Source organism: Meriones unguiculatus, chromosome 9, assembly GCF_030254825.1.
Source record: "Meriones unguiculatus strain TT.TT164.6M chromosome 9, Bangor_MerUng_6.1, whole genome shotgun sequence".
In the NCBI taxonomy this organism is placed as follows: Eukaryota; Metazoa; Chordata; class Mammalia; order Rodentia; family Muridae; genus Meriones; species Meriones unguiculatus.
In genome coordinates this window covers 6616893-7770325 of record NC_083357.1, presented here as the reverse complement: position 1 = coordinate 7770325, position 1153433 = coordinate 6616893, and the positions used below count along the sequence as shown (strand labels likewise).

Sequence of the window (1153433 nt, the reverse complement as noted above, 5' to 3'; positions counted from 1 at the left end):
AGCTAGTTCAGGCCTTAATTAATAGCTGATTTTTAATCTTTTGGTCTCTCCGTACTATGTAAATGTGCTGTAGAGGGTCATGGGCCTTGTTTTCTATTTCTAAATAAACTGTCTATTCCCGTTTCCTGTGTCCCCAGTACAAGCCTTTGCCTTGGGACACAACAGCCTTGATAATTCAGCAATAAACCGGCATCTCAGATTTGTGCCTGTTAATCCAGAATCTCAGAATGTGGCCATATATGGAGATAGAGTGTTTACTGAGTTAAAAATCATTAAGGTAAAATCATTAGGATGATATTTAGCCTTGTTATTACTGTTCTGATGAAAGAGGAGATTTGGACACAGACATGCATAGAGGAAGACAGTGCAAAGCAACACAATGATAAAACACTCAGGTACATGCCAAGGAGAGAGCCTGGATGGATTCTTCCCTTGCGGAGCCAATGCTGCCTCTACCGTGACCCTTAGAATCTAGCCTTGGCACTGCCAAACAATGAATTTCTGTTGATTAAAATCATCTGTGACATCTGTTACACCCCATCTGTCACAACAGCCCTCAGCAGACCATCATGAAACTCCTATAATTTTGAAAATAAGCCTGCTGACTCTTTTAACTAAGTTTTAGAAATGGGAAGTATGGTGGTTTAAATAAGAATGGCCCCACAGGCTCACATATTTGAATGCTCAGTCGTCAGGGGGCGGAACTACCTAGAAGGATTATGAGATGTGGCTGTCGTCAGAGTAGGTGTGGCCTTGTGGGAGGTTGAGGTTTCAGGGGACCAAGCCAGTTCCAGGGTATCTTGCTTCCTGCTGCTTGCTGATCCGGATGTAGAGCTCTCAGCCCCTTCTCCAGCACCATGCCTGTCTGCGCATTGACATGCTGCTCTCCATGATGACAGCGGACTGAACCTCTGAAACTGTGAGCCAGACTCAATTAAATGCTTTTCTTTGTTAGAGCTGTTGTGGTCATGGTGTCTCTTCCTAGCAACAGAACACTGACTGAGCCAGGAGGATTTTGTGGATATTTTTATTTTGCCACTTTTGAAGTTCACAGGTTATTTCTCTGTCACACATCTAAATGGAATTCTGATTCCAGGGATGGAGGAAACAAACATTACACTTGCCTCATTTCTTCCCATTATCCAAAATGATGCAATGCTCTCAGTGAGGTTTCCCCTTTCATATGCCTCGCTGAAAGGAGGCTTCTGATGCCGGTCTGGGTAGGGCTTATGAAAAGTTTCAAGGCATTTGTGCTTCTGGCCTCTCAGCAGAACCACCTGCGGTGGGGATGCCTTGCCAGCTCATTGGCTGGCTGCTGAGCACTGCCAGATTGAAAAATGCCTGATTTGAAAGGAAGTGGGTATTATCAGTCTTTTGCAGAGTACAGAGTACAGTGCTCACCAGCTCCAGTGACTGCCCAGGAAAGCACCATGGAATGCAGCACCGGAAGCCTGCTGACTTCGGATCATCTTTACAAATTTGTTATGGAATCATTTGATTTCTAAAAATCTTTTCTTGCATTTCAAGGCCTGTGGGATCATTTGCACAGACCAAGTGCAACCTTCCAGCTTCCAGTCTGTGGACCTCACTATTTTGCGGTTGTTAAATCATGTGTGTTTGTGTGTGTGTGTGTGTGTGTGTGTGTGTGTTACCATAATCCTTAGAGCGAACTGACACTCACACTTGGAAATCCACTGATTACCATTTGTGATGAAAACTGAACATGATCTAGAATGACCTGGGAAATGGCCCTTGAGCACATCTGTGAGGCTTGATTGTCAAATCCTCACAAATGAATGAAGACTTATCAACGCCGCAGAGGGAACTTTACTTGAAAATGTCAGAGCTTGGAATTTTCCTGTGGTGGCTAGAACTAAACCTCACCTCTGGTGAATCCTTCAGGTAATCTGCAGCAGAGGAGATGTGTGCTGAGACTGCCTCACAGGTAGGTGAGGGGCTGGATGGACAAAGCCAAGTTGGTATTTCTTGGGAGGCTACAAGCAGACGTGGGCAAGGAGCTTCATGCTTAAGCCTACGCACTCCATTTTGGTTTGATTTTTTTTTTTTCCTATGACAGAGTCTGTCTATGTAGTCCTCGCTGGCCTCCACCTCACAGAGAGCTTCCTGTCTCTGCTTCCGGAGAGCTGAGATTAAATGTGCATGCCACCACACCTGGTAGAAGTACAATTTAAACACTGACCTTTTTGGAACATCATTTGGAGATACTGTCATTTCACTAGGTTATTAAATGGCGAATTGTTCAATCAGAAATAGGCGTAACTGTCCTCTTCTCTGAATTACCCTGTTACCACAAGGAAATGAGTGTCCAGTGGTCACATCATAGTGTCCCTCAGTACACGTGTGCAGGTAGCTACAGCTTGGGATTTGGGTTTCAAGGTTAGAAGAGAAGAGTCAAGATGTATCAAGAGGAGAATTTAAGACTTGTGGAGGCAGGGGGATCAGGAGTTAAAGTTCAGACTATGTTACATATCAAAGTTGAGGCTAACTTGAAATCCTTGAGAACTTCTATTGAAACACACTAAACAAAAAGCTCAAAGGATAAAAAAATAAGAGAATTATGTAACAGAGAATATTTGACTGAGTTATTGCCTGCATAGTAAATTCTTCAGGTACTTGATGCTTAAGCATCAAAACTTGTAAATATTTAATCTTTTCTATTGGGAACATTTACAAATTGCATATTATACCTTAGCGGTATGGGGCATGTGAACAGTCTACTCTCTGCAACTTAACCTTGTTAACATGTTCATCATTCTAAACTTGCATTGTTGTTCTGTGCTAGAATATGAGATCCCTAGCTGAGAAGGCCTTGCAATGATTACGTTCTACTGTGTATGGTTCTGTTCAAGACAGTTCTCTCATGTGGATTTAGACTGTTTTAACAATGAGTGTGCGTGTGTGCACGTGTGTGTGTGTATGTGTGTGTGAGTAACTTTATAACATATTTGAATCTTCCTTAGCAGTTTGCTGTTTATTGTGCTGTACCAACCCATGCCCCTGGGCCGTGAAGCCTTCTTTCATTCACGCTGCAGATGCTTTCTGCCCTTTCTGCCCATTAGTCACTTAGCAGTCAACTCTGCTTCTCAGATTGACTGGCACAGTGCTAGATGCTCATGTTCAAGTGACTCTTCCAAGCACAAGAGTAGCAATGGAATCCTGCGACTTAGACATGCCAAAGAAAAACGGTGAAGTGCTTCCTATGGGTGAAAGATGAAAGCCCTCAACTTTCTTATTCAGAGTCTGCTACAGTCTACGGTGAGAACAAAAATCTATCTATGAAGCTGTGACGAAGGAAAGAGAAATCATCCCAGTTCTGCAGTTACACTTCAGACTGCAGGGTTTATGGCAACAGTGTAAGGGTCTAGTCATTCACCTCCCTTCATGTCATCTTGTGGGACTCTGTCACCTCCCCTCACAAAAACGCACATGCCCGACACCAAGAGAGTCTGAGAGAGATGTTGACATAGCTCTTGTTATAGTCTTGCTGGAGCTGTTCTATTTTATTATTAGTCCTCAATCTCTTTCTTACTGTACCTGTTTGCTTCGGTTTTGTTTCTATAACAGGCTGGAGTGTAGCTGACTATTTAGCCCAGGCTGCCTTCAAATTGGTGATGTTTTGTCTCAGCCTCCTGAGTGCTAAGACTAGAGGCATTAGTTATCACACCTGGCTAGAGTGCCCCACTTACTTACACTTTATCATATGTATGTGAGAGACCAAAAGATTAAAAAATCAGCTATTAATTAAGGCCTGAACTAGCTGGGTACTAGCTTCGTTGTTCACACTGAGTTAATACTGTACTACTTCATGTAAATACAGTTCCATATGTTTGTCATAAACATCATTGTAAAATGTTATGATTTTTTTGCTGTAAATCACCACTTTTAAGAAGGGAAACTAGTCTTCTGGTATTTCTGGTTTTTATTTGCTATTATTTATTCTTTCCTAGTCTCAGTTTTTATACGAAATCATCTTCTCACAGCCTAGAGCATGTCCCTTAGCAGCAGGTCTCTTCCTAATGACTTGTCTTATTTTATTTCCCAGAGTGCATTTCTTCTTGGAGGATGTCTTTACTGGGCTGAAAAGTAATTCACAGCTGTTCTATCTATTGTCATCTGACCCTCATTGTTTATGAGGAGAAATCAGTGTTTTTCTGCTTGAAGATTTTTTTGCTATCTTTGATTTTTAGCAATTTGTATGTATAGTTTTTAAAAATAAATACTTGCCTGCCTGGAGTTTGTAGAATCTTAAACCTATAAACTTATTTCACTTACAATATTTGAGGAGACTTTGAACATCATTTCTTCAAATATTTCTCTGCACCATTTTCCCCCTTCATTTTGAAACACCAACTGCACATAGCTTAGATATTTTGATATCATATAATTCCTTCTAACTCTGATTTAAGAAAAAGAATCTTTGTCTTTGTGTTCAACTTGACTATTCCTTCTGCTCACTTGTCTTCACTTACACCATCCAATGCTTTTTATTTTAGTTTCAGATGTAAAAGATGTAATACTTTCATTTCTAGAATTGGTCCTCTTCTTTCTCTTCCTTTCTGCCTCTCTTCCTCCTACCCTTTCCCTCTGTGGTACTGGGGATTGGAGTGAGTGCAAGCATGTGTGTGTACACACATGCATACAGACAGGCACACTCACAGACACCCCCCACACGCCACTTTAAAATCTTTGCCAGCTGACTCAATATCTGGGTTACATCAAATTCTGGGTCCACCAGGGCTTCTTTCCCCACTCCAGAGCAGCCTCACATCTGTTCTCATGGATTTATTCAAAAGGTTCAAGAGGGAAGTTAGTACTCATGGGATGTTGTTCTCATGGCCATGGCAGAGACAAGAGAGGAAAGCTCACATCTGTGATATATTCCAAGCCAGACTTGTTTGAGGTCTGCCAGCATTTTATTCAATAAAACAAGTTCCAGAGTAAAGCTGAGATGAGTAGGCAAGGATGTGTGTTCTCTCCATAAAGACTGGGAACAAGGAGATAAGATGTGTATGCTTTTAAAATGAAAATCTGATTTTTTTGAACAAGAAGTATGCCTTTGGCTAATGAAACAAATAGACAAAGATTAGTTACTGGCCCTAAACTTTTTGGGGTGGTGGGGGTTTGAGACACAGTTTCTCTGTTTCTTGATTGTCCTGAACTCACTTGTAGACCAGGCTGGCTTTGAACTCAGTTATCTGCCTGCCTCTGCTTCCCTGACTGTTGGCATCAAAGGCATGTGCTACCACACCCAGAGCTGCTGGGCACAGGGCTGTTGCTATCTTTGGGGCATAATGAAAAGCGACTTAACTGAGTAGAACGCCTGCTTGGAAACACTTGACTTTTAAGTTTAAAGCTCTTTCTCCTTGATAAAATAGCATTCTCTTTATGAAGTCTATTTGTCTCTGAAGTGTCTGATTGGCTGAAAGGAAGAAACTGTAAGTGAGACATTCAAGCTTGTCTGACCATGCCTAAGCGTATGTCTACCTTCAGCTCACTGTTGTGTGATAGGTTCATGATGAGGGAAGAATATAAGCCTAAATTATCTTGTCCTGAAGGATAGGACCTCAGTTCAGAGTTCAAGAAGTGTTCAGAAACAATGTAGTTATTCTGTTCCATAGGGGATTTAATTGTACATCTTCCTACCCTCAGTTTGTTTCTCTGAATTATTTGTTTTAACTACAAGTTTCCCGCCCCCACTTCTATCCCAGGTGAGCTACATTCCCGTCTCCAGGGTGCTCCTTTGCTTTATGAACCTCTTTAATTGGCTGTTCATTTGCATACCTACCAATATCCTTTATGATAATCCAGCTATGGTAGAACACTTTCCTGGATTGTCCAAAGTGTTCTAGAAAATTCTCAAACTAAAGAGACGGCTGTGGGAACCATCTAGCTGTAGCACCAGGTGAAAGTAACTGTGATGACCCGGGACAGGGGATGCTTATGAGAACCTTATGAGCATCTTACACAGTGGGGCCCTTACCTGTGGTCCCACTGCTAATTCATCAGTCCTGTCAGGAGTGAGTTGAGTTTTAGGGTGCGCAGCTGCTGTTGAGAAGTTGGGGTGGCACTGGAAAAGCACTGCACATATGTCATCAGAATGAAAGCAATCCAGGAGTGGCAAAAGCGTCTCATATTCTTCTAACTTCTGCCCATCTCTCTCCTCCAAGACTCCATCTCCTCACAACTGCCTTTGCTCCTTCCTTGTTAAGATTCCTTCATTGTCATTGTGCAAGGAGCTCCAAATCCATCTAGCTGGGTCTAAAATAGAATTTTTCTTTTAGATTCTTTAACAGTCAGCCTCTCTCACCTTTAACTCACCTTTCGTCCTGCAACCGTTGGCAAGGCTTAAAGCGTCACCCAGGTACAGTGGTGCAGGTGATTTCCAATGTCCAAAGGAGTGAGTAGCGTCTTGACAATTGAAGCAGGGAACATTCATGGGGCAGCCAAGGCTTTCCTGAGTCCCAGGAGTCTGACCTGGCCACTCCATTGTTACACCACCCTGGCTAGTCCTACTGCCTTTCCCTTTATGAGATAGTCATCCGTGACCTGACTGGCCCTCGAGTTTCTGATAGGCCTGAAATTGCCATTTCCGCAAGGGCAAGTGTTGTAGATGAAACAGGGTGATTAACCTCTCACCTGTCTGCTCTGTTAAGGCCACAAATCTACATCTGGCATCAGACAGAGGAGATGGGAGAACACTTTGAAACTGGAACTGGATGCCCTGTGAAGCAGTTTTCATTTGTTTGTTTGTTTAATCTTTTTTACAGCCTGATCCCAACCCCCTTCCTCCTTTCCTCAGAGCCCCACCTCCACACCTCTCCCCTCATCCCTCTCTCTCCTCAGAAAAGGGGAGGTCCCCTCCCCAAGGGGTACTAACCCAAGTCAAAGCAGGACCAGGAGTATCCCCTCCCATTGAGGCCAGACCAGGCAGCCCAACAAGGGGAACGAGACCCAAAGGCAGGCAACAGAGTCAGAGACAGACTCTGCTTCTATTATTAGGGAACCCACATGATGACCAAGCTGCACATCTGCTTCATGTGTGTAGGGGTCTAGGTCCAGCCTATACATGCTGTTTGGTTGGTGGTTCAGTCTCTGCTAGCTCCCATGGCCCAGGTTAGTTTACTCTGTAGGTCTTCTTGTGGTGTCCTTGACCCCTCCCGATCCCTCTGTCCTTCTTCCCACTCTTTCACAGGACCTGAACTTGGCCTATTGACTGGCTGTGTGGGTCTCTGCATCTGTTTCCATTAGCTCCTGGATGAAGCCTCTCAGAAGACAGTTATGCTAGGCTCCTGTCTGCAAGCATAGCAGAGTTTCGTTAATATTGTCAGGGGATGGCTTTCTCTCATGGGGTAGGCTTCAAGTTGGGCCAGTCACCGGTTTGCCATTGTCTCAATTTCTGCTCCATCTCTGTACTCTCTTTTAAGTCACTTTTAGCCATTAAGTACAGGATTACCATCCACAAACCCAAAGAAGCCAAGGAGGGTTCAAGAAGGGATGCTTGCATCTTAGAACAGGAAATAAAGTAGACATTCTGAAGCAGATGGAGGGAGGAAACTTGGTGGTAGGGGGGTGGGGAGGGTAATGGGAGTGAGGAGAAGGAGGATCAGGAGAGAAAACAGAAATCAGTGTGGTAGAGGATCCAGGGAGTCTATGGGAGTGACCCCAGCTGAGACTCTTAGCAGCAGGGAATATGCAGCCTGAAGTTGCCACTTCATGTAGCCGGGTGGGACTTCAGGAGGGAGGGGACACCAATCCACTTATAAAACTGAAGAGCATTTTTCTGTAACTTCCATGACCCCTTTTTTGGTGGGTTCTTGTGTGGGCGCTATCTCTATTTTACCCACTAGGTGGCACCACAGTACATAATAATGAGAGAAAAAAAATGATTGACACAGTGATTGCAAGAGAAACAACTGTCTTTAGATTAGCTGTAAATTGGGTGTAATTAACTTATTGAACAAAGCGTACCCTTCAGATATGAGAGTCTTGGGGATGGAGAGGTGGCTCAGTGGTTAAGAGCACTTGCTACTCTTGCAGGGGACCTGGGTTTGGTTCCCAGCACTCAGATGGGGCCTTTGAAAAACTTCCAAAACTCCAGTCCCAGGGGATCCAACACCCTCTTTTGGTCTCCATGTACACCTGAACATACAGACAAGTAGACACACACATATAAATAAATAAATCTTTCGAAGAAGATATGACAATCTTGTATCATCACATTAGACACTTTCATTCCTGTAAATTCGAACAAAGAGAAGCTTAAAGTCGCTGACTCTATCAGTCACATTCACGCTGGACTAAATCAGTTGAGCACATGCACGGCCCATGGATTTCACCCTTCAGTTTGTTAAATCTCTTTGTTGAGAGGTTGGATTACCGCCAGATCCTTTTATCACTAGGGCTGAGCTCTTGGAGCTGTTGGGGATTAGACATGAGCCTTCTCTACCCTCAGTGCCTTCACATCATTTTTCCTCTGCTGAGGCCCCTTTTCAATCATTCTTCTGTGAGGCCCAGATAAGATGCCAGAGATAAAGGGGGAGGGGCAAATGCGGCCACCTCAGCAGCCTCTTCCTCCAGTAGCTAGCTGCCAGGCTGCCCTGGCTGCACTATTTAAGATCTTCTTGTTTTCCCCCATCCTCAGCAGGACAGGCTCACATGCGTTTGTTTATCTGCTCCACGCTAAGTCCGATTCAGGGTGGGGCCTGCTCGGTGGAAAGCTCATCAGGTTGAACATGCCTGCCAGGGTGAGAGGCTTTCTGCGTGGTGTGGAAATCTAACACCTCTCAACCGCACTGGGCCACAGGCCTCCAACGATCAGCAAGCTGGTGGCTCAGAATTCACGTCTTGTGTTTTGGACTTTTGTAGAGACTAAATGCCATGCATGTAAACCTTCCTTTCGGTGCGGAGTTGACAGTTCCATTTCTGCTGTGTGAGAGTTGGCTGTGGAAATGTCTGGGGAGCGTGTAAGCTCTCAGAGAGAGAGCTGGGAATTAGCTAAGGGAATACACCTCTGGGGGACATTTACGTCATTGCCTTAGCCATCATGGTGCCTGGCAGAGTTTCATTAAAGTAAAAGTGACACTTCTTAGTTTTATTTTCATTTACTGTTATTAAATAGTCCATCACTGGGAAATTTCTCCATTTTTAGTGAATATAAAACTTTGAAATCATGAGTTATACTTGACCCTGCAGTTAAGCAGCTGGAGTCTTAGAAACACTGGGATCAAGTGAATGAGAGCGACTGGATGATACACAATCTGAACCATCTGTGAAAGGGGACAAAGTACCTTCTATCAAAAGCACAGTTCTAACCAGCAAGTCCATGTCTGTGCTGGTGTCAGATCCACTTTCACTTAAGGAAACCGTTCGCTGCATCATTTGTAACAGCCAAAGCCCAGACACAACCCGAGTGTTCAGCTGAGAACTCTCACAGGGAACAAGGAGTCTCAAGGTAGGGAAGAGTCTCGAGATATTGGTCCCAGGGCCAGAGCAAGGTGTAGAAATGTATGACTAGAAGTAACAGATGTTCCTTCCCTCCCTCCTGCTCTCCGTATCTCAGTATGCATGTATGTGTGTGTGTGTATATGTGTGTATGTATGCATGAATGTACATATTCTGAATGTATGAATTATGTACTGTGTACGTATTATGTGTGGATTATGATGCAAGTATGTATGTGTGTATGTATGTATATATGCATGTGGATATTTCTCTGTTCTCGTTCTCATTTGCAATAAGAAAGCTCTATAAAGCTACCCTAGAAACTAACAGCTTTGCCTGACTGCAGGGAGAGATACTGACTAGTATGGACAAGAGTAGAACACTTGTTGGGTCCCTTTTGGATTTGTGTTTGTAGATATGTGTGCTCATGTGTGTGAGAAGGTCAGAAGACCATGTCAGCTGCCTTCGGCCATCACTTTCCCTTTGTTTATCGACTTGCTTAGAGACAGGGTTTCTCACTGAGCCTGGAGGTTGCTGGTTTGGTTAGATTGGCTGGCAGTGAGCCTTGGGGGTCCTCCCCTCCATGTCTGCTGTTACAGGCAGGTATGACCACCCCTGTTTGATGCTCTGTTTGCTTGCTTTTCAATCAGGGTTAAATTCAGATTCTCTGCTTACCAAAGTGTTTACCAACTGAGCCCTTGCCCCAGCTTCTCCTCCTGAATTCTTAACTGCATAAACATTTACCCACTCAAGAAACAACAGTAAAAACCATTACTAACACCAGACCCCCTTCCCCAACAAATAAAAACCCACAAAAAGCCAAACAATTCCAGTATGAACATCACTGTAACGGTCTAAACTATGATGAGCCCATGGTGTTGCCAGGTCAGGGTCATCTCTTTAGCACTTTTGTAGCTTTATACTAAGACCATTTCATGACTGTCAAGACCATGCAAGGTTGGAATAAGCCTTGTGTGAAATTCCAGTCTCGTCTTTAACACTTTTTTGTGTCCCACCTCCCACTTCCAAAACTGAGAAATCCTGCTTGAGAGGGTTGTTAAGTGGACTTGTGGGCTCATATTGATAAAACATCGAATGAAGTGCTCAAAAAGAGCACCACGGGGTAGACAGCCCATCAGGCCAGTGGCCATCGGGACACACCGTCATGTAACAGTCAGTAAGGGGACAGAAGTACAAATGTTGACACACAGTTGACACTAAATGCCTCTCTCTTCCCTGCTTATTGGGTTTCCAGGGTCTTCCTAGGCCCTGTCTCTTGGAGAGACTCTGAAGTAGCTTTCCACTGACATCCTGTGAGCTCTCCATTCTAGTCTGCAGGTGGACCCATTGAGCTGCTCTAGCCTGGTCCAGGCACCTTACATGAAGAATCTGTTTGGCTCTATTATTTCCATGTCAGTTTCTTAGGTTTATCTAAATAAACATTTCCATATCCCTTTTGTCGGCGTTTATGTGGATTAAGTTATGGCAGGGGAAGTGCAATGTGCTGTGAAATGCAGCGTCTACGCTAAGCCTCTGGTGTCATGGAAGGAGAGGTGTGAGGTGGTTCTCGGAATAACTTAGAAAAGCAGAAACAACTCTCCGTAGGAAGAGCCAGCATGTTCAGAATGCCGAGGGGCACGAGGGCACACCTCACAGGGGTTATCTTTAACTTCTTTGTGAGAATTAACATAGCCTCTTCCAGTTAGGATTGATGCCTGAACCCAGGTAATTTCAGGCCCAGCCTTTGCATCTGTGACATCTCCCTTCAGGCGAGTCACCATGAAACAAAAACACATAGCCGCAAGCAGAAATTGATTTTAGGAAATGTTTTCTAAGTGAGAGGGGACTGCTCCTCCTTTTGCTTATTTGTTTGGGTTTGTTTGGTTTGGCTTTGTCTCTATGTGTTCCTCAAGTGCTGGGGTTGCAGTTGCTACCACCCTCAGCTCACACTTCCGCTTTAAAAAAATAATTTATTTAATTTTTATTATGTGCATGAGTATAAAGGTGTCAGATCTCTTGAAACTAGGGTTACAGACAGTTGTGAGCTGCCATGTAGCTGCTGGGAATTGAACCTGGGTCCTTTGGAAGAGCAGACAGTGCTCTTAACCACTGAACCATCTCTCCAGCCCTCATACTTCAGTTTTGATGCACATATGAGCAGTTCCTGTATCAGCCCCATGAGCTGATGGTCATACTCATCTTTCAGATAAGGGAAACAATCAGAGAAGTTGTCCAGTGATACAGACCAAGTGGAGAGGAAGGAAGGTGTTTCAACAGTCTGCTTCTCTGTAGCACCCAGACAGTAAGGAGAAAACTTCTGTCTTTTATTCTGTGTCCCTCAGTCTCTGACAGAGTTCAAGGTCCTTGAAACTTCTCAGAGATCTCTTCCTATCGGTCAAGTATCCCTGTGACTGAAGACTGACTTTTCTTTCTTTCTTTCTTTCTTTCTTTCTTTCTTTCTTTCTTTCTTTCTTTCTTTCTTTCTTTCTTTCTTTCTCTCTCTCTCTCTCTCTCTCTCTCTCTCTCTCTCTCTCTTTCTTTCCTTTCTTGCTTGCTTGCTTTCTGAGAGAGGGTTTCTCTCAGCCTTGGCTGTCCTAGACTCACTTTGTAGACCAGGCTGACCTTGAACTCACAGTAATCCTCCTGCCTCTGCCTCCCAGAGTGTTGGGATAAGACTTTCTTATTGAGGTTGCTTATGCCCTTTTAAATTTTATTTATTTATTTTTAATTTATTTACATACAGGGTTTCTCTGACAGCCCTGGCTGTCCTGAAACTTGCTCTGTAGATCAGGCTGGCCTTGAACTCAGAGATCCACCTGCCTCTGCCTCCTGAGTGCTGGGACTAAAGGATTGTGTCACTACATTTACAGCCTGGGATGCCAGTACTCAAGGGCTGGGGAGAGACTGCATGATGGTTGACCTCTGGGTTCTAATTGGAGCTGGCCATTCCTGATCTTTGGGAAGGAGGACACCTGGGCAAGCAGCCTAAAAGCCAGGAGAGTGGAGTTCAACTGTACATAGGATCACTGAGTGTTGGCTGTGGACCAAGCTTGGTGCTGAGCATACCCAGGGGTCATTCAACTTAGCTGTCATGACAGCCCTGCATGGGGAAGCCACTACTATGCTTACTTTACATAGGAGAAATATAGGCTCAGATCAGTCAGTCACTCCATCCAGGGTTCCGTGGCCAGGAAGACAGATCCAGGATTCAAATGCCAGCCACTCCAGTTAGGGAGCTTACACCTCGTCACTTGGTCCAGATGCCAATTGAATTACCCAACCTTACACTGCTCAGGCAGGTTGCTCTCTGTGCAAAGACACTGACATGCATATTGTAGGCAAAAATGGGTTCTGCCTCTCGGGTGGTTTGGACACTGTTCTCTCTTGACTATCTGCTCTGAAGCTCCTCTCCATTTTCCAGGTGATCTCCCCCTTCTTCTCTGAAGCATTCTTCCTGTGAAGCTGGGCAGACTGAGGGATGAACTGCTTTAAGGGCACCGGGGCTGCTTGACATCACTATTCAAGACACTCACGTACGAGAGCCTTTAAATGACCCCCAGACAGGCAGATCCTGATCAGCAAAGGGAGAAAAACAAAGCATTTTCTTGGCTGTGTTTTGTAGCTTCCATTAGCTTAACTGTCATCAAGAACAATGCTGACTCAGGACCTGAATTATCTCTTTCTCTGCTTGGGTTCTTGCCTTTGGCATGCTGCCAGCCTCTGCATGCCACAAAGCATGAAGACAGGTCTCCACCTCATCTGTCTCTAAGCAAGGAGACAGATAGCAGATATTCTGTAGCAGGGAGCAATACTGCTTATTGCTTGAGAGAGGACATTCAAGTCCTGGCTCTGGCACTGCTGAGCTGTGTCCTTGAGCACACCACTTAATCAAAGGCCCATCTCTCTTCTTCTACCGGTACAGATTCCGAGGCTGCCTCCCTGTGATGACCATGGTTAGGGTGCCCTAAGACAGGCAGGGGCAGCACTCAATGTCCTGCACAGCCCTGGCACTAAGCTGGGCTGCCCGAGATTTCTTTGACTTCATGGTGTCATGGTGGTGTTCTGCTACATGGTAAGGCACCCTTGAGTTCTCTGCCTAGACATATGTACCTTACCACACAGGACCTGGAGAACCTGGAATGTGTGAGCTCTTAAGCTTGTTGGGGTCAGAGGATAGCTTTCCCTTTCTCAAATCCCCAGAGCTTTCTGTAGGAGAATGATCCTCCTTTTCATCTTGAATTTGGTCCAGGGAACCTCTCAGAATCTGTCAGCATTCTGCTTTGCTGTCCTGACTTCCCTTCCGTCCCATGTGCCCCTTGGTACCAAGTCCATATGGTTTCATCCGTGCAGGGGAGGACAGCTTTTGGCTGGCTAAACCATCTCCCACCACACATCTTTCTTCTTGAAAAGAACTGTTAGGGTTTGTGTATGCACATGAGTAACACACATGTAGAGGTCAGAGGACTACTTGCAGGACTCTCTTCTCTCCTTCCATCTTGGGGGCTTCTGGATCCAACACAGGTCATCAGATTAATGCAGAAAGTGCTTTCAACAGCTGAGCCTGATTTTTATTCCCCCCACCTTCTTTTCTTTTAACATTATCACTATTGTTGGTTAATATGCAAAACAATGGGTTTAATTATGATTCTCTTGTACGTATACATCTTGGGACTCCTGTTTAATGTGCTTGTAGGTTACAGGAGAGGCTTCTGCTCCTCCAAAACTGTATCCTGCTTACAGTTCAGATGTTTAGTATATAATTGTCATGGTGGGAAGCATGGCGGCACACAGGCAGACATGGTGGTGCTGGAGAGGTAGCTGAGAGTTCTACATCTGGATCAGTAGGCAGCAGGGAGGGAGAGAGAGTGATGCTGGGCCTGGCTTGAGCATCTAAAACCTCAGAGCCCACCCCTAGTGACATACTTCCTCCAATAAGACCACACCTCTTATAGTGCCCTTCCCATGGGCCTGTGGGACGCATTTTCATTCAAACCACCACAGTTGCCTTTCTGGTCTCTACATGCATGCCTGCTGTAGATCCCTGAGGGGGTACTGCAAGGGAACTGTGAGCACGTCAGTGCTCATGTCTACCTGACGTGCTTGCTGAGTGACTATGCGTCTTCCCCAGAGATGGTCTGCCCTAACTGCCACGTATGGTGTTTAAGGTCCTTGATACAGTTTAATACACAAAAGAGATTATTCAGAAGTAACATATATTTTAGGATTAGTCTTTGACTTATTATTAGGGTTAGGGTTAAACTTGAATATCCTGAAGCTTTTAAATGAAGTTATAAATATTTTTTTTTCTAAGTCCAGCAAATTACAAGTACCATTTTCAAGGGGAATTTGGTTAATGTTTGGTCCCATTTACAAATTTGGCCAACTAAAAAGAAAAATAAAATAAAAAAAAATTTGGTCAAATTCCTTTTAAACTGTTTTTTATGAATTTAATAGATTCAATCTCTTTTAAGTATTATAATTGTCTGACTTAATACTTAAGTAACTTATATAAATCCATTATACTAAATTTATAAATATGATAAACCTTTAGTTATTAAAAATACTAAGTTCTTTATTGGGCCTATTAAGATTTAAACTAAACACACACACACACACACACACACACACACACAAGCTTAAATCAATTATACATGTAAAATTGGGATGACAAGCTTCTATCTTATTGCTTTAGGTTAAATTCTCATAAATATAATACACAAAATGCCAAGGTTTCACAGACCTAGCAGCTGTTGGCATGCACGTCTGAGTAAGCCATCACTCAGGAAGCTGATCTTGACTTTGAGACCAGTGTGGACTGTGAAATAAAACCAAAACCTCAAAAGCCGAATGAAACTGAAATGGAAGACTCCAAAGCCCTCCCCCAGCAAACAAACTTCATCCTTGAAAATAATAATATTACACATTTGGGGTTCTTAAATAGTTCTTTTTTTTTTTTAAGTTAAAAGATGCTGATATACCAGGAAAACCACTGTGGATCCCAAATAACCTTCCTTCCTTTTCTTTTTCTCCTTTCTTCATTTGTTCTCCCAACCTACCTGACTACAGCTTGGTAAAAGTTTTGCCACCAGCAGCTTTTATGGTCACTGACATGAGTCTCTTGTTAGGATTTCTGTTTAGATGATCACTAAGATCTTAGCCATAAATTCTCAATTATTATTTGAAATATATTTACAGATACTTTTTTTTAGGCCAATGCAAATAAGCAAAACTATTAAAAAGAGAACATCTATCTGTGGCTTCCATCAGCGAGTTCTCAGGATTGCGCATGCCCTCTCATCTTTGAAACAGACTGAAAGAACATAGTTGTAAAACATAGCCAATGAACGATGAAAAAAAGTTTACATAGGACAAGTACAATCTAAGCTTAAGAAGATAAAGACTCAACTGTATGAAAGACAGAGACATAGTTTTGTCAACAAGAAATAGTGTGTGTGTGGCTAATAAACCAATGAAAGAAGAGGTCCAACATTATCACTTATTAGGAAAATGCAATTTAAAACCATAACGAGATAACATTTCATAGTCTTCGAATGGCTCTAATAAATAAGGCAGACAGTGAGACCTGTTAAAGAAGTGGACAAACAGAAGCTCCATATATTGCCTGGAGTAATGTAACATAGTGTAGCCACTTTGGAATACTTTGCAAAGTATTATAAAAAAAATTAAACATAAAATTTTTGTATCTCGTTGCCATTTCACTCCTAGAATGAGAAAGAAAAGCATAATTGTAAGAAAGACTTGGTCTGAAATATTCATAACGGTGTTATTCATAATATCTCAAGACTGGAACAGTCCAAATGTCCATGAGCTGATGAGTACATAAGGCAAAACATTGGCACACATCACTCAGTGAAGAAGGATGAACTAATGATATACCGTGTCATGGATGAATCTCAAAATACATGCTAAGTTAACAAAGGCAGCTTTACAAGATGGTTTTATTTTATGAAGTGCCTAGGAAAGACAAACTTACAGACATGGAAAGTGGATGAATAATTCCCTGGAATAAAAATATGAGACTAAATTAACTATGAATGAGCATGAAGAATGTAATTAAAGGGAGAGAAATGCCTGGATCTGGTTTATGATTATAGTTGCATTGTTAGACAGTGTTACTAAAAGTTTTTGAATTATACACATGACTTAATGGATCCAAAATATACATCAGTAAAGTTGTTAAAGAAAAAGCCTGTGGCCCTGGGAAGATATTTTAATTTCTCTATTGACTTGTGAAATGAAAATGTTTCTCTTACAGGGTCACTGATAAGATAGTAGGTATCTAGAGTTGAAATTTTGAATGCCCAGTGTTTTTTTGCTTTTGTTTTTAATGATACCAGTAGCCCCTATAGGCTCATTTGTTTGAATACATGGTTCCCAGTCGGAGGAACTGTTTGAGAAGGATTAGGAGGTGTGTCCCTGGGGGTAGGCTTTGAGGTTTCGAAAGCCTGCAAATCTTGTCCTTTGGTTCCCATGTGAATGTCAAATTACTTAATACCTACAACCAAACTGACCTTCATCAATGAATATTGTTAGAACTTAAAAACAAAACAAACAAACAAAACAAAAACAAAAACAGTTACCTCCTTCTTGCTTAGCTTCTTTAGGTGTACAGATTTTAGTATGTTTATCTTATATGTCTAATATCCATTTATAAGTGAGTATATACTATGTGTGTCTTTCTGCTTCTGGGATACCTCACTCAGGATGATCTTTCCTAGTTCCCACCATTTGCATGCAAATTTGATAATTTCCTTGTTTTTAATTGCTAAGTAGTATTCCATTGTGTAGATGTACCACAATTTCTGTATCCATTCCTCAACTGAGGAACATCTGGGTTGTTTCCAGCTTCTGGCTATTACAAATAAAGCTGCTACAAACATGGTTGAGCAAATGTCCTTGTTGTATACTTGAGCATCTTTTGGATATATACCTAGGAGTGGCATAGCTGGATCTTGAGAAAGCGCTATTCCTAGTTGTTTGAAAATGCACAAGATTGATTTTCAGAGCGGTTGTACAAGTTTACATTGCCACCAGCAAAGGAGGAGCATTCCCCTTTCTCCGCATCCTCTCCAGCATGTGTTGTCACTTGAGTTTTTGAGCTTAGCCATTCTGATGGGTGTAAGGTGATCAATCCTCATTCAGAAGGGCAAATGGGATGGACATTGGAAGAGGGAGAAAATAGGGAACAGGATAGGAGCCTACCACAGAGGACTCTGAATGACCCTACCCTGCAGGGTATCAAAGTAGAGGCTGAGACTCAGCCAAACTTTGGGCAGAGTGCAGGGAATCTTATGAAAGAAGAGGGGATAGAAAGACCTGGAGGGGACTGGAGCTCCACAAGGAGAGAAAAAATAATCTGGGCACAGGGGTCTTTTCTGAGACTGATACTCCAACCATAGACCACTCATAGTGATAACCTAGAACTCCTGCACAGATGTAGTCCATGGCAGCTCAGTGTGCAAGTAGGTTCCCTAGTAAGGGGAGCAGGGGCTGTCTCTGACATGAACTCAGTGGCTGGCTCTTTGATAACCTCCCCTTAAGGGAGGTGCAGCCTTACCAGGCCACAAAGGAAGACAATTCAGCCACTCCTGATGAGATCTGATAGATGGAAGGGGAGGAGGAGGACCACCCATATCACTGGACTGGGGGAGGGGCATGGGTAGAGAAGAGGGAGGGAGGGTGGAATTGGAAGGGGACGAGAGAGGGGGCTACAGTTGGCATACAAAGTGAATAAACTGTAATTAATAAAAATTTAATTAATTAAAAATCAGTTACCAACTCTGTAAACAATCTTTCATTTGATAAAATATGAAAATTTGGAATCAACAAAACTCATGTCAAATGCCATGTATTCAAAATTTAGTGAAGCTCTAGATATATTTTTGTAAAGACTTGAGAATATTTTGACTTTTAACAAAGTTTTTATAATTTTAAGTATTTAGTGTTTTTTTTTTTCTTTCTTTCTTTCTTTTTGAGACAGTCTCAGTGTATAGCCTGACCATAAGCTCGGGTGTCTCCTAGCTCAGCCTCCCAGTGCTGGGATGGCAGGCTTGGGTCTTCTCACTGGGCCCCCACTGGGTATTGTTTTATGCATGTTATCTTTATCCACTGGAGGACTGGGGGGTTCAGCTAGCGGGACAAAAAAAGCAGTCCCCATCCTAATCCCCAGAGATCAGCAGTATCATCATTTTGGTGCATATCCTAGACTTTTCAAGCAGATCTCCCAATTATCATTATGTCTTCCTCTTCCCTAACATATATGCATGCATACATACATACATACATACATGCATATATACATACATGGTCTCGTTACCTCTTCCCCCTCCATGTAGTTCAAGGGAAATTCTGTCTACTTAATAGGTTTCATTTTTTAACTTAACTCTATGCATATTACATGGATTTCTTCCCTATCAAAATGAATGCTTTATATTTCCAGTAGTGTTTACCTGAGAAGCAGAAAAATAAAAGTTTTTTGTTTGTTTGTTAGTTTTTGGTACAGTATGGTGTTAATTGAGGTCTAAAATGGTTTTGGTGTTCCTTGAACTGCTTTCCCGTGTTTGCCTGGGAACAATCTGTGGGTCCCTCTAGGAGAACATGCAGGTGAGCAGGTGGAGATCTGCCCTTACCGAGACTGACTGGGCAACAATGGAAGTTAAGTGGCTTCTCCATGTTCATTGTCTTGTTATTTAAAAGGTTGGCAGAAAAAGTAGTGGAAAAAGTTTGAATGTCTTGACAACCAAGCGTTGTGTACCCCAGACCAAAAACCACAGAAACAGCATACAAACTGCAGATAGTAGATTAAATTTTAATTTTCTTTGTTGGAAGATTTTGATACTTGGTATACTAGTTTTATGTACTTGGGATGGAGAGGGGTTTTGTTGTTGTTGTTTGTTTTTTCTGCCATAGATCATTAGCATCAAGAGCCACACAAAAGTGACTCCATTACTATTTTTAACACACACACACACACACACACACACACACACAGAGCTCACCCAAAGAAAATAAGAGACAGTTTACTCTGGATCCAAATATGAGTGACTATAGCTTGGGAACATAGATTCAAGTTACCACAAATACTACTTCAAACTGGTAACATTTGTGATGGTTTTTCTAAAAACAGAAGAAAAAAGCAGTAAGTGGAGACACTTCACACACTCTGGAGGAAGCATGAGCTAAGCAGCTACGGCAAATGCACAACCCCTGCTCCAAGTCTCAGGTGCTGCCTGATGACATTTTCAGTCTCTGGACTGGTGGAATCGAGACGACTGTTTGCCCATCCTAAAATGACTTAGCTGATAACCACGAAAACATTAGAGCACACACAGAATGGGAAATAAATGCTTATTTAGTGGGCTAAAATAGCCCAAGATAATTTGGTTTTATATCTGCAACATTCTACCTCTCCATAATTATTGAAGTTTTAGTCAGTGAATCAGTGTTGTAAAAAGATGCATTATGTTAGTTAAATGAGGTAGTAAAAAGATGGTCAGATGTAAGGAGACAGAAGTGGGGAGTAGAACAGGAAAGACAGAAGAAACAGAGCAGGAAAGAGGAAGAGGGAGTGTAGAAGAGAGGCAGGAAGGGCAAGAGGTAGGCTGGAGAGTCAAAAGGCTGTCCTCCAAGGCAGAGGAGCATGTGCGGAAGGAGTACTTGGTTTGAGAAGCCCGTCGGAGAGCACTTTGACACACCTTCCGGCATCTGAAGTCCCCTAACCCAGCAAGTTCCTGGTGTGTAGACCCAGAAACACATCAGCATGCAAAGACAGTTATTGTAGCGTGTCTATAATGACAGAGACTGGGGGCTGGGATGGTAGAGGGTGTACTTTGTGTGAGTAAGGCCCTAGGTTTGTTTTCCAGCCCCATAAAAAACAAAAACAATGCAGCAGAAAATTATAACTAGCTTAAATATCCTGCAGTGTGCAAATGGTTATATAAAATATATTCATTCAGTAGAAATCTAGGAGGATTATCAAAAAGAATGAGGTAGAATCATGTATATGAATGTAGAAAAATAGGTATATGCTTGTTAAAAACACACATTGAGAAACATTATTAGTGATATGAGTTTGATCTATAGAAACAAAAAATACGATATAGCCAGTATACATCAGAAGGTCTTTATGCTGGTCCTGATAACCCCAGCATTTGAGAGCATAAGGCAGGAAAATCAATGTGAGTTTGAAGCCAGCCAGAGCTATAAAGTGAATATTTTAAATTTCCAATTAAAAAAGAAAAGAATTAAAATTAAAAAGAAAAAAAGCTAACAAAACCAGACAAACCTGTGTTTGCTTGAATACATAGTAAACTCTTGAAGGTTTGGGATGGGACATTGTAACCTGTTTTCATGACATTTTCTGGCCTCTGAGAAGAGAGTGCATAACCTGTTTTCATGACATTTTCTGGCCTCTGAGAAGAGAGCGCCGATTCACTGATGTGTTCCAACATGCTGATAAGAGATTTCACAAAGGGCTCAGCTGCTCTGAGTTCCAGGAGGAACTCAGACAAGATGCACTTCAGATGGAGTGCAGCCTTCAGCTTCCTGTTTGCTAACAGAGTCCAGCCCTAGGTAACTTCACTCTTGCTAGCAGTGGGCAACTTTCAGGGCAACTGCTGGATTTAGGGGCAAGCCTGAGAAAGAAGACGATTTCCTCAGCTATAGTTTTAAGATAATAACAATCCTTACCTACAAGGATTATTTTGAATATTAAGTGCAGAGGGATGCACATAGAAATTGCTTAGCCCCATGCCTGGCCTGTGGTTAGGATTCTCAAGCTGTAGTTACTACTGTTATTAATATTTTGGAGAAGTTCAGAATCAAATTTCCATCTTTTTAGGCCTTCATTTTCTTTATTTATGGCCCCCACCCTTTCAGAGAGGAAAGCAATTTGATATGTGGAATTGAAAGCCGACAGATTTACCTACGATTTCACGCTTGGCCATCACAGCTTATGTTTGAGTCTATAGGAAAAAAGAATCTTTTGTTCATTTTGATTCCTCTCAACACAGCTTAATTTCTTATCTGACAATTTGTATTGGTCATTAAGGAAGCCCCAGAAAATTATCTGTCTGTTTTCTGAATAGAGACTTTAATGTTAAAAAGTCTTCCATAATTTTTGGACATTTTTAGTATTTTTAAATGAAGCAACTTTTAGTGCATTAAATTTATTCTGTGGGCTGACATCTGGCCACATTCTTGCATCTCTTCTCTTGTGCTGATTTAATGGACTTTCAGATTCTTAAAATGTTTTTATAATAGCTTCATAATTGTAAGTGATGCTTTTTAAATATGTTGACCCTTCCAAAAAAAAAAAAAAGGAGGAGGAGGAGAAAGAGTGCCTTTGACTTGCAGTTTTTAAGACTTTCACTAGTTCTTTAATGCTTCAGCACTGCCAGCTTGCAGTAAGAAAATATTTGAGTTACACAAGCAACCAGTCCAGCTGCGGGAATAATGGAGCCAGGCGCGCAGTCACAACGCTGTGGAAGGAACTTGTGCTCCTTCTTGTATTTATTTAATAATTTAACTCCATCATGGAGAAAGCCGTGTTCTGAGAAAAAGTGCTCTTGAGTGGAGGGGTCCACTCTTCCTGATGTGGGAGGACCGCGGACTTCTCCTGACCGGAAACAGTGCTCTCTACAGCACGCCGTGGAGCTCAGCTTTGCCACCACGGCCCCCATACCCACAGCCCCCAGTGAACGGTGCAGCTGCTCCTTTCCACATCCACACCCTTTGTATTCATACAACTTAGCGAGGTTTGTTCAGTGTCTGAACATGACGTCAGGGTTCTTTTGAAAGATTTGTTTTCAAAGTCATGTGTTGTAAAGGAGGAGGCCTACCGAACTTTCATTAGTGGTTTAACAGTAACACCTACCCAGCATAGAAAATTCCCCTCTCAAGTTTGCTGGCTTAGTTTTTTTTTTTTTTTTTTTTTTTTAAAGTTGGCCCAATTACTGATTACTGATCAGATATAATGTAAATAAGAATAATGTTTGCTTGTTTGCTTGGGTACTGGGGACTGAATGCAGGACCTTACAGATGCTAGGCAGGTGCCCCACCACTCGGCCCTCTGTTAGTTTAGGGTTTCTATTGCTGTGAAGAGACACCATGACTATGGCAACTCTTATAACGAAAAACATTTTATTGGGTCTGGCTTACAGTTTCAGAGGTTTAGCGCATTATCGTCATGGTTGGAAGCATGGTGGCACAGGGAGACGTGGCAAACAGACAAACATGGTGCTGGAGAAGGAGCTGAGACCTTTGCAGCTGGATCAGCAGGCAGCAGGAAGACAGTGCCTTACTGGGCGGGCTTGAGCATCTGAGACCTCAAAGCCTGCCCCCAGCGACACACCTACTCCAACAAGGCCACACCTCCTAATGCTGTCACTCCCTAATGACCAAGCATTCAAACACATGAGTCTGTGGGGGCCTTTTCTATTCAAACCACCACACCCTACATATACTTGTTCATGTTTGCGACAGGATCTCACTAAATTTCCTGGGCTTTGGACTTACTCTATGGCCCGGGAAGGCCTCTTTCTCAGTTTCTTAAGAAGCTGGGATTATAGGCTCCACAAATACAAAATAATGTATTTTTGACAAAGCTTTTACTTCTCAGACACTGTGATTGTGTGATGCGGGCTAAATTTGAGCAACTAGATGTGGTGTATCTGGTAAAGATGCATCATCTCATGAACCACATTCATGAAATGGCCAGCACTTAGACAGAAACAGATGAGCAAGTGTGAGCATGTCTAAAACTTCTCTTTGAAATAGATTTCTCACTGACCTTTGTCATGTGCTGTCTATATAGAGTTGTTTTCTGCCCCATCAAAATTCATTACCATCTCCTAGTGTTATGGCAGATGGAGAGATCCGTGGTCCAGCATCGTTTGGAGGCCTGTTCACTGCAGCTGAGTTGTTTTACAGCTTGGGTTCATTTAGTAAGGAAGGGGAAGTAACGCTGATGTGATGCCAAATAGCCCCAACATAAAACCACCTCAGATCTAGTTCTAGCAACGCAGTCAAGGCAGGTGTTTGGGAGTGGTGGGAGGGAGTTCTCCTTTCCTCCAACACCCTGCTGGTATTATTCCACAACTGGCAATGCCCTCAACCAGACACCAGGACCTCCTCTGAGTCTCCCTTTCTATGCTCTTCTTGGTTTCTTTGGATGGGCACAGAAACAGCTGCGAGGAGGAGGGAGAGACACTCCTTTATCTCAAGCTGATTGCCTGAGACTCTTTCTGTTGACAGTTTTTACTGTAACGACATTGATGTAATGTTACTTAGCCTATGAGAGAGAAAAAAACATGAAAAGAATTAGGATAAGCCCATCTGGTGGCAGATGCCTTTAATTGCAGCATACAGGAGGTTGAGGCTGGAGGATAATTATTTCCAGGTTAGCCTGAGCTACATGCTAAATCCCTTTCTCAAAACAGAGAAAAACGAAACAAAATAAAAAACCACTGTAAATCAGCAATGAAATGCAAAGAGAAAATAGCTCTCTAAAGAAGGGGTGTATCACTTTTAAATGCTCGCTTCCTTAGCAGCCATCATGAGGCCATCCCTGGCCTTGGCACGTCACTTCAGTGCTAGCTCCAGCCCATACTCTGATTTGTCCCTGTGTGAATTCATGCACCACCTATTCCTGAACTTAAGACATTAGGAATAGCTGCGGCCCAGCTCATAAGTGTATGAGTACACTCAGTATTCTGTCTTTGTCCTTTTTTAAGATCTGCCCTGCCAGCATCTTCTCCAGTTTGTGGTCCCCTAACGTGCCCTGGCAGCCCAAGGCTGAAACCAACACCCCAATTTGCAGTTTCCAGGAAGCTCAGTTCCTTAGGCAGTGAAGGTCATGTAATGACTGACTAATTTATTCTCTTTTATTCCAAAAAATTAGGGAAGTTTTTATTAAATTCTTTGCAACAGGACTTTTGATCCAAACTGTCTCTTAATCTTGTGTTTGATAAATAATAAATGGCTTACTGCTCACCAAAATGTGCAGTAGCCAATGGTTACTAATGCCTCATTTGCATATGAAATTAATTCCCTATGGTTGGCCCAATCATTTATGCCTAGCCCAACAGGGGAAGGCAAATTAATTTGAGAAGCTGAGTTGCAAACTATTGAGTACTATTGAGTCATTATCAGGAAAGACCTAGCCATTTAGGTTCAGGGTAAGATGACAGAATATAAGCTGCTTCTCTGTGAAGGAGAAAAACATCATAAGAAAAACTAGGCTTGGTCTCAACAAGAGAAATAGAAGGGCTTCAGAAATCCGCAGAGGAAGTCAATAGCGGTATTCTTTCATGGGGAATCCTGGAGACTTGGCAACAAGAGGAAAATTTTTGGTTTGGATGCTCACTTCAAACTAGGAAATATGTTCTGAACATTACTGCTATGGAGATCTCTCCACCATACAATGACAATCATCCCATCTTCGTTCATGAATATTCATTAGATTCCTACAGTATACACACCACTGTTCCCAGGACACCTGTGTTACACACTTCTAATCATTGTTAGAATACAGTCAAGTACATGTTTAACTCTTTCTTAATATGCAATTGGATGTTAGATGCCATGCACAGACTTTTGGTGGTTTGACATTTGTCAGCATGAGCCAAGTAACCAAAAGGTTTTTCTTCTGAATCTCTGGTTCATCCTCCATCATGATCAATATTTTGTCAATAGGCAAAGACTATGTCATATAAAAAGTTAACCATACTCTCTGTCTGGTGCTGAGGATTTCACCTACGTCTTTGTCTTAGTTAGGGTTTCCATTGCTATGAAGAGACACCATGACCATGGCGACTCTTATGAAGGAAAACATTTACTTAGGGCTGGCTTACAGTTAAGATGTTTAGTCCATTACCATCATGGTGAGATGCATGGCATCGGGCAGGCAGACATGGTGCAGGAGGAGGAGCTAAGAGTTCTACATCTTGATCCACAGGCAGCAGGGGAAAAGCTGTATACCACACTTGCAATAGCTTGAGTCTAGGAGATCTCAAAGCCTGCTCTCACAGTGACACACTTCCTCTTGCAAGGCCACACCCCCTAAATAGTGCCACTCCCTATGTGCCAAACATTCAAACACATGAGTCTATTGGAGCCATACCTATCCAGACCACCACAGTCTTGCTATGTGTAGACCAGGATAGCTTTGAATGAACTCACAGGGGTCTGTCTTTCTGTCTCTTGCATGCTAGGATTAAAGGCCTATACCATCATGCTCAGCTCAAAGTTTGCTTTTATCAGTGTAACAATAATACAAAGATTAACATTCCAAATATCCCTCCAATTATTTCCTTATTATCCGGTAGTAGGCCTTTATACATAATGTAAGAGTTGAGTATGATAGCTTACAAGTGTCAGAAACACTCCAGCTTGGGTGTTATGCCAGTAATGTCCTTAAATGATGTGGTTATTATTTCTCTTCTTTTGGTGGTGGCGCTGAAGAGAGTACTTCTAATTCATAGAAGGGCTTTATATCGATTAAGTTAGACAGTTTATGTTGTGGTAAAAATAGCCCAATTGGCTTAGCATAACAATGGTTCAGACATCACTCATGCTGAGCCTGCTGAGACAGAGCAGGTCTCCAAAGCAACTGCCCTGTTATGTTGACTGGACACTCCAGGAGCTGCTGCTCTTAATACCATATTCCTGCTAACATACTCATCTGTGACCAGTGTGGCACGTGGGCTGGAAATTGGATTCCCATTAGATGCTTGTTAATTAAACGGAGAGGATGTTACACACTTCCAGCCTCCTAGCAGCATTGCACATCACTTGGCCAGAGTTGAGGAGTCAGGCCACAGAGGAAGACAATGCGGTTCTGATGAGACCTGATAGGCTAGGGTCAGAGGGAAGGGGAGGAGGACCTCCCCTACCAGTGAACTTGGGGAGGGGCATAGGAGGAGATGAGGAATGGAGGGTGGGATTGGGATGAGGGAGGGTGCTGCAGCTGGGATACAAAGTAAATAAACTGTAATTAATTAAAAATAAATAAATTTAAAAAAAGAAAAAGAAAAAAAAAAAAAAGAAGTGGAGACTATCTGAAAGTCCATGACAAGGATGCTTATTCATCATCAGGCCATTAGAATATCTAGGGCATGTTTTGGCTCTCTTTTAATCTTGAATTGGAAAAAAAAAAGTAATAAATGTGATAGTGTGACAGTAATGAAATAAACATGGGAGATGCCTCCATGCTATTGAAATGATATTGCCAAAAGATTGACAGCAACTATTAATAGATTATGAATGCTGTAGTTGCATGTGTTGCTGGGAATACTGGTGCATAACTGTAATCATATCACTATGGAGACTGAGGCAGGAAGACTGAATTTAAAGCCAGACTAGTCTATATAGTATGCCCTGTCTTAAAAACAACAAACACAAACAGGAGTGTTGCAAGTTTTAATGGAGACTCTATCAGCGTTTCTCTTCAAGGACTCATTTCTTTGGCTGGGAAAATCATCATCCCCAAAAGATATAGTCCTTATCCATAAAATCAGTGACTTTATTGTACTTTGTAACAAGGAGGCTGTAAGTTGCAGGTAGAACCTCATCAATGGACCTTAGCATAAGTAAAAAGATTTTTCTGGAATATCCAGGGGGGTTCAGCATCATGCTAAGGGCCTTTTAATGTGGAAGAAAGAGGGAAGAAAGAGGCCCTTATCATCATGTTAAGGGACCTTTAATGTAGAAAAGAAGAGGTGGAAGAGAGAACAGACCCAAAAGATAGCAGTGTGGGAAGGCCGTGGCATGAATTTGTTGGCTTTGAAGCTGGAGGAAGGTGCCACAGGCTAAGGAACTGTGGATGGTACCTAGAAGCTTGAGAAGGCAAAGGAACGCTATCCTCCTGAAAACCTTTGATGGAACACTGAGTCACAGGCAAGTACAGGAGTCTGTGCCCACAGGAGGTTGAGTTCACATGATTTTCTAGAAGAGAGATTAATGTGGAAATTTGACATTTCCTGGGAGGCTATGTAAGAAAACTACAGAATTGCATTCTTTTGTCATCAGTATCCCCATAACAATCTTAGATGGCTCTGCAGGAAGAAGAAAGTGGGAAGGGCACCACTTTTAGAAAATCCTAAGGCTGCATCTTTTTCATTCTTTTAAGTTGGCTTGTTGATCTGCTGAAAACATTAGAGTAACAGGAGAGGAAAACAGAAAGCAGCAGTTTTTATCAGAAACTCAAAGTGTCATTAGAAATATTAGATTTTGCTAATATTTGTTGAATTTCTTGAATTTCTAATAATAAATTCAACAAATATTCAGGAAAGTCACTGATGAGTTACTTTGGAGCAAGTGAGGCCTAGGGCTGAAAAGTTAGACAATAGTTTTGGGTATGATCATTTCTCTGACTAGGGAAAAAATAAGGATTATGGAAAATGAGTACAGCCTATCTACTCAAATCTAGGAGGTAGCCAAGATGGTGGCAAAGTCCCAGTCTCTAATGCGTACTTAAAGGGCACCATCATTGCATTAATGCGTGACTGTCTAGGTAAGTAGACAGGTAAAAGGGTAGGTAGAGGTTAGCTACAACAGGAAAGTTAGTATTTGGAATAACCAGCATTATGACACATACAGACATAACAGAGAGGCAAGCATTTGCTTCAGTAGAGGATGGTTGAAGGCTTGCTTCAATGAGAGTTCCTAAGGCCATCGATGGTAGACACCTAGCCAGACTGCTTCCAATAATCATATCTATCTTTAAAACTCTGGGTGGCTGAGGATTCTTTTTAAGTCTTTTTGATAAATTCTGCGTTGAATGGAATTAGAAAATATCCTGAAGATATGTCTGTGCTAAGATCGGCCACTTGTAATTATTCTCTTATTTCCTGCCCCAGTTGATCATGAGGAGTCATGCTCTACTTGAGTGTCATGATGTTTAGCATTAGTAGCTGCCTTGCACTGATGACAGCAAAAGATAGCTAAGAGTTTTGTGTTGTTTTGTTTTCTCAGAGACAGCCTCATGCAGTCTCATGTCCACCAGCTCACTATATAACTAGAGTTGCTGGTTTCCCCGCCTCTGTGATATTGGGATTGCAGGCATGTGCCATTCACCTGATTCCATGCAGGGCGGGATATCAAACCGAGGGCTCTGTGTATGCTAGGCAAGCATCCTGTCACCAGCGGTGAATCCCCAAGCCCATATAGCTGTACTTAAAACAAAACAAAACAAAACAAAACAAAACAAAAAACTATTTTCATTTCCACTTTGCTCCAACAAAGAGTTAAGGTAGGCCTCAAAAAGCCATGTGTTACAAGAAAATATAGTAAAGACTTGCAAATGAGGAAATGAGGGCCAAAGGAAACTGCAGAGGAGAATTATCAGTCCCATGACAAGTGAGATGGTCAGAACCAGAACAGTAATTCCTGGGATCTAGACCAGAGAGAAAATTCTTCCAGTGGTCTTCATACAGAGGACCCTTTAGTGGACTGTGTTCTCAGTAACACCCTTCCTGAAGATGACAAATTTCTCAGCTACATTTTGTCACATCCTTAGGTATAAACTTTTGGATCATAACCTACTAGAATTTAGTCGAATTACCTCAGAGAGGTGTCCAAAGCATGTGTTTCTGTTTCTCTGTGTGTCAGTGGTTTAACCAAGAAATAGATGAAGAGTATCTAGAGCCGGGTCTTGTGACCCTCTCCAGGAAAGGGTTGCCCCTGGTAATCCCAGCACTCAGGATGTGGAGGCAAGGAGGATGGAGAGTCTGGGGCCACCCAGGCTAAGCAGAAGGACTGGTTTCAGAATTTCTGTGGTCTCAGAAACTCTACAGCCAAACTAAAACTTACAAAGCATCTAAAGGATCCGGCAGGGTAGACAAGCACCCATCCACACACATCCTTGCTCTGCTAGGGCCCTGCAGGAGTTTAGTGTGTGTGTGTGTGTGTGTGTGTGTTCTGCCCTTCGATTTAATAAAAGGATACAAGGAAAATGGAGGGTACTGCTAGAGAGCTTCTGAGTCTAGGAAAGAGCTTTGTTCTTCCTTAGGGAGCTCTAGAAAGAAGGTACATAGGTCTCTGTGAACATGGTTAGTGGAGTGTGTATGTATGTGTGTTCCATGCATGCGAGTGTGGGAGTATATGTGTGTGTGTGGTATGGGGTGTGTGTGAGTGTGTGTATGTGTGTCTGCATGCATGTGTTGTAGGTGGTGTGTGTAGGTGTATGTATGTGCGTATGTGTGTAAGAGTGTGTGTGTGTGTGTGTATGTGTGTAAGAGTGTGTGTGTGTGTGTGTGTGTGTGTGTGTGTGTGTGTGTGTGTGAAGGCTTCTTTCCCAGCAGCTCAGGTCTATAAGTGTGCTCTGGCCAGGAAAGTCAGCTGGCAGAGAGCTTCCCTCTGTGTGTTGACTTTGATAGGGTCCTGTGAATAGGGCTGGTTGGGGCGCCTCAGCCATCAGTGAAGGTCGGAGGTACTAGTTGCCTGCTCCTGCCCACGGTCAGGCCTCCTGTAAGGCCCTACATGTTCATCTGTGACTTGACAAGTTAACAAAAATCACTCATGCCACCCTCCAGCAGTCAAGTACTGTCCCCTCCACAAATCCGGAGGCCAGTGGAGTTCGGGAAGCCCTCCAATACCCAGCAGCAGCTACCCACATCGTTGGGGTACCGCTCTCCTGGCACACTATGGCAGGAAAAGGAAATAGCACGCACGTGTTCTTCTTCCTTGTGCACTCCAGCTGATTTTCTACGCTACAGCCACTGGGATCTTTGCAAAGCATAAACCTTCTCATGGCAGTTCCCTGAGGAGAACCCTTTTTGTCATTTCCCAAGCTGTCGGTTTCCCAAGCTGTCGGTTTCCCAAGCTGTAGGTTTGAGGGACGGTGACAAGAACCTTAGCTGTTTGTTATTATTGTTGTTGTTATTTGTATTATTACTACTGTTATCAGTAGGCTGGCCTTCAACGTGCTGTGTAGCCAAAGGTTATCTTGAGCAGACTCTCCCGCCTCTCTTTCCCAATTGCAGGTTTGCTTCACTGGAGTTGTCTTCATGCGGCGGCGGTGACTGCACTCAGGCTCGCATGCATTAAGGCTTAATTAACTGAGCCATGCGTCCTCAGGCCTTACTACCATGTTAGGATTGAGACAGGGCCTCCCTAAACTGCCCGGGTTGGCCTTAACTCATGATCCCTTTGCTGCAGTCTCCTGACTTGCTGGGATTACAGGCTTGAACCGTCAGCTTTTTCTACCATCCCCTCCCTTCTATTTCTCCTGCTCCTCTCCCTTCTTTTCTGCTGCACTCTTTGTCTATGCTGCTCAGTCCCTGAAGCATCCATTTTCTCTCTTTCTTCTTGAATGTCCAGACATAGGCCATTCCTTCTTCGTAGGAAGCTATTTTTTTTAGTCTTTCTTCTGTTAGACCAGCCTGCATGGCCTTTTGCTTCAAGTTAGAGCCTAAAAATCAAGGAGTTGCCCCTCAGGTGACATGAAGCTGGCTGTCTCGTGGCATCTTCACTGTTTTCAACTGTGGTATGATGCTAGGAAAATGACAGCTGCAGCAATAACCCTGACCTGCTAGTGGTTAAAGGCAATAGATTTTCTTTCTCACCTAGCTAAGACTCCAATACAGGGTGTCACAGCAGATAGGGAGACATCTCTACAGTGTGACGCAAGGCCTCATACACTTTCACAGGGTAGTTTTTCCAGCCTCTAAGGCAGTGGTTCTCAACCTGTGGGCCGCACCCCTTCAGGGTGTTGAATGACCCTTTCACAGGGGTCACCTAGGATCATCGGAAAACACTACTATTCCTAACAGTAGCAAGATTACAGGTATGAAGTAGCAATGAAAATAATTTTACAGTTGGGGGTCACCTCAACGTGAGGAACTGCATTAAAGGGTCTCAGCACTAGGAAGGTTGAGGACCACGGGCCTAAAGCCTCTAAGGTCTCAGCATCAATCCAGGGCAGAAGAAGAGAGATGCTGGGAGGCACACCCACTCCTCAGTGCCTTGACGCCACTGTCATAACAGAGGGGGAGCACAGATTTCAGTGGACACACTGCTCTTATAATTGCCTATGACTCAGACCCTGATCTGGGGGAAAGGAAGTCGACTAAAGCGTTGCTCACCGCTATATCCACTTTGCCAGATCCACACTTGGCATCTTAGCTCAGGGGTCACCCATGAGTTTGGCAGTAATTGGGTGGAGGAAGTGAGGTGGCCAACGTGGAGGAGGGTGATTCGTCCTCCTGACACCCCTTCCTCATTTGTGCAGTGGTGGAGAGAGGGGCACAGCAGATGAGCTAGCTTTCCTTCTCCTGCTGCCAGCCAACCCCCTGTAAAAGGTGTCAGTCTCTTGCACTGATTGAAGCATTCATTGTGGGTGGACGGGCTCTATAGTCAGAGATGCCCTTCAAGGCATGAGCCTCTTCTTGAAGGATGAGGCCTTCTAATTGCACTTGTTCCTGCTATTTTATGGGGCAGGGAGAAAAGTGCTGCTGCTCTGACTGGCATTATAGCTCTGCCACACATCTGGCACCTGCCTCTGAGTCCGAGGAAGTGGGCAGCGAGCATGTCTTTCGAAACCCCTTTTTACAAGGCGTCTATGAATTTGAAGTGTGTCTTCAGCAGTCTTTTGTGTGTGTTCGTGTGGGGGAATACAACAGTGGGAACTCGATCACCCATCAGTCAGGGCGGAAAAAGAAGGACATGAATAGACATGGTGTGTAATTGGCTGATGAACCTGGAGGAACAGAACTCACTGTCTTAAGCAGCCTGGTTTCAGTTCTGAAAATCCCCAGATAGAGGAGTCTGGCTTGTTTTGTTAACATTTGGGGCCAAACCTTGTTTCTCCCTTCCCAGCGTTCCCTGCAGCCCTGGCTCCTGCAGGCCAAGTAGATGATCGCTTAGCAGTGTTCTAGCTCTCACAGACAGTCATGTCCCACAGAAGCTTCTGCCTGTCAGGAGAGAAGTGGTCTTGCAGGGAGGAGTGGTCTTGCTCCAGGCTAGACACATTGGGGCAGAAATGAGGATATTCTGAAGAGACGCTTTGCTACCTCTAGCTAGCCGAGCACCGGAACGATGGTCCCCGGAGAACTGGAATTTCCCCAGAAATCTCACGCTAGATGAGGAAAAAGGCTGGAGCCTGGTGACAGTCAGAGGAGGAGCTTTTCTTCCAGAAAGAGATTTCACACAGTTCTGACAACTTGTCAGAACACCCTGCAGGAGGGACGGGAGCCAGGGGGACAAGGATGGGTGGAACGCTACCTTCACCAGTGCCAGTCACACACCTCGCTACCTCCTGTTTAAACCCGAGCCTCGTGTCAGGGCCCCAGAGATGACCCTGTGTGTATGTGTGTGTGTGTTGAGGACCCTGGGGCTCTTTGTTATCCTTCCCAATGTGACCACATTATATGATTTCCTTCTCCACTTTTCACTGCTGTTTTTTTTTTTTTTTTTTTTTTTTTTTTTTTTTTTTTTTTTTTGTCCTATTGAGGAGTTGTGGCTGAGCCTTGCTTGTGACTGACTGCTAGGGCCCAGGTAACAGGTCACCCGGAGTACATGTGGAACTCTGCTGGATGAGGCTGAGTCTAACATTTCTGGAGAGCTGGTGGGACTCCCTTTTCTCAATGGGGCTCTCTCTCCACAGATCTGGGTATACCCCAGATCTTGTAAGGAGCATCATAAAGCCCTCAGAGAAAGATCACAGGCCGGACTCTTTCCTGATAAGCAAGCACCTGGGGATTCCTAGAAATATCCCACCCTTGGCTAAGGAGATCCTAGTTTTCAGCAATGACCTTCAACTGTACTTGGGGAGTCTCCCACCCATAGTACAATTAAGTACTATCTTCTCCTTCTTGTGATAGGACCATGCTACTGCATGTAAAATGAGGCACTGTACCACTACATGTAAATCAAGCCTCCCTGGCACCCCTGACCCTGGTGAGTCAAACACATTCACCCTCAAAGCTCCTCTCACTGTCCAAGGTTTATAAGTCCCTAATTTAAAATAAAGGTGCTGGGTGCTGTGTACTGTGTGAAACCATCAGCTGTCCCCCACAGCTGCCTGAGATTTGTCATTTATTCTGGGGGGGGAAGGGCTGCCCTCCTCTCTGGAGAGTTGCTGCTGAACCCCAGGGGTTTGGCTTTCAGCTAGGCTGGCTGGAGCCAGCCTGACCACTGAGAGCTCCTGGACCACTGGGGCTTGACTGCCAGTAGGCCAGTCACGCTGCCGACTTCAGTGAGCTTCCTGCCATCACCTGCGTGTGGCATTGCCTCGGCAGCCATTGACCGGCGTCTCACCAAACCGCCTTCTGGCTGGTTTTGGGCCTCTGCCATGCTTAGCAGAGCAGCTTAACCAAGGAGCTGTAGCACTTTGCTATTACCATAGGCTAAGGAATTCCACAAAGTCATACCACACAACAAACCTCACATAAGAGATTTATTGGAAAAACACAGGAGGGTGGTTGCCCCTGTTCTGGAGAGAAGCAGCAAAGAACGGAGCAGGAGGCAGGGTTTATGTAGGTTTTTTTTTGGGGGGGAGGCTGGGATGGAGGGTGAGAAGGGCTTTTCAGTGTGGCCTGGGATTGAAGCGATTTTGTGGCCTGATCTTGAGCTTTTTTTTTTTTTTTTCTCTGTAGGGCAGGGCCTGTCCACTTTCCTGTCTTGGGGGGCTAGAAACAGCTCTCATGGTCATTAGAGAGGTCTGGGGTGAGGGTGGGATACAGCATGTCTGGAGGGGTTTACAGGATGTTCTTACAGAGGTCACATCAAGGTGTGGTCCTTCCAAACCTTTTTCAGGTCTTTATGAAAATAGAACAGTTTCTACAAAATGAAAACCAAGATGTGTGTGTGTGTGTGTGTGTTTCCCAGCCAAATCCAGTTAGCTGATTCATGTCCTACAACCACAGACAGCTCTCCCAAATGTGGTCACTTAAGATCATATCACATAATAATGCAGCAGCCATTTTAGACCATAAATATGCTCTATGATGTTTGCTCGGTGACGTTGCTAATTTATTTTCAGATTGTATCCCCTTTGCTAGGTGACTATATTTTTCATGAAAGCTCCCTCTGTGAACCTAGAATCCGGTGATGTCTTCCCCAGTCACCTTAGGTGAAGTAGCATGCCCACTCTCTGTGTCCCCTTCTCTCCAGCCCCTTTGAATTCTTCAGTTAGGTTGAATTGGTGGTTCTCAGTCTTGAAATGGATGCATTAATTCTATTCCACACCCTGGGTGGCAAATTAGCATATGAAGAGTCCTAATCTGAAATCCCTTGGCCTGTTTAATAAGCATAAGGAAGATTAGAAGTAATTTTTGACTGGAGCCATTAGCGTGGTTGCAGAATGCAGAGCAGATTTTGCTGGATTCTGTGCTAAGTGGAATTCAAAGTCCCTTGTCAACAAAGCGGGAGAAAGGGCTGCTTAAAGATCCCACAGTGTTGGGCTGGAGAGGTGGCTCAGTGGTTATGGGCATTGTCTGCCCCTCCGGAGGTCCTGATTTCACAACCACCTACACTGGGATCTGATGCCCTCTTCTGGCATGCAGTTGTACGTGCAGAGCACTCATACATGTCAAATAAATCTTAACAAAACAAAACCCTACAGTGTAGCATGTTTCCCTTTCTCTCACTGTCTCTTGACCAGCTGCTCTGGTTTGGATGTAGTTTGTCCCCCAAAAGTTCCTGTGCAGGAGACTTGGGCCCCAGTGTGGCAGGGTAGAGGGGGTGGGGCCTTAAGAGCTGGGGTCCAGGGAAGGTCACTAGGTCACAGGGGCCTCACCCTCATGAGTGGATTAATTCTGGTCTCTTAGGAATAGGTCAGGTTTGGGGGTGGCGAGCTGTTATAAACATGGCAGCCCTGGGCTTTCCCCTGGTGGTTTCCCTGTCTGCTCTCACCACGTGATCCTTCTCTAACACGTGCATCTACTTTTCCACGGTACCATCTGCCATGTCTTGACACAGATGGAAAGCCTTCACCAGATGCCAAACAGATGAAGCCACCTTGACTCATCCTCCCAAACTGTAAGCCAAGTGAGTCTCTTTTCTTTATAAAGTGTCTGGCACCAGATACTTTATAACAGCAACAAAAATTTGGACAACAGAGATGGGAACATAAGTTTGGACAGCAACATAGATTTGGACACGTCACGGTGTTTTGCAGTTTTCTGGTCAATGTCACTTTCTTTCTAACCACAGTGGAAGAAGGTCAGGGGAACTTGGGCTGACATGGAAAACAGCACCTTTAAGAAGGGCTGCCTCTGGGTTGATTCCCCCCCCAGTTACCCCCAACCCCCGTACCCCCTGTGGATTTGTGTGTCTGTTCTAACAAAGTCTGTAGTTTTGCTCTTTCTCCTCTCTGTACCTGGTGCTTCTCTGTAACTGGTGCTTTGGTCTGTCAGTTGCCCCAGGATCCGTTAACTGTTAACTTCTCTCAGGGACCCTTCCCATCTCTGCTTTTGCTCTCAGGAAGCTGCTGCTTTAGCATCCTTGCCCCAGATCTCTAGCTCTCACTCTCTGTCAGTGGCCTGACTCTCTTCACTTGACATTTCACTTTCTTGTCTGCTTGGGTCTTCTCTCCAGTACATACAATTCTTTGTCTATTCTGCAGGACAAATGTGACAGTACCTCTGGACAGCCACCCCTCACCAGGAACAGTGTGGTAAAGGCGGAGGCCCTCAGGCTCTCAAATGGAAGTTCAGAGGTCCTGCTTTGTGACTCAATTGATGCACAGAGCCCACCAGCTTCTGGGTCCCTCTCCTGCCGCTTATTGGCCCAATATCTCATGCTGAGCAGGGGGGCAAATTGAACCAAGCCAGGTATCTCTCCTTTCCAGCCCATGGGGGTAGGTAACCCCAAGAATACTGTTAACCTCTGAACTGAACAATGCAGATACCTGACTGAGTACAAGAGCCTTGCTCTTGCCATATTAGCAACTGTGGCAGTAGGATCTTAGAGTAGAGATAGTCATCACCTGTCCCATTGAAAACCACCACAGGGCACCTGAACCAAGCCCATAGAATCCACGCTTATTCTTTGGTTCCTGATGAGGGCAAAGAACATCAGTGATCATTAACAGGACCAGGTAATGGAAGTGGCCAGGTGGGGTCAGGAAGGCTGAGAACCCACCTAGAAGGTAGCAGGAGCCAGACTGTAGCTCCTGCCCCCCAGCACACATCTCACTGTCCTTTGTCTCATTGGCAGTTCATGGGTGAAAGCATTAGGACTGTCAGTGTGATGACCGCAGCAAGCAAAGCCAAATGTGAGCCCTCTGTGAGTGGTGTAGCTGTTGCAGGAAGTTCCTGAAACCAGTTCCAGGAGCAGGAGTGCTGTGGCCAGATTTCAAGGGAATGAAAGCTAGGTATTGGCAGTCCAGCAGCTTCTGATACTTATGTTATAAAGCCAGGCCTCTTGCCTGAAACACATCAGAGTTCTGTCTCTGACGGTCCGTGCTGCCCTGCTTGCCAAGGGCTGGGTAGGATCCCTTCTTGCTGGTAGACAGGCCAGGCATTTTCCTGCTTGAGAATAAAGTATTTTTCACAGTTGGAATATGATACAGATTGTTTCCTTAGTGACCTTGCAGCAAGGTTGTGTCCGGGCTGGCATCCACCATTCTCATCTGCTTTTAACCACTCAAAGCCACTGACTGATACTCCCAAAGGAACCTGAAAAAGAATCAGCGAGGGTGGTTGCTCCATCCCTTCTCTTGATTTGTAATTATAGTCATCCCTCTACATCCACAGAGGATTGAGTTCAGGACTCCTGTGGACACAAAAATGAGATGATGTTCAGGTCTCATATAAAAAGATATATATAGCCTTTGCATGTAACCTATGCATATCTCTCATGTGTTTTATCCATTTTTAACATTTCCTTTTAGAAAAAGCTTGTGAGTTCTATGTGTGGAGGCCAGAGGTTATTGTCGAGTCTCTCTGTCACTCCATATTTTACTCATTTTGAAACAAGGTCTCTCACGGAACCTAGAGGCCCTCTCTTCAGCTAGCCCGACTAGCCAATAAACTCTGAGGAGCTTCCTGTCTCCTCTTCCCCACTGCTGAGATTACAGAGACCTGACACAGTGCGCTGCAAATGTGTGGGGTTCCGAGGTCAGAGGTCAGAAGTCAACATCATTAGTTTTTTTTGTTGTTGTAATTTTTTTTTTCATAAGATGCAGTCTCTCACTCAACCTGGAGCTCACCCATTTGGCAAGACTACCTGCCAGCAAGTCCCAGGGATCCTTCTGTCTCTGCCTTCCCAGCATGCAGCACCATGCCTCGCTTTAGCAAGCACTCTCTGTGTCTCTGTCTCTCTTTGTGTGTGTGTGTGTCTCTCTCTCTTTCTGTTTCTCTCTCTTGGTCTCTCTGTCACACTGTCTCTGTCTCTCTCTCTGTACCATAGCACATAGGTGGAGGTCAGAGAACAGCCTGCAGAAGTCAGTTCTCTCCTTCTATCAGGTGGATCCCTGGAATTAAACTCAGACGGTCAGGCTTGGAGGCAAACATCTTTACTTGCTGAGCCACCTTGCCAACTCATACCTGGATATTTTAAAATTTTCTTTTTCTTTTCTTTCTTTTTTTTTTAAATTTACTTTATATCCCAAGGCCCCCCCCCCTTTCCACCCAGTACCCCCCTTTCCCTCCTTTACCTTTCTCACCTCCCTTTTGCGCCACATCAACCTTCTCCAGCACATCAAGTCACATCGGGACTGAGCATATATTCCTCCCCTGAGGCTAGGCAAAGCAGCCCTGCCAGGGGAAAGTGATCCGAAAGGAGGCAACAGGGTCCATGTTAGAAACAGCAACCCCCTCCCCCGCACTCACCAGGCAACCCATATAAAGACCAAGGAGCCCATCAGCAACATGTGTGCAGGGGGCCTAAGTCCAGACCATGCAATCTTCTTAGTTGATGTCTCAGTCTCTGAAGGCCCCATTGGTCTGGGTTAGTTGTCTCTGTTGGTCTTCTTGGAAGGTTTCTGTCCCCTCCAGGTCCTTCCATATTTCCTGTACCACTTCCACAGGACCCCCAGAGCTCTGCCCCATACTTGGCTGCAAATCCCAACATCTGTCTCGATCCACTGCTGGTTGAAGCCTCACAAACAACAGTCAAGTTAGGCTCTTGTCTGAAAGCATAGTAGAGTATCAATAGTGTCAGGGGATGGCTCTCTACCATGGTGTGGGTCTCAGGTTGGGCCAGTTATTGGTTGGACTTTCCCTCAATCTTTGTTCCCTTATTATCCCCGCACTTCTTGTAGGCAGGGTAATTTTTGGATCGAAGGTTTTGTTGGGGGGGGGTGTTGTTGTTCTCCTCCTTCCTCTAGTCCTGCCTGGCTAGGAGGTGGTCACTTCAGTTGTCATGTCCCCTCTCTCACATTAGGAGTCTCAGCTAGAGTCACACCCATGTCCTCCCAGGAGCCTACCCTGTTGAAAGTCTCCAGCTTGACAAACAGATGCCTTCCCCCTCACTTTCCCGTCTTGTTCCCAGCCCTCTCACCCTCCCCCATTCTCCCCACATCTGATCCCCACTGTCGTTTCCTTCCCCATTCCACCTCGTGCCCAGTATCCTCTCTCCTGCTGTCTATTCTAGTTCCCCTTCTGAGTGACATTGTAGCACCCTCCCTTGGGCCCTCCTTGTCACTTAGCTTCTTTGGGTCTGCGGACTATAGTTTGGTTATCCTGTGCTATAACAAGTGAGTACATACCATGTGCACTTTTTTCCCCTTCTGCATCTGAGTTACCTCACTTAGGATGATCATTTCTGGTTCCATCCATTTGCCTACAAGAGAATCTCAGGTGTGGAAGATACGATTAAAGAAATCAATACATCAGTCAAAGAAAATGTTAAATCTAAAATTCGTGGATTTTTATTTGAGTGCTCAGAATCTGAACTCAAGTCCGCATGCTTGTGGGGCAGGCAATCTGCCAGTGGAATCATCTCTGTCCCCCTCATACACTTTAAGTAATTTTTGGGACAGGAGAGCCTTGGCTGTCCTGAACCCAATTTGGAGACCAGGCTGGCCCTGAACTCGCAGAGGTCCTCCTGCCACTGCTTCCAGCTAATTTATAGATTATTTATACAACCCAAAACAACTCAAATGCTATATAGTTATAATATCGTATTGTTTAAGGAAAATGACAAGAATGTCTGTGTGTGTTCACAGGGATGTAATTTTATTTGGGAGCATATCAATATAGACTTGTGATGCATTCAGATGCTGCCCCATGAGCTATATTTTATTTGTTTATTACCCAAACCAGAACAATTTGTTCACCAATAATACAATTTAGAATTACAGCATACAGTGAAACAAAGGAGCTTCTCAATATTTCAACTTCCTGTTGTATTACACTAATCAGTGTTTAAGGAAATTTCAGGGTTTTCAAAATTATGATATTTTAAATATTCTTCTAAAAAAACTTCACATTATAATTTGCATATCTAAAATTCTTGTTTAAGGAATAAAATACTCTAAGTTTAGTGGCATTTACAAAGAACTATATTCTACAAGAATATGCAGTGAAAACCATAATTTAAGGGGGCTGGAGAGGTGGCTCGGCAGTTAAGAGCACTGGCTGCTCTTCCACAAGACCTGGGCTCAGTTCCTGGCAGCCACATGGCAGGTCACAACTGTGTGTAACTCCTGCTCCACGGGATCTGATACTCTTATAGAGACAAAGCATCAGTGCACATAAAATAAAAATAACTTAATTAAAAAAAGAAAACCATACTTTAAAATTTGGGTATTCCAGAAAAACAACCCCTCATGGACTCACACACCAGCCCTGCCCACTTAAGGGCTTACTTTGCACTGACAATGTGTTGTGTCTTCAGAGAGTGTTCAAAGGACATCTTTTAAAAGTACCCTTTCTTCAAGCTGGGTGTGGTGGCACATGCCTTTAATCACAGCAGTTGGGAGGCAGAGAGGCAGGTGAATCTCTGTGAGTTTGAGGCCAGCCTGGTCTACAAAGTGAGGTCCAGGATAGCCAGTGCAGTAATACAGAGAAACTCTGTTTTGTTTTGTTTTGTTTTGTTTTGTTTTGTTTTGTGTGTGTGTGTGTGTGTGTGTGTGTGTGGCCAAAAACCCAAACAAACAAACAAAAACCCCACTACCCTTTCTTTTTCTTCTTTCTAAATGTTAAACTATAACCACAAGTACATTTGTTTGGTTATATACAGTATATATTATAGGCTAGGATTTGCATTTGAAGAAGAACATGCCTTTTATTTATTTTTTTCTTTCTGAGATTGGGTGACCTTGCTTAGCATTATATACTATAAGACCATCCATTTTCCTGAAAATTTTGTAATTTCATTTTTCTTTAGACTAATACCTTGATATATATATATATATATATATATATATATATCAGATTCTCATTTTCTATTCATCTGTGTTGGACACCTAGGTTGGTTCCATTTCCTTGCTAGAGTGAATAAAACAGCAATGAACATGGGAGTACAATTATCTCTACGGCAGGGGCTAGAGTTCTCTGGGTACATGCCCAGGAGTGAAATATCTGGGTCATATGGTAGTTCTATTTTTAATTTTTTGAGAAACTTCCAAACTGAGTCCCATAATGGCTGTGTTAATTTGTACTCTAGCAGTAAATAAAGATTTATCCTTCTCTAGATAGCCTCTCCAACATTTGTTTTCATATTTCTTCATGATAGCCATTTTGACTGGAGTGAGGTGGAATCTCAAAGTAGTTTTAATTTGTGTTTTCCTGATGATTAGGGAAGTTGTATTTCTTTGAATATTCAGCTCATTGGTCTGTTTGCTGATTGGCAGTTTTATTTTGTTGATATTTAATTTCTACAGTTCTCTTTAATCCTGGTTATTAGCCCCTTGTCTGTGTTCCTTTTTTTATTTTTTAATTTTATTTTTTTCTTATCAGTTACATTTTATTAACTCTGTATCCCAGCTGTATCCTGCTCCCTCATTCCCTCCCAATCCCACCCTCCCTCCCTCATCTCCACCGTGCCCCTTTCCAAGTCCACTGATGGGGGGGACCTCCTCCCCATTCATCTGATCCTGTTTTATCAGGTATCTTCTGGACTGGCTGCAAAGTCCTCCTCTGCGGCCTAACAGGACTGCTCCTCCCTTGGGGGGTGGGGAGGCCAGCCATTGAGTTCCTGTTAGAAATAGTCCGTGTTCCCCTTACTATGGGAAACCAATTGGTTACTGAGTTACCACGGGCTACATCCAAGCAGAGGTTCTAGGTTCTAGGTTATATCCATACATGGTCCTTGGTTGAATGTCAGTCTCAGAAAAGACCCTGTGCCCAGATATATTTGGTCCTCGTGGAGCTCCTATCCTTTCCCCATCATACTAGCTCCCCTTCTTTCATATGATTCCCTGTACTCTGCGAAGGTTTGGTTATGAGTCTTTGTATCCGCTTCAAAAACACTGCTAGTTAGAGTCTTTCAGATGCCTTCAGTGGACTCCTATCATACGTTCAATGCACATCCCATCTGTCTTTCTAAACGAGAATTGATCATCTTACCCCATGTCCGCTCTCTTGTCTGGGGTGTTCCTAAAAACGTTTCCCCATTCTGTCTGCCTATATGTCTGTCTGTCTATAAGTCTGTCTATATGCTCCTACTAACAGTTTCTTTTGCTGTGCAGAAACTTTTACATTTTATGCAGTCCCATTTGTTGACACGTGGGCTAGATCTGGTGCTACCACTGATGTTGTTCAGAAGTTCCTGCCTACCCCAATGTCTTGAAGAGATTCCCTGCATTTTCTTCTAGAACTTTCAGTGTTCCTGGTTTCATTTTTAATTTATTATTATTATATTGTTGTTGTTGTTGCTTTGGTGGGGGTGGAGTCTGAATGTTTCAGGTTTTAAATTAAGGTCTTTGGTGCAGAGTGGTGGGTGCAGGATGCCAGGATGCCGGGGTTGAGGGAATGGGAGGATTTCCATATACTTTCTTCCTTTCAACATACTCTGTTCTGTACATGTGGTGTTTTAACCACGATATGACTGTTCTTACTCCACTGGTGAGACAGATTAAAAATACACACCTAACTTAAATCTGTGTATCTTTAACCATCTCAGCCTGAGTGAAGATAATCCTAAAGAGACATTTTTGCTCCATCTTTTAGCTATCAGACTATGGAGACAAAGACCTCAAGAAATTGGAATTCTCCTAAGAGTCTAATACTGGAAGTACAAAAGGCCAAAGCTTGATGTAAAACAGAGGGAGAGCTTGTCGTCCATGAAGAAATGCACAGAGTTACGACCACTGACAACTTGTCAGGCTGTCTTGTAGAAGAGACTAGAGCTAAGACAGGGATGTCCAGTGAGGAGCAGGACCACACTCTGGTCAGGACTACCTAGCTACTTAGCATACTTCTTGTCTTCTGTTTAAACCTAACCTTCATGTCAGGATCCTGAAGAAGGGTTTGGGGTGGGGTTGGGACCACTGCTCCTATTCCCAATGTGGCCTCACTGAATAAATCTCCTTTTTTCCATCTTAAACTATTGCTTGTGTCTTTAATTGGCCTATTTAGGGCAGGTGGTAGAGCCTAGTCTTTTCAGCAAACCCAGAAGGAAGAAGCAACCTGGATTCTGATGAATTGAGAGTCCCCATCAATAATTCTCTACCCCCCAACCCAAGTCCTGTGGCCAGAGTGGCTATTCCAATGCATGAATGTCTGCTCAAATGCATGAATTGGCTCATGTCATTTCCAGTCTACAGCTTCCTGGTAGCTTGGTTTCTTCTCTGTAGCCTACATGGTCCTACATGGTCTCCTACCTCTTGCCACATAGCTAACCCCAATCCCTATTGTGCCCTGGGTCCTTTCCCGTAGCTGCTTTGGGCTTTATCAGTTCTTACTATGTTCAGGGCCTTCCTGGCCTGGACTTCCTCCTGCTGGGACATCTCATCCTAGTTCCTGTCAAGGCTCACTCTTCCTTCTTCAGGAGCCCTAGTGCTTGTCTTCCCAGGACATTCATGTGACAATGGTCTTGTTACTCTTTGTAATAAGGCTCAAGTGTTTAACTGCTCACCTGCTTTCCATATTGGCTTTAGAATGTAAAGCCTGGGATAGAAGGCTTCTGGTTGCTCCATTCTGTCCACGGCACCTGCTGTATTGTGTCTCACACCCAGTAGGAACTAAAAGCAGTATTTGATGAATGGTTGGGGAGTTGCTCATACCAGTCTTTAGACAATTAAAATCACCTTTCCATTTTTGATGCTACATAGCATTGAAAAGCTTGCCAGGTCTGCTGTGAAACATCCACTTTAAGGATGTTAAGGGAGTGAGTAGGATAGATTAGAGGACACTCAGCTTCTCCATTGACAACTGGCTTGTTGTTCAGTATAGAGAGGCTGAGCTTGGCTTCATTTCGTGGCTATGAGCTGATGGAATGCACACTGAGCCCCCAGCAGTGGAAAGCCGAATGCACAATGTATAAGGCATAGCATCAAGTCAAGGCTCAGATCTGTTTCCTTCACCTCGCTTGTCTGTATTGCTTTTATTTAGATTGGCTTCTGCCTGATGACCATTTTTTAGGCCTGAAAGAAGTTGTCAGAGACCCAGTGAGATCCCTTAAGCTTTGGCCTAGTCAACACTCTCCTCCTGTGTGGTTGTTTGTAGTATGAGCTTCCTGAATTTCTCTCACTGCTGACATTGAGAAGGTGACATGAGCTTCAGACACAGTCCTCCACACACACACTCTTCCATGACTCCTAATGACCTTTTCTAACCTAATGCTGTTTTGGTTCACATAAGATCAAATACCCCACAAGATTATAATGAGTTGGAATTTAGTGACTTCTTAGCTGTGGAAACATCCGTGGCACAATACTTTACTCATGTCTGTCGTGAAGTGCTGCCAGTCCTGTAGAAGAATAAGCCACACACGAGTGTGCCGTGTGGACCACTTGGAAAGAACAAGCATCTGTTAATGGCGTACTTATTTACTTCACTTGGCATTGTTGTTTGAGTGTGTGCCTTCTCATTTTAAAGAAAGGCTATACATAAATATGTTTCCAAGGGATGCTGGCAGCAGCTTCGCAGGTCTGCTCTCTCCCATGCCTGTGGGTCATCAGTGAGGCCTTGTGGAGGATCTGACCTCTCGTGTTTAGATTGTAGACGTCTTTGTACAGTAACGAAGTCACCTGAGATGTGTCTGCTGTTAAGTGTCATGTCTACATTTAAATTAACTTTAAAAAATACTGTTTGTGTATTTGCACGTGTGCACACATGTCATAGCATGTGTGTGGATGACCACTTTCAGGAGTTGGTTCTCTTATACCGAAGAATTCAGGGATTGAACTCAGGTCTTCAGGGTTTATGGAACAAGATGTCTTACTCACTGAAGCATGTCCCTGGCCCTGACTGTATTCCAAAGAAATTCAGCCAGGAGATGTCTCTTCCTGTTACAGTGTCCTGTGTTCACCTAGCATGGCTACTTGACTCTTCAGAATGTAATGCAATTGTTATCTGCTTTTTGAAAAAAAAAAAAAAAAAAAAAAAAAAAAAAGGACTGGTCTACTTAAGTGTCAAATTTACAAAAGAACTAAATTAGGGGTTGATTTTTGAAACTGTCATCACAAGAATTCTTTCAATAGAGACGGACCAGTAGGCATGCCAAATGATGTGATTCCCCCGTACTTCATTTGCCCACAGCCTTTCAGGAAACTATGTTAAAGAGGAGCACACCCTTGTGTGACGTGTGTGGGCACGCTGTGTGCCTGCTGCACTTCTGGGGTATTTCTGCATCCCAGCCACCACACTCTCTACGTTTCTTTTTCTTCATGCCTGGTGTTATTACAGTGTGAGTCTCTCGCTGTCAGGAAACATATCCTAATCATCTTATCACTGACACTCAAGGGGACCAGTGACAGCTGGACAATCGTTAGCTTCTTTCTGCTCTGAGCACTTCATTTGGGACTGGCATCCTGTACATGCAGAAAGTGCTGGATGAATTGGAATAGCTAAGGTATAACATTCTTGGCTAGGGAGATGGCTCTGTGTTAAAATATGACCCTCTGTCAAACAATGATAAGGTGGAAAGCAATAGAGGAGGACGCCCATCTTCGAGTGCAGGTGCACATACATGCACACACATATACATGCATGCACACACATATACATACATGCACACACATATACATGCATACACACACAGATAATGATAAATAAAATATAACATCCCTTCTTTGGTCGGGGGATCAGATTTTGCACTTGTAAAGATCCTTACATTATCAGGAAAGGTCATTAAAACAATGAACAGTCTTGGACACAGAACCCTGGCTTCTCACTGATGGGCTTTTCTTGTGCCTGGCGCAGAGCTAGTAGCTGGGATACAGGGAGCAAAGCAAAGGGGCTTGCTTTCCTTCTGAATGCTGTGGTCAAGGAAGCAAGGCAAAAACAAGGAGAGTGAACAGTCACATGCTAAGTTCTGGTGGGCGGAGGACAGGCAGGCAGGAGTGGAAGTCACGTTTACGAAGGGCCAAGAGGAGCTGGCAGACAGTGGGGGTGGCAGGAGCTTCTGAGGACACGGAACTGGAAGAATTTTCTCCTAGCCTGAGCATGGAGAAGGTGGCCAGGCAAGTTGGGAAGAATGCGTGAGAAAGAGTTGGAGAGACCAATGCTTGTGTCAGTTTAGATCTTCAATGTCTGAGAGAGCATTTTAGTATGGCAATAAATGAAGACTAGGAACAATGAAGATGAGGAAAAATTATCTACTCAAAGCCAACTCCCCTTGCATTTGGTAGAGGCTGAAGGCAAGCAGGAGAGCAAGAGGGCTATACAGTATTTCCAAAAGATGCTTGTCAGGCGTTCTGTGTGGAGGCCAAGGCAGGGCAACCTGATATGGCTGGTTGCAGCAGCATAGCTAGCTGTTTCTGACCAGTCCAAAGCTGGAAGCAGGGACAAACCTGGGAAAGTTATCAGCTATTCCTCATGCCTTGCTGGTTTGTGTCAACTGTCAACACAAGTTCATTTCTCTGCATTGTCCAGGTGTGGGCCTGGCTGGGCTCTACCACCTGTCTTCACCAGGCCAATTACAGACACAAATAATAGTGAAAAGCAGGCAGAGAAAGGGGATTCGCTCAATGAGGCAACACTGGGAAGAGGAATAAACACAGAGGTCCAGCAGCCCATCTTTGGGGTTCTGCCATGAAGTTCAGGTTTAAATAGAGGCCAAGAGGTATGCATAGCTAAACCGCCCTGGTAATGGAGTGGTACCTCCCATCACCAATCCACTATTGGGGTTCAAGATGGTCTGAGATGCCAGAACTTCATGGGTCTCTCCATACCCCTCCTCTTGCCTCAAGCCTCACCTTTCCTTTTTTCCAGCAGGAGATTACCAGGAAAATTCCAATTCAGGGGTGTAAGGAGTGGAGATGGAGTGGGTGGGGTCCATTGTCTCAGTCTTATCCCATAGCCAAAAAGGAGGGGCCAGAGCATCTCCCTTTAGAATCCCTTTGCTGCTCGGAGGATGCCTGGTTCCCCTGTCAGTCTGATGTACCACATGCTGGCTTCATAGACTGATTATTTCCTAGGTAGGTTAGCGCTACAGGCTTGGTCAGCAGCTTGGAAGGTCTGGCATCCATTTGTTTGCATATTCTGTCTGTCCTGTTGCTGAGAGAACTGTGCACAGTTGCAGTTATTAGAGTTGCTGGTAAAAGCGAACTTTTTTTTTTTTTAAGTGTGGACCAGATAGGCCTCCTGAAAACTGTCCCTAATTATAACATTAATTAATTAAACGGTCTTAAACATTATACTACATTTACAAAATCCTTCAGTATATTTGACTTTTTCCAAGCACTTCCGAATGCCTCTCTGCGAAGACTTGCAACTGAAAGTTCATGGCGGAAGCAGGAGATCTGCTAGAGAGAGACATCTGTGCCTCTCCCCTTGGCTACCAGACTATTGAAGAGTAGTCCTCAAAGACTAGGCGTTTGCTCTGAAATCCGTGGCTGGGGAAGGAAAAGCCTGGTCTCTGGAGGGGGACGTTTTCTTCCAGGAAAACGTGCCATGGTTCGGACAACTTGTCAGTTGGCCTTGCGGAAACCACGGCAGCCAAGGCAGGGAGGGTTGGCGACCACACCGTGGCCAGGAGTGCTTGACCATACATACCTCCCACCCTCCATGTAAAGCTAAGTAGCATGTCAGAACCCTGAAGATGGACTTAGTATTGGCTGTTCACGCTGACTCACGTGGCAGGGGAAGCTTTCCCTGCCAGACTCCCTTTTCTAACTTGGTATACTTTGCAGGAAAGTGTCCAGGCCCCTGAAGCGTCAGCATCCAAGCTGGCTGCTTCAAGTTTTGCCTCTGGGATCCCTCTACATCTTTCCCTGGGTGCCAGCCCCTGTGGTCTGTGAAAGGGGTGCTTGGATCTTCAGGCTGTGCTGCTGGTCCCTGTATACTTCTGGACAGCAACACCTCAGGACTCCAGAGCGGCTGGGGCGAAATCTCGACAGCCCTGAGACCCGGATCAGACACCTGGAGAAACTGAGGAGCTGAAGCCACAGAGAAAGCAGCAGCTCCTGAGGCCTAAGTTATGGCTGCTGCTGACAGGGAACTCAGGGGGTGGAGGGAAGTGTGTCATCTTTGTGGCAACAATGTATAAACTAGCCATTCCTCCCAGGCAAGGAGCTAATTTACATGGTCTGGGACTGCCATCCAGGGACCAGGACTAGGAATCTGATCCCTTAGCATAAGTTTATAGTTTAGTTAAGAAAAGTTGTTTTGCTTAGCTTAGAGTTCAAGTCTGTATAAACACCTTAAGGCATGGGTTAATATGCCCCTCCCACACGCCTCTCTAACTGGCAAACTGGCAGTTCCATCCAGCCTTTAACTTGTCACAATGGCAAGCTCCTCCCAGATTTATGCTAATTTTAGGTGAAAAGTCTGAACAAAACCCTACCAATCTCTAAGCTCTCCCAAGCTCAGGGCTTGAAATCCCAACAATCCTCACTCTGGAAATCTTTGCCCTAGAAAGCTCCACCCCCTAAAAAAATCCTGTATTAAAGGCTGTGTTTGCTCAGTCTTCTCCTGGGAGCAGAGGCAGCGACTCCTGGATTTGTCCCTCCAATAAATCTCTTTTAAGAGATTTGCTGCTTGGGGTGCCTCTCATGGAAAGAAGCCAAGAAGCCCAGAAGAGATGAAGCAAAGAAGGGGCTTAGGCTCCTAAGCCTCTCAGCTCAGCTAGAGTTGGGGAAACCCTCCTTTGGGAGCTTCAATGGCTGGAGAAGTGGGGCTGAGGCTCCTGAGCTCCTGAGCTCAGCTGGGGATACCCTTCCCTGGGTACCCCTTCTCCTCTGCTGAGGAGGTCTCCTCTCAGAGCTGTGTGGTTCCTGGGCTCCTTTACTTCAGGATACCCTGCCATAGGGTCATGGTCCCACCTCAGGGCTGTATGGCTCCTGAGCTCCCATGTCTCAGATGCCCTTCCACTGGGACACAGTCCCATTCCTAGACAGCTTCCCATCCAAGCAGGAAGGCCAACACTTAGGAGGATGTCATTTGTTCCTCTTCTCAGTGTGCCACATTGCATGTATTTCCTTTCTCTGCCTTTCATTATTACCCATGTAATTGGTTATTGAGGACAGGTATCTGAGTGTAGCTTGCCATGGCTGTCAGAGTTTCGACTTTGACCCAAACGATTCCATTATAAGAACTTCCTAAATATTTAAGTATTCTTTTTTTAAAAAAATATTTTTTTATTTTATGTGCATTGGCCCTTTGCCTGCATGTATAACTGTGTGAAGGTGTCAGAACTCCTGGATCTGGAGTTACACACAGTTCTGAACTGCCACGTGGGTTCTTGGAATGGAACCTGGGTTCTCTGGAAGAGCAGCCAGTGCTCTTAACCACTAAGCCATCTCTCCAGAACCCAGTATTTCTTATAAATATAATAAAGCAGGATTTAAATAACACAAATGTGTGTATGGTGTAATTTTTCTTTACTTATGTATTTATTTTGAGACAGGTTCTTTCTATGTAGCTTAGACCGGCTTCACTCTCATGATCTTCCTTCCATATCCTTCCTAGTTCTGGGTTACACATGTATGATCCTGACAACCACATTCTTTTTAAGCATTCCCACAATCCTTTATCAACTTAAAATTTTGTTCTTTAACTGAGATATAAAGTCACAGAATTGTGTATATTAGTTGGGAACTATATAATGTTTTGATGCACGTGCACATTACATAATGCTTAATTAGGTTAGTCTTGTCTTCAGTTAGAGGGTTCTGGTTAAGTGTCAATGTGGAAAGACCAGCCCCAGCACCCTATTACACATGGTCAGCAAGGGACTAAAAAGTCCATACAGCTACGTGTTATTGCTATGGTGGACTCATTGCCAAAGATTAGCCTCAAGAGATTCTTGCTGGCCTAGAAGGCTCTTTCCCTTGTGTTCTCCAGAACTTGGAGCTGTTTCCAAGGACAGGCTCTCTCCTTAGTTGGGGACCATTAGGATCTTTGGTGTGGCTTCTCCAGGACAGCCATAAGTTTCCGAGCAAAGTCACATACTTGCTATCCTGCCCTACCTACCAAATGGGGTCTCGTACACTGCTGTGTTGCCTGAGCTTGGGGTAGTGTGCATGAAGCTAGACCTTTGGCTACTTGGACCAATGCTACCATGGGTTTTGCTTTAGTAAGGTAATGGGACCGTATAGTCTTAGATGCATATTGAGACCCAAGTCACAGCTAATAACGACACAGGCCAAAACCAGGAGTTCTTACCTACATACAGGTGCCTCTGCCTGTCGCAGGGAAGTTTTAGAGCCCTGTGTGTGAGCACTAGCCTGAGGATAGCTGTGCTGCCTGGGTCAGGAGGTAGTGGGTAGAGACAATCACTCAGCCAGGGCTGTGCCTAAGCTGGTTCATGCCTGAGTCTTACAGCCACAGAGGCCTGCACAGTCTCAGGAAGAGGTCAGGGGTGAACTAGACCCACTCTGTGGCTAGAACTTACATATCCAGGAGACAGGATAGCCAGTTGGGAACTAGAGGGGACATGAGAACAGAAAGGGCGCCTGCACTCTCTGGGTTCTGATGTAAGCTTCTCACTGTCTAATACCGCAGGCTTTCTCCTAACTGATCGGATTGCCTGTAGAATTCTACTCCCCATTCTAATCAGTGTCACAAGCAAGATTTTAAAATGGCCAAAAGAACCATGCCCCAAATCTCTCTCTCCTGTGACCTGTGTATAAATAAGGACTCCTGTGAGCAATATCATAGCCCTAATCCTTCCCCCCCTGAAAGACTATGTGATGTACTGGAAAGCTTTCTCTTCAAGAATAAAAAGTTTTAATTAAGAAAAAAAAATAGCACAGCAGCACATCCATTACATAGGTCCAAAATCCCCTTATGACATTAACAGCTACTGCTGACACACCTAGCTACAACCCTCTCCTTGCCTGCCTTCCCTCTCTTTGAATGCGACAGCCCTCCTGCTTGATCAACAAACTCACTCTCTTTGTTTCATTCTACTTGTCCTGAAATTCTCTCCTGTCAGGCACTCAAAGGCCCTGGATGCCCCCGACCAGGTGCCCCTGAGGGACTCAAGCTGCCCAGCTGCAGTGTGGAGTTGCATTCCCCGCTTCCGGGGCGGTGAGAAGCTCAAGCTGCCCATGCTCAGGCCCATGCCTAGCGGGGTGGGATGAAGAAGGGCTGATCTGGAGGCTCTTACCCAAGCACCAGGGGCCATAAATGCTGCTTAAGCTTTCAGCTTGGATCATTGGGGGAGGTATATGTTGTGTGTAAAACCCACTGACCTGTTTTAGAGCATTCACTTCTTATGTATATGACCAAGATCAGCTGCATGTGTTAGGCACAAACAGATGGCATATTAGAGGTACCAGGAAGTAGATGGAAAACCCCACGCTAGGAGATGAGAATTATTTCCCAGCTCTGCCACTGCCCTACTTGCCTCTGGGACAGATGTGGGCTCCTCCCAGGAGCCTCCCTCCCTCCTTACAAATAGAAAAGTAAAGTATGCCAGAAGTCTGAGTTCTATTAGCCCTATAATGTGAAAATGGTTCAGCTGGGAGAGATCATATAATCAACTCCTTGAGAATTTAATGAACACCCAGGACGATCTTAGGAAAATTCAGGAAAAATTTACAGACACATTCATGTAGTATGTCCTTCTTTTTTCCACCCAGAGCAGCTCACGGAATTAGGTGCCTTCCAAAGCTCTTTCATGTTCTTTAACTCTCTGATTCTATGATTCTCCAAACAAAGACATGCCCTCTTCAGCATTTTAAATCACCTTTTCTCTTCCAGAGAAACATGGATAAAATGCTGCTGCCTTTCTTAGCTGTTCTGTTCTTTCTTTTCCCTTTGAATTACTCCACCATCTATTTAAAGTGAAGTCCCTTCAGGCAAAGCTATCTGTCTTTGTAAGTATTTGTTCCAGCAGCTAGAATGCAGTGGCTTAACAATGCCTAATTATGATAATAGGGATCATGGTATAATGGCATCTGTAAACCTCGATAAGCTTAGGAGAGTATCATAATATTTTGAAACCTGTACAAAATAGTAGGTTGATAGCATTTAAGGGGATGATGAGGGTCTTTGTGCTTATGTGTTGTAATACAGGGTTAATTAAACATCTCCAGGAGTTCATCTTTAAGACTCCATGGCTTTCAGTACATAGACGAAGATAGATGCATGTTCAAAGATTATTTGATGTCAGAATTAATCACTAGAACTACTGTTCACTGAGAACTATAACCAGAGAGTCAAGGTTAGCTTTCTGTATATCACCTGCAGCCTAATGGATTTGGCTGAGAAAGTGATGTTTTCTAGCTAGTTGAAACATGCCAATCACCTAACTGCTTTCTTAAGCAGATTATCTGGAACACAGCCTCCCCTTATGGGTATTGATTATTATATTTGTAACTGTGATCCCATGCTGAGAGAAAATGGGCTGGAGCCCTGTCAGGGTAGACAAGATGGTCTGAATGCTAAAGAGAGACACTTGTGCCCTGTTGGAGCAGAGGAGATGCTCTGAATTCTAAGGAGAGACATTTGTGCCCCTCTGTGCTGAGAACAGAGGCAGCATGGTGAGCACACAGACAGTGAGGGCAGCTTGCTGAGAATGGAGGCAATGGCTGCGGCCTGAGGCCCAGTCTCCTTTCCTGCAGGAAAAGCTACTAAACCGTCAGACAAACCTACCTGCCATCTGGCCTTTGTTTCATAGTTTCTATAGTTATAAGACTGCCATAGACATGGTAATAAAGAAATAGATTCCTTTTATTTTTCTCTTCTGTTCTGGCCAAATTGTAAATAAAGCCATTTTCCTTCACCAGTTTCTATTTCCAGGTTTCTTTTAGAATACAGGAAACAAAGGTGATAGTGTAGTCCTGGATGACCGGTGACATGTTGAGCTATATGATGGACTTTAATATTCTGTAGGTCTAGGCAATTGTGTGTGTGTGTACGAGAGAGAGAGAGAGAGAGAGAGAGAGAGAGAGAGAGAGAGAGACAGAGACAGAGACAGAGACAGAGAGACAGAGAGACAGACTGTCTCGTGAAGCTAGGGTAGCAGTCAGCAAGTCTTAGAAGGCCTCTTGTCTCCACTTTTCATAGGTTACTGTCATGTGTGGCCATGTCTAGCCTTTCATGTGTATGCTGGGGATTTGAACTCAGGCTTCATGCTTGCAGAGCGAGTGCTTTTATCTGCTGAGCATCTACAGAGTCTAGCCTATTTAATCTCATTATCTGTTTACGTATATGCAGAATTGTTTGTATCAACACTAACTGGCTTCTGATTTTGATTTTTTTAGAAAAATCTAAGTGTATTGGTCAAAATGATAACTAATTCTCTGTTTGTTTGTTAGACAGAGTCTCACATAGCTAGACTGGCTTCAAAGTTGATATGTAGCTAAAGCCAATCTTGAATTTCTGATCCTCCTGCCTCCACCTCCCTAGCACTAAGTTTACAGGCCTGCAGAGATAAATAATCTTTTAGGATTGTTGTCCACATCTGCATTGCTCCTGTCTTTCTCTTCCCTACAGGAAACCACGTTTATATGGCTGATTATAAATTGTCCTTCCATATCTATAAATAACATGGTAGAGCTCTTATTTCTTGATTCTTCTCTGTTTGGCTACATCTATTGGCTTCTCACCAGGGAAGATAGGATTTGATTCCTGCCTTTTCCCTCTCTACCTCACATGCTCACTTCCCAGCCTTCAAAGATAATTTATCATAATTTTAGCTAAATCAACAGTCAATGTTTACATTATTATGACTTAATATGCTATTCAAAATTCAGTCATGTAGAAAACTGTAATTACTTTCCTTTTCCTGGACAAAAATTTCCCCTAAGTTAATAATTATTTTTTGTTTTAAAATTTGCTTTACTTTTCTGTGTATTATTTCTGAGTCAACCCGTTGTCTAAATCAATGCTTCTAAAACTATCTATGATGAATGATTAGTTCTCTTTAAAAATTCTAGTCTGTTACAGAGAGAGGCTTTGCTGTAACGCATTTCTAGAATGAACCGTTCATGGACAGCACTTGTTGGCCAGCCACATTTGGTAGAAGCCAGTTCAAGTTGTCTTAATGCATCTAGGGAGCCTTCTGACCCAGTGTGGACTGGTAGCCTCCTCTTCCTCTTTCCTTTTCACTGGCCAGACACAAGTTGAGTGTCTTTGCTCTCTGCCTAGTGTTCCTGCCATGATGATCTTACATGGGTCCAAAGAACAGGATCAACTGACCATGGATTGAAGCCTCCCAAACTGTCGGCCATTCCTCTTTATAGTGACAAGATGATCATCTCAGGTATTTGTTACAGTTATGGAAAACAGACAGATGCATTCTCTCTCCTTCATTCTCTCTTTCTAGAAGCAGGGATGTTTGAACATCTACCTCCTAGACTTGTCTCTCACAGGAGCGTTTTCCACATTCCCTACTACTGACTCAGGCACCAGCATTCTCTAGGCTGCTCATCACCTGCCTTCTACCTACCAGAATTTTATGTTTTCTACCGTAAAGGATTTGTATCCTTTTTTTAAAAAAAATTAAATCATTTTTTTGGTATTGTTTTCGAGACAGGGTTTCTCTGTGTAGCCTTGGCTATCCTGGACTTGCTTTGTAGAACAGGCTGGCCTCAAACTCACAGAGCTCTGCCTGCCTTTGCCTGTCTGAGTGCTGGGGTCACAGGTGTGCGCCACCACACCCGGTGGATTTGTATCCTTTTATAGTAAACTTTTGTGGAATTTTGCAAGTGATTGAAACCAAGCTTGTGTTCATTTTGTGATCTTTGCGATACCTGGATCTGCTTTCTTTTCTGAGGTTGTCAACTGTCCCATTGTTTCAACCAAGTAACACAGTAATTGAGGATATAACTGTTGGATTCTGGAAGCTTTGATTCCAGTCTCACACATGCCTCTTAAGTTGTGTGACCTTGGATCAATCACCTTACCTTCCAAAAGTACAGCTATTTTAAATCTGTCTGATGGGGGCAATAATCTTGCCATTCTGTGTGATTGTGGTGAGCACTGTAGGATGTGCAGGCATTCATAAATGGACGCTATTACAGCCACCGCTACTAAAGGTTTCACTTCCTCTTTTTCTTCTCTATTGTCAAAGTCTATGAACCATAAAATTGCATTGCCATGCAAGATAAGCTAAAGCAAATGCTCTGGGGGAGTGGGGAGGAGAATTCCTAAGGTGTAATAGATAAATTATTTCAACATGCTGTGGCATCTCTTTTGACTATCCAGTTGAAATACCAAGTTTACACAGTCTTTCTGGAGCAGCCAGAAGGCTATCTTACAATGGAATCTCCAGGATATTTGCAGCGATGGCCAAGTCCAAGAGAGATGTTGACATCCTCTGCCTCCTGCCCCTTGTTCCTCTTGCTGAGGCTTCCAGGTTCAAGCTCTTTACTTTGTCCTCTTTCTAAGTTCTCGCTGCCAGTGCTGCAGAATCTAGAGCCGAGAATGATCCTCCTACAAGAGTCAGGACAGAAAAGCTTTTCTTGACCTTTCTTGACCCCTGTCCCCTCTCTCATTCTCCATGCTAGCTTAGTGTGTCTGTTATGCTCCACCAGATGTAGCTGTTAACTGTAACTGCTGTATGGACAGATTCTTGTCTTAATCTTAGATCACAAACTGGTACCTGGTATATCTTCAGTAGATATAACTTAAAATGAACTTTGTTAGTAAATGTATGAATAAAAATATTCCAGGTGATATCCTTATATGCACACAAAGAATAAAATTATTGAATAGAGGAACTTAAATAAGTCATTTCCTCCTACCAGCTATTTTTTCCTTTCTACCTTGCTTTCTTCCTTATTTCTTTCTTCCCTTTCCGCCATCCATCCTTTGTCCCCCTCTTTTTTTTTATATATGTTTATGAACTGACTTTTCCCTTTGTTGTTGCTCATGAAACAATATACCTATTTATATGGCACTTACATTGTATGAGGCATTTTCGGTGGCCTAGAGATGATTTAAATGGGAATATATATAGAAATTAAACACAAGTAAGTGGCACATCATTTGTAATAAGGCACTTGAGCATCCAGGATTTTGGTACTTGCCATGAAGTACCATGAAGCCATGAAGCCAAGCTGTCCTCTCCTGAGGCTCTCTGACCCTCACACATGGTGCTAGGCCTCATCTGCTCTCCACGACCCCCTCAATCTTCTGTCTCAGTACTGTGTGGGAGACTGTTCTACATTGTTGCTGAGTTAGGTTGGCAGCTGGAGATGCAGCCAGGGCTCCCCTGGACCACAGCATCTGTGTGCTGAGCCTAAAGAAATAGTTTCCAGAAGATTTTGCCTCAGTGATACGTGGACTTTTAAACTTTCCTTAAGATATCAGAACTCCATTGTCTGTGCTTTCTCTCAGTATTCTCATCCTCTAAGAGTCCACGAGAAAGCCCTTTAAACCCTGAGCGCTCAGTGACTTTTCTAGCTCAAAGTTCCAAATACTTCCTTCCGCAAGCCTCCCTCTAAAACAACATGGTCAGGTACATTCCAGCAACAGCCCTACTCTTAGTACTGATTTCTGTCTAAGGTACTTTTGGTTGTGCTGTTTGTCATAGCAAGAGAAAGCAAAGTAAGACAAGGTATGTATACATACATACATACATATATATATATACACATACATATATACATACATATGTGCATATGTACATATGTACAAACATATATGTGATATATGCATATATATGATCACACAAAAATCTACCCAGGCAGGCCTTGAACTTGCGTTCTTCCTGCCTCTACTTTCCATGTAACCAGGGTAACAAGCCTGTGCCTGCTTCTAGGCTCACCTAAAAACATAATATTTTCCCTCTAAACATTATTTACTTAGCCATTATTCTTGAAAGTCTGTTTGAGCAGGGAACTTTGAGCAAGGTTCTACAAATGGCCCACTCCCTTTCTGCGTGTTCACCAACTGGCCAATGCCCCTAGCATGGAAGTGATCTCCCTTTAACAACTCCCAACCAGACAGTTTTGTCTCTTCCCCCAGTCAGATTTGCACTAACATCACAATCACATTTCCAGGTGCTCACTGACCTTCCTAAAGTATGAACTCTGTGCATGCAGTTTCTAGTCAAATTAAGGCAGGGCAAGCTTTACGCATTTAACGAGGAAGCAGCTCAAAGGCTTCGGTGCAAAGTGTTGCAGGCACTGCAGCATGCACTCCAGGCATGCAGGACAGGGCCCATCCACCAACAGATCCTGCCAGTTCCGGCTCTCATCTCAGTTGCTCCCGAAGGGATCTGGATTAACATAATGCCGGTGCTCAGGAACCACCTCATTATCATTTTAGAAAACTTTCAGGGCTGAATCAAACACCAGACTTGATGTTCAAGATGTACTACCAACAGACATTTATTTAATGAACTATTTTCTGCTTACAGATGGAGGCTGAAGTTGTATTCACATGCTTTAAATGTCAAGTGTGCATCTTTAGACTTGGTGGAAAGACAAAAAGACAAAACATGTCGAACTGAACCTTGTTATGGGATCCCAAACACAGGGATCCAGGCTCTAGCAGAAGCCATCATCCCTGTCATCCTCTCCTGGGCCTCATTTTTGGGGGAGATGGAGACTCTGAGTGTGTCCCAGTATCTGAGGAGTGCCACTGTTTCCAATGTAAGTAGTGGCCAACCCTTGAGATTTCAGGTGCCAACTGGGTACTTTGAAAGTGTTTGCTCTCCACTGGGAGGTGGTGGCACACACCTTTAATCCCAGCACTCAGGAGGCTGAGGCAGGTGGATCTCTGAGTTTGAGGCCAGTCTGGTCTATAGAGTAAGTTCCAGGAGAACCAAGGATGTACAGAGAAACTGTCTTGAAAAAAGAAAAATAAAAAGTGTTTGTTCTCTCTGGCTGTGGTAATTCATGCATCTCAGTAGGTCAAAAAAAAAAAAAAAAAGGACCATCTATGATAACTTTTTGGGAAGGTGGAAGAAAACTGACAAACAGGATGAAACTCTAGAAACTGACCTTGACAGAGCAAGTGATGGTGTTGGGCACATGATGGTCATTGACTGGAATAAAAGGCTGTTCTATGCAGATGAGCCCAGAGCAAAATTGTTGAGCGGAGTCAGCCATTTTATCAAGCCATGTTTTTTGAAGTGTCCTCCGGGTGCACATTATCATAGCTATTGGACACCAGCTGACCATCTCTTCAAGGGCAGCAGACCCTGAGTAGAGAGCAGCACTGGTTTTTATCCGGGGCTGAGAGCAATGAGGAATGAGAAAAGAATCATTGATCACATGAGCCTGCAAGTGTCCCTCCAGAATATAGTAGTTTTAGAAACGCCACAGATTTAGAAGTGGACTCACAGATAATATTTGTAAAAATCTCCACAGTAAAAGCTGTTCTTTCTCATCTAGGGGGATGTAGCAGGTCTCTGTCACCCAGGTAAATTGGATTTAGCTGTTCAGTGCTCTAAGCCACATGCAGTCAAGCAGCTTTATTGGAGACGTGGCTTGATTGATTCATGGCCCTGTGGCCACAGCAAAAGCTAACCATGGCAGGTACGCATACTCATTCTTAACACCCTGGGCAGAAACCAGGAAGCTATGCATCTTGCTGTCCCCGAGGTAGCCCAAATCCCCAGACTTTTCCTGATGTGGCTTCTGTTTTGCTTGTCACCTGAGCTGGACTTGAACAGGCAGTCTGTCTTATGTGTCAAAACCCAAGTTTCTCCTTTCTGTGTGTTGTGAAAATGCAGAAAGCTCCCAATTCGTCCATGGCCTATTCTAGTCATGTGGGCATTTGAACTCAAATCTTCAGATACTTAAGTTAGATTTTGTTGTTGCCATTTTACTAAGAAGCCAACTCAGAGAAAGGATTTGCCCATCATTTGAATTGTGATGGAGCCTGAGTCTAAACCTAGCTCAGTCTGCATGGTTTCATTTCTTCCTACTTGGAATGAAAACTAACTAACTAATGAACTAACTAACTCTCTCTCTCTTTCTTTCTCTCTCTCTTTCTCTCTCTTTCTCTCTCTCGTGTGTGTGTGTGTGTGTGTGTGTGTGTGTGTGTGTGTGTGTGTATGTAATAGGCACATTTGGGATCATGATCAGGTATGATAATCATCAACTTGATGGAGCTTAGGAACAACATGAAACAGATCTCAAGGTAAGCCTGTAAGGTTGGATTTTGATGGAGATACCCACCTAAATGTGTGTAGTGAAATTCCAAGAGCTGGGGTCTTGGGACTTTATTTAGTCCAAGGAGTTGATCACCAGCATTAATCTCTCTCTGCTTCCTGACTGCAGACACACTGTGACCAGCTACCTCATGTTCTTTATGCTAGGCTTTCTCTGCCATGACAGACTCTATACCCTCAATCCATGAGTCCCAGTAAACCCCTTTTCCCAAAGATGCTTTGTCAAGTATCCCATCACAGCAGAGAACAAAGGGACTGTACCTCGGGCATGAGGCACATAGTTGTCATGATGCTTTGGAGGTGGAAGCAGGGGGATAGTGAGTTTGTGGCCAGCCTCCGACATAGTAAGGTCTTCTCACAACCACACAAAAATCAATTCAGATGTAGCTGATAGGCAGCTCAGTTTCCATGTGGATTCCCTAGTAAGAGGGCCAGGCACTGTCTCTGACATGGACTCTGATGTCTGCTCTTCGATCACTTCCTCCTGGCAAGCAGCCTTGCCAGGCCACAAAGGAAGAGAACGATGGCAGTACTGATGAGACTTGATATGATGGGGGGCTCTCTATTTCTGAGGACTAGAAGAAGGGGATGGGGGGAAGAGGGAGGAAGGGTGGGACTGGAAGGAGATGAGGGAGGGGCTATTAACGGGGATATAAAGTGAATAAATAAAAAAAAAAAAATCAATCAATTCATAGTGGAGTAAATCTGGGGTCCTGAAGGATTCAATGCAGAATAATCATATGACATTTCATTTCTAGACATATACCCTAAAGGATTCAAAACAAGGACTCAAGTAGTTATTCATATACCAGGCTTCACTGCATCATTATTCATGGCGCTCAGAAGTGAAAATAATCCAAGTAGCTGTCAACTGAATGGATAAACTAAGAGCGGTGTACACATGTGATAGGCAATTATTCAGCATAAAAAGAATGATATTTAGTACATGCTACTTCATGAATGAACATGAAGACCGTGTGCTAAGTGGCTCACACACAAAGACCAGCATGGATGGGTAATATTGAACGGGCGCCTAGAATAGGTGCAGTTATAGAAAGACAGCAGGACATCAGGGCTGGGGGAGAGGGAGCAAGGAGCCATGGCCCACCACAGAGCTCGCTCTGCCTGACAACATGCTTTAGAGCCAGGGATATTCATGCCTGCAATTCCAGCACTCAGGAGGCTGAGGCAGGAGAACTGCCATGAGCGTCAGGTCAGCCCGGGATATAGAGTGAGGCCCTGTCTTAGAAATAACGAAAACAGCTTTGGGGTAGGAGGTAGGGATGTTACATAGCACCGCATGGACTCAGTGCCACTGACATGTACACGTTAAAGTGGCTGGGCATGTGGTCTACACCTGTATGCCCAGCACTTGAGTCCAAGGCAGGAGGACCATGAGTTCAAGTCCAGTCTGGGCTACATAGTTTGAGGCAAATCTAGGGTACATGGCAAGACCCCACAAAGAAACAAAGAAACAAAAAGTAGTTAAAGTGAATATATGTATATAATATAAACATATATATACATACATATGTACATACATATATACAGATATATATCTGCATGTATATATCCACAATAAAGAAATTATAAAATAGGAGAACAAGGTGTGACAGATGGAGACAGGTGGAGCAAGACAGGATTCTTAGCTATGATGCCTCTCACCCGTAAGAACTGGGCCAGTGACTTAACATCTCTGAACTTTTCCGTTCTGAAGGTGGGCATTAGGGTACTTGACTCACTGAGTTGCTGTGGAATGTAAATTAGCCAGGTAGTACCTACCCAGAGTGCTCTGCAGTGGGTGGTGGCAGTGGTTGTGGTGTTGTCATTAATTACTTAATGTCTGTACCAGTAGAGTTTGGACACACAGACACTGAGGACCTCTCACCACGTGTACTGCTGAGCGGTTAAACAGTAACTGGGATTTTATTCTTGTTTTGCAAGAACTGTCTTTTTTTTTTTTCTTTAACAGAATGCCAATGAAGAACCAGGTGTTTGAAAAATGTGGCTGTGTTAAGTTAAATGAGCCTTTTTTGGACTCCAGATGGGAGCATAAAGCTGTTTGAAACCCCAACCATTTTTTTCTTGTTGATTTCCATGTGACTGGAAGAAAAAAAAAAAGATCCCACCATGGTACAGAGAGGCCACTGACGTATTCTTGCTGCCAGCTCACTGCTGCTATTTGGGAAAAAAAAGAGATGTTAAAGCAAGACTCATAACCTTTGGAAACAGGAGGCTTGTGCTAGAAGCTTCTGCAATGCTGTTAAGGATGGCAAAATCCAGGTGGCATGCTTTTCAGATGGCTCTCCCTGTCAAGGAGACAGCCATCCATTGCCTCATCTCAGGAAACTGGAAGATGCCTAGCAAGTTTCAAAAGGCCCACAGAGGGCCATTGAGGTAGCTCAGTATGTAAAGACACTTGCTGTCAAGCTTAGTAATCTGAGTTAAACCCTAGGAACTATATGGTAGAAGGAGGGAATGATGCCTGTAAGCTGTCCTCTGACCTCCACAGATGGCGTGCAACTCTCCCTTCCTCCCTCCCTTTCTTCCCCACCCCCTGAAAAGAGAGAGAGAGAGCGAGAGCTAAATAACAAGTAAACAAAAAACCCACAAAAATCTCTGGAACACTTCTATTAGACTGTTTGGTATCTGTGTTTCAAAGAGCGAATATAATAAATCTGCTCTTGTTGAACTTTAGCATTTTCTCAAGTAAGTTCTGCCAAATTCTTCTGGGTACTGACTACAGCCCCCTAATAAAGCACAGCTGCAGACCTGGAAACTTGTCCTTTGAACATTTGGAAGCGTCTCTGCAGGCTTCCCCCTTACTTGAGACGCATATGGTCACTGAAAAATAATGTGCCTTTGTATTTAACTCTTCCGGCCTCTCCCACCAGATCTGGGGTTCAGTTAGTGGCTCCTCTGTGGTATGTGAAAGGAAATAGTCCCCTAAGGCTAGGCTTACCCCCTGCACGTGCTCTGCTGCATCACTGGACAGTGGTACCTTCAATAATGGCCTCTGAAGTTCTTCTGATCAACTGGAAGTCAATAGGTTTTTGGGAGAGATTCAGTGTCTCCCACAGGTAATGTGCCCAATCAATACCTGTTGAAGTTAAAGTAAGATACTTCATAAAGTATAAAGAGCAGGCAAGGCAGTCCAACCATTCATAGATAACTGCTAGTACATGTTGCTATATGCCTCACTTTAGGCTTTTTATCACTTTTCAGTTTTTGAAAAATGGGAACCATACTGAACTTAGTTTAAGCATATCATTATCAAGTACTAGTGAGTTGTGAATTTATTTCACCAAAATTTATTATACGTTTGAGCCAGAATCTTGTTACATAGCCCAGTCTGGTCTTGAACTTAAGATCTTCCTGTCTCAGTATCCTGAGGGTTGGGATTATAGGTATGCACCATCATACCCAGCTTCATGAAACATTTTAATATATTATAATATTATTAATTATAAATTTATACAGTATATGACTCTGTATATTTATGTGTATATGTATATGCTTATGGGCACACACCTGCCATGGATGGAACCCAGAGGACACAGGGCAATGTTTGGAGATTAGTTTTCTCCTTCTATCACGTGGGTCCTGGGCATGGGACTTGGATCATCAAGTGTGACAGCCAAGTGCCCTTATCCACTGAGCTATCTCACAGACCATCTAAGTTCCATGAACGGCTGCTTAGGGTTTTTGTGTTTTTCATTTTGTGACTGTGCACCATAGATGCACTTGTGTGTGTGTGTGTGTGTGTGTGTGTGTTTGGGGGGTGCACAGGCTCACTAATGGAGGTCAGAGGTTGACATTAGGTACCATTGTCTTTCATTCTCCACCTTATTTTTTTTGAGGCAGGGTTTCTCACTGAACGTGAAGCTTATCAATGGCCCAGACTGTCTGGCCAGTGAGCACTTTGAGGTTCTTCTGTGTCCACCTCTCAGTGCAGGGATTACAGGCACACAGCACTATGCCTCACTTTGTAGGTATGGGAGACCTGAACTCAGGCCTTTATGCTTGTGTAAGAAGTACTTTACTTATGTGGTCATCTCCTCAGCCTCTGGTCTGCTTAGGTTTTTGCATGTAGATTTCACATAGGTAGCTAATTGTCTACTACTAGTTTTGGTAATCAAAAAAGCTACTACCAGCTAGAATTAGATTTAACTTTATTTAGAGGAAATACCAAAGAATAAGTCTTGAACAAGATAGATATTTATTTTAGTGTCCAAAGGGTGGGTAGTGCAGAGTTGATACAGTAGGTTCTGGGAACTGGAACCTACTATCATCTATCTTCTCCATCATTTTTCTCGAGTGCTTCAATCTACAAGTAGCCGTAGGAACTCTGGGTATCATATCCAAGTTCAAGATTGTACAGAGTATGAAAGGGTCCTAAGAACCCCTCCCAGGCAAGTCAGCTGTCTTTAATGACTCTCTCCAGAAGCCCTGCATAGCAGTCTGCTTTCTGGACTTGCATTAAGCATGACTGTCTACAAGGATGGCCGTGAAGAGCCAGGGAGACAGCTTAGCAGGGGTCTGGTCCCTGAAAAAGTGAATGGAAAGAACTGATACCATAAAGTTGTCCTCCACTGAAAATAGAAACAGACTGTGTTGGGTCTGACATTAGCCTTGGCAGGCAGAGCCTGCCTTAGTGAAGTCCTCCCCGTCCTCTTGTGTGGGGCTGTATGAACATGAGAGTATCCTAGGGTCCAGGCCAGCATGGTGAGCCTGCTTTCAGGGTATCAAGGATATGTTTCTAAGGACTGGCATGCAAAGGATGCATCTATCTTACTGGAACCCTATTCCCTTTCAATTACAATATGCCTAATTTTAAGGAGATTTTTTTTTTTTCTCCTCCAAATAAGAGTCCTAAATATTCATGACTCCAGACCTGTCCCAGTGGAGCAATGGGAGATCCTGGGAAGAGCAAGAGCCCAGAGGCCAGGCAACCTGGTTGAAACCCTACTTACATTTATTGCTTTGGTGACTGTAGGTGGATCATGTGACTTGGGCAGGCCTCTATTTATGGGACAATTAAAAGGGGCTGAAGAGATAATGAACTGAAAGTGCCTACCTCCATAATTATCTCCCGGAGTCGCCTGCCATCAACAGATGTTTCCACAATCTGCCCAGAATCAAGAGTTTAGGTGTGTGGTGCTGAGTCTTGTCCCTATCGAGAATCCTTTTAACCCTGTAAATTACTGCCCCTACTCCATCTATTGGCCTTCCTGGTTTCAAACGTTAGAGGCTCCTGATACAGCAGGACATTTCTACGCACACTGCTCCCAGCCCATGGCCTCAGTATCAGTCTTCCAGTGCTTTCCTCGAACACTATCTCTACAACCCAGCTTCTGCCCACCCAGTAATTCCAAAAGGCCTGGCAGATGTTTGCTACCGAGGATTTGAAATTTCAGGTAAGGGGCAGCAAGGATTTGGGAAGAAGTGGTTAAAAAGATGTTCCTGAAAGCCAGGCAGGTACCCAGTCACTGGCCCCGGCTAACAGCTCTGCATCTGTCTGCTTTCTGCTCTTACCTTTTAAGAGTGTGAAATTTGTTCATGTCTCTTAGACCTTGGGGAGAAGGTGAGTTTTCCTTTGTGCCTTGCCAGGGCCTGGAGACATTGAGGCCTAGGAGGAGGATGGGCTTATAAAATAGCACACCAGTGATAATGTGACACAGGGCCACAGCTCCAGCTTCCAGCATGCCTGTGTTGCCTGCTCCAAACTCCTTCAGAGCTGATGACCTGACATGGTTAATTGATCATAAGTCTGAGCATCAGAGGTCAAGACGATCATTAGCTGCAGCCTGGAGAATAGTCGTAACATGTCCAAGGGGAATAATATGCCAGATGAATGAGCGCATTAGTGATTTTCATTTGTTCCGTGCTTGCTTCTCTCGCGAAAGAAAGGTGAGCTGCCGTCTTGAAGCTGCAAGCTGGCAGATTTCACTCTGCTATTTCCGAGGCCTTGGAACAGAGCCGCCTCTCCACTCTAGATCTCTGAGAACTCCAAAGAATCTGGTGCAGGGTGTTCCTGTGAAGGAAGCAAGATACTTGACAAGTATCCACAGAATCTGGGTGATCGGGAACACAACAGGAACACGCGGAGAGTGGCTCAGTCCACATCCGGTTCCAGGCAAAAGGGCTGTCCAGCTGGTGAGGACCCAGGAAGCCATCGGTGGTGTTCATGCTGCTGAGAGGATGTGCAGGGAGCCCGGAAGTGAGGCCTGACGGGCCCAGTGACTCATGCTGTGCCAGCCAGGTTCCCCCAGCTGTGGAGAGGATTGCTTACAAGTACAGGTTACCAGCCAACCATCTGGATCCCTCGGGTTCCTGGAGTTTACAAGCAAGAAAGCGTTGATGATTTCAGCTCCGCGAGTCGCTGAGGCAGAGCTTGTTTACTCTCCAGGAAGCTGACATGCAGCGTGTCAGGATGCTGAGTGGGCGGCTCATGGTGCGCGCCTGGGAAAGGTGATTTGACCTAAAAATCCATTAGTAAATTTAGAATGAACAGAAATGACTGTGGCACCAGAAAATTTTGTTGTGGCTCTGTCATGCTTTGGCATGCCTGAGTTTAGTTGTTCAGCGCATCTCTGAACCCCTTCCTGTCTTCCTAATGTTGGCGACTGCTCCAGATTGATAAATTGAGGTATCACCTTCAAAGGGACGAGTAGCAGGCAAGACCTTTGGCAAATGTGTTACTTGCTTATGTACTGAGCGCAGAGCCTTCATAACTAGGATTAGTACAGGAGGCCTCAAGCATCTGGTGGCTCTTTCTGTCTGGACACGGCCGGCGGGCCTCAGCAGATAGCCACTCTTCTAGTGCTTTGATATCGGACTTTTAGCTTGGATATGAGAATACTCTTCTCCTATTTATAAACCACTAAGTCTGTAGTAGTTCACTATGGCAGCAGGATGGCTAAAGGGCTATCCTGTCTCCGGCTGTCTGTGAGGTGATTCTGACCGGAAGATGACAAGCTCACACTTGCTCTGCAGTACAGCTCAGAAGCCCACACTCCTGTGCCCAGCATATATGGATAGTGGTTGACTGAGGATCAGAAGGCCCTGGCTTGGCTCCTGGATAGTGTCTGACCATTTAGGTTGTGTCTGAAGAGTCACAGGGTCACCCCTGTCTCATACTATGTGTTGCCCTTGAGCTCCCGTGGACCACTGGAGAGGACACACTGAGCAGTTGCCCATCAGGACTGTGCCTTGGGGGAGCGCAGGAAAGGGCAGAGGAGAGAGAAGGTGCGGAGTGGATGTGCAGGCTTGGTTGCAAATTTCAGAGATGCTGGTCCTACCTTATCACCTAGAGATGTGTCTTCCTGGGGATGCAGGTAGCCAGTACCCACCCATGGCCATCAGCTTTCCTGTGGTGTGTGTTCAGAATTAGGAGAGTCTAGGGCCACCAAGTAGAGACCCCAGTAAAATACCAAACAAGCTGCTCCAGGATGCTCAACACCAACTGCAAGACTGAGTGGGATGGGAGTAGTGCATTTTGGGCACCATTAATATGGCGTATACAGTGCTTGTGAGAGCCCAGGCTATTTAGAGCTCTTTTTTTTTTTTCTTCTCGTCTCAGAGAAGAGGAACCAAGAAATGTGGGTGGCTGTGGCAGTGGTGACAGTGTCTGGCTTTGAGTATCTACTTACTGTCTTCCATCTTTGGAATCCATGTTAGGTTCTGCTTCCTTCCCTCCTTACTCCCCCCAGCTCCTTGCTCATCCCCCTTCTTAGTCCCCTCCCACCCTCCTTGCTCCTGTCCTTCCTTCCTTACTCCCCTCCCCTTCCCAGGGCCCTGGAATCCTTTTCCAGGCCATTGGAATTTTTTTGCTGGCCCCTTCGGAGCTGCCATCTGACTTTCTCATTGTTGTCTCCCCCTGTGCAGGCTGTCAGAGGTGGCTGCTGCGCTCTCACTCCATCCTTGCCCATTGTGCCAACTCTAATTTCTCACATCCATTGGTGCTTTTTTCACCATTGCAGACCTTGGTAACCATGTACCTTGCCAAAGCGGGGCACCCCCTTTTCATCGGTCAAAATTTTTAGACTCTTCAAAGTACAATCTTTTGCTCTCTATCCATATAGCCTCTTCCTTCAAAGAACTAAAGAAGTCACTGCCATCTGTAATACCAAAGCTCCTGCATGAGATGAGAAGTGGGCACAGGAGAGTCCCTGGAAACTTATGCCCAGCTCGCCTAATGTATGCAGCTTCAAACAACGGGAGACTCTGTCTCTAACCACGTGGAAGAGATAGGCTGACACAGAGATTGTCCTCTGACCTCCACATATTCATATGACACGCTTGTAACACACACACACACACACACACACACATGCACATATAAATAAAAAACACAAGAGAGTTGGGGACATTGTTTAGTGGCAGAACATTTGCTTAAAATCAATGAGGGTCTCTATGGTGCTGAAAAAATAAAGCTGCTTTTCTTGCTGATTCTAGAAAGTTCTCCCCAGTTGCTCCAGCTCTGTGAGAACTCTCCACTCTGTACCCTTCTTCTCGGTGCTTATTTTTTTTAGATTCATTTAAAAATTTCTCCTCCTCCCTCTAGCATTTTTTTTTTCTTTCAGGGAGGGACTTCACAAAACATTTTCTTCCAGAAGGTTTTCCTTATGAAATATCTGGCAGTTACTTCTGTTTGTTTAAACTTGAAAAAAAAAATCAATGATTTCAAATTGCAAATTCAGTTAAAATTTACTCTGTGATAATGTAAGGCAACACACTGCCAGGGTGTGGAAGTGGAAAGTCAATGAGGCAGGGACACAAGGTAATCCGGAGGATGCTGGAACAGGGTCTCTGATTAGTGAAGCACAATTACACGCAATAAATACCACATCGATTTTTGTGTAGAAATCACATGCAGAGGAGGCAGAGAGCAGGAAGCCTGGAAGCCTGTCACCTTGTCTTTTCATTTTGACTCGTCATGACGTTTTCAGGTTCTTGGGACTGCATTAGTTTTGTTTTGGTTTTTTTAAATGCAGTTTTGATTTGGATGATTGGTACTGCGTTAAGTGCCTCTAATTGCCCTCTTTGGAAACTTCTAGTGTCTCTCTGGAGCCGCACATTACTGGGTTGGGTCTGTTCTTTGTCCCTCACTTATGACATGCTGTTGAGAGTATTTGCATCCTGCTCTCCACTCCTCAGCTTGTGAGTTTGTTGAGAGCGAGCAGAATCATGCTTATATATGCTTCACCAACAGTAAATTCCCCAGTGGCATGAGTAGGTGGAATTGTTATTTTAAGAATATGGTTTTGAAAACTGAGTTACAGAATAATTTTATAATGAGCATTTTCTCTTGGAATGTGTGTTTTGGTGACTCGGAGACGAAGAATATATACTTCATCTTACCATTCATTTATAGCTGTAATCATCAGGAGGAGGAGAAGATGAATGTGTCAGCTGGGAAACATTCTTTCAGTTAATTATATTTGTTTATGGTTTCCAGGGTCTATAGAAAGAGCCAGTTAAGCATACATGCACACTTACGCACACATGCAGCCCTCATGTGTGTACACACACTGTACACCCGTATCCTCTCTTGTATCACACACACACACTCTCTCTCTGTCTGTCTGTCTGGAAATGAGCAAGGATCACTCCCCTGTGCCCTTGTGGGGAGACAGCAGATGTCCCCTAACTGTGCGGTGCTGAAGGGTTCGCTGAGGTGAGAATCACAGCCTTCAGTGATGAGTTTGGTACAGGGCTGGTGATGCTCAGAGGTGGGAATCACTTGGAAAGGATGACTGGCTGGGGCCCCCAGGTGACTGACAGGCCCTGTCTGTTCCCAGGCCAGTACAGAAACAAAACAGTTGCTTTTTGTTGTTGTTTGGTGGTTTTTTATTTTTATTTTTCTTCACTTGGTGTTTAGTTTAGCCCTTTGGGCTCAAGGCTTCCCTGAAGACTTTATTTTATGTGGCTTTCCAGAACCAATCTTGAATATTCCTTGGCCAACTAATGGAGGCCTTGTGCTACAGGAAAGAGGCCTGCTCCTCTTGAAGAAATGCACTGTTTTGTCTAGTTCTCTTCCTCTCTTTTTGCAGCACTGAAGGCAGATTCAGGGCCTCCTGTATGCTAGTGCTCTGCCACAGAGCTGAACTAGAGCCCTATGAATTACCTTTATTTTGTTTGCATCAGGCCCTCGATAAATCTATCAGGCTGGACTTGAACTTGTGATCCTCCTGTCTTAGCCCTGTGGGTGGACGGTATGATGGGCCTGTGAAACTGCCAAGCCCAGCAGTTTATTCAGTTTCTTAGCTAGGAGGATCCAGAGCCAGACCAATGTGGCAATAGCATCACCACTCACTGTGCTAAGGTACCTAATGTTAAAGGATGGTAATGAAATTCCAAGTTCCTTTCCCAACAGCCTCTTTCAAAGCCCAGGGAGGAGTAGAGCCTTGCTGTCTCTGTTCTGATTTCCTCTCTGTGTCTCTGTCAGTGGTGCTGTAGCACTTAATAGCCCAGGGCACGTAGAGGGTCTGGCTAAGGGGAATTAATTAAGAAGGCTGTGTAACAAGGAGGGCTCGAGGGAGGGGCACATGGCTCTCCCTGGGAAGCAGAAATAGAGTAGATTTCCTTCGTGGACGGGGGTGGGTGGGTGGCTGAGTGGGGATGGGGACAAAAGGGAACGGGTTTACTGGGAGTGGGTGTTTGTGGAGGAAGAGTATGGGAGAGATGACTGAAATGGGCATGGGGTGGGGGGAACCTCGGGGAGATGTAGGAACCTAGTGCAATGGAAACTCCCTGGAATCTATGAGGTTGACCCTAGCAAAGACTCCTAGTCATGGGAGATGCTGAGTCTGAACTGGCCATTTTTCTGTAACCAGGCAAGGCTTCCAGTAGAGGGACTGGAACACCAACCCAGCCACAGAACCTCCGACCTACAATTTGTCCTGCCTATAAGATGTAATGGGGTAAAGGTGGTGCAGAAATTGTGGTAGTGGCTAACCAGTGGCTGACCAACTTGAGACCCACCCCATGAGTGAGAGCCCACCCCTGACACTGCCTGGGGGCCAGCAACCAACAGCTGGATATTCTAGAGACCTAGGATAGAACCAAACAGGACTGGAAAAAAAAAAGCCAATGAAATGATGCCTAGTGATAACCCTGATACACTCATAGACCGAGCTTAACATAATCATCATCAGAGAGGCTTCCTCCAGCAACAGATGGGAGCATATGTAGAGACCCCCCAAACATTAGGCAGGGAGCCCTGCAGAAGAGAAGGAGGAAGGGTTGCAGGAGCCAGAGGGTCAAAGATACCACAAAAACACTGCCCACAAAATCAACTAACCAGGTCTCCTAGGGGTTCACAGAGACCGCTGAAGTGAATCTATATGGGTTTGAGCATGTATGTTATGGTTATGTAGCTTTCTGTTTTCCTGGGACAATTGACATTGGGATCGGGATCTGTCTCTGGCTTTTATGCTCGCTTTTGAGACCTGTCCAGCCTGACTACGAGGATATGTGCCTAGTTCATTGCATCTTGTTATGTCATGTTTGGTCGATATCCCGGGAGGCCCGCTCTTTTCTGAAAGGAAATGAGTGGGGGAGGGGACCGCAGGAGGGGAGGGAGGAAAGACTGTGGTAGGGATATAATGTGTGAGATAATATAATAATAGTAGAAGAAGATACTGTCTCAACCAGAACGTGAAAAGTCTTTTGGGATGTGTCAATAAAACAGGTGAAAACTGGTAGATGCTGATTCAAACTTAGGTGAATGGTTCTTTGGTTGTAATCATCTCTGAACATTTTTAGCAAACAAAGGAAAGTCCATTTCCATCAGTTCATTTTCATCTATCGCTGGAAACATGAAATCGAAGTGAGAGAGACAAAGCAGAAACACTGGGAGAGGTCTGGCAAGATGACTCAGCAGGCAAGGGTAATTTGCCATAGCCGAGGACCTGCACTTAATCCCCGAGAACCTATGTGGTGGGAGAACTGATGAATTGCTCTCTGACCTCACAGGCACACCATGGCACTCGGGCCGAAACTCTCGCTCTCTCTCACACACGCATATACACATACACGAGTGAATGCACATGCACACAAAATTTTCAGATACTATCAAATCCATTAATTAACAGATAGAATTTTTACTTATTGATTTATAGTAAGAAATATTTATTATTTAGAAATAATGAAAGGCTTCGTGGAGTTTTGATGAGCTAATTAATGAAAATAAATGATGCCCATCAGCTCACTGGTGAAAGAGTTCAAATTCCGACAGACTGAACGCAGAATAAAGGTATTAAGTAAATTTAAGACTGAGTCACTGGAGGCTGGATGTGGGGCTCATGGTTATAATTTCAGCACTTAGGAGGCTGAAGCAGGAGGATTGTTAGCCTGAGACTAGCCTGGGCCACATACTAAGTTCTAAGCCAGTTCAAAACAAAACTAAACAAATGATAACAAAGCAGTGATGGCTATGAGGATGTCTGTTTATGATGAACTCAACGGGGAAGGCCTACACCATGAAGCTGGTTTAAGGCCAACATCACTCACAGGAAATGTGGAAATTCTCTCAACTCTCACAACTCAGATGGGAAAAAAGTTGATGGAGCTTCCTCCCAACTTGACAGTAAGCTTGAAGATTCACCGACTATCATCTACAATCACTCCTGAAGCTGGAAATAATAGAAACAAAATTTTATCAGCCGTGTTACAGAAATGAAATTATTTTCCTGTTCTCATTCTAGAAAAAAAAAATGTAGTCAGTGATTGTAAGAGACAGTAATTAGTGCCAGACAGATTTTAAAAATCACCAATTTTTCCAGGTTTATGACATTTTAAATACTTTGACACTTGAGATTTGTTGTAACTACTTTTCTTCTTTCAAAACAAAGACAGTCACTGACTAGCCTATGATGATAGTTAATCTAGTTGTCAACTTGACTAGATCTGGTACAAACTGATAAACTTATCTCTCTGTGTGTCTCTCTAAGGATTAATTGAGGGGAAAGACCCACCCCTAGAGAGCATGGCATCTCAGGTGTAAATAGCGAAAAGCTGTTGCTTTTGGCCTGCTTGTCTTTGCCTCTAGCTGGCAAGTGTATCTATGTTGCTACCCATGTTGCTGCTGCCGACATCAAATCCCAGGTTTCTCAACCTTCCGACACAAACTGAATACCAGTCTCTCAAACTCCAGCCCAGCATAGTGGCACTGCTGAGGCATCCAGTCTCATTTACCGAGCAGCTACTGCGTTCTTAGTCTCTCCAGCATGAAGATGACCATTATTGGACTTCCCAGTCCATATCAAGTAATATTGTCACTCTCTATGGGCCTATGGGGGCTGTTTTATTCAAACCATCATGCTCCTCGTTAGTGTCATCTATCAACTCATTTAGTGGCCATGGATTAAACACCTAAGTATTCACTCGTTTTATCTTCAGCAGAGGACAAAATGGGGAAGTCCTACTTTATTTTAATTACCCTTGTTATGGCTACCCATGCCACAGGGTCGTTTTCTGCTCATCTGCCTCTTAAGAGGGGTTGCTGGCTCTTTCTTCTTTTCAAACTGAATGAATACAGTTACTTTGAAAAATATGTGGAGATGGCGCCATGCCTATTCCAACACTAGGGTAGTAGGTATTGGCATCCCTGACTTGTAATTTGACATCCTGAGAGGTCAACAACAGAAAAGGGGCTGCTGGGCAGGGAGCTTAGTATGTGTACTGTGGCTCTTCCGGCTCACATCTCTTGGAAACGTAGAGTCGAAGAGACCTGTGCATCTAGGACACTGTAGTTATTCTCTTCTCCGTGGGGGTACATGCCTTCCCAGCATTTTCTGGAGCAACCTATCATTTGGAAGTTCCCAAAGCATAGCCTTCTAATGCTGGGGAGGAGTAAGAGAAGGAGGTCATGCAGACAGTTCTGAGGACCGGTGGACTGTTTTTCCATATAGACCCTTTGAGTCCCAGCATCTGCTGAAATGTATTTATAGGCTTATTGAAAGGGTCTTGGTTATTCTGCAGCAGAAACCCAGGGTACTGGCTTTGGTCCAGTTTTGGAAAGCTGAAATGTTTGACTCTTTTGTTTTATTTTGGGAGTGTGCTGTATTGGTTGGAATCAAAGGAGAAGTGGTAGATTGTGAGCATAATGCTATGTTTTTAATTTTTAATTCATTTTGTGCATGTGAGTGAGTTGGTTGGGAGTTTGATAATCACTTGGTCATTTGGAGATGATTATTCAGTTATTTAGGTCTTATATCTAGAAACTTTTGCTGCTGCTGTTTTGATTTGACCCCCCACTCTCCCTTGTAGATTTTCTTGCTCCCTACAAGTTAATCCCCTTCTGTCTCGTGTCACATAAACTCTAACAGCCTCTTTCCCCTCTTCCCCCAACTCCCCATGGTCCCACTTACTTTTGTGTCTTACATATGTACACACCTACATAAATTTAAACCTAAAATCTGTGAGAAAAGCATGTGATATTTGTCTTCCCCAGCCTGGCTTTTTTGATTAACATAATGATCTCCAGTTCCATCCATTTTCTTACATAATTTTTATTTTTTACAGCTAGATAAAATTCTATCATGTATATATACTTCATTTTCTTAATTCATTTGGTGAATCTAAGCATCTAGATTGGTTTCATATCTTGGTTTATATGACCAGTGCAGCAACAAACATGAATTTGCAAGTATCCCTGTAGTGTATTGACTTAAATCCTTTGGGTAAACATCCGGGACAGGCAAGTCTGGATTAATTAGCTCTACTTTTGTTTTCTGAGGAACCTCCCTTCTGATTTCCATAGTGCCTATACCAGTTTAGTTCACATCCCCACCAGCAATATATAAGGCTCCATTTTTTCGCCACATCCTTGTCATCATTTGTTATTTTCTTAATGCTACCCATTAAAACTGGGAGGAGATATAATCTCAACTTTATTTTTGAAACAAGGTCCATTATGTGCCTGTGGGTGGCCTGGAACTCATTTTGTAGACAAGGCTGACCATGTACTTACTAGTGAGTGATTTACCTGCCTCTGCCTCCTGAGTGCTAAGAGTAATGGCATGCCCTATTAAGACCAGCCTCTCTGTGTTTCAATTTCCATTTCTCCGAGGTTAAGGATATGGAACACTTCATAAAACATTTCTTTTTTTTTTAAATTTCTTCTTTTAAGAAATACCTACTCAATCTTTTTCTGCTTCTGTTTTTCTCTCTTTCTCTCTCAGTGTGTGTACAGCTTGCAGATTATGTTGTCTTCAAATAAGCACAATTTTATGTCTTCCTTTCCTATTTGTATTTCTTTTTCTTGTCTTATTCCTCTAGCTATAACTTCAGGTACTCATTGAATAAAAATGGAGAGTGGGTGCCTTAGTCTCATTTCTGATTCTGAAAACTGAGAATGCTCTCAGTTTTCCCCCATTTGAAATAATATTGGCTATAATGTAGTTTTCATTTCTTATTCTTTCTTTGTGTTGTGTATCTGTTTTGACACTTATGTCCCACTAGTAGACTAAATTCTGAATGATTTGTCCTCAACATCTCCTATTTAGACTATGAGCCCCTTTAGGGCAGGGATCTCTCTGCTCAATCCTAAAAAACAGCATGTGCCTGGAACTTAGTAGGTTCCCAATAATATTTCCCAAAACAATGAATGGATGCTTTGAAGGGCATGCCTTTGGTAGCCTTGGACATTTGACTATTTGTTCACCACTTGGTGGTGGTATTTGGGGAGGCTTGTTGAAGGATGTGTGTCACTGCAGGTGGCCCTTGAGAGTTTAAAGACTAACACTATTTTGAGTGAGCTCTCTGTTTTGGGCAGGCAGTCCAAGATGTGAACCCTCAGCTTCCTGCTCCAGCTGCCATGTTTCTCTGTTAAGATAGAGACCTGTCCCTCTGGAACAGCTCAATTAAAACGAAACAAAACAAAATAAATGGTCTCTAAGTTGCCTTGGTGTTTAATCATGGCAACAGGAAAGTAATTAATGTGGATGCTGAATGAAGGACCACATTAGCTAACAGCATTTCTAAGGAGTCCTTAAGTACATGGTGTAATCCCAGCACTGGAGAGGCGAGGCAAGTGGATTGCTAGTTCAAGGCTATCCTAAGCTACATAGCAAGACCCTGTCTCAACAAAAAACATCAACAGAAACTGGAAGAAGCAGAAAGAAAAGAAAAGAAAAGAAAAGAAAAGAAAAGAAAAGAAAAGAAAAAGACCAGCTGGGAGGGGCAATGTGGAGAAAGCAATCTCCACTAAAACGTTCATGGGGTGTTCATTTAAGGCTGACTAAGGCTGGCTCTGCTAGCTAAAGCTTATTTCAGAAATCTATATTATCCTTTGAGAACAATCATTTTCGTCTTGATACAAAGTAAAGGACTTTACAACTCTAGATGCTTTTACCCAGAGGGGAAATGTCTGAATATTCCTCATTGTAAGCAAGTAGTTTGACAGGAGTAAGGGGGAGACGAAGTCTCAGCCATGAATTCAGTTCAGGCACTCTTGGCTGACCTATCTCAGGCAAGCTGCCTCAGTGTAGAGTTCCTTCATCTTTATGTTGGGAGTAACAGAGTGAGGTCATGTGATCGTCAGGAAGCCTGAATGAGACCATGCTGCTGCTCAACAGCAGCTCTTAGAAACTCTGCTTCTTCCACCTCTCCTCCCTTTCCTTCCTTTTCCTCCTTCCTTTTTTCTTGATACCTCACCTGGCTGTGGACCATTCCCCTTGCTTTCTTTCACACATGATCTTCAGGAAGCAAGTTGGTATCTGTGGTTCACTGTTCAGCTTAGCCCGGCCATAATATCTATGATATTATGATATTCCCATAATATCACTTGTGAAGGCTCTCAGAGGAAACACATCAAGAGCCTCACTCCCAGGGTTTTCGAAAGAGCTCATCACTTACAATTTTGGTCATTTAATTAGCAGGCATCCTCCTATGCCCACTCTCACCCAGAGTTGGATGCCACAAGCATTTCAAGTCCTCAGCAATAGATTGCTCAGTGCTCCTTGTTCTTATTGGTGTGCAAGCCTACTTTGATTTTCCTTCTCAGAGGTTTTACTTGGTGAGAAACTGACATTGAAGATCGTTTCCTAAGCACTTGGCATCCAAGGTGATGGCTTCTAAAAAGCCATTAGTGATGTAAAGAAGTCAAGCAGACCCTGCCCTTCTGGAGGGGCCCCAGCCTCCCCGAAGTCCATCTCCTCGCTCTTCTGTGATAGTTCAAGGTCAGGTTCACCTATGGCGGTGGTGGAGCTTTGCTCATTTTGTACATTATTTATGTAATGTGCTGGTTGTGAGGGAGGGTGGATGTAGATGATTCATAGGCAGGAGCAGAAGGAAACAGATTGCAGGAGCTCAACTCCTTTTCCTTGGGTGTCCCTGGGTGTCCCCTCCACCCCCCAGTTCTCTTTGCCCTCCCTGCTTGCCCTGCTCTGTCAGGGCTACTGGGCTGAACATAAACCTGGCTTCTCCAGGCAGCTCATGGACATCACATGACCCGGCCCTGTCAGGTACACTGGCCTATTAGGGGACCCCAGAACTGAGGCTGGATCTGGAACCACACCCACCTCTTTAGATGTGATGCTCATTCTGAAAAGCTCAACCCATAAAGTAACATACGGAATTCTAAAAAAGTTAGCGTGACTGCTTCAGTGCTTATTTTTTGAAATATCAAGTTTTTTTTTAATCTCACTTTTGTCTGTTGCTAATCCCCACTTTCCTGGGACACGCCTGGCTCCTGTGCTTAGCCTGCCGTTTATCAGGTACCCCAGGAGCTGCTCTTTTGTGGGAAAACTACAGAGATACTTTTTTTTTCATGACTTTTTAAAAAGTTTTGTTTCAGCTATAAGACACACCTTCTTCTGACATCTATATTCCCTGAAGCGCCCAGAGGAGCCCAGGCTGAGCAGGCAGGCAGGCCTGGTCAGTGTGCTGAGTCTGGAGGTGAGAACTGAACTAGCATAAAGATTGTGGTGTCAAACCCTAGGCAGCACTGAGCAGGATTGGTTTTGAGGGGTTGCTCAGCCAGCTAGCTCTGTTCTTTTGCACTGAGCTTTCTTGCATTTCTTGGAGATTATCACAGGGGACTCTAGCCCATCCATTGTCCTTTTGCAAAGAGGCTAGTCAGGTCATGCTCTCATGCAAGGCTGAACTGAGAGCAAGCAGAGCCCCCGCCACATAAGCACTGCTTGTGACACATTTGCTAGTATCTCATTGGCCAAAACAAATAACAGACTCCTTGGAGTTGGCATAGCTAGAACCGTAACATGGCAAAGAACTGAAAAACAGGAAGAGGTGGAGGAATTGAGATTACCTCAATTTGCAATTTTATTTTATTTTACTTTACTTTATTATTATTATTTTGTAATTTACTATCATATGTATACTCGGGAAACGGAACCTCAATTTCCCCTTCTCTTGAAGTGGGACTCATGATTTTTAACTGTTCAAGAATGTATGTGAATCAGATAAGTGAATTTGTCTAGATGGTATGATTCTGGTTATTGAGAAGATGTATGTTAAGTCTAAGTCCTTCACAGTGGGCTAACACGAATGCCAGGAAGTTACCCTTCAAGATCAAAGACAGTGTGTGGAAGCATTTGCTCTTACCTCTTACCCGGGGGGGGGGGTTGTCAGTCTTGGTCCAATCAAGGTCTGGGTCTGCTTGGATGATATGCACATATTATGGAGGATAATCTGTTTTACTCAGAGTCCACACATTTATGTGCTTAACTTGGAGGCTGAGGACATAGTTCATGTTTAGCATGAGCAAGGCCCTAGGTTTCCCCTCACCACCACCATGTTAATCTCATAAAAACAAACAAACAAAAAACCCCCAAAATGCCATTATAGAACTGTATCTATATCTGGAATACAGTAATGTTTGCCCCATACCTGGGACTGTGGCCTAAATAAATTAATGCATAACTATGAAATGGGCTGGGAATGTGGCTCAGTGATAGAGCCTAAAACAGATGAGCTCTGCAAAACCACCAAACAATGAATGAATAAATGAATGAGTGAATGGATAGCTGGGCCTGGTGGTATAGGCTTGTAATCCCAGCTACCCAGGAGGCCAAGGCAGGTGAATCACTAAAGGCCAGCCTGGGAAACTTAGCAAGACATTATCTGTTGGTGTCTATTTATTTCTGTTTTATTGGGGTTTCTTATGCCTCTGCCTTCCTTCTGTACCCCAATCCCTTCCAACTCCCCAACACCAGGTAGGAGAGAAAGAAGGTTAGTGGGGAGATGGGGCATAATTCTCGTAGGCTATTTTCTGCTGGCTGGCGTTGTTGGATTCTTTGGGGGCAAGTCCAATCTTTGCTTTAGGATCTCTCCAACTTCTCCTCAAACAGCAACTAGGAGCAGCATGAGGGAGCAGCAGCCCCTTCTTCTTTCGAGCCTCTCCCCCTCTGGGCTCTGGCATTTATATCCTCTTCAGAGTCCTCAGAATTAAACTATCTGCAGCTGCCAAAGATCATGCCCCTCTCAGCACCTGCATGAGGCTAATAGTCTGCTGCTGTGGACAATCTGAAGCAGCCCCATATCCCACACCGGGGTTTAGAACAAAAACATGTTCGTATAACATAACTGAGCTTTGAGAGAAACCAAATTTCTACTGCACTTGTCTTAAAAATAAAAGGTTAAAAAAAAAACATGAAAAAGGTCTGGAGATAAAGCTGAGGGAGAGGATACTTTTCTAGTATGAACCTAGGTTGTTGGTTCAAGAAAGAAAGGAGGGATGGAGAGAAGATGGCCTCAGTGATGAGGGTTTAGGCTTATACCTGGCACAAGTTTGCATCAGGGTCTAGTAAGAGGTAACTGAGTAGATAATGACAAAAAAAAAAAAAAGGTGTGGAAAATGGCCACTCTCAGTGAGGTAGAGCCCAAAGTGAGCTTCCCTGCACACATTGTCTCCTTCAATCTTACAGAAAGGCATGTATTGTCAGACTTCATTCTTTGGAGGGCCATGAACAAATCTGTCTTTTCCTTATAAAATCCCAAGACAAACCAAAGGAGGATCCCACCAAAGGTCACCCTGGGCAGCCAATGAGTTCATTGGGCCTATTTACAGAGCATGGGTGAGGGGTTGCTGGCAAGAGCCACTGTGTTGAAAAGTTGTCATGTCATAGCTACATAGATGGAGGGCCCCCCCTTACTCTTTCCCAGCCTATATAGTCTAGCACCCCCAAGACCCTAAAACCATGGAATTGTATACAAATTGTCTGGGAGAAGCAGCTAAAATTTCAGATGAGGGTCTATTGAGCCCCCCCCACCCTTTTATGAGGGAATGCCTGACCATGATGGTCTTTATAAGCAGGCACTGCTGATTATAGAGATGGAGGCTGTTTTACTCGAAGATAGTGTCATGTAGCAGCATGGTTCTTCCTGCCTTGTAGATGAGGGAAATGATGGTTGGAGAGATGCAGGGAGCTCTATGTAGGTCAAATGAGGAAAAAGAAGAGCACAGACCAAGTTGACATCTGCCTAGTGTCTACTCCCAGGCGGCTGGTAGCTTGACTATGTCACTCATGTGACCTCTCACAGATGGGAGAGTACAGGAGCAGGAAGACAGGGGGAACTTGAGGCTAGCCTGGAAGTTGGACATCAGAAGTCGGGGAGGATGTATCTGCTGCTCCTTCCTGTGAGACATATGTGCACCTCAGCCCCTGCCTCCTGGCTTGCTTCGCCACTTTCTGAGTCTGTGAGTCGTGGAGGGCAAACAGACCATCACCATTCTCCCATTATGTAAACGTCCATCTTGGGAACATTTCTTACAGCAGCCTCATGTGTCAAGTGAACATGTTTGTGTGCACATTAGAAGAGGGAGGACTTGATGCCATTGAGCAAACCCACCCCTTCATCCTTTCTGCTCAGAGACCTGCTCTGGGCCTGTACACACACACACATACACACAGAATTTCCAAACTTTATTGTGCCTTCAGACTGCTCCCAGTGGGGTGCAGATGAAACTCTATGCTAATGGATGTGGGAGAAGGGCACTCCCGTGTAAGTAAGGGTATGTACACCCAGATCCAGTTTCTGAGCAGAATGGATGAAGAGGTCAGTTTGCTCAACTCCTCTCTCTTTTGATGTGCACACACGCATGCTCACCTGCCCCCTCCTAAGATGAGGCTGCTGCAAGAGATGGTCCCAAGATGGACTTTTCGACACTGGGAGCACAGTGATGGCCTGATCGCCCCCCACATGTCATAGGCCCAGGAAGTGGCAGAGCAAACCAGGAGGCAGTGCTCCCGTGTGGTCTGCTAGGGGCTTCTCTCCTTAGCAGCTGGCCCTGGACTGCATATAGTTGTACATAAATTAGCTCTTGTCATGACATTCAACAGCAGAGAAGCCTGACTCGAAGCAGGAGGCAGGACCTGTGGAGGCAGGAGAGGGGGTGCTTATGTAAGTGGTTTTTAGACAGATGGAGGGCTCATTTTAATTGCATAAAAGGCAATCTTCCTCGAGTGGAGATGTAGGTCCTTTGCAGACCTGTGCTACACGAGTCGTCCGGCTTCCGTGTTTATAAAATGGCGCGTGATTTCCAGGATAATTGGACACCTGTGTGTTGAATTCTGTTCGGGCCACTGCATTCTCAGTTTCCCTCAACGTGGGGCAAGTGCACCTCAGGCTTGATGATGTCATCTGAGGACTTTTCCTCTAGGTCATAGCGGAAAGAGTGGTTTTGAAACACTGGAAAGGAAAGTTTTCAAAGTGGGACCGGTAAGATGGCACAAGGAAAATGCAGAGCAGGGCTGCTGTGTGGATAGGGCTGACTCACAGAGGTTTCTGTGAGGGAAGTGTGAAACCTCTCGTGTGTAACCCGTGGCTGTGATGAGCTGGCGGAATCTTTAAGAGGTAGAGCCCAGTGGAAGATAGCTACGTCCTGGGCCATCTCCTTCTTATTTTATTAAAATAGGTTTTTCCACACAATATATTCTGATTATGAGTTTCTCTCCCCCAGATCCTCCCCACATCCTCCTCACCCAAATCCACACCCTTTCTTTCTCTCTCTCATTAGAAAACAGACATTAAAAAATAAATAAAATAAAAACAAATAAACAATAAAAGGACAAAACAAACAGGAAAAGAGCCAAAGGAAAAAATCATAAGAATCCCATACAGGCACAATGACACACACAGAAAACCCATAAAAACAAAATCCGAAACCATAATTTGTAAGCCAGAGACCTGTAAGATAAAGAAAAAATGTCCAGACCAAGCACTGTGAGACAAAGAAAACCTTCAAGAATACCACCAAATTCCTTTTGTGTTAGCCGTTTCCTGCTTGGGCCTGAGGCCTGTCCTTTAGTGTGATTTGAATACTCAGTGAGACTGTCGGAGAAAACTAATTTTTCCTTTATGATGTGTTATCAATTGGAGATAGCTTCTAGGTAGGGGTGGGGGCTTCTGTCCATGTCCCCTCTCGGCTTAGAGACCCCATCTGCTTAGAGCTGGGCAGGCCCTGTGCATGCTGCTTCTCTGTGAGTTCATATGTGCATTGGTCCTGTTGTGTCTACAGGCCTCATTTCCTTGGTGTCTTCCATCCCTACTGGCTCTTACACTTTCTGCCTCCTCTTCCACAGAGTTCCATGAGCACAAAGGAGACGGATTTCACGGAGATATCCCATGTAGGACTGAGAGTTCCAAGGTCTCTCATCCTCTACACACTGTCCGGTTGTGGGTCTCTGTATTTGTTCCCGTTTACTGTAGGAGAAAGCATCTCTATAACGGCTGAGCAAAACACTGATCTACGAGTATAACAGAATGTCATTAGGAATTATGTTATTTCTATAGTCTTTTAGTATGGTGCTTCTCAACCTTCCTAATGCTGAGACCCTTTAATACAGTTTCTCATGTTGTAGGGATCCCCAACTATAAAATTATCTTGTTGCTACTTCATAACTGTAGTTTTGCTACTATGAATTGTAATGTAAATATCAGATATGCAGGATATCTGATATGTGACCTCCAAAGGGGTTGCGACCCACAGGTTGAGAACCACTGCTTTAACAGAACAGTAGTATTTGGTTTTCTGTTGTGTCTATAGCCAGCCTAGTCTCAGATTCTTGGCCACCCCAGCGATGTCAGCCATGGACCCATCTCCTGGAGTAGGCCTCAGTTCCAGTCAGTCAGTGCTTGGTCATTCCCACAACCTTTGTACCACTATTACTAGTGCATCTTGCAGGCAGGTCACTATTGTAGAACAAAGGGTTTGTAGCTGGTTGGTGTTCAGGAGGGGTGAAGGCTCTCGGTAGGCACCAGCCTGACTTTTCTATGTTCAATGGATTGCGTAGGTGTTGTCTTCAGCAGTAGAGCCTTACTAATAGTTTGTGGAGAACAACCAATGGCCTTGGAAATAGCTTAGGTTGTTTGGGAGTGTCCATGGGGCCCCTTTGGCCAACAGCTCATTTAGATGTATCCCGTTCCTGGCGACAGGGATTTCCTAGTGAGAGATGTCTAGCTAGGGCTTTCTCTCCCCTCTTATTTGGTGATTCTATTAAGATTGTCTTCATATGTGTATGTATTTTATGTATATAGTTTAGGAACCTTCTACTCCATTATGTTTTCATATGACCCCTCAAGTAACCCTTATTTTTAGCTCTCCCTCTTTGTGTTTCTTCCCTTGGCCCCTCTTCCTTCCCCCTCTTTGTTTGACTTCCAGTTCTAGTCCCTTCCCACCCTGTACTTCCGTAATTTGCCCTTCCTAGGGAGACCCTTCCCCCCACCCCTATTTCCTTACTCTGTATGAAGCATCTCTCTCGGGCTATAATAGCCTTCTTTTTCAAATACTTAATAACTAACATCCCACATATAAGCAAATGTATACCTCATTTGTTTTGGGGGGGTCTGGGTTACCTCGCTCAGGATGTTTTTTTTTCTCTAGTTTTATCCATTTACCTGTGAATTTCATGATTTTTTTTTAACAGCTGAGTAATATTCTATTGTGTAAATGTACCAAATTTTCTTTATCCACTCATCCATTCATGGGCATCTAGGCTGTTTACAATTTCTGGCTATTATGAATAGAACAGCGATGAACATGATGATCGAGGGTCTTTGTAACAGGAATGTAGAGTCCTTGGGTTTAATGGGGCATCTCCTTCCGTGGATTACTGTTGAACCGAGGAGTGGCTCAGGTCTCCTGTGGCCATATTAGTTTTTGAGAAGGCAGGTTATTAAAGGCCACTCTGTGTCTCAGCCCTTCCTGCAGGTGTCCATTTTCCTTTCTGTTTTTCTGCCATATTTTGATACAGACATTAGGCCCTTACACATTGCCAGGGTCATGCTGTTTAGACTTTCCGGCTCCTTTAATTACAAACCAAAACAATAGAAAAAACAATAACTACTGCTACTGTTGTTCCTCTCTTTTTCCTCTTTCTTCTCCTCTTTTTCTTCCCCCTCCTCTTCTCTGTTGTTTTGAGGCAGGGTCTTTCTATGTGGCCCTGTCTGTTCTGATGCTTGTTATTTAGACCAGGTTGGCCTTAAACTTACAGAGATCCTCCTGCCTTTGTCTCCCAAGTGCTGGTATTAAAAGCACATGTCCCCAAGCCCAGGTAACTTATTCTTCATAAAGTAGCCAGCCTCAAGCATTTTTAAAAAATAGCAATGTTTTTTGTTGTTGTGCCTTAATGAGTAATACAACTCCAGGGGACCCAATCATGTTCTGAGCCTTTAGTACCTTGAGAAGCAACTTTGAAAAGATTTCTCATTCTCTCTCAGAGTTAACAATCTTAAAACTTGCAGGTCTCTGGGCTCTACCACTTTCTTTAGAGCTCCTCTAGGTTCAGATCTGGAAGCCATCATCTGCCCATAGTTTAGGGATATGGTGGCAGCAGTATCGGCTTAGAGGAAACGCTTTGGGCCAAAGATTTCTGAGAGTCAGAAGAAAGTCACTTGCTTGGACCAGTGCAGCTACCCTCAAGGTGAACTTACTCATCTGGGCATGTTTATTTTATCAGCAACAATAGAATATAACCCGATCTTCGCCATGAGGAAGCTGTATGAGCAAACTGATATTCAGAATGAGGTTTTCTCCAAGAAAGGAAGAGCTTTGATTCACTCCATACAGAGGCTCTCTGCCCAAGCTTCCTCCATGCTGGGAGGAAGGAGACTCACGTGGGGTCGGTTCTGCAAGCACTGTGTCACTTTGTTAATCTCTGGAGAGCCAGTGTTTTACCCTGAGAGGCACCAGCATAAGTGTTTGTTAGGAGGGCGAATGACTGTATGGAAGGTGGCCTCAACCCAAACATCTCTCCCCGCCAGAATGTGAAACATAGCTTGGTGCAGACTTCTGGGAATAGATCTCCTGGAGTGAGGAGGGACAGGGGACATTTTTAGTCTAAGATGTGGCCCTCCACAGGTCCAGACACAGGGTTAGAAGCAGTTTATCTTCTCTGTCTGTACTAGTTACTTTGTGTCACTGTGACAAAGCAGGAAAGGGTTTGTTCACAGGTCCAGAGGGTTCAGTCCTGCCTTGCTTTGCCCTGTGTATTGGACAGAATATCATGGAGATGGGAGCTTGGGAAGTGGAGAGCCATTCACCTACATCTCTGCTCATGGCAGATAGGAATTAGAAAGAACAGAGGGGATGGGGCAAAACATAGATTTTAAGAGCCCCTACCCCATGACCTGCTTTCTCCAGCTAGGCCCTCATGACCTGATTCCTTCAGCTAGGCCCAACCTCTTAAGGCTTCCGGAACCCCCTAAAATAGCACCAGCAGCTGGTGAACTAGATTTCAGTGCACAAACTTTTGTGGGGACACTTCATATCCAAACCACACTACTTTTCAGGCATACCTTTCTTTCTGCATTTCCCTAGACACACAGTGTTTTCCTGGTGCCTTTACCCTTGCCACTGCTGTCTGTGATGATTCCTGTCTACACGTCAAGCCCTGGCTTCCAGAGCTGCCTGACATGGGCACCCAGGCCTGAAAGTCAGCCTGCCCACACTTCAATCCTGGAGCCACCTCTTCTCTTTCTGGACTTGGGCAAGTTAATTTTTTTTCCTCTATTCTTTTGAAATAGTGTGTTGTGTACCCCAGGGTGGCTTCAGACTCCCTAACAGCCTATAATGGCCTAGATTATCTGTCATCATCTCTCCACCTCCCAAGTGCTGGGATTACAAGTGTGGGACATCATACCCTGTTTATATGGTGCTGGGGATCAAACCCAGGGCCTCAAGCATTCCAGGCAAGGACTCTACCAACTGTGCTACACCCCCAGTTGCCAACCTTGATTATATTTTAAATCAGAAAACAGAGGTACTTTGATTCCCGAGCCACCATGTATTTTGCCATTCTCTTCAAACTCTTTTCTTCTTCATCTTCCCACACCTCACTCATCTCTCTCACTCAGCACCGTGGCCAGCCTGTATCCATGTCCCATGACTCTCAGCAGCTATGAAGCACACACCTGTTTATATTCAAGCTGCTTAGTAGAATCATTCACGTTTTCTCTTCTTTGGAACAGCTGGTGCGCGTGCGTGCGTGCGTGCGTGCTTGCGTGCATGCACACACGCGTCTGGGTGATCCAGCTAGGCATGCCTTGTACCATGAGCCTTAGGCCAACTGATTTAAACACTGGCTTTCCTTACCACTTCCTAGAGTCACTGTGCAAATGCTCGCTGTTCCTAAGCAGCGCATGCTCTGTCCCTGCTAACTCTGGCTTTCTCAGGCGTTTGTCCTAGGGCTCCGTCCTTCCGGTCCTCCCTATGCCCAGGCTTCCGGCATGCAGAAGGAAGAGCCTGTACATGAGGGAGGCCTTTCCTTGGTTTGCAGGCTCCAGGTAGATATTCCAGGCTTGCTGCCTGACGTCAGACTCTGCACTCAAACTGGGAGAGGCAGCCTGCTGCGGGGATCACATTCCAAGGTACATTTGTAAATTGTAGCAATGTGAAACCCAGCGGCTTTCAGCCTCATAAAAGGTTAATGTTCCATCATCATCCAAAATGGCCTGATTTGCTGGCCTCCTGGTGACACTGCTTATACTGAATTTGGTTTCTTCAAGGGCCAGAGTTGTTCATCTTGATTTTAATTTAGGAAATGTGGAGAACACTGATTCTGCTGGAGAGCACAAGGGGCCATTACATCTTACTGTCCCTGAAAGCGTATAGCTTTTAAATAATCGTTTAATGCTGCATAGCTAACAGCACTTACCCTGTTTTGTTAAAATCAGAACACAGAGGCTGCATTTACAGTTTAACATTTTGAGAAGTGTTTTTAGATTTATTTACTTAGTTTATTTTTTATATGTTTGAGTGTTTTGCCTGCATGTAGGTGTGTATATCACATGTGTGTCTGGTGCCTGCAGAGGTCAGAAGATGGGGTTGATTCCTTCAGAACTGAAATATTGAAGGGTTGTAAGCCACCAGGTGGGTTCTGGGAATCGAACCCCAGTCCTTATGTAAGAGTGACAAGTACTCTTACCTGCTGAGAGCCGTCTTTTCAGTACAATACAACATCAACTACTTACAAGTCAGTTGAAGAAACAGGATTGTCCACACTGTCATTGTCATTCTGTGAAATTCAAACATCAGTTGGTAATATTAGCAGTTTCTCTTTGTGATACCATATATGTGTAATAAGCAGGAGCTTTATCTGAGCCACTGGTCTTGGCTTTTGTGATTTGAAGTTGTTTGCCCCTTGGCTTATGGAGGAAGGAGTAAAGGAGCCATCCAAAGCTTCACAGCCACGAGGGACAGATTGGGTACCTTCTCTGCGGTGGGTTTTCTCACTCGCAGCCAGTTTCCTCTACCTCTCCTGCTTTCTTAGTAAGACAAAACTGAAGAGCTTTTCATGAATCAGTAATAGAAGCAAATAGACAAATCATAAAATAATGAGCAGGAGAAAACTTTAGATTAAAAATAGCTCAGGGCTGGGGTGTAGCCTAGTGATACAGCATGTGCTTTATATATGGGTAAGGTCTGGGGCTTGATTTCCTCATTGAAGAAAGACTTAATGCCAGCAGCCCCGGGAGAATAATCTCCAGCCTTTGGGAGAGACCTTCCAAAACTTGGTATGGCTTGCAGGGCGTTTCTTCCCATTGCCTCCATCCATTAAATCGAACTGGAAACTGTAGTCTACAAAGGCCGAGAGCTCTACACACCAGGAAGAAGAATTTCCTCTGGAAATTCAAGTTAATGATTGTGAGATTTGAGTTGGAAATGGGATGAGTTGCCTTAGCCGATAGAACTGCGCAGGCCCAATGGTGAGCTGTGCCTCTGTAGCTTTTCTAGCTCTTCCAATAGCTTGTGTAGCAGATCTAGTCTGAAACACCTGAAGACCTTCTTTAAGAAAGCAGAACTATCAAACCACAGCTGTAAACCCAGAAGGGCTCTTCCATCAGTCAAGCATCCTGAGCCTCTAAGATCAGGTTAGGCAGTCCTCATGACAGCAGTGAGATAGCCAGGGCCTCCTCCATCAAGCAAGCTCCATGAACTGAGATCAGGCTAAGCAGTCCTCACAGACCTCGGTGGAGCTATTAGCAGAGAACGCAGCCAATTCTAACATTTTCATTTGATTGAAGAATTTGTTGTTATCCAACTGAGGTTTTAAAAATAACTTAGCTCAGGAGTGATTTGCAGCCTCCATCAGACATTTAGTGTCACCATTTAGTGTTTTGTGTGAGGGGAGAGCAGCCCAGCTGTCAGATTTATCTTTCACTTGTTTATTCATTTACTTATTAATTCATATGGTATTATTAATATATGGTATATATTCATTGAAAAACAACCACATAAAGTAATTCTTTGTGAATTTGTTAAAAAAAATTCCAGTCAAGTGCAATTGCCTACTATATGTGTTGATGCTCTATGTATAAAGTCCTCGTAAAATGTTTCTTTTAGAATTGAGACCTGGAAGAGGGAGAGAACAGGGAACAGGGGCCTCTGAAAGACTCTACCCAGAAGGGTATTAAAGCAGATGCTGAGACTCATAGCCAAACTTTGGGCAGAGTGCAGGGAATCTTATGAAAGAAGGGGGAGATGAAAAACCTGGAGGGGACAGGAGCTCCACAAGGAGAGCAACAGAACCAAAAAATCTGGACACAGGGGTCTTTTCTGAGACTGATACTCCAACTATTCATGGAGATAGCCTAGAACCTCTGCACAGATGTAGCCCATAGCAGCTCAGTATGCAAGTGGGTTCCTTAGTAATAAGGAACAGGGACTGTTCATGAACATGAACTTGGTGGCTGGCTCTTTGATCACTTCCCCCTGAGGGGAAAGTAGCCTTACCAGGACACAGAGGAAGACAGTGCAGCCACTCCTGATAAGACTTAGGGTCAGAGGGAAGGGGAGGAGGACCGCCCATATCAGTGGACTGGGAAAGGGTCATAAGAGGAGAAGAGGGAGGAAAGGTGGGATTGGGAGGGGACAAGGAAGGGGGCTACAGCTGGGATACAAAATGAATAAATTGTAATTAATAAAAAATTAATTAAAAAAAGAATTGAGAACCAGAAATACTTCTATTTCTACCTGAGTTATACCAAATGTTTACTTTTCTGATCTTAGTCACTTGCCATTGTGTTTCTCCTCTTTTCCTGGCTGCTAGGGAGCTCAACGTTACTTTTGGTTTTGATGTTAATGATGCTGGATAGTATTATTATGGAGACAAATCCTCACTATGTAGCACAGGCTGACCTTATAGTCACCATGTGTGACTCTGCTGAGATAGGGTGGGGCTGTAGTTGGAGATAGTGATTTTCATAATGCCTGACAGGAACCATGTAAAGTCCTCCTGTGACTCAAGGAGAAAAATAGTACTGGCAGTGTGCACCAGATGATTGTGCAGCTAGCTTCTGGACCTCTCTCCCCATCCATTTGACAGTAGTCTTTAAAAATGAAACTTTTGTTATATAAATGTAAATTGTGGAAAGATCAAGAAGATAATACTAATGTTGTAACAACCACCCATACTTCAAATAGCCATCCCTAACTACTGCGGTTCTCTTTTGCCCACCTCAGACTTCTGCACTGAACTATGCACATATGTGTTCCATCCTCCATCTAGCTGCCTCTTCCAAAAATATGGTCCTCAGGATGCCAGGCTTATGATTAAGCAAGTGTATGAACTGGTCACCCTAGCACCTTTTCTCAGAGACTGTCAGGTACAGTATCACAGTAGAAGGTTTGACAAACCACCGGAGCCCAGAGTTATGATTTGGTGCTAGGACACTTAACCTAACATACATGGCTTAATTCCTAGCTCACTAAGAACGGTCAAATAAACAAATGAATAAGAAACTTGAGAAACTTGGTAGCCAAGAAGCCCAGTTTGCTTATTAATCTTGACCTTTTCCACTTCTTAAACAAGGATTTTGGTTAATGCATTTGCTGCATAAGCATGCTGACTGGAGTTCCGATCCCCAGAACTCACATAAATGCTGGGTGTGCGTGGCAGCCCAGCATTTGTGCCAGTAACTGTACTCTCAGAAGGCAGAGCCAGGGTACTTCCAGGAACAAGCTTGCTAGTGAGCCCAGTCATATCACTGAGCTCTGGCTATGATTAAGAGACCCTGCCTCAGAAGAAGACAATGGAAGATTGATGGAAGATAGCAGACATCAACCTCAGGCTTACACATGCATGTACACACACTATACACATGAACACACGAAAAGAAGAAAAATATGGAATTTACATTTCTAACAACTCAAGGAATTATTATTCCATGAAAGCTGATGAAGCTGAAAATACTTTATCTTGAGTCCTAGATCATATTTGCTATATATAGTTGAAGTAGGTTATTTTTTTTTTCAATGCAGTTTATTCAGGAACCTTGAACAATCCTCGGACCCTGGGGAAAGCCAGCCCACTTTAAATAGCCTCTGGGTAGCCAACCCCAGCGTGCCACATGGGCAATGCAGATAGGTCCACATACACGGAAGCAAGCCAGATCCTCAGCCTTAGCCAAATGTGGAATTGTTCGTGACAGAGAGCACTCACCATCGGGAAGGTGGAAGGTGGAAACCAGCTCCATCTTTAAGGCGTGGCATTACGCAGCTCTCTACAGTTCTTTTAACAGTTTCTGTGGGGTTAGTATTTCTACATATCAACCCACATTCTCCTAAAATATAATAAAATTTTTAAATTTTAATTATTTTATCTATTTATTAACTTCGTTATTTTTGTTTTCTTGAGATAGGGTTTCTCTATGTAGCCCTGGAACTTGCTCTGTAGACCAGGCTAGCTTCAAACTTCTCTGAGTTTGAAGAGATCCGCCATTTATCTGCCTCCTGAGTGCTGGGTTTAAGGTGTGCACTATCATGCCCAGATTTTGTTTTGTTTTTTAAAAAGGTTTGTTTGTTTTTATTTTATGTGTATGTAGCATTTTTCTGTATGTCTTTGCACATGTGTACAATGCCTACAGAGGCCAGAAGAGGACCAGATCCTTTAGAATTGAAGCTATAGAGGGCTGTGAGTCACCATATAGGTGCTGGGAATCAAACCCAGGGCCTCTGAAGTGGCAACCAGTGCTCTTAACTCTTGAGCCATCTTATAGCTCCTAAAACATAATTTTTAATGGTTGCGTACATTTCTTTTATTTGTGGTAGATACACCCTCCTGCTGGGAGCTTAGAATTTTCCCACTTAGTACTTTTATAATGTGTGTTTCATGTGAATGCATATGTCATAATGGTCACTCTGTAGCTTACTAGGATATAATCTTTCCCTAGATCAGCTCAGCATATAAAGCATGGTTTCTCTAGGGAGCAGTGTTTACATAGATGAGTGTTTTTGCTTGGTTTGTTTGTTTTGCATATTTTTTATAGGAGCCTGTTATGAGTACTAGGGAAAGAGGAAAGACAAACAGTAATTGTAGAAGGCCAAAAAGATTGAGTTTTTGCCATTGAATTGGGTGTTAAAACAATCTTTTAATCTTAGATATTCAAGGTTAGAATTTATGCTTAGTTCGTAAGCTGTTTCATTTTCATTGTGTATATATTGTACATTAACTAGTTATCTTTTAAATATGGTAAGAAGTTTTGAAGGGGTACAGTTTTTTAAAAATAAATATAAGAGACCAGGGGATGCTCAATAGTAAAATGCTTCCTTTTCAAGCTCAAGGACCTGAGTTCATTCTCTAGTACACACATATATGCACACACATGGAAACCCATGGGGAGGTAAAGACAGGAGGGTCCCTGGGGGCGGGTCTCTGGCCAGCTAGCCTAGCCTACTTGGTGAGTTCCAGGCCAGTAAGGGACTCTCTCAGAAAAAGAAAAAGGTGGACACTGTCTAAGGAATAACTCCTGATGCTGTCTTCAAACTTACATGCGCACACACACACACACACACACACACACACACACTCACACCCGCACAGACACAAAAGTAAAGATAAGAACGCACAAAAATTAGATATTAACAGCAAAACCAAACCAAACAGGAAAACCAAAATCCTTTGTCACTGGGACCCTCCTCTGGATTCCTCTTCTCTCCCCAGTCCTTGTGACGTCCACTGAAAGAATTCAGAGAAGGTGCACAGGGCAAAGAGAAGAAGCTGGTGTTTATTGCTGAGTGAAGGGGAGTGCTCTCGGGGTGAGTGTAAACAGCAGCCAGAGGACAGTGTGCCAGTCTGCACAAAAAGGCTTAATGCTGTTTCTAAAGGCTCTGGAATGCACAGCTCTTCCCGAGGGACTTTCCCTTTCCAAATGGCTAACAGGCCTGTCACAGGAGAGGGGCAATGGTGAGTGCCCTGTTCTTTAGCAGAAAGCCTCCAGCTATATAGCTTACTCTTAGAGTTCCCGCAGCCAGTTTTAGACACTTACCTATTTATGACACTTACCTATTTCAAGATAGCACATCTCATCCCAGGTCCAGAGATAAGACCCAGGTCCCATTCTTCTGACCAGCAATTAGGGTTCTGAAAGTTTAGTTTCAGTTTTATAGGCTGTTGATTATGAGGGAGAGCTCTAGCCCCAATGTTCTTCAAACCAGGTATCTAACCAGCTACCTGCCATTACACGTGATGTTTAGGCAAGTGTGGAGAAGTCACTATAACCCAGGCTTCCTGGGTCTGGCCCTCATGAGCTCTTGAAACCATTGCTTTCTTTGCAGGAGGGGCCTTTATGGTTCTTCTTTGGGTCCTTAGCCCGCTTTCCTTCCTTAATTTCTTCCATCAGTTTGCAGTTCCATGGGCAGCCAAGGAGGACTTGGCAGACAGTTCAGTTGGGTCTTGAACAGGGAATGAGCTCTGGGTACACAGTAGCATAGGGATAGGGCCCTGTTTAGGAACCTGACCTCATTGTAGGTCACAGCCAGCCTTTTCTTCGTCACGAGGGGAGACACTTTTAATGGGAAGAATTAACACTTAGAACCAATACATATAAATGAATTCATTGTGAAGCAGTTTGGCCAATGACACCATCTGGGAATTGGAGACATATTTCTCCTTTCCTCTCCAGTGGCTGTGAAAAGCAAATCGCTGTAACAGAGACCAGCAAACAACAGCAATAAAAACTAAAGCCATGCACAGGACAGAATGGTGGGGGTGGGGAGTGAGCAACAAAATAGACACTGAACTGGTGAAGCCCTGGTAGATTTTCAGACTAAGCAAGTGAGACGCTACAGGGGAACACATGCTGCCTTTATTTATTGTTTTAATGACAGGATCAATAGAACGTAATCAAGGTTTGAATGCAATCATGGTAAGATGAGAAACAGCAAGCAGCTCATTGTACACAGTAGCCAGAGCAGAATTGCATCCGGAAGGGATTATCACGGAGCTTGCTTTTCTCTCTCTCTCTGAGCCTCACAGGGGAGGGACTCTGCAGTGAAGGGAAGGGCATGTGGATGCAGGTCCTTGTCCCTGGAGTTCTGATGCTCTGTTAGGTGTTGATTCTTCTCTTCTCTGTAGCACTCCCCTGGGCACTGGATTTTTGCTAAGACTGGAAATAAGTGAGGTCCTTTCGTAGTGAGACGGTGAGGAAAGAGACCCTGCTGGGAAGTGCAGAATCCAATACAGAGGCACAACTGGAAGGCAATGAGGACCGGGGACTTGGAAAAGGGTGGAGAAGAAGCTGATTTTAATTTCTACCTACACCTTGCCCATGTCCTACCATATACAAATCCTCCAACCCCAGCCTGACTGCTGGCAGTGAACATGCAGTTTCAAGTTCCCCACAAACTCACACCATCGACTTAGAGAGCTATTTGTACATGTTTACTAGCCCTTGGTTAAAACAAAAGCTAAAAAAGTTTATCTTGTATGTGTGTTCCCACTTGTATGCAGGTGTTCACCAAAGCCAGAAGGAAAAAAATGCATCTCCTGGAGGTGGAGTTACAGGCAGTAGCGAGCCACTTGACATGGCTGCTGGGAACTGAACTTGGATCTTCTGGATCCCTACCCCACCCCCAACAAAAAGTGATTTTTTTTTAAAGAGAGGTTTTCTTCCTTCACATAATGTCCTGACTTTGGTTTTCCTTTCCTCTACTTTTCCTAGCTCCTTCCCCATTCCCCTCCATCTGGATCCATTCCCTTTTGGTCTCTCATTAGAAAACAAATATATTAAAATACAATAATAACAAAATAAGATAAAATAAAACTAAAACTAACGCAATAAAGTTAGGCAAGACACAGAGAGATTCTTGTGTCCAAGAAGGCATGAGAATCAATGACTCACTCATTCACACACTCAAGAACCCCATGAAAACACTAAACTGGAAGCCATAATATACAGGCAGAGGACCTGGGGCAGACCTGTGCAGGCCCCGAGTGAGCTGCTTTAGTCTCTGTGAGTTCATATGTGCTTTGATCAGGTTGGTTTAGAGGGTCTTGTTTTCTTGAAGTTCTCCACCCCCTCTGGCTCTTATTTCTCTTTCTGCCTCCATTTGCACACGGTTTCCCGAGCCCTGAGGGGAGGGATTGGATGGAGTCATCCTGTTTAGGGCTGAGTGTTCCAAGGTCACCCACTCTGTGCAATGTCTGGCTATAGGTCTCTGCGTCTTTTCCCATCTGCTCCAAGAGGAAACTTCTCTGATGATGGATCAGGAAAGCACTGATACATGAGTATAGCAGAATATCATTAAGAGTCATTATTTTAGGAGAATAGTATTATTTGGTTCCTGGGCCATCTAGTTTCAGGCTCTCTATCACCCAAGGAATGTGGGATATGGGTTCCATTTTGTGGAAAGATTGGTGAGTCAAATCTTGATATTGGTTGGTTGCTCCCACAAGCTTTGTGCCACCATTGCCAGAGCATATTTGTAGGCAGGATACCACTGTAGATCAAAGGGTTCTTATCTGGCTTGGTGTTTGTTTTTCTTTTGGTAGCATGTAGAGTACTTTTCTGTATCAAAGATGCTAGAACATAGGGGTGAAGGCTCTCTGGAGGGACCAGCTCGACTTCTCCATGCTCAATGAGTTGTAGGTGTTGTCTTCAGCAGTGGGGCCTAGACCAACAAGTGATCTTAACCACTGAGCCTTCTCTCTAGCCCCCAAATATTTCTTTTAAGTTCCCCCTTAAAAGGATTCTGGAGCTGCCATTGGATTTAAGTCCACTGGTTGTACAAAGAATACAAGAAAAAGTTCATACCTACTTGTAGACCCTGGCTGTGCAAAGTTTCTTGAATTATGTGGAACTGGACTGTATTGTTTGGTGCCAGGTTCAGTGGACTTCAGTGGGTCGCAATGTGATCCTTGCTCTCGAGGAGGCTACCTGGAGCCCACGTAGAGGATTCATACACACTCATGCACACAGTCAAGGATTTAACCTAATTGATTCAGGTTGTGAAGGAAGGCTGGGGCTCTGGGAATCACAGGAGACTCCAACTTCCAGGACAGGGGGGATGGGTCACGGGAAGGAGCAAAGACAACAAGTGATCATGACATCTACTTTGGTTTTGACCTAACACTGTCCTCAGGCCAAACAACTACCCTGAGGGAGAGGGTATTCCTTCAGGCTCTTGGAATTCCAGCTGCTCAGGAAATAGGTATGAATATTTGGATGACTGAATGAATGGATATATACTGTGAAGAAACTGGGACTCAGAGAAGAAATAACTTATCTGCAGTTAGATTGTATGAACAGAAAGGTAGGAATTTAGGACCAAGGATCTCATTCTCTCTTTCTATTCCTGTCACACATAGTGCTTGCTGTGTGATGGAGTGGGAAGCCATAAGGAAAATGGTGAATTTTTTTTCTGAATTGAGAATCAGTCCTTGTTGGTAGACTTCTGTTTCCGCTGTTACGGATAAGTTCATGTTAGTGAGTGAAAAAACTGCTGATTTGTGATAATAATTGTTTTTAAAAACAATCCCAGAGGCTGTGCCATCACTCATCTGGTAAGGGTGCTTGTAGCTAAACATACAACCCGAGTATGATGCCTAGGTCCTATATAGTGGAAGAGAGAAGTGAGTCCCACGAGTTGCCTTAGAGGCGTACATGGTGGTACATACCCAGCAAACAAATGGAATAAATAAAAACCCAAACAACGCCTGTGCTCTGCCCTCATTGTCTGGCAGCTCAGTGGAAGCCCTGATGCCACTGAATAGCCCTTGAAAATACCTTTTCAGCTCAGCCTGTTTGGATGCAGATTTAGAAACAACCGATGAAGTCCATTTGCCATGTGGGTGAGCGAACTTTTTTAGGTAGGTGCTTTGCATCCCTGTAGCTCCAGGAGCTGTTGTCATAGTAACATTCTCCTCCTTGAGTTACAAAATGCACCATTCATGGAACCAATGGCAGGCAATGTAGGTCACCGGAGAAAGGGGGTTTGGTGGCCTCTCTTCAAAGCCCAGTTTGGCTATACTCGGAATGAGTCTGAGGATGGGGAGAGGAGGTGCAGTATCTGTGAAGGGAGTTGGGCAAGAGCTGTATCTTGCTTAGAGTTTCAGAATGTCAAGAGTTCAGTTTGGCTGGTCCTGGGAGTTGGCTTTGGGAGGAGAGTGTGGAAGGCTGGAGGTGTCACAGCATCCTGCTGCATGGAGGGAGGAGGAGAGCCCTTCAATTCTAAGTCTGTCCTGTGTTCGTTCATGAAGGCCCCTGTCAAATCTGAGTATAAAAGTTTGTAGCCCTCAGCTTCACATTCAGACTGGAATTGTGTCAAGGGGGCATTATTTATTCAGTCACACAGCACACAGAGTCCCTTTTCTGTACTGGTTGTGGCTGTGGGCAGCTTCACTGAGCTGTGACCCCTGGTTCACACAGGAAGATTTTAAACTTGGATTAATGCTTGGCTGACTCTGTCTTAAAACTCTTAACTATTTTTCTACCGGGGAGGGGGTTCATCCTTATTTTACACTGGGCCCCTCACTGAGAGTGTAATGGTCAGTAAGTTAAGCACAACTCCTGCCTTTTGATGCTGAAGGGACAGTGGGAGAGAGAGATTATGACACAGGCCCCTGCAGTACTCTATATGTGGTCTGGGCCATACGAAGACGTGGAGCTATTTAGTGCCAGGAGAGAAGGTCGCAGCTTCCTGGATCACCTGGCTGTAGTTAGAATGGTGTGGTTGGGTGGCTGAAATTAAGTGCTGAGGGTAGGAGCAATGCTGGCTTCTGAGAGAGCATGGTATGTTTTCCTTCAGGCTCAAGGTTTAGAGTGTAGTGTTTAGAGGAGGTAGTTTGGATATTTCTCTCTTGTTCTCTCTCTCTCTCTCTCTTGTTCTCTCTCTCCCTTCTTTCATTCCTTTCTTTTCCTTTTTAGTTTAACATGATTTTAGACTTACTGAAAATTAAAACAATTATATCACAAATTCCCATCAACCCTTTACCTAGACATTTCAGATGATGATTTTAAATATATTTATTTATTCATCTATCTCTGTGTGTGTGTCCCTCTATCTATCTATCTATCTATCTATCTATCTATCTATCTATCTATCTATCTATGTGTGCACATATGCCATGGTATACTGTGGACAACTTGTAGGAGTTGATTCCCTCCTTCCACTATCTGGGTCCTGGGGATTGAACTCAGATGGTCAGGCTCTGGTGGCAGAGTCTTTGCCTTCTGAGCCATCTTGTTAGTTGTACAGATAACACTATTTTCTTTTCAGACAGGTTGTCTGTCGGTCTATCTCCTATATGATGGTTAATTGTAATGGTCAAAAGGAGGCCTAGAACCACCTAGGATAAGAGTCTCTGCATGGTATGGCAGATTATGCTGATTAATTTAACCGAGGCATGCCTGTGGTAGAACATTTTGATTGAGTTAATTGAGGTAGGAAGACTTACCCGTGATGAGCAGTACCCTCTTCTTCCCTGGGGTCCTAGACGGCATGGAAAGGAAAAAGTGAGCTGTTCACCAGTCTTTATCACTCGTTGCTTCCTTACTGTGAATGCAGAGTGACCAGCTTGAGGCTCTACCACTATGACTTCTGCTCTGTGGACTATAAATAACATCTTTGAGTCAAATAAACTTTTTCTTCCTTAAGCTTCATCTGATAAGAAACTGAAAAATGCAGTTTGATCCCGAGTTATAAACATGGTGTACTGGCCCTTTGTTGCTGCTGCGGGCTAAATATTTGCAGATCTCCAAATTCGTATGTGAAAACTTGACCTCCAAGGTGGTGTCTGGAGATGGGGACTTTGTGACAGTTAATGCCTTCATGAATGGCATTAGTGACCTTAAAAAATGACACAAGGTAGCAGTGAGAGAACTTGACTCCTTTGATTTTTTTTTTCCACGCTGACATAATTAGATGAGCATCTACAAACCAGGATGTAAGCAGTCACCAGAACCCAAGCCACCTGGCATCTTGACCTTGGACTTCTCATCCTCCATAACTGGAATAAATAATGTTGTGTTGCTTAGCCCACCCAGTCTATCAGCCCAAACTAAGAGAGCTGACAAACAGGACCATTCTTTAATATGACCACAGGACAGTCATCAAATGAAGCAGGCAGTCAACCTTTGCACGGAATTTCTAACCTACAAATCTTATCTAGATGTTCTTTATTATGTTCATCATATTCTTTGTAGCAAAGAGAAGGCTGCTAGTGCATCTACTTTGTCATCTTTAGTTTGGATCAGTTCCCAGTATTTCTTTGTTTTCCATGATATTGATATTCTTGAGGCACTCCAAGTGGTTCTTTTTTTTTTTTTTAATCAAGCATATTAAGGTACAACAAATCAATTTGTTGATCAATCAATTCATTCTTTTTAGATGTACATTATATTTGGTTCTCTAGTGAATAATTTTATAAAAAAGAACTCTCACTTTGAGTCTGTTGATGGTTCCATTTGACAGGGTTCACACTGTGATGCTTTTGTACAAATGCCCCAGAAGACAAGCTGCATTTTCCTCTGTGCATCACAGCAGGGCATGTGTGTGTAGCTGAACTGTCTCCGTTGCTGTGGAGCCTAACTTTGAGCTCCTAAGTTTTTCCTTGTGAGGTTCGCTTGTGGGGAAATACCTTCAGACTATATAAATAACCCATTATTTTCCAAATTCTCACCCACCAGCATATTTATTTGTTGATGCTTTTTCCTGACAGCTGCTATTTTTTTTTTTCTCAAATCCTACATTCCTTTTATACTTCTTGGTTGTCTTGCTGTTGGAAGGAAAACTTCTGTGACAATTAGTATTAATTGTCAACCTGACAGAGTCTAGAATTACCTGGGAGACAGGCTCCTACTTGGATTGCAGCCTTTGAGGGGAGGAGACCTGCCCACTATGGGCGGTGCCATTCCCTGGCTGGAATCCCAGACTGTGTAAATGAAGGAAGAGAACTGAGCAGCCGTGTGACTATCACTCTCCGTGTCTGGCTTGTGATTGCAGTGTGACCCACCAATTTGAGCTTCTGTTGCAGCTGTGGACCCTGAGCTGTGAGCTGGGATAAACCCGTTTTCCCTAAAGTTGCTTTTGTCAGTGTTTTATTACAACAGTGGAAGAAACTGATGCTGGTCCATGGGAAGGAAAGGATCAGGATACTGGTCCACCAGATCCTGAGGTCAAGGAAGTTGGGTATGAGTGATTGGATGCCAAGTTAAACACTATGTAGCTTTGAGAGGTGTGATGAGAATTGGGAGCAACTGAGAGGCAGGGCTTCCACCCATGAATGCTTCACAAAAGAGCAGCTGTTTTGTTAAAACATTTGCAATGGTTAGTGTTAATTATCTACCTGCCAGGATCAAGAATCATCCGGAAGTCAGGTCTCCAGGAAGCTCTGGGAGGATATCTGTTTGTATGTATAAATGTGTCTGTACAAGCCTGCTTGTGTGTGGAGGTCTAAGGGATGAAACTCAGATCCTCGGTCTTTGCTGCAGGTGCCTAAACCCACTGAGCCACCTCATCAGCTCTTGATCTCATCTCTTAGACCCTCCCCTGGGGAAGCCCTCTCATGCACTGGTAGACACATCCAAGAATATCCACTGCAGAATTGATCGTAGTAAAACAGTTTGGAACAACTGGAAATGCTTGGCATTATGGGAATGTGGAAATAACACTTTCACCATGACCCTTATGTAGCAATGGGAAAGCAACCAAGATCTCTGTGTGTACTAATATGGAGACTCTCTCTGACACAGGACTGGGCAAAAACTGAGCACAGTTAGCGAGGATAATAACACTACTGTAAGTAAAAACAAAACCAAAAACTGTACTTTAAAAAAATTACCATACCTCACCCCTTGTGAGCACACAGGACTCAGATGCCCAGAAAATGTGTGGAAGGCTTCAGAGCAATCAAAAGCCAAGGTTCCCCAGGGAGAGGGAAGAACCCTAAGAATAGGGTAAGCTTGGTAGGATTTCCTTTTTATCTGTACTGTCCTGATTTGATTGTGGGAACTCTCACACAAACACAAAAATAAGACACTATAATAAACTCCCAAGTGTTGTCACCCACACATTCCCGCTTCCTGGCTATTTTTAAGCACATCTGACATTGTATTCCATTCATAAATATTTCAGCAATTACCTCTAAGAGATAAGAATCTTTACAGAAAAACAAAACCACAGGACCATGGGCACATCTAAAACCATCAATGGCAGTTCCTCAGGACTGTCAAACCCCCAGTCCATGCTCGTATTTCTTCTTGTATTTACAATCAGTTTCTCCAAATCTGGAGCACTGAGGTCCATGTGTTGCCATTGGTCAATATGACCTGTACCTTTCTGTTCATTTTCCTAGTATATCTCTAATATAAGTCGTTGGAGATAATTCTGTTGAGCTGAAGGTAAGGGCTGCTGCCAGGGTGCTGTGCCCAGGCTCTTGCCACTTGTATCCCCAGAGCCTTACCTTCATTCTGTATTGCCAAACTTGAGGATGTGCCACTCTGGCAGATGAGACGGGGAAATGCATTGTAATTTTCATTTCCTTAAATTAAGTTCCAAATGGAAATTGGGTGTAGGAAGAATTCTGAGTCTGTAGAGGAAAGGAGCAATTTGCATTGAAATAATAACATTGCCAACTAGCATTCAGCACATTTAAAACTTTTATTTAAGGCTGTAGTACTTCTGTGAGGAAGGTGGCATCATTTCACTGTTTTAGGGGAAAGAAGCCAAAGATGAGAAGGGATGAGTAAACCCTCCTGGGGTCGCACAGCAGGAGGTAGGAGCCATCTGTGAGTCTGCTCAGACACTGCCTCTGTCCTGCTCTGCCAGGCTGAGCCTCCCGACCTGTAAGACAACACAGATGTAGGAAGGAAGGAACATCGCACGCCTCACTGGTACTTCCCCTCACTCTGCTTGGCACCAACTCCCAGACTTCTGGAAGTGTCAGTCATTGGCGCTAGTGGCTTCCCAGCAACTTAAAGGTGATTGCTCAGATAGTGCTTAGAACACGTTTTTGGCTATAAAAAAAAGGGCTAATTTAGGCATAGACCATTATCCACACAAGTATGGCATCGCTCACTCTGGCCATTCCTCAGAAGGGGAAACTTGGTCACAGACTCTCTCAGGATTTCTTGGGGCCTGCACTTCCCAACATGATCTGTCAGATTCCATTGGTGAATTATCCAGGATCTTCCATGCATTGAGTTTGGTCACAGTTTGAGTTTGGTGAGTACATGCATGCGCACACACACACACACACACACACACACACGCATGCACACACGTTTTTTGTATTTTTGTATAATGATCTGGGTTCTCAGTTTGTTCTCATTTCCACTCCAATGGTACCCAATGCCCAACACTCAACCTTTTAGAAAATAAAGCAAAGAGTTGAGTTACGTCTTTACCTTTGAAATATGTTTTAAATCTTGCTTAAAAAAAAAACATGAGAGGGGTGTTTTGTCTACCCTCTACTTCCTATTTGCCATGAATGCCCACAAAGATTCAGCCTGAGGTCCTAAGAAGGAGGTCAGTTTAGCAGGGAATTCTCACTCTCTCCACCCATCTTTTCTCCAACAATAAATTCAACATTAATCATCCTCACAGCTAGCCCTGCCCCCTAATGTAAAATCCTTGCCCAGTCTCTTTCCAAGGGCTCTAGGAGAAAGAGCTGGAGAGTTACTTTGAGCTTTGGCAGGACTTCAGACTATTTTTCCCCCAGCAGAAGCTCAATAATTCTTGAGATCTAAATTTAGACGCTTGTACGAAGAGCCCCGAGAAATTAGAGGCAAGACAGCCAGGCTTTCTATCCTCCCGTCCCCGTCCCCCCAAGCAATGTAATAAAGCTATTGCAGCCGTTTCCCAAGGTCAATTTTTAGATTTTAATAGTTTTAATGGGCTGTTTAAAAAGGATCCTCAACTTGTGTTCAGTGAGGCTTACACATGTTTGGTTGTAAGAAGAAAAGGCAAGTGAGATGATAGGGAGAGGAATGGGACCAGAACAAAGTTGAAATCCTCTTCAGAACTTCTTGGAAATGCTATGAGAGTGATTCCATCCCTGAGACCAGATCTGAGCAAACCAGGGAGGTAAACCAGGGAGGCAGTTTCTGTGTCTGCTCTAAGCCGTATCCATGGATACGTCCCAAGCCTTGGACCTCTGTGGAAAAGTTAAAGAAGAAATGTGCTGCAGTTAGGATGAAGACGGTGGGGGAGGTGAGAGAGAGGAGTCTTGAGTATTTAGTGAATATGTGGACCTGTCTAAAGGGCTGAGGGCAAGGTGGGAGAGAAAGGGAGACTGCAGTTCACGAGGAGTGATGCTCCAGTTACAGCCAGGTTCTGTAGAAGTGGCTTTGTATTAACAAACCTCATCATAATTATGGTAATGCTAGGATGTCTGTCTGAGTGGATGGGGTTTTGGAATCATTTAGTCATGAGGTCATGGGGGTTTTGCCATCGTGAATGAATTAGTACTGTGCCTTGTGAGTGGGTCAGGTCTGGTAGGTGTGGATTAGTTCCCATGAGAGTGGGTTGCTATAAAAAGCATCAACTTGTCCCCACTGATTCTGGTTTTGCTGTTGAGTTCTTTTTCTTTCAAATAAGGACCCTTACCATGTTGCCGTATGCCATGCTGCGATGTAGCCAGAAGGCTTGTACATGATGCCAAACAGATGGGCTTCCACATCTTGTGCTTTCAGCGTCCCATACTTAATCAAATAAACCTCTTATTTTATGTAAAGTTCACAGCCACAGATAATGTGTTACAGCAATTTGAAATGGGCCAAGATAGTACCCAGCACTAGTCAGTACACAGTTGCCGTGTGCTAGGCTTCTGCAGCAGGTTTCAAGTCCTTGCTTTAGCTCTCAACAAATGCCCAGGGGAAGCATGTTCTGTTGTCATTCCCATGATGCACTGAGGAAGAACAGGGGGTCAGTGAGGAGAAGCCACTGGTCTAAACACTGACATCTGGTTCGTGCTGCTGTTTTGCATTTAGACAGTCTAACCTTAAAATCTACAATTAGCCACTGGAAGAACATATGAACTCTTGAGCAAGTATTGTCTGTTGTGAAGAAGAAAATACCAATAAGCCTGCCTCGTAGTTATGGCTACTTGGAACTTTTCGTGTATATGAAGAGACCCTGTGATGCCCACCAAGGTATGTTTTGCTTTCTGTAAATGAAGAGAGTTTCAGTTACGCATGGCTGCCCAGCTAGACAGCATTTCCCACCCTCCTGGCAGTTCAGTATGAGCAGGTGACACAGTCTTGCTGTTTCCTTGCATCACAATGATTTCTAACTACAGAGTCTATTTTCTTCTAGTGTTCTGCCCTGTCACTATTTGTATATCATTTCTCACATAATCCCTTTAGGTAGTTGTGCTTTTCCTTGTATTCCGTGGTCCTCACTTGGAATGGTTGAGTCCAGTCTTGTCATCTAATTCTAGAGCAATATTAATATGATGTATGTACTGCCACCGCATCATCCCTTCTTAAGTTTGAGAATAACTTTGCTCTTAAGCACTCAACAACAAACCTAGTTCCCATAATATTGTCAGGTAGATCTCATTGTGGGGAACTATAGCTTCCTCTTTCTACCGTGCTTTTGTCTGCCCCATGAGGACCTTGCCATTGTGTCCTTGTGTGGTGACATTCAAGCTCAAGTTATCCCAGTTTTCTCATTTGAAGTAATCCATCAGTTTTGTCCTAACTTAGCCCACTAAATTAGAACAGCGAAGTTCAGAGACAATCTAGTCTTCTGAGCACTATACCTGGTTGAGAATCTATACCATGTTGGTGACCACAAGGCACGGTGAGGGCCAGCGCTTGCACTAAACTTCTTCAGTTGAATTTGTGGTGTGTGTGTGTGTGTGTGTGTGTGTGTGTGTGTGTGTGCAAGTGTTACGTAGTGTCTGTATGTGGGTGCACACACGTGTGTGGAAGCCAGAGGTTGATGTCAGGTGTCTTCAGTTACACTCTACATTGTTTTTTGGGACAGGTTCTTTTACTGAACCTGAGGCTTGTACATTTGGCAAGGTGGGCTGCTTATGACCAGGGATCCATCAGTCTCCACCCCACTGGAGCTGAAACTTTAGGCACACACTGCCAAACCCGGGTCCTCCTGCTTGTGTCGTAGGCATTTGCTGACTGAGCAATCTCCCCATTCTTAAAATCAGTTTCTTTTAAAATTATTATTTATTTTCCTCTTGTTTTCTAAAATAGTATGTGTTCCTGGTATGTGCCTTTTTTAAAACCAAGCACTCAGAATAAGCTCTTTTAAAGATATCACATACAAAGGAAGACAAGCCAGTTTTTTTATAGGCAAGCATTTGAATAGATTTTTCTCTAAATAATATCTACAATTGCCTAATAAGCACATGAAAAGATGCTTAACGTCATTAGTCATTAGAGAAATGTGAATCAAAAGTAGAATAAGCCAAGACTTCATGGCCAGATAAAGAAGACAGGCAATACAAGTGTGGGTGAGATGTGGTAGATTGGAGCCCTCTACACTGCTGGTGAGAATTTGAGAATTCCTCAATAAACTGAACAACAACAAGCATGCACAAAAAGTTCAGGGAAGAATTCGTATTAGTTCAACACGGAGACAAGTTCAATATCTACCAGGAGGTAACAAACTAAGTCACATGCAGAACATCCTATAATCTGGTAGAGTAGTGAGGAATGGATGCTGGCACACGTTACTGCAGGGATGAACCTTAAACACGGTATGAACAAGCCGTTCACAAAAGACAGTATATTGCATGATTCCAATGAGCTAAGATGCCCTCGACAGGCACATTTAGAGAGACAGAAGGTGGATTAGTGTTAGCCAGGGCTAGAGGTGAGGAGGGAAGTAGAGCCTGCACCCTAATGGTGTGCCTGCTTTGTGGGAAGAAACAAAAGTATTCTAAAATTAGGTCGCCCAAATTATTTTACTAAAACTCCTTGCAGTTTAAATGGGTGAATTATATGGCAAGTGAATCATATTCAATAAAGCTGTTAGAAAGGCAGAAGTTGGTTTGGGGAGATAGTTCCCTTGGTAAGGTAGTTGCCATGGTAGCACCCACTTGTAACCCCATTGTTGGGAATGTAGACTTGGAGCTGGCTGGTGGCCAGCATAGCCTACTTAGAGAGTTCCAGGCCAGTGAGAGGCTGCCTCACGGGGGGGGGGGGGCATGGAACACAAACTAGACGTAAGCTTATTCCCTGACCTCCACATCCATGTGGACACATGTGTACACACACACACACACACACACACACACACACACACGAAAAAGTAGAAGTTAAATCATTGCCTGGAATCCTGCAGAGGCTCCTTGGCCTTTCTGAATAAGACTGACACCCTCCCCATATGCCATGCCCCAGAAGGTGATCTGACCTCAACCTTCTGCCTCAGCTGTAGCCAACCTGGTCTGCTGGCCTCCATGCTGTGCCTGCTTGTGACACATGATCTTGGGGCCTTTCTCCTGGCTTTTTCATCTTGTACAGAAGCTCTTTCCTTAGACACCCTCCAGTTTATCCCCTGTTCCTGGGCCCTAGCCCCACCCACCACCCCATACCAAGTCACCCTTGTGGTGCACACAGGCCTTGCTGCCTCCGAACTCACCAGTGTTTGTTTACTGTAGCGAAGTCTGGTTCTTTTTAGCACATCTCCACAAGATCCAGGCTGTCCTCTGTGTTGATCAGTGTGGAAGCAAGGAACATGCCAAACACCCAACAAGGGGCTCAATAAATCCTTGTAGAGTCAGGACCATAGCTGAACAGGGCGAAGTTGTCTTTCAACCCCAATTCCTTTCTTCCTTGCACATCTGCTATTGTGGATGTTTTAAAAGCCAGGACCTCCTCTCCCAGCTGACTCAGGTCACACCGAACCAGGCCAGGAGGAGGCTGATCGGTTGTTCATTCCCTGACCAAACAAAAGAGGCCTAGCCAGGGTCCATTTACAGATTCATCTCTTTCCCATCTTTGAAGGCTGGCATATAAGAACATCTTTCCGGAATTTTTACTTTCATATATGTATCTTATAAAATAAAAAATTGGATTATTCTATTTGTGCATTGTTTGAAAATATCTCCCCCTCCCCTAGATGACAGTGTAGTCTGCCTGTGAGCCCTAGTCTCCCCAAGTGATGGCTCACTCTACATGTATTGAGCATGTTCTACCATAACAGGTAGGCAGGGCAGATGAAAGCCATGTTGTGTCCTTGGTCCTGAAGGAATGGCAGAATGAGGAGCAACTGAACTTAGCCTTCTGGGAAAAAGATAGGAGAAGCTCTCCTGCCCAGGGAGGAGGGAAGGGGGGGGTGGCTAAATGGTTTCTATGCTCAAGGACAAGTAGAAACCCTTCCTATTCAAATCCCATGGCTTTGATGGCAGACACTGCCTTGGCATTTGCCCCCACTAGAAGCTCTCTTGCTGGCAACAATGTATTTCTGTCTGGAATCGGGCGGGCAGCCATGAGTGGTTTCTCTGCATTCTGCATAACGTGCATGTAATTAATCATGTCTCCAATGGCTTATAATTTAGACTTTTTTCATTTTAGCTGTCTAATTAAATTCATTTAAGGTTTATAAGTAGTTATTTTAGAATTTCTCCTTGTACCCCCACTGGTGTTGCACTGAAAACTCATAATGAATACATCTCAAGGTGGCCACTGCTGTTCCCCAAATGAATCTCAAAGTCTGTTCGAGTGAGTTGTAGTGCTGCTTTACTGCAGTTTCACTTAGTCCCAGGAAAGCTCGGAGAAGTGTTTCCTGTCCCTCTTTATTTGGTACGTGTTTGTGAGGGTGCGTGCATGTGTTAGCAATGGGTTTGGGTACCTGTGCAGCAGGCACAGTCTAGAAGTCGATAGGCTCTGGCTCCCCATTTCTGGGATCACAGGGACCCCCATATTGCTCAGCAGTGTATGTATATGTGTGTTTCTATTGTGGGCACGGGGCTCTCAAATTCAGTCCTCAAGCTTGTGTGGAAAGCACTTTGTTGACTGAGTCACTTCCCCACACTTCTTCCTTTCTTCTTAAATCTTTTCAGAATTTAATGACTTAGGTAGGAGCTAGGAAGAGCTAGAGAAGAGTGGGGTCACATCCGGTGGATGAGGAGGTCAGTGCCAGCTCCTTGACAGGGCTCTGTTCCAGTTCCCACTTCCTGCTTTCAAAACTCAGCGACACACCCACTTCTGTGTCTATGTCAGACAAAAGCTTTTCTCCTGCTATGTTGGCTCATGTTAATGGCCTACAAAGGCAGATGTAAGTACTACTAAATAAAAGTGAGGAAGCAAATGGAAGAGACGTGGCTAACCTTGCCCGGGGTCACACAATTTTAACAAATGCCAGGGCCGTTTACGCATGCTCTGCCCACTGAGTTACAAAGCCCCTGTTGAAAGTTAAAAAAAAAAAATTGTTCTGAAATCAAGTTTCAGAAACTTTTTTTTAAATAGTGTAATAAATGCAAATCAAAGCAGCAGTAAGGTACGATTTTATCCCGTGAAACTGTCAAAGATTTCTATCAGTGATTAATGCTCAGTGCTGCTGTGCTGGCCGAGTTTACATTGGCATAATCTTTCAAGGAAATAATTGAACAGTTAGAAGGATCTGTAGTTTGAATGGTGTTTTCTTTCTCGATTTTTGTCTTTTTCAGGTGACCTTTGTCTAACTTTTGAATGACACACCTTCAACTGGAAGACAGCGTTTTAAGGAAAGATGAGTCTTTAGGAAATGTGTAGACATGAAGATTGTCATTCGCTCACCTGGTTGTGACTTGTTCTAAGCATTTTGCAGAGGAAACTTTAAAACCCCCTCTTCATTTTAGATTGTTCTGTGCACATTACTTCACTTTAAGTCCCCCTCAACAGCAGTACTGGCAATGTTGGTAAGATCACTTGAGAACCTTGTGAAGGCCTGGAGATTCTCCTCTGTAGTGGACAGTCTGGATCCCAGACGAACACCAGGACATGTTAGGTGTCTCGTGACTGAGACAGGTTGGGCAAGTCTTCTGTGTGTTCTCTTATCTACTTTCATTCAGTCCCAAATGACCTCCCTTGCTTTCTTGCTCACTTTCCTGGCTGCCCAACTTAGAAAGGTGTGTTGCAAGCAGATCTGCTCTCCACTGTGTTCATGAAGCTTCATGCCCTGGCTTTCTGAGTCTCATTTTCCCAAACGCAACAACATCTACTTACCTCACGTTACTTGTGTGTCACACGTGTAAAGTGCTCAAAACAGTTTGCTGACTGTTCATGAACATTGGCTCATGGACAGATGGTGATGATGAACCACCAATAACGATGGAACTCTGCAGCCTCTGAGAAGAGCCTGGGAGGAGGTAAAGACAGAAGAGAGAGGTAGAGTGTCTACACAGCATGTTCTGTGGGCTTGAGCTCTGCATCCTTGCTGTGTGAACATGCAGAGACAATGCTTACCTACTCTTGATTCTACCATTTACACCTGCAGGTTTCTATTTATATCTGAGAGTAGAAACGTTGTTTAGGCTTTAGGCTCAGGCTCTATCAGAGTTAGCACCAAAGTTCAGAGTACTGCATGCAGTCTTGAGGTCAACTTTTATCAACCATTATCCTATTTACTTCTTCTAGAAAATATTGTGATTATGAATTTTCCTTCTTCTACTCAAATCTTTTCTGCCCTTTTCATTCAACCATTCCAAACATTGATACAACAGGTGTTTTCATTTATCATTAATAAAATGCTGTGAACCTTCTATGTATAAAAGTGAAGAAAACACTCAAATAGACATAGTCATCTGCAAGTCTCATTCTATAGGGGAAAGAAACATGGAACAAATAAGCAGACACATTTAAAATATCAAGTCTTATCTGGATGCCAGCCATCCTGGGCAGTATTTTTAGGAGTAGGCCAACTTTGAGCATGGGTTTAAAAGCCACACACTTTTTTTTGTGTGTGTGTGTGGAGGCATACATTTTTCTGTGTACATTTTCAGGTGATGTGGTGGTCTGAATATGTTTGGTCTCCATAGATTCATGTGTTTGAATGCTTAACCATAGGGAGTGGCAATATTAAGAGGTGTGGCCTTGTTAGAGGAAGTGTGTCACCATGACAGCGGGCCTTTGAGGTCTTAAATACTCCAGCTATGCCCAGCGTGAAACAGATCCAGTCTCCTCCTTGTTGCCTGGGGAATCAAGACGTAGAACTCTCAGCAACTCCTCCAGCACCATGTCTGCCTAGATGCCACCATGCTCCCCACCGTAGTGATGATGTACTAAACTTCTGAAACTGTAAGCCAGCTCCAGTTAAATGTTTTCCATTATAAGAGTTGCCTTGGTCATGGTGTCTTTTCACAGCAATGGAATCCTTAAAACAAGTGGCTTTGTGTTTCCTGTTTAAAATCATCAACTCTAGAGGAATAGAGAAGCATGGGCAGTCAGAGACTGCTCAGTCACAGCTTCTGGTTCTCTGGAGATGGAGAACAGTAAACTTGCTTGCTTCACAGCACATTTTGTATCTGTGGACTTTAAGAACAGATGCAAATGTCCTTGTTGTATTACGAATAAAGCTGCTACAAACATGGTTGAGCAAATGTCCTTATTGTATACTTGAACGTCTTTTGGATATATGCCTAGGAGTGGTATAGCTGGATCTTGAGAAAGCACTATTCCTAATTGTCTGAGAAAGTGCCAGATTGATTTCCAAAGTGGTTGTACAAGTTTACATCCCCACCAGCAGTGGAAGAGGGTTCCTTTTTCTCTACATCCTCTCCAACATGTGTTATCACTTGAGTTTTTTATCTTAGCCATTCTGATGGGTGTAAGGTGAAATCTCAGGGTCGTTTTGATTTGCATTTCCTTGATGACTAATGACTAATGACTGATGTTGAGCATTTCTTTAAGTGTTTCTCTGCCATTCAATGTTCCTCTATTGAGAATTCTCTGGTTAGCTCTGTACCCCATTTTTTAATTGGATTACTTGATTTGTTGGTGTTTAACTTTTTGAGTTCTTTATATATTCTGGATATTAGCCCTCTGTCAGATACAGAGTTGGTGAAGATCCCCGTTCAGAAAGGCAAAGAGGATAGACATCAGAAGAGGGAGAAAACAGGGAAAAGGACAGGAGCCTATCACAGAGGGCCTCTGAAAGACAAAGAAGCCAGTCCAGATGAGACCTGATAGGGTTAGATGAGGGGAGGAGGACCTCCCCTATCATTGGACTAAGGGTGAGGCATAGGAGAAGAGGGAGAGAGGGTGGGATGGGAGGGGATAGGAGAGAAGGCTACAGCTGGGATACAAAGTGAATAAACTGTAATTAATAAAATAAAATTAAAATTAAAAAGAACAGATGCAAAAGCATATCATATTCTTTCATTCATTCCACATTCATTCATTGTCTTGAGATACAAAGAAATAAAGTGACTTACCCAGGGTCACCAGCCACTCAGCAAAGCTAGGGCTGTAACCCTGCACTCTTCAGAACCTGGGACAGTACCTGGGGAGGATTAGGGAGTTTTTAATGGCTACAGGAGTAAGGATATGCTTGGTAGCAGTGTTGGTAGCGATAGGTAGGTCCATAATCACAGCTTTGATGGTGGTCATCTGGCAGCGGGGTTGTTCCTAGCTGTACAGTTACTGTTGGTGGCAGTAATGACAGTGGTGACGTTAGTTTTGGTGGAACTGGCAATGAAGAAATTGTGGTGGATGTTGAGCATGAAATTGAAAGTGTCGTGTTCTAGTTTGTTTTCTGTTACTGGGATAAACACCATGACCACAAAGCGGCTTGTGGAGGTTTATTTTGGCTCACTGGTTACCATCCATCATTGAGAGAAGCTGAGGCAGGAACCTGGAGGCAGGAAGTGATGCAGAGTCCCTGGGCAAAGCCTGCTGTACTGGCTTGCTCCCTCTGGCTTACTTAGCCTGCTTTCTTATATAGCTCAGGTCGACCTGCCCAGGGATGGCACTGCCTACGGTAGGCTGAACCCTCCTACATCAATTAGCAACCAAGAAAATGACTCACAGACATGGCCACAGGCCAGTCTGATCTGGACAATTCTTTGGTTGGTCCCTCTTCTCATGAAACTCTAACTCTGCATCAGGTTGGCAACTGATGGCAGCTGGAGGTAACTATGGCAGGTAGTTCAGATTTTTAAGAATCAGACATACAGGTTTTCAAAAGCACATATCCTGGTTACTTTCTCTGCATCTGTTCCCCCCCCCCTTTACCTTTCTCTTATTTTCTGCATTCTTGTTTGTCACAGACACCATTTAAGTCCCCCTGCCTTGGGTCTGCTTATTAAGTCTACAATAAAAATATATATCGCTAGGTGACCTGTTTTGTAAACTCTGAGAATGTTCTATTGCTATCAAACAAATGCCTGCATTCCATCAAACATTCAGTTTTTCCTCAGAGCAGGGCTCTTAAATCCCCAGGGTCCTTTCAACTTGCATTGCGTTGCACACAACTCAACAAGCTTTTGTTATAGGATAATCAGAATGCAGAGACTGGCATATGTCATAATATTAAAGAACGGGATGTATTGGCTTTCCTTCACTCTTTCTTCCTCAGCACATTTAGCTCCTTCCTGTGGGATGAGTCCTGCCTCCCCTTGGTATTAGGACCAGAAAGGATTCAATTAAAATGGGTGTGAAGGTGGTGTATTTTTAGACACCGATGAGACTCTTACAATGTTGCACCAACTGCTGCTATTGTGTTAACATCTATCTCTGCTCTTACTCAGTTGTGGATTGGTTCCCTGCCTCCAGCCCTTTTTGTCTGGTATGTCCACTCAAAGCATGAGGATCACATTTCTAGGCAGTCATGGGGCTGAGAGAATAGCTAAGAGACAGGATGAAAGAATCACGATTCAGAGCCACATTGCCGGCCTAAGGAGTCAGGTCAAACCAAGTAACATGGAGCACAAATGTGAAAAAGAGACAAATATAAACAAAGCCCCACACTCATATCCAGGTAGGAAGGCCTGTATGGTCCATGTGAGGGAAAGAGCTTGGCCTAAGCACAGGAGACTTCCCAGTTTTAGCAAACTGCAACCAACAGCAGTGATGGCTAAAGTGCTCTCCAGGATGTTGAATGGGGAAGAAGCTCTGCCTGGCAGGACTCTGCAGGCTTGGGTTTTCATTATTTCACATGACAGATGAGTTGTGCCAAGGAGAGAGGTCAAGAGGTGAGGGCCTCAGCGTGGGAGGCTAGACACCCGTTGCTCTGGTGAACTGTTCTTGGTTAAAATATATTCCATTACAACTTATATCACAGTTAGCTGATAAACCCACAATTATTATCCCAAGGCCCAAGCTCCTTCTGGCTTTATGTTCTGCACGCTTGGTATCTTGGCACCTCATCTTTAAGTTTGTCACCTCACAGTACCGAGGTGATTGTTGCTGCTCTCAGCAGCAGTTCCCATCCAATGGCATTCAAGGCGAGGAGAAGCAGGGGACACGGGCACAGAGAGCCTTTTCAAGGACGTGTCCTTCCATCGGGAAGTAGAAGCCTTGCCAGAAGTTTCTTAACACACTTCCTCTTCTATCTCATTGGCCCGAGTGGATCACGTGGTGACCCCTTTGGCTGTTCAGTTTCAAAGATTTTTCTAGATCTCATCCCTGGAGTGCAAGAAGGGTCTGTCTTTCAATGAGTACATTGCTGCCCACCTAATAATAATAATAATAATATAAAAATCAACATTTCTTATCCTGGAGGAAAGGGTGTGAGGAGGAGCTGTTGCAAGGACAGACATGCTTATTCATGCCTAGGCATAAGCATACTTTTCAAACATGGAGGGCCTGCATGCAGGAGAAAGTGTGTTTATGATGCTCCCTTGGCAAAATGCGGGCAGAACGGTGCCACTAACAGATGCTCCACGGGAGTCAGGTTTGGATCTAACTGAGGTAAGGTTTCCTGAGAGCTGTAGTTCTCCAGAGACAGAAGGTAGTGCTTCAGTGGATGTGTGAAAAATTTGCTAGAGACATGGGAAAGGGGCTCCGGGTAATGGTTGGAGGTTGGAAAAGGTAGGGAAAGGATACATCTTTATACTGACCTATGAAATTCCTTTCAACCCAGACAGCTTGTGATTCCTGTAATTAGTTTTTCCCCTTTTAGTGTTCGTTAGATGGTTACACTAATTGGGGATAATGTTTCTACTGAATGAGGTATAATTTCCAGTTGAGTGGTACTTTTTTCTTTAGCATCTTTGTATGAGGTACAGAGTTTGCCTTGGAGGGGGGGGGCTGATCCTGTATTTATAAATGGTTTTACAGAGCAGGAGAGGGTATCTCCCCAGAGTTAGGTTATGGGTACTGTGTGCCTGGGTCACTAACTGCCGTTTTAAGTGCCGGTTCCTGTGGTCTCAGACATCATGTGATACCACAATGAGGCAGAACATCAGCTGTGCACAGGCATCATCTTGAACCGCTGATATTTTCTGCCTGGCTTGCTAAGGTTGCAGCAGCCTGTATGGATTAGGATGACAAAAAGAAAAGAGTGGATTCATTGGATTAAGAGAATTTGCTTGATTGTCTCCAAAGGGGAATGTTCTCTGGAGTCTAGTGTTCACTGCAAACATAGTTTCTGTCATCCAAAGTCGCTAAAGCTGTCTTAGACCACGTCCTCGATTTCTTTGCTGGACAGAAAGGACTCGGCACAGACACATTTTGGTACCTGATTCCCACCACTCTTTCCATACTGCTACTTTCAGTTATAGCCCTGACAGCCCAGGTAATGTTAGAAGACCCCAGTGAGGGCTGATGGGACCACCCATGTCTACCTGAGCAGCCAGGATTCTCTTTGTCTGGAAGAGAGTACATACAGTAAGCATCTAGCACCAGAACGTGGAGCAGTTAGTTTCTGTTGAGTGTCTGGTCATAACGGCAATATTGCTGTCATGTTCTCCCATGAGCTTGGAGTAGCCTCAGGAGGAAGTGACTGAGACTCCGAGGCCAGGGAAAGGCTGTGGCTGTGTCCTCTTGTGTCTGGCCACATTATCTGTCCCTGGACCAGTTTTCTGCAAGGCCTGTGGACATTTCCCAGCTTTCTCAGTGTTCTATATCTCCAGGTGTACCTGTAACCCCTCCCCCCAGTATGTTTCAGACAGTTTCATGGATTTTTGTTATTTTCAGAAACTTGATAAAGATTGTGTCTTTAAGGGGGTCTGATAGGATCCTGATGCTTGTTTTATTTTGTTTTATTTTTGGTGCATGTGATACTAAAGCTCAAAGCTAAGATCTTGCCCATGCTAGGCGAGTACTCTGCCACCAACCTGTACCCTTACCAGAGATGTAAATTACCAGGGATATAAATTAAAACTAAAGAAACTTTCCCATGTAAAATCACATGCTTTTCATAATAAGGAAACAGACATGTGTACCTTCAAATACTGTAATTCCCATATTAAGCCTCCTCAGAGCTAGCCTCTTCCCATGGGCCACACACTGCCCTGGGCACTCTGCCTGCATCAGTACCTCTCACCCTTTGCCTGAGGCCAGGAGAAAGAAGTAATGCTATTCATTTTGAGATAAGAAGGCTGAAATACAAACAAGATGCAAATACAGTCCAGACAGCGGGCTCCAATTGCTGACTCTCAACCATCATGCTCTGCGCCCCGTCATCATTCTGTCTGGCGCTGGTAGCTGTTACCTGTGGCTGCACAAGTTACCGCAAACTCAGAGTCTTAAAACACACACCTGTTCTTCTCATGGATTTCTGGGGCAGAGTCTGGCACAGTGTGGCAAGGTCTTCTGCCCTGTAGTGTCTCAGTCTGTAATGAAGGCCCCAGCCAGCCAGAGGCCTCATCTGAGAATCCACCGAGGGAAGATTCACAGCTCTCATGGTTGCTGGCAGGATCTGATTTTTTCTCAGGCTGTTGGACAGAGTTATCTCTCACCATGTTCTTTGTGAATCGCTTCCCACTGACTGGCTCTGCCCCTCTGCCCCCCACCTTTGTTACAGGGGTCAAAGCAAGTCCAGACGGCAGCTTACTCTCAAAGGAGAGGCATTTTCACACTTGTCTGTAGGGTCTGCTCCCTACAATACTTCCCTCTTTCTTTTTTCTTTTCTTTCTTTTTTTGTTTGTTTTTAATTCCGAAACAGGGTTTCTCTGTGTTTCCCTGGCTGTCCTGGAACTCGCTCTGTAGACCAGGCTGGCCTTGAACTTAGAGATCTGCCTGCCTCCACCTCCCAAGTGCTGTTGAGATGTGACCAGTCAGCTTCCTGCTCCTACTGCTCCGCTGTCCTCACCATTATTGACCTCTAGTCCTGTGGAACCATAATCCAAAATAAAGTCACCCTTAAGTTGCTTTCAGTCATGGTGTTTATCACAGTGGTAACTGGTACACTCACCTTTTTCACCATAAAATCTGGATTCACAGTGTGGCTTCCACTCGGCGCGCAGCAAACAGTGGTTGAGGAGAGCTCCTTACAGTCTCATCACACACAGCTCTGTAAAGGAATTTGTCACTTACAGAGGAGAAAACCGGAAGCTGAGAAGGTGCTTCCTGAGGGAGCTAAGCATGACACTGGCTGCCTTGGAACCTGTAACTGCTCAGAGAGGCCACGCTGTAAACCCTGGTTTTATACAGTGACTGCCTGCCTCGTTTGTAGAGGTGTCCTTGGTTCCAACAAGAGTGGAGTTATCTGGTGTCTTAGGCAGAAAAGGAGACACTTGACAGCCTTCAGGGAAGACCAGAGTTAAACTGATGGGCAGTTTCAGAGGAATAAGAATGATTCAGTCTACAGAAATATTCTAGGGTGAAATCAGTGACATTCTGATGATGCCTCCTTGGAGACCAAGTTACATCCCTTTAAAAAGAGTCACTCATCTGGACATGGAGGCACACACCTGTTATTCCAGCTCAGGGAGGCAGAGGCAGGCGGATCTCTGTGAGTTTGAGGCCAGCCTGGTCTACAAATGAGCCAGGATAGCCAAGGCTACACAGAGAAACCATGTTTCGAAAAAAAAAGTCAGTCTGCTTATTTATTGCACAGAATCAAAGGAATGATGTTATTTGATTAGTCCAATAAACATAGAGTAAGCATTTCCCATGGCCATGGCCAGGATACAAAGTGCACAAACTCTGGAAGGACAGGAGGAGTCTGGTAGAAGGTACATTTGGTGTAGATGGGGACAGAGGAAGGGGAGGCAGATGAGGTGAAGGCTATAGGACAGGGTAGTTCCAGTCAGCGGCGAATGCTGCAAAGACACCGGTACTGGGCGTTTGCACAACTATGATTAAATACGAGAGAAAAGGAACTCGCGGGAGGGTTGTGCTTACAGCTCTGGAGCACACAGTCCATCGTGGTGGGAAGGGCGTGGTACAGCCGAGTGATTCACGTCACGGTGAACGGGAATCAGGGCATGGTTTTTGCTTTGAAGAAACCTGAGAGTTTCTCTTGAATTCTTTTCTCTCCACCGCACCCCTGTATCTAGCTCTCCGGTTTCCTATCAGTGCTAAGAATAGAAGACAGTCCCAAAGGGTGTCCTCTACCCTCACACACCCTACCTAGCTTGTCTCACAAATGCTGCTCGCTCTGACCTCCCGAACCCATTTCCTGCTGGTAGCTGCTCTGCTCAGCAGCCTCCATGCCCCTGCCATGATGAGGCCCAAGCCACGCCTGACAAACTCCTTTCTAGGTAGAGATTTTGCTCTGCCTGGACCAGACCTTGACCTAGCTTTAAGATCTCAGTTCCGCTCTTCCCTTCCCAGGAAGACCTACCTGTGGTCACCAGTTTGCCCACCCTCCTCTCACCTTGGTGTGAAGGTTAACTGTAGCAACTTGATTGGGTTAAGAATCATCTAGAAGATTAGCACAGCACACTTCCAGGCCTGTCTGTGACAGTGTTTCCAGAGACAACGAGAATATAAGGGCACTGAATGGATTAGTGAATGATTACGTAATTGACTGACTGGTTAATAGATTAATCTCTATGGATTCACAACAGGGTGGCACTATCAGGAAGTGGTGCAATGCAGGAAGTAGGTCCTGATTGGAGGAAGTAGGTTATTGAGGACATTTTCCTGGGGACTGTGTTTTACCCTGGCCACTAACGCTAGCATCCTTGGTCTCTGCATGCATTTTAGGGAAAGGATCCAATCCTTCATCTGTTTCTTGGAACAGAAAACCTCCCCCTTGCCACCTCCCAGCAGTGGAAAGGCTGAGCGGGATGGAAGCCAAACTGTCCTCACCCCAACTCATCTTGAAAACAAAAGAACAGGGATTCCAGCAGACCTAGCGGAAGGTCATCCGTTGTCTGCTTCTCTGCAGGGTCCTAGGTTTCCCGGCTCCCCAGCCTCTGTCTACTGGATGAGCTGACCTGAGACACAGCTGACATATGGTTGAAGAGGAATTGGTGGTCCCACTCCTCAGAAACCCAGGGCCACTTCCTAGTTAGGGGCCATTTCTCTGATGTGGTAACCCAAGCAGGTGATGCTGTCTCTGGTACCCTCTCTGGCCAGCCTGATGGAAATGTAAGTAGGTCTGTTTTTCAGAAAGGTTTCCCTCGGATTTGCATTTATGAGATGCAAGGGCTCCCCAGGTGTTCCTGGGACTGAAATGAGGCAGCAGTGAGGTATGTGTGTTGCTCTATTTTGGGGTGTAAAATCACTAAGGTTTTGTGCCTGTGGGAGGGTGGTAAGCTGCTTTCCGAAGCCCTTAAATATTTTCTCAGTAAGCACTGAACTATAACCAATCAAATGGTATCCTTAACAGAAATCTCTGCCACCTCCACAGTCACACCTCAATACCATTTTTAAAAGCAGGAGTGAGAGTAATAGAGTAAGCTGAGGTGCAGTTAGCATGTGTCCCTTCAGTCTGGCTTTCCTTGCTTCAGGCATGCTTTTGTGGATCAGACTGTGAAGGTCAGCCAAAGGAAACACAAGGAAGAAAAGTTCCTAGAAAAGCTGGAGTTAGGCCGACAAAACCCTGGTGTCTCTAAAACTGTGAGAAAAGTAGAGACGGCCTCTCAAAAATGTTCACACAAAATGAAAAAATACATATTCTAGTGACCTTTTGTGCAGCTCAGTAAGCAAACACATACAATGAACGGCCCCATGCAGGCGGTTGAGGCAGCAGAGAATTAGGCAGTTTTCTTCAGCCACATTCCTTGAGGAATTGCTACCTGCCTCACGGATCTAAAGGCGGCTGCTGTGGTTCGGCAGACCTCCAGCCGCAGCTGAACTCAGTGTGGGATTTATAAGTCAGATTTGTCTTCTCAACCAGACTTGCATCACCTCGGTTTGCACGTGTCCTTCTCTATGCTGAGGCAGGTCATTTATCTCCGAGAGGCCTCTGCGGAAAGGAACATGTGTTATTTGGGAAATGTTATCACAGGCAGTCATGAATCACATTATCAAGCTAGTTGGCTGAGTGCTTGGCAAAGAACTGAGGGAATGAGCCATTGCAACAGTTATGTTTTGATAAGTGAAGGAAGGGAAGAGGCACCCTGGGTTGGAGGCTTGCTTGGAGAGAGAAGCTTCTGAAACAGGTAGCACTGAGGAGGCTGTTTGGGGTGCTAGAAGCCAAGCTGGTTTCCTGTGTGGCCCCACCAAAAGCTGTCAAAGGACTGCCAGCAGCTTAATGTCCTTTGAAAAGACACAAAAATCTTGGGGTCAGATGGCTTGCTCTGAGCATAAGCACAGCATTGACAGCCCTGAGGACTGTGGATGAGGGTCTTTTAAAAACTCAAGTTTAGAAATGGTATAGCTGGATCTTGAGGTAGCACTATTCCTAATTGTCTAAGAAAGCACCAGATTGATTTCCAAAATGGTTGTACAAGTTTACATCCCCACCAGCAGTGGAGGAGGATTCTCTTTTCTCCACATCCTCTCCAGCATGTGTTGTCACTTGAGTTTTTGGTCTTAGCCATTCTGATAGGTGTAAGGTGAAATCTCAGGGTCATTTTGATTTGCATCTCCCTGATGACTAAGGATGATGAGCATTTCTTTCAGTGTTTCTCTGCCATTCGGTATTCCTCTACTGAGACTGCTCAAGTATACAACAAGGACATTTGCTCAACCATGTTTGTAGCAGCCTTATTCATGATAGCCATAATCTGGAAATAACCCAGATGCTCCTCAGTTGAGGAATAGATACAGAAATTGTGGTATATTTACACAGTGGAATACTACTCAGCAATTAAAAACAAGGAAATCATGAAATTTGCAAGCAAATGGTGGGAACTAGAAAACATCATCCTGAGTGGGGTATCCCAGAAGCAGAAAGACACACACTGGTATATACTCATGTATAAGTGGATATTAGATGTATAATATAGGATAAACATACTAAAATCTGTACACCTAAAGAAGCTAAGCAAGAAGGAGGACCCTGGGTAAGATGCTCAATCCTCATTCAGAAAGGCAAATGGGACAGACATCAGAAGAAGGTGAAAACAAGGAACAAGACAGGAGCCTTCCACAGAGGGCCTCTGAAAGACTCTACCCAGCAGTATATTAAAGCAGATGCTGAGACTCATAGCCAAACTTTGGGCAAAGTTCAGGGAATCTTATGAAAGAAGGGGGGGGGGGATAGAAAGACCTGGAAGGGTCTGGAGCTCCACAAGAAGAGCAATAGAACCAAAAAGTCTGGGCCTAGGGGTCTTTTCTGAGACTGATATTCCAACCAAGGACCGTTCATGGAGATAATCTAGAACCCCTGCACAGATGTAGCCCATGGCAGCTCAGTCTCTAAATGGGCTCCCTAGTAAGGGTAGCAGGGGCTGTCTCTGACATGAACTCAGTAGCTGGTCTTTGATCACCTCCCCCTGAGGTGGGGGGCAGCCTTGCCAGGCCACAGAGGAAGACTATGAAAGACAGTCCTGATAAGATCTGATAAGCTAGGATCAGATGGAAGGGGAGGAGGCCCTCTCCTATCAGTGGGCTGGGGAAGGATATGGGAAGACATGAGGAAGGAAGGGAGGGTGGGATTGGGAGGGGATAAGGGTGGGGGCTACAGCTGGGATACAAAGTCAATAAATTATAATAAATAAAAAAATTATATTAAAGAAAACTCAAGTCCAGGGTTTGTAATGGGGAAGGAACTAGAATTCTCTCCCAAATGAAGCCGCTTCCTCCTAGGAAGATATGATTATCCTCATTTTGAGTCTCTTTTTTTTCATTTTATTATCATTATTATTATTATTATTTTACACTTTATTCACTTTGTACCCCCCATTCATTTTGAGTCTTGACGTGAGGCTGCTTGATCTTTCATCAGTCTTTCTTCAGCATGGTTCACTACAACGCGTAACCCCGACTCTAAACTTTATTGAACTCAGAAATGCCCAGAAGAAAAGTGCAGGACACCTCTGGGTGTGTCTGTGAGGTGTTTCCTGCCTCAGTTAGATCCTTCGGGCCTCAATCCAGTGAATGGGTCAGTTTTTTGATGGATTCATAATATGATGACATAGGGTGGTGAACAAAGATAGGAGGTGGGGCCTTGTTGGAGGAAGTAGGCCACCAAGGGACGGTGCTTGACTGCATGTCCCCGTGGGCCATATCTTGTCCTGGCCTCTTCCTGTGTCTCATTTTCTGCTTCCCGGTTATCGGGATGTAACTGTTCTGCTTTACCTTTGCTGCCATGCTTGCCCCAGGTTTCAGAGGAAACCAAGAGCCAAAATAAATCTTCCCTCTCTTATGTTGTAATAAAAGTAACCAGTACACACATTAATCTCTTCAGCATACAATGTTTTTATTAATTTTGAGAATTCTATACATGCATACAATGTATTTTGATCATATTCTCCCCTCACTTCTCCTCCCAAATCCTTCAGAGCTAGCTCCATTCCTCCTAGCTTTATGTTTTTTTTTTCTTTTTCTTTTTTCCTTTTAGTTTTTTAAACTGTGACAGTGAATCAAATTTATGTTGACAATATACTCATGAGTGTGGATCTAGTCACCAAATTGTTGTGGACCTACCAAAGATCACAACCCTAGAGAAAACCCCCACCACATTTCTTTTAGTCCATGCCTGGTAGGAAAAAAGGTTTGACAAATTGACGGGTGTGCGTCTCTAGAATCTGGTGAAGGAGGGCACTTCTTTATTCTCCTTTGAAGTATTTAATACAATCCGCAGCACCCTGTATCAGGAACGAGGCCCTTCCTTTTCTACTTTTCTGTCTAAGTAGAGGATAGAACCTGATCACCTCTTAGAATCAGGCTGCCTCCAACCGAATGCTTGTTTGAACCAAGTAGAGCCTTTGAGCAGTTCTGGCTGTGTTAGATGTGAACTGGAACTTATTATTATTATTATTATTATTATTATCAGAGGCTGGCCAGGTGGCCACGAATCTATTTCCCTTTCTTAGGCACACATCTCAATTATGTTTCCCATCTCCTTCCTCCCCCTCGCATCTGTGTAGGACCACATGATCCTGCTCTCACCAATGAATGCAGGGATAGACTGATGTGTCCCTTTAAAGCCAGGGCAGCCGCAAGCAGTTATGCTGGGTCCAACTCACCTTTTCCCTCCCATGGCAACTTGAGAGACTCTGTGGTGCAGATGGCAGTCTTCTGGAGTGGAAGGAGCTTGGATTCCTGAGTCAGTGCTGGTGGAGTGCTGCCAAGGGAGGTGCCGAACCAGAACCTCTCAACATCAGACTTCACAGGAGTAAATAAATGCAATGTACCGTTCAGCCATGGATATTTGATTTTGCTTATTATAGCAGCTACTATTAATTGCCTCAACTGGTCCAAACATCAGGTGTTCATCCCCTTTCTGAGCGCTCTTGACAGCCTCATGCTACCGAGGAGATGTAAGAAATGTGAGTCTTGCTGACAGGAGTATTGTACGCAACCCTGCCATAGAAATTGGCTTAGCATGAACAGGTAGCCCAAATAGTGTCTTTGGGGAAAGCTTTACATTTTATTTATTTTATTTTATTGAGTCATTTCTTTAGATTTAAAATTTTTTTAACTCTTTATTGATTCTTTGTGAACTTCACATCATAAACCCCAATGCCACTCACCTTTGTATCTGCCCTGCACCCTTACAACCTCCCCACGAAATAAAATGAGATAGAAAACAAAAATCAAAGAGCAAACTCAAAACAAAATGAAAAAAATCCCCCAAAACATCTTGTCCTGGAAGCTGTAGTATGTCACAGTGAGTCATACAGTATACCCTTTCCCCACACACATCTTTACTTGAGAATGTTCATTGCAATGAGTCATTGGTCTGTTTTTGAGGCCTCTGGCTTCTGCTACACCACCAACCCTGCATCCTCACAGGGGCTCTCTTGGATATCCTGTTGTTGCCCTCAGTCATGTTTGAGGAGTGGAGCCAGCTCTTCTGCTCTCATGACCTCAGAGCATCTCACCCACCCTGCCTCAGGTGGCGAGGGGCAAGGGGGGCACCTCTCCCTCCCCCATGCCACCCCACAACAGACAGGGCTGGTGGCAGCTCTCCTACTCTCAGACCCTCAGTGCTGGCTCACTGGTGCCTCCACCACCAGGGGCAGCTCTACTGTGCTGTCCAGGTGAGGTGCAGGGCCTGCTCTCCCACGTGCTGCAGCCAGTGAGGAACAGGGTCAGCTCTCCTGCTCTTGTGTCCTTGGGGCCAGCTGCCCTGCCTGCTGTGCAGGCCGCAAGGAACGAAAGAGGGGTATTTTATTTTATTTAGTGTGCATGTGTACATGCAAATTTACACATTTGCCATATGCAAGCATAGGGTTCCTGGGACAGTTAATGGTAGTTGGTTCTCTTCTTCCAGAGTGTCAGGCCTGGCAGCAGGTGTATCCACTACAGTGTCTCTCTAGCCTCTGAAGCTGGGGAGCCATGCTTGGGAATGGCTTCAGAACATAGCAGAGCTGAGAGACAGTGACAGGGATATTTGCTGGCGCGATGTAAGTTCTGAGGCCTTCTCTAGCTGGAAGCCAGAACTGCCCCAGGATGTTTCTATCACTGAGGGCAACAGTCTCCCCTGTTGATTAATTCACTCTGGGTCCGGTTTGTCACTTGTCAACAAAAAGGCATTGTACTCATGTATGCAATAAAGATACAGAAGGATTGAATGAAAACGAAGCTAACGCAGCTGCCGGTCCAACAGAATGCTCGGGTTCTTTGAGTAGGCGATTTCCTACTTTCTCTGAGTCATCAATCTTTCTCCACCTAATTTCAGAACTAGTGGATGGAAGGGTGGGCACAGAGGCCAGACTCACAAAGACAGTGAGCTATGACTCAGCCAAGTCCCAAGCTTCCTCAGTTGGTGGAAGGTCTGGAGGTCACAGTGTAATCTGAACTAGAGCTCTGTTATTTTCCGTAGGATACTTGAAATGGGATGTATGTGAGCAAGTGATTATAGCTCTAATTTACATAATGAGTGCACGTCACAATACAGAACGTACAGATGACGGCGGTGCTTGTGAATAATCTGATGGAGTTCTTTGATAACCAGCTGTAGTTAAGCCTGAATCCTTCCTGAGCACCAAGGCTCAATTATCATTGCAGGAATGATTGATTGTACCACACCAGTTAGGCTGGTTTTAAAAGCTTTCATAATTGTGGGAGTTTTTTTTTTTTTTTTAAGATTTTGATAAAGACAGAAAATAATGTGCATATTTCATTAATGAATTTTCTATATTGATATTTCTTTTGACCATACGTACTGGAATTCTTTACTCAGCCAAATTCAGAATAGATGGAAGAGCAAAGCATTGTGATGTAGGACTGGAAACTCAAGTTGGTTGGTAAACAAAACAGTCCCATAATGGTGAAAAGTCCGGGATCTGGGTCACTGCTGACCCAGATGAGTAAGATGAAATCCCAAGGACCGTATCTACCTCTCCTGCATGGAACAGAGTTTTTATGCTTCCTGCTATGGTCCTGGCTACTCAGCTCCTCTTCTGCAGCAAGGTGGGTAGGAAGTTCTAGGCTTTCCCACTCTGTCATCACTAAAGTGTAGTCTCTGGGTTGAGTCTTTTGCCCTAGATTCCTCAGAGGAGGAGTCTGCAGAAAGACGTGGTGGCACTTCATGGCCTCTGTGTCACTGGCCTAGTCTAGAAGCCGAGGCTGTCTTTGCACCTCACTACAGCATACGACTGGGCACAGGGAGGAGCAGTTTTCCAAGCAACAAGGAGAGACCTGTCCAGGGAAAAGGCAGTAGGTGACAAATTTCTTCCCTGAAAGAGAACTGTTTTTGCTGAAATGACACTGAACATCATGGCAAGTCACTGTTTTGACGAAGCATTTGCTTAATTTTGATACAATTTTAATTGAAGTGGTCTCCCGGGGATGTAAAAAACTTGTAATAAAAAGGATCAAAAGAAAGAAAGGTTGAGAAAGGAAGGTGACTGCTAAGAACAGTGCTGGTCCCAGTACTGAGTCCATGCTCAGTGATAGCTTCAAGTTTAGTTCTTGCTCTTTGGACAGCTCTGTTGGAGTAACGGTGTCTCTGCTGTAAATTCATAGACTTGAGCCTTTTCCATATTGTATCTCAGCCTAACGCCCACAGTGCTTCATCCAGACAGGAGCCAGAGAAAGAATGGAACACAGCCTGCGGGGAAGTTTAGCCCAACAGTGACACACAACGCGTCTGCCCACCTTCTGCTGGGCAGAACTCAGGCCACGTGCTATCTTCCATGGTCTCATGGGACCATGACCATGCTGAGAGTTCAGGGAAAAGGTATAAACCAAACCAAACCAAAAAGCTAGGACAAGTAAGGATGTCAGTGAATGAACCTCCCTTTACTTAGCGTATTTTTTTCAGAAAAAAAAATTTTTTTTTTACCTAAATTAAAATAGTGCTTGTGAGATAACTCAGTGGATAAAGACACTTGCTGCCAAGACCAGTGACTTAGGTTCCATCCTTGGGACTCACCTTCTGGGAGGAGAGAACTGACTCTGACATTCCTGCCTCTCCTCCCCAACACAAACCCACAGTCCATCAAAATGTGTAGGAATATCGCTCATAATAAGAGTCCTTACTCAGTGTATCAGTCATCTCACAACCTACCAAGTGTTTATTTGACTCACAGTTTGAGGGTACAGTCCATTAGGGTGTCGGTGTGGTGTCAGGAGGCTTTAGCTCTTGGTGGCAAGAGTTCGAGGCAACTCTTCCCCCCCCCTTTATGTCTGCAGTCAGGAAGTAGAGTGAAATGGAAGTTTTTCCTCTCTTAGCTCTACATTTACATGCAGGGTGGGTCCATCTTCCTCAGTTTGAGCCCTCTGGAAGCAGCTTCCCAGACACTCCCAGAAGGGACTCAGATCTACTGGCATGTATACAGAAGGTAGCTAGGCAAGCCTGAGGGGACAAGCCAGTAAGTAGGGTTTTCCCATCAGTTCCTGCCTTGACTTCCTGTCCTGGCTTCCTTTGGCAATGGATTGTAATTTGTAAGCTGAAATGAACCCTATTCTTCAACTTATTTTTGGTCAGCAGTTTATTTCAGCAAGGGAGAAGCAAAACAAAACAAATACATTTTATTTATTTGTGTGTGGGGGACGAGGTTTGTGGTGTGGCATTTGAGCTCCACCCTTAGGCTTCATGACAGACATTGTGACGTACTGAGCCTTCTTGCCAGCACTGTATCCTGAGTTCTTCATTTTTCAAATGATCCTTTTGAGGTCTGATTTCCATATGACAAAATGCTGGCATTTTTAAGTATATCATTTGATAGGTTTGGGCATTCATTAAAAATTTGAAGGTAAAAGTATCTACAGAATTGGGCTGATACAACGACCATGCAGCAAGGCCTTTGAGGCATGCCTGGAGACTTTTGTAGAGCATTTTCTCTTGGAGTTTGAGAACAATGAGAAAGAAATTTTGTTCAGGTGAGATTCTTGCTTCAGTGTGCTTAGCGAGGACAAATGTGACTTTAGTATTTAAGTGGCAAACATTCTACGATAGATAACAGGTTTTGAAAAGTCCCACATATACTTTGGCATCAAATAGATCTCTGCTATTTTCAATCTGTTGGCTTTGGGCATTCTGAGCCTCAGTTATCTCTTCTATAAGGTGGGGCTAAAAGCACCATGGAAACACTTGACAAAGACACTCCATATAATAGAAGAGAGTATGCATAAGTCCCCAGTGCAATGACCTGAACACACTGAGTGTACACACTGCCTGTGATTATTATTCATCACCCATTATTATATTCACACTTTGAGACTCAGGCTTCATAGCATATACAACATTGAAAGGCTCCAGAAGAAGCTACTCTCAGCTTGACTTCTGCATTTGTTTTTAAAACTTCCCCATCCTATTATTTTTGTAAGATACTTTGAATTCCCCATGGAAGCAAGAACCATAGTAACAAGCTTTCAGCTTCATTTTGCTTCTGAGATGATCATTAATGGAGTTATTTTGATGCTTTTTTTTTTCTGAAGACAGCCTGAAGCTGTAACTACACGTCTTTTCAAAAACTCCCTGATTTATTTTTCTGTTCAGCTGAACTCTTGTGTCTTTGTTTTCTTGTGTTTTTGATGAATGGATGATGTTGTCTTTAGATGTTCTCAACCATCCTGGGCATATTAAAATCCACCCAGTGGCTCTCTTTAAGTGAAAAACAAGGCGTGGAGATCCAAGGAAAAGATTGCAGATGTCGCTTCCTGAGACATATGTGCACCTGCTAAGGGGCCGGTATTAGGAAAAACTGCCGTCAGCCTCTGATTATGAAGGTTTGTCCTTAAAAGAGAAAAGGAGGAGGGGATCACATTTACTTCAAAGAACTCCTGCCTGATTGAGTGGGGGGAAAGTAGCCTCTTTGCTTTGATCCTTTCTCTGAGAAAAACAACATGAAAAGAAGAGCAAAAACAAGGCTTAAAATGCGAGCTTTGTTGGGAGCATCATTAGGCGTGTTTATTGGCTGCAGCAAACACATTCCAGCTCTGAACGTGCAGGAGGCTTGCTCAATGAAAGCGGGTATGAGGTGGAGGCTTCCATTCACTTTCGCCCTGAAGACTAGGTGGCTGATGCGGAGCCATGGCCTTTTTGCGAGGTAGAGAGCAGAGACTGTGTGCTCTTCAAACCTCCTTGACCCTTGGTAAGTTCAAGTTTCAGATCTACTCCTGGAGTTTTTTTAAAATGTCTTTGTTTGCCTTTGGTAAACACTGTCTGCTTCCTTCCTCCCATGAAGGGAAAAGCTCCCAAGAAACTACTGAGAAGCCTTTTGCACATCAGCTTTTTCAAAACAACATTTTTGATGAGAGCAGTGCAAACAAGTCAGCCTCGGATGAATTATATTTTCCCTTAGAAATACAGATGCAGGTAGATTTTAGGTGGAGGGGAAGTGTTTTGCAAGAGTGTTCTTCAAATCCAGAATGTTGGAACCAATAAAGATACCAGAGTGTGTGCAAAATTAACCTCACTGTACTTCTGAGTTTGTATATGTAGCATGGCCTCAATCCTTCACATATGGTATTTCTTCCTATAATGAGGAATTCCTATCACAGAGACAATAAGCAGATAAAACATAAATCCAGTGATAGTGACTGTCTTCTTTGAAGAGGTAAATGCTGCTGTGATGACTGTTCTTGGTTGTTGTAATAGAGGGCGCAATAAAGAAACCACCAAAATGGCTGATCCATGGTTAAAGGGAGAGTTTTTATTGTAGGAGGGAGAGATGGGGAGGGAGGGGGACAGGGAGGCGGGGGAGAGAGAGAGAGAGACAAAGAGAGAGACAGGCAGAGAGACAGTGTGTGTGTGTGTGTGTGTGTGTGTTCAGAGGCAGCTGAAGGAGTCCAGAGCTGAGAGGAAAGAAAGCAGATTGGACATGGATGTATCTACGTCTATCTCTCAGGAAAGAATGGGGGGAAGTGGGGAGAATAGCAAGAAGAAAATAGAATAGTGGGGGAGCAAGAAGGAAGAACCTCACTGTTATGTAGAGAATGAAGTGTTATCTGGGAGGAGGAAAGCCTATGAAGAGCAATAGCCTGAAAGCTGGCATAGTGGGGGAGCAGCTGTGGAGATGGGAAGGGCCAGGAGGCTAGAACTTTGAAATGCACAGGGGTAACAGGGTAAACAGGACTAGAGAAGTCTGCAGGCTACCACTGGCTTTGGTATGCATCATAGGTATGTGCTGATAGGAAGCCAGATGCCTTATTTGCCATAGGAAGGGGAGAGAGGAAGGCAGCACTTTCTGGCTGGTAGAAACCTGTTTCTTGTGTTCTTAGGAAATTCTGACTGTGAGCTTTTAGAAACTCTTCTAGAGTGCAGCTTGAGCTGACCTAAGAATGCATTGCCTATTAGAGTTTCCTTTGGACCTGATAATTGTCAGACTGAGTGCTTCTGAGTGGATCTGAGGGTATTTCCTGAAGAATTAACTAAAGCGGGAGGACACTCCCAGTGTGGTCAGCGTCTTCTGAAGACAGGCCAAATATAAAGAGGTCTAAGGGAAAAGCAGTGCTGCTTTTTGCCTGCCCACCTTTGTCCTTGCTAGTGAGTCCACCTACGCTGTTGCTGCTGCTGCCGCTGCCATCCTTGCTAACATCAGAATTTAACTTCTTCAGCCTGCCGACATTAACCGAAGACTAGCATCTCTCCAGGAATCCTCTAGCCCTTCATTGCTAGATTGAGGTTGTTGAGGCATCCAGCCTTGTTGGTCTAGAGCTATCAGGTTCTTGGCCTTTCCAGCACACAGGCAGCAATAGTTGGAGTACTGAGCCCTTGTCATGTAACCTAATATATCCCGTTTGTAATATATATTAAATGTATCAGTTCCTCTAGAAAACACACCACACACACACACACACACACACACACACACACACACGCCTTTTAAGAGTAAACTGATAGCCAAACATGGTGACATGCCTGTAGTCCTAGTACTGGAGAGGCCGAGGCAGGAAGACCAGAGTTTGTAACCAACCTGCTTTATTCAGGGTGTGGGGTGGGGGTGGGGGTAGAGGGAGAGATTGGTTTTTGCCAGCTGAACAGCGTCTTGGTGCAGGAGGAGAGGAGGGTGGGGGCGGAAGGCTTTGAGATGCGCCTAGAGAGAACCACTTTGGCTTCAAGGAGCTTCTGCTGCCCCTGCCGCTGGTGTTCCTTGTTGCTGCTTTTGTGACTGCTGGACTGCTGGATTGGTTTGCTGCTTTGCTGGTTGTTTGCTGGAAATCCTGATGACAAAGAATGGAATTGCCCCAAGGAACTACATATAAAGAGGTCTACATTCCCTGTCCCTGTTAACCTTCTTTCTCTCCTCCCTAGGGTTGGGCGTTGGAAGGGAGGTAGAGGCTTAAGGAAGACCAAATAAAATAGGTTTAAAAAAAAAAATCAAAGCCTATACCTAAGTAGAAGAATTAAGCCACCGTGGCACACTTTAGGTGATACTCCTGGCCCCTTCCCGTCTCTCTGCTTCCTGTTGGCCATGAGGTAAACAGCATCCTCATCCACATAGTCCCAGCACTGTCAATATTCAGCCTTTCTTCAGACTCGGAAGTGATAGAGCCAAGTTGACTGTGTTCTGAGACCTCTGAAACTATGAACTAAAATAAACAAGTCTTCCCTTTAGATTGTTCTCATCTTTTGGTCACAGCAAAGCAGGAAGTAACTAACACAGCAAGGAAACCTAAAGATTAATAACTCTATTCTAAACCAGAACAACCGCTGCCTTCTGTACCATCTATTTTTTTACATTTATTTTTATTTTATGTGCATTGGTATTTTGCTTGTACATATATGTGAGGGTATTGGATTCCCTGAAACTGGAGCTACAGACAGTTTTGATCTGCTGTGTGGGTACTGGGAATTGAATCTAGGTTTTCCAGAAGAGTAGCCAGTGCTCTTAAGAGTAGCCAGTGCAGAGCTGGCTCAAGGCGCTGCACCATATTCTTATGACAATTGCTGTGACTCTCCTCCTGGCCCACAATGCACCCTTTAAGTGATTCTGAAGTCATGAAAGAATCCAGATTATCACCATCACCTCATTGCCACCACTACCACCATCACCCTAGTTTTTTCTTTCCCTAATTTTGTTTTTCATCAGTACCAAATGCTGACGGTTGTGTGTGTTGACGGGCATAGCTCTTATTGACATTGAATACATGTGCTTTCTCTCTGGTCCAGTTCGGATTGGCAGTGAGGTCAGTATCAGGCTTTTGTGAGCATTGCCACCGCCTCACTGGTTCTCCTAGGACATCTTTAGGCATGAGGAGAATTAAGCACTATGTCTGAGGAAGGGTAACTTAGTGCTTTTACATTAACAGAGAAATTAAGCAAATCAGTTTGCAAAACCTAACAAAACAAAAGAAAAAGGAACTGAAAGCGGTTGAAATGTTTTTAGCATTATACAACAACCTACTTTGACCCTCTTTTGGCTAATGTTTTCAGTGCTGAGTGCTTCATCTCAAAATAGTACATCAGTCTCTTAACTCTTCTTCACAAGGTAACAAAGAGTGAAGATGGTGAGTGATGCCTTTCCCTCCCACCATGGTCACTGCAAAGAAATACTCTGCTTTATCTGGTCCTGCTTTTCAAAACATCCATAAATGCATTTGTTTCGTTGTTGATTCTTTTTTTGGTTTCCACAGTGTCCTTTCTTTCCCTGGCTTCCTCTGTCAGAAGCATTGAAGTTGCAGTGCATGGAGGCTGTGAGCTAGCCCTTTTGTTTTGGGTAACTCAGGGTAAGGAAGTTCATCGAACTTGACAATGTAGCCATTCAAAGAGTCAGGACTGCTTTGGGTGTAGTCTGAAATGCACCATTCAAGAGGCCTTTTAGGGGAAAGGGCAACCATACCTTCACCATCATCACCTGGATGACTTGTTTTATAATAGTAAGTTTAGATTGCATGAAAGTGGCTCTGAATAGCTCATTTTATATTCTTACATAACTAGAAAGCAAACAACACCCCTCATTTACAGGTTAGGTCTGAAACAAACAGTGAACCCAGTAAAACTGAAGGGAGCAAATGAATGTGAGAGATCACGTGGATTTTGAACTAAGACAGGGTGCTGATCACCTCAGCTCTTACGAGCTCCTTGGGCACAGACGCAGCGTGAGCTTTGGGGTTAGATGCATCTTGGTTCTCTACAAAGTGGCCTCTGACAAAGTCACGCCATTCGATGTCCACGTCGTACCTAACGCAAGTGTGAACTTGGGCTTGGCAATCAAGTTGGCCATTAAGAGGACATGGAAAATGCTTACATTGGTGGTTTTTTAATGGCCATGAAGACCACCCTCATTATGTATGGTACTTTCCTTAGAGCTCATAGGCACTCCTGTGTTCATCTAAGTATCACAGTGAAGAGTGGATTTAGAATTAAATTATTGACTGTAAGCCTATAATGAAAACATTTTACTGTAACACAGTGACCTTTGTATAGTTTTGGATGGTTTTTAATCCTTTCCAAAGGGTTCACTGAACTTTTAGTTAACCAGGTAGAAAAGAGGATACAAATTTGAAGTAATGTGGGCTCTCTCTTTAGTTTTCTTCTATCCACCAATATAGGCAGTGACTTTGCCTAAAAGGAAGTGTTTCTTCCCAGGAGTGGATAGAAAAGTTCTCTGCTTATTATGCTCATATTATACTTATAAGGGCTCAGGCTGATGGAGACTTGGCCTTGACATGTGCTTTTAACATCTCTTTTGCAGTTAAAGTATGAAGACTCTAAGCTTTACAACAAATATTGGTCACAGAGAGTTATATGGAGAGAATGCTCAGCTGTTAAAAGTTAGGCTCACAGCCAGAAATAGAAGGGGATTATATGCCAACCTAACTTTAAAGGAGACGGAGCAGGGTAACCCTGCCCTGTGCTCACTTAGGGGTAAATCCAGATGCTTATGCCTTGCTCACCTTCTTCATCATTGCATGCTCATTGTGAAGACAAGACTGGCTGGGAAGGTGCCACCTCTCCTGTCTCTTTTAGGATGTCTGCTTGTGCTATCGTCATTTTTAAAAATAAATTTCTAAATCTTAGAGAACAAATAAATAATGAAAAATAAAAATAGTACTTTTCAAGGATAACAAGAAATGCATGACCAAGCAGAAACTGAAGAACAAGGCAAGGATTAGGCTTAAAGGTAATTAGAGAAAATGGCATCATCTTTCCCATTGTGCTACACCTCACCTGAAATGGCTGGGGAAACAGGAAGGCTAACTGCCGTTCAGATGTACTCATCAGCAGTAGCTAGCAGCCGGGGCTCTGGAGGTACGGCACTGCAGAGTGGTGCTTGTGCTTTTCGTTGATTGTAGTTACTGATGGGCAAACCTCTGTGGGTATCGATGCATTTTCATGTGTTTTATTTTTAAGTGGCAATGGTATCAAGCATAACTGTGCATGTAGCTTATATTTAAATAAGGTAGGAGAGTAGCAATACCACTTAATTTGCCTCTCAGAAATCAACCCTCAATAGCAACGTTGAAATGCACCATTAGAAGAACCTCATGCTATGATAATTAAATATTATGTTTCCCAACGATTCTAAGTGATATCTCCTGAGGGTTTCAACATTTGCAAGTGTGTCTATTTTATATAATAAAACTTTAAAATAAAAAGACTAGCTTTTTATAAATTTTATAAATTGAAGGTTTAAAATACAACTTGGACAAATTCATGCTCTCAAGATATTTTATTCTATTATATGACCAGTGATACATCTTCAGCTATCTCGACACAGTGTACAGAGACCTGAAATGCTCCCCATTTGCTAACACTCTGGGCCAGATAGCCTCTGATTACTTTTCTTTGAGGCCATATATATTTTTAAAAGTGAATGTTCCTTCTTTCGTGACGGGTAGAATTAATTTATATGAAAACAGTTATTGCCTTTGATGTCTAATTATGGAAGCAAAGCATATTCTCTGCAGGAAATCCAAGCAATGGTGAAGAGCAAAAGGACCACACCAAGCAAGGCAGAATTGAAGAGCCCAGTGATGACCTCATTCTCTCAGAAAATAATTCAAGGCAGTTCCTTTCTTACCTGTGTTTCTTTGAGCGAGTGAGTGTGTGTGTGTGTGTGTGTGTGCTGCATCTAATCCATTTGAAATTTGTTTAGAAACTTTGCTTTCCTATTTTCAGTTAGTTTTATATTGTTTGGGTGGGGTAAGGAATATCCAGATCCTTGTCTATGCCTCACACAGTTATCTAGCCTCCTCTCAAAACCCAGAACATTGTTCAGCTTCGGATGAGGCAGTAAGAACCCTTTATCACAAGATGTACCTAGGATGGTGCTGCTGGAAGCAGGTATCAGAAAATGCTCCACACGCAGACAAACTTGCTGTCCCCCATTATAAGAAATACAGAGGTGACTCAGGCTTCAGGGCTGCCTGATGTAGTGACAGGATGTGTCACCAAAGCACAAGCTTCTTCCACTTCTCCTGTTTACTGTTCATCTGGTTGACTCAGTCCTGTGGTCAATAGCAGTAACTCAGTTAATGGGCCTGCCTCTATATCCCTAGAGGGAAAGAGAAGGCTTTTCTCTCATGTAATTGAAGGTCACCTATCACTTTAGGGTGCAGATTAGGCTGTATCCCTTGCTTGGCTTATTAGCAGTTGTCTTGTGCCATGTTTATACCTTGGATCTGAAAGCGCTGGCTCTCATTTCCTGGTACCCATCCCTGGAGCTGAGGGTGACATCACTCTGTATCACATGGCAATGTGAGGTAGAATGTCTGGATGAAATTGGATTCGAGTGAGAACTGTGGGGAAGAATGTCAGAAAGCCACCAGTAATGACCCTGTATAGTGTCACTGATACAACTCTGTCCACAACTCCAGTCTCCCTTTACAAAGCATTTGCACAATTTTTTTTTCTTGATTCCAGTTGCAGAGGGTGATGTTCTCACCCTCTGGGTGATCTCAGGGTCTTTGCTCAAGCTTCTCCCTCATCATAGATGCTCTTGCTTCTTGCCCTGTCTTTTATTAACTAACACCCACTCATGCTCAGCTCCTGCTTCCCCTGGCAAGCTCCAGGTTCCTCCTCTTTCTTGGACCTTTTAGTACTCTGTGTTTATTGGTAGCATCCTTCCTGACTGATGCATACTCACCTCCTCTAGCCTCCCTTAGAGCAGGACTTAGCTCATAACTTCATCTCCTGGGCCTAACACAGTACCTGTGATGTGTAAGGTACTAAAAGTCAACTTCTAAATTAAAAAAAAAAAATTAGTAACTGAGCCAGGTGCAGTGATGCACACCTATAATCCCAGAACTCAGGGGGGCAGAGGAAGGAGGATCCTGACCTGGTCTACAAAGTGAGTGAGGCTAACTTTAAATATCAGTGAGTTGCTACTATGTCAAGATGAAATTGAATGATCAAAATCTGTTGTAAAGTAACTATTTCCCACGTTTATTTTTAAGTGTAGTAATAGCACTTATGCGTACCTCTGATGCCGCCAGGGAAGACACTCAGACTCTGGAGGCCAGGGGAGCATGGGACGCTAGTTTGTGACCAGTGTGTGGTTAAACGGCAACGCGTCACACCACAGTGGCAGATTTATCAGGACTGTTTATGGAGAAAGCTGCCACATGTCACCCTTTCCTTTGTCATTTTGTCACCTATGAAGTAAGGTATTTCTTCCTTTCTCTCTCAAAAGAGATAAATACGATGCAGAATAGAATAAAAAAATATAGTCAAGATGTGGATTTTCTTGTTTTTTTTTTTTAGTTTATTAAAATACATACTTAAAGAAATCATGAGTTTATAAATTTTAGAACTCTAATGTACTGAAGGTTTATTAAACAGCATTGTTTGCTGTGAAAAGTATTATATAATAAAATGCAACAACTCAGTTGTTTTCAGTATTATTAAATATCAAATTTCTACTAATAAAAATTCTAATATGGAGCTGTAGGTGCTAGCTTACCCAGGAAAGTGCTGATAGGCCCTGGGTTCCACGCCCCTAGAACCTATATCAAAAGTCAGGTGTGGCGGAATGTATTTGTAATCTGTACTGAGGTAGCAGGGACAGGCAGGTACTTGGTTCTCACTGGCCAGACAGCCTAGTTACCCAGTCCAGTGAGAAACCCTGACTCAAAAAAGAAAATAAAAGGTGGACAATGCCTGAGGTTGTGTTCTGGCTACCACATATGTAGTGGAAGTTTCGGTGTCTTTAAAAGCTCGGTTTTCTTATGTGAACATCTTTTAATGTTTATGTTTTAATCCCAGGTGTGGGAGATGGGGCTGCTTTAGTTTGTCTGTAGTAGCAACTATTTTCCTGTGTGGGCTCTGAGAGGGCTGTGATCTTTGTCAGCTGCAGATAGTTTAATTCTGAGGACTCTGAGAGGGTATAAATGCCAGGGCCCAGAGGGGAAGGGGCTTTGAGAAAGACGGCTCCTGCCCCCCCCCCCCACGTTGCTCCTGGCTGCAGCTGTTGTGGTTTGATGAAGTTAGAGATACCCTGAAATGAAGATTGGGCTTGCCCCAGGGAACCCTACCATCCTAACCAGCAGGAAGTAGGTAAAGAGAACTGTGCCCCGTCTCCCCACTAACCTTTCTCTCCTACCTGGTGTTGGGGTATTGGAAGAGATTGTGGTGGAGAAGGGAGGTAGAGCTGTAAGAAACCAAATAAAATAAATAAAAATACACACAGCACACGTAAACACACGCATGTGCTGTGAAAACCACCCTGAATATGCATGTTTGAACAAACAAGAACACGTAAACTCAGAAATACTAATAAAAGGCAGACGTGGTAGTGTAGACCTATAACCTTAAAACTCCAAAGAATCCTAAGTTTCAGGTGGGACCAGACTCTGCTGTATGCTCAGGAGAGCTAACGCTGTGTGTTAAGACCCTGTCTTTAAAATGAGCAAACAATCAAATGACAAAATGAGCACAACCTGTCATGATTTGTACAATGATCATATTGAGGAGGAAAGCCATCTGAACTGAAACATTGTGCCTCTGTCTCTAAGGCGTTTCTGTTCGCTGTCTTGTTGTCTGGTTGTATCACGCCCACTTTGAATTGTCCAGATGTCCGTTTTCTCCCACCTCTTCCTCGGAAGAGTAATGCATACAGTTTCTCCTCATAGACCTCAGCATCCCAGATTCCCAGAGGTGGAGTGACTGGAGCCTCTACTTTTAACATCCAGCTTCCAAGGCCTTCTGTACACTCTTGACTTACAGCAGTTCCGAAATTAGAAAAGGCAAGGAAGGGGGAGATGAGGAATCCAACTCAGGGTGTGGCGTCACTCCTGCCACCTCCCTCGAAAAGGGGCTTTTCTGCAGATGTGCCCGGGAGGGTGGCATTGCAGCTGCTCTGCTGTGCCTGGGAGGCAGTTTCTGCTGCACAGATGCAAAGATGGGAGGTCATTTCTTGCTCAGAGAACCCCGAGGAGAACCTAGGTGAAGCCCGTGTCAGGATTTCACCTTTACTATCGAACTCGATATGTGATCAATCAAAAAGCCCCAAGGGAGGAAGTATAAATAAAACATGTCTCTTGCAAAGAGGGCAAAGCTGCAATTTGCCAAGTGCAGTGTAATTGCTTCTGGTTAATTATCTCAGTGGTGAGGTGGACGCACCAATGACACACATTCACATCCACATTGCTAAAAATAATGCTGTTTCTTGGATGCTCCTAATGTTGTTGTTGAGACATAGACAATGCCTGTCTAGTTTGCTGGGACGCTAGAGATGGAGGATAACTTCCATGCCATCACTGTTGATTTTTATCATCACTATAATTAGCTGCAATTATAGTAATATAATTATTAATAATAATTACAATAATATTACTGAATGCAGTCATTAAACCAAGTATTACCCATTAGCTCAATGGCTGCTTACAATAATCCTAACAGAATCTTTTTCTCCTAATTTTCAGATCAGAAAAACCAAAGTTTAACTGATTTATTCAAGGTCACACAGCTGATAGTGAACCAACAGTGTTTTGCTGAGATCCAGAAAATTTCCTCTTAGCCTCTATAGCAGATATGGCTAGTTCCTGACCTGGACCTCCTGGAGTCCAGACCCCACCTCCTGCAACTGCTGGCAGCATTGCCATGAATCATCCTTTTGAGAACATTTGAGCTAAGACCTCTTGAGAAATATTACCCTTCAGAGGGGCAGACAGAGGGTAACCGCTGATTATGCAGAACACTTATCCCACACAGGGGGAAACTTGAAGAAGGCCCTCCCTGTGTTCAGTAGCTCCTGTTCTGTGACCACAGTATGTGCTGGAAACCCTGCAGAATCAGGCTGGATAGATCTTGTTTAAATGACATCCTTAATTTCTCTCTATCCAATGTGCCTTCTTTCCACATAGATTTGCTCTGAGGTCATTCTGGTATCAAGGAGTTTGGCACAAACCCCCTCTCAGACTCTGGTTCCAGGGAGCCAAGGATGGCCACTGTAGCCCTGGCATGTTTCCTGCTCTGCCAAAGGAGGCCTTACCACCAAGGAAATGTCACTCGGTCTGTCTGTCTGACCTCAGGTTACTCTCTTACATCTTGGTACGGTATGCTTCTTTTCTATAGGAAGAGAGGGTTAGATTAGAAGGTCCTACAAGTCTCTTCTAGTCATGCCATCTTCTGAAATTGCCACTTTCTAAAATCCACTTGCTTGGGGTTACTTTCTTTTGGTGTCAAAAGAAAGTCCTTGGTGTAGCAGTTTACCACAGTGGGGGGATTACCAGAGAGTGGGAACCCCTCAGTCCCTTCCTCCAGGCTCTTCATCTCTCCCAAACAGCAGTCCTGGAAAGATGTATCCACTTGGGGGTGCTACATGTGATCCTGTGAACGGGCAGATTCTGCTTAATTCAAGATGCTTTTAGGAGGAAATGCTATTCCTGAGGTTAGGTAACAAGGGCAGTGGGCTCCTGGAAAGTTACAGCTTGAGGTGGAGGGGAGGGTCGGGCCTTCCATCTCTACAGTAGGGTAGTGAACATAGATGCTTTCTCGGAGTCATCAAGAAGAGGATCAGTGTGCCTTCCACAACTCACTCTGACTTGCTTGAGTTTCATACACAATAATCAGAGGTTGGGAAGCATAAATTGTTCCCATAGGGACATGCTATCCATTATAGCATGAGGAGAGCCATACACTTGCTTCAGCTCCGGGTTCTGGAAATGGAGATGACAGAGTCCTGCTGTCTTAAACACAGTCAAAACTGAGAGGGAGAAAGGGAGAGAAGTGAGGTGTTTTGAGAGGAAAGCAGAAATTCTGAAAACACGCAGAAGGCAAGGGAAATGAGTTCAGTGGGGACTTAGTAGTGCTCCAACACAGGGACAAAATTTATGAGCCTCCAGGTGACAGTGTTTTTCCTGTGACCAATTCCAACCATCTAGGTGGAGAACTGGGGTGAGGTGAGCTTCAGTTTGAATTGGATTTTACTGAAGTAATTTGCTAGAAGTGATAGAGAGGTAAAAAGCTGGGGGCCGAGGATGATGATGATGATGATGATGATAGAGCGTGTTGTGTAAGCAGAGAAGGAGGATAGAAAGAACATGATAGATACTAGAACAGCAATAAGGTCAATACGTGGGGGCTTCTTGTAGACCAGAAGAATGTGAGAGTCCTTGTGCAACGGAGCTGTTAGCGCAGGGAGTGAGTTTTAGAAAGTAGGACGGGCAGAGTAGGGTGCTAAAGTTGGTGCCAATACTGGGAGTAACAAAGTCTAAGGTGTATTGGGGAAATGATGAACAAATTTCTAGAATCTCCAAAAAAAATTGATAGCAATAAAAAGAGCCTAATGAAAGAAAGGGAGGATGGTGTGGGCTTTACAGAAACTGGGATGATGTGGTAGGAGGAGCAAAGGGGAGGCAGTGTGGGTAATAATGGGTTTCCTGTCAACTTGAGTAGGAGTCAGTAGCATGCCTTTAGGTATGTCAGTAAAGGTATTTCCAGAATGGCTTAATGGAGGGAGAGATGGGTCCTGAATATGGGTGACATCACCCACTATTCTGTGTGTGGGAGCAGCCCTAGCCCTGGCTCTGTGTGTATAACTCTACAGGAGAGCCACTGTTGCAGACATGAAACTGTGTGGTTGTTAGCCTTGCCAGAATAAAAAGTGGGGGGTGAGGGGGTAGGAAAAGGCCAGCAAGTCACTGACATGACATTTCCCTCTCCACTTCCACTCTTTTGGTCATGCTTGGTGACCCACTGATGGCCACCTAGTATTCCAGTATGAAGAGTCAACAGTGATGTCCTTTCTCCTGTTGAACTTTCCTTCCCCTCTATTTCAGCCCCTTCCTCAATATACCCTAGACCTTTGTCACACCCGGTATTGGTACCATTTTAGCACCCTACTCTGCCTGTCTACTTTCTTTTTCTTTTCTTTTGGATTTTTGAGACAGGGTTTCTCTGTGTAGCCTTGGATGTCCTGGACTACCTTTTATAGACCAGACTGACATCAAACTCACAGAAACATGCCTGCCTCTGCCTCCCTGAGTGCTGGGATTACAGGCACGTGCCACCACACCTGGCTCTGTCCTACTTTGTAAACACCTCTCCTCTTCTCTGCTTTAACACCACAGCGTTAACTGACAGCTCCACAATACCCTCCCTGCTGTGACTGATGGATCCCTCTGACAGTGTGAGGCCAAGTATATGTTTTCTTCCTTAAGTTGGCCCTGCTAAGCATTCTGACACAGCAACAAGAACAAAAAATAACAAGTACAGAAACTTACCCTACGGGCCATAACATAGTCCCCACCCACGAGACATGCAGAGAAGCCATCTTGATGATAACAAAATGCCCAGTAGACAGTGCTTGAAGGTGGATCCCTGTTCCCTAGACTAGGCTGCACTGGCACCAGGGAAAGGGTAATTATACAAGGAGTCCACTCTGCCTCGGTGTACTTGACAGGCTTTCTAGAGATGAAGTGTGGTGCTCAGCACACATTCTGCCCTCAGCAGGCATGTCGTCTGTACCACAGAAACTGGAGTTTCCTAGACTCCCTGGCAGCTTGGCTTCTATATGAGCTCCCATACCAAGTGGCCATGGACTTGGGTGGGACTTGGGAGGTAGGAACGAGGTGGAGATTGCATTTCTGCATGTCCGCTGACTGTGTTAATCACAGAGCTAGCACGGGGAGGAAAGATTACACTAACCTCACATTCATCTGTTTGGTACAGACTGTAGCAGGCCTGGAGACCTTCCTGTCCACAGTAGCTGTCTGATGATGGTGGTGGTTTCATGGGTGGGGGTGGAGGGCTGACATTTTAATGGAAGTTTCCAGATCAAGCAAAGCTTTCCATGTCATAGAAGAGACAGCAGGCTTTTGGATGGTCCAATTTGCCATTCAAGGAAATTTAAGCTGGCCTTGTTTTCTTAAAGCAGTGAAGGATTCTTTAAGCTATCCATCATGGCTAGAATGAACCTTCCTGCACAAACTTGCTACTTCTTATTATGTACTCGACAGAGGAACTGCAATGGGCAGTTTTTGGCAGAAAAGATAATCTGTGAGACCAAGGTACTGTCCTCAATATAAACCAAGCTTACTAAGAATAAGATACTAAGGCATTCTTCCTGGGTACTCGCTGTGTGCCAGCCATTGTCTCTGGAGCTCCTATAACCTTGTAGAGCAGCCACGACTGTCCTTATTGTATAGAGGAAGAAATCACAGCACAGAGGGAACTCTCTTCTTTTAAGGTCAAGGTCACTCTGCTGGAAAGCAGCAACCTGGTTTTGAATCAGATCTGTCAAGTTGCCTGTATACTGCATCACCTCATGGGTTAGGGCAGCTTTATGTAGGCCACAGGACCTGACAGTGTTGGTAAGCACAGAAGAAAATGTTTTTGTGATTGTATGTTGAGAAATAGCTCCAGGGGTCTTCCTCCCCTCCCCTTAAAACTTGAGTAAAATTGGAGTAGCTGTCTTTCATGAAAGGTCAGACATGCTTCATACAAAACCATAAAGACTCCCTAGTGGGGAAGATTTGGAGAGGTGAGAAGGGTCGTTGGGATCCTGAGCACCCAACGACCGGCCTGAAAAGAGACAGCCACTTCAGCAAATGCAAGAAGGCCTGCGTTCTGCTACTAGTGTGCTGGGCCTGGACACCTGCAGAGGAGTCTTGATGGCCAAGGGAATCATGGGTTCAGTGAAGAAGTGAGTGATGGAAGAATGAGGCTGGGAAAGTCCACTCGAGTACAGGCCAGGAAGACAGGGACCTTCCTAGCACCTGTTCCAGCCTTAGGGGTTTGAGCTTTAACTGGCTCCTCAGTTGCTTTTGTTACAAACATGTGACCCTGAAACATTTGGCTTGGGGTGATGGCCTTCTGCTCCCCAGCCTCCTCCAGAAGCCACTGTCATCAGCCCAAGCTTTGCACATCCTCAAGGGCCTGGGGCTGCCCTGGAAACAAGGGTTTTCATGTTGCCATTCCGCCTTTTCAGTTCCACAATCACACACAGCACAGGGGCTTGAGGAAAAGTGGATTTGGCTAGACCAGTCATGAAACTTTAGAGGGGTTACTCAGCCTCTCCAAACCTTGGTTTTCCGACAAGCAAAGTGAGAATGAAGCTGGAACCTGCTGTATGGTTTAAATAAGATATCATGAAAGAAAGGCCCAGGAACAGACTGTGCACAGGAAGTTTTTACCATGCATTAGCTCCTGTTGCCATCATTTAGCGCTCTATGCTCTCACCCTCTACTCCTACCTTGAAAGATGGAAAACATTAAGATGTAACATAACCCAGCTGGCACTCGACTGATGTGGTGAAAAAGTAGGGGTCCCACGCTAGCCAACCCCTTCAGTAGCCCCATTGCCCTTCCCAGTGAGATGAGATGAAGGTGTCTCAGTGTAGCCATGGGTTGTGGAGTTCCAAGCACCTGCCATGCCTACATCATCTTCTGTAGAAAGGGACTCCAGCAGGCAACCTTGGTTTCAGATTATCGGTTCCTAGGCTGTGTCCCTGGAGACCAGCTTGGCAATTCCAGGCATGATCTAGGAGGCCTGGGAGAATGGCCTGAGCTGAGGATCTCCAGATGCAGGTTGGTCTTGTAGGAAGCCATCTAATATCTGAGACCTCCTGGCATACAACTCTCCAACAAGGATGCTCCAGAAGCCAGACATGCACAGTGAGCCTGGACATCTTGTTCTCCACCAGGCCTGTACTAATGGGGCTGTGTCTGGATCCCAGCTTCTTCTTGGAGCAAAGGTCCTTGAATTCCATTATTAGAATGGATCTTTTACATCTGGCTCTCCTGAAATCTGAAGGATTCAAGTACAACATCCTTTCCTGACAAGTGTGTTGGACTGTATCACGTTGGCTTGCAACTGATAGCCTCAATTTTTATCATAGTCTTTACTTATTTGCTGTGTGCCTATGTGTCTGCATGTGGGTGTTTACATGCACAGTGTACATAGAGAGGTCAGGGAACAAATGGTTCTCTCTTTCTACCCTGTGGCTCTTGGACTGACTCAGGTTCTCAGGCTTGGTGACAAGCACCTTTACCTACCAGGCCATCATCTCTGCAGCTCATATTTCAGTGAATGCTGTGAGGGGCTGTCTAGGCAGCAACCAGAGAAGTCTCCAGCAACTAGGTTCCTTTCTGGACATGGTCTCAGCCACAGTTCCACAATTCCTCTCCCCACTGTGAAGACAGTGCTAAGACTCCTCTGCCCCATCTGCTGTAAACTAGGAGTGTGGCAAACATCACCCGCTGGCTCTCTCCTCCACTTGGGTGGAGTTACATGCAGTGTCATGGAGAATATTCATTAGCTGACCCATTCCAATCTCCCACAGACTCCCACATCTTTGCTGCTGGAGGAGAGGTGGGCTCAGTAAAGGGCCTGGTCATCTTAAAATAAGACCTTGGCTAGCACTGGGGATCATCCATCATTCTCCAGATCCCAGAGCAAGGGGAGTTTCAGGGTGCTGCAGTGTGTGCTGATGACTTCTGAAGGGCCTGCAGCAGAGCCGGGGGAGACAGATCTTTCTGATAAAGCAGGAAGCACTTTGCACTTATTTCAGAAGTAACCCCAGAAAAGCCAAGTGACACCCCCTTGTACTTCCTTTCTTCCTTTGGGTAGAGCTGAGGGCCTGACATATGCTAGTCAAAGATTCTGACACTAAGACAAATCCCCTAGTGCCCCAAGTAGTCTCTTCTTTTATGCTTAGGTTAGGCTTTTGGGTTGCTGTCTTCCTCTAGTCCCCCTACTTTCCCCTCCCCCATCTTCTTTCTCCTCTTCCTTCTACTTCTGCTCCTCCTTGGCTTCCTCCTCCTCTTCTCCTCCTCCTGCTCCTCATCTTTCTCTTTCTTCTCTTCCTCTTTCCTCTTCCTTCTATTCTTCCTCCTCCTCTTCTCAAGCTCTTTCTATTTAGCCTAGGATGGCCTAAAATTCACAATCTTTCTGCCTCAGTTTCCCAGGTGTTGGGACTGAAAGTGACCACTACCACACCTGGCTTAAGAGTACCTTTTGCCTCAGAACTGAATGCATCCTCTTTTCCTGTGGCCTGCTGAGGCAGCCCTGCTAGGGAGTACTGATCAAAAAGCAGGCAACAGAATCCACATGTGGGGGGGGAGGGGTTGGCAGTGGTAGAAGCATCATTTTCTGAGGAGTGGGGGAAAGGGGATAGGAGGAAGAGGGAGGGAGGGGGAACTAGCAGAAGAGGAAGGGGGCTCCGATTGAGATGTAACATAGATGAACAAATATATTTTAAAAAAGAAAATTCAAATTACCAGAGAATCTATGACAAGAAAAACAAAACAGAACAAAACAAAACAAAAACCCAGACTACCTTTTGCAAACTAAATCTGTAGTGGGAAAGTCCTGGCCCCAAGTGGGAGGGCGTGTAGGTGTGCCTGAGGGCACAGGCTTTGGAGAGAGCACTAGAGACAGCATCTTAGGCACATTCTTCATTAGTTAATTTTGTCTCAGTTTGATGGCATAAGGAGGGGATCATAATAATATTATTATCCACATTTTGATGATGAACCAAAGAATTTAAAAAGCTTAGCAGGAAAAAAAAGGCAACCTGTCTCAAGCTTAGCAGAAGTCTTTCACCTGGTAAAGACTCAGGAAATATTGGAGCTGGAGGACAGGCTCGAGAGAGACATTTTTTCCTATCTGGACTCACAGTAGTGTTTGAAAGTGTATATTATGCATGTGCCTTACTCATTTGTAAGAATCGTTGTGTGTATGTGCATTAGTGTGTGTGACTATTGATATGTACAAACAACAAGGCATATGTGGAGGTCAGAGGGCATCCTCAGGTGTCAGTCCTGCTTTGGGTCACTTGAGACAGGTTGCCTTTTTTTTTTTTTTCCTGCTGCACACACAAGGCTCGCCAGTCCAGGAACTTCCATGGAGAGATTCTGCTGTCTCCACTTCTCCTCACAGGAGCACTGAGATTCCAGGTGAGTGCACATGCTACCACATCTGTGGAGTTTTGAACTCAGGGCTTCATGCTTGCACAACAAGCATTTTACCCAGTGAGACATCTTCCCAGCCCACACTACCTTTTTTGTTATGATTTTTTTTTAAGGTGAAAAAGGGTGTCAGTGCTACTGAAACAAGATTTTAATCAACAGGGAACAAGAAATGTCTACAAATTTTTCTTTCTTTCTTTCTTTCTTTCTTTCTTTCTTTCTTTCTTTCTTTCTTTCTTTCTTTCTTTCTCTCTTTCTTTCTTTCTTTTGTAAGGACAATTTTCTCATTGGTAAAATGAGGGTACTAGTGGCCCAGCATCGTGCAATGTTAGTGGGGATAGCAGCGCAGATCAGGGTCTAGCATGTGGCCCTTGGCCGTCTTCAGTGCAGATGCCCCACACCACCTGCCCTTCAGCTTACTCTGCCTTCTTCTTGTCCCCTACTAAGAGGAGTTGCTGATGAGAGAAGAGTCCTGGGCACGGAACCTTGCTGCTTACCACTGCAGGAACCTCATTAGCGTTCAGTCTGTGCTCCTTTAGCAGGTTGGCCAACGACTAGAATGAGGTCTGGCAGGAAAGTTAGGAGGCAGAGATAAAGTGTGGCAGAGACAGTCAAAGGCATTTCTACTGTATGTTCTTTTTAAATTTATTTTTTTATTCTTTCATGTCTTACATCCCGGCAGCAGTTTCCTTTCCCTCCTCCCCTCCCAGGCTCCCTGCCTCCCCTACTTCCCCTGCATCCACTCCTCCTCTGTTTCCCTTCAGGCACAGGCATCCCTCCCAGGCATGTCAGCCAAATGTGGCATACCAAGTTGCAATAAGCCTAAGCATCTCCATTCATAGGCAACCTCATAGGAAGAAAAGGGTCCCGAAATCAGGCAGAAGAGACAGAGACAGCCCCTGCTCCTACTATTAGGAGTCCCACAAGAACGCCAAATGACACAACTGTAATATGGATGCAGAGATCCATAGCTCAGATCCATGCAGGCTCTGTGATTATCGCTTCAGTCTCTGTGAGCCCATATGAGCTCTGCTTAGTCGATTCTGTGGGTTTTCTTGTGGTGACCTTGACCCCTCTGACTCTTCCTATCCTTCTTCCCAGTCTTCTGTAGGATGCCAGGAGCTCTGCCTAATGTTTGGCTTCCACTGTGTGTTCTAACAAACCTATCTCAACCTGCCTGTAGTCTAAAATGTGCTTCACTGCCCAGAGTATTGAGCTATCGCACAAGCAGGCTGACTTCAGACTCAGTTCCCTATAGGGGCTCAAGCAACATTGCTGTTTCTCAGGTGTGTTCTGGCTTCCTTGTTGGGTTGGTTGATAGACTCCTGATGGCTCTGGAGCTGTACCATAGCAGGTTCAAGTTCAGTGGGAAAGAAAGGGCCTATTCAGAAGTTGCTGCAGAGGTCTCACTGTATCTCTCTGCCTCCATCTGGCCACAAACCCATCCCCGTACCACACCAAGCAGAATTTAATGCCAGGTCTATCTTATCGGAAGTTAGACTGTGCTCCAAATGTAGGGGTTGCAGCATGAGAGGTGAAGTTCCCAGAAGGAAACATGGCAGCATGCAGGACATGGCCTGGCCAAGGTCACCATCTTAAATAAGGGAGCTTGTCCTGTGTCAGGTTCCAGCTGTTTCTGGCTCTTGATCTGTGACTTCGGACAGCTTTATTAAGTATTTGTCTTGTTGCCATGACAACATACTCTGACATAAGCAACTTAAGGAAGAAATGGTTTGTTTTGGCATTTAGGTCTAAGGTACAGTCCATCACAGGGGGAACGTGACTGCAGTGGGAGCTGAAGGAAGCCTGTTTCATTGCATCCACAGACAGGAAGCCAAAGGAGAGGAAAGGGGCTCAGTCCAGGACCCCAGGCCCTGAAATGCTACTGCCTGCAATTGAAGTGAGTTCTCACTTTAACTAACCTGGTCTAGATGATGCCCCACAAGCATGGCCAAGGTTTGTCTGTGAGGTGATCCTAGATCCTGTCAGGTTGACACTGAATATAGATCATCACCTCAGCCCTTCTTGTCACCCAGCCTTAGGGTGGTAGCTGGGAAGTACAGCTCCCTGCTGGACTCTGCTTTTGTACCTTCTCTCTTCTTCCATGAGGTCGTATCCTGTTTCCTCAAGGCTGCAATGATGGTGAAGGGATCCTACCCCATGGACTAGCTAAGCACATAGGCCTTAGGTCCAGAAGGTGGGATCAGATCTTGCTTTTTCCGATTACCCGCTCCACACTTGTATCCTCTGATGTCTCTCCACAGAAGTCAGTAGTGCCTTAGTGAGTATGAACATCTATATAGCCAGGTCCATGCTAAGCACTCAGCAGTGCCTGCTACAGGGGAAGCTTTTCCCTACATTGTTTTTCTTCTCCAGTTTCTTCATTGGGTATCTTGATTGCGGTACTAGGAAAACCATTTTCTCCAAGAAAGAGAGTTGGGGAGGGAGGAAATATGAGGGGATTTTGTTGAGAAAAGTAGCTGTAAGAAAGAATGGGCAGTGAAATGGGGGCAGCCTGGAGAGGTGTCAGGTGCTGTGGAAGTCTCATGCCGTGACAGGAGAAAGAAAGTTGGGAGGACACTGTAGAGTCCCGTGCATAGGAGGGTTCTCATGCCAAACCAAATCCTCAGAGGCCTCACCTGGGCTGCCTGGGTACATGCTGCTACATCATCACTGGCCGGAAGTGACCTGAGCACAAAGGCCAGGATGGGTTTTCTTAGTCCTTTATATTCCCTGTACTTTGTGGTCTCCCAGGTCCCTGTACACTTTGAGCTCCTCAAAGGGTTGCCGCACTCTGGCTGTAATTTCAGCCCCAGGCCAGGCCCCAACAATTATCAGCCTACAATTCCAATATGGCGGCCAAAAGTAGATTTTAAGATGGGTTCTGCTCAGAGGTGATTACTCCCACGTACTCTCCATATTTCCTTTTAGAAATCAACCAAGTGAGCTCAGCTGGCTGGTTTGAGCTTCCTCTTTGAGGTGGCGCTCTTTCATGTGTACTCTGCCCCATGTGCCTTCCTGGCTGAGTCCCCTCTACCATCTGAACAGTGTTCCCTGCAATCGTTCCCTTGCTGATTCTGCTGCCAAAGCTACAACTGAAAATCAAAGAGCATTTTTGATGAAAAGGGCCCTTTATGTCCCTTTTCCCCTTCAAGTCCAATGTAATAAATTTGAGACCGTTAGTGACATTTAAGCCCTTCTAGATGTTCCCGCACTGGAGGGAGGCTGTTCTTATAATTGTTTCAAATAGTAAAATCTCTTTACATTCACCTCCTGACCTTTCCTTCCATATAATGTCAACAATATAGAAAACAAATGTTTGATGTTTCTGAAGCAGGTTTTGGTGCTTGGGTGACCAGTAATCTTGCCGCTCTTGCTCTTCACATTCGTTATTCAAAGAGTGTCTTCAGAGCGCACATTTCAGAAGGTTAATTTGCATATGCACGTCTCTTTTGTACTTCATGCTGTCTGAGCATGGCACACAATAACTCTTCTGAAAAAGTATCGTTTTACATTATGATAATATTAAGAGGGATTTCTTAAATTAGGCATCCTGACATGCCGCTCTTCCTTGCTGAGGCGTGGAATGAGTTGCTGGCATTTGACAAACAGGTCAGTGGAGAGCAAAGCACACTTTGCTCTGCTTTCAGATGAGCAATGCATGCCCCGAGGCCATCTTATTTGGAACCTGCAAGAATTTCGAAGGCCTTGCCACTTCCAGAATCTTGTCTATTGTCTGTACCGGTTCCTTCCTTGCAGCATCTCTGCCTGCCAAGCAGGTTCTCACTCCCATTTTCCAGGTAAGGAGAGTGAGCTGTAGAGAGCCCATTAGTTGGGGGTCAGTTCTGTGATTCACCGTGGGTTGGTGGATGACATGTGAGTCCTGCCCACACCATCCCAGTCTGAACAGGAGAGGTGCATCCTGGCACCCGCCTGCCACGCCAGCTGCACACCCAGATCATCATCATCCCTAAGCAGCTGGGGTGGGCGGGGTAGAGGCAGACTCACATCCATGGACTGTGCATGGCTTGCCTTGGACGGGGGGTTTTTGTGCGGTTTTGCTGTCCAGGCTTGGGGAGAAACCAAAAATATTTATGCTTAAAGGGAACGCTTGGAGTTCCAGGTCAGGGTGCCTGGGTGAGATAAAATGTGCTGTTCAGTTATCGCTCCCCCTTTCCCCAACCGAGCCTTTCTTATTCTGGAAAGAGCACACTGATTATGTTTGGAGATCCGGCCACCCCTCACCCACAGTGTAAATACAGGCCTGTGACCCAGTCTGGACAGTCAGAACACTCATTCCCCAACTGAGTACTTGTGTCAGATTGACCACAGGAGCCAGCGAAGCAGTGAGTACTTATTAACCTGTCTATATATTCTTGCTTGGGTTTCAAAAGAGCCCTCCTCCTCCACCTTATTCCTCTTCCTTTTCTTCTGCTCCATGTAAGATTGGGATCAGTGAAAGCTTGGTGCCATCTTGGTTTCGTGATAAAAGAATCTGAAACTGATGCCAAGAAGGATAAGTTGAGGCTGAGAGAAAGAAACCAATTTCTATATTATTTGAGGCCCTGGATCCAGCAGAGGCTGAGCTTATAAATATCCTATTTGTGGGAGACAATACATTCTCCTTCCTTCACTAAGATAATTTGGGTTGTATTTTGTGTCACAATTGTGTGAGAACAGTTCTAATACTTGATATCAGGCATCACACTCACATAAATCTAAATAAAGGGAATAAGCTTTTCTGGAGGTAATTACATTCTGTCGGTCATTCCATAAATATCTATCGAGCTTCTGCTCTATGACATCCAGTCTGCTATAAGCTGTGGGAGATTGAGAGCAGTTCTCAAAGGATAGATGGCCTGATGGGAAGACAAGTGGGAAAGGAAGACATGGTCCAGGAGATGCATATGTTAAATGAATGGGATATGTGGGGATGCTTACTTCCAGGAGGGATGGAGAAGTTTCTCTTCTGGTATTGGAGCCCCTTCTTGTCCTCTTGGTTTCAAGGGTTCAGCTCACTATTATGCACAGGACAGTGCTCAGCAAATATAAAGGATGAATGAGGTTGCATGGTTTTCCTGGGGATATATAAAGAAATGCCTTGTCACCCCAGATCGGAGGAAGCCAACTGTTCAAGTCTATCTTGGTGGACCAAAGTTTAGTGGGATTACTCAGGAGTGCACAGTTGACTCAAAGACAGCTATACTACTGTGAAATCTCCTATATAACTTAGGAGCACAGCTATGCTACTGAAAGGGACCATAACAGAATCCCCATCCCCACTGACTGATCACTTCTCATATAACCAGAGAGAGGTGGGAGCCTTGGTGGGAATCTCATGAAGGTTCATGATCCCCAAGAAAGTTTCTTTCCCCCTACAAAGAAAGTTGATGAGCCATATATGAACGTCTTATGTGCATGCGCACAGCTGTTCTGATTCAAGAGGGCAAAGGTCATGTTCAACTAAGAGACAGCAGTTACATAACACATTGCTTTGTGGAGGCTGCAACCCTGAAAAATGGGACAACTTAACCTTTGACTTGAGGCAAAGAGGCCACAGACCTCAGCCCACAATCCATCCATGGCAGTAAATGTACTAGATTTTCTTTATCCATTTTTCTGTTGAGGGGTATCTAGGTTGTTTCCATTTTCTGGCATTTATGAATGGAGCAGCAATGAACATGGTTGAGCAAGTGTCTCTGTGGTAAGACAAAGCATCATTTGGTTATAAGTTCAAGAGCAGTCTACCTGGATCTTGAGACAGGTCATGTCCCATCTTCCTGAAGAACCACACCCTGAATTTTATAGTGACTGTGCACATTTTCAGTCCTACCAGCAATGTATGAGTGTTCCCCTTATCCTACATTCTCGGGATCATGAACTGTCATGTGTTTTATTGATCTTAGCCACTCTACTGGTTTAATACAAAATCTCAAGGTAGTTTTGATTTGAATTTCCTTGATGGCTAAGGATGTTGAATGTTTTTTAAAGTGTTTCTCAGTCATTTTAGTTTTCCCTATTGATAATGCTCTGACTAGATCTGTACCCTATTTTTAAATTGGTTTATTTCTGTTCTAGATATCTAGTTTGCAGATAAAAATATCCTTATATATTTTGGATATTAGTCCTCTATCAGATGTGGAGTTGGTAAAAATCTTATCCCATTTTGTAGGCTGCCACTTTGAATGATGGTGTCTCTTGCCATGCAGAAGCTTTGCAGTTTCATGAGGTCCTATTTATTAATTGTTGATCCTACTGCCTGAGCTATCAGTGTTCTGTTCAGAAAGTTTTTTCCTGTGAAAATGAGTTCAAGGCTATTCCCCACTTTCTCTTCTCTCAGGTTTAGTGTATCTGGTTTTATTTTGAGGTTGTTGATCCATTTGGAACTGAATTTTGTACAGGATGATTAGTATGGGTCTATTTGGATTCTTCTACATGCTGACCTCCAGTTTGACCAGCACCATTTTAAAAATATTCTGTCTCTCTTCCATTGTGTATTTATGGCTATTTTATAGAAAAAAAAATAGGTGTCCATAGGGTTGTAAATTTATAGCTGGGTCTTTAATTTGATCCCATTGGTCAATAAGTATGTTTTTATGCCAAAACCATGATGTTTTTATTACTATATCTCTGTAGTACAACTTGAAATCAGAGCTAGTGATACCTCCCACAGTTCTTTTATTGTATACAATTCTTTTAGCTTATCCTGGTGTGTGTGTGTGTGTGTGTGTGTGTGTGTTTCCATATGAAGTTGAAAATTGTCCTTTCCAGATTTGTGAAGGTGTCATCCACCCAAATATCAGTACAAAGTCCCAATTTATTTCTAATATCATAGATCAGACCTCTACTCTTGCCTGATGCGTCTAAAACAAAAAGGGGGAACTGTAGAGAGCTGCGGAATGCTGTGCCTTAAAGATGGAGCTGGTTTCCACCTTCCACCTTCCCGATGGTGAGTGCTCTCTGTCACAAACAATTCCACATTTGGCTAAGGCTGTGGATCTGGCTTGCTTCCATGTATGTGGACCTATCTGCATTGCCCACGTGGCACGCTGGGGTTGGCTACCCAGAGGCTATTTAAGCTGTGGGCTGGCTTTCCCCAGGGTCAGATGATTGTTCAAGGTTCCTGAATAAACTGCATTGAAAATAAAAAAAAAAAAAAGATTTGTGAAGAATTGTGTTAGAATTTGGTGGGAATTGCACTAAATCTGTGCAGTTTTACTATATTAATCCCACTGATCCATGAGCATGGAATATCTTCATTTCTTTCTTCAATGCTATAAAGTTTTTATCATATAAGTCTTTTACTTGCTTGGTTAGAGTTACCTCAAGATAATTTATATTATTTGAAGCTCTTGTGAAAGGTGTAATTTCCCTGAGTTCTTTCTTAGTCTGGAGCAATTTTTAAAAATTTATTTTCATTTTCTATTTTTTACAACTTATTTACTTTATATCCTGTTTGTAGCCCCCTCCCTTACTCGTCCCAGTTCTACCCTCCTACCCTCTTCCCCCTCATCCCCCTCTCCTAGTCCTTGTTTCTATAGTTGCTCATATAAACATGAGTAGCCCTGACCAGGTCTGAGCCACCCTAAATGATTAAGCTTAAGATTTAAGAGGGGCCTGTGTTGTGCCCTTGTCCTACCCCACTACGATCTTACTGGATGCTTTTCCTCTTCTGCCTGACAAGGAGTTGTTAAGTACTTCGTATGCAAAATAGGAAGCATTAAGTACAGCAAAACTGAATCTGGAAGAGGGAAGTGTGAGAAACGAGGAAGGGGGATCGCTGTGTGTGAAGGTTTGTGAGAACAGCACGGATAGGGGCTGCTTAGGGAACACCTCCCTGTGCTAGCTTGGGCTATCAAATGTGCCAGGTCTGTCATGCAAAGGTGGGCGTGGCCCTGTTCTCAGGGAGATCTCTCTCTCTCTGGCCTAGACTGCATGGCAGCTTCCATTGGACAAACAGAGCTCGTGAATGTGCCAGGACTTCTGTGACCTCACCTGGCAGTGCTCTAGCCTCTCTTCTCACAGACATTCTGTAGTCTTCTCAGTTCCTTTAGCTTCATGCCCTACCCATGTCCACCTACTCCCCTACATTTGGTAGTCTTTTGACCCACCTGACCTCTTTTCTGACTCAGCTGAGACCATGGCTTCCTTGGGGGAAACTTTTCTCACTCCAGGCCTGGTAGGATCCTCTTGTAAGTCTCTATAGCTTCCAGCTTGACCTAGTAAATGAGTTGTAACTAGTAGTTTTGGTCTCATCTTCCCCACTATTGTGTGCTCTTTGAAGGCAAGGGCTGGGTCTCTTACTCACTAGGGCCTAGAATTGAGCCTGGCCCATGCATGACAGAAACACAGTCAGCACTGAGGAGGTAAAACCTTTCTGCAGTAAAAACTGTATTTTGGCAGTTTGGGGTTGTGTTTTAGTGTAGTGTAAGGTAGTGTAGCGTGTATGTGCATATGCATGTGTGTGTGTGTGTGTGTGTGTGTGTGTGTGCAGATATGAGGCCAGGCTGGCCAGCCAGGATGCCCCGGACAGACTTTGTCTATGCCCCTGCCCCGCCATCCCCCTGTAGTTACAGGTATGGAGGAGTATACCTAGCACTTTCTGTAAGTGTTGGGGACCCTAACTCCGGTCCTCATGCTTCCCCAGCAAATGCTTTTTACCTCCTGGGCCTTCTACTCAGCACTTAATATATTTTTGTAACTTTAGATTTATTTATTTATTTATTTATTTGTTCTACCACATCTTGATCTTTGATTATTAGCACATTCCACATTTACTCACATCGTTAAAGCCAAACAAAGGAGAATTGTAGCTGAAGAAATAGGCAATTTTTTTCTAACATAATAAGTATGTTAGTACTTATAAGCATGGAAAATTTTCTTCCAGAGGAAGAAGACTAGAGAGCCAGTAATGACATTACTCTAAATCTCAGGCTTAGATGGATGCCGCATTTGGGTTTCAGTATTAATCTGTGATTATGGCTTTCTCACAGAAATACACATTGTGCTTTTGACTTCAGATGACAAAGCTGGGGATTCTTTAAACACAGACGATCTGAACCAGGAACTGTAAGCAAGGAAGGGGCTCCCACACATTCAACTTTCTGTGATGCTGATGCCAATGTGGATGGATGGATGGATGAACATCCGTGTCGACTGCATGTGTGCCCAACACGAGTGCCATGTAGCACTGAGACTCACAAGACTGCAGAAATATGGATGGTGCTCAAGCATGGACCACAGAGAAGCAGCTAAGTGAAGTGCAGCCTCCAGAAGCTGCTGTGTCCTGTGAGCAGTCTGCAAAGAGTGAATGACTACAACGCCCGGTGCTGGGAGGACAGAAGCTGGCCACTAACGTCACTGAGTGGAGCTGAGGACAAGGTTGTGATGGTTGGCTTCAGTCATCAGCTGGACACACCAAACAGTCACCTGGGAAGCGAGCTGCATTCTCTACAGTGGGGCTGTTTTAACTAAGTTAATCCTTACAGGAAGACCTAGCCCACTGCGGGCAGCATCATTCCCTAGGCAAGGGATCCTGACCTGTACAAGAGTGGAGAAATCCAGCTGAGTTAAGCGCTTTTCTCTGCTCTTGACTGTGGATGAGACATGACTAAGCTATTTGAAGTTCATGCCTTGGTGTCTCCACACTGATGGACTGCCAAGTGGAATTGTAAGCAGAACACTTTCTTCTATTAATTGCTTTTTGTTAAGATATTTTATTATGGGGACATCCATGAGAGTATAAAGTGGGTTTAATGCTGCCCACTGAGCACAGGATTGCTATATTGAAAATGGGGCCCAGGCTGAGAAAACCCAGCTGTAACCAGACAGTCCACGCCTGAACCTGAGCCACAGTTTTAAAAGAGGGTTGGACGTTAGGAAAACCATTCCCCTCACTTTTCAGCCTTGTTTTATTGGAAACAGGGCCTTGAGGGACTGCCTGGAGCCATTATGAAGTTCAAATACTGTCTTGGGTACAATGCAGATACCTCTGCTGGTCAATTTTTCTTTCAGCTTAAGTGCGTTTGAGAGCTTTGGGGATAGGGGACAAAGAGGAAGGAAATACTGAGAAAGACATTAAAAGGGGGAAGCTGGGCTTGCTGTGAGAGATGCTGCACTTTTTAAAAGCAAAAGCAACCACATACCCCCAGTTCTCTGCTTACTTCCCAGCTGACCCTGCTGGCCCACTTCTCAGAGCAGGGGAATCGCTTCTGCAACCCAACGTCTCGGCATTAATACTCAGCCCCTAGTGTCAGTGGCCTGGAGGGGGTGGTCTCAGGATTTGGCGGCAGAAGGCCCATGGTGGGCTGTATGCTTAGGAGTGGCCCTACCCAGTCCCCTGAAGTCTCATTGGCTCCTACTCTTCACAGCCTCACTAATGGGTCTGCTGTTTGCTTGTTTTCTAGTTAATGGCTTTCCTTCTGCTGCATCTGGGACCCTGGCAGGAGTGACCCACCCCTCCCCTGAGGGCACCACTTGATTTCTTTTCTGTGTTGCTTGTGTAATTTGTCCTCAGAAATGTGTTTTGAAACCCATCATTATGACCCAGAAGACAACCGCCCCCCCCCCCCCGAGCTGAAAGATACGAGATGGCCACAGTCCAGGCTACCTCCTGGATACTTGGTGTGGCCTTGGGTTAGGCCTAAGGGACTGTATGCAGTGTGCAGTGTTGAGGTAACTATTTGTGCCTGTAGGGTGGAAGTATTTTTCTTGAGTACGTATTGTGCTGCAGTTTGGGGAGTGCCGAGCTTTGGTGGCTGTGGTGTGCCAGTGTTTCTGTGCAAGTCACTGAGCGCTGGAGATGGGGCGTCAGCCATTGGAGTCAGTGAAGAGAGAGAGTCATGGGCCAGGTGTGCATGCGTGTGCATGTGCGTGTGTGTGTGCGTGTGTGCGTGTGTGTGTCTACTGTAAGTATAGTCTTAGTGCTGTAGAGGTTCCCAAGGGGACCCTTCCTGGGAGTTTCCCTTGGATACCCAGCTTTCTGCTTTTCTTATTCAAAGGCAGAATGGCTGGGATAAGAGTGGCTCAATACCAAAGCTGAGGGTGTGCTAGTCTTGACAAAATCATATGCTTTTCACCTGTGTTGGTGGCCAGGCTCAGGGCAATGGGCCTACAGGTGGAAGAAGAGACAATTCCTTGATATAGTTGGTGAGGAAGGGGTAGACTGGTATAAACGGGCTTTTAGTCGCCTGAAGTAATTGTCATCTCAGAAGATTACTGCCTCCTTCTACTAACTAACCTAGGCCTAGAATGTGTGGAGCTTCTAGCCTCCATACAGTCTAACCTAGGCCTAGAATGCCTTTAGCCTCTGAGGCTTACTGCTGAATAAATTCACCCTTTCTTGTTCTTTCTGAGCTCTGGGCTGGCTCCTTCAATTCAACTCTTCTGTTTCAAACTTCTCTCCCAGCTGACCGATTCAATCTGCCTTCTCTCTCAGCCTTTGAATTGCTCTGCTTGGCCTCACACTAACTTCAGCAATTGTCTCTAATCTGGTACCTTCTCATTTTCTTCAGCTGAGTTTTCTCTCTGCAACCTGTCTATTACTCTCCTGGTAAAACTGCCTCCTCTCTCTCTCTCTCTCTCTCTCTCTCTCCTCTCTCTTCTCTCTCTTCTCTCTCTTCTCTCTCTCTCTCTCTCTCATTGCCCATTAAGTAGCCTCCCTTTCCTCTCCTCTTGAGAGTTGGGTGTATCCTATTCTGTCAAGTCTTTCTCTGATTTGTCACTGTTTCAGGCCCTCAATTAGACATCACTATCAAACATGGGTGCTTCTTTCTACAAACTAACTTTAACTTCATTGTTTGGGATTAAAGGAGTGTACTACCATACCTGGACCTAACCTTTTCTTTACATGAAACTTGCTCTATACAGGCTGGTCTTGAACTTGTTTCTGCTTGCCTCTGTCCCCTGGATTAAAGCATGTTTTATTTCCAGCCAGATCACACAAACCTAGAAGGTCTTTGGATGTGATCTCTTGCCAGAACAGCCATGTTCTGAATTAAAATTCCTCTGTAGACTGGGGTCTGGAGGAGGTGGTGACAAAGCTGGCCTGTCTATGACAGTTAACAATTTTAATGAGTGATGAATACTTTTTTTTGAATAAAAGAAAAGTTTATGGCCTTATCTCAAATGGCAGAGAATGTTGCCATGAACAAATATTGAAAATGAAGCCATATCACTAAATTCTTGACTGATATGAGGCTTACTATGATAGTTGACAAAAGCCACGTCCTTTCTCAAAATCTGGTTGCAGGAAGTTATTGGAGTTAGTGAGCAAAGTTATTGGAGTTAGTGAGCATTCTCCCATACCGCTGGGGCTTTTCTCTTGAGAAGCATGACAAAAAAAAAAAAAAGATTTTAATAATATGCCGACCGTCATGACACCCTTTGTATGTGCTTCAACTGTGAGGCAATGGTACCCTGTCAACAACATACGTGGAATTATTTCTTGCTGGAGGTTGTAGAAGCATGTATTGTGGGAGGGTCTAGAAAGATCATGTTTTGAAAGTTCTATCAGAGGCATGCATTTCCTGCCTCTGGCATTTTGGAGTGGCCCCTCAAAGGCCATAGTATGAGTGGTTTTGATACTGGACTCCATAACCATCCTTGAGTCTATTTAGTTTATTCAGTTGCTGTTGAGATGCCAACATAGATAGGAATTTGGGATTGTCTGTCAATAAGACAGTCCAAAATCTCTGTGTTCTACTGGGGCTGTAGATGATGTCATCCAAATAATAAGAACGACTCTGTTACAGCATTTTGAATTCACAGCACCTTTATGAAATAGGCAGAGCAATTGAAGTGAGTGATGCTAAGGAGAGAAAACCAAGGAAGTTCAGAGAGGTTAGTGACTAGCCCAAGGCCACAGAGTTAGCACAGAAACCAGGTGAGAGTTTACGATCTCTAATTCTTCAGCTAGCACTCATTTTATTAAGTTTCTCCTGTGGGAAACATGAAGGACTCATTAAGCTACCTAGCTTTGAGCACAGGTCACTGCGCCTATGTTCAGGGGCATTCGATAAACATTTGAGTGTGTATTTATAGAGGTGTTATGCTCCTGCCGTTGTCCTTGGTCCTGGAGCATAAAATAGACTCAGTACCTGGGAGCACCCCGTGGAGGAGAGGCATTAGTCAGATGGTCCATGAGTACTACAGTCAGTGAAAAGGTACACATCTGCCTATATGTCGGGTGACCCGGAGAACGAGATCTCAGTGTTTCAGCCTAAGCCCAAATGTTTTTTCATTCATCGTTTGTTGAATGCCTGTTAGATACTGTATTAGGTAGACTCACATACTATGGAAACATTGAGTTAGCATGGATCCACCTCTTATTTAAGGTATCTACATTTTTAGTGCCCAAAGTTGAATGTGTAATTCTATAAGGAATGAGTGTATGTTTGCATTAAGACCACTTATATCTGTTTCAGGTGGATGAACTCATAACCACATCAGACCTGTTGGATGCATAACTAGGCAAAGGGGTATAAAGTGACCTTTCCAGGGGTCTTTGAGTGGTCTTACTGTAAAGAATTCAGCTCTGTCCCCATGGTCTAGGCAGGTGTGTGTGTAAGGAATAGAGAATGTCGAGTAAGAAGATGTGTGATTGAAAGCAGGTTGCCTCTCTTTTAGGGCCTAAGGTATTCCATTCAAGAATATTACCTGCAGACTATCAAAGCAGATGCGGAGACTTATGGGCAACCTTTGGGCAGAGTGCAGGGAATCTTAGGAAAGAAGTGGGAAACAGTAAGATTTGGAGAGGACAGGAACTCCACAAGGAGAGCAACAGAACCAAAAAATCTGAGCACAGGGGTCTTTCCTGAGACTGCTATTCCAACCAAGGACTATGCATGGAGATAACCTAAGACCCCTGCACAGATGAAGCCCATGGCAGTTCAGTGTCCAAGTGGTTTCCATAGTAATGGGAAGAGGAACTACCTCTGTCATAAACTGATTGTCCTGCTCTTTGATCACCTCCCCCTGAGGGGGGAGCAGTCTTACCAGGCCACAGAAGATGACAATGCAGCCACTCCTGATGAGATCTGATAGACTAAGATCAGAAGGAAGGAGAGGGGGACCTCCCCTATTGGTGGATTTGGGGAGGGATGTTCGTGAAGAAGGGGGAGGGAAGGTGGGATTAGGAGGGGAGGAGGGAGGGGTTTATGAGGGGGTACAAAGTGAATAAAGTGTAATTAATAAAAGTTAAAATAAATAAATAATTAAAAAAAGAATATGACCTTAGAAGACAGTTTATTCAGGAATGGGACCAGCCAAGGAGTCTGTGTGAGAACATGCCTCAGAGGATGCCGGCTGCCTGCTCTGCAGTTCTTCAGCTCTGCTGTCTCCCTCCTCGTATAATATTGTCCTCATCAAACAGTCTGTCTCCAGGGTTTGGTTGAGTCATCCAAAAGACGCAAACAACATGGCATCTGACAGTTAAGTGGGGTACTAGCTGCTACCATTGAAACACGAAACAAAGAACAAACCAACAAACACATTTCTTTTTCTGAATGAGAGTATACCATTGGGCAAGCCACTTTGAAATTCAATACTTGACTTTTCCAGAGGGTCTAGTGAACACTAATGGGCATGGCCCACTCTAAAGCATGGCACTGCACTCGGCACATTTAATGCGGCTGCTGGCTGCATGGTCTCCTCCTGCCTCAGGCATTCCCTTCAGCCTGGCTTTCTAGTTGTGTGCAGTGGCTCATGGAGATCTGCGGGATACACTGAGCACTTCCGACCTGCTTTGCTCCGGGTAAGAACTGTGGGAGGTTTGCATAGAGCCGGTAGGTGGGCACCCCGCACTTAGCTGTCTTTCAGCAGGAGGCCTTTGCTGGCTGCCCTGCCAGACCTGGCTCCCGGGGGAACAGGACACTGCTTTTGGTCACCCACACCCCGCCCCCTTTTGTCCTTCTCAAGAGGCATATCTTGCTCCCACATGTCTAGTGTAGTTTTGCTTCCTCTCTGGTAGCAGAAAGGGCTGGGCCTGAAACCCAGAGTTCCTGGGATCCTTTAGACCTCGGAACAAGGCTCTGTGGGTGAGGAGTCAGGGGATTCCTAGTGATAGTATTTGCCTTGCTGTGAGTTAGCTTGTCTATAGTAGTTTTTCATTTCTCTGTCTGTCTGTGTATATGTGTACATATTTGTAGGTACATTGCAAGGCTTGGTGTGTGTGTGTGTGTGTGTGTGTGTGTGTGTGTACATACATAGTCATGTGGTTGGGGCAGGGGAGGATAATATCATCTGTCTTCCTCAACTGATCCCTACAGTGTATTTTCAGACAAGGGCTCTCAAGTGAACATGAAGCTCTCTTATTGGCTAGATTGGCTGGCCAGTGAGTCCCAGGGATCCTCCTGTGTCTGCCTCCCCAGCACTGGGATTACAACCACATGCCACTGTGCCTGGCTTTTTATATGGGTGCTAGGGATTGAAACTCGGGTCCTCATGCTTGCATGGGGTGGGAGATAGGGAAGGGGTGAATGGGGGGGAAGGCGGACACTTTACCAGCTGAGCCATCTCCCCAGCCTGTAACTTTTAAATAATAACATGTGGGATTCTAGTTGTAATCTCATTTTCTATCTGTAAATTTAGGGACAGCCTTGCTTAACAGCATTCCCTTAAAACCCATTCATCAACAAAATCTAGCAGGCCTTATTAGGCTGCTGGTGTGGGATAATACAACCCTAAGGCAGGGGAGACAAAGAGGTGTCCATTGTACAGCTGTCATGCCCTGCAGGGGCCATATTGCCTACCAGCTCCTGGGCCCATTGCCAGGGTGCCCAGCTGCCTAGGTTGCTGTCTGGATCAGCGTGTGTGCTACCTCTGAGCTGCCATATAGGCTCTGGACATTACAATATGAATGCGTCCGTGAGAGTGATCCTCTGCCAGGTATCAGTTGATTGGTTAGTGTATTAAATACTGCTCTGTAGTAAATTATCGCCACCCCTCAAATTAAAAGTGGCAGCATTTTGAATTTCAGAGTCCCGGGAGTCAGGAATTCAGGCCCAGCTTAACTGCATCCTTTGCTTTGGAGTCCGAGGCTGCAGTCATCTCAGGGCTAGGCTGGAAAGAGCCAACTCCCAAATTATCCGCATAACGACGAGAATGTGGAAGTTTCTTATGGGATAGAGGACCAAGGCTTAGTCCTCTCTGGCTACTGGCTAGAGGACACTGTTAGCTCCTTGCTGTGTAGGCAGGCCTCCTTGGTAGGGCAGCTGGAAACCAGGCACCTGGCTTTATCAGAAGCGAGAGAGCGCAGAGGAGTAAGGCCTGTCTGGTGTTCTGTAGGTTGCACTGTGGAAACTCACCCCGTCACTTTCATGTTTTTTGCCTTAGAGGCAAGTCACCAGGTCCAGGCCACAACTGAGGGGAGAGAGACTTCGATGCAGCGTGAACACCATGAGGTAGGAACCACCTGAAGACTGTTTACCTAAGTTAGTCCATTTGTTCATTCATTCATCCTAGAACTTTCCGGGTGGTGAGATAAGGTAGAAGTGGGTGGAGTCGAGTGAATGTGTGTTGCTGGTGGGTGCTCAGCCATGTTAAGAACTCAATGTTTCAGCCATATTTGAGTAACAAAGCCTTCCCCAGGTGAGGTTCAGAGACGTGGAAAAGCCTTCCTTGGATGGGATTGTGAATGATGACAGTGGGTGCAGAAAACCTTCACCTTAGTTTCCTCTGCATAGGTGTTTTGGTCTGAAGACTGCTCCTTCCAAAATTAGCTAAACCTGCCTCCTTGTTCAGCTGTATTTAACACCCTCTCTTTTTATTTATCGATATTTAATAAACCTGCCTCCTGTTCAGCTGTTTCCAATACCCTCTCTTCTTGTTTATCAGTGTTTAATAAACCTGCCGCCTGTTCAGCTGTATCTAATACCCTCTCTTTATTTATCGATATTTAATAAACCTGCCTCCTGTTCAGCTGTATCTAATACCCTCTCTTTATTTATCGATATTTAATAAACCTGCCTCCTGTTCAGCTGTATCTAATACCCTCTCTTCTTGTTTACTGGCATCTAATAAACCTGCCTCCTTGTTCGGCTACATCCAATACCCTCTCTTCTTGTTTATTGGTATCTAATAACCCCACCTTCCTCTTCAACTGTCTATAATAAATACTCGGCCTCTCCGGGGTGCTGTGCCTTCTCTATCAGACAGGCCAGCCTACCTGATCCCAGCTTGTCCAAGTCTATGTGTTGGTGGTTTTTCGTTTCTTCTCTACCTCAGTCAAGTCAGTTCCTGGAGTCATGGTGGATGCAGCAGGATAAGCACTAACTTTAAGAAACCTATAACACTGGTGAATCTCAGAAATTCAGAACAGAACTTCTCGTTACTTAGGGGAACTGTAAAAGATGAGAAATTCAGATGAGCATTTATGATGGTGAATCTTGATTTTCAACTTGACTGGATTTAGAATCACCTAGGACAACTGTGAGGCACATCCCTGGGCGTGAGTGTGGGGGCCTTTCCTCAGAGAATTGACTGGGGGATGGGCCAGTACCATCAGACTGGATCAATGAGAGAGGGAAAGGGGAATGCTTCGGAACACTGCCAGATCCTGCTCCATATCTTGTCCTGCATGAAGAGGTTTCTCTACGAGGGGCTCCAGTGTCACAATGTTTGGACCCAGCAACATGAAGACAAGTGACCTGAATCCTTTGGAAACGGCTTTAGTGGTTTCTGTCATGTAATTTGGTACCAGCAACGCAAAGCTGAGCAGTGTGGCCATTGCTCCTTTTGTGACATACACAGTCCCGCTCTTTTGAACGAAATCACATACACTTCATTTTCATCTTTGTGGGGAATCCTCTTCCTGTCTTAAAGAATGTCCCTCTGAATTGTGGCTAAGATGCTTTCTGAAGGCACAGACAGCAGCTACATGTGTGACACCTAAGCAAATAAGGAGTGAGATCTGTTTAGATGAATAAGGCAGTGTTGGTTGATCTGTGTAACTGAATTACGGTTATTTCATTAACTCTCCAGTCGACATTCCACATCTTCATCCTACTTGGTGAGGTAAATTCAGTTAACACAGAGCCCTGGTGCCCTTTAAAATAATTACACTTCCAAACAAAAGTTTAATTTTCAATCATTTGCTCTGTAAAAATAGAAACAGACGAAGGGATGACGTGATGGTTTGAAGGCTCTGCAGCGGATCCCTCAGAGCTGGAGATGCCAGGATTTTTCTGCTGTGGCTGACCAGCGGAGGGCCTTACAGTAATTGAACCTCTTCTGGGGGCTTCATTTCTTAACAGAAACAAAGCCAGAGGACATTAGAGGCAGCAGAGGTAAAGCAGGTCAACACCTTGCTTCCTTATGGACCATGACCTTCACTGAGACCATGGTCTCTCTACTATAACAGGGTTTCCGGTAGATTCCAGCAGATTGGTGATTCTGTGGTCCAAGTGCTGTTATGGAAAACAGCCAATTCCCAGTGAAACAGAATGAAAATAGTTTTCATTTGCAAACACAACAGGTGAATGATGTTGTGTATTTGCCAATAATGAAATCTCTACAATAGGAGGGATGGGTTATTTTGTTTCAGCTTTAGGCTAACTGCCATGTTTTGTTTTTTGGTTTTTTTTTTTTTTTTTTTTTCAATTACTTCCCAAAAGTGGAACATAAGCTATGCCCAGGTCAGTTAGAGATGTGAACTCCTAAGAGCTATTCTATTTCTTGTTGAATAAGAATATTCTTACTGTGTGCTTGTGTGTGTATTTGTGGTGTATGTGGTGTATGTTTGTGCATGCACAGAGGCCTGAGGAGGATATTCGTGGTCTGTTCTATTGGTCTCGGCATTTTTCCTTTGAGACAGGTTTTCTCACTGAACCTGTAGCTAGGCTGGCAAGCCAGCCAGCGCCAGTGATCCTCCTTTCTCTGGAATCACAGACGCTTGCAAGTCACACCTGGCATCTTCCTTTGTTTCGTTTTCTTTTGTATGTGTGTTCTGGAGATTATGAACCAGGTCCTCATGCTTGCGCAACAAGCACTCTTACCTGCCGACGTGTCTCCCCAGAACTTTCGGGAGCTGTTTTAAATCAAAACTGCCAGGTGTTGAGTGAAGAACAAGAGCACGGTTAGCAGCTGTAGGTCTGAGAAAGGAGGTTTTTGCTTCACTTCTCTGCAGTGCACCTTTGCAGGGTTTGCTAACTGTGTCGATGGACCCCGTGTGTGCTTATTTCCTTAAAATGTAATGGACATGGGAAGAAGTAAACTGTTGATTTTCTTTTGCTGAGCTGCTTGGAGAGCTGAGCTCAGCTTTCCAAGAGGTGAGGGTACCTTTTGATATGGGCCCTGACTTGTAATCTACATTTTAGTTAATTAACTATTCCCAGCCCCTTTAGAACCGGCAAAAGTGCAGGAACATTCACAGTAGTCAGGCTAGAAGAGTGCATATATGACTTTAAAAGCTTACTGGTCATTTATTATTATTTATCACCTGATAACATTATTGATAAGATTCAAAGGAAAAGAGTCTTCCCTACTATTTTTGATTCTTTCCTAATTTCAATTGACTTGTTCCTATTTTTCCAGTTCCCTTCCAATGCTTGTTTAAATGCAAATGTGTATGTGTGTTTTACATAGTTGTAACAGGACAAGAGTCTCTATTTTACTAGTTTCAGTATTTCATTATATTCCTTTTTAACAATGCATTCTCACTTAAAGACATTTAGAAATAGAAAGTGATTGAAAAACAGAAAATGGATTATTAGGTCAGGTTATATGGTATGTTACTGAATAGGTTCAAGGAATCAAAATTTCTCATGCAAAATTTCTCATGTCTGAGCATTACGTTCCAGCAGCTGTGGTAAGAAGTGTTGATAGCTTAAAAAATGTTCATCCTCTCAAAAAAGCAGAGTAATGAAGGAGCTTTATATTCTTCACAGTGGGTGTGCTGAGAACTGATGTCTTGTGCTGTTGAGAGGGAGACCACTGATTGCCTAACCATTTCTCATTCGTAAACCCTTAGATGAAAATACAGAACATAAATGTAAGTTTCTTCAAAATATCTTCTTGTTGTATAATTTCCTCGCAATAGAGTCCTTAAAATGAGGCCAAAAGAGAGGAATACTTTCATCCTTTTTAACACAGCACAAACTTGTATCCTCCACGGGTTATATTCATTAACACAGTTTTTGGGCATAACAGTTTTATCTGTTAGCCCTGGAATTTTTGTTTAAATTATTTTCTATTTGAATGTCTGCAAAGTGGCATGTGTTTTACAATTATTCCGTTTCTTTGTTGGTGAGCAGGAAAAGTTATTTCCTAATCGTTGTTCTTGTTGTTTGGGAAAGAATGAGGTGACATTCTTCTGCTTCTGTTTGCTTGCCTTTGCTTACGAGCTGTTTTTCATTGTTGATTTGCTGTGGCAGCTCTGCGATCTAACCCAGGCTTTCACACATGCCAGGCAAGTGCTCCACCGCCCGATGCCCAGCCGAGTTCCTGAGAATCTTAGCTCACCATTTCTAATGTGTTCCAAGGAACAGTGTTGAGACATCTTAGCGTGACTTAATTTCGGTGTTTCCCTCGCCGTCTTTGCAGCTGTTCTGAGATGGGGTGCTCGAAGCAGCAGGTTCACAGCTGAGACTGGAGGGGGCATGGTGCTGCCATTCTCCAGGTTGTCCTCATGGTGCCCTGTCCTCTCCACATGCCTTTGCTAATGCTCTTCATTTAGCCTGGGAAATTCTTTCCTTCTGTTCTTATTTTTAAAGACTTCAGTCTGAAGAATTCTAAAAATGGCTTCCAAGTAATATATGCTCTAATCCCCAGAACCCAGTGATGTGACAAGCAGCCACCCCCGTGTTGTGCACTGACATTCCACATAGCTGATACTCAGACAGGCTGATGGGTGGGCCTGTCCCAAGCATACAAGCCTTAAAAAAAAAAAAAAAAAACAAACAAACAGAGTTTTATGGTAGCAGAGAAAGAAACCATAGCTTTGAAGCACAGGGCAATATTTTACATGCAGTTGCCAGCTTGAGGCTGGAGAGGCCACATGCCAAGAACTGTAGGCAGCTTTTAGCCTTTAGGGGCTGAGAATAGGCCCAGATTGATAGCCAGCAAGGAAATCTCAGCCTCAGGCTCACTACTCCAGTGACTCAGTTCTACCTACAACCTGAAAGTATTCCTTGGACCTTGCAGATAAAAGCTCGGTTGGTTAGCACTTTGATTTCGTCCTTGAGAGACTTTAAGCAGAGAACCCTAGACTTCTGGTCAGTGGGGCTAGGTGGCCAGTGTGGGTGGTGTTTTAAGCTGCTGGTGACAATTTGTTTCTATAGTAATACAAAAGTAACAGTGACGAGGAGAGTTTTACTATATTTTAATTAAATTAATTTAATTACTGAGGTGGTTAATCATCTTTTTATTTTATTTAAATTTTTTTTTTAGACTTTGTTTCTCTGTGTAGCCCTGGTTGTCCTGGAACTCACTCTGTAGACCAGGCTAGCCTTGAACTCAGAGATCCACCTGACTCTGCTGAGATTAAAGGCATGTGCCACCACTGTTTAATCTTTATGGTCAATGTGATGGGAGCAAATCTCTGAGCATGTCCATTTGGGCTTATCTAGATTAGGTTCCTGAGCTGGGTAGCTCCATGATAAACGTAGGTGATAATAGTCCCTGCACTGGGCTCTGAGGGTGAATAAAGGACAAAAGGAGCCCCGAGCCTTGCATTCATCTCTCTCTCTCTCTGCTTCCTGACGGTGGGTACCTCAGCCCCTCTCTCGCTGTTTTGGCAGTGATGTACTGTACCCTAGCACTGTAAGCCAAAGCAGACCCTTCTTTCCTTGGTGTCAGCCCATCCTGTGGTGGGTGAGGCTAAGCCTCCTCAGTTTGAGGGAGAGGCCAAAGACCTCCGTGGCAATGGTGGTGCTCTGGACATTGGAGCTCAAGTACAAGCAAGCACTTCTCCCTTTTATTGCTAAAGGAAGCAAAACACGAGGCAGCGTTCACAGTTCGCTTAAGCAAACACAAATGCATTGAGGGAATACACCTGGTGTTATGTCTTATCATCTTTGGTCATGTGAAAAGAGCCGAGAGTATTCCTCCCAGGCCTTTCCCAGAGAGATAACATGCCCTTCGTGTCCTTGCTGTCAAGCAGCTTTTTTTTTTAACGCACCTTAGGTTGCTTTCTCAGGCACTGTGACATAGCAGCAAGACAAGGAACTAATAGAATACAACTCCCTTGCTGAACTTGGAGAGGCTGTGTGTTAAAATGGCTGTCTGAAGTTTTGCTGACCACTCTTGAGTGTGTGCTTGAAGGAATCATGGCCAGCAAGAAATAGGGAACTGTGCACTCATCAAATGTTTGTCCTTTGCTGCGTGATTTACAATAGCTTAAGTGCCCATTGGTATATATGCAAATGCATTATTTAGCTTTAAAGAAGAAGACCAGGTTGCTTGCGGGGAATTGGATAAGACTGGAGATCATCATGCTAAGCAAAATGAGCCCCCTCTGAAAGACAAATGTGTGTGCTGTCTCATATATGGAATCTAGTTCTGTTTTTTTCCTTCAAAACAGATGATAACACAGGCTGCTGAGTTTGGTCGGTCGGTAAAGGCTCCAGCCGCCAAGCATGGCTACCTGAGCCTCATCCTAACAATCCTCATTGTAGAAAAGCCAACTGACCCAAAGCAAGTTATCCTCTGCACTCCCGTGTGCTCCCTCCACACAAATATAATTGTGAAAAATGAAAGAGAGGATGTGAAAATAAAAGGGGCACTTTGATTGGGGAAGGGAAAAGTGGGAGAGCTGAGGCGGTTAAGTGTGCTCAAAGTATGTTCTCTAGGTGTGTAGAAGTGTCCACATGAAACCTCTTGTGTTATATCAACAATGTGTGATAATAGCAGTAGCTAACCATATTAGACATGGTTCTCTGAGGGAACAGAACAAAGAGAATGTGTGGATTTTGTGAAAGGGCTTTATTATTAGGTGGGCTTGTGGGATGGGCCCAGGTCTCCCAGGAATGGCCATCTGTACTCTGAAGGGGCAGAAAACCTAGGAGCTGCTCAGTCCACAAAGCAGGGTGTCCCAGCAGTCCTAAACAGTGCTGGGAGATTCCCAAAGAGCCACTGACATTCAGTCCATACTAGAGGCAGAAGCTGGAGTCAGTGTTGTCAGCCTCGGAGTGCCATGGCAGCTATGGACACACACATTCAGGAAGAAAAGGGCAGTTGGAAGGTGCCACCCACTGTGGGGCAGGTATTCCTTCCTAATCCTCTCTGAGATGCCCTTATGGTCTCAGAGGCCAGTCTCATGTGTTGATTATAAACACTATCAGGTTGACAAGCCCAGCACTTTGACTGAAGTCCACTGTAGACTGAATGTGCTGGCTGCTGGCGACATGTATACATCTTCTCGGCTCTGTCTGGTTGAGTTGAGTACTCCCAAATATGCTGGCAGCTAATTGAGGTGACTATAATTATGCACTTATGTTTACCCAAGTACTGTGCCAAAATATAAAGAGAGTTGTTCCACAGAGATGAAGTTGAACTTTGAAAAAAGCTGGACAATTGACACCCAAGGTACAGTTCATCACATCAGGGAAGACAGGACAGCAGGGGACTTGAACCAGCTAGTCACATCTCATCCACAGTCAGAAAACAGAGGGATGAATGCATGGCAGCATGAATGCAGACCAGCACACAACTTAACTCCTCCGTATTGTATTCCCTGGGCAGCATCCCCTGCCCAGGGAACGGCCCAGCCCAGTGAGCAAATCTTCTGATCTCAAGATAATCCCAAAGGGCACGCCTAGAAGCCCATCTCCAAGGTAACTCTAGATTCTGTCAAGCTGACAGTTAACCGTATCCATGACTAGACGGTCATTAAAATCCAGATGATCTTTGCGTTCAGAATACTCCAAGGATATCTCTAAATCTCTGCTACATATTAGAGAGTTTGAAGCTAGGACTTTTCACAGGGCACATTAGAACATGGTCCCCTCAGCCCTGTCAGGACAGAAGAAAAGAGCTTTTATCAGAAGAGTGGCAAGTGACGGCAGGTGTCTGTGAGTTAAAATGAGAGTTGCCCCGTATATTATTATTATTAATATTATTATTATTATTATCATCATCATCATCATCATCATCATCATCTTTGGTGATTCTTCATATGACTTGTTATTTTAGGGTATTTATCGGTTTGTTTCATTTATTTATTTACATAGGGTATGTGTCCCAGCATGTGTGTGGAGGTCAGAGGATGAATTTGGGTGGGTTGATTCTCTCCTTCTCCTGTGGGTCCTGGGGATCAAGGTTACCAGCTTTGACAGTAAGTGTCTACCTGCTCAGCCATCTTAGTGACCGGTTATTACCTGTTATTTTTTTTAAACAAACTGTCTAGTAGTGCTGTATGTTCTAGTCTCTTGAGAGTGTCTCTAGCAGGTGTGTGCATTTACAAACACACACATTCACACATACACATTCATCTATATGTACAGTGTTTGATTAAGTAGGGTGCAACCATAAGGGATAACTATTTTGAAAAAAATCATATTCCTAGAGAAGTGAGAATACTGATGGTAATTATATTTGCATGGTGATTTTTTTGCATCTTTTCTACAAAGGCGTTCCTTGTGAAATTAGGTAACAAAGGATGATAATAACATAGTAATAATTAATAATGATAGAGTGACATAGCTAAGGTTTAAGAGCACGTCCTCCCAGCTCAATCCCCCCCCCCCAAAGTTTGTCTCTAGTCCGACAAAGTTCAAGAATCTTTTGAAGTGTGTGAATGAGGAATTATAGAGGATGTGTGAGTGCAGGCACGCATGTGCGCAGAGCGCCACTTCCCACAGAGAGTTTCTCCGTCTGCTGTGGTTTCCGGGGCTCTAGCTTGTGCTGTCAGGCTTGCGTAGTGCCTTTCTTTCTGCTTTTGTTTTGGTTTTCCAAGACAGGGTTTCTCCATGTACCCTGGCTGTCCTGGAACTCACTTTGTAGACCAGGCTGCCCTTGAATTCATAGAGCTCCTCCTGCCTCTGCCTCCTGCATGCTGGGATTACAGGTGTGCACCTGTAATCCACCTGTAATCCACCACCTGGCTGAATTCACCATTTTCTTATGCCCTTGTGGTTCCTTGCCTGCACTTTTGGCTTCACGTGACTTCTGATGTTTAGCATGGCTAACTGTGTTTCATACGCGAGCCAGGCCTATGGCTTATAAACATCCACGTTCTGTAGCTCCAGGCACATTTTCCACTAGTCAAAGGAGTGAGTGAGTGAGTGAATGAATGAATGAGTGAATGAATGAATATTCATGCTATTCACACAGTGTTCTGGCAAGGAGACAAAGACATCAAATTTGCCTTTACGAAAGCTCTTTCTTAGTGTCCTTGGCAAGCTTTTAGAAAAAAACATGGTATAACCTATGAAATTTACATTCTGTGTGTTTTTAGTATCTTACATAATCTGAACGTGAAAGCCATGCCCCAAGCCCTGGAACATAGCCTTTCTGTGCAAAATGAGAACAGCTTTGAGGAAACAAAGGCAGCTGCAGTGCTAGGCCATGGTGGACTCTGATGTGGGCCTGGCCCTGGAAGACTCTCGTGTGAGGTGTTCCCTCTACGCTTCTGCTGTGCATCTAGTCTTCCTGTGAGCACCCCCCTGCTTGGAGAAGGGAGCTTCCCTGGAAGCTTTTGCCAGCTCGTCTCTGCTGCAAGCACACTGGGCTGCTCCAGTTCTGTTAGCGTGATTGCTGAAAATGGAGTGGTCTATTAAAAAGTAATGGTCACCGGCTGACGGCTTTGCTTCTTGCAACATTAGTGTCACCGTGATGGATTAGCCCGGTCTTCAAAGTGGAAAGGCACGTTTCCACAAATATTTTTGTATAAACATAAATTCACTTGCAAATGTTACTCATTCTCCTTTAAATCTTTTTTATTTATTGTCCTTCAGACATTTGCTATGCACCTGTCAGCACATATGTGGCCTTCATGGGAAGGCACTGAGTGATTCTGATTCTGTGAGGGTCAAAGGGACCTCTTGCTGCCCTTTACTCTGCTTACAGAGTTTGGTTTCTGCTCCTGAGCTGCTTGCTTGAGGGTCAGAGAAGGCAAGAACCGCAAACAGGGTGGAATGCCACCTGGGTTAAGGGTCTCTTCTTTGACACAGGGGTTTGGGGTAGGGTGGCGCGATGGGAATGGGATACAGGCTTCAGACAGCCTGGGGAGGCATCCACCACAATTACATCCCAGCAGGGATCTCTTCTCCCTGGAAAGTCAAGGCAACTTAGTGATTTGAAAACTGCTTTCCTCCATTTCTTCTTTCATTGAGAAACCCAATAACTCATGTGGTCTCTTGATGTTGAAAGGCACCAAACCAAGAAAGCCATTATGGCTGAACTCCACCACCATAGATGTTAAACTGCAACACGATTTTACAGGGTTGGGACCAGAAACTCCTCCTAGTGTCATGTTCTGAGAGAATTTAACAATGCATTTAGTATGGAGACTTTTTTTTTCTGTGAGGTAGAGAAGATAGAGCAGGATTGTTGTCCAATAGGACTATAGACCCGGTAGACACACACGATTCAAAGGAAACTAGCTAGAAGCGCTTAGAAGTCGGGGAACTGAATATAAGGAAGGGGTTCACATCTGTGAGCATCCCTCCACTCCTGTGTGGATCCTGATTTCGCTTAGCCGCTGCTCTGTGGACACCCAGCTATTGTTGGTTTTGCTACATCTGGTGTTCTGCTGGTAGCTGTTCTCTGCTTTTCCTCAGGGAATGCGTAATTCACTGTTCTTAGATTTAGGCCTGGATGATGTTGGGTTGACCTCCAGCCTCAGGAGTGAATGAATGACACTGGCCTAGCAAGGAAAGCACCTTCCTTCCACAGAGCCTGGGGCCCAGTGTAGAAGAGTGTCAACAGGTGACTGGGACACAAGATGCTCAGCTCTGTGGCAGTTACTTAAGAATTCCTTCTCTTCAAAATACAATATTTTCTTGGTTGCACCTTGCAAAACTCTCCCTAGAAACACCCTATTCATCATACTTAATATTTGTCTGTCTTGTGGTTTCCATTCAATGGTAGAAAGAATTTGAGGCTGTTGAGTTAACACACATAGTTTCATAACAACCTGTGGAGGGGAGGCTTAAACATGGATGCTTAACTGGGTATGTGGACCTATCTGCATTGCCCACGTGGCACACCTGGGTTGGCTACCCAGAGGCTATTTAAGCTGTGGGCTGGCTTTCCCCAGGGTCCGAGGATTGTTCAAGGTTCCTGAATAAACTGCATTGAAAAAAATAAAAAAATAAAAAAAAAAAAGAATTCATGGCCTAACAATATTCTCAGGGATATATAAAGGCAAGTATTCTGGGTTAATTATATCACCATATGGTGATATGGTCAATATCGGATCCCCAACCCATAGCGTTATTTTGGGAGGTTCTAGAAACTTCAAGAGGTAGGGTCTAGTTAGGATGAATAAGTCCTCAGAGCAAGTCCTTGCTGGTTATATCTGGTCCCCAGTTCTTTCTCCTCCTCTTTCCTCCCTCCCCCCACTTCTCTGTGTTTCATGTTTACCACAGAGTAAACCACCTATTCCACCACTCTCTCTCACCACACTGATGTTCTCTCCAGCAACTATGGACTAAACCTCTTGGGCCAAAATAAATCTTTCTTGCCTTCAGGTGCTATCTTACCCAGAGTTTCTATTTCTGTTATAAAACATCATGACCATAAACAACTTGGGGAGGAAAGGGTTTATTTCTGTTTACAACTCTAAGGTCACACTCCATCAGAGGAACCTAGAGACAGAAGCTGCTGCAGAGGTCATGGAGGGGTGCTGCTTACTGACTTGCTCTCCATGACTCGCTTAGATTGGTTTATCATGGCAGCCAGGACTGTAACCCCCGAGATGGCACTGCCTACCGTGAGCTGGACCTTCCACTGTCAATCACCAAGGAGGAAAATGCCCCACAGGCTACTCTGGTAGGAATATCTTCTCAAACGTGTCAAATTAAGATAAAACTAGTTTCTATCAAGCATTTGGTCACATCTAGAAAATGTAACTAATAGAGCTGAGTACTTCTAGTGCTGGAGTGTCCTAATATAAATTAATGATATAAGAAATGATACTTGGAAAGTGGAGTCCAATGAATTGCTTCCTCCAGATCTGGTTAGCTCCAAGCGCCCACCCATAGCTGGACATGTTTTCTGTTACCTCTGTGTCTGTGATCAGATGGGATCCCTGCAGAGGGAGTGCTGTCTCTCACACTTTACCTCCTTCTATGGTGGTAATGCTCACTGAGGTCAGGCTTCTATAGGCTTATATTCCTTCTCGCCAGAAAGGAGATCGTGATGTCAATTCCAGGTTGAGAGAATCAAAGGGCATGTGTATTTTTATTTTCTTTTTTCTTTTTTTTTTTTTTAACCAGGACTTTGAAAGCAAAATATAAGGAGATCCGGGTCAGCCCACTACACATCTGCTTCATAGCATCTACAATGTGAGTTCTCCACCCTCTCCCATCTTTGTCGTAGCTTTGCTATCGCTGTGCCCAGATTTGATGCTAAAATATTTGAATCTGCTGCTGTGTTTAGAGGTTCTGGTTTGTTGCAATGAGCTTTTTGGTATTGTTTGTAAATTCATCTTTAAATTTTAGGAAACACTCTGAAGGCGAACAGTTTAAGTCAGAATGTTGAGAGTGAAGGAGGACAATGAAAGTGAGAGCACATGGGTAGGATCATAGCAACTGTTCTAGACTGTGAGAGATTAATTTTCTCCAAGTGAAAGGTCACTTGGACCTCAGAAATTCTTCTTTGAAGGAAGAACTACAAAAAGCATTTTGGAAATAGATGGGAAAATTTTGAATATTATTTAAGTTAAGCATTAGATAATATTGAGGAATTTTTCTTACTTTTCCTAGGTGTAAAATACAGTGTTTTGGATCTATGGGGTGTCTCAGTCTTTTAGGAAGTACATTGAAATACCTAGGGATGAACTATGACAATGTTGAATTTGTTTGTATGCTTGTTTTCGTTTGTTTGTTTGTTTTTGTTTTGAGACAGATTATCACTTTATAACCCAGGCTAATTCCAAACTTGTGATCCTCTTGCCTTGGATGCTGAATGCTAGAATTATAGACATAATTTTTTTATGCTTTTAAAGATATGAAGTATAGAGGGCTGCTGAGATGTCCCAGTGATTAAGAACACTGGCTTCTCTTCCTAGGGACCAGGGTTTGTGTCCCTGCAACCATGGCAGTTCATAACTGTCAGTAATTTCAGTTGCAAGGGATCCGATCTTTTCAGGCATTTGGGATTTGTTTTTTTGGGGTTTTTTTTCTTTTTTTTTTTTTTTTTTCTTTTCTTTTTTAAACTTGACACAGCTAGATTTGAAAGGAGGAAACCACAATTGAGAAAATGCCTCCATATGATTGGCCTGTGGGCAAGCCTGTGAGGCATTTTCTTAAATAGTGCCTGATGTGGGAGCCCATTGTGGGTGGGGTCATACCTGGGCAGTTGGTTCTGAAGTGTATAAGAAAGCAAGCTGAGAGAGCTCTGAGGAGAAAGCCAGTCGGCAGCACTCCTCCACTTTCTCTGCTTCAGTTCCTACCTGAGTTCCTTTAATGCTGGACTGAGATGTGAAACTGAAAGATGAAACAAATCCATTTCTCCCCACTTTCTTTTGGTCATGGTGTTTTATCACAGGAATAGCAAGCAAACTCAGGATGTAAGCGGTACACACACATACATGCAGGCAAAACACCTGTACATATTTCACACATGAGGTATGGCAAAATATTTAAGTCTGGGTGATGGCTATTCACAATTCAGTGAACACTTCTTTCCATTTATGTTTGAAGCACTTTACAATGGAGTTTGTTTTTTTTTTTAAGACAAATACACTGCCAGTGAATTCTTTTTCTTCATCATCTATTTTTAGGAACCGTCACAGGCCTCATCTTTAATGAATATTATAGAAGAAAACTCCAAATATAACTTAGGTAGTTTTAAATGAGCTTTGAAATTATTCCACACTATTGGAATATAAAATTATGCAACATTTATAAGTAAAAGCTCACAAAGCTCTCTTAATTCATCCATGTTCTGTAGGTAGGACAAAACTGTTGCCTGTTGAAGAAATAAAATTTTGACTCATAAATTGAGCTCCATGGAAATTATTTAAAGTGCTTTGTAAGTGTGATAGGCTCCCCAGAAATAGTTCTCATTTGCATTATAGCATTTCCTATATGAAAAGCAAGTGATATGTGTTCATCCTAGAAAACAGAGACAATCTATGAGATCAACTCTCACAGCCTCATTCACATTATTGATACGTTGCTATTTTTACTTCATACTTTCTTTGTGGAAATGAAGATATCTATTCCCTGCCCCATCTCCTGCTCCTCTTTTGTAGCCCACCAGTAGACATGAAGATGAAGTCAGAAATAGGTAAAGCGGCCACACCGAAGAGCGGAATCCGCTTAAAACGAAACCAGTTTACCCAATAGCAATGTTCGTATGTATTTGGTACTGTATTGTATTTTAAAATTAAGCTTGTAAGAATTCTTTTTGAATTATTTATTTACTTAAGCTTTATGTGTATGTGTGTGTGTACTTGCATGAGTTTATGTGTACCACATGCACACAGGAACTGATGGAGGCAAGAGAATGCACCAGCGTCCCGTAAATTGAAGTTATAGACAGTCGTGAGTTACCATGGCGGTGCCGGGAACTGAACCAGAGCCTCTGCAAGGGCAATAATTGCTCCTGGCTGCCGAGCCATCTGTCTAAGCTCCTTCTTTTATTGACACAGGGTCTTACTATATAGTCGTGGCTGATACGGAATTTTCTCTGTAGAATATGTTGGCCTGGAACTCACAGCAATCCACTTGATTCTGGATCCAGAGTGTGGGAATAAAGGTGTGTACCAGTATGCCCAGCAGAAATTATGTGGAAAGCTCGTTAGCTCTTTGTCTGAGAGACAAGTTTACCAGTTGTCCTTCTAAGGTGCTTCATAACTTGCTACTGTAATTGATTGCATCTATGAATATTGTATAGAGTTACACATAGTTACAGTGAAAAATGACAATTACCACAAAGCAAGACAGCCCATTCATTGCCATTTCTTGAAGACAAAATTACTATTACTGGGCATAGATACTGCACTAAGATATCTAATAGTTGTCAATGTTTGAAAATCAAGACATAGGTTCTCTAGAGGAACAGACCAGGACTTGTGTCTGTGTGGTCTATAGCCCTCTGGTTTTACATGTGTATATGTATGTGTGAATGTGTGTGCGTGCATGTGTGTGTGAAGAATTTATCAATTCAGCTTGCAATAAATTAGTAACTACAGCTGAATCACATCTGAGAACCCAGTAGCTTCCCAGTACACAGGCTTGGTGCCTCTGCCCTCTCAATCTGGTGTCCAAAACGTGGAGTGTTCCTGGAGAGTCACCGGTCCTCAATCCAAGACAGAAGCCTGGGAACACTGGTTCTGCTATCACAGCAGGGTCCCACTGCTTCAGCAACAGAGTAAACCAGTTCACAGGCAAGAAGGAAGACCAGGAAGGCGAAAGGTAAGTCCATCCTGCCGCCATGCCCTTTTCATCTGGACAGATAGCAGTTTCAGTCTTCTCAATGGCAATCAGGACAATCACTCAGGTGATCCTAATTTGTGGCAACTTATCATTAAACCCAACGTAATAAGGCATCGTAATAGTGAGTGGTGGGTTCTTTTCTGAGATTTGCCCACCTGTTTAAACATCACCTAAACAAACTTCAGAGCATTTCCATCCACCCAGTCGGTGGCCTAATGTGGGCTACAGTCAGTCACCTACCATCCCCCAACTGGACAAGCATTGTCTGCCACCACAAACTAGTGTTTGAACTTGGCATGTTTGGGGACCATTATGGAATATGCTCTTCTGCTCTGACGTAGTAATTTGAGATCTGTTCATGCTACTTCTCTCTTTAGTGCAGAGTTGGGTTTTGATATTCAAATGCAGCACCGTTTGTTTATCCAAAGACTTGTTAATGGCTGCTTGGGTGATTCTCTGCTGGAGAGTAGGAATATTTGTGGCGCTGAGTATATAGCCCATGCTACCCTGGAACTTCTAATTCCCCTGTCTTAGCCTCTTGAGTGCTGGAATTATAGTTGTGCACCAACACACCTAATACGAACGTCTCTCTCTGTCTCTATCTCTGTCTGTCTGTCTCTGATATGTGTATATGTGTATATAAGGTACAAAACTATGTATTTACAGTTTTGCATATTCTATAGGCTTTTCTGTGTACACAACCATGTCATTTGCAAATAATGGACACTGTGTTTCTTCCTTCCCAGTCTAACAACGTTGAATGAATATAGTTAGTTGAATGAGGTCGCTAGTATAATTTTAAATTGGAGTGATGGGAATCAGCATTCATGTTAGTTCCAGTGACAGGGAAAATGTCACCTACTTTACCTCCACTATCCTAACACCTGCAGGGGTTGGGGGCAGTTGATCTCTGCCATACTGTAAAAGTTCCCTTCTATTAATGGTTTTTACATTTTTCAAACAAACCTTGAATTTGTTTTAAAGTTCATCAATATTATTTTGCAGATGTTAGGAGGGTTATCCTTCTCTTCCTTGTCAATGTGATGAATTACATCTTTGTGGGTTTTTTTTTTGTCTTATTTTTTAAAATGATAAAATTATGTTCTTATTACTTTCCAAAAGATAAAACTACATTTGCTCATCATAATTGCCATTTGTCCACATGGGCAGCTTGACCCTTTGGCATTTTGTTAGGGAGTTTTGAATTTAGATTCACAAGGGATATTGATGTATAATTTCCTTTCTTGTATGGTCTTATTAAAAGAGTTAAGAATTCTCTCCTTTTTTCATGAAAGTGTGTCTGAAATTACTTTTTCCTTGTCTTTGATAGAATTTTGTGTAAAACTATGTACTTATTTTTATAAGTAATATTGTATAGATACAGGGATTTTATGTTTTCTCTTCTTGTGTCAGCTTTATGTGAGGCCGGTTTTCACTGGATTTGTTCATTTAATTTAGGTGGTTGGCTTTGCCAGCATGAAGTACTTTATGACACCTTCTCTTCACTGTCAAATGCTGTAGGCACCGTGGAATTTCTTTCATCTCCTTCAACCCTTTGTCCCCATCTGTGATTCAGAATTTTTTCCCCTGTCTGCTCCTCTGCCAAAGTTTTACAGGCAATTCGACTTAGTCTTGTGTGTAAGGTGACATCAGTCATTTGTAGCTTTCTGTGCTATGAACAGCAAGTGGCGTGCTGTGGACACTTGACCTGTCATTGTTTGTTAACTAAGCTTCTCTGTGTAGTCTAACGTTTTTAAGTGGTAGTGAGACAGGTCTTTCCCATTCCAACTTTTTAATTTTTCCATTCAAAATGATTTATTTGAAATTGTACACATCAGTGTTTGTAGGAGCAGTGTGCTGATTCAGTGCCTGCACACCATAGGTAACGATTAAGTTATGCTGATCAGCAATTCTGGCCTCTCAAACACTGACCACCTTTTTTCTTTTCTAGTTCTTGTATAAACAAACTTCCCGTGCTAGGAAGTTGGCTCAATGGGAAAAGCACAATACCAGGCAAGTGGAAGGATCCAGAACCCGTGAAAGCTGGTGTGCTAGCACACGTCTATAATCCCAGAGCTTCTGTGTTGAAGTGGGAAGCAGAGACCAGAGGATCTCCAGGAGCTCCCAGGCCAGCCTGGTGCATGCAGCAGTAAGCAACGGAAAAACAGACCCTGTCTCAAACAAAGTGAAAGAAGAAAATTGACACCCGAGGTTGTCCTCTGACCTTCACACACACACACACACACACACACACACACACACACACACACACACGGGAAAACATGCTCATGCATATACATCCAAATGCATTCTCCTAGACATACATGTAATGCATACGACAGTACACAATACTGTAATGTTGCTATAAGCTGTAGCTACTGTGCCGCACTATACAACAGTGCGACCTAGCCCTTCTCCTACTGTGCACCCTTATCTGACCTCCTCTATGTGCCTGTGCTGATAAGGTTTATAATCAATTTGACACAAGATAGGGTCATCTTGGAAGAGGGAATCTCAACTATTTCCTCCATCAGATTGGCCTGTGGGCAAGTGTATTTTCTTGATTAATGGTGATGTAGGCTGGCAATTCAATTGTAGGTGTTGCCTCTCCTGGGCAGTGATCCTGGGGTGTATAAGAAAACGAGCTGAGCAGGTCCACTTGGGTGGGGCAAGCCAGTAAGCAGCACTCTCTGCCGGCCTCTACCTCAGGTGTTGCTGGAGCTCTTTCCCTGACTTCCTTTTACGACGAACTATGAGCTCTGTCAGATGAAACAAACCTTTTCCCAAATTACTTTAGGTTCTGGTTCCTCACAGCAATAGGAAGAAAGCTAGAATACCACCTTCCCACCACCTTTCCTGTCCTCAGACGATCTACTTCTGTGAAATATACTCTTTTTTTTTTTTTTAAAGCTTCCGCATATGAACTTTATGAAGGAATCTGCCCATGTTTTCTACATGTACTCCCTTAGTATGTGTACTGGGAAAGGAAACTGGTTCCTTACTTATACTGAAATCTTATACCCAAATAAAGTATGTCTTCAAGTGTGCTATAAAACCAAATTTCATTTTCCCAGGTTAACGCAGCATCAGGAGTGGTTCTTTTTCTCTTTAATTGAAATCCATCTTTAACCATGTAATAATGGCCTATGTAAGATTAGGCTTATTTAAGAATGTTGTGTGACTTTTTTGTAGACAAAAAAAAAAAAAAAAAAAGAAAGAAAGAAAGAAAGAAAAGAAAAGAAAAAAAGAAAGAAAAAGAAAAAAAAGATGCCTACTTTTTTTTTTTTTTTTGCCTAGTATCATTGTGTTTAATTATGGTAGATTTTTATCATGCCAAGTCATTTCCAAAGCAGCACCAGGGTGCTTGCTGCTTGGTGTTTCTGAGTAACAATGAAGACAGTATCAGCAGTGCCTGGCGTACACAAGGCCCCACCTGGGTTCCAGGCCACGGCAGAACTCGGCATCTGGCTGGGCAACGGGTCAGTCTGGTTTCTCTCAGGTCCCCTGTGTCTGTCACAGCATTTCTGACTTTAGGATTTCCTGGTGAGTGTTGTTTTTTTGTTCTTTTTTTCATGTGAACTTTGCAAATTCTGCTTTAAAATAAACTAGATGTTTAATTAAATCATTTTAAACACATAAATTAATTTGAAGATCACTGATATCATTTATAAATTTTTCAAGATAAAATTGTCTTTCTTTGCAATCAAGGCTTCCTTTCTGTCCTTTAACACTCTTCATACATAAGTTTATTTTTAGGTGTTTGTTTTTTTTGGGGGGGGTAATTTCTCTCATCTTTTACTTGGTGTGTATATGTGTATGAGCATGTGAAAATTAATTAATTGATTAATTAATGAGTTAATTAATGTGTTGGTTAATTAATGTGTGTTGGTGCTCAGGGATACCAGCGGAGAAACCTGGAATGCCTGGGCTGGAAGCTGGGGTTACAGGAGTTTGTGATCTGCTTGCTGAGGTTGCTTGGAACCAACGTGGGTCCTTCAGGAAAAGTGGCATCTCCCATCCCCTGAGCAATTCTAGCCTTTCAGCTTCTTACACAGCTCTTTTTCTAATTTGGAGCCATGGTGTCTGTTCATTGGCTGAGATTCATCCATTTTTATTGTTACTGAACACTTAAGGTAAGACTTTTCCTCTCATTTCAGCCTTAGCTGCATTCCAGATTTACGTTTCCCCCAAACCTGAAATTTTTGTTTGTGTTTCTTCTTTCACCAAAAAGTTAGTGAGGAGTGTTACATTTTCAGGGAGAAGAACTGACTAGACTTCTTCTTTTTTTTTTATGGCGAGGGACTATTTATTGGGTATGCACATGCATGTGTGTGTGGAAAAACCTGAGCAGTCAGCTTTCTCTTTCCTCGATTTGGATCTCAACGGATAGGTCGTAGGTCATCAAGCCAGTGGCAAGGGCTGACTTGGCTCTACTATTCAGCCCTTTGTTAATTCATACAGACATTTGAGATGAAGACATGCTCTCTGTTTGGGGGGTAGACTGCTGCAGGTGTGTTAATCAGTGCTGTCTTTTTAATTATGTCACCTGGAAATTGCTTATTCTTATATTTCTGGCTTTACTGAAAACATCACACTGGCCCAGTCTTTCGCTGTGACAGTATACATCTGTTTCACCTAGTTTCCGGTTTTGTCTATTATTTTCTAGTATTTCATAAATATATAGTCATTTCTCATTGTAAACTGATCCATTTTAGTTTTACAGCTACTACTCTTTGCCTTTAAAAATACTTTTTGGTAAAATCTGTTTCATGTACTTTTTTAAAAATTACAATTCCTTTTCTTTGTTGTTGTTTCCATTTATTTGGCTTTCTTCCACTTCTTTACTAATAAAAAAAAATAGAAAGACAACCACCACCAACAAAAAGCCCTTTGTAAATGATTTTGTTTAGAGAATGTCACTGCAATGGGAAGCAAATTAGGCTTTACTTTTTGTTATTCAAATTGAAATTCTTGAAACTCTTTTGTTTTGATTTGATATTTTAATAAAATAAGCCATGTAGAATAAATACCTGTATTCTCTATGCGCTCAGTTCTTTAGGTTTAATTACTTTGTGTATATGACTGTTTCACCTGAATGTATGTATGTCTATGTACCACATATGTGCTTGATGACAATGAAAGTCAAAAGTCGGTATCAGATCCCCTGGAACTGGAACTATGGATGGTTATGAGGTTCTATGTGGGTGTTGGAACTGAGCCTGGGACATCTTCAAGAGCAAAAGTGATCTAAGTTGATGAACCATCTCCTTAACCCTCTGCATGCACTTTTCAGTATTTAGAATTTTTTTCTGATAAGTATTTCTCTGAGTATATCTACTTAATAATATTTGACAAAAGATGACCAAATTTTCCTACTTTTTCTCTTTTATTTTCCATCTCTTACTTAACTTTGAGTAATAATGTTATCTTATTTTTAGCAATTAGTAATATCTTTGAATGTGTCTATAGTTCTATGATTTATAAACTTGTAAACTTCTTTTTTTCTGAGACTAGTTCCCTTAAGCTGGCTAGCCTTGATCTTGCAACCTCAGGCTGGCATCAAACTCTTGTTCCTTCTGTCTCAGACTCCCCTGTTGCCATTACACATGTGCTCTGCCAACATTAATTACCTTTAGTTATTATATTTTGCTTACCTGTTTTGGAGGTGAAAGTCAACCTTTTGCTCCTACATCCTTCCTGTTTCTCATGCTGTCAGCATCGATAGCGTAGATTGTTCTGGTTTGTGCTCGCTATTCTTATGTCAGCCAAAGTCATCTGAAAGGAGGGAACCTCAATTAAGAATGTGCCTCCATGAGATCTGGCTGTAGAGTATTTCCTTGATTAGTGATTGATGGGTGGGGGGAGCCCAGTCTGTTGTGGGTGGTGCTATGCCTGGGCAGGTTGTCCTGGGTTCTCTATGAAGGCAGGCTGTGTAAGCAGCACTCCTCCATGGCCTCTGCATCAGCTCCTGCTGCCAGGTACCTGCCCTGTTTGAGCACCTGTTCTGACGTCTTTTGCTGATGAGCAGTGACTTGGTGAAGTGTAAGCTGACTAAACTCTTTTTCATCAACTTGCTTTTGGTCATGGTGTTTCATCACAGCAATAGTATTCCTAACTAAGACATGGGGTTTATCTTCTTGAAAGCAAAATTTCTTTCTGTATCTCTCTGTATCTGTCTCTCTTTGTCTCCGTCTTTCTCTGTCTGTCTGACTGACTGACTGGCTCTCTCTCCTTTCTCTTGATGAGTATTCTGGGTATTTGGGTAAGTTTTCTTTTCTTTTTACATTTTTAAATACTTTTAGACTTGTGCCTGGCCAGCTAATATTCTTAGTCATCTCCCTCATTATTCTCCTTTTTCTTTATTTATATTTACCATCCTCCCTTTCCTTCTCCTTACTTATTAAATTGCTGGATGTCCTAAATCACCATTTGAAGGGTATCTGGGTATAAAGTAAGGTAGTATCCTTTCTAGCTTGCTTCCCAACTCATATATTTTCTCCTTTTCTGTTGTCAGAACAACAGATCATTAAATATTGTCCATCTGGTTGTTTGCATAGTAGCATTTTCTTTGCTCTATGGGCTCATCTTGTCCTGTAGGGTTCCTGTCTCCAGTCTTATTTAACTTCAGCCCTATATACACAGTGGCCACAAGAGACAGAGCATGCGCTCTGGGGAGAGGACTTGTGTTCAGTGCAGCAGTGCTTTCCTGAGTGATAATGCTGGGACCTCTCTGCACTGTACATCCTCCATCTTCCTATCATCCTACAGTTTGTGCATCACATGCTCTTCTAGACAACCTTTACCTGAACTCTGTAACCTGGAGATTATGACCACTTTCAACTTTCAACGAAAATAGAATATGTGGCTCTTTAAACTCTTTGTGGCTGTTGAAAGAAAAGGAAAAGGGCTGGCTTGAAAGAGGCTGCTGTTCATATTAGAAGTCTGTGTGTTCTCTGTGGGTTCACTCAGCCTCCTAAGTATCACAGAATCTGACAGTAACAAATACAGAACAGTTTATTATCATAAATGCAGCTTTGGGCTCTCATGTTTTCTAGTGAATTTGTATACAAAGCCTGGAAAATTAACTTATAAACACACATACAAAAAACCTTGATAATGTAAAAAAAATGTTATAGGTTTGCCAAGTATCCATACTTGAAATAGAGTGTAGGGGGAGGGTAAGTAGCAAATCTGAAAGTCCTCTCTCAAGTCCAAGGAGACTGAGTGTGGGAGAATGAAGCTAATGAGCCCATTGCATCTGATTAGCCATCTCCAGGATAGTAATGGCATTTCTCTGTGCACTCCTACACATGCCATGGGGAGGGCATTATTCAAATATCTAGGTTCTCTGGTGTATTGGTTAAGGTTCTCTAAAGTCATAGAACTTACTGAATTACTCTCTGTATGTATATGTTAAAAGGTCTCATATATATATATATATATATATATATATATATATATATATTCCCCCTCTCTAATTATATCTATATAATGACTTACTGGCTTCAGTTCAGCTAATCCAACAATGGCTGACTGTGAATGGAAAGTCCAAGAATCTAATAGTTGCTACAAGGCTGGGTGTCTCAATTGATCTCCTGTATATGCTAGAATACCAAAATAATTGGACGCTAAGGCTAGTGAAGAAATGGTTGTGCTAGCAAGGTGAGAGCAAGAAGACAAAGAGCAAAAGCTTCCTTCTTCTATGTTCTTTTATAGGCTTCCAGCAGAAGGTATGGCCTAGGTTAAATATACAGCTTTCTGCCTCAAGATCCAGATCAATGGCGTGTGTCTTCCTACCTCAAAGGGCCAAACTAGAAATGAATTCACACACTTAAATCCAAGCAGAAAATCTCCCAAAGGTGTACCTCCCCATTTCTGGATTGTAGTTCATTCCAGATATAGCCAAGCTGACAACTAAGAGTAGCCATCACATCTGGCTTGTAGCTCCTTGGGCAGACACTTGCCTATTGTTTCTGAAGCTTTGGGTTCAATACCTACTACTGTAATTTGCAGTGGTTTTTCTTTCCAGCCCCAAGCTCTGTAATAATGACTCATGAGACTCAAGATATATTTACAAATACCTAGACCCTATAGCTAGGCTCTTCTCTGATTAGCTCATAATGTAAAAACAACCCATTTATACTAATCTACATTCTGCCATGTATCTAGTTACCTGTGCTCAGGTACCATGTGTCTGTCCTCCTCACTTCTTCCTGGATACTCTCCACACCTGGCATTATGCCAGAATCCTTTCTGCCTGCTGGATATCCTACTTTTCTGCCCTTTCCAATGGCCAACTATGCACATTGCCTGTCCATAATTGACAGGAATGCATCCATACTATACACTAGATAGTACACTACACTGTAATATAAACAAAGGAACCAGCACAAAATGTCTAAATTGGTAATTAAATAATAAAAGGTTAAGTGTAAATATCACAGTGGTAGACACACACACACACATAAACACTCCCAAAACAAAAGAAAACCCTGAAAGCAGATGATGTCTACATTGTTTTGTGTGAATATAAGGGAGATTTCATATCCTCTTTTACTTTTCTAAACTGTGTAAACCCTTAAAAGTTATGCACACACGTTGCTTCTACAAATATATATTAAATATTTAAAGATTTTGGTCAATGTGAGTTTTTATAGTTAAGGTAGTATTCTAGTTTGATTTTATTTTCTGTGATAAAGCACTGACCAAAAGCAATTTATGGAGAAAACAATTTATTTCATCTTACAGCACATAGGCCATCATCGAGGGACACTAAAGCAGGAACTCCAGGCAGGATTGAAGCAGAAGCTGAGGCAGATGCCATGGAGGAATGTTGCTCAGCCTGCTTGCTTATACAACCCAGAACCACCTGCCCAGTGGTGACACTGATCACAGTGGGATGAGCCCTCCCACATTAATCACAGGTCGGCGTGATGGAGGCAAGTCCTCACCTGAGGTTCCCTCTCCCAGGTGACTCTAGGTGGTGTCAGGTTGACAAGCACACACACATTAAAACATTCTTTTTCTTTCTGGTGCTGCGATGGCTCCCAGATCCTTGTGCATGCTAGGGAAATGCTCCATTACTGAGTCATATCTGTAGCCCTAATATCTAGTTTAATAGCAGTATAATTTCATATGAATCAACCATAATTAGTTTAACCAACATCCCATTTTCAGGCAGTGGCATGGTTTCTCAGCCTAGTATAGACAATATTGTGATAAATGTTCTTACAGCAAAATGTTGTAGTATTCACAATTATTTCACTAAGTTCTTAAAAGGATTTACAAAATTTCTATTAAATGAGACTGCTGCTTTAATTCATGTAATAAAGAACACATCTGTCCAATGGTTTCTAATTTGTTTAGGTGAGTTTGGATAAGAACCCTTACTCTTTAACAGCAAGCCACGCTCCTTAAATATGTAATAGTTCAAGACCTATGAAAAATGAAAAAGTGGCCATTCCTATTTGCTCACTAAGAATATTTGAATAATTGGGCTATGACAGGGAGTCAACTCCATCTCAACTCATTTGACAGGAAGGGTACAGATGCTGAATCAAGAGAATGTAATGGGCACACAATATAAACATAAATATATAACAGCCAGTGCTTGTTCTGTGGAGCTAGCAAGGAGGCAGAGAGCTGAGCTGCAAGCAGAGTTGAATGTAGCCCCCCAAACTGTCCCCACTCCAACTAGGCCCTATCTCATATATACATACATACAAATGTGTGTGTACATACATAAATGTGTGTGGTCTTTACATTTATTGATTTTTCTTATGGATTCAGTTAATTCATAAAGACTTTTCATTAAATTTTTATTTTTATATTAATTATAGTTTATTAACTTTGTATCCCAGCTGTAGCCCCCTCCCTCATTCACTCCATTCACTCCCAATCCCACCCTCCCTCCCTCATCTCCTCCTATGCTCCTCTCCAAGTCCACTAATAGGGGAGGTTCTCCTCCCCTTTCATCTGAGCCTAGCTTATCAGGTCTCATCAGGGCTGGCTGCATTGTCCTTCTCTTTGGCCTGGCAAGGCTGCTCCCCTCTCAGGGGGAGGGGAGGGTCAAAGAGCCAGCCAATGAGTTCATGTCAGGCAAAGTCCCTGTTCCCCTTACTAGGGAAACCTCCTTGGACACTGAGCTGCCATGGGCTACATCTGAGCAGGGGTTCTAGGTTATATCCATCAATGGTCCTTGGTGGGAGTATTAGTCTCAGAAAAAAATCCTGTGCCTAGATATTTTGGTTCTGTTGCTCTCCTTGTGGAGCTCCTGTCTTTTCCAGGTCTTACTAATACTCCCTTCTTTCATAAGATTCCCTACACTCTGCCCAAAGTTTAGTAATGAGTCTCAGCATCTGCTTTGATACACTGCTGGGTAGATTCTTTCAGAGGCCCTCTGTGGTAGGCTCCTGTCCTGTTTCCTGTTTTCTCATTCTTCTGATGTCATTCCCATTTGTCTTTCTGAGTGAGGATTGATCATCTTCCCCAGGGTCCTCCTTCTTGCTTAGCTTCTTTAGGTGTACAGATTTTAGTATGTTTATCCAATTTTATATGTCTAGTATCCACTTATAAATGAGTATATACTGTGTGTGTCTTTCTGCTTCTGGGATACCTCAGTCAGGATGATCTTTCCTAGATCCCAACATTTTCCTGCAAATTTCATGATTTCCTCATTTTTAATTGCTGAGTAGTATTCCATTGTGTAAATGTACCACAATTTCTGTATTAATTCCTCTGTTGAGGGACATGTAGGTTGTTTCTAAGTTCTGGCTATTATGAATAAAGCTGCTATGAACATGGTTGAGCAAATGTCCTTGTGTACTTAAGCATATTTTGGATATATGCCTAGGAGTGGTATAGCTGGATCTTGAGGAAGTACTATTCCTAGTTGTCTGAGAAAGTGCCAGATTGATTTCCAAAGTGGCTGAACAAGTTTACATTCCCACCAGCAGTGGAGGAGTGTTCCCCTTTCTCCACATCCTCTCCAGCATGTATTGTCACTTGAGTTTTTATCTTAGCCATTCTGATGGGTGTGAGGTAAAATCTGTGGGTCATTTTGATTTGCATCTCCCTGATGACTAAGTATGTTGAGCATTTCTTTAAGTGTTTCTTTGCCATTCTATATTCCTCTACAGAGAATTCTCTGTTTAGCTCTGTACCCCCATTTTTTAATTGGATTGCTTGATTTGTTGCTTTTTAATTTCTTTAGTTTTTTTTTTATATATATTCTGGATATTAGACCTTTGTCAGATATAGGTTTGGTGAAGATCCTTTCCCAGCCCATAGACTGTTGTTTTCTTCTGATGAGAGTGTCCTTTGCTTTACAGAAGCTTTTCAGTTCCATGAGGTCCCATTTATTGATTGTTGATCTTAGAGCCTGTGCTGTTGGTGTTCTGTTCAGGAAGTTGTCTCCTGTGCCAATGAGTTTTAGGCTCTTCCTCACTTTTTTCCTAAGCGATTTAGTGTGTCTGGTTTTAGTTGAGGTCTTTGATCCACTTGGACTTTAGTTTTGTGCAGGGTGATAAAGATGGATCTATTTTCATTTTTCTGCATGTAGACATCCAGTTAGACCAGCACTATTTGTTGAAGATGCTGTCTTTTTTCCATTGTATGGTATTGGCTTCTTTGTCAAAAATCAAGTATCCAGAGGTATGTGGGCTTATTTCTGGGTCTTCTATTTGGTTCCATTGATCCACTATTCTGTTTCAATGTCAATACCATCAGTTTTTATTACTATTGCTCTGTAATACAGCTTGAGATCAGGGATGGAGATACCTTCAGATGATCTGTTATTGCACAGGATCATTTTGGCAATTCTGTTTTTTTTTTTTTTTCCATATGAAGTTTAGAATTGTTCTTTCAAGGTCTGTAAAGAATTGTGTTGGTATTTTGATGAGAATTGCATTGAATCTGTAGATTGCTTTTGGCAGGATGGCCATTTTCACTATATCAATCCTACTGATCCATGAGCATCGAAGCTCTTTCCATCTTCTGATATCTTCTTCAATTTCTTTCCTCAGAGACTTGAAGTTTTTTTTTCCAACAGGCCTTTGACTTGCTTGTTTAGGTTCACACCAAGGTACCTTATGTCCTTTGTGGCTATTGTGAAGGGTGTTGTTTCCCTAATTTCTTTCTCAGCCCTTTTGTCTTTTATATACAGGAGGGCTTCTGATTTTTTTGAATTAATTTTGTATCCAGCTATTTTGCTGAAGGTGTTTATCAGTTGAATGTATTCTCTGGTTGAATTTTTGGGGTTGCTCATGTGTACTATTATATCATCTGCAAATAGTGGTACTTTGACTTCATCCTTTCCAATTTGTATCCCCTTCATCTCCTTTAGTTGTCTTATTGCTCTAGTTAGGACTTCAAGTACTATGTTGTAAAGATACGGGGAGAGTAGGCAGCCTTGCCTTGTCCCTGATTTCAGTGGGATTGATTTAAGTTTCTCTCTGTTTAATTTGATGTTGGCTATAGGCTTGCTGTATATTGTCTTTACTATGTTTATCTATGTGCCTTGTGTCCCTGATCTCTCCAAGACTTTAGACATGAATGGGTGTTGGATTTTGTCAAATGCTTTTTCAGATTCTAGGGAGATGCTCATATGGTTTTTCTCCTTGAGTTTGTTTATATGGTGGATCACTCTGATGGATTCCTGTATGTTGAACCACCCCTGCATATCTGGGATGAAGCCTACTTGGTCATGGTGGATGATATCTTTTATGTATTCTTGGATTCGGTTTGCAAGTATTTTATTGAGAATTTTTGCATCAATGTTCATAAGAGAGATAGGTCTGAGGTTCTCTTTTTTTCTGTTGGGTCTTTGTGTGGTTTAGGTACTAGGTGACTGTGGCTTCATAGAATGAGTTTGGTAATGATCCTTCTGTTTCTATTTTTGTGGAATAGTTTGAAGAGAATTGGAGTTAGCTCTTCCTTGAAGGTCTGGAAGAATTCTGCACTGAAACCATCTAGCCCTGGGCTCTTTTTTTTTTTTTTTTTTTTTGGAAGGGAGACTTTTAATGACTTCTTCTATTTCCTTCAGGATTTAGGACTATTCAGTCTATTTACCTGATCTTGATTTAATTTTGGTAAATGGAATCTATCAAGAATATTTTCCATTTCATTTAGATTTTCAAATTTTGTGGTGTATAGGCTTTTGTAGTGAGACCTAATGATTGTTTGGATTGCCTCAGTGACTGTTGTTATGTCTCCCTTTTCATTTCTGATTTTGCTGATTTGGATAGTTTCTTCTGCCTTTTAATTAGTTTGGCAAAGGGTTTGTCTAACTTGTTGATTTTCTCAAAGAACCAGCTCTTGGTTTCATTGATTCTTTGAATTGTTTTGTTTCTCATTCATTGATTACAGCTCTGAGCTTGAATATTTCCAGAGGTCTACTCTTCTTGGGTGTTATTGATTCTTTTTTTTTCTAAGGCTTTCAGGTGAGCCATTAAGTTGCTTGTATAAGATGTTTCCCACTATTAAGGTATTGGGATTGACTTGTGATTTTTAATAATGTTTCATTTACAAATGTAGGAGCTCTTGTATTTGGGGCATAGACGTTCAGAATTGTGATGTACTCCTGGTGGATTTTTCCTTTGATAAGAATGAAGTGACCCTCCTTATCTCTTTTGGTTAATTTTGGTTGACAATCTATTTTATTAGATATTAGGATAGCTACCCCAGCTTGTGTTCTGGGTCTATTTGCTTGAAAAACATTTTTCCAGCCCTTTAGTCTGAGGTAGTGTTTATCTTTGTTGTAGAGTTGTGTTTCTTGGATGCAGCAGAGTGTTGGATCCTGTTTCTGCAACCATTCTGTTGGTCTGTGTCTTTTTATTGGAGAGTTGAGTTTATTGGTGTTGATAAATAATAGTAACCAATGAATGTAGTTCCTTTTATTGTAGAGTTGGTGGTGTTACTGTGATTCATTGTTTTTCTTTTAATTTTTTTGTTGTGAAGATTATCTGTATCCTGTGTTTTCTTGGGTGTAGTTGTTTTCGTTGGATTGGAGTTTCCCTTCTCGTATCTTCTGCAGGGCTGGGTTGCTGTGCACATATTGTTTAAGTTTAGTTTTGTTTTCTCCATCTATATTGCTTAAAAGCTTTGCTGGGTAGAGTAGTCTGGGTTGGCATCTATGGTCCCTTAAAGTCTGCATGACCTCTGCCCAGGCCCTTCTAGCTTTCATAGTTTCTGTTGGGAAGTCTGGTGTGATTTGTATAGGTCTACCTTTATATGTTACTTGGCCTTTTTCTCTTGCTGCTTTTTATATGTTTTCTTTCTTCTGTAGATTTAATGTTTTGACTTGATGTGATATGAGGAGTTTCTTTTCTGGTCTAGTTTATTTGGTGTTCTGTAGGCCTCTTATATGTTTATGGACATTTCTTTAATTTTTTTTAAGGAAAAATTTTCTTGAAAATATTTTCTGGACCTTGGAACCTGGAATCTTCTTTTTAATCTATTTTTATTCTTCTTAGATTTCAACTTTTGATTGCATCCTTGATTTCTTGGATGTTTTGTGTTTGGAACTTTTCTGATTTTACTTTTTCTTTGAGAGAATTATCAATTTCTGCAAGTGTATCTTCAGCACCCGAGGTTCTTTCTTCCATCTCTTGCATGCTGTTGGTGATGCTTACCTTTGTGGTTCCTGATCTTTTCTCTAAATTCTCCAGCTCCAGGGTTTTCTTTGTTTGTGTTTTCTTTGTTGATTCTAATTCTGTTTTCATGCCTTGCACCATTTTCTTCATCTGTTTGAATGTGGATTCCTGTCTTTCTATGATAGCCTCTATTTTTTTTGTTCCTTTCCTTTCTATTTGCCACTACGTGTGCATCTACTTGTTCTTTTATTTGTTTGGCTATATTTGCCTGTATTTCTTTGAGAGCTTTGTTCGTTTTCTCTTTTTTAGCCTCCATTTGTGTGGCTATTTCTTTGAGAAATTTGTTTGTTGCCTCTTATGTGCCTCTAATAACTGGAGAAGCATAGCTTTAAAATCATTTTCCTGTGTTTCTGATGAATTGGAGTATCCCTTGATTTTGGGGTTGCTGGTAAAGCCATGATATCCTGATTTTTGTTGGATGTGTTCTTATGCTGACCTCTGGCCACCTGCTTATCTGTAACCTTCGCTGTTTTTTCCTAGAGTCTGTACTTCAGACTGGGTCCGACTTTCTCTGGTGTCTGGAGTATTCTTCAGGAAGATGAGAGAGTTCCACTTGTTTGAGAGTGTTTGTTGGAGTTTCAGCTGTATCTAAGGGAAGAAGATCCACAGGCGCAGATGCACAAGTTCGGGCGAGCAAGCCTGTGCATGTGCGTCGAAATATGCCTTGAAGGACAGGGTGTTAGAGAGTGTAGATGCCTGGCATTTGGGGCAGGGGGTGGTGCAGGTGCAGGAGGGGGTGGTGCAGGTGCAGGAGGGGGTGGTGTAGGTGCAGGAGGGGGTGTGGGTGCTTGCAGTGTTCCAGGGCACAATGCACATGTGCAGATTCCCTGAATACTTCAGTGGTCTACAGGCCATTGGTATTCAGCTCTGTCTGGGCTCCAAGAGTTGTTTGCCTGGACTCCACTGGTAGACCTGCAGAATGGGCTTCAATGTTGAGAATGCTGTCCCAAGAATCCCTATGTTGTCCAGAATGGGTGTGTGGGTGGGAGGGATCAGATATCTGGCTGCTAGCATAGCGAGACCCTGGATCTGGGGCTCTGCAGGAACTCATTTGAAGGGGCACTCACTCTCTAGCAGGTCTAATCCGAGAACACAGGGTCACAGGGTTCCCCCTGTCTTTACTCTCAGATTTGGGCCTGCAGGAGCAAATGGGGGTGTAGGAGCTCTATCAGCTCAGTGGTACTGCAGCGGCAGAACTTGGAGGCTGGTGTAGTGGTCCACGAGGAGTCTTGCCACAGCAGCAGAACTGAGAGGCCGCTGGTACAGATGCCTGCTGGGAGGCCCTAGGGACTCCCTACAGTAGTCTGTAGACCTGGGTGGCCTGCTGGAACTGGGTGGCTCGTACAGCTGCCTGCCCACCACTGAGGGACAGGACAGCCAGTGAAGTCACTGATTGGGAGGCCCTGTGGGGTCCAAACAGCTGCTCATGGACCCGGGACCCTGAAGGCTGTTACCATTGGCAGCCACTGCCGAGGAACTAGGCGGCCACCTCTGCAGTCTCAGACACTGAGCAGGGAGTTCTGTGCTATGGGCTGCAGGCACTGTGGGCCGCCTCTGCTGAGGAGGAGGGAGGCCAGATAAGGGGAAATGCAGGGGGATCGAATGTTTGCCACTCTCCCACCCCAGAGAAGTCCCAGGGTGACCTGGATCTAGATGGTCTCAGCTCAAGTATTGTCCCCTCTCGCTCAGGAAGCCTCAAAGTTGATGTTCTGGGTTTCAGCTGTCCTTCCACTCACCAATTTTGGAGTTTCAGATCCTCTGCCTCTCAGATATGGTGTGCGCTGGTTGCAGCCATCTTGGAAGTTCCTAATCTTCTTGACCATTTAAAATACTGTATTGTACAAGTAATGTAGCAGAGAAATTTACTTTTTCAGTTATTGATATTCCTAGAGGTTAAATACTTTATCCTTTCTCTCCAAAACACACCTCCTAAAAAGTTTTCATGTGCTACTGATTGAAAATCAGCATCGAAATTAAACTCGGCATGAAAAATAGTTGTTATTGGTGATAATGCCACCAATGCACGCATTCTTGGGGCTGCAGGGACCAGCAGCAGTGCCAAGTCTGCGGGTGCGAGGCAATGAAAGGCAGGGAACATTTGCTCCTCTGGACAGAGCTCTATTCCAGCCCAGAGGACCAACCTTCTCTCCTCTGCTTGGTCATGAGCCCTTCCCACCACAAATGATTTTTAGAAACAGACTGTCATGCACAAACTATCTTGTGGGAATACCTGTGTCCTTTTACTGTTTCACAAGTATATAATTCCAGTCATCTATTCAATATGCCTCTAATCATGATTCAAACAATCCCAATGAGTTAAAAGCAAAAAGTAAGCTATGGTTCAGTGGTGCACACCTGTAATCCCAGTACTCAGGGAGGCAGAGGCAGGCAGATCTCTGAGTTGAAGCCGTGCCTGGTTCAGGGGAAACGTTCTGTCATGATTGGGGAGCCATGGGGATCAGCTCTGCCCCAGTGACAGGAACCTGTGACCAGTGTTTGTTATGTGGAACAGGCAGAGAGCTGAGCTGTAAGCAGAGTAGACTATGGCCCTCCTAACTGTCCCCTTCTCAGCGAGGCCCTACCTCCTAAAATTCCACAACAGTCCAAGACAGTGCCACCAAGTGGGGACCAACTGTTCAAACTCACGGGCCAATGGGAGATCTCTCACATTCAGACAGCAAATTAAGAAACATGAAGCAAAAACATCTACACCGGAATCCCTGATTTTAATATGAGTGTCTACATATGTTACATATGCTGTGTTATGACCTGCTTTCTTCCTAACATGTTCATCGTAACAGACAGCTTGACATATAGGCACATCAGTATGAGAAACTGCTTTTATTTTTATTTAAAAAGTGTGAGTTAGTTGTTCATTCATTAATCTATGAGGGTTGGAGATTGAATCCAGAGCTTCATGTATTCTAGCAAGTGCCTTTTCACAGAACTGTGTTCCTTTATTTTATTTTGAGGCAGAGTCTCATTAAATTGCTCAGCTCTGGTCTCTTGACCCTCCTGTCTCCATTGCTGGGACAACAGATCCACGTGTGAGTCCTCATGCCTGGCTGTGTTCCCCCTTTCTAAACAGCTATATGAAACTCCATTATGTGAGAAACTGATTTTTTTTTAAAAACTAATTTCTATTTGATAGAGAGTTGGAAGCCTTGTATTGTCTCAAACTATTTTAAAGAAAGCAGATCTTACCCCAGAAAGACGCTTCCTGCTCCCGAACGGCAGCCTGTCCTCTATGGAAATGAGCAACTCTAGATTCACACAATGAGAAGGTGTGTGATGCGTGAATGCGTCTCTCTGTTCCCCGTTCAGCCTGATGGAAGCCAAACAGCAGCATCAGCATATGTTGCAACTGTTCACTTAGGGCTTCCTGTTTCCCAGGAGCATCTTCTCTTCACTGGAGTGGGTGGCTGCTGAGGTTCTGCCTCACTGTGCAAGCCAGTGTGGCTGTTAGACACCTGTTCTCCAGAGACAAAGGGGCAGTTGAAATCAGTTCCCCAGGAGCCTCTCGACTGAATGCCAGTCCTGCCCTACTTTAGGGCATACCTGTTTACAGAGTTAAAAAAAAATGCAATGGCATGGTTACCACATACACACATACACAGTCACATACATGCATTCAACATCATATTATATGCTCTTACAATCATGTAAACACATAGACACAGCTGTAGGCACAAGCTCTTACAGGGAATCATTTTCCAGTAAAGATCAGAGGCTCACTGGGTGATTATTCTCATGCTGGGAGAGGGGCTAGGATGGCTAGGGAAAGGACCAGAGGACCACAAAGCCTGAAAGCCTAGCCAGCCGGCACTAGACCCAGTGGCTGGCACCCGCTGGCTTGGGGGCGTGGCTCCATGCAGCTGATCCCTCCAAGTACCTTCCTTTGGGGTGGTCCTTTGCCCCTTCCCATGGCAGCCTTCTCAGAGTTGGGGCAGCTGCTAAATAGAAGGGCCACATCTGGTACAGTGTACCCTGGCCACTTACTGCTATTTCCTGTGCTCGGAGCTCAGGGGCCTGCTTCTTCCAGGTCAGTGGAAGGTTTAACATTGGCAAGGATCATCACATCTGGTTGAATTCGGCTCGAGGTTGCCTAAACATCTATTCTACGCAGGAGCTGTGACACAGTGGACCTGAGGCTGTTTCCGCTCTGTGCTTTCCTAGTGCTGTATTTCAGACACAGCCGAACTGCTCCCAGAAGCAGAACACCCCCTGTCATCATTGCAGTCTCCTCAGCACATGTCTGCACACGGAACTAGAAACAGCACGTGGAGGGAAGGCAGGCTTTAAAGGTGGCAGCATTCTTCTGAAAGCTCAAAAGCCAGTGTTTGGATGTAGTGTTTTTAGCTTTAGGGACATCTGGACACAATCCTCCAGAATTGTGAGGATCAGTTCTGGAAAACAGTTTCCCTGGTCCTCACTGTCTTGCTAAGTCTAGTGCTATTAGCCAGGTACTGGGTCTCGGTGGAAAAGATGCTGCAGTCTAGAAAGCATGAAACACATGCCGTTAGGAGAAAGAGATTTCAGCCTGACTGCCATTCTAGAGAATGTGTACTGTGCCTCACAGCACTGGAACTCTGACTGTTGCCACTTTAGGCACATAAGGGAAAAGATAACACATGGGAGGAACCAACCAACCAACCAACGAGTAGTGATAACTGCTAGGAAGAGAAAGAAGGCAACTAAGAGCACCAAGATGCACATACTTCTATTTTACCTGAGAATCTTGAAGGCTTTCTCCAGAATGGCTCCTTTACAAACACTCAAGTTAGTTAGAAACAACCTCAGGCCAATCTGGAGGAAGAGGAATCTGACAGGGGATATCACATGCGCAAGGGCCTCAGGAGAAAATAAGACTGACTTTCCTTTGGAACTCCAAGTAGACTGGCTGAATCACAGTGATCAAGAGATGCATGCGGAAGCTGGATGTGGATCCAGGGACCTTGAGTGTATTTTAATTTAATGCAGAAGGTAGAGGAAGAGTTTGACCTTGGGCTCTGATTTTTCTTTTCTAAAGAGGTGGTGTTTGTAGGTGCAAAAGGAGAAGGGATCAATCAATAACTGGTTGAAGGAGTTTAGGGATGAAATGGTAGCATGCTGGACCAGGAGACAGCAGTGGGGAGAGATGGCTTCTGTATTTGGGCATGTATGCAAATGTGACTGGGAAGCAGGAGCTGGGCTTCCACTGAGGGCCTACTGTCACTGGCCAGTGAGGTAGAGTGAGAGCCTGAGCAGCATCTGGGTGTGCAACGGCTCTTGTGTCTCAGGTTGAAGTAGTAGGTGACTTTTGTGGGTGCTGTTGGAGAGAATAAAGATTTATTTATTGCATATATATGTGTCTGCTCACTTGCGTGTGTCTGTGTGCCACAGATTACACCTGGAGGTCAAAGGACATCTTTTCTCTCCTTCTGCCATGTGAGTTCCAGGGACTGAACTCAGGGTTGGCGGTGTGGGCCTTCACCTGCTCAGCCATCTCTCTCGAGGGCCCAGGGTTTTAAGTCTTTCTCATTTAGTAAGTGTAAGATAAAGTCCTGGAAGAAGAAATGCCGGATCCAAAGTTCACCAAAGCATTTGATGTTTTGTTCCTTCAAACCCTTTGCATCTCCATTAGCACCCCCACCTCATTTTAGCTGGCATCTCTTTCCAGCCTGAAAGGGCACAGCTTTACCCAGCTAGGCACTATACTTCCCTTGCCGTCCTGGCTTGAAATCCTCACTGGGGCCTGCTTTAAAATTTTTCTTTAAAAAAAAAAATCAATGATGCTTGATCTGATACTAAAAAAATTAATCAAAAATAATAAGTTATTATAGTAAAATAGGAGGCATTTTACAGTGTGGAAAACTCACATAAGACTAAATGCAAGATGTAATGGCCATTCCATGTTTGTGTGTCTGTACTAACCACAAATGCCAAAGTCCCAGGCAGGCTAGGTAGGTGATGGCAGTTACTCAGACTGAGTAAGCTTGGTTGCTGTTGTAGAAGTGATTTATTTTTTTAATGAGAAAAACAAACAAACAAACAAACAAACAAACCGAAAACCAAACAGAAATCCACTTACCAAACAAACAAATCTCTCGGTAAGGATCGGAACCAGTGTCCTACCGTTACACAGGAGTGGCATTCTGTTTAATAAAGCCATGCAAAGCTCCTTTGTATTGATATATTAATACATAAAATAGATTTAAGTTCTGCATTCTGGTAGTCGTAGGTGTAATTTTTTTCCTCCTCGAATGTCCAGTGGGACATTTGAAAATCCTTATGGGACAGAGCAACTTTTGTGGGACTGTCCTGTTCCCACTTACTAAATGGCCCCACCGCCTCAAGTTATGACAGACAGGAGTTTTACCCGTTCGAAAGCTTGGGGGTGGGGTGGGTTGGTTTGGGTGGGATGGCAAAGCTCTCCTCCAAGCAATGCTTCTCTGGGGTCTGCCTGTGGAGCTGATTCCTTACACTAGGAGGAGCCAAGCATGTTAAGGCATCCGCTTCTGGCTGTGTTTGCACAGACATTGCCATCTCCCCAGCAGCCCACGGCTGCAGGACATAGCACAAGCTCTGTAGCCAGAAGGACTGGTGCTCCGGTCAGCAAGGGACAGTGTCATTTGGCTGGACTCTGTGCTACGGCTGAAAGCTGTGTCTTGAAGTGTCTGCTTCTCCGTGTAAATAGCAGGATCCAAACCCTCAGTGTTGCATTAACATAGTACAAGGTGCTGGGGCTATTCAAAGCGCCCTGGTCTGAGGCCACATGACCTTCCTTTAACTAAGTCTCTCTGGATCACTTTCTTCACGGGGTGTTATGATGATGAAAAGGGAGGGGACACTTGAGTGGCAGTTTCCCACATTTTACAACACTTGGAGACACTAGGTCAGTTTTGAGCTAGTAGGAAATACTTAGTATATCCATCTTAATTTTAAGTGTACCAAGTTCTGCCTAAGACTGTTTAATAGTTACTAATTCTCAAAATCCTCTCTCTGGGTTAAGACTCTCTAGCTGCCCTAAAATAACCATGGAGGGCACCTGTGACAGGTGGCCGTGTGGCCATGACATTGGTACCCTCAGGTGGCTGCTTCTGACTGAGCCCTATCATTTTCCTGTGTCTCAATTTCTCATCAGTTAAGGGCACAAGACTATCAGGGCACAACGTGTGCTTTTTCTTGATACACACTATTGTTGATCCTCTGTCAGAGTGTACAATCATGTATTTCTCATTATTGCTTTTGGAGAAAGGCCTTCCCAGTGTACAAATCCTAGGAGGGCAGGTTGCCTGGATGGCTCATCCCCAGCCCCCACAGCATGACCTACTGTGTCTGTCTTGTCCAAGATGCTTGGCCCTTACAGACTGGCTGGACAGATGCAGGAGAAAGGCTTGTTAGCATACAGACGCCACAGAGGGGACGATGAAACCTTATGAAAAAGGGCTGGTATGTGCTCAGGTATTCATTCACTCAAGCAGGCATTTAGAAAACTATTGCATCCTGCAAGAAAAGCAATTTTCTCGCAGCCCCAATCTATGAGTATCAAAGCCATACGGACTACATGCCCTGGGGTCAGGCTGTGCTTGGTTCGGTTGGGAAGGGCTGGCATGCTTTCATAGGCGGAAGGTGTGCTCAGAAGCGGAGAACTCATTATAACCAGTTAGTCATCCACAGAGACACTGCCCGTGGGCGGGGCCGCTGGGCGCTCTTCTGGTAGGCCTGTTCCTGGTGCTGCTTCCCTAGGTAGGTGTATGGCTGGATTTAAGCCCACGGAAGCTGGGCTCTGCCTGTACTCCGAAAAAGACCCGGGAAAGTGTCCCTAACAGCCAACTCAATAATCCAAACATCCACTGCCAAGATAACTTTTCTGGGGAGACTGCTGTGTAGGAGAGCTGGCCGGAATGCCACCCAGGGGAAGCCAGAGCCCACCCTTAACTCATTTCTCTGCAAACCTGGGGTGCAGGGTGACAGGGGGAAAAAAAAAGAGCCTACAAAGTCCCAGAGTCAGAAAAACATACAGACAACGACAACAACAAAAATCATGTACAGAAGGAGAAACTAGGTGGCGGAGAGGTCTGGAGCGCTCCAAGCCGTGGTCACCGGAGTTGCGCTCCGCCAGGGGAGGAGGATGACTCAGGTCTTTACCGCCAGCCCTCGCGAGGGCTCCGCAAAGTTCCTAGTCACACCCTAAAGCTTGTATGAGGATGGTGACAAGGCTTTTCCAAGAGTGGGGGCCTGGCGAAAGGGTCGCCCTGGGGCTTCCCCTGTAGGTACCCAGAAAGCGCCTAGCCCGTGCGCAGCGGCTCCCCTGGGGCTGGGGCTGGGGCGGGGAGCCTCGGGGCTCGGAGCAGTCTGTTTTTCCCAGAAGGATAATGGGTGGTTTGCTTCCTCTCCTGCCCGCAGAGCGGTGCGGATCCCCGGCCTCAGTGGGCTCGAAGGCACCCCGGCCCGTGGTCCCGAGCCCCGAGGCGGCCGGCGATGCGGCCGCCGGATGCCCGAGCCCGGATTCCAGCGCCCGCGGCGCGACTGCAGCGCCACCCTCCGCGCTTTCCACTAGGCGCCGCGGCCGGGAAGCAGCGCTGGGCGGCCACGCCGCGGTGCAGTCCCCAGACCCCGACCCCCAGGTCCTATCCCCAGCCCGCTCCGCCACAGACCGTCCTATCCGGTCGCCGCCGCCTGCTGGCCTCTTCCCCACTTCCGCCTCTCCCCGGGGAACCTCGGGGGGTCTGGGGAGGGGGCTCGCCACCCCCAGGCTCCGCAGCCTCCTACCCTAACTCCCCGGACCCGCTCCCGGGGCTCCCGACCGGAGCAAGCGCTGGCAAACCGTGGCGCGCGGGGGCTCCCGGCCTCGACCCTGGTCCCCACCACCCACTCCTCTCCGGTCGCCGGGGCCCGGGGCCCGCCCGGGGTCACCGGGGAGTCGCGCCCGTAGCAGCGGACTGCGGAGTTGTAAAGAACTCGGCGGCCGCAGTGGGCCGGGCCGGGCAGGGCACGAACCGTGGCGGCCAAGGACACCGGAGTTTGCGAGTCTCAGCCCGCGCGGCGCCTCCCGCCCTCCTGCCGCGGCCCGCCGGACTCCCGGGGGCCGCCGAGGCGGGGCCGGGCAGCTGCCGCGGCGAGAGGCGCGTCTAGCTCCCTCCTCCCGCGCCCGCCTCCTCCCCGCGCTCCCTCCCGCCTCCTCTCCGCCCTCCCCCACCCCACCCCCTACCCGCTCCCTTTGCTTTTTTTTTCTTTTTTTTTTTTTTTTCCCCTGCTCCCCAAGTGAGCCCGGCGCGCGAGAGGCAGGAGGGGCCGCGCGCGGCGGAGCAGGCAGCCCGGCGCTCGCCCACCGCCCGCCCGGCGCAGCTCTCCGCGGCCGCCCCAGTCGCCGCCGCCGCCGCCGCCGGCGAGTCGGAGGGAGCCCAGGATGGCCGGGCCGGGCTCGCCGCGCCGCGGGTCCCGGGGGGCCTCGGCGCTCCTAGCCGCCGCGCTTCTCTACGCCGCGCTGGGGGACGTGGTGCGCTCGGAGCAGCAGATCCCGCTCTCCGTGTAAGTGCCCGGCGCTGGGACTCCCGGGGAGGGGCCGCCGGCGCCCGGAAGACCCGGGAGCTCAAGTTTGGGCACCTGCAGGTGCGGCTGGGCAGGACCCGCGGCGGGTGCGGGCCTCGCCTCTTGCACCTGCCTCCCTGCATCGGCACCGGGTCAGGGAGCCTGGGGTGGGACCTTCTCGCTCTTTCCCTCGGTCCGGGGGAGCAGGACCCGGAGAGGTTCACCTCAAGTGACAGCGCCAAGTTTAGAGCCTGTGTACCTGCAACTTCCACGGGCCGTTCAATGGTCCTCTTTTCTGTTACCTTACCAGCCCACTTTTCCGGGAAGCGGGGGATGGGTGGATTTCTTCGGAGTAGTATTTGTCAGGCGATGCCCGTTTTAGGTGTTTAAGTCACCGGGCAATTGCTTCTCTAAAAGCCCGTGGTCTTTTCGGAGAGCCGGGGAGACCTAGCACATTCTGAACTCCGGTGACCCCCCCGACCCCCTCCGCGCTCCGCTCTGCTTCTGCAGTTTGGTGCTGGTAGTTTGTAAGAGAGAGCTTTTTCTATCTTTGCTTCCCTTTTTCTTTAATGTTCCCACAGTCCGGTGTGTGCGCGTGTGTGACGGTGACACTTGGTGTTACATTTCTGCCTCTGCCCTTTCTCCCCCTAGAGTGAAGCTGTGGGCCTCCGCTTTTGGTGGGGAGATAAAATCCATTGCTGCCAAGTACTCGGGTTCCCAGCTTCTGCAAAAGGTAAGGTTTCTGTGGTGACAGACAGCGATGATTTTTCTAGCACAGAAAATGGAGGCAGATTTAGTTTTTTTTTTTTCCAAACAAACGTGAGCCCAGAGCTGTATCAGTTATCAGAGTAGTCTCTGATCCCCGGTTCTTGGCATTGTGCTGTGCAGTGACTTCTCCCTACCAACCGGTTATTTTTAGATGACACTTGATTCTAAACACAAAGGCAGGCAGGGTACTCACTCTCACTGTCCTAGCTGGGGCTTGGAAACAGTGTGTCTGCCTGGCTCTCCTCTCAGTTGTCTATATTGCTGTCTCGGGGCGAGAGCAGATGCTTCCTTGGCCAAAAGATGCTAACTTCATGCAAGGGGCAGGGTGGGTGCCCGTTTTCTGAGCCTCCACCTTGCGTGGGAGCGGTGGAGTTCCGTGTATCAGAGAGATAGCGGCGGCATTGTTTGTCATGCCTGCAGTTGTACAATCCCATTATTCCCCAATCATCTAGACCCGGGGCTGGGGTGCATTACATCATTACAGATAAGGAGAATGAATGTGGCTATCTTTCCACTCAGCTGCACGGCCGGGTAATAAGCTGGGAGAGTGGTCCGCAAACTTGAGACGTTGGTCGGCGTCCATATATTTCTGTAGAGTAATGAGACTGGAGAATTGATTATTAGGCGTTTATCAGAGACGGCATCAATTTTAATTCAAATAGGCAGCATCATGCTTAAAATTCCATCGTGAGATATACGGCCCCCTTTCTTCCCTCTCAGATAAAGAATGAGCTGGTGGGTGGGCGGGATGGTAGGGTTGGAGATCAGAGCGGGTGAAGAGAATTTCAGCTCAGCAAATTAACCAAATTAATCCAGATATTCTCTTGACAATAGAAAATAAGATTGGCCTTTGGGGGACAATTCTCTGAGAACGGGTATAAACAGCTAAAATTGTTAAGTTAACTTTTCAGCATTTTGAAACGTGTTTTTTTGGGCCAATGTGTGCCATATGTGTTGTGCATGCTGCCTGGTAACCAAGTCCATATTTTATTTATGGCATTCCATTTCGGAGAGTAGCATGTCGGGGTGTTCCATGAAACCGTTGTCACATGAAATTCAAGTATTATAACAAAGCATCATCCAGTAATGGGATGGCAAGGTATATTGGCTGGAAAAAAAAAAAAAAAAAAGCCAGGCACCAGGTTCCTTGAGGCCACAGAGAAGTGTTGGTCTGTAGATTAAGAAGTTCAGTGAAAGGTAGTCCGTTGATAAAACTTGCTGCCTTGGTCTGTCTTTATATCAGAGGGTCATTCGCATACCTGTGGCCCTCCGCATTTATCGGGATGGCCTTTTCTCCTGGTCGTCTTTTGATTTGGTCCAGCCTTGCTTGTACTCTGGCTTTTCGCCTGCTTGTCAGATGTTTTATGTGACAGGCTCCGGACTGTGACGGAGCCTGAGCATTTGGCCCGTGCATTGAAAGAAGTGAGCATATTGTATAACTTTAAAGAAATACTTTTCCTCAGTTTTGGTCTCGGTTGTACGTACGTAGCTGCTGTGCAGGTTTTGGGGTGCACGTGAAATACATTTTTCTTCTCTTGGAAGTTAGAATACACACATGCTGCCCGAACTCCTCAGCCCTGATATTGGTCATGGTACAGCAGCGCATTGGAATTGCCAAGGGACTTTGCTTACCTTCCGATCAGCATAGCTCCTGATATTGAATTCACCAGCCTTGCTCTGCCCTTGTCCTGTCCGCAGCTTCACAATTGTGTAATTATTTCCAGCTGTTTAATGCTTTGTTGCCCTTCCCTGCTGCTGTCTAGCATTTTGTAACTGATTCGAGGGGAAGGTGAAGTGGTGCTTTCCGTTAGGGTCCAGGGTGGGTATCTGCTCTAATACTGGGATTTGCAAGCTTTCCCAACAGAGGTTAGGAGAGACCCAAGGCTTTGGGTTGCTTGGCAAGTACTTTCATAAACTATCTGAAGGGTCTATTAGATTTGGGGAACATTTTGCAGAAATCTTTGAGCCATATTGATCTCCAAGATATTACTGTGTTCTTTAAAATGCAGAACACTGGTTTCGAGAGCTCGGTATGAATGGGAAGAGATACGACACGCTTGGAGTGTGGGAGACAGAGCACCCCTTTGAAAAGCAAGGATACCATCACCCTTCTTATTTTCAAGTTTCTGGCCACTTGCATCAGGAATTATTTCTCTAAATCAAAACAGTTTGCATCTATCCATCTGTATCTTAACAATTGAGGTGCTTTGAAAATGGGTTAGAAAATTCAATTGGAAAATGCATTAACACTGTGTTAAGGGAACTCACGGGTGATAATGCTGGGTTGCGTAATAGGCTGTAATTTCACTTGTGAGGTGTGGATATTTAGATTTGATTCCCAGTTAAGGGAAAATATACTGTATGCTACAATATAATCTTATATACTTATGTCATTTTCAAACTGGCACTTCATGTTCTGAATCAAGGTAGCATATTCATTTTTAGAATGGAAGTTTTTCTTTCTTTCTTTTTTGATCTAGGGCCCATAAACTTTCCAAAGTAATCACTGTGGATATAAATTAAATAAGATTTGGCCACCCAGTTTGGAGACTGGGAGATCTGCCATTTTGGCAGCCCTCTTTGTTAGGTAATGGGGCTTGCAGTGGACTCTGCAGTAGGCGTTCACAGGGGTCGCTGTACTTTGCCACCTTACACTGGACCGTTGTTTTCTTACTTGTTTCTGTGTTTGGTGGCACGGCTCTGCCTGCCTTAGCTTAGGATACTACGGTAGGTCCTAAGCAGCCTGGCCCTCTTAGTTTCTTCTTTTTGCTTCTGTTGAACATGGGGCTATCAGTCTATTCATTTCATTTGCAGCGGGCATTTTTGATCTTCTGAAGCATGCTGAGCTGGATATATTTTTAAAGTTGTGTGTTTTGTCTATAGAGTCGAAGGCAGGCGTGAGTCCTGAGCAGTTTGGGGGTTGTTTCAGGGTAAGTGCTGGTGTGCCCCTGTGTGCCTGTCAGCTGTCGCCTTCAACGGTGGGTACTGCAGGGCTTTCCATTCTCTTCAGCGTTAAATTAACTTCCTGTGTGACAAATTCATGCCAGTATTCAGCTGCCCCATCTCAGTTTTGTCACCTCTCCATTCTGAGATTCGCAGAGGAGTATTCTAATCGGTCTGAGGACCTGGCTGTTAACCACAAAGACACCTTTAACATTTGCAATAAAAGTCATTAAACCCTCATGATTTTCATCCCCTTCTCCTTGAGGGGATTTCCACCGAGGCTGAGTTTTTCATTCTGTTTAGACCTGCATTCAGGGCATGACTGTTTGTGGGTCCTAGGGCCGTTTTTCCAGACTCGTGATGGCAAGCACAGGTAATACTTGCTTCTTCCATTAACATCAACAAAGAGGCTACAGTTACCTTGGACACCTCCTGCAGCACTCACCAGGACATTTGATTCTTGAAATGTTCAAGCAGGCTTTTGTGTTATCAACTATTTATTGAGATGGCCTTAATACATAAACTTGATGTCTCTCCACAGGACAGAGTCAGCAAAGTAAGAGGCCGATTCCTTTAGCCATTCTTATAATTATGACTTTTCATCAATGTGGAAATCAATGGACTTTTAAATAATTAACAGTGAACATTTGTGAATTACCAATTGGGGGTCCGTGCTGTGCTGTCCTAAGGAAGCACAGTCCTATAGACCGTAAAGGAGCCTCGGTTTTTTAGAATAAAGACAATTACCTGCTGTCCCCAAAGATAGCCGTTCTGTGATGCTGATGGCCCGTTCACAGCATCACTTCAGACTATCTCCTTTTATATTATCTTTTGACAGTTCTGAAATGGCAGTTCCAATCTTTGTGGTTAATTACTGGTCTCATTAGCCCTGTCAGCAGGACACACGTTTGATAGGCATCTGTACTCTTACTGCCTACAAGGTCCCTAGATAAGCTCTTTGGTTTTACTGTTTTTCTTTTTCTCTGCTCCTTTTCCTGAGGTTTCTTCTCTGTCAGAAATACCCTGCTTTCTTTCTTTTACTAGGAATTGCTGCAACCAGTGTTACTCAAAGAGATTTGCATATGCTCATTAAAATCAAGGGGCCGAAAATGTGAATGAAATTCTTGTTGGAGGCTAACTTCAGGTTTCCATTCCGTTGCAGTCATGTGTCTGGTATCCACTAGGATGATGATTTCTTTCTAGTATTAATTAATAAAAAGGTGCAGTTATTATAACACCAGTTTTTGGCTTTAGGCAGACATACGACTATCAAATTGTCTGCTAGTTATGGCAAGCACAGTCAGTGTTTCCAGTTTCTGATGAAGATATCACTGGATGGTTCCACCAAAGCACAAGAACCGGGAAGCCATCACATCCGTGTACCGACGGCCTGTACTCTCACTTCGTTTCCTCAGTTTGAAGCACATTTCCGTGCGAGTGCGGACTGGGACTGCAGACTTTGTTCTTGATGGATCTCCATTGGTGTGTGGTGCTCCCACATAAGGCAGCCAATAAACGACTGAGTGTGCTGAGCTTGCGAAAATGAGTGCACATCTCCTGTGAGCAGGGTCCTTTGTCTCAGGATTGTCATTAATCCATATTTGCCATCACTGAAGCCAACCAATGGGCCTTTTCTTTTTCTGCAGACACAGGGTCTGCCAGTGCCCCCACCTCCTGTAACAGCAGCACCAGAGGACACAGCCCTAGAGCCCTGTCTTTCAGGACCTTTGAGGCATAGTGTTAGTGTGTGCAAGTTGCTTAAGATGCTATAATTTGACTTAAAGGCTTCATTGTACCTGAGACTATAGAAGAAATTAAATACATGCTATAAAGTATCAGTCTATAAATTAGCATATGAGACTCTACTTTCTTTTAATGGCACTTTTAGATGAAGACTTAATGCCCATGTTTCATCTCAAATGACTGTGGTGAACTCTTGAGTATTGTCCACAGAGAGAAGTTTCTGAAACCTGGCTCCAACGACCCTACCAGAACCTTCTTCTGTCCTCCTCAGTCCATTAAACAGAACGTACCTTTTCCTTCAAGGGAAAATGGGCAGTGAGGAAGAACAGCTACACTCCTCAGGCTCCCTTGAGTGGTTAGCCAACAGCAGACTGTGTCTGAAGTAGATTCACAGTGCCCTTTGCAAGGTGGTGGCCTGTGCTTGGACTCACCCTCAGCGCCTTGGGAGGCTGGCTGTGTGTCTGATGTGTGGTGGGATGGTCTGCGTGCCAAGCCAGCAGAAAAATTATTGTACAAATAAACTGAAAAAAAAATACAGTGTTTCTAAAACATGACAAGTTTTGTTTGCTTTGAGCAGCACTTACAGGGTTCTTGGTGGGTCATTTAAATGAGACACTACACTTTGTAGTTTGTATTAAATGTATATGTTAGATAGCTTCTCAGTAACCCCAAATCAGGATTATACAACCTAGAGACTAACTTGGTGTTTCAAGGCTATATTGAAAAGGAAATTATTCTCTCTTGACAAGGAGTGGCTGGCCATGATTTTCCCTTTGCATAGTTCAGGGCATTTATCTTGGTACCTGTTATTGGAAGATGGTTAACCCTCTCAAGGTTAAAAAAGCTGATATGTAGGTAAATGATCTAGACTGGCAAGTTGAGCAGAGCCATAAATGCTGTGGGTTCATACCACAGACCGCTGGGTATGCGTTTCAGGGGAGCAACTGCCAGTCAATATAGGGGCTTGCATCTGTCAGTACCGTTATAGTTACCGGGTTCACACTCGTGTCTGCATCTGTGCTACCAAGGCAGACATCACGTACTACCGAGTGTGTCCAATGTAGCCTGCTGATGGAGAGGACGTCATCCTCTTGGGTGGCTAGAGAGGTTCACCAAACAGAGCAAGCCAGGATGCTGGTACAGAACCAAGTGGCTGCCATTCGTCAGGCATGGATTTGGCTAGCAGATAGAATGGTGCAGGCGCTGGACCATGAGGAAGTGCTAAGAACAGGGGCAGCTGCAGAATCTTCAGGGCCTGCTGGTTGGTCACAAAACACTGAAAGCAGGGCGTTAAACTAAGTCTAGGGTCTACTGGTGCTTGGCTAACCCCTCCATGGGACAAGATGTCTTCATTTTAGCTTGCTGCTTTCCCTCCTGGGTGTCTTACCTTTGGTCTCATCGGTTATGGCACTTTCTCTGCCCATCCTTGTTCCATTGGAGAGCTTGGAGCATTTGCCGAGATACTTGTCCCTTAGAGAGGTGCTGTTAAAGAAAAGGTCACTGGCCTGGGGGGGGTTGTCTGCTTATCTTCTCTGTCATTACCTGTATAGCCTCGGGGAAGTTGCTTAATCTAATAACAGACACATGGAGCATTCACTCTGCAGTCTATTTCAGGTCCTGTTGATAATCACTTTAGGGCCATCCCATTATGTCCTTCCAACAAGTGGGATACAATGGCACATACCTGTAATTCCAGCACTGGGGAGGCTGAGGCAGGAGGATTGTTCGTTTGAGGCCAGTCAGGCTTATACAGTGATGTCCTGTCTCAAAAACACCAGCAATAGATCTGTCCTTAAGGGCAGGGAGTACTGCTCAACCCATTTCACAGATTAGCAGGTGAAGCCTGCAAAGGTTAAGCACCTTTTCCAAGTGGCTGAGCTAGGCTTCTGTGCATACATACACATCTGGCCACATGCTTTATGTGATCTTTTAAAATGCAAGTTGCTCTTTGGGGAAAAAAGGTTAATAATACCTACTTTCTCTAGCATAGAGTGCTTTAGAGATGCAATGAGGTAACATCTGGGAAATTACTTCAGAAATAATTAAAGCCAGAATAATGGCTGAGAGGACATAAGAACTTAGATTTGTGTTTTTTATCTCCATTTCCTATCTGGGTCACCTTGTGGTATACCATTTCAGAACCTGTACCTTTAAATGGGAAAGGAGGCCAATATAATCCATGGAATGAAATATGCAAAGTGCTTAGCACAATGCCAGGCACAGCAAAAGCTTTTGGCAACAACTCCCTGTGGGCATTATGGCTGGTATTACGAAAACAAAGCTCTGTAGGTCTTTGCTAAATGCTCTGGGGCCTGGGTCCCTAAATACCTGTGGATTTGGGAGTGGTAGTACAAGGGTTGGTGAGGGCCCTGTGGGAAGGTGATCCACTTGGTAGCTAACAGGGAACCAACACCATAAGCAGGGGGATGTCTAGATCTTTTCTACAGTACAGTTCCGGTCAAGGCGAATGCGATGTGTACAGAACGAGGCTAGCTCCCTTCTTCCTAGACAGGAGAAGGTGCCCACAAGAGCCTGTCAGTCAGGGTCTGCCTAACTGGGCAGTGGGTCAGGCTGAAGAAGTGGCTGCTTCTGCCCCATAAAGAGAGAGGAGCACACTGAATCTGTGCACCCAGCCTTTACCTCGCTACAGTATGCATGCAGCAGCCACAGTGGACACCTCTTAACTCTAGTGTCCTCTTGGACAGCATGCCAGACGTGTCCTGCTGGGACAGTACTCTCTGCCGGCCTTTGAAGAGTCGCGACTTCTCCCAGGGCCTTCCTGCAGAATGGTACTGGACATGAACAGGCTGCGGAAAGGGGTATAGAGAGGTGAAGCAGTATTTGGGGATAGCCATCTGTCACCCCCACAGGAGGCAAGGGCACCTGGTGTTCTTGGCTCTTCCTGGTGGACCTGTCCTCTCTAGAGCTTGCTTGGCAGCCCTGCTGCTGTGTTTTGGCCTTGAGGATCTGCAGACCTGCTCTGTGTCCTTAAAGAGGTGGCACGAGAACAGCTTGCACCACCCACCCCAGTCATCAGGGCCTTGGAGTCTTGAAGATAGGGTTTGCTGTAGTAACTGAGTACATTTAAACCCCTCTGCACAAAACTACTGTGATCCATGGTGGAAGTCAGCAATGAAAGAAAATCTTCTTTATTTGGGCCAATTGGCAGAAAGTGTTCAAGAGCCATTTGTTTTCATGAATGTCACAGAATTGTAGAGTCTGACTGGTCCCTGGACTTCTGAAAAGTCTACCAAGGTCATAATTAGGTATACAGGAATATGCCCATTGGGAAGGAAAATGGGCTCTTTTTGCTTTCTTTGACTGTTTGATTTGAGCTGAGCACTTCCTGCTAGAGTAGGTGGTGCCCATTTGGGTCCCTCCACACAGAGGCAACTGGCATTGTCTGCCTCACAGATGGGGCCTGAGGTTTCAGGAGGTGAAACAGCTTGGAAACAGGGTGTTTTGATCCTCAGGTCTCTGCCTCTCTTTGCATTAGGTGTGCCTATGTCGCCTGACTCACCTGAGTGCAGCTGCAGTCAAGTCTGTGGGGTCTCAGGTAGCGCTTGTAGGACAAGAATGCGTTCCCTGCTTATGCTCCCTCAGTCTCAGTCTTTAGCAGAGTGCCAAATCGCAGTCCTGGCAGCTTATTGGTGGCCGGGCCCCCATGATGAGGTCAAGCTGCCTTACCTTGCAGTGTGGATTTGTGCTTCACAAGGTTTGAGCAGTGGCCGAGGGACAGCGACAGAGCTGACTGATGGTCAGCAGGGGCAATATGCTTCTAGATTGCTCCAGCTGACAGGAGAAACAGTGACCTTGTGAAAGTGCTGACTAAGTGTGAGCCTCAGCTGTGACTTGAAGACTTAACTCTTCTTCAAAACCCAGGAGGGCCTTCCCTTCATGTTTTCACTGAAAACTCCCAACAGCCATTCATCTCTGCCCAACTTCCTAAGTTTTTCCAATGTATGTGACTTATTTTCCTAAAACTTTGGGGTCCTGTTTACAAAAAGGAATGAAGGGAATCATTGGCTCATGGAATTCCCAAATCTAGATCCAAATCTGGGCCCACACATGCTTTTAACATGATTTTGAATTTCTTTTTTTTCCCCTCCCCCAACTTCCCCTCCTTTTCTCCCTTTCTACTCTTCCTTTTCAAAATATCTTATGGTTTTTGAGACATGGTCTGGTAACAGCCCAGACTGGCCTGGAGTCTCTCTTTCCCTAGCATCTCGAGTGCTGGAATTATGGGCATGCCACCACACAGGCTAGTTCTTAATTCTCTGACAGCTACTAATCCTTGGCTCTCAGGAGGGGACCTGTATCTGGTTCTAGATTTCTCACAGTGAGCCTGCGACAATTGAGGAGGTTTTTGGATTGTTTGGTTTTACACTTGTTTTGGGGGTGAATTGTTCCATATTAGTCACTAACCTGCTCAGCCCAGGTCTTGATTTGTGTATCCTAAAACAGCACAGTTAGGGTGGATGATACAGCTCAGGGGCTAAGAGTGCTTGCGCAGACTGGATGGAGTTGCGCTCCTAGCGGCCATGTCATCACACGTATGCTCAGATTCACCACCCCTCCATATCTGAGAAGTGCCACAAATGATGCAGTGTCTGTGACATCAGGCTCTGAGGATGATAGGGTCGTGTGACCCCATGTGTAAAGATGAACGCGTGGCCCAGGAAAGCCCTAGTTTTCTGGCTACTCTAGCACAGTTACTCTCCCGCTTCGTTATCACTGAAGAACAGGAGACAAAACTTGAAATTCTTGTCCCTTTGACTCCGTGGTAATAACGCTGAGGCCACATGAGTCATGCACATCAATGGACAGAGGCATGGTGGCAAAAGAAGCACATTTTACACATGTTCAGGAAGTGAATTTTTTTTCCTTGTTTGGACTCTCCCCGTGTTGTCCCTTGTGTGGAAAAGGTGGGCAATCGTGGAGTTAAAGTCTGTTCTTGTGACATTCTCAAAGCAAGGTTCAAGTTAAAACTATTGGGCAAGTGTTTTGTTCTTTGTGCCTGTGCCATCCGCGGTGCCTTTCCCACTGTATTTTGTGGAAGCAGAGGTGGGGAAACATGTAAAGAGCAAGAGATGCGGGAGGTTGCCAACCTGTCGGGTGTAGGTAGTGTTCAGCCCGACTCACAACGTGCAGCTCAGCCTACTCTGAGTTCCTGTTGTTAGTGGACTGTCCCTTAGAGCAGTGTGAATGTGCCATATGCCAACCGCTCGATGGGCAGAGACTTTTTATCTCCCCAGAAATAAGTGCAACTCATTTGGGTTCTGGGATGGAGAGGCTGAAGTTTGAATGTTCTTTCTTAGCTTTGGCCTGGGCCTCAGTGGAGAAACTGTTGCACTGTTGTCATTTGGCTTCATACAGAATTTGCATACTGATTTGCATATGTATTTGCATGCCGATTCAGGTGGCTTAGTTCAAGAGATTCACTAAAAGGCAACAAATCTGGGACTTTTGTGTTTGTATGTAGGTGTGTTTGATAGTCATGTGCTGTTTTCTTTTTTAAAGGAATATTAGTAACTAATTAATACGCCTCTCCCCTCAGTTTTGTTCCCAAATTTAAGTATTGCAGAATATCAAGCTTTCTGGTCACTATGAAAGAAGATATAATCCTCTCCACTGAGTGTTCACAGATACTTATCGTTTGGAAATGACAAAGAATAAATATTACCCAGAACAGGAGTTCCAGAATTATGGAGCCATAGCTGGATTTTCTACTTGAGTAATAAGCTTTGCATTTTTTCCTCTCTTTCTGAAAATAAATACTTTACCACTAATAGGAAATATAGAGAGATTTAGAAATCAGAGGATTGACTTAAAAATCTGCTTTTAAGAGAAGTAGTTGGTCTTGGGAACAGAAATCTGTGTAAAGCTGCGTAAAGTCTGCATCAGCCATTCAGGTTGGGGTCTAGATGATACTGTGTAGGAGTCTCGGGGCCTCTAAGTCAGTTGCTCAACCTCTCTGTTCCTATATCTAGCAAATATACTTAGAGGTACCTGTTTCTAGGGTGGAGCTGAGAGGTTCAAGTGAGAAGACCCAAGAGGATGCTTGGAAATAAGTGTTTCTGAGGAAGTGTTCACCAAGGCAGACCATTATAATTCTGTTTCATCATTATCACTATTCCTGAGCCATACTTTCCACCCACCAGGAAGCTCTGGCTGCCTCAAGGCCAGTGGATGGCGAGGTGTCAGAGGAGGTGTCAGCCACTGTGTTTGCAGGCACTCATCAAGCTGCTCCATCAAGCTGCTCGTCGCTGAACTATCCCAGGAATTCTTAGGCGGCATCGATAAAGATGAGATTGCTGGCTCTTTTTTTAGTTTGTGCCCTTTGTCTTATCTGTTTGAACATAAGGTCATCTGTGTTGAAGATGCAGAAACAGAAAATGTGGATGTGCTCTGGGCCTTTGGTACAGAGGTCTCAACTCCAGTTCCTAGAGTGGGGTAGGGTCAGAGGAAGGCTTTTTCACATTTCCTAGTACCAGCCATTGATTCCTTGCTTTGGTCTTTGTGGATACTTGACATTAAAGATTGCAGGTTGCAGCTTCTTTCCAGCTGTATTTGTTGTCTTGTTTCTTGGATGTCTTGTTGCTCGCTTGTATAACAAGGAATTTAAAGGAGACTGGAAAGGAAGGAGAGGAAGGTCCACAGATCTCTACCTTTTTGTAGTTCTTCTTTTTGTTATAATAGAAAGATGTCACTTGTCTTTGATTTTCCCGTGAGGATCAGCCCTCCCCTTCAGGAGGTTTGATGTCTGAGAATCTGACTGGATTAGGTTGACTTTGCTCTTGTGCTTTATCTATAGGGTTATTGGATGTTAGAATAGCCAGCTGGGGCTCGGAGGTTCTGTGACCAGACAGATCTGGCGTTGAGATCCAGCTTGACCTTTCTTAGCTTTGCATTGAGGACATAGGCTCCTTTTCTATAAAATGAAGCCATGGTAGGCTTAAGTAAGTACAAAGTCACACAATAGTGCTCATACGGAGCCTGGTGCCTGGAAAGTGTCTTGTCAATTGTTGTTCCTTGGTTAATGGGTTAGTAACATTCTGGTCCTATTATTTGTCTCTCTTTCCTGGATGTGTGCTGTGCTGGTGCCTGCTTTTTTGTAGTTGTGCACAATCAACAGCCACATTGAAGGCCATGGCCTTTTGACCCTCAGGGTCAATTTCATTGTGTGGGGGTGAGTCTGGCAAACTCTTCCATGCCCCTGGCAGGTCTGGGGATGTGTGATATGTGGAGGCCCCCTTATCTCCTGTGAGGTGGTGGGTGGGGTACAATGAGCAGGAGTTTGATTCCCCCCAGGACAAGCTTATTCGCTGTGACCTGGAGGGGTCCTCTTTTGGCACCTGGCATAGACCTACCTTTGGAACAGGACTCAGTGTTTTTCCTGTGGCATGCATCAGTGTTCAGATAAACAAAGGAATGCATAGCCTGCCTACCCTCTTCCTTGTCCTTGCAGGCTAGTGAGGCACAGAATGCTGCTTAGCACAGGCGAAGGATGAAGGGCTTCTGCCTCTTTCTCTACTTACTGTTCACAGCCTGGTTTCTGAGCTCCGGTGTTAGGCTGTTGGATACCGTGAAATCTGGGGGGCTTGATCTGGGGGAGATCTCTCTGAAGCCCTGTGGGCAGGTCCTTCAGCCATAGCCCTCTGAGTGCCAGCAGGCTGTGATGGCTAGATGACCCCCTCCTTGCCTCTGGGGAGCATCTCTGCCCTTCTGCATCAGTACCCCTAGTGCGGGGAGTATCTTTTGGAAGCACACAGCAGCCTGGCTGAGGGGTCCTAGAGCCTCTGCAGCGCGGGGCCTGGCAGCTGCAGCAGGAGCACCGCAGTGCCGGGCGGGTGCACGAGGAGAACCAAGCGAGACTGATGGGTCCGCAGCCGCCACCACCATCAACCTGGGGGAGGCGACTCGGCAAAGGCAATTAGGAAGCTGCTGCAGCTAATTCCATAAAGTGCTCAGATGCCACATTCCCCATAACATTAGGGAGAAATGTGAATTTGAATTCCTTTCCCCTTCACCTTCCCAGGGCGGCAGACTTCACCTGTTTTTCTTTTCATCCTGGAGGCTTTTCCAGCTTGAACTTGCATGCAGGGCATGACCTAGACTTCTTAGGAAGGGTCTCCCTTTAATCTCTGTGTTGTCTGTTGTTCACATCAGTGACACTAGATTTCTAAGTGGTGTGTTGCGTGTTGTCTGGAGGCACAGCTCTGCTGTTTCCTCCAGCCGCAGACTGTACAGAGCCCCGCTTCTGGTCGACCTAGCTTGTACCAGGCTAGCAAGGGCCGGTTCTAGCACCTTTATGGAGGGAGAGAAAAGCTTGGGAGGAAGAGCCCAGGACCTACCCTGGGATGTTTCTATTGGCATGTGCGTTCTGCAGGTTCACCTGTCTATTCTTCCAGCCCATCTGAGAACCCCCACTAAGTGCAGACCCTCTGAATGGGTACAGGCATTTCTCTGGGGTGTGGGAATCAGGTGATATGGATTCAGTGGGAGGTAGTTTTTTCAAAAAGCTATTTCTTCCCAGCCTTTCCTTCCCTCAATATCAGACCTAACAAGGTATGTGTGCAGAGGCTTGTGGGGGAGGTCTCTATCCAGCTCCTCTCAGATATGGGACTTCTCTATGGAGACTGCATTTCTCTGCAGTAGAGTACTCGTGGGGCCCTGCAGTGATCAGGATCAGCTGTCAACATCCTACCTTCTGGCTGAGCTTTGCCTGTTCACTGAGATGGAACTTGGGAGTGGTGATATGTGTTGGGAGGTCACGCTTCTAGCCATGAATGTGTAGGAACAGGGACAGACCCTGAGCCCACGGGAGGTCAGGGATGGTCAAACAGGAAGCTGAGTCCTGACTGCTAAGCCTGAATTCTTGCCTGATAGCAGGGCACTGAGGCTACAAAGGGAAGGAAGGTCTCTATGCCTCATGGGTAGGCTTCTTGGGTGACATGAAGAGGCAGTCCTGCGCCCTGCTGGGACCTTCCAAATACCTTGGCAGGTCTAACTGGAAACCAACTTCATTTGCTTTTGCAAAAGGAGATATTTGTGACCAGTGCTCAGTTAAATCATGTTTAAGCCAGAATTTCACCTCAGAGAGTCAGTTCCCTAGTGAATCTCTAGCAATCAAAGTATTTTGTCTCACTGGGTCATCAGGAAAATTTTCCATGATAAGCAAAGTTGGGAGGAGACAGCACATTTTTTCAAATGTTTATTCAACATTCATAACCCATCCTGAAACCCAAGGCTTCAACCTTCTCCTTGCTTTCAATACAAGTCCAGATTGGACAGACGACCATGATATGGGCAGATCTATTGCTGTCTTCTGAGGCTCACATGCATACATTTGCTTTTGGTGAAATGCTGGAAATGTCTTCTTCCTTCCTGATTCAACATCCACTGAATACTCAACGAGACATGCCGGGCTGGGATAGGGTGCCAGGATCCCTTTGCTGCTGTGGCCACCTCTCACGTCCTCATCCTGAATGTCTAGGTGGCAATGCATGCTCACAGTCTCCAAATGCATTTGGCTGGGTCACACCTCTGTGTCTCTGACTGTGCCATAACCCACCCCACAGCTGCCAGTGTCTGGCTGCTCAGCCCCGCTTGGCAGGATCTGGCATTAGTATGCAATGTGTCACATGGGGGATCTTGTTAAAATGCATTGTTTCAAGGTCTTACACTAAGAGATTCTGATCCAGTGAACATGGACAGAGCCCAGGAATCTGGGTAAAGCACTGTCTCAGGAAGTTAGTGGTCCTTGGACCATGCTCTGGGAAGGCTGTGTATGTTTGTTTCTGGGAAGGCTTCTGGCTTCCCCTCAAGAAAAGTCCTCTCCTTCCTTTCTGGTCTGTGCACCTTGGTTTGCTGACATCTCTCTGTGTGTAGAGTCTGTGCTGGGCCGGAGTCTATGGCTGCTCTGTTACAGAACAGGGAGGAACTCCAAGCTGGCATGGGGTCTGTCCTTCCTCCGAATGGCTAGCACAAATGGAGGCTTTCTCTGCAGTGGAAATGTAGACTTTGAAGCAAGCCAGACATTTCATCCCGTAAGTCTGAAGGCAGCCAGGTGCACAGCTGATTGTTGAAGCAGTTTATTTAGAAATCACTGAGTGCAGTTGAAGTAGCCACTCTCCAATTTGAGAGATGGAGAGAAATTTGTTGACCTATCACCAATGGCATTTCTTCTTCACAAATAGGTTACAGGGACCTGTGGTTTCCAGCCCTTTAGCAGAAAATTGTTTGGTGAGCATCAGTAGGAAAGGTGCCATCTGCTTCCAATAAAAGGTCTCTCCTTATCCTTGTTCAAGCATTGCTCCCCCAGGGGCCTGATGGGTACAAAACTGCATGTTTCCCTGAGGCAGTGTCTTTCAAACTTTTAAAACAAACCATGGGCACAATACGTAATGCTCCTCACATTACATTGCTCCTCACACAGCCTCAGAAGTGAACCTCATTTTCCTAATCACTTATTCTTATTCTCTGGAATGCAGTTTGCTATTAATTACCATCAGTCATCAATCAATCAGTCATCATCATCATCATCACTGAGACAGACTTAGTTTGAACTGTTGATCCACACCCTTCTGGGCGCTGTGACTGTCACATTCCACAACCATTCCTGACTGCAGTCTGGTGGTGTGTTTTATGTTCTGTTCTGCTTCACTCGCCTTGATTCTATTCTTATGTGTTACCGCCTTCTACCCTTATTCTGTTCTGATCATCTTGAAATGTTTGTTATGCCCAATACATTGATTTCATGATCCAATGTATACAAAACAGTGCGCTAGGTGTTAACTGTAAGTGCTAGTTCAGCTTGATTCTGGGATTAAAGCTGTGCTTTGTTCAGTGACAACAATAGACAGTTACAGTGTTAACAGTCATTTTATCATCCTGATAGTTCCACAAGGTAAGTACTGTTATACTTTTCTATGAGAACTTAAGTTCAGGGTGATCATTTCACTTACACAAAATGGTAAAGCTAGTAAGCTATAGCACAGAATCTTGAATGCAGGGCTGTATGAATGATGAGGCCTCTGCAAACAGTCCCTGACCTATACCCATGGTTCAACTCATAATTTTTCAGCCTGATGATGGTGTTATGCATTCAGTAGAAGCTGCAGTTAAATTTTAATTCTCTTCTTGTCCTGGGCTAGGGATATGCCGTATAATACTCTCAATGCTCTTGAGGGCACACAGTTGGCACTCTTCAGTGGCATAGCTGCCGCTTCTTCCTCCTCTTCCTTCTCCTCCTCCTCCTCTTCCTTCTCCTCCTCCTCCTCCTCCTCCTCCTCCTCCTCTTCCTTCTCCTCCTCCTCCTCTTCTTCTTCTTCTTGTTCCTTGAGAAAGGGTTTCTCTGTGTAGCCTTGGCTGTTCTGGACGTAGTTTGTAGACTAGGCTGGCCTTGAACTCACAGTAATCCACCTGTCTCTGCCTCCCTGAGTACAGGGGCTACATTCATGTGCCATCATGCCCAGCTGGCATAGCTTCTTAAACCACGGGTTTCAACCTCATGTGGGGGTAGTGTAACTGAACGTTGGGGCTGGGAAAAATTTAGTAACAGTAAAGGGTTTGTAAGCAAAAGTAAAGTCAAAACCAAACGGTTACTAATTATGAGTTGTTTCTGGCACTCTCCTGTGCTGTGTCTGCGGCTTCATTTCATTCTTGGTTCCCAACATACATTGTGCCCTTGGCACTGTGCGTGGTACCATACCATGCTGTACCAAATAATGCTGTGTAGTACCAAGCACACAGTACCACTGAATGCGTTGTGAAGCACCTTGGCTCTGACTGGGATCATCCTGTGTCACAGACTGCAGTGTTTTTACTGTACACACAAAGCTTTCCGCTCCTAGAGAAAGGTAATGGTTTAACTAGGGGAAACAGGACCTTTAATGCTTTCTGACCGTGGTCCACCAATATGTAAGTGGCAACATATTATTTCTATTTCTTTGAATTATATTGTGTTAGAGTGGCTGATTTTTTAAAGTAGTTGTTTGAGTTGTGGATGAGTTTTCTAAAAAAAAAAAATAATAATAATTTTTTTTGGTTTGGGATTAGGGCGAAATTTCCAAAATGACCCTAAACATCCTTTCTTATTTTTAGACCATGTATCCGTGTGATATGGAGTTCTCAGTATTCATGATTATAAAATGACAAGAGTACTCAACTCTGGAAAGTGAACATGATTCTCTGTGTCCTGTAGTATCAGATACTCGACCACGATTGAATGTCTAATATGAAAACAAGTAAGCATGCCTTGAACGGTGACGATGACATGCGAACCAAACAATTGTTTCAAAAATGAGTTTCCTAATGGTTGTTCCCGGTGACTCTTTGATTGTATACCTGGTTTTTACCCCTGGGGTACCCTGCCCTGGAGTGGGCTGTGTTACTGAGCTGTACCTCGGTGCAGCGTTAGTGTTATTCACCTTACAGTAGATGTCTTGGGTGCCATGCCATCGTATGTGGAGAAGCACCTGTATTCGTAACTGTGTTTGTGTCTGCTTTCCCTTACTGCTACCTCAGATGGCTCCTCAGGGCCTCTGCAGTGTGGTAAGCCCAGTGGGGGGCAATATGGAGAAAGTATGACTGGCATGTGGGGAAGAGATGCTGGAAGACGGGAAGAAGCAGGGAGAGTGGACTTTTGGAGATGGGTGGAACAGCCTGGGCGGTAGTCTTAGGAATGTACAGAATGTTGCTTTCTTACAGAAGCTACACATTGATTTGGCACCTGTGTTGTCCTGGCTGCCACCTCCTCAGTGCATCAACCACACCTGAGAATTTTACTCTATTGATCGAGCAACTGTTTGTTTGTGCATCTTCAGTAGCGTCCATCTTTCTGAGGTAGGAACTTGTTTTTCTCCATGTGCCAGGACGAGGCCCGAGGTAGCGCCTAACAACAGGTAACCTATGTGTGGAAAGGAGTCTTTCGGTTAGCTTTCTAGGGAGCTCCTGAATTGTAATGCTGCATGTAAGGAAACCAGGCCGAGATCTTGCAGTTAGGGGCAGAAGGCCCTCTTGGATGGATGGCTCCACCATTGATGCAAATGTAATTATTTTGTTCACATTTGTTTTGCTGTTTAGAAGATCAGCTTTATCATCTAACCCTTCCTGAGACTATCTCTTCCTGCTGCTCAGGTGCAGGTTTCTCCTCCTCTTAGTTGTTTTAGCATGATGTCTCTCTTGAGTTGCTTTGGCATGATGAAATTTCCATACAGGAGAGGGCAGATCCCTGGCCTACAGTTTGAATTTGATGCTTTTCCTTGGGTCTGCACATGCTAGAGCTTGAAGGTCCTTCAGTGCCGTAGAGCTCTGGGTTCCCGAGGCCAGGAGGTCAGACCTCATTTTCCAGTCTGCTCTTCAGGAGGTCGGGGGCCCCTTCTTCGTCTAATTTGGTTCGAGCACTCTGCCTTCCTAGCAGTGTCTTTTGCCTCTCTGCTGCCCACACCTGGGATCTGCAGGAGGACGGGGAGATGTGTTGTTGCTCCAGGCTCTATCTAGCTTTGTAGTCTGGCAGCAGACTCAGCAGGGAGGACTTAGCTGAATGGCTAAGAGGGGATTAAAACAGCTTCAGTATGATGGGAGGCAGAATGGATACTCAATTTTAGTAAAAATTTTCATATGACTGCTAGCATTCTCACCCAGGATTCCTTGTACCATAGCCTCGTTCTTAGTGTGGTAAATGAGAATGGAGTCATCTCTGAATGTAAAAGGCAAGAATAAAGGGACTAAATTATTTGACACATGATGACGTTCTGTGATATTTTAGACAGTGAGTAAATTGGTATTTATATTCATTTCACCCGATCCACCCTTCCTTGAATGTTGACTTAATAACACGCTTGACTAAATGACGTTAATTGCTTTAAACTGCCAAATTAAAAAAAAAAATCTAGTCTAGATTCAACAAGTATGCTGTATTCACAGCCTAGGCTGGATGTGGGAAAGGAAAGTACTGAGTGGTTCAGAAGAGAGGACATAGACATCTCAGAAGCATTGTCCCTGTGAGTCCTGCTCCAACACTGGAGTAAAAGAATGGCGCTTCGTGAGACTAGAAGCTAGTCATAGGTTCAAATCCTGCCCCTTCCTGTGGGCAGGATGTGGTCTCGCACAGATTCTCAGCTCTCTGTTTTCTTCATGTTGAAATGACCTCTATGTTACTGAACTGTCGTGAATATAAATTTGATCATGAGGATAAGATTTAGCTCAATGTCTGGAGGTTCTTAGGAATTCAACAAATAGAGCAACCATTATTTCAATTTTTGCTCTCTTTGAGTCAGTCATATACTCACTCTCCATGCTCAGCAGCATTGTTTTATCCCAGGATCACCTCAAGAATGTTTGTTCTCCAGAACAGGATCTTTGTCGGGCTTAGTTTTTGCTCTATTGGTTTTAACTTTGATGGCATTCACTGTACATAAATATCTGTAGAGAGTGAATGAACTTTATAGGCTGAGATCAATAGGATCATAAGGGAAAAGACAGGTTCATACCAGGTTTACCCTGTCCTCAACTGTGACTGCTGGCTAGTTGGGGGTTCATTAGCTGAACCTCTAAGAGAAGTGTCCTCTGTTTGCTGTGCTCCACAGATGAACTCTGCGTGTGTGTGTGTGTGTGTGTGTGTGTGTGTACATGCTTATGTGAATGTGTGCACTCAAAGAAGAGGTGTCATATCAGATGAGACTTCATAGTTGTTTAGAAACTAACTTGATCAGTTATTTTCCTCAGGTGAAAGCCATGCTGGTAGCCCCTATTTTTTGAGGGGAAAGATGAAGTAACCCGTAGCTATCAAAGCTCCATGGGAGGTGGTTTTGGTTTTGGTTTTGTTTTCTGTGACGTGGGAAGGAAAGCCTTTCCCACATGTGTTCTCTCTGTATGCAGTGGTGAGTTAAACCACCTCACCCAGCGCTGTGCAACCATCACGTCCTGTTGCAGTGGGTTGTGGGTTGTACAGCTGCACTATTTGTCCTCTTTCTCAGACCCTGTTGGCTTGGCTGCAGGAGGAGCAGGGGTAAGGCTGGAGTATGGAGAGAAGCTCCTGCTCTGGTCCCTGTAGCGGCCTGCTCATCTCTCACTCTTCTCAGCCCCATTCTTGAGTTCGGTATCCGAGTTCCTTCTGTGCCAGGGGCCTCCGTTGCCTTCAGAGCATCGTTCAGGTCATCCCAGTAGACCGTGGCATCCAGCTAACTGTTTGGTGATGCTTGGGCTCTTCCCTGATCTCCACAGGCCCCTTGAGGCCCCTTTGTTTTCTTCCTCTTCCTTGTGGCTCCCTAGCACAAAATTCTATGATGATGGCAATGGTGACGTGCTTCTGACAACAACAGAATGCCATTTGTTGGGCACTTGCCAAGAGCCAGACAGCATTTAAAATACCTAGTCTATAGTCACAACAGCCCCATGATCAAGCCATCCTCCTTACACACGAGGATAGCCGACGAGGCACTGAGAGCCAGGTCCTAGAGCCACACACATCTGGGCTCAAGCCCTGGCCTGGCTTTTCACAGGCTTTGTGGACTTAATCAAAGTATAAAACTTTATTGTGGTTTATTTTGCTGAAGAGAAAAAATAAAATCCACTCATTGGCGCTGTTATTAGGATAAAATGAAGTCATATATGTCATGTTTAGGGTAGAATTAAACAGTAAAGGCTCAGTAATGGTAAGTGCTATTTAATTATTTTCACTATTATTCCAGCCTTTAGACAGTGGGACTATAGGGATTCGGGTGATTTTTGAAACACTACTATTCATTCAAATTATGCTTTAAAATTTTCTACAGATGGGTTGCATTTGTTTTAGCTACTTTTTTTTTTTAAATTAAGTTTAGAAAAAGATCTTAGGGCATATTTCTTCATTGTTATTATCAGCTTATAAGATCCTTATAGCCAAAGATTTTTAGATTGGCTTGTACTGTTTTTCTGAGGTTGGCTTTAAAAAGATAAACTATGATGTAATAGTTTGCTAGGAGAGAGCAAGCTGCCTCCTTCAGCTCCCCAACGCCCTCATTTTAGCAGTCAAATAAATTAAGGGTAACAGTAATAACAGGAATTAACAACAGCTAATTAAAATAAGGTAATTATGCCATGATGCCTAGACTCTAGAGTAAATGCATATCTTCACAGATGTGAGCTTGAGCTGCACATAGTGTCTGGGGCTGGGCTGTTGCTTTAGTTTTTGGAACCTAGTGCCTATCAAGCCACAAGCTGCTTGATGATGACTTGAGAACCTGGGGAGGGGTGTGGAGGGGGGTGGATACCGTAAAGGATTGTCTGTTTCCTTTAAGGGCCTATCCTCTGGCGTGACTCCAGGTGCTTTCTCAGTGCAGGGCCTGGCTTTGCATTGTATGTCTCCATTTCCCTGGGGGACCAAGGCTTAGGGCTTGGGAGTCAAAATGAGACCTTTGTAAATAGGAGCTGCCTTTTCCCACCTTCTTGATCCTTGGGGAGGGATGGGCTGTTCTTCGTAGCCATTCCACAGCCCTGCAATCTTGGCGCCTGCTCTTGCTTCACCAGGGGCATTAAACCCATCCAGTACCTCTACTGCTGTGACTTCTTTAACAGTATTGGTCCCAAATATAACTGAATTACAAATGTGCTGATTTACTCTTTATTGGCTTGTGTGCTTTGGTAACTTTAGGTGACCTTGGCCTCTAGTGCTTGTTCATGAGGCCTGGGGTAGAGCCCAGCCTGGCACATCCAGAGATGATGGATGAATCTAAACCTCCCTGGGAAGATTCCTCCACCTTTCCTGCTGCCATGAGAACTGTAGGTGAGTAGTTAGTTCTCCATCCACACAGGGCAAGTGGCAGTCCCCCCTCCCTCATCCTGTCCTTCTTACCCTCCCCCCACCCCTCCGTCTTTGAGAAGGACAAGGCAGCTGGAGCATGTGGTCTTCAGTACACATTCCCATCCTGTGTTCTGACTCAAGGATGTAAGGAATCAGAGTCCCTTTCATGAGTGAGCACCAAGGGCCACAGTGGCCTTCATGCATCCAGGTAGCCCATGGCAATGAGAGTGGGATGTGGGAGTCTGTCTTTGCAACAGAATCTGCATCTTATTTTAGGGCACGAGATGCTGTTTGCCTCTGCCTTGAAGAAAGTTGACGTGATGATGAAGTCACAGGAGGAGTCTTTGTAAGCTCTCTGTGGAGACCAAGCCCTATAGACTCTGCAGGTCCACTGTCTCCTAAGGTCTCGTGTGACCATTGCTCTGTGGAGACAACTCTCAGAAACCAGGATATGCCCAGTGTCCCTGCCTTCCCTGAAAGCTGAGTGGAGCAGGGGCCTATCATTCCCAGCAATTGGATGAATTTCATATTCTACTCTGGGTCAAGTAGAGGGAAACTCAGAGAGCAGGTGACCAACTATGCAGGAGCCTAACAGGACCCACTCTTGAGTCTGACTACTTAGTACCCTTAGGTGATTCATGCCCAAGCCTGGTAGGCTCAGTTCGGCCTTGCCAGGGATGCTACTAATCTGTTATATAAATCTCTTCTAAATGAGGGAAACATTCCTTGGAAGAAGCACATTTAGTCTGGCAAGAAGACTTCCCCTTTCTCCTGCTGAGGAGAAATTAAAGATCCCATTGTCTTGTTTGCAGGGAGCTCTTTTGGAATACTCCTAAAGGCTGAACTTTTAAGTACTGGGGATGCCTAAATTCTTCTCTGATGACCCTGGGAGCAGGGAGAGAAGTGACGTGTGTTTCCTTCTGGTTCCTGTCAGTAACTATGTAAACTAATGCTCTTATAGTGCGTTCTCTGGGAATAACAGAGAGCCGAGCCTGGAGCTTGGGTTGTATCATCCAATCCTCAATATACACCCTTCTGGGATAAGTGTGCTCCTATTACCCCACAGGTAAGGCAACGGCAGCATAGGCTGTGTCCCTTAGTCTTGTCAGTGAGCCCTGGAGAGGACGTGGCAGCAGAAGAAGGAGCTTAATTAGCTTGAACCTGAATAGGGAGACATCGTACTCTTGACAACAGCATGTTGGCTGAGTCCATAATTACTCACCACAGTGTGGTCTCATGTGCTTTTTACTTAATTTTTCCCAAGCAGAGGACCACACGGTGGTTATCGGGGTCCTCTGGCTCCGAAAGAAAGTGAGATTCATTTCCTACCCTCCCCGCTTCTTGGAAAGAGCATGGTACAAGAGCCAAATGATGGGGCGGGGACCTGCTGGAGGGTGCCCTCCATCACATACTTCTCCTGATGGTCTCAGCACACTTCTCAGCTCCTTTCTGAACCAACCAGTAGGGATGTGGATGGTGATGACAGCAATGGGCCAGCTGGCATTTCCAAAGGTTCTGTTGGCTTCTAAGTATGCATTCAGACTCCTGTTTGGGAGCCTTGGGGCACACCCTGGAGAGGAAATACAAACCTAAGAGCCTTAGCAAAGGAGGTCAGCTCTCCTTGAGGCCTTTAAGGTATGTCAGTCCTGTTGCTACCCTCTCATTTTCTTTGGTGTCAATACTCAGTGTCTGGCATGTGCTTTCCTGGGGACCAGGAATGTGGCCAGCCTGCATGGTCTTGCTGAATGGCTAATGCTTAAGGACAGGCAGGAAGAGATGCTGAGGGATTCGTTGGGGGCAGGGCATCTCAGTGTCAGGGCCCCCTGTCCCAACCTGTGCTTTAAGCCCAGTGTTTTCTCGCTTGCCATTGCCACCGTTCGTCACAGGGTGGCAGCAAGAGTCAGATGCGGAACCCACCGTTTGCTGTGAGAGAGCCCTGGACAGAGCTGTGCTGGATGTCCGCCTCTCTTGGGAGCTGGTGTAAGCCTCCCAAGCAGTGCCACCGACAAAATTCAGGGTCACCTGCAGCCCCTTCTTGTCTGCATTGCAGGTTCCGGCTATTTCCTGTTAGTGAATAAAGCTGATGCTAGCCCCTGGTTTCTAATTAGCCTTTTCTGCCAAACCCGTACGTTTCCCAGAAGGCTAATGCAAAGGTACCCAAAAAGATGGAAAAAAAATAAGTGTTAGAGGAATGGCTTGGGAGGTTAAAACCCCAAGTTTCCAGTGCATGCCCTACTGGCTTTGGCATTCAGGCATGTGCCTCTGCTCTTCAGGGCCTTGGTGTCCCCATCTGTAAAATGGGAAGATCATTTCATCCTGGGCATAAGGCTATTGTCAGAAGTATGCATTACATGCTTCTGTTACCATCAATTTAGCTAGAGGAACTTTTAGCTTTGCTGTACCACAGCCAAAGACAGAGCTGGGATGGATGCATTTGTCCCCTCCTGGAGCTGCAGTGAACATTCCAAGGAAGGCCCCGGGCAAAGCCCAGGGTCATCCTTTCTTGTCTGTATTGCAGGGTTTTAGAAGAGGGAAATTCCTCTTTTGCTCTCCTGATTCTCTTCAAGTCAGTGTTCAGTGTACCTGCAATTAGCAGAGGAAAGAAACCAGAAGAGCCATTGCTTGGAGCATTTCCCATGTAGCTCTTGGGAACGAGGGATGGAAGCAAGTCCCTTCTTCATTCTCTGCTGTTGTTGGCACTCTCCTCTAGTAGATGAGGTCATGGCCCTGTGGTGTCTGACTCTCACATATCTGTGATGGAATTTCTCTGGGTCTCTTCTCATTTTTAAAATGGGGGCTATCATAAGGGTTTTCTGTTAATATGGACTGGGTCTGCCTTATCTAAAATGCTTGGGAACAAATGTGTTTCAGATTTTGGGAAATTTACATAGTTCATGCATATGTAAAATATGTAATGCATCCAAATCTCAACTTTTTGATCATCGTCACTGTGCTCAAAAGGGTTCAGAATTTGGAGCATTTCAGATTTGAGAGTTTTGTGTTGGGGAATGCCCAGCCTGTCAAGGTTAAGCCTGGTGCAGGGTGGATGCTGTTGGCTTGACACATCTTGATCGACTCTCTGCCTGAGAGTCCAAGTGGGCTTTTCCAAAGTATTCAAAGTGCATCACAGCCAAGTCAGCTCATCATGGCCCAGGGGTGTTCACTGGGCATGGAGGAACTCTAGTCTCAGTTGTTACTTCCATTTTTGCTGTCCTCCCTGTGTGTTGGGACAAAGACAGAAAGCTGTGGTCCTCCTCATGAAAGGCTCATGGTAGAGAGGAATGGGTAGACTTCAGCAGAGAAGAGATTAATCCATTTGGTTAATTCTTTCTGGGAGACTTTGGGACACAGGAACTCCCCCCCCCCAAAGGGGGGTAAACTGGATGTGGTAGCAGCTAGAACTGGCTTGCCTAAAGCAGTATGCATCCCAGTTTGGGGATCATTTGCATAAATGACAGGGGCAAGGTAAGTAGGGTTCAGAGACTGATGTGGTCCAGGTTATGTACATGGATGAGAGAGAAAGGAAAGGGAGGTGCAGTAGACAGGAGTTAGTGGATCCAGGGAGATTTGGTTCAGAAGGAGCTTTTGCCCTAGGATGGTCGGGGATAAGGGTAGGATTTGACCAGTTCTGTGTTCTAAGATGACAACTGGGGCAGCAGCCAATGTAGATCATGGAGCAAACTCGGAGAGTCTGTGGGCGCAGGAAGTCCTGGGGTGATGGTTTCATATCAGGACAATGAAAATGAAATGACAATGAAAATGTTTTCAGGAGACAGGGAAGGAGCAAGAAAAGGACTCCTTATTTCTGTAATGGCAACTTGTTTCTCTTTTCTGTCTGTCCTCCGGGCTGGAATCTGCATGGCAAGAGAACTTTTGCACACCCACATGTATCTCTGTTTGCACTTCTGTGTTGTGGCCACCACCAGCCATCTCTTGGTTGTCTTGGATGAGAGGCTGTACACAATGGCGGTGTCATCTGCTTTCTGGAGGACCACTAGAGAAGGATCCTACGGGTTCTGTAAGAAGGCTCAGGATATTCAGAGTTTAAAGATCACACCCAGTATGAGGTATGTGAGGGGAAGAGAATGGCTAACAGGTTAGCAGGACCTCCAGGGACTGAGGAGGCTTCGGATCCCAGCAAAGATCCCAGGAAGGGGAACAGTTTGTAGGCTTGCTCATTTTCCCATTCCACAGGCCCGAGGGTATACTCTGAGGTTGGTCAGAGCTGCAGTCCAGGGGATAGGCCATGCCTGGATCTGGAATGAGTGCTGGGCTTCATCTTATGGGAGCAAAGAAAGTGTTCCCGAGGGACTTTATCTGTATGTCTCTCTCAGATAGACACACACAAACATGCAGGGATAAACGAAGATTTGGCCTTCTCTGGGGAAGTTCAGTTTAAGTATCAGCATCCTTCCTAAGAGGAAAGAAAAGGAACAGAGGAAACAATGCCTGGGAAGAAAAACCAAAGACATCAGTTTTGAAAATCCCCTGGAATGCCTGTGAGTGAAGATGGAGCTGGCCCACTGGGGGTCAAATTTGTCATTTTCCAGTTTCGCTCTTCAGCTTCTTTTTATATGTTAAAGGGCTAAGCTTCAGGGAAATCCTTTGAAGATTGTGAAGGAGAAATATAATGATTGTGAAAGGCAGAAAAGGATCTTTTTATTCTGGAGTTAGGAGGAAATCGGGAGTGTATGAATCCCAGAAGTCCCTCATTAGCCCTCTGCTGTTCCCAAGAATACAGGCAGGCACTGCACAGGCCTGGGCCTCTGTAGCACAGGTGCCGGGGAAGCCTAAGCTGAGAGCCTTCTAAGGACTCACCCAATAATCAGCATTTTTGTTTGTTTGTTTTGTTTTTGGAGTCAGGGTTTCTCTGTGTAGCCTGGGCTATCTCAGACTTGCTTTGTAGACTAGAGTGGCCTCAAACTCACAGAGACCTGCCTGCCTCTGCCTCCCTGAGTGCTGAATTACAAGCCTGCACCACCACACCCAGCTGGTAAGTGCTTAATAAATGGTTACATAATAATTATGTCAATCACTGCCTTTGGTTAGATTTAATTATTTTATGTGGTAGAATCATAGTCAAGCTACCCTTATAAGCATAATTCATATATTTAAAAAAATACCACAGAAGGATAAAGTGATAATTATAATTCAGTTTGGTCAGTTGGGGATTTTTCTACAGAGAGTTGACTCTTAAAGTAGTTATGAAACTGAAGTTTCATAGGAGATGGATGCACGGATGGACAAATGGGTGGATAAGTACATAGGAGGATAGATGAATGGCTGGATGAACAGGAGGATAGATAGTTGAGTGAGTGAATGATGAATGGTTGGTTAGCTGAGTAAGCATGTGGGCTAGATGGATGAGTGAATGATTAGGATGGATGAGTGTTCTGGCAGTTGGCTGAATAAATGGATGGATGGGTGACTACATAAATGAGTAGGGATATGGATAGATGGGTGAACAGAGGGAGGCAGGGGAGAAGGGAAAGTAGTCATGCTTTCAGAACATTAATATATGCTTCAAAATTTTTTGTACTCTGTTCTCAGGGACCTTGGGACTCTTGGCTATTCTCCTGCTCACTTGGCCAAGTTACAGACTTCTTGCTTTGTCAGTACTATGACACCAAAAAAGGTCAGCGGGGCAGCACGTCTCCTGTTAAAAGGAGTGCTTTCTTGGGTCAGTTCTTAGACGATGGCGTGCTCACAGATGAGGGAGAATTTGCTTTCCTCTCACCCCTGGAAGCTTGCTTTTCTGCTGTCCGTGGCTTGTACTGTTCCTTCCACCACTGCAGCAGTAAAGATGCTATGAAGCCTATGACATCATCCTTCTGCCTTTCCCTTACCCCCTGCCTTGGAAGAAACCTTCCTCCACTGAGGGGATGCCCATGGATTCTCTGACCAAGGCTCCCTGAGCTGGTAGCTGGTAGTAGATCAGGTTTCTATGCTGCCTTCTTCTCTGGAAGCTTTTGCGGCAACTCTGGGTGGAAAGATATGCCTATGGCACACTGCATGGCTCATCTGCTGCACATCCAGGTTCTTCAGGGTATGACACTCAATTATGTGAATCCCCATGTGTTCATGTCCCTTAAATGCTATTAAAGTTGGAGAAAGTAAAATGGGACAGTCACATTCTGAGGTCCCATCCTGCCATGGCTAGCCACCTCTCTGGCTTTAAAGGGACACATGTCCCCTGGGAGGGAACTTTGTCTTGGTTAGACCTGGTGTACTAGCTAGTTTTATGTCAACTTGACCCAAGCTGGAGACATCAGAGAGGAGGGACCCTCGACTGAGAAAATGCCTCTGTAAGATCCGTCTTGTCTATAAGGCATTTCTTAATTAGTGATTGATGTGGGAATGCTGTTGATGGGTTGGTGGTCCTGGGTTCTATAAAAAAGCAGGGTGATCAAGCCATGGAGAGCAAGCCAGTAAGCAGCACCCCTCCATGGCCTCTGCATTAGCTTCTGCCTCCAGGTTTCTGTCCTACATGAGTTCCTGCCCTCACTGCTTTTGATGATGAACTTTTATATGGCACTATGAGTGCAATAAACCGTTTCCTCCCCAAGCTGTCTTAGTCATGGTATTCCATCGCAACAGTAATAACTCTGATTAAGAAACTTGGATAGGTAGCGATAGTTATTTAGGCAGGAATCTAGGACCTTGCAATATTATTTCATTCTCTTTCCTCATGGGTTCATTGTATCATGTAAATGGGTCACAGACTCACTCAGACTGCAGTTTCTGGTTGGAGAATGCACATTTTTTTTTTTTTTTTTTTTTTTTTTTTTTTTTTTTGTATAAAGGACCCATAGCCTGGGTAGGGTGGGCAGATATATGACCTTGAGAAGTGTTTATTCTTTCTTCTGGGGCTGAGCATCCATGTCCGGATGCAGAGCATGTGGACCTTCTTGAGGGTCAGTGTAAGATGGCATTAGAAAACTCCGCCCATAGTGGTTGATCAAACAACAGGCCAACCTCCCAGGCTTGGAGGAGTCTTACAGTTGAAGACAGAGAAGGGAGAAATGTTCACATGTTTATTCTACAAACCAGTCTGTTAATTGGGAGGTGAATGGCATCTGGGTTTTGGGGCTGTAGTTCAAGTATTTACTTGATCAGCAATTATAGAGTGTCCATTGTGTGTGGAGACTATGCCCATGCTGCTGCTCCCAAAAGGTGAACAAGACAAGCATGGCGTCAATGGCTTCAGCTGGGGCAGGGTCCAGGATGGGCAGGTGCTGAGGAAATAGCAGTCATGAAGAGAAGCCTTAAAGGGATGGGGCTGTAGCCCATGTTTGGAACTTCTTAAAGTGAACCACAGTAAGAAATAGATTTGCCCAGCAAACCGGTTGTGTGCATAGCTACTGTTTTCCCCAGTATGTGCACCACACTGAGATTTTTATTCTTTTTATTGTTTTGAAAAGAAGTTCCAGCCCACTAAATTAATTTTATTGTCTAATGTCGGTTTGCCACTGCAGTCTGAAAAACTTCTCTCGAACCACACTTAACCTTTTCTTCTGGGACTTGGCTGGTGCACATCTCCCAATAAAATGCAAAGCCATATAAAATCTTTCAAAGCCTCCCTTTGGGCTGCACGGGCATTCAGCCAGTGCTGAATTAGAGGCTAAGTAATCAAATCCTGAATTCTAGACCCAGAAGCTATAAAATATGAGTATTTGTATCAGTGCACACACAAACATGTATGAACACACACATACATATATATGTTCTTTATAGTATTAATACTATAGAGTAGATGAACAAAGAGTTGATTTAATCTGGCCAGCTGATTTTGAATGCTGTTTTTCGTGTTTCCTTCTATTCACAAACAGTGTTTGCTAAGCTACTGGGGTACCTTTCATATGGAGGGCATTAATTTACACTCAGATGTAACTTTTAATGTCTGCAGTAACATTATTAGGAAGGTTCTACTACCGCCAGCTTACCAACAAGAACCGAGGCTTGTTGAGGTTGGATAATGTGGCTAATACTGAGTGTCAGGCTCATATTTGGTCCATGGGCTCAGAAAATAGGGATCCATGTTTTAAAATTGTGTGATTTTTCTAACTTATTAAAAATTAGTTTTAAAAACTCACTTGCAAATAAATTTGCCTTATTAGAACATTAATTTTTTTTTGTTGTTGTTGGTTTGTTTGCTTTTGGAGACAGGCTCTTGCTGCGTAGCCCAGGTTGACATGATCCTCTTGCCTCAGTGCTGGGATTGTTGGTATATACCACAGGGCATGGGCACATTTTTTTAAACTTCATGTCCTGTGCTCCAGTCTCCTCACCTCTCTGCCAAATGATTATAATTTTCCCTACTTTGGGCAATCCTGGGTTTCATTTTTCCTGTTCTTAGAAGCCTGTCTCAAGGACAGACATCTCTGTGTGAATGTTACTATTCTCATCCACTCTCAGAGCCTACTGACCTGCCAGCTCTGTAGAGGTCGGCAGGATAAGGTATTGCCCATCCTAATTCTGAGATCATGAGGGGGCCCACTGTGTAGCCACAGTTTAAACACACACACACATTATCTATCTATCTATCTATCTATCTATCTATCTATCTATCTATCTATCATCTATCTTTTGTAGCTTTGTAGTGCAGTCTCATCAGATAGTTTCATTAGACAGAGGAAGCTGTGGCCTGGTGGTACCCCTACATTTCAGGTGTTGTTACTTTCATGGCTTCATCTGGTACATTCAGCATCTTTCTATAAGTTGATTTAGCCTTTGTTTCTAGTTTCAGTAAAATTATTTAAATATAACCCTGTGTTCATATTACAGTTACTTCCACAATCACCAGCTATTGTGGAAATACTTGCCATGAAAATGGCAGCCTTTCATTCTAGCTGGTGTGATTATTCTGTTGAACATTAATTTTTTTATTGCACACACACACACACACACACACACACACACACATATATATATATATATATAAAATTGTGTTCGTTCTTTTCTGGTACCATATGAGTCCAGGAACTGAGCTCAGGTTGTCAAGCTTGACTGAAAGCACCATTTTCTCATGACTGGTCCATAGCTGCTATGTTTGTTTACTGAAGGTCTGTACTCTGGGCCTGGTGTCTCTTCGTAGGTATTTTTGATAGGTGGTTTTGATAGTCTGGCTTTGCTATCTTGGCTGCTGAGGAGGACTTCACCTGGGGACCCCCAAAAGTCTTTCTAGGCTGGAGAAGTCTCCAGCATGTCCATCCTGCATCTGCCAGGTTGCAAGATTCCTCTTTATAGTGTGACCAGCACATCACATGACCTTCCTGGTGGCTCCTGGGAGGGAAGAGAGTAAGGATGGAGACATGGTGGCTCCACTTACCTTACAGTCCCCACTGTGCCACCAGCCATAACCGGTTACAGCGCTGCAGTCTAAAGCCAGGGAGGTGGAGAAATGAAGTGGAACACGGGGTTTGTTTGGGTAAAGATAACCTTTGAAACGACTGAGGAGGCCTTTGCTTTCCCTCTCAAGAATTGACGTGGGGTGTCAGGAGGCACCTCATGTCCATATGATGTGAATTTGTGAGTGGATAATGGGTCTGTTAGTATCACCTCTTATTCCAGGTCTGTAGGAAACTGTTTTAGCAGGTCACAGCACCAAACCATGATCACAAGGCCACTGAAGAAGTCTATTCCAGAGCTGAGCAACTTTCTGGAGCAAATCTCCAGTCTGAGCTCAGTCTGAGTTCTGTGGGAGCAGAACTCCCGAGCTTGTCCTTACTGTACTTTTAAAACATAAAGCCTCTTCATTTTGTTATTAATCCGAGAACTCTCTAATTTTCAGGTGGTCTTGTCCTTGCCAACTGACAGCTTTCCAAACACAGTGTTCTGTGAAAGCACAGGCCGATATTAGTTTATAGCTTGCCGTTTAAAGCGATGCCGAGCGGTTGATGTTTGCCTGTTCTGTGGCCAGAAGAAAGCACCATGAATACAGGAAACTTGGACTCTGAATCACCTTCATTGGGTTCCTGAAGGCAGTCTCTGAGTTGGGACAGTACAAAGACAAACTTTAGAAGTGTAGGGGAGTGGAGAAGTAGTAAATCAAAGACAAGAATACATCTACCTGGCAAAGGTGTATCACCAAGCGCTTTGCCGCTGTGTAATTTTCTAGGGAACTCTGGGAGCCAGTGCAGTGCACACACCATGGAATTATCCTGACCAAAGGGTAGAGGACTTGGGAAATTATATCTTAATGCCTCTTAGTCACTAGCTGAGGGCTGCTCCTCAGAATGTCTTGTCTAGTCGGGAGTTGGATGGCCTACTAGGGAGATACCTGCTGTACCTGAATGGCTGGTCTCCAGCCCCAGTATTGACTTCTGAGGGTTGATCTCTGTCTAGTCTCATAAGTCTTTTGCTGTGGGGAAGTCACCCACCATGCTGTGAGAGGTGCATGTTGAGGAGAGCCAGTAGCTGGCACTGACTTATACAAGCCACATGAGCGAGCTCCTTTGAAAGTTGATCTTCCAATCCTGGTTAGCCCATAGAGGTTACAATCCAGCTGAGCTCTGATAACAGGTCCACGAGAGGCTCCAAGTGAGAACAGCCTGACTGAACCTTTCTCCAGCTCCTCATCCACAGAAGCCACAGGAAATAAATTAGCACCGGTTAAGCCATCAGGTTCTTAGGTAACTTATTATGTGGCAACACATCACTCAGACATTCATTGTATTAGTAACTGCCACACCAAAACACCACAGCTTGGCTGAATTGGCAACTTGCATGTTATGTTCTTTAGGTTGTGGCAGCTAGCAGTGCAGGTTCAAGCAGTTCCATGATAGTTTCTGCAGAAGGGACCCTGCAGGCAGCCATCTCCTTACAGTGTTCTTACCCCATACCACCCAATGTGTGCATGTGTGAACAGAAGGGAGAAGGGACTGAGATCTGTCTCTTACTCTTCCTATGGAGCCCCCAGTATTTTTGGCATAGGGCTCTATCCTTAATGGCCTTATTGAGCTCAATTTCCCTCCTAAAGGTTGTAATATTATCACATTGGGGGTTGGAACACCAGTGCATGGGTTTAGACACAGTTTTCTCTGCAGCATTCACCATCATCTTTTACTGCTTGGCAAGTCAGCCTCAGTCCATAGCTTTTGTCTTCTTCAAGTGAGGCTGACATCCCAGACAAAGGTGCGACTTTGGTAGGAACACAAAGAAAGATCGGGGGAGGGGAAGGCTGGAAGCAGAGGGCTTCTCTTCAGCAAACAGCTTCCTTGTAATCACTACATTCAGATGTTCTTAGGGAGGGGAGAGAAGAAGCTTACAATTTTAAAAGGAGCCTCACTATTTCAGAAGGAAATTGCCACCCAGGGTGGGAGGCGCCGCGGCTTCCTGGTGCTAGAAGCATTGAAGATTGCTCTCTTCCCGTGTTGCTGGTAATCTCTGGCCTCTGCTCCTCTGTGATTCTCTGGCAGGTGCTGCGGTGGTATTAGGAACCCCCTGGTTTTGTGTTTTGGGGCCCTTTATTTGGACGCTGTTGGGGATGCGTTTTGCAGCAGCAGCTATGAGGTTACCCTGGGTACAGCCAGATCCCATACCTGTAATTTCCTTGCTTTGTGAGCTGTTCCATTTCAGATGCCTTCTGTAGGAATGTCCCAGACTGACTTGGAAATGTTTTTACTATTGATTCTCTTTAACAATATATAAGAGTCCCATACTTGTCAGAGTGGCAAATGGATGGAGGAGCCCGCCAGGAGCATCACAGCAGTTTACAGAGGAGGGGGGTGTCTGCTTCCAGCCCCCTAGTCACAATAGCATGGATTCTTCTCTACAGAATAAATAGATTTTCCTTTTGTATTAAAAACTTATTGCTCCATACCAAGAATGGTCTAAATGCTGAATGAGACTCTTAGGAATAGACCCCTCCACCCCCCATCCCCACACACATACTGGGTCCCCAGAGTTGACACTCCCTTGCCTGTGGCTAGCTTCCCAAATGACCTCACCCCGTACCTGTTTCTGTGTTATCCAGGGTAGTGGACAGAGGCAGCATTTCATTCATGAAATAATTTTCATGGGTCCTACCCAGCAAGTACTTCTTGTCCCCGTGTGACTTAAAACTTCCCCTCAGACCCTTCCATTTGCATTTATGGATGCACTAATAGTGGCATCTGTAAATACTCTATTTGCTTTGTCTCTGAGTTCATTGGGTCACCATCATTCCTCATCCTGTAGAAGGGGCCACAGGGCTTCCTCATGTAGAATATGGATGGAGGGGCCATAAATGGCCACTAGGAAGAAGTTCTCAGTGAATCCTGGATCAGACACACTGCGAAGTAGTTGCCATCTTTTTAGGTGGTATAAGCTTTGTTTCTACCTTTGGGCCTGGCCCTCTTCAGAAGCTCCGTGTCTGCTTGTGTTATTCTCTCTTGTCAGCGTTCTGATCAGTTCAGCCCTTGTAAAAGCAGTGCATGATCATTTAAGAGAATTTGGAAAATGGGGCAATGTAGAAAGAAAACGGAACCCAAACAAGCCAAGCACCATTGCGGGCCATGTTTGAATTTGGTTGCAATTTATTATGTATGACTTCAGATTTTGTCTCTTTAACGCTCTGTCATTTTTAGTCTTTATGTGAGTCCCTTCCAGGGACTTGTAGCATGGAAGGGATTTACAATCAATTTGAGGTTTAATATCACAAAACTTACTTTCTGTATTACTGGAGTTTACCCAGTACTTGGAGGAAGGTATAAGAAAAGGACAATGTACGAGGAGGTTCACCCAGTGCCTGCAGTCCTGGGCTTGTTCTGGGTGTTGGTGCAGAAACAAGTGCAACAGGGCCATTCAATTTCCCTGGCCTCAGTGAAGATCAATATTCATTTTCTGTCTAATCCTCTTGGAAGTGGGTTTGGACTGCAAGTGTGCCCCTCCCACATCTTATTCAACTAACGGAATCTACTTGTTTGATAAGTTTTCTTTTGGGCTGGGGAGATTGCTGAGGAAACATAGGGACCTGAGTCTGGAGCCCGAGGACCTACCTAAGGCAGGGGCTAGCAGGTCTTGCTCGTAACCCCAGCACTTCTGTGTCGAGGTTAGAGGCAGAGGCTTGAGAACCTCCGCAAGTCTGCAGACCAGCTAGCCTGCTGTATGCAACAACAGGTCACAGAAGGACCCTGTCTCCATCAACGGTGAAGAAGAGGACTGGCACCAAAGGTGTCCTCTGGTCTCTACACAAGCTCCATGGCACATATGTGTCTACACACACACACACACACACACACACACACACACACACTGTTCTTTTCTCTTGAAAGGACATTAGCATATGTAGTATTGGAAAGAAAGCACTTTATGACGAAGAACATAGAATTAGGAATAGAAAAGAAATCAGAGTACATTATTTAATTTGAATGCTTAAAGTGCCAGTTATATAACAAACATACCAGAAGCATTATGAAATTCAGGCAATAAACATGAAATGATTATTGTTTTAATTAGCTGCCTAACACACTCTGTAATCTCATTCCTTTCTCTGCTTTTGGCGGAGAGTTTGTTGACCAGCTCTTCTGTGGATGGCGATTTTGTGGTATCTTTTTCTACAGAGAGAATAGAGAAGAGCCATTTATTCACAGCCGTGGCTCCCACAGGGCTCCCACAGGGCTGTGCAGTGAGGCTATTGAGAAGCCTGGTGGTGTTCAGGACGGCCCTGTAGACCCTGTAAGGCAGGGTGGCTGGGATCCTGGTATTACTACTTTGTGAAGGCATTGGTGAGAATCACAGCTTCAGAATGGGTGCTGGAAGTTAGACTGACATTGCTTTTTCTTGTTCATTGCTCGTTACAGGGATCGTCACAGACATTTTCAGGTTGTCAAATCTGGGGAAATTAAATTCATCAAACCATAAGACTTGAGGGCTCTTTAAGTCTTCTGTCCAGTCACTAATCTTAACTGTTCTCAGTTGCTAGCTTGTTTACAATCAGTATTCCTCTTTATTTAGGTGTTTGTGAGCTTTATGCTATTTTTTTAGTGAGATCAGTGTTTTGTGTCAAAGAACTAAGAAATTAAATGGTCTAAGGTTATGAGATGGAGTGAGGCCATTTTGCCAGAGGAGGAGTGTGAGCAGAGGTAAGTTGTGTGTGGATAGCTTTGTGTGCGGTAGCTCTGTGTGTGCAGGGGGTGGGAGGAAGGGCTGAGAGGGTGGGTTGCTGCAGAGATGCCAGTAGAAGATGAGGCTTGCATGTAGGTGACAAGGGCTGGGGGATGGGCTTTGTGTTTAAGATGTCAGCGAGCACATAAAAGACGGCACCGTGCAGCGTGAAGGCACATGCATCAGCTTTGTGACTCTCACTTTGCACATACGTCTAACCAGCGATGGCCATGTATGGCTTCCTGCACACACTCACACTGAATCCACCAATGTAAATACCTCTCTGTCAGACCATCACAAGGCCCGTGGCCATATGAAGGCTTCCTTCGTGGAAGGAGGAAGTAACGGATGCTAATGGCATGAGAGTGCCACCCTCATGATGAGGTTAAACTAGCATATGTTATCTTGCTTTGCTGCTCATATGCGTGTGAACATATGCCATGTTCTGTTGGATGGAGCTCATATGAGTGGGTCCAGAAATTTTGAGTCTTTTCAGCCTCAGAGTCAACCTGCCTTTACTTCAATGTGTAAATTATGTAAACTGGTGACACTGAAGTTTAAGAGGGAAAAATGAGAGAAAGTTTCAGCTTAAGCACCTTAAAAATGCTTCTAACTTTTGTGCCTTTGCTTCCATTTCACCATGATGGACAGGACCATTGCTTTTTGAGGTAGCTGCTTCACAAACTGCCCAGAATCATGATGTACACAATAGCTGTCACATATGGCCATTTAGTTTTGATTGTGTCCTTGACAGGTGACTCCTTTAGGAATTGCGGCAAAGGCTGAGCTGAAGCCAGCCTGCTGTGGGTGTAAGCGCCTCCTCATTTCCTGATCTTAAGATAATGGCAAGCATTCTTTGGAGAGTGACCGCTACATCTTTATACCTTTCCAGCCATGAGTATAAACTGCCCTCAGCTCACAGTCTGGTTCACATGCACTGTTACGGCCAGTCAGAGCTATCTGGACCCCTGGAAGTCTGGAAGGGCCCTCTCAGGTCATGCACAGTACTCTTCTTAAGAATTGTTGGAATCAAGACAATGTGTAGAATGCAGCCTGGATCAAGAGGTGAGGACTAGGTACCACTCAAGGATATTTACTGAGGTTCTGCTAAGTGAAGGTTTGGGTCACATGGTATTGATAGAGATGTTTTAGCTATTATTTCCCAGTAGCTACAACCCCCCCTCCCCAGCAATAAATAACCATGTGCCATGCTCAGGGAACATGGAGTGAGGGATTTGAACATGGAAGGGTAGCCTCTGCATACCTGGAAAGATGGAGGCTGGGGGTTGGAATTATTGGCAGTCAGATTGACTTATATGTATGTGGGGGATCTTAGCTGAGCTATTGGCTGAAACCCCCGCAGGTGATTGCAATGGGGCAATTGAGTTTCCAGAACAAATACCCAAGGAGATGAAGGTAGAGTCCATGGCATGTGAGGACCTGACTCCATTTGTCATCACTTATGCCGTTTGGGTTAGTCTGTCTATGTGAAAGAAGAACGAGTGGTAGGATCTTCAAAAGAACATGTAGTTGGGAAATACCATGGCAATGAGTGTGAGAAGTACAGCCTTTCTCTCAGGGATCCATGCAGTGCTCTCATGGATCTTATGTTCTAGTAGGGAATATGGACATGCCTTTAATTACTCAATAAATATCTATTGAACACATACTATGGCAAATTCTCTCTTAAAGATTTAGAGGTCCTAACTCTGAAGCTTTCCCATTGGTGGCAAAATGATGAGAAGTTATAATAAATAAGGACGTATAATTTAATGATAGGTACTCATTAAGTGATATGATGAAAAATAAATGGGATAAAGAGGAAGGGAATACTATTTAAGATAGAGATATTGGAGAAGACCTCACTGGATAGAGTCTAGGCAACGGTGGAAACAAGTGGGAGATCCAGAGACAACCATTCCTTGCATGATTGAGAAGTGATCAGAGAACGGCATGACCAGAAGGCAATGGAGATGGAGAGTGGTAGAAATAAAGTTGGGGGAGAGGTCAGGAGTCAGTGGATGCACGGCTGCACAGCTTGTGGTGGGATGACAGAAGCCTGTAATAGTCTTTGCTAGCTGTCGTCATCATTCTTCCCAGGAAACCTGATGGAATCTGAAATCACCTAGCAAACAAACCTCTTTGTATGTAGGAAGGGATTTCCAAAGAAATTTAACTAGGATCGGAAGGTGTAGCCTAGGTGTGGATCACAGTATCCATGGACTGGGCAATTCACCTGTTTCCAATTCCTGTCTGTCCAGTGTGTCCAGCCACCTCATGTTCCTCAAACCTCACCCTCCCTGCCACAGTGGATTGGGAAACTGACCCCAAATGAACCTTCCTTCCTTAAGTTGCTTTTCAGGTAATTTTTTCAGAGCAAGGAGAAAAGGAACCACCATCACAGATTCTGCTCTGATCTCAGCACGCTCCAAGAATCCTTTATGGTGAGTACTGTGAGGAGAAATCTCACAGGACACCTCAGAGAATGGCTGCGGTCTACTCCAGATGTGGTAACCAAAACCCCTATGATAACACGGCCTGCGCAAGTCAGCTGTGGCTCTGCTCTAGATCCCCTCAGGGTTTGAGCTGAGTGCCAACTTCTTCCCTGAGAGCTTGCTGTCTTGGTGAGAAAAGAGAGGAGCAAAGGTGGAATCTGTGGTGGCTCACGAAGAGTACACGTGTGTGTGCCTAAGTGATCTAGCCAAACCTTTTATCAGTGAACGAGAAGAGATAATCCTATGAACCCCTACAACTGTGTGTGTGTGTAAGAGAGATAACAGAGACAGAGAGACAGAGATACCCACACTCAGAGTGATATGTATCTTTCCTGACGTGTTTGTAATGTGCAGGTTAGTACATATATGCATGTGCTTCTGTATGTGCGTGTGGCCAAGACTCTGCATCTATGGATCTCCATCTTACTTTTGGAGACTTTCACTGAAACCACAGCTCACCTACTAGCTAGTCTGAGCAGCAAGTTCTGGAGAGCCATATGTTTCATCCCTTCTTCCCTAACGTTAGGGTTAGAGAGAGGCACCACCGCTCTTAGCTTTTCTGTGGGTGTTAGGGTTCCGAGCTTAGGTTATTGACTCAGCCGTTTATCTAGTCTGAGATTTTAAAACAGGGATTTTCATGATATCTGGGGAGGGAAATTTTCCTATGTGGATCTGTCCACACTAAATGCCACCCCAAAACCAGCTGTTACCACTCAAAACAATACTCTCTTCCAATTTTTTCTAAGTATCTCAGGAAGTTGGTGATGGTCCTCCGCTGGCTGGGAATCACTTATCCTCCACTCATGATTCGAAGGCCTGTGTTAGTGGGGAAGGAAGAGCTCAGCAAGGTGAGCGAGGCGCAGGCCTCAGGGACTCTGCACATGTGCTTCTGAGATGGCCGCTTCTCTGGCTCAGCTGTTTCTTGGACCCACATATCAAGGAAGGAACGCTCTCAAATACGCAAAGAAACAAAGCTGATTCTGTGCCCAAGATCCCTCTTTGTCCCCCAGTCATGTTCTTGGCAACGGATAGAAAAACCCTCTTGGGGTAGCAGGAAAGTGACCATGTGGCCACTAAAAATACATTTGACCTCCAGTAGCATGACTTGAGGTGTGTGACCCAGAAAAGGGAGTCACAGAGGAGGGACCTTGAGCTCTCTGCACCAAGAAGAGCTCAGGCCTGGGATGGTGGCAGGTGAGTTCCTGAAATCCATATTGCCCTGTCTGCTGAGAACACAAGAGATGGACAGGGACTTAATTCAGCTCTGGGATGCACGCTGCTTCTACGGAGCTGGCCACCTTTCCCTTCAGCCTGGTGCAGCATTCAGAGAGAAGACCCCAGGCTGGGGTTGGACTGGACTTTTCTTCCTCAGCTGAAGTTACAGTCCTGAGAACCCCTGCAGCTTAAATCCATCATGTCCCCTACTCATTTGTTTTCCCAAGGTCAACAGCTCTAAATTATAATGCTGCCTGCTTCACACCATTAATCTTAAACAAGCCTCATCGTGCAGGTTATTAGCTGCTCACCTTGGCATCCTGTGAGCAAGCAGAAAAATTCAGGCCCTGAATTAACTGAATATGTGGGAGAAGAATGGAGACCGCCATTTGTTTCAGGATCTGGGGTTTTCCCTTTAATTTTACTCCTGAATGTCCTAATTAAATTATTCAAATTTAGCAGTGTGGGAAAGGTCTTTTTTCTCCCCCTCTTTTACTGTATTTCTCTTTTATTGAGAAAACTGTTAGTGATGTCATCATCTTGGTGGTGCTTAATTTATAGAAATTACCTTTTGGTGAGTGTTTTGGTGTGCGTGCATGATTATATGAGTCTTGGTGTGTGTGTGTGTGTGTGTGTGTGTGTGTGTGTTTCTGGTGTGTCATGTGCATATGAAAATGCCTTCCTGAGGTTGACTTCTAGTGTCTTTGATGGCTCTCTACTTTATTTATTGAGACATGCTCTTTTGCTGACCCCAGGTCTCAGATTAACTAGCTTGCCCTGGCGATTTCCTCTCTCTGTCTCTTAAATACTGGGATTAAAGATGGCTGCCTATGCCTGTGTAGCCTTTTGTGGGTTTGTATACTAGCGCTCCATGCTCAAGACTTCATGCGTGCACAGCAAGCACTTTGTTTACTTAGGCATCCTCGTTTAGCATGTCCTTTCGGTGGCCTGCTTTTAACCAGGAAGAACCGCATTCATGTAGACCTTCCTGGAACTTTGGTCACTCTAGGTGTTGATTTTTAACATGTTGATGTGTGCATATTTTATTTCGTGCACACGATGTATCTTCGTCATATTCACCCCCACTCCTCCTGCTAACTCCCTCCTGTCCGATCCCCCTGAACTTTAACCCCCTCCTCTGATAGCCCACCGAGTTCAATTTGTGCTGTTCATTTGTGCAGGGTGTAGGACCAATCCTGGCCTCTCTCTTCCCCAGCATCATCAGTTGTCCGTAGCTCCTCATGAGCCCTCCCTACTCCATGCTGGATGCCTATTTTCCCAGGCTTGTGCAGGTCTTGTGTGGACAGTGATTGCCACAGCAAGTGTGTTACCCACAGAGCCACCTTCCAGCCCCTAGAAGACAAAGTTTGATGTATTTGTTGCCAATTTAATGAACCTTGGGGACATTTTCCCAGAGTTTTTCTATGGCTGTCCATAACACATTCTGTGTATCTCTAGTGCAGATGTGAAATGGCTGACTTAATGGTCTGAATAATATGACATCTTTATTTACATTTGACTGATGATTGATTTTAAATAATTTCTTCTAACAAAAATATCCTGAAGAAACCTAGTATTTTAAGGGAAATTTTTTGTGAACTTTGGTTACCTGAATTAAAATTTAATTGAGTTAAAAAAAAAAAAGAAAAACCCAATGGCATTGTTTTAGGGAAAAGAGTTCTGATAATCTTTAGATGTAGAGGACAGTTTCATTCCTTAAGGAGGATGATAATTTCTGCTGCTTCCCAAGGCTCCCTCCCACTCAATCACCCTGCCTTGCATTCTTTTGTTTAATTTTAATTAGCTTACAGAGCTGCAGCTATTCTTATAATGTTTTCATTCATACTTTCTTTCCTTTATCACTTTTCCTCTCACCTCTACTTAAACTTTTCTATCCCCGGTATTTCCCCTTTCCTTTCATATCATGTGTTCTGTTACTCTCCCATTCCTCCCCATTAAGTCCCTTTTTTTAACTTCTCAGGGGCTCCTGGCCTTGACATGCACTCACTCCCACAGAAATGCGCACATACAAAAATTACAAGCTAGGATCTGCATATGAGAGAGAACGTGTAATGTTTGTCCTTCTAAGCTTGGCTTTATTTTAGTGGAGTTATGTAATCATGTGGTAATGACTTATACTAGGTCATAGGGTCATAGTCATCCCCAAACCAGGCACATAGTTGCTCCACAATAAACTGTACCCAGAGAAGACTCATTAAACAGAAAAAAATACATGCTTCCCCTGTCCTATAAAAGCACTGATGGGACCAGATGACCCCTAACTCTTATCAATGTATTTTAAGCCTTCTACCTTCATCTTTTCCCACTGGGTTCTTCAGACTTCTCAATCATTTGTCATCACAGCAGTGTCTGTGGGACTGTGTGACAGTTGAGCTCAAGCTTGGGAGGCAGTGGAGTTCAAGATGGCTGGCTTCAGAGCATGTTGGTGAGGTCAGGGATGACCTCATTCAGGTCAGAGGGCTCTTGATTTACTGTGGAGCCAACCTTTGAAGGCCTAGAGGTCGCCTGGTTCAGCTTCTTTGTTCTCTTTTGGTAGGAGGAATGGACAGAGTTGCCTTGTGTTGGTGAGTTCCTTATCCACATAGAGGCTCCTGGTCAGCTTTTGGTGCAGAGGCTTTTAAAGGGCCCCTTAGCTAGAGAATGCTTCAAGCAAGCCTTCCCTTGCTATGGAATGAGCCTCCGTTGGGCTCACAGTGTTCTTTGTGTTTACGTTTCTTTCCCCGTAGATGGCAGGCCTTCCATTGTTCTAGGTCTCTGCCCTTCACGTGTTCTCTCGTTTTTGATCTAAGCTCTCTCTTGTTCTGCTTCTCATTTCTTTTTCTTTTCTTTTCCCTTTTTGTGTTTTGCTTTTTAGTGAGTCCTTCAGTTGAACAAATTTACAGCTGCTATAATTTGCTCATATGTTGGCCTTCGCCTTTTACCTTGTTTTTTTTTTCTGCTTGTGCCCCAGGCTTCCAGGGATTCTCCTGTTCCTCCTCCCATCTCCTATAGGTTGTGGTCTTCCCTCCCGTCCCCCAGAGCCATTGGCCACTGGCCATGAGGACAAAGGCAGTACGGAGTTCAGACGGCCATTAATACAGTAGAGAAATCTTACAGGAGTATGCTTTTATTTTATTGTTATTTTATTTTATTTTTTTCAGCTCATTTTACTATTTTGGGAGTAAGGTATATAAGGATTCTTAGTTATGACTGATTGGTCACATTGCTGAAGTATTGAGCCCTCTTTAAAAACTTTTCTTAACTCTGCTTTTCATCTGAAAAGGAGACTCCAGGCACCCTTGCCAGAGTCCACAGTCTGCTCAGTGCTCCAGCCTGTGTTACCCTGTCTGGCTCGGGAGCCTGTGTTCAGGAAGGCACTGCCTTTAGGACAGGTTTTCTAACATTCCGGAGTTTTTTCTTTATTGTTTTTTATACTAATTACAGTTTATTCACTTTGTATCCCAGCTGTACCCCCCCATTCCCTTCCAATCCCATCCTCCCTTCTTTTCTCCTCCCTGCCCCTCTCTAAGTCCACTGATAAGGGTGAAGTTTGGGGGTTTTTTTGCAAATGAATCCACAGATTGTTGTAAGTGAGAAATGGCTGGAAGGATATTTTTCTTGTGGCCTGTGCTAGCCCTATGCTCCCCAAATCTAAAACTCAGGGAAGCAGAATGGCAAGGCCTTATGGACTTCAATATTCAGTGATGGGACAGTGGTTGTTAGGACTTCTGCTTGCAAGGATGATTCCCTGGTGATTGGCCTAAAATCCTCTAACTTGTCCTGTTTCACCCTCTCTTAGTTTAGTATTGATTGCATGAGGCCAAGATGTGATGAAGTTCAGTTTAGTTCAGCAAGTATCACATGGCTTCTAATGTTATGAGATTGAAACAGATACTTCTGGTTGGTCAGGGGTACATCAAAACTTATCACAAGTGATGTTGGTTGCAGGCTGTTAGCCCCCAGGAGTCATTTGTCTATATAAATACAAAACCAAAAACCAACAAAAAACCAGCAGAAAGCAGTTCTCTGAGTGTCCGACAAAGTATGGAGGCTGAGAGAGATTTAGCGTCTGCTCCAGAACCTGTAAATAAAAGCTAGTGATAATTGGGGCAGTTTTCAGGACTCCAAGCCCTAAGCAAACGGGTGTCTACTTTGGCTATAGAGGTTTCTCTTGCCCATTAAAACAATATATTGTCTCTAGGTTCATGGAAATGGATCAGGAACTGACACTGATTTTGTGCACTGGGCCATGGACTCTCATGTCTGGTCCTGTTTTATGTGTTTAATTCCCAGTTTATTATTGCAGTTTTGCTCTGTATCCAGACCCTGGTTCAAATGGATCTTATAGTTTAGTGGAAAAAATAGAAAACCATTTAAAAAAAAATGTTGACAAGGCCGGCACAGTAAAAGTGGCTCCTACGCATGCTTGAGGAACTGATTTTAGACACCGGACACTCACATGAAAGCCAGCCTGGCAGCAGAAGCCTGTAATCCCAGAGCTCTCCAGGAAAAGTCACTCTACAGCCAGTTGAGCTGAGCTCAAGGTTCAGAGTAAGACAGAGAGCGACATAGGAAGACACATGATGTTGACATATTCTTATGAATACACGTATGCCTCTCCATGGTGACAAGGGCAGTAAAGGAAATGGAATAGAAAATCATCTGGCAAGTGACAGTGGGTCAAGGGACTTTCTTATGTAGTTGAGAAGGGAAGGTCTCTGTCTGAGCAGATGGTATTTCTGTCAAGGTCTGAATGATGAGAATGAATTTTCCGGTAAAGAATGAGTGGATGCTGTGAGGAGAGGCCAGTCCAGTGACAGGCACTCTGAACCAGGAACATTATCCCTGATCCATCAGCTTCAAGGTCAGAGATTTCTGGCCACCCAGGGATAGAAAGATGCTCATTTCTACTGAAAAATGGGCCTTTGCATAACATTCAAACAGTTAAAGTGTAAATGTATTTGAACAAGTCTTCATGGGCATATTTTGATCTGAGACATAGTTTGGAAGCATAAGATATCTTTGCCTCAAACCTCTTCTATGATCATGATTTGTCTTGAGAAGGCCTATGGCGCTCCCTCCTCCTCCCCCTTCTCTCCTCCTTCCTTTTCACTCTCTTTCCCATCTCTCTCCCTCCCCTTTTCTTTTCCCTCCCTTCCATCCTCCCTCCCAGTATCAGCCAAGGTTGAGTCAGTGAGTTAAGCTTTCTCCAATTGGAATCAATTTCATTCCATAGAAGCTTTTGCTATAAAGTCTAGCAAATACATATCTAGCTTCTCATACATAATAGCTTCTCTTATGTTGAAGAAACCAAATTTCCATGAAACTCAGACTCAGCTGGGAAGATGAGTAGATTTTATCATTTGCAGTGTCGATAGAGTTTAGGTCTTCTTCAGTTGCTGTCAGGTGCACCAGTCAGCATCAGACAGCAGAAAGAAAGACAGAATAAGTCCCATGAACACATTAGATTGAGTAGCTGGAGCTGTTACGGGTTGATAGGCAGAAGCAAGACTGTGAGTTGGCAGTCTGGACAGGAGAGGGGAGCCGCTACAGATCTCCTAAACATAAACAGTAGATCTCACAAATATCCTTATACCATTGGGGATCTCCCATTTTAGGACTTTTTATGGAGTTGTTTCATGAGTCTTTGTTTCAATACAGTTTGGTAATTTAAATCATTTTTGTGTTGTATATGTATGTGTGTGTGCCAGTGAGCATGTACATGTGTATCAGTGCATGGGAAGTCCAGAGATCAATATTGGATGGCTTCCATGATTGATGTCTACCTTGTTTTTGGAGGCAGAGTTTCCCTTGAACCCAGAGCTCATTGATTCAGCTACGTTGGTTGATCAGTGAGCTTCAGGGATCTGCGTGTATCTACCCCAGAGCTGGGTTATAGATGTGTACCCCCATTCCTGGATCTTACATGAGTCCTGAAGATCCAAACTCATGTCACTCATGTCATCCTGTTTGCATTTTGCATGGTAGACACTGACTGAACCATCTAGCCTTTTTTTTTTTTTTTACAATTTGAGGATGATAATCATTTCTTAGAAACAGCTGGCAGGCCAGCAGACTTTAGTGAGGATGTAGTTATATTATGTCATATATGTCAAATTATGATATATATATATATATATATATATATATATATATATCTCACAAGGCATTCATTACCCTGCTTTACAAGTGTGATCCTGGTAAGTGCTCCAGAAGAGCCACAGAAGGTCTTTATTTAACCTGTATCTTTGTGTGATCTGGGTATGCCTGCACATTGTGGCTGTTTTCCTCAGTGGAAGAACTGATTTCACAAGTGACAAGAATCAATTAGAGATACATTCAGAGATGGTAGAGTGCAAGACAGTAAGGACTTTACAGTTATAGAGGAAGAGGAGGTTATTCACAGATTTCTGCGTTCCATATATGAACTAGTCTCTGTTCAAAGATATAGAGGAAATGCAAATAAGAAATGTGATTTAATTGATGGAATTCAGACATTCTTGAGACTTAGAAGCACAAATGATCACATCAAGTGGCATGTGAAATTTCCTCCTAGACTGAAACCCAAGAGCCACCAGACAGAATTGAGGATGGAGTTCTCTCTTCTAAAAAGCTGTTCTATAATAGGTACACTGCTTCTTCCAAGGGCTGGCTGGCTACTGAACTTCCAAGTGTTTGAGCCTATAGCCTCTGCCTCCTCTCTCTCTTCTTCATTATCTCTTTCTATCCATTTTTTCTTTCTCTTTAGTCTTTGGTCTACTTACTTCCAACCTGCACTTCTGGCTTTAGGTGTCTTTCCTCCCTCACTAGAGGCTTAGGGAAACTGTAACTAGTAGATATTTCCTTGTCTCCTGACCTCTGGCTGTTTCCTGTAAGTGGCAAGCCAATAAGCAACTTCCGGCATGTTTGGAGAAAGCTGGCCTATTTGGCTTTTTTTTTTTTTTTTTTTTTTTTTTTTTGTTGCCAAGCTTTCTTGCACAGGCCATAGTCAGCCTTCCCTGTGCCTCTCTTTGGGCATCTGTCACCTTCTGAGAGCAGTGAGGCTCTTGTCTTCTCTGGGTTGCCAGTGTAAACCCAGAGCGAAAGTGTTTATTTGATTTGGCAGAAAATGTATTATTCATTCTGGACACATGTGCTCGTTTTCTGTTGAGCCTCTGACTTACAGGCCTTGGCAAACTCTGGTCGCTAGGCATAGCATTGCTTTAAGCTGCTTGGATATGACAAAAGTGGGGGCCTTTCCACTCTGGAGCCAGAAAAACCTCCCTTTATTTTCTTGTACATTTTAAGAGTGCTCTCCCTTCCTGAATGTCTCACTCTGTGTTTGGGATGTTGGTGAAAACTGAACTGGACAGGACCTTGGCACCTAAGAGGTCTTAGAATTTGATACTGACTTGCTGCTTGGAGAACTGAGGTTCCCTTTGAATTTTCATTAATAAAATAAGTTTTGAGTGGACTCAGAAAGAAGCTTAAGGATTGTATTAGAGTTTGAGAGAAAAACAAGAGGAAATATTGAGAAAGGCCAGCGTGAGGGGAGGAGCACTGAGCTGTAGATCTGAGTTCAGAGGGTAAGTGCCCTATTCCAGGCTCTTGTTTTCTAGGGAAAGCTTCACACTAGGGATGTACTGTTAGACTTAGAAATACGGCTTGCTATGGAAGGAGAGGCTGGGCTCTACTACAAAATGAGAGTGGGCTGGGAACAGAGCCCCCCAGAAAGCTGACCCATGTGGCCCATGAGCCGTTTGTGATTCCCCCAAGTTCTCTACATCTGCTCATCAGAAGAAACCCAGCTCCTCCTCTGTCTCTCTTCCATGTTACTCTTGGTGTTTCAGTTCAGGGCCTGTTCTTCTGCCACAGGAGTATGGGGAAGGTGGCCAGCCAATTTATGTTAAGTATCTTGTAGTTCTAGGAAAAAAGTATGGGTATTAGACTGAAACTTGAAATTCTTACTCTTTGATCATTTCAGCCTAAAGGACATTTCATATACTTGGACCTAGTAATAACAAGCAAATAGGAAGCAAAATGGGCTTTGCCTGAAATGCTTCTCCATTTCTGTCAACCACATTAATTCATTTACTAGACACTTGTTGCACATCTTGTGCTCAGCATTTTGGTAGGTGCTGTGTTGCAAAGAGAAATCAAGCATGAAGTCCCTCCTCCCTCACCAGGAAGAACAGCTTTCTGCCAACTCCAGTGTCAGCGTTAAGGGCTCAGAAGAAGCCGCCCATGGTGCTGAGGGCAGGGTGTGGAGAGAGAGGCTGCCCCAGAGTGTCCAGGACTGCTCCAGTCTTAACACTGAAAAGTCCTGGGTAGAATGGGGCTGAAAACCAGTTGAACCTAGGCCACCTGGGCAAGAAAGGTGGCGGAGTAGTTCAGGGCTCTAGATGAAGCCGATTCCTCTGCTTTGACAAAGGCAGCTATTAGTAAGATAAAGCCAGGGGAGGTCTCAGAACAGAGAAGGCTGTACAGTTTGTTCAACCAGGATTTTTTTTAACTTGATGACTTTGGAACTCTTTTTGTGAGAACATCTTCGGGTTCTCTCCTCTTTGCCCTTTGGGGGGGAAATCCTTCTCTACCCTAAAGTGAGCATTATTACCCTGTGTTCTTAGTCAGATCCATAATTCAGGCAACAATTAGCATTAAAATAGCACTGCAAGTAAGTCTGATAGTAATGCAGTTTGGGGATTGAAAGGTCTCCAGAAGGGTCGCTGTGGAGGGTTGTGAGTTGTTGGGAGCCTATCTTTTCTTTCAGGCTGGTACCCAAGCAAGCTGGGTGCTCCCGCTTTCTGCAAGTACAGATTCTGTCTCACTGAAGTCTGAATCAAGTTGTTATGGAAACGGACATGGTCTGCTCCATCTTAGAACAGCATCTCACTAATAATTACAGAGCATGGCTGAGCAAACTTGAGTGGAAATGGGACAGGTATGCGGAGTTCCTGTAGTTCTAAAAGACGAAACAGGTGGTGTTTGACCTTTGCCCCTATCCACCCAGAAAGGTTTTTTGTTTGTTTGTTTGTTTGTTTTTTAAAGAAACCAGGAAGTGCAAGCTTTGTATCTATTATTATTTTCAAGAAAGTCCACCTTTAAATACGATGGCAATTAGATACCTTAAATATTGTTCTGGTGCAGGGCTTTCACAACCATAACATGATGAACTTGAATCTGTTTTGAAGAAAGACCTCAAGTGGAGGTGGGGGCGTGGCAGTAGTGATTGGTTGGTTACTGCCCAGTTGCTTTTCATTTTCTCTCCAATCCCACTCACCATATTGGCTGAGTTCCTGTACCACCTGCCTCTTAGACCTTGCCATAGAGGTCAGACAAATTCACCCCATCCTGTCCTCACTTCTGCATCTGTACCTAACCAATTTCAGACACAAAAGCTCTTCCAGGGTGCAAGTAGGTTCAGCAACTTGGTATACCTTGCTTTACTCAAGTGCCTTTATAGCACAGACTGTTCTTTCTCACAGCTTTGAAGGCGCTTTGGCTAGGAGAGGGCCCCGTTGTGTACGAGCTCTAGGTCAGCAGCTGAGAGTAGACCTTTAGATATCTTGTGTCAGACCAAGTGTGGTTCATGTGTCTTGACTTTATGCATCCGCCCCATTGAGAGCTCTTCTGCTTCCCTTCCTCTGAACGGTTTGCTTAGTTTCACAGTTTCTTTTTATGTGTTATGTGTTAGAAAGGCAGCTCCTCAGGCACACAGCCGTGTCTGCCCTGCCTAATGCTGCTTTCGGCTCCTGTTTCTGCTCATATCCTTGAAGCTTTTTCCCTCTGTGTCACAGCAATTCCTTGCTATTATCTTTTATTATTTTTAAAATGTATTTTGTAGGGATAACGATGGCGGCTAAGTTGTGCATTTTATAATGTTTTAATTCAGCCACGCTCCTGCGGCAGTACGTGCTGGAAATGCAACGGTGTGGCCCTGGCTGTTTTCTCTGGCTCAGCCTTAACAATTGGCCTCCCCAGAGGGTCGTACCTGTCTGTCGTAGCCGTTATCTTAGGTGGCTAGTGAAGTTGCAGTCGCTTCACTGCTACCAAATATGGGAAAATTTCCTTCAGACATGATCGTATTCACTTTCCACACTTCTTTACATCTCTTCATTATGATGTGGTTCAAGGCTTCCCCTTCTTAAGGGTTATTTTATTTTTTAAGCAACCCAGACTTTTCCATGTTTCCTAAATATGAAAAATTGTGCTTTGTTTCTCATGTATCATTTTCTGTTTTTTTTTTTAAGAGCTTGTGTCTTATATCTTTAAATGTTTATGTTATCTTGTAATTTCTGTGCTTGTGTGTGTGCTTGAGCGTGTGTGTGTGCTTGAGCGTGTGTATGTGCACAGAGGCTTGCAGGTAGCCGTGAAAACCAGAAGAGGGAGCCAGATTTCCCTGCCTTGACATTTTCAGTAATTGTGAGGTGCTGTGTGGATATGGGTGCTGGGAGCTAAACTCAGATCCTCTGCAAGAGTAGCAAGTGCTCTTAATGGCTGATCCATCTGTAGCCATTACAACTTGCTTTTCTCCAATGTAATTTTAGTCTCCATCCAAAGAACATTTGTCTATTTGGTGGACAACATGAGTCTTTCCCCTAGTAGACTTTTACTTACCATGCTCCTGAAAGGCTTTGCTGTCCCTTTGGTTGGGATAGAGTATGCTGGAGATGTTTGTGGTGACTATTTCAAGCAGGCAGCCAGAGCCAAGTAGAAGAACCGGTTGAGAAACTTGGCGCCACAGCATCGTATCTGTTACTCGGGATACTGGTGCTTATGTGGGCTGCATGAGACGCCTGTGATGTGCTGAGCATAGGCCTCCCAGAGAGCAAGTCTCTCATGCACAATGGCTGTGACCACGCTTCCGGGAAGTGGGTGGGTAAACCTTTTGTATCTGTTCCACAGTGTGAGTCTCTTTCTAAATGCTCTACCTTTCCATGTGCTTGGCAGAAGGGCCGTCTCTCTGAATATAGTAGCTCTCATGAGCCCAGTCTATTTTTGACCTGAAGTGCTGTGATTTGTTACCATTTCAGCCTCCAATCCAGGTTCTTTTACCCATTGTTCTTTATTTTGGGTCTTGGGCCAACATAATGTCACAAGAAGGACCTGGCAAGTCACCTGTGGATTGCTAAGTTATGCTTATGCTGTGGAAGCAGCAAGCACGCCCAGGTTGCTGCCTTTGGGTGTTGGTGACAATCTTGCTGAACGGTCAGGATGCTTAGTGCTTTTGCTATGGAGAACTTTGGTCTAGAAAAGTTTTGGCTTTAGAGACTTACCCTGTCTCTACATTTGGCCTTCCTATTGCAAAGCTTCATTTATAGTTGTATATGTGTGTGTGTTTGTGTGTGTGCTTTTGAGTGTGTAAGTGTGTGAATGAACATGTATGTGTTTGCAGGTCAGAAGACAACCTTGGTGTCACTCCTCAGACACCTTCTACCTTTTACTGGAGACAGTGTCTCTGGATGACTTGGCTGGGCCAACTGACCAACAGTATCCAGGGATCCACCTACTCTGACCTTCAGACTCATGCCACCACCTTGGTTTTTAGTGTGGGCTTTATGGATCCAAATTCAGGCTCTTAGGATACTGGTGAAGTGAGCTCGTTGCCAGCCATGCCATTTATTTTCTGTGGTGAAAACTATCATATGTGGTGGGAATTCTGTAATGAGAGCTGAAGGCTAAAGGGCATGCTTGTGGTTGGTATGGAAAGTTCTACTTGAAGTTCTTAAGATTAAGATTGCTGCTGAGACAATGTTTTCTTAATTTTGCTGGTTTACTGCATGGTCACATTCTTACTTTTTTTTTTTTTTTTGTCTCTTCAATTTGCCTTTGACCTCAAAAGAATGTCATTGCATTTATACTTCATGAGCAGTGTATATTCTCAAATTCCAATTCTTTGAAAAATTAGGTGGGGGATTTTTCTTTTTCTTCTTCATTTTACTTTTTTTTAAAAGGATTACCTCACTTAAAAATATTACCTTATTTCCACCGATCTGTCATCTGTTTCCATGGAAATAGAATTAGAAGATGGTTTCTGATGATCATTTTCAAGGCTGGCTCCTGACTCCCACTCCAGTTACCATAGAGATGGAAGCAAAACTGAGGAAGGTAAGGTGAAACAGGGGCCATGCGGTAGTAAACAGGGGAGCTGCTGCCTGGGCCGCGTCTTGCTCCTTCTCTGGGGTTGCTCTGTGTCCAGGCTGGTCAGAGCCTCTTGGTGAAGGTAAGAGAGCTGCCTCCCATGCACCTTTGTCTTTCCAAGTCAGCTTTAGATGCAGCCCCAGCACTCCTGGATCCTTACCCTGGCAGCTTTTTAGAATTGTTTCTGAAACTAAGGAGACAATCACGTATTGATTACTTGGCACTTGTGGTACCTTTACCTCATGAGGTAGGCAGGAGAGAAGGCATCTTTTGTCTGCCAGGAGCCCAGCCTTCCTGAAGCTTCCCACTGGCACAGGTTTTCATATTTTCTGTGTGCTTTACTAAGTACACACGCACACACACACACACACACACACACACACACACACACACACGCGTACACACATGTGTACATGCTCACGCACCAGGTCGAGTGGCATTGTCAATGACTGACCTGCACTTTCCATCCCTGGCTTCTTTGTCTAGAAATCACACATTTGGCCTTATCTTTTTCTAAGCCCCAATCAGTCTGCATCTTTAACAGAACAGTTGGTCATAAGTCAGTTAATTGATAGCATTAACTTAAATAATCTGTCAAAATAAAAAACAATGTTTTTTAAGAAAGTGCTTGGAAATAAATGGGGTGAAAGGGGGTGTTTGAGTAGGATTTTCTTCCTTTGGATCCAGATTTTTTGGTACCATGCTTCAGAAAAGCAGAACCTTAGACCCTCTTAGATGAAGCTCCTGTTAACTGGTTGCTTTCAGCGGCTCTACATGGCCTCTGTGTGGGAGCCACTTGAGGTGAAGGCTCTAAAGTTTCATGTACACATCATGTTTCTTAAGATTTCATCCCATTGCTGATTGGCAGTGGGGACAAAGCACCTCGGTTAGCCTTTTGGGGAGAGACATCAGCATCTGTGCTTAAAACTCCACCTTGAGAAGTCATTGGAAGTTGACACTTAGGAGATATTTTGATCTTTTTCAGATCCTACCATCTTTTACATTTTGTAAAAATGAATTAGAGTTGGGAACCAGTCATCCAGCTACCAAGGGTGAACCCGTATCACCGAAAGGAGAAATGTAGCTGCTTTGCCTGGGAACTACTGACATGCAGAAAGATCTAGAATGCAGAGCCTTCCAGAAGTTTTGCTCTCATTGTATGATCTGAAGCCCCTTCTGTGTGATGCTGCCAGTACTCTTGGGCACCTATCCTTTGTGCTTCTCCTCAGACACAGGGAGACTCTTGAATCTTCAAGGCACCCAGCTGTGACATTCTGTGGTAGCTGTTGGCATCCTCCTACCCTTCCTGCCTGGAGATGAGGAAACCCATGTCAGAGGAATTTTGCTGGGATCCTGTGCTGTGTTTTGAATTCTTGTGTCCTGTGCTCCCCTTTATATGTTAAAGGCTGATTGTGAGGTGGGGCCTTTGGGATACAGTGAGGTCATGAGGAGAGACTTGTTACAATCAACACCCTCCTAAGGAGTGAGGTCTTCAAGTGCTGGTGAGAACACCAGCATTCCAGGAAGCAAGCACTCACAGAGGACAGAACCCCCTGGCACTGTGACCATGGACTTCCCTTGAATGTCTGCTGTCTAGGTCATCAGTCTCTGTTGTTTGGTTATGGTGGCAGGAGCTGACATCTGCTGGTGCTCCTAAGTGAAGTCTCTGAACCACTTCCTAACTGTGCCCCCTGTAATGTAAAGCAGCTACATTTCTCCTTTTGGTGATACGGGTTCACCCTTGGTAGCTGTATGACTGGTTCCCAACTCTAATTTATTTTTACAAAATGTAAAAGATGGTAGGATCTGAAAAAGATCAAAATATCTCCTAAGTGTCAACTACCAATGACTGTGCCTGTCTCAGAATCTCCTAGGTAATGTCCACACCATCTCATGGCTCTTAGTTTACTTTAGGTTTTTTTTTTAATTTTTTTTATTTTTACCTTGTGCCATTTTTATTAAGAGAGAGAGAGAATAAGAATATGAAGATGAAGATGCATAGATGCCCTCCTTTGGGGCCAGAGGTAAATGTTATATATTTTCCTCAGTTACTTTCCATCTTCTATTTTGAGACTCGGCCTCTCATGAAACCCAGAGCAGTCTGGCTGGCCGTCGAGCCCCAGGTATGCTCCTGTCTCCGCCTCTCCAGCACTCGGCACTCCAGCATTACAGGTGTGACTTAGGGATCTGGCTTCGGGTCTTCCTGTTTATGCAGCGAACACTTTACCTGCTGAGGTACCTGTGGCAGAAAGGCCGGGAGCACACCTGGATTCCTGCTGCACCTCGCAGGTGGGAAACCGAGAGATAAATGAACACACAGCTGAAACCCAAGTCCCAGCAGTCTGCTTGCAGGTCACACAGCTGAAGCCACAGCTCTGCTGCTGGGATTGGAGCTCAGGTCTCCTAGCCTCCAGCTGCCATGGGCATTGCCAGCAGCTGGATGGGCACTTACTGTGTACTTGGTTTTGGACGCCAGGTGCCTCCCTTTTTGGAGTCTTTCAAGATCCAGGCCTGCCTCCCGCTCAGCTGTCCTGCCTGCTCACTGGCTCTCCAGAGTCTGCTTGGTCAGTGGCTCTAGAGCGTTATGCCCACACACCGTACCAGGAAGGTGGGGAATGCAAAGACTGAACTTCCCATTTCACTCCCAGGAAGCGCCAGTGGAATGAGGGCATCCAATAGATGGTAGCTTGTATTAACTGTCTCTGAGCTTCTCAACCGTGTGGGAATAACAAAGCTCCCTAGGCTGAGACCTCCACCGTATGCAGCAAGGCATCTTCCAGGCCGCGCCTCTCCCGCGTTCTGTTCCCAGGGCAAACAGCAGAAGAGCTGACATGTACAGTATTCACCCTTCACTTACTGCAAAAACAGGCTTTCCTTGTAGCACCGTAAATCAAGCTGTCAAGTGAAGCATGATGCTCTTATTTATTATATGAGGAGGTACTTTATAAGGGAATTGAACTGTGTTGATAAATAGATATCGGACACCAATTATGTTACTGCTATTAATCAAGATATTCATATTTAGAAGCGTGGCAACCACAAAGGACTGTGAAAGTAAGTAAATTTCCTCCAAGACGAATTGCCCTGTGGAGTGATTGCCTTCCCATTCAGAACACTGGCTACTTACAAACCTGACTTTAAAAGTTAGTAAAAAGCCTACATTTGGATAATAGTAGTGCTTAGGTGTGCCAACATGAAGGAGACATCGATAATTATTTTTAATTACTTCCAAATCACGTCCTGGGTTTAAAACGTATGCATCTCTTAAAATCTACACTGACCCAAGCCTCCATTAAATGATTTAAGGCCGTCTTTCACAAGCTCCGAGTGGTAAGATTTCCATGGTTATACCCGTGGCAGCCAGGTTGGGATTTGAATGCTTTACTTATACCTCTGAACAGTGATTTGGTATCGTTAATTTCCTTAGTTTTAACCAGTTCTGTGAACTGCCCTGAGCCACATATCATCTTACTGGCACTCGTTGACGCAAGTTCAGAGTTGATTCCTTGTTTTGCTCGGTGTTCATGTGATAAGAGGCCCCGGTGGCAAGGGCATAATTCTTAGTGAGAAACGGAACAAGGGGCAGCTTGGGAACTGAGTCTGGCTTACAGGCTGTCATAACTTAGTTTGCTTTAAAGCATGTACTCTTCAGATCATACTGTGTGTAATTATAATCTCTAAAACTAAGAATGAAAAATTGAAAAATTGTATTGCAGTGATTTAAAGCACACACCTAAATTTTAAAGCTGATTTTTAGTGCCCTTAATAATCTGCTGTGCTTGAAATGTCAATAAATATACTCTCCTGGGAATGTACTTTCAGGCAATGATATTTATCAAAGTTAGACTTTGGATTGCCCCGAAGCTGAAGTTATAAAGTAATTGTAATGCAAATACTCTGTTTTCACACTAAGACTGATGAAAAATGAGGGTGTTTTTGGGTAAGCCATTTAACAGTACAACCTTGTCCGAAGCCACTGGGAACACATCAGCACTCAGCGGCCCTAACAGGATGGAAACATCTATTTGCTTTAAATGAGATTTTGCTTGCTATTTTTGATTGCTATTTTTATTTTGAAAATCCAATTTTAGATTTTTGTCTCACATAATAATGAGTTTTTTGATAGATATTGTCACCCTTTATTCTAAGTGTAAAGGAGAGGTAACAAATGGCATTCTGTGATGAGATAGTATAATAAGGAAAATCAGATGTTAGGAGTCCACTCATCACTGGTGAGAATGGACACATCCCTCTTCTGACTGTGCAGGGGGGAGGGGAGGTTGGTTTTCAGTTTGGAGAAATTTTATGCTGTCTTTGAAAGTCTAGAGAATGACTTTGTCGTACCTTATTTGATTTAGAAAAACTGCCTAGATAAGTTTTTAAAAACCATGTATGTGTGTAGTGTGTAGGTGTATGTGTGCATGTGTGTGTGCTCATAGGTACATATATGACTGTGTGCTCATGCATGTGGAAGCCAGTGCCTTATTCTATTGTATTCCTTCACTTACTAAGACAGGTTCGGCTAGTCCGGCTGGCTCAGCAGCTTGCCCTGAGCGTGTTCTGTCTGTGCCTCCTGTGGGCTGGGATAGCCGGCATGGCCACTCTTCTTTTCCTTTTTTCTTTTTTCAAACTGTAGGTGCTGGGGATCCAAACTCCAGTCTTCATACTTCCACACAAATGCTTCGTGAACCGGGCTGTCTCCCCAGCCACACACAGATGAATTTACTAATTAACTCTGCTGGTGCTTTGCTAGGTAGCGGTTTGCCCATGCTGCGGCGGGTACAGGAAGTGGGCCATCCACAGTTAATTCCTGGCCATGGATTTCCACCGAGACGGCAGAATTACTTATCAAGACCCAGAACAGAAAATAAGTCCTGGAAGGGCCATATAAGTGAACTAACAATTTGAAGATAATCAGAGCAGCGAATGGAAGCTGAGGCTGAAGCTCAGCTAACAAGTACAGAAACGAATCTGTCAAGCGCTGGGTTGAAATCCTATTTCTGAGTTCATTTCACAGTACCCTATGACAACATCTCTCCAAATTACAGTTCATCTCCATCTAAAAACTACCATCCACATATTATCATGAGAAATTATCAGACAATATTTTACTCTGTGTTTTTCCTTGTCACCTTGTCCCCCCCCCAAAAAAAAGACTTTTTTTTAAATAAAAAATATTAGAAATATAATTTATGGAACCCTGGTAAAACTGGAATTAAAAACTATCACAGCTACCAGTGGGTGAGAAAGTAGAATTGAGTGTTGGAGAACCAGGGCTTAAAAAATATCATTATTGAAAAAGAAGGAGAATCTGTAATTATGTAGTGTCAGTGTTGGGGAAGGCAGACAGCTTGGGGCACGGTGGCTATCCTCTTATTATTTGGGCGCACACTATAATATATGAGATCACATGCTATGTCACTTGACTGGACCTGCGCGTAGACCTGCGTCCTTGGAACTGTTGGCCGAGGTGTCTTTTTCTTCTCCAAAATTCTTTCAGGAATCCCGTTTGTTTATTTGTTTATTTTGAAATCTCAGAGTATCTTTTCTTGGTTTCTAGATTCCCGTTTGCCTGAGTTTAGCAGGAGCTGAAAAGCAAGTAACCCTTCACGGGCACTTACAATGACTGATGGAGCCCTTCTCTCACCTTAAACATCCTTCTCTTTGGTGTAGACATGGTGGAATGGTGGAATTGCCTCTGTGGTGTGGTCCACTGCATTTTCTAAGGAAATCTGTCAGCTTGCACCAGTGACAGCCACTGTAGGTGAGGTGCAGTTGCCAGCAGTCACGTGCAGACAAGGTAGTTGTCTGAGTGTAAGCACATGTCCTCATCAGTGTGAGCGTGGGGAACACTTATCCCCATAGAGCCAGGAAGTAGAGTGTTTTCAACCAGAGTCATTGTGGCTGGGAGTGTAAGGTTGCACCAGAACATTTGCTGCACAAGGAGAGGCTTTGAGGGCAGATGTTGTCTCTCTCACAGTTGCATGGTCAGCCTGTGGTAGGAATTAAAAAACAAAAACAAAAATAAAAACACACACACACTCACACACACACCACACACACACACACAAAAAAAAAACCCACAAAAAACATAGCCACTTCCTATGGATATTCTCTATACCAGGCTCAGTGTGGAGATCTTACGACCTTCTCCCCCAAATTATGGTGGAATGATGAAGTCTAAAGTGCCGGGTAATTTTTTGCAGCTCACAAGTCTGGAGTCCCCAGGTTTGGATTTCCATCCAGGCTGCGCCTCGCACTGGCTTTAGGAGAATGGAATGCTGGTCAATCCCACTGAGAAGCGTGAGTAATTGTTAGTACAGCCCTGGCCTGTTTACCTTTCCCTTGTGGCTGGTGCTCGTGGGAAAGGAGCCTTCCCACGAGAAAGTGCTCTATGTGGTACACATGGGCTGCTTTTAGGGTTGACGTCCCTGAGTCTGTCATAGTAAACACTTCCTGAGTTCACATTCTTTCATGGCTCACATGGCTTCCCATTTCAGTGCATCGACTGAGCAATCAAGGAAGGCTTTTTTTTTTTTTTTTCCTGGGAGTGGGATTCTAGGTTTTCCTGGAGCTCCTAGCCGAACACCACAGTTTGTCTCTGTCAGCAACATTCTGAGCTGGGACACCCAGCCTCCTCTAGTCCTGCTGAGGACTGCTGAGTTACTAGTGTCAGCTTAGGCAGAGGAACCCAGGAAGGAGAGACTTCATTCCCCAGGGGCCAGGGCTGGATTCCAGGGTACTGGAGCAGAGAGCATGTGCATGCTGCCTGGAGAGGCTACCATGGGGCATGGGACTTACCTATTGTCTGGAAGTGATGAGGGACAGTTTGGAAGGTGTAACAACAGGGCAGCCTACCTCAGAACCACACGACGCGTGGAAAGCCACATGTTTTCCAGATTTCAGTTGTTAGTGGCACAGATTCAGACATTCCTGTGCTGTTTTACTCTAAATATAAGCTCTGTAAAGCACAGAAGTGCTTACACTAGCGTCAAATACCTCTTCACAGAAGCGTTTCCCATCCCCTCACATACATAAAAACGGGTATTTCAAAGCAGTTACACATGGGAATGCCTACCTTTTAGAGCGCCCCTACCTTGAAAATTGTCTTTCTGCATACTAACAGCTCTGAGGAGTCTGAAAAACCATTTTAATTTTATTCTGGTAGCATCCACTATTTTGTTCTGCCTACAGCATGCTTCTAGAAATGGGACTTTGGAGTTGTAGAGGTCAATAACAAGCCGTAAAGCGATAAGGGATATTTACTCACGAGTGTAGTTTCCTATAGCTCCTTCTGGAGCAGTGGTTCTTAACCTTCCTAGTGCTAAGATCTTTTACTGTAAGTTCTGCATGTTATAGTGAGCCCCAACCATAAAATTATTTTCATTGCTACTTCGTAACTGTAATTTTGTTACTGCTGTAAATTGGAATATAAATATCTGGTAAGCAACTCCTGTGAAAGGGTCCTTCAATCTGAAAATGGATTGTGACCCATAGGTGGAACACAGCTGTTCTACACCAGAAATTAACAAATATTCTCTCTGGAGGGCCAGAAAATAAATATTTTGGGTTTTGTGAGTCAAAAGTCTTGGTTTCAATTACTCAATTCTATAGTGATATAGAACAACTATAGAAAATACAGACACATGTAGCTGTGTTCTAATAAAACTTTATTTACAAACACAGATGACATCAGAGTAGGTTTGTCTTGAACGTCAGAGCTTGAGAATCTCTTGTTGGATCCCTGATATTCTGCTTAGTTTGATGAATATTCTATGCTGTTTCTACTTCCTGTAATCCCTCTTCACAAACTCAGTAACTCCTATTTAGCCTCTGGCTCAAGCATTCCTTCCTGCAAGGATGTATTTGGGTCTTAGGACCACTTACAATCCTGCTGGCCCCTCTCAGGCTCTCTGTGGCATTCTCTGTCATAATGCAAATCAACTGGATTTCCATCACTCATTTCTTTCCCTGGCTCTGCCTGCCTTTGAGCTGCATCTCCAGTCTGAGGACCATGAGGGCACTATACCTGGCAGAAAGCAGGGGCTCATTGGAAGCTTGTTTACCAAATGTGACCCCATGATGACTTGCTGCTGGGGCATCTCATTTTGTTTGGGTAAACTGTTTGCGTTAACAGTAAGTACAGCAGGAGGATGTGCTCTCTGCACATTGCAATTTCAAGTGTCCCAAAGGACACAGGTAATTTGGATGAATCTGGTTGTGAATTCCTCATTCTCCCAAGACATATGCTTCTCTGGTGAAGAAAGAAAAGAATTTAGGCTACTGTGCACTGTTGTAAATTATTCATGTGGAGCAGAAAAGCAGAGTGGGGATGATAATTTAGGGGGCAATGGGGAGGTATTTGAAAGATCTGGAAGGCATATTTTTTTTCTTTCTTTCTGTGTGTATTAGAGAATGAATGATATAGGTCTTTTCCTTTCCTTATCCAGTACCTTAAAATATTTTTTCTAGTAATTTTTCCTCATATTACATGACTGCTGTAATTACATCTCCAGCTTTAAGATAATAGAACTGCATTTTTAATGTGTTCTCTCCTGTATCTGGATTTATGATATCTCTCCTTTCCTATGCCTTCTGAAGGAAGAAAGTTAACTAAGTTAATATTAAAATGAAGTAGGCGAATTAAAGGGGAATGAGCCTTTAACATTGAAGGTCCAACCCAAATGCTCGCTTAATGCTGCCCTCATCTCTCAGGCCTGGGGTAGGGAGGAGATGCTGCTACCTACCTCCTTGGTGGGGAGTCTTGACCACCACACAGGACCATGATCCTGCCTTGAGCTCAGAGAGGAGGAAAAGGAAGGCAAAGGCTGACTTGGTATTCTGTAAGGCCTGACCTACCTTTTCCTGGAAAGGGTACTATGGTAGTGTTTTCTACATCCTGTTAAGAATCTTACAACTTGTCAGCAATTGGATGCCCTTCTGCTGTCCCCATGAACACTTCAGGGTATGACTCTCAGATGTCTGAATTGGAGAATATATCCCGCCTTTATACCGCTGCTGATGGGTGAGGTGACCTTGGGCATGTGGCTTGACATCTTAGCCTTCCAGCTCCAATGACTCCATCTATTTCTGAAGTGGTCTGTTGCTTCTCTGGATTGTCTTAGAGGTTGAGAAAGGAAACATCATACTCAGCCTGCCTCGTGTGTTGGTTTTGTAAGAGCAGGAAAGAAAGCAATGACCGAGATTTCAAAGCTTTGGCGATAGAAACGATTGAACACTACATTTGTGTTCTTAATTTTGTGAAGATACAGACCCTTCCTTAAGGCGCTCATATCAGGATCAAGGATTCAGGCATACATTTACAAGCCCTGCACTTCGGGGATGGATGGAGGGGGTGGGAGCAGCGGAGAAGGAATGACTGGTTGTTTTCCTAGAATGAAGACAAGCCAGCCAGGAAGGGCTTTTTTTGGTGAGGTCATGTGTAAGGATGACCTGATGTGCACTGCATAGAGTCTCAGGGCTCTACCCATTTTAAACAGACAGACTTGAACTCCCAAATAACTGTCAGATCTTCAGACAGAGCATTCAGCTTGTGTCCCCTCAGCCAGCCGCTCAGAAGGAAACTCTAAGGAGCATCTGTATTTGTGTGGCGTGGGTTGCTTGTACTCAGAAATTCTTGTTGGAGATTGTTAAGCACAGGTAATGGTGGTGTTAGTTTCTGACTATACTTTGATCAAGCTGGAGAAGACAAAATGACCTGAACAGCAGCAGAAGTTGTACAAGAATGGCCTGGAGGGAACAACAGGACTGAGACCAGCCACTCGTTCAGCACCAAGGACAGCAACAAAACCATGGCCTGCTACATCTTTCACTGAGGGTTAGAGATGTTGAAGGTGCAGAATAATATTCTTCGGCTGGAGTCTGTGTGTACCATCCCTCAGGAAAGCCATTGCCTGGGTGGTAGTAGCCTGTGACATAAGGGTTGACGTTCCCCTGGAATAGACCCCTTGGAGTTGAAATCACTACAGTGGTTGTACTGCCCTTTGAAGCAGATGTAGGGCCACACTTGCTGGCTTTCTGTTAGGCAGTTGGTAAAAGGTTATGATTTTTCTCCTGGATCCTTTGTGAAGACTATCTATGGCTTTTCTGGCTCACAGGTAACAAACACAGGGCTCCTTCTGTAAGTACCCACAGACCCCGGACTTCTAAAACACTACTTTATTATTTCTCAACAAAGTTACATTAGTGATGGTATCAGCAGCCAAATCCTGTAGAATGCCACTCAATTTGTACTTGGCAGGACACTCTGACATAATTTGTAGTGTTTGTCCCAGCAACTCTAATGGAGCCAGTCTTTGACTGACTTTAGTAAGTCAGCAGAATGTTCCCCACCCTTCACACAATGATTCAGCCCAAGTTGGAAGTGAAACACTGATATTTAAACCTTGGGTGAGATTATGAATATATGTATCTGCAAATATACATTTGTATATGTAAGTAATTTTTATAGAACTAACCTCTGTTCTGGTTGAAACGAAGGCTCATGTTTGTGGAAGGAATTCTTTGAATTATGGGTCATAAGTCCTGACTGTTTCATCTTTACTTCATTAGAGGCTTGACTGGCCCACCTTTGTGCTGGACTCAGTTCCCGGGGAAGGGCTAATGGTGAATTATATTTGTTGTGTGTAGTCATAGGCAAAGGATTAAGGAAAGACTTTCGTTGAAGACAGACTTTCGTTGTGGAGTGTCTCTGGTTTTGAAATGTTTTGAGCATTAAAAATATGGTTACTTTAAAAACAAATTGAAGGCGGTAGATGCTGCTCTGAGACCATCAAGATGGGTTTGACACAATCAGGGCCAGCTTTGTGAGAGCCTGGTCTGCACAGTCACATAGGGCCCTTCCTTAGAAAGACGTGCATTTGGGTTCATTTGATATTATCAATCATTTTACAACTGGCTTGTTCTTACCTCTGCAAATGATGTAGCCAGCCTTGGGGACTTACCTAATGTATGAAGATAATAACAAGCAGAGTGTAAGGCTTTTATAGAGATTCGAGGGACTCCAAGTTCACTGAAGGTGGAGGCAACAATGGCTTTTAAAAAGTTTTTGCTCCTTAATCAAGGCTGCATAACTGTCCTCTATACTTGGTCATCTGATCATCTGTCCCTAATGCCAGTGAGGGACATTGAGTGATCTTCTAGACCCTTCAGAAGTCCGATTCCTTCTTTTCCCTGATGTCCAGCCCATCCATTGTCTGGGTCTCAGGGTGGCAAGGAGGGTCTCAGCTCTCAGGTTGGTGAGTGTTCTGTGTGAGGTAGAGCAGGCTGGCTCTGGGCTTAGGGTTGACTGGTTCCTGCACTAAACGCTACTGCTTATCTGTTTTCAGGACACAGTTGTTGATCTGTTATGGATTAGAAAGACTTGCTTCAAGGTCTTTCCCATCTCTTTGGGCCAAAGGAGTGAGCCAAAATCTGGTCTAAGAAGTTACAGTCTTCAGCTCATGTCCTCACCATAGATTGTTTATTCTTATATAATTAAAGTCAGTAAATCATATAGTTTTCCAATTTTTAAAAAATATTTATTTATTATTTATATAGAGTTTTGCCTGCATGAATGCCTACATGAGCTGGAGTTTCCTGGTTGTTGTTTCATGGGGTAGATGGCCACAGTAGTGCTCTGGGGCCTGTCTTATAAGAGCAATATCAATTTATGAAAGCTCTGCCATCATTTCGGACTAACCCCTCCACTTCCTACAACCCATCACCTTGGGGTAAGGACTTCACTATATAAATTATGAGGGGACAGGGCACAGCAATTCAGACCATAGCTCCAGGATTCCTTATACTATTATATAGGCAAAGCTACCTTCAAGGTGACAGGTAAGGTGAAGTGGTCAGAATGATATTTTTCAACTTGGTGTCCTGCACAGAAGGGAAAGAGAGAGGGAGGGTGTAAGCTTTGGGCTCATTGATGGTGGCTAATGAGTATTGCTCAGGTGAGGGACATGCCATTGTTTTTTCTGCACAAACATAACTTTCTCCTTTACCCAGATCTAAAGGCTTAACACTTCACATCACTCTGACCTTCGAGTTCTAGCAGGGTCAGTTCCAGAACACACATGCCACTTTCAGATCTTTCTGTGATGGGAGATGACATTAAAATAATGATTTTAAAATGAGTATTGTCTGCCTTCTAGCTATACTTAATGATCTCATGGTTTTTTTCAATGCCATCAGCACCATTACCATCATCATAATACTCAGTGTTTCTGTTTATAACCACTGTGTGTTGTCCAAACTGTTCAGTGGACCTTGTAGTCTGCTATCCAGGGAATGCCTGGGAAGGTGAGAGCTGCTCTTCGTGTTTTCACATTGAAACGACCCAGCATGCAGAGCTTGGCAGCACCCTCTCTGCTCATGCCCTCGCCTGGTGACAGGCAAGTCACGTGGCAGATGGAAGCAGTTTGCATGAACATACTGGCCTGGGATTATTTAGTTTGGGAGTGGCCAGAGCTGAACTTAAGTGCCCCAGCCACTCAAGTTGAGGCAAGTTATGTAACTTCTCTAGACCTTTGCATCTCAATGGTACCTATTGTTGTAAAGGTTAGAAGAGGGGGCCACTGTGGGGCCCGGCCCTGTCACGAGGAGAGTAGTTCCCTGAGGGTGAGCTGATGACACTATGGAATGGACCTAGTCTCGGGAGTGGAGGCTTGAATTGACTTGGGGTGGGCCTGCAGGAGATCTGGATCTTTGGGGGACCTCTTTGATGCCTTTTGGAACATCCATATCCTCTTTGAAAGTTTTCTTTAGCATGTCTGTGACATGACAATGATAAACCTGGGGCACAGAGATTTTTCTTTTCTTTCAGAAAATTCTGTCAGTCAGAAGCATCAAGTAATCCAAGAGTGGGTGGCCCTTCTTCCTCCCACTTCCAGAAAGTTCCTTTAAAGACTACTTGGGGGTGTAGGGGAAAGACTTTTCTTTTTAATACAAATGATGTTTTGACAATCGTGCATCTCCGTGGTAGTGAATATGCCAGAGGGGAAGAACTGTTACTGATGGTGCTCATTTCTTCTTTTCATTCGTGTTGACACTGAAGTTTTGGTTGCCACATGTGGACAGTGATTTGTGAATGAGACCGAGAAGAGGATGGACTGGACCTTATTCTTTGGTGGTATTTGGAATCCACAGTGATTTACAAATGGAATCCTGGGGTGTTTAAAAGCAAAAGCTAGAGACATAAAGGCAGCGTCCACTCAGGGCAGCAGTTTTGAGTCTGGAGCTCAGGTCTCAGTGGTGGCCAGGATCTTAGGCAAATGACTCTTCTGAGTTCGTCACTCCCCCCAACCTCCGCCATGTGATGTTTATGATTGGTCATCAGTTTAACAGAATCTAGCACCATCTAAGAAGCGAGCCTCTGGGTATGACTGTGAGGGACTATGTAGATTAGGCTGGTCACATAAAGATCCACCTTAATTGTAGGTGGAAACCAGAGGAAAAACTAGCATTCACTACTCTCTGCTTTTGATATAGTGTGGATACAGCACGACCAGCTGTCTCAAGATTCTACCACTGTGACTTCCTGCAACATGACAGATTGTGATCTAAAACTGTGAGCTGAACCTTCCTCTTCTTAAGTTGCTCTTGTCAGGTATTTTGTTATAGCAACAAGAGAAGTAATGAATATACCCTGTGAGTGAGGAATGGCAGGAGAGATGTGAGACAGGCTCAGTTTCTTAGGCTGAGGGGGGAAAGATAGATGGATAGATAGATAGATGATAGATAAATAAATGATAGATAGATGATAAATAGTGAGATGATAGGTAGATGATAGACACACAGACAAACAGATAGATAGATAGATAGACAGACAGACAGACAGAAAGATAGATAGACAGACAGACAGATGATAGTACATATACATCTGCCGGTTATATTGTGTGCCCTGGTGCTGCCATAGCTGGTGTGAAGAATGAAGCCTTTAACTGGGTAGCTGCTGTGGAGCTGGCACTGCTGCTCAGTTCTCATAGAGTCAGAGTGTACAGGAGACCACCATGGCGGGTAGGAGCTTTAGAATGTCGGACAGGGAAACGATAATTGTCTTAGCCCTTTGGACTGTTCTTCAGCTGTCTCTCCCAGTGTCTGCGATGAGCTAGTGTTTCTTCAGTGTGTAATGTCAGCCAGGCCCTCTGTTACATGCCTCGATCCGAATGCTCATGTCAGTCCTCTCTAGAGGGCCTTGGGAGATGATTATTATTGATCTCCATTTTGCCAGTAACGGCACAGAGCTCTAACCAGTGAAATGCTACTCCCAGTCATGTGGTGAGGTGGAACATGGTTCAGGGATCTTGTTTGTCCTCAGTCTCCATGGCCACAGGCCTTGCTGTAGTGTGAAGGGGCCCCTGCTGATGTTCCCATGTGGTCAGAAGCTGTGCAGTCCCCCAGCAAGAGACAGCAAGCTGCACAGGTTTTGTTCACCTGCCTGCGCATCACCATTGTAGCCAACACCTTTTCCACAGTCTGTTTTCTCTGGAATTAACAAGGCCTTTTCCTGTGTCTCCAACAGGAGCACGAGACAACATAACCATAGCAAACACCCAAACAATACTTTCTAGGCACTTGCCTGAAATATTTTCTAAGATTATTTAACTGAATCTACACAGCAGCCCTAAGCAGGTATAGCTCCAGATGAGGAAACTAAGAACCCCAGCCTGGTGCATGGACCAGTCCTGGACCCCCGGGTGGCTCTTTAACTTGGACTGCTTGCCACAGAACTCCCCCAAGGATTACTGGGCAATGCCACTCCTTGTAAGGTTCCCATGACATGAGCAGACATGTTAATAAGAACACTGAATAAGAACACTTTCAGAATAGCATAAGTGTTCTTATTCTCGTTCTGAATCAGAGTATGATATTGAGCCTTGGCACTTAGCATCCAAGCTAGGCTCTAATTTGATCCTTCACTTATGGGTGAGGTATCCAGAGCCACTTTCCAGAGGAAGTGAGAGCTACTGAGATGGCCTCTGCCATGTCTTGGTGTCAGGAGGAAGTGGTTGGTGGCAATGCCATATCTGTGTGGGCTTGTGCTGTCACATGGTTGCAGCCACTGAAGGAACTGGGAGTACAAGGCTCAGCCTGACAGGCATTTTTCAGTATGCCCATCAGTCTAGCTTCTGGAGGGAGGAGTCCTACTCCTTCTGTCAACAGCAGATACCTGTCAGAACCCTGGGCAGATGAAAAATCGGTGGAGATTCATTCGCCTCAGCCTAGATCCTAATCTGGAACATGCAGTTGTGTTTCTTGGCTTTAATAAGTACTTAATTTTCCAGGAGCAGGCCTGCCATATATCATTGAGTTATGCACTAGTTTTTCAGGAGTGACTTCACTCAGGATGACAGTCATAACTACTAAGACACACTTTATCTGTCTGTACTTTTGTACTTTCCATGTAGGGATACAAACTGTATTTCACTGCGACATTTTAGCTTTTAATTTTCATTGTGTGTGTATAATCCATTGCGTGTATGTATTTACTTGTATGTGCGCATGTGTGTGGGTACAGGCCGGAAGCTGCTCTCAGTTATCTTCCTCAATCACTCTCCACCTTACACTTTGAGGCATGGTCTCTCACTGGGCTTGCTCGGCTAGGCTGGCTGGCCAGAGCTTTCTGGGGACTGACCTGTCTCTGTCTGCCCCCACGAGGACACCTCTATGCACAGGTGTTATTTGGGTGCTGGGGATACAATCCCAGGTCCTTGCATTTTCATGGCAAGGACTCTGGCCTAGTGAGCCAGCTCCCCAGTCCTCAGGATGCTTTTAATGTAGTCATGGGTAAGCACGGACCTACTAAAACCATTTTCTTATAAACCATTTTCTGTGAACTTTCTTTTATATTAGAGACTGGGCCTACTTTTTTTTTTTTTTTTTTCTTTTTTAACATGTGGATTTGTATGACTTTCCTTCCAGGATAGTAAGGAAGAAATTACAAAATGAGGATTTAAAAGGAGTTCTCAAGTCTGACTCAGATTAAGAACAAGGCTGCAGAAAATTCTTCAGGGCTAGGAGGGTCTTAGGTTCTGAGAAGGATGTCTGATAGGCAAGTCTTCCTAGGAAAGTTGCGAAAGGAGAACTTGAGTGGGAACGCCTTTGCTAGACCCCAGCTTGCCTCCTGCCCACACACCACAGCCTCCCAGCTCTCTTTGAGATGTTAATTTGTTGCTATGAAAATTATCTTGTCACTGACAAACGGAATCTGGAGGAATCAGCTTTCTTACAAAGTGGTTCCTATGGTATCTGCAGGGCTTTGTCAGTTTGCACGTTATGAATATTTATGTCCCCTAGAAAAAAAATTCTCATCTAAATTGCATTTTCTGTAATTTCCCACTTAATTTCACCTAGGAAATAATGACATTTCCATCCTTTGCCTAGGTGAACATCTTTGGAGATGCCAGTTTTTGCACATAGGTTCAAGGGGCAGTGGAATTTACTGAATTCCCAGTACAGATGCTCTCCTGCTGCCCTGCAATTGCATCTATATGAAATGACGCATGTGCCCGATACATTATCGACTAGAGATAAATGTCAGATGTGATTATGGTAAATTAGACCTTTTGCATTATTTATGAGGCACAGGTGTAAAATGTGTTTCCCCTCTCCCTGTGAATGTTTGTATGAAAGCCATAATAGGACCCGTTAGTAAACAGTTTTAACATTTGTTGCGTGATGGGTTGTGTTTTCGAATGTGCTCTGGTCTAGGCTTCCTTCTTTTCCCACCTGTGAGGCTTATAGGCAGAAAAGTTGATCTGACAGAGATGCTATGGGTTGTGGACACACACAGTGGACCTGTGAAGAGCCTGGGGAGGCTGAGGCTGGGGCAGAAGTGTCACTTGGGCCTGGAGTCTGCTAATCCTTGTCACATTTACATCGACATCTGTAGGCAAAGACATCACCTCCAGCGCACCCTTACCCTCTCCGTCCCCAGGAAGCCATGTAAGGCTTGGTTTCAATGCCACTCCACTTTCCACACTTCTTCCATATTGAAAATTATCAGCAATTTTTATTTATATTTTTCTGGTGCTATGTTCTTTCTCTGGTTGCACTGATCTCTCAAAGGGAATCAGGGGGGTTTGGTGAATTCTCTCTCGGAGGAGGCATATCTCTTGATTTTTCGTAAAGACAGCCTCTTGAATCTGGTTTTTGAACTGCTTCTGTATGCGAGGCTCTGCTCTACAGAGTGCCACAAACCACTGTCCCAGGAGCTGCTATAGGCCACTAGGGCTCCAATGGGACACAGAATGTGTCCATATCCCTTCTGCCATTTCTTGATTTCCTGACATTCTTTGGTCAGCTATCTCTGAAATTCCTCCTTTCCCTTTCCTATCTCCAGCCTCAAGTTGAAAGCTTGTAGCCACTGGGACTTGGGGCTGCCCTTGGTCCCAGCTTTCCTGTGTGGAAGCATCCTTAAGCTTGGCTGTGCTTAGAGAATCAGTAGTATATGGCTCCTGAATACAGGCCCAATGGAAGCCAGAATAGCACGAGTGAAGTTCAAGAGAAAGAGTCATAGGCCAAGCAGCGCTGCTTTCTTATTATATTTTGATTTTTTTTTTTTAAACCTAAAATATCTGAAATCCCATTTCTTTCCTTTCACTGTTGATGACAAGATGGAACAAGGGACCCACTGTCTCTGTGTTATACCTAAGAGTCCCATTCCCTATGGACTCTTTGTGACTGTGCTGGTTCAAAGACAAGGGGCCTGTTGCACTGAACTGCTGACACAGAAGGCCTGACCCAGTTGCCACTTCGTCTTCCTGGGGGGCACTTCAGTGTCTTTAGCCTTTTTCATTCTAGTTTATTAGGGACAGTGGCTTGAGCTTCCACCTTCCTCTGGTCTCTGAAATTTCTGCAAACCAGCTGGAAGCTGCGGGCCGGGCTATCTCAATAGCAGATCCGTAGCCAAGCTCACAGTGGGGTTCAGTTTGTTAATTTATGCCATTTGCTCCTTTGTCTGCTTCAGTTCCAGCATGTTTAGACAATGAAATTAAAGTGACCCATCTCTAGCACTCTGAACAGCTTTGTTCTTCAGCTTTGGCTCTGAGCCTCCTGTGGAATTGTTTAAAGGGAAGATAGGCAGCTTGGTTGCTCAGTGGAATTCAAGGTTGCCTGGCTGTCAGTTCCAGGCAGCTCTGCTGCCCGTCAGACCTCAGTGGCGCCAGCTCTCGGAGTGTACCTTGTGGTTTGGTCCACAGCCTCAGGCTTTGGCCAGGCCTCCCTGCAGCTCCACCCTGGGTGCAGAAGTCTGGCTTGGCAGGGCTGCTCACCAAAGCCTTTGTTCTTTGGATGACTTTCCTGTGAGGAGTGGTGGCAGCCACCAGGACCTGTGAGGTGTCTTGTGGAATGGAAAGCTATTGGCTTTGCTTTCCCCACTCTTTTGGCCTTGTTTTTTGTCTTTCCCCTTGGCTTTTCTCATCCTAAAGCTATTGCTCTTATGCTGTATGTTGGTGGATCATCTTTTGTTAACCTTTAAACTATAGATATTTTAAACACATGCTAACGTGTCCACATTCTGTAGTTGTTAGCTCCCACATACCCCAGGTTTCATCAGTAACCCCATCTCCACCCCGTACTAGCACCATGTTGAAACGATTTTCAGATACCATTTCATGTCACCTCGCAGTATTTCAGAGTGCATCTTTAGAAGAGGAGGGGCTGTTTCTTGTATACTCTTCTGAGGGAGAGCATCCTAGCATCTTGGTTCTTTAGAAGCTCCTGTGGGTCACTACAAATATTATTTCTCAAAGCGCCGTTATACAGGGTGATTGAGAATGGTATGCAATAGTTAAAAACACTATTTTATATTTGTTTCCATGAATACTATTTTTTGGCAGATAATATTGATTTCCATTAAAATATCAGCATCAGATAACAAAGTGATTAGATTTAAAAATAAGTATTATTTGAAAGTAGAATAGAGAGGGGTCAGGAAACTATGATCTGAGGTTCAAATCTAGTGCACAGGCTCTTTTATCATAAGTAAAGTTTTGTTAGAACACTGCCTTTCATTTGCTTATGTATCGTCCTTGTTTGATTTTGTGCTATAGTGACACTGTTGAGAATAAAGATTGTCTGATTTACAAAGCTGGAATTGTTTACTTTCTGGACCTTTATAGGAAAATGTTTGCCGACTCAGGGTATAGCAAGGATGTAGAACAAGTTTTATGACCTTGGTACATGAGTGACCTCACTTTGAAAGATTCCCATCAGGCCCACTTCTTGCTTGGTGTAGCTGAGAGACAGGGAAGGGGAACTTTGTTTCTGATGACTCAGCTCTGAGACAGGTTGGAACAGGAATATCTCTAGCACTCCTATCCTTGGATTTTCTCACCCTAATTCCCTACCCTAAACTCTGTGCTGACATCTTCAAGTATTTCAGATTGAGTTTACACCTCTTGTTGGGTAGAGGTTTTATTTTTTATTTTTTGTTTGGTTTTCAAGAGCAGAAATCATTTGTACTTTTCACAAGAACATTTCATATTAAGTTTCTCATGGCCAGTCCCATATATTATTGTGTTTCCTAATAGAAATGCTGTGCTAAAGAAATAAGAAAGGCACTCGTGAAGCTGAATAATTTACCACCAAATAGGAGAGACTGAGAGTCTCCTAGAAGAATGCTGAGCTGATTTTCTTCTGTGATATCAATCCACCTCCAGCTTTATCATTGGTGGTACCCAGCTGGGAAGAAAGCATCGAAGTAAAATAAAATGCAAACCGTTTCTCCCATGGACTGGTGATTTTCTCATTTTAGTATCTATTCCTGATGTAATTGTCAGAGTGAGAGCCATGCCTCATGGAAGACTCTTAGAGAATATTCCCGAGTCTCACGCCATCATTTGATTATTTAGGATGGGAGAGCTAAGAGATTGTATTGACAGAGACTTTTTCAAGTTTTCCCTTTTCCCTCACGATTTAGGCAAGTTTAAAGAAATAGAATGTTTTGGGGTGAGGTTAAGATTTTAAGGTGAAGTCTTCTTTGTGCTGCATAGATTAGGGTTAGTGTAATATTTTGTGGAAGATCCTTTTGTGGCTTGCTTAGAGCTGCAGTAGCTGCTCTGATAACCACTGGGCTACAGACAGCAATAGGACACTGTGAACTGTGTTAGATAGAACAACAGAACATGTGGCTACCATGTAGCTGATCTGGGTGGAGGAGGGGACGGCAGGAATTGAAGACATGACACAATAAAAAGAATTTAAAATATTTCATAATTTCAAATATTGATTGCATAAGGGGAAATATTTTAAAGTATTTTTCATTAAATGTACTATACCGTTGGAATTACTTGTATCTACTTTCTTATTCTTTTTTGTGGGTATTAGGAAATTTAAGATTATATGTATCGTTAGTGTTATGTTTACTTTGGCAAGTGTTGAATATTAAGATGAGAACAGGGAAATCTTTTTATTGTTGGGGCAATGATGGGGAATCTTGACTCATGGATATTTAAGAATAATGGTATCATATTTAAAGCTACAGCAACAAAAGGACTCTAACACTAGGAATCATAGACAGGTAGAAGGAACAGCCAGCTGAGGCAACATACAGAATTTGTGCAGATACAAAGTCACTTTGAGGCCTCAAGTCACTTTGAGGGAAAGGGGAGGTTATTTGGTAAACAAACTACAGCTTATTAACTGTTTGGTAAAAAGATCAGAGTTTGAGCCTGACTTAATGCAAGTTTCAGGTAGACTAAGAAATGTGAGTAAATGAAGCAAACTCTAGCATCATCTAGTCAAGGACGCATTTGATCTGCAGGAAAAAAAAACAGCTGGAAGAAACTAAAGAGGGGGAAATTGAGTTGGCAACAGAAAAATCAAACTGTTCCTTAAAAGAAATTTGATAGAATTAAATGTTGAACAAGTCAGGCATAAAAAACAGGGAGCCCACCTAGTAATTCCCGACATCTAAAAGGCATAAGATAAATGACATTTAATGTACTTTGGATGCCCGTGAAGGCACACAGCCTTGTGCCTGCCAATCTCCTCTTCGTTAAAAGGGTTGTCAGACTTAACAAATTGAACTATGGGTACCTTGTTAAAATCTGAGCTTCATATAAACAACAAATTGTTTTTTAGTATAAATGTATGCCATGCAATACTTTTACTAAAACACGATCTATTGAAAGTTAGTGAGACTTCTGTTATCCTTGGCCACCCTAGCCTGGGAATCCCAGTCCCCTTAACACAGGAAGAAGGAGAAGCAGATTGAGTGGCTATTTGGACAGCACCCTGAGAAGGGGCTTGTGTCCAGCTGCCCTGAAGACAGGGTGCTAGTTAGTTGTCCCCATTGAGCTGTGCATGTCGCTGCTGACTTCTAGAACATAAGCTTTCTCTGAGTCTCAGACTAGGATCCTGCAAGATCTGGTGGATCTCAAATGCTGCAGAGACTCATCAGACCAGAATGCAGCCCAATTCCAGTTAAATACCCTCCCCACGTCATGTCACCACCTAGCATGTGTTACTCATTTGTTTTAGCTCACTCCCCAACCTTATACAATGAGTTTTAGCCACTTTATTCCTTCATTCTTTTACTGTTGTTCCAAAGAAGTAGAGAGGTGTGGGATTTGTTTATTATGATGAATACGTGCTGTCACGTTCATTGAAAGAAAACCTGTGTGTGTGTGAAGTGAAAGTTCTGTTGATTCCCAGTTCCTTGCGGATGGTTCGCTATCTCAGGAGAGTCAGGGTTACAGTAGAGTTACAGTATTGACCCGCTGCTCACTCTCCAAGGAGTCTGCTTTTGGCTTTAATAAATGACCCAGTCAGATTAGGACTGGGGGTGTTGTGCTCCCTGCAGCCAGTGCGTGAGCTTGCTAGGTAGAAGTTGGGGAAGGCTCCTTAGGAGGGAAAAGAGCAGACCCCTGGGAAACTGGCGGTCTAATCAGTGTACCGCAGTAGAACACGGAGGAGAGGCAAGCCACAGTGGGGACATCCTTCCTCCTAGAAATCTCAGTACAGTTTGGATCTGATTTTTGGTAACTTTAGAATAACCTTGTACTCAGCTGAGAATGTTCCCCTAGGTGAACCTCCACCCATAAGTTGACCACCCCACTGCATCCTGGGTACTGAGTCAGCACTGTCAGGGCCCAGAGCTTCTGCTCTCCCTTTTTTCTTTTCTTTTCTTTTCTTTTCTTTTCTTTTCTTTTCTTTTCTTTTCTTTTCTTTTCTTTTCTTTTCTTTTCTTTTCTTTTCTTTTCTTTTCCTCTCTTTCTCTCTCTCTTTAATCCTCTCCTTCTCTCTGTGTGTGTGTTTTAATTTGTGTCAGCATCAAAATATGCAGCTCTTTATGGTCTGGTCTCAGATTTGTAATCTTTCTGCCTCAGTGATGTACTACCATACCCAGCCTGACACTTCTCCAAAAACAAATATGTATTCGTAGTAGAACAGTCCAAATACAGGAGTATAAGAGGTAAAACTAAAATCTTTTCCCTTTCCCAATGACACTCCAAGAGGCACCCATAGCTAAATTAGCTGCATTGTCTTCAAACCTTTCAGTGTACAATTAATTATGGGTTCCGATTGCTTCTAATCAAAGTAACACAACAAAACATATTAAGCAGCAAAGCTTGGTTTTCAGTCATACTTCAATTTCATATAAAAACAAATATATTTTTATTACTGCATTTGTTATTTATTTGTTTAATTATTTGTTTATTAAATGTGGGGGGGGAGGACAGGCATGTGGGGATGAAAAAGCAACTTGTGGGAGTTGGGTCTCTCCCTCTACCATGCAGGCTCTGGAGCTCAAACTCAGGTCTCCAGGCTTGGTGGCGTGCACTTTAACCTGCTGAGTCATCTGGCCGGTGCCAATCCCATGAACATACTCACTCAGACTTACAAGGTATTTGTTGTCTGTCTGCCAATCCCATGAACATACTCACTCAGACTTACAAGGTATTTGTTGTCTGTCTGGAATTCAGATCTAACGGAGGGCCCTGTTAACTGACAATCCTAAAATGGTCATTCTCTTCCACAGTAATTGGCTGTGCTGGGCCCTGTGGTGTTTGGGGGTTGGACAGCGTCTCTTAAATGGACATCTATGAAATAGCTGAATCTGTTGGGGAGAAAGTCCTTTTGCTGAAATCAACATCCCCCAAAGTTTGGGGACTCTCCATAACACAGATTTCTTCCTTAGCTGAGATCATCTGGTAGGATTTTCTCGTCAAGGGTGGCTGACCTGAAGAACTGGACTTTCCTCTGTTTGCCCTACTGTTCCCTCAGGATTCCTTTAGCCTCTAGCAGTTCTTATCCTACATGTCACCCGTGAAAACATCAGAAAAACACATTAGAGGAGGCAGGCCTGAATATTCTGTTCATTTTGTTTCTATCCATTGGTAAGGACCTGGTCACATGTACCTAACCTCACCATAAGGAATGCTGGGAAATGTAGTCTTCTTTGGACCAGGCTATGCGGACATGCCACCTGTGGGGGGTCACACATGGTCACTAGAATGACTTGGGTGCTGATGTCATGAAGGGAAATGAAGGACCTCCTGTTTATGTATCTTTGTCCTAAGATTTGAAAGTAAGTGCCACTTGACCAAAAGCATTTAGCTTTGGATTAACTTTGCAGCATGTCTGTTCTCATCATAGTCATCCATTATCTGCAGAAGTGATCCTCAACCCAGCTGGCTGAGCGGCTGTGGGAATCCTACCTCTTCCATCCCTGTCATTTGAGCCTAGTGAGTTACACTCCTGGGGACGTTGGGACTACTTAGTGCCCTTGATTCAATTTATGATGATTTCTTCTTCAGTCTTTTTCTAGACAGTTTGGGTGGTAAGTGGGTTCTGCTCCTTCTCGGGTCATTTAGCAACTGTCTTTGAAGATGTGGGTGTTCCCCAAAGCCTCACCAGGAAGTCTGCCTCCACAGGAAGCCCCGCATGGGTGGCTCTGCATGGGCCCAGGAGAGCTTGTAATTCTGACCAAGTACCGGGACTCAGCCCCTCCACACCATACTCTCTCTAGGTACTGACTGTCTAGATCTGGTCTCTTCATGGTCTTGCTGGTGACAGGCCATCTCTCTGTCTCTGTCTCTGTCTGTCTGTCTCTCCTCTGTTTCTCTACCTCTCTCTATTCATATATATGCCTAAATATATCTTAGAAAACCCCTGGCTTAATGCAGTTGTTTTACCCAATTATCTCAATATATTTGGTATGAAAATGCGATAAGGAGAGCAGTTTCAATGCCTGTTGTGTTCCTGCACCAAGGGTTCACACAATTTTTAAAGGATCTCAAAAATAATTGGAGCTGAAGTTGTAGAGATGGTTCAGTGGCTAAGAACACTCTCTGTGCTCTCAGAGAACCCAGGTTCGATTCCCAGCATTATATGGCTGGTCTCTGTAACCACAGTGCCAGGGGATCTGATGCCCTCTCCTGGCCTCTTCAAATAACAGTAATGCACTTGGTGCACAGACATGCATGTAGGCAAGAAAACCTACACACACAAATTAAATAAACACTGTTCAAAAAAGAAAATAGTTAGAGAGTCTTAAGACTATAGAAGGTAAAGAGAGTGGAAGATACACAACACTGAGAAAACTTAGGAAAGTTTTTGTTTTGTTTTGTTCAATTTTGGGGACAGGATCTGCTTATCTAGCTGAGGTGGTACATAGCCCACAAACACAGGCTGGCCTTGAGCTCGTGGTCCCCCTGCCTCCGCATCCCAAGTGCTACAATTAGGTGTGCACCTCTATGCCCATTTCAGAAGAGTCTCTGAAGGAGGCCATGTGTCCACGCCCTTCAGCTGTTTTTAGCTTGCCCCTGGAGACCGTGGTGAGGATGAAGCTCTGCCTAGGACTAGTGTCATGGGGTAAGAGAGAACTCCACAGAATCTTCAACTAACAGAAACAAAGGTCAAAAGCAATAATTCTCGCCTCTTTTCTGCACCAAGTGAGGCTGAAAGGAGTTCACCCATTAAATTACATTTCTGGAGCTCTGTTTCAACATATGCTCCTTTACAACTTTATTTAAAGAAAGCATAATGTGAACAGCTTTTAACTGGTGCAAGAAAGGCAGGGGCCTCGATGGTGGTGTAGGCTCTCATCTTGACGTCTGTTCCAAGAACAAAGGTTTTCCTTTTTTTTCCTTTCTTTCTTTTTTTCTTTAAACTCAGATTCTGGTACTTCCCTTGAATTGTATTAACGGAACATAACCTTAATTGACTCCTCTAGACAGTTCTCCAAAGTATGTTAGCTCTCACTAAAAAGCTTTCATCTCAAGCTTGTGCCAAAAAAAAAAAGGAAAAAAAAAAGGTTTTTTTTTTTTGTTTTTTTGTTTTTTTTTTTTTTGTTAAGTTTTCTGTGTTCTTTTTGCCTCTTTCACATAATCAAATCTCTAAGCAACTTGTTTTAAAAAAATCAAAATGCCTTTTAGGATGAATGTTGCATGTTGGTTCTTTTTTACTTCATAAAGATTTCTGAAGACTGGATTTGAAGTGGGTTTAGGAGGCTTTACTGGGCATCTACTATGTCTGAGGTGCTTTAGGACCTTAGGATTCCTTAGTGAATAAAAGATCCGTGCCTAAGTGAGGCTTGTATGTTAATGAGAAGGAGGCAGTCCGTGTATGCATTAAACATGAGAGAATCTGAAATGGATTTTAGAGGGTGGAGTGAAAGAGACAAGACGTCTGTGTGGATACCGAGGATATGAATAGATTGGCCTAGAGTAGCACATGCGTCTAGCTTGTGAGCTCCCCTCCCTCTGCTTTGTGTCTGTGCATGCGCATGGATATCACTTTTCATGTTTTATTTTAGAGTAAATTCTTACATGGGAGTGAAGCCTGTATGTGTGGGTAATTTTGATTAGAGCCCACTAACCTGACCCTCCGAGGAACCGCAGCAAGTTTCACTCCATCAGGCACGAGTGCTGCCAGCCATCTCCGGATTTGTCGGTGGAGCTCAGGGCCTCACCCTTCATGACCCCACACTCTGCTTTGCCCTTCCTGTATTTCTCTTCTTTGTCTGTAGAGCTCATTTTCTTTTCTTTTGTTTGAGTAGACTTCAAGCTGTTCTCAGGCTCACCCTATAGCCTAGAACTTGGGATCCTCCTGCTTGCCTTCCTGTGTGCTGGGATTATAGGTATGACCTCCAACCCCAGGCAGCTCAGAACCATGAATTTTAAAAAGACAGAATAAGTCCCTCCTCTTCTCTAAGTGTTCTTAATTGCTGTCAGTTGACCTTGACTCAGTAGTTTTAATTTTCTCTGTTTTTAGCTTCTTTATCAAAGTAGAAAGTCATCTATGAACTAATGCCTAATTAGTAAAACGGAGACATAGAATCTCTTATGGCAGGTTCAGAGAGTGGGGTAAAGTCTCTTCCAACAGACAGGAGGTGGAGAAATCTGGCAGCTGAGTCTGCCCTGAATCAGCTGACTAGATAGATGGTTGTAGAAGGCAAAGAGGACCCACGCTGGGCATCAGGCTTCAGTCTTCCCCTGAGATGGGGTTGCTGACACCCTGGCCTTGCAGGGTGTTCCAGGCGGGCGCTGTAAGCAGGGCCACCAGACACGGCAGGCTTCCGGATTAGCCCTCCTGTGTGTTAGTGCTTAGGTGTCCACGGCTTTTTACAAATAGCCTCTAATCTGTGCACGTGATGTGGGCTTCTGGGTTGATGATCCAAGGTCAGAATCTCCACTGTCAATTGTTTATTCTGCTTCAGTGCTTGGGAGCAGTGCCCAGAGCTAACAAATGCTTCCACACATGGCGTGTAGTCACTGAAACTGGGTCACATTTGCTTCCTCTAGGAAATGCCCAGGGCTAGCTTCCTGGAAACCTGATTTTCTCACCCATTTGAAAGGTTGTTAATGGGATAATTTAAGTAGTAATAATACAATATCTCTTCAGTCTCTATCCTTTCATTAATTAGGGCACTTCTACAATGTCAATACAGCAATTTCCCAGCATAGGTTTGAGCCATTAAAGAGCTTTCCACTGCCAGTACCCCAGCTGGGAAGGATCAGAGCTCCCATCCCTGTTCTTCCTCTAGCACAGCTCATTTTCCCTGTTGGTGGACATCTTCCTTAGAGTCTGTCTGAAGCAGCAGCAGCAGTCCCTCTTTCTTCTCTGGCCCTCATTCCAGCATGGTGCCTGTCCTTTCACCACCTGAAGGACGTTGGCTGTGAGACAGATGTGCCATGGCCTTCTTACTTCAGTTTGTTTCTTTAGTGCAGGATGGGATGTGGATCCCTCAGTCTTAAGCTATATCACCTACGATAGAATAAAACAGCAACCAGTTGCCACATTTCATGCTGATAATGGGGAAAACTAGGTTTGAAGGCTAATAGTATTGGCATATTGGCATGAGGATAGAAGTAAAACTGAAAGCTGTTGGAGAGATTTGTTCATCAGGTTGGCTCTCTGAGGGGTGGGGGAAGTTTAATGTGTTGGCATGTCTGCCCTCGGGTCCCTCTCTAGCACCCATTGCCAATAGAACCCTCTTAGTAGGGAAGGGCCCAGAACAAGGGCTGCAAGAGTAAGGTAGGTGATCTGTCTGCCCACAGTCAGGTCTTCCATGCTGGGATGCTCTGAGCTTTGTCATTTTTATTACTCAGCTTCTTGGTGCTATACCAAATATTGGAACAGACTAACTTTTGAAGAAAGGTTTATTTTGTGCCTCGATTTGGAGGCTGAATGTCCAGAGGCCGTGCTGTAGGCCCTGGTGAATTATAATGGCAGGGTGTGAGCGTGTGGGCTGAATGCTCACCAATCAGCAGGTTTAGGAGCTGGGTGGCATAAAGCTTTTGGGACAGCTTTCTCTTGAAAGCTACTGACCAACTTACACCCTTCCAATGTTAGTGTGCTCAGTGACCTAAAAGCCTCCCATCTGTCATTCCTGCATTCTAACAGCTCTAGAACCTCTGGCATTACCATATAAGGGTGCTGTGGACCCTTGTCAGCCTGTGGACACTTACACATGCAGGAGAAAGTTTATGCAAACCATGGCAGCATTTTACACAGAGACACTAGGATGAAGGTATTTGCTGAGATCTCTGAACACCGGAGGTCAGGACTGGATGGAGCAGGGGTTCTAGAACATCTCAAGGCAACTCATAAAGACTCAAGGGACTGGAGAGATGGTTCAGTTAGTGTGGTAGTTACTTTTCTATTGCTGTGATAAAGTGCCACAAATAAGGCAACTTGTGGAAGAGTTTATTTGGGCTCACAGTTCCAGAGGAATAAGTGCTCATCCTGCCAGGGAGACATGGCAATGAATGGTAGGCATGGAAGCCAGAACAGATGCTGAGATATTGATTAATTCTGAACCACAAACAAAGCGGAGAGAGCAAGCTGCAAGTGGTGGAGGCTTTTAATCTCAAAGCTTGCCTCCCAGACTTGCTTCCTCCAAGAAGATCGTGCCATCTGACCCTCCCCAGATGATACCATCAACGGGGACCAGGTGCTCAAATGCCCAAGACTACGGGGCACAGTTCTTGCCCAAACCTTCACAGTTAGTAAAGAAGAGCTTTCTGCCCAAGCCTAAGCCAGATAAGGCAACGTGTGCCTACAACCTCAGCGGAGGAGAAGGAGACAAGGACATCCCTGGGGCCTGCCAGCCAGCTGGTTTTACAGACTTGATGAGCTGCAGCTTCAGTGAGTGACCCTGTCCCAAAACTATGATAAAGAGTGACAAAGGAAGATACGTGATGTGGACCTCCAGCTTCCACACGTATGTGCGCGCGCATACAGCTGAGACAATCAGTTTCTTACACCCATCATGCCACGTGTCTCAAACATCCAGCATTTACATTCTCTCATTTGCAGATCAATGTCATATCATTAATATTTTCTGGAAGTTTCCTCAATGAGTAGACACAGAGGGCCTCCAAAAATGATCTTTGTCTCACGTCATCACAGGACAGGAAGAGGCCTCTCTTCCTTGTCTTTTGTGAGCAAAACCTGGAGCCAAGAGTCAGGACCCGATGCACACTCGGTGGGTTGTCACCAGGGTACTCAGGAGAACAGTGTGGCTTTCATCTCTGGTAGCTTTCATTTGAACGAGCCAGTTCCCCACATGGCTCGTGCATTAGAGATGAACTTGGGGTATGGCCGTGTTCCTGTTGATTCACACTGCTCTCAGTCATGCTGATGTTGCATGCCGTTGCGTGGACAGCTGTCCCAGTGCGGGTGGGAGGACGCAGCATGCATGCTCTGTCAGCGTCTGGAGGTGATACAACCACCTACCGAAATTACAGTGCTGGTCTGTCTCTGTCTCTCTGTCTTCCTTCCTTTGTTTTTCTTTTTATTGAAAATACTTTTTTTAAAAAGCAATATATTCTGATTATGGTTTCCCCTCCTCTAACTCTTCCCACCCCCACCTAAATCCATATCTCCTTTTCTCCTTTTCATTAGAAACAAGCATCTAAAAATAATAATAAAATAAAATAATAACAATCAAAAAACCAGAATAGAACAAAACAAATAAACAGAAAAAAAAGAAGCAAAGAAAAACACAAGAAACATATGTAGACACAGGGACACACACATTTGTACATACAGAAATCCCATACAAACACAAAATTATAAACCATAATATATATACAGAAGACCTGTAACGGGGTAGGGGAACCTCCAAATATCCTATTAAGTTGGATTTGTGTTGGCCATCTACTGCTGGGCATGGTCTGTGTATGTAGTGAGACTCAAACTAATTTTTTCTTTGCAAGTAGTTATCAATTGGAGGTAGCTTCTGCAGTAGGGAAGGCGGTTTATGCTCACTTCCTTTCTCAGCGCTGCGACCCGCATCTGGCTTAGACCCATGCAGGTGCTATGTGTGTTGCCACAGTATCTGTGAGTTCTTATGTGCTTTGGTCCCGAAGTATTTAGAAACCCTTGTTTTTTCGGTGTCCTCCATCCTTTCTGCATCTTATATCCTCTCTGCCTTCTCTTCTGCAGGGTTCTGTGTTCTCTTCTTCAGGGTTCCCTGAGTCCCAATGGAAGGGATTTGGAGTCATTTGGAGACATTCCATAGTGCTAAATGTTCCAAAACCTCTTACTCTCTGCACAGTGTCCATTTGTGGGTCTCTGTGTTTGTTACCATCTACTGCAGGAGGGAGCTGGCTCTGATAATGGCTGAGCAAAACACTGACTTATGAGTATAGCACAATGTCATCAGGAGTCATTTTATTGCTGTGTTCCTTTACCAGAACAGTAGTATTTGATTTATCTCTTATCATCCTGAAACAATAGCATGTTAGTGACAGATAGAGAATTGGTCACCCTATTTCACATCATTTATTCCTTACAGGTTGATGCCAACAAGGGCCATAGTCAGCTCCAAACTGTCAGTCATGTGAAGTCTATCCACCATGCCTGGTGATAGAAGAAGTCATGGATAAAACAGACTCAAACACAACAAAAGTTGAGCATCCCCAAACTGAGAATCCAAAATCTGATTGCTCCAAAGTACAAAACTTTCTGAGTGCCAATGTGACATCCTAAAAGTGGACAATTCCATATCATGGAACTGTTTCATACACCATTAGCTTCTATGATGTGAATACGGCACATATGAAACAGGGAGAAATTGGGTTCTGCCCCCAGGATGTCTCGTTGTATATTTGCAGAGACTGACACATATGAAACTACACTAAACTCAAAACCCTTCTGAGCCTAAGCATTTGAGAGTAAGGAGCTCTTAACCTCTACTCCAGAGAGGAGTGGCACGTGGGACAGCTCTTCACTCCAAGGAGGTAGGACTTGCTCCTGCCTTGTTGCTCTTGCCCAACTTCCTGGCTGCATCCCCCATTTCCCTACTCTGACTCCTCACACTCCATCCTCTCTGAACTATCCACCCCCTGCTGCCCACGCTGAACCTCCCCCACCTGTCTCTGCTGTATCCTTCCCCCGGCTGCCTACGTTATACCCTTTAGTCTCCCTACTGTCTGATCTGCATCTCTCACCCTCCTATCCTGACTGCCTTGCTCCTTATCTTCTACCCTTCCCATACTGCCCTCACTACATCCTCTATTTCTCATTCCAACTTCCCACAAAGAATCTTCCTGCCCTCTCTACTGAGACCCGCTCTTTAGGAGAACTCCCTACCTCAGTGCTCTTTCCCTGGTCTTCGTAAGGGATAATCGGTAGAAACGCCATGTATTTATTATGGTATGCTGTGTGATACTTTGATTGCTGGATGCATATGTTGTGAAATTGTCTAATCGGGCTAATTAACATACCTAATGCCTCACATCCTTAGCACTCTTTATGATGAGAACATTTGGATCTTCTTGTAGCAGTTGTCAAGTGTACAATATGGTGTTAGTCACGCTACGGGCATGGGTTTATTTGCTGTTTCTTTCTCTATTCCCCCCACCCCCAGAGACAGAGTATCACTGTGTAGCCTTGGAACTTGCTATATTGATCAGGCTGGTGACCAATTCATTGAGTCTCTGACACCACACCCAGCCTGTGCTAGAATGTCTTAATTCTAATTGAAACGTATGCCCTTGAGCACACCCTGCAATTGACATCACTCAATGAAAGTTTCTGTGGCTGGGTATGGTGGTGCATGCTTTTTAATCCCAGCAGTCAGATGCTTGCTGGGCTAGAGTGAGTCCCAGGAACATCGTGGGCTGCGATGGGCTCGCATGCTGAGATCCTACCCAAGAAACAAACAATGCCTTGATCTTATGATTCCAGTAGTTAAGAGTTATCTTCTGTTCTCTGTGTTTGCTGGGCATTGCTTGGGGAACAGTAGACTAGCAATACATGCTTCACCTTTTCATCTGTCACTCCATTTCAGTGCTTAGAACAGAGCTCCCGAATGTAATTTCCAAACCCACTGGCTTACAAATTCATCCTAGAATCTAGGCTGAAAAAATCTATTTCCTCTGGTCTCAGTTGACCGAAGAGAAATAAGAAAAAGGCAGGGAGGCGTTCATACATGCAAGTCTATTCCATTTCATGGGGAAGCTTTTTATCATGATGTTGCTTTCCCTTTCTTAAAGGATCTCTTATTTTTAGAAATGATCATGGAGCTGGCTCAGTGGAGAAAATACATGTTGAGCAAACACAAAGGTCTGAGTTTAGATCCTCATCATCTGTTTAAAAGCTAGGGATGCCTGTAAACCCTGTCCCATGAGACAGAGTCAGCCAGTTGCCGGAGGCTCTCTTGCCATCCAATCTAACTGAAATGGTGAGATCTGAACTCATTGAGAGACTCCACCTCAAAAAAAAAAAAAAAATAAGGCAGAGAGCAACCGAGGAAGACACCAGGCACCTGACATTGACCTCTGCATGCGAGCATGTGAGTACCCAAACCAGCGCATACACACATGATAAACATGACACTAGATCATATGTGTGTGTGCCCACAGCTATCTTCCTTTTTTAATGTCATTGATTAAATGAAAACTCAGCAGTCCGTGCCTCTCATTTTTCATAAGTTATTGGTACCTTTGAGAACTTTACCCAAAGATCTGTGACTTTAGGTGCATGGACAGGTGGATAAGGCAGGGTTTCTGCTGAAGGCATGTGACCCACTCATTGCAAAGGCTATTTTGTGACATACAATGTTCATCTGAGTATTAGAAACAGGGATCTTTAATGTCAATCTCACAGTAATGTAGTACTATAGTTCTTCACATTTCAATGATTATTAAAAATCTACATTTATTCCAGATATATATATATATATATGTATATGTATATAGAATACTAGACAAAAGTGAATGTCTGGTTACTGCGGGAGTCTGATTTCTTTTAAAGTTAGTGTTACTGGAGTGCTATTCAGTCGTTCCTCCAAGTGCATGCTGGGTGGTCGAACAATGCAGTGCTAGGCCTACAATAGAACTTCTGGATTAATATCAACATTTTAAACTAATTAGATGAGGCAAAAGCATTCCAAAGAAAATGTAATGGCTTCTTGCACTCCAGCTGGAAAGCGGCACAACATAATTGTCTGGTTAGAAAAGCTTTTTAACAGTCGTGATTTAACTGAACACATTTGAAGGGAAAAACCAGGAATAAATACATTAACTATTTTGTTTTTGTCAAAAAAAAAAAAAAAAAAAAGGAAGAAAAAGAAGACCAGGTGGAAAACAGTGGCACCCAGCCAGGCCTTAAAAATCACTGTAGTGATACCATCCACTTTGCTACCATTTTTCTGAGCACCTCTCGCTAATGTTCTTTTTGTATGCTAGAGGACAAGGCCATTGACGGTCTCTGGTTTTCTAGAATTCTCTTTGGTATGAAGTACATTGCAGTGGGTAATTGCTGGTAGAGACCAGAGGTACAGGGAAAATGAGGGGGGAAGGTAGGAAGTGCTCTTGCTCTTGTGTGTGGTTTTGAGGTAAGCCTGTCCCTTGTAGGCTGGAGGACCATTCTGAAGTGGGAGAGAGGACCCCGTCTCTCCTAGAGGGGCAAGGCCTGGAGCAGGAGCCTCCAGAGGGCTTTTCAAGTAGGTGTCAGCTCCGAGGGCTTCCTTGACTCTCCTGGCAGATATCAGTTTCCCCAGGACCACTTTGCTCCCTGCTCTGGGTTGAGAAGATGAAATGGACACTGGGATAGGCCAGCTATGTCCTGTTTTTGTTTTGTTTCTGACGATGTGATGAAATGCCCTGACAAAAGCAACTTAAGGGGACAAAATGTTAACTTAGTTCACAATTCCAGGCTGCTGTCCATCATTTCAGGGAAGTCAAGGCAGCAGGAATGTAAACTAGTCAGGTCCATAGAGAGGAGCAGAGAGAAGATGAATGCTTCCATGCTTTGCTTGGCTCACTTTTGCCTTTTTTGTGCATTCAGGACCCCATCGGAGGGACTCTTTGCCTCTACTTTCAGGATGGCTCCCCAGGTCACTTTACCAATTATGTAATCAAGTCAAGTCCCCATACAGACACAACCATGTGTCAGTCCATTCTAGACACTCACTGAGTGAGGCTTTCTTTCCAGGTGAGTCTAGATTATGTCCACTTGGCAATTAAAACTAACTGTCCCAGCGCCTTCAGGTATCATTAGCTAAGGTTTTTGCGACAAACTGGATGACTGACATGGGACACTCAATGTTATCATCCTTCTTTAGAAGCCAGGTCACTTATTGACGAGAAGAGGAAAAGATCTGAATCAGAGGTGGCCAGCGGGCTGATGTGACTCACAGCCAAAGGCTGGGCAATGGTGGAGCATCCCTTGGAGGGGGCTTCTGGTGGGAGACTGGCTTTTGACATGTGGATTTTGGACTTGTGGCTTCTAGCTATGGATCAGCGTTTGTGGTTTTAAGCCACCACTTTGTGCCATCTGTAAGAGCTGTCACAGGAAACTAATATAGGCCTCTCCTAGGCGGGGGTGTGTGTCCAGGGTCCTGCGAGCCCCACCCCCTTACTAACTTTGTGGTACAGTATGTGTACAACCTCCATTTTTATGGTCCAGCCTAGCCCAGCACACATCAGAGTCTCCCCCTCTACCCCTCCATGGGCATCCCTTGTAGAAGATGGCAGTGGGTGGCTAGAAGTTGAACAAAATACAAGCTCTCACCTCAAAGGGAATTAGAGTTTACAACAAGCCACTGTTAACGATTATGGCCAAGATCCACAAATTCATGTGCACACCCCCGCCCCCAAGTGCCACACTGCAACATGGAAAGTGGCTTAATGAAGTTTGTAGTTACAGACATTTTTTTTGGCATTTGAGTGCTAGAAGCTAGAAATCTTCTCACATGTCCCAGAAAGTTATCTACACGAGAGGCATGAGGGGGGGAGGTTCGAAGCAGGGTTGGCTAATGAATGCCTGTTAATGTCTGAAGACAGTCCAAGATAATTTGGCTTTGAATCTGTAACATTTCAACTCTACGCAATCATCAAGTTTTAATCATCCTTGTAAAATCTTTGATAGAGGTCTATCTTTTTCCTGTGAACTTCAGTTTATATTGACAACTTAGATTGACACAGGCCCCGGGCAGCTGCTTTTTTTCCTTAACTGACATTTCCCATGGGTTCTGCATGGAGGAGGGGGCAACTGAGTAAAATTGTCTGAATTTTTTTTTTCAGACAAACCTGAAAAGTGATTTTTTTTTTTAAACAAAAGATGGAGTCTTTCTATGCAGCCCAGCTTTCTTCAAACTTAAGAATCATCCATGTTGGCCATGGAGATTACAGGTGAACAAACACCACACCATACTGATCTTTTTTTTTCTTCTTTTGATATGAAATTTTCTGATATTGAAAGAAGGCTCAAGATCTTTCATCTCCAGGTTTTATTTGACCCTAGAGTAAGGTAAGGGCTCTGTTTTCTAATTTTGTAATTCCTGTTCTCCAGTGTTTAGTTATCTCAGTGTTGACATAGTAATTGCCACATTTCCACACTCATTTTAATATACTCAGTGTGAGTTCACTTTCTGTTGTCAGTTAAACAAATACCACAAAGCTATGGCTTAGAGCAACACATATTTGTTATTTCATATTTCAAGAAGAAGCTAAAAAGTGATTTTTAAAAATTGTGTTTGTGTTTGTTAGCCAGGAGTGGTGACTCATGCCTATAATCCCAGCACTCTGGGAGACAGAAGCAGATGGATCTCTGTGAGTTTGAGGCCAGCCTGTTCAACAAAGCAAGTCCAGGATAGCCAAGGCTACACAGAGAAACCCTGTCTTGTAAAACACCCCCCCCCAAAGAAAAACTTCCCCAAAATTGTGTCTGTTAATGTGTATGCTGTGTACATGTGCATTTGGGGGCAGGAGGTTGATGTTGGGGGTCCTTCCTCTAGGCCTCTTCAACCTTATTTTTTTGAGGCCATTGGTTTTACTGGCTGGCCAGTGAGATACAAGAAACTCTCCTGTTTATATCCTACTAGCTCGAGGGTTGGAGATACGTGATTTTTGTTGTTGTTTGATTATTTTAAAATTTGCATTTCTTCCTGTCCTTTCCCTTTCTGTTTTCCTTAGGAGACCTTTGTGACTATAGAAAGCTAACAATCAATCAATCAATCAATCAATCAATCAATCAATCAATCAATCGTATACTCAATCAATCAAGGACAGCCTTATAAGGACCTCTGGGTCCTTATACGTGCATTAGGAAAGCCTGTTGTTTTGTTTGTTTGTTTGTTTGTTTGTTTGTTTTCAGGTGAGGTGATGTATGTGATATTTGTGTGGGATTGGGCAGTAGGAAAGAGGCATGTTTTGAGGCAGATGGAGGGTCATGGCTACCATAGTCACTGAGTCCTGTTCACCTACTGGTTTCCCATGCCCTGTAGATGAAAAACCCTTACGGCTGCTTTGCCTTCTTCCTGCCTGTTCTGGTCTGTGCTGGAGCTGAACACCGGAGAACTGCCTGTTTGGTAACTTCACCTCAGGAGCCTGGCATTGGCCAGAGTGAGTGTTGTACACTGAATGTGGCAGGCATCCATTTCAGGGCTCCTCTAGCAACCTTTTCCCTAGAGGCAGGATCCCAAACAGCTGCCAGCATGCCTCCAACTTCCTCCATTAGCCTAGGGACTGCCATTTCACCATTAGGGAGATGGATATGGATGTCTCAGAGGCATTGCCATGGTCTCGGTATGGAGACAATCACTAACGGCCGCCAGATCTCTGTAGGCTCAGATAATGAGCCACACGAATTCCCTTATCTTTCCTGTCCTTCCAAGGAAGTCAGATTATAGTTGGATCATTCCAGGTGTTCTTTACATTATTCTTTTTTTTTTTTTTCAAATGAACAAAGGAAACAGGTAGCAAGCTGGCTTTGAAGTGATGACCTCTGACTCCATAAGTATTTGCATTTATTTCTTAAGTGTTATCGTGTTAGGCGGCTCTTAGAATTTCTCTTGGTATTTTCACCTTGATGGGCATGCATTGTAGATTTATCTGACAACTGTGGTCCTGTTGAAAGCTTGGTGATGGAACTCATTAATAATCTCCATAGCCTGCGAAAATCGTATTTTGAGGCATAATCAGAAGGTGGTAATAATTAATAATTCTCCTTAATAAAAGAACTGTCTTTCCTCACTAGCTGAAAAATTTTTATAGAATAAACACTGTTAAAACTTAAGCCTTTTTTTGTGCTCGGAAGTTCATTATGCTAATAGTGCTTGCAGACTCTGCGATTGTGATCCTGTGTACTCGTCTCTTTTATTCATGGAATTGCAAGGAATATTTTGATCAAGAACTTGTATATACAGCGGGCTATCTGCAGTATGGAGATGAGTGTGTTTTCCCATTACCATCTATGTCAATAGCTGGTTAATTGTCCTGATGGCTGCTGTGAATTTGTCTTCCAGCTTTGTTTCAGCAGCTCTGCTCTGATAGGACCAGTATTTGCAGTGCACAGATTGGGAAGGCTTTTGAAACGTAATTACTCTTATCAGACGAGTGTTCGGTTAAGCTTTCTTAATTAGGTGTGTGATTATTATCTAATATTCCCTGCATAGAGAAAGTTTGTAAAAATAAACTTCAGAAAAAGACAGATAAACCAAAATATGTCTAAATTTACAAAGGCCTGGATATTTGTATAGTACTTCAAGAATGACAAGTTGGAGAATAAAGCCATGCTTGGGTGGTGCTGGGGCTTGGAAGGGTTGCCATGTAAGAGGACAAGGCTTAGGGTGCTGGCTTGTGGATGCTGGTTTCAGAGCCCTTCCATTTTCCTGCAGCTTTTTCCGGATTGAGCTGCTAGAGGCTCAGCAATGCCGCATGGAATCTGTTCTGTGCAAGGCTCTTGTTCCAGCTTCAGGTCTCAGTTTCCCAAGGGTCCTGTCCCAGGGAGTTTTTGCTACCCACACAGCCAGCTGTCTTCTGGGACAGGACCCTTGGGAGACAATCTCACCATTACTTTCACCAGTCACACTCAGTAGAGTACTTACACTTTAAAAAGAATCGTGGCTTCATTTCTAACCACTTGGGTTTTCCTTGACTTCTTCCCTGCTTGAAGATTTAAGTGTCTTTGTTAACATTTGCTTTTGGTACAAAGCATGGTCTCATCCAGAGGTTCCCGGAAATACGGTAGCAAATTCCTAGTTTCCTTTCAGCTGTGGATATTTTAACACCAGATAAGTAATTTAGAGGTGATGGTTCTTTTGACATTTTAAAAAATTCTATGGGTTTCTGTTCTTTATTGTTTAAGAGAAATTTATGATCCTTCAAGTTTTCATATACCTAGATCAATTTCTGAGATTTCTATTTTTATATATTGGGGTTTTAGTCATTTGGTTATGGTTTGTTTGGTTCTGGTTTTCTCTGGGTCTATCCAGTTTATGAAGTCCTACATTCTTTTATCTGTAGATTTCTGTCCCTCATCACATTGTGCAACTGTTATGTCTTGTGTTAGATTTAGATCACTGTTTTCAAATACCTGAGACGATCAATTTAGTAAGAGAAACAGTTTCTTCGGGTTCACAGTTTTAACTGTTGCAGCTCGTGAATGCAGAGCTTCATTGGGCAAGCCAGGTCATCATGGGAGGAGTTCAGGGTAGAGCAAAACCACTTGCCTCATGACTAGTAGCCAAAGAGAAGGAGAAGAGATAGGGAAGGCCATGATCCCCTTCAAGGCATCCCCATAATGACCAAAGGATCATTATGGCTTATTAAGGCTTCCACCATCAAGTGTAATACACAGACCTTTGGGTGACATTCAGAATCCAAACCAAAACAATGCACTTCAAGCCCCCAAAGGTTCATGTGCATCTGGTAGTGCCAAATGCACCCAGTCCATTTCTAAATTTCCTCAGTGCCTTGACTTTTCCAGCCATGCCCATAAGTCTGTGTCCAAAGTACCCACCAAGACTCAAGACTAAGTCTTAGCTTCAAGCTACAGTATTTCAAAGAATCCGTTATATGGTTCCAGGACACATGGAAAGAACAGAAGGAGAGAGGGCTGGAGAAAAGCAGGACTGAAACACAGAAGTGAAATTATTACAGTCGTGTGTCCAGCATCTGGGCTCCCCGGGAGTATGGGCTCCCCAGGAATTGGGTAGACCAGTCATATAGATTTGATGGTAGAGTCCCACATGGGCGCTTTCTTGGGCTGGATTGTCATGTTATCTTCATTTTCCACCTTCAGATGTTCCAGCCTGTTGGCTAGCTTTCTAAGGTCTCCATTGCCACTTTGACCTTGCTCTCACAGCTCCACACATTGTCCTGCCAGGGATTGCTTGCAGGAACTGTGAACCTCTATCATATCGATTGACCTTTCAGGCTTCCCTTTGAAAGCTTGGTGGAAGCCTCTCGTAATATTTGCATCTCAAATTCATTTATAGCAAGTATTGTATTGATTAGACAGAGGGCAGCTGTTAGCACACACTATACCTGGACCCATGTGAACCTCAGCACACATGTGTACATATATAGGTAAACATATGTAATAAAGAAAAGAAGAGGAAAAATTAATTCAATTTCATTCTTAGTAGAATCATTTCCATTTGAAACATCATCGGAGTCTTCTTTGTTTGTCTTCTTGCCAAATTACTCATGTCCCGAGCTCTTTCCTGAGTTCTTGAAACTATCCTTACTGTATGCAAGGCCTTTTCTATTTTTTTTTTTCTTTAAAATTTTCCAAATTCCTTTTGCAAACCCATTTCTAGACTTTCTGCATACTAAATGTGTGTGATAACAGCAGATTCTCCTTCTTGATCCTCCCTTTCTGTGTTAGCGCTCCACCACTAACAAATACCTTCTCTGGCACATTTGTTTTAAACATTTCTGTCCATGTCCGGTTGGCTTCATTGCTCTGAAAAAGGTAGCACGCTATGGTGGGAAAACATAGAGTTCACCTCCTAATCTCATGGTGGAAGCGAAAGGACCTAGGAAGAGATCTAGGTCTCAGCAGTGCCCTTTGGGCACTTACATGGCAGTAAGGGCCTAAAAGCTCACTGGCATTCACTTCCAGGTGCTTCCTGCAGCAACCCTGGAAAGGCTTACACAGCAGATTCACCTGTTTACTTGTTGACAGGGTCTTGCTGTGTAATGAAGCCTGACTCAAACTCAGTATGCACCAGTCTCCGGCTCCTTAGTGCTTGGGGTACAAGTGTGTACCCCCCCCCCAGCTTCCTGTATGTTATTTTTATCATCTGTCACTACATGTACTTTTATGTAATTGTCCATAATTAGTTTGCTAATAGTCGTTAAGACAGTGTGTAACCTGTCGTTAAACAAGTAGTATGTGTGTTGTGAGCAGCACTTGCTATTTCTCAGGTCTAGAACATCCAGTTGGCTTTGCTTGTAGAGAAGAACCGACCCACCGGTGAAGATTACTGAACGTACTAGTTCAATCAGCTGATGCATTCTGACCTGAGGCATCATTTTCCCTCTCCATTTTTTTGACTAATCCCATGTTGTGAATTATTGTTTATGGGTTCTGTGGATGTGGATATTTGTGTGTATGTGTGTGTGCACAGTTGCGTGTGTGTGTGTGAATGTGTGTGTGTGTGTGTGTGTGTGTGTTTTACGCCCTTGGCCATGCGTACAGATACACTCAACGATGACAGACCCAGGAGCAGACACTGTCTGAAATGTGTGCAGGTGCTGGTGTAGCTCTCCAGGGACAGCCGTTAGCTTCTTTCTGGAAGCTTACCTTCCAAGGGTCAGAGAGTGAATGGGTGGTAGGTAGCTTGGGCAGCTTGTGGATGGCTGGTCCCGTTCCAGCTTTCCTTACTCCTGGAGGAGGCCTGCAATCTTCACTAAGGTTTATCTCACCAGCCAACAATAGAGCTACCTAGATTTTCTCCCTCCCTCCTTCCCTCTCTCCCTCCCTCCTTTTATCCCTTCCGCCTCCCCTTCCTTTCCCCTATCTTTTTCTTTCCCTTCCCCTCTTCCTTCCTTCCCTTTTTTCTTCCTCCTACCCCCATTGCCACAAACATACTAGGTAAACATGGTTCTATCAAAGTATATCTGAGGGCCACTTTCTGTGGAGTGTGGCTGTTCTCTACCCAGGATATTTGAGGTTTCAAACAAGGACAGAGGTGACTCTGCCTGACAAACTCTCTAGTGTGCTGTTCATCCCTTGTAGGATGGGATCTTTGCTCCTGGCTTCTGGCTGCCATGATGCTTTTAAAGTCAAAATGTCCACCTCTCAAGCCCCTTACACCTTTAGCAAACCAAAAGCCATGTTCATCTTCTGAGTGACCTAGCATCATGTTGAGTACTGTTGCATTTGCCTCGGTCTGCAGTCTTTCTAGAAGTTCAGCGTTAACCTTTGGCTGTTTTGATGGATCTATATTTTTCAAATAAATGCTAATTGTACTCTATCTAGCTCTCCTAATTGTTCTCAGCAGGTGTGCTTATCTGCTTTGGCTAGTCCATTATCGCAGGAATCACGATTCAGGGAAGACTCTTCATCTTTGTAGGAGGCAGCTGAATTTGCTAGGGAGCGCTGAAGTCAAGTTGAAGATGGAGCTAATTTCATGTATGCTCACACACCTGCAGCACCCTTGGGGAGACTTTTTGGACATAATGCAGTATGAAACCCGAGAATAACTCATGTGGAGAGATGCACATGCAGAACAATCATGGAGGTTTAGGCTAACGGTATGTCACTGGATAGTAGTAACTATGCTGTCTCTCACCATTAGGGTTCTGGCTGAGATCCAGCATGTTTGCATGTTAGGTTCCTTTCCTCCCACCCCCTCTTCCTGGGACTGGATTGTTACAGGTGCCTGTAGGTTTTACTTGTTTTCTCAGCTTTCAGTTGCATTATTGGACCCTAAAATTGTTGAGTTGTTTAAAGGAGCAGAAGAGTGGGCAGAAAGATCCTAAGAGTCAGAGGAGGTGCTGATCTTCAGTGAAACAATATTGGCTTGGCATGACAGTGCTAATGCACACATGAACTCACGGTGCATGCACAAGACCTGTGCAAGATCAAGCCACCCCAAATCCCAGCATAAATGGGAGGGAATCATCAAGTCCCACCCCAGAGCTGAGACACGGTTAGCAACTGATGTCTTCTGGGGTGTGGACGGTAAGTTTTCTTCAGGGATGAGGCCCCTAAAAAGGCCATCCGTGTGCCAGTGGCTGGTTCCATACCCATACACACACAGGCAGCACTAAGCGGACTCAGTGGGTATTAAAGGAAGAGCACGGGAAATCGGAAGGGAAATCTGGTGGTGGTGGGAGAAGATGAGGGAGGGGAGAAGGTGGAGCACAGGCCTGATCAAAAGATTATAAGCTGTTTGGAATTCTCAATAAAAATTAGTTCTGAGAAAAACAAAGATTAAAATTGTGGTTTTTGTTTGTTTGACCTTCAGGAGACTGGGGAGTGAGGGCTTTTGTAAGGAGACAAGCAGAGCCACGTTCTTGGGGAGCTGCACAGGGTCCTTGAGTGCACCTTCTCTGCAAGTTTCACAGTGTTGTTCTGCTGTGTCACAGAGCTCGGATGGAGCTTCTCTGCCTCACAGTCTGGTTTTGTCCCTGGAAATCTGTATGGATCCTATTATTATTATTATCATTGAAGTCCTGGTTGTGACCCAATAGCATAGTGTATTCAGTAAACTTGAGGCCTGGGTGTGTTCTCCAACACTGAAAAATAGACAAGGAAGGTTAATATGATTATGTGGTACTGTATGACTTTTTTAAAGGGGACGTGTTTGCCTCATCTCCTAGACACCATGGTTAGAAATTTGGGCTTCCATAACGGTGCAAACAGAGTTGACTCTTTTGCCTGACTTTAGATGTTAGGAAACAGAGGCTACCTGTTCAAAGATGTACATCTTGAGTCTGAGTAGTCCCCCTGCCCTAGTTTGGTTGCCTTAGCAGGGTGGTGTGGCAGAGATCTGGGTTCAAATCTTGGCTCTGCCTCCTTCTTAACTAGGTGTGTTCTTGTGGGAGGACCTAACCTCTCCAATTGGATTTCATCCTTGTGTGATGGGAATGCTACCTACCTTACACTGAGAAACACTTAAGGTGAATGAATGTATAAGTACGTATTGACTCTGGAGGGAAAATGGATCTGTCTTTGTGGAGGTATCCACATGGCCACAGTGATCCATTTAGTAAGTTCAGAGGGGTTCTAGTCACTTTTTTTTCCCAAGACCTTTTATTTTAGACAGGAAATTGGACCTTGTGTGCAAAGGCTTGTGCCCTTTGCCTGCAGCTTCATCCCGTCTCACATCACTGCCGGAGCTGTTCATTTTGGCCAAGGTGTCTGCAATGGTAGCTGGGTAATGTTCTCACAAACGGGACCAGGGGCCAAAACAGTCATCCTGTTCTCTGGGAGTGGACAGATGCTCTGCTGTCCTTTGTGTAGGTTGGGTTTTCCCAGGTGGCTGTGGACCTCTGCTCTGTGTTGAAAGCACGGGACTCCACTTCTCTCTCCCCACTGAGGGCTCACGTTAATTTTCGTGGAAGACTCACATCCTTCTGGAGGCCATTTACACCAGCAAAAGCACATATCCTGGACACCTCCTGGGACCAGGGTTTCTCCTGTGTCAGCACATCTGTCTTCTGTGTTGAATGAAGTGCTGGAGTGAAAGCAAATCTTTCTGAAACAGGCAGCAATGCTGGCCTCCAGTCTAGGGAGATTTGACCCTTTCCTGTTTGGGGCAATTATATTATATGGCAGTTGACTGTGTTTTACCTGAGATCATACCTTTCTGAGGCTGAAGAACTAGTACTTTCTAGGCAGACCTTGAAACTTTCCAGACAGGTAAGGACATCTGAAACCATCTAGTTTGCTGGGTAACCACACATTCTTCTGTTTGTTTGTGTCTATGTGCACATAAGTGTGCAGGCAACACGTTATAGGTGGGAGGGCCAAGACCAATGTCACCTTATGTTTAAGACAGGGTCATGCTGTAAGTCAGCTTCACTGACTAGCTAGCAGGCCCTAAGTGTCAAGCCTTTCCAGCTCCCCAGGGCTGAGATTATAGGCTGGTGCTTGGGACTATCCCTGAGTTTATAATGTGTGAGGCATCCGAGCTCAGGTCCCCATGCTTGCCCAGCAAACGCTTTACCCATTGAGCACCCCCTCCCCATTATTCTTTTTACCCTGCTTCACTCACACACTAGTTACTCACAGAGATGCTAGCCAGCTCCTTGCTGGGTAGTAGCTGCTCTGAGAAGCTTTTAATGTAATAATCTAAACTTACTGTTCTGGGGCCTATATTTTTGTATCTTGTTTAGAGCAGAAAGTGAAATTTTAATGATTTGAATATAGATTACATTCTTAGCTTTCTTAGCTTCTTGGAATTTCTTATCATTTTGACTTGTTAACTTATGATGTTGCTAAGTGATGCAGAATAGAAGGATTAGTCACAGCAAGAAAGAGAGTATGTAATGCTGATAAAGGTATGTTTAATTTTAAGTAAAAAGAAAAGATAAAAGATATTCAACTTATTCAGTGTGCTGATTATAATTCTGCTTATTATTTTTTTTCTTCTTTTTTTTTTTAACCCTATGCTGTGGCTTAAGTCTCTTAAAATGGTTAGTGTTCTTCATCTCTGGTGCTAAAAACAGGCATGAACTGAAAAGGTCGTATAGCTTTATTATAGGGGGATTTTGCTAGATTTTATTTTCTTTCCTTCAGTCTTATTGGTGGAGTATTTATTTCCTGGCTTCTTTCAGGCTTCCCAAAGCTTAAGATCTGAGAGTGTGAAATTCTCTTTCCTGGTTTGCCTACACTTATCCCCAAATCTCGTATGAATAATTTAAGGCAAAATATTTTTAAACTGGTAAATTTTGAGGGTTATTAATTTCCGAAAGTAAATAATAACTTTTGTAGATGATTTTGAAGAGCATCAGCTATGACTTCTGCATGAGAGGCTCATGTCAGCATGTAAATTCTGAGGCAGAACAGGGCTTCTGAGGGCAAAGTCTCTGTCCCTCAATGGGGGACAGCATGCCAGTGTTGGGCTTCTCTGGGCATGTTATAATCACAGCTCAGGAAATGCTGCCTGTCACCACCACAGCTTTGCAAAATTTCTCCTCCCTTGCCAAAGAAACCTAGGTTTGACATTTTTGTTTCAACAGTATTTTATATAGGTAGACGCAGATAAATCTCTTTGCCAAAGTAAAGAATTGTAAATGCCAATTCCTTCTGTTGCGCTGTGAATATTTTCTCTCCTGCTTAACAGGACAAAAGATATGAAGATTAATGAAGTTACCCCACATTTCCATTCTTCTTTTTAATCACAGAAGGCAAGTCTGTTGCCGGAAGAGACCCAGGTCAGGTAAACATGATGAATGGTGATGGGCACATGTGGTGCTTTGGATGGACTTCATCCCTGGGTTCTGCTTGGATGTGCTGGCTGTAGGCTGTAATTTTAAAAAGTATCGTCTGGCCAGGGTCAGCAGTTTGATATGATGCCTGTATGTTCCCCAGGTGACAAGGCTGGGACACTATTCCAGAGCTGCAAGGAGGGTCTTTAGGTTTTAGTGGCTCTGCTGTCTATAAGCTGTCAAGTAGACATTCTATTTGGTAAACGCTGATGCTGCCATTAACAGACTTGATACAGGAGTTAGGCAACCGCCCCTGGTCCTCACTCTGCTGTGAACCAAAAGGAAGCATGGGTCATCCATTGTGGGATAGGGGCCATGTTGCTGTTGTCTGCCTTACAGGGTAACTGTGTAATGCCTTTTCAGTTTATGAGTTCTTAGCCTCTTGATGGTGTTATGGTGATACATGTTCAATAGAAACTGTACTTCAAATTTTGAATTCTTAACTTCTTTTCATGGGACTGGTAGTGTGTGGTGTGAAACTCTCTGTTAGTGCTGAACAACAATTGTGGGCACAGCTCCTGGTCTGCCCTGTGACCTCTAGGGAAATAGCAGATGCTCAGCAGGGTGCCCTGTGGCTGAGCTGGGATATTTAGTAGTTAGGTGCTGAAAGCACATTCTCAGCTGATGGCTTTATCCGGATGTTACCCCTACAAGAGCATCAGTACATGTAACTAGTGACAAATTGTGCTGTAAGACTGCTTCTAGACAGTGCTGGACTACTATTTTACACCAAAGGGCATTTTCATTCAGTATATTCATGAATGAATTTCTGCTGTTCATTAGTTACTTGGTAGATACTGGGTGGACTTATAAAACTTGTTCAGTGAATAAATGGTTTTTATAAACAATATAATGTGTGGCGTTAGTTCTTCTCAAGGCCAAAGGTTATGGGTTCATGCTAATGTAGTCATGTTGGTCATATTCTGTTCCATAGTGCCAGACAAATGTTCAGTACCTAGAAGCTATGTGGTAAGAGGCATTCATGATCCCAGGCAAGGAGGAAAGGCCATGGAAACTCAGAGCAGTGCCAAGGCTCTTGCATTAATTGGATACTTTGCTCTTGGTACATCTGAGACTTCTTCCTTGTGGTTTGGCTCAGACCCTAGTTCTTAGGCCCATTGCTTCACTATCTAAGCATATGCATGCTTCTACTGAATGGCCTTCTTGGTGGCCCTGGGAGTGGCTTCAGCTGTGTAAACATAGGTAATGTGTTATTTATTACCTGCATATAAAATGTGCATCTGTGTTGTGTCTCAGACAGGAAGAGCTCGGCTACAGTATTTAAGAGGTGGAATTGTTTCTAGTCCTAGATCAGCCTTTTGATGACTTGATGCTTCTAGAACAGCCACTGGATCTCTTGGAGCCTAAAGATTTCAGTCATGGATGGAGCTTGGATAGGGTAGGGGTGGTGGCCTTTAATCCAAGAGACCTGGTTCACGGGATTATCAGGAGTATTGATGTGCTAGAGTTAAGAGTTTTCAGTGGATTGGGTGGTAATAGCTGCGGGAATGTGAGTGTTGGCTTCTCACTAATTAATGCCACTTACCAAGGGTTCTTAGGGGCCAGGTTCCAAGAATTTTATGTACGCAATCATACTTAGAAATATTACAAAGTGATTTTTTAAATGTGAGTGTGGAACATGTGAGTGTATGTATGTGTATGTATGTGTTTGAATGTACATGTCTGTGCGTGGGCAGAAGGAGAGGACATCAGGTGTTCTGATCAGGTAACTCATTGAACCTAGGGCTAGGATGGTGGCCAGCAAACCCTAGAGATTTTCCTGTCTCTGTTCCCCACAGCACTGGGGTTAGAGGAATACACAAGCACACTGGTCATATATATTAATGTCGGTGCTGGGGTTCAAACTCAGATCATCCTGTCTGCACAGTAAGTAGTCTTTCCAAGAAATATCTCTCTTGTATCATAAAGTGAAATTATCAGCCCCTAAGGAAACATTTTGAATTGCAGGAAGAATTTGTTAATTGGCTTTGCTTAGACTTCCTTACTACCATTCTCAGTTTGAACACAATACTCAGTCCTGTTGTGCTTCTTGGGTCTGTTAATTTTCATCAGCTAAGGTTTCCTCCCACGTGTTTCTTTGTAAGCCCTTTCGTGGTATTGGAGAGCTTGGGCTCTGAACCTGCAGCTGTAGAACATATGCATTTTGGTTGATGAGGCAATATAAAAGGGGCAGGCTTAAAAAGGCGTGATTTAGGTGTAAAGCCATTGAGGTGGTTTGAAGGAGAATGTCCCCCCATAGGCCCAGATATTTGAAAACTTGGCTTCTAGTTTGTGGTTCTGTTAGGGTAGGTATAGAAGGCGTGGCCTTCCTGGAGGAAGAATGTCACTGGGGGCATGCACCATTTCCCATTTGCTCTCTTGTTTTTAGTTTAAGATATGAGATGTCAGTTTGCTGCTCCAGCTACCATGCCTGCCTTTTGCCATGCTTCCCCGCCCTGACGGTGATGGGTTCTTATGCCTCTGGAACCCTAAGCACAAGTTAACCCTGCCTTCTGCAGGTTGTTTTGGTCATGGTATTTTATGAAAGCGATAAAGAAGTAACTGATAGAGCCATGTTGTAAACCGCGCACCTGTTCTTAGCAGAATCTCATGCCCGGTACCTCCCTTAGAATCTGGTCCCGATAACAAAATACTATGCCGGTAAGATAATTCTAACCCCTCCCCTTGAGGAATCGTGTCTACTAAAGAGACAGGTAAGTAGTTATATTCAACACCGCGTCTGCTGCCACACTGGTGGGAAGACAAATGCAGCAATCTGAGGAGAGGGAGGGTGGTGGTGAGAGTGACGGTGTGTTCAAGGTTGGCCCCTGGGATGGGGAAGCCCTGTCTGCGTACCCTCTTGTCTTCTCAGTACTTACTGCTACCTGATATTTTCTTCCTTTTCCATTATCAACTATAAGAACATGAGCTTACCCATCAGGGTTTAGCCTTGCATCCCTAGGTACTAGGGCAGCCTAGTGCACAGTGAACTGATGGAGTTATTAAGTGGGAGCCACAGAGCAACTCTCCATGCGGTGTGTAATGCATGGGAAGAGCTGGCCAGACAGTGGTGATCACCACATATTTGCGTTTCTGTAGCCTTTTAGGCCTTTGGAAACCTGTGCAATGGCATCACACTCACAAAGCAACCCATTGACTTCTGGATACATTTTCTGGAGCAATTTAGGAATAGTCGTTCTTTGGCAAAGAAAAATTTGGAGGTGGATGGAGGGTGTTGCTGTATTATCCAGGATAGTATTGAATTTCTGGCCTCAGCCTTCTAAGTAACTGTGTCTGGTGTTGTGCACAATTCTTATAGCATTGGGAAAATGGATAGTGTGGACATGGCTGGCCACTTGATAATCTAAGAAGTTGCCTTGGAGCATGAGATTCTGAATTTCTTCTCAGCTCCCAGAGAAGCTGGAGGTCATTTAAGTAAAAAGGATTGAAGGTCTGTTGCTCACATGCAGTTTTTGTTCAGTCCTTTTGTAGAATTGTACCAGGCAGGAATTGATTCTATCTAGAAGACAAAGGCTTGTCTGGCAGTGGGCAAATAAAACCAAGCAGGGTTTCACGAGCATTAAAAAAAAAATACCAGCTCTCCTGATTCTGGTTCGTAATACCATTTCTCAACAACAAGAAAAAAAAGGCACAGAGTTACACGGGGAAATGGCTGATGCTAAGACAGAGGTAGGGAATTTATTAGTTGAGCTTAGAGCATTTGTAGTCCCATAAAGTCAGGAAGTGCTCAACAAACAAACAATAAAAACACAAACCTGAGTGTATGCCAGAAAGATACAGGAATCAACCCAGAAAGCTCCCAGTGGCCAAAGCTGGAACAACTCAAGCAACATATATATTTTTAATGTAGTATTAGATTATAACCCAAGGCATAAAACAAACATTTCTGGCATGTGTTCATCGTGGAGAGGATACATCTCTCCCCCACAGCAGGATTCCAAAAAATTTAGGCAGCTCTCTTGTCTTTACATGAGGGAAGGTAACTCTGCTCAGGTGTGGTCTGCACATGTGACTTCCCTGCAAAGCACACAGTGTGACATGGCGGGGAAACCAGCAACTGTATGGTGAGGGACCTGCCAAGAGAAGGATCTCCATCTCTGCTAGGTGACCTGGCCAGTTCCCACAGTGTAAGACACGTTAGTACTGTACACTCTTGATGCACAGTGATGAGAGTGGCTCTTTGTTTTTATTGTGTTCCTCTCCCAAACCCAGAGCCCCAGTAAAATTACAAGAAGAGCCCCAAACAAACCCTAGTTGAGAACAACCTACAGAATCCTTGCCCAGGACTCCTGTAGCTGTACTCATCAAAATAAGAAACATGTCATAGGATTCATAATAGACAAGAGAAGCCTAAGGAGACATGATGGCCACACACAATGCTGTGTCCTCTATGGGGTCTTGGTTCAGGGAAAGGACATGGGAAAGGCTGAGGGCATCTGAAGGATTGATTCTGAATGTTGACTTTAGATCATAATGATGTATCTATCTTCGTTCACTTCCTGTGATGCATGTCAAGCTAAAGTAAGAGCGTGACAACAAGGGAAATGGCACAGGACGAATGGGGCCTCTGTCCTCAGCAATAGTTCGAAAGCCAGTTTAACAGGCGAATTGTATTAAATACCTACTGGCTTCTTGTCTCTTTGGAGGGGACAGCAGGATGCTGAGACAGCATGCTGCTATGTGTCCTCCAATTTAAGTACTAACCAGATGCACCCCTCTTTAGCTTTTGAGATCAGGTCTGATGCATTCATCATGGTATGACCACAATCATGATGTATGTTGTATGAACAGAAGTTGAAAGGCAGACTAAAAACCATGGCTTAGAATTCCCATCAAATTACCAACACAATTATTTGCAGACCTTGAAAGAAAAATTTTCAACTTTATATGGAATAACAAGAAACAATCCTCTAAAATAAAAGATCTTCTGGAGGTATCTCCATCCCTAATCTCAAGCTGTGCTATAGAGCAACAATACTAAAAACTGCATGGTACTAGCATAGAAATAGAATGGTGGATCAATGGAATTGGATAGAAGACTCAGAAATAAATCCACATACTTATGGACACCTGATTTTTGATAAAGATGCCAAAGCCATTCAATGGAAAAAGATAGCATCTTCAATAAATGGTGCTGGTCTAACTGGATGTCTACATGCAGAAAAATGCAGATAGATCCATATTTATCACCCTGCACAAAACTAAAGTCCAAGTGGATCAAAGACCTCAATATAAAACCAGACACACTAAATCGCTTAGGAAAAAAGTGAGGAAGAGCCTAAAACTCATTGGCACAGGAGACAACTTCTTGAACAGAACACCAACAGCACAGGCTCTAAGATCAACAATCAATAAATGGGACCTCATGAAACTGAAAAACTTCTGCAAAGCAAAGGACACTCTCAACAGAACAAAACAACAGCCTGTGGACTGGGAAAGGATCTTCACCAAACCTATATCTGACAGAGGGCTAATATCCAGAATATATAAAAAACTAAAGAAGTTAAAAAGCAATAAATCAAGTAATCCAATTAAAAAATGGGGGTACAGAACTAAAAAGAAAATTCTCTATAGAAGAATATATAATGGCAAAGAAACACTTAAAGAAATGCTCAACATCCTTTGTCATCAGGGAGATGCAAATCAAAATGACCCTGAGATTTCACCTTACACCCATCAGAATGGCTAAAATAAAAAACTCAAGTGACAACACATGCTGGAGAGGTTGTGGAGAAAGGGGAACCCTCCTCCATTGCTGGTGGGAATGTAAACTTATACAATCACTTTGGAAATCAGTCTGGAGCTTCCTCTAACAGTTAGGAATAGCGCTTCCTCAAGATCCAGCTATACCACTTCTAGGCACATATCCAAAATATGCTCAAGCGCACAACAAGGACATTTGCTCAACCGTGTTTGTAGCAGCTTTATTTGTAATAGCCAGAAGCTGGAAACAACCCAGATGCCCCTCAGTTGAGAAATGGATACAGAAATTGTGGTACATCTACACAATGGAATATTACTCAGCAATAAAAAACAAGGAAATCATGAAATTTGCAGCAAATGCTGGGAACTGGAAAAGATCATCCTAAGTAAGGTATACAAACAGGGTATATACTCATTCATAAGTGGATATTAGATATGTAATATAGGATAAACATACTAAAATCTGTATACCTGAAGAAACTAATCAAGAAGGAGAACTCTGGCTAAGATGTTCAATCCCTGTTCAGAAAAGCAAAGAGAATGGACATCAGATGAGGGAAAAAACAGAGAACAGGACAGGAGCCTGCCACAGAGGGCCTCTGAAAGGCTCTATCCTACAGGGTATCAGAGCAGATGCTGAGACTTATCTCGAACCTTTGGGCAGAGTACAGGGAATCTTATGAAAGAAAGGGGTGATAGTAAGACCTGGAGAGGACAGGAGCTCCACAAGGAGAGCTACAGAACCAAAAAATCTGGGCACAGGGATCTTTACTGAGACTGATACTCTAAACAAGGATCATTGATGGAGATAATCTAGAACCTCTGCACAGATGTAGCCCAAGGCAGTTCAGTGTCCAAGTGGGTTCTATAGTAATGGGAACAGGGACTGTCTCTGACATGAACTGATTGGCCTGCTCTTTGATCACCTCCCCTTGAGGGGGAAACATCCTTACCAGGCCACAGAGAAAGATAATGCAGCCACTCCTGATGAGACCTGATAGACTAGGATCAGAAGGAAGGAGAGGAGGACCTCCCCTATCAGAGGACTTGGGGAGAGACATGGGTGGAGAAAGGGGAGGGAGGAGGGAGCTACAGGGGGATACAAAGTGAATAAACTGTAATTAATAAAAATTTAAAAAAAATTAAAAAAAAAACATGGCTTAGTCAAAGCCCTCTGCATAGGTGTTTTCAAGAACTTTCCTGCAAGGTCAACTGATGACTTCTTAAGTAATGCAAAACTCATCCACATGGGTGAGTTTTGTTCCACATGGGCCAAACCAAACATAGTGGCTAAAATCATTGTCTTGGTTCAAGTCCGGCCCTGGGACGTTCTAGCCATGGGAATTTTATGCAAGGATCATACTCAGCTCCTCAGTTTCTCATCTACGAAGCAAACAGCATGCTATGTTGTGCCTCTGGCATCTGGAAACATAAAAGAAGTGTGAATTTGTATGCAAGGCACCGAGCACGGTGCTTCGTGCTCATTGGCTGCTCCCTAGATGGTGGCATTTGTTGCCCTTTTTACCATGTGAGAGAATTTTGTGGATGCAGGCCTCACATTCTGCTTTTGGTGGTGGACAGGGCAGAGGCTATTTGATTTTAAGAAGGAGAGAACATTCTTCTATGCCCTACTTTGTCCTTGATATCACCAGTGTTACACAGAAAAATACAATGTATTAAATAGTTGTGTTACGTGTTGCCATCTCTCCCATGACGCTATTATCCCCAGGAGAAGAGACATGTGGTATGGAGGAGTCGATAAGCTTTGTTCTAGAGCAGGGCAGGGGTCTGGAGAGGGGAAGGGTGTTTAGAAAGAGGATGAAGACAAGCTGTTTGCATCCTTAAGCCACCAAAATCCACCCTAGGATTCCCACGTAGCTTACGTAGAAAAGTTTCATCTTTTGACTCCTGCTTATCTAGGTTGCCACACATTTTGGATTTACTTGGACACGTAAAATATGAGTCAAAGACTTTTTTTTTTGTTTTTACAGATTTACATGGAAAAAATTAGTCTTTACCCAAGCAGCTAGATCTGTGTAACTTGACTTTTATGAGGTGGGATACCAGATGACCCTCTGGGACATCTTTATAGTGCTCAACTTTCTAATTGCCCTTTCCCTGCCTCCAATAATTACTGTGTTGGTATTATTTATCCTAGTAAAAATAAAAATCCCAGCATTTTTTCTTTCAGTCTGTGTTTCAACTAAGTAAACATCTTGGCTTCTTTCCTTCCTATCTACATTTTCCCAGTCTTTTCTCTTTTCAACTTCGGGGTCTCCTCCAAGCCACTTTTTTTTAAAGCTCTTCTTTTATTTTTGTGATGTGATGTCACGTGCGTGCACATGTACATGTGGGTATGCTGGCTGAAGCAAGAGGATGGTGCCCAGTGACTGATTCTATCAGACGCCGCCTTATTTCCTTGAGACAGGGTCTCTCACTGAGGTGGGGCTGGCCACCAGAAAGCCCCCACGATCGCCCCATCTCTGCTCCACTCACAGTTCTGGGGGTTCAGACACACCTGGCTCTGTACAGGGCTCTGGGGATTCAGGTTAGCTTCTCATGCTTGTCTGCTGAGTGTCCTTGCCCAGGGAACTACCTCAGACTGGAGTGTAAGTTTTAACATGTGCTAAGTAGGAACCAGGTTGGTTATAAGTAGATACACTTAAACATTAGAGGGTAAGGAGGGTTCTGCCCTTCAGGGATTTTCATGGGGTCTTTGAGAGCTGCAGCGGTGTGGCTCAGCTCCTGTGGACCTGTCTCCTCACAGTAGCTCTGGAGCCTGGTGCCGAGGTATTAGTGTTCCCAGGCATTGTATTACTTGCTTTCCTACTCACTGTGACAAAACACAGGACAGACAAAACCGAAGGGAGGACAGGTTTATTTTTGGTCATAGTTTCTGAGGAATTTCAGATCATCCTAACGTGGGAGGCACATGGAGAGGCCCTGTATTGATGGAAGCACTAGACTGCAGCTTGCTCATATCCTGCCAGGTCCGGATGCAGGGCACATGGGCTGGACCCAGGGGTGGGTGTAACCTTCAAAGGCCAGCCCCTGGCACCTGACTCCTACCAGCCAAGCCCCATTTCCTAAAGGCTTTATAGCCTTCACAATAACTCCACAAGCTAGGGGCCAAACACTGGAAACAGGCTGGCTGGGAACACCTGGGAGAGGGAAAGGACAAGCATGGACAGGCTAAAACAGGTCCATGCTTGAAAAGACCTGTTCTCTTTGGCTTTCCAGTCTTTATACATTCTCCACACTACTTTTCCTGTGTCTGCCATTGTCTGCAGCAAAATTTGCACATTATTAAAATGTCTACCCTATAGCTCCTCATTCCTGTAATATATACTTGTATTTTTTTAACAGAAAGGTTGAAACTCTGCAAAACTCTGGGTTTTATTTCATCCTGTAATCTCCTATATTGCCACCAAGTTATTAGGGAGTTGTCAATCACCTTTGCAAATTAAAGAGCAGAAGTAAATTGCAACTGAACCCAGAGGTAGAGTAAATCATGTCAAATGATTATGCAGAAAAACAAAATCCAATTTGGATGCTATAATTGCTTTCTTTTAGCAGTCCCACTATGTGGACTTATTTTAATAGAAAAATGCCAAAGATGAATGCACTTGCTAAGATGTTTTCCTCTCAGCATCACAGTGCTTCTGAACATAGAGAATGCAGAAGCAGATCTCATTTCATGGGCATCAGTTGTCATACCTGATGGTAACTGTTGGAAAGCAGGTGCAGTCAAGCAAAGGCATCCTGGTTTTCCTGAGAAGAGACAGCAACACAAAAGGTCATTTCTAATTTCAGTCTAAATAATGCAGAGGCTTTGCAAATGCTGCTGAAAAGATTGCTAACTCAAGGCAGTTACCCCCGTGGCACTGTTGCCTCTTTGACATAGTTAGGTTGTCCCTATTGCACAGTTAACCTCTGTGACTCAGCTAACTCACCCCTGTGGTGCACTTACCCCTGTGGCCCAGTTACCAGGCGGGTGAAGTTGCCCTTGTGGCCCAGTTTCGTCAGTGGCCCAGTTTCAGCCATGGAGCTCTATGCTCTGTAGACATTATCTTAGAGATGGAGTTGCTCCTGTGGTGCAGTTTGAATCACCCAAAACACACACTCGTATCAGCTCCCCATCCTGTGATTTGAGGACATCAATTTGTACTTGCCTCTGAGAGTAGTATTTACCAAAAACATAAACCATAGCACTAATGAACCCATTTGAAGCATTCAGATCATTTGCCATTATTTTATTACCTTCATATAAACTAGCAGATGTGTTTATTGTCATAGACTGTAAACATTCTGTGCACGTGATACCCATAAATTAGTTATCTGTCATTTTTTATTGCTTGTCAAAACACTAATATCTTGTGTGTAAGACAGCATGAGCGTTTAGCTCTGTGACTAGGCTATAGGACCCCAAGCAGCATTGGACAACAAGTGAGTCAGTGAAACCAGTGGTCTGAGTGACATTTGGCTGGAGTCTAATTAAGACTCCTCAAGTGTTCTTGACTTGAAATTCAAACAGAAGAAATTCAGAGGTTGAACTTTTGAGATTCTCTGCATTTGACATGACAGATAACTGGAGCAATAAAAGAAAAAGGCCAGTTTTTATGGAGTAGCCACCATGCTAAAGAAAGGGTGAGGAACAATGAGTAATTAACTCTGCCTGCTGTTAGGTGTATAATTTAGGTAAGAGAAAGCTTATGGGCAAATTCAGTGCAAAGGCACTTACTCTGTCCATTTTGCCTAGTGAGGATCACAGTCCAGATGTGTCACTCACAAGAAGGAAGGTCCACCTTGAATTTTGGGCAAATTAATGGTTTCTCATGTTAGTCATCATCGAAGCAGATAGGGCTACAATTTAGTAAGGGCTCCAGAAATCCACTCAGATTTCTATGGTATCCACCACCAGATCCCTCCAGAAATACACTATCATATCTCTATAGTACTGTATCTACCATCAGATCCCCGCAGTATCCACCATCAGATCCCTACAGTATCCACCATCAGATCTCGCAGTATCCACCATCAGATCTCTGCAGTATCCACCATCAGATCCCTGCAGTATCCACCATCAGATCCCTGCAGTATCCGCCATCAGATCACTACAGTATCCACCATCAGATCCCTTCAGTATCCACCATCAGATCACTACAGTATCCACCATCAGATCCCTGCAGTATCCACCATCAGATCCCCGCAGTATCCACCGTCAGATCCCCGCAGTATCCGCCATCAGATCACTACAGTATCCACCATCAGATCCCTGCAGTATCCACCATCAGATCACTACAATATTTGCTGTCAGATCCCTGTAGTAGCCACCGTCAGATCCCTCCTACCAGATGCCAGGCTGGGAACTTAGTAATGAGTCATTAAATATTAGCTACTTCAATAACCCCCAGAAACAATACCTGTGTGATCTGATTTACGTCCAAGACTGAAGTTTCCAGAGTAGGAAATAGATTCTTCTAAATGGCTTAACTTGGGCCAGCAAGATAGCTTAGTGTTTAAAGGTGCTTGTTGCTAAGACTGATGAGCTCAGGTCAGTTTCCAGGACCTGCATGATAGAATGTGAGGACCAGGTGTACGGGCTGTTATTCTCTGATACTGACATGCTCTGTGACTCCCACAAAACTGCTTATCATATACGCACAGCATTCAAATAAAACTAATAAAAGTTAAATAAAAACCCCTAACTTCTAATTTAAAACTATAAAAAAACTCTTTAGCATTATGCTGGCATTCCTTGGGTGGTCTAAGATGTTAAAAGGGGCTTTTTCTAGGTCCCACCATTTGCCTGCAAATTTTATGATTTCCTTGTTTTTAATTGCTGAGTTGTATTCCATTGTGTAGATGTACCACAATTTCTGTATCCATTCTTCCATTGATGGACATCTGGGTTGTTTCCAGGTTCTGGCTATTATAGATAAAGCTGCTACAAACACGGTTGAGCAAATGTCCTTGTTGTATATTTGAGCATATTTTGGATATATGCCTAGGAGTGGTATAGCTGAATCTTGAGGAAGTGCTATTCCTAATTGTTAGAGGAAGCTCCAGATTGATTTCCAAGGTGGTTTTATAAGTTTACATTCCCACCAGCAATGGAGGAGGGTTCCCCTTTCTCCACAACCTCTCCAGCATGTGTTGTCACTTGAGTTTTTTATTTTAGCCATTCTGATGGGTGTAAGGTGAAATCTCAGGGTCATTTTGATTTGCATCTCTCTGATGCCTAAAGATGTTGAGCATTTCTTTAAGTGTTTCTCTGCCATTCTATATTCCTCTACAGAGAATTCTCTTTTTAGCTTTGTACCCCCATTTTTTAATTGGATTACTTGATTTATTGCTTTTTAATGTCTTTAGTTCTTTATATATTCTGGATATCAGGCCTCTGTAAGATATAGGGTTGGTGAAGATCCTTTCCCAGTCCATAGGCTGTTGTTTTGTTCTGATGACAGTGTCCTTTGCTTTACAGAAGCTTTTCAGTTTCATGAGGTCCCATTTATTGATTATTGATCTTAGAGCCTGTGCTGTTGGTGTTCTGTTCAGGAAGTTGTCTCCTGTGCCAATGAATTTAAGGTTCTTCCCCACTTTTTCTTCTAACCGATTTAGAGTGAGTGAGGTAGCCCAGAAGGAGAAAGACACACATGCTATATACTCAGTTATATAGACCTGTAAGATACGATAAATATGCTGAAATCTATACATCTAAAGAAGATAAATAAGAAAGAGGACCTGAGGTAAGATGATTAATCCTCACTTAGAAAGACAAATGGGATGGACATTGGATATAGGAGAAAACAAGTAACAGCACAGGAGCCTACCACAGAGGGTTCCTGAAAGACTCTACCTAGCAGTGTATCAAAGTAGATACTAAGACTCATAACTAAACCTTTGGCAGGGTGCAGGGAATCATATGAAAGAAGGGGGAGTTAGTATGACCTGGAGAGGACAGGCGCTCCACAAGGACCAAATATATCTGGGCACAGAGGTCTTTCATGAGACTGTTTCTCCAACCAAGGACTATGTATGGATATAACCTAGAACCCCTGCTCAGATGTATTTCATGGTAGCTCAGTATCCAAGTGGCTACCCTAGTAAGGGGAACAGGGACTATTTCTGACATGAACTCAATGGCTGGCCCTTTGACCTCCTCCCACCCCCTCTCTGAGGGAGGAGCAGGCCTGCTAGGCCACAGAGGAGGACTTTGCAGCCAGTTCTGAAGATACCTGATAAACCAGGGTCAGATGAAAGGGGAGGAGGGCCTCCCCTATCAGTGGACTTGGAAAGGGACAAGGAGGAATTGAGGGAGGGAGGGTGGGATTAGGAGGGAATGAGGGAGCAGGATACAGCTGGGATACAAAGTTAATAAGCTGTAAGTAATATTAAAAAATTAAAAAATATAGAATAAAAAAGGGGCTTTTTAAGAAATTTGCAATATTTAAATCTGAAGGATCTGCTGCTGAGAGTTTCCTTTTTATCTCTTTGAGTGAAAATAAACTTGTGGGCAGGAGCCACAGAATGGTTTGGCAGGTTTTGTTCGTTGGTTTTTGGGGGTCAGTGACCCAGAAGTTTGAGGTGAAAGAGCAACGATGCTAAGTGAGTCTGTTTTGTTTCAACCTGCCCAGGAGAACAGTAATTACAAGATATATTAATGCTTGTCAGGGATGGTTACTGGAACCCTCTGCTACTGCAGCATAATCAGAGTGACAAGAGTTGTGGAGGGGTTGCCTTGGGAGAACAGCCCTCTCCGAATGCGGATTGGCTGGAGTAGAGGGAGCCAGTCTCAGATCAGTGTGTGTGTGTGTGTGTGTGTGTGTGTGTGTGTGTGTGTGGCTTACTAACCTGTGTCATGGTTCATCATGTGATTCTATGAATTGATTTCAGGCTCTTAGTTCTCCACTGGTGTTGTTCAAAGAGGCAAATCCTGAGAAAGGGTGGTTGGTAGGTGATGTGCTGGGAAAACCCAGAGGACAAGGGAAGAAGCACCTTAGGATCCAGTGCCAGTGGATCCAGATAAAAATGCACTTGATAAGTCCTTGGGGGAAGAAGTCGTGAGTCTGTATTCCTTTTTCAGAAGTTATATACTTGTGTGTGTGTGGAGGAGCATGCAATGTCATGACATTGTGTGTGGTGCTCAGGGGTAACATGTAGTAGTCAGCTCTCTCCTTCTGTCTTGGTCACGGGGATGGAACTCAGTCGGTCAGGCTTGACAGCAGGTTCCTTTCCAGGGTGAGCCATCTTACCAAATGGAATTTGAAGCCACTGACATTGGGCTGTTTAGTTAAGGAGTGGCCACCGTTAGGGCCAGTCTATGTCTCTGCCTTTGTTTCATTGTACATGGTTTCTGAGAGAAAGGTAAACATTCACATGTGGTGTCTCAGTGACTTGCTTGGGGCTTTTGATGAAGTAGCTGTGACTGATGGTTTCTGCCTGGTAGGTACCACTGCAAACACTTCCCATTATGAGCATGTTAGGGAGGGGAGGAGAACAGCCATCATCGGATGGGGGCCAGAGGAGAGGGAAGATGGAGCTGGGCAAATTGTATAGGACCTTCCAGCATGTACATGTGCTATAAAGACCATGCTGAGGGGCTGCTACATGCTTCTAAGTTATTTCCAGAAGTTTGGGTTTTTTTGTTTGCCATTTCTTAATTGATAACCTGATCTTCAAGTTGTCAACTCCTTTCCACATACAGACTAGGAGAAAGGAGAAAGTACTTCTGGCTTGTATATCACAAATGAAGGTATTTTCTTTGGTATACTTGTTATTTTTTTTATTTTCAGTGTGTGTGTGTGTGTGTGTGTGTGTGTGTGTGACATGTGCATGTCCTGACACATACATGGAGGTCTGAAGACAACTTTCAGGAGTCGGTTCTGTCCTTCCAGAGTGTGCTTCTTGGCTGTCAGGCCTGGTGGCAAGTTCTTTTACTCAAGAGCCACCTCACTGCCGCTCACCATTTTATTTATTTGCCTTTGTTCAATAGTTTCAATGCAGTGGGAGTGAATCTTTTCCCTTACATCTTTTGAAAGTACTGATGGAGACTACTTATTTCTGATACTTTGGTAAACAACAGATTCACCCAGGTTTTATGGATTATACTTAATTGGAATTATCTTCTTTAGTGAAGCTCCTATCTTATGCTGGAAGAGCCTTCAAGTTGGCTCCATGTGACCTGGCATCTCTGACAGCTTCCCTACTATATGATGAGGCAATATTGCTCAGGCTTATTTTACATACTTATTGTCTCAGACCTAGAAACAGCCATTTGTCTACACACACTGATTTTCTTTAGTGAGCTGTCTGTGCTCTCTTTCTTTGTCCGTCTTTGTCTCTTTGTCTCTGTCTCCTGTGTGTGTGTGTGTGTGTGTGTGTGTGTGTGTGTGTGTGTAGCCACAGTCTGGGATCTAAAGGTACTCCATGTTCCTGCTTAGTCATTATTTCTGTTTTAAACACAGGGACCTTTGTCTATTCTACAGCAGTCCCCTCTTGTCAGCTCTTAGGGTAATTTCAGAAAAGGCATCGTGCCTTTCTTCCTCAACAGTGTTTGCCTAACACCCACCTTGATCCTTGCAATCCAATCTATGTCTTTTCTCTGAAAAGCAAATAAATAGTGAATTGGGAAACTGAGTATAAAGTTGATAGGGGGCAGAAATATCAAGTGACCTGCTTCCAAGGGACTGCTTAGTGAAATCTCAAAACGATACTGTCATAAAGTGATGGCATTACAAGATAGAACCATGGTGAAATACTCAAAAACCTGCTGGGTTATAGCAGGCCTGGTGTTTTACTGTCCCAGCCTTCCTGTTGAAGCTGGCCTGTTCTCCTGTTTATGCATTTATGTAATTTTTTATTCATATGGTAATCTCTTTAGAAACTCTTCTTAATTGGGCTTCGGGGATACTATTGTATAAAGTACCAGGATCCTACTGTTCTCCTCTTTCATCCCCTACCCATTCTGTTTATATGATTTTTTTTTAAAGGGGCAAATAGATTTTAATAGGAAATCTTTGCTTTCTTGTAGGATGTTCTGATGACAACATTGCCGGCAGATTAAGCTTAGATTTTGGTTGGATGTAGGTATACATACCTACGTGTTTGTGTATATGTAAGTGCAAATGTACATGTATGGGCATTTGTTAGGGGGCTAGAGTGCTTGCCAGCCCTGATCGACCTTTCTTTCTTTCTTTCTTTCTTCTTTCTTTCTTTCTTTCTTTCTTTCTTTCTTTCTTTCTTTCTTTCTTTCTTTCTTTCTTTTTCATTTTTGAGGCAGCGTCACTCTATCTATCTATCTATCTATCTATCTATCTATCTATCTATCTATCTATCTATCATCTATCTATCATCTATTTATTTTTGAGGCAGGGTTGCCTGCTGGGACTTGGAGCTCTCTAGTAAGTCTATGCAGGCTTGCCCGTGAGCTCAAAGAACCTGTCTGTCTCTGCTTCACTTGGGGCTGGCAGCATTCACTGCCATATCTGTAGTTTTTGTGTGGATTTTAGGGGTCTGACTCATGTCCTCATGCTGGTAAGGCCAGCAATTTACCCAGAGCTATCTCCTCATCTCCTCACCTCATATTTAAGCTGAGTTTCTTGAGCTTTAGTTATCTGAGAACCAACTTATTTAAGAACGACTTATATTCTAGTAGGCATGCGGCAACAATTCTGTGATGCTGTCACCTCTGCTTATTCCAGTAATGTGATAGGCACGGGAGGTCATTTGCATCTCATGTCTTGATCAGGAGCAGCTAGCTCATGTCTCAGCTCTTGCATTGTACTACCCTTACTCTCAGCACCCCATTGTCATCTTCCTTCCTTTTAGAACCATTGTATGGGATTCCGTAATGTCTTTAATGGACTAGGGACTCTGTCTCCAGGATTTTATTGTTATTCCTTGGCACACCCCTGGAAGATTCACATTGTCTGTCCTGTGGTTGGCTTCTCCCTGCAGGCTGCTCTTTGTGATGTTACCACTGGGAACTGGCAGTTTACTGTTACTCTCCTGCTTCTTCCTACAACGCCACCCCAGCTCATCTGTGCATCAGTGCATAGCCATAGCATGCTTTCTTTGCACCTTTCAGCCTTGAGTTCGCTGTTAACTAAGGGTACCATGAGATGAGTGTTGAGGCAAAGAAGTGTGGTGGAACCAGGGCTGGAAGAGTACAAAAGGACTTGGTTCACGGAAAACCTAGGCAACTTTTCCTTCCCATCTTGCTCTTGACTCCATTCTTTCCTGGCCTCATTCACACATGCAGAAACTTTCTAGTCTTTTAAGACCAGGATTTGATCTATATTCTTCCCAAAGTTTTGTGTGTCCATCTTATTAACGCAAGGCTCTCTGATATGTCCTGTAATATTTAAAGTTCAAACTCACCCCTGGTTTGGCTGGCCCATTCCAGCATTGTTACCCACACATCTTCATGTTGAAGGATGGTAATAACACTGTGTTTCTAATGTGTTTGTTTGCTCAGCTCAATGAGCCTTAGGGTGGTAATTCTTTGGAGAGCAAGAGGTTATAGCTGAGTTTCTTTCTTCCTGTTATGTATGTTTTAATTTGAAGAAGTATTTGTAGGATTGCATGTCCTGGGTGTATTTGGATGATGTGATGGGCAGCAAAATTAGATTAGATTAGATTAGATTAAATTAGATTAGAAAAAGAACAAAAGACTAAATTTCCCAATTCAGAGAGTCACCATAAAATTACATTTTTTTTTCTTTAAAGCCTGATTCTATATAGTAACTTTCATTGAGCCACTGGGTTAGGTCTGAGGTGGATCCAGAAACATAGATTTTTCTCATTTTCTTAGAATATATGAAAGGCACTGCCATATAGAGGGATCTCTTCCACAGTACATAGACTGCCTGCTTCTTGGAGGTCAGTTCCTATTTCTAGACAGTTTACCTTCTCTCCTGCCGCTTTCCCCATTCCCCTCCATTTCCTCTTTGTGGGTGAAATGACCCAGGAACCAGTGTAGACTCAGCTTCCAATGAACTATTACTATATTTGGAACAATGAAAAATATTTATTCTATAGGACTGCAGTGATGTAGTTATAAAAAAGCAAATTCTGGAAACTTCCCTGTGATTATATGTATGATCTGAGTGCATTGATTTACAAAGTTAGGGTTTTGTTAAAATTGATCTTTCTGAGCTTTGGTTTGCCTCTATCAAGCTGAAGTTGGTAATAATATGTTGTATGTAAGGTTGTAAAAACTGAATGCTAAACACCGAAAACAACATTGAGCGTGTGTCACAGGAAAGCAACTTGCTCTATAGTATCACTGATGCTGTTATTATAAACTTCCTTGAATTAAAGTAAGTTCTTTGCAGCTTCTTCATCAGAAATCTTCCTTGTCGGGAGTTGATAGCAACCAGCGAGAAGGGGGAAATGGTGTTCCCAGCAGCTTGTTGGTGTCTAAAGGGGTTGGTATAACTTCTGTTGTAAAGACAACCCTCTCTATACTGTGGATAGATTGTCATTGGGATCCCTCATGAAGAACATTAAAAGGACATCTTCCTGTCCTCCATCTCCAGATCAAAGGTGCTGCCAAATGCAGATAGAAGCACTAGGACAATTGCGTTCGAGTATGGTCGGCCTCCCTAATCTCACCGTCAGTGAAGTGAGTTTCGGCTGTGGAGGGAAGAGGGGCACCTAGAGCTTTCCCAGGTGCAATGGCCATTTGCAGTCTATTGAGCACATTTTCCTCTTGTGTTAAGAACTGTCTCAGCCCAGATTCTTGCCTTTAAAAATAGACTCATGTTTTATTTAATGGTAAAGCTTATAGAGCTGAGGAGCTTTAACAGTTATTCTGGCATTAAAACCCACTAAGCCTTTACATAAATACATTGTTGTCATCTTGAAATTTTCCAAACTGAACAAATGTGGCCTTCACTCCAGCATCGGGCAGAGCTTTGACGCGTAGAAGGAGGGCAGCTATGGGTCCTCTGAGTCCCTTCTAATGCAGTGACTACTCTTCAAGTTCAAAAATAACTGAAAGAAATGGAGCATCAGGACACACATTGGCAGACAGCCACATGAGTATTAATTACCTTGCTACTTGTAATAATGCACCAATTATTGGAAATTCACATGGAAAAATCTGGCATTTTAGTACCATTTCTCCTCTATGATTACAGGACCCTTCTGGCTAGACCATCATTTCTAACAATTCCTGGGCTGCATTTCCTGAGGTGGTGTTTTTATCTGCTGCCTCTTTTGCTTAGAAGCCCAGCAGCCCTTTTTAATTGCCTAAAATGAAGTATCATCCTTGGAGCTTTGTATTCTAGTCCCTTTCCAGGCTTCCCAGCCTGTTCTAGCAAGAGCTTCCCTAGCCTTTTTATGCTGGTTGCTCCAATGTTTGTGCTCCTAGACCTTGGGCTGTGCACTGTAGCTGGTTTTGCTACTTTGTGGGTTTTTCCTTTTCCCATCCTTTACACCTTCAGTTTCACTCCCTTCACTAGATAGGAGAGAAAAAAGGATAGAGGAGAGACAAACAGGCAGAAACACACACACACACACACACACACACACACACACACACACAGAAAAAGAGAGAGAGAGAAAGATCGAGATTCCTGTATCTAATTTTCTCCTTCTTGTTTATTCTTTGAGCAACACTACTTAAAAACTGCAGCCAACCTCCCTGAATGACTAACAGCCACCAACCCTGCATCTAGGGGCTGTAGCATTTTCATACTCTCTGAAAAGTTCCCAGAATTCCAAAAATCACACAATTGCAGAAACTGTCCATGGCTGGAAAAACCATGCCTCTGCTACAGCACAAGGCAAACCACAGTCAGCTACTGTGACAGTCCAAAGCAACCCCATGTCCCCATATTAGCGATTAGGATGAACATATTCTTATAAAATTTCTGTTTGTAAAGAAACCATAATTTTCAAAATCATCACTCCAGTACACTCTGCTTGTGAGTTCTTCCCCATCACCAGGTATTGTGTCTATCTCCCAAGTCATCCCTTACGTATCCCAAAAAAGACTTTTCTAAACACATTGCCCTAAGAATTAACTAGTTTGTCCCCACATGTTGAGGTAGAAGTGGATACATGGAGGGCACATGGAGTTTACAGACTGGCTGAATGTCATAGTTTAAATGGGTTATGAAATGATGAAAATACTGAAGTTGGTTTTAGACTTGTCAAAGTCAGGAACAAAAACTAGGCTTTGTGAAGACTCACCATTGGACGACATCCTGAAAGAAAGTTCAACAGACAGAGTCTTGGAAATGGAAGACCCTCAGATTTGAGATTGCCAACATCTCCCCTGGTGGGCCCAGAATTATATCACCAAGGAAGTTTGGTTGAAATTGTTAAGTCAGTTCTTATTACATCCAGAATTCCAAAGTTACCTTTTCTTGAACTTGCTGAGGAAGAGGAGATCTGCTGAGCAGCGGGCTAGCTTCTGGGATCCCCCTGTTTCCTGTGGCAGCTTCCCTGGATGTGGTGATGCTTGAATATACATCAGTAGATGCTAGAATCAAGGAAAACCTTACATATTTCTCAGAGAGCTCCTAACTACCTGAATGTGCTGGAATGTGGAAACAACAAGAACAAAACAACACACATGCATGTGCACACATGCATATACAAACACACACACACACACAAACATATACACATACACATACAATTTCTCTTTGATGACATTGTGCTCTCTTTTGATACTGTCAACATTGAAAATGTTTTTTTTTTTCTCCTCTCAGAAATTATTGCTAAGAGCAGCCTTTACAAAATATGCTGTCTTCATCCAAGTCTGTGTTTCTCTTTGTAGGAAAAGTTAACAAGCTTCTCATATTAGTATAAAATTATGAAAGGCAATCTTCCATTTTCCATATTATCCGGTCCATTTTGGGGGCCTCATTCTGGCACTTTATTGATTTGTGTCTGTCCCTTTCTTCATCCTCTTGGACTGACTTTCAGGCTAGAGTAAGCAGGGTCTAGTTATGACTACTGAAGCAGAAATGCAGATCCAATGAGTAATTATTAAGAACTTTCCAGAATATTAGCTGTTTTACTTGCTGCAGTGACTAGTGATGGAATAGTCCATTAGACATTTCTGTTCCCAGCAACTCCTGAGAATTGATTCCAATCTGAAGCAGCCAACCGCTTTGATCGATACCATAATTACTCTTATTGATGGATTGTTTTACAATGGTAGCCATCAAGGCAGTCCGTCAGCTCAGGAGGCACCAGAACTGTCCCCTGCAAGCTGTAATGTACCACAAATATCTGATTCAAATCAACTTACTATTGAGGCCAGGATGACAAGCGTGAAATTAATTGTTCCACTCCATGTAAGACCTGCATTCTTCTTTTCAGAGAGTAATTGGTTGCTGCGTGTAGCATGGGAGCTGGGGGAACGTTGCTCTCTGCAATGTTTATGGACTTATTTTTTTTCCCCACCAGCTATTTTCCCCCCGTTCTTTTCGGTGTCAGCAATGTTGTTCAGCTGCCGTTTCTGCTGTTGTTGTTTTTGACTAAGTCTTGTCATGGCAGAAAGAATAGTTGCTTATAGAAAGGTGGATTGCCGTTAATGCAAACTTCTTTTTTTTTTTTTAAGCTTAGTCATAAAAGAAGGGAGATTGTAATTTCCTAAAACAAGTATCAATGGATGAAAAGACACAGATTAATCGTGACATATTAGTACTTTGACTTCAGTACCCCATTCTCAAAATTGACAAGTCATCCCAGTAAAACATAAAGATAAGCATCCAAGTTAAGTGACACGATAGCTAAAATGGACTTAATGGATATGTGCAAAACATTCCAATCAAATACTACAAAATACACAATAAAATTAATAAAATCATTGGGGCATACCTTAAAAATGTGCATTCTAGTAAATTGGAAAATCTTCAAGAACTTAGATGAATTTCTAGACACATATAGCCCACCAAAGCTGAATGAAAATGAGAGATATAATTTAACAAGTTATGAAGTTGAGAGGATGATAAAATGATCTCCAAGCTAATATATACAGGCACATTTAAATAATAGATAAATAATATAGATAAACAAAATAATAAAATAGGCCCAGATAGATTCATTTAATCCCATGTGACCCTTAAAGGAAAAGCACCAAATGCTTCTCAAAGTATTAAGTAAAATAAAGAAGAAAGGAATACTAAAAAATTTTCCCTTGAAACCATTATCACTCTGATATCAAAACTAGATAAAGACCCACAAACAAAATCTACAAATTATAGCTCAATCTCCCTAATAAACATGTATATGCAACATAAAACCAGAAACACTAAATATGCTAAAGGAGAAAGTGGGCAAGAGCATTGAACTCATTGGCACAGGAGACAACTCCCTGAACAGCCTAACAGCTCAGGATCTAAGATCTACAATTAATAAATGCAGCCTCCTGAAACTGAAAAGCTTCTGTAAAGCAAAGGACACTATCAATAGAATGAAACGACATTCTTCAGATTGGGAAAAGTTTTTCACCAATCCTACATCCAACAAAGGGTTATATCCAGAATACATAAAGAATTCAAGAAAGTAAATACCAATCAACCAAATAATCAAATTAAAAATTGAGATACAGAGCTAAACAGAGAATTCTCAAGAAAGGAATCTCAAATGGTGGAGAAGCACTTAAAGAAATGCCCACCGTCCTTAGTCATCAGGGAAATGCAAATGAAAATGACTCTGAGATTCCATTTCACATCCATCATAATGGCTAAGATCAAAAACTCAAGTGACAACACATGCTGGAGAGGATGTGGAAAAGGGGAACCCTCCTCCATTATTGGTGGGAATGTAAACTTGTACAACCACTTTGGAAATCAATCTGGCGCTTTCTCAGAAAACTGGGAAAAGTGCTACCTCCAGACCCAGATATACCACTCCTGAAAAACGCTCATCTCCAAAAGACACTCAACCATACAACAAGACATTTGCTCAGCCATGTTCATAGAAGCTTTGTTTGTAATATCCAGAATCTGGAAACAACCTACATATCCCTTAACTGAAGAATGGATACAGAAATTGTGGCACATTTATATAACAGAATAGTACTCACCTATTAAAAACAAGGAAATCATGAAATTTGCAGGCAAATGGATGGGAACTAGAAAAGATCATCCTGAGTGAGGTAGCCCAGAATCAGAAAGACACTCATGTTATATACTCACTTATAAGTGGATATTTGCCATTTAATATAGGATAAACATACTAAAATCTACAGACCTAAAGAAGCTAACCAACAAAAAGGACTCTAGGGAGGATCCTTAATTCTCATTCAGAAAGGAAAACAGGATAGACACTGGAAGCAGTAAAAGAGAGGGAACAGGATGGGAGTCTACCACAGATGTCCTAGAAAAGAGTCCACCCAGCAGGGGATTGAAGCAGATGTAGAAACTCACAGACAAACTTTGGACAGAGTGCAGGGAGTGTTATGGAAGAAGGGGGATATAGAAGGGCCCGGAGGGGACAGGAGTCCCACAAGGAGATCAACAAAGCCAAAAAAGCTGGGCTCAGGGGGAACTGCAGAGATTGATGCATCAGCCAGAGTCTATGCATACAGGGAGTGTAGACCCCCTCCTTAGATGTAGCCCATAGAAAGCTCAGTCTCCATGTGGGTCCCCTAGAAAGAGGAGAAGAGACACTCTTTGACATGAACTAGGTTGCCTGCTCCTTGATCACTTCTCCCTGGTGGGGCAACCTAGCCAGCCCACAGAGGAAGAGGATCCAGGCAGTCCTGATGGGACCTGATAGGCTAGGTTCAGACAGTAAAGGAGGAGGACTTCCCCAGGGGAGAGGGATAGAGGAGCAAGAGGGAGGGAGGGTCAGACTTCAAGGAGATGAGAGAGGGGCCTACAACTGGGATACAAAGTGAATAAATTGTACCTAATAATAATAATATTTAAAAAGAAACTGGTACATTTACATAATGGACTACTACTCAGCCATTAAAAGCAAGAAAATCATGAAACTTGAAGACAAATGGATGGGAACTAAAAAGATCATCCTGAGTGAAGTAACACAGACCTAGAAGGACACACATGTGTACTCATTTATAAGCGAATTTTAGTCATATAGTACAGGATATACATACTACAATGCACAGATCTGGAGAAGATAAGCAACAAGGAGGACCCAAGGAAGGATGAATAAATCTCACTCAGAATGGGAAATAGAATAGATAGTGATTGAAGAGTGGGGACAAGGTAGAAGAGGGAAAAGTTTTCAATTAGCAATAATTGCGCCTCATTGGCTATGACACTGCCACTGCGCAAAGCTAAGGTAGAATTGTGAACAGAGAGAAATAAGGGTGGAGATCAGACCTGGGGAGAGTCAGGGTGGTAGGGCAGAAGGCCTGCAGAGTAAAGACCTGAATCAGACTAGGTCTCTGGAAGGATATGAAAGAGACTTAAGAGGATACCATTTATCTAAACAATTCTCCTATGGACAGAGGAGATCATTAACCCACCCACAAAAACCTCAATCTAAAATGAACCCTATTTACAAGACCTATAATTATAGGATAAACCTACTAAAATCTGTACATCTAAAGAAACTAATCAAGAGAGAGGACCCCGACTAAAATGCTCAACCCCCATCCCGAAAGGCAGAGAGGATGGACATCAGAAGATGAAGAAAACAGGAAACAAGTTAGGAACCTGCCACAGAGGGCCTCTGAAAGGCTCTGCCCTGCAGACTATCAAAGCAGATGCTGAGACTTATGGCCAACTGTTGGGCAGTGTGCATGGAATCTTATGTAAGAAGTGGGAAATAGTAAGATCTGGAGAGGACAGGAACTCCACAAGGAGAGCAACAGAACAGAAAATTTGAACACAGGGGTCTTCCCAGAGACTCATACTCCAACCAAGTACCATGCATGGAGATAACCTAGAATCCCTGCACAGATGTAGCCCATGGCAGTTTAGTGTCCAAGTGGGTTCCATAGTAATGGGAAGAGGGACTGCCTCTGACATAATCTGATTGGCCTGCTCTTTGATCACCTCCCCCTAAGGGGGGAGCAGCCTTACAAGGCCACAGAATATGACAATGCAGCCAGTCCTGATGAGATCTGATAGACTAAGATCAGAAGGAAGGAGAGGAGGACCTCCCCTATCAGTGGACTTGGGGAGGGGCAGTGTGAAGAAGGGGGACGGAGGGGTTTATGGGGGGATACAAAGTGAATAAAGTATAATTAATAAAAGAATAAAAAATAAACAAACAACAGCAACAACAAAAAGAAAATGAAAACCCTCTGCAATGAAAAGATGGAAGGATATCCCATGTTCATGGATTGAAAGGAATAATGTTGTAAAAATGACTGTGCTACCAAAAGTAATCTATAGATTCAGTGCAGTCTCCATCACAATTTTCAATGTAATTCTTCCAAGAAATAGAAGAAAAATCTTAGACTCACACAAAAGCTACAAAGACCCTGGATAGTCAAACAATCCTTAGTAAAAATAATAATAATAATAATATTCTGGAAGGTATGATCATATCTGATTACAGAGCCAAGGCAGCAAACCCAGCATGGAATGTTGGCACTAAAACAGGCATGTAGATCAATGGGATAGAATAGAGGACCTAGATAAAACCCATGCAGCTATAGCCACCTGTTTTTTGATTTTTATACAAATATGCCAAAAATACCCGGTGGAGAGAAGACAGCCTCTTCAACAAATGGTGCTCAGAAACTGGATATCCACAAGCGGAAGAATGAAAATAGATTAATTTCCTCTCATGCTGCACAAGAATCAGCTTCAAATGTATCGAAGACCTCAATGTAACACTTGGACCTCTAAAATTATTAGAGGAAAGAGCAGGGAAAACATTGAAAGATACAAATATAGACATAGTCTTTCTGACTCTGACTGCTTAGGAAGTAATGCCTGTAGCTCATGAAATTCAAAATAATACACAGAAGAGGGGACATCTAATGGAGGCAGAGGGAGCCCATAGAATGGTAGAAACTCTTTGCCAGCTATACATTGCATAGAGAAATCATTTGTAGGCTAGACCAAGAACTAAAATATCTAAACAACAGTGATTCAAACAGCCTAATCAATACTAATGAAATGACTAGGATTCTCAAAAGATGATATACAAAAGGCCAATAAGCATATGCCAAGATGTCCAATCCCACTACCTGCCAGAGCAACGAAAATTAAAACCGCGTTGTGATTCTATCTCTATAGTCAAAGGAGAGTCGCTGAGGAAACAAATAGCACTGTTGAAGATGTGGAAATAAGGATGGCCATTTCTCAAAAAATATATTCACTGTATGGTCGAGCTATGACACTCATGGATATTAAAGGACTCCAGGTCAACATATCATGGATACATTTGCATATCAGCATTTACTGTTGCACTGGCCACAATTATGTTATAATAGAAACCTAGGCATCCACCAACAGAGAATTGGATAAAGAAAAAAAATATATATATATATATACGGTCTTAGTTTGCTTTCTATTTCTATAGTAAAACACCATGACCAAAAGCAACGTGGAGAGAAAAGGGTTTATTTTAGCTTACAGCTTTTAGCCAGTCACAGAAAAAAGTCAGGGCAGGAACCTGAGGTAGAAGCTGAAGTAGAGTCCGTGGTGAATGCTCCTTACTGGTTTGTTCTCCATGGCTTGCTCAGTCTGATTTTTTTATACAACCTAGGACCACCAGCCCTGGGGTGATATCACCCACAGTGGACTGAGCCCTCCCACATTAATGAAGAAAATGGCCACAGACTTGCCTTCAGGCCAATATGATAGGAGTATTTTCTCAGTTGAGGTTCCTTTTATGTCTAGGCTTGTGCCAAGTTGGACAAAAACTAACTAATATATACACAAAATGGGCGTTTTTGAGGGTTTCAGTGCCATTACTTAAGACAGTGCTCTTTATTTCAATCATAACTGTACTTTCACTTTATTTTTTGAGTTTTTTATTGATTCTTTGTGAGTTTCACTTCATGCACCCCAGTCCTGTTCATTTCCCAGGGCCCTCATATCCACCTTTCACCCTTGCAACACCCGCCCCCAAATACAGACACACACACACACACACACACACACACACACACAAACAAAACAAAGCATAGAAAACATCTCATTGTAGAAGCTGTGGTGTGTCACAGTGTGTCCTGTAGTACATCCCTCTGTCCACACATCTTCACTTGCAAATGTTCATTGAAATAAGCCATTGTCTGGTTTGAGATCTCTGGCTTCTGTGACACCATTCATACTGGATCTTCACAAGGATTCCTCCTGGTTATCCTGTTGTCATGGAGATCCTGCAGCTTACCCTTTCATGGTCCCAGTTGTTCGTAGATGATATAGATTTTGGAGTGGGCTAACTCAGAGCCGTGGATCTGGGCCTAGAAGTTGAGGTGGTCTCTGCTGGCTCTCCCTTACTTGCACCACCAGGGTGAGCTCACCAACACTGCTCCAGCTAGGCCACCCAATGCTGCCGTCAGGAGGCAGGGTCAGCTCTCCTGCCCTTATGCCTTTGGGGCTGGCTAACCTGTGCCTTCTCCATCAGAGCCAGCTCCACTGTGTTGCCCAGGCAAGGTACGGGTCCCACTCCCCTGAATGCAACAGAAACTGAGAGGTCAGGGCTAGCTCTCCAGCTCTCATGGCCAGGGGCATCACCCTTGCACCCATGCCAGCTCATGACAGACAGGTAATGAGGCCTGAACTCCCTCACTCTTGCTCTTGAAGCTGGCTCATGTGCTGCCACTGCCAGGGTCAGCCCTGCTGTGTTGTCCAGGTGAGGTGTAAGGTGTCCAGGTGCTCTCTGGAGTGCTCCCAATGGTGAGGGGCAGCGATAGCTCTCCTGTGATCATGACTCTGTGGGCAGCTTCCCCTACTGCTGGCATGTGGCGGGAGCCTACCACCCCATGGCAACAACTGGCAGAGCCAGCTCACCCGTACCCCTACTGCCAGGGCCAACTCCACTATGCTGGCTGGGTGAAGTGTGAGGCTGCTGGTGAGAGGCGGAGCCAGCTCCCCAGGGTGCCACTGCCAGGGAGGACAGTGTGGGGACAGTTTCGCACAGCCCCTGGACATTCATGTGGTCCCTGGTGGAAGTAATCAGATTATTCAAATTAAGCCAAGCTCAGAAAGACAAATATTATATGCTTTCTGGAGTTATTCGTTCCCAGATTTCATATAGCTACATAGTGTATATCTATATGACATAGATAAAGGGGGGTTGTTGGGAAATGAAAGCAAGAAGAAGACTTCAAAACTGTTTCTGTGAAAAAAAAATATATATGTGTATACTGTGTGGTATATATATATATGTGTGTGTGTGTATAAATATATGTGTATATATATATACATACATATATGTATGCATGTGTATATATATGCGCATGGGTCTAAAGTGCTTCCCTAGGTACCGTAAGTGAATAAAAACCTTAGATTCTCTTTTTTAGGGTCCTCTACCCACAGTGTCGCTCCCAGTGAAGCCAAGGAGAAGATGAAGAAAGAAAACTGGGAAACTTGTGGTGTGGTGGCAGTCCCAACATTTGCTCAGTGATTGTGCCATGCTCACCTGGGCATTGTGCTGCAGAACATTAGGAAGTAGACATAATTTGGGAGGGGTGCTCTCAAGTGTTTCTTTTGGGAATCTAATTACACAAGTTCAAAGCCAGTGCAGGAAGTTCAAAGGCTGTAGAACAGAGGGTCATCAAAGTATTATGCCTTGCATACCCTCTAGGACTTCCTGGAGTCCTGGTCAGATGGGAAGCAGATTACGGGTGTGGATAGCTAGAAAGCTAGCACAGAGGCTCTTGCAGGCATGATAGTACCTTTAATCGAATACTAATTTAGTAACTTTTGTCATCATGACAGAAAGCCTCACATAAACAACTCCAAGAGATGAATTAAATTAGCTCCTGGTTTAGTGCGTTCAGTCATGATTGCTTGACGCCATGGTTTGGGCAGAGCAGCATGGCCTCGGAAGTGTGTTGCAGAGACACTTTTTGGCAGAGAGGATACAGGAAGTGAAAGGAATACAGGAAGAGGCTATGGCAAGTTACAGCTCTCACAGAGACACCCCTCGTGACCTTGATTCTTTGACGTGACCTCACTTTCTGCAGTTCAGCATTCCTCAGTAGTTCCATCATATTGCAGATCCATCAGGCACGTAATGTATTCATTAGGTCAGAGCTCTTGTGATATAATAGTCTCTGGAAATTCTACCACAGACTCCCACTTCCCCTGCCACCCACACAAAGGACGGTGCTTTTCTAACCTTCTATATATTGTTTAGTCCAATTAAGTTGACAATAAAAGTGAGTTGTCACAGATGCTATGAGAATTGATTATGGAAAAAGGGATTCTGTAGACAATTACTGAGCAGTTTATATGTGTAAGCATGGTTTAGGGCCCATGGTAACTCAAGCACATGAGACCCTAGATCTTGAAGTTTACATTCTTGTGTGAAGCTTGAGAAGACAGACAGCAACTGTATACCCAAACATACAAGATCTTGTCAGATAGTATTGGTAGTGGCATAAAGCGGGGAATAGCAACCTTGAAAGTAAAAGTCAAGAAAAAAAATTGATAGATTTCCTGATGAACCTTAATTGACACCTTGGCAGAGCCTAGAATCATCTGAGAGAATCAGCCTCAACTGAAGAATTGCTTAAATCAGATTGTCCTGTGTTATGTTTGTGGGTGTTATAATTAATTGGTGTAGGAGGCCCGGCCTCCTACATCCCCATGGAAGACACTGTTCCTTAGGTAGGTTGTCCTGGGTCGTGTAAGAAAGCTCCTCGAGCAGTGTTCCTCCATGATTTCTGCCTCTGAGCTTCTGCCTTGATGACCCACAATAACAGATTATAACCTGGAAGTAAAAGATTAAACAACCCTCTTCTTTCTGTAAGTTTCTTTGGTCAGAGTATTTTATTGCAGCAACAGAAAGGTCTTAGCTCCTGTGTAGCTCCCGGAGCTGAAGCTGCCCAAAGCATTGAACATAGTTTGCCTTTGAGATGTTTAAGCAGCTGCGTTTTCCTTTTACCCTGTGGGAGGAGATGCTTCCATGCCCTCAGCATTCAGAGCCGGGCAGGAGCTGGCATAAACTACGTAGCTGAGAGTGTTGGGGATGCTTTTAGAGGTAAGAGATCTGATTTTCACTCAGTCATGCAAGTGTTTGAAAGTATTGATGGAACACTTTGATAACACCTGGAGAGATCAGAAATGATTAATAATGAATAACCTATAATCGCCAGATCGAGAGAGTTGGGAAACCCTGGACGATGCTGGCTGGGATGGTGGGCTTCACATTGTTGAGTCAGATGTGATTAGATACTGTGTGGCCCTTCGCTAACCCACATGTCTGCTGCATAAGACAGCTAAAGCAGTGACCGATCGCCATGCTTCCCAGCTTCCTTTCCTTGTGTTTGATGCTGGGACTGTCTGAACTCGTGCCACATAGAATCTAGTGTAGAGTCCAGGCTTGACCACTCAAGGTGCATGCACTCCACCTATCCACGGACCCAGACTTGCCCCCAAATGGGCTGTAGCTCACTGTAGGCCAACCAGAGCCCTCCCTTCAGGAGCTGGGAAGAAAGATGGACTTCCTCTCAGGGTGCCGCTGTGCCATGCATATATCTGACCTAAAATGGTCTGCTTGTGGCTGGAAATCAGGAAGAACAGAGGGCTGGTGTAAGGTGAGCCAGGCTGTCAGAGCAGGCACCACAGCTGGAAGGTCCTGACTCTTTAAAGTATCTGTCTAAACAAACAAACAAACAAACCCACTGAAATGCAGAAAAGTACCCTCCCCAAAGGAAAACCTGAAGCATCCTCCTCTTAATGAAGGCACATGAGTGAGACTTCATGTCTGCTAGCCGGTGCCATAGGGAAATGGAAAATTTTCATCACGGGCTGCAGTGGAAGAGAGCTCTTCGTAAGGGCTGAGTTGAGGCAGAGCTACCTAGCCTCTGAATTTGGGGGGCGGGTGGGAAGCCATGCCATGCATGACCAAAAGTGCCCCTTTAAGTAACTTTTATGATGACAGCATCATAAATATACATCACAAAGGCTTTATGTAAAGGAAACACGCGGAATTAAAAGTCCTTTTGGGGAAAACAGAAGCCTGCCAGTGCATTTGTGTAAATGCAGAATCGGAACTTCTCAGAAATGCACAGCTGCTATGGCAGAGCCCCGCATCCCAGCCACTCAGCTTTTGCGGTGCTCAGGGATTTTCGGTTGTGTTGAGGGACCAGCTGCTCTGCTACGCTCAGTAATGTATGGGTAGAGATGTCTTGATTAAACATGCTTCCTCGTTCTCCTCCTTGGAAATGTGGAATCTTCAGCTTTGTGATTTCTAAGAGTGGAACACAGTCATGTTTGGTGTATGGTAACGTGGAGTCAGCTCTTTCCTCAGTCATTTGTCGCATGGAGGATGTGACAGACCTATCTGCTACGTGCACAGACTCCTATTTATTGTTCTGTGCAGCAGGGTGATTCCTTGCAATCCTTCTCTTGGATCTTTCTCTCTTTTGAGGAACAGACTTCTGGGTTGAGTGCCTCAAATTCCTGTCTTGTTTTACATGGCCCTTGGGACATGTCCTGGGGTCTACACATTCTCTCTTTCTCTTGGGTGTGTAGCAAGGCTGCAGCCACATGGGTTCTTCTTTTCTTTCTGGAACATACCATCTCTCTCCCTAGGACCCAGACTGCCACACTGCTTCTGCATTCTGTGTTCGTCCTTCACTTTGTAACTAGGCCATCCCAGTCAGTCCTCTGCCCAGTGACATCATACCATGTACCCTTGCTTTGTTTCTATACAATTACCTGAAACTGGAACTCATCGCCTGCTCTTCCCTGTTTTGCCCTGTAGATGATAAGCGTCAGGAAAGTGGCACTGCCATCTGCTCTGTTCCCTGTTGGATCTTTGACAGTCCTGGCACATAGTAGATCTCAGTAAGAATTTCTAAGAACAAAAGGCTACATGACCTATCCATTGTTCCACACAGGGAGCTCACCCTCGTGAGGTCAGCACTGGGTCTCAGCATCTTCCCTCTGCTTCTCTTAGGCAAGGAGTGAGAGGTGGAACAGGACACTCAAATTTAAGTAGACCCATTGATTATTGATTCTCTAATCACCCCCCCCTCTCTCTCTCTCTGTGTGTGTGTGTGCGTGTGTTTAAACCTTTAGTTATCAACAGTACTCCTTTGTATCTGGAGCAGAGGTTCATTCAGAGGCTTGGCTCTTCATCCCATGGCTGCTTCATTTATGGGCACAGATTCCCAGTGGATGAGTGCAGCATGTGTCTGCATTTGTAGTGGGTGTCCCAGGCCTGAGTGCTCATCATGAGAAACATGGAGTAGGAGGTGCTGGCTGAATTCCCTTATACCTGGACTCAGGATCTGGCAACTTCAGAAGCTCCCGGAATGAATGGAGGTGCTTCGTCATGGATGGAAAAACATTACAGTGTCTCATTCAGGTGTTCTTCTACAGAGCAGGGAAAGATGTAAAGGCTGATTTCCTTTTACGCAGGCATCCAGGTGGAGAAAGATACACGTTTCTTGTGTTAGCAGTGTCTTACATTATACCTCACTCTTGCTGAGATGTGAGAAGGGGGAGGTTAATGCTTTCACCTAACATGTGTAAATGTACTTTGTACTTATTGTAATCCTGATCATGGAGGATTCATGGTGTTTATGCTTCCTCCGTAGACCCTGTAGAAATCCTTCATGGTACCCGCTAAGATGGCTCTTGCAGCAGCTCCATGAAGTTCCTATGGCTATCCTGGGGAAGGGGGTTTGTGGAGACAAGTGGGACTGGGGTTCTGGGGGAGGGAGCCTGAGTTTCAATTTTTTTGCTAATGCTCTATAAGGAACTCTTCCATATTTCACTTTAGCCTGTTCCCAGAACCCATGACAGGCTGCATAATTGCTGGACCGACATAAATCTATAGCAATGTTGGATAGATTTTGCTGACATGTTTGCTTCAGCTGCAAGAGTTGGTAGAGCACGCCAGAACATCAGCTCACAGGCTCAGGCTGTGGTGGGGGACAGGGAAGGAAAGCCATGTGACTTCAAGGCCATGATAAGAGATGGGGTGTCATAGGAGAAGAAGCACTATTTACAGACAGTTACCAAAAATGGAGAAGGTTGGGAGAATGTGAGACATGACCAATCTGTAGACAGGCAAGTATCTTCTACTTTGTATTAAATGTATACGAAACATTGATACCCTGGCTAAAACCCTGACTGGCGAGAATCTTCCCGGCGAGGCTGAAAGTTAACTGTATCTGTGCTTTCAAAAGAGGTGATAAAAGAAAAAAAGGAAGGAGAATCTTTATCAAAATTGCTAAAGGGATTTTAGACTTAAAAACTATCAACCCGTTCAGTTTATAAGCACGTGCTTAGCGCACACTGAAGAAGCCACCGTGCAATTGCAGCTGGGTCTCGACTTGTGTTGTGCTGTGTCCTGATGCCATCCCTGTTTTTATTTTTCATTTTTGATTTGATTTCTGGTAGGTATTATAAATATTTGCTTTAAGCTTTAATTATAACAACTCAGTAATCTACTTGCCCCCTACTTAAAACATTATAGATAAAGCCAAAGTTCTGTTGACCTCCCAGCCCTTATCCCAGGTCATCACTCTGATAAGTTTTATTCCTGTGTGTGTGTGTGTGTGTGTGTGTGTGTGTGTGTGTATGTGTGTATATGTGTGCGTGTGTGGTGGAGTGGTGTGAGTGCGTGCCAATCTATGTAAAATGCCTGCGTGGTTCCAACATGCTGTGCACATGGCATTGTGTGGCTTGCTCGTTTTACTATGCAGTCCATTTGCATTCATTCTTTTTCGTATCTGTGAAGGTAGTTGGCAGTTTTAGTCACTGATGAAAGTCATGCTTACCCATAGTACTGTCTAGAATCTTGTAAGTTAGTGCCTTTCTTACCGACCAAGATTAGCAAAGATAGTTGCTGCTTGCCAGGTGTGGTTCTAACTCTTTCATGTGGATTTTTCCATTTGATCAAGAGGATATCTAAGCTGGGTAGGTTTGTTTTTTTAAGGATAATTTTACAGATGAAGCAATTTGAGGGACCAGGAGATAAAGGAATCTGCCTAGGGTCATTCAGGAGGGAATAATGCAAGAGCTGAAGCCTAGTAGTATTCTTCAGAGCCCAGGATTTGTTACCTTACTTGAGCACCTGCGATCCTTGGAATATCAGATATTACATTCATCTTATAGATCCGAGTGTGACCTGATGGTGCCTGAATTTATTAGTTTGTTGACTTTCACCAAGCACCCACGGAGATGCTTGGATGAACGCACTACATTCATTTCAGTCCCCTGCGGTGAGCAGGGAGGCAGGCGCAGACTACAGAGGGCAGTGCTGAGTGATCACCTGCAGAAGGCATCCTTGTCTGTACCTGGCAGAGCAGGACTCCTGTGTCTTCTTGCTTGGCAGGTGGCATTTGTTAAACTGCATGAATAATGTGTCCCTTGGCAGAGTTAGAGGAGACTCCACTGTTCTGTAGTGACACCATTGCCTGCTGCCTGTGTTGTGTCTACGCAGAAGGAAGCCATTCCACGGCATGTCCAGAGCGCAGGGATATTATGCCCACTTGCTGCCCAGCCACAATATGGCAGATTTGCTATTCATCCAGCTCAATCAGCATTAGCATAATGGGCTGCGGTGCCCACCCAGATGTAGCGGGTGGTGTCCCAGCCTGATTACAAAGATTGCAGCCCAGTGTTTCAGGAAGCCGCTCTCTTACTTCCTGTCCTTGGATCACTTCTACGAGTTGCTTTTTCAGTTCTTGTGTTTAAAATAAAATGAAGTAATGGAAAGGTTCTCTGATATTTAATGTATCTTGTGTGATGATGAAAGATAATCACAGAGTCTGTGATTTTGTTCTTTGAAAATCAGGAGAACAGTTAAGGACAGAGGAAGTGAAAGCCATTTGGCTTTGAACTGGCAGATTCCTTAGTTGTCCTGGATGTTCAAATGAAGGTGTGTGCTGAGCTTTTCTCCTCATCTTTCATCTTAAACCTGGAAAAGGTTTAATTTCTCACCTTTTCCTTTACTAGGCCTAGTATGTGTGTGGTGCTTGTCTTCGGTCACGTGGCTGTGTAACGTGTGCTCGTGGGTATGTGTGCATGTGGAAACCCAGGGTCCATGCCAGGTGTCTCTGTGTGCTATCCACATAACTTTTTGAGACAGCTTTTCACTGGACTCAGAACTCATGGATTTGGCAAGAATGGCTGGCCAGTGAGATGCAGAGTCCTGCTTGCTTCTAATCCTGGGGCATCCAAACAGGTCCCTAGACTTAAGCCACTGAGCTTTCTCCCCAGCAAGCCCCTTTTTTCTCTTTTTCTGTTACTTTTTATTGTTTTTGTTTTTGATGATGATGATACCAGGAATTAAATGGAAGGGAAGTCCATGGAGGTGATGTGACCAGAGTTCTTGTTCAGAATTTCCATTTTTTATGGACTCATATCAGGGCTCAGAGATCATATAAGCTGCTGTAGACTGCATGGCTGTTTGCTTGTTTATGGAACACACGGATAAATTACATATTGACCTTTACTTTTTAGAACCAAATTACCAAGCTTTCTTTCTCTCACAGTGTAAGGAACACATTTTAACAGAGACTTCTTCCTTTTAAAGAATGATCCTTTTGCTTTGTTATGCAGAAAAAGAAAGCATGGGAAATATATTTAAGAGAAGAAAACATTTTTTTTTTCTCTTGGGTTAGAATCTACTTGCACTTTAAGGAGTTTTAGGTCCCAGACTGACCTAGTGTGTTTGGAGATTCAGATTTAGTATACTGTTAGTGAGGGGGAAAAGGAACTTCCTATTTCAAAGCAGGAAAAAAACATGAAAGACATAAAATGCTTAAAAGCCTTCTTGGATGTCAGCTCCCAAAGGAAGCACGTGATGAGTTAAGGACACAGGACTTCATGCCCTCCACCCCTTTTATAGTCACACCAAGAGTCGAAGAAACAACTTTTGGTGTTGGGTATTAGAACCTTTATCAGTGCCTTGTAAGTTTTTCATTGTTTCCACACTCAGAAAGTGAGTTGGTTTGGCCTGAGCCTCATAGAAGTGAGAAGTCTTCTGTCTATGTCTCTGAGGCATGAGACCAACCACAATAGATGTGGTAGTGTGAGATCCTGGGGATGCTTCTGATGACGGACTTAGAGAGAGTGCCGGTGCTTTCAGTGATAGGTGTGCTAAGGCAATGCAGAATGGCTCAGTCAGCACTGTGCAAGCATGAGGGCATGAGTTTGGATCACCAGAACTCATGTAAGAAAGCCAAGTATGTTTTGCATGTTTATAACACCAGCACAGGTTAGGGGATATGAAGGGGATAGAGACAGGTAACTTACTAGATTCTGCCCAGTTCATCTGATAATTGGTGAACAGTGAATCTAATGAGTGACCCTGTCTCAAAAGATAAGGTGGAGTAAGACTGAAGAAGACAACTGACTTGATCTTTGGCCTCCACACATACATGCACCTACACTGGGCTCATACTTGCTCACATTCATGTACACTACACATATCTACACACATACATAATAACAATTGGTTGTCTGTTATTGTTGCTAAAATTCTTTCCCAAAGGTAGAGACATAAGGTAACATCTGCCCTTCTCCCATGGTCCCAATGACAAATGGAGGCATGGTTCTGTAGACCTTAACTCTGAGGGAACCAATGAATTTATTGGGCTTTCTTATAGAGCCTAGGTGAGGGGTCACTGATAGGAACGTGAGCACTCCTCTCTCAGCTGGCCATACCTGGAAAGCCTTCCCCAACACCAACTTGGGCATCTCCTGTAGCTGAGTAGATGGAGCCCACTGATGCAGTCTCCCCAGCCCTCTATCTTACTCTGGCCCCTCCCCAAGGCCACATGCAGCATTGCCAGGTAGTAGGGAGCAGCTGCTGCCTATGACGGGGTGTAAACCATCAACCAACCCAGCTAGGATTATCTTTTGCCAATGGGGCACAGCTGAACTCCCCAAGATGGAAGATGCTGGGCTTAAAGAACTGTCACTCATGACACAGATATTTCTTGTATCCAAAATTAAAAAAAAAAATTGAGGTTAAAAGAAATGAAATGTTTTATCAAAGTAGCTTCCAAACTTCCTTAAGTGTGCTGATTCCCAGGTTTTGGGTTTTGGAGTTTAATGCTGCCTGGAGTTACTCCTGCCCTCTGGGAAGAGGATGAAGTTGACTGAAGATGAAGATTGTAGTAATTGAGAGCAGCACTCCCTGGTTGCATTGCTCCCTCTTTAGTAACACACACCCAAAAGCCCCAAGAGAGCTTCTTACTCATACTGGTCATGGTGCCTTTGCTGGCAGGAGTGGGTATGTGGGAGGGTGGAGGCACCCATTAGGGTCTTAGCTTCACACAAAGGCCTTTCATGCAGACATATTTTGTGTGTGTGTGTGTGTGTGTGTGTGTGTGTGTGTGAGCGAAGGATTGCAGTATCTCCCTAGTTTATGCTGAAAGGGCAGAATTCAGGATAACAAGGAGTGATGTTGACAGTTGGGGTATGACCTTCCTTAGCTTAGCTTAAATAGGAATGAATACCACAGACAAAAAAAGGCAAGGTGAGGACACAGAGTGACACACAGACTAGCTGGGTCTCCAGAAGGTCTCACTTACTAAGGGCCTATTACTAGTTACTACGGTGGCTGGCCCTTGGTACCCAGTAACTCTACCAGTCAACATGTGGGCACAGCCCTGTAGGAGAACAGAGAGAGACCAACAGCTTCTTCAGCAATGTTTCTCAATCCTATGCATACCTTCCTTTAATTCTTCCCTGAGCACAGACCTGGCACTCTAATCTCAATGGTTGCTACATAGGTGCATATGGACCATGAGCTAAATACAAGTACACAGCTGTGATGTCATCGCCATTCAGGTTAAGGATGAGGCTAAAGTGGGCATTGAGGAGAAAATGGAGACTCATGAAGAAAGAAATGTTGAAGGAGAATGTGAGACCTTCCAGTGGGACAGTGCTTCTCATATGAGGTAGTTTTGGGAAACCCTAACTTTCATACTCTCTCATGTAGCCAGTGCTTGTACCCTTTATGCATTCTAACTTGGACACAGCACCTCACAGAGGCTTGCTTTGCATAGAGGGAGTGGTAAGCCCCATAAAATAACCCTTCCTAATAATAGTCTGCTGGAGTTGTCAGGAGAGTATCACCAACCAGTCTCCTGTTCTGGGTAACTGGTTCTAATGTGGATGCAGAGATGTGTCCTGTGTTCTGAGACTCAGGGTTAGGGAAGATTACTGTCTCTAGGAGATCCAATAAAGTTTCATATTCATGGTTATAGTGTATAGACACAATCTTTTTTTACTTTTATTGCTACTATTTTAAAATATTTTATGTTTTAATTGTTTATGTGGTTGCAGTATGTGTACATAAGTGCAGTTCCCATTGAGGCGGGAAAAGGGTATCAGATCCTTGGAGCTGGAGTTGTGACTCTGCCATCATGGGTCCTCGCAACTAAACTCAAGGCTTCTGCAAATGCAGTATGTGCACTTAGCTGCGACCTATTTCTCCATACCCTTTTTATGGCTTGAGACTTTCATACATGCATATAAGGTGTTTGGGTCAAATCTACCTTCCATTCCCCATCTCCAAACTCCACTATCCTCTCCACTATCACTTTTTCCTCCCAAATTCATGTGACTTTTTTTTTTGAAAGCTTATTGAATCCACTTAGTGCTTCCTTTATTTGTATGGATATGGAACCATCCACGGGAGCGTGGATGGCCTCTCAAGGGGCATATTCCTGGAAAAATAAAATAAAACAGATTTTCTCTCTTCCAACAGCAATCAGTTACAAATGGCTCCTCAGGAGTGGGACATCATGAGCCCTTCCCATCCATGCTGGGGCTTTTGCTGGCTTGATCTTGTGCATGAAACCAAAGTCACTGTGAGTGTGGCCTTGTCCACAAATGTCCAGCAAATACTGTTTGGCTATAGATTCCTATCACCTTTGGCTTTTACAGTCTTTCTGTCCTTCCTTCTGTGATGATCCTTGAGCCCTTGGGGGGAGGGGAAAGATATGGTACAGATCTCCCATTTAAAGCCGGGCATTCCACAGTCAGTTATTTTTTACATGTTGGCCAATTTTTGGTCTCTGTATTAATTGCTGTCTAGCACAGAAAGACGTTTCTCTGGTGAGGGTTGAGATGTTCTCCCGTCAATGGGTATGAAGACAGGAACTTAGGGGGCAGTTTATTGTTGAATCCATTTAGCAGAATAAGAGTATTAGATTCTCTTCTAGGAACCATGACCTGGGCAGCCAGGGGTGGTTAGTCCAGTAAAAAGTACCAGGCATGAGTTCTGTCTTATGTCATGGGCTTTAAGTCCTACCAGAAAGTGGTTATTCCCATAACATTCATGCCACCATTGTTCCCAGTGGACTTCTATTACTAGGCCAGCTGTTATTGTAGCTCACTGCAGTCACACCTAGACTGTGATTACTTTTCTCCCTCCAAAGTATGGACAGAACATTCTAGGACCATGAAAGCTAGCCAGTAAGGATAAAGCTTCTAGGTCAGTTCCTGTTTGTTTTTTCCATGTCCTGTAACTCAATTATGTACCAATTTAAGCAATAGAGTCTTAATATCAACTGGAGTATAGCCAAGAGTGATGGCAATATCCTATAATGTTTAAGGTTGGGTGTAACTCCTATGGGATTCCACTGATCAAAAACCTGAAGAGAGGAACCCATACCTGCCACTGAGGTATGGGCCCCTTATTGATAGCCTGTTGTGTCTGGGAGAGACATTATCCTCCTATTATAGGGAAACTCTATTTAAGCTCTTTTAATATATGTAAATGTATACAATTTAAGAAGCTGTTACAATAATATATTTCTGTTTGGTATTTTCAAAAGTTTTTAATGTTTGTTATCTCTTCCCCACCCATATTCCCTCCTCTATTCTGTCACCATTCCCTTTACCTTTTCTGTTCCATTATTCCCTGTCATACTACCTGAGCACTATTTCCCTTCTCTTGAATCCCACCTCCCGCCCCCGATCCCTTCCTACTTTCCTGAGTTCTGTGTGCATGTCATTTATATATCATCCTTGGGCATCAGAATAATGCAAAGTAAAACTATTTTGAGAGTAATCTTACTCTAGTCAGAATGGCTAGAATTAAAAAAAAAAGACAACAAATGCTAGCATGGATGTGAGGTATTCAAACTGGTACAGCCACTTTGGAAATGAATATGGTTGTTCCTCCAAAGGCTGGAAATATCTCTATCATATGATCCAACTATATTCCCAAAGATTTATATCCCACCACAAAGACACTCATCCATGCTCATTGCTACTCTGTTCACAACAGCTAGGAAATAGAAACAGCCTAGATGCCCATCAGCTGACTGATAAACACTGGAGATGTGGTACATATCCACAAAGAAACATTCTTAAGCTCTAAAGAGAAATCAAAATGTGAAATTCATAGGTAGATGAATGGACTTGGAAATAATAATCCTGAGTGAGGCAACCCAGAAAGACAAACGTTCTCTCTTCTATGTAGAAGCTGGCTTTGTTATTTTAAAAAGAGAATTAATGATATCCTTTTTGAATCAGAAAGAATTACATAACTATTTTTCAGGTGCCCAAAACCATTACTGAAGGCCAGTACTAAGGTAAAAGGGTATCTGTGCCCTTTATGTTTTAAGCTTTTCCTGGTCCATATATGACCAAAGCATAGCAAATATTTTGTGAGGGAAACATGGAAAAAGGAGTACCTGTAATGTCTTGGCATCAATGGGACAGTATATTCTAAATGATTTTTTTCCAGAACCCACTGCTCTGAGTTATGTTTTTCATCCTAAACACATAATTTTCAGAGGTTTGCAATCCATCCATATAACGATTTTTGGGCTTAAGCTAATGGCACAAAAAGATTGCAGCCTGGGAGCAAGTAATGTTTGGGGGATGTTTTTATAATGGTTAAAATATAAATCCCCACAGTTGCTCCAAGTTAGAAATGATAAAATAAAAGGAAGGAAAAGGCAAGAAGTTAATGGTCTGAAACCTAGGGCTGGTATGTGTTTATGTTCAGAATCAGATCCGTGTGTTGGCTTTGGCAGTGGGGAAATAATATTCTGAGCTGTGGCATGGAACCTTGAAAAAAGACTTAAAGAAAATGCTTGTATGCTCAGTTTTTAATGGAAAAATGCCCCTGCCTGTCTGGAAGGACTACTTCTTGTCATTCTGGGTTGTGTGGCCTTCTCGTAGTGGCCATTTAGTGTCGTTATGGCTGTGCTGTTAACATGGCTGATTACTGATGAGCTGTTCTCACCCAGTGGGCATTGCACTTAGGTAGGTGTCAAATGTCAGCATGACCCTGTGAATCAAGGGTGTCTACATATGTATTCATTCCTTATCTCTGATATGGAATGCCTGAGAAAAATGATAGAAAGAGAAATGATTTCTTAGGTTTTTGCAGTTGCAATCCCAGGCTGACTCTATTGCTTTGGGCTCATAGAGAAGCAGAATATTATGTTGGAAGGGCTTGGTGGAGCGGAGCTATTTACCTCAAAGTTGAGGTTGTGGGGAGGGAGAGGGGAGATAAACAGAGACAGACAGACAGAGACACAGAGAAAGACAGACAGAATCATAGAGAGACAGAGACACACAGAGAGACAGAGGGGGTTAGAGAGGATGAAAGGGGCCCAGCATAATATATAGCTTTCAAGAACACACTGCTGATTGCCTAACTAGGCCTCATCTACTAGTAGCCAATCTAGCTGGGAACTTAACATTAGGATAGTACATTATGAAGTTTACAGTTCTTGGTCTAGTAATCTCTCAGTACTATAATCACCTGTGGCCAAGTCTTCAACATGAGCCTTCAGGGAGCATGTCAGATACAGATTATAACATTCTACCCTTGTCCCCCAATATTTCATGTCCATCCCACAATGCAAAACATATGCTGCCCATCTCCAAGAATCTTCAATATCTTAACAATCCCATTCTTCGTCAAAAGTCAAAGTCCAATCTTACCTGAGACTCAAAGCAAACTCTTAGATGTAACTCCCTATAAACAAAACAAACTTCATATTCCTAGTGTATGATGCCGGGATAGAATGCACATTTCCAATCCCCAAGGAAGGAATGGAGCCATAACAAGGAAAAATGAGATCAAAATGAGAGAGCAACCCAAGGGGTAAAAACCTATCTGTCTAATGCTTGGTGGCACCTCAAACACACAGCAGTGGGATGTGAACCTCCAGAAGGTATGGGTAGCCCTGCCCCATGACTTTATTTCCTACAGCCCATATGACTTCTCTCCTGGGCTCACTCTGAGCCTGTGGCTTTCCTCAGTGGATCGCAGATGTTCTTAGAGTGTCTAACTTCCTGGGCTTTCCAGCGATCCTCCAGCTGCACGCTCATAGCTTTGTGCACCACACTCTGAGGGACAGCCTGCGGGGAATCTCACCCTGATGTGTGTTACCAGTTTCCCAGACTATGCTGAAATTTTGATGGAAGCCTTCATAACCCTGAAACTCTTACCTTCTGCATGTGTAGAAAACCAAAAATCACATTGGCAATGTGGAGGTCTGCCAAGGCCACTAGCTATACCTTTCCCTTTAACACACAAGCCTCTGAGGAACATTTAAGATAGAAACCATGCTAGGTATGGTGGCACATGCTCTTAATCCCATCACTTCTGAGGCAGGCATAGGTGGCTCTCTATGAGTTCCAGGCCACCCTGGTCAACATTGTAAGTTCCAGGCCAGCCAGGGCTACATAGAGAGACCCCATCTCAAAAACCAAAACAAATGTGAACCATAATACTTATTGTTGCCATTATGGAAAGGTGAGGACTGAGGCCTGAAAAGGCTAGAGGACCTGTCCAATATTATCCAGTTGCTGAGTGACATTACTGGTACTTAAGCCCAGGCTTCTTTTTGTAGCCTAGCCATTATTTAATATGATTGGGGAAGCAAAGCATGTGAAAATAGTACCCCTAAAGGAGATGGTTTGAAACCATCGTGGCAGAAGACTCTTTAGGAATATGTGGCTTCATGAAAGAAACCAGCAGCCCCAGAGGCCTGTGCAGTGGGTGTAGATAGATCTGTAGTTACTTTGGGTTGAGAAGACCCTGATGTGGAGATAACAGTTTCTAAGCTTATCTTGGTTCTTAAACTTTTGAACAAGAACAATAGTAGTATTATGAGCAGCCAGACCAAAGTCTGGGATCCAAATGAGGGCTGGGAGTCTAGGTATAAGGATGAGAGACCCCCAACTAGATTTAAATAGTGCCTTGAGAGCCTCCTTTGTTTCAGGGAACACCACTGCGTTTGCTAGAGAGTAGCAGAAACTCAACATGCAACAACTTAACAGAAACGTAGTGCCTCAAAACATCTATTGTCTTGTAGTTCTGTACTTCCCTAGTCTAGTGACAGCCCTGCTCTGACGTCATCGTCTATTTAGATGGCATTGATGGTTAGCCATCTCTGGAACCTTTATGGAAGAATGTTTTGCCTGGTTCATGCTGGTAGTTGACTGAAGTCTGTCCCTCTCAGTCACAGGACCAGGTTGCTGTTTCTTCACTAGTCTTCAATCCCAGAGGATACCTCCCCTTTCCTCTCACGTAGCTCTCTTGTCTTTAAAGGTAGCCAGAGGTAGTATTGTATTGAGTTCATTCCAAGCTTCGTATTTCTGGCTTTCCTTCTTGCTTCAAGTAAAAGAAAGTTCTCTGCTTTTAAGTTTTGTTTACTACTTTATATAAAGCCAGGGACAGAAAGCTACCAGGAGACACTTAAGCTAGGCAGGAGGGCTGTATCTCATTTGCATTTGTAGAGGTAATTATTTCTAAGTGACAGCTGGTGGTTACAGAATGATCACGAACTGGCAGAGAATGATGAGAGTTCAAGTCTGGATTGTAGGACCTTGTCTTGGGATCTTTGGGCACATTTTTCAATGCTTTGATTTCATTACCTGTAAAATAAGACATCTGGGCTCTTGGGGTCATACTGCCTCCCCCACCCCCTTCCATTTGTTTTCTCCCTAATCACATTTTCTTATTCTTACTTCTCCTGGCAAGCTATGCTAATCAACCATCCACTCACCCACACTGTGCCTGGATGATGTCCTAGAATCCATTTGACATGGCCCTCCAGGAAGTTACCACCAGTCCAGTGGAGCTGGTACTGGAGATGAAGATTCTATGTCATCCACCACTCCGAGGTCTCATTTCATCCCCAAATGCCATAGATTTCTCAAATGAGAAATTATCACCTCCCTCGGCCAAATTGCTGACAGCTGAGAAGAGCCAATTGTCGGTTGCTTGGCTTGTCACACAGACATCTGGGGAGCAGGTTCAGTTTTTAAGCCACAAACTGAGGTGTGTAGGAAAAGTCACTCTCTTTCCCTCAAACTGAATTTAATTTCTGGTTTTAGCCCTTGGCCCATAAGAGTTGGAACAGACTGTACTGGGGCATAGTCTTCCCACTGCTCCTCTCTGGGTTAATCCATATCCCAGTGCTCCAAGCAGAGGTCAGGCTTGGTGTTAATGGGCCCTTAATGCTGTGTGCCGACCTGTTTATGAAGTTTCCTATGGCGATAGCCATGCCTGAAGATTTCTTTGGGTTCATTAAAGAGAAGATAAGTTGTCCCACGTAATTTACCCTAAAGCTCAGCAGTGCACACTGTCTTGTGTAAGTTTGGGGTTTGGTAATTCTTCAGGCTGTCTTCCATCTACATAGTAATCGGAGACATAGCTATGTCATTCTTGTTGAAGCTTCTAGCCACACAGGCAGGGAGGAGAGAATTGGGTAGAGGTAGCAATTCCTGAGTATGTAGCTGGGATGAGATTCATGCCTTCCCCTGTGGTCAGTCACAGGTGGACCCGGGGCTCCGTCTACTCTCCACGAGACTGAACACGCTCGTGTGTGGAGTGACACCTTGATGCTTCGCAAGCATTAACCTTTGCTGTTGTGGTTGTTGATGGATACACTTTGAGCTGTGTTTGTGTTTTCTCATCCTGGACAAGTCTGGAGCAGGTTGCTAGCCCTCTGGCTTGGTGGCCATCAGCCAATGAGAGAAACGTCTAACTGTTACTCTTTAGGTTCTGGGAAGCTATGAGGTATCCACACTGAACAGTGATTTTAGCCTTTTCTCTTTATCTTCTATGTAGCTATATTTTTTGGGGTACACAAGATTAGAAATTTATAATAAACAGATGAGATTAAATGATTACACTTATGGAGGATGGGAAATCCCATACTAAGGTGTCAACCCTGTTGTCTGGCAAAGGTTGCTTTCAGATTCTAAGATGGTCTCTCACATGGAGGAGGAAGAAGGTTATGGAGGCCTTCCCTTTTGTAAGGATGACATTCTCCTTCACAAAGCAGAACCCTCATCATTTGAGCCCTTCTCAGGGTCCCCATGTTAATATTGGTACCCTGGGAATTGTATTTCTACATGGGCTTTGGAAGGGTCACACTTGAACTACAGCAGATTTGACAGTAGTGGTGGGAAGACTGTCTAGCTTATAGCTTCCTGCTAACTTTGGGGATGAAAGGAATGTACACATGCTTCCTGCTTTGTCCTTCTCCAAGGCTTGTTTCTTCCTCCATCTCTGCATTTGGCAAGAGAGAGTAACAAAGAGCAAGAGTGCTTCTTTCCAAAGACCCTTTTAGGGACCGCATGGATCTGTGTATTAGGTAATCTCTTACCACTATGATAAAACACATGACACAAATGACTTCACAGTGAGAAAAATTTATTTGGGTCATAGTTTCAGAGGGTTCAGTCAGTTGAGTTGTATCATGGACTTGGGCAGATCATCATGACGCAGGCTCGTGAGGCAGAGGGGAGATATTTCTCTCATGGCATACAGGAAGCAGGGAGAGAGGAAGGAGCCAGGAATAAGATGTCTTAGATCCTAGACCTTCTAAAATCTTGCTACCAACTGGGGACCAAAACTCCAACCCATGAGCTTTACTAATCTGGTTGTTTGTCCCCCCTACCCTTAGAATCTTTCAGCCTTCCTATTTTGACTAGGCTGGCTCTCACCATGGGGAACATGGGATGCAGGGTGATGAGAAAGTGATTCTGATGCCTCTGACCTCATTTGTCCCAGGCTTGAGTTATCCCCTGAGCACTGTGCTTGAGGGATTTAAAAGCCAAGCCATGGGCTTTCTTATTTCGTGTCCTGCCACAGGCTATGAGAACTGCCAGCTGCTTCTCCTGGGGGAGCAGATTAGAAAGTTACTTGGCTTCATCTCCGTGTTCAGTGCTTATCTTGACTCATCGTGATAAACTCGGCACTTGAAAAAAAGAAAGCAGATTGTGTGGTTCTGCAGGTCTGATACAAGCTTGTCGTTTGCTAAGAAGGCGACAGCCTCAGACTCTGTCTTTCCTTTAATCCAGATGCGCTTATTGACTGGAAAGAAGGGTTTGGATTCATCTCATTACTTTTGGCCGCTCCAGCTGCCTTCTTACTTGATTGTTTAGAAGTTGGAGAGGAGAAATTGTCTTCCTCTCTTGTTCTTTGTCTGGCTCTTTGAGTCCACCTGACTATGCCCTTTACAAATGTATCCCTCTGCCCTTTGTTCCTATTCTGCCTTCCCCTGCAACATTTACCTCTGCTTTCTTTAACCCACCAATCATGCTGATAAGCGAAACTATTTTCTGTTTCTTTGGTGGCATGCTGTATTTGTGGTTCTAGGAAAGTCCCACTTGTCTCTAGTGGGCCCCTTCCCTTGAAGTCAGACTCACAATTTCCCATGCCTGAATTGAGTCTGAAGCAGTTACCAGGTATTTTTTTCATAAGCAGATTTTAAGTGTTTGTTCTTAGGGTTATCTTTGTTGCAAGGCTCAGGAAAGTTGCCTCTGTGCTGAGGTGGGTTTGTCTGTAGATTATCCAGAGGATTTAGGTTTTATGGTCTAAAATACTCAGTAATTCCCATCCCAATGTTAGAAATTCTCAGGCTAGTGCATATTATGGCTGAGAGCTTTAGTTTCTCTTCTATTACTGCAGCAAGTACCTGAGCTGCTCAACCACAAAGAATAAAGATTTAATTTGCTCACAGTATCAGAGGATCAGGCATAATGGGCCAGCCATGGTGCTTTTGGACCAGTGTCAAGACATAACAGACAGTGTGGTGGGAGCATATACTTCAGTAATTCTTACTTTATGTCTGAGAAGAGAAGAAGATGGGGAAAAGAAGCCTCCATGGTCCAACGGTCTCTTTCAAGGGTATTTCCAATGACCTGAAAGGCCTCCCACAGGGCCATACCTCCTAGAATTTCACCAACTCCTGTTGTACCACACTAGAAACCAAACCTACCACAATGGACCATTGTGATATATTTAAGATCCAAATTATACCACTCTTCACCAGACCCCCTCTCTACAAAGTTCTGGTCTATCTCATAATGTATAATACATTCAGTCTATGGTCACAGCCTCAATATCTTAACTGTTCCAACATTACTCAAAGGTTAAAATCTGAAGTTTCCTCCATGACTCAGGGTCGATTCCATTGTGAGTCTCTGTAAAACTATCAAAATATATGTACAAAACATCAAAAACAAGTTAAATACTCCCAAGAAATAATGGTGCAGGCTTAAGGTAACATTCCTATTCTATAAGCAAATATGGGGTAATTCTAAGATTAACAAAGGGAGGCCAGTGACCCAGAGGCTCAGTGGGTAATGTCATTTACCACCAAGCCTGATAACCTGAGTTTGATCCCAACGACCCACACTATAAAAGGAGAGAATGCACTTACACAGGTTGGTTTCTGATATACACACATGCACATTCGTATGATGCATGTGAATCACATAAATATGCAATATCCACACACAAAAGAAGTAAATGTAATAAAGATTCCAAAGAGGATTATGAAGAAGTCAGACCGAAGTCATATGAAGTATCATATAAAGTATATGAGTCACAGACAGTATCTCCTGGGCAAGTGCTCTGAAAGCTATCTCTTTGTGCCTTTGACCTTTGGGCTTCTATTGCATGCACCCTCTTCTAGTTGTACCTTATCAACTACTGCCTCTGAAACTTTTCCGGGGCATCTTCTGAGACTTTAAGAAGGCAATGGAGCCCAACCCAGGCAGGCAGTTCTTAACCTGCCTTATGTTATCACCCACTTAACAGACTATGACTTATAAGGAAAGGTATATTCAAGTATTTAAAATGAGTAAAGTATATGAAAACTAGCTATAATTAAGTGTAGTTATCAATATGTTAAGAATCCTCAATTTTATGATAATATATAGTAAATATATTTACTATATATGTATATATAGTACATTTAAATATACATATATACATTTAAATATATATATATATATATTTACTAGCACTCTAAATAGCTAGGCCAGCAGAATTTCATTTTAAAATTGCCAATAAAACAACTGTTATTTTGAGTTTATAGCAGGAACTAAATATAGCAGTAAAATATCTGATTTCTGTTGGTGTCAAACTTGCAGGGTCTTTTCATAATACTTGAATTTATTTGCTTTTAACACGAAGGTGAGAAGGGCATTGTGGTGCATGGTATGTAATTCTAGCACTTGGGAGACTGGGGCAGGGAGACTGCCAAATGTTCGAGGTCAGCTTGATTCATGCAGTGGGTTCCAAGTTAGGCACGACTAGAGAGAGAGAGAGAGAGAGAGAGAGAGAGAGAGAGAGAGACCCTGTCTTAAAATACCAAATAAAGAAAGAAAAAGACACCCAACAAAATAAAATGAAATTCAAATGAATAATGAAATTCAAGGAGAGTTTAGTAGAAATCACTATCTGATACTTTTTGGCTGTCCTGAAGCCCTATTTAAGAGTCTCTACCTCAGGGGTTCTCAACCTATGAGTTGCAACCCCTTTGGAAAATCTTTATCTCCAAAAATATTTTCATTACAATACATAGCAGTAGCAAAATGACAATTATGAAGTAGCAGCACAAATAATTTTAAGGTAGGGATCATCACAACATAATGAACTATACTAAAGGGTCACAGCATTAGGAAGGTTGAGAACAAGCTTGCTCTACTTCCCCAGGTAGACCAGATGTCCAGTTGAAATGTGTCTATTTTAGCTCTGTTCTCTCATATGTGCTACAAGTGAAGGGCTCCTCAGTTGATATCTTGCTATGGGATGCAATGGTTACACACAACGGCCCATACTGAGAGGCTAGGGATGATGTGAGAGAAGAAGAAGAGGAGGAGGAGGAGGAGGAGGAGTTGGTAAAACAAAACAAACAAACAAACAAAAAGACAAGGAGGATGAGCCACAGAGAGCCATGGTGATTGTTTGTTGTAGATTGGTGTTTTGAGGCAAAAGGAGTTTTTGGACAATGAAAATAAAATTACAGGGTGAGAGAAATAGGGAGACATGAGGTTGAAAACTTTTTCCTTTGTGTGTTTCTGAGGATGATTGCATAAAGATTCCAATTGTTGATGTTGTTGGGACCATGCTTGCTATTTTGCCTGTCTCTAGTCTAGGGCCAGACCAAGATAGCTGCATTTGATTAGCTTGCTTTCCAGAGCTTGTGTTGTGATATTTTTAATGTTGAACCAAGGCTTATTAACTGTGGCCTACAGGTCCAGTTCCCAGTTTTAAAGTCAGGGATCTGATTGTTTTATTGGTGCTGTATTACCTGGGCTGTGGCTGATGTCATCGGAGCATCATATAAAAATGAAGACCTGATGTTCCATCCTACCTTTACTCCATGTCCTGAAGGTCCACAGAGATTTCCACATCCTGCCCTAGAAGACTCTGATGCTGCCATCTTGAAAACTTCTGCTCTTTTCTTACCATTTAACACTCCCTCCCTCCCTCCCTCCCCCCAAAAACCCCATTGCTATAGCCACCAAGCTGACAAGAATCAATTTAGCATTCCTAATTATATGTGGATACCGGGAAGATAGCTAATTCCATGCTATAAATGGACTTGTTTCACCCTTCCCCAAAGCTCTACCCCCTCCTCTGGGAGCCTCTAACAATGAGGAGATTGGCCATGTCACTTTGACGACTCAATTTCCAGTCTCACAAGTGAAAAGCACAAGCCCAAGGGTGAGGTGCAGATGCTGAAATTCTCAGAGTCCTTTTGGTGACACCTCTTGGCCACCAGTGGTAAGCTGGTAGGTGATGATGGCCTTCCCTGTGTGTGTATGAGCGTAGTCTTCTGGACCTTCCTGCTCTGCATATCCAGTAGGGCTGAATGACTTCCCCAGGGGCAGGGGATTTATTAAGTATTGGAATCCCGACAAGTTCTGACTGTACTGCACCCTGTGTAGAGATGACCTTGGCCGTGCTGAGACTGCACATAGCTTGCGTTTTGTGAGTGGAACTCTCACATAGTGATTGGATTTTCCAGAACTTTTCTCCTCAGCTACCTGACTTTATTGGAGGGCACTGGAAGGCCTCCGTCAGCTACAGAAGAAACTTGATTCAGTCCTAACAAGCTGAACTCTGAGTTCTAGCATGTTGAAGCTGATGGGGTCCTCCCTTCTCATTCTGAGGCATGGAAGCTAATGCTTTGTATGGATGCTTTTATATAGTGACCAGTAGGCTGTGGTGGTGGCCCAGGTATTGGGAACTTGTTAATTGGTGCTTTGGCCTGCTCCCACAGCAGTAATTTTACAGGAAACAAAGGTTCCCTATATTTTAGATCCAAATGAAGTGGAGCTATTCTGTGTGTTTGTGTTCATAAGAGTATCCGGAATTTTTATTTTATTTTACTTTTTGGTGTGTGTGGGGGTCTTGGTGGGTAACCCTGCTGACCGGCAACTAGCTATGCAGATACATCAGGCCTCACGCTTGCTGCTACATCCGTCTCTGCCTCCCAAGTGCTGAAATGCCAGGTATGCACAGTGGAGTCCAACATGAACCTTTAAAGTAAGTCTTCGTTATTTATTTATGGGATGTTTTATGTTTTTAATATTTACATACAAACTATTAGAAATCATGTCATTTTTAAACAAAGTGTATTTTAGTAGTGTCTCCTCCCCTCTCATCTTCCTGACCCCCTGCTACCCATGACACCCCTCCACCTGTCAAGCACCCTACATACTCTTAATGTCTTCCATGTTCCATAGGGTAGTACTGCCTGTATAGTATTTCATCAAAGATTACTTATTATAAAGGCTAGATCAATAACAGGCATGCCTTGCCTTTTTTTTTTTTTTTCCTGAGAAAAGACACTGTCACTTGCAATGCTCAGGCCTCAGAGACATACTGCCAATCTCAAAAAAAAAAAAAAAAAAAAGCAAAATGAGTTTATAGCATTTTGAGTAATTTATGATGTTGCATTGGGCGGGCTACACGGGTAGCTATTCTCAGCAAATGAAAGTTGGGCATGTCTCGGTGGAACCAGGGAAGAGGAATTGTTATTCAGTCAGCACATACTTACAGAGCACTTGTGTGTCTGGAGGTCTTGCTGGTGTTGCTTGGCGATAAGCATTCAAGGATCCTCATGTTCTCATGTTCATGGCTTATTGAGTCTAGTGAATAAATGAAAGATGACAAAAGGTGAAATCCTGGTGAGCTCTGCAGTGGGCGACTTGGGGATAATCAGGGAGGGCCTCAAATAGGAGGCGACCCAGAGCTAAAATGACTCAGTGATAATCTGACCATGTCTGCCTGGCAGCTTTCACAGACAGCTGATTCCGGTTTTCAGCCATAACAACCAGACTCCTTTCTCTTTCCCCATCCTGTCCACCTCCCAGCCGTCAGCCTCATTCTGTTTCCAGAGCCTCATTCTGCCATTGCTGCTCACCCTCCACTCTTACCTGACTGCTCTTCAGCCTTTGTGTCTCAGCTTAAGCATCCATCTCTCTGGGAAGGACCCTGAGACCCTCAGGCTAACATGAATGTCATTCCCTGAAACTGGCCTCATGGCCCCACCCTCTTTCTTTACCACACAGTTGAGCACACTCCTTTCTCAGCTTCTTTCTTCTTAAGGCCTCTGGGAAGAGGCCAATGCCAAGGTAGTCTTGCTCAGTCCTCTGTCTTCAGTATCCAATATGGCATCTGGTTCAGTTGACTTTCATTGAGTGGGTGCTTATGGGGATGAGCACTGAATGAGCCTGGCTCCTACGTAATGTGGAATTGGGGCATCGCTGACTATAGGAAGCTTGGTGGTATAAGCAGGTAGTTCATTCACCCCATTGGGTTCATGACAATATAGATGAAAATAGTGTAAAAGAACGACGGCCCTCCTCTGGCTTAGTTGAAAGAAGGCATCATTGTATTATAGGCAGATTGGCATACATCCTTCCCACTGTACGTTGAGGTAGCCAAACACCCCAAGATTTCCTGCCTGCTGGATAGGAGCAGCTGAGTGGTGTGTATGGGAAGCCTGGTACTCATATGCTCCATCTCCCAGTGCTCCGATGGTCTATGAATGCAGGGAGAGTAGGCTTTCAGAAGAGGAGGAGGCAGACCCCAGAGACTGCTCAGATGTGGCAGATCTGTAATGAGGCAATTCTTCATTCTTCAAATTGCTGAGCAAGAACAGCTCACATAGATGTGTGCCTATGGCGGTCACGTGAGAGCCTTGTATATCTCAGAGGATTCGTGGCAGGTCCAGTCATGCAGTGATGTTTTATTGATGGCTGCACAGATTGTCAGTGTGGAGAAATGAGTGGTATTGTGTAGCGCAGCCTGTGAGGAGGGAAGCTGAGCCTTCCGGAGTGATTCCTGGAAATTAGAGTGGATGGTCAGTTCTGGGATTCTTATGAGACCCTTTAATGGGAGCTATATACCATGCTGGCCCAAACTGAGCTAAGGGCATATAGCAAACAGCACAAAGTGGAGGCTTCCTTTTACACCAGCCTTTGCTGACTGCCTTTTAGCTTTTATAATATTCGAAGGAGAAGGATTACCAAAGAGGCTTCAGAGCATCAAAGCATGGCTAATGAAAGTGAGGGTGACAGCAAACTACTTAATGACATAGAAAGCCTTTTGTTAAATATGAGAAAGCATGACATAAAATGACATACAAAGAACAATTCTGATTTTTAAAAAATGTTTATGTTCAACTTTGTGCAAAAACCGCTGACTGCACACCCATGATTTTTGTTGTTATTAAGAGTAGTGATGTGGTTTTCCACTGAATTTTCATTTTAAATATGTGCAGTATGTTTTTTGTAATGGATATTAGAGTTGTTTTGTTTTGTTTTGTGTTCTTCTTTTGCAGTAACCTGATACAGAGAGTTAGGCTTTGGAGTTGTATAAATGCAGATTCTTTCTATATTTTTTTCTTTTTCTTTTTAAAATTATTTTTAAAGATTGGGTTGATGTGCTCATAGCCCTCTAAATAATAGATGTTGCGTAAGGGACAAAGCATGAGGTGTGTAGAACAGTGGTGCCAGCATAGACCTGGAGACTTCTGTGTGTACCACTCCAGGGCCTCTGAGGCCCTCACAGCAAGTGGTCACAGACAGCGCTGGAGTCAAGTAATGGAAGCCTAGAGTCTTCGTGTTAATAGTGTGTATGCTCCTAGACATCTGGGGTGATCCTAGCAGTGGCTCTGCTGGGAGCACTACTGTCTTCATGCTTCCTCAGTAAGCAGTCATGGGCTCTGCCCTGGGTATACAGTGTAATGAGATACACAACACGAAATAAATATGTATAGGAGCGTATTACAAAATGTGCCAAGTGTTATAGGAAAAAATCCTCACTAGGATGCAGTGTGAAAGAGGAAAAGACACCACTTTGTCTGGGAATGAGCTTTCTAAAGATGATGAGTGCAGACTTTGCAGTTTTAGAGTTTTTCAGGCATCCACCATGGCTGCTGTTGCCTGGATGGCAAACCCGAGCAGAGTATAATAACCAGCATTGTTGGTGCTTGCTTTCAAAGCCCATTATCAAACAGATCATACGGAAGGGAAGCAGTGTGCTGGGAAACAGCTCTTTATTTCTGAGAGTAAATTCGCTTTTTGATGAAGCAGGTTTTTTTTTTTTTTTGCATCAAAAAATTGTGGCTTAAGTGACAGTAAAGGCATCTTTACTTTAAAAAAGGGGGGTGGAAAAAGAGAAAAAAAAACTGATTTGGGCTTGGAGCTGGCGTGACTTAGGAATGTGATTATAATTATAGCCTGCTCTTGTGTAATCTGAGGGAGAAACAGTCTTGTCCAAAAAGAACTAATAGGGAAGGTGGAGAGGTTTCCAAAAAATGCCTGTCTACAATTAGAGCTGCAGTAGCCAGTGTTTACTGCCCAGGGGAGAGCTCCGCCCTGCTCTAGGGACAGAAGTCTGTCTACACAGGAAGGGCTATGCCTTTAGGGGTCTCCTCCTCTGCTGATTACCTTTGGTGATGGTCAGTGTTTTTCATCACAGAATATTAACTAAAAAGTTGTGATTCTGGGCCCCTTTTGTCTGAATATTAAGTAGGAAAAAGAGACGATGGGTAAATGTTTGGAGTTTAGCTGCAAGCATTGAGAACATACTCGGGTGCTGGTATTAAAAGAAAGACTGTTTTTGTGTCTCCTGTGTTGTTGGATTTATATTGCTGGCCTTACTGGGTAAGAAATGATCAGTGTCATCAGAGAGCAAGTGCTGTGTGCGAGAGTGATTTCTCCAGTGGGGATTCATCTCCAGTGACTAACTCTGATTGTAGCACTCTGCATTGCACAAGCTGAGTGTGACAGGGGTGCTTTTGATTTTCTGACACCGGGCACGTTTATATATGAAATTGTATCTAACTGTATTGCCAGAGGAAGGGGCAGCTTTTTAAAAAGTTATTGAGTTTTATTTTTTATGTAAAGTATTTTGATCGTATTCTTTCCCCTCCCCGAACTCCCTGATTCTTTCCACCGTTCTACCAACCTAACTTCATATTCTCAAACAAAAACAAAAACTAACTAACCAAGAAACAAACCAAAACAAAAATTTCCACCCCCCCATACAAAAAAAAAAAAAAACAAACAAACATGGGGTTTTTCTGGTGTTTGCCAGCACGGGCAACGTGCAGGGCAGTGTGGGGCCTGTCCTGGAGTGTGACTGACATCTGTAGTGACATTCCTTTGGAGAAAACTGGTTGCCCTTTCCCCTGAAGGGATCAACTGAAATAGCTTCTTAGTTAGGGCTGGGACTTTGTCTGGGATTTTGTCTTCTGGTTTGATCTGTTCAGATCTTGTTCATGCTGTCACAGTCTCTGCAGGTTAATATACGTATCATTTCTATAATGTCTGGAAGACTGTCTCTTTTGAGTCATGAAGTATGTATCTACATAGATGCCTGTTAAATTGTTAACATCTCTATTATGACTTGTACCAATATTAGAGTTTTCTTTTTGATGGCAGATAAATATAATATTGTGAGTTTATCTTTCGAAACATGGAGGAAGGGTGTATGGGAACCCTACTTGTTTTAAAACTTTTGTATAAACCTAGAATTATTTCGAAATAGATCAATTGAAATGATAGTTTTCTTAAGATGCCTTTATTTTAAAGTTGGTACCTGGCAGATTCTAAGCAGTAAACATCAGTATCTTGAAGGACTAGAATAAGATAGAAGAATAATATTTAAAATAAAATCTGTGAATGAATTTGGTTGGAGGAGACCACTTTCCAATACTGGTGCTTCTTCACAGAATCAGCCACCACATTGCTGGAGTCATTGGATTTTTTGGAATGAGAGTCTGAAAAGGATATTCACTGCAGCATTGTTTATAAGAAAAAATGGTGGCCAAAATGAAGAAATTGGTTGTTATAAACAATGATTCTTCAATGTTCTGGAATACTGGACAACAGCAACAGTGTTAGGATAATGTATTTGCCATTATTGCTGTTGTTGTTATTATTATTATTTGTTGTTTTCTTGTTATATAGCACAGGCTGCCATGGAACCAGTGACTCCCCTTATTCATCCTCTTGAGCTCTAGATTATCGCAGCGGCTAATAGTGTTCTTGATGCTTATAGAAAAGAAAAGATTATAAAAGAGTATATGAGGAAAATATGTACAGACAAGTAAGGGGGATAGATGATACTATAAGACAGAGTGAGACTCTGTGTCAAAAAATAAAATAAAATGACATAAAACATTGTAATAACCTGTATGCTAAAAGATAAGTTCTGGCTGGTTTGAGGGTTATAAATGATCCTTGTTTGTATTTTATTTATGTCAATTTCCAGCTTTTCTGGCAACTAGTATTACTTGTTGAAAGAGGAAAATAGCCATTGTCCTCACCATCACTACACAAATATAAAGGCAGCTGAAAGTATGTTTAATGCCCTGTTTCTCAGGGGGGTAATGAAAATGGTGTATCCATACATAAGCTTTGTCTCAATAGTGCTCTTAAAAATCACTATTGAAGTTCCTCTTTCTTGATGCACACTATCCCTTTGTCTGTTCCTTTGACTTCCATTCTTCTGAAAGCTCAAATCACAGTTCAGAACCTCATGTCATTTTTTTTTTCCCACTGATGTTTGGTGTCATGACATTATTTGGATGTGTAATCTTTTCAAAGAAATGGCAAGCAGTAATTCCAGTGCCGATGTAAGCGTGTCATTGCCCAGTGCACAGAACAGAGCCATGGTGTCACAGCTAATTGCCTCATAGCTGCTGCTCCCTGGGTATACTGCCTCCTTGATAGGGCACAGTGCTAGGCTTCTAAAATTTTCAAAATCCCAGAATGTGCATTGTTCCTAAAGCATAAATGGACTGATGGGGAGAGCCACTTAGGGGAAGGAGAATGCAAGACATGCTCATAAAATGATGTTTTAGGAAGGAGCATAACCTTTTATCCACCCATGCTTTTCCCATCTATCCATTTTTACTCAACTATGAAGTTCCCGTTAAGAGCAGGATACTGTATAGAAATAGAAGAACACGAGACATCCCAGAAAGACTGAGCACACAGATAATTAATGAAGCAAAGTAGTTATATATGCCTTAAAATTTAAGTTTTTAAAAATAACTGCTTTAGTGGGGAGACTACCAATAGATCTTTTATATATGGCCAGTTTGGTCGGGGAAAGAATGGTCCTTTCAACAGCTGCTGGTGTAGCCGAAGAGCCATGTGGAGAAGAATCTGAGTCTCATACCATGTGCAAAAATAAACTCTAACCCCTAAATGATACTCCAAAAGGCTACATGGACAAGTTCACAGCATTAAACTCTTAAAGGGTTAAGGGCACACGCTTTCCCATTCTTGCAGAGGATCTGGATTTGGTTCTGAGCACCCAGATGGTGGCTCACAGTTGTCTGTGACTCCACGTGCAGAGACTCTGGTGCCCTCTTCTGAACTCTACAGGCACCAGGCATTCACATGGCACACAGACACACATGCAGGCGAAACACTCAGGAACATAAAATAAAAAAGATACCTCACAAGGTGGGAAATAGACAAAAACCACATTTATTTACATGTGTATGATAAAGGACTTATAACTAGAACATACGAAGAATTCTCACAACCCAATAATAAAGACAAAATTTTAAATGGGTGAAGAATCAAAATAAATATTTTTTCCCAAAAAAGATAAATAAATGGCCAATAAACCCATAAAAAGATGCTTCATTTCATTTGCTTTCAAGAAAATATAAATCAAAACCACATCAAGGGCTGCAGGATTGCTCGGGGGGTAAAGGTGCTTGCTGCAAAGGCTGGCAACGATCCAAGTCTGATCCATGGGTCCCACATGGCTTGAAAGAGTGAAGCAAATCTCACTTGTTTTCTTCTGGCCTTCACTTATACATAGTCTCTCTCTCTGTGTGTGTGTCATATATACACATACACATACACACACATACAACTAATTAAATGTAATTTAGAAACCCATACTGAGACACTATCTCACACCCATAGGATAATTATAAACAAAAAGCTAGACAATGAGTGTTGGCAAAGATTAGAGAAAGTAGTACCTTCATACATCACTGAAAGGAATATAAAATGTAAATTGCTAAGACAAACAGTTTTGTCAAAACACAAGAAGTTAAAATAGAATTGCTACATGACTCAGCAATTTTAGTTTTAAGTATACAGTCAGAATCACAGAAAGAACTCAAACCAACATTAGCACAGCAGTGTTCTTCCTGACATTAGTCAGAACAGCCAAGAAATAGGAACAACTCATCCACAGGTGAATAGTAAAGCATGGGAAAATATGTTAAATATGTTCAAAGGGCTAATATCACACCATAACAGTTTATGCATGTTATAGCATGGATGAACCCTGGAACACTATAGCAAGCAAAACAAATACCATAGGATTCCTCTTATATAAAGTAGCTAGTGACGGCATGCTCACAGACTAGCTACCTGATGGCAGAGGGGAGATGGGGTGGTGCTGAATGGCAGTAAAGTTTCAACTTGGGATGATGGAAACTTTCTGGAAGTAAAGTGGTAATGGTTGTACAACACTGTGAGAAAAAATTAGTGACACACAGTAACTAAAGTAGAACATTTTATGTCATTCATATTTTGCCACAATGGAATTGCTATATTAACCCAAGCCTGGGTTGAGAACCTTGTTTCACAATCTTGCTTCCTGTGTCTCAGGTGTTGACAAAATAGTTCTCTGACTTTTACTTTATAAAGAAATTGTAAATTGCTGGTGTGACCCTGTGTATTAGTTACTTTTCTGCTGATGAGTTAAAACACCACGTTAAAGGCAATTTAAGGGAGAGAATTTATTTGGCTCATGGTTCCAGGGGGATTAGGAGCCCTTCATGGAGGGGAGGGAGCATGGTGTCAGGAGACAAGCAGGGGTGGAGAAACAGGAATCTTAGTGCTCACCCCTTGACCTGCAATCACAGACAGAGCAAATGGAGAGCAGGGAAGCTTTAACCCTTTAAAGCCTGCCCCAACCCGGTGGCTTCACTAGCAAGGCCATACCTCCTAGACCTCCCAAACAGGGCAACCATCTGGAAACAATACTGGAGCCTTAGGGTGTGTTTCTCATTTGAACCACTAACTCTGCTAACATTAAACATGTCTGAAAGCTCCACCCACTCTCAGATATATCAGTTTGCAACCATTGGCATTAGAAAGCCAGAGATGTCTATGAAATACATAATCCTGAACCTTTACATCTTAAGGAAAAGTTAATTCAAAATGAATCATCCACCTCAATTTAAAATTGTAGGGCCATAATATTTCTAGGGGAAAAAAAAGACAAGAGAAAATTTGTGATCACAAATTAGGCATAAAAATTTTTAAACCTGACACTAAAATCTGGTCCTTTAAAACATAAACCAAATTTATAATTGTTCAAAAATTTGAGTTTGCTCTTTGAAAGACACTATTCAAAATGCAAGATAAGAACAAACTGTGACGTAGCAAGAGATATTTGCTAGCTTATATCAACAGAACTGTATCTAGAATATGTAAAGAATCTTTGAAACCCCAAAGTAAGAAAACAAGCAACACAGTTGCATTCATTTCTTTTCCATTGCTGTGATAATATACCTTGACAGTGACGCTCCTAGGGAGAAAGAGGTTTGCGTTGGTTGGTTGGTTGGTTTTCATTTTGGATTATGATCCCAGAGGGTTAGAGTCCATTGTGGTGGGTAGAAACGTACAACAGGTAAGGTAGGCAATGTGGGAGGAGCAGAAGACTGGCTGGTGACAGTGTGTGGTCAGTCAGGAAGTAGATACAGAACAGTAATGTGGTCAGGCTATAAAACCTCAAAGCCCACCCCCAGTGACTGACCTCTCTCCACAAGGGTCCACTCCCTGTAGGTTCCCTGGCCTTCATCAGGCACATCGCCTATCGGGTATATTTTACATTCAAGCCAAAGCAATTACGTTAGATGAGACTTGAACAAAAATTTTACCAGGGATGTGTGAAGGGCAAATATGTTCAAGAAAAATGTGTTAACTATCACCAGTCATGATGAAAACATGATGGGGAGACATCACTGTAAGTCTATGAAAGTGCGGTATGCTCAGAACCACAAATATTGCAAGTTGCAGGAGGATGCAGAGGAAGCAGGATTGTCATATGTTGCTGGTGGGGCTGGGAAATGATGCCACCACTTTGAGAAACAGTTTGGCAGTGTCTTAGAAGTTGAATGCACACCCAAGCATATTTAGCCATTCTGCTTCTCAGTGTGTACTTGAAGCAAATGGCAATTATGTGTAACATCAAAACTATATGTACCTGAGTGGTTGTATTAGCTGATTCATAACAGCCTAAAATGGAAGCCAGCTCAAATGCCTTTCAGTAGGACAAACAATAGCACATCCCTGTATTGGAATGCTAGTTGGTAAACGCAACTTACTCTCAGATGTACCACACCAAAATACCACTCAAAATACCATACGCTATGTTTTATGTATATGGCACCATGGAGGAGACAATCATTAGAGTTTATCAACAGATTGCCTATTTGTGCCTGGTGAAGTATGTCCCGAGTTAGGTGGCAGTGGGGGGGGGGCAGGGCACATTTAAAGGGCACTTACAAAACGAGGCAAGGTAGCAAGGGTTCTGAGGAGCATGACTAGCAGTCAGAGAGGAGCATGGTGGTCTCTAGTGCTCTTCTCCAGGCTAGGGAGGTCATCTGGAGTTGTGAAGAAATAGCAGATCTCACTTTAGGGAACAGCTAGGTGAGGGTGACCTTGGGTGTGGGAGCTTTCCATCTGCAGAGACTTGGGGTCTCCCTCCTAGAACTCAAGCAATGAGCGGTCTTTGATAGTTGCAGAGCTAGAAGGGCATGATAGGTATTGACAGACACAGGACTGGGAACTGTGGCCAGTGCAGGTGGAGGAGGTCCCCCAGGCTGTGTCCAGCTTTGCCTAGCCTCGGAAAGGCAGGCACTTTAGGCTAACTTTGCTAGTGGTTGCCAGCGAGGACCCAGGTAGGCAATACTGAGAATGGGACTTAGTTGCTGGGGTATGGGTGTGAACTGGACCTGGCAGTCAGAATGGATGGACGTGACTTCAGATTGATGTGAATCCAGAAGAAGCAACCCTCAGATCTTTTCCAGGGAGTTTCTTTTGCTCTCTATCTTTTGCTGCTCTTTTTAAATTCACTTTCACAGAAGCCCCAACACAGTGTTTTCAAAGGAGGGTACGGCTAGGATGGCTGCTTTCTCATTTCTTGCCTTTGGCCCCTCATACAAACCCTCATTCTCTTGAGGAGGGCATTTTACTGCTGTAAGATGAATGGCTTTGGCCATGGGCAGTTCCACATCTCCCAGGATAACATTTGTCTTTATTTTAAATCATCAACACAGCCTTTAAGTGGGCACAGGGATCTGTGCACGTTTTCCTTCACTGTGCTTCCCAATTGCTCACATTATCCTCTAATGACGGGATGTGTGCTTGATATGATGCAAAGGCCACTGGGCTGCAGAGCAGTCATTAGCTTCCCCTCAAAAATAAAAAGAGAGGCTGCCATTTGAATAATGATCCCTGGCTGTTTTCTTTGTTCACGGGCCATTTCCTTAATTAGGTTTCAAGCTTCATCTCTCTTGTTTTTAACTAAAAAGCCAAAGAGAGAGAGAGAAAGAGAAAGAGAGAGAGAGAAACACACAGAGAGATTGTGTTGTGGGGAAAAGAGGAGAGAAATGTATTTCATGCAAAGCAAGGGCACGCGAGTAATTTAGGAGCATAGTGGACTTCGAAATGGTCCAGCTGAATGGGCATGTGTCTTGGATGGGTCCAACCTCTTTGGAGGGCCCTTTCTTCAGGCTCTGGGGAATAACCCTTCCACTTCCCAGCTAGATTGTTTGTCTTTGTTTAGATGCACCTATGTATGTGTGGTGCAGTGTGGGTATGCTGTGCACGCATATTTCAGTTGCGTGTGCATGTTATTGCGCAGAGTGTGCAGGCCTGAGACTGACATCAGGAGACTCTCTTGATCGCTTTCTTCTGGGTTCTCTCAGTTGAACCCAGAGCTTACCTCCTTGGTGAATCTGGCCAGCTTGCTTTGGCAATCCCTTCCTTCCAACTACCAAGAGTTGGAAATGTAGGTAAGCCACCACACCCACCACATTTCCATGGGTTCCGGGAATTTACATGCTGCTTCTCATGTCCATGTATGGCAAGTGCTTCGTCCACCAGGCTGTCTCTCCAGCTCTGCTTTCCCCAACTGCGGATTTTTATTTAGTGTCAGAATTTGTCTTGAGGGCTGGTCCTTCCTCTAGTCTTCCTTGAAATGACCACGGTCACTTGCCTCTTACACATGTGTGACTGTTATGAGGCTGCTCCGGGATCTGGGGACTCTCTGACCATGCTGGCCTTCGGCAAACCGAAGGCAACAATAGTACTTCCTTTCCCAGACTGTTGGGGTAAAAGTCTTATGAGGAGCCCTTGGATCAGTGCTCAGGCAGGGCCGGTGCTCAGTGAGCTCACGGCTCTGCTGAGCTGCCATTACTGCTAGTGTTATTAGCCCCTGGAGGAGAGGTTAAGGCTGTGCAGTACTGTGATTTCATAACCCAGGCTGTGGCGACGGGAAGCCAGTGGGCCTATTGAAGCCATAAATTTCAGAGAATGCCGACAACCTCATTTATTTTTCCCCAGAATATCATGTTTTTTCACCTGTTGTTTCTAGCTTGGGAGCAATTTGAGACACTGAGGATGGTGTCAGGGTGGGAGTCAGCTGCTTACAGCGAGAATCAACTCTGAACACAGACTAAAGCTTTAGGTCATGACCAGCCACTTTTTCAAATGGGGTATTTGTGTGTAATAGCCAGTGTTGGGTGTGGTTTTTTGTTTTGTTTTTTTGTTTTGTTTTGTTAGTATTTTGAGACAGGGTCTTACAACACAGCCCTGCCTGACCTGGAACTCAATATTCAGACCAAGATGGCCTCAAACTTGCAGCAATTCTCCTGCCTTCCAAATGCTGGTATTACTGGTGTGAATTATTATGCCTGGCTTCTAAAGCCAGATGTTAATTTCTAGAAAGTAGACAAATAACAGCACCACTCATCACCTAGGTGGCAGTCAGTCTTTATTTCTCCAATGAATTGTCCCTTCCCCCACATGTCCAAATGCCCCCTGCAGGGGAGATAGAGAAATGAAACCCACAAACTCTCCCTTTAAATCAAGTTGTGGTTCATGGATCAATAGCTCTGTTATCACTTGGGAACTAGATGTACCAAGTCTCCAGCATCATCCAGAAACTACATCAGAACCCATGCTTAAACATTGCTAAGCAGATTGAAGTAGGCCAGGCTCTGTGATAATGTGCTGCCAGTGAGGAGATGGGCCAATAACACTAAGAGTAAGAACCAGTGATGTTGGCCCAAGTCTCACCTCAGGGAATGAGAAGATTTCCTATAACCAGTGACCCTTGGCCTGGATATTGACAAAGGAGAGATTGGCTGTTGAGAGGGAGGGAAACAGACAAGGACTTCTAGGAGAAAAGGTGGGCTGTAAGAACAAAAACAAAACCAAGAAGCAAACTAATTTGACCTGCCCTGAATTTTGTCCGCTGGGCGTAGGTTTCCTGAGCTCACCACTCAACAGGGCCTGTGCTAGATCAACCATCAACAAATCAACTTTAGGTTTGTTTCTTGGAGATAATAAAGATGGGTGTGGCATCTGAGTCTAGATGGATCGTTGCTACTTCTAAGAGACTCAGGTCTGTGGCAGTCTTTGTGGGTCTTGGTTTCATTGGTGACATGGAACTTTGCTGGTACTCTAGCTTGTTGGGAAAATTTGGTTTGTTTGTAGAATCTTTAGATTCTACTTGATATCCGTTAAAGGCGTGACTCTGTCCTTAATAAAAACCAAAGCCTTACAATTAACCTAAATGGTATCAGGTAGGGCCAGCCCAGGCTCACTGTCCTAGGACTGGCTAGCATCGTCACATCTCCCTGGAAAAACTCCAGTGCCATCCTCTGATTCCTGCACTCTTAGAGTTGCAAGGCAGTGTTTGCTTTGTGTCATATACCATTGCTTATTTTTTAAAATACTATTATGTAGTCATGAATAACTTCAGACCTCTGATTCTCCTGTGTCCACCGTGTAAGTGCTGGGATTATATGTGTGCCACCATAGCAGATTTATGGGGTGCTGGGGTCTAGCCTGGGGTCTTGTGTGTGCTAGGTGAGTGCCCTACCAACAGAGTTATGTCTCCAAACATTGCCTTTTAAAAGTTACTTTCCAAGGTCTGTTTCTGATGGTTTAGGTGTTTTGTTTTGTTTTTTTCTTTCTTTCTTTTGCTTTCTCCCTTTACCCCTAGTTAATCCTTTGTAGCCCACAACCCTATTTAAGGAAAGATGGATAGATGAAAGGAAGCACCATGATGACAAGGAACTACAAGACTAAAGAAGCACTCTTCCGCACACAGTGAATGCAAGGAAAGGCAGATAATCTCGCCAGGCTTGTTTATTAAAGGCAATTCACCTTGAATGCAGAAAAAGGAACTTAAAAAAAAATGGATTAGTGACAAGATTTGCAAAGCGCCCCCCAGGGAAGGAGGATTAAGAAAAGGAGACATTATAGAATGAGATTGAAGTGAATTAACTAATCGATTTCCTGTAAGGGTTAGAAGACACAAGATTTATTTGGAAGATAAATATTTGGTAATTGAAACCTGCAAGTGTTTTGTTGCAGCTTATGTCCTGGGGGGGGGGGTTCGCCATCATGGGGAGGATCTTATGGCTGAAGAGCAGGATGTGCTGTAGATCCTACACAAAGCTGCTACCCCTCCCTTTTCTTCCTTTCAGCATTCAGTGCACTTTTTTTTTTTTAACTTGAGTGATTCAAAGGATTCTTTCCCCTCTAATCAAAGGCATTAGTTTAAAACTTAATAAGAATAATTTGCAGCCAGCGCTGAGGTCATTTCTTTCCAGCAGTTCTTTCTCTCAATGGGAGCCTTGTGCCAGTTCTTTGTCCACCTTTGCTATCCTGCCCTTCCTCTGGATCACTGGGACCCATCTTGTCTGTTGACAGTGGGATATGGCAGGTTACCTGACTGGACCTGTTATAGGATGTGATGCCTTGTGAGCAGGTGGAACCCTTGAGGCAGGATGCGCCCCAGGCAGCCCCTGCCATGTAATCCCTTCTCTGAAATGGCCTTGCCTGCCTTTCCTGTAGCTGACCCCTCTAGAGGATGTTGGCTTGGATTGACTCATTAACTTACAAAGGCTTATTGATTTTTTTCTGATGATCTATATGATTTCTTTGCCTTTAGGATACAGTGTGCTGCTGCCTCAAGGAGAAGGGTGGGAGATTGTCAGTCCCTGACATTACTCCCAACTCCCTCACTGTTATTTTTTTATTCAAAACTCTTTCCCACTCTTCCATTCATATGGTAAATGAATATCTAATTATATATTTGGTTTTCAACTATTCTGCTTTCAGGAAATAAAAAAGGCCCAAAACATCATTGTTAACAGTCCACACCCCATATGTGTGTATGTATGTGTGTGTTTGTATGTGTATGTGTTTGTGTGTGTATGTGTGTGTACATACTCACATGTAAGTTTGCACAGATCACATGGAGGTCAGAAGACACCCTCAGATACTGATCCTCAGCCTTCTTTTTCCTTTTGTTTCAGACAGGATATTTCATTGTCCTCGAATTTCGACACATAGGCTAAGCTGACCCTTCCTTCTAGAGATCCGCCCGTCTCCTCTTCCCATCTCACCAATGCCAGAATCGCAGGTGTTATCACCATGGCCATCTTTTAACATGTGTCCTGGGGATCCGAGCGCAAGTACTCACGCCTGTAGGGGAAGGGCTTTATTCCCTGAGTCAACCTCCCAGTCTCAGCTCTTACATCTGTGGTCCATTGGGTGGATGTGTTTCTTTAAAGTAGGTGAGACTGGGCCTTTAGTTAGACGCTGCCTGGTTGAGCTATAGCTTGAGTTCAGGGTCAGTCTATCACTTAGCAAGGCCTTGTCTCAAAATAAAAATTAGCTGGGGAAGGTATGAAGAGCTCAGTAATGCAAAACCTGTCTAGGATGTACAAGGCCCTAGAGTTTGCTTTAATATTGTTTTGGTTTTTAAAGTTGCAATCACTTAGTAAAATGTAAGAAAGGGGGAAAGTCTTTTTATATAAGAAATAAGTATTATTAAAATTACAAAGATATTATCATTATTAGTTAGAATTTTCCAAATAAAATTTGCTCTATTTATCCAGTGAAATAGTCCTTTTAGTTTTCTTTGTTAGCAGGATTCAGTTCATCTTGTCCTATGGTGCAAAACATGCATAAATGAGAACACATACATGCACACCCACCACGCACACACACACAAACACACACACACACACACACACACACACACACACAGGAGGAACTAACTCAGGAGAGTTCCGTGTTCTACCAAATGAGTGCACATAGGAAATCTCTCCAAGGGAGCATTTCACAAGCAGTTTCCACAGCAGAATGGGTTCACACATGCCTGGAATGGACAGCTAGAATTTCTGGAGCGCGTGGGCCCTTAGGAAATTTCGAAGCATAGCTCTGAAGCCCAGGGTTGTTTGCTCAGAGAGCCCTGGTCTTCTCATGTGTCAAGAGTTCTGTCACTCTCCAGAGCTGTCTAGAGAAGGCAGTGATGCAAGAAAACACTTATCAGGAGTCCTGGCTCACAGGACATGCATGGCTCCTTCTAGCTGCTAGCATGATAGATTAGGTGATGGATTGGTGTTCATTGACTGTAGTCACAGTCCCTGCTCTAGGAATCCTCCTCTTTCCCCACTCTCTATAAGTCCTCATTGTAGTAACCCATCTGAAGGACAGTTTTCTCTACAAATCCCACACTTGACACCTTACCCTGTTTCTGGAGGCTCCTGATATCCGTGTCCCCAGCAGCTTGGCTGCTTCCCGAGGCACCTGCTCTGGGCTGGCATGTGACTAAGGAGAGAGGACAGCTGCCTTTGTGGTGGGGCCTGCTGCTGGCCTGAAGCTAGTGAAGCTTTGGAGGCCATTCATAGGCATTGGCTGTAGAGGGCTGGGGGCATGGTGGCTCCCCAGGTCCTGCAGTGATCAATCCACACCAGAGGTGGATCATGGGAAGTTTGAGGCTCTAGGTTTAGAGATGACCAATGACAACCAGTGACAAAGTAAGATAGGAAGGGTCCTGGGGTATATGTCATATGAGTTTCCCTTGGGGGGAAAACTGGATGTACTTTTAGCCTGAGGAAAAGGTGACCCAGGTGGCAGATGTTGCCAAGTACCTCTTTAACCATTTGACACATAGGAACTCATGGAACTTCCTCAGAAACCGTGTGAGATAGTTGTAGTTATCATTCCCACTTTTCAGGTGGAGAAACTGAGGCAGAGGCTGCCTGTGACACCTTCTTCAAGAACTGCTGAGAGCCAGTGAAATGATGAGGTCCCATTCAGAACCTCTGTGCCCTCAGCTCCCAGTGGAGGAGACCTCCATTTTCCTCTGAACTACTGCAAGGCAGGACGAGATTGTCCGTGTGATGAGCAGGCCTGTACAATGGCAGGGTAAGGGGAAGCAGGATACAGGGCACAGACAATCCATGTTGCCATGCTCCATCCTGCCCAACAATGGGAGAACCTCCTTAATAGGGGGCAAAAACCTCTCCCTGCAAGAGCTCGGGCTCATTTCTTTGATCAAAGTGCTTTGGGCAGAGTTTTGGGTTTTAGGGGTACATAGCTGCCTTGAGAGTCATCTGTGTTCTTTTCATTCCTTATGGGAATTAATTCTCTCTATCCTGGGTTCATTTCAACCCCACATTCTCAGTTGATTTGAAGAGACAATTCTGTGCTGCAGCTAACTGCCGTGCATTGTGGAGAGTGTTTGGTTCTATCCCTGACCTCTGTCCCTAGATTGACAAGTGTTTTCTCATCTTCCCAGTTTGAAAACCCAACATGTCAGCAGATACCACTGAGGACCCCTGCAGGACTAAGTGATATTTAGCTGAGATCAGATGCTTTGAAAGTCCCTTTCCTCTTTCTTAAGAAGCCTGAGGTGGATTGGAAGGAGAGAAGGGAGGGGACCATGGGAGTTACAAAGTGAATAAAGTGTAATTAATAAAAATTAGAATAAAAAATGGAAAAAAGAAGCCTGAAGTGTATTGCCTTGACCATTCCCACCCCTAGAGTCTCAGTGATTTGGGGTCAGACCTCAAACATCCTCTATCTTCATTTTGGTGTATAGGAAGGTGAAGATTTTTGTTCCTTACTTTTCTTAGGAAACAATTTTCATATAGCCTGTACTAACATGTAAAAGATACATATTTATAATCTTATAATTAAAAATAACATTGTATAGGGGTTAAAACTCTATTTGCTTATATTTACCATCTGTTTGTTCTTCCTATAATGAAAATGGTTTGTTTACATAAAACAAGGGGGAAATCTCATTTTTACCTTCAAGGACATTAGAAAGATTCTTCTTTCAAAGCAGATCCTGAGACTTATGTCCAACCTTTGGGCAGAGTGCAGGGAATCTTATGAAAGAAGTAGGAAACAGTAAGATCTGGAGAGGACAGGAACTCCACAAGAGAGCAACAGAACTGAAAAATATGAGCACAGGGGTCTTTCCTGAGACTGATACTCCAACCAAGGACCAGGCATGGAGATAACCTAGGATTCCTGCACAGATGTAGCCCATGGCAACAAGTGTCCAAGTGGGTTCCATAGTAATGGGAAGACGGACTGCCTCTGACACAATCTGATTGGCCTGCTCTTTGATCACCTCCCTCTGAGGGGGGAGCAGACTTACCACGCCACAGAAGATGACAATGCAGCCACTCCTGATGAGATCTGATAGACTAAGATCAGAAGGAAGGAGAGGGGGACCTCCCCTAACAGTGGACTTGGGGAGGGGCATGTGTGAAGAAGGGGGAGGGAAGGTGGGATTAGGAGGAGAGGAGGGAGGGGCTTATGGGGGGATACAAAGTGAATAAAGTGTAATTAATAAAAAAATTTAAAATTAAAAAAGAAAACAAAACAAAAAATGTGTTAAAAATTCTCTTTTTTACTCTTCCCCATTAGTGGAATTTCACTGTGGTCTCAAGCTTTATCTTTTTATACGGCTTTAACATCCACCACAGCCTAATTGTAACATATGTGTCTTAGTGTGGTTTCATATACACACTTCGGTGGTAGCACATGGTCGTGTAGACAGCAGTTAAGGCTTTTTTTTTAATTTTTTTTATATTTTATTTTTTATTTTTTGATCCAGTAAGTGGTAGTCTGGGAGAAAGGCCAGGCCTGTTTGATGAGCTGTTTAATTAATGTCCCCTGCATACACCTGAGTCTGTCATAGTCCTCTTAGTACATTTATTACATTTTCATATCAGTTATTAGTACATTTATTTGTGTTTGACACTTTATGTATTTTTAATCACGCAAATAATGAAAGGATGTGCAGTCGTCATGAAGAATTTGAATAACCCAGTGTTATGTAGAGAGAAATTATAGTTCTATTAATTCTCTACCCTATGACTCTGGACTGAGATAAAATATTTCCAGCTTAGTATTTGCCCTCCTCTGATTAGAGAAATCATTGTTTATTGTCAGAACTGCCAGGGGAAAAAATCATATGTTCTAATAGGCACTTACATTGACAGCAGATACCACCTGGAAACAGAATTATATCTTTCAGGAAATGCCCTGAATTTAGTACACATGTTGACTACACAGAAACCTTAAATCATACCATGAATACATGCTAGACTCAGCCATTACGGGGCTGCAGAAATGATTCAGTTGGAAGCAGGCTTGCCTAGCATGCTGAAGCCATGGATTCAATCCCTAGAATCACACAGAGCCAATGTGGAGTACATGCCTGGAATCCCAGTACTGCTAAATTAAGACAGGGAGTTGAATACATCAGCAGCTATTTAGTGAGTCCGAGGACAGCTGTCACCAAGAAGATATTACACATGGCCCAGTGACAAGGGCCAAAGGGTACTGTGTGTCCTGACTGTGCATATGTGCCACAGGCAGAGTCTCATCTCTGTAGACACAGCAGAGGACATTTCTGATCTTCTTGGTGCTCGTGGATAGGACACAGCAACTCTGAACCCATGTTCACAGTTGTGGAAGGGTTGAGAGGGGTATGAATTTAGGTGAGAGGGAAATGGCATCTTTTATTTTTACTAACTTCTAGCCAAAACTTACAACCATCTTAACATGTAAATGGAGGTGATAAGCCACAGCAATGCTGAAGTCACTGGTGTTTTCATTCTGTATCAGTGTTGATGCAAACATCACCTTGCTCTTGTTACCTGTCCACACTGCTGATCATGGTGTTAACCCTTGATCTTCTTTGCAGTGTATTCCTGAGGAAACAGCCATCTCTGCACATCACAGATCTATGTTAAGGATTTGAAAACTTATTTGTAGTACAATTTTCTTCTTATGTGTTGTCACTTTTACATTAAGAAGGAAATTCTTAGAAAGGGTCCTGAGTTTACTGAGTACAGCAGCCAGCGGTATGCTGTCCCCTCAAAGCTCCTCATCATGAAGGCATAACATAGCATAAAAATGTCAATCTGGATAAATTAACTTGTCTGCTTGAAGTTTCTGTATAATAATGTGTGCACAGTGATTTAATGTATGAGTGTATGAGAAAAGGGGAAATAATATATATAAATTGTGTTTCTCTGCATTCTTCAAACTGCTTGGGAAATGTACATCCCAAGAGCAGTGTATAGGGCAAGAGTGGAAACTTATGCTTACAAACCCAGTGCTAGGGAGATTGAGGCAAGAGGATTAAGTTCAAGGCCACCTTTGGCTACATAGTGAGTTCCAGGCTAGCCTGAGCATGTAATATAAGGTTCCGTCTAAAAAAAAGTAAGAAAGAAGGAAGAAAGAAAGAAGAAAGAAAGGAAAGAATAAACTGTGGACATCTCTTAACCTTTTTCATCTCATCCAGCTTTAAGGCCTAGATTCCACAACTAATAACCTCAAATATGAGAAGTTAGGAACTTGTGCTGTACCCGACTTCCTCCCATTCTGATAAATAACAAGGAAGATATATATATATTTATTTACATTTGACCATATTACACCATCTCTTCTGAGGAGACATATAGAATCCCTCCCCCCAGGAGAAGTGTAGCACCAGAGCAAAGAAAGGATTTTATCCATGACCAGCTTGGCGAACACAGGGGTTTACTGGGGTCACCTATGAGAGCAAATGTGATTGTAGACAGCTCTACCACCAGAAAGTCCCCTGGGTGACATCTGGTCAGCTATACCATTGAGAAATTCTCCCCAGCTAACTGGGGGAGGAAAAAGAGCTAATGAAGACCTGTGAAGATTCCAGAAGTCTCACAACCCTCCCCCACCCTCCATGAAGGAGTTTTAATAGGCAAGATGTTATGAAAGCTTCAAGCAGGCCACCAAAGCTCAGTGTTCCAAGATGATCATGGTCATGTCTAAACTGGAAGACACAGCTACACTACAGAGTTTCAAAGTAATATTTAAAGAAATAGATGTTTTTACATAAATATGCAAGGTGGTTTTTTTTTTTTTTTGTTTGTTTGTTTTTTTTTAACAAATAGAAAATCGGCTGACTGTGGCATGTTTCTTTTACCCTGAAACATAAAGCTCTGAAAAGAACTGTCTATCTTTTGTTGGTCACCAACCCCAAACTCCTTAGTTCCTTGCTGGTTATGAGTAGTCTGGTCCCTCTGAAATAGAGTACCCTATAAGATCTAAAGCTATCATGAAAAAACTTCTGTGTGCTGGCCTTAACTAAATCTACCAGAAAACCTTTTGGTTCTGAGTTGATGATATTTTTAGAGGGCTCAGATGATTTTGCATCTCAGCATAGGGAAGCCCCCTCATTTGGGGGTTATTCTTAGAGGTAAAATTAGAGGGTACCCTGTTGTAAACTCCCAGAAGACCTATAGGCTCCTATTGGCAAGGAAATTGAGGAGATGTTTGTTTATTGTTTGTGTGTGTGTGTGTGTGTAACTGTATGTGCAACTATATGTGAGTGCCCGTGGAGGCTAGAAGAGGAGGTTGGTTTTTTTCTCTTGGAACTGGAGTTACCGGTGGTTGTGAGCTGCCTGACATGGGTGCTGGGATCCAAACTCAGATCTTTTGCGGAAGCAGCAAGCTTTTTAACTGCTGAGCCATCTCTGTAGCCTGACATGTTTTACACTTAGCAGGAGCCCAAAGGCTGAGAAGTGATGCAAGGTGTTTTAATGAAGGAGGCTATGGGTACTATGGATGGTCTTTTTTTCCCCTGGCTTCTGATATCAGCCATAGGGAATTATATCTCAGAATGTCCCCAGCCTTTGCACAGAGGATGCTTCTCCCATGAGAAGGGATGCTCAGACATCAGCTTTTTCCTTCAGCAAGGGGAGGTGAGTCAGTGTGTTAACAAAGACAGTCCCTTGCACTAACAGTAGAAACCTGAGGTCTAACTGTGCTAATCACTAGTTGTTTCTTATACTGAATTCAGAAATGACAGAGTTAAAGGTTCTTTCAGATGCAAGGTTTTAGCATCCATTCTGGGTTTTGGCTCTGTAACTACAGAAACCACTTGAGTAGCTGCAAATAGCATTAGCTCTAAGCTCGTTACAGATCTTGCAGGCTCATTCATTGATTGCCTTCGATTTCCAGGACATCTTGGATATAGAATTAAAAAGACTTTAGTTAAGCCAATTAACTTTTGTGGCGCCTGGGCAACTAATATGGTGTGCTGGAGAAGGTCATTGATGTTATTCAAATAGCAGTTTTATTTGTTCTGGGATTAAGGAAAGCAGGCAAAAGGTCCAAGAATATTTTATAATGCATTGCTTCTGGGTTGTAGTAGCTTGGCGTTTACCATCCAAGTATGACCTTAATTACACATACAAGTGATTGGGTCACATCCTTTCTGGAGATTGAGCCTTGATTGCACCCCCTCTCAAGTATCCACTGGGCAAATTGTTCTCAGCCAAGTTTTAGCATGAGATTTCATCTTGCTGTCAGTTATCAAGCTTTAAAACTGAAGTGCATTGTTAAGGGCCTGGACTCTGGTGCCTTGCTGCCCGGGTTCAAATTCTGGATTTCCTACAGTTTCAATGCCCCTTTCTACCACTCAGACTCTGCAGGTGGCTCCAAGCTGGGAGTTCCATGACTAAGGCCCTGATGTAGCCAGTTAAATTGTGTGGCTTTCTATTGCCCGTGAAAGGTAAGCATAATTGATGTGTGTTACTCCCAGGCTCAGGAGTTCAAGAAGTAAGTATGCCATCTTTGGGCTCTTTCCTCAAACCTGCAGGCCGAATGCACAAGAATGCAGAGCCAGAGAGATGATTAGAGCCACACTGTGGAAGGATCCTGAGCCCTGAATCACCACGGGGGAAGCAGTCTGCTTATCAAGAAATGATTTTATGAGTAATAAATATACCTTCATTATGTTAAGTCTTTGAGATTTGGCCATATTGACATTGCTTATGTCTCTTAATTAATAAAGCATTTGATAACTGTAAGACTTCAGAACTTCCTGTGACTCAGTTCCCTAACCTGTGAAATGAGGTAAATTACCTTGACCTGACCTAATGCAAGCACTCAGTAAGCACAGGCTGTTCTTATTAAAAGTGAATCGTCTCTATTGTGCCCTCTGAGAAGGATGCATTGCTTTCAATTGGAGCATCAGAAATCATGTAACTGAAAGAAGCAGGCTGCAGAAAGCAACTCACATTAAGGAGTGCAGGTTCAGTCAAGTGACATTTGATCATCTGTGCCTTGGCTGTGGGAAATTTGTTAATCAGCACAGAGGCATTTGTTCTCTGATGCATATGGGCCTACAGTCGTGGTTTGGTTTGTGAGGTTGTGAAGTGTCTCTGTCTCAAAGATAGTTCCATTTCAGAGCCCATGCAGTAGTTTCGGGAATCCTCAGAAACTTGCATATTACAAATAAAGCAGTAAGTGTGTTGGAGAGATGGCTCAGTGGTTACAGTGCTTGCTTCTCTTATAGAGAACTCAAGGTAAGGTCCCAGGTTCTAGGTTAGGCAGCTTGTAACTACCTGTAACTCCAGCTCCAGGAAATATGGTGCCACCTTGTGGATTCCACAGGCACCCATCTATATGTGTGCATACTCACACATACACACACATACACATACACACACAAAAGTAAAAATCTTTTTTATTTTCTTTTTTGAAGCTAGGTTTTAATGTATAGTCCTGTCTTGGACTTGCTTTATAGACCAGGCCTTCCTCGAACTCACAGAGATCCATGTGCCTCTGCCGCCCAAGTGCTAGGATTAAAGGTGAGCACCACCACTGCCTGGACAAGAGTCAGTCTGAAAAATGCATTAAGGCCATTTGGTTTGCCTAGTCGGTTAGCACCTCCCCCTGTTTTGAGCACCACGTTACACTAGCACACCAGCACAATGATGTTTCAGTCTAGCCCCTTGCCTCTGACTTCGTGTCCTTGTATAAAATAATGTCATATCCTCATACAGTTTTATTGCCACAGAGCTCAAATTTATCAACAGCAATTGCCCATTTGACTATGTTGAACAGTAGAAGCTTATGTGACTTTCAGGATGAAAATATATAGGGACAGTAGACAGGCTGAGGAGAGATAGCCATCTTTTAATTTAGGAGCTGCCAATCTGGAAGCATGGATATCTATCAGAGACCACCCTGAGTGGAGTTCACTGCCCTGAGGCTCCTTGATGTAGTAGCACGTGCCCCCCCACCGCACCCCACCCCACCCCACCCCACCCCACCCCCCGGCAGCTATCTCTTGAGCTGGACCTGCAGGCTTCCTGGAACTGTTCCTTCCTGCTCCAAGGCACAGTGACTTTGGGTTAGTTGCTTGACAGAGAAAATTGCGGTCCTCAAGGATCTGCCTCCAACTTCACAGATCTGGAAAAGGACAACATGGATAATATTTGCTTTTTGACCTTGATGACCTTTGTTGGCCATACTTGTAGAAAGCAGGATGATTTATGCAGCGTGACACTTTCCACATTCAGAAGAAAAACACCGTTCTGTGAGGGAGAGCTCCGTGAAGCCTGTTTCGTTTCCGTTGTGCTCAGAGTTAAGAAGTGTTCCTAACATCAGCTTAAAAGATTTGCAAGTCTATTTACTTGGGTACGTAATCGCTCTGAAGTGCCGTGTGTTGAAGTGACACTCTGTGTGCAGTAATTGAGCTGAGAGGAATGCTAAGTGCATTTATGTCATAATAAGAAAATAAAACTTCCTATAAGCAGAGACCCCCAAATTATAGATGATTAGTTTTTATTGCAACATCTTTAGTGACAAATCTGAAAGCTGTCATCCCACCCTAAACATATAGACTTCCAGCAACCTGCTTCCACGAGAAGCGTGGAATTCACAAAGACTGGCCAGGAGCACTCCAGCTTTACAAAGACTCCTGAAAAATCATACTGCTAGAGTCCCATTGGGAGTTAATTGGTCTGATGGCTTGTAGATATTGATGGAAGGTTACTGAGAGAATAACCTTTGCTTAGAAGTTAGGACAAATGTTGAAATTTACTACCATGTCTGCCATCCTCACCACGTTTTGAGCCTTGTTCCTTATCCAGCTTCCTTAGCTCCTTCATAGATTTTTACTGCATCTGGAACACTCTGGAGCCTGGTGTAATCCATCTTTTCTACGAAAGAATAGAGGCTGGCAGAGGGCAGGAAGCTTGTCACGTAGCAGATTGCGTCATACAGACTTGACCTTCACACACCTGTCTGGAGAGTTCCTGGTCTTGGCCCCTGATAAGTTACCCAGTTCATGCACCCCGGTGATCCGGCTCTCATTTCATCCCTAGCCAGCAGCAACTGGTTTGCACCCTATGAGTTAGCAGGTAGCATTGTCACACGGTTGTCACCCTTGCTTTCCTCACCTGCTGTCTTCACTAGGTGCCACACAGAGTGGACGGAGCAGTGACTGCATTACTTCCTCCTATAGAGGGACATTAAACAGCTTACACGCCACCAAAGATACCACTTCCTTCTTGCCCTGTTATCGTTCTCTTGTTTATCAGACCTTTGTCAAAGATGGCCTGTTTCTGTTTATTTGTCGTCTTATGGTGTCTCGTGATGGTCTTATTACTGTAACAGGGTCTAGACCAACTTCCCTAAGACAGCAGACCATATATTCCTCCATCAGCCCCTTTTCTAGGAGCTCTGGCTTGTCTGTCATTCTCCAACCCACTCAGAAGCCTTTTTTTTTCTCCCTGGTGACTATGACAAGCGGTCATTCCTGATTTGAGCTAGAACACCTTCCCACAGTTGGTGAGTGACATCCCTGTACTGCAAGCAGGAGTGTCCTCGAGAGGCACCACATAAAGAATGGCTGTGTTGGCTGTGAGGTGTACGTTTATAGGAAACTGATCTACTTAGCTATATTTCAACTTATTACTGAACCCCAAACAATTCTTGCATTGCAGAGTAATTGTATCATGTATTTGTCAATTGCCCTCTTTCTCCTAAACTTGTGTCCTGGTCCATGGTGAGAAATTTGTGAATATTTATTTGATGAACAAAATTAGTAATAGTTTCAGTGTAAGCTCCCTTGTGTCTTGTGTTTGTTAGTGTAGTGATGACTTAAAAGATTGTTTTAATGATGTTCTGTCTTACATTATAATTATTTTGGAGCTCATAGGAATGAGAATAACATGAAGGATTAAACACAAATGCAGAGATGCAATACTCTTTCATATGAATTAATTAGAATGGTTTAGGGCTTAGGTTTTTTCTATATCATTGTCTTACTTATTTTTATAGTCATTGTGACAAAATGACCACACAGCCCCTCGAGGGAACTAACGGATTCTTTTGGCTCATGGTTTTAATGGATATCTGCCATTCTGGAGGGGAAGGCATGGCAGAGTTTATGGTTGGTGAGAACTTGCAGTATGATTGTTTATGTCTGGAGAATCAGGAAGCAGAGAGAACAGCGTGGAAGGTGCCAGGTGTCCTATAAGGCCCACCTCAGGAGCCTTCATCCTTTAAGCTAAAAACAAGGTCACCAGCTGGAGACCAGGGGTTCAGACACATGGGCATGTGGCCCGGGTTGGGGGTGGGAGCCTCGTTCACAGTCAATTCATAGCAGTTGCGTTCCTAGAGACAGGAGTTACCAGGGCATCTTGGGTTGGAGTTTGCCAGAGAAGCAGGAGACTTGCTTTCAGCTCCCCATATCTTGCTTTGAGGAAGGCATGTTCTTGTGATTCTACTTCCTCTCCTGGACCTCTGTCAGTTCTTGTGCTGCAGATAGACAATTCTAGCTTTGAGGAGAAATTTTAGCCAGGAGCCCATGTTCGAGTACAGCTGTGCTTTGGCCATTGCTACTCCAGCACCCCCACTTCGGCACTGGTTCCTAATTTTGAACACATTTAGAGCCCCTATTTATGATTGACTTTCACCCCAGTCACTTGCAATTGCTCAGAAGTGTCCCAACTCAAGTCCCACTCCCTCGGGGTGGTGCCAGGGCAGGGGGCCAGTTCCAGGTGACTCTCTTCTAGATACACAGTTACCATGCAGGAAAAAAAAATGTGACCCAAATGTATGAGCAGCATTAAGTGTCCTGACAGTGAAATAGTGCTTTTCTGTTGCTGGTGTTTGTGTGAAATGATCTGGCAAAATAGATGCTGCAGAAATAATGCATTTCTGTGTCTCCCTTCTAAAGTGATAAATGTTCTCAGCTCACCAAGGGATTTCTTGCCAAACGCTGATTCTGCTAACAGAAGGAGTAGGAAGACTCATATGTTCTCTAGTGACAGAGGAAGGCAAAGTGTCTTGGGCTGGCCTTCCTTCTGTGACACAAATGCTAAGAGATGATCATTGAAGGGCTGCATTCTGCCTAGATGCTTGGCTAAAGGCACACTCAGGCTGCCCTTGCTGGCACAGCTCAGCTCCTTCAGAGAGGCAGGGAAAGCAGAGTTGTGAGAGCAAGCATTTATCAAATACTCTGTTGGAATTTGGCTGTTACAATAGGGGTTTCTTTTCAGAAAGTCACTCGTATCACAGCACTAGAGTCCTCTGTAACAGAAGGACCAGAGGGAAGAACAAGGAACCACTGGGATTTATGGTGGCTCATTGTGGGTGGCAATCGTGCTGGGGACGTTTGCAGATGCTTTCCTAGTGATTCTACAAAGCAATGCTGATGGGGGTGGGCATCATTAGCCCTGGTGCTCAGAATGAAGACACTGAGGCTCAAGAGGCTTGGGAGGTTAACTGGCTTAAAGCAACACAGCCATCAGCCTACACGTCAGTAAATCCTCAGCCCCATCGATGTGTCTGGGGGAACCACCTCTTGACTCTGCCTTTTGACCCCGGGTCCTGAACTCCATCTAGGATTTCATTCTCCCCTCTATTTTATGCATTGAGGTTTTCCCCCTCCAGTTCTGATCAGTTCTGTCCTCTCCCCAGCTCTTTTGGTGGCTCCAGATGTCCTACCTACAAGTTCCCAGCCCTCATCACTACACTTCAATGGCCTTGTTTTTCATGGTGCTTCCTCCTTAGCTGCATGTACTTGAGTGACATAAAGCAAGGACAGTTTGCTGAGACACATGCAGCCCCTTAGGCAGACCTTCCTAGGCTCTGCTTTCGCATGCTCTTCCCTGCCTGTCATCCCATGTTCTCAGCCTAATTACCATTCAAGGGTCTTACAAGAAGGGGTTCACTACCTTGCTCACCCTCATCAGGAGTGACCCATGGCATCGCATCCATTGATCCATTGTCCATTGATCCCACAGCACCTATTATGCTGACCCAGAACCACAGGCTTCCTCTTTGTTTATTTCACTCATCGTCACGGGCATGGTGTCTAGGATTCTGCCTGGCTTACCAGAGACACAAAGAGTAGTCTGTGGAACAAATAAATGGCATGCTAGAGAAAGGAGCACAAGCATGGTGGCCCCGGTCTCGATAGTGGGAGAGCAACCATACCTTTGATTTGTGTCATCCTTTCGTGTTCATCTGATATGTGATTCTGGGGACCTCCACATACTTTCCCAATTCCTGAAGAGGACTGATGTACCGAAGTCACTGCTCATGCAGTCAGTCCTTGAAGCCATGCCAGAAGAGCTGTGTGGAAGGTTTCTGGGGAGTTGGTACGGCTTTACTAAAAGCCTTCTTTGGTGCCTTACAGAACAGGAGGAGGCTGCAAGCACAGGTGACTATAGAAAAATCTGCCACAGAGGCCCTAGCACACTTTCTAGCTGGATTTCTCCTCTCCCTTTCTAAGTGTGTTTGCACTAACAAGAGCGGGTGTGGTCCTTCCCTCGTGGCTCTTGTGCTGCTATTTGTAGGCCCTGAGAAGGGTAGAGGCCACTGCCAGCACCAACTTTGTGTCTGTCACATGGCATTTGCTTTCTCTGCACTGCTTTTGGGCAGCGATTGCTCTTGTCATCTGACTGTCCCCAGTTCTTGATATCTGACTCCTTTTCAGAGTCTAAGCTGCTGCTGGCAACAAAATCAATGAGACATGTGATTGTGGGAATGAAATGGGCCTCTCAAAACCAGTCTGAAAATATTTGGGCTGTCAGTCTATTGTCTCTTTATTCAAAAATTGTTCAGAAGTCTGAGAAATTACATGTCAGGTTTTCGGGGGGTTTTAAATCTCTCTCTGAACTTGGACTTTCAGCAGCTAAGTAAACACCTCCTTGCCTCAGCTTTGTCCTGCAGCACACAGGTAACACCAGCTTCCAGGAGAGTGATGAAAATAATGTAGGTAGACACAAGAAATGTGTTCACTGAAGGACTGAACTGACTGATTAGATTCTTCTGTTATCATTATCTGCAAGGATTCTAACCAGACTCAGATTTCCCCTTTATGAAATACACTCATGCATTTTTTAAGGCCATTTTTCTTTTTCCTTCAACTATGGCAGATAGTTTTGCTGGGTATAGTAGTCTAGGTTGACTGTTGTGGCCTTTTAGTGCTTGCAGTGTGTTGCTCTAGGCTCTTTTAGCTTTTAGAGTTTCTATTGAGAAATCAGCTGTAATTCTGATGGGTTTTTATTTATATACATTTTTTTGCAGCTTTCAGTACTTTTTTTGTATATTCAATGCTTATCTGTGATATCAACTTGAGAGTCAAGAGTCAGGGGCATGAGAGGGACTCTAGAGAGATTAGCAGGAAGGCTCTGTAGTGGGGGAAAGGGAAGGGGAAAGTGGTATATTCTGTTTCAATTAAAGACATTTAAAATAAATAAAGAAAGAAAACTAGAAGGGGCCTCTATTTTGTTCTAAATAGAACTACAAATTTTATATCTCATACTTTATATATAATGTTATCACCATAAAATAACTTTTATATATAGATTTAATATAGATAGAAAATAATAGAATGTAGATAGAAAAAAAGAAGAGAGAAATAAATAATCTGTGGCTGCATAACCTGTTGTGAACACGGCAGATATCCTTGTAGCCACACTTATGCAGATAATTGATTTAAAACAGAAACAAGCCAAAGATAACTTGTTGCAAAACACTCTCTACCTTCTCTCTCCCTCTTTGACATGGTTGGGTGTGAACATGTGGGATTCAGGCAATTGTTGGGGTCAGACTGATCTCTTCTTGTGGGTTCCTTTCTAAGGCTTTCAATGCATGTAGCCGCTCTAAGCCACCAAGGGCTTACGACTCATTCTAGACAGTCATGGGTTTCCCTCCCTGTTCTTTAAGATCTTAGATTCCAGCAACACGAAATGTTTCCTGAGAGCAAAGCATTCACCTGTGCCGATTCCAGCAGGCACCAACATCCTGAAAGGCAGGATGACTTCCTTAGGGTGATAAGAAAATAGTATGCGTGTGGCCCATTAGCAAAGAGCACTTGTTGACATGTGAACTCCAGGGAGAGTGGGCAGGTAGAGAGAATGGAAACAGCAAACTGCTGAGTGGTCCCAGATCTGGAATCTTGCCTTGGCACCTTTTGTGCTGAGATTAGTGACTGTAACACAGGTACAAATTGTCCCAGAGGTCAGGCAGGTCAGTCAGGTCAGCAGCTCATTTTCACAGAGAATGTTCAGGGGAGAGATGTAGGGAGATCTTACTGGAAAAGCAAAAGTTAGGTAAGTCAGTTTCCTTCTGGATGACTAGAAGGGAAACACAAACAATGTGAAGGTCAGAACACTGGGGCCTTAAAAGAAAATCAAAAGGGTGAGATGAGGATTCACAATGAAGCCCATTTTTTCTAGATCTCTTGACATCACAGAATCACTGAAGGCAGAGATTCATTTCAGTCTCTCTGTAAACACAAGGCTGGTGTTAGTTTTGTTAAGTTTTTGTATTTTCAGTACTGAATTAGCCTTGGGCATAAAAACCTGCACCCTGCTGTGAACTTTGAAGGACATCTGGAGAGCAGAGGAAAACCCCAGGTCCACAGATCCTGCCTGGCTTTTGAAATTAGGGAAAGTTTTTGACGACTGTCACTGAAGTTTTAGTCAGATAGCAGAGGACACTGTTAACCAAGGTCGGGCTGGCCTGGGTCCCACATTCCAGGCCAATGCATCCTCCTACCCACAGATGGGAGATGCCACCATGAGAGAGCCAAAGGACAGTGTACCTTCTTCCTTGCCTGCATCTCACGTTTCACCACATTGCAGTGTATCATCATTTTCATAATCATTGTCATCATCATCATCACCACCACCACCACCATTATCCTCTTCTATCTGTTCTGCATCAAGCTTTATCCAAAGAATCCACATGAGTATGCGCTGTGGGTAGATCAGTAACATAAGGGCCTGGTCCTGCCTCCTGGGCCACCTCACCTACAGTTCCAGGAAAGATAAGCCCAGCCACTTCTGGCTGGATTTCCAGTACTGGAATATAGATGCAACCTTTCAGGGACCAGAACAGCTTTGATATGCAAGAGGAAGAAGAGACTAGGAACAGAAGGAATAATGATTTCCTGGAGAGATTCAAGAGAGAGGGCCCCAAGAGTAACTCCTGTGATCTTTAGGCATGATCTCAGGGATCAGGGAGAAGAAGGAGCCTGTAATTCCTGGGACGTCACAGGCCCTTGCATACATAGCAGCTCAGAATGTCTATTAAGTATCTATTAAATGTCTATTAAGTAGCACAGCAGATCCTCATCTTGTACCAGTCTCAGGTGACTCAGAAATAGCATTTCTTTCCCAGGATCAGTTTCATTCTAAGAACCTGTTGGCTCTGGTACTCAGGGCAGGGGTCTCAATGTCCAGTAACTTTCCTCTCTTGCCTTCTTTCTTTGCTGGTGTTTGGTAATGGGTGTTGCTGTTGGGGTGAGAGTGGAATTTACTGCTTCTAGAGCCCCAGGCAAGATGCCCCTGCCTCACTGCTGGTTGCTAAGGTTTCCTGTAAGTCTGAGGAATCTGGCAAAATTCTTCTTTACTTCTCTGTTTTTCTTGGAATCTCTGCCTCTGTCCTCAAGACCTAATCTGTCAGACAAGAAGAGCTTTGCTCTTATATTGTTGTACCAGCGTTCAGCCTGCACATTTGAGGCTAGAGCTCCACCACAGAAGCTACACCCTACCCCCCCCCCGCTTCTTTCAGAGCCCAGTTTGATTGCCTCAAAGGATTTAGAAATTGATGAAAAGGGATGTGTTTTGAGCGACACATGGGCACATACTACTTTTCTAGTTGAGTCTTGGGTAGAAGGCTGGCCTCTGCTGGCCAGGAAAAATGGTGCCTCCTTCCAGTTCCCACGTTTGAAGGTGGAGGTGTGGGAATAAAGAGAAGATAGATATTCTTGCCTTGGAAATTATCCTGCCATTAAATATCCTGACATTTATCGCTTAAAAATAACTCACTAGACACCCCAGAATCAAGCTAAAGCATGAGCCCCTTGTTTTTGCTACGTCGAAGCTTGAGGTGAGATGTTAGCAACTCAGTTTGAAGTGAAGTAACATATGATACACAGAGGGTCTGTTCTTCAGCCTTTTTTATAAGGATCTGAGCATCTTGGTGTTTTCACACAGACACAAAAATATTGTGAACTCATTCTGGAATTCCCAATAAGAAATAGCATTTCCTTTTAAAGCTTCTGTTCATGTGGGTTATATCTATTGATATTTATCACATTAGATTTTAAAAGTAAGAAATTGAAAGACAAACTAATTTAAAAGATAAAAAATGTATTATGTAAATAATGTGTTTCATGGACAATAACAGGTAGGAATGTTTTAATTGGCAAGTGTCTTTAATGTTGACTTAAGCAGAGGCAGGTGGGTTCTCACATGTGTGTCTGCACCAATTTGCTGTTATTTGCTAATGTCCTAAGTAGACCCAGTACTCCAGCAACGCACATGTTGTTATTTGCTAAAACCGTGCTATTGGAAAAGGGAGTCTAAGGGTCCCTGGGAGGGTATAAGGACCCTTCAAGAGTTTCTGGACTATTCTTAGAATTGCTGTGTTAAACAGCTTAGTTACCACAGTATATAATTGTCTTCTAACTTAGTGAGTGGTTAGTGCATAAAGTTATAGGTTTTATTGTGATGTTTTGTGTGTGTGTGTTTGTATGTGTGCTGGTGTAATGGCTTATCATGGTTGTTAATTTGTCACAGCTGAGAAGAGGTATTGCCACCATCACCTTGGGCATTGCCACCATCACCTTGGCCTTTGGCCATGTCTCTGAGCATTTTTCTTGATTGCTCACTGCTGTAGTAGGACCTGACTCACTGTTTGTGGTGCTTTCCCTGGATATGTGATCCTGGATTATATCTGGAAACTAGCTGAGCAGGGAGCAATTTAGTAAGCAGCATTCCTCCGTGGTCTGCGTATCAACTCCTGCTTCCAGGTTCCTGCTTGGGTTCTTGCCCTGATTTCTTCAGTGGTGGATTATTAAGTGAAAATGTGAGTTGGAATAAATCCTTTCTGCACTCTTTTCATCCATCACAGCAACAGGAAGCTCACTAGAACAGCAATGAGAATGCACCTGTATGCACAGCAGGAGGACAATGTAGGCACCATCCACCTTGTTTGCTTTTTGCTTTTGTTTGCTTGTTTGGGGTGTGATTTGTTTTGTTTTTTTGCTCTTTTCCTTTCTTTAAGGCAGGTCTCTTGCTGGCCTGAGATTGCAGGATGGTATAGGCTAGTTGGCCAACCAGCCTCAGGGGTAGGATTACAAGTGTGTACTACCATGCCTAGTGGTGATGGCGGAGGGTGAGGTAGCTGCTGCTGCTGCTGCTGCTGCTGCTCCTCTTCCTCCTCTTCCTCCTCTTCATCATCATCATCATCATCATCATCATTCATTTGTGTTCTGGGGATTGAACTGAAATCTTTGTGCTTGCACAGCAAGTACTTTACTGACAGAGTAGTCTCTCTAGCCCCACTGTGATTTATTTATTTATTTATCTATTTATCTATCTATTTATTTATTTATTTTGGTGTGTGTGTGTGTGTGTGTGTGTGTGTGTGTGTGTGTAATATAGTTTGGTCATACTTATCCTATCACTCTCTTTGGTCCTCTTCTTCCTCCTGCTAATCTATCTTCTCTTCCCAAACACTTCCTTCTGTTTTTATATATTTATAAACAGGCTCTACATCTTACTGAAAACATGCATTAGTGAGTAGACCCAGGACCATGTGTACTACAGCATGCAGCAATGGGTTATATCCCTAGACCAGTGTAGTCATTCTAAATAGGGCTTATTTTGCTTAACATGATGATCTTGTCTCCAGGGTATGATGGATTTTTAAAGGAAAAAAAAAAAACTGTCTTAAATGGAGAAGGTGAGGAAACCCGGAGTCATATCAGCCCCTTAGGATATTCTCTGGATGAGCCTTTTGATGAGCTGACAATTGTTTCTTTCCCAGGTGCTGCTTTGGCTTCCAGTCAGAGCCAGGCTCAATTTTCACGTTTCTCTCTGGTTGTGTTAGTAATTGTGAAATGCAACCTACAAGGTGGAGTTGTCCAACAGACATGGTGCTGACAACGTTTTATTTTTATATCCATCAGAGGAAATCACATGTGTGGTTCCTTAGAATCTCATGCCTCTAACACTGCCCTCTCTCCTTACAGAAATACAAAGAGTATGAGAAAGATGTTGCCATTGAAGAAATCGATGGTCTCCAACTGGTAAAGAAGCTGGCTAAGAACATGGAGGAAATGTTTCACAAGAAGTCCGAGGCAGTGCGGGTAAGTCCACTGGCGCCTGCATGATCTTGATCAGAGGCACACAGGCAGCTAGCATTGGGGATGGGCACTGATGTACCCAGCTTGTGCTCTTTGCCCACTGCACAAATGTCCTTTCTTACTTCTTCATTCTGGTAACCGAGAAAAAACAGTTCCTCATTACACTCTTCATGCATGGGGTTCCGAAGCCAGTTTTTCTCCCTTGATATCATGCCTTCAGCACAGGGGCTGCAAAGGATGGGTCCCTGACTGTGATGCTCCCGATAACTTCTCAGGGTCACTAGGGGACATTGTGGTTCACTGGACAGCTGTAAAACATTTTTCAAAAATAATGGCCACAGTGTGGAACCAAATACGTCGTTGGGCAGATGAAGTCTAGAAGTTCTCCTTGTTTCATTAGAGCATTATTGAGATTACAATGTCTGGACTTGTCACTTACCTGGCTCATTTTCATTCTGTTTAAACACTAGTAGCAACATTATCCGTTTCAATGAAGAAATATTGTTTTCATTTGCATCTCTTTGCAAATCACAAAGTTTTAGGGGAGAATAGAAAATAATAGAATAGCTCACTGAGATTTCATATAGGCTACATGAAGGGAGCTGCAGTATCTGTGTTTTTTTTGTCTTTGTTTTCAATGCTGAGTTGGCTTCCTACTTTATTTTTTGCTCTTAGTGCTCAGCTTACTGCTCATTTTTGTTCAGTCTAGGACTAGTAGCCCAGGGCATGGTGCCATCTAGGTAGAGTGGACCTTCCCATGTCAGTTAAATCAGTCCAGAAATCCTCTCATAGATAAGTTCAGACATTTGTCACCAAGAGGATTCTAGATCCTGTCAAGTTGAGAATCAAGACTGACTGTCACACATGGAGGACATATCATCTGGAATTATGACCATGTGACAGAAAACTATGATTTTCCTTCTTGTGTGTTTTTTCCATAGTCTGGTTTGTTTTGTTTGTTTGTTTTTTGCATTTCTCTGTGAGTGCTTGTATTTTTCTTCTTTTCAGTTTTGAAAATTGTGACATCTGTTTGCTTTTAATCCAGCTTTTTATCCTTTCTTCCAGACACTCTTGTGTAATTTCTCCTGTCACTGTGTTGTGTGATTTTTTCTTGGAGAGCTTACTAACATGTTTATTAATTGATCCCACTGCTTCTGCTTCTACCTGTTTGTCCATTTCAAGTTTTGAAATCAATATTACTGCAGTGAATCTTCATGGATATTAACAGTAAATCAAGTAATCTAGTTGGTGGACATCCCTTTAAGGATTTTGCCAATATTCATGTATCTTGTCTTTGTCATAGTCCATGCATTAACATCTGAAGTTTACAAAAGGGAGATGGAGAGGAAGAAGCTATGTAGCTTTTCTGCTGTCACATTAATATGGGACTCCAGGTCACAAGAGTCCACATTCCTTATCGCCTCCACGTACTCAGAATCCTAGGCTGTATACTGCTTTTCTTAATGGGAAGTTCTAGATCTGAAGGCATCTCAAATGTTCTGACTGTACCTTTAAAGTTATTTCTGCTTAAGAAAACATCTGGCCCAATAAGAGTGTGTTAGTTCACAGCCCCTCCAAGTGGCATCGGAGTGCTGTTTTTCTTAATCATCCTTGCATATATGTGTGTGTGTATACATATATATATATATATATATATGTGTGTGTGTGTGTGTGTGTGTGTGTGTGTGTGTATACATTTTATTTTTTGATCTAGGGTCTCTAACTTTTAAATTCCAGTTAGATATTCGATGATATGTATGTGTATATATGTTTGTGCCACAGTATGCATGTGGAGGTTAGAGGTCATCTCCTAGTACTCAGTTCTCTCTTTTTGACATATGGGTCTTAGGGATCAAATTCAGATAGGCAGGCCTGGCAAACAGTGCCTTTATCTGTGATCTATCTTTTGTTGTTGTTTGATGATGATGATGATATTGATGACTTTGAGATTAGGTCTCTCCATGCTGGCTTGGAAGTCACTCCTGCAAGCTTGGAACTCAAGTGATCCTCTGCTCCCAGCTCCCAGGTGCTAGGATTACAGTTGTGTCACTTACCTGGCTCATTTTCATTCTGTTTAAACACTAGTAGCAACATTATCCGTTTCAATGAAGAAATATTGTTTTCATTTGCATCTCTTTGCAAATCACAAAGTTTTAGGGGAGAATAGAAAATAAATAGCCATTCATTCTGATTGTAAAGTTGGTAACAAGAAAGCCCTGGTGTCAGGAATGGGGCACTTAAGGGAGTGAGCATGCAGGGTGCTCCTTGGCAGAAGCATGGGGTCCTGGACATTGACCCTTTGCAGTGTGTGCAACCTTGTAGCCGTACTAACCAGGATTTTAGTCGTGAGGGGCTGGTGAGGACAGCTGAGAATCCCCCATAGCTCTCCTTTCCTCTCAGAGCTCCCTGGAGCCCTGAAGAGTATATGCTTATAGGTTTGCTGAATGCATGACGCACCTGGAACTAGGCAATTATGCCATTTTATGCCAATCCTGGGAGTTATCATTGTCCTAGAAATGAGCAAACAAGCTGAGCCACATGAAGTCATTTGCCTAGGTCACACTCAGGCTCGTCGGCGTTGAGGTTTTCCATCCTCCAGGAAAGCGGACAGCTGTGCTGCATATTCCTACAAAGCCTAATGCCTGACAAACGGAAGGCGCTCCATCTTGCCTGGATAAGCTCTTTTCCATCTTGTGAGCATGTGATAGAGAAGGAGTCCTGAGGCTGCAGGAAGCACCTGGATGGGGACAGGAGGGAATAGGAGCCCGCTTCAGCTTCTCTGTGTTGTAATTTTGAAATCATTTGTTTTAGATTAGTGGAATTAAAAACAAAAGTATTTGATATAGCTGGTGCAGTTTCTTTGAGAAGAGAGAAAGTGGTCTGTTTGAACTGAAACGTTCCCAGGATAAAGCAGTCTGCACACACCGAATTGTGAGCTTTCTGTATTTCGAGGTGAATAGCCAGACCCTTTGGGAGCAGAGTGGATGCTGCCACATCTTGGGAATCACGTTCAGCATTTTGCGGTTCTCTTCACTGAAAGGCCTTTTATTTTTGTTGTGATACTGACCCGGGCTTCGTGCCTTCCAGGCGGTGGTCTTTCACTATTCTATAGCTTCCAGTGTTTTTGATCTGTATTCATTGGAGATTGGCCTCATCCCCACCGTGCCCTTACACCTCCGTTGGCCGTATTTCAAAGTCACGGGGCATCTGGAATGTACTGCTGGCTTATGATGAAGCCAAGGGAGAGGTGACTGGTATGCTTCCGTGTTGCAATGACAGCTTGCTTTCTGAGTAGAAAGCATCTGTTTGAGGTCTGTGGGCGCTGGAGCAGCCACAGACCTCAAGTTTGCACTGGAACTGCCTTTTGCAGTATTGCGCTGGAATGGTCCAAGCCAAAGGAAGCAGACTCTTTTGCCAGGAATCTCACCAAGTGGACAATGGGTGAGCAGCAACAAAGCAGACTTTAGGACTGGCATTTCCCTAACTCCTCTGCCCCACCCCTAGTAATTTACATCAGATTAGAGCCCTGGGGTCCCCCCTTTATCCTTGATGGTGCCCTGTGCTGATTAGTCAAATATCACTTCTCACTGTGATTTAAGAACACAGACAAGGAAAACTTGTTTTCTCAAGCAGTACGAACAATGAATATTAAAACTACCGCTGACACATGTGGAGTGCCTTGAAACCGGCTTTGGCTGACGCAGGTAGAGTCCATCAGCACCGGGGAAGCCCGATTCTGGAAACCCAGCCCGTTAACACACATAGCCTGTCATCTCCAGACTGTTGAACAATGTTGTTCTTTTTCTCTGTTTCTCTGGCTTGATTTCATCATTCTCCACCATCACTTTGCCCAGTGATTAGTTGAATCAGAATGATTCTATCATGCTCAGGCCCTATTTGAATTCTTCTCCACTATGCAATTATCCTATCATAGAAAGTCCTATTTTCTGCCCGTCAGATGTCTGAGGTAAATGTGAAACCTAAAGTGGCCTGCCCGTTATATAACCTCTGTCATAAGGCTGGTAATGGATGGCATGCAACTCTTTTTTCCCTTTGGACTAGCAAATTATAAATAACCTTAGCCTCCATAATTGCCATTAACATAATGGTGCCATCATTATGACAGCTTTTCTTAATTCTATTTTCTAGCAGATTTTAATGCCAGCGGTGGTTTGAATAATTTTTGTAAATCCACTCAGAGGCTAGCTCCAGGTTGTTTGAAGGAGCAAGGCTACTGCTTGCTGTTGTGCACAGCAGTTGAGCAGAGGCATTATTTCCCGATTTCCCTATTCAAACATGTACACACTACCCAGCCCTCAGTTGATATTGCTGAGCAGTTGGTACCAAGTTTCTCTTGCCTTTAAATGGCCAAGAAGTGGAATCAATTTGCTTTTAGTTCATTAGCATCTCAAGGAGCCTCTCCAAATGCTGGATTTAGCAGAAATAATATGCACCTGTCTCCTGCCAGTGGCACATTCCCATTGGGGCATTCTATAAGTGACACCTGGACTCCTTGTCTATGACATAAGTCAGAACTTATTTGAGATAGTGAAAGAAGGCAAATTTGGCATGGCTCCTCTATTTGCTGAGCCACTGAATTAAGAAGAGTGACCTGCCTCATCAACAAAGGGAGTTCCAGGGTAGCCAAGGCTATACAGAGAAACCCTGTCTTGTAAAGAACCCCCCTCCCCAATAAAAGTGCCCTCATTCAAGGGAAGGAAGAAAGTGATGGATAGGCTATTACCTGGTCTTGGTTATGTGGGCAGACAAAATCCCCAGCCTTTGTCTTTCAGATCTGGCCCTTCAATGGGGGCAGCCAAAGCTGTCAATCACCTGAAAGCATTTGCTCCAGCCCCAGGGACCTCTGACTAGGCAGAGCTACTGTGTAGAGTTTGTGAGTCTTTAGGCACACCCTCATTTCTGAAATGTGTTATCACGGCTTTTGCCCTCTGTCCGCCTTCACCTTCTGGACTATTTGGGCAGGCCTCCATTTCCTCAGGAGTCCTGGTTTCTGCAAAGGACAGGTTTGACTTTATGCTGAGTCCTACAGTTCTTAGACACACCCTACAAACTTAAACACATGTCTGGGAGAAAGGGGTGGAGTATACATTTTGGTAGACTATGAAGCAGGACATTAAATATTTAATTTACTGTTGAAATAATGTGAAGTAGCTGAGCTTCAGTGAGGATGGGAGACATGGAAAGAAAGTTGTAACTACACTCATGCCACAAAGAGTATGTTGTTTTCAAACCGTTGGATGAGATGCTTAATAAATTCCCCCAAACACCTATAGCTCATAGACGTAAATAAACCTAATCCTCTCACACTCGCTTTCTGATTTCCATTGGTAAAATGAGAAATTGGGCACTTGAAAAGTGTTTTGCTTAAAAACGCACACTCCTGCTTCTTGGAAGAACTAAAGGAGACTAGACTTTGTGTTCAGGTCTCCTTCCTCCAGCTACCTGCTGTTCATTGTGGAACTGATTCCTATTATGGCTGCGCAGTGGAAAGTAATTGCCGTTGTACAGTAATTCAATTTCAGCGCATTCACGCGTCACTTCCCCGATAGGAGCTTATCTGGAGAAACCTCGGACTTGAAAGCTTTTTATCTAGAAATTCCACATGCCATGAGTCGTTTTTCCTAGGTAACAGATATCAGTATTTGCATTTAATAAACATTTACCTTCTCAGAAAAAATGGATTTCTTTTCCCTCCAGAAGAGATTTACGCCAGTCTTCCAAGAAGCCAGAAGGTACTATTAAAGCAACTTTCTTCTGCTGTTTCTTGACTGATGTATGCCTACATGTGTATGATTATAAAATTCATCTACACCACAATGTAAATATATTCACCACAGTATAAAGGATACCAAGGCAGACTCTAGCAGCAGCGGGAGCTAGGCGTGGTCCATAGCTATGGGGAACAGTACTTCTGGTTTCAAAGCTCATTTCTGTAGACATTAAGAAGAGTTGAGACATCGTTTCCAAAGGCTGTCCATTGGGTTAGGAATGAAATCAACAATTTTGTTGATAATTTCTAAATTTTCTCAGTAGAAGGCCACACTTCCTAGAATAAATAATCAGTACAACCTGGACAAATTGGTTAAAGATAAAAAGGAAGGAAGGAAGAAGGAAGGAAGAAAGAAAGAAAGCCAAAATGGCAGCAGCAGCAACAAAGGTGGCTTAGATTTTGTAGGGATTCACAGAGACTGGAGGGACAATCTCTGAGCCAACAAGGATGTGCACTGGCCCCTCCACACATATGCTGTGGTTCTTTAGCTTGAGTTTTTGTCTGACTCCTAACAGTGGGAGTGGGTCTATCTCCAACTCTTTTGCCTGCTCTCGGGATCTTTTTATCCTTCTGCTGGGTTGCCTCGTCTAGCCTTCACGTGAGGGGGAGTACCCAGTCGTATTGTAACTTATTTTGCCATGTTTGGTTGATGTAGCTGGGAGAGCTGCTCTTTTCTGGAGGGAAACAGAGGAGCAATGGATTTAGGGAAGAAGGGAGGTGGGGGAGTGGGTTAGTGGAGAAAGGGGAGGCTGTGGTTGGGAGGTATTGAAAAAACAAACAAACAAAATACTGAAAAAAGGTCTCTTTGTGACTGGGCACGTGTCTTTAATGCCAGCAGTTGGGACATAGAACCAAGTAGATCTCTGTGGAGAGCAGAGGAAGCCATGAGTGAATATGTAGGTAGTGGATGGGATCCTCACCAAATACCTATTATTGATACAGACCAGTGCCTCAGACTCTCAGGAATTGGGAACGCGTTTCTCTGGTCCATGTGCAAATGTTGACAGTGTACAGAAAGCATCTACCACAGCTTTCTCCTCTTGGGTGTTAAAAGCCCAAGACTACTCTCTTACAGATTCTCCCATTTGTAGCACATGCAATAAATTCCAGGATGTTGTGTAGTGGGTGCTGTTTTGTCAGAGTGAGATCACGCTACCTGATACCAGCTCTTCTGTATGTGTGTTTGTAATTTCTCCATCTGCTTGTCACATCAGTCAGGTTTCTGGGATCAAGCCATTCCTAAATGCAGAAGGCGTCTGTGAGCTCTAGGCCAGAGGGTTTACACAGTGAGTTCCAGGCTGTATAGGGCTGCCTTATGAGATCCTGCCTCAAAGTAAATAGATTGATAACTTACCTAATTAAGTTCTCTTCTGTTTTTCTTATTTCCAAACCAGCTTGGAAATTACCTTGTAAGTTTGTCCTTTAGGTAAAATGTGCTTGAGACAATAGTCTTACTGATTTTCTTACATGAAGCAGAGAAAAACAAAACCCCCTAAATCCAAACCCAGATAGTTAGGTGAAAGCCAGAAACCTCTATATTGTGATCTCAAACAAGAATATTAGATCAGACACAGACTAACAGGCTATCAGACAAAATGACACATAAACAATGACACGAAATCAATAATTATCACAAGCACAGATTAAAGAATACATAATGGAATTATAATAAATCAGACTGCCCTCAGCAAAAACAAGGTAGACAATTTGCATCTTGTTGTCTTTGAGATGTAAAGAGTGATCCAATGAAAGACAGAAAGATCAAAAGATAAAGCTTCTTAGACAGATGAGGTTAATTTTCCCCCAGTTTTAAGAGCTACTCAGCAGGATAGAGATGCCCTTAGGAATGAAAATTTCTAATTAAAAGCCAGAAAATCTTGTCAGTAGAGCACTCTGACATTCCTCAGCAAATCCCAGTGACAGAACCTCACAGGCACAGCTTTCTGCCCAGCGAGTTTAGATAGGACCAAGATTATTTCTCCCACTAGGGTTTATGTTAAGTGAAGCAATCATGGTCTTTTCTTTTTGAAACAATTTGCTCCAATTGGGCTTAATGGAAAAGAGAGCAGAAGGAAAGGATGACAGAGAAGATGAGTCAGAGGATAGATGAGACTCAGGAGTGAGGACCTTCCTTCCATTTTAGTAAACGTTCTGGTGCTTGGGAGGAAGAGAAGGGAGGATCCCAGGGCTCACGGCCAACTAATTTAGAGTAATTGCTGAGGTCCAGGTCAATGAGAGACCCTGTCTTGAGGGTCTACACCTGAGATTGTCCTCTGACCTGCACACACATGCATCCATCCACATGTAAAACAAAGATCCCTGATTACAACCTTTACTTTGTTTCCTCCCTTACAATGACCAATCCATGACCTACCAAATGACCAAAACTACCCACCCTACCTCTTCGGAATGGGGGTGTCGTGTTCTAAAAATTATTTCTTGCTGTCTGGGGGGGGTAAAACATCTTTTGGGGACCCTTAGAAAATTTGGATATTGGCCAAGTACTAGAAAAGCTAGCTGTATCTTTTTCTGTCTAGTCTCTGTGGGATCAGTCATTTCCTATAGCCCTTTTGAAGTTGACCTGGATGTATATTCTTGAGGAAACAGTAACTGAGGCAGTCTTTGAGACTGACTCACCTGGCCTACTTGCTTTATCTGCATTGCTATCTGCTCTGAAAAGAAACACATGTTTAAAGGTAATACTATAGGTACGTTTCTGCATCATGAGGACCAGGTAGCCAATAAGACTCACTTGTCATGGAAAGACTTTCATGTCTCAGCTAGCAGGAGGTCTTCCCTGGTCAACTCTAATCTTCATAAGTTTTGTTGGTAACTTTATTTTTTCATTCCCTGTAGATACATCAGCATAGCTACGTCCTCATCTCAAAACTATGGCAGGTTTCCATTCTCCTGTCAACACACCCTCATAATGAATGAATTGTCTAGCTCGGCAGGTTTTTCCCCGTAGCCCAGTGTCTCTCAGCAGCTGCTGTTCCTTTGTCACCAACATTAAGGACATTTAGAGTTAATAAAGCATTGTTTAGCTTGTCCTTTGGGTTCTTTAAAAAGTGGGCAAGAGTCTAACAAGGACAAAAGAGAAAAACACAATTACCTACTTGAGGAAGGGCAGGAGAAAGGCTAACGTTCTCAGACACAAGCTCTGGCTTGGTATCCCTAAACAACTACTGTTCTCAATGTGAAATAACCAACAGGCATCCCAGAGTGCACCAGTAGACCATTGCACAAAACAAATAAGTTATCTAGGTCCCAGAGAGAACTCATCAAGACCCACATGGGGAGGCAGGGATGCTTAGACACAAAGGCCCATGCTGGAACCTGGCACCAGTTCTATTGCACTTTCTGTCGTGTATTGTTCCAGGGCTATCCTTGGAGCCCCATGTTAGATGCCAAAACTGTTGACAAAAAAAACAGTTTTTAAGACAGAGGGAATAAGAGGTCACTTATTAAGAGCCAAGATGAGTGGCGTTGGCCCATGAACATGTATAACATGTTCCAGCACAGAAGCAGTTATAAGTGAACACTTCCTGTCACAGAAGGAAAGAAGTTATTAACCACGGCATTTGTCTAAGGCGTTTGTGGTAGCATCCGGTAGGCGAGGTACAGTCAAGTGGGTGGAATTGTGCTGTAAGTTTTAGATGCTGTTGTCTGGTGACGTTCTTGGATCTGGAGTTGGTAGAAAGCAGTGGTCAGTAAAGTTATGCCTTCCAAAGGGTTCACCCAGTAGTTGAAAGGGCACATAGAGTAGATAGGTGTGACGTGTTTTTAAGAGGACAGTGGTTTTCAACCAGTAAGTCACAGCCCTCAGAAGACACCCGTTTCCAATGGTCTTAGGAACTGAGACACTGCTCAGTAGCAAAATTACAGTTATGAAGTAGAAGCAGGAATGATTTTATGCTTAGGGGTCACCGCAACATGAGGAACTGTATTAGAGGATCGTGGCATTAGGAAGGTTGGGAACCACTGGTCTAAGGTGGTTCTGGCTGTGGATCTGGGCTATTTCAGCTCTCCACAGTCCCAAAGCCTGAAGCTGTCAGTCAGCCCTGTTCTTCAACATACATGTAGGCTTTGTAACCTACCTGGGAATCTCTGTCTACAGTGTGTTTAATTCCCAGAGGTTGGAAGTTGACATTTAAAAGTAACATATATTGTAAACATTTTTACATGATGATGAATATAGTTTTCTCATAGCTTTCATAAGTATAGAATAATGTACTTCCTGGTATTACAGCCAAGCGGCTCTCTCAATAAATAGTGAGGTGGAGTGCAGGCATTTTACTCTTATTAGCAGTAACATAATATTTCCCACTGTAAAGAAATTTGGCTGTGTATTTGATGCAGAGTCAAGGCTTTGGGCCTGTGTTGCCAAGTTACTGCCTGTTTCTGCACGGTCCTCCTGCAATGGCCATTAGTTGTCTTTTGGCCTTTGCTATCCTATAAGCAAATAGTGATGACTCATATCGTCTATAGCATTTCCTCATTGTTGGTAGGTCTCTTCTGGCTCCCTACTAGACTGTGAGGCAATTTATACCAAATCAGAGAGTGAGGGCTTGAGACTGTGCCAGGCCTGGGTGCTGACCCCATTCTCTAATGGGGATTCTGTAGGCTCAGGCACTCTGACTGGCGTGTCTGGGTATCTTAGCCATCTCTTTCTCTTCCTGGAGTTTGGGGTGTCACACTTGTGTGGGGTGCGAGCTGTTTGGATGGGTTCGGAGAAGCCTAGTTTCTCAGTACTGGATCAGTGTCATAACCACAGTGTTTTGAACTTACAGTTCCAGCAAAAGAAAAACTTTGTTCCCCCCACCCCATTAGAAAAGCCCGGCTATATGATCTTTGGCCTTTTGGTACTTAGGCTGAGCCCCAAAATGACCTTCACCCACTTTGGTGGCACATAGTCATTAACCATCCTTCTGTATGCCCATTGGATCCCTTTTTCTTTGCCATATTTGCTAAGTGGCTGTTACTGACCCTGTTTCTCATGTTAATGCTGTGCTGTGTGTTTTCTTTGTCACAGCTCACCTCTATTCTGCCGCTGTGGCCGAACCTACAGAAGTGCTCACCGAGGCTTTGCTAACTGACTCACAGATCTCAAGTCTAGGGTCAAGATCAACCAAATCCTGAGTGATAAGGGCTATAAATCTTTCTTTTGGTCAGAGAAATCCCGAGTAAAGAGAGGAAGGAGAAATGTACCTGAGCCAAACTGCAGAGAAGCTATGGGGCCTTTCATTGTCTGTCTCGCATGAATGAGCCATCTGCAAGCCACCCACGCCAAGCTGTGGCCTGCTCAGTCTAGCTACGAGCTTAGTTAGCCCAATCTCCTGCAACAGGGCCTCTCCAGAAGTAGGAGAGAGAAGGGGTGAGAGGTCAGGTCGGGTCAGGTCTACTGCTCTGATGTTAAAGATTTCCATAGAGAGAGTAAAGTTGGGTTTTCTCGTTCTCCATCTTTCCCTTCTTCCTTTATTTCCCTTCTTCCTTAATTCTCTTTTCCCCTCTCTTCTTCCCCCTTTTCTTCTCTTTTTTCCTTCTGACTCTTTTCCTTCTGAAGAAATGATCCTGGAGAGCTGCAGGAAGAAGTCAGCCTTGGGAAGCCTTCACTCCCCAGTGGAGCTCCCACGTGCTCCCACACATTCCTCCCCACGCCTGGCCAGAGCCCTGTGCTGGATGCTGCAGTGTCGAGCTGGGAGCCCATGGGTGCCCGAGAGTTGTACTTAGTTCTCCACATGCGGCAGGTGGTGAGCATGGGTGGTTCCCTGTTTGGGAAGCAGAAAAAGCTGGGTTCTAAGCCTGTGCAAGTGGTTTTCATACACTTGGTGACTGCCCCCGAAAGCTCGGAGAGAAGAGTTCAGAGAAGCCCCATCAGTTCCTCTCAAACACTCCCCAGCCTGTCCAGCTGTGAAGTGGCTGGATCAGAATACCCTCTAACGTCCCCACTCCCAGCTTTTACCACCCCGTCATCCTCACGTTCTGAGAGTTCCAAGTGTTTTTTTTTTTTTTTTTTACCTCAGTGCCTATTGCTCAGTCCCCTAAAGGCTCTGTAAGAACTCAGGATGGCAGGAACCCCGATGCCCTGTCCTCTTTGTACCCCTGAACCGAAGCAAAAGTTTAGCGTGCATCTGAATGGATGTACTTGCCACATGCGTTGTGATGGTGTTGTGGGTGAGCACAGCATGCTGGAGGAAGATTAGTGCCAGAGTGGTGCAGAGCCACTGCGCTTCCTGCGAGTGCCACCCTAGCCGTCCTTCCTCTGCCCGGGGACCTGCTGCTCCTGGTCTCACCTGTGGAGGTTCTGTTTGGTTTCAATTATGCTATGGAAGAGGGGGAAAAAGAAAAGAAAACCAAACATTCCGCATTCATAGCAAAATGCCATTTAAAATCTACTTCCCACTTGTTGTTGTTTGTGTTTATTCTCCCTTTGTAAAAGCTTTCTAGCGGCTTTGCTTAAGTGGCTCAGACATCCCGGGAAAGCAGGGAATGCTCACGTCAGAGACAATTAAACACTGTTTTATGCCACTAGTCAAAGAACATGTATGCCCCACCAGGAAGCCCCCACAGAGACCGTGTAACCCTGCAAATGCTCGGTGGTACCTGGTTCCCTGTGTTTAGGACTTAGGGTCTGCTCTGAAGGTAGCATGCATGCTAGTGCTGCAGGTAAACCTGAGCGGGCCGGGTGGGCTGGCAGTGGAAGGCAGGGACACACAAAGAGGCCTGTTCCATTTGGGGCTTTTCAAAGTATAATGTTGTTTCAACACACTGGGCCAGGTAGGAAATAATGTCACTTAATTTATACTCAGCTACAGTGAAAGAAATCTTAAAAGGCTTGTGGGTGGCAGGAAATTACAGCGAATTACTGACATGTCACCATCAAAAGATTCAAATGACAAAATAAAACCGTAATAACTGGAGTAATAATAATAACAGTAATGAAAGACCACTGGTTCTGGTTGTATAAATTACTGACAACAGATCAACAGTTTTTGGCAACATTGTGTGCAATTGTGTGCAAACGGGGATTGGTGGTGGCATTTGTAGCAGCTTTTTGGTCTTTTACTCAGTTTCCCCTACGGAGAACAGGAGCAGCTGGGCCCACAAACAGCGAAATTTTTGGTGCTTTTTAAATTAGGTTAGGAGGGGAAAATGAAAAGGTAGTTAGGGATTCGTTGGCGTTTCATTTACACTGCTTTCAACAGACAGATGACAACCCCCGGCGATAATCAGAGCCTTTGTTCAAAATCAACTAGGAGGTCGTTCACGGTGCGTCCCTGGCTTGCTGGCTGCTTGAATAGAAGATGTGTACCGCTTTGTACCATCAGGAACAAATATGGAGAAATTTTGTCATATGGTTTTAATTGATTTTTTTTCCTCTGTCAGTTGGTGAGGAAAAATCAACTCCTGGAATTACAGCCTTTCTTGTTCCACACTGTGACCCTGAATCATGTCATCAGATTCAAGAGTTCCAGAACCCTTCTGGAAGCCAGGGACAGAGGAGAAAGAAGGATCTAGGCCATCACAGGAGATGCTTGTGGCATTTCACACCAGCCAATGAGATGTCTTCTAACACCCCAGCTTGGGGTGAAACTTGTGGCTGGGCAGGTAGTGGCTCTCAGCATGTTCACCCAGAAGTTAGTGGACAAAGAGCACCTGCAGAAGCACACAAGGATGGGCTGCGGAAGCAGGGAGGTGGGGAGGTTCCACAGCCTCCTAAGGGAGGCCACAGAGTTGCTTGCATGCCCTGCTTCCTTGTAGTCTCCAAGTGATGGTCTGGGGATGGGACACAAACCTTGTGCTTCACAGAGGGAAATCTTTAATGGCCTCTGGGATTAGCTGTGATAGAGGTGATTTAGTTCTAGGGGAGACTCACCCTTTGCTTGGCAAAGCTAAACGTTGCCTATGTGTGTGTGCGAGGTTCTGTATATACAAATGCATGTGATGGTAAGCCACTTCGTCCTCACGGTATTGCTTTAGTGGAGAGGGACAAAGAGAAAGGTGAGACTGTACCAGATAGGCCTGTGGCTCCAAACCTGTCCTGATCTGGTTCGTATAGGTTTGAGGAAGGAAAAAGAATCATTTATGAAACTAGAAAAGCACTGTTAGTTTCATATAGCTGTTAAAATGGTGATATAGGTCTGTATTTATTTTATCATACGAGATCACTCCTATGATAAAAAGATCTTCTCAAAAAGCAATATGCATAGTTTGCTACCAGTGGCCTAAATGAAAGTCTGTTTCTACGTAAAGAAATTTGGAAGAATAAATTTCTCAAGTTTGTAGTTACTTAAAATAAAACCATGAAGTAATATAAAAATACCCAGATTTAAAGCTTGAGAAATGGAGAGGTGTGGTCATCTAGGGCTTCCATAGCACGGAGCTGCTGCCAGAACAAATAGCCTGATGCTCCCTCAGCTCCCAGGCATAGCCATTCCTACTCTGTCCTTCAAAGCACTGAGTCTGTAACTAACACCTTCACCAGTCAGAAATGGCTACAAACTCATTCAGAGAACATAACAGTCTTTTCTTTCTTTCTTTTCCTAAAATTTTATATTAGTTTATTTACTTCATATTCCGAGGGTGCCCCCTCCCTTCCTTCCTCCCAGTCCCCCCACTTCTCCTTTCCCTTTTCCCTATCCTTTTCCCCCCAGAGAAGGGGAGCACTCCCACCTCCTGGGATTAACCTTCCCCAGCACATCAAGTCACATCAGGACTGAGCATATCTTCATCCCTTGAGGCCAGACAAGGTAGCACTGCCAGGGGGAAGTGATCCAAAAGCAGGCAACAGAGTTCATGTTAAAAACATCCTCCTCCCACTCATCAGGTGCTCCATATGAAGGCCAAGCTGCCCGTTGGCTACATGTGTGCAGGTCCAGATCATGCATGCTCCTTAGTTGACATCTCAGTCTGTGAAAGCCTCTGTGTGACTGGATTAGTTGTTTCTGTTGGTCTTCTTGTGAGGTTCCTGTCCCTTTCAGGTCCTCATCTTTCCCCCAATATTTTCACAGGATCCCTAGAGTTCTGCCCCATGCTTAGCTGCAATTTCTAACATCTGTCTCGATCTGATGCTGGCTGGAGCCTCCCCACAGTCAAGTTAGGCCCCTGTCTGAAAGCATAGTAGAGCATCATTATTAGTGTCAGGGGCTGGCTCTCTATCATGGAGTGGGTCTCAGGTTGGGCCAATTATTACGTGGACTTTCTCTCAATCTTTGTTCCCTCATTATCCCTGCACTTCTTGTAGGCAGGGTAATTATTGGATCATAGGCGAACACAGCAGTAAGCAGATGACATTCACAAACTTCTATGCAGGACACTTACAGCTCTTGTAATTTCCGTACCTCCATGTGAAAGCAATCTGGAAGCATTGCCACGGTTGTTATCCTTATGGTCATCATAGATACCAGCATTGCCATCATTCCACCAAGTACTTCTGTTGCTGCTTCCACGCAGAATGTCCCCCAATGGCTCTTGTGCTTGAACATGTGTTCCCCAGCTGGTGTCACTGTTTAGGACACTGTTTCCTTGCTGGAGGAAGTAGGTTATACTGCATGGGCTTTGAGGTTTTTACTTCCTGAGCAGCCATTCTCTAGCACTGATGCCATGCCTTGCCTACGATGATGTACTGTGTCCCATGGAACTGCGAGCCAGCATAAGCCTCTCTTCCCTTAAAATGTTTCCTGTAATGTATTTTGTGGCAGCGGTGACAATAGCTAATTCTCTTTCTCATTTGCTCAGCTTCCCTTGCTGTTCCCCACACACATCAGGCCACTTAAATGGTATACCTCTGTGAAATTAGAAGACTGTTGAGATGATTCCTGACCTCAGGTAGTACAATAGTTGAGGGTGATATGGGAGTCCTCTCTCTCCAAACCCCAGCTCAGACTTATCCTGAGATTTTCTTTGCCTTTAATATTTTAGAACTCCAGCCCTTGTTTAGGCTCTTAGCTAGCATAAGTCCTCCTTGTCTAGTTGAGTATTTTCTTACGGTCTCAAAGAAATCCTGATCCAGTGGAAATAATTCCCAGTCTGATCTCATTGGTAGAATCAGAAACAAAAGAAATGAATAACAACCAAAACACCAGAGTGACACTGTTTCCCTGCTAGCACACGAGAATGATGGCTGAGGCCCTATCTCTCAGGTGGAGGAGGAGATGAAAAATGCTCAGAGCAGCTGCATTTGAATATGCAGCACTTATCTTGCTATGCAGGCAACTTATAGAAAAAAATAATTAATCAAACTTCATTCTAGAAAAAGAGCATTAAGCCTTCATCAACAACAGCACAGAGACCTTGCCGTGACAGGAACACAACAATAAAGGACTCATTTTAGCAGAATTAACAGGAGGAAATTAGCCCCACATATCCTTCCTTTTTATCACAGTGTGGTGCATTTACATATTTTGAAATTTCACATTTGCATAGTCAATGACTTTAAATTAGAGGCTCACATCTCCTCCCTGATGTTTGTCATGTGTATAACTTGTCTTAATAACTGAGTTGTTAGGATTTAAAATAACATCTATTTAATCATTGCCCCCCCCCACCAAACACGAAGTACCTCGCTACCCTTGCATTATTTTAAGCAGCTTTACTCAGATGTACTTCACATGTGACCAAGACACATGAGGATGTGTGTGTGTGTGCGTGTGTCTACTTAGGCTGAAACACGTGTCAGTCAAGGTTAGGCTCTGACTTATCTGGAAACTGCAGCTGCGACTAGAATGGTGGAAGAAAGCTTTGAACTAATGCCTGTTGGGAGCAGGATAATGTGTACATTTCTTTGAGAATGCCTGTCACCTCAAGAAGAAGGAACAAAGGCTCAAGAGTAGAGGTGCAATTTGTTGACTTTTTTCTTTCTGTCCTAAGTTACCTTCATCTGCCCATCATCTGAACGGAAGGGCACAGTGCTCACCCACCTGGCAGTGCCTTCCCTGGTCCATGTCACCCACAGGATGGGCTACTTGTCATGCCATCCTGGGATCCTGAGTTATCCAGTGTTAGCTAGAGTCCTTGGGAGACATCTACTGGAAAGGAGTTAGAGGAAGAGAGCGAGAAAGAGAGAGAACTGCTTGTAGCTGGTGCCTAAGTAGGGCGAGTGGAAAGCAAAGGCAACTGACCAGACCACCATCTAGGCTGGCATATGGCTCTGGGCAAAGGTTGTGGCAGGTGACAGGTGGAAAGTAGAGTAAGGTAAAAAGTAGGAAAAGGAAGTGGTTGGTGGTGAGGCTGGAATCTAGTAAAAGTAGGGGTTCCTGTGAAGTTTGTAAGGTGGATGGAACTCAAGGGTGACAAAAGTATTTCATTTCTGTAATTATTTGAATGGTTTCCTCACCACCTACCAGGGGATGTTTTATTCCAGTACCTCACAAACCCAGCTTAGTGAGCAGCAAATATTCCTGGATGAGGCCTGGCTCCTTCGTGGCTGGCCATCTCACCTACTCACCCCACTGAGTATGCTCTGAGGACTGAGGTGCGGGGCGCCCACCCAGTGCTCAGAACCGATGCTTGCGGGTCCCAGAAGCCTGTTCACAAAGCCCTCACTTTACTTCCAGCTCAGTTAGCAGATGGACCAAGTTCAAGGCTGTCCTATTTTGGGGAGTCTGCCACCCAACAAGGACAGTTAGTGGGTGGAAGAATTCTAATAGGGACCAGCCCAAGAAGGAAAATCATCTGTTAATTCTGTAGCCTACATCACACTGGACTTTGATGGTAAAAGCAGTTATAAAGAAAGAGCCTGTAATTTGCAGACTTTCAGTAATGGCTTCTTAGAGCAGATACTTTCAGTAGGTCTCAGGGGTCCCCACAATTTAAAGAGGCTGGCTTTTGGCATGACCTTCTCTTGTGGAAGCAGGACAACAGGGCATTTGCTTACAGTGTGTCCTCTGCTTTTGGGGTGTAAAATGCAAGTTTTTTTCCTACGCCCTCCCTAGCATCCTGATAATTACATGGAGACCTATTATATTCCTGAAAAGCTTCAGGCACTATAGCTGGGCAGTTACTGAGCTTTTCTAACTTGACTGTGCTGGCCTAGCTATCTCCAGCCATGTGGCCTGTTACCTGCCATCTTAGTTTCACCCTGGCTGTTCCTTCTCCATCCATCTCCTCATGGCAACTCCTCTCTCTCCCTCTCTGGGCCTCACCTGAGACCCCTCTCTGTCTGGCCTTGGAAGTCTCACCTTATTCTCTCCTGCCCAGATATTGGATGTTCAGTTCCTTGTTAACCAGAAGGTGATGGAAAACAATGTTTACATAACATTGAGACAGGAGATGCTTCATAAAAATGATAGCACCAGAGTCTGGCCTGAATCAGATGTGCACCTGCATAGAAATCAGCATTTCAATAATGCAGAGACAATCTTTACAACTGTGCAAAGACATGATGCCAACACTGGGACATTTATGTGCACAGATACCCAGAATGCCCTTTGGGAAACTGGCTCATTGCTTCTTTGTGGAGCAGTGTATGTGACAGTCTGATATATGGAGAGCTGAGCATAGCTACCATTCTTGAGAGACACGCATCCCATTCTCAGTTTCCTCACCTGTAAAATGGACATCCTGACATGAGGCCAGGCTCTGGGCAGGACAGTGATAGGTCACAGAGTCCAGGCTGTGTGCTCCTGCTTGAGATAGAGACAGCCATGCATCTGACCTCGGCTGAGCAGTGTGGGGACAAATGAGGAAACATGGTACAGCATGAGCTTAGCATCGTGGCTGTGAGAGGACGCTGTGAGGGTGAGGTTTACCAGCAATGTGAATGTGAAGCATGCCAGGCCGGAGGAACCTGGCTTTGGTCCCGTCTCCGTTATTTAGTAGATAAAGCCATCCTGTCTGATGTGCTTGAACAACCCACACTCCAATGTTGTCAACTATAAAGCAGGGTTACAATGTGTAGCCAATATGGGAAAACTTCTGTAGAAAGTCCTTTAGCCCAGTGTCTGTGTTGTACAGCCTCCAAGCAGAGCAGCTGCTCTTTTTCTCAAATCAGCTGTGCTTGCTTGCGAAGGGCACACTTAGGAGTCCTTTGGGCATGGATATTCCCTCCTAGAAGGAAGGAAGGGCTGGGGGCTTAGTGGACTCTCGCCGCAGTATCCAGCCACGGCTCCCAGCCACTCGTTGTATATGGCCAGCCTCAGTAGACTCTAGGAGGGGCTAGAATATAAAGAGTGGGGAAAATTCGTGGGAAGAAGTTTTGTCTAAGGGCAAGGCCATTCTCCATTCTGGGTGAAGACTTGTCACCATGTCTACTTTAAGGCCACCCATGCCCTAAAAGCAAGCCTACTACTCCCATTGGTCCCCACCTGTTGTCTCACTTACAAGGAAGCTTCCTGCTTGGCACAGGGTAACTTCCTCAGGAGCCAGTCAGTAATCATTCCCAAGAAGGATGATGGACAAACATTCAAAGTGGAACATGTCCTTGTTTTTTCGAGGTTAGGGGTCCATGATTCCCGGTGTTGTTCTATCTTCTCATTATTATTACTTGTATAAGGAAAGTCAGAGCAGAGAATCTAAGAGTTTCTAGATAAGGAAACTACCCTGTGCTCAGAAGCCTGGCCTTTCATCTCAGCAAAGGATTGACAGCATGGGCAGACAGCAGGCCAGGCCCTACTGTACCAGAGCCAGTGTGGAGACCAGGGCGGGGTTGTACCTGCCCAGCAACTTTAGCAGCTGCATATCCATTGTAAACTGTGCTAGGGCAAAAGCAGCTACACATGCTCTTTAAATTCATGGAAGGTATGTGAAGAATCTTAAAGAAATGCAGTGAGTATACAAGAGGGAGGAGGCCATTTGCACTGACACAATTGGAAACTCTGTGCACCCTGCCATGAGGGAGTGTGCTGTATTTGAGAGAAGTGGTGAACACCACATGTTGATCTTGAATGAAGTAATGAAAATGAAATTAAAAGCATTTAAAACACCCAGGCATTTATACATGCACACGCATGTGTATGTTAAGCTGTATACCAGGGAGGGAGGAGCATGGGGTTTGTGAAAGGCAGGTCTGAAGGGGGAAATGCCAGGCAAGGGAGGGGCCAGAGATGCTAGTGTGTTTTGAATGTGAGTAACTCAACCTTCCTCGTAAGCAGACACGGATGACAGACAGATCGACTATGCCAGGCTGTGGTGAAGGGTGCTGGTGACATGCTAACGTCTAGGCCTGAGAATGCAGAGGTGGACTGATACACATGGTCACCGCCCTTACTGACTTTCTTTGTACTTGGCCTTTTCTTTTAATACCCTTGGGAGGTTGATTGTTGACCTGGCTTGCTTTGAGTTACTACAGCTTGATGCATGAGGTAGGATAATTTACAGAGGATGGGCATTTGTTCTTTCTTGGTTCTCAGGTTTGGAAGTCCAAGCCCCAGGTCCTAGCATGTGGTGAGGGTCTGGTAACTGTACCTTCCTTGCAGAAGGTGAAAGTCCCTTTGTCAAGTGCTTTCTAAGGAACACCAATTTCATGTACCAGGGAGGAGCCAACATCACCTATTTGCCTGTTAAGACCCTGCCTCTCAAAATTACTGTGTTGATAGCATCCTAATTTGGGACACCTTCAAGCTGTGGCTCTAGTATTATCACTCTTTATGATAGAAGAAGGAGGAGGGAAAACTTCACAGGAGGGAAAGCTTCACAGCACAGATGCCTGCAGTTTGGTCCAAAAGCCGTTATCCATTCCTCCTGTACCCTGCCCCTTGATGAAGAATGCCTTTAAAATGGATGCACTTGCAACAGCACCCTGGCTAAATTTTGAATTGCTTGAGTCCTACTGTCCCTATAGTAGTTGAAAATGGAGTATCCCACAACAGCTGAAGGCCCTCTTGGGACACCAGGTTGGCTCTTCCTTAGTATAGGAGAGTTTCTCAATGGACACATTTGCCAGTTCTCATACTTGAATTAATGCTCCCAAAGCTCATGTTTTATTGTTATTTGTTTCTTGTGTCGTTGGCCATATTACCCCAGTGCTGTACCCTTTCTTCTTCCTTCTGTCCCTGAATAAACTGGCCACTTAAATGGCCTTTTATATGTAGCATCTGAACATTTGTCTTTCATAGTGAGGGGCTATGTGAAACTAAATTCATCAGGAAGATGCCAGGCTAGGATGGCCAAATAACTGCTCTACTCTATGTTAATTTAACTGTCCATACAAGATCAAGATATGAATTTCTTCTTTGTCTTTAAGATCTGGGCTTGGGGTATAGCTCAGTGGATAAAGTGTTTGCTGTGTAAGTGTGAGGACTTGAGTTCAGATCCCCAGCTCCCATGAAGAGCTGGCCATGATGGCATGGACCTTTTAAACATGAGCATTGGGAGCAGAGAAAAGGAGATCCTGGGAGTGCCTGGTCAGACGCAATTAGCCAAAACAATGAGTTCCAAGTTCAATGAGAGACACTGCCACAAAAGCTGAGATGGAGACGCAACCAAGGAGGACACCTAATTTCCAAACATATAACATGAACAAGTGTACTTGCTTACACATGCCTGCTAATACACACACACACACACACACACACACACACACACACACACACAGAGACAGACACATAGAGTCACACAGGCACACACACACGACATATCTGCCTCCCTTCCTTCCGAATGTCTGGGTGCCTTTCTTGTCTGGAGGAGTGGCTGCTGGCAGAGTTGTTCAGTGCTTCCAAAAGCAAACAACACCAGTAAATGGCAGTGACAATAGACTGTGATGGAAGAGGTAACCAACTCAGAAACTGTTCTGAGACTCATCATCCAGTAATGATTCTGTTTTATTATGGAGGTTAAATTATAGCAATCACAGGTGCACAAAGGCACTGTCGTAAGCAAACACTCGGCAACAATGTTTTTCTCCTAGAGCTTGGGTGATGGGCACCACGAATAAAACCAACTTGTTTACTTTGGACCTGAAAGGAACACAGGACCCCTAGCCTGCTGTGTCATGTGGGCCTTTTCTTTTAAGTGTGTTGTGAGCATGCATCTATTGACACAGAAAGGATGGCGAGCCTGAAAGTGTCCAGCCATGTTCATTATCTTTTCTATTCTTCATATTCAGCCCAATGTATATGTGTGTATGTGTGTGTGTGTGTGTGTGTGTGCGTGTGTGTATGTATGCACTTGTGCTATGATAAACTATGAGAAGGTGAATGGTCTGGCCTACTGATTACCAGTTTATATAGACTGTCTCTTTGTAAATGTTTTTTTTTTTTTCCAATGCAGTTTATTCAGGAACCTTGAACAATCCTCGGACCCTGGGGAAAGCCAGCCCACAGCTTAAATAGCCTCTGGGTAGCCAACCCAGGCGTGCCACGTGGGCAATGCAGATAGGTCCACATACATGGAAGCAAGCCAGATCCTCAGCCTTAGCCAAATGTGGAGTTGTTCGTGACAGAGAGCACTCACCATCGGGAAGGTGGAAGGCGGAAACCAGCTCCATCTTTAAGGCGCGGCATTACACAGCTCTCTACAGTTCCCCCTTTTTGTTTTAGACGCATCAGGCAAGAGTAGAGGTCTGATCTCTGATATTAGAAATAAATTGGGACTTTGTACTGATGTTCATTTAGGTGTCATCCACCCAAAGAGCATCAGACCCGTCTGATACCTTTTTCTCAGAGGCGGGACCTGGGGCATCAACCCGCATGCAATCAGACTTGCTCTTCTCTGGGTCCAAAGCGGCTGACCCTGAGTGCAGTGCTTAGCCTCGCATCCTGAGCGTAACATTCTAGCTTTTTATGGTAGCCAACCATGCTTGGGGAGAATGTCCTGCTTCAATGGCTGTAAAGGCCTGAATGATCATGGCTGTGTTACGCTGTTGTGAGACTCTAATCTTGCATATACACCACAGGCAAACCAAGGAGACCAACACCAGAAGGCCTGCTAACGCTCCCATGCCCGCCCATTCCTTCAGATGATTCATGGCTGCAGCAATCCATGATGATAATGTTTTTTAAAACACTTTAAAAATGTTTTAAATTGTCTAGGTGTGCCTGTGCATGCATCTATACCTTGGCACATGGGTAAAAGTCAGAGGTCAACTTTCAGGAGCTGGTCTCTCTTTCCATGTGGGTTTGACAGATTGAACTCAGGTCATTAGGCTTGATGGCAGGTGCCTTTACCTGCTGAGCCATCTTGTTGCCTCTAGACAGTCTTTTAGACATTCCTCAGTGTGCCATCTAAAGAATTTGTGTATTACAGAATATTTAACTTAAGTGAAGAAGCTGGATCTTGGGGTTCCCCTGGATCCAGGTTCAAGTCCTGGCTCTGCCTCTTGGAAGCTGTGTGAATAAAGGAACATAATTTTCTCTTTATGTCCTGGGAATGCCAACGGTAGAAATGAGGGTTTTGGTTGATCTGGTTCTTGAGGCATAAGGAATGCATAACCTGTAACATGTGTCTTAATTCTGGACCCACACAAGATCTTCATTAATTGTTCTACTTGTTGTCAGTCATTGTGATCTTCATCTCCACAGACATTCCAGTATCTCCATGGGCTTGTCACTTTCACGCACTTTGATATTTTTCAGTCTTTTGAATTTGATTGTACCAGGGAATGGTATGGACTCAGGAACCTAATGTTTTAAATACAGGGACCTGATCACCCCTACCATTTCTCATTTCTTTTCAAATGAAATCAAAACTCATTGGTAGATGCATGACATGGTTATGGCCTCTCCTGACTGTAGCAGCTATGACCCTGCTAAGTCCCCATAGTGACCTCTATTGGACCACAGTTTAGTGGTCCAATAGAAATCCCGTTGGCCAGAATCTGGTTCTTCTTAGTTGATCAAGAATCTTCTTCTTAGACAAGGCCCTGGATGCCTTATCTAAGAGGGAAACTCTTCCACCTTACCTCAAAATGCCACCTCACCTCTTCCTTCCTTTATCTCCCATACTATTGAGCTATAATTTTCTCTCATGTTGTCTTGTTTATATATTTTCTTCATGAATCTCATAAGTGCATGTCTTAGTATTCTTTTGCTGTGAAGAGATACCATGGCCAATGCAAATGTTTTTTTATGGTATCCATATTATTATTATTATTATTATTATTATTTATTATAATTTATTTACTTTGTATCCTGGCTGTTGTCCCCTTCCTCATCTCCTTCTGGTCCCACCCTCCCTCCCTTTCCCTGCCCCATGTCCTTCCCCTAGTCCACTTACCAAAGGATGCCACTTACCTCATGGCTGGGATGTAAGAGAAGAGAAGAAACAAGGTTCAATAGAGCCTTCAAGGACATGCTCTCAAAGACCTAACGACCACCTATCAATTCCTACTTCTCCAAGTTTCCCCTGTCGCCAATAGTGTATGCCGGTGACCAAGCCTTCTTGCAGGATGTATTAGGCAGGGTTTTCTAGTGGAACAGAGTTTCTAGAATGAGTATATATATATCATGCATAGGTTATAATTTATTATGTTACTAATTATATACATACATTTTATAGAGAAAGAAATGGTAAAATTTATTTGAATGACTTACAGGCTGTGGTCCAGCTAGTCCAACAATGGCTGTTTACTAATGGAAAGTCCAAGTATCCAGTAATTGTTCAGTCCTTGAGGCTGGGTTTCTAGGCTGGACAAGGATGAGGACAAGGATGAGGAGGATGAGGAACCAGAGGGGTCAGGGATACACCAGGAGAACAAGAACTACAGAATCACCTGATCATGACTCCTGGGGGCTTGCAAATATCCGGGAGCCTGTAGCAGTCTGACCTAGGTCCTCTGCATATATGTTATATCTGGGTAGCTTGGTGTTATTGTGGAACCCTAACAGTAGAAGCAGGGGCTGTCCCTGACTCTCTTGCCTGCTTGTGGGACCTTTTGCCTAGTCCGGCCTGGATGTGATGGTATGTTCCTAGTCCAGCCTGACTGTGATGGTATATGCCTGGTCCAGCCTCGATGTGATGGCATGTGCCTGGTCTTATCGTAGCTTGTTATACCATGGTGTTTGGTTGATGTCTTTGGGAAGCCTGCTCTTCTTTGAGGGGAGAAGGAGAGGAGATCTGTGGGAGAGGGGAAGTGAATGTGTGAGGGGAAGGCTCTTGGACGGGTGTGAGGGGAACTATGGTTTGGATGTAACATGTAATGTATGAAAGAAGAATAAAAAATTATAGAAGAAAAAAAATCCTCCCCGGTGTACCCAGCTGCTTGGTTTTTAGTTAATTTTAGATGTAGTCAAGTTGACAACCAGGAAGAGCCACCGCAAGTGACACTACAGCATCTTCCAGTTACCTTGCTTTCGTTTTTTTCTTTCACTGGACTCTGAGTCCCACTAGGAGAAAGACTGTCCTTTGAGTGTTGGTTTAGTGAGGACAGCGCCTTCTACAGGGTACATGCTCAGTGAGGTAATAAATGTAACCAGGCAGGCTTCTAGGGTACCTAAGAGCTGATTGGAATAGTTCACTGAACAAAAAGATTTGAAACCTAAGTACTTTAAAACTATCCGAACCAATTCTAACCATTCTAAAATACAAGGCCACAAGATAGTTCTTTGCAAGAGGGTTGTAGGGCACACTAGACACACTGTAGGAGACAGAGTTAAGACTTCTAATGACACTTTAGGGCATCTTCACTTTCCTGGTATGAAGTGACTGAGATACAAGATTCCTTCACATCCCGATTTTCTTGTGGTTTTTAAAGGGTGTCATTTGTGTGATAACCTGTCAATGTTTATGAAGTAATTATGACTTTTACACTCACTTATTCAGTTGTGGCAGACATTTGTTAGGGAAGAAAGACTTCTCCAACCATGATGAGTCACAGTGGTTAGCTCATTTATAATGGTGACAAAGGAAAAAGAAAACTGACAAGGGGCCGGAGAAATGGCTCAGTGGTTAAGAGCACTGTCTGCTCTTCCAAAGGACTCGAGTTTAATTCCCAGCACCCACATGGCAGTTAAATAACTGTCAATAACACTGGTTCCAAGGGATCTGATACCTTCACACTAATATACATAAAATAAAACTAAATACATTATTTAAAAAAAGGAAAGTGACAAGGTTGAGGGAAAAAATGCTTCCAGAAAACAGGTTATAGGTATGTTAATCCCATTGTTTTTAAAAGATATGTACAACATTGCGTCTAATGTTATTCATATAGTATAATAGTATAATTTTCTCCACCAATAATTTATTATGAAAATGTTCAAATGTATATACAACAAAGTTAAAATAAACACCCAAGTGCTGTCACTCATCTGTACTTCTTATAGTAAGTCTCTTCTTCATATGTCTGTCCCTTTATCTTTCCCTCTAGTCATCCACAAATACATCTTACTTTTGGCATGTTTAAGGTAAATTTTAGACTTGTCAGTAGCTTCTTGTAGAGACAGGATCTTTCTGTGTTGCTGAGGCTGGCCCCAAACAACTAGCTTCAAGCAACCCAACCTCCCAATCTCCCAGTACCTTGGATTAAAGATGCACTTGACTGTACCTGGCTGTTGATAAGACTTATAACAGTCTATTTGGCTTTGAAAAAGAAACAAGTCATATTTGGAAATGCTTAGTATCAAGTAGGATAAGCAACATGCTTACTCAGAAGATGATTGCAAATGAATTGGAAAAAGAAAGACACATGCAATACTTTGATGTTATTTAGAATTCCATTGCATAATAGTGCCATAGTAGTTTATCAGTTGAAGAACATTTAATTAAAAGACATTACATTGGGAAAACATGACATTCTCTAATCAGAGGAGACATTTGGATTTCGGTGCTTTTCTATTTTAGTAATAGACACTATGATTCTCTCTGTTTTCCCCTCTACACAGCAACTGTTACATCATGTCCTGATTTTTTTCATAAGTATCTGTCCCTTTATGAGTTCTGATCTACAAAATGTGGGCAGTCTGTTAAACAGGTCACCCTGCTATTTGCCATGGGGGAGAAGGCCCAAGTGTTTCTGGCTCCATAATCTACCTGACCTTGCCTCCTGGCATCTCCTGCTCTATTAACAACCCTCTTCTTTCCTCCCTCTGATTGTTTTCCACCTTCTGCCCTCTTACCTGGACTGCTTCTTCCTTAGGGAGGCATGCAGTGTGCCATAGATTTTGTTTTCATTTCTGTTTAAATGTCAGTCCTCAGAGACTTTCCTTGTTTACCCTAAAATAACATCTGTGGTCATTCTGGCCAGGTGACTCACCACATTCCTCTTATTGATTAAGCATGTCTGAGTTACTTCTGTGCTTGTTGCTACTAAGGAAATCCCAGAGAAAGTGTGGCATTCCTTGAAGCTGCCCTCGGAGCTTATTCGCTCTATCTTACACATTCCCTAAGCTCTCAGATTCCAGCTATGGCTGACAGGCCATTTCATCATAAAGCCCCCCCACCCCCGGTGTAGAATCCCTGAGCAGAGCTGAACCGGTCTATTCTCAGCTTCATGGGTAACTTGATAGAGGTATAACAGGAGGCCATGCACAGATACGATGAAGCCCAGAGGTTCAGTTGAGAAATGTAGAAGGGGCCAGGAAGAGTGCCTCTCCTTGACATGAGGTTCCTACAGATAGACAGCTTTAAGGAAATGAGAGCCTCAGGATGGGATCTTGTCATCTGCTTGTCTGGGTCCTCTAGTCTGAGAGGTTGGCAAGAATTGGTAGTATCTCCTTCAATTGATGCTGCTCAGTACTGAGAACCTGCTCCATCCAGCCACTGTTGGAAAACTGGTGATCCTTTACATCATGCTAGCTCCTGGTGGGATGCTTGTACAGCACACATAATTACACTCTTTCCAACTTGACTCTCTTGCTAGGGAGAAGCTTTTTGCTTTTTTTTTTTTCTTTTTTCTTTTATATTCGAAGTACTCTGGGGGTCAATAATGAGAGTCAATCATTTTCATGATAACAGCATAATAGGTAACAATTTAAGAATTTTCAATGGCCAGGCATGGTTCTAATCCCATTACACATATGAGTTTATTTAATCTTCACAGTGATAATAGGGACAGATATTGCTATTTTCCTGCCTTGCTGAAGAGAAAACTAACACCCAGGACTAAGTTACTTGCCAAAGACCACACAGCTGGCAAGTGGGTAAGCCTGGAATGGGGCCCATCAATACAGAGATAATATTTATTTTAATAATATGTTAACAATAATACAGATGTGGTATAATATGATGGAGTCATCTTTACACATATGAGAATGTTTATCCTGGAGTGAACTAACTGGAGTGTCCCAAGATGCTAATCTCTGAGCCATCATTGTATAATGCCATATGTGTGGCAGATATTTCAAGATGAACAAGAGGACTGTGGGACCAAAGAAGATTACTGTCTTGAGCTAGAGATGAAGTCTGCACTCAGAGCTGTCATAGAAGGTGACAGGACCAAGTATTGTTATAAAAATATTCAATTCTGTTTCGATGTGAAGAGGGGGTGATTGGTGGTCTCTATACAGGAAGGATGAGAGGGGAGCTGATTATAGACTTAGGCTACCTGGAGGAGTGGGGCAGGTACCACTCCAGGTACATTGTGACTAGAGACTTAGGAGCAGGACTTCTCTCAGAGCTTAGTTGACACATTAGACCTCGGAGCTTCATTTCCCCTTCAGATGACAAGTCGCTGAAAAAAATGGTGCTAGACACATGAGTGAGCCACTGAATCACTGAAAATGCCTTCTGGAGATCAACAGCCATGAAGACAGTGTAGAAGGTGAGTCAGGGCTGGTCTGATGTCAAAGCTTTAGCACGGGCAGTTTATGGCCTGGCCTGGGAGGATAGATATCCTGCCAGAGTCTCAGCAAGTGCCTTCTTTAAGCAGGAGACCCCCCCCCCCCAGATGTGGATCCACAGAGAATCGACTGCTGCACTTTGTCGCCTCCTTTCCATCTCAACCTTCCAGCCTTCACAGAAATGCCATACAGCCAAACAGTATGCACACTCCCTGCTCTGGGAGTTTCCTGATGCTGCACAGCTGAAGTGAATTTAGTATGCTAAGGGAACGTTTATCTTTCCCCCGATGTATTCAACCTAGAAAGCAGCATCTAGAATTTGTGAGTTTAAGGCTCCTCTGGAGGAGGTCTGGAGAGCTCTTAAGAAGTCTGGAGACAGCTTACTGATTGGTAAAGCATAGTACATAGGAAGCCCCTGTGCAGTGCAGGGAGAGCATATTGGGGTGCCTTGTAAATATGGGGACAGGGAAGCTCTGGAGACTTGTCTTACGATGTCCCATGAACGCCTAAATCTGAAATTGCTCATATAAAATGTCGTTATATTAGTACACAAGTACTATATGATCTCCTGTATGCTTTGTGTCATTTCTAGATTACTTAAAACACATAAGACAATCTAAACACTTTAGGATAATTCTCATCTTTACAGAATTAACACACACACAAAACCAAACAGATCCTAGAGATGGCCCAGTAGATAAAGTGCTTGCCACAGAAGCATGAAGTTCTGAGTTTGAGTCTCTGGAACCTATGGAAAGCTAAGAACAGTGGTCTGTGTCTGTAATCCCAGTGCTTTTATGGGGAGGAGGGAGGTAAAGAAGGTTCCTGGGAGTTCATGGCCACGTAGTGTGGCATACACAGCAGTGAACAATGAGATGGTGTCTCAAGCAAGCTGGAAGATAACCAAAAGTTGTCCTTGTTTTCTCATTTGTGTACTTTCATTTATCAACCTCCAACACAGGTGTGCGCTCGTGCGCGCGCGTGTGCGCGCGCGCGCGCACGCACACACACACACACACACACACACACAACATAATTCAGCATGCACATTATTCCTCCCAACTATTTTTCGTCTACAGTTGATTGAATCCATGGGTCTGTAGCCCATGGATACCAATGCTAATGGGGTAGCAGTCTGTACTGATACCTTTTAGCTGGGTTCTTTTTTCTTTCATCCACTTCCATTTGGGCTGAAAGAGCCATGATCCATGGTTCACTCTAACATTTTAACTGTGAGATAAAATATTTTTTAATTGACAGAATCTCCCTACTAAAGTAAAAATGGGTAATTTTCTAGTAATTTTATTGCTGATATCCATATTCAGTTAGCAAACACTTGATAGCATGAACTCTCGGAGACATCTATTTCTTTTTAAATAGAATTCAGGACACATCATCAGGCAGTCTCTTGTTTGCAGAGGAAATACCTCTCTTTCTTTGCCCATAATTCAAGAGTTTCTCATTGTGAGGATTATTATGAATTGCGTTAGACTTGTCTGCTCATTTCTTTCTGCTAAGGATAGACTCTTGGGCATGAAACACCTGCTTGCAAAGACTGTGTCTGCATACTGTAGTGAAACAGAGAGTCCTCAGGATCTGCCCAGGAACAGGGACAAAGTGGATGTCAGTGGGAGGCAGGTTGTCAGAGAACCCCCCAAGAGGCATTCCCAGGAAGACATGATGAGTTTCTGAGCTGCTCCTGTCCTTGCAACACTGGGCTTTGTGGTCATACTGTGGGGCTCCAAAAGAGAATCAGTATGAGGACAAACAGCAAAGCAAGAAGCTCCCTCAACCCAACCCCCAACCCAGCCTGCTGGGACTGGGGCTGGAATCTACCCGCCTGGCCTGTATCCATTCGTTCTGAACATTGCGCTTTCTCATTAGGAAGCTCTCATTAGGAGACCTTCTCTAAGAGGCAGCTCCTTTTAGGGATTCAGAAGCAAAGACAGTGCAGAGCCCATCACAGCGCCAGCCCCATCTGTCACTCCTTCTTGCCTCGGCCCTTAATGTCTCCCCAGATTCGGTGCCAAGCTGCTTGTGCCTTATCTTCCCAGAGCTTTGCTGTGTTTATTTCACTTCATCTCTTGATTTCTTCATTCTTCTCATCTATAAAATTACCAATGAGCTGCTTTTTTTTTTTTCTGGTTTAATTAGGTTTAACTTTGTCCACAATTTCTCCTACAAAACCACGCCTCCCAGGCATTCATCAAATCTGCTGTGACTATCAGGTCTTGGTTTCTTAGGAGATGTCTTGTCCCACTATCATCCTGTTCAGCTGTGACTTCTTCAAATTCTCATCTTAAGAGTCCAAGCTTGGTGACCTGTCCATTGTCAACCTCAAAGGCATCTGTGTTTACTTCTGTCTAGAGCAGTTGCCAGCCAGTTGGATGTAGATTAACACGTTTGGACAAACGTGTTAATCACCTCTTTCTTTGGACAAAGAGCCCCTTGGTTTGGGCATTGACTGTGCAGCCTCTATTCTCCGTGGTGGTAGTTGGTGCTACTGGTGACTTATGACATTTTACCACCCATATTACTGATTGGATTCTATCCTTAGCTGTGGTGGCTTCTCTGGGTACACATAGCCACGTTTGACAGGGAAGTGAGATTCTCTCCATTTTAAATTAAAGGCCATCCATGTCATTGAAATCTCTTTTTGAAAACTCCAACCATGTGTCCAGTTTTGCAATGAGACTGTATCTTTTAATGGCATTTGTTTAAGTAGGTGCTTAAATAAGTTGATGTTTTCCTGTTTGAGGATCATCATTTCTTTATTTGCTTTTTATTATTCAACACTTTATTAAGCACATATTATAGCCTGTCTCATCTCGTTTAATAATCACGTGCAGTGCAGTCATTTAAATAATGCGATACAAAGTTGTTCAGTTCTGAGCTGCATATTTCCAGATAGCCTGGATTTTGAATCCCTGGTCTTTAAGAACTTTCTGCCTCTATTTTTTTTTCTTATCATCCATAGGTGGATTCTTGCTTGCCACCATCTTTTAAAAGTTTCCCACTCTGGTATACCTCAGGATGCAGGAGAACATACAAGTAGGATTGTCCGAATAGTGTCCAGACTAGAGTCAGAGGCATCCACATGCTTATGTTTTGTGTATAATCCTCTCAATCCTGGCTTCATCTCCATGTCAGAAGGCTCTAGATAACCAATGATAGTTACGGTATAATCTGTCTGAAGAGTGCTCTGTCTTCACAGTTTGCATGAGTCCACCCTGAAAGCACTGGACCATGTTGACACAGATGGTGACTCTGGGCAGGCTGGGGACATTGTATGCCTGCTCTGCAGCTCTAGCTCTAATCCGGAATTCCTGGGCTCAGCGACAGGAAGGCAGGCAGGCAGAGGCACCTGTCTGGGTTGGCAGTGGTGTTTTGAGGAATGGTCTCATTCTGTAGCCCACACTTCCCTGGAACTCATGGTATTCCTCTCACCTCAGCCTTCTGAATGCTAGAATTACACGAGCATCATACCATATCCAATTTTGTGCCATGATCTTTAACTTTGTGTCCTGCTCAGTAGGATTCTCCTTTGATCACCAGAGCACAGCCGCCTGCCACAAATGCCCTCCAGGTTTTATGTAAGTGAAGAAACTGGATAGGAAGGATTTTTATAAAGCTAGATGGCCATCTAACAAAGGAAGGAAATGGAGCCATCAAACCTAGAGTTGGGATCTTGCACAGAGTTGGTGAGTGGAGAAGTTTGTTCACCAGATATCTAAGAACAGCATGAGAGAACCTGGAGAGAGGGTGCAGTGGGTAAAAGAGCTTTCTGTCCAAGCGTGGAGCCTGAGTTCAGACCCCAGCCCACACAGTTAGAGAGCTGTGGCTCCACATTGTGTCGCATGGAGAAAGACTCTTTCAGCAAGCTAGCTGAGAAAACCCTCATTAGACATAGCAATGTCCTCATCAAGCACATTGCTCTTCTTTGCTAAGACAGTTGCAGAATTCCTCTGCCGACTATGCTATGCTATTCAAGGTCCTGCCTGGTGCCCGGTAACTTTGCTAAAGCACAGCCAAGTTCAGGCCTATCACCCCTCACTGTGCTCTATTCATGTGATCACTATTCAGAGCTCTCCATAGTGGGCCCAAGCACCCCATGTGGTTGACCCATCTGGAATCCTGTCTTTTTTGTTTGTTTTCCCAGTGTCTTCTAGCCTCTGAGTTTCAGCTAAGTCTCCTTCTGGGTCCACACAGCCTTGGGTACTCTGCATTGTCTCTATGCTTGTCTCATTTCCTCTTGGTCATAAGATGTTATGACCCAGACATCCCTGCTTGTCCTTGTAATCCCAGCAGAGGTGCCAGAGCAGAGGTGCACCTGGGTCCCTGCTCTACCTGTATCTTCATCACACGTGAGACATTATCCCCATGAGCCTGACTGAGTCATTTACATGCACTGTGAGAAGCAACATCTGCTTCGGGGGATTCTTACGAGAATGAAGTCTTGATCTGGACAGAGTCAAAAGCAATGGTAACAGTTGTGTTACCATTCCTATCTGTACCAATAGTTAGTACTATTCCAAGACATCTGATACTTGTGAAAGCGAGCTGAACTTGTGTCAATCAGGCACATCTGTGGAGTTGCCTATAAATAAGACTGTATGTAGAATAGTCACAACAAGAAAACAATGGCTTCCAAGGTCTTTAAAGGCCCTCCCAGCGATACCAGGCAATTCCTGGTCATGGAGCTAACAGAGGTGCTGGATGGCACATGGCTCCAACAGTTTGGTAGAGTTGTTTGGAAATTCTTGTATGCCATCTTTAAGGGTGACCAGTAGGGCAATGGTACTTAATTTAAATACCTTAGAAACTTTGGAATAGGTTGTGGTGGTAAATCCTATTGAGTTCTGGTCACTATATTTGGTGGGTTTCTTGGGACCTAATTAATATAAGCCCTGTGGTGCCCTTTCATGCAGAACCATTCTTCATAGTCAGATATAGTTAGGATGTATAGAGAGCAGAGTTTCTATGTACCGCAGAAGACTGAAAGAAACAGAAAGATGAAATGAGCGTGTCCTGGGAGGGGTTGGTGACTTTTCTTGCTCTGGAACCAGTGGCTGAGTGTAAATTCTCTGCAGCAGAGTGACATATATTTGTATTTCAGTCTGCCCTCTGCCTGCTGTGACTACGAGAATATCCTCTTATTTCCAAGGTGGGATGGTTCTCAACGGTGCTTGGGAACTTTGGCTCTGTAACAAAGTCAGGGTATGATGTGTATGACATTTTTTGGTGAGGATCTGGCCCTCTTTTCTTCCTTGCCCTTTCAGCCCTCCTTGGATTTACTGGAACCCAGAGTCATGTATGTCCATGCTAACCACAACCACAACCCTGGATCCTGAGATGACCTCGTGCAAACATTTTCTGTCCTTGCCAGGAGACTGCAGGGAGGGCAGACAAGCATGGGAATGAGATTCCAGAGCACTTGGCCAAGCCACCTCCCCACAGGCTCCGGCTTCTTGCCATCCTATGCTGGCGTAGAAGCCGGGCCAAGTGCTTTTGCTGTGCAGGAGAGGTGGAGAGCCTCAGGAAAGGCCCCCCAGGGTAGTAGTGAGTCCTGGACCAAAGCAAGCTTTTCTTCCATCTGCAAAGTCTTTCTGCCAGGATGATTTTTTTTTTTATCATGTTTGCCCAAGATTCCCATTACCTTCTAATTGCCTTCCTTGTGTAGCTTTGGCTGCTATTTTCTTTCCCCTTTGGTGTTTACCCTGTCAGATATTTAAGAGCAGTTATCATGTCTCCTTAGCCAAGCTATACACATTCAAGGTCTTTTCATCTTTGCTCATAAATCTCAGCCTCGCAGCCCCTCAACACCTACCCATTCGTGCTGTGCACTGTTTGCTTTGGATCGGGTCTTGGAAGCGCAAGAATTTTTCTCCTTAGAATTATTGGCACCAGCGTGCACTTTGTAAGTCTGCTGCAAACACACTCACAGGGGGAATTAGGGAGACATGATTCAGTTTACTATGGTTTTAAGTACAGCCCAGGGCCTTTTAGCCCCCCGATGATATCTCTTTAAAATTGAATTTGAGGCATGGGCAAAAGTCAACAATGACTAGTGTTTCCATTACTTTAAAGCTTATAAAGTATGAAGGCTGTTTTTGAAGCCTTAAAAAAAGCAAGTATAATAATAAAGGGGAAAAGACAAATGGTACTGTGGTGAGCTGCAAGTCAAATGGGCTTCTAGTGGTTTCCATCCCCCAGCCCCTCCGGGATGTCTTTGAGTCTTATTATTGTGAACTTGGGATTTTCTATGAATACTTTTACTATTCAAAAATCAGTTTCATATATATGCATATATACACATACACACACACACACACACACACACACACATACATCCCTCTGAGCAATGGAAGTAGCTTTGTAAACAAGGTTCATAGGTAGGTGTGTGTATGTGTGTATGTATGTGTGTGTGTGTATATGTGTGCCTGTGTGCTTTGTTATAAAAATTAATACATTCCAGAAAAAGAAGTATGAGGATGATTGGGTGGTAGTCTCTTGCCTGGGGAAGCCATGGCTGTCTCTTTAAAGATGTGATAATTTGACACTGGATTGTTTATGCCAGAAATATGGGGTTGAGGAGGTGTTATTTATATATATATAAATAACAAATATGTGTATGTGTAGTTTTGAAGATGACATTGGGAATTCAAATTATAACTCGAGGCTTTGAGTGTTCCAAGAAGTAAAAGATGTGAACCGAGCTTGCTATGGTTACAGTGGCTATCTTTGGAGACCGGGATGAAGTATCCAGCAGTAGGGTTCTTGTATTCATCCTTGAAGAGATTCTGGAATGGGCATTTTTCAGTGGAGATGAAGGCCGGTAGGGTCAGGATATGTTTGAAGTTAGAGTCATCAGGCATTCCTCCCGGAGTGGCATGTGTGGAAGGTTGGGGGCTAGAGAGAAACAAATTCTAAGCTTCAGATTTTGTCCTGTAGCCTTCAGTTCCTCTCTGACCATGCTGTTTGAGATGTCAATGACAAATGCAAGTGGATATGTATAAATGATTCTTTTGGCTCTGGTCTTAAGCCCAGAGCAGGAGTGAGATAGGAGGTGGAGATTTGGGAAGATGGCGGTCGTATTATAAACAATCTAGACTGTACCACACCATCCTCATTGTCTACTCTGAAGGCTGAGGCCAGAAACCATGGGATTGCTACGATTTGGAAGCTGGAACTAAGGGATCTTCAAAGATTGTCTGGATGAAATACACCGTAGTTTGAATTCCGTACCAGTCACAGAGGCTCCTGCTGCTGTGCTCTGGGATGAGGATCCCCAATGTCCAGATCGGGAAGCCAGCATCAGCACAGGCCAGTTTCCACACCCTGAAGGAACTCATAGAGGGCCCCTGAGTAGCAGTGGGGAACTAATATTCCTCAAGCTATTTTACCTGCCCTGTTGGTCTCCCTTGCTGTGTGGGCTGCCCTTCTCCATCTCTGTCATGCTGTCTGCAAATTGGAAACCATCACAGCCTTCTTTTTTCTCCTTGTTAAGAAATTGCCAAACTCTGTGCTAACACAAGGGTTCGGGTCATTGCAAAGACACTGCTGATTCAGGGTTTTATATCTAATGAATCTTTATTGGCATGGAGGTCTAACCTTGATACAGCATGCTGAGTTACACCTTGGCAGTGACTCACAGATACTTCATTTCTGATCCCGTGAAGCCCTTTGACGTTAATGTGAGCTGGCTTGGAGGGAGGTGCTGCCAGCAGGCAACCTACCAGAAGGAACAAAGGGTACATAGGAGGGTATCATTAAAATGTCAGTATTTAGTGTATTTAGTGTAAGTATTTAAATATCAGTAAATACTACATGAGAAATATTGAGTATGTTTGTTAGTGCAGTTTATAGAAAATGAACCATTATAACTCTATGTAGCATATCAGAAAGCTGAATTCCCATATCACTTGTGTTTGTCAAAATCACTCTCAGGGATGAGAAACATTCTTATTCTGAAACCTCAACCAGCACTTCCTTGCTGTCATAGCTTCCGTGTCACTTTCCTTCCTTGGGTTTCTGGCAGAGGAAATTCTTCCTGGCAACTTTGCAAAGCCACAGGTGAAGAAAGATAGAATCCTTATTTTTTTTTATCCTAGCTCTATACACAGGACCTTTCTCTGTAAGCTGCTGTGAGGACCTTTGGTTCTTCTTCATGTGCTGGGAACTGGATATCAGTTAAGGCCACTCTGTGGGACTGTGAGTGCTGGAACAATGCTTTATTCAAAGCTTTCAGTCCCCAGCTTCTGCTTAGTGTAGAGTTGTCACTTTGTGAGCATTTATTAAGTGGACGAGTCAGTAAGCACAATGAACCCTCAGAAACTTAGAAAGAAAAGCAATTATTAACATATGTATGCAACCATGTTAAAACTCAGATGTTGCCCCTTGGGGTATAACATATATTCCACAAAAAAATTGACTTAGATTGAAATGATAATCATTTGTCACCTCTGTTATTAACAGGTGTTGGTGATGCAGTAAAATGATACAGCCATCACATGAGACAATTGGCCATTTCTAGCAAAATTATACCTATTCTTACCATGTAGCCTAGCAATTGAGCTCCTTGCCATTTACACAATGCAATTAGAAAATTATATTGTAAATATAACATAGACACAGTTGTTTACAGTAGTGATCTTCCCAAAAGCCAAACCTTTGGAGCAACCTAGAATAGATATATGCACTTCGCAACATCCATGCAATGGAATATTACTCAGTTATACATAGACACAAGTGGTGAAACTATGAAGACTGTTAAAATAAAAGAAGCACATTTTCAAAGATTGCGTGCTGTCAGCACCCAGCCACATGCCCTTCTGGAAATGGCAAAGCCATGGAGAAGATAGGAAAGATAGTTCCTCCTAAGAGTCTGAGGAGGAGTGGACAGGAGTACTTACAGAACAGTAAAGCTTCTGTTTGGTACTGTAATGCATGCCATTACACACCTCCACACCCAGAGGACATCAAGGTGAACCCTATTATATATGTTACATATGTAACACCATTAACTAAACATACGTGTTACACTGACACAGCATGTTAATAACGGGGCTTGGTGTGGGGAGGAGGCAGAGGTGAGGCAGTACAGCATAATTTGTTTTTGTTTTCTATTCCTCTTCAGATTTTTCTGTTAAAACTACTTCAAAAAGCGAGAAACAATGAAAGCTAAGTAAATCCTGCAGTTATGTGAGGAAACAGTCTCGGAGAAGGGATTGAGTGTGTCTCTGTGACGTTGGATTTGCTTTAAAATATCATTTACATCCGATGCAGAATTCATAGGATAGTATAGGAAACATTCCCTCTCTGATTGCAAGGAGGACCAGTTGTGACATTTGGCATTAGCATTCAGAGTTAGAGTGAGTCTCTTGACCAGGCTACTCATGTCCGAGTTTCATCATCTTCAAAATTAGGAAGATAACGCTTGAGGATACTTACAATCAGAGGCCTGCAAAGGGCGAGAGGGGCATCTCACAGCCCTTGAACATTCTCCATCCGCAGGGTAGCTTCTGACTCCCGTGCCTCATCTGAAAAACCATCGTGCTGCTACCTCCTCTAGCCACAGCCCTCTGTAATTCCTGCCCTGGCACTTGGCGGGTGAAACTGCTCATGAATCAACAGCACAGCAAATTTGGTATCAACAAGAAGCAAGCTAGAAAACCAATACTAGGCTATTAAAAGTCAAAAGAACAGGAATAAGTCTGGGAAATAAGACAGTTAATCTGAATAGTCATCCTTATTATTTGCTGGCTGTGTGCTGCGAAGGCTTTTCTCCTTTATGGCTATCCATTTCTGTTTATATCCTTCCACCCATTCATCCCTGCATGTGTTCTCTGGAATCTCCAGTAAATAATTTGTTGGAGAGATGAAAGAATATCTAACTTGAGCATGATATGAGAGATCACCTCTTATGACTGAACTCCTCTGCCTTAGAGACAAGAGTAGGAAGTAGAGTCATGGTATGTCATATTCTGCCCAAATGGGAAGGACGATTGCTAGGTTAGATTCAAATCACACCTGTATGGGAGACTTGCAATGGGGAAACCCACCAGAGATGAATGCTCAGACAGTTTACAGCCAATTGAAAGTCTTTATTCCAGCTGACGGGGACTACACTTAGGTTTCCAGTATTGAAGTGTAGCTCCTAGTATCCAGAGCACAGAGCTTCTGAAGGCAAAAGCTATATCCAGGCATCTGGCTTGGTAGTTTCAGGGGGGCTTCACATAGTCATTCATTTTCACAGAGGCCAAAATAAGACAGCAGGGATGTCTTGACCTCAGGTTCCTACAATAGAGCTTGATAATTTTCCATGGGATTCCTCATGGAGGATTTCAAATTCTATTTAAATGTGAAATGGTCTCAGCAAGAACGCAAGAAGGAGGAACTGCTGCCCTGTCCTGCCCTGTCCTGCCCTGTCCTGCCCTGTCCTGCCCTGTCCTGCCATGCCCTGCCCTGTCCTGCCCTGTCAAATACTTACTTGGGTCACCATTTCTTATACTCTCTAAGCACAAGTCCCGGAACCTCAGCTCTTGGGAGAAACTACTTAGTTAAATGTTGGTGAGAGGGAAACGTGTTTTGTTGAAAAGACAAAGTCCCTGGTATGTTTTTTGCTCCTCCTTCATATCTGCCATATTTCTTCGATAGTACATGCAGTCCTCAGGGTTCTGTGAAATGGAAAGCTACTGCACTTGGTCAGACTAGAATTTGGCATTTCCCCAAAGGCCAGCTTCTAGAGACAGTGAGTCTCTTACATGCAAATTGTCGTAATTATCTGGGCTAGTGAATCTCCCTGATGTGGATTTTAGTTATCTCAGATTACACATGAAAGCTATATGATCATCATATTCTCATGGAGTCCAGTGCACAGGGAGGAGGATGTGTACAGAAGAAGGGCATGTGATGCTGTAAGAACCAAAGATTGCGTTAACATGTTATTGAGTTTCTGGGGACATGTTTTCAGAGACAGAGATCAGTGGTCAGACAGCTCCAACTGTGAGCCACATGTGAATTTAAGTACCACTGACTATAGCAGGAACAATAAAGTGAATCAGAATACACCTCTCTTAACATGCTTTTGTTGAAATAACACTACAGGGTTGCATAGTCTCAGCAACCAGTAATGCATGGCTCACAAGGCCAAAAATATTCCCACTTGCCCAACCTTTAGGGAAGAACTGCATGATCCTTAGTCTAGGCTACGGTAAGAGGTTCCACAGTGTTTTTCTGTTTTGGATTTTTTTTTTCATGGCAAAAAGATATACTATAAAATCTCAAATACCAATTATCAGAAGTAGCACTGACTTGAATATTTTAATAAACAAGCAGAGACTAGAATTGGCACCTGCCTTTTCAGGTCTCAACCCCCAGAAAACAAAAGATCTGCCTTCATTCCTAGGGAGTGGGGGGAACATTACCACTCAGGGAGACCCCGTCTGTACGGGGATCAGGATATCACTTGCATCTTGAATGTCGAGCCCCACAAGCTATCAATCACTGCCCTTGGCATGGCCGTGGGCTATGTCACAACCCCATAGAGACTGGGTTTCAGTTCCTGGTTTGAGTTCACTTTCCTCTGCACACTGTTGATGTTGGCAGGCATTTTCAGTTTTCTCCCCTGGAAAGTAACTTTCCTTCTACACATATTTCTCAGGGCGCATGTATTTATACACCATCTATAATGTAGAAGCTTGTGGGAAAGCATGTGATTGCCTCACAGCACAGAGTGGAGCTGTTCAGCTCCATCACTGCCAGAAGATGGATTTATACACCCCCTGAAGACATGTGCTGCCTTGCTCCCGCAGGTGTTTTCTTTGGGTTTTCTCTGTTTCACTCACACGGGCACCAAACATCGAAAAAAAAAATGTGCTATTGGGTGGGGTCAATGTATTTGAAACTATAAGAAATTTAGTAAAAAAAAAAAAAAAAGTTTAAAGAAGATATGTACATATGTACAGATTGCCAGTATTTGCTACCATATCTTTAGTAACAAGTACTTTTTAAACCCATATTTTCAAATAGCCGCACATAAAACATCACCATATAATGTTTCTTAGCTGTGAAACATACATAGGTCAAATTTGATCCAACTTTTGAATATTTTTATTGTGAATGTAAGTACCACCTAAGAATGTCACTTATAAAATAATAGTCATGATAAAGTTTGCACACTGCTGTAGAATCTGCCCCACGTGCTGCAAATATCTCATGCCTGAGAAATTCTGAAGATCCTGTCCTGGTCAAAGAGAGTATATATTTATCTAAGATACTGTGTGTTTTCACATCCTTAGTCCCATCCAAAATACATAAGAATGTTATGTTACATTTTAGGTCCAGTTCAGCTTTCCAGATTCTGTTTCTGGTAAGGTCCACTTCAGTGTCTTCTTTGAGAATTAATTGACACTGTTAATTTCAAGACGAGCAGAGACCAGAATTGCAATCACATTCAATCATGTCCATGATGTTTGTCAAACAACTGTATGAGGCAACTAAAGAAAGATTTATATTTAAAAACGAGGGGAATGCTGTGTGTGTGTGTGTGTGTGTGTGTGTGTGTGTATGTGTGTGTGTGTGAGAGAGAGAGAGAGCAAGTCTACTTTACTTTCTATGTAAATAAGTCTGTGTCGCTCTGGAAACTAATCATCAACATGACCGTAAAAGCTGCTGTGAGTGGAGCAATTATGACATACATGCTTTCGCATAAATGATTGCATATCCTTAGAGCAGCGCAGTAATTAGCGTGTTCTGCATCTACTGTTAGTCTTCTGTCACTTGATTATGAATTCCCACTAAGTTAGCGACATAAAATCACACCTCTTCATTGTTATCATGCGCAGTTCACTGGTCCAAACACAGTGTTGAGGTTTGAATGTGAAACTGTTTTCCAAAGGCTCATATATTTTCACACCTGATTCTTAGCTAGTGACATTGTTTTGGGAAGTTGTGCTCTCATTAGGGCAGAAAGAGGCCTCAGAGGCAGTTCACTGAGGCTGGCCACATCTAGAACAAGCTCTTCTGACTTCCTGCTTGCTGTTATGTGACCCTCTCCCCACCAGGCCTTCCCTCACATGGTGTGATGATATGCTCCCTTACTTCTTCTAGTTTCATTTATGCTGTTGGGCAAATACATGCATAAAGAGAACTTTAGGAGAGGGAGGGACTTATTTGGCTTTCAATTCCAAGTTATGGTCTGTAGGTGCAGGAAAGTCACAGAGGTTGAAACCGTAGACTGGTCACACCAGATCTACAATCAGGAGCAGAATACACTCGTGATGCCTGTTTGCCTTCAGCTAGCTTTCTTCATTCTTACACAGTCATCCCGGCCCTTTTCCTTGGTCTACAGAAGGTGCCGCCCACTGTGGCTTCCTACATCAGGTAACAGCTGTCTTAGTTACTTTTCTGTTACCGTGATAAAACACCGTAACCCAGAGCAACTTACCTAATAGTTTATTTGGCTTGTGGTTCCAGTGGGGTAAGGGTCTGTCATGGCAGAAAGACATGACCGCCAGCTGCAGGCTCAGCAGCAATTGCAGGATGCTCAGAGGTCACCCCTCAACCACAAACAGGAAGCGCGGTGAGTGACCTGGAAGTGGTGTGAGGCTTTCATCTCAAAAAGCGTTCCCCCCCCCCCCCCCCCCGTGACGTGCTTTCTCATGGAGCCTCTCTGCTTAGCTTCCCCAAGCAACGCAACCAACAGGCAGCCACATATTTGAGTGTGTAAGCCTGTGGGTGACACCTCTCACTCAGACCACCATCATAATCAAGACAACCCTAGCGTGCATCCTGAGACCAGCCTGATCTAGACAATCACTCAACTGAGGCCTTCTTCCCAGGTGAGTCAAGGCTCTGTCTACTGACATTGAACCAGCACAGTGCGCTAAGCGCTTCTCGTGTGTATTTGGTCAGAGGGACAAGAAGAGTAAATAACACATAAGATGTCTGAGTTTTCTTCTAAGTATCTCACAAGACAGAAACCAAAATACCTCCCTTAGGCCTGGGAGCTTAGTTGTACCATCACTGCTGGCTCCTGTAGGCTCTCTTGTTGGTATGTCACCAGCCCTCCAGGAGCCAGCAGTGGTGATGCAGCTAAGCTTTTGGGCCTCTGGGAAGTGTTTTAAGTTTCTTACCTTCTGCTTCTTTAACTAAGGAGAGAAGGAGATCCTTCTCGCAGCACCCTCGTGTCTCTGTGCTATTGTGGGTTATTGTTCCTCTCCTGGGATCACAAGTCCATACTCAAAATAACCCCCAAGACTGAACAGTGTGTGCCAGCACCAATTCTAAACCCTCTGTTGAGAGGGTTCCTCAGGATCCAGGTCTGTCAGACACCTGTTCTCAAGAACACGACTCACAGGACAATAAGGAACCTGGGCGCTTTCCGAGGCTCCCAGGGAGAAGGCTGTAAGGGATGGACAGATGCTGCTGGGTGTGCTTCAACCATCCTGTGTGTCGATCTCAAGAGGGAACATTAGCATTCTCTCCATGGAGGGTGTGTTGATTAGCTTCCTAAAAAATAATTAGTGGAGACCTTTTTGACACTCCGCAGCTCAGTCATTGCCTGGAACATGGGCTTGTTTTCATTAAGGAAAAAAAATAGCAAAATAACAGGGACATGCAATTTTATCTTCCTGAAAAAACTCCTTTCCTTCAGAATAGAAGGACCTCGAGCAATATCTAATTACTCCTGTGCCTTTTAATTTGATAGCTTGAGAAATGTTTTGTGGTCTTTAAGAATGTCTATGGAAATTTCTCATCCCTGCCACAGATCAAATTGTTTAAATGATGGACGGTGATTTTATATTGAGCCGTGATAATAGCATCTCATTTACTGCTCCTTAAGTGATTTTGCCCCCCTCTTAACACATGTAGGTCAAGTTACTCCTTCAGAAAAAAAAAAAAAAAGAAATAGAAAAAGCATGAATAAAAAGGGGTAGCAAATGGAAGGAAGCCAATTATTCAATAGCTTTAGACTTTGAAAGTGAGACTGTTGCAATTTGCAATATTGACTGCTTTTCACTTGATTATAGTGACTCTTCAGCTGTTTACTACAATATAGATCATAACTCACAGACCATACTTGTTCTAAGCTAAAAATAAGTGTGAGGAAGTGGAATGAGAGAGGAGGGGAATGAAAAGTAGCCTTTTTGACATCAGTGAATCACCAGCAAGCAAATAATCCTATTTAGCAGTTTGAAGCATTGTATCTGATGAATAACATATTGAACTTCTGTCAGACAAACTCAGATTTCTTCCTGTCTTCTATGTTACACATGCCCCCCTTTTTAGTGTAATAGGTTGAAGATACATTTTATGCTATTTCTGTCAAGTAGGGGAAAATGAAGCATAAAAAAAAATCCAGCTGGCAGCAGTTGCTGAATTTTGTGATCTTAAATTGACTATTCCATGCATTATGCCAGCCTGTTTAATCACCAGCTCCCACCAATCCTCTGACGAGCCACAAGTGGTCTTTTCTTCTTTGAGGGAGGTGAGCTCTACCTCGTTGTCCCTGAGGTGAATATTCAGACAGCAGACTTCTGGAATCAAAAGGGAATCAAGCAAGTTCCGGACCTCAGAGGTTTTCTGCGATAATGCAGCTGCACTGTCAATATGCCATAATCTAGAACCACTAGGAAGCCAGTGGCTATCAGCTTGTTTAGATTAGACTGACCCAAGGCATGTCTGCAGCAGCTGGGTCTTGACTTCATTAATAGATGTGAAAGGCCCAGCCTGAAAGTAGGTGGTGCCATTTCTTGGCTTTTCGTCCTGGACTATATGAAAGAGGAGAAGGGTGGTTGGTAAGCGGAGCATGACAATAGGAGCACATGCTTATCTGCTGCTGACTGTGTCTGGGACTAAGGTCCCGCTGTCCTGACTCTACTGCTGATAGGCTGGAACCTGGAACTGTAAGCGGAACAAACCCTTTCTGCCTTGAAGTTCCTCTTGTCCAAAGAGTATTTTAATCGCAGCAACAAGAAATGAAACTCTGTGCTTCTGTGCTAGGTATGTGGATAACTCTCTAAACTACCGGACTGAAGAGGTGGCGATGAAATGGGGGGCGGGGGGTGAGCAGGTAAAGAAGGGACCCATCAATTCAAGAAGTATGTTGAATACACGGAGGAGACTGGAATCATTTTTTTAAAGTCTCTGTTCTTTCCTTTCCCTTCCCTTTCTTTCACCTCCCTCTCCTCACCCCAGAGACAGGTGGGAAGGGTGTCTGTTATTAAACCTGTAGAGTTTCACGAGACAGTGGCTGTTTGTTTAAAATGTTGAAGGGGAGGAGGAGCTTTCTATTCAGGATAGAGTGAGTCTAGACCAGTGATTTGCAGCCCTTTAGGGGTCAAACAACCCTTTCAGATATCCTGCATATCAGGTTCTTACATTATGATTCATAACAGTAGTAAAATTATACTTTTGGAGTAGCAATGAAAATAATGTTATAATTGGGGGTCACCACAACATGAGGAGGAACTGTATTAAAGGGTCACAGCATTGGGGAGGTTGAGGACCATAGCTCTAGACAGAAGCCCCATATGTGGGAGAAATGCTTGCTTGCTTGTTGGTTTGATAATGAGCATGCAGTATTCAGTGATGATGGCCTGGGACTCTCATTGTGCTTTATGTAGAAAATCTCTTGGAATTAAAGGCCAGTTCAGGTTTCCTACTGAGAACAAACAGCCCTGCAGCCAGAAAATAATTTACTCTAAAATCTTGAAAGCAAATGTAGAAAACATCGCCTCCTGGTTACAACATGCTTAAAACCGTTAGGATGCAAAGATTAGTGGCTTAGATCAGGTTCCTGGAAGGGGCGCCAGCCCCACATATGTGCTGGATTATCATTTTAAAATGACGTCAGCACTTTGTCCCTAGACCTTAAACAATTGAAAAACCAGGGGTGGAAGGAGAGAGGACAGAGGGTGGGAGGGAGGGAGGGCGGGGGAGACAGAGAGAGAGAGAGATAGAGAGAGAGAGAGGAGAGAGAGAGAGAGAGAGAGAGGAGAGGAGATCTTTGAGGAAGAACTGTGAGTTTCACTTCAGAAACCATCATCATCTTTTGTCTTCTGCCAGCATGGTTCCTAGATCTTGGAAGCAGTTTGGCTTTTCTTTTCTTTCTTTTCCCACAGATGCCCCATGAGGCAGCTGTGTGCACAGTCTGGGTATAAGCACAGCATCTCTCGGGATCTTGTAGTTGAGTCTGGGGTTTGCCAAACAGCTACAATTAGAAGTAACCTCATACAAGGATGCTGTACATCTTAAGCAGAGAAACAGGAAGTGGGCAAACGCACTTTGCAAGCAAATGCTGTGGCCTGCATCCAGACACCTGCCAGGTGGAAGTTGTTAGGAATGATAAAATGGCTATGGACTTAAGAATTCATCCATCCCCAACTGCTTGCATTTGGTGAGCTGCCAAGTCTAATTCTCTTAGTATCACCTTACCTTTTCTGGTAATTTTCTGTGCCAACAGCTGTCCAGTCACATTGTCTAAAGGGTTTTAATTTTTTAAAAATTTAATGGCAGCATTAACCAATTTTTCTATACTAGCATCTACAATTTCCTCAGTGTATTTATTTACCTGATCCTCCACTAAGGAAGACAGTTCTTTAAACTTTAAGTTCCAAAAGGCAGACCATTCCAATGAATGCAAGCTCTTCTCTGAAGCTCTTTTCAGGTACTGGTGCTGCTCTGGGATTCTATAATCAAATTCTCTTATCTTATTGTCTCTGGGGATACTGTTGGACTCCCTTTCTAGCCTCCCAGGGAACCAACATGGAGAGACAAGTGAGCAGAGGAACATTGTTTTGATTCTCCAGCATTTAGTCAGAAGCAGCAGCCACCAAATATCTCCATGTTGGGATGAGTGCAGGGCTCACAGGCAGCTGAATGTGGAAAAAAGCATTAGAGATTAAGGTGTGAGGAGCACAGGCCTTGGGGACCTGGCAGAGGCCTGGCTTGCAGCTGTACCACCAACTTCACTTGGTGCCCAGCAGAGCTCAATCCAGGTTTGGGGACTTGTTTTCCAAGCCTTCTTGACTGGTCTTGGCACATTAGTGTATCTTTATTGGGTCAGGACCTAGCCTCAACTTCATGCTTTCCCAGAGTTCTTGGGCTGGGTTCCCGCAACTCCATTGAACCTTCTGATTCTTGCTCTTTTCTGGTCTCTGACTTTCTACAAGCTTACTCTTTTTTTTTTTTTTTTTTTTTTTGACTTATACTATGGGATCCACCCATTCACATGCTCAACATAGGCCAAGGGAGCTATTCTGCTGGTGGTGTTTGCTGAATTCACTTGTAGACTTGTTAGGGAGCATAGATTACGAAGGCTGTGTTGGTGAAACACTTGAAAAGAGTGTTATTATACAAGAAACAAGATTTTTCCTCTTAACTTCTTTATTGGTAATTATTATTTTGATATCCATAGTTGCTACATCTGAGTGAGTTGGACACATGACATCAAACAGTGGTGCAGACTTCAGAGGGAGGAGCTCTGTCTCCTTACTCCTTGCTTAATACATTATTTTATTGAGACAGAAAATGGAATAAGATAGAAAATACAGGGGGAAAAGCTCCAGGATGTTACCATTCTCATCTGGTTCATATAAATTTTAATTTTCAGCATAGAATTAACATATTTGTTGATGTGTATGCATACGTATCCTACAGAACTAGTCCTTGAGTGTGAGGTTTATTGTAGAGCCTTCAAGAAGAAAGGTTCGTTCCTTCTTGCTGTTAATCATATAACTTACAATTTCCCTAATTACTGACAGCTTAATTGATATTCAGATGCATATAACATGCAACTCTCTGTGAGACTTTGCATGTCTATACATTCTGCTACAAAACTTATAACCCAATTTAACAACATAAAACTTTCATTTTTTGCTAGTCATAAAGAATTAGACTGAGCTTGTTCTCTAAGTGGATGTGATCAGAGCTAAAGGAAAGATAATGGGAACATGCATGGTATTTAGTAGTATGCACACACCACTGTAGCTGACAAGGGACTGAGGAAGTAAGAAGTTGAGCACCTGTTACACACACACACACTTTCCTCCATTTCCTGTGTAGAAGTGGGAATGTTCTCAATGAGTGCTGTTTGTGCCACAGCTCAGGCCTGGCCTAGAATTCTGCTAGATACCATCAGTTCTAGTTCTTAGAGTCTAGGGGTTTCATATTTACAATATAACATTTTTTTTCTCTTTTCATGTATGTGGTGTGTGTGTGTGCATGTGTGCGCACACATGCCATGTGTAGAGTGTGTAGAGATATGCATGCAGCTGTGCACATGTGCATGAGAGGCTCAATGTTGAGGTCTGGAATAGTTCTTAATTACTCTTCCATCTTATTTGGTGAGGCAAGGTCTCTCAATCAAACCCAGAGCTCAGTGTTTATCCTTGCTAGCCTGTTTATTCTAGGGATGCCCCTTCTCAGACTGTAGTAATAGGCAGGGCACCCACCATGCCCACCCAGGGTTTACGTGGTCTCTGGAGATGGGGTGTCTGTGTACATGAGTGCAGGTATCATGGAGGATCCTGAAGAAGGCTTCAGATCCCCCTTGAGCTGGAGTTCAGGGTAGTTGTAAGCCAACAGATGTAAGTGCTGGGAACTAAACTCAGGTCCTTATGGGAGAGCAGCATGCACTGTTTAAAAACTGAGCCATCTCCAGCCTTCTCCTGGCCAGATGCTTTTGTTGACGTTTTTACTGAAACAGAATTCACAGACAGTATACTTATTTAGATGATGTAATTTAATATTATTTTAGTATAGTCACAGTTCAGCAAGCACCATCTCAGGCAGTTGTTGAACATTTTTCATCTCCCCTAGGGAATACCACACTTCTAACATCCCTCGGTCCAACATCATCGTTAGCACTGGCCATCTCCAGTCTGAAAAGCCAGTGTGCCTGTGGCTTTTCCTCTTGTGGGTGTCTGGGATGCGTGACTTCCCGAGTCAGGCTCTGATGCTTGGCACACTCTTCTCCAGCTTCACCTGAATCACCTTACCTCATTCTTGTCATGCCCTCCCTGTTTGCTGTCCATTGATAAATATACTGCATTTTATTTATCTGCCCATAAGCTGACTAACATTTTGGTTGCTCCTTCTTTTATTTTCCTCTTTTATATTTTTTATTTTATTTTATTTTTGCTATAATGGCTGATCATGCTGGAACACTAACGTTGTCTTCTGGGAATGACACAACTGTTACCCGCTTAACTCTTAGCAATTTCAATTACCCTCTATCAGATCCAGACAAGATGGGGTCCATTAACGTTCTGTCAGGTAGGGGCAGGAGGGTCTCAAAAGAGAACATATGAGATACAAGACACTCCCCCTAACACACAAAGACATATGAGGGTGAGCAGTTGCTGGGAGTCCTGGGGGAATTTTCTTTAATGCTATTGGGGTACATAACCTGCCTTTGCCGGAATAAGCAGTACCGGCGAAGCTCCCCAATTCATCAGCTATGCTTGAGTAGAACTATTTCTTTATAGACTGTTGTGGGTGCGTGGGATACAAAAAATACTTCATCATGACTTCTCCAAAAAGCGTCCACCATAGCCTCCATGAGCACCTGTGTGTACATTTTGGCAACAATAAAGACTTTAATTGCTCTTGCATATATTCTTAGGAGTGGGATTGCGGGGTCACGAGCTGTGTTTAACTTTTAATGGTCTTCCCAAAGTGGCCATGGCATTTTAAATCACTAGAAACGTGTTTACTGTGAGAAGACTAGATACTTTGTATTTAAGTGGTCCCCATTTGAATACTAGTGCATTCATTCACATATTTTGGTTTTTCTCATAGATTCTTTAGGAACTTTATTGTGATATAATATAGACTTCTTCCCTTGTGAGTGTGGAGCTCAGGGGTGTCAGTCATTTTAGTCGGTTGTTCCTGCACCATATCGTGTAATGGTGGGTACATGTGTATTCCTCTCTGGGAAGCCTGTTCCTCACCCCATCATTCATTGCTTTGTCATTACTAATTTAATTTTGATGTAGTATCCCATGAAGAAGCTCAGTAAAAGGACTGGCATAGCTTTGTGTTCAGCAAACACAGAGTTGAGAAACATTTCAGTTTAAATTTTTTTTTTTTAATGTGGGGAGTTTCCCAATCCTATTATTTTCAGCTTTGAAATGTGCGACACTCTAAACCCGATTCTTTTCTGAACTTATTTGATGGAGAAGCCTGTCCTGAGCCAACAAATGGATATGTTCAATACTTATTCCATCTGGTTAATGTGCAGTCATATGCTCACTCCCTAGACCACTGAGGTGGCTTAGCCAGTAAACTCACTTGCTGCCAAGCCTGATGACCTGAATTCAATCCTCAAGAACCTCATGGTAGAAGGAGAGAATGGATTCAGGCAAGTTGTTCTCTGACCTTTACATGTACACTATGTCATATGCATGTGTGGGCACAGAGTAACGTCATTCGTTAATGACTGTAAACCACTTCACACACAAATAAGTAAAAAAGAAAAGAAATGTTAATATACGGGGAAAATGGCCTAGTCAAGTTCTCGTAGCAGTTCAATCATGTGAAAGCCCTGAGCATCCCTGGGAGGAGCTGGGATGGACGTGTAATATAAGGATTCACTTTAGCTTTCTAAATGTGAATGGTCCTGAGCTAGGGTTGCGCGCCCAGCTCCAAGAAATATGGCACGAAGTTTAGTTTCAGTAGGCAGCACCTTGGCTGTTCCTCTTTGAGCAAGTTCTTCATGAGTGTCTTCCAGGCCCTCACGTGATTCAGGTACTGGCTTTTCAGGGAACTCCCTCTGGCCACTCAGAGCGTCCATTCTCCTGCCCTTCTTTGCCACATCACCCAGTTTGGTGTTCTCAGTGCCATTCACACTCATCTGTTATGCCCTGAGGGATCTGTTCGTTTGTTTGTGTCTGTGTCCCTTCCAGCTGGAGATCCTGGAGTGGCGTTCCCCTCCGCAGATGTTTAATAGGGGTGTGTGTGGACCTGCAGCCTGGCTTCCCGGCTTGTGCGCTCCGGCTTGACCTCCTGAATGCTGCTGAGGAGCTGTCTCTATCAGGTCTCTTCCAGCACATCAGAAATGAGGAGCCTGGTCTCCATTCTTATGTCCACCTCCTATCACAACACACAGAAATTTCCAACTTGTCACTAGACCCTGAGAGAGTTTGATTGTTTGGCACTGAGAGATAGCAACATTGGAGGCTCTTGACTGCCTTCCTTCTCTTCAAAGATTGATTTTCATCCATGTTCTTCAATGAAAAAGAAAGCTGACAGAACTCCAGGGCCTGTTACATACTTGTCACAGATAGGAGAGTGGCATTTCCCTAAACTCTGGCTCTTTGCCCTCCGTTCACAGCAGTTCTGGATGACTAATGTTTACAGTAGCAGGGTTCTAGTCAAGATTTTCTGGCTCCAGATGATTTGGTCCATGAATGTACATGAAGTCTGGTGCAGCTGTTAATAGCCCTGGCTTCATATTCTTCTAGCCAACCAAACACCATCCGTATGGGCACAGGCAAGCTGCCCAGTAGTTTAAGCTACTGAGAACTCCTCAGCTCCATTCTAAACCCTACTCATTTGCTGTGTTTTAGTAGAGTCTGACTTTTATCTGGGCATGAAGATTTGGTAGCTTCCCAGGGGTTGTTGGTTCTCCAAGTTGCCATCGTGGACAAGGGCCTGGCTTTTGCTCACCCCAGCTTCTAAATCTTCCTAGTTCTTTATTGGTGAGTTTAACCACTCCTCAGTAATGTTCAAGAACCACCAAAGGCTGGATATATTGTATATGTTTAACTCAGGGTAGGTGAATTACTAATTAATATTCAGCCATTTTGGACTCACTGAGTAAGGATTTTGGACTTAACATTTCTTTGCATCTCTATTTTTTAGTAAAAGTAGGAGGTGGGCAGCAGAAATTACATCATGACAGTTCTGTGCCAAGATTCAGATTCTCTTTTCCTTGGTCATGGGAAGTTGCAAAAATTTAAGCTGCAGAGTGTGATCAAATCACAGTGAGTGCCAAGAGCAGGCATGACATGCAAATGTGGTTTGCATAAACAATGGGGGGATTTTAAGTTTGTGGTTTTAGTTTAATTTGGTATAAAGTGAACTCTATCTTTCTTCATTAGTTTTGTCTTCTCTTCCTTAAAAAAAAATTCTCCAAACCTTTATTACTATTCTATATTCAAATATCTGCTTTTTTTTTATCATTTTGACATAAAGTTATAATTAATAGTTGACACCGGCGAAAGAAGTTAAGCTGAGAGAGTAAAGTCTGCGAATAACTCCGTAAAAATTCCAGCCTGGCATGTAATTTCAGTTCATTACCTGCGCATTAAAAGAGGGAGAGGCAGTTGAGCCCTTAAGCTGCCTTCTTATCCTTGGAAATTTAAAAATGCAAGATTTGCTTCCGGAGGGTGAAGATGTCATTTCTTGAATACAAAAGGAGCATGTGAGAATTAAAAGGGGAAAAGAAGAAAAAGTGAGCTTAGGCACATGCACTTTATTGAGCCCAGGCCCTTGCTTAGCACAGCTCCTCAGGGACACGTGACTGCTCTTCCATCTACACTGGGTTCTTAGCTGCCAGAGCATTAGCTAGACAGTGCTGGGCAGGGCTCAGAGTCTCTGCTGCAGGATTTCATTGCTGCTTTGGGGAAGAAAGACTTTCTGCTGAGGTTCCTGAACTTACCAGCATGCTAATAAATGAAACAAGAGATTTGTAGAAATTATTCAGACACCATTGTCTGAGGATAATCTTATTTTTTCTTGATTCCTTCTTGATTTCACGTGAAATGAGTTCACCTTTAAAATAGGTGGTTGGCTTCAGCTCAGGGGGATAAAACCCAGCTCAGTACAGTGACCTACTAAAAGTGAAGTGACTTCAGCCATCTTCCAAGGCCTTTGGTATACTATAATGTAAAGAAATGATCAAATTTAGTTGAAAATTATGCTTTTAAAATATACCCTTTAAAAAAAAGTTTATTTAGTCACTTTACATCCTATTGTAGCCCCCTCCTTTCCTCCTGGTCTGACCCTCCTTCCCTCTTCCCCCTCTCCCCACTTCCCTTCTCACTGGGAAAGGGTAGCTCCCTTCCCCATACCAACCCTCCCCAGAACATCAAGTCACATCAGGACTGAGTACATCCTCTTCCACTGAGGCCAGGCAAGGCAGCTCTGTCAGGGAAAAGTGATAAAAGGACAGACAACAGAGTCCATGTCAGAGACAGCCATCTCTTCACTTACAAGGGCACCCACATGAAGACCAAGCTGCCCATCAGTTACATAGGTGTAGGGGGCCTAGGTTTAGTTGATGTGTGCTGTTTGGCTGGTGGTTTAGTCTGTGCGACCCCATGGGCCTGCTTGTCCTTTTCTGTAGAATTCTTATCCCCTCCATGCCCTTCTATCTCTAACCTGACGACAAAAGTCCCTGTGCTCTGCCCAAATGTTTGAATGTGAGTCTTAGCATCTACCTTGATCTGCTGCTGGGTAGAGCCTCTCAGAGAACAGCTAAGCTAGGCTCCTGTCTGCAAGCATGGCAGGGCATTATCAATAGTGTCAGGGGTTGGCTCTCTCTCATGGGGTGGGTCTGATGTTAGGGCAGTCATTGGTTGGACATTCCCTCAATCTCTGTTAGTATGTATTCACTTCTAAGCAGATATTAGCCATATAGTACAAGTTTACATACTACTATCCACAGACCCAAAGAAACTAAGTAACAAGGAGGGCTGAAGAAAGGATGATTGAATCTCACTTAGAAGGGGAAATAAAATAGACATCTGAAGTAGATGGGAGGAGGAAACTGAATGGAAGGGGGTGGGGGGGGAAAGGAGGGGGGTCAGATCTGGGGAGAAAATGATGGGGCAGGCAGGAAGTGAGATGACTTGGAGAGTAAAGGGAAACCGAGGGTAGGGGCATCTAAGACAAACTGGAGACCTGTGCCAGGATAAGCTTCTGAGAAGATATGGGAGTGACTCTAGCTGAGACTCCTAGAAGTGGGAGACATGGAGACTGAAGAGGCCACCTTCCAGCCAGGCAGGACTTCTAGTGGCGGGAAGAGAACACCAACCTACCCACGAAACCTTGGACCCAGACTTTACCCAGCCTGCAAGATGTGCAGGGATAAAGATAAAAATCTATCCTTAAGTAGCAGGCTAGTGCTGTAAAAAAAAAAAAAAATACTGGCTGCACAATAATGCTGAACTGTTCTCAAGAAAATAAAGGGTAAAGTTGTATGTGTATGTGTGTAACAATAATAAGAAAAGAAAAAAGAGGCCATGATTTGAGAGGGAGAGAGGAAGTGGAGGAGGGACATGGGGATGATTGGAGGGAGGGGAAAATGATGTAGTTATATTCCAATTTAAAACAATTCCAATAAAAATACACATACACACAGTTTGTGTGTGTGTGTGTGTGAGAGAGAGAGATTTAAGGTGTCCCGTATGCTGGGAGGCCTGTGGAAGGGAGGGCACATTAAGTCATTCCTTATAGTGCTGTCTTATTGCTTTGGCAGCTATTATCTTTCAGGGGATGACGTGAAAACGTAACTTTAAGGCTCTGTGAGTAGAAGCCTGAGTGCAAAAGCTTTGTGATCCCAGGGAGGATTCTGGAGTTGCATGAGCTGCATCTTCATGGGGCTTTCCAGGGCAGCTTTATCATTGTCTCTGGAGCCCTCCCTGCCATCCCTTCCTCCCATGGGCCTTGTTGTCCCTCTCCCCTTTCTCATTATGTATTTCCTTTTCCCCTTCTTTCCTCCTACCTCTTTCTTTCTCTCTCTACTTCCTTCTTTCTTTTCAACCCCACCCCCCTTTCCTCCATCTTGCCTTCTCTCTTTCCTGACTACCCTCTCTTGATGTAAATACTGTATTAGTTGCTTTCCTCATCACAGGACAAAAAGCTGGATGAACACAAGGAAGGAAGAGTTTATTTTGCCTCATAGTTTTGGGGTACGGCCCCCATGGTGCAGTCATGGTAGCAGCAGCTGGAGGCATCTGTTCACCTTCATCTGCAGTCAGGAAGAACAGTGCTGCTTCCAGCTAGCCTTCTCTTCTTCTACGCACAGTCTGGACCTGAGCCCATAGAATGATGCCACCCACACTTAGTAGGAGTCTTCCTCCCTTAGTTAACCTAATATAGCACACCCTTACAGATGTGTGCCAAGGTCTGTTTCCATGGTGATTCTAAATGCCATCAAGTTAACTGTCGTCATTAACCATTGCAAGTGTGTATCTCATCACCCCACTGCCATCTCTGTGACTTTGGCGGCTTTCTTCCTCTCTCCTTTGCCCCTATCCTTCCTGTGAACTTAGGTTTCCATGGTCCCCACCAGTCACATAATCAGAAAACAAACCTTTTCTCGTTTATAGCAGGCAGGGATTACACACCAAGAATGAAGATTTCAAGATAATTGACTGAACAGAGGCAGCAAAGGCCAGGGAAATTGTTGCCCCATTTCAGGGACACAGGAAGTGCTGGTTGCAGTGAGCCATCCACTGAGGTTTCAGCTATCTGCAGAAGGACACCTGGATGGGTGACAATGGGTAAAGATATTTGCCTCCTGCAGTTGCTGTCATATTTCACATATTTCTTGTTTCCAGGATCAAGTCTTTTCAGAAACCCAACCCAGAACCCTGCTGGCTAGAAAAGGTGTGGCTCCTGCTTAGGTAGTGCTGAAAGCCAAGGGACACACCCGGGTCTCAGAACGGACCTAGCATAATGGGCCTTACATCAAAACAACCTCTTCGTATTATGTTCCGGTATTGACCCCTTCTGGTTTGTTTTCCAGCGTTGCTACCACCTGTGTTTTAAAAAGTAATTGAAGTTTTGTTCTAATCTTTTGGGTTTAGGCTCCTACTGTGCAGAGCTATGGTAATCTACTTGGGTGGATTTAGACTCCCCTGGAGGACATACCCCAGAGGTATGTCTGTGAGGATGTTTCTAAAGATGCTTAACTGAAGAGGGGAGATCCACAGTGAATATGGATGGCACCAGGTCATATACCAAACTCCATGGCTGAATAAAAATGGAAAAGAGGAGGAAGGAAGCTTAAGATCCCCAGCGATCTTTCTCTGTTCCCTGACTGTGGATGCCTTGTGTGCCTACTGCCTCCTAAGCCATGATACACAGCACTCTCCACTGACAGCCAAAGCAAGCCCTTCCTCTCTAACGCAGTTTGTCACAGTAATGAGAAAAGTAACCAGTGCCCAGCCATATGCTCCTTCAGCCTAACCCATTGTCCTTGCTCATTATGACTCTTGGAACAGGACATTTTTCTTCACCTACTTCCCGTTCTGACTCTCCAGTCCTACCCCACATCCCAGCAGAAAGTCACAGGGATGCTGGTGTGTTATTCCCTCACCTCCTGCAGCTGATTTCCCCTGTTCTGGTCCTTTCACTCTGGCTCACCATCACCTCTTTGAAGAAGCATCCTATACCCTGAGTCATGCCCAGCAGAGTTGCCTGTTCTTGCTGGGAGTTTCCCTGGAACTGCAACCTCTCTGCACTTTGTTTTCCCTGTGTGTGAACTTGAGATGATCTAGGTATTTTCCCTCAGGGGGACAGTGGTGAGTCTTAGCTATAGCTGTTGACTGGAGCTCTTAGGACAGTGTGTTACATAGATCAGGAAGTATACTGTTGGTCAACTGTTAATATACTGTGTGACCTTCCTATTCACATCATACTGGCTATGCTTCCCTGTTTGTTGTTACTATGAAGGTGCCACTATCATTTGTGAACAAATGTGCTTAGCATCATTTGTTATCATTCTTGTGATCATCACCATTACTATTGTCATCTTCACCATCATCACTGTCACCACCATCATCATCGTCGTTGTTGTCATATCAGTAATGCAGCAGCAGCAGCAGCAGCAAGAAAGTGTTCATTTATTGTATGTCAAGAACTTTGGCCCAGAATGCTATCTCGGGACTACTGGAGTCAAGATTTAAATTCACATTTTGTGACCCCAGAGCCAGCTCTTGAGGTCAATATAACATGTTCCCCTCCACAAACGGAAATTGCTTTTGTAAACATTTGGATGAGGGTGGAAGGAATTCAAACAGCAAAGGGGGAACTCAAACAGCCTTTCCCCGTCTCAGCTTTGATGAAATCCACCCTGAGAAGGTGAAGTCAGAGGATCGTGGATGCTGTTCTGGGTAAGAAGACATGTTGACTTCCTAAGCATGGTAGATCTGGGGGCTAGGGGCTGCCTGCCACACTTGCTGGCCTATGATGCATCTCATATGTGCATCTGTCAAAGGAGCTTGCTTTGTCCAACAGCTTAATTCTCATGTCCCTGTCATTGGGAGGACATCAGTCAAAGCTTTCAATCTATTCCATTTTCAGCCTCACTGATCACAGATTCTACCATTGAAGCTGAAAGGGGAGTGGAGGGCTCTTGACTGCAGCACAGAGGGAGCAGGTGCACAGCCCTGCATTTGTGAACATGAGGTTTGGGGTCCTGTCCCTGGCGCAGAAATAACTTTCACATAACCTCCATGTAACTGTGAACTTGAGGCCCTCCTCCAAGCTCTGCCTGCGTGAGAGTCAATCGTGGGAGGTGCAGACCCTGTGAAGATTCCTGTTCCAGTCAAGCTGTTCTATGCCGGGAAATCTTGTCTCTTCCGTACCCTGTCTTCATAGCATCTTGTGCCTGTGTGGAATCCTTTAAAAGTATTCTGTGTGTACACTCCTATCGTGTTCACTCACTGGGGTGCTTCACACACAGTCTTGCTCTAGCTTACCAGAGAAGGCAGCAGCAATGCAAAGCCATGCAGATTCACTGTGTGCCAAGCAACTTATGAGCAGGGAGCCTGGGTTTAGTTCCTCCTTGCCCTTGAGATCTGAGGCCTGTGTTTGTTAAAATGGGCTGGAAGCTTTCAAAATCAGTGTCTTGGGGTTCTACTCAGTGATTGATGAGGTTCTGGTTATCTGATAGATTCATAAGAAATTCCTGTTTATAACCTTCCCCTGCACCTTGTTACCTTAAGCATGACTTGTCTGGTCTGGGACAGAGGTTCCCGTCTCCCTGATTAGTTGAGTACTAGATTCAGTGCTCTGCTGTTGGGGGTTCTAGTCATCATCCTCAAGGAAGCTCAGGGAGGGCTGTAATAAAGAGTGGGACAGGGTTTTAGTCACCATTGTCAGAGTCACAGGAAAAGACATTTTCCTCTTGGTGTGGAAAACAAATGTCCATTTTTCAGGCCATGCCTTCACCTATCCTTGACTACCCTCTTGGGAAGGTAGAGACAGTTCTAACATGATAGCTAGGGCATGTGCACACCTGAACCCCAGATCTGTGGGGGTCGGAGGCTCACTGGGGTTTGCTGGATCCTATCTAAGCCCTCGGTGCAATGAGAGACTCAACCTCAAAGGAATAAGGTGAAGAAGGATAGAGCAGGACACTCAGCGTTCTCCTCTGGCCACTGTACATGCACATGCAGGTTCATATGCCCTCATACACATGTACACACATCCCACACACATGTTCCATGCTTACATGCACACAAAACAGAGATCATTATCCACAAACAAAATACCCCAGGCACCTCAACCAAAGGGTCCAGAATGGACTTTTCTAGTTTTTTTTTTTTTTATGTAAAGAGCCTTGATGTTGCTAGTCAACCCTAAGGCATTCAAGGGGCTCATAGAAGCAGAAAGTCATTCTTTAAAATACTGATTCTTTTGGAAAGGGTTTGTGCTTAAGACTGTCTACTCTTCCCACCTTTCCCAGACACCCCCCCCCCTTGGTTCTTGGGTAACTCTTTCAGCCATTTGGTCTCCTCTTTCACAGCTTAGCAAATGCCACACTTCAGCAAATGCAGCCTGACATGTTGAATGAAATGGTCTTAGTCTGGAAATTGGCCATGTTGATAACAGGTTATTAATTTAATCAGGCTCTAGTTGATAACAGGTACCTCCTGTGGAAACAAAGATAATTTGCTATTGATTGTGATCCTGTCTCCTGATAGAAACTCTGGGCTTATTGTGTCTTGTAAGAGGCCCGATCACATAGTGTGAAGGAGACGGGCAAGGGGAGGTGTGGTGGAAGGTAGGCTCCCTCCGCAAGGCGCACCGGAGAGATGCTTCTGGCCCATTGTTCTGATACCTGCCTCCTCCGGAAACCTTATGGATGTGCTTTTATAATCCACTCTGAAATGCTTGCCATTTGTAAAGCAGAAGCAAGCTCTGCAGCTTCCAGGCAGAAGGTCATTTTATACAGAATGTTCATTCGTGTGCAACAAAGCTTATTTCTTCTACAGGAACAAAAAGAAATAATGAAGCCTTCTTAAAAGCTGTTTTTCTCCAAAGAACGATCTTCTTGATAGCTGGTGAATTGTCCTTGCCACTTCTGTTGGAATTGAAAAGTAAAAACATTTGTATCAATAAAGATTATGGAATATTATTAGAATCTTAGATATAATTTCAACTGTGGCCACAGCACAGGAGTAGGAAGCAGTGATACCCTGTCTTACTGCTTGCCTTTGTCAATCTTTCTAAAGTCTTCCCTTTGTTCTGGGTGAAGGCCTATTGGTTGTTTAGCCAATAAGATGATCTTTGTGTGGGTTTTGACTAATATATCTTTTCAAAATACTGTCTTACCCCCAAACTCACATTGTCTGAGACATTGCCTTAGTTTTCACTTTTCTTCTGGATGTTCCCATTTCTCACAAGTGTAGCTTGAATCTTGCTGTTTCTGGGATATGTCTTTGCCTTCCTGGCCATTTTCCTTTGTGCCCCTTCTGTGAATCACCCCCACCCCCCAGTGTCTCTTAGACTGCGAGTGGTTCCCCAACCACCTATGGAGACTATTGGAGATAATTCTAATTATGCTAATTATGGAAGCAGCTTCAATTTACCTACTCTGTTCCAGAGAGCTGGGAAGTTCCTCACAACACCACAGGGGAAAAGATTTTATCAACAGTAGGAACAAAAATAGAAATTTGAATATCTTACTTAATATCTTTCCATGTAAAGGAAAATATTAGGCATATGTGTATGTATGCCCACATGTGCATTCATATGGTATGTTGTGTGTCCTTTGTGAGGTTTGTGTGTGGTACACGCATGTGAGTGCTCGGGTGCTGACACCAGTTTGTGCTCATGCAGAGGCCAGAGAAGGACCAGCATGTTTGTTGTTGTTGTTTGTTTTGTTTTGTTTTTTCCTTTTCCTGCCTGATTTCCTTGAGTCAGGGCCTCTTCACTGAATCAGAAAATTACTGTTTAGGGCAGGCTGCCCAGCCAGTAAGAGATAGGGTTCACCTGTCTCTGCTTTCTAATGCTGGCATTCCATGTATGCACAACTATGCCTGGCTCTTTATGTGGGCACTGGGCATTTGAACTCAGGTCCTCAGGCTTGCATAACAAGTGTGCTTACCCACGGAGCTATCTCCTTAGCCCCTGCAATGAGTCTTAAATGAATTATGACTCTTGATATAAGATAGAAGTTTTTCTTGCATCCCAGGATCATATCAATCTCATTGTGGTTGGGTTCCTGGAAACAACTTCTGATGTACCAACAACCCCTAAGGAGGATAGAGATAGGTCTTTTTATTTCTGGGATGTACTGGGTTGGGAAGTACATGACTGTGAGGAATCTGGGTCTCCATGGTCTTCATATATGAGCCTTCCATGCCATGTTCAAACCTCTCCCATGTAACTCATTGTGGGCAATGTTAGTTCTGAGCTCACAGTGATGCTCATAAGCTGTAATTCTTTTCCATCAAACTCTAAAACAAAAAGCACAGTGTCTAGGGGAAGAAAAACAAACTTTGCCATTCTGAGTACACTGGTCAATAATTCTGCCTTGATGATTCCATGCCCCAACTCTCGGTACATGTAGCTTATGTTGATTTGACATAGGAGACAAGTAATACCTCACCCTGATGTTAATGACAGTTCATTGGCTGACTCCGCACCTGTCATCATTGTAGCCTAGACCCATGCTAATGATTACAGGTGTTTTCTTTAGAGTCACTGTAGTTTAATTCCAATCTTATTTGAGGAAGAATTCATTTCTTAAATGGCATTAGAGCCTTCATATAAGTATTAAATGTATCCTTGCAAAATGTTAAACAAAACCTACTAAAATATATGAACTGTTTTGAAATCTTTGTTAAACGCAAGCATCATGTTATAGCAGCTTTTACGGTACAGGGCTTTTAGCTTTAACAGGGGGAATAAAAATTGTTCTTTGCTGCTCCATATGTTTTTTTTTTAATGACTGTTTTGCTTTAAGGGTTTTCATCTGTAATTGTCTCTCCCCAACTCTAGGGATTTTCATGAGTGTTTTTTGTTTTGTTTTGTTTTGTTTTGTTTTTGTACACAATTTATTCCTGCTGATTCTATCAGTAGGAGTCTGTAGTGAGTTCCTTTGGAATTAGAGTCAAGGTTCCATTACCTTTCCCACTTGTCATAAGACATCCCATGTTTTCTTTTCATCCCTTGTTGAGCCAAAATAACCAAGGACAAAAGAAAAAATAGAACTATAACAACAAAACCCTATTTTCTTCTTATCCATTTTTTTTTTCACTGCAATTTGCTGCCCTGGCTTCTGGACCATGATAGAAAGTTTGGTCTATGTGATGTCTTTACCTCTGACCTTGATTTAAGTGTTTGGGGAGGAAACGAGAGATTGTGCTTTGTATGATGCTATAGAGATGCACACATGCAGTCCTTGTCACAAGGAGTGAGATGTGATGTTCAATGAAATGCTTTAAAAGTGCTTTAATGTCCCCATGGTCCCTTCGGCATTTCTGCCTTCATTGCAGCTATAAATACTGTCCACTGGCTGTGGCATCTAGCATTTCTTACTTATAAAGATGGCTTTTGTTTGTATTTGCTTCACTAAAATGGAAGAGTTATGTAGAAATATAAAAAGCAGTGCAGTGTGGCTCGCCTCAGAAATTACAACCTTTTAGCCAGTTAGGTGCTTTGTCTGGGACCAGCAAGCACATTCTACTATATTGTTACCATATTTATAGAGCAAAGAGGCTTTAAGGAGAGGGAGAGGGAAGGTTGTGGCCAATGCTTCTGTTTTTCTTTACCTCAAAGCTCAGGCTGGAGTCTTCAAAGCCTTTTTAAAATTTCCAGTATTCAATTTTAATTAAAAACCACATTCAATTCTGTAATCCCATTTTCAGATTCAAAAGGGAAATTCATATAAGAGAAAATTAACTTATTATTATTAAAGTACACTGCCTCTCTAACAGATATGATAGAGAAGACGCTCTCCCCAGGCTCTGTGACCGGTACTTACATAAGAATATTAGCAAATTTAATAGATTTTTTTTTTCTTGACTGCAAGTGATAATCAAACTTACTTCTTAAAGCTGATCTCATTTGACTTGGGTGATAAGGATATTTGCACAGGAGAAAGATGCTATAGGCTATTGCTTTTCATGACCGCATACCAGAACTTGAAGTCAAATGGTCTCGACTTTGTTAGGTGAATATTAATTTATTTTTTATTTTATTAACATTAAGAATTTTTTCCTCAGATTCAATTCTAGGTAAACTTATGGTACATGATGCCCTTTGTAAGAACCATTTCATATAGGAAGGATCACCGGTCGTTGTTTCCAGGGAAAATGATAGGAAAATCTCTCTGACAGTTAAGTTTTTTAAAGGCGTGCAGCCATTTAACTTGAAAATGAACATAAAAATTTTGACTGGAAGAATTAGCCCTCTCTGCTGCTAGCACATAGGTGTGTTTGGCTGTTCTCAGCAGGAGTAAAGCAAGAGGCAGTTGTTTCCAGTGTGTTACCTCCTGGGCATGGTACTGTGCACCGTGTTTATTGTTGAAATACATTTCATGTTATGCTATATGGGGGCTCTGTAAGCTGTGGATAACACATGCAGCATACATACAAATGTGTGCATACATGAGCAGAATATGTTAGACGTGAAACACAGTCCATGCTACGTCACAGAGGACTTAGTTTGTTAGATGGGATGCGTGTGTGTGGTACACGTATGCATACAGATGCATTCATTCGCATGTAGATAAAATGTGACGTGTGAGATGCTCTGCAGGGCCTCTTTCCACGTAGACATTTCCATCTTGTTTTCTTGTCAGTCCTAATCTACTTTATTGTCTTATTCTACTCCAGTTCTTTGCTCTTTTCAGTACTACCATTACAGTTATTGTGAAGTTTTATTTGTCTTTCATATTTTTATTTTTTTGGTCATTTAGATATTTCATCATTTTTTCCCTTGGGTTCTCAGTATGGTTAGGCACCGTTAAAAAAAAAAATCTCTTAAAGGTGTTTAAGTAAATGAGTGCTCAAGATGTGTGAATAGTTTTGGTAATGTAAGTGTTCAGTCTTGCATAATATTTATGCATAAATCTCCACATGGAACTGATATCATGAAACATGCTTAGCAATTGTAAGCCTGATACAAAGATTAAAAGAATAAGCCCTCAAAGACATAGCTTTCTTCTATTACTTCTTGTCACTCATCTGTCACAATGCATGAAGATACATTTACAGAGTGTACACTGTGATCCTGGGGGCTGACACGCTACAATGACAGCAGGGATTCTGGGAATGTCATGATCCACGTAAATGGTAGGGCAGGGCATTGTACCCAGTCTCTTCTTGTTCTCAAGGCCCCCAGGGGAGGCAGAACTTGGAATGAGCACTCTTTGCAGCCTGTGGTGCTCAGACTCCAGCAACAGCAATGGTACCAGCAGGGAGCTCTTGTTAAACGCATTGCTGACCCTCTGAGAGCTTCTGTTTGGGTGGGTCGGACCCGGGATCTTTCAATTCTAGCAAGTTCTCAGGTAAGACCAATGCTGCCAAGGAGGGCAGTATGCTCGGAAAACTGTATAGTCACCCACTAATATATTTTATAGGAGATATCTGAGATGGAGAGCAAGATGGGCCTTCCCCAGCCTGTCACGGTGAAGGGACAGAGTGAGGATCAGGTGGTACGGCTGTGGTTGCACCATGTTCTTCAGGCTCTGTTTTTGATTGCTTAGAGCAGAGGTCCTGGTGGCTTACCGAAGGGAGACTGGAAAATATAATTCATGCTCCCCTCTAGATTCTTTTCTGTGAACAGCGAACAGCTAGTCTCTCTCTTCACGGCCTATGGAGAAAGAAGCTTTGGGTAATCTCTACCGTTGTCCAGTCTCCACCTCTTCATGTCCAATTAATCATGAGATGTTTGTCTGTTGATTCCTGACAACTAAAAGATCAACACAAACTTGTGATTTTCTTTATATAAAAACAGATGTCATAAAATCTTTGTTTTTTTCATAAGAATGTGAATATGAGCCAGATACGGTGGCACAGGTCTATAATCCTGGCACTTAGAAGGTGCCAGATGACTGTGAGTTCTAGGCTAGCCAAGGCTACAAAGTGAGACCTTATCTCTTAAAAACAAGGGTCAGTGGTACTGTGCTTGCCTACTATGTATACAGCCATGGGTTCTACCCACCTACCTTGAAAGGAAGTGAGGATGAGCTTGAGTCTAGTTTACCAAAAAGAGTAAAAGTAGTAGTTTCATTGAAGTATTAATTTAATCTTGGCATATAATAAAACACAAATAACTCTCTCTTGAGAATGATGTATTAGAAGTGCAGCAGAGAGAATTGGCATTCAATGACTAATGAAACCAAAATAAGAGTTCCTTCTCAAACCAGTGGGGAAGACCCTAAACCTATGAGAACTGGATTCAGAGCAACTCAGTCAATCTTGATTGATACTCACTTATATACTTTCTCGATAAGTTTTGGATCCTCGTTGAGAATCGAGTGGCAGAGTCTGAATACATGCATGCATGAATTCATGGATGATAAATATTTATTTTAGGAGACATAATTGGATGCTGATGGCAGAAACTAAAATTTGACTGTGGTAGAACACTCTTCCATTTCAGGGAAGCAGCTATATATACCAGTGAGGTGACCCATCCTCTCCAAATGGGAAATACCTTCGTTTTTTCATACTGTGTGGTGGAGTCTAGGTGATAGTTCTGGTTCTGATTATTGCCTTCTTATTTTCCAGCGTCTGGTGGAAGCTGCAGAGGAGGCACACCTGAAGCATGAATTTGATGCTGACTTGCAGGTAACCAACTATATGTGGTTTTCATTAAACTATTGGTGCATTTCAGTGACTGCAGGAAAAAAAAAACTTTGAGAGGATGGTACCAGGTTGGCAGCCTTGTGTCTCTTTCTTGTTGGGTGAGGGCAGCAATCCTCACTCTGGTTCCACCAACAACAGTTGTTGTAGATGATGTCACAGACTCATACATGGCTGCCAGATTTCAATGAAATTTCCCGGTAAGGGGAAAGAATTATATCAGTAAATAGACGGTAATTGTTAGGGTTCTCAATGGTTAAATGATAAAATGGTAGCTATTCAAAATCCTATTTTCCAGGCTGCATATTGAAATATAATCAAAGGTTATAATGGTTGAAATATAAGTAATGTTGTGATGGTCTTAACCTTGAATTAGATATTAAAGACAAGAATCTTGTGCATAAACATTAAGTTATTCATATACTTAGGATTAGAATATCTATTTAAGAAATTTGTTGTAGTATAACTCATAATCATGGCAAATTGGTTGAAAAGTATATTAGCAAAAGTAGCAAAAGACAGTAAGTGTGCAGGAAGGGTCCCTCCTGAAGGCACTTATCTGTCACTTTGAGGCTTTGTGCTTCTCTTCACTGTACAAAAATAAAACAGAAGGAGAAAGTCCTAAGTTTTAAGTCTGCTCTTTGCTAAAACAAAACCTTTTTTTATTGGTGTGTGCCCACACTCAGGAAGTAGCGCTTATTTCTCAGCATTTTCATTTATATGGAAAAAATGAAGAGAAACACAAATGTTAAAGTGCCCAAGATCATATTTCCAAAGCAGCTTTGATATGTGTCTCTTCCTCGTGGCTACATTGAAATGGAGAAACTGATAAAAGGTTAAGAAAAGGAATATTTATAAATGCATAGTCGTGGTTAAGAGAACCCACAATGTACTTCAGGCTTGAGGAAGTTATAGGGAGGAGAGAATTCTAGATCCCAGCGGAGTGACTATAGGGAAAGGCTATTTGGAAGAGCCATAGAGTTATTCACAGCGGGCAGGCAAAGGTAGACCAGAAGGGCAAACAGAGTCCTGCAGGTTTATCCTGCTTTCTTCTTGCCCTACCTTTGAAGACTGTGGCTGTTGGTGTAGCTGGTGGGGTTCAGAATCCTGAGTCATTGAGAAGGTTAAAGATGGGTCTGGGTGTCAGCAGAAGATATCAAGGGCATGGACTAGGTGTCACTGTTAGATATAGCATTAAACATAGAAGCAGAAATGTAGATAAGTGTAGGCAACTCCAGGGGTGGTGTGGAGAAGTGGTAGGGACAATTGTGAACAATGGGAAAAGAATGGGAGGCTGACACAGTTTTCCAAGCAAAATTGCAAGAGAGAGGGTGGAGTCTAGCAAAAGGAAATTTAAATATAGAAACAAGAGTCTTGCCTCCTTATAGCCATTCCTTTTTTTTATTAAATTTTTATTTTTTATATTAATTCCAGTTTATTTAGTTTGTATCCCAGCTCTAGCCCCCTCCTTCATTCCCTCCCAATCCTACCCTACTTTCTTCATCTCCTCCCATGCCCTTCTCCAAGTCCACTGATAGGAGAGGTCCTCCTTCCCCTTCCATCTGACCCTAGATTATCAGGTGTCATCAGGACTGGCTGCAAAGTCAGTGCCATAACAAAGCTGCTCCTTCCTCAGGGGTGGAGAGGTCAAAGAACTCAGCTACTGAGTTCATATCAGAGACAGTCCCTGATCCCCTTACTAGGGAAACCCACTTGGATATTGAGCCTCCATGGGCTCCATCTGAGCAGGGGTTCTAGATTATATCCATGCATGGTCTTTGATTGGAGAATTAGTCTCAGAAAAGATCCCTGTGCCCAGATACATTTGGTCCTTGTGGAGCTCTTGTCCTCTTCAGGTCTAACTAACTCCCCCTTCTTTCATATGATTCCCTGTACTCTGCCCAAGGTTTAGTTATAAGTCTCAGCATCTGCTTTGATACACTGCTAGGTAAAGTCTTTCAGAGGCCCTCTGTGGTAGGCTCCTATCCTGTTACTTGTTTTCTCCTACTTCCAATGTCCATCCCATTTGTCTTTCTAAGTGAGGATTGATTATCTTACCAGGTCCTCCTTCTTGCTAAGCTTCTTTAGGTGTACAGCTTTTAGTGTGTTTATCCTATCTTATAGGTCTAGTATCCACTTAAAAGTGAGAATATACCATGTGTGTCTTTCAGCTTCTGGGATACCTCACTCAGGATGATCTTTTCTAGACCCCACCATTTGCCTGCAAATTTCATGATTTGCTTGTTTTTCATTGCTGAGTAGTATTCCATTGTGTAAATGTACCACAATTTCTGTATCCATTCCTCCATTGAGGGACATCTGGGTTTGGTGGCTTTATGAAAATAGAGAGGCCATTGACTGGCCACACCTGTCTTCAGGAAGCTCTGACTTCAGAGGACTGCATGCCCTAAAGTAGGCTGGAGGGATTTAATGAAAGCACTGCAAAGCAACTCCCTGAGTATAAAGATGGTAAGAACCTGCAGAATGCGTGGCCAGGGAAATGCTTCTGTCTTTTCTCTTCCGGAATCCCGCTGCCTTTTCAGAGAGTTTCACTTGGAAATGACATAATGTCAAATCCATGTATGATAATTAAAATAGGCATCCGGGGATGTTGTGATGGCTCAGTGAGTAAAGATGATGCCACCAAGACAACTTGAATTTGATCCAGGGGGCACCACATGGTAGAAGGAGACAATGAGCTCATTTAGGTTGTCCTCTGATCCCTCACATACATGTGCATGTGCACACACACACACACACACACACACACACACACACACTATGGGATGTACATGAACCCAACTCTAACCCTCAAAATAAAGAAATAAATTCAGTAATTTTTTTTCAAGACAAAGTAAAATAAGAGTCCATTGGTACACATGAATAATAGATGGATGTTTAGGTAGATACATTTTAAAAAGAATCAGAGTCTCTCATAGTAAAAGTTAATGAATACATATAGAGAAAATAATGGAAATAAAAAATTAAAGAAATGATCGCTGAAGGCAAGGATCTCAAATGGATGCTAATATGGTGGGTAAGCCTTGAGCGAGAGCAATGTATTGACAGTGTCAAAGTCTCTCTGTCACCAAATTTTATATATATAAACACACACACACACACACACACACACACACACGGTGGGGGAAACAGCACCTCTACTATCTAGAGGGCCGCTCCAGATGTGACAATCAGGAAATAGTTGACTATCGGGCATGCAGTGACACTCTAGATTCAAGTCACACTATCCAAAAAGAACAACACCACACCAAGTAACTATAGACTGTGGCCTTGCTGCAGAGTAACTCTCTGGACTTCTCTTTAAAAATTATAAGTTTAAGAAAGAAAACTTTGAGGGTTTTTTTTTTTTTTTCAAGTTAGTAGAGATTAAGCACCCAGGACAATAGAAAGGATGTGTGATTTAGAACCTGGTGCTGCACTAGAGAGATTTGACACAGGCTGTGTATCAGATAGTAGCACGGTGTTACTGTTGAATTGTCTGGCTTTGCTGTGGTTCTGATTTTTCCTGGAGCAAGTATTTGGATTCACGGGTCTAGCAGGAAGGGGTGAGTCTGCAAGAGAGTAGGAGAAGTTTGAAATCAGAGCTGTTTGGGGAAATCTGGCGTATCTGGCTCTGATATTTACAGTCAGCTTTACTCTGAAATCTGTTTTCAATGAAGCATAGGTGGCTGGTGCAGAGGAGGAGTCAACATGATTGCTTGCAGGGATTATATGTTCGTCAGCGGTAGAAAATGCTTGGGGCCTTTCTGGGTGATGCTAAGGGAGGGGTGCTCTCTTGTAGTATGTTTGAAGCTATTGTCTCTTTCCTAGGCTGTTCTGGTTTCCCATTACAGCTGTAAAATAAAATTCTGGCAAGGCACAACCGACTCTCCCTGTCAAGTGTGGTGCTGTGAACACAAATGGCCCATTGAGAGTTCTTGAAGAACACCACAGATGCCAAGAAAACCAGCCTATGTCTTCTGTTCTGTAGGATTGTCCTCATCCCTCACCCTTTCTTTATGTGCACGAAGAACTAGCAGAGGGCACTGCCACCTGAACATGAGAAGATGCTGCACTAATCTCTTGGTATTATGGCATGTCATTCACTAGCCAGACCTCAGACCTCGCTGCAGTCTCAGGGGCAGAAGAAACACGGTGCTTTTTGGTGGGAACCTGTAAAAAAGAATCCTTTGATAACATGGATGTGCATCAGAGCATCTGTCCCTGCTCAGAGGACGGCTTCAAAGCTGCTGAGACTCTGATGTTATTAAGGGCAGGTCTGTTAACGGCTGGGGTGTCAGCCCGTGGCTATTACGAGGTAGCAGGCCTGAGCATGGGGTTAGAGTTTATTGCTCTGATGGTCCATTAGAGCTGATCAATTGTTAATCTGGGTGCTGCTGACCTCTCTGTGACCCTGCGAGAGGATTGTTTCTATTAAAAAAAAAAAAAAAAACACAAAAACCCAGATACCATCTGCTCACAGGGTAGTAAGTGACATCAGGAAGGAACCTGTCCTGTTAGTGACATTTCCTAACTGCATAGTTCCAGATTTCAAAGTTCTTAGCATTGTTATCGACCCTAAGAGAAAAGGAGCAATAAGTATGTGTATGCCCTTGGACTCACCTTAGTGAGTAGCTTTGTTTCATTGTCTCATTTCAAACTGTAAAAGTGAAAAATTTGTTTTTGCTGGTAGAATCATTAAGAGCGAACCCCTCCCAAAGTATGTCTTTTTTTTTTTTTTTAAATCAGGGTTTTGTTTGCCATTTAAATTCTTCTGACAGTCTCTCAGGAGGTTTAACTGTTTCCCCCTGGGCCATGGCCTTGGCATCTTAGGTCCAAGAATCTTATCTGGCAATATATTGTTAGTACTTAAAAATTATATTGAGGCATGAGTCAAAATATAGCCTCTGATGTGTGTGAGAACAACCCAAATGAACAGCTCTCTGTAGAAGGCAGATCTGCTTGGTCATAGTGGGTTGGGTAGCTTTCTTAAGTTTTACCCTTTGACCTCTTCCCATTTATGCTTACCTATGGGCTCTAGATTGTCCTTCTCTTGGTTTAGTTTTCATTCCCCAAAGTCTCATGTTAGAGCAACTTTTGGGAACAGCTGTTAAGTTGAGACTTTTTTGAAAATAACATCTTCCATTTACAAAATTTTATGTTGTGCATTAATGTAGGATTTTGTCCAAAGATTGGTAATTGTGAAAACAAAGATTTTCACAAACCAACTTGCATGTTAATATCCCATGTTTTGCTGTGATCATTCTCATCATTTTGATAACAAAACCTTCTTATTCATGGGGCCCTAGCCTCAACCACCTCGCCTGCTGATACACAGATAACTGGCCATAAAATTGATCTACATACCTAATAAACCCAGGCAGAATGTCTCCTTCCTCTCTCCCTCCATTCCTCCTTTTTCTCTCCTTCCATCCCCTTCTATCCACTGTCCCCATTCTTTTGAATTTTTTTCCATTGGTAGTGAAGGAGAATAAAAAAAAAAGCCTTTCAACAGTTTACTAAAAACCTGCTTATCTTTGAACCACAAACATATTTTCTCTGAAAGCTGTCTCAAATAAATTCCAATTGCACAGGACTGGTGCATGGAGAGGGAAAATGTGATTTTGAATTGCGAATCCTGCAGAAGCTTTTTCTTATTGCAAAGTTTTCCATAATAATTTTCTTTGTTGTTTTGTAAGTAATGGGGGGGGGGGATGCCCAGTGACATTCGGAGGGCTTACTGGTGTGAGGTAGGCAGGAGACGAAGATGGGAGTATCACCAGTTTACCCCGGCTCCTCACCTCACTGCTGCAGTTACTGGTCTTGCGAACACAGTGACCTGGTTTTGAACTTGGGGCCAGGAGGCTATGATGCATAGTGAGCCTGAGGTAGGGTGGCTGTGGGTATTACCTGGATCACTTCCCCAACCTGCTCTCCACTCCTCTTCCCATGGGAACATTGGGTAACGGGGAGTGGGGGGATCGAGGGCAGTGGGAGAGCCCAGCAGTTGCTTTAGAAATGCAGCCACCATCCATTGAGGAAAGAGGTACAGGAGGAAAGTAAAATAAATTCCTTGTTTTCTTATCAAACTTATGGTTAGGCTCCCCTCCCCGCTTTGATCAACTTGGCAGAGGGTCATGGCTAGGTGTCAGCTTTCTGGGATCATACATTTAACATTTCATGGTTAGGACTCACCAGTGTCGTTCATCCATAGGAGCGATATAAATAATTTCCAAGGGCTTTTCAAGTGTGAGCATTTTACTCTTAGAGTCATTTCTCAGTGTTTCCCATGCCCTCTGTGAAAACACACATGCTTGACTCTGTGCCTTATAACTTGCAGCAAGGCCAAAGCCATGACTTTGAGCTTTGTGCTAATTAGTTACTTGGCATTCATGTGTTTGCTCGTGTCTTCAGCTGCTGGTCATCTGTGAGTGAAAGCAGCAGCAGCGGTTGGAACATCAGGTTGTTCAGATGGATTCGTCTTGGGCTAGGAGCCAGTAAATTCTGTGGTCCCAGTCCCACCTGGGCCACTGATATACAGGAGGGTTTGTCCCTGTGAATTCTTTGCTCCTTTGTAAAGGGATGCAGTTATAATATCCAGCAGATATATCTACGTGCTCATCCCTCTCACAGATGTTAACATTTGTCCAACCCCAGGTCCCCAAAGGCTGCATCTGGATCATCATGCTATAGGACCTGGTCATAAGCTAGACTGACAGTTGTCATCCTTATTCTTATGGAACTTTTCACCTTGTGAGAAAGACATATGCTAAGACGTGACAACATAAATAATTGTCATGGTACACGACAGGGCCTAACTAGAAGATATTATGGTGCAAGACAAGGCATCTTCCCCTAATGTGAGGAGAGATTGAAACAAGTCTCCAGAGGTGGTGAGTTTGTAGTAGTAAAGAATGTAGGTTTAACTCTACCATGATTAGAAGAAATCTGTCTAAACAATCAAACACTTGCATCTCTGTAAGTGAAAATCCAGCTTTACTTTATCTCGATTCTAGAAAATATCCTTTCCCACCTGTGAGTTCTTTTTAAAACAACAATTATAGGAAACGGTTTGTTTTGAATAAATCCCTACCCCAGGCTCACATAGAGCAGGCCGGACAAAAGTGAACTTACTCAAGCTAAATGCCTCCCTCTTCTCCAGCTATGCCCCTTCCTCAGTCTCCTGATAGGGGAGGTCCTCCTCCCCTTCCATCTGACCCTAGTCTATCAGGTCTCATTAGGACTGGCTGCAGTGTCTTCCTCTGTGGCCTGGTAATGTTGCACCCTTCCCCCTCCCCCTCCCCCGAGAGGGAGGTGATCAGAGAGCAGGCCAATCAGTTCAGACAGTCCCTGTTCCCATTACTAGGGAACCCATTTGGACACTGAGCTGCCATGGGCTACATCTGTGCAGGGGTTCTAGTTTATCTCCATGAATGGTCCTTGGCTGGAGTATCAGTCTCAGAAAACACCCCTGTGTCCAGATATTTTGGTTCTGTTGCTCTCCTTGTGGAGCTCCTGTCCCCTCTAGGTCTTTCTATCTTCCCCTTCTTTCATAAGATTCCCTGCACTCTGTCCAAAACAGATATATCTTAAGCAGACCAGTTTGTCCATGAAAACAGGAGATTCTAGTCTGTGTGACTGAGCATAATAAATCCTGACTGCTTTACTCTTTAGAGAAGTCAGCTTGTTTCCTACCTTAGAGAACCCAGTCCTTAACCATTTGGGAAGTCACATCCTGCTTTGCAGAGTGGAGAATCCCTGGATTCCCTAACTGGAAATAACAAGCTGATAGCTGATACAATATATTCTAATTTTGTCTTTAGACAACTGTAGCACTGACACTTCATCTTTTTCTTCTTATCATGCTCACTATTTTCTATCCTTTGAGTCTTATTCACACAACTCTCCAGTTGTTGCTCAGGACATATTCAGAACTCAGTCTGCAATAAGTCCTGTTCTAGGTTAAGGCTTTTACAAACTAAGAGGCAGCCCTCACCCTCCAGAAATATCCTGACTAACAATGAGGAATTTTGACGAGTGGCCAGTGAACTATGGGCAGGAGCTGCCCAGCTGGCCTACAATGTGAGCTCAGAGAGGGGAGGTTTGGCTGTTGTTTGAATTTACTCATTCATTAATTCTCCCCCCTCCTGTTATATTCCAGACTTTGTGCTAAGCTCAGATCAAAGGATCCTGGTGTAACAGGTAACAAGGAGCCGGGATTTCAGCTTTTACTGACAGCAAGTTACATAAACTATCTGATCACAACTGCACACCTGTTATTTTAAAAATTCATGTGTATGTGTGTGTGTGATGTGTGTGCGTGTGTGTGAGTGTGTATTAATATGTGTGAGGACAGCCATATGAGCCACGGAACACATGAGGTCAGGGAATTAGCTCAGGTCCCTGCCTTCCGCGTTGCTTGAAACAGTGTCTGTCTTTTTTCTCTGCTTCATACTGCAGGCTGGCTAGTGGGCTTCTGGGATTCTCTTGTCTCTGCCTTCCATCTTAAAGTAGTGTATTGTGATTACAGATGTGTATCATTGTGCCCAGCTCTACATGGGTCCTTTGTATTCAGATCTCATAGCCGGATCACCATGTGACAAGTGCCAGGTCCTCACAAGCATCCCCACAGCCCAGAATGCCACTTCAGGTCCCGTAAATCTGGATGTGGTGAGAGGAAAAGGTCTTACAACTTGCTAAGGTATATTCCATCAGGGGACTTTCCTCTGCCTCCTCTGCCTTCACTTCCCTTTTATCGCCACGGAAACCACTGTTCCAGTTTGTTATATCATAGATTGATTTTGTGTATTTTTTTTAAGTGAGAAATAAGTGAGGTTGAAGGTCTAGTTTCCTCCCTTAAACACAAAGCCTGTGCCTTGTTCTTTCCTAATTAAATAATGGATATTACACATTTCCCTGTGAAGGAAGCCACTATTGCATTCCCTGTCTCCATTTTCATCATTTTTCAGTTTGAAATATTTCTTAATGAAAGACTCCTTTGATCTGAGGAGTTCTATGTACAGGTGAGAGTGTAGATTAGTATGTTTTTCCTTTGGTGCAGAGAGACACTTGCTCAGGAATTTGGAGTTCTCTTGTTACACATTTACAAATTATTTTGTCTTCCTAGTGAAATGACTCTTTTGCTATTAGGAAATATTTTTATTTCTGTCAGTATTCTGGGTTGTATTACACTGAATTTTTGGTATTCCATCCTTTTCCACACTATAACCTACCGCTACATTTCATAGGATTGGAGTCTTGCTCTTTTTAAAAATTGAGATGGAATCTTTCTGTGTAGCTAGGTTGGCTGTCCTAGAACTCGCTCTGCAGATGAGGCTGGGCTTTAATTCGCAGAGATCAGCCTGCCTCCCAGTGACAGGGCTAAAGTGTGTGCTACCACTGCCCAGCTGAGTCTTGCTCTGAAAACCATTGGATTGTAGTTAGATGATTTAGTCACTTATACTTAATAAAATATTTAATGTAATTTCATTTGCTCCCACTGTTTCTGTTCTTCTCTCTTACTTTTTCTTGGTTTAATTGAATGTATTTTATTGTATAATTTAATTTATCTTTCGGTTTTTAATCTCCCTTAATAAAACTTTCAGTTGTTGCCGTAGGGATTACAGTACACTGCTTAAGCGCAAAGTATGTCTAGCGTTAATTTAGAATGCAGAGCACCACTTCCTCTAAAACCTCTATAACAACATAATTTTAACTACCACTGTTTACTGTGGAATCACTAATGTATTTTATTTCCATGTGTTATGAGCCTGTAAGAGAATATTGTTTGTTTGTTTTTGTGTGTGTGTTTATGTGTTTGTTTTACTTTGCCTCATAGATTGGTTGAGACAGGATTGGACCATGTAGCCTAAGTTGATGTGGAACTCATGACCTTCCAGCCTTCCGCCTAAGTCCTGGGATAATAGGTGTTTGCCACTACACCCAACCCTATGGGCTTCTGTTGGTTGTTTTTTGAAACTACTGTCTGCTTAAGAACTTAATATAAGAAACAGAGATAATCCATTTTAACATACTTCTCACTTTCTTGCTGTGCCTGGCATTTCTTATTTCTTCCTCTACATCTTAGTTTCCACCTGTCTTAACTTGAATTTTTTTTTCAATGTAGGTCTGCCAGTGATAATTTAACCTTTGTTTATCTAAAAATATCTTCATTTCACCTTCATTTTTGAAGGATGATCTTAATGGATGTAAGCTAATTTGACAGCTTCATTTGACTTTCAACTCCTTAAAAAGAATTCTGTTCTCTTATAAGCAACAATGGTGCTGATGAGACACTGGCTAGCTTTATATACACTGCGGCATTTTCTGCTACTGCGTTTGATTTTAGTATTCGACACTAATATAGCACAGTGTGATAAGTTAAACATGCTCTTAGCTATGTATCTTCTTTACCTGTAATTTTTAGATGTTCGTTAAGATTCTTGATATTATGACAAACTTTAGAAAGTTTTAACCTATGTTTTTTAGAATTTTACCTGATCTGTTCTCTTTATATTTCTTTCTAGAACTTAAAAGAAATTGATATTATCCTCAGAATTTTGAGGCTGTTTCCAACCTACAACTTCTCCGTGTTTGTTACTTCATCTGTCACCCCCATTTTGCCATTAAACTTGTCAAAGGAGTATTTTGTTCCAAGTACTTTTCATTCTGAGAGCTTTGTTAAATCCTTTACTTGGTTTCATTTCCATTTCTTTACTAAAATTCCTCATCTATGTACTCACTGTGTCAATATTTTCTTTTAAATCTGGATATATCTACTGTAGACACTTTAAATCCCTTCTGTGCTAATTCCACTGTCTGGGTATTTTATTCTAAATGATTTTTTTTTCCTTTTATTCACATATTTTTCTCTCTTTTTACACACTTAGTGTTTTTGTTGCTTTCTAGACACTGTGATAACATTACTGTTTGGTTTTTGTGTATTTCTTTATTCTAATTTAGGATAATTTCTTCTATGTAGTATGTTTCTAAAACATCCAAAATGTATTCAGTCAATTAAATTTTTGGTAGGAGAGTTGTTAAAGAAATGAGGCAAAAACGACAAACCTTACACAATAGGGTGGCCCTCCCAGGATGAGCTTTCTATATTCTATGTGGCCATATAACCAATTACAGAACACCGGCCAAAAGAATTACAAAGATTATCTTCCATCTAAGAGGAAGACAAAACATATTTTTATAGACTCTTGAGATGTAAACATTGTCTATCAAAAGCTAATAGTTTCTATGGCTTTATGGTATCAGCACTAACTTCTATTCTGCATCTAAATAGAAGTGTTAATATGAGCAAGTTTGAAAACACCAAGAGCAGCTTTGATGCAATGACCTCTGCTCTGATTTTGTTTGAAGTGCCATTTGATTTTGTAGTCTGGAGGGAAAGGGAAGGTGTTGTTTATCCTTTCCTGATTTTCCTTTTATTTAAATCTGTATACTGATTCCCTACTAGTGACCCTCTTAAAGTTTTCTTTATTACTTATTGATTCATAAACGTTGGCTCTTCTATTGCTGAAGCATCAAGAATGAACAACCCAGCAAACACTGGTTGTTCAGCTTTTCCCTGTTACAACATTCTTTCATATATCATAATCCTGTATGCCTTTGTCCGTGGATAGCAGTGGTTATGTCCAAGTTGTTGCTGTAGACATCATCCTTCCTGCCAGAGCCTACCATAACTTCTTTTGTAATCCTTTATCCCATGTTTGTCCTCAGTTAGCCTCCTCAGTCCTGGGATATTTATTTTAAATAAATGCTTGTTTAAGACACACTTAATTTAAGTACATTTTAAACAAATGAACATCACCAGTTCTAAGTTTATTAAATGTCTAAATAAGCAAGTACTTTTAAGTTTCAACTGTATTTTTTTTCATGGTGTAATTATCATGTTCTAAATATCAGCCAGTCCAGAATGGGGATATTTGAGGATGGAAACTTTCTCTCATCATGTAAAAAAAGAAATAGATTATGGTTCTCCTAATCACAAAACAGAGTCACTCAGCAGGCTTCCAGAAACCTCGGTGTCTTTCTTTAAGAGAGCTGACAGGAGAAGGCTCTGGAGGACTCCTGACACTGTCTCAGTATTGTTCACAAGGAAATGCTTTGGTAGTTGTGTGAGTGCCCTCCAGTTGCTGATTTATGGTCTAGAGATTTGAACAACAGCTATTGAATTTTCAGAGTAAAATTATATATATATATATATATATATATATGTAATTATAATATATATATATATATATTTAGAGAGAGAGAGGGTGAGCTGTGCCACAGCACATTTGTGTAATTCAGGCAATGAGTTGTGAGAGTCAATTTTCTTTCTCCACTGTTGATTCTGGGAGTCCAACTCAGGTTTGCACAGGAAATGCTTTTAACCCTCTGAGCCATCCCTCTGCCCTAAAGTAAATCTTGACTCTGGTACTAATCCAGAAAGTAGACAATTTGGAAGGAAATGTCCAGCCCCAAGAGAATGTGCTGCCAAGCAAGCACCTTTATGTTCTAACTAAGCCCCCATTCACACCCTGTAGTGCAGGAACTATCCTATACAGGGCTTGGAGCATGGCGGCCAACCCTGCTGTGCTCAAATTAAAATTTCTTTTGTGACTAACAGTTTAAGGGTATTTTTCTCTGTTGGCTGGTGCTGATAGAGTGTAGCGGTTGTGCTAAGGATGATGGACAACATTAGCAGAGACCTCAGGCACAGGCGGTGGCTCGCATGCTTCACGGACTTTACTTCATTTCTTTTTTTCTCTGCAGTCCAATGAGATAGGTCTGCTAGGAGCAGTGGTTCATCCAGAGAGAAGCTGCAGGGCCAAGGTTATGCAAGGTCAGGGAGGAGCCAGAATTCACACCCCACTCTGACTCCAAAGACTAATAAGCTATGTTGCGTCATAGAACCAGTGTTGTCGCTGGGACCTTAATTTCTAGACAAATCTCACGAGGAAATAAATTTAAGGTGACATTTGCCATGGAGTATGTGAAAGAGCTATCAAATGACCCCAAACGACTTTTCTAGAATTGTCCTGTCCCACTTCATCTCACAGAGCCACCTGGTAGTATTTTTGTTGTTCATTTTCTGTCCTCGCCAGCAAAACATAAGCTCTCTAAGAGTAGGCCCCTGCAGATTGATCAGATGCCCATGTACGCCAGCTTCACTGCTACCCACAATGCAATCCAACAACTACCCACAATGCAATGCAACAACTACAAGCCAGATCTGACTCAGAGTTGGGAACTGTTAGTCACTTTTGACGTTATCATCTTTGTCCATTAGAGAAAGTTGGTTCTTTCTTGAGATGAATACCATTTATCAGAGGCAAGAAGGTTCAAACACATTTTCATACTCTTGTGTATGAGTGGCAGCCATTTAATGAAGCTGTTGGCCTTTATTGTTACCTGTGGGAAATATATGAATTTATTCATTTTCCTCACACAAATGGTATTTACTTATCACTTAATATGCAGTTACAAATATGTGACTATAATTATGAACAAGATAACTGATTTTTACTTAATGGGTATTGCAGTTAATGTGTGTTTTTCAGGTTACTGTGGTAAAGAGTTATGTGCTTCTAAAGAGAACAGTTTAAAACTGGAAAGGAAAATAATTGCCGGTAAATGTGCTGTGCAACTAACTCAGGCTTCCAGTGGCAGGGAGGGTCCTATCACGGTGCTCTGCAGTACAGATGCACTGCCCAGGGTCTGCAGTCTCTCCCACTGGGCACATAGAGGGACATGGCCAGTCTCATTGGATGGTTGTTTCACAGCTAAACACACATGTGTTTTGTGGTCCTGTTCTCATTTCCATGTTACTTCCAGCATGAGTATCCCCTGCCAGTGCCTTTCAAAGTTTCTGATCACCCCATCCCAGAAAGTCCTCTGACATGTTTTCTTGTCTATGGCAAAGTATTACAACAAGAGCACTGGGGGTAGGTAGAATGGAGTGGCCTTTTAAAATCAGCAGCCATTAGTGGAAGAGGGAAACAACCATTGTGTGACTTGGGATTTTTTGCATTATCAGCCAAAGGCTGTGATTTTTTTTTTTTTTTTTTTAATCAGCCACATGACCTTGAGCAATCCCTGTGTCGCTTTAGACTTTATATTGCCTATAGAGAAGGGTTGGGACCAATTTGATTTTCTTTTCTGTTGTAGAATTAACAGGTAAGGTTGTGATTTTGGGTGTGTAGGGGTATGCATAGAAAAAGATCGTGTTCATTCCTCAGGAATTCTAGTAACTGTTTCAGACACCGAATTGTGCTCAAGGGAACCAATATTTGAGAATAAACTCTTTTCTACATTATTTTCCCACCCTACAAATAGACACAAGCTCCCTATTTAACAGTCCCAAAAGGGAAAAACTCCAGGAAAAATTACTTGATTAGATCATTCACAGAATCTTATAAATACTCTTATTTTTGAGCTAGCAATTCGTATTTGTAACATAAAAAAAATATTTGGGGGCGATTTTAAGAACTTCACTGTGTAACTCAAAGGTGTGTTTGGCTAAAGCCTTAATTTTCTGTATGACTAAAGACATTCAAAATCAAATTAACCTTTGTTTCGACTTGCTTGAAAATGATTATGTCATGAATATCAATGTGTTCATAATCCGTCCACCCTCTGCAAGGGTTTCAGGTGGCTGAGAATGTCCAATCACTGTGACATTTTTATTTTATTCTATTGTTGTAGGATTTAAAGCCCTTTGTCATCTCATTCCAGTAGAGAGCAGGGACAGTTGGGAGGGCACGACAGTCTCAGAGAAGAATTTTCTGAAACAGGGACCAAGAGGGACAAGGGCTTGGCAGCAACTTGTTAAAATAGTTACAGGAAGTGGAAGAGGAGGCTTCCTGTCCGCTGTGTGCCAATGCACAGCATGGACAGGTAGACAGTTGCAGCTGGAAAGTCTGTTTAGCATAGAAAGTCCTGGCTCATTTCTCTTCCAGCGATGAGGAAAGGGCTCATGTCTCCACCTTTTGAACTCCAGGTGTCTCCATCTCTGTGAATAGGATCTCAGTCCTCTGGTTGTAAGGCCTCAAGCTTTGTGAGGTGTTTGGTCCATGTGAAGTGTGTGGAACATTGTCTGCTACAGCACAGCATCTTAGAGTAATGATCAGCATCTTAGAGTCATGGAGAGCACCCTAGAGTAATGATCAGCATCTTAGAGGAATGATCTGCATCCTGAAATGATGGTCAGAATCCTCGAGGAATGATCAGCCTTTTAGAGTAATGGTCAGCATCCTAGAGTAATGGTCAGCATTCCAGAGTAATGATCAGTACCCTAGAGTGGTGGTCAGCATCCTAGAATAATGAGAATAATGATCATGGCTGTTGTGATGATGGTTTTAACCAATATCCTTGAAACGCAAAGATGTGGATTAAATTTTAATTACATATTTTGTTTTCTTGTTCTATGTGGATTTCCATGCCTGTTGGGCAGGGACCACATTCATTTTTGGTATCATCACCAGAACTTAAGCATAGAGCTGGTATACAATAACTATTTGAAGAAGAGCTGAATGATTGAAAAAAAAAGTACAGGATGATTTTGAGTTAGATACTTGCTAGTTAAAGAGTTAAAGACGTTCTTTACCAATGAGAACGAATGATAATCCTGGTGCAGAACTGATGGTGACTTTCATAAAAGGAGGGCAGCCAGGCTTAGAACCTGAGCCCTATTTAAGCTCTCTGAGACCCTCGGGTCTCAGATTGGGTCCTTAAATTCACTGAAGGGTGATGGACCCTCTTGGATATATGGGAGGATAGAGTGAAACAGTTTTCCTTCACAGTAATCATCTTGTTTGAGAGCAGAAGGCTAGTGAGCTACTTGGGTTTGCTTGCTTGTTTTAAACAAGATTCCCCTTCCTTCCTTCCTTCCTTCCTTCCTTCCTTCCTTCCTTCCTTCCTTCCTTCCTTCCTTCCTTCCTTCTTTCCTTCCTTCGTTTTTGCTTCCTCCCTCCCTCTCTCCCTTTTTCCTCCCCTTCCTCCTTCCTTCCTTTCTTCCATCCTTCCTAGCTTCAGATCCTCTCACCTCCATCTCCCGGGTGTTAAGACTGCAGGCATGCATGTCTCACCAAGCATGTACAGTTTTGAGGTTTGGAACTAGGGCTCTGTGATACTAAGGTAGAACTCTGTCAACTGAGCCATAACACCAGTTACTATGCACACTTTCATGCTGAAGATTTTTTTTTCTAATGTCTGTCTGCATGTATGTGTTTGTACCATGTGTGTACCATACCCATGGAGGCCAGAAGAGGGTTTTGGATCCCCTGGAACTGTACTTACTGACAGTTGTTAGCTGCAATGTGGGACCTTGGAAAAGAACCTGGATCTTCTGGAAGAGTAGCAAGTGCTGTTAACCACAGCCATTTCTCCAGCCCCAAGGATCCTGACTATAAATCAGGAAAAAAACATGTACCATCAAGAGAACTCACCTAAGACACATTTTATATTCCGTTTCTAGTTTCATTAATGCCTTTAAAAGAAAAATCTCTTGTAACTTTCTAGAATATTTTGTCTTCATTATTAAATACCAGTCGCTGATTATATTCTGCACTTGCAAAGTTTTCAGGGACTTTTTGAATTACGAGTGACATTTAGCTGTAGGGCAGGTGGTCTGGGAACATGCTCTCTTGCTGACATTTTCAGGAGTGCCTCCATGCTCCTAAAACCTGCTCTTAGCAGGCACAGATGTCTGGGGCTTTGTTCTCCCTGTCTTCAAAGGCAACATTAACTGTCAGCTTAAAATCAGAAAGTCTCCTTGATTTGAACTCCTCCTGTGGGACTTTACAGGTCTGATAGGCGCTGACCCGTACTGTGTTTTGACCTTGAATCTCTTCCACATCCCCAACACAGCCACATCTACTTTACAGAGAGGACCCAGCTTCTTACTTAGGTATCTATAGTTGAGAAGGCCAGGCGAGTGGCATTTCTGGGCTTAGGGATTTATTATTCATGCTATATGGGACACTCAGTACTGTTTTGTTTTGTTTTGTTTATCTGTCTGTCCTTTTTTTTTTTTTTTTGAGACAGGGTTTCTCTGTGTAGCCTTGGCAACTCACTTTGTAGACCAGGCTGGCCTTGAACTCAGAGAGATCCACCTGCCTCTGAGACCTCCCTGAATTTTGGGATTACAGGCCTGTGCCACTGTGCCCAGAGAATACAGTCAGTACTTTTATGGCTACTGAATTATGAATAATGAAATTATCACCTAGTGAAACTAAGTAAGTTTCCTAAATCACTCAGGAGGAAGTAGCAGACCACAATCAGGAATTTGCTTTTTTTTTTTTCCCTAGGAAAAGTACTTGACCAGGACCTTCCAGGAAACAGCCTTTCCTTATGAATATTCACTTGTCAGATAAGCCTTTTGTCTGATGGAATTGGGTGATTAGAAAGCATAATGAATTCAGAAGACAAAGGCAGAGGTGTCCAGGGTAGAGGTCATGTTTGGGTTAGTCAGGTATGTGTGTGTGGTGTGTGTATGTGGTATGTGTGTGGTGTGTGTGTGGTATGTGTGTGGTATGTGTGGTGTATGTGGTGTGTGGTGTGTGTGTGGTGTGTGTGGTGTGTGTGGTATGTGTGTGGTATGTGTATGGTGTGTGTATGTGGTATGTGTGTAGTATGTGTGTGGTGTGTGTGTATGGTGTGTGTATGTGGTATGTGTGTGTGGTGTGTGTGTGGTGTGTGTGTATGGTGTGTGTATGTGTGTGGTGTATGTGTGGTGTGTGTGGTGTGTGTGTGTGGTGTGTGTGTGGTATGTGTGTGTGTGGGGTGTGTGTGTGTGGGGTATGTGTGTGGTATGTGTGTGTGTGGGGTGTGTGTGTGTGTGCGTGCGTGTGTGTGTGTGTGTGTGCGTGCGTGTGTGTGTGTGTGTGTGTGTGTGTGTGTAGTTTCTATCTTCTTGCTTTATCAGGCTTTGGTAGTGTCCCTGTAGTGCCTGATGCTTTTGTTCCCTGGTCTCTGAAGTTAGTCGTTACAGTACACAGCACACTCTTTGCTGAAGGCTCTACTGTCAGTTCAAGCAAGTGACACTCCAGTGCAGATGATGGCTCCGTGTCTCCATCATAGGTTAAGGGCAACATAAAAGTGATTGATGACACGTTTGTATCAAAGGCATTAAGTTCTTCTTACTATGGAGGGACATTGTTCTACAAGTGAGTATTTTGTTTGTTTGCAGTTTTTTTCTTTTTTCTTTTGGCTTTAACTGCAAAGGAAAAACTCTAAAATATTTCCCCAGACTCCTGGCAGGAGAAGGAACAGACAACAAACCAGGCAGCCCTGCACCCTGCTCTCCTTTGTTTCTTTCATCTGCCCTCGACTGCTAGTTCATTTGACTGAAGATCAGAGAGGCAAGACAGGTGGCATTAGCAGACCTAGATGGCCAGGGAGGGGGTCACCTGGGCATTTTGCTGATGGGATTCATGCTGTCGATGCATCTACTTTCGAGGGGACAGAAACCAGGTTGGAATTTGGAAAGATCCACTTGGATTGCGTGATGAGGGCTCAGGGGATGGAGGGGTGATTTTTGTGGACTGGGCTAATTGTCTTTCCTGGGAGGCATAACCCATTCCTGCTGTGCTTTTATCTCTTGGAGAGCTGGGAACCAGAGAACACAGGTGATAAGGATTTGCTGAATACACATGAAGATGTAAAGCACTGACGAGCATAGAGCCCATGGCCGCTTCCAAGTTCAAGATGGTGGGATATTTAAGAGAGTAAATACCAGGCCATTGAAGAAGAGCTCTGTCCTCACCTGAATTTTCAACAACAAGCAGATAGTCCATTTGTCCCATAGGGGCGGGGGGGGGGGGGCTGGGGAGAGGTCTTGGGAGTCACCTCTCAGTTTGTCCATCCTCTTTGTTTCATAATTCACTTATTGCTTTAAAAGATTAGGCCTGCCCTGTGTTCATTATTTCATATGGCAGAGAAGACATGCTTTTAATTTATTCTTTGCTTCTAATTGTTATGTGTGCATGTCAGGGTTCACTGGCTAGAGAGAGAGCCAGCCTGCTTTTGTAAGGCCGTTAATTGAACCTGGTAACGATTATTGTCAGCAGTCCCCCGGGGCTATGCTGGCCCTCATACATCATCCCTCATGGTGGTTTCAAGACCTATTATGCTGGGACAATGTCAGCTTTCCAAAGGGAAAAGGCAGTAGCACACGGGGGCTCCTGCCTTGCAGAATCCAGTGGCAGAGATGTTAGTAACTGTTTTTGAGTTTGTATAGGTTCTTGGCACCAGAGACTTCTGGAAAGAGTGCTTACATTTTTGAAATATTGAATTTGCTTGGCAGCATAAGCATCCATGTCCTAGAATTGATGATGCAAAAGGACTTTGCCGTCCATTTTGTCACAATAGTGTTGGAGTTCCTTTAAAGGAAAGCTGATTCCATCTGGTCAGAAGAAAAGAATTTACCTCTGGGAGGAGACTTGTCACGTATCTTCCTTTATGATTTAACCCATTTGGTCTGGTCAATCACCAGATAAAGGGACAAATGCCTATGAAGACATTTTCCTTAAGCCATGCTAAATAGATGAGAGGCATACTTATTCCTAAAATAAAGTAATAAAATTTTCTTTTCCCAAACCTCCACTTTCTGTGCAGTCCTTATGGAACCAACTTAGAAAGATACTTCGTGCTTTTTTCATCTCTTCTGTCTTGCTTGAATGTTGGCCAGGGCCTAAGTAGGCTCTTCCTGGTACTTCGGTACTCTTTCTCTGAAGTCCTCCTCCCTTCCACGAGAGGAGGATGTCTCTCTTATTCTCTTTCATCTCCCTTTTTCAGGCAGCTGCTGAGCCTATATAAGCTTGGCTGCCTTGGGGTTTTAATGCTAAGAAAATTGCTCCAGTGCTTTCTTCTGAGCTTATTCTTAAATGCTTTTATAAAGACTAAGAACTCCACGAGGGCCCCCAATCTCCCTAGTAACAATATCATTTAAAAAATAGCAAATATGAATTTTAAACTCTTAACCTACGGCACTATAGCACTAGCAAATGGCCAAAGGATGCAATCAGTTGGCAAAATTGGAATTATGGGAACAAAGAAAAGCTTGGTCTCTCCAGTAATCAGGAAAAGGTCCATGAAAGCAGCAAGGCTCTTACCAGTCATTTGGGAAGAGGATGGTGACGGTGATCGTGATGATTGTAATGGTGACTGATGGGTACTAGTAGGGGCCCAGAGAGGCAGGAGTCCTGTTGGAGTGTCATGCACCCTGCTTGCACAAACACTGTCATGTGTACGCCAGGATACGGTTTTGTTAGATTTAACAAAAGTTGAGCCCTCCAGCTCATCCTGTGTGGGCATATCTAAAGAGAAGTAGCCTACCCATGGAGGGTGATTTGGGGCAGCACTGGCAGAGTGGAGAGGCTCCACAGGTGGCAGCTGGGACAGTGCTCTGAGCAGAGTGCTATCATTCAAAAGCACACTCTAGAACAGTCCTTACAGTTTGATATAATACAAGTTAAGAAGGAAAGTCATCCTCTAAACTTCCTGTGCATATTTTATAGCTGTCTTCTTATTATGAAGGAAAAGAATGTTGGTAACATCTGGAGATGGCCTGGGGTTAGCAGTGGGGTCCAAGGGGATAGGAGCCTTATCTGGGATGCTTAGATTTCTAGATGGAAATTACTTTTGGTAATCAAATTGAATTATTTAAAAAAGTCTTTTTAAGAGCAAAAAAAGAAGACATGCATTGGGGGTAATTATTCATTGGTGTCTGCAGATTGCAGCAGCCTCTGAAGGAGGCCAGAGATCAGAGCAGATGACAGCTGGGCCTGCAAGTACTCCTTTTCATTCCCTTAGCCAGCCTCTGGGTTCTGGGGAAGATCAGCTGAGACCCTGTGCATCCTCAGCCGAGCACCATGCCAGGACTAAAGCCGACACTGGCCGTGTGTGGGGACCACAGGTGTGCTTGTGACCCCAGCTGCAGACAGCAGAGATGTAACTCCCTCGTCTTCTGGCAGTTGTGGACTCTCCATAACCACTGCCTTAAAGGGCCCCTACACTGGAATCCCTTAGCTACAAAGAGCATGTCTCCGCCATAGCTTTTCTCTGATTGTACACACAAGCACCAGGCCCATCTCTGGTGTCCCTGATCTGTGTGGTTGCACAGGCCCTATACTCAAAAGGGCCCAACGCTTGGTTTAATGCTTTCTCTTTGCCACCTTGAAACTCTTCGTACTGTCTGAGCAATGGGAATCTTCTGCTTTCATGATCCACAAATTTGATGTAATTAACCTGGGTTAGGAAGACCCTTGGTGCTTCCTTTGGCTGTGAGGTGAGTCTAGAGCCACCCCTCGTCCTGACAGGAGGACGAGATTTGGCTCAGGGTTCTAGGAGAAGCAGGTAGCTTTTATGCTGAAAGGGCAAAAAGAGAATTCCCAACCTGATTAGATTTCTAGTGGCTCAAAGGGCCTAAAAAGTCCGTGCTTTGTCCTGAGGGTAACAACTGTTTCCTCCAGTGTGCCTGGCTGAGCATCCCACAGCACTTATCCTACTGGGCTCACCTGTCCGTAGGAGGGCTTTATGATGGGGCTGCTAGGAAGTTCTGTTAGGCTCTTCATTGGGATCTGTGGTATGAAGAAGCTAGAACCTGGAGGTAGGGCTTCTCTACCCTGACGATGAGCTAGTAGCTTCTATTCCATTGTGGTCCACAGTGCTCACAATTTTCCACTCTGCCTCTCCTTGCTGTCTCCTCCTGCTGGAATCCTAGAATCTCTACATCGCAGCACCCCAGTGTGCTCCTATCCCTGCCTCCTTCATATCAGCATCACTGCATCCCTGGATCTGTCCTTCTGCACAGCCAAGTCTTCACTCCCCAGAGCTGGCCCAGGGCAGGAGGTCAATCTGGGAAGAGGAGAGAGGAACTACCCACAGCTATTTCTTCTCCTTGAAGAAGCCTCAGCTAAGAGACAGGGAAGTCAGAAGGATCTGGTCCCAAAGCTCAAGTTGCCCTTTGCCATCTTGGATGAGTTACTTTAGTTCCTCTCACCCATAGATTAAGGATTAGATACAAAAGAAATTTAAACCACGGGCTCTGCATTGCTTCTGCACCTTTCCAACTCTGTTGTGGAGTTTCCTAATATCTCCTCATGCGGCTTGATCCAATCTAAATAGGTCTGAGGGTGCCAGGAATGGACTGTCTTGACTTTTGGGGGAGTCCTAGCATGCCCCTGTTTTAGTTCAAAGCACCCCTGAGGCACCAGGCCATAGGAGAGACCTATGCCTGTCATTCAGCAGCTCCGGCCACTTAGCTAACAAGCATCAGGAAGCACCTCGGGAGACCTGCTCCTGAACTTCCCTGTGTGGTTCTGAAGCCATTGCACAGACCCGCATGGCTTCTGAACAGATGGGTCTCTTGGCACCCCAGTTTTCATTAGTACAGTTCCCAGCTCTGGAACACCTATCCTACAGATGCACTAGAAGTTGGTATGTTTAGATACATACATAGTTGTGTGCGTGTTTCCTCCCTAACTGCAGAACTGCTGATCACTGGCTATGTGAAAGAGAAGGCCCTCTACCAGCTAGGCTTGCTACCTGGGGCGAGCTAGTGGGTCATGTTTTATTAATATATACCGTTACAGGAGGCAAAGATTGTTTCAGGTGTCAACTTCATGTTTAACACAGACTTATTTCTCTCAGAATGGCAAGAGTTTTTCATAGCATCGTGTCATTTTGGTGTCCCATCTTCTCACATTTCTAGCTCTGTTTTAATATTAGTTTTGCATGGCTTTCAGTGGGTTGGAATATTTAGGGCTCAAAGACATGATGCTTTTGTTTCTCATACTAAATACAATGCCATTTTCTCCCTTAAATATTTTGAATATTGAAAATAATTTCTTCAGTGACGTTAATTATGAGGCACTTCACCACTGAACCATCCTTGCCTGGTGATATTAATGATAGCATTTCTGTGCTGCTGACTGGCTCTGTCATTAACCCATCATACAAACCAGCCCCAATTAGCATGCAGGAGCTAAATCAGATAAGGAGGAAGTATGTATGTGCCACAAATAGAGGAGAAAGGCTGTGTCTTTCCTGGAAGAGCAAGTGAATTTGTCAACTGTCAAATCTGATTCTTAATAGATCTCTTTGTGTAAAATGCCTCCTTTGATTTTTTTTTCCTTTCCATTTTACAAAATCATTTATAACCACAGTTGGCGGTGATGTCTGGTTGCAAATTTTATCCTTTGATTTCCTTCCATTCTGTTAAATCGGAAAAGCCATTTAAGACTTAAAGACAGGCCACTCTGCTGCTTCCTGCGAATGTACCCTCTTGCTCCTGCTTGCTTTTGCCCCATGCTTTGTCTCCCAGCTTTTGTTTTTCTATTGCCTCCCCTTCCCTTCCCCCGGCCTTTCTCACCTCATCTTCCTTTCCTTTTTATTCTGTGTCCCCTTTCTCCCTGGTCTCAGAACGTGGTCCAAGTGCCCAGTGCCCTGGGCAAGGGTAGAGTGGGAGAGCTTCCTGCTTGGTCTGCCGGCATGCCGCCTAAGACACTCGTTCAGAAGTGAGACGGCAGTTTTTAAATCAGCCAGCATTTTAGATATGCCTCACCTTGAGTCCTCCATGCAGAAAACAGCTATCCATTTTGTTAAGAGGGCAGTGGGGAGCCAAGATTACCTTAGGCTACTATTAAAAGCAAAAGAGTACAGAGAGATGGCTCGGCACCTGAGAATATGTTCTGCTCTCGCACAGGGTCTAGGTTTGATTCCTAGCACCAACATGGTGGCTCATGACCATTTACAACCCCTGTTCAGGGGACCTGACAGGCACATATGTGGTTCACATACATACATGGTGGCAAAGCAGCCGTACACATAAAGACAAATAAACAACAACAAATTAGGTGGAGTTATTTATTTTTTAAATAAAAGAGAAACTATTTCTGGTGGCTTTTGGTCATAACCAGTTTTCTTAGTCAGAGGGGAGAGTCCTCAGATAAAATGGAGAGCAAATGATTACACTTGAAATGTAAATCTTGAGTTTTAATATTCACTTATTTTGTGCACATTGTGAGTATCTATATGGGGGCATATACACACCTTAGCATGCATGTGGAGGTCACAGGGCAACTTTTAAGAGTTGGTGATCTCCTTCCACCTTGTGGGATATGAGACTCCACTCAGGTCATCAGACTTGGTGGTGAGCCGTTTCACCTCTTGAATTTTAACTGTAAAATGTGTCCTGTGCCTTTATTTACCGAATCCGAATCTGGCAAGCCCGTTAGTATATATAGTCAGGAAAAGGGGATACATTGCCTTGTCTTGCCGTAAGAAAACTCAGCCTCCAGACAAGATTAGACCTTGGGGGAGAGAGGGCTGGGCTAGTTATTCAGTAGTCTCCAGTAGCCCAAGGGGCATGTGCGGGAGGCGTGTCTTGAGTGCTCAACGTGAAAGAGTAACAGCTTAGCCATATCACCACGGTAAGAGAGCTAAGATTTGTGGTGGAAACTGAAGCTCTCCTGCCCTCCAAGTCCTTGTTCACTCTTGAGCTCTCCGGCGTCCTGAGTGGCCCACACAACTCCTATAGATCTGCAGAGCCCCTGCAGCCCTGCTAAGAGTCCTCGGTCTCACTTCCCGACTGCTGGATGGTCCGGACGGCAGGAGGCAACCAGCTGTTTTTACTGTATCCAACCCAAAACATGTCACGCAGAAAAAAATGTCAGGTCGTTTTGAAAAATGTCTGAGGTATAATGTGCTTGACAGGAGTGAAATAGCATTGGCCGTAGTCACGTAATTACTACCTCAGTGTTTGTTTACCGTGCAGCCCTTTCTTCTTGCACTGGAGTAAAATCAATCCAAGCAACAATGCGGCTTTATACAGCCCAGGTCTCAGCGCCGACAACACTTCTGATTTCCCAGGTCCCTCCTGAGGGTGATCTCTGCCAGGTTGACTAAGCAACTTATCGGTTTCTTTCATATTCGTATCTTCAGACTAAACTTGAGCAGACTTATTAAATTAAGCTAAATGGAGGTCACCTAGTTTTCTTCTGCAAGCAATAAATGTTAAACTAGGGTGAGACGCTGAGGTCTGTGATCTAATTTGAATTTTAGCAACAGCCTGATACCATACCCCTGAGTTCCACTAGATGGCGCTGATGATTCACTCCAATGAGTCGAGCTTTTTTTTTTTTTTTTTTTTTTTTCCTTTTATTTCTTTTCTCTTCTTTTCTTTTTTAAGCGCTTTAAAAATTTAGGCTACTTCCACATACTGCTTCCTTTTACCTCCTAATTTTTGATATATTCTGTGTCATTCAATTGGACATTATTTCTCCTTTCCACGATCTTTCTACCTTTGTAAATTCGTAAACATAAATAATTAAAACGAGGAGGATAACGAAGTCTGTCTTATTTAAACCATCTGTCTCTTTGTTGCTTTGTTCCCTGAATTTTTTTAGGGTGAAACTCCTCCGGCTTTGTTTCCTTGCCGCATTTGGTCAGTGTGTCTTCACGGAACTTCTGGAGTTACTTTCGATTTCCCTCTTCTCCTAGAGTCGATGTTCCTCCCCCAGATTTAGGCCCCGTTTAAAGCATTTGCATTTTGAGGACTTGCCCCCAACAGTGGGGATCGGATGGCTGTGAAGGTTCCAGCCATCCTGAGTTAGACTCCGAGCAGGGTGCTCTGGTGGTCAGAGGGGTGGTTGCGTGTGGGTTTGTGGGGCAGGGCTTCTTTCATATACAGAACACATTCCGGGCCAGACAACGACAACAAAAGCACAAAGACTGGCAGCTGTTACAGATTTCCACCCCTAATGAGCTGCATTTTCCCCTAGAGCATGGCTAATATGGGATGGGACCCTCAAATTGTAAAAGGAATGTTAAAAAGGGAGTAAGGTTAGCTTTAATCAAGTTAAAAAAAAAAATCCTAAAACTAATTTTCAGCCAAGCTTGAGACCCATGGAAAGTTCTCTTGTAAATATTACAATGGCAAGCAGTTTCCTTTAGTGTATATATATATCTGTAGATGTATGTATGTATATATTTTTTATGGACCCTTGGTTCTCAAAATGGATACTACCTGATTGGATGGAAGAACAAGGAGCCCATGGAGGCAGGGCCTGTGTGCTAGACCTGGCATTTGCTCTAGATCTTGTCTTTGTGGGGGAGCCCAAGCAGGGCAGTGCATCTGAGAGAGATGTTCCAGGCCCTTCTGCAGCAGTGAGATTTAATTAACAGAGAAGAGACTGGGGGTTCCTGGGGCTTCTAACCACATCGGTGCTGTCACCAACTGGATATCAAACGGCAGTTTGCCAAGCCTCACGCCCCCGTTATCCTTGGTACGCCGCAGTACGATCTCCCTAAGATGGGAAATACTCATCTTCCACTGTGCACCTGAATGTTTCTGTAGCACTCCCTTGAGGTAATTGTTAAGTAGCCATTGGTGGATTCCACTGGATTGCAGAAAAGTCAACAATTGTAAAATAAAGATAGTGTAATTGTGAGAAGGTTAGATTCTGCAGTTGTTGGAAAGATAAGGCCCAAGACCCCTGATTATATGCTGTCATTCTGTTTGGAATATCAGGAAATGAATGTCCTCAAACTGTCTACTTGATGGTGGACACTGGAAAAAAAAGGTCACATTCAAGTAGGAAAACACAAAACTCTTCCTGATTTTCTCCACAGTGTGAAATTAATCATATTTCATAATAAATGCATTATGGCTGTACAATAACTTCCTGTGTCAATTATGGGGAAATATGAAAAGATTTTCAAGCCCCAAGGAAATTTCACCATGACTGTAAATATGCAAGTTTGCGACCACTCAGGATCTATGTCTGTTGACAAAAAGCTTACAGAGATACACTGTGTATGTGTGTGTTTCTCTGTGTGTGTGTTTGTGTGTGCTGTAATGTTCAGGAAAATTGCCAAAACTTTATCTCCCTTTCATTGGAAGGGTTGGAAGTACTGGTGTTGGTCAGGAATGCAAGATTGTTCAGAGTTCTTTGCAGATATTGGGCTGTCAAGAAGGTCTAGTGGATCCAGGCTCTTGCTTTCAAGCCTGACCACCCGAGTTAGATCTCTGGGACCTACATGATGGAAGGAGAGGCCTGTACTCCTGCAAGTTGTACTTTGATATCAACATGCATGTGTGTACACACATACACACTACAGTGTATGTGTATGTGTAAATGAATATGTCTCTCCCCCACACACACTACATTAAAGGAATATGTCTCTCTCACACACATATGCTACAGGAAAGGAATGCCACACACATACACACTATAGTCAATGAATATGTCTCTCTCTCACACACTGTGCAGTAAGTGAATGTCTCACACCTACAGACACACACATACACACACGACAGTAAGTTAATCAGTATAACAGAAATAAAGTAAAAACCAAAACATCCCAGTGTGTTCATTATTCAGCATTTGTGATTCTTTGTCATCAGAGATGATATTTGAAATTTAAAAGGAACTGTCTTTGATTAAAGTTACCAGCACAACTAACTCCAGAGAGGATTTGGTCTCTGGAAGGGAACTGGATATTCTGGGTCCTTCAGTTTTGCATTTGCTGCAGACCTGTGCTGGTGTTGCCTAGGTCTGAACTTGCAGTGCTTATGGAAACCCTGGCAGCAGAAGGTCCCCCTGTCTTCATTTGGTTATTAATATGGAAATTTCCCTGATGACTAATTCATTAATCTGATCACTAATATATTTCTTTAAAATTTAGAGCTCTGAAAATACAGCTTAATGTGTGTAGCTATATAAAAATACAACTTTATAGTATTAGCAGAATAGGAACTTACAGGACACATGGGTAAAGTTTGGTGCTTAAACATAACTTCCTATAAGGCTCCTTAGATAAAACATTTTTATCACGTAATAGCCATAAAACACAAGAGTCTGTCTGTGTGTGTTAATGTGGAAGGGAGCCTGTACAACATCCTCACAGGAAAACAAGATGATGATGGTAAAATGCCCCCTTCTCATAAATGTGTGTGTTCATGTAAATACCCCTAAAGATTGAATTATCAGCACGGTGGAGTTTGAACTGTTGAAGATTTTCGCCCTTTCCTGTGCCTTCTAATTTTTACGATGACATCACACTGTTTTTGTTACCAGGAAAAACAGGAAAGCTCCTTTCTATTGACAGTGAGCAAAGGCTGTGTAATTTCAGCTCTCTTATCCCACTCGATGTTCTCCGTGCTGCTATCAGACTACAGCTGGAACAAAAGTGCAACAGATTTCTCTGATGAAACGCCATTCTACAAAATATTGTAACTGACTTTAAAGAAGAAAACTATGAGCATGGAGGCCAAGAGTCCTTGCTGCACACGTGTGAGGAACTGAGTTCAAATGTGAGCACACAGGCTAAAAATCATGGCTGTGCATGGGCCTGTAATTGTAGCACAGGGAGAACTGAGCCAGGAGCATTTGTGGGGGTTTATTCCCCAGCAGCATATCTTCAGCTGCATTGAGAGATCTTGTCTTGAAGAAATAAGGCAGAGGGGTAGAGCAAGATACAGCAGGTTCTCCTCTGACCTCCAGGTATGTGCACACATGCACAAGTGTGCACATACACAAATGCATGCAAAACACACACACACACACACACACACACATTCTCTTTCCTTGAATGTGCATCTTCTCTTTAAACAAAAGCACTCTAATTTTGATGATGTGCTTGTCAGCAGACCCGATGGATGTATCCCTTCCCACCACGCTTGCTTAAGAGTCTAAGGCTTCACTGAACACTGACTCTATGAAAAAGGTGAAGCTTTCAGAATATGGCTATGGCTGCTGCTTTTTAAAAGCGCTTTTCTTTTCTAGATCACTTCGAGTATTATTTTAAGAAAAGTTTCCTGGATTCAGCTTGTTTTAATTAAACTATGAAGTGAGAGGAGAGAGAAAAGGTTAGCACATTGGGAAGGCGTCTTCCCCTGTGTTGCCCGACTCTCATCCTCTGTGTGGTTGGGTGAAGCCTGGGAGTTACCTGAGCTTATTGGAAGCCATGGCCTTTTCAATCATGCCTTTCTCCTGGGTCAAATATAACAAAGTGGAGAAATTCCTTTTTTGTTTTTTAATGTAACGACTTAAATATGGGTAAACTAACATATTTTAATCAGAGTACTATGAAGCTAATATTCTGGATCAAAAAATAATTAAAAAAGACATGATTCTACCAGTGAAATGGATGAAAGAGTGACCCTTCTTGGAGTTAACTTGAGACTGGATGGTGAAAAGAGGAACCCATGCAGCTCACTGTGGCCATAGCCATCATTTATCATTGATGTGATATCTTGGGGCTTAGCATCCTCTCTTGGTGTCATCTCTCTAAGAATCCAGAGGTCACCTGTTGTCCTCTTGCTATAGTTCCAGGTCTAGGGTGTGCCTCCAACTAAAGGGACACCCAGTAAATATTGGACAAATGAGAATGTTCTGGAAATGGTAAAATTGTCCTCCTCAGATATTTCTACTGGGAGTCATACTTATTTTTCCCTTTTTGCCAAATATCTTTAAGATTTTGCGATATTAAAGTTTTGGTTGCACAACACAATGCCTCTGTTTGAGATATAGCACACCTGCAGTGTTTCTAGTTCTAGCAGAACTGGACTATGTCCATTTTGTGTGGGTCCTCCCTCATCTCACTACAGAGCTGTAGATGCTATATACAAATGAGTTAGGACAAGTATGAATGATAGAAAGAGGAAGATAGATGGTGCAAGGACCACTGGGCAGGAAAAGCAACGTGGCTGTGAGGCCTGGGGTTTCCTCCGTTCTTCTCGTGCTTCACAAACAGGGCACTCCAGAAGTGCCCAGCTGCCTACCTCATCCCCAGCACACACAGACTGCTAGAAAAGCCTGCTGCCCCTCAACAACAGGGGGGCTGTGGAAAGGTTGCCTGGTTATGGCAAACCCATTTTGGCCTTATATGCCCTATGACATCAGTTATAGATGAGAAGACTAATGCCCAGCCTTTAATATACTCTGAGTGCTAAGCCCAGGCCATATCTTCTGCCCCACAGTGCTGAGCCGTGACTCTGTGAGTTTCCCCACTCAGTGGCACCAACAGCACCGTGCTTTGCCTGCCTCCCTAAACTAAACACACTCTCACTACAACAGGAAGTAGTGGTGTGGCCCAGCAGGGATTCCATCCACTGCTTGGGGGGAGCAGGCAGCCCTCCTTTGTACTTTGTCCCTGCCACAGTGCTAGAAGTGGGGCTCTGTGGTGAGGTGGGCTTTCACAGCAGCAACAGTGGAAACAACAACAGTGAGAACAAGACTGTACCAGTTGGGAAAGTCTGTGCTTTTTCCTACCCTACTGCCAGCCTGGCTCCCGTGTCTACCTGGCATCAGGTAGCAGTTTGTGTAGAGCAGTGTAGGGCTGCCAGCCTCCTCACTGGCCCTTCAACCTATCCGGTAGCAATGGGGCAAACTGATATATCGTAGGAGCCGTAATGCAGCCATGGCATTCTGTTTCTGCTGCCCCTCAATCCGCTGCCCTCCCCAGTGCCAGATGACGTCATCTGGATCCAGTGACACTGGTCAGCACTGTCGTGTTTGGGGGTCTTAGATCTAGTAAAGCGTGTTCCCCAGGGGCAGATTTTCCTTAGTAGAGTCCTGTTGGTCACACAGCTCTTTGCCTCCTTGTTCCTCCCCCTTTTCAGATTTATCCTCCATCCTCAATTGGTTTACGGGAGTGGTACCCCACATGTGAGCATGCATGCATGCCTGCACAAACACGCATGGGTAGGTGCATAAACACTCACACAGAGTTATATACTATTTGACCGATTGATTATAATTTTCCCGGGACTTCCTTAAGCAATAAAGGAGAACAAACAGCAAGACCTAGGCTCTGTCTGATGTTCAGGGCATTTACTTGGGTGGAGTTCTCTTAGGTCAGGACAGCAGGAGTAGGTTGATGCCATTGGCCAGCTACAGCCAGGGTGCAGTGGCTACCTGAGTGTTAAGGGCCTCAAGTGGAGACTCTTCTTAAGGAGGGTATGTGGGGGGCAGGGTGTGGGGGTGACTCTCTCTTTCCTAGGCATGGATTGCATCTGAGTTGGTATCATGCATTTCTTTCAGGAAGGAAATTTAAGCTTTTTTGATTGGCTGTGTAACCTCATAAACACTGTGTTGTCACCCTGTTCCCCTCGGTCTGAAGAGGCCTTAGACCCTATCACAGCAGTGACTCAGTAAACCCAGGACCATAACCCCACACCAGGCTGTATACTCTTGCTAAGTGACATAGTATCGGTCGTGTGATGTATGTGAGTGGGACTTACTCCTGTCATGGTTAATCTTCATTATCAATGTGATTGGATTTGTAATTGCCTATTAGACAAGGGAACAAATACCATGATTCCTTCAGGGCTGAATGAAGGGAAAATAAAGACATTTCCAGATTATGAGAATCTGTTGCTATCTGATCTATCTTTGAAAAAGACTAAATGAACAGAAAGTTCATCCCTGAACAGAAAGTAAATACTAGCAAGAGAAAAGTTGGAAATCTGTAAGAGTAAGAACGTTCTAATGAATTGAAATGAGAGTTCTCATCCAGCATCAGATGGGAGCAGGTACAGAGACCTACAGCCGGACATTTTGTCTATATGGGAGGTATCCACTGGATGGCTCCCCTCAGAGATTGGGGAACCCACAAAAGAGGGATAGGAAAGATTGTAGCAGTCAGAAAAAGGTTGAAGGACACCAGGAGAACACGGCCCACTGAATCTACTAAGCAGGGCTCACACAGGCTCACAGAGACTGAAGCAGCAAACACAGGAGTCTGCCCCAGGTCCTCTGAGTATATGTTACGGCTGGTAGCTTGATGTTTTTGTGGGGCTCCTAACAGTGGGAGCCGTGTATCTCTGACTCTTTTGCCTGTGCTTGGGAGTCTTTTCCTCCCATTAGGTCACCTTATTCAGCCTCCATAGAAGGGCTTTTACCTTCTTAATTTGTACTGTTTGGCTGTCATCTCTTGTAGGCCTGTCCCTTTCTGAAGAAGAAATGAGGGGGAGTAGATCTGGGGAAGAGAGGGAGTGGGAAGAGTAGAGGGATGGAAAACTGCTCAGGATGTACTGTACGAGAGAATAATCTTTTCTATAAAAAATAAAATTTTAAAAGTATATATATATATATATATATATATTTATAGAATGGACTGTTCTTTGTTTTTCTTGAATTGTGGTTGAAGTTATAAATGGCACTAGCATGGGTTAAGTGTTCTTTGTAGCTCTTGCAGGGGACTAAGGTTTGGTTCTAGTACCTTCATCAAGTGTCTCACAACTGCTGTAATTCCAGCTCCAGGGCTCTGGTTTCCTCTTCTATTCTTCATGGGCACCCTTTGTGCATATGTATGCATGCAGACACACACACACACATAAATAAAAATAAATGCCTAGAAAACCACCAGCATGAGATTTAATGTGTGGAGAGGAAACCAGATAATTGTATATATAAAAAAAAGAGAATCAGGGTAAAGTGACTGAAATGAAAACAAGGCCTCTATGTGTCCCTGGATGGTGGGACAGCTGTGACAGTAGACTGTTAAATTATGCATGTACGTTTTAATATCTGTAATTGTCCCTGTGGTCAACTGGTAACCCTTCGCTCTGGTATTTTTCAAAGCATGGTGGTGAGCCTATGTTCCTGACAGAATACATAGTGTTCTCTTGTGAGGATTTTACTTTAAAATGGCAAACTATGCGTAACATTCTGCACATCGTACTTTGTATTTGCTTGTTTGGAGACAGTCTCCTAACTATAGGTGACCTTAGTTTGCTGAGGATCCATGGCTGCTAGAGAACAGAACTGTCCTGCCTCTGTCTCTTGAGCACTTCCATTACAGATGTGTGTCACCATGCACAATCTCTGAAATTTCCTTCATTTGATGTGTTTTTCCAGTGGTTTCTCATAACCACCATGCTAGCTACGAATGCCCCATTTTCTGTTCTTTCACTGGTAGTCATTTCTCCAGACTTTAGCACTTATAAGATATGTCATAATGAATATACTTGCTGGAGGCTCCCTGAGTGTTTATATATTTGTTTTTAAATGTTTCTAATTAAAACAAACCCCCTTTGGTATTTTACCCTGTATTGTTTCCTTGGCTCCTCCAGGGTCCATCGGTTTAGTCAGATCCTTGCAGACCCCGTTAGTGGGCGGTAGTTTTTCTGAACATGCAAACTCACAATAGGCTGTTTACCCAGTGGATTCAGTCCCTGCCACCTCTTCCTCCCAGTTCACATGATGTTCAAGATGCTCTGTCGCGATTTCCTGGAGGATGTGTAGGGGGTTAGCCATCCCTCCTGGCTGGGAGAGAAGAGGCGGTGGGGATACAGCCAGGTCTCGGTGGGGTGGGGTGGGGCGGGGCTTGGTGAACAGAAACAGATGTGTGTGTACAGAGTACGCATGTGACGTCTGTATAGGGTTGTTTTAAAGAGGAATATTAACAGTAAATGGAATTTATCTGTTTTAAATAGCAGTGGTTGAAAATTTAAATAGTGGTGGTGCAAAATTTCTCTGAGAAAGAGGGTAATGTTGGCTGCACGGGAAGGGCTCCGGAGGGTGGTGTCACCGCCTCCTACAGCTACAGTCCTTGCCTGAGGTGCAGTTGCTGCATTTTTTTTTTCACAAATTCAACTTCCTTGTGGGTTACTTTCTAAATAAACAGTAAATCATTAAAAAATATGTAAAATGATTTGGAAGAGGTTGTGAGTTCTAATACTTGTCACGGTTTGTCTTGCCTTTTCTACGTAGTCGTAACAGCCATGGTGATTTTCACAGATAGCCATCTGCTGGAAGCCTCCCCTTGTCCCAGAAGACGCTGCCTTGGGATGACCCCTCACTGCGTTACCAGAGCAACTCCCCCAAGACATGGAAAAGCTCTTTGAGAAATCAAAGTATAATTAATGCACATTTCTTTGCTTAAAAGAAAGACTGAATTGGATTATTATTAAATGCATGGAAGGTGACCTGTCTTTTGTAGCAAGGGCATTTAGATGGCTAAATTATGATAAAGGGACCATTGTGTTTGTCAGCTATTATCATTCTAAATTTGCATAAAAGTAATCATAATAGTGAGAGACATTAAGTGCATTAATTATCCATTAAAGGGGTAATTTAACAATCATTAAGTGAAGCACTAATAGGTTGGTGATCATCTTGCAAATGATGTACTTGATCTAAGCTTTATGTAACAGCAAAAGATTAATCTGCCATTTTTACTTTAGTACATTATATATTTTGTTTTCATTTTCTAGTAGCTTCTGCTAAGAATTGAATAGCGCAAACGAATAAGCCTGCGTATTGTGCCTGCGCTCTCACATGTGTCCTGGCCCCTAGTTCTATAGCATTTGGGTAGGTCATTGTAGTAGCAGTATCAGGTCACCTCCTGTTTGGTTTTGAAATGTCTTTATTTCGTTTGCAATTACAAAGACATGCTTTTATGGTAGTATTCAAGCTAGCCTGCATGAGGGCAGTTGACTTTTTCCAGTAGGCCAGAGCAACAGCAGAACAAGTAAGCCTCGAGTAGGGGAGTGTGGAGTTCATGGTGACTGAGATAGTCTCTCGCCATCCCTTTAGCATCTGTTGTTTAGCTTCTGTGCTGCAGGCCAGCTTTCTCTGCCTTCCAGGACTGTGACCCCTTCTGGAAGGTCCCAAATGTCAACCCCCCTACTTCCCAGGAAGGGGAAAGGTGGTTGTGATGTCATCATTCACTATTCTCATTGGCTAACTCTACGTCAGGTTACTACGGGCTTGCTCTGCAGGAGGCACTGACACAGGAAGTCAGTGGCTGATAATTGCCTAAGGACCAATCATTTTACACTATGGGAGACCAACTGCAAAGTAGACCAGCTCTCACCCTGTTCCTTGCATTTCATCCTTCCCCTCCTCAGGCCACCTTCACAGGGCAGTCTGAGGTATTTAGGCAAGGAATTGTTTACAATTAGCATGACTTGGTTTTATTCATAGGCCAGGGCCTCTCCGATACCCTAGCAGCAGCCTCTTCCCTTCCCTCCTGGTGTTTCTGTGACCTCACCTGCCAACCTCGTTTTCAGTTTTATGGATCCTGTCAAGTGGCTTGTGTCCTGGACTTTGGCTGGTCTTTTCCTTGAACCTTGTGCATCTCTTGGCTCCTTATTTGGGCTATACCCATCTGTCCTCTTCTTTCTAGAAACAATGTCTCAGCTCAGCTCAGGAGGACCTTGACCCAAGTGGTTCCTTCTTTGCTGTGGGGACTAACCCTCATGACAATAGATGTTTGCCTCTGGGACCTAGCTGAGGCCAGTGTTCCCCAGAGAGCACACGCACCATACTGCAACTCCCTTGTTTGTTGTCATTTTAATTGCTGTTGTTGTGTGTCACATGTGTGTTTGTACAAGTGCGTTTGCCTATGCCTGCTTGGAGACCAGAGGTCAGCTAAGCATGTCCTCTCCTATTCAATGTCAGCGAGACACCTTTGTCTTATATCGTCATGCACATCGTCAGCACTGGGGTCACAGACATGTGCCACTGTGCCTATCTTTTACATGTCAGGCTGGGGATGCAAACACAGGTCCTCATGCTTGTACAGCAAGCATGTTGGCTATGGAGGCAGCCTTCTCAACCTCTCTCAGCCTCTGATAGTGAGAACCCTTCTATAAAATCTGCTTTTCCTCTGCGTTAAGCTCTAAGAAGAGAGCAGTAATATGTATTTTTTTTAAATTCATTATAGCAATTAAGAAGCACCTTTTGTCCTCATTATAAACAAACACAATCTATTTCAAATCATTAGATAGTTCCAAGTGAATTTTGTATGCCCAGTATCATTCATCTAAAAGACTATCCTTGACCCTACAAGGGCCCTGGGAGGGGGGTAAATTATGAACGGTGGTTCTTTTGATGGAGATTACAAAAGTTATAGAAACTTCCTTTCTATGTCTTCCTTTCAAGCCTCTAGTTATGCATGGATGTATATTAGCTGCTAAACAAAGAAAGCTGCAAAGGTCTGTTTTCTTCGTGTGAGTACAGTGAAATTAGTGATATGGACTTCAGTGAAGAAGCCAGGATGCTGGCTCTAGAGAAAAGCTCATGCACCCATTCTAACCTCCTTATCCTTGCTCCCTTCCCCTGAGTTCTCCTGTTTCTTTTCCTCTCTGAATGCCCATTTGACCTTGTTCTGACCAGTGGAGCACTATCAGAAGCCCCTGGAGAAGGCTAGTCTCCCTTGAACGCAGACGTTACAGTAGGGAATACAGCAACCACTATGTTACCATGAAGATGAAAGCTGTAGACCAAGCATGGTCAGCTAAGAAGCTGGGAGAACATGGGACCTCTGTGTGGTACCTCACTGCTGTACTCAGTCCTTGAGTGACCATTGAAATGATGTGTACATTTGGATATTATGCTTTGTTTTTGTTTGTTTGTGGGGGCGTAGAGAGTGTCTGTGTACATTTCTTGGGTGTGCGTGTGAACCTATGTGCATGTCTTCAGGTCCTGCTCTATCACTTTCTGTCTTACTCCCTTGGCACATGAACTCTTACTGAACCTAGAAGTAGGTTGGCAGCCAGCAAGCCTAGTGATTCTCTTGTCTATGCCTTCCTCCCACCCGAACTGTGGTTATAGCCGTACATGTAGCCATCATCAGTTTTCTATGTGAATGCTGGGATTTGAACTCAGATCCTCATGTTTGCACAGCAAATGCTCTTGATCATTGAGCCATTTCTGGAACCACCTATATATCATCATTTATGAATAAAAATGAAACCCTTGCTTGTTTAAAGCATAGCCAAGAGCCCTTTCTGATCCTTGCAGTCGAGTACATGATCAGTGGAGTGCCCCCCACACAGCAACACTACCCTTCATCCGTGGAGTGTCCGTACATGCTGCTTGCTTCAGGTCACTGGATGTGGTTTCTTTCAAAGCCAACATTTACTCATCCCTCCGTTTTTCATAAATCCAACCACCCATCTATGTGTCCATTCTGTGTTATGAAGGGCAACAGTGAGTGAGGTCCTCAGAAATGGGTCCTGACTTCAATATTTCCAGCCACTTCATGAACTTCTGTTCAGATAAGTAATGGCTTTTGGGCTCTGAAGCCTGACCCATTTGATAGCTTCTTGGGAATCTGAGTGTAGTCCATCAACCCTGAGCCAGTCTTTCCTAGATAAATAGCTGTTAATACCGACCTGCAGGAAAAGACCTCAGGGGCTAGAAACTAATGACACACTATGAAGTGTCTGGTGCACAGAAGATGCTCAGTTGTGGCAGAGAAGGTGGCAAAGGAGATAGATGTATTAGTTACTTTTCTGATGCTGTGAGAGATGAAAGGCCACTTGTAGAAGAAATTGTTTGTTTTGGCTCATGGTTCCAGAGGGAATGGGAAGTGGGTTCAGGCTCTAAAACCTCAAGACCTATGGCCCATCACCTTTCAGTAAGATTCCACTTCCTGAAGGCTAACCTTCTCAAACAGCACTGCTAACTGGAGGCCAAGTGTTCAGATACATAGGCCTATGGGGGAGGCTTCCCATTCAAACCACAACAGGAGACCAAGACTCACAAATGCACTTTGAAGAAAGCTCTTTATGCTCGCCCGAGAGATTAAATACAAACCAAAGGTCACAACACTGACCACCAGAAACGCCTAGGGAAATCAGACAAGGCCAGTGCTCAAGACTGCTAGTTTTCTGCCTTCACCTGTCGTTTAGTTTTGTCATACAGAGCACTTGGATCTGTGTATGATGAGGCAGTGGGGACAGGGCAGTTGCAACTGAGAATCACAGTTCACTTGGGGAAGCATCTTACATTGCAGTGAATTTGTTTTGAAGCTCATGATTGTCAGCCTTGTGGTTCTGCAGGTTAAGTTCCCATATTATGTAACCAATTCCCATCATTGCCTTAAATATTAAAAAAAAATGTGTGTGTGTGTGTTGCATGTGGATGCTGTGGAGGCCAAAGGACAATTGTGAGTATTAGGGGCCATCTACCTTGGCTTTTGTTTGTTTGTGTGTTCTGGATGGGATCTCCCACTGGTCTGGAAGTCCCTATGTAGGGATAGACTGACTGTGAGCCCCTGAGGTACAGCTGTTGCTACCTTCTCAGTGCACTACCATGTCTAGATTGGTGTTGGGGATAAAAGTTACATCCTCATTCTTTCATAGCAAGTACTTCAACCCCAAACTCCCCAGAGTCGTGGCTATTAATTATCTAAAGATTCTTTGATAGTAAGACAACGAAGAATGGGAAGGGATGCCTGCCTGCCCTTGTCTGACATGCCTGCCCAGCATCTCTCTGGAGGACAGAGACAGCTTCTTGCATGGTGTTCTACTCCTGCTCTTCAGACATGCTGCCTGAAGAGCATGACATAACAGACATGCCCTTCAGGCATCCTTTCTGCATAGGTCGGCTACATTGCATTGAGCCTTGTGAGCGTCCTCCGCCATGCCTTGTCTTTAGTACAGGCACATAGAGAATTCTGGGAAGGGGGATGACTTTCACTGTTTCTTCCTTTAATCTTGATCATGGGTCACAGATTAAAGTGACCACAAAGTCATCTTTGCTTCCTTGGGCTTTATTGAAAACAGGCCAGCAGAGGAGCAAGAGAAAGATCTGCTTTGATTCACCCCAATTCTCTTTACTTCTGGACCCGCCCTGACTTGACAGCCCAAATTGCCAGTGCACTAGGTGACTCCTAGTTGATCCCAGCAAAGCAAGCATAGATTGTCCACCTAGGCCACATTTCTCACAAGGAAACAGGCAGGGGATCCTGTTCTCTCACTCATTCCATTTCTTTTGAATGCCAGCAAATAGATTTCCATGACTGAAAATATACCATCCACAGGTCCAAGCTTGCTTTTATCTCCAGGGATGCTGACCCAAACCTGGTCTGGACTTTCTAGGACTTTCTAAAGACCTTTCCAGGACTTTAACTGGGGCAGAGTGACAGCCATTGCTCTATGGCATATCCCTTATGACACTGTTGAACAATTCCTGACCCTAGTTCCTTTTTTCTCAAGTTCAGTTCTCTAGTTTTATTGCTGATTTGGGGGAGTTTGCTTGTATTTGATTTTTAAAATTCCCCTTTGTTTAAGTTGCCACAATCGGTATTTTTAATTCCTACCAAAGCAGACCCAGTAGGCCTCTTAAAAAAATGGGCCAATTCCTTTCTTGCATCTTTTTGTCTCATTTTATTCATGGTCAGTGTCTTTTCTGATCTGGTGAATGAATCAAGGAAAGCAAGTAATGTCAGTCAGGAGTCCACAGTGCAAAATACTTTCTGTCCAAGAGGTGACACTCTTTTCAGCTCATGACAGATCTGCCTGACTTTTGAAGCTTTCGGAGCTGTTTCTGAATAAAATGGCCTTGCTTTCCATTCTGCTCATTACTCAGTGCAACGACTGTGACTTCCATATTACAAACTGCCATGGTCTTTAGAAATAAATGGTCTCCTTCATGAGAAGAGTCCACCCCTCCATGTGTAGATCACATGCAGGCCCTCCATGAACCATTCTCTTCCCTGCCTGTGAAGGAGAGGGGACTCTGCCATCCAAGAGAATCCAGGTCTCAACTAAAGGTACCAGAGGCGTAGATGCTGATATCAGCCTGTTCCAGGAAGATAGCAGATGGAGCTCAACTTGGTCCCAGAGATAAGTGACAGTGATTCTAAGATACAGGTCATAGTATAATGCCAGGGGAAGGGACTGTGATCAACATACCACATGTCTCTTCCAGTGTGGGTCATCACTCATCTGTCCCCCCATTGCTTTCTGGGCAAAGGTAGGTCCACTGTTGTTAGAGTCTGTGACCTGAATTTTGATGTGAACTATCCTGTAAAAAATATTGGCAGCTAATTAAAATCCAAAGCTCTGTGAAAACAGAGCTCACTACTCACTACCTAACACACCAAATACTACTAACCAGCAGCTTGAACTAAGCCTGGTGGCAGGAAGTCTTGAGTGCTAATGTGCTCAGGAAACCATGTCTGAGTTCTATAATTTATTATGATGATGATGTTCTTTTTGAAGCAAATGTCTCACATTTTAATCCATGCTAGCTCATAGCGTAATACCACACTTACTTCAAACTCATGGTAATCCTCCTGCCTTCACCTATTCTTGGATTATAGTTGTAAACTACCATATGCACTTAGGTTGAACACATTCATAGGTAAAAAGCAAATGACAGACAATACATGGAATAAAAATTATGTATATGTGTTTATATATATATGTGTATACATATGTTCCTTATTTTCACCTGTCCATATGCATATGTATTTATAAACACATATGCATTCTGCGAATGGGAAGTAACAATCTATATTGTTACTGCCTATGACTATATCTTGGAAGAGACGAGGTGAGGGACACTGAGATAATGCCAACTTCTGTGTCTCCTTTCTACGGTATGTAAGTTTTTAGTTAGAAATATGTCTTATTTGGTAGCAAGAGAATAACAATTAGAAGTCCCCTGAAATGGGATGAGGGAAGGGGGCAGTAATATTTGTGTGGTTCCCACCAGCTGCTCCTAGGCTCATGGTGGCATTTTCAGGGCCCCTTATCTGTGTCCCCTGAGTTCACAAGGAAAAGGAACTCTTCAGTCTGCTCTAACTGGATCATCCATACTCACCAAACTGCCCCAATATATAGGCAGTGTCACTGGCTGAGCACTGCAGGGATTGAAAGAGTGAAGGAGGAAGGCAGCCGCCACTGTGGCAGTGAAGAATCTCAAGAGTGTGGACTACCTGTGCTGCCTCCATAATGACCTTATCCCTGAGTCCCATCCATCCGTCCGTCCATCCGTCCATCCATCCATCCATCCATCCATCCATCCATCCATCCGTCCTATGCTACTGCCTGCCTTTAACACCCACAAGTGCTCAAGCTTTGGCTGTTTAGGTCAAGAATTCCCAGAGGGGAAAACATCAGCAGATTATGAAGATGAAAGACCTCACTGTGCAGATGGCCCTTCTGGAGCCTCAAGAGTAGCTTGTGTAGGACCAGGCCCACAGGCTGCAAGGAACAAAGAAACAAAGAAACCAAGAATTTGGTTTCATCATTAGGGTCTTTCAAATTCTGTGCTGTTTTCTTCTTCCCCGCCCCCAAGAAAATGCTAATGACAAATATAACAGACAACAAGCTCACCAACCCCAGATTTCCTCCTGTTTCTGCATCCCTAGCTCTGGGATTACAGGGATATGCTGCCTTGCCTGGCTTTTTGTGTGGGTATTGATGATCTGAACTCAGGTCCTCATGAATACAGGAAATCACTTTACTGCCTAATCTATTTCTCCAGCACCTTACTTCGGCCTTTTCGGTTCACACCTTTGCAGTCTCTTCTTAAGGAAGAACTCCCCCTGCCGCACCCCCAAGATTATGTTTGTGTACAGTTCTCATGACAAGACTGTTCTGCTGATATTTAAAGATTGGTGGCAAGCCCCCCGAGGGCTCACCAGCGTGTCTTGTTATCCTCCCCACAGTGCTGATCGCAGAGTCTGGCAGACTCACTCTGAGCGCCTCATGGTTCCTCTGACAGGACAGGGCTGCTAAGAGAATGTCTCAAACTCTCAGCCCCTCCATGAGGTGTTTTCTGCGTTCACAAACCCCCAAGGTCAGCTCTGGGAGGAAGTCAGGAGGAGTACTTGTAAAGCTGAGCACTGACGTCTCAGTTATTTCCCCAAGAGCTGAGAAGACCATCCTGGTTTTCAAATGCCTTTTGAGCTCTGTCATTCTCTTTTGATCTGCGCCACACAACTGTTCTGAAAGCTAATCTGTTCCAATTCAAAATAGATGAAAACCACCACATGAATGACATCTGCTCATGTTTGCTTTCCTAAAACAATATATTTTAAGGAAAGACAGTCCAAGAAATTGTGCGGTGATGAGTGAGTGTATTAATGATGATTATTTTATCGAGGATATTCAAATTGCAAAAGTATGAAAACAGGCAAGAAAGAAACCCTGGAACAGCAAGTTATCTGAAGAGAATGTCAATAATTTCAAGGCTATTTTGGGTCTTGTTCAAATCAAAGAACCTCAACTGGCTGTGAGAAGAAGTTTCCAGAAAATGAACTATTTGCAGTGTTTTGGGTTTTTTGTCAGTCAAATGTCATATACACAAGGATTTGAGGCCAGAGCACAGGGTTTGGCCTCGTGTGGTGTAGAGGGGCCTCTGCGGCCTGGGAGCCAGACAGAATTTCTGCTTATTTAGCTTCTTGTTGGCCCCGAGTGAAGGCAGGAGGGCACACACATGTTGTTGCTGCAGATGGAAAGACACACTAAGCCCCAGTTCCAAGTTACACGTCAGGGCAAATGTAGGCCAGAAAGGCTGGCCTCCTCGGTCTTTAGAAAATAATGCTCTGGTGGTAGCAGAAGAACACCATGTGGATTCATCTTTCTTATAATGACACACATTATTGGGAGCCAACCCCAGTTCCTTCAGATGGCACTCCTGATCGTCCAGAATCGTTAATTATCATCTTGATCTTGGGGAGAGATCCAAGTCCTACCTTCTTCCCAGAGAGGATTCCAGAAATAATTTCCCTCACTGAATTTAACACTTGTAAAGGCCTTGTAGATGTTAATAGCAGCTTTGGTTCTAAGTGACAGAAAACAACTCAGAGTGTCTTATCCCCAAGGGAACATGTGAAAAAGTTCTCAAGGGGGGACATGGCTTCAGCAGAGGGTGAACGTGGGGCTCAGATGAAGCCATGAGCACACCAGGACCTCACGTTGCTTCTGTGTTTCTCAGTGTGGACTGGAGACCGGTGGCTCTCCACGAATCTTCCAGACTACCAGTACCATACTGGGACAGCTGGGGCATCCAGCCTTGTGGACTGAGCAGCTGCTGTTCTCAGCCTCTCTTGTCTGAAGACACTGTTGTCAGACCACCAAGACTGTTTTATATACACCAGTCTGATAAGGTTCCCATTATTAATATTTCCATTACTTTGCTTCTATTCTTCTGGAGACTCTGGCTAACACTGATGAAGAGGCATGTTCAGGAGCTTCCTGTGTGCAGCTGCATGAAGCAGCAGCTCCCACAGATTGGGTTCTAGACCATTTGATCTAGACCATTTGGACAGTGCTCTGGAATGGAATCATGGGACGGGTGCCCTTACTCCATTTCTAGTTCTTTTTCCATCTTCCCCACCTACTACATCTCCAAATAAAAGTAGGAGGACATTGCTGAAAGGGCCTTGTCTGCAAATGCCACTTCTAGAAATGGACCAGTGGCTTCCAAGTGGAATAAAGAGTCCACAGGCCTCATGTCCTCGCCAGTGCGTTTTTGTGCACTTCTTTAATCACCCACGAACCATAGGTCAACCCTGACACGTCTGGGATATTTGTGAACTAGGCAAGTTCAGCTGTTCTTATTGTTCTTATTGGGTCTTGTGATAGGAATGAAACTTCTGTATAATTTCCTCATTCTAGTTATTTATTCCTCTTGCCATGAAGCTGGCTACAGAGTGAGATTTGGTAGATCTGCTGAGATGGGTCCACCCTAAGGTGATTTTTGTTTTTTTACATCTCAGTCTGACGTGAGATGATGTAAATGTTGAGTACAGCAGCCACATGAGGCTTTAAACTTTAATGTATTTAGAATGATTAATATCATTCAGTCAGCCTCTTGGTGGAAAGCAATGATAGCAAACTGCTATCATTTAAGTGTTATAAACTGTCATTTTTTTGGGGGGGGGTTTATGCATGTCATGTTAGGATAACATGAGAGGGTGAAGCAGGCCACAGCAGTCAGTGTGCTTTCTGTTACTCATCACACTTAGTTAACATGCCTTAGAAGGTAGAATTGAAAAGCATAGGAGAGAGAGCTTTGACTTCTTTTAATGGGACCATCATAATCAGAAAATAACTCACTGTTAAATATGAAAGAACTGGCTAAGTACATAACTCATTTCCATGTGTAGCTGGATATTGAGAGCAAGGCGCACCCCTTTATTGTAAAGAACACGAGTGTTTGTTTCATGTTTCCAATGAAAAGGCTTTGACAATTTGATGCTTCAGCTATTCTTTCAAATTTGCTTCTCTACATATTAAGGAAAGTTATACTTTTGGTGCCAATTTTATGTCACTTTGTACCTAAATAAGTATATACTCTCAAGTTCTATTTGTTCTGTCTCCTGGGTATTCTATCTATAAATGCAGTAATTTGAGCCAACCATTGTTTGTGGAAGGAACACTTACTGTAATATTTACTTGTGTGATTTATTTCTCCTCCTTTATGAACTGGATCAATCTACAAATCAGATTCATAGTTATAAGATGCCACTGGTTGGCTCTACAAAGCAGTGTGATGTTCTACCTATATTAATCTCCCAAAGTTTTCATAGCAAAGCACACAAATCCAGGGCTTAAAACAGCAAGAATCTGTCTCATATAGTCTGTTAGAGTCCAGTGTGTTTTGAATTGTAGAGCACAATTCAGTCCATGGTAATCTACCTTCTACCTTCCCATTAATGTTCTCCTTATAAGCAAAACACATCCAACTGCATCTTAACGTTGACCCCAAATCTTAGCCCATTTCAGTATCACTTTCTACCAAAACTCTCATTGTACTGTAATCAATCCAGAAACCTCCAAATCTCAAATCTGAATCAAGCAGATTTTGGTAACACTTATGGGCAACCAAATGCCTTATCATTAAAAAACAGAGAAATAAGCTAATCTTTTTAAAATAATGCATTAGGAGGATGGGCAAAGGGTAGGCATTCGGATTCCAGAGTGGGCAAGCGGAGGGTATGCCAAGCTTCTGTGTACCAAGCAAGTGGACAGCCCACTGGGGCAGAGGTTAGGGGGTTTCGAGAGCTGAGAGCTGTGGCTTGCCAGCTGTACCTTTTGGTTATTAGGCAGCAATACTTCCCCTCCTGGAATGGCTTTGCTGGTCTCTTAATCTGCAGCTCTGCCCTCATTATACCTTCATATTACCTTGCTGTTGTCCTCTATGTTTGGGGTAACTGAATCTGCTGATAGAATTGTCCTGAAGAACCTTACTAATCTTCCAGTAGTATCAAGGGAACCTAGGCAAGTATATAAAAAGGATGCCCACAGAGTTCTCTATTGTTGGCATTTCCTTGGATGACTGGATGTATTGTGGATCACGGGCCAGCCCTCTTCAGCTGACTGTCATACAGCTGTACTCTTCATGTTTTTCCACTGTGCATTTAGTTTCTCTTCTCTCCCTTTCCATCTTTTCCCCCTCCCTCTTCCTTATATATGTAGCCCCAAATTCCCTTGGTTAATGGCTCCTTTTCTCTTCAATGAGTCTAGCATCCATCCATTCATCCATCCATCCATCCATCCATCCATCCGTCCATCCATCTCTCTGTCTCTCTGTCCCTCTGTCTGTCTTCTATCCTTTCTTCCCTTTTCTCCATCCCACATCTTTAATTTAACTAAGGATAACAAGGAGAAAGCAAGTTGTAACTTCTGTTCTTTGCATTGGCATAGTCTCTAGTTTTTTTCTTCTTTCAAGCATCCTAGGATTTCCCCACGCTGTGTCTCCAAATTCTCCCCTTCTCTGCCCATCATCCACTTCAAGGGCACTGCTATATTGCCAAACATTTGCTCTAGCAGTGTTTCACTTCCTGCTGCAAAATCGGTGTGCATTTATCAGGCTGTTGACACAAAATCCCATGAACTGGTGGCTTAAAACAACAGAAATTTGTTATTTCATGGGTCTGGAGAACATCCCAGACTGAAATTGAGATGTCAGCAAGGCCATGTTCCCTCTGACCCCTACAGAAGAGCAGCCTTCCCTGCTCCTAGCTTCTGCTGGTTGCTGGCAGTTCTTGGTGTGCCTTGGTTTATAGCTGCATAACATTTAGTTTCTGCCTCTCAACATGGCCTTCCTTCTGTTTCTCTCTGTGTCTCTGTATCTCCTTTACTTGTAAGAACAACAGTTCTGTTGGATGTAGGGTCTATTCTAGTCCAGTGTATTTTGTAGAAATTAGAGCTGTAAAAACCCAGTATCTCAAAATCTAAATACCTAAAAATCATTCATAATCACAGGATTAGGATTTCAGCATTTCTTGAGGGGTACATATTTCAATCCATAACACTATCCCTTTCAAAGTTTTTGGTTTCTATTACTTACATAACTGTTTTATGGTTGCACGTGACAGGAAACATAGTTCAAGTTAACTAAAGAAAAATGAGTGCATTCATGACATGGTCAAGGATTGCTGAGATTATAGGTCTATCCTCTAAGTGCCAGGTTCTTGTTTTCTATCTCCTATTCTCTCTCATTTCTTTCACCCCCCCCCATGTTTTTTAGTTAGAAAACTTACATCCACATAACAATCTGAACCAGTTCCTCACTTACCTGCATTCTTAGATAGAAAGCATATCTGTTGTCATAGTACTGGCATCAGAGTCCTGGGCCTTACTGCTGCTAGTTTCAGCTGTCCGAGAGATGGTCTTTTGCATGATTTACATGTGAGTGATGTGTTGATGCCTTGATCTAGAGAGGCAAATGCTACCCAGCCCATGTGTTTAGACATTATAGAAATTAGGCTCCCATCAGCAAAGCAAGGGCAGGATCTGCTGTGCAGGCCAGCATGCATGGAGGGTCGTAAGGCATGAACATGAAGGAATGAGATTGAAGCAACATTTTTCTTGTGACAATTGGGATTTGCTATGAATCTGGCCAAGCTGTTATGTGAGACAGCCTTAGCTTCTTCATCGGTAAAATGTTATTTTATAAGGTATGCTATTGAAACATATTTTTGGAAGGCTTGGTGAGCTATGTTTCACACAAGCAAAACCCACCATTTTTTAAGTGCAATTTGATGAGTTTTGACAGAGGTATTTGGTTCAGCAACCACTGACACGATTATTGTGCAGAACACTTCCTATACCTCCCGGAGTTCTTTCGCACCCCTCTGTGGTAAGCCTCCTTATCCCAAGCCCTCACTCCTGGCAACCACTGATCTGCTTTTTATTTTTGTAACTTTACATAAGTTACTTTTTGTGATATTCCATTACAATATTTGGTGTTAAAGCTGTGGAGCTGGTGTTGAAGACCTGCAACATGTTCTAAGTAAATAGTAGGATTTTGTTTTTTGTTAATATGATGGCCTTGGTAACCCTGTGCCTTGCCAGCTGTCTCAGTCCCATGTGTGTGGCCACTTTGTTTTCAAATCCACCAGTGGCACTGGATCCCTTGACTTGACACTTTCCATTGGCTGGGGAACATACTTCATCTTCAGAGATCACCTCATTGTGTAAGACCAAGACCTCTGAATTTCCAGGTCAACTAAGTTGAGAATCTACTTCTTTCTAGCTACAGAATAGTTACATTAAGGTTTGATGGGAGAATCAGGAAACTGAAAGCTTAGGTAGGGCCCTACTTAGGTTTGATGGAGAACTGGGGACAGAGGACTTAGATAGAGCCATACTTAGGTTTGATGGGAGAATCAGGGGGCAGAGAGCTTAGGTAGAGCCGTGCTTGGAGTTCTGATGACCAATCAAGTATAAACATCTTTTTAAAAGACTGAATTGAGGAGAAAATTGAAGATAGTATACTGAAAAGAAATCCCAAATTGATTTATTGTTTTTATAGCATCAATTTCAGGATTGTTTCTGTATGATATCATTGTTTTGCTGGTTGTGCCACTCGCTGTGATGAAGAAGACCACAGGCTAACAGAAGAAAGAAAAACATAACAGTAATTATGATGAAGTTGCTTTTTAATTTTTTTTTAAGAAAGGAAAATTGACCAATCTGAGCCAGCTTTTTCCTCTTGATGACTGGCACTGCTCAGTGACATTACAAATGTTATTCATATATAGTGTTTATTTCTTTGAGGGACCTAGGCAACAAACCTATTTTTTTAAAGAAAAAAAAATGATTCAGACATGTGGAAAAGTTTAAAAGAAAGTTAGTGTGACTGATATAGAATAACTGTAAAGTAGCTACCCACCTTTTTATAATGTGATTTCTGGGCTGTGTGGAGTTTTGTTAGTTGCCCAACATAATTATAAGTATATCTAGAAAAGTGGGTATCTTTCAAAAGTTTGAGACAGCTAGTGGGGATTTTGTAGGTGATCCAGCACCAAAAGGCTCCATCATCATGCGGTGTTGTCCTTGGTTGGGAAGCAAGGATCTTTTCAAAAGGAAAGTTCGGTGAGTTCTGATGTGTTCCGCTCAACTGTGGCTTGTAGCCTATTTGCTGCAAATACCACGGAGCTTTTGGTACTGAAAAGCAACTGCAATTAACTTCTAAATTTAAAAGAAAATATTTTTTTTGTGTGTGCATCGTCTTTGAGGGGCAGAATGAGGGCAGGGTTTTCCGCTACTTAGTGAGCATCAGTAAGGGCCTTAGCAAGCCAAAGGCTACCATTGTCGATCTGTTTTCAGAAAGAGAAGCTCAGAGCACAGCCATGACTGATGTCTGAATGAGCCTCTAACCCGCCGGGCTGGCAAAAGCCACCAACTCTGTGGGCACATTTTGACAGCCGCTGAGGGCTCCTCTTGCGAGATGCACTAAAAGTATGAGGAGATGGCTGTGGAAAGACGTGCTTCTGTCTGCACGTAGGCTTGTGGAAAGGGAGAAAGAGAGGCTCAGTGGCTGATGAGGTGTGGTTCTGGCATCAGCTGTATTGTGTTTCAAATCTTGACTTGAATGGTATGCAGGGAGGTTTAGTGAGACCTTGAGCAAGCTTCCTTGTCTCTCTGGCCTACTATTTCATCTGCAGGATGGGGTTAATGGTAATAATACTCCTGAGGTCTTTGGGTCTAAATAGGAAGTAATGCATAAAAGCTATTCAATGGAGAACCTGGCCCTGCCAGGCACAAACTTAGCAACATGCTAACTAATGTAACTGAAGAAGGAAGAAGGAAAGACTGAGAGAAATATGAAGAAGAGAGGAGGAACAGGAACTCAGGACAGACAGAACTCAGGAGGAACAGAACTCAGGACAGAACTCAGGGAGCTCAAGGTGTATTTGGGCTACAGAGTAAGTTCAAAGTCATCCTGGCCATCATAAAACAGACTGTGTGTCAACATGTAAACTACAAAAGTCTGGGGGTACAGTTCAGTCCGAGAGCATTGCCTAGCATGAGTAAGGCCCTGGATTCACTTCTCATTTACACAACCACCACCACCACCGCTGCTACCACCAACAGCAGCACGCACACACACACACACACACACACACACACACACACACACACACCAAGAGGTGTGAGAACTGAGAGTATGAGAGCATTCAAGTAGAAGTGGGGTAGTCTGGGTCGATAGGATTCTATTCATTAGAAGAATAATTGAAGACTAAATTGCGTTTCTTCATTGAGTGAGTCTGTGTTGGTGTGTATGTATATGTATGATGTATATGCATGATTATATGTGTGAGGATAAGTATGAGTGTACTGTGTCATACATGTGGAGGTCAGAAAGACAACCTTAGATATTGGTCCTAGCCTTCTACTTTGACTCAGGTTTTCTTTGTCATTTGTTCCCATGCTAGCTGAACTGGCTGGCTTATGAGTTCCTCCTCTCTTATATTAGGATTACAGATATATGCTTGCTCCATGCTTGACTTTGAGAGGGTTCCAAGAATTTGAACTCAGGGCCTCACACTTGCAAAGTAAGTGCCGCTAAGCCATCTTCCAGCTCTGATTGCTTCATTTTACATATGGGACTGGACTTCTGAATGAATACCATGCATCATTTATTCCTTTGAGATGCTGTTTTTCCCTAGCCTCTAGTTGAAGATGCATGAGAGGACTGAGGGAAGCATCCAGATTGTCTCTGCAACACTGTGGTTGTCCTCCAAGATCCTCAAAAGTCTTCTCTGGCCACCAGTCTTTATATTTGCATATTTAATCTACACAGAAGATGTTAGTCCCGTGCTTTGTACCCTGATGTGACTCCTTTTAGGAAACCTTGTGCAGTGAAGCAAGTTGAGGGAGGCTGAAATCCTCCCACATGGAGACTGTCTTGAAGAAGCTTCAGCAGAAGACTAGGAAGGTACATGTCTTCCAGCATGGGCTCTACTGCTAAACCATGTAGCATTGCCAGCATACCTTCCTGTAGTTGCAAAGGAAACCAACTTTGCCAGCTGTTTGGCAAGGAATTCTTCTCATTTAATCGAGGACAGAAAACCTCCAGGGCTTGCTAGTGATCTGCTTTTTTGAGTAGGAAAATAATCTGCTTACCTTCCCAGGCACAGTTGCCATGGTGTGGAATATCTCAATGGCAGTGAAGGGGAATGAGAATAAAGGGCTATTGTGCTTGCCATTTGTGGTACTGAAGTTCATTTAGAACAAATGAAGAAATATTTTCAGAAAGGGAGATGCTAATATGCATGTGACAGCTATCATTTCCTTGGGCTCTTTGCAGAGTCGCAGGAGAGATACTGGTCCACCAACATCAACCACGACTTTCTGCCTGTTACTCAGCCTTCTGGTTAGCCTTGCTGAGTATCCAGTGAAGAAAAAGAACTTTTTATTTATATAAGTAAACTTTTTTTTTTAAGATTTGTTTTTGCTCCCAGCTTTACTGAGGTATGATTGACACATAAAAATTGTAGATATTTGAAGCGTATGGTGTAATATTTTGACACACATTTGCATTGTGAAATGATTATCACAATTAAGATGCTCAATGTGTCCATCAACTCCCGGTTCCCATTTACTCATGTAAAGAACTTGATATATTTTCTCTCTGCTCAAGTGAGTAATGCCTGTTGTTTTGACGGAACTCCTGCTACAGAGATAGGTCTCTACAGTTATTCATTTTGTAACTGGAAGTCAATCACTCTTTTGATCAACCTCTGCCCTTTTCTCCAAGCCCTAGCTTCTGGAAACCATAATTTTCTCTCTGTTACTCTTTATGAGACTTTCTGTTTAATTCCACATATAAACGAGATCATGTAGTATGTGGCTATCTGTGTCTAGTTAATTTCATTAGCAAAATACCCTTCAGATACACTCATCTAGCAGGATTTCCCTCTTCTTAAAGTTGAGTTATATTTCACTGAAAAAAATATATGTCCTTATCTAGTCACCTGGAAAAAATCCACACTGTTTCCACATGTTGGCTATGGTGGCTGATGCTGCAGTGTATATGCTTACATGTATATGTCATTTTGACATATGCCCAGAGCATGAGATTCTTGGATGACATGATAGTTCTAAGTTGTTTTTGTCAAGGTCTTCATGTTGCTTTCTGTTGTGTTTATAATGATTCCCCTTCCTACCAGCTATGTGCAGGGCTTCTCTTTGGGATAAGTTTGTTCATAGTGATGATCCTTTTCTCTTGGTTAATGACCATTGTATCAGGTGTGAGGGGATACATCATTTTGGTTTTAATTTGAGTCACCCTTGCCATTACTAATGTTGAGATACTTTTATTTACCTGTTGTTTGTGCATCTTCTTTTGAAAAAAAAAGTTTATTCGGTTCCTTTACTCACTTTTATATCAAGTTGTTTTCTTGTTATTGAGTTATATGGATTTTTTTGTGTGTGTGTATGTGTGTGTGTGTCTTTTGGACATTACCACTTACCAACTAGGTGGCTAACAAGTACCTTTGCCTAGAATTGAAGGCAGTTTATAAATATTTTGAACTTCAGTGATTTTTTAATGTTCTCTTAAAACTGTACGTAAGTGTTTATATGGGGACATGAATATCTCATCCAGCACTGGTTGTAGAGAAACTATAGACAGCATGGTGATCCAACATCCCGACATCCTCTTTAGTAGCAAAGAGGGAAGGTAGGGTCTGTTGGTGATGGTCGGTAGGAACCAGCCTATGCTTTGCTTTCAGTAGTTATGAGGCAGATATTTGTTGACCAGAAAATATTGTCAAGGTAAATTTGGCTTCTGTGAATGAGATCGATAGCTAATACTCATGAGGTGTTAGCTCCCATATAGTTTACCTGAGAGTACTTCCATCTTACAGGAAAAAAATTAGCCTTAAACTCTAAGATGAGAAAGTCAGGCATTCAGTGAGTCAGTAGCTGAATAAGATGACTATCACTGTACCTAACATGCAGCTGAACAGGAAGCCCGACTCCCCGGCTATGTGATTTCCTACTAGGCCAGACTGCCTCCTGTTATGATGTACTTACGATGAACTGAATGGGGCTGGTGAGATGGCTCAGATATCAAGCCTGAAGACTTGAGTTTGGACTCTGGAACCTTTGGTATGGTATGAGAGCACCGGCTCACGAAAGTTGGCTTTTCACACACATACACATACACACTCACTCACTCAATCACTCACACATACATACTCACTCACAATTAATTAAACATAATAATATAAAAAAAACAGGGTGTCTATTCCATTTCTTTTTCACTTCTTCCTTTCCTATGTTTCTCCTTACTGAAAAGTACCCTCTGTTACATAAAACAGGAAGCTATGGCATCTACCTGGCTGGACCCATTCTTGCTTCTGACATTAGTAAATGCAGGGCTGGTGTAGTTCTTTGAGTCTTTAGGGTTTCAAAAGTTGGCTTTCTCATGTCTCATCCCTTCGGAAGTGGCACATTTGGGTAGGACACTCCCAGGGGTATTAAACAAGCTGGGACAGAACTATTCTTTCTTCAGTCAACTCCCTGACAACCTCAGAAAGAAAGTCTACAGTCGGCACTTAAAAGCTTTCAGTGGATTTCTTGTTCATCTTCTCTCTACACTCAGTACAAGCAGCTGTGTCTGGCTAAAGTTACTCCTATTAATTATTTCTGTTTTGTAGACCTGGAATATAGACCTGCCCATTTCCCCTTTCTGTTACAAAGTTCCCTTTTTTAAAAAAATAGGAATTTAAATCTTGCAGTAGTATCATAATGAATGAATTAATGACCATAGCAGGTGACCTAATGAAGCATAAATTTCTCACAGTATAAAAAGCCTGGTATTTGGGAATCCCCAACTGTAGGAATTTCTGGAGCTTTTAATTTTGTTCTAATTTGCTTTTTAAAACCAACAGTGTCCTGAACTATGCCAAGGCTCTCAGTTTCCCTCTCTGTTCAGAGACATTTACCCCAAAGGGGGAAAACAATACAAAACAAGTATTAGTCCATGTTTTCTGCAGCTACCAATGGGGTGTCATTGACAGATACTGTTTGGAAAGAATTCCAGTAAAGGGGGTTGAGTGACCCCCTGTTACTAAGCATGGCAGCTGCACGTGAGCAGATAGCTGACTGAGATAAAGACCTTACAGTCATACACTCAGAAGGCAGCTCTTACCAAAGCTTGCATCATCACTTAGTTCGTAAAACATGACCATGTTCAGAGTCTGCATAGTCCAGTGCTGCTTCTATGTGGTCTTGCCCTTTAGGGGTTAATCCTGTAAGAGTCCGGGAGTATTTCCTCTGCAGGTGAGTGTGTAGACCACAGACCTATACAAATTTATGAGTTGAGTCTTTAGGGTTTCAAATGTCCTCCCGAATGCTGAAGCTATAACACAATGGCACCAGGGTTGCTGACCCTCTGAATGTCTTCTATCTCCCACCATGCCTCTGCAAGGAGCTACAGAGAACATGCTGACTTTGCTGTTCACACAGCTGCACCTGAACTAGTGGCCCATAGTACAAAGTCGCTCTGCTCCTCAGGCTGCCTCCTTTCCTATCACATCTCACTGTACCGCCCATCACCACCACTGTCTCCTCCGTTTAGTGCCCAGGTAACAGCACATAAATGTTGGGGTTGCTGACTCCTTCTTGGAAGAGCAAAAAGCATGAAACAGGAGCCATGAACAAATAAGTTAAAGGATATAAACTGTGCATGAGATTTTTAATCTGAAGCATGAACCTTTTAATAATGTAGTGATTGTGGCTGGCCAAGTTTGATTGTCTCCTGGGTTCTAGGAATGTTTCGTTTTCTTCTCTCTTTGTATATTGTGTGGATCTTTGATGGGAAATATGAACTTGTACCTACATATATGCCAGAATGATACTGATGCTGTTCAGTGTCTGAAAAACCTGGGGACACACCCCTGAGTCTAAAATGTACAGACAGGTAAGGGAGCCCATAAGACCACCTGGTGAAAATGCCTTGTTGCAAACTGGAGAAATCCAGGTCTAGAACGTTCAAGGCTCATGCAGGGAACAGAAAATAACCATTTGAAGGCATCATGTCTCCTGACTCAGGAAGCTGTCTCTCCGTGGTGACCCCAGGTGTCCCTGAGTCAAGGCACTGTCATTTTCTGGGAACCGTGGTGTGTGTCTTGAGGAGACTGAACAAGGTGTAGAGATGGTAACTTCCTGGTGGTCTCCCAGACTCAGTTTCCTGTAGGTAGAAAGTACAAATTCAGTGTTTCCAGGAAGGGGGCCTAGAGACCAAACCTGAAAGAGTGGTCTCTGGCTCCGGCTCAGCCACCACTGGATAAGGAAAGCAGGCAGAACATGTGACAAGAAGTCGCAGCCGTGTTTTATTTCCAAAGTATTGGGACACCTACCAGTTCATCTCGGATCTTTGCTCCTCTCTGAGGTTTCCTCATCCCCTCATTTCCCTAAGGAAATGAGGAAACGGGATACAAAATTAATAAAATTTTATTAATAAAATTAATAAAAATGTAATTAATAATAAAAATTAAAATGAAAAAAAACATAGTTTCCCTTTGTAAGGTAACATGGAAGAAATATTTAACAATAATGTAGGGAAAAACTCGAAAATCCAATGCAGTGTTTCCGGTGCGTTCCTGGGATGTGTACAGAATCTGGTGGAAACCTCAAGCAGATGGAGAAGCTGTGTGATCTCCATTACCACCCTCTGGAAAGCCTGCGGCTAATATTCCAGCATGGCCCTGGAGTCTTGGGTGGCTTCTTGGTGACCTGCCTTCTGTGGCTTCCTGGGGAGAGATCAAAGGCTTGGAAAGAGCCCAAACATGTCAAAAGCTTGGTCCCGTGCTTGGCGCCTCTGTGGTGATTTGTTCTTGCAAGCCCAGCCTTTATATCTTTTTCCAAAATTTGTACAGGGCACATTCGTGCTCCAGTGCTATTGAAAAACTGATAGTCACTCTCAGTTTATCCCGCCCCTGACTGCAGACAACTCTCTCTCTCTGGATGAGCTTTTGAAATTCCATTTGCTTAAGCCTTATGAAGTGAATAAATTTGAATTAATGTGGCTTTCTGGGAGGAGGAAGTTGTTCTTTGAGGGGGTTAAGTGATGTCTGTGTTAGTTTATGATGCGTTCAAACATCTTCAGCACCATGTTGCTGTCTTGGCTCTTTTAGTTCACAAAAAATTTATTAAGTGATGCTAATATACATGTGTGGGGATTTCTAAAGTGAGTCTCTTCTCTTGAACAGCTGTGTGTGTGTGTGTGTGTGTGTGTGTGTATTCATAAAATCCTTTGGTTGTGATAAAAAGTAGTTTTTCCCCCCAGAAGGAGAAAGACACACATGGTATATACTCACTCATACTCATATAGACCTATAAGATATGATAAACATAATGAAATCTATATACCTAAAGAAGATAAACACGAAAGAGGACCCAGAATAAGATGATCAATCCTCACTTAGAAAGACAAATGGGATGTGCATTGGACATAGGAGAAAACAAGTAACAGGACAGGAGCCTACCGCAGAGGGCCTCTGAAAGACTGTACCTAGCAGTGTATCAAAGCAGATACTAAGACTCATAACCAAACCTTCAGCAGAGTGCAGGGAATCATATGAAAGAAGGGGGAGTTAGTATGACGTGGAAAGGATAGGAGCTCCACAAAGACCAAATATATCTGGGCACAGGAGTCTTTTCTGTGACTGACACTCCACCAAGGACCATGTATGGATATAACCTAGAACCTCTGCTCCGATGTAGCCCTGGTAGCTCAGTAACCAATTGTTTTTCCCTAGTAAGGGGAACAGGGACTATTTCTGAGAGGAACTCACTGGCAGACTCTTTGACCTCCCTACCCCCCCCAAGGGAGGAACAGTCCTGCTAGGCCACAGAGGAGGACTTTGCAGCCAGTCCTGAAGATACCTGATAAAACAGGGTCAGATGAATGGGGAGGAGGTCCTCCCCCATCAGTGGACTTGGAAAGGGGCAGGGAGGAGATGAGGAAGGGAGGGTGGGATTGGGAGGGAATGAGGGAGCAGGATACAGCTGGGATACAGACTTAATAATATGTAACTGATAAGAAAAAAATAAAATTAAAAAATAAAAAAAAGGAACACAGACAAGGGCTAATAACCAGGATTAAAGAGAACTGTAGAAATTAAATATCAACAAAATAAAACTGCCAATCAGCAAACAGACCAATGAACTGAATATTCAAAGAAATACAACTTCCCTAATCATCAGGAGGAATGGATACAGAAATTGTGGCACTTTTACACAATGGAATACTACTCAGCAATTAAAAACAAGGAAATCATGAAATTTGTAGGCAAATGGTGGGATCTAGAAAAGATCATCCTGAGTGAGGTATCCCAGAAGCAGAAGGACACACACGGTATATACTCACTTGTAAGTGGGTACTAGACCTGTAAGATAGGATAAACATACCAAAATACCTAAAAAAGATAAACAAGAGAGAGGACCCTGGGTAAGATGATTAAAAGATCGACATTGGAAGTAGGAGAAAACAATTGACAGGAGCCTACCAAAGAGGGCCTCTGAAAGACTCTACCCAGTAGTGTATCAAAGCACATGCTGAGACTCATAACCAAACCAAGCAGAGTGCAGGGAATCATATGAAAGAAGGGGGAGTTAGTATGACCTGGAGAGGACAGGAGCTCTACAAGGACCAAATATATCTGGGCACAGCAGTCTTTTATGAGACTGTATCTCCAACCAAGGACCATGTATGGATATAACCTAGAACCCCTGCTCAGACGTAGCCTATAGTAGCTCAGTATCCAAGTGGGTACTCTAGTAAGGGAACCTGGACTATTTCTGACATGAACTCAATGGCTGGCTCTTTGACCTCCACCCCCCCCCCACACACACACACACAAGGGAGCAGCAGCTTTGCTAGGCCACAGAGGAGGACATTGCAGCCAGTCCTGAAGAAACTTGATAAGCTAGGGTCAGATGGAAGTGGGGGGGAGGACCCCCCCATCAGTGGATTTAGAAAGGGGCAGGGAGGAGATGAGGGAGGGAGGGGTGGAATTGGGAGGGAATGAGGAAACGGGATACAAAGTTAATAAAAATGTAATTAATAATAAAAATTAAAATGAAAAAAACATAGTTTCCCTTTGTTAGGTAACATGGAAGAAATATTTAACAATAATGAAGGGAAAAACTCGAAAATCCAAGAAATGCATTTGCCATATTTGATGGCTCTCTAGTTACATTTCTTCTTCACAATTAGAGCAGAATCTAGACCTCATGAATGAAACCAATATGTAGACTCAGTTATCATTTGCGAACAGGCAAGAGGGAGTGATAACTAAGAGATTCTTTGTACATTACAATTTTTATTATTGGATTCTTATCTCTAAATGATGCTGAATAGAGCTGTTTCTAAACTCATGAATGTTAATATGGTATAGCTTCCACTTCCGTGACACATAGTTATTCTGCTCCTTATTACCCCCTTATAGGCATTGATGGTTTGACAATTGGAGCTTTTAAACTAATGGAAAGCTTTTCACAAACTAGAATGCCATCATTACTAGCAAGCAGGGAGTGCTGAGTGGGAATTGGGAGGGTTTGAGCCAATCTTAGAACACATTCTTTTACAAAGACTAATACCCATAATTTGTGTTTATTTTCAATTTTCTTAGATTTGAATAAATTAAGGCAGAGATTTATACCATTCGTCTTTTCACATGTGTAGTCAGCCTCTTGAACATTCATCAGGCCAAGTCTGCACCCTCCAAAGATGAGCACCCCAACACACACACACACACACACACACACACACACACACACACACACACACGTTCATTTCTTGCTCCTTCAACATGCTGTAGTCCTGAACTGCTTCACAGTAGTGCCCTGCCTACACAGGACTCAGGTTTCAGGTGCCTCCTATATTACAGGTATGACATCTTGAAAGATGTAGGCTTTGGAATTTGCTGTACAGAAAAAAAGCCAGTATGGGAACTCACACCTCTCGAGTAGGAAGTGACAAACAATACTTATACTCACAACTCATTGACCATGTCAGTTACATGCCCCTTATCAGCTACAGGGGATGCTGGGAAATGTAGTCGAATTCATAGAAATCTACATGAGCACTCCTCTTCCATCATCTTTCCATAACACAGGTAGCACACACTGACAGAGAGGGAATGGATGATTGATGGAATCTTTTAAACAACCTTGCATTCAGAGCATGTCATAGCTATTTGAAGTGGATAAAGGAGGAGTTGAAAATAGCATAGGGAAGATTAATGTTAAGGGGGTTTTTGTATCTGCACCATTATCATAGCTTTAAAAGCTTGCTGCTACTGATCTAAGTTTGTGTGCCACACAAAGGTTCTTTTTTTGAGTTCTGACATACGTAGCCTGGCATATTCTGTCTTATGAGTCTGCACATATCTAAAGCACCTACAGCACACTGGGTAGATATACTCTGAATCTCCCAGAGTACCCTGAGAGAACAGATCTCCTTGTTAATGTTACTGTGAAGGATAACCTACAGTGACAAGACAAAAAGTGTCCACATTTCTCTCCCAGGCAGAGCTGTTGCTTGGTTAGCATTGTTCCCTTCCTTCTGAGCGTTCTTTCAAAGGAGGTGTCCAGGCACTCACTGGATTTGCTTTCTTATGTTGTCTCTTCTTTTGATGTTTAATTTTTTTAATGCATTGGCTGTCATAAAACAGCCAAAAAAAAAAAATAGTGCCAGCTAAGAGAGGAGGAGATCAGCTTCAGTGATCTACTACCTCATTTCTGAGTAATAGTTGCAAAACCCTCAAGGCATATCATAGTATTATAATTTCTAAGTTTGATTTTCTTGAGCCATGGCGTCTTGTTTCTATATTATAGTTCAGAGATTATTATAATCCAGGTAGCCAGTCCACTCAAACATATAGAGAGGTCCTAATAAACACAGGACGGTGCATGAGATAAGTATATTGTGGTAAATGCCTGCATTTCTAGGATATATTGTTCAGTCGTCATTCTGGAATCCAGCCCAGAGCAACTAAGGTGGAATGAACTTGGAGTGTCCACATCCGGTTCAAGGGTGGATTCTGTCACTCCCAGTTCCTGCATGTTCATACACTTACTGAATCTTGGTGAGCTGCTGTGTTTTCATCAGATGGTGAGGATTCAACTGTGGTACTATGATAGATCGCAAACAATGAAGTAGTATAAAATCCTAGCAAATTATCATCACTATAACGTTGTGTGTGTGTGTGGCGGGGAGGGGAGGTATGTGTGCATGCAGTGTGTGTGTGTGAGTACGGGTGCACACAGGCAGTCCAGAAATCAACTGTGTGTATCTTCCTTGATTGTGGTCCAACTTGTGTTTTGAGACGGGATCTCTCACTGAATCTGGAGCTTATCAGTTAAGCCGGGCTGGCTGGCTGGTGAGCTCCGGGGGTATGCTTGTGTCTGTACAATTTGGAGACACAGCCTTTCACACTCGGCTCTTTGGGGTGCGCGTGCCCAATCCATAGCATCTGGTATGTCTGGAAGCTTGCTTTTTCCTCCTGCTCATCCCCCAGTTTTATCATCAGTAGGACCCACTGGCGACTTGTTGCCTCACCACAGGTATAATAGTGGTAATCACATCTGTTCAGCTTCCACTTTTTTTATTAATTTATTTTAATCCGGGAGGAAGTTCTATGTTTTAGACAGTAATTGGTGACTAAAAAAAAAAATGAGTATAATTTGTTACCTTAGCAACTGGAAACAGGCATCATGTCTTCTGTGATGTACATCCTATGGCCTTGATTGTCTCTTTCTCTAATTAACATCTTGTGAGAAACATAAAGTAAATCACCAGAGCAACTGGACCACAAGGATATTAAGTGCTAGAACATTCTAAATTGCAGTAATCATCATGATAATGGGGCCACATATTCAGTGCCTATCTTTTAATTGTTTCCTAACTTCTAACTGGGAATAGCAAAGTTAGCATGATATGGGAACAGGGGCTGATTTATTTCTTAAATTACACTTTGTATAGGAATCTTTTTTATTATATTGGAAATTGTGAGTCACTTTGAAGAACTTAGCTAGATAATTTTAAATACAGGTCACTATTATTAATATACAACATTAAAATCATAGAATTGCTTTATAGTCAGAGGTTCTCAACTATTCATAGTGCCTCATTTCCAAAAACCTCAAATCCTTATCCTTACATAACTTGGTACTTATTATAGATTCAAATCTATAGATACACCAAGCAAGTGTATTTGCTGGACACTAACGCAGCTCAGTAGAGGACAGTTAGTTGTAGAAATCGGTTTTCTGATTTGGGTGGAAAGGTTGTGTTCTGAGATTCAGCTGTTAAAAGTTCTTGAATGCAGTTCATGTGGTTTATGCCAACTGATGATTTTATATTTTGCTATTTTTATCTTATATTTTGCTATTGCCTCAGAATATGCTTGTATGTGCCAGTGAAGTGGCTCAGTGGGTAAAGGTGCTTACCACTAAGACTGACAACTTGAGTTCAATCCCAGAAAGCCACCTGGTAGAGAGAGATAACTGATTTCTACAATTTCTTCTCTAGCAGGTATACCCTCGTGTTCACTTACTTCTCTCTCACTCTGTCTCTCTCACACACATACCAACACATGTAATAAAAATTTTCTTTGTAATGTAGGTAGTGGACAACTTTTGGGGTGTTGGCCAGTTGAGTAATGATATACCTGCACAGGAAGCCCTTCTGTCAGATGAGTACAACTTTATCCAATCACCCACCCCTCCCCACACAACACCGTATCCTTTCTTAGGTTTAGAAAATTCAATAGAATTTGTGATAAGATGAAGCCAGTCTCAGAACAGAGAGGTATAAACATACAAACATTCTGGGCATGTCTTTTTGTTCTTTTGCTCTGTGATGGTTCTAAAAAGAGAAAGGCTCTCTTGCAAGCAAAATATTAACAGCTCCAAACAGCAGTGGAGTATCTTGGCTCTTGGATAATGAATGTGGGGAGCTCAGTATCCTATCATTCAGTGCACTCCCTGGAAAATAATTTAATAGTCTCGTCTGAGTCAGGGTGTTTTTTTTCTTGAAGTATGGCTGACAGGGCCCCTTGATTCAAAACTGTCCTAAGGAGAATTAGGGGCTATAACACTTGTTTTTTAAACTCTATTTTGTTTGGGGTGTTTGGGCCTCTACCTCCCTTCCAATCTCCCAACCCTACATAAGAGAGAGAAGGTTAGTGGGGAGAGGAGGTTGAAGACCCCTTTACTTCCCTTAGCTGCGTAGAGTCGATGAGTCTTTGGGGGATGTACCAATCTCCTTCAGCGGCAAACACAGCCAGCGGTCTCCTCCAAGCTGCTGCAACCCAAACCATTTCTTTCCGTCTGTCTGCTCCAAACTGTCACACCATCTGTCTCTGGTCTCTTCAGACTGCCTCTTGCCACTACCACATGCCATGTCTTCTCTTTCTGGCTGTCATATTTATATCCTCAGAGCCCTAGGACACACCTTTCTCCATGCTGCAGGAGGAAGGTCCTTACCAGCTGGCAAAAACCACACACCCCTCAGGAGACCAATAAGAGCTGTGGACAAACTAAAACCCAACCAAAAACCCACACTCGGGATTAAAACAAACAAACAAAAAAATAAATATATACGTAACATAACTGAGTTTACTAGGAAACGAAAACTGCCATTTCAAGGGGCTCTGACTGAAACTGGGGAGAAGAGGTGCTGCACAGACCAAAATACCATTCTTCAGGTCGGCCTTTCCTTCTGCCGGACCAGGACTTTCTTCTCAGATGCCAATCATGTCTTCCTCCGAAATCAAGAAAATCTTGATATAGTTGATTAGGCATGAGTTTACTTTTCAGATAACCTACACTCTGACCAGAAGAAAAAAAGATTCGCTGACGAACATCAGTGCACCATAACTCACAGTGGTGTACACATGAGCCCTTCAGGGGTACTTCTGTTTAGAAGTGCCATGAAGATGATTATCTTAAAACAGTGTGTGTGTGTGTGTGTGTGTGTGTGTGTGTGTGTGCGCACATGCGTACATGCCTGCCTGCCTGCCTTCCTGTCTTTCTGCCTGCATGTTCACTTGTGTGTGAGCATGTGAAGGACAAAGGGTGATGCTGGGTGACCTGAGAGCAGTAGAAGCCACTGGAGGATTGTACACAGAGCTGACTCACTTGCTCAGTCTTTTTCGATGCTCAGTTTGCAAAGATGAGAATGGAGACCAAATAAGTGATGAGGGTCTAGATGAGAGGGCTGGTGCTGACCTAGGGTTAGTTACACAGGGTAGATAATCAGACCTCTGCCTCAGCGATGTCTTACCCAAGTGCATAGGGCTAAGCCACCATAAACTGAGCCACCATAAACAGTAAGTCCTTCTTAATTGACAATGGTTTTGTCACGGCAATGAGAAAGCCCCAATATACACCTGGCCTTTTCAAACCCCCTTCTCTCTGCCTATCCGCCAGCTCTACCACCGCAATGATTGCATCAACCTGTTTAAGCCTTAGTGGTTAGAAGCATAGGAACCTTCCAGTATGCAACCACACTTGAATTACCATAATGGGATAAATAGATATCTAAACCCAATACCATCATCTGGGTTCAGCATGTGTGTCTCCTATTCTTTCTGTTCACTCTTCAGTTCAGCTCCGCTCTAACAGAGGTCTGTGAACTCATTTGATAGGGAAGCAGAGGTTACAGCATGGCAACAGGCCTGGGATTTGAATTCAGCACACTGCAGTAAAACACTCCACCTTGAAGGTCGTAAGACTGAATGCTCAGTGGCCGGCAGAAGGCAGCAGCCCAAGGCCTGTCTAAGCAGCTTGTTAAGGAGGCCATTAATAGCCGGACACGAGTGCTCTCGGGCTGCAGAGTCCAGATGGCAGAAGAGGGATATTCATTATCTACTTTCTTTAAGGAACTCTGACACTTGGGAAATTGTGAGTTAATGTAATGTTAATACTCGGAAATATCCTGGAACAGATCATTTACAAATCAATTTTCAGCCATGAAGAGAAAATGAGATTATTGAGCAGTAACCAAATGGCACTAGACTTTTGAGAGGGGCTGGATTGAGTAGCTGCATGTGTCACTTACGCACAGGCTGTCTATGCCTGGAGAGTTGGATCTTGACTTGGCTTATTTGGGACTAATCTTCCTATTAATTTTTATTTTCTAATCTAAGTTATATATATCTGGCTATCATCCCAGAGCAAGAAAGGGTTGGAAAACAAGCTTGAGAGGGGAGAACCCTAATGCATGGAGGGCTGCTTGTTGGCCCTGTGCCCACTGCTCCTGCACATTTTATTCCTCCTTATTCCATCTTTAGAAAGATCTGAAGGAGTGTCAGCCTGTCAACTCTAAAGAAAATTAAACTCAGTCATAAGTATGTCAGTGTGCCTCAGGAAGCAAGCCCGGTGCCTCTCTGTACATTCAGCTCCCAAGGTCTGGTTCTTATGGTGTGATAGGCTGGGGTCTAGCATCTCGAATGGTGCACAGTGTGAAATCCACACCCATGGACGCTCTGCAGGGAGGTTAGGCAGCTTTAGTTAGTTAGCTGGTTAGAAATATGAAAATGCCCCTCTGAATCGCCTGCTTGTCTCTCAGGGCGTTTGGGCAATGGGCTTTGTAATAGGAATGTTGGGAGAAGGTTTGGGGGAAGGCCACATGCTTCAGACATCCAGGGTTTTATGGTGTCTGTCTAATGGTCCTAAGGGGGTCAGCCTTCAAAACATGATCTTTAGGGATTTCCAGTGTTATGGATATCATAAAGGAAAGGGAGAAGCCCAGTGAGAAGGACTTCAAGGAAAGTCCTTGCAGGTGGGGTGGAGCTTGTTACCATGGGTACCCATTGAGTTCTTATCTGTCCCAGCTCTGCTGGGTGCTGTGACAGTGGCTTGGCACACGGCCATGAAGGAGTTTGCAGTTACTCCAGCTTACGGACTGGAAGACTAAATCAAACCCAGGCAATATATAACATCCAAGTCGCCTATACATGGCTATTCTATTACTTTTTGTGTCTGTCTGTCTCTTCCCTTCCCCTGGAGATGCCTGGCCCATTGTCACTTACTGAAAAGGGTACTCAACTGGGTGTCCAGGACATCTCTTCCAGGCTGAGTTTCACGAATTGTATAATCCGGTTCAGAGGTGAATCTGTGCAGTGATATGCAAGTCTGCCTCTCTAGGAGGCTACTGGAGTCTGTGTTTGCAGCATGCAGGCACAGGAAGCAACCAAAAGATCTTAAAGGCAGGGAAGAATCGCCAGGGCAAACTGTGCACAGCACATGCTTGTTGCCCACAAAGGAGGTTCTTGAGAAGCACCTTGGGTTTCTGTTTTGTGACTACCCAGCAGGAAGCAGCAGCAGCCACCATACAAAGCAGGATGGCTCAGCCTGGGCTGCACACTGGGTCTCTTGGGAGGGCTAAAAGATTCCCAGTGCTTGGGCTTTGTCCAGGAACACAATTTAATTGCGCTGAGGTTCAGCCAGTGTGGAGATGTACTGCCTTGGGACATCTTGCTGGGGGAAAGTAGGTTCCTATGGCGCAGAAAGAACAAAGAAGGAATCTAGTCAGGGCACAGGAAAACAAGGGTTTGCAAGCTATCTTCTGCCAGCTGCTTGCTTGTGTAAATAAAGTTTTATTGAAATACAGTCACACCCCTTTGTTTATGCCTCACACTTAGCCGCCTTCACTAAAATAGCCAAATTGTATGTTGCAGCACAGACTGTCTGGTCTGCAAAACCTAAAATATTTACTCTCCAGATTGCCAGCCCCTAAAGTGGGGAGTGATGAGTTTCAAGGCTGTGGGCGACAGGAAGAGGATTGGGCTATCTTTCAAGAGAGGACTGTGAGTTTCCTGTGGCAGTCTACAAAGCTTCAGTTGGCCACAGCCTTCCCATCAGGGGGGACACACAAACAGAGCCTTCCCATGCTCCACTAATCAGAACTTTAGCACCTTCATCTACAGCTGGACCTGAACAACAACCTATCAGAACAAAAGTAGCCATGGTCTGTGTCAGTGACAGAGCATAGAGACCTCCATAGGTCAGTGGAATGGTCACCTGGACCTTACTTCTCTTCATCTAATGGTGACAATGCAGAACATCAGTTTTGATCATTTCAGTCACATCATCTCTCTTCTGTTACCTACTCCTGTGTCCATAATAGCAGCAGATGCCACGAAGTGATATGAATTCGGCCACCCTGATTCCCTGTCTTCAGTCCACATGTATCCTTTTGAGTAGCTTCTCTGACATCATGGGGATGCTGAAACTGTCATACTGTCATCCAGTCCATCAGTCACCAAGTCAACCTTGATGACACTGTGCTGCAGCTGGGAATGCCTTGAAATAAAGATACAGACATAACTCTTATAGATAAAGATACCGACATAACTGGTCCCATGAGGATTTGTGTACCAATTAAAAGATAACACATACATACATGTAAATTGAGCTCCAGAATGCTAAGATGAATAGCAGCAAGTAAGACAAATTTGGGGAATGTTTCACCTGATGTCCCACCCAACCACGGCCCAGCTTAATATATGCATCGCTCGTCCATAGACTGAATTGAAGGCTCTGAGAAACCTTGCAGTGAGTGGCCCTAGTTAAACTCATTGAGGGGTCAGAGAGGTGGCTTCATGAGTAGATGCGCTTGCCACCAGTGGTTATGACCTGAGTTGGATCTCTGATACCCACAAACAGTGACTCTCAACCTTTTTAATTCTTTGACCTTTTAATACAGTTCCTCCTATTGTGATGAACTCAACCATAAAATTACTTTTGTTGCTACTTAATAACTGTAATTTTGCTACTGTTATGAATTTTATCCCAAATCCCCCCAAGGGAATAGATTTTCTTGCTTATCATAAGCCAGCCTTCTCAGAATCGATACAGATGGAGACATGGACGTGGGTAGGACAAGATGACCACACATTTGTCCTTGATAAGAGATGACTCCCCAGTGAGCAAAGTGTGGTTATGTGTCCATCCATACTTCATTTTTATCCTGAGTTATGAGACTTATCCAATCACACAGCAGTTTAGAAGCCGCCTCCAGGATATGTGAGCCACAGCTACGCCGTGCTGTATGGAGCGGGTCATAGCTATGCTTTTGTGAGTGGAACTATTAGTTACATGGGAGTAGGAAGGTGTAAGCTTGAGCTTGGGAGCTGTGGCAGTCTGTGAGGTGTCTCTGGGAGATGCCTGGAAAGCAAAGTCCTTAAAGAAGCTCACAGCCCTGGTAATGAAGACATTTCTGTTTCAGGAGCAAGATAGAGCGACTGCTTTTTATGGTACTTATCAAGTCAATTATGCCTTCAAAAGAAACAGAGTAGGTGCTTTATTCATTTATTCATTTCAATCCTGGTTCTATAAAGTTCATGAATTGGAGGACAAGAAAGATGGCTCATTGGATAAAATACTTGCCTTGTAAACACAGGACCAGAATTCAGGTCCCCAGGATGCACATAAAAGTTTAGAAGTAAAGCAAGCAGCCCCCCTAAAATGCTCCAAATGTTGAGAAATGATTAGGTCATAATGACTGTGAACTAATCAGTATTAAATCAATAATTGGTGCATAGTTTGATGACATTATTGAATATACTTGCATGCCACATACCACACAAATGCACATGTAAAAATACAAAAGAATAAAGTTCACAAATACTTTATCTTAAAAAATAATTAAAAGATTTCTGACTATCTATGTTTCTATGTATGTATGCGTATGTATGTATGTATGTACGTATGTATGTATGTATGTATCTATCTATCTATCTTATTTATACATTTGGTTTTTTTTTTAAATCTGTGTAGCCTTGGCTGTCTTGGACTTGCTTTATAGACAAGGCTGGCCTCGAACTCACAGAGATATGTCTACCTCTGTCTCCCAAGGGCTAGGAATAAAGGCGTGCAACATTCCTGCCCAGCATGACTATATTTTTGAGGGTATCCATTCATTCTTATTTAGTGATATGTAGGTTTTTTTTTTTTTTTTTGCTTGTTTGTTATATTTAATCCAATGAATATGGAGGAAGTAATACACTCGTGTGGCCCACACTACATAAAAGGGGAGCTTCCCAATAACTCCCACTCGGCCTCACAGTTGTACAGTAACATTGCCCTCTCTGGAACCTTCGATAAATGGAATCTCACGTGGGTGCCGCGAATGCACCTGAGCCTTACTCATGTTTTCAGTGCACCAGTCATTTGCTTTCAAATGGTAATCCATCACACAAACATATCAAAGATTCATTTATTCCTTCATCTTTCAGGATATTTTAGTTATTTCTATTTGGGGGCTGTTATGAAAGGAGTTTTTATGCACATTCACATAAGTATTTTCTTGTGGGTATGTGTTCTCATGTCCCTAAGGCTGCAACTGCTGGGTCATGGGGTGGCTTATGTTTTGCTTTGTGAAAAGGCACACAGTATTTTTCCAAAATATTCATGGCATTTTATATTTTTACAAGCAACTATATTTCTGATTATGGTGTATCAGAGTTCTTTATTTTAGCTATCCCTTGAGTATGAAATGGCATGTGATCGCAATTTTATTTTTCACTTCCCTGATGGCTAATGATGTTGAACATATTTTAGTCTGCACATTGGCTGTTTATACACCTTCTTTGAAACATGTGCCCATATTGTGACTGGAATTTTAAGTGGGCCGTGTGAGTTCAGTATGCATTGTTGGTGCAAGTCACTGGGGGTGGGGGGAGCTTCTGAACGTGGCAGCTATTCTTTAGTAGCTGCTCTCCTGCTTATCTTATACTGGTAAATTTGATTATGAGGAATCTTGAATTTTTATAAAGTCTCCCAAATTATTTTTGATTACTGCTTCTGTATCCATGAAATGAATGCCTTAACAGAAGGCATAGAATTACATGTAAGTCCATTAGTTTAATATGTGTTATAGTTTGGAAGTAAAGTGCCCCCCCCTAAAAGGCTCCAAACGTTGAGAAATGATTAGATCGCAATGACTGTGAACTAATCAGTATTAAATCAAGGATTGGTGCATAGTTTGATGACATTATTGGGAAAGGGGGAGAGGGGATTTAGGCCTAAGTTAGAGGAAGTAGGCCATCAAAGTCTCTGAGGTGATACCTTAAAGAATACAGATTGTCACTGGTCCTTTACCTCCTAGAAGACAGGAGAGGAACAATTTGTTTCTATGATGCTCTCATGTCACAATGCTCTGTTTTTCTTCAGGCAGAAAATTGTGGCACATGGGCTAAAGCCTCTGAAACCCTTAAACTATTTTTCTCAGGGATTTGTCGGTGGAGGAATATGCCTAACACACTACATATATGATAGAAGGCTTGTGCTTGTGATGTTTTTCTGCCATCATTCTTTGTTGTGATGCACTGTGTTTGGGGAAAGTCCAGTTAGCGACAATCATGCTTGAGATAGACCTCACTGGCTACAATAGTATGCTTGCTAGGTAGGGAGTTGTATAGATGTCAACCAGGTTACATAGCTAGGTAATATCATCACAAGGCCAACCCAGAAGGTAAGTCAATGTAAGTCCTGGCACTGGGTCTCCCTTCGTGTTCCAGTGACATAGTTTCAGAGATTTCATAGGTACCATTGCAGCTCCTCAACTGAAGAGCTGGTGCACCCAGGGATAGCACAGGATCGGAACCATGGGTACCTGGTGCCTAGTTTCCCCTGGACTCTGTGTAATAGCCAGTCATCTCCTTGATGACTTCGTTTGGTATCTTTTCACTTTAAGAAATCTCTTCAAGAAGTAGGTTTCTGCTTCCATTGACTTCTCTATTAATTTCCTGCTTCCTCTTTCATGGAGTTCTGTTCTGCAAATTAAAAGAAGTACAATTTCACTTTACTCTCCTTTACTTTACATTTAGTGTGCTCCTTTCTTTTAGTTTCTTGGAATAGAAGCTGAGCTGGTTGTCTCTAGGCCTTGCTTTCTTTTTTTTAGTATGTATATTCGGTGCTATAATTCCCTCCATTAACAGTTGCATGTGTTTTGATCACTTATATCAAGAAAAAAAAAAGACCTTTTCTTTAGCCCATGTGTCATTTAGGAGCATATTGTCTAATCCCCAGATGCCTGAGAATCTTCTAGGTGTCTGTTTTTTGTTTTGGTTTTTTCAAGACAGAGTTTCTCTGTGCAGTCCTAGCTGCCCTGGAAGTCTCTCTGTAGACCAGGCTGGTCTCAAACTCATCTGCCTGCCTCTCCCTCTGCATGCTGGATTCAAGGCATGCGCCACCATGCCTTCCTCACATGTGAAGCAAGCAAATGTAGTTTGTTCTTCCTGGATGACGTATTTATTATGCAAATGCCAGCAATTCAATCCATGCTGTTGTTGACTTCGTCTGTATTGTTAGTATGCTTTTGCTTATTAAACCTAGTGATAAATGACCAAGGTACTGACGTGGGTGGCGTAGTGGCGGTTTATGTGTTTTTCCTTGCAGTGCCATTGATCTTCGCTGTGTGTGTTTTAGTAGCCCCTTGTTATTTGTGTACGTATTGAGTACACTGAGGGTTGTTACATCTTCTCTGAGTGTTTCTGTCCTTATGATTATGTCGTATCTCTCTAGTATCCTTTGCTCTGCTCAGTTTCCTTTCTCTCAAGTCTTCACCATCTGAAATGAATACAGCAACTCCAGCTTTCTTCTCATTGCTGTTATCAGGGCATACTTCCCTTTTCCATTACTTCCAAAATACCTGTGTGTTTATGTTATTTTTTTATTTATTTACTTTACATCCAGAACTCACCCTTCCCTCCTCTCCTCTCAGTCCCACCCTTCCAGCCCTCTTCCTCCATTTCCCCCTCTTCTCCTCAGAAAAGGAGAGCCCCCCCCCCCCATTACCAACCTACCACAGCACATCCAGTCGCATCAGGAGGAGAACTAAATGCATCCTTTTCCTCTGAGGCCAAACAAGGCAACCCAGCTAGGGGAAAGGGATCCAAAAGCAGGCAAGAGAGTCCATGTCAAAGATATCCCTTGTTCCACTTGCTAGGCAACCCACATGAAGACCAAGCTAATATGTGTTTCCATTTTAAGTAGATTTCTGTAGGATAAAATCTAGTTAAGTCCTGCTTTAGCCTGCTGTGATACTCTCTTTCTTTCAGGTAGGTAGTGCCCTCTCCCATGTTTATGGCTGTATTTGTGTGTGTGTGTGTGTGCTTTTTTATGTTTTACTTTTTCTACCTTCTGTAGTTTTAACTGAATATCTCATGTGACTTAGTTTTCCCTCTTAGCTTATGTTATATTTTATTTTTAAATCATTCTGGTAGTTTTTCTAATGTTTATAATTTTACAACTTTCAATTTTAGCTGTGAAACTTAAGTGTTAAAAAATACATTTTTTTTTTTATTTCTCGGTAATTTCACTGTGTTTTGATCATGTTTACCCACATTTCTCCCAGCTCCTCCCAGATCTTCCCACCACATGTCCCCTTAAATTTGTATTTTCTCTCTTTTCTGTTGCCTAATTAGTGCTGCCCATACAAGCATGAAAATGTTCAGTTTGAACTTTGAGTCCCTTTTAAATAGCCTTTACTACTCGATTAGAAGTAAAATCGCCTATGAATTGAGTATCTTTGTGTACTTATACCACTGTAAAAGGATATCTGATATTGGGTGACTAATAGAAATGTATTTTCTCTCCATGTGTTGGAGGCTAGATGGCCTAATGAGAGGTGCCAGTATATTTGTCTTGTGTGACATCTGTTTTCTTCTCCCAAGCATGTTGATGTTGTATCCTCTGTCAGAGAAACACTGTTTTCATGTGGCAAGAAGTAGAACAGGAAATGGAATGAACTCCCATATCAAGCTCTTCTGAGTACCAAATCTCATCCATGAGGAAGGAATCCTCATAATACAGGCATCTGTTACTGTCATCATACTGACCATAACTGAACTTTGTAGGAAAGATCTTCAAACTGTAACATAGAGCTTTCTCCACCTCTTCCCCCCAAAATCCCTGGTATCCTACAGCTAAAGCTATTTCTTCTTTATCTACAAACTGTTGTCATCTGGTAAGTGTTGCTGTCCCTATTGTGAACAAGCTTTTATGTTATATCAGTTAAGATTTATAAAGAAAATTTGTATCTTCATTTATTCTTACCTGACGTGACCTGTATTTTCTGACCTCCTGGTACCCTTTACTTTTCTTTCTATGAAGAGCTTTGAACTTTTTGCAAGGCAGGTCGACTAATGATGAGTCTTCTCCACTTCTGTGTGACTAAGTCGCCATGTTTTTCATGTATGAAGGATGAGTACTTTTGGATATACAGTTCTACGTTGGTGGATTTGATTACTTTTTGAGTGCTTCAAGCAGTTTACTCCACTTGCCTATTGCTCTCATGGTTTATGAAGAGAAGTCTGACATAATATTGCTGGTCCTTGTATTAGTCAGCATGGCAGTAATTCTGAACTTTACTAATCCTTTGACCCTTTATCTCCTCATGTTTGTGGTGATCCCAAACCATGAAATTATTTTAATTTCTACTTCATAACTGTAATTTTACTGCTGTTGTGAATCTTAATATACTTATTTTTGGAGATGAGGTTTGCCAAAGGGGTCGTGACCCACAGGTTGAGAACCACTGCTCTAGAGGACCAGAACTGCTAGAATGAATCTGTACCTTAAAGGGGGATTTCTCACAGTGGCTTTCAGGCTGTGCTTTGACTACTCCAACAGTGCCTATTTCCCCATGAAAAGTCCAAGAACATGATGGTTGTTTAGTCCACACCTCTGGGTGTCCTAGCTGGTCTTCAGAGTATGTTAGAATCCCAAAAAAGTAGGTTCTAATACCAGCAGGAAATAGGAACTTTCCAGGGAGAGTGAGGGCAAGCTGGCAAAATGCAAAAGCTCCTTTCTTTCATGTTCTTTTATGTGGGCTGTCACGAGAAAGTGTGGCCCAAATTTACAGTTGGTCTCCCACCTCAAATGATGCAATCAAGAAAAATCTCTCACAGATGTGCCCAGCTGCTTGGGTTTAAGCTGGTTCCAGACACAGTCAAGTTGACAACCAAGTTTAGCCAATGCAGTTCTATATAGATAAAACGTTTCCCCTCTTGCTCCTCTCAAGAATTATCCTTCATTTTCTGCACTTTGAATAGTGAAAGTGCCAGCATAGACTTTAACATGTGTTGTGTCCAGTGTTCTCTGAGATTCTTTGATCTGTGGTTCAGTTTTTCTCATTAATTTTAGGAAAATCTCAGCCTTTAACACTTCAACTGTTTCCTCAACTCTTTCTACATACTTTCTTATCCTTCTGCATTCACACACTCCACATTTTGCAACTGACCCAGAGTTCCAGAATATTTTGTTCAAATTTTCCCCCTTGGTTTTCAGGTGAAGGAACTTCAATTGACATGCCTTCAGGCCCACTGATTATTTCTGTAGCTCTGCACAGTCTCATTGTCCATCAGAGGCTTTTTTTGCTAGTATCTGTTTCAGTGTTATAATTTTAGTGTGTTATATTGATTCTCTTACAGACTAGCCATCACTCTTTTTTTGTACTTTCTTTTTGTACTTTTTTTTTTGCCCACCCACTTTCTCATGCTGTCTGTAGAAATTTTTTCCATTAGTGCCCTTATCGCTGTAATTCTGTGTGACTTCTAAGCAAACATAACCATCGAGTATCTTGCAATACTGTGCAATAGGCAGCAACACAATTTCTAGGGGTGGGGAGACCACCAGCCTTGCTCAGCTCACTAGTTTTAGTTTTCAACAGGATGCATGCATTGTGCACTCAGCTTCTTCATCTGCAAAGTACAGGTTCTCATAAACATTTCCTTCATGAAACCTGAGAATCAAACAAGTGAACCCCTGAGAAACCTTAGAACAATTTCTATAGTGAAGTCAGGGTTCTTCATATGTGAGGTGGTGATGACCAGGCCTTTTGTGGAAAGCATAGGTATGCTTGCATCAGAGAGTCCTTTTCTCTGCTGCCCTCTCTGATGGAGACACTTCCTTTAGATCTCCTCATTTCACTCATTCTCATTTCATTATGCCACTTTGAAAGATTGCCATAACAGTGAAGTCTTCCCTAGGCATTCTGCATGAAGGTGCGCCCCTTCCTCTTCTGCTGCTAACCATCTACCTCCTTATTTAACCACAAGTGTGGTGATCTCACATAGTATATACTTTCTTATTCACTAAATGTGTAAGCTGCTTCAGCGTATGTTCTATCTTCAACTTATAAAGGATAAGATGTTTTGTAGTGATTTCCTATTTATGCAGATAAAAGATTTTTATGAATATTGAGTAACACTGGCAAATATTCCTATAGTGCTGTGGCACCCATGCACAAGCTGCAAAGACTTAGAGACTGGTTACATGAACAGATGGGCACCACAAAAGTAGGAGACAGCATTCTACAGTGCCTAGTTGTGTCTTGAAGTTTCAGCCCTCATCCCTAAGCTACTGGCCTCTAATATTTCTGACTTTCTTTTTCAGTATGAATACTTCAATGCTGTACTTATCAATGAAAGGGACAAAGACGGGAACTTTTTGGAATTGGGAAAGGAATTCATCTTAGCCCCCAACGACCATTTTAATAACTTGCCTGTGAACATCAGTCTGAGTGATGTCCAAGTACCAACGAACATGTACAACAAAGGTAAGAGTCCTGCTACTGCTCCCATCAGAGGGTGAGGAGGTAGGGGGAGGGGGCTGAGGAGCACATACTGAACATATCACCACATCAACAATATATCACCATTTCAACAATCCCGTGGGTGAGCTAAACATGCGCCTATTCTGCCTTGAGACTCCCAGCCAATGTCCCCTCCTTCATGTTCATGTTCAATGCAGAAAGCAGCAGGCCTTTTCTGTAAGTATCTTTGGCACTGCCTGCCTTGCAGCCCCTGTCACTACTGCCATGTGTCTAAGTTGGGAGCATGGCTGTGTTTCTTTAACACATTTATCTCCAAAGCACCTCGCCGGGTTCAACATGCTCCCTAACCCAGTTTGTCCCTTCCTTTTTCTGCTTTCCTTCCTTGATGCTATTTAAGTGTTGGGAGCTTCTGGGGTTGCCTCTGGGTGGCCAGCTGTGGGCCACCGTCTTTTCTTACAGCATAGAGAAGTGTGGACATGACAAAGTTCTGTGTGTCCAGGCTTAACTCCCTCAAACCCATTCTTCACATGGACATTGAAGTTAATTTCCCAACATTCCCATCAGCCCTTTTGAGTTGGAAATTCAATGACCAAAGACTGGACTCAGGCATCCAATGGTGCTGCCTAATCTCCCTGTTTCACTCACTTCTAGGGGTGACCACAGAAGGGTGACCCCTTCTCTTGAGAGCACAGTTTCTCTCCTCTGTGAAGGAAATAATTGTATTCAAGCTGGCTATGGTGTCTCATTTGTAATTCCAGCACTTTGGAGATAGAAGATGCAGGTTTTTTCCCCCCTAAGTCATGGTTTTACTTAATTTTTTAAGATTTTCTTTTTTATTTTTTTTAAAAATTATTACAATTTATTCACTTTGGATCCCAGCTGTAACCCCCAGCCTTATCCCCTCCCAATCCCATCCTCCCTCCTTCTTCTTCTCCCATGCCCCTTCCTCAGTCCACTGATAAGGGAGGTCCTCCTCCCCTTCCATCTGAGCCTAGCCTATTAGGTCTCATCAGGACTGTCTGAATTGTCTTCCTCTGTGACCTGGTAAGGCTCCCACCCCCCAAGGGGGAGGTGATCAAAGATCCAGCCACTGAGTTCATGTCAGAGACAGCCCCTGCTCCCATTACTAGACAACCCACTTGGAGATTGAGCTGCCATGGGCTACATCTGTGCAGGGGTTCTAGGTTATCTCCATGAATGGACCTTGGTTGGAGTATCAGTCCCACAAAAGACCCCTGGGCCCAGATATTTTGGTTCTGTTGCTCTCCTTGTGGACCTCCAGTCCCCTCCAGGTCTTTCTATCTCCCCTTTCTTTCCTAAGATTCCCTGCACTCTACCCAAAGTTTGGTTATGAGTCTCAGCATCTGCTTTTATACCTTTGTGGGTAGAGTCTTTCAGAGTCCCTCTATGAGTAGGCTCCCATCTTGTTCCTTGTTTTCACCCTCTTCTGATATCTACCCCATTTGCCTTTCTGAATGAGGATTGAGCATCTTATCCAGTGCTAGCCTGGGCTACACAGTGAATGGGAAAGAATGATGTGCGTGTAAGTCCATGCGTTGAGCTTTCAATTTGGGAAATAAAATTTCATATTAGCTGAGCCGCTGGATTGCTCTGAATCACTAGTTAAGGGGTTTGGCTGACCATAAGCTTCTGTTGAGTGTGTGTGTGTGTGTGTGTGTGTGTGTGTGTGTGTGTACCTTTGTCTTGTGACTGGAAACTCAATGGCATCCTTTTCTCGTTTGCCGAAACTCACCCTTTAGAGTCAGGAGAGGCAGCCCTCACTCCATTCACTATTTTGACAGTTATTGGAGAACCCATGGTGAACCAAATAGAGCCACTCCCTTCAAAAAATGTGTAGTCTGGTGTGGACCAGACTGGGAATGAGATAACAGGAAGAGTGGGTAGCAGCATGATAGCAGTGTCTCTGCAAAGCCAGAGGAGCACACCTTCCTTGCTCATATGGCTAGGGAATGAATAGATATTCTTTCTCAGTCTTCTTTTGAAAAGTGCTAGCAATCTAAACTGTCTTTGGAGGAGTTGGGGCTGAGCTGGGCCATGTATCAGCTCCTTAGGACACAAATGGAACAAGGCCTTGGTGTTCAGCATTGCCCAAAAGAGGTTAGTCTGCCAGGATGGTGCTAGTACCTGGTGAATGCTTAAATGAAACTGCCTTTTTGTACAGTGTAGCAAGGGGGGAAAGCCCTTTCTTGCATTAAATACGTTCTGAACAGAAGATGAAAAAATGAACGTGGTTTTATAGAGTAATTTCAGACATGAAACAATTCAGAACGATCTTTAAAGCATGACAGTGACTTCAAGGTTGCATGAATTGTTAGCACCATGATAGAGGTTTAGTTGCACGTTAGGATTTAAAGACACAATTGTACCTTTTAATGGTAGCTATGTGTAAGGGACTCACATTGCCATGGGTCACACAGGCTTTATAATTGCACCATGAAGATTGCTGGGCAAACTCTGAATATGCTGAGAGTTTGAGCTACAGGAGTTAAATAATTAGATTTAAGTCATCCTTGGCAGTCCTCATGGGATCTTCCTGTCATCTCCTACCCAGGTTCAACTGTCACCCTGCCAGGCTGTGGGAAGTGAACCAGGGTCAGCCAGGGGCTATATCTTGTCTCAGCCAGGCAGGGAGTAACTGCCCATAGGAGAGAGAGTTGCGGGGGGTGGGGTGGGGAGGGACTTCAAGAAATTGCTTGACTCTACTCTAATTCAAACCAGCCTTCTAAAGTCTCTTTTCAAGCTGCAGAAATATATTTCATGTTTAGAAGGCCTCCAGCTTAGATCTAGTCACTGATGACATGTACACAAAACACATGCTCTGGGCTTGGTCACTGGCTTTTGTGTCCCTGGGGTGGAAATCTTGCTTTCAGCAAAGAAAACCAGCATAGGGCTCATCTTCCCTGGCTGCTAGGACCCCGTGAGCACACAGCAATGTTTAATCCTTCGTAGTTGCTGCCTTGTTCTTGGTTGTTGGGTGCAATTTCCAGCTGTAGATAAAAGTGGCGGATAACTGTAAAACTTCTCCCCTGTGCTTTCTGCCTCCTTGGCAACCAGGTCAATGCCTCCCCCTGTGTTGCCATGCTGTGTTGCCATTGTCTCAGGCACAGAAGACTCCACAGCTTCACAAGTGGTGACAGAAGTGCCAGTGTCACAGGGGCTCAAAGGAGCTGGTTTTTCTCAGCTCTTTAGATGAGCCTTTGAGGATCCTTAGACTCCTGGTCCAGCAGAGTTTTTATAAAATAGCCTTATTAGATTGATAGGGGCTGTGAGTCTGACTCTTTGAGACAAGACAGACTAGACTCAGACCTTTAGAGCTGTGATGCTGCATCTTCCAGAAGTGGAGCACAGGGCAGGCACTTTTGTGAGACTGCCAGGGATCTGGCAGAGGCCTGGAAAGAACCTACGCTCTTTGCTGAATAAAGGTGCATCCAGCCTTTGACATTGCAACACAATGTACTTTACAAAACTTGCACCCAAGAAACGCACAATTGACCAATAGAAGCAATCACAAATTAATTTCAGAGTGTTTAATAAGTTTCTGATTTTGTGTTAGGTTGCATTCAAAGGTATCTTGGAGCACATTAGGCTCCAGGAGTCACTAGTAGGGAACACCTTAAGAAGTTGACAGCATGTAAGATTTATATGCCCATCACACACACACCTATACATGTTAGGCATTATATGAAGGGTGTGTGTGTGTGTGTGCGTGTGTGTGCGTGTGTGTGCGAGTATGTGTGTGTGTGTTCCATGGATATGCGTACATGTGAAAGAAAATGCCCAGTTCTCCAAATCGACCCCACTATGTCCATTTCTCTCCTCTGTCTAGCCCGGTGATAGCCCCTCCATTCCTTGTATATACCTTTCTCTTTCTTTCCTCACGTGCCATTAATTCCTAGCACCCTTGTCATCCCAATCCCAACTTCTTCAAATGTCCACCCTTCAGCAGCAGCTCAAATGCAGCCTCCTTCGCTTCTCCAGACCTTGGTAGCCTATGTGTTTTGCCCTCGGTATTGTATGTGTCTGTGCTGCTTGGCTTTGTCCTAGGCATATGTCACTTCTGCCCTTGGACTTCTCTGAGGAGAGGGATCCCACAGTGTCAGTCTAGTGCCCCTTTGGTTTGAGCCCCCTCTCAGGTTGTTTGCTGATGTCTGCTCTCCTCATCAGCCAGCACTATGATGTTCCAGGGGTTTTCTCAAGCGACAGGACAGTCCAGCTGATTCAAATGAAAAAGAACCTGAAAAGACATTGGGTCACTTACAAACTGTCCACTAAAGAAAGAAGGCTCTCATGTCACTGTGTCTTACTCCATTGCCACACCTGTGACCAAATACAAGTGTGTACTTCATTTTCTTCAACCGTTACCTGGAGTAGAAAATGAAAGTCATGCTTGAGGCCTTCTTAAAAATTGAGCTTGAGTAAGAATGCCTGGCCCGTGCTGGTCGTAGTAGGAATACTGCTGTCTTTATTGTATGTGTCCCTCAAAATCCATCTTAAGGGTGAATGGCATTATAAAGTGGGTCTTTTAGGAGTACAGAGCTACTAAACTCTAAAACTGAGGGAGTTTCTGGTCAAGAGGGCTGAGGAGCTGAGCGAAGGAGTTTGGGCTCCAGCAAGTTCTGGTATAGTCCAAGAAATGAATCCTTGGAGTCTCAGAAGTCTAGTTAGGCCATGGGAGGAGGGGAGAACCATCTGAAGCTCATGGAAACCATGAGGCTAGGCATTATATAGTTGATAACTTGACCAAGAGTTGGGCTGTGTGCTCTGGGATGTGTTCATTCTGAAGAAAACTAAGAAGGAAGAGGAGTCTGGGCCCTGCTTGGAGATCATCCAGGGGAGAGGAAAGTGCATGGTCCAGGGCTATGGAGGGCTATGGAAGGCTATGGAGGGCTATGGAGGGTTATGGAGGATTATGGAGGGCTATGGTGGGAAGCCCAGGGCCTAAAGTCCCAGAGCACAAGTACTATTGAGAATGGTGAGCTTATGGGGGCAGGAACCGCAGTGTGATACCCTGGCTCTGCTACACAGACAACAAAGTCTTGCTGCAAGGAGCAGATGAGTGAAGCGTGCAACTGAGAACACAGTTACACTTAGTTCATGCATGGAAGAAGAGCAGGTGCAGGAAGGACACAATTTTGATTCCTCTTGTATGGCTTAGTCATGAAGAGAGATGGTGGTGGTGCACTATCCCAGCAGAGGTGATGGGGAGGGATGAACATGCTTCCGAGAAGAGTACCGGCCAGAACAAGAATGGACTGCCAGGCTATGCTATGCTTAGGAGCCTTGCAAAATGAATGTAGCTTCCAGAAGACTCATCACCAAGGGTACAAAATCTGAGGAACTGGCTTGTCTGGTACAATACCGCAGGCTCTTCTAGATGGCTCAGAGCCAGAGCCAGGGTCTGATGAGGCAGACTCTGTCCCCTGCTAAGAAGCTTCATTTTGGGGAGCAGGCAGGCTCTCTAGTTTTGCATCTGTCAGATGTCTCAACCTATTTTTCAAATGTTGAGTTTGATAAAATGCAAAATGCATTTTGCCAAGCACTTTCCCCCTTAATTACATGTGTGTATTTTGAAGAAAATTTAATCCATATGTTTCTGATTTGTTTACACAGAAATCATTAAAATGTTGTTTACGAAGAGCCATTTGATGTGCAAGAAGCCTTCACAAACCCTTTAAAAAGCTGTTTAAAGTTCCCTGCTTTCTTTTTTTCCTTTGCGTATATGGGTGGGGGCAAAACAGGGGAAAAGGGGGTGGCACTGAGCACCAGCGACTGACCTGCTAATGTTGGAAATGAATCCTAACACTAATGGTTTGTTTTCTCCTTGGGATTCTGAACTGAAACCCACAGAGGCTTGGTTTCCTGCCCATCTACAGACCCCTCTAGGGTTATGTAGGTGAGAGGACTATAGAATAGAATCCCAGGTAGAAATTAGGGAAATCAGACCAAAACAAGGCTTTGACTCCAGAGGAAAACAATCAAGATATCCCTGTCCCTCGTGCGGTAGCTGCTTGATTACCATAGTCCTTACCAAGGCCCCAGAAACTACCTCTGACAACACCTACCGTGTGAGTGAAAGGGTCCAATGGCTAACTCCTTTGTCATTCTAAGTTCATGTGCGTGCACTCAGACGTAGGCCAGTGTGTGTGTGTATACATCCGCACCCACATCCGTATTGTTTTCAAAGTGGTATTGATGGAAGAAGGTTATCCTGGGGCCCTCTGTGTCTTTTAACAATACACGCTTGTGTTTGGCTTAGAGACTGTACATGAGTGGATAGAAGGATAGATGGATGCATGTATGTCATTTAACTGCCCTCAGAGGTACCTGGTTCCTACTGCTTCTTGCTCTCTATATGGTATGGGCAGTTCATGAGTATGACTCTTCCTGGTGTCCCAGTGATAGCAAGTCCTTGGATTATAGGCTGCAATGGGACCTACCCTCCTCCAGGGAAATCTTTCCATTTCCTTTGTCTTGCTTTGGGTCCAAGAACACTACATGAGGCGAAACTTGATGGGGTCAGTGTAGCTACCGGTTGCTGCAGGTGGAGAATGAGTTTATGTCCTTACCCAAGCTTTCTTCGACACGGGTTCCTGTATCCCTGGGCCACATCTGCTCCAGCTCCTGCCCTGTGCTCCTGTAGGAATGTTTCCAAAGTCACCAGGGAGGTTTTGGATGATGGTGGGACTTGACTGGCAGTACTTTTCATGAGCAGTAGCTTGGTGGACTAGGAAAAACCTTTCACTCTTGGAGCCCGTTTCCTGGTCTACAAGGCTGAAAGTCATTTTTAAGATTGAAGTAAGTGGAATTATAGCATCCACCATAGTACCTGAAATACCTGGTGCTTTTCTTTGTTTTAGATTTATTCCTCTTACCCTTGCCCGATAGTAACTTTATGTTATTCCTTTAATTAACCCTTTTATACAATATATTTGGACCTGTGTTTCCCTCCTCTACATTTTTCCAGACCCTCCCCACCTTTCTACTGCGCCATTTTCATGTTCTGTCTCCCCTTTCAACACAGCAAAACCAAGAAACAGAAACAGCCACAAAATATTGGCCACATACTCTTGGGCATGGGGCCTGCCCTAGAGTGTTTATATAACTAGTGACACTTCATTGGAGAAAATGGATTTTTTTTTTTAATTTTGCTGGTGGGATTCAATTACAAATAACTTAGTGGTTCCAGGTGAGGCCAGGTATCCACTCCCTCATCCCACTGCCGAAACCCTGTGTATCTTGAACCTGTGCGGGTTTGTGTGTGCTTCTGTAGTCTCTGTGAGTTCATATGTGCACTAGTCCTGTTGTATGTGGGGGACACTGTGTTCTTGGAGCCGTCCATCTCCTCTGGCTCTTATACTCCTACACCTCCTCTTCCCTGTAGATTCCTGAGCCTACCCAGTCCCAGGTTTGTGGCCACTTTAGCAGTGTTTGGTATTGGTTCCATCTCACTGAGTTGGCCTTAAATCCAATCCATGATGTGCTACTTTTTGACTCTCTATTCCAGTCTACAGGTAGCTGAAGATGGTTCATGCCCCCACATTGCTCTGTCCAAACCCGAAGAGGATGCTCACCCCCAAGTATAGACATGCCTTCCTACCATCACTGTTGGAAAGTTAAAGTACAGACACTTATAAATGTGAGCCCAGATCACTGCCCTTTTTAACAAGATATTTTTCCATCTTTGTCCTGGTTATGTTATATTCCAGGCCTCCATTCTTTCCAAATAGCCTTTATTTCAGATCTACCTCTGTCTGGCTTTCTCCTTTCCCTATCACTCTGGACAGAACTATGCTTTCCTAAGATCCCAGCTTCAGAGTTAACTTCCTTGCCTATGGCTCCAGGCTTCTTTGCAGAGCCATCCTGCAAAGAAGCCAACCATGTATGTACCCCAAGAGTTCTCCCTCCTTGTCTGTTTGTCACATTGTGTTCAGCTTCTTTTACACGAGTATTATCCCTTGTACTTGGGGTGCAGAATTGTCTTCATCGCTTTGGGAATGTATAGAGGACCCAGAATGGCAGGCGTTTTCCACAGATACCACTGCATTAAACCAAATTTTCCGGTAGGCGGTACTCTGGTGCTTTGACTGTGTGTTGGTCCTTTGTGCCATCTGAATGTGAGTTTTGCTCTTCTTTGTCTGTTTAGGAAGCTAGCAGTTTGTAAGTATGTGCTTACTGTGGTGGTACTGCACTCTGGGGCATTTGATGCATCTTCTTAATCTCCTTCTGTTAAGGATAAGGAAATCAAATGTAGTTTGAGTATTGGTTGGAAATCAGGCCTGGGCTAGAGAAATTCTAAGAGGAAGGACAGGGCAGAAAAGAGTCTTGGCCACAACAGAACAGAGATTGATGGTGTTTTCTTATATTCTCCTGTCCTGACCCTGACATTCATGAAAAATGACAATAACTGTTGAGACTAATTGATGTATTTTATTTCTTAAAAATATGACTTGAAATTCAAAATGATACTACATAACCTCACTCTTGGGCACTTATGTTCTGGACTGTTCTGAATGGGAGGAGAGAAATGGAGATGCCATTAACTTCATAGGTTAATAGCAGCAGCAGGTTTTGCAATTGGGGTGATAGGTGGTAAAGTAGATTAATAATGTCCTCCCTGGTCCACTTCAACTTGTTGCACACGTTGGTCCTTGTGCCTGTGAAAGAGGGACTGCTTTGCTAAGGAAACACAGGTTGGCCTCTGAGATTTATGAAGCAATATGGAGACAGGCAGGAAGCCCTGTGGATGTGCCCCAGGCCTTTTCGGTAGCAATATCGAGTGCTTAGCCCTGGGGCTTGCTTCTGGCCTGTGGAGTATGAATGACATTCCTTCGCTGTGACTCAGAGCACCGTTCTCACAGAGGGCTCAGTTCCAGCTCTTGCTTGTGTAAGCAGTAGGCATTATGGCAGCACCTGGTTCTGGGAGTGGGTATGTGGATCAAGTGGAACAGTGTGTGGTAAGCCCCATGGTGCTGCATGGGTCATGATTGTTACTGTCATCTAGGAAGGGTGACAGTGAAGTCCCTGGTGACATGGCTCATGCCCGGGGATGTCTATGCCTGAGCCAACTGGCATTCTGTTTTTCTTTATATCTCAGAAACTTATCACTTCATGAAACTCAGTGAATATAAAGTAGCGTGAGACCAGAGTTGCGGGTGTTAGAGGCTGTATTGTCCCTCCTGGAGCAATCTTGTTCCCATCTGCACGTGTGCCTGCACTCACTCACCTTCCTTGGCCTTAGAAAAGCTCTTTGTGTGGAAGTCATGGCTCTCACTACTGTCATTGTCGATCACATGGTGCATGGCTTGAAGCAGTAATGATCACTTTTTTTTTTCTTTTTGGGATTCATGCCTCTCTCAAGGGTCTGGGGATTCTGGCTGTTTTGTGGCCCTGACCTTGACAGGAACACGAAGGAAGTCTTTTTCTCATGTTCTGCTGCTCTTCACAGATCCAAGCTAATGGAAACTGCTGTCCAAAGCACAGTGTCTGCCAACAGTCCTTGTAGATGTGACTACCATTCATTTCCTTCCTGTAGGTAACACGTGGTGTTTGCTGGACGTTAGGCACATGATTTGGTGCAATACCATCCTCCACATTGCTCAGAGATGTAAGACTATTCTTAGTTTCCGGATGAGAAAATTGAGGTAGAGAGACTGGCTGTGAATCACTCAGTAAAGTAGGCAAGTCATGTGAATTCAGCATGGTGACCTCAGAACCCCTGAGCACCTACTGGCCCTACCGGCCACCATTTCTGCTACCCCAAAGCTCTGCCTGAGTGTTCAGCAAGCTGTGTCCTAGATGTTTACATGCATGCCTCATATGTGCAGAAAATTTAAGTCTCTGTTTTTGTCAAATTACGCTATTTTCTTCCCAGCGTGTGAAAATCCATCAGAAATGAAAACTACTCTTATTTTACATAAACACTTCCAATTTCTTCCCTTCATCAAATCATGTTACAGCAGGTAGTGCCCTAAAATCGTAAAACAAATTCTGCACCAGAGAATCAATAAGTACCAACTGTTCACACATGCTGGAGATGAAGCATTTCCACATTTAATCCTGCAAACTTCCATATCCAAACATACAGTAGATGAGCGAGGAAGGAAGCAACGATTCACAGTGCAAGAAAAAGGCACTTTGTATTACCAGAAAGTGCAGTGTATTTAGGAGGTATTACAGTTTGGATGTGAAATGTCCTGCACAGACTTATAGTTTAAACACTTGGTTCCCAGCGATCAGGTCTGTTTGGGGAAGTTGTTGAGCCACTATATGTAAATGTCAGTGGGAAGTCACAGAGATGAAGGGCTGGGATAGGAGGAGATAGGTTGGTTGTGCTTCTGGCCCAGAATCTCTGTTTCCTCGTACATCAAGATGTAAAGAATCCTAGCTGCACTCTCCTGCCTCTGTATCTGCCATGTCTTTCCTGCAAGGATGAACTGTTTTCTCTTACGCAGCAGCTCAGCTCCCTCCCTTCTATTGCTTTATCCAGATATTTTATAGAACAACAAAAAAGAGTAGATGCAGAAAAAGCATCTTGAGAAATAGAGTCATTGTTGCAATAAGCCTGACGGTGTGGTTTGGAGCCCTTCAGGACCAGTTTTCAGGAGAAATGTGGAAGAATTTGTCAGCATAGGCAGAACTTAGTAGCCACTCTGGTAGAACTTTGTGGAAAATGCTTACAGACTACAGACAATAAGGTTTTAGAGGAAAGAAAGTGGTGTACCAGGAATAGTGACAGAAGCCATTCAGGTTACCCTCTGGCAAAATATTTGGCTATGTTCTTTCCATGTCCTGAAAAGCTGAAGGACTAAGTTTTAAAAATGACTGATTTGTTTAGCAGAGGAAATTTCGAGGCAGTGTAATATCTAGGCTGTTGCATGGTTACGTTTACTGGCTTTAGTCTGATTTATACTGAATATAAATGGAACAGAAAAATGGGAAATGTAGGTAGTTTGTCAAGGAAAGGAAGATAAGTGAGATTATTCTTGAAGGCAAAGTATCTGAAGACAAAATGTCTGAAAACGAAGTAGCAATCACTGTTAAACAATTGGTACAAGCAAAGAAAACCTATGAACTTTGTCTGGAATCATAGACAATATACGTAATAGGAAGCCCTCACTCATCATCTACTTCTAGGTATAACAATGAAAACTCATCTCAAAAAGAACTAATTTCAAAGGACAAAGCTTTAAAAATGAGTGGCTGAAGGAGAAGAGGGAGGGAGGGATTAGGAGGAGACGAGGGAGGGGGCCACAGCCAGGATACAAAGTGAATAAATTGTAATAAATAAATGAAAACTTTTTTAAAAAATGAGTGGCCGAACAGTGACCGCCACAGCAGAGGTGGTTTGATTCAACAGTCTGTTTGACAAAAAAACAGGACATGTTTTCTGAGGTTCAGTCATTCGGGAACTTTAGTCATTCAGAACTCTATCCATGTAGTGACAGAGGACATTTGAATTTGATGACACCAGCCGAGCATTGCTGCTCTTACTGGCATATAGAATGCAAGAGTTATTGTGGTGCAGAGTAGCATGTTTCCAGAAAGTCGCTGGGTCTGGGCAGTGTGGTCTAGGATTGATTCCTTGCATGGAACTCCTAAGTAAACACGTATTAATATTTCTTAAGTTGCTTTAACCAGATATTTTATTTAAAAGGTAAGTAGAAGATACTGAACAAAAGCTTCTAGAAGTCAGGAAAAAGAATGCTAAGCAGTGGTTATGGTTATTAACCTTTGGGGGTCAAATGACTCCTTCCCAAGGGTCACCTAAGACCAATGGAAAACACAGATGTTTTAAGTAAATTTACTCATGTATTCATTTTACATCTCAATTGCAGCCCCTTCGCTCCCCTCCTCCTGACCCCACCCTCTTTCACCTTTCCCCTACCCCTTCTCCTCAGAAAAGGGAGCCCCCTCTCACAAACCCACCCTGTCCCGTCAAATCATATCAGGATTTAATAAATCCTCTTCTGAAAGCACAGGCATTTACATTATGATTCATAACAGTAGCAAATTACAGTTATGGAGTAGCAACAACAATAGTTCTCTAGTTGGGGGTCATCATAACATGAGGAATGGCAGTAAGGGATTTCAGCATTAGGAAGGTTGAGCACCCCTGGCCTGAAGGTCTGCTAGCAAGGAACAGAGATGCTGAAGGACAGACAGAAGCAAAAGCACACTCCGATCCTCCTGTACAGATGTGGGTGTGAATGAAGGAAGTGGTCGTCTGTGTGGAGCATTTCCGTTTGTTCTGTGTGAACATGCATTAAGAGGAAAAGACAGAAGGTAGTGTATGCACACTCATTTTTAAGAAACACATATGCAGAAACATTGAATACTGCTGTATGTAAATTGTGGACAGTCGTCTGGCTAAAGCTCTTTCTGCATCGTGGTGGGAATCATGGTTCGTTTGAGCAGAACTATCTAGTGGGGGGTTGATGGCAACGTCAGCATGAATGTAGCCAACATGACGAGTCATCTTGTGGTAGCAACAGACACTTAAGACGAGTGATGCTGGCCGGGGAAAAGAGAAATTTCTCCCTACAAGAATTCTATGGTATATCTGATGATGAGTGTCATGGGCAGAGGATGCCTTTTCTCAACTATGAAGATCCTTTTATATCTGGAATATAATAGGTCAAGAATTCCAGGGTTAGACTGGAAACCCAAACAGATCTGAAGTGTGGTTTTCTTGTCTCAAGAAGCAGTCTTGTCTGTGTCTCCCTTGACACTGAGCCCGGAGGCTTACTTGGGGACCTTTTGAAATGCAAATCCTAGGCTTTAAGGGATTCTTTGGAAGTAAGTGAGGTCCCAGTGGAGGGCCAGGACTAGTTAGTATGGCCACTGATGGGCACAGGCCAGTCCTCTCTGTCTTACTCCAGCGTCTCAGGCACCACCCTGGAGCCGAGGCACCGCATGAACATGTGTTATAGGAAGTCTGGTCCAGAGCTCCCATAGGGGATGAGGAGTTCCTGGTAGCAGCACAGGTTGGTCTGGAGAGCAGGATGCTCTGTCTCAGATATTTCCTGTTCTCGGGGTCGCCCTTTCTTTAATATGGCCTTTGAATGCCCATGCCTGAGGTTGCTAATATAGAAGACTAGGTGGTCTTCCTTAGTTCTCCGGCTGCCCGTGTCACACAGTGTAGGCATGTTCTGTTTCTGATCACTAAAGGGCCACCAACTCTCGTCTCTCCTCATTCTGATGTGGAAATGTTATTCATATACGTCTCTGCTCTAGTGCTTTTCTCTTCCCTCTCATGACAAGGAGAGTCTGAGAGTCTTCCTCCACAGCTCTGCAGCACTGCTTCACATTTAGAGATCTGTGTACCCCATATCCACAGGTGCCACATGATGTTATTTTAACCTTCCCAGTGGGTTAATCCACATCTTTAGAGATAAAATGTGCTGTAAAAAAATAAAGACACATAGCTGTACATGGCGAAATCCACACTGGAGCTGCGTCCTGGCTCATATCTGGCCTCTCTTTTTAGTGCACCAAAGCAGCAGTTGAGCCCCATGGCAGTATTTTTCATCTTGTGTCAGCCTTATCCAAGTACATGGGAGAGCTATAAGGTCCTTCAGCCATGTCTAACCTTCAGAAAGTTTCCTGAGGTGCGCTTTCGTATCCTTTGCGGGGAACTAGAAGATCAAAGTGCTTCAGGAACCTAGGTAAAGAGCTGATGAGGGATGTCATTTGGTGGTTTGAAGCCAATGACTCATTGGGGTACCTGTGATGTGTCAGCATTTGGGGGACAGTGGGAGGCTACCTCTACTGGAGTGAGAACTTGGGAGAAGGCTAGACCCAACTTTAGTGGTGGCAACTTGCCTTGTCACAAGCCAGGCTGCACGGAATGTCTACAGGCTGCTCTTCCTGCACCATCTTGCCCTGTTCCCTTGGATGCCAAGAAAGGATTGCCATGCTGTCTGTCCTTTGTTTTAGTTGGTACATCAAATACTGAGTTTTATTATGAGGCGTTCATGTATATATGTCATTTTACTTTGCTCACATCCCCCCCCCACTTGTGCCTCCTCTCACCCTTTTCTCCTGCAGGTTCCTTTTCTCCCCCCAAGTAGCTTCCTTTATGCTCTCCTTTATATGTATACAAATACCTAAATAGTCTTTGTAGGAGAGGTGACCTGTTAGGGTTTGGATTTCCCCCTTTTTACTTTCTCTTGTTTCTAACTCCTTCTCTTTAAGCCACATTCTTCCCCTGAGCTTGTTCATCTTCTACTTTCCTGACATATGTATTTTTTTAAAACCTACATTTTTGCATATGAAAGAAAGCATTCAGCATTTGTCTCTCTGAATCTGGCTTACTTTGTTCACCAGTAGGATCTTCGCTTCCCTTCATCTTGCCTTGTGAGTTTTCTCCAGCCCGTGGGTACCATCTGTCTTGAGATCATTTCTGCCCGTCACTTACTGGAAGTGGATGTCTCCTTCATATCGTATCTGTGGGTTACAAATGGATTAGCCTTGAATAGCTTTAATTGCTTATTTGCCAGTTTGTTTCTCTGTTATGGATTAAGGTTTGGCCATTCCAAGAATTTAGGTGTCGAATCCCAGAGCATCAGAATATAACGATAGGCAGAGATAAGATCTTTAAAAGGGTAATTATTTTAAAATGAGACCCTTTAGTATGGGACTCTAATCCAACATGGCTAGCTTTTATAAAACTAGGACAAGATCCTGAAGGAAAGAGCACGTAAACACAGACTCCAGTCTATAAAACAACCAGAAGCCAGCAGTGCCAGAACTTGAGCTTTCTGTCTTCAAAACTGGGAGAAAATACATTTTTCGTATTTAGTTTTATTTAGTATTTAGTATATCAGTTTAAGCCATCCAGTCCATGGCATTTTGCTATGACAGCCTGACCCGACTTCTTTCTTCTAAGGAGGATTTGAGGCAGGCCTAACTGCTCCTATTGCTCGTAGCTGTCAGGCTCTGAGCCTTAACAAAGAACCTCCAGATGTCACTGGGAATCACATAGGTCTTAGGCAGTGCTTCGCTGACACCGAGATGATGTTTTCCTGGGTCTGAGTGTTACCATGGCTATCTCTCAGCGATGGGCAGTTCCTGTAGCTAGGGCAAGCCTCAGTGAGGAAGTGTCAGTATGGCTGGGATGTTGAGTCACATATGGAAAAAAAGTGTAGGGTTGGTTAACAGTCACAGCAGCAAGCAACCTCCTAGGCATCCTGTATGAACCCGGCTCTTTTCACAGCAGACGTTAGCATTTCAAGAGAAGGCCTTTGATAATTATAGTTGGTCAGCACCTCCAGACAGGCTGTAAACCTTGACTGTTGTTCAGGCATCACACTGTAGCCTTCCTTCAGCTACAGTTGATGTAGCTGAGCAATCATGTCCCCAGCAGTGGGCAAACATATATCCCCTTCCATCAGAGATGCTGGCTCTCCTTTCAAGAAATCTGGGAGCTCGGAGTCCGCTCAGCCCTCTGATTTATCTTTCTTTGTCATGTCAAAGAAACATGGCCTCATGTTCCTACAGATTTAGCCCCACTCCATCCTTAGACAACCCAGTATTTCCACTTTAAGCTTCTCAGTTTCCTAATAAACAACTTGGTGGTACAAGGCCAACAGCACACCTTTAGTTTGTGCCAAGGAGAGTCTTATCTTCCATTTCCAGGCCCGTGGCACACATTTCTGTATCATGGCCGGTTAAGTCAGCAAGCATTGTTTCCGAAATACCTTCTCTGGAGGGATATGGTTCACAATAGTACGAGTGTTAGAAATCTAAGTCAAAGGTCCTAGTGGCAGTGGACGGAGACCAAGGTTGGATTTTAAATAGATAGTGATGGTTACCTTGGCTGATGAGAAGTCTAATTTTATGCCAGCACTGAATGGCTTAAGCCAAGGCTACTGAGGCCAGGGCAGTATGAGCCAAGAAGTGTAACAGAGAGCACAAGAGCATTTATTGTGTCTTATGTGTCTGCATTAAAAATACCAGCACAAAGGCAGATTGCAGTGCTCTGAAAATTGAAATAACTGGCTGGAAGGAGGATGCTTTATTCACATTGCTTCTGGTATCCTTCTACAAAGAACTTTAGGGGTTTGAAGGTCATTACTTGGGCAACAGCTAACTTTTTTCTCTGTGTGTGTCTGTCAGCATGTGTACATATGCCATAGCACTTGTGTGGATATCAGAGAACAAGCTTAGGCGTTGGTTTGAGGCAAGGCCTCTTCTTTGTGCTTGCTATTGCTTATGTCTGGCTAGCTGGCTCATGAGCTACTGGGGAGTCTCTTGACTCCATCTCCCATCTCACCATAGGAACACAGGGATTACAGACACATGCTATTTTACCTGGATTTAGACAGGTTCTAGGGACTTGAACTCAGGTCCTCACACTTGCTTGTCAAGTGCTTACCCATGGAGCCATCTCTCCAACCCAGCATCTGACTCTTGCGTTTGCCCTAGTATAGTTGTCGCCAGCCTTTCTTGGGCTATAGCATGCTAGAGTATAAAGGAAAGGCAGCAGAGCTGTGCTCGCCATCTCATCCTGAGGTCCCTGGGGTCCAATGTCTGTCCTGGCAATGGGGAGAGTCCTTGATGTTCAGTCTTAGAAGCCGAGTCAGATCCCTTGCAGGCAGAGCCCAGCATGTTAGGCTTCCGTTTCTCAGGTACCTTTGATGCACTGTAACATCTGAAAATTATGCTTCAAAACTGTGACTTATATAGGGTAAATTCTAAGATGCATTTAAAGGAATAGGAAAGTGGGCACAGTTTCCCGTGATGTCTCATCCATTCTTTGTTGCTGTCTTGCTTCTGGTGTCCTAAAAATTCCATTCTAATGTAACAAGCAGTTTTCATTATAACTGTATTTATGTTTAGCCTCTGGACCTTGTGAGGATGTATGGCTAAAATAAAACATGGCAAAAATAAAATATGGCTAACATTTCTTTTCTCCGCCCTGCCAACCCTTTTATTTTCTGTGGGTTACTATGCCATTATATTCTCCTTTAGTTTTCATTTCCAATAATGTCTGTTATTGGGGGAAAAGAATATTGATAACTTCAAATTTCAAAAAAACAAAAAACAAAAAAACCAAAAAAAAAAAAAAACCAAAACAAAAAAAAACCCAAAAACAGGGTTATTGCTTTGGACCATTGAATGTCTACTGAAAGAAAATATAAAATAACGGGCTATGTCCTGAGCTGACATTGTGGCCTGATCCAGGTTTCCTATCAGCTCACTTGCATGCTAAAAGTAGAAGCTACACAGTGGACAGGTCACCTGTCAGGATGCTGAGTAATGTCTGGTGTGACTGGGGTCTCTGCCGGTCAATTTGTCAGTGTCAGCCCTGAATCCGTTCTCATCTGGAGAACAGATGAAGTGGCCACCAGGTCTCCAAATAAAAGGGGCTAAAAGGTGACTGGATGGAAAATGAGAACTTTCAAGTCCTAGGGGACCTTTTGATGATTTCTTGATTTCTTTGCTGAAAGCTCTTCACACCTGAATGTTTGTGGCGGCACCTCGTGCATCCCATTGAAAACTGCAGACTTCCATACAAATCATTCATTCCAGCGCAGATGACATACTCTTTAAAAACACCCACCACAGGGCTGGAGGCTCCGTAGTTGAGAGGACACACTGGTCTTGCAGACAGTCCAGGTTTGGGTCTTCGTACCTTGTTGGGAAGCTGTAACTCCAGCTGCAGAGGAGTCTGACCCTGCCAATTCCAGCCCCAGGCTTCTCCACCGCATGCCATGCACACACATACACATTCATTAGGTTAAAAAAAAATTAAATCTTCAAAAAAGGACAATGTTTGTCTCTACCACTGACCCTATGGTGCGAGGCTCGTGAATGTGCATGTGGCATGAGCGTGGACATGCTGCCTGAACCCCTGCTGTAATGGGTGGGCTGGCAGCCCAGCTAGACATGTAGGACTATTAAGGGTGTCCGTCTGTTCTTCTGTCATCACATCTACCTTTTTCTGCAGTCTGGATTTTCTAGGGTGAATCTTTTTTAAACCACAATCTTACGATAATATCGAGCTACTTTCTTTATGTTTATATATGGAGAGGTGCCTACAAACATCCTTGGAACAACTGAGATCCCCTCCCCAGGGGGTTACCCATGTACCTCTGATAGAAACCCTCCCAGAAAGCTTCTATGTCAGACCTGGAGTGAGGGCAAGTGCCCTTCTCTGTTGGTTATAGATTCTAACCTCGCTATAAATTCCAAGGCTTGCTTTGTTGCTAATTTGCAAGCCAGCTCCTGGTGGAGAGCTAGTGTGCAGGCTGCTTCTAAATCAAAGCCAGCAGGCCTCTAAAACGCTGAGTGTGGATGGGCTAGCAGAAAGCCCTTGAAGAGCAAGGTAAGGTGCAAGCCCTAGACATTGTGAGCACAGTGTTTCTTCTCTATTTTCTCTCTGGAATGACTGAAGGCCCTTTGGTTATTACTGTTATTGTCACTATTCCTAGAGCCATTGTTGTAGATGAGTGCTCACATGTGCCCAGAATATCTAAGAGTTTACCTTTCTCTCCAGTGAGATGCAGCCCGTAGGACATCAAGTCAGGTGCCCAGCAGACTGAACCATAGAAACAAATGCTCAGTGGGTGCTTATGCCTCTGTTAGGACCTGAACCCTTCCTACAAGCTTTATTATTAATATTTGAATACGAAGAGGCTACAGGGAGCTCTGAAGGAAAAGAGGGAGGAAGGAAGCAGAGCAGGGACAGGTGCAGAGACTTCTGGTACTTTGTATTACCTTCTTTAAAAGCAGCTGTAGAGTATGGAAGGCAGAAAGAGGGAGGCTTGGCATGACCTTAGGTGGGATCATATTTATTTATATTAAAGGAGCATTTGTCATTCCTATGTGTGAATGACCCAAAAGCCTACAGAAAGAGCTGGGATGCTCCTCTTATAGGGAGCATCTTATAGGAAATGACTTCTGTAGTCCACAAGGGAAGCTGGGAAGTGTAGTCTTTCAGCAGGAATCTATCACATTGGACATCAGTTTTCAAAGGATCCCTGTGCTGGCCTTGTGTGGGACCAGGGTCAGCTGGGCTAGTGCAGAAGACAGGAGTGCACTGGCCCATTGCATACTGGGAAAAGAGATGGGCCCCGGTGCCCAGGCTGAGGCAATATCCTAGCTCTTCCCACCCTGGGGGATGCGCTGTTGGCACACCTAGCCTTTACCTCCTGTGGACAGCAGTCCTTCACGGGAGTCACTTCCTAGCAGAAAGCCACCAGACAGTGTGTGCCATGCACTGGCGGAGACAGCGCTGCTGTGGCTGCGTCCAAACAGAGTAATAGCAGGGATTACATTTTGAGTATCTACTGTATGCAAAGTATCCAGAAGCCAGAGGATTCATGTCTGCTTATAGGCAGCCTGGAATGGTTAAGTATTATTTTGAACTTGGCTTTTTATTTGACTTGAGGCCCCTCTCCCTGTGGAAGCCAGCACTCCCAAAAAACCCAAGATAATGCTGGCCCTTGACCACAGTGGCACAGACTTGAGATGTCCCTCTGACCCACCTACACATGGCTGTGGCGGCCTTGCCCCAGCCTGAATCAAGACCTGGCTGAGTCATCCCTGTCACTTGCTCTCAGCCCTCTTGTTCTCTAGGCTGAGGATACTGGACACAGGTGCCATAGTCACTGTCTTTCCTCATCTATGTGGACATGTTGGATGACTGTCATTTGGCCACCTGAGAGTTGAGCCCTGGGCACAATCTGGCCTTTAGTCTCAGACTTGCTGAGAGCAGCTTAGTTAGAGAAAAGCTTCCTGGGCATTTCCTGTTCTGTAAGAACAGGCCCGTCCTGTGACAGTCTACCCAGTCTACTGTTCCCTAGCACCCTAGGTTGCTTGACTGAAGGCAATAGTTGTCCTTTTAAAAGGCATGGACATTAATCTTAACTCATTAATCCATTTTAAACAACTCTGGTCACACACACACATTCCCAGGACCTTTGGCAGGCAATTGCATTTGGACAGTTTGCTTGTTCAAACCACCTCCTCTTCCTCTTAGCACCTTCCTGGAGTCCTCATTTACCGTGGGGGAAAAAAAAAAAAGCTCACCAGCTTGCCATTGAGTTCATGTCAGGAATAGTCCCTGTTCCCCTTATTAGAGAACATATTTGGACACTGAGCTACCATGGGCTATATCCGAGCAAGGATTCTAGGTTATATCCATACATTGTCCAACGGCAAGCTCTTTGACCCCCCACTCCCCCAAGGGAGGAGCAGAAGAAGACATTGCAGCCTGTAGAGACTTGATAAGCTAGGGTCAGATGGAAGGGGAGGAGGTCCTCCCCTATTAGTGGACTTGGAAAGGGGCAGGGAGAAGATGAGGGAGGGAGGGAGCTATGGCTGGGATACAAAGTAAATAACCTGTGATTAATATGAAAAATAAATAAATTAAAACATCCTAAAAAAATGCTCATCAGTACATGATCTGAGGCTAAGGAAGAAAGAGAACTGCCAGCCCTACTCCTGTTCTTCCTCTGCCCTTCTTAACTTCAAGGGGAGGAGGGAGATCATGCAGAGTTCCTGGGTGCCACAAAGAAAGACCCCATCTTTATCCTCAGACTTTGCCTTTTCTCTGAGGAATCTTTTTCTTCTTAAATTACCTTCAGCCAACACACAAAGAAGCATTGAATTCTTGGTGTTCTCTGTTTCTGTCTAAAGAGTAGTGTGCATGCGTGCGTGCTTGCATGCGTGCGTGTGTGTGCGTGTGCGCATGTGTATGTGTGCGTGTGTGTGTGTGTGTGCGTGTGTGTGTGTGTGTGTGTGTGTGTGTGTGTGTGGTGTGTGTGTGTGTGTGTGTGTGTGTGTGTGTGTGTGTGTGTGTTAATGGTATCAGGGCTCCCCTGGTCAAGCAAGGAAATTTGCAGTGTGTTCGGCTACTAGATTAGAGAGCACGTTCAGGGTTTAGCAAAGAAGAACAGGGTATCTCGGATACAGGCAGCATTACACAAACCCACTGCTAAGAGGGCTCTGCGGCTGTGCGGAATGGAGGAATTACCACACACTGGAAGGAGAAGGAGGCGTGAGGCTTGTTTGCAAAATGACCGCCAGCCCACTCTGCATCTGCTCTGAGCAGGCACTTCCGAGAGAGCCTCACCTCCTCCTGTAATCCTGTGGCAGCAGATGATTGAGTATGGAGATTAACCCAGGCATTCTTTGCACTTGCCCACTGAGGCTGAGCTGGACAGTTCTCTATTACCAAAACATCATCTTCAGAAGCATCCTCAGTGTTTTCAAATGGAATAAAAACCACAAGTGATCCTGAAGCTGCTTGCTGCTGAGTGGTTATTTATTAATTTCTTTTTTTGTAATGTAAGTCCCTACTGTGAAACTAACTAACTACTCTCTTCCCTGACATACTGTGGGCACTTTGAGTTTGGGGCTCTTTTCAGATGTATAATGACCATTTTTTTTTTTACCTGCCTATCCTATGTTGCATTACAGTAATTTGAAGAATTGTCTAACCTAGTCATTGTTCAGTAATATGTATTTTTTAAACAATTGAACTGGAGGGCATTGTAGTGGGTTAAGTAATGTCCCCCACACAATCCCTGGGCACTCAGGATCTCAGGCTATGATCCCTTTTGTCTGCTTAGGCTGCTATAACAAAGGTGCCAGAGATGGGATCGTTTAAATATCAGAAAATTATTCTCATAGTTCTAGAGGCTAGAAGTCAAAAGTCAGTGTGCTGAAATGGCGAGGTTCTGGTGAGGGCTGTCTTTGTGGTAGGTGACTGTTTTCTTGTGATTATAGGTTGGGGGGACACAAAAGAACCAGCTCTCCAGCTATGTTCTTGTGAGGGCACTAATACCATCAGGAGGGGCTGCTCCCTTATCATCTGATCACCTCCCAGCTCTGAATCCTGCTACACTGGGGCCAGGACTTCACCATATGAATCTGGGGTGGGGTGTACAAAGATACATTCAATAAGTGATCAAATTTTGACATAGGGTTTTTGCAGATGGGAACAATTTACAGATTTTGAAAGTACATCTTGATTTGGTTGAGGATAGTCCTTAAATCAAATTACAAGTGTCCTTTTAAGATAAAGGAAAGAAACACAAGGACACATGCAGAAGATACAAAAAAATGGAGGCTAACAGGAAGACCAAGATTTTTACCAACCATGAGAGATAAGGAGAAAGGCTTGCGCAGCCTCCTGACTCATAGAGTTCAGGAGAAACCAGCTGTGCTGGTCAACTTGAGACACCTGAATTTTCTAGACCAAGCTGGCATGAAGGCACATCTGTGGAGGACTTTGTAGATTGTTCATTGATGTAGGAAAATCCTGCTCATCTTGGGCCCCACTACTCCCTAGTCAGGGGCCCTACATCATATAAAGGAGAAAACAAATGTGGGAGGAGAAGATAGGCCCACACTTATTTCACTCGTATTTTTCTCTGCTCTTGGCTGTGGGTGTGATGCGACTGGCTGCTAGAATTCCTGCCCTGATTATCCTCAGTGATAAAGTGTAACCTGGAATTATAAGTCAAATAAACCTTCCTCCCAAAATTGCTTTTTTATTATTAAGAATTTTATATATTCATAAAATACATTTTGATTAAATTGACTCCCATTTCCCTTTTTCTTTAGTTCATCTCATATCTATCCTCCCAAGGCAAAACCATTACTCCTCCTCCTACTCTCTTCCTCCTTCCCCTTCTCTTCTTCCTACTTCTCTTTCTCGTCCTTCTACCCACAGAATCCTCTTACTGCTGCCTTTATCTCAATAAAGGATGAATGCAGGACCATCTTCTGGAGCATGGGTAGCCTCCTGGGAACCAGATTTCTGAGGAACACTGGCTCTTCCTCCCCCCATCAGGCATCAGCTGACAGTATCTCAGCTAGGGGTGAAACTTGGTGAGCCCTCTGCCCATCCATGCTAGGATTTTGTCTGGCTTGATACGGCAGGTCTCGAGTGAGCCGTCACAGCCACTTTAAGTTCACATGTGCGATAGTTGTGCCATGTCCAGCTTTTTGTCAGGATATTTTATCACAGCAATAGGAACGGAGCTAGAATACCACCTGTCCTCAGTGCTAGTTAGAGAGAGACGTGACAGTGAAGAGCCACGAAAGGTTTGTTTAATGAGACCACGTTGGGAAAAAAGAATGGATACAGAGATCTTATGTCCATCTTTAAGGTACTGACATGAGATTTCTGTTTAAATAGAGAACAAGAGGTATGCTTAGCCAAGCCGCCCTGGTGAAACTATGGTCCTAGCCATCAGTGTTTAGGTGCCAGTCTCTCATGTGAGGTGATATCATAAGTTGCTGGGCTGTGTACCATATGTACCTGACAATATGTGCCCTTGACTGGTTCCAGGCACCAGTGTTTTCCCCTCACCTAATGTGAGACTGGGGAAATCCAGTTTCTTGGCATCCATCCTCTCAGTCCTGTGATAGCCAAGAGACTACAGGGAGTCCCCCTTTGGAATGTCTTCCTGCCTGGCAGGACAGCTATTAACATAACAGTCAATTAGATTAGGGTGATTTAAATTTCCTTTCTGATATTTTGTATTTTCTTAGCTATCGAAACTATTTTTGTTAATTAAAATAAGTCATTTCGAGGGAAAGATGGAAACTCGCTTTAGAGGTGATTTCCACCCCTCCTCTCCACCAAACGAGCTCAGTGTTCCAGTTAAGCTAAAGGAAACTGACTGCAGATTCCATATCACATTCCACTCCCTGCTCTTGAGCCTCAAGGTTTGGGCTCTGTCACTGTTTTGAAGGTGGTTGGTGAGACATAGCATAGCCTGTGTTTTGGTGGTCCAGCAGTCTGAAGTCACAAACTCAGGAACAGTGCTTGGCTGGAGACTTCAAAAAGAACTTTTTTTGTCAGACACTCTCTGCATGTTGTTTATCAAAAGATCTTTCTTATGTTTCTGTTTGGCACAATTAAGTGAATTTGATCATTTGCATTTGCAGGCCCTTAACATGTTCATTCCAAGATGCCTTTGTGCATCTGCTATCTATTTCTATACTGTTTTTCCTAATAGTTTTGGAGATATTTTCAACATTTGGACTTTTTTATTGCTTTAATGACAATATCTGGAGAAAGTTAAGGGTCTAGAAAATTACTATTATTTTATCCACTCGTCTACAATAATTAGTTGTTTTGAAGGCACAAAGAGTCGTTTCCCGTTTCCTTTCCTTTTTAAGTAAGCTTTGAGTTACTCAAGATTAGACAGTGCCTCTGGTATGATTTTTACTGATCCCGTATGTTAATTAAGTGTGTCCTGTGCATAATTCGGTTGTAAGAGATAAGATCTCTCCAAATGCCTGGTAAATGAATAATAGTGGATTTTAGAGAGGAAATATCTGTTGTGACAAGTTTACTCTCAGTTTTCTCTTTGCAAAGGGCTGTTTTGAAATGGGCTTTGTTTTCCTGTCTCTGTCGTTTGTCATTGTGTCTATCTATTCCTCCTACTTACTGATTTCACATGACCAAGCTATTCCCTTTTTTTTTGTCCTTTAAGCCTCAGCTTGGCATCCTTTATGTAACATAGCTTTGGTTCTTACAAAAAGTTAGTAAAATCCACCAAGATTTACTTCCTGTTTTTATTTTATATGTGTAGATGTTTTGCCTACATGTATGCCGTGCACCACATGTGCCCTCAGAGGATGGAAGAAGGAGTCAGAGCCCCTGGCACTGGAGTTACTCCAGCTGTGAACTGCCATTTGGGTGCTGGGAATCAGACCTGGGTCCTTGGGGCAGGCAGCAGAGCTTTTAACCAGAGTCATTTGCCCATCCCTCCTCTTTCCTTTTTGAGGGTGCTAAGCACACTCAGTCTGCAAATGAGCTGCAACTGCAGCACCCCCAGTTCATTATTTTCTAATAGGGGTAAATACATTGAAATAGCACTGAGTCTGCCCCTTAATTAACGTATAAAAAAAGCTGTTTAAAAATAACCAAACAGATCCAAGAGCAAAATTCTGAAGGGGTAAATTAAAAAGCTGCACTGGTTTCTAGTCACATCCTGGTGTCTTTTGTTTCTGATTAGTGTCTGATAAAAATTAACTGTCAAATATGTTAGGACTCCAAAATACTGGCTTGAGAATTCATTTACATTGTATTTCTGGCAGTTTGAATAATGTTCCAAACTAGTCACATTGATTAAATAGACCAAGTTTGTGATTTAAATGTTTTAACATCTGAATTGCTCAAAGGTCTTTTCTGAATCAGTACATTTCTATAGATACAAAAATAAAACAGTTTGCCCCAAATTTTAAGAATGTATTAGAAAGTCTTGACTGGAAAGCACATTCCTGTGTCAGTAGCGCCATCAGGAATGCCTGGATAGTTTGTCCTTGAAGAATTTGGAGCTTGACTGCCGTTTTTCAGTAGGCCTTGCTTTTTCTGTCAAGCGGTTTTTGTTTTTTATTTTGTTTTGTTGTTGTTTCATTTTTTGTTTTTGTTTTGTTTGCATCTGACTTCTTCCTCTCTTGGTGCAGTCCTGTTACCTGTTAAATATGTATGGCCTGGTTAGTTTTAGTTTTGCAGAAATAACATTTTTGTCTCTCACTTGCTACTTGTAATATGTTACAGCCCACCAGGTCTTCTTCCTCCCCTCTCTGATTTTTTTTTTTCTGCATCCCAAGAGATCTTTATTTTGCATTAAATTTTTCTGATGCTTTTAATGAAAAATTTTCTGTCTGCCATATACTTTTAGAATGCTTGTTCTTCCTTTTTCTTCCTTCTTTCCTTTCTCCTTCCTTCTTTCTTCTTTTCTTCCTTCCTTTCTTTCTTCCTCTTTCTTTTACTCTCTCCATTTTTCATTTACTTTCTTTCCATTTTTTTCAATGGTTCTGAGGATGGAACCTAAGGCCTTGTGCATTCCAGCTAGATTCTCTCCATCTGAACTGTGGAGCCAATCCTTTTAACCACCTCTTACACAGTAATAAGGTGTGAACGCTTTCTATCAGCTGGGAAATGGTGCTGATAATTGCATATTCTTAAGCTAAATTAGTGGCAGGGTGAAGTCCTGGGAGTATTTTGGATTTTCTGACATCTGAGATGTTTCTTTGGGTGTTTGTGACCATATCAGAACCTTGGAGGGGCTTGTAGTTGGTTGCATTCAGCTTCCTCTTCCCACAAGTAGCATTCTGAATTTCCTCTGGGAGCCCATCTTCCCTATCTCCCAGGCTTATTTTAGACTTGATCCCAGATTACCTGATTAACCAATGTCAGTTGTCCTTTTCTTTTGCTAACTTGTTCTGGGCTGGGTAGTAAAGGTGAAAGTCAAAGAATCTGAGGAGAAATCTGCAAATCCCATATTTTGCCTCTGGGCAGAGTAGGGCAAAAGACAGACTGCTTGTGAGTCAGGCAGTAATGCTGTGGCCTGTGACAGTAGGACTGGGATGCTGAGCCCAGTACTTCAGGGTGTGAGGAAGGGCCTCAGCATGGAACTCTACAGGTTAAACTAGAGAAATAAAGAAAGCAGTATAGGTGTTTGCACACATGTGTTTGTGTGTGTGTGTTCATGAAGCACTAGGGAGTCTTTTCAGTTCTCTGAACCAATAGTTTTTGAAGATGTTTAAGAATCCCAACTTGAAGAAGTAGAGAATGAGAATGCATTGACAAGAGAAACTGGACGTGGCAGGTTAATTAATGTTTGATTTTCTTTTTTCATGAGCAAAGCAATCTGGCTGATGTCTGGGACATGCTAAATGGACAGAGCTGGTAAAATAGCCTGAGCAGTTTCAAAAGGCCCTGGTCTTAGCGGTGAAGATTTCGTGAGTGTTAAGAAGGACACACACACTTTTTAGAATTTAATTCTTCCTGGTTAAGTTGCTGACTGCACATCATCATCCCATAGAGAGTCACACATGCACATGTGTGCATTTCCATCGTCCGTAGAACAGGGTTGTACCTGTCATCTGGATTTTCGAGGAAGGGTAGATTCAACTTACACTAGCTTTTCTGGTACTAATATTTATGGTTAGAGTCCTTATATGATTTGAATATGAAGAATATGAAGTGTCCCCCTGAAAGCCTTATGTGTTGAGGACTTGACTCATGGCTGAAGACTAACTCATTGATGAGTACACTTGTGGGTAGATCACTTGGAGGTGGTGAGGCCTGGTTGGAGGGGATGGGTCATTAGAGGTATGCTTTGAGGTGTATGTTTTGTCTCTGGGTTCTTCCTGACAGCCTTCCTGCCTTCCTGGCTACCCTGGGGTGGGCAGCTTCTGTTACCTGTTCATACTGCTGTGATGTTCCTGCTTCATTTCAAGACCAAAGCAATGGATGTAGTCAGTCGTGCATGTGTTGGAAGCTCAGAAACCATGAAGCAAAATACATAATTCCTTTATTCAGCTGTTTTTTTCTCAGATATTTTTCTGTATCCTCTAAAAGTTTGACTACAATACCCTGTTTTCTTCTCAGAGATCTATTTTTCTTTTAATTTTTTAAAAATTAATTACAGTTTATTCACTTTGTATCCCAGCTGTAGCCCCCTCCCTCCAGCTGTAGCCCCCTCGCTCAGCTGTAGCGCCCTCCCTTTCTATTTTTTAATTATAAGTTGTACTGTCATCCTGGCTGTAAATCACTTAATAGAATTAAGTCTGTGGGTGAACCATTTATATGTCAAGAGAAGCTGACTGTAGGACCCCTGTCCCTGTCACTCAGGAATTAGGTGTTAGTGTATAGGCACTATTGAGAGTCAAGAGAATCATTTGGTTTCATTTAATGTTGCTCAATGCTATTGTTCCTGAAGCCAAAGCTGTAGATGATAAAGGGATGTGTAGGGTGAATGAGGTCTATTGGAAAGACAGCTGGAGTCCCCTTGTTAATAGTTGCTGGCCAACATTACTGGAAGTTGGCATCAGTCCTAGAGTGTATCATGCTCTTTGGCAGTGTTCACACTTCCAGTGGTACAGTTCAAAAGGTTTATGGCCCGTAGATCCTCACATGAAATTGGGCATCAGAAACAAGCACTTACAATGCTCTACTCAATGTGAACTCAGACCCCTGGTGCCAAGTCCATAAAACCACCTCGGCACAAAGTTGGCTTCCTTCCCAGAGCTGCAAGGAACATGTCTTTCCTGAGATCCACTCACAGAAGACACTGTCCACTTGGAACTCTTCCTGAACATTCCCATGCCTATCCCCTTCCCTGCTTATCCTCTCCTGTGGGACAGAGCTAGGAATACTCTTTGTAAAGGATCACATCATCTTGTTCTTCAGTGTTCTGTCAGTTTCAGACTGGAAAGACAGAGTAGATGGACTTATACCCAGTAAAAGAAAATGATCTATTTTCTTTGTCTTGAGAATGTGCTTGTGTGTCTCCTGCCATCTCACATGCTTGTCTGGATGCTAGTGGGAACGGAGAGACCTTGGGAGGAATTAGAAATAGTAAATACTACGTTCTTTCAGTCCCATTCATTTGTGGAACGCTTGTGACCTCATGTACTTTTGCCTGACTCTGTGTGGTCACGTGAGGACTTTCTGACCTTTCAGGCTAGTACTATTAGGACAGCTGTGAAAATAGTAATTCAAAATCCAATTGGTATTATACAAATAAAATGCATCCCTTTCTCCTACCCCTGGTCTTAGAGTTACTATTGCTGTGATGAAACACCATGGCCGAAAACAACTTGGGGAGTGTCCTGGCTGGTTTTGTGTGTCAACTTGACACAAGCTGGAGTCATCAGAGAGGAAGGAGCTCAGTTGAGGAAATGCCTCTATGAGATCCAGATGTAAGGCATTTTCTCAATTAGTAATCGGTGGAGGAGGGCCCAGTCTGTTGTGGGTGATGCCACCTCTAGGCTGGTTGGTGGTCTTGGGTTCTATAAAAAAGCAAGCTGAACAAGTCATGTGAAGCAAGCCAGTAACGGCAGCCCTCCATGGCTTCTGTATCAGTTCTGCCTCCAGGATCCTTTCCTGTTTGAGTTCCTATTCTGACTTCCTTTGGTGATGAACAGCAATATGGAAGTGTAAGCCAAATAAATCCTTCCTTCCCTTGCTTTTTGGTCATGATGTTTTTGTCACTGCAATAGAAACCCTAAGACAGGGAGGAAAAGGGTTTATTTTGCTTACATGCCATGAATCACAGTCCACTGAGGGAAAACAAGACAAGAACTCAAAAAGGGCAGGAACCTAACTCCAGCTGATGCAGACAGAGGCTATAGAGGAACTCTCCTCACTGGCATGCTCCTCATGCCTTGCTCAGCTGGCTTTCTTACAGATCTATGGACTACCAGCTCAGGGGTATCCCTACTCACAATAGGCTAGACCTTCCCACATCAATCACTAATTAAGGAAATGCGCTACAAGCTTGCCCGATCTTTGCAGGCGTTTCTCAACTGGAGTTCCCTTTCCTCAAGTGACTCTAGCATGTGTCAGGTTGACAACACCAGCCCGCACACCCCTTGTTCTACAATTCTGAAGAGTCAGAATCAGAGCTTGTGTCTTCCCTGCAATCTATAATCTTGTGGCAGAGGAGGGAGAGTCAGTTTTTGGTCTTTGGGTGTTGAAGCCAACAGCAAACTTACATCTGGTCCAGTTTCCTTTTGAAATGCCCACAGTGTCTCCATGTCCTGCCTGGGATTTCTGGGCTCACAGCAGCTGTGAGGATGTTGCGGGGTTCTGTTGCTTGTTTTCCTCTGCAGTTGTCTGCTCTGCTCCCTGATTCTCCAGCTCAATACCAGCTCCTTTTATCCAGCCTGCAGCACTATGTCTCTGCAGCAGCAATATCCCTGACAGCTCCTTAATTGCTACATGCATTTGTACAGTTCCCTGGCAATTATGTTTCAGACCCTGTCAGGGTACCTGCTAGCCTCCAGGCTGTGTTTATATTAAATATCAATAAAGAGCTGATAGCATCAGTTCAGATGGCAGGCTCACAGAATCATATTTTCCGGGGAGCCAGGCCTGTCTGGAAGATGGAAGGAAGGTTTGGGTTTCATTCTCTCTTGCAAAGGTTAAATGAAACAAGAGCAGACTTTCTGGGTGAATATCATGAATTGCTTCTTACTAAATGATGACAGCCATGTAGACTGGACGTTGTCCTCAATTGCGTGTTATTTGTCAGAACATCTGTTTCTGTATAGCAGAAGCAGAGTAGTTTCTTTTATGTATCCCCTCCCCCATGTGGACCATAGGCTAGATAAGCTTTCAGATGCCATTTATTTAAGTGCTATTTGAAGTAGTACTTATAAAAGAAGAGGAAGAGGTCAAGGGCTAATTGGTCTTGAAGCCTCACTCCATACTTCATCTCACATGCCCTGTACAGTCCTGTAGAACCCATGTCCCTCTGGATAGATGGTATACTCTTGTGAGACTTCAGATCTCTCATTCTCTACAGAATCATGTGAGCTTCCTAGGAAATGTGGCATGATGGACATGAAGCACGTAGGGCAGCTGGTACATGTGAGAACCGCGTGGTATCCACCCACAGAGCCTCCATGGAGGCTCCCGGCACACAGACTGGGCACTCTGGGACTTTCTGGTCTCATCATTCCTGGTTTTAAGTACCAGAATAATTCAGTTCTCTCACCCTGAAGTTTCTAAAAGAATGGGCTATGTGCATTGCTAGGGTGTTAATGAGGGATAATTCACCGACCGCAGTCCAGCTTTGGGGTGTGAAGGTGACCCTCTGACAGTCATCGGAATTCCCCATTCCCTTGTGATCTATTGAGTGCAACAGCCCCTGGGCTACCTCTACCACACAAATACCGTGTGGTATTGTCCTTCCCACTGTCTGAGACAAAAGAGAGATGCAACCACTAGCACAGTGCTTGCCTTTCTGATTCAAAATTCGAAGCAGTTTATATCCATTCTGCACACTTCTGGCCCCTCTTGTTTGTCACCCTAGTGGAGTACCAGCTTGTCCCTTAAAGTACTGCAAGAGCCTGATACTCCCCTTAACTCATGCTTAACTTATCTCCTGCTCACATGGTTGTTGCCTAGTGGTAACCTTTAGTGCCTACCCAATTCTCTATGGGTCTCTAGTGCTATTGAGGTAAGACCTGAATGCAGATCCAAATCTGTAAGATCCTACTTAATATGTACTTCTCCATTTCCCTTCCCAGATTCCTTTTGATTCCTACATTCCAGGCATATCAACTTGGTTTGTTTCTGATAAGCCACTCTGCCTCCTCCCATCCTGGGCCTTTTCACCATATGGATTCCAATTTCTTCCCCTGGGCTATGTAAATCATTGAATTAAATACCATATCTGGTTTTGCCCATCATTTTGTTCCTAAGTCCCAGGACATGGTGGCACATAGAGGGTCTTCAGAAAATATTTTCTGAAAGACTAAATAAATGTATATTCTCTCCAGTATGGTCCTTCGTGTTTTGCCAAATATTGCAAATTATGATGTGCACCCTTCTGATAAGGTTGTCAAAGTAATGTGTTAGCTTCTTTTCACTGTGATAAGTACCTTGGAACAACAACTTACAGGGACAAAGATTCGTTTTGATTGGGTTTATAAAGCTTAGTCCATGCCCAGCTGAGCTCCATAGCTTTCCTAGCTCCGGAGCAAGGCAGAGCACCAAGGCAGAAGAACATGGTGGAGGAAAGATCCATAACCTCATGCAGTCAGGAAGCAGAGAAAGACAAGGAGGAGCCAGAGGCTGACAATGCTGTCCCATGCAAATATGACACTGGGGACCTACTTCCTCCAACTAGGCCCCATGTCTGAAAGTTCCAAGCACTTTCCAAAAGTATACCAAGTCCAACGTCTCTTCTGAATTTCAGGAAAAACTCTTAGCAATGAGCCACTGCAGGGAAAGAGTTATCTGAGACTTGAGAAGGACTGTTAATTGTAAGACATTTTGAAAACAACAACAACAAAAAGCCATACAGTCTACATAACTATATTTTGTGGAAAAGAGCAAAAACTTTCATTTTAAATGTGAAGAATAAGGGCATTGAGGACATAGATAGCATGGATGGGGGCACAGTAAGACTGAGACCCAGGAACAAACAATTAGTCCTGTTGTTCCATGACTGGGACCCTGGACATGTGGTCACATGGTGTGCACTGCCAAAACAATGAACAACCCTGTTGGCTACACGCCACTTGGCCTCTCCCCTGGGTTATCTCTACTCACTGGTTGTGTCTTTACTCTGCATGCATTTCACATTTCTGGCATCCTCAACTCCCTGGATTTGTTACTGTCTCTTTGACTTCATCTCCACAGCTCCTTCTCTTGGGGATTGCTTGCAGAGTCCATGACCCTGCAACACCTTTTCTAGCTTTCCAGGCTTTCCTTTGAATGCAGATAGAAGCATCTACAACCCCATCAATCTCTCATTTTGCATGTCTGCATTCAAAACAAGCATCATCTGAGTACTGTCAAGGTCTGCTATCAGCTCAGCCTTCCTTGGATCACGGTTATAGCAGCTGTGTCACAGAATGGCTGACTACAGGGTATATGTAGTCAGGCTGAACACTTGGGTATATGTCCCTGAAGTGGTGCAAAAAGAGAATTATTTCTCTGGTATTCTTTTTCTCATGAAAATTAATTTTACACAAGTTTATACCTTACACCCTGGAGGTTATAATGGATAGCGTCTTGCTGATTCCTGAGGTATCCTCAGTGCATCTTCTCTGCTGTTTTGGTACAAAGTATTTTGTTTCTTTTCAATATTTATTAGAAAATTGCATCTTCCACAATTTTAAATACTTTTCTTTTCTGGTCAAATTGTTTGATTTTTCAAGCTCTATCCTTTGTTCTTTCTTCTCAGTATTCACTATAAAACTATTTAAAAGCAGCTAGCAATAACCATGCTACAGACTCTTAGAATTGTCTCTGTAAGACTAATTTGTCTTCAGCTTTTAAATTCATCTTCTTGAAAAGTGTCAAGGTACTGACAATATATACAAAGGTTCTTTGTACAAAATAACACATATGGACCCTGGTCCCATTCCCTGTAAAATCCTAGTTACCATTCTTTTTTTTTTTTTTTTTAACCTAGGGTCTTATGTAGTCTTATATACCAATACCACTTGGGTATATAGCGGAGGGTGACTTCACATATCCAATCCCTTGCTCTTGTTTACTAAATCCTTGAATTCTGGGCATATTCCATTGTGTCTGGCCATGAGTACATTCTTTATGGTCTCATTCCTATGAGCATTTTAGTCTTTTGAACTTCTACTAGACTTACCCATGAAGCCATCCAAGATTTCCCCACCTTTCTTTTCCAACCTTTTCCCAACTTCCAACACTCCAGGCTTCTGAACCACATGGTTATCTAGTCATAGTGAAGAGCCAACTTCTCTGGTGTCAGGTTTTTCCTCTTATTTGACTTCACACTGCTATGCCAGTATACCTGACATAAGCATCTTCTAGCAAAAAAATACTTTGGCTCATGATTGTAGATGTATGAATCTACAATGTTGGGCCTGAGGTGAAGCTGAACATCATGATGTTAAACATGGTGGAACAAAGAAGTTGACCTTGTAGCCTACAGGAACAAATAGGGAAAGACATCCAACCTACTCCAAAATACTCTTCAAGGGTATCCTTCAGGCAATCTACTGTATGTGGTGGCTAGATTCTACTCCAGAAGTTCTCAGCACCCACTACCAGCTGGCATCAAGCTTTGAAACACATAAGTCCTTGGGGTAGGAGGGGGCAGAGGACATCATTTTATATTCAAACCTTAACAAGTAGGAACATTTGCTATCAGTGAGATGGTAAACAAGAAAGAGAAACCCTGGGTGAGAATGGCCAGGATTCAGGGGTATATTTGGTGGAATATGGGATGAAATGGGATTTTGAAAGGTGTCCTAGGTTTGATTTGATTAGAATGTCTAAAAGCCCTGGGTGGGAGGCCATGGTGAGTTAGTGGAGCTATTGATGTTCTGGGATGTGGAAGCCAATTTAGCTATGAACTACAGTGCAAAGTTTCAGTCATGACTCAATTTCCAAAGGGCCTTTGGGAGATTTTCAATGCTGGTGTTGCTCCAGTACTTACTGGAAGGAAAAGATATCCACTCACCTGGGCTCTAAATCTGTCCAGCATGAGGTTGCTTCCTTCCCAATGAGAGCAAACACTCAGAAAGGAAGTTGACAACTTTTCTTTCTGCAAGAGTTACAAAGTGACTTGGTTAATGGGGATATGTCACACACAAAATGATGTGTTTTGACTTAGTGAATTCCGGCCTGACTACAATGCATCAAATGCCATTTTAGAATTTGAAAACATTTTAAAATGTTCTTATCTGAAAAGGATGTCCAAATTGTCATCTGTAAAGTTCCCACTTGAGAACTACACAATTGTGTTATAATACATTTTATATGTATGTATATCTGTATTGTTCATATATCGTAATGTTTTTAATATATTTACAATTTTGTGTTAGGCTACATTCATAGTTATCCTTGGCTATATGTGGCCCATTACAATGGATGGGCATAGCTGTATGTCTAGGGCATTTTAACCAATGTTTTATGCCTTGCAATGACTACAAACATCAACTGTGAATGTTGAGGTGAAAAACTGATCTCACCCACTATGCTGTATGAGAAAGTGAGCTGGACACATTGTGGAGCTGCTGTAGAGGAGCTTGGACTTGGTCCCAGCCCTGTCTGTCTACTTTATCTGGCCAATCCCCTTCAACTGATCTATTTTTTTTTCAACAATAAATATAAAGATACCATGCCAGAGTCCCAAGAAAGCCTAAGTGGAGTGTCTCCATAGAAACCACCTGCTTCAGTTATCTGTTGACAGCTGAGTCTGGGTGGCTGTGCCAAGGAGCATATTACCTGGTTTGTAGGATACATGCATTAGCCAGCCTTATCCCATACGTCAGATAAATGCAAACTCTGGTCTCTGATTATATGTTTCATTTTCTGGCCATGTCTACCAGGAGCTAACTTTGCTCACCTCTGCCTTTGGTGATGGAATGTGAAATGTGTTATGGCAATGACTTTGCCAGCTTTGAGGGTCATTTTCTATAAAATAATGATAGGAAAGGGAGTTTGTAACCCAATGGAAAGAGTCTGGATAGTTTGTGGCACATTATAATGCATGGTAAATGTTAATTATTGTCATTATAATTTTGATTGCTGTCATTACTTTCTTCCACAAAGACTTGTGGATGTCTCATTCATAAGCCATCAGGAGATGGAAACATAAGGAGAGGAAAATGTATGTAAATTTTTCCATACAACTTGAAATAGGTTACTGGAGTGTTGTACAGGACTATTCTCCAAGACAAATAGCCACAAGCTTGTGGAGGTCAACTATGCCTGCTTGCAAAACTGTCATTCAGGCTGGACCTGTTGGCATTTTATGCTCTACCTGGCCACCATATACCACTTGTTTTATGGGACTCTCTGCCCTAATTTCAGATGATCTCAGGGAGGGGCTAGAATGTATAGTTCAGGGAATAGAGAGGATCCATCTATGTGGCTCTAAGAAAACCATCATTCCTGAAGGGTAAAGACTGTTTAGGGCATCCTGTAGAAGGGAAGCATGTACACTCCTGTTGTATTTGGTAATTAATATTTACTATTTATATATCTTTTAATAAAGCTGTGGTTAATCCTAAACAGCTGTATAACCAAATAACCACACAGAGACTAGGATTTATTAGTTAACCTAGAACACAATGCTGGGTAATACTTACTCCATCCTAAACCTCTGAGCCCACATAGTTTCCCACCATTCAGGTTCACCCATTATACTTGCTTTTAGTGATATCTTAGGTCCGGTTCATTTCCCCACATCATTCCAAGACCTCTCCTCTAGCTTCTCCTCTCCTTCCTCTCCCCTCTCCCTCCTATTCCTTCCTCTCCTCCTGTTTCCTTCCTCTCCTCCCACTCTGAACCAGGATGTTCCACCCTATCCTCTCTATTGCTCAACATTGTGGCTGGTTGTTTTAATTGACAATTCAGAGAACAGATGGTGGCATGTTTACACAAACTTGAGACAGGTGATTCTTAGAAGAAGTATCACAAAGCAATGTCTGGATTGAAATCAGATAGTGGGAGAGAGAAACCAGCATTTGAATGAACGAGGGTAAGGTGTATACATTCCAAACGAACATTATACCAACACACCCCACAAATAAATTCTTACTTGTTCTCTTTAAGGAAGTCCAATAAATTCACTGGGTTTCTCAGCACGAACTTTGGTGGGTTCATGCCTCTGCCATTGGGACCTTAGGAAGAGGGGCAGATATAATCAATATCTGCTTCTGGGAAGGAATTTTCCCTACAGGATAAAGGCATAGGGTTAATCATTGAAATGAAAATATACTGGGGAAATAATCCTCCAAACTTACACACTGAGACAGTAGACAAGAAGAATCTAGAGCAGTCCTGGGAGTTTGCCAAGCCGTTGCTCCCCAACTCTATCTAGAGTGGTTCACCATGAGAGCACTAGTCCTTGTTGTCCCTCTGGCCCCAGAACTGCCAGAAATTGACTCCATCTTTGAAAGAAGTAACCTGCATTTAATATCTAGCCTATCATGAAGTCTAGTGGGAGGGCAAACACTTGGCAAATAACCCTGCTTTATAATTCAGCCCACATGCACGAGTATGCTCTGTGAGATAGAAGTGATGGGTAGCTAGCATCAGACTCTACTATTTAATCCACGATGTAGTGAGAATGAATGGGAGAGATGCCATTCACTTGCTCAAAGAGAGGCAGGAAATTTTCAACACTGTGTGCTCAGTCCCCTGGCTCCGCATTCTAGTGTAATTGTATATCTGGATAGAGATTGTCTTCAAAGAGTGTTATGCAGGCCTGAGACCCTGTCTATTATCAAGTCCAAGGTAACACATATCTTCCTAAAGAGCAGCCCTGCACTGGCAGGCAGCCTCCAAGCTCAGACTCTTCCCTTCCCAAAACAGTGGTTTTGGATAAGAGCAATTTCTGTGTAATTCTATATCCGTTTATGTTCACTCAGATTCCCTAGGAATGGACCTAGGGATTTTGTGGTAGGAAGTGGCAAGTGAAAATAATTCAGTTCCTGCTAATTCATCATAGAACAAGTGGTATGGGCGGGGGGAGAAAATCAAGTATGTCCCAGACTACTGAAGTCTAGGGAGGAAATTCAAGCACTAAGATAGCCGTGAAGATTCTGATTGCTTGTCCTGGGAGGAGGATGCGGCTATGCATGCTATAGACTTTAGAAAGAAATTTGATTTTGAACCATGAATCTAGGCAGAGTGAGTCTCAGCTTGATGGAGGCAGGGCATTATCTATTAGGACTAGGTGCTTTGCTGAGAGGGAACTGCTCCAGTCTGCTAAAAATTCTTTCCTGAGACTGCACATCCCTCAGCCTTCTCTTGTACTACCCCTCCGTCCTCACTGACCCTAGCAGCACCCCCTTCCTTGCTGTACTAGTTACTTTTCAAATCACTGTTTTTGAACTCTGCCCTCCTTTTTCTAGCAAGCTCTTGCTAGACTGGCATTTAGGGGTCTTCCCAGCATCAGGTCTCACCTCCAGGAGATCGCCCCTCCTTCCTTCCCATCAGAAGTAACTTTCTAACACATCTCATTTTAGATTCTCTTTACCACATATATTTCTATTTGAAGTTCTCCTTATTGTCTCCTCGTGAGACAGAACTGTCTGGACTGTTGAAACCACTGGCAAGATCCCCAATGAAGACAAAGAAGATTTGCTTTGGCTCATGTTTTAGAGGTCCCAGTCTTTGCTTGATGGCTCTGTTGTCTCCGAACTATGGAAAGGAGGGGAGCATCATGGTGAAGAAGGAAAGAAGGAACAAAGCAGGCTATTTCACAGCAGCCAGGGAATGAAACAAGGTCAAGGAATAGCCCAGGCAAGACATGGTCCTCAAAGATATGCCCCCCACTAACCTGCTTCTTTCAATTGTACTCCTGTCCCAAATTTTTCAAAAGCTCTTAAAGAGTGCCATCAGCCCTCAGTGTATGAACCTTTGGGAGACACTTCATATCCAAACCATAATAAATCCCAATATGACAAGTGGTTGAGAAATGTTTGTTCTATGAATAAATGAGAACTGTCAGAGTGCCTTGCCTTGAGAGTTTAAGGAACAGATTGATCCAGGCTCACACACAGTCTGTGGACAACTAAAGTGGGTGGGATTAATGTCACCACAGTCCTGTGAGCTACACAGCCCAGCAACATTGGTGTGCTTCCTCTCCTGAGACCACCGCGTACCTCGTCTCAGCAGCACTTCAGGAAGGGCGTCTCACATCCCTCTTCCATAAATGAAGGCACCTGCCTCTCAAGCAAATGAAGTCACAAGGCTCAGACCATTAGCTCACAAGTGTCAAACAGGAACTCATCTCTGGGACTTCACTCCCGAGTCTGAGCTCCAGATGGGTGGGCTGCTTTGCAATGGTGTTGCTCAGCAACAGGGATACAGGCAAAGGGATGAAAGCTGGGAGGTCTTCCTGGGCTGTGTTTATGGATTTTCTAATGGACAGGCTAGGGATCCACCTCTAGTTATGATGTGCTGTTCACAGGCCATTTTTTGTACTAAGCACTTGATAGACACGAGCTTGAAAGGCTGTTCATGGTTGGGATTGGGATATCGGACATATTGCAAAGACACATCATGGATATGGAAGATGCTCTTTAGATATCAAGTGTAGATGTACCACAGTGCTCGTGCATCTTCTAGTGTCTGTTCTAGTGAAAGCTGAACATTCTTGATACATTGGGAGGTGATTCTTTCTCATCAAGCAGGAAGCAGGACTGATAATTCTGGACCTTGTATAGAGGAACATGCACTACAAGGTTGTGTGGGGTGGACAGGAACAGAAAATCTTGGTTTTGGAGTGGACATTTGACATTTGGGGAACTGACTTTGGGGCTGAGGAGATGGCTCAATAGCTAAAGTACTTCCTGTACAAGACAAGTTCAGATTCCCTGTGTCCAGGTAAATGCTTAGTAGGCTTGATGGCCTGCCTATAATTCCAGCGCCAGGACCAGATTCTCAGAAGAAGCTGGCCAGCGGAGCTAGTCAAGTTGGTGAGCACTGGTTCACTTGAAATATGATGCCTCTTTGAAAAAGGTAAAGAGTGGTTGATCAAGAGAAACACTCAACTTCAACCTTTTCCTCCCACATGCATGTGTACATGAGCACATAAATGCTCATCCAGGAGCATATCAACATGTAACCCCCCCACATACACAGATACATTTCAAAAAATACATTTAAAAAATGCATTTTAGTGCAATACAGGCAGAACTCACTAACAATAATATACACATATAATCTGACACGAAAATTAGAATTGTTGCTGCAGAAGGAAAGATAAGGCCCTTAAAGGTCTTTCCCTACAAAAAGTCCTGTTCTTAATAAACTCAGGTCTTAAAAATAATACATACAGGGTCTGGATAGATTCCTCCAGGCTTAAGAATATTGGCTGCTTTTCCAGAAGACCCAGGTTCAATCACAAAACACACATGGTGTCCCACAACCATCTGTAATTCCAGTTCTAGGGGACCCAATATCCTTTTCTGGCTTCCTTGGGTATCAGGTACATATTGGTGTACATAAATACATGGAAACAAAAAGTCCAAAAATATAAAAGATATATTCAAACCATGAAATAGAAAAATATTGTAAAGAGTAATTCAGAGCCCGTATACTGTGTGGAGTAGAGGCCTCTAGACCTTCTGAGCCCTAACCTCTCATACCTGCATGTATGACATTTTCGGCCATAAGTCTGGATTTGATGCCTACCTGTGTCCTTATGAGGAAAAGAGGACGGTGTCTGCTGGAGAGACTCAGCAGGCTGGCCCATGTAAAGAGCCAACATGTGTCATGCTGAGTCTTGACGCCAAGGGATGCAGAATTGTTGCAGAGCACAAGGAGGGTAGGAGAATGGCGTGGCACAGGACAGACCCTACCCTCATGGGCTTCTGAGGAAGTCAGCCCCGTCACACGTTGGCTTTGGAATTCTGGCTTCCAGAATCATAAAAGAATGAACTTCTGTTGTTAGGGCCACCAGGTCTAGAGTTACTCCTTAGAGTGGGTAGTGGATATGGTGAATAAGACCCCTATAGAGATTAGAGGAAAAGTTGTAAACTATCCTAAATGAGGCAAAGGGGACTGTAGACAAATTTTTGAAATAATACACAAGAAAGGAGAAGCTTAGCTTGTTGCATGGGAGGATGCTGAGAATTTCAGAAATGACCAAAAGACAGTATACTGATCCAACCTCAGAGTGATAGCTACCTCTTCCTTACTGGCTTCTGGAAGGGACTGGGAGCCTGAGGAAGGGTAGATGGGAAGCCTTGATAAACTCTTGAGTTACTTCACTTCTGCTGTAGGTCACTGATACTGGGAAACTGACTTCAATCATGCGTGTGTTCTGGCTTGGATATTGAAGTCCCTTGTGCAAATTTTGAATCCATGTTTGTCTCTTTGCTGACTGTAATACTAGGCAGCTCTTCCAGGCTTTCTCGTCTCCTAAAATTGCTTGCTTAAGGAGCCTCTGGAACCAATACATTCATTGTGGTGATTTTACATGCCGAGGAAAGTGTTATCTCACACGAATATGCGTAATCCAGCCCCTATTTCAAGCAGGTCATATTTTCCACTTCTCCTTTATTGTGCCCTTGGAAAGTCAACTCTCTCTTTTCTTAAAGAATCACAACTTCAGAGCAAGATTTAGTGTTCAAATAGGTTAGTTAGAGTGGTCTTCAGAGCAGGAGGATGCCTTGCATCTCTGACAGTGCTCACCACTCCATGGTGGAAATCCTGGAATTCTAGGACCACCTGGAAGGATGGGCAGCTCTCTTTGGTCCACAAAGGAGTCATAATGATACAACGGAACCAGCCCCAAAGCAAACACTGTCCAACTGAAAACCCCACTGGGTTCTGCAAAACGTTGAGACAATGAGCTAGTAAAATAGAATTTTTGCTTCTGGCTGTGGTAAGGTTTTATATGATTCTGATGTAATTAGAGGAAGTGAAAGCCATGGAATTTTTTTTTTTGGAGTCATTATTGTATTTGCATGTCTGTAAGTAGCTTTTGCTGCTAGGAATGAGTCACAGTAATTACTATCAAGCTTGGGCAGTGATAACAAATGGTTCTGTTCTCTCTCCGGTATTGCAAGGATAAAGTCTTTCTCACAAGTATTCTATGGTATGAGATTGAATCGGTCATGCTCACACTCCAGGTTATGATGTGGTTGATTATAGTTACAGGAGTTACAGTACATTTTTTTTTTGAGATGAAAGTCAGAGTCCCAGTGGCCTGTGTGACCTGAAAGAGTACAGCAAAGTGGAGGAGGGACAGCCAGGCAAGACCCAGGCATACTAGCTTGTCAGCTTCCAATTATAGACTCTGTCTAGGAAACAAATTAAGAGTGGCCAGCTGAAGAGGCATAGGCAGCTGGCAGTGTGGGTAGGCATGGAAGAGAGGGAGAGTGCTCTTCTAGTTTCATCTCTTGTGGCTGTGATAGATACCCTGTTCGTAGACTATTAGGAATAGTGCTACCTCAAGATCCAGCTATACGACTCCTAGGCATGTATCCAAAATATGCTCAAGTGTACAACAAGGGCATTTGCTGAACATGTTTCTAGCAGATTATTCATAATAGCCAGAATATGGAAACAACCCGGAAATCATGAAAATTGCAGGCAAATGGTGGGAACTAAAAAAGATCATCCTGAGTGAGGTATCCCAGAAGCAGAAAGACACACATGGTATATATACTCATGAGTGGATATTAGATATATATTATAGGGTAATCATATTAAAATCTGTACACTTGAAGAAGCTAAGCAAGAAGGGGGACCCTGGATAAGATGCTCAATCCTCATTCAGAAAAGCAAATGGGATAGACATCAGAAGAAGGAGAAAACAGGGAACAGGACAGGAGCCTACTACAGAGGGCCTCTGAAAGACTCTACGCAGCAGAGTATTAAAGTGGATGCTGAGACTCATAGCCAAACTTTGGGCAGAGTACAGGGAATCTTATGAAAGAAGGGGAAGATAGAAAGACCTGAAGGGGACAGGAGCTCCACAAGGAGAGCAACAGAACCAAAATATTGGGGCCCAGGAGTCTTTTCTTTCTTTCTTCTTTTTTTTTTTGTTTTTTTTTTATTTCTTTTTTTTTTTAATTTTTCATTGATTACACTTTATTCATTCTGCATCCCCCCATAAGCCCCTCCCTCCTCCCCTCCCAATCCCACCCTCCCTCTTCCCTCTGCATGCATGCCACTCCCCAAGTCCACTGATAGGGGAGGTTCTCCTCTCCTTTCTGATCTTAGTCTATCAGTTCACATCAAAAGTGGCTGCATTGTCCTCTACTATGGCCTGGTAAGGCTGCTCCCCCCCCCAGGGGGAGGTGATCAAAGAGCAGGCCAATCAGATTATGTCAGAGGCAGTCCCTCTTCACATTACTATGTAACCCAATTGGACTCTGAACTGCCCTGGCTACATCTGTGCAGGGGTTCTGGGTTATCTCTATGAATAGTCCTTGGTTGGAGTATGAGTCTCTGGGAAGTTCCCTGTGTTCAAATTTTCTTGTTCTGTTGCTCTCCTTGTGGAGACCCTGTCCTCTCCAGCTCTTACTATTTCCCAGTTCTTACCTAAAATTCCATTCACTCTGCCCAACAGTTGCCCATCAGGCTCAGCATCTGCTTTGATAGTCTGTAGGGCAGAGGCTTTCAGAGGCCCTCTGTGGTAGGTTCCTAGGTTGTTTCCTGTTTTCTTCTTCTTCTGATGTCCCTCACCTTACACCCATGAGAATGGCCAAGATCAAAAACTCAAGTGACAACACATGCTGGAGAGGTTGTGGAGAAAGGGGAACCCTTCTCCACTGCTGGTGGGAATGTAAACTTGTACAACCACTCTGGAAATCAATCTGGCGCTTTCTCAGACAACTAGGAATAGTGCTTCCTCAAGATCCAGCCATACCACTCCTGGGCATATATCCAAAAGAGGCTCAAGTACACAAAAAGGACATTTGCTCAACCATGTTTGTAGCAGCTTTATTTGTAATAGCCAGAAGCTGGAAACAACCCAGATGCCCCTCAACTGAAGAATGGATGCAGAAATTGTGGTACATCTACACAATGGAATATTACTCAGCAATGAAAAATAAGGAAATCATGAAATTTGCAGGTAAATGGTGGGATCTGGAAAGGATCATCCTGAGTGAGCCATCCCAGAAGCAAAAAGACACACACGGTATATACTCACTCATATAGACATACAACATAGGACAAACCCACTAAAACCTGTGCATCTAAAGAAACTAAGCAAGAGAGAGGACCCTAACTAAAATGTCCAATCCCGGGAGTCTTTTCTGAAACTGATACTCTAACCAAAGACCATTCACGGAGATAACCTATAACCCCTGCACAGATGTAGCCCATGGAAGCTCAATCTCCAAGTGGGTTGTCTAGTAATGGGAACAGGGACTGTCTCTGACATGAACTCAGTGGCTGGCTCTTTGATCACCTCCCCCTGAGGGGACAGCCTTACCAGGCTACAGAGGAAAACTATACAGCCAGTCCTGATGGGACCTGATAGGCTAGGGTCAGATGGAAGGGGAGGAAGGACCTCCTCTATCAGTGGACTAGGGCAGGGTCGTGGGAGGAGAAGAGGGAGAGTAGGTGGGATTATGAGGAGATGAGGGAGGGGGCTACAACTAGAATACAAAGTGAATAAATGATAATAAATTTAAAAATAAAAAAGAAAGAAAAAATAAAAATAAAAACAATGCAGGGGAGAGAGGGTTTATTTCAGCTCATAATTTCATGCAACAGTTCATGGTCAAGGTGGTAGGAACTTGAAGCAGCCAGCTGTAATACAGTCACAAGCAGAGAGAGAAAACGAATCCATGCAAGCCTATTATTTAGCTCACTTTCTTTACTCTTAAACAGCATAGGACTCAAACCCAGGGGATGGCTTCACCCACTGTGGCCTGGGCCTTTCCATATTAATACATTCAATCAAGACAGTCCCTCACAGACATACTCACAGGCCAAATTGAACTGGACTATGCTCCATTGACAGTCTTTCCAGGATACTCTAGTGTGCCGAGTTGGAAATTAAATGTAAACATGACATGTTTCCTGGGCCAATAATGAGTTTCCTTGTCAGTGTGGTTCATTATTAGTATTTTTATGATTTTTCTCATTGGTATGCTGAGCAACTTGAGGCCAGGCTGACCAAATCTGTCCTCATTCCCTTGCATCTGTGAAGTATGAGAGGTCTTTCGAATGAGCATACCCCTGAGGAATTGCTGTGACTCAGAATTCCACAGGAGACTGTGGAGTGGAGTCTGAACTTTGGGTCAGTGGAACAGCTCTGCCGGGCCTTTCTGCCATTAGGTAAATGTGTTGATCTTTTTAAACAGGCCTCTAGTGTGGGCCTTATTATCACTATTTTGCACCTGAGAAAGCACGGCTAAAGGATTGTTTCTCTGTACTTGATGCAGTTGTGGAGAAGGCCTCTGTTCTTGCCACAGATCCAGCCTGTGCGGTTCCGTGTTGTAGGAGTCCCTGCTAGAGGGCTATTATAAGGGACAGGAGAGAGTAAGTGCCATGTTTTCCCACAGAAAGGGAACAGGAATCAGCTCTCCTCCTTTTCTTTTTCTTTATGTTAATTATCTTGCTATGTTCACCTTTTCATATCAGGGCTTAAAAGCTTTAGGACTGGTTGTCTCCAGTTGCATTGTCTTCATGGGTAAAGGGAATAAAGAAAAAAAGGATAATCACAGAGCACTCTCTGTGACCACCTTCTTGGCCAATAGGTGAGACTTTCTGTATTTCTGTTTTTCTTTCTTTGCTCTCACCTTTTAAATATGTGAAGAAACACAAAAAGTTATCTTAGGAGTTTCAAGAAGAGGGAAAAGGGATTTTTTTTTTTTAATAAATAGAACTACAGGACAGTAAAACAATTTTTAGGAAGAGTCTCACTATGGAGCTCAGGCTGGTTGAGTAATCCAGGCTGACTTCTTGCTTCTATTTCCTAAGTTTTGCAGGTACCACAGTGCTCAGATCATGTGGTTTCTGAAGAACAACCTTTGTTTTTTCCATCATTTATCTGCCCATCTACCTATCCACCCATCCATCCACCCATTTGTTACTCCATCTTTTCTTCCAGCCATATGAGCATGTATAGGTCAGAAGATGAATGGCAAGAGGTGACTTCTTCCCTTACAGGCCTCACACTCCACTTAGTGGAAGGGGAGAGTTTATGGTGGAATCCCAATTGGAGCAGGGCTGTGTTGGCTAAGGTGACTACAGTGAGAGAAAACACATTCTTACTTTTGAATGTTCTAAAAATCAGGAAGCTGATGCTAAAAGCACATCTCTGCTCTTTTAAGAACCATGTTGTCTGTCAAATTAAGAATGATTAATGAAAGGATGTGCAGTTCGAGTAAGGGATCATAGCAGAGGCTCCTAAGTGACTCATAGAGCTGGACAGGGGCATCATCCCAAGTGTTTGGAATGTCTGGGTCTCAGCATTTCAGGATCTGTAGTGATGACTACCTGGGTGAGTGAGTCCTGACGTGTGGTACTTGTGATCTAGCTCTCTCTGCTTCCTAATGTTGCTCTGTTCTTTTTGTTTTCAGATCCTGCAATTGTCAATGGAGTTTATTGGTCTGAATCCCTAAACAAAGTCTTTGTAGATAACTTTGACCGGGACCCATCTCTCATATGGCAGTACTTTGGAAGTGCAAAGGGCTTTTTCAGACAGTACCCAGGTGAGTGTGCCTAAGTTGACAACCTGGCTTCCATGAATGATGTGTGATCCCCTTCGGTTTTGCGATTAAATAGTTTTCTCCTTTCTTATAGAAGAAAATGAAAGATTGGCTGTATAAAGAATAGGAGCAAAAAGGAAGCACATGCACATGCAAACATACACGCGTGCACACACACGCACCGCGTTGATAGCAGAAGCTGTGTGACTTCAGCATCTCTCTCATTATGTTAATTTATAGAGCAACCAATCAAAGAAAAGAACTGGGCTCTGAGATGTACCACATTTAATCTTCTCAGGCAAGAGTTTGGTTTTCTCATTATTACTTCCACCGTTGTTACTATTATGATCATTATTTTCGGGATTAATAGATCAAGTCCTATGGGGTAAAATTAAATTCTGACTAAAAGGTATAAGTAATATAGAATGTGAGCTTGGGTTCCCTGACTCTAGACAAGGCTGACCTTGGAGGCAGAGGTTGAAACAGCCAAACCATGGCAGATGGTGGCACCTCTTTAGCGAGGGCCCATTCACTCTCCCAGGTCAGCATGCTCCCAGCATTTGTCCATCATGCTCCCGGAACAGCTGTTCCTTCTGGGGACTTCCTGGCCCTCTACTTTGCAGTAGTGTTTTAATTCGAGCTTGGTTTAAATTTTAATTAAAAAGGAAAGTTTTAATTTTGCTTACAAGTTGTGAAAACAGGACTTGAGGCTGCAATTGTTCCAGCATCACAGCTGTAGGAATTAACAAGCTCAACCTAAAAGGCGGGGGATGGGGGGTGGCAGGGGGAACTGCACAGTCTTGGAGCAATTAAGTGGAGGCTTTTATGTTTTAATTAAGTAAGACTAGGCACCTGATGTCTTTCGATGTTGCAGCACAGACATCATCATTCTGCACCTCGAGGAGCTGCTTGCCCTGTGCACAGCATCTGTGGCCTGAGACTTGCCTACCAGGGCATCTGCCTCCCTAGATTATTCAGTGGTTCCCAAGGGCCCTGTTCAGCAGGGCACACACGCTTCCTCACAGAGCTCACAGCCGTTTAAGCAATAAGCATCCTATTACAGACAATGTTATAACAAAAACAGTGGACCATTAAAGCTTCAATGTCACCAAATTGCAGTCTGCCTTGATGTGCTCAGCAGAGCACCTTTGATGCACATTGTTAAGGCTGGAGCATGTAGGGCAAAGGAGCCTGGCTAGCAGCCAACTGGATAGCTGGCCATCTGACCAAGGAGGCTTTGGAGTGAGTATGGAAAAGATAAGCAGAAGCCACAAATCATCACTTGTCTCCACCAGCAAGAAGTCCTTAAAGTATAGTTGCAAGGACATTGGAAAACAAAGGGAGTCACCATAAAGGGCTCATTTAATTGGGAGGCTTATTTATAGATGAGGCTTTTGTTAGATCGGTTTAGTCAGAATGCTTGCAGTTCTTTTATGATATTCGGCAGGCTTTTGAGTCCATAGGAGGTATATCTTTTCTGTATCAGTAAATACATGGGTACAGTCTTTGGAAGGTATTTAGTTGCCCTGAATGATGTCATGTGACCACTTGACTCTGGAATCAGTTTTAGACAGAGCTCATCTCTTGGTTCCTGGCTATAACATTGAAAGCAAGCTTGATGTATGTATTTTCACTGTGATGTTTTTCATCTTAGGGTGCTTCTGTCTATTTTCACGGTGTAGTAAAAGCACAAATTGGTACAAATGTGTCTGACCTTAGGCAGGATCAGCTCTCCTTGCTTATCACAGGTGTTTCCAGAGTCCTAGATTTATCCGAAGCCCTGAGAGAGAACTTGCAAATCAGAGGGAGAATTCGTTACAAAGGTCAAGTTCCCCAGTCTGCCTTTGAGAAGCTCCCTCTGTGGAATACACCTTTATCAGGAATTTTGGTTGCAAGTGACAGAGACCCAGTGATACCAAGCTTCAGCAAGAAATTGTGCATATGCTCATGAACTTCAAGTTCAGTATACAATTTTGGAGAACTGGTGGCTCCAGCACTTGGCAATATCTCTGTTTCTCTGGCAAGTGAAGAACACTGGTTTCTACCTCACAGGATGTTTCAGTGAGGACCGCAGGGGTGAGGACCATGGGGTGTAGAGAGCTTATGCTGCCATAGTTTGGATAAAAGCTCCTAGAACAGGGCATGACTGGAACACATGACTGTTAAGCCACCTCTCAGGTGGTACTCAGTTACAGCACCCTGGTAAAGTAATGCACCATCATCTCACATTTGGTGAACTTTTACCTTTTACCTATTACCTGAGGCACTGGGCATGTGGGCATTTGTGATTTCTTTTTAGTGTCTGTGTGCATTCCTTCCATTAAGACTCCTTCTTGAGGGATTCCAGTTCGTGTCAAGTTGACCAGCATGGGGACATCATCTTCATGTCTACTTTTGTTCTGCTAGTTCCCCCAGCAGACTAATCTGATAGGGACATTTGGAAAGGCACCAATGTCAACAGTGCCTGTGCAAATTTGGAGAGTCACAAGCCCATATGCAATGCAGTGTTCTCTTCTTTTTCTTTTTCTCCTTCTTCTCCTTCTTCTTCTTCCTCTTCTTCTTCTGCTTCTTCTTTACAATTTATTCATTTTGTATCATCTCTGTTGCAGCCCCCTCCCTCATCTCCTCCCAGTCCCACTCTCCTTCTCTCTCCTCCCCCTATCCCTCTCTTCTAGTTCACTGGTAGGGGAGGTCCTTCTCCCCTACTATCTGACCCTAGCCTATCAGGTCACATCAAGACTGTCTGGATCCTCTTCCTCTGTGGGCTTGCTAGGTTACCTCCAGGGGGAAGTGATAAGAGAGCAGGCAACAGAGTTCATGTCAAAGAGTGCCCCTGTTCCCCTTACTAGGGAATCCACACAATGACTGAGCTGCCTCATTTTAACTCCACTTCTAATCTCTTCTTAGAAGTTTTGGGAGAGTGCACAGCAGTAAAGATGCCATGGGAAGAAGACTGAGCGAGCCAGAGAGTGATGGTGGATGACCCACAGTGCTTGTAGATACGGTGCCATCCTAACTATGCTCGGCTCGTCAGGAGTAAATCACATTATGGCTTCTTATTGTGCACTGTCTTATGGGTTGTTTCATCCTTATACTTAATGACTTTTACTTGGCCCTTTCTTATTGTTCTGCTTTCTAATTCCTGGAGTGGAGGCCTTTAAAGTTTGCCCCAGTGCAGGCGGAAGCATAGGTGCAAGGAGGGCAGAACACAATGTCCCTACGGGGTGCAGTCATTTGGGGATGTTCTCTTGAACATCCTGTTATTACCCTGACATGATCAGGAATGCTGGCCATTGTAAGTTGAAAATGAAGCTGTCAGTGAGCACCTAAAATCAGGAATTTCACCCATGAAAATCATCCTTTTTTTCTCCCTTCAAAATCTGTTTGAAGTCCTCTATCCATGAGCAGCCCTGCTGACCAAGAATGATGACGCCCTAACTTGTTTTAAAGCAATAATTCCTTTTATTTCTAAATTAATAAAAATCAATACATTTTTTAGTTATTAAATGTATGTGTGTGTGAAGTTAAGTATGACTGTATGTATGCACATGTCACAGTGTGTGTGTGTATGTAAGTCAGAGGGCAGCTTGAGGGAGGTGGTTGTCTCCTGCCATCATATGCGTTTTAGGGATTGAACTTACTTTGTCAAGCTTTGCGTTAAGTGCCTCTACCTGCTGAGTCATCTTATTAGCCCTGAAACAAAATACTATTCTTAAAATAATATTTTCATGGAGAATGCCACCCTTGCTGGTGGCATCTTTGCTGGTTTTCAAACCATGACTCAAAGGTTGCTTGATCAATTTGTATATGGGAAAATCCCTTTGGCTTCAAGACTTAGATTCAAAAGGCCTGGATTTATTTTGCTGAATAATTAGAGCCATTTCATTTCAGCATGGAAATGCAGGCCAAATTTCTGAGGTTTAAAACAGGAGCAGGGGGGAGAAGCAACTCTGAGTTGGGACTATCAGATCACGTGGTTTCTCCCCAGCCTGTGCTGTAGACATGACCTCATTAGGGCCTGTGGATGGGGCCAGACACTGCCTAGAGACCTTTGAATGATGCCAGCAGCTTCAGCACCTTACTGGGCTATGAGAAATGGTTTTGGCTGTCTTCATTCACAGCTGTGAAAGGGGCTGCAGTTACCACGGTCTCTCTCCATGGACAGGATCTTACTAGGGCTCCCAGTTTTACCACAGCTTTCTGAAGTGAGTAGGCTAAGGCCCTGTTTGCTTTGGGTCTACCACCTGAGGGCGCTTTCCAGAGATGGATGAACAGCTAGTGTGGAGCTCCTGGGTTGTGATTTTTTCACCCCATCTATTTGGTCAGCAAAACAGAGCAGCCTTGAAGTACTACAAATAACCATTTGAAGTCTCAAGGTTTCTCATAACCCCATTTTTCTTCTAGGGATTAAATGGGAACCAGATGAGAATGGAGTCATTGCCTTTGACTGCAGGAACAGAAAATGGTAGGCAAAGCTCAAATCTCTTAGTCAATTTTGAGAGAAAGCTTGAAGAGAGGCCACAATTCATGTTTATTTAATTTTCCCTCCACTTAGGTACATCCAGGCAGCGACTTCTCCAAAAGATGTCGTCATTTTAGTGGATGTCAGCGGCAGCATGAAAGGACTCCGCCTGACCATTGCCAAGCAGACAGTCTCCTCGATTCTGGACACTCTGGGTGATGATGACTTCTTCAACATCATCACAGTGAGTGTTGCCTGCTCTGTGCTTTCTTTGCAGTTTGGGTATTTTTGTAGTTGCTGTTGGATGTGCAGGGTCTGGGGACCAGAGGATAAAGGTTAGCTATGTTCACATGCTAATCACTGACTTGGGGCCAGTAGAGGATGGATCTTTCAGGGGCTGGGAATGTTGTAGATGCATTGCTTTCTTTGAGGTCAGCAAACAGCCTTTTTGGGGATGTTGGGGAATAAACTTGTCCCATGAGCTGCTAAAATTTTTCACAAGATAATGAACTTTAAGCCGGGTCAACCCTGTGTCCAAGATGGTAACAGCAGGAAGATTAAAGAACCGAAAGGCAGAGAGTAGCATGCTCTTCCTAATTAAAGCTTCTTCCCTCATCACAGCAACCCAGGAGGTGGGCAGGGGAAGAGTTCAGATGAGGTGTCAGTGAAATGTTCAGGGTCCTGAGACTGACAGATGGAGACCCAGGGAGCATGCCAAGGCTGGGCAGTGACACAGACATGCAAGAGAGAGGCATTCCCTTTCCATTCTCTGCAGTTCTTCGATGTAATTATCATCCTGTCCCTCATGCCCCTCCCCTTTCACAGACCTCCCTCTCTTTTCAAAGACTGTAGAGCACTGTGGTGTTCAGCTGGGCACTTGGACAGTGTGCACAGGTGTGCATCTCCAGATGTGCATTTGGGACATGCAGTGGTAGTAGGTAGCAGGTAGCAGGACAATGGAGGCTGTGTGGCAAGGAGCACAGAACCTGGGCATTGGAGTTTGGACAGTGCTCTGGTGGCGATGAAGCTCTGCTATGTGTGACTTCCTTAGAGTGTATGGTCAGAGTTCTGTGCTAGAGCAGCCGTCTGCAGAGACAGAACAGCAGCCTATGTTCTCTAGGTTAAATAAGGTGCAGGAGTTTAAGTGGCAAGGGCATTGCTTGGGTACTCTTCCTACATGTTTCTGATGAGACCTCCAGATTGAAAGGCATAACCACAAAGCAGAGAAACCAACAGTTGCTGTTTTCAAAAAGCCAAGCAAGAGGTTTCATGAGTAAAGATGTTTGCTACCAAACCTGACAATGCTAGGCAGTTTCCAGGACTCATAAATTAACACTACCTTTTCTTTGCCATGGCACATGTGTAATATGTGCCTACTCATACACACACATGTGCACACACTCAGGCACACACATGTGTATCTGCCAAATAAGTAAGTCTAATAAGATTTTAAAGCTCTGAAGAGCAATTGGAAAACAAAGATACCATTATCTTCCTGGAGTGCAGAGGCTGTTTTAGACATGTTCCCAGCAGGAGTTTAAATATCTGTGGAATGAAAAATAGTAGCTACTGTCTAGAGTACCCACTGTGTGCAGCTTACAGCTACCGATCCTCAGCAGCTCACTACAGCTTACATGGTGTGAAGGCACAGGCCTGTCTCAGCATAAGTCACTGCCTCAAGCTGGCAGTCAGGATAAGGAGCACAGTGAAGCTTCAGGCCTCGCTTTGTCATGCCTTGAGCTCTCTTGCACAGAGGTGGAGAAGGTGCAGCTGGTCCCCTGGACCATCTGACCACGAAGACATTGAGTTCAGGGCCTAGGCCTTTGCAGTGAGGCTCTCAGATGAAGACTGCATTGGCTTTCTAGTCAGGATCTCCCCTAGATGCCAGCCTCCATGTGATGATATAAATGTGGTCGGATCCTCACATATCCTGGAGCATTTACAGATAAGAAGCAGCAAATTTGAGACTATCTTTCCTATTAATCTTTAATTATGTCTCACAGAAGTATCAGAAATTTATAGAAGAGGAGCTAACTAATTACATCCTACATCCTTTATCTGTCAGAATTTATTGTTCAGTTAACAAGACCAATCACTTGAAATAATCTATGTAAGTTCATTAAGATATACAGTGTCAATGCAATAATGAGGACAGGGGGATTAAGATAATTAAACAGAGACAGCAAGCTATTATGGAATAGTTGGAGAAAATATTTTTCTTCACCCTGAACCAATCCCTTATGCAATAAAGCCCATCGAAGGTTGCGTTGATCATCATTAGTTTTCAGCATGAATTAAGACTGTCTACAGGGCTATCATGATGTCTGGCAACTCTGAATATTTTTGCTTGAACCCTTTACAGTAGAATCAGGATCTCCATTCCACTAGTGTGTAAGTGAATGGGTTAGCTAAAGTAGCAAATTTACATTGGAAGGCAATGAATTAACAGTCACTTTCTATGATGATTGCTTTTGAATGACTAAAACTTGTAAATCTTTAGGACAATTCAGTTTTTTTTCATTCTTCCATCTGATAAAATTATTTCAGTTTTTTCTCTATATATGTATCCACATACTTAAAAATTATGCTACATTTTACTATGTGTTACTTTTGGATGTTGGAGGACAACTTTCAGGGGTCTGTTCTCTTCATCTGTTATACGGGTCCTAGATATTAAACTCAGTCTCGAGGCTCGGCAGCAAGTGCCTTTACCCACCGAGCTAGCCTTCTGACCTAAGCCCATACATTTTTCCATAAACAAGATCATATTCTAGAGAATACCTAGTAATTTATCTCTACTATTTTTTTAAATAAATGTATATATATATATATATATATATATATCAACTTGATATATCAGCTGTGCATAACATATATTTTGTATATTTTTATATTATATATTATATACACAACTATATAATAATATATGATACACATATATATGTCAAGGTGTTTACCCAAACCTCTTTGGCTATAGATGTGTATTATTACTGTGCCGTGAGAGTTCTGTAGTGGATAGGCTTGCCATAGCTTGGAGCACACTGAAGATAACGCATGTATGCTTATCAGGTTGGGTGTATGTTTGATTGCATAGTATCTACACATAAAATTGCTACAGCTGAAAGTATTGCATCAGTCCCACTGCACCGTCCACCACATATGATGGAAGTTTGTTTACTGACAGTTGGAGGGTATCAGCTAGTGGCAGATCCAGAGGTTTTTATTTTAATTCCCTTGCGTTGTCTGTTGGTGGTCAGTGCATCTCACTGGTTTTGCCTTGTGGTCTCATTTTCCTGCAGCATTTCCCCTTTCTTCTACCTTGCACGTGTGCCTTCCTAATATGGTGTGGGTTTTCCCCAGCTCTGTTTAAAATAGTCACTTGCTTGAGGGCGTCCCGAGAACTAGTGTTTGCAGGTGCCTACAGGGAGGTGTTTGCACCTCTACACAGATTGCTCTGCATGCGTGAGGGTGTTATTCTCGCAGGATCTTGCTGCCAGAGAGGACATTTCCTTAGCTACCTTTCCTGTATGGCCAGCATTCCTTTGCTCGCCAGGTGGATGTTTGAGGAGGCATGTGAAAGAGAGAGAATCAAGAATACAGGCCTCATTTCCAGTGATAGAAGCCCTCACACAGTGTAGGGTTTTATTCAGGCAAATCTAATTTATTGTTGTCCTTGCTTTTCAGTGTCATAATGTAGGAAGGCAGGGAGGATATTGAAATTGTAGGAAAGGTGTTTCATGGCCATTTGATCAGCTTTATATTTTATTAAGTTCATTGTCAAGTGTAACTTATGTATTATATTGAAAATCTCTTGATCTGGGTCTTTTCAGAGAATAATCATGAAAGGATAAATAAACATTGTTTTATCTTTGAGGGGCAGGGTATTGAAAAATGTATCTAGAGCTAATGAATTAACTGATGGAATTATAAAAAAAAGAGGTGAAATGCAGGGGTTTCCTGCAGTTGGAGTTAAAATTTGATATTAAATTATGACAAGAAAAACCATATAAATTTTCTCATTCACTTTGAAGTCATTCTGGAAGCCATGCATTAAGTGAACGACATTATCATAAAAATGAGTGTACTAATTCCATCCGATGCTAGAAGCTGAGAAATGATTTTACAGATGCCTAAGCCAGGCATTATGCGAACAATGTATTAGCGGGGCGGGTATTGTGAAATCAATTTAAAGGCCTCCTGCAGGCCCAGTTTATGCAGAATGGTGCTGAGGAATCATTTGCTACTTCATCCTAGAAATTTCTGCCTCTAATTCAGTTTTTTCTGAGAACTAGTTTTCCAGTATTCTGCTGGCTGTGGCTCTGCTTTCTAAAGCAGTGAATGCTGTATTGAGAAGCCTGAGCTGGTGTTTGCTTTCCGTGCTCATAGGGGCTATACAGTAGAGTTTCCAGTCTTAGAAGATATTTTGTAAGCTAGAAGATCCCGGGATGACTTGTCTTGACGAAAGTATTATGGGTTCCTCTGCTTCATTCCATTCTTCCTACATTTTCATCCTAAGGATCATTTTATTACAAATACAGCAGCAAAACTATAAACATATTTAACTGAGTCTTCTTTGTATCAGTTTCCTACTTCCCAGGAACAAGCCAACATTTTAATATTATTGGCTGTTGGTGGAACTTCAAATTCCCAAGGATACACCTACTTATTCTTTTTGTTGTTGTTTATTATTTGTTTGTTTTTTTAAATGGTTAAATATTATTTTTTTTAATTTTATACTTCACTTTTTTTTTCCTCAGCTCTGCATTGAGTAAGTTTCCCTACACTTTTACCTTTTTGCTTTTTCTGTCATTGTGATCATTTGGTCTAATAAACATGGCTGTATGCTTGGTATCAGAGCTGGGCTGCAGTAGAAGACAGGTATCTGCCTCATCCATCCTGAGATCCTGTGTGTGACCATCTGGTATGGAAACCCAGGAGCAGGTGCTCATGGTACGTGAGGCCAGCACCTTCCGGGAAGGAGCCTGGCAGGGACAGATATAGGCAGGCCTCAGTGGGAGACTCAGTGAGGATGTGATGCGTATTTGAAATGGAGTCGACATTAGGTATAGCCAGTGGCTAGGTCTGGGAGGGAGGAATTTACTGAGAAGACAAGCACTGCATTCAGGTTGTGAGACTGGGCCTCACTTCTAGAGAGAACTGACTGGATCTGGGGATTATTGTGATGGGTGAGGATGTGGGGGAAGCTGGTGCTGGTGAGAAGAATTGGACTGCGTTGATGGTCAGTCCATATCACACAAGCCCAGTCGGCTATATTCAGGATATTATATGGAGCCTCAGATTTTAGGGTGATGTGGGGAGACCTTTCTGGAAGTCTCTCCCCTCTTACTGGGCCTTCCCTCATCTCAGTGTCTAGGTAACTGATCGTCTATTTCATTAAGTCTGAAAGTTGTATTGTTCTCTTCCACCAAGTCAGGCTTCTGACACAAAGCTCTAGAACCCAAAGGCAAGCTGGCCACTGGACAGCTCTCAGGCTGTGGTATGCACATGTCAACAAACAGGATTCCTACTACATGGCCATATCCTTGTTCTCAGATTCTCCCCAAGAGTATTCTGGCCATTCAAGGATTGAGGTTAAAGCTTGCCTTTCCTAGTAGCCTTCATTCTGAGAAGTGTGTTGTACCTGTGGAAGAGGAGAAGTGAGAATGCTTACAGAGACTGAGCAGAAGATCTAAGAAGACATTTGGTGATGTGCTTTTGCTACCTAGCCATTAATATGATGGTTGATAGAGACAGGGACATAGTCTTTCAACAAGAGAAAGGAATGTTAAAACATAGTCTAATAGTCTAATAGAGGAATATGGTGGTGGCCTGTTTTGATCTCAGAAGGACCCTTTTAGTATGAGAGATATGCTCTTTTATCATGAAAAAAATAGCAGAGATATGAATATGTTCATTTATAACTAAGAGGCAAGAAAAGACAAAAGACATTCACAATCACTCAGTGGTGATGGTCATGATCAAACTAAACCAGTGTTTATATGCCTGGCACATATAGGCTAGTAGTTAATGTCCAGTGAGCAAATGGGAGAATGAAGACATCTATGTCAGATACCTTCCTGGGAGGGATATGGCAAGGCCTCATCTCCTAGTCTTTGGGTCCCTGGGAGTGCTCAGAGCGTGGTGATGTGGACTAGAATCTCAGCTTCCTGCCTTGGGGCAGTTAGTTGGTCATTTGTGCCCAGTGGAGCAGCACTTTTCCCCCACAAATGTGAGTACAGTGTTCCTCCAAGGAAACCAAGAGGTCATGACATCTGCTCCCAAGAGCAGTCTGGCCCCATCACTACCACCTCTCCCTTTCTCCTGTGTTCATCTGTCTGTCTGTCACTGTGTCCACACATTGCATTCCCATGCCTGCCCTCTTCCTCTCCTGTACATTGAGCACACACATTTGGTGGTCTGTCTCTTCTCGCCCGGACTTTGAGCATGCTCATTCATCCTCCCAGTGAGTCCCTGGTGGGGTAGTGACTCCAGGGTTCTATGACCCAGTCTCTGTGGCTTGTGAAGCTGCAATGCCCAAGAGACCCAGCTTATGCGGCAAATCCAGGAACTTTTGGTGCAATCCGGAAGATGAAGCCATAATAAGGAAATGGGAAGGGAAAGTTAGCCATGACTGAGACCCTGCGGCAGGCTCTAAGCTCTTAAAGTGGTGGCATTCTCTCAGCATGTGGCCGGTTTGCTGGTCGAGGTCTCCTCTTGGCTCCCTAGGCTCTCTTGTCTTACCAAGAGAACTCTCCCAGCATCTGCAGAAAGGACTTGCTACCTTGGCAAGAGGGGTGGCTGAATGCCTCTGTGGTGGAGTACAGGTCATAAGAAGAGCTGAAGGTAGAACACAGACAAACTTGCACCTGGGAGGGTGAATTGTGGCATCTTTCTCCTTGAGATACTGACATCAACTTAGCCAAGTAAGAATGAAAGCATTATTTATGGACTATTGTGTCCTAAGGCTAGCTGTAACCACATCTTCTGTTATAAACTGAAGTGACCATCTACCACCATTAACTCACAGCTCAGCAGTCCAGGGAATACTTGAGTTGAGGAAATGGCTCTCTCTGTAGGGTGTTTGCTGCTCAAGCATGAAGACCTGGTTTCAGAGCCCCAGGATGTGAAACCTGGGCACAAATCATGCAAGTGTCTGCAACTTCGATGCTACAGAGGGAGGGAGAGAGACAGGCAGATCCATTGGTCAGCCAGTTCAGCCAATCAATGATCTCCAGTTTCAGTGAGAGACTCCATCGACATAAGGTGAAGAATAAGAGGGAGAAGCCTGATGTTGACCTCTGACCTCTGTATGCATGCACACACGTGCACACACGTACACACACGTACACACACGTACACACACGTACACACACGTACACACCCACAAGAACATATACATGTACATTTCTCACATATACACACATGCACAATTAAATAGCAAGGTATCCAGTAAGCATCTGTGAACATGTACCAGCTGAAAGGTATCCAAATGGGGAGCTGCTGGACCTTCAGAAACACATCCACGTGCAGGGCGTCCTTTGCAGTTTGACGAGCCTATGTGGCTGGTGGGATTTCTTGACTCAACTGCTGGGCATGCACCCCTCCTCTCTGCACACGGCCACCTCCAAGTCCCAGAGTGATCCAGACCAGATTGCTGGGCCTGGCTCAGTCCTGATGTAGTCAGGGGAAATTAGGAAACTGCAAGCTTGGATGATGCCACTAACAAGCTGGCTGGAGTTCAGAGGGGTGGATTCCTCTACTGCGGGTGCAGTGTGCTCAGTGACGGCAAGCCTGCTTCTGATTACTCCATATGCACCTTCCTGATGAGGACAAAACCCCCTGGTCCTCCTCCCTCTTAAACTCCTCCTCCGGCCCCTCCCCCAGCATCCACTAGCCTCTGTGTTAGCAAAGTACATTCATTCAGATCTGTCACCTCCCTACATCTCCACAGGTCCAATTTTGGGGTTACTGTAAGATGAGTAGGGGTGAGGGTTAGCAGCACAGGACTCGGAGCCAGCTGCCCTAAGTCTGATGTCTGACCCCACAAGTGTAGGAGTTGCCCTTGAAAAATATGTGTTAGGAAGAGTGTTGTGAAACTTTTCAAATTATGCGAGAAACAGAGGACTAAAAGCAAGAACGAGGCTGGGGGGATGTCTCAGTCAGTCACATGTGCCTGCCCTGTGAGCCTGGGGGCCTGAGTTCAAATCCCCAGAATCCATGTGAAGCCAGATATGTAGCACACTTCTGTTTTCCCAGTGCTCCTATGGACAGACAGATGGTAAAGACAGGGCATCCCCACAGTGCCCGTGCCAGCTGGAGTAGGATGTGAAGAGATGAATGACAGGATCCCAACCTAGATAAAAAGGAGGGCCAGCATGCAAAGCTGTTGTCTAATCTCTACATACACCCTGTGAGACATGCACATGGACCCAAACTGACATACACACACACAAACACACACATACACCATCTACACATTGTTTTTAAAAGCAAGAACCAAAGTGGGACCCTTAAGAATATTTAGATCGGAGTCACATTGCAGCTGAATAAAGGTACAGAGGTTGCTTCAACCTGTATGTATCTAATAGCCTGATGGAGGAATCCAAAAGGAGGGCAGACGAAGCCTTAGTCCTGTGATTCAGAGTGGTAGACCCATGCTGGTCCCACCTCCTTGTTCTCTCTTCTTGGCCTGTGCTTTTCATCTTCCTGCCATGTCTCAGTTATGAAGTAGCAACTGCACAACATCACCCCGAGGAGGAGGGCGGGGTCTAGACAGGTGAATTTTCGTTCAGTGACAAGAGAAAGTCCAAGAAAAATACCCATGAAACGTCCCTTCTGTCCATTGACTGCTCAATGTGCACAAAGAGGCTCTAGAAGCAAGTATCTAATAGAGCGTAGCGCTGGATGGCTGTGGTTGGCTAAAACCACATATGCTGCGAGGAGGTTGTTCCCTTGAACCAAGTCGGTTGTCAGCAAGGGAGGGGAAGGGAAGGGAATGGCTGTCTCCCAGCAGCTGCCAGTTTCCCTCTGAAGTACAATAGAACCTTGCTGCGCATTGATCTGTGAGTGCTTCCTGAATCCAGAGGTGACTTCCCTTCCTGGGACCAAATACCACACCCTGTTCCTCAGCAGCTGACTCCAGCCCAGCACACACCAGGAACACACTCACTATACACGAAGCTCAAAGCATCATCACATTGTGAACGCATTTGTTTAATCTGGCTGAATCCGGAAAGGGAACATTACACAGTCCCCCAGCTACCCACCCCAGAACCAGCCCCTGCCACTATCCCCTTCAGCAAAAACATCCACCACCCTTAGAGAAGCTGCCGAGAAAGTAAAACCAGCCCTGGGTTAGATTCCACACACTTGGATGAAGGGAGTAGGGATGGTGCGTGTCCATTTTTTCTCAATACTTCATAGGACAAATGGAAATTTCCAGATGCATTTGCAAGACCAGAAACAAAGGCTTGAGAGGGACAAAGGTGAGCTCCGATGTGCTGAGGACTTTGAAAAGAAGTAGCTGTGAGGTCAGACTGTTCTGGCATGAACCTGGATACTGCTCCCTACGTAGTCAATGGTGTCTGTTGCAGTTTGTTTTTCCTCAGTTTCCCTGTCTGTAAATAGTTTGCTATTTGAAAGGCTTGAGGCTGACTCAAACTACAAATGAAGCGTATTCTGAGCCTGGATGAAGGGTGGGCTCCATAGCAACTAACTGCCCAGAGCAGCATCTCATGGCTTAGGCAGCTTCTCTGTATGTGGTACTGATGCGCCCCCCTGCCCCCCCGCTGATTAGCAGGTGCAGGTATACCCTTGCAGGTATCCAGAGTGAGTATCCCAAGGTCATCCTTTATTTCATCTTGTAGCTTGCTTTGTTTGCTTTGTCTTCCCATGGTGCTCACTGATCACAGTCTAACAGGTCCACTCCTCGGCCAGATTTTGTTTTAGAGGGGATGTGAGAGCTGTTTCTAGGCTCTTCCCTCAGCAGCTCAGGCTGTATTTGGCTGTTAAATTGGAAATGCCATGGTGATTTCGCTGAGTGAATGGGTTGTACCACCTACTGTGGGCTTAGACCTGTGCCCAAATCCACTTAGTTCAGGGCAACGATATGTCTGGGTACAACTGCTCTTAACCAATTACCATATCAGGGGCAGGGGCAGGTAGGGCAACTAGGGATGGGGTTTCCCTGTGAGCTGGGGTTCCTGGTGAAGGGAACTAAACCTTCTATGGAAAGAAGCTTGACTAACTGTCTCTCCCGAACCCAAGGTTTCTTCCTAGTGGGTATGGGACTGAACCAATCTAGAGGATGAGCATGGGTCACCCAGGAAATGCACAAGTCAGGCAGAGGCACTTCTGGCACAGTTCTCAGTGGTGGAGCCAGAAGAGAATGTAGAAGGACCACAGCATGCCTGTGCTGTGGACTAATGAGTTAGGATACTTGAGTGGGTAGGCAGTCCACATGCCCAGCACTCATCAAATCCCTTGCAGTGGTCATGTGCAGAGGAAATAAAATGAAGGGTCATATCCTGGATTGATAGGGATGCAAAGTAGGCTGCTATTGGCAAGGCAATATAGATAGTACCACTATATAGGAGGCATATCACCAAAAGCTCCTCCCCCCCTTTCAGGGTTACCTTTCAGGAGAGCATCAAAACCCCTCCTCTCCTCCGTTATGTCCCCTCACGTGTGACCAATACAAGTATCTCGTGGTTTTATGAAGCAGAGGCTGGAGCTGAAACTGTACCGCCCAACCTATCTGTTCCATCATCCCTCTGGCATGCCCAGTAGGACGTGTGAGTGCTCTCTGCCCAGTCACTACTGAAGGACGATCAGTTAGCAGTGTGTACCCTTCAGTACTTCAGCATGGGCTCTCTCTCTCTCTCTCTCTCTCTAGGTTTTTCTCAAACAAGTTTGTCTTTAGCACTTGACTGCAATTGTCTGAGTGAATGTGGCCTGTGATTGTGCTGTCTTCCTGTGTGGCGTGTGGCTTTTGACTGTTAACTAGTACACTTTGGGGTTCTTCATTCAATGTTTCCTCTTGGTTTTCTCTACCCTTTGCAGTATAATGAAGAGCTTCACTATGTGGAACCTTGTCTGAATGGAACTCTGGTGCAAGCGGACAGGACCAACAAGGAGGTAGGGGCTGCCTTAGGGCAAAGGCATCAGCAATCTGTCTCTGTCTGTCTCTGCTATTGAGATGTTTAATAGCTCTATCTTAATTCTTAAAATCTCGTTGAATGTAATGTGCATTCACTCTCACTGTGGGAGCTCACTCCAGCTAATAGGATGTGCATTGAGAGGCACATATAAAATCATGGCAGTAAAATAATTATATTTTATTCTGCGGCCTGCTTCTTCTGAATCTATTGGATTGGCTTTGTTTTCCTCTTGCAACAGCAGATATTGTGTGGGTTCAGTTTCTCTGTTGGCACCACAGGGAGAATATGGTTTTTAATGAAATGCCACTGAAAACTGAATCCACTTCTTGCTTCTGTTTTCTTGCTTGTCACAATGGACTGAAGCACCATTGGGGTATCTTTTGTGATAATTTGTCTCCATTAAAATGGAAGCTTCACAAGAGAGGGATTATCTGTAGACTGCTGTATCCTACATGTTTCAAGAATGGCTCATACTATAAGTACTGTAAAATACAATGAAGATGTGCTGAAGGAAAACTTTAGGAAATGGGATTGAAGGTTCTATTCAATTTTGAGCCTTCTAGAAAATTCCCCAGAACAGACTTCTATGGTGATAATCATTTTCCCTCAGGCATCTTTCTGACTTACCAACCCAACTATCACACTTCCACTATTCCTCTTCCAGAGCACCTGTGGCAACTGAGTAAAGGTTTGGCTGCAGCCTTGTTACACCTCATGGGACTCATGGATGACAATGCTCATGTTATTTCACTAGACTTCGTACAGGACTTCTCTTCCTGGAGAGCAGGCTCTCATGAACAGACAGAGGGTAATGTGCAAGGTAGACTTCTGTGGAACACTGGACAACTGCTACACAGAAAAGCTCTGGCCCATGTGGGCAGAGAAATTGGTGCTACCTTAAAGGCAGGGAGAGGGAAGCTCTTTGCTTAGGAATCTCTGAGAGTGAGAGCCAGAAAACACTAGAAGTGATTCATTCCAGCTGGCACACAGAAGAATGAAAAGCTAAGTTTCAGTTTGGAAGGCAAAAAAAAAAAAAAAAATCACACACACACACACACACACACACTCCCATTTTTACAAACGAGAAATAAGGGCAGAGCAGTTCAAAGAATTTGTGCATCCTGGGGAATGCTCTTTTGTATGACCATAACAAAACTATGAGTTTCTTTACCTGCTTTCCCTTCCTCCATTGCCTGGATGAAGAGTCTACCCTTTTTTAACACTTCAGTGTTTGTCTCAGACAGGGACCAGTGAATCAGGTTTCCAGTTTTAAAGAGAAGGGTGCTTAGATGATCAAAGCCCTCCTCTGGTAGTTTTTACGAAGAATGAAGAACATTGTGAAATTTGAAAGTGTCATGTCTTATGTACAAGAAAAAAAGTGGGAAAATGGACTAGGAATTTTTTAAAAAAATTGTCTTTGAACTTATGGTTACAAAAAAACAGAGTAGCATATTATAAAAATATTAAAAATATATAAAATCAAATGCCTGATATGCACTTGAAAGAGCTAGGTATCAATCAGGCTTACTTTCTCAGAGCACTGAAACACTGAAACACTCTAGTAAAGAAGTACATGATGAGTCTAAAAGAAATTCAGGAGAAGGTGAATTGGCCAGGGGCTTTCAGACTTGAAAACATAGAGATGATTTACCCGGTTTCCTTACTGAAACAACCAGAGAGAAAGGATACCTCTTGCATGAAATACCAATGTGAGTGATAGTAGGTCTCCTGTGAAATCAAGGCGACAGAAAGAAGGATAGCACTTTCAAGTACTAGCTGAAAAGATTATCAAGTGGAGCTTGCAAAATGAAAAAGAAAAGGAAACAAGCTGAGGCAAGATAATAATAAAGAACAGAAATCAATTAATTAGAAAAGGAAACAGAAAAAATCAATGAAACTGTAACTCCTTATTAAAAAGAGTCAATAAAATTAATAAATCTCTATCAAACCCTACAAAAATAAAAAGTAGAGAAATTAGAAATATTTAGAATGAAATAAGAGACATCAGTACGGATCCGGAAGCCATTAAAGAGATAGTTAAGAAGGCAAAAGAGATAACGCAATAGTCAAAAGTACTGGCTGCTCTTCCAGAGGTCCTGTGTTTAATTCTCAGCATCCACATGATGGATCACAACCATCTGAAATGGGATTTGATTCCCTCTTCTGGTGTGTGTGAAGACAGCATAGTCATATAAATAAAGTCAGTAAATATTTAAAAGACAATAAAGGAACATTATAAATAGCTTTGCGCTTGTAAATTCAACAACTTATCAAAAGTGGTCCAAATGTACCAAAGTCAATCTAATAAAATGGATAGCTTAACAGTCCTATGACTATTAAAAAAAAGAAAAAAAAAAAAAACCCAAAAACTGAACTGTAAAAGCCCTCACCACAAACACATGTCCAGGTCCAGATAGTTTCACTACAAATTTTGACCAAACACTTTAAGAATTAATACTAATTTTATGTAACAACCTCTAAAAAGCAGAAAGGGTGTGTTCTAGGTTCATCTCTGTTGCTATGATGAAGCATTCTGACTAAAAGCAATTTAGGGGAAGAAAGATTAAATATAGCAGTTTATCATTTAGAGAAGCTGGGGAAGGGACTTGAATTAGAAACCAGGAAGGGATACTGCTTGCCTTTCACTCACACATCCATGTGCTCAAAACTACCTGCCTAGGGAGTGGTGCCAGCTCACAGTGTGCTAGGCCCTCCCACATCATTTAGCAGTGGAGACAGTCCCTCATAGCTATGCCCATAGACCAGTCTGATCAAAGCAAGTTCTCAACTGAGACTTCCTTATCAGATGACTCTAGGCTGTGTCAGGTTGACAGTTAAGGCCACATGGAACATATTAGAAGATGACCCTCACCTTTTTGGGTTCTTTTTGGGGTGGGGGAGGGGGTGGGGGATGTATTTCTCTGATGAAACAAATAACAGTAGAGGAAAAGAAAACAGTACTACACCACTCGGTCAGGCCTGGCTCAGGATATGCAAGACCGCTTCGACATCAGTGTCAGATCAATCAATGTGATCTGCCATGCCAGTTTGGTCAAAACCCAAGACTCATCTGGGTTTTTATATTTTTTTTAACACCTTAGCAAAGTAAGATGAGGCATAATTTCCTCACCTCAGTAATGACCTTGGTGAAGGTTTGACAGCTTGACTTTGTTTAAAACTTTATTTTACTTGAAGTGTATGGGTGTTTTGCCTGCATGTATTTCTGTGCACTACATGTGTACCTAAGACCCACAGAGGCCAAAAGAGGGCATCAAGTATCATAGAGTTGGAGTTAAAGATGGTTTTGAACCACCATTTTGGTACTGGGAACTGAACCCAAGTCCTCTAGAAAGGCAGCCAGTGTGTGCAATTCCCAGAACCCAAGTTAAAGCTGAAAGGCCAGATATGGTATTGCACACCTTATGATTCCAGGAATGGGGTAGCAGACATTGGCAGAGCCCTGGGACTCACTGGACAGACAGCCTAGCTTGCTTGGCAAATTCCAGACTAAGAAGTCTCTCATGCATTCATTCTCTGTGTGTGTGTCTCTTCCCTCTCCTTCTCCTTCTCTGTCTGTTCTCTTTCTCCTTCTCTCTCTCTCTCTCTCTCTCTCTCTCTGTCTTTCTGTCTGTCTCTGTCTCCCTCTCTCTGTCTCCTGTTTCTGTCTCTCAAAGAAAATAATGAACAGTATCTGAGAAATGACAGCTGATGCTGTACTCTGTTCTCGACATAACATGTACACACCTGCAAACACCTGTGCACCTACAGGTATGCACATACACATACAAGCCAAAAAAGAGGGTTTAAGGAGAACAAATTAGGTGTAGTCAGTATGTCCCGTATGAACACGTATTTAACAATGCCAAGAGTTGGCACTGGTGGAAAGAAGAGTCGACACAGAGATAAATGGAACAGAACAAAACACAGACATGACACCCACACAACTGTGCCCAGTTTGGTTTTGAAGAAGTTACAAAGCAGTTTGGGGAAGGAAGGCTGTCCTTGATAGTTAAAGACAGTGAAGCAACTCACCATCCGTAAATAAAGCAAAAATCTGTAATTAACCTTGACCTAAACTTTCTCAAGTGGCTTACTAAGTCAGGTAAAAACCATTTAGCTATAACAGTCTCTGGACAAACAACGGTGAAGATTCAGGACGTAGGGCTAGGCAGATTGCAGGCTTGGCATGACAGAAGTTCTTCAGTTGTGTTAGAAAAGTACTGGTTGTAGTTTACTTCATAACGGCAAAAAGCTTCTTTACCTTTCGAGATTGATCTCAGAAGACAAAGTAGTGTTCCATTGATATCTTAAGCCATTTTAAAGGAGAGGTGAGTTCTGTCAGTCAATTCGAACAGGTTTCTGCCTTTGCCATCAGTTCAGTGTGGGCCAAGGGCCTGCAACACTCATTCGCCAGCATGGACTCAGACCGTTCATGAAAAGCTAGGTGTAAACTTGCATATACTCATTTAACTGTTGCTCCTAGGGACGGAATACAGTACCTGAGGCCTCAGACCTGTTGTCTGGAGTCATATCCTCTCCCTAACTGTGGTTCTTCCCTGGGGTTCTGAAAGGCCAGGGATCCCATCATTAGTCACTAGGGATGGAGTGGCAGACAGCAGACAGTCCAGCTGCCCATACTTGTGGGTGAGGGATGGGTCTATGTTGGGCAGACATGCCCATTTTCTACAGGGAAAAGACTGCATCCAGGTTAGGACAAGAGTTAGATGGTTCCTAGAAGTGTAGATGAATGAAAAAATGCATGAGCTGCTTGACAAAAGATTTTATCAAGGTTTGTTGTTTTGTTTTGTTTTGTTTTGTCATTTCAATAGAATGTCTGAAAAACCTTGACAGTAAAAGTTGGAATTTTTCATGTTTTTGCCATTTATTATCATGTATTATACAAAATGGTGAAACTATAATGCCTTGTCATATAATCAAGGATAACCAAAATGTGACGGGGTTGGGGTAAAACTGGGTAGTTTCAGATTGGCGTTTCTCTGTAGTCATTTCCTATCTAATGCTCTTGATGGCAGCTTTGAGCTTTTTCCCCATTCTTCTCATATGGGAATATTCGGACATTGTCACCTGTATAGAACTGGCAGTGTAAGCAGCAACAGCTGTTGATTTTGACCAGCACATCCAGATGTCCTTGGGAAGGCTCCTGTTCTTCCTGACAAGTTCAGGGACAGTGGGCTGAGACTGTGTCCCTCTGCCCCACAACACACACACTTTGCACCATGTGACCTTTTCCATGGTGGCCACGGAAGGTTCAGCTACCCAAGGGGTAGCTTCTGAAAGGTCACCTAGGAACATGATGTGCTGTAGCTTTGACCCAGGGGCCTGAAAATCTGAGCGTGGTCACTTAAATCAAAACAGCATTTGATACAATTACTTAAAAGGAATATGAGGATCTTAGGGTGTCTTAAAACAAGGCAAGGAGAGAGTGGAAATGTTGGTTGGCTTTGATCAACACAGGCTTCCTGTGAGTTTTGCATAAAATAAATAGCCACCAGCTCAGCATCCCTGGACAGGGGTCTGGAGGATCTCTTTAAGTGGTTGGTTTTGTCTTCTAAAGGTGTGGTTTTCTGTCTGGAGAACATTTGGCTTTGCTGTTTTATATACGAAATAACTGACTGGTATTTTCTTTAAGGAAAAAGAAACCATGACAAATTGGGTGAGTCTGGAGTTCAAATATAGAATTCAAACAAGAAAATTCACAATGTAATCTACTTCAGGCCTTCTGAACCATTCATCAGACCTTGAAACGAACCTCCCGTGGTCTCTGTGGGGAGCAGAGGGAGGGTAGGAGGGAGGAAGGAGGGTGATATGGTTTTTCTCTGGTTTTATAATGAAGATGTCCTGAAATCCGCCAAATTTCATGGTTCTGTTTAAGATTCATCTGTGAACTGGCTGTTGCAAAATCAGCTGAGCTTAAAAGACCCATGTGACCCCCATCTTCTCTGGCAGCTCTCATCTCTTCCCCTGGCATCAGTAGACACCAAAGCTCTTTGAACTAGCAAAAGGACCCAGCAGAGTTGTGGGGTTTTCCACGGGACTGTTTCTTCCAGTCTGAGTTTCATTGAAGGGGGACATGCTAGCAAGCTAAAACATCCTGCCTCCCATGTCTGTAGGAATATGCACTGTGCAGTATACAGTGTTGTGAGGGTGAGGGGCCTGTGAACAAGAAGCTTTTCTCCATATAAATAAATGTTGCCTGTTCAAACACAAAAGGAGACAAGGTTTGGTGAGGGAACAATTCTAACTCACTCTCATTACATTCAAAACTAGTAAAAGGTGTAAGAATTGCATTGCTTTTTAAACATTATTAGTGCCTAGAAATAACTTAAGTAGAAAAAAATGGGAACAATTTAAATATAATTGTATAGAAATTCTAGATCTAATCATTTAAAATTCAATGTATATAATTTAATAAAAACAGCTACAAACAAGAATAAAGAATACACACAGAAATAGAGACAGACAGATATAGACAGAATAGCAACAGTGTACAATTAAGAGTTAACTACTATTGTGAAATGACTGTTTCTGTTTTGCTTGTTTTAAACTGTAAGAAAGAAAAGGGAGAAAGGAAAGGAAGGAAAAGTAGGGCATAGTTTGAGAGGTCCATCTTATATACTTCTGCATTGTTAGAGTATCTTTATATTGATAATGCACAATTATTTTGCAACTGGGAATGCATATTTTAACAGTACTTCCACATTACTGAAAGTCAGACATAGATTTGAAACAGCCATTTTGTAGAATGGTAACTACTAACCTGTTCACCTTCCTACAGATCTCAGGACAATTTCGAATTTTCAGATATATTTTCTTTTTCTAAAGGGGCAATTTTTGCTTGTCGAGGTCAAGAGATGGCTCCACATACTATTAAGTCTACATTACCAGAAATCACTTAATAAACCATGATTCAAGTGGTACATAATACAAAAGAAATCCTGTGGGGCAGCTTTTCAGAGAAGTTTTTTAAAAAGATGATCTGGGGGCTGTTTTGTGAGAGAATTTTTCTGGAAGTTCTTCAAATATTACCCTTATATGTGTGTGTGTACCTATGTGTATGTATGTATGTATGTATGTATGTATGTATGTAGTTGATCAATTCACTTATGTAAAAGCAGCCAAATTGCTATTGGGGGACTATCTATGTTAGGCTGTGTGCTAACATATAGTTTGGGTTAAAACCATCAATATGGGGCAGTTTCATTGTCATTGTGTTTATCTCTACTTTGTTGTATTGGGATTAATGTGAATTTTTTTATATGAGTCTAGACTAGATGCCAGGAACTCAAAGGCAGAATATTTGCTATTTTTTGGTAAATATTTGCTATTTTTTGGTGGGAGGAGGCAGCAATGAGTCTCTTTTATAATGACTGGGTTTTGTGATTGTAGCACAACAGCAAACACAAATAGTACATAATGAATGGTCTTGGCTGTGTTTCAATAAAACTTTATTTTCAAAGATGGATAGTAGATGAACATGGTCCGTAGATGATAATTTGCCCATAGTCTGTGTAAACTGCAAATGAGCCTAGAAGACAATGTATGCTACTAAGTGCAGATTTTGCAGAACTCATATTCAAACCTTTCTGAATGGATCACATGGAAGCCAGTCACTTTCAATTCACCCCTCAGCAAATGAGGGTCTAGGGAGGATTTCTGAGGGTCTAGGGAGGATTTCTACCTTGGATAGAATTTCCACTTAGACTAAACCCACCAATTAATTGATTTCTTATTTTCACTGTTCATTTATTTAACTGGAAGACAAAAACCTATGTATAAGCATTGTACATAGAAATCACACATATATTATTTCAATGTACATATGAGATAATGGTATATAGCACAATATAGATATAGCACTTTAGGAACTGAAAAACTTGTTAGAGTCTCATTATTGCTATCATTATTGTTAGCAATTTACACATTGGGAGTTCTAGTCCCCAACATATTTGATCAGCTCATCAGACAGATGATTGAAACATAAAGATGCTGAATGACTTGTGCAAATAAACACAGAATGAATACATCAGTCATACACATCTCAGGAGAACATATCATCTGCCTATTGCCTTGCTGAAAAGGTGGAGTTATCTTTCTTACACAATTCAATATTATTTCATTATTCTACAGTCTTTCCTTATAGAGAAGAAAAGCCCAACTCTGAATTATGAGGAAACAGTATGCCATGTTTAAGCATAATGTGATGAGTGATGTTTCATGACATTCTTATAGTGCTATGATATCCATCTTAGCAAGAAAGGCACACTTGTGTATGACATTTGTTCATTACTTCCACTTCGGTGGGAATCTACTGAACCCTTTATTTTGGATTTCTCTGCATGTGGATAGGCTTCCTTAAACTCTCTCTGTCTCTGTCTCTCTCTGGTTCTCTCTCTGTCTCTCTCTCTCTCTGTGTGCGTGTGTGAGTACATGGCTGTTTTATTGCTTCCTGGCTGTGAACTGGTAGGATTTCTAGTTAAGGAGGAACAATGGCACTGTGGTGCCTACTCTTTATAAACTCTATTCTCTGGTCTCCATGCTTCCAGGGACCATGGCCTGATTTGAAGTGTGGCAACCACTTGCCTGGGGTCTGTCTTGGCATCTTGTCAAACATGCAAGCTACCATGTTGCTATCTCAAATTCTCTGGAGATCTGGGGAAGCATTAATGAAACTGATCACACCCTGAGACTCTAACGAGCAACTCTGACCAGAGTGCATGCACAGATACCAGAGGAAGACACCCAGTGCCCTCTACCATTCTTAATGTTGTCACCTTGAGACAGGGTCTCCTCACTGCATCTAGAGCTCACAATAGCTGTTGGTTGGTTGGTTTTTGTTTGTCTTGTTTTGTTTGGCTAGGTCGATATCCAGCAAGCTCCAGCAATCCTTGAGCTTTTGCTTTTACGTCTTCTTCCAGTATTCAAGTTAACAGACTCACATGGCCATGCCCAGCTTCTCTGTGTGAACTAAAGAGGCAACCTCAGGTCCTCATGCTTGTACAGCAGTCTTGGTGACTGAGCCATCTCCCTCAATGACCTTGGATATTCTTTCTTATTTTAAGATTAATTTATAAATTACGTGTTTATGTGTTTGGGGGGTGTGTGTGTGCATGTGAGCTGTGGATACCCATGGCAGACAAAAGAATGAATGGGATCTGGAGCTAGGATTGCAGGCAGTTGTGACCATCCCAGTATGGGTGCTGGGAACTGAACTCAGTTCTTCTGGAAGAACAGCAGGTTTTCTTAGTGCTGAGCCATCTCTCTAGCCCCAATCCTTGGATGTTTTTAATGGACTCATCCATGTTCTGGGGTAGAAGGGGCTGTCATTTCACAAGTATTTACCTACAAGTTGCAGAGATTTTGCTTTAGAATTTGCCACAGTCTCACCTGTATGTCCCTGGCCATCAGCAACCAGAACATGACTACAGTTTACACAGCCCAGTTCAAGGGTCATGCAGCAGAGACTTGTTGACAGAATTCTGTTACTATGGAAGGAGGCTCTGGGACTTACTAGTCAATACCTAGTGTCTGAAAGAAAATGAGTCTCACATAAAAATTCATGTTAGTGTTATGGCAAATATCTCTGATGGGAAGACATGAAGATACAGTGACCAGGATGTCTGACTGTGCATCTTAAAAGCCATGCATGATTTCTCTGCAGCTCTAGCTGCCCTGGCTGTTGGATTAGAAACTGACTAGGAGATCTGGAGTGTATTGGATTAATAGGAATGTGCGCCCCCCCCCCCCCCAGCTTGGGCTGTGACTCCATACTTTGTAAAACCTTACTGTATCTCCCCATACATCTGCCCATCCTTATGGAAGGAGATCAAACTATAGATCTCATTTTATGTTGGACAAACCAAATCTAGGATGGCATGCTCAGGACCAAAGCAAAAACCTACAATAAAAACAACCACTAGAAAGATTCATATTCACTTGCATTTTTTAAAATCAGAGAATGGCCAAAATTCCACACAGGTGCAGCCCGTGTGGTTTGGATTAGATGGACCCACACACAACAAGCCTTTGATGGACGATGACCTCACATATATCATATCAACCGCCTGTGTGTGACTATGCTCTGCCTGTAACTAAGACAACTGTGGCTTTCTTCCCATATGCTTCATGTGAATTAGTTAATGAGTTAAGAACGGTAAGTTAAAAAACAAACATGGCAGACAAACCAATGCACCTTCTCCTATATGCAAATTCCCCCATTAGCACTGGAAAGCAGCCATGTGGTCTGTCTTCCAGCTTTAATTATTCTACAGGATAAAACCTGTTGACAAACCTGGTTGAAATGAGCTCTGAAAAATCACTGGAGGTCTTAGGCAGGCATGATTTCATTCTGTGCTTTTCTCAGGCCTGAGTCTGGGTGCCAATCCATCTGAACATCAACCGCCTCCCCCATCACATGGCACATTGGGAGGCATGCAGCATCTCTGCCCCAGCTGTGACCACTGAGCCTGGGAAGGACCCAGATGCCAGACCCATACCCTGTGCTCCGCAGGCCAGGGTCCCTGGCAACCTCATTCAGTAGGCCTTGGCACTGCCCCCAATTGTCAGTTATTTAGCCTCCCCAAACATGGTAGGGTTGGCAATTTATGCTGAAGGCATTTTGGAGGAAGGGTCCTGTTGTCTTGGCCCAGAGATGCCAGTGTGATGTGTGGCTTATCACATCCTGGGAGTGGGATGGTGAGAGATGAATTGCTCACATGGGTAGAAGCCTGGAAATAACGCTGAAGGCATCTGTGCATGGCAGAGGGGCTTTTTCCTTTCCTTGCAGAGGGAAGATGTTCTTTTGTTGTGAATTTCTAAAATATTTGCCTGGAGTCTAGAAGCTTTTTTGGGCATTTGCTTCAAAATCTCATTGGGTTGAGCTAGATTAACCTCATTTAACAGCCAGCTGGGTCTCAAAGGGAACATCCAGCATGGATCAGCATGTCCTATCTGAATTCTCATTATCGTTCTACTCAGGGGGCAGAAGCCCAAAGCCTGGCTGTTCCTCAAGGACCAGTTTGGGATCTGTACACTGCTGAGTAAAGAAGATAATGAGATGTGCTGTGATGGACCCAGGGAGCAAACTTAAAAACGGAGCCTCTGGCTCTTCTCAATTTGGGTTTTTCTTTCTCTTCAGTGTGATGAAAATCTTGCTCTCTGTTTTTGTGTGGTGTGTGTGTGTAAGGAGTTGCAGGCAGAAGCAGTGGGTCTTACAGGAGCAGTTTGCCAAAGGCAGCTCAAAGTGACATCCAGAGATCTAGAGTGTGGTAGCTTGAATAGGTGTGGCCCCCACAGACTCTTGTGGTTGAAAGCTTGGTGATAGGGAGGGAACTATTAGGAGGTGTGGCCTTGGAGTAGGTGTGGCCTTGTTGGAGGCAGTGAGTCCCTGGGGGCAGGCTTTGAGGTCTAAGAAGCTTAAGTTTGGCCAGTGTGTCTCGGTCTCCTGCCACCTGTGGATTGAGATGTAGAACTCTCAGGTCCTTCTCCAGCACCATGTCTTGCTTGGACGCAGTCATGCTTCCCACTGTGATGGTGATGGACTAAACCTCTGGCACTGGAAGCCAGCCATCAATTAAATGTTTTCCTTTACAAGAGTTGATGTGTTCATGGTGTCTCTCCACAGCAACGGGAGCCCTAAGACACAGAGCATCTCAGATGTTGTTGCTCCTTCTGAACTTGTACTTGATCACCCTGCAGAGAGGATTCATTTCTGCATTGCTTACATGATGCCTGTGAAATCTAGTGTTTTGTTGGGGTATTCCCTATGTGATGTCCACATCATGTCCCTAGATCCTTATATAATTGTGGGCTCTTTGGGAGCTGAGACCTCAAACAACACATTTTCATTGTCGGTGTGTTGTGAGGGATACAGCCTGGTCTTATTTGATTGTATGTGTCTGTGTGTTTTGACTTAAATTTTATTTTCTGGATTTCCATTCTGATTACCATAGTCATGGAAACTGATAGCATTATCAGCCTGACAGAGACCCAATCATAGCTCATAGGGTTTTGAAAGGATGGGGCAAAGCCAAAAGAGGCCTTTCCTTTATTTCCTGATTCCTACCTAAGGGAGCTATTTTGTCTCATTATCCCATTCCCAGGAGGTGATAGCCTTCATCTCACACTGGCCTGTTCCTAGGAAATGCCTTCACCATCATGTACCGATACCAATTTATCTGGGCCTGAGATTCCCCTTATAAAATGAGCAGCATTTTATGACGCACAGGGCCTTCAAGCTTGGAGCCATTGGGTATTTTCAGCAAGTTTCCTGGGGACTCAGTGGCAGTTTGTTCACCAGCACACTGTTAAATACTATAGCTCATATTCCCAGCAACCGTCAGTTCTGGCAGCTCCACTTGCATCTGTGTGAATACAGGCACATTATGAGCATGATACTCCAGTCTCTTAGCATCACTGTCCATGAAAGCCCTAAGAACTGGAAGTAAATGACTGGCTCCTTTGAAGGTTCAAAATGGTGCTTTCATGGTTTGGAGTTGTTTTCTTTTCTTCCTTCCTTCTTTTTTTCTTTCTTTTTGTTTTTTGTTTTTTCCTTTTCTTTTTTTTTTTTTTCATGACAGGGTTTCTCTGTGTAGCCTTGGCTATCTTGGACTCTCTTTGTAGACCAGGCTGGCCTCGAACTCACAGAGATCTGCCTACCTCTGTCTCCCTGAGCGCTGGAATTACAGATGTACACCACCATGCCTGGATTTGGGAGTATTTCCTAAATATGCTTTTACCCTGATCTCTCACACAAGCTAATTTTAAAACTATAACATCAAGTGAACTGTGGAGGATACTTTAGCCAATTGCTGGTTAAAGAGAAATTCTGCTCTCTGTTGCCACAACCCTGGAAACTAAAGCTAGGCATCCGTGAACACTGGTAAACATTTGTGTAGAGACGGAGACCAAAGCACTGTGTCTAGAGGCAGCCCTTTCTTACCACCCCTGTCTTTATGTGGCCTAACTTAAGCCTTTGCAGCCATCACGGTGGGCCACAGAATTTTCAGTACTGCCAAAGTCTGGTTGTAGTTAGCAGCTACGAAATATCATGTTGATGCTTCTGGAAAGGCAGAATCTGAAGAGGACTTAGGGTCTTTCTATCAGTAGTGAATGCACACACAGGAAGGGTTTACTTTTGTGAACCAGTGGGTTGTGACACACCGAACAGCCCAGCTTTCATCTGTCTGCTCTATTCTTCCCTGCTGTTGCTCATATGCTCACCTGAATCCCCTGCCAGGAGCGGAGCAGACATCAGCCACACTCGTGGACTTCTGGAACCGTGAGACAAATAAGCCTCTTTCCTTTATGAATTGCTCAGGAACGGGTGTTCTGCTAGAGCGACAGAACATGGAGCAGGTATAAAACAGAATAGCAGGGCTTCTTGATTATTGAATTTAAAGATGTTGGTGATGACAGCAGAGGATTAACTAAAAGTAGGACCCGTCAGAGCATGGGACATTTGACTACACAGCTTGCACGAGCAAGAAAGCTAACTCCAGATTTGTGCTCAGTTTCATTAGCTCTGATAATAGATATTCCCTTTTCCACCTCTCTGGGAGCCTTCAAAAGGTGTTGAGATGATAGTACTAAGAGCAAGACCCCTCAACTGGGGCAGAAAATTTTCAAGCTACATGGGCTGAGCTTTCAGTTTTAGGATCCTCCTCTTCATGATCATTTTTAAAGGCACTATTTGGTTTCTTCACACCTTGTGTAAGTTTATTTTACCAGTAGAAGTCTTGGCTCGGACCTTGTGAGAGGCGTGGATCAGAAACTCTAAAACGCACCAGCCTCACAGCCTGTGAGTTCAGAGTGCAGCTGAAGAAGCAGCGTCTGCAGTTGTCTGGGTGCGATGAAGGTGGAGGCTTTGGTGCTCTGTGTGGCATCAAGATCACTGGGTGTGTGGACAGAAGTGGTCACTGTGGGGGACAGGCAAGCTTTAATATGCTCTATCCTAATTGGTCGGTCAGTTTCATTTGGAAAACACACCAAATCGCTTAGGGAAGCAGGTTGGAAGCTGGCCCTCCTGCCCACCCAGCTCCTTGGGATCCTTTTGGGTGGCTCCAAGGGAGAAAAGGTATTGACCTTGCCTCCCTCCAGGTGGGACTGATGAGCTTTCCAAACACCATCCTTCCCATAAGCTGTTAATTCTTCTGTTTGCTACCACCTATCCAATTCTTTCTTTGTTTTATTATTTTTATTTTTAATTAATTAATTTAATATAATTAATTAATTTTTAATTGCTTAATTAATTTTTAATTGGTTAATTAATTTTTTCAATGCAGTTTATTCAGAAACCTTGAACAATCATCTGACCCTGGGGAAAGCCAGCCCACAGCTTAAATAGCCTCTGGGTAGCCAACCCCAGCGTGCCACATGGGCAATGCAGATAGGTCCACATACATGGAAGCAAGCCAGATCCTCGGCCTTAGCCAAATGTGGAGTTGTTCGTAATTAATTTTTTATTATTACAATTTATTCACTTTGTATCTCAGCTGTAACCCCCTCCCTCATCACTTCCTAATGCCGACCTTCCTCCCTTTTCTCCTCCCATGCCCCATCCCCTGTCTACTGTCATCTGTGGCCTGGTACAGCTACACTCCCCACAGCAGGAAGTGGTCAAAGAGCCAGCCACTGAGTTCATGTCAGAGACAGCCCCTGCTCCCCTTACTAGGAAACCCACTTGGAGGCTGATCTACTATGGGCTACATCTGAGCAAGGGATCTACATTATCTCCAGGCATGGTCCTTAGTTGGAGTACCAGTCTTTGCAAAGATTTTTTTTATACTGTTGCTCTCCTTGTGGAGGACCTGCTCCTCCAAGTCTTTCTATCTCCACCTTCTTTCATAAGATTCCCTGTACTCTGCCCAAAGTTTGGCTATGAGTCTCAGCATCTGCTTTGATACCCTACTGGGTAGAATCTTTCAAAGGCCCTCTATGATGAGCTCCTGTCCTGTTCCCTGTTTTTTCCTGCTTCAGATGTCTATCCCATTTGCTTTCTGAATGAGGTTTAAGCAACTTTCCTAGGGTCCTCCTTCTTGTTTAGCTTCTTTAGGGGTATAGATTTTAGTATGTTTATCCCATATTGTATGACCAATAGCCACTTAGAAGTGAGTATTTACCATGTGTGTCTTTCTGCTTCTGGATTACCTTACTCAGGATGATCTTTTCTAGTTCCGACCATTTCATATGGGGAAAAAAAAAACACGAAAAAAACAGAACTGCTAAAACAATCCTGTACAATAAAAGAGCTTCTGGTGGTATCTCCATCCCTGATCTCAAGCTGTACTACAAAGCAACAGTAATAAAAACTGCATGGCACTGGCATAGAAACAGAATGGTGGACAATGGAATCAAACAGAAGTCCCAGAAATAAACCCACACATCTACAGATAATTGATTTTTTACAAAGAAGCCAAAACCATGCAATGGAAAAAAGATAGCATCTTCAACAAATGGTACTGATGTCTACATGTAGAAAAATGCAAATAGATCCATATTTATCAACCTGTACAAAATAAAGTGTAAGTGGATCAAAGACCTCAACATAAAACCAGACAGACTAAATCTGTTAGTAGAAAAAGTGGGGAAGAGCCTTGAACTAATCGGCACTGGAGGAAACTTCCTGAACAGAATACCAACAGCACAGGCTCTAATATCAACAATCAATAAATGGGACCTCATGAAACTGAAAAGCTTCTGTAAAGCAAAGGATACCGTCATCAAAACAAAACAACATCCTACAGATTGAGAAAGGACCTTCACCGACCCTATATCTGAGAGATGGCTAGTATCCGGAATATATAAAGAACTCAAGAAGTTAAACAGCAACAAATCAAGTAATCAAATTAAAAATGAGGTACAGAGCTAAAAAGAGAATTCTCAGCAGAGGAATATAGAATGGCAAAGAAACAAAGAAATGCTCAAAGGAGGAAAAGAAGACCTCCCCTATCAGTGGACTTGGGGAGGGGCATGCATGCAGAGGGTAGAGGAAGGGAGGGATTGGGACTGGAGGGGGGAGGGAACCACAGGGGGGATACAAAGTAAATAAAGTGTAATTAATAAAGAATTTAAAAAATAAATAAAAATTTAAAAAAAAGAAATGCTCAATGTCCTTAGTTATCAGGGAAATGCAAATCAAAACAACCCTGAGATTTCACCTTATACCTATCAGAAAGGCTAAGATCAAGAACTCAAGTGACAACACATGCTGGAGAGGATGTGGAACACTCCTCCATTGCTAGTGGGAGTGCAAACTTGCACAACCACTTTGGAAATCAATCTGGTGCCTTCTCAGAAAATTAGGAATAGTGCTACTTCAAGGTCCAGCTATACCACTCCTAGGCATATATCCAAAATATGCTCAAGTATATAACTAGGACATTTGTTCAGCCATGTTCGTAGCAGCTTTATTAGTAATAGCCAAAATCTGGAAACAACCTAGATGTCCCTCAACGGAGGAATGGCTGCAGAAACTGTGGTGCATTCACACAATGGAATACTACTCAGCAATTAAAAACAAGGAAATCTTTACTTTCTTTTAAGTGCTAGCTCCTCTAAATTCCCATAGGCAGGCTCTTCTGTTCCCAGGAGATGTCCAGACTCCTCTTCCCTCCATGGTGGTCCTCAGTGTTGGAAGGCTTCTGCAAGGCAAGTGCCTCTCTTCTCCTATTGCTTCATCGCCCCAAGCCCTGGGGACAGGCATCTAATGATGACTTTGGGGCTAAGATTCCAAAATATGGAATTCTTCCACAAATAAGTACATTTTGGGAAAAAGACTTATCCATAGCAGGAGGATTTTTTTAAATTAAGTCTTTACATAAAGACAAATCTCATTCATAATATGAATCAAGCAAAAGGAAGAGAATTGTAAGTTGTGTATAGCCCTGCTATCAAAAACAGCATTTACATATTTTTGTATATATTTGAGAGGTCATCCAATATTTTTCTTAAAGCATATTTTATTTAAGTGTCTTAAAACCAATAATAAGTTGAAATAACCTTTATAGGCATTTATAAGTACATTTGCAGTATTTTATATGACTATATAATATTCCATCCTCCTTTTTGTTGGATATTTAGCATGTTTTTCTTTTCTGTTATCATTATAAATAGTGCTGTGATGGACATGGTTCATATAAAAACTTGGGTATTTGCTTGACTGGTTCCTCGGGATAAAACCATAGGATTGAACCTGCGCCAGTTCTATGGGTCTTCTGGCCTCTGGATATACTGCACACATTTGTGTTTACACAGGCTTACATGCTTACACACACATAAGAACAAATAAGTCTTTAAAGGAATCTTTTCCTGAAAGAGAAGTGTGGGTCCTTTTGCATGTGTGCTAAACATCAGCATGAGTGACAGAAGGCCAGTCTCAAACGGTGGCACTTACATGGTTCCCTCATGTGATATGCTCATAATTTGATGCTAGTGGTGGAAGCTGGAGAGCTGGCTTAGGGGCTTAGAGCACTTCAGGGTACAGTTTTGCTTTGTTTTGGTTGGTTGGTTTTTTGTTTGTTTGTTTTATTTTGTTTTTGAGACAGAATTTCTCTGTGTAGCTTTGGCTGTCCTGGACTCATTTTATAGACCAAGCTGGCTTCAGAATCACAACAAGCCACCTATCTCTGACTCCCTGAGTGCTGGGACTAAAGGCCAGGACTGAAGTTTAATTTCCAGTATCCACGCTGGGTAGCTCACAAGCACCTGTAAGTACAGCTTAACAGGATATAATGCCCTCTCTGGCCGCAGTGTGGACTGCACACATTTGTTCTTTCACGTGCTCACAGCCACACGCACACACATACAAGTCAATCTCTAAAAGACTCTTTCAACGGAAGAGAAGGTTTAGTGACTCCCAGAACTTAGTTGTGGAACAAGGCTATGAGAGGGCTTTTCTCGTCAGTGAGAGACTCCTGATAGTAATGGTGATTATATGAGCCTGCTCATATGGTGGCATTTTATAAAACACAGTGCATGCACAAAGTGATTATGAAAATTGATAAAATCCAAATGATGTCTGTAGCTTATTATGTAGTACTCTGCCGCTGTCTGTTTTCTGGTTTAGGTAATTATTCTTCGGTAAAGATATTATCACTGTGGCAACTAGGGAGCAGGACATAGAAACTGGTACTAGTTTTGAAACTTCTGTGAAATTCTACAATTATTTTAGATGAAATGGTTGTAAAAATTCCCTTAGTAACATCCAAAGTTTTCTGAGTTTTCACGTGTTAGGTCCTTTGCTCTGCATCATACATGTGTGATCTGATTGACCTTTCCAACAGCCTGGACTGTCCATTCTGTTGTCCTCATTTTGGTATTTTGGTAGTGAAGTGAAAAGGTCCCTCTTGCCCCCAAACCACTCTCCTAATAAAGATTGAAAACAATGGGGTAGGTTTTGAAAAACAGAATTTGTCCTTTGGATATTATGAGACTCTTCCTCTTTACCACACTTAGTGACATCGGGACTCATATGGGCCACAGCACTCATGCACTGCACAGCATGGGGCCTACAGGTTGGAAAGCTTTGTGCTATAGATTCACTTTTGCAACAAAGTAATATAAATATATTTTTTAAGGAAGAAGAAAAAAAGGAGAAGAAAGAAAGAGAAAATAATTGCTAGTTATCAGAACATTTGGTATTGGAGTCATGCAGCTCTTTCATTTTTACATTGATGATATTTTTTTTTCAAATAACTGTCCATCATTTTATCCTTAGAGAAAGCTTACAGCACAAGAATGAATTTAAAGAAAGTATTACAGTGAGCTCATTGCCCATGCTGGTCCAGGCTGGGAGTCCCACCATCTTTTCTTGCTTTTCCAGGGAACTTCTTTTCCCCTCCTCTGTTTTCTTCTTGGGGCCTAAAGTGGGAGGACCACCCCCTAAAATCTTGCAGGACTACAAGTTGGGTTCCAAATAGCACCCTCTGTGGGAGAAAAATTTCCTTTTTGTAAATGGCCCATTGTTTCCTAGTTTAAAGCCTTTGCTCCCAGGTACATGAAGGCCCTTTCCTCCAAAATGAGTGATGACACCTTCCTGTGGCTCTCCCTCCTGGTGCCATTATGAGGTAAGTCACTATGAGATACTGACTCATTTTTCCAGCCCACATTGAGTCAACAGCCCAGGAACCCTGAACCACAGGCAACTGGCCAGTAGAATTTGGGAGGCAGGGGGGCAGGAAACACCTGATGGCCACATGAAGGACCTACCTCAGCACTCTCATTTATTAGCTTTTTGAAGAGCGCCACCCTTGTCAGGCAGTGAGCAGTGACAAGATCCTTCTTTGCTTCAGAGAAATAACTGCGATCTTTAATCTTTACTTTATCTTTAATCTTCCAATTGAGAACTTAAAACAAAACCTCTATTGATGAATTATATAATTCTTTCTTGGAGATATTTCTTCTGTTTCAGTTTCTTGCTAGTGATTGAATCTGCATTTTCTCAATGGGAGCATGGAAACTGTCTGTAAAGCTCCCTGATGCCTACACCTTCCTCTCCTGTAGTTGAAAATCTTTCCTTTGATCACTGTTGACTTCTTTTTTTGCACCTCTGCTGCCCTCTTCCTTGACGTCTGTATTTCCATTTATTCCTGTGGCTCACCTGCTGATAACCTGAGGGTCCCCTAACCCTTAAACCTGACATCCCTTCTTAGTGCTCAATCTTGATAGCTTTTCATTTTCTGTTTTTAAAATTTTTTTTAATTTATCACAATGTATTCACCTTGTATCCTAGCTGTAGTCCCCTCCCTCGTCCCCTCTCAATCCTGCCCTGCCTCCCTCTTCTCTTCCCATGCCCCTCCCCTAGTCCACTGATAGGTGAAGTCCTCCTCCCCTTCTATCTGACCGTAGCCTATCAGGTCTCATCAAGACTGTCTGCATTGTCTTCTTCTGTGGCCTGGTAAGGCTTTCCCAACCCCACCCCCACGCCCACCCCTGCCTTAGGGGGAGGTGATCAAAGAGCAGGCCACTGAGTTCATGTCAGTGACAGCCCCTGTTCCCCTTACTAGGGTACCCACTTGGACACTGAGCTTCCATGGGCTACATCTGTGCAGGGGTTCTAGGTTATCTCCATGAATGGTCCTTGATTAGAGTATCAGACTCAGAAAAGACCCCTGTGCCCACACAATTCTAACTAGTAATGTGTTAAAGGAAAGCTCCAAGTGCCTGTATATTCCTGCTTAATTGGTTCCTGTCTGCCTCTCCACACTCAAGGCATACCATGCCCTCCCTGTCTGTACTCTGCCATCAGTCACTTATAGACTCCATTCTCTCCTGTCCTAGGTTTTTGGCATGTCTATTCCTCTACCTACCATACTTACGGCCTGGCTGGCATTCCTGTCTTCAGTATCTCTGTTATATGCAACAAAGTACTCCGGGCCTCTCCTTGAGGGCACCGGCCTCTCCAGCATGTGTCACTAAACAACTGTCTCTGTTAGTATGTGAGGTCTATGAGAGAACAGGTCTGCTCTTGCTCAGTTGTTCAGGTTCACGGCACAGAACTGGGTGGATTGTTAACAAGCCTTTGGTAGTGCTGGGCGTGTAGCTTAGTAGTAGAATGTGCTCAGCAAGCACAGGGCCCTGGACTCTATCCCCAGCTCCAAAACTAAACAGTAAATAAAATAAACATTGATGACTCAGTGAATGGATACGAGCCAGGAGTTAGCTGAAGATATTGGGATGCATTGTTCCAGGGTATAGAGAAGCATCTAAGGACAGCTATAGGTTTAGCAAGGCCAGTACTTACTCTACCTCACACAGAGTGGGACCACACAAGTGTTCCCATGTCCCCCTGAAGGCCCTGGATGGAATGTGGATCCTTAGTAGGTACTGTGCAAGAGCAGACAGAGTGTGTTCCCTGCCTGATTTAACACATAGTGGCCTGAAACTCCAACCTTCACTGTCCCGCCATCATGCTTTCTCTCCATGGAGTGAATGCTTGTTCCAGTCCACCAAGCACTTTTCCTTCTTTCTTGTCTCTTTGCTCGTACCACATTTTGATCTTCTTTGAGCCTCTTGTGAGCTTCCATTTTTCCTTCTCTGCCCCTTCACTTGGCCCCTGCTATTGTCTACTCCTGCTTTTCCTTCCTCTTCACTGTTGAATATAGGCCCAAGAGAATAAGGATAAATGTACATGAGAATGCCCAAGTTTGCTTTTTTGGTTGCTGTGATAAAACACTTTCCAAAAGCCCCTGCTATTGTCTACTCCTGCTTTTCCTTCCTCTTCACTGTTGAATATAGGCCCAAGAGAATAAGGATAAATGTACATGAGAATGCCCAAGTTTGCTTTTTTGGTTGCTGTGATAAAACACTTTCCAAAAACAAGTTTGGTGGAAGAAAAGGTTAATTTCAGCTTTCAGGTTACAATCCATCATCAGAGGAAGTTAGGATAGGAACTGGGAGGCAGGAACTGAGGCAAAGACCGTGGGGGTGAGAGGAACCCCGCTTACTGGCTTGCTACCCGTGCTTTGCTCAGCTTGCTCTTACACAACCCAGGGCCACTTGCAGGAGCAGTATAACCCCCGATGGGCTGGCTTTACTCACCTTAGTCATTACCCAGGAAACTATTCCACGGGTGTGTCTACAGGCCACTCTGATGGAGGCAATGCCTCTGCTGTGTTTCCTTCTTCCCAGGTAACTCTGGTTTGTGTTAAGATGAAAACAATTAAACAGTGCAGGATTCTCTGGGCTCTTTAGACAACTGCCTGACCCCAGGTTAAGGCTAAAGCTGAACAGGAAGACCTTATTCATTATACTGAGAGGGCTGGAGAACAACCCTAGGAAGAACAGATCAGAAGTGGTTAAAGATAGGAAACACTGAATACCAAACCCAAGCCATGCCAAACTTGCAGTAAATTGAAACACATTGTACATACTGATAAGCAATGGATTTTTTTTTTGTATTATTTCCGGTTTCTCTGAGACTTGGTATGGCTTTGGTAATCTGTAATTTAGCTGGCAACCCTAACACTTGCCAGCTTTTCGTAGGGCTAGGAAAATAGGAAGCTGCTAGAGTAGCTACACTGCTGCTCTTTGTTTTACACTGCCGTGGCAATGTAACACAAAGTAGAGCGGGGAGAGACCCAGTACCCAGGTGTGGCTGAGTCCCTTCACCAAGGCCTCTGAGCTCTCACCTCGCCATCACAGGAAAGGGCAATTTTTCCTTTACTTAGAGGTAGCATAGGAAGGGGAGAGAGCATTGCTTGCTCTCAAAATGTTGACTAGGATGCTTAAAAGCAAGAGCACAAAATCAGTGCATTCTGATACTCTGATCTCTAGTTACCCTACTGAGAACTCATGTTTACTACAGACTCACTGTTTGCTGAGTCTGTATTAAGTGCTGTCTAAATTAGGTCATTGAATTTCTACAATAACTCCTTGTGGTCTGCACAAAGAAAGATAGTTGCTTCATATTTACTCATTATTTACTTCTGTGAAGTTGCTGTGATGATGTTACCAAGCAAATGTTTTACAATGTAGGCATGTTGATGTTTACTGGAGTAATGACCGGAAAAATGAAATTCTGAAAATCTAAATATTCACCAGTCAGAGACTAATGAAATAATGTTGACACATAGGTCCTTATAACTACATTGCCAACCAGGGGATTCATTTATTCCCAGATTTGAATGAGAATGTATGACATAGATACAATTAAGTTTGATTCTTATTCATAATTATGTCTGGCAAAATACAGAGATCACTGTAACAAACACATTTAATTAAATATAAATTTTATAGAACTTCACAAATCTTTAAAGTGATCACACACACACACACACACACACACACACACACACACACAAAACCTAATTATCTCCTGAGGCCACAGCCATCTACACTTGAGTCTTGGTGTCCTCAGCCTTGCATGCAGGCCTATGGTTCTTACTACGAGTGCAGAGGGTTGCCCCCATGTCCGGGAGGTGATGCTCTGTGTGGGTGAGCTCACTGGCATGCGCACTGCTGTGTCTGCTTTGCATTCTCCCTGAGCACTGACCATAAACACACATTTCCCCAGAGCCAAAGCATCTACAGGACTTTGGCATCATGGTTGGAATTAACCAAAACCCTGACTTCTTTCTTTGAAACACCCCAGCTCATGAAAGCACGCTTGCTTGGAAAAACACATTTGCATCAAGTCAAGGTCCTCATAAAGTTTATGAAGGATGAGCTTGGACTGTCAGATGTCAGGTAGATGCAAAGGGCAAGGCCTGCTGTTTCACACACCCACTGCCATGCTACACTGGAACACAGAACAAGTCTCCTGTCAGGAAGCCCTTGGGCTGTGTCTGTCCTCACAGCTCACAGTGTCTGGACCCTGAGGTGCTCTCACATGAAGTATAGCAGCATGCCTTCCTAGACCCTTAGACTGGGTGAGGTGACTAATGCGTCTCCTCAGGGACGATGGGGACTGATAGGGTGGAAGTGCTGGTCCACGCAAGAGGCTTCCTAGTTGAGATTCTCTTGTGCTGGGCTGACTGCCATTGTCTTACAGGGAATAATTAGTGCTTCTACCATGGAAATGAAGCGGTAGCTGAACTGATGGATGGGATGAAGTAGCATGTGTTGCTCGTGTCCAGGAAATCCATGTTGTGTCTAATTTGGCACTGGCTTTAAACAGCTGCTGCCTTTACCCACTTCAATTTGTTGTCCACAATGGGAAGGAGACCTGGAAGGGCTCAGGACAGTTCAATCAGATTTTGTATTTTCCCCCCAAAACTGCAAACAGCTGAGCTGCCTCCTTTCTACCAGCTTTTTTGGACCACTCCATTTTTGAGTTTTGAGAAACACCAGGTCTCTGCTTTCTCCAGTGGAACCAAATGGTAGCCTGATTTACTACAGCCTGGTTTTGGAGGTGGCTATGCCACAGATGTGTGCTTCTCTACTGTAAAATTTACTGACAATGCCTGGCCCCAGATTTTTCAGAGATGTGGCCAAAATGGCTGTGGAATTCATCCAGGGATCTCAAGCTAAACGGGTGCCTAGGAGAGTCAGCCTAAGTTTGAAGTTAGGATGGTAGGTGTGTATTATCAGGAGTACTTATGTCAGGACAGAAATCCTGCGTTCACAGTAAATTACCTAGCAGTAGTAACTAAATCAGATTAGAAGTCAGGTGTGAGAAGCCCTGGTCTCTCATAGATGGGTTTCCGGGGTTTGGATTTGGACCATAGAGCCCTGTGAAACCTTACATCTCATAGTGAGGCAGCCATGATGGTTGGTGGACCACTCATCTGTTAGGCTGATAAGCCTGCCAGAGGTCGCATTCCTGTTATAAGAAAAGTGGTTCCACATCTGGGATTGGGACTAAAACCTGGAAGACTTCTACAGGGCCCTTGTGATGACTGTTCTTGGTTTTCTGCTTGACTGATTCTGGAAATAACTACAATCCAAGCAAGTGGGTACACCTGTGTGGGAAATTTTTTTCTTAATTAAACAATTTAGAGTGGGAAGACCCACTTTGGTAATACAGAACTTTTGAGGTGGGAAGATCTATCTTCAATCTGGGTCACACCTTCTGCTGGCAGCCTGTATAAAGGACATGGAAGAAGGAAATTTGCTCTCTTTGGCTGCTTGCTCTTGATCTTGTTGGCAAGACCATTTTTTTCACACTGGCATTAGAACCTAACTTTGGGGAATTCTGATGTATACTGAAGACCAGCTGATACATTCACCCTCGTGGACTGAACAACTTCTGTATTCTTGGACCGTCCATTGGTAGAATGCAATTGTTGGACTAGCTGAACCACAACCTGTAAGCTAGTCTAATAAATCCATTTAATATGTACACATGCACACACATAGAGAGGGAGAGACAGAGAGACAGAGAGAAGGAGAGACATTCTATAAGTTTCTGTTCCTCTAGAGAACCATGACTAATACAGATTTTGGTATCAGAAGTAGTTCAATAGGCAGAAGTATAAGGATTAATGTTTTTAAGAATATGGAATAAGATTTTCAATTTGCTAACACCTACAGTTATATGAAGCCTCTCCGAGAAGCTCAGAGAGTTCTGAAAGACCATGTATGAACTATTTTACACACTTAAGGGGACAAAAGCATTTGATTATCCTGATTAACTAGTTGTGAGAGGCAAAAAATTTGGTGACTGTGTGGAAAATGAGGATGCTGGTCAGTTGTTTTTGGCATCCCTGAACAAACTGACAAAGGAAAAGAATGAGTTCTGTGATAAACATAAACACTTCTAGCATCTCAGAATACAGTAAAGGACAACAGTGAACTCAGTGATAAAACTGACCAGCTCCAGGTGAACATAAGTAGCCTAAATGTTTCTAAGTATGCCCTGGAAGAGAATCTTTTCTTTAGCAGCCACAGAGCTCAAGTTGTGAAAAGTCAAATAGAAGCTCTCATTATAAGGTTGGCTGAATTACAGTGAAATTCAATCCCCAGCCTTGGAGGGTGTCAACAGTTAAAGGCATTAATTGGTAAAGAATGGGATCCTATGAATTGGGATGGGATGTGTGGGAGGACCCTATTGAGGCTGGGAACTTTGAACCCTCAGATTCTTAAGGGTTTATCTCAACTGAGAAATAGTCTCTCCACACCAAGCAAAAGATGCCCTCTCACCTCCAAGTGAACCTTCTAAAATATTACCTGTCGCACCATTGACTGAAGAAATTAATTCATTATCTGCTAAGTTAACAGTAACTTTCTCTGAAGGAGAGGCCAGGCAAGACAATACTGATGTCCTTCAGGGCTCACCAACAGTTGCCTATAGATTTATAAAGAGACCTGAGGCTAATCAGGCTCTTAGATGGTAGGTAGAAAGTGTAGTTCTCTAGGTGTGCTACACTACTAAGGAGCTTTAAAGAGTTTGTAATTCTCAAGCAGAAACCCAGGGAAGATGCATGGGAATGGATTTTAAGGGTCTGAGATAATGGTGGAAGGAACATAAAACAGGAGAGTTTAGGTTTGATATGGCAGTTTCCACAGTTAAAAAAAAAACATGTCAAAGTTTAAATAGTTGGCTGAAGTATTTGTCAAAATATGTCAAAAGGAGTTGGAGATGCCTTATATTTCTTGGCTTAGTGTTGATGACAAGATTTTAATGCTCAGAGACATGCAAAGCTAGAGTGGGTGGTCTCTAAAAAAACCCAATCCTCTACAATGGGAAGGCCTAGAAGACATGTTCTTCACTAATAATATAAGATGCAAAAGGGGTACCAACACGTTAGAAGAGCTTTGTTGTTGCCCTTTTTCTTGTGTCAGACCTGAGGGTTGGGAACACTGCTGCTCAGTTGGGTGAGTCAAATGTAATGGGTTATACTGGGCCCCAAGGTGGCAGGAGCCAGGAGACAGCTCTGAGTCACTAAAGGCAGGGCAATCTTAGTTATCATAAGGGACACCATAGATAAAGCAATGTCCAGAATGGCCTAACCCAGAATGGTCAGCGCAGGGAAAGTGATTATTTTATGGTGGTGTGATTCAAATAGACCTTTGGCACTAGCTAAACAACTCTAGTGTCCAGTCATAAAATAGATAAGAATCCTTCTGCATTTTTGATTGATCTATAGAAGTAGAAAAATTCTCAAGCAAATGGAAGAAAGGTTCCACTGGTTCATGGCAAAAGAGAATCTCAGGCTGTGAAGCAATTTCCAGATTCAAGAGAGTTTGCAGACCCAGAACCCTCTGAATGAAGGGACCCAGGCTATCCTAAGGAAAGACCTTGATATAATAAATACCAAATAGTTTTACTGTTAGCTTTTTGTTTCCTGTCCCTTCCCAGAGGGACTTACGGCCTTTTACGGTTCACTGGCTATAGGAAACAATCAAATTGCCTCCGGTATGTTGAATGCTTGATCTGAATTAACAGTGATTCTATGAGCCCCAAGAAACATTGTGGCCCTCCAGTTAAAGTGGTGGTTTATGGAGGCTAAGTGGTGAGTGGAATTTTGGCTAAAGTCCAACTCGAGTCCAGTGGGTCCCATGACTCATCCTCTGGTTATTTCCTCAGTCCCAGAATATATAATTGGAATAGATATACTTAGAAGTTGGCATAATTCTCACATTGGTTCCCTGACCTCTGGAGTGAAGGCAATTGTGGTTGCAAAGGCTAAATGGAAGCCTTTAGAATTGCCTCTCCCAGGGAAAGTAGTGAATTAAAGTTAGTGACATCTCCAGAGGAACTGTAGAAATCAGTGCCACTTTCAAGGACTTGAAAGACTCGGGTGTGGTTGTTCCCACGAGATTTCCATTTAACTTGCCTATCTGACCTGTGCAGAAAACAGATGGCTAAGAAAGAATGAGAGTTGACTATTGAAAACTCAGTCAAGTAGTGACTCCAGTTCCAGATGTGCTATTCATACCTGAGCAAATTAACACATCTCGTGGTACATGGTATGCAGCTATTGATTATCAAATGCCTTTTATTGGCATACCATAAGAATGGCCGGAAGCAATTTGCTTTCAGTTGGCAATGCCAACTGTATACCTTCACAGTTTTACCTCAAGTGTATTGTAACTCTCCTGTTCTGTGTCATATGTTAGAAGGGATCTTGATCATCTGTCTTTTCCATAAAATATCACATTGGCTCACTACATTGATGACATTATGCTGATTGGACCTAGTGAGTAGGAAGTAGCAACCACTTTGGACATGTTGGTAACACATAGACACATTAGATCATGGAAAATAAATGCAACCAAAATTCAAGGACTGTCTTTTTCAGTGAAATCCCTAGGAGTCCAGTGGTGTGGGCTATTCAGAGACATTCCTTCCAATGTGAAAGATAAATTATTGCACCTGGCCCCTCCTACCAGTAAGAAAGAAGCACAATGTTTGTGGCCTATTTGGATTCTGGAAACAGCACATTCCTCACTCAGGTATATTACTCTGAACCATATACTAATTGAGTTGGAAAAGTGGTAGCTGTTGTCCAGGCTGCTGCGCAGGCTGCTCTACCACTTAGACCGTATGATCCAGCAGATCCAATGGTACTTGAAGTGACAGTGGCAGAGAGGGATGCTGTTTGGAATGTGGCAGATCATTCCAGGTGAATCACAGAAGAGACCTTTGAGATTTTTAGAGCAAGGTTCTACCATCATCTGCAGACAACTTCTTTTGAGAGACAGCTCTTGGACTGTTATTGGGGCTTTGTAGAAACTTAATGTTTGACAATGCCACTTAGTTACCATTGGTCGAGCATCATGACCTGGGTATCTGACTCATTGGGCCATAAAGTAGGATGGGCACAGCAGCAATCCATTATTAAATGAAGGTAATATATACATGGTCAGAGCAGGTCTTGAAGGCACAATCAATTTACATAAAAAGTTGCAAAATTGCCTATGGTTTCTGCTCCCAAGCATGCACCTCTTACCTCATGGGGTATGCCCTGTGATTAATTTACTGAGGAAAAGGAGACTTGGGCCTAGTTTTCTGATGGTTCTGCACAATATGCAGGCACAATCCACAGGTGGACAGCTAAAGCATTACAATCCCTTTCTGGAACAACCCCAAAAAACATAGTGAAGTAAAGCATTCATAATGGGCAGACTTCAGGAAGTACACATGGTCATATATTTTGTTTGGAAGGAGAAATTGCCAGAAGTGCAGTTGTTCACTGATTAGTGGGTTGTAGCCAATGAATTGGCTTCAAAAGATCATGATTGAAAAATTGGTGAGAAAGACATCTGGGGAGAGATCATGTGACTAGATCTCTCCAAATAGGCTAAAGATGTAGAGATACTTGAATTCCATGTAATTTGTTATCAAACGGTGACTTCAGAAGAGGAGAAGCTCAATAATCAAATATATAGGATGGTCCATTTTGTTGACAGTCAGCCTCTTTCCCCAGCCATTTCTGTCATTGCCAAATGGGCCCATGAACAAAATGGCCATAGTAACAAAGGTTTGGGTTATTCTTGGGCTCAACAACACTAACTTCCACTCACCAAGGCTGACCTGGCTATAATACTGCTGAGTTCTGGATCTGCAAACAATAAAGACCAGCACTGGGTCTGAGATATGACACCATTCCCTAGGATGACCAGCTAGCATTCTGGTGACAGGGTGACCACGTTGACCTCTTCCTCCATGGAAAGAACAATGCTTTGTCATTACTGGAGTAGATACTTATTCTTGTCATGAATTTGCATTTCCTCACAAAATGTTTCTGCCAAAACCATCATTTTTGTACTTACAAAATACCTTATCCACCATCATGGTATTCCACACAGCATCGCTCGTGTCACAGCTAGAGACATGTGATAGTGAGCCTGTGGTTATAGAATTCACTGGTCTTACCATGTTCCCACCATCCTGAAGCAGCTTGCCTGACAGAAAGATGGAATGACCTTTTGAAGCCACTGTTACAGCATCCATTAAGTAACAGCAGCCTGGATAGGTGGGAAGAGCTCTTCAGAAGGTTGTATATGCTTTGACTCAGCTTCCAATATATGGTACTGATTCTCCCTGGCCAAGACCCACAGGTCTGGCCTAAAAGTTTTGACTCCAGAGAGCTCCCCTGTCAGGAGACACAACAAGCATTTTATTGAATTGGAAGCTCAGACTTTCCTCTGGACACTTTGGGCTTCTTATACCCCTAAGCCAAGAGGCTAAGAAAAGAATAACAGTGTTAGGATGGGTGATTGATCCAGATTAACATGGGAATATTGCATTGCTTCTCCACAAGGAAAGTAAGGAAGATTATGTCCAGAGTGCAAGGGACCCTTCAGGGCATCTCTTGGTGCTACCATATTCTGTAAACAATGTCAGTGGGAACCTACAACAGCCTAATCCAGGCAGGATGACAAAGTGCACAGACCCATCAGAAATTAATTTATGGGTCATTCCTCCAGAACAAGAGCCAAGACCTGCTGAGCTGCTTACTGAAGGTAGAAGAAATTCAAAGTGAATAGTAAAGGAAGGTGATTATAAATACTAGCTAAGGCCATGTGACCAGTTGGAGGAATAAGAATTATAATTGGCATTAGTGTTTCTGTTGTATTTTTGTTAGAAATATGTTTGTACAGATACTTGTGTTTCCTTTGTTCGACTTCTTTATCATGTAATATAGCATCAGTAAGAGAATCTCAGTGGTTTTATTATCTTTAAGTTTGAGATACTGGAGGAAGCCACCTATTATAAATTTATAATGTGCTTGCAGTTGTGTGAGTGCTAGTACTATCCTGCTAGGCTTAATTATGACCTGGTTAAATATACAATGTGTTGGCAATTGCATATGCATAGTTAAATCATGTTAGATGTAACTATGTATGACCTGCTTATTGTCTTCATTAGAAAATTAATGAAGATGTAAGGCGCGATGATTATGCGTCGAGTTGACAAGGGTGGACTTGTGTTTTCTCTTCTTCGTTGTTAATTTGACTACAATTGGAATTAACTAAAACATAAGCCACTGGGTTCTGTGAGGTTTTTTTCCTAATTAAATCATTTGAAGTGGGAAGACTGACTTTTAATCCAGATCTCTTGATGTGGGAAAATCTGCCTTTAATCTGGGTCACACCTTCTGCTGGCAACTTTTATAAAGGACATGGAAGAAGGAATTTTTTGGTTCTTGCCTGCTTGCTCTTACTCTCGCTGGCAAGTCCATTCCTTCCCTGGCATGAGAGCATACTTCTTCAGGATTCTGGAATATGCTGAAGACCAGCTGAGCTATCCAGCCCCATAGACTGAACAACTTTTGAATTCTTGGACCTTTCATCTGTATTCATTCTATAAATTCTGTTTCTCTAAAGAGCCCTGACCAATACAACACTCTTAGAATATCTGGATTCTAGTTTGTCAAAACATGTACCTTTTTCACTGGTGGGTGGGGTAGGAGGGAGAGTAGAGACACATTTCCACCCTGTCACAATCAATTGCCTGAGAAGTTTCCCTAATCCTTTAGGGGCTTTTAGCTCTGGCTAGACTGAGATTTGTGGTATCAAAGCAGAAAAGAATTTTGGGACTAGCCAGTATGAAACAGAGTTAAATATTTTATTATAGACATTGTAATATAAACTTTAAGCATGAAGGTGCTCAGAAAAACACAGCCAAGTGTGGGTATAGGCTGCCCAAGGTTGTCTTATTAGTCATACATACATCTTTGGTGCTGTCTAGGCACATCCTGAATGGCTGCTAAGAAATCTTTCCCTGATTTCTTTTTTTTTCATATTAAGTGAGATTATAGAGTAGCTTTAAAGGTGCCCTGGATAGAATTTCAATCTGTTAAGAGAAAAAAAAAAAAAAAAAAAAGAGGAGGGGGCTCCTAGGATCACATGGGAGTTTAATACATGTCCTTTCCCTTAAATGGGGTTCCTGATCAAATTCCTAGAAGACTGTGGGTCCATAACCTGGAAGGGAGAAAGGCTGTACACTGTTGCTGGCTGTACTCTGCTCTGGTTGTTGCCACTTTGCTGCAGAGAGGCCCTGGTGAGAGTCCAGGTGAGGATCTCCTTTTCCTTCTCATGCCCTTGTAATTCCCCTGCCTTTACGGCCTGCTTCACCTTGAGCCACCTGGCTGTCACAGTGCATGGCGACTACTAGAGCCAAGCATATCAAGGGACATTTCTGTCTGGTAGCTGCTCATCTATGCTCCTAGAAAAGAGCTATGGGTGACTGAAACAGGAAGAAGAACAGATATCCACGTTCCCTGCATCTTTAGCCATCATCTGCCCCATGGGGTCATGGGAACTCACTTATAAATCACACTGCCAAACACAAAACCAGTAAAAGATTCAAGACAAGGGAAGCAAAGTCTGGAGCCATACATTGGAGCATCACACATTAGTTACCACCTAGGACATTTGGCCATGGTCTTGTGGGATTATGGTTATAGACTTGAGCCTAAAGTCCCTGTACCCCTGTTGCATGCTGTTCTTTACCAGTAGTCAGGGTCTGTAGAGGAAGAGAACCAATAGAATGGATATATATTAAAGGGGGATTTATTACATTTGTCTTACACGATACAATCTGATTAGTCTGACATTGGCTATCTTTACACTGGAGAAACTGAGAACCTGGTAGCTCTCCAGTTCATGAGACTGGATGCCTCATAAGTTTCAGGTAGGTGACAGGTAGGCCTACCAGATTCCTGGAGAGTCCCTGGCTTCAGTCTAGTTTAGAGTGCTGAAGAACCTGGGTTCTGGTGTTAGTTAATGCTGAATGGTGTGGTGAAACACTGATACAAACATCTTAAAGGAGAAATTGTTATTTAAGCTTACAGTTTTAGGGTACAGTTCATCATGCTGGGGAAGTCAAGGCAGCAGGAACTGGAAGCCGCTGATCACATGGCACCCCCAGTCAGGAAGTCAAGAGCTATGAGTTCATGCTGCTGCTCAGTTCTATCTCCATTTAGATAGTTCAGGTCACAGTGACATCCATAGCATGTGGGTCTCCCAAATCATCCAATATCCAGGGGCACCTCCCAGAGAATTCTAGACCCTGGGAAGTTGACAGTTAACAGTGACCATCACAGGGTGTGAAACTGAGGAACACAGTACTCCATGACCTGGAAGCTCTTAACCCAAAAATGTTGCCCATCTCTTACTAGAGCCTGTCTTAGTTATGGCCTCAATTGCTGCCATGAAACACCATGACCTAAAAAACCAACTTGGGAAGGAAAGAGTTTGTTTGGCTTAGGCTTCCACATTGTAGTCTATCATTGAAGGAAGCCAAGACAGGAACTCAGACGGCTGAAACCTAGAGGCAGGAGCTGATGCAGGGGCCGTGGAGGAACACTGCTCACTGGCTTGCTTATTATGGCTTGTTCAACCTGCTTGTTTTTAAAACCTGGGACCACCAGCGCAGGGATGGAACCACCCACCATGGGCTTTTCCTCCTAAAACAATGACTAATTAAGAAAATACCTTACAGCTAGATCTTACAGAGGCATTTTCTCGGTTGAGATTTCCACCGTTCAGATGACTCTAATGTGGGGGAAGCTGACATAAAACTAGCCAGGACAGAGCCCCTGGCTCTCAAGGACTCTGGATGGATTATGGCTTTGCCTCTAGAGGTCCATTTCATCTCTGACTCCCAAGTAGATGAACTTGGACATTTATTATAATTACATGGTGTGCTAGCTAGTTTTAGATCAACTTGTCCCAAGCTAGAGTCATTTTAGAAGAGGGAATTTCAGTTGAACAAATGCCTCCACCAGAATGGCCTATGAGCAAGCCTGTGATACATTTTCTTGACTGATGATTGACATGGGAAAGCCTAGCTCACTGTGGATGGTAACACCCCTGGGCTGGTGGTCTGTGGTGCTATAAGAGGCTGAGCAAAGACATTAGGGAGCAAGCCAGGAAGCAATGACACTCAGTGGCCTCTGCTACCTCCAGGTTCTTGCCCTAGCTTCCCTCCGTGACAAATTACAAGCTGTAGAGTGACATAGACCCTTTACTTCCTGGGCTGGCTGGTCTTATGTCAACTTGACACACAAGGTAGAGTTATCTGAAAGGAGGGAACCTTAATTGAGAAATGGCTCCATAACATCCAGCTGTAAGCATTTTCTTAATTAGTTATTGATGGATGGAATCCCAGCCTGTTGTGGATGGTGCCATTTCTAGGCTGGTGGCTCTGAGTTCTATAAGACAGTTGACTGAACGAGCCATAGGGAGCAAGCCAGTAAGCAGGCCCTATATGGCTTCTGCATCACCTCCTGCCTCCAGATTCCTGCCCTGTTTTGAGTTCCCGTCTTGACTTCATTTAGTGATGAACAGTGCTGAGGAGGTATAAGCTGAATAAACCCCTTCCACCCTAACTTGCTTTTTGGTCATGGTGTTCCCTCACAGCAATAGAAACCCTAAATAAAGAAGACACTTTCCAAGTTACTTTCAGTCATGGCATTTTATCACGGCAATAGAAACTAAGACACACAGGCAGGAAAGCATTGGAGCGCTGTTGTCACAGAGAGAATCATCAGTGTAATTCTACCAAATCAAATGCAGGTGGAGGGAGAGCTGCTGTACCGGAGTCTCCACTGGCTGAGATGTGGTGACTGTGTGAAGGAGATAAGCAGGCTCCATGGTGCCTGCTGGCACAGGGCATGAGGAGCCATGGCAGATTTATCTCCCCAGGCAGTAAGCTGCACTAATTGCTTTGGAAGCAAGGCCTTTTCCTGGGCAGCAGCATATGCCACAAGAATTGTCTGAAGCAAAGATAAACGCCACCTCACTCTTCCTTTACTGAAGTCTAGTAATAAGATGGGGCTGTCACTCCTTCCCACAAACTATTTCTTTTCATTTAGAAAAAGCACGGGACTGGCCACCTTCTGTTCACAGCTATGGGGCAGTTCCCAACCCGGAAATTTAGAACCTCCTATTTTGCTGTCGATAGGCTCCTGAGGACCCCTGGGGGTTGTGGGTCGGTGAAATTAACTATGTTTGTATTCATTTAAAACAACCTGGCCCTTGAAGGGAAAGGTGTTATTTTTCTGAGGTGTATTGGATTATAAAGTGAGGTAACTGGCAAATTTTCAGGGGGATGTGGTACACACACATCTTTCTCTCTCTCTCTCTCTCTCTCTCTCTCTCTCTCTCTGTGTGTGTGTGTGTGTGTGTGTGTGTGTGTGTGTGTGTGTGTGTCTCACATTGAACCTGTAGCTCACCAAGTGACTAGACTGGCTGGCCAATGAGCTCCCTCTAGCCTCTGTGTCTACTTCTCTATATTCCAGCTGAATTTGATCATCATGCTTGTGATGCAAAGTCCTTTAAGAACTAAGCTGCCCCATAGGTACATAATTTCTGGTTTTCTTTTTTAAAATTAAAAAAATAATTGATAATAATCCTCCCCATCCATCCCTGATTTCCCTCTATTTGTGCAAGATTTGAGAACTTTTCTGAAAACTTCAAATTACACTTCAACAGAACAACATGTGTGGGGAAGGATGCCTGTGGCCATGACATGGTTGCGAAAACAGCTAGAGAGCATGGAAATAGGCTGGCAGCATCTTTAAACAGGAGACTGATGACTGGACTTTGGCAGAACTCCCACCTATACAACCATAGTCCCTCCAAATCACTTCTTCCTTTCAACATCCTCAGCAGGGCACTGACTGGGTCCTAGATAAGTCATTCTGTCACTCATGTATAAGCACCCTTTGGGGGAAGAGGTTCCCTGCAGGTGTCAGACAGGGAAGAGAACTCCACAAAGAGATGAGAATGAAATCCCAGTGCAGATCAACTATGTCAACCTGGATCAGACATCAGGGAGTCTAATGCCGGGTGGTGCACTGTCAGCATATTTAAAACACAGTGTAATTTGAGAAAAGGTTTCCAAGCAACAATCAGTCCAATCAGTCCAGGTGCACAATAAGGCTTAAGGTGTGACTACATAAAAACTCTATTTCTTGGTCTGGGAAGGTATGCTGGTCAGTTTAATTGTCAGCTGGACACACCCTGGAGTTGTCTGGTTGGAGAGTCTTCTTGAGGGATCATCTAGATCAGACTGACCTGTGCGCATGTCTGTGAGTGATTGTCTTGGTTGTCAATGGATGAAAGAGGACTCATCCCATGGTGGATTGCATCATTCTCTAGGCTGGGGTTCCTAAGCAGTGTAAGATAGGAGAAGGCAGATAAGCAAGCAAGGAAGAAAGGAAGCTAGTGGCTAGATGTGAGGTGACTAGATGCCCGAGTTCCTCCTGGGTCACCTCTCAATGGTGGATGGTGACCTGGAATTGTGTGACGAAAAAACCTTTTCTCCACTAAGTTGCTCGTTGTTAGGATATTTTATCACACCAACAGAAATAGGACATAAAAAGAGGAAGCTAGGACATGAAGAGAGAAAGTAGTCTCATTCAAACCACATGTAAAATGTTGGTAAAAGAGAGTTGGAAGAAAGAAAAAGGGTCTTAGGTCCCCATCTGTAGAGGTCTCTTGGTCAACAGAACCAATAGAAGGAACAAAGATTTATTAGACTGATTTACAGGACACAGTCTGAGCAATCCAGCAACAGCTGTTTTCACATTGCTGAGGATGAGAGCCAGAGAGGTGCTCATTCCATGACTCTAAGTACCTTGGCAGTCCCAGGCTGTTTCTGAAGACTTAGGGGAGCCATGAAGAGCCACTGGCCCTCAGTCTTTGTTAGAAATCTGGGAATCTTGATGAACTGGGAAAGGAGCTGAGAAGGCAAGGAGGCAGGAAGCAAAGTTGTTCCCTCAGTCCTCCTTTGATCTGGCTGCTACCAGAAGGAAAAGGAGGCTGCTTAAGGGGCAATACACAGAAAAGAGGCAGTTTTACCAGGACAGTAGTAGAGAGATGGATTACAGAGAGACAACTCAGGTGAAGACTGAATAAGCCAAGGAATGACAAGGAGCCAGGAGATTAGAACAGATTGCCTCAGTTAGTTGGAGGCCAAACAAAGCAATTCAGGGGCTGAGAGAAAAGAGAGGTTGAATGAGTCATTTGGGAGAAGAGTTCAGCCAGAACAGCTGAGTTGAATAAGCCATCTATGAGCTCAAAAAGAACGAGCAAGAGTGAGCTTATTAAGCTGTAAGTCTCAGAGGCTAAAACCATTCTGTGCCTAGGTTAGATTGTGGGGAGGCTAGATGCTTCCAGGACTAGGCCTACATTAGCAGATAGAAGCAGTAAGCCTTCCAGACAATTGAAGCAGACAAATGAAAGTCCCTTTTACAATATTTGTATCAGGAAAAAAAAAAAAAAACAAAACACAAAACAAAACAAAATCTACTGACCTTGTTACAAAGAGCACTGAGCCTGTCTCTGTTGTGTTCATTCCATCCGGCCCTTCGTGTCCAGCCATAAAAGCAGCCGTCGCCTAAAGCAGCATGTGACACACAGCTGCATATGGATTAAAAGAAGAACGAAATGGTCACCATGCAGCTGTGTAACTGAGCATCACTGAGCATGGGTCATGGGGGTGATACCAGGTGGACTTTAAAAGCAGTGTGCCGTTCAGGCTCCACTCCCCAGCATGATAGCCACTGAATGCTGAGGGGAGGAAACCCAAGACAGGAATGGCTGGGGGGGGGGGCAAACCCTATGAGACAGGTGAGATGGAGGAAAACAGACCCTGCAAGCAGGCTACATTGAGCAGCTCATTTCATTGAGGGGAACAGAGGCCATTTAAACCTTTGGGGAGTGGTAGAGGCTTTTGGATAAGTGTATGTCATTGGCCAGGGCTAAGATACTGGGAATGCCTTAACTGCAAGAAGGGGAATTTCAGGTGCTTGCTGGACATGACCTTATACGGAGAGGGGAAGTTTAACCTGGCTGAGACAATGTGCCCTCCTTTGGTGTGGGCAAAGGTTGGGGACAGAGGACCAAGTGTACCAGGACATGCAGGCCAGGGGCAGGGGAGGGAGTGGTCCCCATTCCTCTCACTCTCAAGACGAAAGAGATTTGGGAGGTTGGACATGACTTGACCCCACTCCTGCTGCGGACTGGCTCTTCCCCATCACATGGTACCCACACCCCACCGCAGAACCTAACGATTATTATATAGCCCTGAGACCAGGTAAGGACCCACTCCTTGGTACAGAGCTTGGGGATGTCACACAGTGGGACAGTGCTTGCCTAGCATGTGCAAACCCAGGATGCAACCTCAGCACGGCCCACCAAAACAAACAAAAGCAAAGCCCAGACGCAAGCCTACTGTGAGACACGTGGTCCCACTGGTTCCATACTCCTTCCCAGGTTTTCGTAGTTACTTTCTTATGAGGCTGAGGCTGGACTTCTGGACAAAACCAGAATAAACCAAAAAGACTCCAAGACTGCTGCCAAGGAGGCTCTTTATGTCTGACCATTCCTTGAAGTTCTTGTGGGTTTCTAGCCTCCTCTACTTTGCCATGAGTATAGCTTTGTGATGAGATGAGAGGTGGTCTTTATCCTTGCATGTAGGATATATCTGAGCAGCTTCTGTGTGAACCTGCCATGTGATAAACCCAGGAGACAGAGTCCTGCTTATCGTGAAGAAGTAAATAGTTTTGAGTGGGGGTAAAGTTTAATTAGATGGCTGCTTATCAGGAGTGCTGGGTGCCAGCTAGAGCTGAGTCTATGGGGCAGCAACCTGAGATTGAAAAGTACGCTGATTAGCAGAGACCCTGGGGGAGAGCTCCTGACTACAGTTGTTCCTGTGGCTCGTTCAGATGCTTTCTCATACATCCCGGGACTACCTGCCTAGGGGAGCACCACCACAGTGGGCTTGGCTGAACTTGATACACTCTGGAGATACCTAGAAAGAGGAAGCCTCAATTGAGAAAATGCCTCTTTAGGCCCGTGGACATGTCTGAGTCCGAGGGGATTTTCTTGATTAACAGTTGATGTGGACCCACTGTGCGTGGAGCCACTCCAGGCAGGTGGTCCTGGGATATGTGGGAAAGTGTCTGAACAAGCCCCAGGAACAATACACTACACAGCTTTCCTCCAGGATCGCTGGTTCACTTCCTACCTTGAGGATCAAGCCTTGAGCTCTTGCCATGACTTCTTTCAATGATGGATTTTGGCCTGGGAGTTTTAAGAGGAAATAAAGCCTTTTCTTCCTGGGTTTCTGGTCAGCGTTTTTCTCATAGCCACAGAGAAGCAAACTTGGACCTAAAGGAAGCATTGTGAACTGGTCTGAGAAGTGAACAGCCTGAGAAAGCCTCCTAAGACAGTCTGGGGTGACATCAATATGGAGCCCCCAAGAAGCAGTTAGGAGTGTGGCAGAGGAGCTGGGGTATGAGTTGATAGTAGGTTCCATGAAGAGGGGACACATGCCGCATTCTAATGGATTTATCTGCATTGCTGTTTCAGCACTTCAGAGAGCACTTGGACAAACTTTTCGCCAAAGGAATTGGAATGCTGGATATAGCTCTGAATGAGGCCTTCAACATACTCAGTGATGTAAGTACCTGTCTGACGCACCTCTCTAAGCACAATAGATAGGAGCTCTGCAGAGCAAGGCTGTTGTCATTTTGCATGTGAGCAAATTCAGTGCAGGTCAGGGTGGCAGGTCACTCAGCACTGTACAACTTACATATGCCAGAGAATTAGTCTGGATCCTAGGCTTGCTTTTTCCTTGATTTTGCTTTTCCACTCAGCAAAATCCCAGCCTAGACTTGGGTTTTTCATACATAGCTACACAGGCTCTTGAGTCAAGGGTTGTCATAACACCTAGAATTTCTTTTATCAATGATATGTACCGACACAAATAAAGCCAGTCTCAATCTTGAGCCAGTCTTTTCGTCTTGAAGAGGAAACAAGAAAAGGTGACTACTCAGTTCATCCAATATACAGCCAAAGCCAGCTCCTCTTGCCTTATTCCCAGAGCATGCTGGCTACAAGTCATTAGCATGTATGCAAGAGTTCCTATTCTGAACCTGGATGCACCAGTAAAGTGCTTGCCTAGCAGACACAGAGCCCTGGGTTCACAGCCCAGTAATATATAAACGGTGCATGGTGTCATACATCTATAATCTTAGTAACTGGGCTAAGAAGGCAGAGAATCAGAAGTTCAAGGTCATCTTCATCTACATAGTGAGTTCAAGGTCAACCTGGGCTCTAGGAGTCAGTCAGCCTCTCTCTTTCCATCCCCCTTCTCTCCTTTCTCCCTCACTCTCTCTTGCACACACACACACACACACACACACACACACACACACACACGGGGGGTAGAGACAGAGAGAGTTCATGTTTTAAAGATCACATCTTTGTTAATAAAAGCATACTTAATAGCTTAGAAACCACTGGCCTGGGCATAGGGCAAGCTGCACCCTTCATACTGGTTTGGAACCAGGCAGGTGACATCTTAAGGCTTGGAGCACACAATCTCTATAGTCCTGAGTCTATCAATTTCTTTCTAAGAGGTGATACCGAAAAGACTTGTGGTGATTTGGAAATTCTGTATTTTATCTCAAGAACTACTCTGAGCTGCAAGCCCCTGTTAGAAGTCTTCCCCATGATGTTTCCTTGCCTTCCTGCTCTTGGTGGTAGAGAGAGTGAGTTAGGGGAGCATTATGTAGTTAAGTTTGTGGCCCTCGGTTGGCTGAGCAGAGATCCTGTGCATGCTACTGAATAATGGATTCTCAGCCTCCCTCTTCTTTTCTTATCTGTGAAGGCAGATGTGTGGCTATTCCTGGAGACACATACATAAATGCCTATTTACCTTACAAGCGTAAAGCAGAGAAAAGATTCAATGCAGGTCAAACTCACTAAACAATTTTTTATTGAACTTACTTATAACTACACATGTGAGTCCAAGGGAGAGACACTATCAAGAACTCCCATCCCAACCTGGTGACAGTTCATGAGAACTATGTCCCCACCGAGATCCAGTCACCTTTACCAGACTCCCCTCTCACTCTATTGTCCTGCTTCTTTCATTGCTTGGGCTTTAGAGCAAGATATTCTATAGGTCACTGGAACAGCAGCTGGAGAAGTCATACCTGGGGGAAATTTAAGAATACAGCTTAATAAAAAGAGAAGTGCTCTGAGCAAGAGTGAGACGTACTGCTAAGTATCTAAATGAGATCATTCTTTAGCTCCAGGATTTACCTGATGGGATTATAGTTGATAAGATAAAGCAAGAATTGTAAGAGAGTTTAGTGTATTTAGACTGTAAATAAAAGTTTATAATCTTGTAAGTGACATTTTCTCAAAGTATATAGGATAGGGGTGAAGGCCATACTTGACTTTTTTATTGGCTTGGGCCTTAAGCATGCTTCATTGCTATTTTATTAGCCTTATTAGAATATATTCCTATATAAAGTCCATAGTATCTAACTATCAGCCCCTTCATATTGAATATTATCAACTGTGTTGAAATTCTTGATTCTCAGCTGGTGAAAAGCTTTATGTAGACTTTAGTCTTGGGAGCTCCTTTTTCCCATACTCCATAACTCCCAGCCTTTCTGCCCTGTCTAAAAACAGTTATAACTTCCATTCTGAGACTTGGCCTCACCTCTTGCATAGCCTCTCATTCATCCTTTTTCCTTTCCCTATAACATTTGTTTCCGTTTCCCCTCTTCTTTGTCCCTTTCCTTTTTCAGTTTTGTTTCCAAACATTCCTGAGCCAGTGTTAGGGCCAGATAAATGCAAAGCCACCAAGATCTTCAACATAGGGCTGTGTGCAAGTTGGGGAGCCACCCTCACCCTGGATATTTGCAATGCACACATACATATATTTTTACCATTTCAAAGCTTAAATACTTTTTTTGCAAGAAGGTCACAGCACTTGTTTATATTTACAGTTAGAAGAAGTCCTGTAAGATAGAGGTATTTAAAAAATGTGGTTATTTTAGTAAATAAAGCTTTTTGGATTCAAGAATACTTTTTATCATATCATAAACTTAATATTAACATCTTATAGTAGTCTGGGTTTATTAAGCATATGTTTGGGCGTAATACCTTTTATATCCTCCAAATATTGTGTCCACACTGCCAGAGACCACTAAGACCTAGAGAAAACACCAGTATTGGTAGCTTTTCCCCACCTCATCTCCTTGTCAGTAATTTTTATCACACCCATGTATGTGTGTGTGTGTGTGTATGTATGTATGTATATATTGTGTATTTGTGGAGGCCAGAGTATAACGTGCAGTAGTCTGTACTCTCTTTCCACCATGTGGGTTCTGGGGATTGAACTTGGGTCATCACGCTTGGTGGCAATTGCCTTTCACACACTGACCCATTTACTTGGCTCCTAGTATTTTAAATGTTGAAACCTTCTACCTATCGGTATGCCTGTTCTTCACCTGTAGAAATGCTATGGAGCCTGGACATTCAGACCCTAGATGGACTGCTCATTTTCCTAGACAGCAGGAAACAGCCCCAATGAAGGCTGCCAAATGTCTATGCTGAAGAGTGGCTAGCAGTTGGCTCCATATTCCTCTGAGTGCACATTCATCTTATAGAGAAACGTTTCCACCCCATGTCTCACCACTGGGCTTTTAAACAGCTACATTCTTAGACAAACACAAAGATGGTTAATCTTCCATGAAAATAAGGCTTTATCTATTTTCCACTTCATCAACATGGCCTTTAAGTGAAAGAATTATCTTCCTATTATGTCTGCCTCTGCAGGCCTATGAAAAATTAAAAAGCTGTTACACTACACTACACTACACACACACACACACACACACACACACACACACACACACACACATACAGGATTCCCATGCACACGCCCACTGAGATTGTGACTGGCTGGAGCTTAGAATGGCTCAGAGTTTGCAGTAATTAAATGGAATTTATTCTGTCTTGCAATTACCAACATTTCAGTTTTGGTATTTGTTTGGATGACTTAAAGGCTCATGGTCATTGATGCTCGTGCCTTTGAAAGAGCATTCAAATAAACTTCTAAGCCCTTTCCAGTTACTGATCTCTACTCCATTCATTAGACACCACAAAGAACACAGAGCCAGTTTGCTACAGTAGTTAGCATCTACCTTGTCATGTGACAACTGCAATTATCTTTTTTGGCGATGAATGTGATCTTTGCAGTGATTACCTTTAAAATTTTTTTCTTAGCCAATTAAATAAAATTCAGTGACATTTCAAAGACTGTTAATCACAACCAAATGCTCTAAATGTCAGGATGCATTGAAAGTTTCCCTGCTAACTGATGAATCGGGGAGCTAATTGTAGTTCATCATCAGGCCCTTGTCATTGTTATTATTATGGAAAACACTTTCATCACTCTCCCTATTGAATGAAAAAAAGATCTAGACAAATATGAAGAGAAGAGATATTACTCATCAAAGCATTTGAATTTAATTGCATTCCTTAAAATCCTCTAACTCCACATTGCTTCAGAGGATATGGAAGGGACCCTGCCTGAGAGAAAAGAACTGTCTTTGCAAAAAATAGCTCTGGGGGACCCTGGCTTTCAAGCCACAGTACTCAGATACCTTCATTTCCCTCCTCCTCTTTCCCTTTGTTGAGAATGTTTCTTCCAGGATTGTTTTGCATGAGTTTCTGGAATAGCCTGAATCCTTGCTCTCTGAAGTCTCTGTGACTTGAAACAGGAATGGCTTTTATCTGGAGGCTTGCTGTGGGTTTTTCAAAGACTGGGAAGACTGGGTGGAATGTAGCCTCCCTACCCATCTTCCCAACAACCCCTCTGGAAGGCGAGGCTTGAAGACTGTGTTTTTTTACTGAAGTAAAGAGAGAAAAAAAAAAAGACACTAGGTTGAGAGAATGTCAATGATGCCTCCGTGGGGAGAACAAAGTAGTTTAAGTACTCATAGTTTGGGTGGTTGAAAAGAGCCCTGTTGGTTGACCAATGGTGACACCTGATAGCAGATAATGACATCATAGTGGAGGTGTTTGTAATAATGAGGAGTCATGTCTTGGATCAGAATGCTAGAGACACTGAAGGACATGCTCACACTTTTGCATGCTTTTTCAGGAACCATCTTGGTCTCTTTTGTGGACAGTAGTCTTGGTGATCTCAGGACCTTCTATTTGACACTGCTTCTTACAGATCCATACCACTTTTCTACATAACTCCATCAAAAGTCACACCTCCAACACAGAGACAATTGGAGGATATTTTCAGGCCGTAACAGTCATTTTCTGTCAGGAACTCCTCTATCATTACTGAAAAGCTACAGAGTGTAGACTGTGCCAGATATAGAGGCTCTGGCTACTCTGCATGTGTTCAGACAACAGCTGTCAGACTGTTGGTACTCATTTCTCCTTGGGCTACTTAGCTGACCTCTCTGGCCTCAGTCTTCCTACCTGTAAAAGGAGGATAACCATAGTTTCAACCTCCAAGGCTAGTAAGGGTTCAATAGGCTCATGATTCTACTCTGGTACACAATGAATATTTAATCTCTGTTATAACCACTATGTAAAGATGTTATTCCAGTGTTACAAATGAAGAAATGTTAGAGAACGTCTCAGGAATATATCTTGTTCTAAAATAGAATTGAGGACTTTCTACTGTATCTGATTCTCCATATATGGGTGTTTGGCTTGTTCTGTCCTAATAAGGCCTCAGAGTATTTCCATCCATCCACCCATACGGACACACTCACACACACACACACACACACACACACACACACACACATACACACACACAGTTTCTGTGTGTGTGAGAGAGAAAGAGTTATTTATGATAAACATATCAGGTTTGTAAATAAAAAGACTAAACGTTAATATCTTCAATTTGAATATCTTATTTGGTCCCTGGGCCACCATGAACCAAACCAGCAAAGCTAAGAGTATCCTTTTTTTCTCTTGCAGTGTTGTGGCCAAGACATTTAAGAAAAATTCTTTGCTGGGGTAGCCTTCCTCTTCTAGACAAGGATTAAGAAAGTGCTTTTCCACTGAGTCACAATTCAACCTCCATCTCTTCCCACCCCCACCCCCACTCCCAGAACAGATTTGTTATAGTACAGACAGAATCTTTTCTTTTCCTTTTTTTTTTAAATCAATTCAATTTACATCTTTATCATAGACCTAGGCCTCGCCCTCCTCTTAGGACCCTCCCTCCTCTCCTCCCAACCCCATCATCCCTCCCTCATCCCCTCTCTCCTATTGCTCAGAATAGGGCAGCACTCCTACCCACACACCCTAGCTCCTCTAGTCACATGAGGACTGAGTTGTTCTTCCTCCTCTGCAGCCTGGCAGGGCAATCCTATCAGGGGGAAGTGATCAAAAAGTAGGCAACATAGTCCCTGTCAGAAATATGCCCAGCTCCCCTAACTAGTGGGCCTTCATCAAGCCTTACCTGCTCATCAGCTACTTATATGTAGAGGACCTAGGTCCAGACCATGTGTTGTCCCTGGTTGATACTTCAGATTCCATAGGCCCCTATGGGGCCTGGCTGATTGGCTCTGATGATCCTCTTGTGGAACTTTTGTCACCTGTAGGTTCATTTATCCCTCTTCTCACCCTTTTCCAGTAGATTCTTTATGCTTTGCCCAATGTTTGACTGTGAATCTCAGCATCTTTTTCAAACCGTTGCTGGGTAGAGCCTCTAAGAGGACAGCTCTGGTAGGCTCCTGTCTGGAAGCATATCAGAGTGTCCTTAATAGTGATAGGGGTTGGCTTTCTTCAATGGGGTGGGTCTTAGGGTTGGGCTTGGCATTAGTTGGACATTCCCTCAATCTCTGCTCTATCTGTTCTATCTTTGTCCCTGCAGGGTATATAGGGAGGGCAAATTTTGGATTGAGGTTTTTTTGTGGGTGAGTTGGTAATCTCCTGCTTCCACCAGGAGTCTTGTCTAGATAGAGGGTGTTTTCTTCATTCTGCATGGACCCTACTACTGGGTGTCTTAGCTAAAATCCCTCTCATATTCTCCCAGAGGCCTATTCTGACTTAGGTCTACAGCTTGTTTCAGAGATGCTCCCCACCATTACTCTTTTACCTGCAGGCCTTCTGCTCTCCCACCCTTACTCCCTCCCACCATTATTTCTCTCTGTGTTCCCTCTTCTACCTTGTTCCCGTTCTTCAACCACTACCTCTATCTATTCTATTTCCCCTTATGAATGAGATTTACATGTCCTACCTTGGGTCCTCTTTGTTACTTATCTTTTTGAGATCTGTGTATTGTAGTATGTCTATCCTGTAATAAATGACAAAAATCCACTTATAGGTGAGTACATACCATGTAGGTCTTTCTGGGAGTGGGCTATCTCCCTCAGGATGATCTTTTCTAGTTCCATCCATTTGCCTGCAAATTTCATGATTTCCTTCTTTTTAATGTCTGAGTAGTATTTCATTGTGTAAATATACCACAATTTCTGTATCCATTCCTCCATTGAGGGACATCTGGGTTGTTTCCAGCTTCTGGCTATTATGAATAAAGCTGCTATGAACATGGCTGAACAAATGTTCTCGCCGTATAGTGGACCATCTTTTGGGTGTATGCCCATGACTGGTATAGGTGGGTCTTGAGGTATGGCTATTCCCAATTTTCTGAGAAAGCACCAGATTGATTTCCAAAGTGGTTGGGCAAGTTTGTACTCCCACTAGCAATGGAGGAGGGTTCCCCTTTCTCCACATCCTCTCCAGCATGTGTTGTCACTTGAGTGTTTGATCTTAACCATTCTGACAGGTATAAGATGGAATCTCAGGGTTGTTTTGACTTGCATTTCCCTGATGACTAAGGACACTGAGCATTTCTTTAAGTGCTTCTTCATTGGTTGAGATTTCTATGTTGAGAATTCTCTGTTTAGCTCTGTATCTCATTTTTTAAATTGGATTATTTCCTTTCTTGGTGTTTAATTTTTTTTTTAATTTTTTTTATTTTTTTAATTTTTTTATCAGTTACATTTTATTAACTCTGTATCCCAGCCATGTCCCGATCCCTCATTCCCTCCCAGTCCCTCCCTCCCTCCCTCATCTCCACCGTGCCCCTTTCCAAGTCTACTGATAGGGGGGACCTCCTCCCCATTCATCTGATCCTGTTTTATCAGGTATCTTCAGGACTGGCTGCAAAGCCCTCCTCTGTGGCCTAACAGGACTGTTCCTCCCTTCGGGGGTGGGGAGACCAAAGAGCCAGTCATTGAGTTCCTGTTAGAAATAGTCCCTGTTCCCCTCACTTTGGGAAACCAATTGGTTACTGAACTACCACAGGCTACATCTGAGTGGAGGTTCTAGGTTATATCCATACATGGTCCTTGGTTGAATGTCAGTCTCAGAAAAGACCCTGTGCCCAGATATATTTGGTCCTTGTGGAGCTCCTATCCTTTCCCCATCAGACTAACTCCCCTTCTTTCTTATGATTCCCTGTACTCTGCCAAAGGTTTGGCCATGAGTCTTTGCTTTGAAAACACTGCTAGTTAGAGTCTTTCAGATGCGCTCAGTAGACTCCTGTCATACGTTCAATGCACATCCCATCTGTCTTTCTAAACGATGATTGATCATCTTACCCCATGTCTGCTCAATTGACTCAATTGATTATCTTTTTTAGGTGTATAGATTTCATTATGTTTCAGGGACAAGACAAGGTGTTTAATTTTTTTAATTCTTTATATATGCGGGATATTAGCCCTTTGTTGAATGTAGGATTGATGAAGATCTTTTTCCAATCTGTAGATTGCTGTGTTATTCTATTGATAGTATCCTTTGCTTTTCAGTTTCAAGAGGTCCCATTTATTAATTGTAGATCTTAGAGACTGAGCTGTTGGTGTTCTGTTCAGAAAATTGTCTTCTGTGCCAATGAGTTCAAGGCTCTTACCCACTTCTAGCAGATTTAGTGTATTGTGTATCTGGTTTTATGTTGAAGTTTTTGATCCACTTGAACTTGAGTTTTGTGCAAGATGATAAATATGGATCTATTTGCATTTTTCTACATGTAGACATCCAGTTAGGCCAGCACCATTTGTTGAAGATGCTGTCTTTTTTCTATTGTATGGTTTTGGCTCCTTTGTCAAAACTCAGGTGTGCATAGGTACATGAGTTTGTTTCTGGGTTGTTTTTTTTTTTATTCATTTTCATTATCAACCAGTCTATTTCTATGCCAGCACCATGCAGTTTTTATTACTATTGCTCTGTCATATAGCTTGAGGTAAAGGTATGGAGATACCTCCAAAAGTTCTATTATTGTATAGGATTGCTTTAGCTATTCTGGGTTTTTTTTTGTTTTTCAACATGAAATTTAGCATTGTTCTTTCAAGGTCTGTGAAATTTTTGTTGATATTTTGATGGGGTTTCATTAGATTGAATCTGTAGATTGCCTTTGGTAAGATGGCCATTTGCCATTTTTTATTTTTACTATAGCCATTTTAATCCTACCGATCCATGAGCTTAGTAGGCTTTTCCATCTTCTTGTATCTTCTTCAATTTTTTTTTCTTCAAAGGCTTGAAGTTGTTGTCATACATGTCTTTGACTTCCTTGGTTAAAGTTACACTAAGATACTTTATATTATATGTGGCTATTGTGAAGGGTGTGGTTTCCCTAATTTCTTTCTCAGACTGTTTGTCATTTTTATACAGGATGGCTACTGATTTTTTTAATTAATCTGGTATCCAGCTACTTTGCTGGAGGAGTTTATCAGCCACAGGAGTTTGTTGGTGGAATTCTTGGGATTGCTTATATATACTATCATATCATCTGCAAAAAGTGATACTTTAACTTCTTGGTTTCCCAATTTGTATGCCTTTAATCTCCCTTAGTTGTCTTGCTGTTCTAGCTATAACTTCTAGTACTATATTGAAGAGCTATGGAGAGAGTGGGCATCCTTGTCTTGTCCCTGATTTTAGTGTGATTGCTTTGAGTTTTTCTCCATTCAATTTGATGTTGGCTATTGGCTTGATATAGCCTTTATTATGTTTAGCTATGGGCTTTGCATCCCTGAATGTTCCAAAATTTTTATCGTGAAGGGGTGTTAGATTTTTGTCAAAGTCTTTTTCTGCATCTCATTAGATGATCATGTGATTTTTTTTCTTTGAGTTTGTTTATATGGTGGATTACATTGATGGGTTTTCATATGTTGAACCATCTCTGCACCCCTGGGATGAAGCCTACTTGATCATGATGGATGATGTGTTTGATGTGTTCCTGAATTTGGTTTCCAAGTATCTTATTGATTATTTTTGCATCAGTGTTCATAAGGGAGACTGGTCTGAAATTTCCTTCCTTTGTTGAATCTTTGTGTGGTTTAGATATCAGGGTGACTTTGGCTTCATATAATGAGTTTGGTGGTGTTCCTTCTGTTTTTGTTTTGTGGAATAGTTTGAGGAATATTAGTGTTAGCTCTTCTTTGAAAACACCTGGCCATGGGCTCTTTTTTGGTTAGGAGACTTTTGATGACTGCTTCTATTTTCTGAGGGGTTAAAGGGCTCTTTAAACTGTCCCTGCCCTTGATTTAACTTTTGTAGTGAAATCTATTGAGAAAATAATCCATTTCCTTTATATTTTCCAATTTTGTGCAATACAGACTTTTGAAGTAAGACCTAATGATTCTTCGAATTTCCTCATTATCTGATGTTATGTGTTATGTTCCCCTTTTCATTTTTGATTTTGTGAATTTAGGCACTGTCTTTCTGATTTTTAGTTAGTTTGGCTAGGGGTTTGTCTATCTTGTTTATTTTCTCAAAGAACCAACTCTTGGTTTCATTGATTCTTTGTATTGTTCTCTTTGTTTCTAATTTATTGATCACAGCCCTAAATTTGATTAATTTCTGCCATCTACTCCTCTTGGATATGTTTGCTTCCTTTTTTTTATAATGCTTTCAGATGACATGTTAAGTTGCTAGTATGGGATCTATTTATTTATGAAGCTACTTAGTGCTATGAACTTTCCTCTTAGCGCTGCTTTCATGGTCTCCCATAAGTTTGGGTAAGTTGTGCCCTCATTTTCATTAAATTTTAGGAAACCTTTATTTGTTTCTTCATTTCTTCCCTCACTCAGTGATTATTGAGCAGGGAGTTGTTCAGTTTCCATGAGTATATAGGCTTTTTGTTGTTTTTATTGTTGAGGTCTAGGTGATTTGATAAAGAACAATGTGTTAATTCAGTTTTCATATTCCAATTGAGGTTTGCTTTGTGACCAGCTATATGGTCAGTTTTGGAGAAGATTCTATATGGTGCTGAGGAAAAAGTATATTCTTTTGTGTTTGGGTGAAAAGTTCTGTAGACATCTATTAAGTCCATTCATGACCTCTCTTAGCTTCATTATTTTTCAATTTAGTTTCTGTCTGGATCATCTGTCTGTTGATGAGAGTGGGGTGTTGAAGTTTTCCCCTATTAATGTGTTGGGATTGATGTGTAATTTAAGAATCCTAAAAAAAAAAAAAATCACACTTAGTGAAGTCTTCTCTGACAATAGTTTGTAAAACTTGTCGTTTTCCCTCTCTTCTTCCTCTTTCTAGAATCATCGTCATCAGGCACATAGTTTAGTCTTTCTATGTATTTTGAAAGAGAATGCAAAATTAGGGGAAGAAAGTGATCTAGGCATGTTTCAACCCCAGCAACACTCATGCACGTTAGCAAATAAATGAATAGTGGATTATAGTTAAGGGGGTGTTGGCTCCTGAAGGTTGAAGAAACGTTTGATATGTCAGTGCCTCAGCGCTGTTACATAAGTGTGCGGTTTTTAAGGACTTGGAACTGCTTTGTTTTGCATCATTATTAACACTCATTACAGATATTTTTTTTCATCTCCACTTCAGAGGAAGTGGTAATTATGTCAGGTCACTTGCAGCCATTACTCAGAAAGGCTGGGAGATTTGTATGTGGTACTAAGCTCGAACCCAAGGCCTCACACGTATAAGGCAAAAAATGATCTGGCACTGAGCTACATCTCAGGCTCCCACTCCCACTATTTGATTTTTCTTTTGTTTTATTTGTTTATTTCTTTGTTTTGAGAACAGATACTCAACCTGAAATTTGGTTTGCCTGGATACATATACCAGGATGACCTTGAACTTGCATCCCTTCTCCTGTCCTTTTGTGTCCTGAGTGCTGGTGTTTCAGGCATAGGCTTTCTCCTAGGCCTTTAGAACATGTAAAGCTGAAGTTACAATCTGCACAATAGCAAGTACAATCTGGGATTTTCAGCATGACACATATACTAACATACTAATAGAAAGCTTTTTTGCTAAAACATGTTTTTTAAGTTCATTGCTCAAAAAGAACACTTAACCTTGGAATGTTGCTTATCATTTCTCTAACTTCATTCTTGGCTTAAGCCTGTTCTCATTTTTAACATATGAAACAGTCTGTACCTACTAATCTCCCTCAGATCAACCTTGTTCAAATTTTGAAAAAAATGCTGCCCTCCATAATGTACTCTAAAATTTTCTTGGCCGACTCCTCAATGGCTTGTTTTTCAGTAATGACTTTGAGGCAGAGGACTTAGGGTAGTCTGCAGGCATGTGTTTTTAAGTTTCCCCCTCCCTTGCCCGGCCTACAGTTAGTTGCAGGTTCTCATTCTCATAGCACAAAGGTGACCGATGAGGAAAGCTTCTCCTGTGGGTTGTATTCGTGGCATGCAATGAGCTCTTGGATTTCAAGACATTTCCTAAGCCCGGGACCATATGCCCTGGAGATCTGGTGGATACACAGACTCTCCGACGTGTGCTTTATTTTAAACATTTCTTTCCACAGTTCAACCACACTGGACAAGGAAGCATCTGCAGCCAGGCTATCATGCTTATAACTGATGGGGCCGTGGACACCTACGATACCATCTTTGCAAAGTACAACTGGCCAGACCGAAAGGTGAGCTGATACTGACACCATCTGTGTTGTGGTGTCCATAGACAGTTTTTATTGCAGCCTCCAGATCATCCACAGATAAGTGTCTCATGTCAACCTAATCTCATAATAATCTATGGTTTCTCAGCCTGCGTTTGTGGGTTAACCAAAATAAAATACCATGGCTTCTGTAGTTTTTGAAATGAAATGACTTTTGGAGAAAAGCCTGTGAAAATAGGCTTAACGTGTTGTGTAAAAAGATTTGTTGTGAAAACCTCCTCTTCACAACAAATTCTCTTTATTTTGTTTTCCTTGAAGCCCCAGCAACCTGGTAGGCCCTGAATCTGTAAAATGTCAAGTCCACTGCAATGGCCTTGAAACCATCTTCTCAGTTATGCTTGCTTCTGTAGGGCTTCCCTTGATCCCCTCTACCTAGAATTGTCTCTCTCTGTTCCTAGGCACAGTTCCCTGCACTTGTCAAAGCTTGTTTGTTCTCTGTTGTAGTTATTTCTTGGTTTCCAAGTAGATTCAATAAGTTATTATTATTATTATTATTATTATTATTATTATTTACCATTTGAGCCCATATATTAGGGCATCCATAACTGACATTAATATTTTTGAGGAACCTAATGCTAAGGCTCCTGAAAGCTGATAGCCAGTGTGGGTTCCCTGAGAAAAGGTTTAAAATTGTGGATATTTGGACCCTATCCCATACCCAAATCTCTGGGAATGTGTCTTCATAACCTATGTTTTAAAACTAGTTCCACTAATGGGCACATATCAATGAGTTGGCAGTTGGGACTCACTGTGTCACTTACCTGGTAGGATTTTAGCAGGGACAAAGTCAGACAGAGCAAGATAGCCATTTGGTATCTTTTTGTTTTCTGTGTTATCTTGACTGTTTGTACAGGATCATGAGACAGTCCAGGTCATGTCCATCTTCCTTTCTCTGTTTTGTATGTTTAGTTTATAGGACATGAACTAATTAAGCATATTTATGAGTCAGCCATACCTTCTGCCATATCCAGGGAGCATGTGCATTGTGGGCCTATGGCAGGAGGAGTTGTTTCATCTCCTGGTTGATGGTCTTGACCTATGCAGGTCTCTGATATATGTGAGAACTTACCTTGCCAATAACTCTTGTGATTTAAGCTGCATGTGTTCTGTCCAGCATAGTCCTCAAAGGGATTACCTGTTGCCAACCTTGGAGGATTAAGCTGGAGAGAAACTGGCAGTACTTGGTTTACTGAGAGCATCTAGGACTCTGAGATGGCACCTGTGAGGGTACCCATATTTAAGTTTGACCCATGAGAGATATGGAGTTTAGAGCCTGACCCTCAGATAAAATGGAAGTATCCTTCTGGATTTAACACAAGATCTTAGATACTAGAATCTAAGATCTAATTGGGATGATGGTTTTTGAGGACAGACAGTGGCTGTATTCACTACTAATGAGCATATATGATGTAAAGAGGGTAGGAGGATGGACATCCATGGAAACTAGCAGAAGGAAGTGGTGGGCCTTTTATAAACATCCCCTTGTATGGATACTATTCATTATGTATGGCCTATGTCTTCTGTGCTGTGCTCTACAAATTTCTCCCACTTGGGTGTCATGGACAGAGAGCACAGAGATATTGGCACTGAAACATTCTGACCTTGCTCACAGGAAGAGATATTGGCTAAAAGCTGCAAAGCCTTATGTCTTCAGATGAAATACAGATTTCTGCATGCATACCTTCTTTTCCTAATGAGCAATCACACTCTCCAGCCTGGCATGTTGATGATGCACTGTAGCAAGGACTCTTTAAATGAAGCAACTTCTTAACTTAGAAAATGTCAAGCAGCTTCTGTATCTGTCCTTTGGTAAGAGGGACATCTAGGTTGTTTCCAGATCCTGGCTCTTATGAATAAAGCTGCTATGAACATAGTTGAGCAAATGTCCTTTCAGGTATATGCCCATGAGCTGTAGAATGGATACAGAAGTTGTGGTACATTTACACAATGGAATACTAATCAGCTCTTATAACTGGATGTAGTGCCAACTAGCTGAGGGATCCTAGAATCATTGAGCTGTGGTGAGAATGGTGCGAACCTGCAGCAGGCCTTGAGACCTGGAATTGTGGCATACAGAATAATTTAAAAATGACCACCACACTGAACAAGACACCTCCTGGTACTGATCCTAAGCAAATGGAGAGCTTGGACCATAAGGAAAATTTGGTCTCAAGCTGATTGGTCACTCTTACTTCAAACCAGGATTTGAACTGGATCAGTTACAAGATGACAATCTAGAAACTTAACTGGCAATCTGATGGCTATCAGCCTCATTTAGTTACTATCCAATTGAGAAGAAAAACAACAATGAAGACATTATGTAAATGCAGACCATAAATCTGATGAAAGCTACAGTCCAAGCAAAATCTCAGCCAAAGTAGGAAATAAGTTCCACAACCTTCAAGAAATTCAGCTGGATTCACAGTAACTTGAATTGATGGAACCAAGTGACTGGATTCATGGTCCTTTAACTGTTAATCATTAGAAGCTAACTCACACATTCATGATACTGATTGCTATTTTAGCGAGTCACCAGAATGGAAGAGATACCCACATGAGACAAATGAAAATATACACACCAGTGGAAAAAGAGAGCTCCACTGGGAAATTTCCTAGACGCATAACCATCAATTAATGATATATTGTTCAATACAGTGATTTTTAAATGGGACAGAAGTGAAACAGACATTTGCTTTATCCTATTGTTGCATATTGTATTAAGTATCTTGAGTGAAAAGTCATGTCACCTTATAATTTTATGTGTCTAAAGATAATTTAAATAGATAAGTAAAAAAAATGAAAAAAAGAAAAAAGAAAAGGAAATTATGAAATTTGCAGGCAAATGGACAGAACTAGAAAAGATCATCCTGAGTGAGGTAACCCAGAACCAGAAGGACACTCGTGGTATATACTCACTTACAAGTGGATACTAGCCATATAATATAGGGTAAACATACTAAAATCTACAGACCTAAAGAAGGTCAACAACAAGGAGGACTCTAGGGAGGATGCTTAATTCTCATTCAGAAGGCAAACAGGATAGACACCAGAAGCAGCGGGGACAAGGGAACAGGACAGGAGACTACCATAGATAATTCCTGAAAGACTCCACCCAGCAGGGAATTGAAGCAGTTGCAGAGACTCACAGCCAGTCTTTGGGCAGAGAGAAGGGAATCTTATGGAAAGGGGGAAGGAGGTAGTAGGACCAAGAGGGTACAGGAGCTCTACAAGGAGACCAACAAAGCCAACAAGTGTAGGCTCAGGGGGAACTGTAGGGACCAATATATCAACCAAGGACCATGCTTGGAGAGGACCTATCACCCCTACTCATATGTAGTCCATAAGCAGCTTAGTCTCCAAGCGGATTTCCTAGTAAGGGAAGCAGGGACTGTCTCTGACATTAGCTCAGTTGTCTGCTCATTGATCACTTCCTCCTGATGGGGAGACCTTGCTAGCCCACAGAGGAAGAGGATCCAGGCAGTCCTGATGAGACTTGCTAGACCAGAGTTAGATAGTAGGGGAGAAGGACTCCCCCTTTCAATGGACTAGGGGAGGAGGAGGAGAGAAAAAGGAGGAAGGGTGGGAATAGGAGGAGGTGAGGGAAGGGCTACAATCGGGATATAAAGTGAATAAATTATAAAAATAAAAAGTAAAGACATTAAAACTTCAAAACAAAAAGAAAATGTCAAACAGAAGCAGAAAATATTTCTATATTAAGACAGTCTTTTATTGCTTGAAATTAATGGTGTACCCCACTTTGCCCTTCAACCCCATCCTGGAGAATTCCATGACATTCATATACGCAAACATTCTCCGTTTTATGAACTTCCTCATGAGGTTACGGGTGATAAATTTACATAGCACCCCAATATGATTTAACATCTCAGTAAAGTGAGACGATGTGGAAGGTCTAAGCAGTCATCTTTCTCCATTATTTTGAACACTAGCTCTTTAGTAAAGGCTGTGCCTGACACTCAGTAATTGGCAATCTTCAAGACTATAAAAACAAGAAATGCAATCGGGAGGGAGAAAAATGATCATAAGAATGGAACATGATTCTCATAAAACAGTAGTTCTCAGACTCAAATAAGCCCCAGCTGTACCTGGAGGTTCCCACGCAGGACTCAACCTGGAGCTTCGATTGCACTGTGTGGGTGTGGCCTGAGAGCAAACATTCCTAATACATCACTGCCTGAAGGTGATGCCAGTGGTCAGAACCCCACATATAAGAAATAGCTCTTGGTGTACAGATTTTAGTAGGTTTATCCTATATTATATGTCTATATGAGTGAGTATATACCGTGTGTGTATTTCTGCTTCTGGAATAGCTCACTCAGGGTGATCTTTTCCAGTTCCCACCATTTACCTGCAAATTTCATGATTTCCTTGTTTTTTATTGCTGAGTAATATTCCATTGTGTAGATGTCCTAAGGAGGTAGTGGGCCAGTCTTATAGTCTCTTCTGTTGGTGTCCTAAACCACCAGTCTTTTAATAAGTGTATAAAAAGACAGGTTTTAAACAATCCTTCCAGCTTATACCTTGCTTCAACCTACCCAAGAAAGCCTTAGGTAACTTTCTGACCCCTACTCTTTAGGGCTTATGTCCCATATAACCTTTTCACCTTCAGTGTGGGCAACTTCAGTGGCTTGTTTCTAATCAGTAGAATCTCATAATGGACAGGGGTGTTTTTATCCCCAGTTAATGCAAGCTAATCAAGAGACATCCTGGATAGGGCTTGTTTAACCAAAAATCAGGGAAGAAGGGATAGGCCCATAGGTTCTCTTTGCTGGAGTGATGAAGAAGGTGAATCCCAAGCACATGGAACCACAGGCAGTGTTTTGGACCCAAGGGGCTACCAGCTCATACCCAGAGGAAAGCTGGGCCCTCTGTCTTGCAGCCACAGGGAAAGGAAGATCCTTCAATAGTGTGAGTGACCTTGGCAGTGGATTCTTACCATGTCAGGCCTTGGGATAAAAAACCAGTCCATTCTCTACCTCACCTACAGCCTTAGGAAACCTAGTGCCAGCAAGAATCTGTACAAACTTCCAACCCACAGAAACTGTGAGGCCAGAAATGCAGGTTGTTTTGAAGCACCCTGATTTTGTTAATTTGTTATATAGTAATAGATAAAGGCAATATTAAGAAGCCAGGAGAAGGTGGAAAGGAAGGAAAACCACTTACCAGAAACTATGCTATAAAACAACCCATATTTATAGTCATCAAATAGCAATAAGTTATTATTTTGTGTGATTCTATGGATATTCTAACTCACAGTGTTTGGGCTACACACGGTGTCAGGAGAAGTCAGCAGAAAAGTTGTGCATGGTGGAAGCATGGCAGGTGGCCTCAGGACTTCCCACCATGGCCTCTGGCCTCTCACTCTACATAGTATCTAGTCTTCCAGGGAATTTCTGAGTCCACTCCTCAGTACAGTCAACTGGACTTCTGCATAGCATGGAAGCTGGGTTTTAAGAAGAAGGCAGAAGAGCTGGAGGGAGAAGACTTGGGGAGCATTTGTGCTTGTCACTGCTGGATTTACGGTTGTGGGCCTTTAACGGCTGAGCCGTCTCTCAAACCCAGTGGTTGTCACTTCTAAAAGATGTTTAGTACCTACCCAAGCCCAAACTTGCTGAAGACACAGCTGCATAATAAAGCATCTTAGAGTGCACTGGAAGAGAGAATACATTATTGGAAATTAACCAAGAAGCTGTGAATGCAGCCTTGTGATTGCCCGTGCAATGTGTCCCTTGCCAGCATTTACTTCCAAGAGTGGAAGTGAGGAGCTATTCATTCATTTATGAGACACCATTTACTTTTGCTTAATATTCTTTGGTTAGTGGTTTAACACTAGCGCTTATACATTTATAATAAAACACACGAACTCTGCGACATGAGAAGTGCTTTTTCCAGGACCTGGTCAAACCTAGCGCTGTGTACATTTAAATGAGAAAAATGGTTGGGTCTGCCACCACCACACAGCTGTTCATCTAACTTTTAAAGTCACAGAATTATTTATTATTACTTGTTAGGCCCCTGAAGTACAAAAGGTAGAGGGATCCTGGTTGGATGGCCTAGCACCCACAAGTTTAATATGGCTTACTTCCTGCTTTGGCAGATAATAGGTTATGAATAAGTGCACATTTTCAAAATGAAAACAAACGAAAAGACAAACAAACAACAACAGTGAGTTGGGGAGATGGCTCAGCAAGTAAGAGATTTTGCTACATAAGTATGAGGTTATCACTTCAAATCCCCAGCAGCTTTCTTTTCTTTCTTTCTTGCTTTCTTTCTTTCTTTCTTTCTTTCTTTCTTTCTTTCTTTCTTTCTTTCTTTCTTTCTTTCTTCCTTCCTTCCTTCCTTCCTTCCTTCCTTCCTTCCTCCTTCCTTCTCTCTCTCTCTTTCTTTCTTTCTTTCTTTCTTTCTTTCTTTCTTTCTTTCTTTCTTTCTTTCTTTCTCTTTCTCTCTTTCTTTCTAATGCTGTCTCCGTAAACTTGTCACCCCAGCAAAGAGAATCTCTGGGGAATATGGCAAATAGAGCAAGATACCTGATGTTCTCTTCTGATTTCCATATACACATGCACATGAATGAACACTTATACGCACATATACCACGCACAAACACACATAGACACGAATATCCATATACACAAAAACAAATAAAACTTAAATAAAAACCAAAACACTTCATAAGGAAAAGCAGATGAAGGTCAAATTTCTGAGTCTGTAGACAGGGTTATTTTACTATGGTCATACCTATTTGCTCCTATATTGCCTATGGCTGATGCCTGGGTTTGGTTGTGACAGAAACGGACTAGCCCATGGAGCCTGAAGCAACTATTCCATGGTCCTTTAAGATTGTTTGCTAATACCTGCTCTAAAGGTCTTTGCGGAGATGGAAGAGGCGCTGTGTAGCTGTGCATCCCTGAGATGCCCTCGGTGTATGCCTGCACTGGAGGCCTCTGAGAATAGTAGTGGTACCCATCCCTTCCTTTTCTCGGGCTCTTTTCTTCGTAGATGAACTATAAAGAATAAAATTGAGAATAGTGAAACCGTGAGTGGAATATGCTCTTCCTTGCTAGGGATCTCACCCTAGAATACTGAGGCTTTTACGGATTTTCAGTAGCGAGGTATGTCCCCATCCTTGCACCTCCTTCAGTGTTGCCTCAGACCCAGGCTACCATGCCTGGGACAGGTCTGCTGAGGGATGGGGTACCCAGGCCTTGAGCTACAACCAGGGCCTGGAAGCTTGACTCTTCAGAACCATTACACATGATAGCTCCTTCCTGGGATGTATATATCCATGGTGGGAGACCACAGATCTCAGGTCAGTGAAGAGGCAGAAGAGATAGGCTACAAAGAGTCAGATTTGAGAAACCAGAGATTCCCTTCTTGGTTTGGGTTTTTTTTAACAAAATGTCATGATCTGGGTGGCTTATTAATGACAATGACTTATATTTCATAGTCTGGAGAGTGCCCTCGCAAATCCTCACATGGGGAAGAAAGAACAGCATGGAGGGGCCAATGAATGCTCTCATGGCTCTTAATTGGAATTTCATCCTCCATATTTCCTATTCTAGTCACCTTCTTATGGAGCATCAGACAATGAGCCATGACTTCAGCACAGGAATTGGAGTGATTCAAAGAGTTTGTAACCCTCCTCAAAACATAAATAGAACAGCATCTCTCTAATCCATGTCATTAGTGAAAGACCAGTCTACCCATGAGCTGGAAAACTTCATTTGGCTGTTACCCTTTAGGTAACAAAAAGTAAAATTAATATTTTACTTGTAACAGTTAAATAACAGATTACCTACTAACTTAATCTTGGTGTGGCTAGAAGAGGAACAATGCCCGAAAGTTAAATGAGGATGATAACCTATCTTTTCCTCTTGGATGTCATTGAACAACCTATAGAACAGAAGTGGTTCTTGAATTCTCTATTTACTTCCTCTTCATTCCCCAGAACCTGAGTTTCTTTCAATAAGTAATCTGTTTCAACCTGATCTCTTATGCCCTCAAGTCATAAGATGAACTGATGCCTGGAGGCAAATTAGTATTGCGTAGGGAGTGTCAGGCATTGTTCTAAACCTATCAGGTGCTACTGTGTGAGATGGGAACACTATTATACCATTTTTTTTTTTCCAGAAGAAACTGAGACACCGACTGATTCAAGTTCCACAGTGAGGAGCTGATGGACTTGGTCAATGGCTTCACAGTCAGGGGCAAATGTTGATCCTTAAGGGGCATGCAGCTCTCTTAAGGAAGAAGCAAAGCGAAATGAGCACAGGTCAAAGGCTCCACACTGTGCTCAGTGGCTTCAGGGCAGTAAGTCTATCATTTGTCTTCACTGGCCTCATATGCAAGACAATCTGCAGGACAACAGGATTCTGGGGTCCTGGAACCCCTAGAGCTGTAGGCAAAAGCAAAGAGGAGAAAAATCATTTGGTCTCTAGACAAGGATGTCTGTGTATTTAAATGAGTGTTCTCTTCAGAAAGGATGAAGGGACTTAAAAGGCAAATGATAGTCCACTTGTATGGGTTTTGCTGTTCAGTCATCTTAAGAAGAGGATGGAAGGTGGTAGCCTCCAGGTTCTTCAGGAGCTTCTGGAGAAGCTAGGGATGTAGGTCGGGGTAAATGCTTTTCTGGCTTGCACAAGACCCTACGTTCAGTCCTTACACCAGAAAAAAAAAAAAAAAAAAAGAAGACAAAAAAGATTATATTGGGGCTCAGGGTTCTTGGAGGATCCTTGGTGACCTGGTGGAAACCAGTTTTAGAACAGAGTAAAGGGAAGGCTTTGATCTTAGGAAGACTCTAGGACATGTCTTCCAAGCACTTCAGAAGCACTGTTGAGGTCACCAAGCTTAAAGCTGGTGCCACCAAGATCTCTGAAGGGCTGAATCAGGTCTTGCCCACATGGGGTTCCTTCCCTTGCTGTAGTCTGCCTTGTCCATGTGGCATTCAGGACGCTCAAAGATTTAGCTCTGCCTCAGAGCCCCTGTGGAGTTTTGTAAGGCTTAGCGTCCCTGTACCTCATCTTTCCATGAAGGCTGCACGACTCTGGGGAACACAGCTTCTGAGCAAGGTTAGTGCTAATTCTTTTTTTTTTTTTTAATGTTTAAAAAGCATTTTATTTTTTGAGATTATAATATAATTACATCATTCTACTCTTCCCTTTCCTCCCTCCAAACTCTCTCATATACCCTCACTGATCTTTTTCAAAACTTCACAGTCTCTTTTTTCATTAATTGTTGATGTGTATTTCCAATTACATAAGCACAACTGTCTTAGTCTGTATAATGTTACTCATACGTGTGTTTTCAGGGCTGTCCGTTCGTTCAGTACTGGATAACTAGTTGGTGTGTTCCTCTCTGGGGTAAACTATTTCTTTTGCTCGCAGCATTCCTTAGTTGCCAGTAGTTCTTTGTGTAGGATTGACCTCCCCTGCCCACATTAGCATTTCTGTCTGTCTTGTTCAGATCATTTTTATGCAGATGTGTTGGCATGACTTTTTGGGTGTAGCTTCTGAAATTCTCAGGAGTCAGAAATCTATGTTTCTTTGGATCTTACAATCTTTTCACCTCCTCTTTCTCAATGAACTGAGAGCCTCAGGTGAAGGAGCTATGTTGTGGTTGTATCCATTGGGACTGGGCTCTGCAATGCTGCATTTTGATTGGCTGTAGTTTTCTGTAAGGGTCCCCATCTGTTGCAAAGTTTCCTTGATGCTGGGTGAAGACTACACTTAACTTTGGGTATAAAGATGAATATTTAGTATGTAGTTAAGGATTATGCTGGGTTAGTAAAATGGCAGTTTTAGGTATATGATTTCACTAACTCTGAGTAATTGGTTGAGTTTCCAGTATCAGGCATGATTCCTCTTTTGTTGAGTGAGTCTTAAGACCAATTAGAGAGCAGCTGACTATCTCTAAAGAGCTAATTCTTTTATAAACTCAGTCTTTGAATAACAGAGAACCATTTGGAAAGAAATTTTTATTCTCTGCTTTTCTTTCTAAATTCCATTATGCCGGGCTTTTTGCCTTTCTTTGAGGAAGTTGAAAGGAGATAGGATTTTCCCAAGATCACAAGCAACCCAAGAAATTAATATCATTGTGTGTATTGTGTGTGTATGTGTGTGTATATGAAAAAGAGTTATTGTGACCACCCCTATACTAACTGTGTGTTTCCATTCCATAGAAACAGATTACTATGGGAGTTAGAGGGACTGTTGGCAAAAGGAATAGATGAAAAAAAGTATTGGGGCATTTCATTGTGTGATAATTCTTTACTTGGGTCCCTTGCACCTCAGGGTATTCTAACAGACCTCAGAAGTATGAGGTTGATACAGACATTCAAAGAAATCACTGAAAACTGAAGCAGATCACAAATAACACTCAAACTATGGTAAATCTTCTGAACCAGACAAATATCACTCTAAGATGGAGAATGACATGGTAGCCATTCTTGAGGATGGGACAGAAAGGGTAACCTCTCGGGGGAAGGGGGGAATCACAGGTAACTGATAGGAACCATAAAGTGGAGGCAGGAAAAGTTGGGCATGTAGCCAGAGTCCACTGAAGAGTGCGTGGCTGGAGCTGGGAGGCATGAGGACTGTGCCATGCAAGAGGCTGGCAGGGCCACAGGGGACAGCTCCTCTGAGCTTTGATTGGCACAACAGAAAGCTGGAATCCTTCCTTGATACAGGAATAGTGGCAATGGGGGATGGGTTTTGAGCAGTAAACACAGATGAGCATATAGTTCTGTGTTCTATGGCACTCAGGAGACAAAGACTAGGGTCACTTGCAGAATGGGAGGTGAAGTTCTCTGCCAGTTTTCATCAACTTCACTGGGTGGCAGGGGTCTAGATGTTAGACTCTATTTTTAATGAATGCTTCAAAAGGCTGCTATTTTTCACTGGTGTGGTACCTCAGGGCTCTATTGAGAGGGTCCTTTCTTTAGCCCTCCCCTTCTCTTCTACTCATTCTTTCCCCTAACTGCAGTCACATGGCAGTCTGGGGGTTTTGGTTGAGTCTCTGCTATAGTCTTTCAAGGGCGATGAATCCTAAAGCTGTCTTGAAAAAGTAGCAGGAACATTCATTACTCCTGGTCAGTCAACAGAATGACAGGAAAAGCATTTGCCGTCAGCATGGCAAGAGCTCATAAGGGCCTTCCTCACAGCTGGAGGCAGAGTCGAAATGGTTCATTGTCTCCCCGTTTATTTTTAATTACTTCTGCTGGTATTAAACATCTTGTGACTCCGGCAAGAAGGACATGACAAGGCATGTTAGGAAGGGGGCTCACTGATGGGTGGCCACGGCCAGTCATTGAAAGAATCGCTAGGACTCCGGGGCTCCGGGCAGCCGTGGGCCACTTTTCTGCTGCCTCAGCTGCTGGGTTTCTTCCTGGGCTTGTTGGCCTTGGCTTCCGTCCAGGTGCCACTGGCTTCAGAAAGCATGTGCGCGGTAGTGTACTTTCACACCAGGTGCCTCCACCATCTTGCAGTGAGGGACTCTCTGAGTAGCCTCTACCCACCATGCTAGGAAAGTCATAATCCCTCTGCTTACTATAGCTCATTGTGGAATGTTTTGCTCTGCCCTGTGGGAGGCTCTCTTATTGAAACTCCTTTTTATTTTCTTTTATTTATTTATTTTTTTAAAAACAAGTTCTCACTATGTAGTGCTGGCCAGCCTGGAACTTCGATTGAAAGTCTTATTTAACTGTTGAAGGAATTTGTCTCAGATACCAAAGTATGAACTGGTTGTCATAAGATCTTACCCATTCACATTAGACAGTACCCATGGCCTTTGCCCTGTCCCTGTGGTGCCTTGTGGTGCCTTGGAGTCACTAAGGCATTGATAAATGAGAGCTTGTAGGAATGGTGTTGAATTCTACTGCCTACAGCCAGAGCCCTGTGGTCTGAGTTCTGCTCAGTGTTACACACACTTTGAGAGCATCTTTCCAAGCTATAACTTGATGAGAAGCATTATATATATAACTGGACCAGTTATATCTGCTGCAGAAAGAAGCCATGTGACTGGGTCCCTGACCTCTAAGGAGGGCTCTGAGGAGGTAACTGTGAGGCTAGGTTACAGCTTTTTGGGAAGGGATGGCTGAAGTGTTTGAGGTTGATTCTGCCAGTGGGAAACCCCTCCACCTGGAATCATCACTGTTGCTGGGATAAAAACTGTCTCTGCCCAGAGAAAACATCCTTGCTGGAGGGGAAGGCATTAGGAACAAGAGCCACAGTTGTTTCCTTTCTGTTGAAAAACACAGGGACCAAAACAGCTTAGGAAAGGAAACGATTTATTTGGCTTATATGTCCAGACTATGGTCCATTATTGAGAGAAATCAAGGCAGAAACTCAAAACAGGCCTCTAGCTATCTGGTACAATACTAACTCAGATTCCTTCAATGCCAAGGACAGAAAAGAACCAGGAGGGTGATTCTTGCTTTGGCTTGAAGAGTGGCTGTACTCAGCCAGTTTTCATATACAGTTCATGACCACCCGCCTGGGGATGGCACTATGCAAGGTAGGCTAGGCCCTCCTGCATTAATTAACGTCTAAGACAACACCCCACAGACCTGCCAACAGGCTAATGTGCTTCAGATAATCGCTCAATTGAGACTTCCTTCTCAGGTGACCCTAGGCCAGTGGTCCTCCACATTCCTAACGCTGCGACCCTTTAATCAGTCCCTCACATCATGGTGACCCCAACCATGGAACTATTTTTTCATTGCTACTTCATAACTGTAATTTTGCTACCATTATAAGTTGTAATGTAAATATCTGATATGCAAGACATCTGATACTCGACCCCTGTGATATTTGACCCCTAAAGGGATGCCAACCTCAGATTGAGAACTGATGCTCTAGACTGACACATTAACAGCTAAAGCGAACTAGGGGGACCAGCAAGAAGCCAACAGGAAGAATAACTTCCCCTTCTTCTTGCATTGGTATAGCCTACCTCTCCTGGTCAAGAGCCTGCTCTGCAGAGTCCTGAGCCCAGCCTTAGAGAGCCCTGCCTCTGTAGTACGGAGATGTATTTGATTATTAGCTGGCATACCCAATGATAATCGAAACCCGCCAAGTGAGTCTTTCACCCTTTCCACACCACAGACATCTAGCTTCCCAGGCTTTTTTACTTCTATTGGATAATAGGGTAAGGCACTGGGGTGGGATGGGGACTACTACCTAATGGAACAAGGTGGTGTCTTGATGCTGACATTTTTATCCATCTTGAAATGGCTTGTACTCCATGCAGGAGCCAGAGACATTTTCTTTTAATTTTTTTTCCAGTTTTAGGTATAATTGGTATACTATAAATAGCATGTGACTAATACATGCAATTGGCATATTTGGACATTTCTGTACATTCATCTTGGCCACAGTCCAGGCGAAAAGTAAAAGATCACCATCAGAACCCTACTGGCACATCTCCTCTCACCAGATGTACACACCACTCATCTCCAGCAGTTCCCTAGAACTCATCCTCTGCTGCTCTTTCACTTTGTGAAATTATATTTATTTGTGGGGGAGGTTAGTTTTGCTGCCATGGTATGTATGTGTGTGGCCGTAAAGTGACAACTATTGGGAATTGGTTCTATCTCCAACATGTTGATCCTGAGAACTGAACTTGGGTCATCAGGCTTGGTGGCCTGTGGAACTCCCTCACACGATTCTTTGAATGACTCCCCATCCTTCTCCACCACACTATGTCAGCAGTGGGTCACGTTCTACAGCCTCTTCCAATACCTTGACTCTTATAGCTGGATCATGCGAGAGGAAACAGGCAGTGCTTGTATTTCTGTAAATGGGTTGATTAGCTTGGTGTCTCCTGGGTACATCATATTGTAGAAAATGCAGTAGAATTCTTTTTGTATACATGATACATTGTCTTTCTCCATTCCTTCACCTGTGGACATTTGGATTATTCTGGTCACTGTGAGTAATGCTGTAATGTACATGGAAGGGTATCAATCTTTTAGAAATCCTGATTTCAATTCTTTTGGTTTAATTCCAAAAAAAAAATGGTATTTCTGTCCACGAGTGGTTTTGTTTTAATTTTTAACTTTCCTTCATACTATTTTCCATAAGGACTATACCACATCTCACCCTGTCACTGCACCTGGCTTCCTTTTTTTTTTTTTTTTTACCAGCTCTTGTTACATTTCCCCATAACAAGAGTAGTGGCAATATCCTTGGTTCTCATTTCCTCCAGAGAGTGCTTTGTGGAGCATCTTTTCAGACACTTATTGGACATTTATATGTCTCCTCTGTGAAAATATCTGCACAAGAATTTTGGTTTTTTTTTCTTAATCAGGTTGTTTTGCTTTTATTTTGCTATTTAGTTTACAGAGTTGTTTATGTGTTTTGGAAATTAACTCCTCATCAGATGGGAAGTCTGCATGCAGTTTATATATGGTGTAGATTTATCATGGACAGTATGACAAAGCATGAACAACAAAAGAATAACAACAGATCCAGATAAGTGGGGCTCTATCAAACTCAACGGTGTCTATACAGCACAGGAAATAATCCACAGAGAGAAAAGGCAGGCTATGGGATGGGGAGGTCTTTTAGAAACTAGAAACAGATAGCAGCCTTGCTCTTCCCTGAGGCCTCAATTGGCTTCTCACTATTGCCCATGAGGAGCTGATTCCATCCTTCTCAGCTTTCCCCTCACACACATACACTTTGTCCCTCTACTCAACTCTCTGATCCTGGCTCCTTTGGGACATTTGTATCTCCTATTTCCTCTGCTTGGCCTTCATCCCCAACTTTTACACTGACTTACTCTGCAAGTTTTCATGGCCTAGCTCACATGCCTCCTGTTCTATGATTTTCATGCTGACATGATGAGTAAAGTGGCCCTAGTCTTCATCGATGCTTTTCTTTTGTGTGCCTCACTTTTCAACCTTATAATACATAAAGACCTTAGGAGGTGAATTGTATTTGTCATCTCATCTTGAGAAGCAGAATGCTGTAGAAGAAGGACATGTCTGTTTTGCCCATCATGTGAACAGCATGTTGGCTAGCATACATCATATGTCTGGGGGCTTTCCTGGATGCTAGTCAGCCACTTGTAGAGCCCTGTGCAAGCATCCCCTTGCTGCTCCTGGAAGGACTTCTAAAATTCAGATACTGATAGTGTACTGCTTCATAGCTAAAGAAACAACATTAAACAAAAACCAACAACCAGGCAAATTCCAGAACTTACCTGAAAAGCCCAAATCCCCAAGTCCCCAGTACCTCCTGCTGGTCTGAGACCCCCTGGATAGGGAGAAAGCATAGATTCTCTAGTGCTTCTGCTTTGAGCTCTCTTGGTGAGGGCACATAGAGAGTACCCAGGGACTCAGTAAGAATCTCAAAAATCTCTCCAGCTCTAGTTTGTGATGAACTAAGTTTCAGGAAGCTTGCTATGGTGTGAGGGCATGAACTTCCATATGCACAGATTTTCCAGCGGCCTACACTTCTCCATGGTGCTGACGACAATGGTGGCCAATGATGGTTACCGTAATCTCTGAAGTGTTTGTCTTTTCTAGCAGATATAGAAGTTTCTGGGTTGTTTGTTTGTTTGTTTGTTTTTATTTTTTCTAAGCTTAGAACCTGGTACTATGCCCAATACACAGGACATGCTTGGTAAACATTTGTGGACAGAAGGAAGCCTAAGTGGATTTAGGTCAAGGCAAGCATTCCGCCTCTCCTGGTGAGTCACCAACTGCTTATGAATGCTGCCTGCAGCAGAGGAATGACTTACCTTTTAAACTTGAATCCAGCAGCCCAACAGGAAAGATTCTGAATGCCCAAACCTGGCCTAAGCCGTGCACAGTACAAGGTCTTCATCACAGATGAGACTTTAGCTTATTTAGCTCCTTTTTGGAGGAGGCTGTTGGGAAATCCAGTAGCTTCCTAACCCAAACCACATCTTCCTTCTTCATACATCTAATTCATTAATCATAAGCCTCCTGATGCCAGATCATTTTGGCCAATCTCTTGTCCACCCAGCTACTCTTAGGCTATTCATTCCTATGAACAGTGGGAAGGAAACAGGTTTCTAGGGCAGGGTGAGGGTGTGAGGTACTACAGCCCAGCAAGTCAAGCCTTGCCTGCTCTCAGACTCTCTTTAGAGCTCAGAGCATCTCAAAAGAGCCCCACCCCTTCCTGGGATGTCACATTCTAACTAAGTTTGGTGAATTGTTCACTCTTCCACAGAGTAAAAGGAAATTTTGTTCTAGTCTCTTTTCTCCTCAGGGATTCCTCTCAAGGAAAGAAAACAGCTGAGGGTGGTGACTAATGGGCCTCTTCGGGGGACTTGCATGAGCTATATGTTAACTAGCAGGCATGAATTCTGTGGCCTGATGTGCCTTGTTGGAAAGCAGAAAGGCCCACATGGAAATGGGTGTTAGAATACGAACTGAAAGTGAGATGTGGAGGAGGATTGCCTAAAGGGTCAGGAAGCATCCTGGGATTCAGGCAGAGCTCAGGAGTAGATTTCCCAAGTGCCCTCTGCTTTGGAGAAGGTGGACTGAGCGGGGACAGGCATCTGGAGCCTGTGGCTTCAGAAGCCTAGATCTGGGGGACTTTCAACTCCTGCCTGTATGAATTTGACCCTCACATCCCATGGAAACTCTGAGGCTTTTAAGATTTGGATCACTTCAGTTTTGCTTTCATGTGACTTAATTTGTACCTCAGTGGGACAGGATAAAAAGTGATGGTTTTAGAATTTCAAAGGAGGACTATTGCAGATCAGGACTCCAAAGGGGAGGATGTGTGCATGAGCCAAGCAGTACTTAGTGAAATGTGTTTCCTCTGCACAGAATAATTATTGTAGCCCTTCCAAAGCACCAGTTCTTTCTTTTCCTCTCAATGTAGGAAACAACCCTTTATGAACTCTTCTTAAAAGAAAGTTCAGGCTTTCTTGAAAACAAAGGGGAAGAAATGTCTGAAACATTTTTGAGAGCTGGCTACCGGACCCTCTGGGATACAGATCTGTGAGTCTGCCTCTTGTAGACAGAACAGTTGATAACTCTCTGCTGCTGCCTCAGATTGACTGATAGAGATCAAGAGCTGACACTGCAGGTACTCATGTCAAGACAGTCCCAGGGGAATGGCTGTTGAGCTTTTGCCAGCATTTTATAGGACAAAGTTCTGAACTGTGTGTTTAATATGCATATTGAAATACATATCCATCTGCACCATCAGCCAGGCACCTCCTGACCACTCCTTTTCTCTTTACCATATACATTCGTCATAAGTGCTGTCTTCCTTATGGACCATAAATAGTTGTTGTCCTTAGAGGAATGTGTGATTGAACTTAGAAGACTCAGGAAAGGGCAATGATTTCTTAGTATTGCTGTAAATAGGAAGCCTAGTAGAGTAACTAAGAGCTAGAGAGCCTTATATTTGAAAAGCAGAAAAGCAGAGTTTGATGTTCAGCTTCGCCCTCAACTGTGTGATCTCAAACCAGCTGCTCAGTATCTCTGACCTTCAGTCTTCCCAACAGCCTTGCTCATGTCCCTCTTTGTAGCGAGGACTAACAACAGCATAGGAAGGATCTTTCAGAACTTGGAACCAGGCAGGAAAATGGACAAGGGTCTTGAAAGAGAATGAGATGAATGACAGGGAGATCACCAGAAGACCTCCATGGAATTTCAGGGTAAAAATGTAGAATTGTTTAGTAGGAGCTCTTAAAAACTTTTTGAAAAGATCTTTCTCTATCCTTGCAGTGATTTAATCTAATTTTTAAAAATTAATGCCAAGCAGTTTTTGTTCTTATGTGGCATTTGGGACCTCCCTGCCCCCATGTACAGAAATCTTTTTGGGCCTCAGAAGCTGTAAGCCACAGGGTGTTGTATGTGTATGTGGGGGGGTTTAGTTTGTCTTAGAGACAGTGTGTAACTTGTTAGTGTCTTCAGTCTCATTTGGAATGTAAAGGGACTGTATGAACTGAGGTGTCTACTTCTTCCATCCCTGGACCACTCAAAGTTAGCTGTTATGGGAATTGGTCGTCAAGGCACCAAGACTTTGATCAACATGTGAAGGGAGGTTTGTATGAACCCTTCCCTAGTTTTCTTTTTTAAACACAAATGGGCTCTGGAATTGATCCCAGATAAGACATCTGCCTCTTAATTTCACTTCAGAGGAGCAGGATGACAAGAAAGGCGATGAAGACAACTAAATGCATTTATGATTTATGCCCCCTGTGATAAATCAATGGATGATTTCTTCCCAAAATGTGGTCACTGTTGGATAACTCATACCAGCTGACACATCTGTGCAATGCCTTAGGTGCTGAGGCTGAGCCCTTTCCTTGCCATGTGCACACCAGCCCTGGAACCAACACCCCAAGGATGGAGTTCGATGTGTGAGTGAGGGGGCATTCATCTACAGTTAGGAAGATGGCCACATCACCACCATCCTCTTCTCCTTGTATCTGTTTTGTTTCTTGTGGTGGACATATCACAAAAAAGCTTGTCTTTCTTGTCCCCGGCTTGCATTGGCCTTTGTGTTTGTGGAGATATATTCTTTCCTTCATTGGAGTTGGCTTGAGATAGCCCAGTTATCACAACAATCACTCTAAAGAATCAAGGAGGAGAAAGTTATTTTCACTCTTTTGTGAACACTGACTTAGTATCCAGCATGGAGTCCTACATAGCAAAAAGATCTCATCCCAGGGGCCAAATGAAGGTATAAGAAGTGACATTCTGGAGCACTCCCTGGGAAAGGTCCTTGAAGAGAGGCTAGGAAGCAGGATCTACTCATTCAAGAAGTCCAGGGATGGCCTTGGTGCCACAAATTTGCCATCTTTCCCTCAGGAATTTATCATATCCCAGGGGCTTCAGTCAAGGTAGAACTTTCCGAATTCAGACAGCCAGATCTACAAGTTCCAACACTGTCATTTGAAATCTCAAAAATTCTGATGGCCTGTGCTGTTTGTTCCCCTTCAAGTATGGAATCTTAAATTAAAAGGAGTTTGATAGATCTCACTTAAATACCTACATTTTTTTATGGATGTTACATAATTGTTGGTATCTCAAGAAAGTCTAATTACACCTATGGAATATTTTCAGGGGTTGGCCCACATCATCTGCATTTTTCACCAGAAGAATTACACTTTGTCTTGTAAGTTTCTTGCACAGCTGCTGTTTGTGCCTTGTATTCTCCCGTGTTTGAAAGATGCCATTGCTCCTCCATTAATGATCTATCTTGACAGAAATTTCTTGAAAAGTGTCAAGATCATTTCCTGGGCCTAGAATGGGAGGAGAGGCTTGTTCATGACAGAAAAGGTAGAGAGCAATGCTTTTCCCAGGAGGCCAGTGAAGTGTAGGAAATGTCTAAACCAGTAACTAGAAGACAAAAGCCTCCTGGGACAAGTGGTAGTTGGAGGTGGAGGTGGTAGCACGGGTTAGGACCCCTGGAGCGTCTGCAGTAACCGCTGTTGCTGAGTCCAGCTGGTCCTGCTCCATCCAGTCAATGTAAAGGGGAAAACAGCTGCCTAGTTAAGGGATATCTCCCGGTCCCTACATTACCAATGTTTCTGTACCTCAGACAATAATGTACCTAGGAAATAGTGTTCTCTAGGACAACAGGGACATCTAACAATATACCAGGCTGCTGTAAGCTGCCTCTTCTCTAGAGATGCCTCAAGGGGAAGATGATCCCCCACCTTTACACAAGCCAGGGGTACTAATAAGAAAGCATTGCCATGGAAACGACCTGTCTCATTTGTTCCTTTTCAAGTAGGGAATCCTAAATTAAAAGGGAGTTTGATAAACTCCGCTTAATGTCAAAATGAAATGCTCACATACTTTGCTGGATATTACATAATTAGGTGACTTCTCAGAGGAGTTCTAATTATGCCTATGGAATAAGTTCAAGGTAATGAAATGCATTCATCTCTCTGGCACTCCATCTGTCCTTTAGCACTGAGCCCCGAGTCAGTCCTTTGGGGCTTGCCCTCCTGTTCAACAAGAAAAGTTTTATTTACAGTCACAGACCTTGGGAATGAAACATCAAGTTATTTTTATGAGATACTTATTTTTAAATAAAAAAAATCCATTTCCCTTAGCTTCAGCTATTGGAAAAATGGCCAAGTATAAAGTATCTCTACTAATCCCAAAATGTAATGGTTTTCCTCAAAAGAATTAGTAAGATCTGTAATACCAGAAGGACTGCCAGAGCTGGGAACAGATGACAGAAGCCAAAGGGAGTGAGTCTATTGATCTTGAATTTTTAAGCTGCAGCAGTAATACTCAGTTGAGTTGGATAGATGAGCAAGTAGATGAGATCCAAAAAGTCAGTGGACAGTTGGAGGGAAAGGACCATGGGTATATGAATTGATAGGTGAATATTTAGAGAGAGCAGGATGCAGATAGAAGAGATATAATTTGAGAAAAATCTACCTTTAGACATATTACTCTGTTTTTCACTACTAAATAAAATGGACTAAAAAGGTAGAATATTTTTCTTTATTTTTTTGAAGGGGAACTTAAGATTCTTTTAAATTTTCAATAGACAGCTTCAGTGGATAACATGAATGATACAGAAAATTTTGACTTTAAGCAAACCAGAGATAACCTTCATAAAAACACAAGTAAGAAAGTAGAAAATAAAATGCATTCTTTATACATAAGTCCTTGGTAACCAGACAAAGTTAGAGCAAAATTGTACTTAAATGTTCCTTTGAAGTAGATTTTTCCATAATGCATTAGTGAGTGGAAACTGGGCCAAGAAGATACCATTTGGGGAAATATTCAAGGGGTGTTGCTGCCTTGGTTTCTACATGTCTCCATGCAGAAGCTCTGTGTGGGATTGCTCCCTTACATGTTGACACGGTAGGAAACAAAGCACCAGTGTCTTCTCATGTCCTTCCCTTCAGATGAGGACTGCTGTATTTCCAGGTTGGCTCTAAAGTCCCTTCTGTCAAAGCGTGTGCCATGAAACAAACACTGGAAGTGTTAGGAATTGTACGAAATATGAGGTTACACTCGGATCCACAGATCACACCACGAGATCGGTTCCACACGGGAGATTTATTAGGTAAAGGGGGTTACAGAGAGGGAGAGAGAGAGAGAGAGAGAGAGAGAGAGAGAGAGAGAGAGGGAGAGAGAGACAGACAGAGAGAGAGGAAGAGAAAAGGAAGGAGAGAGAGAGAGAAGGGGAGAAAAGGGAGGGGCCCCAGTTCTCTTATAGGGTGATCCAGAGCATCGTGGGTGGTTCCAGGTGGTCAGCAGGTGGTCTGGGTGTCTTTCCAAATGCCTGATACCCGGTCTGCCAGGCCCCAGGGGCTGCCTGTAGAAATGCCTGCTTGCTGATCCCAACAGGAAGGCCTTGAAAGACATGAAACTGAATTTTCCTAGAATAAGAGGTCAATCTTATTTTATACCCTGTGATTCAGGGATGACCTGGCAATGTGAACAGAACCCCAAATTGTGTTGTCCTCAGGCAACTCTGTCTGCCTTAGTCCTGGTTCAGCAGAATCTGCTCATGCAGTTTGAGGTTGAAATCCAAGGACACAACCATGGGCAGATCTCTGTTTCTAAAGGTAGATTTCTCTCTCATCAGAAAAGCTGTTCCTAAAGCTGAGGAGGTTGCTTGCTTGGTATGCTGAAGAATGAGAGCCTGCATTGGGCCCCACAACCATGTAAAGAGCTGCGCATGTAATCTTAGCTTGAAGTGTGGTTGGAAGTGGAGATAGGTGGATCTCTGGAAACCACTGGCCAGCCAGTCCATCGAATCATTGAGCTCCAGGTTCCAAGAGAGACCCTGCCTCAAAAAACAATACCTGTTGTCTACTTCTGGCCTCCATGCATGAGCATGCATATATCTATATATCTATATCTATATCTATATCTATATCTATATCTATATCTATATCTATATCTATATCTATATATTCACCTGCATGCCCATGCCACACATGAACATGTGAACACATATGCACACATCACATGCTGCTTATGAACTCTGTTACCCAAAAGGCTGGTTCACTCATCCTTTTAGCAGAGGCAGCCCACTCTAGCTTAAATCCACAGGTCTGCATCTCTCTGTTGAGACCTTCCTCTGCTTTCTGATTGGTGTAGCATATTTGCTGCATGGACACAGCCTCAGAAGCCCTGATAGCATTCATTTGTAAGTTATTCATGTAAAAGGCTCTCCTTTGATCCACATTTTCAAACATGAACTTCAGTACTTGATATTACTGTAAAAGAGTGAATGATAGGGATTGGTTTTTAAGACTAAATTATGACATCTGCCAGTCAGTTTTGATTTGAGCTAGTTGGAAACATCAATCATGGCCATCCATAGTTGAAGGTGGAAGGAGTCAGTAAAGAGGTCAGGGCTACTGGCACCTGCAGCGGTCTTTCTATTCTTGATGTTAGATGAGCCTATCTCATCTGAGTTCGACTCCTTCGTCTACTTACATCTCAGCAGGTTATTGCCCCTGAAAACAGATACAGTGACTGTCTTACAGATCGCTTTAGTTGACTTAAGTATTGCTGAAACAGTCTGGTTTGTTAAATACAATATGTATTTGAAGAACCAAATAAACCCAGAGGATTGTTTAATTCGGTTGTGTTCAAGGGACACTTTGATTTTAAGATCAAATATCCACATACCTCATGAAACAAGGAAGGAAAAAAAAATCAAGTTCATGAACACAGGCGAGAATGGCTGAAATGTTAGTAACAAAGTAGATCCAATAAAAGGATGTAGATAATGCAATAGGCTGTGCCTCCCATTCCCACCCTGGTCTCCATACTGGCCCATGAGCAGGTGACCGAGGGGGAAATCCCTGGACTTCACTCTGCCTCCAGGTATGCTGCCAGCATGCTGGCTCTGATGCTCCAGGACTGAAGAATACCGTGGTTACTGTGAGCCAGGAGGCATCCTTGGCCTCTCGGTCTTTAATTACAGTGGCAGTACCCCAGGCAGTGTTGACACAGGCTTATTGCTCAGGTGTGGAATGCACCCAGATCTCACTCTTGACATTTGCTTTGCAGCAAGGGGTGGTTCTCAGTCTTTTAAATTAAAAACAAATTCATTCTTCTGGGTGTTTGCAAATGTAAATCTCTCCACCAGCCTGCAAGGAGGGCTGGAGTGGGTATTTGCAAATGTAAATCTCTTCACCAGTCTGCAAGGAGGGCCATAGTGGTGGATGCGCTTATACTTTCAGCCACTCAGCAGTAGGAATGAGGCCCTTAGAAGAAGACTCAGGCAGCTATCTGGGGGTGAAAAGAGGACTGTAGACAAAGAAGCAGTAGTAAGAGCCAGGTGTACAGGGACCAGAGGCCAGGTTTATGGGCTCAGGAGCAGAAGGTTGCTACCACTACACACTGATAATAAGATCGGTGGAAAAAAAAAAATCAGATGCCTAAATTGCTGCAGCTACCAAAAGAGCGCAAGGGTAGCCTCGGCTACGCTGTGCAATTTGCATATCTGCAGGAGCATCAAATAGAACTTGGCCTGAAGGGCAAAGTAGCCAAGAGCAGCCTTTTCACCCTGCTCCAGTGGCCCATTAAAGATGCATAGGCCCAAGTGAACCTGGAGGTTTATGTAGGTTTCTCTTGGCAACACAACAGATGGAAAACTACTCAAGCCTGAGCTCACTGAAGACCTTGCTTCAGCAGAGTCCCAGAGAGCCTGCAGGGCACTGAGGAGTAGTATCTAGCGTCCAGCCTCTCAGGTCAACTCAGATCTGTTTTGTTGTTGTTTTTCAGCTTTACTTCCTGATCGATCGCTGAAATCCTTACCATGAACTGGATGCTGCAACCACCACCCTCTCGGGGTTAGGTGTTGCCCTCTACAGAATCCACACCTAGCTCCGCAGTAGGCAATTTTTAGGTTCCTCATTCACCCCATCCTGGTAGTATTTGGCCTACTGGCCTTGGCATTCCAGTTCTATTTTCTCTTGCTCTTCGAAGGCAAGAGAAGTCTCATTTGACAGGAGTACACTCCTGAAGGGGGTAGGCCCTGGAGTTATAGCAGCAGCAACTCAGTCACTGTGACACTTTCTGGAAGATAGCATTCCTTTTGCCAAGCCCCTGGCAGAAGGGAAGGCATTTCAGCCATTTTGTTAGACCTGGTTCTTTTCTGCTCCCCGTTGCAGGTTCTCTCCTTGAAGCATTTGCTTAAGCCTCTCTATCCCTTGCAAGCCTCCTGTTTTTCCAAGCATAAGAAAAGCCCCAAGCTGTTCCCAAGCCCCAAGACAGACATGTCTTCCCTGCACTCAGTGTCCAGCCTCACTCACACACCTTTGTCATGATTCAGTGTTCCTTTTCTCTGAACATTGTCTGTGAATGCGATGTCTGAATGTTTGTCCTTGGTTAAGCCCCAAGCTCCCTCAAGGGTAGGGTGAGGACTGGCTTCTGAAGAGAGCTACTCACTGTATGGACATGCAGGCCTTGGTGCTCAAAAAAGCCCCATGACTGGCTGAATGTCCTGTCCCTTTCATCTTGAAGTCATTCCTTTCACAATTCTGCTTTGCAGCAGACCCTACAGATCACCTTGCCAGTCCTTAGCTGGGCTGTGCCTGCTCCTGCTAGATCTCCAACACATGGTATTGTGCTTGGGAGGCTTTGTGGAAATGAACGCTAGAGTGACAAAAGGTGCTGTCATTAGTGAGGAAAGTGGTAAATGGCTAATGCCTAATATGACATCAGGATGCTGTGAATTCTAGCCACTCACTCCTTCTTCTCATTCTTTTCATGATGTTTGATAAATGAAACCAAAACCAAATTAAAGTGACACACACACTAAAATGAAAGGAAAAGAAATGGTTGTAAACCTTGGATATATATGTGTGTGTGTGTGCCACGTCTGCTCTTAATTTTTTGATCTATATTTAGAATCAAAAGGGCAATGCTTAGAGAGCACAAATATGGTAATTGTACTGAAGCCACTAGATTGGAGAGAATGTCCTTTAAACAATAGAGGAATTTAAACCAGTGCCTGGGCTTCTGAATTAACCCTAAACACAGTCTTTCCCATGTTCATCCGGAATCAAGGCACACTGGTACAACAAAATGTCCAGTTAGACTTGTCTATTTCACAGCTGAGGAAGCCTTGCCCCCACCTCCACCTTTATCCCAGAAAGCATGGTCATAGCTTATACTATGGACAGTACAAGCCTTCATGGTAGTAAGCACTATGCCCGTAATTTTTCTGTCTCTTGTGTGAGTTGAACACCTTTTCCTGTGGTTCTCCTATGCCCACCCCAAAGGTGAGTGTCATGGACTATGAAGTTGGCAGGATTTTCCAGGCTGTGTTGGCATAAGCTGTTAATAAGATAAGTGATCAGAAGTATGATGGCAAGGCACTTCCTCCTGAAGTTCATAGGCCTTCCAGAACATTCATGACTTACTACACTTGTACAGCAGTTTATGCCTTAATATATCAGAGAAGCTTTGCTGAGATGAGATGGAGCATCATGAATTTTTCTGGTGGCATATTCCTACACAGGCACAAATAATGGAGCAAAACTGCCCCATCTGGATGTTCTGTAAGAGAACTCACAGCAGGGAGCTGTTTTCTCAAGCATCATAAAGGTCACTGTAAGTGGCAGGAGTGAGGGCACAGCCAGGGTTGTGAGTGACAGTGTGGAATGAAGCCATTTGCAGGCCTTTATGGCTGTGATTACAGGCATTAGCTGGACTGTCAGGGTCCTGTTCTCCCTTCCCGTGATGGTTCACAGTCTTCCCTGATTTCTCACATTTAATTTGCAGACCAGTTTGCTGTCTTGCAGGCCCTGCAAAAAGACATGCCTTGAAAGGTGTGTGGACCTCTTCAATTTGCATTCTGTTCCTTGCCTTGTGAGGCTTGCTGGAGGCTGAGTTTAGTGGCCCAGTGGAATAAGGGGAGCCTATATATACAGCCCCAAAGATCCTCTCTCCTGCTCTTCACCTGTGGAAAGGGAACTGTGACAAAAGCCAGTAAATATGGAAATTATTCACAAGGTGATATTGACCAGAAATAGATTATTTTGGCTAGGAAATAAACCTTTCCCCAGTGGAGGCTTAGTGGTCATTAAAAAATAAAGATCAAAGAGGGACACAAATTCTATAAAATAAACAGCACAAAAGGACTCATTCTCCATTTTGGAAGCAAACATATATACTCATATATATATATATACATATATATATGTACATTTTTTTTAATGGAGTAGCAGAGAGCTCACTTCATTGAAGAAATTTTATATCCATTCAAGTCTAAGATGCTGTCTTTGGCTTTCCTCCTTTTCCTCACTTACTGGTCTGGGCTTTTGTCCTTGTGAGTTCTGTGGGGGAGCTCTGGAGGCTTCTGGGATGCTGCTTCATAGGCACAGAGAGACTTTGGGGAGCTCTTGGAAAGTGGAGAGCATCCGCCCAAGCCCCTTTTTATTCTGTAAGGACTTGGAAGGTGCTTCCTCAATAATTACATTGCTGTAGTGAAAGCAGAGGAGAGAGCAAGTGAGGGATGGTGTGATTCATCAAATGTGACAAGGAGACCAAGTGCCTGCCTCTGCCCTCAGCTCCCTTCCTATTTATAGAATTGTCTTTCCTTCCAGTTTCCCCCAGCAGATGGCCTGCAGAGGTTCAGGGTCTCTATAGGAATACTGCTGTTCAAGTATACACACATAGGAGACCCTTAGCTTGCTCCCAGCAGTAGGAGCCAGAGTCGGCAGAGGGAGGGGATGAAGTCACCTTATGATGGAAGCAGCCATGGAAATGGAGACCAAAAGCCAGTGCTGCTTGCAGATTGGGAATTGCCAAGACTCAGTACCCTAAGACTCAGGGCAACAGTAAAATCCAGAAGGAGTTAGTAATGGGGCACCATTGGATTTGCCCATCTGCCCCTGCTGTAATGGGAAAGTCAGTGAGCCTTAATGGGGGTCACCAAGGGACAAGAATGTGTTCACCAAGATGATTGTTTTTTGCCAAGGGAAAAATGAGTCTGGTGTCCAGAGAGGTTTCCCAAGTAAACTGAAAGTTCTCTCATTGTCCTGGATGATGGGGATCCCCTGTGGGGTCCATTCACTGTGGGGCAGAGTGTTTGAGTATCAAGAGACCTCATTTGGTACAGGATGTTGAGCACATGGCTGCTTTTCTAAGGTTTCCACTGAAGCTGGCAGAGCCAGTGCAGGTAATTAGCACTGTGGAGAAGCCTTGGGAGCCAGTCAATGCTGCTTTTATTGGTTGGAGTGTCTTAATCAGGCTGGCTGCTCTGCAGTTCCTGGGAGGGGAGTCTAAAGAGAAGCAGACATGCTGTGTGTCCTGGGGCAAGGGCCAGCTGAGAAAACAACCCATGTCTTATGGCCTCATGTGTGTTCTCACCCTACCACACAAGTTCTAACCCCAGGCAGGCCTTTTCTTTCAAAGGTCCTAGCTAGACCTCAGACTTCCTTCTTAGATCCACATCGCTCTTCCCTAAAGTACACTATTGGCTTCATCTTAAGGGTTTTTTGTAGTTGTTGTTGTTGTTTTTGAGAATAAAAACTAAAGACCAAATAGGCTAATAGGCTGATTGGGACCAGTCTGTGTTATCCAAACATAAACATGGTGGTTGTTTAAGTCAGGGTAAAATTTATGGTCTGATCAGAACTGAAGTTGTGTCTTTGGGGCAACTTGCTTGGCAGTATCAGCCTATGAACTAAGGGATTTCCCATGGGCATGGTGAACTAGGCTTTACTGTGTGTAGCATAGAGTTGGCTATATGAGCTCTCTCTCTCAATTGCAGGAATGAGAGCAGAATGCACAGAGACTGGGGCACAGCAGCTGGCACAAAGTAAATAACGGGTAGATGACAGCTGTGGAGCTGTGGTGAGGATTATGATGAATTAATGATGACAATGACAGCATCTACATATTTTGGAAATGCACGAGCCAAAGGCTTACAAGCTAGTTTAGGATGATACTCAGATGTAATTTTTGCCTCCCAGCTTCATTGAAGTAGGATATAGATTAGTTATTTGAATTACTATGACAAAGTACCTGAGAGAAGGCAAACTCAGGAAGGAAGTGTTTATTGTGGCTAACAGTTCCAGAGTACAGTTCATCGTGACTGAGGAGTGATGGTGGTAGGAGCGTAAGCAGCTGGTCATAGTGCATCCATAGCCAAGCACATGGAGTTGAATGCTAGTGCTCAGCTCTCACTTTCTCCTTTTTAACTGGTCTGATAGGTAGGGTAGGTCTTCCTTCTTCCATTCACTCTTCTCAAATTTAGCCTGATCATTTGTTTCTTAGAGAGAAACTTGGGAAGTTAGTCAAAGCACAGAATGGGCTTTGAGAAATTAGATCCATCTCACAGTACTTTTAAGTTTGTTTCTCTTGGAGTCCTCAAGATGTAAACACCAGGAAAATTCCAGTGACTTAATGAGTGTCATTCCCCACCATGAACTTTTCACATTCTATGTAAGATGAAACATCTTTTAGATCATATTTAAATAATGACTCTTCTTTGGAGCAACTTTTAAAACTATGACAATGTTTGCTAAAATGCCAATCTTACCATTGATGATAAACTTTCAGAATGCCAGCTTCTGTGGTAAATCATGATTTGGGTCACTGTTGTGGTTAGAGAGATTCCTCCTCCTGTTTGACTGTCTCCCTGGACCTATATGGAGAAGGAGCTCTGTCTTTTCCACCTACCTTGGACTCCAGTTACCCCTTGGCTACCTGAGAGGCAAAGGAAAGAAATTGAAAGTGCAAACATGTCTTCTGGTAAGGAAGAACCAGGGAACAGGAGGGAAGGCTGTAGAAATCTAAAATTTTTGTTGTTTTTTTTCATTGTGCTTAATAAATAACTTCACATGTGTGACATTTGTCAACTGTCATCCCTGAATACTGTTAAAACTAGCCACCCCCACCTGTAGCAATTATGTAGTATGTTAAAAAAAATTAAAAGTAATCGCTCTCTTCCGACCAACTCCGAACTCAGAACATGTCCTAAGTATCTTCCGTGTGGCTGAATGATAAGGGAGTGTTCTTCCTCTAAAGAGGTCTCTTTGCCTCATACCTGGCCCCATGAATTCCTCCTTTTAAATAACTGTATTAAAATCAAGAAGGGAGTCTTCAAGGTTAACAGTGAGAAGGTAAAATGAGAGTCTGAAGAGTAGAGTTGTTTTTCCAGGAGAGTCAGGCAGAAGATTGACCAGAGAAGAGTCATCCAGAAGTAGGAGGGGACACTTGAGAAGTTTAATTCCACATTTAAAGGGGAACTGGCTATACAAATGGATTTCCCTCCAGCCATACTTAGCCTGTTGAAAATGGAAAGTTGGGCTTACTTAGAATTGTGTCTACAATTAGATGGAAGGATAATCAATAAATGGAATTGAATGTGGATTCAAAAGGAAATTGTGTCAGGATCTGCAGTCAGTAAGGAAAGTTCTGGAGGATGAGGGAGGCTGGGTTTATCAGGGCTTTCTAGAGAAATAGAATTGGCATAATGAGTATAAATTGCAAAGAGATAATCAGATTGGCTAACATGATACAGGCTGAGTAGTTCAATGGTTGCCATCTGCCAGAAACATAGGCTGAGAAGCTGGAGGCCTCAGCATTCTAAAGCTTGTGCCAAAGCCCTGGAGGGTTTCTGCTGGTCTTCAGTCCATGTTAGAAGGTCAAAGGTTCTAAGTCCATAAAGGGTGATAGCAGCAGTGTTAGAAAGAGGGTGGGTGCTCACCAGCAAGGAGTAAGGTGAGTAGACAAGCATAAGCGCCCCTCCCAGACCTCTATCCGGGCTGCCACGGAAGGGGCCACCCACTTTGGAGAAGGGCCTTCTACCCTCAGTTAGTCCTTTCAGGAAACACCTTCACTGGCCCACCAGATGTATGTTAATTCCAGAGCTACTCAAGTTGACAACAACTATTTTAAGGACTTAGTGGAGAAAAGCAAGTTGGAAATCTGATAGCCAAGTTCAGTAAAATCAAGATTCTGTAAGAAACCAAGTAGCAACAGTGTCATAGTCCCAGTTAAAGCCATGGGAAGAGCGAGGTCAGGTAGGTAGGGCTACCACTGCGAGGGATGATGTAAGAGCCTCAGAGGCCAGGGTATCACTGTCACCAAAAACAATAGGAAGATAATAGGGCAAGCCAGTGAGCCCAGTGCCGAGCCATACACAGATGAACAGAAGGTGAGGAGATGCCAGCAATAAAAGGGAGCACGGGTTGGTTAGCCAGGCAGAGGCTGCATACCATTGACTTTGAAAAGAAGAAATAATGTTTAGATTTCGGTGCTGTATTGAATGTCCAAGATCCATGATGTGCAAAGTATGGGAAACAGAGAGCCATCACCAGATAGAAGTGGAAGAAGCAGAGGTCTCAAGGGACAGATAGTGCATAAAAAGCAAATGTCATACTGAGACATTGATGACAAGGTAGATTTTGTGAGGCTGGACCAGGAACTGCATAAGGTACAGACAAACAACTTTCAAGCAACTGGGAGGGATGGACTTGCCTGGGATAAGGGATGGTCAAAGGACTGCATGTGAGATTAAGGGGCTATGTGTTAAGGAATGACTTGAGGAGGATTTGGTTTTCCTGGCAATGGAGAACAATGCTTGAAGGCTCTTTTAGCCTCTAACGGAATGTGAGCATACATCCCGGAAGAATCTCTTTCTGAAGTTCGCGGCAAGCATAGGCAGAGAGGAGGCAAGACCACACAGTGTAAGTGTTCAAGTAGATGGAGAAGCTAAAATGGAGGATTCCAAGGGACCTGGGTTTTGGGGGACACTATTTCCATATGAGCCCTAAAGTGCTTCCTGTTCATTTCACACTTCTGAGTGTGTTCTGTTTGTTTAAGCTTGGCTGTGACTAAGTCATCTCAGTGCTCACGGATACTTGGGGGATATTTTCTCTGGGCTAGATCCATGGTGAGTAATGAGATAAAGCCTTGAGTCCCATGCCAGAGTAGCAATGAAGATTTGTTTTCTTATATTTCCCAAACCTTAACAGCTTCCTTCATAATGATGGTGTTCTCTGCCCCACCTCAGCCTCATCTTCCCATAGTCACAGACTAGAATCTGGGTCATTTTACCTCTTCTGTAGTAGAGGTGATAATCTGCAGAGGATGCTTCTCTGGGATGTGATCTTGGAAGTGCTGTGATTTAGTGTTGTGTAACTACCAGCTATCCGTCTTTTACCTTCCTGAGCAAAGATGACATTCCCTCATCTTTGGTAGTACGTTGCAGATGATCGTGGACATTGGGTACCAACATGCAAGGTGCAACAGGCAGGATGCTTGGTTTATAGACGCCCTTGAGAAATATTAGCACCCTTCTCCATTCACAAGCAGGTTTTTGGAAACATAGACATTAGAAATAAAATAGCAAACTCTGTTGGAAGATTGCAGTTATGGTAAATGGGACTTGGAATGTGAATGCACTGCCATCATTGCCAGCTGATATCTATACATGAACTGACATCTTTCTCACTACTCCGGACAGTTCTTGGGCCTTGAGAGCTCCCTGAAAGACCCTGACAACTTGTAGTTACAAATGGCATTGCGAGGTGGAGTGCAGGTATATGTGGGAGCAGAATGTGCTACCCTGTTTGGAGGACAGAGGAGCCAGCATCTCCTTTCTTCTATATCTGGTGGTCTAGGTTGTCTGAACTAACCTTTCTGTGGGCTGGCAGAGATCCCAGGGAGCAGAGGATCCACCTGCTTCTTCAATGAAAAAGCACTTCAGATGCCATGATCCAAAGAGGATCAGCAGGCAGTGTTCTATTCTAAATTTTAAAATGAGCTTCTGGAGGAGTGGCTCTTGTAGACAAGGAAGACAGAATGACTTGGCCTGGGAGTTTGAGGCTACAGCTGTGGCTGGGAAGGGAGACAGAGGCCACAACTCAGGGAAAGTGAAGCTATAGTAACAGTAGCATGAACATGTCGGGTGAAGAGGAGCAGGAGGAGCAATCAATCGCTGAGGACCTGATCATGACCAAGTGTAAGACAGGGGCAACAACTTCGATCTTTGGTGGCAGCTTCCAGCTCGGGTGTGTCAGTACTGAGCTTGTATGAGAAAGGCGATGCCTTGATTATAAAAGAGACAGGGAAAATCTTTAAGGAAGAAAAGGAAATGAAGAAAGGTATTGCTTTTCCTACCTGCATTTTAGCAAATGACTGTATGTCACTTGTCTCCTTTGAAGACTGACCAAGACTATATTTATCCAAGGAAGGTGACTTGGTAAAAATTGACCTTGGGGTCCATTCATTGCTAATGTGGCTCATACTTTTATAACTGGTATAGCTCAGGGACCCCATAACAGGGCAAAAAGCAGATGTCAATTAAGGCAGCTCACCTTTGTGCCAAAGCGGCCTTATGACTGGTCAAACCTGGAAACTGGAACACACAAGTGGAACAAAGTTGTTCACTATTTAATTGCACACCAATAAAAGGCATGCTGTCACACCAGTTGAAGCAGCTTGTAATCAATGGAAAGAAATATCATTATCAAGAGTCCTACAGACCAGAGGAAAGACCATGAAAAGGCAGAATTTGAGGTGAATGAAGTTTGTGCTGTGGCTGTCCTTGTTCTCTCAGGAGAAGGCAAGGCTAAAGATGTAGTCCAGACCCCTAACTAACAAGACCCCTCTAAACAATATGGCCTGAAAAGGAAAACATTGCATGCCTTTTCCAGTGGAGGTGGAGAGGCATTTTGATGCCATGCCGTTTACTCTATGAGCATTTGAAGATGAGAAGAAGGCTCGAATGGGTGTGGTAGAGTGTGCCAAACATGAGTTACTACAACCCTTTAATATTCTCCATGAGAAAGACAATGAATGTGTTGCCCAGTTTAAATTTACTTTCTACTCATGCCCAATGACCCCATGAGGATAACTAGGGGTCTGTTTAAGCCTGACCTCCACAAGTCTAAGATGGAGGTCCAGGATGCAGAGCTAAAGGTTCTTCTCCAGAGTTGTGCAAGTTGAAAAAGTCAGAAAAAGAAGAAAAAGAAGGTCCCCAAGCCTGCAGAGAATGCCACCAGTAGAGAAGCATTAGAAGAGGATGAAGCTGGGGTCTGAGGTGGGTCCCTATCCACAGCTTGTCATTCCTGCCTCACCCTCTCCCCACCACACATCAGAATCTGTCAAGTACAGTTTGTCTTTTCCACCCAAGACCGCCAGTAGAGTGGGGTCTTCTGCCCTCCTCCCATTTCCCTCCCACCCATCCACTCCTTCAACAAAAAAACCTACCTCCAACTGGTGTTGGGAGGTCAGGCTTCCCAGCCACTGAAGACTACTTTCAGTAGAATAAGAAATTAAATAATAAAGTCAAGAAAAAAAAAAAAGAAGAATATTTGCTCTCAGTCCTGAAATTCTGATAAATCCTAGGACCTAATTGCAAAGGATTTCTGGAAAAAAGCATAATAAAAATAGATGACCAATCAAGTTTATTGTAGAGCAAGCAGCTCTTTGTTCAGCATATCTTGCTATTTATGAGCAAGCTGCCAGTCTTGGGACCAGTGGGTGAGATTGTACACTGGTCTCAAAATCTAAGATGGAAGAGATCTCAGGAACAATTCCTAAGGTCGTCCTCTAGGTTCTATAGACAGACACACAGATGTGCACACCCACACCCACATATACCCAAACACACACACACACACACACACACACACACACACACATACACACACACACACAGATATTCAACATTGTGGGGAAAGCCTATTCTCAGTAGACAGTGGCATGTGCAATAACTAAAGGCTTGGTATCTAGCCAGTGAAGAAGAGGCTTCGGAGATGGAGAATGCCACCGTTGCCCAGGATGATTCCATATTCCTCTAACTCTTACTCATCGCTCAATACCTTATTCAGCACAGCCTTGGCTCAGCCGATACCTTGGGAAGTGGAGGCCATGCAGACCATCCTTTGAAGATGTGCTTTCACAAGGGGCTCAGCATCAGTAAGATGTGAAAACAGGTCACCATTGTGGTGATGATACACTTCAATGGAAAGAATGGTTTTTGTTTTTGAATAAAATGCCAGACATGCTGTAAATATTTCCTACAGCAAACAACAAACAAAGGTCCACCTTTGTGTCAATGCCATATTTGCAAATTAATTTAAAATTGAAGGTTTTAAAATCCAGATTCAATCTCTTACGATAAGTCTTTCTGATAATGAACCTAAATAATAGAACTGAATGAAAATATTTGTTACTGTTAGTTTAACTTAAAAGTCTACATTCATAAAAGCCAAACAACGTACAAAGGTACTCTTAGCTTTTCAGTTTGCATTTATGAACAAAAGCCAATCTCTTCATGCAGAGAACTTTTGCAAGAACAGCTTGTAGGGGGCTGCTGGAAGCTGGAATTTTAAAACAACTGAATTTATTTAGAAGCTAAAATCTGTTTGCTGGAGGAAAGATCACCAGCTCTGTCCCTGGATTAAATATATAGATATTTTCAAAGATGTGAACTTTCATAATTGCTGAAGAGGACACGCTCACAACTGACCAGCTCACTGTTTCCTCTTTATGGCTTTGTGCTGTTGGCTACACAGATGTTTCTAATTTTTCTGGGTGTGTTTATATGTTTGCAAGTTTCTAAGACTGTGTTGATGAATGGAGTTTTTATTGAGTTTCTGTGTAGCTTTCAGATAGTAAAACGGTGTAAGCTCCTTAGCTTGCCCCCACCCCCACCAGGTCTTTCTAAAGGGACTTACTCTACCATTTTAGCAGTCTCAGTTTTCTCTGGCCTGTGCCTCCACATTCTACTAAAGCTAAGACATTTCAAGGCAAAAAGAAGGGCATCAAAATAGACTTAGTTCTAGGACCACAAGAAGTTGATTTGCTGTTGATGGTTGGTGACTGATTCCCAGGGCAAGGACTGGCCTGAGGCTGGCAAGAGGCCTGTCTAGGTAAAGGCCTTTGCTACCAAGCCTGATGGCCTGAGTTCAAGCTCTAGCATCCACAGAAAGGAGAGAAAGTGCCAACTCTTCTGACCTACATACTTGTTAGTAGTTAGGTATATATGGACATACACACACACACACACACACACACAGAGAGAGAGAGAGAGAGAGAGAGAGAGAGAGAGAGAGACATAGACAGAAAGAGACAGAGAGAGGGAGAGAGAAAGACAAATAAAAATGTAATTTTACAAAATCTGAAATAAAAATACTCTCCCAGTGGAGGCAACCTCTGTGTGCAGTCTCCTTGTCCCATCATCTGCGATGTTCATTTCCAAATTGTACTTAGGGTATCTGGATGCTGAGGGGAATGTTCAGCATTCCAGTGACTTTGTTAAATTTTCTAAATGGAGCAGGAAGCCCTATACATGCTCAGCAAACATTCTACCCCACGAGCGACACCCCAGCCTTCTTTGTTTGATTATTGTCTAATGGTTTCTATTTCTGAAATCATATAGGTGTATAGAGTTCCTTTTTTAAACTGTCTTCTTTTTATTTTAGTATAAAAAAACTATCTAAGATGAAGGGAAAAGGCATGAACTCATAGTATGTCATCACACACTGTGAGAAAGGAAGGTTAAAATGCTGCTAAAAGGTCACCATGGTGATATGCAGAAGAATGTAAATGGTTGGGTTGGATGGTGATTTACTCTTTTTTTAATTAAACACTTTGACAAGATGTCTGACAGAAACAATTTGAAAACAGACAGGGTTTATTATAACGTTTTGGTTTGTGGTTTCAGAGGTTTTGGTCTGTGGTCACTTTGCATTTATCCTGGGTCCCTGGCAATGCCTGGATAGCTGAATGCAGTGATGGGAGTGGATGGCAGAGGAGAGCTGTTCACCTCATGGCTGCCAGAAAGCAGAGAAACGGAGAGTACGTACCAGGGTAGCATTGTTCCTGCCCTAACTGTGTTTTCCTAGGCCCCAACTCCCAAAGTTCCCACCAGCTAGGGATGAAGACTTCAGTACAGGAGTCCCTAAGGGGTATATCAGGTCCAGATGCTAACAGCTGGGCAAAGCAAAATGACTCTGGTTCTGACTTTGAATTTGTAAACTTAGGCTCAAGTAAAGAAAGTCACTTGCCCAAGAACCCCAGAAATCAGAGACTTGGAATTTGACTGCAGGCTACGCTGGCTTGCTGGCAAAATGCTGTGTTTTGTTGCTTCATGCTTCCTTCTGCTGGGTCTGTTTTATAAAAAAATAAAATACCACACACATACACACCACAATAGTGTCATGGCAATAAAGAAACTCTTACTTGAATATAAATATTCCTTGAATACAAATAATATATATAAATTACTTGAATATAAATATGAGAAAGAAATGGAAAACAGCTATTGGTGGACAAAATTGTTCTATATGTCTTATATTATTAGAACATTAGTGATGAAATCAATATTTGAAAAAAAAACCAATTACATGTTCAAAATTAAATATGCTCAATGCTCTTAGAATGGACTTTCAATATAACCTTCTTTCATCAATGATTCTCATAAATACAAAAATGCAGACTTTTGCAAGGAAATCTTTAGGATTATAAGGGTTGGGGCCTGTACTCTCTCCTTGGGGAGAGAGGGTTAAAGCAAACTATGCATTTACCACACCGAAACCCACTGCCTATCCTGGAACTGAGTCATCCCTGATGGCGTCATTGAAGCTGAGCTATTAATTTTCATTTCTGAGTTGATTCAATTGTATGACAAAATGGGCTGTGTAAATATGAAAAACAGAAATGAAATTCTGGTTATCTTGTGCTGGCAATTAGATAAAGGGTCCAATAAACAAAGCATTATATATTGTGTCTCCTCCCTTTTAGAACTCTAGAACTTATGGGTCTTCTGAGCACCACCTGGCATGCTGAGCTTCAACTTGCTGGGAGAGAATGGCCCTCTACAGCTACAGTCACAACTCTTTACCTCCCTTGGCCAAGGGCTCTGGGAACCAGCCTCTCTGTATGGACCAACTGGCTAGGGGACTGAATAAAGACAGAATAGATAGGTACAAGGGAGAAGCCTCTGCATCGGCTGGAGCAGGATGAATTAGTGGCCGCAGGCATGTGCTAAGAGTCAGTGCACTACAATTTCAAGAGAGTCAGAATTCCAACATGGATGAGAAAGGAGCCTGTGGCTCTACTCTTGGTGGAGGTCATTGACAGTCAGTGATTGCTAAATGAAGGAGAATCATTCTTCACTGTAAATATGGATGCAAATAGGTTCTCATGCCTTAGCAGATGACCCCACACCCATGCACATATGGACAGCACTCAGTCCTAACCTCCAGAACCTGTAGGTGTAGCTTTAGCTGGATGTGATCAAGTTAAGATGAGGTCATGGGATCAGGGGCCCTAATCCAGTGGCCAGTATTCTTGGAGCTCAGGACAATTTATAAAATAAGAGACGGGCATGAAATTGGAACAGAAGATGAGTGGGATGATGCTAGGAGGAGTTGGAGAGGGAGGCATTGATGGATATGATCAAAATACACTATGTAAATGTATGAACTTTTCAAAGAGTAAATAAAAATATCTTTGAAAACAAGTCAGTACGCAAGCCATGGAATTCAGGTGCTGCTCCTGCAAGGCCCTTTGACTGCAGACAGGTTCTCCTGACAGGAGCAGTTCCATCAACTGATGTACCAAAACTCGGGTTAAAGAAAGCGAGCCCCAGAGTGTTGTACATGTCACTGCGTGTTGAAGGACACGGAGCGATCTCTCTCCCTCCACTTGCTCTCTCCTTCTCATCTTGCTTGTGACCACCATCTCTCTGATTCTGTTACTTCCTGAGAGTAGCCTCAACAGGCTGGGAATCTAGACCAACAGGCAAGTATCCTTTCTCAGTTGTGGGGGTTAGAAGTCTGAAAGTAAAGTCAACAGGGCTCTAGAGATGTGTGGTAGGCCTCTCTGTACTCTTCCTTTGTGGCTGCAGGCCATCCAATAGCTCTCCTCATTCGGCTCCCACAGCCCAGTCCCAGCCTCTGCCTCCTTTTGATGCCTGCATATGTATCTTGGCACTGGGGCCACATAGCTTCTTCTTTCCCTCTCCAAAGTTCTGTCATTTTCCCCCCCTAAGAGCATTGGTCATTGGCTGAAGGCTCCTCTGCTCTAGCATGTCCTCATCTTAACTTGATTAAATCCAGCTAAAGCCACACTCACAGTTCCCAGGGGTTAGGACTTCAACAGATATTGGGAAGGCAGGACCATAATTAAACTAATAAGAAATAGCATCTTCATTATTTTTTAAACTTACACACTCAACATACACACACAAACACACACACACGCACGCACACACACACAAGACTTTGATCTCATTCTCTCCCATTATTTTCTCATCTCCTGTCCCCTTCCACAGAACCTTTTTCCTCCCTGCAAGCCCCTTCCACTTTGTGGCTTTTGTGTGTGTATGTAACTATCTGCGTTTAATTAAGGTTGCTTCCCTTAATATTCATGGGGCTCCTCTTATTCATCTGAGCAAGGGCAACTTCCCAGTGACTACACATAGGAATATGTCCCCAACCCTAGCAACCATTAACTGCCTATAGCTCTTCAGGGAAGAAGGAGAGAGAGCCTCTTAAGATTTCTACTGCCAGAGCTGGAGAGATGGCTCAGAGGTTAAGAGCACTGGCTACTCTTCCAGAGGACTCTGGTTTAATTCCCAGCATCCATATGGTAGATCACAACTGTCTGTAACTCCAGTTCCAGGGGATGCAACACCCTCACACTTATATACGTGCAAACAAAACACTAATACACATAAAAATTAAAAAGAGGAATCATAAAAAAAAAATTCACTGTCCATGAAGGAGTATTGATAGGCCCCAAATTTCTAGATCTTATGCAGCTAACTATGGTTACTGGTAGGTTTGTGGGTGCAGCAGTATGCCCTAGCCAGAAAAAACAGCATCATAATCTTAAGTCACAGGAGTCTTTGCCTCAGCCTGGACTAGGTACTGTCTGACATGGTCTGTGTCACTGGCTTCTGTATCCTCCATCCGTTGTTGCCTGGACAAACAAAAGTAAGGTTTAATTAGCAAATGCTTAGCAGTCACTTCACTGACCTTCTGTTGCCTTGTTTTCTTTGGTACATTTTGTGGTTTATGTAGATGATGTTATAGGTATTGAAGAACCAGCCTGCCTCCATCTTAGGCTTAAAATACATCATATATTAAACACAAAGTAGGTTTATTCTTGTTTCTGATTAAACCTCTCTTTCTCAAGGATTGAGCTATGCCCCACCCACAACCTTAACTACAAATGATTCTGTACTGCCTGTTTCAGGAATGCCAATTATGTCTTTGTTTCAAAAAGTTAATAACCATTTTGCAATCCTACCTTTGTTTCAAAAGGGTTGTTATGGCTACCTTGTTATGACTGTCTGTTCTTACAACCACCTTGTGTTTATCTCTTTGTTTCAGGAGGTCATTATGACTAGCTTGTTATGTTTATGCTCTGCTCTGGTAAACCTGTCTCTTTTGCCCTCCAACTTCCCCACCTGAAGAATTAGGAAGGTTGAGAAACACTGTTCTACACTAATGGGGAGAAAGAAGCTTGTGGCTCATGGAATTGGTGAGAGCACCTGGAGTCCAGTAAGATTGGGGTTGGGTGTGCTAATAGGCAAGTGGGGATCTTAGTAGCTGAGACTAGAGAGGGCTGAAAACCCACCCATAATTTTATCCCTCTGTCTGCTAAATCAGGCATCCCACCTCATGGATTGCAGGGATCTACAGATGTACGTCTGTTTTCCTTCACATTCAGCAGGACTTGAAAACTCAGGCTTTGGTTAAATGTGAAATTGCAAACTATCAGTGCTTATACTTACATCTTGCCAGTAAGGGAAAATGTAGAAAATGGCAGAAAACAGCTACACCCCAGAGAACAAAAGCTGGTGGGGGGTGTCACAGAAAACCAGGGAGCAGTTACAAGTGCAGAAGGATGGACTTGGTAAGGCCAGGAGGTCGTGGGCAAGCTCTGGAGAATACAAAAGAACAAACATAACCACAAACAGCAAATTTTAAAAGGAAACTCATGAATTGAACGAGTGAATAAAGGTCCTTAAAGTTTTTCTTCAGAGTGCCAGATAGCAAATGTTTTAGAATTTACAGGCCTCTGTCTTAACTATTACAGTAACACAGCAGCTATAAACAATGTACAGTAAGACAGGCATGGCATAGCACTGTTCCAATAAAACTTTATTTGCAGAAGCAGCAGAGGGCCAGGTTCAGACCCTGGGCCATAGCACAACAACCCAGGGATCAATTGAACTGATTCTTCTCTTTGAGATGTCCTTTCTCTTGAAGTTGAATAGTTTAGTGACCCTGGGCCAGAAGCCAGAGAAAGAATACCTGTATTAAATAAAAGAGGGGTATGAGTATGAGGTGGCTGCTGCTGTTGACCAGCAAGACCAGCAAGCTTATCCTCTAGTTTCTTTCTATCAGAGACTCATGTAATTGGGTACTACACAATGATCATTATAGTTTGCTACTACTGTAGACAATTGCAGAAAGGCATTTGGTTCCTCAACATCATCCCTAGTCATCTTGTATTTTGAGGGTTTTTCCTCCCTTTTTTGTTGTCACCTTATTGTTTTCCTTCCTCACCAGGTAAAGATCATCAGTGTCTATCCTCTGCTTCCATACTATTATATAGGACTGCCAGATGCACCTCCTTGAACTATCACTCACCAGTCCTCCAATGAGAACAAAGACCATCCTGCATCTCCTTCCCTCCTTCACACTGGCACCCAACAGGCATCAGCAAGTGTTGGCTAGATGACCCAGTGCATTTGCTGCAATGACAAAATGCCTGACAAGAATCTGCTTAGGGAAGAAGTTTATCTTTTGGCTCAGTTTCAAAATACAGTCTGTCGCGATTGGGAAGGGATGAAGGCAGGGATTTGAGGTAGCTGATCACGAATCAGAGAGAAGAGCTCAGCAGGCTCTTTCCCCCCTTTTTTATTTAATACAGTACTTCGATCCATGGGATGTTATCACTAACATTCAGGCTAGGTCTTTTCTTCTCAATCAAACCTCTCCAAGAAAAGCCATCACAGAACTATTCAGAGCTGTGTCAACATGACAGTAAAGATGTACCATCGTGCTTCGCTATCACAAAGCTGCTTTTTACTGTGGTGTTCTGAATGGTCCCATTTGTCTTACTAACCTGTGCTTATCATAATCATGCAATCAAGCAATCTCCGTTCCTAGCTAGACCAGAGTTTGCCAGGATGCCACCTAAAGCCAAATCTGGCCTAGTGCCTGGTCTTGTTAAATAACGTTTAACTGAAAGCAGCAATCCTCATTTGCTTGCCTATTGTCTGTGAATGACTTTTCACTGAGTGGTTGAGTTAAGCGGCTCTGACAGAGTTCACATGGCCCACAAAGCCTGAAGTATTTACAGAGAAGCTTGTTGATCTCTGAGCTAAATTTTTCAATATATTCTGACTCACACTTGTCATTAAACTGCAGATGGCTGACACTGTGCAGGAAAGATTAGAAGTTGTCAGCCTACATCAAGATTTATGGTCAAATGTTAAGTAATATCGAGATTGAATCAACAAGCCAGTAGGGAATAGAGGAAATCTTCAATCACTCAGTTGAATTTTAAATGTTTTCCCAATTTACATCGCATCAGGTTTCAGACACTGTGATGTCAGGCTAGTTCATCACTTTGCTTCCCAAACTGTGTATGCAGGCACTGTGGGGTACAGCAGCAGTCATGGTGCGCTTCCACATGTGCGTGTGTGTGTGTGTGTGTGTGTGTGTGTGTGTGTGTGTGTGTGTGCGTGTCTGCATGTACGCATGTCTGCGTGTACAAGGGGAACAAAGATTGTGCACTGTTTGACATTATATGAGCTGGTAGCTTTGGGGACCAAGTTCTTTCAGCAATGTGGTCTCCTTGTCAAGAGGGACTTTTGGCAGCTGTATGATTTTACAAAGGAATGTAATGTACAAAGTGGTGTGGATCAGGAAATGAGGGTCAGTCTGATCTCCTGGCTTTGAAGACTTTATGTCCAGTCTACCTGGTGTACATGTGGTTATTGGAAAAAGATATAGATGGCTATGCGAGATGGCTCAGGGAGTAAAAGTGTTTGTTGGGCAAGCCTGATCACTGGGACTTAAAAAAAAATGTTACATGTGGTGGCATGTATCTATTTTCCCAGCATGACAATATGGAATGTTGAGACAAAATGGGCTTGAAGCTGGATGGTTAGCTAGCCGGGGATACTCACATAGCAACATACACAGCATAGTGGGGACAGCAGAGGAGACTCTGCCTCAACAGGAGGGAACTAAGGACTCTTGCAAGTTGTCCTCTTACTTCTGTGTGTGTGTGTGTGTGTGTGTGTGTGTGTGTGTGTGTGTGTGTGCATGTCCATTGTCTCTTCTACACAAAAAGACTATAATATAAATAAAATTCAAAGCCAGAATATTATAAAATATTTTTAAATACTTGTAGATTGTTGAGACACAACAGCTTAATAAAACACATTCTATTAGATATTTCTTTTGGCCTTGAGTCACTGGGGGTTGAAACAATCTGGGAGCTCTGGTAAGTGATCTTGACGTATCTGAATGAAAAAAGAATCCCTCAATACGTTCTGACACTTGGATGAAACATTTCTTTTGCTTAGGAAAAAAAAAACTTTCAAGTTTTGTTAAAGAAACAAAAATCACGTAGGACAGGAAATTGATGATCTTAGCCCTAGGTGGTCGATTTGCTGAAAACTTTCGCCCTGCAGCATCCAAACTAACAGGAGTCATTTGGCTGCAGCTGTTGCAGTAATACTAGTTGAGTATTCATTGCGTGTTAGAGAAACAACACTGACCAAAGAGGCATGTGTTCACAAAACCTCTAAGAAACATTTTAACTGAGAAACTTGCTCTCCTAATTCTATGTAGCTGCCCATGTGTGGATGAATTTGACTCTGAAATCGTGTATGTATGTGGTATATGTATGTATGTGTGTTCATGGATATGCATGTGGAGGCCAAAGATCAATGTTTCCCTTCATCCTTAGTTACTCCCACTTAAAATAATTGCATGTCTTTATGCTGTATGTGTGCATGTGAAGGTCAGAGGATAACTTTCAGAAGTCAGTTTTCTCCTTCCATCATGTGGTTCTGAGCTCAAACCCAGTACACTAGGCTTGGCAGCAAATGCCTGTACCCATCTGACCCATCTCACGGACAGAGTCTTCAATGAACCTGAAACTCACTGATTTGTCTAGACTAGATGGGCAGCCAGTCTAGAGAATCCTTCTGTCACTGCCTCTCCAGGGCTGGGATTCCAGGCATGTGCTACTACGCTTGGTCCTTTACATGGACACTGGAGATCCAAAGCAAGGTCTTCATGCTTGTCCCATAAACGCTTTAGAAAGGAGCCATCTCCTCAGCACCAACTATTTTGAAATTTCCCCTATGCTTGGAAAGCAGCTTTCCCCCGTACTCTTGCTGTCAGCAGATGCCATCACAGGGATAATTTGTTAGTTATGACCTTCTGCATCCTTTCCAATAGCAGCCTTGTTCCTCACGCCTTGCCCAGGAAGGAAGGAAGAAAATCTGTGAATCTGTTCATATTTGTGTTACTAAGCCCAAATGCTATCTCATTTGTTCCTAAGCACCAATTTCTCTCTTCTGGTTTATGATCACTCATACTGGGCTAACAACTTTATTTAAAAGTCTTTAGAAGTAGTATAGCGGGATCTTGAGGAAGTGCTATTCCTAATTGTCTGAGAAAGCGCCAGATTGATTTCCAAAGTGGTTGTATAAGTTTACATTCCCACCAGCAGTGGAGGAGGGTTCTCCTTTCCCCACATCCTCTCCAGCATGTGTTGTCACTTGAGTTTTTTATCTTGGCCATTCTGATGGGTGTGAGGTGAACTCTCAGAGTCATTTTGATTTGCATTTCCCTGATGACTAAGGACGTTCAACATTTCTTTAAGTATTTCTCTGCCATTTGATATTCCTCTATTGAGAATTCTGTTTAGCTCTGTACCCCATTTTTTAATTGGATTACTTGATTTGTTGCTGTTTAACTTAAGTTCTTTATATATACTGGATATTAGCCCTCTGTCAGATATAGGGTTGGTGAAGATTCTTTCCCAATCTGTAGGCAGTCGTCTTGTTTTGATGACAGTGTCCTTTGCTTTACAGAAGCTAGGCATATATCCAAAAGATGCTCAAGTATACAACAAGGACATCTGCTCAATCATATTTGTGGCAGCTTTATTTGTAATAGCTAGATGCCCCTCAGTTGATGAATGGATACAGAAATTGTGGTACATCTATACAAAGGAATATTACTCAGCGATAAAAAACAAGGAAATCATGAAATTTGCAGGCTATTGGTGGTACCTGGAAAAGATCATCCTGAGTGAGGTATCCCAGAAGCAGAAAGACACACAGGGTATATACTTACTTATAAGTGGATACTAGACATATAATATAAGCATACTTCAGTGCACCTTAGGAAGCTAATCAGGAAGGAGGACTCTGGCTAAGATGCTCAATCCCCATTCAGAAAGGCAAAGAGGGTGGATATCGGAGGAGGGAGAAAACAGGGAACAGGATAGCAGCCTACAACAGAGGGCCTCTGAAAGCCTCTACCCTACAGGGTATCGAGGTAGATGCTGAGACTCATAGCCAAACTTTGAGCAGAGTGCATGGAATCTTGTGAAAGAAATGGGAGATAGTAAGACCTGGAGAGGACAGCAGCTCCACAAGGACAGCAACAGATCCAAAAATGTAGGCACAGGGGTCTTTTCGAAAACTGATACTCCAGCCAAGAACCTCTTGTGGAGATGGCCTGGAACACCTACACAGAGGTAGCCTATGGCAGTTCAGTATCCAAGTGGCCTCCATAGTAATGGGGACAGGGACTGTCTCTGACGTGAACTGATTGGCCTGCTCTTTGATCACCTTCCCTGAGGGGTGAGCAGACTTACCAGGCCACAGAGGAAAACAATGCAGCCAGTCCTGATGAGACCTGATAGACTAGGGTCAGAAGGAAGGGGAGGAGGACGTCCCTTTTCAGTGGACTGGGAGAGGGACACAGGTGGGGAAGAGGGAGGGTGAGATTGGGAGGGGAGGACAGAGGGAGGTACAGGGGGGATACACAGTGAATAAACTGTAATTAATAAAAATAAAATAAAATTCTTTAGAAACAGAAGAGAAGAGTTATCAGGTGAAATCTTAACATCATGGCTCTCCATCCCTGAGGACTTGGAGTTACCATTCCTTTATTAGGTATTAATTAGTCAGGTCTCTATTATTGTATTTTGTGTCTCCCAAAATTGGGGTGATGTGGGCCCCATTGCAAGCCATGTCTAAACACAATGAAGCCCAATTTATTTTATTTGGTCCCTCTTCTGAGCATTTTTTTTAATTGATTTCCTTTTTCACATTTTCATTTCTTTCTGTCTGTTCATTGCCAGATCCTTTCCAGTTTCCTTTCCTGGTTTCCTGTTTCTTTCTTTGGCTTTGGAGGCTACATCCAGCTACACTGCTGAGTGCTTGCTGTCTCTCTGTCCTCATTCCTCAGGATGGGTACCTGGCTCAGGCTTATGTCTTTCAGGTACATCTGTTGTTCCTGCAGCTCATGCCTGCCCCCTCTGGGCAGGTGTCTATGTCTCAGACTTCCATGCCCAGCCCTGTTCCTCACTTTCCTCCCAGCCTGCCCACCCTATCACCCCTCTTGTGTCTGATTCTTCTAGTCAGACAAACCTAAAGCTGAGATCATGGTTTCAGCCCCTCTGCATCAGGATTTTCATTTAATCCTTAGTCTCTGCCTTCAGGTATACTATCTGTGACACACACACACATACACTTACATAGTCAATATACACACGCTCACACATATACACATACATGCACACGTACTTGAACACTCATATATACTCACACAGAAACTCACACTCACCCTGTACACATATATACACTTTCACACACAAACTCATACTCTCACACACTCACATATACATGCATACTTACACATATTCTTGCATGCATGCATGTACCCCTCCGCCACACTACCTCTAGTGCCCCTGGTCCCACGTGACATCAACATAACCAGCTAGAGTGTTTTTGTTTGATTGTTTAATGACTATCAAACAATAGTAATTCTTTACCAACATGATCTTCTGGTGGCCTTAGACCCAATTCTATAAAGTATTCCCAGCTCTTCTTGCCCTGCCTTACCCATCTACCCGTAATCTCTTCACCATCTTCTTTCACAATCTGCCTTTTCATTCCTGTGTCTCCAGACCCTCCAATATCCTTCCCAAAGCATAAACAAGTTGGGCTCCTTCCTGAGACCTTTGTATTGGTTTTACCTTCTTCCTGGGAAACTTCTTCCAGATACTCACACAACCAACTTTCTCATCATTGGTCAGTTTTGCCTAAATATCACTTTCTCCCTCAGAACCACCATGACCTCCTGACCAACACCAGCACCTCTCAGCTTGCCCCAATCCTGCTGGGATGCTATTCTTGGCTGGCATCTTGACAAGGACATTCCCCGTAGCATTTTTATTTATTATTTTCTCCCATACCAGATGCTTTCTTTTTTCATACTGTTAATTGTTTGGTCTTCTTTCCTAGAATTTTAATGCCACAAGGATGGCAATAGTCCTCTGCCGTTTATTTGCTGATGGATGCTAATTATTTTAGCAAAGTCCAATGAATATTCAGTAAACACCCACTAAACAAATCAGCAGCAGTGAACACTGCTGGCATCTCAGTTGTGTGACCAGGTCATTGAGGCGACATTTCACAGCACATGCTATCTGGCTGGTGGTCATTTCGTGCAACTTGGGAAAATATAATGTGCTTGGCAAACCATCATGAATAGGTTTGCCATTCATTATCTTTTTGAATTCTAAAATAAAAGGACTAATAATATTTTTATTCTTTGAAAATTTCAGGTGATGCAGTTTGATTAATTTACCCCATTGTGGGGAAATAAAAATTCTTAACCTAGACAAGATGAGTCTTGTGGAGACATTTACCTCTCAGGGACCCTGCAGTGTGGCTCATGCAAGGGAGGACTTGTTCTCACCCTATGAATTCTTGCTATATTTTATGGCGGTATGTGACCTACAAATGGCAAGAAGGAAATATTTCATGTGTTGTAATTTCCTCTCCCTTCCTTCTGTCTCAGTCTGCCTTTTGTCACTGTAATGAAATACCTGCAGTTGCTATTTTATAGAGAGAAAAGGTTATGTCAGCTCATAGCTTTGGAGGTTACTATTCCAACCTTGAGAAAAGCTATTGCTTTGGGTAACTAATGAAATGCCAATGGCAAGCAGGATGCGGTGAAGTAAATTGATTCCCTTAATGACCAGGAGAGAAAGAGAGAAAGGAAGACATTGGTCACAGGGTCCCCTAAAGGCATCTGCCAATCACCCAAGGACCTCCCACCAGGCCCTACTGCCTAGCTATTCCCTCCTCTAAATGTTGCCATGAGGGGAACAAGCCTTTACGGATAGGCCTTTGGGAAACATTTGGCACCCAAACTTTAGCCCATAGTGCCTGCCCACTAATACTGAATCCTCAGACTCCCAAGGCTGTGGGGGCTGGAGGACTTCTGTGCTGGGCCATGAGCTGCTTTTCCCACGGAGTAGAATTTTGAATTCACTTGGTGTGAGCACAGGAAGATGTTCACAATGGTGGGCAGTTTTGGTTTTCCTGCCGCCAGAGCTGACCCCAGGGTGAAAGCCCCCTGGGTGTTCTCCATTTATCTTTCTTTAATTTTAATGTGATTCTGTAAATAGCCTACAAAGATGTGTCTGATAGCTAGCTAGAGTTTTATATGAAATGTCCATTTCTACCCATCCCTTACTCCGACTTGCTTTTCCATCTCCCCTTCTGATAATCCCTCTTAAATAACCCCTTTCTGGTGAGGAGGGATTGGGGCAGATGCCACAGCTGAACCTCCTCCTGCCAAACAGCTGAGCACTTGGATCTGAAGGCAAACAGGGAGCCACTGGACATTGGTGCCAAATACAGGCCTTCATGTCCATCTTCAATCCACAGGACCCTTGCCACCCACTTCTTCACAGTTAGATGCCTGTCTAGAGAGAGCTAGAACTGAGTTCCCACTTGAGCTCTGGATCCTGTCATCATTGTTTAGAAGCTCCAGGCTTCGGCTCTGGAGGCAACCCATTGGCAAACCAGTGGATTCTTGCCTGTTGTGGGTTTCAGCTCACTAGCACTGCTGCAAGCTTCAGCTGTGTTCCTTCTCTCTCTACAGACAGATCTGCACATCTCAGCAGCTTTTTTGGGGGGAAAATCTCTCACCCTACAGATGCTTCAGATGCCTTGGCAGAGCTGCTCAACTGGAGCCAGTTATCTATAATGTCATCTTGGGCTGAGAATTTACCCATCAGGGGCCTGAAGACATTTCTTTTTTGCTTCATCTCATGAAATGGCTAACCCTCTTTCTTTAATTTAGGCTGATGTGGCAGAGATTTGGTTATAAGATATCTGAATTTCATGGACCAGTAAAATAGAGAAGGAGAGGGGATGGGGTATGTGCTATGGTGTGGGCCTAGCAAATTTTCATTTAGAAAAATGAACAGAACTGTGTTCTGTCATATTATCATCTCACAGAAGAATGAACACTACCTTCCAGTGAAGCTTGTTAAGTCCTAAGAGAAGATGAGCCTGGGACCCAAGCACATGCCACTTCATGAGAAACTGCCCAGGCACTTCTTTCAGCTTAGCATGGTGAAGACTTGTTCTCAGGTAGGCTGCTCTTCCTGATGGCATTCTTACAGGCTTGTGGTTAGTTAACGAGAGATTCACACTGCCTGGACTGATACTCAGATCAGGTAACCAGGCAGCTCTTTATGGACAGCACACCTCAGATACCCTAATTCAAATATAATAGTATTCCTTATTTTAGGACATATGTTCTAAGATGCCTAATGGGTGCCTGGAACCATGAAATCCACTACCCTTCCGTCCCATACATCAATATCTGTGATCAAGTTTAGCTTATAAATTAGTCTCAGTAAGAGATTAACAATAATAATACATAATGAAATAAGATAATTACATAATAATATATCATGAAATTTAGATGAATGTTCCCACTACTCAAAATATCTTCTTGTGTTGTATTGACCCTTCTTTAGGGCCAAATGTAACTAAGACCTCAAAAACAGCTGGGGCTAAGGCCCTGTTGTTATGTTCAAAGAGCAGCTTTGAGAAAGGCTCAAGGCTCTTGTGTTTGGCTCCCTTTGGCAAGGTCTGTGCTACCTACCTGCTTCTCTGGTTTCCTGCCTCTCTTCCTCTCTGCAACCTTCTCTTCCCCTTCTATTCCCTTACCCTGTCCTCACTTTCCTATTCTTTCCCTCGTCAGCTCCCCTCTTTCTTATTCCTTGTCTCTTTTCCATCTTTTCCTCTTATCATGACTTCTGACACCTTTGTTATATTTCTTTGAGAAATGGTAGGTAACTATGTTTTTAAAGCTGTGCTATGAATATTTGTCTTCTGGAGAATATATAGCTTACGTGCTGATTTTTAGGTTCATAGCCTTTTATTTTAAGTGTGTGCTTTTTATAAAATAAAGATTCTATTTATTAATTTTGTGCCTCAATCTTTTTCTCTTTGTGTTGTTTAAATACAATTTTTATCTTTTTAAATTTTATTTATTGTATTATTAATTACAGTTTATTCACTTTGTATTTGAGCTGTATACCCCTCTCTAGTCCCCTCCCAATACCACCTTCCCTCATCTCCTTCCATGCCCCTCCCCAAGTCCACTGATAGAGGAGGTCCTCCTCCCCTTCCCTCTGATCCTAGTCTATCAGTTCTCCTCAGAACTGGCTGCATTGTCTTCTTCTGTGGCCAATATAAGATAAACATACCAAAATCTGTACACCTAAAGAAGCTAAGTAAGAAGGAGGACCCTGAGTAAGATGCTCAATCCTCATTCAGAAAACAAATGGTATTGACATCAGAAGAGGAAGAAAACAGGGGATAGGATAGAAGCCTACCACAGAGGGCTTCTGAAAGACTCTACCCTGCAGAGTATCAAAATATAATTTTTCATGCCATGAAATATATTTTGGAAATGTTTTTAAAAATATTTTAAGATTTATTTTTATTTATGTGTTTGTGTCTGTGTGAGTTTAAATATCTATGTGTGTCCGCCTGAGTTTATGTATACCATGTACCTCTACGTAACCTGAGGAGGCAAGAAGAGGACATTAGAACCCCTGGAGCTCGAGTTATAGGTGGTTTGGGGCCATTCACTGTGGGTGCTGGCCACCCAAATAAGATCCTCTAGAAGAGCAGTAAGATCTTGAACCACTGAGCCATCTTTCTAGGCCCCTGAAGATACACTTTCAACTACAGAGTCATATTCAAGCTCAGGGGCTTTTGGTTTCAATTTTTTTTAAAGCATGTCACAAGTTGCTCCTAAAAATGTAGAAAGAAATGCAGAGGGGGAGCCAGATCCAAGGTACTCTAGAGTTGGGGATACCTGCTTCCCAGTGACACGTGAGGGGAGTCTCACCCAGTCCATCCACATCACTGTGTTTGCGGCTAGCTGCTGCTAGAGGTGAGCTGTATCAAACCTCAGCCATTCTGGTTGTTGATGGCACAGAACACTTCCCTCTTAATCCATAGTTTTCTCACTGGTCCTCTCTCCTCACTAGATGATTCTCAAGTTCTTCGTTTCCTCTGGTTTTAGACCAAGAAATACATGTAATGTTTGCCATTGTTCACAGATGTTCTTCTCAGCTTTCTGTCTGCTTTCTGATTTTTATGGTGGCTTTGGCCATGTCAAAATTTAGAAATTTTGTGAAGTCAGATGATCCGTTATTTCCTCTCTGGCTTTTGTGTTGGCTAGTGTCCCTCAGAAGGCTGTTTGCATTCTTATTTTTGTTTCCTTCTGAATCTCTTTCCCTTTGTTCTCTTTTACATCTCTTCTCACTGTGGTCCAACTGGGGAGAGGGGTGATTGGCATAGGGAGAGGGGTGGGTGTCACAGGGAGAGGAGCAGGTGTCACAGGGAGAGGGGTGGGTGGCATAGGGAGAGAGGCTGGTGACATAGGTAGAGGGGTGGGTGGAATTGCCAAGGTTGAATAACAACTTGTGTTCGCATTTGGCTTCTTGTAGCTCCACCATTATAACTAGATAAAAATCTTAGCTTCAGTTGTGGCTGCTGTCTCTGATCTGGGCCAGTGCTTCCCTCGGTCACCAGCTTGGGAGAGCTCCCGTAGCCCTCACATTTCATGTAGATTCTTCTGGCAAGCCAGTCCTCACCGAGCCAGGGAGACATTCCACATGGCCAGGAAGGAGGCTGCTTGATGCTGCACTAACATCGGGAAAGTTTTCAAAGGCTTTGTGGAGCTGATGCTATGTGGGATACACAGGAACAGTACTGACATCCTTCATCACTTGATGTTGTGGTCCCTACTGTTTATTTCTCTGAACCTGGCAGATGCCTTAGCAAGGCTGCTGCTCACTGGGTAGATGTGCAGGATTTCACCATCAGAAAAGTATTCATCATTGGGGTTTGAAGTGTCCCAGGGGAAAACTGGGCTTAGTTCCACCGTCCTCTCTACCCTTCTTTTTGCCAATGGATGCTTTTATGTCCACATCACTTAGCAAGATTTTTGGTTTTGTTTTGATTTCAGGGTTTTAATTTTTTTGCTGCAGGTCATCAAATACCCTGTTCACATCCTAAGTCTAAATTCTCTAGATGACATTTTAAAAAAGATTAATTTAGTTTTATTTTATGTGTATGAGTGTTTGCCTGCATATATGTATGCCCACCACGTGCATGCAGTACCTGTGGAGGCCAGAAGAGGGCTTCTGTTCTCCTAGAGCTGTAGTTACGGCCAGTTGTGAGCCACCATTTAGATTTTAGCAGCCACACTCAGGTTCTCTTCAGGAGCAAACAAGTGTTTTTAACCACTGAGCTTTCTCTCCAGGACTTTCAGTCTCTCAGAGAGCTCCCGTGTTCTGGCAGCTCAGTGGAGGTAAGACTGTCTTTGAGGCCACTGGTTTCTGTGGCTCCTGTGGCTCTATTCAGAATCCATTGGCCTTGCCATTTGCTCTGTGGCCCCTGGGGTCCTTTCCTTGCCTACTGAACAGATCCCCAAGGTGATTATCATGTAGAGCAGAACTTGATACCCACTGCAGTGGAGAACCTTTACTAGGCTAGGCTAGCTCCCAAGAATGGTTTCACCAGTCATCAACAGTTATAGGTTATAACAGAGCCTCCCCTAGTCCCAACTTCTGTTGTGTTCCCCACACCTGTCAGACTCAGGGCTGTCTCACTTAGAAGTGTGTGTGGCTCTTCTGGTTCCTGCTTAGAAAAGCCTCTGAGAAAGGATGAAAGCCAAGTGTTGGGTTGACGGGTGTCTGGTGAAATAAGAAGTCTGTAGGGAAGAACTGCCCAAACCCTGTGAGGGCAGCAGTTTCCCCTTCTTTCTCTTAGCAGCATTTATGGCGCCTAGTGTGAGGCTGCAGCCTGGTGAACGTGCGTTTCTTTCTCATCCATTCCACCTGGGTTGGGCTTGTCATCTGTGACTCTCACCAAGACTCCAAGAGAAATAAGAAACCTGCTGTCCAGGGTTGAGGAAAAGCTGTTTGCTGTGCAGGAGAGAGAACTGGAGGTCAGATCTCCAGAACCTACACAAAAGTCAGAAAGGTGTGACAGCCTGCCCATAATCCCAGGATGTGGACACGGAATTGGCAGAGCAAACTGACTAGCCATAGTATTTCAAACAGACAGCTCCCATATTTGTAAAATACATGGCTCCAATACTCTTCAGAGACACCCTACAAAAGATGGAGAGCAATGAGGAACCCCAGGCCTTCACACACACATGTTACTATACACAGGAGTGTCCATTCCAACCAATGCTCATACATGTACACATACCACACACACACACACCACATATGCAAAAACAAAGTGTCTGCACTCCACATGGCAAGTACAGCAAGATGATTCTTCCTTGCCCAAGTTCTTGGGGAATGGCAGCTTCCATACCTCCCAACCTACCAATTCCAGCATGTGGAGAGGAGCACTCCTCTTCTGGGAAATGGAGGAAGCCAGGAAGCCAGAACTGTAACCCATGCTCCTGGCCCCTTAGAAGACCTTCTCCTTCACCCTGGCTACAAGGCACCCCTCACTGCTGTGGTCTGGAAGGGAGGGTAGCCCCATGCACACTTAACTTATTCTTCATGCATTCCAGGGAGAGGGAGTCAGAGCAGAAACACTGTAGGCAAGACACTGCCAGTCTTCCTCGCCCCCTTCCCAGCATTCAAATCAGCCATTAATGAACACCAAAGCCATTTCTGGGAAGTGTGGTGTGTGTGTGTGTGTGTGTGTGTGTGTGTGTGTGTGTGTTGGCAGGAGTATGGGGGTGGTGCACATCTTTTCTAAATATCTTTAAGATGGAGCAGTTAATTCCAGTTTTCTGTTGGCCAGAAAGTTTTTTTTTCTTTTTCCTTATTCTTCCAGAGTCTCTTTTTGCCAGTAGGCATAGTGATCATCCTATTGGTCTGTCATTCATTATTTTTAAAATTATACTCAAGATGTTATCATAGCAACACTTTACACAAACAGAAAATCAAGTTTATTGTCCTTTTCTGGAGCCCTCTGTCACTAGCTTTGTGCTCTCACTCCTTACTTACATTTAAAGGAATCAACTGCACACAAGCCAAATAACAATATTTTCAAGCCATTGTCAGATCCTAGCGACAATCGATTACTCATGGTTGCTTCCCAGGAAACTGCCTGTGGATATAGAATGAAATAGCATCCACTGCAGATTTGTAACCCAGGAGGAGTCTCAGGAATGTGGATGGCAAATTGCAGGGAGTGAGGTAGGCCACCAGGAGCTGGGAGGCAGCAGGGAGACTTACTGACATGCAGGGACAGTGTTGTTTGCTTAGAAGACCAGCCGCAATTCCATTCCGCTTTGAACTCTTTCAAAAGAACTGGCTTCCAGACAAAGGGAAATGCAATACAGCTAGAGTTGTCTGTTTTCATAAACTTTCAACTTGCTTTTGTTGCCAATCCTGTTTTTAAACCCGCCTTAGAAAAACAAAAAGCATGCTTAATATTCTGCTCTGAACAATCTGATATTCATTGCGATACGTCTTGGGTCCCTATTGATTTTGAAAATGCTAAACACAAATGCTTGACATTCGGGAGGGCAAGTGAGGGATTAAAATGGAATGCTTCCTGCCTGCAACCGTCTTTGAAGAGAGAGAATGTTCAAGTAAGCAGAATTCGTATAGTCAGAATAAAACATGATGGGAACATTTGCGGAAGGAGATGTGATGTGACTGGGGGAAATGTGAACAACATAGAAATAATAACATTTACCTGGCACTTTTCCTCTCTCATGAAGCATTTTAGAAATTGATGCAAGGGCAATGGCCTTCAGACATAACTTTCTCCCACCCTGTGAATGTGTGTTTTCTCTCAAATATGGCCATGTATAGAGTAAGAGGATGTTTGTGAATGTAGACAAAACTTGTACAAATTACCAGTGACCGTGCAAATGTAGGCAGCTCAGCGAGGGTTCTAACTGGAGTAGAAGAGTGTTGAAACCATAATGGCACTTAGGCAAGGAGGGTATAATTACTGTGTTATTCAGTGATTACTGAGTGCTGACAGTTTGCCTCACTGAAAACACAGAAGACTTGGACCTGCCTAAAACACTTAAGATGAAAGAAGACAGAGATATCCAGGCAGGACAAAACTCAAGGGTGCAAATGCAGCAGCAGTATAAGGAGATTGTTGCTGGTGGCATCTGCTGCCAGTTTAAACACTGTCCCTCTGTGACCCCCATGCTGGCCCGTCTGAGAAGGGATGTTTGGGAAGAGTAGCAGGTGCAATGGAACTAGAGAGAAGACTGGGCAGAAGCTTGGAGGAATGAGGAGGAAAGGGACTAAGGACTTTGAACCCCACTTCTTGCTGGTCTCATCCAGGGTCAAGAGATGCAAGCTCCTTCTCTAGTGGAGTAGAAAGTTGTCCCACTGTAGTTATTTCATTTTAAAGATTTAGTTTTCTTATTTTTAAACATATGTTTGCATGTATATCTTCTTCATGTGAATGAAGGAACTCATGAAGTCCAGAGGAAGGTATCAGATGCCTGAAGCTAGAGTTATAGGCAATTATGAGTCACTGGGAACTGAAATTGTCAAATTGTCTTCTGCAAGAGCAGGCATGCTGCTTGCCACTGAGCGATCTCAGGAGCCCCTTAATTTTATTAATTTGAGGTCAGCTCTTATTAGGTTGTTCAGGCTGGCCTCAATCGCCTGGGGTCATGTGATCTCTTTGTCTCAGCCCCCCTCCCCCCACCAGTTACCTGAGACTACGGGGTTCTTTCGCCCCAGGATTATTTTCATCTCTTTATCCTGTGGAATATAAGTTGTTTGAAGGTAGCTTTTCTTTATGATCCCTTCTCTCTTTCACGGTGTCTTTTGTTTTGTTGCCCTATGTTAATGTCTGACCTTCCTGGTTAGATTCAGAGAATCATTTTTGGATAAAAGTATAAAACCCTATTGGCTGTTACAATGTTTAGCTGTGGCTTTCTGATTTGAAACTTTACTGGACTAACTACTCCTAAACACTGTAGCTCTGAAGTTAACCTTTGGTGAACTGTTTAGCCACATTAAACATACCTAAACACAAACACAACCTGCACAAAATGATATCAATATCAACTATGCCCTGAGCTCCCATGAGATAAAGTACGTGGATGGTGAAGGGCGCTGAGTATGCTCTAAGTTATGTGAATTTGGCATTTTTTCCTGCTCCTGAAAGTCCTTCCACATAGCAAGGGCTGTTCCTTAGTTTATATCCTTGATGAATAAATAAGCAAAATAAACCAAGTTAGTCTCCAGAGGGACCACAAATTCAAATCATGTGTTTGTGTGTGTGTGCATGCACGCACAAACATGGTGCTGGTGGGCTTCCTTGGGAAGCTGACCCACTCCCTTTCCCCAGTAATTGCTAGCGCCACCTGTACACAGTCAAGAGCAGCTAAGGCTCCAAAGACATAGTAGATCCCCCTAGGTCTGCGTTTGTAAAAGGGCGTCTTTGAACTCAGGAGACCCTGACCAGCTGCTCAGCCCCACCCACCCCCACAGTCACTTGTGCGTCTCAAAGGTTTGCTGTGTGAGAGCTAAGTAGTCGGTTTCCCTTTCACCTTTCCCTCTAATGGTTGTTTCTTTGTTTACATTTATACTCATTAGTTCATTTTCCTCTTATTCCCCGGATGACTGCTTCTAAAGAGTGTGACTATGAGGCACTTGTGACCATATGAATTTATGTTCAAGTTACTTCAAATTAAGAACAGAAATTCTTCCGAGAGTCCTCCCCCTCTCTCTCTACCTAGCACACCCACCTGTTGTTTGCAAGGATGTATTGACACAATGTAAATTTGTATGAATAGGCACCACTTATAAAAGGGTTTATAAATGTTTTTGGTTTTGCTGGCCTAGCACACATCTGGAATTCCAGTACTCTGGCAGGGAAGGCAGTGGGGTCACATGGTTGAAAACAGCCTGGACAGCTAGTGAGACTTCTTCTCAAAAATCCCCACCACATCTCAGGTTAGACAAATTAACAAAGCATGTACATTATTTACCCACATGATGTTTGCTGCACACATTTGGGACTAGACCATACCATGAAGACTTTTACAGTCTCCGTTACTGTGCAGGCTGAGACAAGGAGATTGCTTGAGTTCATGAGGTCAGTACTGCACTAGAAAACACAATGGAATTCCTCTCAAAAACTAAAATAAAATAACGATTTTATATACCCCAGCAAAGTATAAGTCTAGTCTCTAGAACTTAAGACCCATTGTCTTCAGAATTCCTGCTGTATCTACAAGTGAAAAGGCATTTGAATATTATTCAAAAGTTTTATTTAGGATTCTCCAAAGCATCTTATGTGGTTTGAGCCACACAAAAAAAGCTTACTAAAGATCCACAATCCGCCTACCAGGTTTTCGTTGCAGTGACCCCAAATCCCTTCACAGTCCTTTCTCTGACAAGTCTCTCTTTCCCATTAGTCTTTCAGGAGAAGTTGCTTCAGGAAGAGCAACAGACTTTACCCGCCTGCCTCTGCATTGGCATTCTGTTTGTGAATGTCACCACCATATCATGTTGGAAAAACAGATTCAGAGAGCTCACAGGAGAGAACCAAGGAAAGCAACCAATGATTAGATAAGAAAACAGGGGACAGGGGTTGTAGTCAGACACAATAACAGAGAGCCAGCCATGTTGCTTTGCAGTACTTTTCACAAGTACTGGAATCCTGGAGTGAGTTAATTTTCAGTTCAGACCCCTACATCAACCCCCAGGTAATCACTGCAGGGATGAAATACAGTGCATGCTCTCTTTCTTTTCCTAAGCTCTCTTTAATCTCATCTTTGAAAAGCAAGTGGTTTTTTTCTTGTGCAAACAGCTTCATAGAAATGTCAAATCTGGCACCCTCAGTCTATGCTAAAGGGGGAGAGTTGGTACAAAAGGCTCAGTGCTTAGGGCCCAGGCTTTGAAACTAGTCCAGCTGTATTGCCAATGCAAATGTATGGGGGGGGGGAAATTACTGGAACAAATTGAAAGGTTATTCAGACTGGAATTTAGAATCTCAATAAAAAAGGCTTTTATAAGCCAAAGCCCTCAGAGTAACCGGATCATTTAAAAATACATCTTTTCTGTATTAAATGTAGTGTGACAGCCACATTAGAAATGCCGTACTCCAAGTATGTTCCTTAAACATTTTTAACTGACTTTCATAAGGACAGCTAAGATCTCGTATTGAGGAGACACTACATCCCAACCCATGCATAGTTTGCATTTCTTTGTTCTGATTTTCGATACCTGCCAAGTAGGTCTTTGCCTGTAGATCACTGAAGGCTGAGGGACCTCTGTGAGCTGTGGAGTCATGATAAAAATTTGTTGAGCTAGTGATTCTTTTTTGCATGTTGGAGAATGGTTTTCTCCACCACTCACATGGTGGAAATCAAGAAGCACACATGGCCATTCTGAGAAGGATGCTTTTCAACACACAGTACTTCAGCCAGGAGAAGAGACACGCCAAACCTACCTCACTGAAGGTGATGGCCCAAATATGTGACTCCCTTGCTGTCTTTAAAGTCTCTTATTTCAGTCCCTTGCTGGGGATGGGACTCAGAGAAGCGATACAGACTCAGTTATGGATATATGCCTGGCAAATTCCTTTCTCCACTCCCCACCCCCAGATGCTTTGGTCCTGGATGCAAATAGGAAGCCATTCTCGAGTGAACTGAAAGCAACCATGAACATTTCTTGCTAGGCACTGGAAATGTAGGTATACAGGCACAGCCCTGCAGTGTCTTCTTCATAGGGCTTCCCCCTCCATTGTTCCCTTGGTGGAAGTCTTCCAAAAGAGTCTGCTGTGCTTTGCTGTCAAGCGTGTTTTGGTGAAATTTTCTAAATGCACCGAGTACACATTATCCAGTGTTCATGTTGGGCCATATTTATTTTAAGTCTTTGGACTCGTTGTAGGTTCTCATTTCTTTTCACTTCTCCAGGGGATCCTGTGGGTTCCTTTGCCAGGTGGATTGGCTGTTGGAATGACAGTGATGGTGGTATTGTCTTAGAAGTGGCATCACTGAACTGGAATGATAAGACAACTTATCTATTGCTCCCATGAGATGTCTCACTCTCTAAGAACTCCAATTTGGCTTTTCCACAATGTTTGTCCCTAGCCCCTTGTGCCAAGTTTGCCATTATGGTTCATTTGTAGTGAGTAGGTGACATCATAGTTGAAAAATCAGAAGTCAGTGGTATTAAATAATAACTAGACAATTTCTTTTCGCATTGATGTCTAAGGTCTTAAAATTGTTTTATTAATTTATCATTTTCTTTTTTCCTTTCTTCCTTTCTTTCTCTTTCTTTCCCCTTCCTTCCTTCCTTCCTTCCTTCCTTCCTTCCTTCCTTCCTTCCTTCCTTCCTTCCTTTCTTTCTTTCTTTCTTTCTTTCTTTCTTTCTTTCTTGGAAAGATTACATCTTTTGGGAGGGAGTTGGTTCTCTCCCTCAAACATGTGAGTCACTGGTATCAAATTCAGGTCATCAGGCTTGGCACCCAGTACCTTTAACTCCTGAGCTGTCTAATAGTTTTAATCAGTGTTTCAGGAGGATTATAGTCATTTAACTTAGCACTCTGAGCCTTATACCTAATAGTTTTAAGCAGTGTTTCAGGAAGATTGTAGTCATTTAATTCAGTACTCTAAGCTTCCAAAATAATCTTTCAGAAAAGCTTTAAGTGACCTTTTTGTATTAATTGATATAATTACAGAACAATAGAACATTTTCTTGGTTAGCAGGAAAAAATGTTACATCAAACACTATGTAAGTGTAAGGTAAGAAGTTTTGACTTGAGATGAGGCTGTCTGAAGCCTCTTGTCTTGTTCAGACCTATAAATGGATTTTGTGCCCAGTAAGTATTTGAGTAATGTTGTTATGGTTTGACTGAGAAATGTCTTTATGGCTCACATATTTGAACAGTCGGTGGCCAGTTGATGGTGCTGTTTGCAAAGACCATGAAACTTTTAGGAGATGTAGCTTTGGAGGGGGAGGAATGGCACTGGGAGCAAGCTTTGAAGATTGATAGCCCCACCCAGCTTCCTGTGTGCCCTCTCTGTACCCTCTATGTGGATAAAATGTGATTGGCTAACTTCCCATGGCCTGTTGCCATGCCTTTCCCACTACAATGAACCCATAAGACAAAATAAACTTTTTCTTCCTCAAGTTACTTTTTTGTCATAGTATTTTTGTCACAGCGGCAGAAAAGTTGCTAATTTCAAGGCTTAGTTTTTTTTACACATCAGTTCTGGGGATGATGGTCACAGTATCTTCTCTTCATGTTGATCTAATCTGGTAGACCCCTCTGTTCTGGTTTTGCTGTCTCCTGTGAGATAGCATCCTATTCACACACTGTGAGGCCAAATCAACCTGAGCCTCATCTTCCTATCTGAGTCAGTTTCCTCCACTAGTCCAGTATTCCTTTGGCTCGGTGAATACCTAAGGAGACACAGCAGTGAGCTGTTATCTTGTCTCCAGCTAAAGCTTCCTTTTAGCATCAGGAGAATGCCTTTCTGCATTTTAAAATTCTGAGCTGTAGTTCCAGCCATGTACCCACTAAGTCCATCACAGCATTGAAATTTCAACAGGAGTTAGATGTGGGGGAAGGATGCCTTTCTGTCAAGAGAAACATGTTCTCCTCAAAGTGCTAGCTCCCAGCCAGCCTGGCCCATGAGGAGCCAATGTGTGAAGCCATTGTATGGCCAGTGATGGCCAAAGCTTCAGCCGTCCGTGCCCTTTCACTCATGCAGATCCCTTGAGATGCACAGTGTGGGTAACATTATTGCTGGTTGGTTAAAAATCTGTCATCATTTAGAAATGGCATCAATTCTCAGAATTGTGTACTTGGACTTTTGTTAGCACCGTGTTACCAAACAGACTAGCTGCCCTGGAGTGTCAGCACCACTGTAGCCTTTACATTTCATTTTATCTTGTAATGTGTGTTTAGTTCCCTCTCCAAATGCTTTTATAACTGATTGTTGGATCCACTGTGGGAACTGACACTCCCTAGCTTCAGACCCTTGGTCTCGGTGTGAGGAGCAGCAGGAGGCCATTTGATAACTTTTAAAGCTCACAGAGGGAAACATTTTTTTTTTCACCAACTCTGCCAGAATCCCATGCTCTGTGGGCAACATAATGGATTTCATTCGGAGCCCTGCATAAGCCAACTGTCATGATATGGTTGGGAAACTTTCCATCAGCTACTGCAGACTCTACTGCTCTGTTCCCTACCTCTGTTTTTGGCTTCTCCATTCCTGGATGAATTTTACAACACAGCCAACCATCCAGATTGGGATTTCACGCCCTGCTGCACTGTTGCCCAAGTTATTTCTCTTTCCAAGGCCTCCTTCACAAAGTTCTTAATCTAAGTAATGCATAGAAGGTGTATTTGAGGCTAGCAAATGAAAGCCGGCAAGAACCAGCAACTTCCTGAGAGTTATTGTCATTACAGCACTTCCATGACGGCTGAACAATTTATTAGAATGAGTGTGGGCGAAAATCCTACCCCCAAGACATATGTAATGAATTCAGACCTCATTGGCCATGGTCCAGTCAAGTTCTGTGGGGGCATTCTTGACATTTTCAAGGTCAGAGGAGAAGTTTAATTTGAAGTTTGTCATGTGTGTTTCCTGCATGTTATACTGGAGTTTGTTCATTACATTCATTGGCTCTGCACAATGACTATTAATTTCTAGACAAAGGTCAGGTACGTTGATGACCTGGTTTGATAATGCCGTTTGTCCACTGCCTCAGTAAAAAAGATATCTATATCCTTGTTCTGTTTTATGTCTAGGGTTCAAAGAACAACCTAGGATATGAATGGAAATAGGATGCTGGGTTATGGTTTATGACAGACACTGGCTTTGTTGGATGGAAGAGGACTCTCTTTCCTTCCTCTATGAGATTTTCTGTGTAACCTTTTCATTAGTATGTAGCTGACGTTTCCAAGGTTTACCCCAAAGCCATGTCATAAGAAGTCCTTGATAGTTCAAAGCCATTCATATGCAGAGTGAGTTGGACTAAATGATACCCTGGCTCAAACATGCACACACACACACACACACACACCCCGCATACATACAAATAAAACAAAATTGAAAGCCCTTGAGAGTCTGGAGAGAGAGTTCAGTCGGTAAAGTGTTCGCTCTCCAGACATGAGGGCCTATATTTGATCTCTAGTTTCCACATGAAGCTTTATCTCTGATGGCCTCTGTTTACAATTAAGAGCTGGGGAAGCAGAGACAGGCAGTTTTCTGGACTTCCTTAATAGCTAGCCTAGTCCATGCTACAGATCCAAGCCAGACAGACCCTGTCTAACACGATAATGTGGGCTCTTTAGGAACACCACCTGGAATTGATCTCTGGCCTCCAAACACACGTGTACTTTGCATTTATGCAAACACACATACCTCCAAATACACTAATAAACAAACAAACAAAAAAGTCTTTCATGAAGGGTGATTGCCCAACACAGAATCTTACTACATTGGTAGCTGAAATAAAGAAGGATTCTGGGACACAGAGCTGTTGGATTTGTACTTTGCAGATGTCATTAGGAAAATGTGACAGGCATGTTGTTTGTCAAAGCAACCAATCAACCAGCATAAAGCTTCTTCCAAATGATTTTATCCTCCCTTGCCTTTTGGAGTCAGACTGCTGAGTCGTCAGGACTAAAGCATGTGACACCATTTCCACACAGACTATGGACATGCCATGTTTAGCATGTTTAAACATGTAAGGTGCTGCCCACAATGAATAATATACAAGGTTATGGCCTAACAAGGTAGTATTTTGCTCAAAGCCTAAACTCAGAGCTATGAAAAGACATAGTTTCTGAAGCCTAGGAGCATTTTATTCCTGGTCTTGAGTCAAGTAAATAGCACACAAAATCAACCAATGAAACGTCTAGATTTGTAGCTTACAGAATTTTCCATTCCAGGTCACAGGTCCCTAATGGCAAGAAGTCAGTGGTATCAGGCTTTTAGAGAAAAATGAAACCTAGATGGACTGCAGTCTACTTTTTTTCTTTCATCATGATCTAATAGAACAGTTCAGTTCTTTGAGATGGTTTAGGTTTTTTTATTGCTCATTGTTTGGCCTAGTCTGTAAAACCATCAAACATATAGCACCAGAAAAGACAACCCACATGCATTTATTCCTACATCACACAAGAATTTATGGAGCGTATATCATTGACCAGACGATTAACTAGTACGACTAGTGGGTAGCACAGGTAAACAGTGGTTATCGAAGGTGCAGGGATTTGACAAGCTAATTGCAAGGAAACTTTAATAGCAAATTCTCTAAGAGCAATGAAAAAAAGTCTGAGCTGTATTTGAGTAACAGTAACTGTGGTAAACACCATTTAAATGGCCTTTAAAGGGATTATTCATTAAAATTTTGCAATATGCTGCAGGTTGGGTAGTTTTCTCCATTGAGAGATTTCACCAACCTCAACATGTGGAGTTCAAAACTGTAGCAGGAGAAATACAAAGGTTTTCATGGTCAGCTAGCAAGTGGATATATCACTTCCCTTTATCCCATTGGCCGGACACTAGCCACAAGGACCCAATGTAACCGCAAGGGGCACAGGGAAACATTCCTCCTGAGTGTTTTGGAAGAGGGAATGTACCAGGCAACAGCTTGGTTTTAACACAAGACCTCATTTAGATCCAATGGTGCAGTAGGATCTCTGTAATGAAGTAATTTTTAACCCGTAATTAGAATATTAATTGCTAACTACATTGAAAGTGTAATGAAGATTGTAAATATGTTCAGGGACATTAGAATCGTTACTATGCATTTACTACTGTTTGCGAAGTTGTTACTTGAATATTTAGTTAAATCGTCTTACCTGCAATTGAACATGTTTAAAAGTTAGAGGCACACCTGAGAAGTTAATTTGATCACAATCTAGGCAAACAGAACAACTGCTTAATTGTCTGCCATTCTTCTTTGGCTATGTAACATATTTTGATGCAAGGTACCTGAGTTCTTTGCCATAGCATAATGAACACAGGCAAGTCTGGTGGAAAGAGCCCAAGCTGAAAACTCACAAGAGGCAGAATTCTTATCTTGTAAAGTAGCATCATTTTTTTTTCTCAAGCTAATTTACCCGTTGGAGGCATAATTCTCTTGAGTAAAAGAATAAAAACATCTTGCTTGCTGCTGATCACCAGTAGTATGAGTGGAAGAGTGTCTGAGAACTCCCTAGTGTCCCACTAGGTACATGAAGTAAAGGGAATCCACAGAGACCTTTAGCTTCAGTTAGGATAAGCCAACTTGAAGAGTTGATGTGGAGACAGAAAGATTCTGGAGGACCCCCAGCTTCAGGTGTTTTTACACTAGATTTTCCAGCTTTCTCGCCATATAAATGATGACAAGGTTATAGTTGAAGGTGGGGTCTGTAGTTTGAGGACCCAGCAGTTGATACCTCCTATATATTTCTATCTTGTCAGGGACAAAAATCTCTTCTTACCCACAAGCAAGCACCACGGTACACCTCACTGACCAGGAATGGGTCACATGCTCATGGCAGAACCAACTACTGACAAATGAAATAGATATGCTAAGATTAACTTAGGCCAGTTATGATTCCTAACTAGGGCTTATAGGAATCAGGATGCCTGCACACAAGCTGAGGTAAGAATTATTGTCCACTTAGGAGCCCAGAAGTGAAATGAGACAAGAAGGCATGTGGGACCCTGGTTATTTGCTGCCAGTACCTTACAATTGCTTCTCCACCAGGCAGATACCCACGACAGGCCTGCCACTTGGAAAGATTCCTTATGGGTTTGTGCAGGAGGATAAAAAGCACCGGCTAGAGGGGTCCATCATCTTTGTCTCTCCCCACCCATTTCCATGCTACACAGTCAGTATTAAACTTAGGAGACCAAGCCGTTGGATTTTCTTGTTTGTTTCTACTCGTTGTTGTTCCATTATGGATGTGGTGTGTGTGGTAGCATTTATGCCATACTGTGCGCATGGAGGTCAGAGGACAAGTTTGTGGAACTGATTTTGAGAATAGATCTCAGGTCCTAATGGTTGTGAGGGAAAGGGCTTTATCCACGGAGCCATCTTGTCAACCTCCGGACCTTTGTGTTCACAAGGGGAATGATCAGCATAATCTTTGGAAGAAAGGGAGGGATGCACAATATTCTAAGAATGGAGTCTCAGGACACCCTGTCTCACATTGTGACTCTGCCACTTGCTTGTTCGCTCACCTCGGGCAATATTCCAGAATGTCGATGCCTCTATTTCTTCACCTACAGAATGGACATTGTTATGATATCTACCTCTGTTAGGTTCCTATTTCTGTTGGGACAGATAGACTTCAGTGTGGTGGCTTAAAATAAGTTTATTGTCTTCTAGATCTTAGTCAGAGGACCGATGAGCCAACCTGGGTTAGGGTCAGGACATGAGCAGGAGACTTGTTAGAGCCTCTTAGGGGAGGATTTGTCTTCTCGCCTTTTCTAGCTCTGGCCGTTGCCTCCAGCTCTTGACTAATGGCTTCTGCTTGTAGAGGCAGCAGGAGTGTCTGGTTGTATAGTGCATACAACTCTGACCCTCACTTTTCCCTTTTCTTTCTTTTTCTTTTCTTTCTTTCTTTTTTTTTTTTTTTTTTTTTTGCCATCACTCTGTAGCGAGATTGTTCTGGCAGAATTATTGGACTTATTTTGAGGTCTCTGGTTAGCAATCTCCATTCTATCTGCATCATCATTTTTTTTGTTGTTGTTGTGTACCATATACACAAATTCTCAGACATTGCACAGGTAGGAGAGAGGGTACACTATTTGGTAGCCTACCCTGTCCCATAGGAATATCACCGGTGTCTAAATGAGATAGTATCTATAGGTTTCGGGATGCTGCTGGTCACATAATGAGATGCTCAGTAACTGTCTGTTTTGAACCCATGATGTCTTGTAACTCGACAAATTTGTTTTCATGTGTGTGGGTTGGTGGTTTGGTGGTTCTGTCCTGAGGGATGCCATATTGCCTAGTGCTAGGAAGGATAATAAAGGTATTCAAATAAATTAGAGACAATTCCACCTTGCTTTTAGAAGCTGAAATTCAAGGACTGAGATGACTTTGAAAATATCTGATTCTCCAGAGAAAACATGTGGTTTGGGCAAAGCCAGTTTTGTAAGTGACAAGAATGAAGCAGAATGCTCATAGAAACATGACTGACAGAAGAGGCTACAAGCCACCCTTCCCTGGATCATTTCTTATTGTCCTGTGTGAGAAAAGAAATGCAGGGTGTAGTCAAAGTAACAAACTGAAACTGGAATTTCTTCTGCTCTTGTTATAAAGATGACTTCATATTTTCATTTATCCATTTGTCAGATGTGAATAAAAGCCACATGTATCTCAAGGTGAGCTGAGAGATATGTGAGCTGCCACAGCTAAAGCACATGGCCCGTAGTGAGGCGTGGCAATCCATATGGGTCGGGGACAGCTGTGGTATGCTTTGTACACATAGAAGACCTTATTGGAAGTAATCACATGAGAGTATTATTTCCCTGCTGGTCAAATGCCAAGTAGTGCATGGGCTCAGATGATTATTTCCAAGATCCTTCTGTTATGAGGTCAATCTTAAGGTGGATGTTTATTCCATTAAATCTTTCTCCAGATTGCATCTCATGTATAACCATGAGATGAATGTGTCTGGAGAATGTAGCTATTATTCAAGTCTCACATAGAGTGACAATGGTTTCTGAATCTTTGTGGTAAGGAGGCTGGATTGGTTGGTTGAAGTGGATTATGACAAGCAGGCCAGGGGACAGATAGAAGAAAGCTGTGGTTTCTTGATTGGAAAGAAATATGTTGTGGGTCCTAGAAGCAGCAGGAGAAATATCTTGTCTTGGATGGTTTTTATCCCACAGTGGGAAGAACTGCTGATAAAGACAAGGATGATGAAAAACAAGATGATCCTGTATATGTCACAGTGCCTGGAAACAAGGGTGCTATTGTTTGCAGACAACCTTTTTTCATCAAGATGGTTGACGACATGGATTTTTTCAAGACTACTTTAGAGGGAAACCAAGAAAGTCCAAACTCTTTGTATTTAAATAGAGGAAAGTGGAGCTATACTCTGAAGTGGCACATCCTTCAGAGCTAGCAGGTTTAATGGTAAAGTTTGCACAGAGAGTTCATATTGGTCAGCCTCACATACACTCTCAAGATTTCTTCATGGCTGAGTAAAACTCAAGAATCTTCAGCTTCTCACTAATGATAGCAAGGGTCATGCTTGGAACATACACATTGGTGAGGCCTATAGTTCTCACCCATGATAGTATATCAGTGATAAAAGTGGCTGAATCATCTTAGTGTGAAGGTCTCTAGATTTTTTGGGTGACCAGTGATGCTAGTGAAGTTTCACCATGGCCACTTGGTGGGGTCTTGAACACATTTATCATCATGGATCTTTAGTATCCACAGGTCAGTCAGATCTAGTCATGGGTTAGGAGATCACTGGTCTAACAAGGATGAAATCACTAGCTAGCTTGATGTGAAACCAAGAATCTAAGGTCTATTGCAGCTTTATTCACGGCAGTCAAGTCCTGAAAACCATCTAAGTGACCATCACTGAATAAATGATGAGTAAAAAATGTGTGTGTGTGTGTGTGTGTGTGTGTGTGTGTGTGTGTGTGTGTGTGAAAGAGGGGGGAGAGGTATGAGAGAAGGGGACTAGGCAACAAGCACTAAACAAGAGAGAATAAAGAAATATTCAACAGACTGAAAAAACTAATGAGCATTAGTCCACTATCATCATGGAAATACAAACTAAAATTTCACACACACACACACACACACACACATTAAACAACTTCCTTTGCTCACCAATAGTCTGGTGGTGTGATCTTATTAATTTATAGTATTTCTTTTAAAGCCAGCCCTTTATTAGATATATAGATTCTGAGAATATTTTTTCCATTATGTTACTTGCTTTGTCTTTCTTTTAATAGAAACACAAGACTTTTAATTGTGTTACAGTTCATGTTATTTATATTTTCTTTCTGATACTGTTCTTTTATGTGCCTTTCAAGATATATTTCTATACCCCAAGGAGGACAATATGTTTCAATATTTTTATTATATTTTTCCATTTTTATTGAAAATAATTTTCATGCAATATATTCTGATAAGTTCTCCTCCCTTGACTACTCCCAGACCCCATACCTTTTTCCTCACACAACCCTATACCTTCTTTCTCTTTCTTTAGAAAACAAACAGACAAACAAACAAACAAATCACAATTTTTTTTAGAGGAAAAACAATCACAAGCACGCATATACAAGCACACACACGGAGTAGGACAAAACCAATAAACACAAAAAACTGAAAACCATAATATACAAGCAAAAGAGCAGTAAACAAAAAAATGCCCAAGTAAAGCAATATGAGACTAAAAGTCTACAAAAATGCCATTGAGTTCATTTTGCATTAGCCATCTACTGCCAGGCATAGGGCCTGCTCTTAAGTGTGGTCTATACACTCTGCTGGAGAACGCTAGGTTTTCCTTTGCAACTGGATGCCACTCACAGATAGTGTCTTGGTTAGGGATGGAAGCCCATGTCTACTACCTCACCTCGCCTCGCCCTCACCGGGACCCCACCTGGCTCCAACCTGTGTAGCCTCTGTGCATGCTGCCACAATCTCTGTAAGTTCATATGTGCGTTGTCCTGTTGTGGAAGACTGTTTCTTTGGAGTCATCCATCTCCATCGACTGTTTTAGTCTTCCTGCCTCCTTCCCTGCACAGCTTCCTGAGCCACAGAGGGTGTGATGAACACACCCCACTTTGGGACTCTGAGCATTCCAGAGTCGCACAATTTCTTTTCATTTGCATTTTTTTTTAAAAAAATCACTTTTTGGGACCTTGAGATTGGATTGAAAGCAAAAATTGACTGGAAGAAATCTGAAACATTTAGTGTTGAATCTTCCGACCCACAAACTGTGTCTGCTATACCTTTTCTTCCTTTTATATTTTATAGCTTTAGCGTAGAAGTCGTATATACCAGGTATTTGAGAAGGTTTGCTGAAATTTTGGTAATTTTTAAAATGGTTCTTGCTAGTGTATGAAAACAGTAGACATGTTATATTGATCTTTACAATCAACTTGCAAAGTTTATTAATGACTTTATACTCTCTGTCTTCTCAGTCTACGGTCCTGTCTACATGTCTCATGTCTACATGTCTCCCGTGTCTCTTCCGAGCTGTACACCTGTTATTTCTTTGGCTTCCCTGTCTGTACCAGCACAGTACCAAATAGACAAGACCATCCTCTGCTAGTGGACCTCAAGGGAAAGATCTCTGTGTCACTTTCTTGGTTTTGCTTTGTCTGAAAGCAAGCAGTCATTTCAAAGCTATGGAGGGGTAATTCTGTTTCCAGGTTGGAAAAAAAAAAATTGTTGTTTGAGTGTGGAATTTTATTGTGTTTCTGTTCTACTAGGTTTATTATGTATTTTTTGGTATGTATATATGCATATTCCCGTGTTTGCACATTCGTATGTAAACAGGTCTGTTTGCATGGTTGTGTGGCCAGAGGAAAACCTCGGGTTCTGTTTGTCAGGCAGCATCCACTCGGTTTTTGTTTTGCTTTGTATTGTGTTGAGACAGTGTCTCCCATTGGCCCGAGACTATCCAAATAGGGTGGACTGGCTGGCCAAAGAGCCTCAAAGTCCTGCCTGTTTCTGTTTGCACAGCTCTGGGATCACAAGTGTGTACTACCACACCCAGACTTGGGTAACTCAATCCTGGCATCCAAGCACGTTGCTCCCTCCCCCCATTTTTTTTTTCCAGAACATGTTTTTATGTCTCACTGCATCTAATTTGCTCAGATCTGTATGTTTATGTCAGAGGAAAGTCATGTTGTGAAACATCCTGTTTTATGATGCCTTGTTGAATTTTTGTTTGTGCATGTGTTTGATTTTGAGGCAGGGCTTCACTGTGTAGGGCAGACTAAGCTAGCTCTCACACTCTTACTACTTCAGTCTGCAGATTACTGGCATTATCTGTATGGAGTGATGCACCCACTTCTTTTTCACGTTTTATTAGGACCTGATGATGTCAAAATGAGTTTCACAGTATTTCTTCTTTTTTTATTCTCCGGAAAGACTCATGTAAAATTGTTATTATCTCCTTAATCACGCAGAAAAAATCCAGTGGTAAAGTCACAAGGGACTGCAGTTATTTGGGAGATTATTTTTCATTATGGATTCAGTTACTTTAATAAATGTAAGACTATCTGAATTTAATTTTTGATCTTGAACTGATTGGGGTATATTGTACTCATTGAGGAGTATGTCCATTTCCCATAAATTCTCATATTTATTGGTCTAGAGTTGCTCTTACGGTCGCCTTGTAAGACTGTCCTTTCTTTCATTTCTAATACAACTAATTGCATTTTCTTTAACCATTCCTAAATCCATATTGCTGTGATTCTTCAAGAAGAAAACATTTGGCATTTTTTGAAATTGTATGTTTCTTTTTGTTATTGGCTTCTATTATTATATTTATTTCATTTCTTCCAATTCCTTTGGGTTAAGTTTGCATTTTTCAGCATATGCATATAGATATAATATATTATATCTATACAAAAATATGAAGCATCAGACAGCTGATTTTCATCTTATATCTTTGTTCTATGAAGTAGAGACATCATTTTTTTCTCCAGCTTTAGTGTGCTTCATTTTTAGATATCACATTTCCATTATCATTGAATTCAAGCTGTTTTCTAATTTTCACCGTGGACATTATGTCCCAGGAATCATTTAAAGCATGTCTTTTGTTTACAGGCAGGTTTGTCACCGGGTTTTCTAGTCCTCTTCTATGACTTGTAGCTTATTTCGCTGAGACAGTGAATACCCTTTGTATGTTAATAATTCCTACAAATACATTTCGGCTTGCTTTATGACACCCATATGGTGGGTTCCGGTTGATGACCCCTAAACACGAGTAAGCAAAAAGCATTTCACAGCTGGTGAATATGGTGTTTTGTATGTGCAAATGGAGAATTGACTGTGGTAGTCAAGTCTGTGTCTCTGTCGATGGCTTTGTTTGCTCACCTTATCAATGGACATTGTATGTATATGTGTACATATATATATGCATACTTCATTATATTTTGCTCATATTTGCCCCCTCTGTTACCTTTTATTATCTATCAACTTTTGTTGATCCATTTATTACCACCAAGAGCTCCCTTTCTTTTATGTCTTATGAATAAAGAAATAGGTATATATCTGTAAATATCGTGTACATATATAAATCTGCTCTAATACATGCGAGAATACATATAATGGTTACTTTATTCCCCCATATTTTTTCTTGTTCTTCCTGCTCCTTTTGGTTGCCTTCTTCCCCCTCCCCTCACTCAGGTTCTTTTTATTTTCATATACTATATACACATATAGGTATGTGAAAGTGGCAGTAGTTGGTTTTCCTCTGGGTTCCCAGGTCTCACCAGTCATGAGTAGTGACTAGGTTTTTAGAACCAGGTGTGAGTTCATTTCTGCTGTGTGGGCCTTGAATCCAATTAGACAGCAGTTGGTCACCGCCAAAATAGAAGTGCCACAGTTACACCTTTGGGTATACCTTGCTTTTCTGGTCATTGCTGTGTTTCATATGTATCACAGCAGGGCTAAAAATTGCTTTTTAACCCTGACAGTTTGTATAGCACCTTTCAAGAGCCACTTTATTATTTTCAATACTTCATAGTTCATCTTTCTTTAATATTTAAATAATAGCTAGAGTTCATGTCTGATTACTGTATTATCTGGATCACCTTAATACTCTTGTTCTTCAGTTAATTGGCTATTAGTGTGTTTGGTAATTAATGATTGCTTTACTGACAATGTATATAAAAAAGTGTTGAGGCTTTGGATGTTTCTCTTTCTCTTGAATTAAATAAAGTCTGCATTAGGTGGATAGAATTCAGGTAATGTCAAGATCTAGTTGCAACCAAATTAGTTTATAATTTGTCTTTGGTGCTAGGACATGGCTTTTTCAGAAGTTTCTACCAAAGTCCTGGAGTTTTAGCTTGTGTCCTCTCATTCTTCGTGAGACTATAACGTCAGTTTTTGATTTCCTGACATTGTGTGTCTGCCGCATACTTGGTTTAACACAACCTTTTTTTAGTATCTACTTCCCGCTTGGCTTTGGAGTACTTCATAACACATATACTGCTTGGACATTACCAGGTGTCTTAGGGAGAGAGCAGCTCATGACTATTCTCCATAGCTCCTTTTCCTTTGGAAAACTGAAGCTGCAAGCTCAGTTTCTCTCTCTTTTTCTTACTAACTTTAGATTTCAATCTACTTTTACTTGCCCCATAAAATGGCAAATGCTATGATTGATCAAATGGCAATGGATGCTGGTTTTTCTCCATGTCTTCCTCTTCATTCTGGGATTTGATGTCTTATATCATTGGTCCATCTGTTTATCTACATGTTTGTCTATATTAAAGAATTGTTCCAAAAAAATAAATAAATAAAATAATAAAAAAAGAATTGTTCCCCATGTTAGGATCATATATCAATACCTGATTTACCCTGTCCTGAAATGTTTTCTTTTCAATTCATTCTTTTAATTGCAAAGTTGTCTCCTTCTGAAGGTTGGATTCTTTCTTCCAGTGCTGTTTGTGGGTGGGGAATTTCCAGTTACGGCTGTGTTAATGAAGTGCATGCCACAGGAACACTTCCACTCATGCTTTTCTGCTTTTAAGCGCTTTCAGCAGGACCATTGTCTCTTTCGCACTGTAGTAATGAAGTTGTTCATCCGAGAACATGAAGTTCTATAAATGCAGATTTGTAGATGTTTTATATTTTAAAAATAAACATTCATAGAGGTATTATATTTACTCAGTAAATGTGTATAAGAAGCATAAAACTCTTTGTCTCCACCTGAAAAATGTGTATAGCTCATTTTCAGCATGTTAAAGACAAACCAGGACTTTTTGCACTTGTGTGTTCAGCTTTGCTCTCTTCTGAGGACATCATAGTGAGCACGTTAGAAAACATCTCTTGAAGTCACCACAATTTCCCATGGAATCCACATCAGTAGAAGCCATGACCATGCTCAGAAATTATATTTGTGAAATACTGAGTTAGATTTGCCCTGTGGAGGCTCACCAGTGATTTCAGTGTTCTTTGGTGCTCTTCAGAAGGTCAGCTAGAGCATGTAGATGTAAGAGCATGCCTAATTGGAGTGGTCACACTGGAGAGTTTTACCCTTTGGGGAGTAAATTAGATTAAAAGGGAATATTTAATGTACCACAGTGAGGCTGTCTCTTGACTATGCAGTGTCACACCTTTTGACTAGTGCTGCTGCCTTACTGAATCAAAATTAATTGAAATCTTCTTTAAATACATCTTTCAGTTTGGTTTTCTAAATTTAAACTGCCAAGAGATCAAGGAACAGTGTCATCATTAAGATGCTTTAAAGATTGTCTGACCATCTGATCTACCCTACAGAGTAGGTTTGGTAATTATTCTGAAAGAATCAATAGGACAAAAAAGAAAAGAACAAACTTAAGAGTCAGTCATATGATTTTGTGTGGCTGCTTATCTCAGTGACTGACTATGCCCATATATATGTTTGTTTTCATATTCAAAAGCTAATATAGCTTCTAAATAATCAGAAAAAGTCTCCATCTACATTCATGTTGCCTTCTGAAATGGAGTTTTTGATGATGGCTACTCACCTACCGTACAGTAATCAATGCTTGAATCTACATCTTTCTCTTGTCCTGACCTCCTGTCTTAGAGTTAATTTTAAATACTCTCTGTACCCCCAAGTTGTTGTGGTCACCGGTTCTTCTGCCTTGAATTGTCCAAGGCAAGATAAAATGTCAGCATGCTTTTCCATGGCAGTCATTCCTATCTTCTGCTCTCTCTTTGAGGTCACATTGTGCTGGCTTTATATTTAACCCAGAACTTCTCAAAGGCTTAGTTCCTCTAAAAACATCAAAAAGGCCCATGCCAAAAGTGACCGAAAAGGATTCAGGAAACTATTATCTCTGTTGGGAGTCTAACACTAACCCTGTGAAAATACCTGGGAGTGACACCCCTTCAATTTTTGGTGTCTGCAGCTGGATGGATCTGGGATTGAGGAACTATGCTTTAAAATGTCTTGGTCCTCAGACTCTAATTGAGGCAGCTGTTCAAAGGCAAGAAATGTCTCCTTTGGAAAGGAAATACTCAGGTATTTAGACAAACACTTGCTAATAAACAAAAATGTGCAAGCAATGGCGTAGATCAACCACATTACCGTGTAATTGAAACTGATTTTGCATTGTGTTTCTTCCGTGTGAAGGCCCCCTTTCTTTCCATTCTCAAAGCAACATTTTCCATTTTCCTCCCTCTTATCTTCATTTGTGCCTGTGCTTCCTTAATCATCTTCAAATGTTTGTGGGTGATGTTCACATGTCCCTGCTCTGTTTTTACATTTTCATTTGTTGCCATCTCTTATAGGGAGAGGAAGTATTCTGTTTAGGCTACGTGTTTGAGGGTGAAAAGTGTTTATAGAGCTGTCATCTGTTTCTCCTGATCCGGATCTATTTGATGACATCATTCTGTAATTTCACACGATTTGGACAATTCAAAGCACCCAGGGCAGAATGTTTGGGGTGGCAAACAAAACAGGTTTTTATAATTAGCTAGAGAGCTGGGATATAACGAGTGATGTTTTTTTAGCATACTCCTATAAACCTAACAAGAAAAGATGATCTTCACCGATATATTTTTTTGATGACCCATGACTGGCGTTGAGAGATATTTGGTGTCTCTAAGGCTTGTATATGGTTTAGATATAGGTTTGAATGAGATTTCAACTTCTGAACTTTGGGTTAAATTTTCTCCAGATCAGGGATTTCAGAGGGATTTGAATAATGTCTCTTAGAATATGGAATTTGGGGAGTGAACAATCATGCTAATTATTAAAGTATTACTGTGGGTTAAAACAATTAATGTGTGTTTGAACCCAGGATTTATTGTTCTGTTGTTCTCACTCCCATATACCCTCCCATATTGTATTTCTCACTCTCACCATTTTACTCAGAGGCTCCAATAAGCCCCATCGAATGGCTGAGTGCCTCTCTTTCAGATACCATTCATTGACTGCTGACCTTTGGGGCAATCATTGCCTTCACATCTCAGGTCAGAGTTTTACAGGGCCCCTTGAAGAAGCAAAAAGGTCAGATGCCAGAATAGAAAATCGTGCTGAAGGTGCATGTGATGTCACACTCCAGCCTCACATCTATGTCTAATCTCAGTAATAATGAGAGCTTTGACGGCCTTGTCCTAAGACGACAGTGGGAGCAGAAGTGATCAGGGCTTCCCACAGCAGGAACTCCCCAGAGACCATTGCCTCTGCTTTCCCATCACGTGCTTATGTAGCAGTCCCAGGAAGAAAAGCCATTTGGTAAAAAAATTTCATGTTTTGGCTTACTGTGTGGGACAGTTACACCTTGAGGGCCTCAGAATAATAAAAGAGTTAACCCAAGTGTTGAACACTGCTTAACTATCTTGGGACATTTGGTCTGTGTTCATGGATTTAGTAATTTTAATGCAAATAGTCATCTCGGCAGCTGTGTCCCCTTAAGCAGATTTTATTTAGCAGCTGAGTTTCCCACATCACTTGGCAGTCATAGATTTTCAATTCTTCCCCATGCCAACAGGGCATCTGGAATAATTTGCGTACTCATTAATTTGTGAGAAATATGAGCTGTGTTAGGCAGACAACGTGTATCTTCTGTATGGTGCTGTACCAGGATAAGCGGCTCAGGGTAGAAGCAATTTGCCCTATCCCAAAGGGGCCCTAGGATTTTAATAAGCTGGTTATGAAAATTCTATTTCTTTGCAATTTGAAGCATCTAATTAGAGCCTGTAATTTCTCTCCTATAACGAGAGTGGATGAAGGTTAACGTTAGGCCTCCTGGGTCCTTTCAAATTCATTTACAGAGAAAAATCAGGTAACAGTTGTAGCTAATTAGAATGGGGTATTAAATATTTAGTCCATCTTGATTTAACTTGGAGAACTCAGACATGCATAAGTGCTGTCGGAATTTGGAGAATGATAAAGAGGAGTTAAATTTAATTTTTAATCAAAGATAAACTTGAAGGCAGTGTGATAAATTTCACACTATGGTACCCCAACAGACAGAGCAGCCATGGCCTCTAGTCCTCTGAACTGTCAAGATAAAGGAAGATGATGTCGATTTAATTTCATCAGTGAACATGTTGCCCAAGTTCAAACAGCTGGGACTTATGGTATATTCATAAAGTACAAAGAACGCAATGATTTTATCCAAAGAGTTGCCTAAAAACCTGCCTTATGATGTTTCAGAATTTGAAGTGTGACTTTAGATGATAGAAGAGTATTTTTGAAAACTGTCCTAAGGAAATATCTCATTTGTTATTTAATTTGTTTGTTTATTTATTCATGTGTCCTCTATTTGTATGAGTAGTTTGCCTAAGTGTATTTAAGTGTGCCCACATGCTTGCAGTGCCCATAAAGACTAGAAGAGAACATTAGCTACCCCCCTACTCCCTGAACTGTAATATACACACAGTTGTTACATCTCTGTGGAGGTGCTGGGAACTGAACCAAGGCTCTCTGCAAGATCATCAAGTGCTCTTAACTACTGAATCATCTCCCCAGCCCTAGTGGCTTTTTCTGCCTTTTTTTTTTTTTAAATTTAAGCAGATGATTTATATCTAACAAATATCTGCCTAAAAGAAATCTTCCCCTTAAAATGCTGGCCAACTTGGCAAGGGAGTGGCATTTGTTTCATGACGTTTGATATTGTATAACTAACACCCAGATTCTTGCACATTAAGGACAATGCATTGTCCTTTTTTTCATGAGCAACTCTGTTTCAGGATATGCATATCAGACAGTCCCAAGTCAGTGTCTTGATAGCTCATCCATCTGAGGCCTTCCACAAGAGAAGAGAATCCTTCAGTGATACCTGTATGCAGGATTGTCCCCAAGACCACTGTAGCACCTCCAAAGGTTGGTGCTTTGGAGGTAGAAGATCTTGAAAGGGCAACAATGGGCAAAATGGTGAGATCAATTCTTAGGAACAAAGAAAGGGGATAACTCTGACACAGACATCCACAAACTGCTTTCCTGGCTCCTGACCCATCACTGGGCTTGTGATCCCACCACTGCTCTCCTGGTTTCATCTCAGAGTCCTGAAGCATCTTTGTGAAACTGCAGAGGGAAGGACAGCTCTCAGACCACCACCTCTGTCTGCTGTGCTGACTTCCAGTTGCCAGTTATTCTGGGATGGCTTTTGACTGCAGTAAATGCCTGTTATGGAAGCTAGGAGCTGGCTGTCAGAGCACTGGCCTCCCTAAGCTTCCCTTTGGACATCCCTTACACATCAAAGGAGTGAATTTTTAGTGAGTGTACCAGGCATATTAAATGATACTGTCAATCTTAGGAATTCTGTGATGGTGAGTAGCATGCAGACAAGACTATCAGATTGTCAAACATCACTATCTATGCATGCAGGAGCCTAGGGATGCTCACCTCAGTGGGGTCCGATTAGCCTCTGCCGACAGCCCCTGTCTCTCCAAGCATGGAGATGAACAATAACACACCAGCATTTTTTTTCCTTTATTTAACCCCTAAAGAAGGGGAGAATAATATTGCAGCAACCCAAGCCAGTTGCAGAGATGTTTCACTGAGGGGTCGATCATTTTCTGGATTTCTTAATGTTACACCTGCCTCTCAGCCACTCTTCTGCAGGCAGAGAGTCTGGGAAATCCTTCCAGCGTGTATTGCGGGCCTGAATTTTGTTTTCTCGCCTCCTTAGGACAGTGAAGGCAGATACTGAGTCTTTTGGAGGTCTGGCCCTGTGGAAGCTCTCATGTGATACCTCAAACCCTCAGCCTAGGTCAAAGATGCACACTGGGCTCAAGATGTCTGTTTAGTCTAGACATTTTCCAAAGGAGGAAATTGTGAATTGAGGAGAGGTTTGGAATTCCAAAGAAGGGAGTTTTAGTCATAAAAATATGTATTGATGATGGCTTGTTTGTTTGCCAAAGCACTGAACCATCCTCTTCTTAGCTCTTGGCCTTCCTTGTCTCTTGTTGGTGAGCTGTGGAATGGTACCTGATTCTGCCTAATCTTTATAGAACATCCTTGTGAGACTTGTTCAACAGTGGTTGTCACTATGCTCCACGTTCCTCTTTCTGTTCACCTGGATGAAAACTTCCCATGGTGTTTCCAACCCGAGCGTCAGCTGGAAATAAAGGCTTAGTCTCCATTATATATCCCTTGTAACTTACGACAGGCTGACATGGTGGAGTGCTCTATGGCTCTTTGCTGAATGGAACTGAGTGGGAATTTCTGCCTTTTCCTTTAAAGTATGTTTCTTATAAAAAGCTTTGTATGTTAAATGTAGGAAATGTGTTTATGATAAAAATAAGCAGATCCTGAGAAGGAAGTGTCAACTGTTACCCAGACTCCAAAGACTATAGCGTTAGGTGCCATTAATCTTCACGGAGATGTGTGAATATGTGTGTGTGTGAAAATGTATATTCAGAATGCATAGGAATTTATAGTCTCCTTGTTCATTTAGTGATGTTTTTCTGAAGTTGGTAACAATCGAGCTTGCCATTTCTTCTGATGTTTTCAGGAAAGTATGGCTGAGAATACTCCTCCTATCTCTCCTTCAGTGATCATTCTGGTTTTTTGTCGTTGTTTTGTTGTCATTATTATCTAATTTGAATAGCACTAAAACTTCTGTCTTTTATGTAAAATCTTTTTTCACAGTATTCCCCCCCCCAGGTGGATTTTATAAAACAGAATTGTGATGTCAATGTTTAAGAGCATTTTGATTATTTGACAGACCTGGACAAGCTATCTTCAGGAAGTTTCTGCTGAGTTTTATTACTAGAACAAAAAGACAATTTCTTAATACTCTTGCCATTAACACACTATGTCCAATTTGATAACAACAATAGTAACAAGAGAAAAATACTCCAAACTCTTATTTGTATCTGTGGTTATAAGAGTGTTGGACATTTTGTTCTGTCTTCTGTTTGTTCTCTTTTGTGTTACTTCTGAAATCTCCTGGTGCATGTATGTTCTCTGCCCAGCATGACTTTCTTTTGCCATGGTATAGCAATGAAGAAAATGTTTCTGAAATCCCGTATATATAGATATTCTGTGTGTGTGTGTATGTGTGTGTGTATGTATATGTGTGTGTGTGTGTATGTGTGTGTACATATGTGGGAAAGTGCCCATGAAGCAGAAGAAATTGTTGGATCCCTGGGAACTAGAGTTACAGGTTGGTACAAGCCGCTTTTTGTGGTGACAGGAACCAAACTCCAATCATTAGTGAGAACAACAACCACTTAGAGCTCCTGAGCCATGTTTTCAGCTCCAAAATCTCAGGTACTTCTAAAAATACCACTAGTCCTCACCCCTGTGAGACCTGGGAGGGGTCCTACTCCCACCTTTTAAACCTCAGTCTCCACTCACCTTAAGGCAGTCATACTGTGTGTGATCCATTGTCTCATATGACCCAGTCTTCCTTATCCTTGGTTGTCACAGTGTCTCTTCTGCCAGTTAGGTATGGCCAATGTTTATTAAGCTTTTACACTTGAGGATAGTGCCTGAGTGGTCACGTGGAGGGACATGGAGTAAAGGACGAATGAAGAACAGTTACTTCATCCCCGTCTGTCTTACCAGTGCAGGGAAGGATGACTTGGCAGTTCCATAATCCTCCTTAGGAACTGTAGCAGAGACCATGCAGACACAGGCATGTGTGTGTGTTCTGTTCAGGAAACCAAGTGTTTTGGGGTGATGATGAGTATAGGAGAGATACAGATCTAGGATATGATGCTCAGGGGTTCCAGCATGTGGCCTTCAACTAGGAAGAGAGACAATTTCATGACTCCACTGTGCATTACAAAGTTGAGATTGAAATAGTACTAAAAATTAAGAGTGATCTTTAAATACTGACTTTTGAGATGTCAGAAGCATCCAATAACAGTACAGTCCCTTTACACACACACACACACACACACATACACACACACACAGTTTTCCATATTGGTTGGCCTTCCTTATTCTCTGAAAAGCCTTTCAGTAATTTGCAAGTTCCACAATGCTGAAGACCATGCAGACAATTTAACCTGATTGTGTTTCCAGCATCTACAAGGCCAGTAAGTATGGAGCTGGAATCTAGTGACTGCTTAATGAAAATGGGAAGGTGGTGAGACAGAAAATCAAATGGAATTAAACCTTTATTCTGAGGTCAGGAAAACGGGTGACCACAGCAAGATCACTACATCCCCCCGGGTGTCTAAACCAGTCTGCCAGGGACAGGGACCCTCCAAAAGACTCATATCTACAAGATTAAAACCTGACTAGTTGCTTAAGATGAAATACAACCTGTTCTGACTGAAAATGAGGTGTGAAATTCCCACTGAGATTTCCCCTGAATGAGATACTATTCCCCCCAATCCTCAGAAACTCTAACCTCCTTCCTGCCCTGTCAACCTGCTGTGCCTCCCCACAGACATCAGAGTGGTTGCTCTGTGTTGTGGCACAGCAGAGCCATCACAATGGAGAGCATGTTCCTACAGTGGGAATTGGGTGGAGAATATCTTTGGAGGGAGGTTGAGGCAGAGGCTGCTCTTCAGACACTCAGCACATATAGATTGCCTAGAGGCTCTGTCAAGACTCTCCCTCTACTCCTGCCTGCCATTCTGGGCGTCACAGGCAAAATGGGTCAACACTGTCTTCAATAATATATTCACACTTGTCTGACAAATCTTTGATTCTCCTCATGACAGTAAGCCCCAGAAGACAGCAGGTGAAGTAACAGCAAAAACTCCTATTTTGTACTAATTCTTACTGACAGGAAGGATTGGTGGGGAAAGTAGAAATGACAAGAACTGTGAGAGGAAGCCACTGCTAGCTTGGAGTCCTCTTAACGCGGCCAAGAATGATTCAGGAGATAAATTCCAGGCTCCTAAATCTTCAACCTGTAACCCATGTTGGTATGCTGATCACCAGCATAGCACATGGAGGGGACACTGTCTAAATGTATACTGCCACTGTTGCCTTTGCCCCAGATCCAGAGGAAAAAAAATCATATGGATTCTATTTCATATTAGATCCTAATCTAGGAAGGAAAAGAAAACCCATTCTCTGGAAGAAAAGCCTTGAAGTAAAAGGTTTTTATGTCTGGGGCCCAGTGACCTACCCAAGCTTTTTCTTCAAATTCCTACCCCAGGCCTTGCCCTGCTGCGTATTCAATGTCTCAGAAAAAAAAAAAATGCTAGCTTTTGTGGTATCAGTCTCCCACAATCTTGCTTTACTCTCCCACTCAACTTTCAAGGGTAAGTTCTGTGATAGTAACCACAAGTTAGGAGAATGATGGCGAACATTCAACTTTCTGCCCAAGGCCTATGTTTTAAACATTTGTGTATGCAAATGTTTAACTTGACGCAATGGTATAATAGTGCATTTTGCTAACCCATGTGCCCAGTCACTCCTTTCTCCTTGTTAACTCAAGATAATTCTGTGTCTACTGGTACCATGTATGGGGGGTATAACACTTTCCCCTGACCACCCTCTCACACAAGTGCTTTAACACCTACAATGAGGTTTTTATTTCCTCTAATAATAATCTTTGAAGCAGGCAGTTATGTAAGACACCATTGGCTTCAGTCTTTGCAAGGTTTCCTTCTAGAATCAAGGGCCGGCACGCAGAAGAAACATACAACTGAACACCCACCCAGTGGAAGTCAGGGTGTGATACAGTATGTTTGTGACTCATGAATATGAAGCAGTATTAACTAAGACCAGAGAATTTTTTTTAAGATTTCCGTTTCCTTACATTTTATCACTAATCCTTGGTGTTAAAAATAAAAGTCTAAGGGAACTGAGCATAGGAAAGATAAAACTAGCTGTTTGTAAACAGAGTTTTGAAATTGAGTCAGCAATGGAGGGAAGAGTTCTGTTGCTAATAAATTCAGATGTTTCCCCTGCTGACTTATTTGCATGCCTAAGTTCTTGGGAAGTGGAGAAAACGTGGACATCTGATATTGATTAAGAGTGTACTGGTTGCTGGGCACTGAGTTGGACACAGTTGCCTCTTTCTACCTTTAAAGAATTGACCAAATCTTTGAGACTACAGAGTGCCTCAAGTACCCTTGGAAGAAACAAAGGAAAGAATGAGTGTTGGCATAATGTTCTTGTGGACTGTGAACAGATTATCCTTGTTCTTTGAAATGCTGATTTCTCTACCCCACTATCTTGTTTCAATTCAGACATTGCATTGTGATGTTTATTCTAAGCATCTCCTGTCTCAAGTTTGTGTAAACATGCCACCATTTGTTCTCTGTATTGCCAATAAAGCTAACCAGCCAATGCTGAGCAATGCAGCGAAGAGGGTCAGACATCCTGGTCCAGTGAGGGGAGGAGAAAGGACAGAAAAATGGGTTTGGATCTGTTTGAAAAGGACTGTGAAACATCAGGAGAAATGAACTGGACCTGGGATATGACTAAAAAGCAAGTATAATATGGGAAATCTGAATGGAATGAAGCTATACTAGTTTGGAGGTTTAGGATGGAGTGAAAATCACTCAGCATTGTGCTCTAGGCTAATTAAATAAATCCTAGTTTCTCTATGTGGTTATTCGGACATATCGCTGGCAAGGGAGTAACCACTGCTTTACTAAAATATAAATCAATAATAAATTTTAATAATCATCAACAAATGGTACCCAACATGGAGAGAGTCATTTGTTGCTGGAAATTAAATAATGTGAGGCTAAATATTAATTATTTTTAGCCTTATAATTATTTCAGTGATATAATTTACTCTCCTATCACAATCAAATAAAACACAGACACCTGTTAAATTTTATAATTGCCTTATTTACCTTGGCTGGACAGATATTCCACCTACTCTATCTTATATCTTCTAGCCCCATCCCATGCCATCTACCTTACCATTCCTATATGGCCCATCTCCCATCCATAATTCCATAAATACTTATTTATCCTTCATTTGGAGTGCTCCTTTCCATTCTGCTCTTAAAGTTCTTCTTGGCCCATGTGATTCCTTTTTTATACTATCCCTTGTGGCTTCCTCTCTTTCTGTCTCTCTTTTTCCTGTGATTTTCCTGTCCCAAAGCCCTCAAACTGGCTCCACCTACCCCATTCTGCCCTGCCCAGGTTTAGGGCTTTTAATCAGCCAATCAAGAATAATTTCTTAGGCAAGGTCAAACAGCAATACCTGGGGTACGTGACAATTTTCTCTTAAACAGTAAGAATCTTAGGGCAAGCAATTAGCAAATACAAAGCACCAGACCACACTCCAAGAGTTAGATAACATAAAATGAAGTTGGAAAGATAAGACTGGAGACATGGATCATTTCCAGTAATGGAAAAGGTGAATGATGAGGCCACAATGCCAGGAAATTCCCCAAATCATCATATCAGTCCCTAGAGGATTGTGATGCAAAATAGCCCATGTAATGGGAAGACATGGAAAGGGATTTCTAGAAGGCAACACAACCCCATGACTTTTCATGAGTAAATCTGTGTGGAACAATTTTCCATCTTGTAAAGTGGTTTAATTTTTCTGATATATTTGGATTAATCTGATGGCTTTGTCCATAGGAGCTTTGTCTGTTTGTTCATGTGTTTACTCTACCATCCTTTAGAAAGAAAAGGCCTTGCTTCTCTGTTAGCATGATGAAGATAATGACAAAAAATAATTTAAAGGATGAAAGGTTTATCATGGCTCACAGTTTCATAGGGATTTCAGTTCATCATGTTAGAGGGTGGGCACAACAGTGGGGAGTGTGGCAGTCTGATGGCTCTTCCCTTGGTAAGAGACCAGAAAATGGAGAAAGCAGGCCGGAAGCTGATGTGAACATAAAGGCTGACCTTTATGCTGGATAGTATTTATGTCAATTTGACATAGATTAGAACCATTTTGGATGAAGGAACCTCAGTTGAGAAAATGTTTATACCAGATTGGCCTGTGGAAAAGCCTGTGGTGCACTTTCTTGATAGACAAATGGTGTGGAAGGGCCCTGCTTACTATGGGTGATACCACCCCTTGGTTGGTGGTCTTGGGTGCTACAATAAAGCAGTCTGAGCAAGCCATGAAGAGTGCAGTAAGCTGCACTCTTGTGTGTCTTCTGCATCATTTCCTGTCTCTATGTTTCTGCCCTACTTAAGTTCCTATGTTAGCTTCCTCAGTGATGGCCTGTTACCTAGAAGTCTAAGATGAAATAAGCCCTTTTCTTCCCAACTTACTTTTAATCATGGTGTTTTGTCATGGTATTAAAAACTTCAACTAACAGACTGTTCTGAGTAACTTACTTCCTCCTGCTATAAACTATTAAAGGCCCATTCTTCAACTTTTGCCATATGCTGGGGACTAAGCCTCTAGACCACAGCCTCTGGGAGGATGTTTCAGATTTAACATGTGACATGTACATATCTGATAGCTAAAAACCTATCACTACTTTATATTTGGACATTTTGGGGGGTGACAACAGTGAAGAACCAGCCTGTCCTACAAATACTGGCTCATGCCTGTGGGATGAAGTTTTGACCCAGAAGCCTTAGTGGCATCAGATTGCTTGCTGGCCAATCAACATTCATTTGAGAATTATCTCCACTGGACACACTGTGCTACAGTCTGTAGATTCAAGCTGAATTTGATGGTAATCCATTCCATCCCAGCTCTTTGACTGTGTTTTTACAGAATTTCAAGGGTGTAAGGTGCATCTAAAATCCCCAAGGTTTACAGCTCTGGAATTCCCAAGGTCTCAGTTCTGGAATCTCATTTTTTCTGTTCCACCTTAAGCCTTCATTTGAAGTGACTGTTTTGAATCTGATGGTGGGCAGATATCTGGTACTCTGCCATAAAGGAACAGGCATGTGAGCTGATGAACATCTCTCTCACTTTGGTATGTACCCCAGAATGAGATTCCATTTTTGTTGTCCAAATAATATACTTCATTTGGGAGGAATTTATAATGCAGAATATCAGATGTCAAGCAAGCCTGGTTCCTTAAATAAATTGATTCTGAGATTTAGAATAAGGGGGTTCCAAATCATATGAACCATGGCTGAAATTGCGAATGAATTTTAGAGGAAGAAGACGTCTGTAGATCATGTCTTGGGCTCTCTGAAGATTGATATATGTTGTGATCATTACACTGCTAGTGATAGGATATGTTATTCCATCCTCTGTTTTGTTGTTTGTTTTGTTTTATTACTATTACTACTATTATTATTATTTACAATTTATTCACTTTGTATCATCCCAGTTGTAGCCTCCTCCCTCATCTCCTCCCAGTCCCACCCTTCTTCCCTCTTTCTCTCCTATCTCTCTCCCCTAGTCCACCGATAGGGGAAGTCCTCCTCCCCTACTATCTGAACCTAGCCTATCAGGTCCCATCAGTACTGCCTGGGTCCTCTTCCTCTGTGGGCTGGCTAAGTCATTCCACCAGAGAATATTGATTAAGAAGCAGGCACTGAATTGATGTCAGAGACTGTCTCTTCTCCCCTTACTAGAGGATCCACATGGAGACTAAGCTGTCTATGGGCTACATCTGAGCAGGAGGTCTAGGTCCTCTCTATGTAAGGTCTTTGTTGATGGCTCAGTCTCTGCAGTACCCCCCATCCGGGCCCAGCTTTTGTTGGCTCTGTTGGTCTCCTTGTGGGGCTTCTGTCCCCTCCAGGCCCTTCTGTATCCCCCTTCTTCCATAGGACTATGCCCAAAGTTTGGCTGTGAGTCTCTGTATCTGATTTGATCCCCTGCTGGGTGGAGTCTTTCAGAGGACATCTGTGGTAGGCTCCAATCCTGTTCGCTTTCTTCCACTGCTTTGGGTGTCGATCCTGTTCTCTCTCCTGAATGAGAATTAAGCATTTCCCCTAGGGTCTCCCTTGTTGTATAGCTTTTTTTTAGGTATGTAGATTGTAGTATGTTTATCTTTTATTATATGGGTAATATCTGCTGTTAAGTGAGTATATACCATATGTGTCTTCCTGCTTCTGGATTACATCACTCAGGATGACCATCCATTTGTCTGCAAATTTCATGGTTTCCTTGATTTTAATAGAAGAATAGTATTTTGTTGTGTAAACGTACCATGATTTTTGTAAACCTTCTTTGGTTGAGGGACATCTAGGTTATTTCTAGATTCTGGCTTTTATGAATAAAGCTGAGTGAATGTCATTGTTGTGTGATTGAGCCACTTTTGTGCATATGCCTAGTTGTGGTATAGCTAGGTCTTCAGGTAGCACTATTCCCAATTTTCTGAGAAAATACCAAGTTGATTTCCAAAGTGGTTTTACAAGTTTACATTGCCACCAGCAATGGAGGAGCTTTCCCCTTTCCTCACATCCTCTCCAGCATGTGTTGTCACTTGAATTTTTGACCTTAGCCATTCTGATGGGTATGAGCTGGAAGCTCATAGTCATTTTGATTTGCATTTCCCTGATGAAGGAAGTTGATCATTTCTTTAAGTGTTTATCTGCCAATTGATATTCCTCTGTTGATAATTTTCTGTTTAGCTCTGTATTCCATTTTTAATTGGATCATTTGGTTTGTTGGTATTTAATTTCTTGAGTTCTTCATATATTCTGGATATTAGCCCCATGTGAAATGTAGGGCTAGTGAAGATCTTTTCTCAATCTGTAATCTGTCATTTTGTTCTGTTGACAGTGTCCTTTGCTTTACAGAAGCTTTTCAGGTTCATAACGTCCCATTATTGTTTATCTTAGGGCTGAGCTGTTGGTGTTCTGTGCTAATGCATTCAAGGCTCTTCCCCACTTTTTCTTCCAACAGATTTAGTGTGTCTAGTTTTATGTTGAGATATTTGATCCATTTGGGCTTTAATTTTATGCAGGGTAATAAATATAGATCTATTTGCATTTTTCTACATGTAGACATCCAGTTAGACAAGCACCGTTCGTTAAAGATATTATCTTTTTTCCATTGTATGGTTTTGGCTTCTTTGTCAAAAATCAGGTGTCCTTAGGTGCATGGCTTTATTTGTGGTTCTTTGATTCAATTTCATTGATTCAGAGTCTGTTTCTATGAGAGCATCATGCCGTTTTTATTACTGTTGCTCTACAGTACAGCTTGAGATCAGGGATGGAAATATGTTCAGAAGATCTTTTATTATACAGGATTGTTTTAACTATTCTGTTTTTTTTCCATATAGAGTTGAGAATTGTTCTTTCAACATCTGTGAATAATTGTGTTGGTAGTTTGATGGGAGTTGCATTGAATCTGTAAATTGCTTTTGGAAGGACGGCCATTTTTACTATGTTAATCCTACCGATCCATGAGCATGGGTGATCTTTCCATCTTCTGATATCTTCTTTAATTTCTTTCTTCAAGACTTGAAATTGGTTTTGTTTGTTTGTTTGTTTTCACACAAGTATTTCACTTATGTGGTTAGAGTTTCACCAAGATACTTTATGTTACTTGTGGCTATTGTGAAGGGTGTTGTTTTCCTAATTTTTTCATCAGCCCATTTGTCTTTTGGTTACAGGAGGGCTACTGATTTTTTGAGTTAATTTTGTATCCAGCCACTTTGCTGAAGGCATTTATTAGTTGTAGGAGTTCCCTGGTAGAATTTTGGGGTTCACACTTGTATACTATCATATCATTTGCAAATAGTGATACTTTTACTTCTTCATTTCTGATTTGTATCCCCTTTATCTCCTTTAGTTGTCTTATTGTTCAAGCTGGGACTTCCAGTACTATGTTGAAGAGATATGGAAAGAGTGGACAGCCTTGCCTTTTCCCTGATTTCAGTGGGATTGATTTAAGTTTCTCTCCATATAGTTTGATGTTGGCTTTAGGATTGTTGTATATTGCCTTTACGATGTTTATGTATGTGCCTTGTATCCCTGATTTCTCTAAAACTTTAAAAATGAATGGGTATTGTATTTTGTCAAATGCTTTTTCAGCATCTAAGGAGATGATTATGTATTTTTTTTTCCTTTGAGTTTGTTTATATATTGGATTATATTGATGGATTTCCATATATTGAACCACTCCTGCATGCCTGGGTTATGGTGGATGATATCTTTGATCTGTTCTTGGATTTGGTTTGTAAGTATTTTATTGATTAATTTTGTATCAGTGTTCATAGGAGAATATGGTCTGAAATTCTCTTTCTTTGTTGGGACTTTGTGTGGTTTAGTTATCAAGGTGACTGTGACCGCATAGTATGATTTTGATAATGTTTTTTTCTGTTTCTATTTTGTGAAATAGTTTGAGGAGGATTGGAATTAGCTCTTCTTTAAAGGTCTGGTAGAATTAAGTGCTGAAACCATCTGGCCCTGGTTTGTTTGTTTGTTTGGGGTTTTTTTTGTTTTGTTTTGTTTTTTGGATGGGAGACTTGATGACTGCTTCTATTTCCTTAGGGGATATAGGACTATTTAATTTATTTACCTGATTGTGATTCAGCTTTGCTAAGTGGAATCCATCAAGATAATTGTCCATTTCAATTAGATTTTCAAATTTTGTGGTGTATAGGCTTTTGAAGTAAGACCTAACGATTGTTTGGATTTCCCTAGTGTCTGTTGTTATTTCTTTTCATTTCTAAGTTTGTTCATTTGCGTAGTACATCTTAGTTTGGCTAAGGATTTGTCTGTCGTGTTCATTTTTTTTTTTTTTTCAAAGAACCAGCTCTTGGATTTGTTGATTCTTTGAATTGTTTCCTTTGTTTCTAATTGATTGTTTTCAGCCCTGAGTTTGATTACTTCCATCCATCTACTTCTCTTCGGTGTGTCTGCTTCTTATTTTTCTAGGGCTTTCAGGTGTGCCAAAGTTGCTCGTATGAAATGTCTCAAATTTCTTTATGAAGGCACTTAATACTATGAACTTTCCTCTTAGCACTACTTTCATTGTGTTCTGTAAGTTTGGGAATGTGCCTTCATTTTCATTGGATTCTTGGAAGTTTTTAATTTCTTTATTTCCTCTCTGACCCAGCTTGTTGTTGAGTAGAGAGTTGTTCAGTTTCCATGTCTGTGTACGCTTTTTGCTCTTTTGGTTATTGTAGTGGTTTAGTTTTAGACCATGGTGGTTCTGTGACCCAGACTGGTTTGGGCTATGCTATCTTGAATCCATGATGTGTAAGCTTCCACTGTTTGCCTGGTCTCCATGGGGTTACCAGCAGAGCAATGGCTTGAATGCTGGGAATGCTGCCCTAGAAATCCTGACCTGCCCTCAGGAGGGCTGGAGGTAGCCTATGTCTGGCTGCTAGAGAGGAGGGTCCTTGGACCTGGCACTCCCCTGAAGAGTGCTAGGGGCACACAGTTCTGCAACTCTCAGACCAGGGGGCCTGGATCTGACTGGTCCCACATGTCCCAGGAAACCTGGCATCAGGGGAGCAGGAGGGATCTGATGTCTGGCTGATAGAGTGGATGATCTCTGGACCTGGGGTTTGGCACGTGCTGGGGTGTGCAGACAATGCTGGTGTTCATAATTTGCCATTCCTAGACCCTGGAGATGGCCATAAAGGTCTATAGCCTGTTGGCCTCAACCCATGAGATGTCACCTTGAGTCCTGGGAAGCCCCAAGGTTGATACTGTGGGTCCAGACGCTGGTCCACTGACTGGTTTCAGAGTCTCTGATCCTCTGTCCCTCAGATACAGTGCACACTGGTCACCACCATTTTGGAACTCTTATTCCATCGTCTTAAGTAATGGCAAACTTCAGTGCTAGCATGTGGTAATACTCTATGGGGAAGAATCCTCATCTTCACCCCTGAAAGTCAATTTCCTCTTCCACCCAACCTGTTGAGAGAAAGGTGCCTATGTTTACATGTCTTTGCTCAGCTTCGCTGCTGTATGTTGTCTGATCTAAGTGGGGTTACTAGAAATCACATAGCTTCGGACCCATCCTTTCATCTTTTACTAAATCCTCTCATTTGCTATTGATTACAGTGGCAGGAATGGGTGAGTCACTTTTTAGAAGTTGAAAATCGTAACACAGGGGGTTTCAATACCTTGCCTAAGATCTCAAAGTCTGTAAGCTCTCCATGTCTACTTGGAACCACTATCTTCTGGTTTCTGGTTGTATTAAGGATACCAAGGGTTTGCTTAGTCAGGGACAGTATGATTTACAGATATCATAATGATTGTCATAGAGAAAACTGTTTATTACAAGATGTATAAGGACATGCCATTATGATGAAGAGCCACACAGGGAAGTACAGAGGTCAGATCAAAGTGAGTGTGCAGAAAGAGAAATTCAGAACACTGAAGGCTCTATTGGGGTTACCAAGGTAGAAAAAGAGGGCAAGCGGAAATTTAGGGTTATATAATGCAGATAATTTCACTGGGTGCTGGGGAACAGAGTTGTCCAAAGGAGTGTCATTGTTAGGACTAGGCTGATTATAGCAGATGGGCAATGGCCCTGGGAATATGAGCAACCGATGAAAGCACAGGTAGTGCCCTGGGCTGTGGATGGGTTGGGTTTTGCATATTAAAGATATACTTTTGCACATTGAAGATACACCAAAGGCATTACTTACCATTGTTAAGGTTGGTAAAGCCTTGGCTATGAAGAACATTAAGAATTCAGGGCATGGGAGATGAGGACATGGGTCAGTGGATGAAGCACTGGCCATGCAAACCTGAGGGCAGAATCGAACCACCCACGTGATAGCCAAGGAGCCGAGAGCTGCTTCTAGAGCCACTCTTTCTGGGGAAAGAAGAGAGTGTAGTCAGATGGGTTCATCATTTGCCAAGTCTGGCTGGTGTCTGCTGTCTCTGCCTTTTAGATTGAGACAACTTCCTTAAAATGTCATCTTGATCCAGCAACCACTGGATTGTAAAGCTCTTAGATAGACACGACTTGGCAGGAAGTAGACACAGCTTTCTGGAAATGACTCTAGCATTTTCTCAATTCTAAGGCCAACATCCTTTCACTCAGGGCCCACCAGAATACTGGAGGCTGAGTCAGGGGATCTCAAGGACAAGATGGCTAGCTAGATTAGCCAAATTAATGAGCTCCAGGTTCATCAGGAGACCGTGTCTGAGTAAATAGTGAGAACAGCCATCATGGAAGATATCCACAGCCAGCTTCTGGCCTCCACATGTACACCCACACATCTGCATGCACATCTGCATATACATATGTCCCCCACAAAGGTGAACATATATGCATATATATATATATATATATATATATATGTATCTGTACACATACATATAAACATGCAAAATAACCGAGAATAGAATGTTAGCATTAACACACTTGCTCTGGCCCCAGATTGAGGCCACTAGAGAGCTAAAGTCTAATAACTTGTGTCACCTTCCTTTGAAGATGTCATGGCTTGAATTGTGACTGTTCCACTGTAGCAGCCCAACTGTTGGGCCTGAGTGTGTCCTTCACCTTGACAAAATATGTGGCTATGAGAATCAGCTCACACTATCTGTCCCTGCAACAAAAGACTATAAATGACATTTTTTTTTTTCTGAATTGAGATATATTCATTACCACACATGAGGTCTCAGACATTTGTGTTTACGGGAAAAGAAATTGGAGATTGTTCAGGCCCTTGGAGCATCCCTAATGTGACAGTCCATTTTTCATAATGATCTATGATATTCATTTGTTGAGATTTTATTACTTTTGTAATCTAATTCAATTTATCCCATTTTATTGCCATTCGGGGCAACAGTACCTCAGTTGTCTCTCGTCCGCTAGATGAGCATGATGGCTTCAAGGTGAAAAGCATTCTGTCCAATGTAACTGTTTCCTGTGGAGTCACCCTCTCTCAACTGAAATCTTCCCTCAGCTTTTTCTGGGAGCATAAACATTGAGAGTGATTTATGAAGCCTGTGTGTGTGTGTGTGTGTGATTCTATCTCTTCTCATCTTCTTAGAGATTAAAGGTTTTATTTCATAAATACTTTGAGATATAAGAAATTACAGAGATGGACAAATAGCAACAGGAGTTTAACAAGGAATAGTTTACCACGTGCCAATTAAGAACATGTTCAGTAGCATCAAACTGGCCTTAAGCTAGAAAGATGCTGGTTTTAGCGAGCTCTGAAGCCACATGTCATTTTGAGCACAGGTGAAGAGATGTGTTAGAGTCTGTCTCCCTAACTAGGGGCTGCCACCCCTTAGTTATGGTTTTGTACCTACCAATGTAGACATGTACAGGTCCTGGTCTGTTCGAGTAGCAAGTGTCATTACCACAGTCTAAAATAAAAGGCTGCCTTGTTCCTATGGTGATGTAGACCGTGTTTGTGGGAAAGTACTGTCCCCCTGTCTCCGCTGCCTCTTGGAGAAAGAGGGGGTTGCTGTGATCTCAGGGAACAGCTCGGGGCGTGAACACATAAGCGCGGGAAGTTTGAAGAGCTGTTCTCAAACCCACCCTTCCTGGGGAAGAAAGAGATTGTAGTCAGCTAGCAGGGTTTCTCATTTCCAAGTCTGGCTGGCGTCTGCTGTTCCTGCCTTTTAGATTGACACAACTTCTTTAAAATGTTATTTTGATCCAGCACCCACTGAATTGTTAAAGCTCTTAGATAGACACAACTTAGCAGTCAATAGACACAGCTTTCTGGAAATGACTCTAGCATTTTCTCAATTCCCAGACCTACATCCCTTCACTCCGGCCAGTGAGTTCTTAGTACATTTCTTCCATGTCAGACATACTATAGCCACTTCAGGAAAAGTGCAGGCATACTTGACCTGGGTTTCAGGTGGCCAGCTGCCAGCCTGACTATTTTTTTCTTTTTAAACAAATTTTTATATTAATTCCAGTTTATTCACTTTGTATTTCTCTTCCTCATTCCCTCCTAATTCCACCCTCCCTCACTCATCCAAGTCCATTGATAGGGGAGGTCTTCCTTCCCTTACATCTGACTGTAGCCTATCAGTTCTCATCAGGACTGGCTGCACTGTCTTCCTCTGTGGCCTGGGAAGGCTGCTCCCCCTTCATGGGGAGGTGATCAAAGAGCCAGCCACTGAGTTGATGTTAGAGACAGCCCCTGTTCCCCTTACTAGGACACCCACTTGGATACTGAGCTACCATAAGCTACATCTGTGCAGGGGTTCTAGGTTATCTCTATGAATGGTCCTTGGTTGGAGTCTCAGTCTCAGATTTCTTGGTTCTGTTCCTCTCCTTTTGGAGCTCCTGCCCCTCCAGGTCTTTCTATCTCTCCCTTCTTTCATAAGATTGCCTGCACTCTGCCCAAAGTTTGGCTATGAACCTCAGCATCTGCTTTGATACCCTGCTGGATAGAGTCTTTCAGAGGCCCTCTGTTGTAGGCTCCTCAAATACAGGACAAGGACATTTGCTCAACCATATTGGTAGCAGCTTTTTTCGTAATAGCCAGAACCTGGAAACAACCTAGATGCCCCTCAACTGAGGAATGGATACAGAAATTGGGGTACATTTACACAATGGAATACTACTCAACAATTAAAAACAAGGAAATCATGAAATTTATAGGCAAATGGTGGGATCTAGAAAAGATCATCCTGAGTGAGGTATCCCAGAAGCAGAAAGACACACATGGTATGTACTCACTTATATGTGGATATTAGACATATAATAAAGGATAAACATACTAAAATCTGTACACCTAAAGAAGCTAAGCAAGAAGGAGCACCCAGGGTGAGATGATCAACCCTCACTTGAAAGGCAAACAGGACAGACATCAGAAGAGGGAGAAAACAGGAAATAGCCTGACTTTTAATCTGTGTTTCTCATGGTTTTAGTACTTACTGTTGTCTGTAAAATCTAGTCAGAGCCATTCTCCCTTCTCACCTAGAACCTCTAGGTAGCCTGCCCTGAGTGCCATTGTTGAAATCTATCTCACTGGGTTGTGATTTCTCATTGCACATTACAGTGCTGCTGGGGAGCTTCAGAGTAAGAGCCTGCTTCAAGGTTCTGAGTAGTTCTTGGGCGGGACAAGGATGAAGAGAGCTGTGAAAACATTAGGAAATGCTAATGAGCAGCCAGGCTGAGCACAAGTGTCCATGGCTTGTGCCCCATGCTCTAGTTAGAAGGTGTTCACACTGTGCTCTCCTGTACCAGTCCCTTGTTGGAAAAACAAAGACAAACAGACTCTCCCAGTGACCTTTGGGGTCATTGTGCCTGGTTCCACTGTATCTCCAAGATCAGTCCATGCATCTACTCCTGACGACTTTACTCCTGCCACACAGGCATGTTTAAATATGCCTTCAGACATTGTTGTCTCAGTGGCTTTGCACCTTTTCCCCCTTCACCAGGAATATTCTTTTCTATAGCCCTGTGGTTTACTCCCTCTTTTCCTCTCCTCTGCCCAGATCCTTGCGTAGGTCTCACCTTGATAGGATAGCTTTCCCTTCTTCCCTTTCTAAACTAGCAAGTCCCAGTGTCCTCCATAATCTTCCCCTGCTTTGATTTCTTCATAAGCCTTTAATCCAACAGATACAAGAGCTTTATTTATGCATTTTGTTTTACTCCCAAGACAATGTAGTCTCCCTGATGTTGGTTTGTTCTTTGTTTATGGAGTGGTCCCTGGTAAGTAGCAGGCACTCAGAAGACACACGTGACTGATAAGCTGTTTCTTTTGTTTGTCTGTGCAGCTGGTGGCAGATTCCTCTCTGGTTGTACCAGGGACCTGTTAGAATCCTACTGCAACCACTTCCTTTCCCCTCTTTCAGTACCTGTAAAAATAAGAATTTAGGATTCATTAGTGTACAGGGGATGGGACCATCTATGTTTTCCCTCTTCTGTCATCCCTTCTCCCTCCCCTTTCTTTTCTTCACAAGGCTGTCTGTGAACTTGCCATCCTTCTGTGTCAGCCCCTGGAGTCGTAGGATTACAGGCCTGCATTGTTATGACCAACACCCATCAGAGCTTCTGATGGAGTTCTATCTACATAAAGGAAACATATAATGTCTTTGGAAAAAGAATGACTTGAGATTGGATTTTGTTTGTGTCCTTTGGATGAAATGAAGTGACTTTAAAAGACCACACTCAAACACTTTATCAAGCTTAAAGGGGTTTGTAGAAACCATTGTAATGAGACATCAGTATTAGTGGGGTGGCTCAGCCACTCTTCTGCTCTGCCTTTGAATTGTGGCAATGAGAGGAGTCTTCTGTGCCTGTGTCTGGGGAGCACAGAGGCCGGGCTCCTGGGAGTGGCGTAGTGGATCCTAATGGCAAGCCTGGCCTGTGCTATGTCTTCTTTTTGTGACTGTGTATACTGTCCACTTGGCTCTCAGGATTGCTCCCAGGATTGACCTGGCTCTGCTAAAGTTCCTTACTACATTAAATAAAATAATAAAATAAAAATCCTGGGCTCACAGCAAAGCTGTAAAAGAAGTTGAGTTGATGGCAGTTTAAAAAAATGTAGAAATATGAGTCAGAGGGGTAGAGGACACCAGGAGAACAAGGCCCACCGAATCAACTAAGCAGGGCTCATAAAGGTTCACAGAGACTGAAGCGACAATTCCAGACCCTGTATGGGTCTGTGCTAAGTCCTCTGCATGTATGTGCTAGTTTTTTAAACTCTACTTTATTTGGGATTCCTTAAGTGTCTACCCCACTTCCACCCCCCAACCCTAGGTAGGAGAGAAAGGGGATGTAGACCTCTTTAGACTGGGTTTCATCTGATTAGATTCATTGGGTTCTTCGGGAAAATACCAATCTCAGTCATCAGGATATTTAACAGTCCAGCAAATGGCAAGTGGAGACAGCAGAATGAACAAGCAACTTTACTCCTCCTTCACTTGTTTCCTTCAAGCCCTCTCTCTGGGCTCTCACATTTATACCCTCTCAGAGTCCTCAGAATTCCACTCTCTGCAGCAGGTAAAAACCCCTTTTTGAGTTGCATGAGGCAGTTATCAGCTGTGGACAACTAAGCTATTCCCATTTCCCACACTTGAGATTAAAACAAACAAACAAACAAACAAAAAACCTGTTTACATGACATAACTGAGTTTTAAAAGAAACCAAAACTTTCACTACATCCATACATATGTTATGGTTGTGTAGCTTGGCATTTCTGTGGAACTCCTAATAGCGGGAGTAAGGTGTCTCTGACCCTTTTGCCTGCCCTTTGGACCATCTCCCTCCTGTGGGTTGCCTCATCCAGCCTTAATATGAGGGTTTGTACCTAGTCTTATTACATCTTCTTATGTTAATATTATGTTCAGTTAATATTGCTGGGAGGCCTGCTGTTTTCTGAAAGGAAACATAGGGGCAGAGGATCTGGAGGATGGGGGGTGGTGCCTTGGGAGGAGTAGAGAGAAGAAACTATGACCAGGATTAATGTATGAGAGAATGTTTTTTTAAGGTAAAAAAAGAGAAAGAGACACAGAGAGAGACAGAGACACACACATAGGGACAGAGAGAGAGATGAAAAGAAATGTGGAAAACAAACACATCTGGGTACAGAATCTGCTTTGACTGTGTTGCACATAGAAGTTTGGTACTTGGTTAAGTGAATGGAAGAGGAAGGCAGCCCCCATTTCTATGTGTTATCATTTTTCTCTTTGACTTTTACTCCAGTTTTATTTTTTTATACTCACCCGGAATTGTTCAGGCCATGACAGTTTCATTATTTTCTTCTCATTTAAAATGTGCTTTAATTATTAAGGCTATAGTTAGTTATTTTTAACTTATTCGGTTATTCTAATAATATAAAAGTTTATAAAGTAAAGCTTCTGAGCCTCCCTTAATATAGCAAAATCTCATTGTGTGATTATTAGCCAATCAGTTCTCGGGAAACTGGGAAACTTGGGAAATTAGGGTTTAAGTTTTGCCCATGTTGTATTGAAGGTGAACATGCTTTGACTCTTTGCACTGTGGCTTTGCAAAGCATGTGCTGTTCAGTGCTCCTCCATTTTCTGTCAACTCTATTGACTTTTGCCTCCATGGGCATTTTGCCTATAATCCTGACTATAAGATAAATGCCTAGAGGTACAATTACTGGGCCAAAAGAATTGCAAATACAGAATGCTCTTGATATTGTTAAATTGCTCTCCAAAATATTTTACACTTTGAAGTAAAATGCTTTTCCTTTTGTGCTCAGTTGAAAGATATTATTGTGAGCAAATGTAGGGCATAAACCCAATATCATCTGATTATATTTATTTTCTAGGCAGAGATGTTGAGAGTCATGTCCATGCTGCTTCTACTCAGATAAGAGGTCTGCCCACTGGGAGCCAAACATTGTACATAAATGGAAATACTGAACATGATTCTGATTTTCTTTCATAAGCAATACAATAAAATAGAAACCAACAAAACAAATAGAATGCCTGCAAATCCCTCAGCAGAGTACCTGACCCATGGATGGTACTGTTTGTGGAGACCTTACTGGTGGTGATGGTGGGAATCGCTGTGCTGGCTTTCATTACTGCGGTGCTTGTTAGCACAATTCTTGAGCAATCATGACTGATCAGAAGCTTGGCGCAACCCTACTGGCTTTCCTAGTAGGTTGCCACATTTTAAATCAGGAATTGTACAAGTTTGCCAGCAACTCGAACACTTTTATGGGGTTTGAACCATACCTCCAAGGAAGAACAGTCTCTGCTCAACCTCTTCATCTGGACAGCAAAATGTCTGGCACCCACAGCTTACCTTTGCAGCTTTCAGCTTTGCCCTGGGTCTTTGACCACAAGATGAAATCCATTGACTTCACAGCTTAAGAGGCATCTCTGACTTTTTATTGCCAGCCTAAGACATGATAGAGATGCAAGTTCTTACCAGTTTCGTGTTTACCCTTTAATGAACTTTGAAATCAAAGCCAAGACTTTATGAAGCCCAAGAGCCTTGTCTCAGGGGACTGGATCTTGTGGATGATGGCTTTTGTGGGCTTAAAGCTGTTTGGAATCATTTGTATTGACAGACTCAGCAGTTCAGGAGCTCTTAGAGACCCTCTTATGTGAGCAGACCACAATGAAACTAAGAAAATCTTTGCACTTAACTGGGCCTCAGTTTCCCTTAAATCAGAGAGACTCTGCTAGGTATAGAGAGGACCAGAAGAGGAGAGTGAACAGGAAAGACAGCTGCTGGCAGGGACAATGCTTACCACTGTTGTATGTATAAGGTTAGGTTTTTGCTGTTAATTTTTTTCTCAAGGAGATTAAAATTCCATAGTTTTTCTTTTATTTTAAATCACATCTGTGCCCTCAAATTTTACTAGTGAGGTGATGTGGAAAAGAGCTATAGAAAGGACTGCAGTCAACAAAGAAAGCTGTAAGCTCACAAGATCCAAACTCTTAGGATGACTGGAGGGACCACATAAGTCTCCGGGCCACAGGCAGTGCCTTTTGTTTCAGTTAATGAGCTAAAACCATACCAGCTCCTGCGGACAGTTAGCTCCTGCAGCTTGTGCATTCTGCTGGGAGGAAGAGTGGAGGATCTCAGGGTGGTGTTGTTATTCTCCGGAACAGCACAGTCTGGGTTTTCTATGGGAATGAGGAAAACAGTTTGGGATTTGGTCTAGACCTAGATGATCTTTTTCCACTTGTGGGACAAAGCCAGGCCCGCATTGCTGCTGGTCTCCCATTTCTGGACCGTCTTCTCTGCCCTGTATTGCATGCCGAGAAACAACTAGCATTTATGCCATATGGCTGCGGAGATCAAAGGACCCCCTGAATATATTTCTAGCTGACTGTACTTCAGATGTCTTAAATATGTTCCTACAGATGGGGAGCATGGGGCATGAAAGAGGTGAAGCACATGTGTGTGAGGCATGCATGTGGTTGCCCAGGATGGTGCAAGCTGAGCATTGCTCACTGTGTGTCCATCTTCCTTTTAGGTTCGAATCTTCACATACCTCATTGGACGGGAGGCTGCTTTCGCAGACAATCTCAAGTGGATGGCCTGCGCTAACAAAGGTGAGGCTCCCAAAGATACTCCACTCTGAATTGCTGCTTTTGGGTGTGCAGCATGAGCAGCGTGTATGGGAAAATGAGGGAGCCCTAAAAGAAGATGGATATTTTTATTGAGAAATAGGAATGACATATATTCTTGGGAGTGCAGTGGGATGTGTCAGAAAACGTGTATAATAAGCTTTTGGGATGACAAGTACACCCCTCGCCTCAAACACTTATCATTTCCTTGTCACCGGTGGGAAAATTCAAAATCCTCTCCCATAGTTCATGTCAAATACAGGAAAAGTAAAGTGTAGGCATCCTGCTGTACCACATGACCACTAGATCACCTATTTAATACTACGTAAGTAAGTAAATAAATAAATAACTAAATAATAAGTCATTCTATTTAACTGTATTTTCAGTTCCTGCATTTGACATAGAACAGACAAGGAGACTGTAATTCTAAGATAAAATCCATTTCTAAATTCTCATAGATGGATATGTAGTAGCTCTTCCAAAACTACGTTTCTACATTTCGATGTCAGGTGGCTAAGCTGCTTCCCTGCTTCTCAGTAGCCGAGTAGTCTTGGAAGAGCAGAGACTTTCACTATGCTTCAAACACCCACACCTCCATCACCGTTCCCAGTCCTCAAGTGTACCCTCAGAACAGGTTCTCGTAGCATGAAGGAACTCAACCCAGGTTAAATCCAAGATGAAAACATTCAGGAGCTGGATCTACTCTCTCTTCCTTTGCCCCCGTGTGAACTCTGAAGCTTCCTGTTCCAGATGGAACTGAGATGGGTGTCAACACCCTTACCAAGATTGGATCCCTGAGTGAGCAGACAGATGCCTTGGACCCACACTAGATATGTGCCAAGACTGTGTGTTAAGCTATTGGGATTGCTGGATTGGTATTTTTCACGGCATAGTTTTGGCCATGGTACTAGTAAAATTAATTAAACTTAATTTGCAGTAGCCATTTAATGTTCTGCATGAGAGCAGCAATACTTCTTCCTTTGACTTTTTAATTGACAAAAACAAACTCTCTAACCGGTATGGAGCGAGATGTTCTGAGATATACATACATTGTGAAATGGCCAAATCAAGGCAATTAGCATGTGCTTGTAGTGAGGAAATTTAAAGTCGACTCTGGCTGATTTTCAAACATAATTACATTGTTATCAACGGTAGTCACTACACTGTACAATAGAGGTCCTGTATTTATTTTTCCTGAAGAATTGTAATTTTGTACTCCATTCTTCCATCGGTTCTTATTAAACATAAGCATTGGCAAAGTGGTACATGTTAGGTTTAGTAGTTCAATACTAGCTCATAGGTACTTAATCATTTATGGATCTTTGTGTTCATGAAGTAAATTTATTATCAATCCCTACAGTGTATCAGAAACAATGCTTGGGGCAAAGAACGCGATTGGAAGTGACAGGACCATCTAGTCTAGTAAGGGCTTTTTCCATTTTTTATATGGCCAAGAAGGATCTGAACTTTAAATCCAGTAGCCTGGATTTAAATCCAACCTCCATCATATGTCTGCTTTTTACTGGGATGGGTCTGGGCTTTATCACCTGCAGATGGCGTGTGGTATGACACCTGCCCAGAACACAAGCCGTAGGCCAGAAGTGAGGCCATGCCATTCAGATAGTAGCTCTGCTCCCAGCCCAGGACCGCCCACATTGTTCCACAGATCTGGTTTACTTCCCCTGAGACCACAGGCTCCTGAGAGCAGCCTCGGACTCTGACTTCATCTTGGCTGCCAGACAGGGCCCAGCCCCAACTTTCCTCAGGTGCTCCTATGATTCACAACATGAATAAAGATGGCTGTCCTGTCATACAGTGGTTGGTGTTGTCAGGCTTAGCTGGTCTATCCTTTTACTTTTCTCATAAGGTATAATTCACCAACATGGTAGTGGTTGGGTTTTAGTGGAAGTAAGAAGTGGTGATGAAAGTTTTACAGGTCTCAGCTGCAGTTTTGATGACTTATGAAAAACTTTATTTGAAGCAACCAAAGTTGTTTCTCTGCAATTTATACAGAGGGGAATGTTCTAGGAAAAGAAGGGAGTGACTCAGAACCTTAAGTGGGAAGGAATGTCAAGTCTCATGGAAGAACAGCGAAGATGTATTTTTGCTTTTCTTTCCCTTTGTGGATTTTCTTTTCATGTCTACATCGTGCTTTTAATGGAGATGGGTCTTCCCCGCTTTGCATGTGTGCAGCTTGCAATGGTCTTCCTGTCCTGCTCATACCTGCTGTACACCATACAGGAGACATGTTAAATCTGAGAGCTGCTCCTCTGGATACGTGGTAGCAAATCTAAACACTAGATTCTAGCCCCTCTTTCAAAAAAGATGATGTCACCTAACCTGGGTCACTTCATCATGCTCAGAGGTAAGGTCACATAGGGACAGTGCAGATCCCTAGGAATTAAGGAGGCTTTTAGAGCAAGGCAAATAGGCCTGCTCCCATCATGCCTTTTGTTGCTTTGCCTTTAATTTGCTGCTTCTATTTGAAATGTTCTTTTAAGCAAGTCTCAATTTCCTCACTTCAAAAATGGAAGGGCTTACTGGAGGAGCCGTAATGTTTTCTTGATCCCTGAAGTAAAGCATAGTACAGCTACTTTTGTTCCTTGGTTGGCTTGCCTCATGAAGAGTCCATCATCCTGCCCATCCCAGGGTTACATGTGTGGCTTCATTTCAGGAGCAGGTGCAGCAGGGATGGAGAAGGTACAGGACAGGAGAATTAGGTAAACCTCAGACTCCCATTGACAGTGGAGGTCCCTCTGTACATCTTAGAACTTGGATGACATCTGAAAAGAGAGTGAGTTATAGTTCCCAGTTTTTTCCCTTTATTCTGTGGTCTTGGAAAAAGTCCTTTCCTTTTTTTTTTTTTTCTTATTTTTATTCCTGCCATTCTAAATTACAATTTTCCCCTCCATCTAGTGGATACTTGGATGATTGCTTTTACCACTGCCTGTGTCCAGCTGATAAAAAGTCCTCAAATTGAAACCTTGTTTTAACTATTATTGCATCATAATCTAGTTTTAGTTATCATTTATAAGAATCTTTGAGATTTTCTTATAAAGACAAGTTAGTCAAGCCTGGACCTAGCTCTAGAATTCAGCCTGTAAGGATTATAGGTTCAGAAAATCCATGGACGTAAGGATAGCTGCTGGCTGGATTGGGGGTGGAATCCACTATGTACCCTGTGTTCTTCCCAGAATCCTGCTATTTCTTCTCTCACCACAACCAATGTCTCTCAATCATTTCACCTTCCTGACTCAGCTTTCTTTCTAATGGGTTTAGGAAACAGAACATCATTGTCTGCCTCTCTTCAGAGTCACACTCCCCCGACAGTGTTAGGTTCCGCTCATCTGCGTCCATGTAAACACTGGCTTCATATTGCGTCAGTCGTGAGGTTTTTATCCACGTAACTTTAGCAAGCAAGCATTCATCTATGGTCATTAATTAAGACTTTGTTTATGGTACTGGATTGTTACATGATGGAGACAGCATAGCATTTTCATCTCAAGTGACATGAGGTCTGAAGCCCCACCTACCCCCATTGCATGTTTTTGCCCTGACTCAACCAGCTCCTTTTGTGAAATAAACTGTCAGTATTCAGGACTTCAGCAGACCAGGGAAAGGCTGAAGTGAAGCCTGTTGACAGGTTGTGCTGCCTGACCACAGAGTACCTTGAGGGAGGGAAGAATGGTGAGGACCATTATGCCATCCCTGGATCCTTGGCTCTCAAGGACCCACTTTCCAGGCAGAAAGTCTTTTTAGAAGGCTGATAGTGATGGAAACAGCTCAAATCCAGGAGGTCTCATACACTTCCCTCAAGAAATCCATGCCTGGGGAACATTCATGGACCTTAGTTCTCTGCCTCCTTCACTGGGCTGGTGAAATCCAGAGAGATTTGGAATATATTGCTTTTTTGTTCTCTCTTTCTTTCTTTCTTTCTTTCTTTCTTTCTTTCTTTCTTTCTTTCTTTCTTTCTTTCTTTCTCTTTCTCTCCCTCTCTCTCTTTCTTTTCATTATATGCCTAAGTAAGACCTGCCCTAAGGAAATTGATCTAATGAAGCAAAACAGCATGGCATTTTAAAGACATTAAAACCATCCCTGCCACTGGAGACAAGCCGGGCAGTTTAAATGCCGAATTCACACTATTGCATAAACAAGTGAACTGGGACAGCAGCAAATATGGTCGGCAAGTCCAGATATCCCATAAAGAGGCGATAACCTTTTCTAATGTGCAGCATGCCAACATTGGAATTGAGCACTCGCTGATTCCCCCTTGAAATCAGAGTTAATGGAGTGTTTCCCAGCTGTGCAAACAAAGGCTTTGCTCAGTGTTGGAGTTCTCAACCTATCAGTCATCATGTGCTCCAAAGGAAACGCCTTGTGTGTTTCTCCCAGTTGTGTGGTTGGCTTGTCTCCTTTTGAGGGTTAAAGGTTGCTCTCTCCTTGTTTGAGACAGAACTGGTAGCCTAAGTCCTCCTTGGAAATCCAGCCCCTGACTTTTGCCAAGAAAGCATTCTTAATCTCACTATCCCTTTCCAGTTGTTACATAACTCCAAAGATGCTTCATATTTCTAAGGCTAAAAGAATGGTTGTGGGTATGGGTGGGAGAAGAGGCACAGTTAAATCATTTTGGGTTTCTTGATACAAGCAATGTAAAAGTAAGTTAAGCAGATACCTGCATACCTGCAATTTTTTGTAAGCTTTGCTCTGTGCATTCCTGTAAGTGCCCAAGGATGTAAAGATCTGCCTGTGGCACATGCAAAGATCACCATATTGCATTCTTAAGAGGAACTGAGGATGACTGATTGCATTCTGTACCAGGAAGGGCACACAGTACTTACATGGCATGCCTCTGTAAACCCTCAGATAATCCCTGGGGTGTATATTAAAATTACCTTTATTTATAAAGAGGCAACCCCTAAACATAGGCTCTCTGGTTTTCAGCCTGTCATACATGCTACACGGTTTTGCTTCATTAGATCAGGTTCCCTTAGGGCAGGCACTACTTAGGCATATAATGAAAAGAAAGAAAGAAAGAGAGAGAGGGAGAAAGAGAGAGAGAGAGAGAGAGAGAGAGAGAGAGAGAGAGAGAGAGAGAAGAAAGGAAGGAAGACAGGAGGAAAGAAAGAAAGAAAGAAAGAAAGAAAGAAAGAAAGAAAGAAAGAAAGAGAGAGAGAGAAAGAAAGAAAGAAAGAAAGGAACAATCTTTAGAAATATGTGAAGTACCTCTACCCATGCTGCATCATTTCAAGGGGAGACACAAAGAGAAGTCTGTTCACTTGAAATAGAGATGGCACTGACCAAAAAATGATGCCATTCATGTTCATCTAATGACCCAAAAAGCTTATTGGGGTTATTTAAAGGAGAAATTTGAATCAGAGAATTTCATCATTGAAAAGTACTTTCCTTTTCTGGCTTCCAGCACACACACACACACACACACACACACACACACACACACACAAATAGATTGGGTGAAAATCTACACCACTGAGGTTTCAACCCTTAGTGAACTGAGAGCTAGGATCTTATGTAGGTCATCACAACAACTCTGCTTCATAATGGCGGTGATCATGTCACACATGGAGGAATGGCTCCATCACAAAAACATATCCTAGCAATGGCAGAATCAGAACCTGGTCATGTGAGGTAGACAGCAGTCTGCTCATAGAGGCGGACTCTAGGGGTTCTGGCATCGGGTGTCACTGGAGAGTGCAGGATGGAGTCCCTTGTCTCTGGCAAGGCAGCTCTAAGCAAGGGATTTTGAAAACATGTTGAAGTTAGAGTGAACTCACAGAAATACAAAGTATTGGGCTGCACATGGTTTATCACACTGAGCGGTTGTAACCCAGAGTTCACAGAAGGAATGTTACAAGGGAACAAGGCAAATAAATTGATGTTACATAGAAAAATGAGCAGACCATTTGTAATAGGTGGCTAATTTCAGCATTAATTACTCAGTAATTACTGAATGATTGCTGATTCTGTTTTCTTACATGATATATGAAGTTCAAAAAGGCACATTAAAGACGAGAATAAACATTCAAGAGCTAGAATTCACTAGGAAAAAAAAAAAAGGAGGCAGTGAGGAAAAGTGGCCAGCTCAGAAAATACAGAAGGAAACAGAGGGAAGTGTCTATGGTTTCAGCCAAAGATCTCAACCCTTAGCAACTTCCTACTATCCATCATTTGTTAACTAGACCATACATTGGTTAGCTAAACCTTACAGGAAAACATTTAAAAGCAAGAAAAGACTCTTTCAGAAAGGTTGCAAGTTCTAATGGACTGGGATCAATTTTTTGTAAGCTTTGCTCTGTGCATTTGTATGTAATTTAAGCTCTTTTTTATATTTTATAAACGTATATACCTGCTTAGCATATTGGAATATAAGTTGGAACTATGCCCTGAGGTTGTATGATGGTACTAACTATTGCTAGGAGCGTTGAAGGGCAACCCTGTGTTTGCCCATCCTTATCCCTAAACTTTCCCAGCTATAATACACAACTGACCCACTGGAAGCACCCTGGAGGAGGAATTATGAGGAGCCCATGGCCCTTTTCTCCTTTTTAAACAAGAGTGCCTTCTGGGCTGAGAAAAGAGGCCTTGGAGCCCAGCTAACCTGGATTCAAGTTGCTCTGGGGCTAACTCTCTCTGCTGCTCTTTGCTCCTTCTGTAAGGAGCACCCAAAGTGGGCTGTCATAAGTGCTGAGGCAAAGAGCAAAGCGAGTTCCAGGAAGACTTCAGTGAAGGCTTCTGCATTGTTCCACACATCCACATTCTCCAGTCAGGGAAGGGGTCTCTGAACCACACCAGTTCTCATAATGTGTCCTGGCACTAACACTACAGTGACACAAACACTATAAACAAGCAGGTCAGTCTGGGCCCAGACCATACTGAGGGTAAACTTCCCCCAACTAACCCAGCAGTAATAAAATAGACCCTTCTTGGGAAACTACATAAGAGTACCTATGGAAAGTAAGCAGGGAGTGAAAGGCTCTAGGCAGGCTAAGGTAGAAGGACCAGGGCCAGCTCAGCATAGGAGAGCAGGAGAAAGCAGGAAAAAGGTTAAGGGCCAGCAACAGTGTTCAAGGGGAGTTTCAGGTAGGTAGGGGCCAATGGAGAAAGACTCTTGGAGGTCAGAGAGAGTCCTTCTGGTTTTGTTCTAACCCTTTGTGGACACTTGTAATGCTTCAGTCAGAGAGATGATAGGATACTTTGTACTTTGAAGATGATCCTTAAGCTTGGATAGGAAAGGGTGTATGGGGAAGCTGTGGCTGGACTCAATTGCACATCATGGAATCTTGGAGTAGTGTCAGAGTGCTGAAGGGAGGAACATTAATCTTCAGTGTGCTTTAGATACTGGACCAGAAAACATGCTGGTGAGTTAGATACGGGGCCAGGGTGGAGCAGGGAGCGATGATAGGTATCTAGGATGATTCTTCTGCTTCAGCCTATCTGGGCAGGGTGCTAGTGCTAAAGTGGGAAAGGTCAACGGAGTTTGGTGGCAAGAGGTTGGAGAGGAGTGCCAAGAATTGGCTCTTTGGATGCTTTCATCCTGGATTCCTGAGCTCATCCACAAGAGCTATCAGGTACTGGGTTGCTGGCAGGTCTGAAGCTCTGGGTGAGTGAACTTTGTAACAGTTGAACTTTGACCGGGATAAAGAAGGCTAGAGTGAGGGTTATTTTCCAGATCAGTCCTTTCCAAATATATGAATACAACCCTCCAGTGTTACCATCTAAGCTGATGAGCTGTCCTTCATCCTCCCTCACATATCCATCCCCTTTTTTCTCTTGGCCCTGTTTTGGAAAACCTAAGTCAGAGAGCTTCAGTGTTTGCTTTGAGGATTAGATACGAAAATAGAGTCTCATAGAACTCTTCCATAAGAAGCTGTCTCCACAGGATCAGGTCCATCGGGAAAGTGCTCATCAAAGTATCCCCAATCCAGATCCAGAACCACCATATTAATCAGCACGGTGATATCCCTGCCCCTAAACCCTTAGCTTTTACTATGTGTGAAGGTTCTTTACTCAGAACAGAGTAGAGGTATTAAATATCTTCTTTCTTCTTCCAAAGTGACTTAGGGCCTCCAGGCATGGAGAGAGGACTCCTGCTTGTTAAGGCATTCTCCTGGTCCTCTAGCAGCCCCTTATAAAACATTTCTAGCACGCCATTCCTCTCCGCTGGACCACCTAGGAGCCATATACCAATGGGTCTCCCTAAGTGGGGCCAGACCTCCAGGAGAACTCACAGGTCCTGTTCTGGGATCTCAAACTATAACAGGCATCCCTACTCCTCCTTTGGGGCCCTGTTTCCATGGTATAGTCATGGCCTGGAGGGTGGGGCAGGTAGGAGTGATAATGCATGCTAATTAGCACTGTGCAGAGCTGTCATCAGGAACCCAGAAGCCACATGGTCCCAACCTGTTTGGGACTGGCACATCAAATTCAAACCAGCTGGCCTTTGTTTGGAAATGTTCTTGGTAGGTCCAGCCCATCCTGGACAGTGGAAGGGCTGCTCTTTCCTCAGTGTGTGCTTGGTTTAGGCTCAAGGAAAGCTTATAATCACTATGCACATGCTGCAGCAGATTTGGTTTTAGAGTGCCTTTAGGCCATCTCTGATTTATTTGGTGAGCAGGAATGGATCCTTACTTAGTGACAAGAAACAGCAGCATGACCTTCTGTATCCTTCAGCTTAAAATCCTTCCATAATCACCTACTTTAGGACAAGGTCTCAACTCTTCTCCATATTCTGCTGGGCCCATCTCTTTGAGTCATTTCTGCTCCCTGTTCAACTCTTTGATTAGAGCCACTCTGAGCTATTTTCCCTTCCCAGAAGGGTCTGATTCCTATTATCTAGATGCTTCCCTTGTACCTTTTACTTTGCCAGATGCACACCCCACCCCCACCAATCCCTATCCTTAGGGTTCAGCTCCAGAGACCCTGGCTTAGGTTATCCAGATGTGATTGGCTACGCCTATTATGTCTTAGCTTAACAATGACTGTGTCATTTTCTGGTTCTTTCCTCCTATCTGCATAGCCCAAGACAGTGGATTAACCATCCCATTCATTGCACTAAGGAAGCTTTCCACACAGACTTGAGCAAATGGCTTCCTCCCAGGGAGCCAAGCCTGTGCCCAGTGCCCTTCCCTTCCAAACCACCTAGCCTACAGCAAAGTCCATCAGACTCCAAGCTAAAGAGGAACACATCGATATCCTGAGCTCCAGATCAAACAGACAACTTCACCTGTAGCACTGTTGCATGATTAGAATGTTTCCTGTTATGTGGAAACCATGTCTGTCACCTGTCAGAGTGAAGTAGACTCTGGAATTCCAGCCTCAAGCACACACAGGAGAAAACCCCATAGAACTAATGGATACAAACCAAGAGACAGAAGGAACAAGTGAAACCAAGGAACCTACAGCCTGTGCTCTTGTCTGTAATTTCCACTCAATGCTGGGTGGAACATGGGCAAAACACAAGTCTTTAGCCATCTTCAGTCATGTTATCATCATACTATGATAATTCTCCTGTGTGTATTGTTAAGGATAAAGGAGAACCTTCCTAGTTCAATACCAAGAAGGCTGAAGCAGAAAAATTACTCTGAAAGAGTTCAGAGCCAGTCAGAGTGACACTATACCACTATACAATACCAAGCTTGACTCAAAAACAAAACAAAACAAATCAAAGGAGAAAGAACAAATGGTACTATCGAGGATCAAACTTTCTGTACTTTTTAGTACATTAATACTATTATAATAATCTCTTTTAATTTTGTAATTCATTATTTTCTCTTTCAAAATATGTTCACTAAAGTGGGAAGGAAAAGGCTATGGAATTGCCTGGAGTGTGGACTCTCTTTTCCATGTCCGTAGCATAGCCTTGGGGAACAGCCTTTAAATAGTCAACAACTGTTTCTGTGTGGATTAATTTATGTTGTATTTCTTTTGGTGACTATATTCTTGTCCGAGAAAATAAAGCTCCCTTCAAGAGGGAAGGATAAGATCCAATACTTCACAATGATGAAGAAGGAAATTTGGGCTCTGGCCAATGTGTATTCCTGGATGTGTGCTCCCCTGTGCATGTCTAAGCCACATCCTTCTTTTGGCAGGCTTTTTCACCCAGATCTCCACCTTGGCTGATGTGCAGGAAAACGTCATGGAATACCTCCATGTGCTCAGCCGACCCAAAGTCATTGACCAGGAGCATGATGTGGTGTGGACCGAAGCGTACATCGACAGCACTGTGAGTCTACAGGGACCCCGGGGGGAGAGGCTGGGTCTGCCTTTCTGCTTCAGTGCACAGCTTTCATATCATTCTCCATCAGTCATGGGCTTTACTGACTCTGTCCCAGATTGTAGGTACAATTGATACTGTTCACCTCAGCGGGCAACAAGTATGACCTGCACATCTGAAAGCGGCAGACACTCTCCCTTTTTGTGTATGGTTTCCGCTCATATCACATATGTCCACATTCCTACATGAGGCAGTGATGAGAAGCTTGTTGATGGTCAGACGCATGCCTTGCCATGTATAAGGTCCTAGAGATGGATTGTTAGGTCTCAGTTGAAGATGAAACTGAAGCTCACTCTGATAATAAATGGATGGTCACTACAGAGGATGTCATCACATTTTCCTCCCCTAGACAGGCAAGAATGTGGTTCTGTGGGGTCACATAAGCATGATTGTGTGAATTTTGTCATGAGCTCCTGAAGAGTTGGTCCTGGTGTGTGCTTAAAAGCTGGGGCTTGGCCAGTCATCTAGTTACTTTTCCATTGCTGTGTTTTTGCATAATTTCAGGGTGATTTTTCATAGTGATAATGAGTCTGATGGGAGGGGTGTGTTTCATTTATTGATTGTAAATGTTCTCAAAGGACGTTTCTGCCGTCAGTGTTTTTGGGATTCACATCACATTAATCACAAAAGGACACAGCTGTTTTCTGTAGTGGTCTCCATGGCTGCCCTGGGCCTACTTTCCTCCCTCTGGGCGCTTCTGCTTTTGTTATTTCTATATTCCTGGAAGCCACAGGCACACACGGGATAATAACAACACATTAGAGGCAAATTTAGAGGCAAACTGGAGACGCCCCGACACATCCAGCTTTCCCCACCCCAGCCTTCAAGTAAAACACAGATAGGTCTGTATGTCCTGGCTCAGAAGGGGTGTCTAAATCTCAGGAATATTCACCTGCAGATGAGGGGTGTGTGGATGGTAAGCACTTCTTGGTTGCTGGTGACACTGATCTTCTGTCTGTTTGGGAGTCTGGTCCTGGTTTAGTTCTGAGCTGTAGGAACAAAATAGCAAGGTTGCCATATTTGAGTTGACACCACGTTTCTAACAATGACAATGGGCACAGCAGCTCATGCTGCTATCTCTTTTTTCTCATGGTTAAAGTGAGGCAGAAAAACCAAGAGCAAAGGGAAAACATGTATCTAGCTGGTGCTGGAGTAACCTAGCCGCTCCGTAGTTTGTCTTGCAAACTCCAGACATCAAGGTTGATCAGTTGTTTTAATTCCTCAGTGTGGAAATGTAGGACCAGGATCTAATTAAAGCACATGATGCTTGAACTTGACTAGATTAATAGAGCAGAGAGGCCAGTAAGTGGCCTGACAACATATGGGTACCTAGTGTGTGAACTCATCTCAGCAGAACAAGACCATAATTTTAAAAGACAAAGGACATTTTGTCAGCAGGTGAAGGCTCTTGACACCAAACTTGATGACCTGATTTTGATCCCTAGGACACACAAGGTTAAAAGAGAACTGACTCTCACGGGTTATTTTCTGACCTCCATACATGGCACCATGATGTGTGATTCCATCCTCACAAAACTAAGCAAATAAATAATGTATTAAAACATTTTTTTTTAATTTGAGGAAACTGTTCTGAAAATTCCTATAGTAAAGGAAATTAGCAGAAGACATAGGCAGACTCAAATATAACAAAATGGCTTTCTTTTTTTTTTTTTTTCAATGCAGTTTATTCAGGAACCTTGAACAATCATCTGACCCTGGGGAAAGCCAGCCCACAGCTTAAATAGCCTCTGGGTAGCCAACCCCAGCGTGCCACGTGGGCAATGCAGATAGGTCCACATACATGGAAGCAAGCCAGATCCTCAGCCTTAGCCAAATGTGGAATTGTTCGTGACAGAGAGCACTCACCATCGGGAAGGTGGAAGGCGGAAACCAGCTCCATCTTTAAGGCACAGCATTCCGCAGCTCTCTACAGTTCCCCCTTTTTGTTTTAGACGCATCAGGCAAGAGTAGAGGTCTGATCTCTGATATTAGAAATAAATTGGGACTTTGTACCGATGTTCATTTAGGTGTCATCCACCCAAAGAGCATCAGACCCGTCTGATACCTTTTTCTCAGAGGCGGGACCTGGGGTATCAACCCGCATGCAATCAGACATGCTCTTCTCTGGGTCGAAAGCGGCTGACCCTGAGTGCAGTGCTTAGCCTTGCATCCTGAGCGTAACATTTTAGCTTTTTATGGTATCCAACCATGCTTGGGGCGAATGTCCTGCTTCAATGGCTGTAAAGGCCTGAATGATCATGGCTGCATCACACTGTTGTGAGACTCTAATCTTGCATATCAAAATGGCTTTCAATATGAAAAAATATACAGCTTTACCCACAGTAAGAAAAATGCAAATTAAAGTATAAGGAGATACCATTTCTCAACAGCAGAATGATAGAAACTAGAAGCCTAGCTGTACACTATGCCGCTGAGGATGCCAGCAGGGAGGTCACTGCAAATGTGGAATGGGATGGTTTCTGTGGAGGAGGGAGTGGAGCTCCTTTGACCTTTGCCCTTTGCCCCCACAGTCATACTTGGCATTACACTGAAGATAACTCTCCATTAAGACTCTACAGAAGTTTGTTCATTAGAACTGTGTACCATTTCCAAATGCTGGAAGTTGCCTAATCACGCAAAGGTTGATTATGTGAGTCATAGACTATTAGCAACAAGAGTGAGGGTGGTCTCTGCTGCTTGGCATAGAATGTTTATGTAGTCGCAGGATATGCTGCTGAGGAAAGTGAACCAAACACAAGGGTGAGTCTTCCAGGTGATGTATTGTGTAGGACAGAAGACTGAATGAGAAGGCATGCGTGTGCACACAGAAATGTGCATAGACAAGGGAAATTAGAAGTCCGTAGAGTTTGTTACCTATAAGAATGAGAAGGTGACACATTACTTTTTGCATAGTTTTCTTTGGTTTTGCGTATCTGTATGGTGTGGTGTGGTGTGTGTGTGTGTGTGTGTGTGTGTGTGTGTGTGTGTACAGGTACATGCATGTTACAATAAAAATGTGGAGGTTGGAGAACAATCTTTAATATCAACTGTAGTCAGGGCCGTTTGTCCTTCAAACTGCATACCCCAGCCCAGCTTGTAATAGTCCAGGGAGCTTTTTGTTTCTGCCCCTTCTTGCTGTGGAAGCACTGGGGTTGCGGACATGCACTACTGAGTCTGGAATTATGTGGTCTCTAGAAAACTGAACTCAGCACCTTATCTACTGAGCTCTATCTCTAGCCTAGTTTTGACTTTTAAATTTGTTATATTCATTTGTGTGTGTGTGTGTGTGTGTGTGTGTGTGTGTGTACGTATATGTGCATTCATGTATGTGTGTGAGAGAGAGGGAGAGAGAGCATGGAGTCGGTACATGTGCATTGCACATGTATGGGCATCAGAGGCCAACTTGCAGGAGCTGGTTCTTTCCTTGTACTATGTGGGTCCTGGGGATGTAACTTGGGTCATCAGGCTTGGAACCAACTACCTTTCCATGTGGAGCCATCTGGCCAACTCACATTTAAAACAAAACCAAAACCAAACCAACAACCAAGCAAACAAAACCAGCTTCCATTACATTTATTCATTTATTTATCTATGTGTGTATGTGTCTTACTTGTGTGTGTTTATGTGCAGTTTTAAGTTTTTAAAGCATGTATTTTGTGTATTCAAACATTAACATTATAGAAATAATAATGGAAAAAATGGAATGTCAACAACTTAAAAATAAAAACAACTCTATTTTAGTTAAATAGCAAATTTATCCAGAAAGCAGGAAAAAAAAACATAAATAACTTTTTAAATTAATCTCAGGTATAGTGGTAATGTACATTATTAAATTTTGAACAAAATGCGTAATACTACAATCTAAAGAAAATAATAACGCAACTTTAAATTTTCTTAGCATCATTTGTAGTGATAAGCAATTCTTAGTCTATGCGGGGAGGATGTTGGAAGCGAACACATCAAAACTCTTACAGACAAGGCAGGTGCCTATGGGGTTAGACTGGATCAAAAGCTGCAGAATGCAGTTCTGTCTGTGTTCATGGAGAAAGGCTAAGGGCACCAGCAGCTGCAGAGCAGTGAATTTCTCTAGGAGGCAGATCCTCTCCCAGGAAAAGGAACAGGGGCTCCTGAGAGAAGCTGCGGCCTCCAGAGCTGGGAGTAGTTAAAGCACCTTTCTCTCCTCAATAAAGAATATATGAAGTATTTTATACCAGAAAATAAGGAAACTCTAAAACAACAACACAGTTGTCAAGAGCGTGCAATTAGTTAAGGGTCTCTGGCTGAGCAAATCTTGAGTTTTCGACTCAGAAAAATATAACATACAGCAGTGATAGACTGGTCTGTTGAGTAAAACCAGTAACCCACATATTCTCACTAATAGTGAACAAACACTGAACAAAAACTTCATAGGGAAGAGAGTGTAATCTACAGTGGCATGTCACGTGATGATGAATGACAGCGGGGCGAGGGAGTGATGGCGCTGGAGAGTCCCCATTCTGCAGCCATGGTAGTTTAGGACAACCAGACTCATATTTAGCCAACATTATCAATGGGCATGAAATCTAGGTGGAAAGTTTGATGATGAGAAGGACGTTTTTATTGTTTCAAAGTGCTTCTCTAGAGGTTATTTTATTTAATTGTGAGGGGAAAAAAAATAGTACCTGAACAGTAGGATGGCATGTCTGTGTTCTAGTACTCTGTGTAGGAGACTGCCCCAACCACATCTTGAGTAGGTCAGAAAATAGCATCACCAATGAGAAAGAGGTAGATGCTGTATACCCATGGAGGAGGATGAGGTGCTCATGTTGGTTATTCTGGCTGGAGATAGAACCTGAAGCTCACGGAGACCCCACTGCCACTCAAGGCTTTTCTACTACAACCCCCGACAGAAGAAGAAAGGAGAGTGGCTTACTTGGGCAAGCAGGTGTGTAAGGAATACCTCTGAACTTTTCTGTCCCACGCAGAATTAATCTGTGTGCCCCAGCCACCATGGCTCCTTACCGAGAAAGCTCCCTATCGCAAGATGGCGGAGCCTACATGTCTCACCACCTCAAGAGCCTTTTGCTGCATGTAAAGCTTGGAACCTGGGAGTTGGTTAATGACATCTCAGCAAGGTTTCTGGGCTTCCCTAGTGTCTGGTGTTATATATTTGCAAATCCAGAAGATGAACAAGCTCCTCAGTAGAAAGTTCTGAGCAATCTTCTCACTTTGGAGATGTAGAGAGGCCTCTTGGGCGATTTCATATGTGGCTGGGTGTTTTTTGTTTCGTTGTTTGTTTGTTTATAATTAGGCTATTGTGAGTGGAATGGCTACTGTGACTCCATCGAGTGCCTCTGACCAAGAAACCAGTCTTTTCAAACAAGACATCAGGCTTAGATCCTATAGCTCAAGCACAAAAACAAACACCAAAATCAAACAGCTCTATCATTTATACATCAGGATCAATATAGGACTTGCATCTGTAGAATCTGAGTTCCAAGATTATCCCACCAATCTTTGAAGGCCATAAAAGGGCAGCCGGGGTTCAGCGTTTTTGAACTCCTAGCTGTCAGTAGTGATTCATCCTTATTGTCTTGAGAAACATATAGGAGATCCATGAAGCCCACCTCTGGGTATGCCTGGGAGGGTAATTCCAGAGGTGATTAGTGCTGTATAATATAGTGATTATTTCAAAATGATTAAAATTCTATCCCAATCCATCTGTCCAAGACAATCCAGTGTCAGCATTTGGCTTTATATAACTCAGCTTAAAATAATGAGCACTTGCTACAGCGACAGGCAATCATCCCCTTCTTAATGTGTGTGAAACTCTGGTGGGGTTGTTGGCATAAAATTTTTAAATATATTTACAGATCAGAGAAGTCTATCTTAGATCTTGAGCTAAGAATGTGGGGTTAAAATGGTAGCCAGGGTGACCTACACACAGACCAATGCAAGTGCGTGCCTAGTGCAAATTAGCTCTGCCCACTAGCCAGTTGCCTTTGTAAGATGGAAGTAAAACCTGCCTTCCAGGGTTGTTCCTAAAGGCTAAACATCTTTGCAGGATGATAGTGTTACCTACCCTCTCTCAAATTTCCTTATATCCTGCCTTCCCTTCATCCATCCTTCTTTCTTTATTTCTACAGGTGAGCATCACCCAGATAGCTGTGCTAGTCCACCACGAGACTATGCATTTAACTGCTTAAAACTGTACAGTGCATGGTCCTGAGGTCCCTATAGGTGACTGGGTGGAGCACACAAGGCCACCGTTAATTGGTGGCTGCACTACAGCTCTCATCTACAGCTCAAAGTTCTTTTCCAGGATGAGCCAAGTGGTCGGGTGTAGGCAGAATTCCGTTGCTTGCAGCTGTAGGACTGGGCTCCTGTTTTCTTGCTGTCGAGAGACCACCGCATCCAGAGGGTACCTGCCATTCTTCATCACATTGCCACTATATACAGCTACACAAGCTTATTCACTTCTGGACCCGCGGAGCTTATCTTTCTGTGTTCAGTCTCTCCTTAATGGCTTCTCCCATTAGGTTAGGAGCACCAGGCTAGCCTACTTTTCATTAGCTCATAGTCAGTTGTTTGATAATCTGATTGTGGTAGTGACATCCTTTCCTGCCCATTCTCAAGGGCCAGAGATTTTACAGGGATGTACTTGTGTATGTCCAAGTCTTGGGAACCAGTTTAGAATTTTGCCTACAACAGCAGCTTCTCTGGCTTTGTGCTCTGGTTTAAGAGGGGAAGATAAATCCAGAAGGAAATCCAGTCTTTCCTTTTCCTACACACTTTCAGACTAGCTGTCCATTCATCTATAGTGTTTCAGCTCTCCACGTGCTTCCAGCAGCCTGGTCATTTTTATTATGCTGTGATATGAAAAGGGTTTTTACTCTTTTGAAAGCAGAAAACCCATGTTCCTGTTGATTCACATAATTTCCATCAAGGTCACAGGAAGTCAGCATTTGTTAATTGTCTATAAATCTGAACAATTGATCACTCACATTTGCTTAATATGATCTTAGATCTTCTTTCTCCTTAGTTACCTGATTCTGCAATTAAGGCCAAAGGAATTCCTGTCTACTTGACACCCTAGGCATTGTAACTGAACCCAGAATTAACAGATAAAATTGCGAACTGACTTAATGGTGGACAGAATGGTTCACAGCAACCTGTGAGTGCAACTCCTTCCCTTCTTACTCATTGCACCCAGACCTGGACCCACGATGTCCTGAGTCTGGACATGTTCAGGAACATGCTGAACCATGGACAGAGCCTGGTTTGGACTCTCGCACTTAGGGCCATTGGTTGCATTTGCCAAGCGTGGCTCCAGTATCAGAATGACAAAGCTCTTTTCAGCTTCATCCTTCTGGCCCCTTGCTACCAGTTTGATTAAATATTCTATGTCTGCCGTAGGTGCTCTGTTCAATTTGCTTTCCGGTGAAGACCAAATAAATGAATGAATGTTAACAACATTAATTATGCTTAATCTAATAAGATCTCATGTATTAATTGGCAAAACGGCGAACACCAAAATTCTGGAACTCACAGGCTTCTCATGTCAACACGAGTCGTGCACAGCCATTATCTTGGAGGTGCAGAGCGAAAATTCATTATGGGTGGAATTTGTTCCATTTCGTAAGCAAATTGCTTGCACTTTGCAGTTGGGTCTTAATCAGCTGAGGAAAGCTACGCAACTTGCCATGTAGGGCAGAGGCGACATCACACCCAGGAAGCAGCCACAGCCTGATAAACCCCTCCAGGGGAGTTTGCACAGATCTTGGCCGTACGCAGAAGGGAAGCAAAGAAACCTTTCAAAAACAGTAGGAATGTGACCATTTAAAATAATGAGAATTCATTATCCAGCCCTCTCAGCCCTCCCGTTCCTCCTGTTTGCTGGCAATGCAATTCAGTAGGCAATCTGCAGGAACTTCAAACCTATTTACTTGCATTGGCAAATTGGACCTGCATCCTTCCTCCTCACCCCCCACCAAGCCCAACTTGGAGCAAACGCTTCGGGTTTGATAAATTGCACATTTGTTTCAGTTTTCCATCTAGGAATGGCACTTCAGCCATCGAGAAGTCGTTTGGGTGATTGCTTGAAGCTACAGCTTCTTACTGCCTAGAAGCAATTACTCAGGGGGTGTCAAAGCCATTGTAAGGAAGTGGGTGGAGGTTGGAAATGGAATTTACAGTATTTTCCCAAGACACCTCTGCGTAGCAAAGAAGTTGCAGTCATTGAGACAGAGAGGCACACGTGAGGAGAAGCAAACTGTCCTGCTGGGCTAAGTTGTGGCACAGAGACTGCCATCTGCATTACTTGGCATGGAGGAAGCTGATTACGTTGGGACCTCTATTTCAGAGCAGATGGGTTCATTAAATTTAATAGCCTCCAGAGCCTTTAGAAACCGTGTTAAAAACATGTGGAGCATGCTGTGACACTTCACTCTGGCCCCACAGTCATTATAACTCTGGCACAGACGATAAATAATACAGTACTTTATTTCCATCAAAACAGATTACTATTATAATAATTTTTTTTTTTTTACAGTAGGTGCTGATGTCTGTTCCTGATTTAGGGAACCATTTGTAGCCACCCAAATATTTTTCTCTTTATTTGGTACTAGATTTCTCTTTTAAATCTTTTTTATTGTTATCATTGTTGGGATTTTGTTTGTTTGTTTTTTTCCTTGAAATTGATGTATTAAGACTATGAGTCAAGATAAACTTAACTTCAGAAAAGATGTAAACTGTATGGATGATAGTCAGTGCCAGAAACACTTCTGGCTGAAATTGAAAGGACCTTTTGGATTTCAGGTGTTTGCTGTTGTTTATGAGTTTGTGGTTCCATGATTTTCACCTCTTGATGGTGAAGGGGCAGCCTCTATGCCAGACAGAACAGTGAGACCATGAAGCCCTGGAAACCTACAAGATGGAGCTGCTCAGCACTCTGATGTCGCATCAGTTTTTAACTCTAACTCAAAGTAGCATTGAAAATGTCAGTTCTTAGAAACGTGATGTTTTAGCAGTCCTTTCCTCAAGTATGGCTAGATTCAGAGATCGGTCTTAGTATTATTTGGATTTATTTCTTGACTCCTTTTGCCTTAATTCCTGTACTGACTCCTGATTCTGACAGTGACAGCTTCTACTATCCACTGATTTTTATTATTCACGTAGCCCTTTCTCTTCCATCATTTACTATGGAAATTTTATTTGTCTGTATTAGAAAGCCAAATAGGTAGCTATTAAACCAAGTCAGAAGCACTGACTGTAGGTTTCAGGATGTGCAGAATGTGGGATTTATTATTATTGGGATTGCTGCCTCCAGGGTCACACCCACCCAGGATAGAAAACCCAAGAACAACAGCCTCTCTACGGCTGTGTCTGAGCTGTTCTGCCCTTGTGTTTCCTTCCTTATACCTTTGTTGTGTTTTCATCTTCTTTCTAGACCAGTTTTCTTTCTTCTCCTGTCAATCTAGTAAAACCTGGTCTTCAAGCCTGATTTTATATGTTATCCTGGTTCAAACACTATAGACATGAATTTGGAGTTTATGTAGCTGGGTTTCCATTTCTGAGCAAATCTCTGTAGCCCATGGTTCTTGGAGTTGATTTAACCAGCTATGGCTCAGGAAAGACCCTATTGTAGAAACAGATGAGCTAGGGCTGTGAATAAAGATTCTCTAAGAGAGAGATGTGAGAGAGCACATATGACTGGGATCTGAATGATTTGACATGTCTAAATGCCAGTTCTTTCATCTAAATAAACCTCATCAAGTCACAGCCCAAATAGGTCCTGTGTGATTTCAACCCTCATGAGCATGTCTACTTTCCTGTACTCTAGCCTCTTTTTTATTCTTACTGCCATGAGTGCTGTAAGCCAGCACACACTTGAGCCTTTTTGTAATGTCAGAATTTATTGAAAAAAAAAAAATAAGGTCAAAAGGTTTAGCAAGTTTAATGACAGCCATTTGTCATAGAGTCTGCACACCTTGTAGCCTGGCTACAAGTTCTTTTTTTCCAAGATTATTCACTAACATTAGCACTCATTCCTCACTGCACATGGTAACACACATGCTCCCTCTCCCTCCTTCTGTGTGCCTATGTGGTGGGGGAGCATGAGTGGGTATCTCTGTGTTTGTGTGTTACTGAATAAATTTAAAATGGCTGTAGCAGAGTTCCAGAATTCCAGAGGCTTCCAAACTGGACTAAGAAAAAGTCCATATAGATAAGAGATAAAACCAGACCAGTGACAGAAGAGCATGCTAGGTTTGAGAGGAAGGTTGTAGAATCCAAGGTCAAAGGCTGATCCAGGTTAGGTGCAGAAAGTGGGTCAAGAGCAGGGGAAGGCAGGTCACACTGGCCGACAGGAGAATAGGCAGGCAGTTGAGTAGTCTGTGTCAACAGAGTCCTAGGGGAAAGTCCTGGGTTCTTGAGGCACGCATCAGGTGTGAGATATAGTATGGAGCCAGCACCGTGTCAGGTGTCCATCACTGTAGGTGGTCTAGATGAGGGCATTACACCCATTTGTCCATCTCGTGTGTTCAGGAAGCTCTTGTGTCTAGTTTTCCAGACATGATTTTAACACTTCTATATGTCCCTGTACCTTGATCTCTCTAACAAACTTAGAGTGTGGCTCCCTATCTGTTTTTAGGAATAATTTGTCAGCATGATCTGGATGAGTGGTGCTAAACAAATAGTGCAGTTTCTTGGTCCACTCAAGGGCTACACTTATCCTTCTCCCTCAAATTGAATTGAAAAAAAAAAAACAAAAACAAAGCAACAACAACAACAAAAAAAACTACTTGCAAAACAATTTCCTGGGGTAATACACAGCCTGAAAAGCCACCTTTTATAGCATATAAAATAGAGTACCATATAGCTTGATCTATACCACTTTCCCCAACAGGTGCCTTCCCCTCTAAAAACCTTTTCCTTGCAGATTTTTTGGCCATTCCCTTTCCCCTGCATACTATCCTGCTGCATGGGTGATGGGGGCTACTCATCCTTGCACCTTTTGAGGACCCAGGGAAATATTTTTGGAAACCATAGCCAAGTCTGTCTTGCCAGTCCCCCATCATGGCTCAGTAATTTGGATGAATTATCTTCTCCGAACAGATTCTCATGCTCTGACATGGTTTAGACTAAAATGAGCACATTCCTCCCATTACCAGCATGAAGAACAATTAAAATAATCCCAGAGAGAATCAGCCTGTGGTTTGATATCAGCTGCCAGCTTCATGTCTCTTGTGGTCTCCGACATTTTCTTCATGTAAATGATTTAGTTTTTATTCTTAGTCTGTAAGAATTGTTGTGGCTCAGAGATAGCACAGATAAGAATTTGTCAACTCTCACAGGCTCCCAACCTGCTTCTATTTACAGGGGGAGGGGGGCGGGGAACAACCCTGCTTTGTGTTTCCTTGCCTTCACGGTCTTTCAGATCCAACTGGTGAACAATACAGCAATTGGAGCATCTTTCCAACCTTATTCTGCTGGTGATATGCACCCCTGTCAGATGTCCAAGCCAAACACAATGCTCAGTGCCAGCTCCTCGGGGAAAATGCTCTCTTGTTTGGAGCAAAAAAGGATGAGCAGAGGCAGTATTTGATTCAGACAAACAGGAACATGTTTTCAAATCAATTTCTATTATTTGTAATCAAAGAAGCTGGAGCATCTACATCTTTTCAGGGCACTGGGAACAACTACTGAACACACTTGCCATTGATTTCTAAAGTGATCAGACGCAAGATGGCCCACGTGGAAGCTAGCATGGAAGACTAGTTGTGCAGTCCGCTTCTCCCTCAGGTAGCCACTTAAGCAGCACTTGCTGTGCATCTTCCTTCGGGAAAGACAGGTAGTGGGCTTCCCATGGCATCCCCAGTAAGGAACTAGTGGACAGCACTGCTCTTGTATCTTATAGGGTAAGACTATCAGGAAACCTAATTAGAAGATCATTTCTGTCTACCTCTAAAAAAGATTTTGCTTAAAAAGATGTCACCAATAGTGAAACTTTGACCTCTTCCTTTCCAATTTGTATCCCCTTTATCTCCTTTACTTTTTTTATTGCTCTAGCTAGGACTTCAAGTACTATGTTGAGGAGATATGGAGAGTGTGGGCAGCCTTGCCTTGTCCCTGATTTCAGTGGGATTGATTTAAGTTTTTCTCCATTGAGTTTGATGTTGGCTATTAGGCTTGCTGTATATTGCCTTTACTATGTTTAGGTATGTGCCTTGTATTCCTGATCCCTTCAAGACTGTAAACATGAATGGATGTTGGACTTTGTCAAATACTTTTTCGGCATCTAAGGAGATGATCATGTGGTTTTTCTCCTTCAGTTTGTTCATATGGTGGATGACATTGATGGATTTCCATATATTGAACCATCCTTGCACGCCTGGGATGAAGCCTACTTGGTCATGGTGAATGATAGCTTTTATGTGTTCTTGGATACTACTTAGCAATTTAAAACAAGAAAACCATGAAATTTGCAGGCAAATGGTGGGACCTAGAAAAGATCATCCTGAGTGAGATATCTCAGGAGCAGAAAGACACACATGGTATATACTCACTTATATAGACCTCTAAGATAGGATAAACATATTAAAATATATGCACCTAAAGAAGATAAACAAGAAAGAGGACCTGGAGTCAGATGATCAGTCCTCACTTAGAAAGACAAATGGGATGGACATGGGAAGTAACAGGACAGGAGCCTACCGCAGAGGGCCTCTGAAAGATGTTACCTAGCAGTGTATCAAAGCAGATGCGGAGACTCATAACCAAACCTTTGTCAGAGTGCAGGGAATCATACGATAAAAGGGGGAGTTAATATGACCAGGAGAGGACAGGCACTCCCCAAGGACAGAATATATCAGGGCAAGGAGGTACTCTATGAGACTGTATTTCCAACCAAGGACCATGTATGGATATAACCTAGAATCCCTTCTCAGATGTAGCCCATGGTAGCTCAGTATCCAAATGGGTTGCCCTGGTAAGGGGAACAGGAACTATTTCTGACATGAACTCAACGACTGGCTCCTTTACCTCCCCCCATTCCCCCCAGGGAGGAACAGTATCGCTAGGCCACAGAGGAAGACATGGCAGCCAGTCCTGAAGAAACCTAATAAGCTAGGGTCAGATGGAAGGGGGGGAGGACCTCCCCTAGCAGTGGACTTGGAAATGGATAGGGAGGAGATGAGGGAGGGAGGGTGGGATTGGGAGGGAATGAGAGAGGGAGCTACAGCTGGGATAAAAAGTAAATAACCTGTGATTAATATAAAAAGTAAAAATTAATAATAATAATAAAAAAGAAAGATGTTGCCAAGCTGCACTTCAGCTGTTTTTAATCCAATTAACAAGTGAAGGAATTTAAAGAATAGCAGAATAACCGTAGACTTTAGGAGGGCTTAACGTCTAAGCTTCAGATACCTGAAGTAACTCACTCTGGCCTCATCTTTAAAGCATAACCCTTCTTCATTGGGCCCTACTTTCCATCCCTATCCTGGTCACAGCCATAGGGATCTTAGAACTAACCCCAGTGCTTTCCCTGACCCAGAACATTGCACATGCTGTTCTTTCTTCAAGAAGCAGCCTTTCTCTCACCTTACCTGAAACCCATGTACATGTCCTATGTTTTCAGTTTCATGATCATCTGTTCCTGTGACCTCCTCTCACAGATCCTAGTTTATAGTGCAATGCTCATCATTTCCTTCCATACATCTGGAAATGTTCAAGCACTCCTGTACCAGAAAGTCTGTGTTTAGGCTTCTTGAGGAGAGAGCTGGTGTCTGGCTCTTTGCAATATGTTCAGAGCAGAGCCAGGAGCCATTGGTGTGTGCATCCCTAGGGGTGTATGATTCTCGTGAACTGGAGCTTTCCAGGCTGAACCATATCTGGAAATATCCCGTGGAGGAGCAGCAGCATCCCGAACACTACCTTGAACATGTCTGACATTACTCAAGGCCATCTTTACAATCAGTGTGATTGATGGGTTCCTCTTCCTATAACCGCATGACTGTGTGTCCAATGCTCCAATTCAACAAGAAGTCTGACTTCACAGCCTCTCCTTGAAGATGCAAGACAGTGGCATTCTGAGTGGCCAAGGTGTTTTTCTATCAGCCATGTCATTGTGGCAGTAAAGTTGATCGTACTTCTGCCCATTGTTGAAATACAAGGACAAGTTAAAAAGCAGCTGCACTGTTGGAATCATATCTGGATGTTGGGCATGTAATGGGTATCTAGGGAGTCCTTGAAAATAATTCCTTTCATTGATTTTGTATTTCCTGGTCTACTGTCAGTTGCATTATCTATTGCCTTGAAGCATCTTACTATGAGGAGCAGAAGTCCATTATTACTGCCAGTCTGCACTCCCAGAATATCACTCGTCTGTTGCATTACACCCCAGAATACTCTCCCACCCCTGGGCTTTTAGGCGTGCTTCTCTGTCTCAGAATGTCACCCATCCTGTCACTGAGTTTCCATCTTGAGGCTTTGATGGTCGACTATAGTTGAGTGCTTGGATATTCCCATTCTTTAAAAATTCTTCCTTGTTTTTATCACCCAACAACATGAAAACTATGGTAACATATTTTGTAGTACCCACACCTGGCACACGTGGCCGATACCCAGCATTCTTTAACTCACGAGGCTAAGGTTTGTTCTTTGTCACTTGTTTCTCTGCTCAACCCCCATTATGGTTATCATAGACTGGGCGTCATGCTGCCCCTCACTATGTGTAATTTTATAATGACACCACAAGATTAGAATACTGTTCAAAACATTGTCGTGTTTGACTTTCTTGCTGAAAACGTTGCCTTCTGATAAACTCTGTTCTGAAGAAACTGGCTAGTATGGATGACATCTGCCACTGCTGAGAAGTAGTAACTGATTTCCTTGTGGAAGGACTGGGAAAACCAGGGGTGACACAGGTCTGGAGAAAAGAGTTCATTGCTTCAGTCATATTGTTTATGCCAGAACACTTGAGTCTGATGGAAAAGTTCCTAACAGTGGTTTTCTTGCTATAGATATGTTTTATGGATGAAGTGGGGAATGTGACTTTTTTTCTTAGTGGAGCATCATCCTAATTTCAGTGTACTCTAAAGAAACTTGATATTAGGAGAGGCCAGGGGAAAAATATTTAGATCCATAATACTTCTTTAGCATTCACACTCATTTCTCCATCAAAACATAAATACTATCTGCTTTTAATTACTGGCCTCATCCAGGCCAAGATAATTACTGTGGGCTAGCCTGAAAAGAAAACATCCCAGCAAGTCTGATATCATGATGGAGTGGTAGAGTGTTCCCTGAAGGAGATGCTAAGGAAATCCTTAATGAATTAACGTCTTGACTTTTGCAACAGAATACTTAGGGCCTGGATGGGTGAGATCATAGGCCTTTGGCAGCTATCTGCCTTCACAGCACTTGAAAATCTGCTTCATATTAGGTTGCTGTTATGTAAAAGCATAGAATTCTCAAGTTAAGAAATATCGATCACTGCGTGACAATGAACACAAAACAAAAATGTATCATCTTCAAAAAACCCTTTAAAAATAAATGTCCTGCTTATTTTGTTTTGAAAATGCGTGGGTTCTTTTTCTACTTAGAAAGTGCTGTGGTTTTGTTAAACATACATTATTTAGAGGTTAAAATAATCTTAATCTTAACTATTAATATTATTAAAAACAGATTTTTTTTCAACCACAGACAACTGAACGCAGACAAGGAGGAACTTGGAAAAGAACAGCGATGGCTGAGCATGTGGGAGAGAGTAGAAGGAGGGCAGCTGCCTGGCCACAAGGCCTACATTCACAGTGGCTTGTGCTATCCTGGCAGAGCCCTGCATTTTTATAAGGTCTGGTGATTTCCCCAGACTTCATGGAATCTAGATCAAATGTGTCCATTTCTCTCTTCTCTTGTTCTGATAATCCAACACAGGGCTCGGTAAGGAAGGCTTAGAATGTGTGCACTTTGTGGTCTTCCTGTGAGCCCAAATGTTTCTCCTCTGTCTGCAGCTGGTCAACAAACAGGTGGGACCACTGTTAGCCCAGCACTGTTATAGTCTATTGTGTGACTTAGTTTATTTCCAGACACCTAATAAGCCAAGAGTCAGTCTCTCCATTGGACACATGGGTGTCATGGTTTTCATATTTTTTATTAAATATGATTTCTTAGAGTGAACAAGAAAAACCAATTCTCTGAGTGATAACCATCTATCATTTTCATATTCTTTGGTAGCATCTGTGTTGATCAGTGAGGTTGAAGGTCCTCTTTCACAGTCTTTTAACCAGGTTATCTTAAAAATAAGCCTCCATAGAATTCTGCCATCTGTGCAAACACATATTAGTAGGTGCATGCCAACGCCACCTGTTTTGGAAGCTCAAGGAAGCCTAGGCTCTTGGTCCTTTTAAGAGTTCTAATGGTGTCTTGCACAGGAACAAAGGAATCTCCTGCAGGAGCTAGGTCATTCTCCATTTGGATTCAGGAGACTTCAGGTACAGCTGAAGGCAAGACTGTTTAAAGCCCATGCGTGGGACACTAGTCCTACAGAGACAGATGTCCCACAATTCTTATGTGGATTCCTGTGGAGAAAGCTAATGCCTCTCTAAGCCAGAGTAGACACCTTCCATTTTTACCCATAATGATCATTTCTAATGTCTGCAATAGTCACTGACAACTCCTCCCAGGTTGGTCAGAGACAATAACTTAAATGCTATGCAGAATGTCTATTCATTTTTGTTATTTAGGCTAGTTTATTCTTATTTTATGTGTATGAGTGTTCTCCCTGCATATAATCGTACCATGTGCACACAGGTCCCACGGAGGTCAGAAGAAGGCCTCGGATCTCCTGAAACTAGAATTACAGACAGTCGTGAGCTGCATGCAGATGTTGGGAAGTGAGCCCAGTCCTCTGCAAAAGCAGCGATTCTCTTAACCACTGAGCCATCTCTCCAGCCTTCAGGGCATCTATTCTCAAGGAGAGCAGTTGAGATCAAGGTCAGCATTTACATTGCTGTCAAGCTGTCCATCCTGAAGCCTTGCACTGTGACTTACATCCCCTGAAGCACTTGCTATGTTTTGTATTCTCGAAGTGTTGTTGTTGTTTTTCTATAAAATGGGAGTAGTGGTGCTGATCTCCTGTACTTGGTAAGGTCAAAAACAAACAACAACAACAAAAACAAAATAAAAAAACAGAGCACTGTTCAGCCCTATACCAAACATATAGCTACTGCTTGATAAAAGGTAATCATCACTAACTAGCAATTCTGAATAGTTATTATTGTATTCTCAATATGTCACTTTATGAAACCATTTTTGTCTTTTGCTTAGGGTTATCTAATTCTAGCCATCTTCAAAATAATAAATTAATTAAGCAAACAAACTAATTAATTTATTGATTGCCTAAAAGCAGGGGGAAGGTGAGGTGAGGTCATGAATGGCCTTTCCTTCCAGAATTGCCTTGGCCCAAAGTCCCTGCTCTGTGTGGTGTGTTCCACATGCCTATTGGACGGTTTATGCCATACTTGGACTACAAAAGAGCAAATGACAGTCTACCAAAGCCATTGCTCCTAGTTTCCTAGAAAGTCATTACAGCTGCAAGTTGTGGAAACAGCTAGAGTAGAAAGGAACTGTGATATTGAAATCTGCCATGCTTTTGAACTATATGATAACCCTCTCATATACCAAGAAGCCAGCAGAGAATGGCTAGTCAGCAGTGAGCGGTGATACTCAAACGCATTGTTCCCTCCAGTGTCAGTCTTATCTGAGCCACACAGTGAAGACAACCAGGATGCTGAGAGTTTAAAAAATGGGAGTGTGACCCTGAACCTGTGTAAGTGTCTCAGTGTCCACTAGGTGCATTTTATTAACTCTTTTTTTACAAGATGGGCTAAAGGAAATTGAGTGATTTGCCCAAGGCAATGGAGTTACTAAAAAACAGACAAGTGCAATTCAGCTCCCATGAGCTTGTGTTGATGAAAGACTCTTAGAAATGATGCCATACACACAGATTTCCGCATGCCTGTATGTGTTCTGATGTGGGTCTCAGCCCCACAGGCTGAGTCCAAGAGGCGCTAGAGTCTTGAGAATGTCTTCAGGGAAGTTAGAGATGCCCCTCTGTCCCACAGGCCTGACCTACACAGTGAAGCCACTGAAACCCAGTTTTAGCTGGATTGTGTTACCAGAGCCTTGGGAACCCAAGACAGGAACCTCTACATTCTCAACTTGTAGCACGTCTGTCGAGCCTTCTCTGTGCTATGGTAGAGGATAGAACGGAAAGTTGCCTTTTTACGCTTGTGAGAGAACCGCAGCATTCCTGGGGTTGTCTCCATTCCTACCAACAACATTTGATAGGGCTTTAACTGTCCTGGGATTTACATATTGGGGTTGGGGGTGTCATCACAGCAAACATTACATCCTATGTTTTGTGGAATTGCAACTGTTGTCACTGTGTCAGAAATCTTACACGATTCATAATATTCACCACTATCCTGAGGCAATTGAGGGTCTTGCCTCAAGCTCCTCTGCCATTTTAAATGACTTTACACGGCGAGGGCACCTACCTCAGAGAACAGTCCAGCATGACTCACAGTGTGTGAACAAATACATCAAAACACTTTAAAGAGTCAGTTGGACAAGCCAGTGGGACCTTAGGCAGCCAGGGCAGAGAGGACAACTTGAGAGATAGAGATAGAGATAGAGATAGAGATAGAGATAGAGATAGAGATAGAGATAGAGATAGAGATAGAGATAGAGATAGAGATAGAGATAGAGATAGAGAGAGAGAGAGAGAGAGAGAGAGAGAGAGAGACTCTCCTCCCTCCACCATGTAGATCCCAGAATCAAACTCAGGTCATCAGGCTCAGCAGCAAGATCCTTTCTTTGCCCACTAAGCCATTTTGCTTGCCCCCACTTGGACTATTTTTTAAAAGTATCTCCCTGGCTTATTCTTAAGTTGTGTGTAGTAATGGCCCTGAACTTCTATTTTCTTTTTTGGCTGCATATTCATATCACCCAATATGATGCCACATGAATTGAAAAACGCATGAATCAATGGGAAACTAGCCTCCACTTGGAAGAACATTTTATTCCTGTTACAGTTGGATCTGTCCTCCAAATTCTTATGCAGTCTTTCAGTTCTCTCTGTATGCACTGCCTCCCCCCGTGCCCACCCCCTGCCCACTGGAACCATTACCACATACACACAGTTTGGCCATCTGTACCTCTGCATGTCTCCAGTCCTCAGGATAGTCATGCTTAAGTCTCTTTTCTGTCGGCCACTGTCACCTGTCCCAGGTCGACAGATATTTACTAGGTAAATAAATAACTATGTGGGAGTGTTGATAGGCTTGAACTAATAAAGCTGAGGATGAGTAAGGTCCTCACTCGCTTATTACCCATTTGCTAGACAGTACGCAATTTCACGCCAATCTGATCTATCCATGATTTAAAAGAAACCACACCGTAAATTTTTACATATGAAATATTGAAGCTGGGAACACATACAGCAACGCCTCATTGGGCCTGTGTCTTATTTATCTTCGCATGTGGCCGGCATGCCCAAGACTCACCCTTTGTGTGATTAGGCGAACGAGCTCATGAGTGTATGATTTCAATTTGCTGTCTCTCGTTATGTTAGGTTTTCATAGTTTTCACCATGGAGATATGGAGGACATTGTTATTTGAAATAGCTCTGTGGTTGGTACTCATTAATTTCAGTTAGCAACAAAAGGAAGATGAAAACAACCCAATGTTACCATCCTCACATGTTTCAGAACGTGTCTCCTCCTGGGGGCATCTCTCTTTATGCACATTTTTGAACATGCAACTCTCACCACACATTTAATGACGGTTGCTTTGAGTTTCAGGACAATTGAACTCTGAAACAGTTGCTGTGACTTGGTTTTGGCTATCAAGCTAACAAGGTAATAATACAGTCTGATTCTGCTGGGCTACCCTACCTTATCAGCTCAAACCATCTTTTTGCAAAGTCATTTAATGTGCATTAATTTAGGTTACTACTAAGATTTTTTTTTAAAGTTTTTAGGAATTATTATGTTATATGTATTAATGGGTTTTTTTTTTTTTTTGAATGAGTGTTTGTACACAGTTTACATGCCTGGTACCTATGGAGGCCAGAAGAAGTTTTTGGGTCCCCTGGAAGTGGGGTCACAGATGGAATGAGATGCCATGTGGTTGCTGGGAATGAAACCTGGGTCCTCTAGAAGAGTAGCCAGTGCTATTAACCAAGGAGCCATCTCTCCAGCCCCAAGTTTGTAATTTTGAAATCAGCCTATGGTGTTAGATATTATTATGACATGTTGAGCACAGTGTATTTTTGTGGCTCTTCTATCCCGGGTCTGAAAAATTGTCATCACTCCAAGCCTTTCATTTTCCTCTTAAAAATATAGGACATAAGCATAGTTTATTTCTTTGTACAACACTGGTTTTAGAGTGGAAAGAAGAGGGGAAAGGTCTTTCCATATGCCCCAGATTCCTTTATATTCACTAACTAAGGCATACAGGTAAGAGTAATGGTGAGATCTCTTGTTTCATGGGAAATAACGAAAGCCTTTTCTATGCCCAATTCTTTAGGCTTGGAACCCCACATGCTAGAGCAGGTAGGGAACAAGAATAATCACAGGTGACCTGGGATTCTAGGGGTGATTAATGTTTAGAGGTGAACATATGGGAGACACTAGTGCCTTGGGTAGTTTTGGAAGGATTTCTGTGCAGATGCAAGGTAGTGGTGCTCGCTTGTCCTGGTGTGGGAGAGGGCAGGAAGGAGCCTTCACAGAGTGAAGTTTATGCTCTGATTTTAAGCAGGAGTGGGAGGGCATGGACTCCCTTCCTCACCTACTGTTTCTCAGCTGTCCAAAGTTCAAAATAATTCTCATGCCAAAGAGGCATACTTGAGGGTAGTGGTTACTGAATTTGCATACATTTCTTTATTAATGAGCATCCACTGGGGAATCAGGAAGGGATGGCTTCCAAATCACTTTTAAGTTCCACAAAGTAGGAATCTTGCTGATGCAAAGAACTGCCCTTTCTCCACAGTGCTTCTCAGTGGGACAGAGAAGCCTCACAGCTGGGTGGACGCTGGGAAAAAGAGCCTGAATGAGAGTTTTTCTCCTCCTTTTATTGAGCCTGAGCCCTCGGTAAACCTGTTTCTCTTCTGAGGCCTCACTATGTAGCTAGACCAGGTCCTTTATGAATAATCATACACAGTGGAATAGAGGATACTATGAGGAGCCAAAAATGATCCCAGTAGTAATGACCCAGGGCATGAGGACTAAATCTGCCCGCAGTCAGCAGTCGCAGCCAGTTAGCTATGAAAGGCTTCCCACAATTTCTCAAGATCTGCTGTTTCGCTTAATAAGAGTTAATGAACAACGATAAAGAAATAGATTCCTGTATTTGCATATTGCGGCTTGAGCAGCTCAAATGATAGTAAACATTACAGCTACATGTATCGGAAACTCACTGTTGTCCAGGTATGGGTCCAAGTGCTGTATCAAATATATATTTCTAAATAAATGTAAGAGCAAAATTCTTTCAGTTACAAGGCATGGCAGTGCACCTCTGTAATCCCAGCGCTTCTGAGGCTGAGGCAATAGGAACGAAAGTTCAAAGTTTTTGTAGGAATTCAAGGGCACCCTATGTTATATAGTGGGATCATATACATATATATATATGATATATCCTATATATATCTCCTATATATATATATTTTAATATATACAAAACAAAGCACACAGAATATATTATATTTAAATATAAAATTGAATCTCTCATTAGGGATAAATAAATAAAATTTTATCAGATAGGTAGCATTGTTGCTCATGTTTGCTGATAATAAAACTGAGCTATTGAAAAGAGTTGAATAGCTACCCAACTACTTATTCAAATCATTTGCAAACAAAAATGATCTTTCCTACACTAGAACATAAATGTTGTTAAAAATAAAACCAGTGAGTTATTTCATATTCTATAAGGAAGCTAAAAAAAAAAAAAAAAGAACCTGGGCCATTTTGACCTAAATTACTGTTTTGCTGAGCTTTCTCCCTGCCTTCATTATGGACCCGGTAGTTGTTAGGAATTTAATCTGTGCCTCTGATTCATTTGCTCGTTACACCTTCAACTGCCTAAGCTGCCAAAGACTTCTCCCAAGCGCCTTTAACTCAGACACGGATTATGGCCATGTCAGCGAGGCTGTGTGACTCATCTGAGATGAGCCAGGGCTTATACATAAGCATCCAGGTTGGGCAGGGCAAGTTTTGGCAGCTCAGGCTGGCTCAGGAGTCCTGTCCTGAGACCATGCTCTTTTTCCTCAGAAGAGTTATAAAATGAAGTCGTTGGAGAGCCCAGTAGATTTCCTACACAATGAGAGGTGATTTTTCTTTATGTCCTGCTGTAGTATTTGTGTGACCTGGGGAGGTGAGAAGGATGGTTTGTCCTAGTCAAGGGTACAGACAGGGTTTAGGATTTAAATGTGCACGTGGTAGCTTAGCTGTGTGATCTGTGCTTCTGTCTGGTCACATATAGCAGGAGGATCATGGGAGATTATGCCTGTCTAAATGGTAGTCAGGCTAACTGATGCAGTGTCTTTTCTCAGGCATCCACCTTCTTCCCTTTTATCTGCTGTTTCTATGACAGCCATAGGCAGTTGCCTGCTGTTATGGCAAGGTGACAGTTTAGCATGTTTGTTGTTCATCATCCACGTCAAAATTGAAAAGCGTGCAGGGCCAGGCTGGTGTATTCAGTGTTAGGGAAGGTTGGTTTGAGATGAAAGTGTTGAGGAAGACTGTAGATCTGTTCACGGCAGGCTGTGGTGCCATCTGAGGTTCTCACCCTTAAGCTAAATTTACTTATTTGTAATTAGTGTTCACGGAATTAGGTTTCCTTATGGTATTTTCAAACAAAATTTTTTTCTTTTGAGTCTCATAAGTACCCTGACCCCCATCTCCCTGCCCTTCCACACTCAGTAGCCTTTCTGCCTTCATGCCAGTTTGTCCTATTGCTCTCTACAACCTCTCCCTTCATGTCCCCTTCCTACCTCTCATGGTCTCTTTTCTAGTCTCCATAAATAAATAGGCTAGCGAAAATTTGCACAGTTATCAAAAGAAGAAATGCAGGTGGACAATAAAAGTGTTCATTGCCCTTAACCACACAGGAAATGCAAGTTAAGACTGCTTTAAGATTTCATGTTAGCCTAGACAGAATGGGTATCATCAAGAAAATACAAACACAACACGTGCTGGTCAGAATGTAGGGCGAGAACCCATAAAGTACTCAATTTTAAAACTATGAGGCTTACCCAAGGGTACCCCGGGGAAGGACTGTTTGGGCTGGGGACACGTGGGGATTCTGCCATCTTTGCCTTTGCCCTCTTCACTGGTGACCCTCCTGAATCAAACACTGGCCTCTCTTGTCACCCTGGGCACCTGTCCCCGAGGCTTGGGGTGCAGCTGAAGGAGCAGCATGCAGACATTGCTTAGCTGCCGCCCCTCGCTGTTGCTCACTTGCTGAGCTCCCTGCTCTGGTGGCCACACTGAGCTGAGCTGAGCTGGCGCGCGCTTCTGTCCTCTGCAGGCTTCCAACACCAGCCCATTGTCTAGCACGGGGTTTTCCTCCATGCTGAGCTGGGTATATGTCTCTTGTTAGGCATGTGAGTATAGGTGAAAGATGATGAATCCTCGGGCTATGTCAACCCCCAAATAGCCACCCCCCAACAATCCAAAAATACTTGTTTCTGTCAACCAGTCACAGCCTAGGGACTACCCATAGACCACCTAACTTTTTATGGCAGGTACTTTGGGAATGTGACATGATGAAATGATTCAATATCTCCTTTATCACAAAGCTTATTAAGGACATGCACACATTATCTGGAGATTGAGATCAGGCAGTAGTCACCTAGTTCACATTCTCACTTCCAGCTCAGAGGTAGCATATTGTACAGTCAGATCTAACACGCTAGATCAGAGCATGCTCAGAGCGGGTAGATGCCTTTCCTCAGAGCCCTGCTCAGATGGACATGTGGAGACAGAAGCAAGGAAGGGAAGTGTAAGCTTGGTTCCCATGTGATTAGCTGCGTTCCACTTTTAGCCTCGTAGTTTAAATTTGCATAATTATTTTAAAAATGAAAAAATTAATTATTTATGACTGTAGCTTTTAACCAAACTGTGCATTTAAAGTAATCACTCTGGGTAATTTAAATAAAATCTTTTCTGCAAACAGTTTATGCTCATTAGAATGAGAAAACTGTTGGTTTATTTAATTAAAAGGACATTATTTGCCAGTTTGAATTCTCTCTCTCTTTCTCTCTCTCTCTTTCTACTTTAAAATAGAGGGTAATCACATTGAGACAGATGAGACTTAATTAACTTGTCTCAAAAGTAACCAGATTTGGGTTTTTTTTTCTCTTTTTAATTGTAAAAGAGATAGAATTTAATAAACCAAGTCATTATTTTTTGAGCAGTGGAAGGTTGTGCCTAACCCTCGTGCTAGCAGCTGTCACTACAGAATAGATACATTCTCTGGCAAATACCTGAGAATCTCTTCTGAGCCTAGCACTGGACAATAATTATGGTAGCACTTCTGCAGGCGATGTGGCCATCTTTCTGCAGGGTTCTTCTTCTACTGTGCACATGTCCACTAGGCGTCATCATCTTCAGGTCACTGGTTAGTGCTCTGAAGAGCTTTGGCTTGTGACATGCTCTGGAAAATGGGACAGCCTGGTATTTTCCCAGAATATGGCAGCTATACAGTTCTATCCAGAAGGGCCGCATGCTAGTTAATTTTAAATGCTAGCTGGATACAATATATTACAACCTAGGAGGAGAATGTCAGTCTAAGACTTGTCTACATCAGGTTGGTCTGTGTGCATGACTATGAGGGATTGTCTTGCTTGTTAATTGACTCAGCCCATTTTTGTCAGGCACCATTATCTGGGCAGAGAGTCCAGGGTTGTGTAAGAGTGGAGGGGATCAGCTGGGTGCAAGCAAGCAGGCACTATGGTTGCATTTGTTTATCTCTGCTCAGGACTGTGGATGTGGTATGACCTTTCCCAGCAATGATGGACCTGGGATCATAAGCCACATAAACCTGTTTTCTTCCCTAAATTGTTTTATTTAGTTTTTAACGGAGTATTTGTCATGACAACAGAAATGGAATTAGGACAAGGCAGCAGTCAGCTAATTTGAGGTGTCCATCTTGGACTCTCCTATGATGGGACCAGATTGGTTGATCCCTAGGGTATAAAATTCTTAGGCTCTACGGAGCAGTCATGAGCTCTCTGCATGGGGTATCTATGCATGGTATAGATAGGCAGTCAAGCACTGGTTGTCTTAGCATCTCAAATCTCTTTGGCAATGAGAGGAATTCGTCTTTGGTAGGTGCTCCTGGTTAAGAATTTGCCGATTCATCCCACTGGAACATCGAAGTGAAAGTTTGTCTTCAGCTGTGCTGGATGGAAGCACCCAAAGGATGTCAGAAATCTGTCTTTCATTACCTGATGACTCCCTTTTCTCTGTTTGACTCTAGTCTCAGCTAAGTCTTGTGTCTCCTTTTAGTGTCACAACTGTTGCTAACAGCCACAAATTTATGCTCTGTAGTGGAGCCCTCACGCCTCACTATTCTAGCTAACACCCCGGGGCAGGCATGCTGACCTCATTCCCCTTTCTTATCTCCTCCTGAATCAGCTTTGTAGGCAACAGGACCAAGAGTGCAGGGTTTGGGAGGCGTGTGTCTATCTCTTGATTAAAGGAAGAATGGAATCATCCAAAGTCCAACAGCAAGGCCTGAGAGTAAGTCCTGGTGTAAGCCTCTCAGAATCGTCAAAGCTCTGGGGTTGAAAGAAGTCCATGCAAGCAGAACCCCAGTACTCCGTGCTGCCCTCCCCACCCCGGAAAGCAGAGAGGAGTAGTTTTAAGCCACGACTTTCTGGATCATTGCAGCCATTTGGGGAGCAGTATTTAAAGGTTGTGTTTCAATCAACTTTTGTGTAAGTGACCCAAATTTATGAACTACTGGAACGTTATAGCTGGAGGCATGGGGGATGTTCCTTGCTAAATGCTTAATAGTTAACGGTTTGCGGCACCATGGTGCAGGCATATTAAACCTTGATTTCAAGTGTCTTCCAAAAACAATGGAGTAACTAAAGGCCAGTTAGGAGTCATGACCGCTCTTGGTAATGGTCTAACCGAAGCCTCCTAGAGCCAAGGGTTGTAACTCTGTTGCAATTTACCCATGTCTAGGACTGTGCTGTGCAGTGGCTTTGCAGATAAAGCTGGTGATTGTCACCACCACTACTTTTGCAAGTCGCCCTCAGGGGTTGTGTTGATATATAGTGATAGATCACTCAAAGGCTGGGATGACTTGGTGTTTAGCACTTGTGTCACCTGGAGACATCTTGGGTTTCATGTCAGGTGTTGGATACTGACTGTTGACTAGGACCCCATGTGATGTCTGAGGAAAGCTTGTCCTTCTATGTGGTCATGGCATGGGATTTTACAGCCTCCTCACAGATAGCTCCTAGCATTATGAACAAAGCAGACGTAGGTGGCATTTTAATAATTTATCCTGGGAAGCCGCATGGAACATGCGAAGCCTCACGCTGTCTAGATTGAGGTATTTGCCAAATTCTTACCCATTTTAAGGTTGGGGAATCTAGACTCCATTCTATGTGTAGAACATTCGTCCTTGAGGCACTAAAGGGACATGGCCATCTGCGCGACTGACATGTGTGGCCAATTACAAGAATACAATAACCATGCATTCCTGAGATTAAAAGATTTGAGCAATGCACGTCTTTCTTTTAATATACGACCGGATTCAGTTTGGTTACACTTTTATTAAAGATTTTTGCTTGTAGTCTAAAAGTGGATGCAAGTCGAGTCTATGGCTTGTTTCTTGCACACGGTCAGATTTTGGGTAGCATCAGTCTAAGAAAATAAATATTTTTAAAAACAAGCTTTTTTTGTGAGATTGGTGTACTTTTAGAATATTTATTAGGATTTACTAATGAAACCACTTGAGCCTGGAGCTTTCTTCCTGGGGAATTTACTTCTTTTATAGGTATAGGGCTATTTAGGTTTTATGTTTCTTGTGTCAATTTTGCTGATTTGCATTTTAAGGAATCTTTCCATTTCCTCTAAGTTGCTGAATTTATTGGCATAAAGATGTTCATAATAGTCTTTCACTATCCTCTTGATTTTTTTTATTTATAGTGATGACTTCACTCATTTTTGATGTTAGCAATTTGTGGGATTGATTCCATGTTTCAATTTTATTGATATCTTCAAAGAACTAGCTTTTGAAGCTTCTGGTTTTGCCCCATTGTTTGTCCATTTTCTATCACATCCATTTTATCCTTTCTCACATTCTTCTAATCCTTTATTGTTCTCTGCTAATTTTCTGTTCACCTTGGTGCCTTTGCTGAGAAGCATGTCTATTGATGTTAAGCTTTTTTTGATTTTGTGAACCCACCCCAGCCGCACATCTCCCCCAGCTCTGCTTTCTTTCCAAGCACTGCTCTGGCTAAGATGTTTTGTGTCTATTTGGTTAGTTTGGATCATGCCGCTTTTCAAATACATTCGGATCTTACTGGGTTTGTTTTCATCACTAGCTGTGAACTTGACTCGTGTTCAGAGACCGCACCGTATATTACTTCAGTCATTGTTAATTTATTGATTTATTACACCAAATAGGGACTTTTCTGGAAACCATTTCCTATAGACAGAATGCACATTCTGTAATTAGTCTATATTTTCTTTTACAAATGCCACTTAGATAAAAATTGTTTCCTATTGTTCAGGCTTTTTATAGCTCCACCAGTTCTCTGACCAGTTGTTTACCCAAGTTACTGAAAGAGAACTGATGACATCACTGAAAGTCCAATTTTTATTCTGATAATTTTTATATTTTCTATCATGTATGTAATATTAGGAGCAATGTGTAAGTACTGATGGTTTTTATTTTATCATTATGAAACTTTTCTGCTTATCTATGCCACTATTCTTTTTCATGAAGTTTACATAGTGTTTTCTTCTAGTTTTAGGGACTTAAACGTTGTTATTTGATCATTCTTCTGTGATATACATTTTCTCTACGTTTTTGCAGGCATGGTTCACCATGCCAGCTTCTGTCTCCTTCAGTGTTGGAGTCTCTGAGTGGCATCTAGGGTTAATCATCTGTGTCTCTAAACCCTCATGGTGTACTTTCTTGTAGTCAACCCGCTTAACAGTAGATCACCTACCATCCCTTCCATTCTATCTGCCTCATTATCTCACATTTCACTTCCACATGCACCATACACCTCACAGTGCATTGTTTTATTTTTCTTAAAACAGTTTACTTTAAAATGATACAGAGCCCTGTTTCCACGCATCTTGTCCTTTCTGTGCTATCCATTCTTTTGTATAGATTTAGCATCTTCTCTGGAATCTTTTTTTTTCGCCCTCAGAGAGATCTTTTTTTACTTTTCTCTGTAGAACAGTTTGACTGGTAGTGAGTTGTCTCATAAAATTTTTTTTTTGTCTGAAAATAATTTAATTTGCCTTCCCGTAGAGGGATATTTTCTCTACACAATTCTAGGTTTCTGTGGTTTTATTATTGTAATTAAGGCAGCTGTTCTCTTCTCGTCTGGCCTTCATTGCTTTTGTTGAAAAGTCAGGCATCATTCTTAACTTTGATCCTATAATCTATTTTTTATATGCTTATTTTTAAAAAGCAGTGAATACTTGTTTTAAAGATTCTGTAGTTAAGATTGACTTTCAGAGCTAATACCAGCATTCAAGGAGGCAAAGGCACGTGGATTTCTGTGAGTTTGGGGCCAGCATGATTTTCAAAGCAAGTTCAGGACAGCAGAGGCTACACAGAGAAACCCTGTCTTGAAAAAACAACAACAAACAATAACAATAAAGATTGTCTTTCAGCAGTGTTTATTGCACCTGGGTATTATGTTTGTGTCTTTTGTTTTGGGTTAATTAAGTTTTAAAATTGGTTTATTAATTAGTTCATGAAATTTAAGCTAATATTAATTAGTTCATGAAATTTAAGCTATATGCTTACTCTTTACTAAGATATTCCATCTGGCTTTGAACTCCTGATGCTGCTGCACCTTCTTTCTGAGCAGCAGAATTGCAGGCATGGTTCGCCATGCCAGCTTGCTCCAAAGTGTTCTGGAATTTCGATTGCTTATCTGTTTCACATTGTCCTTCTGGTTATGGCATGTCCTTTTCAGTGTACTTATGTTTTTCTTTCTTTTGCTTCAGTTGGTATTGCTTCTATTACTGTGGCTTCAGGTTCATCAGAGATTTAGTATTGTTCAGTATGTGTTCAGTCATGTCCATACCTTGACACTGAAAAGTCTCTCTGGGCTGGCTGGGAAGATGGCTCAGTTGGTAAAATGCTAGTGTGCCAGCATGAGGACCAGAGTTTAAATCCCCAAATAAACTGGGTACATATAAACTGGGTACAGTAGCACATTTCAGTGTTCCTATGATGGAGCGGAAAGCAGAGGCAGAAGAACCCCTGGGATCTCGCCAGCCAGCCAGCCTGGTGTGACTAATGCCAAAGAACAAGCATCCCTGTCGTGAACAAGATAGACCACAAGGCCTGATTCCTAGGATTGTCTTTTACCTTCGTGTGTGTACAGTGGCATGCGCATGCCTGCACTCACACACAGGAACAGCCCCCATCAACACATATGTGTACATGACTACACATCATGTACACATATACAAAATAAATAAGTAAAAATTTTAAGTTGTATATATTTTTTAATTTAAGGAGTCTAATTTCACTTCGATTTTTATTTATCTACTGTGTTCATGACTTCCTTTAAATCTTTGATATTTTGCATTGCTCTTTTCAAGTCCACATTTGATAATCTCATCATTTCTACTTCGTTTCTAAATAGTAATCAATTATTTACTCCCTGAAGAGTCATATTTTCCTGACTCCAGAGCTAGTAATGTTTAGCCGCTGCAGACAAAATGACAGTGGTAGGCGTTATGATTTTGATGCACTGACTTTTTCCTCTCTTAAGAAGTGTTAAGGTTTTTTTGTTTGTTTGTTTTTTCTAGCCGTCACTTAATATTGCACAGTATCGTTCTTCTTAGGCCTTGATTGGGCAAATATGGTGACTTACTCACTGTTGCACTAGGTTGGTTGCAGAAATAGCCACATGTTTTCCTAGATTCCTAGTGTTAATCTCAGGAAATTAAGCAAGTTTAATGATCTTGCAGGTTGAAACTTAGGAATTGAGAGCATCACTGGAAGTCCAGCAGATGCTGTTTTAGACATTCTCATCATTTAAGTTAATGAGGAAGACCTTTTTCTAGATCCAGAGCTCTTTCTCTGTACGCCTTTCTTTCTTCACTGCTCTACATTGCAAATCCAGCTATGCAGCTCCAATAATCTGTCATCTAGTCACTCTTAGCCACACAAAGCCAGCCAAGCTCTGCTTCATTCTCTGTACTCTTGTAAATAGTTCCTGTAAAATAACTGGAGATCGCCTCATTTGCCTTGTTTTCATAGCACAGTCTGTGTTAATTGTGGCTAAGAAACATTTGTGTCCTGTACTCCACCCAACTTTCAAGTTGTGTCAGGTTTATCTATATTACTCCACAATCAGAAACCTAGAGATAAAAGATTATTCATTTGTTTCATTTTTTTAAATGACTCAATAGACTGGTTTATTCAGATTCAGGCTAGGAAAATTTATTGAGTGTAGGTAATCTGGTCAGACAAGGATGCTTCCATTATACATAAGACATACATATGTATATCTTTAGTGAGAGCAGTTGGCATTCAGTTCTTTGCATTTGGATCCCTGTAGCTCTCAGAAGGAAACTTGAGAAGTCCATCTGCCTCTTTGAGCGTTGTGTCCAAGTACCACTGATAAGACAGGGATCTCTCCAGCGAGAGAACCTCCTGAAGAATGTTAAGGCACTGGGAAACACAGACATTTGATAAAAGTTATTCTGATTCACAGTTTAATTGTAAATTAATCAAGACCATAAGAAAAAAAATTCCACTGAAAATACACACGGATTTCAAATTATAGGAACATGTGTTTGGCAAAGTGTGCTTCAAGGACTGCCAAACCCCAGCCTTTCAGGGTGGGGGAGAAAATGCAGCGTGAGAGAATCGGCAGTCCCGGCATGCTAACAGGCTTCTCCTGTCCAGACGTGACCCAAATCAACGTGCAGTAGTCCAGGGGCTTCATGTTGGCAGGCTGGGGAGCAGGACACAGTTCTCTTCTAGTCCTTGGGCAAGCAGACGATTGCATCACTAGTATGTTTCCTTTCTTGTCCATTCATAGGTGACTGGAGTTATTTTTGAGGGAATACTGACTGGAATTTTTTTTAACTCGATTGTGCTACCAAGCTAAAATAAGGCTTTAAAATGATTCTGTCTTGCCACGTGCAGAATGTAGATGATGATATTTTCACCCTAAGGCCATCTTGGGAATTGCAGGACGTATTCAGAGCCCTCAGCCTCCTGGCTCCGCATTTGTAAATTTTTTTAATAGTCAATGCGAGCCAGTCTTCACCAGAGAACTTCCTACAGGTCCAAGGAAAACTGGTGTTGGGAAAACATGACTTTAATATAGAATATATTCACTGATACACTAAGGCAAAAACAATATAGAAGAGTTTCTACAAATATATATATAGAGAAAAGAACTCTCTCTCTCTCTCTCTCTCTCTCTGTGTGTGTGTGTGTGCCTGTGTGTGATTTCAGGCACACATATGTAGAGTTCAGAGGATAACTATTGAGTCTGTTCTCACTTGACCCCTTGTTGGATCTGAAGTCATCAGGCCACCATGTGCAAGCGTTTTCTTTCCACTGAGCTGTCTCATTGGCCCCATAATATAAACTTTTAATGAGAAGTTTCACATGTATTTTAAATTATAATAACATTTTATTAAGTCATTACCGATCTTGATTAATGTTATAAACTTGCTAGAGAGTTATCTATTAAGAACCCAGTTTTCCTGTATGTCCTTTTATTTTTAGTGTGTGATAGTTATGGAAGGTGAGATTTCTTTTGGTTACTTTACTTTTATGTTTTATATGTACGGCTGTTTTGTTTGCATGTATGTCTGTGCATCATGTGTGTGAAGTGCCCTTGGAAGCTAGAAGAGGATGTCGTATCCCTCAGGGACTGATGTGACAGATGATGTGGGTGCTGGAAATTCATCTGGGTCCTCTTGGAGAGCATCCACTGTTCTTAACTGCAGAGCCATCTCTCCAGTTCCAAAGGTGGGATTTCTAATACTTCTCACGTAAGAGCAGAAATGCCAGCAATTGAACTTGATTCTAGCTATTAGTTTGTTTTGTATACGAGATATGTAGCTTACTATATTTTTGCTGAAATATATATCCCTGACTGTGTCCCTTTCTTTGTAGTGCGTAGCTTGAATTTTTAATTCTTCTTTGTTGGCCCCTTTCATTTTTGTTTTCTATATCAAATCCTATCTGTTCTTCTCATTGCACACATGGAGGGTGACTCAAGAACCTTCACATTAAAGAATAATGTGGTTTGGGACTCAGGGTATCTTTCTGATCATCTATCTTCAGAATCACTCTTTCCAGTTAAGTTACTATGTTGATTTCTCTGTAGACCAACAGTTTGGTTTCTGCAGAATCCCTTTAGAAGACATCTATCTAACAAAGTAATAATTTCATAGCAGAATCGTGAGTTTTCATTAATTTTCTTCTGAGAGGTCTTTTTATGCCTCATTTTCTGGGGCAGTTGGGAACTCACTCATCTACTCTGGAGGGTTTTAAGTTCATTGTCCCCTTTCCTCCTGGTAAGACTTTTGTTGTGGGGTCATTCTGGTCATTGCCAATCCTGCTGGCCCTTCACAGCCATGGCCTGCCATATCTGCTCTCAGCGCACCGGCAGCAAAGCCCATGCCCCTTCTAAATGGCTACAGATAACCATGACAGGAGTTTGAAAGGAAATGTCAGTACCTTCCTCTGCTGCACTTCTCTTGGTACTTCCCTTCCTACACGCCTTCCTCCCCTAACCTTCTTGCAACTGTCTCCTTATATGGCTTGGAGTTGGCTCCAAGTTCATCTTCTCAGAGGAATTACATGACATGCATAAATTATGAAACATTTTTGCAAATTAAGTTTTAATTAAAACCAGCAGAGCCTCCAACTGGAAGCCGTCACAATGGTGAAAAGTGACACCGGTAGGGTGGGGGTTCAGGAGGAGGTCTGGGTGGGTTCACATCCTGTCCAGATCTTTCTAGAAGAAAAGCTGCAGAAGAGAGCTTCCCTACCTTAATCAATACTGCTGACAACCCCTTATGTCCAAGCCACCACTGGCCATGTGGATTACAGGTATCACCATAGTGCTAATTTTATATGAAGTTTGCCAGATTTCTTTGGTTTTACCAACCTGTGTCCCTTCTGAGACCTGGTAGACCCTCTGCTCCCCCGCATTGCCAGAACTACAATTCAGATGGCTTTTCAGCAGGTTGACCACCCAAAGAAGGCTGAAGAATGACAATTTTAATTGAAACCTTATTTTTCCAATACAATGCTGAGAAGTGACTTCTTATTGTGAGAAATATTCGAATGTTATAACGAGCAAGCCAACTAGGGTTTTCCCCCTGCTGATACTCTTAGCTATATGTAACGTGAGAATTGTTCTGCTTTGCCCATTAATAATCCACATTTTTCCAGCACCCCCCCCCCCAAATGCCTTCCATCAAGTGGATAATTTATGCAGACTTGTCTTTTGTCTAGGCAGGGCTTCATAACTAGAGCAAAGCCCAGATCATTTCATTTGAAACTTGTTTGAAAAACTGACCTTCTGTGATCGGTGTGCTCTTTCACAGAATAACCTGGTGCTGCTCCTTGGGGCTGGGGAGGGCAGTGTTTTAGTCTCTGTGACCTGAACCGGGGCTAGCTAGCTAGCCCTGAAAGAATTCTGAAGTTTCATAATCTGTCTTTAACTCATTCTGAACACAAGGGAAGCCCATTTGGCTAATCTGCATTTGAATGTGACTGGAAGACTTTTTTCCTTAAAATGATTCAGTGCTGGTATAGGGGTAGTGAAATGAACATCAAAGAGAAAGGACTTCAGGAGAAAGGAAATTGAGAAATGCTCTCAATTTCCCTGAGAGCGTTTTGAGTAAAACACATAGTGCCTTTTACCCAATGAATCAAGTTCTGGAGAGATGGATCATATGTCTAATAACTTAAGGACAAGGATTATCACTGTGTCCTTCACGTACCAGCCTAGATAGCCAAAACTAGGAATTCAGTAAGTTTTCATATATTGAAATCATAAACATCATGCTGTCATTTCACATGCTTATCACGTTAATTAAGATCAACCATGGATATTAGTAATATAGATGACTTAAATACATTTTTCTTCTTATCTTTCATCATCTGCTTTGTGTGTGTGTGTGTGTGTGTGTGTGTGTGTGTGTGTGCATGTGTGTGTGTCTTCTTCAATTATTCTCCACCTTATTTTTTGGGAAGAGGTCTCTCTCTAAGCCTAGAGTTTAAGGATTCGGTTAGTCTAGCCGGCCAGCAAGCTCCAGGGATCCTCCTGTCTTTACCTCCCTAGTGGTGGGATTACGGAAATGCACCACCATGCCCTACTTTTTATGTAGGATCTCTGTATAATTGAATGACTTGAAATCAGCAAGCACTTTACCAACTAAACCATCTCTCTAGCTTCATATGTGTTTCTCTACAATGAGCATGCATTACTTGTATGGTTCTTGAAACTGCTCTCGCAATATATACGTGTGTATGCACATATATGTGTATAAACATGTATATTGTATTACAACTACATTTTTGTCCATTTTGTAAATTTAAACATATTGTTGGAAAAAAATAACTGCCATCTGTACCATAAACTAGCTGTTGAGAAATCATTAAATTATATTTGCTTTGGTAATATAATATCCGAGCTAAAAAGGCAAAAAAATATTTGGAATAGAGACTATGTTCCCCATGAGTCTTTCCAGCAGAAATTGAGATTTGCACCAAGAATCAGGACAGAAACTTGAGTAACATTAGAGTAGAACAGTTAGCCATAGATGCTTGCTTGTTTAATCCCATTTTACAGTATTATCTCTTTTTACCACCAATTGCATGTTCTTCTTCCTTCTTCATCACTACTACAGGACAAGGATGAGTTTGGAGCTGTGAGACGAGAAAAGGCCAGTTCAAGTAGGTACTGTATAATGAGCAACAGAACTCCAACCTTAGAAATCTGGAGACGAGGTCTTGAGTAGAGGGAGTAGTCCAATGCGAGAGAGACGTTTTCTATCCCTGAACAGCATTACATAAAGACAAGAATGCCCTCCAGACATTTGGGAAATGAAATACCCTGTGTGTTTGAAAGGAAATTACATGCATAGTATTGGGAATTTTTTTAAGGAAATCACCCTTGAATATATTTGAGGCCAAACCATTAGTAAAAATATTTGGATGACTCCCTCAATGTGTCCAAGAAAAATCCAGTCACAGTTTGCTATGGTGTGTGCCTAGTGATGGCCAGCTGCAAGGTTCCAGTGATAAAAACAGCTTTCTCGGCATACCACAGTGGCTCACGCCAAGTGTGGGTGTGGGGCCGGCTCGGGGAACAGCGACAATATGAATGAAGGGAGCTGGACGCTAAACACAATGAAGTATGTCTCCTATAAAACTCACTCACTACCTGGTGTCCTTATTCAAGTGATGCTGCTTCTTCACACGCCCGTATCAGACCACGAAGTGATGGTTGGGATGTTATGGGTGTCAGGCAAGTGAGCTCATCTGACACAATGTCTCAGTGACTCATACTCATGCCTCATACTCTAGATTGTCACCAGCCTTGAAATATTTGAATGCTATAATATCAAGGTGTGCAGAACAATCTCAAGAGCAACTATTATGGGCTATTTGGCTTTGTAGAGACTCAGGATGTATCATTCCATGGAGTCCTTGCATGGGCTCCACAAATAGTGTCATTACAGCAGTCTTACAGATGAGAGATCTGAAGTGCAGAGGTGACTATTTCCCAGACTCTCGTGTCTCAGAAGTAGTAGAGGTAGAGTTTGATAACTTGGCTTACCACACTTTAAGGCCTGCCTTCCTTCCTTTCTCCCTCACTCTCTCCTTCCCCTCTTTTCCTCTCTTCCTTTTTTCTTTCCTTCCTTTTTCCTCTCTTCTATTCTTTTCCCCTCTTCTCCTTTTTATGCCCCTTCTTTCTGTTCTTCATCTCTCCTTTCTTTCTCCCTCCCTTCCTTAATTCCTCTCATCTATCTTTCCTCCTTTTCCCTTCCCCTCCTTCATCCTGTGTCTTTTGTTTTTGGTTTTTTTTTTTTTTTTTTGGTCTGTTTTATATATATTTTTCTTTTGTTTCCAGTCTCTGCCCTCTAATAATAATACTGAATTCTTGCCCAGGCCCAGGTCTACTCCCTAGAGATACACTAGTGTATAGGATAACTCTGGGCCATGGTGAGTGCAGAATTCTTATGCGGAGAGGTAATAAGCAAGTTGGCAAGGGAATAGGAGGATTGCAGAATTCACTGCTTGCTTACCAAGATGATGCAAACTGGTGGCATAGAAAGACACTTGAGTAGAGATGGGGACCCTTTTCATATTAGGGGCTGACAGAGAGTAGATCTGAATGGTAACGGGTGAAGAGGTCTGAGAATTGACATGGAGTGGGGGTGGGGTAAAGTACCAGCCAGTCAGAAAAAGGGCCACACAAAGGTTTGGTGTGACACCTATAAATCATGAACAAAGCTGACAAGTATCAGCTTATACTTTTAGATCATCTTAGATGCAAAGTGAAGTATTAGGGGAACAGGATTTGGGGGTCAGAGTGCAACTGAGAAGCAGTGTTGTCCAGGCAGAAAGTGGCAGAAACGGATGCAGGTGGACAGAACAAATAGTACCAAATCTTAGCTCTGTAGATAATGTCCCCTCCTTGCTGCAGGTTAGGAGGCCAAGCCAATCCACAGACCTCTGTCTGCTGTGCAGAGGAGCTAGGAACTTTTATCCATACTGCCTAGGGTGAAGGAATGATTATAAATGCAAGCTTCAACAGGGGGAAAGCAAACACGCTGAACCTTTGCAACAAGTGGGGACTTATCACCCATTCGTGAGCCCCTAGGCAGTGGGCCAGTCTCACAAACGGAATCAGCATACATAGACCAGGCTTTTAAAAAGAGAGTTGGCAAGAAAATGCTTTGTTTCCCGCTTCATCTTTACGTATTGCCTTGTGACATGTGTAGTTTTGATCAATAGATATTTACTGGGGTTTTATTTTTGAAAGAAAAAAAGAAAAAGAAAAAGAAAGAAGAGGCTGTTCAAGTCTGGAACATCCCTGAACTAGAGCATTGGATGTCCTGGCAGTCACCCGCAAGAGACTCTGTGTGAAACTCCAAGGTAGAAATGACCTGGAGGAGGAAAGTTAGAACTGAAGCATACCGTCTCCTCAGGACAAAACACTTGATTATCATCACATCAGGACTTGGCCTCTGTGGGGCCCTGTCTGCCTCACTTCATGTTTCTCTTTCACAGACTCCACCTCAGGGCAAAGACCTCCAGCAAGTGGACAGTCTCCAAAGTCCAGAACTCCTCTCCCAGAACTCACCTCTCAGGGAACCTTGTGGACTTAGCCATAGTGACTAAGGTCATCTGTGGGCTGGAGCTCCATGTATGCAGCTGCCTACCCTATGGCTCCTTTTGCAAGACCAAGGGATTTTAAATTCATGTCAGCTCCAGGAGCCAGGTCTGGCAGTGCACACCTTTAATTCCCAAACTCAGGAAGCAGAGGCAGATGGATCTCTGTGAGTTTGAGGTCAGCCTGTTCTAAATAGTGAGTTCCAGGATAGTAGAACTATATACTGAGCTCTTGTCTCAAAAAAAAAATATCATTAAAACAGAATTTTCCTCAAATATGATTTCCTTACAGTCACAAACTTTCCAGTAATCAGTAGCATCATTTAAAAAAATGTTATCTATTCCAAAAGCCTCATTCCTAATAGTCCTAAGAGGCATTCCTAATAGTGCTTCTTTCATACTAATGCCCATCGCATCATCTTGATTGTCACATCTCACAGACCACTACTATCCTCCTCCACCAGTGCCATCCCTGTTCCACTCTCCATCAGCTCCCGTTTCCATCACTTAGTGACCACTTCATTGACCTCCTCAGAACCAGTCTGTCTTAGGGTTTCTATTGTTGTGATTAAAGATCATAGTCAAACTTGTGATGAAAGGGTTTATTTGAGTTTATACTTTGAGGTAACAACAGTTTCTCGCTTAGTTAAGTCAGGTCAGGAACTAGCAGCAGGAACCTCAAGGCAGGAACTGAGGCAGAGGCTATGGAGGGGTGCCAATTACTGGCTTGCTCATTATGGCGCATTCTGCCTACTTCCTTACACAGCTCAGGACCTCTGCTCAGGAGTAGTGCTCCTATGTGGGCTGAGTCTGCCAGCTTCAGCCATTAATCAAGAAAATGTCCTGTAGTGTTTTCAACAGGCAATCTGGATGGACACATTTTCTAAGTTGAGGTCCGTCTTCCCAGATAAATCTAGCTTGTATCAAGTTGACAAATAAGCTATCTAGCAAGTTGCCTTTGCTGACATACAGCTATGTGACCTTGTAGTTTCATCCTGGGATTATAATACAGATTGCCTAATAAAATTTTGTGAGTTTTCAGTTAGTAAACAGAAGGGAGACACTTTAAACAGTAGCTAGCATGCCACAGCTATAGTAATCACATTACTGCTGTTCACCACAGCTCAAAATTATCTCCCATCTTCAAGAAAGCCTCTAGCTCATGTCTACCTTTGAGAGTAGGAAGGGACAAGTCTTTTAAAGGCACCAGCTGGAAAAGCCCCATTAAGGCATACCTCGTTGACCATAGCTGAATTCCCTTAACCACACCTATCTACTAGGGTCACAAAACCTTGCTAAAATTTGGAATTCTGTTGCTAAAAATGAAAGATGGAATGGTAGTTATTACAGCTGGCAGTGTGGGCAATGTAGCCTGTTAGATGACAAAAGGGTGGGATGTGAGAGTTTAGAAAGGCTTCCTTGAACCAGTGACACAACTGGCAGTGTATCGCTTTTCCTAGAGTGCTCAGAACAAACATATGCTTGTCCCAGATATGGAACAAATGGCAGGTCTAAGTATTCATTTCAATAGATTCCAACTTGGCGAACTCTTGCGTTTATTAGAATTACTTTTCAAGATCACAGGTGACATCAAGGCAGCTGCATCACCAAAAAGCCCATCCAAGCATGGGTGTAAACTCACAAAAGCTGTATCCATGGACTACTCTGTATGAGTTGTAGGCAGTTTAACATGTCTGAGAGGTGTCTCCTCTCTCCAGCAGTGGTTTACAACTTCCATAACTTTGGAGAGAAGGCTTGTATATCTTCTCAATTTCAATCTTGTCAGTGAACTTCCTAAGATTTTGAGTTGTTTATTTCCCAGGCCTCATGATTCTATCTCCTGCCTCCTGGAGGGAATTTTCATTCTGGAGGAAGATGCCATGTAATACCTGGAGGAGTATGTATTTTCCAGGCTCAGAAGAAGGGTTCTAGGATAAGAGAAGAGCATGTGTGAATGTCTGTGACGACGGAGGACATGTAATAGCTATCATGGTGCATCAAATACACAGTTACATGCTGAAGACTTTGGTGGACTCCATTTAGACTCTTCCATAAGGAACAGGAAGGGCCAAGATTTTTCACTCTGCTTTCCTCACATGGCTGATGTTCATGTGGCATGGTATGTTAGGTCTCCAACGTCTTCCAGGCAATTGGGTTGGTGCTAATTCTGTTTAATCTTCATGAGAAACTGCTATGAGCCTGCCATTGCATCAAAGTTTGGGAGACAAGAGAGACTGGACTTTGAACGTGAGCATTTAGGGGCTGGGTGACTGCTGACTGTTAGGACACTGAGCTGCAGTTAATTTCAGTTATCAGCTTGACACAGCCTAGAGTAATCTGAGAAGGAAGTCTGAGCGAGCGATTTCTCATACCAGATTGGCCTGTGGGAATATCTGTGGGGAGTCTTTCTTGATTGTTAGTTGACAGAGGATAAGACAGCCAAACCCAGTGTGGGTGGTGCCATTCCCTGGGCAGGTAGTACTGAGATGTCTTAAGAAAACTAGCTAAGCTGGACACTGAGTGAGCCAGCCAACAACATTTTTCCTTAGCTTCTTCTTCAGGTTCCTTTCCTGACTTCCATCAATGCTGCACACCAACCTGTAACCTGAAATAAGCTCTTCCCTCCCTAACTTGTTTTTAGTTAGGGTGTTTTATTAGAGCAACAGAATGGAATCAGAACAGTGAGCTTGGGGAGATACTTGGCTACTCTAAATACTGTATCTTTCCCAATCTGTGAATGGAAACTGATATTAATATCTGACTCAAATAAAGGTGAAACGAGACAGAGCTGCCATTTAGACAAGCATCTGACCTTAGGAGAATGTCATATAAACCTGTCTGTCACCATTTTTGCTGTCACTTCCTCTTCATCATCATCCCCTCCTCTCTTGATAGACACAGCGTGAATCTTTTTGTGTGCCAGTATGGTGACTCATAGGAAATTCCTCCTACATCCAGACTCCCCTGCTAACGTGCAGGCCCACAGCAAGCCATGCTCAACATGGTGGCTCTATGGAAAGCGTCCTCCATGGTGTGGAAACAGTCAGGTCTCTCCATGGCCCTATGAGAAAGAGATGCTATGAGCTTTGCCTGATGTATATTTGTAGGCAGGAAGACTACGGCACATGTACAGAAGTGTATATATGCCATAGCGAATCCAAGAGGTTCCTGTTTGATATAGAAAAAAAATGTTTTTCTTCTCTTTTCTTCAGCATGTGGTAGTAGAAAATGGAGATTAAAGGCAGTTCCCTTAGTTTTCTTGCCCCAGTTTTAACCCTGGTGTGTCTAGTGATGAGGCTTCTGGTTTTCCAAGGAGGTTGCTATTCACAAGGGCAAGAATGCTGGGTGTAGATACAGGCTAGTTCTCATCTCTACTGTCTGAAGGGGTAACAAGGGACAGAGATGTAAAATATAACTTACCTGGCAAGTATTTATTACTTAGAACTAAACAGAAAAATGAAATGAGACCTTAAGAGGTTATCATGTGCTGGTCTATTTCCCTGATCTTGGCCTATAGGAAGGGTTGCTAATGGACTATGATATTCTTTCCAGTGGACCTCAGACATCAGAGTCCTCAACACTGCCTGAAGGCAGTTGTTAAATAGGCAGTCAGAGTTCTTGAGTCAAACATACTGGACAGCTAAGATCTGGCCCATCCTGCAACCATATTCTGATCCCACCCCCTTTTCCTTAATATATGAGCCCACTAGCCAAAGACCAGAGAGCACTGACCTTGGATGTCCAGCAAGAAGCTAAGGCAGACCTAGATTTCTACTGATCTAGCTCCCGGTCCTAGGCTCTGCGTGTTACTTGTGAATGCTAGTGACCAGTGGCGGGGATGCCCACTCCCATGTAGCATCTGTGGCTACAGATGAATTGATCTAAATCTGTCATGTTCTATTCTGAAGCTTCTTCCTGGGAGCCAACGTGCTTGGGGCCTGGTAAGCTGTAATTTATGTAATTTACACTCCAATGGGAAAGCTGCTTTTTGCTCTCATGAGTTATTTTTTGAGGCAAGTTCATGTTTTGTGGAGAGTTTGAGGCTAGTCTTAAACTGAGGACATCACCACAAAGGCCTACTCTTTTATTTTCCTTCCCAGGGTTTCTTCTTATGTGATTAAGTGGGTGACTCTTTCAGATGCTTGTTTCCTGTCTAAACCAGATGAAATTTCATAAAAGAAGAAAAGGCAGCTCCTGTCAGTGGCCAGTAAACCCCACAGCCTCTCTGGGACTCCATGTGGACATTTATTTGTTATTTTTCAGGCCTCTGTTCATTTCATGGCATAAATGCGAGAAAGTTTTCACCCCAAGGTGCTCCTGTCCCAGGTTTCTTTTCCATTGCATTAAGATGTTTGATACTTATTTTATTTTGTGTGGTTATAAGGGGTGGTTAGGTGGGTCATGGGATGTGTCTGGGAGTCAGAAGACAACTACTGAAAGCACTTTCAGTTTTCCTTTTTCAAGGGGGTCCAGGGGATCAGACTCAGGTCATCAGCCTTGGCAGCAGGCATTTTTCCTGTTGAGCCATCTTGCCAGCCTGTCCTAATACACCTTTTTTTCCCCTAAACTCTGCGAGATCTATTTTCTTGTAGCTATAGCCCTATCAAGAAGGAAGTAATCACAAATACATGCTCCAGCTCTTCTTTAACAGGGACAACAGTTTGGGAGAAATGTTGGAATCAGAGTGGTGAGGATTTCCTCATGTGCTTTTCTGCACACATTCTCATTTTCATTGGCGAGATATGTCTCAAGTCCTTTTCTTTGGCTTAATCCCTTGGGGCTCAGGCTAGTTTGATGGGAATCCTGATTTTCATGCACACAGAAGACAGCCTTCCTCCCAAGTTGAAAAGAAGCATGAAGACAGAATGCTAAGGAGGGACCCTAGCTGGTGGGTCTCACTCCACTGTCTTGCATCTTTTCCAACTTTTGGATTTAGTCTAGAGAGATGGTGAGTGTCTGCAGGGACAATTTAAATGTCTTAAAGGTCTATATTCATTGTGGATTGAGACTGTACAGTCTCCAGCCACCGTTTATGAACCATGGGGCACCTCTAGCTTCCATTTCATTTTTACTTGGCAGTTAGATGCGCTTGGCATTGGCTCATGAGATTTAATGGGATAACACAGATAAGGGGTTTAACTGTAGTAGCTGGTGGCAATTTTACCCTAAAAAAAAATGTTAGTCTATGTGATGGAAAGTAGAGTCTGCCTAGTGATGTAATTCCTACTAGGAGTATTGATTACAGAGGTAATGTTAATCCCATCCTAGACAGGAACATGCTTTCCAGGGACTACCTGTAAAATGGCAGCTGCAGGACAGTGGCATGAAACTAGAGTTTTAACATGAGGAAACAGACAAATATAGACCACATATTTGCTTCATTTTTTTCTGTACAGCTATTAATTTCAGCTCCTTACTTGTACGATTGGTGAAACTGTTGCGTCTTATTTTATGGACTGACTGACTATTTTCCCATTGTTCTGCGTATATACCCTTTATTTTACATGCACAAATCTATCTTATGCTCCCTTAACCACCCATAAAAGGAATAGTTAATACACTGCAAAGCAAGGAAAATTGCCCTTAAAAACGTAACATTCTTCTGACAATCTTACCTTTCTGCATAGCAGTTCACTGCTTTGGTGTTGTTGTACTATGGGCTGAGTAAGTCTTTGTTGTGGGTTCTCACGTGTTATCCCACACACAGGGGTTGTCCTGCATGTTAGAGTGTCTTTCATCATGCCTAGCCTCTACCCACTTGAAGTCAACAGCCCTTCTTCCTAGCTTTCCACTCTTTGTAGCTGTTAAAACAACCTTCAGAAAGCCCTTCTCCTGGCGAGAGAACTCCCAGCTTGTAAGGCCTGTATGAGGAAGGAGGTGGGCATGGAACTGTGTCCTTGGCCATCTGGATAGAAGCGCTGCAGCTCTCAGCTCTACAGAAGGTTGCAACACTGCTTTAGTTGTGGACATTCCCAAATTATTGCTGCAAAACCGCCAGAGTGTCTGTTGGTGGCACAAAATAGGACAGCATATTGAATAACCAGTGCTTATGGCTTAAACTTGAAAAGTGCCTGAGATTGATCTTACTTCTTTTATTGTCCTCCTTGTTTTGGTTTTTGCAGTTGCCAGTGGCAACATGATGATGTTTTGCAGTTACCTTTGTGTATAACACTTTTTTTCTTTCTGTTTGTCTTTCTCCCCGTTCTTCAGCTCCCTCAGGCTCAAAAGGTAATCTCTTCTCTGTCCCATCCAAGTCATTCCCTCAGCTCATAGTCATGCATGTCCACACGGTGCTGTGCATTTGACTCCAATCATGACCAGTGAAAGGATTTCCTCCCATCAAGTCACAACCTAAAGTGAGACAGGCACACAGAGACCCTCAGACTGTGTTCTTCCCACCCCACCCTGCCACATTAGTCCTACCATGGCCTACATGCTCATGGCTAGGGCTTAGAGAGTGAATCCATACCCAAGTGTTTTCCTGCGAATTGTGAAAAAAAAATGTAGGGCAAGAGTAAGTTGGAAACCACCTTTCAGAGACAGCATTCCAGGCTTTCCTGGGATGATCTCCCAGGAAGAATGATCATGCAGATAATTTGCAAAGCCTAGTGAGCAAGCTTAAATTCTGGACCACTGACTGGACTCTGGAATTTCCATGGGTTTCATTAAGTACAAAAGTAGTTCCTGGGCTGGAGAAATCACCGAAAGGTTAAAAGCACTGGCTGCTCTTCCAAAGGACCTAGGTCCCATTCCCAGACCATACATGGAGGCTAATAGTCATGTCTAACTTCAGTTCCAGGAGATATGATGCCCTCTTCTGGCTGCGTCTGGCACTGCATACACACATTCATGTAGGCAAAACATAAAAATAAAATATAAATAAATAAAATTTCAAAAAGTAGTTATTTTTCTTGTCTATGGTCTGTAATATCCAGAGAATGTTAGAGCAGAGTCCATGCCAAGGGCCAGACCCTTTCACTGGTCTTCATTGTGTATCAGAATGATCTCTGTCTATCATCTAGAATGTTCTCTGTCCAAAAAGATTCCATGTGGTTTCAGTGATGGCTTTGCCTTGTTGTTCCCTTGGCATGCTGTTATATCCTAAGGATAGTTATGGTATTTAAAAAAAATGTCACGCCATGCCTGCTGCATTATTCTCGTGTATTTCACAAACACAAGCAAGCCTTCCGGAAGACACAGCAGCTTCTGGAGACCAGATGTGGGTTAGTTTCGTTTCAAGAGTTAAGGTATGGCGCCTGCATGAAACTTAGGCAGCATCTTGAGACGTCTATGTCAGAACAGGATGCTTTGGGTCCTCCTTATCGAGATAGTGCACAACTGTTGTACAAAAGACAGTCTGTTCAGACCATATGGACAACCAGAGGCTTAGAAATCATTACACAATTACTCAGATATATTTGAGATATTTAAACAAGGCGAGACATGTTGGTGTGTGACTTGGCTCATGACAATGTTTGATTACACTTCAGTGCCATCACATAAGGACTGAACACTTCATTAAAAGTTCACGTAATCCAGGATAGCAACGGCTTCCAGAGTAAATATATGGTCGGCATCTAGATTGTTTGGAAAGCTTGATGTCTTTGATAGGACATGTTTTCTTAATTTCCCACATTTGAAAACAAATATATTTTAGAAAGAGACTTAACATATAAGAAATGGGCATACTTTACCTCACTGGCATTTAGTCAATTCCACTGGTCCATATACAAAAACATTCTTGTAGAAGATTCCTCAAGAACTGGAGGTGCCGTGGAATTTTAAAACAAAGTCCAGACAAACCAAGGCAGATGGCGATAAAAACAACGTTGCCAGGGTTGCAGGCTCTGTGATTCTCCACGGCGCTTACTTCATTGCATTCATCCCTTCTTCTATCATTTAATGACGCTCCTCACATGCTCTGAACGTGGGATATGCTACTGTGATCACAGAGCCAAGTGTAGGAAGCTTCTTGAGTTGCTTGCTCAATTCTTCCACTGTCTCCACCAGATGGCAGACAGTCCCAAGGCCTTCTCCTGTAGCTCTGTCTAGGGGGAAGAGTTCTGCTTCCTGCTCTCAGCCTGTTGTCTTATTTTGTTTTCCTACTAAAACAGCGAAGGTACTGAAAAGGTTGTATATGATAAGATTTGAGAACATTGAAATGGAATTCTGCCCGGTAAGCAGTTTATTAGAAAAGTGAATGGCCATTGACAAAGAAAGGCAACAGCTTGATGGGTCCTCGGAAGAGAGTTGCAGGGTCTCTGAAGAGAGGAATCAAGAGTCCATGTGGTGGAATGATGTTCCTTCTTACACCTTTCTGAGGATAGGAGAGATATCACAGGCCGTGCCTACAGCCAGGCTCTCTGACTCCTAGGCAAGAGGCAGGTGAGGGGGTTGGGAGTAGGATGTGTGGCCACCAGTATTTCCTTGGTGTAAAGTCAATTCTCCAGGTGAGAGTCCTTGGCCCAGGGCAGCTTGCTGGCATTCATAGAGTAGAGTTTCAGTAGGGTGCCTGGGCATGTGTAAAAAGGAAGGCTTGCTGGGAGGGACTGTGGCCTGTGCGGCAGCTGGATTCTAACATCACATTCTTACGATTCATACCTTAAAAACCACATGAAGAGTTCTATTTCAAATGGTTTCATAATTCTGGGGACAATTTCTGTAAAACACCCAGCTCTGGAGAAACCCTTTGTGTGTGTATAAGCCTCAGTTCTGTGAGCTGCAGGGTTTTGAGGGGAGTATCCTATTGATTGGGGTGTCCTCTCTACCCAACTGTCTCCATTCCTCCCTGTTCATTTTCCTTCCTGTCCCTAGAGTTGTGTCCCTAAATACTTTTGCTGGGAGGAAGGGGTTCTTGTAAGCCTCAGTTTCTTTCAGATGTCCAGCTCACTGCAGGGCCAGTGAAGGGATATGCTAGTTTTCTTCCTAGGCTTCTATGATAGTGGGTGTCTTCCCAAGCTTTTCCAGGCTCCTGGGGCACATTGTTATTTAATGAGAAGTCAGGCTGCTTTTCCAGTTTTGCTATGAGCCTGATTTTTCTCCCTCTGCAGAGGTAGCTTATGCAAGACACTTACAGCATGTAGAGTCTTTTGTGTGCTCCCCGACACCCCAAGGCTCATCAATGGAGCATTTATGTGCAAGGTGGTGGTCTGGGGTGTTGCATGTGGTATATGGCCCTGGCTCAAAGCTTAACAGGCAGAAATGACAAAAGACTCCAACAGGCATGCAGCATTTCCAGTCCCTCATTAGCTGCTCTGCAGTTCCGGGCTACACCTGCTCCAAAGAGTTAAAAATGGAGACTGAGTCTGGAACGCCAACAAAGGGAAGATGCTCGGGGTTCATTATCTTGAGAGCTGCCTTCCAAGCACTGTTGACATTGCCCATTGGTTTTGCCACCATGGACATGGCTATAATAAAATCTTTGCAAGCCCGGAAGTTTGTTGTTCTGTGAGTGAAGGGAAGCAGACCAGCCACTATGTCTGGCTCTGTCTTCTGATGAGGTCATGAACATACATTGGACCATATGGCAGCTACATTTGTACTGCTTTTGTTAGAATGTGTGTTGGTATCATCTACAACTGTTTTCTCTCTAAATAGTTGCATCTCTGTAAACATGCTTGTTTTAATCTCTTGGCTTGTCTACAACTAAAAATTCCCATTGGGTACTCTCCCTGTAGTAGACATTAATGATGGTTGTTCCTAAGTTCTGATTTTCATGATTTCAACACTGAGGGTCTTCCGATATGCCTCCTGGTTTGCCTCTTCCAGACGATCATGACAATTTTCCAGAATAGGAATTGGAAAACAAAATGATTGATTGATTTTTGCCTGTAACTGTTAAGCACCTCCAAGGTAACATTTGGCTTTATAAATTCTAACCATTGATATAACTTTGGTGTGGCAACATCTGTTAATAAGCCCAATGAATGTTGGTCATTTTTACAAAATATGTAATCCATGAATCTTTGGATCTAGGGATGTCTCACACGTTCAATCCCATGGGTCTTTTCTCACTGGGTCAAAACTGAACCAGTTTGCCTAGTGGAACTCCAGGGGAAGAGATTCACTCAAATAAGGCTTGCCTTTGAAAACTTTTATTTTCTTCTACACAGTACTTCTTTACTTCTGGGGGAAAAAAAATAGACGAGGTTTGCATTTTCTAATGATCACAATGAAATCAGCCAAAGCTGTTTCTAACTGTCCATTCAGGCTGTTGAACAGAAGGCCCTTCATTCTGCTGGGTTCTGCCTGTAGAAACTGCATGGCAGTTGTTCAGTGTGCTTGATTTAATCAGTGTATCTTGACCTTGAGTGTCTAGTCAGATATACTTAAACTTGACCATTTGTGTGGGTTACCTTGTCCAGACACTAATATGTCTGATCCTTCATTTATACATATTCAGAATTCGCCAAAAACTATTTCTTGACAGTTTCCTGGGTGCTCTGCCTTGCCTGGCAGTGTATTAGTTAATTCAGCCTGAGAATTCTGAAAAGGCATAAGCAGTTTTCTCCAAACCATAGTTAAAGCAAATCACATCTCTAATCCTGTTTGGAACAGCAATTGATGCATTCAGGGCTGCACAGTATGGCAAAATGATCCCAGTTTAATGGCCCAACCGTGTGTTTTGTTTCCTGTTAGGAATAGCTTAACTTGCCTTCTTGAACAAACACAGCAGGGTTCAAGATCTGTTGTTCTGTGCCTGCTGTGATATTCTGTGCTGCTTAACTTGTATGAGGGACTGCATAAATTAACTTCTTAAATGGAGGTCCAGTTTGGGTCTTTCTCTTAGGATAAACTGTTTTATTAATCTCCTCATACCCCAAGGTAAATGGAGCCCTGAATCCCTTTGCACTTTCTTTATATTATATTTGGGGGAATAAATAAAAGCATTAATTTATCTAAAGGTTTTCTTTTATTATGTTTCAGGGGATTACTTTTATTCAATTATATAAATCAAACCTGCTTATCTTTCTCTTCCCTCCCTCCCTTCCTACCTTCCTCCCTTCCTTCCCCTCTCTAGCTCCCCCTCCCTCTTTGCTTCCCTTTTCTTCCCTTCCCTTTTTTCTTTCCTCCCTTTCCTTTTTTTCTTCCCTTTCTTCCCCTCTCTTTCCTTCTCTCTCTCTCTCTCTCCCTCCCTCCCTTCCTGCCTTCCCTTCATTTCTTTATTCATCTTATTCTTTAGGCACAAAGTTGAGGAGGTAAAACGTGGTTCACTTTCTTTCTCAGTGTAATTGGCTCTCAGCAATTGCCAAACATTGCCTGTCCTTCTGTACCACTCTTGAGCTCTGTACTTTGAACTGTTGAATTAACTGCAACAGAACATAGAAAAAATAAAGTTTGCAAAGCTGCTCTTTGGTACAATGGCAGGCCTGATGAGTTCAGTGCCCATGGTGGCTGCTTGCAAGCTATGCAGATGAAGTAATGGCCATAGTGGAGATTTGTTAACTAACTGCTTAACTTTGCTTCTGGCTTTTTCCTCTGCTTGCTTTTCATGTGAATATTTATCATTTACTTTGATAACCCTGTTCCCCTCCAAATCATTTACTACTATATAGGGACATAGCTCTGTCTGAAGGATGATGATAGTAGCCCTGTGGACTAGTCTGTTATGGAATCTGGTTTGTAAGATGACTGAAATAGAAATAGAGTAGGGGTAGGCCCTGTGGTCACTGGGATGGAAGTCTAGGTGATAAATTATGTTATTCAACTATGGTGTTTAGGAATATTTTGTGTGTCTGTGGTAACCCACGCAGGCAGGCAGCACTAACAGTGAAGAGGAAGAGAACCTAACAAATCTCACATTGAAGTGCATGTTGGCTGATGCCTTTCCTGTGCCCTTGTTCTATCCTATGTTTGATACCTACGAATGCAGGGCACTCAGATTCAAAGTACATCATCTCCTTCTGTGCATATTTGCATACTCCTGTGGTCCTAGCATCTAGGAGGCTGAGACAGAAGGATTGCTGTGAGTTCTAGGTAACCCAGACTAGTCAGCAGGACTCTGTCCCCCAAACCCCTACTAACAAGACAAAAACAAAGAAAAAACTGAACCCCTATAAAAATGAGGATAACCATATCTTCATTCTTCCCCTCTCCTTTCTACTCAGGGCTCTAGGCATGTTGGGTAAGTCTTTTATCACTGAGCTGTACTGCATCCCAGTCCCCTTTATAAGTCCTTTATTTTGAGACAGGGTCTTACTCTCTAGCTCAGGTTGGCCTTGAAAGTAAGATCCTTCTGCCTAGCTGAGTTTCCCTGCTACTACTTGCATTTTTTACCAAAACTAAATTATCTCTCAATGTTAGGCAACATTACACTATGTGTTTCCTTGTGGATTTTGTCTGATTTTCATACTTATGTGAATATTTGAAGTGTTTATGTACTACTTTGAGAATCAAACTTTTTTTAAAAAGTAAAAGCCAGAGTTTTAATAAAGATACACGTTAAAAAGCACTTTAATATTTGTACTATTATACATGTAAACATTGCCAAGTGTGTCAAAATATTTTACACTTGCACACAATGATCTAATAATCTTTTTCTTTTCAGATTCTATCTTAAACTGGTCTGTGACTTACTATTTTATTTATGAAAAAGAAGAGCCAAAAACATTAAAAAATAGGAAAATAGCTACAAAGTTATTAAACTTATAAAGATAGAACATTAAGAGCGTTGAAAATTAAGTTAAAAGATTAATAGTGGCTATTTCCTGGTTGTAGGGAAACGAGGATTTATTTGTTTTCCCCTTAATATAGTTGTATGTTTTCAATTTTATACAATAAATAGTATTTTTATGAGGTAATAATTATATTCATACTAATATACTAATTATTTTACTTTTTGGTGTGCTGTGTTTGTGGTATATACACACGTGTGTGTAGAGAGAGAGGCGACTTGGAGGCTGTCAATCATCTTCCTCTTGCTCTCTGCTGCCTTACTCTTTTGAAGCAAAGTTGCTAATGGACCTAGACTAGTTGACCAGTTAACACCCAGATCATCCTGTCCCTGCCCCCTAACATGATGGTTACAGGCACACTGGCCATGCCCAGCTTTTTAACATGGGTGCTATGGATTTTAAACCCAGGTCCTCATGCTTGCAGAACAAGTTCTTTTACCATCCAAGGTATCTCCCCATCCCCTGCATTGCTTATAATACATTAGATGGGATAAGACTGACAAAGGTTAACCTAACATTTCAATTTAGCTTTCTTCAAAAGAGAAGGAAAGGGTGAAAATCATAAACTCTGAAGATACAATGCTTCATGGAAGAGACTCAGAAGGGTCATAAACAGTCGTTCAAACAACTGAACAATTCTAAAAGTATCTGTGTTTGTTAGGAATCCTTATTTTTTGGCTAGAAAGAGAAGCCATTTACTAAGATAGTCAACTTAAGGCCTAGTTCATAGTACATGCTTAGAGGAAGACTGAGCTGAACCCAGGCAGGCATATCATTACATTCTGGGGGTCGTTCCCTCTCTCCTTTCTGGTTCTCTTGTTCCTGTCTTACGCCTCTGGGTCAGGGGAAGAGCCACTTGCGTGAAAGGCATGGAAATAAAGTCAAGTTTGCTGCTTGTAAAATGATCTAATATGGTAGTCCCCCTTGCTGTGCTCACTGTGAGATGAGTGCAAAGAATCTACTCTTGCTGCAACGGTGGGCACCCTGCCTTCTGCTTCAAGATATAGGTTCCCACTCTGTGGGAAGTGCGATGATGGCCTGAAATCCGTTTCCTTGGGCCCAGGGCATATTATCTTTCTCACTGTCATCTTTGAGTAGGATGAGGTAGTCACAAGACTGTGACTTACTGTGGTCTATGCTTAGCAGTTGCCCAGCACCCAGCTTCCCAAGATCTACACTAGATGTTAGACCTAAAGCTGACCTCTGCAGGAGTCATAGCACTGGAGATAACTCCAGTTACACCCTACTTCGTTTAATGTCACTTGTTTTTTTTTTTTTTTAAAGATAAGCACTAGAACTAGGTAAGTATAAATCCCCCCTCCAAAAAATTCAAGAATTGACTTAAAATCCATAATTTCTCAAGACTTTTGGGTCACCAGCTTAGCTTTTAGTGTCTAAATTTAGTGCCTAATTTTAAGAATCCTCACTTCTTTAAGAAATGTGGATGTCTTCTGTTCATTTCCATCCAGCACAGTGATGAAATGTGACTCTTTAGAGGTCCTGAGTGAAGTCACCTCTATTCAACAGGAGAAAGTGTCGTTTCCTTGGAAAGTCAAAAAACAACTGAGCATAGACAACATCCTTTTCATGCTCGCACCATGCAGAAATGCAGACACCTCTTCTTCTGTATGAAAAAGAACGTACAGTGGGAGAGAAACTAACTTTGTGACTTGGGACAGGAACATCATGGCAATGTCATGCCATCACCAATAGGGTACATTTGATGGGACATCTCCAGATGTACAGAATTCTGGCTTCTTGCTTCCAGGTGCGATTCTGAGGGTTGTTTTCATTGGTGCACATGAAATCCTGGACCCCAAAGACTGGATTATGTTTGAAATCTCCTCTATGTGATGGTAGGCTTGGAACTCCTGTACTCACCACATAATTTACTAGTTATATTTTCTGAAAAAGTAGTTTATAATCTACAGTTTTTGCTTGGCTAGGCTATGGAAGCTGTGCCATTTGAAGGACCACTATATGGAGTGTCTTAATGAAATGATTAAATCACCAGAATATATGTATTTGAGTAAGGAATGTATTTTTTTCTCACTACATTAAAGAGAGGATATTCAAGGACCATTCTCATATGAATGCAAATAAAAATCAATACAATTCAGTGATTGGTTTGAAAACCATAACTGAAAGCTTATATAAAATCAGTGTATGCCTACTGCCAGTTATTATAATCTGCCATCGCTGGTCCTATTAAGAGGGCATTTATTATATGGCAGACAAACCTTATGAAGGCCCCATTGATTCCAGAGACAGCACCAACTATTCACTCATAGGCATAGCCTACCTGTATCTTTTGATATAAAATAAATAAATTTTTATTGACAGAATTCACCATATTTTATTACAGATCTAGTTGTCTGTCAATTGAGTCTGGCCATCGTTCAGCTGCCTGATAATTTTCCCAATCATTTCATTCACTTCTTGGGCCCCTGGGTAAGGGATATAGGTAGCTCAGTCTCATGAAAAAAAAAATGGCTATGGGTGAGCTGCAGACGCCATGCCAAAAGATTCAACTGAAAGACACTTTGGGGGATACTGGGGAGTTGTGCAATCCCATAAAGCCATGCTCTGAAGTTCAAAAACAAAAGCTAGATGTTTATCCAATCCCAATTAACTCGGAGGATTTGGAGGAAACTCAACCAAGTTTCATGAGGTAGAATAATGTCAGGCAAGGACTAATGCCATGCTATGGATTTACTTTTTCCAGAAATGACTCAAAAGACTTGAACCACTTGCTGACTCACGGGCTTTTTGCTTGGATTGCACGCACCCCTATTTGCCCAGGCCTGGGATGCATTAGGTGATTTAGAGGCTGGGTTTCATCACTAAAGCAGCTATCCTTCCTCCTGGGCTTCCTTCAAGTGCTTCCCTATTGTTTGAAACACCCCAACCTCCCTTAACAATTATAAGTGACCGTTTACTGCCCCTGTTGTTTCCTGGCCCATGGCTAGCTCTGAGACCCATGATGTTCTGTCAAAGGACAAAGAAGAAATATTCTTTTTAAAAAATTAAGTGACTCAAACGGAGAGACCACATTCAAATCCATTAGAGTAATGGAAAAGGAACTTACAAGCATCTCTCTTAACCTGGAATGGCCCTTGTGGTGTTAGCTTCATGTCAGGGGTGCCACACATTATGCTTAGAGCTTTGCTGATGAGTCTACGTAATCATTCCAGAACTCTTATGGGCTACTTATGTTTTAAGGATGTGTTATTAGCTGCCTCTTTTGCTGTGTCCTAAGTTCCTGAAGGCAAGACTGGACATTTTACACCTCCAAAAAGGGGATTCTGCTAACAGAATACTTTGCACTTGGTCTCTAGAAGCATACAGGCTAGGTGTCTAACTTCCACCCTGTCGCCTTCTGATGATCTGAGCTTTGATTTCATCATATGTTGAATGGACATAGATAGTTTACAAGGGGTGTGACAGGGTTAGATTTAAGACCACCTAGATTTAAAGCAATGCGGTGGAGATGCACAGATAGATACATAGATAGTGGGAGAAGTTGATGGAGAAGTGGGGGGAATAGAAGCTGGGAGGGAACGATGGTTGGATAAGCACACCAATGCAAGAGACTGAAAATGAGTCTGGATGCTGAGACAGCTCTGTCTGCTTGAAGTCACAGTGTTCAACAAAGCTGGTTTTAGAAGTTAAGTCATTTCCTTTATCACTGTGGCCCAGGCTAGACAGCATGCAGGGCCTGCTCCTCAGGCTAACCACACTGATGGCAGAGCAGTGCAAACAGGCTTGGAGAAGGAGGGTGAGCATCTTGTCCGAGGCCTGCTGTTACCTCCATGTGTTTCCTTCCCTCTCTGAGCCTCCTATACAAAATAAACAAAAGGATGATGTTGGCATAAATTCATTCAAGGATCATTTGCTGAGCACTTCTTGTATATTAGGCTCTCTGCTAAAAGCTTGGAGAAAGGAGAGATTCCCCCCTCCCCTTTTCTTTCTGCTCTTAGAGTTCACAGGCTATACACAATTTCCCGTGTCTCTTCCAGCCATCATGTTCAGAGACTTAGCTGTATTAACAGTTTGCACAGATTTGGGCCTAGATGGTATCTTTGGTTGTAGAGTAAATATGATTATCTTTGTAGTGGAGTTTAAGGACATCTGGTTCCCATTTCCACTTAGTTAGGGAAGGTTTTATGGAGGAAGCCACGTTTCAGGGGGTCTTTAAACAAGGGGAAGGTTTTGTCCCTGGGCCCCAAAGCTCCAACTGTTGGCTGTATTTTCAGGCATCTATTTGGGAGGTGTCTAAACCACGTTTGTGAAATTATGAATGTTTGGCCACAACAGGGGGTTGGTTGTATGTCAGGCTCATCATGAATACTGGCCCAAATCCAGGGCTCCATGATCATTCCCATTGTCATCATTCCTGGGCACTCTGGAAATAAGCAGGTCACTCCTAATAAACAAACAAAGCAGTCTCCAAGACAGCTTTCAGATATGTTAATCAGATGTTAATCAGTAGTGTTCTCTTGACCACCGATTTATTTATAGATGTGTTCCTGGTCAAAGACAGCATGCTGATGCTATTGAAATGTTTGCTTATAAACTATATTCTCTACTTAATGGCTTTTATCTTAGAATCACTGGGAAAGAGAAACAGCATCAACATTTTCCTAAATAATACCTAATTTTTTTTTCACAAGAGTGATTCTAAATTTTTCTTAAAGACGTTCCAACCCTCATTCAGCATTACCATTCACAAAGTTGTCTTTTGGTTTTTAAAAGGAGAAAGAAAACAAACAACTTCAGAAATCCAGTTTATACAAGACACAGCTAAAGTTCAAAGATGGTACTGTGCTTGCTTTTGTTTTTAGACAATGTGGGCTACAGCAAGGTCTCATCAGAATTCAGCATTTCCCATGCAAGTAACAGTGATTCAGTTTAAAAAAAAAAAAAAAGCCAGAAACTGTCTTAGACAAAAGTAAATTAACATTTAAGTAGCATTCTTACGGGTTGAAAGACTGTAATTTACCAAGACAACCAAGGGTAGAATAAGAGGAAACATTGCTTAAAGTTTATTTATTTCATATTTACTTCTTATTCTTCCATTTTCATTTTGCAAGAGCCTTACAATTTTTAGAATTCAGGCATCTTGCGAAAATGTTGAGAAATGTGCTGTACAACAGAAATCTAAACAGAGTTTGGTATTCTTAATTGTCAGCTCTGGAAGAATCAGCTTTTTAAGAAAGAAAATAGCTGCCTTTTTATGTGCCTCCCTGTGAAGATGATTCAAAACACTAATAGTCAAGGACAGTATATTGAACCGAGACTATGAAAGCTGTATTCTGATGACATTTTCAGTATCAGTGTGTCACCAAGGTTGCTGTAACAGGTTATTTTTATCCTTGTGTAAAAAGGGATTTAAACAAAGGACTTGGGACTTATTCTTATTGCTTTAAATAATTCACTTTTAGTTTGGCAGCATTAACTTTCACAGTAGGTATATGCTACAAAGTGCTTTTATTTATACAGTTTTCTATGTAGGAGGGCTTCTTCTCAGGGAAGGCGTCCTCGCTGTTCAGACTTTCAGTCGTACAGACAAGAACTCAGAAAAAACATGTGCATACTCACCATTCAGATTTAGGATTTGGAATTGTACTATCTACTTCAGAGTTTTGTTTATTTACTTATTTATTTGGTGAGTTGTTTCTGATGGTTTGAAATGCCATGAAGATCGAAGGGCTTGCCATGGCAGACAGTTCTGTGGGATATCCTGGCTCTCATTGGCTCCTCTGCCAGAGATATCTTCCTGTGGGAAATCTGGCCCTTAATGGCAGCCATCAGAACAGAGTCTCGCTGCCTGACTTTTCACAGCTGCTCCGTGGAGCTCCCTCTTCCTGATCTAGGAGTGTCCCCATCGTCCAGAGCACCTGCTCCCAGGAGTTGCGCTTGTCATTGGGGGAACCTTGCATTTTCTGAATCGTTGCAAATAGTCCTATGTTAAGTTTCTGTGGACATCTGCTTGGATTGTGATTTCTGATTTCTGCTAACACTTGTTGGTGCAAATTAGCTTTTTTGAGTGTCTGTATCTACACAACAGACAGAAATCGCTGTTGTGCGTGTTTAAAAGTTTAGGCAAATAGTTTCAGACCACATGCATACTCTGCTACTCAGTTTATTTTTCTAAATGCTGGGATTTACCTAGATTTTCATGTGAGATGGTCAATTAGAATTTGAGAGATCACACATGGACTTAGTTCTGGAATTAAAACAAAAAGGCCGAGAAAATTACTTTTCAAGCTCATTATAAATACATATGTATAGTCTACTGCCATACCATGCTAATGCTCCTGATGTCATCAGAATGTGTGTGTGTCTCTCTCTCTACAACTACTCATTTCACCATGGGGAGGTGAGAGTTTTTTGTGTTCTTCTACTAAGGAAACAAGTGATTCTGCCCCCTTTCCCATTTCCAAGTGGCTTTTTAGATTTCTGTGTAAAACGTTAATTAATCAATGTTTAAATATACACATTGACAAAAAGCACATCAAAACTGGCCTTTATTGAACAGTTAGAAAGTGGAAATCGAAGACTAGGAGGGTAAAGCACACAGCCTGAGCCAGACAAGCTGCCTGACCCTGTCTCTCCTGGACAGCATGGCTGAAATAGGTTTTGTTGTCACCGGTGAGTGGACTTTCACAACCTGGCCTGACTGAAGGCCGCCTGTGTCTTTAGGACGTCTGCACTGAGCATGTCCTGCAACGCTAGCATGCCCTTACTAGACGCCTTGCCTAAGGTTTGAGTTTGGTCTTGAAGATAGTTGTATCTTCAAGCTGTGACAGAAGGGAGTGGGACATATTTGGGGAAGCGGCATGTGACAGACGACAGAGGGACAGAGGACACTTTAGTTTTCATATTGACGTGGGGAAAATGCCCAGGCTGTTTCACTGTGAAGAGTTTCAACATGGCTGTACCACCTGCTCTTGCACTCCTCCTGCCCCTTGCTGAACTCATTTCTCTGTTCTTCTTGTGCTCTAACTTGTATAGGATAATTTTAGTAACTTTCACACGCTTTGTGTGTAGTATGAAATAGAGAATATGGGTGACACATGTTTTCACCCTGTCCATAATCCCCCTCATTGTGTTTCACCCAGCATCTGGACACTGGGAACTCCCAAGTACTCAGACTTCATGGGCTCGAGGGGAGAACATGAGAAAGATAACTTGACCCTTGCTCAAGATACACTTGACAGAGTGGGTCTCAAACAACTTGGGTTTTTTTTTTTTATGGGCTCCCTGGTTGCATACCCAGACTCCACACCAATAAATAAGCTGTCATTTTCCATTCAAAATGCCTCACTTGGTATTCAAAGGTGCACACAGCTGTGTTTTTCTACCTCTTAGTACTATTCCTTTTCTGTCAAGGCAAAGGCTTTTGACAGAACTAATAGTTAATGCAGCTTATGCTTCAACTAGGTAGCTATTAAATAACACTGGCTGCCTTTTAAATGTGTTTTTATTGGAAAAATTCATACTTTGCAAATGGCTTTTTATCTCCTAGGGCAGTGTGCCTGCAATTCACATAGCCTACCACTAGATGGCAACAGTGTCCTTTTACAGGGTGCCGTGTGCGCTTAACTGTAGGTGTTGACCAAAACAGGAGAAACAGGGCTTTGTACTTAAGTATTATACCCACATATAAAAGATCTATGTATGGTAGTATTATAAATCTGAACCATACACGCTGATAATATAGTCAATGTGTTGATCACTTTCAATAAGCAAAGCAGAAGAACGGCAGAGCAAAAATATAGAAGAAATAGTATATTGGAGGAGAGTAAGTGAATTAGCCTTTGCCCTTGGCTGAGTACCAGTCTTCCCAGCAGAGTGTGCCATTGTGCACAACCTTCCCTTTCAGCCTCAGCCTCCAGGGCTGAAAAGATCTGGCAGGAGGCTCTGTTGAACCCACCTGGCAGTCCTCGAATGTGCTGCCAAGCATGCTGCACTTAACTCGCTTGAATGCCCGGCTCCCCTCCTCCCTAGGGTTTGGCACTAACCCCAGGGCATCCAGCTGCCGGAGAAACAGAGCATCCTGCCACTGGCCCGATCAGCTCCCTCTGAAGAGAGACTTAAAAGTGGCAAGGCAGACAGATGTCCTTCAGAAGCAGAGGCTGCCCAGTAGCCACCCCTGTGCCAGTCCCCAGGGAGCACCACACTGGCCTGCATCAACTCCAGGCCGGCCCTCGTGCCTTGCAGGTGTTTGCATCTCGGTGCTGGTTGGCTAAAGGAGACTCCAGGATCGCAGTTTCTTGCTGGAGATCTCAAAGTAGCCAACCTTCTTATTCATTACGAAGGTTTTCCATAAACTCTTAATGATAACATAATGTCATAAAACATGGTCACTAGGGGTGAAGGCATCTAGAGGCTGGTGCTCTCTCCTTCTGTCTTTCCCATTGCTCCTTTTAGCACTCCCTCCCTTTCAGTGTCTCCTACTCCCACTCTTCCCTCTCTTTTCTCACCTATCTCCCCCTCTCCCCTGTCCTTCCCCTCTTCCACTTTCCTCTTCTTTTTTTCTGGTAACTCTTTTTCAGTCTAATTGTCTATCTGTGGTGAGGGAACATGAGCACCAAACTTAGGTTCTTACATCCACCCACCAAAGAGATAACCTTTTCACAAGCTTAATATAACAAAAAGACAAACATCCTAGGGAAACCAGATCAAACCTTGTGCATAATTAATAAGCGAATTTATGGCCCAGGTGGTATATGCATGTGGACAAGAAATCATCTTGTTGGATATCTAGCCGTACCTGCAGCATAACAGACATCAGCTGCCACAGAAATCTTTTTTTTTAATATTTTTTATTTTAATTTTTATTAATTATACTTTATTCATTTTGTATCCCCCATAGTCCCCCCTCCCCTCCCAATCCCACCTTCCCTCCCCTTCTCCACCTATGCCCATCCCCAAGTCCACTGATATAGGGGAGGTCTTCCTCTCCTTCCTTCTGATCCTAGTCTATCAGGTCTCATCAGGACTGGCTGCATTGTCTTCCTCTGTAGCCTGGTAAGGCTGCTCCCCCCTCAGGGGGAGGTGATCAAAGAGCAGGCCAATCAGTTCATGTCAGAGACAGTCCCTGTTCCCATTACTATGGAACCCACTTGGACACTGAACTGCCATGGGCAACATCTGTGCAGGGGTTCTAGGTTATCTCCATCAATGGTCCTTGGTTGGAGTAGCAGTCTCAGAAAAGACCCCTGTGCCCAGATTTTTTGGTTCTGTAGCTCTCCTTGTGGAGCTCCTGTCCTCTCCCGGTCTTTCTATCTTCCCCTTCTTTCATAAGATTCCCTGAACTCTGCCCAAAGGTTGGCCATATGTCTCGATGTCTGCTTTGATACCCTGCAGGGTAGAGCCTTTCAGAGTCCCTTTGTGGCAGACTTCTGCCCTGTTCCCTGTTTTCTCCTTCTTTTGATGTCCATCCTCTTTGCCTTTCTGAATGGGAAGTAAGCATTTAGCCAGAGTCCTCCTTCTTGATTAGTTTCTTTAGGTGTACAGATTTTAGTAGATTTATCCTATATTAAATGTGTAATATCTGCTTATGAGTGAGTATTGGGGAGAGTGAAGAGGATTTCTCTAAGGAAAGGGCTAATGTCTTCAGAAAGAAAGGAAGGTTTTCTAAACTTCTACCTTGGTACTAATGTATTAATAATTTACTATAGGAAAAATGGAGCAAAGCAACCTTTCTGCTTGTAAACCAGCTCTCAGTATTTGGGTGTTTGGAGCTGCCATATTCACATGACCAGTACGACTAAATGTAAAATGCCTACTCAAGCCCAAGATAGGCCGGAAGAAGATGGATATCTTGCTCACTACAGAAGACCCAGAATGCCAGCACTTACCAGACCTCCTCTGTCTGTCTCATTGGTTTCTCTGCCTCCCTCAGTGCACCTGGAGTTACTTGGGAAAATATCCCAGTTTTGCTCCTAGCTATCTTCTTCGCACACAGCAGAGGACTCAGCGTACAGCTGAGGCTTAAGGGGAGTTCCGAGGGAAAGCAATGAATAGCAATGTGGAGGCCAGCAGTGAAAAGGGCATCTGGTGGTATTATGCTATTGGGAACCACACCCTAGGGATGACCACATCCCTGTCTAGGGCCATCCGTGGAAACACATGAAGCCTGGCATGGCTGCACAGTACTCACACATGAGTGTGAGTGCACATGCACAGAGACACATGCATGGCTAACTTGGGAAGCGGACAGGAAACAGTCAATCTGCCGAGCAAGTCTGTGTGTTATAAAGCAGATGTTCAGCATTATTATCCATCATTTCCTTTGATTCCAGAACAGTCCCCATGATGTAGCATAGGAAATGAAGGATATGGAATAATATACACTTATTATACAACAGAATACCATAAGCAAGCAGTTCAAAGCTGTTCAAAGCTTGGGCAAGTGTAATTGAACAGCAGTTCACTTTAGGATTCTCGCTTGGACTTAAGTTAATGGGATTCTGCCCAGATGACCATGGCGAGCCTCATTTTTTTCTCCTACCCTTTGGAAAACGAATGCCAATTCTGTGTCTGCATTTTTCTTGGAAGCCTTGAGTATGAATCCTAAGACCTGGTCTTGCCTCAGCAGCAGCTACAGGTTAGGGCCCACAGAAAAACAGGTAACACTAGTGAGTATTAGAGACGGAGGGCTTCTGGCGGTGGCTGGCTGCATAATTTCTGCTTGGAGGTCTAGATTTAAAAACAAAAACAAATTGCCCCATTGCTGTTGCCTGAGACAGGAGCCCATAATGCCTCTTGACCATAAAGAATTTGTGGTGCAAACAAACTTTCAGATTGACCTTCTCCTCCATGAAAAGTTGCAGATGCCAAACTGGGGAGACAAGGGCTGATATAGGACACATGAGAGTCATATGCACAGATGCTGTTTCTGGGTGCCTGCTAGGTTTCATGGCCACAGGCTGAGCTAGATTACAAAGGGAGCCTGCAGGTTGGAGCTCTGGCCGAGCCAGTCTACAAGTGGGCCACAACCCTTAGCAGAAGACTGCACAAGATTATAGTCCCGCATGTGAACTCTGCCCTCCTGGATTTACTGTATTTCTTTTGTTTACCTGGGGCTGGTTACAAATGAGTGGTTTTAGTACAAATGCAATAGTATAGGGATTTTCTTTTTTTCTATTTGCCCTGAGTGAAGCTGATACGATAATCTGGCTTACCATTTGGAAGTCCGTTTCCCTTGATCTTGCATTTGTGCCAGGACAATTACTCGTGATTTATAACTAACTCTTACTGGTTGCAGGGGAAAAGCTTCATTTCTCATTACTGTCAGTGGTGTGTTTTGGTTTCATCATGATCCATGTTGGCATTGCTTGAAATTTTGATTTGAGTTGCAAAGTGGAAGTTGTCCAGGGTTATGGATTAGCTCAAATTAGTTTTTCTATATAGCAGTGAGGATTAATCAAGGAGTTGAGAAATGCAATATCTAATGCTAAGAGAGCTGTCTGCTGCCGACCGGTTCTGCCTTTGAGCTGCCAATGGCCACCACAGTATACTTTAAGTATTTTTAGTAGAAGCTGAAACTGTGTTTCCACAAACAATTACTGTGCTGCATATACTCGCTGACTTCATTTTTGGCACAACAAGAACTGTCATCATGACTTGAGTTAATACAATTTGGTTATTAATATTAGAAAATTATTTATTTACTTATTGTAATGCCCACCAAGTTACTTGGGTACCATGCCTGTAAGTCAGCAGTCTCAGAAGAGACAGAACAATGAAAGAGCCTATATAGGGAAAGCATGTATGTAATACACTGTGTATGTACATAAGAATATAAAGACAGCCTATGTGTACATGTACATGATCATATAAATATGTAATCCATACTTAAATGTGGAGAGAGTTCTATTAAAGAATATGTGTAGGTCTAATAAACCTGAGTCTGTAATGCAGATTGGTGACCTCAAAAGAGGAAGAAGTGAGGTTTTAGTGTCGAGTCCGAAGGCAAATGGGAGGCAGGATCTCTTCTTCCTTCCAGGCTGTGTCATTTCTCTTAAGACCTTCAGCTGACTGCATGAGGCCCACTCAAACCGTGGCCTGTCAAGTGCTTCAGAGTCTGCCTGGTTAAATCTGGGCTACGTTAGTAAAAGAACCTTCCCAACCACCATCCCGAACAGAGTTGGTCAAACAAGTGGACAGATGCCACAGTTAGCCACGAAGCTCCCTCAGGCTTCCTGGTCCTTGAAGCCCATGACGTTCCTGCCTGCTTTCCAAAAAGACCATGGGCTTACTTCTGCTCACGTCTGGACAGATGCAGGACCCTCAGGTTCCCTCTGTTTCTGGCAGGAATTTTTCCCAACATTTGACAGCTTTTCTTTTGCTCTTGAAATTGTTAATTGTGGTGAGATGGGAAAAATCTCCCTGTAGCAATATTCCTTGACTTTTAATCTTTATGTGTACTGATTATTAAAATAAGAATTCCTGGTTGGAAAGTCAAGAATGGGTCCTGAAGTGTTTGTTTTTATAATGAGCACTGGAGCGCTGTTGTCTTGGGCTTCACATTTTAAGTAAGTTCCATAGGAACCCTAATAATATGCATGATACATATGTGATCTACTGAATAGTCAGTGAACAGGGGAGCAAGGTGTGATGGGGCAGACCTGTGGTCTCACCATGTGGTAAAAAAAAAAAAAAAAAGAAAAAAAATTCAACCCTAGAAAAGATGAGCAAAGTTCATCACTTAGATTCTAGTATCATCTCCTTTCTAAGAAACATGTTCTATGGAAGCGCATCTAATTATTCCATAGAACTGATGGCATGGAAAAATGAGAAAAACAAAAACAACTGTAGACAGAAGTTGTTGGATATCAGACCTCAGAGTGCTCCAGAGTGGGTACTCAAGGAAGCTAAGAAACAAAGGATTTTTCTCCCATCGGGCTTTCCCAACCAACTTTGCTGTCTGCCAGCAGTGCCAAATAAATCTTTGCTCTCTTTTCATTGTTTAATTCTGCCATGTGCTTGCTGTATGACCTCAAGGGCAGAAAAGAAATGCAGTGTCCTTTGAGAGCCTCTACACCAGAGTACCATTCTGGGCACGGGTACACCCTGTCTTCAGGGTAATGCTAAAGGGCATGGTTTCACATGTGGACTGTGAGGCCTGGTTAGTGCAGCTAAGAAACTTCAAGCTGAGAATCAGAGATGGGTTTGGCTTGGACCAAAGCCTATTCCTGTGTTCTGTGACTCAGTTTCCCCATTTGTTGCTGGAACAGAGCAGCTGTTCCTGCTGGCATCCCTCCCAGCGCTGTATGAAAAGCAGATGTGCCCAGCGGTCTCAAAGTGTCTGTATACAGCTGAAAACATTGCAGGTTCGCATCCTGTTTCAGGAGTAGTTCCTTTGGAGGTAGTGATTAGCTCCCTACTGGTGATTTTCAGGGTCAAATGCTAAGGCTGTCTTTTCATTCATTTGCCTTCCATCTGGGACCAGCATTCAGGAATCTGCAGAGGTGAAGGGGCTTGACTGGCTGCCTGGGGGAGAATAAGAGCTTCCGGGTTCTGTTTCTTCTAGAAACATTTCATGCAGCCCCTGATGCCTGAGGTTTCTGATCCTGCATTATCAGAAGCACCATTAGCACACATGAATATCTGGGAAGGAAAACAGTAAAACGGATATGTTGCAATAAAACAAATCATTGAAATCCAAATGAGGGTCGTCTGAGGCAAAATAGCTGAAAGCAGAGATGCCTTAGCTGGAGTGAGTGCAAGCTGGGGTTCCAGCAGGGGCCTGGGACTGTCGGCCCACAGATCAGGTAGGAAGACTCCATGCACCCTCCCTGTCAAGGAATCCTGGGGGCTCTTTCTCAGTGCTCTGTGGCTAGCAAGGATGCACTGGTCATCAGGAGGCCTCTGCACTTAGGCATCCACAGCATGTCCAATAACTGCTTTTCCTCTCCCCACCCAGCTTGCCGATGATCAGGGCCTTGTCTTGATGACCACAGTGGCCATGCCTGTGTTTAGTAAGCAGAACGAAACTGTGAGTACAACACTGCACCTTCCACCTGGCACTGGGAGGGTTGTTTCTTAATACTTTCGCATCTACGCACTAGAAAACTTTCCCCTAAGGATACTGTATGTGAGTTTATTCTTACTGTTTCACCCTGTTGGGAAGACTGTTGGGTCAAGTGCAAATGAAAGGTTGGGGAGAGTTCTTAGCATCTGTAGCCTCTCTCTAAAATTTAGACACCCAAAGTTCAGCGGAGGAAGAAGCCCAGACATTTCTTCATAATGACAGCTGATCCTTGGTTATCTTTGATTAATTTCTTGGAGCAGAGGTATCCAAGTACTGCAAACAAGATGGTTTACCAAATAGTTGTCCATCTTGAAAGACTGAAATCAAGAAGTTGGCAGAGCAGTGTTCCTCCAAAGAACAAGGGAAGAATAATTTCTTCTTATTTCTGGCTGCTGGAGCCCAATATCCCTTAGCCCATGGCAGCAGCATTCCACAGTACTCCATTTGTATGTGACCTTCTCTCTACACCCCACTTACTATATTTAGATGCCTCTCTGAATCTAAGATGATTCTTCTGGATGTCTTTAGCTATGGTATCTGCAAAGACCCTATTTTCCAAATGCTATTGGATTTTGAAGTTATGAGTGAGTATGAGTTTTCTGGAATACTATTCAAACCACAAACAAAATCATAAAGTGAGAGATAGCAGCAATTTGTATGTTCTTTCTAATGGCCTTTCTGTCATTGGAAGTTTCAACAAATCATAGTAACCTCCTGCCCTGGAAATGGGCAGGAGGTTCCACAATGCAGCTTAAAAACAAACAAACAAACAAACAAACAAACAAAAAAGCAAACTGACCAAACAAACAAACAAATAAACAAACAAAAAAACATGTCGTGGGTACTAGATTGTGGTGTGGAAAACCAAATCAAACCAAACCAACCAAACCAAACCAAACCAAAACAGTTGTCACTGCATCTTTTCTGTAGAAAGCTTTGCTGGAAGAAGTTGGTTCATAATCTGAGTGCTTAGCCATTGATCTTCCAGGGTCTTGCACAGTGTTTCAGTTTTCAGAAGGAAGGGGGTACTACACCAGCTTAGCACAGGTATGCTGTTGTCAGGTCAGAGGCACTGTCCTTGTGACTAGCTGTAACTCCAGTGGGAAGTAGAGCATAAAAAGAAGGCCTGTGAAGATCTTAGTTGGTGGTCTCAGTCTCAGGGAAAGTATCTGACAATAATCTTTTATCTTCTGCTTCATGTCTGTTTTCTACAGAGGTCAAAGGGCATTCTTCTGGGTGTGGTTGGTACAGATGTCCCAGTCAAAGAACTTCTGAAGACCATCCCCAAATACAAGGTAATGCTCTAGCTTTCTGCAGCCAGTGACAGAGGGAAGAGAAGTCTTGATTCAGAGATCTGGTTCTAGACTATACCTGCTCTTAGGGCAGAATTCTCCCTACCACCATCATAGTCTATTGCCTGCCTTTTTATCATCTGTACTGTTGCTTGATGATTACCTATTAATTTAAATTGTTTCCTTACTGCCTCCCCTCACCTCAGTATAAAGACCTCATGTGAAACCATGAGTTTGGATGAGGTCCTTGTATTTTGCTTTCAGCAATAACATGATTGACCAACATTTTAAAAGGCACTATACATGATCATTGAATTCTTATGAAGAAAACTCCCTCATTTGCTGGGGGAGAGGAAAACAAATCAATAAATGGGGGGGTGCAGTCCATTCAAGGCCCAGTCCAGCCACTCAGAACTTCCCCAAGAGTCCCTGAGTAAGGAAAGGGTGGAAAGAACTAAAGGTCTGGGGGGCCCACTGACACTGGGCTCCACCCACTGACACTGGGCTCCACTCACTGCCCAGGGCTTCATTCTTTCTCTCTTCTCAGTCCTGGGTAGACTGGCTGGCCCACCCAGCTTTGGGCTGACTCTGGTTGGCAAATGCTCCCTCTGCTTTTATGAAGAGTGAGGCCAGGCCAGGAATCTGTTGGTATTGACTGCCAGGAACCTTTCTTGCCCGACTTGCTGAGGCTGGCTCAGGCATCAGCCTTCTAGACCTTCTGGTCAACAAAGAAATAAAAGAAGCTTCATGGCTGTAGGGAGGGGACAGATACCTTCTTCTACCAAGACTTCCGGAACTTGGATTATGTCTCCAGAGTCATAGTGAGGCTTCTAATTGATCTAGCCTCACATAATCAAGTACTATAAATGATAGGGCCTTAGATAATGAAAGCCAAGTGTGTGAAGTGGAAGACTTCATGACTTCTGAAGAGAAAGAACTTTTGCTGAAATTGTCAGACCTTGGCAACCACAACCAGGTGCCCATTGTTTAAGCAAGGCATCCACTCATAGTGTTTCAAATCAATTTTAAGTTTTGGTTTTAGTGAGGATATGTAGAAATCCAAGCACTACGTCACTACTTGATATGTACCAAATGAATCACGGAAGAGTGGATTAAAAACAGAATGTCAACGATTACCTTTAGAGTCAGTTTCTCAAAGTTTCTTCTGCTGTGAAATGGCCTAAGATGTCTTAATAATAGGTAGGCACCATTTTGTCCAGACTTTATAGCAACAAAATAAATCAAAAACAAGGAACTGGGCCATAGAAAGCTTAAATATGTTGCCATGTTTTGTAGTTTGCAAGTAGGAATTTGCAATTTTAGTCTCTAGGACCCCAATATAACTAGGAATGATAAAAGCAATTATCATTATACTTAAGATATAGTTAAAGTAAAATTGTAGAAATGATGAAAAAAAGTACATTTCTTGTTCTTACCATGTGGTTGGTGTTATCAAAGGCACCCTACATGCATTGCTGCCATTCACCATCACACACATAGTAAGAGGTCAACAGAATACAGCGTGACGGGAGCCTTGAGGAAGAGCAGCAGTGGGAACTGAATCAGCATCTCTGGGACTATGTTCTAGGCTTTCCCTGAGCCTGGTGGGGGAACTGGAGACAGAAGGATGTTACATATTGACCTAAGTCATCTGTCCCTCCTCCATTCCCATAAAGATCTCTGGGAAAGGTGTGCATGCCAGCCAGGTAGAGCTAGGAACAGGAGGGAAGGGGAACTCTGGGGAGCGGTTTCTAGGGTGCACCGGCGGATGCAGCAGCTCGTAGCTCTTGGGATTTTCCCAAGGATTGTTCTCTCTCCCTAAGCTTCATATATTTTCCCGCAAGCCATCAGACTTCCTATAATTTTTATTAAGAATTCCAGACACCCCAGCAATAATTTCCAGACACCATGGCCTCTGTTACCATAACGAGCCATTTTATAATTGGGTTCACTTTATTAGCCTGAGGGCTCTCAGCTTGGAAGGGACATGCTTCTCTCCCAGGGACAGGTCCTGCACAGCTCCTGGTCTCCAGGGGAGCAGGGGAGTGAGCTATGGATCCAGGACCTCTTTGGCAGCTCCTTGTGCTGGAAGGTCCTGTGTCCAATCTGGTCCCTGTTACTCCAAGAGACTGAACATGCAAATGGACAGGGAGACTGGCTGTGTTTCAAATAAAATGAGGGTTAGGGATTTCGTCAGCATATTGATTTGTGGCCAAAACCAAACATTGTCCATTGTCATTTTATGAAGTTTTGATTCTCAGAGAGATCCATCCATAGGCTGTGTTTGGAGGCTTCACAGTCTCTCTCCCTGGAGCTGTATGGGATGATCTCTAAGAGTCACCAGCCAGCACACACAGTGTTCTAATACAGTTCTCTCAGGATGTTCTCCGGGGAAGCAGTTTAACCCCGTAGCTTCTGAATGTCAGGAAAAGTTAGGCACAGGTTTGAGAAGGGCTGGCTGTGTATGCTGAAGTGGATCAGCTTCTTTTTGGCTCAGTTTTAGTGTTTACTTTGGTTCTGTTTCTTAAGATTATCTAGATAGTGTTGAGGAAAGTGATCGATGCCTAGAATACATTCAGATTTAACTGAGTGCCTGCCTCTGCTCTGACACGGTGCTAAGGGCTATAGAAGCCCCAAATAGATATGGTAGCCCCTTCCTACAAAGAGACCCATCTCCCAGAAGAGGTGCAGCCTTGAGTGCTTTCTAGAGCAAGCCAGAGGAAGGAAGGTGAGCTAAGTAGGGTTGAGAAGCAGGAAGGTACAGATAGCATTCTATGCCTTGCCTGAAGGTAGAAATGAAAATATCCTCCTCGTGGTTTATAAAAATGGAATGGAAATGAGGGAAGCAAGGGCAGAGTCAGAAGATGTACAGGAGACAGTACTGAGGCTGGGAGGGCAATAGGTAAGAATTCAGCTGAAGGGACTGTATGAGGCTGGTACCCAAGGCAAGGCCTGTGTGGGAAAGGCGACTGCAGGACATTGCTGCTGCCAGGTGTACTGAGCAGCAGCAGGTGAAGGAGGCAGTGTGGATATTTAGGTAGGGGCCAGCCCTGACAAAAGGCTGCGAGTCTTACACAGAAAGCCCAGTCAGAATTGCCTTTGACTCTGGTCTGTCCTTGAGGCCTAGAGATTGGCTGGAACCATGTTTTGGAAATTGAAGCAATACTGTGATGACAGCATGAGGAGACAGGCTTGCATCTGAGGAATGTCATAGAGAAAACATAACAGAATGTCCTGATTATTTGGTTTGCAGTATTGGGCGTAAAGGGAACAGACTAAAAAGATGCTTTGGTTTCTTGGTGGGGTGTCTGGGAAGGTCTAGTATCACTTGCCCAGAGAAGACATGAACAGAAAGAACTTAGAGAGCCACCATTGCATTAGGAGAGGGACCCAGGACTAACAGTTACTGGAGAGCCCAGGAAAGCAGAGCCCTTGGGATAACAACAAACATGGCTGCTCAAGTCACTGAAGGAAAGTAGTGTTAAGGCAGATAGAAACCACTGGGGACAAGGTCTGAAGGAGAGCCAGGGCCTAAGGAATGACCAAGGAGGGAAAGGAAGAAAAAGGGTGGGGCCTGGCAACTGAGGGAATGAGGAAGAGGAGGAGGTAGAAATCTGTTTCTAAAACCAGGAGACCCTAAAACAAGATTCCCATAGAGTCGTGCTGTAAGGAGACAAGTATGGAGAACGGCTGGGCTGTGTCATCTAGTGGGTGCCAAGAGGGCAGAGTCAGAGTCTAGTGGGTTCAGCCATGAGTGGGCAATAGGCAGCCGAGACATCAGTGAGAAGATGCCGGTGTGGAAAGGCCAGGTCCCTTGCTTACCAGCGGAAGAAGGGGAAAGGAGAGCTTAGCTTATAAAACCTGTGCCAGTTTCTATTTCATGGGTTTTTTATTCTTTTCTCATATTCCTTCTTCCCTTGTGTTCCCCCCCTCCTTCCCATGCCATCCACCTCTGTGCTCATTTTTAACCATCTGCTCTGACTTTTGCTTTTATGACTTTTGTATTCTGGTGGAGGGAGGCAGACATTTAAGAATCGGCTCTCAATGGTAGCCTCATAGATGATGGGCATCACTATGCTATTCAGGGAAGGACAGAGCATTGAGACCTACCTTCTCTTGAGACCCACAAGCAGAGGGAGAGGCACAGTCAGCTGTGTTGGAAGACACTGCATTAGCTGACTATAAAATACCATTTGTTTGGTCTGATGCTGAGTTTGAATTTCCAGTCAAACCCCACTCTTGCCTTTAATGGAAGAAGTCAAGCTCCCAAAGTCCTTCCTGACCCTTCCAGCCCATATTAAACCAGGACTTAATAACGATAATTAATGCAGTGTTGACTGTCTGACATTTTTCCAGGAGACAAGATGAAAGAGACGATATACATCTCAAAGGATAGGAAATCTCGGGTTTATCTTTCCCGGCATAATGAAATATACTTTTATCATTAGAGTCAAGTAGAATGTTATTAAGACTTGCTGAGCAAGGTAAGTCCGGGAGAAACGTCTGTTGCCCTTGACGACCGCAGGCATATTTGCTTTATGTAATGCAACGGAAACTTTTAATTGCTGGTGTTAAATTCTCTGAAGTTCATTTCACATCACCTTGACGTTAAGCTAACAAGCAGACAGGGTCACTCCTGGTTTGTAAACTCTGTTGTCTGGATCATTTAATAGTATCATATTCAAGACTGTGAGTGGCAGAGAATTTAAAGGAGAAATAAGTAAGGGCTCAGAACTGTGAAATGATCCCTCAGACAGAAAATAGAAATTTTTTTTTCTTTCCTCTTTCTTTTCACTGCTCTGGCAAAAGTGGGTTACAATTTCTTTCTTTAGAGAGAAAGAGATCGGTATGGGTTTTATGCCAGAGGCCATTTTAATACACGAATGATTTGTAGGTAAATTTATTGTAGCCAATGGGTGCATTCAAGTGTGTAATAGAAATATTGTCAAAAAGCTGGGATTATTATTTAAATAAGTGCAGTGTTAAATTTGATTACATACTTTTTAAAGCTAATAAAACATTTCATTGCTCTCAAACTATTTCCCATAGTCCCGTGTAGTCAGAAAACATAAATTAAGTGAGGCTCTGCGTAGAAGAATTACCCAGGCTTTGTGTGAATGGAAGCATGCATGGAAAAGCTTGGCAGCCACAATAAAGATGATGGGAAATAAAGGGACTGGCTGGCCTCTACAGGGGGCTGGTGGGGACACTTTTACACTTTAAGGATTATGGCAAGGACAGAGCAGGAGTGGGGTTAGAAATGGCTCCTGTGGGTGAGGGACACCAGGAAGCTAGAGAGTGAGACAGTGTGAGGGCTGCTCTCCTCACCCTTACCTGAGGGAGAAAACACCTCAGCTGAAGAGTTCTGTTTGCTCCGACGTGCTCCTCTTTCCAGACATGTGCATGACTTTGTTGGTTTTTCTAAAATAGTAATTGTTTTGTTTTAAATAAATAAAAATAAAGCCATACGGTACCAGAGTGGGGATATGACATTTCAAATTGTGATGTTTGCCAAGCTTATCTGTGACAGGGTCCGCTTTTCCACCAAATGTCAAGGATCAGTGCCTTGCATTCATTTTAATGAAATATTGTGCTGATAAGGGTTATGAATGCCAAGTTTAAGCTGTAAATTACTTGAGTCGGGCTGCTTTGTGCTTTGTGAATCCACCTGGGAGTCAGTTAATGAAGGTTTCTTTTGCTTTCCTCTTGCAGTTAGGAATTCATGGTTATGCCTTCGCCATCACGAATAATGGATATATCTTGACACACCCGGAGCTCAGGCCACTGGTAAGAGAAGCAGCATCTTTGCATTTCTTCAGCTCTGCAGTGAAGGCGCCTGGTAGCAGTTTTCACTTGAAATCTGCTTCGTTCTAGTATTAAAGAAGCTCCTTACATAGCTGCAAACTAGTGTTTTGACCCACAGTGCATCACTGATTAAGAACTCACAGTTTCTATCATGTTCTTAAGTGTAAAGTCATATATATCTAAATGTGTTTATTGATACTCAAGACATCTATCAGCATTCTGAATTTGTTCTTTAATTCCATATAGTTTGAAATCCATTATGATGAATTCTCATACTCCAGCCACAGACTCTCTTATGGAAATCTGTTTTGGTAGAACAAATCAGTTATAAGACCTCCAAAATTCACTTCATTAGGACTTACCTCTTAACTACATTGCTGAAATGCAGTTGTCATAGAAGCTATTCAGCTCCTTTCTGGATAAATGGAAACAGCTAAGATTTTTCTCCATTTTCTGCACCCGAGTCATACCCAATGGCACTGCATTTTTGTTGTTGTTGTTGTTGTTTTGTTTGTTTTCTTTTTATCTTCTCCAAGAGTGGTCTGAGGCCAATCCAGGATAGTCAGTGGTCTTGGGAAGCTGGGTCCCCATGAGAATGGGGCATTTGCCCAGAGAGCATTTGTCCAGAGAACAGTGAGTACTGACTCCCAGAGGACAGCCCAGCTCTTCAGAGGAGGCCACGACTGAGCATTGCAAGTTGAGGGCCATTCCAGGCCACTTAGTGAAACCCTGTCTCCAAAAAGAAAGATAATGTGTGCAAAGGGCTGACTGTGTAGCTCATGGCGAAGCACTTGCCTTGAATATGCATGATTTACCATGGTGCAAAAGGAAGAAAAAAGCAAGGAGAGGAGAGACTCTATCCCACTGACAGTAATCTTGTGGGTTCTGAAGAGGTGTTGAGAGAGAGGTGGCATTGCTTGTCACCCTGGGCTAGTTAGAATGTGCTGCAAGAATGACAGCTCCCTAGATTTATGTGCCTTCAGCTCATTTAAAGAAGATGTGGGTATTAAGAGGAACACAGCCTTCTATGCTGAGAATGTGTAGGTCATTCTTCTGGCAACACCCACACACATGCACATGCACAGTACTACCCCATAGCAGAAGTCTCTGTCTCTTTCCTTAGAATTAGAACATAGCAGCAGAGAGATCTGCAAGTGTTTGTTTGCCAGCCAAACGCTCTGGGGACCCATTCTCTTCTCACTTGCATCATTGTTTAGAAACTGTCCATGTGAGAGCCCCATCATCATCATCCAACTTTGCTCTAATCGCCTTGGTATTAATGGAGTCATGAGCACATCACATGAATCCCATATGCTGGCTTTCAGATGGAACCGATGGTGAGGTTTGATTGCAGCCCCGACTCTCTCTCTCTCTCTCTCTCTCTCTCTCTCTCTCTCTCTCTCTCACACACACACACACACACAGCTACATGTGTAAAGGACTGAATTAACTGGTTAACTGATTTCAATTATAACTCTGAACTTTTTGGGTGTCTGATTGAAAAGCCACAGATATATATTTTTAAATATTTAAATCTAAAGATATATTCGAGTCTAAAAAGCTTACCTCATTGCCCACCCCCAAGCTGTCAAGTGGGGCTGTTGATGGGACAGTGGGTATAAGTTGGTTTGGTGTGGCTGAGCATGGACTCCTGCTACTTATATGTTCCAAACTAGAACAGATCAGAGGCAGCAGCATGATCAAACCTGACTCTTCTGCCGGGGAATAAATTTCCTATTTATCAGCTTTTGAAGAAGGAAGGAGATGGAACCAGATCTCTACAAGTCTATCCCCTAACCACTTATATTCCCCAGTCACACAGCAAATAGCCTATTGTTGCATCCGTGTCTACTGGGAAGGCAGCTGAAAGGCTAGAGGAGCACATCGCTTAGAACAACACTGTTTGACTCCGATCGTGAGAATGCTCATACATAAAAGTCATATTCCTATGCTTGGTTGTTCAAATTCTGGGATGAGTGGAAGCTATGGCCAGGGTCAGATTCTTTGTGAAGAAGGCTAAGAGAATACTCTACAGGTCACTTGTCAAAACACAAGCCAGATGCATCTTCTGTAACTGACTCATAACAAGGACATGGACAGACCAATGGGCCATCTGTCTTATTCATCTGTCCCTGACACTGAGCCTGTCATTACTTAGGAGAGGTTTTTAGGGTGGGTCACCACTGGGGATTACATGAATTAGCCTACCCAAATATGATCATCAAATGTAGGGTGACTTTGTGAGTTTTTCATTCTCTTTCTAAGTGAAGGAGAGGCTAAGGAGAAAGAGTTCCATCTCACACAGATAGTCTTGTCTCAACCCAGCTGTATGACAAAGTCACACAAATTTCTGAGAGCCACCTTCCCCTGATAATCATAAGGCACAAATCACAGTTTTGTATCACTGTAAAGGGGAGGATGTGAAGTCAAAAATCCTGCGGTGCTGCAAGTTCCAGGATGTCATGGATGAAGGGAACTATCTCAGCGTCCCTTAACAAAGCATCAGTCTGTCTTGGCTCTTTTGATCTGTACCAACCTGAGCTTGGCCACTTTAAAGACTGGGAAGAATAGTGGCCGATGATTCTTGTACCTGAAGAACACATCTTGATTACTCAGGAGGTTATCCTGATAAGCGTTGGCGGTGGCCCAGGTCCATACCATGTACACCCATGACTTGTTTATTTGTTGGTTTTTCAGGGTTTTGTTGTTGTGAACAATAATTTTGGCCCACTCTAATCCAGGCTATAGACAACAACTGCCCTATGCAGCTCCATGTGAATCTTTTACCAGGGAAAATTTTGTTTTGGTTTGGTTTTTGGTTGTTTGTTTGTTTCTCAGTTATCATTGAGAAAAAGACTAGAAGCTGCACACTGGAGGATCTGTGGAGATCCTGGCTTTGGATGTTCTGGTTGCATTCTTCATTTTCTCTGTGTTTTCTATCCCCCTTCCTGCCAGCCCACCCAACATGTAGTCAGTCATCAGAAGATGAATGAAGGGATCCCTCAACCGCAGTTTTTAATGCCCCCTTTGGAGGCTGTAAGTAGATCCTATGCTAGTCCTCGTAGTCTGTGGTCTGTTGTGCAGAGATCTGCTCTGGCTGGATTCTGGAGAGCAGCTATCCACAGACAGCTGCTAGCAGCTTCCTTGACTGGCTCAGGCAAGGACTCTTCACTTAAGCCCCACTTGCCTCCGCTCAAGCCCAGACTTATAATGAAGACATTATAAATGGACCTTCCCCTCTGTTCTGGACAAGGCTGCCAGATTAGCACAGTGAATGTGAGCATGGGTTGTGGCCAGCCCTGGGGAGTGTGGCAAGAGCTCTCTTCACACAACTCATGTTCCCTTCTGTCTGCCACTGAGGTTGTTCCTGCCCTTACAGCCAGATGAAAGAAGTGGCTTTCTCTAAAGCACAGTACCAATATTTTTCTAATTTGTCCAATAAAATCTTTCCCCCAAACTTCATGTTTGGCTTGGTTTTATCCAGTATTTTCTTTCATCCTGTATGATTTGGGTGTGAATCATGAAATGTCTCCAAAAACAGCTCACCCTAGGAGACTTTCTCAGGCTTACTCAGAATTCATGCTTCCCTGTGATAATCAGGTTTTCTCCTGTCCTGCTTCAGTGTCCCTCACCTCTGTCCCTCACCTCCTTGCCACCAACTTGTCACTTCCTGATGGCTTTACTGATGTCAAAATGGCAGGTCCTTGATTGCACTTGTCCTGGACTGCTCCTAGGGCTGAGGTAGCTAGCTGCCTTCCAGTAGACTAGAAGGCTTTCCGTGACAGAGCTAGCCCCCATGCCTGTGGTGGGAAGTGGAGCCCAGCATGATTGGGATTAAACTCAGATTGCCAGAAATGTTTCCTGTGCAGTGTAGGCCTCCACAACCTAGTGTGGCCGTCACCATTCTTACAGGCAGGATAACAGTATTCCTATGTACTTCCTAGGTTTCATTTTCTCACATTTTTAGTTTTCCTTCTCTCTAAAAATGTTCCTTAGAATGTTGAGCCCAATAAAGATATATATAGATATATCTACATACATATCCCTATATCTATCTATCTATCTATCTATCTATCTATCTATCTATCTATCTATCTATCTTTTTCTTTTGCCCATCAAGAAATGAAGGGAGAAACAGCCTGCAAATAGACTGTCTTTAACATGACCGTTAGTTTTGTTAGGATTTTGGTGATCGGTCTGCCTCTGTCTAATAGAAGATAAGGACATCTAAGCTGACTCTCTCCAAACCCCCTCCCCCAGGAAGCCTGGAATGTGGACCTGGTCAAATCCTCAAGGGAACACAAAACAGGTCCCTCTCAGCAGCCACAGCAATGGCAGGATTCCACAGGGAGCTTTGGGCCGACAAAATCTGGGACTCATTTCCACAAAGCTCATGCTGAAATCAGCCAAAAGCTGTCTGTTCTGTGTCTGCAGGCCCAGGGGGTGGGGGAAGATGCTGGAGGGATTATATTATATATGACTTTCTTTTCTCTCTCTCTCTCCCTCTGCCCTCCTCTCTCTTTCATTTGTTTTAAAATATGTTCTCACATACCCTAGGCTAGCTTTGAACATCTGATCCTGCCTCTTCCTCCTCCCTTGTGCTGGGATTGTAGGGGTATGTTATCATGCCTGGTTAATGTGGTGCTGGAATGAAACCCAGAGCCTCTAGCATGCTAGGCAAACTCTCTGTCAGGTGAACCACACCCTCAGCCCCAGGTTCTATTCTAGATGCAAGTTTATTAATCACTCATATTGACCACTGTTGAAGAGACGGGAGGTAGATAACAGAGGCTGGGCGATTTATAATCTTTCCATTGTCACATTGGAGGTCTGCTACATTTTAGACCTGTGCCAGGTTCCTCAGAAGTACTCTGCTTCAAGGAAGGGAAGATTTGGTGAGAAGGGATTAGGTGTGATATAGAGAACTAAAGACACTGAGGAAGAGGCAGCTTTGGTCCATTTGCTATCATGGCTGTTACTCTTAATATGTCTTTCAGGAATGTGTTGGTTCCTCCCTATGGGAAGGGTACTGTTCTGTGTGATTTCCATATGCCACTACTTTTATTTGACAGATAGAATGGCGAATCTACATGATGGGCACCTTAGAAGAGTTCGGGGGCTCTGGGTGGTTGTGAAGGAGGAAGATGAGCAAGGTATATTTCTAGGCGTTATCCCCGACAACTTTGAGCAATGGGTTGATGATCTCGAGGGTTCTGTGAATAGCATCACCCATGGAAAGCCCAGGTGCTGGGGGATGATGTGACTTTTGCCAAATCATGTACCTAAAAAGTGTCAAAACCAGGAGCCTTGGACCAGATCCTCTCAGATGGGCTAAGTTCACCGTGCTTTTCTGGCTCCTCAGGAAGTGTGTGGCAAAGTGGTTGGAAAGTGGGTGTGGCTGGTCTCTGTGGTTGTGTAGATGACTTCCAGAGCAGTTATGGTTAGAATCTGTCCAGCAAGAACTCAATGTGAGCATGAGATGAGCTGTCTACGCAGCCACAGCTAAAGAGTAAAGAAGGACACAGGTGAAATTAAGGTTAAGGGTAACATTTCAATTCACATATCCAAATAATTTGGTGCTATATCATATAATAATCAATATTAAAAATAATTAACACAGCATTTCACACTCTTTCTGTAGTAGTCTGTGAAATCTGACACAGAATTGACACTTAGAACATGACTCACTTAGGACCAATATTTCAAGTTATCAAGAGCCGCATCTAGCTATGGCAACCACAGGGATTCTGCTGGCCTAAGATATGAATAGACATTTTGGATATTTCTAGATAACATTCATAAGAATGTGAATGATAATAGTGGCCAGTCATGACTACCCACCCCCTCTCAGGCTCAGGCTTGTCTGACCTCTGAGGGGGAAGTGGGATGGCTAGAATTCACAAGAAGCTGGCTGGGAGCCAGAGCAGATGAACTCTCTCCTTCAGCCAGGAAGCATTGACTGTGTCAGCCATGTGGGTTTACTCTAAAACCGTGTGGACTTCCTAAACCGAATTGTGTCACAGTGGCCAGTGGGAGAAGGCATTAATCCACACTGGGAGAAGCTCAGGTTTCAAGTTGTCCAATTGGGCTATTTGGAGAAAAAAAATACACTCTTCTGGACTATTCAGGCTAACTCTCAAACAAGGCCAAATTCTACAGATAACAATGTCATTTCCCTTAACTCCTTATAGTCCTCTACGTGACTGCAGTGGAAATACACTGTTCCAGCCACTGGCGCTCTGCAGCCTGAGTCCTGTGTTGACTCTAGACTAGCCTACTCTAGATCACCATTCTGTTTCTTTGTTCTATAGAAACATGGACAGTCCATCTTTCTAAGTCCTGCTTGCTGTTGTACACTGGGTATCAATGGGTACAGATTGGGTAGATGGTTATTATGTACGTGAAATGAGATGTGGATAGGCTAATATATGTGTCATTTGGTCCTCTCCTGTAGATCTGAGTGGGTACTCCCTCTCATGGTACCTGTAAATATATGCTACACGAATTAGAGGCTGTCCCTAATAGCAAGTGAGGCAGAAGTCAGGTCGCGGCAATGTTAGAGTTTTTTCCTCAGTCCAGCAACTTTCTGAAGTTCTACTCATGGGTTATAAGAACAAAAAATTCCTGTTTTGTGGTGTTTAATTAGGACCCTCATAGAATTGGGCTTTTCCTCAGCTTTTTTCCATTCCTGAAAAGCCTCAAATCTCTCCCTGTCTAACTGTTCTTCTTCATAGAATCTCATCTCATGTGTGCATGTGCGTGTGTGTGTGTCTAACTAGCTCTTTCTCCAGCTCTCAGCTTCAAGCTCGCCTCGGAGAAGCCCTGTTCTTCCTCAGAGTTCTCCAGCAGGCACATGCCTCCATTTGGTTGAGTCACTTATTGCTGAGATGTTTCTATGTGTTTAACTCCTTTGCTGCCCTTTGCCGGACTTCGCTACCACCCGAAGCTGGAAAGATGATGCAGATGTTGAGAGTCTTGGTACTATGTTCCTACAATCAGTGAGAAATGTGGGTGCCACATGTGCTTTCATCAAACATTCACTCCTTATTACGTCAGGGCATGTGTGGGTTGTCAGGCCCTTCTACCCGGGTCATCCCTGTGCCCCTTGACCTTCTGTTTGCCGACATCCCACAGATGCTGCTGACATCAAACATGGTACTGGTGAAAGAGTCTTGGGCAGTTAGAAAGATGTTTCTGGTTAAGAAATGCGCATCACACCAGAAAAGTATTCTCCAACAGCAATAGCATGAGTGGACAAGAAGACCTGTGGGTGTACAGAAACAGCGTCTGTCTTTCTCAAGCGCTGAAATGCAAGAGGGCTTCCCAGAGGACACAGAAAAGGACTGGAGAGACCTTACAGTCTCCCCAGTACTACTGACCTCGGGCAGCTCGGGAATGACTCCTCTCTTGTGTCGGGAGGCTGCATTCTGCTGGCAATGTCTATCGGGGTCGAGCCTAGCGTCATAAACCTTGAAGCAAACACTACCATCTTTATTCAGCCCTCTTTGGCCTCCACTCTCAAGCAGATGATGAACTGAAGGAGACCGCCCAGTAGGTGGCGCACGGGCATCGCTGTGTGCTGATTCCCAGGCAAATGGTATCTCAGAACACCAGTGTACAACCTCAGAGCAGGGATGAGAGGAGACCCTACATAGGCCTGGTCTGAATCTAGTCTAGTTTAAGAGAAAGAAGTAACTGGTGCCTAAAAAGGGTATTTGCTTAAAGGATTGTGTTCACTGAGAAACAAAGCAAAGCAAAACAAACAAAAAACCTCCAATACTGTACAGCCTTCCCCACAGAGAGTGCTGCCTTATTTTGAAATACATTATTTGGGTACAGGACACAAGAGTCTTGTGTGTCTACGTGCTTGCTTCTTGCTAAAATGCATGGGCTCTGTGGGAACTTCCTGGGCTGGGTGTTTGAGTGGGAATGCTGCAGCTTAGCTCCGGATCGAAAGAATGAAGATCTTTACTTAGAGGGCCTGTATTTACTGATATGATGCTTAGTGTTTCAACTTCCAAAACTCAAGCCCACATCCTCTTAGTCCTGAGACTAGGTGTCTGCTTGGAAACTCCGGTACTGGATGAGCTATGGGCATCAATTCCATGTTTTGAATATGTAACTTTAATATTACCCTTGGATAATAGAAGTGGCAAGCAAACGGGACCAGTAATGACCATGCAAACACTACCCAAGATGTCAGAGGCCAGGCTCTATGATGGACACCCCGCACAAATTAAGTTCTAGTAGTGTCCTGCCTGTATCAGAGAAGTCACCCTCTGCTGTATACAGTTGTATTTCAAAGAAAAATAGTAATAATTAAATATTTGCAGAAGGAGCCTGATACTTAGACTGAAAAATGTGTCTGTCAGAAAGTACATTCAGAGCAGTCTTCACAAAAGTCATAAATAACAATGGACTTCATTTATCACCTTGTTTCTTCAGTTCTGACACTGTATGGTTCCCTGCCCTTCCTCCAGTGCTTTCCCTTTGTCCCTGGATGCTGATCTGCTGTATCATAGAGATTGTTCTTCATTCTAGTGTAGATGTGGTTGGGGCCTGACTGGCTGTGTCTGTCAAGGTGAAACCATGGACTCTGTCTTTCTCCATGGCCTTTTTGCTCTAGTCTCCTCTAGCTGCTCCTTCCCATGGCCTTTTCTACAGAGTAGGAACAGGGGACTCCTGACATTCCAACCTTGAGGGAAACCCAGCATCCTAACCAGCACCTTCACAGGGGAGTTGTGGGGAGCTGTGTGCAGGTGGGTGCTGTCCACCCCACCCCCATCAGCTCTCTTCCTTCGTCCTTGCTCCCTTCTGGGTCCACTAGAGGCACAGAAGTAGGACTCTTACAAGATAGAGTAATATCTTAAGAGAAATAGAAGGGGAAAAAGAAAAAAGAAGGGAGGGAGACAGGGAGGAGAAAAGGACTGTTGATTTATTTTTTTTCTATCTCATCACAGTAGCAGTGGAAAATTTCCTCCTTTTCTTCCAATGAGTTCCTCTTTTGTATAAACAATTAAGAATTGGTATCTGTTGCTTGCAGATACCCAAGCAGCCTGACCTATGTGTTCGTGAAATCCCAAGTACTGGAATCCACTGTCAGCTATAGCTCTGACACCTGCTTTTGGGAGTTCACAGCCCCACCCACTCAAGCCCAACTGCAGCGTTGCCCATCTTTGTGGGCTGCTCATAGGGACCATAGCGTATGTGTTCCTACAGCATGGTAGATGTCTAAATATTTCCATCAGTCACTGTCAATCACAGGACATCTATCAGATCGCGTTCCCTTTACCCTTGCACATAAAGGCCTGATGAGGTACCTGGTGAAGGAAGTAGAACGAAACTAGATGCAAAGGGAAGACCTGACCTGAGCCCAAAGGAGATTGACCATAGTGCACCTATATATTACAGACCCAAGGAGTGGCAGTACGCGCAAGCATCTGACAAGCATCTGTGAAAGCGCTTGGTGTCTAGCTGTGGACCACATAGCTGGGAAGGCTGCAGGGAGCTGGTCTGCAGCCTACAAACTCACATCACCCTTCACAATGCTGCATGGCAGCAGTTAGAAATAGCACTGGGTCACAGGACACCTGGAGGGGACTTTGCTACTGGATGCTTACCTCTCCCTCTCCTCTCCTCCCTTCCCAGCCCTCTCTCTTTCCCTTGGAAGAAACAGGTTTATTGAAAACCTATCATGCTATGCACTCCTCTAGAAGCCAGGAAACCAGAATCCCCCTGATATTTGGTGCTTCCAGTTTTAACGGAGAAGATATTTTGTGTTTAAGCTCCTAAATAAAAGGATAAACAAAATGCATCACAGATTTGGAATATGCTCTGCAAAAAATAGAGCAAACAAACAAACAAAACAAAGGTTTGAGAGGAAAACGGGAAGGGAGGAGACACTACCTAGCTGGGTTTTCAGAGACAGTGCTCTTAGGTTGCCTATGTCCCAGACGCCGACATCTGGAGGCTGAAGGGGAATCTCCATCCAGACTGTGGACCTGGGGCCATGGCAAGGCAATAGAATATGCAAGGACCCTGAGGCCTGCAGACACCCAAGTGCCTGGAATCCAACCCCGGATAGATTCTCAAGCAGCTTCACGGGCAAGTTTTTACTTGCAGTGGCAGCTCCTGATGATGCAGTCACCACGAGGTTACCCCTCTCCCTGCCATTCTGTGCATGTTGTATGCGGCCCAGCTGCCTACGCTGAGTGGGGAGACACCCTACTTCCCAGGGGCACACAGGGCCAGTGCACTCAGGAGAAGTAACATCCCCCCCAGGCTTCTGAGCACAGCCGGATATTAGATGTCATCTCCCAGGGGCCCTAGCTCCCTGATGTGTTGGGTCCCAAGGAAATGAAGCTCCAGTTTCCCCAAGGGTGCCATGCCTATGGATATAGCGGCTGTGCCCTGAAGGGATCTCTTAAGCTGTGGAGGGAAAGTGTCGCCCTGAGCCTGTCTCGAGGTCTGCCTCAGAGAGGGGTGTGCTGCTAAGTCTTTCAAAGCAGTCTGCTGCAGGCCGGAGCACCACGCACCATCTACACCGGCATTTCTGCAGACACACAGCAGGGCAGCACTCGATTCCTCTATTCCAGGCCCCTGCACCTGCGTTTCCACCACACCCTTCTGCTCCTTTGCTCTGAGTTTCCATCTGTGCATCTAGGTCTCTTAAGCAGCATGAAAAGTCATGAGTAGCACTGGAAGAAAATCTGGTTTAGAAATGGGGATTTCTGCTGCTTTTCTTTTCTTTTCTTTTCTTTTTTTTTTTTTTTTTTGGTGGGGGCAGGAGGGTGGTGAAATAATTTGATGCAAAAAAATACTCTTCTTTACACTCTGCACACTTTGACCTCTGTTTTACTAGATTAATTTCATATCTAGAATGCCCCATCTTGGATGATAAATTAGCAATAAAAAGCTCATCAAAATGTAATTACAGGCAATGTGTTGAATAATGATCTCTTAAAAATTCCTATAGATTTGTCTGCACCTCCTTTCCCTAGTGAGGGAAATGAGCCTCAGCTGCTAGCTACTAGCCTGGGCCAGGAATGCAAACCCTAGCCACGCTTCCAGGCAGAGACATGCATGCTGGTTTCTATCACAGCCAATGTCATCTCCTTGATCAATCATGCTGCTTCATGGGCTGCACATCTTTATACAATTTAAAAGGCCATCTTCATAGGATGGGAAGACAGGAACATAGAAACCCAGAGACCCTCCCCTCCTCTATCTGTAGTTACTCATTGGTGGTAATGAGAAAGACAATAACAGGCAGACCCGTGCAGAGAAGCCAGACCAGCGAACACTGAAGCTTTCAGAACTGTAGATTTCAGGAAGGTTTGCTCCTCCTGAAAGAGGAATGCCATCTGCCTCTGAGAGGAGAGGATGGTGCCTAAAGGAGGCCAGGCTTTTCCCAGGGGTCTTGTCTGCTCCCTCCAGAGAGCTGAGTGAACTAGATCACTGTAAACTGTAAACTCACCTACAGCTGGGTTTGAGGGCACACTGTGCAAACGCTCTGACTGTGTGACTGTGTGACTGTGCAAACGCTCTGACTGTGTGACTGTGGCACACACACTTATTTGAATAGCTGAAGAATTCAATCATGTGAATGCCAACAATTATTCCTCTGCGTTTGCATTTTAGGAAGACCTTGCATGTGAATCCCCTTGAGAGCATGAAATTGCTATCTAATTAGCAACCCCAAATTATATATGTTTAAAAGATAATGAAGGGTTTGAAGGCTCTTGGAATAACTGGTTGTACATTTAAATGAATCGCTAGAAATTTGTTAGTAATGTGTGGAGGTTTCTTTCATTTCTTGATTTCCTCTTTGAAGTTCAGTAGACCCAACCTCGCAGGGTTAAGTCTGGTAGCAGAAAGATAAAGGCAGATGTTTTTAATTATTGCAACACAAACTCCCAAATAATTATAAGCAGCTGTCATTTTTACATAATCCTGAATGATAAGACCCAAAGAATGCAAATAAGAGTGTTGACACATTGGACTTTGGGGACACAATAATTTAATGCCATCATGGCACTGAAATGATGGCAGCACTTGGTGCTGCCTGCTCTTAAGATTTTTCTTAGCTTTTACGGATCATGTGGAAAACAAATATATTTCCAAAATACAACCCAGGTACCATTTCTACATTCCTTGGGAACATTCCCTGGATGAAAGCAAACACCCAAACATTTAGATAACCCAGGCTAGAAAGTTTTCTGATTTGGGCAGAGCTTGCTTTGAGTTCTCACTTTTGCTGGCCTGTTTCAACTGTCCTTGATCAGTGACCTCCCACTCCACTGGTTGCCAAAGTACGATGGTGCCTGTTGGCAGGTCTTTGGCATATGGCCGAGGTTTCCACGGGATTGAACTGCACCTGAATAACATCCACCCAGACAAAAAAAGTTGATCTGGCCTAAAGCTCCAAGGGTTGAGTGCTGGGTTAAGATCTCAGATGTGTTGTTTCTTATACCCATCTCTCCCTGGAAGGCTGAGAGGCTCATAAGAGCAAGCTCTTGGGACATTATTTGTAGCCACAGTGGCTTCTTTATTTCGAGATTGCTAGCTCTTCACTGTGACAAACATTCCTGAGGTAATCCCTGAAGGGACAATGAATGTAGTTTGGCTCATAGGTTCAGAGGTTTTGGCCACTGGTCATCTGGTCATGCTGTTCCAGTGTAGGGGAAGCTGAAGATTGCGGTATAGAGGAACAAAGCTGCTCACACACAGTGGCCAGGAAACAGAAGGAAAGCGAGGCAAGGGCTGGGGACAAGAGGTGATCACGAAGAACATGTTTCTAGTGACCTTCTTCCTCTAGTGAGGAATGGTGTTTTTAAGTCTCCAGAACCTCCCCAAATAGCACAACAAGCTGGGGAGTAAGCCTTGGACACAAGCCTGTAGAGCCATTTCACAGCCAGATCGTGACATGGCCCCTGAGATGACAAAATCAGAGTCTTCGTGGTAAAGGTATACAGTTCATGCCAGCCAGGGGAAAACACACATTCAAGCCCACACATACACAGACACACCAGACACACACATATGTATATACACAGAGGCACATACACAGAGGCAGGCGCACGCGCGCGCGCACACACACACACACACACACACACAATTACCACACACATATACATAAAAAGGCACATACACACACGTACACACATTCTGAAACACACCATAATTATTCTTCTGCTAAATTATTCTTGGGCCATTTTATTTTGAGGCAGGACCTGGCTTGGCAGACAGTGCCATGCAGAGACAATTGTCCAATAAACAGAAATTTACCCCTCACTCCAGGAACAGGAAGTATAAACAAATTGCTGGTGGGAATGAAAACTTGTACAACCACTTTGGAAATCAATCTGGCACTTTCTCAGACAATTAGGAATAGTGCTACCTCAAGATCCAGCTATACCACTCCTAGGCATATATCCAAAATATACTCAAGTATACAAGGACATTTTCTCAGCCATGTTCATAGCAGCTTTATTCATAATAGCCAGAATCTGGAAATAACCAAGATGTCCCTCAACAGAAGAATGGATACAGAAATTGTGGTACATTGACACAGTGGAATACTACTGCAAATACACAAAATTTGCAGGCAAATGGTGGTTAACTAGAAAAGATCATCCTGAGTGAGGTATCCCAGAAACAGAAAGACACACACAGGATATACTCACTTATAAGTGGATATTAGACCTATAATATAAGATAATCATCCTAAAATGTGTACACCTAAAGAAGCTAAGCAAGAAGGAGGACCCTGGGTAAAATGCCCAAACTTCATTCAGAAAGGCAAATGGGATAGACATTGGAAGATGGAGAAAACAGGGAACAGGACAGGAAGCTACCACAGAGGGCCTCTGAAAGACTGTACCCAGCAGGGTTTCAAAGCAGATGCTAAGACTTATACCTAAACTTTGGTCAGAGTGCAGGGAATCTTATGAAAGAAGAGGAAGATAGAAAGACCTGGAGGGGACAGGAGCTCCACAAGCAGAGCAACAGAGCCAAAAAAAATCTGGGCATAGGGATATTTTCTGAGACTGATACTCCAACCAAGGACCATTCATGGAGATAACCTAGAACCCCTGCACAAATGTAGCCCATGGTAGCTCAGTGTCCAAGTGGGTACCCTAGTAAGGGGAACAGGGGCTGTCTCTGACATGAACTCAGTGGCTGGATCTTTGATCACCTCCCCCTGAGGGGAAACAGCCTTACCAGGCCACAGAGAAAGACAAAGAAGCCAGTCCTGATAAGACCTAATAGGCTAGGGTCAGATGGAAGGGGAGGAGGAACTCTGCTATCAGTGGACTTGAGAAGGGGCATGGGAGAAGAGGGAGGGAGGGCAGGATTGGGAAGGAATGAAAGAGGGGGCTACAGCTGGGATACAATGTGAATAAACTGTAATAAATAAAAACAAGCACAGAAATAAATAAAAATAAAAGAGGAGTCAGATTAGGCCAAAGTACTAATTTGAACTATTTGTAAGTGTTAAGTGAGACATGCTTAAATGTTGTTGTAGCTTCCCAGAGATTGGGGGAGGGCATCAGAGTACCATGCGTCTTGACTATCAGAGCCAGTGAAGTGCTGTGATTCTCTTGGTCCCTCCACGTTTCCAGCTGTACTCCAAGAAGGGATTTCGGGGAGGTACAGAGGTGAGCATCCCCTGATTCACAGTTCTGTAGCTGGTTCAGGATTAATATGGTTTAGGTTTCCCTTACAGTGTGTCCATACTCACCCGGGCTCAGACCAGAGTGTGTGTGTGTGTGTGTGTGTGTGTGTGTGTGTGTGTGTGTGTGTGTAAGAAGGGCAAGATTCCTTAGAGATTTGGTCACCCATTATCTGTTTCCTGTACCATCATGACATCTCAGTCAGACCCTGGGCAACAATCCCAGTTTCAGAACAAGGATCTTCCTTAGTGCATGTCTCTTCATTGAGCAGAGCCATATAGCCGACACCTCCGAAGTGTCAGCTAGGTGACCTGATGTATGTTACCTAACCCTCAGGACTCAGTTTTCTCCACTGAAGAATGAGAACAGAAACAGTGCCTCTTGTAGGGATTATAATGAGGGATAAATGAGAAAATGCTCCTGGATGTCCAACGCAAGCCAGGCATGCAATCACTGTTATGCAGGTGCTCATAGAATGAACCCTTAACACCAACATGATCACCCTGCTGTTTCCTAGAGAGCCTACTCCTGGCCAAGCAATTCCCAGGAGCTGGACACCCAATGGTACACAAGAAATAGCTGCCTTCCCTAAGATGCTTAGGAGCCGATGTAGGAAGCAAGCAAGCAAGCTAGACTCCTGTATCATACAGCAGGACTACCATGAGGGTAAGATAATGAGGGACGAGTTTAAACTGACCCTGGCTAGACCCAGTTCAGTCAGGAGTACTTCTCAGCTGAGTCTGTAAGGGTCAGAGACTGGCCAGTCGAGAGTTTGAGTCATAGGTGTGAGGAGCAGATGGGGTGATGTGCAGAAGGTGGAAGCAATGACAGTGTTTTGAGGAACCAGCTCTGCCCAGCTCTGTCCAGAGGAAGGAAGTGGTAAAAATGGTAATAGTAGCAGAGGCCAAGTGACAGTATTTGCAAAATGCTGGAATAGAATAAGCATCACCCTATAGGGCACAAGGATTCTATGCCAAGTCCTAACATGCTCTGAGTTTGGTTGTAGCAGAATCTATCAGTCTGAACCCAGGGAGTGAGTTAGAGGTGAAGAACTCATGTAGCGAGGCTGCTTTGGTCTATGTGTCCTCTGCCAGGGGGGAGCATTTCCTCGGTGGTTGACGATAAGCTGGTGGCTGTTGTGACTCACCTTCAAAGCATTCAGAAGTGAGAAGCAATCCATGGATGTGGTAGCTTGCTTCACTGGCCCACTGGCCCGTGCTCATTCTTCCCTTCCAGCTCTGCCCACATTTCCATGGTCACAGGCAATGAAAGACTGTGAGAACTCTGCCAACCTTGCAGGAGGCCTTGGCTTTTCTCTGAGTCATAAATCACATCAGAAATCCCTTGGGTTTATTCAGGCCACCATGTATCCAAAAACATTTTTTAAAAGATACATCACTCTAATTGGCACTGGTGTGCGCGTGCGCGCGCACACACACACACACACACACACACACACACACACACTAACTAAACAAAAGCTAAATATTTTGCTGGGTCACCAGGCCAGTGAGACTGGAAGAGGTACTGATGGATGGAAACATGCTCAGGTTGGAGGTCAGAGTGTGGCTAGCATATGTTAGACAAAGTGTCACATACTCATTCATGCAGCAGTTCTCAGGGAGGTCTGAAACAAGGGCCACCCAGGTGAGGAAGGAGACAGACACTAGCTGGAAGGATCTAGAAAAGCTGCATGGAAAAAGCGATCACAGGTATGAATGCTTTTATGTGTGTCCTTCCTTCACAGATATTGTTAGCAATTTTTACAGGAAAAGAAAACTAAAACATCGGTGCCATCCCATCATCTTAAACACCTCTCTAGATAAAAAAATCTCTCATGCACAGACACAGGCATTTTTGGTGGAGCTGGGACATTTTGACATCAACTGTCACTATGCAGTATCCACCACATGATGGTGCTTGGCGGAATAGGACAGGTCTTTTTGCCCCTTCTTTGCAGCATCCCTCTGTCATCTTGTCCATGTACTTATCAAACACCTCTGGGCTCTGAGAGGCCTCTAGGTTCTGACTCTGGGCCCCACAAGTAGAGATGGTGAGAACAGAGCCCTCTCCCTAGAGGCAAATGGGGAGAAGCATCAGGAATGTGGACACCCAGGACTGATAGGAAGAAGAAATTAGCCACACCCAGAACTCTCTCCAGCAAATAGCTAGTTGCTGCCTGCTACAGAAAGCCAGGTTAGCTGCAAGCTTGGGATCTTATTTGTCTGAGAAGGAAACTGTTTTCTTTGCCTTTGCAATGCTAGGATCAGTTTGCTGCACCTGATTAGAACCCCTTTAAAATGTTGTGACAGCTGAATGTACCCTACCATCTCCCAATATTGTTAATCTAGTAGTGGGAAATGCCAAATAAAATTCTGTAAATTAGAAAAAAGATACTTGCCAGATATCACAGATTCACTTGTAAATCACAGGGTTTTCTTTTCCCTGGATAGTAAGTACCTTCTAATGTCATGCGGCATCCAAAAATTTTCATGAAACAGGATTTGGAGGAAGTCACATCCACACACACCCAGGAGCTCAGTGAACTCTCAGAAACTCTGAGTTCATTCAGGACTTCTTACATCTAACTTTATACAGGGTTTTCTCTCAAAGTATTCTGGCTTAGAGAAAAAGGACCCCAAGTACTAGCTGTACTCTTAATGTGGATGCCATCCTGTCTTGTCTTTTCTTCTAGCAGCTGCCTGTCCTCAGTGACACTTCTACCTCCTTTGTCAGACCTGGGGTTGCACCAGGCCTGGCATTGCCACTCTCTTCCCAGTGTCCAATATCTATTCTTTGTCCCCTTTTCTGGCACAAAATTTCCTTCCCAACAAGCTACTGAGCACATTTTAATGTCTCTGATGATAACCAGACAGACTGGCTTCTTGAGAATTAGGTTTAATCCAGCTATGGTACAATAGGCCACGTTTGACCTACAAAACCATGGCGGGGCCAGGCCACCACCTCCCCACAAACAGTGTGTGACTCATGACTTCTGGGAGGACACTGATTAAGATAAAGGTCATTTGGGTTTTCAAAGGAGCCTCTTAATTGTTGTTGTTGGTTGTTTTTATTTTTTTTCTTTAATACCCCAGCCATTTTAGTTTTACAGCCATCAAAAGATGTTGTAATCAAACTACGGGAGAGCACATAGAACTTTTCATCTTGGAGACACTTAAAAACATTAATTAACAAGAGCAGAGTATCTCTGAGGAAGAGGAAAATGCTCATCTGGACACACCCCACTGCCCCTCTCCCAACTCCTTGTTGCTGTGGGACACACCCTCATAGCCCTGGATCTGGGCATCTCATCTTCTCAAGGCTTGTAGGATTTCATCCTCAATACAGACACATGGGGATTTATGCCAGGGCATGATGCATGTGTCATGTATGTATGTGTCTTGCTGAAGGGGGTTCAGGCTACTGGAGAGTCATATATCACATGGACAGCATGTTTTGGGAGGGAACCCAGCTCAAATGCTATCTTCCAATCTTGTGGACATTGCCTGAGGTTCTGTGAGGAATCATGGTGAATTAAAGAGACACTATGAGCTGGAGCTAGGTGCAGCCAGACTCTGTGAAGTCTCCCATTGTATAGTCTTTTTAACCTAAAACTGTCATTGGGAACTAGGGCCAGTCACTCTGCCAGAGGCCTTCATAGCCTTCACTTTGGCATAGAGAAGAACGGGCATACAAGAATGGCCACCTGCACAGAGGGTCAAGCTTGTAAGGTGGGGAGCTTACCTCAGGGTGGGTGCTCAGACACCAGAGTTGATCTGCTTCTCAGTTCCTCTACTCACTAGCCACGTCACCAGTGGATCTAGCTCTAATTTCCCCTTCGGTGAAATCCTTAACTTTCACTGGAGTTGGGAGGCCTTGGCAGGACACAGACTGTACTTCCCACAGTGCCTAGGCTGAGACATGTTTTATGGAGAGTAGTGGGAGGCAAAGAGTAAGGGTGGGCAGTCAAAGGGTCAGAGCAGACTGGTTGCATGGTTTATGAGTTCCTGGTTGGGGAAGCAATGAACTTTGGAAAGTGAAAGCAATAAGAACTTTCAGGTTTTCTTTGGAGAAGGTTGCAGTATCCCTGGTGACCCCTATGTAAAGGCAGTGGGCTTAGTGTTTTTAATTTCTTCACTGTTTTCATTCAAAATTTTCTACGGGGAGAAATTTGTACATGAAGCATTAGGAAAAATGGTGATAGAAACAGAAAGAATCCAAGCCATTTAGATGGTGACATTTATTTGTAGTCTCTGTTCTTGCTGATCTCTAGGAGAGCTGTGGCTGACAGTGGCCATGGGATCCACCTCCCATAGACTCTTCACTGTGGACACCTTGATTTGGCAATGGCAGGATGGACTCCAGCCATAGCAGTGGAGAGGCCACTGGCCTGCATATTCTTCCCCTCAACCTTGAGAAAAGGCCACAAATGCAGTTTGAAGTTTTCCTTTCAACAGTTTCTGTATTAAGAACCAGTTTATCCTGTGAGTACACTCACTGGAGATAAGCCCTGTGTGACACAGGGGCCGTGCCTTGGAAACTGGCCATGGCAACTGTGGTCATTAACACTGGGCCAAGGGAGGAAATCTTTAGTCTGCATTTGTTAGAACCTATGACGTTCTGAGTGGTTTCAGCCATATTTATTTTCAGTGTTTCTCAAGCCATCCCTGGGAATTGAGGACTGAATCTTCCATCTAGTGAGGAAGATAACGGGGCTCAGAGACATGCAGAGCTAGCCATGGTTCATGCAGCATGAAAGCTTGATGGGGATCTGGGTCTGGCTCCTGGGAATAAGCTTGTAGCTGTCCTTCACCAACCTACCTATCTCGGATAAGTCTGAGCCAATAATAGTGAGCTGTGATCAAGAACTTGAAGGTCAGGACTGATCCTCCTAGGGCAGTTTTCCAGGTCTTCCTAAGACTCATTGTTTCTGGCACAGGGCTGAGAAGTGTTTGGTATCTATCAGAATGTGGGGATGTGTAGGTAAATAGGGAATAAGATTGAGTGTTCACAGGAGAGAAAGATGACTGTGTCCCTTCTGAAATTGTCTCTTCAGGCTGCGAGGGGGGGAAGATGGAGGGGAGGAGAGATGAAAGGAGAAGAGGAGAGAACAAAAAAGGAGAGAACAGAAAATCAGAGGAAAGGAAAGGAGGGGAGGGGAGAAGAGGGGAGAGAAGAGTAAAAGAGGGAAGAGGAGAGAAGAGAAAGCCTTTACTAGAGGAAGGGCATGTCTGCCTGGAGAGAGAAATGTCCTTCTGGATGACTGGCTCTGGGTTGACCATACCCTCATCCAGATATCCAGATGACCTAAATGGCACTTTCCTAGGCACAGTCTCTTCTTCCCCATCTCTTCTTTCTTTCTTTCTTTCTTTCTTTCTTTCTTTCTTTCTTTCTTTCTTCTCTCTTCCTTCTTTCTTTCTTCCTTCCTTCTTTCCTTCCTTCCTTCCTTCCTTCCTTTCTTCCTTCCTTCCTTTCTTTTTTCTTTTTCTTTTTTTCCCTTTTCCCCAACCTGTAAAAGCATGTACAATTGATTGATCAGACCATATCATATTGGTTGCATGGAGACCACAGGTACATGTACAGATGATGCCCTTGGGTTTTTCCCAAAGGAATACTAGAGAAGCAAAGCCATTGTCGTTTCCTTTAGATCCAAAGAGCCACACCCTGACCAACCTCTGAAGCTGGTTTGCAGGTAACACAGAAGGCATTTGTATCTGAACCATTAAATACTGTACTTCAAGCAACCCCTTGGGTAGTTCTGGCTTGCTCCACAGATGACTGTCTTCTTGTCCCATCATCCTAGCTACAGGCTTGTCTTTGCTCACTACATCTGGCCTTTATTTGAAACTCCACCTCAAAGTATTTTATAGCACACAATATCTCTCCTTATTAAATTCTCCTGTACATATTTTTTTTTTCATAGAACAGGCACCAAAAGCTGCAGGCCTACCTGTGGCTCTGAGATTGTGTTTATAACCCTTTGGAAACCATTTGCAATTTGTTAATCACATTTTCAAAGGAAGTTACAGATTATAGATATGCTGACAATTGCCATATACAATGCCTGGCTCCATAACGGGCTCCTTACGAACAAGGAGGGGAAGCTGGGGAGCCAGGCCTGGGATTTGTCCCACACAGAGGCTTCATCAGGGAGGGGAGAGCCTGCCCCAGGGTGGGAGAATCCAGAGCTTAACTATTATACTGTTGTTTAGAGGAGGCATGGAGGGAAAGTTGTGGAGCCCAGCTCTGCTCAAGCACAATGGTGCATCTCAGTAGGTGGCAAGGCCTTTTGTAAATCAGATGATCCCAAATATTCATTAAAGTTATAAAGTCTGTAAACACTTGACATAAAATTTACTTTTTAAAAAGTAGTGCATTGGGCTGGAGAGATGGCTCTGTGGCTACAGGTTCTTACTGCTCTTGCAGAGACCCAGACTTCATTGACAGCACCCACATTACACAGCTTACAACTGCCTTTCACTCTAGTTTCAGAAGACTCCGCACACTTTTCTAGCCTCTGTGGGCTCCTTTTTACATGTTTTACCCATAAATGGAGACAGGCTGCACATACACATATACATATAAAAATGCTAGATAAATGATCCTTAAGAGTAGTTCATGTATAAAGAAAAGGGAAGCTATTGGATGTGTCCAATCTGATCACCTGATGCTTGGAACTCCAGGCTAGATTAATTTGAGGAGAAGGGTGTGGTATGGGCTGACGTGGTGGTGCAGACTATTAATGCCTGCCCTTGGGAGGCAGGCAGGCACATCTGTGTGAATCTGAAAATAATCTCATCTGCATCGTTCCAGACCAGCTAGTGATGCTAATAGTGATACCCTGTCTCCAAAAAGAAAAAACAATTTGGGAAGCATACACTGACATGTCCAAGGGGACAAAGACTTTGGGCACAGTGTGGTCTAGATACACACACATCTTCAGGACAATCATCTTCAGGTTTCTCTGCTTCCTCTGAAATGGCTTCCTTCCCAGTAGTGGGCAAGGTCCTCCAAGCCACATCTCACAACCTTAGCGATACCAGTGCATGGAGAACCACCGTTTCCGGAACAAACCAGGCAAATATCCCAGACGGAGTCTTTTGAGTCTCTTTAGGGTTGCTATAGGTTATGTTCCCATCTCTGAACTAATTCTTGCAAGCTGGATTGCTATGAGCCTCCCCATATTGTTAGGTGCGTATCAGTCTCTGACCCAGCAATAGTGGTGCCATCACTTGTTGTCACATTTCTAGGGGTCTTCTGGAAAAAAAAAGTAGGCATTTGCCCTAGAAAATATGTGAGATGGCTCTGGCATGAATAATAGGACCTACTTCCTGGCCCACTGTGCTTCCTTACTGAGAAGACACTGGCCGGTTTAAAGTATATGGGCTACTTACTGTCTGTTTATTGTCCTTGGCCTCTGCTAACTATGCAACAGTCTGCTGACTTTTCTTCTAGCCTAAAGGAATCCCCGTGCTTCATTGATGCTTAAGATCTAATGTTCACCTGTTAAGAGAAAAGTGTTTCAGACCCATTGCACACACTTGGTTCAGCAGACATGGAAGAGCCTTCATCAAAGGGTGTTTCAGAGGGCATAGCTCCCACTCCTGTTTTCTTTCAGTGTTGTTGGCTTATAGGGTCTTGCACAGTGTAGCAACAGATGAACCAGCATGCTGGGAGGTCTTTTACTATCACTCTCTGTGGCCTCTCATAGTTCCTTTTTGTTTTTGAAACAGAGTCTAGCTAAAGCTGGTCTGAAACTCAATAAATGGCCCAAGTTAGCCTGTAACTCATGCAGCATGTGCTCCACTCTCCATGTGCTGAGATTACAAGGAACCACTGTGCTCAACTCTCACTTCCCTGAGAAGTGAGTATTTTGGGGATATTGGCCTACATTTCTTGAGTGGTGATAAAGGAAAGCAAAAGGCTGAAGATATGCTAGCCCTTAATGTGCAAAGACCCACACAAACTGTGCATAATGGTGCAAGTCTGTATGTTCAGCTTGGAAGAGAGAGGCAAGGGGATCAGAAGTCCGCAGCCATCCTTAACTACCTAACCAATGCAAGATCCGCTTGGATTACATGAAACCCTATCTCCAATCAGGAAAAAAATGTCAAGGATTTTCAACAGATTTCTCTCTTGTAAAAAAATGTCACCTTCAAAGAGCTGGCTACATTATCACAACTCCAAATACATACTGAAGGGAGATGGTTGCTCATGCCTGGGTGACACCATCATCTTCAACAAACAGCTCATGCCTGTGGCTTGCAACAAGTGACAGGATCATTGATGTAGCCTTCCTTTCGTGGATGAGTGGGGCAGTGCATAGAGTCAGGTCCTCCTGGCTGAAGCACTTGTGTGCTACCTGGAGCGAGCAGCCAAGCGAACATGTTAGCCTGCCCCTGCTGGCGTCTTCTTCCCTCCCCGTGTACAGCTCAGTGACTCGCTCAGCCTCACACATCCAGGGTGACACGGGCAATGGTGGTCTCTACTTTTTTCTTCTGACAAAATCCTGTGCACACTTTGAGGGTAAAGATGCATTTTGTATTCAGGACCTCAGAGTCAGTTTAAATTTAACAAAGGCCGAACTAGCACAAGATTTACACAGAGAAATTACGACAGAGTTGACAGTCAGTGAAGTGTTCTTTCCCGCTACTGGCTGTGTGGTCTTGTTTGACTTGTTATTTCATTTGTCCCTTAGCTTGTCAGAGCCCATTTTTTTTTCTTTCTAGCTTGTGGGATGGGCAAAAGGGGAAGCAAAATTAATAGATGGATGTTCCAAGTGAGTCTGTGGGAAGAGAGGAGTCGTGGCGCCTAATTAACTTTCTTTACTGCTTTATACTTCGAATGTGTGTGGTATATGTAAGTATTCGTCATGGGTATGTGCATGTGTGCATGCAGATGTGAGTGCAGGTGTGGACATGTGTAACCTCAAGGCAGAGGTCTACATCAGGTATCTTCCTCAAGAATTCTCTGTTTATTTTTCAGGCAGAGTCTGCTATAGAATCTGGAGTTCACCAGTGGCCTGACTGGCTGGTCAATGAGTTATAAGGATATGCTTGTCTCAGTCCCCACACAGGGTCACAGAAGCACTGCACCTGCCTTTTACATGAGTTGGGGGATCTGAACTCAAGTTCTTATGCTTGCATAGCTGGTAGTTTCCCATCCCCACAGCCCCCAATGCCTTATATTATCAGGTTAGCCAACGTGTGTGTGTGTGTGTGTGTGTGTGTGTGTGTGTGCGCGCGCGTGTGGGTGCGTGTGTTCTCAGTAAATGAATAAAGGAATATAGTGAACGATAGTGCAAAAGACCAAAAGAATTCCCTCCATCAAAGCAAAGCAGAAGAATGGCTCAGAACCATCAACAGGCAACTCAAGAATCTGTGATTAATATTCTCTTGAAGTTCAAGTTCCGGGCTGCCTGAGTTTTTACTGAATGGTTCTTACTGAAATGGGATTAGAGGCCAGTGGCCCCCTGTAGCGGAGATGCAGAATGGCAGCTGTCAGACTGTCTCAGATTAGCACACTGTGCACCTCCCCCGTGGTTCCTGCCCATGACTCAGACCCACACCTCTCCCTCATTCTTTCTTCCTTCCTGTTCCTTCTGCTTTTGGCAAGGCCGGCTTGTCCAGCTTCCATGCACACAGGAACTTTCCCTAACACAATCCAACTGCTAATCTGCTATCATTTACAGTGGCTTCCAAGAGAACCACGTTCCTTCCTGTTCATCTGGAGTAGATCTGATGTCATCAAAGTGACTGGGAATGGTGAATGTCTCGTTAACTGGAGACCTCAGAGAAGAGAGGAAGGCATGGCTGACAGGGCAGTCAGAGCTGCCTGCCTTCTGAAGGCAGGCAGGGTAGCCTTCCAGGGCGATGGCAGTGCGGGGAGCTTTCTAGAGATGGTGCAAGATCCCCACAATGCAGTTGGTAGGGAATACAGAGTACAGGAGCAATGTTTGGCACTGTTTGGTACCACAGTGATATGAGAATCGCCCCTTCTGGACACTCAGGGCCACTTTGGACTTCTTTGGTTCTAAACAGCCAAAGAATTTTCCTTTGTGTCTGGGGTACCTTCAGTAACTGCATCTTTAATCACCAACCCATGTCCAAAAAGGCAATTTCAGCTCCTAAGACATGTAGACTGACCTGCAACTTGCTTAGTTTTATTATTTAAACAAAAACAGGATGGAGCCGAAGAGCAGAAAAGAAAATGGGTACATCTCTATGCATGCATCTTGTATTTATGTACAAGTTTGTCAGTGTACTATGAACATTACCTTCTGAACTTGTAAAGTTTTGGCTTATCCTTAGCCTGCAGCAGAGGGCAGACTTTCCTACCTTATAAACAATCCAATAACCAACCGTAGAGGCCTAGACACACAAACATCCAGATGCAAGTATGTCCGGTCGATAAAATGGTTACACTTGCTGGGTGACTAACACCAGTGATTTAGGGCGGGAGAGTGAAACCGCTCTCCGGTGATTAAAACACTCATCAGCTTTTCCAGAGACGTGCCCTAATGGCCATTAAATCTGGCAGTGAGTCCCGGCATGCACCTCTCCTCCAGGGGAAGCAACTGTGCTTAGCTCAGCACTGCCATGGCCAGGAGCAAACAGAAGGTCCGTGAGTGCATTCTCAGGGAGGTGAGCTCAAGTCCAACCGTGGAAACCAGAATTCTGCTTCTTAGCTGAGGAGACTGGAGGAGGTTTGAGACAGGAAGTTTATGAAGCTTAGGTGAAAGGTCAAGATTTTGATAGCTGTGTATAGGAAGCTCTTTCCTCTGCCGGGAAGAGCTGGCTCATCAGCTTCTTAATAGAGATGGGTCTCCCCACTCTTCTCATATTGTATCCAAGGGAAAGATAAATATTCTCTGCACCTGGCATTTCAGAGCCAAAGGATTCTGTAGGCAAATTCATGCCATGTAAAGAATTGACCTTTATATTCTCCTACTTGGAAACACTTATGGCCATAGCTGTCATTAAATTCTTGTGCTGTCACCCACCGGGCTTTTCACTGGTGGCTGTTGTTCATTCACAGTCCTCACTGAACAAACAGGTCCTAGGAAGATAAAGATGCCGTGGTTGATGACTTCACCACCATTTGTCTTTCTCTTCTTCCCTCTGCTAGTATGAAGAAGGAAAGAAGCGAAGGAAACCTAACTACAGCAGCGTGGATCTCTCTGAAGTGGAGTGGGAAGACAGGGATGATGTGGTAAGTGACCCTTTGCAGGCCCTCCTGGCCAGGACTCTGTTGACCATAAAGGATGGCCCAGAAGCTGTCTGGAGGACAGCAGAGGGCCGTGAAGACAAGACACTCCCCTCCCCTGTTATAGTTGGGGTTGTATAGCTCTCTTGCCAGTTGCTAGACCTGTGCCCAACAGGCTCTGGTTTCCTCCGCAGCTGAATCCCACCTTACAATAGTTAGGGCTTGCCTTACCACCTTCAGAGGATTCTGGCTGGGCAGTAAGAGCCCCAGTAACTACAAGGACAGGTCAGCTACAGGCCAATAAGACAGGCTTCCACATAGACAGAGGGAACTGTTAGGTCTACCTGGACACAACTCGTGTTTCCGAAGTGCACCAGAGGGGTTTCCAGGCCCACTTTCCTCATGTGTGGTCAGCCTCCCACCCCCAACCTCTACCTCCACCCCAATTCTCGTTTCCCGTGCCTCTACTCTTCCCATGGGATGTTGAAGGAAGCCATTTGACATCCCAGACTATCTCCTCTTGCTTTATAGAAACAGGGCTGGCATCATAGTTCCCTTGTTGGTACTTTCTTGTTTTCATAGCCTCTGGTCCCTGAATGGTCTCAGCTAGCAGAAAGCTCAGGTTTTTCTCCCTTGCCTATAAAATGCAAAAACCGTTTCTGTTATAGAAATTTAACCTAGCACTGTCTTGTTAAGCCCAAACTCAGACAAAATAAAGTTGCCATTCAATAAAAGCTACTGCCTCATCCACTTAATTTTTTTCCTACCTGCCACTGCTCTGACATCATGTGGATTCAAAGAGCAGAAAGAGTTTCCTGTCTTCTATCCCTCTACCACTGTGACCAGGATCCTATTGGGTTCTTGGAATAAACTGCACTTAATGTGCTTGGCCCAACTCTAGCACCAGTGTGGACAGCTGTACTACCAGGACCACAATTCACCTGTCTATTTCTAGTGTGGGGCCATTACTGCTGCACCTCAGGGCTGCCCTCAAGGATGCTTGAGGATTAACCATAGTGATAGACTGAAAGGTAAAATACTGCTTACACCATCATGTGGCTAAGTGAAGATTCTGGGAATGATAACTGTTGCTAACTCTTACCACGGTTCTTTGCAGAGTAACCTCTGCTTTCTTTCTCTTCTGTCTTCACCTTTTCCTATGCTCTGTTTTGACCTCACTGCACCCTTTCCTTTTCTTTCCCAGAAGTGCTTGACCTTTCCATAGGTGTGATGCTTCATCTTTTCTGTTGTTACCACAAAGGAAGACAAACTTAGTCATACTAACCCTTACTTCCCAAGTCCCCACTCTCAGGGTCAGGCAAACTCTCACCCTCCTTTACCTGCAACTTTAGCCCATTTCTTGCTCATCTCACTGTTGTTATTCCTTGTGTCCAGCTAGGTTTTGGTTTTGTTTTGTTTTGTGAGTGAACATATCCTTTTGCTATTCATGGTTCAAAAATGATTTTTATTTCCTTATCACATTTTCCTTTATGATTCCCAGAATACCCTCCACTGTCATCTGATCAATAGGACTGGATTCTGGGTGTCTCCTCTCAGAGTTACCATTTCTCAGATCAGGCCAATATTGTTCTTTTGTACAAATTGGCCTCTAGCTATCTTTGTTCTGGGTTTCTTACAGCAAGAATCCCAAGACACTTGAAATGTGAGTTCTTTTAATATCAATGTGTTTGTCATAGGAAAACCCAAGCCACCGTCTCTCCTGTGTATCTGTACTCCAGTGACTGGAGAATTTAGGAAATCTGTGAAACACATTCTTATGTGGCATGCACAGAGACCCACATATCCATGTGTTGCTGTGAGAGCTAGCAAATAAGGACGAAGAGCAGGGTTCAGGACAAAACATGTGAAGGACCGTGGAAGCAGAGCTTACTGGGTGGTGGCAGCAAGGTTTGCCTGGATGCGGAGAAACTGACTGAGAATCCTGCTTCATGTGAACAGCAAGGCTCTTGGAGAATTTAATGAGCACACGTATAGACTATACCCTGAATCCTTCCAAGATATGATGCAATATCACACACATCATTTTAAAAATTGTAAAATAGCCTGGTCAAAATTAAAACAAAGGGCTGAAAGGATGGCTCAGTTGGTAAAGTACTTGCTGGGCACACATGAGGACAAGAGTCTAGATCCCATGCAAAGATCTGGGCATGGATGGTACAAATCCAGTTGTAATTTCAATATTGGGGAAGTGGACCTTGGTCTAGCCTAGTGGGTTCCAGCAAAAAAATCCTGTTCTGAGGAACAAAATCCAACTTTAAACTGTGGCCTCCATCTCCCACACATATGTACAACCACTTGCATATATATATATATATATATATATATATACCTGTACACATATGTACCTATACAAATACACATGCAAACATACAAACACACACACACACACACATACACACACACGCAAGAGAAAAGATGACCACATAGAGTAGTATACTTGTGACTTTTATTGCTATGATAGGTCAGGTTAGGCCTCATGTCAATTACTGTGAAAAGATAGATTATTTGGGGACCCGTATGTCAGCTACGTCTTAGTCACCAGTGAGGATCACCTCTGGAAAACAAAAGTTATCTCAATACTCTTTTTAATTTTTGTTTTCCCTCCTTCTTTTCTTTCCTTCAGCCCCTTCTAGCCATTTTCTTTCCACCCTTCCCATGTTCTTCCCAACTCAAAATTGAGTCTCTTTTTCCTTGAGTATTACTGTTTTATATAAGTGTGTGTGTGTGTGTGTGTGTGTGTGAGCTTGTGTATGCACAAATACATATAAACGACTTGATGAGTCTTTTTTTATCATTTGTGTGAATATGGTTTAACAGCTGAAATTACTGGAGATGGCTGAAGGAATTAAGGATGATTTTCAGTTTCTTCCTGTTACGTTTTAGTCATTGCTGAACTTTCCACAGTGAACACGATTATTTTTATAAATAGCAAAGGTTCACATAAGTAACAATAGCTACCAAATAAGAAACTTTTCTTCTACGTAGTACTGCCTTCCTGGTATAAATGATGAGCTCATATATTGCAGTCCTGTCAGGTATCTATCCCTATTTTACAGTTAAGGGAACTGAGACATAGGAGTTATGTCACAATCTGTCCTGGTCACATATGTCACAGTATGTCCCGGTCAAACCAAATTCAGCTCCAAAAACACTGATATTTTACAAGGAACTGCATAATCTCAAATCTTTTGTGTTTTTCTTCCATGAGTGGGCTCTTTCCTGAGGAAGAATTCTGACTAGCTGTTTGGTGTTCTATTGCTGTGAAGACACCATGACCACTGCAGTTCTCATAAAGGAAAATATATATTCGGGACAAGCTTACAGTTTCAGAGGTTTAGTCTGTTATTAGCATAGTGGCATGCAGGCAGACATGGTTACTGGAGGAAGAGCTAGAGTTCTACATCTGGCTCCGAAAGAGCAAGTGAGCCACACTAGGCCTGTCTTGAACATCTAAGACCTCAAGGCCCACCTCCTAGTGACCCAGTTTCTCCAACAAAGCCATATGTACTTTCTTAAGGCCACATCTCCTCATAGTGCCACTCCCTATGAGCCTAGGCACACATCAGGCTATCTGGTCCTCTAAGCTGTGCCCTTGACATATCTACCTTAGTGTGTGCCATGGAAAAAGCCCTAGAGTTCCAGGGTCCTTGAAGATTGCATTTGGCACCCCATAAATGTGTTGAGTTCTTACACAGTAACTACAAAGTAAATGTTCATTGCTATGGCGGTTTGGGCTCTTTGAGCACAAAAGGGGAGCCTTCCTTGCCTCTTAGTGAACTAAACACGGTGGACAAATACACTCTTTCCTGGTATTCAACAGTCACCATATTCATCTAACCCATCTAATCTCTGGGTCAGGTAATGCTGATCAAGGATTCTTCCAGAAGTCAGTAAGTGAAGTTTTACTGCTTTGGAAAGGGGCTGCATGTAAATCATTCATCCAATTGGAACAAATTCAGTTTAGTTTGAACTGTTAGTTGAATGTATGTGGGGAATTCTGACTAGTTGGTTGGTCAAGTGACAGTATTTGACCTTAGGAAAGAGCCCACTCATGGGAGAAAATCACAAAAGACTTGAGATTGTGCAGAGTTCCTTGTAAAATATCAGTGTTTTTGGAGCTGGCTGTGGTTTGACCAGGACATGTAGATATTTTATTTTACTACAACCTTGACTAACTGCCCATAGAATGGGGACTGACTACCTTGCTCTTATCAATGATGTAGCCACAGCACTATGGATTCTTTCTCTAACCTGAATGGATCCCATGCTGTTGCAATGTAAGCCTTTTTCCTACAGCCCTCAGGAGGCCCATACTAATTCACATGATGAGTGTCTTGGAAAGCTTCTCCAGAATTCTTTCTTCCCAAAGCCCTCTGAAAGTCTCACACTGAAACATATTGAGACCTTAGGGCACATATTCCCAAAAAATTTCCCAAGAAAGCTTTTGGTTTCATGTTTTATTCTTCTTTACACAATTTTCATTTTTTTTTTCTGAATTTCATGCTCGATCCCTTGAACCTGGACACCTAGAGAGCTCAAGAAGATATGTATAAGAAGAGGATTTGTGGCTGGTGCCCTCTGTGCCTCTTATCTTCATATATAGGTTGAATGCTTTTTAGGTAAAGAAACATCTTACCTGGCCCCTCCCACATAGCTTCCATCTGCAGGCTTGGTTAGGTAACTTGTAAAAGTAGGGGATTAGAAGATCAGGCTACCTGTACCTCCGGAAATTAAAAGCCCCTTCCTAACACAGACAAGAATTCACTACAAGAAGAACGAACTGTCCTTATATAAGGAGGCAAAACCTACAGTTGCCACTACACCTCCTGGGAAAGCTTTCCCTAGTGGGTTCTGCCTCTGAGGGAAGAGCAGCAGGCCTCTGGTGGAATGAGCACCCAGTCTTAACTGGAATGTAGTACCGAAAAGCAGGTTCTTTGATGGACCCCACAAACTGATGATCCCTAAGAGCTCCAGGGAATCACATGTGAGCTAGGTATCGGGGTTTATCACAAGAGCTGGAGAGGGTAATCAGTGGCTGAATTTTTAGATCCCTAGAGGAGATCTAAAAATTTTTATGTTATTCATCTAATATTGATGAAAGATGACTCTGTAGCCACTGCATATCACACTTAAAGATGTCTGGCATCTGACAGAAAACAAAAAGGTGCCATACACCATTGACATCCCTGAAATGCCTTTCTTTGGGTGTGTTAAGTCAAGCATCTATGCATGTGATTTTTAATGACGGTATAATCACCTAATATACAGACGTACAAAAAAATTATTTGAAAGTTTTTCTTTGCCAAGTCATTTTCATTCTTTCCAGCTGTTCATGATTACAAATCCAGGCAGTGGCAAGTTCAAAGGCTGTACAGAACAGCACCAATGGCCATGCCTTTCCCACTCCCTGTGGGGCTGTTCTTGCTCATCACTCCAGTCTGAGCTCTGGGGACATCTCTCATGTGTGGGTAACACTGACTTCTACCATGATTACGTGCAAGGAATCCTTTGAAATACACAACCCATTAAGATAGAAGACTGACTTTTCTAGAATGTTCCAGCCTCACAAAGTACATTTCAACCATTAGTCTCTTCCCTTCTCTGATAATGAGGCCGGAATACCACCTCCTCATGGGTTCTGGGTCCCAGGATTGGAGTGTGTGGAAGAGCTATTGGGAAGGTAAAACCATAGAGCATGCTGTAGTCAGTTTCTGAAACTTGTTCTTTGAAAAAGCAAGTAAAAAACAATATATACTTTTTTATTAATGATGAGATAGTTTTATCTTCTGATTTAAGTAGCAGAGGTTAGGAACATGTGTGCATGTGTGTATGTGTGCATGTGTGTGTGTGTGCGTATGTGCACCACATGCATGAAAATTCCCTTTGAAGCCAGGAAAGACTATCACAACATCAGGAGCAGGAGTAATAGGTGGTTATGAGCTGCCCAATGAGGGTACTAAGGACTAATCCCACATCCTCTGCAAGAGTAGTATGAAATCCTAATCACTGAGCGATCTTTACAGCCCAGGAGTTTGGGCTTCAGGGTTAGAGAGCTTGTGATTACTTGGGCAAGCTTCTTAGTCCAAGACCTCAGTTTCTCCTCCAGTCAAGTAGGTACAGAAATAGAAACATGGAAGATAGTTCTGTACATTTTAGAATTAGTGTCAGATCCACAGGTAGAACTCAGTCAGCAATAGCATCAGCAATGGGAACTTCCCAATAGTCTGATGACGACAACTTAGAAAGCACCTGAGAGGAGTTTTGGGTCACGGTGGCTTCACTCAGGGTCATTTTTGATTGGACAAAGGGCAGGAGAAGACATGGAGGCATAGAGAGATGAAAGAATGGCTCACATGCCATTGAGGAGATCCTAGCTAACTTGGGGTCCCTGACACCCCATGCAGTCCCTTTTCAGGCTATGCAGCTCACAGGGAGTTAGGAGCAGTGACTGGAAATCTGCAGAGATAGGGGACGTGTCACAAAATCTACCCAGTAGGCTCTGACCAGTGAAGAAAGGAAAGGGAACCTATGGAGACAGGAAGTGCAAAGGCGTCTTCAGCCCAAGGTGCATTTTCCATGGAGCTCATAGTCAAAGCCACCGGAGGAATGTTAGTGAGCGGTTGGACATAGGTGTTCAGCCAACTTGAGCTTTGGTTCTGATTCTTTTAGCTGGCAGGAGGCATGTGATACGACATACAGGTGAGGAAGGTAATTGTGCCAAAGAGGGTGACAATGCCAGTGATGAGAGTGGTGCTGAGGACAGAGACATGGAGAACAGTTAGCATGTACCAGGCACTCCTCTGCTTGCTCCCCATCTGCTTCTTACTACAGCCGTATGAGATTGGGGCTGTGCTCAGCTCTGTTTGGCAGGAGAGGATGATACACAGAGAAAGCATCGATCTGCCCATGATCGTGCCGTCCTCTCTCTAGAGTCTGTTCCTAAGTGACAGCTTTCTGTCCTTCCCCACAATGAGGTGCTGGTGAAGGAGAGCTTATTTTCATTGTAAGACCAGAATAACTATCAAAGCCTTTACCTCCAGAAAGCATCAGTGACTCTTGCCTTGTGGGCCCTCCCTTGCCCCATGCTAATTGTTCTTTGCTACCCAGAGTGGGGGGTGGGGCAGGGGTGGGTTGGCAAGGCGAGGCTGACCTAATCGCTAACTTGCCTGGGGAACTTGAGAGGGGAAGGTCCCAAATGGCTTTAGGCAGGCACCAGAAAGAGGAAAAATGGAAACCATGTTAAAGATAAATCGAGCTCTTTCTTAAAAGTCAGAAAGTAGACTTAATTAGGCCCGGCTCTCTCCATCCAAAACCACAAAAGTTAAAATGGGAAAATATTTCCAGAAATGCCCATTATGTGTTGTTAAAAAATATCTAAAGTTAAAATATATGTTTTATTTTATACATGCCTCCAGCTAAAAATTATGCTTTTACTCTCTCTCACAGAAGATGGGAATGTGAACCCAAATCTAGACAGTCCTGAATCAAATTTGGGGTGCTTGCAAGCCCTGCAGTTTTCTATCAGCCCCATCTTACTCAAGCTCCTCAAAGGAAAGAAATTAAAAACAAAAAGCAAAACAAAAATCTGAAGCGCAGACAGAGAAAGAACAGTTCCCTGTGAACTGGCACGTCAGTCAGCCTTTGTTCCCATCCCATTAAATGGTCTTTCCTGTCACGTCCCCTTGCTGCCCATGAAGGCACATCCTTCATCACCCAGTCTGCTGTCCTCCTCTGAACTCATGGAAGGCCACAGGTAATTAGATGAGGTCAGCCAGGCGGGGGAGGGGAGGCGAACCAGGCTTACTTTTCCAAGATGGGACCTCCAAAACTCAGAGGCAGGGTCAGCACTGTTCCCTGTCTTGTCAGCGAGGCTGTTAATTGGGTGAGCATCTGAAGCTGATTCATGCTATGGAAAGAGTTACTGTCTCCCCAGTGCCCCCCAATCTTTTAAAGTACTGTTTAGAAAAACATCTTTAAACTTGATTATCTTTGAAAAATGATTTCTTCATGACAAATCAGTACCCTTTCTGAAAACCAACTTGTCCCCCAGAGACATTCTCGTTTGTTGATAGTTTTAGCAGATTGTCTGGAGTTCATTCTCTGACCTCTGGACTCATCAACATCCTGCGGCTTCTCTTGTTGCTGCCCCTCAGGGGCTCACTTATGTACCCCAAATCAGAGTTGAAAGTCATTTGTTCACCCCGTCTCATTGCCCAGGAGCAGCAGAGGAGCCAGGGTTCACTTGTGTACCCCAAATCAGAATTGAAAGTCATTTGTCCTGCTTTATCCCCTCCCATTGTCCAGGAGTGGCAGAGGAGCTGGTGTCTTTCCTAGGGGACTGATTTAAAGTTCTGCATGTGACAGTGCAGCCTTATCTGTAGAAACATGAAGCGTTAGTGGAGAGCCCTGGCTGGGCTTTGTCCAGGGCACTTCTGTGGCTAGGCACCGAGTAGCACAGAAACCCAAGGAGGCATTAACTTGCGATTTCATTTTTTTTGTTGTTCTAGTTACGGAATGCCATGGTGAACCGGAAGACAGGGAAATTTTCCATGGAGGTGAAGAAGACCGTGGACAAAGGGGTACCTTTCTTTTTTAAACATTCTTGCCACTTCATTAAAATAAACCACTGTGAAAAAAAAATTAGCTTTGAAGGTCCTATCTGGAATAAATATCTTTCACTGAGCTCATTTCTCTCTCGTCTTTACTTATCTCAAACAAGATTCATGTAGTACTATTATTAACCAGATCATAGTGTGTCCATTTATTTGTGTTGATTTCTGAAAAACGTCATCTAGCAGACTAACTGTGTTTTCTTTTCTCTATGACTTTTCCCCCGATCTAGAAACGGGTTTTGGTGATGACAAATGACTACTATTACACAGACATCAAGGGTACTCCTTTCAGGTAGAGCTGACCATAATCATGGACATTCCATCAGACCTATCAGTGTGTTTGTACCCAACCTGCTGGCCTCTCACCATCTGAGGATAACAAACACCCTGCCCAAAGGCTGGAAAGAGTGAGGAAGGGGCTTTGCCCAGGCTGCTTTTTGTCTTTGTGCTAGAAGGGGGAAGATGGTTCAGGCCCACCCCAAACAGCCCATCCATTTGCCACAGCTTCGCATCCCATTCCCAACACAAATTCTCCAAGGCTCCCACGGAGGATGGGGTACCAGTTCAGAGGGTCACCAGGTTCTTGACCGTCTCACCTGCTCCTTCCTAAGACCCATTTCACCTTTTATTTTCATATCCCAGTAATCCTGCAGGTGGCATTTCATTCCCACCTTGTGCTTCTGTTTCAAATTTTCTGAATGTCCTTCTGTGTTGTCTCTCTGTTACAGTAAAAAAAAAAAAAAAAAAAAAGACTTTGCTTCGTGGCCTGCTTTTAGATATTTATGGAACATTCTAAAGTTGCCTGCTACTGTTAACTCAATGTTGTTTGTTTTGTGATTTGTAGGGGGAAAAATCCCACCTTATTTTAGTAGAGTTGCTTTATGTTCCTGGGCTGGTATTTTTCAGAGTTTGGGGGTGTTAACTAGTATAAGTTAATCTGGAAAGCAAATTCTAGCATTATTGTCACCCACTGCCAAGAATTGTGAGCAGATGTACTTTGGAACCAAGAGAAATCAAGAAAAACACGAGCCACTAAATGCCTTTGCCAAAGGAAGGGCCTGTTTAAAAAAAAAAAAAAAAAGTCTCTTACTTTAGGCCAAAAGAGAAAGGCACTTAAATCAAGCTAATAAGAACGTGGAAAAGCTGTTAGACTAGGAAGCACCAAGCTAAGGAGTCAGCCATCTGGTCATGCTGCTGCCTTTGAGTATCATTGGAGTTCTAGCTTTTGCCCTGGAGAAGGGGTCAGTTTCTCTGGGGTCTGGGAATCTCTAAGAGGAGAGCAGAGGTGTGTAAGGTGGTAGCAGGAGCAGGGTGTGTGGCCTTGGGAGGACATCCAGGGGAGGGCTTCCTGGAGGGACAAGCTGTTGGCCACAAATCTTGCAAACACAACAGCAGCCAATTGCCGCTGGCATTTCCAATCAGAGATGACTTTGAAGCAGCTGCTTGAGCCTAAGAAAAACCAACACCCACTATAATCAGTGAGGTTTGTGAAAGTAAACTGTTGGAAAAATTGTTTACAGAACATGAAATGGAAATGTGAAAATGGAAAATTAAAAAAAAAAAATGCTAGCCCACAAGTCTATTCCAGTCAATGCTCTAAGACTTCAAGGTTTGCTTTGTCTCTCTGCACAGTTTAGGTGTGGCGCTCTCCAGGGGCCATGGGAAATACTTCTTCCGAGGGAATGTAACCATTGAAGAAGGTAAGGAGCAAACTTGGGTTGGCACATCCTTAGGTGTGGGGAGGAAGGCCCAGAGCCAACTCTGAGAGAACTGAAGCCTGTGTGACCTTCAAGCCTCTGGCTAGTGTTCTGGGCATTTGACTCAAATCATTGCCCTCTTGGTGTTTCTGCTCTTGCCAGTTTTGTGTGGGTTTCTGAATGGTGGGAACCCTAACCAGTGGCTGGCTTTATTATATTCTTTTACCCATAAATTTGTGGAGGCCAATTATAGGAAGCTCATACCACCTTTATTTCTCTCATTACGTTCAGTGTTAGAGGAAGAACTAAATTAATAAAAACTCAAGTCAAAGGAGAAACAATGCAAAGAAAGATCTGGAAGGCTTTGCTTTCAACATAGCTGAGCCACCCATATTATTGGTGTTATGTTATCCTTTGCTCAAGAGCAATGTGACCACTGAAGAGATTGACAGAGGCTGGAAGGTAGAGGCAGGGTCATGTGACTCGAAGATTGCCCGTCTTCATAAAGCACAGGTGCACAGTGACTCCTATAAACCTCAGGTACCTTAAAGCTGTAAAGTGTAAAGTTGCTGTCACAGAAAGCACCCTTGACGTCCCCAGCAACCCACTAATGCTAACAGCACCCATTTCTGACATTGTTGATCATTTGGAATTAGGCGAGCATGGTGTTCAGGGGCTTCTATTCTACAAAGGGCTTTGAGAAGGCACCTGTTTAACCTGGCCTTTTGGTCAGTTCCATCTGACAACTGTCCCTGCAATGTTTCCCGGGCACCGAGTTTAATCTGACAAGGAGCTAAACGTCTAACAGAGAAGAAGGGGTTTGGGGGGAGCGGTATTAGGGTCCACTGGGTTCTGGGCAGAAGCAAGGGTATACCCATCCAAGAGCCAAACATGTGGTGTCTCTTCTTAAAGATACATAAGAGAACATGAGTTGACCTTGTGACCTGGACCAGATATACTCTAAAGGATGTGGTCCTAAAAGCCACACTTCAATTTCTAAAATTTTCTAGTTCTATGGGCTATGTGTAGTTTTGAGGGCATCAGTGCCCCTGAAGCAATAAAATTCATGTCCAAGCCATGAGATTAAACTGAAATAAAATAAAAAAAAATGACTCGTGAGAACAGAAAGAGAGGGCTTTGGAATCATTTGTATCTGCCCCTTAGCCTGTCTCTCCCTTGCTTCCCTCCTGTGTGTCTCTGTCTCTCTGTCTGTCTCTCTGTGTGTTTCTCTGTCTTTCACTCTCTCCCTCCTTCCTCCCACCCCCGCCCCTTCCTTCCTTCCTTCCATCAAACACTCCCTCCATCCTGTTTTCTGCTCTGGCTTCCTTTCTTGCACACAATTGTCTTTGCGATCTTTGGGACCCTTTCTATGGTCACTATCTTCTTCCTGTGTGTTCCACAGCTGTTAGGCTGAGCCGTCACATTGAGAGAATTTCAGAACTAAGCAAGAAATTAGTTTGAATGCTCAGCAAGGGGGCAAGTGTCTGGTTATCCACACAAATGAGATCAGATCTTCCTCTCTCCGTGGGTCCTCTGTAAATAAAAGGACTCAGCTCTGTCAGCTCACTGGATAGAAGAGCCCAGGAAAGCTGCTTTCCAGAGGCTGCTAGCCAAAAGCTGTGAGAGCTTTGGCGTGGTCATAGCTCCCTTCTATTGTTGGAGCGCAAAGCTCTTTGAGGATGGCACCCATATTTCAGGGGTTCTGTAGGTAGCAAGGCTCCTCCACTGGATGGATGTGCTCTCCACATGTTTTGCCAATGCTGACTGCTACCAAGATAATGAACAGGAAGATTTACTCAAAATTATAAGGGGTCAGGGCTGAGGGTTTAGCTCAGTGCTCGGCAGCCTAAAAGACAACATTGAAGATTGAAGCCTGAGCTGGTCTTCCTTCTAATGCTGTGTCTTTTCAGGGTCTTCTTTGACATGTTGCTTCTTTTATGTACTTATACACAGTGATTACTGAAAAAAATTGGGTGAATGTTATTACCCTCTGCTTTTCTGGGTATGGTTTTATTTTAAAAATTATCAAAATCAGAAAGGAAAGGACTAGGGAAAAAATTTACATTTGTTTACTATCCAAGAATTCAGAGAAGAAATGATAGTGAAACTCCTTCCTCAGGTCTCATTTGTGAGGCCTGGGAGACTGGGACAGAGAGAGCTTCTCAGGGGGAGGGCTGATTAAACTGCCATGAGAAAAGGGAATAGGACTGACACCTCAACTCAGTATCCTGGGAAAGAACATCCCCCAGCCAGGTCTTGGCACTTGTCACTCCTGTAGGGGGCACTCTCCCTGCAACCAGCCTGCCATACATGGCTCTTGCTTTGTCTGTGAAGTTTTCCCTAACCACCATAAATAGAGCTGAAGCAAAGCTCTGAGTGAAGCCTTCCAGTTTTGCCCTGCCTACCAATGCTTTCTTTTCTGCCACTACCAACTGATAGGCTATATGTACAAATCCCATTTTTATTTGTGTTTCTCCTGTCACTAGAAGTTACATTCTGGGAAGGAAAGTTGCTTGGTGCATTGAGATACTCTCAGCATCTATCATAGACTTGTATATGCCTTTGGAAAAATATTGAAGAAAGTGAGGAAATGAAGGAAGAAGGAAGTGAGGGAGAGAGGGAGAGAAAGAGAGGAGAGAGAGAAACAAGGAAGGAAAGAAGGGGGGAGAGACAGAGAGAAAGAAAGACAGACAATAAAGACTGATTATCCTAAGGACTAATCACTATTCCATTTAACCATCTTGTAGAGATTTTGAGGATATTTCTTGGATAGGAAAGATGATATAACACAAAGGTTGACATATTTCTATGGTACATAAACCAGTGTTTAACAGCTTACTTCCTATAGAACTGAACAATATTATTTGGTACATCTAGTATTTTATACATCACTTTTCATTAAGCCCTACTCTTAAAAATTCGCATCTTCTCAAGCTGTCTCACGGGGGGGGGGTCAAGTTCCAGCACACACACACACACACACACACACACACACACACACACCACTCCCTTGGAAAACAAATTATATCAAAACCATAGCACATATCAGGAAGTCTGGAGTATTCAGTGAAATTCCTAGCTTCCGTGCCAGCCTCCGCTCTACTAACTACTTTTCTAGACAGATGACTCACTTTCACTTAGGATCCTGCAACAACTACTAGCATTTCTTGCTGCTTGAAGATAATTGAGTCTTGACAATCTCATATCATTCAACATATAATTTCACCCTCACAACTATGTGAGGTAGGGACTATAGCATTCTGGCCTTATGCATGAAGAAAATATGAAAAAGTAGACCTGTTAGCATCACACAGGGTTAAATGGCCTGGCCGAGTTCTCAGTTCAGACGTCATTTAGCTCTAGAATTTGTCCTCCTAGCCATCCTGTTAGAAACGGCCTTCATTTTCATGAAGTTGAGATTTCTCTGGGATTAAAGGCAAGGGAATATGGCAGTGCTGGCCACAGTGGGGTAAAATGATTGTCTAGATGTCTGGGTAACTTTTTACATGGGCCCAGAATCTTTGTTCCCCAATATATCCCTTTGGGGTTGATATCTACTGTGAACCCAGCCCCTCACAAGTACCATCCTAGAATATTTGAGGTCTACAGGAAGATGGGAAGAGTGATAATTACTCAGTAATGCTTTTCATTGTGTTCCAGGCCTGCATGACTTAGAACATCCTGATGTGTCCTTGGCAGATGAATGGTAAGATTCCATCAACTTCAGAATTTGTTGCCCTCTTTGTTGTCTATTTATTTGCCATCTTACCTGGTTTTCCTGGACCAAACGCAAAGGGTCGGGGAGAAGACACCATGAATATTTACATGTTCTCCTTTGGGACCCTGTCATATTCTTAGGTCCTACTGCAACACTGACCTGCACCCAGAGCACCGCCATCTGTCTCAGCTGGAAGCTATTAAACTCTACCTCAAAGGCAAAGAGCCTCTGCTTCAATGTGAGTGGGCTCTCAAAGCATGCCTGTGGGTGTGGGGAGGGACAGAAGCTACAGGTCATCGGGGACCCTCAGGTTTCAAGAGCAGCTTTGCTTTTCTAAAGATTGTCAGTCATACTATACCCAGCCAAGTCTCTTCCTATAGGAAATATGAGAAATCATGTGGGTGAATGAATGTAGTATTCTTAATCGTGTTGAGTCTAAACTCCCAAGCCACCTAGTTAAGTAACTGGGTAAGATGAAGATGATAATGGCAGGCAGAGACTACACATCTCTGCTTTTCCAGCCCCCTGTTCTACAAATAAGGAACTCAGGCTGGCCAAAGAGTTCTCCCCTGCAAGGTCATTACCTACTCTGATGGTTCCCCAAGAGTAGACAGTACAACCAGCACCTGTCCACTCTTCTTCCACTCCTAACAGTCTCTTTTTGGAGATGCTCTGTGAGAAATAAATGGCTCAAGACTGTAGGAGTAGGCGGGAAACCCGTATGTACCACCCAAGAGCAATTGCTTTGAATGCTTTCCTGAGAAATGAGCCGACACTCCTCTCTACATGATAGTTACAGTAGCTGCGCCCTGAACAGAGGAAGTCGCCTAAAAGAAGCACCTGCACCCTCCTCAGTGAGCATCGCTTATCAACGATGGGAAACCTGTTTGACATGTGGTGTCTTACAGACTAACCGTAGCCATCACGGCAGAGGTGTGCAGAGATTCTCCAGCTGCGCACTGACAGTTTCATGGGCTGGGCTTGATTTCAGGGTCATCCTCTGTTAGGAAAAGAATCAGATGGGTGGCAGATGAATCTGACTTTTCATTTCTTTGAACTTGTTAATTATTATATTAAAAAGACATATCTCAAGCATAGAGAGACTATAAAAATACATTTTTAAATTAAGTTTATCTTAAAAACATTATTTTTCATGTGTATGGGTGTTTTGCCACCTGAGTGTCTGGTGCTCAAGGAGGCCAGAAGAGAGCGTGGGAGCCCTGAAATTGTACTTGCAGGTGGTTGTGAGCCACCGTGTAGGTGCTCAGGATCAAACCCAGAGTCTTTGGGAGAGCAGCGAGCGGTCATCTGCCGAGCTGTCTCACCAGCTCTGAATTCAGCTTCTTTTAACCACCACTTAGCTGCTGCATATGTTGTGCTGTTTGCTTCAGGGGCTTCTTAAGGAAGATGCAGCAGAGCTAGTACTGGAGCCTTAGCACATCCCTGCCCTGTCCCCTCTCTATCCCCCAAAGAGCGACTTTCCTGTATTTGGTCATCATTCTCATACCTTACTTACACTGTTGCTGTTCAAATAGGTATCCGTGAGCAGAGTATGGTTTTCTTTTCAACATTCTGTATATTAAACCATATATACAGAATTTACCATCCCCCATCCAAAACTTCAAAATCCCAAATTGGAAAAAAAAAAGTGTTTAAGCAATGATAGTGACACCACAAAATACAGAAAATTCCCTTGTTGTTTGCAGTCATATTCAGACTTTATGCTTGAGGTATGTATGAAAAAAAAAACGAATTTTGTTTTTTTATACCGTATTTTGTGTTTATACCGTATCTTAGCCCCCTATCTCAGTATGTATGCCAAATATAAAATCCCAAAAGTTGGAAATCTGAGCTATTTTTCGTATCGAACACTTTAGATAAGGGACCCTTAGGCTGTAGACACACTAATACATTATATGAGTTACTACATACAATTGTATACTATATAGATATATGTACAACTCACTTTTACTCCTCATGGAGCTTATTTGTGTGGATCGTTTTTCTCCATTGAGTTTCTTTGCCTTATCTTAGGATTCTGCTGTATAATCAATCACCTTTCAGCCTATGCACTGTCTTTCTGGCAACATATGAAATTGTTTATAGTGTTTACCTTTCATCCTTCCAACTGGTCTGCCTGTAAGAAGTCTCTCATAGACTCACCAGTAGCCTTTTGTATAGAGACAGCTATCCTCCTTTAAAATGAGGAAAAGCCTTAAATGGAAGAAAGCACACTCTATGTGTTCCCATGATTATCAGCTGTGGTATCCTAGTCTCATACCCTGCTGAATGTAGAGTGCTGAAAAAGTGATGGCCGTCGTGAGGGCCAGAGGCAGCACGGCTAGACCAGCTTTTCCAGGAGCTCTGGCTTCCCATATCCAACTTTAGGACTCAGCATGCTGGCCCTGGCATGAACTCTGAGCTGGGAGGAGAGAGCAGAAAACTGAAATGTGGGACATCTAAGCCCTACTGCTTGTTACTGTCTAGCCCCTTGCTTGGGGCCCAGCGGTATTACCAGCATATCAGGTATCACCCTGCTTTATATTTTCAGCCAGTGGGAAGTTAACTCATTAAGCAACACCCTGGATAAGAACGGAGCCAGCTGACACCACAACCCACCCCAGTGAACCTCTGTGGTACTTTTCTTTGGGGCCTAGCCAGAGCCTTCTTTTCCTCTGTCCTTTCCAACAGGTGACAAAGAATTGATCCAAGAAGTCCTTTTTGATGCCGTGGTGAGCGCCCCTATTGAAGCCTATTGGACCAGCCTGGCCCTCAACAAGTCTGAGTAAGTGGCTGCATGTAACCCCCTTCGTGGCCATTTCTGTACAAGCTCCAAAATATGGTTATGGTTTAGGGAACTAAACCATTTTAGGCGCCTGGTGTTAAAGTTCTTTAATTTTCCCCTAAGCTCCTAACCACAGAAGCTAGAGCTGCGTAGCCGCACAGGCTTGGATGGCAGGCTCCTGGGCTTGACATGTAATTTGTTGAGTTTTAACATTACATGAAATCCAGTATGTGGAGGTAGGGTGACACTTCCGGAGGGGGCAGTGTTGGTAGAAGGAGCTTCCTGCCTTGTCACACCCCCTCGTGGGCTGGAGTGAACTTGGGCGGAGGCCACATGAGGTTGTGAACAGGCTGGGGAAAGCGAGATCTCTTTTTCAGTGGGGTGTCAGTTACTGCCCTGTGGTTTCATACCGAAGTGGAGGAGGGGGTAAGGTAGGGTAATTCAAGTAGATGTAGAAAACTTGGATTAGAACTGTGCTGATGGCTAATCCTTGTATTATTTTTTACTATTTGCTCTCTCAAGTGGTACAGTATTCATTCTCTTTAGGTTCCTATTTGTTAGTTTCTTCCTTTGGTTTTACCTTCCTCTCTATTATATCTATTGCTCATTCTGCTTTCATTGCCATTCAAGCTTTTATGCATCAAGTGTGTCTCTCTCTCTGTGTGTGTGTGTGTGTGTGTGTGTGTGTGTGTGTGTGTGTGTGTGTTCTGGGTGCACTAGCCAGGCAGTAGGGAAGCAGAGGTAACCCAGACAGAAGACGTGGTCATTGCCCTCCTGGCTTGTGTGGTATATGTGGTAATTGCAGTGAAGGCCAGCGTAAAGGCAGGTAGATGATGGTGGGACATGGGGTAGATGGGGAGACAGCACCAGTCAAGAGGCATTGGGAACTTCAGGAAGGTGAACTGGCAGGACTCAGAGCCATGAGGTGAGAAAATATTCCACATAGTTGAAGAATTTGAGGTTGCTGAGAAATGTGGAGGGTGGGAGGCAGGAAATGTGTCAGGTGATGACAGGGTGCTGCAGTAGGCTGGGTGGTCCTTGGCCTTGAGGGTCAGAGTAGAGATTTTAGAATTTCTTTCTATAATGCTGTATTATTATTATTATTATTATTATTATTATTATTATTATTATTATTATTGAAGTGGTGGGGATTGAACCCAGTGTGTTGTACATATTAGGCAAGATTTTGAATTTTATATTCAGAATATTAGGAAAACATTGAAGGCTTTTAAGAGCGAGACTATGACAAACAGATTTGCTTTTGTTTTTGTAAAAGCAACCTCTCTGTTGCTGTATATAAGACAGAGTGTAAGGGGGGAAGAACAGCAGCACAGGCTCCGTGACATCCATGTATCTGCCGTATGTACCAGGATGGAGGGCACAGACATGCAAGGCTCACATATAGCTGGCTTCAGAGGTCCTCCACCTTACACCAAGACCTGCTGGTGATTTGTGGTGTGGGCTGAGCCTCCCATCTTTGTTACCAGATTGGTATAATGAGCTCTTGAGAAGACATTGCTGTTAGAGGATAGCAGAAAAGGAGGGAGGAGCAGCTTCTAGCCAGACATGGCCAGAGCCTTTCCAGAAACCAGAGGTATAGCCTCACCAGGGAGGCTACAGGTGGGCAGTCTAATGTGAGGGTGGGGCTCCAGGGAGAGAGCCATGCTGTTGGGCTGTTCCCTTACCTGTATAGATCATATTCCCTACAAGGTTGGGAAAGAATCAAAGCCTACCCTAGGGTTTCTTTCTCTCTCAGATATGTAAATGTTTCTTTTAGGATCCTATAAAACTCTGTATTTGGAGCAAAGATTGCTGATTCATTTCTCACACATGCTACGGATTTCTTAAATGGTAGCTTGTCCTGCTGTCCACATCTGTAACTGATTGTGTAACCTTTCAAATTGGTGTCGGCTACAAGCAGAGCCAAATGCAGCGTCTTAGTTTCTATTCACCCCTTATATACTGGCCACCTTGTCTACTCTCAGAGACTAAGAAGTCAGAACCTCTATATAGAAAACGACACAGACAGTGAAACAGATTGCTATTAGCATCTAAGACAGAAAAACAGGGTAAGAATTGCCATTACATTCAAAATTTGCATGGCATCAAAATTGTGTTTGTGGAAAGACTTTTCCTTTTCTCAAAGAAGAGTCATATGCCAAAATCTCCTAAAGAACCTGCTCAGCTGCGTAATGCCGCGCCTGAAAGATGGAGCTGGTATCCGCCTTCCACCTTCCCGATGGTGAGTGCTCTCCCGATGGTGAGTTGTCACAAACAACTCCACATTTGGCTAAGGCTGAGGATCTGGCTTGCTACCATGTATGTGGACCTATCTGCATTGCCCACGTGGCATGCTGAGGTTGGCTACCCAGAGGCTATTTAAAGTGGGCTGGCTTTCCCCAGGGTCAGATGATTGTTCAAGGTTCCTGAATAAACTGCATTGAAAAAAAAAAAAAAAGAACCTGCTCAGACACTAAACATGCTCTTAAAGATGAAACACCCTTGTGACGAGTGTTCTTTATAAAGAGACTTTGCTGGAGTTTCCATGAATGGCACTCTTTAGAGGTGACATTGGAAGAAGCTTTTTTTTTTTTTCCTCCTCCTCATTGCTTTAACTGAACACCTGAGAGAAGCAAGCAAAGCGATAATAAATTTATTTTGGCTCAGTTTCACAGAGTTCAGTGCACAGTCTCTTGGCCACATGTGTTTATACAGAACATCAAGGAGGCGAGGACATGTGGCCGGGGACAGCTCTTCATGATCTTCCTAATAAATAGGAGGGAGATGTAGGAGGGGAGAAGAAAAGAGGGGAGGGGAGGGGAGAAAAATGGAGGGGAGAGGGGAGGAGAGGAGAGGGCAGGGGAGGGGAGGAGGAGCCAAGGACAGGATTCCCCTTCAGGCTCTTCCTCCAATAATGTCCTTCCACCAGCTAGGTCCATCCTCCTGAAGTTTCCAGAACTTCCCAAAATAGCGCTACCGCCTGAGGACCACGTCTGCAGCACATGAGCTTTTGGGAGAATATTTCATAAACATTCACTCATGTCTTTGGGAATGGTTTTGAGAAAAAACTCTGTTCTCTAGTCAAAGCTATAAATTCTTTTCTAGCTGTATAGAATCCCAGACTGAGGGATACTACAACATTGGTTCCATGCCTCCACTCCTTGTTTTCTTCCACGTGGAAGACCCAACTGACAGTCTCAAGACTAGAAAAATGCTTGGTCGCCTCCCAGTAAAAACACCCTGTAGACTTCTGCCCATTTTGCTCTATGTCTCTGGCTGCTCTCTTTAGGCTTGCACTGAGAACGAGAGGTGTTTATGGTTGGAAGTGTGTTTTTTCCTTGCTCATGCTGTCTTTGTTGGCAGGGGATTCCTTCATCGGTCCTGCAAGTCTTTTCCTGCAAGTTGTGTCAGGGATAAGAGTTAGTAGTCTGGCTCTGGTGCCTGTGTGAATGTGTACATGTTCGCCTGTGTGAGATTCCCTGGCGTCTTTTAAAGTTCAGGTTTCAAAGCTGCCGTCAAACATCCTGGGCAATCTTGAGATGTGAAAGCCATTATCTGCTTACTGTCTAGAAGCACTCCCTGATGTCTGCTGTTCTGTTTCAGGAATTCTGACAAGGGTGTAGAGGTCGCCTTCCTCGGCACTCGCACAGGCCTCTCAAGAATCAACCTGTTTGTGGGCGCCGAACAGCTCACCAATCAGTAAGTAGGAGGGTCTCCTCTGCAGGGCCCAGTAAACCCCTCAAAGCAGAGCTTCAAAGGGGCGTACTTCATTTCTTGAGGTTCAGGCCACCTCAAACATGCTGAGAGCCTTCCTCTCTCTTCTGCCATGGGGCTCTCAGTGCATGTGTTCACCTGTCAGTGGGCCCTTTGACAGCCCTTTGTTCCTCAGACTCATTGGCTTCTGTCCACTGTCCAGGAGTCCTCTCCTGCCTGGTGAGTCATTTAGGACTTGGGAGATAATACAGCTGCTGGGGAACAGCTGGAGGGGAGGACGTGCTGGGCTCCCAACTCATGATTAGGACACTCAGATGTCCTGAGCTCTTCCCAGGAATTACTGCCAGAGTCTCAGGTCTGCTCCTGATTTGTCTGTTTATGTTTCAATAAACCTCTATACCTCCATGGACAGCTTGAGAGAACACAGAGCCTCTCAGGCAGAGGTGTGCTCCCGGAAGGTACTAGGATTGACACTGTCTCCATGTAGTTCCCGAGAGACCTCAAGGAACAGGTATCAATCTAGCTGAATCTAGCACCCAGCTAGATTCCCCAGTCCTGCTTAGTCCTGGTAGTTCAGAAGCTTCAGGCCCTTCTCATCGCATGGGTATTTCCCCAGCATGGACCAATAGTCTGAATCTTTTCTAAGTTTATTAATACATCTTCTCAATCTCTTTTCTCTGACATGGGGCATTGTTACGTCAGGGACAATGATGCCTAAGATTCAGCAAAGTCAAATGTGTTTAATAACTAACTGAGTTCAGAGGTTCCCAGCAACCCTTACACACCAGATTTCAGGGACAGTGGTGAATCCACACTGTGGCCATGAGTTTGACAGGGGCTGCCCGTTGGAGTCTCATGGTGGGGTGTGGGGGATGTCCCTTCCCTCAATATCCAGTTCAACGATGTTCCTTCCTGTTAGGTGGGCCCCTGGTACCAGTCAAATCTGGCAAGTGGTAGATGGGTCCAATTTTAGATGTTTGGCAAGACTGGCTTTGAATTTCCTCTCCAGGACCTTTGCTTTCTCTTTTCCGGAAGCTCACATTTATCATTTTGGAAGTCAGCGTTCATTGCAGCTTGACTTTTTAAAGCCCTCCTTAGCGTTTTACTCTCAAACAAGGCTTTTTCTAGAAAGCAGGATGCTAGGACAGATGAGAGTGCTGAGCTATACATTCCTGTCTCTGGGAAGGATCCAGAGAGCGAGCAAAGGCAAAAAAAGATTTTCTGTTTCTTAGAGTTGTGTGCTGTACTGTTCACTACTGATTTTCAAACAAGCAAACGGTAAAAGTAGCAGGTTTCTCCTGGGCCCATGACCTACCTAGCCTAAATTCCTGACCGCATTAACAGTGTTGGAGTATGGGATAGGCCTTAAATCTAATAAGAAGTGGGTGCCCGCTCTGCTGACATTTGTGCCATTATTGCGCCAGTGGACGTATCTTGTATCTTATGCCATCATTATAGCTAAGTGGCTGGGACTAACATCACTTTTTCCTTCTGGTAGAATGTATAGCACCTTCTGGCACTATGAATGCTAGCCAGTAGGAGTGAGTCTTCCAGTTGAGTACCAGATAGATTTCTTCATTTTCTATGCCACAACAATTATATGGTATCTTTAGCAATAGATTCCTGTCATCAACTCGTGGAGAGTAACCAACAGCCCTGGCAATATCCTGTCATGTTTAGAAAAGTCTTTGCGACCCCTTTGACCAATGACTCAAAAAGATGTGGAACAGGAGTGGATACAAAGTCCCAGCCCTATCCAAGAAGCTATTCGTAAATGATAGCCACCAAGAGAGGGAAAAATCAATTATTTTCAGTGGAGTGACATTGGATATACCAATCATACCACAGGGCAGGCTGCATGCTCAGGAGTCCTTGCCCAATATAAATCAAACTCCATGGGTTTTATTGTCATTTTCTTTTCTCTTTTCTTTAGGAGAACTAACATGAAGTTGTGTGGGTAAGAAGGAGTTAGGATCTGGAAGAAAGTGAGGGACAGGAAAAAATATGCTGGATGAAATCATCAAAGAATAATCATTTTTTCACACACAAATAAGCAAAACACACCAAAACAGCAATAAAAACCAAATAAGCAAACAAATAGCAGCAATAAAAAGTAGCACCTTGCTAATCTGACATCGTTGGTGTTAGGGTCAGTTTGAAAGACAGCAGACCCATACTTGTGAATGCCAGATTGCCTGATGTATTTTACTTTGGGTCTCTTTTTTGATCATCTGTTGCCTTTAGTCATTGTGAGGAGCAAATACCTGTACTTTACACAGTCATACCTGTGTCTGGGAGTTCCAAACCCACGGTAGTGCTGAGACCCTCAACAGATGCTGGCTTAGTGTGTAAACAAGTTCATCTTCAATAAACTCATAGTGTGGCTTCATGTGCAGGAAGCCTGACATCTATACTCTTAAGATCACTGGACTACCTTTCCCTCAGTGGTTTTCACGGAGATCTAACAGTTTGGGTAAATTCTTGAAGTCAGGGCTGGAAAATTAGTTTTCTTTTTGTGTGACTAGATGTACATGTGAGTACACACACTCATGAGTACAGAAGAAGCTGGATCCTTCAGACCTGTGGTTACAGGTGTTCGCACAATGTCTGGCTTGTATGAGTTCTGGGATCTGAACTCAGGTCCTCATTGTTGTACACAAAGTTCTCTTAACCTGTGAATCATCTGTCTAGCCCTAGAAGTTTTAGAATTTCTGATTTTTGTTCTTGATTATGCCATGAAAGGAAAAGCTCAAAGATCTAGATAATACAAAATTCTTTGGCCAGAATTAACCTGTGTGAGTTTCCTATAGTGGGATTTTATCTCCTTTGCCCACAAATTGAATTGGAAATAGATCAGTTGTGTTCATGGCCCTATTACTCAGTCCTTGTCCCAGTATTAACAGTATCTTTGTGCATCCCTGGTTATCTGCCATTTGATATACACACAGCACAGGTGATATTAGTCTTCATAGTGCAGTTCCGAGCCTCATCTGCAGTCCTAAGTTTAAAACAGAACCACTTCATACCTTGCACTTGAGCCACGGTGAACCAAAACCTGAGCTGTAAGAATCCTTCCTGTGCTCCTCTCAAATGACGGAGCCCTTTCATACCTGGTGTTCTTTGGCACTGTGTTCTCATAAGGCCTTTACTGTCATTCCCACTTATCAGAGGCAGAAATGAGGGCACAAAGAGTCGGTTACTCACTCAACACCATTCAGGTCTGCACAGAACCTAGATGTGTCCTGCCCAGCACCAAAGCAGACCCTCAGATGGAGAAGTGAACATCTACTGTTGGGCCTCTGAAGAGAAACACTCTTGTCTGCTTTGTCCTGAATCACTGCTTGGGAGTTGGCAGAGGCCTTCCGGGATACCCCGCAGATTTATCCTTTCTCAAATACCAGAGTGACGGAGAGATAGGGCTATGAACTCCTGCTTGTAGGATTCCAGATCTATTTCCTGCTACCCCAAATCCTGAAATGGGGACCACTTCAAACCTTCTAAAGACACTAGTGACCTAAATACCATGGCTCTGTACAAGGCTCTTGGAGTAGCATGAAGGGCCACATATTTCAAGCTTCTCTTTGCCTCTGTGCATCTCGCCACCAAATCAGCCTGATATATGTGAAAATGCTTATCTCATACTGGTTCTACCCACGAATGGCCCAGTGGCTCAGGGTAGGCACTCTCTTCCCACTATGAATAGAGAGCAGAGACACCTACCACACTGGTCTTCTTGTGGAATTCTTGTCTTCTCCGGATCCCTCCATCCTTCCTCCTACTCTTCCACAGGACTCCATGCTTTCTACCTAATGTATGGCTATGAATCTCAGCATCTTTTTCTATCCTTTGCTGGGTGGAGCCTCTCAGAGGACAGTTATGCTTGGCTTCCATCTGTAAGCATAGCAGAATATCATTAAAGGTGTCAGCAGTTACCTTCTCCCATGCGATGGGTCTTGTGTTGGGCCAGGCTTTTGTTGGACATTCCCTCAATATCTATGCTATCTTTATCTCTGCCCATCTTGTAGGCAAGGCAAATTTGGGTGGAAGGTTTTGTAGGTGGGTTAGTGTTCTACCTCCCATCACTGTAAGTCCTGTCTGGGTGGAGGGTGCCCTCCTCAGTATCTATGTCACGCACTGCTATGAGGTCCAGCTAGAGTCACTCCCATATATTCCCTGGAGCCTGCTCTGTCATAGGTATCCAGCTTGTCTTAGAGACGCCCTTGCACTCAGTTTCCCTTTTCACTCTAAGCCAACTCCTCTCCCTTCCCCACTCTCCCCATATTTAATCCCTGTCTAGTTTCCCTCTCCATACTCTCTCCTACCCAGTTCTCACTCTTCATCACCTTCTGCTATCTATGCTATTTAGCCATCTGAGATTTAAGCACCCTCCCTTGGGCCCTCTTTGTTACTTAGCTTCTTTGGGTCTGTGAATTGTAGTATGGCTATCCTGTACTATATAGCTAATATCCTCATGTAAGTGAGTATATACCATGTCTGTACTTTCTAGGATTGGGTTAGCTCACTCAGGATGATCATTCCTAGTTCCATCTATTTACCTGCATATTTCATGATTTCCTTGTTTTTAATAGCTGAGGAGTATTTCATCATGTAAATGTACCACATTTTCTTTATCCATTCTTCAGATGAGGGACAACTAGGTTGTAACAATTAACATCAACAATTAACAAATGGAACCTCATGAAACTTAAAACCATCCATAAGGCAAAGGACACTGTCAATAGAACAAAATGGCAGCCTATGGGTTGGGAAAAGATTTTCACCAACCCTACATGTGATAGAGGGCTAATATTGAAAATATATAAAGAACTCATGAATTAAATATCAGCAAACAAAATACTTAATTTATAAATGGAGTACATAGCCAAACAGAGATTTCTCAACAGAGGAATGGCTGAGAAACATTTAAAGAAATGCTCAGTCTCCTTAGTCATCAGAGAAATGGAAATCAAAACGACTCTGAGATTCCATCTTACATTTACCAGAATGGCTATAATCAAAATCTCAAGTGCTGCCAAGGATATAGAGCAAGGGGAACACTCCTCCATTGCTGGTGACAGTGCAAATTTTTACAACCACTTTGAAAATCAATCTGGCAGTTTCTCAGAAAATTGGAAACAGCTTTACCTTAAGACCCAGCCAGCTATACCACTCCTGTGCATATACCCAAAAGATGTTCCACCATACTACGAGGACACTTACTTACCTATGCTCATAGCAGCTTTGTTTATAATATCCAGAAACTGGAAAATAATTATTTTGACTTTGAGAAGGTGCTATGGGGAAGAGAATATATAGATGGTGTTCTCCATAGAAAGAAATGCCATGGACAAAGACTGGGGCCCCAGAGGTCCAGGAGCCAGCCTGTGGACTTAGAGAAAAGGAACATGGTCAAAGAAGGACCCAAAAATCTTAATAGCGGGCCGCTTTTACCCTTCTTACTCCTGTCCTGTAGAATAGTGGAGATTCATTTCACACACTCAGAATCTGACTGCCAGTGTCTGCAAGGTACTTTTTGAGTAAAGTGGAGTGTATAATATTGACTTGGGTCTCCACCAGGCTGAAGAGGGCAAGTTGGACTTCTAAAACCCAACCCTGGTCTCTCTTGACAAAGGCTCTTGGATGTACTGTGTGCATCTTGGCCTTGCAGGGCACAGCACTCTTCTCGTTCATTTCCAGGGACTTTCTGAAAGCTGGAGACAAAGAGAACATTTTTAATGCGGATCATTTCCCTCTCTGGTACAGAAGAGCCGCGGAGCAGATTCCCGGGAGCTTCGTCTACTCCATCCCCTTCAGCACAGGTGGGTCAGGGCTCTGGTGCCTTGGTCACTGAGGATGTTTTCATGAAGCCCAAAGGGAGCCAAGTTTAGCTTTAGGAGCCAATGCAGAATATTAGGCCACGTCTGAGCCAATGACTTGTTCTACTCAAGTGACAGCCCCCACCTCAGCCAAATGGTACAAAGGGCATTTTAGGAAGCAGAGCTGGCATTTTGCATCCTATGGAATTTGGGTAGAACTTCTCAGCCAATTTGTTTTCAATCACCATGTAAAAGAAAGTTCAGACATCCTTTATTAGAAAACTGTGATTCATACCCCCTTCAGACATCCACAATTCCTACCTAAAATTATCAGATCTAAACTTAGAGGTGGTAGGGAGACGGAGCACCCTATCTCTTTCCTCTTCCTTCTCCCCCTCCCTCACCCTTCTCAGATAAGATCTTGCTTTCCCTACCTGGTTTGGTACTCACAATGTAGCTTAGAGAAGCATTGAACTTAATGGCAATCAGTTCACCTGCCTCAGTCTCCTAAGTGCTAGAATTACAGTTGTCTACCAATATATCCAACAGCACCAAGGCTTTATAGCACTTGTCTACACTTCACTCATTGTTTTCTGCACTTGCTGCTGCGGTGACCAGTAAGATCCATAGAACTAGAAAATATTATAGCTTTAAATTGTGAAAAAAAAAATAAAGTTACCTGTCCCCCACATACACATAAAATAATCCAAGTGTTGCCTCATTTTAGCAAGTGTTAGATGGAAGAGACATTGGGCACTACCATTGTCCCTGGCTTGTTGTTATCTCAGGCTATAGGGCTTTTAGTACTCTGTCTGAAGCAAGCTCTACATGGAACATTCTAGAAGAATGAGACCAACTTCTGATAAATTGGGCTACTCTGGAAAGTTTATTCTATTGTACTTTATTTTAGGGCTTCTTTTTTTAATTTATTTTTATTTCATGTGCATAGGTATTTTGCCTGCATGTATGTCTATATGAGGGTATTGGATCTCCTGGAATTGTAGTTACAGACAGCTGTGATCTGCCATATGAGTGCTGGGAATTGAACCCAGGTCCTCTGGAAGAGCAGCTAGTACTTTTAGTCACTGAGCCATTTCTCCAGCTCAATTTGAGGCCTATATTATGTCAGTCTTTTAAAATGTTCTTGGTCCAACCCTGACAAATGCTCCACAGGTGCCGCCTGTCTGTTTAACTCTTGGTTCTGTGAATGCCAGTGTTTGCAGACAGAGTGCCTATAAAATGTACAGAGGACTTGATAGCAAGGGTCTGATGCATATGCACACAGCAGGAAGCACAACAAGAAGCTGCTGTCCTTGTTCTGTAACGAAATACCCAACACAGGTGCTCCAAGGAGGAACAGGCTTATTTGGGATCACAACTGAGATACATTTCCATCATGAAAGCAAGCCACTGAGGACCGGAAGCCAGATGGTCATATTACACTCACAGCCAGAAAACAGCAAGTCAATAGGAAATGGTGCCGAACTGTCAGCTTCAACCCTGTCCCACCAAGGGACCACTTCCTTCAGCAAAGTTTTACCTCTTCACGTGCCTATAAACTTCTCAGACAATACCCTCATGTGGTGACCTCGTGTTCAAACACATGAGCCATGTGGGGGACACATCACATACAAGAGCTCCTCATTAATGGAGAGACACAGATAAAGGTGCAAAGTCAGTGATGAGATTTTCGTGAAGGGTAGAATTTGCAGTGGCCCAGTTTGTAGGCTCTTTCCTAGGATGAGGGTTTTGGCCATGTGCTGTTGTTTGTATGCCTCAGCATGTAGACCTGTACATATACCTATACAGGTATGGTTTCTTATAGATTTCCCAGGCTCTAACGTTCTTCTTTCATGCTTTTCTGCACCTACTTGTCTTGCTTGGCATGTCAACCAGGACACAGTGAACTTTTTCGTTCCACCATAACAATACCATCTTAATCTCATTTTACTTTCCTTTAGTGTGGCTGTGTAAAACAGAAAACAAAGCTTAGCCTGCTGTCCTTCTGAGTCAGCTAGGAATCGTCAGGTCCATGATACAGGGACCGGCACTGTTGCAGACTATAGCATCCCTAAACTACTTTGCATGGTATGATGCCTCTTTTGCCAAGTTGCTTTGTTATTTTCTGCGTTTTTTTTTTTTTTCTGGACTAATTATGCTTGGGGAAAGAAACAGTTATGATGACTTAAAACCATCTTTGTATTGGTTTTGGAAACAGGTTTTTACTGATTGTATAATGAAAGAAGTTAACTTTGTTTTTTTTGGCAAAATTATGAATGATGTACAATCTTAGAAGATTTCCTGGCTACTTTTCACTTAAATTTCTTTTAGATTAAAGAAAAAAATCTATAAAGACACCAGGTACCTACCACTGTGGTGAAGTTTCTTGCAGTGACTACTCAGATAAAACCCGGTTATTTGCACTTGGTCTAAGGGAAAATTCTTAATTGCTTTGGTCATCAGTTTCTTCCAGCTTGGCTTGCCTTGACTGGTTCAGTGGATTTAATTCAACTCACAGTCACTGAGTTCCTTTCTCTGGAGCCGGCACCAGATGAAGTAGACATTCAGAATTTGTGCTCTTCATTTGTAGTTAACAGATGTGGGAACTGTTTTTACTAACAGGAGGCCAATACTTGCACTTGAACTATATTGCCATCCCATTAGTAGAGATGGATAAAGTGTTCATTCCAGTTATATCCCCATTTAGAGTGTTTTTGCTTAGGAAAACTGTTCTTAAAAATTGAAGTTTATAGACCAGTTAAGATTTATATACAAATCTGAGCTTTAGCAGCCAACTTTATATAATTTCAGAATTAGATTTCAGGCAGCCTTATTTACAGAGGTAGCATAAATCAGACCACTGACATGGATAAACACTTCAGTGAATTATCACAGGTAACAAAACCTATGGTCTTCCTGGTAATCATTAGTTTCAATATGAAGAACTGGACTCTCCACAGAGCAGGAGGTAGCAAGTTATCATGGTGCTTCTAGAATTGATGGCAAAGTGTCCACATTCTAAAGCACTCTGGACTCTGGGAAGAGAGGTCCAGCACATTTTGTGGATGGATGGCCAGTATGATTGTTCTATCTCCATGAACCCCTGAATTCTTTATTTTTTTTATTATGGTGAGTTTTCTTTCTATAGGAGCAGTCAACAAAAGCAACGTGGTGACAGCAAGTACCTCCATCCAGCTCCTGGATGAACGGAAATCTCCTGTAGTGGCAGGTAAACAATGATTTGGGTTAAAGAGTGTGGTATATGCAGGGCTTCTTTTTTCTTTTAGCATAGTCACTCTCCAGAAGGTAGGTTTCAAAATGAAAATAATGGAAACATTTCTTCTTTGGCTGTATGTTATTTTTTTCACACTAAGGTTCTAGAGTTGTGGTTCTCAATTTGTGGGTCAAGACCCCTTTGGGAGTTGAATGGCCCTTTCACAGGGGTCACCTAAGACCACCTGCATGTCAGATAACTTAAATATGTTATAGTAACATAAATATGCTACTACTCATAACAGTAGCAAAATAACAGTTATGAAGTAACAGTTCAATTATTTTATGGTCGAGGTCATGAGGGATGCCACAGCCTAAAGAAGCTTGAGAACCACTGCTCTAGAGGCTCATAGGGCTCCATGCGGAAGCAGAAATCCTTCCCAGGGCATCTGTTGACTCTGAGCCTAGGGGAAATAGTTGGAAAATGTAGTGAGAATTTCCTGATAACAGATTAATGCTTGATTACAGGAGGCTCCAAGTTGTCCATTTTTATACAATTAGGATGGTGATGGTCATACAAGGACATAATAATAGATCTGTTTTTATGTATTAGCATACACCAGCTGAAATATGGCCTTCTCAGAAACCAAGATGCATGTACAAGTGCTGGGTTTGGAAGCAGGGGAAAGCTAAAACACTCTACAATTAAGTCTTGGGTTGTCAACGAAGCCTTTCTCTGGCCTTTCTACCGTTCTCATCTCATACGAGTTACAGTAACCATGTATGGCTGCCTGAAAGCTTTTGTTAGTGGCCTTTGTACTGAAGGGCTGGAGATGGCCATACTCTCCTGTAAAGGCTTAAGAGCATGTCTGGCGCATAGTCTGTTCCTAATACATTACTTCTGGTATGTCGGTTGATGGATGGGTGATATGTGCCAAGCACTCTCCTGATTTGGACTGTGTTTACCAAAGGGAGTCATTTGTTTGGGGGCAGCCTCCCTCATGAAGTTGTTCTTCAGAGTGACTTTGAACATCCGTGCCTGTTTCTCTGCATGCTGTGATAATTTGTAGAATGGGGGCCAAGAGGAGCAGAGCTGACTGAAGTGCTAGCTCTTTGGCTGGGAACTCCTGCTTTTCTCTCCACTTTATTTCTGACAGGGCCTGTGCATCATAATTATATTAGCAGGGGCTAAATGATCTGGGGATAGCCACTCTGGTTATCCCTGGGTTATTGGATATGACAAGAAAGACAGTCTTATGTATTTGACCTGCAGCTTATCTTGAACTAGGTAGACCTACAATTAATCAGCCAGCAGATACGGGCTCTGAGGATTCATGGCTGCTGTCTTCAAATACTGTCACTTAATGCCTCATGTTCCTTGAGGAAAGTAGGAGACAGGATCATTTAACTCAGCAAGATTTATTTTTGCCTAAAGGAGGTCAGACTTGCTTACCTCTGGGCTGTTCCAGCCAGCTAATTCTGGAGGCACGTTATCTCCTGGGGGTTGGGGTCAGAGACAACAACTGTCAGAGACAGGGTCTGCCGAAGTGGTGTCTCTTGTTCAAAATTTCTCTTTAAAACCTTTTCTGTGGGTCTCTTATTCAGTGATCATAAAGGGCATTCCAAGCCTTTTTTGAAGTCACCTATTCCAACTACCTCTGTCCAAGTTTAAAGGGTACGTTCAAATGTAAGCAAATGCCTGCTATTTTGTAAGCGATTATGGTATTGTCTGAAAGCTACATATCTAAGCTAAGAGGGAGCATGTATTGTGCAAATGGTTTGCCTTTCTATTATTGAGTTACATAGCTGGCCAGAGATCCCAGGCAGGTCACAGTTTGGCTCACCTGGAGGGGATAGAAAAGGCGTGTTCTACTTGTTGATTCTAAGTGTGTATCAACTGGTCCTCATGTTTGGCAGATAATTACAGAGCAAAGCCAAGAAACAAGGTCATCCGGGGAACTGTATTTAGTTTGGAGTTTTAAAAGTTGGTGACTACTGACCTTCTTTTTGGGAGACTCTGTTTGGGAGACATGAAATAAAACAGCCTCCCTTGGTTTTGATCTTGAGGACTGCTGTGGATGCGGCCCCATGACAGAAGTGACCTCGGGGGACCTTCCCGCCTTCCAGAACAGGACAGCCTCTTCAGTACACCCTGGCTTCTGTGGTCTCTGTCTTGAATCTCCTGTCAGGCACTAGGCGATGAGGCTCTATGGCATTCCACTCTGTATTTTCCTCAAATTAGTCAAACACTGTTTACCACTATGAAATTAAAGGGGCCTTTTTAGTTGGAGAGGCAGTCTGGTTTTGGCAGATGAAGATGAACTTGGGAGCAGGCTCGTTCCCCATTAGCAGGCCTCCGACAGCAGATGGGACACAGCCGACTGGCAGGAATTTGGGGTCTCAATGAAATCCTTGTGTGCAGTTTAAACTCATCGGAAAGAAAAGGTGTGTAACTTTGCGAATAGTTCCGAAAGACACCGTTGAAAGGCTGCCCCTTGCACAGCCTGACCCGGTATGTTCACGTTCATTAGCTGTGTGTGCTAGTGTGGGGGTAGAAAGAGATTTTCCCCTTTCTTTTTCATGTTTTCTTTTTGAAACAAAAACATTTAGATACTCATCTGTCAATGACACCTTTGAAGAAAGGCCAGTTGGAGTGGGCCAGATTCCATTTGTGCATCAGCCTCAGTGTATGAGCAAGCTCCATCTATCTTCTGGGCCTCTGACAGTGCTTCCCAGCCTCCTCTTGAGAACTCTGCCAGCTTTCCAGCTGCCAGCAGTATGCCTCCTTTACTAAATTGCTTTCCCACTGCAATGGAAGACATGGCAGGGCCATGTTTCTCCAGATTCTAGAGCCTGGGAAACTCCTGTGTGTGGCAAGGCACTAACCCATTTCTCTGTAGTGGTCAGAAACACAAACCTTGAATGTAAGGTTAGCTCGATTTGCCACTCATTTTGTAGCTTGCTCAGTGCATGGTCACAGGTCAGTAGGTCTCTAAGACGGAGTTGAGATTATTATCATTATCATCTCCTTTCCTTATTTTCATTTTGGGGCTAACATAAAAGAACAAAGAAGAAAATACCTGGATATGAAAAAAACGTTAAAAATACCAGGATATTTGGAGTGACCGTTTTCACCTTTAGTTCATTCATTCATTCATTCTTTCCACCTATGACAGGACCCCTGCTTTTGTCACTTGACATATCAATGAATAGCAGCTGGTTCTGTATTGATGTCCCTTCCCTCCTCACCAGGTGCATACGAGAGCAGCAATGTGAAAGTTGTGTCTAGACTGAGAGAGGGCTCAGCCTGTAAGAACAGCCCAGTCAGCTGTGTAACCCGAGTTCAATCCCTGAAGCACACATACACATATCATAGTAATAATAAATAAAAAAATTTAAAAGCCACGTCTGTACAAGGCTAGTGAATTAAAGGGCTGAGTGATTGTCTGGAAGGTTTTAGAGGTCAAGGATTGTGTGGTTTTTCCTTTCTGCACCCCAAACCGTACCCAGCGGAGTATTTAGACCGTGATGGATCAACTTCAATGAAGTATATTATTGCACTCATAGAAACCTGCTTCATTATAACTTACTTATTGGCCAACCCAGGAACCATAAATTATCTAGACCATAGTTGTGCTTCTCTGCTGGGCTCTCAGTAGGGAAGGCAGGCCCTTCTCTGAGATACTGTGTCTGTTATATGGGGTGGAAATGGCCTGAATGGATGATGCATGTATGGCATGTGTATTGAGGGTGGAGAGGTTGAGACACTGGATGGTGAAACATTCTCCTTGAATGTTTGTTCTGCCTTCCTACTCACCTGCTAGACTCTTAGAAATGCAAAATATTGAACCTCAGCTCTTGTTCAGATTTCCAGAAAAGGGGTTTTTGCATGTGTGTGTGCTGGGGCAGGGCATATGTGCAGGATCAGGTGTGCCCTCGTGTGGACACACCAACTGAGGATGGTGCCAGATGCCTTTGTTGAGCACTCTGTACTGTATACAGAGGCATTCTCTCTTGCTTAGCCTGGACTTGGCTTTTCGGCTGCTTGTCTAGTCAGCCCACTCCAGGGATTCCCTGTGTCTGCTTTCCCCTCACGACGGCTACAGAGATTCCAAAGAATCAAAGCATAGTCCTTATACTTGCGTGGCAATCAGCTTACCTGATGGACTACCCCTTCAGCCCAGACTTCTGAATTTTGAATATAATACACAATTCATTCAGAATTATTAGTATTTGCTCTGAAAAGTATGTTGTAGCATAGCAAGATCTAAAGTTGGCCTCAGTTTTACTCCACTTGGCCTCTTAAATACTGTGAACCCCCATAAGCAAGGACTCTCTCAGTTATTTTTTTAGGGCTGACAGATGGTACATATGTAAAATATGTTGCTTGAATAAGTTATTCTAGGAACATGGGCTTCATTGCCACTTGCTATACAGAATCTGCTGGTCAGATAATAGAGTCACTGTATATAACTAAAACTCAGAGAGTCTCATTGACAAAACTCAAGTCTACACCATAATAAAACCATTTCAAATGATCTGAATATTTTAAGGCTAGAAAAATAATTTGCTGTGCCATCCTAATGACAAAATGTTATCTCTTCATTGAAGTGCTAGTCTCTACTATGGGTATTAGACTGGTAGCTAATCTGATCATCATAAAAACTTAAATATTAGAGCATTAATTAATTACACCACAACTTTTAAAACAACTTTATTGAGTTCTGACATATCCCCAATTCAGTGCCTTTACACTGTAAAGTTAAGTGATTTTTAGTATATTTTAAAGGCGGTCCTGACCCTCCAGCTTGCTCTTTAGCACGGGACATGGATTGTATCAGATCCACTCACAAGGAAAATTTGAAAATGTGGCCTTTGTGGCTTGATTTGCATAATTCAAGGCAGTGTAATGAAGGGGAAGATTTCATTTTAAACAGTTAATTAGGAAAGTGATTGATTAGCATCATTAACTATTAGCTGTTGTCAGGTTAGTGCTATTTAAACTAGGTGTAGTGTATAATATGAGTCCTCATTAGAGTTGTGTGAATAATGTTTCCAAAACCTTACAAGCAAATATCCAACTTGACCTCATTTCTTTGGTGGAATCTCACAGTGAGTTAACTAGCATCTCAGGAATTCAGGGTCAAGCTTGTCTTGTTTGTGAAATCCCAGAAAAGAAACTGTTTTTATCATTTAAAGAAAATGAAATGTATATTGGGAGTAGGAAGATAGCTTAGTCAGTAAAGCGTGAGGAAATGAGTTTGATCTCTAGAACCCATATAAAACAGCCAGATCTGGTTAGCATGAGCAAGTAATCCCAGTTCCTGAGAAAACAAGGACAGGAGGGAACAACCTAGGGCTCCCCGCCAGCCATGCCATCCTGATCAGCTAGATTCAAAGCAATCGGAGACCCTGTCTCAAAAGAACAAGGTGGGTGGTGCTTGAAAAATGATATCCAAACTTGACCACTGGCCCTCACAGGCTAGTGTGTGTTGGGGGGGGGGGGGTCAGAGAGAGAAGAAAGAGAGAAAGAGAGGTTGTTACCACAGGTTAGAAGGTACTACTGGCATTTGCTACATGAAGGGCAAGAATGGTAGCAAGCATCCAAAAGCAAAAGTTACCTACTGACCAGGACCAAAGAATGACCTTGTTCAAAATGCCAGTAGCGGTAAGGTAGAAACATTGGGTTAAAATGAGCACCACCATTAAACCTCTTAATAGGTGTACATTTTGTTCCTGATGGCACTGAGTACTGAAGATGCACTGGTGAGGGAGTCCTCTAAGAGACAATGAAGAATGAACTGGGAGAAGGCGGGCTGACATAGCATCGAGCTTAAGGCTGAGGACATTTCTGCCCAAGGTAGAACCCTTCCATTCAGTTGCTCTTCTACCTCCTAAGAATACTGGTGCCAAGGAAGAGCTTCTGTTAGTACTGGGGATGGAGGACCATTAAGGATGGAAAAGAGGGATGGAAAAGAAGCAAGAGAAGGAAGGATGGTAGGAGTAGGGAAGATACTCTTTAGAAAACAGAGCCAGACAAAAAGATAAAGTGTGCTTGTCATACTCACGTTCATGCACATGCATGTATGGATAGTGGTAAGGGGGGAGGGCTCAGCTATGAAGTGGGTAAGGAGAGGCTTGAGTGGAAGCCTGGATGGTTAGATGTCCCTAGCATGCAAAGCTCTGTGAGAAGAGCTCTTCAGGAAGGATCTTCTCCAAGCTCTTCTCCAAGGATCTGAATGAATCTGGGGTGAGACTCTTTAATTCATGTACACATCTCTGGATGGCATTCAGAGACAGTTGGAGGGCAAGTACCAGATTCCTAAGGGAGAGCCCACAGGTAGATGGGTAGGTAGTCCAGGAGATGGAAATCTACAACATGTCTTTGATCGAAATTTTTGGCTTAAAGGTAAAGCTTTTTGTGTTGGGCATTTTTAAAACAGGTAGATGGGTTCTATGTAGGGGCAAAAGGAAGTCTACAAAGTGGAGCTGACAACAGCAAATTTCATGGGAACAGAGTGGAGATGTAGTGAGAGGTTAAGCTGTGCTCACCACCCGCAACAGAATTTCAGAGTTAGGACTGTCCATCAGAACAGCTGCCCCATGCAAAGCCTGAGAGGAAGGCATGTTCTGGGTAACCACTCTAGAAAAGAAAAATAGCCCAAGGCCTGGGAACTAGATCCTCTGTGTTAACTCTCTAGAGTACTACTCCCAAGAGCTGGAGATACGTTAAAAAGTTTACCAGAAGACCAGCACATCATCGGCTCAGAACTCAGTGACAACGCACCCAGGGTGACAGGTTCCTGTGGCTCACAGGGCTGCTGTCTCTCTCACCCCAATAGAGGCTTTTCTTCTCATTTGTGAATGGTTTTCACATGTAAATGTCAAGGTATATGGCGTTTTGGTTAGGTTTCTTATAGCTTGAGCCTTTCTCCCAGATGTTCTCTATGAAATCTCGCCAGGAGTGGGGGGGGAGCATATTGTTATGAGTCACTTATATTTATTAGCATTATCTGTTCAACTTTTATGCAAATGGATGTTTGTCTGCATGTATGTGTGACTCTCAGAGGAAAAGAACGCATCCAAAAGAGGACAGACATTGGAACTGTAGTTATAGACAGTTGTGTGGTGTCCTATGGATAATGGAAATGGAAGCTAGGTCCTCTGACAGGGCAACGAGTGTTCCTAACTGCTTAGCCATCTCTCTCTCTCTCTCTCTCTCTCTCTCTCTCTCTCTCTCTCTCTCTCTCTCTCTCCCTTCAGACCTTCATTACAGTGCCTTAACATTTCAGAACATACACTTTTAGTACTTATGCCTTCAACCAGAGTGGTTGGAAAATAGCAGCCTGCAGGACCAATTCTATAGTCTTGCCAACTGATTTTATTTATGTTTAAATTTTTTTCTAATAGTTTTATTGCTACTTCTTTCTGTTTTTAAACCATTCCTTTAACACACAGAGCTCACCGCCTCTTTCATACACTTGACAGTTAGATATCTATTACCACAGTCTAAGTTCAGAACTTTTCCATACCCTGGAAGAACCCAGCATACAGACCCTCCTCTGTTTTGGTACTTCTCATCCCTAGGAACACTATTCTGCTTTATCAATGGATTTACATATTTTGGGCCATTTCTGATCATTGGAATGGCACATGAGCCTTTGTGACTAGCTTTATACACTTTTAATATAATGTTATCTGGGACCACAGTGTATCAGGAATTAGTACTTCATCTTTTCTGTTGCTAAATAATATTCTATTATGTCTACACATTTTATGTGTCCACTTCTAAGTGGTAGATGTTTGGATTGTTCCCATCGCTTACCTATTAGTAATATTGAGATGGACATGCATATGCAGGTTACCTTGTAGGCATGTTTTTATTCCTTTTGGGAAGGTACGTAGAAGCAGAATTGTGTCATATGTAACTTTTCATTTACTATTTTGCAGAACTGAAACACATTTTGAACTGTGGTTATGTTAGTTTAGAATCCTACCAACAGTGCTTAAGAATTCCTATTTCTCCACATCTTCACCAACATTTAGTTATCTATTTTTTTTTCAACTTTAACCATATTGGTAGATATGAATGGATTTGGATTTCCCTACTAACCAATATTGAAAATCTATCTGTTCATGTGTTTTTTGGCCATGGCTGCACCTTTTCTAGAGAGATGTCTATTTAAAGTAGTTGCCTGTATTTAAATGATTTGCCTTTTTGCTATGTTGTATGAGCTCCTTACATTATCAAGAAATAAGCGACTTGTGGCATATCTGCTACCTGTTTTTGTAAATAAAGTTATGTTTTTGTACACAGCCACACCTCTTTAATCTGTAACACCTTCCTACGAATATGGGAAAGCAAGGTAGCTGGATACAAAATGTATAGAACACAACACAAAACTAACCTGGGTCTTTCCAAAAAAAGCTCACTAAAACTTTTATTAGATGAAAACATCACACAGTCTATGTAAAACAAAAGTCACTTCTTTCATCACATTACTATAGAAATGAGATGATATTAGAATCAGAGATTATTTAAATGGTTGACACTAGAGTTTCAAGTATCAGAATTTGCCCATCAGTTGTACCTGGTTGTATGTGGTAATACAGAAATCCCCACCTAACAAGCTACACTTCCTATAAGTACATTCTCATTGTCAGTGACAACAGGACGGCAATTTACTTAAGCTTTATTCTGATTTGTAAACCTTGGAAAACTGCACTCAGCATGATGCTTGGTGCAACACTGGAAATACCCCAAACACTTTAGTGGATAAGAGTTTATGGGATTTTTCTTTCTTTCTTTCTTTCTTTTTTGCCAACGTGGCTCATGAAAGATTGAGGGATTTATTTTACTGCCTTTATCCAAGCAAATCTTCCAAGGACCTTACTGGGATTTTGATCTCTGTTAAGATGAGAATATATGGTACTCATGCTAAGAGAAGGCCTTATGGGGATTAAGGAGGCTAAGTGTAATTCCTTTCCTGGAAAGAGAAGGACAGATGTGAGCAGAGCTTATGATAGAAGCATGGTACTTAGTCTGTGGACAGCATTGCCAATGGTGTAAACACTGGACAGTAAAAGAGATAGTACTGATCACAGCCTTTCATTCCCAAAGGCTCATTGCCAGTTCTTGGAGTCTCATCTGGGTTAGTAGACCCAACTGAAGTCGAGATCAATATCTGACTGCCATCCATATTTCTAGGTTAAAGTGTGCCATTACATATGGCCCAGCTCATGGAAAATGGGAGTGTATAATCTTAAACAATCAGACAAAATTTCAGAGTGGAAGCATGGGAGATGGGCATTTAAATGGTTTCCTTCCATAATGGTTTCCTCCTACCTTTCTGAACTCACCTTCCTGAATTCAGCTGAACTAGTCAGACTTAAGCTAAAATCATTTGCAGTTGTATTGTTTTATTTATGATATATATCACTAATCCTTTTCTGCTGTACATTCCTCTCTCATGCTCTTTCCAGTTTATTTTACAACTCGTAGCCATCAGGTTTTGTTCACAGGAAAACATTTCCCAGCAATGCCACTTTATTAGACAATCCCAAATTGACCCTGAGCTATCCTTTTTGTCTTGTTCTGTGCCAATTGCTGCCTTGGTGCTTGCCTTTTCTTGCTATTCAGTATTCTGGTTTTCCTGGGCTGACTCACTTACTTCTCTAACTTGTAAATGTCAGAAACCCCAGAGTTCTCCATCTGAATCTTTTCTACCACTGAGGTTTTGAGCACCATCCAGACACTGGTAATGATCCCAGCCAGACCTGCCCTTAACTAATTCCCTCTACCCCCAATCCCAGACAGCACCTTCTAGTTTACTTTAAACCAAATTGTAGTTATATAATTTTTTAAATAAGATTTTGGTATATATCTTTACAGGATAGAAACTTCTTTATATCTTCAGATGACATGTCTTTGCACCTAAGAATCAGAATTATGAATTATCTATTTTCTAGATGTTTTAAACATGCCATTTTAATCATTTTTTGAAGTTGATTTGAATCAGGATATTAAGTCATTCCTTCTTTAAATTTTATTTATTTATTCATTTATTTATTTGTTTAAATGTAGGGCAATGTGTGCACTATAACTTTCATGTAGAGGTCAGAGGGCAACTTTGTTCACCATGTGAGTCTGTTCAGTCTCAAAAAGCACTTACGTTTTTGGAAGATTTGTGTTTTAAACGGGTTTCTGTTGCTGTAATGATATACCACAACCAAAGCAAGTTGGGGAGGAAAGGGTTTATTTGGCTTACACGTCTACATTATAGTCCCTCATTGAAGAAAGCCAGGACAGGGGAACTCAAGCAGGACAGGAACCTGAAGACAGGAGCTGACACAGAGGCCAGGGAGGAGTGCTGCTTACTGGATTGCTCAGCCTGCTTTTTTATAGAACCCAGGACCACCAACCAAGGGATGGTGGTCATAATGGGCTGGGCCCTCCTTCATCAATAACTAATTAAGAAAATGCTCTACTGTCTGATCTTTTGGTTGCATTTTCTCATTTGAGATTCCCCACTTTCAGATAACTCTAGCTTAAAACTAGCCAGTATAACTGTGTTTCCATTTCTGTTCTATCATTTACTGGTGGGATAACCTTAGGATATTTGCTTTCTAGGCTCCTGTGCTATGTAACACTAAATACTCATGATTTTCATTATAAGGCAAATAGAAAATTAGTGTACTTAGACCAACACCACCAAAGTGGGTGTTGGTCTTGGTTAGGTTTCTAGTGTTGTGATAAAACACCATGACCAAAAGCAGCTTGGGAAGGAAAGGGTTAATTTCAGCTCACAGTTCCACATCATAGTTTGTTATGGAAGGAAGTCAGGACAGGACCTCAAGGCAAAGCCGTAAAGGTAGGAGCTGAAGCAGAAGCCATGGAAGAACTCTGCTTACTGGCTTCTCCTGCAATGGCTTTTTTCTCTTTATAAAACCCAAGACCACCTTCCCAAGGCTGGCACCACCCACTGTGAGCTAGGCTTTTCCACACTAGTCATCAATTAAGGAAATGCCCACAGGCCAATCCTAATTGGGCCATTTTCTCAGTTGAGGGTCCCTCTTCCCAAATGACTCCAGTTTGTATCAAGCTAACATAAAACTAGCCAGCACGATGCTCAGTGAATGGCGGTGGTGTCACAATTGCCTTTATCTAACTGATTAGTACAATGATGTCATAGCCTAGATAGTGTGTCCAACTGCATGATGAACATAGAGTAACGGGGTACTTGTGTTATTCACGCTAACTGCATGCTTCTGCAACTGGGTTTATCGGGTATGCAATGAACTATGTGTGTGACTTTTGGAAAGCTTTTTTGTTTTTTTCATGCTTCCTGTTTCTCTCTGTAAAATGAAGGCACTGAACCATATCAAAGCAGCAACCTGGAAACAGATTTGAAAGGATTCTGAGACCTGGTCTAGAATCAGCCGCTAAGTTTGCTGTGATATGCTAGCAATGCCCATGATAGCCAAGGTGGCCAATGACAACTGTTCTGGAAATTTCCAGGTCTAGACATACTGTTCTTCCGGGCCTTGCCTGGCTCCCTTGATTAATTTTCTGGTTCTTCTTAGTGGGCCCATGAGGCTGTGAGTGACAGCCTGTCCACAGAATGTCCATTCTGAACATTCAGTGTCTTTGGAATGGAAATAGATGCAGACAGTCAAGATTCTGAAAGCAGGTCTCTAAGCTATAAAGCTGTCTCTGAGTGAGACAAAGATTTCTTTGAGACCTCATTGCAATTTGAGTGTTAAAAAATGAAAAAAATTCCATCAATAGGGAAAACCGGATGGTCCCCTGAAGATCTGTGTTTAATCCAGCTCAGGGATGCCTTGTAGGTTGGAGGGTCTTGTCTTGTAGGTTTCTGAGAGCAGCATTTAGTGGATTAACTGAGCGGTGTTTGCCACACTGGACACAGTGATTTCCTGAACTGCATAGGAAGTTGCAGATTTCAAATGGCTGCTGTATGACTATGAATATGAGGTAAAGAGAGACTAAACTGGAAACCAATTCAGCCACTCCTTTCAGTATTTAGAGTAGGAGACAAAAGGTTCTGTATTCAGTAGTTCTTAGTGAACTTCAGCAATAGGATTTGATTTCCTGGAGCTTTTGTTTGGAAGTCTGGGCGTGGCTCTTTTTTCAGCTCTCTATTTTTGTCAGGCAAAATGAGATAACTCCCTACCCCCTGGCATTTTATTATCTTAAGCACCAGGATTCTTTCCGAAGAGTATGAGGTGGTACCTGCCTTGCCTGTGCAAGCTTTTCTGGTTTGACAGCAGATCTCAGTCCTCACAAAATGCCTCATCATTGCATAGTTTTCATGCCCTTTGCCTGCTCACTTCTCGGCAGCGGCTGTGACCTCAGATCCCTGCCCAAGCAAAAGCCATCTGCCTGTCATCACAGTGTTACACTACCTTTAATGAAAGCGTGACATTTCAGATGACTTTCTCTGAAACAATCAACAGTAAACGCGATTTTTGGCCTTAACATCTCAGGCCTGGCACGATGGAAGAACATTCTTACGGGGAATCTATGAATAGAGGCAGTAATGAGCAGCTGAAAATAATCTGCGAGGTGTTTGTGAATTGCCCCTCGTGAGCTGTTTGTGAAAGATAATTTGTGGTTCTTGCAGAATACCCTGAAAACTAGGTCTTTCATCTGCTGTGCATTTTGCAATTAAAACGTTTTATTTCTCATATTAACAAATGATAACTCTACATTTGTTCTTCTAAACAACTTGATTTATATTTTTCTGTTCTGAGAAGCTGTTGACATTTCAGAGTAAGTAATTATTTTCATTGCCAATTGCTGTGTGTGGTGACTGTAGACAAATGATATAAATCTGAGTGTGCATATGTATCATTTAAATCCCTTTGCTTAAAGACGACCTGTTAAGCTAGAAGCCTTTTATATAGGTTATCATCTGCACATTGACGTCTAATAGGGTTGGGGTGTTGAGAAGCGAGGGTTTGAGCCACATTCGTGGTTTGTTCAGTGTACTGGACACTCTTATGTGATCTCTAAGGGGAGAGCACAAGACTGACCTGCAGCATCACCAGACGGTTGGCAGGGCACAGTACACTTGCAATCTTAAATCACTTCGTAGAGGAGCCATGTGCTGGTGGCCCTCAGAGTTCTTGGGGTATGTGATAGCTGCTCAAGAATCCATGGGGCGAGTGCCAGAGTTCTATGTGGAACGCTCAGGGGAGCAGTTGCGCCATGCCTGCTAACGGTGTGCACTTGGGAAACATTTGGTCAAATTGAGGGGAGGAATAAAGGAATCTTCTCAATTTCCTCTTGTGTTACATTCTTGGCCAAAAAAAAAAAAAAAAATCACAGTCAGGACCATGAAAAATGAAAAGAAATGCTCTTTTCAACTTGAAAGGTTTAGTTGCTGCATCCTTAGAATAGAAACTCAGCCACACAGTTGAATTAAGCTACCTTAACATAATAGAGCAGCGGTGTCCCCATAGCAATTGACAGCCCATGCAGCCTTGGCCTTGCCTGGCTTTTCATTCCATTCTTTTTCACATTCCTATTAGTAATAGGTATTAATTGCATACACTAAGGGATTTCACTATGACTTTCCAATCATATATATATATATATATATATATTGCTTTTTAACTTATAATTTCATGTACCCAGTCTTATTTTGATATTTGGAAAAGTGTTAGCTATTCACATTTAAATTTCTGCCTAGAAAATTATCTAGCTAAATTGATACTCCAAAAAGACAATCTACCCTTAGCCTACTTGTGTACAAGGTTTACATCGCTTGTAGCACACTAGACATCTGTCCATCCCAACATGTGCATGTTCCATTTGTATTCCAGGTCAGGAGCAGACTAGTGACTGGGGATCCAAACCAATTTTTACATGGCCTTGAGGGGTGAAGCAGAGCCAGTACCCTGAATGGCAAATGTGCTTTATCCTTTGAACCAACTCCAATTGATTAGTTCTGGTTGCCTATAGTGCTGTCTTAAGAAACCATCTGTGGTGTATTTGAGGCTCAGCTGGGAAGAGTGCTGGGATTGATTAGCAATGTCTGTCATGGGCTCTAGAGGAACAGCTTATTCCATATTTGTCATTTTCTGCGTTTCATGTATCTTTAACTCCTCTGTGCTCTTCTCTTTTGCAAAATAGTTATAATCTTAAAAAGTGCCTGTAGTATAAACAGAAAGAGTAGGTATAGGTATATTCCACTTTAAGAAACCCAACATAGAAATGCAAATTTGAAAAAAAAATGCATCAATCTGGAGCCAATTATTGCCATTACAGAAAAGATTCCATGAAAGGTTCCTTTAAATAGTGAGCTCCCCTGCTGCATTAAAATGATGATTCAATTTACAAAAATTCACTTTGCGTGCAACTCTCCCGGATCAAGTCTGTGGACTTAGCAGGCCATACCTGAACTTTGTAAAGCCATGCTTCAGCACCAGCCAGCATGTCTGCCCCCAGGGGCCTCCAGTCCCCCCAGGAACTCCGACTCCCCCTCAAGCTTCCTCCTTACTTCCTATCCCAGAGTGTCGAGCATACAATCTGGGTGGTGATCAACAGCTACTGGCTCCCACCCGACACGGCTGCATCTCATTAGTGGGTAAGCTGATTGCTCCGAGGGTGTTTATGTGTGGGTGTAGCTGTACAAATCCATGCCCTCTGTGCACTGTGCATGCACAGGCAGAGACACAACCACCATTCAGCCTGACTTAAATTCATCCCTGCTGTGAGAGGTCCACGGTAAAGTTCCAGTTGGCTGGTGGAGATGGCCTTTTGGTGATATCTTCCCTGTATTCTAGTTCACTGTTCTCTCTGTGTTCCTTCACATCAAAACCATGTCCAGGCTCCAGGCCTGAGTCCCATTATCCAGGCATGGAACCTCTGTCTTCTCCTGCAGCTTAGAAAGCTTCAGATGGCTTTCTGATTTAGAAAATTAAATATAATCTGACTCTTGCGGCGAGCTATGAAATCCCCAACCAACAGACATTTCCACTAAATATGTAACATACACAGCATCTAAAAGTCCCACCAATCTAGCATGAACTTGAATTACAGAGGCCTCCAGTACCACTCTGAGAAGAGCACCAGCCTGTTCCCAGGCGCTCCAACTGATGGGCTCAAAGCTCCTCAGAATGCCTGTGGGCACACAGGTCAGAATTCTTGTTGTTCTGCAGAAGCAGCTTAATCCAGAGAAAGGGACTTAAAAGTCACAGCCTCTCCCTCCTTTGTGTTCCCTGACATAGACTCATCGTCATAATTTCTCAGTTGCAAGATATGAGGATATCTATTTTATATATGGTATTGAAAAGCCACAACATCAATTTCTTCCCATTGGGTACTTATTTTTTGATACATATTTTTTTCTTTGTTGTTTTGGAAGGCAAAACATGTTACAGGAGCAGTGAACACATCAGGCCCACTCAGACATTTCTTCTGGCCCTCAGTGGTCTAGGAGGACTTAGACATGAAGACCCTCAGGCTGGTGAACTGTCCATTGCCTTCTTGCTTCCCATCTTCTCAGTCTCACTGGTTGGTGCCAAGGGTCTTCCCTGGTACTGGGCAGTGATAGCTGCATAGGTACATCCATAGATAGCAGCCGCCAACATCATGAGACATACAATCCCACATACTACACCAGTAATGACCACAGTGGCCACAGCATGGCGCAGGTTGGTTGGCTTTGGTTTGGGTTTGGTCTCACACTCAAAGGGATCTTGATGTTCTGAGTTACTCTCAGGGGTCTTCTGGGCCTCTTGAGGAGCAGAACCAGGCTGCTGAACTAGTGAGGGTACCAGATCTGGAGTAGGCAGAGGACAGGGCTGGTATAGCTCATGGGGAATGGAGAGGAGATCCTTACCCTTCCAGGGTTCCGGCAGCCTGCAGGTGGCACCATCTGTTACTCCCCCTTAAAGAAACAAAACGAAGAACGAAGATAGAGCTTTGCTATAATAGCGTTCTGAAGTCAGCCTGCCACAGACTAAATAGACAATTACTTATGGCTAACAGCTTATTAGAAACCAAGTTACCTTAATTTTATTTAGAAGCTACAGGACCACTGCTGGGCACATGCTGACAGGGAATGCAGGCTCCAACAGCCAAGGGCATTGTGGTCTCCAGCATTCTTCCCTCCCCCTTCCCACCCCACAAGAAAACTTCCCTGCCAGATTCTCCCTGGAACTCAAAGAAAGCAAAACAAATGTCCATTGTTGTGATTTGTATGTTAATTTCAAAGACCCTATGTCTCTACCAACACTCTTTAGTTGAGGTCAAATAGAGAGGCAGAGTGGCATTTTCTGGGGTTTATGTATACGAGCATTTGGCAATACCATATGTCATTCTTGGTATTTAAGTAAATCATGTTCTTGGGCCTCCTGACATTTACTACTTTGAGTACCAAATGCTTCAAGGAGTTACTAAATGTGGGTTTGGGTCTCTGTGAGGTAACTCACTCCCTGGGGTGTCTATGGTAGTTGCATATCCTCCCCTGGAATTGCCAGATGCTGCCGCCTCACCCTAGCCTGTATAACCACTGGGACAGTATTTGATTCTGTGGGAATCAACTTCATCAAGTTTTCTGCCGCCATCAGAACATCCCAGTTATGTCTTCCTTAGCAGTTCACAGTCCTCACCCCTCCCCAGCTCTCGTAGGGAATTTTTTTTAATCCATACAGAGCATGACTATATAGGCATCAACACCTAAACCCAGGTTTCCAGTACACTCCCTTCTCTTCACTTCTTTCTCTCTGGTTTGTCCTGGGACCAGGGTAGCGGCAGAAAAGTCTACTTGACTGGCAGGACCCATAGGACCTATGGCTTGTTTCTCTTAGAATGCCCTAAAAACCTCATCATGGGAGGGTGGCATGCTCCCTTAGCAAATTCAGATTGCAGATATTTAGTGTACATCATGGGAAAAAATTTAAATTAATACCAGGAAAGCACATATGGTGGTTGTCCTTTCAGTGTTAATTGTCACATGCCACTATATGATAATTTAGTGCTTGGGAGATGTTTGCCCATCTTTCCTATCTAATAATCATAAGACAAGTCATAAGTGCCCTAAAAATAGACAGGGCCACTTCACCATAAAAGAACTGTCACATGCCCCAGAAACGCCAGGGTTGGTGACTATGACAAAATTCAACATATACTCTTTTTGCTGCTATTGCTTAAAACTGAATGACACGCAGCTGGACTCTCTTGGGCCCCTCCTGACTTCTTCAACAAGCCCTTGAGGCATGAATTCTGGCTTTAAAGCAGAAGGATCAAAGAGGAGTTTCCTGAGCCACTGGTGTTCATGAAGCTAGAAGGGCCAGGTGGCTGTTCCAGCTGAGCCCCGGACCTCACCCAGCTGGGCTGAGATGAGGGGCTCTGTCTCTGTGGGATCTTACCTCCCCTCGCACCTATGGTTGCTCTTCCTAGGGCCTGAATGTCAAGGCAGAAGGCCAAAGAGATAGAAAAACAGGGCCAACAAAGGCAGTTAATCCAACCAAAACACAGGTACGCTTCCACAAGAACCCAGACTGCTCTGCCAGACCGCCTCACTGGCCACTGTTCCCCTGGGCTACAGCATGTTATGTATGCACTCCAGGTTCATTCTTGCTCTAGGTCCACTTTCTACTTTAGTCTTGTGCTAAAGTTCATAGCTTTGAGACTCATAGCAAAGGACAGGCCTAACATGAATGTCTGGACATGGCAGGAAGTCAGAGCCTGTGTCTGGCACTCTCAGTAGCCTCCTGTGTGTTGCGTCCTCAGCCAGGATCTTCTTCCCACATCCACCCATCTCAAGGACCATGACCCCAGAGGTAAGTCTGCTGGTTGCAGCCTGAGGGTCCTTCTCCCTTTTTTATTTTGAAAAGTTGGCAGAGCAGGAAACTCTATCTCCCAATCTCCACTGTCCCCAACTCCCATAGCATTTCACCTCTGTGGGTTCAAATCTCAGATCTTTATATAACTTAGCTATGAAGTTGTGAAAAGTTCCTTACCTACTCTGAGCTGCTTCTTGCATTCTTGGAAGGTGGGAGAGCAATTATAATGGGTGTTCTGAGGACTCAGATGGAGTCCTTGCTCAGACTATCTATTTCACACTTATCCATGAGTGTGAAAGGATGGATTCACATGTGAGTAAAGGATGATCCTTTTTCATCCTGGGTGCACAGTTGGGTCAAGGGGAGACTATTCTACATTGACCAAAGGAAATCATTTTGCCCTTCGGCCCACTGGATACAATTCCCAGTTTCTTTTGGGTTTCATTTTGAAGCTATTCCACTTATTTACCCAGTGGAAACAAGAAAGTTGCTTCCAGGATGCAAAATCCCCAAGATGTTCCTCTGTGTGCTGCGTTGGTTGGTGACCTTAGACATAATGTGATGAAGTTAATAGCATCACAGTCCAGAGGAGGCTTATGTCCCAAAGGGTTGCACTGAATGCAGACCTCACTCCCAATTCCCCTGGACTCTGGTAAGAGTAAGCAATAAACTTCAGCATAGATGACTGAAGTTGGGTGGTTTACCATTTTAATCACCCAACTTTGACTAATACCCTCAGTGTTTGCCCTTCTTTATGAAGAAAGGTTCAGGGGAGCATCTGTTCCCTTAGCAGCATAACGCATAAGCAGGCTTTCTCTCATGTTTTGCATCTAGTTAGTATTTTTCCTCTCTTTATGCTGGGGTACCAGATCATGATACCCTGAACTGATGCGACCTTCCTCTGGAAAAGGCCACTCTATGTGCTTGACAAGCATTGCCATAAAGGAAGATAAACCTCACTGCTGGATCAAGAGACCAAAATGAGCCCAGGTACTGTCGGCTTCCACTTGGTAGCCCTAAGTGCTAGACAGAGCCATTCATTGGCCCCAGTTGGTGGCTGAATATGAAAACACCATCCTTGCCTGCATTACTTCAGATGTCCTGGAAACTACATCTTGTTTTTATGTTGGAAAATGTTCTTCTTTGACAGAAACTCTCTTTCTGGGATGGTCTGTTTTATGCTGGTGATTTGATCCAGAAAGCACTGGCTCTAGCCACCTCACCTCCAGACCTGTTTATTTTTGTTCTGACCTATCAGAAGGATGTTACTAAGTTATACAGTTGCCTTTGTGGGCTAACGTCATGTTGGTTAGTTGGCAATGCAGTGATTGCTTTTAGACTACTGAGGACCTTCCACACTTGATGTGGCAAGTTTGAGCTCCTATTGTATGTAGACCATGCCTCCAGATGCTGTCTTTTCCCTAACTCATTTGTCTGAGGTTCTCGGGTCTTCCTCAGCAATCAGCTCAAGCATACAATCACCAACAATACCCCAACCCTGAAATGTGGCAAGTGTTCAAACATGTCCCCCTTCTGAATCTTCCACTGAGCATCCCTCCAGACTCTTCCACTAGCCCATCCCTTATCTGCTAAAATCATCACCGTTTATGCAGTTGCCAAGCAGAATAAATTACAAAAGAATCTCCCATAATTGCTCTCTTCTTCTCCCAGTCCATCACCCTCTTCAATCCCTCAGCCATGCCTGCCACTTCACTGTTCCAAATGCCAATCACTTGTTAGAAATGGCCACTTCATCTCTTCTCTGCTCCTCTGACCTCGCTTCTCCCTTCCTTCCTCTGTCTCTCCTTCAGCAGCCTTTGCTCTGCCTTCCCAGACTCAGCAGACTGGCATTTTACACAGTGGTCAGATCATACTGTTCTCTAGATGAGAATTCCTCAGAACTTCCCACCTCCCTTAGAATAAAATCCAGACAGGGCACCTGCTTTGCACATGTTTAGGGGCCGGGCAGGCACCCAAGATGTGCTGTGCGCTATCTCCCCCCGCTGACTCCCTCCCTCCTCTGTCTTTCACTAATCCAGGCTCCTCCTTCACCAGACCCTCAGGGCCTGCTGAGCCCTAACTCCTCTGTTCCCTTCTGTTCCTTCTTTTTGTGGTTCTGGTTCTTCCACATGTCAGTTTCTTGGGAGGCTTCTCTTTCCCATCCTGTCTAAGCTTGGGCACATTCCCCTCGGTTTCCTATTTGCCCGCCTCACTGTCTTAGCACTGCTGTCTGGACCCCAACCTTTATTTACTATCTTATATACTGTCTACGTTTAACCCTCCCAGCGTAACTGCCACAATGATAAGTGTTTCTTATTCACTGCCTTTCCCCGTGGGTCTAGAGGAGTGCCTGATACATCAAAGGCATTCAGACAGAGGAACAAATGAATGATAGTTGCTAGCTTAGGCCAGTCATTGAACTTCTCTGGGCTTCTCTTTCCCATTGACAACAGAAATTGTCAAGTCTTTTTCTCAAGGTTTAGAGAGCAAAAGCAGTAAGGTGTACTCTATGGTCCTTGTCACAACTGCTCCACCTTGTCCTTTAATGTGAAATAGCCACACAGTGCATGATGAAATGGCATGGCTGTGTTTAAATAAAGCTTTATTCATAAACAGAAGAAGAAAAAGCAAACAGACAGAATCTGGCCCTTAATCTATAGTTTATTAACCCATTAATGAGTTCCAAAGCTTATTCTCTGTAATGTTCTGGGCTCTTTCACTTAGATTTGCATTTCTGGTTACAGAAATAGTAACTTTAGAGAGGGGGCCTTCTGGACCCAATTTCATTATTTAATAAGATTTATAACCATCACTGGGTAGAATTGGAAAGAGAGGGAAGCTGAACTAAGGAGTGAGAGCCACATCCCAACCAGACCACACTTGGACATTAAAACTGAGGATGCTTTGGAGCATGAGTCCCAGCTCAAAGTCCACGTCATCTGCCTTTACACTATAATGAACATAAACACCCAAACGAAAACTTCCTCCCAACTCCAACAGACACCCACTCCTCTTCCACATCCTGAGGTTGACATGACATCCATGTGAAGATATGCAAAAGCCTACAGCTTCCCCTTGTACCCTCCTCCACCAACATGAGATGCCAAAGGTGAAAGAGCTTCACCTCAGGCTGGTAACACACAGAAAGGCATTCCAAAGACACACTACTGACCTTCAAAGGTAAATCTCTCCAGCCAGTGTTTCAGACCCAGCAAGCGGCAGTCACATTTCCAGGGGTTGTCCTTAAGGAGGACCAGCTTCACTTTGGGCATGGCCTCTAGAAGTGCACGGTCCAGATGCAGAAGATGGTTCTGCTGCACGGCAAACATGGTCAGGTTCTCCCAAGGCTTTCCCAGGGATGTGGGGAGGAGACTGAGGTGGTTGGATGACAGATCCAGCTCCCTGAGTCCAGGCAGGGAATGGGCAAAGCTGCTTTCAAGGGAAAGCAGGGAATTTTGGGTTAGGTTTAAAATCTGCAAATGCTGAAGTCCATAGAAAGCTTCTGAAGCCAAATTTGAAAGAGTGTTGTTAGATAAATTTAATGTGGTGAGCAGAGACACAGACCTAAATGCAAGAGCAGGAAGCCAGTGGATCTGGTTATCTTGTAGAAGCAGAGTCAGTGTCCATGGTGGTAGATCAGGAGGGATCTCCGACAACCCCCGACCACTACAGTCCACAGAATTTGAAGGTAGGTGACACGAGCATTTCTTGGGGCAGCTGCCCACACCCGGGAACAGAATACTCACACTGGAAAACAACAGCAGAACACCTAAAATGAAGAGAAGAGGGTGGGATGGAGGCCACTGTACGAAAAAGGTCACCTTCAGCCAGGAAATTCATAGGCAGCTATGGTCCTGCCTTCCACCCACCTAGACAGGGACTCCTGCTCCTCACGTTAGCAGGATTCCTCGCTCAGACTGGCATGAGTACACCCAGGCCAGTCACGGAAGCAAGCTCTGAGCTAGCCATTTTCAGCAGCCTTGGAGAGGGGACTTCTGTGACATGATCATCAGACCGTGTAATATGTGGGCTGTGACAGGTAGAAAGGTAAAAGAGGAGCTTACATTCGTATTTCTGAAAGGAATGTTCCGAAGGAGGGCCAGCTGAGTTTTGTATGATGGTAGAAATGTTCTATATCTGCCCCCTAACCAACATAGACGTCATTAGCCACCTGTAGTTACTGAATTCCCAAAATGTTACTGCAGCAACTAAAGAACTGACTTAATTTTGACTTGATCTTAATTCATTTACACATCTTATCAGATGTGGCTTCAGGTGACCACATTGACTAGGGAATGCCTTACAAATGACTCTCTGTCTTTGCAGGTATAACCCCATCTGTGATGATTGTCTTGTTTCTTTTTTATATGATAGTTTTTTAAATTGCCAAAAAGCACTAGAAATAATATAATAAGCATCCTTATTTCTGAAACTTGTGCCAGCCACTCATCGGTTGTCAGACTTCTATCATCTCATTGCTGGGGCTGGCAACCTTCTTCTGATCAGCTCTGCTCTCTTCACAGAAGCCCTTTCACAGACTCACCTGGTTTATATGTCCTCAGACATGTTCAAAAAATAGTTACTGCACTGGGATCACAGGTGTGTGCTGCCGTGCTAAGATTTTGTGGTGCTGGGGATCACACACAGAGCTTGGGGCGTGCGAGGCAAGGCAAGCACTGCCAGCTGAGCACAGCTCCTGCCTTCTTAATGCAATTGAATAAATGACACCAGAGCTGAAATGTTCCCCACTGTTCCAGCCTGAGTTGAAATGGGCGTATAGCGTATTACCTGAAATTGCTTTTGAGATCTTTGGAGATACCTAAGGATTTTTCCCCCTGAATCTGAAGACTAAAGCTGGAGTTTTATGCTTGTTCATCAAGTTCTTTACCATGGAGACAACTCCACACATGGTAAAGGTACCATCATGCACTCAAATTTCCTTCACTTACTTCAAGACCCAACATTCCCAGAGTTGGAAGTATTGAGAGCTTGTCTTTGGCATGGGTTGGAATGAAACTATTAGGTATTCCTTCTGAGTTTTATTTCTGTAATTGCTAGAGACCTCCGAAATAGAAAGGTGTTACACTGAGCTTTGTAAAATACAGTGGATAATGAGGACGATGACAAATGACCAGATGGCATGCATTGCTGGTCAGGGATTACTCCTATTGCTTTATAGATATGAATCCACCCTAATGACCTTGTCAACATGGTTGTTTGTCTTCAACATTTTAAAGGAAACAACAAAAAGAGAGGCATAGAGAGGCCAAATCATTCCCCAGGATCACAGAAACAGTAAACAAGAGAACATGATTTGAACCCAGGCTGAATCCAAGAATTCTTATCTGCCATACTCCTCTGACAAATATGAGACGGGGGGGGAAGAGAAGGAATTGGGGAGGGATTTGCACAATGCTATACTATTTGTTTCGTTTTCAAATCCTTACAAGTTCATCACACTCTGAAATCTATTCTGTTTAGTTAAAACTGTGTGTCCACATGGGTACTTAGAAAGCTTCATTTCTTTAACTAATGTGACATGTTCCATGTGTGACCATGTCAAACTCAGTATCCACCCATCCTTCACTTAGGAGCATTTGAGATGCCAGGGTTCCCTTCTCACTTTACCACAAACAATGCTGTAAAATATCCCCTGCCCGGCACTCTGCAGCCATGTAGGAATGTAGGAATGGGTGAGGGCTCCCAGAACCCAGAGTGGATCTCATGGTAAGGCTCAGAGAATTGTGATTTTCTTGAAAGACTTCATGATCATTCTTCAAAGTTCCCCCTTTCCCTCCCTTTTTCTCTCTTAGGATTTGAATTTCTAAGTATGACAAACAGCCGTCAGGGGTACTTGGTTGAAATGTAGAGGCATCGTCAAGGCCAGGGAATGCTATTCAAAACGGAAAATCGTTGTCAATGTGAAGGCTTTCAAGGGAAAGTTATTTTGTTGTTGTTGTTGTTCTGGTTTGTGCCTCACCTAAGGGGCAATACAGCATGACTGTTAAATATTCTGGACCCCGATCTCCCTTCTTTGGATCCTGCTCCTGGCTGCTGGTGCCCAGGCCTATAGGGGACAAATAAGGAGCTTTGATTTAGTTCAAAAGACACAGAACATTGCAGTTCCCTCTTCCTCCTCCAAGCAGAAAACTACAGCCCTTGTTCTTCTTTTTATGGTTATTCAGAATCTAAATAACTTCCCGGGTCCCCACAGCTCTGGAGAGGGCGCTGGCTCCACACCACTGCTGATGGAGCAGCCCTCTACTGACTGTTTAGTGTCTTGAGTGTCTTTCCATTAGAATTAGCCTGATGCCATCATGGCCACAAGTAGTAATTCATTGCAGGGAAATCAATCCTTAAACACTGGGGTATGTTTCCCACCAAGTCCACTTATCTCTTAATAAAAAGGCGCATCTTCCTGAAATGGGAGCCAGTTTGTTCCTCATTCTCTGCTTCCCACTTCCCCAAAGGAAATAATACATGAACTCCAAGTCAAGGCACCATGTTGTCTATGAAATGGCCGTGACAAACCCCCTGTATGTCCTCACCACATTCGTCTCCAGCCCCTTTCCTCCCTCCATGCTCAGCATGGTGAGCCATGCATCTTCCCACTGAGAATTAGTTTTCTGCATCTGTCCACTGTTTTAAGAAAGGCAGGTTGAAAATTGATTTCTCACAGACGCTTATTGGAAGAGATCCCTCTTTCTCTCACTGGGGGACTTCTGGGGTAGGGGCAATGGAATTCACTCCTGCTCACCTTTCATGGCTTGGTCTCTGAAGTAGGAGTCCTCATCCAACAAGTATCCCGCTGTGTGCTTAGAGATCAACACACCCAGGCCCCCTCAGCCTGGGAGCCCAGCTTTCCATTCACTCTTTCTGAATCCAGCGGGGGCTTTTCTCCGCCGCAGACAACAGTTGATGCATTCAAGAGGTCACTTATTTAAGCAGCCTGTCCCCTTGTCTCCGTCTGCTGTGGTCCTTTTCCATTAGAGGATCTTTTGATTGTGGCCCGTCGTCTTTTCTCTCAAAGTGTTAGCCTCCCTGGGATCTTCTCTGCCTCTCCCATTCAGACAGCAAGCCACATAAAGAATGTTGGTCAGACCTTGGTGAACAGCTGTAGCATTCAAACATGACCCCGATGGCCCGGCCTTTTTGATTATTTAATCTGCTTGAAGTCCAGGGCACCAAAATAAAACAGCCTTCTTAATCCGGCTGTGGCTTCTGCATTCCCTTGACTTATCAACCGTGCTGTGTCAACCCTCACTGGGTGGGGGATGCATGATATGAATCCCTAACTTGGGGTCCCTCAGCAGAGCCACCAGAGTGTGTAATATGAGAACAAATTGGCCTGCTGGAGGCTGACACAGTTTCCACAGTGCACTTCTTTGGCTGTTGAGGGTGCATTCAGCCCACATTCTTGGAGATTAGCCGTGTCGACAGGTCTCCATGCCCTGAAATCCACAGCCATGCTTTCCTCAGAACAGTCCCTCCTCCCAATGCCACAAATATATCTCAGCTACTTGCTTGCTTGCTCCACACACACACCCCATTGAAATGACCTTTTGGCCAGCATGAAATATTTCTTCATCTTTCTAAGTTACCCGACGCACCCTTTTCTCAATTCTCTTTACATATAAAACAATAAAGCTGGCTCTGTAAGAGCTAGACAATAACAAAGTTGCTTGTTCACCAGTGCTGTAAATTTGCCTAATGGGGATTGGAACCAGCTCTTTGAATGTCCTGCCATTCGCTGACCTGGGTATCCAGAGGCTGAAATGAGCTTTTTTAATTTTATTTTTTAACTACTCTGGAATGTTCCACAGGCTTTCTGTGACTGTCAGGCGACAAAGTTGTTTTCTATTGAGGTTGCATAAAGTGAACCCACAAAGTATATTTGAGTGTGGACTCTGGGATAAGTCTGGATAATACCCCTACAAGGCCTCACCTCACATGGGACTAATGGTACTCAGTGCTTTACAAGATTGTGTCTGAGATTAACTATAGCCCAGAGTGTCTTTATGAAGGCTACCTGAAGGCTACAATGACCCATGGGAATGCTCCCAGGACTTCTGAGCTGTTCTCACTGGAAGGAACCCAGGGGGCTGGGAGGAGCCTGGCTCCTCATACCTGAGGGAGGTGTGGAATTCCCTGTGGGCAAGACCTGATATTGTGTGCTATTCTTTTAAAAAGCCTCTTGGGAGCTGCTTTTCTCCCGTGGGCAGCCTGCTTCCCACCTCACAATCGTAACATGCATATCTTACCATGTCTGGAAACTCATCTTTCCCCCAGCCTGTCTCTGCTGTCCTCCTTGGCACTTTTTGCATCTGGTGTGATGAAGACCATTCAGGTGGAGATTGACAGAACAGGTGTGCTTGTGAATCGCCATGTGCAGTTCAGGAAAAGGTGAATGGTTTCTTCCTTCCCTGCTCCTTCTTTTCTACCTTTCTTCCTTGTTTTCATGCGCATGCGGTATAATAATAGTCATTCCCTAATGACACATGTTCATCAAACAGTGGACACTTGTAAGTTTCATAGCTCCCCAAGAACTATGATGTCACATATCGGCCTGTGTACCTGTCTCCCCCAAGAATCAGAAAACAATGTTTATAAGGCCAATAGAATATTTTGGACATTGAAGGCCATACTGTCTCCAAAAGAATATCCAGCTTCCCACTGCAGAGGAAAACCATCCATGGGCATTCCTGCATGCTTCTGCCACAGTACAGGTCGATTCACAAAAACTGTCTAAGGGCTACCTTAGCCCAGGAGCTATGGTTCTCAAAACCTGCTATATTCTACCCTTGTGTCACTGCTGTCACTACTCCATGCCACCTGTCACTCACTCCCAACTCTTACCACCCACCTATAAAGACATATCCATAACTCTATCTCCTCACGCATAAAATGAAAAGACTGAGTAAGCATTCGGGCCTGATTATGTCAAAACCTTCTCATTCTGCTCAGAAAGCGTGATCAAGCTTGAAGGATACCGAGCTTGCCAACCTTGCTGGTCTTGGACAGACTGGGTCTTGGAGTATTTTCTTGAGTTGTTGTGGATCTATTTAACTGTGTCATTCAGGACCTGACTTGGGTCTGGCTCTTAGATCCCTGAAAAGGATATATTGACAGTGCAGTGGAACTTGGAAAACCAGGACCCTTATAGGGAACATCAGGGAATTGAAAACATGCACTGTTACAGTCAGGCTGTTTACCTAATAGATGAAGGCCACATTTGCCCTGCCTTGATGCCCATAATGGGTGATCATGAGCTCTCTGAGGCCAGTGTCCTATTTGTAGAATTCAGGGGTGATGAAGTTCTGTGTGGTGAGCATATAACATGGTTCTGGGAGACCAAGGGATCTGAAGTGGGATCTTTATTCCCATTGCATGTTCTTAGATCTTTGAGAGTCTGAGTTGGCTGCTCCCATCTAAAACATAAATGCCCCAGGAACACAGAGAACCCCTAGAGTGGATGGGTTCCTGAGAGCAGCTGCTATTGCCCCAGGGAGCTCTTTGGTTCTGTTCTTGCAGACTCTCACAGGCAGCTCAAAGCTGGGCCAGAGCACACATGGCCTGGAAGGCTCCAGGACACACTGAAGGACTTTGGATGAGAAGGCTGATTGATTTATTCCATCTGACCTCAGCCAAGAGAACAAAGTGAGGCTGCGTGACCTGCATGCTAATGCCTGCAGGGACTTCCCCACCCCTTCCTGAGATAGATCCAAGAGGTGTCAAGACAACTGTGCATGCAAAGGGCAAGCCAGGAGAGACGCCTGATGCCAGTGCAGAGCCAGTCCATTTCCTCAAGAGGAGGCCTGCACGGCAAGAGGCTCTTGCACCAAGTCCTCACGGGACCTCAGTTTCCACAGCAGGAACCTACTTTGTGTCCACCTCAGAACAACACTCTTCTTGTCACACTGGGCTTTCCTACCTTCAAAGACATGTCCTTTTCCTCATTTAAAGTCGCATGTTTCCTTACATAAATTAGTGTAGTTAACATTTCACTTCCCTCCAAAAATAAATCAACAACCATTATTAACTCTCAGAATTGATGATGTTTGGAAATCCAGCATGCACCAGCTCTTTCTTCCAGGCAGCATTAGACAGCTATTTAAAAAGGCTAAGTTAGAACTAATTATATCCATCTGGAAGGAGACTTATAATAAATTATTAAGTGAAGGAAAGCAATTTGTAATGAGAATATGTATTGTATAATCCTATTTATGTAGCAAAAAAAATTAAAAGTCTAAAATTATCCCTGCCCACGTGTGTAGGTATTACTGAAGATGGAGTTCATGCAGGATAGAGGCCACCCAACTGGCAATGCAGATAATTGTGTGAGAGTGATAATTTTAAAGAAAAGGACATTTTACTTTTTGTATTTATCTTCCTCTAATACTGAACTCACCACAACAAAAAATGTTGAGCCTATAACTTAAAAGCTATGAAGGAAGAGGGCTGCCTTTGTGTAAGTAATGAGTAAAGGTACATTTTACTTACTGGAAAATTGAGATGACCTGTCCTGGCTGCTCAGCACTGTGTGTATATGGAAAATGCCTACAGGCTCCCGTGTCTGACCTCAAGCTCACCTCCTTTCACGTCCCAGAGGTGACATGTCCTCCTGGGCTGGGGGGAGGAGGGTCTCTGCCTGCTATGAGGCTTCAGGATACACCTGAGTATACCGGTTTTAGTGTCTGCTTCGGTAAAACTATAGCCAAATGGTCCTAAATCCTTGTCACCCTTCCAGAGAGTGTGCCGCAGTGATCTGATGCCAGGGGCAAGTGGAGTAGGGAGGAGGCCCTCAACTCCAAATAGGCTGCAATTGCATTTAGCTCTGGAGGCAGTTTGGCATTTGAAGGCATGAGGAAAAGAGTGAAACCTTTCACCTAGGAATTCTGGTGATCAGATATACTAGATATAAAATTCATACCAGTTGGTAAAAGAGTTCAATGTCATTGACTTCCTCCCTTGTTTTATCCCTTCTTCCCTCCCTCCATATTCTCTCTCTCTCTCTCTCTCTCTCTCTCTCTCTCTCTCTCTCTCTCTCTCTTCCTTCTCCCGCCGTATCTCTCCCTATCTCTGGTACCAGAGCTACAGCTGGCTTTCTCTCTGTCTCTGGGTCTGCCTCTGTCTTTGTTTGGACTCATTCTATGTGACACCCAGCAGAAAAGCAGGATGGAAATACTGTTTAATGTCAGTTCTACTGATCATTAATTTTATCCACACAGCAGGTCAAATATTGCTACAGACTAGTCTTACTTAAACTCATTTTGGTTATTAAAGAGAATAATCCCCAGATCCCAGTGGCTTAAAGCCACAGCATTCTGTGTATTGCTCTGTCATACTCTAATTCACACTGGCAGGGTAACAGGCTCCATGCAGACTCATTAGAAATCCAGGCTTCTTCCATAAGAGCCAGACTCTTTCCCTCAGAGTATCTTCCATTGGTTAGCTGATGGGAAATGTGGCCTGTTCTAAGCTTGATGAGGGTAGTTAACACAGAAAGGAGTCACACAAACCATATTTAGCAGGGAGAAACATGTTCTATGGAAGAAGAGGGAATGTTCTATGGAAGAAGAGAAGGGTCGCAGCCTCTATTGAACACTGTATTTGCAGTATCTCACTAGAAGATGGCAGCTTTTGAGTCTCTGTGCTTCACATGCCATTTTCCTTCCACCTGTAATGTTCCCACCATTCCCAGTGGGCTCACTGTTTAAATGTTGAATGAATGCATGATGGTTGTTGTGGTTCCAGGGTGAAATGTCCTTATAGGCTCACGTGTTTGGAGCCAGTGAGGCAGCTCTGAAGGCTACAGAGCTGTTAGAAGATGGACTATCTAAAGAAAGTAAGTTGCAGGGTAGGCTGGGGTCTCTTAGCTCAGGCCTACTTCTCACCTGCTCTTGGCTTCATGACTATGAATGCATTGTGATCTATGGCCTCTGATTCCTGCTACCATACTCTCTCAACCAAGATGAAATGCCTCCTCTTGAAGAGTAAGCTGAAGCAATATCTTCCTCCCCTAAGTTGTTTACTGTCAGGATTTGAGCCCAAGGATGAGAAAAGCAACTAATACTATGGTTTTACTATTAATATCACTTTTTTAAAAAAAATAGAAGACAAAACAGAAAACCAGACACAGAGAGGTTTAGTCTTTTCCTCTAGCCTGCTTATGGCTAACGTACGGATTATGAGAACATAGATATACAAAGAACTTTGTGATGTTTGTTGTATTTTGAGACAGGAACTCACTCATTCCAGGCTGGCTTCAAATTCAGAGTTAGTCCTGCCTTGTGCTTTTCTCCCACCCACCCCCACCCCCATTCTTTTGACAGTAAGTTACAGATTTAATAATCAGGAGATAAACACCCAGGTTCCTTTCTGGGCTGTTCAGTGTAGAATTGAGGCCACCACAGTTTCTCTGGGGAAAAGATAGGGGTTTGTGTTCAGCCCCATGTTTTGTCTTGCTCTTAGGATAAGGTGAAATTCAGAGTTAAGAGGCCTGAAGAGTCAGTCATTACCTGAAACTCCCTTTAGTAGGTCTCACATTACCTGAGGCCAGAGAGGATTAGGGAGCATGAATTCAAGTGAGGTTGACAGTGGCTGTGAAACATCTGTCCAGTCCTTCGTGAAACTCGTGAGGACTCTAATGTTTGCTACCGTATTTGTGAGTGCTCTTCATCACCCATTTTTCTCAGGACCACGTGGGGTGCTGTGTGGAAGAACACAGCATGCTGGCTCCTGACAAATTGGAGAGATGCTGTCTTTCAATCCCTATCAGTTGCTTATACGCCTTGAATCTGCTGCCGGTGGGGCTTTTTTGTTGTTGGTGGTGGTGGTAGTGTGTGTGTGTGTGTGTGTGTGTGTGTGTGAATGTGAATAACAGAGGGCTTCTTTGCTGCAGTCCGGTTCCCCAGGGAAGGAAGTAACTCTCTGGAGTAAGCACTGGGAATTTCGGTGGCTGAAGAGGGTGAGCAGGAAGCATTGTTTGGGGCATGTTCTCTGTGTACTGTCAGGGCTGGAGAAAACACAGACTCCCAGCCTAGAGTCTCGCCAGCTATGGCCTTCCAGCACTTCTTCTGTATGCAAGATGTCTGTGAAGGTAAAGGCGGGATTCAGATAAGTATGATTAAAGGTAATTAGTGAGCTCATGTGGCTCACTAGTAAACACAGGCAGATGCTGGTGGACATAGCACTAATGAAAGAAACAAAAAGATCAAGACACATGGCAGCTTAGAAAAGCCTGGCCAAGGCCTCACACTGACTCATTGTCTTACTTAGATCTTTTGATTGGCTACTTTTGTCCCTACCCCAAAAATATAAATTGGAATCAAATTCATGTTTGTGTTTGATTGCTTACTCATGTTACACATAAAAATGAAGGCTGCATGTAGTTTTTCTTGATAGATTTTTTTATTGGCTTTTGTACTTTTATTATGATGATAGTTGGGTTTCTGTGATAGATAATATGTTTCATATATTTTTAACTATTGCTCAGTGTGTACACATTGCTATGCAATAGTGAACCATGTCTTGTGTTTTTCCTCTTGAAATTTATTCCCCTTAGCCCTACCAAACACATCGTTGAAAATTTCAGGGAATTTTAAGAAAAGAGAAAGCTTTACCTTCACTAACTACACAGCTTGCCCTTGAGGAGTCCTTGTTATCTCAGCTCATCTGCCTGATGCTTAACTTCATTACAGTGTCTCTAGCCAGGCCTGGCAGCAAACAAATATTATCTTAGCACTTGGGAGGCTGAGGCAGGAGCCTTAAGAGCTCGGTGCCACATGCACTGACAGTTTGTTTCAAAATAAGAACAAAGCCAGACCTGGAAAGATGGTTCAGCAGTTAAAGGCACTTACTGTTCTTTCACATGACCCAGCTCAGCACCCACATCAGGCAGCTTACAACTGCTTGTAACTCCATCTCCAGGGGATCTGAGGCCCTCTTCTGACCTTTGCGGTACCTGCATGAACCTGGTATACACAAGCATGCGCAGATGCACATAAATATATATAAATAAAAACAAACTAATTGAAGCTAAATAAAAATTCAGGTCAAAAATATAAAACCTCAAACAACAACCAATCAAAACTATAAACTTTAGAGTGAAACCACAGGATTTCAGGTCTTGTTTCTAATGGTTACTGTTGGCACGGGCTGGAATAAGTTATCTGACCTCCTTGGTCTCCATTCTCAGCATCTAAACCCAGCTATAGATGTGTGAGGAGGATTAAGGGGAACTTTTAAAATGCTGTTGAAATCTTAGAAAAACATGTTTTCATGGAGCGATATAAATCATCTAGTGTTGCTCTATTGTGCCTGCGTGATGGTTACCACGTAGGCACGTGGGCTCCACCTACTTCAGGAATATGCTAAGGCAAGTCCAGGTCGCAGGACCGTTTGCCCGTGAGTGGAGTTTGCTGTCTTTGGGGATTATAATGCCAGCATATAGGAATGTCTGCCAAGAATGCAATGCAGTCTCTGCCTGTTCGTGTTCTAGACAGTTCTTCTGGTCACCAGAGTAGCTCTTCCAAGGCAAGCTGTTGGTGGTGGCATTTCTGTACAACCTTCTAGTGGGACGTTTGTAACAAAATGAAAATTCTGCCTCTGCCTGGGTTCATACAGCACAGCTTCCCATTCTGATGCACTTGCAGCGACCTGTGTCCTTTCATCTAATTCAGGAATCCCGTACTGGGCAACCTACTGTGTGCCTGAGGCTTTCCTACAGACGCCCACCCCAGCCATTCTCGGTCCTGCCCAGTCACAGTCCTTAGGCGGCCCTTTCACCCAATCCCTGCCTAATTAGAAAGAGCATGTAGTCATCTCCCTGGGCTGTTTAGCTTTCATCATGCAGCGTGACTATCAGAGTCTGGAGGTTGATAGGAGTGGAAACATTTGTGTTCAGCAAGCAGGTTCCTTCATGTGTTGTCAACATTTCATTTGTGATTCTAATGAGGCCAAGGAGAAAATCAACTGAGTGTGAGCTCCCCCAACAGACAGTGTATGTTTATCAGTTTCTATCCCTGGCCTCCAGTTGCTTCTACCATGAAGGCATTTGAGATACAACTTGAGAGGGAAAGAGAGAGGGAGAGGGAGACGGAGAGGGAGAGGGAGAGAGGGAGGGAGGAAGGATGGGAGAGAGAGAGAAGAGCTAAATAGGCAAGATCTGCTGAGCCAACCTGAGAAAGCCATGTAGGTGATGACTTAGAAACTGAGATTTTTCTACTGAGTGATGCTTTAAGTTTCTTGGAAAAGTATAAACATCCTTATATGAAAGGGAAAGGAATTCTTATCCTGGTCTTCTGTTGTATATGATTTCTTTGTTAGATTTCTTTCTTAGGTTCTTTGATAGGCTTTGTGTTTGGAAACATAGTCTTCAAAATGTACAACAGCAAAACCAATGGAGCAAAGTCCAGATGGACCCCTGCATCACACTGATGCATGAGAAGTGGAGTCTATAGCCACATCACCCTGGATGTATCCGACCTCATCCGACCTCAAAAGCTAAGCACAGCTAGACCTGGATAGTACTTGGATGGAAGAAGTACTGGGGAATAATCCTAAGAAAAAGAAGAAGAGATACACGACACTTACTGCCAGGGTGGATGTAATCAGGGGATGTGATATGGGAGGCTCGGTGGGCATTCCTATAGATTCTAATCAGATGAATCTATTCATCTGATTAATTGGGTTGGGGACAAGAGTCTCTGCAGATTCAGACATGGTGTGTGTAAGGCTGAGAGGTCAGAGAGAAAGCTCAGTACCCCACCCCAAGAGGTTTGGGTTGGAAGGGGAACACTGTGTTCATGACAAGGTTGAAGAAAGGCTGGGGCACATGGACGCTGAAAAGGCAATGGCATTGCTTGTGATCCTAGGCCTCATCTTCTGCCAGATTATTTACTTAGAAAAGTTTCTCTCTCTCTCTTTCTCTCTCTCTCTCATGCATACACCGCATGAATGTTGCTGTCTGGTGTTTGTGTCAGCATAGGAGCCCTGCAGGGCACTTGGGCGAGGCTGACACTTCACTATTGATAACCTTGAGTGGCTCTGCAGCTAGCAAGGAGCATCTTGCTGTCCTCTGGATAAACTGTGGAGGACGGAGGGAAGGTGATGTCTTTGCGGGCATGGCAGGACATCGGTACACATGTTTCTCATCTCAAGCTTTCCATTCGGCTTGTCACAGAGGCTCTTCCCTGCGTAGTGCAGATGTCCCAGCATCCAGTGTGGCAGAACAGGCTCTTCTAGGCCCTTCCGCTTCTCTGCTGGAACAGAGCTTGCCCTCCTGTGAGCACTGCAGATGTTAGCATAGACACAAAACCCAGCAGAGTAGGAGGCACGCAAGTATTAATGTCAGCAATCACTGATTTGCAGGCTCCTCCAGGCCTCCCTCAGTAGCCTCAGGGTTTCAGACATGATCCAGGCACAGGCAGGCAACATCACTCAGCCCCTGGTACCCTGCTAAGTCCCACACTATCATTGAATTCCATCTTTACATTTGCAATGCAGACTGACCTTAATGTCTCTAAAGTCTATTAAAGACTTTTTATTAAATGCCAAGTTCGACATTGCTAAAGCCTAGCATTAGTTGACCAAAGTTACCTGGCCCCACCCTGACCTCCGAGGCCTGATGTCAACTTTATGTACTTACTCTTGTGAACATAGTAACATTATTATTATTTTTTTTTGTAGCAATGGAAATAAGCCAATTATTTCCTTTAAAAATGGCCTTCAAGTGAGAAACACAGTTTGTGAGCATGTTGCCAACAAAATGAAGCTGGGGTTTGTTCATTTGCACAGAAAACCAAAGGATTGCCTCTGAAACCTAATTCCAGAAAAGCCTTGGTACAACCCCACCAGTCTGTGCTTTTATTGGACAGGTGGACCATACCTGTTATTGCTGTGGGAAGCTATGGCTGTCAGGACTGCTGTGAGTCTCCTGGGTACCATCTAACTGAATGTCACCCAGAACACCAGTGCCATCAGCCTGAGGAATGAAGTGGCCACAGCATAAAGTGATCTGAAAGGGTCAACAATGTCAGAAAATGAACTGGCACGATGAAGAAACTAGGAAGTCAGCCTCTACCTATGATAATGGGGTGACATCCACAGCTGCTATGTGTCTACAAACTCACTGTGCTCTGGATGATTCAGTGAGACCCTGACTTCCCAGTCTAAGACAACAAAGAGTGGCCTTTGACGTCGGGTACTGCATGTGGTGGTCATCATGGCACTCTTCAGTGATGCCTGGAAGTGATTATTATCTATTTCATCTTACAGAAAAAAGGTCAAGGTTTCATAGGCCAGCTCTCTTGACAAAGCTTGCAGATTATTTCTTGTTACAGCCAAGTCTTACGTACAAATCTACCTGACTTCTTGTTACTACTGTGCTATGTTCTCTTGTTTTATCCCCCTGCCCCTTGTAGTTATGCAAAAGAAAAAGAAAAAGAAAGGCACTAAACAAAATTTAGAGCCACAGGAAGCAGACTTGGTGGAGACATTCAGCTTTTACAGGAAGCAGACCACCATTGCTAGCTTCCAGTGGCTGTTGCTTGTGGTGCCACAGCCATGGAGATGAAAGAAGAATTGTTGTCTGTTACCTATAGCATTGGGGACAGCATTCAGGGCTGGAGGTGAGGAAAGGGTACACTGGTTCAGGGCATTAGATCCGATGTGGTCCATTCCTGTGTGGAAGTATTAGTCATATCTTGAACACGGCGGTTATGGCAGCTTCCCTGTTCAAAGCAGCTCTGCAGGCTCTTGTGACCTCTTTCTGGTCCTGGGCAGAAATGAGAGAACTGCCTTTGATCTGCAGACAGTAGCAAGAAAGGCAAGGCATTTACAGCCTTTTTGCTCCTCATCCCAGCTGATTGTTTGGACAACCCTAAGAAAAAGGGCTCTTGTCCACCTTGAACATGCAGACTCCTCCAGAGAGCATAACTAGAAAGGAGAAGAAGTAGAGATCATGTCCCTCACACAGAGGAATTTGAAGTCTTCCTGCACAGGCACAGATGCCAGGACTGAGATCTGAGCAGATGAGTATCTCAAAGACAGGGATGGAAGACAGAAAGGCTGGAGTTCCCCCTAAAGCCATCTACTGGTTTTCAGCAGACATCTGTGGACAGGAGGGAGCCACAGTCACCAAGGAGGTTTCTAGTCTTCATTTACTCTGCACCCAGAAAAAGACATTTACCTAGAAATGGATGAACGAACATAAACATGTGCATTTTAACAAGCAAGTTGTAGCCTTGGGGGACCGTAGCTGTCTTCTACTTACTCTTCAGAAAGGAAGACTTAACTGAGTCTAGCTAGAACAAGGAATGTCTCTTATAGTGATATTTGGCTTCCCTGTAGGACAGTATACATTGATGTGTTAAAATGCAGCTCAGCTTACTCAAATCACTGTCTTGGTGCCCAATGCTATAAAATTATACTATTCCTCACTGATATTTTTTTTAAGCACCACAACATTTCATGATGAAGACATCTCACAACCCTTAGACCGTGTGTTTTATGCACTGTCAGGGTGAACTTTGACATACATCAATGCATAAGCCTTTCCTCCAATCTTTATATAGCATTTTACAAAACTTGGCTTTACATTGCTTCCTTGCTTACCAGCTGTGTAAGTATGAATACCTACAAAGATCCCAAACAAACAAACATGGTTTTATTAGGCTTGGGAGATGGCTCAGTGGGCAAGAGCTTTGCTACACAATTGTGAGGACCCGACTTCAGAGCCCTAGCTCTCACATACAAGCCTGTAGCACCAGCAGTACTGACGATGATGTGTGTATGTGCAAAGAGCAAGAGGATCTGCTGCTTGCTGGCCAACAGTCTATCTGGAAAGCATTGAGAGAAAGATTCTCTTTCAAGGGAATAAGGTTGAGAGTGAGAGATACACAAAAGCATGTGTGCATGGCATATACACACATATATACACCACAAAAATGACTAAAAAAAAACCAAACCCTGTTTTATGAAAAGCCCTTGTTGCCTTCATGTCACATTTACATTTCTTCTAGTATATTATAGTATTAAAGATATTTGTTGAGGGGGGGCTTTTTTTCATTCTGAAACACACATACAAAAAAGGGGGGCACTCGTTTATACACAATGAGTTCACTTCTCTAACAGGAGCTAAGGGGATCTTGTGTGTTTGCATCTTGAAAAAAAAATGCATACAGCTATAAATGCTGGTCCATTTAACAGGACTAACTTTGTCATTTAATAAGGGAGATTATTCCATAGATTTAAAACCAGTTAACACATGTAAAACTTGATAAGACAAGGCAATCCTCGTATGTTTCCTGTTCTCCAGTGATTAAAGCAAATCGGAGGCTGGACTAGCAGAGCTTTTCCATGGTACAGAGTAATGCCGCGAATGTTTCTTCTGGTAATGCAATTAGGAAATATTGGCCCCAGTTAATGTAACTTAAACAAAACATGTTGTCCTCCTCAAACTTGTTCAAGTTGTTAAACAGGCAAAGCCTTGTCCAAAAAAGTTAAAAAACAGGGGCATATAGTGTTTCCATGGAAACTCTGTTAAAATACTGATTTGTGGATATGATCATAATCAGGCCCATAATCTAATATGACTGAATTAAATGAAAAAGAATCTCAGTTATGAAGTAAGACCCCTGTGTAAGAGCATTCTTACACACGCAGAAACATATGGGTCCTGATAGACACTCTTTGCAGACTCCTTGGTGCAGATTAGAGCACCAAGGCTCCAGAACTGGCTGCCTGGCTATTGTTTCTTCTCCCACTTCCCATTCATTATTCCTCATTTTTATAGAGCTGGGATTATGTGGAAGAGCAGTAAATAAAGTCTTGATGACATTTGGGTTTTTCAATATCTAACATTGCTCCCCACACAATACCCCATATTGTTCTCATTGTCTTTTGTGACATGAGTAGATAACCCATAATATTTAATGGCTTGTGGGACAGTACAAGGTCAAGTTTTATGAAGGCAATAACTTCTTCCTGCTAATGGAATCTTGGTAGAACACTATGGGGGTTATCAGATGTTTGCCTTTGACCTCCAGAGGAATGGATGCTAGGCCAAGGGCTTGGTTTGAGGCAGAGGCTTCAAGGTCATACATTTGACCTTTCCCTGCCCTAGAGGTCTACAACTCAGTTTGCACCTGTCAAGGTGTCTTGGGTGTAGTGAGAAGACAAACCTGAGTGTTAGGAAGCAACAAAGACAGCAAATAAAGGAACAAGGGGAACAGCGTAAGCTTACGTTGTTGATCCGAAAGTTGCCCCACCCAGCTGTGATCGCAGGTGGCACTCACGGGATTCATTTCTTTATCCAAAATACATCTTTTGTCAAGTACAAACTTCACATAGAGTGACTGCTCTCCAGAGTAAGACAATTGTTTGTGCCTTAGTCCTGGCTTTCCAGAACATGTATTGAAAGACTTCGTAGTGCCTAAGAGGCACCTTCTGGACAGGTAAAGTCAGAGAAAGCTCATGGATGCAGATCATGACACAAGGGTATCAAACAGCGTTCCCATAGACTCTCTCGTTAGCCCTCCACTGAGCTGTATCTCTCGGTGTGCACAGCTGCAGATTTGCGCACAAGGACACAAAGAGCAAAGAAGAGAGCAGGCTTGCATCCAGGTGCCAGGAGCTTGAATCTGCTCATTCTTTTCACCTCTCAATGCTTCTCTTTCTAACTGACTTCCTCTCATTGCCAAGTACATGAACATGGTTTTTAAACGTTAACTAAAACTAAAGTAGCTTACAGAGAAAACAAGTAGGCCCTGACCTTCCACTTCCACCTCGTGGTTTACTTCCTAAACACAACTGCTTTGAGCTTCCCAGCAGCTCGGCTTCCCGTTGGCTAGTGGACATTGCTGCTCTTTGGTTATTCTGAATGCTGATTGTTTCCTTTGATTCGTAGTGGACTAAAGTGTCTTCCACACTAGCTCTGCTTGCAGTCTCACTAGTACGTGGGCACAGCTTGCTTCTTACTTTTCATTTATCTGACAGTGTGTCGTATAGAACAGTCTTATGCATATTCCCTTTATGAAATAATGACTAGTGTGTGTGTTTCTTTTTCTATTATCCCCTGCTGTGAAAAATCCCCTTGTTCCTTTATTTGCTTGGTTCTTCTTTCTCCAGTCAGTAACTCCTTCACCCTGTGTTTTGTCAGCTCCCTTAAAAGCCTATGCGTACTTTTTGTTGTTGTTGAAAGAGAGACTCTCCGTATAATTCTGGATGGCCTAGAACTCTCTATGTAGACGAGGCTATCCCTAAACCTGAGGCAATGCCCCTGCAACTGTTTCCTGAACTCTGGAATTATAGCTTTGTGTCCTTACTCCCAGTTCTATTGATGTTTTCTGCCCCTTTAGTATTTCTACCTGTCTCATCATGCAGCGAGGATTACACCCTCTGTCATTCCCATGGCTTTCTAGGCCTGCTGGGCTGCTGGCCTCCTGAGACCCCATCACTAATTTCCTGTATCAGGTCTCCTTTGTCCTAAATGCAAGCCTTCCTTATTTTCAACTTCGTTACTCACTTCACTCATGAATGTTCTCAGAGTTTTTTGAGATTGGGAAAGCTGTTTTCTTCAGTCCTGGCAGCTTTGGAAAAGCCTTGGTCCTACTGTGTTATTTGATAATCAGTTGTCTATTCTGAGCTGGAAATGTCGCCTAGATAGCTGCAGACATTTTTTTCACTTTCTTTTGATCCTTTTTTATGACCAGGTTTGCATAACTTCTACCTTAAAAGTGTGCCTGTAAACCCATTCTCACTGGAGTTTAGAATTTCCCCGTAATTTATAATACAGAGTTTTTTGCAAGCTTCAATCTCAAATATTTTTCAGCTTTTTTTTAATTGTTGTCTTTGTTTTTCTTTATGGGAGATTTTTTTTCCCAGATACATCTTTCTACTTTTAAATGTGTTTTGTTTCTTCTATTTTAAATTTTGAAGTTTTTATTTTATTTTTTTTAATAGTAGCCTGTTCTTGTTTCTGGACATGATACCTCTCTAAGCATATTGACTATACAGGGTTTGTTTTGTTTTTGTGTCTTGCACTATTAATTCTAGCTCATTTCCTTTTATGTTAGCACTGTCTTCCTGATGATGAGGGGTCTTAACATACATGTGCTGCCTCCTTCTATTTAATGAAGCACTAAAATGCTGAGTGAAAGATCACTCGTAGATGGGCTTTACTGTTGGGTGCTCTGGGAGCACGGGATACCTCATCTTAGCCTGTAATTTTAGGGCTTACTTGGGGGTTATAAACCTGGAATAGATCCCTCCCTGATGGGGAAGGAGACTAGCAATTCTCATCTTCCAGGATGCCAAAAGCTCCTTTTTAGTCCATCCCTTCAAACTCCTGCTTTTTCTAGACAGGAACACTTTTCAGGATCATCTACACTGGCATTTGTGGTACATAAAATAGGACCGCTAAGATGCCCCCTTTGCTAATCTGTATCAGTCTAGAATTCTCAGTGTATCTGTTTCTTGGAGCATCATTTGTTAACTCCTGACTTCTTAGAACTCTCCTGCTGTTTGGAAAACAAACAAACAAACAAAAAGCATATGTAACAAAGCAAAGGAAGTTTGTCTACATTGTTGCCACAGGATTGGGATGGCGCACCTTCATGGGAATGGCAGGGAGTACGGGGTTCACAAACGTTACAAAAGCACCCTGCTTTGCTCTCCCCCCACAGAAGAGCATCTCTGCCTCCCATAAACACTGTGAAACACAGGAAGACATAAAAGTGGGAAATGCAGTGTTGGGAGTAGTGGTTGTTTACTGCTTAGTCCTAGGTTGAAAACACTCCTGGGGCAGAGATGCAATGCTGGGGATCTTCAACTCTAGTGCCAGGACTCTGTAGACACAAACGGATAAGCAGAATGAAAAACGATCTGCCTGTGACCAGAGTCCATTCCAGATGACTAGTTACCTGGACAGCCTTAGGCAGGGAGCCCTGCATTGCGGTTGGATGCTGTGAGCTGTAACAATTTAAGGGGGATTGAAGTGGCCTGTTACTGGAGCAGCTGGTGAGAGACAGTGGGGTGAGCCAATGAGATGTAGTTCTTAGAGATCTTCATGGATCTGGGAACATGGCGCTGGGTTTGGGAAAGGATATTACTGACTCTGGCAGACTGAAGGGTCCTCATTATTCTTTTCTGGAACCCCTGAAGGAAAGTGATTTTGCATCCTGAGAAAATGCTATAATACCAAAGATAACCATTTCTGGGCTTTTACTGTGTGCCAGACACTCTGCTTGATCTAACTTTATCATCTTAGCTTTAAAATTGAGCCGAGAGATATTAAATAACTTGCCCAAATTCCTTCCGTGGCCGGTAAGTGGAAATGCTGGACTCTGATCCTGAGCCCAGAATAGTTCTGTGCCGCCTCTCAGCTTTTTCAGTTGACTATGAAACAGAAAGGGTAGACTCATCTTTCAAGTGCTAATGCAACCCTAAGAGAAAGCAAGTGCCAGGCAGGGAGAAAGAAGTTCAAGGATGTGGCTGGGATCCTGTTGTTGGCAAGAACATTTAATACAGTGCATATAGGATAGCAGCTCAGACCCTCCACATTTTGAGTATGAGGGGTCCCACGATGGCCTGGCACTGGAACCTGCTGAATTACAGTGTGGAGATAGCTGAGACTTGGCAGCATATGAAGGACTCTTTGGTGTGGTGTTACCCCATGAAAGCAGGAAGTCCAGCCTCTATCACTCAGGCCCTGAGCCTCGGAACAGAAGCTCTGTTCTGTGTTCCAAGCACGCCAACTTTGAACAGACAATGAAGAACTTTTGCAATCACTGAATGAAGAAGGGAGGTGGGTTTTGAGGAATCTGTGCAGGTAGTTCTCAAGAATGTAGCTGAGAGCTCCTTTAAACCTTCAGATCATACATTTGCCAACACATCTGCCTGCACTGCTCCCAGAGCAACATGGTCGCACTGTCTTTGATGCTCCCTAAAGTTAGCACTAACCTCTCATTGGCAAGCTCTAAATTGGGAGTCAGACATGGGATGGTTCTGGGAAATGAGAGCCTGGCCTCTCTTCTTCATGCAAGGCAGACCACCTATGGAGAAGGTGGGAAGATCTAGTTGAATACCACCCACTAAGTATTCCGGACCTTTCTATGACCCCAAGTTACAAAAGCATGTATCCTTGCTCCTCTACTACCTAGCACACATGCCCTTGGCTTTCTTGTCCAGGGAAAGAAATAGGAACCATTGTCTCTGGAAAAGCTTAGATGTATGGTCAATCCAGGGTGACTCACAGAAGTCAGCAAGACAAGTGATCCCTTAGTATGCAACCTCATTCTCTACCTTTTGAAAAAGTGAAAGATTTCTGATCGCTATCACTGCAAAGATTAGCAATCAGCCCTTTTGGGGAATATACATATTTGACTCTTAATATATATATTAATATATAAATAAATATTAATTTATATATCCTTTATTAATATATAAATATATATTAATATATATATATAAAGTATGGGTGTTTTGCCTGCATGTTTTTCTATGTACACTCCAGAAGCAGGATTTAGATGTCTTGGAATTGGAGTGGTGATGGTTGGTGAGCCACCATGTTGGTGCTGGATATCAAACCTCAGACTTCTGTAATATAAGTTTTGGTTTCTTTGTATGTTATGTCAGTATGCTTTTGTTTTAATCCCAGGTTTGGGATTTTAGTCGGGCTATAGTTTGTCCAACACCTACCTGTTAATTTTCACGTGTGGGGCATGATCTTTGCCTTCCATGTGCCACAGGGAGAAGGATTTGGTCTAGGACTCTGAGAGCGAGATATGAGAGCGAGAAAGAGATGAGGTGGCATTGTGTGTGGCATGTAGTGTGTAGAGTTTGGAGAGACCACAGACAAGAGGCAGTGTGGCAGTTTGGAGCAGACAGATGGAGAGAAATGCTTTGGGGTATAGCAGTGCTGAGGAGACTGCTAGCTGTCTCTGTGGTTGATAGAGGTTGGTACAGAGCCCTAAAAGAACCCCTTGACACTAACTACCAGGGAGAAGTAAAGGGGTCTGGACCCCATCTCACCACTAACCCTTTCTCTCTCCTACTTAAGGCTGGGGAGGTTGGTGGAAGAGAGGTAGAGGCCTAAACACCCCAAATAAACTAAAGTTTTAAAAAAGGCCACTACAGGTGGTTTTCCACTACAGACCTTTGAAAGAGCAACAAGTGCTCTTAACTGATGAGCCATCTCTCCAATGTTTGCCATCTTCACTGAGTTACTTAGAGCAAAGAAGGAGCCCATGTATACCATGGTGGTGGATGCAAAGGCCCCATGTCTCCGAAAAGGTTGTACCGGGTGAATCACCGCATACTCATCCAACTTGATCCATTGATGGCACCTCGGCCTCCTGGTGCTCTGCATTGGAAAGGTCCTGAAGCTGCCTAAAAAGGTGTTCCAGTATTCATGGGTGACACTTACCTTGAGGGAAGAAAGAGAGCATGCGGGTCATAAACCTGCTTCACATACCACACCTGTCATCAGCTGTCACATTTGCTCTTCTTCTGTGAGGAGACGTCACCAAGCTAGACCACAGTTGATTATGTCAGATTGATATCCACTGTAGACAACAGAAACCAAATTCAAATTAGCTTAAGCCAAGTATCAGTAAGTGAAAAGGAACTGGTTATTTGATCATCTGGAGTAGGTAGATCCTATTTCACATAACTAAAAATCAAAACAAACAAAGCTTTATCTGCCTTCAGGTACCTTTGGATCTAGGACACAGCAGAACTCACCAAGGCTCTCAGTTTCTTGTTTTACTTTTCTTGATGTCAGCCATGTTCTCAGCATACCTACTTTACCCAGTGGCCCCCTTGGACCAGCTCAGCGAAGTCAATGAAAAGAGGAGCTCTATTTCATTCCCCAAAGTTTCAGCTGAGAGTCCTAGAGCGGATGTTCCTTAGCATAGCTCAGGTTAATACCTTTCACGGCAGAAGAAGGAAGGATGAATCCCTGTAGCTCGGGGATAAAGAGTTAAATCTACAACTGACCTCATGAATGGAAACTGTAGGCATATCATTTCCTAAAGGAAACAGTGGGGTATCAGTAAGAGAGAAGGGGCTCTCTACTGCTCAAATAAAGGAAGGTATGTTCCCAGAGAGCAACATGCTCTATGCTCTTCCAGTCCGACTAGAGCTGGAGCCGTCTCTGAAGACTCTAGGGTAAGCTTCTGACTTTTGCATACCTCCAGCTGCTGGCTTCTGAGTTAGCTAGGCTGGGATCGGTGGTACGCTCCAGCTTTCAGCCTTGACCCATGCGACAGATACACAGACTGCCCTAGAGTTAACATCCGTGGTTACCATCCTCCGGTTGTAAATTGGTTGTCTCTAGACCTGATTATCCTGCACACTCACACACAGCTATCCTACAAACCTCCCAATGTTGCTTAGCCAAGCCCTCAGAAAATTCCAGGACTGGTTTTGAAGGACCACACTCCAAAGAAGTGAATACGATCCCTGAGGCAGATGGCTCTGCCCCTTTGAAAGCGTCCTGCGGGGAAGATTCCATTTACTTGGTTGAGACGGCCCCCACCAAGCTCCTCTGGCGTGTGTACTCTGGTAGAAGTTAATTATTTTTATGAGGCATTATTCATGTCTAGTCTACCCGAGGGCCACCCCAAATTGTGTTTCTCCAGCTATTAAAGGCTTTATCAGGCACGCAGAGCCTCTAGCAGCCTCCTGTAGGGGAAAAGAACAGAATTCCTCTTGAAGTCTCCCACCTTCAAGGGCAATTTGCTGCCCATTTCAGGACTATGCTGAGAGGTTGGCACCTGAAAAAAGGGTAAAATCTTTTTCTTTCAAGTGAAGCCGGAAAATGGGAGTCAGGGGTGAAAGTGGGGAGTCAGGAGTGTTTCTCCACAGCGGCTGGAGTCACTTTCTTGTCTTGTCGTGAGCTGGCAGCCTTTAACATGCTGAAGCAATGTTTGTCAGATTTCTCAAATTCTGAAGGTGGCCCTGGCCCAAATGAATGTAGATGTTGTTTTAGCACTAAGAGAGATTTATTTTAATGTACAGATGTAGCCACTACAAAGGCCCCTTTTAATCTACTGGAGGCTCTGTTCCCTGCTCGCTCCTTTGCTCTTAGTTGCCTTCCTTAATTCAGGGAACTGGCAGATGCCACGAAACGGCAGAGCACCACCTCCCACATCCACACCCACATCCCGTCCCACCTCGTCTCCCAAGGCAATGATGACCCAAGTGCTGACAATAATAATAGAGATGCTTCATGAAAGAAAGTTTTGAAAGGCTCTGTACCCTCCCCCAGCCTGCCAGCAATTCACACCAAGCTGTCTGATAGTGCCCACAGCGGGCTGAACTCTTCAGCTCTCTACTCTGGTGTAGCCCCCAAGGAAAGAGCTCACTTACTAGTCTGGGTTTCCCTGTGCGCAGAAGGGTCTTCTCCATTCCTGCTCATCTCTGAGAGGAGATAATCATCAGCTGAGCTGTGTCTCAGATACCAATGTCTTATATCTTGATCAGAATCATGAGAAATGAAAGAACAGCACATGCTAGCAAGTGAGCTTTTCTGAAGCCAGGTCTATGCTTCATGCCAAGACAAGCAAAGGTGAGCTCCAGACAGGAAGGGCCAAGAGCAGAAAAGGAAAGATGTGCCCTGGGCACAGGGGTAGAGGGGAAGCTGAATGGAGGAAATTTCCAACCCTATCCAACTCAAAATCCTTACCCTTTTTAAATAATATGGACTATCTTAGCTATTTAAAGATGAAATAAATATAAAATATAACCTATTATCTAATACACCACCCAAAAATAACCTACAAATGCCCCAACTGTAATATTTCTGTAAGAAATACAAAGAGAGTAACTTAAAATGGATGCCTCAATGTTAATACATTAGGTATGACAGCAGGAGAAGGCACAACACAGTTAGCCAGAAGCCATGCCTCTACCTTGAAGCAGACACCATCCAACACAATGACCGCTCCATGTACATCATACCCTGGAGAGGAAACCTGTAGATAAAGAAAAAATGGACCTGTTTCTTGCTCACGCGCAGGACTATAGCTGAATGTCTAGAGATACTCTTTTGTTTGTTTGTTTCTAGATGTGAATCAGAGTTGGGCTCAAGGCTCAGATTTGGATCCAGTTTCCAAGCACCTTTGGCCCAGGCAGTGTGCCAAAGCTCTGAGACACATGGAGTCATTTATTATGAGGAGGGCCTGACGCATGGATGCTGGGCCATCTAGACACTGAAAATCCCAACATCACCATAGAGTTCCAAAACAGCTTCCTAGAGGGTGAACAAAAGAGTAGGAGAAAATAAGTTGCGGGATTCAGAGTCAGGTTCATGGCTCAGTTTCTAGTTCCACCAAGTCCGAGTAAGTTTCTCAGTGATCTTGTACCTCTGCCCTCTTCCCCCTTCTCTCTCTCTCTCTCTCTCTCTCTCTCTCTCTCTCTCTCTCTGTCTTCCTCTGTGTGTGTGTGTGTGTGTCCCCATCCATATGGGTATGTGCACATGTATAGGGTATATGAAGGTTAGAGGTTAGAGGATGTGACACCAAAAGTCTTCCATTACTCTCTTTGGGTTTTGTTATGAGACAGACTCTTTTGCTGATCCTGCAGCTCTCTGATTGGCTGGACTTGCTGGCCTATCAGCTCTAGATTCTCTTGTTTCCATCCTCCAGCAGTAGGGTTACAGACATGACTATTGTACCCAGCTGGGGACCTAGACTCAGGTCTTCCTGTGTTACCAAATAAGCCATCTCCAGTTCCCCCACCTTTTTAATTAGGAAACTCTTTTCTCCTTGCTGATTGCTGAGCACCTAACTGTGATGATTCGGTCAGTCCTGACTTGTCCATGGTGGGCACTTGATGAGCATTAGCACTTTCCTATCTCTTGCATCCATGTGTCCAGGGCCACTTCTCCCTAAGAAACCCGCTCTGTTGGATGCCAAGGCACTGTCACTGTACTCTATTGTAACTCTAACCTTTGATGCAGGTTTTCTGAGAGCTTGAATGTCCTTAGAATATCACCGTGTTTCTGGAGCATCCTCTGTAGACTTCTTCCTTCAGAGCTTGGGGGTTTTGAAAGGCACCATAATAATCTCAGTAGTTAATATGAAGACAGACTAGTTCACTCGTGTTAGGAAAAAGAACAAATCTTTAGAGAAAAATATATGTGAGACCAGCTTACAGCCTGACCCATCTCCTAGCAAACATGCAGGGCAGAAGTATTTTCTCCAGGCCTCAGCTCATTAAATATTCTCTGTAAGTGATTTGAGGTAATTCCCTATGACTTATTCATTTTGTACTGTTGCTTTCTGCATCTATTTTGTAGTCAGAAAGATCTGTGCTCAAATTCTGCTGTCCGTGGCATCCCTCTGTGTTTCCAGATGGGAAGCATCAATCATCCTTCCTCAAGCAAAACCCTTCAGACCCTCCCTGTCCTCAGTTGAAATCTAAAGGTGATAAGATTACTGTCTCTCCATGAATGCTCTAGGGACTCTTAAGTCTCACACATTCTTAGTACTGTCTAATAATGTCTAGTTAGCTACCTAACATAAGGAAACAAATACAGATTGCAACTAAGAAAGTGAGAAGTGGGAGGTGAATGTGATCAAGGTGCATGATCTGCTGATCTTCTGTGTACATGAAATTCTCAAAGAATTGGTAAAAAAAAAAATTATTGAAAAGAAGAAAGCACTAAATTTGTAGGGTATAGTGACATTGTAAGATATTTCTACTTTTCCCCTCCCAGGGAACACTCAGGATGGAAAAACACTGAATACAGCTGAGACTGTCACACAGTGGTCAGGAGGTCCATGGATACATTCAATGTGCCAGTCGTTACAGTGGGGGCTTGGAGAGAACTGCATTCTCTCACAGTCACCCCTCATAATAGTTAGATACTCACACTCCTTTCTCCTTTGAAGATTTTTGTCCCCGGCAAAAGGTCTAGTTTCCACGGAAACAGCAGCATAAATAGATGTGGTTTGAGCTGTTGGGTCTTTTGCTTCCTTAGCTTGTCTGTGTACACTTGGGCCAGCTGCAGGGATGTATCCTTACTTCCTCTGCAGAGTGTTTGTATCACAGTTCGTTAGGGACCGGAAGCTCAGAGCCACAGCTCTTGAGTTTCTTTCAGGATCAACTCTGGATAGACATGGGAAAGGGCCTAGGAGTTGTCTGAGTCCTTTTCCAACTCTACTGTGTCATAAACAAGTAATGACCATGAACTGTAGTACACACCTTTCAAGTGTGTGCTCACCACGGTGCTACCTCACCTCTGTTTAGCTTCTGTCTGTAGCTTCTGCTGCTCTGGTGGGTGTGCACTCTCAGTGAAGTCAGTGTCTCTCCTCCCTTTTCTCTATGGCTTACCCAAAGCCAAAGCAGGAGAAAGCTTTTTCATCATCTAATCATGCAGGCATTTCCTGAGTCACCCGTCTAGTCTTTGTGCATCAGTCCATGCACAAACCAGTGCTATGGCCTTCCCATTCCAGAGAACCACCTTGGAATCACTTGACTATTCTGGGGCCTCACCATGACAAGCCTGCTGGGCAGGGACCCTTTTCCTGCTGGGTTGTCTGTTTGGGCATGCGGATACTGTCTCCTGTCCAGCAATAGCAAGGAGAGTGGAGAGGAAGCCCAGGGGTCCTGTTGCCTTTCAGCGCTGATAAATGTATATGAATTCTGGAGTACTTGCCTGGATACTGGAAGCACCATCTCAGGGTAGGAACTGGGCTCGATATGGCACACATGTGCCCCTCGGGTCTGCCAGCACTTTAGCTACCCTTGGATTGTCTTTCTTTCCAGTCCAGGTTATAAATCTTGCCTAGCAATCTCACCAGGGGATAGAGGTTAGGTGAGCAATATGGGAGGGGCCCAAGTAGTGCCTCCATTTTCTCTGTGTCCTGAGGTTCCTCAGCTTTGAAGACCCAAAACCCCAGCTTTTGTTCCTTTGGCCTCTGAGTTCCTCTGTGTCCTCCCTTCCCGGAGGCCAGAGGCCTGGAATGCTTTAGTTGAGGGAATGGAGAAGAGCCAGGGGGTGCCAGGAAACTCTGGGAGAAAGAATGCTGGTAACAACTGTGCTTCCAACTCTTATCCCCAAAGAAAGCATAAAAGGAAGCTGATTAACTGCCTCGTGGCTGGACTGCCCTATATTTGCTTATTCCTTCGTTTATTCTGTTTTTATTTAATGTATCCTTGGTTCCAGATGCAATAGGGGATCCTTGTGGAATGGAGGAAGGTTGGAGTTGAGGGACATAGTGATCAGATATACTACTCATTCCTAAGGGCTCTGCCTATTGAACAGGGCCCTTAGGTGTATTCCTTACTTACAAAGGTTCAGACTTGTCTGCCAATCAAAAGTGAAGGCCTGTCCTCACCTTACAGCCTACCTCAGGAGACCTTCCTAACACAGGCTGTTGAAGGAACCCTGAGGAAAGTCCCACAAGCTGCCAAGCACGTGTTTTCTAGCACACTCTTAATGACAAAAGATGGCTTTCCCAGTCCCTGCATCTGCCTGATTAAACCATGGGACAAAACTAGTATCTACCACTTCAGGGCTGATTCCCAAACATCCCAAGGTCCCGCGATTCCAGGAAGTCTGAGCAAGCATGCTTGATTACCCCCTGAGCACTGCCTGCCCCCCTTGTTAATGTATCCAGGTTCCCTCCTCCCCCCTGACTTTGTCGCCTTGTGTGCAGCTGTTCTGGGAAGGTCTGTTGCATCTGGACACATCTGCCACCCAGGTGTTTGACTTTGGAGGATGTGGATGGCCAGAGGGAAGCAGGCCCGGTTCATACATACGTGGTGTTCCTTTGGCTGAATCTGGAGCAGTCATCCTTTCCATGGTAAATGCAAATGGAGATTTTGAATAAAGATAGAAAGTGATGGTCTTGTTGACCTACCACCAAGAAGGCAGTTCTGCTGATGACAGGCTTTCCCCAGAATGGTCACCAGCTTTGTTTGCACTTCCTTATTAAGTCCTGGTCCATGTCTTGTAAAAACCAGGGACATTGAACTTCGTCACTTGCGTCAGCACACAGATGGTCTTAACGTCTCCAGCTCTTCATTCACTTTGCCAGCTTAGGATTCTGCGTCTGACTTAAAATGCTCTCTCCATATTTCTGCTGGGTTATGGTGCATTTCCACCCATGCCAGTGACCCTGTCTCTTCAGTGAAGACTTCTATAAGCTTTAGATTCCATTAGATGAGAGAAATCAGGAATGAGGACCACATTCTTGTCTAAAGGTTTCAACATGGAACTTACGTCTGATCCCTGATCTTCTTAGAGTCTCATGGATGGGAGCAGTAATCACTGCAGGCCTCCTGAGGATTGTCAGTGAGGTGGCTAAGGCTTCTGGATGACACCTGACACTTAGTAGAATGCCTAATAACAGTATCAATTACTGTAGTATTTGGAGAAGGGAATACACACTTGAAACCTCCGTACTCAGAGTACTCAAGACAAGAGAATTAGAAGTTCAAGGCCAGCCAATACTACATAGCAAGACCTTGTCTCAAAAATAAAATGCTAGCAATACTTTTGCTATTACAAGCTATCAATGTTTAGAAGATTTATTGATTACATGAATATGTATGTATGTGATTTTATGTGCACTACATGTGCACAGGAACCTATGGAGACCAGAAAAAGGTATTGGGTCCCCTAAAACTAGACTTACAGACAGCTGTGAACTATCCAATATGGATGCTGGCACTGAACTCATGGTCTCTGAAAGAGCTCTTAGCAAGCTCCTAACTGCTGAGCTCATAACTCTTTAGCTCCATGTTTTTAATTTCATAGCCTAATTTATAAACTAATTTTCAGTATGGAATGACTTACAGAATATGGAGATATGACTGCTGAGCAGTGGGAATCTTACGTGCTTTACTTTATTTGGAAGCAAGGCATTCTGGAATTTTCCATACTAAGATTCGCAAACTTTCAGGTTGATTGCATGTGTTACAGAGGGCAGGAGATAGCATAGTATCTTGCCCAAAGTCAATGCCTCTGAAAAACACAGGTGTTCCCTTATCTGCCACATTGGAGAGCTTAGAAACAGGGGCCAAACCTTGTATCCTCTTGTGTTTACCTTGCTAAAGTTCTTGCCTCTCTGACTCAGGCTTTCTCCAACCACAACTTCAACCCTCAAACAGCTGGTGAAGGGAACTGAAAATAAATGTTGTATGCTGTAACTCAATTTAGCTCTTGATGATGCTATGAAAGAAAATTAACCTGATGGAACTACTGACAAGAACATCAAAAGATTCCGTGGCCCCAACAATCTATGTGTTGATTACCACAGTAGAAGTACGCCCTGATACTCTTCATATATCTGAAGGAAAAAAGCAAATATTTATGGGGTCTCCAACAGTGGAGATGAAGACAAGTGAGACTTTTTTGAATCTTGGTAAAGGAGTAGTCATTTAAAAAAAAGCAGTCTCCTGCCAAGCCATATTATGCTAATGAGGAGTGTCATTATATCAGTGTGCTGTTTGGATATAGTGATTTGGGGTAAAATTCTTTAAAAATATTTTTACTTACCTTATCTTTCTGGATAAGAATTTTATTTTGTGGAACAACTATTTGCATCATTTACATCGTGGGAGTCATGTTGATAGAGGTGTCCTTGGCTCCCAACCCTGAGTTAGGCTGCAGATGCAAACTATCTCAGCCCTTCCAGGAACTAAGATTGCCAAAAGAGGCCACTGGGGTTGTGCCATGTGAGCCTTGGGTTCTGGTTACCAGATTTAACAAGTCAAAAATATTTTATCTGGCAATTCTATGCATTATTCACAGTGTATTTTTTCTAGTAAGTCCAACTTTTCAGATTCTGCTGCAGTGTCAATAATTGGAGCATCTACATGGCATCCCAACAAGGCACCAGCCAAGCTGAGCTGAGCCCTAGGACTTCCTTTCTACCTACTGGGTATGGGATGGACCCCAAGTCACCATATTTCCCACACACCCCTAAAGAGAACCGGAGTTTGGCAACTTTGCAATGAACCCAAATTTTCTCTCAGGGGCTGAGTATGTCTTGTCTGTTCCCCTTTCCTTCCACATGTCCTGTAACATGAGCTCTAAAACTGGAGGACTGGGCCATCCCTCCAACCTTGTAAGCTGCCCATGAGACTATTTTACTGTTGCTTTGTATTAAATACAGTAACAAACGTTTAGCCCAGAGGTGTTTGGGAAATGTATTTGGCCATTCTATTATGGGTTTTGAAAACTTCAGAAATTTGACCCCCGATTTTGTTATAATGTCTTTGATGATTGTTATTAGGTGGCAACCTAATAAGAATTATTGACTAGGGAGCTATAATATAGACGCTTATAATTTTCTTAATAGGCATTGATTTGTGTAGTCTCGATTAAAATGCAGAGAAACCTGAGGCTCAAATGTTTTATTCTGAGAGGGTGAAGGGATGGGAATCGACTCTTAATATATTACCTTGAAATCCTTATTGAAATCATATTTGAAAAGTTTTGTGAGCATAAAATTATCTGACAAAAAACAATTAATGCCAGGTCTAGCAACCATGGGAAGCTGGGGGAATATAGGTTTCTTCAAATAAAGTCAGGAAAATGCTTCCAGATTACCTCAGAGGTAAAGAAAAAATTATTATTTCATTCCATAAGTCCTGTTAATTCTTTTCAACATTGATTCAGTCAAGTAATTAGAACCCAAGTGGAGGAAACATGTATAATTGTCATTTACTAGGCTCCATGAAAGGTGACTGTTCCCAAGAAGCTGTGACCAGAATAAAAAGTGGTCATGAAACAAATGTGTGAGCCAAGGCACCTGGCTTTCCTCTACTTGTCCCAAGAAGCCAGGCTCAGCTAGTAGGTAGAGAATGTTCTAGATTAAAAGAGATTTCTGATAAAGAGGACTCTTCAAAGAAAATTCTCTACCATTGTGTTGTCAATCAAAGGATAACATAAGCCCGATTTCTCCTCCCTCCCTTTCAGCACAGACATACATCATGTAGCTCTTTGTTGTTTAAAAGCATTGCTATACCGTATGAGAAAGTTTACCTCCCACATACCACAGGGAATACTTCAGACGTGAACTATGCATTTGGTAAGGGGGCTAATAATCAAAGTACCTCCTCCCCTTTTATCTTTATGTTTCTTCGTTTGGCATCAGCTGAAATATGTGGAGTGTCTGCTGCTATGAGATTTCTCCCCTTGTTTCTGAAATAATACCATACTTTAAAGATGAGTGTCCAGACTTTACCGAGATTATGATGAATACGTGTTACGTAGATCTGTGTTTTTCTAAAGGTTGTTGCTACCTGGCCTCCCTTACTTATGGTGTTTCAAGAAAGCTTTTGGGTTTGTCAGCCTGACACTCAGGGGGACCGTTAAGCAGCTGCCCTCCCCCGCCTTCTTTACAAGGATTCTCTGTTCTCAGTTTCACCCAAATTAGTCCCAGGATTTTAGTTGTCTTTTTCGGCCCAACATTCCATCATGTGATTCATTAAAGTCTTCACATGAAATACTTTGCAGATGAGCTATGTCATAATTCACATTACAGTTTTCAGTTGTTATTACTGTGGGAAGTCACTTCTCTGGACATCCACAGACCTCTGGAAGGGGCTTGCACAGATGTAGCAAAGGTCAGATTTCTATCCTTCAACACTCCAATGCCACTGGTGGCATTATTCCAAAGCCTGGGTTAGTCGTGACATTCCAATTCCTTGTTAGTTCTACTTGCAATTAACTGTTTTGAAAACAAACAGAAGAAAACATTTAAACAAATGTGGCTTGGCTAACAACTATTACAGTGGACTCTTAATTAAGGCAAGTTGGAATCCCTGTATGACTGACTTTTTATTTTTTCCTAACACAGCTAGCAATCTTGCCATTGTGTGCAAAGTGATAACAATTAAGGGGTCAAAGTGTGGGCCCAAACTGGATGGGAGACTTTAACCCCGGGATTCATGCTAGCCAGCACTTTGCTTGAGACATCTGGCCAGCAGGGGGCTCTTTTTCTATTGGAGAAAACCTGAGTGGGCATTTGGTTCCAGAAGGCAAAGTTCTGCTTTCATGAGAGGAGAGGTGTAGGAAACCCTCCATAGCTGTTGCATTTATTATTTTATTATACTTTTGTTTTCTCTAACAAGAAGACAGCTTCCTGTCATAGTCCTCTTCCCACAGCTTGGAATCTGTTAGAATTCTCCCACTGGTGACCAGGTGAGCACACAGAAGCTTCAGGGTGTGACTCTACTTGGGAGCCAGAAAGAAATTATCATTGCTTCCCACTGCCAGCAAGTCCCAAGTCTTTGAAAATCTCCATGGCTGAATACATGGCTAGTGAACATACAGAGTTGGGGATGGCTGTATCAGTGATAAAAATCCCCTTCAATGCTGTGTCCTGACCCATCTGGCCTTTTACTGACCATTCCAGAGCAGCAGCTGACCTGATCTGAGTGGTAGAGCATTCCTCAGTAATCCTGAAGGAGAAAGATCCATCCGAAGCACTTGCTTGGGGTGATGATTTTCTAAAGCATTTACACTCCACTATTACACTCTATGAAACAGTCTGGTCTGTGAACAATCCTGCTTAGTCTCAACATATTGTCATCAAAGGTGCATTGGTCCTAAAATATAAGAGAATCAGAGGCCCTGGAAAACATTTTGTCATTAATGTAACTAATGTAAGCCCATGGGAGTGTTCTAACATACTTCATGTTTTATAGTCCTATCCTTGCCCCACAATTTTTTTTTTCAAAAATGACACAGTGAGACTTATTTTGAGGAGAAAAAAAAAGTAAACTGATGTCCTCAAGGCTTACAGCAGTAGCCTTATAATCAGGGTTCAGCATTCTTCAATGATACACTTTGGTTAAAATTCACCAGCAATTCTGGGATGCTCTTCTGTATCCTGGATGAGCCTCCCAAATACATGTGAACACGCTCTATGACTGGAGGGACAGGGCGTGTTTGGAAACAGGGGTGTTTGTTAGAGCCTTCATGCCAGGCGTGGTGAATGCTATGTTATAAACTGCATTTGGGCTCCTGGGGTCAGATTGCAAGTTAAAGCCAAGGCTGCAGGAAAAAAAAATTATTTCTAAATGAATACAATATGAAAATATTATTTTATTTCTAATCTTACATGTGACATTGTTACTTGGTGAGTTTCAGGTTACACTTGAATACGTGTCTATGAACGTGATATGAGCTGCAGGCCTGATTTCAACTTGAATGCATTTGAATATAATCGCACTGGAAATGTAATTTGTATTCTCAAATTTTATAAAGCAACACAAATCAGTCTTGGGGGTGGTAACCACACTGAGCATATTGCACTAATTTCTTTGTGGGTTTTCTTACAATAATTAACAACTTCCCTTTGCAGATTCAAGCTGGGTCATGATGGCAATCCTATCTCACCTGAAGCTTCTGAGCCCTCACACACATGCCATCCTTATTGCTTTCACCTCCAGGAAGTGGTAACCTGGGCAGGTCTTCATAGAACTTTATCTTCACTTCTATCGCTGTCCAATAGAACTTTCTGCAAAGGTGAAGATGCCCCACATGGGTTTAGTGACCATGGCGGCTTTAGGGTTCACAAAGCTATTGAGCTCTTAAAATGTGATCATGCAGCTGAAGAGCCCAGTGATGAATTGTTTTCCCTTTCCTTTTCAATAGCCGCATCATCAGTGACCATCAACTTGGATAGCACAGAATCGGAGCAGCAGAGGCAGCCACCTGCTCCTATATTCAAATGAACGAATCACAGGCATTCTTGCATTCCAGTAGTAATAAATGATGCCCTGTGGTGGCCTCTGTCAAACACTGGTTCTCTTCAGAGATTGGGCAGCCCTCCGCAGCCTCTATCCTTTTCCTACTGTATCTTTCATCTTGATGACAACATACACCCTACCTAGCACTTATTTGGCATCTCATAGAAATAGAAACAAGAAATAGAATATGAGAGTAGGTAAAGGGGCTAGAAAGTTACAAGGTTTGGAAGGATGAAAGTCTAAAAGGAAGATGTCCATGGAAGGTCCAAGTTGTATGGTATTGAGTTGCTTTATACACAGGTCTTCTTACTACAATGACAAGAGCTGTGACAGCCATCACCTGGATAGTTCACACCCAAGACATGCTTGTTCCTGAGATGTCTGAGATTTTTATGGGCATGGACTTGGAGCTTTTTGCAATAGCAATGCTCTTAACAGAAAATGTGGTGGTTTGCTGATTTCTGAACAGTGCCTCCATATTTTGGGGGGCACATTGGGAAGGATGCTATGGAATGCTGTTTCTGGGTACTTTCAATGTTATGTGCAAAAGCAGCCTGTGTTTTCATGATAGAGAATGTGAACTAGAAGATTGGAACATTCTAATCACATGAAAGTGAGGAGTACCACAGACTCTGGGAAAATATGTTCATGATTTTCTGGACTGTCTAAAAAATTTCAAACCCATGGAATGGTGTTTTTATTTTCTATGCTCTCCTTGGGATTTGAGTTTCACTAAAGCATTTTCTGCCCTTGTTTTCCTTATTAAATTAGCAAGACTGACTTGAAGCAGAATACACTGCTATGGCTTGAAATGTTGTTGAAAGAACCAAACAGATGGGCATGCAAAATACCCCAGGTTCCACTTAGGTTGTAGAGGATGGTGTAAGGAGTGGGCTCACTGACGTAAAATGCTTTCTCTGATAAAAGTGGAAAAGGAAAAACATGTGGAACAAAACAAAGAAAACAGAGTGATGCTTGGCCTCATGTTTCACCCTTATTTTTTATTGTTGGGTTTGTACTTTAAATCATTTCCAGGCTTAAGAAATAGTAATCCCTATGTGCCACTGGCCAAAGTTTGTGCACTGTCCTATCACCCACTGTTTGGGCCCTTTGCCTTTGTTCAGTAAGCTTTTGAGTGGGTGTTCAAAAGTACAAATCTGGCCCTGCTGCCTCTGTAAATATGTTTGGTAGTACCTACAGCAAATGTCAGCAGTGTTTTGCTGTAAAGGGACAGATAGTATGCTGAGGCTCTGTGGGCCATTCTGTCTCTGTATAATTCCTCAGCTTTGGCATTATAGGCCCAGACAATATGTAAACAAATGACTGTTCCAATAAAACTTTATTTACAAAACGAGGTTGGATTTGGGCCTGAGCTAATCCCCAGCCTATGGGAAAGTCTTCATATGCCTTGGACTAATGCTTAAGACCTTTTCTCATTTGACCCTGGCCTGCACACCCAGGTCCCTGTGGCCACTCTTGTCAATCCTCAAAGCCCTGTTGTCTTAAAAGCTCCCTGCCTTTGCCCATGCAATTTCTTCCATGTAGATTCCTATTTCCTTTTCACTCCTATTTTTCCTTGAGTTAGATTTCCATGCCATCACGTACACAAAGCCCTTGGCCAACTTCTTATCCCAGGATTCTTTGTTGCTGTCTGTCATGTAGCTCTTACCATGTAGCTATTTCTCAGCTCGGTGATGCTGACAGGACGCATGATCACATTTCAGTTAGCACCCAACTTAGTGCTTAGCACAGTGAAAACCAGAAGACAAACCAGCATTAACTCAACCCACCAATGTGATTGTGAGTCTCTGAATCACTCGAAAGTCTAGATGAAAGCCCTGAAAGTCTAGGTGTGAGACAGGAAGCCAGGGTTATGCTGCTGGAGGAGGCATGGGGGCAGCCAGGAGCGTAGCCAGGTGCAGCTGGGCAGACAAGGTACAAGTCAGGATCCTAGGAGCCTTGGACAGCAGCTGCATGGCCCAGAGGAGACTGTGCCAGGGAAGCAGTGTCTTAGTTAGGGCATCAGGCTGAGGGCAAGGATGCAGCTCTTTGGAAGGAGATCAGAGAAAGTCGGCCTGCCTTATATGATTAATGGGACAGCGGAACTGACTCATGAAGAAAGATTAAATTGCCATGAGGAGCTGGGATACAGGACCAATAGAGGCAGATGATAGCAGACTCCAAGTATGTAAGATGGATAAACACCCTGGGGGAAGCAGCTAGATTCATTAGGGAGGTGAATAAGGGTCCTGCCAGAAGATGGGAGGGTGCTCAGAAAGGGTACCGGAAACCATCGGGGAAGCACAAGAGCTGGCAGGTGGCTAGGACTGTTGGAAGACATTGTGGGGAGTTTGCTGAAGAGTGACTATTTAGGGAACCCTTGTGTTTTCATCCTGTATTGCCTTGTAGCTTGTTATGATCTTGACCTTGACCTAAAGAGATGGCATTAAAATTAGTGCCAGGGACGGACGGCAGCTGAGAACCAGGAAGTAGAAGAAAGGAACTTCCCTTGCTCCTCCTAGATACCAGTTGCCAGCTATAATAGCAAATTTGAGACCCTCTTCTCTGAAGTCAGTTGCTGTAGGCTGCTGCCTGACTTTGGCAAAACCATGTGTTTGTCCCAAGAATTCTGAAGTACAGGACACAGCCCTCAGCTCCAGAAGCACCTGAGCAAATCCCAGCTGTACCGTAGTATGCCCTCTGGCTTGGCCTGGTGGGGTATTTTGAAAGACAGGTTTTATTTAATGTGCTACCAATGTCCCCCAGACTCCAAGATTAGTTTTCTTCAGGCATTCTCTGATCTATGCTTCAAGGCCTGGGTGAGTATCTCAATTTATAGTCTGGCCAGGCACCCCACACAGCACATTGGAGACCTGTAGAGCCAATGCATTAAAGATGCCAGAGCAGATAGCCTTTCTAAAAGAAAAAAATCACCTTCATGAAAGCTATGAGTCTGAGCTACATGAACTTGGCAGAGAGGGGAAGATATCCTACATTAGTGCTTTTTTGTTTTTTGTTTCTTTAGAGCTCTCCAGCATGTTCCATTCTGTTGGGAACTAACCACAGACAATGATGTACTTAGACTCCTCATCCTTCTCTGTAATTCTAGCTATACTATCACCTGTGTTTTTTGTTTTTTTTTTAACTACTTGGTGCTCTTATTGTTTAGTTTGAGGTTATCATCAGTGTTGAAGAAAAGGTAAATGGCACACAGGCACTGTGCAGACATCATGGAAACCCTGGAGAGGCCATGCACACCATGGCCTAGTGTGCAGAACTGCACCATGGTACATCTTCCCCATCCCTACAGCTGCTGCTTCCGCCCAATCGTTTGAACTCCTGTAAAGTGTTATCTGCATCTGATGAGATTTAGGCCCTGACCGTTGTGCTTTCTGAGTTACGCTGTAAGGCTTCCTGGAGGGAAATGCACTAATTGTAAGGTCCCACCAAATGCCTGACTAAAGTTTCTTTCCTCTCAGTGTCTGTCACTGTAGCCAGCCTTCACTGCTGCATTTAAAAGAGTTCCACAGAGGTATAGGGCTGTCTGTTCTCTCCATCTCCTGGGAAAAGAAGAGCACTGGGGCCAGGGCAGCCAATCAAAGTACAGTGAAGTGACTCCACTGCAAATCATGGCCTCATGACTGCCACCTTTTAGATGTTGTGTTTCAAAACAAACTAACAACAAACAAAAACCATGCAGAATAGATTGCTTCGAAAGTAATAGCTGAAGCAGACAACTGAAGAGATATTTAGCTTCCAGATATTTTTTATGACATATATCAGCTCGTGTTAATACTACAAACGTATGAAATTTAGAAATGCATACTGAAGTAATACCTCTATAAAGAACATCTAAGCTGAGTTCAGTTTGTGTTTGAGGTCTGAGTGCAGGGATCCTGGAGATTTCCTTACCTACAAGAAGAAAGGTCATAGCTGTAAAGTCATAGGTGTAGGGCTCACTGGTAGGCTTTATTTCTGGTATGCTTATGTCAGCATCTTGCCATGATGGATAATTTCCAATGACAATATGAAATAGTTGGGTAAAAGGATCTCTAATTTTTTTTTAATCTGTCCCAGCTGTAGGCATTCAGATGAAACTCGAATTCTTCCAAAGGAAGTTCTGGACTGCCAGCAGACAGGTAAGTTCTAGTTGGCATCTCAAGGCATTTACTGCACTGTTGCCATACAGGTGTCCCCATACGGGTAGCTGGGGCAAGCGTGCCAGATTTCTGATGAATGTTTGAAAAGTGAATGGCCAGCTCCTCATTTCACTGCAAAATGCAGGCTGTCAGCAAGTTAGGCACCACATGCTGGGCCGAGCAGGGGATCTGCTCCTAGGAACTGTTTGAATTATGAGATCAAGAGAGTGACTTTACAAAAGGAGTTTCTTTCTTAAAATTGGGCCTTTTGTTATTTTCACTGTGACTTTCTTCTGATCATATTGTGAGGACCCGCTAGTAATTTGTACTTCTCCTTGATGGCATTGTAGAAGGCCATCATATGACCTGCTTTCTAAAATGTGCATTTGCCTTTCTGGCCAAAGGACGTCACAGGGCTATTGCACTTAGAAAACCCAGGACATTCTTCTTCTTTGCTTTGCTCTATGGACTAAGACATCGCAGGGGCATCTGTCCAGGAACCATCAGAAATGGCAGCCATTATGTTACTGCTGGTCCAGTTCAAAACATTAGGAGTATATTTCAAAAAAAATTGAAATCAGCACACAAAAGGCAAACCAGCAGCACTTCCATGTTTAATATGTGCTAGTCACAATATGGAACTGACCTAGAGACCCATCCAAGGATGGATGCATAAGGAGCTTATCATTTTTTCAATTATGATATGGTAGGAAACTATAATCTAAGAACATAAACAAGAGTTTCCTTTTAAAGTCATTGAGAAATAGTTTTAAATTAAATAATTACATAATTATATCTTTTGTTACCAAAAGATCTGAGATCTTTAAGAGATACCATCAGTGCTGAATGACAACATAAATTAAGATGGATGGAAAGGAGCCAGCACTCCCCACATTCTGTCTTTTCTACTCTGATTCTGAATTCATACGGACTCTGGTGAGCGAGGCCAAGTCTCATGTTGAAACGTTCCCTTTGGATGAAACCTGGTACTTGCATCACAGGCCATGACCTCCTTAGCTAAGCAGCAGCTGCAGTGAGTGCTGGGATGGCCCAGTAACATAGTTCCCTTGTTTCCTTCCCCCATAGTGTGCCTCCCTGGATGGCAAATGCTCCATAAGCTGTGATGATGAGGTAAGGTACCCTCCTCCTCTTGTTTCTGGCCAAATGGAAGTGTGAGACAGTGCATTTTGACAGAGGAATGTTGCTGTGAATGGAGCCAGCTCTGACACATCACTAGAACAACCTGGGGGGAGGGCATTTGTTTTGTTCCCCATCCCCCAATCACATAGTTTGGTTCTGAGAGCCAGAGAAATATGCTTTAGATATTTCCTAGACTGTGGTATTAGAATGTTGATGTTTTGTTTGCAGGATGTAATGGACACTTACTCCCATTTAAAGATAACATTAGAGTTCCTGAAGCTTTGTGTCTGTGCCTCATCTTCTTCTCACCATCGGAACAATAGGTGAAGTAGGCAGGAACTATTGCCTCTATTAATAGCTAAGAAAATCAAAGGTGAAGCAGGCCAAAGTAGTATATCACTTTAATCCCATAGCTCAGCCAAGATGTGGAGGCTGGAGCATCCTGAGTTTAAGGCCAGCCAAGACTGTATAGCAAGAATCTGACAAAAAAAAAAAAAAAAAATGGAAAGAAAGAAAAAGAAAGAAAGAAAAGAAAACCAAAGATGAGATAAATGAGTGGTAATTAGCAAGCTTCAAGTCTGGAGTTAAAAAACTCTGAAACACAGTTTTTATTCTCCCACAGCTGCTTCTACCTAAGATGCCACTATCTTTTCCCCTTTCCCTCTCTCTCTTTTGGGGAGAGGAATTTGAATTACTTATGTCGGCAATGGAAGAAACTAATGTGTCCCTGTCTTAAGTCCATGCATCCGACTTAGCTTTTGTCATGACCAGCATGGCGCCCCTCTGCCCCATATTTTAAAACAAGTGAATTATGGAGACATTTCTGCTTAGGTTGGCTCCCTCTCTCTGCTTTAGGTAAATACCAGTCACTTCATCAACTAAACTTCATAATCAGATACTTACAGTCCTTCTGGTTACCACAAGGATTTCAGGAAAGTTTACCAGAAAACATAGGTTAGGAGTATAGTTAATTTTTAGTAGGCAAATGGAAAAAAAGAACATAAATATCAAAGGAAATCCAGGATAGAGTTAGATAAAAAAAAAAAAGGCTTGGTGCTTTTTTCCCAGTGGTCTAGCTGCCAGTTTAAAAGAAAAATTGTTATCATAACACTATCCTTGTTTGAGTCTCCCTATCTGCAGAAGAAAAGACAATCTGTCATGTTTTCAGCAGAAGCCCAACTTATTCTGATCATCAGATCAAAAACAATTTTCCCTGAGGAATGATCAACACCCTTTTCAAGAAGCTTGGGGATATAGGATAGCCAGAGGAGCTCAGATTTCCCCTCTGGCTTTCAGACACTTCAGAGTGTTAGTGATAGCTTCTGAGTTAAACTCTATCCAACCTCTTGCCTCTCTGGAGTGCTCAGATGGCACCAAATGGTATGTCAGAGCCCATAAGCAGGTATTGTTGCAAATCCAAGCTACAAGAGAACAGAGAATGGCTGGTTGGCTAGAAGGATGGATGGTACTTTGGAAACTTGGTTTGACGAATGGGTGGTGGGCAGCACATGTGCATAGTTGTTTAATCAGTTCTATAAAAGCAAGAGGTGATATTTTCCCTATAACTCACATCACCTAGGTGTATCTCCACATCAAGGTAAGTGAAGATACATCTCCACCTGGGCCTGGAAGCAGCCAGTGTTTGTTCCTTGGCCGGTGGTGAGGGTGGTGTGGCCCAGAGTTTAAAGGCGCAAGCCATGGACTTAGACTGTTGAGACTCTAACTGTGACTCTGAAAGGAGGTAACAGCTTAGATGATTGCCAAAACCTTTCTTTTCCCGTGCTTCTTCAACTACACAGTAGGGGTAGAAATATACAGAGTCATGGTGAACAATGCACGGAGAAAACTGAAAAAAAAAATCTGTTATGTCACCACACTCACTACTGCTGGCCTTAAACCAAACATGCACCAAACCATTCTTCCCATAGAGTAGTGGCTTCCCTGGGGCTGAAGCCCTAGCTAGCAATGGCACATATACTAAGGCACAGTAAACATAGACCACAGTGCCCTCATTAGTTCCATGATCATTCTCTTGTGCCTAAAGGAAAAACTCTTTGAAATACTTTGAAAAGTAAGCCTTAAATTGATCCTTTTTTTGTTGTTTGTTTGTTGCAGTTTGTACTTTGAAATTTTCATCCATTTTCTTTTTGTCTATTAAGTTTTCTCTCTGAAACCAATTGACATTGTTTTAATGGGAAAGCCAGCCTCACCTTCCCACTTAGACCCAATGCCATTTTTTCCAGCACATTCCTGCCATGTGCCACTCTTTTTACAAGTTTTAATTAGGCCCACAGTGCTATCTTATACCCCTATCTCTTCCTCACCTCCCCCTACCCCATCATCAAGTCCCCCATGGCTTATCCTGAAGCTGTGCCTCTGTCTGTGCTGCCATACTGAGAATGGTCCATTTTCTTAGACTGCTCAGAAACGTGGAGGCTGAGGGAGTCTATAAGTCCTTTGACTTCCCATCAGCCCACTCTAGGCCCCTGTAGGAGTAAGGGTGGCTGAGGTGTGTGGACAGATGTATTTCTAATTTGTGGGAGGACATCTTTAGTTTGCCAGGAAGAGCTGGAAGCATGTGACTGGCAGGATCCCATCATGGAGATGAAGAAGAGCTTCAAGGAGTTCCATTCCACCAGGGTGAATGTCAGCTATAGAGCCTGCAAAAGAACTGTTCAGGCACTCATACATTCCTTCATGATGTGTGGACTGAGTCCTTCTTGGAAGTATGTGTCTGGCTGACCTCAAAGAGCAGCACAGGAAGTCTGTCTTCCTGGCACTTACTCGGTAGCAGGAGAAATACACGGTGTTTTGTTTTGTTTTGTTTTGTTTTAATCAATTGGGGTATGTGCTGTGAAGAAGCTTATGCACACTGGTCAGAGATGACCTCTCTGAGGAGACAACATTCAAATCAACAAAAGATGGGGGGGGAAGGACATTGGAAACAATATACATGGTATAATAAAGGCCTTCCAGGTAGACAACACTCCTGCAAGGGTGCCAAGCTGACCAAAGAAAAATGGTTGGCACTGAGGTTGGAAAAGCCATGCTCACCTGCAGTTTCTGTAGGGCCCAGCAGCACAGCCTACTCACCTGTCCATCAACTTCACCACCTATTGAAAGCACCAGTATTCTACGAAGACAGAGGAAGGTTAACGGGTGTGCTGTGAGAGGTCAAAATCTTCATGATAAATGTACTCTACACTCCTTTCAAAAAGACAGATTGGTGTGGCCTATGAAACACGGAGACTTTGGGAGTCTTGGTAGGAATTTCCTCTGATATATGAAAAATGCCTTGAGTGAGGACAGAGCTCAACAGGGCTATATCTAAGCAACTGGATGCCTTTATATCTGGTAACAGCCAGGCTGTTAGGTGGATAGGCTGGAGAATTATTTCATAGCTAGTATGGAGAGGAACAGAGGTGACCCCTACCAGACATGTACTTTCAGAGTTACCTATTTATAAGCAATGACTTTGAAAATATTGTAATTTTTTTTCTTCCCTGTGTTTATGCATGTGTGTGTGCACTGAAGGTGCCAGGCTGGTGTCAGGAATCATCTTAGTTTGATCTTCTGCTTTATTCACTGAAGAATGGTCTCTTCACCAAACTTGGGGCTCAGTGGACAGTCTCCCAAACCATCTTGCTTTGGAGAGCTCCCATCTCTGCCCTCTGAGGCTGGAGTTGTGGAAGAGCTTGAATGTCTACCCAGCATTTACGTAGGTTCTGCGTGCCAATCCCTATGCATGTAAAGCAAGCTCTTTTATCACTGTGCCTTCTCCGCAGCCCCAAATTTGGTATTTTGATTTGATAGTTGCCCTATAATGAGAAGACACAGCAAGTGATGGGGAATGCAAGGTCAGTGTGCTCTACTGTCACACACTAAGGATCTGGCTGGGAGACGGAAGAAAAGGTACTGAGGAGTGATGTGTGCCAGAGAAATCCAAGCCTCACTCACCCTCAGATGGAAGATTCTGCTCCTTCTCTGTTTGTCTGTTGGTCTATCTGTCTGTCTATCTCCTTCCTTTCTTTCTTCCTTCCTTCCTTTCCTTCATACCTTCACCGCTCTCTTCCTTCATCTTCCATGTCCTCCCAAAAGAAAACCATCAAAATTGTCAGGCTGCACAGTGCTGAGCTTAAGTGAATTCGGCTGTGTCTTCTCATTATAGGGCAACTATCAAACCGAAACAAGCAGAAGGCACCCTTCTGAAACAAACAGCACAAAGCCCCGTCCCCATCCCAGGACCTCTTGTTAGAAACTGTGCCACACTTCTCTGTGAGAAACCATAGCACTATGGCATGAGGATGCTCAGAAAAGGATACATGGTAGGTGACCAGTATTCAGTGATGGGTAAATGTTACACATTCCTTAATATCTTGCTTGTCACCAGCCAAGGTAGTCAACCTCCATTCAGATGGTCATGCCTCAGGCCTTCTCACTGCTCCACTGAATTGCAGTAGGTGTCTTACCACAGGCATTGATTAGAGGCATGCTGATATCTACAGTCAGAGTCTCTGCTTCCAAAGCTCGTATCTCAGCCCCAGGGGGATACCATGTCTATTCACACCCCATCATCTTTTCCTTCCGGTCTGCAGTTTCTGAGTTGCCACACCAGGATTTCCAAAGAAAAGCTGGGTGTGTGCCTCAGTGGACCTGAATCAAATTTTTTGAGCAACACTGAATCAGCAGATCACTGTAGAAAGAGTAAAATAAAGAAACAAAGAACTTCTTTCTGCCTCTCACTCTTCTTTTTCCTGTCTCCACATTTTAAGACCAACCTCATCCTGCAGTGTCCAAAGATGACTGTGGAGTACATACTGACCCTGTGTCTCAGACTGTAAAGCTCCTGATCTCCCAGATCTTCATCCTATTACTAGATTCTTAGGGACATGGTGATGTGCAGACATCTTTCAAGACACCAGGGTTCATTTAGAGGGAGTGATCTGAAGAGGTAAAGCTAGGAAAATATTCCTGTTTCTTTTGTGTCATATTCATGAAAAATCAACTGGTCAGACCTGATTGAGGGTGATTTCATCCCAGCTGTTCCCCACACCTAGCACTGGACTCTCTCATTCTAAGCGCAGGCTCCAGGCTACTGTACCCCTTGGCCATAACTTAATTCATGGGTTGTTGACAGACAGGCTGTTCTGGGAGTCATATGGTCACTAAAATCGCCTTTCCGTATTTACAGGTAGACAAAGAGCACTACCTGTATTCAAAATATAATGACACTTTCTAGCTCCAGCAGCTTAGGTCTCCATCCGTAAGCAACACCAGAGAATGTACTATACCCTCCTGGCGACTTGTCAACCCCAATGTTGGCAGTACTTGGTTCTTGCCTAATGGAGTGAACAAATCTTTTTATAATCAGCGGAACTTGGAACTTCAAACTTGACCATAAACAGATCAACAAGGCATATCCTCTACTGCTAGCTTCTGTCCTACTGTCTTCATAGAACCAGGAAAAAGTGTATCTAAAAACAGTAACAAGATAACATGGACCAAGAAGAAATAACCTATGTCCTCCTAGATCCCAGTGTTCTCAGTACAGAGAAAACAGATGTGTTCCCCACAATGTGCCCAGCAGGACACACCAACTGGAGTACAAGTAGGTGATGCTTTTTGGAGACTGGGCAGCTGGGGCCTCCTGGTCCTTCTTTCTGTCTCTATCTGATAAGATCTAAACTAAATCTGACCCTGATCTTGAATCAACTAGTGTTTTTGTAGATTCTAGCTTGTCTTCTGGCTTTCGTGCTTTCTACCACAGCTTGTTCCTCAGGCAGCAGAAGGCACACACAGGAAAAAGAAACAAACAAACAAACAAAACCCTGATTACTATCTTGGGTTCAGATATTAGCTTAAGAATTGCTGTGCTCAGGGATCTCAGCAACATGCCATTAGGGTCCAGCAGACACAAGCTGCTTGTTCTCAGCTGTAGCATACCAGGTACTTGATGTGGAGATGGCCTGAACTTTCTGCTTTTGTTGTGGTCTCTTTTCTCTGAGGTCATTTTGGCAGACCAGATCTGGCTTTGCTGTCTATTAAGTTACATGTTTTCATCCTTCAAAGAAAGCCTTGCACCAGCAAACTAGACTTGAGGCCCTAACTGTGTCCAGGCATCTTCTGGAAGGGGGATAGCCAGCTGTATGTAGTGGAGACAGAGATCTGAGATTGCAGAGCACTGGGTTCAGACCCCATAAGCTTGGGGTCTGTTGTGTGATCGTGGACCTCAGTTTTCTTCTCCGTCAAGGGGGAACTTCCTTACCTGGCCATATGAAAACAAAGGCTTATATGAGGCAAGCTTGCTGTTCTTTTTCAAATTCAACTTCTTCCTTTTCTCTACCACTTCCTCTTTTTTCTCCTCCTTTTTTTTTTTTACAACCATATTTTATGAGAGAAATTCTTCCTATGATAGTCATAGTCTGTTCAACAAGGCTTACCATTCATCTCTTTGTCTCTTGTTCTTTTCTGTTTTTTGGGTTTTTTTTTTTGTTTGTTTGTTTGTTTGTTTTCTTTTCTTTTCTTTTCCAAACAAAATTTGTAAAGAGGAGGGATCCGGGGAAATGACTCAATGAGTAAGAAAGCTTGCTGTGCAAGTATGAGGATCAGAGTTCAAATCCCAGCACTCAGGTCAGAAGCTGAGCAGGGGGCATGGTGGAGACAGGCCAATGCCTGGAACGCCCTCTCCCACCAGCCTAGATGCCACTGTGAGCTTCTGATTCTGTAAGGCCACCTGTGTCAAGGCAATATGGCAGAAAGCAACATGTTCCTCTGAGCTGGATGCACACATCCACATGCCCGTACCAATAGGCCCCTCACACCACAGACACTAAATTAAGCAGCAGCCTCCACCTCGGGTGTAGAACTCCAGCTCTGTTCTTTCCACCCAAGAAGAGAGCAGGGCTTGGGGAGAACCATGTCACAAGCATAAGATGCTAGTGTCCTGGTGTCCCCCCACTTTCCAGCCAGCACTTATCACTGGGAGAACAACAGGAAGCAATCTTGGCAGGAACCAGAGGTTTTCATTGACAACAAGTTTTAGTGAAACTTTCTTATGGGGAATAAATATGAAAATATGTTTATTTTTAAAATTTGGTTGCAACTCTATTTTCCAAAGAAACCTTATGAAATAGAGCCAGTACAGTGAGGGAGTTTCTCTGGGTACTCTCCTTTAGAAGCCATTTTCTTAAAGCGTTTTCCATGCTTCCTCTACAGCAATAGTTTTCCTTCTGACCCAGCCCTATGCTGTTGGACTTCTCCTCTATCCCCACTCCTGTGGACTTCATGATACTGTGCCTCTCTCTAAAAATCTCCAGTTGGTTTTGTTAATCTACCTTGATTCCTATATGGACCAGAGATTTTTAAAAAAGGTGATGCCAGGGATGTTTGAGTAGGGATGAATGAATCAATTATCTAAGTAGGAAATTGAGGCAGAGACTATGGGAACATTGGACTGTCTGTACAACGGAGAGGAAATGGCTGATCAATAAATGAATGTGGAATCGTCTTCCATGCCCAGTACACACTAATTGACTGAATGGCATGGGCTATGAGCTTTGGAGATATATGTGTTTGCAAAATAAACATCATTACATTGCAAGTGGATCTACCATGTAACCCAGTGCTAACAGAGTAGCACCCACCCAAGGCAAACTAGTGTAATCCCAGTGCTGGTGATGAAGATAACTTCCTGTTACAGCAATGGACATGTAAAAGCACTAACCACAGTACTTATGGAACCTTGAGCTATACATAGCTCAGGTAATCCGCCAACTGAGTGTGTCGTTACCTTCACTTTAACCAAATTTCAACTAAGTTTAAAAACAAAGCCACACAAAGCCTGTGGCTACCACCTCGGAGGCATGGCTTCAAGAGACTGCTTCTTAAATGCTGTCTGCTGAGCAGACCTAGAGTTTATTGTGATGCTCCTCAAGATGGTGCAAGTGTCCCTGAGGCTAAGAGCTTCCTCTGACAATCAGTGTCAACAGGTAGAAAGCATCCATCTGACACCTGGGATGAATGAAGCCAAGCTCTGACATTCATCTGAGCACCTGAGACTGCTGTGAAGAGCTTTAGCTGTAGGCCAGAAGGGGTGGCAGGCACCAGGGAGCTAGAGGCAGGCAGATCTCTATGAGTGCAAGGCCAGCCTGGTCTACAAAACCAGTTCCAGGACAGCCAAAGCTGCACAGAGAAACCCTGTCTAAAAACCACCCGTAACCCTCCCCCTCAAAAAAAAGAGCTGGCCAGCCCATGTCTAGAAATATAAGGCAGATCTTTCTGACCTCCTCACTGCTGATCTTTCATACCTGGCAAAAAACAACCTGGTGCCTAGGCCAATGTCCCAGCAAACAGCAGCCCCATGGTGGCCTGGAGCTAAGCGGAATTTAGCTCAGGGTAAAGATATGCTACAAATTAAACGTTGCCGTCGGTATGTAAAGCTGCAATAAATAGAAACTGAGTTACATCAAGGACGGCATTAAGCCTTAAGTTTAAACTCCACAGCACTGTAATTAAAACTTCGCCTGTAGCAAGCCGTTCACGGGAGATTAAAGGGACATGGGGGAAGCAGAGGTTTGCTTGCCTAACCTTGCTCCCCACAATTTATAAGTCTGAGCTACCAAAAGCTAGCGGCCCTGCCCCCACATCCAGCTCCCAATTAAAAACACAGTTTGAAAACCTTTAGGAGGCCTGAGGGGCCCCTTTTACAGAGGGTTGCCCTTCCCCCATGCCTCAGTCCATGAACAAATTAAAAAGTATTACCTGGTCCCCTGATGGTCCCCGGCTGACACGGTGTTTTCATTAATACATCATTAGAGTAATGACATTGTGCTGGCATTTGGATTTCCAAATGGCCGGCACTGCAGCCACTGCAAATAAAAGCCTGAGGGTCTCTGAACACTTTCTTCCTGAGAAACAGTCAGGTCGTATAAAGAGAATTCCGAAGGCAAACTGCAATTCTTCGTTTCCCTGTGCGTGTCCATTCTGCCCCTCTCCCAGCCTTCCAAGGTCAGTTCTGCTGTCTGTTCCCTTGTTTCAGTTTCCTTAGTTCTGCAGAGTCAACCCTGGCTTTAGTTTAACCATCACCTTAACTCACAGAGCCAGCAAGTATTTTTAATTCCGGTAATTCAACTCCCCTCCCCCACAAAAAGGCGGTGGGGGGGATGTCTCTGAGACTGGAAATACGTCATTCTGTGTAAAAGCCGTCTGAGGCCTGAAAGTGAAGTGTGCCTTCTGATTTTCTAGACTGTGAACTGTTACCTCATAGACAATAATGGATTCATTCTGGTGTCTGAAGACTACACACAGGTGAGTGAAAAGCGCTCCCAATTCCAGGTAAGGGAATCAGATAGTACCTGGCCCCAGGAGGGACTAACTCTGGAGTCAAGATTTGAAGATGATGATCAATACATGAAAGGCAATAGTGTATCATAAACCTAATATCTCTCAGAATGTCACAACCTATGCCTCAGCAGCCCCTCCAAGCGCTTTTACCTTCTGTTATAGAGCTGGCAGGGAGGCAGAGCCCAGGGTCTTTTCCTGTATTCATAAGTGTTAAACGTATTGAATTCTTTGCCTCAAAGTTGTCTGGGCTACAAGAGAAAAATTGCCTAAGGCTGGGGTGATGGCTCAGTGGGTAAAGCACTCACTTAGGTTCAAATCACCAGAATCCATGTCAAGTTGGCTGTCCTGGTGTGTATCCAAATTCATGGTGCTCCTTTGGTGAAGTGGGAGGCACAGACAGGCAAGTCCTGGAAGTTTACAGGTTACCAGCAAAGAATGGCAGTCTCTACAGGGTAAAAGGCAGCCATCAACATCTAAGGTGGTCGTCCTCTGTTTTCAGTACGTATGCTATGACAAATGCAGGCACCGTGTGTGTGTGTGTGTGTACATATATGTACACACACACACACACACATATATATATATATATATATACTAACAAATGTGCATGCATACACACACAAACACACACACATACACACACAACATAGATTTTTTTTAAAATGAAGTTTTTCCTGCAGGGTGGAGGTGCTTTAAAGAGTTTGGGAAACTTTAAGGAGATTTTTCTCCTTCTTATATTTAACCTTCATGCATACACTCATACACAAATGAATTCTATTTAAAAATCATCCAGAATGCTTCAGGAATCAACGATTTGATAGGTCCATTCACACTTAGTAAATTAGTTCATTGTTTTTAAACGTGGCTCTGTAAGATCCAAGCACAGAAATTTGCTCATTTAGAAATAGTGACTTCAGAAAATGAAGAATAAGGTTCCATTTCTGTTCTCCCCAAGAGTGTTTAAATGTTCCCTAGACTCCTGATGCCTACACACAGCGTGGTAATCACCAAGCATTGGTTTATTAGTGGCATTAGGTAGGATAAAAAAGCCCATGAAACAAGGGCAGTCTCTGAGACAGCATAAGGTAACATGACCATGTGACTCAGAGGAATACAGAGATCCTGAAGAACCTATGGGGCAGTGTCCTTGCTTCACAGGAGTTCTGTCACCCTACCACAGCCATATAGGGCTGAGAGCCCTTCTTTCCACTGTAAGCCCTGGCCTGGCCAGAAAACTACTCAGAAAGCCATAGCTCCTACAGTAAACCTTTTCCCTCCCTGAAATAGGGGGCCAGCCAGCCTGCTTGGTTCAGGCTTGTTTGATGTTCCCTGGCTTCCTGAACCCCAATTAGGATAATTCTTCTCCATCTAACAACCAGTTCCATTGATACTGCATATTTACACACATGAAACACAAATGTCCTTCTTGCTCACAGCAGTGGTACATGCCCACAGACCATGTAAGCATTTCCAAATTCCCCTGAAGTGAAAACAGGGTGCTTTGTAGTCAGTAAGAGAGATGTTTCCTTCCTTCTCTTCCTGATTTTTTTTTTCTGAAATGTGAAAATCACTGCCGCCTCCCTCTCCCTGCCCCACTTGCAAACCCTGGAAAAGTATGATCAAGGTCACGAAGGCTAAGTGCAATGGAATTGGGATTTGGTTAATACATTACCTAAAGAACAAATATGATTATGCTCCTATTGTAATGTCACCTTCTCCACCTCACAAGCCATATACCCAGACTAGAGATGGGGTTCTCAGCTGCTCCGTACTGGCACATTCCAAGATTCTGGCACAAGAAGGCCATGGCTGCAAACCATGTTCCTTTATAGCGCTGTGTGCTTTACCCTTGAGACACTTCTATCAGTGATTCCAGAAGTCTGGAGACCATGAGGGAGGATGATAATCCTTGTTCCACCATGCCAAGTATAAGAACCTCATAGAGCTTAGGAAACGGGCTCTTCTATTTCCCTAAGCAGATCATCTAGGCATTGAAAACCATTATTTTATTAAAGCTTAGGAAGCACTTCCAGGGTCTCATTTTGTATATATGAAGTAGCATTTTAATCAGAAGGGATTATGTACAGATTAATGCCTAGCCTGTCCAAGGATGTATGTGTGTGTGTGTGTGTGTGTGTGTGTGTGCGCACACATATCTTTTAATTTCTGAATTGAGCACATGTTATGCAATAGCCCCCATGTGCGGTAGAGGCCTCCCCGTCTGCTCACTGCTTTTGCAACCCCACAGCTGCTCTGACTGTCTCAGCCATCCCATTTTTTGTTCCGGGAGTCTTAAAAATCTGCCTCTGCTTTCTTTCAGCTCCAAGACACACACACACACACACACACACACACACACACACACACACACACACACACACCTGTTTGCCTTTCTTCTCTACTGCATCTACCCTTTTTCATATGCTCTCTTGTCTTCCCTACAGACTGGAGATTTTTTTGGTGAGGTGGAAGGAGCTGTGATGAACAAGCTGTTAACAATGGGCTCCTTTAAAAGGTAAGGATTGGATGTTGCTCTCAGTTTACCTTAGTAAAATAAGCAAAGGTCAAATAAGGCAGCCCCGGACTGACTCTAAAGCTGATTCCACCTGTTTTCCCTCTTCAGAATGTTGTGCTGAAATCCCACAACTTACAAGGGTGCTGTAATCTTACAGATTTCCTGTCTGTTCAGCACAGGTGGATCAGAGGCCAATACTGAAATGAGGGTCAGCACAGTCAGTTGATTCTGTCATCAAGCGCAGGAGAGAAGTTCCTGCCTGAGCAGAAAGGGAGACAGATCTGTCCCACAAGCCAGGGGCCCTCCCTGGCAGCTGGGGGCTCAGGATTGGATGGTGGCATTGTGAGACTTACTGATACAATGTTAGAAAGTGAAGAGCAGCTAGCTCCCCCAGCCTTCTCCTGACTGTAACATTGAAGTCCAGTGCTGGAAACATAGATGAGGCTAAATTTCATAGGTAATGGCTCCCTCTAAACAGTCTGTCACCTTGGACAAAGGTTGGGTAAGATAGCTTCCCCTTGGCCCATGTTCCCCCAGGCCTTACCAACCGTGTTTCTGGGAACACAAGGTCCTGTGAGGAATTCCTGGGATGGGTGTCAGGAGCTTTCCTGGGAGTTGCTCCTGGCTTTGGCCTCTCAGAAGTAAAAAGGGCCTTTGAAATAGAACTTCTGTGGATATAGTTGAGGCTCTGAAGTACGTAATAGCAGGAAGTACAAGGATGGCCCCACAGCCTCCTGTGAGATCTGTGACACCTCCATGCCAGGGTACTTCATGACTTTTCCTATAGCTGAACGGTAAGGACACGCTATCTCAAGAAATCACACTTTGAAGCCAGTCAACCAGAGAAACTGAGCACTGTGCTAAGAGCAGGGAATTTAAAAAGGATGAGCTAGTATTTGAAACTCCATAGCTTATCTCTGCCAGAAAGGTGGAGGTGAGGAAGAAATGCTATAAAGAGTGGCAGGAGGCCAGCATTTCTACCATCTCTACTACTCACTTAACTGGAGGCCTGACTGAAGAAGATACGCACCCCTGCCCAATTCCAGCTCAGCACCTCAAGAATGGCTGTCTTGGACAGGAGTCTTCCTCACCCGGCTTTGAGCTAGCTTGCAAATTTTTGTGATTCTTCACACTTCCCCAAACAGCTCCTGGATGGTCACCCATTGAGGCTCAGCTGTTTCTGCCTACTTCTCTATCATTGTGTACACTTGCACAGTGTCATCTTGTTTCTCAACTCTGAGGCAGGAGACACAGATGGAGAATAAGCCTACATGTGCTTCTCATTTCAAAGTATATTTTTCAAACTTCTTTAACAACTGGCCCCCTTTTCCTGGATGTTTGTTTTAAACTGGTGGGGAAAAGAGAAAAATTATAATGGAATTTTAAGGGTTTGGTCTTCTCCTTGATGTGGGATAAGTGCGGTTGACATGAATCTAGAACTTGCTTTTATTGTCACACTTGCCAACCTCCTTGAGAAAAAGGAAAGGCTGCAGGCCTGATTGGGTCAGGACAGTAACTGCTGCCCTCTAGGAGCTCCATGACAGGCCCCAGTGCTTCTTCAGAGGACGCTTCCCTGGGGCCAGGTGAGCAATGAAGAGATGGGTTTCGGAGTTAGTCAAAGCTAGGCTCCAGTATTTACTAGCTGCATGACTTAAAATATGTGAGTTTACGTTACCAAGCTTGAGGTCTTGTGTGGACCGTGAAGATGATTATTGATCACGTCCAGCTGTGGCTGGCAGAGGTGGTGCCATGATAATAAGCAGGAAATTCTCAGCCCATGCCCAGTGTCTACTGGGGGTTAAGTAACTGCTAGCTACTGCTGCAACAACTATTGATCTTGGCTCAGCTTGGCTGACTGTATGACACCAGCTGTTGTGTCCTTCCTGACACCTGGTGACGGCTCTCTAGCACCCGAGTCCCTGAAAGTGGGCACAGGTGCCCGTGCCCTTTCCCTATTCCTTGTTTTCTGGAAGAGTAAGACTAAAAGCTCTTTCATTCAGGGAAGATATGGATCTCAGAAGCAGTGGAAGGGGATGGCTGGAAATAACTCCGGGGCCTCTGGGACAGTACCCCCCTGCTAAGCTGAATCACACCACAAAGAGACAGGCTTGCTTTGGAGCCATGGTCTACTTAGGTAGGATAAAAGGCAATGCATCTAGCTTGCCTCTGTCTTCAGTACCTTGGACGATGCTGTTGGCACAAGGATTCTCCTTTTGATCAGCCTCTGCTTTTCAGTGAGAAGCATTTACAAGGGACAAGGTCATTCCCCAGTACTGAGACAAAAACCTCCCATCCCTCCACCAATCTTACCTTTGGCTATTTCCCTGGCTGGACCTTGCAGCACCTGCATCTGGGGAACAATGCTTGTTATAATTGTTTAGATTCAACTATAACAAATTAAGTATCACCTAGGAAAATGTTGATTGACTTCATTATTATTGGAAGATGGAGGATAGAGCAAGTAGGTCATTGAAGGTATGTTACTTGAAGTTACAGCTTGCCCTGGTCCCTTCCTGTATGCCTTTACTCTGCTTCCTGGCTTTCATGATATGAACTGCTCTGCTCCTTCATGCCATACCACCACAATGGACTGAAATTTCTGGACCCAGGAGCCTTAATAAATCCCTCATCCATTAATTTTCTTTTCTCAGGAAGAAAATAGTCTGACAGTACATTTACCTAAGCAGCATTGGGACTTTGCTCTAATTGTTTTACCCACTCACCTGGTAGCACAATGACCATTGTACATAATAGTACATCAGAAGGAAATAACGCCCACATTTGGATCTGTGATTTCTTGGGTCTTTGATTTCTGTGAATGACTAAACTACTCACAAGACATGTAAGACAGCATCCTGTGAAATCTTTTGAGCTTAGTCTTCGGGCTGACTATGTCCCATCAGCTTCTCTATGACCTAAGGGCCAAGAGGCAAGAGCAGATGCATCCACAGTGTGGGAGAAAGAAAAGCATAGAAAACTAACTGCCATCTTTTCCTCTTTCAAATTCCAGCTGAGCTGAGTAGGACCACCATCTTTTTCCTGATTTTTTTGACTGTTTTTCAACTGGAAAAAAAAAAGATAGGCAAAAGAAAAATAATAATAAATAATATTATAATTAAAAAATATAGTATATTAAAAACAACATAAATAAATAATCCATTATAATTTTCCTCTAATAATAAATGTTATTATCCATTTATCCTCCCTTGCTGCTTCTCTCCTTTTTCCTTCCCTCTCCCCTTTCTCCCTCTTTCCTCCCTTCCTCCCTTTCTTTTCTGTCATCTCAGGCTGGCCTGGAAGCCAGCCTCCAAACTGATGAGATTATAGGTGTGCACTACTCTGTCACACACGAATCATTGTTCTTAAAACCTCCCAACAGCTTCATGAAACAGGTCCAAGGGAAAAGTAGAGATCTGGGCCTTTGCTCAAGACTTTGTAGATACTTGTCAGCAGTGCATTTAAGCAAGTCTGAGCCTTTGTAAGAGAATGGCTGTGCAGTGATTCAGGCTGCAAGCCCATGGGCCAGCCCCAGGGATAAATATATCACAGGCTTGTTATACAGAGGGAGATGATCAGGCTTGAAAAGACTAAGAACTCAGCCAAGTGTCTGAAGCAGAGTTGTGTTCTAGCCTCCCATAGCATGGACACAAGACTTTCTGCCCTCTGCCCTCTGCCCTCTGCCCTCTGCCCTTGACCTGTGCACAGTGGTGCTGTGCTGTGTGCACACCTAGCAGTGTGCAGAGGTGAAGGAAGGTGTTGGCTCAGCAGTGTCTTATCTGGAGGGCAGAACTTGCAGGATGGCAGACCAGCTGGGTGATGAGCTCACTCAGGTGAAACTGATAAATCCTCAGACCCACCATGCCCGCAGGCTGCACTTTTTTTTTTTTTTTTTTTTTTTTTTTTTTTTGTCACTCTTTGCCAGGTCAGCTTTTTGTGTGGCAAACAGAGAACTTCAAATACTCCTTTGTTCTTATCACTAAGAGTAAGCGGGCTCCCTAGCTGGTGACTCACTGGGGGGGTTCTTGTGCTGGCTGTTTTCTTTTCCACTCACGCTCCTGTCTAGTGAAAGCCTTAAACTTGTAATTCTCAGAATACATACTCTGTATCTCTGTCATCAGCCATGACCATGTCCCTTTCGCAACTGTACTAGAATTCATGGGTCTCCTTCTCTGCCACTTCTACCTCCAAGGATGCCAGTGCAAATTATCAAATATCCAAGGAGAATAAATAATTGTCACCTGCAGGAAGAGGCTGAAGGTTCTTTTGTTCGTTTGTTTGTTTCTCCTCTCTCAGTGCTGGGATTAAAGGCACTATGCCTGGCAGGTTCCTAGTTCTTGATGGTGTCCAAGTCTGGCTTCATGTTGAGCCATAGATTTGCAACCGTGTGGCTATGTGCAGGCCTCTCAGGCTCTCTGAGTGTAGCTTACTTTGTCAGCAGGGACCTTGGTGCACTGCAGAGCTTACTGCCTAAGAAGGTAACATCAAGCCTTCAGTGAGGGGTCAAACCATGGATATCTTGTTGGTCACTTAACATGAAGTCGATGACTCTGCTGTATAGCTTGAAGGCTGACTGAGGGATCTGGACTCTTGTACTCCAGGTCTGATAGGGGGTGAAACAAGCCTAAAACACATCTGTGGTCAGGGTGTTTCCCACGAGGTTCATCTTACATTGGTGTGAGGAATGAACCCTGGCACATTTTCATTGTAAGTACCTTCGTGTACAGATGGAGTCAAAGCCATTGGCAAGAACCAGCAAGTGAAAAGCACCAGGCATGGGCCTCATGGCTCCTACATAGGAGTTTTCTGAGTTTTTGCAGCTTTTGCTTCATAAAGTTTCCCCCTTTCAGCAAAATAGTCTATATAAAGTCCTCATAGAGCCATCAACAAGAGCTGAGTGGAATAATGTGGAGGTGTCCCCAGCCTGAAGGCACTGTCCCAGTGCCCCCAAGCTTGGATACTCCGATGGTCACTGTGGACAAGCTCCTTCACAACACACACACAGAAACATATGCACAGAAGCACTACCTCGGCTCATGTCCCCAAGCCAAGATGGGGGTTAGTGCATAAGCAGCAGCCATAATCCATGTCTTCTGTTCCTCTGAGGTTAGAGCAGTGTGCCCCCACTGCCCTCTGTTCCTCCTCTTTTCAAGTAAAGCTGTTTAAGTTGATCCCTTCCTCCATAGAAAGACCTCATATCTCCTTGTCTTCTAGTACTGAACCTCCACTCCTCCTTTAGTGAGTTGTATCAGTTATTTTCCTCACTGCTGAGAGGGAACACCAGATGGAAGCGACTTAAGGGAGAAGGTCAGGTTGGATCTCGGCTTCCTTCCATATGGCAGGGGAGGCAACTATGGCTGCAAGTCTGGTCAGTTGAAGAGCATGAGGCCGTGAGAGACATTTTATCTTCAGGACAAAGCAGGTGTGATGGCATCAACCTTTCATGCATATGGTAAGGTCCCTCCCAGGCACCCCATTATGAATCATTTACATGTTACATTATGAATCATAATGTAATATCTCATGTGCAGGACACCTGATATGTGTTCTGTGAAAGGGTCATCTGACACCTGGCCCTTTGCTAGGGGTCACAACCCACAGGTTGAGAACTGCTGCTCCAGATCTGCCATGCAAACTAGAGCAAAACACCAGGTTTACAGACAGAAAGAAGGAAACTCAGACTCCATCTCAGGAAGGGCATCTAGCCACAGCAGAATATTTAGCAGATTATTGAAGAAATATTGCCTCTCCTCTTTCTACCTCATCACTTCCCTTCCCACCTGAAAAGGGCAGAACACAGTTCACCTGAGTGCCACTGAGTCAGGATACAGCTTAGATATGAAGTTCCAGTTGTAAGAGGGACAAGCATGACTATGAGGATATTTAAGCCAGCGAGATGGAAGGAAACACTGAAACAAGTTTGTGGTGGTTTGAATAGGTATGGCCCCTATAGACTCATGTTTGAATGCTTGTCCAAAGGGACTGGCACTATTAGGAGGTTTAGCCTTGTTGAAAGGCAGGCTTTGAGGTTTCATATATGTTCAAGATATCCTCAGTGTGATGCCTGTGGATCAAAATGTAGAACTCTCAGCTGCATCCCCAGCACCATGCCTATCTGTATGCTGCCATGTTTCCTGCCATGATGATAATGGACTAAGCCTCTAAAACTGTAAGCCAGCCCCCGTTAGGTGTTTCCCTTTATAAGAGTTGCCATGGTCATGGTGTCTGTTCACAGCAATGAAACCCAAACCAAGACAAAGTTCCATGTGGTACTCAAGGAACCCATAGCAGTTAGGAAGCAGGTAGAGAGTATGCCCTCATTGCAGGACCAGAGAGTGATATTGTTATCAGGTACCAGGCACTTGAGGGTTTGCCCTAGAATTTTGCTCTTGTCATTTCTGGGAAGGCCAAGTCTGGTCCTCCTTGGTTCTTCACATCCGTAACTCTGCTTGAAGCCACAGAGAACAAACATGGACATGCCTGGCCTATAGTTTGCAAGGAAATGGGCTGTGGGCAAATAACTTTAGTGTTTTGGAACTGTCAATGGAACCTATCTGTCAGTTACTACCCACCTGACCCTCACCCCTTTCTTTCCCTTTCTCTGCCATTATGTGCAGTGTGTGTGTGTGTGCACGCTCATACATGAAAGCATGTGGGGCTCTGTTTTGCTTGGTGCAGCCTGCCTAGGTTTGTCATTCCCCTCTGCTCCCTCCAAAAGCCATACACATGTTTCTTCAGAATTGTTTGTGATTGCAATCACCTTTCTAAATGGTGAGGTAGAGTTGAAAATGGAGACCCTTCTTCCCCTGGCTGTGGGGAAGCTAGGAGCTTTCCCAGCCTTGGCTGATCCCGTTACATTTCAGCCCACAACTTCAATTCAGAGTTAAGAGTGAGAAAGGAGAAGTGTGTTATGCTTGGATGGCTGCTCGCCTTTCATGGGACAGCCCTACCAAAGCCTGATTCGAAGCAGCTCCTGTAATGAAGGTAATGGCTTCTTGGCTTCCTGTTGACCTAGCCACTTCCACAGAAGTATGTTTTGTGAGAGGCGGGCCCTGAAGGGAACAAGGAGAGAGACTGGCTTGAACAATCATGTTTCAGGGCCAAACTTTCTGAAATGCAGGAACATGAAGATTCCAAGGGACCACTCTGTAAACCTCACAAGCTGCTGAGTCAAAATGGCTGCTGTGGTCATTCTCATCCGGGTGGCCTGCCTTGGTACTAAAGGCAGGGATATCACATGCCTGCCTTCCATTAATCCCCATAAAGACCTCACGAGGGAGCAAAAGAAGAACATAAACCCAGGTTCTAGAATTTTAACATCTTGTAAGTTTACCAGTAGGAGTGAGTGAGGCTCATGGAATTTAAACTCGGAATATATTCTTCTGGTCTCTGCAAGTCTTTTGACACGGTTGGAATGGATGGATTTTTTTTTCCAGAAGTATTTTGTTGTTGTTGTTGTTGTTTTTACCTTTATGAATATTTTGTCTTAAGAGTTAGTGGAGTTTTACAATATTGTCTTGGAACATTGTGTTAGGCAGCGTGAGCCTGCTTTGTTTGGGAGGAGCATGGCTTTGTTTCCTACTTTCCTCACGTTGACTTTTATACATTGTTAAAGTTGTTTGGTGGTACAGGAAAGCTGTGTGCCACCCACCATCTCTGCATTTCAGCGTGGCAGAAGACCAAGTTTATTATCTGTCCATTAAAATTGACTTTGATAAATTACACATTTATTCAGTAGCCTCTCTTGCAATACTTCTGCCCAACTGGATGTCATCACACTTCCAAGGTACTGGAGCAAAGTAAACAAGGAAATACCTGGACATTGCTCGTTAATAGAGTAGCTAGGCACAGGGAGACTAACCCCACCTCCTCCACACCTGGCCTGCTGCAGTTCACAGTTCGCTTTTCTCATGTAGTTCCTCTGAGGGATGACCCCAGCTTCCAGTCACCTCCACTTCAAGGAAATCTTCAAGGAATAATCAATCTCTTTCTCCACTAATGGACTCAATATTTGAAGAGACTATTGAGAGGCAGTGGGACTACAGAAGGGCAGTCCTGGTTGGAGAGAGTGAAGTCATCCAAGTCATGCCTTAGAAAGGTAGATCTTGGCCGAGCTCCCTCCCATTACTCTCTGCCTCTGGATGCCCGAAGCTGAGCACTTTTCTCCGTGATGCCCTTCTACCTTGCCATGGGTCTAAAAGTAATGGCCCAGCAGACCATATACAGATGCCTCTGAAACTGTACCCTGTGATAAATCTGTGATGGAAAGTCTGCCTAACGCATGTGAGGCAAGCCTTGAGCCTGGCTTCACCTTTCTTGGCCTTAGTTTTCTACTCCAGTAACCATTCCATGCCCCTTATCTTGGGGAGAATGCCAAAATTCTTGGGAGAAAATACAGCTTTGGTCTTTTGGATCTCCTTAGCACCTGACAATGAGGGGTGGGAACTTACTGCAATGCAGGTGAAGGCAATCAGCTGTGGCCCAGTGCGCTGCCTCCGGGGTAACACAGCAACACACAGCCTACGAAGTGTGCCCGTTAACTAAAGCTTGTGCCGAGTGACCTGTGGTTAGAGAACATGAAGGCAACACGGCCTGGGTGAGGTAAAGTCCTGGCTCTCATACGAGTGTGTCATGAGGAAATTACAGTGTTTTGTGGGGAGACGATTCAGTGTGATGACCTGATGGTGGACCATGGGCAAGAGAGACAGTTCTTTCCTGCTTTAAGAATTGTCTGTGTTCATGCTCTATGCCCTGTGAGAGTAACCCCCACAGAGTGTTCTTTCAAGCTCAACAGGAAAAAAACAACAAAAAAACTTTTTTGTATGCCACTTAGGTTAGTCACTTTGCTTCTTAGAGGTTTAGATTCAAAATTGCTTAATTCCAACCCAAGATAGGCTTTATGTGAAAGGTTTCTCTGGTCATGCTTCTACGACTGTGTTTATAAATATTAAGCTATTTCAAGATTGGTTTTAGGCTAATCATTTAGCCGGGGGGAAGGCACTACCATGATTAGGCATTATTATAGGCAAGTTTCCTAGACTTGTGGTTCTGGAGACTTATTTAATACATGTTTGTCCTATAGTTGCTAAGCAGTCTAAATGAGATAGCTTTAAAATTCAACCTGCTAAATAGCAGAAAAACTATATTGCTTCATTGGAATCAAGCAGTCTTGTTTAATAGCAGAGTGATTGTTTAAGAGTCTAAGTTGTCCAGGGCGCACGGCAGGCTGCCCCTGCTCATCTGAGCTGCTGCTTGGGAAGTGGAGTCTGCCTCCTTCAAAGTTTCAAAGAGCCTCATCTAGGGAGTGGGTTGTTGCTAATGACAAGGTCTTAGGCTGTGGACAACTGTGGTTGAAGTGGTCTGGGGATGAGGTCATGGGAATTAAGGCATGTTATCTGTCATGAGGCTAAATTCCCAGCTTACAGGGCTGCACACGGTCTCAAGCTAGGCACAATTCTTGGGGCTTATTTTAGAGCCGAATGAAAGCAGGCAATTATCTTGTTCCTTGACTATAATCAGCAGAACAGGATGCAGGTAGCCACAAAGTGGAGTTATTTAAAACAGTAAAGAAGAAGAAAAAAAAAATCAATTCCAAAAGAGCAACAGTCTGAAAGTCTCTTTTTTTTGCAACATCTAGTTATGGATGGCAGCATGTGGAGAAGACAGGGAAGGCTGATTTTCTGACCTCTTTGGGAACAGTAGTCTCAGGCCTCTCCTCCCCCTTTCTTTTGCAATGAGAGGCAGGTGCTCGGGCCCAGAAGCTTCCCCACAGTGATTCATTTTGGCCTCTGAGTGTCAGCTGGGGTCTCTGGAAAAGATCCAGGGAGAATCCCTAGCTTCCAGCCATCTGTCAGTCAGGGAGTTACCATGGTTACCACCAGGCAGCTGGTCTTGTGAGCCAGCTGGTTCATTCTGGCTGGGGGTGGTGGGAGCCCTCAACAGCCCCTGGGCTGGAGGCTCAAAATGATCCCAAACTTTGGTTCTGAGAACCTATCTTGGGCAGCATTTGTTATGATACTCACATGAGAGCCTGGCATGGATACCAGTGTGACACTGTGCGTTTCTCATGTCTCAGAAGCTACCTCTGAGAAGAAAGGAGAGTGAAATGGATTTGGATTGGCCCTCAGCTCATTCTGGCCCTGCCACTGGTCAGATCTGTGGGCTTGGATACATGAGGCTGGCTGAGACTTGCTTTGTACTTTTGACAAATGGAGTGACATGCTTTGAAGAATGCTTTGTTTATGGTCACTACCTAGAATCCATCCAATAGCACCTTGGTACCACAGTCCTCAGCTCGGGAACACAGGGATGGAGGTTGCTATAACATGATCCCCTCACCCCAGCTTTGGACCAGCTTTGGAGGGTGCCTTGGGCTGCATCAACAAACATGGCTGCTTGCCAGTGACCAGTCCATCCTCTGTCTAGGAGACTGAAGCCTGGGCCTAGACTTCACCAAGGGTAGTGTATATGTGGCCCAAGGCCTTTATTTTTAGTTCCATAAACAAAGCTGCTTGTTTACAGGAAGGAAAAAATAGACCTAGGGGAGAATGTGTTGTTCGTTTGTTTGTTTTTTTGATGGAGAGGGTCAACCAGGACTGCATAGGTAGCTGTGTGACCACCCCAGTGTACCTTATTGTGCCACTCACTGGTTGGAGCTTAACTTCCATTGCAGTTTGGGCAGAGGTGGCCTATTTTCTTTTCAGGACCTATACGTGGATCTGTACTGTCTCCAGTGAGTTGTCCCAAGAAGGTCTCCTCATGATGTCTTGGGCTCATTTAGTTGAGATTGTCACCAGGTAGTCATTCACGTATTTGCCTTGGAGAGCAGAATTCCTTCTCCATGCTATATACTGTCCCAGGGGTTAGGGTATTGCGTCAGACTGATGCAATATCCTCCTCAGAGGGAGGCCACATAAAATGGTAATATTGTATTGTAGTTTTATAGTATTCGCTGTAGGCATAGCAGTGAGTGTGCCCAGTGGTAAGCAATGGGTTGTTCTAGAAAGGAATTCTTGTTGGGAGACTTCTGCACTGACAAAGATGAGTGAATCTATTAAGCTATTTGACAGCTTTCCATGCCAGTTTGGACTTCTGGTCTTCTCCCATTTGAACTGCCAGGAATTGTGGTGGGACACTGAAGGGCAGAGGGGGAGCGTATCTCTGGCCACTACCTCTGAGCATGAGATAAGGCCCTTTCTTCATTCAACCTTTCTTATTTTAATTGTCAATGGGGAACTAAAAATACCTCAGAAACTACACAGTGTTTCAGGGGCTGACAGGGATACTTTTAACAGCAATGGGAACAAATGTCTACATTCTTGTTTCATAAATTATGCTGTTCTCCAACAAGGTCACACTCACTATTGGAATGGTGACACTGAGGATATTGTAGCCAGTGAGACACCTGGTTTCTCCTTCCTATCACTTTAGGTCTCGACTCAATCCTGGTCTGTTTCCTGATACATGGGAAAAGGCAGATGGTTCTGCCATTTTGAAACCTAAAGTGGCTCTTGCTGGATCTCATCTAGCAAACAAACACACCCAGGTTCAGGATTCAGTCAGAAGTAGCCTAGGGAATATGATGGTCTATGCCAGCTGTCTTTGTTTTGAACTAAAATACAGAATGTACTCTTCTAAACATCACAGTCCTTTCCTTTGTTAAGTTCCGGTGGTGGTGTGACATGACAGTTTCCAGTGTCGTTCACTGCTGTGCTCCATGCCTGTAATTGTTGGGCTCTGTTTGTGAGCACAGTACATGATACTAGTGACCACTCACCTCACTGTCCTTCAGCATCAAATAGTGCCCATATGTTTTCACTTCCTGAAGCCTTTTTCTCTTAACCCTGCAGAATAACCCTGTATGACTACCAAGCCATGTGCAGAGCCAACAAGGAGAGCAGCGACAGTGCCCATGGACTGCTGGATGTAAGTACAAAGCTGACCTGATAATAGCTGGGTGCTTCTGCTGTGCTGGGGAACTGTGGCTCAGACAGTAGGGTAATTAACTGTGCCATATTTAAAACCAAGAATGTTTAAAAGCATTTTGTGATGTTATTCACCGAGAACTGCTTCTGTTTAAACCCAGATCCAGCGATTATATAAGTTAAAAATCAGGTCAAGGTCTTAGATGGATTAATGAACAATCCCCTTTTTCTAGACAAGAAGGGAAGCTTCACTGATTGTTATATAAGAGAATTAAAAGGGTTTGGTTTTGCTCAACAGAAATTGTTCTGGGTTAGTGATGGGGTAGCTCTGTCACTAAAGTTCTTTCCACATAACCATGTGGACCTGAGTTTGGGTCCCCAGGACTCACACAAGAGCCAGATATGACGATGTACATCTGTAAGCTCCGAACAGGTGCACCATGGAGTCAAGAGAATCTCCAGAGCTGTCTGGCCAGTCTGAATCCCTGAACAACAAGGTCTTTGAGAGACTGAGTCTCAAAAGCCAAGGTTTATTGCAACTGAGGAAGACATCTGTCATCTACTTCTGGCCTCTGAATATACAGGCAAACACATACACATACACACATGAGCACATACATGCGCACACACACATGCACAGGCAGAAGAATCTTTCTTTCAATAGAGCTCTAAGGCCACGAGTGAACAGGTGGGGTCCTCTGTTCAGGCTGCTGCCAATCTCGGTTCTTTCTGCCTTGAAGCTGTGTCCATTGAGGATATTACAACCTAGAATCAAGGCATACAGTGCTGCATCCGTAGAAGACGGCTCCAGACTGTCAAAAATCAACCATTGCTAGTTTTAAATGTAATTTGCAATGTACAGAACATATCAGTTTGACCCTCAATTACCTGAAAACCCAGAAGTTTTTTTTTCTTCCTTAAGATGGTCCACAAATGTATGCAACTCTAACCCTTGATATGTGATTTTTGGAAATACTAAAATCCAACCAAAATTTAAAGTACAAGATATCAAAGCGACTTTGCCGCACCCTTATCAGCCTCTGTGAGACATGAGGCCTTACAAGGGGGTTATCTAAAAGCCAAATGATTAACATGATCCTGAGTGAGCAGGAGATTGAGGTACAAAGTTAGAGAGGTGGCTGAGAGGTTGGACTTTACAGAAAACACCACTTAAAGGAAACTTTAGAAGAAACGCCAATTCTACCGGAGGCTTTTTGTTTTCAAACTGGCTTTCCCTCACTTAGTGTTACCAATTCCAGATTTGAAATGTTCTCAAGACAGTTTTTCATCATTACTTTTAAAAAGCTCAGTGGCCTCATCCTGCTCAGTGATCATTTGCATTTAAAATCTTAACCCCTATTTACATAATCCCTTTGTTTGCTCAGATGCCCTTTGAGTCTGAGTCTAGTAGGTTCTGCCTGAGCTCCCCTGGCCTCTGGTGACCGGTGCTAAGCTACACAGCCTCAGGATTCCTTGGTCCATGCTCTCAGCTCCACCTCTGCTACCCATCCCATCAGTAACAAAGACAGAATCAGCGAGTTCTTGGGTCTTTCTGGGGCTGCGGGGAAAGTGATGGTTTTATTGCCCTAACACCTAACGGAAGACCATGGGGCTTTGAGGCACATTTGGTTTTAAAAAGTTGTTAAAAATTAATATCTTTCTCTGACCCTAAACTTGGAGGCACAGAGTCCCCTGATTCAGGGACTTGATGTTGAAAACCTCATTAAAATCAAAACAACAAATCCACAGCCTTGCAAAGCAGGGTAGTCTGGGAATACGCCTGGGTTTAGTATGTTTGTCTGTTTATGCTGCTCTCACCACTGCTTTCTGGCCTGAGACAGGAACCTTTCATCAACAGTTAGGGGAACTATAAATCCATTCCTGTTTTATTTAAAGCTGGATAATTCCTCCATTGCTAGTTCTCGTTCTTATAATTAAAATGCTCAGAGAGGAGGATTAGGCAGCTGTCGCCTCAGAAACCAAGATTTGGCACATACTTCCTAATGGCGGCCACTAAAGGTACTGAGGATTTTCTGGACCCGCTGTCGGAGCCCAGCTCTCTGCCAGTGCCATCGTCTGCCTCACAAGTCTACACACTACTTACATATCTGGCATACCTAGGTACAAAGAGCCAACTGAGGGGGACATGGTATTTTCCAGAATTCAGGAAATTGAATTATCCACATAGGAAATATCACAGAGTAAACAATCTGACTGCTTTTTTTAATTAAAATATTCTGAAATAAAGATTAGGCTGTCAATGCCTTCTTTTATAGCATGCAGGGGATTTTCTGCGGGGATAAAATCACATGTTCATATGGTTATCATTTTTTCAAGTCCAAATATGTAAGTGCGAGAAAGGGCAGCCCAAATCCTACATAATTCATGGGAGGCATTAATATCAAGTGTGTTCAATTTGTGCTTCTCTCAATGAATGACATACAGTGATGGAGAACTGCGAGTCACCTTTCCAAAGGGGAGTGCTGCGAATTACCATTTGAAATTAGTTACATGATTCCAGCCCCTCAGCATCAGGCTGCAAAATATTAGCCCCTAGAGGGTAAAGGTTTAAGCATAGTTTGTTGAACTTCCTCCTTCCTCCCAGTGATAACCCTTGTATTAGATCATGTTTATTTTACTTGTAAATCACATCTCACTACAGGGGAGTTCAAAGTTTTAAATTGTTAGTTTTAGGACACAGTATCCAAGCATTTTCTTCCTTTGGCTAGACCCTCCCTGGTTTTTAACATGATATCCATCTCTCTGGAAGAATAATATTGTCTCTATGTAAAGCCTTAAGTCAAATGACAAACTTCTTACGTAATCCATTGTCTTAACGGAGAGAATTTTCCCCCCAGCCCTATAACGCCTTCCTCTCAGCAGCCAAGTGGATAATGACTGAACTTGTCCTGTAAGTACCATCTGCTACATTCTTTCAGTATGTACCCTGAGCCTCTGCTTCTCTAATAAAGTAAATGGAGAGACTGTGCTTCCTGCTCTCTCTCACATTAGTTCCATTGAACACCTCAGAGCACTGAACTCTGAGACCACAAAGTTATCTTTTTTTTTTTTTAATGTTAGTCATTCACAAGCACTCTGCATGCCTCTGTGTCATCTTGGAGCAGACTAACAGCTTATGATACACAAGCCAAATCTATTTATTGTGGTTACTGTTAAATTTAACACGGATGCCTGGCTGTCTTAATGCTGCCTGGGTGGGCTGTGGTCAGGAGAACACACAGCCAAGCTGTCCACTGTTGATCGGATGTCTTGGCTTGGGCAGGAGCCAACTTTACATTGGCCACAGAGAGGACTGGGGGCTCTAGGGATGAGTTAATAAGTCAGCCTTATCAAATCGTGGTCCTCTTTTGAGGACAGTGGGTGACTTTGTGACTTAGGTCAGACTTGAGATGTGATGAAGGTGAAAACTCTGGCTTCCAGATGAGATCATGCAGACACTGCAGGCAGCCATGTATCCAGAAAAGGGAAGGATTCTATGACTAGCATGTTGACCAGACTGAAACAGCTTCTACCAAGCTGTTACTTCTCTTTCTCCCAGCCAGGATCTAGGATGTAGTGCTAGAGGTTTAAGGCAAACCCCCTGCCATTTGGTAAATGGGTGTTGTCTCTCTCTTTCTTTTTTGCTTTAGTGCGACCTATATTAATTAGCAATGTTTGTAAATCCAAAGACAAATAAGTGCTCTGTACTTAGAGGAGATGGAAGATACAATAATGCTAATAGTAGGATTTTGGTGGAGGACTAGCTGCTAGGGATAGTAGCCATAAGTGTGAAAAATAAATGGCTAGATATTTTTTGATCGATTGCCATTCATTTAAAAGGTGATTTATATTGGCTTTGCATCCTTTGTTAGCAATGAGAAAGTATGACTTTTCTGAAGTTAGATTATGGCATAATTTTGTTAAAAGCTTGATCCACTCTTTGCCCCCATACATAGGTATAACAACATTTGCTGAATTTACCCTATATCACTGTAGACCATGGTTTTGATCCAGAAGAATATTCTATTTTTAAGTTCTGATATAAAGCAAAAGGCCCTTTAGAAGTTGGTGACTTGCTGTATAAGTAAATAAAAGTGAATTACTAGAGGCTGCTGACCTCTGACCAAACAGCAGACATTTCTTAGCTAGGAATCCTTCTCAACTAGGAGACCATGATCTCGAGGCCCTGATGGTAAAATAGCTTTTTCTGAGTGAGCTGAAACCTAGTGTCAATTTGATGGAGACTCAGCCAGCCACAGAGGTGTCTCCAAAGTGCAATGCTGTCCTTTCAAATGGGGTAGGGTCAAAAGACATGAAATAATATGGCTTAGCTGACCTTGTAACCCTGAGTTCTTCCATGATCTGTTTAGGTTCCTGGTGGAATTTAACCTGTGCAGTTGGTGGCACTCCGACATGACAGCTAAAGGTAGGGCAGCAACTGGGGTTTCTGTTTCTTAGTGTGAACTCTGTTTCTTAGTGTGAACTCCGGGTTCCTGACACTCTCCATCGGGGATCCAGTGGCTTGCACTAAACCACAGGGGACAGTGTGATGGCTCTTCAGCTCTGCCAGCAGAAAGCCACTCTCTGCTGAAGCCTGTGCTGTGCAGTGTGACACAGGATTCCACAGATTCTTTCCACCCGTTTTCTCTTTGACCCATTTCCTCAGCAGAAGCGGAGAAGCTGTGTTTTGGCAGGGCTTGAAGCCTTCAGAGAGCTGACAGGTAAACATGAAAAGCCAGGAGAGTCAGGCGAGTCACCCATATCCGGCTGGAGGAATGGAGAAGCACTCTTTTTTTGTCTGCACATCCTCAGACACATGAGTTGGTGACTTGAGTAGTAGTTAGTGAAATTCTCAGAGCCCAAGTCAGGTCTATAGTATGGGTTTTAAGTCTGGCTTAGTCTTAACTTTGGCAAATGAATTTATTTCACCAAGGCTCAGTTTCCTCATCATAAGCACAATAGAAAGAATCTCTCTCTCTCTCTCTCTCTCTCTCTCTCCCTCTCTCTGTGTGTGTGTGTGTGTGTGTGTGTAATATAATAATGTTACCTAATGACCAGAGTAAATGGACCCTAAGATGCTACTGTAATTAATCCCTAATAGTGGAGGTGGCAGTGTTGGCACATTAGCGGTGATGATGTCCACCTTTGAAACCATCACTCCATGGTTGAGCACGGTCCCTTGGCCTTCTGTCTCCTCCAGGCCTTCTGAGCCAGTGCAAGTTCTCAGATACTCTCTATTCTTTTTTATTTTCCTCTGAATTTTTTAAACCTAGATGTTAGAGAGTGATAGGTCACTAGCATTTATTTTATTTTCAAGTATTTGTTTTATTTTTGACGGTGAAGTCATTGAGTGGTACAAATTAGGTACATTGCATTTCATGCATTAGGAGGCTTCTGGGTGGATTTTTTAAATCCTCAGACATTTCTGTCTGCTCCAGCCTCAGTCCCTTTATACTCATCCCTGCTCTGCCCTTCCATCACCCTTCCTTGCTTCTTTTACATGACACTAGGTTTTCTCAGTGGTACAAAATATGTCTATATGTCCTCATCAGTACCCAGTTGGGGCTGAGGGCATAGTGGGTATTTTGTTTAGTAAATACCCTGTTGAGTCATGCTTGTGCCAGGCATGACCCTACCAAGCCCACTGGGTTTGAATTGTAATGCATATTCCTTATCCCAGTCTGGAAATTCACCAGAAGGAAGTAAGTGAGACTGACTGCTAAGAAGGTTTTACATGGTTGACAGGGTGCTCACAGTACCAAATAATGGCTTGTTAAATATCTCCTAGTGAGGTCACGTTAGGATTATAATTCACCCACAGGAAAGTATATTATACTGATATTGCAAGATTTTTAATTAGATTTATAAACTACAGCTATGCTTAGATAGCCAGATGCAAGGATTCCTTTCAGCCCCTGAGGTACTCAGAGAGCTGAGGCAAGAGAATTGCTGTGACTTTAAGAGATGGAGACTAGCCTGAGCCACATAGCAAGATTCATACCCTCTACCAAAAATCATAAAAATATGTAAAATTATAAACAAAACCCAAGTCATAAGACTTGCAGTCCAATGGTGGGGAGATGTGCAGTTTTAATATGGTCAGAAATCAATAGGAAGAATGGGAAGTTAGTATTCAGAGAACAAAAAAAGACTACTCTAGCCACTAAAGAAATGTTTCCTATGATATGACTCTGCTTTTGTTGATATTATCCGTACTTTATACAAGAAAGGAGAGGTGAGGCAAAAGGCCTGGATTGCAGCTTGGTTAATATTTCTATACCATCTTTCTTAGAGCACCAGTAGCTGGGAACAAAGAGCCACTCCATGTGAATGAGAGTGTGTTAGCTCTGAGGTGGCTGTCTAGCCTGCAAGTTGTACCCTGCCTTTGCAGGAAGATCTGGGAATCTCTGGCATCCTGGATGCCTACTAAAGGTTGGAGGTGGGCACTGGAGCACATGTGCCCAAGTCCAGTGTGAGGGTATGTGTTCACGCTTTGGGGGAGTGATCATTTCTTAGGAGTAAGCTTTGTGCTGAGGGTAGTGGACCGGATTTTTTTGGCATTCCTCTTTACTGTTGAGGATCTCTCCCTCTCTCTCTCTCTCTCTTCTCTCTCTCTCTCTCTTCCTTTCTCTCTCTCTCTCTCACTCTGTCCTCTCCCTCCTCTCCCTCTCTGTGGCTTCTCTGTGTAGCTAAGGTTGATCCTGAACTTTTGATCTTCTTGCTTCTATCTTTCCTGTGCTGGGATGTTGCTTCCTTATTCAGTGCTAAGGACTACATCTTCCTGAATGCTAGACAAATACTCCACCAACTGAGCCACATCCTCAACCCTCAAGAAAGACATTCTTTTTTTTTTTTTTTTTTTTTTTTTTTTATTTCCACGGTCAGCTTTCCCATTCTCACCTTGACCTGTCAACTCAAACATCTCACTTTCTCTTCCAAAGATTTAATATTTTTTTTATCTTCTTCCTTCCTTCCTTCCTTCCTTCCTCCCTCCCTCCCTCCCTCCCTCCCTCCCTCCCTTCCCTTCCTTTCCTTTTTTTTTTTCTTTCTTTTGAGCTCGTTACTGTGATCTTGGCTGTATTGCTCAACAGAGGGGAAGCTTTATCTCCAGGCAGTCATTGTATTATCTGGAGACCTTTTTGATTGTCACAGCTTGCTACTGGCATCTAGTGGGTAGAGGCCAGGGTGCTGCTCAGGATTCTACAGCACTCATGACAGACAGTCCCTACAACAAACCAGTAGCTGAAGCACAGAGTCAGTAGTGCCAGCATTGAGACATCCTAGCCTTGATGGGGAGTGTAGGTCAGGGCACAGTGAGAAGTTTCCCCGCTCTGAGCTCTACATCCCCTGTCCCTCGAAGCTGTCCCAACATGGATTAAAAGTATAATGTGATGCTTTGGTTCTCAGTGTTCTGCATTGAGAATATTCTTACACCTCTTCCTAAAAGATAATTTCAAAATGTCCTTCAAATCTAGACCAGCGGTTCTCTATCTGTGGGCTCTAATTGCTTTCATAGTCGCATATCATATCCTGAATATCACATATTTACATTGTAATTCGTAATAGTGGCAAAATTACAGCTATGAAATATCAATGAAATACTGTTATGGTTGAGAGGTCACCTCACCATGAGGAACTGTATTAAAGGGTCGCAGCATTAGGAAGGTTGAGGACCACTCTACTCTGTGACGCCTTCATTTTATGGAATACAAGAAGAGCTGGTCCAGTGTTTACATTGCTGCCTGAGCAGCTACCCAGAATACTTCAGCATTTCCAGAGTGCTGGGAAACCTTTCAGATTCCTTTCAGACTCCTCCCTCCACGTTAGCTGGGAGGTAGTCACCAGTAGCACTTACCATCAGATCTCTCTGAAGACCCAAGTCATAGAGATAGGTAGGCAGAATAGATAGAAGAATAGATAAGTAAAACATATGTATGAGGCAAAGAAAGAGAGCACACAGGCAGACCTAAGCCAAAAGCCTCCACTGTAATTTGAGTCTCAGCTGCCTTTCTCTGCACACGATGTGGACCTGGATCCCACACGTGAATTGTCTCACTCAGGCCCACAGCCATCTCCTCTACTGGTTATGACTATGATTTTTGCCGCATTGTAGATGAACACTCTGAAACATCTGGAGGTGTGTGAATTCATCCATCTGATTCTGTTGTTGGAACTTTTTGTTAAAAGTCTGTGTAAATCCCAAATCCAGTGCAGGGGCTGAACTTTCTCAGCACCATCTTGACTTGCAATTCATTCTAAATTTACCATTCTCTCACTAGATAAAGACTCTGAGCCGAGACATACATCTTTGTTTTAGCTAAAAATGGAATCCATAATTACACTGTTTATCTGCCTCATTTCCTTGATGAAGGGACTGTGGAAGCCCGCTTCTACTTGATTACCTCGAAGGTCTCATTTGGGTGAAGTTTCACAAAGAGAATGAAGCTGGCTGGCACCCTGTTATGAATGGGGGTGCATTCACAGAGACAAAAGGAGAGGGAGGCTTTTCAAATGGCAAATCTATCTGTTCCCGATTGCCTGCACATAATTACTGTGAACTCAAGTCAGTTGTTCTCATCAGGGACATTTGTTGCTAAGGGAAAATTCAAGCAATCTGCTGGTGTGGATGTCCTGCTGAATGCTCTACAGGGGAGCAAGGGGTAGTTCATGAGCCTTCAGATACCCATGTGGCTGGGATGGGAGACAGGTCAGAGTATTAGCAAGTCTGGCTTCCGGGTGGACTCCCCTGGTGCACACCTAGGCCCTGCCACTCACTGCTGCGTGCCTTTGAGCAGGCATCTTACCTTCACAAAGTTTTAGTTTCTTTATCTGCCAAATTATGCAGCAGCGGAGCAGCTTTGCTTATTTGTGTGATGATGAAGATGCACCAAGGCCCCTGTGCAGAAGCTGCCGAGGGGGCTCAGTTGCTTTCCATTTAAGTAAACGGTGATGGGGGAAGGGCTGTCACTGAGTGTAGGCACTCGCCTAATCTAGGTGATGTCCTGGATTCCACCCCAGCATGGCAGTCAATCAGCATATGCGTACAGGAGATTGTGACACACCACTCTGCATAGGACTCACTGCAGACTGTGTCTAGCCACTGAGCCACAGTTGTCCCTTTTGGGAGAAGAAAGAAGTGACCTGGGCTAGCAGCAGCAGCATCTCTGAGTGCCTCCACCTTTGTTAGATCGTGAGATTTGAATGTCCAGACTTAAAACATAACTCAATAAGTAGATTGCTGGCAGCTTTGATTATTGGTTTCAAATTCCAAAGATAAACAGTAGTGGCTGGCAAATATGTATGGTGTTTTCCATAGTGCTCTAGACATAGAAAGGTCCAGGTTAGAGCAAATGTGGCCATGGCTTTGTGGGATAATTCGTTTGTTTCCCAAAAGCACACCCTACAACTTCCAGCCAATCTACAGTCATGCTGTAAATAGAGTCAATATTTATCACTACATCAGCATGGGTACCCTACAATTGTCAAAGGAAAAAGAATTTCATCTCCAGGAAGGATCAGGGCCAAATGAGCTCCGCCATGGACATTTTGGACTCAGTCCATCATAATAGGGCCCAGACAATTAGAATTAGAGATGGTGAAATTATCGGGCTTATTTGAATCATGTGTGTATGCCGCCTCCCCCAGCCTGCCTCAAAGACCTCTTGCTTTGTTTCATTGGCCTGACTTCACAAAGCCACGAAGCATACTCCTGCTGGAGCAAAATAGCTCGAGTTCAGATTTTGTCTGTGCCACCTACTCCCTGGGCGAATTTGGGAATTTGGACATTTTATTTCAGCCTTCTCACTTCCACCTACTCTAGGAAGCAGAGATTTTAAAAGGAAAAGAAAGGGTCCTACTTCCTAGTTTATTTGTTAATCGTGTCATATTTTGTTGCTAAATAAATTAATGTGTATCAAGTGGACCAACATCTGGCACCCAGCAGCTCTTCAACAAACTCAGTTGTTTGCCGGCAGGTTTATGTGCTGTTTGCATGTGTCCGCCATATCCACTTATAATCTACGCTATTGTGTGTTTAATCTTTATTCCCTTCAGAAGTGAGCCTTTTGAAAGTCAGAGCCTTTAAATATAAAGAGGAAGCTGCCTTACTCGGACATTAAAATCACTAGCCCAACAGAGTAAAATTAATTATAGAAAGAAGAACTGTGAAAATAAAATGTGTTGCCAAACTGTAGCCAGATGGCCCCCTCCTCCGGGGCAACACATAAAAGGACAGAATGGAAAGGGAAGGTGGTCAGAACAAATTTAAGGAAAGCTGCCCCTCCTCAAGACAGAGGCACCAAGGAAACCCTGGGGAGAGACTGGTTCCTGCCAGGCACCCTGTGAGTTCTGACCTGGACATGGAACAGGAAACGACCCTCCACCATCCAACTCAGCGACAAGCAGTTTGTCACAAAAGGCTGAATTTCTCCCATTTGCCTTGTCTATTTTATTTTTTTGAAAAACAAAACAAAAAAAAAGGACACTATCCAAGCGACAATGATGGAGAGACAGCTCAGAGATTAAGAGAAGTTGTCGTGTGTGGTGTTTGTGTGTGTGTGTGCGAGAGAGAGAGAGAGAGAGAGAGAGAGAGAGAGAATTTTGTTGGTGAAAAGCCAGGTGTACATTAATGTTCTCTCCTCGGTGTAGCCTTGTGAGGTGGCTGAAGAATTCACGTCCTTTTAGTGTCCACAGCCTGAATTATTTTACTTTAAATTTAAAAACAAACAAAAACCATACCCCAATGTACCATGACTCCAGTTTCCTCAGTATAGAAAAACAATGGAAAACACATATGTTAGAAACTGGTGTGTTAGAATATAAAAGCATAGGACACAGCTAACTGACGTCCTAATAATTACCCAACGTTGAAGAGCGAGGTGTAGCACATGTGCTCTCAGGGAGCTTCTTAAATCCCACAGCATCTCGGGAAGACAGTTTGTCAGGGTTCTGACGTTCATCCATATGTACATTTTGGAATTACAATTGTAAATTTTCTAAACAAGCTTAAATACGAGCATCAGCAAAAACAAAACAATGTAAAGTATGGTTTTTGTTCTTTTGTTTTTGTTGTTGTTGTTGTTTTTCAGAAACTCAAGATATCCCACTGTAAAGATATAAATGAGTAGACCTACTATGCAAAGTGCCTGAACCGCCAGCACCCCCACTTTGTAGATGAGAATGCTGAGGGCTACCTAGAAGCAGCATGGTGGGGGGGGGTGTGCTCCAAATTTCCCTCCTTAGGAGTCTTTGCATTTAACCATGAGCTAATCACCATCGTTTAATGTAACAAAGCCAAGAATGTGTATATTGTTTTGTTACTGTTATTATTGTTATAATTAACTCGACACTTAGCATTACGTACCAAGCACTTATACTCAGTACTCAGCACTTCTCCCTTCAAGCTCTGGAAGCAGAACTTGATTCACTTCAGTGCAAATAAGAAAATTGAGTCTCACAGGCAGTTTGCAGCTCAACTACTGGATGTGAGTTGTCTGAACTACTTAGTAGCCACCAGCCTATATAGAGTACCTACTATGCACTCATTCTCATGTCCACATTATTTAAACTGACATGGTGTCTTATTGAACAAGAAGCTTCATAATAGTAGAATTTGGTATATGCTGTACTTCAAAGACATTATGTATTTTACTATTTCATATTTCAATTTTCTTTCAATAACAGAAATATGCAATTGTATCCCGACATTTATCTTGCCCTCAATAATATGGTATTGAGCTTACATTTTTATGTACGTATTCAGATTCCCAGATGTGGTGGTGCTAAGTCGCTGTGAGTCTGAGGTCAGAGACCCCCGTGGCTGATGTTGACCCAGAAAGTAGAATTTTTGTGATGCGGAAATGATAGCCGATCAAGCCAACACAACTGCTTCAGGAATTATAGCCTACAGAGTTGCTTGGCAGATGAAATCACTGAACTAATTAGAAAATAATGTATTGTGCTGTGCCGAGAAAAATCACAGAGCTTCCTAAGTAGAAGAACATTTGAGCTGCCCTGGGTTGCCAGGCGCGGCATTGAGCCTCAACAGCGAGCTTTCATTATTCTGTTCCCCTTTTTCCCTACAGCCCAGAAACTGAAACAGACCCTGGAGCCTTGTGATACTGAATACCCTGCCTTTGTTTCCGAACGCACCATCAAGGAGACCACAGGGAACATTGCTTGTGAAGACTGCTCCAAGTAAGCCTCCCCCAGACCCTGCAGCCCACTGCACACACCTTTCTGTCGAATGTAGAGCTTTCCCCATGGGCCAATGAGACTGGAGCACAGGCACAACTACTCTGAGAGCCAGGAAACATGGCTGCCCTCTGGTGTGAGAACGTAATTCTATCAGCTGGGAAGAAACAGCCCTTGGTTTGGGTATTGTTTTAATACCGGGAAACATTCAGAATGTGTGACAATGCATCCTGGAATACAGAGGGCTTTAGTCCAATCTGTTGCTATTTGAACGAAGTCCTACCTGGTGTTTTCCCAGCTGACAGTTGGCAACTTTAGCAAATATCATTAGGTGTGTTTAGCTAGATCAGAGCCCTCGTGTATTGCCAAATCCCACCTACAAGGCATGGTTTCTCTGCAGTCAGATGTTACGGATCAAAGGTCTGAAGATGAACATAGTTTAACAGTTTCATTGGTCATTTAGAGGGGACTTGAGTGTTGGTTCCTGTTGGGCAGGTGCCTACTGAATAGTTGGATTCATTCTTACTCTTTTAGGTATTGTGTGTTTCAAGACTATGTTGGGAAGCTGACACTTCCTATGTGTCATCCTGTTCTTTGATCTTTTCACTATTGACGGATGACTCTTGATGAATATAAGCTCTCTTTTGTTAGTATTTTAATATAGTCTGATGTGTCCCTTTCTGTTTTATGCATGGCGTGCCACTCTTATGAAAGTCCGTCTTCCCTAACACAGTGATGCTTGCCTTTCCCTTCTGAACACATTCATGTATGCTGTTTACACTTTAGCCCTCTGCAGTTTGCAGGTGCGGCACAGCACAGATGGAGTCTGACTTTGCCCTTTCCCACATATTATAGAAGTGTAAAGCTGTACTTCATTTTGCCTGTGAGGGTGGTAGGGTACACCTGTACTGCGGGGCACAGCCCAATGGCAGAGGGCTACTTTGTAGACTGGGTTCTCTCCTTCTCCCTTCACTGGATTCTGGGGACTGTGCTGCACTGGCTGCCTTGCGCTGCTAGACCTCTACCCACTGGCCATCTCATCACCTCTGGCATCCCTGAACCTGCACTTGTGTGTATGTTTGTGAATATGTGCGTATGTGGGGGGTGAGGGTTGGGGATTGGACCAAGAGCTTCACACCTATCAGGCAGCCATTCTATTAAGTTGTGCTTTCTATGGAATAGTCTTTGGTTCCCCATCTGCTTGTAATGATGCTTATAACCACTACTCTGCAGAGCTGTTTTTTGATCTTTTATGCTGTCAAGTGTTGTAGACCCTTACTATAGCTAGGAAATACTGAGGAGAGCACATATGCTTGTCTTATTCTTCCTTCAAGTTATCCTGGGTATTCTTGGTTCTTCATCCTTTCATATTAACTTTAGAATTCACTTGTTAAATGCCATGAATTCTAGTGTTTTCATGAAAATCACTGTAAACTACAGTCAGCTTAAAGAGGATGCCTATTTTTAGGATAGCTGACCTATGCATTCATAATTAAACACACCTCCTTATCTGTATGCCTTTTTCCTTGCCTCTTAAAGTAGGTATAAATTATAGCAGATTTATACCTAGCCCACTTGTAATTTTTCTTGATTTAGTAAGTAGAACATATCCCGAACAACTTCTCTAATGTATTCTGGTAATACTTGAGGATAATAGTAATAGTAACCCTGTCATACTGGTTTCTGTTTATTGAACATTTGATAGACAACAGATCACTTGATGTGCTTTTGAGCTAATAGTTTTTGTATGGATTCCCTCAACTTTCTGCATAGAAATGACATCATTTATGAAAAGTGTCTATTCTCCATGCTTGAGTATTGATTTGTGGCACTAGAACTATTGAATAGGAGTTTCTATTAATCATGTTTAATAAAAATGAATTTTTTTAGATTTTCATTATAGAATGTAAATAATGTGAAAAATTTCATGTTAGTTATTTTTTTCAAACCCCGTGTTTTAATCATATTTAAAGTGATGGTAGGTGTGAACATTCCCTACTATAAAGAATGATTCTATAATATTCTGATCTTCCTCACTACGTGCCATAATATTGTTGAGGAATAGGAAATGTTCTGAAGTACAAATCCATATGAATTAAAAAAACATCCTTTGGTAGTTTTGTACATGTGTATAATGATTTCTGGCAACATCCATCCCCCTGTTCTCTCTTATGCACCTCCCATCCTCATGAGCCCTCTTCCTTGAACATGGTGAATATTTATATTTATAATTTAAATAATTATATGTGTATAATTCAGGAACATTTGTGTAGCCAGTGTTATTGTCCATGCCTAGAACTGCTGTGGGTTTATCATAGTTAGATAGTTGCTAGATTCAGGAAAACATCAAGAGTTTTTATTGCTATCATCATTATTTGATACCTGGATGGATGCTGAATTTTATTTCAAATATTTATACTAGTTAAGTAATTTATTACTATATTGTTTTGCTGGCTTATTTAAATTTTTCATCATGAAATGTATTTCATGATTGAAATATATATTGCGGGCACACATGCACGTGTGTAGCCATGTGTTCCATAGTGATGTTTGGCCTGATGATGGCCACCGTGTGTTAGAGTGGACCCATAGGTTATATTGCCTGGTGACCGCAAAGCATCTTAGTTTGTACTGAAATTCACACAGTGACAACGTTATCGATGACACAGCTCTTACGCAGCCTCCAGGCTTTAAGAAGTGCGTGGATCTGTGTCTGAATGTGGGTGTGCTGTACGTTTCATAGCGGATACCTTATCTAAAGGGAACATCATAGTTGCTTTTTCCAGCCCCTGCCATTTACTGCAGAAAGGGGGGGGCAAAACATATCGCTAAATTCACTCATATGATTGATTTGGTAAACTTTATGTCAGTGGTAAAAAATGAAAATGGCTAGATTTTTCTTTCCTGTAGTATCATTTGGCTCTGCTGTTAAGTTGTTTGCCACAAAATTACGTAGATGATTTTTCCTTTTTTCTAGTATTTGTGACATTTCGTATTAGACAGAGTATATGCTTCTTATGACTCTGGTAAAAATTCACAAAGCTTCCAGTGACTGATGGGATATGGAGGTAAACATTTACAGTAGCTTCATTCACTGCTCTGCGGACAGGTTGCTCTGGATTTTCTATTTCTCTAACTGTAAACCTTTAATTTTATTGTTTCTTAAGTTAGCATTCAGATTCATGGGTTTCATTATGTCCTTTTCATACATGCCATTTTCTTTACATTTAAATTGATTTGGTGATTATATTTCTTCCGATATTGCGTATTTCATCTCGTTTCCAAGTTCATTGAATTAATTTATAAATGGTGTTTGCTTTAAAATGTTAACAGAATTGTTATTTTTGCCTCCTTTTCTTTCCTTTTAAAAAGGTTATCTGATATATTTAAGGGTATGCATATTTATGGGGTACTACGAATATTGATATACATTCTACACTTGTTTAAATAAAGGTGGAAATAGCTTAAGTATTTATAATTTATTTTTGTTAACAATATAAAAAGTTCTGTCTTCTAGCTTTTTTTTTTTTGCAAAAACATGCAATTCACTGTTCCCTTTTAACTTAGAAGTTTTAAATTCGTTCTTTCCTGCCTGCATCTCTGTTTCTGCCTCTTCTGCATCTCTGCCATCTCATCCCCTTCTTCTTTTTCAGATTGCCAGTGGTGTGTCTGTTTGTCTTTCCTCTCTGTTTTGAATTTACTCTGTTTTTAATCTTTAAATATCTTGTGTTTGGTGTTCAGCTCTTCTATGTGTATTATGCATCTCTCTCTCCTCTCCATTCTAGTACATCTTTAGCAACTTAATGTCCAGGTTTTCAAAATTAGCTGTAAAAGTTTTCTAACTTTTTCATAGTAGATGGGGTTTGATGCTCTTTTTGGTTATTATTAAAATCTAATTAAATAGTGTTGTATCCCACATAATGTGTTTTTGGTGTATTTACAAAGTTGGTTTACACTGTAGCATTTGCTCATGTGTTTTGCAAGCAAGTTGCATTTTTAAATAGCTTTGTAAAGAGTTCAATATTTACCCAGTGGACCAAATGTGATTAGTGTATTTCGAATTTTACTTATTTTTTCTATTGTGTATATTAGGTTCTATTACAGTTGTCATGTAATCTCTTCCCAGGGTTAGGGACTTTTCATTTCTTTCCTATCATTTAGTTCGTCTTACACTGTAGGGTTTGACGTCATGTTAGCATGGAAATTCCTGTTTGGGTCAATATCATTTCCTAAGCAGCCACTCCTTTCCCTCAAACTCTGTAAGCTATCTCTTTTTACACATGAAGCAACTCAAACCTCCCCGTCTACTTCATTTGTTTACCGCTTAGGTAAAGCCGCCCATTCTGGGGGTGTTGCTCAAACGCAAGTCCCCAGTGCCTCCATTTTCAATTTCATTGTTGTCCTTTATACACTGGGATTTTGCTCTGTACCTAGGATAAACCTTGAGGTGTCTGTATCATCTGATAGATCGATTCTCTAAAGAGATGTTTGTGCTTTCTGATGGGTTTGGGTTTGTTCCTGTAATCATTTTAGATGCTTTTCTCTTCCCAGCATTGTCTTCAGTATTTACTTTTCCTAGATTTTGAATTTTCTGTGTTCACTTTGTTTCCTGCGAGTACACAGGTATATCATACTACATCCTTTTGGTGGCTGCCCTGGAGCTGTGGACAGCCTCGATTAGGATGGCTCCAACTAGGCTTACCTCCTCACTCATCTGTACAGTCCCACATTCCATATTTGTGATCCAGTCACCATCCCACCCCTCTCACTGTTTGATGAGGTCCATTGTGGGTTGCTACCAAGTTTCTCTGACCCCTGTTGCTTTAGCAGTATTATTTTTGGTTTTGGCCTTCAGGAATAGTATAAGTGGCATATTCTTCCGTGCTGTGTTAAAGCCCCTCCTATGATGTGGCCTGAATCCTGTCATAAGGACCAAGGCCACAGACTTTTAAGTAGGAGTGTTTCTCCGGAGGCTCAGCTCTATGCCTTGGCAGGTAGTTTGGACTCTCCTCTTTGTCAGTGGCTTTCACAGAGTTCCTTCTCTGACATGTCCTGAAGTTTCATTGAGGTAATGTCAATTTATCTTTATCTTTTTTGCTTAATCGCTTTATCTTGTATGAATTTTTAAAATTAATTTTCCTCTTGGTCTGCTGCTTAAAATGTCCACTCTGTTCTCAATATGCATCCCTTTTTAGAAGATTAATTTGCTTCTTTCTAAAGTAATCATTTCTTCTACACACTCTTCGTTAAGATCTTTGTACTAAATAGTGACCTTTTAGGAGTGTTTTAGTAGCATGTGTTGGCGAGCTACTGATCATCTTTGTTCTTGTGTCTGCATTCTTTGATGGCAAATTCTTTGCTTGTGTATTCTGTTACACTTTTAAACTCTGAACTTGTCTCACATATTAATTATTATTCTGTGGCACTAGCACAGGGCTCAAGTTTCAATGGTAGTTGTGCCTTTGGACTTCTCTCATGTATCTTATTAGTATTGACTGCCTGGGAATAATTGTTCTGTAAGTCTTCATATTTAGGGGTTTCATCACCATATAATTATAGTAAATATTTTCCCTAAGCAGAATTCATTTTCAGCTGGAAGTTTGATTTCTCATGGGCACTGGTATTTTTTCTGCTCAGAGCCTTGGAGAGGGTCATATTATCAGCTCCTTAATACTTAACTGTAACTGTGCAACTTGACTCTCCCTCCTCACAGAAGCTTTCTTGTAGTTAAACATGTTTCGCTTTCCCATTTCATCCCACAGGTCTGAGTGTTTATGGCAGGATGGCTTTTATATTTGCCCAAACTGCCGTGTCATAGATTATTCTTCTGACTGGCAACATTCTAAGACCATCCCAAGGAAGTGATGGGTTTATGTAGTGGTTTAGCGAAAGGGGGCCTTGGAAGTACAAAGTTCAGAGTGTGATCTCCACCTTATTGATTTCTTTGTGATAATGTGCAAGAAAATTAAACTTGTGAAAGCCTTCCTCCTTCTGAGAGGAACAATAGTAGTAAGCACACAATGGACTCACTGCAAAAATCAAGGGAGAATAACTGTGTTGTGGATTTAGCACTATATGTGATACAAACTATACCCAGTAAACAGCCACGATTCATGCATGTATAGTGCCCTGGAATACTTGTAGGTATGTCCCATATCCCAGTGTCATATCTTCATCAATAGGTGGTACCCTGTAAGAGGTGATTAAGGCCTGAGGGCCGCACTGCAGCCATGAGTGAGACCAATGCCCTTGTAAGAGAAGCTTGAGGAAGTCTGTTTTCCTCTCTTCCCCATCTCTGAAGCAGAAGGTAAGCCCTCTCTGCGACGTCAGTCTGCCGGTGACGATCTGCAGTTACAATGTGAGAAACACCTTTGCTTTCCCTCAGTTACTGATTAAGATAATTTGTTAAGTGCCACAAAAGGCTGAGATATTTCATATAACATATTCACTATGTTTGAACCCTGAAAAACATTCTGGAGAAATATGAATATCCCTGTTCATGGTCTAATATCACTCTTGTTCCCACAGAAAGAGAAACTGCCTATCAGCTTTTAATAGCACATCTTAGACGTTATTGATAAATAATGGCTTTGTGTTTGGGGAAGTATATGCCACCAAATTAACACTGAAGAATCTTATAAACCAAAAGAAAACTACACCCCCAGGCATCAAGACTGCAAAATTCATGAGGTCACCCTTTGTGTTGGTAATCATACATTATAATTCTTATGTCTATTGTACCTGAGAAAACACAAGAAAATCCAAGGCAAGAATTTGCTGAGAAAAGCAGTATTTGTTTTTTTTTTTTTTCCTTAATCACTCAAAACTAGAAACCAAACATGTAGTTTGATTAAAATTACCTAAAGCTCTCAAGACAAAGAAATGATTGCCTGATACTTTGCCACACATGGGAGATAATGACATTCTCCCGTGGTGCAGAATTTAGATTGGCGCTGTGGAGAATTCCCAGGTGTGGAACGGACACAGCAAGGCTGACTCTGCTTGCCGTGTCATGGATGCTTGGTTTCAGATCCTGAAGCCCTGGTGAGTTGGAGGAGGGAGGAGGTGAGGGGGTTCACAGGAGACTGGAAATTGATAAAGGCCTTGCCAAGTTTGCTGGTGTCAGTGAAGATGGTATAGGCTTTGGGGGACGGTTCCTTTCAACATTTCATTAAGAGCACTGCCTACAGCTTAGCTGTATACTACAGAGGCAGGGCAGTAAGTACTTAGGAGTATGGATGGCTTTCCTCTCTCCCTCCCTCCCTCCCTCCCTCCCTCCCTCCCTCTCCTCCTCCCTCTCTTCCTTCCTTCTTTACTTCCTTCCTTCCTTCCTTCCAAGCTTTTGGTTGATGCATGGCACAAAAAGAAATATGTCCAAATCCTGAGGTTTCAGTTGATCCATTTTTGCCACATGAACCCACCCATACTGAATGCTGGAGGTTAAGACCTCAAAGATCAGCACCCCCTCCCCAGTCACACCCCCAGTGTGTCCTCTGTCTGGCATAATCTCCACTTCCCAGGGAATTGGCCTGCTCTGGACTTCTGTCTTTGTGGGCTGTACTTTTACCTGTGATGGTACAATGTGATGAAGGAATTAATTATGTGGAGTGTCATGTATTAGTGGGTCTGAGGTTTGCTCCTAATGAATTGGCTCCAAAGAAAAGAATGAACCACAGGGAGAAAATTAAAGCCAGCTCCTAACTTTAGTAAACATCGTTTGGCTGTCTGTTACATCCCACGCACTGGGCTACATGGGAGGAAGCAGTGATGGAGGAAACATCCACGATTCCTGTCCTTGTGGCCTTTGCAGACAAGTCGCCAGGCATTTTGGGAGTAAGGGTTACAGAGGAAGGAAGGCCTAGGAGCACAGAAGTGGGGAGGCTAGGGCAGAGAGGAAATCACTGCATAATAAAAGCTTCGCGGTAGAACAGGGATGAGGTGCCTCTGCATCACAGGGACACGCTGGGAGGCTGGGGGGAACGGCTGCTCCTGAGGAACCAAGCTCTTTTATTTCTGTCTGCAGATCCCTTTCCATCTTTTTTCTATGTCTGTCATATCAAATTCAGTTTATCAGAACACATACATTACCTTTACGGAAGTATTTATAAAGATATTATTTATTCTTCCATGCGAGCATTCATTCCTGGAATGCAGGATGTTAAGGGGGAAAGTCATATTACTTAATTTTTGTCACTCGCGCCTTCTTCCTGGCTCACAGATAGCTCAGTCCAGCGGCCACTGCAGTGGCAATAAGAAAGCTGTGTTCGCCCATGTTCTTTATATGTAGTTAATGAGAAAATTGCCAGCTTTTGCCTGAAATGAATTTTTTTTTTCAGTTAAAGCTATCAAGGATTATTACTAAATTTTGATCAACAGGTAACTTCAGGTCAGGAGTAATCCCCATTCAAAAATAACACAACTGTAGCATTTGGCCAGCAGTAAGCTGGAAACTGAGTTTAGTTAAAATTATAGTATTTCAGAAATTATGCACTAAGATCTTTTTCATAGAAAAACATCTCGCCTTCCGCAATGGAACATAGAAAACTGCATCCATCACCAACTGGTCTCAAGGCAGCGATTACTTTCCTCCACAAGCAATGGCTAGCCCTAGAGCCACAGTCCCAAAGAACCCTACGCCTCTCATGGGAACAGGCATGAGCTGCCTTTCTGTTTCTGGTGTGTCGTCAACAATCCCTTATCCTTTAGAAGGGATCAGATGACCCTGGGCTTGAGAAATTCGCTAGAACTCAGGAAGCCAGGTCAGGTGGTTGTCACCATAGCGTAAGTTTGGTTTTGGTCTTTGGGGGAGAATAGCTCCTCCTGACTCCAATTCTATGTCCAGTTTCCAGCATCACAAGATGCTCTAACATGGAAAATCTATTCAGAGATGACTCATTTTCTCTAAATAGAAACCTTCAAATTGGCAGCCCAAAAAGTGGACATTTATCTGCCTTTAACACAGACAGATATATTATATATTGTAGCACAGAGAGACAGTATGCAATATTTTTAAAAAAGGATTTACAAAAATATAGGGTTTATTAAGAATGCAGGAGCCTAAAAGAAAATATGAATTTACATAAGAATGTCATTAGGGTTGGTGGTTTGGATGCTGTAAGCAATAATTTTCGTCATTCAATACCCCACTGATTATTAAATTAATCTGTTACTCAAACAGCAATCGAAAACAACTCAGCCCATATTTTTTGGGCATTTGTGACTGTCAACAAGTTTACAAAAGTGAAAGTGTAAAAAGAGTGTGAAGTTTTATGATTTTTCCAGAACATTTCCTTACCTCTTGATAACCCTACCCCATTGGCTGAGGAAGTGAGCTGATCCACAGAGGTTTCCTTGGAGGAAGAAACAGTTGTGGAGTATTATACCTGGAGCCTGCTGAAAGTAATTAATCAGAAATAAAACTTTAAGTACATGTCACCTTTTGAAGGGGAGCGGCTCCAATGCCTTGTTATATTTCAACACTGGTAAGCTACTAATTCCTAAGGTAAAGTGGGCTTCTTGCTTTTTGTTTTTTAGCCTGTGATTTTCCTTTTGGTAACATCACTCATCGCCTTTCATAAAAATTCCACTGCCATCAGTTTCACTTCAGGATCTGTGCAGATCTGCTCATCTTCCTGCGAGCTCCCAAAGCCTTGGCTCCACTCTCTTCTCTCATCACCCCTCCCCACGCGCCTTTCATTTATCCCCCAAACAGAAGGAAAGTAATTGGTCTCGAAGCTGTGTTGACATGTTCCATGGGCTACAGTTCAGAGGACCTTAGTTCAGAGATGGTATGCTCTTAGGGAGAACACCAATTTCCTGTTGAGGTCTCAAACTGGGTGGGCAATTTACCCTGTGTGTTCAGCCTTCCCCTGCAGAGTGTGCAGGTGTTCCTTCCAAGAATGCCTCCTGCAAACCACCTGTGAAATGGACACATTGCGAAATGAGAGCCAGACATTTCCCTGAACTCAATCCTGAGAGGGCGAGCTCTGGGCAGGATTGCAGGCTGGGCCACTAAACAGTGTAAAGACCAGAACCAACTATTTAAATGTTCTGTTTGCTTACCTCTGCGTGGGCAACAATTGTTTGTTTGTTTGTTTGTTTGTTTGTTTGTGTTTAAGATGTACAGGGGCTGAAGGCATTGCTGAGTTGATAAACCACTTGCCCTAAGTATAAGAACCCGAAAATCCACATTAAAATAAATAAATAAATTTTTTAAAAGGCAGGCTAGCAGGATGTGTTGGCACACACTTATAATGATGCCAGCACTGGCGAGGTAGAGAGACGAGGAGCCCTGGGTTCCGCTGGCCAGCCAGTCTTGTCTAAGTTGGTAAATAGTCAATGAAGAGCCTGTCTCAAGGGGTTAAACAGCACTGCCAGGGATGACATGAAACATTGTCCTCCAGCCTCCACACACATATCCCCCACAACATACTTTTACAAAATATGGTGGCGTCCTTACACTTAGCATGATGTTTAGCAAAGAGCAAATGCTTTGCAAACTGGAGAGATTTTGTTGTTTGTTGTTATTGAGTACAGAGCACAGTCCAACCCCACCCATATTCATAAGGATACAGGAAAAGCACAAGGCTCCCAGCAGGCTCTTCTTCCTAGTCTGGAGGTCAAACTCCGTTTCCATCAGGAAGAGCATCTGGTAGGGATTCTGCTGCAAGGAGACCCCACTAGATAAAGTAGCTCTTGGTTTCTTGCCCTTTCTCTGGGTCTACTCGACAGCTCTTGGTTGAGAAAAATTTGGAATTCTGAACTTAAAACTGCACACAGCCAATAACATTCAAATACTTCATTAACCAAATTAGATGCAGACTTTGCCAGTGGGAGAACACTGGGGTCATGAATAATGTAATTTGTAGGTGTTAAAATGTAACAGTTTTTAACCACTTAATTTGGAAGCCTACACTAATTGGTTGAAATATTTTGTATCTTTTGCTCTAAAGAGTCTTGCCAAGTATCTGTCCCCAATTTTAGTTAAAACCAACAACTACATGTGATTTCTCTCCCATCACATAGTCTGTGGCCTTCTCAAATGGACTGACCTTAATTTTAAAATAAATCAGCTTTCCAGCCCATGGGGGGAATAGCACCAGTGGCCCCTCTGTGGTGACAGGCGGCTGGATTCCTGACTTTTCTCATCAGTGCAACGACATACCTGGCCAAAGAAACCTAAGGAAGGAGCAGTTGACTTTGGCGCACAGCGTGGAGGGGAAGGCGTGGCGGCAGGAGTGTGGGGCAGCTGGCCACACTGCATTCACACTAGCATTCGGGGACAGAGGGGTGTTGGGGTAAATTTGTGTTCTTCTTTTTGTAGTTGGGGATTCCAGCACATGGGTTGGTGCTACATACACTCAGTAGGTTCCACTGAAACGAACTCTAAAAATGCCTTAGAGTTTCGCCAGAGATATATCCCCTGAGAAGAGCCGGGTTCCAGGTGGCAGTGTTAGCCAGCAGAGGACCTTGCCTCTTTCTTTTCACATATTGCCCCTCAGTATTCTTTGTGACTAGAAATTGAAGAGCCAAAGAGAGATTCCTCTCTTTGGATTTTCCACTGCTACATACAAGTAGCAGTAAAAGAATGGTTACCACCCCCCCCACACACACACTGTGACTTGTTCCTTTCTCTTCTGCATCTCAGAAATTAGGTGGTAGTAACGTCTAGATCCTAAAAATGGTGTCACTTACCACAAAAGATTAAAACCAGGACTCTATCAAATCCCACCTTTTACCCTTTTCTTTAAACGATTTGCTATATATCAAGGCTCTGCCCCTCCATAAAAGCCTGCTTTCCTTTTTACTACCGGAGTGGGGACAAGCCAGAATAAGTCAATGCTTGCTCTCACAATGAGTGGCCTAATTAGAGCTGTATGTTTGTGGTTGCTGAAAATGCCCTGGCTTTAAATATTCACAAAGGAGAAGCGAGGCAAGTGCTTGTCTTGGGAGTTTTGATGTTGAAAATACTGCTCTCACATGGGGATATATTCAAAAGGTATGATAAAACAAGATGAAAAGCTAGACACAGGAGTGGATCTCACCTGCTAGAACTGAGGAGGCAGAAACATGAGGATTGCTTTGAGTTCAAAGCTAGGTCTGGGCTGCACAGTGAGTTTCAGCCCAGACTGGGATACAGTGTTAAACCCTAGCTCCAAAACAAACAAACAAACGAAACCCCCCAAAAAATCAAATCGCTCTGATAAACTTTTTCCCAGTCACACTCAATTCAATGATGCTCTTTTCTGGGACAGAAGCATCACTGATCCCCTTTCTCAGATGCTCAAAGGATAAAAGAGCATCCTAATTTCCAGGTGATTACAACTTTGAGAGGCCGGATAGTATGGACGTTGTCAGTACCTTTGCTTGCTCTTTGATAAGCTATGCTTGGATAGGGTTTAATACAGGAAATGTTGGAAATTACTGTTTTCTCTCCCAAGTCCACCCTGCAAAATAAAAGGGGTGTACATCATGTCTGTAATGATGGGGCAGGTCTGTACCTGATAGGAATTAGTCTTGAGAACAGTTTCCCGTTTGTGCGTTTCTTAACCTGTGGGAAAGAAGGGTGGGAACACATGTACATTTGGCTGGGCTCACAACAGAGAGAGGCTTTCCTCTTCCATGCCGGAGGGTAGGAGACCAGCAGAGCCAGAGAATATTTTTAGAATGTTTATTTGCATGTGGGATGGAGGGCACAGAGCTGTCTCCACACAACTGAGGTTTGCAAGTTGCTTTTCTGCGGTACATTGTCTGCATCCGGTCAATGGGTGTGCCACGACCCTCTCAGGCCCTCCCTCAAAGAGCCGTCTGTGTTCCCTCCCCACTCTGCCCAGCACTGCACCTGAAGTGGCTTAGCGGGTCGCCAGAACCCTATAGATACGTGTTTATTACCTCTCCAGCTTGCCCCCACTTGTTTAACTTGGAAAGAGTTGATATAGTCCTATGGGTATCAAGACCCATCTGATGTGTTAAAGGAACTCAGAGGATCAAAGCTGCAATGCTACGTCAAATGAGGCACACTGAATAGAGAAGCAGTTTCTAAGCACAAACCACGTTCACAAGGGACATTCTGTATACCCAAGAAGGGAATTCATTTTTTTTTTTTTTTTGAGACAGAGTCCTACAATGTAGCTCAGGCTGGCCTTAAACTCACAATCCTCTTGCCCCCGCCTCTCACATTTTGGGGTCTTAAGAATGAACAAACACTCCCTAGAGGAATTCACTTTACTTTGAAGCAGATGTTGAATTCTTACTCCTTCAGGCAAACTCCAACCCACCTCCTGAAGGAACTCTTTTGATTTTGACAAGAAAACCCTTTGACAATCAAGGCTGGATGAAGGCATCAGTTTCTAGACATATTTTGTGTGTAGGCAGATGCAACCTTACAAGTACACTACACCCTCACTAGGAATAAAGTATCTTTGGAGGGAAGGTGGGTGCCAGGGTACCAGATGAGTGAACTTGCCAGGGATGGAGGAGCATTAGAGAGAAGTTTCATCTGTCCTTGCATTTAACGAGTCTTCAATAGCTGGAGGTCTCCTAGATTCTCCCTGGCATGGACGTTAATGTCTGTAGCTCTAGCACTGAGGAGCTGTTCACTGAGACAAGGTTTCCCAAGAGGCTGACCTCTGGAAGTATGATCGGCGGGAGTATGGCGGGGCTAGTATGTATTCCTAGCAGTTGAGAAACTTGTTATTTTGTGTGGTATTTAAAAGCAAGTATCCATTGTAACAAGTGGGAATTCAGATTCCCAAGAGCTGATCAGAACTTTGTGAAAGTTGCTGTTGAATAGGGAGGGTCACAGAAGAACATGGCCTTGCGGCAACCCTAGGGGAAGAGTCCCAGTGATGACCCTGAAGTCCAGTCCACAGCTTGTCGTGTTGGAATCATTCTTTATGTCACCACTACTTTGACATCGCTGGTTGTCTTAAAGAGTCTGTTAACAAACTTAATAGACATATATAAGATAGGTATCACAAACAAGGCAGGCTCTGGAGCAGAGAATTCGGAAGCTGTCTGTGCTGTGGTTCAACAGTAGGCCCTGGTTTATGGTTCCAATGCTCTTTGTCATGCTATGTTGAAGTGAATCACATAATATAAAGCTTCTCCCCAGCCCTAAAGGGGTGACAGTGTCATATCATTCTTCTCTTCTGGGGGTTTGGTCTGGAGAGACTCCTTAGCCAATTTGCTCAGGGTGGTGTTCTAAACATTGCTCTCTAAAGAGACCACTCTGCCTCCTCATCCCTCTCATGGCTGTGTCTCTCATCCCTCTCATTCTTACTCTCAGTGTTTCCCCGTGCTCAAAAGCCATGGTTCTCAACCATCCTAATGCTGGTACCTTTTAATACAGTTTCTCCTGTTGTGGTGACCTCCAACTATAAAATTATTTTGTTGCTGCTTCATAACTGTAATTTTACTATGTTGATGAAGCATAATATAAATGTCTGATATGCAACCCCGGAAGGTTTCATCTCTCTGAAGGGAAGCCGCTCCATCCTTTAAGACTCCATCATGTTTAGACCTGCATGCATGGTCCTGCTTCTGTCCAATGCTCTCTTTCTCACCTCAGGGCCCAATTATGCCCTTCAGGTCTCTCATTCCAGTAAACCCCATTGAAGGAATTTTATGTCTGTTTCCTTTCTGAATGACTACTACTGTTTGCTTCTGTTGACAGGAGCCTTTCTAATTATGTCTGCATCTCTCTCTTCTACTTACCTTATTCATCTTGCAGTGTTTGTCTTTTCTTCTTAAATTTTTTACTGGCATGCAAATATTCATTTTTGCTTTCCTCTCTCCATCTTTGCTTGCATTTACTTTGGTGCCACGTGTGTCCTTTTACCCTCCTTTCCTGTTCCCTTGGCACCTCTGGTTCTCCTCTCCTGGTTTCCTACTTAGTTTTATTATCTGTGCCTACTCTCACACTGCCTTGTTTACATATATACAAACACTGAAGAGTTATGGTTATTAAAAAAAAACTGTTTCTCTTAGTTTCTCTCTTAACCCAGCTATCACACAAATAATTGAGAATCTATTGTATTATTTTAACAAGTTTCATAGCACAGTAACTGAACAGGTCTTAATCTGTTCTTAAGCCTGTAAATTAATTTGGCTTCTTCCGAGCACACATTGCAGAATACTTGTACTTTGTAGCTTTCCCTGCTCTAGCTTCTCCTGATGTCTCTTGAACCTCTTCCTATGGCTGAATCCCCTATTTCCCCTTCTAATTCTTCCTCCCCTGGCTGGCAGGAAGTCCAGCCCAATTCTCTCCCCTGCTCAGTTATTGGATATAAGCTGTTTATTGGCACACCAGGGGATAATTGGAGAGCAGTGTTTACACAAAATTGAGAGCGGAAATTCTCAGAACAAGGCTTGCAACCAGATATTGGGGGTGGTTACAGAAATTAGCACTTGAATTACACAATAACCTTATTCCAACACTAAAGTTAGGATCCATATAGGAAAGAGAACATGTAAATCTTTTACTTCTCTGAGTTTTGTTCACCTCATTATCTACATTTAACATACACACACAGAGACACCAAAAAAAGAGAAATGTACAGAAAACAAAATAAAAATTATATGCTATATTACCACTTAGAACAAAGAGATAGCTAGGTACATACTCAAGTTCTGCAATCAAATGGCCTGGGTTTGAAGCCTGGCCCCACCTTCGGTTTCAATAGCTTTGGACAAATATCTCATTTCCCATCCATAAGACTACATGCTGCTGTAATTCTAACCACTTTTTGAATGCAAACTAGCTTATTTCATATCCGACTGGCTTCCTTGTCTTTAACGCAATATACAGTAATTATGTTATGCTTGGTGGCCAGCCTTCCGGAAAACAGTTATTGATGATCAGAATTTGATTTCCCTTGTTCACTTATAAGGGAATCTTGACCTCCCCGGGGAACTCTGTATACTTCTGGGCATTAGTTGGACTTCCTTTCATTCTGTCTGGGTCTTTTCCATTTAAGTATGTAAGCTTAATCCATAGAGAGCCTGCAAAAGCTGGAGGCAAGCTGGAGAGTAGATTGAAACTGTGATTGGTCTCTTGATGGAGCACAGATACCCCAGTTTCTGGTCATTCCAGAATTGTTACATTACGAGAAGGTACTCTCTGCAGTCTGATACCTGTCCTCTTCTGTAATTTGTAAGTAACAGTACTCTGATTGGTGAGCTTTATACCAAACTGGATAATCTGTGCATAAGTGTTGAATCCATGTTCACTGGGTTTGTGAAAGGTATGCTGGGGGCAGGGATCACTGCCAAAACTCCCAGTGTTGGCTATATATCTATCATCTTCAGGCTGTTGCAGGAAAGCTTGGGGGTAGAGCCAGAAACTTCTGATTCCTGCTTGTTGATGAAAACTCTTTTTGAAAGTAACTTGCTTTGAATAGGAAGCCTTCCTGTGAGGATTAGGGTCCTGCCTGCCTCACAATGAACTTGTTTTAGGTCAAGGGTCTTCCTATAGGACCAGCATGGTGGAAATGCTCGTTGAGCCATAGCTGGTGGTGCTGGCCACATTAGAGATGGACACGTGCCTTGGTGTCCAGCAGACCAGCTTTGAGGAGTGCTGATGGTTGCTGCTCTGTCCTTTGAAAGATCTTCAAATAGCATTCAGACTCCCTTCTGTAGATGAGTATTAGTCATACTCAACTATCAATCATACAGATAATAGCTTTTGTGTGTATGTGTGTGCCTGTGTGAAGGTTAAAACGGAGTTGCTCTTAAAAACACTTGGCACTAGGTAAACACTCCATAAATGTTGGCTATTACTGTCATTATTTATAAGAAAAGACGCTAATAGTTCCAGGGAAAGTATTTAACGAATTCCTGACTCTTCTTAAGGGATTAAAAGAAAATGATTCATGTCATAATTAACATGATTTACTGACATCCCTAGAAGAAAAAAAGAATAAACTCTGAAATACTTAAGTAATAGCCAAGTTTGAAATATCTTTTCTTCTCAGCCCTTTCATAATTCATTTTCTTCGATTGAAAGGACGCTGGATTTTCCTGACTTTTTGTTTATGAGATAACTCTTACCCTGTATTTAAAACAAACAAACAAACAAACAAACACCCCATTCCCTGCCACCTGCATTGGGCGGACTGTGCCAAAGAACTTCCTGCCCAGGTTGCTTTCAAGGTCTGGGTCAGGACCAGCAAATCCTTGGAGGGCAATTGAAGGCACTGTGATGTCTATTACTGATTCATTTTCGTCTACAGTATAATAAATACATTCATACCCTGCAGACAAAGCTTTGTTCAAACTTTTTAGGTGTTCTTCCTTATTGGGCAACCAAAAATGCAAAGCCATAACATGCCAATTGTATACAACTATTGGTGCCATTTAATCTTGGTACCTAACTGTGAAAATGGGGACTCATTTTTCCATACTAGTAAAATGGAGCAGAGGAGCCCTGTGCCAGTCTGGGTCTTGGGATGTCCCAGGTACATCCGTTAAAAGCCAGTTTCTAAGACACAGCTCCTTAAGAACAAAGTTTTCCAACCACAAAATGATCAACCAGGTGATGGCCTTCCTGTGGAATTTAATAAGCAGATTACTTAATAGCCTTTCATTTACTGTGTCAGAAGGTTCAACTCAAGCAAGCTAAGTAAAGGAAACAATGAGGTCTTGGCTTCAGGTAAGGCTTACTGTAGTTTTCCAGAGTTTAGCACCAAGACTCATTTTTTCTCTAGGTATTTTCCAGCAGGTATTTCCAAAACTGGGGACAGGGTAGCTGCTAATATCTCTTAAGACTGATGCTTTCCTGATCTAGTGTACAGGCAGGCAGCTAAGCCATTTGTGTTTCAGCCTGAATGAAACCATGAAGGTGCAATGCTCATCTCTGAAACCATTGTTTCTTCAGGCAGAGGAGCTGTACCTATTTGCTAGTCCCCAAGTGGCTTGCTTGGACATGCTGGCATCACCGTAACATGGGGGCTGCCTGGAGGAAGGGTGGATTCCTGAACAAAGAGGAGGATATATGTCCCCACAGAAAGGAAGAAAGAGAGTGGAGATCAAAAGCTTCTATGGATGGCAGGCAGGCAGGCAGGCAGGCAGAGATCTGTTTGTTTCTTGAGTGTCAATTTGAAGCAAAAAATACTTGGGATCTGGGAGAATCGTGAGAATAAAAGGGTCTGGATTACCAGTGCCTGTTGTCACTTCTGCAAAATTCATTTGTTTGGAAGCTTATGATACTTTCACGCCCCTCCACCCACATTTTTCCTTGTTCATTGTTAGGAGGCAGCAAACAAAAGACAAGAAGTCTGCCATGCTCTCAGAAATCCAGAACACAAGACTGCTCAAACTAAACAAAACAAAAATGCTTATCTATGCAAAAATGAAATGGAGAGGGAAGAAGAGAGGGAGGGCACTTCCTGGGCTTTTCATGGAGTTTTATGCTATTGAATCATTTCCCACTGTCATCCAGCTGTAGAAGAAACTATGAGAGGAGATCTTTTGGGAAGCGGCCTAGGAGCCAGGTTACCCAGAGAGTGGAAATATGCCCTCTGACTGCTGGTCTGAATGCTCCTAGATTGCTTGTTTGGTTGAGGGCTTCCTCCTGTGTGTCTGCACTTCCCAACTGACACCCTCAGAACCTCTTGTTGAAGATACTCTTAGCTGCTCTTCTCCCCATGTGTGCTGTTGAATTACCAACAGGGCATGATTTTTTAAATATTCAAAACCTTCATTTTCAGAACATCCTTACACCCTAGAATGCTGATGTTTATCCCCATCACCTCCAGTTCAGTGGTACAGGAGAAAACATTTCTGTGGGTACTAGTGTGCACACCTACAGTGGAGGTTTTACACTAATGATGCCAGTACCCAAACCACAGCATAGGAGAATGAGGCCAGGCTTCCTGCTGTGGGGAGAGCTTCCTGGAGGCAGGGACTCTTGAGTGGCTTAGACATAACTGGGAGGAGAAAGCTTGCCAACCTCAGATCCAACACTACTACGTGGGAGCAGAGGGGCAAGGAAAACTCAGCTCCCTGACTTTCTGGCCAGAAGCTGCAGACCTCCAAGATGCTCAGTTCAGATTGAAGCAGGTTAAGCATGAGAGAAAAACATCACACAGACACAGGGGTCAGTTACCTTCCAGAGTTTCCTACTGTGGGTCAGGATAAAGCCTTCTGGTATGATCTGGGGATGAGGAATAGGCCAGGGTGCAAAGCCAGCCTAACGAGAGATGTGTGCACATGGAGCAAGATCAGTGCCAAACCCAAAGAGCTTCCATGATGGTGACTTCTACTTTGCTCAGCTTTTGGGTTTTTGCCATATGTATGTGTGTATGGAGGCATGTATACCATTGCTTGCATGTGTGGCGGTACACATGTGTGCTCATGTGTGTGTGTGTGCCTGCTTGTGAAGGTCTGAAGTTGATATTGGGGGTCTTCCCCAATCACATTCTACTGTATTTACTGGAGCAGCGTCTTCACTGGATCTGGAGTCCCCCACCAACCCTCGTTTCTAACTACTCTTTCTAGCCAGCTTGCTCCTAAGATCCTGTTTCTGCCAGCATCACAGGTGCTTTTTATGGGTCCTAAGGATCTGAATACTGCTCTTCATGTTTGCATGGCAGGCACTTTATCCACTGAGCCATCTCCCAGGCCCCTTATTACCCAAATTTTACCCAAAGAAAGAATGAAAAATAATCTGTAGAGGGTTAAAATCTAAAAAAGGATAAAGACTTCAGTCTAGGTTCAAAGTGTTTATGACTTTATCCCACACAGTCATTTTTCAGAGCCCAGTTCTGTGCCTATATAGTGAAAAGCAAGCCACCCAGTCCTCTGGCTGTGTGATCCTGCTGCGTCTGGCTTTCTTATCGCCCAGTCACTCTTCTCGTTTGCTGGGGTGAGCATGTCGGAAGCCTCAGAGTCCATTTTGACATGTGATCGGCAAAGTTCCCTTCAGAAGATAGCAAGCGCCTGTCACTCTCCTCAGAAGAGGCTGTCTGGAGATTGTATCATCATTCCCTTTCAGTTCCAGCTCTGTCCGCTGTGGAGGGAAGAGGAGGACTGGGTTATTTCACATCCAGTAATAGACACATCAAATTGCTTCCCTCTCCCCAACTCCCTTTCCCATGACGACCTCATTCATTTCACATACGTTAACCCATCTCTTCTTCTTGGCCATCACTGTGTCTCTCTAGTGAAGTGTTTCCCTCCTCGGGCTTTTCTGGCAAACCCACCGGCCCCCGGCAACTCTGCACCATGATGTCAGCCTGGCTGTGGGGCCCAGCAGGATGGAGGTGTGCTTTATGAAGTTCAGCCATGCACCCGGGGCCATCAATACACACTGAACACATAAATGTACAGCTAACACTGCCCAGGCCCCTCCAAGGCACCGTGTTAATAAGCAGACAGTAAGTCTTTCAAATATGGAAAAGCAGTTAATCTTTCTACTGGTAAATCCGTCGTAGGGGGTGGTTTTCCTTTGCTTGGGGCAGCCACATGCAGGAGGCCATCTCCTAGGATTTAAGAACAAAACAGGGCTTCATGGCAATTGTATTTAAAACTTTTGTTTGCCCTTAAGCATTTGTATCCAGTGAGCTTATGTGATTTTCCTCTCAAAGTACTCCAACCCTTATAGCTCAGCACAAAACAGTCTGCTGCCCACAGCAGCCGTACCATCGCTGGAGGCCTGGCAGCTTTGTACCTCCGATTTGATCAAGCTTTAGCCCTAGTTACTCTAGGAAGTGACTCAGCCTCACGCCTCCCTCTCTGTGAAATAGGGAGTGCTGACTTATTTCTGCAGCTGCTTGTGTTTGCTTGTCCTCTGAGTTCTAGTTTTCTCTTTTGTAAAATTAGAGTGTCTACGCACCATGCTTCTAGCATGGCACCTTGACTCCTAAATGCTTTAAGATCATTTCTATGCACTCTGCATTTAAAGACATTCAGTGGCTCAGATTAAGTCACTGTTGCCAGTTATTATGCCTCTGTAATTATTCTCTAACCTTTGTCAAAATATTGTCACAGTTTCTGGTCAGTGGGCATTTATTGTGTTTCATATGTATTAGTTATAGAATTGGAGCGTACAGACGTGTTTCTTGACTAGTGCCTACTTTATACACAAATGCTAAGTATTTGCTGAAAAATTATCCAAGAATTCACAGGCTCATGAGATGCATAGACTAATTGATACACCCAGAATGACAGCTATTATTGGATTCAATAGAAAGCACCCACAAGCAGAAATAGAAGGCTAAGGGACCTCCTTCCTTATCCTTTTAAGCTGCAAAGTTCACATAATCTCTGTTGTTTGGCATCACTCCCTCCTTCATCTTTGCTCACCTCATTTCACCCTGACTGATGTGATGACAAGGAGGTCCAGAGTTCAGGGCGAGGGAAGGAGGTTCATCAGGCAGAAAGCCTCTGGAGCCAGCTTCTAACATTTTTATTGAAGATAGATCAAGGGCAAGGTGGCCTGACTGTAACCTGCCAAGTGGCCTCCGTGCCTACATGTGTGTCAGGGAGAGAAGGGACATTATCTGTGGGCTGATTGAAGGATGGCACACATCGGCCCAGAGGTGATGGTGCCAGTTCCTTAAGAATATTTCATTTCGCTTGATGCTTTTGTCCTCCCTATCAATGGGAGGACACATCATATAGTCATCCTTTATTTATTTTATTCAGCCCCACATGCAACACTTGTTTGTGGGTCATTGGCCACTCACAGATTTGCTATGTGTACCTGGTACATATGTTTGGATTTTGTTGATCTTGTTTTTATTCTTGAATGTTCCTACTTCATGGATAGGTTAACATTAGCTTCCTACTCACGGTGTTCATGACAGTAAAGAGAAATTCCCCCTGTCCTTGGTACCATGTAGGCAACAGAGGAAGCACGCTCTGCCTACCCAGCTAGCCCGTACTGATGGACAGTCAGGTAGGTCCCAAGCTCTTCCTCTCAAGAAAAAATGCTACGGAGGCTTCTATATGCAAGACTTTCAGTTTGTGAAAAAGACCTTTTCTCAAGAAATATAAAAACACAGTGCCTGAATGGTTTCCATGGTTATAAGTGCTTCATGCTGGTTTTAAACATTCGCTTTTGAGACCTGGAGAGATGGCTCAATGGTTAAAAGCACTGGTTCCTCTTCCAAAGGCCCTGGGCTCAATTCCTAGTACCAAACAGGAGCTCACAACTCTCTGTAATTCCACTCCTAAGGGATATGATCCCTTTTTCTGGCTTCTGTGGGCCTGTGTATGTACATGGTACACAGGCCTACATGAAGGCAACACACCCAGACACATAAAATAGTAACATGTATAAAATAATTTGAAAGTTCATTTTCTTAGTGGTGGGCTAGAGCAGTATACACATCTGTAACCTCTATCTGCCTTTAAATTTCTTCAGCTCTTGTGTCACCTAAAGAAAGACGAACTTCATTATCTTTACTTCCTTTAGAGTTATATTTCTCTGGCTTTTAGTAATTTTACAACTGTCCCTGCATATCTGTTTTTCTCCAGTGTTTCCTAGTTTTATTATGGGTAGGGCAAATATCTTCCCTCCTTTTTTTATAAAACCCATTTTCCCAAATGACTTTTTATTTTAAAATCACTTCTGAATTGTCTCCTTAGACTCTGTGTAAGATCCTTTTCTCGTTTGAGTTGAGATTTTTTTGAATAGCAAAGTTAATTCGGGGGGGGGGGTACCCATGCTCCCTTCCACAATAGTGTGCCTCCCTCCAGTTTTAGGTTGTCTTTTTGTGTTCCGTGGGGTTCATCTTTTTCTTCATGAAGGCACACGTTTACTGAGTTTATTCCTGGGCCTTCACAGTAATTTTCAGCACTATCAATGGGTCTTTATTTCTGAAACGCTTTTCATTGGTTACTGCCAGCGTGAGGTTATCGTTTCATGTGCTGATGATATAACTAGTCAACTTGCCGTATCCTTTCATTAGTTCCAGTGGCCGGTCAGTGGGTTCATGTGGGTTTCCTAAGAACACAGCCGGATCTGTTCTGTGGGTGATGTGGCAGCATTCACTTGGAGGCAGGGAGCAGTCGATTCCCAAATAGCATTTCAGCTTAGCTTGCTCCAACTGGTCTGCTCCTGTTTTTTATAGCTTGGCCGGATGGCAATGATTTGTGCTTGACTCCCCAAGGTGTGTTTTTGCTACATTCTCACATTGTTTGCAGGAGCATTCAACATAGTCACTGAAGATGTTTAACAGCCTCTGTTATCCTTCAGACCTTCCTGTTATCCCATGACTTCTTCTGGATCAGGAGTGCCAAAAGTTGATCTGTGTTAAGATTGCTTTAATCCTCCATCCGAATCTGCGGCTTTTCCTCAGGATTCTTTTGCTCTTCGGGCTTCTGCTTTTATTATTATAAGTTCAATCATGCAGTCAACAGATACAGAGTGGGTATCCCTCTGTCCCCGACTCAGCTCTAGAACCTGGGGAGAAGGAACGATGCAGACACTGAGATATGGTCTGGTTTCCATAGAAACTACCCTCTGTTGCAGAGAAGGAGGAAGCTGGGGAGATGAGAAGGCAAGGGAAAGGGCTGAAGTCACTGGTCCTTGACAGGTAGTAAAGAGTATATTCAACTCAGAGTGAATTTGTACGAGCAGAGGAGAGGGGGCTGTGAGGAGAGAGAAGGGAGGAGGGCGGTATGGACACCACCAGTAGCTGAGGGCCTAAGAAGAAGTGGCTTCTGCAGTGAAGCTATGATGGTATGCCTGTGGCTGATGGATACAGGAGATGATAAGTTCGAGGCTTATCTGGCTCCTGTTCTCATGACTAGTAGCCTTGTAGCAGCCTAAGCAGCAGGCTTTAGAGAGGGGAATGGAAACTCAACCCCATGTAGAAAGGGGAGATCAGGACAGGGACACAGATTTACATGTTAATCAATGTCATGCTTTCGTTTTCATTTTTCTAGCTCTACAGTTCAATAATTTTAACCTTTTTCTTTTTGAACATACAATCCAGATTTGAGCCCATCTCAAATTCTAGATAGTAGATGGAATCTGTTTGCTCGCTTTTGGTTTTGGTTTTGTCTCTCTATCCTTTTGCACTCTACCATTGATATGCTCTGCCACTGAAAAATGTTTTCTGCTCTTAGAAGTGTGTCACTGTTACTGATGTTGGAGAATCTTGTATTTGATGCACTGTAGACCGAAATAATTCCCATTCCATGTATTGATTGACTCCTGCCCTCTTGCTATTTCTGTCCCCTTGTTTTCTCTCACCTTGTTAGTGGCTTACTGTTTTCTGTTTTATCATTACATTTCAATGATAGCCTGCTCTGAATAACTGTAGGGTAGTAATGCTAACCTTTTCCTCTCTTACTCTCAGAATTTTTTTTTTCCTGCTGGTACTTTTGTAAGGTTAATTTAGTAGTCACTGCCTTTTAATATGTGACTCTAACAACTTCATATTCAATGTGACTATAGTAATTTCAGATCAGAGTATCAGATGTGTGTGTGTGTTTATTATCAAGCTCTCTTGGACTGACAGGTTTGTAGTTTATATGTCTTTTCAGCCATTATTTCCCAAAGTTTTAAACTTAAATATCTAGTGACTCTTTTCCTCTGGACTGAGATTTGCCTTTGACATCCTTCTCACTCAATAAAACTTTCTTTATCCTCTCTGCTGTGAAGCTGGTTCAAACCTCATCCAGTTCTAGAGAATCTAATTTTTAGCCTTGTTTTCTATTGTTTGAGAATTTCTGACATGCATACCATGTGCTCTTCTTTTTTAAACCCCAGGGAATCCACATGGTGCTACCCATGTGTTCATAGAGGCAGGAGCATCTATGGGAGTATGGATAGCTTCTAAGGGACCACAGCCTTGAAGAACACTGGCACTTCCAAAGGTTATCAATTGCCAGCCAACAGCTCCTCAGGTAGGGGTGGACTTTATGAGGCCCTCCCCTATCCATTCTGGAATTTGAGCCGGCTTGATCTTGCATAGGACTTAGGCATATAGTCACAGCTGCTTTGTAAGATAACAACTTGCTTTAAAGTTCACTTCACATTTTCAATCATTTGGACAGGGTTTTCTTTTCTATCTAGGGTCTCGTGTATTTCACATCTGCTCCTTAAATTTCTCCCTTTTCTTTCTTTTTGAACAAATTGACTCCATGATTATGAGCTTGTTAGCGATTTCATTCTAATCCAAAGAAAGACTTGTTAGTGTCCAGCTTTTGTAACTCTTACTTGTTGATGATGATTTTATCTGTCCTATCATTTTGGTACTATTTGAAATTACAGTTTGGTGAAATAAATAGGTACTTTTGATTTAGGAGAAAGTAGAAGATAGCCCTATATTGTTTTGAGTTCCTTCTCAACAAGATAACTCCTTTCACATATGCCAAATATTATTAGTGTGAGTCACTTATTAGTGAGTCTCTAAGTGGTCAGATGTGGAGAAATCAGGATTTTGAGACACAAGTTTTAATTCTCGGCTTAGAGAGATGGAATTCTAGTGGGAGTTTTCAGTATTGCTTGTCCACCTTCCATTGGCAGCATGTGTGTGTGTAATATTCTTCTGATGCTCTGCACGGTGGGGGTCTTGAAGACTTGTGGGCTTTCAAGTCATGCCCATTCTTTGTAATGGGTTGTTATCCCTAATCTTTGAACTAAGAAGTGTTGACTGTTGTATTTCATCTCTAGCCACACTGTCTGTTACTCTGATGAGTGAAGTAAAAGTTCTTTTTCCACCTTTGAGTTCAGAAACAGCTTGCTAAGAATTTTTTTTATTTGTACAATATAAATTTTTCTATTTTAAGGGTTTATCTTTTTTTTTTTTACTTCTTTTTAAAATATTTTTTACTTCTCTGTTCTTAATAATATCTTTCTTGGATTATAGAAAATTTAGCCTTTCATAAAACTCTTAATACTGTGCTTCTGGCCTCATGGTTGTATTGATATGATCTAGAGCTTGGAGGCCTATGCCTCTAAACTGGAGTTCATGTGGTATAGATAGGTCCTATGCTATGGAACACCTGACCACCCCCAAAGCACCTGATAGGCAGGGCAGGTTATAGATGTGTTAGAAAACATAAGTAGCTGTGGTAAACTGACTGATACCCAGGCATTTTCTATGTCCAGTAGTGGTAAATGTCAATGGCCAGCTATTCAGTACTCATTTGTTTTCACCCAGACAGTCTCCTTTCTGTTTTTTTTTTTTTCTAATAAGTTCTATTGTTTTGGCTGTGTATGTGTGTGTAGTGGGGGGGCAGTATTTGAAATAAAGATATTCCCTGCAATGAAGCACCTTTTGGTAGGTTTAAATAATGATCAGACAGTTGAGAATCTAGAATTTTTCTTGAGGTTATACCAACTAATGACAGAATTCTTTTCTGGAAACTGACTAATTTTGTAGTGTATAAGACTGCTGGGATCTTGTAAAGAGTGTGAATACCACAAGAGTCATGATGGCACAAATAGGTGTGATGTCACCATCTCTAAGACCAAGGTCAGCACAGTTTATTATGTATGGGAGAATACCAAGCAAATTCTTCATCTTAACAACCTGTAAGTAGTCTAACAGTGTATTCAGGGTGTGAAGAAATCAGCTTTAAAAATGAGAGTCAGTAGGAGTCTCTGGAAGCATGCAGGATTTCATTTCCACGGGTCTCTCCAGTCCTTGGGTCAGTATAGTGGGAAATGAATGATGCCCAATTTTTCCAATGTCTACGTGGACACACCATCAGAAGGAGATGGTGCACATGTGAGGTAAGACCTCCCCCAAAGCCAAGAGGTTAGCCCTTAAAGTTTTACCTGCCAGAGTCTTTTCCAGGGAGGCTGAGGGAAGTACCTGCCAGGTCTTTTCCAGGGAGGCTGAGGGAAGTTGGCATGTGATATTTCTTCCAATAGAGGAAATCACCTGCTTTTACCTCCCACTTGTTAAATCTTTTTTTCCTCAGGAGCTCACTATGGAAAGAATCCAAATTCCAGCATTAAGGACATTTTGGTCTGTTCCTCAGTGCATGTCATCACAAGGCATGGGCCAGCCCTGACGATAGGAGTTGTTCTCTTGTAGAACTGTGAAAGGTCATGGAAAGTTCCAGAAAGATAAACTAGCAAAAACAAGAAGATCAAAACCACTTTAGTTTTCTAAGAGTTTTGAACCAAGACACACTTTTTTTTCTACAATAATACCAATACTTTCCAAGCAGACTTGTTGGTAAAATGAGTTTGGTTTTGTTAAAAAAATTCTATTTAAGAGTAGAAGTCTAGGTGGTCCCCAACATGAGAATATCCTTGGCTAAAGACCATTCAAAATTGACAAAGAAATCTGTTTTTTTCTATTCTGCATTTAATATTAAAATATAATTAATAACATATAATAGCATGACCTGTCAGGTTTCTAAGAGTCTCATATAACTTCAGAACACACATTAATAACACATTTAACTAAATATAGATCTAATAGATGTCTTTTGAACTCCAGAATTCCAGGGAAATCCAAGAGTTAGCTTCATACCAAAAGAGGATTAAGTCTCGGATTTTTTAAGCACGTAAAAGTTTAAAATATTTAGCTGAGTGGGGTCGTTATAAAATAAAACCAAGGTGATAAAATGCAAAATTCACTTGAAAAACAGGTTTACTACAGCATAATTGACAGGCATTTAAAGTATGCCATCTGATCGTTCTGACATAGTTACATCTGCAGGGAACTGCAGCCGCCATAAGTGCAGTAAGCTTGCCCCTTGCTCTGACAGTTGGCTGTGTCCCTTGGTGTTCCTTTGTTCCCTTCCCAGTGCCCCAGCCACCCACTGCCCACCCACGGAAACCACTGCTCTGGGCCTTGTCTCAGAGATTCATTTGTATTTTATAGAATTCGTTAAGAGAACCATGCAATCCATATATTAATATCCATTTGTCTCATTTCTATCACTCTGCATAATTACTTTGAGATTCATCTTTGTCACAGTTTGCAACGAGGAATGTCCCATTATGTAAATACTTCGCAATTAACTTTTTACACCTCTCTTTAGTTTATTTTTAGTAAGACGTACTATGTGTACATCTTTGTGGGGGTATATTATGGTAACTCAACACATGTATACAATATTTAATAACCAAATCAGGGCATAAGCCATTTCCATCTCCTCAGCCATTAATCATGTTGTGTGCTGGAAATCGCGTTGAAGCCTAGCCTGTAGAATGTTTCCTCATAGAGCTGCACACTGTGACCACCTCCTTCCATCTCCCCAGTTCTTTGCACACCCCTGTCTCTAGTGACCACCAGGCTGACTTACTGGTTTCCACAAATGGAGAACATGTGGCACTATTCTTTGCACGACTTATTTCACTTTTTAACCAGCCCCCAGTTCTGTCAGTGTTGCTACCAACAATTTCATTCTGTAGCTCATTGTTGTTGTGTGATTCTCCTGTGTGTGTGTGTGTGTGTGTGTGTGTGTGTGGCGCGAATGTGTGTGGGCGTGTAGATGTTTGCACCCATGTGTGCAGGCTAGAGATGGAAGTTGGACGTCTTCTGCCATCACTGTTTCAGAAGGCCTGGCTGTCCAGGGAGCCCTCCTGATGTTTCTGTCTCCCTCCCTACCAAGAACGGGGAGCCATGCTACCACAGCTTGCCTTCATGTGGGTGCTGAGATCAACTCATGTGTAATTGACTCAGAAAAGTAGTTGATTCAGCAGGCATCTCCTCAGTCCTGGAATGTCCGTTTACAATATATATTGCTTCTCTATCCATTCATAGAAAGGGTGTCTACTCTGATTCTATATCGTAACTATTATGAATCAAACTGCAAGAGTATTCTTGGTATGATGATTTTATCATTTGAATATATATGCAGATTTAGAATTGTTGAATATATGATGGTTCTATTTTTAGTTTGTTTGTTTTCTTTTTTTTTTGAGAAATCTCTATATTGCTTGTTATGATGGCCATGATGATTCCCACAAGCAGTATAAAAGAGTTCCCTTTTCTCAGCATTCATTGGGCTGTATTTTGTTGTTACTATACCCATTCTAAATGGGGTGAGATGATACCTCTCAAGGTTTTCATTTGCTTTTAATTTTCCCTGCTAGAGATGAAGTCCACTTCCAAATGCATGCCTTTAGCAGTCTACTCCTGAGGAACATTCCAGTGTACTGTGATTCAGGTTTGCATTTTACAGATGAATGAAGCTGGGCATATTTTCATGTGCTTGTTGGCTACTTGTATGACTTCTTTGGAGAAATGTTTATTTAGTTCTTTTGCCTACTTATTGTTGGATTGAATTTTAGCATCCTAATCATGTGTATAGGTGGCAGGGGAGCCTTATGCATATGAGTGAATGTGCCCTGGGATACCAGAAGAGGGCATTAGATGCCCTGGCACTGGAGTACGTGATGGTCATGAGCCACTGTGTTGGTTCTGATTAGCAGAGCCTGGGTCCTCTGCAGCACCAGTACGTGTTTCTGACTGATGAATCACCTCTCCAGCCTCTATCAGCTACCATTCTTAAAGTCAGATATTATGCTTCTTGCTTTTTATACATGAAGGGTTAATTTTTTTTTTGTCCAGGTGTTTCATTTTTTTAATGTTTTTATATTTTGAAAATTTCATCCATGTATGTAATGTGTTCTGATTATGCCCAGCTCTCATTTCTTCTCTCCAACTTGCCCCAGACTCTACCATAACACCCCCCGTTAATGCTCTTTTTGTACGTATAGCTGCATGAGTGTAGGGTCAGTCACTGGAGCATGGAAAACCTACTAGTGGCAACACCATGAAGAAAACTGACTCGCCCTCCATCTTCCAGCCATAGTATTCAATTAGGAGTAGGACTTCATGAGCCCCTCCCTCATCCACGCTGAAATTCTGAGTGGGCTGATCTTGTGCTGGTAACCACAAGTGCTGTGATTCGTGAGCACAACAACCATGCCCTGTCGTGACGCAGCATTTTCAGCACACCTCCACATTCCCTGGCATTCACTCTCTTCCTACCCCCTTATCTCCAAAGTCCCTCCAGTCTTGGGTATTGATACTGATGTCCCCTTTGGGCTGTGCACCCAGTCACTAATTTTCAAAAATTTGACAAGTAGGAAGTCTCCCCTGCTCACTACAAAGAAAGAATCTTTGCTATCAAGGTTGAGAGTTGCTCAGATGTATAGGAATAAGCATAAGCATTTTTCGAAGGCAATGTGACGAACATAACCATTTGGCTAAGTAACAACAGTAGATTCTTTCTAGGGTATCTGTAGCCACAGGCTTTGGACCAGGTTTAAAGCATTAGGTGTGAGTCTCCAACGGTGAGGAGGCCTCAGAGCCAATCAAAGGATGTCATAATACTCATGCCACTTTTGTACCAGCAGACCCAGTGTGCCTGCTCAGGAAGACTCCAATTGTTCTGTTTTGTGTGAGTATAAAGCACAGGTTCCCACTTGTTAATATTCTCTGTCATTTCTTTCAACAATATTTTATAATTTTTATTATAGAGACCTTTTACTTCTCTGCTTAATTTTATCAACAAATAGTTTGAGTTTCTTTCCAGTTATTTTGAACATAATTCCTTTCTTAATTTTTTTTCAGCAAATTCACTATTTTATATAAGGCTGCTACTATTTTCTCTGCATTCATTTTGTATCTTGCAACTCGCCTGAGTTCATCTATTAGTTTTTACAGCTCTCCATGGACTGTCTAGTTTTTCCACATGGAGTGTCATTTCATAGTCCGCATGGGTAATTTAATGACTTCCTTTCCTCCTTTACAATTTTTGCCCTTTGTCCTCTTGCCCTGCTCCTCTGGCTAACACTTCTAGTATTCTATTAAATAACTGTGGTGAGAGTAGACATCTTTGTGCTGTCTCACATCTCACAGAAAATAGGGTCAGTTTTTCCCCATGTAATATGAGACAGACAGATGATATAGATAGATAAGTAGAGGGGTTTTCATACCAACTCTTAGTATCTTGAGTTATATGCTTCTTGTGCCCAAGTTTGAGTCTTTATTATCTTGTAATGTTGTATTTGTTGATTTTTATGTATATTATGATGCTGTTTTTTTTACTGATCCCTTATACCACATTTACTAATTTGCATATATTCAACCATCTTTAAATTCCTAAGATGATTTTTTTGAGCCATGGTATTTGACATTTTGATGATATCAACAAACTATTTGTTGATAAAATTAAGCAGATTTGGTTTGCTAATATTTTATTCAAAAAAATAGCATTTATTTTCATCACTGATAGCAGTCTATGTTTTGCATATTTTTTTCTTGTTTTGTTATCAGGGAAGAATGATCTAATAAAGATTATGACAGAATTGTCTCTATCTCAACTTTTGGAATAGATTAAGAAAAATTGAAATCAGCCCTTCTTTAGGCATTCCCACTTGGGATCATCAGTAAGGATCTGGATTACCTTTTGCAACACAGAAGACTTTTAATTTCATTGCTCACTATTGGTCTGTCTTAATTACTCAATTTTGGTAGGTGGTATGTGCTCGCAGGTATGAATTTCTTCTGGGTTTTCTAAATTTTCATATATAGTCGAGGTAAATATAAGTTGTAATGTCTCTGTTTCATCTGTTTATTTGGATACTCATGTTATTCGTTCATCTAAAGAATTGTCAACTAATCTTCACAAAAATCTCTGTTTCATTTATTTTAAGAGTCTGGCTTATTGTGACCTTCAACTTATTTCTGCCTTAATTTGAGACTGTATTTATCGGTATGAGTTCTTCTCTCGGGACTGATGTGTCTTCTGCATTCCACAGGTGTAATGTGTTACATCATCATTTGCACTTGTTTGACATTTTCCCAATTTGTTTCCTGACTCACCTACTGTCATTCAGAACATACTCAATTTCAGTGTCTTTATATTCTTTCCATTCTTTTTGTGATCTGTGGTTTTATTCTATTTTGGACAGAGAAGATACATGATATGATGCCATTTTGGGGGAGAAATATATTTAGACTTGGTGACCTTACACAAAATCTATCCTGGAGACTTTTATCTGCATGCAAGAGAAATACACATAGCAGTACAATTCTGATGAACAGTTCTGTGTCCTCTTGATTTATGGTAAGGCTCAATTCAGATGTTTCTTTTGATTTTCTGTCAGAATAACCTGTCCATCGGATAAGGTATAGTACCTAAGTGACCCAACTGATTCAAGTCTCTCTTTTCATTAACATGAGGGTCTTCATGTATGTACATATTTGAAACTGGTAAATCCTCCTTCGGAATTGACACATTTATTTCAATTTTTTAATTGTTTAAATTTAAAGTCTGCTTTAGTTTATACAGATATAGCCACCTCTCCGCACTTTTGGTTTCCATCTACGCAATGTCTTTTTTTTTTTCAACTATTCATTTTTAAGCTATATGTATATTTATCAATGACTTTTTTTTTGTAGGCAGCACATAGTTTGATCTTTCTTAATACAATTGGCCAGTCTTCAAATTGATATCCTTTGCTGGATAAATTTGTTATGGTTGTATTTTTATTTTGATGTATATACAAATTTTACAATGTTGGTTTTGTTACCAATTTTATTGAATAGCCTTTATGGGTTTTAGATGTTATGGGTTTGGTTATAGGAGAGATGAGAAGCATAGTGTATGATTGCTTCAGCTTCAGCTGGTATCAGCATTGTGTGTCTCCATGATCTAGCTTTGCATACAGCAGTTCATGAAGGTATTTGCTTGACTTTGTGCGAGTCAAGGCCTTGTAGCAACAGCTACCACATCTCATCTTACTAGATTCACTTGCTATTATTATCTGCATGTCTGTCTGGTTCTCTTTTCCATGACAGAAGACCCTGAAACCACTTCTGGGGTACCCATCAGGTCTTACTATCAGTACTACAAGAGAAAAACCATCTTTTTTTGTTTGCATAGATGTGCAGATGAAAGTCACCCAGGTTTAGAGATGTAATCTGATAGGATGTATGTGAGAATGAGACAATTCCCCATGAGGCAAAAAGCATATACCTATTTTAAGGATGCTATAGATAAAACCAGATCTCAGAATGAATGGACACACACACATATACCCCAAAACTAAACCAAACAAATAGAAACAAGATATTTCCTCTTCTGTTTTTCTCTATCTAAGCCTTCCAGTAAGCAAATATTCTAAGTAAATATGAAGTTACTCCCCAGTAATGTAAACATGAAACTAATCATCCTTAAATTTATCCAGTTTTTTTGAATACATATATGTTATGTTAAGGTGTCATTAGCATTAGACCTAAAGCCATTTGGAGCACCAAATTATCATTACTTCCCAAATATTCCTCAAATGAATTCCTATTTCCACAAAGGTTTCCCCTCTCAAAAATTCCCAGCTTTCTGTGTCAGCTGATGAGTCCAGAGTTTATATCCTGCTGTGGGAGCATCTTCCCTTCCCCGGATTTCACCCTGAAGTCAGTTCCCCCAGTGCAGCTTGGGCTTATCCCACATGTCTATGGAAGGTGGCAGAGCTCAAAACTTAGATGATCCAATAGATGCTTCTGACCCAGGAACAAAGTTATTTGGGAAACTTGACACCATTGCGTATCCTGAGTAATATCCCTTGCATAACCTCAAAATTCATTTACTTTCTTAAGTGTACCTTTTCAGACCAGAGAGGACAAGTACCCCTTATCCTGGCATCTTTAAAATTAGTTACTCATTATATTCTATACTAAATGGGGGAAATTGTAATGACTGGAAAAAAGACAGACAAAACTATAAATACAAATAATAGAGAAGCCACATTAAAAAGAAGCTGCCAAGTGATAATGGACAGAAGTTCCAACAGATGTTTTATCAACAGACAGACACCCAAACAAAACAATGAATTAAAACTAGGACTTGTCAGCCAAAAGCAGGATGCTGGTCTTGAAAAGACTCGCCATTGTCCACTGGAGGAGTCATCTCCTGCTGGGCCTTGGGACACAGACAGTTCATGTTGATACATGGCAGCAATCCAAGTGGCTGGCAAAAGTATACACTCTCTGGGGGAGTCCATCTTAGGTGTCAAAATTATTGCTATAAAATAATGTGCCTGCCTTAATAAAAATGAGAAGATAATTTACTCTAAGCCAAATATGAATGACCATAGCCCAAAACACAGATTCAAGTCACCCTGAATGACATATTCTACCATGGAGGAAGTTGCATCAACTTATGAGGTCACCTAACTAAACAAAATAATAGGAAAATACATTTTCCAAATACCTTAGTGGAGGTATTAGGCAGGTAGTCTGTTTAAGGAAGTTTCCTGATATGATCTTAGCATTCTTAGCTTGGGTGGAGATTAGCTCTCTTCGTATCTTATTTTCAGAGAGGATCTCTAATACTCTCAAAAATGTACAAAGTGAAGGAGAATGGCTACTAAAGGGATGAAGATAGACCGTGATAATTTTGGCACTCACCCTACCTCATCCCAAATCTTTGCACACTTCCAATGATCTAGTCATTGAAGATCAAGTAGCCAGCAAGATCTTTAACATCTACAAAGCCTCTTTAGATCACTGCAGTACGAAAATGGTGACACCATGACGCTCACCACAGTTGGACTGGCTATACTAATGGGTACCAAAGGTTGCAGTTGCTATGCAATCTTATTCCTGAAATTAATATGGATTTTAAAACCTCCTCAATGTTCAGCATCAGTTTCACTGAAAACATTCTCCTCTCCTCTGGGCAGATATAGAACAAAGTGTTACAGGAATGGGCCTAGAGAATGTACTGTCTCTTTTCTCATCAGCACACAACAGTCTTTGGAGAAAGGAAAAAAGAAAAGGCTCCTCCCTGAAGAAAATCAAAAGCAGAATGAGATAATGCTCTGGACCTTTTCTTATCAAACTACAAGCCTTTGCAGAAAAGCAGGGAATAGGTTGCTTGAGTTTTATCGTGAGGGTCCTGAGATGTGGGAAATGAAGTCAGATATGAAGAAGGTACATTTTGAAAACTGAGATGACTTACTCAATTCTGACTGATTTCTCTATATAAAGCCTCAGTCTCTCCAAGATGAACGGTACTAACTTCAAGTGAATATAGCTGTTGTTTCTCATTCCAAGCTTAGTATTTTTAGTTAAAGCACCTCATTGAGGGAGACAGCTTCCTGGAAAGGTTATCTCTCAACCTGGTTCCATAAAATATCATGGTTGTTCCCACCCAGGGGAGAAGAGCTCCTATATAGCCTTTCCTTTGAGAGATGCTCTAGTGGTCAGTTTTAATCATCAAGTGAACACAGTTTAGAAACATCTGAGAAGGGAATCTCAATGAATACTGGTCTATGTCAATTTGGCCTCTGGGCAGGTTTCCTCTTGAGTTTGTTAACTGAGCTGGAGAAATCCCCCCACTGTGGCAGATGTTATTCCCGAGGCCAAGCATCCTTAACTGTATAAGGGTGGAGAAAATGATCTGAGCATAAGAATTCCCAGATTCACTGTTCCGTGTTCCTAATTATGGATGCAATGTGACCAGCTGTGATTGCCCTGCAATGGTCAGCTATAACCTGGAATTGTGAAATAAACACTTTCTTTCATTATCAGGAGATTTTTATCAGAACAACAGAAAGGAAGGAAGACAGATGGTAAGCGCCTCTCACTGCCTTGTTACCTCTTGTTTCCCACAGGTCTTTCGTCATCCAGCAAATCCCGAGCAGCAATCTGTTCATGGTGGTGGTGGACAGCAGCTGCCCCTGTGAGTCTGTGGCACCTATCACCATGGCGCCCATTGAAATCAGGTATATCCTTTTGTATGTGGGTCCAGCCACTACAGCTCTCACAGGTAAAGGGGGAGCCACAGTATGGAAGCTTCTGGGGGAGGCGAGTCAAAAAGGGAAAGGTTACTTCCTTTACCTGTATATAGAGAGAAGTGGTTAAGCTACTTTAGCGCCAAGTTTTGACCCCTGAAATTAAGAGTGAGAGAAGTATTCCTCGGAAACACGCCTTAACTACAGTCAACATAATGAATCCCTTAAGTGCGAACGTTTAAAGGCTCAGAAGATCAGACGACGTCCAGAATCCTGCCATGGCTTCCATCCTGAGGCAAGTCTGAGAACCATTGCCCTGTTCTTTTCTCATCAGATTCACAAAGAGTACCCCACAATGACCAAGAACTACAGCTAAGCACTTGACTCACAAGAAAATAATTTCTGTCAGGAAATGAAGAAAGGGAATCCTGACAGCTAATAGTATTGAGTATTCAGCCCATCTGTGCCTTATTTCATCTCTGTTCAGTCATCTTTTCCTTTGGTGTCCATATGCATTTTTAAATCTTTTTCTGTCTTTCTTATTTTAGATGTGTTATATATAATTTTATCTTGCAGAAGGCAGCTCTGACCATAACGGTTTATTTACCTTAAATGGGAGATTTTCCACTGCTAATTTCAGATCGCTTTTGTTTACAAGAAATTCACTTAAAGAAAAGTGGCAATTTTGTATCAGATAGTTGCCACCTATGGGAGTAAACATCAGGGTTGTCCAGCCTTTTGACATTTCAGTACGATATTGTCTTCTACAAACCTATTGGTCTCCATGATAATCGCTCTCCAGCGAGGTGTGTGGGCAGCAGCTTAGACACACCTGAATTCAAACCCCTTAATTGTCACACATATGGTGATGAGCACAGAATTTAGCCCACTCCTGACAAAGATGAGTTGTACACATTCTACAGTGTTTTACGTGACACTGTTTTAAACCAAGAAAAATGAACTCTACTTCTATCCCTAACCAAAGCAGAAAGCTTGCCTAGATCTTTAACTAAGAGAGGTTGAGCATCCACTGTTGAAAAATGTCATCTTCTTCATGTCTGTGTACCTTCAAATAACATACAATTTTAATTTTAATGTGCTATAGGCTATCCAGTTTATAAGATGTTAAAAGTAAGTATACTACATATAATAAGTACTGTTAGTATTTTGTTTATAATAAATTAGAGTTTTTCTATACCACTCCTAGGCATATATCCAAACTATGCTCAAGTACACAACAAGGACATTTGCTCAACCATGTTTGTAGCAGCATTTTTCATAATAGCCAGAACCTGGAAACAACTCAGATGTCCCTCAATGGAGGAATGGAAACAGAAATTGGAATACTACTCAGCAGTTACAAACAAGAAAATCGTGACATTTGCATGCAAATGGTGGGAACTAGAAAAGATCATTCTGAGTGAGGTATCCCAGAAGCAGAAAGACACATACAGTATATACTCACCCATAAGTGGATATTAAACATATAATATAGGATAAAGATACTAAAATCTGTACACCTAAAAGAAGCTAATCAAGAAGGAGGACCCAGGGTAAGATAATCAATCCTCATTCAGAAAGACAAATGGGATGGACATCAGAAGAGGGAGAAAACAGGGAACAGGACAGGAGTCTACCGCAGAGGGCCTCTGAAAGACTACACCCAGCAGGGTATCAAAGCAGAGGCTGAGACTCATAGCCAAACTTTGGGCAGAATGCAGGGAATCTTATGAAAGAAGGGGGAGATAGTAAGACTTGGAGAGAGGATAGGAGCTCCACAGGGAGAGCAAGAGAACCAAAAAAATCTGGGCAGAGGGGTCTTTTCTGAGACTGATACTCCAACCAAGGACCATACATGGAGATAACTTAGAACCCTTGCTCAGATGTAGCCCAGGGCAGCTCAGTCTCCAAGTGGGTTCTCCAGTAAGGGCAACAGGGACTGTATCTAACATGAACTCAGTGGCTGGCTCTTTGACCACCCCCTGCAATGGGGGTAAAGCCTTACTAGGCCACAGAGGAAGAAAATGCAGCCACTTCTGATAAGACCTGATAGGCTAGCGTCAGAGAGTAGAGGAGGAGGACCTCCCCTATCAGTGGACTTGGAGAGGGGCATGGGAGGAGATGAGGGAGAGACGGTGGGATTGGGAGAGAATGAGAGAGGGGGCTACAGCTGGGATACAAAGTGAATAAGCTGTAATTAATATAAAAATAAAATTTTAATTAAAAAAACAAGTATAATACAGTGACCCCCATTATCATACTCTCAAATAATAGATTTAATTATAAGACAAGCTCTCAACTAAATCTGCTTGCATCCTGTATTTTCCAGATATGAAAAGTACTTTTCTATGTGGGTACAAGAAAAAAAAAATCAAACATGTAAGAGAAGAAAAAAAAAGAATTTTGCTTCTATTGTCAGATTGGGAAATCAATAGCAACACAGTGTATAAGCGTCATATACGTGCTGTAAAACCTTTATAATAACCCAGCGGGTCCAGCCAAGTGTCACTGTGTAAACCTAAGCAATCTGAATTAGAGCCAGGGATCGAGCTGATCGCGGAAGCAGCACCTGTAACGCCTCACCTGGGAGGCTGAGGCAGGAGGAGAGCAAGCTGAAGGTCGGGCTTAGGTAGAAGTAAGAGCCTTCCTCAAAATGAAGAGCTGTCAGAGATTGTATGCCTGGACAACTGAGTAACTGAAGTAAAAGCTGCTGGAGTTAAGATAATTTTGGTAACCGGATATAAGATAAAGATATAAAAATCTGTATTTTCTCTTTTTCTGTAATACTGAAATAGGGCTGAGTATAACCAGAAAACTTCATAAGGAGGCAGCCAATTCAGAAAAGAATACATGGATTAGTCTTACATGGCAAAACAGTAGCCTTATGAATAGTCTGGGAATTAGGTAGATGCTATATTGTCTAAGACTAAAAGCTATGGGACAAACATAGACCCACTTAGCTATCCAAATGGCTTGTCCTACCTAGAAAAAAATATAACAAAGGTAGTAGCAACTTTAAAGAAGTTCAATGATATTTATTAGTAATAGCCCAAGGTTGTTAAAGTAATGCAAGGTAAAGACACACTTACCTGTAACTAAGAGGCAAAACCAGTCTGAAGCTCTGCAGCCTTCCTCTCAGTAAGTACCTCTCCCATCGCCAGAGGCACAGGCAACTCCCACTGGAAGGCAGAGACTCACAGCTAGCAGAGTTTGGCAAAGTAAACACCAGATGAGAAAATGAATGCCCAATAACGATAAAAGACCCAAATGCAGTAGGAAAACAATGGAGTTGGCAGCATGTCTAGATGCATTTAAGAGAAAGAATGCACCAAAATGATTTTTCCCAAACAGGTCTCTCTTTCCCCCAAATAAAAAGAAAGACACCAGAGGGAAGGTTTCTGAGCTGACTATGCCCCTCAGCTCTGGTGCTTCATACTCCTCTGACTAGGGGTTAGATATTTGGAACTCTAGCTTGGTGGGTTTTAGACGAACCCATATCCTTCCATCACCGAGTCAGAAGAGTATAGAATCCTCATCAGCAGGAAAACTGCAAACCTTCAGAAGTCCTGGAACCCAGCCGTGCTCTAACCAGCCCCCTGCTTTCCCCACAGGAGAATGCAAGGGAGTGTGGGGGTGCATGGAGTCTCCGGGCCCAGGCGGCCCTGCTGCTGCTCCCCCTGCTTTCGAGTCTCTTCTCAAGGTGACACTGACTCCTGGGATGTTCTTTTGGCATGCTCTAAGTGATGGATAAACTGTGAACCCAAATATGGTGCGACATAGGAGACATAAGCATAGCCCAGCCGTCAGCATCTCATGATTTTAAACTGTGCGTGATAGAAACTCTTACTGATACATTGACAACAAGTTATCTTTTTACTTTGCCAGTCATGCAAATGTGAGTTTGCCACATGATCACCCTTCATCAGAAATGGGGGGAGGGGGCTGCCTAGTGCCCCTTCTGCTTGAAAACCATGGGAACCAACTTAAAGCTGTGTACTTTTTAAATAAAGGATATTAAAATTAGAATCACCTTGTTTGGAATCATTTTTTTATGGGCTGAGAATACAGTCTGAAAATGTAAAATAAAAGACCTGGTTAGAGAAAGTCACCTATTCCAGAAACCAGTAAGAAATGTGCCCCCAAAGTAGATCCTAGACAAATAGTTAACAATGGTTTAGATGTTCTGCTCAGATCCTAAAATATTTACAAAAGTAAATCAAGCTAGTGTCTACATTGGGGAGATTCCACTACATAGAACCCTGGGTCTGTTGAATTAGACTTCAATAGGAATCATACTTGGGAGGAGAACACAAGTTCTCTTAATAGTCCAATGTTGAACTATTTAAGGGTAGAAATAAAGAAGTCATAAATCTCAGGAAATTCTTCCAAAGAGGCTTGGAGGAAATGAAGAATGACCATGAAAGACTCTGAAGCTCATTTCTTCAGCATTTGGCTTCTGGCTTTGCCCATAAATAAGAGGTGAAACCAGATCTTAGATATAACAGGACGTGAAACTGCCCAGACCCGTAACCATTCCTGAAATGCTGGCTCCCGAACCGAAGAAAACGCGTTCGCTGGATCATAGTCACCAAATAAGGTGGAATAATTTTCTTGCCTAGGTAAAAAAAAAAATGCCCTGCTTTACAGGACAGCTCTCTCAATGTCATCCGGAGGCCAATTAAAATTTCAGAACAACAACAACAACAAACCAAAGTTACCACTCTCATCTCTTGCTAAAATAGTCCTGTGGCGATGGGAATAATAACACTGTATCGTTATGCTCCTGATAGTAACTGTGCCCCCAGCTCTGGTCTCAAGCTAACAATACTTTCACCTGAAAAAAGGGTAGCCATCATGGGGCCATAAAAAGGCGGCCATCAATACTGTTCACTTCTATGCACTAAGCAATGCATAAATTCCCTTGGCATTCATACAAATAAAAACACATTATACTTAATACTAGGTAATAGTAATGTAACTTTTTGACAAAACTGGTATCCTATGACCCATGATACTTCATTATAGTTCCAAGGAACTGACAAAAAGAAGCCAACTATGCCACAGCATAAGTAATTTAGTACTGATAGTGCAAAATATATGTTTATAATTATACTCCTGATACAGCCCTTAATAGCAGAATGGAATTATTCTTTGCTGTGATCTAAAGATAGCAGAGTTGAGTCACACTATGCCTTATGGCATTATGGGTTATCACGGTCCAGAAGTTCCCTCACTGTCTGCTCTAAAGGCTTCGCCAAGCAAGCAGGCATTCCTTTTATCAACTTGGCCAGTAAATAACTTTCTCCAGCCTACCACGTCCCAAAGACAACTTGCCCTCCATTTTTACCAGATGTGTTTTCACCCCTGACTAAACCATGCCCCTAATGCTGCCCCAATAGCCCATGATTCTGGGGTTTCAGAACCTGTACAATCCACACACCAGACCCAACAGCCCCTTAAACAAGCTGAGGGCTATCCCTGCCATACTGATTCTATTGCCATACTATTCTATTCTATGCCTTCCTTAACTCCTGTGGTCCTCACATCAGACCAAAGCTGATTAAGCTACTGTCACCATTTTACAGATAGAGAATGGATGCACTAGAGAAAAACTATGTTATGGATTCACATGGCACTTATCCAACACTGTAATAGCACACTGTAGACTACTAGACATGGAGAATTATAATAAAATGCAAGCCAACAGAACACAAAGTAGGTATGCTGATATTTTTTTAAATGTTCTTGGGAAAATGCAATATGATAAAAAAGGAATTTACTTAACCATGACCCACAAAGCCCTATCGGTCCTCCCTTATTCTCCATCCCCCCTTTGACCTCATTCTGTTTCCCTTTCCTTGCACTTGAGCAGAATGTCCTCTCTGCTCCTCAAATGTGCAGGGCAGGCATAACCTGAGTCAGGGCCTTTGCAATTGTCATTGTCTCTCTAAGACACTACCTCACCCCCAGATACCTGTGTATGTCACTCCCGCACGAACGTCCTTTCTTAACTTTGTAGGTGACCTTCCCTGCCCTCCTTATTAGAAAGGCAATTTTTTTTTTTACCTTCCTTGCTTGATTTTTTTTCCTTGGCAGTTATTTGGGGGATCGCTTCCCCCACTTTCTCTCCCCTTAAGAGAATGGAGGCATAGAAAGTTCGGCAGGAATTGTGTCTGTATTTCACTACTACACTCTCAGTTCAGAGAACAGTGTAGAAGTCAGAACAGACCCTGTGATCTCAGTCTTTAGGGAAATCAGCAAGTGGTAAGGCGGAAGAGGTGTCATTGTGGTATGAGCTATGGGACAACACTGCCAGAGATGAGGAGGGTAGGGGACCGAGCGTAGGTGCCAACTATGGGAAGATGCGTGCTGCAGACAGCAGTGATGCACAAAGTTAGACTTCCCACAGTCCCAAGGTAAACTGCTAGATGTGACAGCAATGATAAGATAAACTGCTCTTTCCGAAATGGTTAGATGCAGTTGTATCCGATGGAGAAATGCCACAATTACATCATCTTATTAATAGGGAATATAGACTAAAATAAAACATGAGTTTTCCTCAACTCATCAAATTAAGTCACTCATCCATGCTTCTAGAACAATGTTCATTCCCATTAGCATTATTTTTAGCTTAGCATTGCTGGGCTACATTATGTCACACTTAACATGTGATTCTGACATCCAAACTGAAGGAATTTGATGTGTGTTCTATATTCAAATCAGACACCCGGGTTTGAGTCACAGCACTACAACTCACTTCTTGTGTGATTTGCCGAAACACCTAATAGTTTTTAGCTTTAGTTTCCCCATCTTTATAATGGAGTTCAAGACAAGCGTCTCGCACTGCTACTCTGCAGTCATTCTTCATCAGGTAACAGGTCTAGTTGCACAGGATGTTTGGTACAGTGAACTCAGTAATTAGAGAGCACTACTGCAATTACTTTGCTATTATGTTAATACCTCATACTCATCCTCAAAACACTAATAGACACATCAAACTATCCAGATAAAACAACTCTTTAATACACTGTCAGGTGTGTGTGTGTGTGTGTGTGTGTGTGTGTGTGTATGCAGGCATGCATGTGTGTGCGCAGGTGTGCATGCAAATGTGGGCATGCTCTAAGGGTAGCCAGGTGTTCCTAGCTGACTCTCCACCTTATTTTGTTTTCTTTATTATTGTATATGCATGTGTATAATTTTATATAGTGCATTGATATATATTCAATAAATCATAAACATACATATATATATATATATATACACACACACATATATATGGTACATGAGCGGGTGAAGGAACACTGGTGATCTTAAGTACCAGAAAACAGAGATAAGGGTTGGAATACACTCTTTTCTGTCTCTGCTACAGTAAGGTTGGAAAACAACTAGTTTTCCGGAAGGATGCTTAATTCTTTGGGGGTCCATTAGCCCTTGGAGAATCTTGTGAAAGCAATAGCTCACCAGAAACATAATTCCAGAGTGTGCAAGAACATTGGAGCAACCTTCTACAAATGCACATTTCAAAGCTTTCCTGTGAAATGACTGAAATGGAAGCTGTCCTGGGGTTTAGTCACAGTGTCTAGAGTACAAGTGTTTCGTGGGAAGAGGTAAAGGGACAGACAGATGTGAGGTAAGCATCTTTGAGGAGAGAGGCAAGGAAGACAAGCCTGACCACAATGCTGAGCTACCTCATTAAACCAGGTACTAGATTTCCCATCTTTAACTTCTTATTAAGTGTTGAGTACTTCATAATGTGTATTTTCTTTTCTTAACCATTTATCTGAGTTTGACATATAATTTCAACTAGGCTGTATTTTCTAGACTCCTTTAGTGATGGATAAATGGGTCAGATGAGTGTGTATATCTGAGTGGGCTGGAGAAAACAACATTCTTGGAAATCAAAGGCGGCTTCCCACATGCACAGTTACTTTCTCAAGACCACACAAAAGCCCTCACAGGTGCTGACTAAAAGTCTGTGGTCACAAGTTCTCATAGGGAACTCACGATGCTGGCAAGCATGAAGCTGGGACTTAAGGGTTGAGGAAGATGAGAAGGCTAACCAGCTAAAGAGCACAAAGCTGAGGGAGCAGCACCTCAGATCATCTACGCTTTACAGCTTTGAAAACCTGACTCAAGTTACCTCATGGCCAAACCCACCTGCATGCATCTGTGATGGAAAACACGTGTTCTAGAACAACAAACAAGCGGCAAGAAAAAGAGAGGGAAGAGAAGGTTGGCACATAATATTAAAACTTAGGAGCTGGAGAGGTGGCTTGGCAGGTAAGAGTGCTTTCTGTACAAGCCTGGGCACCACTTGGATCCTTTTCGGACACATAAGATGCCAGGTCACACATGCTTGTAACTCCAGGTCTGGGGAGGCAGAAACAGGAAGATTTCTGGAATGGATTTCTAGCTAGCCTTTCTGAAAAATGGAGAGCTCCAATTTTAGCAAGAAGGTCTTGCCTCAATGGAAGAAGGAAGAAAGCCATATGGTAAAACTCTGGATTTCTCCTCTGGTCTTTGCACATGTGTGCATGGGGTCACACAAACACATACATGTGTGTGTACACACATATGCACTATACACACACATTTTTTTAAAATATAGACTTGAGTTTTATGCCAAAAGCATTAAGAAAAAAATTGGGCATTATTATTAACAATAACAAAATCCGTGAAGTTTAGGGATCCATACACATTTAGGACCTACCTAAGAATGTTGAACGAGGAAGAAACACATTTTTTAGTCCATAGCACCTTTTACCATTAAAAGCCACTCTTCATCTGAGCTTGTTCTTTCCTCTCAGGTAGCTTCCCTGACCCTGTTCAACAAGATGAGTTCTCTCACTCACTATGTCCCCAGCATAGTCCTGTGTGACTGTCTGACAATTGTTTGTATCAGAGTTAAACTGACATCAAGCAGCTCATAATTCAATGACCATACTAGTACTGATGACAACGACGGTACAGAAGAAGATGAAATATGTCTGTCACTATTGTTATGATAAACACCCTAGAAAAATAACTCAGAAGAGGGGACGCATATCATGGCTCATGGTTTCAGCAATGTCAACGCTCCTGGCCCTGTTGCTTCTGGCAGGGGGCACTATAGAACAGGATGGTGAAGGGGCACATGAAGGAACACTGCTCATCTTCAGGCACCAGGGAGCAGGGAGAAGGGCTGGGGTAAAGCTATACTGTTCTTCCAACTAGGCTGTACCCCCTAACACTCCCAATAAGGCTGCTGAATTACCAGCCCATCAGGGCGGCTCTATTGATGAGGCCAGAACACTCATGTTCCCATTCCATCTCAGGCATTGGATCTACCCGCCAGAGGGTAAGCCTCTGACATAAGAGGCTCAGGGGTACTTCGTATATATAACAGGAGCACAGCACCCTGTTATTGAGGAGATAAGCATGGTGAATTCAGTGCTAAACCCCAGACACTAATCACCACCTTTGCTGAATACACCAAACTCATTCTGGTTTCTGGAAAGATGAGACTCACATGGGATAAGCAAACTGTCTGCAATCTCAAGGCTGAGCCTAGACAGCTTGAGTCAAGGACCTCCATTGGAACAACTCGTTCTCATGAAATCCCTGCCCTGCACCCTTCTCCCCTGCTGAGCCAGAACCATTCCCACGTCAGATAAGAAGCATATAAATAATCCTGCTCACCCTGTACATGACTAGCTGCCAAAACAGAGCTGCATCCTTCAAACGCCAAGTGTAGTCCAGACCTCCTGCTGCTAGCACTGCCCAACTAGGGACTTTCTTGTTCGGAGGGTTCATCAGTCCCGGGAGGCCCCCATCCCTTGGGAAGTTCCTCACTGGACTCTTGAGTGGGACACAAAATTCAGAAATTTCCAAGGAGAACATGCTTCCAGGGCAGAAAGTCAGGGGTTAGGGATACTGGCCAACACCCGACCCCCAAAACACACACACACACACACACACAGAGAGAGAGAGAGAGAGAGAGAGAGAGAGAGAGAAGGGAGGAGAGGATGAGAGAGAGGGAGCACTAACTCCTCTCTATATAACCATAAGAAAAACAAAAACAAAAACAAAACCCAAAGTGCTTATTTATCTTATCCAAAATTAAAGAACTTGGCTCTCATGGATGGTCTCATTTCTTGCTGTCTGTCTGTCTCTTCCCCCATATTTAAATTCATTACCAACTATAAAGCTCTGTTTTAACATACACAGTTCCCTGATTCCACCCCACAGATGGCAAGTATCTAACCTAGGTTGGTGGTACTCCCCACGTAAAAGAAGATTAGACCTACTGCACGTGTCTGGGGCACAGCCATGTAAGTTCACTATCCCTAAAGGTAGAGAAGGATCTCTTCGGCCCTCACATCATTGTGATTACATTGAGCAAATCTCTTTTTTTCTGCTTTCACTTTAAAAAGTTAGAGTCACTTTAAAAAGTTAGAGTCACTTTACAAAGTTTGATCCCATCAATCACTGTCCCTCTCACCAACATCTCTGAACCCATAAAAATGGAGGCCCAAGTACTCCCAATGCGTTCTTTACTGGCAAGGTGGCATGTGGGCATTTCCTTTCTCGAACGCTTCATCTTCTAAGTAACTCTTTTGCTCGCTGGCCTTTTATGCCTAGCTATAAATTATTTCATTGGAAAAGAGAAGACCAGGGAGGTCTGCCCTCCAGCTTGAGTTCTACTACACTGGAGTCTTAATGAAGCACTTGTGAGGTTCAGCCTTTCCTACTGGCTCAGGGTACATTGAGCCAGGCCTGTCCATCTGTCTCAGCTATTGAAGGGAAGGAGCCTTCTAGATACAGCTAACTACGTACTAGGGTTTCAGTTTCTAGTGGATCCCGGTGTTCATACCCATGCCAAGGAGTGGTCTGGAAGAGAAAAATTGGTACTAGCCTCCCATATTAGCAAAGTGCCTACTGTATAAGGAAATGATCCCGACCTTATGTGCTTACGCCACTTTTGCTCACTGCCAGCTGCCTGCTGGAATCACGTGGTAGCATAAATCTACCATTCATCCTTAGAGTATTAAAATCACACACAAATTCCCTTTCCACTCTCAGTCCTACCCACCCAATGAGCCTGTATTCCGGGTTAAACGTGATATTCTTCACCCTCCCGAGCAGCTGAGCATGGCTGGAGGATCACATCATCAGTTCAACAGTCACACACTGAATTCACGACCCTGTGATTTAAACAGGCCCGGCCCCACATAACAGCATGCTGTACTCACAGGCTTTCCCATCTCCAAACTCCTGTACTACACACAAAGAACAGAAGTGTCGAACGAGAATGCTGCCAATGCCCACAAAATCTACAGGCCTGTCTCATCTAGTTCTAGCTCTCCCCTCTTTGTCTGCCATCATGAAACATCACACACATGCCCCACATATGTGCACTCATACACACAGGAACCTCTCCCTTGAAGCTTATCTACTTCCATCATTCCCCACTTCTCTTCTTCTTGGGTTACCTCTCAGGAGTCTCTGTCTCTGTTGTCTGATTTTATTCTTTCCTTCACTTACCTCTCCCGGATCCCAGCTCCCGTCTCTTGTCCCTACCAGCTTTTCCTTTTCCTCTGCTACTGGCTGCTCTTCCTCCATGTGTCTACCACATTTGTTCAGTATATCCTAGTGCCCATCGCATATATCCAGAATATCAGTGCTTGGTACCCAGACCCTTTCAGTTCTATCTCTTCTCCCTTCCTAGGACTTCCCATTCTAAGCTATGGTCTCTATCACCTACATCCTGATGGCTCCCAAGTATGCCTATGCCCAGTGGACTACCTGAACTACGTATAAACAAATCCAGATGTGGTTTTTTTTTTGTTGTTGTTGTTGTTTTTTATTACCCAGACTTATCTGTGTATTCTCTTCTGTGATCTTGTTTCTCCATCTTTTTTTTTCCACAGTAAAGAGCCTTGTCATCCCCAGCAATATGCTTGAGCAGCCAAATCCAAAGCCTTCTCCATTGCCTTATGATTCCTCTCTTGCTCACCCTATAGCAAGTTCCCAGAACATAAAACATATTCAGAGTTTGGTTAGGTTTTTGTTGTTGTTGTTGTTGTTATGGTGGTGGTGGTGGTGTTTTTGTTTTGTTTTGTTTTCTTTCTCTGCTATAGTAGGAAAACATTCCATCTCCATGCTAGACTCTATACACGGAAACAGTTCACCAAACAACTGAAAGAACCCATTTCATGATTCTTTGCCATTTGTGTCCCACTTTCAAACAACACATATCACCGTTTATCACCTGCTGACCTCGCATTGCATGTACATAAACGTGTGAAAGCAGCTCAGCCTGAAAATGTAAAATTTATACTGTGGATCAATGAATAGGTTCATGGAAAGATGTACAGACATACAGCAAAGAAAAAGTTCGTGAATCTAGGTGAGAGATATGTGGGGATTCCACTGAAAACTCTCTTACTTCCTTTGTGCTTTTGAACATTTTCATAATAAAATTCCAATATTAAAAACTTGAAAGCAAATATTGATTTTCTCCTTAAAGAAATGAAAGCTCCATTCTTTCCCTGAACTCCTCAAAACACACAGCTCTTCTCCTGCCTTCCTGCCCATGCTTCCTGAATCCTGCTTTTCCTCCTACACAAACCATTACATCCTTCCACACACTAGCCTTGCTTCAGCCCCAGGGCCTTTGTGATGCAATCTTCTCCAGGTCTCATCCTACCTGGCACCTGTGTGCTATATGGATATCAGCCTCTAAATGATTGTACAAGAGAGACCTTTTGGGACCACTATAGCTAAGTGACTTCTTACTGCCCGCTCTTGCTTCATTCCTGTGGAGTCCTAACCATTATCTGTTTTGTCTTCACCAAGGAGACCATTTTGGTCAAGACAGGAGTTTGGTTTGTCTTATTTCACTCTCAGGTCTCAGCATCTGTTCAATGACCACGACTGAATGACTGTCAGGAGTACTACCACTAGGAAATGAATCGCAAGAAGACCGGCCCCCATATCCACGGCCTCCATATCCCTGCTTGTACAGCAAGGATACACACTCCATGACTCTTTAGTCTCTAAACTTGCCTTCCAATAGTTCATTTACATAGTTTCTATTTGTAACATGCTGATTATACTCTAGGGTCCATGAAGGCATAAAGTGTTTTGCCCTCAAAGGGCCCCAGTGAGCTTAGTTTTATTTCCAGTTTATTGAGGGACATTGAGGTCTGGTGCAGGATCAAGGTCCTTGGAGCCCTCTGCCAGGGCTAGCCAGCAGCAGAGACTGGCTTGCTGCCCCTCTTGCTGGGTATGACCCACTGCACTCCATCAGCTCAAAGAAGGGCACAAGCTGCATGCACACACCACTGGCTTCACTTCAGTGTGAGAGAAGGCTCCTTGATGACTGTCAACTATGTCTGCCCTCCTGTCTCATTTTAGCGCATCTTTTCAATCCACACCATCATGATACAACATACCCTCAACATCTTCTCTGTATCAACAAAGTTGTATTAGAATTGGAATCTTTCTTTTCACAGCACTCAGGAGAAGGTGAGTGAGTCTAGAAGGACAGTTCTGCATTCAAATAAAGGAAACGCAAGCGTCCCAGGCCGGGAAGAAACAGCAATGACAAGAATCAAAACAACAGGGCTGGTGGCTCAGGCCTGATGGATAATACCAACTATTCAAGAGGCTGAGACAGGAGGATTACAGATTCAAAGCCTACCCAGACTATGAGGAGAGGCAAAGGCTAGTCTGTTAAGGTTGACACTCTACCTCATAAAGAACAAGTGGAAAAAGAACAACAACGATGGGATCAGGGCTAGGAATACAGCTCAGTGGTAGATGCTTGTCTAGCATCCTTGATGCCCTACACTCCATCTCCAGCACTGGGGAGGGAAAGACTAATAGGGAGCACCATGTATGCTTGAAATGTACTCAAATGTCACCAAAACATGCTGTCTGCCCCAGTGGCTGCTGTAATGGTGAATGGTGGGGGTGGGAGAGAGCTGGAGAAGAGCCTGTGTGCGTGCGTGCGTGCGTGCGTGCGTGTGTGTATGTGTGTGTGTGTGTGTGTGTGTGTGATCCTGCAAATCCCACCATCAGCTTACCTATCTCCTTCTCTGGTTCCCCAAGAAGAACTCTGCCCTTCTATTCTGGATGTCTTTATCTCCCCAGCCATAGGGGACAACAGGTGGCATTGAGGCCTGGCCATTCTGTAGAGGAAGTCTCTGAGGGGACAAAGGACCTCACACACTGACTGGAACCCAGAAGAAGGTTCCAGAGCCCTCCTGGCCACCCTCTAGTCCCACCACTGCTTCATCTGCTCTACCTGTCACATCTGCCCCTTTCCCCTCTTTGCCCTTCCTCATCTTCCTTGAAGGGACAGCCTGCAGCTCAGGTTAGCACCCTGTCCTTGGTAGCAGATAGAGGGTACATTCATTCTTTGTGCTATAGCCCTGACTTTTGGGTTTATTTAGTGCTAGATTGGGGCCAATTCCTTAAACCTATCTGAAATGTGAAAGTATTGGTCACGTTGTGGGTATTTGTGAGCCAAACACATGTCAAAAGGAACTTGAGGTGAAAGACCTCTTGTGGCTTATGGTTTCAAATGCTTGTCTGTGGTCCTTGTCAATGCTGATTCTGGGCCAGCAGTGAGGTCAGGATATTATGGTTGTGGGAGTAGGTGGAGAAGGGTAGACAGGAAACAGAAAGCCCTGGCAGCCAAGCACTACTCTTAAAGGAACCCTTCCAGTGAGCTACCTCCTCCAGCTGGGCACCTTATACCAAAGTTTCTACAACTTCCTAAGATATTGCCTCCACTGAGGGGCAAAAGACTCCACACATGAGTCTATGCATAGTCACACCATACTCAGAGTCAAAGGCTAACAGAGATCCTCTCCTTCGTAAGCATGGATAATAAAAGGCCTCCTTACAGGATAATCACAGGGAGTAAGTGAGATCAAAGGAGTCAAAGATCACCACGATGCCACGCACACAGGAAGCACTCATGAATATCACCCACTATTCAACGTTGCCATGCCGACTCCGCACAATAGGAGCATTTGTTCTTCAACACCTTCCATGATTTCACTGCTCTCTTCTAAAGGTCCCCAGCTTCTCTATGTCCAGCAAGGGGTGCTCTGAGACCCCAGCTGGCCCCTTGTTTGGGCTCCTGTAGTGCTAGCTCACAGCTTCCCATCCCTGCCACCCACACACTGCCAGATGAGGGATGCTACACAGAACCCTGAGCGACTCCTTCAAAAGCTCAGAAAGTTTCCAACCACTCAGTTGGCATCTAAAGTGAAGGCAGGCCCCTGGCCCATGGATGCATATGAAACCCATTTTGGTGAAAGCATGTGACATGGGGCCTGACAAACACCTCAGAATGTGCCTAATGAATCACAGTTTGGGGATCTTTTGTTTTCAGAGAGAATGAAATTATATTCAGATCTGGTGATAGGATGTCAGCTGGTATAGATGCCACCATTTTTCAAAGGACCAGGCCTTTGGAAGAAAATTTTCCCCACCCATCAGAATTAAAAACTAATCTCTACTTGTAAACACAAAAGATGATGGGGTTAGAAATAGTTTGAGTTGGGTCTTTCCCAGTCACCAGTAACCTAACACTTGGGACTATTATGAAATTGTTACTCAATCAGTCCTTTAAAATTCTACTTCCAAACATGATGGGAATTAAAGCACAAATTTTCTAAATATTTGAAATTGCAACTTTAAAATTAATTGAACTCATTTGCTGGCTGGTGACCAGTTCCTTATTGGAGCTGATGATTTTGCTATATAACTCTATAGTTTTATTTGTGTGCATGTGCATGTGTGTGTTTGTGAAACAGGCCAGAACCCATGTAAGGACAGGTCTTGGGGGTTCGGTCTCTCTTTCCACCATGTAGGAATTGAACTCAAGTCATCTGACTTATGATCAACATTTTTCCAATGAGCCATCTCACTGGACTCTGCCTGGCTGAGTTTCAATATACAGCACTGTTGAGATGTAATCCTTGTATCATGCAATTCACTTATTTAAAGAAGACAACTCCCATAGCTTTTTGCATATTCCTAGAGTTGGAAAATCCTCACCAAAATCTAGTTTTAGAATATTTTCATCACTCTCAAAAGAAACCCAGATCATTCCCAAGTCAGCTCTCCCACCTCTGGCTTTTGGCAGCCACTAATCTACTTTCTGTCTAGAAAATTTTGCCAGTTATCAATATCTCAGGCAAATGGAGTCCTGTAATGTGTGCTGCCTTATACTTGGCATCTTTCGCTTAGCACACTTACTGTCTCCAAGTTTCATCACAGCAGAGGCTTTATCAACTCCTCCTTCCTTCTCATTGTTGAATAAAAAGTCACCACAGATGTCAGTTTAGACATCTGAGGCATTGCTCCCTATTGGCTATTAAATTATGCTGCCCGGACACTCATCCAGAGACACATGTTCACGTTTCAAGCAGATATCTAGACCTGGAATTGCCAAGTGACACATTAACACCTTATTTCACATTTTCAGAAACTAGCACCAATATGTTCTCAAAAGTGGTGGCATCACTTTACCTTAATGATAATGTCATCTGAGAATCTCCAGGTGTGTCCCAGTTCTTTTGATTTGCCTTTTTTACTCTAGGCATCCTTCTGGGAAAGGTAATGGTTAAGAACACATTTTATTGTGCCTTTGTTTCACGTGTCCCTGATGGCAAATGACAAGGAGCATCTTTCATGTGTGTGTTGATCATGTGTGTGCTTTCTTTCAAGAGATTTCTGTTCTGATTCTTTGTCCGTTAAAAATGTTTCTGTCATCTGTCATTTAACATAGTTAGGTTAGAGCCATGTCTGCACATGGCTTGTAATATATTAATGCATCGTTCATTCTTTAGTTTGTTTGTTTGTTTTTTTTTTTTACTTTAATTTTTGAGAAAGATATAAAAGAGAAAGAACATGAAGTTGGGTGGATAGGAAGGACCTGGGAGGAGTTGGGGAAGGAGAAAAACAGAATCAGAATGTATTGTATGAAAAAACTTTAAATGAAAAAAAAATTATAAAAAAAATGTTGGGGGCCAGGAAACAACTCGGGCATGAAAACCCAAGTACAAATTTCCAATACCCACATAAAATTCTGGGTGTGACTGGACACTTCTAACCCCAATGCTGTGGAGAACAGGCACACCAGTATTGCTGGGGCTTTCTGCCCAGTCACCTAGCTCTGGGTCAATGACTGACCCTTTCTAAAGGGAATGAGACAGACAGCAATAGAGCAGGATGCCTGGGACTGTCCTTTAGCCTATGGGCCCTGTTAATACATACAGAGGTATACATACACAATTCACACATACACACAAGACACATGTGTGCACACATGCAAATGCACACATACATACACAGTGAAATAAAATAAAGAGTAAACTTTTTGCTTTTTCCCTGAAGTTTCTGGCAACTATCTACTTTAAAAATTACTTTCCCTTCTAGGATCAGAAGGAAGGAGAGGAAGACCTCCCCTATCAGTGGACTTGGGGAGGGGCATGTGTAGAGAAGAGGGAGGGAAGGTGGGATTGGGAGGGGAGGAGGGAGGGGCTTATGGGGGGGATACAATGTGAATAAAGTCTAATGAATAAAATTAAAATTAAAAAATTACTTTCCCATTTCTCTATGAAGGTCTCTAAGATCTTCAAACCTAGAGTGTGTAGCTGACTTCCTGCTTCCAGGTCAGCCTCTGTGTAGTCCTTTCTGTGTAGTCAACCTGCAAACAGCAGCAAAGTGAGCTCTCATATTTCTGCCTTTGAGTTGCCTCCAGCCTAGGAAGCCGTTCACTTCTGCCTCAGTCTGTGACTTTGAACTGGTGTTATCCTGATACATGGACCACAGATGCCTCGCTCATATCCTCCTTACAAACCCTTTTAAGCAGACTCATCAACACATTTCCTTCCTTTGGACCCTGCTGGATACAAGCAGAACAAACCCCTTCCCTCTGCAGGACACTGGAAACTGAATGTAATGCTGGCCCTGGAGCCTGTGTAGATTACATGTCAACTCTGCCATGGAACTTCCGTTCCTCCACATTTTACTCTAAAACAGAAGACGGTAATAGTCCTTCTATGTGGTTGTGAGGCATTAAAGGAACTATCTAAAAAGTCCTACAACAAAGCCTCATGTTAATTAAGCATTCAGGGCTAGGGGATGGCTCAGTGGGTGGAGTGCTTATAGTACAAGTTTGATAATCTGAGTTCACATCCCTAGAATCCGTGTAAAATTTACAGGACTTGGTTCCTGATCCCAAAGCTCCTAAGCCGAGGTAGGAGGTAGACAGAGGAGAACCTCTAGAATCTTTTAGACCAGCTAAGGACAAACAAAAAGATCCTTTTCCCTAACAAGGTGGAAGGCTAGGACTGACACCCACGGGTGTCTTCTGACTGCCACACAGTGCTGTGGAAGCCATGCACCACTTTACACACATGGGCGTCCACACACACACACACACACACACACACACACACACACACTCCTGCCACCTACAAGCATGCACAGGCTTCTTCTCCTGGGCAGAGAGCTAAGTACTTTCTAGGCACTGCCAACCTTTGTTCTCACAACTGCCATGGACATGGACGGGGCATCAGATTGCTATGCCCAGCTTCATAGCTGAGCTAAATGAGAGGGCAAGTCTACTGTCTAACATCACGCAATTAGGCAGTCGGGAAACCTGGACAGGGTCCCAAGTCTTTTGGACACCAAGTCCTAATCTGTTGGCTCTGGCTCTGGAAGTTTCTGAAGAGGTGTGCACAGACAGACATTCTCAAAGTCAGTCTGGGAAGGAATTTCAAGTGCTCATTTCATGTTTATAATTCCTAAAGGGAATACATCTTCCATCTGGGAAGGGTTCACATTGTTGTCCAAACATCTGACAAGTCCTGGGCCTGGGACATTTTAAACACAGTCCCTGGAAGCTCATGCTCAGCAGAAATGAGTCTCCCTGAGGGTGTCTTCATTGCTAGTGGAACTAAGGCTGATTCATCCACTTAGATGAAAGAGTGAGGTCCTAGCCACAACTCTCTTCCTTTCCCAGATAACCCTTCATGAACCACAAGGGACCAGAAGAAACGTAACGCAAGAGGGCTATAGAGATGACTCAGCACTTACGAGCACTCACTGCCCTTCTAGAAGATATGGGTTCAGTTCCTAGCACCCACAACGTGCCTAACAATTTCTACTAGCTCCAGTTATTGAGGATCTGCTGTCTTCCTCTCACCTGTCCTGGCAATGCACATACACACTCAAGAAAACACATACATATAAAATAAATATTTTTAATGGAAAGAAAAAAAACATACAAGAAGAGACACCTTCTCTAAGCAGTCACTGGGTATGTGGTACTAGTGACAGACAGGGCGGCCATCTTGATTTGCTGGGCACCACATCCCTCACTGTGAGCACAGCAGGTCTTCATTACCCCGGATAATTGGTGCTGGAAAAATGCTGCCTCACATGAATCCACCAGAAAGAGAAACTGCGTTTTCAAAATAATCTGCAAAACCCCAGATAGTTGGGGCTTTGACTTGAAAAACAAAGCTGGTGATTATGAACACAAGCTTATTTTATTTACTATTTTACAAAATACAGGGATTAAAACTTTTGCCTTTCATAATATATACAACACGAATTGAGTGTTTTGGTTGTGACAAATTATTTCACAGCTAAATTCAATTTGCCTTATACTTTGGTAGCTGTCATAAGTCTCTCTCTCACTCTCATTTTATCACTATTCCTCAATGACTCTACCAATCTCTGCACTTCAAATCATTCTCCTGCAAAGCTCCAATTGCACTTTCAGTCTGGTTAATTCGCTCTTTTTTTTTTAACTGGAACTGACTGATTTTCTTTTTCTTTTTCTTTTTTTGTCAACTTCTGTCTCAAGGAATCAAAGATATACTGAGAGAGCAATTTCCTACTTTTTTCTCAGAGACTAAGTAAACTTGGAAATATCATGACAGAAGGTTTCACCTTAATTTATGATATACACCAAGGGATCTAGCATTGGGTTCTGAAGGGTACCCCAAAGATAGAGACAAAAAAATGGCAAAACTAGGCAGCATACAGGAATATCAGGAATCCATGTTTTCCACTGCTGAGACCTCAGAAACCCATAAAAGCCATTGTTTTATGGGAAAACTTAGCAGAGCACTGCCCACGTCCATTTTAAAGGCTTGAAATGCTTTGACATGTGGCAGTCATTACGTGTTCTCAGCTGCCTATCTTGCACAAGCCTTCCTTCTTCCCTCCCCCAAGGAAAACATTTCAGAGGCCTGCATTGGCCATATTTTACAGGAAGTACTTCACAGAAAGCCAGGCCCAGCAGCCAACTCAAGATGCAGACACCAGGGATCCCATCTTGGGATAGACACCTGAATGAGAAGCTATTTCAGATTAGAAAGGGCTTGCACTCCTCTTTGAGGTTTGCTTTAGAAAAAGCGTAGGTGCCTCAAATGATCGAGGTGGTAAAGCATACCCCAGGTCGAAAGCCGAGTGATATCTTAAAGGTTGAATGGTAGAAGTCAAGATGGACTGTCAAGGATGATCATGTAGATCCTTTTATTTCAAAGGCATGCCATGCTCCTGGGTCCCAGCATGTTCCTGATCAGGTGCCTCTGAGGTGTGGGGACACAGGTGGACTCTCCTCCGCCCCTTCCCCATCTTGACCATGAGAACAGATGGTAGAACACAGCCACACTACATTCTTGGAAACCTCCTCCCTGGTGTGGCTTTGATGTGGTTCCTCTCAGAAAAATCATCCAAAATGTCCCAAGGAAATGAAAACTAGTTGAATCCAACTGTATGAGAAGGTGGAACCCAGACTCAGCTCCACAACAGAGACCATAGCATGCTCTACACATTCCTTCTTGATCTCGGCCCACGCCAGGATAGGCGAGACCCACAAGAAACATATGATGCCCTACTTTAGAATTTGCCATCTGTCAATAAAATCCATTCTCTGTACAAAATCCCTGGAAAGAAATCTGTGCAGACATTTGTTTTCCAAAAACATTAAGGGCTTCTATTAAAAGAACACACTCAATGTCTTTCCATTCTCTGCTAGTGGAAGTGTAAATTTCCACACTTTTGGATGCCACAATAGCTCTCGTCTTAAATACATACTTTTGGACTCAATAATTATTCTTCTTGCAGCATTTCCCAGGTCCAACTGAGGATGTCAGGGAGATTCATCTCCTGTCAAATTTTGACTTCCACAAGCAAAATAAATTCAACTCCAAAAAACAAACAAAACAAAACACTGAATTATAACATGCTACTGGTTTGAAGGCTCTTGGAGAGATGGCAGAGGAGGCGTGACATCCCCCACATTGCAAAATGGATAGTGAATCTCTTTAGAGACTCATCTCACATTCTACCTGTGTGGCTCACACACAAAACTGTCTACAGCAAAAGCCTGTATTTTCTCTTCCTGGTTATTGCTTGGTGTGTGTGTGTGTGTGTGTGTGTGTGTGTGTGTGTGTGTGTGTGCGCACGCGCGCGCGCACACGCATATGTGTTTCAGTGCACGCGCATGCATGCATGCCTTGGCATAGAGGACACTATCAGGTTCTGTTCTTCAGGAGCTGACTGCCTTGTTTCTGGAGGTAAAGTCTGTCACTGGCTTGGAGTTCTGGTGAACCCCAAGCATCTACTTGTCTTCACACTTCCTGCCATGTCTGGCTTTTTTTTTTTCCCCACGTGGCAGTGGGAGCTAAAATCAGGGCTTATATGGCAAGTGCTTGACTGACTGAACTGTCCGCTCAACTGTGCCTTTTTTTCTTGAAGAAGTTAATTAATTTTTTCCTGATTGGTCCTTCTTTGTATTTTCCTCAAAAACCCAAGTGGTGAAAATCTGAATGCAAGCTGGAACAGAAGGTTTTGCATGCTCACGTAAACAGGTACCTGTCACCTACAGTTTTTAAAAAGGCACGCTAAGGATAGACAGGTTTGTGTAGGGATAGAACATTGTGTATGATTGTGAAAATTTAGCAACAAATTCCAAGTCTCTGAAGCAAGAACTGTTTGAATAAATTATGCTGAATTCTTATAACTAATGTTACTTGGGGTTTTTGTTATATTTTTTTTTAAATTGTGTTTTCAACTGATTTTCATTACTTGGAAAATGTAATGGTATATTAAATAGAAAAATAAAAGCTAAATTAAATCCAAATAAACATTGTATTTTCCAATTATGAGTAACTATGTGCATCTGCGTAGGAAGGAAAAAAAAGAAGGCATGATTATTTTTAGACACTGAGATTATAAACACATTTAGTCGTATTAATTTCTTTTTGTACTTGATCCTAGTTTTCTAAGTTTTTTAGCTTTTTTCATGATTTTCATGAAAGACCTTCAGCACACACTCTAGAGGCTGGAGGCCTCGCCGGAGACAACCAGACATGGTGTGTGACCTTCTTGAGTAAAACCTTAATACAATGAAGACCTAAAAGTGGTCATATACACCTGTGTTTATCTTTTTACTCAGCATCCAGTCGTTCCTCTAATAAAACAGCAGTCTAATTTTTCACTGAGAAACCACTTCCTTCTCCTTGCCAGCTGTGTAGGGAATTTGGGGGGTGGTTGGACTCTAAGCTCCAGCTGTGTCTATGATCTGAGTGTTTGTGCCCTCCCCAAACCCTTAAGTTGAACTCAGATGACACTGGTGATGGTGGTAGGATGTTTAAGAGGAATGGGATGGAGAGCTGGAAGCCTTGCCGCCATTTGAGGACAGAGAAAAGAGAAGCATGCTGTCTGTATCACAGAGATAAAGGCTGATCAGCCAAAACCTTGAACTTAGACCTCCGCACTTGTAGAAACTGTATGGAATAAGTGACTATTGTTTAAAGGCATCTTAGTAGGGCATATTTAACCACTACAACCCTCGGAGAGGAACAGAAGAAACAAGTCCCTGGTTGGCTTCAGCATCGATTTCTCTTATGGTATCACTAATGGCCAGCTTACGCTGGGTATGTGACCACATCTGACAACCAGAGAATGATTTCCAAGACGTGCCCAGCTAATACTAAGAGACAAGGCCTAGTCGTCTGCACTTAGCACTGTAAGGACAAAAGGTCAGGAATTTTTGCAGCTACCCAGGGACTCCCGAGAATGGCTGGGAGGGCCCCGGGACTAATAAAAACATAAAGGAAGTGAGATCCTATGTAATGACATTCTTTGGCACCTGGATTAAGCCTTGCTTGAAGCTATGCTTTGGACTTTTCCATTACCTGAGCCAATAAATTCCCTTTATTTTTTAATCCAATTTGAGAGCTTTCTGTTGATTGTAGCCTAAGGAAATCTCACTGATAGGTCTATGCAAAGCCAACCGCTGGCTGTGGTGATGGGTACTAGGTTTTCAGACGGAGGCATCGGAAAGCCAGGCCCTAGCCTTCTCTTAAGCAGTAGCATTTGTTAGGGTAAGCCCTTTCCCAGTCTGACCCAGCATCTGCAAGTAAGGTGTCTGGGAAAACTGGATCTTTACTGTCTTTGTCAAGCAGACCACATTGCCCAGGGAATATGTTTTCAGCAGACCTCAAGTTTGAAAGAAAAATAAGGAAACTATTACAGGCCTTTATAAACTTGAAGACTTTTTTTTTTTTTTTTTTTTTTTTTTTTTGGTGTTTTGCTTTGTTCTTTGTTTCCAGACAGGGTCTCATGTAGCCTTAACTGGCCTCCAGCTCACTATGTAGCAGAGGATGACCTTGAACCCCTGATCCTCTTGTCTTTACCTCCCAGTTGCTAGGATTGTGGGCATGTGCCACCACGTCTGGAGCTAGGACCAGACCAGAACCTCCTGCAGACTGGACAAGCACTGAAGCAACTGAGCTGCACACCCAGTTCTTTCTGGTTCCTGTCAACTAAAACTGTTGAGCTGTTTCCCATTCACGATATTACAGAATCCAGGGCCCAAGATCTAAATACACACACTCTGGCTGAGTTTTCCTAAATCAAAAGACCGAAACTCCCTGATTGGACTTATCTTCCTCTCCGGTTAGGAGTAGCCAACTCATAAACATTATGAAAATCTCTCTCTTGGTGATTCTCTTTTAAAATCCACAGTTATCAAATGGCCCATTCCCTAGTCCCCGTTTATACAGTTGTCCCAAACAATACTTGTTTTCCTTCACAGGGCAAATCCTTCATGTGTCTACAGAATCCATGTCTGCAGGGCACTCTGTGTCTGCATTCCTGTAGTGAGTTACCATTGGCTTAGAAAAACTGTAAATCTCTTATTCTTTTTGTTTTCGTTAGATAATTATCTGGAAGGTAATAATATGTTTTCTCAGGGTTTTTTTTTTCCCCATGGCATACGATTCCTCATCTGACTTCACATGAAATTTCTTTTTAGGATTTGTGATAGTTCCGTTCTATACAATAAATTCAAATGCCATAGAAAGCTGCCAAGTGTGTAGTCTTGAAAGAACATCCCCTTCCAATTCAAGCCAGTAATGGCAATTCATGTCTACAATCTCTATACTTAGGAAGCTGGGGCAAGACAATTGTCATTGAGTCTGAGGTCAGCCCAGGCTAGACAGGAAGTTTCAGGCAAGACTGAACTGAAGAGAAAGGGCCTGTTTCAAACACACACACACACACACACACACACACACACACACACACACACATCACAGCAACCTACAGATGAGGTTAAAGGGTTTCCCTGGCACTCTATAGTCTGTGGAGTCCAAGGTCAGCTTGGTTCTAGATCTGAGAAAATGGAAACCTCTTTGCTTAAACCGCTTTTGTTTCATTTTACTTGCTTTCTGCTCTTAATTTTGAAGTGACTACAAGTATCACAAAAGCTTGCTAGCTTCGATATAAAGGACTTTCTTCCCTGTACCACTGAAGAGGAAGGGGCTATGTCCAACTGCTCAGTGGCACCTTTCCAAGCCTGACATGGAAAGTGTAGATTCCAGATCAGGCTTGGTTATCATGGTTGTCAAGCATGGAAATGTTGCCCATCTTTTCACTTCCATGATCACTCCAATGACTCTTGAAAATTATTGGCTTATTGCTGATCATATTGCTGGATGTCTGTAGCTTGCGTGTGTGAGCATCAGATGCAGGACACGCATTCCTGACAGAAGCATCAGAGGAAGGATGCCATGTTCTTATTCCATGGTGTGCTAAGTCTTTTTATTCTATCCTTTCATGGGTAATGTTCATTTTGATGACCTGATTAAGGTATTTTTTACCCACTACAACATAACTTCTTTTCCCATTTATCACAAATCCTTTGTAACCAGATACAATGATTCTATCTATATAAACTGCCTAATTTTTTGATCTTTCAACTTATCCTTTTGTTTTAATCAATATGGAATAAAAGTTTCTTGCCTGTGTGTGAAGGAGCATCTCAGGGCCAACAGGACACCTGCATTTGGGGCCTAGAGCTCTTATAACTCAGTTAGTAATCATAGCAAATGAGAAAAGAGAAAAGCAAAGGCAACCCCAAAGCTTGCCTCACTCCTGGCTACCAGACTGTTTTGTCTGCTGACACACTGCCTGTGATTAGACCCCCTGCTAGGTAGATGTCAAGGCCAAGACATGGAAGATGATTTCACCGGAAAACAGAGTAGTGGCCAGTCCTCTCCTAGCTTCTGGAAATATGTACACTAGACAAAGGGTCCAGGCTAAGCTCAGTTCAGCTCAGCCAAGTTACTGATGTCAATGGCATGAGCCCAGTCAATTGCTAATTTTTTCATGCTAATAGATGCAAATTCAGTCAGGACAAAGGAAAAAGATGCAGCTGGTTGGTGGCCAAGACCACTCTAAAAGTTCCCATAAGCCAGTAGACTCTGCAAATATTTTTTCTGTCCCATCTTTTTGCAAACTTTACCAAGAGTCTCAAAACTGTAGGTTACAAAACCAGGGGCAGTGCTGGTAGCTTAATGCTTCTGAAAGTGATGAATGGCTCCAAACAGTAGGGAGCCATATAGAAGATACACAGAACTTTGTTTCCCAGGGTTTTTGAGACATAGGCACATAGTCTTCCTTTGGGTAGCCTTACTTGGCCAGGTACTCATTGTGTGGCCCACCTGACCCTGAACTGGTAGCAATCCTCCTGCCTCAGGATCCCAAGTACTAGGATTATACGTGTAAGCCACTAGGCCTGGCTTTAGAGACACACTTTTGATGGTTCTCAGGCTCAGCTCTCAGCACCAGACGCATACACTGCTACTGTTCCTGTTTAACACTTGTGACCTGAGTAAGGGGCCACCAGAGATGTGGTGCTTGATGTTAGAGTCAGGATACAAAGTTGGTTTGTTTTTTCTTTTTTCAGTTGCAAGTCACAGAGTGACTCTTATTCAAGACTTCACTTGTCCCCACTCTGTAAGGAATGACTGGCGCACATTGCCATCTCTCTTCCTCAAGTCACACCAAGGTACTTTATGTCTTTTGTGGCTTTTGTGAAAGGTGTTGTTTACCTAATTTCTTTCTCAGCCTTTTTGTCTTTTGTAGATAGAAGGGCTACTAATTTTTTTTTGAGTTAATTTTGTATCTAGCCACTTTGCTGAAGGTGTTTATCAGCTGTAGGAGTTCCCTGGTAAAATTTTTGGGGTCACTCATGTATACTATCATATCATCTGCAAAAAGTGATACTTTGACTTCTTCCTTTCCAATTTGCATCCCCTTGACCTCCTTTAATTGTCTTATTGCTCTAGATAGGACTTCAAGAACAATGTTGAAACGATATGGAAAGCGTGAGCAGCCTTGTCTTGTCCCCGATTTCAGTGGGATTCATTTAACTTTCTCTCTAGTTTGATGTTGGGTATAGGCTTGCTGAATATTGCCTTTACTCTGTTTAGGTAAGTGCTTTATATCACTGATCTCTCCAGAACTTTAAACATCAATGGGTGTTAGATTTTGTCAAGTGCTTTTTCAGCTTCTAAGGAGATTATCATGTGGTTTTTTTTTTTCCTTTAGTTTGTTTATATGGTGGATTACATTGATGGATTTCCATTTATTGAACCACCCCTGCATGCCTGTGTAGTGATGGGACATCACATGTAAGTCCCTGTATGGTCAGAGCTTAGTGCACTTAACTGGCTACTTGCATGAGTCTGTGAAGTTGAGTTCAATAATATGAAAATAGTTGGAATTTGGTTTTGGGGTGGACCTCTGAAAGACTCTACCCAGCAGGGTATCAAAGCAGATGCTGAGACTCATAGACAAACTCTGGGCAGAGCACAGGGAATCTTATGAAAGAAGGGGGAGATAGAAAGACCTGGAGTGGACAGGAGCTCCACAAGGAGAGCAACAGAACCAAAAAAATCATGGCACAGGGGTCTTTTCTGAGACTGGTACTCCAACCAAGGACCATTCATGGAGATAACCTAGAACCCCTGCACAGATGTAGCCCATGGCAGCTCAGTGTCCATGGGGGTTCCCTAGTAATGGGAACAGGGACTGTCTCTGACATGAACTCAGTGGCCTGCTCTTTGATCACCTCTCTCTGAGGGGGGTGCAGCCTTACCAGGCCACAGAGGAAGACAATGTAGCCAGTCTTGACGAGACTTGATAGATTAGGATCAGATAGAAGGGGAGGAGGACCTCCCCTAATAGTGGACTTGGGGAGGGACGTGGGTGGAGAAGAGGGACGGAGGGTAGGATTGGGAGGGACTATGGAGGGGGCTACATTTGGGATACAAAGTGAATAAACTGTAATTAATAAAAAATAAATTAATTTTTAAAAAGATTAGTAAACAGCCTCAAAGAGACTAGTTTCCTTGTTTGTGTGTGTGTGTGTGTGTGTGTGTGCCTGCTATTTTTTAGTTAGTTAGCTAGTTCGTCAGGTAGTAGTTAGTTGTTGAATGTTCATGATATTGCAAACAAAACCTTAAAAGTGGAAAGAATTATTATGACTCAGATTTCTGAGGGGTTCCAGTCCATCTTAGTGTGGACTGAAGTGGCAGGAGCACGTGACAGAAGGTATTCACATCAGAAACTTAAGAAAAGCAGAGGAGGAAGGGAAAGAGAAAGGCAGAGGTGAAGGAGAGATGGGGGGAAAAAGATAGGGAATGAGAGGAAACTAAGATCAGGCATGTTTTTTAGAACCCTGCCTCTAGGAACCTACACTTTCTAGCTATATGCCACATCCCAATGTTTCTCAGAGTTTCCGAACCTTCCAAACTAGCACTACCATCAGCTGGTGAGCAAGTGTTCTAAATGCAAGATGAAGAAACTTGGGAGATTCAAACCTGCAAGTGGGTAGAGCTAGGATTCAAATCCATAGTGCATTTTAACTATACCACACCAGGTCCCATGTTGTTCACGTGCATGGCATCAAGTGGTTTTGAAAAAAATTTCTTCTGCCATCTGAGATCTTAGATATGGATGAAAAAAATTCATGAACATTGTGCCCAAATAAGGCAGCTGGGAATCACTGAAACAGCTTCAGTATGGCTTCTGCCTAGAAACTTAAGGAGAAATACGAGATGTAGTAGCTAGGAGGAGACACCACTAGGTAATAGTCATCCCCTATTTTTGCTGGAATTAGCCCCCCTTCTTTTCTGAGATGAAACCTCAGGTCCATAGGCAAGACTGCCTGAGGCATTACATTCAACAAGTTCATTATCATATGGGAAAGATGCGTGTTTGTTTGAAAAGCCAGGTCCTTTAACGGCTATGACTCTTACAACTTCCTAAAGACCCCCAGGCTCTTTGCTGTGCTGAAGAACCAAATTAGGCTTAATATGATCTAATGTACAGGTCTGAATTATGCCCTGAGGATACTTTCTGGGAGATGAAAGGACCAATATGCTTATAAAGTTCTATTACTCTTTAAAAAGGACTTTTAAAATGTTGGAAGTACCTCCTGGCTAAGGAAAGGATTAGATGGCGGGCTTTCAGTTCCCTACTCCTAATGTAAACAGCGGGTACTCCCAGTGTTCAGCGGCAGCTCACTGTCTTTACACAAAGCAAACAGATGCAAGGCCTTGGGCCTTTGTCTCTGAAGTCAGTTTAATGACTAGGGCAAAGTGAGATGTTTAGTCTGATTAAAGGCTCTGCTCTTCAAAGCCATACCTTCGTCCATGTGGGAAATGACAGTGTTTATAGTGCCTGTGCTCAGTTGGTGGATAGATGGAGTGTGGGCAGTAAGCAAAGAGTCCTCCAGACAGGAAAATGCCAAGCCTCATTTCTAAAATGAAGGGAAGGATGGCCAAGTTGAGAGTGCTTTTCTCTGTGTTGAGAAAAGTACTCATGGCTCCATGGGATAAGAGCCTGATGATATATAAGTCCGTACTGAGAGCAATCTATGACAGCCAGGCAATGGACAGAATGAAAATATACTGCTTAGATCTTTAACCTATTTGTAATTTTAATAAGTAATGTCTTATGCTAGAAATTTGGAAATTAGAGAATAGCAAAGCCAAAAAAAAGTATTACTTACCATCTTACAATATAGAAATATATATATCATCCCCTTACTATACATAAATATTTCCATTATTCTTCAAACCCTTGCTAGAAGCACTTTCTACAATGTTTGTGGTCATGGAGCGTGTGGCCTCCCTTTTCCTACTTGTCACATCTTTCTAGACTACTGAATACCATAATTTTTAAAGCTTGTTGATCTATCACACGTATGTTTCATTTATTATACTTTAATTAATGTGCAATTATTGGATGTAGAAGTTAATTTCAATTCTTCCATATTGCAAATGGCTAAGATTACAAAAGAATACAGTCAGGAATATTTTTCAGTGCTTTTCTTTGGGGGCACTGCAGCTTCCGAACTTGGCTTTGTCCTCTGGAGATTGGAATGAACTAGGGAAGAAGGTATGTCTCTGGGTTGCATGGGGATCTATGTGGGGCTGTGAGGATAAGCTAGTGAAGATAGCCCCAGAGAAAAGGACCAGAATTTGGAAGTCAATTTATCAGGAGGAACAAGGCAGAGATATGTAGTCTAGATGCCAGAGTAAAATAGACATAGAGAAGAAAAGGGAAGAAGTGAGAATAGAAAGAGAAAGAGGATAGAAGCAGGGAAGAAGAGAACAAAAGGGAGAGAAGGAGAAAAGAAAAAAGATGGAAGAGCAAAGAGAGGAGAGAAGGGAAGAGGAGAGGAGAAAGCCTGGCTATGACTAACTTCATAACTGCACTTCACATCAGGTAAATGTTTTCACATTTAGGTAAATGTTTTCTTCATCTTTGAACCTCAGTTTCCTCATGTGCATAGCTCTAAGGTCTCTATCATCTCTGCTGGTTTTATGTTGGGCCCCTTGTGATGACTCACATCCCATATTTACTCCAAATATATTGGTCTGAATGTCTGCTTACAAGTCAATCACTGTCAACTCAGCATATTGATGGAATATCCTGACTGGCCAGGCCTTGATCACATGTTCTATCTATCCCTGGACCTTGAAACTACAGACTGTTTATCAAAGGACTGTCTTCCTCAAAACCCGTGTCCTTAAGGAAGATCAAGTCAATGCTGGTAACTGCGGCTCCAACCCAGGGTCTTTAAATTGTTGTGAATCTATAAAGTAACCCTGTACCATGATGGTGTCAGTAATACTCCTCCCTGTTTTGTGTGTCTGTGTGTCTGTGTGTGTTCATGTATATGTGTGGATGCATCTGTAGGAGTATGTATAGGCCATGCATGTGTACATGTATCTGTAGGTGTATGTATAGGCCATAAACCAACCCCTGGTGTTATTTCATAGGTACTATATACCTTTATGTAGTGACTGGCTCTCTCACTGGATTGGGACTTACCAAGTAGGCAAGACTGTCCAGCCAGGGAACCCAAGACCCTTCTAGGTCTGCCTAAACAATGCTAAGATTACAAGCTCATGCCACCATTCCTGTTGCTTTTAATGAGGGTTCTGTGAATAGAGCCCAGGCTCTTATTATTGCAAAACAAGCACTTTACCAACTGAGCTGTCGCTTCACCTTGCTTCCCATCTCTCCTGATAGAAAACAGAGGCTTGGAAAGATGACTTACAGTCTTGAGTCTTTAGACTGGTGAAAAGCAAAGCTATTGGTTTTGCTGATTCTCTGAAAGCCAGAGTTCAGTAAAAAACTAATTGGGCCAAAGCTACCTTCCATATTGGGCCTCTTCAGGATCAAGTCTGCACTAGCCAGGTGCTCCATCGCCTCCTCACTAGCTGACTGGGCCACGTAATAGTAACTGGAAACCTTAATTTTGTTCCCTACTGACTTTGTCCTAGGGATGGACTGACAGATGGTGATCTGTGTCCACTGAGGATCTGTGGAGATTAACTGCCCCCCAGAAGCTGGCTCGTAGGTATGCAAAAAAATTTCTAAATGTAAACAGTTGTTTGCCACATGCAATCATCAAGTGCCAGCACCAAGAAAGCAGTGATACATGGGCTTTGTTCTGCCCTGGGCCACAAATGACTTGAACCAGCTCCTCTCTTGGCTGGCATTACTGAAAGCGAATTCAAATATTACAATGTCTTGTGTTGTAAAAACAGAAGTGATTCAAGGCCTTTATGTCCTGAAAGATCAACTTCACAAGTGAGGCAGATATGAGATGCTGAGGGAGACAGCAAACCTTATCAGCACCGGCTCAGCTGCAGGACACAGTGGACAAAACTATAGTTTCATGATCAGACGTCAGAGCTGCTGCCAGCCAACTCTGTGATCTCCACAGAGCTCGGTTTTAGCACCTGTACGATGGGAATATGTAACCTCATAGAACTGGCTGCATGCCTGTCTTTGACTTCACTCTGCTGAGTTGATCTTTATTGAATACCCAGCACATGCCAGTCAGGGTTAGAGAGCAAGTAACATAGCCCAGCCTCTGCTTCCTTAGACCTACAGGTTACTAAGGATGCCATGTAGACACTGTGGAGGACATATGGTAGCGAGGGAGTCCCTAGCAGGTCTAAAATTCCTCGAAGTGCTTGAAGACATGATGGTAAAATGGGGTTGGGTAACTGGGACATGTGACCCTGTTAAAAAATGAGAAAAACTCAACTAGGTAAAGAGGGGATCAAGCGTCATTTCCCAAAGCCTTGTCCCATTCCTGTCCAGCAGAATAGCCCAGTCCCCCAGGTGCCAGTCTCTTCTGGGCCTGTGATTCTCTCTGGATCTCGTTCAGGCAGAAGCGGTAGAATCAAAACCCAAGACACTCAGCAGCAGCAGAGTAGACCCAGTAGACAATAGACAAAAGTATTCTCAGACAAGGGTTTTTTTCTAAAAAGAAAGAAAGAAAGAAAGAAAGAAAGAAAGAAAGAAAGAAAGAAAGAAAGAAAGAAAGAAAGAAAAAGATAATATTGAAATGTTCCGCAGTTAGCAGGAAATGATAAGACAGTTAAGGGAACTCTCCAAAGGAGCCAGTGAGTGATGAAACGAACATCTCCGCAGCACAGTAGGACTGAAAAGTGAAGGGGAGGATATGCTCAATGAGATAATCAGAGTGATTCTTAATGAAACAGAAAAGCAGAGTGCAAGTTCTAATAGAGAGAGCTGAGAGAATGCTTTCCAACTCGTCTGGTAAGAAAATAATAATCTTAATATGAACAGGGAACAAGAGCATCATAGAAAATGAAAGGTCATCTTGCTAAAATGATAAAGACAACAGTCCTAGATAAACTATGAGCAACTAAGATCCACTGATTTATGGAAAGGCGAACACAACATAACCAACATGGCCTTGTTTCAGGAATTCATGCTGAGACTCAGTTGATGCTGGTGGAGACTTGGAGCTCAACACTTAGGAAACAGAGGCAGAAGGATCGTGAGTTTGGGGTCAGTTCTCGGAGATCATCTCACCCAGCTAAAATGATTACCCTCTGAAAGACACAGATAGCAACTGCTGCCGGCAATGCAAATCAGAATTCTCACAGTGGGTAGGCATCTCAACTTTATGATGCATGTTATGGAAAATAGGACAGAGATTCCTCATGAAGCAGAAAGCAGAGCTGCTATTTGATCCAGCCATTCAGCTACAGAGCATGTATCCAGAATAGAGGAAATCATGACACCACACATGCACTTGCATTCCATAGTCATTCTTGAAGTATGCTTCATCAATTGCTATAAGATGGAATCAGCTTATATACTCATAGTGGATGGAGTGGACATAGAAAATGTGGTCATACACTCGAAACAGATTATTAGTTAACCAGAAAAATCGTGGAATTCTGTCATTTGCAGCAATTCAGATGGAGACAAAGGTCATTATGTTAAGTGAAATAAGACAGGCACAGAAAGACAAGACCCACATGTCCTTGCTCACTGGGAAAACTAAAACATCAGCCCACAGGAGAATAAATGAAAAAGGGGTCACTAGCATGTAGGAAAGGAAGGGATTGGGGTGGGGGTGGGGCAAAAAGATGTTTGATATGAGCACTGAAATTCTGTTGGAAACTAGAAACTTAGTTCTGATTTTCTCTAGCACAGTAAGGTAAGCAACCCATGATAGATTTCAAAATGACGTGAAAGGAAGAACACAAGATTCTCAGCCTGAAAAATGATTAACATTTGAAGACACAGGATGCTTACTGCCTTGGTCTGATTCTTATCCACTGTGTCCATGTATCAAATTACCATGCTGTGCCGTACTAAGGCTATACAATTTTGACAATAAATAAACTTCAAATGAGTAAAAGGGATAAAGTTATTTTATCTCCAGATATAATAACTATGCAAGCACAAAACAAACTGCATTGTGCCCAGCAGATTTGGGAATGAGGTAAATAGCGTTATTTTGTAATTTCAGATTTTGTGCATGTAGACAAGATCAGATGACTGTGGTCCTTGAACATCACTCAGTCTGTCTAAGCAGGTGGTAGTGGGGACTTGTGAACTGTTCTCATGAATAACCTCATCTACAGCCTCAGAAATCTAAGCCTCAGCAACCCTAACCCATTTCCATAGCTCTATTTATCCTTCTGTCTGGTACTGGTAGAGGATAAGCATGCATTAAGCTGAAGCGACCTATGCAACCAGGCCATTGATTATAACAATATTCATCCTTAAGGTTACTCATTTTTGCAACTCACCTTCACAGTAAAAACTCCATAATAAAGTCATAGAAGCAATAATTATTTATCTGATTCAAGAGAAATGTTGCTTTGTGGATATACCAAAAGACTAAAATGTCAATGGACCAAGAGCTGAAAGACAATGAATTAAACCATGTCATGCAGAGGAAAGCAAGCGATGAATTGATTCACAGAAAATGAAAGCTAAATAACAACCCCGGGGCTGGTGAGAGGGCACTGCACTGCAAAGGCATTTGCCACCTCGCCTGACAACTTGAGTTGGATCCCTGGGACCCACATGGGGAAGAAGAGAGTCACTCCTGCAAGTTGTCCTCTGACTTCTACAAGTGTGCTGTGACACCTGTATACCCCCCCCCCACATACACACACACACACACACACACACACACACACACAATAAAGTAAAATAAATAGCAAACGGATGTTTAAAGGGTTTATGGGGAAGCCCACTGGCTTTCCAATAACTGAAGTGAAGTGATTTGCCCACGAACTCAAAGTCAGCAGGGTTTAACACCTAGATCAAGTAACAACCCATGAGGCCCCTACAACTGAACTTAATGTTCCAAAGACATCATGGGAAAGGATGCCTCTTCCTCCCCACTGCATGTACTTTCAGCTGCCTGCTTGAAGTTGCCACTTAAGCCCAGCTCCCCACACTGAACATCTTTGACCATGGTCTTCTGGCCTTCCCATGAGCTTCAGTCTCCAGCCTACAATAAGAGACTTGGAGTGCTTCTCAGGGCTAAAAGGCGTTTCTGGTCCAAGGACCCCCATTCTGACTTGCAGCTGCTGGCTTACCATTTAATTTATGCCTGCTCATGGCCTGACCCATCATTGGGACAGATCTTTATGCAGCCTCGGTGAAAGTAACACAGGAGACTTTAATTAAGTGCTCTTGGGATGCTGAGTCTCTGAGAGCTAGTGAGAGCAATGTCCCCTATCAGGCTATTTTCTTTCCTAGGTACCTGCAGCCTCCATATACGGTTTAAAGTTAACACAAAATCAAGAAGCTGGGTTAATCTATGTCCACATCCTACCCTCTGTTTAATACATTAACTGTTCCTTTAACTTATTGGGTGATTTTGAGGACTGGCCAAAGAGTATTTTGTCTGGATGACACTGTAGCTCTTTAATATTAGTTATGTTTAAAAAAAAAAGGTGGAAGAAAAATTTACGATATTAAACTAATCAAAGGTAAAACCACTTTTTAATGCTTTAAAGGGGCTAAAGAAACCCATGCTCCATCTCCTTGACTTTCTCACAACCATGCTCTGGCTGATTCCCATGAAAATTGCCTATGAATAATAAGGTCTAAGGAGCTCTAAAAAGACCTTGAAACATCCTCCATGATATTTTGAGTTCCAAGAAACAGCATCCCATAAATTCTTTGGTCGATGTAGTAGGCAAAATTTTAAGAGCAGATACCTTGAGCTTAGCTAGCTTTGTATCCTCCTCTGAGAAGGGTGATTTCCATCAGGACTGAAAGAGAACCATTCTTACAAGTTTCTGAAAGGAGGGGACAGGATTGTAAAAGACAGTATGAGCACCCTAATTCTACAGAAGGGCCAGGTTCTGTGGTGCCCATCTTTCATTTTTCATTGTTTAAGTACATCAAAGACACACAACAATGCTGCTTCTGTGTTCTAGAGTAAATCGTGTTGCTGCAGCATTGCAGCCTCCTCACCTGCGAAATGAGCACAGAGCAGTACCACCCTCTCCCAGGAGTGCTGTAAAACACAGACAACGCATACGTGCGAGATACGTTCTTCGGGGGCTAGTTACCAGCCCTTTCTTCTTTTCCCCTAGATCATTAGAAGTGACGTGAAAGTCCCATAAATATAAGCCATATCTGTAGATGTCACATACTCTAATCCATACCTACATGTGATCATCATGTAGCAGCTCTATTCAGTATATTTCATTACTTCATCCCTAAATCATGCATGCTCTATAATCACCAAATAGCCCAAAGAGGTTCCTACGAAGCAAATTATTCAGACTAGACTCTGGCCCCAGCAGATGGCTGAGGCTACCTCGAAAGGGAAGAGTGTGCAATCCCAGCAAGCAGTGATGATTGATCTGTTCCATGGAAACAGGCAAGCTGAGTCCAATGATGCCACACAATGCAGAAGTTCGGTTGATTAATGATCCACCAAGGACCATGAAGGGAGCAATGATTAATATTTACTGTTTTCATTGACGATGAGAACATTGCCAATTCAGTTGGAAATGACTACAGCAAAGTGGTGTGAAGCCCTGGAACAGAGACAAATGGGGCAAGCCCAGAAGCCAGCCTTCTGGAGCTAAGGGAGATATTTATCATAGGATTACCATCACCCAGAAAGAAAGCCTCTCAAACAAAGGTTAAGAGCAAACTAGCTTTCTCACAGGCTTATAAAGCCATGCCCAAAGAGACAATGAAAGCAACCCCATTCTGTAATAAAGAGAGAACCGTGAATTAATGAGAGACTCAACGTGAGCCAAAGGGTCAAAAATGAAATAGGGGACCCTGACTGTTAGTTGACAGTCACAATGTGTGGCAAAGCAGCCTGGAGTTATCATGAACAAACCAAGAGAAAACCTGTCACAGAAAGCAGCCCTGGAGTCCAAATATAGAGACAGAGTAAAAATTGGGACACCAGAGAAAACCACAAAATCTTACTTAATTACGCTAAGAGCAGGATTCTGTGATGATCCAGGGCCAAATCTGGAAAATGCACATGACAGCAGAACTAGCAGGTATGTCAATGCCTAGAGAGCAGGCCAGATACAGGGGTACTCACTGGTTCCCAGATAGACACATTCAGTCTCTCAGTCCCTTTCTCAGCCAACTACACACCCATTGTGAGGCCAGTGCGAGCGTGGCAGATCAGCTCCGTGAAACAACAGTGCATTTACCAACAAAGGAACTATTTATTTCCTAGATCAGTTCTTGCATTTATATAAAGTTTGCTACAAAGAACAAGGCAATATAGAAGTCTATGACCAGCCATTGGAGGTCAGCTGACTTGAGTTAATAGTAACCCCCAGCCATCCCAAATCATTGTTTTCTCAGAGCACCGCAGAGACACACCACTCCACAAACAAAAATGTTTGCCTGTAAAAGCTTCATTCTCTTTGTCATCGCAATTTGAAGAACTCCTGTCTGATACCTACTGACCAGAAGAGAAATGCATACTTTATATTCTCTCTATTTTTGAATCCTTTAGCTTTCTTTTGAAGACTTTTGTTTGGTTAACAACAATATCCCCCCCCCAATTTTAAAAATGGACAAATGACATGAATCAATGCACCTCAAAAGAGGAAATGCAAATGGCCAACAAACATATGAAAACCTTCTCAATAGCACTAACTATTGACAGCACGAACATCAAAACTATAGCAAGCTATTATTTTACCCCAGTCAGAACAGCTGCTATAAAAACATAACAAAGGCTGGTGAGGATGTAGAGAAAGAGGAACTTTGATACATTAAGGACAAGAATGTGAGTTAGTTTAGACATCATGGAAAAGAACGGTAAGAAAGATAAAGAAAACATGGTAAATATGTACAATGGGGTATTTTTCACTTGCAAAGAGAATGAAATCCTACCAGTTATAGGAACATGGACAACTGGGGCTTGTTCTTAATTCACTATGCTAAGCACATTAAGTCAGACACAAGATGACATGAATCACGTGTTTTTCTTCCTACTTGGAAACCCAAGTAAGCCAAGTTGAATTTAGAATACTGGTGACTGAAGGTTGTGAAGGGGCGTGTGAGCACGAGATGAATGAAGAAAGGCTACACTGCATCGGCGAATATTGTGTACACTTGTTGAAATATAGCAGGGGTCCCATTGTTGTGTGTAAGTAATATATACAGATACATATACATATATATATATATTATATTATGCAAAATGTAGACTTTGCTCAAGAAAGGGGTCAAAAATGAATTTTACGCCATTGAAGCAATCAGCCACACGCCTTAGGTAACCTGGCAGCATTAATGCTCTTCCAGCATTAGCAGCTAACAAAAATAGCCTTGCCAATTATGTAAGAACTTCAGGTGAGCTATCACCAGACTCAATTAACTGAGCAACCAAGCAACCAATCAATGGAGTGGGCAAACAAAAACCACAAAGAACACATATCTGACCACCTTTCTGCCTGATGAAGCTACAGAGTATGAGGAAAGAAATGCCCTCGCCCACTGGAACATTCAGATAAACCTGGACTATACAGATATGGGAAGGTAAAGGGAGATGTTTCTCTAAGACTACAGCAATACAAATTATTTTGTCAACAATCTAGGCAAATTAGACCACCACTGACAAATACTAAGTTGAACAAAACATATATACATGATTCAAGTAATTTATGTATATTCCCCTCCCTTCACTTGTAATTTATTTTTTTTAAAACTTTGACACATTATTTATACTTCTTTTTAAAAACTGAGGCAGTTTGAAATCTATTCAGAGGATGATCTTCTTGCCTCTATGTCTTGAGTGTTGGAATTACAGGTTTGTAACATCAGGGTAGATTTATACAGTGCTTTAAGATGCTAAACTGTCACACAATTCAGACATCATGGGAAGGGAATCTACTGACAAATTTACTGTCTGTACATAGGGACAGCATGATAATTTTTGTGTCCTGAATTTCATTTGAGAAATCTGGGGGACTGAAAAGCATTCATAATACTTGCTCGCTAGTTTAAAGTGAAGTATGGAAAACAAGCCTGCTTGTTTAAGTCTGAAGTTTTGGTAATGGGGCCTAGGGATGTGGCTCAGTTCACAAGGTGTTTACCTACCAAGCAGGGATCCCTGGGTTTCATCTTTGCACTACGTAACTCAGAGTGGTGGTGCACACTTTCAGTCCCACCACAGGGGAGCTGGAGGCAAGAAGTCACAAGTTCAAGATTATCCATTGCACAGAGTTCTGGGCCAATCACATCTACATGAGACCCTGTCTCAAAGCAAGCAAGCAAACAAAGGATGTATCTTGGACTGGAAGTAGAGGACTTAATGACCAAATGTCCAGAGTGGCTGCAGTCAGTTGGGAAGGGCTAGAATGGATGGATCTTCTTCAGTTCATGTTTATTATCAGCACAGCTCACTCCTTTCCAAATTCATGTCAATCAGAGTTCTCTGGCAGCATTGGTGGCATCATTTCAGAGACAGTTTCTTGGAAGCACTACAATGTGCATTATTCCCTTTAAGGATGAAGTTTGTCACAAATGCTTAGAAAATAGTTCCACATAATCTGTGTATGCCCAAAAGCTTTGAGGTATCATTAATAAAATGTTTTTTTCCACTTTCATTTCTCACTGTTTTACATACGTTGGTTATTTCTAAACATCCCAATGCTAGTTAACATTTCACTAGAGTTTCACAGCAACCTGATTCAGGAGCCAGATGAACTGTTCCCTATGTTGCTCACAGAGAAGGAGTCAGACCTCATGGAAGGTCAGAGGCTCATGAGAGGCTCTAGCTAGAGGCATAAAAAATTATTAATGGAATCAGACCTCCTAGATGGTGGTTTATGATACTGGCCAAGAATATGCTATCAAAACTCCCAGACCCTGGGGATATGGTAACTTTCTTAGTCCCTTGTGGCTACTGTCAGAAGAGCACAGTGCCCAGAGAATGTCAGCGTAGGGTACTTTGAGACACCATGGAAGAAGTCTCAAGCAATTGGCCCTCTGACAGAGTTCTAAACAACCCTGAAACAAAGCAAAACAACAAGTTCAAAGCTTCCTAATGAGCTGCTCTTAAAGGACAGCTTACACCTTTTATATTCAGACTTTTATGAGAATTGCTATAAAGATGTTGACATCATTGTGTTTCATTTATGTCATCAACAGGATTTTTGAGGGGGAAAGATGGAAGGCATTCAATGTCCATTAGACCCTGAACTTGGATATACCAAGTGTGTACAGAATGATGTTCAAGAATTAATGTAAATTGGACGGTGTCCTGGCTAGTTTTATGTCAACTTGATACAAGCTAGAGGAAGAAACCGCAATTGACAAATTGTCTCCTTTAGATCAGTCCTGTAAGCCTGCTGGTAGGGCATTTTCTTAATTAATGGTTGAGGTGGGAGGGCTCAATCCATTGTAGATGGGGACACCCCTAGACTGTTAATCCTGGAGGCTATAAGAAAGCAGCTGAGCAAGCCATGAGGAGTAAGCCAGTAAGCACCATCCATCCATGACCTCTAAATCAGCTCCTGCATCCAGGTTTCTGACCTGTTTTGAATTTCTGCCCTGAATTCCTTTAATAATGAACAATGATGTCGAGGTGTAAGCAAAATCAGCCTTTCCCTCCCCAAGTTGCTTTTGGCCATGGTGTTTTTTTCACAGCTAAGACAGATGGATTCATGGTTCAGTAGTTAAGAGAACTTACTGTTTTTGCAGAAGACAAGATTTGGTTCCCAGAATGCACAGAATGCAGTTCCCAACCTCCTAGAACTCTAGCTTCAGAGGATCAACATCCTCTGGCTTCTTGGGGCATATGCACATATATGCACATAACTATATAAAGACACATGTTGCATAATTAAAATAAAATACAATAAAAACGAGAAAGGATAGTGTAAATAAGACGCATTCTCTCTGACTCATTGGGACTTCCCTTATAAATTGACCAGTAATGTTCAATAAATTAGACCAGAAGCTGCAAAACGCTTTCTTTCTTTCTTTCTTTCTTTCTTTCTTTCTTTCTTTCTTTCTTTCTTTCTTTCTTTCTTTCTTTCTTTCTTTCTTTCTCTCCTTCCTTCTTCCTTTTTCCTTATTCTTCTTCCTTTTTCCTTCTTCTTCTTCCTTTTTCCTTCTTCTTCCTTTCCATCTTCTTCCTCCTTTCCTTCTTCTTTCTCTCCTTCTTCCTCCTCCTTTCCTTCTTCTTTCTCCTTTTCTTCTTCTTCCTCCTTTCCTTCTTCTTCCTCCTTTCCTTCTTCTTCCTCCTTTCCTTCTTCTTCCTCCTTTTCTTCTTCTTCCTTTTCTTCTTCTTCCTTTCATTCTTCATCTTCCTTTCCTTCTTTCCCTTCCTTCCCTCCTTCTCTTTCTTTCTTTTCCTTCTTTCTTTTTCTTCTTTCTTTTCCTTCTTTCTTTTTCTTCTTTCTTTTCCTTCTTTCTTTTCCTTCTTTCTTTCCTTTCTTTCTTTCCTTTTTTTCTTTCCTTTCTTTCCTTCTTTCTTTCCTTCTTTCCTTCTTTCTTTCTTTCTTTCTCTTTCTTTCTTTCTTTCTTTCTCTCCTTCCTTCTTCCTTTTTCCTTATTCTTCTTCCTTTTTCCTTCTTCTTCTTCCTTTTTCCTTCTTCTTCCTTTCCATCTTCTTCCTCCTTTCCTTCTTCTTTCTCTCCTTCTTCCTCCTCCTTTCCTTCTTCCTCCTCCTTTCCTTCTTCTTCCTCCTTTCCTTCTTCTTCCTCCTTTCCTTCTTCTTCCTCCTTTCCTTCTTCCTTTTCTTCTTCTTCCTTTTCTTCTTCTTCCTTTCATTCTTCATCTTCCTTTCCTTCTTTCCCTTCCTTCCCTCCTTCTCTTTCTTTCTTTTCCTTCTTTCTTTTCCTTCTTTCTTTTCCTTCTTTCTTTTCCTTCTTTCTTTTCCTTCTTTCTTTTCCTTCTTTCTTTTCCTTCTTTCTTTTCCTTCTTTCTTTTCCTTCTTTCTTTTCCTTCTTTCCTTCTTTCCTTCTTTCCTTCTTTCCTTCTTTCCTTCTTTCTTTCTTTCTTTCTTTCTTTCTTTCTTTCTTTCTCTCTCTCTCTCTCTCTCTTTCTTTCTTTCTTTCTTTCTTTCTTCCCTCCTGTCTGCCTATGTATTTTTGAACAGGGTAGCATGTATCCTAGGCTAACCTTAAATTCACTATGTTAGTAAGGACTGCCTTGAACTTTTGATCCTCCTCCCTCCATCTTCGAAATACTAGGATTATAACTGCACAATCATGCCTAGTTATGTAGTATTGGGAATTGAATCCCAACATTCACTCAAGCTAGGCAAGCAGTCTACCAACTGAACTAAATCTTCATCTGTTGGTATAATGTTTTTGCAGAACGTATACAATTTACCCTTGTTCATTCAAATGCTGATTTTTCTACCCTACTATCTGGTTTCAATCCAGACATTGCATCTTGATGTTTATTCTGTCACCTCTCTTACATTTGTGTAAACATACCACCATTTGTTTTCTGTATTGCCAGCTAATGCTGAGCAATGGAGAGAATTGGGTGGGATATCCTGGTCTGGAAGGGAGGAGAAGGAAATGAATAGGAGGAATTGGAGAGGAGAGAATGGCAGGGGAGGACTTGGGAACTATGAGGAGAGATGAACCAGACCTAAGATATGATTAAAAGCAAGTATAATGTGGGAAATCTGAATGGGAAGAAACTATGTGGGCTTGGAGGTTTAGGATAGAGTAACTATTGCCCAGCATTGTGCTCTAGGTTAATTAAATAAATCCTAGTCTCTGTACGGTGATTTGGATATACAGCTAGTTTAGGAATGAACACTGTTTAAATCAAAGATATATAAAAAATAAATATTAATAATCAACAACATTCATCTCATAGGTGAAACTTTAAATAAAGAACAGATGAAATTTATCCAAAGGGCCTTCTTGAGTGAATCTCAGATATTTAAAATATTGTGATATTAGTATGCAATCAATGTAAAAATTTTGATGTGATATAGTGCAGTATTCTTTATAAACACTTAAAATTTATTGGGCATTTTGTCATTGCACTTCCCATTCTGGACCTTCCATTTCCATTGCCCGAGAACTAACATATTGACCTAGAAGGAATATGAACAAAAGGGCAGCTGCTAAAGCACATGATTAGTGACATATGTCTTTGTGAAACAATGGTGTGGAAGGAGAATATTTGAAAAAGACAGGAAGGAGCTGTGGGGATCCTGTACCTCCTGTGTGAAAGGAGATCTGCTAGGCTGAGAGCTCAGTATATCAATTTGAAGTCTTACATGTATCTGTGTCTTTTTATACTTCTCTGTGACTATTAAGAAAATAATTTGTCACTATAGACATAGGCGATCAAGTCCAGAACTATGCAGATAGTTCATAGTGGTTATTTTTTTTCAGACTTTTGGAAAGGGGTCTACCTTTGGTATAACCAAGCATGCACACAAATCATAGAGTTCCTCCTGGACTTTCTGAGATGTGGGGAGAGCTCAGTGTGGAAGGAACATATTCAGTGTTCCCTTCAGGCTCCCATAAGCTCTGAGAGGCATTTTGCCACCAAGTCATTGGGAAGGAGCTTTCTCTGAAGAGTATCCCTAGCTGGTCTCAGAAGATAAGAGAATGTGAGAGCAATTCATGGCTCAACAAGGACCAGCTCTAATAAAAGCATCTCCCTTTCTTCCACTTATTCGCAGACTATATCTGATGTTTACTAGGGACCGATTCATTTATTCTCACGACTATCAAGGTAAAGAAAACCTACAATGCCAAAATGGATTGTTAGCCCCTCTCACAACCTCCTTTACTACAGAGCAGGGTGAAAATCTGGGGTGATACATAACATCTGTTCCCTGGGAGATTTCACACTAGAACACAAAGTCTCGACAGAACCGGGCAGCCATCCCCCTGAATTCCAATGCAGAGCACAGCTCCCCTGCCTTCCAGCAATAAGCAGGAGCTCCCTTCAAACAATGGAAACAACACAGCATGTGCTCAGTGAAGGCCAAGAACTCAGAGTGAGAGCCATTTTGTTTGTGTATTGGATTAGTCTTTACTTTCTGTTATCATTATGTTCCCTCTTGGAGGAATGTTAAGGATGAAACGCAAAAAGCTCAGATTATCCCTGTAAGAAATAGGTCAGTTACTTTATGACCTACCTCTGAGGTTTCTGAGAGACACACACACTGAAAACACATTTTGTCAAGCCTGTTTTCTTACTTAGCACATTAAAATTTGTTGAGAAGCTAAATAATTATACTTAAATTTAGGAACTTTAACAAATACCCCAAGCAGTTACTGTTCTTCCATTCAGCCTTCTAAAAGCACGTCTCAGGAGAACTCAGCTTTTGTAAATGCATCACCACTCAAGTCTCATGATTATTAGTTCGTTTTAGATTTGTGCCTTTCTCATAGAAGGGCTCAATCTCCCTTGATCCTGTGCTATTTAACAGGGCTTCCCACTCCTTCGTCAAGGCATCCCTTCATTTCACCAGTGCTTAATGATAGCTTCTCTCAGTTGCAAGAGGCACTGGTTAGCAGGGGCAGAAGAGAGCCAGGCAAATTCGGTCCGCCATCCCATTGTGCCTACACTCTTAGGAAAAAGTGGCCTAACAACAAGATCTACGTAAGTGGACATCTGAGTGCTCAGGACAGAATTCACATGGCGCATCACCGGGCAGTAGCTGAGACTGGGAGACGTTGACCTTGCCTGGCGATATGGAGGAGGCACCCAAACACTAAACATGATTGGCAAAATGAGTGGACAAGCACTGAAGGAAGAGGGAACTGTGTGAGCAGAGGAGTCTGTGAACTCAAGTGCCAATGTACCCCAAACAGCCAGGGTAATGAGGACAGAAAGGGAAATAATGAGACTCATTATTTCATGAACAAGTTGTTCATGGTCTCAAGATGCTTCCATGTCACCTGGAAATGACCTAGTACAAAAATCCAAAAGCCTAAGTCATGAAGGCTTCATCTAGCTCATGGTCTAAAAAGACATCACAGGTGATGTTTTAGAAGTTGTTAAATGGAGCTGGAGAGATGGCTCAGAGGTTAAGAGCACTGTCTGCTCTTCCAGAGACCATGAGTACAATTCCCAGCAACCACATAGTGGCTCACAACCATCTATAATGAGATCTGGTGTCCTCTTCTGGTGTGCAGGTGTACATGCAGACAACATTGTATACATAATAAATAAATAAATATTTTTTAAAAAAAGAAGCTGTTAAATGAGAAGACTTTTAAAGAATACATTTGTACAGTGGTGAGAATGGAACCCAGGGCTCTACCACTGAGCCACCCACCCAGCCTAGTTCCGTGCTTTGCGTGGTCCTCAAGTGATGCTCATGTGCAGCCAGAGCTAACCATGATAACCTAGGAAAGCTGATCTCTTATAGCCCGGGGCCTGGGTTAGACATCATCCTGTCTACATTGCATTCAAGACAGAGAAAAAACATGAACTTCAGCTTCTCACACTGAGTCAATGTTTGTGTGTTCTCAGTCACTCAACCAACCACAAAGCTATCATCTTCAACCTTGTGAACAACCCAGATTCTCACAAATATGCAAGATGATGCAGGTCAAAGGAGAGGGACCCAAAGTAATAGAAGCAAGTTGTGATACCAGTTACACATCAGCCACAATTAGCACAGCTCAATACAGTACACCTCTGCCTTGGATTCTTGGTTGAAAGTATGTCATTCACCATCTTCACAGCTAATATTCCCACCAAAGTATTATTCGGAAGTATCTGGGGCCACATGGAATCAGTTAAGCCCTCAACACTTCTGTGAGCTGTGTGAGCTGTTTTCCCACTAATAAGCCATATCATTAATTACAGACACCTCTAATAAAAATGCCTACATACATGGCAGGCACGATATACATAATAAATAAAAAGATGGCGATTTGTGAAAGGGCCAGCTCATTCTGAATTCACTGTCTCTTGTTTTCTTGGGCTATGACTGGAGCCATTAATTTGATTGACCGCACCTGGCTGGGAAAAGCCTGGCTGTCTGCAGAGATAGTGGTGATGTGCATGAGTCGTCAGCCCACCAAAGGTCAGCCCACCAAATGCTGGTGAAGCATTTCATAGTGGTTTGTTACTTAAGTGACTATTTCCAAAGGAAAAAAAGCTGCAGAGAATGACGTGCAAACCTCTTCGAATCACTTTTCAAATGACCTTTCTCATCTTAAAGGCTCAATTAAACAGGCTTGGTGTGCTAGGCAACTTTCCAACACTGCAACAAAATTAGACAAACAACTTAAAGGGGGAAACACTCTTTAAAATTATTTAAAACGATTTTAAAAATTCAAATAATTTAATCATATTTTCCTCTCCACCAAATCCTTGCAGATGCTCTCCTTCTCTCTACCCACCCTGCTTTTAAGTTCTTTTCCAATAAACAAAAATCCAGTACAAGAACAAAACTTCCCCCAAACAAAACCATTCCCTAAAGAAAAAAAACAAAACACCAAATTATAACCAAAAAACACACCAAGAAACTGTGGTCAAATACTCCTAACATGAGGCCTGCCTTGGCGTGTTGATATGCTCAGCATATCAACTCTATTGAAGAAATCTGACTGACTTTCTCCCAGCTGCTGTAGCAGTTCAGTCATTAACCTTTACTGGAGTGGCTAGATTTTCATTCATTCTTTCACCATTCATTTATTCTCTTAAAATATAACAAATATTTTAAATGTCTTAAAATATAACAAAATAATAATATAACACAAAAACTATCATTTCAGAGTTAGACAAGACAAATGAACAAAAGAAAAGGGTCCCAAGCGAAGGCACAAGAATCAGAGACCCAATTGTTCCCACACTCAGGAATCCGTAAAACCACTAAGCTTGAAGCCATGATATGTACACAAAGGACCTGGTGTAGACCCATGCAAGCCCTGTGCATGCTGCCCCGGTCTCTGTGAGTTCATATGACCTTTGTATGTGTTGATTTAGAGCGTCTTTTATTCTTGGTATCTTCCTTCCTCTCTGGCTCTTTACACTCTTTCTGCCTCCTCTTCTGAGGGGTTCCCTGAACTCCAAAGGGAGGGATTGGATGGAAACATAACATTAGGGCTACGGGAAATGTTAGGGCTACTTACCTTTTCTGCTATTTGGTCCATGGTTCCCTGGCCACTGGACTTGTGTTGGAGCATAATAAGATGACAGGGATATGCAGTAGAGAAGAGGAGTACCTCTGGCAGCTGGAAAGCAAAGTGGGGAGAGAGAGAAAAACAACAGATGCCCAGAATCTCCATATTCCCTCCAGAACACACCTCCTCTTACCTCACTTTCTTCCACTAAGCCCCACCTTTTAAAGGTTCTACACACGAGCGTGCACGCGTGTGTGCGCGCGCACTCACACACACACACAGACACACACACACACACAGCATTACAAGACAGGGACCAAGCTCTTAGTATATGTGTGTGTTTGGGGGATGTTTCATATCTAAACCACAATATCCAGGATATAGCTCACTGGCAGAAAGTCCTCATACCAGACCCTAAGTTTAATCCCCAGTACTAAAAAAACACCAGCAACAACAAAGTATGCCTCATGGCACCAAGTCAGTACTAACAAAATCAAATGAAAAAAAACCTAATTATCTGTCTTTAATGACAATAATAAATAAATTCTTTAAATACAGATACTTCAGGAAAAAAACTGCAAATAATTACTGCAAAGTATTTTACCTTTTCATATTCATTTTTTATTCAAGTTTGGCTTTTCAAATAACAGACAATATTCATACACAAGTGCAACCAATCAACTCAAATAAGCTCCTTAATCCCTCATTACCAATCTTAATATAGATAAAGTAGAAATCAGCCTGTTAAAAGTATGATTCTGTCAATAGCAAACTTATTGTGATTCTTTGGTGATTCTCATTTTATAAGTGGGAGTTAAGCAATTAAATAAAAATTATTTGCTCAATGTGAGAAGAAAACTGTTAACTAATTTGTTCAAAGTGATGAGCCTGCTAGCAGCAGAAATAGGTAGTATTAATTATGAATAGGGAGGATTGTTTTCGGCAGCACCCAGCAGCTACTCTACAGTCCCTCTTTTCCACCTATTTTGGCTTTGCTTGCAATGTTTCTCCCAAGGCTGGCATCATCACAGGTGTATAACATTTGTTGACAGATAGCTTGCATAAATACCTTGCCACTGGAACCTTCCAAAGTTTGACAAAGACCTGGAATATTCTTACTTTTCCAGAATTCCTGTTGAGCCTGAAACAAAAACTATGTTGTGGTATGTCAGAGCATTTCATCAGGTCTTCTCTATCCCATCTTCTGCCTGTCAAGGTTATATTTTGCTATGGTATCAGCATTATAAATATATTACTTTTAATGAATGTACAACCTGAACCCAAGTCATCTTTCTTCTGTCCCATGTTTATTGCCATGTGATAGGTACAGAGAATAGTGATTTGAACCATCCTAGAGACGTTCCAAGCAGGACACTATATAAAGAAATCTTCCCAGATGTCTCCCTCTGATCTCGACTCTGAGCCTGATTTCTGCAGCAGGATTTTACAGGCTGATCACATGCAGCATTACAGCCATGCCTTGGGACAGCTTCAGCCCAAAAGACATGTTCTGCGTTTAGCAGTAAGTTCCAGTAAACGGAGGGACTGAGATGTCTACAAATCTGTAGACAGTCTGTAACTGTGGAGATGATCCAAGAGGGACCCTTTGGAAAGTGAAAGGAGGCATTATTCATTACAGCGGGACAGCGAACTAAGCCAGGGATCTCATCTCAGGAGGTCAGAGGGGCTTTTTTTCTTCTTTTTCCTTTCCTTTTAATGTGCCTTGCTGTGCCTTCCTGAGCACTGAGAATCACATTAGTGTGTTGTCCCTAAGGTTGCAATAAAAGTTATGACACTTCTCCCCAGGAAAATGCACAAAGACCGAGAAAATGGGGCTTATGATGTCGGGGTCTTGTGCACGATTAGACCTCCAATTGTGGCCCTGAAATCAAAAGACCCCATAAATCTTAGTATACTTTTAATGATTTTTTTTCAAGACAACTCTTTTCACACCATAGTTTGAGCATTCCCTACCCCTTTCATTCACTAAGCCACAATGTTACCTTTGCAGACAGAATATTAGACTAACATATGGAGTCCAGGGTTGCCAAGTTAGCGGCCTGCCACAGAAAGGAGCCACATGTAAACTGAGCAGTGTACCGTGTTTGGTGACTGTTTAGTGGTTGGCAGATTGGAGAAAATAACAGCCAACAGGTATCCGATCTAAATTTACACAAAGGATAAAAGCAACCAAAATGATAAAATGTCTCCACTCATGGCTATGAACAAATACTTTAACCCAACAGGAATCTTGATTATTTTCATTTTTGTTTTTTGAAAAGATTGTATAATTTCCAAACGTACAAAGAAAGTTAAATAAAGAAAATAGAAGCAAAAACAGAGTAGGGGAAGTTTACTGTGTCAGGGAGTTCTATGAATGTGTTTAGCTTAGTTTCCACTAAGCTAAACCAGAATCAATAATTGCCCAGCAATCATCTCTGCAAAGCCCAGTAGTATCTCACTAACAGAGCCCCCATTCACAAGAGAAGCCTGAGGTGGCTAAGCCAAGAGCCTCCACTGTGAGGAGCAGCAGAGACATTGCCTAAGCACAGGGTACTCTAAGAACTCAGCTTGTCTTTTTCTCCTTTCACGGGAAATGTTTTCAGTTGCCATGAGAAATCTCCAGCATCCCAACTAGAACTTTCTGCCTTGCTCATAAACCCAGGGCCACAGGAATCTTGTACTCACCACTGTTCCTTGGCTGGGCGATCCCCATAAAAACAAACAGGAGATGGGTAATGACCACCTGGTGTCAGAACCATGCATGCAAGAAGAGGTCCTGTGCAGCTCTTGCATCCTGCTGCCTTGAACCCCTTCTGCTCTTGGAAGCTAGCAGTATGGCTATAACTCTGTCAGTAATTGGAGGACAAGTTCAGATGTTGTCTAGGTGTGTGTATGTCTGTATGGGCTTCAGGGAAGGACATGAGGCCTGGCAACCTTGATCATCAGTAAAAGAATTTGACCACTTGCAGGAATTTTTTTTAAAACACCCATTTTGCAACATTGCTGAAATAACTCTATTCAAATAAAAACTAATAATGTTCAAAAAAGATGTTCAGAAAAACCACCAGTATAACCCAATAACACATGATGCCACAGTATTATACAAAGACACTTGTAGCTCATACAAGAAAAATTTGTCACTGTCATTGTCATACATAGATTAATCTTGACATACCTCATGTGAGGCCACTAGCAAAAGCATATTTCTGAGAAGAACCTAGCATCCCCTACACAATACCCAGACCAACACACTTATAGGATTCTTACAGAGCCTTTAAATCCCTGGCTTCAGTATGCAGAAAACAAGGAAGAGGACTCAAAGGGTACTTATCACAACACAGGAAGTCAACCAAACACTTTCAGAAAATGTAATTGTCTGCAGTGTAGTGTGTGTGTGTGTGTTTTATTTTTTTATTATTAATTTATTTTTTCATGTTAACATCCCAATCACAGCTCCCCTCCCTCTTCTCCTCCCAGTTCCATATTCACACCCCCTTCCCCCACTCCCTGTCCCCTTCTTTTCAGAGGAGGAGAGGTTCACCCCCCATAGGTATTAACCCACCCTGTCACATCAGGTGGAAACAGGACTAAGTGCCTCCTCTCCCAATGAGGCCAGAAAAGGCAGCCCAGCCAAAGGAAAAGGATCCAAAGGCAGGCAACAGAGTTGGGGACAGGCCTCTGTGTAGGTCTCTTTAACAGGTTTAAATATTGTGGGAAAATAAAGTAAAGGTAGTAAAGAGAGCCTGTGCTTTTAAAAATAACACATGAGAAACAGCCAGGTGATAAAATACACAGGGCTTTGGTTGCCTCTAGAATCAAGCAAGGCAACCATCCAAGACTTCTGAAGATGTCAGGAAAAAGAGAAATGCAAACTCAACTTAGAGTATAGTAATTGCTCATCTTGTTAGCAATTATGCTGATCTGCCTTCGTGTCTTTAACTTACTACAACTTCAGGAAAACATCAAAGAATCAAACATGAAAGTCAGAAGAGCATGAAAATCCTCTTTGCATCATATTCCACTTTTCTATTTGCCCAAAATATTTTATGAAAGTGAAAACAAGGGATGGAGAGATAGAGTTGGAGTAAAATGCAAGAACCCAAGTTTTGTCACCAGCATCTCTGTAAGAAACTGAACTGGGTGAGGTGGTACATACTTAGAATCCCAGCACTGGGTGGGGATGGGGAGTTGGGTTCAGAAACAAGTGGGTCCCTGGAGCTTCTTGATTAGCCAGCCTAGCCTAATTGATTGTTTGAAGCCAATGAGAAACTCCATCAAAACAAATAATATCTGCCTGAATTTAACCAAATACACAACAGCCATACAATGGGTTATTGAACAAAATCTAATGTGGAACATACATATGTTAAATATAATTATCTCACACATATGAACACACACACACACACAAACTCTCTAAAAGAAATTGCCAAGATAATTTTTAAATGAGTTAAGAGGAACAAACCTTGAGCTGTAGGCAGTCCTCTTTAATGTATTTTAATGTATACAGAAATATAAATGTATAAATAATGATACCCACATGCAGTTAAAAATATAAATATAATTTTGTAGATATCTACACATAGTTGCAGAAATACATGTAGAATTTTTTAAATTTCTGAATTAAGTCACAGAAAAAACATTTTTTAAGAAGGACTTGATGATTTTTATTTTTTATATTAATTACAGTTTATTCACTTTGTATCCCAGCTGTAGCCCCCTCCCTCATTCTCTCCCAATTCCACCCTCCTTCCCTCATCTCCTCCCTGCCCTAAAAAGAAAAGAAAGTTATTATAAAACTACAAGTTATATATAAGCTGATATAGTCTTATATGTTTTAGTAGTAATAGTTTCCATCTATCTTTGGTATATTGTTTTCTAGTTACAACATTAAGGGCATAAGCACAGTGAATGATCACCTCTAATGTACATCTCATTTGAATAAACATTTCACTGAGTGTAGGATTAGAAAAAATTCAAGATTGACCAAAATCGTAAAAAAGAAGGACTTGATGAGTGTGATAAACAATCTTTCACTATAGTTGATGTGTTTCCATTTAGAGAATAAATACATAATCATTTTATTTCAAAATTTAGGGAGTAATTTCAATGCAAAAAGTTTGTGTATTCTTTTCTTGTAGTATTTATTCATTTCCCTGTTTTAAAAACAGAAGTTCTGTTTTAAGAAACATTTAATAAGTGGTTAGAGAGATGGTTCAGTCATTAAGAGCACTTGGCCTTCTTCCAGCCGTCCCGGCTCAGTTCCTAGCACCTATAGAAGACAGCTGCAGCTGCAGCTCCAGAACTTACCATACCCTATTCCAGGCTCCTCAGTTACCCACACTCACATGCAAACACCTACATGCATGCACATATACATGTAATTAAAAATAAAAACATACTAAAGCAACAGAATAGACAATAGAATTAACAGTATGATAGGTTAAACTCATTTAAAAACATTAGCTTGGGAAGAGTAATAAAATGGATAAATCCTTACCAAGAATAACTTAAAAACAATGAAAGAGGAAATTAACAGGAAAGAGGAGATTATCATTGGAGGTCCAAGAGATACAAACCACACAATATGACATAGCCTCAGAGTAGTAGGTTTGGAAATCTGGAAGATGCAGATGTATGCCCTGCTGTGGTAGGAATGTGAAATGTCCCCCACTGGTTCTGTGTTTGAACAGTTGGTCCCCAGCAGGTGGCGCTGCTTGGGAAGGTTGTGGAACTTTTAGAAGGTGGGGCCTCACTGAATGAAGTGGGTCACTGGGGACCTTGGGGTTTCAGACTATCCTACTCAGCTCTTCTCTCTGCTCCTGACTGCAGGTGCATCATTCAGTGTTTCAGGTGCTACAGATGGTCCGGATGATTGAAGTCCACCAGGTGCACCGGTGCTTCCGGATCAGCTAACACCCCTGCACCGGCCACCATGCCTTCCTCACCATAAGTGAACACAATCCTTAGAACTGCGAGCCAGAATCAACTCTCTTTTCCTGAAGTTGCTTTTGTCAGGGATTGCATCAGCGCAATGAGACGATGAATGTATGTCTTATGTAAATCATGGATGCGGACAGAAGAAGAAAAACAAATGTGAATGATTTGCTATAGACCAAAGAAAGTGAACTCATTATTAAAACCTTCTTCTCAAGCAAATTCTAGGCACAGATGACTTGACTGTTGAGTTTTTCCACAATTTCAGGAAAAGATAAACTAATGTTATACAGATGCCTCTAAATTATAGTAAAAAGGGGGCCTAATTCATTTTATGAGGCTACTATAAACTGATTGCAAAAATCTATGCATTTACAAGAAAGAAAATAATACAAAAACATGTGTGCACAAATGCTAAAATATTATAAAATATTAACAAATGGAATTCAGTAGTCTATTGAGAGGATAATGTATCATGACTAAGAAGAGTTCATTCTATGCATGCAAGAGTGCATCATCATTTGAAAATAAATCAGTGTAATTCAGTATATAAACAAAAAGCAAAGAGCTCATTTTATCATCTCAAGAGATGCGTGAAGAACCTTTTTATGAAGTTTGATGTCTGTTCAGGGTAAAAAAATTACAAACTAAAACTGGAATGAGATTTCTTTAACTGGATTTTCCCAAAGCCTACCAAAATAATTCTATGGGAGGCATCCTACTAATTAGTCAGAAATCAGAAACATTTTGAGACAGTGGGAAAGATACAGAGAGGCAGATTCCTAGTTAAAATGAAAGGGGTAAAATTTATATTTGCTAATGTGGAAAAGAATCCCCAAATTCGTTTTTAAGTCTAATGTGATACGTATATATAAACTAAAACTATACAAAACAGAAAAACAAAACCATAACTATTTAGTTTAACTGAAAACAGTCTGGAAAACTATGTCCCAGACTGCTAACAGTGGTTATTTCTTGAGAAGAAAGGGACCTTATTTGTGTTTGCATATGTAGAGAACAGTAGAATCTGAAGGAAGTTTTTCTATGTTATATTACATGTGGCTGCATCACCTGAATCTAATGTCATTGTGATAAAACAATGCCATGCCCAGCTTCAAAAGAAATGTCTGGTTGCAGGGGTCAATATATGTATTAGTTTTATAATCAGTTAACATGTTTCCTAGTGGGTATCCATGTTCGTGGGAAGGAACTGAGGAACAAGCTACATCTTTATGTAAATCACACAAACAAAACCGCAATGATTATGTTCTGACTGGGAACACTCCTGGGCTTCTGGATCTGGAATAAACAGATATCTGGAATAAATCAGTTATCTGTGACGATTCTGGAATTATTCAATTATAGCCATCTAGTATCTTGAATCTCAATGGTGGCAAAGAGACTATGAAAGTCAGACTATGCGAACACAGTATCAGGCATTTGAGATGATCAAGAAAAACAACCTAGGTCTTTGGCTTCATTCATGATAATCCAAGAACAAGTCTATGAACAAATGCCTTTCTCCTCCTTGTAGGTACAGCTAAAGTCTGTTTGGCCAAATGAAAGAGTGTAGCCATTAAGGAATGGGCTGTAGTTGTTCACAGGTTTGTTTCAGAACCCTGCACACAGATGCAAGCTTCTTTAATTCATTTCTAGGCACAGAAGTCTCTAGGTTCTAATCCTGGGACCCTAGAAGCCAGACAGATAAAGAATGCTGGCAAAGCTTGCGCTTCCAGAGGCCACATTTGTGCCTCTCTTCCCAGACAGAAGCAAGCAGTGCCTGATTCAAAGAGCCCTGCAATACAAATAAGTCATCTTTCTCCTTCAACTTCCAATAGAACTCCATGTTTTATTGAAACTGTATCCATAATCAAGTGTCAACAGAGTAAAGGAGTCAAAGAGAAGATAATTTTTTTTTATTTACCAAGTGAGAGTGAACATTTCACACTACTGCACTGTGCTGGATTTCTTCTGGATGGCATGACTAGAGTATAGAAGAGGCTTCTTAGGATCCTGAGTCTAGAGCAGGCCATGGGGACACAGTCTGTTCCCTCAGATGGATTCTGTCAAGAGGACAAAATTGAAGTAAAATCCCTCACAAGGTGTTTTCCTCACAGACAGCAAACTAAATAGTGGACAAAATAAAGTGGATAATCTCATGGGAAATTATTTTTACTTCTGGTTGCTTGTGTAGATGTGAGTATGCCTTTAACCCTTTCCATTCTGATCTAAGTCACCAGATTTCCCTAATTCAGCTGAAGGTAGCCTGAAAGCAGGAGAGTGACAGCAACAGAATTCTACTTCCCAGATCAGGTTCCACCTTGTAGAGCCAGAATGCATCTCTTCCTCGATGTAGGACCTCAGAACATTTCTGTGGCTTGTAAGAGGTTGGAATAAACCTGCCCCATGGTGGGCAGAGGTTTTGGCAAAAGCACTGAGTAAAATGTACATGCAAATTCATTCCCAAAGTTAAGAGCTTAAACAATGAGGAAAAGTAAAGGAAACCGGGTTGATCTTCCCGGGCACAAGCTGGCTTTGCGGTGATCTAATTGGTGTTTCTAGGGCTAGCAGGCTGCCTGACAAAATTGATCCAGACAGTCTTTTCCCACTGGCAACAGCACAAAACCTAGATGACATAATTCACAGTATAGGAAATTGGGAGCAGATAGGAACGGCACAGCAGGCTACTGGGTTCCTTCCAAAGGGAGCACACATATTGAACAGATTACCAAGGAAGATCCTCAAATTTGGCAAAATCAATTCGTTCAAGAGATAGCAGCAGAATAGCAGAGAGGATGAAGGCCAGAGTAGAAAGGTCAGGAGCTAAAGATGTAGTGTGACAAGGATGTGACGGGTCATCTTACTCCCTGCACTTCTCTTTCCTCCTAAGAGTCCAGGTTTGGCAAGTCTGTAATTTGATACTGACATGAAGCCTAATGGGACTTTGTTGTCTGAACATCCAACACTGGGCTAATGTCTTAATTATTTTCCATTGCTTACAACAGACGTATTTTTCCATGCATTTGAATGAAAGAAATTATGTTGAGGCAAATTATTTATAACCACTCAGAAATTTGGGCTTCTGGAAACAGTTTAGCATAGAGCAGCAAGGGTGAGGTTTTGTCCCTTCTTGTCAGGTCCAGCACTCATTCAGTGGATGGACCAGCAGTAATGCTCCTTTTCCAAGCAGAAGGGAAAGTGTGTGTGTGTGTGTTTCACGATTCTATCAAATAAGCCAAAATCTCTCATAAGTGTCTACGGAGCAGCTATGTCTTTCAACACATCTTCTTTTTGCCGTCTTAGAGAAAAACTATCACTAGCCTTGTAATAGAGACATTTTTTAAAGTAAGGATGACAAATGTAGCATTTCCTCAGCTGTCCCACATGAGAGGAAGAAAAGGCAACAACGGCAGCCATTGCACAGCTGGAATTTCCCACAGGGCCAAGCATTACTTGGTACTGGGAAGGCCAATACCAGACAAGAATGACAGAAATACCCAAGTGTTCTCCTTGAGACTAGCTCAACCGTCCATGTGATAGGAGTTTTCTCATGTGTGGGACAAAATGGAGAAAGTCTCTCCTGTGCAAGAACTTCCTGAGGTACACCGCATCATGAAAGACAGAAGCACATCAGTGGTGTCTTTCTGGACTTAGAGTGATGCTAGCCTAATTGAATCCTTTGTCCCCCAGCAAATCCCTTTGTCCTTCCTAAAAGGCTTCCAGAGCATGGCATGGCTTGCGAATTGTGGCTCAGGTCTAATATGGAGAATACCAAGATGTGTTCCTGTTGACAGATAACGTTCTAGTGCTTCGTACAAAAGAGGCAGGGAAGCCTGTCCTCCCTGGAGTCAGGTAGGACTTCAGGAGAGGAGGAGGGTGTGACAGAGAGGGCACGGCATCAGATCCCCATGCATTTAGACATGGGCATAGATTTGGGCCTAAACTGTGTTAGAAGCAAGCCTATTAGCATTTTGTGTGCTTAGGAAAAGTAGGAGAAATATTTAATAATTCTGAGACTGTTTCCCCCATTTATAAATGAAGCTAATAATTGTTCTAAACATTAAAGCATCATTGCAGTTTATTTTCCTTCCTTTCTTCTTTTTCTCTTTTTAATGAGGGAGGGTCTACTATATATCTCAGGCTGACCTCAAATCATCATCCTCCTGCCTCATTTTCCAAAGTCCTAGCATTGAAGTTTCCATGACTCCCATCTAAAAGAGCTAATTCCTAAGTGTCCAGTCCACTGCTTAGCACATGGCCCTCTCTCAAACATTCTTTTGGAGAAGCAATTGAGCCTTTGACTGAACAAATCTTTCCATTGCTCACACCTATAGGATGATAACACATGAACACACAAAGGAAGCTTATGGGAACATATCAGAAAGGTTCCAGACTTTAGCAGGATCTGTCCACAGTGGATCCTATGAGTAGATTCTTGTGGGTGGAGGCATGATGTAGTCACACTGATGTTTCTCAGTGGAGCAGTAGTATAGGCTGGGGTGTAGCTTGTCAGCTGTAGAAAGCTACAGGGCCTCCAGAGTGGAGCCTCTGATAAGAGAGGGTAGCTGTAGCCTCGGGAACATGATTAAGTACCTTCTACTCACTCTCAGCAAAGGCTTAAATAAATAAAAGTGTGTTTCCTCAATAGCATTCATCAAAGCTGCAATGATCCTGAATTATTATTACTACAATCAGTAACAAGGATAAATGAACCTAAGAATTATAACAAGTCTGGGACTGTAGCTCAGTAGTAGAGCATTTATGGAAGTCCTTGGTTCAATTCCCAGTACAGCTAGAAGTAATTACATGTATATGTGTGTATATTACATATATTATGTATGGACAGATGTCATTCCTTAGGAGCCATCTACCTTGTTTATGGAGACCACCTCTCTCATTGGCTTGGAGGTCATCAGGTGAGGTAGGCTGGCCAGTGTGCTCCAGGGATCTGCCTGGCTACATTTCCCCAGCACTGGGATCCCAAGCGTCTACCACTGGGACTGGCTTTCGTTTCTGTTTTTCTTTTTGAATGTGGGTGCCAGGGCTTACACTCAGGTCCTTAAGCCAGCAAAGCAAGCACCTTATGGACTGAGTTAGCTCCCTGGTCTCTAATCTTCAACTGCTTAATGTTGTATTGATTGTTGTATTCGATGCTGTAATCCAAAGGGGTTTTCTTACAATGCTGCTGCAGCTTCGGGAGGGTGGGCAACATCATGCTAAGGAGATAGAGGTGCGGTAGAGGTAACTGCTACTATCTGCGTAGAGGAGACTTTCTGAACCTGCTTCCCATGTTGTAGATGTAAACCTCAGTTGTGCTACTTTTCACTCCTGAACTACCATGTCTCGGATTTGCATCTGTGCAATAGAGAAAACGGGATGCCTACCGGGTGGGGCTGACACACTTATGAAGACACAGTAAGAGTTTGGCACAGCAACGCTTGCTACATGGGAAAGTGGCCATACGTGGCAGACATTACTGCATATATGGTTTATCTACATTGTTATTATTTACTTGAGGAGACAAAATGAAATGGAGACAAGTAAAAACATAAATGTTCTTTTAAAATGTCAGACTAAGAATGGATTAGGATGCAAAAAGGAATGACTTCTTCTTCTTTGAAAGGTAAATGAGACCCATTTTATTTAAGCCAGAGAGTTTCATTCCTGCATAATAATGGGCAATTAACCCAGCCTTTCCTGGGATCAAGCCCATCCCATCCTCCCAATGGGAGCAGATCTGACTGGGCTTAAAATTTGTCCTTTGCAGGAGAGGTGAGGTTTGATTTCAAAGTTAGAATAGAGCTTGCAATCCAATGTTCCCAGACCCAGACCCCAGGCACTTTATACAGAATGCTGCTAAGCAGGTAAGGTCAGCTAGGAAATTCACACTCCCTAGAATGACAAGCAGGAGGCTGTAGCCCAGGATCCTGGGAAGGAAAAAAAAAAAGAGCTTTTTGTTTGGTAGCCTCTCAAGATATCAAGCCACATGTTCAAAATGTTCTATCCACCCAGAGGGGGCGCCTTTGGCTAATTCAAACCACGGAACACCCTGGCCTAGCTGGGCACCCAGCCAAGCTGTACCTGACACCCACACTTCATTTCTATGGCTCCTCTTGGGAAGGAGAGATGGAATTTATTTATTTATTCATTTTATTCTCAATACCACTTTTCTTCCTGTTTGCTTTTCCTCTTTGCCTTCAGGGTACAGAATGGTAGCGCAGGTTTTGTGATTCTGTAAGTGTACAGATATATAATTTTTACATCCTGTTTTTAAGTCATTTTATTGGGCTTTATCTAATACAAAATGCTTTTCCTATCAATTAGACAGGGTATTTAAAGGAATTCTCTTTTCATCCACATGGTTCTTTATTACTTACAGTTCTCTGTGACCTGAGTTTATTTGGAATCTTGTATATCTCACTTCTCAGACCAACATCCAAGTTGTTTCTATAAATAAAAAGCCCGGAGCCACTTAACTTAATTTCAAAGACTCCTCTCCATGAAGTTAAATGGAATAGTCTGGAGTTTTCTGGTATTAACCTATCTATTTTCTTTTAAATAGTAGTATTGTGTTGCCATTTTTCTTTTATTGTGAGTTTTTAAATGTTCCAGGATAGCTCTGAAAAGGAGCACAGTTATAATAGTAAATGATAACCACTAAGAATGTGAAGGCTTCCCTCTATTTTCTGCTTATTTCTGTGAATGCTCAGGACAATGTCTGGCTTTCTGCCCTTGTCATTTTAGATAAGCTGAAGTCACACTAGGCTGTTCCAGACCCTGAGTGATGAGGCCATCCATCTTGGAGCCTGGTGGGTCTTGACTTGGCCAGGAACATGCCGACACTCCACTCTGAGCTTCTCTCTGGATGAAGGACACTAATGGGAGTTAGACACTTCTTAGACAAGGCCACACTCCTCACAGCCAGTCCTGCAGATGTTCTTACTCTTCCAAGGCTTTCAGAGTCTGGTGGAAACTCTCGAGAACATTAACCTCCATTCATTTCACAGAAAGGTTTTATGAATACCACAAGAGGCCAAGCTCCGTCATAATTTTCACTGTGTTTAGCATAGACTTTCACATTGCTCAGAACTCAATCGATTCATTCTGAATTGAGCTGAAATCACTCTTTAACCCCAGTAGAACATAACAATAGCAAAATGCCTGAGGAAGAAGGAAGGGGTGGAGCAGTGCCTTGACAGGATTACAATATTAATCTGTCTGCTACTGAACTCCATCCTTTCTTGCTTTGAATCTAAAAGATTTCAAGATGATGCTGTAGGAAGACTTGGTGGAGGCAGTAGATAAGGTAGGACCTACAGATCAGTATGATTCCTGGTTCAGAGATAAAGAAGAACTAACATCTGCATAAGCCATACCAGGATTGGCTAGTGAAGCTAGGGTCTGGGGTGGTGGTCCCTGGCTGGAGCTTAGGTGTTATAGAAGAAAACAATTGGACAGTATCTGGAAATGGAGCCATGGTGCCAGTTATTCATAGCTGGCAAGAACCCACCCCAAGAGATAAGGAACAAGAGGGTACACTTCGGGTCACTGAAAGAACCAGCCTGCGCGAGCCAGTCCCAAGTATAAATAGCAGCTTAGGACACACCACCTTACATTTCAGACTCTTTGAACATTTGTAAGACAAAGATGCTAACAACTGAGATATCCTCACTGCTTCAAGCTGCCCACACAGACATGACTGACACCAACAGATGCTCTACAAGGGTGGGATCCCCTCCTTCCCAAACCCGAAGCAACCATGAACAAAGTACAAGTTAAAGGGGGGAAAAACATGTTTTAGATAAATTTCTACATGGCAAAATATCAGACTTATTTTTAACCATCCATGTGTAGTCAGTCATTCTGGAAACATTCTGAGTTTGTCTTTCTTTCTTTCTTTCTTTCTTTCTTTCTTTCTTTCTTTCTTTCTTTCTTTCTTTCTTTCTTCCTTCCTTCCTTCCTTCCTTTCTTTCTTTCCTTCTTTCTTTCTTTCTTTCTTTCTTTCTTTCTTTCTTTCTTTCTTTCTTTCTTTCTTTTTTCTTCCTTCCTTTCTCTCTTTCTCTTTCTCTTTCTCTTTCTTTTTCTTTCTTTCATTGCTTAGTACCATCCACAGCACTCTTCCCAAGCCAGCAGAATCATGATCCAGGTCCACAGCACTCCCTGTGCCCAAGTCAAGTCACCAGGGCTCCATGTCACCTCTCCCCCAAGCCGACAAGAGTTTTCCACAGCAATAAACAAGTGTCTTTTTAAGTTTATACTGTTCGCTATTCTGAGTGATATGTTGAAATCTTGTACTTTCTGGCTTCTACCCACCAGGGACATAAACCACACCTTTGCTAGCGTACCCATGCTGTGTGTGTTACCCACTCATTGCTCACTTAGTAGCTACCCTGGCAACCAGATGGACTTACTATGGTATCATGCTGATTCCATGCAAGTAATCCTTAGTTAGTGACCTAAGGCTCATTAATGTACCTCTGTCATTCACTTCACTTCACCTCATCATGTCACGTAGCAGTGCCTCATCTCGCAGCATCACAAAAAGGGTGAGCGTAGCCTAGATAGAATATTGAGAATCAAGACACAGAGAAATAGTCACCTGATTTTTGTTAGAGTATCTTCTCTAATTACTGCATATATAATCAGTTACTTTTGTTACTGTGAATAATCTACAAACTAAGTTTCATTAAATATGTATGTATAGGAAACGAACATAGAAGAGATAGGACTTTAGTATCTAGGAATGCATGCCTTGTGGAAAGCAGAATTATTATAAGTTGTTTTCTTACTCATAAAGTCATTTATATGACTATACATTTAATAATCTTATTGTTTTTAAGTTTATATGTTATAATAGTATTATATGTTATATAACTGAGTGATATATATATATATAACTGTCACTCACTTATTTACTAATTTACTTATTAAACAATAATTATTTAAGTATTTTTAAATAATTATTAAATAATAATTATTTAAGAATTCCTGACAATATAATAGGTACTGAAGATAAAACATTTGCTAAAATCATTTGCTAGAGCTTACTGTCCAAAGAAAACAGAAGGAAAAACATGGGCTAACTGGGCAATACTTCAAAGGAATTGCATAGGACAGCAGGGCAGCTTGGCAGGAACCCACATGGTAGCAGAGATGAGAAGCAGGAACTCGGTGGATTCGGAAGATCCTGCGACTCTTCAGATGAATTAACTTAGGAAAAGGATGGAGGCAAGGAGGATGGAGGCAGAGGGACCACCTTCTCGGTAAAGACCTTTTGAAGACTGGACTATAGATTATTCATACATTTGAAGATGAAGCTGCCTAGAGTCCTGGCAAAATATCTGATGTTGACTGGATCAGTGCCAGGGCACTGGGCACTCCATGTGAATTCTGACATGTTAGACAGGCAGCAGGATCCTTTTAAACTGTCCTAATACTTGCTCAGTGTTAACTCTCACCCAACCAATATGGTCATCTGCTACAAAAGGGCATTTTAGTTCATACTGGACCAATTATATATCAGGGGTCCTATAAGTTTATGTCACATAGTAGGACTGTAGACATTGTATTTGTGTCTGTGTTTACTCAACAACCAAGTTGCCTAACAAAACACTCTCAAAATATAGCCCCATTGCTAAATAACGCAAGAATGTGCAGCCTGGTCACACTCCCTAATGTCATACCTGTTGTATATGACTTCAGGTTTAAGATATGATTTCCCCTTTATTTGAAGTGTTCCTTTCCCTTTCAAATGTGAACTCATTTGTAGTCACAGGTACTTATTTTACACTAAGTGAGGTCTTGAAGATAAAGTCCCCACAGTTAGGATTCCTGACCATAGGAGAAGACTGAGAGTGGACTTGCTTTTTTTATCATGGGAGGATATAGCTGAAGGTGCCATCTATGAACTAGAAAGTAAGCCCTCCCCAGACAATGAAATTTTATTAGTTTGCTTTCTATTGCTTTGCCAAAACACTGACCAAAATAATTTGTTTGTCTTATAGGTTAACAGTGTATCATTGGAAGCCAGGGCAGGAACTAAAGGCAGGAACCTGGAGTCAGGATGCATCAGAGACCATAGATGAAGGCTATTTTACTGGCTTGCTTTTTCCAGCTTACTTAGCTACCTTTCTTATAGGGCCCTGACCCATATGTCTAGGGATGGCTCTTTCCACAGTGGGTTTGGGCCCTTCTATATCAATTAGCAATTAAGAAAATGCCCCACAATCATGACCACAGGCCAATTCCTGATAGAGACAATTTCTCAATTGAAGTTTCCTCTTCCCTGGTAACTAGCACGGATCACAATCTATATACAACAGCTTGGTCTTGGACCTCCCAGCTTCAAGAAATGTGAAAAACAAGTGTCTTTTGTTAAAAACTACCCAATTTATGCTAGTTTTTCCTAACAGTCAGAGATGATATAGAAAACAAGTAACCATGAAAAAAAATAAAACATTTGGACAATGGGTTGCGTTCATTCAGGAGAGACACGAATAGTGCCTTAGGCTTTCCTTGTTCAATGAACCAAACTTACTGATTTCTTGCTCTTTGGGGTTTCTGATAAAATGCTAAGCGTTGGGCCTACTCTACCTGGATGCCGTGTCCACACAAGTCTTTTCTGACAAAGCCAGGAAAGATACTGACATGGTAACACCCAGTGCTCATGAAGGAGAGAGGAAGAGGAGAATGTTGGGCTTCAGGCCCAGGACAAGTGGCTGAGCCACCTTTTAAACAGGTTCTCCCAGCATCTGCTGGTCCCTGTCAGTATAGGGTGTGGCAGCAATACCCTGCCCTCCACCCTGAACCTCCAGCCCAGGGGCATGGGGTTGGGTTACAGAGGCTTCCTCTCTCCCCAGAGGATCTTCACTGCAGACATTTTGGTTCCTGTATGCTCTGCTTTTCTTCTTTCCCCCCTCTCTTTCTTTGTCTTTTCCTCTCTCTCTTCCTGTCTCTTACTCTCTCTCTGCACTATCCATCTTTTCCCCCTGCTTTTCTGACTCTCCCTGCATGGCAGCTTCCCTAGCCCCCATTCCTTCGGACCAGTAAACCCATGGAGAGCTGTTCCCAATAAACCTGCATTTAAATACTTTAACTAACGTGTCTTGAATTAGTTCATTTCATGAGCAGAAGAAATAATGCTTATCAGAGAAAGAGAAAAAAAAGAGAGAGGAGAAGGAAGAATGGAAGGAAGAGAAGGAATAAAAAGAAAAGAAGGAGGAAGTAATAGCCACTCTCACTACCCTGAAAGCCTGCAATGTGCTGGTCACATTTCCTTAGTTTGGCAGCTGGGTGCTAATTTTCACTGATGTCAACGGGAAAATGATCAGAGAATTGTAATTCTGAACACATTAAAGTCTTCAAGTTCATCTTACTTAACATAGGTCTCTAAAAAGACTGTGACTAATTAATACAGTCACTACCACTAATGGAGCAGTAGTTACTCCAAACTAAACTGTTTTCCATCTCTATCCTTACAGACTTGACAGTCCATGCCCAGCATCCTTCTTAGCAGTATCAAGAACAGATTAGAGCAATACAATTATAGGACAGGAGCTCCGGCAGGCTATAATTCTTTTTAAAGGACTGGCTTGCCAGGAGAGTTGCCAGCATGGTCACATTTTATCAGCTCCCTCCCACCAAGTAGCCTTCTGTGACACACAAAGCTATCTTTAACTGGGTTCGTTTTAGACAAAAGCACTGTTACTTTTGTGTTCACTCTCTAGAAGGCAGAATGATTTGCCAAGGCAAATTGGGGCTGTTGCAAATGGCTTTTAACTGACCAAGCTGTGGGGTTTTTGAGGCTTAGATGGAGTATGGTGGCTGGGCAGGGTAAGGGGGTAAGTGGCACTATGAGATACGGAATGTCAGTGTCACAGGAACTCTGCGACAGAATACGGAGTATTTTGATTCTAAGAGGAGGTGTTCTTCCCAGCTCACTCAACAGGATTTGCTGCCTGCCTACAATGGGAGTCAAGTTCAAACACAAGAGCTAAAGAGTGTACGCTAATGTGTCTTGCATCATACAAGTGGAAAAAAAGAACAGCATAATAGTACAATTTTAAGTAAGTTAATAGGACAAGCTGGGAGTTGAGAACTAGGGAGGGAAAGCAAATTGAGGGAGTGGAAAAGAGAGGAGCAGTCAGGGTGCACATGGAGGTGTTAGGATGGTTGGGCCAACCTCATGGAGACATGGAAGGAATGAAGAGTCAGTCAAGCAGACATCAGGACCTGCTGGAGCATAGACCAGAAAAGGGGAGCCTGCCTGGTGTGTTCTCAGAACAGCAAGAAGGCAATGCCAGAAGCATCAGGACTTAAAGCTCTACAGCAAGGGAACTCCAAGTCAAGTGAGAATTTGGGACAACTCTGTCTTTTCCTCTTAGGAAAACTGTGAGTCATTATAATATCAAATTACATATTTATTTATTTTGTCCTTTGGAGGACCATGCCATAGGGTACAGCATGGAACCCTATTGTGTGGGTACAGCTCTATCCTAAGAAAGAGGTGACCGTGGCTAGGACTGTAATGAAAGAAATGGAAATGGTGAGAACTAGTTGGATTAGGGGATGCACCTTGACGATAGAGTAAGCACAATGTCCTAAGAACTGAAGGTGGAATACACCAGGGAGAATTTAGAGGGTCGCCCAAACTGTTGTCAACTGGATTAGAAAACAGAAGTGGCGAAGACCAGGAAGGAAGGAAGCTTGACAGTGAGCTTAGAACACTCTGGATTTGTGAGTGGTGTGAGTTTCAAATTTGGAAGACTACTCTGCCATGACAGATTTAGCTGATATGTGGTATCACCCAGAACATAAATGGAGGAGAAATGAAAACCAGAGAGGGAGCCCAGGTTACCCCACAGAAACAGGTGGCTTTGGTAGAGCAGGAGTTGCATAAGTGCAATACACAGTAACTGTTCAGTGAGGACTATTACTTAGGAGGGGGTTATTTAAGTTCATATTTTATGCTTATTGTGTTTACAGTACCTGGTTGGTTTTATATGAATCTAAATTAAGAAGCAATAACCTCATATATAGTTTGTAGTGACAGTTCAACACCCAAGTGACTGTGTGGCATAATGGGTGCTTGTAAAAAGGAGAAGGAAGTTAAAATGAGCTGTGATGATAACTAATTACTCAGTACATTTTTCATGTGTAGCAAGCTCTGTGCACTCCTCAAGAAGGACATGACAAGGGTCAGGGGCACAGAGTTTCTGTCCTTGGGAGGTAATAGTGTGACTGAGATGACACAAAAACCCTAACTCTTGTTGTGGAGGACACAAAGGGCTTTTAGGATGAAAGAAAAGGAGGCTTGGTCAGGAGTTCAGGGCTTAAGCTGAGGCGGTCGGTAAACGTACACATACATGGATGCGCATGTGCTTTGGAGTGGGTGAGAGCCCACAGAATGTGGACATGAGCTGAGCGAATCAATGGGCTGCAAAACAGGTGTTGAGGCGTTGTAGAGACCTGGGTGGGAACAGGAGCAAGTTCAATGAGCTGTCAGTCCAAAAAGGTTTGGGAACAGTGGAACAGAGTTTGGAGAAAGTGTTCCACAACCATCCAATCACACTCTGATGCTCTGCCAGATTGCTTCAAAACCTCAAACTCATTCTCCTTGCCCTCTGACCCTGGCTTTCACCACATCGGGGAAATCTATTAATCTACTTAAAAACGAAGTCTTGGAAGGGTGATGGGTTTCCAGGGGGTTCCTGGCAGATATCTGTGGCAGGCTGGTAACCTCAAAAGCAGAGTGTTGGAGGCTTTAGAAGCAGTATCTTGGTAAGATCTGGGGACTTTACCCAGTATCTGTTCACCCTGAGTCAAAGAGAAAGCTGGGATCAGAGTGGGAGGACAAGCTCCCCTTGGGAACCGGAAGTTTATGATACACACTGCTCCTGTTCACAGGGGGGTCCCGTTTGGAAAGCTTAAGTTCCAAAATGAATCCTTTTTTAAAATCATTGAGACATTTAAAAAGGAGAAGAAAAAAAGAAGAAGGAAAGGAAGAAAGAAAGAGGTAAAGAAAAGAAAGGCAAGGCAAAATGCAAGACAAGACTAGACAGGGCTATTTCAGGAAATCTGGGAAATGGCAAACATGTGTAAGAAGGGAAGAGGCAAGAGCCCTGTAACCCAGGTCATTCAAAACCACGTGGAGACGTCACTGGAAAAAGAAGTGGGGCGAAGGGCCTGTGTTAGTGGAAAGCTCAGTGACTCGCCCCTCGCAGAGCTATAGCGGTGCATTTCTGACCACTGGGTGGTGGCTGAGTTCCAGATAAGCTTTGTTCCCTCTGTGGCATTCACTGCCTATTTGTGACCCGAGCATGCATTAGTTAGCACAAACTCTACTTTTTGTTCATATCCCAAGCATCATTCCCTCTTGGAGCCATGGCATATTCCAAAATCAGCTTCAGGAACATAAGTGATAAATATGATCAAGTTTTAGAAACCTCTAGCAAGGTACAGAGCAAGTTTATAAAGCCACAGCTCTTACCCCTCTCACCTGAGCCCACGTCTGCCCTCAAAGCAGGCATTCTCCGTTGACAGAGCTGTGACACAGGCATGGCCAGCCTGGGTTCTTGAGTTTCTGTCCTCCCTTGTGCTTAGTCCTACTTTGTACTCAGATTCTCAAGAGAAAAGAATAAATGGAACAAAATCCCCCTTTATACTTTTCAAAAACCTAGAAGAAAAAAGTAATGAAATATCTAGCTCAGTAGACAACAGAAGTTCACCAGAGGGAACTCTATCTGCTACTCAACTGTTTTAGGTTAAACAAAGCGGGTGTTTCTGTCTCTGGAGTCCACTTACGATGTGATCCTTGCCTGCTCTGAAACTGACACCCGCACACACACTTTCCTGCTCTCTGCAGATCAGTGGGAACCTCGTTCCTCCCGTACACCTTTCCTTTTTCTCAGCTGGACATTCCTCTACCCCATAAACCACACCAAACTCTTTTCTCCCAAACTCACTCTTGTGTGCCAAGTTTGCTCATTTTCTTTCACAGTCTTTCTATCTCTGAATGTGTGTGTGTGCAAATTCATATGTGTAGATATACAGGTAAAGGGCAGGTTCCTGTGGAGGTCAGAGATCGATACTGTGCCTCCCTCAGCCTTGACCATTCTTCACAGTAGTTTCTGTAACAAGTTCTCTCACTGAACTTGGAGCTTGCTGCTTGGGACACAGTGACTGGCCAGCAAGCTGGAGGAATTTGCCTGTCTCCATTTGTCTATTACTGAGGTTGCACACAGACCTGTAGTTTTTCTTTGTTTGTTTTTTGACATGGTACTGGGGATCTGAAAACACGTCCTTATCTTCTGTACCAAATACTTAACCAACTGAGCTATTGTTCCAGCCTCTAAATTCATAATTTCTTGACAAACGCAGCACACGTCATAGTTTCTTGGGTGTTTGGGCCTTATATCACACTCTCTTTCCCCTGTATTCTTTTGAGATGCTTGTTGAAGACATCATTGATCTACAATCTCATCTGTCTCCTGGGCTGACCATAGCCTATTTGAAATGTCAATCATTTGGTTCTATAACACAGTAACTGCCTGGTTCTTCTAGTTTCCTTAAGGGCTCCTGGAGGTTGAATCCAGGGCCTTATATGTGCTGGGCAAATGTTGGATTTCTGACTAACAACCCTAGGCCTATCTTAAAATTTTAATTTTGAGACAAAGCCTCACTAAATGGCTCAGCCCAGACTGGTCTTGAACTTGCAATCCTCTTGCCTCAGCCTCCCTGGTAGACAGGATTACAAGCCTATACTAATAGAGCTGGCTATGTTATTACTGTTAAGTGTCCTTTGGGATCATCTTATCATTTCAAATGGTTAATTTTAACTTATGTATCCTCTAATGGTTCATTTTAACTTATGGAATTCTCTAATGTAAATCTCTTTACCTAAAATTTGGATTGAATTTGGATTTGAGAGTCCTATGGAAAAGATCAGCCTAAAGGACTTAGCAGCCAAGTTTGATCCACGTTACCCAGAAATGAGAGCCTGAGACCATTTCTCAAACTTCTGCTCTTTGAAGCTTGAATCTTCGAGCCACAACTAGTGTCTCCTTTCATACTTTGCCTGCCTGCCTGCCCAGCCCAGCTGATAACTTGCCCAGGTGGCCTCAGAAAGATATATACACACTCTCTGTGTTTTCCAGTGTAGTAAGCTAGGTGCTTCTCATTTCTCCCTAGATTACTACAATGCCTTCTGGATTGCTGACAATGACAAGATTAACTAATGTTAATGTCCAATGAACCCACTGTCTGGGGTACACTACTGCACAGCCTATGTGAATCATTAGTCCTATGAGGCAGCTACTTCATAATTTCTGCTTTCCAGAGAGAAGTCCAGAAAGCATTTGTTCAAAGTCATATAATGCACAGAAAGAGCATTGACTCAAATCCCCTTCAGTGCCCATGCCTGAGTTCATCCTCCTGGGCATAAATAACAAGATTCCAAATCTTTCAGTGTGTATTTCAAAGCCATAACACATAGCCTCCTCCCACTTTCTTTCTGTTCAGTTCCAGCTTATCTCCTCCTTCCAGCCTAGGCTACTGCTTTTACCGAAGAAAACCCCTTTATTTGGCCTACTTCACTCCCTTTCACATTAACAGTTAAGGCCTTTTGCAAAAATGTATCCTTTCCAAGAGCACTCTGCAGACATCTCTTCTCAGAGCTGATTCATCCCCACACAGCCCACCTGAGCCTGCCTCTTTGCTGCCTCTGGAGCAACAGCCTGCCTGCCTGCCTGGTAGTAGGTGAGACTAGCTATGACCATCACTCTCACTACTCTTTGACGAGAAGAGCCACCGTTTACTCCCCTCTGTAGCACTCCCTACCCTCCACACCGGCACTTGGTACACACCTACAGATGACAAGCCACCAGCAAATTTGGTAGGATTGCACAGCAGGCTTCTGTGTAACTGAGACGTGGGTTATTAGTGTTGGCGATGTTTGGGAGACATGGTCATTCTTGGTAGTCAGCTTCCAAGATGCACAGAGATCTCAAGCCCCTTTTTACTCAGTGCTGCCTGCCTGGACACCAACGCTGTAGCCTATGGCTGGACTCCAGCATACAATATTCCTAAGCATCTACTCTGTAACAGGTGTAAGTCCTCTCTGAAGTAATTTTCTCTTCTGCAGCTTGTACCGACTACACTTAAGTACCAATGGTAGGAATACACTAATTGTACAAGCTACGATTCATTAAACTTTATACTTTAACTTTCAAGCAACCTTCAGAACTGATCAGGAAGACAGATACTGATATCATCCTCTATCTGAAAAAGAATTCTTAGGTTCAGCTGGGCCAGGTAAAAGTCACAAGACCATTTAGCCAGTGAGTGGCTGACCAGCAACCTGACACCTCTGCCCCTGCTGCACTACCAATCCATCTCTCTAGCAGCTAAAGTGAATAAATGCTAGTTTCCTCTCACCTTCTTCTTATGCTAGTAGAGTTAGACCCAAAAGCCAGGGCTTGAAACAGCAGACAATTTCTGATTCCTGGCTTCGTCCTTGATGGTGTACAGGAAATATTTACAGCCTGGTGGCTCATACAAACACATCCACTCACATCCTGGTCATCGTTAATCCTCCCATTAAGCTCCTCAGAAGGCGAAAGTAGCGGAAATAGTGGCAGCCATGTACAGGTTAGGCTCAATTGCAGATGGGACATAAAGTCTGGCGTGCTATCGGCCATGAGTCATTGGAAGCCCAAGCTGTGTACCAGAGGACAGCAGGAAACCACAGGACCTGGTTTCACTCTTGCGGTGACGGTCTTTTGGGAGGCTGAAAGGCTATGGTGGTTCAGCTGTTCCCCAATAGCTGCCTCTCCACCAGCTCCAGACTGTGTTTGTCTTGGCCAGTCAGGATGTGGAACCTTTACTGGCTCAGGCAGTGCTACTGAGGGAGATCCATCCACTTCCTGTCCCTCCACTCCCAGCTCCACTTCCTGTCTCTCTTTCCCCTGGTATTCCTGCGACACCATTTTCTACAATTCCTTCCTGCTAAGTGGAGACAGGTTTATGGGTGGTTGGGACATAGGGACTCTTCACCTAGCAACAGCTTCTCACCACACAGAATAATGATCTTTGAAGTGGCCTTGGCTCGTGAGTGAAGATGGAATCTAATGTCTAGCTACAAATACTTTGACTCCTGGGGTCACAGCTACTTTGATGTAAATGGTACCTTCAGTCTCAAGTTCAATGTGGAGTCTCACCCTCTCATCCTAACATTCTCCTCTCTTGATTCATTTCTGTTTCACTTAGCATGTAGGTCATGCTCACCTTCCAGAACATTCAGTATCTGTCTTTTTCATTAAAACAAACAAGCCAACAAACCCCTAAACAAACAAAAATTTCCACAAGGTTTTATCAACTTAGTTAGCTGTTGGTATGTGTCTGGGGCTGTGCGATGCTACAGGAGGTTAAAGTATCCCTTTTTATCAAGCATTAAGGGAAACATAATAAATACTAGAAAGTCAGGGCAGTTCCATTGAATAAGAGTGTAGAATTTGGTTTTAAAAGAAGGGTTGATTGAGAACAACCCTTGTCTCTGGTGTAGAGTAACTAAATGGTTTCTTTATTCTTCTCCATAAAAGCAAGGACCTCTCGGGTTGCTTATAAGTATTAAGCAAAAACAATGTAATATCAAGCACTCTTTAGAATTTCTTGCATAATAGTCTATAAGTAGAAACAATGATGATTGTATATATTATAACACAGAAACATACACAGGACAGTAACTTAATTTTTCAGTCTCCTTTTTTTGTCAAACTGGATAAAATCAAGTTAGAAAACCGTTTTAGGCATTTACCCAAAACAAGGCTACATGTTTAGAACTTTTGAGAGGTCTTTGTTGAGATAGCTATAAGAGTTACTAAACTGAGATCACAGATGGCCGGAAGCTTCTACTTAATCCAGCTTCCAAACCTTTCCAACTATCTCCCACAAAGCAAGGATCAGCCTTTCCACTCCAAGAGCACAAAGACAGAGCTCTCTCCTCTTACAGATAACATCTGGACCTGTTTCATACACAGACATGGCTGACCCATAGGACTTCCGAAAACATGTTGGTTCAAAGTTTTGGATTCTATGAACCATTAGATGATATTTTAACATGTCATTCAGAGTTCTGGTTCTTTCTCTCTTTGTCCCCATCTGGGAATTCACACACTTGCTTCTGAGGCTGCAGTCTCTAACACCTGAACGCCACCAAATAGCAACCCCTCTTGTTCCCATGCTCTAAGAGGAGGTTGGTAGCCCAGCCAGGGCAATATGAACTTTGAGCCCTATGTACTGACTTCAGAACTTTCCTCAATACATCTGTTTGATGTCCTTATATGTTTTTTGCCGAAAGCGAAGATCTGTTCTCATTTTTCTGAAGATATTTTTATGCATCTTTAATAAGCAAGCTGTTGTAGAAAGCAAGCTGCTGTAGTCTAAACATTTGAATTTGCAGCAGCTGTAGGCTTATCTATTTGAAGTCTGTGGATGGAACTTCTTCCAGGGAGGACATGTCAAAAGGCAAGTCCTCACATCAGGAAAAAGTCATAAAGGTGGTTGTTGCTTTTTTTTTTTTTTTTCCCAAAGAGCACAGCATCTTCAGTCTTTAAGAGGCCCAGATGTTTCCTGCTTTGTTTAGCATTTTTAGGCTCCTCTTCTTTGGTCATCAGAATATAGACTTGACTATAGACTTCCTTTGAGTTTCCTGCATTAATAAGGTTCATGGACAGAAAAAAAAATGTATTGACTATCTAGTTACATTTTCCAAGCAGCACAACGCTCTTTATAAAGCATGAGGCTTGGTGAACTTGGAAGAGGTTAGCCGGCTTAATAATAGACACATTCAAGGAAGCCAAATATCTCTCCATTTTTCTACTTTCTTCCACTCATGTAGTTCATCTGTGCACACATCTATTGCTCTTCTGAGCACATGGCAGTCAGTGTGGCCAGACAGAATACACTTATGTATCACCTTAGCAGTGGAGGTATGTTTTGAGAAATGCATCATAAAGCAAGTACATTTGTTTGAGTTTATAGTAATCAGCTCTTATGAACCAAGCAGTATGCTAAATATTAAACAAATTGACTTTTAATCTATGTGGATGAGAACCATGGATACAAAGTCTGAGTAAGTTTCACTAGATGAGTTAGGGCCCTATGGAAAAGAACTTGCTTCTAGGGTTAGATAGACTGGGGCTGGAAACTGCCTCTTCCATTGATAGGACAAGTTTCTGAAACCTGGCAAGCCTTGGTCTCCTCATCTCAAAATAGGAAACACAGTCATATTTGCTGCACAGAGTCCTAGAAAGAATTAAGTGAATGAAATGGAATCACCATGAACCAACTTCAACAAAAATGCTTGACTTTTCTCTTTAAAAGGATGTGATAGTGTCTAATAAAACTTCCCAAATGAGGTAACTCTGTTTTTGATCTTAGAGAATGAGTAGGAATTTGCATAGGGGCAAGAGACATTGTGAGTGGAAGGAAGAACATTTCTAAACCCAAAGTCATACATGTGTATGGCATTAGGCAGCACATGGCGGTCAGTGTGGCCAGACAGAGTATACTTATGCATCACTTTAGCAGTGGGGATATGTTTTGAGAAATGCATCATTAAGCAATTTGGTCATTGTACAAACATCAAAAAATGTATTACACAAATGAAGATGGCTATAGCATCACTAAGTGATGTAATCATATGGAAAACTTGATGCATGTTTGGTCTAGTATGAACTGAAAGGCCATTATGTAGAAATGACCATATTTGTGGGGTAAAAGTTGAGAGTGAACAAGAAGGGTAAGACATTTTTCAAGGGCCCTGTGTTCCAAGGTGGAGTCCATACAGGGTAAACACAACTCACTGCAGAAATGAGGGCTGAGTCCTAGAGAAAGAGGGATAAGCAGAGTTTCACAGCTGCCAGTTGACCCTCCTGAAAGTTCACATGGAAGCTTTGGGTCTGTGATGTTCATCTGTAGCCCTCAGGTATTTTCCAAAGTGGGATAATGTATCTGGTTAAAGAATCACAAGACCCCTGCCATTCTGCTTTTATGCCTGACGCCCTCATGTTCTTCTCATTGAAAGTAGTGACGGTGGAGAACTGGGAATTCCAGAGTCTCGTCATTGAATCATCATGGGCAACTCTCATGGGATAATGGTTGGCCAAGATGTTTTCTAAGGTTACCTTCAGTTTTAATTTATAATTCCGATTTACCAGAATTTGCCAGCTATAAGTAATGGGCCCAAGATCATGCCGTTAGTGAGTAGGTGAGCCAGGATTTGGCCCTAAGCACTCTTGCAATTGTCTGTGTTTGTCCATTTTATTCTATACTGTGTCTAACAGTTCTGCCCAGGACTATCAAGACAGTTTCCTTTGTTGTCATTTGTGTTTTAAGGACTTCAGTTGTTCTCAAATTCAGGCTTAGAATTCAACTTGGGAGCTAGTGGGTTTTGTGGTTTGTTTAATTAAAATTCTAGAACACAGAGTCCTCTGCAGAGGCCTTGCTCTGGAAGGCATCTTGGGAGTTCAACCCTATTCAAAGTATGAGAGCGTTTACAGCAAAATTTTTCCTGTACTATGGGATATAGGCAGAACCTCTTCTTTGTGCACTCAATGGATAATTCATTAGTCTGATTGCTCTTATTCCAACACTCTGGGTGGCCAAATTTCATTGTTTTGAAGCCTAGGTACATGTGTGCCTCTGTATGTGTGTGTGTGTCCTTTATTGGGTAAGATGATATGGCTATAATGAATTCTATCAAATTCAAGCAAGGCTTTCTTTTTTTTTTTTCATTTTTTGGAAACTGAAAGTGTGGAGATAACATCCTGCTTTAATATGTGGACTTCTAAACCACATTTGCTATCCCAGGGCAAAACCTATAAGTTTAAACAACTTATGGGGTTCAAGTCATGTTGCTGACTTTTAAATGGTTTCTTGGGGTCATGTGTGTTGTTGGCTTTGAACTCACCCCCAAATTATGTCAAGTGTTTGTCCCTCTCTTAACTGCCAAGACTATCCCTTAGCAGATTTGCTCTGAAAGGCCACACTAACATAGATTATTATAAGGATGTGCACATTGATTTCCACAGTGAGAGAATCCAACCTTGTTTCATTTCCTACTGAATAATGCAAGATGGTTAACCCAAGTTAATAACCAAGTTAGGTAACTCAGTAATAATCCAATAATAACTCAAGTTATAATAACCAATAACCCAAGTTAGTTAATGCCACAGTAGCTTTTAAGTGTCCATATGTCTCCAGGCGGGGGGGGGGGGGGATCCAGGTGTGGCTGTGCTTTTGTGTAAATGTCACAGTAGTGACAAAGTCTACAATACAACCCAGCTTGTACTCTTTTAGCATGAGAAGAACTTGATCGCTGGCCAGCAATTCGACACCTACTCATTTCTGAAATTTGGGAAACAAAACTACACAAATAACTTCCTGGTACCAAGCACATCTCTCTCTTTCAAATGCTGAATTCACATTATCCAAGCCCTCTGGTCTCTGGCTTACAGTAAATAATTGTCCGCAGCTGCTGAGAGTTGGTTTATCCTCCAATAAAGGTCAGGGTGGCTGACTAGACATGAGAAGGAAAACTTCAGAAATTTGGTGTTTAGACTAGCTTGCATCTATGTTTATCTCTTTTGTTTTTGTTGTAACTGAATAGGCAAATGTGGGCTGTGGCAAAGGCATGGCAGAGAACCCGGATATCATGTTGTTCTTTCTAGGTCTTTAATACTAATGCATGGAACGCTTCCCTGCTTTTTGTGCCTCGGTTTCCTGTGTCTTTGCACATGGATCAATATGCAAAGATCTCACTAACTTCTGGCCAGGTGAGATGGTAACTGGAAATATCCATTATCCAAGACAACAAATACCTGTTCATTTTATAAAACTAGAAGGGGGTTTGACAACTATCGCCCAAAGTAAAAATATTCGCATCTGACAGAGATGAAGATATCCTTCAATAACAGAGAGGGAAAGAGATTAACCAAAGGCCCTAGCTCTTGTGCCTGAGTGTGTGTGTGTGTGTGTGTGTGTGCGCGCGCGCGCGCGCGCGCGCGTGCGCACGCGTGTCCATTTCACAGGGATGCTGAAATGACAAGGCATAACCCTGCCATGCGCATCTCCAGATGAGATTTCTATGTTTGGCTTACAGTGAGGCCCACATAAGCTCTCTCTCTTGAAGTCTTGGGACTTCAAGGAGGAGGCCTATTAACAAAATGAGGTGGGAGGCATCTTCCAAGGGATAAAAATTTATTGGGTTAAAATCTAATGCAAATACAGTTTTCTTTGGAAACAGCAACACAAAGAGAAAAAGAATAAGCATGGATGAGTCCAAAGAAAATGAAGGCAACTTCCATGAATGGCCAGGGAGGAAGGGAAGAAGAGGAAGAGACTAAAGCTGGGAACAAAGAACAAGGGGTACCTGATGTCTGATTCATAGGAAACTCATGTCCTCCTAACTGAGCCATGGTAATATCACACCAAACATGCACCTAAGGGCATCAATTGTGGCTCTTTCACCCTAGTCTCTGTATGACTTAATATTTATCTTCTATATCACATCAAGTCAGGCACAGAGTAGAAGCATGTGGTCAAATAGAGCCGCCTGAATCTGAGTTGGAGCTGTAGGAGATCTTTCTGATTAAGCATCCATTCCTTTACCTCCTGACTCACTACACTTTACCATCCTACCTGCTGCTGAAGCATCCTTTCAAAATGTTTATTACTTCCTGTGTCACTTCTCCATCACCTGCATACCACATTATCCCTCATAATTTTTTCTTTTCTACTCAAGGTCCAAGGCCAAGGCTGAGCAACTTTACACAAACTCTACCCACAGCTTGTTTTGTGGATCAGAGTTGTCAAACAATACTTTCTGAATGGACCAATATGGAAGCCACTGGCTACCATTAAGACATGGTATGATGTCTGAAAAGCAATTTTTTTTCATTTAAATTTGCTTAAATTTAACAAACTATGTGTGTTTAGTCACTACTCTTTTAGACAATACAAATCTTATGATTTGGATTTTCCTCTAAAGATATCTACTCTAGTGGATTTTTTTTTTTTTTTTATTCTTTGCTATTTTGCCTCTGGAATTTAAAGCTCCATTTCTACAGATTTGCATAGTGCAAACATGGCCCAGTTGAAGGTTGAAATGAGAGCTGAAAATGAAACACCTCTTGGCTCATGGAACCTCCTTTTCTGGCATAAAGCTGCATGGATAAAAGGAAGAAGAGACTTATTTTTTACTTTTGTTCCCTATCTAGAAAGAGAACTCCTTTGTTCCTGTGTTCTTTCTTTAGACAAAGCCACCTTGCTTTCTGAGCCTGGCTCAGACAGAGCTTCTCTTTCCTCTAAATTCCCAGTATTTTTCTTTATCTGAGAGACCTGGAATGGGTCTCAAGTTAGGCACTAAGAATTTGAAGCCATGAGCCTTGTTAGAATTTCAGCTCTGTCAAGCACCTGGGAAGGAACCTTGGACACATGATGTCATATCTCTGAGCCTTAAGGTTTCAACCATAAAATGGTGTGATAGCAATAGGAACTCTCTAACAGAGAGGAACTAAAGAGTTCTTATGAGTCAGCAAAGTGACAGAAAGGTTGGGTCCATAGCCTGGGGTCTGGCTCAAAAGCAGTGTGGAGTAGTTGTTTGCATATGCATTCTTACTTTCAGTAAATATTTATTGGACTTACCAGATACTGGACATGTTGCCAAGCCCAGAAAGATGCAACAGGATGGTAACTAAACAAAGATAAAACCCCTGGCCACCTTGGCTTGTGGGGGCAGATACAGATAGTATCCCAAGTAAAGATAAATAAGTGAGCAAACCAAAAGGAAAGCTCCTGGTACTATGACTATGGAGAATAGAGATACATAGACAGACAGACCGATCATAAAAGACTTCTCTGAGGGTAGTGGAGCTGAGGTCAGGAGTGTGAATTGGCATTGGCTTATCAAAAGGGAAAGGTAAGAGTGTTCGAGGAAGGGAGAAAGCATATGCAAAGGATTTGGCTTCATGTGATACAAAAAAATTCCAGAGGGGAACACATGAACAGGATGCAGATGGTGGGAGAGCAGCCCAAGCAGAGCCCTGCAGGCACAGAAGGAAGAGCCGAGGGGCAATGGGACTGGCTCTACTTCTCCACAAGATCGCCCTGGCTTCAGTTCACAAAAGCAGCTAGACTGCAGCTCCTCATGCAAAAGACAATGTTGTTGGAAGATGTTTCTAATTGTTAAGAAGGATTCAAGGCTTACTTATATGCTTATTTTGCCTAAGTACTAAGGTCATGCTGATATTTTGATTGTTAGCACAGTTCTATATTTCTTTTTTTTTTAAATATTAGTTACAGTTAATTAGCTTTGTATCCCAGCTGTAGCTCCCTCCTTCATTCCCTCCCAATCCCACCCTCCATCCCTCATCTCCTCCCTGCCCCTTTCTAAATCCACTGATAGGGGAGGTCCTCCCCCCCCTCCATCTGACCCTAGCTTATCAGTTTCTTCAGGACTGGCTGCAATGTCCTCCTCTGTGGCCTAGCAAAGCTGCTGCTCCCTTGTGTGTGTGTGTGTGTGGGGGGGTGGAGGTCAAAGAGCCAGCCATTGAGTTCATGTCAGAAATAGTCCAGGTTCCCTTACTAGAGTACCCACTTGGATACTGAGCTACTATAGGCTACGTCTGAGCAGGGGTTCTAGGTTATATCCATACATGGTCCTTGGTTGGAGATACAGTCTCATAAAAGACTGCTGTGCCCAGATATATTTGGTCCTTGTAGAGCTCCTGTCCTCTCCAGGTCATACTAACTCCCCCTTCTTTCATATGATTCCCTGCACTCTGCTTGGTTTGGTTATGAGTCTCAGCATGTGCTTTGATACACTACTGGGTAGAGTCTTTCAGAGGCCCTCTTTGGTAGGCTCCTGTCCTGTTAATTGTTTTCTCCTACTTCCAATGTCGATCCCTTTTGTCTTTCTAGGCAAGGTTTAATCATCATACCCAGGGTCCTCTCTCTTGTTTATCTTTTTTAGGTATACAGATTTTGGTATGTTTATCCTATCTTACAGGTCTAGTACCCACTTACAAGTGAGTATATACCGTGTGTGTCTTTCTGCTTCTGGGATACCTCACTCAGGATGATCTTTTCTAGATCCCACCATTTGCCTACAAATTTCATGATTTCCTTGTTTTTAATTGCTGAGTAGTATTCCATTTTGTAAAAGTGCCACAATTTCTGTATCCATTCCTCCGTTGATGGACATCTGGGTTGTTTCCAGGTTCTGGCTATTATGAATAAAGTTGCTACAAACATGGTTGAGCAAATGCCTTTGTTGTGTACTTGAGCATCTTTTGGGTATATGCCTAGGAGTGGTATAGCTGGATCTTGAGGAAGTGCTATTCCTAGTTGTCTGAGAAAGCACCAGATTGATTTCCAAAGTGGTTGTACAAGTTTACACTCCCACCAGCAATGGAGGAGGGTTCCCTTTTCTCCACACACAACCTCTCCAGCGTGTGTTGTCACTTGAGTTTTTGATCTTAGACATTCTGATGGGTATGAGATGGGATCTCAAGGTCATTTTGATAGGTCATTGAGCATTTCTTTTTTAGTACAGTTTTATATTTCTTTAAAAAAAGATTTATCTATCTACCTACCTACCTATCTATCTATTTATTATGTATACAATGTTCTGTCTGCATGTATACCTGTACAATATAAGAGGGCACCAGGTCTCATTATAGATGGTAGTGAGCTACCATGTGGTTGCTGGGAGTTGAACTCAGGACCTCAGGAAGAACTGCCAGTGTCCTTACCCTCTGAGCCATCCCTCCAGCCCCTGTATTTCTAATTCAGGGTTTTATCACTAAAATGCTGTGACCTAACATTCCAGTGTAAGGCCTTACTTAAGTGTAAGGTCTTTGTAGACAAGCCCTTTGTTCCATATGTCTTTGTATAAATTGTACAGTGCCCTGCTTACAGGAACTGGGAAAGAATTTACTCTTTTCTAGGCTTCACATGCTAGTAAGGGAAGTATATTATTATATTATATCTGAATCTCTGAGAGAGGATCACAGTGTAGATGAGAAAACTACATTTCTCTCTGTTGCCACCAAAACCAATATAAACACGATGGGGGAAGAAAAAGCTATTGCTAGATGGAGGAAGGCTTCTTTTCCCAATGGCAAGGCTTGCATGAAAGTGACAGGTCAAGTCAGGTTAGAGGGGTGCAGCCCTCTTGTCCCCCAGGTATGTGGGAGGATCCATGTGAAGGCTAGGGTTTAGGTGATCATCCTGGATGCTCTCCATGCAGAGGTCAGCATTACCACTAAGGGGAAAACACAAAACAAACCCTGACCTCCTTCTTCACTGTGCTTTCCTCTTCTGTAGTTCAAACTCGTACAGATTTCCGTTTTCAGGGGAAAGCCACGGAAATCCCAGCTTCAGGTGATTCACTCTAGCAGGTTTCCTTGCCAACAGGAAAGGAATCTGGTCTGAGTTCAGCTCTGTCACGAAGGTTGGTACTCAGCCTCAGTAAAAAGTGTTCAGCTCAGTCTCACACAGTAAAGGCCGCAGCGCATCAAGGGATGCTAATTGCTCCATGCCTACCTGCATAGGAGGAAATAGAAAATGGCTCCACACTCATGAACGTAAACCCTTCTCCTTCACTCTGATTGGGTCAAAAGAAGTCACATGCCTCCTCCCAGGCCAATAATAGTCTCCTTGAAAAATGCCATGTTCCGATTGCCTTAATCTAAATAGAGTTTACCAGGCCAATAATAGTCTCCTTGAAAAATGCCATGTTCCTGTTGGCTTAAATAAATAGGGTTTACCCCCTGAGGCTAGAGTGGTTTCCTGACTAGATTAGGCATGCGTTCAGAAGCAGAAAAAGGGGTGGTGGTGGACATAAGCAAGGCAAATGGACTATGTCCTTCCAGCAGTGTGCCCCTTTCTAGAAAAATGAGATGACTTTATAGGTCTCTGTAGCTCCACTTCATTCATCCATTCATTCCCTCGCTTACTTCATGGATATTTATTGGGTGTTTACTCTGTGGGGGGAGCTAGGGAAGCTTATTGAGGCACCTCAAGAATTTTTCAAATACCTCTGCACATATTTTTCATTCACTTGCCACATGTGGAAGCAAGTATCCACAGAAAGAGGCAGATGCATTCACGTGGCACATTTAAAAAAAAAAACACAAAACAAAACATGTGCCTAACACTCAGGTCTCACATTTAGATCTTCATAAATCTGGATTCCATGGGGACCAGGTCATGGTATCATTTCTGGCCACTGTCGAGAAAGATTTACGATGGTTGTTTGCATGACCCAACCATATGCTCTGGCTGGGGAAATCGTCTGGTTAGCCTGCTTTGACGTATGTATTGATGACAAAGAAAGTTACACCACACCACAGGAAAAAGACAACATAAAAACATCCCCCAATTTATCAGTGAAGTGCCTGCAGAAATAATGACCTTGGTAAAAATCAAGAGATGATTAAAAAGAATTAATGGATACTTCATGAAAAAGATGTCAGAGTGGGAAGGTCTGGAAGCCAGCTGTCCTAACATTTCTGGGGCTCAAGGTGCATTTTATTGGCTCCATGAAGTGCATGCTTTTAGCCCCACAGCAAAAGACCATGAAAGACAAGCCTGGCAGCTAGTGCCCTTTCTGCTCTTACATCCTTTCAGAGCAGAGCTCCAGGTTTGGGAAGGACAGGATTTTCAAGCAGACTAGCTCTTTCCCTGCACATGACCTGAGTAATTGTAATGCCTTACATGGCGTCCAGAGAATGGAGCCTTTAGGCTTACAGGTCAAGCCATCTGGGAGGTTCCCGGACAAAGGCAGGGAATGAAGGGGGCAAAACCCATCAGTCCTTGACTGCCTCCTTTGCAGAGCTAATACTATTTGTATCTTGTTAGGGGGTGTGGAGGGTAGGTAGAGCACCAGATCTAAACTAATTGGGCAGGGAGCAAAGACAGCTGATGGTTGTAAAACAACATCGTAAGGAAGTTTGTTGTTGTATATAGCATGTACAGGAGTGTGTGTGTGTGCTGGGGGTGGTGTGTGGATACAAACACTTGTGCCTTTGGAAGACAAGAGGAAGATGTTGGGCGTCCTATTCTATCACTATGCCTTAGTCCTTTGAAACAGGGTCTCTTGCTGAATTCAGAGCAAACCAGTCCCAGTGATTTTCATGTCTTTGCTGCTACAACAGGGACACAGGCACATGGGCACAGCCATGCCTACCTCCCTTTACTCTTTTTTAGCATGCGAACAAGGATACAAACTCAGGGCCCATGCTTCTACAGCACTCTTACCCACTGAGCCATCTCTTAAGAACGGGGGAATTTGAACAGTGAAACCTTCTGTACTCTGGTGGAGGTGACAATTACACAGCTCTCTACCCAGTCAGAAGCCATCAATGTGCACAACCAAAAAGTGAGAATTATAACTTACATAAGCAAAACACAAATGAAATACTCAGCTCACATTTTTAAAATTATATCTCAAAATGGTAAGGCAGGTGTTTGTAATAAAAACTGTCGTCTCTGGCATGAAGAAGCTACGGAGCACGGACATGTGAAAGGACCATGCGTGAAACTCTGTCCTTTGACTTCTAAATTGGTGGTGGTTTTGCTCCTGGCCTGGTCAGACGTGCTAATTCCCTTTGTACTTGCCTTCCACATAGCACTTTTAGTTGTTTTGTTCCTGTTCATGTCTTACACCTCAGCTAGCTACTTTCTCTAGGAGAGCATGTTCCGATTACTAGATACTTTCTCCTTCTCTGTACTCCTCAGTACCAACCCCTGCTACTTTGCCCATACTCCTGGAATTTCCATAGACCATGAATTGGGGTGTAAGGAAATCTTGATGTTTGTTATACCCAAGCACCAGGGCAGCATTAGAAATGCAAAAATATTTCTGCAGTGGCTAGATATTAAGGCCGGTGGATTTGGAGTGAAAGGGGAATGAGGGGAGAACAAATCAGTCTTGTTTTAACCTCTCAGCTGCCAGGGTTTCTTCACCTTGGCAAGTAACAGGAGCCAACTTGAGCATACTTAAGCAAATTAGAAGATTCAGGGACAGACTATGGAAGAGGACACACAGCTCAAAATCACTGGGTTCCACATGACTGGACAGTCATTGGAAATGCAGGTGAATATTTTTTCCTATGCCTAATCTCCATTGTTTTTCTTTAGAGACTTAATTCTTCCCTCAGTTCTAACTCATCTTCTTAGGTTTTATGTCCACATGTTGGAAAATGGTCATTCAATCTCTAGTTTTCTCTGTTCCTTGAAAGGAACTAGTACAGACTAGCTGGCTGCTGTGAATCTCTGTGGCTGGCTCTGACTGCTTTGGGATGGGATCTACCTGAATTACAGATGACTGGCCATTTTAACGCACAGCTGCTAGGGCTAAGCCAGTGCTTAGAGAAAATTGGCTGCCTTCCGGTTGAGTAGAAATTCAAATTGGTACCTGCTACTTTGGCAGAGAGACTTGGAAATGAGCCCCCATGGTCTTAATCTAAGGTGCTCAGGGGCCTTGAATATGGGCAGGATCCAGGACGTGCTTTTGACTAACAGAATGTGGCAAAAGGAACAAGATATATGTGGTTGTTAGCTCACGACTCCATAGATGAGATTCTAGCACCCATCTTACTGGAATCTCTCTCTTCCTTGCTTGCTTTATGAAGGCAGATGGTGATATTGGGAAGACTATGAACTGAGAAACTGAGGCTGGCCTGTTCTTGACAGCTATCGGGAAATGGAAGTTCTTAGTCCTGTGGTCGCAAGAAACTAAATTTTGCTAAACAACCCAAATAAGACTGCAAACATATTCTTCTCCAGTCAAGCCTTGGGTGAGACCATAAAATCCAAGGCAGATGAGTCAGTTCAATCATGCCTGGACTTCTGACCAACAGTCTGTGAGCTGTTTGGAATTGGTAAGTTTGTGGTAATACTACACATGTCAATAGGGACCTACCAAAACCACAGGCCCATCTTCAGCTAAAGCTGTATTAAGAAGATTGACAGCTTCTCAGCGCATACCTGAAGGTATGCTCCAACTCAAGGTCATGCAATTCCAGGCAGTACAATAACAGGATAACTGAAGGACTGGCTGTCTTGAGCCCTCAGCAGGAAGTCCTCTTGCATATAGTATATGAGTTAACTTTGATAACCAGCTAGGATTCTGATGAGTTATGATGTGAAACTTCTGTTTCCAGATCTGGTAGTGAGCTCACCAAGGAGTTTTAAGAGATAATGCTGAAGATTATAGCCTCACAAGTTCAAAGGAAAAATAAGTCCACTGGGGTGAGGTGGGTGGCTCAGCAAAGAACTAGAGAAATGAGGGTGATGAAGAAAAAAAAAGGGGGGGATGCCTAGAAGCTTTTGTTCCATAGGTATGCCTGTGGCATGCCTTTTCTGTGCCTGAGCTGCCTCAAACATATCAGCATTGTTGCCTCTAAGTTGGGAATGGAAATGAGGCACATGTAGTACCTGATTCCTGTCAGACTTCCGTTCTCATCTTCCTTTAGTTAACACAGGTGGCTCCTGCACAGTCCCTAAAGATACCTGGCTTCTCCTACACTGAACAGGGAGATACTGAGTTTGGTATCATCTTCAATATTGTCCAGACTTTCATGAGCATTATCAATATTTGCTTTGTAGAATTTCAACTTATACCCAGCTATCAGTACTGACATCATCAAAGAAATTTAGGTAAGTGCTATGTTTTTGTTTCTGTAATGTGTCTTGTGTGATAACAATAGTTCTTAAGCATGTTAGAGAGACTGGTATGGTTCAAAAGCAAAAAGAATCCACGTCTATATACCACATTTAAAGCCCAGGGAATATATTCAGGAAAGCATTTGCTGCTATATAATCCTAAGGGTTGAGCCTTCCAAGACTGGAAGTGCCTTGAAATCATGTTTGCTGAAAAGAGCATGGCCCAAGACAAGGAGCAGGAGACAATAACTGCTAAACAAAGGCATTAACTCCTGGAAAATCATGGATGCTCCACAGCCTATAAGACTGCTTGGAAGTTTAGACTCCAAAGAACAAGACTTCTACAAGCAATGGATAAGTCAGCATCTCAAGAAGGGAAAAGGAATTCCTTTGGCCCTTATATTTAGGTAAGATAAAAATGATGCTAGCTTTTGTTGCACTTGCTTCATTGCCATTTCTTGCCTCATGTCAACTCTCACTCCTGAAGCCCCTGAGATCCCCAAGTCCCCACCAAACACAGAGCATGTATTCACAAACATAGGGGTAGGTGTGTGTGTGTGTGTGTGTGTGTGTGTGTGTGTGTGTGTGATGAAACTATAATGTTTCCTTTCCCTCTAATTTGGGTGTTGAGGTAGAATTGGCTCAGCTTCATCTACCTACCCAGGAAGACTCTGTCCTCACAGAAAGGCTGCCCTGAGAGCCGGCTCTCCACTGGGCTGGAGAGAGAGTGTGATTCTGAATATTTCTCAGTCATCCCATCCCACATACAGCTGTCACTGGAAGGTAAGTAATCACAGCATCCATGTGTCATCCCGAAAAGGCTGTGTACTCTGTGAGATGCAGTGTTAGGCTGCTCACCTTATTTGTAGTTGGTGTTGACCAAAAACTATTTCATGTCATGCAACTAACTGTTTATCAAGCGGCTTAAAGACAGAATGTTCTCATCTCCTAAAGAAAGGAAAACTGAAATGACCCCACAGGCTGCAAGCTCTGGGCCAGTGCCCCATGACCCATGCTCAGCACACACCTAAACTAAGCATCTAACAAGAAACTGAATCTCTGTAGTTAATAAGACCAAAAAGGGAATAGAATCACATATATTAAAAAGACTTATAGCACAATCAATTAATATATAATTAATAAATAATATGTAAGAATTAATATATAGTAATTTATTAGTCATCCCCTTAACCCATGCCTCAGGAAGATGAGTTTAGATACAATGGTACAATTATCTATCTAGTTCTTAGCAAGCACAGATGTGGGGTTTGTAACATGGCTTACATCCAGTTAATACTTGTAGCACTGTTCTGAGACAGATCCCATGGCAAGAACTGAATGCATCGAGGTGCTTTCAAGCTCAGCAAGGCTGCAAAGTCTACGAGGAATAAAGACCTGGCAGGGGCCCAGTCTGGCCTACAGTGGTGTCCTTAGCTAGCCCTTGTGGGTTAGAGCTCATTCTTTGGAGCTGCACATTTTGCTCTGAAGTTTACTCTGAACTTCTAGTCACTGAGATGATTTTAAACTTGGAAATTGCAATGAGGACTAGCTAACAGAATCTTCTAGAATGGTGCCTGGATGGAGCTTATATTATTATTAGCTGCAGAAACTTGCAGTTTGAGAAAACAGCATCAGAGAGACTAGGCTGTATATTCTAGGTCACACGGTCCAGTCATCAGCGGCAGATATAATAGAGAAGCCTGGGTTGGTTTGTCCTCCTGTGGCTGCGAAGTGATCTAGCAAACCTTGCAATACATTTTCCTGAGCCCCAGAGGGTGAAAGAACAGCAAATTGTTTTCACAGTCCATTTCTCCTAAGCGAGTAGCCCTCCTGGGTAGAGCCAGCCCCCAGTGGCACTGGACATGCTGGGAAGCACCCTCCTGGATCTGCAAGCCATCAATAGAGCTAAAGCTAAATGTCAGATCACATCCTGCCTGACACTTGGCCTTCCCCAAGCGTACATAAAATGAAAACCTCCGTGCACACTGGTTTGCCATTTTCTAAAGCACTTTCCAGACTCTTTTTTTCCACCCTGCCTTCAAAGTCCCTCATTAGCCTCATTCTGGAAAGGGCAGCTTGATGTGGGAGGTGGCCACGGTGTGCTATTTTCACACACGTTTACAGGCTAGTGACTCTTAGCATTCTCTATAGCATGAGAGCCTACAAGAGGTTGAAAATCAAGGCAGGAAAGCCAAGGGCCTGGGAAGTGAGTACAGTTCATGAGGTAGGGCTGGGGTGAACACAGGTGTGTCCCCACATTAGGCTGCAAAGAGGAGCTGGAGGAGGGGTGCCACCGAAATGAAAGGCAGCCTTATTCTGCAGAAGTAGATTCTAACTCTCGCCTCCCATCCCAAAGTGATACAGATTAAACTAGATTAAACACAGTTACTCAAATGAATTTAAACTCTAAATAATGCATTCTACACTATTTCACAGAAAGCAGGAGGGGCAAAATTTGAAACTGGCATCTTTATTGATCTTCAGTTAATGTGTAAGAAATAATCATATTTCCTAACACATTTATCTGACATTATTTTTGGTAAAGTCTTTTGGCTCAGAAAATTGTTTTCTCAACAATGATGTTCATATGCACAAAGCATTGACAAACAGCATCTACATGTAAACTAAAGTGAAAAGCCTAAAGTAAGCCAGAGTGTATGAGTTCATTAAGACATTAGATATGCTTCTGAAGAGGATAAATGTATCTACACAACATCTGCACTTGGGCACGATTGCCTTGGCAAGCTTTATAATATGGTTTTCATTTGTACTTCCCAGGTTACTGCGATAGAAGGAAACAAATAAAGTGCCTGCAAACTGCATCGCTCACTTTCAGAGAAGTTCAAAGAGAAATGAGCAAAAGAACAAAAATGAACAATAGTCTCAGAAATGGCAGCCTACCTTATTTTTATTAGCTGGTTTAAAATTATATATTTATTCTTTTTTTCTTTTTTACCTTTTGTCAAGATAGGTTGTGTGTGTATGTGTGTTTGTGTGTTTGTGTGGCTCTGGCTGTCCTAGAACTTGCTCTGTAGACCAGGCTGGCCTCCAACTCAGTGCTCTGCCTGCCTCTGCCTCCTGAGTGCTGGAATTAAAGGTGTGCATGCCACTGCTCAGCGTATTCATTCATTTTTATTTCATGTGTATAAATGTTTGCCTGCATATATGTATGTGTCATCAAGTGCCTGCCTGGTGCCAGCCAGGAGGTCAGATCCTCTGGAACTAGAGCTACAGGTGGCTATGAGCCAGCAAGTGGGTGCTGGGAACTGAAACACAGTCCTGTGCGAGAACAGCTGGTGTTCTTAATTGCTGAGACATGTCAGCAGACCCATGATACATCCACATATATATGTGTATGTATATACACACAGATATGTATATTATGAGTCTCTTTCTCTGTATCTACCTCTGTGTCTGTCTGTCTATCTCTCTCTCTCTCTCTCTCTCTCTCTCTCTCTCACACACACACACACAGAGACACAAATGCACAAACATATTCACTCCAGAATCTTGAATTACTGATAACACAATATGTGAAAAAGTTCAGGGACTCATACATACTCTATGAGAAACTTTCTATAAGTAATCAGATCCTAACGTCTTGCATACTTGAAAACTAATCTTTGTATCTAAATCAAGCTCCTGGGCTCCAGGACTCCAGGACCATCTCTCAGTGCAACAGGCTCCCTTCGTTCTCACTGACCACATTTCTCACTTTAGCCAAACCAATTCAGAAGATCTCTCAAATGACAACTTCAATGGCTTTTATCAGAAGCCAAGCCAGAGAGAGGGAGAGACAGAGACAGACACAGAGAGAGACAGAAAGACAGAGACAGAGTCAGAGAGAGACAGAGAAAGACAGAGAGGCAAAGAGACAGAGATGAATATGCATATAAATTATGTTGGCAGGGGAAAGTGGGGAGCCCGCCTAACAGGAAGGAGTAGAAGCAGCATGCAGAAGATCCCTTGGGTGGGGCCCCTGTTTAGTCTGTCTGCTGAGACCAGGCTCAGAACAGAAGAGACACACCTGCCTGGACGTGGGAGAAACCATCTACCCAAACAGGCATTTCCACAAGTTCCTATCTGCTTCCTACGGGCTGATAACCCGGCCAGGCTTTTCATTTAGGGACATAGGAAGTCTCCTCCTGGCTTAGGTCCTGGAGAAATGTAAGAGAGCAAGTACACACAGAGAGAAATAACAGCAAAAGCCTGGGGCTCTAAGTCAACACTTCAGGCCTCCCTGGCTGTGCACAAGGCTGGGTGTTCATGTTCCCCCTAGCAGCAGAGAGGATTCACTGGTGGGAGATGGTCAGGGATAACTTCCTGAATCTTCACAGACCCCTTCTTTGAGGTGGAATAGATACTTTAAAGCAGAATAGTTTTTCTTAAAACTGAAAATCGGAGATGATGGAAAACTTGATGAGCCTAGGTCTTAAGACCTACCTCCTCCTTTTAGGAAATAGTAGATGTGTCCCTCAAGCGTGGGGTATACCAAATCCTTTCCTTCTCCAATGTGTCAGGAAAAAGGCAGGGTTTCTAAGTATTCTGACTGCAGAATATTTGGAATATTTTGTCCTTTAGTAGTTTCCCACTTTAAGAACTGTACCTACCCAAAGAAGAGGAAGGATTACATTTTTTTAAATGGAGGGTATATTTTCCCATGCCACAGGTCTCTATACCCACAGAGAAACACTGAAAGAACACAAAAGAAATAAAACCTCAAGAACTCTAGAATGGAACAATTATATTATTTAGAAGAGAAAGAGAGTGGGTAGTGGGATTTAGGGTGTATGGTCAAAGTACATTGTATACTTGTGTGAAAATTGCCTCTATGGAGTTGGGTAGAAAGCTCAGTGGTTAAGATCACTTTCTGCTCTTGGAGAGGACCCAGTTTCAGTTCCTAGCACCCACACAATGCTTAGAGACATCTGTACACTCCAATTCTAGAGGATCCAACTCCCTCATACAGGGCACCAAGCCACACATGGTACACCTACATATATATAGGCAAACATTCATATACATCAGATAAAAATAGCAGCAAACCTTTAAAATAAAGTAAACCTTTAAAAACAGAAAAAAAGATAGTGGCCCCATCTAACCCCTTATAAATGTAGAGAAAACGGGAGGGTGAAGAGAAAGCCCTGCTCTATTTGTTTTTAGAATCATCTATGCCCAAATGATGGATTAGGAAATCAGCAAGGAAAGTAAATAGATAAATCAAAGTTGCACAGAACATGGAAGGAAGGCAGAAACATAAAACACTTCCAAGGAGATGAGAGCTCTGTGGGAGAGGACATCTTGGCAGTGCTTCTAAAATATGTTTTTCTGACACCTGTGTGGAGGAAGCTGAAACTGTGGGCTTCACCCAATGATGGGCAAAGGCAGAAGCAAGGCCTTTGGAAGCACTGCCTATTTTATTTTTTTATTAATTTATTCTCTTTGTATCCTGATTGAGCCCCCTCCCTCATCTCTTCCCAGCCCCACCCTCCCTCCCACTTCTCCCCATCCCTGCCCCTAATCCTCAGAAAGAGGGAGCCCTCCTCCCTTACCAACTGACCCAGACTATGAAAGCTCTTCAGGATTGCCTGCATGATCTTCCCCTGTGGCCTGGCAGCTATGCCCCACCAGGGGGAAGTGATCAAAGAGCAGGCAACAGAGTCCATGTCAGAGACAATCCCTGCTCCCTTTACTAGAAAACCAACATGGAGACTGATCTGCCTATCAGCTACTTCTGAGCAGGGGGGGCCAGGTCCTCTCCATGCATGGTCCTTGGTCCTTTGTTGGTGCATCAGTCTCTGCAGGCTCCTCTGGGCCCAGATTTGTTGGCTTTGTTGGTCTCTTTGTGGAGCCCCTGTCCCCTTCCAGTCCTTCTATCCCGCCCTCTTCTATAAGACTCTGCGCTCTGCCCAGAGCTTGGCTGGGAGTCTCACCACCCACTTCAATCCCCTGCTAGAGCTGCCTATTTTAAAGCCAAATCTTATGGTAACACCTTTAAAGAAGATTGTCTACAGGTAGTTATTTACATTGAAAAGCACTTTCCTTAATGTTATAAACATCCTCTTTGGAGTGTATTGATGTGTTAAAAGAAGATAATAGGTTCTAAGAGAAAACTCAATTAAATTCCTTTAAACAAGGTACTAATGGTATGGTAGGGATTTGAAAATTATCTGGAAGTTTAAATCTCCATGTTAGCTTCTAATAAAACATTTTTATAAAGAAATTTTTACTTTGGTTGAAATTAAATTTTTCTCTCCCTTATCCACATTCTTTTATTCTATAATCCTTTAAAGTTAGTATTATTTTATTGAAAAATCATTTCCTGAAGAAAATAAGGATGCAAAAAAGGCAAAGAGGGAAAGAAAAAAAAAAAGCACTCCTGATGCATGCTGGGATATCCACATTGGATCCTAGCTTTGCTGACTCTCTTAAGGAAATGCACATATTTCCCAGCACGATGTTATTTTACAAAGACATTCCAAACTTAATGCACTATGATATTTGTCATGCTAATAAATTACTATTTTAAAACCTCCTTCCCTCAACCCCCAGGCCAAAATTCACATAATAAAGCCTTATTTCTTGAGCAAGAAATAATTTTTGAATGTTGAATGTTCTTTTATAAAACATTTGAAAAGAAGTCATCTCACTTATTCTTCCTAGAGACTTGTGAGGAAGGGAGAAGAGGCAACATGGTTAATGCTCCCTTCAGAGAGTGCTCCCCCACAAGGTCCCCAAGGTCATGCTTCCATAGGGCATAAAGGAAACAAGACCTCACCCAGGTTCCTGGCTACTAACCCCAACCCCACCTGTTGGACTGTCACTCTCCCCTGGCTTCCTCCCTGCTGCAGTTCAGGGCTCTGCCCAGACCAGAGCATCTTAGAACCACCTAGCTGGCAGCATCTAACACCCAGCATACCGACCCCATCTCACCTCTCTCCTTGCTGTTTCTCCCAGGACTGCCATGCCAAACTGCTTTCTGGGAATGGCCCATCACCAAGTGTGACTCTCGGGAGCCTGCAGGGGCTCAGGGACCCTTTGCAGCTGCCCTCCAAGGTTGCACATTTCAAACATATTTAATTGACACTGATCTCTCTTTTAAAATCATTCCTTCTTTTTCAAAGTCAAAATTCATTATATATTTGTGTGAAAATGCAAGCACAGTTCAAACAGTTGCCAAAGTGTAAACCTTGACAAGCATTCCTGTAAGAAACACTGTGGCTCTTCTTCCAAGTTCCTTCAAGGAACTGTTGAATTAAATGAGACCTCTTATTTCTGACTCGAGGGAAACATCAATAAAGCAAAATAAGGTTGTTATAAAATTTAAATAAAACAATATTTGAGCTAAAGCTTACTTCTTCAAAAACAGTAGTTCATTACAAAATATATAAATAGATAAAAATTAAAAGCCTAGCAAATAAAAAAGACAGAGCAATCAATAGAATAAAAAAGACAGCCAATCAATAGTTTCATACTTTTGAGTAGTCAAGTGATAAAGTTCTGTCAGTCCCTAACTACTTATGTCCATGGTCATGATGGAAAATGTTGGGGTTCAGTTGTGCAACTTATTATTACTTATTCTGTCATTTTCAAGAATGGATCAACAAGAATACCCCTTAGTGGTAGTCATGGATGCCACCCTTATCCAAGGACATATAAAAGCTCTTAATGCAAAACATGTTTAAACCCTCTTAGTCAAAAGCACCCACACAAAGGCTTTTCCCACACATGCCCAATAGTCCTGCATTTGAAATACTTATTCTCTTTTAAGAACTCTGTCTGCCTGTGTTTTTGCAGAAGAAATTCCTATAAGAAGCAAATTTCTTAATTGCTTTGTCTAATTCAAGGCTTTTCTTGCCTCCTCCTCCTCCTCCCTTTCATTACTCTCCCTCTCTGCCTCACCCTCTTCTCTTCTTCATCCTTTAGCTCCTCTACCCTACTTCTTCATTTTTATATTTTATATTTTGGAGGTGAGCCTCAGTCTAACTGTGAACTCAAAGCCTTCCTATATCAACCTCTAGAGTGTTGGTCTTTTTTTTTTTTTCAATGCAGTTTATTCAGGAACCTTGAACAATCATCTAACCCTGGGGAAAGCCAGCCCACAGCTTAAATAGCCTCTGGGTAGCCAACCCCAGCGTGCCACGTGGGCAATGCAGATAGGTCCACATACATGTAAGCAAGCCAGTCCTCAGCCTTAGCCAAATGTGGAATTGTTCGTGACAGAGAACACTCACCATCGGGAAGGTGGAAGGCGGAAACCAGCTCCATCTTTAAGGCACAGCATTCTGCAGCTCTCTACAGTTCCCCCTTTTTGTTTTAGACGCATCAGGCAAGAGTAGAGGTCTGATCTCTGATATTAGAAATAAATTGGGACTTTGTACTGATGTTCATTTAGGTGTCATCCACCCAAAGAGCATTAGACCCATCTGATACCTTTTTCTCAGAGGCGGGACCTGGGGCATCAACCCGCATGCAATCAGACATGCTCTTCTCTGGGTCCAAAGCGGCTGACCCTGAGTGCAGTGCTTAGCCTCGCATCCTGAGCGTAACATTTTAGCTTTTTATGGTAGCCAACCATGCTTGGGGAGACTGTCCTGCTTCAATGGCTGTAAAGGCCTGAATGGTCATGGCTGCATTACACTGTTGTGAGACTCTAATCTTGCATATATACCACAGGCAAACCAAAGAGACCAACACCAGAAGGCCTGCTAATGCTCCCATGCCTGCCCATTCCTTCAGATGATTCATGGCTGCAGCAATCCATGATGATAATCCTGTGGCTAGTCCTGTGTCCACTCTGGTAGAATTTACTGTGACAATGGCCACTCTCAGCTGCTCCATCGTAGTATCGAATTCTCCAGTCCAATTACCTAAAATATAGCTAGACAATTGTTTAGACAGATTTGCAGCACAGGAAAAAATCTCATGTTATATGCTAGTGACTCAAAGTCCAGCATATTTTCATTGACAGCCAAGCTGAACAATTTGCCATAGGGTATCAATTTGCTCCTGCATGAGGTCAATCCTCTGATTGAACACCATCAAGCTTCCTTTTAGTTGAGCATTAATTCCTTTTTGTACAACTAAGGCATGAGCTACATTGGCTAAATGATTATTCAGGGTCTGAGCAGTCTGCCCAGTATGACTCATGGCTAATGCCCCGGTGGTAGCTCCAACAGCCGCCAATGAGATGGCAGTAACAATGGTGGCTGTAGTTCCAAGATCCCTTTTCTTTCTGAAGAGAGTCATAGCGTGAGGGGCATCAATGGGCACAGGCACCCAGCAAGGCATGCGAGTAACCAGGGCATACCTAAATTTACTAGCATTCCAGCATTGGGCAAAAAAGCAAGTATCATTACCACAATTACTTGGCTCTATCTGGCTAATAATGAATAAAAATGGGAGATATAAACAAACAGGTGTGGGCTTATAGGAAATATTATGAGAAGCCTTAACCCCCTCGTTGGAACATCCTGCATCAGTTCTAGAACTAGCAGTGGTGGTGTCCGAGGTCTGAGTAGGTTCAGGAGACCATTGCCCCCAGGGGCGAGATGTGCTCCATGCCAATTGACTAACTCCATGTTTTCCTCCACTTTGGAAAGTCATTTAAGGTTCTTAAATTATTTTTTCCCTTTTTTTTTAAATTTTTCATCAATTACACTTTATTCATTCTGCATCCCCCCATAAGCCCCTTCTTCCTCCCCTCCCAATCCCACCCTCCCTTCTCCCTCTGCTTGCATGCCACTCCCCAAGTCCACTGATAGGGGAGGTTCTCCTCTCCTTTCTGATCTTAGTCTATCAGTTCACATCAAAAGTGGCTGCATTGTCCTCTACTATGGCCTGGTAAGGCTGCTCCCCACCAGGGGGAGGTGATCAAAGAGCAGGCCAATCAGATTATGTCAGAGGCAGTCCCTCTTCCCATTACTATGTAACCCAATTGGACATTGAACTGCCCTGGGCTACATCTGTGCAGGGGTTCTGGGTTATCTCCATGAATAGTTCTTGGTTGGAGTATGAGTCTCTGGGAAGTTCCCTGTGTTCAAATTTTCTTGTTCTGTTGCTCTCCTTGTGGAGACCCTGTTCTCTCCAGCTCTTACTATTTCCCAGTTCTTACATAAAATTCCATTCACTCTGCCCAACAGTTGCCCATCAGGCTCAGCATCTGCTTTGATAGTCTGTAGGGCAGAGGCTTTCAGAGGCCCTCTGTGGTAGGTTCCTAGGTTGTTTCATGTTTTCTTCTTCTGATGTCCATCCTCTTTACCTTTCCGGATGGGGATTGGACATTTTTGTTAGGGTCCTCTCTCTTGCTTAGTTTCTTTAGATGCACAGGTTTTAGTGGGTTTGTCCTATGTTGTATGTCTATATGAGTGAGTTTGAGTGTTGGTCTTTTAAGCAAGTGCCTACAAACCCAAATCCAACCTAGTATTTTTTTTTCTATTGTACAGACTTTTATTTTAGGTGCATGAGCATTTGCTTGCATATATATGTGTGTGTGTGTGTGTGTGTGTGTGTGTATGTATTTATGTATGTATGTATGTATGTATGTATGTGAACATAGAATATCCTGTGCCTGAGGAGGTCTGAAGGGGACAGCAGATCCTCCAGGACTGGAGTTACAGGCAGTTGTGAGGCGTCATGTGTGCATTGCACACTGAACCTAATTCTTCTGGAAGAGTACCAGGTTACCTTATCCACTGAGCCACCTTTCCTGCCCCTCAGATTTTATTTTTCCCAGCAATACTCAGTCTAATTGCCTGTCATTATTATTACAGTCCAGTTCACACTATCTTCATTCATTTTTTCCAACTTGAATTGGCCTCACTAAGACAGTAGCATAGCTTTATGTCATTATATTTGTAAATTATCCTGACTGTGTTAATTTAAAATAATTGTTGATTTCATTTTGAAAATTACTAAAGTCTTCTCTGAGTAGTATTTTGGTGAATAGAATACACTATTACTGGGAATTACAGTGAAGGAAGTTATATCTACTCTCTTAAGACCAAACAATAACGTACTGTGTTTTTTATAATATACAATATAAGACCTTTGAATTTAGAAAAAAAATGATATAAAATTTATGCATTTAAGTATATATAATATTAATTCTTCTAAAACCTATTTTTTTTTTAAAATGTGATGGGTAATAAGTTGTCTGTATTAGTTAAAACATTTTAATAATTGTGTGTGTGTGTATACACGCCCATGCACGTGGGGACCACAGGAAGACTTTGGATGTTCTCCTCTCGTACTCTCTGTCTTCCTCCCTTGAGACCGGTTCTCTCTCGAATCTGGAGTGAGGCTGGCAGGCCGCAAGCATCTCCTGGCTTTACTCATCACAGCTCATAGGTTCTAGGACCAATGCAGCCGTACCTGGCTTTCTATTATGAGCGCGCAAGAGATGTGCAACCAGGTCACAGCAAGTGCACCAACACCCTGTGCTCCTTTAGTGACCCCCATGTCGCAATGGTCACACACGTCCCTCAGCTGATTGTACCTTTGTATAACGTCACTCTTTCAAGATTCACATTTCATCTACAGATTAATATAACCCTGGAGCAAGGCAATAAATGTAAACACGGATGAAAGAGTGGTGACAACTCCGCGCCTGGTGGGCTTCGCTTGGAGATCCAGCGCTCTGCTGCCGCGCTCTAGTTTATTTCCACTAATCCTTGTTATCTCCTTTCATTGTATTCCTCTCAATAGATGAGAGACTTTGATCATTTTTCAAAAATGAAAACATACATAAGCCATATGGACTCATGTTTTCCTGAGGTCTTTTGCACAAAGATATGAAAAAATGGAGGAGGCTACATCCTGCTATTTCTGCAACATGGCTTGTACTTCACTGTTAAATTTCTCTATATTGTAATTTCTGGACCCTTCTTCATATGTCAGTATGAGTGCCAATATTGCTAGGAAAGTTATTCTTGCATACCTAACCGTTCAACTCTCCCACACCCTTTTCATCCGTTCTCCATCCAACAACAGTCACTGGGAGGTGAGGGAGAAGAGACGCATGGATACAACAGGACTTGTAGTTGTTTCTGTTAAAATATATAATCACCTAGGATTCAAAGTGGACATTTTCTACCAAAGGAAGCCACCAACAGCAATCTCTGTGTTGGAGGGGTGGGCAGAGTCAATGTCGAAAGGACTGAAGGCGATGATCTGCAGTGATTGGCACCAGCAGCCAGTGGCTAGACAGCAGTCTCTCAGGATCAGGCACAAACTTGGGACCTCTGTGTTCTAGTGACAATAATGGAAACAACTTTTCAATTGGCCAGCATGGCCACAAAAGGCACACACTGGCATGGTTTAGGACATAAATGATAGCTCTGCTGCTAGGAGTTTATAATCACTTAATCAAACCCAGACTGTAGATCCTGGAGGGACATTGTATGTCCCCCACAAAGTGAAAAAGGGAACATAACTTAAATATTGACAGGCTCTAGGGGCAAATGCCTGGGGTATGTGCTTTCCCTGAACAGCAAAGGCCCACCCAGACTTGGTGAGTGGTCATACCCACTGTGCTATGTATACCTCCAGGGGAAATGTGTAGAAGCATTCTCTTGCTGTGTAAATGGAAGAGGAAGCAATGGCATTTTCTCTCATGAAGTGAAACTTGGGCCCTCCTCCAAACTGCAGACTGGTCACTGCTCCGTCAAGCCTTTCTCCCATCACAGAGGCGCGCACACGCAGAAGCACATACTCAGATGCACACATGCACACACACTGAAGCACAGGGCGTGTCCTTACCTCTTGCTTTATGTGGAGGTAGTTTCAAGTCCTAGTGGACTGTCCTGCATACTACCGTCTGTGTCCCACATTCGATGAATAAGAGGATGGTGATGCCATTTGTGACAGGGTTCTGCAGCACCGGGCAGTTGGAGATCAGGGTCTTATTAGGCTTTACTCTTCTGGTCAGCTTTTAATTCCACTCCAGTCTGATAGGAAGAAAAAGACAAAAAGCTGGGGTTTGTGATGAGGCTGAAGATTTTACAGTTTGTTGTTAGATGTTTAGATTTCCAGAAGAAGACAAATTTTGGTTAATTCAGCATTACTTTGTATTCCAGTCCCCAAGAGGGATTTAAAGGTGTTCTCTCTCTTGAATATACTTAATATATCTAAACTTTGTTTCTTGGTTAAAGCCCCAAGAAATGACAGAGATACCAATGATGTCCAGGGTTATGGTGTTTTCAAAAAGGAAATTCTTTTGAAAGCATGCAGGTATTAGGGCACAAGACCTAATGTCATCTTTATATAATTAATTATGTGTTGATTTTTCAAAGCTCGTCTCATTCCCTATTTCATAGTTTTCATTTTGCCATCTTCCGTTTATCCTTTTATTTGGATTGTGTGCACTGAGATGCTTCAGAAAGTGGATGCTATCAGCAGAACTGTGATTAGAGCCCACCCTTACCCCTTGTAATCTCCTGTGCTGTGTCTGAACAGGGGACACTAGAGAACTTTTATAAATTACCCAGACGTAGGTAGGCCAGGGTGATGGCTCAGCAGGTTAAAAAAAATACTTACCATGCAAATCTGAGGACCTGAGTTTGCCCACCAAGACCCAAGTGAAAAGATGGACGCAGTGACAGGCATCAGTAACTGCTGCACTCCTACAAGGAGGCGTGAGATGGAGACAGAAGGAGTAGACGGAAGTTCCTACAGTAGCTAACCTGGAGTACACAGCATAGAGGCAGAAAAGAAGGCATAACCAGCTCCCAGAAAGTCTCTGACCACCACATGTAGGCCCTGCCATGTACATGCGCTCCCCTCGCCCGTCCCCTCGCCCCCAGCACAAAATAAAGTTTTTAAAAAGCTGTCCAAACAGATATTTTTAAAAATATAATATTATCTTCTTAATGAAGTAGTTATAAAAATTGTCAAATGGCACACACAGATGCACTGTAAGTGCAGCCCCTTGCTGCTCCTCTCTAACGTCTGACGCTCTAACCCCTGAGGTCATCATCAGGAATAGGCTGGGGGTGGAAATTTCTTTCCCCATATGCTTGCTCTTTGTGAGGAACAAATTTCAGAAACAAAGTATGGAAAATATTTAACCTTCTACCACAATTATTAGGTTTTGATGTTTAAGAGGGAAAAACGCCCAAACACATAAAAGTGGAAAATCCCCAAACCATTTTGTAAGATATGCATTGTAGGTTTGCTTCTTCCATCTGAAACGTCCTCCGAAGGCTTGACAGACTTTTGAATACATGTAAAGACATTTCCATTTTCAAAAAAGTAAACTTTAAAAATGGGCTCAATTTTAAAAAATAATACAAAGGCTTTATCAGTTTCCAAAAGGGGGAAAAGTCAGAAAAAAAAATACTAAAGTATGTTTCAACCACTCGTGTCTTGTACCCAACCAGCTTTGTCTTTTCTTGGGGTACTGTTAGTAAGAAGTTTTGTGGGGGAGAGTTGAACCCGGTCTTTTGCTGTGACACAAATGTGCCTTTAAATTTTGTTTTTAGTTGCCATTTTAACAAGACAATAATCTTTTTATTCCTCTTTTATATACCTCCAGTAACGCGAAAATAGCTTATATAGAATTTATAATTAAACAAAGATGTGGACTATTTTTACAGGTTGTAGTTGGCACCAATTTTGCTTTATGAGTGAATTAGGTGGAATTCAAGGTAGCAGAAGAGGTTGGGAAGACAATGCTGAAAAATTTACTTATGCAAAACAATAAACAGCAAAGTGGGCAAGGAGGCTGCCAAGGGCTGCCCGGAGCTCTCCAGCCTTTAATGCCCCATGAAGGTCCTGAGAATTTCCGTGCTCCCCTTAGGAGACGCTTCCTGCACTAATAACTAATTGTTTACAGTTGCTAGCCCAGGCTGAATTTCTCTCAGGGTACTAATTATAAGGATGGCACTTTCTCCAGGGTCTGAGTAAGCTCAGAAACTGGGGGGCTCTTTAAATACACCTTCAGGCTATGCTCTGTCTTCACTTGATGCTGAGCTGGAAGAACAAAGGACAACTCAAGCTGGAAAACCACCAAACCATTCACTTGGCACCAAGCAAACAATGGACCCAGACATCCAGGATGGATGGCTCAGTTTTATTTGTTTTTAAACTGTGGTCCTTGCTCTGTAGCAAGGAGACATGTGGTCATTGACTGGAGAGGGTGCTGTGGATGAAATGAGCTACCGTTTTGGCTGTTAGAAATATAGAACCTGGTACTGAGGATCAGATATACTTTCTAAGATAATAACAACAACAACAATGAATTCTGACCAAGGGTGATTGAATCAGTTCTACCTGAAACTTCTAACGGAAGCAACACATGAAACAGAATCTCCATGTAGTATTGTTTCTGTGCTGTGTTCTCTTTCTTTCCCAGAAAAAGTACCATAATAATGATCTTTGGCTTGTCTTTTTCTGGTCCCTTAATAAGACTTTCCCTAAGTAGCTTCACTCAATTCGTTCACCCACCATCCATCAAGCACAGTGATGTTTCATTAAGCTATTGTTGTTGCATTTGCAAAGGTCCTTAGGGCAGGCGCTGTTCGGAAAGCACAGCACTCACTGAAGGAGTCTGGGAATAGTGGAAGTGTAGACAAGAAGGAGGCTCACTTTCTCAGGCTTGTGAGGTGGAAGGTAGCAGAGGAGAGCCAGACATGGTAATACGTACAATAACTCACAGAGAGACAGGCGCCGTTAAGAGAATGCGAAGTCAGAGGAGGAGCCAAACCCTAACATGTAACAAGACGTTCATTGTCCACACCAATACTAAACAGTATTTAAGGGGAGGTAGCATTTTGTCCACTTGCCTAGCACCAACCATATTTCTCTATCTTTTCCTGGCAATTTTGAATGTGAGTGTCACCTGGAGCACGCATTCATGTAGTAGATATTAGTCCTCCGAGGACCGAGATGCATCGGAGTGGGTGTCAGCAGGCGTCAGATATAAATGTTACTCAGAACCCATAGTCAAAATAGAAATCTTTTTACTTTGACTTCATTGTTGTTGGTGATCTTGTCAAAGCAAAATAAATCATTTTCTAGGTGATTTTATTCTCAGACTAGTGAGCATTTCAAGCCTCCTTATGGAAACATCTCATTTGGAGTCTTAATCATGTCCTGGTAGTTGATGCTAGTTGGCTTCAGAGGTCACAGTCCAGAAAGCATGTTAAGCCCTGTTTGCAACACAGATCTGGGATGTGAACACAGCGGAGTGTTAATCTCATTGACTTGTAACGTATTCAGGAACAGAAGTTTTATAATTCTCCCAAACATGGCCCCTTTCTTTGTTCAAAACCTAATGGTCTTGAACTGAAGGAAGAAACTTCTCTGCTACCCCTCTGTAGCCCCAGTGCTGAGAGTTAACTTGGAGGTATGGGTTCTCATAAAGTCTCATCTAAGCCTTGGTCATCTTATAACATTACCGATGGCTGGACTCTGCCATGACTGACTTCTCTGAGCGTGAGAGCCAAGTGGATCATCCCAAGAGAAGAATATCTCAGATTTCTGTCTGAACTCTGCCTTCCGTCATCACTAGTGACTTTGGGAAGAATTGAGAACAGCATGGGCCCCCTCCATGGGTTTCTAAGAGAAGTTAGGTGAACACCACTCACACAGAAGGGGACAGGGGATAGAAAACAAGTGCCTAGGACTAAAGAACACTTGCTGGGTGGCGAACAGAGACGACCTGAATGATTACTGCTGCTCTTTGGGTTACACCGGTAGACCTTGAAAAAAGCACCAGGATCAGGGACTGTTGCCTGCCTGAGCCATGGATAGGGGCAAAGGCCCAGATTCAATTACTTGCTTACATAGGCACCTTACAACATCCCGCTGTCTCAAACTTTCTGCTAGTGTGTGCAAGCAAAGTTCTATTTGAACATACTAACATTTCAAAAATATAAAGAAAATATAGACTATAGACTATAAGAACAGATAGCCTGCACAGAGTCCTTTTTTCAGGGCTTCGAGTTCACCACAGATGCCAGACAGACATACAACTAAAAAAAACAGGCATGGTGTCACTTCCTGGAAGAAACTCATTCCAGTAAGTGGCATGGGTAAGAATGCTCTAGAAAGAAAGGATTTTGAACTTGGAATTGAAGGTTGAAAGGAGGTCCAAAAGAGCATTCCCAGTGGCAGTAAGAAAAATGAGCAAAGGTCCAGAGGTGTGGGGACACATGGGACATCTGAAAATCTCAATACTTAAAAAAGAAGAAAATACACTGGTCTTGGGAGAAAGGAGGTGGAAGAATAAACTTGAGTGTTTCAGAGACCTTAAAAACTACAATGATTTTTTTTTCTTTAGACAACAGAGAGCCATAGCAGGCTTTGGAAGTGTCTTCTTGAGAATTGCATGAGTAAATGGTTATCAGGCAGCAAGCTGGAAGCTAGAATAGAAGGAGGAACCTCAGAGGCAGAGAAGCCCAGGTGGAAAGCCACTGCAGAACTGAGAGGATTTGTTTAAAGTCAGTGTCAAGGCCCTAGAAGAAAGAGATGCTTAGAAGCTGAGGACGGAGGTAGTGGTTATGTAGTTGGCCATTTTCAAGGGCAGTGGGACTTTTTTCTTAGTCTCAGTTTCAGTCTCCCATGGGTCTGGGGCAAGAGAGTAAGGGGACTTGCTGGGTGAAACAGTTCAGTGGATTTCTGTTTTGGGAAAAATACTGACCGCTAGCATTTGCCTAGGGTTTGACAGCAGTGTGACCCTGACTGACATGTCACTTCTCAGCCACCATTGTATTTTTCCACTTAGAGAAGACACAAACTCATTTACACAGGGATTCCAGGAATCATCGGAAGGTAGTGTCTTTCAAGGTGGCAGACATACTTTTGAGCTGCTTTTGACCCTTGAATCTGGGAGCTGGGGAAGGCCCTAAACATCCCACCTGACTCTCTTGGGATAAGGATGAGACAAAATGGTATGCAGGGACTGTTGTCAACCGTGCCAAGTGACTCTCATGGGGAGGCAGACAGATGTTTGAATTCGGGGTACAGCTGGGGACAGGAGGAAAGGAGGACAAGACTTAAAATGTCAGTTCCAAATTTCCCTTACACCATTGCCAGAATAACGACACCCATATTTACCAGGATGAGTTTGGTGAGAGAAACAGACTGACTTGATTATCTCATACTAAGGAAATATTTCATTGCAGTAGAAGTAATATTTTCTTTACTTCGAAAGGGGTCCCCTGAGCTAATTCTTCTGTATTAGATCAGGCTAATAATACTTTACTAGGCTAATAGGACACAACACCAATCCAGAGAGTGATTGAACTCAGATATGCACATTGCTACTTAGCTGGATTTATACAGCCAGAAGCTGAAACCCTAGCGACCAGGACCACTATGCCCACAGATGGCTGTTACTGATTCGAAATATCTTCACCTAATAACAATTCGACTGAATTTTTCCTGCCTTGGTTCCTCAGGTCTTTATGCTGTTGACTTAAGTGAAGAACATTTTACCTGCTTTCAGAATGCAAACCAAACAGATGTGCTCTGATTCCTCCAATAATATTTCAGCACAGAATGTTGCTTGGAGACAGCTGAGGCAAGCAGCCCATCAATGTGGTGCACCTCTTTTATGCCCTGTCCAGATGTTCCCTGTGAGGGGAAGTTCCTATGTCTGCAGCTTACCAGCATGACTGCAGCTCAGCCTGTGGAAAGAGTCCAAAAGATCCCTTTTGGGGATCTGCAGCTCCCAACAGGCAGGCAAAACATTGTGAGGAAAGGCAGGGTGCTGGAGCCTCTCTTTCTTCTCTCACAGATGTAAATATCCACCCAGGCTTGTCTTTCTAAGCCCTTCGTAATCCAGCCTGGGGTAGGGGCATTTGCAGTACAAGAACATTATTCTGAAATCTGTCACTCTTCATGTTAAGTAGATTCCTGCATGTTCGCGCCTGTGCGTATTTTGAAGTGAATTTATGTGTGGTCATAAGAGCTTCTGAGGCAGGGAGATTAATCATGGCGTCACCACACTCACTAAGGATGAGTGGAAAGGGGGGAGTCTGAGCCTCATTGTTTCTGGGATGAGAGAGTTCCATGGAGACTTGAGCTGGTTACAGTAGTTCTGGAGCCTGTGATTATGCACTACGGTCATATACAACAGTCTATCCTTTAACAGTCTCGGCAGTAGTTAAAGATACGCTTTCTCTGATACTCTCTCACAAGCTCCACTGACTCACAGCCCTCAGATACTGGTCCCAGGCACCAGCATCTTACATAAGTCCAGGATGTGGGGGTATGACATGCTTTCACCTATGCTTAAAATTGAACCTGTCTTGATCTTACAGTACCTCCTGTCTTTTGGAAAATCAGTCATGACTGGCCCATATTTATATCCTTTCTCAAATCCCGTCACTTTCTCAAGCTGCTGGGGTACTTTGGAGGCGTTGGCTTAAATATAGGACTAGAAATGTGATATAGAGTTAAATAAAAATATCTCATGCTCAAATACAGATGACAACCATGTGTCCTGGAAAAGACTAATACTAGTATTTAATCAATAGCCTTTTCATTTTGATAAGGCACTTAAAATGCTTATCCAAGGCCCATTATAAGACATGATCCTCTGCCTTTCTCCCCCTCTCATATACATGGTAAAGGAAGAGCTTACATGTCCCCTCCACGGAGAGATGAGGAATTGAGGCCCAGCAGAATATGCTCTGAGAACACCAGGAATGTGAAATCTCCCATGATTTGTCATGTTTCGAAACATGTCTACTAGTACATATTGCCAGAGGGAGCTTGCTATGCTGAGTCAGCCTGTTCTTTTTTCTAGCATTCTCTTTGTGGGAACACGCCACTCACAGGAAGTGGGGTGTGATTCCCATGACGATTGCACTTCCCAGTTGCTGGAATTCTGCCAGGTCTAGATCTATCCAATTATGGGCAAATGACCCAATCTCTAGGGGAAACCCAGCAGGATTGTGATTTTAATGACTCTTAAGCCAAAGATGCTCTACTTAACCGAGGCTGGACAGCACTTAGTCACTTGCCAATACTTAGACTGGCTAGTCATTTGAAACAATACAGTTACAGATGAATCATAGCTAAGTAACAGAAACAAAGCCAAATTAATGAGTGGCAGACATCCCTTTGGTCTGGGAGGCTAATTTATAATCTCCTCCCTAGTAGTTTCAGGAAGCTTATGCAGATGTGAGGGCATGTAGACATGGATGTACTTATCTCCTAGCATTCAGTTTAGTAGTAGTCCAAAGAGAGCTAGCTGTTAGGCAGGACAATCAACTTTTTCAAAGAGTTGACTTTGAGGCTCATTCCATAGGAGGGAATACATATCTGGTACTATACATTTGTCCCAAAGTCCATGGTTGGGGAGATCACAGTTACTGGATCGAATATACTGATCGGGTTCACTAAATGGACTTGTAGTCAAGCTGCTTTTACTTATGCAAGGTTGTGCTGTTTGAGGCACAAATATGAGCGGGATCTGTCTTCATGCAACGGTCAGCTTCTAAGAGATAGCGAAGTTGTATTCCTCCCCAGAAAAGGAAGCTATGCTCTCTACCACAATCCTATGCAATAGAAGTATTGTGTGGGTCACATGAATAATTTTAAACTTCTCAACAGTGATATTTTAAACAGTAAAAGGAAATAGTTGGTTTTAATAATACATTCCACTTAACCCAATGCAACCAAACTATTGGCACTTCAATATGAAATTAATACACAAAATACATGCCATGTTTTGTGTCCACCAAAACCCAAGGGGTATCTTGCTTTCACAGATTATTTAAATGCAGATGTAGATCTTTCATTAGACAATTTTATTTGAATCTATATCTCACAAAACTATAGAGAAAAAGTAGATTCTTTTATTTATTTTAAATATGCTTAAGTTTTCTTAGTCTCCAAAATGACTATTTTAACTAAAATTAATTTTAATTAAATTCAAACATTAACCAGTTGGAGAAGCCACATAGCCATGTTCAAGGACTCAGCAGTCACTCTAGCTCTTCTGGAACTGAAATTTTAAGTGTTAAAAAAATTCACTATGCATCCTACAGGGAGGTGAAATAAAGATGATTGCAAAGGAGGCAGGTGGCTTGCCTAAAAACGATGAAGGTTTTTAAAGAATTGGCATGGGTTCAAAAGCTCTGCTTGGGAATACTGGACTATGGCTTAACCTGTATGAGGTCTGGGTTGCTCATGTAGAAATGAGGATTTTGAGGCCTCTTTCACAGGTATTGGAATGGTGCAACTTGATGGCGAATGTAAAGTACAGATTCAGAAGAAAATGGAGCCCGAGAACATATGAACAGGTGGCTCTCAGTTTATGAGTGTCTCCATTTCATGGGCTAAACATTTAAAAAGAATGTGTCCTTTATAGAGAGGAACTGGCAACTGACTGACAATCTTCCCACCCCTGGCACTTTGAAAAATTTCCCTGGCATATGTAAACTTGGTAGTTAGTGGACACTAAGTGATGTGAGTCGTGTGTTCTCCCTCGACTTTTACTTACGTTGTCCTTCTCCCAAGGGTCCTTTCTGGTGCCCTTTTACTCACTTCTCAGAATCCAGCCCCTGGTTCCTGTAGGTAGGACTCCTTCTAGCCAAGTTATTCAAATCCTTTCCATATTCCTGTAGTTCTTCTAAGAAAGCAATGGTGATAACAGAGATAAGGCGCCAGTATTGTCTCTTTTCTAAGCAAGGTCACAAGTGGCTGTTTTTGGATCAGTTTATAGCAATGAGAAAAAAAAAGAAAGAAGTTTAGGGGAAAGATGGAGGAAAGCAAAAAACAATAATGCCATCTATCGACATCCAACTTTTGGATTAGTTCATCTAACGATATGACTCCTTCAGAAACTAGGGAACCTGGCTAAGTCAATTACTTTAGTTCAAGAGCCCAACTCTCAACCACCAGGCAGCAAAGGGATGACATTTTGGAGACTATGGAAGATACTGCTATTTCTTTAACCCATGGGGGTAGAGAGAAGAACAACATAGATTTGTGTGAGGTAATAGTGAGTCTAAGTCTAATCACAACCTTTTTTCAGAATCCTTACAGCAAAGGAGTGCCATATGACTAAGTAGAGTAGAGACACAAATACTCCTGCAGCAGGCTCCTTAGAGAGATACCTCTACCAGCTCTTCTCCCCATGTTCTAGCTTGAACATTTTCTTCTGCCTAGAGACAAAGCAGCTATCTTGTCATGTGAGGTCTAGAGCTACATCTGGGCCACAAAGTAAGATGCTAAGACTAAGAGAAGTCAAGATCTTTAGAACCTGCTGTTGTTATGGTTCACCAGACTCCCACTAAGTTACCAAAATAACATTTCTATTTGATTAAACCACTGGGCTTAAACTTTGACAGCCAGATCAACCCTAGTTAATAGAATTTAGAGCTAGTGAAGACACCCCAAAAGCTTCATTTTTCTTCACAAATTTCTGCTTGTTCTAACATTTCCTAATGTAAAATTTTCTTTGGGTCCATCTTATCTTCATCACTTCAACAGCTCACACAAATTTTCTGTTGCCTTTCTTCAAGCTGATTTTGTCACCAACGAAAGAAGTCTCAAGAAGGCTTATTTTTTTTTGTCTGGCCAGAATGATCCTTCCTGGACTACCTGCAAGGTCTCCCACAAATGGCCCATAGATTCATCTGACAAAACTGAAAACCACATAATCGCAGTGGCAATGATCCCTGACTCCCTTCAGTCTACAATTCCAGCAGCATAGAAGCCAGGCACACAGAGCTTCCAAAATAGTCAGTCAATTAAAATAAAGTCCTAGACAGGAGTTGACACGTACCACTTGACAGCCAAGTTCAGTCCCAACCTGCTTCTGTGGATACTTTCATGTGAAACACAGGCATGCTCATTTGTTTATCGCTGCCTGTGGGTGTCTTTGTACTAAGTTAGCCTCATGAAGTCATTTTAACAAAGACAATGTGCCTAAAATGCCTCAAACCTTTAGTCTCCTGATCTCTACTGAAAAGACCTCCTGGTCTACCCTGAATGACTCTAGTCAGTTCTTATCCCAAGTAGCACCAGTTACACTGTTGTCACAACCCTAAGAGGTACAATGGCTGAATCTATATGCATCTGAGGATCCTGCCTCTCTGAAGGAGGATAACTCATCTGCTTGTAGATTCAATAATTGATGAAGCCCGGCTTAATGGTCAGTTTGTCTGCATCTAAATATCATGGTTTCTATCACTAATTGTTATATTCCATTTCTCCTCTTATACTTATTTTAATCTGGATGAAAATACTGAAGATGAACAAAGAGAACATTTTAAATTGAAAACAATAACTACAGCAATGTCTATGTGATAGAATAAAATCTGTCTACCTCAGAGACATCCTAGAACATGGATGGACAGAAGGAAAGGCCGTAGCAGGTCCAGAAAAATCAGTGGAATAAGGTGGAATGATGGATAAAATTATGGATGGAATGAAGGGATAGTTCAGGGAATTTCATGAGGAACCACTAGTTGAATGAAACACCAGTGAAATGGGGGCTGTTAATTGTTTGTTCAGACTGTTTTCAGGCTGCATAAGGGGCAAGATGTGATTCAATTACTTCTGTTCTTGGGTTACACAAGACCTGAGCCCTCAGGAGCATCAGTGAATGGTACCAATTCAATAGGAAGCTACTTGATTCCCCTCTCACCATAGCTCACTGCAATATCAGTGAGTTGACAAGAGAGGAAAAAGAAGCAGATGATGCTGGTGAGATAGAGCATCTGCATCAAGGCCTGGGGAAGACCAGCATGTAGGCAGGTCGTGGCCTGTGGAAGCATGTGCATCAGCAGCTCCCCAAATTAGGGGAGCACTGCTGGGAGAACCATTGCATTGCTTCAAGGGTGGAGCCTGCCACATGATGGACTGCCTTGGGCATCACTGGTCTGTGCACTTTACTCCTGTGACTGCAATGCAATTACCTCTGGAGGATGGGAGTCCCACCATTGGAGATCATAATATACAAATACCACATAGGTGTGGACTTAAGTCTTCCTCCTGGACTGACTGGCTGATGTCAGTAAGCACCATAGCTTGTGTGAAAATCTGAGTATCTGTTGCCTTGTTTGTAAAAAGAGGGAATAAAAATTATGAGCGTCAGTAACAAAAGACTGTGGTGAGGATTAGATAAAGTATCAGTAAGTTCTTAAGACTTGGTGCATTTGCTCTGTAATGGATAGCCGGGAGAATGTCATGACCAAGGACCTAGGCCACTGGATCTCAAACTTCAGTATCAACACAACCCCCAATCCATAGTCAGCAGAGGTGGCTCAGCCTGACATGGAACGTGTGCTTTAGTACAGCTGAGGTGGTTGTGGCCAATCTGCATTTCTCGAAAATTCCCAAATGTCCATGCTACAGACCCAGGAACCACATGTCAGGTCCCTGCTGAACTAGACCGATGTTCAAAGTCACAGTTTGCTTTTTTCTGCAGTGGCCAATAGGGTCAGACTTGTTCTAAAGGATGTTAAGGCCATGAACTCAGATTATTTTATCCTTATGCAATTTTCTTTGGGCCCCAAGCTTGACTGGAATAGAGAGCTCCCGCCCTCCCCCCTTCCAGGTGCATGTGAGGTACATAGGGAGTCGGAAGAGCACACCACATCCCATCTTGCGGGGCCTTGGGTGCGGATGCTCACTATCTCTTTGCTCTTCAGGTCTGGCTTGATCCCTGGAGAAGCAGTTAAACTTCCCTTCCATTTGGATCCCTTTTTTTTTTTTTTAACCCAGTGAGGGCTGTCTCTGGAGGATTTTTCTCCTTGTTGGAAATTCGTAAGGCAAGTGCATTTCTTCAGCTTTGGAGAGTTTCCATGAATCTCAGGGGATACCCCTTGATATTTTTTTAATGCCCCATACTTTATTCTCATATTCAAAGTAAATTTGCAAGTGCCAACACTCCCTGGTACCATGTTGAAGATGCAGCCTAAGCAGAAAAGGATCTGAGAGAAGACAGTATTTTATGAACTATAATATTTCACAAACACCTGGCATTTATATAAACAAAGGGACTAAAGATTTTAATAAGGTAGCCGCTCCAAGTTTTGGCATTCAAGTAGAAAATATGCTTATTGCATTTTCCTGTGTGTAGGGAGCCTCACTGGAAATACTGGCACCTAGACAGTACTTTTGTAAACAGTGATTTTGGTCTCCGGTGTATTCTAAATTAGACAAAACATATGTGATACCATAATATTTAATAATTTCCCACAGCTTGCTTCCATTTAGCAAGTGATGGGTGGGAATGCCATGTTTATATTAAGTCACCTTGAAGGACTTTCCTGTGACAATTGTAATGCTGAGCCTGGAAAGATGGAGGAATCGTGTGCAGGGCGCAAGGAGAACCCTGCTGGTGAGCTCCTGTCCATGGGCATGCTGCTTGCTGCTCAGCTGTTTTCCTGTCATTAGCGGCAGTGCTTCCAACAGAATCATAGCAGCCGTTGTCTGGAAGGTCTTACATAAAAACAAAACAAGATCAAAAGTAGGGACAGTTACAATTATATATGTATAACTCAGCTAAGCTGTTGAACTCTCTACCTCAGTGGCCTCCTCTGCAAAACAGGTAGAATTTGTGGTAGGGATGCTTCAAGAAAACACCTTCATTCTCCGTCTTTTGGGAGGATGAAAACAGCATTGATAACACGCCTGAGACATCGTGGAGGCTTAAAGAAGAAGAAGAAAAAAAAGGTGACTTCTCTCCTCAAGTTTCATTTGGTTCACATTACTTGCTCACCAGCCTCTCACGTAATCCTAAATCATGGCTAGAGGTTTCATGAATGGTTTTGCCTCCTCTTCCTTGGGAACGGCTTCCTTTCCAGACTCTGTAGCTCTCAGGAGACACACAATCCCGCAGCCAACTTCACTCACTAAGACTCATCCGTGTGAGTCATGTTTTTTTTCTTTCTCTCAAGGACCTGTGCATGCTGAGTTCATTTCAACATCTCCCTAACCCCACATCACTAGCAACAGTAGACTCGATGGAACCCACGTGTGGTGGGAGACCCCAGATCTATTTACCTGTTTGAATCAGGCAAGCGCCTCCCCTGTTGGTGCTCTCATTAAACTTCTGGGAAAATACTCCCCACACCTGGAAATGTGAACTGGAAATCTCATCATGAAAGATTTTTCTGATAAATCCCAGGCTTCCACTGCATTAGGATTCTCAGGAAAGTTGAGCCTCACTTTGTTTGGGTCTGGACCAGAGTCAAAAGCATCTCTTAAATGAAAAATCATTTTCAGAAGGGCTGAAAATGTAAGGCCATTCATTCCAATCGCCACTGGATCCTTTTCAGTCGGCTAGTCCCTTTATCCAGAGCACTGAAAAAAAAAATCAATGTTTCATTGACTTGAGGCCAAGTTGGTTGACTACAGGGGGGAAGCAGTGTGTGAAATAAGAGGTTACAGTCATTGAGAGCTTAAGGAGAGTGTAAGAACTGAAAAAGGAAAGCTGCTTGGAAATTACACTTGTCTATTTTTTAAGACAAGATGGAATATGTTTTCCAGACTCTTGAGTTTAATTATTAAAGTCAAAGGACAGCTCAAAAGCAAGTGAAAAAAAGCAGAGCAGGCAAGACTTTGGGGTGGTAGGGATGATAAAGTGGGTTATAGAGTGAAAAGAAAGAGGAGACAGAAGGAGAGAAGTGGGGAGTAAGCGAGGAGGAAAAGAGGGGAGGAAGCAGTAGGGGAAGGAAGCAGGGAAGTCTGGGAGATAGCTTGTTTTCCACCAGCAAGCCGTGAAGTTTTTGGGGGGCACTGGCACACTTCTGAACTTCTTGGGTCACTGAAACTGGAGATCACATCTGCCTTGTCCAAGAAGACTTTCTGGCAGATAGCAGAGGCAAGACCAAACCTTACCAACCCTGTATGATCACATAGCCATGCCCTTACCAGCATGTCCCACTGCCTTGGCTTGCCATTTATGGAATTCAATCGTGGGTGATAGGAAAGGGAGTCAAAATTAGCTTTATTTCTCTTTTTCCCTATAAGGGCAAGGCATGCTCACTAGAGAAAAAGCAGAGCATGCAGAATCAGTTCAGATAATAGGAAGACCTCACACAGGCTGCTGGCTCTCTGCACTGTGTTCCAGGCCATATGCCCTGAGGGTCTTGTGTCTCTTCATCTTTCCTACTTTGTGGAGTAGGACTCCATTACCTCTGGGAACACCAGGCATGATGGCCTCCATGACATCCCAAGGCTAGGCAAATGACTCCTCTCTGCCCGAGTCACTGTCTCTTCTCAGGCAGCTCTGGCTAGAAGCCATTAGAAGAACATTTGGAGAATTTCTGATAGCTATTTCGTCATTGATGTTGATGAGCTGTTATAGGACTTCGAAATTTTTGTTGTTGGTGGTCCTACTTTCATTCTCAATTCTACAGTGATCCTGTAGAATTACCGGTTTACACGCCAGTTCAAATACACACCGAATTCAATGACACATCAAAAGAAATGCAAAGCAATAAAATGAAAATTTAAATATCCGTCTGTACACCATGTAGAATCAGTCTCATGCTCTGCCAATGGTAAAATCAGAGAGCCCTTTGGTTACCACTCAAAAAGGTACTGACCCCATTTGATAACTGCTAATGAGGTAGAAAGACGTGTGGTGACAGTTTGTACTCCTGAATACGGTGAGCAAGAGACAAGACTATCTCCTGGGACTCAGGCTTCCCACTCCTGATGGCTCAAGCCATCTGCCCACAAGCCTCCTGTTTGCTCTGTATTCCCAGGGATGTGCTGCAGAGGCCTCTGCAGGCTTCGGCACAGCGGATCTGTCTTAACTTAAAAGGTTGACGTTTTGTTCATTGTGGATATTTCTGTTTGATCTTACTTCCTGTGTAAATAGTGATTTGAATCTTAACATTGATCACTGACTTAGTTCATATATAATACTGATATATGTGTCTTCATGCCCATGTAGTCATGAAATATGTTTTGATATTCTAAAGACTACAAGGCTCACAAGCTTCATAATGTTACTTTATTTAAGTGGATTATTTCCTGCTTCAATTCAATCCACTCCATCTTCTCTTTCAGGACCAGAGGACCCCAAAGTGGTAGCAGTCAGCCAGCCCTGCCATAGTTAGAGCCCCAAAACCTTCCAACTGAAAGACTTGATTGCATTTTAAAAGCTTTACCTTGGCACACAATGTTGCTGTGAAATTCCATAATTTTACTAACTTAGTAACCTAGATTTTAACCCATCTTGGAAAACTTTTCTCTTTGGAGCACTTTAGCCTTCAACCTTTTATCCCTGATAAATTAACCATTATAATCAAACTATTTTGCCTAAGAATTTGAGATTGCTGTTTTATTTATTTATTTTGTTAAGGGGAGGAGCAACAACCAACAAACCAGATGTGGCTGTCTCTAGTTTCAGCCTTAACATACAATAACTTTCAGGTCTCTTACATTTCCTCTGGTGGCGCAGGTGGGGGTGGGGGGGTTGTCACAAAGGAGAATTAGCACGTCACCAGCAAACTGACTTCCTTCTCCCAGCGTGTCTGTTTAAACTTAACGTGAATGCCAGACTCAAATATCAAAGGCACATTGCCCTAAGTAAGCCAATCAGCTCTGAGTTCAGCTGGAGACAAGAGCAGGGGATAATGTTTTTCAATCAGTGGATAACCCTTTGAAGGCTTCACTCTGCATGGCAACCGTTTATTTCAAGCTGAATGAATTGTGCCACTTCCATCGAGGTGGCACATACTCCTGTCACCCAGATTCATCTCTCTCTCTCCTGGCTTTGTAAGAATTCATGGAACTTCAACAGGCCTCTCTTCTTTTCTGTTATTGTATCTTCCTTCTTACAGGAAGGAAGGGCAAATTCTTACTAAATCATTATTTAAGAAGTCAATTTGCAGAGCAACTCTTTTAGAAAGAAGCCGGCCCGGGTTAATTGGATAAGACAAATAGGAACGGATGTTGCTAAAATTGGCAATCTTGTTATCCACCAAAGAAAAGTTTTCCAGCTCAGAGGATGAAAAGGTTGGGGAGTTGGGGGGCCATGATTTCAGATGTCAGGTCTGGGGAAAAACAAGCTCCTAATCTGTTTCTGTCACAGAAAAGATGCCCTGGACCCCTGGAGCTCAGCTCTGGCAATGATCACAGTGAATTACTGGGAAGACCTGCTTCAGCTCAGGAGCCTTGGAAGCTCTCTCAGTCAACCTCATGCCTAGAGAGAAGGGAAGTCTTGGCTAGGTGCGTGGAGCGCACAGGTGGGGGCTCTGTCTGCTCCAAGGACAGCTAGCTTTAAGAAACCACTGCTCCCACGTGGCCCTCCCCTTCTCCTTAGAAGACAAGGCCCATCTGCAAGAGTCTGTACTTTTAGGCTGTAAGCACAAGATTGGAAATCTGGTGTGCAGCTTATGAAGAAATAGAGTGTACCCTTTCAGGACAGACTGCCCTTTAACCAGCCGCTGGCATCATCATGCAAATAGCTCAGCCACTCTGAGTCTTGCTAATCCCATCTGCAAAACAAGAACAATATCTGCCCTGCAGACTTTTAATAGTGTTGCTACTAAAGAATAATAGTAAATGTGGTACATGTCCCAGATTAGCAAAATTTATCAGCTGGTGATACTAAAAACAGGTCCTAATCGCGTTTAATAGCATGGCTACGAAACAGCAAAGACCGATTCTGAGAGAACTGGCCTTTGGGTCATCCAGCTGAGCCCATCAGTAGGTAGGGTATACATCAGGCTGGATATTTAATTTTACAAAGAAAATGCTGTTGATAAGAAGGAACATATTAATGTTGAAGCTTCTAGACTGATCTTTTCAAAGTTTTTGTTTGTTTGTTTTAAGAAAGATCTGTTGGCTTGCTTCAGACAAGTTCTCATGTATCCCAAATTAGTCTGGAACTCACCATATGTAGCCTTGAACTTCTGTTCCTTCTGCATGAGTCAGGGTCTGTGTCAGGAAGTTAGAGCAGAGCTGCTGCTAAGAGGGATGGGTGGAAATGCCTGGGTAACTAAGTCAGCAAATCCAGATACAAATGGGGGGAGGGAAGGCTCATACATATGCATAGGCGGAGGCCAGAGAAGGGTGTCAGGAGTTCTGATGATTTCTTTATAATTTATTCTCTCGTGGAAGGCTCGATCACTGTACCAGAGCTAGGCTGACAATCGGAAAGCCCTGTTCACCCCCATAGCACTGAGGTTCTTTTATGTGGTTACTGAACATTTGAACAAGGATCATCATGCCCAAAGCACTCTTACCAGCTGGACCACTTTTCCATCCTCCCCAACCAAATTTCTTAACCAATCAGTTTAATTCCAGCCAATTATTTAGTCATACTACTTTAGTATAACAAAGGGAGGAAATCCTTTAAATTGTATTTTGATGAAAACATGGCTATGGTGTTTGTTATAGTTTTAAGATAAATGTTTGTTTGTAAATAATTATAGAATCTGTTGTAATTTAAGGCCCCTTCACCCCTAGGAATTATGAGTAGCAAACTAAGGGTGTTGGAACAGCCACCAACACCCCAATTGTTCAACTGATACTTGAATTTGAGAAAAGTCAAGTACTTTCTAATCAGCCACAGCCTACTCATGTCTCTTGATATCAAATCTCCTCCTTCTTCCTGGAGGAGAAATCTCTCTCCCCACCTTATTGGCACCTGGGAGCACAACTCTACCCTTGTTCCTAAGGCTGTGCTCTGTGGAATCCTGGGTCTCTCTGCTCATTTCTTGGGTGTTCAACTCTTTTGCCCATTGTGGCCAGTTCTTACACTCCACAGGATGGGACCTTATTATTCACTTTTACCTTTTTATTTCTGAGGCAGGGTCTCACCATGTTTCCAAACTGACCTCCAACTCTAAATTCTACCTCAGGTTCCCAAGTAGTTAGTGTTATAGGTATACACCATCGTGCCAGCCTGGAGAAAGGAAAAGTTTTGTTTGTTTGGTTGGTTGGTTTTTCAAGACAGGGTTTCTCTGTGTAGCCCTAGCTGTCCTAGACTGGCTCTGTAGGCCAGGCTGGACTCAACCACGGCAATCCAACTGCTCTGCCTCCCTGAATGCTGGGATTAAAGGCATGTGTCAATGCCCAGCTGAGAAAGTTTTATAATTTTCATTATGTAAAGACACAGTGCCCTTTGCCTACTTTTCACCCAATGGCAGTATCTGACACAACTCATGCGAGGATAATAATAATAACACGTTTAGATACAGAATGCTTATTTAAGTACAGATGTTCCTCATATAGCCCCTTTCTAGCCACACTTACTTCTTTGCTACCCCCTCTCCATCTCTAACCCTTAGCAACCACTAATCTATTACCCATTTCTATAATTTTTTTCACTACAAGAATGTTACATAAATAGAATTTGAGTAAAATGTCTAAAATTGGACATTTTTAAGACAGACTACTTCTCTAGATATGTATCTAAGGGTCTTGGTCAAAGTTCTTTCCTTTTCATTACTGAATAGTATTCCATAGAATGAACACATGACAGTTTATTTAACAGCAAAGATGGTTTTCTAAATTAAGTAGTTTATACTTATTTTATTTTTAGTTTCAACATATGAAAAAAAAGCTTACTTGCATTTCTATTTTAAAATCTGGCTTCTAGTTGCTAATTTTATTTTATTACTCTTATTTTATTTTATGTGTATTTGTCTGTGTACCTCATGCCTGTGTGGTACCAGTGGAGGCAAGAGGAAGGCAATTGATTTCCTGGAGCTGGAATTACAGAATCCAGTTGGGAGCTTTCATGTGGGTGCTGGGATTGAATTGGTTATCGGGGAAAAGAGGCCCTTAAACATGGAGTCATCTCTCTAAGCTGATTACTAATTTAAAAATAGCAGTTTTCAGTACTGAAATGAAAATTGTAGTCTGAAATTTAAACAGCTCAGCTACATAATGCTCCCAAACCCCCAGATCTAGTCTGAGTCTCACATCCAATGTAACAGCCTAGCCTTGACACCCCTGATTGTCAAACCCAATCTTGAGGCTTCCACAAGGACCATCTCAACCTTCCCACAAACCGTAGTCCCCTCCTATGCCACAGCAATCCTCTTTAACTAGCCAGATCCTACACATTCTTCATTAGGATCTACTTGGGTGTCCACAACTGACCTCCACAGACCCTTCTCACCCCCAAAACCTACCTCCAAACTTCAGGCTTAGATTGGGAATCACACACTTCACACCAGTCCAGCACCCCGTGTCCATCTGACTTCATTCCACCTGTGCCATATCCAACCTTAAGACCCAACCTGGCTCACACTTTCTAGGTTCTTTCCCAACCTACTCTGGGTTATCAGAACAAGAACTAACAAAAGAAGTCCACGTGTCCAGATTCCATTACAAGAAAAAACAAAACTATAGAAGATCAAGGTATCACCCTCCCCTCCCATATCCACCAATCCTGGAGAAATGCTCAACAATGAGAATTATTTAGATGACACAGGACATAGACTGAAGAAAAAAGTCATAAATTTCATCAAAGAATTCTAGGAGTTTAAAGAAGACACAAAGAAACATTTCAATGAGCTTAAAAAGAAAACATTCAAGTAATGCTCAAGAAAACATAAACAAAAGAATGGTGGAGATGATGGACTTAATTCAGGTTGGCAATGGAATTCAATAAAGAGAAATATTGAAGAAGATTCAAGGTGAAATGTAGATGGAACTTAAAAACTCAATAACCCAACTAGAAAATTCAAAGCAAAAAGCTTTATGAGTAGAATAAATGAAGCAGAAGACAGACTATCAGGACTGCAAAATAAAGAATGTAGATGATGAATAAGCAAAATAAATAAATAAACAAACACAGAAAAGGAACATACAGGAAACATAGACTACCATGAAAGGACCAAACTTCTGAATTTTGGAAGTAGATAAGGGAGAAGAATATCAGGCCAATGGCATGGACCAGGTCTTCAATAAGATCATAGAAGAAAACTTATCCAAATTAAGGAAAAACAAACCCATACAAGATACATGAAGCACACAGAACACCAAAGAGATAATATTAAAAAAAATTTCATATCATATCACAGTTAAAATACTAAGTATATAAAACTAATAATGAATATTGAAAACAAGAGAACAAATGCATTGATTTATAAAGGAAAACTCATCAGAAAAATAGCTGATTTCTCAATGGAAACTGTGAAAGCCAGAAGAGTCTGGAGCAATGCATTCCAAATCCTAAAAGAGCATAGTCAACCTAGACTAATATTCCTGGGAAGACTATGTGCTGTATTTGAAGGAGAAAGACAAACATTTCATGTTGTTAATAGCCTTAACCTTATCATAATCAACAGACCAACCTTCAATACATGAAGCAATATTTTGGGCTAAAGAGAATGAATGTCTTCAAGAGATGGTAGAAAGAAAAATGAGGCTATAATTGCTGGAACACAAAGTATCACGTATACAAATAACACCAAGATTTAACAACACAATGACTGCAATCAACACACACTTTTCAAATAATAATTTCAAACATCCATGCCCTCAATTCCCCAACAAAAGACATGAGCTAGCTGAATGGATCAAGAAAAAAAAATACAGCTATCTGTTTCCTCCGAGAAGAGAATATTAGTTTTGAAGATAAGCACTGCTTTAAAGTGCTCGTACACGCAAAAGTATGCCAAACAAATGGGGCCAGGAAGCAAATGCCACTATCCTAATATCTTTACAAATTAGACTTTAAGCCAGAACTCAGAAGGGACAAAGAGAAAAATTTAATTTTAATCAAGGCAACAGTTAACCAAGAAGATACTACTATTTAAACATGTATGTACCAAACATTGGTGCGCCCAATTTTATAAAAAATATGCACTACTGGATTTAATGGTACAGAATAACATCAAAACCATGAATAGTAGGTGATTGTAATATCCCACTTTTCTCCAGGAGACCTAGCATTTGGACAAGGAAATGAGCAGAGAAATCAGAATTAATTGACCTCATGCTTTAAATGGACTTAACAAATATCCTACAGAGTGCTCCACCCGAACACCAAAGGATATACATTCTGCTTAGCTGCACTTGGAAGTTTTCTAAAACAGCTTACATCCTGGGACATGAAATGAATTTTAACAATTGCAGAGAGATTTCAATAACTCCTTATATCCTATCTGACCATAAACCAATAAAACTTAAATTGACAGCAAACAAATCTCTAGTAAGTACACAAAATCACAGAAATTAAACAACTCATTACTGAATAATGGATGAGTCAAAAGTCAGATATAAAAAAAAAAATCTTGAAACTAATGAAAATGAAAACACAACAAAATCTTTAGAAATATGTTCAAAGAGGTAAAATGAGGAGAATTTATACCTTGAATGTTCAGATTAATTATTAAGAAAGGATACAAATAAATAACTTGCTGAGACAGTTCAAAAATTTGGAAAAACAAGAACTAAATTTAAACCTACAAGACAGAAAAAAAAATTAACAAAAATAGAACCAAAGCCATTAAAAGAGAAACAAATACACAAACAAAAAACAATACAAAGAAGAAATCTATGAGCTTAATTTTTGAGAAGTAAACAAGTAACCAAAAGAAAGAGAGAGAAATGATCCAAATTAAGGGAATCAGATGTAAAAAGAGAAATGTCACAACTAACACCAAAGAAATTGAGAATATTATAAGGAAATGCTATTACAGTCTGTAGTCCATTAAGTTGGAAAACCTCAAAGAAATGGATAACGTTCTAGATTTAGCCAAACCACCCAAATTAAATAAAAAACAAATCAACAGCCTCAACAAACCCATAGCAAATGAGATTGAACAGTAATTAAAGCCTTGCCTCTATAAAAGTATAGACTCAGATGGCTTCAGAGAATTCTACCAGACTTTGAAAGAATATTTACAGCCAACCTTTTTAAAACTATCAAACATATAGAAAGAGATGCAGTACTCCCAAATTCCTTGTATGATACTAGTATCCTGAAAATACTGAAACGACGTAAAACACAAATACAAAAAGAAAATGACAGGCCAATTGCCTTATAAACATAATTTTAAAATCCTCAAGAAAACAATTGCAAACCAAATATAGACAGCCATCTGAAAAGATTGCCCACTGTGACCAAGTTGGCTTTATCCCAGAGATGTAGGGATGGTTCAACATACTCATTCAACAATAATAAGCCACACAAATGGACTTAAAGATAAAAAATACATGATCATCTCAATATATACAGAAAAAGCCTTTGACAAAATTCAACATGCCTTCATGATAGAAGTCCTAGAGAGAGCAAGACTACAGGGAACACACTTCAACATAACAACAGCTATACATGAGAAACCTAGACCCAATATCATCCTAAATGGAGAAAACTGTGAAGCAATTTCACTGAAATCTGGAATGAGATAGGGATGACCACTGTCCTCAACTCCTTTTCAATAATGTCCTGGAAGCATTAACTGAACCAATAAGGCAACAGAAGGAAATTAAAAGGATACAAATTAAAGAGAAGAAATCAAATTTTCCCTTCTTGCAGATGGCATGATATTATACATAAGAAAGCCCAACATTTGTTCCAGAAGACTAGAAGTGTTCACCAATTTTAGGGAAGTGGCAGTATATAGAATTAACATGCACAAATCAATAGGTTTTTTACATAAAAAAATAAAAAGAAAGGGATTATAGGTACATTTCCATTTATAGTAGTCCCAGAGGAGCTAAAACATGTCAGAATAAACCTACACAAGCAGCTCAAAGACCTCCACAACAAAAACTTTAACTCTCTGGAGAAAAAGATAAAGACACTAGAACATAGGAAGATGTCCCATGCTCATGAATTGGGGAATTAGTATTGTAAAAATTACTATTCAACGAAAAGCTACTTATAGTTTTAATTACAATCCAAATCAAAACTTCATCTCATTCTTCACAGGAATAGAAAGAGAGAAAAACTATCTCATAATTCATGTGGAACAACAACAACAGAAAGACTCAGATAGATAAAATAATCCTGAACAAAAAAAAATAATGCTTGAAGGATTAGCATTGATTTCTTAAGACATATTATAGAGCCATAGTAATAGAAAATAGAGTGCTGGCATGAAAGCAGATGCATTGACCAGTGAAATAAATATTAAACATAAGTATGCATAACCATACCATTTAATAATAAACAAAGGTGCCAAAGACACAGGAGGAAAGATAGCATTTTTAGCAAATGATGCTGGGAATATTGGATGTACATACATAGAAGCATAAAATTTGACCTGAATCTATCACCTTGACAAAAAAAAAAAAAAAAAAAGACAACATCAACACATCAATAGCAAAAACCAGCAAATGAAACAAAAACAACTCATAATGGACAAAACACCCAAATATGAAACCTGAAACTGAGAGGAGAAAGCACAGGCGGTTCCGCACAGGATATGGCTGTAGCAAAGGAATTTCTGAACAAGACTCTTTTTGCCCAGTACTTGCAGCCAAAAGTTGACAAATGAAACCTCCTAAAGCTAGAAAACTTCTGCATAGCTAAAGGAATACTCAATAGAGTGAAGAAAAAGCCTAGCATTTATACCCAGAATATATAAAGGACTGAAAAACAGATTCAAAAAAAAACAAATGACCCACTCAAGAACTACCCTTGAGATCTGAAAAGAGTTCTCCAAAGAAGAAATAAAAATGACTAATAAATATCTAAAAAAATGTTTATTGTCCTGAGCAATTAGGGAAATGCAAACCCAAAGAAATCTGAGATCCCATATTATACCAGCCAGAAAGGCAAAGGTCAACAGAACAATAGTCAACAGAAAAGAATTGGAACAAAGGGAATCTTCATTCACTATTCCAGAGATTTCATCTCTGAGTGGGTCCATCCACTCAGAGATATTTTTGGAGAACTATCAAAAACTAACAATAAATCTACTGTATTAACCAGTGATGTTACTTCTTGGCATATGCTCAAAGGACACAAGATCTTCCTTCACAGGTCCTTGCTCAACCATGATCATTGCTACTTTATTCGCAATAGCTAGGAAATGGGAACCACCTAAATGTCCGAAAGCTGATGAATAGATAATGAAATTGTGGTACTTATAGGATATGGAATACAAACTAGGGATAAAGAAAAATGAAATCATGAGGTTTTCAGGGAAATGGATGGAACTAGAAAAGATAATATTGAGAGAGGTGCCCTACATCTAAAAGACAAATGTCACATGTTCTCTCTCATCTGCAGTTTGTAGGTCCACATCTTCAGATATGAGTACATAACCTAGAGAAGCTGCAGAAACCAGGAAAGTAAAGAGGTTATGGCTGGGGAGCAGTAGCAGAGGGGAATGTCAGGGTACATGAGGAAAGAGGGTTACTCTGATTAAAGATATGAAACCTAGACATGATGAATCCCTTTCAAGTTGTCAGGCTTGTTTAAGAGACTCCTGAAACAATTGCTGTTGTCATTGCTTCGGTTGCCTTCCAGAGGCTGAAGGTAAGACACCATACATTTCAGACACAGGACCAGGGGCACCTAAGGTAGAAGTGACCTGAAAGCCTCCTCCCTGAGAGCTAGCTTTCACAGTACCAAAAAGTGCCAAAAAAGCCCACTAGGAAGGTTAGCAACCAATAGTCCTATGCTGCTATGGTGATGCCTATGAACCACAACAAGATCTGCTTGCATGATAACCTTAAGGATACAGTACTGGTACTCATAGCTTGGTGGTAACCAACAACTTTCTTGTAGAACTTACTCAACAAGAATAGAAGTCATGCCCAGTACTGGAAACTTAGCTAATTATCTGGTGCAAGTGAAGTTCTGGGATGAAAGGCATATGCCACCAGGCCCTACTTAATTTTGTTGTTTAATTAGTTTGCAAAGTAAGAAGCTTCTTTGTGGCTTTTTTTTAATTTTTTGCACATACTTAGCTCTATTTAGTCCCATTCCACTCCTTCTGCTCCACTCCCAGTATAGTCCTTTCCATTTTCATATCATATATGCTCTACTAACCCCACTGCCCATGGGCCTGTCTCTGCTTCCCATGCGGGTCAAAAGCAAGTGTGCCATCTCTTCCTCTAGAACTACTACACATTCACACATATATGAATGACCCCTGACTTAGCAATAGTTTGAGAGATTTTTTCAGCCTTTATAGTAATATGAAAATAACACATATTAAAAAGAAACTTTATTTCAAATTTTGAGTTTTGATCTTCTCCCAGGCTAACCACACAGAGATCAACACCCTGGCAAGCCCAAGTATAGGCTACTGTGAGTGTTCTCAGCTCATTCTGTAGTTAGGTACAGTAAATTCAATTCTGCCTTGGGATATTTTCAATTAATTCTAATCTTTGAGGAATATAATTCCATCACAAGCAAGGAAATACCTAATACACTCTACAGAGATACCAAGTACAGGTGGGGACTGAAGTGATGGCTGAGTGGTTAAGAGTGCTTGCTGCTGGAAACAGCCCAGATGCCCCTCAACTGAAGAATGGATGCAGAAATTGTGGTACATCTACACAATGGAGTATTACTCTGCAATGAAAAATAAGGAAATCATGAAATTAGCAGGTAAATGGTGGGACCTGGAAAGGATCATCCTGAGTGAGCTGTCCCAGAAGCAGAAAGACACATGGAATATACTCACTCATATAGACTTATAGGATAAACCTACTAAAATATGTATATCTAAAGAAACTAATCAAGAGAGAGGACCCTGACTAAAAATGCTCAATCCCCATCCCGAAAGGCAAAGAGGATGGACATCAGAAGAAGAAGAAAGCAAGAAACAACCTAGAAACCTGCCGCAGAGGGCCTATGAAAGGCTCTGCCCTTCAGACTATCAAAGCAGATGCTGAGACTTTATGGCCAACTGTTGGGCAGAGTGCATGGAATCTTATGTAAGAAGTAGGAAATAGTAGGTTATGGAGAGGACAGGAACCCCACAAGGAGAGCAACAGAACCAGAAGATTTGAATACAGGGGTCTTCCCAGAGACCCATACTCCAACCAAGTACCATGCATAGAGATAACCTAGAACCCCTGCACAGATGTAGCCCATGGCAGTTCAGTGTCCAAGTGGGTTGCATAGTAATGGGAAGAGGGACTGCCTCCAACACAATCTGATTGGCCTGCTCTTTGATCACCTCCCCCTAAGGGGAGAGCAGCCTTACCAGGCCACAGAAGATGACAATGCAGCCACTCCTGATGAGATCTGATAGACTAAGATCAGAAGGAAGGAGAGGAGGACCTCCCCTATCAGTGGACTTGTGGAGGGGCATGCATGAAGAAGGGGGAAAGAGGGTGGGATCGGGAGAGGAGAAGGGAGGGGCTTATGGGGGATACAAAGTGAATAAAGTGTAAAAAAAAAAAAAGAGTGCTTGCTGCTCTTGTAGCTCTTCACTCAACTCCAATTTTCTACAGCTCCAGTCCCAGAGTTCTTCAGGGAACTGCACTCATGTAGTTTATATATATGCACTCAGGCATATCCACATACAAATAAAATAAAAAAAAAATATTTTAAGGACATTTGCTCAACCATGTTCGTAGCAGCTTTATTCATAATAGCCAAAATCTGAAAACAACCCAGATGTCCCTCAACTGAGGAATAAATTCAGAAATTGTGGTACATTTACACAGTGGAATACTACTCAGCAATTAAAAACAAGGAAATCATGAAATCTGCAGGCAAATGGTGGGAACTAGAAAAGATCATCCTGAGTGAGGCAACCTAGAAGCAGAAAGACAGACATGGTATATACTCATAAGTAGATAATAGCCATATAATATAGGATAAACATACTAAAATCTGTACACCTAAAGAAACTAAGGAAGAAGGAGGACCCTGGGTAAGATGATCAAGTCTTACTTAGAAAGGCAAACAAGATGGACATCAGAAGAGGAAGAAAACAGGGAACATACAGGAGCCTACCACAGAGGGACTCTGAAAGACTCTATCCAGCAAGGTATTAAAGCAGATGCTGAGACTCATAGCCAAACTTTGGGCAGAGCACAGGGAATCTTATGAAAGAAGGGGGAGATAGAAAGACCTGGAGGGAACAGGGGCTCCACAAGGAGAGCAATGGAACCAAAAAATCTGGCACAGGGGTCATTTCTGAGACTGATACTCCAACCAAGGACCATTCATGGACATAACCTAGAACCCCTACACAGATGTAGCCCATGGCAGCTCAGTGGGTTCCTAGTATTGGGAACAGTGTATCTCTGACATGAACTCAGTGGCTGGCTCTTTGATCATCTCCCCCTGATGGGGGAGCAGTCTTACCAGGCCATAGAGGAAGACAATGCAGTCAGTCCTGATTATACCTGATAGGCTAGGGTCAGAGGGAAGGGGAAGAAAACCTCCCCTATCAGTAGACTTGGGGAGGGGTATGGGAGGAGATGAGGGAGGGAGTGTAGGATTGAGAGGGAATGAAGGAGGGGGCTACAGTTGGGGTACAAAGTGAATAAACTGTAATTAATACAAAATAAATCATTAAAAAACAAAAAAGGAAATAATTAAATATGGAAGCAAAAAATATAATTAGAGGAAAATTTTGACATTATAACTTTGAAACTGGAAAGAATTTCCTTTTTAATGTTGTGATTCAATAAAAACACAAAGTAAGTTTTCTGTACAAACAGAAAATAAGTAGTTTTTAAATGATCATCAAATTACAATATTACATCATAAAGCAAAATTGAAGGAAGTTAGAGTTTCATCTTTGTAAATGAAGCAGGTCAGAAAAATAACAAAAGAAACATGGCACAAAGGAAGTCTAGACAGATGCAAGTGTATGTAAGTAACATTCAATATTCTACTTAACTATAATGGAACTGAGCCTGGTATCACCAGCAGAAGATGCCACAGAGATCACATTTATTCACAGAGATTAAATAACTCATTGTTGAATGACGAAAAGACTCAGTGAAGAAATTAACAAAGAACAAAACATATTCTAGAACTGAATGTAAATGAACACACAATACATCGAAATTTGTGGCATATACACAGTAAAAGCCACCCACAAAACACACCAAAATCTATGGCATGTACACAATGAAGGCCATCCCAAGAGGAAAATCTTTAATTCTAAATGTATACATAAATATGGAGATTTCTCAATTTCAGAGATTAATGATATACCTTAAGGCCTTAGGAAAAGAAGAAGAAAAAATTCCAAACAAGTAGACAGGAAGAAATGATTAAGAGAAAGTAATTAAGAAAAAGCAGAAAGTAATGAAACAACAACAAAACCAATGCAACGTATCAATGAAACAAAGAATTTTTTGAGAAGAAAAAAACCTGACATACTCTTAGACGAAATAGCCAAAATAAAGAGAATGGAAGTCTAAGTTAATAAAATTACAGATGAAAATGGAGACAGACATATTCAGAAAGTCATTTAAGACATCTTTTTAAAACTTATATCACACTAAAGCAGGAAAGTCCAGAAGAAAATAATAAAGTTTTGCTTGCATATGACCCACCAAAATTAAACAAGATAAAAATAAATACTTGAAACAGATATATAACCAGAAACAAGGTCAAAGCAATAATAATTTAAGAAATTTTCCCAATTAAAAGAGTCTAGGCCCTGCTACTACGGGTAATTATGGCGTCCGTGTTCCATGCTGTGGCAGAGGACCATGATAGCGTGCTCTGTTCTGCCACAGGAGACCATGCTGAGGTCCATGGCATGTGATGCGGGTGAATGTCCGCGATCTGTGCAGTTGCCCGAAACCATGACTTTACAGCTTCCACTGGCTGTAAAGGGCAAGGAAGCTAGTTCTGCAGACTGCAGATTCACAGGAGAGAAAGAGTATCACAGAAGGCTCCTGTGACACCACTCCCCCCAAAGTAACAGCCTAGATCAGAACTCCTCAAACACCCCACAGAGCATAAAGAGAACTCTTAAAAACTGTGATAAGCATGCTGGAGCGTAGCTCCTCACAACTGATGGCTTCTGGCAGAACAGACAGGAAAGGACTCACTTTTCTTCAAGGGGTAGGCCACTGAGGGTTTGACCGTGCTCCAGTAAGTTTATGGGTAATATAAATTAGACTTGGGTTTTTGTTTTCTTGTTTGTTGTATTTTGTTTTTCTTTTCATTTTCTTTTTTCCCCCTCAGGAAATAGGAGTAACAAGGGTGGGAGGGCAGACCTGGGAGGACTGGGAAGTGAGAAGGATCAGGGTGCATTATGTGAAAATTCCCAAATAATCAATTAAAAAAAAATATGTTGAGGGGGGGAGGCACAGGCCCAGACAGATTCCCTGCAAAATTCTACCAGACAGCCAAAGAAGAGCCAACACTACTCAAGTAATCTCAGAATGTAAAGAGTTTTTTAATCAAGTGTAAACTATTAAAGAGAGAACCTGATAGCTCAAACACCAAAATCAAGCATCAACTGTCCAAAGAGTGTAGCGCAATATTAAACTGGAGAAGACTTACACTGGGCTTCTACACAATAGGATAACAGCACAAGTGTTACCGTGTCATGTCAAGCACTTGGCAATGATTTGTGTACCCCAAACTGTTCACCCTTCATCACCACCCACCAGGAAGGTACAGTTGTTACCTACTGTACAGTTGAAGACCCTGAGGTTAATTAACTTGCCCAGTTGGTATAAAAGATAAAGCTTGAGCCAAGGTTGATGGTGCACACCTGTAATCCAAGAACTCGGGGAACAGATATCTGTGAGTTCAAGGCCAGCCTGGTCTACAAATCAGTCCAGGACAGCCACAGGTACACAGAGAAACCCTGTCTCAACAAAACAAAAACAAAACCAAACAAACAAAAAGGTAGAGCTTGAATTGAATGTCTGACACTCTGGCTGAGTTCAACCTTTCACCTTTTGAGATTCATCTAGCTTATGCCAAGAAAAGAGAATATGTCAGAAAAGGAGTCATGGTACAAAATTCTGCAAAGACAGCCGGGAGAGAATTTAGTACCCCAATGACATCTGAGAATACAACTTTAGAGAAGAGATCGAGATGATATCCTGGTTAGTTTTTATTGTCAGACAACTTGATGTAACCTAGAATCACCTGGGAGGAGAGACTCAAATAGAAGAACAGCCAATGCCATGTCTGTGAGAGATTAACTTAGCTGATGACCAACGTGGGAGGGCCCTGTCCGCTATGGGAAGCTCTATCCCTAGGCATGTGGGCCTATGCTTGGCAAGAGAGTTAGCAGAGCACAAGCTAGTGAGCAAGGCAGAGAGCAAGGCAGTAAGCAGAGTTTCTCCATGGTTCCTGTCTCTCTGTTCCCTGCTCTGACTTCCTTCAGTGACAGAGTATGACCTGGAAAGGTAAGTTTACATAAACCCTTTCCTAAGTTGTTCTTGGTCATTGTATTTGTCATGCAGCAGAAAGTAAAGATGACTTGTGGAGAAGTGACAGTGCTGTCATCACTTCTCGGCCTTTCGGCTAAGATAAAGTAAGAATGTTCAGTGGTGATAGTAAAGGTGATAATGGTGGTGATGAGTGTGTGCATGTAAGAGAGAGAGACAGAGAGAGAGAGAGAGAGAGAGAGAGAGAGAGAGAGAGAGAGAGAGGACTCATCGCATGCTGAGGTCAGAGGACAATTTGGGGAGTTGGTCATTGTCTTCCACTTTATTTTTGACAGGGTCTCTGATTGTTCATTACTGAAGACAGCAGCCTTCCTATTCCTTCCAGTCTCACCGTAGGCATGATTACAGACACCTGCTACTACATCTGACTTTACATAGGTTCTAGGGAGCTGAACTCACCTCCTCACACTTGTACAGCCAGCACTTTACCCACGCCGACGCTAGAGTCTGGATGTGACTTTTAAATTTTAGCTTCAGAAAGCCGCTGGACTTGTCCTTAAGACCAGCCACCCCAGTGCTTTGTCGCTTGCACTTTAAGAACATATTTTTAAAATTCTTTGGCTAATGTTGCTGCTTAGTAACAACACGACATCTATAAAACTCACGGTCCTCCCTTTTCAGGACAGACGCTCCACAAATTCGAGGTATCTGGCAAGGTAAGAGCAAAGCTATTCTAAACAAATTAATTTTCAAACCAGTGTGTCCAGCTAATAATTTCCACAACACGGAGCTCCATTCTTGTTTGCTGTGAAGAAACCATACTCTGTTCTCCAGCTTACATTATGACCTGCTATAAAATGAATTAATATTCATAAATCTTTTTTACTGCACCAATGTTAATGTTTTTAAGTGGTGATTACCACCTGCCTGTGGGGGTGTGCAAAAGAGTGCAGGGGCCTCCACATACCATAAGAGCCTGTGGCCACATGGATGTTTTAAGAGGAAAAGCCAGCAGAAGGTTCACATGCTGAATTTGGACTTGAACACCGTGCTTTGAGTAGGTTTTCCATGAGGACTGCAGACACTTTGGGAGAAGAATGTCCTGAAATGCAGTTTTTCGGAGTTTGGGAACGTGAGCGGGAGTGCTAAGCATGGGTTATGTCATATGGAACACAGAACATGGCCAACCTTTCTGAGATTTTCCAGATGGAACCTACAGTTTGAAAAGCTTAGAAACATCTCCCATGATGTCTATGCTTTCTATAATTAAAGTCCCCTCAGGCTCTGACAGCTGAACCGTGTGTTGGCTCCAACAGTCCACATCCGAAGCTACCGAGAAGCTGTCTAGCTACCTGTGGAGAAGAGAAAGCTTAACACTGTCCAACAGGAAATAGAACATACTAGAAACCCAGAATGCTACGCTGCCTCTAACCAACAAGGAACGGAAGAGCCAGGAAAGAACGTGCCCTTCCAGATGCTTCTACCCAAGCAGCAAGGGAGCTGAGGTAACTAAACATCAGCTTCCTTCATTTACTGGCAAATCATTGCTCCTGGAATATGTTAATTCCCACTAAGGAAAATGCATCAGGAAAGCAACGCAGGTGCTGGCAGAGGGAGGACGGATCTGATCCCTGTGTCTTGAGTGATGAGGACAGGGGAGTGTGGAAGGAGCTGAAAATTCAGAAATGTCTCTCCAGCCCTTTCAACACAATGTCTTAAGTCCTCCAGCCAGGGAGCATTTGGACTGACGAAAGCCGCAGGAGGCCTTGCAAGGAGAACAAGCTGTGCCTCCTTCTGCAAGGATTCAGGTTACAGTGTCTTTCCGCATGCTCATCCCACGACTTTTACTCAGTGGGCCAGACTGCACAGCAGACTCGCTCCTCCATGATGGCAGGTCCTAGCTCAGCTTCTGGAAAGCAGAATGCCAGACTATGGCCTGAGCAAGCTACCTTTCCCAGGCTGTACTCAGAGCCAGCTCCATCAGGAGTTCCCTGCTCCCCATACTATACAAACAGAAAAGATCTCATGCTGGGGTTTTGTTCACCTTTTACCTGCTTCCCCTGTGCTTTTTCCATGCCAGTGAATGTCCTGATCATGTACTCATCTGCTTCTGGAAGACAGGGCTCACTGGTTAGCACTGCCTCACCTTTCCCTTTACAGCCTGTTGTCAGATCACCTTCAGCCACTTGGATGCTTCCTTCCACTGGTCTCTGTGGAGATCTCACCTCCTCTCACCCAAAGGCTCCACCCACTCTAATGTCAGCCTATCTCTCCCCCCACCCTCGTAAGCCTCTGCCCCTGTCTTCCAGTCCAGTCCATGGAGTGATGAGAGAATCTTTTAGCCACTGTGCAAAGATACCCAAAGCCCATAGCAGGACATGGGATCCTGGTTTCCAGAGAAAAGGCATTTCCATGTGACATTTACCAACCCAGCTGGGAAGGAAGGGGCCAAGGAAATTGGACAAAAGGATGCCCTGAATATCCTAAATCCAGCTTGTTTGCTCTTTGAGAAAGCCTCAGAAGTATGTGGCACTAATTACAGGGGCCTGGTTCTCTATGTGCAGAGGCCTACAGGAACTGAATGTACTAGGTCCAGAGGATCATGAATTTAAGCCCTAGGCCCCTGGCACAGTCCTCAAATAGCTATCGCCCTCAGCCAGTTGCCTCCATTGTCTCCAGACCTCTGTGTATATTCACCCAGATACTCTGGGTATACCCTTAGCTTCCTTGCTTTCCTTCTACCAATGCTCTCTGCTTTCCCTGAGACCACCCTTTGGAAACTAGCAGAAATTAGCTCACACGAATTCCCATTTTAAGTTCTGCTTCTTAAGAGATCCCTGCCTCTATGAATACGCTAAGCATTGTTTCCTCTAGACTTCAAAGCAACTGCACAAAACCCAAAGCATAAAGCATCTCTGTTGTGTGGATGATGAGACACAGGCATGGGTACACTTGGTAATTTTTTCATCCACAGTGTCCAGGAAAGGTCCAACTCAACCTCAAACTCTTTATTGTGACACTACACCATCCTTTTGCCTGGGAAACCCCTGCTCTCTTTCCTGCAAACATTTCAAAGCGGGGGACGAAAGTTCATTCTAGGAGTTCCATCCTAGGAGAGAAAGGTACACAAAGACACACAATGCATTTCTATTGGGTTTTCTCTCATCTAGCCAGGCCTCCTGAAGAGCCATGTTGAATGTACCTGAGAATCGCTTGCCTACAGAAAGATACAGCAGCCTTTTCCACCAGCTCTGATCCTGGGTTTGTCTTTCAACGTTTACCCATTTCTCCTATTCCTTTTCATAATAACGATGCATAGTCATTAATGCTCTCACTCTCAAGTTCATGAAAGGTAATTGTAAAAGTCTATATCCCTGACACACATCAAGTACGTCTGTATTGTGAACTCGCTACAGCAGAAGACACTAAGAGGAAGTGAGGCAGGGCACCCAAGGCTTCCTGAATGTACCTCCCTGTCTCTGCCTTACTCAATACTTCTTAAGAAGATGCCACGTTTGCTAGGCTAATTGCACTCCCCATAAAACGCTGGTCTTGGTAAGTTCTGATGCAGTTCATACCTATGGAAACTGAGCTTCATTTGGAATGGGATCCACTGGTAGTCAGTGGCACAGACTCAACTCATTCATTCCCAGACCCTTGGCTCGCCCAGTACTCCCTGTTGCTCTACACAGAGGCCATCTAGCCAGTCTCAAAAAGCCATGGCAGGCTTCCACAGGCTGGGCAGACCCCGGCACTGAGCCTGATTCATACACAAGGGACTCTCACCAGAAGCACAGCCATGGACTGCATGGCGTCTTATAATTTTTCTGTGTTCTTCAACATCCCTAGCACTAAATAAATACTTGCTGGCTACTCAGTCCAGCCTTGCTTCCAAGTTTCTCTGGCCTCCTATCTAGGTTCCCCACCCTGGCCTTTTAGACTCCCCCCACCCACCCATTTCCCTCAACTCCCGAAGTCTGAATTTGGCAATAGATAAATGTGTTCATAGGAACATGAGCTGGTACATAAAGAGCAAGTAGTGAGGTCAGGGACCAGTTGAGCTAGGAAAGGAGTCTTGACACTTTTTATATCAAAGACATAATATCAAGAAAAAAATGCACATTTGTCCCTGAAGAATTATTCTTGGGATACCACATACTAAATATGATATAATGGGACTATATAATAAATGAAGATATCTCCAGGCTTGGTGTCCTGGGCCAATCCCAGCTCTCTATGCCTCTATCTTAGAATCTTCCTCTGTAAACTAGGTGATAACTACACCTGCAGGACTCTTGCCTGGCTGACAGTAGGTACTCCATAGATGATGGTCACTTCCTATGCCATTGATGTTTTAACTCCATGAGGTCAGCTTGTCATTACTATGCTATTTTGAGGGGGCAAAGGCTGAGCAAAAGCAAATGTGGTACATGAATTCTAGAGTTAATATTTCAACACAGGCAGGACTAACTACCTGTATAACTACTGTGTATGCATTCCTGCTTACAAAATCAATCAAGCCTTGTGATTTGGTTATTAGTCTAATATCAATGAGAACCAAATACTGTCATTCCTCACTGTACAGTCAAAGCATCCCTTAGAGGAAAGTTACTTGAGGGAAAACAATAAGTACCAGGCAATAAAGAATTCCTAATTATCTATTGTTTCTGATGGATTGGCAAGACTCTTAAGTCTAGAAGCTCAAAATGGTCTCATGTGGACTTTGATTAAATAGAAGATGGTTTATATTCTGTTTAGATATTCCAATGGAGTCATTTCATAAACTCGTGGAATTTGGTAATGGTTGGAAAAATCTCATTCACAGTGCTAAAATTGTCATGAAGTTTTCTCTAAAAAACAAACAAACAAACAAACAAACAAAAAAAGTAATGGATTTCTGGCTTGAGATTTAGCTTATCGGTGTGCCTTGCCTAAAACAAATGTGGCCTGGTTAGGGCAGATGCCTCATTCTCCAGAAGGGAGTTGACCTTAGACATAGCCCTTTGCTAACTTCAAGATCACCATCTTACACACAATCCATTTTGACAGCACCACACCAGGATGAATTTGAATCATCTGCCTTTCCCCCATCCCTGCCCCTTCACATTTGGTCACCACCTCAATTTATCTTTAAATCACCCTACTAAGCAAAGGCTTTTACATATTTTACAAACCAGCTCTTGAATGTTCATCTGCCCCAAAATCTGACCTCATTTCCTGTGTCCCCTACAATGACCCTTCACTTTAGTACTCAGACATGTAGGAAATGGCCTTCCCTGTTTGTCTTCTCTGGCTCAGGATTGTACTCTGGAAAGGTGGCTTGCAGTGTGGTTTATAAAACTCAGGTAAGAAAGGGCAAGATGCTTAAAGGAAAATAATGAAGTGAACCCTCTTTCTGACACACAATTGGGCATCTTATATACACTAACCTGTGTGACTTTTACCAAAATCAAGATGGAGAATGTCCATGTGATCAAAGTAAAAACTAGTACACCTGAAAGATTTGATTAGTCACTTTGTTAGATGAATAATGGTCAGGATGGAGTTTCTTGACCCCCAGTCTCAAGGCTAGTTTCCTTCTAGCCAGTGGCTTTCAGATCTGGAAGAAATGTGTACTTATTCAGCTTATTTTACAAATAACTCATTTCTTGTGTTATTTACTTGGTGTGTGGTGCAGCCATGTGTGTGTGGCACATGTGTGGGGGTCAGAGGATATCATGCATCAGTTGATTATCTCCTGCCACTATGCAGCTTCCAGGGATGAAGCTCTGGTCATCAGGCTTGAGGACAAATTCCTTTACCGGCTGAACCAACACGACAGCCCTGTACTGTACCTATTTTAAAATGTAGGTTTTGATATTGTTGATACGGTGAGACCAGCATATCAGGAGTGACTACCACTGGAAAGATGGTTTGCTCTTTGCTATGGGAGGTCATAGGAAGCCACATGGCAGAGTGCCATTCAGTCGGGAGCCAGAAAGAGTAAGAGGAAGATGTGGGCAGAAACTCTTACTGTGTTTTTTTTTTTCCTTTGGGAGGAAGAAGTAAGACAGGCTAAGCAGGCTCAGTGGGTTTGGGACAGGCTAGTCTCACTTGTTTCAGTAGGCTCTAGGTACTCTTTACATACCTAGCACCAGGACCAGTGGTAATGAGTGAGAGGATAATGCCCAAGCATGGGAACCCAATGAGAGCGGCAGGTGTGTGTCAAGCATGACTTCTCTCGTACCTTAGAGGAGACGAGGAGACGCTTGTTATATGGGAACTCTCTAAGCCTGGCAGGGGAGTTCTTTCTTGTTTCAGCAGCACCAAAACAAAACAGATGCTCCACACTGCAGCTTTGCAGTCAACAGAACTGAGTTTCATTGTTTTTTTATAAGAAGAGTCTAACCAGATGGTACCCAGTCAGCATGGGTGTGGGTGGGTAGGTGGGTGGATTGATCAATGAACCAACACATATAAAGGTTTACTCCCTCAGGTCTCCATAATGCAGCTCTAACACACGTGATTGGTACAGTAGAAGCTTCCCAGTTTCAAGTCCAATGGAAAAACAGAATCACAGAGCAGCAGTCACAGGACCCCGGACAGACATTTTTCCATCTCTTCAAAACGAGGCTCCTTCGGGGTATGCACTTGGTCATGTGGGGTTTCCCATCGGCGGCTGTTATTCTGTCACAGCTCCACTGCTCAGACATCAGAGGGCAGGTACAAGCAAGGTCAATTCTTTTCCAAAATCAGTGCGAAGCTTTTGACAAGGTTATCTGCATTGGCTCTGGAGAAGAATGAGGATGCAAACCAAAGTAGAGAATCAAGTCTCTGAATGGGTGCTTTCAGGGCTTTGTTGGCAAGAAGCACATTCAAGGAAACCAGATCAGCTCTCAATTCCCTTTTAAATAAATTATAAATAGCTACTTCTGATACTTAGACACATGGGTCCCAAATGGCCGGATAATTCATTAGTTTGGATGGAGAGAGCACATTTCTCTGTCTGAAAGTTGGATTCATCCTGCTCTGACAGCCAGGCTTATTCCTACCCAGGACAGAGTACTGTGCTGAAACCTGGTTCTGCTCAATTCAGAATTTCTCTCTCTGAAACCCAGCGATTGGTACTTTTCCTTGTCGGGTATTTCTATAGAAACTCATCCCTAAGACAAGCTATTAATTGAAGGAGTTTATTTATCCTACAGGTTTGATAATCAATCATCAGATTTCAGCACTTGCTTTCTGGGATTCCATCTCATCACTTGCTACAGTATATATTATTATTCATTATATAAGTTTGTTAACGCTGTATTTATTTGAGTGAGTCTCCCTCTAAATAAAGGGGCCTTATAAAGCTTTTTTTTTTAAATAAAAGGTTTATTTTTACACCAGCTATTTGCTTTTCTATGCTAAACCTCTGTTGACGGCTCCAAGGCAGTGTGCAAACCAAATTCCTGAGTCTTGGGCCAGGATGGGGCTACTGGGAGGGCGATCAAAACAGCGGCAAGGCCCTTGAGCAGATTTGGGATTTTGCAACCCTGTCAGTCACTTTCTCATGGATTTGGGGACAGGGTGCCTGAGAAAGATTAGGAGTTGGAATGGGTAACTTTCTACCTACTGCATAAAAGTCTTTCAAATTAATGCAAGCATTAAATTGTCCCTGATTTTTTTTTACATACATTAAGCAAATATTAAACCATGTATGCCCCTTGGTATTGGTACAAAGTTTTGTCAACCTTTTTGGCACACAGTGCCTAAGCCTTGAGGTAAAGCTGTTTCTAACCAAATTTTGTTGTTTCAGTTGATTTTTACTTCTTATACCGTGTGTTATAACTTAAATGTGGATTCTTTTCCAAAAAAAAAAAAAAAATGAATTTTGGCAAGCCAATAGTCCGTAATGTGGTCTAATGCCTTTGGGTATTTTTTAAGCATGCAAATGGCCAAGATATTTAGGTTTTTGAGGTTGAGAAACTGTGCGCGCACTTTTAACAACTTTTTCAGCTGTGTTTGGTATGCATATTTACTGCACATGTGTATTATATGATAGAGGCCTGATTAGACTCAAAATGAGTTGGGAAAATACCAACTATGTATTCCCGGAGGGGGGAATGGCACACAAAAATCTGAGCTAATGTGTCCTCTTGTTTTCACTGGAGAGCAAGGGCTTGGGCTGAGGGATAAGGTGTCTCTGATTCATAGTCACTCCTCTTTGGTACCACAAAACACCAGCTATGACAGCCATGTCCAGCCCTGTTCCCCAGCTCACAGCCATGCGGGGTTTACAGAAAAAGCTAGGCGTCCAGACCTTGTCTTTCTATATTCTGTTTTCTGTCTGACCATCCTAGCCTATGCCTGTACCTTGTGGACATGATTCTTGGCTCTTCCCAACACTGACCTACCCACAGACGGAACCAGCACCCTGAGCAAATATTTCAAAAATAATGAAAATGCATCAGAGCCTAATCCACTGTCCAGATAATTGGAAACTAACAGTTATTGCCTCATTTGAAAGTAATTTTTAACAATTAGCTTAGGAAAGTATTTTATGATTTTTTTTTTGTTGGCCTTACACAAACTAAAACTTTTTCATGTAATCAATTAAATCTGGGAGCATAGCATCAGGCACTCATTAGACCAGGCTGTTTGAAATTCATGTACAATCTCTTCCTTATGGGGGTGTCTGCCCGAGCTTTTAAGCTTGTGCTGGGATGCTGGCAACATCCCCCAAACATCTCAGACACATTGTCTCCCTGAACCTGAATTTTTTTAATGGTGGTTAAACATGTTGTCTGCTTTGGTTTCCTGTCTATCTTCATCATGAGCCAGCACCTGTTTCCAATAAATTATACACAGAACTGTATCAGCAACACCTTGGCCACAGCTGCCACCTTTAAAAGCGGAGTGCCCTTGAGGACAATACACCTGTGAACACAGAGCGTGTTTATTTAGCTGAAAGCCCAAACTCCAAGTTACATAAAGCAACTATCTAAAGCCTAATGTATGCCCATTATTAACACAAAATAACCCTGTTCTTAAAAACCAATAAAAATCTATTTAAAGGATTTTTCCAAATCCCACTGAAATCAGTACTCAACTTGAGACCGGGTCTTAACCTACGATTTAAAATTCTAATAGTGGGCAAGGCAGGGGTTTGTGTGTGTTCTAAGTTTCTGAGCTCATGCTTCGAGTCTAGGGAATGAACCTACAGGGTGGCATGGGCAGAAGCTTATGACTTTGCACCAAGATATGCATATTTAAAATGATTTTTTTTTTGGTTACAAGTCACTTAAAAATGTTTGAATGTGGTCTACAGGTTAAAAAAAGGAATAGATTGTTTCAATTTGCATTTAAAGGTAGGAATAGTTCCTCTGGATGCCTTCCTTTATTTATTCAACCCTCCTTAAACTTAAAGTTCATTACCTAACAGCATTGCCCTTGGGGAATGGGGTTAGCAGTACACTAATGGAAACAGAGCCAGCATCAAATGTTCATCTTGCTATGTGAAATATATCATACAGCAAAATTTCTAGCCAAATATAGTATCTATTTTGTGCAGTTCAACTTTAAGGTGCTTCGTTTGTGGCTTGTTTAAGAAATCAGGTCACCAAGAACCATGCACCAACTGGGCCTAGACCCCCTACAAAGATGTAGCAGCACGGCAGCGTAGGCCTCACATGGGTCCTCTAGTAAGAGGAGTGGGGGCTGCTTTGGACACAGACTCACTTGCCAGCTCTTTGATCACTTTTCCCTGGTGGGACAGCCTTGCCAGGCCATAGGGGAAGAGTACAGACTCAGTCTTGAAGTAACTTGATGAGCTGGGCTGGATGGGAAAAGGGGAGGGGAAAGGAAAGGAGCATATGACTGGGAGAGGAGGAGGAATGGGGTTACAACAGGAATGTAAAAGAGAGTAAAAAATTAAAAAAAATTAAAAGTCAGGTCAGTGATAAGATATAGATCGATGAAAAGATAAAACGGGAAGGTCATCCTCCTCTTCCATCCTACCCTAGTTCATCAGGTCTCATCAGGACTGGCTGCAATATCCTCCTCTGTGGCCTGGTAAGGTTGTTCCTCCCTCAGTAGGGGGTGATCAAAGAGCCAGCCACTGAGTTCATGTCAGAGACAGTCCCTGTTCCCCTTACTTAGATGCTGAGCTCCCCTATCAGTGGACTTAGAGAGGGGCAGGGAGGAGATGAGGGAAGGAGGGAGGGTGGGATTGGGAGGGAATGAGGGAGGAGGCTACAGCTGGGATACAAAGTAAATAAACTGCAATTAATAAAAAATAAAAATTTATTAAAAAAAGAAAGAGAAGATAAAAACAGGGTATGGGAATTTTTTAACTTAACAACCAGGTTGCACCCTGATGAAGCCATTTTAAATTGACTTGGACATCACAGCAAAACCATAAACATGCTTGGGGTTTTTCCACTAGCCAGCACTGTGCAAAATCCTCTAACATGGTGCCTACTTTATACAGATGTATAAAGTAACGAAGCAATACTGTACTGAATGTGGAATGCAGACCAGCTGTATGGACAGAACTCTGTACCACTGTAGAGTCAAAAGAAGAACCAACCAAACAATTGCAAGTCAGGAACCATCTGGGTAGTTCTGGTCTCTTCCTTCTGCCAATCTCACGACATGTGAATGGCTTTTTGCTTAGACTTCCCAAAACATCAATCATGGCTGATGTTTCCAGGCCACATTAAGTTGGTGGACCTATTGTCACTTGTTTTAGCACATTTGTTTGCCTGAACTCAGATACTAGAAAGGCAGGTAATGACCATGATGGCTCCAGCCCACTCCATGCCACTGTTGATTCATACATTGCTCGTGCCAGTGGCAGAGGCCTGCCTAATGCATGAGAACTAGACACTGGGGAAGAAAGGAACTGCAGACCTGTGCTTCACGAAGGACACAGCACAGCCCATCACGCTAACCATGTGACTGAAGAGGAGGCCGACTGCCTGAGGTGAAGACTAAAGCACTGTGGTGGTGACTGGATGGGCGACTCTCCTTTGCAGTTTGCTGCAGATCTTAACTGCTGAGCCATCCCTCCATCCCCATACCTTCATTTCTTAGCAACTGTGTTGAGGACCCTGCTGAGCCCCAGGGCCACAGACATCGGCCAAGGCCAAGAGGAATTAGGCTGGTGATCACTTCTTACTAGACTCCAGGGAGTGCTTGTGTGTGTTGTGAGCATCAGTGTCACGGTGATTGTGTCACATCCATGTGACATGTGGCTTGCGTGCCGAATGCCCCTTCCCTGGGACATTGACAACAGAGAACTGACCTGAAGTTTGAGTAGACAATGGGTGTGAATACAGTCTGCGGATTTCAAGCTGAGTCACTTCCTGACCCCTGGCTTAGGGAGCCCCCAAGTACCAGGTGTTATTTTTGAGGCAACAAGGATTGTTCTAAGTTGGAACACCCAATATGAAATGCAAAATGCAGCCATAGCAGTGGTTTCATTGTCAAAACCCCAGCAAGCATTTCAGCTTGCCCAGTTCCCCACAGGCCTCACTTAGTGGGTAAGGGGAACCTTCAGCCATACCTGGCGACTGTGTGTGTGTGTGTGTGTGTGTGTGTGTGTAAAGGTATAAGACTTCCTTCTCTGATTTATTTTCTTGGTTATGCATGTAAATGTGAGAGGCACCCATTTTGGATTCCAGGTCAGTAGAAATCATCCAGAAATAGGTTTAGAAGAGTGGGTTTCCATCTTCCTGGAGAATTTGTCTTTATTAAAGCGTAGCAAATTTACAGCCCCCTCTGCTAATTCACTGTGTGTTTGGGAAATAAATAAGTGGGGAGTTTGCACAGGAGACAAGATTGGCTATGTTTTGGAGACACTAGCTTCTGAATATTGAAAAGGTAATGTAAAAAGCATTTTGAAATCCTATTGGTTTTTGTGTCTGCTTGTTGGAGTTCCCACTGGTGATGAAACTGTGCCAAGTATAGATTTAGTGCCCGTCATGAAACGAGACCTGGGCTTGTGGTTACTTGATAACTGTGATAATAAATTTATCCATTAATTTCTTTCCTGTTTTCCTACACGAGTAACATTAGACCAAAATGCTATGCTGGTGGATGGAGAGATTTATTTTCCCTCATACCTCACTCACACTGTGTGTGTGTGTGTGTGTGTGTGTGTGTGTGTGTGCCTGTATGTATCTGTGTTTACTCACATTCTCTCTAGGAACTCCGTTATGCTGCTAATTCCCAAAGAATGTTATGTGGTACAAAGGCTCCATAATAATGTACAATGCATTGAAACTACGTTCACAATGAAGCTAATACAGCAGCTTATATATGAAGACTGAGGCAAAGCTAGCCCTCAGCTTTAAAGCTCCCCACAGATAAATAAAACTAAGACTAATCATAAAGTATTGCTAGTTTTCTTAGTTTTCTTTTTGCTTGTTTGTTTTCTCTCTGTACTTGGTTCCATGGTTGTATTTTATTATTTCAGTCTAGGCCTATGCATAAGAGAAAACCAATAGATTTTAATAAAATTCTTCTTGTTACATTTGACTTGAGAGAATTTACCAGTTTTGAAGGGGCATGCCTAGGTAGATCATGATTTTCTTCATAAATGTATGATTTTTTAAATCAGATTAGAGAGTCCCTGGTATCCACACAGTAGGTGTGAGCAGCCCGCCCTTCTGGTTTACACGCCCCTGTGGATCGGCAATGTCCTCATTTCTTCTTTACCCACTCCCCTCTTACCTTGAAAGCAGGGTGAAGGATCAAGAGTACCATAGTGGTTTCCAACCATGATCCAGTGCCTGTAGGAGATGTACTGAAATCTTTTAAACTTTCTACAATGCAGAAGAGCTAGACGAGGGTGAGGTCCTGGCGTGGAAGTCTGTTCTTGCTCAGGACTTGTCAGAAACCTCTTTGTGGCTCCCAGGCTGTTCTTCAAGAGTGCTCACCTGTACAGAGCACTGTGTTGAGAAGTTTATTTCCAAAAGAATGTTCATCAGCTCCTGGAAACCCTATAGGGGGATAAACAGTAGAGGCTGTGTTAAGAATAAGATCAACAAAGTGAGCAAACACAAAATTAACATTAGATACTACATACTGATAACAAACAAAATGAAGGGGAATTCGAGAAAACAATCGCATTCACAATCAAAATTGTCAAAACAACAGACAACCAAATAAACAAACAAAAACCTAAAATAAGTTGGAAGAAATACCTGGCCAAGGAAATACAAGACCTCTGCAATGAGTCATTCAAATCACTCAAGAAAACAATGAGGAAAACACTAGAAGATGGGAAGACCTTCAATGCTCATGAACTAGAAAGATTAATATATTGAAAATATTTATCTCCTAAACACAATCTACAAATTCATTAAAATCCCTATAAAAAATTCAATGACATTTCTCATAGAATAGAAAAAAAAGCCTTAAAATTCACATGGAAGCACAAAAGACCCTATATAAGCAAAACAATCCTGAGCAGAAAAATGACCCTGAAAGTATTGTCATATCTGATTTTAAGCTATAGTACAGAGCCATAGTAACAAAACCAGCATGGTCCTACACCAAAACAGACACAGAGATCCACCAAATAAAAGAAAGGACTTAGAAACAAATCTACCTAGCTACAGCCATGTGGTTTTTGGCAAGATCCCAAAAATACATACTGGAGAAAGCAAGCAAGCAAACAAACAAAAATCCCTTCAACAAATGATAATGAGAAAATTGTATATCACCATTTAAAAGAATGAAATCAGATCTTCATCTCTCAGCTACCTTTTTTTTTTTTTTCAACTTGACACAAACCTAGATATGATGGGAAGGGGACTCTTAATTGAGAACATTTCTTCATAAGGTTGGCCTATTGGCAAATCTGTGGGGCATTTTCTTGATTAATGATTGATGTGGGGGTAGCATCACCCCAGGTTGGGTGGTCCTGGGGTCTATAAGAAAGCAAACTAGGTAGGCCAGGGTAAGCAAGCAAGGTAGTATGCTGCGCTCCTCCAAGGCCTCTGCTTCAGTTCTAGCCACCAGGTTTTTGCCCTGGCTTACTTCAGTGGAGTGTGAGCTGGTAATGTGAGCCAGGTGGACCCTTTCCTCCCCATGTTGCTTTTGGTCTTGGTGTCCTATAATAGCAGTAGACGCTAGCCATCTGAAAAATGCAAATTAAACATACATTGAAACTCCATCCTTCCCCAGTCAGAAAAGCAATAATTAAAAAGCCATAGCAACAAGTGGTGCTGTGTTTGCAGATGAAAGGGAACCCTTATACCCTGCTTCTTGGGAATGTAATGTAGTCCAGACACCATGGAAACCAGCATGAAGATACCTCAAAAAACTGAAAATAGATTTTCCTTATGACTCCTGTACCACTCCTGATAATTACCCAAAGGACTTCAAGTCTAGATGTCCCAGAGATAGTTACACATCAATGTGTATTGCAGACCTACTCACAAAAGTTAAGTTATGGAACATCAGAAAACAGAGAAATAAACAAAACATGCCATACATACACAGTGATTTTTTTATTCATTCACAAATAACACAGGTATGCCCTTTTCAGGAAATGAACACAACTGATGATAATCATATAAGTAAATTAAGGCAATCTCAAAAAGACAAATATCATGTTTTCCCTAATTTTAATGGTTCCTTGATTTTATGTAAATATGTAGAATCACGTATCCATACATGACATAGAAATAGAAATAGAAATGAAACCATGGAGGGAAAAAGAGGACTGACTGGAGTGGGAAAAGGGCAGAGGCAGAGGGTTCTTAGGGAAACAAGTTCAGCATCAGTTCAATATAAGCATGTGTGAAAATGTTTTTAAGTAACACAGGGATGAGGAAGGGTCAGAAGTAGGGAGGAAGAAAAGGCTGGATGAGGAAGAAAGGAAGATCACCTTTGAGTTACTGAGAAGCCAGAAGCTGTCTAGCATTCTGCTTCAGTAGGAAGGTTGGGGAGTCGTAACTCGAGATGGGAAGGGGCCTAGGAAAGCCCATGGGAACATGGAAAGTGGGCAAGTGGGAGCTCATAGCTTGAACTCAGCATCAGTAAGAACACTGGAATGTTGTGGATATTCTCTGAAGTCCTGGCACGAATTTCTCAAGTTCAAGAGCATAATGGGACATAGGCTTGAAAGCTGGCAAACACTTCTTGATTGCAAAACACAATAACGGGAATGTGCCTGAGCCCTGACACCTTTTGAAGCTGAATGGTGAGAAACGGTCTGGTGCCATTGCAAGGTGAACTCCTGCAAGTCAAGCAGAAGTTGAGTTTCATTGTGTGGGCTTAGGAGGGAGCTGTGGACAACGGTTTAAAGAGCATTTTGATTTGGCAAAAGGCAACTCAGCCCTATTTCCGTGTTACTCAGGAGCCCATGAGTAATAACACACTGCTTTATTTGGAGATGAGTCATAGGGACTTGTAGGCTTCCTTTTGGGAGAAGCTTTTGTGGTTGGCTGGTTGGTTTGAAATGTTTTAGCAGAATGAGAACTCAAGGTAGAGGCCCAGTTAAGGGACTGTTTCAAGAGTTGACATAGGTCAAACCCTTCAACATGTTGGCTTATGGAAAGTCAGTCAGGGGGCCCCCTTAGAAGTCCCGGGGTGGGGTGGGGTTCTGCTGTGGGCGTGCCAACCTTCTTCTATTTTCCAAGGGCTCTGAGAAGCTTCTGTTAAGAGTAAACAGTCTGATCTTAGCTATGGTTCAAGAGAGGAGGGACAGGCCTCAGCATTTATCTGAAGCTCTGGGTGCCCCAGGAGAGCTGACCTGGACCAGGTTGTTACAACATGAAATAGGAAAATAAAAATTTTGAGAAGTGCCTCTCCAGTATGACCTGGAAGAAAGTGTAAAACCTCTCAAGTTGAAGAAGACTCCTTTGAATTTTAATGCCAAGGAAAATCAAGACTCTCTGATCCTCGTGGGAAGGGATTTATTGTGGCCACCGGCAGAGACTGCAGTCAGACTTTCCAGAACTAAGTCCTGATCTTGCTGTTCCCCACTTGTGTAGATATGGACAAGCTATAAAGCTCTGCATTTCAAGTTCTGCTTGTTAATAAAGATATTGGCTGTACCTACTCAAAGGGACTGATGTGGGAATTAAATGAGATAATGTATGTTAAGTAGACAGGATATTGGGGAAGTGTCTGGATGATGCAAATATTCAGTAAAGAGCTTTATCGCTGTAGATCTGATATTGTAAATCTTTACAATAGCAGTGGCAATATAAACCACATTAGAATGTAAGAAAGAAGTCAGGGAGGAAGGGAAGGAGGGAAGTAAGGACGGAGGGAGGGATGGAAGGGATAGTGAAATTGTCACTAAAATACTTCCATGGTGTTTATTGTATATCCTACACACTCAACTTCCCTCTCATGTGAAATACACACATTACTCAAGGTGACGCATGGGGAGTCAGGTCAAACTCACATGCTGCCCTCATAGAGACTGTTCAGACAGACATGATAGCCACGGTGGCCCTTCTTGCTCACCTCCCTTCACGTCACACCCTGCACGACCTCTTACAGTCTCACAGGTTCACAGAGGCACAGGACTGTTGAACTGGTTGTTGTGAGCCTAGTTCTTGGCCCTTGCATGTAGGAAGCTCTCTGAAAGCCAGAATCCTTTCTTCTTAACATGTCTGCCCAGAGCCTGTCATAACAACACTTTGAAATGACCTCAGTAGGAAGCTGAGTTGTGAACTCTGATTTGTGATACAATTCAGGAGATAAGTGAGCAAATCAGCAATGATCACCCAATTGATTATCATTTTGTACTTCAAGTTTTCATAAAACGAACTGATGAAACGGACAAAGAAATTATGGAATAGGAGTGATTTTTATGAGTCATGAGCCCTGATTCTGATTCTAAATTATGCAGACATCTATCCAGATAAAAGGAGCACAAACATGCCCAGAACCAACATGTGTGGGAGTTGGGGGGGATTTAGGAGGGTGGGTGGGTGTTCTCGAAAGGGCTTGTTCAGGTCCTCTTTTGAGAAGGAACTGAAAGTGATTTTCAGCTGACTACAGTGATGCTCTGGTTTCTCTATGGACACCTGGACTGGGGGTGGGGTTCTTTGCATCCTTCAGGTACAGTTATGACGTCAGTTTAAACTGTAACTCTGCACCAACATGTTGATTCCATTATTGCTGAATACAGGACAGTGATTAAAGAGAGGGTGTGTTTTTATGTTTTCTGGCCACTATGCTAAAGACATTCAATTTAATCTTTCAAGAGCACTGGGGAATAGATGTTATTCTCATTTTTCACATGTAAAATGAAGTTCACACAGGACCTTGATGCTAGGGAATACTGGAATTAGGATTTTTAGATGGTTTTGCCTGCCCTATTCACTACAGAAGTAATGTAAGCAACTGGCTGGGGAAGGGTATTTAAAATAATGTTGTCAATATGTGTGTGGAGTAGAGAGATAGCTCATCCAGTAAGAGTACTTGTCCTCTCAGATGACCTAAGTTACCAGCAACCATGTCAGGTACCTCACAACTGCTTGCATCTCCAGCTCCTGGGAATCCAACCCTCTGTTCCGGACTCTAAAAGTACACTGTGCATGTACACACACACACACATACACACACACACACACACACACACACAAACACACTCACTCACAAAGGCACTTGCATATGCACACACATACACTTTTTTAAAAAAAGAATGGAACACATACTATGCTGGATTGTGTTTATTGTCATCTACTAGTGAAAAAGTTCTATTATATCAGAATTCCTCTGCCTAGCTCAGTCTCCAAATGGGCGCCCTAGTAAGGGGAGCAGGGGTTGTTTTTGACAGGAACTCAGTGCCCTGAGGTGGGAGGCAGCCTTGCCAGGCCACAGAGGAAGACAAATGCAGCCAGTCCTGATGAGACCTGAGAGGCTAGGGTCAGATAGAAGGGAAGGAAGACTGTCCCTATCAGTGGACTAGGGGAGGGGCATGGGAGGAGGAGAGGGAGGGAGGGTGAGATTGGGAGGGACCAAGGGTGGAGCTACAGCTGGGATACAATATGAATAGATTGTAATAAATAAAAACTTACGTTAAAATAAAGAATTCCTCTGTCTAATAGAGGTTTGTATCTGTCTTCCCATCCCTCCCTACATTTCTTTTTCCTATTTCCTTTTTTCCTTCTTTCTTCCCTCCTTTGTATCCTCATCCTCTTCTTTCTCATCTGTGTTTATGTTATCTATAGCATGGCTTCTGTTGTAGCAATTCTACTTTACATTTCAGTATTTACTGTGTGGTGTTATCACAGAGAACAACTTGTTAACGAATACCACTAAGTATATCCAGGAATGTTCATTTGGCATAAGAGAATAAAATAAAGCTGAACTAAATCAATCACCAATGCAGCACCTGTTGATAAGAGGTATGAGGGACAAGCATCCCAAAGCTACAATTAGAAAAGTTTCCTAGCCTCCGAGGTGAGAAGTTTTCAGACTAATAAAGACACCGACTCTTCAGCAAAATGAACACAAAATTACCTACAACCAAACACAGTGTCTCAAAGTTTCAGAATAGCATAAAAAAGAAAACATTCCAAAGCCTGCAGAGAGAAAAATGGATTGCAACAAAAGATCAAAAGTCAGAATAGTGTTGCTCTTCCAGACATAGCTGGAGGATTGCACTGTAGCAGAGCCTTGCTGGTTGTGCAGCCTTGTTGAAAGGAGAATTTTTTACTACATGGTCTAGGGAAAATTAGCTCTAGGTAAATAAAAATACAAAAATAGCAGAAAGTAAGGAAATGATCACTTCCAGGAAACAATTGTACGGACAAGCCAACTAACCACAATATGCCAAAATAGTCAGCATTTATAATTACAGCAACAGAGATATATCTAACCACATATTGTTATATTATTATGTTGGGGTGTCCGAATAAGGAGATATTACATAATATCTTTAATAATAGACTTAAGTGGAAAAAATTAAAACTTTCATTTTTTTAAATTGTTATAGCAATTTTTTTCAATTATTTTCAAGATTAACATACAAAACAGTGAGCTTCATTATTATATTTTCATACATACATTATTCTTATTGACCCTCATTACTCACCCTCCCTCTAGCTACCCCCCCATTTCATTGCCTTTTCTTGTCCCCATTTCCTGTCTCATGTATCCTATTATCCTCCCCCTTAAAATCTCTTTCCCTCACTCTCACAGTTTCCTTTCTAGTTTAATGAGCTACACCCTTCCCACGTCTATAAATAGTGAAAATCTAGGATTTGTGTGTGAGAGAAAATATGGTACGTATCTCCTAAGTCTGTCTTATTAATATAGTTATTCCCATGCCTATCTACACATCTTGTGAATGTTGTGATTTCTGTTTCTTCATTGTTAAATAAAATTCCACTGTGCTATGTACCATGTTTTCATAAGCATTCATCAATTGGTGCTATCTAGACTGGTTCCTTTTCTAGATTTTGTGAATCTAGCACTAATAAGCATAGATGCACAAAGACTGTGGAGTTCTTTAAGTGTAGGCCCGGGCTGGTGTAGTTGGGTAATATTAATTTTTACATAAACATCTATATGATTCTTTTCATAGTGACTGTGACAGTTTGCATTTTTCCCAGTTATGGATAAGGCTGCTCTTTCACCAGCTCTTCTTCATGATCTGTAGTTTGTTGCCTTGATGTCAGCCACTGTGATCTGGGTGAGAAAGAATTTTCAAAGTAGGTTTGATTTGCATTTTCTTGATGGCCAAGGATCTTGAACGCCTTTGCATATATTTATCAGCTGTAAATGCTTCTTCTTTGGAGAACTGTCTACTTTATTTCATTAGCCAACTTATTAATAAGGTAACTTTTGTGTGCTTATTTTTTCAGTTCTTTACATGTTCAAGATATTAAGTATAACCCATACTGCATTTGGCAAAGATTTTCTCTCATTCCATGCATAGACTTTTTACTCTAGGGACTGTTTGCTGTGCAGAGCTTTATAATGTCATATAATCCCATTATTCAACCTGTACTGCTTCCTGTATTATTGGAATTCTTCTCAGAAAGTTTTTAACCTATATTTTGAAGGCTTCTTATGTTTGTCCCTAGCAGTTTCTAGGTGTTAGTTCTTAATATTTTTGTTTTGGGAAGTGAGCTAATAAAATCTGAAACTGAAAAATTGCACCATCATGTCCTTTAAAAATGAAAAAAAAAAAACTTACAAGGTTTCTTAAATAAACACCTTAATAATTGTCAAACTATACATTAGCATAAAAACCTATGATGAACCTAAGGGCTAATTAGTTCAATGGATTAATTCAAATTTTCATCATGGAAGGGAAAGAAGACTAAGACTTACGCAGTTTAGAACTATATTTCATTACATTTACAGTAACCTGTAAATAAGTTTGCAACATTTTTATAGGTAAAAAAATAAAGCTCTAACTTATTCACCATGGTGTTTATCTCTGCAAAGGCAAGATGGACAGTAAGAGAATTCTATTTTTTTCTAGAACATATACATCATTGTCAGGGTGGACATTGAATCGGTATACTCATATACAGTTTAAAATATTACCTATTTTACATAAAAGTCTTTAAATGAAAATTGCCCACTGGAATTCCCTCTGGTCTCTGAGCACAGAAATAAGTACATTACTTACAATTCTTAAGGTGATTTACATGGCTTACAAAACACTTTCAGCTACCTTGCTAAGTTATTTATCACAAAGCTTTATAAGCTGAGCATTATTTTTCCTTTGGATCTATAAAACAGATGTACACCTTAGACAATACGCTTTGGATACTGCAGGTCAAACCCCCACTGTTCCTTCGGCATCTGGGTGTGATAGACAGAAAATGGTCCCTTGTTTTTGTCCCACATCTCCCCCTTCCCCCGGCTCTGACACCAAAGAGCTCATTCTCTCTCTCCCTACTCTCCTTCCCTCTTCCACTTAGCTTCCTGCTATTCTTTATTTTAATTTCTCCACAGTGCTCTCTCTGAAGACACAGACCAAGTAGATCTTGCCCCTTACTCAGGCTTGCACATCTTTCTGAAGTTACTGTGTTACTTTCTGAGGGTACTGTGCTCTCCTATACTTAGATAAGGAAACATGTTATATTCAAGACCGACTCCCTGCTCTCAGGTGGCGTGTGTTCTCGTTAGAGGTGCTATCTAAAACACAGTGAGAAAGCAGAGTGAAGAATGGGTACTAGGGTGGTCTCCTCCGGAGTGGCTGCTGGTGGATGACTTCAGACAGAACCTTCAGGAAAGACTATGGACGAGTGGCCCCATGCATGACTGAAGGATGAGGAAGGCCAATCCTGAGACTATCAGTGGTAGCTGGGTGCCATACTGGGAGAGGGGACACAAAGATTATAATGCAAAAAAGAGACTAAGGGTTCAACTGACCAGGAAAAAAAAAAAAAAAAAAAAAAAAAAAAGAAGTGACGGTTGTGCACAGCTCAATGGAAAGGAATGGTGTGTTGCCCCGTTAAACATCTGAAATGGTGATTTTGCTTGAAATTTCCTGGATCGTGAGGAAACTTTTATTAGAGTTTGGAAGAAAAAAAAATATACAGGAAAAGCTGCAAATATAGGCAACTGCCCAGAGAAGGAGATGGAGGGGAGAGGATAAAAGAACCATGATGTTGGAGTGAAACTGGCATGGAGGTCAGCCATATGGTATCAGACATCCATGTGGCAGGGAAAGAGCTTTCATGAAAGGGTAAGGAAGCCTAGGGTATTAGGAACAGCATGCTTAGGGCAGAAACAGAATAGGGGAAAGGGAAGGTTTCATTTTTCTGAATAATTCAGAAAAGCTTTCAGACCCACAAAGCTATGAGTCTGTGCCCTCTCTATGGGGGTGAATTGGGCGAGGGACTCTAGGGAAGGGAAGGTACAGTGTTTCATTAAAGGGATGATTATTCCACCCATCTTTTTACCATGGCTTAAGGTGAACCTGTTCTCATTGGGTGGTCCTTCAAACAATCATTGAGTCTGCCTAACTGCAATGTTAGGTTTCCGAACTGGCTCAATATTTCACTCTTTTGACCAGAAGTTTCACATGAATGGGTGTTTATTAATGGATCTGTGATGCTACTGCGTCATTTTCATCTCTGAAGTGTAACCTTTGAATTACTTAGAAGATGGGTTGAAGTTGAGGAATAGATATACTACATTTGCATTGTGAAAACCTAGAGATCCAGTTCCAAAGCTGTCCACCAGGAGGATCTGTCCATTAGAATGTCTGGACTGGAGTTCAGTTCCTACACTTACATGTAGTCTCTAGGCAGGGGTGCTCAGTGAAAAGGAGATACAAAACCAAAGCTCCCTTCTCACAAACCCTGGCTTATTTCTGGAACTATTACTTTTCAGATTCCTATCATAAGCTGCCCTGAATATAACCCCTGTTCTCATCACTCCCCACTCTGAATAGATGTGAACCTTAACTGCCTTTAGGGAATTGGAGAAATGACTGGTGTTTGGGGAAATGACTGACTGGAGTGGCAATTGGGTACCCCTCCACTGGGCCTAACCAAAAGACCCTAATGTGCATTTGTTTCATTCTTTAACAGCCACATGCAGGGAGGAAAGGGTATTCCTGACTAGTACCTGAAGAGGGATGTGAGGAGGAAGTAAAGGTAAGAATATTAGTATTACAAGTACTGCGCAGGAACTAAGGGAGGCCAGAACAGAAGATTTTTGAAAGATTATTTTGAAGATTATGTTTCAAGATTATGTTGAAATCTCAAAGTCCATTAGAATATCTTGATGCATTCACAAGAGCATCCATCTACTGGTCTCCTCCACATTTTTCCTTTGACTCCCAAGGCTTAACTCTAGAGTGATGAACCCAGAATTTGTTGTCAGGCACTTTGATATCTATTGGAGTGGCTAGAATCACAGTGTGAGGTCCCTCCCAAGTGTCTCTTAGAAAGGGAGAGAGAAAGGAGAAATTTGACCATCATTCAACTTTTAGATTAAAAATAAGAGTGGGCTTGTTTTTCTTGGCTAACAGATAGGTGCTACAGTGTTGAATTGAGCCAAAGCCATGACGTCCTATGTCTGGATAGCATTTTTCTTATCAAGAAGAAAATCATTAATGAAAATAATTGTCTAAACAACATCTCATGTAGATTTAAGTTTAATGCTTGAGGAGCGTGATCCCTTGAACTATTAAAAAAAAATACCAATCATTTTAATCTTTGGTTATACTTTTTTGATAGGTGTTTAAGGCCATTCAGGTATGCAAAATGGCTTTGGCAATTAAAAAGGCAAATGGTGAATCTTAGATACTTACATGGTAGTTTTAACAGCAGAAGAATGGATGACTGTTTACAAGCATGTACTTGGGCCTTCCCTGTAGCACACCCCTGGGGATACCATCCACAGGGCACATGAAAGTGTTTTTTATTGTTGTTTTGTTTTTTTTTTTGTGTGTGTTTTGTTTTATTTTTATTTTTTGCTACTTGGCTAAATATGGGACAGCTGAGTACTCTGATAAGCCCTTCACTTGGAGCATCTCACATATTTTTCATAGCAATGCAGGGCGTGCCCCAAGTTTTGTAGGGAGGCCAAGATTAGGTTAGTTGGCCAATGTTCTAGAATCATCCTGCAGCCGGTGTGCAGGAGAGCCATATTCTATTCAGATGGTCTGATGGAAGAGCCTAGTGTGCTTTCCCCCCTACAGGTCATCATGCTGTTTCTCATTAGATTCATATAACCCCTGGAAAGGCAACAAGCACACATCATACTTTTGGGAAACAGCTCTAGCGTACTCAATAAAGTGCACATTGGGTTGTTTATTCACTACATGGAAAAAATTAAGTATCACATCACTCATTAAGATACCAGGCAACATAGAATATTAATTTAAAATTTTTATGAGAAACAAAAAGATATTTTATATTAGTAATAGGTTCAGTACAATAAGAAAACAAAATAATTGTAAACAGAACTTAATAAGACATGAAAACACATGAAGCAAAACATCACACTATTGAAGAAGAAAGATACATTTCAACTAAAATAGACTCCAGTATCTTACTCTCTACAACGACTAAAACAATCACATAGAAAGACGATCAAGAAACCTGGGCATTGAGATGAAGCCATTTCAAAATGTGTGTCTATGTATATGTGTCTCTTTAGGTATGTGCCACATACATATGGGTACCCATGAAATCCAAAAAAGACATTGGATCCGCTGAAGCTGGAATTATAGGCAGATGTAAGTCACCTGACATGGGTCCTGGGAACTGAATTGGGGTCCTTTTGGAAAGCAGCAAGTACTCCTGACCACTGAGCCATCTCTCCAGTCCTGAATGAAGATCCTTCTTAAGGTAATACACTCAAAGAAAGCCAAAGTCCTGTGACAGTACGTGACCAGGTAATATCACTGGTATACTTTTGGGAGCTCAACTGAAACCTCAGGATCATCTGTCAAATCCCAGCCCTAAGGAATTGTTCTGGGCCTGACAGTCAATCATCTTAGAAACCCCTGAGCATCCAGAATGGAAATAATATCTAGATTATGTATACAAATACAAAAATGCCAATGCCTACAGTTTACTAAACCAAGAAATGGAGAAGCGCTTTCTGTACCACGTTTGCAGGCTGGAGGGGTTGACAAGATCTAATATTCCACCCAAATTTCCAGGGTGAGCCAGACATGGTGGGGCATAGCGAAAATGATAGTAACTCATGAGTGGAGACAGAGAAAAGCACCACTAATTTAGGTGGTCTGGGCTACACAGAAAGGTCAAAGCAATATGGACTACCTTGTGAAATACTGTCTTAAGAGGAAGAAAGAAAAGAAAGAGGAGGAGGGGAAGAGGAGGAAGAGTGGAAGGAGGAGAGGAGATGGAGGGATTCAATGCTTTGGTTACACCTAGGAAGGGTCAAGCAGAAAATGAACTCCTGCCTTATCTCTTTTTTATCACTTATCACATGATTTAAAGAAGCATATACATTCCTGTGACAAGGAGAGACTTAAGGTGTCATCTCCCATCATCTATGCCTATGGATGTTCATGTCCTGTGCAGTCCCCTTGGCTCAGCTGTGAGGAAAACATGTCAGTTGCTTCTAACCTACAGAATGTAGCAGACATGAGAAAGAGAATGTCCTTAGCGTTGCCTAAGTCTGTGGCTATGACCCATCAGAAATTCCCATTTGACCTTCTCTTTCTCTGTTCCTTTCTCTTACTCCTTACTCTTGTGCAGGAGGTCACGTTGAAGGAGACAGCCTGGCAAAGGACTGTGACATAGCTCACAGAGCTGATGATGTCCTTGGCTGGCAGCCAACAGGAAGTCCCCAATCTAATTGCATCTAAGTGATCTTAGAAGTGGAGGCTTGCCTAGAATGAGGCCACAGCCTCTGTTCAACCTTCAAACCAGAACCTTGTTCTTGTGGGACCAAAATAGAGGATCTGTCTAAGCCATGCCTGAATCCCTGTTCACACAGAAAGTGAAACATTCTAAGTGTGTGGTTTTTAAGCTACTACATTTGTAGTAATGCCACTGTGCAACAGAAAACTCATACCCTGTTCCCTTTGGGGACTGCAAAGCTGACTCATATCTTTGGGAAGAGATCTCCTTTGGGAAGAGTTCAGACTAGAGAGCACTTGCCAGTTAATGGCCCATGCTGGAGCGACAGGGCCAGGTAAGCCTCCTGATAGGCAGGGTCAGAGGCACTGGCCTTTAAGAATCAGGGTCCTGTTGCTTTGGCTCTCTAGAAGTGCTGAAATGTCAGCTGTTTTCACATGTGTGAAGGGATCTTACACAGAGGGTTCATGTCTCAGAACATGCACGTGGTGTTTTTACAGCAAAAAATAATGTTGGTTTGCAAGGCCTACGTAAATAGGATTTTACTGGAGCAGGGAGGCCTTGGAAAAACCTCCCAACCCAGCAAGCATGTGTTTTCCTTTCTAAGAAATGCCAACTGAGCTTAATTTAAATCAATTGAGAAGGCAAAGGTGAAA

The 1153433-nt window shown here is 43.1% G+C and overlaps 2 protein-coding genes and 2 pseudogenes across 3 annotated transcripts; 3 read left to right on the top strand and 1 right to left on the bottom strand.

Moving 5' to 3' along the window:
* The first annotated feature begins 199306 nt into the window (after positions 1-199306).
* Positions 199307-1003976, top strand: Cacna2d3 (calcium voltage-gated channel auxiliary subunit alpha2delta 3). 2 transcript variants are annotated; one of them, XM_060390772.1, is made up of 38 exons: positions 199307-199576; positions 200228-200309; positions 381361-381477; positions 445902-445961; positions 519385-519547; positions 565049-565180; positions 569582-569642; positions 569733-569883; positions 580701-580775; positions 619526-619615; positions 631779-631892; positions 730213-730291; positions 740413-740546; positions 784443-784460; positions 804846-804917; positions 806168-806248; positions 811958-812032; positions 837853-837936; positions 846459-846530; positions 846794-846855; positions 848196-848263; positions 851921-851966; positions 852119-852216; positions 854670-854763; positions 858367-858462; positions 864175-864296; positions 867442-867522; positions 927114-927175; positions 928262-928306; positions 937559-937621; positions 940102-940172; positions 952019-952094; positions 954952-955004; positions 956464-956519; positions 964177-964288; positions 999831-999946; positions 1000166-1000245; positions 1003562-1003976. In XM_060390772.1, exons 1-38 carry the CDS (start codon positions 199455-199457, stop codon positions 1003652-1003654), a joined length of 3276 nt encoding a protein of 1091 aa, XP_060246755.1. In that variant the 5' UTR covers positions 199307-199454; the 3' UTR covers positions 1003655-1003976. The 2 variants fall into 2 exon arrangements, with proteins under 2 accessions (XP_060246755.1, XP_060246756.1); XM_060390773.1 differs by lacking the exon at positions 784443-784460.
* On the top strand, positions 633710-634442 carry LOC132656573 (anaphase-promoting complex subunit 10-like; annotated as a pseudogene).
* LOC110546914 (proliferation-associated protein 2G4-like) lies at positions 663784-665112 on the top strand (annotated as a pseudogene).
* Lrtm1 (leucine rich repeats and transmembrane domains 1) lies at positions 882979-924747 on the bottom strand. Its single transcript, XM_060391677.1, has 3 exons — positions 924706-924747; positions 888493-889123; positions 882979-883420 (listed from the first exon to the last, which is right to left on the bottom strand). Exons 1-3 carry the CDS (start codon positions 924745-924747, stop codon positions 882990-882992), a joined length of 1104 nt encoding a protein of 367 aa, XP_060247660.1. The 3' UTR covers positions 882979-882989.
* Positions 1003977-1153433: the final 149457 nt, after the last annotated feature.

What these genes read in the sequence shown, in the direction of transcription:
- Lrtm1 (XM_060391677.1), bottom strand. Translation starts at nt 924,747, where the DNA reads ATGCGTCCTGTCAGCATCACCGAGCTGAGAAATAGCTACATG. An exon ending in AGCTGAGAAATAGCTACATG is followed by an intron (nt 889,124 to 924,705) that starts GTAAGAGCTACA and finishes TTTTTCGTACAG; the next exon opens with TGGCCTCCATCCCACCCTCT. An exon ending in GGAGAGATTTACCTTTGAAG is followed by an intron (nt 883,421 to 888,492) that starts GTCAGTAGTGTG and finishes TGTTTCTTTAAG; the next exon opens with GGGGAGTAACAGATGGTGCC.
- Cacna2d3 (XM_060390772.1), top strand. Translation starts at nt 199,455, where the DNA reads ATGGCCGGGCCGGGCTCGCCGCGCCGCGGGTCCCGGGGGGCCTCGGCG. An exon ending in CAAAGAGCCTCTGCTTCAAT is followed by an intron (nt 852,217 to 854,669) that starts GTGAGTGGGCTC and finishes CCTTTCCAACAG; the next exon opens with GTGACAAAGAATTGATCCAA. An exon ending in CTCCGACATGACAGCTAAAG is followed by an intron (nt 956,520 to 964,176) that starts GTAGGGCAGCAA and finishes TTTTCCCTACAG; the next exon opens with CCCAGAAACTGAAACAGACC.